Source organism: Osmia lignaria, chromosome 16, assembly GCF_051020975.1.
Source record: "Osmia lignaria lignaria isolate PbOS001 chromosome 16, iyOsmLign1, whole genome shotgun sequence".
NCBI classification, from domain to species: domain Eukaryota; kingdom Metazoa; phylum Arthropoda; class Insecta; order Hymenoptera; family Megachilidae; genus Osmia; species Osmia lignaria.
Window position 1 is genome coordinate 6,594,391 of NC_135047.1, and position 989,455 is coordinate 7,583,845.

Here is a 989,455-nt window from a genome sequence, read left to right on the forward strand (position 1 = left end):
AAGAGGAACACACGGGAGAAAGAGGAAATAAGCGACACCCGAACTGTACGTACCAGAGGGACGACATTGTGGTTGGTCCGAGTCAAAGGAGCGATGGGCACACCCACGCAACGTACGTGTTAGTGGACAGATATGGATATAATAAAAAGATAACGCTGCACCGAGTGAGTACTACTCATGGGAAAGTTGAGATGCGTAATATTCGCGAGGCGATTTCGACGACGTTAATCCACCTTGTGTTGTCTCGTTCTGTTCCGCGTATGAGCAATGTTTATCCATTTTTTTTTCGGGTAATGGATCTGACAAGCTTTCCTCGAAATGTCACAATTCAGAGATTAAGCATAATATTTACACAATTCTTTTCGACCTCCTCTTCGCTGACAATTTATTTCACTTTGTTAAGAAACTTGCATTCATATCGCTCGATATAGAATCCTCCATAAACTACGTAACAGTTATCACGCGAAAAGCCGTTGATTGGCACCATTCTGAACTAGATGAAGTAATAACGGAGCAATTTGTTCGGCACGCAACGAAGACGTTGCGATAATTGAACGATCCGATGCAAAAACCCGCGCGAAGATATCGAGTGACCATCTTCCTCGGACGAGTGAACCCTTTCATTTAATGTACGCCATGAAATTGCGAAACGAACGACAAAACAACGATGTTTCATAGCGATTTCTTTCATCGTGGACCCGCGGATCGCGTGACGAACTGAAAGCAAACGAGCCTGGCGGTTTCTTTAGCGGTCCAAGTCGTACGGTTTAATTTTAATTCGCCGAGGGTGATATCACGAACGCCCGCATGCCTTTCTATTAATCTCAATTACGGGACAATTAAAAGCAGTTAACGAAAGTGGGGTCGTGAACCGGTGAATGTGCCCACCTTTGGTAACGGGTGCTATTTCTCTTCGAAAACGACCGATCACACGCACCGCGTCGTCCTACAATTTATTACATGTTAATTATTTTATTGTGCTGCTTGGTTAGTGTTATCATTTAATATTAGAGATCGTGGGAAGGTTTTAAAAATTATTGCGCCAAAGATTTTTATGGATTTCCTTGGTTTCATCGTCGGATGATTCAAAGAGGAGACAAGGTCCAATGTCTTTTATGGAGCAATAAATAATTGAATTGTTCAGTCGCATGAAATGACAATAATATCCAGTCTCTGACTAATACTAATGACAAATATCGTGAACGCTGGGGAAGCATTGCTCGTTTCGCGATTATGGAAAGTGTCGGGTGGAAATGCGGGCGTTAAATCAGGGACTGACACATGAGTTTAACTCATTCCTTCCTATCGCCTTGGCACTCTTTCTACGGACTCGAGATTCAGCAAACAATAGAAACCGCGTCCGGGGAATCCAAGTGTGAAGATAATACGGGGGAACGAAGTTGCATGCGGCTCTTGGTAGCTGCAGTTAATCACTGCTTTATCGTTGCGTTCAATGCCTTAGGCTGTGGTAAAATTCTCTCGTTCAAATAGTTAATTAATTCCATGAAAACGTAGTTTCAAAATAATATAAAGTAGAAAAAAAATATTTTGATACCTCTTTAAGTAAATTTGATGGGCCTAATACTATTACCTGAAATTAAAAAACAAAGGATTTTAAGATCACTTATCAATTCATCAGAGTGTTTATCGTTTCTTGCAAGTGGATTCTAATAGGACAAGAGGAAGAACCGTTTCTAGTACCGGGAATCGTTTGTTGGGTTTCCGACGCTAAGCCAAACCGAATAAGCCCCGCAAAAGGACACCTTAAAAGGGTCCATAGATTCAAAGTCACTCCAGGGGGTTCTTTCTCCTTTTACCGGAAGATCGTATCTTCGTAGCTCCTTCAGCTTGCTATCTGGTTTGCACCATCACCACGACCACGAAAACGCATCATTGCCGAACGCTCGTACAAGCTGACACGTAGACCTCGCTTTTGTGAATCGGTGCCCATTAAATTTTCTCGTTCGCAAGGCCTTTGGTACTCGTACTGCAAAACGGGACGTCTTCCTATTGCTTTTGAATCTTTTGACAGCTGGAAGGAACTATTTTCACCGGTCACTTGTATCCCTCGTCGCCTGGTTTCTTTACCTCCCATTCGCATTAATTCTTCTCATTGTGTATTTATTTTAATTCGAGATAAAAAATCAATGAGAAAAGTACAAAGTGTACTTCCTTGTTTATAACGCGTTTACTCGTGTCCAGCTGTCGAATTGTTCTCGATCAATCGATGAACCAGTTGCTCGATTTCTCTTGAAAAGTTTCTGATAACTTCGGTGCATCTGCAGTTTGCACTTTATGCACCGTGTTTGACAACGGTTTCATTGTTACGCTCGTCGACTTATTTCAATATTTCCTCTGTTGTTATCGAAACTGAGGCGTTTAATCTGAAATTGTTGTGATGGGGTCCTATAATTCCTTATAAAGAAATCTTCAGTGTCTTCAATTAGGTCGAGCCTAATTTCCATTTGCATAAGTTAATAATTTTTCTTTTTAAAATTCAGTTATTCCAACAATCCTTGAATTTCACCATACTAGTTAGGGGTTAACAACCGCATTGTTATTTTACCTTGGCGATAAAATGAGTTCAGATGAAAAACGAGAGAAATTGATCGTTTGCATAGCGCTAAAGATAGTTTCTCTTTTGTTTGTTGGCAACCTCGTAAACTCCCGCATACTGGTATGTGACTCAATAATAAAAATCAAATCGTTACTTGCATGGAATCAATGAACCAAAGCTTGACGTGACGTGATCTAGTTTTTTTAATGACATTCGCAACCGTGTCACATCGTATTTCACGTGTAAAGTGTCCAATGTAATCGAGACTATTATAGTTCTTTTGCAATGATTTCTAAGGCAGTTTAATATTACTAGATGATCTTTAATCGTTTGTTTTTAATAGGTGAGATGAAAGATGATTGGAAAGCTTTTATAAACGGGATGGTACATATGTTCTGCATTATAATTAATAATTGTCAGACTGACAACTGATATCCGCTGGTATAAACACACTCGTTTAATCAGGGATACACGTGTTCGTTAAATTAGCTCAACGATTCTTTTGAAACAGAAACATTTAATAAGTTTATAATGAAAACAACGCCTTAAGAGATTTTTTCGTCGATTTTATTTTAAAAATATATAGTTAGTCATTTTTAGGAGTTCTGCGTCCATACATAGCAATGATCCTATTTTTCAAGAAAAGATAATCGATGTAAGGCTCGTATTACCAAAGGGTTGCTCGCAGGGTTCATTCACCTCTCCAGAACGAAGCATCAGATTTCTGTAACGCGAATAAATAACGGAATATTAGATTCTTCAAAAATTCCTCATTGTCATTACGATGTCTGTTACTCGATGCACCTTCTTCCTTCTTTGATTTGAAACCAGAGGATCGGGTATCCGACTGGTTCATCCGTGAAATTCTTTTTACGATCCTTTGATCAATTCTTCCTGACACCCTTTCACATCACCCTATTATATCGGTTCAAAGCAGGGTACAAAGAAATGTATTCTAACAAATTAGCGAATGAATGGTTAGAATGGTAGGAAATAGAAGAATTGTAGGGGTAAGAAAAATTTGCATTTTAATTTGCATCTTATTTAAGAAAAAATGCGATTCAAAGTTTAGGGTGTCAGATTCTAAATGGAAATAGAAATGTTTTGTTCAGAAAACGAGAGTCATTAGGATATTTCTGTGGTCAGAAGCGTTCTTTGAACGCGGTTCTTAATTTAGAAGTTATTTAGTTGCTCAGCTGTACCGGGACGCCGAGTATTACGACCTATTATGCAGACTGCGAACTCCGCAACACATTACGGTTATCACTGGCACTTTATCAGCATAAACAAAAGATGTATGTATTACAATACCAACGTACGGCGGTTCAGCTTATTTTCAGACGATAATTGATAATAACGTGGGCTGACGCCGCCAACGAAACGCTGGACGACCGGTCGAACCTTGAAACGAAAGTTGTTGCAATTGTGTAATTTCTGAAAAATATTTTTCTTTCGAACGGTTTGCTTCATCGTTACGTGAAACGGGTACAACCGACTTACAGAGATTGTAAAAATCATCGCGCGCAAAAAGTGCTATGTACACGAGAAAATATTCGTGAAGAATTCAGGTTTAATGGCTCGTAAAATATCGAAAGTATAACATTTTGCAATCATGTGTTTACGGGTATGTTAATGGAGATTCATATTTGCGTAAAATGTCGATAAAACGTCCAATTAGCCACGGTGTAATTTACACATTTCAAATTAAGGTGAACAATTATCATTCCTCTATAACATTATTCGTGTTTCCCATACGTGTTAAGTTATTCACCTCGATGCAAACATCAATTATTCTAAAAATAAATCATGGTCGTAAAATTACTTAACAAACTAGTTGACTCAATCAGTCAACTACATCCATGATAACCATCAAGGATATCAGCAACAAGACAAACCATCTTATGCTTCTCCGACAAATTTCGCCGACGTGAAGAAGAAAAATGGTACAAGAATCGCTTCTAAACGTCCTCTAAACGTCAGCGGGACAAATGGTGCCCAGACACGGGGTCAGACGTCGCCAAAACGTCGACGGGGCGTCGCGTTGCACCTGATTGCGGTTGAGATGGCGTTTGGAGGCCTGCCACGGGACTGGAAACAAGGTTACACGAACCGAGCACCCAGGTGTGTGCGTGTATCGGTGCCGGTGACTATGCAAATCAATGACACACGTCGTTGGGTTCTCTGTCCGTTAAATAAAAGCGCGACGGGCCGGGCGCAGGGTTGGGTAGCGTAGCTTGGCATGCAGATGCCCGGATAGAATTCGCTGGCAGAAAACAGAGAGACCCTCAAGGCTACCTAGTTTTGCCAGCGAATGCAAACCGCTTCTCTGAATGTCCGAGTGCGTAGCTGAACGACACACAACAGCGGGACACACGGGACGAGCATAAACGTTGCACAGGTATGCGGACGTGTGCATAAGCTGAAGCAGGCTGTCTATGAAGGGGGAGACGTTAACTACCGCATGGAAAACATCGTTAAACCGGTTCGATGCCGTCGCGGGAACATTTTCTCGGATGGAAATCACCGTTCGTTCGGTTGGCGCGCGTTATGCACAAGAAAAACGACGACTCGCGACGATGGGAAAGAAACGGCGACGAGGAACGTACGTAAATAGTGAGGACGATGGCGTTACCGAAGTCACGGAAGAGGACGAGCAACGGGAGAAGACAAGACGTTTGACAGGGTTCGAACACCAGTGTCGATAAACCGACAGTCACTGGATTACGGAAGAATGGCACCTTTTTATGCGGAATCCGAAGCGACTCGGGCATTTTTGAGACGCGATGCTGAGGATCGTCAACAGGGTTTGTAATTCTAAACTGAGGAGGATACGGTTCTCTAACGTGGTAAATAATCCACCCAACCTGGTGGTTAATGTCCTGTGACGAGGTGGATAACGTGGTTAAACCTTGGAATTTGCTGGACCATTCGAGATAATAAAATTATATAATTTAATTTAACGACACACAAAATATACTGTAAACAGTGTCTCTTTGAAGGTACTCGTCGGAATGGTACAACGTACGAAATAGTTTGAACCAAAAATCGAGAAGGGTTTACAGAACTTCTGAAAATAGAAGTGGCACGGTATCCAGGGAAAGGGATGCGGGAAAGCTGGAGTACATTTTCTTTCGTCGAGCTGGCGAGCCTGGGCTAAGGAGTTCCACGAAACGAGGCGATAAAGCATTTACGTCTCTCCCTCGATCGTCGTCCAGACTTTTCTCCACCCACTTCAAAATGGGTTAACGAGCTGCCTTGGTTACCCTTCGTTGTGTGCGTGGCCCATAATGGCTCCCTTTTATGCACCAGCTCGACATATTTCGGTGACGGTATGCGCCACAGATAAAAGCGCGAACGACGAAATCGCGTATATTTCCTTCGCTTCTTTCATCCCTTTTTCCTCGATCTTGCCCTACTTCGCGATAAATAAACAGGGAATAAATTTGATACTCCTTTTTCTTCGTCACAACGAAATTTCTATGTCCGAAATGAAATACGACGTATTTAATCCGTATGATTAGTTTTCGGGAGATCTTAAGACGTCGTTGACGGTTGAAAATTTACACGTTGTCTGAGATTTCGTGGGTGATAAAATTTTTACGCGTAATTGGCTCGAACGCCTGATTATAAATAATTTAACGCGTAAATCTTGAGGAATTTTATGATCAAAGGAACGGTACAATTCTGGTTACGTGCAGTGAAAAACGGTATCGATGGCGTAACCCCAACCGCGTTGCTTTATCATTTATTGATTAGAAAGGGGAATAAAATGTTCGTAAAATAAGTTATCTAGTGTTCTGTACACTTCGAAAAAAGAATGAAATTTATACGATCGATTTCACTGAATCGAAGGGTAATTTTAAAAGGGACCGGGGTAGATTTATTCCGATTATAAAACAGCATTTCAGTAATCGCAAGATGCAAGTCGCTTGGTTGCCACCCACATGTGATTCTAGTTTCGTCGACTCGTAGGAGACGCCTGTTTCGGTTCTCCACACAAGGGATACTCACCTTTATGCTTTTTGTCCTTTCTTTATCTTCTGGGCCGTGTTTAGAGGCGCGTCGTTGTCTGGTCGGTACGTGTCACACAGTTTTTCATGCGAGCGTCTTCAATCGCCAACAGTGCTGTCTTCACTGACTCTGAAGAGATAGTGATCACGGACTGGTCTCCTAACTTTCTGAGGAATTTAAACGGTGGAAAGCATGAGCTGTTACGGATAATTTTTTCTCTCGACAAATGACCGTGCACCGATAATTCTCACAGTAGTTGAAGACCGATTCGAGTTGAAAACTTTGGAATTCTCTTCAATGTTTTCTGCATTCAACACGGTGAAAAATCAAAACTGTGATAACAAGAAATTATCAACAGCTTCAAGAACGTTGCTATTCCTCGCTTTCTACCAATACTTTCTACCATTTCTCCGATCACAACCTCTTCCATTCTCCCACGACCGTTTCTTCAGATAACAAAAGCAACCCCTTGACCGTGCCCGTCCCGTTCTCTCAGAAATCGTTCCCAGGGCGGCGAAGAAAGGAAAACAGCGAGCTGTTAGGAGGAAAGGGCACGTCCCTGGCTCGGGACGAAGCATCGGCGTGCATTTTAATATCGTTTTGTTGCCGGCTGTTCGCGGCGGTGCGTCAGCGGGTCACACCCTAACGCTTCTTAAGACGACCGACCATCCTGGCGTACGAATTATTTATTGACGGGGAGGTCGATAAATTATTTCCGGCACGACGCGCATCGAGAAACACCGGCGATCCCGGGCATCCCTCTTCGAAACGGCGCCATCGTGTATAGCTCGCGGTGAACGCGTGTGCACAATTTCAGCGTGACAAAGTGTCGTGCTGCCACGTCCGCCGATCCTAGCATTGTTCGGCCGTCCGTCTGTCTCCGTGGCTCCACGTGATTTCGCCCTATTGTTTCGTGGCCTGGAATTAATAAAGCTCGCTGAAAAGTGGACTGGCAATCGCGATAAATCGCTGCTCGGTTAGGGACTGTGTTCGCTGACTCTGCAGCTTCGTTGTGAATCGAACTGACTGGTCTTTCCAGTCACTCCTGCGGGGATTATGGAATATACTTTTGATTTAAAGCAATTCCAAGTAGATTCGATGGTGATTGTGTTGATTTAGGGAAGATTCAGGAAATAGAATTCCACTTTGGATTGCTTGAAATAAATTTAAGAGGTTGACGGAGAGTATTGAGAAGAGTTTCGAGGAATGATTTATTACTGTACACAATAGTAGTAATGTGTTAGTCTCGGTTGGAAGACCGAGGAAAATCCATTTTTTGATAACGTTTCCATTAAGGATCTCTGTTTCATTTGGACTTTCACGGATATTTACCCGCCTCCCTATCTTTATGTCCTGGTCAAACAGCTGGTACAATATTTAAGAAAACCGATTCCAAAAAGGCCGGGATAGAAACGAAGGGGAGATCACGTTTCAAGAATATATTGTTACGTTTTACACAAAAAACAGTCGGTTACTTAATCCATACAGCCACCCCAAAATTCGAATATTAACAGGTCTATAATATGTTCTCATTTTCCTTAGAAAAGCATTCAACACTTAAGGTGTCAATTATTTTAATGAGTTACTCTGTTCAATAAAATTTCTGTGCTGAATAAATCACATGTTTCAAATACTGCAGGCAATTGTTTCGAGATGTTGAAGGGGGTTTGAAATTAGTCCTTCAGTTGTAAAGTAAAACTTTCTCAAAGGAACCATTGTGAAAGGTACACGTGGGGTTGGTTAAGGTGGTCTTTTCAAGGGTTGCTTCTCGGGGTCACGCACTCGAGATGGGGTTGGTTGGAAAGCGGATCCTTACACATCGAGAGGGATCATTATACATATGATAAAACGAAGGAGTTAGGTATTGCTCGGTCGTAAACACAGTACCGAGAAGCTGTAAAACGTCCAATGGATTAAATATATAGGGTCCTTTTCCTGGCGCGAGAAACTCGTCTCGTATTCTTCGCATTGCACGCTGTTGAGTGCATAAAGCAATGTTTGTCCTGGAAATCACGTCGACTATCGAGCAGTAGTTTCAATTTCGTAAGAACAAGGAATTCTTTTTCAAATACAAGCAATTTTCTTCAAACGAAGTGAATAGAAATAGAAAGGACTGAATTGCATTTGACGGAAAATATTCTATTGAATTTTTCTAGCGTTCTACTTTGAATAAAATATAAACCCATAATTTTCTATTATATAAAAACAAGTAATAATTATGATAAATGGGGCTGTCAGAAAAGTATATTATTAAAATGAGGAAAGGAAAATGTATTGGAGTCTATTTCTATATTTCAAAGGAGTGCAGTATGCAGATTTGCATCTCAAGGCTGTGTAATTTCTTTCAATAGACAGTTCTAAAATAGCAATCAGATAAATACCGTAACATTTCTCAAATCGAAGGGACTTCAGGAAGAGATGCCAACGTTATGCGGTTCCGTGGATTATACGTGTAGAAATAGATGCCTTACCCTTGGAACGCGCCTCTTCAAATATTTGCTTTCAACCGGAACCCCTCCAAGTAGACACTGGATATCCAAATAAGAGAAAGTAAACCCTCGTGATTTCGTTCACGTAGAATACTTATTCCTGTTACAATTTTTATTTTCTGCAAAATCGTATCAAACACCGTACCATTAGAAAAAGTATATTTACTCTGTAAGGTCAATGTTTCATCAAAATGCAACACATGCGTTTTTGGGAGGCTAAAAATGGAGAACGTGAGATGGAATGCGATAAACATTAGTCTAATAATAATCCAGATGAATCTGGACCCAGATCTAGCTGTTATTTCTATTCCCTTCGTTTATCGATGCTCTGCTTACAAACTGTCAGCAGGAAGATCGTTGCATTAGGAAAGAATAACGGAATTCCATTGCATTATTTTTTTATCTCTGATGTAAGAAGTAATATGTACTCGAGATAAGAGCAAAGATTCGTAACTTTCAGCTTGGTTTTTTATTTACCAATCTGAAACAGCATGCGTCATTCTTTCAACAACCTTCTTAAAATAAAAATTAATTCAATAATTTTACAAAATTTTTGTCAACGTAGAATCCTTTATATTTGAGTAACAAAGCAACGAATCTACAGCGGTTTTGTGTCCACCTGTTTCACGGAACCGGTGTTTTTGCGAATCTCCAAGGACCACGAATCTAAATAGAATCCACCGGTCACAAGGTCGGTGAAATAAAAGCAAGAAACAAGGAAAGAATGTAACAGCCTTCCACTGGCAGCGTGGCTACAATACGAACGAAAGGACTTTCGACGATTCCTCAAAGGAGATCGAAGAATAAAGGGGTCCTGCCAGGGAGTGGAATTTATAATTCACCCTGCGAAGAAACTCGCGCCTGTTGTCTGTCGAGAATTTATGAGCGAACGAGTCAGATATTCAGACGGCCACCGCTTTAAAATACAAGGAGTTCGACGTGCTGTGACTCTTTAAAACGAAATCGAACTCCGATCGAAGGAAAGACAAAAAATTAAAAAAAGAAATAATAACAGAATCATTTTTCTTGTCGATGCGACTTGACTTGCTTTATTAACTTTTATGTTATCAATAACGCAAATTTAAGAGAAACAGATTTCAATTTGCACATGTGTATGAAATGTTCAGCGCAAACCACAATTTCCTGTGTAATCTTTTAATGAAAAAAGATTCGCGAGCAGCCTTGGGTGGCTAGTTTTCTATTAGCGTTGTTCCGTGAAGGAGTTTCTAATCTCCGTAAATTGAACTTCACTGTAGCGTGGAAAACTCTCACGGAGAAAACACCGCGTTTTCTACATCAGAACTAAGAAGAGATCTCTAGGAATACCATTAAGTTTCATAATAGAATTCGCACAGGTGAAAAAAGATGGTAGGGATCGAGTTGAACTTGGAAACAAGGAAAAGGGAAGAGGAAGGCATTAATTGTGCATCGAGAATTTGTTGCATCGTTAAAGTAACCACCATTGTCACGAACGAGCAATGAATCACTGGCTGGCCATAGCATTGTCAAGTGTAGCTATAGTAATTTATCGCGTTGCTGTTAATCCTGTCCACCGTGTCCCTTAATGTATCCGATTTAAGGTCCCCGGAGATAAATCCTACAGAGGACGTTAATCACGAAATCCTCCAAGGTGTCTTGTAAATAACTTTTCACTTATTAATCTGCAAGACGCTTGTCTCGTTACATAGTACTCAGCAATTGCATTTATTACTTAATTACTTATGCACCTCCTATAAATGCATTCTGTAGTTATTTTTATCAAATTTTAAGCTTTAGATCGATATAGAATAAATTGCCTGTGCCATCCATGACCCGAATCCCCTGAGAAGGGAAGATGATAGGAATAGGAAAGAACTTTATCTCGTTAAAATATGATAAATCGCGAGAGAATCGAAGGAGAGTCGCGATGCGGTGGTCGCGTCGACTGAAAAGGAATTAGGGGTCCTCGGGAAAATGGGTTACCATTCCCGAGGACGCTTCCGCAGCACGAACCTCTTTGTCGTCTCGTTAAGACGTCGTCGGTGAAGATGAGAGGCGATTATTCGGCGCCCCGAGATCTCGAGTGCGTGTCAAATCGATTGGCACGCTCGACCCATGATCCAGGTACCTCGTTAGCCCACGAACACCTATCGATATATTATATCACGGGACAGGGATCTTCGTATCATTATACCCTTGCCCTGTCATTCATTTTTTCTTACTGCATTCGCTCGAGTCTCGGAAAGAAATGTCAGCTCTATTGTTTTGTCACGCGGTGCCCGTCCGAGCAGATGCAACTTTCCAACGTTGCACTTCCTTTTCACGAGACAAGGATTACGGAGATCGATTCTGCAGACACGGTTTCGTGTCTCGATGTACACGGGGATGCATGTTCTTTGTAGCATTTTGAAACACTTCCTGTTTGTACTGAACTTAACTTTGACATATACTGATTGCTCTGCGGGATGTCAGGTAAATTTTATTAGCTTCTTGAACTATCGCTGCAATTTCAGCGGCGTGTACGACTTCTATTTAGAAATTTTTTTTTATTTCAAAAGTTTAGTCGATGTGAGTATCGAAAATGTGTGCAAAGGTGTTGCGAGGAAATAAGAGGGAAAGAGAAAGGTTTATTCCAGAAATGGTTTCTTCTACCCGCTCGAGTACACATCCCAATGCATTTCGCGGTGAACAGACAGCCGGCATTGTCTTTCTCGACGTGACAGGGGTCACTTAGCATAAAACAACGTTGTTTGATCGTATTTAGCATATCCCGCGCGGTAGCTTGTCTAGTCCCCATATATACTACTCGTGTAACACACACTCGACGTGCTCGTACAGTTTCCTTCGGTTGACATCACAATAATGATATTAATTATGCCCGTGAGAGCGGATAAATAGCTGAAAGAACGTACGAGAGACCGGCGTTTTATCGTTTCGGACGTCTCGGTGTCATGGCTGGTCCAGTTGCGTTTCTCTCTGAACACAGTTGGATTTGTGCGGTATAAAACACGCTCGAGAGACGCGAGTGATCGTAAAAGTTTAAGAAACTTGAATGCAGGGGATCGTTTTGAAGGGTTCTTTGACCTTCCTCCGGCTTAAAGTGATTTTACGAGGGGAACGTGTGGTGTTCCGTATGACAATTTCACTTAAAATTTTATTCCTGCTATGTTATAAAATTATCGTGCAAAATAAAAAGTAAAGTAAATTTTGTTTCAAGCATTAAAGTTATAAAAATTTCATTTTTCTGATAACCGTATCATACACGAATGTATTATCCATACATGAAATTAATCTTGATGATCGTGTATTCTCCTTGCAACATTACTTACAACATTTTTATTACTACATTACATTTGTTGAACACGGCATTACAGAAGGTACACTTGAAATAAATTATCCCTCTGTTAAATGAGAACCAACATTGTTAGAGTTAAGTTGAAATCGGTAGATGAACGCAGTATCTTGACCTTTTCATCCACCTTCCATGTATAATCATAAATCTACTTACCCGTATTCTCACATAAATTTTCACGTTGCATCTTTTTCACAAAGACCGTACACAAAGGTTTTCCCTTAGTTAGCAGTTGCTTCCTCGCTTCCTTTCTCAGACCGTAGCAGATCCACGATGGAACTCGACCGTTTCCGGCACGCTCGAGCTTTCATTCTTCTTTCTTCCCTCGTTACTTCCGTCGGTGCGTGAAAACGGCGACGCGGCGGGAAACGGCATTCCTTCAATTAGAAGGCAGCTATTCACGTTTGTCCCTTTCGCGGCGGCACCGATAAGTGGCAGAATGCTCGGCTAACGAACGCACAATGTCGGCCAATTATGTTCCCGCGGTAGTGCAAATTTGCATCGCTAATCCCACGCATAAAGAACGACAGACTTCTTGCGTTTGTACTCGGCCGACCTCCGCTTCCTCGCAATTTTAACGAGCATTGTATGAAACACATTGCGATAGAAATGTTATTCTGAAATATTGACAGAAGATATTTTTTAATATTTGCCATAATTCTTATTGCACCGTACAGGTGTAAAAGCCTAACTGTAACCAAGTAACTCGTGAAAACAGCAAAAGTCACAACGAAGATCAAAAAGAGGATGTCAAGGGAATATCATGACGTGGACTGTACACTTTGATATCCTATTGATAACAAGGTTTGCCCAGATGTGACTGGTGGTATCATAACCGCGTTTCTATGTTTCGAGCATACATGGCGGATGCATTATAACAGGCAGCACCTGCAAAAATAAATATCACCCTGATAAATGGATTATCAGTCGACTTCCTGACTACGCGGGCGAAATTTGTCACTGGTGAAAGCGCGATGACAATGGGTGACGGAAAAGTACATCGTATCTGGAACTGAAAATAGCGTTGACGTCGCATAGGAGAGGAGATAGGCGTACGTGAACTAGGTACTCCTTCCTGCTCGTTGCTGGACATACGCCATCCCGTAGTTTCCTTCGGTTTTCGTGGTTAATCGAGAAAGTGATCGATGCGCCGTTTAAGTGGAACGCTAACCAGTGATTAAGTATAGACGCGAATATCACCGCTAATCGATTGAAAAAGAAATCGTTCGACGGACCAGGAAGAGCGCGGTCTGGAAATTGCGTTATTAATTAAATGCTCGTTTCGCTGGAAAGATCTTTCCTCCAATATGTCGTGCGTTGATTAAATAAGCCGCATAAACTCGACGCAAAACAGTTACTTGAACCTTTAAAAGCTTCGGGATCGTTTAACATAACAGTTAACCGCGTTTGTCGGTTTTATTGTCGAACGTCCGCGTAACATTTTACGTTCTCTACATCGAAATTACATCGGAATATCGAGGATTTATAAGGTGTTCGATAATAATTAATCGACCGGCTTCAATTTGCAGCTGAGATCACGGATAGAACTGGTAGAGACAAGTTCATTCAAGTCTTGCACTGATCGTGTCGCGATGATATAACGAAGGCGTAAGCGGAATAAGTTTTACGCTCGAACATGATGCACCGTGACATTTTAATGTCTCGTTATACACGCCGTTGCATTTATGCGCGAACGTGTTGTCGAACTAATACTATCTTGACTGTATCACTCTTGACCACTCTTTGGATCACTCTTCGTTATCATATTATCATAACTCCTTCGTGAAGCATTTCGATTAAAGTCAATTCTGAAGCAAATTTCTCACTTGCCATTCCCATAGAAACTTACACGAAGTTCTGTAACAAACTCCTTACTATCTCTTCAGCTCGTTGAAAGTGAGATTCTCAGCGTTAGAAGCTGAGTATCATGATTCTGAATTGCGCTAATGCGAGCCGAGCGGCGAATCACGTCCGAGGTATTCGTAAATCGTGATAAAAGCAGGAAGCGATAAAAGCAAACTGGCTGGGTAACGATCGTATTACGAACAGTTTAGGCACCATCGGATGAATTCAAGCTGTCGTTGAATGACGAGACGGGTCTTCGGTAACATTGTAACGAAATGCATAAACCGTGCAACGAGCATAAATAACGCTCGAACCGAGGCCCATACCGGCGCGTAAACGTGCGATCCTTTCGCTCGATTTGCATGCTGAAATTTATGAAGAAATCAACGCAGTCTCGACGATGTTCGTTCGTTGTATTAATAATAAGCGCAGCCAGGAAATCGGTATGCGGGTAAACGTATGCCGCTGCCATGAGCACACGTCGCAAGCTCGAACGTTAACTAAATATAATTACCGTATAAAATAATTCTCCGCGTAAATAGGAAGCAATAAAGGTAACCGACCTTAACGGTGGCTGGAATACGAATACGCTGTTACCATGTAACAGCTGCAACCAGTACACTTAACGGGTAGAAATATTCTTCTAACGATAAAGTATTGATTAGTTATTGGCAATGTATAGCTACCAATATTTGGCTTCGAAATATTAGATGAATGATTGAACACAATTATTATTTCAAAATTATCTCAAGAATTATCATCTTAAATCAATGTCCTTTTTTTAAGAGCCATCTGCATAAAGTTCAATAATTTTATACATCCTTATCTCAACGAGACAATTTCTCACGCGCAGCTTGTAGCAATAAAAATCTTATCTCAATTACAGTTTAACGCAAATATTATAACATCGACACTACCGTTAGTATCCTACCATTTGCATTATTATACTTTCGCTTATCGTTGATCTTCGAATGCGCGCAATCCGAGTCCCCATTAAATCTGATCGTCACCCTCTAATCCTTCCGAATATCAAACACAGCATCGCTCGGTATTCTTTACATACCTTTTGCGAAAACGTTCATTACCACCGTTCGAACGCTAAGTAGATAATTTGCTAATCACTTATTACAGGAATCGTAGGTTTTCCAAGAGGAAGAACAGAATAAATTTCCTGGTATCTTAACCAGCTTCGTTTCAGGGTGAATTCGATCGAAACCTGATACGTGAAATCTTGCAAAAACCGATCTTAACTGTTACGGACTCATTTCGAGATCTTTAGGTTGCGTGCTTTACGCTCGAGCCTCCATTAGCTCGTGTTTATTACGCCTTGCCCTGGATGTTACAACGATGGCTCTGCAATTATGGGAGATAGGCTTCGCGTTAATTAATTAGGATATAAAGTAGTCTTTAACGGAACGGAGCAGCGGTAAAGATAACCGGCGATACCTTGGATCGCGACTAACGAGACGCGGTTGCATCAATTCTGCCGGAAGTATCGTTCGACCTGACAAGAATCTCTCAGGAATTAAGAAATGCTAATTTAGGACCTTTTCATAATTAATTCTCAAAATATTTTGGCGATCATATCGCAATTAATTATTGCATTTTATTCGCAATAAAACTTCAGTTACAAGATGGAGCGTTTCATGTTATGCGATATAACTTTATTTATCTCGAACATACCCCGTGCGCTAAGCTTTTCTTCTTAGTTTTATTAGCATTTTACATGCTCGTTCCATCGATGCTTGTTCAAGCCCGACACCAGCATCCGTGTCAGCGTCCATACGATTTTCTTGATCGGCACGGTGCTTACTCGAGCGTGCTCCAATTAATTAAGATATAAAACAATCCTAACAAACAAGCAGTAAAGGCTGGCGCGATGCAACTGACTCACTTGTAATTAGTGTTTTGTAAAAAGGAAAAAAGAAGGGAAAAAGAAATAACATTTTCCTGTGAGAAGTGATGAGTTACTCAAACACTTGTTAAAATCTTCAGGAGATAACGATAAACACTGTGAAACTTTCAACGCCTCGGCTTTACTCGATCCACCGTCTTCCTTAATGGACTTGAAATGTTCGCATCTCGTTCGACCATTTCCTACCTCGATTTCCACTTCCTCGCGTCGTTAATTAACGGATTACCAACTATTCACCGACGATATCAGGCTCTGTTACTCGCCCACGCCGACGAATCTCGCTGATTTGTAGGTTAAACAAAGTTCCAGCTGACCAATGCGCAGAAAGCCGGGTACCAACGATTGCATTGTACGTCCTACGTGCACTTTGCTCGAGCGTGGGCGGGAAATTGCGGTAAATTGCCACGAAAATCAGGAAATCGTACGTTAAACCGTGACCGAGGTTGTCCTTACACGTACTCTACCCATTAAGTACCTTTTATCTGATTGGCAGCCGTGAATCCGCGAGAATCGGGTCACTGACGGATTGTTTCATTCTTTGCACGTGAAAATGGTTTAGGTACAATGCAAGTGGCTGGCCGGAAATGGGAGGATTCACTTCCATGGGCTAGGCAATTGCACCACTGATGCATCGGTCAGTTCTTTATGCGATTTAATGTTGATTTGTGTATTAATGTCAATAGCAAATGCAGAAATACAGGGTTAATAACTTCACCTAGATTCCTTAGTTGGGGCAAGTGATCCTCCAACATCATTAAAATGTCCACGATGGTTATTATGTCATAAACGGACGGGTTACGATTACGGTCATGGTGGCGTCACCGACTGATCGTTCAATAAAAGTGAACCCTTTGACTTCTTTCTAGCCTCGATTCGCATTCCAGAATCGCAGAATAAGCGGCGCGGACAGTCTCATTAATTCTTTCTCTACTTCTTGAGTATGTACAGGATATTTCAAAGAGGGAATGGTTTTTATTATCGTTAGTACATACCGTGCTAATAGTGTAAGGATTCAAGGTAAAAGCTGAAATTAAGAAATTAAATAATAACGATGACGTTAATTCTTGCTAGAATTCGTGAATGTTCTCAGTGTGAATTCTCGAAACCCGAAGCGTTAAACGTACGTCCACAATGATTCGATGAATAAATTATTTCTAAAGTGTAGTTGCGCAATCCTTTGGCTAGCCTCGAAAATAGGACAACAGCGTGGCTGTCGACGTGTTACTTACCACCATTAGTTCGCCCGCATTCCAATCGAATTTCATCCGTCGTGCGGAAGAATGGCGGGGACGAGCGATTTCAATGAGCGTCAACAAGCGGGCCTTTCATCGAGCCTCGGTTACGCGATTCTAAGTTAATAATTCACTGTCAGCGATGGTTATCGTTTGACTCTGTTAAACGCGTCGCTTGTTTTCGAGCAAACACTTCTACGGATTTACATGTACCATCTGGCTTCATGAAAATTGTGGCTCTCTTCATGGTTCACCCTGCGAGGGTTAACTCTTCATCCCCGGCTAGAAGGTTAAATTATTTCTTCGAATTTCCAATATTCGATTAATCATTTTGAGTATTGGATAATTATAACGAGCAAAATTCTAGAATCAATTACGTTCATCCTACCATACCTCTGTAATTCTATCAAGACCGAGGACTTGGAAGATGATTCAGCAAACAAAACTAAGAAAATCGTTTCCACGGGATGGTGCAAAAGTTCTACTACAAGATTCCAGCGTAAGGTAGTCACTTGATATCGAGGAAAAATATATCTGGCTCGTAACTACGCGGTACGCGTATTAATCACTGGGAGGATTCTGCGTTAGCCGCGTTCGTTACTATGTCCACTAGTAATGACTAGTAAGTTCTGAACTTCCGCGCGTGATCGAGAATTAATGAGGTACACGGGGACCGAAAGGCGGTCGTTAATCATTATTACAACGTAATTATCGGGAGATCGTTAAGCAGAAGTCGAAGGAATTAGGTGGTGCACGTTATTATTAAACTTGCTGCCGGCGTAGATTTAATAAAGTCGGTGCATCGATTATTTCGTCATACCAGCCGTTCCATGTTTCCCGTTTGATTCTTGTGCCTATAAATTCATTGACGTCTTTCTTCTCCTTTTTTTTTTTACATACTTGCCACGTTCGAATACCGTTACGCCATATAATGTCCGTCTATTAACATTTCAGTCCGCGATGAAAAATAATCCTAGCGCAAAAACGAACGACCCGCGCACTTTGCGTAATTTGCCTTTCAATTACGCTCCTAATGATTCTGTCGTTTTAACCTCGGCCGATCCATTGGGTAAACATTCAGCAAAGAAAAAGCGACATTATTTAATCTTCTAAATTACTATTCGCAGGTACTGCCTGAAAATCATTTTCCATTAAGTAATTTTGTTATTTTTGAAAAAATGTACTTAAGGTACTTGGGTCAAAAATTCATCGGTTGAGAGAGACAGGGAAGGAACATACGTATTCGACTGATGTCCAATCGAAACGCGGAATCGACTATTAACACCTTGACCAATTTTATTGGTGCGAAGCATTCCCGGTGATTATGTCGTTACACGTTTTCAGATACAGATCGATCAATCGATCTTGCTCGTGATTGCAGCAACTGCGACGGTATCTGCGATTTCCATTACTTCAATCACGCCTCGAACCGTTCGTGAACGTTCGTGACGAGCGATTTTAATCTTTTGTGTGTCTTTTCTTTGCTTTACGGTCATTCTTGGTCTCATAAAGAAATGACAAATTTTGGAGTCTTGCAATTGCCTTGTAATAAATTATAAATTAGGTTTTGTTCTGACAGATTTAATGAAAATCCAGGGGATTGTTATATCATAGTCTATGGTGTTCAATCACTTGGAAAGACTAGGGAAAGTCAGAGAGTTAAAGTTCTTACTGAAAGCAATCAAGTAAATCTACTCTCGATTGCAACATGTCTTCTTTCATGACAAAAGAACGTTCCTTGATGCCTGTCGAAGTTGTCACTGACGATGAAAAGTAGATCATGAACTGAGATATTATCTGTGGAGAGCAAAGTCCTAATGACTTCAGTCAGATCTAATGCTAGCCATTACAAAAGCATATACTAGAGACTTTATAATTCAATGCAATAACGATACAAATAAGATTCTTCAAAGTATAATTACTAACTTTAGTTAAAAAATCAAGGGTAAAGTTCAGAAATGAATTTTAAATGAATCGATCTATAATTTTCAAGAAAATCGTACCAAGTCCGGATAGAAAGTTCTGAAATGGTTCGATTCGCGCTACGTTCGGTACAATTTCGCGGCTTTAACAAACGTACGTACTTACACGTGGGAGCTCACGATTGCAGCGTGACCGCAGTCGGCTATCGATTACCGGCGATTTTATCGATTAGATTAATGGGCGAGAGCGTGAGCCGGTTACTCGGACGCGAAATCATTTCGTCGTGCGAGAGAGGCAAGTCGTCGACGACGCTCGCGAAATCGCTCCCGTGGAATTTACGAAGGTTTCACGGAATAAATAAGAAGGGACCGCCATTTGTTAAACGTTAAAATTGATTTTCCTTCGATAACGATCAAATGAACCGCGCCTCCTTTTACCCCGATTTTGGAAAGGGTTAAAATTACGATCGCAAAATCTTCTTGTTAGATACGTCTCGTCTAATACAGTTACCGCACCATTTGACATTTGTTTGGATCGCGTCGCTCGAGGGTGAATCAAAGACACGATCAAAGTGTTCGGCGAGGACAAAAGTGGCTCGCAAAGCACACTGCACGTCGTCGGAATTGAAACGACTAAATTGGCTGACTACTGTTTCGAGATTTCCTCAATCATTTCATCAGCCATCATTATCAGACTGGGCCGTTAACGGTTCGTGGGGCAGATCAGTCCCACGCGATCCCATCGACTGGCTGGTTGGAACGAACAGGACAAAATTGCCTTAATATAATGTGATTTCTAGATATGCTTCGCCTACTTCAGTACAATTTTTGCACGGTTAAATGTTAATAAATATCTCTACGATCTTTCTACTATAATAAAATCAACCATCTACTTACAAAACGAAATTGAAGAGTTGAATAATGTAAGTGGATGCAGAATGCGATAGAAGAGATTTCTATTCATTCAAACGAATAACTCTGACAAGGGGAACTACCCAAGTGTTACACTCACTTATTAATGAAACTTTGCCAGCTTGTAGAGCTCGTCGAGCTGAACACGCCTATACCCCCTTTTGGGGGCAGACGGCTAATTGTTTAAAAGATATTAACAATTACAATTCGTTACTACTTACATTGACAAGTATAACAGATTCACACATACAACTCGCAATCTAGAGATTCACGGTACAAATCCTTGGTTCCCAATATTTTTTTTTTTTTTTTTAATGATAATTTGTCCCTGTTTGAATAACTGTTACATAAAAATTATCATAAAAAAAAAAAAAAATTTTTGGGAACCAAGGATTTGAACCGAGGACCTTCGGTTTGCGAGTCATGGGTCCGCTCCTTGGTTAAACACATGACTCGCAAACCGAAGGTCCTCGGTTCAAATCCTTGGTTCCCAAAATTTTTTTTTTTTTTTTATCATAATTTTTATGTAACAGTTATTCAAAAAGAGACAAATTATCATTAAAAAAAAAAAAAAAAATGTTGGGAACCAAGGATTTGGCAAAGTTTCATTAATAAGTGAGTGTAACACTTGGTATGTTCTCCATATGAGAATTGCAAACTTTGCAGGGCAATTCGCCTTTGTTTATTGAATTTTTACGACATCAGACTTTCATTTGAACAGGCGATTTTCTTCGCAAACGATTGGCTAGCTTCGCGAAACAGTTCGAACTGTGTTTCACGCTCGAGTTCATCGAAGCGTCGTCTTTACGGGCTGGTAGATGGAACGATGTTCGATTTTCACGGTTTCTAAGTCCTTCTCCCCGGCCACGGCGTTAATTTCCTCGCCGTTCCGTGGAAATTGACCGGACCGGTGTCTGACTAACGGACACTTACGGTAAACGTGTTTCGTGATCGCGAAGCAGATGGAAAAATTGTTCGGCCGCGGGCATCCTTTCAACGAAATTGAGACGTTCACTTTGTGTGCCGTTTATTTCTCCCGTTTACACCACGCCGTCAATTTTCGCACGTACCGACGCTTTTTGCGCTGGGAAAATTGCAACCGGTACGCGCGAAATTTATCACGATACCTACTGTAATTACCCAGCAAATCATACGAATTCGCTTTGCTAAAGTAACATTTGCAATTTTCTATAAAAAAAATTGCATAATTCTTTTAACGAGCTTGGTCACGTTTTTAATTACCAAAGCAATGTAACTTTATTCTTGACATCCGAGCTCTCTTCTACGTAACTTCACGTAACATAATGTAATTTCATTCGGGAAGCCTTCATGGTTCATTCATTTACATAGTGTATCAAATAATATACTTTCGACTTGTTTTATTTTTCTATTTTGCTGAATTTATAATATTCTTATGCGTAGCCTCAGCTGGAAGTTACGAGCATAACGTTCAATTTTTCGACGATTCTCTTTTACAGATACCCGGTTTGTTCTTTAATGAACGATACTTAATATTCCTTCAACGTAGTTATTTTTCTGTTCGCGTTAATAGCATATGCGAGCGTTTACGAAGGGTGCTTAAATGTATTTTAACGCATCGATTCGCAGTACGGAATTGAAGGAAAATCGCAGCTTCGAACGACCCTCGAAATTGAGGCTGCGATTAAGAGGAATAATGACAGGGAAGAACACGGCGAAACGACGTCGTATCGCATGCCAACAACTAATTCGTTACAGTTTTAATATCCCCGTGAGCCTGCTCGTATTTAAATCATGCGTGCCGAAAGATGATCCTTGAAACTTAAAAACACTCGTTACTTTCGAAAGAAAAAAAAACAGAATTTTGACTTAAGTGTCACGAATAATTGGTTCGATGCAGTTGATTAATCGGTAGATTCAGCACGAAAGAATGATCGAATCAAGTTCAAGGCAACTGGACTAATGGGAACGCGAGTCGTGTTCCATTCGTGGATACCTTAAATGCCAGAGTGGAGCGCAAGCTTCCTTAGATGGTCATCATTCCTTCTATGGAAAACGACGATACTGTTCGTTGGATTAGTCGTTAGAAAGATCAATTTACCAGGGATCTGTACGCCCCCGCGTTCCTCTTCTTTCTGTATATCATTAAAACGTTTCAAACTGTTGAACCGCGTTTCCCCATTGTCTAAAGAGTAAAGAACTGATGTTGCATCTGGTCGGGTCAAGAAACATCCATTATATAATTTTAAAATATTTTAAATTTCAGTTGTCCTGTATTCAATATTAACCCTTAAAGGGTGAAATTTCATCCCTCGCGAATTTTGCAATGTTATTCCAAACTACTATAAATAAATAATAGGGAAGAATTCTAAGCTTGGATCAGATCGAAAAGCTGGGAGATGTATTTGTCTATTGATACCTGTTCGAACCTCGTCGAGGCTGGTACACTTTGCGCCCGAGACCTAGCACTTCTGCAGTCTCGTATTTCTTCCAGTGCATAATATCGATACGTGCCTCCTCCGATATCTCGGGACCGATAGTCGCGATGTAATACCGGAAGCTGCGCCTCGATCACGTCGGGCCTGTCGATCGTCAATAGCTTCCTCGTTGCTCGGCGCTCGCTGCCGTTGTTACTTTTACCGATATGATCGTCGAGACTGCTGGCCGGCCAGCAGCAAATTTCTTTATCGTCTTCCACCTACGCGGGGATTACGCTCGATTGGAAAGTAGCAGCGACTGTTTACTCGAGAAATAAGGGGATGAAATACCTCAACGTTGTGTCATTTCTTTTCTATTCTTTCATTCGTAATCAGAATATTGAGTTTCTTTTCATTTTTTTTTGAAGAAATTTTTGAAATGTCCTCCTACAAGATACGCTCTTTTCATTTTAATACCTCATCCATTGTCCATAATCCATTATAAATCACAAACGTCAATTGTTTCGCAATTTATTCACAATTACCGGTTCCATTCTACTGCCAGTGGTAACACCTTTGCTATCACACTTTCCTGTTTCAAGGAGCTACACGTCCAGCCGTATCAGTGGAAAAATCAGGAGACACGGCAATTTGTCACTGCTCGTTGCAAGAGGAGCAATCGAGTGGCAAGTCGCAGTAGAGAGGATCAAGGGAGGGAATAAGACCCCCGTGTACAGTCGCGTGCAATCTAGGCATCCCTCGATTAGGGTAAATTGTAAAGGAAGGATCTAATCATTATCCTTAATCATCCTTCCTTTTTATGTATGAGAATAGAAGGGTTCGTGTCAGGTTTTTCCATAGATCTTTCTAAAATTGGAAGCAAATTGTGGGAGGTTTCTCTCTATCTTTCCTCTTAACCAGGAGAAGCTTATGTTGCAGCCGAGTGTACCTCCCATAGAGGCGTATCGCGTATTCGATTGGAGAATCCGCGAAACGCGACGCGTGGGTGCATCCGCGTGTTCGCGTGTCCCACGTGCGTGTGCCCACATAGCGAAAGGACTTAATGGACTTCTGATAGGCCCCGTGTACGCAACGCGCAAGCCTTTGCCCACGTGAATCTTTCTCGAGTTTCCGTGCACGTCCTACGGTACACATATTCGAACGGGATGAAAATTTATCGTCGCTCGATGTTGATCGAACAAAAGGGAATAATCAAAGGGGATAAGGGACGAGTCGTTGGTTTTTCCATTGGTTAAGAGAATGTTATTCGCGTCCGAGGTTCGAGGAACGCTTTGCACTCGTTATACGCCTCGAACGATCGGACAAAAACTTGCCGGTCGTTCTTCGACTTCCGTCGCCAGGGACGTCGGGACCGGCATAACACTGACTTCTTCCCCTTCGTCGCATTCATCGGCGCGCGTTGGTATCCGATATAAACCGACGCGACGATAAAACCGTTGTATAAAATATCGGAATTATACGACGGTCTGCCGAGTTCACGGGGTGGTCGTTACATCGCGAGTGGATGAACTCGAGAACTCTCTTCCCTGGGGATGAAACGTTAGGAAAACTCGAGAACGAACGAGCGTTGATTCTTTTTAATTTTCTTAGCAATTAGTGCTAGAGCGAAGATTGTAACGGTATAATACAACTTTCATTAGGTACTTTCAATTTTACTCGTGATTTGAAAGGAAAAAGGATACTGTTAACGAGGAAGAATGATACGATTGATTGGTGGTTCATTTTTTTATTCCTTCCTTGCTCTAATTGAATTATTATCATTAAAGAATATAGTTATCAATGTTAGCGGGGAGTATAGATATTGAGAGATCGATTCAAAAGGTGAGCAACTGTGAAACTGGTTAGAATTCGTTCCTTTTACTCAACTTTTTATTCAATCGATCCAGTTAATCCACTATCGCGACACATCTACTTACGTATGGGAAAACATTTTTCTTTTCTTGTTCTGCACGTGGTCATCTATCCGATAAGATGATCTCTTTTTTCTCCTATTATTTAATTTATCGTGTCCATAAAAATTTGGTACGCATGTCCCATATTAAGTAGATCTTATTAATAAAGCGTTACACTCGCAATTTACGATTTTTTAAACATCAAATTCTTTATCAGCGCATCGGCGAAGCTTGAAAACTCCTGTGTTCAAAAGCTCGCGCGTGATCGAGCCGCGACGTCGATACCACCTGGAAGAAATCGGACTGGTTCGATTTGGTGGTCTTATCTCGATGCTCAGCCTGCTCTCCGCGTGTCGAGCAACGCGTCGTAACCGGACAGGTTCCGTACGAGTCGTAAAGAGTTCGCTGGCCCCTGAAGCCGAGCGTCGTCCGGGCGGTGCATCAGGATGAATCACCTGGGCGAAGGCTGTTTTATTATGCAAATACGCGGCGGTTTCGCGCGAGGCAACGCGGCACGGACACGCTAAATGCGCTCGATGGACGCGTCGCGACTTCCCAGATCGTCGACGCGACCTGTCACCCTTCGACATCCTGCATCGAATATCAACCTGTTCAGATTTACCAGACGCTCGAAACGCGGTTTTCGCGATTTACAAGCAAGCCGCGTTTTACGCGAATCGCGAGGATGCTTACTCGCGATTAAAGCGATTTCGATATTGAATGATTTTTGGACACGTTTTCGTCAATGAATTTAATACGAATAAAAATGATATGGTGAAATATATTCTTCCACGCTACAAAAATTGGCTACTTTCCTCTCTAACGTTGGAAAGTTTCAGATGATAATGAAAACTCTGAAATGAGATTTCTCCTTGGAGATTCTCACGAAGATTGCGGTGAACTTTGCGAAACAAGTCTGCTAACTAACAACCGGTAAGTGAAATACTCCAGTGATTGCGTATTCGTAATTGCACGATTCAGCATGATTTAAAACTCATCGTTCTTCGTAAATTCCAACTCTATTCCGTTTTCGCTCAGCATTAACGTCTAAGAATATCTCAAATTTCCTCGCATTACCCATACGTATGTTCACCTTTTGACTGTTCGATTCGTATCGCAGCTATCGAACGGGGTTTTAAAGTTCCTAACTAGGAGGAGCGTGAAAGGCTACACTCGTGTAAACACGTTCAATTTTTTTATATTTCGTTGAAATATTGGTATCCGGTGATAATCCATTCCGTTCGACCGTAAAAATATCATTGGAAAATATTGGAAAATTTATTTCGGTCTCGTGTTACTATTTCGATCGATTTCGCAATGAAAACCACCCACGACGACACGCGGTCCGTTCTGAATCATCTGAACGGTAGTTTCCTCGCATCGAGATATATCCCGCGTATCGAACGGCATCGGTTTGTCCACAATCGAGTATTGACACATCGTGGATGAGTAGCGGGGCTCGATCGAAACGCAGTTTCCGCGGTATACGAGTCATCATCGGGCCCGTGTATGACAATGGCACGCGTAGGCGTGAAAGACGGAGCTGTTGTTCTCCGAAGGTGTTTAGAAATCGAAGGGAGGCGAGCACCAGACGTTCTATTGTCTCAATGGTAACTGCTGACGAGGTATCGTCAATCTCATCCGACCTGGTTGTGCAATGCTCGAAAGCTGACAAAACTCGTTTGTCCCTAATGAATGTTTTCTCCACGTGAAAATTCAGTTAATTACATTAGGATTAAAATAAAGATTTTTTGAATATATAATTTCCAAAGAAATTTACTACAGATTTGAAGTGAAAAATGATAGGTTTTGTAATTGATGAGTAATGAATAAGTAGGGAGATTAGAGCAGCGAATTTTAATTAATTAGGCCCTAAATCATGACCGGTCCACCGGGAATTTTTCTGATTTCCCGATGGCCAATCCTGATAGTTTCTCTAATTACTGTATATATTTTTCCACAAATTCTACCAGTTCAAAGTTAAGAAAAGAAAGTTCCTGATTGCTATTCGCATCGACATTTTTTGCCTCATTAAACGTCCTCAAGAACATCAGTATGCTAGTTACGAGTTGTCGCGTGTTCTTCTGCGAACCTTCTAAACGAGTAGAATGCACAGGTTCGTTTCGAATGATTCGCGGTGTCAGGCTGTTTATTACCTGTTAACGTCTGCCGCTTCTTCATTCTTTCGATCATTCATGAGCTCATTCAACAAGCGCCATTGTCGTGGCTGCTACACCATTCAGCTCTCGTTTCATCAGGTTTTCCTTCACCAGTCGAAGAACGCCGACTGGTTTTTGTCACGAGTGGATCTCGTTAAATTCCATTCGTCAGTTCTCGTTTATCGATCCCCTCGAATCAGATCCACGCTCGATCTTCCTCCATGCGTGTATTATATAATACCGATTTCATGTTTAATACGTTTCTTGCGACCCTCGACGCTTAGCGTGTCTCATTACGTTCCACATTGTTGACAGCTCTTCGTAATGAACGCGATACAAAATTGTCGACAAGCATTGATGGATGCAATTAGCAGAAGATTATTTTAAAAAAGGATTTTCATATCCAACAAAATTGCCTGCTATTCTGTTTTAATTGACGACATCAAAGGAACCTCCTCAACATGGTATCACAAAGAAGTTGAAATCACCTTCCTCTAAATGTAACACAACAAATATTTTCTTCCTACCACTGACAGTTTCCCGCAAGTTTATCGCAACACGCGCGTGAACGTATAGTTTCCATGGTGTCGCAGGTGTGGCTCGCGACAGGATGTGTCAACGCTTGTGGAAGCCGGTCACGTAGGTGCGTGCATCTCGTGATTGTGGACGGTGCATTAACCTCGTGAAGATATAACGAACGAACCTCTCTTGTCGTCACCTTACTCCTACCCAAACGCCGAAACCCCTCCGAATCTCGAACGGTTCGAAGATTACTCGAAAACGACTGCCATCGATGTCTCGGATTCGGCAGCTAATCCTGAGAATTAGAAATTTACGAGCAAAGGCTTACCTTTTTAACGACGAACCGCGCCGCGTTTGAATCTTCCGACAGAAGAATCGAAATTCCCGATGCATTCTTTGCGTCTACTTTCACCTTTACGACTTCGTGATTTATGAGCAGTTTAGCTTATAAATATGAAAAATTGAAAGGGAATGTTTATAAAAATATGCACCTAGAATATCCAGAATCGCAACGATCCTGTCTGATTTATTAAAAATACAGAGAACCACACTGTGCCTCTCCTTTCTGCGTGCATGTGCATACAAGAAGAGGTGCATCAATTGTAACGAAGAAAAGAACGGTTTTGGTAGCAGTGAAAGTGACATGATCGAGCCAGAAAAGAAATCAGTGAAAGTGGCGTGTATAGAATAACATAATAAACGTACATCGGGGAGTGCGTGAAAAATTGCACGATCGACGGTTCGAGGAAACGAGCTCCTTTTTCGTTCGGCAAATAATTCACGTCCTCGAACAGCGGATACGTTCGAGCAGAGCATTCATCTACCAGAGACTTATGGCTGCGTTTCCTCGCGAAAAGTCGGCAGCCGTGCAAAGCGCTGAGAAACCAGTTAACGTTTCAATTCTGATTTATATCCGGCTGAAAGCGTTTTCTTTTGCTTTGCCTCTGACTCCTTCCAAGAGTAGCAATGACGAAGCGAGAGGATATGGGGTGTGATAAAACAAAGACGTCCCGAAGACCAAGAGTCCGTGGTGTTTCGCGTTGTCAAAGCGTTCATAATTAGCGTGATGCAAAGATGGAAGCAAAAGAAGGTCAAGGGAGCCGCGTGAAAGAAAGAAGACAAAGAGGTAAAGAAAAGACGAGAAGCTGAGGAACTAAGAGTCCCGAAACCAATTTCACCGCCAACACTTTACGCGATTCGTCACGCAGTTAACCTTCCCACGATTAGCTGCAAAACTTTCCTTAATGGCTATCTTTTCTAGGAAGCAGCTCTAATTTAGTCGCGATAACGGGATGCAAGTGCAATGAAGGAGGAACTGTTTTTCGCGAAGTGAATGGCAAGTGGTGAATGATCATAACTGTAATAGAAAGTTCTAAAAATGGCAATAATTATTAAATTGAATACAGTCATTGAATCAAGTTAAACAAATGATGTACATTCGCTACAGAACAGAGGTTGCTCTTCTGATGATAAATCATACTTACCCGACGATGGTTAAATTCAAAGTTCACGAAGAGCAATGACAGATCGGCATAATTCCTCGACAAAGAGCATTGTTTATACAGACTTCCGCGCGTAAATGCATTGGGAATTATTACTTTCTTTGTAATTTATGATAGTGACTCATTCGCTGGTGCAATGACAAATACTTTAATGTCTCCAATCATATGTATCATCCTTACAGATATTAGCCAAATTTCTCATGATTCGAATAGTAGATAATCATAGATGGTTTGGTGAATAGCAACTTCGTAAGTGTCAGGTTGGTGTCAGCCACCGCGATCAGAACCGCCCAACGCCTTCTTCGGGAGAATTGCAAGGAAACGATCGCCGATGCAGAACGTGTCGTAGCATTAATGCGTCATTGCATCTTCATGAAGCAGCCGCGATAAGCGGGCCGCCTACGACTTTCCGAGATACTCATCTATCTTTTCCGGAAAATTTATGATCCCTCTGCTTTTGGAGAGTCTCTTATTAAGATTAACTACCTCCTCGAATCGAGCGTTCTCCAGTTTCCTGCTGCTGGTGCACCAGCACCAGCTCCACTGAAAGAATTTTCAATCATCTGTGCTTAATTAAAGATACGAAAAATCTCCACTTTCCAATATCTATATTCGTCCAAATTAAAGTATTATTTTTGCAAGTTAAAAAATAATAACTTATCAATTGAGTGTTGATAGCAAACGTGTTAATAAATCCTTAATCCAATTAATAAATCAACTCAAACGATCTTCTCATAAATTTTGTCTGCATACGAAGACGATAAATCACGGCAAAACAAATAGAATGAAACAAAGCCTTTACATCTGTCTGTCCATTTCGAAACATCGTATTTTCTTTTGTTTCAACAATCAATGAATAAAACTACGCTAACCATATGCGCCATGTTAGAAAGTCAAATAAGCTCGTTCCCCTCTTATGACTGGCATCGTTCATCGACTCATCGATTACTATGCATCGACTTTCCATTTCCGCATCCCATACGTATTCTTAACACCTCCGTGCAAACCGTTCCCATAAAAGTAACCCTCGAGCGAACGACGTTCTCGTTCGAGACCGATCGACGGGATAGTAAAATACTGTTCAGCCTATTCGAATGAACAACCGAAGAAGATTTTCCGTGAAATCGTAAAACACAGGAGAAACTTTGGTCGATTTCATAATAAAGAATGATACCGTGCGATCGTGATGGGCTGTACTAGCGACGCGGGGGAAGCTTTTGTGGCCTGTGCTCGATTCTGTTTGTACAAGACGGCGAGACCACCTAGTCGCCAGCATGGACTTTAACACGGGCGTATGTACGTTGCACGTAAGGGATCTTAAAGATCGTGATTTCAGTGCTTCGTGTATGAAACGTTAAACTTACCGCAAGAGGAGAACCGAGCTGTCTTTCGTTGCCACAGTTTCAGATGGTCCGTTCGCGACTAGGTGGTCCAACGGTACACCGTCCCGACCTATGCACTTTCGTGTAGACATTGTTGTTAGACGTAACAGGAAACAATGCTTTCCCAGTGTCACTTGGCGAACGGTGTTGGTGAGATCATAATTGGGAGTCGGTTCGTTCGATTCTACTAGGTTTGTGGGAAATATGATAATGCCTGATTAGAAGTAGTAGATTTGTAGTAGATTTCATTTTCATTATTTTATAATTCCACTTTAATTTATTCACTGTCTGAAGATCGATGGAAAATCGATGCGATTGGACTCTAGATCTAATAGAGACCACCGCGTCGCGAACGTGAACGTTTACTTTTACTATCAGTCGTCCAGAAACCGTAAAATGTCGTAAAGACGGTGACTTTCGATACCACCGAGGCAGTAAAGCTCGCTAGTTTTAAAGAAGACTGTTTTTATTGCTACAGAAATGTTGTAATTTTTGTGCCCGTTTAACATCAAGGATTATAAAATATACAGCATCCATCATCTCTGCCTACGATCGTCCATAAATCTCGCGGCGTTTCGGCGCGTACAGAGGCGGTCAGCTCCGTAAAAAGCCTTCTATATCGAGCAACGGAGGATTCTCGCGAAGAAAAATCGCCGTGCAGTGGGCCAAACGCGTCATCGAGGAACAAAAAGGGGCGCAAGCAAGGGGGAGGACGAAAAAGAACTGCGGTTACATTAACAAACAAAGGCACTGCAGGTTCGTGCATGCGTGTACGACAACGGGGGAAAGAATGACACACGCTGGAGGAGACGGGATTGGGATGAGAAAGCGAGACGAAAGAGACTGAGAGGAGCAAAGAAACGGAAGCAACAAACAACGAGTGACCGCGTTTAACGAGAGCAGGGAGAGCTTTTCTGGATTTCTTGCGCGCCGCGAACGGGAACCGGGCCGATGCACATGCAGCTGCACCACGATCGGCTGGAATTCAGTGGAGAAGGTGCGTGGACGTGTCACGGCGGACAGGATAATAAGTATTTGTTGGAATTTATGATACGGAGTAGCCGGTACCCTGCTCGGACTTATCTTTATGGTTTCGCATTGTATCGCGGCTGAAGCGTCTTTGCGACGGTTTAAGGAGGAAATTAATGGCACCATTTCCTTTTATTTTATTTTTCTTTTGTTGTCGCACTCGAGCTGTTCGAGTGTGCCGTAAAAGTATCGAGACTGAGCTTGAAAATTGAAATTTTGATTCTTGCATGAAGAATGCATCTCTAGTGCATGTGCAATTGCATAAGAGGAATAGAGGAGACATAGATTCAATGAAATGTGTAGCTGTCAAAGCATTAATAAAGATATAAATTTCTCTCATGATTTTACTCAAACAATAATAAAAGTTCCGTTCAATAATAGCTGACTTCCGTGGGAGAGTAAGTTCGCTCATTCGTTGTCTGGAAATGGATCTTGAAGGAACATTTACATGCGGGTGGATGTAAAGTATGACACACGCGTAGAATTCGTGGGAAGAGATGTCGGCTTTATTTGTCGGGACACGTATCTCTCCCTTTCTTTCGCCGTCCCTTCAACGTATTTGAACCTTGGCCTCCTAGAAAGTTTCGCTTCCTGGTTTAGTTAAAACCACATTGTGCGAGATACTCGGTGCAAAAGCTTCTCGGATGAGCTGATGTCATCTAGGAGTAATAATAGAAATGATATCAGTAGTTCAGATCAAACGTTGCAGGCAAAATAGCTCGTAACTATTCTACATCTCGCTTATAAATTTGCTTTTTTATATTCCTTAGAAGAAACATACGCGCAGAAATTATGTAATTTGTCCTTGTCTTTTTTAATTAAATCACGGATCTTTGGATTTTAGAATATCAGATTTAATAATATTATTAAATAATTCGGTAATCAAAAAGATGTCGATGATCGGTCGAAGAAAGGACGGTGTACACGCATCGTCTAGGCATGTGTGGGGAGTACTTAATCATCCTGCGGTACGCAATTATTCTAATGAAGGGGCCAGACGCGACTCACATATAAAGAAGGTTCTTCGGTCATCGTGAAGCAAAGGGTGACTACAGACCCCCTGTGTTTTTAGTACAACGTCCTCTGTAATATCATACATCTGTCTGTTATAAAGTATTTCACAGATAATTAGCGTAGGAATCCGAATTAAGATTGAACCCAAAATATTCTAAAATATATTTTCATATGAAATTAGATATTTACGAAAAACATTAATAAATCTTTGTAATATCTCATGCTTAAATAATCACACCATCAATTTCAGTAGATTCTAATTATTAAAGCGGCAGATATATTTCACTCTGTGAAATCAATTTCGTCCACATGTCCCGGTTAAAACAATTTCAATATAAATGCAGTTCGTTTTAATTAGCGAGGGTTATTAAAAGATTCCATACGTTTCCAAGATCGATCGCGCGTAATGTTTCAATGTCGCAAAGAAAGTAATACGTGTTGAACGGTTTTCTCGGAATGCGATGCACCGGAATTAATGTCACGTAGCATCATCGCGTAAAAACTGCAATGAACACACGGATTAAAATACACACGGCCTGGATCAAAGAGGAAAAAAGAAGGCTCGGTAACGTTGAACAGAGGTCTTTGAAAGCGTCTATAAAGTCGGTTCATCGTTGACAGACGTCAGCCAAAGGACGACGTCTGATTTCGTTCTGGAACCAACTGTGGTTAGACTTCATTTCTGTTTTTTTCCACCAGACGTTCTGTTTTTACTTTGCATGGGACAATGTTGTACCATAGGTACCCTGTAGGCTATGTTCATTACAGTGGGATCACAGAAATTTGAATAACTTTATTAAAAATTAAATTTTTGGTATAAAATTTTATTTATATACCAGTCTGCAAGATATTGTAAGAATGAGTTATTCGTTGGTGAATTCAATTGAGTTCCATGGAAGAGCGAGATGGCAATTTTCTTCAAACGAAACGCATTCCTTCCTCTGATTTCCATAAAACGGACAGGCATTCCTTCTCTGTACTATTGTTGTCGTTTCTTCTTCTTCTGGCATTTTGCATCGCATTGTTTCTGAGTCGTTTCGTTTTCGCGATAATTGCGGCAACAAGCTTCCACTTGACTCGTGCCATCAAGCCCTTAAACTAAACCCCGCCTCGTTCTCTTCTGTTTCGCTTATTTCCTTCTTCTTCGCGGTGTATGGAGTGTGGGAATTTTAAGGATGATTCAGAATTAACAATTCAGAAGCTTACAAAAAAATTGTTAGAATCTTTTAATATTTCTAGCTAAATTTTCTTATTTCCACTGTGTCACTCAATGCGTTAAGAAAGATTCTGAATTCCGTCAATATTTTACTAATAATATAAAGTAGTGAACTCAACGCTTGGGTGATCGTGTCCTCTTTACTTGCCGTACCAAACACGGTCGTTTTCACTGCAACATTCAAGGTATTAACATACACCTAACTCATGAATATGTTACTTCTCGAACGACTGCAGACTTGGTTCACCTCTGACGAAGGTTTACGTCTGCCGCGACCCGGTTGAATCGTCCACGACAGTGGAAGGAAACGCGATTATGTCGACATAAAACGAAAACTTGTTCCCCACGCATTACCATTCAAGCCCGAAATGCATTTCCTACCGTGCAGCGGTACGTTTGATGCATCCGACGTTCTCACTGCATCTTCCCCACCAGTTTGTTCTGCATTTCTCTTTTGCAAGCAGTCGCCTTTTTTGCCGCAGTATTCTTTCGTTCCCTTCTTTTACTTATTTGCCTTCTATCCGTCTGCTTCTTTCTAATCACCGTGGAATTAATCATTTCGTTGGAGTTGAAAAGTTAATTCGTTCGGAACGTTTTTCTCTTGAGAAGGAAGAAAAGTGTATCTAATGAAATTTTTATTAATCGTGGAAAGTGTCGAGTGGGAAGGATTAAATTGCAACATGGGATGCATTAACCACTCCAATGATAAGATATAAATGTTACGATTACCTCGACGCAGGTAGCCGATATTTGTTATTTGCTTTAATTTCCGCTTACGCGTTGCTTGCCTCGTTTTTCTGTCGCGTTACGACAGGCTGCGGTAGGGAAACTCGAACGTCGCGGCCGTGGAACGTGTCTCGTTATGAAATATGCATGATCGAGATAACACGATGACAATGAATCGCTAGAATCTCCTCGTTCGAATGTTACATGCCAGACGCGAGATGTTATTCCTTCGATCTGCCTTTAAATAGACGTATCTTCTTTAAATTCTTGATGCACCGTCAATTGAAACAGATTTATATTTTTTATTTAAATAACTTGAATTTTTAAGATTCAAACATTTTTCTAGGTATGTAAAAGGAATATGAAAAATAAGGGGTGGTTTGTCTTTTTTTATCGTATTCGTGTTTTTGTGGAAATTAATCACAAGAAGCAACTCTGACATCTACCACGCGTACTAATTGCTTGTCCAAAATCAACCACAATTATACGCACTAATTAACCGTTGAAAATCAAGCATGAAACCTGAAAACGTCACCGGGAACGACAGTAACTTGTACGTGCAATTCCAGTTCTTTGTAATGCAGACGAGTTTCGCGAATGTCTTCTAATAGTAACTACTCTCTCTCTCCCGGAACTGTGCAGCCTGTTGCTGACGTTACACGGTGCACTCGAGGGAAGCGTGCAGCTTGTTGTAGTACCTTTTAACGTTGCTCGTCACGGTGACAGGCCACGGTCCGTGGACATAGCTACAAAGGGGTACGTTTCAAAGTGGTCTTCGCTTCCTTTGCTTACACTTATTCCCGCCTTTTTGGCGTCACACGTAGTACGTGTCGCGTTATTCTGTACGGTCTAAAAATTATTTTATGCTATGCAATGGCAATGTGTGATAAAGAATAGAAGAGAAAGTCCCAGTCAATAAATTTCTGAGTATTGGAAAGTGAATTCCATGAGAGCTTTAGTCACCTATGCTCTATTCCTTTTCTAAAGGATCTACTCATGAAAGGTCGTTTAAATATTAGTTAATTGAAATTCCTTGAAATTGATGGAAGATCGCGTTCGCAGATTAGTCTAACAGCAAGAAGGACGATTTCGATGGTGGAGCGACAAACCTCGTTCCCCAGTTGGAAGTTCCAGCAGCTTATCAGCTTTCCGTAGGCAGTGCCGCGCGTCCGCCCGTCGCTTTGTGTGGCTCTTTACGCCGCAGAGAGACCACAAACGGGGTGTCAGTGTCCCATTGCGTGAGATAATGCATTGGGTTGCGTGTATGTCCACGCACAATGGCCTCGACAGCTTTCGTGCCTTTGTACGGGCCCCACTATGCGGCCTGATGTCTTTCGACCGATGCGAACGCTGCATAATAATGTCATTCAGCGTGACCGGCCAGTGAATCACTTTGGTTCAACAGTGCAAACAGAAACGAAATTGATTTGAAATTGAATCATTAGCTGCTTTTACCGATGCAGCACACCCCCTATCATCCACGACGATCAGTGTCCATTTAGGTTCTATCATTATTTTGATACTATTCACATATGGTCATCGCATCGGTTGATTGCCTGTTGGAATATTCCGAAAGTTCGCGTGGCTGAAGTAGTTTGTTGTTTTAAGTGGACGGGTCAACTGTGGAGGTTCAACGAAGCCAACGGGGGACGGCATACCTTTGTAATTAAGCGAATTGGTTGTCTAGCGGACGTCTGAGAGTGATCAAAATTGGCGGACGTCTCGAATGGACAGACGACGTTGCATGAAAACATTATTTCAGTGCGATGTTGTCTAGAGATAGAATCAGGGTTCTGTGAAACGCGAATGACTTGAATTTTATTTTATTCTCCATCGAATATCAGAAGTAGCAGACGAATAATTCCGCGAATTCGCGTACGCTCGCGAGCGGATTATTCACGGCAGAATTCTCGGTGCCGCCTCGAATTTGTCAATGAATAAAAGCTTATGTTAATCACCGGGAGACCCGGCCAACGACCGGGATATTTCATCGGATTAATACGCGTATACGAGAGAGAAAGGATACTCGCTGGCCACAGGGCTTCGTTTTAAGTCCATAGAATCGAATTATAGCATTCCAGCCTGTTTAATTCGAGCCTCGAAACGACCGAGTGATTTATAATCCGGCCGCGTCAGACGATCTGACGATCGTTGACGGTGTCCAGGGAATGCAGATCGCCGAAACCGAGCCGTGATCCCGCTGATCTTTACAAGCATTGTAATTAAAGGCGAATCTTTTAGCCGAGAAGTCGATAATTACATGGCGGCTCGTCGCTGTTCAACGCGGACCCTGCATAATCAATAAAAGTTAAACGCACCACGTGGTTAGTATTTTTTGGAATACCAATTTTTAGAGAGAGAAGACTCGTACGACATTTAGGTCGACGTTATTAATTTCTTTAAGGAATAATTGAAACGTCCCTAATGTTCATTTCTCAACCGTGAAACAATAATGATCCGAGTCAAAATTTAAATTATACATTACGAGGCAGAATGAAAAAGTTAATTGAATTTTCATCAAGAACAAGCATCGAACAGCGCGAAAGTTACTTTCCTATAACAGAGGGTCAAACTTCAATTTATACTTCAACTCGGGGACATAATTGAGTCTGGGCTCGCAAATGGAAGCTCTAACGCACTCGATCGGATTCATTAAGGGGCACCCAACTTTCATTTCGTTCCCCTCGTTGACAATCGCGGCAGTGCGTTGTGTTTTCGAAAGTGGATCGCGTGAGCGCAGGTGGTACCAGCAGGGCCCCATCTACCTGTCGTACGTGCGCATCCCGAAAGTAATTACGGCCGGATGAGTAAATTTCGAGCTCGATCGTATCTCACTCTCCGCTTAGCGTTCGCTTCTTTCACCTTCTTCCTCTTTTTCTCCCTCGCGGCCTGCGCCTCCGTTGTTACTTTCTTCCTTGCCGCGTCCTGTTGCTCTCTGCGATCCCCTCCGTTCTCTCGTCTCTCTCCAACCGATGTTTCCCTCTTTCTCCCGCTCTGTACTTTCGTCTTTTTCTCGGGAATTCTGGTTTGGGCGGTCGTAGGAAGTATTGCGACTGGGTGGTCCTCCCGGTGGCTGCATTGAGACGTCAGCACCGAAGTAGCCCCGGCTGTACCCCTTCATCCTGGTGTGCGTGATCCTCGAAACCGTGCCCGCCCTCTCGCTATCCTCCGAACGAACCACTGTCCGTTTTGCGTACAAACCTCGTACACGGGGATCCTGTTCATGGGAGAACATTATTCCCACTGGTTCACGAGTGCTTTTGGAACTCACCGATTGCTCCCTTACGTAATTGAACTACCGTGTTTGTCCAGTTAACTTATTGTCCTGGAACTTTGCACGGTGCACTTACATTGGTCCTGACGTAATGTTTAAGATCGGGGATGGGTGCAATGTATGTGAAATATTTTATCGATGGATATTGGAAGCCACTTTCTTGAATGCATTAAATAAATAAATATGTAGATGATTTTTATTCATATTCATTATGAAAGAAATGTCACTTGAAACGGTAGTTGGTAAATACTTTCAATTGGACCAATTTGAAACAACTTGTTCGAAAGAGCAATTGAATCATCGAATGACATGTTCCCGAACAAGATCGCCCGGAGGAAACACGTGACTGTACACGGGCTCAATTACGCGCGTAATTATAGTCGCAACGGCGATCAGAAGCGTGGTGCACCGCAAGTTAAGTAATATCGACGTCGTGTCAATGAAGCTGTTGGTGCTCGTCATGAAGGAAAATATCTCGCTCGGAGTAATCTGATTGGAAAATTAGAATCTGCTTGGTCGTTCATGATCACGGTCGATCGCGATGTACAGATAAACCTGACGTCATCGAGGATAATTACGACACGTGTAACGGATTACGTTCTACCGTCTTGAAAGTATAGAATCATACTTTTCTTATATCGAAAGTTTCACGTGAAATTTAGCTTCTCGCTGGCGTCTGTTCGCAGATTAGAAGCTTAACACGAGAACGTTCCCCTTCGAGAAGGCTGCATGTCGGACTTGTCGAACGGAATAACGACGGTTCTTTGTTCACGCGAACACGCTATTCGTTCTCACTTGCAAATAGATTCCCGAGGGCTTACCACACCTGAGAGCATCTCACCACGGGGAAAGAGAGAAAGATGTCGATGGATCCGGGCCGTGTTTCGTCGAGTGGTTGCACGGCACGGTCGGCCGAGGTGTCGGGAATGAGCAAGATCAAGATCCCTGGCAATCGTTCGAGCCGCATACGTTTCGTTTAGCATACATGTAGATCAGCTCTAGTTAACATATTCGATCCCATTCGCCACGTATCGATCTACCCTGTCCCCCCTTCTACTGACAGCCCCCCGTGAGAATTTGAAATTCGATGCATTCGAGATTCAAGGCAACGCCAGCGGCGAATATCGATCTATGATTATAATATTAATGCTATATTATTTGAGAAATTAATAATTCAATTGTTACATCGAAAGATCCTTGGAAATATACCACCGCTAGTTCGCGTTTCCTTCACTCATGAAAGTGGAATAATCGAGTTCCACTTTTTCTAACTCCAAGACTCGATCTAGCATCGTGGGAAAAACGGGATAGAAAATATTCTATTTACTTCCAGGTGCGCATATATCGAAACTGTTTAATATACTGGATCCAGTAGGCAGCGATTTGCTGGTGCACGCGTGCTGCCTTGGGGATTTAAATTCTCACAGGAAGACGACTTTCTTCGGGTCGTTATATTTCCATTCGACCAACGTGATTCCAATTTATGCTTCTACTTTCGCCCGGCCACTGGTGGAGATTCCACCTTGACGCGCGATGCTTAAATAAATCTGAAGTGAACCTGTATTACACGAAATTGCATGTGTTAAATACCTTCGGGATATCTGATTTAAATTTACTGGTAATTAATTGACACGATTTTGCGGATATGGGTCGAGGATCAGTAGAAATTTAGATAATTATAATTCTAGATTATAGAAATAATTATAAATCGCTGTGCAAAGGAGATCGAATGGCAAAGAGTTTCACCTGAATTTTTCTTCCATCGAAGAAGAACTTTACCGTTACTTTCGATATTGCACAAGATCCCACTAAGAGATACATAAAATTTCAATTATTCAGATTCATCATTATCTCCGCTGTTAAACGCGAGGAGACGATTAAAGTTGGCTTGGTTCGTGTCGGGTCGGATCGAGGCACGATTTCATAACCGAACTGTTGGAACGGTGCAGAGAAATGGCCACCTAAATTGCTTTATCTCGCGTATAAATATCTACAGTGTTGGGAAAACGGGCCTAATGAACGGCAGAAACGATTCCGCGTACCAACGAAAGATACCTGATTGTTATTCCCGGTGAAAGACAAAACAAGGAGGAGAGGTAACGCGAGTATCACGTGCAACATGCTCGTTGCTTCTGATCCCGGCTTGCAAACCGCCTGCAGGCTTTTCGAGCGTCCGTAACACACGAAGAACCGAGCCGGCACAGCTCGCCACTCGTGGGAAGATGGAATTGGGTTAATCTTGCGGGTCGATACGTTTCGAAGGATAAGGGAACCGTCGTGATGAGCTCAGCCACGAGACATTTGTCAAAGTCCGACGGTTTCCAGCCAGGACGTTCATTTGAAAAATGAAAGAGGAAGAGCTGGACACACGAAACTCGACGTCGTAATGGATGCTAAACGACTCGCAGGGACGTTATTACGCAAACAACACGAACGGGATGAGCAATGCCAGAGACCTTCAGCATCAGTTGCGCGAATTGTTTCGGACCAAGGGCACCATTTTCTTAAACTTCAAATATATTCTTCATTCGTGAAACGACAAATTTCAATTGCAAAGAAAATGAAATTAGGAAGGGATCAATGCCAAGGGATATAATAGAAAATCATGATCAAGATTGTTAGGAGAGGATCAATGGCGGATCGGAATAGCACGATCAGGATTAGCAGGGAACACGGATGTTCATGCAGTTGCATTCTGGTTTCTTTTGTCGATCGTGCATGGGGAATACGTGTGCTATGGTGTGCGATACGTATGGATCACCGTATTATGGCGAGCCGTTACAACCGCTTTTAACGTGCAAACAGAGACGAGGAGCTCGTGACATTGCACTGTCTATGATAATACCGCACGTGAACTCTATAATCCGGTCTACCAATGCAGTCTATCCCGGGCATTCGTGCAGTCTGGCGTGCTTCGAGGATCTAACCGTGTTGGGGATCCAGCAGTTTTACGAGATCGTTAGCGGACGCACTTGAGAGCCGAGACACTCGAATTGAATCGTTTGGATAGCGATCGATTCGCGTGATAGCAAATCATTTGGCTTAACTCTCTAAAGACGATCGTTGCTTCGAATAGAAGTATGCAAGTTTTTTGCTTTAAAGAAAGTATAGAATTATGGTACAAAGGAAAACATAGTAACTAGACCAGGATCTAGATTTGAAGACGTTCAGAGTAGCAAAGTTTGTCTCCTAATTGGTGTAAGGAACTATTTATACAAAAGTGTTTCTATTCATACCGTTTTGAAATAATGAACTATAAATTCAGAGTAAACTTCATTTCATACCTGTTAACGCTACAAATCGCGAATAACATCCACGACCCTCTGCAGCATCGTCTCTTTCCTTCTTTTTCCAGGTTAAAAGTAGCTCGAGCTCGGAGCATTCGCTTTCAACTATAAATATCAAACTGTCTCCGCTTCGATATTAGATTAAACCGCGGCTGGAACAATCCATTAACGCCAGCAACGGCGTAACTGAACGTTTCCGTTTCCCTTTTCTTTTTTTTTCTTTTTCTTTCTTTGAAGGAGTAGCTAAAGAGTGAGGCGGTCGCTTTCAACCGTAAAGATCGAGCACCGTGGCAATTCTTTACCTTCGATTCTAAACGTGTACCAGCAGAAACGTTCGCGTTAAGGTTAAATGGAAAGCATCTACCTGAAGCGAGAGAAATCGTTTCAGAGAAATATGCATTTGGACGGGTCGTATTGATGTTCCTTAGATGCACGGACCACACACGTACCAGCGAAACAATTCTCGACACGCGTGCACCCTCCGTGTAATGACACACCGTACGCGAACATAGTAGCTCTAATGCACCGTGACAACCTCGGACGAGCTGTAATTTTAATAATAATAGGGATTTTGGGCCACGGGGATTAATAGCGAACCGCGAACCCGTCCTTTGATACCTTAAAATGTTCCAGACGCAGAAATATCCTCAGGGTGTTTCGTTCATTCCTTCGATATACTTTTTTCTCTTTTAAATAGGATTAAGAGAAAAGGATCGTGGGAATCTGAAAAAATATCTGCGAAAGGTATTCTGTATAACACTAAAGGATTAATCTTAGAAAATTTATGATTGAGGGAGCTCATCGAAATTACTAATTAAAAGATATTAAAAATTTTATTTTTCTCATCTAGAAAATTTCTAAAAATTATTTATTTTTACTTATACCTTCAAGATGAATTAAAATTAAAAAATAAAGAGTGGATATAGGATAGAATTAATAAGACTTCTGGTCGATCTTGTTCGACGAAGCTGATTACGTTTATATTTTATCTCTCCAGTCAATAATCGAGCATGAAAATTTGCATGGTTGTATTTCAGAAGCTTTGCCAAGCGAACGGCGATCTTTCTGGCGGCACGTCGTGCGTCAAACTTTCCAGTGGCCGTGGCGACAGCCGGCACACCTTTAAATTAATTTCCATGGATTTCCATGGGACTGGCTGATATCCGAGCCAGCAAACGCGATCGTTTCCCGGCGTCGACCGTGAGCCGGGAATTAATTGGACGCGGTTTTAACTTTACGACTGTCACTATTATACGGCCTCGGAGAGGCTTAAAGCGGCCCAAGCCTCCGCTCGCTGCTCGTACAAGATAGTTAACGATTAATACGATCGCTCGCATTTACCGGCGCGTGTTTCACACGCTGACCGGCTAGACGACGCTAATTACGCTATCAAGTAACGCGAGGGTGTCGCACACCATCCGTGATAATTGTGTCCGACTTGCGGCTTCAATTGGGATGAATTGTTTTCACGCTATCCCTTTTAGTTTCCCGCGCTCTTTCATTCGCAAACGCTCATCTCTTAGTTAGTGTTGGGATTACTATAGCTCCTTGTACATCGTGTAGACATTTTCCTTAGGCTTCAAATTGGTATGCCATAAGTGCTGTTTTGCAATACTTTTGTGTCATCAAATTGCATCAGACTTGATACGTTTCGAAATCGACCATTTGATATGCAACAACGCAATCGAACTCTACTGACAGACTGCAGCTGCATACAACTGCAATCTATTAGTGATTCCTTCCACAACTATTTCAGCTGTCGAACAATATTGTAATCTGGAATACTAGGACAGTCGTGCATCATACCTTCATGGAATCTGAGATGGTCGAACCGTGAACCTTTACAGAAAAACATTGCATGTAAAAAGTGTCCCTGCTTTGTATTACGCTAATCGAGTTTGCAAAGGTCAATTCAATTTTACATGCATACGAATGTCACAATTGTAACATAACAATGTTTAAGGTCGTGTTAACACAATTATTCTTAAATGACATATTTCAGGGTCAAATGAAGAAGAATTTTTTTTAAATATAAAGAATCTCAAAAAATTATTAAAATAATAAATCTACAGAGCAGCATTCTATGGTTTCCTATAATCTCTTTATTACATAGGTAGTTAGAGATTACGAACAGTGGTTCGTAATAATACAACATTAGGCTGAAACGTTCCAATTAATGAGTAGACGCGTACGCAGCACACATACTAATATGGAGCCGGACCCACTGGCGGTCGTTGCAGTTTGCGCAATACAGGATGCACTAATATGGTTCCAGGGGCTCCGATAGAAAGCGAGATACATACGTTATGAGCCCTCGTCCCGGCCTCTTTGCATACGCGCCTCGTGTGCGGTTCGTGAGCAAAAATCTCCGCCGATTCCTCGAGAAACCGCTCGCCGAGTTTCGTCGGTCCGCCTTCGTCGTGGCAGGCCTCCTTTCTCGCTCTTGTTTCGCACAATTTTACCGTAACTTTCTTGCAACCGAACGACAAATAAAAATTTGCATAAACGAGACCCGATCAATCGACCACGTTGCCGACTACATTAATCAGCTTGCTCGAAATCGGCTTTAACGCCTCTGTAAATAACTACCTGTTTTTTCGATGACACGAATTTGTTTCACCTCCTTCGTTTTCTTTGACTTTGATTAATGTTTATGAATGAACGAGTCAAAGCCTCTGTCGGAAACTGATGAAAATTTATCAAAATTTTTAAAAGTTAAAAGGACATACGAATTCCGTGATGATACCATGATCAAAGGATATAGATTGTTGCATCCTGGCGCAGTGGAACACGCATGAATGCATAAGTTTCGATGTCAAAAGAAGACTTGTCTTCGGGACGTGTTTATTTAACGTTACCTTTTCGAGCGGCCATTGTCGATGCCCCTTGATGGACGGAAAAACGGATGCACGGTAGATTACGGTTCGAGTGCTTTCTTAAAAAGTACCTGACCTTTTCCCGAAGCTATGCCGTTGTAAAGATGAAATCGGTCCGACATTTCGTGAAGTGTTATTTTTTTCCGATGGAGATCAAACGATAAATATTGAACTTCAAGCGTTGGACCACGGGCCGGCGAGTCACGATTTAAAATTCAATCTACAAAAAATATCTAAAACGCCGCGAACATTCATAGGATCGAGTGAGTGGCGATTGGCTTTCGTTGACCGTAAAGAAATTATACGAATTTCTATCTCATTGTTAAATCCACCGTGAAACCTTTTCAAAGCGTGTCGTCCGGGGATGAACAGAAATATCATTGTCCACGTTAAACTCACCCTCTACAAGAGAAAAGAAAAGCCACGCGCCCGGCAACGTGGCGCGTTGAAAACCAAATTTAACCCCGTTGCTCGACCGAGGAGAGCTTCAAAGAGGCAGGTCCGGCTAGCAGCGCGGAAAGAACGTCCTAAAAATAGGAATTCGCGAACGAAGCGAAGTAAACGGGACGCACGAAGCTGCATGTATATGGAAGGTTCATATGGAGGCGAAAAAGGAGAAAAGACAAAAGGAGGCTGACAATACGCGCGACAGAAGACGGAACATCGTGCCGACGACAGAACTGTCGTGCGACCAAGTGAACCGAGTCAACGGCCCGAAAGAGCGGAAGGGGCGGAAACGGCGAGTCGCGCATAAATAAGCGGCTGGAAACCACAATGGTTTTGCGGAGACGTCGCGTGTGGGCAGTACCATGCTGAACGGTACGAGCCTCTTGACCTCAAAATCAATGTGAAACAATTTGACTGACGACCTCTGCTGTGACACGTCGTAAATCATGGGCTGCATCGAACCGGACGACTCTTGCCCGTGCATCATCTGACGCCGTTCGTGTCACTTTGAAAAGCGGAAGATGCACGAAACGATTCTAGGGAACGGGTCGATGGAGTTCTTTTCTGTTTTCTCGTGTGACGAAGCGTTTGTTGAAATCACGTGGATTTTCTGGTGGGAGGAGTGTGTACACTCGAGATCGTGGGCTGTAATCGTGGCGAAAGAGCGATTGTAGGTATTGAGGTAGGTTCGGGTTAGAGATATACAGGGAACGAATGTATTTCTTCAATTAAATGATTTATTTTCACTATTGGTGGTATATATGGGATTTTACCAAACAATTAATGCTCCAAGATGAAATGGTACCTCCTTAAATTCTATTGTGAGACGATAAAAATAGTCTAGAAGCGTGATCAAGATTTTCGCGTCCATTAGGGAGGCTTCTATCGTGAATGGAAGTAGGTGCTCGAAGGATTTCACCCTCGTCTGATGCAATTATAATCGCCGCGACCGATCGTTGATCGGCGCGTTTGGCCATGGCTGAAGAGGTTCGTTGCCTCGGCCGTTTCACGACTCGTTGTCCACGTCGCTCGTTAAGCCGGTTTCGCGATTTACGATTCTGCAGTGCGAAAGCTCGGAATAATCAAGAAAAAGGGCAAGGGAAAGGTTCGCGGCGGGACATAGAGCGTGGTGGTAAAAGGAGCGGAATCGCTCGTAATGACTGCCAAGTGTATCTCGAGGTGGATCCACGGCGAGCATTATGCTTTCATAAAAGATCCCGATCAGTTGCGGCCAGATGGAAGCAGCAGGTCGCGTCGAGTTTATGTCGCGCGTGCATGATGCGAGAAACGCGTCGTTGAATGCAGCTCGCGCGTTGCAATCAGTGTCGCGTTAACTCGCGACGCGGAATTTAATCCTTTCGCTGGGACGTCCGCTGCGCAATAATCGCGGCTTGATCGCTGAAACTTGTAAACAATTTGTTCGTTACTTGTTTTGACGCTATCAGGAGAGATCACTATCTTATTACAGATGAATATTAATTCATTCTTTTACATAAACACCGGCAAGACGGAGGCTTAATCATTCATTAATAATCTTTTTTTTCTTCAAATGAGCACAGTTAACGTTGTTTATGGATCTTCTATAATTATCATTTATTTATTAAAGAAAGCTAACTTGAGATTAAACTGCATATGTTCTTGCAATCTCTAAAGTATTAACGTTACATAAAAAAGGTAACAAGACATATTGCAGATTCAAGTCACTTGTATATTACGGTAATGGAAATGATGTCAATTAGTAAACGCACGAGCATAGAAATGAATTTTAGTTTCATAGTTTGTCTTGTGCTATCTCTTGCAAGAGCTGCGTCGCGTCAAGTGCATTACCGCAAACTCCACGTGAGATTTTTAGAGCATGATTAGACGCAGCTTGAGTGTCAAGCGTTCCAGCAATAACTGAAACAATAATTAATTCTGTCCCGTCTCGTTAGGCTGGCAATAACGAGTGGACAGCGAAAGTTTAAGCCTCGAAAGCTTATCTGACATCTCGGATCAGCGAATAGTGGACTTACGAAACGAGCGAGTGTCATCGTTAGAATTCGTGTCATTCCATTTGCAGTGGCGGGAACTGGTTCGAAGTTTCATGCTCGAACGATCTTATAACGATTTTTACGATTATACACATGCCTATCACAGCTTCTTTATTTCGTTTCGATTATATACCTGAACGCCGTTAGAAAACAAATATTCACGACTACAATTTAACATTTATGTTTCGACTTTATTTTATTTTCTAATTAATCTACCAGTTTCGACTATTGCAATTAAATGCTTCGTAGCACATATTATGCTCACGCTTCTAATACACAGAAATTATGGCTACGTGATTCGAAGGAAGCTATAAAGAAAATACTAAGCATTTTCTGGTCGCTTTATCGGTGGAAGAAGAATGTTCCATTCATACTTTTACACGCCATTTATGGACGCCCCGTGCACGATATCAGTCTTATCAGCACTTCTACACCGCCTACAATTTAATGCGGCTGTATGCGCATGTAGAGCTATCGGGAAAGGAAAGACGGCGTTGCAAGAAATGCTACCTGCGTGGCAAAGAACCGCGAAACTTCTTGTCGACGAGTATTCAGTACCGATCTCGGGCATCCGAATATCGTTCCAGTTCTTTGTCTTCTGTTTTCTCCCAGTATTTACGATGATATTGTAACGCTAGCGAGTATTACTCTTGCGATTGTTCGAACCGCAGGGAACAGCTTAACATTTTAATAGCGGGATCTCTTTGTATGAAAATTGGTTTCAAAAGTTACTGCAATTTATGTGATCTTTATAGATCAATACAATTTTCAGTATTTAATAATCTCGAGAGTATACTACTTTTCTTGGAAAAATGAAAAATTCTGTATGGAGTTTATAGTTTGATATTACAATTAACACCTCCGTAGTTCGAACAGGTATTTATCTCTTGAATGTATGCCAAACGAATGCTTCTAGGTGGCTATGATGATCGTGATCTATCGCCTCGGGTGTGGTCGGTTCAGAAGTGAAAGTATCGTCGTGACAATAAAGATTGTGTATTATTATGCCTACCATCTTTCACGAAACCATTGTGGACAGTCGAAAGTTCCATCGAAAAGAACGTACCTGTCCAGTAAATTTTGTTTGTTCATTCATTCGATAGCTTATTGACATTCTTCGTTTCATATTCAGTCAGAAACATTTATGTTACGTTAATCATTCGCAAAGGTAAGGGACCATAAAAATTCAAGGGGAAAAAGCTTCCTGACAAATGCATTTAAAGCAACCCGTTAACATTATGGTTTCAATATCCGAACCTTTTTAAGAGAAATTGAATTATTTGTTTCGAAGTTTGCAAAACATTTTAATAGCGATAAAATTAAGAGCAATAAAATCGACGAAAGATGAGTTTAATTTAATTTCACCGAGATTATCACACTCGGTACGGTGTTGTTATTAATTGTGATAATAAATAAAACTTTCTCAAAACGTTTTACGTCATCGAGACTGATCATTATCTTACTTTTTTCTTGGGTGGCGAGGCACGGCCTCGTGAAAATTTGTCAAACGCCCGCTCTCTCCTTCGAAGACAAGCTGAATCGCTAATTACATATACGATACGAAACATTTCACTGATACCGGTTCATTAATATCGACTTCGACAGACGCGAACACGGTGGTCCACTAGGGAGGATTTCTCGAGTCGTCATTAATCACCGTATCAAGAACTGGACGACTTAAGAGAGACTTAGAAAGCGTTGGACTTCTTCTAATAAAGCTTTATCTACAAGAATCGCCATTCTAAGAAGAGTGGATCTACGTGTTTGGCATGTTATAATACTTAAGTTTTATGATGGATATTGTTTTTAAGGAGACATCCGCAATCTTGTATTTTATATTGTATTTTAGGCACATTAGATTAGACAGTATTTGTTATTACTACAGAATTTTAGTTTGCGTTAAATTGATATAAATTATAGCTATTTTGTAATTAAATTGTTCCTTGACTACTCGAGGCTTAGTTTAATATTTAAAAGGATATAATGTGTTACACATGGAATGAGAGAAAAAATTGCGTTCTTCCAAACTCAGTTAACAAGCTAGAAACATTACGTTAATAACATTTTAAAGTGTTTTTTACTTATATTCACGCGCCTTTTTTAAATAGTACTGCTGGTGCCATCTAGCGATGGGTGGGAAAATGAGCAGACCAAAAATTGCACTCGGATAATAAACGACTCTGGTGGTAAGCCACCGGATTTAAAGTTTTGGAACTATTTGACTTTTTAAATTCGTTAAACCTATTAAGTACTCTAATATTTTGCTTTAAATAATATAAATACAGTTTATTTTGTGTCGTAGATACAATAAAAAAAAAGTTTAGCATATACATTAGCCCACCAATCACAGTAACTTGCCATCCAATTTCGACCAATCAGAATCGCCATTGTAGGCTAGTGCGTGGGGTCTCACATAGCGTGTCAATGTTCTTCGAAACTTCGTTCTGAAAACACGTGCTTGTAGGAAGCGAGACTAAATCGTATTAAAATACTGTATTAAATTGTATTCGTGGTATCTGTAGTAGGAAAAACGGAAGGAAAAGTTGAAGAGGAGGCCGGATTCCTGATTGTTGACATGAATTCCACATTTTCTTCAGAAATGCGTAAGATGATACTTCATACTCTTGTCGCGAATTGACATTAAGATTGGAACAGCATTATCTTGATTATTTCCCTTATATATCGATAATTTCGTAACCCTTACTTGACCAGTACTACCATATATAGCAACATTTCTTTTAAATCCATCAGAAAATTAGAAAATTTCATTTGAGAATATACGTAGTAATATGTAGTTCCGCTAGTGGTCCCTAGAAGTCGCGTTTTGCGTTCAACTGTCAGTTTTAATTTTACGTGAATTCATTTGAAATGTGCGTTCACGTGTTGTCAACATCTTCAAAAATACGTGAGGTAAAATTTTTTGCTCTTGCCGTGAATTGACAACGAAGTTGGAAGAGCAGAATCTGAATTATTTTCCCGTTATATCAATAATTTTAATTATAGCGATATAAATACGAATTAAAATAACATTTCCTTCATTTATTCTGCTTTTATATCGACAATTTCTTAAATTTCGTTAGTATCTTATGTTTTTTCTACTTGATGTCCTATATTTTCATGTTGTAAGCTGAGAAAAGTAATCTTGACTTTATTTCAATATGGCGTCTATAATTTTTAACGAACCTTTCCCTTACGATTAGTATTAAAGTTTCGACGCAATACGAAACTTCTATCAGTGGCTGTGATTGGTCGTCTGTTATTGCGTCTTAACATTTCGACCAATCAGGTTTATCGTTGTAGGGTGCAATGGGTGGAGTGTGGTGGCGTGCAACAGTCGTCTTCGAAGCTGCGTCTGTTTGGCACGTGTCTGCAACAGGTAAGATTAAATTATCTTTAAATACTAAATTAAATTGCCGATCGGGTGTTAAAAGTACAAAAAACAGAAAGAAACTTCGAAGAGAAGTCTGAATTCTTGATCTTTGACATTAATTCGGCATTTTCTTCACAAATACATGAGTTGAAAATTTTTGCTCTCGCCGGGAATGTACAATAATAGTGGAACTGCAGAATCTGAATTATTTTCTCTTTTATATCGTTAAGTTCCTAAAAATTATCGAATGTTTTTCATATTGTTTCACACAATTTGCTGTTTTTAATTTAATAACGTCTTTTCTTGAGCATAGTAATATTATTCCTGTTTAGGCGTGTTCGTGTGTGTGCTTAGGTATCGGCCGATAGCAGAATTTACCGAACATTGCCGAGTGTTGCCGAAGTGCTGACCGGTCTACGATGGGAAGGAAGGTCTCGCCATTGCTCTTTCGAGCGTCGAACTGACAAGACGTATAAGTAGTAGGTGCGCATTCTACCTATTAAAATATTTTGCATAAATTATAATTCGATCGTTTATTAGTAATAATTTTATTATTGTTGATTAAATTTTATTTACATAAATTCGTATTTCTTATTTGTTACAGATATTTGATGGATATTGAAAGGACGCCCTGACACCTGTATGGGTTTGAAATAGAATTTCGTAAGAATTTATTGTTTTAATTTATTCTAATCAATTATTGACATTTATTATTATTTGTTTTTTATTGAGTCGTTGTTAATTGTAAGTATTTTTGATAATTACTTGCTACCAAAGTCAAGAAAGAAAAGATTAGAAACATTTTTTTTCTTTAACCAATTCATAGAAAAAGAATAATTCATTTTTCATTTTATTAAATAATTTCGTCCAATATTTTAATATATTTGTTTTAAGCTAGAACAAAATTGAAATAATTTATATTCTACTGCAAATGATTGCTTCACTTCTGCAATTATTAATTATTTTAAACAATCTATTTTTGTTAAATCGTAGTAATTATATTATAATATCCAGTTTTCGATGCAAGTTTATATTAAAATAGAATCACGTTTTTAAATCACATGCTGTTTAAGCATGGTTAATTATTGGACTTTGCTTATTGAAATGAATTAGATAATTTATAAATCATGCTATAATAGAATTTCTAACAACTTGTAGTATGCTTACAATCTTAACAACAAAAATCCTCTGCTTTAATACAATAGTCTATTATCTTTATTACAAAATATTCATTGAAATAATTATCAACAATTATTTAAAACATTTCATTTCAATCTAGGATTAATATTCAGCTTTAACAATATTTGTGCTCGTCGAATATATTTCATGAACATAGATATTTTCATTTATAAGCCATTAATAACAGTATTTTCGTTACGAATGCTCAATAAGAAGAATGTTGTTTTGTATATTTCCACCCAGCCCATCCCTGTTTACTAAGTTTTTCTTTCAGGAATTGTTGTGGCCGCGCGCAATGCGGTCGGTAGAGTCAGTGTTTGTACGAAGATATTTCCAATGTTTTGATTTTTTCAAGGGTGAACTGGCCCTGAGTAGAGCTGCGTTTGTATAGTTAGGAATCACGCGAAAGTAGAGTCAGTGTTTGCTGCGTGTTATAAAATATTTTCTAGAGCATCGCGGCTCTGATTTTTCTTTTTCCATCGTGAAAGTAGAGTCTTTATAATTGTTCGCCGGAAATTATTCACGGTCGCGTTACTATTTTTATTTTTAATTTTTTTTTTATTTGCTCGATATATCCGGGATTAGAGTCAAAGCACCACTGAAGAGGAGTCTTGGGCGTTGCTCCGTAAGGAAAGAGTGTAAGTATCTTATTACTTTATTTAATTAATTTTAATTGAAATAGAATAATTTACAATTTCAATACTTAGTAATTGAGAGTTCTTAATTGCTATTGCTAATATTAAAAAAAATTCAGTTTCATATATAATTTTATTAGAATAAAAATTGATAATTTGCAAAATTAACCGTAATTCTTTTTTGTTTTGTTACAGATGAATTTTTTGATTGCCGAGTTCCTGAATATCCTGATGATGGCTTTCTTCACGACTTCCGTCATGGTACGTCACTTAATTGCTTTTTATTAAAATAGAATAATTTACAATTTCAACCCTTGATAATTGAGATTTCTTTTTAATTGCTAATATTTTATAAAATTCAATTTCATATATAATTTTATTAGAATAAAAATTTATAATTGTCAAAATTAACCGTAATTCTTCTTTTTTTGTTACAGATGAATTTCTTCACGACTTCAGTATTCTCCTACAAGGCAGCCTCCTACCTGAAGAAGAGTATATCTGCGAACGGTGAGTCGCATGTTTTATGGTTCCTCTGGTAGCCCAATCATGTCGTAGGACGAATGGTCCGAATCGACACGGGCTACTAGTTGTATACGTGCTTGGCAAGCATAGTGACCATGGGTATGATTATACATACCCATGAGTAGTAACATTTTTATTGTTTCATTTCATTTAGTTAGGCTAGGTCTTCTTGTACTCCGCGTTTTAATATCATTTCAATTCCACATATTCTAATAGATATTTTTGAAATATATGAATGCTCTTAAATATTCTTAACTGTGGAATTAGAATATTTTAATACCGAAACAATTTTATTTAGTTTGTCTGTAATAGAGAAGTCAAATACTATCTGACTTAGTTATTGCGATGATTCAAAGCAATATAATATTGATAGTATTATGTAATATGTATACTGGATATACATATTAATGATGTTATTACATTGATTCAAATATAATTTGAGAATTTTCTAACATTTCATTCATTCAATAGCGAAGTTTAACTTATTTACACGTTCATGAAAAAATGAACAATTTATGTGCAAGAAGACAATTCGTGACGGGTAGATTTCCAACTCAGAGTGATCTATTTCAACACATTTTGCGTATTCTTGAAAATTTACTCTGAGGAGGGAGTCACCCGAGGATGTTTTATTAATTTTCACAACAAATTGTTGTTTCATTGCAAAGAATTCTTAATTAAAGACATTAAATTCTTTTTTATTAAAATTTTGCATTTTTTAAATTAGTGTTGCGAAAAATTTCCAGCGCGAGAGTAAATATGACGATGCACTGACTAGTATTCGGTGGGAATCCTTTTGGTTTTTAAACTCAATCCTTTTTATTATTTAATTAATCAAATTAGTTACAAGGATTCCGCGGCATAAGACCGTGAACACCATCTCTGGGAGATATACCCATGCATTACTAGGCCTTTGCAGGCGCAGCTTTAGAATACGGAATGTATGAAAATATGTTACCATATTCTAAACTGTAGTCCTTTTGTCTATACTATGGGCGTCCGTCAATCTGACACCGTTGGATGCAACGTGTTGGACGGGCGGGTAGCGCTCTTAGCGAAGGGGTGCACTCTGTCCTGGCGTTACGACGTCCAGGCGGGGTGGGTGGTATGTAGCGTCTGGCGTAAGTCTAGGGGGCGTGAGACCCCTCGTTGCCAGCTGATATTAGCAGTGCATCATGTTTGCGTCATAGTTGCTCTATTTTGCTTTTCAGTATTTGTTCTTAAAGTTTTATATTTACAAAGTCGAGTCATTTTTATTAAAATAGTGAAATATTAGCCCGTTAGATGTTTATGTACTAATCATGTTTTTAGATCAGGATTTTCAGATTTAACCCCTTCCGTGTTTATTGCCAAAGCCCATTCACGTGCCCAGGTGCTACTTGGATGGGTAGAGGCAATGGGCACGATGACCTAGTTCATAAGAATAATAATTAATAAGCGGCTGGCATTGTGTTAGTATATCGTGCACGACGTAATCTCCACATATGGTGTGTGTGTTTTTAGGCTGTGGGATTGCGTCGGTTTAATAACTTTTTCATTTACTTTTAATTTGAAATAATATTTTATTCAACAAGATGTACGATGAACGTATAAACCAAATACTATTGTTATCATTACTATTACCATGATTATTACCATTACTATGAAATATTCTATATCAAAGTAGTTAATTAAATTTTGTAATTATCATTATACGCAATGATTGCTAGCCTTGCCAGACGATTTCAGTGAAAAATGGTACGTACCGTAGAGTGTGATGTGAGATGAAACTCGGGTGACGGAGGCGTCCCGGGACGTTCTCCCTAGTTTAGGCTCTGCGCCCGGGTGGAGTGTATGGGGGTCGTGGAATGAATTTTTGTGAGAATGTGATTTTGCCTTTTTTAAATATAGGGTTAGGTAGGTAGGTAGTATACCTTCTGGTGTGTGTGATAGATTGTAAGTAGGTAGAGCCGGGACAGGTTGTCACAGTCTCTTGGTCGGGTAGGCGCGATTTCGCGTGATCAACCTGTACCTGGAATATATTTGAAGAATTGACGATGCAATCGATACGAACGGAGTATGTCGTTCGCCTTCGATGCTATCTGTACAATTTTTCAAATTTTTGGCGACTTCATAAGTCGTCATACGCGGTCGCGATGGTACGAAACGCACAAGTTCTGCTCGAGCACGGCACGTGTGCACGAACAACGATTTATATAAAATCCTTTTTCGTCCACGTGTCAATTAGAGTTTCGCGATTTTTCTTTTTTGTTGATTGTTTTTTTTTTGTTTTGCGAATTTGCAAGTCTCGAGCTTTAGATATAAGTTTCAGGTGGGTGGACCGCCCGAAGAAAGAAAAGGCTATATGCCGAAGCGCCCCGACAAACTGTCTTTCAAGAGGGGAACTACTAATGATTTTGCATCCTTTTGCAAAAAAGGATGGGAAATCATTATCGTTACTACTTTGTCACTGTGCTTGCCTGTAGTTGTAGTTTTGTAATTTCAGGACAAGAGGGGGCCCGTGACCCCCATGATTTTGGGCAAATCGCGTTTTCAATTTAGTGTTGCGAATATTGACCACGGTTCAAATTAGTGTTGCGAATGAATATCGATCACGGTTCAATTTAATGTTGCGTATGCATGATTATCGCGATTTTTATTTAGCGTTGCGAATTTTAAATATCGCGTTTCTTTCTTGCATTGCTTTAAAATGGAATTTAACTTTTCAATGTTGATTGCTTTAAGATTTTTGAGAGTTTTGCTTTTTAATGTTGATTGCTTTAGTGTTGCGTGTAAAAAATTCACGGTTTGAGAATCCCCCCTTTTTGCATTTTAATTGCATGTCTGTTAAAGATAGCGTTGCGAATGATATTAGCGCGATTGTTTCCCAGTGTTGCGACTTATAAATACGCGATTGCTTTGCATTAGTTTATAGAGTTCCCTGCTAATTAGTGTTGCGGTAATGAATATTCGCGTTTTGCATTAGAGTTGCGATATATGATGAAATGCCCAAAAACGATCCAGCGGAGTTGCCATGGTCCATAAGGCAGCTATGGACCAGCTGCCATGATACAGCCTTGGATTGGCTGTACCCCTTTTTTAGATTAGTGTTGCGTCTTACAAAATTCGGTAGATTTTACTAGTGTTGCGTTACAGTTCGCGTTTTCTCTTTTTTTCTTTTTTTCAGCTTAGTGTTGCGTATAATGGAGCAGCCTTCACGCGTACGCTTTTGTACATATTATATAATTAATAAAATTAGTGTTGCGAGTAAAAAATTCACGGTTTGAGAATCCCCCTTTTCTGCATTTTAATTGCATGTCTGTTAAAGATAGTGTTGCGATAGACATTAGCGCGATTGTTTCCCAGTGTTGCGACTTATGAATACGCGATTGCTTTGCATTAGTTAATAAAGTTCCCTGCTAATTAGTGTTGCGGTAATGAATATTCGTGTTTTGCATTAGAAATGCCCAAAAACGATCCAGTGGAGTTGCCATGGTCCATAAGGCAGCTATGGACCAGCTGCCATGGTACAGCCTTGGATTGGCTGTACCCCTTTTTTAGATTAGTGTTGCGTCTTACAAAATTCGGTAGATTTTACTAGTGTTGCGTTACAGTCCGCGTTTTCTCTTTTTTTCTTTTTTTCAGCTTAGTGTTGCGTATAATGGAGCAGCCTTCACGCGTACGCTTTTGTACATATTATATAATTAATGAAATTAGTGTTGCGACTGAATTCGCGATTGTTATTAAATTAGTGGAAGTAACTATGACTCACATTCGGTGGGAATCCATTGCTAGTCAAGGATTCCGCGGCCTAAGACCGTGAACACCATCTCTGGGAGATATACCCATGCATTACTAGGCCTTTGCAGGCGCAGCTTTAGAATACGGAACATATGAAAATACGTTACCATATTCTAAACTGTAGGCCTTTTGTCTATACTATGGGCGTCCGTCAATCTGACACCGTTGGATGCAACGTGTTGGACGGGCGGGTAGCGCTCTTAGCGAAGGGGTGCACTCTGTCCTGGCGTTACGACGTCCAGGCGGGGTGGGTGGTATGTAGCGTCTGGCGTAAGTCTAGGGGGCGTGAGACCCCTCGTTGCCAGCCGATGTTTTGTCATAGTTCAGAAATGTTTGCAATTTTGAAATTAGTGTTGCGTGTAATTTCGGTTTGTTTTATAGGGTTTGCTTAGGGATTGCTCTTATGGGCAGTCAAACTTTTCTTTTCAGGTTCCCCTGTACCCTCCCTCCCACTGCCATGCCCCCATTCTTTTTTCATAAAATTTTGAGCATTCGGTTATTGAAAATACTGTTAAATAATATATGAATTTGGTGTTTTCAGGATATTATTAGATACGATAAAGTTTTAAAAAGAACTTTATTCAAAGTTTTATTTAAAATGGAAATTCATTTTATTTTTTGATGATTGGTGATAATTTATTTCAAGGAATATTTGTTCATTCAAGATAACTTATTAAATTTTTATTTTACTTAATTTAAACAGAAGTAGTGGATAATTGTTGTTCGAGTTGTTCAGTTTTCATTTTTGTTCGCGATGTTTCGTTTCAAGCTTGCGGAGAAGCTAATTAAATTACTTTTATAAATTTTCAAATTCTTCTCCTGAAAACCAAAGTCCACTCGCGATTTTCTTTTCAGTTTTTTCATTTACAATAAATTTGCATTGAAAGGTGTATTGAATAATATAATGCAATAAAGTCAAGTAGAGTCATGGTTGTATGTACGTATATTGCAGTAAAAGATAGTTGTTTCAATTAAAATATCGTGTATTGTTTGTTAACAAATGAACGAATATTAGATACTATAAAATGAAAAATAATTAATCCTTTTAAATCAAATCTCTTATTCAGTGACGATATATTTTTCTAAATCTTTTTTTTTTTTTCTTTATTTTGGTACTGAAATTGAATTGATGTTCCTTCTTTTCATTGGAAATGAGTCATTAACAACGACTCTGATTTTTGTGAAATTTTGTGTGTACTAATGCATCTTTTTTCTAGCTATTAAACTTTTTGTCTTGATATGGATTCAATTAATAAGTTTCTGTTGCAGAGAAATATCTCAGGACGTATTTTGGTAATTAATGCTTTTTAGTTTGTTTCAAGAATTATTCTGGTATTAAGGTAATACGAGTCTTATTATTTTTGAAAATTGTATCTAATCCTTTTTAGTCTGTTTCAAAAAGAATTCTAGTATTAAGGTAATACGAGTCTTATTATTTATGAAAATTGTATCTAATCCTTTTCAGTTTTATTTTAGGAAGTATTCTGGTGAGGACAACAAAATCAACATATTCATTGGACTTATTTATGTATATAGTCATTAAGTATAATCGTCAAACACTGCAGTGTTTAATTAGGAAGCGTTAGATCTAAGCGAATTTTTAATATAATTACGAGCGCTCGTATTGCGAGGTATTCTTAGTAATATAAGTATGTAGGACAAATATGCAATTGCATATTTATTAATTACAGATCTGTAATCAAAATCAAATATAAAAAATATTTAGATAGGAATAAAAAGTAAAAATCTACGTAAATATATGTATAGATAAGTAGATAGGTAGGTAGTGAATAAAAATAATGCACCTTTTGTTGTTCGTTTGCACAATCGTCAAAAACGTTTTGCAAATGTGCATCAAGAGGATGATGTTATTGAATAAAAATACAAATTTGCATAAATGGAGGGTGGATGGGATGAGGTAGGGCGGGTCTCCACCCGCAGCAACCTCCTCGTGGTGAGACCTGGGCAATCGTTATTATTTGATGGGTAATTAATATCTGTGTCATTAATACTATGGTACATTTATTAATTATGCAGCAAATAATGCGAGCGAATTGGCTGCGAGAATTGTTTTTTTTCTTTATCTATTTTGGATGTTTGCAGGTTTTTGCTGTCTTGCTATCTTAAAAGTTGGCTACGTAGTGCAGCACCAGCACATCGCGACGAGTAAAATCCCAGGCGTCAATACTTCTCTTCCTCTCTGATGGCTACATCGTCCTTACAATATTTGATTTTTTAAATTTGTTAAACTTGTCAAATATTCTCATATTGTGCTTGACATCATAATAATAAAGATCGTTTTATGTCCTAAATATAATATAAACCAAACAATGTAATTGTTACCAGCGATGAGTATTCTAGATCTCTAGATCTAGTATGTTATTGTGTTTTAAAAGTGGTTCCTGATTACAATCTCTCAAAGTCAGCAACAGTAAGCATATATCGATACTTATATTTAAATTATATGATTAATATAAAGCGTTTACTTTGTTATAACAAGTCACAAATGACAGATATGTACTGCAAAAAAGATTAACGAGATTTACCGCCATTAGTTTCAGGGATCTACCGCCAGGTGTTAGCAGTATTTCGACATTTCAGTGGCTGCAAAATGGTAATTTTTCCTCGATTTTCGAATTTTAATGCTTCTAATAAGCCGTAATACAATTATTTAACTTGCATTATGATTGTAGGATGTTTTGTATGTACTTTTAAAACTATAAATCGTTTATTTTTCGGGAAAGTAAGTTTCTCTTTCGGTCATTTTCCAACGTGCCATTAGGTGGCGCAGGTAGTACTGTTTTCAAAGAGATTGCAAATCAGATAGGTGCTGCATGTTAGTTGTGATCGTAAATTTCAAGAGGAAAGGGTGTGTAATTAAATAAAGATAATGACATTTATATTTTTTACAAACATTTATTACAAACACTATTTACTTTCTTCTTTCGGTTGTGTAAAGCAACCAATTATAAAATTCTATTGCATAAGCTTGTCAGTAAAAGTATCGAGATAATTGAAATCTGGACGGACATTTTCTTAGACCATTATCAGTCTTTTTTTGTTATGTGAAAGTCTTAAGCTTTCAAGGCAGCAGGCTACTTGTACATTAATGACACTTAAGTATGGTACTTATACAATACTCATAACATTGAGTATATTAGAGTAAATAATGATAAGTAACTTAAATACATTTAAAAAAATGTAATTTTTGTTGACTTAAATTATTTTAAATAATGCTGTTTATATGACTAACTTTCGATCAATTATAAAAAAAATATATATATTCCTCTTTAAAGACACTGTATCTTACTTTGGTGTCAGTGAATGTACTCTGTATCTTATTAACATCTAAGGTATCTAAGGCCATAGAAGCTCTATGTTTGGAGATTGTAGTTCCTCAAATATTTTGTACATTGATAGAACAACTAGCCAGCAGTATACCTGAAATTATATATAATAAAACAAGGATACAGACACATGATTCATAAGCAAATGTAGCATACTTACATTATATGACATCCAAAGCCAGATACACATGGCTGCAAATGTTGCATCAAGCTGAAGATATAAATGAAGATATTAGTTGATGTACTTTCTACAAATAGTATTTTACTAACATGTAAAAACATACATAGATATAATAGCCTCCAACAAGCCAAAGTCCAAAAACTAATTGGAACAGACAGGCAATAAACCATAATATAAGCCAAGGAAGTAACCATCCTCTTATTCCCTCTCTAATTCCATATACCATCAAAAGTCCTGATGCAATTAGGAGAATAAAGTATAATATAAAGAAGCCTCCAACAATTTGCATAGCTGAAACATCATATGTATGTTAATATGTACTGTTACTATCATATAACTTGACAACTTACATCCTCTAAGATCAGCTTCAAACATAGGATTGTACAGCTGCGAAGAATCACCTCCATGTAACTGGTAACTGATTAGTGTAATGGATATTATACTGATTGCCTGAAATAATGAATGCGTGTATGAGAAATAAGAAGAACTATTGTTTATTAATTAGAGCACTGGAGTGCAATAAGAAGAGAACAACTGTATTGAATTGGAGCTACATACAATTGTGTAGAAAGCAATAGCTTTGCATCCTGTTCTCACACTATTGGTCCAAATAAATGGGGACCAGCAGGATTCAAAGATAGCCATTTTTATGCTAAACCAAAAATTCACGTGCAACAACTTTTACCGCCCTCATTAGCCACAAAAGAATGCAGATGATCCTACTATTAAATTCCACCCACTTGTTGGAAGTATAGTAAACGCTTGGGCGTCGACGCGCACCAAGTCTACCAACTTTCGAGCCGCATAAGTCGGCGTACCAACCGGAGAAATCCAGCAGAAACACATTATTTTCTTCGTATTTCTATAATTTAATACTTTAATCAACGTGTTTTAAGATCCACTATATCAGAAGTGATAAAATGAGTAGTGTAAAATATGTATCATGATTTTGGAGGATGAAGAAACTTGTCCAGAAATCTCATTTGCTATGGACGTTGCGGTTGGAGTACCATTAATGGCGCCGTGTCGGCATTCAAATCCCCTCCACATTACAATGAGCCATTCTGTCAGACATTTTAATTATCAAACACGGTCATCTTGATCCTTGTCTACTGTTTATATTCTTCCTTCCGGGATTCCCTTTTTGTGGACACCTCAAGTTTTCGAAACAAAAATTTATTTAAAAAGTTTCAGATACTAAGGCTTCATTGAATATCAGAGTATTTAGTTGCTCACATTACAGCAATCTACATATATTTTGTAGCAGATGGAATATTGTTTCAAAAGTTACTTGTAAATCCAGCATTGATCTCTCTCAATAACTAAACTAAATGCTCATAAATTGATGTTAATGTACATCATCAACTTTGAATGAAAATGAAGGTCATGATTTATTTATAGACCCTGGATCGAACTATTAATAGCAAATCATATGTTCAGTACTGTAATTTATAGTAATATATATTATCAAGCTTAGTATGTGATAAAAATAGGGATCGTCAAGGTTACTTATTATTCTTCTTTAATCTCACGTAATTCTGTAACCCTAGATTTCTGTTTAAAGACCCATGACTGAATAGGGAAATTATAGGTTCAAGAAACTGACAGCCCGTTATTTGTACGTTGCATCGGTACAAAATTATTATTAGCAACACCTTGCATGTTTCGCAATCTTCCATAGAAGATTAGAGAAGAATACGATCGTTTAATGAAGCGTATCTTGGCAAAGCAAGGATAAAAGTTAGCATAGCCGTGTTACGGAGATCTGATCATTGTCACTGATTAACCCGTAGAAAATGTAGTTCAACGGTTTTAAATTACCCGCTTGCGGTTTCCGCGGCGGGCAGCCATTTTGGTACCGCAAATGAAAATAAACCGCCTGGAGCCAGGTAAAATCAGTGACTGATAATGCAGTTGCGAAAGAGAACTGGTCGAGTCGTGTAATGTTGGATAAATATAAGGATAGCAATTCTATGTTTAATTGAACACGTATAATTATACATTGACAATAAACTTGATGAACTTGTAAGCTAATCATGATGAATTCACTTTCTAATCTTACGCAATGAAAATATACAATAATATTTATACGTGTTTAATAGACACTTCGGTTCGACATTCATAATGAAATGTTGAAAGGATTGGAATTGAATGGGACACTGTAGGATTCACGCGATGATTTCGAATTCCTATAGTCATTGAACACAATACTGTACTATGTAATGGACAGGATATTCTTCTATAGATGATGAGATGATACTGAATCATCACTATAACACGCTCAATTCATACAAACACAGGTTCTTCGAAGAAACTCGTATGACAATTAACTTTGTATTGTAGAAGTTAGAAAGGATCTTCTTTTGAAATTGTTGCTTATTACCTAATATTCCATATCAAATTGATTATTCGATGCAGTTTTAATATTTTCTAAATAAATTTGAAAGAAATTATTTTCAATTCCAAAGAACAATATTGGCTTAGTATCTCGAATCAGAGGCAACGTGACCAGAAGAATTTATACCATAGTTGGCATTTGATCTACAAGTACGTGGAACTGCTCGTTATTGTAGGCATATCTAATATCAAGGGTATCGTGGATATTGCATCCTCTCGAAGGAAGGAGGAGTGCTACGTTGCAGTACAGGTTACTATTAGAAGGTCTATAGTAGCAGAACGTTGTTCAAAGCCTCAACCAGCTGCGTTTCGTAGTCTAGCGACGCTGGCTAGTCCAAAAGCTATAAATATGCGAGCATGAATGCGTGGAGCCTCTCTTAATACCTCGAACCATCAAAATTCTCCGTCTTACTCTTTCTCTATCGTTTTCTAACATAGCCCGCCACCATGTTGGTTTCTTCGCAGTTTTAGAGGGCAACCATAAAGATCTATCCACACCTAGATAGTTCCTTTTAACAAAACAGAATAGATCCTGTACTAATTTTCTTTTTATTGGACTAAAAAGCTGTTCATTTCTTCAATTATTGATTTTTCATCCATTTGAGTAAATTTTTTGACTAAGGGATGCAAAATGAAGTCTTCTAATAATTCTCTGGTTACTAATGAAACTCTAGCAGAATAGAATCGTGTTTCTCCCATAAATTATGTTATTAGAATTTGCGTAGGTGTGAATTACCCTTAAACTGGCGCTCGATTTAGGTGTTGGTCGAAAGCACCGCACACACCGTCGCCACTGTTTCCATTCTTAAAGGCATATCTAGACCTCGTGAATGGTAAATCTCGTTGCGTCGCTGTTACGTGGTCAGTAAAGGCAACACCAATAGATTTTCAATGAACAGTCGGCACGTGACTTTGCCTAATGTTTATGCCTAACGAACGAATCATTTAGGCTAATAAGTTAATGCATTGTTCCGTTATAACCGGAAGGAGCCGCAAGACAAACTGTACTTTAAACGAACCATGATTTACAATTTGAAATCTGAAGACTTAGAATGATTTAAGCAAGCGGAAAAATCATGAACAGGAAGATAAATGAACAATTGAAAAATATCTCAAAGTTAAACTTAAGAAAAAGGCAAATTTTAGTGCTATTCCAAATTGCCTAACCGTGGACTATCTGCAAATGGAAAATGAGCTTTTGCACGAACTATTACAAATTACTCCGCAATATTTATCTAAAATATTACCGAGTACTATCAAAGCAAGATAAATATCATTCATGGGATTCCACGTTTTTGTTTGAAAGTTTAATCAATGAAAAGGAATCAATCGCGTGACTGTAATTATTTTCACGAATCACGCTCTAAGTTCGCTCACGAACGTTTATTTAATATTAATCGTAAAGTTCTTGCTGGTAAAAAGAGAATACATTTAACATAAAATGTTGCTCACGTCGCCGGTTATAAACGAGAGAATGGGCTGAATAAATCACTGAACAGTAATTAAATTTATGCATTGGCAGTTCGCTTTTCAAGCGGTTTAACGCAGCACACGTTGCGGGAAAGGAGTCAAATCGCAAAAAGTTGTCGGAACAACTTCGTGTTTCGCATCGAATGCACGTCGGGAAAAAAGCTATAATATAACACGTAGCTGATTTCAAATGAAACGTATTCGATCGCATTGATTTCGGCCAGGACCGGAGAATTAATGGCTCCGAAACGAGCCTCGCTCAAAGAAGCATCAGATTTCTTTCCTCCCGAAACATAACTGAGGAACATTCGTCAGGAACGTTGTTTTTGAAACGAAAGAAGGTTTACTCCGTTTCGTGTAGCTTATTCGTGCGCGCAGCTATCAGAGTTATCGGAAACGCGATATAGTCGACTCCTTTTGTGCCAACGACTTCGCGCTGCTATTTCATCCTCTCTCGTTCTGGACACCATGAAAACTCACTTTGATATCGTGCATCGAGCGAATCAACTCACAAGTTACACACGAATTATTCGAATTACACTCGAAATCTGAGCGACCACTATACACAGTCCTCTTCAGACCCAACAAAAGTGTCGTCCAATGAATTGTACCTCACAACATTCAGAAATATCTAAGCAACGAGTCCTTTGGAATGAATTTTTGCGACATGAAGCTATGGATCACCGTAAGTTTTGAAGCACTTCGAAGATTCAGTGACTCTGGATGAAAGCAACACGAGGAGAGGCTGAAGACACCAAGAGGTAGAGAGAATTCTGGCTAGTTGCAGGTACGCTAGCAGCGCAACGGGCCCGGAGTTAAGAGAAAGGTGATATAGGGGTCCCCTCTAGTGAGATTGGGCCCCGTTCAGGTCTCTCTCGCACACTCTCTCGCGACGTCGAAGGTTTCCTTCGCACCGGTTCGTGCCGTCGGCTCCGGCTCGGCTCGTGCACATACGCCATGGTCTGTCGTGTCGAATCGGGCCAGCTTCATGGTGCCCAGCTGGATCCGGACGCCCATTTGTCGGTCTGCAACTCCTCGTCCTCGTCGTCGTCGTCTTCGTCGTCCACGAGGTCTAACCGACCAACACCAGTGATCCGTTCTCCATCGGTCTGTCGTCTCGGCTCTGAAACGTGCAGCGTGTCTCGGTGATCTGATGTAACCCCCTTCTCATTCTTTCTCTCTGTCTCTCTTCCTCTCTTTCTCTCTGTCGTGAAACCGCATCGGCCGTGTGTATATCTCGCCTCGATTACACCAGAACGGTTGAGCGTCGCCGAGCGAGCGGTCCCAACGTCTGCAGCGCACTTGCTCTTCGTCGTCCTCCTCGTCGAGGCTGTGTCTACGTTGTCGCGCCTGCTCCGCCGATCAAATCTGCTGCTGCACACCCTGGATATCTCGTGAATTTTCTTATTGGAGTCTTATCGGAGGGCAGGAAGGACCTATCGTCTCGTCCGGGTCAATTGATGGATTTTGGATCGGAGCTACCGTGAAGTGTCTTTCTGGTGCTGTGTCACGATACTCTGCGAACGAAACTTCTAATGGACGTTGGGTGTTGGAAGTTTTGGAGCGACTGGAATCAAAGATCTTCAGACAGAGGACGGAATCGAGGAGTTAAGTGATGCGAAGGAGGACGGTTAACCGGGTACTAGAAATTGAAAGCTTTCCCGTGGAAAAGGAAGGAAAGCTCGAACGGCTGCAAGAGAGAAAGCAGACGTTTCGTGCTGATTAGCGGGAGATTCCATTCGACTCGTTCGTGCGTGAGTAATTAATCAATTAATCGTTCCCGTGGGACGAAACAGAGTCGAAATGATTTCCTTGACGGAACTGGTTTAAGTGGTTCGCATTAGCATCTCCGACTCGCTACTGTTACCGAATACAATTCCGCTTATAACGAGTCGAGAGGAGATTAATGTTCTCATCGCGCGACGCAAGATTGAAATTCGTCGTGCAAATGAAAACGTTCAAGGTGTCGTTCGCCCGTGAACTGATAAAGCGATACGTGCACTTACGACCGATTAAGATAAAAGAAGTAACTCGTGACTCTTGAGAGAAAAAAAAAGAAAAGAAAAGAACAAACGACGTTTATATTCTTGCGTTTGGAGCTCACGTTTGCGAGGCTGTCGGCAATGAATCCAATCGATTCGTGATCAATTAAAGAGAGTCGAAAATCGATCTGGCCCAGTGAACCAAAAAGAAATAAAATAAAAAAAAATAAAAACAGAACTTTCGAGTGAAAGTACTCTTGGATGATCGTTGGGTGCCGTTGCATTTGGTGCGTTTTAATTACCCGACCGTATTCGTGATTAATTAAGACCAACGAAACGATCTCGGCCGGCTGGAAGAATCGTGAAGAATGTCGACGATCGAATACGTGCAGAGTTCCGGTGCAAAAACCGATTCGTGATCTACTAATCTAGTCACATTGACTTTAAGATTACCTCTCGCGAAACTAGTGGCCCGAAACGGGGACAGCCTTTTCGTTCGCGAGCCGAGGATCTCGTTTATCGTTCGCGATCTGACGAACAAACCTCGACGTAAACACAATATTATGATAATATTATCTGACTCCGATAAGATTCGCAGTGAGCGAAATCTCGAGGTTGACTCTCAGACTCGAATCGACTGGCAACGATTTCCGATAAACGTTCAATTACGCTCCGAGCACGGTGGTCGTAGAGCAACGTGTCTTTCCGATCATTGATACCGTTCTAGGAAAAAAATCGGCTATAGTCGAAACTAGAAACGAACGGTCCGGCAAAAGTGGAGCATTTCTACCTCGACGCGAATGCAAAGTGTTGCTGTTAATAACGTGCTACGTCAGTGGTGTATAGTGGCTGGTGGAAAATCATCGATGATCGTTTTTTGTTAGTGAAAGATCACCGATTTGAGGAAGTGCTTGTTATGGATATCTGCACAGCTGTCGAACGGAAATACTTTCTCGAGTGGAATTACGTGGATGGCATCCGAGCAAGCATTTTCAAACTCTTGCAGGAGTAAGTAAAATATTTCACAAGCTTTTTATCTCAAGTTATTAAATGTAAATATTATGGTTTATGCATATTTATATTTCTGTGAATTATTGATGACACTTATTTCTGACATGGATATCTTTTAGAGAACAGAATGAAGAAAGCTGAAATTTAATGAAGTTAACTGATTGCCTGTTAATCATTATTCTAAAGTTGAATATTGATGTTTGATGGTTCAAGCAACAACTGCTTAACAATTTGAAATTCTTCGAAGCCATCATGATATGAAGACATTTTATGAAAATGCTCCACCTGTTAAAATCTCCAGTTAAGTATAACAGAACCACGGACCGTGTCCTTCCGGGGAACGATCTCAGCTTCGCTAACCACATGAGAAAGTACAATGGAGCACGTTGGTCCGCTATTTATGAATATAATGTTCGATCGTCTTGGCGCAGCGGCGAGCCGTTGTTCGAGCGGAAAAGATCGCGATTTTTTATCGATCGGTGAAAGTTGAAGTTCGCTGGTAATCTCGGCAATGCCGGAAGCCTTTACTCTCTGTAACGCGTCGATCGTCATCCGGTGTAGAAAGAAATCGGCTATTGTGTTAAGAGTGCGTACGATTTCGTCGCGTCTCGTCAATCTGACCGATTACGTCCTCTCGAAACGACAAACCGTAACGGGCGCCGTGATTTTTTCATCCTCGTTTCACAGGACATAAATCGCGCGAAAATCGAGGACGAATCTTGATCCTCCGGGTGATAAAAGAACGCGTACGGAGAGACGAGAAAGTGGCTGGCTCACGAATTGTTTTTTCAAGTATCCTTTGCAAACTTCTATTCTTTTCCTCAAAGTTGAATGCATACAAGGATTTTGTTTGTTCGGTGCAAAAGGAAACGTGAAAATTTACGTATTTTCTCTTCTTAATTTAATGACTTTAGGAGTTAGTATACTTAATTTGTAGGTGTGAAACATTTCTTTTCTTCTCGCAATGTACACTCGTGATGAAAATAGGCTTCGCCAGGGAAGATGGTGGTTCGCACCCTTCCCCCTAGATCTCCCCTCCTCGCAGATATTCCTAGGAAAAAGACAATGTAGCGAAGGGACTCCCATGATTTTGAGAATTCCTGCTTCTCCTATATCGTCATTTTCTTTAAAAAAGCAAGTGTACCGCGTCGGAAGTCATCCACCAAAATCGCTTTCTATGCAAAACGACGTAAATAAGATCGGATTCCTTCGTTCTCGTGTGTACATTATTTACCGGTGTTAGCTTAACGAATACCACAAGTCGTGTTTTTCGATAATTGTGTTCGCTGTTACGCCATCGAGCAAGGAATTCCACATGGCGGATCGAGCAATCAGTTTTGGCAGCTGTATTAAGACAGGTGCGGAAACGTTCGAGCAAGATTTCATCGATTCTTTCGTAAAGCAACCTATGCTCAATTATCGATAGTAAATTTTCTCAAGCTCGAGCAAATTCTTGAAACAGTCCATGTAGCTCGTATTTTTCATTTAGCCACGGTTGTAACTCGTAAAAATATCGCGTGGCCGAATGGTGCACTTTTCGTGATCAAGAATATTCGATATTTGTAGCTATTGAGAATTGTATTAGCTTAATGGAAATTGGAAAAGGAAGTCTGCTTCTGTAGAAAATTATTTCGTGCCGATGATTAGTACAGTGTGATGTTTAATCGTGCATGGAGAATCAATTTATCGAAGTGCTATGTCACTTAGGTTACCGTCTCTTTCTTCGAACGTGAACGTTCAATGATCTACCAATTACGAATACGTGGTTCGTATCATGGTGTTGAATTTATTCATTGGACGGATAATTGTGATTCTCCTCGGTTACTGGTTATTGCTCGAGTAAACTGCATCGGTATTCTGCGACGATTATCGCGAGTGTGAAAGGGAATCAGAAATGTGGTTGAATGTGTGAAAATAATATACATATCACTAGAGTACAGATATGCTTATGAGAATATATGATTTAATAAAATATTGATCCCTTCTTAAATTTCTGACATAATTTCATGACATACAAGTATTTCTTCGCGTATAACAGTTTGATTTGATGAAAATGTCTGCATTGATATTTTATCAATATTTTATTCAGCACTCGTTAAAAATTATTTCAAATTCCTCTTCTATATGAATCTGAAAAAGAGATGGTACTCTGCCATTTAATGCATCAATTACCCACTCAATATTCCTCAAAAGCCCCCACAGTCTCGGTTGAAATTCCTCCAAATTTAGACATTCTCTTCAACGATCGAGGAGTGGATCCTCTAAACCAATAACGAACCACTATTAATTACTTGCGGTACACCTGCGAAAGCTTACTTCAATCCACTTCGACCGCGGTTAAAGGGAACATTTTCTATATTTACCATAATATATCAAGTGATAAAACAATCAAGCGTCTAATTAACAATTAAAATTCTGTTAAAATTTAACCATCATGGATATCTCAAACGTGTTGCTCTGAATTTTGCCTCGAAAATTCCATCGAACTGACCAGTGTGCACTCCAAAAAAAGAAAAAGATCGTTCATCATAGCTAAACATCAAAGCAGCACAATATCCGGTCTCCCCTCCTGGTGTGGCATCCGCGGAGAGGGATGTTCCTGGTCGTGGTTCCACTGGCTCTCCAAAAGACACGACGTATAAATACCACCTCGTTTCGGGTCCTCTCTCCCCTCTGTCCCGTTCTCCCTCTCTTTTCTCCGTGGTAGCACGGAGTCTATTTAGATAATCTTCCGCTTAGCGGGAGCGGCACTCGTTGCGGCAAGGGAGCCTCTTCTTCGCGGAGGCTTTCACCAAGGTGGCATCATATTCCTGATCCGCGAACCGGCCGCGTTTCTTCGATGCTCGTTCTCTTTTCCTCTCGTCTGGTCTCGTCTCGTCTCGCGTCCGATCTAGTCTGGTCCGTTGTTTGGTTTCGTGGCCGGTGCCAGTGCTCGATCGAAGTTTTTGGCGAACGCCACGCCCGCGTTCGAGCTCCGTGTGTCTCGTGACTAGAAAACGCGTTCGACCAAGCGACCTTGAGCCAGAGGCCTCGAGGACATCACCGGGGTACCGGTGCTGCTGCGACATCAAGATCTACGACGAGCTGTGGGAGCAGGAATCCTCAGCGACAGGGTCGCGGGACGCTGGGTACGCCTCGCTCGATTCGTCGCCACGACATGCGGCTCTCTTGATTAATCGGTAAGCGAACCAGCCTGTCTTCGACCATTCCAGACACGTTGGTGCGTGGGTGATCGATCTGATGGTAGCTCGATGATGGATTCTGTGATTCGCCGGCGAAACTCACGGGATAGACTTGTGCTCCTTTGTTTAGTTTCTCCTTGAGCGGGAATTTTTGTGTGTAGGGGAACGTAGACGGGTTTCTTCTCTTCTCTACACGGTGAGAGCCCGTTGCAGAAGAAATTTTCTAGATTTTATTTCGTGTATCAGATTATTGTTCTCATGGACTCTTTGATTAAATATTAGATTGTCGTTTTGGGTCAATTTAACTCGAACCCCACACAAAGGGTTCATTATATTTATCGAGGACCAAGGAGGATGACATAAAAAATTTTCATTCAATTCCCAGAGTTATTTCACCATAAATAACAAGCAATTTGGGAATGGCATGTTCAACGAACCGATACCACCTTGGATGTATCGAGGAACGCGAACCCTTTTGTACTCTCTTTTCGGGGAAACGTTTCTAAAGATAGAGGACACTGTTCGACCTCTCAGGAGCGACACTCTTGCCCCTGCCTCGTCTTTTATACGGCCCTAATTTGTCGCTACGACAATTCGTGAATCAGGCAGTTTCGTGTCAATCACTTTTAATTGTCCCGAAACATCTGCGCGATCATTGCGCGCGACTCCACACGTAGCCGAGCAATTGTGTTCAATGATAAACAATGAACACGAGGACGAGATAAAGCGTCTTACTCGCGTGCCTTTCCCTCGTTCATCGATCGTTATCGGGCAGAAAAGGAACCCGTTCGATGCCGCTTATCATCCATAAACTTGGATTGTCTCGAAACATTTTTCCTCTCCCTCGCTACTTTCCTTCATAAATTATTATCCTCAACGACGAAGCTATTATATACGCTCCCATTGAAGCTACACACTGGAAACGAGATTCTATAAAACGGGATTTAACACTGTAATCCGTGGATTGCGGAATTTCCCGCATTTTCAGGTCCGTTGGTTAACTGCAGATGACGGAAAGAAAATTACACTTTCTACCCGGTGTAATTTGTTTAGTCGATGGATAAAACGGTACTCGGGAAAGGTAAAAGTGCAATTAATACTGTTTTACCCTAGAAAGACCAAGGAGACCTCATTTAAAAAATTGCCAAAAAATGATTTATTTTGAAAAGAAGGAGTACATTTAATAGGGGTGGTTTTGACAGTGAATTCATTTTGTACTCTGTACATGGGTTCATCGCTCCGAAAGGGTTAAATGTTTCAAGCCTCATTTAAAGGCAATTGAAATTCACGCCATATTCATCGTTATATAGCGTCCAGAGGTGAAATTCTTTTCAAGTCCATGACCGAAAAAAAAGCGAGGAATCGGTGAAAGAGTGGCAGGCGCGCGTTGAGAGTGGCGTCGCAGCAGCTTATCGTTTCGCAAATAAACCCAACGACGCTTTCTGCCACATTGCGATGACAAAGCATCGTGCATGTTTATCGGTTGTTTGCACCGAGAACGCGTTGCGTCCCTCGTGCAAATAACGTCGCAGGAACGGAATGCGGTTGCCTCTTTTTCGTCGCCGCTTTCCTTATTCGTATCGTGCCTTCATGTGCCAAGAATGACGGTTCTCCAACAGATCGGGGATTAAAATTAGACGCGAAACTGTCTCTCCGTCTTGAGACGGTAATTTTTTCTTTTTTTTATAAAATCGAATTGATCGAGAATAGAAACGGTCTGGTTAGTATTTGATCCCCAATAGAGTTCGTCAAATATATTCCACAAACAAATATTGTTTTCCTTTAAATTTCGTCTTGTATGAATTTCTCTCTTGTTATATCCGAAATTCTGACGTCGATGCATTTTCCGTGATCCTTTGAGATCATGGACGCAATAAAACCGAAGATTCTTCTCTTTCTTCGATATTTACGTCACGTTCGTTGTCCCTAAAAATTCTTCGTATATTTTCCGTATGCTAGGTCGTTTCATTGTATGTAGAACTTCTCCTTTTGATCGTTGAATCATCAGAATCCGACGTACAGATTCCTCGACGAATATCACAGCAGGCAGGGTGCCAATAAATGAGTGTACCCAAAGTGCCACCTGCGTGCGGGAACCTCTATTCTGAATTGAATCAATCTAGCGAATATTTTAGAGACCATTCTAACAATTTTATGAAATTTTCTTCATGAAAAAAAAAAAAAGAGAAAAATTAAATCTTCGGAATCCTCGTTACAGGGAATACTTACCATTTGCACCAAGGTTTCATATTGGAAGCTTCTTTCAATTTTAAATTAAATTTATAAAATTAATCACCATTATAGAATTTTTATTTTTTCACGTGATTCTGCTAACCGGACTGGTTAGCGAACCGAGGGATTTGAACCTACTGGGCGTTCCGAATCAATTCACGGGATTCTTTGGTTCGATGTTTCAATTCGACATCAATAATCTTGACCCCATAATTTCCATTCCCAGCCGCGTGGGAGGAACGGGTTTACGTTGCGAACGAGGAGGAAAGTCAACCCCCTTTCCGTTCCTCTTACTCGGTTCACGACGCATTCGAAATTCCGCGCCGTGGCGTCGCATTCTGAATCGAATTAATTCGCGGCCTGTCTTGCGATCCCGATGGCACGTGCCGACATAAAGCAGGATGAAAATTTCTTGGAACAAGGCGTCGTGGAATTTGAGAATATCGCGGTTGTCGGTTCGAAGAACGAAAAGAAAGCGAAAGAAAACGCCCTCGGGAGAGTATCCTGTCGCACACCAGCCGTCTCTTTCGTATCTTCTCCTTCTTTTTATTCACCTTGCCACGACCCTGGCACAAGTTCAATTCGTTCTGGCCAATTGGACTCGGCAGTGTGAAAGAGAAGCCGCTTTCCGTGGTTCGATCGACCATTTTCTTCTGAGCACTGTATATCGACGCGAATCGCTTCACAATGAACACCCGTTCACGATATTTGCATCTTCGAAGAAACACTTTGAAAAGCTTCCAAATTTAACGTAAAATCAATAGGGAATTAAAAAAAATTTTTTAAATTTTGATATTTTATTAGTCAAATATTTTTATTAATTAATTTGGCTGATGAAGATCCTAGTATGATCAGCACCGAATCGTTTGCGTTATCTGCCAGTGTTCCTAATCAAAGAACATTTTCAGAATCTCTCGAGCTTCATAAATCGGCGCTGGTGTAATAACGAAGCCGTAATTTCATTCATCGCAAATCTTATCGTGGCTCGGTCGGAATCGAGTTCAACATCCGTTATCGTGAACACCGATGCTCGTGGTTCGACGAAATAACTCACTCCGGGAATTGAATGTCACTCGATCACTGCTATCTGACAGAAAACACATTAGATGAAAATCGAATAGCCACGCTAGGATTTACGGTGCATCGAAATAATATTTCTCGTTAATCCCAACCTGTTCCGCGGCCGTTCATAAATTCTACACCGTGCGCGTCCAGCTCGAAGTGTAATTTGCATACGCGAAAAAAGAACGTTATTTTTCTCGTTTCCTTTTTTTTTTCCTTTTCTTTTCGCGCGCGCGCGCACACAAATAATGAAAGCGAATAATTTTGATCGTCCTATAAATCTAAGGGTTCGCATCGGGCTATCTTTTTTCTCTGGTCGGAATTAACATGATTGAACGATATGGTTATCGTTGTTTTGGTAGTAATAAAATGTCGTAATTCAACGTCCGAAAACAATGCTTTGCAACGTGACGTTTTATATACGAGCCAGCTGATATTCTTGCCAAACAAGTACCGTATCGAAGACGAACGATTTGTAATCCCTATTATTATTTTGTGATAAATGATGGACTCTTAATGCCTCTCTTTACCGAGAACACGCACGAACCATTTTAACGTCCGATATATGTTAGCCTTCATCACTTGGAAATAGAAAAGACATACAGGTACGAGTATTTATAACCCCGTGATATTTGTAACCATAGCCTGAATTTCGATATTGGGTTGATGGAAGTCGGGTTTTAAAAGATTTGCAATTAGTGTGGGAAGTAATTTAAAATTGCATTACAGGCTCGTATTATAGGATCATCTAGTTTGCAATTTATTTAAGGGCTATGTGTTCAGCGATGACCAAATCATAATTATCGTCAGCAATTTCCGGTGATCCATGATTAATACGTTCTCGATCGAATCGTTGTGTTTGTTTTCCTGGTAATAATAAATTCATAGCAAATATTTTATGCAAGGGCATAATATTTGTGTAGCTTATTGATGCGCGAATTTCCACCAAATTTTTGTTATTGCAACCGGAAATATAATATATTTTACGTATACAAAACCAGCCTACTGTTTTATAGATCTATTTATTTTATCGGTGCATAATGGTCGTTTATTGGTTTCACTTGGGTTAAATGAACTTTTGCTTTTGGTAAAGGCAATTGAGTTCCTTTTTCGTACAGATTCAGTGAGTAGCACCTAAATCGGATGTAACGGTACGATGACGTCAATTTCCGATTGACATTTACCGTATATTATTCCAGTCGCATTTGAACTTCATATTGGTTGCCCTTATATGAAAAAATTCTTGCTCTCTGAGTGTACAAATGACGAATAGACGAAGTGTCAAAATTAGGAAAATTCTTACGAGTCTTCATTCTTGTTGATTCGTTAATAAAACAAAGGAATCTTATAACATGCAGTGTATGTAGATAATATTATTGTCGACTTTTGTTGGGAGGAGTCCGTTTTCATCGATTTTTCGTAATAAGAATGAATTTGATTAAACTGTTTTGCTTACGCAGAGTCACGCACGCATTCACGCACGCACGATCGTGCTTCTCGAATTCCTGCAAACGTATGCGCATTCCCTGACAACTGTTACGAACGATTTTATTTATTTACAGTGCATCGTCGTCGCTGAATGAAATTTCCGAGGAATCGCGGGAAAGTTTCATTAAAATCACTCGAAAACGTATTACGAACTTGCGTACGTTGTGGCGCCGTTGAAAGCTTTAAGATTGCACTGTGATTCAGCAGAATCTGTGAGAAAACCGGCTTTGATTCAATGAATCCTTAAACGTACCATTGTGGACATTAAATACTTAAATTTGTTTGTGTATTGTTAAGTGTACTGGAAGAAAAAAGTGAAAATTGATTACACAGTATTTAATGATATGTTATCATATCAAAAAAAAAAGAAGAAATGACATTTTGTCATATGTTTATGATGTCATTTTGTGTTTCAAAAACATTGTACAATATTTTGTAAATATGAAAGAGTAATTCCACAATGTTATTAACTGAGAAAATTGAAATTAGTGGGTTTGGAAAATTTGCTGTGTTCGTGATAATTTTTTATATCGAATCCTTGAAAAATTCTTGAAATCCTGTGCGTAATTACAAGATAATTTGATTGTAATTAAATTTCGCTACGAATCTTCCAAATATCCTAATGCAATTCCAATAAATCACGACAAAACAAAAGTTTTGCATATCGTTCGAATTTATATTCAAAATTTATATTCCGTCGAATCGAACGTGAAATTCTGCCGGCGTATTTACTCAAAATACACTTACCGTTTACTTTACGTCATACAGCGGCCGATAACTTCATAAAGCACCGGCGGAAAACCACCATAATAAAATTCATGCCAGGACAAACTCGATATTGAAATAACGAGGTGCTTGCTGCTGTCGATTGAGGGAAAGGAAGTGGCAAACAAGCACCTGATATTTTTCTGTGATTTTTTCAAGGGTGAAGGGAGGATGAAGAATGCCCCGCGTCGGTGGAGACGGGGGTGGAGGATCGGAGAAGGCAGGGGGAAGCGGATTTGGAGGATGGCTCGGGGGTGCAGCAAGAGCCATGACTGGAGGAAATGTCGGCGGTGGATACGTGGTTCTTGGTGGCACCAGATACGGTCTCAGACTTTCCCAGGTAATTTATTCTAACATTTAAACCACTTATAGAATGGCCATCACGAAATAACACACAGACAAACTGCAGGGATACCAGATATTTACCTGTTTCTTTTCCTGAATATATTCCTATTACTTCAACATTGCAGAATGATTGAACGTAACATTTACACATGTCACAATGAGTTCTTCAACAACGACGTACAAAAGAAAGGGTATCTAAACATTTACACGAGTCTTGTTTCAAGAACTGCATCTCTGAAACTGCACTTTCACTCGGGCATATAACTCGCGAGAGTTTCGCAAGCCTCTTCGACACGATTAACGAAATGCTTGAAATTTTACGGGTGCTCTTGCCAGGGGCAACTTTATCATTGAACGGAACAGTCGTTAAAGATACATCCATCGTTCATTAGTTGGCTGTCTTGACGACCTTCGACGGATTCGCGACAGAGAAAAGAGGTTTTGCACGGACGAAATGAAGACGTCGAAAATCCTAAATATAGAGTCGATCGCGTAAATAGAATACCACCAGTCAGTGACTCGAACCGATTTTGAGGCATCTCCCTTTTATCCTTCTTTCTTCCTCTTCCTATTTTTCCCGCCATCCGTCCTCGTTCGGTCGGAATAATATTCACGTTGACATCACACGAGCACACACGCAGCCGCGACGTGAATCTCTGCCAAGTCCTTCGATCGCGACAAATCACTGCACACGCCTCGGTTGATCGGAAGCCGATGATCCGACGACTCGTAAGCTGATTTTAGCCATGCCGAGAACGTCTTTGAGCTTCGATCCTTCGCATTCTTTGCCCGCTTATGCTGTTTTCTGGGGAAATTTATTTCTTTACCTGTTCGGAATCAGAATTCTCAGATGAAATAATTTGATATGGTCAAATCTAGGCAATGTTCATCGAAAAATTTATTGCACCACTCCGACCAAAAGTCATCTCCTTTATTTACTTTAACGATAAGAAAAATGTTACACGAGTGCAGAAATTTTTCAAATTCCACGTTACTCCAATATCTGGAGTAGAAAATCCGAGTTTAAACAAAGAGCTAGAATAAATTGAGATCCTTTCTAGCTACACGGTATGTTCAGCTGTTTGACTCGGCTCGAATATTCAAGCCATTGTAAATACTGTTCTCTCGTGAAATTATTACCATACCGGGCACAGGTATTTCGTTATCTTTCACGTTCTCTTTCTTTCTTTTTTTACATTTCTGCCTGGTATCGTGTTCTCAAGACTCGGAACGTAAAATGTCAGAATGAAGATCGACACAGACGTTTCAGAGCGTATGTATATATGTATACATCTGGCTATCTCGGTAGGATTTCGAGAAAGGAGATTAGATGGTTCTACTTTCCAGCATATCCTTCGTAGCCAGTGTTGCATACACAAGAGTCGGAGATCTATTTCAGAGGAGTTTATCTTCAGTTCGCTCGTGGGAAGAAACAGCATCACCTTACCTCAATGCTATTGTCTCCTCTAGGATCCTCTTTGCGACAATCGTTCTTGCACACGTACCATTTGAATCGCATAAAACGATGGGAATAACGATTATGGAGTGGCGTCGACATTCTAGAATTCTAGACAGTTTTGATGGAACAAGCTCTCTGGCTTTTGGTATCAAAGAGACCGCATTAATGGCTATTAATAACGTGTTCTCGTTTTCAGACGATTAATTTGAAATATGATTCATAAAATAATTTCTTTTCATATAATTTTCGTACGGTTGAAGGTACGTAAAGGTGTGATTTGCAAGGAAAAAAATCTAAATTAGGTGTTCTTTGAACGTGACGGGGACAAGGTGAAATTACCTTGCAGAGGCAGGTTCTACTTCCTACGTTTCGTTTTATGCGGTATCGCATAAGTAGCCTTTGAGTCTCTTTATATGCGAAGCCACTTCATAGACTTTACGGTCTCATTTGTTCCGCTGCTTTCGTACTCCGTATTAAACAAGAGAGCGTAACCGTGTACCCTGATCTACATAAGTAAGAGGTCATTCCTTTCTGTATTGCCGGCTATAAATTGGAAATCAAATATTTAGAATGATCGTATTAGATCACCACTAGAAATTACAGTTTCTATTCCAGTTATAAAATGATCGTAACGGGAGTACTCGATTGTAAATAACTAATTATTATCATTAAGAATTGGAAATTTATGCAAAAGATATGTGTCTTATAAAAGTGTATATTTGCAATCAAATTAAGACTTCTATTTCATTATAACATCATGTATACAGGTGTAAAGTTTAAAATTTCTTGCTGATCGGAGAAAATTTAACGTGTCGTTTTAAAAATTCAGCAATTTTTCGATAAGCTTGTCACGCGTTTCCAATAAAATTAACCGATTAATACCAAATCATCAAATGTACACTCCGGTGCAACATAGTCTTCCTGCCATTTGCCTTCGGTCTTAGGAAAATCGCGGGAGAACTTAGGAAGAACTTAACCACACTCCTGAAGATGGCGGGACATTTCTTCTTTCACACTTTCCCTTATCAAAGAAAAGTCTAACACCACGAAATTCTCTAATGCCTTTAAAAACACATCCACGAATGGTTCCCTTTCAGGAGAGCCTGCCGCCATCGAACTCACGGGAAGAGTCCCAGGAGAGACGACGAAAGAGGAGTTCACGAGAGAGCGACTCTCGGGAGAGACTGACGGAGAGGTATCCGGAAAATGCAGCACTAGAACTCAGCTCGAGCATCGCAGACTGCTGTTGCATAGGTCCACGTTCGCGTTTGCCATTGCCCAGGATACCGCCAGGGTCGACAGGGTCGAGCACGACGACGACGACGTCGTCGTCGTCGACGTACGGTGCCGGCGGAGGAGGAGGTGTAGGTGGAGTTGGAGGTGGCGGTGGAGGAGTAGGTGGACAGGCTCCTTTTCCTGGGCCTCCCACGTCTTCGAACAGCCGCGTTGTCGGCGTGGAACAGCCGGTGACGCTGACGACGCCAACGACGTCGGCGCAACCGTTGGTGAACTCTAATAATAACCGAGGGATGCTGCAAACATCGTCGGTGGGGAACAGCACTGGCCAGCACCATCAAGCACAATCGTCCGCAGCTCTAACGGCGGCGGTACCGTCGTCTTCGTCGCCATCCTCTTCGACGTCGTTCAACGTATCCACCGCCGTGCCGACGCTGCAGTCCGTCTCGGTGCCGCGGCAGCTAGCACAGTGGACCAAGCATCAGACGCTGAAGCTGCAGGTATTTTCGAACGTTCCGCGGGATCGTCCGCTTTTCACGTCGGTTGTCGTTCGATGCGGTTGGTCCGATCGGTTCGAACGTTCTCTCGCGTAGATCGATCGTGAATCGGTAATGATCGATCTATGGAAACAGAGTTCACCGTAGACGTTGATGCGAGTTGGTTCCGATGGAATTCATCTGAGCAATCGAGTTCTTTCTGGAAGATATTTTTGGTGATACGTGGATGGAGGAATGCCTCGCAGGCCGTAGAAAAACTGTTGTGATTTCGTAAGAGTGAGCTGGTTCGTAGGAATTTGGGACGAAGTGTCTTCGACCTGGGACGCTTTGTGTCAAAGCTCGAGAGGTGGCTCACAAGGTGGTGGTAGGGACGTCGTATTTTTAATGGCTGGAGATATGGAACTTCAAGGTGAAAGGTTTCGTGGACACTGATTTAAACGATCGTTCTGTCGAGGGGAGCTCAACAATTTCCATCTGACTATTTACTTACGTCAATCTCTATGCTGTCTACGTCGATTCGTTGAATGCACACTCTTTATGCTATCTCGAAAACATTACTGGAGATGGCGACGATAAATCAAGAAAACTGAATTTGACAATTCTCAAGTTCCCTTGGACGAGGCATTGCATCAATTCCCAAGCGGTAAGAACGATTCTGTCTTGGTCCAATTGTTTCTGTCACCTGTTAATTTCTGTCGATCGAATTTCTAACGGAAGTAGGAATAGCTTACTATAGAAAAGTGGTGGGTCTAGAGAATCGAAAACTCGTACATACGATACGTAGGTGTCTAGTCGAAGAACGATATTCTATTTTGGTCGTCATCTGTCTTTTCCCTCGCGGCAGGCACGAGGCAGCGCACGCTGCGCACCACGGTCGATCCAAAAATTGGTCTGGTCACAAGTGCACGATTCTAAAGAGTATATGAAAAAAGAAACGAGAAGGCTGAAGTTAAAAGTAGATGCTACTTCCAGACGATTTTATGTGTTCTAAGAAAATGAACATCGACGATGAGACTCTGATGGGGATGGGATTTTTATTGTTTAGGAACCAGCAGTGATAGCGGTGGACCGTTTGCACAGGTTCCGGTGGAGCGGGGGCGGAGGAGGAAGTGGCAAGAAGTCCTCTTCCGGCCCCCGGAGCGATAAGGCCGAGCGCCTTCGAGAGCTCACTGAAAAACTCAAGGGACCAGCACCGGTACCACCACCCAGAAGACCTTCCAGAATTCAAGCTTCCTCTCCACCACCGAGTGGGTATCAACCACCTTCGCAGAATCATCCACAGGTAAACAATTTATTTTTCAGTGTTTGGTTACTTTGAATCAATTTAACTGAGGTCGACGTCCTTATGACAGTGATGGTTTCTGGCGTCCCATATGGACTTAGATAAAAATGAAAAATTTATAATATTTTCTCAGACAACGAATCAAGGATGCGGTCGTTGCGATGGTCGACCTTCCTCCCGAAGCTACACGTACAGCGAGGGCAGTAGTCACAGTCTCAGCAATCAGCACCCTCAGCAACAGCACCACCTGAAGACGATTGGCCGAAGTGACAGTGTGGGTGACGAGTGTTTGAGTGAGCCGGGTAACAACGATGCGTGCAGGAAGCCGTGTGCCGACTCGAGGAAATCCTCGCGGTCGGCTAAGCAACACGATAGGAACAGTGGTGACGTAAGTGACATCAAACACGAGCTGAACGTAAGTGCGGATGCGACGAAACATCTCAGACAGTACAGTGATTCCGTGGTGGATAGTGGTACGTGTGTGGACGACTTGTGTGACAATTTGAACGCTACATCCGGAGCCGGAAGCGAAGCTGAAGCCAGAGACGCGGTTACCAAATTGGAACCAAGAGGATCTCTTCTTACTTTTCACAGAGGTGGGGCTCCATTCAGAAGCGCTTCCTTCGGCCAGGTGGATTTCAATCAAGGTAATCGGACCTTGAACATTTTTCAAATATTATTATTATTATCATTTATTCCTTTTTTTCCATAAAGCTCCATTTAAGGATTTGAGTAGGTACAATTGGAAAAATAATCATCAGAGGATTAGAAGATATACATGTTCTCCAAATAATTTTCTCGGAAAGCACACAGGAGATTATGTTATTACATGCATTTAGTTTGAAGTGCAGTTTTCTGTATGCACTCAGTTGGTGATGAAAAGCAGCTCTTGCATGTATTGTTTGTTCACAGTGATATGCATTTTGAGCTTGCAATGTGAAACAGAACTTTCTGTGTAAATTTGACCAGCTTTTAACCACTCTCACTGATGAAACAAATCCACGTTTCATCAGAAATACATCATTCTATGTAAATTTGGTTTCCCAGCATTCTGTTCCCTCGCATTGCTGAAGATTACGTTTATTCCACGAATTTGTTGCACAAATTTGGTTAATGATCAAAGCTGCATTCACTGAAGTCCAAGTATTTTCTATTAAATTCGATCTACGTAGTACAAACATTTAATACCATCAAAAGACCAATACTTGTATTAAATAATCTTCAATAATTATAATTAATAGACATAGACATCATATTTAACAAGCGTGCAATAATGTATAGGCATTAGGACACCTTTGACTTCGCATGATTCGTCTCTAGTCCCATTTGCAATGAGGAAGCCGCATCCAGGCAACCATTGATTTACAGTTACGATGCATTTGCTAATTTGGTATGCAATTATCGTATCCATCGTCGCGTATGATTATAATCGAAAGGAAACGGTAGAATCTAGGGGGCATTTGAATGGGCGTAGCATTGGGAGCAGAAGCGACCGTAAGAACAGTTACTCCGAAGCATTCATTGTATGTACTTTGTTTCCGTGTTTATCTTTTCGGGTCTTCACCTGCTCGGAACTGGTTCTACTAGTCACTCCCCGTAAAAGGTAGTGCTTTGCTTCCTCCTCGATCCTTAATGCAATTCGTTAGATTCGAAGAAAAACATTTTCCCCTAATACCACAAATTAAACGTAATCGAATAACTTGGAAAGTATTTTTAATTTCTTATATTTAAATATTATTTTTCCAACACATGATAGACTTTTATTTGAAAATTTAGATGCCTAATTTTAATCTATGCACGTCATGATTGACACATCCACCAGTATTCGAGGGTTCAAGAAAACAGTATAGATTTCCAAGGGTTGTTACATAATAAGACCGCGATAAATAATCCGCGTGTCTCTCAAACGCGGAAATTTGGAAGGAAAAACATTGTCAATTAATTATATGATTTGTATACGGTCGTCGTGTACTTGTAAATATTGGCCAGTGGTAAAGTCTCGTCCACGAGAATGCAGACTCTGGCGGTATGGCGGTTCGCCAAATAAACACTACCCATTATGTCTATTATTACATTCATGTAGGTGTCGGTTTGTATAACTATGGATAGGGACAATCTAAACCGTGAAAGCAACATCTCGCGAGATTTTTCGGCGTTATTTAGAAACGATTGCGAAGCTGTTTTTCTTTTCAATTCCTCCACTGTCTCGGTCCTCTCGTCTTCGAGAGTCTGCTTTCTAAGTTTCATACTCGTCCTGAATTCGATACATAAAAGCAGACGGTGTTTCGTTGGCGAATTCCAGTCCAATAATTTTCGAGGGTATCAAATGCTTCTCCAACTCGAAAGTTTGAACACGTCGATCAATCCGTAAGCCCGTTTTCGCGATTTATCTCTCTTCGCGAAACTACTTTTTCTTCTGTCGTAAGATAGAATCGAGGACGCAAGTTGGGTAGAGTATGTTCTATCGGAGAGAAAACCGTATAGCCCTTCGTAGTTTATGCGACATGGAAAATAACGATCGTTTCTAGGGATTACAGATTCTTCAATTCCACGTTTAAACGACCACGTAACATTGACTTTCCGACTAGGTGTATAGTTACAACCCTGAACTACATACCGAGCGAGCAGCTTCGATTTCATAATAAAGGAGTAGAAATAAGAGAGATATTAGAGAACCTCTTTCCGTGGAGTTCGTATCGAGAAACGACCTTAAAGATAATGCATTTTATGGCCCTGGCCTGAATAATCTTATTGTGTTCCTTGGGTAATTATTTAATTTATCCAGCCCCACCTGAGGCGGAAGATACACGATCACCCATTTAGCTACTTTGATGTCAAGTTGGGAATTTTCGTTATAAGAAATAAAATTATTTATCGGAGATGGGTGAAAGAGAATAGAAAGAATTAGAGGGTGAGTGGATGGTGCATAGATGGAAATAGACCAGTTCTGTAAACATTATTTGAGCTACGAAGGGCTTTTGGAGTAGAAGCAAGGATAATAACGCAGAGCAAGGTATTTTTATGCGTGAATCAGGCTCGATAAAGCGGCGTTAAGTTGAATAGAAACATTTGCTTTAAAAAATCTAAAAATATTTAGCGAAAAAGGATTGATACATTACAGAGGTATGCTACTTTTTCAACATCGATGTTATAAACATTGTACATGCAGTACGTCCGGTTTAAATGTATACAAGCAATTATTTTTGAAACCATCGCAAACACGAAGCGGTTGTTTGATTTGAAGAGGAAAAATGTAATGTTAGATTTGAACGTTTCACCGGATTGTTGCAAATTTTAATATCAACCTCGAAATTTTTACGCCTCCCGTTGTGTAATCAGAGTTGCATTCAACAAGATAAATAAAGTACATTTACAAATATAGGTCTTTCAGCTGACATTAATTCTATCTTTATTTGACGAAGGCTGAATTAATAAGTCCTTATTTGGAAATTATTTTTGGATTTTTCTTCAGAGGTCGCATTTATGCTTCGTCTTTTACCTCCAATGTGACAATTAAAGTGCCGGGCAGATCATAGTCTTTCCCGAAGATTAACAGAAATATCGTCGGTAATTTCCACCAGACTCGAGTATTTTTTCACCGAGTCGGTTGCTTAGGAGCCAAAATTGTGTCCGTGAAACGAGAAGAGAGGAAGATACATAGAGAGAGAGAAAAAACTGAGAAAGGGGACGCTGATTTCTCAATGTGTAACAAGGCCGAAGGCGTGAAACGCGACGAATCGCGTGCGTGGCGCAAGCCGGAAACGCTTCGCGGCTAACGCGCCAACAAATCTCTCGCGAGACACCTTTTACGCTCGGAAGACGGTTTACGAGGACGTGTAACTAGGTATCTTCTGAAATACAGCTGCTATCTACGGATCCTCGACCATTAACCATCAGAGAATGCCATTGGCGTTTAGAAGGAAAAAGGAGATCGGGAGAAAGCATTGAAGATAATGGATTTCCTTTATCTGAATATGATCGAAAGAATCATTTGCAATGATAGTGATTGTGATCACGAGGTTGATGACCATGTTACCTCTAGCAATGATCAACCTGATGGAAATGATACACAGGAAATTGAGGTAGAAATATCTTACGATATGATTAGAAATTTTGTTATAAGGAGATTATGAATATCTATGCATTTCGAAAATTATATAATTTAAATTTAATAATTATTTAAAGATGGCCAAATGATCTTTTAGTTATTTTCAAATATTCACCCTTTACAGTTTGGGCATCCATTAATGATTTTCCCCAGGGAAGCCTACTGTGCTCGATACTGCACATGGTAACGTTAATGACACCTACTTTATGGTGCACCCTTAATTGCATAATTATGCATTCGTAGCTCTCAGAGAATGTTTCTTTCATTCATATTTATACGGTTGCAAAGTCTTCCTATTTCTAAGCCGTGAACCAAATTAACGAATGTATGTTTTACCGCGAAGGGTGAATTTACATAGCGGTTAATTTGACGCGTTTAATTATTGCGAGGATAATTACAGAGACGACGGAGTTACGCGGAATTCATTATAATCGTACTTGATGATTTACTACGCCTCTGTCGTAATTATCAACAGACCGTTGATTGTTTCAAGGAATTTCTGGCTCTCTTCACTTATCGTAAACTAAAACGAGAATCCTGCTCTTGCGAGGAACTCTAATTTCTTGCAAAATTTTCGGTCATATGAAGGGTAAAAATTCTATTATCCTTTACCAACTAGGCTTTACAGTAAATATTTTTAAAACTTCACCCTCAAAAGTAAACCACACCTACCCTTTATCGAAGTCTAAATTTTTTTATAAAATCTTGTGGAAGGTTGAAAAAAAAATTGGAAAAGAACATAAAGGGACAAAGTTCACTCTTAATCGTTCACTCTCTTTGTCGGAATTCGGCCAAGTCGACGGGCTGTCGGCTCGAGTCGTCACCGAGATTTTCGTTCCCGTTCTCACTCGTACACTCTGTTTGTTATTATTGGAATGGTCCACCTCCTCGTGCTGAGAGGGTTGCCAAACTTACCTGACACTCGAGGAGGTAATTAGAACTTGCTCTCTCTTTCTCTACGTGTCTCGTTCTAGCAATGGCCTCGTCCAAAGAACGCTCGAGCTGCTATTAAAAATCGTTGACGTCCATTTCTCCGGGAACACACGAACCCGCGAATGTGTATTTTCTTTCTACGTTTCGTGGTATTCCCTGCTTGATAGGCAGTTCGATTAAAAATTCAACGTGATGGGAAATGTTTGGAAACGATAGATTTCACGGAAGTTTATTTTTGATCTCATTTTTTTTGCGTTGAGAAACGTGTACAGATCTTGGTCAGAAAATATGATAATTGATAAATTGATAAATAAAATATCTTCATAGCGAAGATAATTTTGATTGCAATTTTGATAAGAGATGGTATTTATTTCCACGACACTAGATCTTCCTTTATTTTATACGTCGGGGTTTGTATATAATAAAAAATAGGATCGACTTTTATACTGTTTCTAGTAGCTGGAAACTCTTAGGAAAATAAATATACACCTTCTTGATTACAGTGTCTGTTGTTTAATTTTCTATCGATGTATGGTACGAACAATCGTAATGCAAATATTAAGGAGTGCAGGAGTGCAGAATTTTAAATAATTAAACCTGACAATTTTGAATAATTGTCAGAATCTCAATTATTATATAATTCTCTTTTCAGTCAATCGACAGAAGGCACAACCAATAGCCACGTCGAATCGCAACGAGAGCAAGGATGTCAGGGCGAGCACGTTGCCCAGAAGACGAGGAGACGTCAGTCCAGTCGTCTCGACGCCGCAAAATAGTCCCAATCGTCAAAGTCCGCGAACGTCGACGCCCAGCGTCGACAGTGCTGTCGGTTCGGCGGAAGGACTGGGCGTACCTCAAACCGGAAACGTCGAGGAGATCCGACCGCGAAGCGATGGTTCCGACAGTCTGGCGACTTCCAGTGCTCTCACGAGCCCAGAACCACCGGTTCCTGAGATCAACGAGCCGAGAGTTGATCTGGTGCAAGCTGACGTGTCTCCGAACGAGATGGTTATGTCCGAGCCTGTTTTCCCGCTCGTGGAAAACTCGTCCATCGAGGAAACCGTGCAAAAAGGTGAGTTATTGTTTGCACGGTATTTCATTCTCCAAAGAAGTACTGTTACATCCTTTTCCACGTTACAACTAAACTCGTTCGAGTAACTTTTTATTGGTGCAGGAGAATATTATGAATAATAAATAATAAGAATTTTATATTAGTTGCGAATTTACAACGCACATTTCAAATTTCTAGGTCAAATGCCTTCCGAGAAATGTATACCTAAAGCTGTGTATAAAAATAAACCTTCTTTCTTCCCGCTGTCTAGTTGCAAACGTCCGAAAAAAAGCTATTACGTTAAACGTTAGACATCATTCCTAATCTTAAAGTGTTCGGAAACTGACAAACAAGTATTCTTGAATACGTCTGGTTAGAAATAACTACGCGTTTCGCAAAGAAGAAGGGAAGAAATTTGTAAAAAAAAAAGTTTTCTATGAGTAATATTCCTCCTCATTAAGCACAGAAGTAGATTTTAGAAATGGTTTAACAGAGGAAGCTTTCGACATTACGATACGTCTTCATAAAATGAAACGAACAGAAAGTTTCAAGAAGAAATAATCTCTCGAACACGATCCGGAAACAGCTGACTGGTTCTTTCTCTGTATTGACCGTCTGTTATTTGGCTGATTTCGTCGTCGTTAGAAATTGGCAACATAATGTCACAAACTCCGACATCCTCGTCAGCTTGTAATCTCAATTTAATGACATAGCCGGTGCCAGAATCGCGCCTTCCGCGTCCTCCTTTCTCGTCTCGACCCACGTTCGACGCGTGTCCGCTTATCGGTTTTTGCATCTTAACGTACGCGTATTGCTGCGCGGTCAAAAGATTCAACGACCTCTTAATTATCGGATATTCCGTTGACACGTTTATCGAAGCATCGACTGGCTAGGATTAGGAATCGCTCGTTGAACGTCAGCTAGCCTCGGTGATGTATTAGCGTGGAATCGAAGCGGAGGAGCGGCCAAATAATTTCGCCTGTCCACCCTAGACCGGTGCGAAGAAGGGTAGGGAAAGGAAGAACTATTTTTGGTGCATTGACAAGGAGTACCGGGTACAAAGGTGCACCCGTGTTTCCACTTTATTTCGCGTGTCACTATTTTTGGAACGTTCTGTGCCAGGGTTGAAATAGAAATTTCAGCGTCATCGAGCGTTAACCATCTTCATTGATGACTTCACGCTCGTTCATTCGCGTCTGGAGGTTCGCTAATCACAATAAATCCTCGATCTGTTAATCTGTGACTGTAACTGCTTTTCGATCTTCGGTGAAAAAACAACACACTGAGAGGAGTGCTATAAATTAAATGGGTGAGGTGAAATAAAATGTTGGCAATTAAATTTGCTCTCTAATATCCTTAAAAATATTTCTCCGAAGTGTGCAACGATCAAAATGTTTAGACAACGCTATTGTTTCTCGTAGAAAACAGAATGGAGCCACACGAAGTGATAATAACACCACCACCTGAGGAGCCACGACTTAGCCAAACGATGGAGGGTAGCGAGACAGCGAGCGAAGCACCCTCGGAGTCATCCTCTCCGTCGGGTAAAACGCGAAGGTATCGTGGCGATACCAGCAAAAGAAGAAAGGGTGTGTACATAACTCAATGGCCGGAGCCATTGGACAGCGACCGGAACAAGCTGTCAGCTCAGAGCAGCGAGGAAAGAGACGAGCCACCTGCGACGCCCAGCGACCTCTCTGACTGCGAGGGCCACACGCCTAGAAGGTAATGCGAGAACCAGCGTTGATATATCGGAATAGAATGCAAATAGACCCAAAGCGTCTGCCTACGGATACGATTTAAGAGGAGAGGACGTGAGAGACCATGGTTCTGGAGTATCCTCTTTGTATGATAGATTTCATTCAATTTACATTTCCTGCTCTTAACCCTCCCACGATGGATGGAGATAGCTTCAAACTTAATTCAATGTTTCTTTGATAGAAAAATTATATTTAACTTCAGGTTAAATATATATTTTGTTAGTTTGAATCTCGTTCAAGGGCTGATAAAATTTCTTCTTTTTCATTAAAGATATTAAAATTAATGACGAACTTTATCTTTGTTTGTTTAGATACAGCAAAAGACCATTACGAGGTCCTTACGGACAAATGCTCGAGGCTGAAATGGCGAAACCGCGAACCACTGATATCGCTCTCGAGGAAGGTCTTCGTCCGCGTAGAAAAGTTTCCGCGAACCTCTCGTACAACACAAGTTCGAATAATAGCAGTTCGGAACCGCCCACGCCCTGCCATCATAGAACCACTTCCAGCCCGAGCAAACTCGAAGGTCTTCCGGGACCAAGTCCGGAACTCCTTGCTGAACTACTTCGAGGATCTTCAGAGAGGGTGGCTCGTGCACCGGCGCATCGAAACGTGAGTACTACCACTAAATTTCATGTGTATTACTTTGACGTAAAAGGAAAAGGAGAGCAGGTCGACCAAGTTGAAGGTAATTTAATACAAGTCGAAGTTAAAGTGAACGAACAAACGTAGATATGTGGTTGCTGAAGAAAAGCATGATTCTATCGATGGAACAGTCAAGTGCTGGTATTACAGACAGTAGAAACGAAAGCATACTATTAAAGATTGCAGCAAACATGTTGGCGAGATGTTTTTATGAGCTGTAAATTTTTAATGATGCTGCGAAGAGCAGACGCTGAGCACGTAGCATAGAAAAAGAACATTAATCTATGAGAGTTTCAAGGGAACATTTTATTTTCTAGCAGTTCAACGTTAACGAAATATTTAACTAAATTGACCGAAGTTGTGTCTTATTTCAAAGTGGCTGCAATTAAAATATGAAAAAATTTTAACACGACTTTACAAATGGTAATCATGTTTCGCGTAAGGCGTAGTCACGAACGAGATGGCGATGTAATGACGAGCTAATCGCCGGATCGATTAACGAGCGAACAGCAGCAAAAACAAAAGGGAAGAAGCCAATGCTCTCGAGCCGAGTCAAGAACATCCCGATTGATCTTATCGTGGCATCGTATCTCTGGCGGCCTCTTCGACGATCTTCCACGAGGCTTGTAACATCTGGCGACGAATTTCAAGCAGAGGAACAGGATACGTTACCCCCTCTGAATAGGTTCACGCGATGAACCTTCCATGTTGCTACTCTTTCAATGTTACCTTTTTATTTTTCACAAAGGGATACAAAATCGAATCGAAATGCAAGGAAGACACGAGTCATTACAGCCATTTATTTATTTTAAAATGAATTAAAACCACTTCTGTCAAATTGGATCTGGTATACAGAATAAGTTGGGTGACAAAAGTTGATTTTTCAAAAGTTGATTTCTCTAGCAACCGAGATGTTATACTCTGCCCTCTGCAACATCAGATTCCTACGCGTCTTTCTGTGCTTATTTTTATCGGCGGTGTGATTCTCGGGCACGGGAATCACCGAAATAAAGAAGCGAGCTGTCCCCGGAGTCGTCATTCGAGATGCACGACTCCAGGCTAGCGGCGAAAACGTAATCTAATAATAATGTTGTTCGCTCATATTTCTGGGATGAGTTCGCGGTTTGGCCAGTGCACTCGAGGTTAGCATAGTGTCCCCTTGATTCTGGCACGGCGGGGGCGTCGACGAGGATATTCCTGGCCTTAGGTGTACCTGGGGACCGATCGGCCTCTACCGATGCGAACGGAATCTGCCGGCTACCGTCGCCGACAGCATTTTTACGCAAGCCGACCTTGCTCGATGATACATCGACACACGGCTGGTTAACGCGACGATGCCACGCGAAATTCGAGATTCACAGGAAAATGCTTGAAAATGAATTTGAACATTGTATTATTAACCCTCGGTTAGCAGGTATATTCTGAGACTCCTTTAAATTTATCTGAAAATGTTTGATATTCTTTTTCCTAGGAGATCATGAAAGACGCATCGAAATCGAGCTTTGTGTCTAAGATTGTGTACATAATTGAAACCACTCCAATTGCATCTAACTTTGTATCGCGTCCCGGCTATCTTTAGCCGATGTGTATTTCGTTTTAAATCCTCGACGAACACAGTGAAAGTCAGCCTACGTTGCTTTCTAAGGTTTCGTTACTTTTGCTCGTAATCGTGGCACTTGAGACTTTCACGAGTCCGCGTAGACAATGAGTAGGAAATAGATTAATTTGCGGTATATCCTAGTCAGCGATCACTCAAATTAGACAAATTATTATTTGATTAGATATTTACTTTTGTTAAGATCAATCGTTGAAAGACGGACATTGGGCCATGCAAAAAGGAAATCGTTCTTTGCACAGCTTAAAAGAAAGCAGAATCTTTTGTGATGCTAAACAGAAAACAGCTTGAAGTTTGCTCGAGAAAGGTTTCGAGAAACTTGTTGAAGAAGTCTTCAAAGTTTCTTTGCTGCAATCTTTTTTATTCGAGTTTTTTTAGAAAAGCGTAAATACACGAATACGTAGGCGATTGATATTCCTGTATTTAACAATTTTTGCAACTGACACACTAACTTTGGTTGCTTATGAAATGTGTATTGTGTATCGTATGTTTCCGAGTGTTTACGCGGACAAGGTATTTTAAAGCAAACACTCCGCAACGCGAATGAGAATTTTTAGATTGTCACGTTGCGAGAAGTGAAAAATGAAAGAAAAGGAAAAAAGAGGAAAGGGGTAATAGGGGGAGGTTGACATTCCAACGTGGAAATAACGTTTGTTCGAGTACATGAAACACGACGAGAGACATTATTACGTGCGGACGCATAGAATCTCTAACGGAAAGATCACTAAGAAAACATATAAACTAACTGGATGAAAATAGCGAACCGAAAGATAAACAGGAGATATTTTCAGTTACTTCTTTATCTATCATCTGATGTCATCGGTTTTGGTCGGTATTACGTAGATTTCTAGGATTTCATGAATGGAATCGCGAAACCGAGAGCGCCGGGGCGTCGTGACGTCGACGGCAAACGTGACGTAGAAACCCACGTATATTCTTGAATAATTTACACCAGTTTCTTTCTCACTTCGTCGTTTAACGATATACGCACTCGCTGGAAAGCTGTTTCCTCCATTTTGCATTTTCATTTCGAACTTACGTTCCTTTGTTCTACATTGAACAACACTTTACTCGAGTGCTTAAATGATCGATGAGTTGATCAAAATTTATGCAAATTATAATTTAAATATTTTACTCCATTTACAAATTTTATTGCATGATTCTGTTTTCACGAATTTTTGGACTTCTTTGGACTTTGATTTCTTACGCCATCGTTGTTTCAAGATATTCAAGCAAACTTTGAACTCACGCAAATGGTACATAATGATTTAAAAATGTCAATACATAAAAGCTATTCAGGAGTATACGATGTATGCCTATGACAATTTTTGAATATAAAATTGGTTCGTTTTAATATATCAATATCCATTGCAGAGATGTTTTCGACGATTTTTAAATAAAAATTTGCAGCTCATAAAATTTTGACACAGGCATAACAGTTTCCATATGAAAGTTTTTGATGCTGGACGTTTAAACGCCATGCACTGGAGGTCCACAAATTTTAATGTGCAGAAGTTAATATAACGCAGCTATTCATAACCAGTTGCCAATCCACAGTCGAATGAAAAGCAGACTGCACCGGGAGCGTTCGACAAACGCGAATAAAATGCCCGAAAATTGCGAGGCTGAAACGTTGCTGCAACGGCGCAGACTAAACAAGCATCCTCGAAATAAATGTAGCTTACGGGACGTAAAAAAAAATATATAATAATTCATGGCTATATGATCATGCGAAGAGCCCATCAATTTTTATACATATATTCCATATCATCGAAATAAAATTTTCATTCCTATCATTCTCAACTTGTCACAGAACAGAGTGAAATGAATAATATACGAACGACAATTTTATAATTTATCTTTTTGCCGTGTTAAAAATTTGTTACCTCCGATAGAAATATTATTTCATGTTCTGACAGATAATTTATTGCATCCAGTAAAAATTCAATATAGACGATGATTCATGCTCTCTGATTTTTATTTTTATGTATTTTCAGAAGGATTAAATAATTTTTGGACAGGGAATTATTTAGCATTTGAACGTTAAGTACTCTCTTAAAGTGGGCACTGTCACAAAGACATATCAAATCCTTGCTGAGAGACACTCTGTGGAAACAGACAATATCAGGCTAATTCGGTTTGATGGAGGTGAATTTCCTGTGTCAGCGACTAGAGTTGTTTCAAGCATTCACGTAATTTCTGCGAACGACATAGCCAAATTACACGTTTTTATAAAACCATACGTCTTTACCATTAGGGATTAACTCTTCCATTAGAAACTATACTCGTGCACTTTTATGTATTCCATTGAAAGGGTTAATTTTTTCAAAGATATATCCTCGAATTATAGGGCATGTATAATGCATAGAAAATAATTGAAATGTTTGATAAAGCTTGTCGGTTCGCGGGATCGCGATTGCTATAACAATCAGAGGGGGTTCTTTAGCGGTGTCGGTGCAAGGTCGTCGGAGCTTCCCTTCCTGGGACAAGGTCGCGCGGCAAAGCTCCTCGTACAGGATGGACAGGATACACGGTGCGCGCGTGTAATCCACGTGAGAGTGCGCGCCGGCGTTCTGGAAGCGAAACATCTGCCTCTCTTCCTCCGCAAGCAGTCGCTATTCTCTTGGGCATCGATCAGAGCTTGGCCGTGGTTGTGCGACGGGTCGCCAGTTTCAGGCGTAACGCCGTGTCTCGCTGCCGTTCCGCGAAAGCTCCGGACATCATCGAGCTTGCACTTGATTCTCGTACCGTGTCTCGATCGTAGATCAAATCGTATAATGACGCTACCGATCAAAATCCGCGAGTTAATCACCGGGATAAAATAGACACTTCATTGACTTTCATAGTGATTTTACTTTGATCCTTCGGAGGACTAATCTGCTCGATCCACCTTGGATCGTGTCACGTGTGAGTCCTTTAAGAAACGTGTCGAGGATGGTGACGGTAATCGGCGAAATTTCGCTTTATAGATTAGTGCAGTTGTGTCTGATTAATTAGGAATAGTTTTGTTCCTTGATAGTGTCCGATAAGAGATAATGGAAAAAAAATATTGATTAGTGATTGGTAGATTTATTTGGTACTCCTTGGATAGTTAGAACGTTGGTGGTTGTAGTCAACCTGTTGCCTTGCGAGTGGCATTGATGAACGGTGATCTAGCGAGTAATTGCATGTTAAATGCATACAGTTTCTATTTCAGAGATCGTAATTTATGTTTCACGCGTGACTCGATGTTCGAGGTGTACGAAAAGAAACTCGAAGTAACGTTTCAAGTATTCGGGTATGTTTGTATTGGTTAACAGCAGCTGCTGGATGTTTAGAAAATTCCAGGGTCTTGATAATATTGTCGGTGGTGGCTAGAACTAATATTACGCGACCAGTGTAACTGCATATTTACTAGTGCATCACGTAAGCTCGGCCACCTTCTATTTATTCTCGATTCTATTCGGATCCTCGTGTGCCGGTTGCATCTTATAATCTCTAACGAAACAGTTGGACTAACGATCGCGAATAACAAAGATAAAACGATCAACAATCAGCCTGCATTAAATGCATTTTCAAACTTAATATCACATTAGAGGGTATAATTGAATTTTAGGGAAAATTTCTCATTATAATTGCCGACGAATAACTTAATCACAGTTCATTACGACGCATGGTTAATTGCTGTCATTAAATCCTTTGATGCCTGGTAAATAACGTGCATTGCTTCCACCATTGTACGGTAAAGTTCATCACGCGAGAAGTGCAGCGAACATTGCGATACCCACCGAAGAAAATCGCGTTTAATCCCTCTAATTGGGAACCAACAGAAATAATATAAGTACCAGACACGGTGCTGCTGATACTTAACAAAGGTCAAAGGTTAACCTTCGGTTACGCGCTATTTAGATAGGATTACTATGCAGCTCCTTCGAGACGTATTGTACGTTTTCCTGAAGTATCATATACGTAATGCTGCTTACAGATGCATCGTATGTGATCAGGATCACAAAGTACCTAGGTTTATCTTCGAATTTCTTCCTTTTTCTTTCTAATTTCTCCTCGTTGCATGACAGGATATTGTTTTTCTTCTCTTTAAATTGCACAGAAAGCAAGTGATTGTGTTTTTCTATAATGTCGAACAAACACCAATACGATCACGCGAACGATATCGTGCACGGCAACAATAAAAAGGTCAAAGAGTCTCAGTCTCTCCCTGTCTCTTAGGAAAGCTCCTTAGTTCTGGCCTGTCGTTGTTTAATGTCACATGGGAGATCAGCACAATAAAGGAAAATTGCGTAGACTATCATTTCGCGAGCTAAAGCTAATGAATGAATCCATTTCTTAATTTCTTGCAGAATATTAGTTCAAAAATTATTAAAAATTTAATTGCTAGAGGTGGTAAAATTATTAAAAACCAGTATACGAAACGAAGATTTGATTATTATGAAATAAATTGTTGCATAAGGCGTAGGATTGCATAATTCGCAACCGGTTAATAAATGCAGCCTTGTTTCTCGAAACAGTGACATGAGTAACGAGATAGTGTTAGCTGTCACGATACACGATTATCACAACCCTCGAATTCCATCGAACAGGAAACACATGTTTCCTCGTATAAGTTAATGCTCAACTTGCAGGGGTAGTATAGATGCAGCCTTGCATCGACACAGCCAATCTGCTCTCGAGAACATTGCGTTTCTCTATTAAGATTTAATTTCACGTTGGAAACGCGGTTCAGTTGTAAGATTTCCAAGGACTCTTCGTCGGGCCAATATCGGTGCTCCACTTTTCCCCTTTCGCTTATCTTGCTTTGTTTCCTGGAAATATTGCTGGATTATTGGTCTCAGGAATCTTTGGAATTTCACTTTCCACGTGGTACTTTGAAAACGATAAACGATCGGTTTACAGATTTAATATTCTTCTTCTGAAAATGAAATATTAAAGACTCTTGTAATATTAAAATTCTGGAAATCCGGAAACGAGTGAAAATCATGCCTTAAGATCCGCTCGAATGTAATCGGTTCGGTAATCGGACAGAACGGCGAGCTTCTCGACGGAAGAGGGAAAAGCTTGAGAGCGAAAAAGATAGGAAAAGGGAGCTTTGTAAGCTCACGAGGGGTTCCTGAGTCACATCGCTAAATATAACGCAACGTACATGCACGACGTGTTCGACGTATGATCATCCAGCTCGAAGTGTGAAAGCTCTGCGTGGAAACGCCAAAACTTACCGGACGTACGGCCTCGGCTTTTAAAGTGGCACTGCTGAATCACTTTGCATCGAAAAGCGTGTGCATACACGGGGGCAGACTTCATTTACAATTTTCCCCGATTCTATTATACAAATTTCTGAAATCAAACAGTATCGTAATGCGGCATATGTTTGTCCTTGATTTTCTTAATTGATTCATTCAATTTGCACGGTTTCCATTTTAAAATCGGTCAATTCGCTTTCGAGGTTACAACGAGCGCGATGTAACTTTCCCGTGATTAATCGCTTTATTAATAATTCCAGTTCGCGTGTCGAGGTGTTAAGAAAATGTTAATCGAGGTCGAAGCGAGGTTGGAAAAAAGGTAGAACAGTGCTTGCGGCTGATAAGCGAGAGGGGAAGCTATGATCGAAGGAAAGCTCCTTTTCTCACGTCGTTAGCTTTTCCGATACTGTAACTCTTTCGTGTCTGTAACTGGATATAACTTTTACACGTTTCCCGAGTATTTTTAGCGATCAGGTATACCCGAGAAGGATATCGCCTAAGTGTTTCGAGAAATAAGGAGAATATCAAAGAACAAGAAAAAGTGTTTATTTTATAAAGGGGTAGAATACCCTTTGATACAATATAATACATAGCTAATTATAGTAATTAATATGATTACACATAGGTGTGATTGATTAGGGTTGAATTATTAATTTTGCAAAACGGGAATATGACTGAGCTTGAGAAAATCCTCGTTAATTAGATTCGATATCGTTGTTGAACGCGAGTGTCGTTGACAATCGTGAAAACGATCGACATGGGACTTCTGTGCGGAGAGCCGGATTGATATGCAATTTGAGAGGCTGCTGAACCGTTTCGAAGGATCGGCAAAGGTGGTGGAAGAGGATGACGATGAACGCTGATCGGAAACTCATCAGCCAGCCGTCGGTGGACAGCGAAAATAACGAGCGTGTCAGCACAGACCGCGTGGGTAGTTTTCCTTTTCATGCTTACACGAAGCCACCGTGCACACTGACCGTATTAATACACATGTAACGGGAACACTGTACCCATTGCTTGTTACACACACTAGTTTTGTTAGTTGTTTTACGCGAATCTGCAGAATTCGTCGGTGGAAATATTTTCCACTCTGCCACTATTCACACGTGGTTTCAGATTATAGAGTCCGCAGTGTTGAGATGTTATATTTAGTAGACTATCCTGTGTTAAATACATAAGTGCATGAAAGTATTGGAATAATAGAATGGCAAGCTGATGGCATTGTTGATGTTTCCTTCAGGATTGTGAAACTGAAACTAGCTGCAATGCTGACGAAATGTTGAGGAGAATTATCTATTGTATTAAGTATTGCAAATTGACCTGTCATTCCATTAGGTAATTTTACACAAATCTGAGTGTTATAATATTTTTGTTACCACACTTTAATATTTTAATAAGCACCGAAGGGAACTGAAAGGGTTAAACGATAGCAAAAGAAAAATAGAGTATAAAAGAGTGCTACGTAGCTCGGTAGGATGCAACCTCGACATTATAGTCGCTTATGTCATAATCGTCGATTACGGTACAATTGTCGGGTGCCAGACCGTAAGATTATCTATTGCGTCTTACGGCTTACATAACGGGAACAGTTTTTCTTGTAATCAGTGTCATGTTGGCATCGGGAAACACGTGATGAACCGCGCGTGTTTGCACGCGACACGTGGAGACACGTGCAATCTTTATCACGAGACAACAGAATCGAACCGTGCAACAGATTCCGTTGTTTTTCGAACAATTGACGAGCGAATACTCGGAACGATGCAATTAATGGATGCCCGGGTAACCCTGCTGGCGAACAGATTTGCGGCATTCCGGACAATGTTCTGTTCAGACCTGGCCACCTTTTATGTTGTTCGGATAATCAAAACCATTTCGTAATCGTTTTGTTTCTATTAGATGGGTAATTATGAGATTCGCTTATATTTGAGATGAAGCACAATGGGATATTTGTATTAAGAACTTGGTCTTAAAAAATATTCTATCATTTTACTAAAATTATAAAAAAATATAGGTCATAACCATTTTTATTCCCTTTACAGTAGGAAAAAGAATGAAATTTCATTCCTTCAAGCTTCATATTTGCAGTAGTATTCAGTTCTGTATTTAATTTATTATGTACTTAATTCCTAATTAAGTATAAGTAAATTTTCAAAATGAAATTTTGATCAGCTTTTCTATGCAAATATTCCATTGTGCGGCGAAGGAGAATAGAATTAAATACCCTGACGGCCGCAGTAGAAACAGCCAGTACATGGTCAGACACGCTTTAATACGAGTCATTAAGGATGCAATTGTTTCATTTTTTTATTTAAGCTTTTCGTTCCCTACTTTGCATTGCTATTATGATATCAATGTTATCAACAACTCTTTTTATATTTTTCTGTTTCACTTATAACCCTTATGAAACTCAACATAGTAATTGATGTTTTCCTTTTCCTTTTATTTTCCAGGAATGTGAGAAATGTATGAAAACTTTTTTCATCCTCTCTAATTGTCTTTTTTGCGTTTCAGGACACAAGGACTCACGTCGTTGTGGAACTTTATGACACCGAGCGATCGTACGTGGAAGCGCTGCAAATACTAGTCAATGTGAGTGCAATATTATTTTAATAGAATTTGCAAATCCATGCAATATTACTGTTACATTACTAATAACAATCGCATTCTCAATTTTAAAATATTTATCATTGTTTTAAAAATTTGTTACGTTTGTCACTTCAGGGTAGAAGTTTCCTTTCAAACTTTTTGTATATCGGAATCGCGATGGAATAGAGGAACATAAATGTATAACAATGTTGCAACACTATTGCGAGTCGCTTTCGTTGTTTTCGCTTCCGGCGGGATATCAACGAGCACGTCTGTTGGGATGCACTTTTCGAAAGTTCTTCTAACATCGAAGCCGCGACCTTGTTTCTCGTAAACAAGCTCGTTGTCCGTTTATTTACTTCGTTCGTGCAAGGATTCCACTCGAATGATCTACTTCGTGAACAGCTCCTCATTAAGTTATGCAGCCTCGCATCCTCCGACTTGTTGTTTTCATTAAACGTGCCGTCTGGATTAGACGAACGTTTCCTGGTAGGTTCCTGAAATTGCTGGAAGAATCGTTGCATCCACTTAAATTGCGACACGTGTTCTTCATATTCCTATTAAACTCCAGTAAAATTATTTATTTTCTCCTCTTTCGAAAATAGCTCTTTCATATGTAATGAAAAATCATTGAAAATGTGTAGGCGTATGATATAATTATTAATCCTTCAGTAGAAGCATTATTCGTATTTGTACTTTTAACAGAAGCGGTAGATTAAACTGACCCAGTGAATTTCTACGGCGATCAAAGAACCGAGCGAAACGCTTTTGAAGTCATAAATTAAAACCAGCTGAGAATGACATCGACAGTAGATTATTAAGCGAGTACGTCAGACAATCCGAGTTCTGATTTCCGCGTGGAAAGTAAACGCAGTGTTTCTGAAAATAATTTAGAAGGAGAGTTATGAGAAAAGGAGCTTATCAGTCAAGCACTTTGCCGGTTACCTGACAGAGGGTTGCAATTTTTTATACTCTTTCTCCACGGGACCCTTTGAGCTGAAAGGTTAAAGGTAGGATGTACAATAGAGAAGAATATAAAACAGAAACAATAACTGTAATATCTGTAATTCTAGCGGAAACAAATGAGCATTTTATATTTATTCATCCGTATCCCATCAGTATTATAATCTCCACAAAGATGAGGTTTCAATTTTCATTGCAAAACGATTAAATTTCTCCGGTTCTAAAGCTTCGCATGAGATACGTTACACAAAACCCGAGAACCGTAGAAAATCGTTCGCGATGGGAAACGCTGCTTTCTTCCTCGTCGTTTGACATTTCAAGAAGCTCGGTCCCGTGAACGCTCGAGTTTCATCCCGGTATTCGTATCGAAGGCTCCTGGATCGATAAATAATGCCTGCAATTAGTCCGTCGTAATTACCGTGCCGCCTCTCTGCGACTCGACACGATCACGGAAGGACGATTCTTTATAAACACGGTTGCAAATCGACGCTTAAATGGGACGCAACCTTCGCAACGCAACCCCCGTACCGTCGAGACGTACGTGTTTAGAATTTAATAGAATCACACTCTGGCAAACTCGATTTCCAGATTTATTTGCCAGTTCCGATACGACACGTACGATTTCAGCGATCTGCATTTGTCAAGGTGGCTGCAACGTTCGATAAACACAAGGGTGAGAGCAAAGGGTGGTTTGAATATTGAACACCTTCTTCTGTACACGTTCAATATTTTGGTTGTTACGAATTATTAGTGGTATCAGTTTAATTCGATAGAATAATTACTAGAGAACGAAGAGGATCTTTTGTGTAAAGTATTTCTGAGGATCGTAAGAGGGTTAAAAGTAGCAACATCCACGCGAGAGGCAAGTTTCGTCACAAGATTTTTTCGAACGATTCACCGGGAATTCAGATTCCAGAACTCGACGAACCCACCCCGCTTTGATTGTCATATTTTATAAACATCGCGCCACCCGTGCCACGATGATTGTTGTTCGAGCTGGCCGATTATTTAACGACAGCCTTGAGGCCGACGGTGTCGAGAACGCTGCGATTTTTCATGTCATCGCTTCGACCTAGAAAAATAATAGAAAGGTATCCACCAGGAAAGCACAAATAAACTGGGCGCGCGAGTTTCCTCGCGAACTCCATCATGGCCACGGTGTTAATTCATCCCTCGGAAATTAACGACGGAGACATCCTGTTATTAAAACGATTCGTTCCAAGTGGTTTGCGCAAACATCTCGTAAAGCAGAACCATTGTGAAAAATATTTTTTGTTTATCGAGCAAGCTGTTCCTTGAGTATTTTCTTTTGTCTAGACCGCTGTTTGCTCGACCTGTTTTTAAATGAAAATTATTCTGATTTGTGCTAAAATTTTGACGTAGGACTTTGAACCTCTTTCTCTCTCTCTCTCTCTCTCTCTCTTCTAAATGTAGATACCACGTTATTTATCGCTGATTGATCAGCTTCTTTTTCCTTGAAAATAAGGATGAACGTAAAAACACGGTTTAGATCGAGGGAAGACTGCAGTAAACACTCTCATTTATAGTCGATCAATCCTCACATTCTTTTGATCGTACCTCTTCAGTCGGGAGTAATGGAATCCAGAGAATTGCATGGCGGTCACATTAGCGGGCCTATGCATTTATTTATGAATCATGGGGAAAAAGAAAAGTGAGGGCCGACGTTTAACCTGAATATTTCACTGGCAGCTGACACGTAGACGTGGACGGGAAGAAATGCGAACGGAACGTTTTCCACTTATAATTAAGCGTGTTGATATTATTCGGGGGTAATTAATATTCTTCGTGACGATTGAATTAGTTGTTTGTTGAAACTTCAGTGTATGCAAAAATTTAATTTGATGGGTGTATTAATACGAATTTGAATATGGGAGCATTCAAATGGTGCATCTCAATGGAATTGTTTTTATGGTTCCAGAAATACCTTCAACCATTAAAGAGTCCCGAAAATGCTGGTCTGGTGGATTCAGCGACAGTGGATGAAATCTTCTATCAGGTAAAAATTTCCATCTTTCATTAAAAGCAAAATAATTATAATTATTTGCTGTTATATTAAATTTAATCTTGTAATTTTGGCAATATCGTAAAATATTGAAAAGACTTAATTGTAAGCTGCTTATATAATCCTATAATAATTTAATGCAATTCATGATTATTAGCAATGTTTGAGAGATCAAACTTCATATGATAATATTGATGCGGGAATTATCGAGCGTACCATTCCAGTGTCTGACTATATTCGCGATTCTCTACTTGCCGTAAATTCCGCGCAATCCTGTCACGTTGGAATTCGCGCTGGTACATGCACCAAGGCGATAAAAAAGAGGCTAAATGAAAGCGAAATCTGTTCACGTAAATTCTTCTAATGCCATTTACTGGATCGATGTATTCGGTCACCATAATCTTTCAATTAAATGGATAGATTTTACCACTCGTTTCTGATGCAAAAATAAAAGATAATGTCACTCCTTAACGCGTGATCATTGATAAAATGAATGGAGATTATTAACATGATTCCTGGTGGTAATATCTGCTAACAAAATGAGGATCGGTGTGACTAGGTACGTGCAATTTACTACTGTTGCAAACATAACGTTATTTTCCTAATTACAAGCTAAGATCCTAATTAAGAGGATCTAGATTAAATAAAGTGTAAGTTATTCAAATGATAGATGAGAAACTGTAGTTCCATTAAATCAAACATCAGAGATTTGATTTCGATATTCAATCATTCGTAAACAATTTTTTCATTGATTCAATAGATGGATTTTTCGAATGGATTATTTAAACAGAAGACTGAAAAGCGGTTCATTGCGTGTATCCTGTCTATTGTTTCGAGTACAATCGTTTTATTGTTAATTGAAAATGTTTCTGCCTTTCAGATTCCTTCTATTCTTAATCATCACGAGGTGTTTCTGGAAGAACTACGCAAAAGACTCGATACTTGGGAACTTAAGCAGACGATTGGCGACGTATTCCTCGATGTGGTACGTGTCTATGGAAAATAATTAATATTTTGTTCTATTTAAACATTATTTTTGGGGTTCTAATCTTTAGACTGCAGCTTCCAAGAAAATTACGAAACTTTTTAGGGGATCTTTACAATTATTTTTAATTACAAATATTCTTATAATAAATTTGAAATTAGTAGTCCCTGTCACTAGTAATTCTACGTTAATTTTAATATTAATATCGTTATCAATTATTTCAATTCATTCATATTTGTCACTCATGTTCTTTATTATCACAATGATTAATCGCTGTTCTGCAAGAAGTTATTCAATTAACATAATGAAGGTAGAAGATTGAATACTTTAAGACTGTTTCTTTCAGTTCACGAAGCCAGTCGTCCTGGAGACGTACACCCTTTTCCTTGATAATTGGAAATCCGCAAAGAAGGCGATAAAAACGACCTGCCAAGCGAAACCGGCTTTCGCACGATTCCTCGAGGTACACAGTGTATTCCCTTTAATTTTCCTTGTCTCAATTAACGTTTTTGTCTCCTCAGTTCTCGAATAGCGACACTCGATCAACTTCATTACAATTTGCACCTCTCTACTCGCGCAAATTATTCCAATTCAGACAAGGGAATCCGATTTTCTTGTATAACTTTCCTTTTCAATCGAATCGATCAACTTTAATGCTTGCTAATAAATTGCTGTATCCTTTTTCTAGCAATTACCAAACTTTATAACAGTAGCTATTCTCACAATTAGTAACTTTCAATTCTGTTAAACGTTAACCAGTTTCTGTTGCCCATAACTCGCGATTTTACTTGTCTGAACGGTGATCGGCAAATTTGTATGCCTCGATTGTCCCTTTGCGCGACAGACAATGGAGCGGGAGCACAAAGGAAAACTCGGGCTGGATCAGTTATTGATCAAACCGGTACAGAAGATACCTCGTTACGAGCTGCTGATCCAGAGGCTGCTGAAGCATACCGATACCACGCATCCGGATTTCGAATTACTTCAAGCTGCTCAAAAGGAAGTGCACGAGCTGGTAGTGAAGATCAATTGCACGGAAAGGGAGTCCCTCGAATGGGAACAACAGCAGACTACTTTGAAGGAGGTCCAGGCACTTGTCGAAGGACTTGCTGGTATCGTGACAAACGACAGGTAACATATTAATAATTAGAAAATATAGAAATCGACAATTTTGTTAATTTTTATTAGCATTAAGGGGTTCGGTGGAAAAAGGATACCTGTCATATTTGCATCGATTTTTAGGTTTTTCGCATTATCAACAAACTTGATTAATTTAACTTATTTTTATGCAGATTTATAATATTGTGATATCTGTCCTTTTTTTTAAATAAATAAAAGTAGAGTTCACGAGCAAAATCATGCAAAATTGTTTGAAAGAAATTAAACGTAGAGCAGAGGCTTTCCCTTTAGAAACCTTCCGTGAAACGTAGCGTTCGCTTTTTCACTTTATGAACTATTCAGGCTTTAAACGTGCACTCCGTATCGATTCCCGATACCGATGCGTGTCGCGATAGAAATTGCTATGAAAACAAAAAGATCCGTCTGAATCCGCTCGTCTGTCTTTGTCGCAGAACGTTTGTCCGCCACGATCTGGTCACCATCGCCTCGAATCAAGGAACGAGAAAGGAACGAGCGCTGTTTTTGTTCTCCGATTTGTTGGTCATCACCAGCATCAAAAGAAGAAGCGGAACCATCAGAAAACCATCGACGTGAGTTTCCCGAGGGTTTTAAAAATTTCATCTCGATGCTTGCTCACATTGTTGATTTTAATTAAAGTCGTCTGATGATTTGACGAATTATATATCGATTCATTCGTATTCAGCACATGGGAAGTATCAATAAAATGTCAATCACGCATTTAACTAAAACGATGATATGTTCATTTGTATTTGATTTTATTCCGAAATGGATAGACTTGATATTCCCATTGTTTTATTAATTTTCTATATATAAGATCGTTTTTCTTCCAGAAGTTCCTGCCCGAATAGTCTGGTCGGCCTACTGGAAGCGAACAAGTACAAAATGTTAATGAGAATACCGCTGGACGACTTAGAAGTAATGAAAGGTATTCCAAAATGAGCAAACTGCTATCCGTTCAATATTTCATCATCCTTTCAAGCTACAAAATATAACAATCTTGCTTTTCGCGAATATCAGCAACGTCATCTTTTCCCACACTGTCTCAGCAATTATTAAGAGTAAGCATCTCTTCTGTTCCCAGCCAAAGATGAGAACTTGAGGCGAATGGCCCGCGAGGTAGACCACCTTCGCGAGGACTGCGCGACGTTGACTCAGCTTCAGGAGCTGGTGTCAACGTTGCACGGTGCGAAGCAGCAATTAGAGGATCTTATCAAAGATATGCTTGGCCAGGCACAGCGTCAATTAGCTGAGAGGAACGCGGCTCATTCGCAGTTGGCCTGTCTGGAATTAACTCTTAATACTCAGTAAGTAACAACCCCTTTCAAACGACATTTTCCGTCTGTCTTCCTTCGAACGTCATCCATTTCGAATGCTTGAAAAGCTCTTTCATCGCACCCGTTGCTTCAGTTTCTCCCTTCTATTGTTTCGTCCTCCGCGCAATCCTCGTCAAGCGTCCATTGCTCGAACGTCGAATGAATTCCATCTGAAGGAGAACAAGGGAGTTTCCAACAATTTGAACGTCGACACCCCGTCTATCCCGTTAACCAGCCACAAAGCCACAATACTATGTTTTTCTACTTTGTTCCACTCACGTTCTTGGTCCACGTGTATCGCAAATGTTTGTCGACACAACGTGACTTCCACGGGATTGTGAGAAAAATTCTGCCGTTTATTTTCAGGGCAGGGATCGAGAATATCTCTGTCATGTTCACGAAGCCGGATAAAAGGGCCAGCTGGGAGGAGAGTTTCAACGAAGCCAAGCAAAAGTTAGGTGAGTGACGTACAGACTCCCCTTCGGTCATCCCTTTCGAATTCTAACTTGATGTTTTGAACCGGGTATAGTTAGGTTCAGAAATACAGTGCGGTCGTAAATTAGAACTCGTAGCGGAGATACGCTAGATTCTGACCTCTCTCGATGTCTCAACTTACAGCGTTGTCCGCTGATAGGAGGCCCTGCCCCGAATTTGTGGGACCTCTGCCGATACGAAAGACCCGGGCTGGCTTGCAGTTCACCTGCGCTGCACCCACCTTGGCCAGCGGGCAAGGCTCCAGGGACGTGTGGGTGTGTAACAGCGATGGCTACGTGGGTCAGGTGTGCGTGTTGAGCCTGACCCCGGAACCACCGCAGGTTACATCTTGTAATGGGGTCTGCAACGCGAGGATTCTGTGCGTCGCTGGAATTCCGGCATGCACGCAGAGGTAGATGCATTTGTCTGTCGTAGGATTTATTTTTTGTCTCGTGTTTCCAGGTTTTGAAGTTTATCTTGCTCTTTGAATTTTTTTTATTTTTTATTTATTTAACTCAATATTAAATTACCAGACAAATTTGCTAATTCTGTAGTTTTGAGCAGTATGAACTTCAAAATTGTATTTTATCTCATCGAGGTCCTTGAAGGGTTCAAGCAGGTGTATTTTTAAAGAATCACTACTTTTTTTTCTTCTAATGTTTCGTAGATCAGTAGACGAGGACCTTACTTTAATTGTATTATATTTTAGATCAAATTCGTGCGTGACTAACAACATTTCATTCGCGAACAGTAAGAGCGGCATAAGCATCTCGGTCCAGGATGTCGATGCCAGTGGCGGGAACATACAGTTAGATAGGTAATGCTCTTCACTGAAAGTTTGAATCGAAAAAAATATCATGTAACGAGGAGTCAACTTGTAATAACAAACAATTTTTACAGCATTTGTTTTTAAAATTTTCTTAAATTTTTATGCATAAGAAATTCTAATCGAAATTATCTGTTGATTTCTTGTTATAAAGTACAAATCTTTCAGTGTTACTTTTTGTCAAACTGTTACTTTTTTTACATCGATTTTGAGCACGTTATTTCAGTCGATCCATGAATATAATTTCAAATAAAATTTACTATCTTTTATCGTTAGTCTAAGAAAGATATTTTGTAGTAGCTCGAGCTCCGACGACTCGGACTCGGACGACATTCCATGTGCAGATACGGGTAGCCTAACTTTGACCGGCGATGTTCCGAGTATTGATAGTGTCACTACAGAAGAGGATGTCAATCAGCCAACAATGTGGTTAGGAACCGAAGACGGATGCGTACACGTTTACAATTGCAATGATAATATCAGGATAAAGAAAAATAAAGTGAAGATACAGCACAATAGTAGTGTGCATTGTATAATGTAAGAGTTCCCTCAGGTTCCAATTCAAAGAGTGGTAGTAGACGAGTTAATTAACATTTTTCATTGATTCGAAATTTCAGATACTTGGATAATAAAGTATTCGTGTCACTTGCCAATGGAGACATCACCGTCTACACTCGAGACCATTGTAAGTTTCATATTTCCATAAAAATATTTTTATTTCATTTCAATAAATATTCTACACAATCTTACAGATTTTTTAACATATAAAAACTATAATTAATAACACATGAACAATATTTGGCAGAATACTTTAACGATCTTCTCTAATCGTAGTGGGTGGTTGGAACACACCCGATCCAACAACTGTGTCAATCGGTACAGCGGCATCTCCAGTAACGAAGATGCTTCCGGTGTCAGGGAAACTTTGGTGCAGCTGTCACAATTCCGTGAAAATCCTGAACACTCATTCGTTGGACATCGAGCACACGTTCGCTGTCAGCAATGACACGTCCTTATCGGTTTCCTGTATGGCGAGTTCCGGCGGTCTCGGAGTCTGGATTTCTTTGCACAACAGCGCCGTGTTGCGACTCTTTCATTCTGGTAGCTACGAATGCTTGACGGACATCAACATAGCACCGGCTGTTACCAAAATGCTTACCAGTAAGTCTCTATATACATGTAAATACATATAGTACTCAATTGTAAAGCCATTTTCCAGCATCTAACCCCCGTTGTCCTTTAATTCATGATCTCCATCAGATCTGCGAATCCTGGATTTATTTAAGCTCCTATTTTGACCTAAATCTGGAGATTCTTCGAGACATTGAGGTATCTCATCTAGAACAAAAAATCATCATGTTTATTTTATGAAGTAGGACTCTCTGTGGTACATGTAGTTCTTTAGTATTCATATTGCTACAACCCTGCCTTCGCAACTGGAAATTGGAGGACCACCTGCAGTTAGCTCTTGCAACCCGACCCTAAACAGACCTTTAACAGTTTTTGGACACACATCTGCATGACATCATAAATCAGTCTATTGAACACCGAGCATTCAACATCCCCTAAAGTGAAACACGTTACACCCTTCATTTGTAATAAAATAAAGAATGTTTTGAGCCTCTTGTATTTCCTTTCCAAACTGATATTTAATTTAATGTAATTTATTCAGCATCTTAGAAGTTGGAGCATGATTTTCCCTCCTGTCCATGGTATTTATTTTAACGGAAGCTTTAAACTTGCTGCAGGTTGCGATGACATAATAAGACAACACAAGGCTGCCTGTCTCAGGGTTACCGCACTTTTGGCTTGCAACGAGTTGCTTTGGATCGGCACGAGCGCTGGGGTACTATTAACCGTGCCAATTCCCCATATAAAGCCATCCACACAGAGGATGTCTCAGCCGCCGATCGTAACTGGTAGGTATTGACGTCATATTCGATCGGCTATAATCATCGTTATTGCTTTCGATATAATTAGAAGCTGGCTAGCAAACGAACATCGTGCTCCTCGCAAAGTGTCCCGCTTCGACGCCATCGAGATACAGGCGTCGATCAATCATTTGCGAAATTTTTGGACCCATCCGTGTATCCTACACGTGATAACGTGCCTACGCCGCGATATTTATAAGGTACTTGCAACTCGACCATCGATAAATCTTGGGAAACGAAGCCTTTGACGTCGATTCTCGAACGAACATGCTTTTGGTGCCTGGTACAATTTAATTATGATACTAGCTCGTCGTTTCTAGATGAAACTGGTATTTTTAAGGGAATCTTGGACCTCGTATCTCGATTCCTTCCGCTCGTCGAACCGAGACACTGGGGCGTTGAATTTTAATTCATGAAGGAAGATTCATGAAGTTGATATTAATTAATAACAGATGTGTTTTCAATCAAAGAAGTCGTCGTTCATTGAAAGTTTAATTTTGCTAGTGATTCAAGACCTCAGTCTAAAATAATTAATTTCAAAGGCTGGAAAATAATATTTATCAGGTATTCCTCATGGACACACTGGACACGTTCGTTTCCTCACATGTGTGGAAACGACGACACCATCGAAGCCAGATCCACGTCCAAAGGTGAACAGATACTCTTTGAAATCCAGCAAAACCCAGCAGAACAATATCAATCGTGGAAAGCTGCTGGTGATATCGGGAGGAGACGGTTACGAGGATTTCAGAGGACCCCAGGCATCCGCCGAGCTGCAGGCTGGTCGCGAGGATTCGACCAACCATCTGCTGCTTTGGAAAGTGTGATGTGATCTAGTACGGCCCTCGGTAAGTATATTCGAGGTCGTCGTAAGTAATTCACCCCTTGTTAATAATACAAAACCATGAACTCTCGTGTTGCCCAGGTAAGGGCCGCAGTTCACGCACGTCGGCATGAGACGCCGTGGGGATCGTTGTCGCGTGTGCAATTCACACGTGGTCGGGTCCGTCATCGTCCGATCGTGGCTGTTCAGGACGTATTCGCCCGACGATTTTTCAGGGAACGTGGAAAGGTTCTCTGGCTCGTATTGGCCGAGTTGATCAAGACCAGGATAAGGGAGGTCCGTTAGCAACGAGACGTAAAGAAACACGGTTTCCAAATGATCATGGAACCGAATTAAATATAACTCTAATGGATCATTAACATGATCAAAGCTCAGGAGAATAGCTTGAAGTGATTTGTTCGACGTTGGTTGGATCTGACTGTGTGAAACGGTTCACTGAAATCAAACAACCCCTTCGTTTGTTGCAACTTTAATAAACTACAAATTTAATGACTGCTGCTGCTGATTGATTTCAGGTAATCGCTTTCAGGGGAGTTTGTTTGTACTTTCCATATATCGAATGAAATAGAAAGGAAACGAATGGTTTTTTTATGGATTTTGATCGCGCGTGTCCTGTTAATTTCTCGCACGGGGAAGGGAAATGTTGAAGAGACAACGTATACCCGCGTTGTCTCGAGAATTCGGTTTACGTACTCGTTGGGACGATACATAAAACAATGAAATGTTACGAAACAGGATACCTGGAAGAGCGTTGAATCGAGCTTACACATACACAGACACACGAGGTGACAATGGCCTAAAATAATTTACACGCTAAAGAAAAGGGAACTAATCGAGTTAATGTGCCAAAACGAATTTATCATTGTTCACCGATCGACGTTTGCACGCTCGCGAGAGTCGTGTACGTTCGTTAGTCGTTTCATTACTAAACGCAAAACTGAATGTGTTCGTGTTTAATCGTAGATGAAATTCCATCGAGTTTCTTGAACGCTGCACGCGTCAATATCATACGTATCGGATACGAATATCACAGCACCTTTTTGGAATTGAGATTTCTCTAATTGTATATCATTACAGTTGCTGATCCATAGACTTGTTCATTCGCCCTTCGTGTGAAGGAAAGAAAGGGGCAATGATTAAATCAAATTTACTCTTGTTGTATAGAAGACCAAAATGACGAAGTTTTCGATAAAGTTTCTCGTCTCTTCTCCTCCTTTTGTTCTTTTCTTTTGCTAAAAAGTATTGTTGCAAGGGAACGAAAAGAAGTCAGAGAATTTTTAACCCTTTCGAATAGGCAGTGAAAATCATTTGATGGCAAGTGATTATAGATACTAGTTATAGTGAAAGGGTTGAAATTTTGTTGCAATGTTTATCTTGTATGCATCTGTATTCATGGTACAAAATTCGAGAGGCCAATTCGTTCTAGCTTCCCCGTTTCAGGGTATTTCTGTATAGATCTTAAGCTGTTTATATCTCTCGGGTGTTTTATTCGCTTCAAACACGAGCGACTGGGTCTGACTTTTTTACAACTTCTAACGCGTCGTGGTTGTATCGACCATCGCGTAATCAACATACAGCGTATTTGACAATAATTAATCGATATCGATTCTTCCAATAGTCCTATACACGAGACCAAGTATCATGAATTCGTATCGATCTCTTGATCGATCGAGACCGATACACCTCGTTCCTCTGATCCTGAAAATGATTTTCTTCGCACAAAAATTCTTTGCATCCATTTCAATGTCTCACGACGATATGATCGCCGAAGTTTTATTACGATTCCTTTCAACTAGGACCGAGGACTCTTTACAGCTTCGGACACCTCTTCCTAGATGTCTAATTTGTTATTTAAAAAATTAGTTCTTTTCTTTTTATTGAACGAAGCAGATTAGACGTTGAAAATGTACTTTGAGGTATTTGATATTGTTGGGAGGAATTATGTAGATCTAGAAGAAAATGAAATACACAAGAGAGAAGATATAATTTAAAATGTTATATCAATAATGGTGGTAATATTTTATTGATAGAGCCGGCAATTCATTTCGAATTCTTTAAGACTGAATGAATGATTTCAGATAAAGGAAACATAAAACAGTAGTCTTTTCGATTTTCCTTTCATTTAACCGGCTCAGTTTGAAAAATGATCATCAACATTATTTCCTAATTTAATTTGGCCACAGAATTCTTTTAAATTTCTGTGGTATGAACTTAAATCAACATGCGCCGATTCAAGAATGATTACGATATCAAATCATTTATTTATTTCTATGGAAATACTGATCTAGGGAAACACTATCTATAATGTGTACACGATATCGACATACCTATACGTGTGATAAATCGCTGTTCACAAGCCTAAAGCTCGAGATCAAGATAGAATCTGTCGCTAATGAAATCGTGGTCCACGTACGGGGCTTATATTTTGTTTATCGGTGTGAATTTCTATTATTGTAGCGAGACGTGTGTACCTTTAACGTGTGCGATCGTTTGATTGCGTATGAAAGAGAAAAGATAGACGAATTCACAAGAAACAATGAGAGAGAGAGATTAATCAGATACGTGTGATGAGTTCTGCCTTCGACGTACGTCTTTCACGAATAATTGTTGGTTTATTTGTAACGCAACGTGTAATTATATCGTTGCTACATCAATGAGTGAATGTGTAAAGATTTATGTGGATGAAATTCCGTAAAATGAACAATCAACAGCTTAACAAGAAAAGAAATTCAATGAGCTGTTCAAAATGTATCCTTACGATAGAAGATGCAAGACTCTCAATTTCTTTTTTGCATAAAAGAGCGCTAGAATGATGAACAGAAACAGAATATTATTTATTGTAGTTACTTAAGGTACGAATGCGTCTGTGGTATATTTCTAGTGTGCAATAAAAGGTGTCGTGTATTCAGCAACGATCGCGTCCGTAAGTTATTATTAATGTTATAAGTGTCTAGAGGCAAAGAGATACGTAATTGCGTAAAAATATATTTGTATTATATGTACTCCTTCCTTTCCGGTGGTGTCTTTATTTCGTCGTTTCCCGCTAGTTTGATCCAAGGGTGGAGTAGCCATAGGGGTTTGGAAAAAATTCTCGGTCGGTCGGTAGGAATTTGGAGTCTAATTAATTAAAATTGAAGCTCATCGTGTCACTAATATCTCGGAAAAAATTTAAAAAAGGTAAGAAGTGAAAAATTTAATCCTTAGAGCAGGAAAAGAATGAAGTTACTGCGCTCGGTGTTTGCTTAAGAAAACTGATTACAATTTATTAGTATCATTACATCGATACAATATACGGTAAATAATGTATGACTATGAATTACACCGGTCGTAAAGTAACTTAGAACAATCGTTGTTAAGTATGCAATTGTTTGATAACTCTATCTGTACATATATATAGATGTTACCATAATTGTATATTTTCAAGAGAGAACAAAAAAAAAATAGATGCACGCGTCTCTTTCTTAAATTCTATTCGAGAAAGTACAATTGTACGTTCGAAACACGCTTTAAGCATCGAATACTTTGGTAATTGTGCATTGATCGTTTATAACTGTTGCACGCTTGCATTAATTTATTGACTAGACATACATTTACGCAACGGTGACAGAAGTGTGTGTCGAAACTTGCGATACAGTGTACACACGCAATTACCGATAAACATTAGGCCATTTTTGATTACAACAATACGAATATCCTTTTTTTTTTTCATTTTTTCAATTTGAGAATCCAGCGAAGGATCAATACTCACCCTCACTTGCGGATCGCAAACGAGTAGAGTTCTCCGTATTTTAACAAACACATTAATTTTTAACATTCTTTGGAAGTTATACAAGTTAACAAAAACAATATACACGCACCAGGTGCGAGAATAATCATTTGGAATGCTGATTGCTCCTCTCTTCAAGACCATTCAACTACATTTCTATAAAAACCTCAATCTCTGTAACATTTTCGTGTAGTCTAATTAGAGTTTCAATTAATCTTTGAAAGACCTTGTTAGAATAATAATATCTGATTAGTTAAGATATACGAAAGGAGAATAAGATATTAGAAAGAAAAGATTTGAACATCCTCGTACAAATTGTACACGAAAATCAGCGAGGTATCAATCTCTGCTCATCGGGTTCAAGCTTCGAGCCTGAAACACGGTAACGATCGTTCGATTCTTCGAAATTTCACACGATGATCGTGCTAATTAACACATTCGAGTGTCGTCGTTCGATCAAATTGTTTCGCAGCGCATCGTGTAGCAGCGAAGATCTTCCATGGTTCTTAAAATATGGACGGCTCAATTTTGGCCAGTGTCTTGGCTGTTGAGCCGTTTTAGGAAGATCGTTCGCTGAAGCCTGTCTCAAACAGACACCGCCACTAATTGAGGATCACGCTCCTCGCTAACAGGTGTGGAGGGTGCCTCGGTGATCGGAGTCGACGGATCACCACTGCTGCCCTGATGGTCTGTAGTACCTGTCAGGTATTTAAACAGAGTCCACTTGAATCGTACAGATCACAACGATATCGACATACGTACACTGATAAGCGATTGAAGGAAGCTATAGTAAGCTGATGAATTAAGCTGCACTGTAGATGGCCATCCGTTTAAGTGATACATAGATTAGAATGCAGTAGATTATCAGCGATGAGAAGCAACAAGTTATACCAATGTTATTTATAGACGAGTACGCTGGTATTTTATACGTTTTCCATGTTAGAGAAATTAACACACACCTTTTTTATAGAGGTGTTAATAATGTTTACGTATATTTTTTATGGAAAATGGGAAAAGAGGTGGTGCATTAGAAATACGATCAAAGCTATTGATTAGGTAATTAATTGCAGTATGTGATAGAGTCACGCAATTGCAACCAGTTTAACTTGAAATTAAAACAAGATTCGTATAAATTATGATGCTCGATAATTTGAAACATTCCTGTGAATTCAATTTTGAGATTTCTGATACTATTGATTTCATTTGCGTGACCGAACAACTAATAAATATAATGTATTTTAAACTCACCGTTGAACGAATTCGATCGGCTTCTGGCTGGCCAGCAGATCTTGCAGAAAGGTTTCAGAATCCGAAATCTTGGTCGTGACATTCTTAGTAATACGTAGATGTACGGGTCCAGGGTGAAATGAATGCAAAGAAGGATGTCGGCTGCCACGTGGAACATACGAATTAATTTTCGCGCCAACATCGCCTTCTGAGGTAACTGCATCGAGAACTGAGCCAGTGGAATGGAAATCTGTTGAAATAATAGATCAACCCTTTCAATTCCTTGAACCAGAACACAGAGGGTAAAGGGGTTGATTAAAGAAAAGGGTGAGCAGATGATGTAAAAGAACTACTACACAAAAGGAAATAGCATATAAAAAAAGGAACAATTGAATACAAGATTGATCTCATTGATAACTGTTCACGAGAAGGGTGAACGCAAAGTGGTTACGTAAAAACGGCATGAATATTTCACAAAACATTAAACTTGGCAATCGATATCGCCCAGTTCCACAGCTTGCTTACAAAACAGTCCATTATATTTGAGAGTGTGTTTGCTAAAAATAATTGTATCGTCAGAATCAATAGGAACCCGCCTGTTTACCAAAGGGACAACGACAGAAATACACGCTGGTCGTTGATCAGAGATTGTGGAAAATTTGCTCATGGTTTCTTTAAACTCTTCCACCTACGAATCGTTAGCGGATAACATCGGTGTTAGTAGTATCGATCGCTACTTGATCGTACGTGAAGATATTCTAAACTAAATCGTTTGGTTTTAACCTTCGCCGGATGTGCGTCACGTTTGCAACTTTGCAACTAGTAGATTAGTTCGATCGTATACGCGTTCGCGAGTGCAAACAGGAAACGATAGGAAACATTTTCGTGTCACTCGGAGGGCAGTTCGCGATTTGCAAACGCTTTGCATCGACTCGAGAGAAACTGGCGAGGAATAAGATACCGAACCGATAAGGAAGATGGAAATGCGGAATGCTCGAGTATGCACCACCGTACACCACCGAGTGCATTGTTCGATGCAATTCTATTCTCGGTGACAGGATGCTGCTAAAGGTGCATTAAAAATTCAGGAATGCGAAAGCTTCGAACGATGACGATGATTCCCTCGATTTGACGTGAAATTTTCTGTTAAGGATCTTTCTGATATGATATTAATGAATGTATGAAGGAGCAGGATCAATCACATAGCAATGCAATTATAATTTTTGTTTTTCAAGAAGGAACATTGTTCGATATATGATCGCAAATTCGTTAAATCGATACCTTAAGGAAGACGCGTGGTTCGGAATGAAAAACGTCGATAACAAAATTGAAATGTTCATCACGAGCGCAAATTTTATCGATGTTTCAGCATCGTTGAATCAAATATTATCGTTGAATGAGCCTTCGGTAAACGCGTCACGTAAATACCATTGGGTCCCATAAAAGAGAGTAACCGGAAGCTCCTTTACCTCTGCCTTCTCTTTCGTTTCTGCGATCCGTTGCCAAAATTTATCGTCAACAACAAGCAAAATAACAGACGAAATATCTACATATTGAAAATAAATTTACTCCTCAAGAATAAAATATAAAAGTTCCAACGAAAGTAAAAAATAATGATTGCTTCCGAGGTTATTTTTCTAATGTCCATTAGATAGTACGTAACGGAGTTTCTAAAGGGTTTAATAGCGGAAGTGGCCACGTTCGATGAATTTTAATCAGCTTGCCAAAATTCATAGGCATCGTTTAATTGGCAACAGCGTACGATGATATTAACCCAATCAATGACTTGTATCGACGATTACGTACCATTTGTGGCATCCAACAAATGACGAACGATATTGATAGGACGGCCATCAATCTCGCGAACGCTCTTTCTTCAGCGGTGGTGACGACTTCCGTCGGTGGTCCTGCCACCGTCAGAAGTGGTTTCGCTCTTGAGGAGGATCTCGTTACGCGTCGTAAAGCACCAGCTTTGCGACTCAGTCTGCTAAGTGCTCTGGAAACGGCCAAATTGCACCAGACTATCGACAGACAGAGAATGGTACCTGCGATCCAAGAAGATATTTGATTATTTCAGAAAAATTACATTTTTACAACGAAACAAAATATAAGAAAAAAAAAAATGAGTCATCTACAAATTCTGAATGGGTTAACAATTCCACTGTTCTATTCGTTTTGTTAGCTTTTTTTTTATACCAGCTAATGCTCTTAAGATAATCAAGCGTTCGATCAAATGAGGTTTGGATAACGGAACGATGGCAAAATATTATCAGAGAAATGTATCGATCGCAATAATGTTATTATACATATACATATGTATATACTCACCGAAAACGAACCAAACGTAGGCGTAAGCTATGTCGGCTGGTTCGGTGGCCTCTCTGTATCGTACGCATTTTTCACCTTTGTAATATACACCAAAACCCAAAACTGGAAAGCTTGTCAGTGCCAAAGCTACCAGCCAAAGCACCAGCATGCAACGTACTATTACCGGATACGTCACCTGCTGGAGAACACATGGGTGTCACAGATTAGGCGGTACACGAATCAGAAATTGGAAAAAAATTAATGAACAAAAAGCTCCCATTTCTTCCAGAAAATATACCTACAACTTTCCACTTATTTCCATCTTCTAATCAACCTTGATGAAAATAACATAAAATATCTTCAATATCTATTTAAAATCAAATTCCTATCATTGTATTATCTTGTATGCAATGAAACTTAAATAATGCATTACTTTTGCCACGTGCCATACTTCGTTACACGAAATCGTATCAATCTATGTTCCACGACACAAAGTCAACGAACTTTGGTGGCAACGCGTGACGAAAAACAGTCGACGAATATTGATTCGGTTCTAATGGACCTCCAATGACTTTTACACGGCCAATGATTGCCGAGGAGGAGTCGGGTGTTGAAGCAAAAGACTCGTTGGTTATTTCGTAAACTTCGTCTCACGCACTTTTCCAACGAAAGCTTAGCATGTTTTCCCTCGCGACTCTGGCGTATGCAAGCTAAAATAGGTGAACTCGGATCTACGTCAGATCGACTTTAGGGTTGCTCGACCCTGAAATATTATCTACGATACCTTCGATCTTTTTTTAGATATCTTAGGGACACGGTGAAAAAAATGCGGAAAAGGGATTCGCTTCGTTTCGTCATCGGATAGGCAATTTTCGTCTAGACTTTTGAAATCGAAACAACACCATTAGTCATTCACTGAATGGAATTTCTGTAAACATTGTATTTTGTATCTGATCCTACATTAATTATTATTCTGTTTATTAAATAAGGGATGAATCATTCGTAGAATTTATCGTCCAAGTCTCAAGTGGAATTAAAATATTTTATTTAAATTTGAAGGTTTCAAAAAAATATTTAATTGAACATAGTAGCAGAGAATGATTTATTAGTGAAGTTTTCAAGTGCTGTATTAATCAATAAAACGTTCTGGCACGTGGCAACTTGAAATATTCAACTCGTGTACTCGAGGGAGTTTTTATTTACAATCCAGTCGAATTTTATTGGGATATCAAGGTTTTCCCATTACTTTGAATTACTTGTATATCCGTAACTACAAATTTCAAATTTAATAAATAATAAAACACCACTTCGACGATCTTTTAGCAGTCACTGTAATCAGTTTTACCAAAAAAATTTGATACTTTTTTCTATTGAAGACGAATAAAGGTAGGCAGGGATATTTTGTACAAAACTTGTATCGCTCAAGTGTCACGAAATCGTGATCCTTATAAAACGAAAAAAAAGAAATGAAACCATTGCCATTGGGGCTTCGTCGTCCGTTGCGGAGGCGACTAAGTGCTTTCAAGGGGAAAATGAGCGAAGGTTCCTTTATAAGAAACAGTGGAAGACTCACGTACGCAGAGAAAGTGGAGAAAATTAAAGAGGGTGTAATAAAAAAGAACCCTAATTTCTCGAACATTGTACTCTACCTTTAAAGGAGATCTGTTCCCTTAAGTATTTCGTGATTTTTTGAACAATCATGTTGAATGCCTTGGGGGCTCATCAGTGATTGACACTCTGAATTTAATATAATCCAATAATTGGGAAAAAATAATTCATAATTTGTGTCGAAATTGCTCTACTATTTCCCTACGTCATTTAACGTGTTAGTGACGATGCATCTTTAATATTTGTTAAATGGATCAAAGAGTAGGAGGAGCTCGTAACCCGTGAACTTGAACTGTCAATTCAAGCTGACACATCACGTCAGACCATTCAAAAGCACTGCTGCTGAATGCTCTAAAGAAATTCAAGAACCTTGAATCTGAGAGACGGCGAGTCGTTGTCCGCTGTTGCTCTTTTCATCAAAGAAAACGTTGTTTTAACGGAAACGAAGTCAGAACATCTTGACTTCAAATGCATCAACCATGAAGTCCCAAAGATAGTATAATAAATTTTTTTGCGATAAAATACTCCAGGAATAAAGAACCTGATGAATGATAAAATTATGACAAATTATTTCCTGCGATAACGCTTTAAGTAAGTTACCTCAACTTTTCTCTTTTATTGTCAATTAACTTTTTATTAATGTCACACTTTATTATTTCAGGGACGCTTTTGTCTTAGTTTCATCGATCGAGTAATATCAGCCATTAAAGTAGCTAATTAAACTCTCTTCACGAAGAAGCTGTTATTAGGAAATAATATTCGCGATCGATTGCGATTATCGAAGACAATGTGATGTAAAGTTACGACAATGACGTCAATGGATCTTGTGCCAGATACAATTCAGCAATGGAATTAGTTCAATATCAATCGTTTTCACTTTAAAGATGACGGTAATGTGATCTACCTATGAAGACCTTTCATAGTTAAGTTTCAAACTTCAATTTCAGTGCATGGAACGCTTCAGGTCTATCCATAGAATCTCTTTAAGCTTTCAAGGAACCCTTAATTTCGTTTGGGAAAATCAATTCGCGAGGCGGTCTAAGAATTTTAAGAGGTTCCTCTTACGCAACGTTAGAAATGGTTTCTCTATGATACTGTTTCGATATTAGGAGGCCAAAAAGGAAGCATGGAGTCCGTTTATTCGCGAAAGTACATTCTCAGTTCATGAATCACTCAAGCGCGTCGTTTTTGCGCTTCCGTCGCGAATAAGGTGGTAGCTACTCATCCTCACTTCCTCCACGAGGATACGCTTTGCGTAAAACCTTGCAGAGATAATTTTACACGTTCCCTGAGTCGTTGATCCAATTTACTTTGGCCGCGATTCACCCGTTTTTCGATCGAAAGCATCGTGAAAGTGTCGTCGCGATTGGATCGTTAGAAGCGCGAGTACTCGCGTCTACACGCCTACTAATCCGCGTTTGTTGGCTTTGTAATCTTTTCCCCGGCTCTACGTTTCGTCTTTGAGCTGGTCAGCCTTGGTCGAACGCACGTAAATCCCGTCGTGTCAGAAATTTATGGTGTACGTAGATTCCCTAGGGAGTTGCTAACGAGAAGCTTTGGATTTTCGCTGCCCTAGTGCTCTCCAATTTGCTGTGAATCGATTGACTGATTGCGCTCTATTTTTGCGCTCGCTTCGATCATTACCAGGAAATACGCGAATTAAATTGAACTCTGTCATTGAATCGCGTGTGGTCATTTTTCATCTGCTGATATTATCCAATACGAAGAAAAAAAAAGATGAAAACAAATCATGTATTATTTTATGATATGTGATCACTGCGAATTTTAAGATAAAATTATGTTTTTGAATTTGAAATTTGATCAAATTATATCACGTTTGTTGAAATTTGGATAATGATAAATTGTATTTTAATGACATGTAATTTAACCATGTCGACCCTTGTCATATTAAGCCCTATAATTAAGAATTTGACGGAAACATTGTACGTGAGTAGACACACGTATCATAAGTAAAAGTTGGACCTTCATTGTAAGAGCACCGGTGCAGAAACTGGTGAGAAGCATCTGGCCCAGTGTGATTTACATTAATTTCACTGGCCTTGAATCGCTACCTCTTAAAACTTGGATCATTCGTTTAGTACTTTGAAATTTGGCATTGAGAATCATAGATGCTTACTGCTATTTATCTTCTTTTATTTCAGAAGTTGGTAAAACTACATAACATTATACCAAAGTATTCTTAATCGGACGACAGACTATTTTCATGTTATTTTCATTTTCTAAATTTTTCAGTGTTTCTTTAATTCAACAGTGTTTCAAGGGTTACTACTCTGAGAATCTAAATTTATATACAGAATCTATTTTTAAATTTTACATATAACTGTTATGCAAATTATTATTCAATCAAGCTATTCGAATGACCGATGATTTAAAGGAGTGTAGGTTCGATGCGTAGCCATATTTGGGTCACAATATGGGTCACGCACTTTTCCTCGCGACACAATGGGTACAATTGTATTCAACACCTATTAAACACGGGTATGCTACTCCTACTAGGTCGTCCCATAAATATAATAAAATAAATCTTGTGCAAGTCTAATCGCTGTTTGGGAAATGTATGATGAAGGATGTAAACGAAACGTGGCACGAACTCATGGGATGATCAAATATATCGTTCTTGATATAATCGAAAGCAGTTCTATAATCGTGTTGGATAATTAGGCGCGATGCCGTTGATCACGTAGCTTCTTTTTCTTGGAAATAGTGTGAGATTTTTTGGAGCTATCGCGTGTTATCACTATCGCGAGAATTTCGAGGTACACGCGCTTGTTTCCATGACCCATGACCCTTCGTAATCATGATCCTCTGAATCACGCAGAAAACGTGGATCTCTATCTATGGAAGATTGCCAAATTCATGACAATGCTTTGAAAGATAAGTTGCACGTAAATTGCAGATAAGTTGAATATGTTTACAAATTTTGTCGCGATAGAATAGTCCTGCTTGACGAAATACCATAACAATGTGCTAAATATAATACTTCAGACGATTCTGTTCGTTTGTCATTTTGGAGGCAACACAGACGACGGAGGTGAATCATTAACGATTAAAACTTGAGAGATTGTTGGAAAAGGATAAATTTTTAATTACTTACCAAGCGCAGCTTTACGGAAAAGATAGCGAATCGAAAGCGGATTGTTGAATCATAGTGAGGCGATGCATGTTTTGATGCCGGCTTAAATAATTGTTTCCGCCGCGTCTTAAAAGGCGGCAAATTGGTATAAACGAATCATTGTTTTTGTCTGAACGATGAAATTAATATTCGCGTGCCGTTCGTCCGATACTGCAATCACGAGATTCGCAAGAATGTCAATGCGAAGGTCTTTTCAATCAATGATTCCGTTGGCGAAACACGCGCCATCCGAATGCTCGATAATTTCCGATAAAAAGAGCTAATCATGTCATTATATCCAAGAAAGGCGATACTTTAAATGATTTTGCAGTTTTACTTCTTTCATCAAGGAGCTGCAATAATGTTGCACATTATCTGGATTGCATTTTGTTATTTAACACTTAATAATAGGATGGTTTAATTATACCAGAATCTATTTTTTTTTTTTTAAAGCCCATGTTTTCATGGTAGCGATGGGTTCAATGACCCAGGGTCTAAAACAAACAAACGTAAACACTTCCCTAAGATGTCGAAAGAGCAACGTACTATAGTATCAATAGAACGTTAAATAATCATTTTCGAGCGATGTTCCACACTGCTTCCAGTTAAAAAAATGGGTCAGGTCTGCACGCAGTGTACAGCCCATGTAACGTGACCCTTATCACGTACAGATAAAAACCTATGGAGATCATTCCATTGGGTTAATATCTTCTTTTCCTACTATTTATCTTTTCGGCCCACAAAGCTCCGGACCAACCTTACGAACAAAGGGCCCTGGTAGCTTTTATAACGCTTATAGAACATTGAATCTAATTGATGTTCTCGAAAATTTATCATCCTACAAATTTGTATACGGATGTTAATCATCGGACATCTTATCTCCGCTGCAACTCATTATAACATCAGTAGAAACTCTGTCTACCTGAACCATTTTGCATAATTATGCTCAATTAAATGACTTAACAAAATTTTAATTAAATTCACGGAATGTTTTAACAAGTTATTAATTAGTCATGCTTCCAGCAGATTTGCGTGATAGAAACTTAATCTCAGGTTCCATGCTTCTAAGGATAAGAATGTTGGACTTGAGTTTCTTGAAGGATTCTGTGATAAAGCTCTAGTCAATACGAAAGACACCGTTGTTTGGACCTTTAAGAAGGTTTATCATGGATCTTGACTTACTTTCTGATAAACGAAGGGTCTGGTCAAGGCTAGCCACCTTTCCGCAGCCATCACAATGGCGACACAACCACTGAATAAGCCAAATAGCCTCCACACCACGCGAAGGGAGCAAAATCCTCTCGTAGACATCACGCTGCCAACATAAATCGTGATATACATCTGAACCAACATCCCTAACAAAGCAACCAAATCGTTGATCGCCAGGCAACGAAGCATCAGCAAGTGTTTCCGATTTCTCCTCTGAAACAACGAAATACATCAATTATTTTCTGATCATTCAGGGAACTTCTTTATTTTTGCTATGGATACTTGGTGTGTCGTATCAAATTTAATGCTTTATCTGTCGTTTTTTCACTATTTTGCTGTCGTGATCAAATATTAATCTCGAAGGATAAATTCTAGTATCTGATATGATTACTATAAACACGTGAAATAGTATTTCGAAACGCTCTTGATAACAAAGATTTTTCAATAACAGTTATTTCGTAACTTTCCAGTTGAAAAATATATTTACATATATTTGCATATAAAAAATTTGACAGATCCTCGATATTCGATGCGTCTCGTGGCAAGAATAAATCAACTTAATCGATCACGGTAATATCAATAATTATCTAATTACTATATCATCCAATACAAGTGCAATTACCTTATCACGGTGAAACAAAATGACTAGAGCGGATATATTGCCGATCACACCGGTCATGTATACAAGGGTGAGCACCACCTGAGTAGCGAAAGTCACGTGTCTCTTCGTTGAATTTACGGTAACATTAGGTACCATCATGGTCGAGTTTAATACCATCGTCGACAAGGTTTCATTCCAATCTTCTGTCGAGGTGAGCGACATTTTCTACGGGTTTCGTAACAACGTCAAAGAAGAAAAATCTCTAAAACGATACGCTGTTCGATCAGAATCGAATGTCCCGCAAAAATACGAACGCGTTTCGCGATTTATTTCAAACGGAAGTTTCCGTAACTCGATCAATCATGCAACGATTCAGAGACCTCATTATTTATTACGGATTATTCAGTCGTATTCACAATCTCGGTATCATTGTTCTTGAGCAATCGTAGTTTCTCTTAAACCCTTTATCTTGCTTTTCTTCTATGCGAATAACGGCTATTGAAAACAAGTCAGAAGTTTCCTGTTAGTGCATCATCATTGTCTGGAAGTGTTTCCAGCTTGTGTCGTTGCAGGCTATCGTATATACACTTTCGGTGCCCTATTATCGCATCGCCCCCTTACGTGTTAACGAGCGCTGTTGCTTTTAGGGCCTACACTCGTAGAGTTTCTCGTGAGACTTGACAACGTTGTAGCTGGACCCTTTTGTATGACTACCTGCAGTCCCTACGGCCCTTATTCAATCCAGCTTGCGCGTGCAGTAGGTTACAGTTGGTGCAACGAATGCACTCGTCTAGTTGAAATTGATTTTTGCTGAAGACGAACTTTCCCTGGGAAACTTGTTGCTTCACGGAGACGAGTTTACTGCTCGACCGATCCTTTCAACTGGGTGTACAATTGGGGATATTTGAACGAAACGAAGAAACTGCACTTCATAGACCTTCTTCGAAGTCAGGAATTAAGATATTTTTAATGGTAAGAAAAAAAACGCGTCTTTAATAAATTATTTTATCGACTTGATCGACTGTCGACGAAATTGATTGAGTGTTTCTCAATTTCTTTCGAACCTCGAGCAACTCGATCCGATGGAGATCGTCGTTCTTCCCGATAGCTCAACACGTTCTTCTCGTTGGAAAATATCGTCGGAGAATTAACGATGTGAATCTACGATCATGAAGAAGGTTTGAAGATACGAGAGCGAAGAGAAAACACCTTCACTGACTCCTTCGACCGCGAGAGTCGCCGCCACACTGATCCAAACCACGCGGCGCCTCCACTTTTGTTTACAAACCATGGATCTTAGGGTTGTGCGCAGGCGTCGGAGTTTGAAGGCGGCGTCTCTTTGGCGCCATGCTTTAAGAACACCTTTGTCAACTGATACGGGGATTTTAAGTATCATAAGTTCCTTTTCGAGGGACTTCAAGACGACCAGATTCAATGTAAGGTAAGAAAACAAATCAAGGAATTTCATTACAAAATTTTGTTTATTATTTAAAATTAAATTGTACAAAGTTTGGCTTTATTTTCTCTTTTCCTTTTTCCAGTTATTTTATTAACATAGAAAATCCAAAAGAGGATTATTGGGACATTCTTGTTACAAGATTTCGAATAATTGGCAAACGTGTGAACTCGAATGTCGACGCGTTAGACGCGTTGAAATTTCGTCGGCATGCAGATATGTAGCCGATAAATAATGCATCGTACATATAGTTTTCGTATACAGGCGGCGTTTGCCATTCGCATTGATAAATAATTTCAAGCACGACACGGTAAACGCTGGCCACGTGTGTTAAGTACACAATCTTCTCAAGGATGCAGGACACAGAAGGCAGGGATTCTACGTTAGAATGGCGATGAACTTCGCACGGATTAGTCAAGATTTGAAAGAAATCCAAGAAAAGCGTCGACACGATAAACAATCCATCTTCCACACTTTTTGTGTTCAGATTCTTTACGTGTATCTTTGCTCTTCTCGATTGTTCAGCTCATCCAATTCAAGGTATATGAAAATAAGAATTTATTTTTCGCACGCACTACATGAAACACGCTACAGAGGGTCGACTTTTCCACTAATTAGCGCTTCTTGCAGCGTCCGTACCTGATTTTCCACGTGTACCGTCGACGTGTCGCTTCGTCAGCTTACGCCGGAAGAAAATGCTAAAGAGAAGAAAAATATCAATAGAAAGCAGGTCGTATGCATTTGTGTCGCTGCATGGAGGTCACCACGAGTTCATTGAATTATCTCGAGGTGAACGAACTATTATGTGGCTGCGAGACGACCAATAATTGATGTCTTTTTTATCCAATTTACTACTGCTGTCTTAAACTAGGGTAAACAATATCATACTACATATCTATGAAAGACATCGAATTTTTTCTATCAGATTCAGTTTCCATTTCAGAATATTCAGCCACATTCATGCGAGTTTTCTTTTCTTTTCTGTGAAAAGCATTTTCAATTTTTCATTCTGGAATCATTTTAGACAGAGCACAGTTCCATTTCTCCGTGTAGTTAGGGTTAATTAAATGTTGGACAGAGGAGGTAGTGTTGCAATCATTAATGAGGGAAGCTTGTTTCTCGCGTTATCGGAGACCGCCAACGAATCGCGAGCACGCGAAGCTGATGCAAATGTTATGCAAGGCAATTACAATGATTAAATTGACCATGCAAAATCATTAAACAGGCGCCTCTGAGGAGTTGGGAATCGATTTTGGGTCAGATTGTAAATTATTTACACTACTGTTCATTTGCATTAGGACACTTATAAAGTTTAAGAAAGTTATCAATTTTTGGCACGGTGCAAATTAACCCTCTTTTGGATTATGGGGATAAAATTAATACTTATGTACGTCACAACAAAAGGTCAGGTCTACTACGTCAATTATGATGATTTTGCTTATCTTGATCCGTTGATGCAAGCACTTCTATTTTTGTTGGACCTGCAATGTCCATCTAATTTACTCAGAATACAAATCGCGTTGTAGACTGATTGTAGCATCCATGTTCGTGTTTCGACTTTATTTATCTTGAGGACACAATTTGGCAGCTGGTAGTGCAAATAACCATCCAAGAAAACAGATGTTCGTGAGAGAAATGAAATTCAGAATGAAGTTACCGTGTGTCTAATCGAAATTACGCAAGTTCTGACGCTCTGGGGTTGAAACAGACCGAAAGGAGTTACAAAGGAAACAATTTAAGGGAGCAATTGTAACTTACCCTCCATAACGACTAACATTTCCATCCCTTTTTTTTCAGATGCGGTTCACTGGAATTGATAAAGTCAATTGATGAGATAATTGCGTTTGTCTGCTTTCCCGCTGCGACGCGACGAGCACTTTTTGTGGCTTGGACAAAAGTGTTCGGCGGTATTGAAATAGGCATCGATGAAACGGTGAAATTGAAATGTTGGAATGGTACGGGGCTATTTTTAAAGCGCATCGATCACGGAAGATCATCTTTGCGAATGCAAAACGTTCATCATCCGCATTCAAGCGACGAGAGAATGCAGGAGCATATAATGAAGGCTTATCTTTAGATGGAGATCCATAAACATACAATGGGTAATATCGAAACTAACGTGGAAATTAATTTAAATAAAGATTGCTGCCTTTCTTGCATAACGATCATGCTGCTTTTCTGGCACGTGTCGCGAATACGTTCCGATGACTCTCGAAATTCTTCTCTCAGATACAATCGATGTTAAACTGATGGAAATATGATAATTATAAATACTTAATCATGTCCCATTATTAAGATGTACGGTGTTAAAATTTACTAATGCGAGACGTTATCGGAATTAAATAATTATGTACGAAATCTTACCGGTATTGAAAATAATCAATGTTTTTTATAGATACGTGAATGATTCTAGCGTTAAAATGATACAAAGAAAGTGAACTTTAAACTTGCAAACATAGATAATAGATTCTTATACTATGATAAAACTTTAAAAATATTTTCTGACACGTAAGGGTTTCGGATAAACGATTATCTAACACGATAAAATTATATCCGTTTGTTGTGAAAAAATTATCACATGATATGTAATTAGTTTTCTTTGCCGGAAGGATATAGTGTACAAATTGTTGAGATAAAGTGTCAAGGAAAAAGAACTTAAGTCAATTTTAATTATGATAATATTTATTTATAAATATGGTACAATCATTTTTATTCATTTTCTTATGAATATAATAAAATTACAGTACATGGAAAAGGGTGCAACTATGAAGAAATAATAATCATATTTTACTTCTTTCAGGTGCAGCACAGATGCACTCACGCGGTGCATCTTTATGTCACGACGATGTAGGGGGTAGAACTGTTATGGTAAAAAAAAATTCATACTTCTGTCGTATTAATTTTTGAGGATTTAATTTATTTGTGTATTATGTTACTATAAATCACAGTTTTTTTTATAATTAAAGTACTTCTTTTATTACATTCATAATTTTGAAAATGGTATTGCTAGCGTCATCTAACAGTACATGCAGGAAATAATGAAATACAATATTCAAATAACAGTTTTTACGTAAACTAAAAACTTTGAGTATTTCATTGACAGGGATAGAAACTTTTTTATTTCTAATATCATTAAAATAATTTCGTTAAAATTGCTTGAGGAACTCTGAAAAACCTTTACCATTTTCGGGTCACATCCTGCTGTATCAGCTGCGATTGGTATTCTATTATAGCAGTTTTAATGGCGGGAATTAAACTTAAAAACGTTTATCATATACAGGATAGTAGCTGGGGTAATTGTGAACAATTTTTTCCTTTACTAAAATGCTCGTTATGGCTTGGTTTTAGAATTATTAATGAAAAACACCGACTAATTAAAGCGCGCAAGCGCGCTGGCTCAGCCGCGGGAGTGTTGGCTACGAACCGCGCGTGATCAAGGTTGTGCCGAGCAGTTTGTTTAGAGCCACGGTCGAACACGGATCTCGTTCTCGATGCCTGTATTAACATACATATATTTCGCCCAGACTTTCATTCACTTTATTTAATTTTATTACTCACTATCAGGTGGAGCTAGCGATATCATTTTCAAATCACGCAGAAATATGAAATTAAAATAGCATAAAAATAAGACCTGCACAATATTTTAAGTTTAATAAACTAATTACTTTCCAGTAACAGAAAATAAGATACCCTTTAAAGAACATCTGTATTTTTACCAAAAGAAGCAGCACCAAGAACAACATTAAAACAACACCAGCTGAAGAAAAGATCATAGTCACAATATGATTAGACTTTTATTTACTACCTTCTTGTGTACCTGTTGCAGGATTTGATCCACCTTGCACAGGAACGCAGCTATCAAACCTTGACCTACTTCCGATGTTGGCATGGTCAAGTGCATCATAGGATGTAAGTACACACTAGCATCAAACTAACCATCCGTTTAAACGAAAGTGGCTAGATTTAACTATAAACTTTTCTCTGTTTATTTAAACATTTTTATTTGTACAAAATATTATTTAAACAACGTCTTCAATTTGACGGGACCAAGAACAGTATGATCGAGCTTCTTAACGCAACTTAGCCAGGTAAAAGGCACGATTTCTCTGCAAAATCGGTGCAGCGGAATGCACTGTTACATCACTCGAATTGCACTATGCAACTCGGATAGCGATAGTAATTAAAAATGCATACAAGTGTTAATGAACTGATGATGACGAACAGGTTTATTTATGAAACAATCAAAATAAAAATTTCAATTGAATCCGAATTCTAAACAATTCAAATTGTTCATAAAAATAATCTTCTTACCGTTTCGATTAAAATCCCTTTGCTCGTAATAACAACGCGTTAACATTCTGATTCTTGGTGTTGTTACGATCACTTTCAAGGAAACAAATCATAGAAGAATCTCGTAACTAATGGACAGTGTCGTTTATCGAATCTTTTAACGAGACCTACTTGAAAAACCCAGTCGATCGATTCGCTGGACTCTGAATGAACGCACGACGATCCCGTTATCGTTTCGTCCGAGTGGGTCACCGACACCTCGACAGGATTTTACCTGTAGCCACTTCGACGTGCAGGTATCGAAGTTGTGCCGCGAACAGGCCGTTGTTGCCGATAGCTTGGTGGGGCTTGACAGGACCGTCTCACGTTCATTTCTTAGCATTTTTATAAATTTTTATCTTAAAAAGAAATTGACAATTCCATGATCAGTTGAACTTGATCAATTAATTTACATTAAAATCACAGGTCAATATTAAATATCTAAAAATTGCTGTCAGTATATTATCATTTTTCATTTCTAATTATTAATTCTATATATTATTAGTTTCAATCCTTTCAGTTTTGTTATTCAAAACAAAGTGTTTCATTTTGCATTTCTAGACAAATTTCTAACAAACCTTGTAGAACAAGTTTCTGCGATGATAAAAAATGAAAATACCCGTCACGAGAAGGCATTGCAACATTCATTTATAATATTCATGTAAATTGATGAAAAAAATGGTGTGTCGTGCGAAGAACGAAAGAGAGGGGAGGTCTTGAAAGTGGAGCCAAGCTTTAGCCGTCCCTGGAAACCAGATGGGGTCTGAAAGTGCCCCGCGTGTTCGCCTTCGAGGAACATATCCATGCAGTATTAGTGTTCGCGGGAACGAGTAACCTGTCGTACCTTTTTATCACTCTATCACGTTCGCCCAGTAAAGGACGTTTTCGCCTACGTGGTGGTCTTCTCGAGCGGTTTTCCAACATCTGATCGACAGGTGTCCCTTTTCATTTCTGATAAAATCGTCAAAGAAAAGGAAACGTTTTCTCGAGGGAACGTTTCAAAAGGACGATTGACTTTCTAAGCTTCTGACTGATAATCAAAACTGGATCGACGAGTATGAAGATCGCCACGACCTTGTTCCTCTTCGTAGTCGTCGGTATGTACAATTTATATCTTCTCGAAAAACGCAGCTTCTAGCTTAAATATGTGCCTCATTTTTCGTGGGAAACTCGTTTTCAAAAATCGTTATAAGGATGCGGTTGATTAGATTGATGTCTATAGTGTTTGTTGTGTAATAATTGCAAAGGAATCATTAAGGTTTGATAAATTTGTATTTTGATGTTTTCTGTTTAACCCTTTCGTTATGAAATTTGTCAAAAAACCGAGTCAGTATTCGAAACGTGAGTTTTTCTTAGCATTCTTCGCATATCCTGCAACCAGACAGGCCATACTGTTTCTTTATAATACCGTTGGTGCAGAGTTTCGTAAGATATTACGCGAAGCACGAAATGTGGCTCGCAAAATAAGGGTAAAAGTGTGGATAACGTGTTTTCAAGTAATTGTCGTACGAGATCATGACCCCGGTAATTAAATAAGGTTTCTGGCTCACTGATTTCTTTTTGAATTACTCGAACACGTATTTAAGCTAGTTGCTGCATTGCCAAGTGCATATCTTGGATATTCATGTCTTTATTTCTCACGAATTTGTGTTCCGTGATAGACACATGGATATTTAAGTATTGGTGACAAGTCTCGATTGAAAGATTTATATTTATCAAGATGTTAATGATACTTTTTATCCATCAAACATGTCGACACGAGACTTGTACGAATATTATAGTGTTACAGTATTATTTAGTCATCAGTTTCCAATATTTATTTCACAATATTCTGCAACAAAGAAATTGCAATTTAGATTCACTGAATTAAATAAAATTATTGGAGACTGGTTTTTCAAAGAACCTTACGATTTTCTTTCTGGGTTAACTTGCAGGTATCTGGGCCTTTTTCAATTATTTACGCTTTGTATCAAAGCATATTACATCCTGTGCTATTGAACCTCGACTTATCTTTGACTGACTGCACTGTTTAATAGATCTTACTACTCAAACTTATCTATCACTACTTTTTACTCGATCTTTCAATAATTGTCGTCTGTCTTTCTTACGGTACTAATCGTCTTTTAAGGTGATCCGAGGTATTCTTCAATGGAAATCTTTGTAAATACGATTGCGAATGTTGAAAACTGTAAGACAACGTTACGTGTTTTAGAGTTTACATGATTCTTCGCGTGTCAGTAAAAGTAATTTTCAATAATTTCACGGTTTTTTTCGCGGTAACTTAAGCGTATCCGAATCGTGTTACAAATAGAAAAGATCTTGCAAAAGATATGCAAATTTCGATCATCTATGTTTTATGTTTGCTACAAAAATTTGGAGAATTTTTTTTATTGAATTTGGAAGCTTGTATATAGATGTGTACATAAATCAATGTTAACTTGATTGTTAACTTGATTAATTCTTCTCTTAACTCTTTATTTATACTATCTCTTAACTAATTATATAATAAATTAATTATTCCTCTTTCGATAGCAGACATACAATCGAGAAACATTATTTATTACTATTCTTATTCATTTTCAACAAGATGTCATTTACATTTTAGCGAATAGTGCCTGTTTATGATCGTTTCACCTGACCAACATTCTTCATTAGTCATACATCTCACAAATCTCTGTTCGTCCACGATGTCCATGTTCTCTCGTAACTAGAATTGCTCGTAAAATGTTGGCAGTACGGTGCGTAAAACGATGTGCAATAAGGCATTGAATGGTAGCGTTTCAACGAGGACGGAATCACCGAGGAGGAAAAGTAACAGTAAAGTCGATCGTACGCATCGGCGCGAACTAGAAAGTGCAAAAGCGTCGGGTTTTCATTGCTAAAAATACAAATCAAACCGATTCGAAGGATAAATAGAACGTATAAGCGGTTGCAAACTTCTGTCGTCAATTACGGGCACGATCGGAGAAAGGGGATTGAAATCGAACCTCGTAATTGCATATTTTCAATCAGTCTAACAATCCGAGTATAATCGACGAAGATGTATAATAGGAAAATCTAGGTCGCGAGAGTTCAATGTGTCGTGAAAACTGTTGGCAATGCTTTTTTACCTGTCATCGTTATTCGTTATTATCCTGTCAATTGGAACGCGATACGTAACGCGGTAGCAAAATCGCGAAACTTTCTCTGTATTTATCGAAAGAATAACTTTCACGAGATCGGTGATAATTACTCGGTTTGAAAAGAAAACGCAATATTATTATATTTGCATGCCATTCGTGAGTGATGGAGTATCGTGTCTTTGGCAATTTAAAAGAGATTCGTATTAACTTTCATACCTATACTTATTAAATTAGATAATTTGATACATCAAATATTTTATTTTATAATACGAACAAAACCGATGAACTAAGTTGGTTGATGATAACTGCATTACAACATTAGCAGCAGGTGATCGTCAGGAGTATCGTCAAAAGAAGGCACAGCTTTCGAAATGAATATGAATTCTATGGAATGATAGTCGCTTGATTGTGATAATTTTTTCAGTGGGTTTTGGACAGTGATGTTATTTGGGGAATCAGGTCAGCAACGGATCTATGTGAATGTTTCATTTCTGACTGGTCACTTTCTACGCGACTCTGACCAGCTACGGTACCTCTTTTCAGTGCTTCGTTTCTGATGATTTTTAGTAATTGATTGACTTGTTTTCCGTTAGTTCAATCGCATTTACAATTCAGATACAGTTGACACGAATAATCAAATCGAAATTGACATAAATCGTATGATTCCTTTTAAACGGTACCATTTTACCGTTTTGTTTTTATAAATGCAAAAGTTGTGTTATTTCCTGTCAGAAAGAGAGTAGAATTCAGATGTTCGATTGAAAGGAAAAAAAAATTAACAACAGGTTGTCTGTAACAAATGGTTGGTGAACGACACGAAAGGCGACTTTGAGAGGAGTGCCGTTCTCAAGGTAAAGGTAAAGGCCGTTCGTGAGAAAGTATTGCGCGAGCAACGAGCCTCATTACGTTGTTTCACATTAATCAGGAAGTCTGATAAATGAAGAAAAGTGAATTTTATCTTTGTTCGTGTTTAGTCTGTTATTGTCCAATTATCCCGGTTTAACCTACGAGATGAACAGTGAAAGTGTGTTTGAGATTCGTGTATCTTAAAAGTCATCGTCCTCGATCTTACCAGCGATTAGAATCCGGCGCTAACCCTGCTCTTTTTAACGTTTTAGAATGGTGTAATAATTTGTCGACGAATTTCGATCTGTAGTATGCAAGTCACGAAATGACTCTAGGTCTTTGGACCAGTTATGTAATTCGAAATAAATTAAAAATTCTGAAAATCAGCAAGTTCTGCTGTTGCGATAATTTAGATAATTTAATGCCTTCTTATTTTGCAAATTAATGATACTCTCTTTTCAAGCGATTTTTATCATTTATTTTGCATTTTAATAAGGATTGATCGACGTGCACGCGATGCACTATTACGGATAGGGTTGCGAAGAAATCAGGATACGGTAAATTTAACAGACAGAAATAAGACGCGAATGACAGAACAACGAAATTCCTACTCGACGTTTATCTTTTTCTTCTTCGTTTTTCTTACAAAATATGTACTTCTTGTGTGATTGCTTCCACGATTGCTTTCGCATGAGTTACGAAGAATGTCATAAGAACCGGAAATTCAATATCGTGAATTTTACTGTCACCGATGAAATAACTTCATTGCATTCGACATCTCAATCAAGACCAATTCATGAAACATAAAATACAGCATTATTAAAAAATTTAGTGATGCTTATGTGTTGCAAATTCTGTGATTTTTCAATAAAAAATATGAAAGCTTTTATAATAAATGGTATAAATCAATTGAAAGATGACGAAACAGAGTAAGACGATGAGCCGACATTTCTTATGCAGATATTAAAATTTTAAATGCAGATTATGTAAACCTATTGCTTTCTAGTATCGAAAGTTTTGACATTTTAAAGTGTCAAAATTTTACAAGAATATCAAAAAAATTATGCGATCTATTGAACTCTTTTATGAACAACCTTGCATGTCTACTCTTCAACAACTCGGTCAAAGAGTGGGCCTAGATGTGTTAAGCTTTCTCGTTCGAAAATTTCACTATGCTCCAACGAGCATAACATAATTTCTACGAGCTGTCTCTTTTGTCGCTTGAAAAGTGTCGCGTGTCTATTCTCTAAACCATTGAAACGTCTGCAAACGGGCAAAGATCTTTCTATTTTTTAACCCAAATGAATATGTATTTTGAGTTTCATCATTTCTTTAGATTAGGTACGTTGAACCTTATCGTCCACTCTTTCACATTATTATGAAATATCCTATGAAACGTGGAATATTGAATCTGACATTTCTTCCTGCTGTTACTGAGACATCGAACGAATGCCTGGTGATCTAATTTCAAAAATTCAGTTTTGAAATTGTAGTCACGATTTAAGATTGTGAATTAGATCACTATTGCGTTAACTGCCTCAGATATAGGTCAAGAACAATATATAAAAAGTAAATTTAAGAATTCGAAAATACAAATTTCCATACAATTGATTTTATTATGACCTTCGTGATGTAAAAATCGTAATGCAGTTGTGTAATTTCATACATCCGATTATGTGAAATTTTTTCATTATTTGGACCGTGAAAAAAGAAACTGATGAAAGAATGAACGGAAACTATATAAAAGAAATATGGAAGCGTGTTATTAGCAGTTAACCATTCACCTCGTAAAATTGCTCGATGGGATTGGTAGGATGTCGTAACTGATCCTTCTTTATTGTCGAAAGAGAAACGTCTTTGAGACTTTTCGAGACGCGGAACAGATTTCGGTGGACGGTGAGCAGTTCTTGTTGGTCGGTCAGCGTGGTCGAATGGTTGAGTTGGACATTTCAAGTGGGTCAGTAGGCTGTGGCCCAATGGCACGCCTAAGATCCGGCAAATCTTCTCCGAACACGAATTCCGGAAGTACCTTTCACAAACTTTAGGACGTTCCTTGGAATGTTTCAGCTTGATGCATAGTTACTTAGAAAATTGATTAACTCGACGACGTGTTAATTAATCATAGAAAGGTATTTTATTAGTTGATAATTTTTTTTTATCAAAGATTTTAGACATAGAAGAAAAAATATGGTCCTCATTGTATAAGAAAAAGGCGTGATGTGAATTTTGAGTTGGTTACACAGAACATGAACTTCAATTTGCACATTCCTGTGTACACAATCTTTGTTTGAACTCTCTTCGACGCTTTCGTGCGGTTTCCTTTATCACGTACCAAAGAACCGCAAATAAAGGCAGAATTGCCTTCATCTATGAGAAAATCTCATCACATTTCACTCTGAGGAATATTAGGAACTTAATGCCTACGTAAGACGAATAGAATAGACGGTATTCACGATATACAACTGCAAATGCAAATGAATTTTTTTGTCGAGGATCAATAGCACAGAGTAGCACCATCAGGTATTTAGATTAATGACCCCGTCCAATATTAAATGGGATGTTGTAAAAGTCCCGTTTTTAATAGTTTAGATTTTCAGATGATCCTCGATCAAATCCCTGTCAACTGATCCAACCTAGAATAATAAACAGATGTGACTTTCCATCGTAATGGAAACACGTCAGGATCACTTCACATTTTTATGCTAAAAGTCCGGTTTAAAACGGATGGACTTTCTCCGTTATTGCTTTATCTTTAGAATCTATTTCGTTCTCATAATGAACGTATCAGTTTAATTTACGTCAGCTATGATTTATACAATGATTCAAAATTTTTATCTAAAATAAAATCTTCGTGAAAGTAGAAACAGTGTAGATACCGCAGGTTAAGATGGAAACAAAATTTGTAGGGTTTAGGAGACTAATCCAATCGCGTTGAGATTGGTTGGATCGGTAACAGGGATCCATGGTGTTCTTCTCTTCCGGTTTGGTTGCAGGATGCACGTGGCGGGAGACACTAGGGACGTGTGTGTTTCAATCGGACTTTGGTTTTGTGCTTAACTGCGCCTTCAAAAAATCCGGCCTATTTCGAGTACGAAATCTTGGAGGGGTCAAAGGTTACGTCGGCCTGGGTGAGTCGAAACAAGTCATCGATGTCACTGGTCGAAACATTTTCCATGAAACGACTATTGTCAAACCAGCGATGTTGGTGAAATACAATTTTTCAAAATAAGAAAAGGAAACTAATTAAACACGAATATAATTGATACATAATGAAATTTGTAAATTATATACAAACTGTAAATATGTTGTATATTATTAGTTTAATGGTTTCTTAACATTAGAATAGAAGGGACAGTATTGCTTAGTTGCTTATTTTTCTATTGCTTTCATTTGTCAAAAGGAACACTAACATTTGAAATGATCTAATAATTATCTTTTAGTTAATTGTAGGTATATGCCAGTTAATTATATTCTCTCTTTAAGCACTTGGTAATAACATACTTTCTATTTCTGTCTATACCACCTTTGTGACATAAATGGTAAAATGGGACTATTTCGTTAAATAAAAGAATGAATTTATGTGTGATTCCATGCAATCTATTATTATATAAGAAGTAATTAATTACACACTTTAACGTGTACGTATGTTGATATTGCGACCGAAAAAAATGTCCCTTCTTAACCTACTTCTACCACTATCTTGCCAAGAAAAAGCACGGTTCGTTATTTGCTACCTTGACTCGTCCCAGATGTCGAGATGTTTTCCAGAGACTCATAAAAGATGACATCTCCGATGGAAACCTGATTTGCATTAGTCGCGTGTAAATCATTGGAGAAATCAAAGGAATCTTTTTGTAAAAATACACGGTTTACAGAATGGAGTAAAAAGGTGGCGTCGATTGTTATGTAACGCGTTATTGCTTAACTTTCCTCGGGTCTGGTGCTTTGAAATCTGTCAGATCCGATTTTTACTCTTCTAAAGTAATAATGACACCTGTCACACAGAAATACGTGCTTCAAATAACGAAATATGTATGCAAAATGTGAATTGTATGTAACAAAATAAATTGACATATTCAGAAGATAGAGACCCTTTCAAGTGACTGTTTAGGTAAAAAATGTTTCCATAAATACCAGCAATTAATTGGTACAATATTTTATTCGTGGTACTGTTAACAGATATTTGCACCTAATTTAACAAAGACTGCTAATTTTTGTTTTCAGGGTTCTCCGTTGGCGACGAGTTAGGTTTTGCTCAGTCTTTGTCAAACGTGGAGGCTGCCAAAAGAAGAAGCGTGCAAACTAACAGAGGCGGTGTACCATCTTACACCAATGTGGTAAGAATCTTCAAGCATTGAAACTAAAATCAACATCTATTCATAACTTTTATACGTATGATGTATATTTATTTAATCTTTAACGCTCATTAGTATGTAAGCATCTGTCCTCTTATAATCTGGTTCAAGGAAATTCTAGGATGGATAGAAGAACGATTCCATCGTGATTTTCACAGGTGTTTAACAATTATCATAAACATTATTAGGTACTTAAACAATTGGAACTTCTTTCTTTTTTATTCTTTGTTGGTCAAGGATTTAATTATCAGTGGATAAAACGGATATGATCTTCATTATCATGGATTAATTTTGATCGTATCTAGATCGGCCTTGCCGTAATTAGCGCGTGAATGTCGATGAATCTATTCTTCGTAACAATAACAGGACCTAGTGCAAGGTCCACATTTGTACTAGCTTAGGAGTATGCAAATACGAGATAGATGAACAATTTAGGGCAAGGTTTCATCCGAGATCTCAATTGCTATTTGTCGCGGTCAGAGTATAAATGCATAGTTTAATTGGATGCAATTCCTAGAAGCAATTTATTAGGTATTATGTCGTATGAAAACAGAGTCACTGAATCATTTCATGAATATCCCTATTACCTTGATTTTTAATTTTTTGCCTTTTGTGTTTTTTTATTTGCGGAATAATTTATAATTTCATCAATTATGGATCTCTGGATATGTTTGCCCTAATTAACCCAATTTTATCGCTAATGATCGTTCCAAGGCTTCCAATCGTGACGAAGTCAGGCAACATGCACAAAGTACTCGTCAAGTGGTGCCTCCTTTCAAGCCTCTACCACCAGGAGCAGCAAGACCGATTGCTCAACAACCGGAACGCCAGAAGTTGGTTGTTCAACAGAATTCTACAGCTCTTAGAACAGTGCCGGCACCATCTTTATCAACGACTCAACAAGATCTGTTAAGGCAACAGCAACAATTGATGCAGCAAGAGATGAAACAGAAGCAACAACAAAAGTTGCAGCAAGAAGCATTCGCGATGCAAGTGTTGAAACAACAGAGGCTACAGCAACAGGAAGCCATGAGACAGCAACAGTTACAGAAACTTCAGCAACAGCAGAAACAGCAGCAATTAATGGCACAACAACAGAAGAGGCATCAGCATGTAGTTTCTATGCAAGTGAAGAGAGATCAGATGCCACAGGTGGTTGCAGTTGCAGCTGGAATGCCAGCAAAGTTGCCTAATATCGTTGCTGCAATTCCTCCAGCTGGAAGCATCATGGAACCTGAAACTCCATCGAAATCATCATCTTCAGATAGTTTGCCTCCCTTCATCACGATGCCACCATCATCAGCACAGTTGACCGATCGCATCAGCAATAGTCCTGCTATTCTGGAGGACTCTGTTAATGAGGTGTCGAAGGATGATTTTGGTCAGGTAAACATTTTTCAGCTGTGAGGACTTACAAAAAAACTGGCTGTTAATACTAACAAAGTTTTTCATCAATTTTCAGCTGCCTTTGCCTGGAGAAGATGCTGCATCATCTGTAAACGAGATGACTCTACTATCTCTTCAACCAGTGTCATCTGAATCAAGTCAGTCCTTGCCACAACAGCAAAATGAGAAACGACAATCGTTGCCATCATCCTTGCCATCATTAGAACCTATTCAAGGGATGGAAACATCCTTGAAAGCTCTGGCAGAAGCCAGTAATATTACTCTGGAAGCTTTGGAAGCAGCAATTTTATTAAGGCAACAGCAACTTATGCAAAAGCAGCAGGGACCGTCCACTACCAGTACTACAACGACCACTGTGTCTCCCAATAAAAAGTAATATTATAATTTGAGTGGAAAATTTTTTTACGTTAACTATTTCTTCCGAATAATTTAGAATTATATTTCATGGTTCATTTTAAATCTTTCAGTAAATATAATTCTGGAGCCACTAAGGTGATGAATGCACCTCGTGAATATTACCCAATGGGTTATGACAAAAACTTTGATGACAATTTTGCTAGTCGAGTAGATCTTCCAGATACGAGCTTTTACTGTGGGGATCAGAAACACTTTCCAGGACTTTATGCTGATGAAGATCTTGGGTGCATGGTAAAATTTCAATTTGCTATATGTTCGCTATCATGACCTGAAGAAAGATATCCAGCATAAACTTTGCTTTGTCTGTTGTATTTTTGCATAATATAAATGTTTCTTTTAATATTTTAGGTGTTTCACGTCTGTGCTTTAACAGACGATGGTCTGATCATGAAGAGCTTCCTCTGTCCTGAATCGACCTTATTTGATCAAACGATCCTGAAATGCAACTGGTGGTTCTACGTGGACTGCAAAGCCTCGAAGAGCTTATACGATAGCAATATTCCAATTAGCAAAAGCTATCAGCTAATGAAAGCTTTAGCATTCTTTTCAGCGTACAAAAACCATGATAATAGTACAAGTACCGCTCAAGAAAATTCAGAAACCGATAGTTCGTGAACATTTCACGAGACAATCGAATCCTCATCCTTAGTTTACTAGTTGGGCATCCTTAATTTTTAATCGGTTCTACGATTGCCAATCAAAGTTCCTCTGATCCATTAAGTGTCTCTTTCCTCAAGAAACGATTTTAATGGATAAGAGAAGAACTTTTTGAGAACACGTAAGACGAGGGATATATTTTACAAATGTATCGTTTAGTGACGATTATTTTTACACAATCACAACTGATGTTGTATCATCCCAAACGATAAGTGTGTACATATAATTTATTGTTTAGAACGTGATAGACGTAGAGAATAATTTTTTACCATAAATCTTGTAAATAGTTTTACGTTGGTCTCTTCGTTCAATAATAATTCTATTTTCCCGTAGACGTGGATATCATTTTCATTCCAAAATTAATTGATATGGTATTGATTAAATAGAATAAAATGTAGAAAGCATTAAGTTTATTACGGCAAGTACGTGTAACGAAAAATAATACAAATTAAATGCCAATGTTGCCTTATTACAATTTACACGATCAGTCTAATTTCTCCACATCGACGTTTTAAATTTTATCGTACAAAGATTTCATAATTTTTTATCGTGTTTACAGAAAAATTGCTTTCGAAAATTATCTTACTTTACAGGATACAAAAATTTATTATTACTTATGATTTTCGTGTAAGTACAATTTTTTAGGTATCATTTTTCAGGGAGTACCTTTAGCTTATCATTTTCATGTACAAAAAAGTCGACGTTAAAATCTAAATCAGGCAGTGCAGGGGTAAGTAAATCTACAGCGACACGTATAATATTTAGTGTTATCTTCGACGATTCGAATTTAAGAGAATATTACCTTTTAATGATTCTTTAGTTCTTTTTTGAATTAATAATTAACTAATATTTCAGATTGGAATATTCTCTCAATTGTTCATCGAAGAGTTACATTTACATTAAAGATACGTTTGTCTGGTCATATTTAAATCTTCATTCTAACTCTTGCTTAGCTCTGGAACACGAGAGACAGCACAGCTGTTGGTAAAATTGGTAAGTGCAGAGACGAGCTTGCAGGACTAAATTGCAGTTTGATATGGTGTCCTTGCAAAGTGGGTTTTCCTCGAGTCCTGAAAATTAAATTATTTTAAAATTTCCATATTATTTGTAAAAGTGACAGTTTGTTATACCATTTGAGATTTCTGGATCGTTTTGAACTTGCAGAACCCTGTGATGATTCTCAGCCCCGTGCATATCGTCTCTGCAAGGATAATCATTACAAGTCCTTCGGGAAATAGGACGATCATTTTCCTTGCAATGGAGTTCGTAGTGGTCTGGTGTTTGACCGTCTTTGTTCAAACATTTGACTTCTCTCTTCTGAATGCCCTTTCCACACGATCGAGAGCACTAAAGTTATTTAAGGATATTATCTTTTCTAATTAGGTTATTGAAAGATTAATCCGCGTTAGTTAAAGTATTAAATAATAACTCAGTAATTTGTAGGCTTCGATTTAATAGTACATATTACAGAAATTTATTCAATTACTTCTGTCCAGTCTGATATGAACCACATGGATGTACATGGTGGACCATTGCAAGCTCTTCTCGTTTCCGGTTTGTTCGCAGGACAATTCATATCGAGGACAACTCGAAGAGATCCACGAAGGGTTGTTACACAAACTGCTTCTCTCACTTGTTCTCCTCCGTCACATTCTGAAGAACACTAAAAAAAAAAAAGAAATGAAAAATTAGTTTTATTTATTATTTAGAAAATATTTTGAACTTACCTCAGACCAAGGTCCTGAAAACCATTGTCCACTACATGTCCTGTTACTGGAACAAGTCCTTGCAGTCTCAGGTCGAGTTGATTCCTCGCAAAATTCTTCTTCCGGTCCCTTTTCACAAAAAACCTTCCTCGTCTGTACTCCAATCCCACATTCTGCTGAACACTACAAAAATTTTCCAGAGATCACCTCTTTTCCTAAGTTTCAGAAGTTCCTGATTAATTTTATGGAATTAATTAAATTAATAAATATTGCTTTTACCCCTTCGGACCATTCGGTGTACAACCACTGTGGACTTTGAAGTCTCGTTGAAATAATATTCGTTTGAGGTGGTTTGGTGGTACAGGGTCCCAGATCGCAAGCTTCTTGAGTAATAGGCTTTTCTTCAAGATCACAAGGAGGTCCTTGTGTGATGCAATTTGCAGTTCTTGTTTTCTTACCTGGTCCACAAGTTGTTGAGCACTATAATACAAAAAGTTTGAATATATTTCCTCACACGTGGATTAAATTTGAATACCATTTGAATGAAGAACATTAGACCTACCGGAGACCATGTGCCCACGCTCCACTGTGGAGGCGATAATGTGGTCGTCGTCGTTTTCGTCTCATATTCACACGCTGGCATTTCACAAACCTCATTCGTAGGAAGAATTTTTGGTTCCATACAGGCGCCATCGGCTATTCTCATTATTAATGATGGTTTTATTTCTTGCACGCATTCTAACTCTCTAACGCGATTTCCGGTACCACAAGTAACGGAACAGTCGCTCCAGGGGCCAGGTCTCCATCTTAAGAATGTTAAAAATTTAAGATAGGGAGCTAATAAGAATTATACTAATCGTAAATAATGATTCTCCTTACTTGGGAGGGCAAGGCATAGTGTTACATCTCGTTTGAGTTTCTCGTGGCTTTTCTAAAGCATGACACCTCTTTTCTGGCACTTGAGTTTGCGTATGTTCCCTTATACACACGTATCTTATCATCTGAATACCTTATTATACAAGAGAATAAATCACTAGATACTGTATAAATTTGAGTATTTTAAAATATTGAATGTTACCTCCTCCACAAGTCCTGCTGCATTCAGTGAAACCACTTGCTTTCCATATAAATTTTCTTTTCTTGTAACGTCTTGGAAGATAGGTTTGAGTTGCATCGTTGATATTAGTTCCAGTTTCTATTCTAAAACATAAGGAATTCAATTTAATAAAATGATAATGGAGCATTATAAAATTAATTCTTACTTTTTATGTGGAACAGATGGTACGATAGGTTCACTAGCTTTGGCAGAAACTGGAAATAAAATGTTTTTTTTTTTGTATAATAATTAATTGAAATTAAAAGGTTTTGTTTCCATTAGTACAATTTTATTAACAGGCACCTGTTTTAGGTCCAAGATGAGGATTCGGAGGGACACTCACACTTCCAGGGATGATATATCGATACACGATACCAGGATTTGGTTCTTGATACAAAACCTATTTTGCAAATATCACATATTTTTTCCTCTTAATTGCAACTCATTTATCTAATTCTTTTATCTAACTTAATATATTTTTTTTCAGGTGGCGATTTATTTACCATAACATCGATGGGTTCGTGCAATGGACCAATAGCAGAGAAGCTTTCCAAATTTTGAGGACTTTGACGAAGATAGGTGAAAGTTGTCCCAGCTGCTGGATACTTGCCGGATAAGTTAATACTATAATTTCCATTCAACAAGTAGGTACCATTTTGCAATTTTATTGCTGAAAAAGAAATACATAATTTAATTTATTTTACATCTTTAATTATAATTTAATTGTTATTTTCAATTATTGATACAGTTTCGCTCAAAGATTGATCTTCTGACTTGTAAGAAAATTAAATTTTCCATATCTTTCCTTTGAAATAGAAATGACACGTTCAGAAGATCAAACTACTGATAACCAATGAGATAAAATGACTCAGCTGATCGTATTGCTAATTGTTTCGCGCGTTCGCCATGAGTCGAGAAGTAAATCGCATAATCATTCGCGTAATGAAACGAAGAGTCAATCACGGCGTTTACATAGGAGAAACACTTATTCCCGATACAGTATGCGAGATATGATGCATTAGATATATAGACGAGTCATTTAGTGATCGACATGCACAGAGACTCCATGCTGAGCTCCTTTCAACTCTCTTCAAGCTTGATTTAACTTCAAAAGTAGTGCTATCTATTTTCCTTTATTCCATTGCGATAAGTAGCACTTTGTGCAAACAGAATTACGATTATGAATACATAAAAGCAATTAATTTTTCTTAAAACCCTCGAACGTTGAATATATTTCGAAGATCGCGGAACGTGTTAAATAGCATAAAAATTTGCAGATATTCATTTAATAACCTGTTAGGTAATTCTACTAGTTTTTTTAAGAAAACTTTTAAGTAGTTTCATTAATATAAATAAAATCCAGGACTTTCTTGATCTTTACAACTAATTGGGTATTTACAACTCTAATAACTTTTATGGTAGCTCAATAAAACGTTTCAGTTAGCTGCGAATCGAATATGTAAATTGTGAAATCAACGTCGAGAATTCATTTTAAGCCTGCAATTGATCACGTCGTTATATCTTCGGGTCATTTCGCGTTACTTTGCACCTACCAAAAAATGGCCGGCCAGTGGAAATAAAAATCATTATTATGCGATATTTAATCTTCTTAAAGATCTAACTGCACGTCAGCTGATTCGATCCATTGTGGAAATCTTAAGAACGATCGTTCAGCCGGGAGTTAAATGCTCAAAGGGTTGCTGTCAACTTTACGATTTATATAATTCCCTTTGGATACAATATCAAAGACTGAACTGACGATAAAAATGAAAAATGGTGATCTCTGGAACGATATTTTACCACTGATTGTCGGAAATATCATAAAGTCTCTGGAATCAGATCAACGGCAAGACAATGTACTTCTAATAAATGGTTGCTTCATTTAATTTGCAAGACTCATCACGTCCCACTTAAAACTTAACCAGAGATTAGATTACGAGATATTAGTGGATGAATTCCAACGATAGCAGATCTTGAGTTGATAATAAATAGGGATCGTGGACGGGTGCAGCTGATTGCGAGCAATCGCGAACAATTTGCTTACTGGCACAGTTCGTTAGAATCATTTTGTCGCTGCGAAAACGGGATTCCGCGTATCAGTTTGATTCAATATTCCAAGCAACCCTCGTTACGCGCTCATTTGTTCTCTGCTTTATTATGTAGTGATGTATAAAGCTTGACACTCTAATGAAACTTAAGCTTTCGAAGCCGAGACTCGAGGCTTATTTCACTAACGCTATTATTATTCTATTACAGTTTCACGATCATCTGTTATTCCATTCGATGTTCGTTGAACTTGCACCAACGGAATGGTATTTTGGTCTCGGGATGCCGAATATAAATTGCAACTGTCCTACCCAAATAATTCTCCGTGTGACGTAATTGTGTCACGTTCAGAGCCAGAGCACCTCTTGGAACTGTGGCAACCAGATTGTAACCCCGTTCCAAGGTTGGTTCCGTGAAAATGCCATCGATAAGGTGTCCACCGCAGCTACTCGAAAAGCACTGCAAATAAAAACGAGGTATAATTAATTTAATACTGATTTATTGCGCTTTTTCTTCTGTTGCCAGAGGGAACCAAATGAGCTGCAATTTATTTTGACACTCTAACTGTTTGATTCATGATGAATTCATGCTGTAATGATCGAGCAATTAATAATCTTATCGCTCCATAGGGTATTAGATACCTTAAGTATCACATACAGCAATTAATTGAATTGAAAGTAATTATATTAACACGTTCAGTAGAACAGGGGTCATCTATGATTAATGCAAAATTAGTAGTCTTATCTTAGTCAAAATTAATAGTCAAAGTGTCTTATCTTAAATGATTTATTAGTTAAATAATTGTATCTGATATTTAAGCAAGACATATTTTAATTACTTTTGAAATAGATGGTACCAATAAGTGTAACATCGAATGAATAGTACAGAGTGATATATTGAAGCAAAGTTAATCGATAAAATAGAGTAATAAAACACGACATTGTAAAGGAAATAGAAATGACACGGAAGCAATGATGCGTTTACGCGTCCTCAATGAGGAAGTAATCAGAACGAGCTAACAGAAATAATGGAAAGCGTTACGCTCGTTTTGTCAGGCACATTGCTTGCATGGTATTGCATTTGTATCCATGATAAATATCTTCGATTTTTATCGTCGATCTGGGCACCGACCATGATTCCGAGTGTATCATGTTTTTACGCGAGGAAAATGTAAAGTATCGTGCAGTTTTATTGCCTATAAATTTCGTGAACACTCTTTTTTGAAGCTCAATGTTTCTTTCTTAACATAAAACAATTTTTATCCGCTGTTGACATATTAATCTGAGCAATGAACCGAGGGATTATTCAACTATGCACAATCGAGGAATAAAAATCCAGAGAAAATGTCAATTCTTGCACAATGGAGAATGTTCAAAGCTTCTTTGTCCTATCCTTCACTTTCTACGACAGAAATACACAGAGAACCTCCTTTTAAAGGTATTCAAACTCTGAGAAGCATTAAATAGCAGCAATTGAACAATGTTAACCAAAGACGCAAACGAAGACCATTTTCTTCTGTTTACTCATACGACTTCAGGAACGCAGTCCCGCGAATCACAACCAAAATTCCATTCGCCTTATGATTCTTCTGACTATTTATAGAGAATAATTAGTCAAAACATAGACAGTGTTTGTACACGTGGCTACTTAGCGACGTTTGTGCAAACAGGCTATGGCACGATCGAACCGAGTGGATTTCGAATGGGACGCGAATTAGTAAGCTACAACACGCGTGGATGAGACACGTGTTTGGACGCGTAAAACCACCGTGAAATTATGGCTGTCACAGCATAAATTTAGTCCCGTCGAGCCTCTACGAGCTCAGCTGCACTTCGTCGTCCCATCTCTGAATCGAGACAGCTCGAGTGCACCGGAAATCGAGGACCACTTCGTGGGAGATCCGGACACGTCACACGATCGAGAGCCACTCTGCTACCATGTTCGTTACTGAAAGCTTTTTTATTTTACAGCATTCGCCACCATATTCGTCTGAAATAATTACCGAATGCCTTTGACTTCATCTTGAGCATAGAAGGTAAATTTTTCTTGAAGGAATCATACCATTTATTTATTTATAAATTCAGTCGCAATGGATATTATTATTTGTGATTTCAATCGAACATAAATGAAAAAAAATTGCAATGATTTCTTGGAAACAGGCTGTTCGTTCCTGACAACGTTTACTATGCAAATGAGAATGCAGTTTCTGATCTGACAGTAGATGGGAAAGGGTTAATAAACGAAATAACATTGCGAAAGTAATCTCGAAGGATATTGTAACTTAACGCGAGGTCGACGTTACTTATTGTTGCGGTTGATGAAGTTGGGAGAAGATTACGAAGATAAGAAATTGTATGTTAAATTGCTTATAGTCCCTCATACGTGGGTTAGTGTTACATGGGCGTGGAATCGGTATATGGGACGCGAAAGACGGGTATAAATTACAGTGAAGACCACATGGCTGCGTACTAGCAAGTGCTTCGATGCTGATTCAGGTCATAACTGGAACCTCATATCTATTACTACCGTTTGATTGGACGATTAATAGGCTACTGATTTCTTGAAAATTCTATTCTAGTTCCATGCACGGTTTTGTGTCGATGTAGTGCCAAAAGTATTATTTGCCAATTTCATGAATGATTGTATATTTTTTAAATACTGATATACGGTTCAAGCTCCATTATTAATGCTCGATATGTATCGGAATTGAAATTTTACCTGACCTCTTTTAAACGTTATACAATCTTAAACTCAGCAATCTCTTCAGCTGACGTCGGTTTGTTTCCACTGAATTGCGTAACGGATAATTGTAAACTTTGTTTGAACGATCGAGCCTAGTTTTGTCGGGTTGAACTCGAATCCCGTCTAAATTTAGCAACACATTACTCTGCAGTAATTTCAAACAGAAGGTGTTCGATCTATTCTCATAAATAGCTTTCGCCACAATAGAGAACAGCTTAATCATCTAATCGTATCCTTCAATTTCTGATTTAGATAACGCACATGCTCGTTCAATTTCTGTCAGCACAATTTTCATAATTATCATTAATCCGCCATCACTCGAAGGGACGAAAGGATCTTTGATTGATTTTCCGACACTGTCCACCTTTGTCCTTCATAATCGTTAGAGCCGAACGGGACGTTGTTCCGTCGCGGTGAAGCTTCTTTTTTTCAGTAAAAGCTAATCAGTAACGTGCATATAAAGCCGCGCCCAAAGCGACACTCCTCACTCTGATTGGATTAACCCGGGATGAATGTCAAGTTACGTTGTATGCACGGGATCGGTTGGATGTTAATTGTATGAATATCGCATGAGCGAATTTATAAATCGACCACGAGGTGAACAATGCGAGCCGCGCCACACGGTTCTCGATTACCGTTCGATAATGTCAAACGACGTGAAACAGGTCCCCGATTACTTGATATTAACGACGAGATCGAGTGTTATACACCGGGATACCGGACGTTAATGTTATCTCGCATCGATCGTTATCTAGGATTTATATTTATGACATAGAACGTGATTTATGAGCATCTCCGTCGGGATTATGATCAAGAAAAAAAAAATTTATGGAATCCCTTAATTACGCAACGAACCTAACAATAATTCATTTAAAGGGTTCGATCTAACTTGGTTACAGTATACTTTTTATTTATTCAAACGCGTTCCCTTATAGCAACTTCATTTTTCGATTTAATATTCTCGGCAGCTTACAATTCGAGCTGAAAAGACCCACAACACCGTAGAACAATATATTTTGTCGTTGCTTGTTCGTACGTTGTCGAGTCCCCACGAAGCTCATTTTTTACGGGGCCCGTGTAATGTGGATTAAGTTGACACGCGACAAGATCGGGCGAGAGCTCCTCCCCGAGGTGCGACATCAAAAAGCTTCGCTGCATCATCCAGATCATCCGGAAGAGCCGGGAATCAAACCGTGTACACGTGGTTTTCCGTAAGGAACGCGAGAACACAACTTGTTTTATCGCAGTGTAAACACCTGGCCTGACTTCGCACGAGGCCGCTTGTAAATGTTGCCGAGAGAATTACGACTCGGTTATTACAAGTTAACGCGCGCGACGTAACTTAATGTATTTTAACGCCTTTACAGATTTATGCTGCACGCTTAAAATGTACATATGTATATACATTTGGGAAAAAAACCGCGAAACGCATGAACATTCGTGTCGGCTATACGGGTTTCGTTTTCTATATTTTAAAGACACGGGGTTTGTATAGTTTTCATATGTTACAAAGGTATAAATATTCGTAGTTAAATTAGAAAAATGAGGCAAAGGTTGCGTGAAACTTTAAGCAGCTAATTAATAATCGGCTTTGGACCTAATGGTTCATGGTGGTTCGATGAGGAACGATGCAAATTCGGCATTATGCTCTGGATTCTTGACAAAGGGGATTAAACGGGTCTAGTGACCACGAAAATAACGCAGAAGAATTAACGTCAGGCTGAATTTTCATGTTGTGTATTATCGAGAGGATCTGGGTTAAAGTGAAGCACAAAGAATAAAACGTGTAGTGCAATTGCAGTTACTTATGCACCGATGCATAAAAGTGCATATACCTTTAGATAGACTAAGAGACTATTTTTGCTGATTACTGAGGAAGTAAAAATCCATAAAAAATAACGACTAGGAGTATCGGAAATTGAACCCGCATATTTTATTTCAGTAGCTGATTACATTATCCATTATGTCGGCAATACTTTGCTCTTCAATATTCCTTTTCACAAATATGGTGGTCTCGACCTTACACCCATACATTCGAAAAATCTTCCCGATAATTCAGTCTGACTTAGCATTCGCGTTGATCACTCGTAGAATCGTTTCACGGTTTCACGGAATTCCATCCTTCTTTTGACGCCTCTCAACCAGTTCCTCGGGGCCGGATATAATTGACTTTGCTCGATAAGACCGGATTCCGTGGCGAATTCGAAATGCTTTTTCACGGTGGTCCGACGGGACGAAGCTTGTCGAGAGCCGCGTTTAACGCCTTGCTCGAAGATCTGTCCGCTTCGCCTCGAGCAACGAGACCTCGAGGCGTTCTGCAACCTGCTCGGCCGATCCGTTGGCGCCGCGCCGGTTACGCGTACGCGTCGTAATGCGCGAGATGAGAAAGGGATGAGACGCGAAAGCAGAACCGATAGCCCGCGAATAAGCACGGTCACGTGCATCGTCATCCTCAGCTCGAAGCTCCATGGGAGAATTTAAATTTAGGATAGGTAAAAAGGAAACTGCCTCGTTGCTGTAATAGATCGAATAGCTTGCGTGAGTTGTAATAATCTACGTCGTTAAGGGGCAAATTAATATTGCGCGGATAGCGTTGATGATGGTACGAGTTAACGAACGACACTGCTGATGAGGCGACTGTAAATTGAGCGGAGACTTTTTTTCTTAGGGAACTTAACTGTAATTCCCTGGTGTAGTTGTACCTACATGCTTGAATAATGTCTTGTAATGGGGATATAATATACCAAAGTTTATGCATCAGTCATGGAAGAATTTTTCAAATTTTAGCCATCATTTTTTAAATCTTGCAATTTTTTAATATTTGATGTCATAAAATGTAGTTTGGATAAAATGGTCCCGTACTTTTGACTAACAGTGTAGGTGCACCATGTAGGCACTTTGGAAGAGGAAACATTAAAAGCTTCATAAAGAAGCGAACAACGAAATGGACATGGAGAGGTGCGAAGGAGACGAAGTGTATACTCGAAAGACGTCAATGAAGATTCGAACAGCATATGAAAGTCGAGTGACTGCAAGTTGCACGATCATGACCCTGCACTAAGCGAGTGTCATAACGTTGGGAAAGAAACGAGACACGAAACTGATGGTCCATGAATAAATATCTTTCCTACTGTCAGTCTAGCTGACATACGCGTAAAAGCAAATTGATTGCGACTCGGTAGAAATAAGATTTAATTTAGAAATTAGGCACGTTGCAAGTGTGACTGGAAATATTTCATTTAATTGCTGCAAACATCGTAACACTGTAACCTATTATTTATAATAATAATTCTTGCTATTTTGTTGAAAATTAGTCACATATGCGTATCAAAGGATCGGATATCATTTAATGATTGTAATTCACAATACATATGTCCACGTCATCGCAGCATTACAAAGATATATTTATAGATTACAACAAAGAAGATTTGTGCAATATTAACAGGAAACCTGAGAACGCTTGTAATTTATTACAATACCTTGACTTGACAATGGATACGAAGCTCGCGATACGAAAATGAGGAAACGTTGCAAGACAAGAAACTTCCTGGATGGATTACATTTATGTACCACGAAGAATATTCCGCGTTTTTAATTCGATCTATCAAACTATCATCTCGTAACACCTGCAACTCGTACCTTAGCGAATTCCTTCAACTTGTTAATGTCGAATGTGACTGATTTTAAGATCTGTAGAGAATCAAAGCCAAAGGGGAGGAAGTCTAACAATTTGTCTATTTCTAACAAAGTTTCCTTTATGACTTTCAGGTTGCCTGAAAGGACACCTACGCGATAAAACGTCGGAAATAAATCTCCTTAATAACTCAGAGATTCAATTTGAAAGCATCCAACCGGAAGGCAGTTGAACGATCCTGAAACTGACCAGAGAAGGAAGACCGTCCATTGAGCAAAGACAATGTCGGGCAGTATCGTGGGCGCTGGTACAATGAACATCGATTCGTTTGATTAATGAGCCATCCTTCTGCTTTCAGGAGACATTAGAACAAGATTTGGCCGATGAATTTGGATCAAGGATAAAGAGCCGTTTCGGTCGGTTCCCTGCAACACTTAAAAGCGACTCGAATCTGTTCTAATATGCTATCTGGCTGGTCTAAGAATACGCGTTACTCGCAACATTTAACCGCAGGAATGTGTTCCAAGCAATATGGAACTTCCTAGATAGACCTTGGACGTCATAGACGGGTTTCTGCTCATCGGTGGAAAAAATAAAAATCAATGTTGCTCATTGACCACAATTAAACGAAGTAAGCAATTTGCAAGCAACGCCTGGTAAACGCTGACAAACAAAACAATGCGTTCTTTGCTTAACAATGGACAACGTGTTGGTCTCTCTATGATCGATCGTCTTCATTCCGCATAAATACGGATGTTTCAATTCATTTTTCATGGTAATTAATGTGATTCGTATTGTTAGGTAACTGTAAGTGAGGGACGTTTATAAAATGAAGGTGTGAATTTAATTTATTGCATGATATCTACTGAAAAAAAGAAATGGTCTGGAAAATATTATTTCAAATTAATATGTACTTAGAAAAATTGGATTAGAGAGCAAAAACGAAAAATTCATAAAACATTAGATAGATCTTTTTAATTCATGTAAATTTTTTAATTATTTGATATGTATCTGATTTTTTTAGAATATCTTTTTCTACCCTTGGACAAGTAATTCTCGATGCACGCGCATTCACTTGACCCGTTTCCATGCTTATCGAAAACTATATATCAGAGTAATAACTTCAACTTTGATTGACATAGTACAAGATTTACATATCTTTTATGATAATTAACGAAGGAGTGGTGTACCTTGCAGTAATAAACGGCGGTAATAATTAGTTCACTGATTTTGGTTACCATACGTATGACAATCTTAACGTTCTTACTTTCTGTTTTACAAAGATCACCTTTTTTGTCTTGTTACAGAAATTCTTTTCCAATGCGTCTTTCCAATGTCAGACTATTTCTGATTCATACTACTTTGCCATTTAGGATTTATCTGCCTTTCACCCGAAACAAAGATTCCTCCAGGTAATATGCATTTTACGACCACCAATTTTATCAGTCATAGTTTTTAATGGACACGAGAAAAAAACTGGTCTGAACGGGTCGTTCGCAAATCAGTCGCGATTCTAAAATACAGGCGTTCGTTAAGGTGTGCTCGAATGGTATTTACCTTTTCGTGGCAAAGAGGCCTCGTTAGGCCGTGCGAATGATAATAATAACGCTGAATAAACTAACGACCAATATACCAGCGACGATTCATTAGCTGTTCGACGCTAAAGCATCGTTGGATTTACCGAACAGGCGCCTGGGTTTATTGAATGAGTTCTACGGCATTTGGAGATACCTGAGATCGCTTACAATTAATTCCCTGCTCATTTCGGGTCTTTAGGTATTTATCACAAGAATTTTTCGGGGCACCGACCTTCAGGAAAGGAATAGTAAATGATTTCAAAAGACAAGTTAAATTATTGGAACTATAGATTATTGATTCGAATTCGAATCAGTTGCATTGCCAATATTTATTTAACACTTATCGTAGGAGTGAATTAATATTTTACAGAAGTACTTTAAGCTCGTATCGTGTTGTTCAAAAGAAATAAAACTTCCAGGAAAATTAATTTTCGTTGCAAGATGTGTCTCAGGAATCCAATTTAAGAGTTGTGAAATCAAAGCTCGAAAGCGTCTCGAGAAGAACTCCTACTCGAGAACGATTCTCGACAGTGTCAGCAAGAAATACACCGACACGCTTTCGACGAATTTTAGTGACACGCACAGATAAAGAGATGTCTCCAAAAAGAGTCTCTCTTATCACGGTGACACGAACGGGACACGGTCGTGTGATACTTTTTATTGCCCCACGGTAGTAAGCCTCGAGACACTCGGTTTTCTTCGGTCGAGCAAGGAGAAAAAAGAATGGGATCGAAAAACAAAAAAGGAAGTGGAGAAAGGGGAAGAAATGTAAAAAAAAAAGACACAGAAGGCTCTTCGTATACATGCTTTTCAGCATGTGCTGAGAAACGGAGGCCTGAATGCGGACGGGTTTGAAGCACGAGGCGCCAGATATCCTGTAATTTGTCTTTCAACGAATCACTTTGGTTGACCACGTGAGACGACGAAATTTCATGGATCGTATGAATAATAATTTTATATTGAAACCTCAGCCACTGTAACTTGCGACTTTTATCATTTTATTTCCTTTCAGAGTTTTATTGCTGTTCAGATTGATTAAAAATGCAATTTCTGATTTCTTAATCCTTTAAGTACAGTATCAAGCAACGTAAGCTTCCCTAGGGAAAATAGTGTTACATTACACCGTCATTCTTCTTGTGGTCACCTAAGATGGAGGAGGGATTCTAAGGAAGGGAGAGACCGACATATCGCCATTTTTTCTAAGCAAGGCCACCATGCTCGGTACTGTATAATGAGCACATGCTCTGAAATAAAGAAATACTATTCAGCGTGTATGATTTAACTGAGGAATGTAGCATCGAGCTTAAAAGTGCTGTGCTCATAAAGGATTAAAAGAAACTTATCAGTAGATAAAATAATCACCAAAACACTTTGGACCATTTATCAAGTGTGCAAATATGTTATTCGTACTTCGATAATTCGTTCTTTGATTTCGAAACACGAGCCCGTGTAACCTCCCAGAAAATCGATGACGTACATGATCGTTTGAAAGAAACAGGTCCTTTGAATTCGGCTTCAAAGAGACCGGCCTACACTTACTACGCTTTTTTTCAAGTTCTTGCACGCACATTCGAACGACTGCACATTAGTTTGATCTACGAGTCGAATTAGAACTAACCCAGAAACATTCTCGACAGCACACTAAATCGTGAGTAAACGTTTCTTACCGTCAGAGATATCAATAGAGCGAACAGGATAGCTCGATCCATTTTGAAGAAGATTCGTGCTCTGCTTCACACTTGAACTGTCATCCTTTTTCCCATTAATGTTCGTCACGTTGAAGTCCTCTTTGCGGAAAATAGTTCGTCATTTTCCAAACACCGTTCTTTGGTTCGATGTTAGTCCCTTCCACTGTCATTTAAATCGCTGTTCAACATTTCACTGACACTTTCTTGGAATTTGTCTCTCTTACCATCGAGTCGTTTGTTCAGTTTAAAACATTAATATTGCTACTCTTTAACTTTGATCTCTTTGATATTATAGAAAATTAGAGATTCGTTGTTAGGAGGGTTGCTGATGGCTACTATAAAAATAGAATTATAGTACTTATGAAAATGGAAAATTAAAACACTGGATTAGAGCTATTTCTACCATGGCACTAAGGGGTTCATTGGTGACCCCCAACATTTTCTTCGTTCCAACACGATTTTCCCGCCAATTTTTTCGCGCCACTCGTTCCGCGATATTATTTATCGTGTTACTCGGGTTACCTTGCGCGGGATTCGAGAGACTCCGCAGGAATTTCCCTGCTGATATCTAAATTGTGATCAACGCGATCGTGGCAGACACGGATAGAAGGATAGCAGAGATAAGAAAATTATTTACACGAACACTAACCGACGTCATGCGGTTTGATAAAAAGGTGGCGGGAACACGGGGCATACTTTGTGTAATTACATCAGGCTGCCCGATAAATCGGCGACCTTTCCCGATTTTTCGTCGCTCCTGTTTTCGTTCGCGGTCCACGGCGCACGCTTTCCTCGTTAAACGACCGAAGCAGGTTTGTTTCTCTCCGGGATCGATTTGAAGCAAAGTGCCGACAAGAATGATCGATACGTTTTAGCGAAAATTATAGGCCCCTATCAGTGTACTAAATATATAGGGTGTTCTGAAAAATATAATGAAGAAGGTTTATTAAAATCCACCCCTATCAAAAATTAAAAATCCCAAAGGATCGTCTTTGATTTGAGCGAGAAAAGAATTTAATATTTTAAAAAGAAATTTTTATTCTCTTTACCCTCATAGCTTTTGAAATGAGTATCAAATATAACATAGATCAAAATTATAAAAAAATAATTCATGCCTCCTATTTCAAGTACCAATACTAATAAAAACTTTGGTTCATCGAAAATTCCCTGTGGTAGAGGATCAGTCAGATGCACATGACACGAGCTAAAAGACTCGAGCTTTTGTACATCGCGAACAAGGAATGACAAAACGTTTCTTGGGAAATCGACGAGTATTTTTAGGATCGTTTTAAGAAGGCGCGGTTGTAGAACGAATGCATCTCAACGAAAAAATATATTCGACGTTTGGATAATATTTTAATGCCGGCGAAAGTGGGCGTCGGATCGCCTACTATTTTTAAGCCCTGTCCCGATTTCTGGACGACGCTGCAGCCTGTCCTATCAGCGAATCACCGTTTCCCGTTTCTTTCGAGCTGTCCACGATTCTTTTTCCAGCCTGCACGCTCAAACAAACACGTTTCGATTCAAACTTTTGAACACTCTGCACTCCTGCTCCTTGTCACTATATATCTTGTACACCGCACGATCTGTCACATTAATTACTGAAGCTTGTAGCTGTAAATTCGTTCGTTGCAATTAATTCAATTACTCGTTATTTATTTCTTGATTTTGTACAAAACTGAGAGGACAAAATTAAACACCGAGGAATTCTTCTGTGATGGTTACAGTCAAGTATTCCATGAATAGTCGAGAAGTCGGTTCCGTTCGATAAAGGTTTTATTTTAAATCGAAGTTCGAGTAGCTCGATGGTTGAAGGCAGGGATTGGATTTTTGATCCAATGCTTCACACATTTAATCTAATAATAAAATAAAAATATCGGCTCGGTGTCTAGCACAAACGCCCGTAAGATCTCTGATACAATAATTCTAAGTAGTTCAGCTACGATCAAGATATTTTGAAGCGTGAGAAAAGGGCTTAGGATGGTGGACGAAGGAAATTGAATATCGAAGAAGGTATCAAGCTTTCATACATGCAAGCACATAATGCTTTCATGCTCCAGTTGTTAGCGAATGTTTGAGGGGAATTGATACCAGTCAACCTGTCGTACATGATCGCTTTTATGTAGAATTATTAGCTGAAAGTAGTCAGACAGTGATTTCTCAGCATTCCTCAGCCTCTTTAAACTCTCCAAAGTTCGACTGGAAATCCTGGTCTCGATTTTCCTTGGCTGGCGCCACGTCGATGGTTCCACTAGATCGATCTCAATTACGAACGTCGCATTATCTCTGCTTGAATCTATTGTTTAATCCGTGTATTTTCTATCTAACGTCACGAGTTCGTTTCTGCTAGATGAATTTATAGGTTCTGTTTACTATGAAACGCTATTTTAACGTCTATGTGAAATCCCATGGAACGCGATTGCAGCGAGAAACGTGGAATTTATGTAGCAATAGTCGCACAAGAAAATGAAATTATTCCAGGTGTAATTATGTACGATCGACAACTAGTTTGAAATTGCTTTATTTTCATTGGGGATTAAAGGAGAATCGAGTGAACTGATAATTAGGGTATTTGAAAATTGCAAACAGTAGTTTAACTACTTAATTGAGCTCAACAGGTCTTAATCAATGTGTAGATATGAGAAATTCAACCTTCTTCTAATCCTGCATATTAGTTTCCTTGGTAGTAGAATGTAAATAAAATTAACTATAATCGAAGAATACTGTAACATCTTATTTTCTTTTATTAGCAAGTTAAAAAAAGCTCAAATCGACTCAGATCCTTTTTCGAATAAATATTTATTAAGATGTTTCGTTTACTCGCATAAATCCTCCGACTAATTAAACTCGTCTTTTCATTTACTTCTGAACCACTTTGTATAATAACCCGACGGAATATTCATCGACTCGGGAAACACGGTTTGTCGGATTTGCAACCAGTCGCCCGGTGATCCGAGCGTAATTAAATTATTAGCCGATTATTTATTAGTCTAAGTGCCAGTTCGAGTGCATATTAAACGCGGGTTAAGTCGGATTAAATATTGCGACGTTAAGTGCACGGCAAGTAATCAGGAATATGAATTATGCGATATGCATTCGGTAGCTATCTATACGTCGTTCGAGTACAGCATACATTAGAAGCGTGATATTTCAGAAATCGTATCCTGTGTCAATTAATCAGTGTCCGAGTAACGCAAAGACAAGGTATCGTGTTAATCGTGAAATCCTTCAAAAGTTGCAAAAAAAAAAATTGATTGACATTTTAAACCCGTTTCGTTCTTTTGTTACATTGTACTCAGCGATTCGATTGATAATAATCAATTGCTACAAGTTTACCACATTGTTATCGATCTAGAAACACTTTTGTTCCTCGTTACAACTTCTATTTTTTCTCGACCGACATTTGCGAACCTGCTTTATATGAAAACGGAGCGGGAAGAATGAAATCATTCCGCGACATTTACTTACGCATGTACACCGTTTATTTTTGCGATTATCGACCCCGCTGCGATACCTAACTATTAATATAATCTTGGAAAGAGAGTGAAAAAATAATTTTCTGATGAACCGAATAAATAAAACAATGTTTAAACAGCTGCGGGATCTGTTTAGTGATACGGCCTCATAGCATTGAAAGTGATTAAAAGTATTAAGTCATTATTTAAATCAGAATAACTTTTTTTAAATGGGACCAAATGACCTATGGCTTTTGGGAAAGCTATAAAAATTAATTGAAAATTTTGAAATATTTTGATTATAGCTTCTTTTTCACACTATTTAGTCTTAGAGAAATTGAAGAAATTTTATTGTCCTGTCCAATTTCTTTAGAAGTACCGAAGAATTTCGAGTGTCTTTTTACTACCCTGACGTAACACTTTCAGGAAGGGTGGAACGAAAATTGCGCGCAAAGAGGGGTGCAAAGTCAAGGCCGCGTGTATACACGAAAATAGAGATGGTAGCCATTCGAAGGGATCGTAAATTTAGATTCGTACATTACAAAGTGTTTTAAGCTTGTGGCATGGAAAAAGAGTCTGTGGCAAGAAAGAAAGAAGGAAAAAATTTATAGCTGTCGGACAGAGCAAAGGGGTTCACGTCATACTTTGGCAGACGCAGAAATCTCAGCCACGTTCCACGTCTGGCACGATTTTCAGAAGCGTTCCTCTCCTTAATGGCCCTTACCAGATGACACGTTCCTCGACTATCTTAATCTTTCCGTTCAATTTGTCAACTTATTTTTTCCCTCGTGAAAGTAAGGAAATTGTACAACACTCGATTTGTCGTAGACATTTCGATCGTGACCATCTAACGTTGGATCACAAGTCGGCTGAACTTTAAACAATCGTGTCAACTTGTCCCAACATAGAATCTGGTACAAGTAATTGATGTATCAAATCCACGACCTCAATCGAGAATCGATCAATTAGATCAATATAAAATAAACCTTGAAATAGAAACTAAATGACTACGAATTAAAAAATCCTCAAATTTCTGAATAATTCATTCAAGAAACTCATGCTACTCTGCATTGCAAAATAAAAAATAAATTTGTATAAATATCAGCACTGGAGCACATAATATCACCTGCCATAAATTACGTTCCTGTCATTCGAATTGATTTATTTAAAAAAAAAAAATTCGAATAATAGACTGAGAATTTCAAACTTGTCGATCACTAGATAATTACTGTCGTTTTAATTTGTGAGACACTTTTTAGTTTGTCAATATTTTTCCTGGACAATGTCACCAAAGTTTATGTCGTTTCCATTCGATGGTTCACCATGAGCACTTGTCAGTTAATTAAATATCGAGGAAATAAGAAGCCGTAGCTACGATGGCGTGTTGCATGTTACAGAATACCGAGAGACGAGTTCCTCTGTCGTGCTTTACAGAGGTGTCGTGCCGAACTGACGGCTCCCGTCGGTGGAGGATCGACTTTATACAGTCGTGTGTCTCGCGCTGCACTATGAACGTGCCTTTACGCTCCTCCACCTTATTTTGTCACCTGGCGGTAGGACTACCCAATTGCAATTCAAGTACCATGCAAATTATCAATTAACACTTTTGCCATGGGGTCCATCAGTAGCCGACACTTCAAATTTTGTATGATGGAAATAATTAATAAGAAATGACAAACTTTGCAGATTTTTTGCAATATTGCAATTTAATTATTAGGGTTGAAAATTAAATTTTTTCTTTACAGAATTTCATACATTTCCTCTGTAAATTTAATATTCATTTCTTTTGGAACTATTTTTCTAATTGCATTTATTTTTTTTCAGGGGATTCTGTGAAAGGATTTGAAACGCAGAGGCAACAGCGAATTATTAAGAGGAATGGAATTTGAGAGCTTGAGTCATAATGTTTTTTAAAAGCCTGCTCTGTAAAGTTGTTAAGACAATTGAGAATGAAGCCTTTTAGTCTGAACATTTTCACGATGTGTTTGTTACCCATATAAATTGGATTTATCTGGTTTTTTATTGCAACCTTTCACTAGGTATACATTTGCAAAAAACAAGATAATTTTATACATTCTTTAATATCCTTTTTTCATTTCATTACAAATAGTATTAGAATCAGATAAAATGATAATTCCATGTAAAACTTCATTTATAAAAATTTATTTAATTTATCCAGAACAGCGTGTACATAGATTACAGTAATCTAAGTAACATGAAACTTACAGCTATGACAGCAAAGTTGACATATTAATCTGAAGTAATTCGTCATGCTAGGTAGCAAAATGTGAAGGTCCTCCCTTTTTCCTCTGGTTAATGGATTTTCAACGGTGGCAACGATTCGATGCAGTGGGGTAAAAGTAGCAGAGAATTAAGCGGTTCTTATAATGGTTGTTTATCGCGAAAGGAGCTTACATGGACGTATGGTCGGTCTAACAGGCTTGTTTATACGCTTGTCGTGATCACTTTTTTGTAAACTCGTGGCTAGGTGGCAACCAGAGGGTTAACTAATTTTAGTCCCATAATCCAGAAGCTGCTAAAACGTGTGCATCACTGAAACCAAATACCAAAAAGTCCTGCCACCTCGTCAACGGGAATTCTGGTACTACTTCACTTTATCGGCTTACGTGCTCTGTCAAATGTAGGTACTCATTAAAGTAGAATTATTAATCTGATTTTTTTTTTATTAATTATTAATTATTGCCTTATATTTCCACAGCTTTTATTATTAATATAACAAAAAATTTATTGGTATAGAATTTAAAGAAGAACAACAATTTTTCCTGTGCTATTTTTGTAAAATTAATAATTATACATTCCTTTGAAAATTGATACCATAAATCTGGCTAAACAACGTCAAAAAATTACCGTCACCGCATCTAATACCGGATAAAATCGAGCGAAACGGAGAAGAGAGGATTCGAAGATGCAACGTGGTTAGTCCCCGCTAGTATGCAGAGGAAAAAGAGAACATACCGAGCAACCGGTCGTAAGAAAAGATCGCGACGATACGAAACGTGAATATAACGCGTAATCGTAGTTATAGAAGTATCCTGAACAACGTTAAATATTTACGTTAAATCATCGACCGCATCGATATCATCCCTCGAACTGGAAATTTTGCCTGTGGACGTACAGCCATTTCTTCTTGTCTATACCTCATGAATATTCATTTTTCTATCTTCTAGAAGTATTCGAAGGTAAAATGCAAATGATGGAATTATTGCAGCGGTTTTATGAATTTTATGATATGCAATGAGGAATGTTTCTGGTCTTTGATGATACGAAAACAAATATTTTATTATGTTCATCCCAGGACAAGAATGTTATTGGATAGGTATCTTAAATGATCCAACATTCATCATTGAAGTTAATAAATTGACACAGAAGACAACAATGTTTGTTAAGAGAATGATACTTTTCATGGACATAGTGTCATGTACGTAATACGATATTAATCTGAAACACGATATTAATATTTCACACTACTTAAACTCACGTACGCACATTAGGATCGCACCACCGCACATTGTGATACTTTCATCTAATGCGTGAAATAAGGTAGCTGCCTATCATCGATAGGATAATAATGATATATTTTCTCATTTATATGAAAAATTTTATTTATCACAGTTTGTTGAAAATATATTTTTGCAGGATAACGTAACAATGTTTACTCGACGTGTGGTCCAGATCTCCAGAGTTCTGTTTCTCTTGGGTTACTTAGTCAATATGTCGAAATATATCATCACGAGTGTTTGTACGCAATTTCGAGTGGCCACAATGGATTTATAATCTACGTACAATGTTGCTGCTGAGTGGTTTGTGTTTTCGCAATGTGCCATTTTCAGTTCGCTGGAAATGGCACTCAAAGTTCCCAAGATAGAAACATAGGTTTACTAAAAAATTATAGTATACTCTTCAAATTTCATTGGACCAGGTAATGTGTCTCCGGGAAATGACCACCAATCACGAATAATAAATTCAGCGACGTCCTAATTGCTCCCCAATTTCAAAGGAAATTACGTGCTATGGATCAGCAAGCTTCTTTATTACATAGCTGGTCAGGTACGAAGCGAAACAGGTGGTAATCAGATATCCTCGCACTCTGTTGATCTAATTCGATAAAATTTACCCCGCGAAATCCACGTGACCAGAGCTTTTTCTCGTGTTCGCGGCTCGCTCGAATCGTTGAACGAGACGAATAGTTGTTAATTAGCGATTTCTCAGTGGTGCCGATCCAATTTTCTGCCGAGTAAATTATCGAGTAGCCCATAGATAGAATTAGCCACGTCGGCCTGGCTGATATCGCTAAATTGCTGCATTCCTACAAGACGTCCGGAGTGCATCTCCCTCGTTATATCATCATCGTTCATCAGCCTCTGGTCTACGCGGCGCGTCGTATAAATATATCGCGTTTGGATCATCCTCTTGATCGCACGGGCGCCCGCGTGCTTCGCGTGTACACGTGGGTGGACAAACGAATTTTAGGTAAATCAATGAATAATGATCCCATCTTATTGAACACGTTCCTCACTGTAATTCAATTTGGAAGAAATGCTAGTAAATTCTGGTTATATTGGTATGTATATCCAGATGTACAATGTTTTGGGGTTTTGTTAACGATTCGTGTTAATCGTGTAGTTGTCGCTCCATCGTAATGAGCTGCAGCTGTATGGATCTAATTTTGAAAACCGTAGAAGTTAGGAATAACGTTGGAATATTTAGTATAATAAATAGAAAGGGTAGAGGTGCATAACCTGAAATGAAAATAGGGAGACATAGTAATTTTATTGAAATAAAGAAACAATACACTTGGCTGCAAATTTCAAACGGAGCAGTATGAAAATATTATGCAAAATGATCATAAACGAACATAATTACAATACACTTAAATGTAATGAGAAAATTAGATAAAATGCATGTGATGATTGGCCTTGATGACATCCGCGATTAGCATGATTCGTGGGGTAAATCGTGTGGATACAAAGACGTTCTTTTAGAAAGGAGTTTATGCATCGAATCGTGAAGATGAAACATTGAACATTGCTTCGTAATAATATTGCTTTATCGGTAAATGTTTGCTCAATATTGCACAAACTAATAAAGGAAATGTGTGAAGGTGATTTATGCAAATGACAAACATTTACTTTCAATGGATTTTACGTTCAATATCAATGAAGTAAGTTACTTTCGCACTTGTCCTGACCTCTCCCTTAGGATTCCTCGGGTTCCCAGATTCCAGGGTTCCGAGGTTTTTAGTCCTCATCATAGGCCTTTTAATTTCTTAATCTTTCTTACCATAAGAAAGCTCTTAAAAGTAAAGTAGTAAAATTTTATACATGCATTTTATGTAAATGAACGTTGGTTACTTCCTTAATGAAAGTTACTTTCTTTTGCAATAAAATAAACATAGAAACATTGTATCGTTATTGGGAAGAAATAAGTAGATATTTGAAGGCTTATGTTATAAAAATATTGTTATTGAAATTTTAATCAGAATCATACGTTCAAAGAAAATAATTACCTGACCACGTTACAGCAAGTGAAATACCTGTTTTTTCGCCATTTCGTTGACTCGACGACATCGTCCATTGGGTATCATTAAAGTTGCGTCATAAGCATTACACAAAAAAACGAGAACGATCGATCGATTTGCAGGTCGAACAACGAAACGATGAAATATCGTTTCTCGATTTTGCCACATGTCGATTCAAAAGCGTTCGACTAATGGAAACTCGACAGATCTGCTACGCGAACTTACGTCTGGATGAATGTCAGATTACGTTGAACTACGTGGCGCCAAACATGCAAATATTAGCAGACAGAGCCCCTTTCGCTAATAAATTTTTAATCAATGATCGTCGATGTACGAACGTCGGATTATGGTAGCTAACAGTCGTATTCATTCCTACTTTCAGTACCAGTATTTTGTAATAAAGTGAGATGTTTAATAATCAAAGTCCTTACTAAGGAATCAGCAACGCGTTTCTTGCGCACAGAAATTCTTCTCGATCCATCGGCTGTTCACCAATTATCTCTTATCGCACGGTTATAATTTATTAAGTTGTAAATTAGTCTAACGACACCGGTTCCATTAATAGAATAAGCTGGTTGGCATCGTCTATTAAATAGAATGTGAAAAGAGAAAACTCTGAGGTATCTAGTTGAAAGTTTTTGATGTACTCACATTCCGTATCATTGGTATTTCAAATTTGTCAAAGATAAATTCTTTCAAAATTTAAGAAAATTCATTTGCACTTACCAATACAGTACTTAACAAAGTAATGGTACTTGTACAAAGTAATGGCTCTAGAAAACCATGTAGTGTTTAATGACTATGTTTACATCGCATTTCTCTTGAAGACAGATCATTCATGTCCAAGATAATCCAACAGATCTGAGCAACATTAAGGTCTTCTTAATCGTCGTTGCTCTTTCATGTATCATAAACGTAAATAATTCTCAGAGATTATAACATCATGACAGAGAAATTTTAGTGACGACGAAGAAGACGTTAAATGTAATCGCGCACGTATCAAGCAGAAGCAAAGATTGCAGTAAATTGCTTCAATTTACCTAAGGAATCGGATAAATAGTTTCTTTGTAAGACACTGAATGTGCAACTTTTATCTGGACGCGTTTAGAAATATCTTGACGCATTGCAGCGTCGCGGTTGCTCCAATTTTTCCATGATTCCCTGACTGTTATTTATTAACGGGTGCAAATAAACGAGCAATTCATACGCGTTAATAACATCCCGGCCGTATAATTCATCGCTAAAATCTGCTCTAAGATGAGGCTCGATCGTTGGCACGCGGTTTAATATTAGGCGATGACCTAAACAACCATGAGGTATTTTCAATGCGACACGCGTTAACGTTGCTTGCCGCTTTGTACGGCGAATTTTGGTGCTTAGAGAAAACGATGATCGAGATTCCTTTCAACATTTTAACGCAACTCTAAAAAAACGTACTCGTGGCGTTAGAAAACTGGGAGTTCAATGTAAACATTAGGATCATTGATTTATTAACGTGGGAACAGTTTCACTGTGTAAGCAAACTGCGTTGAACTATTAATTAGTTCTCTCGTTGTATCATGATCTTGAATACACAATCATTATTTTTGGTCGTTGTCTGAAACAACATGATAGGAAATATTTTTCAAACTTGTCACTGATTCGATGGAAAGGAAGTTCAACCGAGACTTGAAAGAACCCTTTTTATTGGAAATTTTTTAATTTTAGCAAATACAGCCACCTCGGTGAACCTCGGACATGTGCCACTTTTGTGACGTACACGTCGAGAGCGCCATTTAGCGTCATTAATAGAGTTGCATCAGCGTCGAGTGCATGGTGATACATCGATAGGAGTGGTTCGGCAAATAGATCGGGGCTGAAGATATATACGTACGCATATACGCAAGGGAGAGAGAAAGGAACACACCCATCCTAGCTTCGACGTTTCTGTATGTACAATCATACTTTGTCTACAGGGTGTTCCATGACAATATTTTTCAAAATTTTTTAATTTATAGTGCAGGACCTTGTCTTTGAAAGGTTTTAGGTTTCACTCAAACTCATAAGGTTTTCAAAATTTGAGGACTTCAGTTTTGCAAAAATAGTTTAGAATTTACATTTCTCCTTTCTGAAAGATTATTTATTTGGGTCAGACATTGTATCGATTGGAATACATGAAATTGCTTCATTACTTTTATCGTACGTACCATACAACAGTGAATTAAATTTTGTAAGACTGGTAAACGCAAATGGAAATAATACATATTACGTTTTAAATTGCACATAAATTTTACGCTTGATAAATTAATAGTGCTGTCCGTGTGGCTGGGATTTCAGATAAATCAGACTGCTTTTCTAGAAATTCTTCAATGTCGAAATCGAGCGTTCAAGAATTCCATATAAATCAAAGTATTTTTCTAGGATTTTTATGGTTTCACTGACCGTGCACCCAGTTCATATAATTCTTTATCAAAGCATTTTTATTTTAAAAATTTTATAATTTTCCAATCGAAACGCTATTCTTTAAAATTCCAGTCTTTCGTAATTTCCTACAAATCATAACAACATTTCAACAACTTTTCGAGCTCCAAATGAATCGTTCAAACAGAATGATAAAAATACTGTTCAGTATTTGCCACATGAATCAATCTGTAAGCGATACATCCGGCAGAAGGCATCGCGGAAGGAACGCATTAGAGGTAGAAAATCAAAGAACGACGGACGCATAAATCGTTTATCAGAGTCTGGACCGAGGGAGACAGTCCCACGAAGAAGGAAAAAAAAAGAAAAAAGGGAACGTGGAATGGTGCATTAAGTAAAAATGAAAGTATGCGGTGAAAGCAAACTCCTAGGACCATGTAAAGTACACGACTGATAATTGCAGAGCTGACTTGTAAAACGTTAATAGGAGAAAAATTAGATATCGCACGAGATAAAAACAGGGGTCGCGTGAGTGTCGAGTAATTTTCTCCTGTAATTCGACGAACAACGACCAACACGATTGTTTGTTTATTAGTTACAGACTAGCTTCTTTGTGTTGGTTTAATAATACACCTGGACACGGCACTTAAGAGAAAATGAGACGATTGTTTCTTCATCCCGGTAGGCGACTTCATCGTGGATCGATGGGTCTCGTTAGATGGCTACTATATGCAACCATATGATTGCTGATAATAATAGGAAATAGGAAAATGAAGAAAAGAAGCAAAATTGAGTGTGAAGGAAAGTAATTAACAATGATTATTACGTCAGGGTAAGAAGATTTTAAAAAACACATTTTTCTTTATGTTGGACTTTTATTTATTAAATTGGCATCTTTTAGAAAAATTATTGACATGCTTATAAAAATTAATGAGAAATTGTTGAGACACAGAAATCCGGGGTAGTTGACTTGATTACGAGTTGCCCCTTTTTCCATTTGACGAATGCCGACATCGATTATTCTAAACTCGCAATTGTCTGTTCTAAAAATTCAGATTTAGATGCTTGACTGATAAAGGATCAATCCTTGAGTCTAGATTACCGAAGCCAACTTCAGCATTATGTTTTCCACTTTCAACCTCCACCCGTAACAACTATTTGTCTTCATTCGTACCATGCTGCTCATTGATCGTGGCAGAATAAGGTCTCCTTAGTATAAATTCCACCAACTCTGTCGTACGAAAGGCGCAGTAAATGGTGCATTGATTAATCCCATTAGAGATTGTGGATCCCGGGAAACCTTCACACAACAACAACAACAGAAAATGAAAAGAAAGATAAGTTTCTTCTATTAAAATGAACAAAAGTTTCATAGTTGTACAACATTTATTGAATTGGATTTCGTTTTCAAGTGCAAATGATCATTTTACAGGAATAAGCAGGTAAAATTAATGCGATACCCTGTCTTCCTCGCTTCGATCCTTTGAACACGGTTGTTTAACCTGTTCTGGAATCGATAGATTCAATCTGGACGTACCTACTCTGATTTTTCCAACGAAACAGGAGGTATTGATAGTCAATACGTGTTGCAGATGAAAGATTCTGCATTCAGTTTATGTTCTGATATTCCAGGTATGAGATATTAGAAATTTCTAATTTTTCAAGTATTAGAAAATGATTAGGAAGTAATCATTTATAGTTGAAGGGCTGAATTCGAGGCGCCAGTCATTACTGATTGCTAAAAGTTATAATTTTCTCCATCATTACCTCGTTAAAATAAATTCTAAAGACCCTTCTCTCCTATCACCTTCATCAATCATTTACTTAACTTTCTATTTACTCTAAACACTTATAAAATTATTTTCAAGCGCCTTTATCAGATACACGAAACCTATTTCACCGTTAATCTATCCTGTCCAAGTCTCCTTATAATCCGTCTGAAACTGTTTCACGCCTCTTTATCTTGTTCTGCGATCCGCGTTTATACCAACTTGCATTTTAACGAGACGCATGAATTTTTCCTTCTCTTCTCAGGCATCATCGATCGACCGTGTCCGTTTTCCATGATTGTCCTAATTTACCGTTCGATTCGATCTTATCGAGCCGCGACTTATGGATCGAGCACCATGACGTTAATGGACTTAATCCGTCCTGTTCGAAGGAAAATCAATTCGCGTTCACTCGATCGTTCCCTGCTCCGTTAACCATCGATCGTATATGAGATTTCCTCTTCGCCTAAGCCATAGCAAAACGTTAGAGAACGAACACGAGCACGGTCTTATCGATAGGAACGCGATGCTGTGCCTCCCCCCTTTGGACTCGGAGTTTTGCAAGAATTCGTAATCTCGAGCGTGCATTGTATCTCGAAAAGCGATACACTCGTATATAGTGCAGGAGTTTATGGCACCGGTAACAGATGGAGCATGCCGATACCTCGGTTCTCCGATGCGAAACGCGAATTTGCAAATTACAAGGATGATAAGGGCCGCGTTGCGCTACGATTGTGCTCGAAACCCCGTATTGTGTTCCACGAAGATTAAACTTATCGATAATTTATGGATATCTACTAGGAAGTACGAGTGTAACTATGTATAGGGAGACTGCTGTATAGATTTGTTGAAGATATCTACTATCTTCTTGTAGTAAACAGCATCGTTGTGGGATGATACAAAAATACATTCCATTTTTATGCATTCATGAAAAATTCATGAAAAATTTTAATTAAATGTTTCATTAAAGGGTGGTTTGGAGACTTCCGATTTTTAAGAATGATCTTCTGAAAAAGCATAAAAATATCCTGGACAAATTCGAAAGTGCTCGTGACTTTATGAGAAAATCGTGATCTCATGAATGTAACAACAAAATACCATGTAATTCATAATAATTATTCATCAGCAGGTTCATGAAATATTGTACTCGAGCTGGGACATCGTATTTTGTTTTACATCCATGTAAGGGTTAATTACCTGACGATATTTTCGGCCAACCGTGAAACTATAAACTTGCGACCAAATTACCGTTCACATGTTTTTTATCGCCAGCTTCACGCAGTAATTCCTTCATTCCAGATACAGCAACACGTTGAATGCAACCTTGGACGTTCGATCATTTTGCTTTGAACGAACCGCGTGTTTATACGCTTGCCTATACTACTTGATACTTTATCGTCGCGATAGTTCGTCAAATGCAACGCGTAGATAATCGGAATTTATAGGAATTTTATGCACGTTAAGTCTAGCCCGGATCTAGGTGCATACTTGTGCCTATAAACACTGAAACAAGTGGTGCTGGTTCACCAAACTGGCAGAACAGGGACTTAGAAATTTTTCCTAATTTGCTATACAGATACCAAAGATACTAGAGTTAAGCTCTTAGCTCTATTTCACAAGTGTTCACTTTTTTAAACATTTGTATATCGGTCTGCATTAGGCATTATAAATCTGGATTGAAACAATTGTTTCCCACCTTACCTGGTATTAATATATCATTTTGTTACGCATGTTTCTAGTGACGACTATATTACAAAGACATAATAAATGACATACGTCGAGGTAAGGCTATGATTGCGAATGTAAGTTCTGAGAAACATTGCTTAACACTTTGACTGCCACAGTGAGAATGACGATCTGTAGTAAGGTATTACAATAGCAATGTTATTCAAAATTCTCCTTCTTCCTTTTTCTTAATTAATCGTTAGTCAGCGTGTTAAATATTACTACCAAGAAATCAATTTCAATCAATGAGATTGTGTTTATCATGGTGCTCTCCGAGTATTTTATTAACGATTGGAATGCAATTGATTACAGATAATTCGTCACCGTTGTATACCTTCAAGCTTGATTTCTAATCCTTTTAGAATTCATAGCCGTGAAATGGTATCGAGTATCGAGAACAGTATCGTTTACATTGTCCTACATAATAAAGCGGATGAGGATTATTTCTGGTGTTGGTCTTAAAACAGTTACATGTTAAATCCATTAATAAAACAATGTCTTATTAGTATTCAATCTGAGAAATCAGTTAGAATTGAAATTTACCATGAATGTTAATTTTCCGTTGAAGATTTATTTCTTGCTATATGTTCACGTCAAAGAGGATTAAGTAACGTTGAAATAGACGTATTATCTGAATGAAACCTCTATCTTTATCCATGATTCTTTTTCCAACACTTCGTTAACATGATAGGGGAATGCTCAAAAATGAAAATATATACAGCAGTGTTTTTTGAATGGCCACCCACGATGTGAGTATAGGTTTTCATTGGGTCAACAACGATTGCCTCAGAATGGTAACGTTGAACTCTCGTTTGATCGAGTTGACAGATGTAGGAGCTTTTGGGTCGACTACTGTTTCTTAGTACTTCTACACCACCATTCATTACTGATAATTTAAAAATCCATAGATTTGGTGACCTCAATATTGAATATTTAAAAAGTGTAAGAATAATATCAGTAACATATTAATTTTACAAGCATGTGGAAAATTTAAATTAGAAACTGCAAGGATTGCTTCCTGAATAATTACAATGTTAACGTGTTAAAATTATTTTCAAAAAATTTTACCCAAAAGAGCTAAGAAGCGCGACAACTTTTTTACTTAAGTATATTTTATCAACAAATGGTCAAATGAACAATTTTATCCACGACCAAAAATATAGGAATCTAAGTACAATTCGAAACGAGGTCTCTTAATACCCTCAATTTGTACAGTAATTGACTCTAATTAATCAGTAATCAACAGTTCTAAATTGTAATTTATATATCTATAAATTGCACAAAAATTATTGATGAATAAAAGTATTAAATACTTGAGAAGCTATCGATGATCGGTGAAGAAGGAATCCCACTACACAAACTGCAACTTACATAAAAACCTTCCATTTTTAATTTGTAATCAACATTCATGAATTATTATAAACACGTTTCACAGCGCTTGTTTATTCGCATATTTTATTCATTCAATTCATTGTAAAGAATATAAGTAACTGAAGGATCGCAGCAAATCAAGTTTATAAATTTGATAAAGAGGTAGTTTTTTTTAATTAAAATACATTAATTATATTTTGACAACGTGTGTCATGTACATTTACATCGATTCAAGTGAAACTTCGCATTGAATGAAACCTGATTCCAAGAATTGTAAATTGAAACAGAAATTTCCACGTTATATAACGAGAACAGGTGGGGCGGTTAAATGTGTTTCCTCGGTGGCTGCAGGCAAAACGAGGGATTCTAAAATTAAAAGGATATCCAAAACGATCGTTTCGATGGGCAATTGTATAAAGGCTGTCGATCCTTCGATGGCTTCTCTTCCGAGGGGTATCAACGTCGACACTTCACGGATTAGAGAATCGGGGTTGCCAATTATTTTCTTAATTGGAGGACCAGGAGTTGGAAAAAGTAAATCAATTTATTATTATCTTGTATTGTTCGCACAATCTGCTTGGTTATACGTCGTATAACCTAGCAGTTTTATGACTGACGTGTAATTTCATGGGCAATTTTGTTAAAAAAGATAGACTATGGTATTTTCAAACGTGCAGAAGAAAAAATTTAAATTTTGCTTATCTGGGAGCAAATTTTATTTAATTATGGACCAATATATTCTTTTGATGGAAATTTAAGAAATAATTCTTTGATAAAGTGAGGAACTTATAATAATTCGATAACTCGATCCTTTCAGGGACGTTATGCAGCAAAGTAGCGGAAAAGTATGGTTTCCTGGGCATAATTAGCACTGATTTAATTCGAAACGAAGTATCCACGCGTACCGAAAGAGCCTTCTTATTGGCACGAATGATGTCACAGGGTCAGCTGGTACCCACGGACGTTCTGATAGAATTGATCGCAGTGAGAATGATTGACTTCTTGGATGAAAAAAACGGATTCATCGTGAGTGGATTTCCACGACATAAAGATCAGTGTAAAGTGTTTGACAGAGTGATAAGACCGCCTGATCTTGTATTATTTATGGAAGCAAGAAACTCTGTTCTAAGTGATCGAATAATGGCTAGAGCAATCACTACTATGGAAAGAGTTTCGATCAGCTTCGACTTTATTAGGAAACAAATTAAGCAATTCCATAAAAGAAATAAACCGGTAGTTACATATTATAATTACAAAAACTTGCTGGTGATGATCGATGGAGAACCTGAAGCGATTACAGTATATGAAAATGTATGCGAAGTTATCGACAACCTGTTACTTAATTTCCCAACCAGATCGTCTAATGTTGAAGAAATAAACGTGATATCAGACGACATCGTACCAGAAAATAACGAAGAATAAATGTATTAAGGTTTTAATACTTCTAGGAAGAATTTTTAGCTCAATCGAGGAAAAGATTTTCATCAGAGTGTATTTAGATTCATTTTATTATCATAGGGCAATTATTTAGCTTAAGTATAAAGTAGTATAATCGAGGGATTCTCTGTGAATTTGATAACAGATTTATTATGTGTGTTGTGAATCTCAGTAATTAGCACTTTTGATAGCTTCATACTTCGTAGAATGGACGTGGAACCAAATAGTTCAATTTTGTGAACTATTTGTATTTCCCTACTTTAAATAAAATCATTGATTCAATTCTCAAAAGGTACAGTGTAAAAAATTATTGATATTCAGATGAATTTCAATAGGATGGTTCAATATAACTCCATTAATGAAGGGTCATAATTGCCAAACTAACTGTCGACTGCACATTTTTTTTCCAATGTACACTGGAAATGTGTTTTTGATAGGCATTCGTTGTTCACCCACGTACGTGTACGTCCATTTATATTCTCACGTACGTCTGTATTTATTCTCATCCCCTGTATGTGTTTACGCTCGTTTTAATCAGTGGATGGATGGTTGCTTCTATTTATGAACGTCCTCACACACTCGAAACTACAATCGCGTCAACGTTTCTGAACCTAACTCACCCTCGTATATATGAGGGTACATACACCCTGTACACGTTTGGCAAATGCACACATAAACACACGTACACTTTCTGTGCCACCTATCTGCACGTGAATTCCAGTTCGCATCTCGGTGGATAACTGATAGAACGTTTGCCTGTGCTCGTGCCATGGGTGAGCTACAAATTTTAGAATCGTGGGGGTTCAATCCAAAGACAGAGAAAAGAAAAAGTATTCATGCAATCGTTAGATGTACTTCAGTGGGCAGATTAAAGATACTTGTGATTTCATTTCTTCCTTTTGCAATTTTTAGTCAAAAATTGTAGTCGAATTTCAGAAGCATACAAAGACGTCTTCGTCAGTAAAATATTACATCTGTCTGCAACATGTGAAATTTTTATTTTGCATCGACAAAATTTCTTTGCAACAAATAAGAACTGAACTAACCCTTCAGTTGCAGCAAATTTTACACCTCCTTCATTTCCAACTCGTCAACAGAAATATCTCCCCAAGTATCTTTTTTAATCACCCTCAGTATATCCGCCCCTGCCAGCGTCCATCGCACACTTCTCGCGTTTCATCGTGTACGTGACCGGCTATCGAAAGGTTTTCCCCGGTGTTGGTGTGGGTGGACGGGTGGTTGGCTGCGTTTATGAGGGTGCGGGCCCGAAATTGAAAAGCACCCCAGCGAGAGGTAGGCGAGGGTGGTCGTGCAGCAGTCATTGACAAGCGAAAGACCGTATCAGAGGGTAATCCTATTGGTGGACGGTCGTGTCGCGACGTCCAGACGTCATTGGTCCGCCTTGAATCCACGGGGCGTGGTCTGGAGTTCCTCGAGGGTTGGTGGGGTAAAGGATGCCTGGTTGCATCCCTGGCAACGATTACCGGAAAACCACAGGGTCGTTCGACGCTAGGAATCCAGCATGGCGGACCTGGCAACCCCTCCGGCTCGATTCACCACCACCACTACCACCACCACCATCAACCCCAGCCGCTATTATCGAGGCCACTGCGACTGTTCACCACCAAACCGTCCGGGTAGTGGATTTCGCTCGATTTGTCCGGGGGAACACTTCAGGAATCGGAAGTTCGATCGGACGATTAATTGCTCCGTTAACTAGTCTTTTCAAATCCTGACTCTTTGACGACGCAGCGGGAATACAAGAAGCTCCGGGTGGATCCTTTGATTGTTAGACGTACGGGAAATTTATATTTCGTATTACTGATTTAGATGTATCGCTTTAAGCAATTGATGTTTCGGTAATTGCTTATATTTTAACGCATTCACTGCCGCAGTAGAAGTAGACGTATGTAGTCAGACATACTGAAACTGTAATTATTATTAAGGCTAGAAAGCGCCAATCATTGATGACCCTTGTGGCAGTTAATGTGTTAAATAGAACCTATTAATAGTGACGATTTTTCATTCAAACTTACATCAAAATTATTAATATCATTATCATTTTTCATTAGATAATGTTCAAATATCGTTACATCTGGTTTGACTATTGTAATTCATCAAAGAATTATTCGCAAAAACAGTAATTTATTGAAAATTATAAAGACAAGTTCATCGAGATTTGAGCCATGTTTCAAAGAGCATTTTTTCAAAGCCCATCAACGGTTGGATCCTCCACTTGTACCGTCGTTGTATCTGATTCCAGTAAGCAACATCGAGATACTAGGTATTCCGGCCGATTCAATGAAGGGGTGAAGGGGGTGAAAACGGAGAAAGAAAGAGGAGATCGCGATGGTAAGAGGGAAGGAGAACGAATTTCACTACCACGTAGCCAACGATCAACAATTGCACGATGTTCAGTGGGTGAAGGTAGGCGTCGTCTGGTGACGGTGGCGAAGAGGGTGGGGGTTAGAGCGTCGGCCAGGCGTCAACCGATGCGAAGGGTTGCGCGCACGCGCCGCGACGAGCGTCGTCGACGAAGCGCCGCATCAAACGTGCCGGCTATAGGTTAAATCCTCCCGCTCCTCGTTTTTGTTGTTTTTCCGGCGTTGCCTCCTGATCCCGCCTTCAAAAGTGCCAGCGGACCAATCGGTGGCCCGTGCTCGCGGGACGCCCGGCGTCGAGACACCTCTGCAACCACCAACGACGTCGATCTTCGTGATACGGGACGATCGCGTCGAGCCAACCTCGATCTCTCACCGAGACGTCGACTTCGAGGCATCATCCGTCGTTGGTGCTCTCGGCTCTTTCGAGATTGGTGCTCGAACCACTGTGTCGTCGGGTGGATCGTGGTTCTGTGAAATTTTCAAAGGATCTGCAAGATAGGGTGCTTTTTTATTCGACGTTTGTGCGAAATATTATCAGTTCGTTCGGAGGACTGTAGTGATTTTGGACAGTTTGAACTGTGTGCGCGAGTGCCGAACTAAATTGGAGCATCGTTGGCAGGTGAGAGGATCTTTGATTTATTATTGAACAAATTTGAGAAAATTTGTGTATGGGAAATGGTGTTCGAGGATGTCCTTTATTGGTGCTTCGCAAGGAAAATGTCAATATTCAAAGTTGGGTGATGATTCTGGAAGTGTGATAATGTATAGATAAATTATTCCTTGTATTTTACTAACATTTATGTTAAAATTTGTTGCAGTATACTGTCTCTCATTCGACCTGGAATGTTTATGGGTACACCATGAACGGAGCAACGTCGGTCACAACTTCAGAGGAACATCAGCATCAACATCAGCAACCGCAAAATGATGCATCTGCAGAACATCCAAGAAGTCCCACCAGTCCTTTGAGCATACGGCATGGTAAGTCATAAAATCATTTATTAATCGACGGAATAGTGTAAGAATTGCGTTAAACCAATAATTCGTAATTATTGGCCGGAAGAAAGTAAAGAAAGCATTTGCTTCGATACGAAATATTATTTTTAGCGACAGATGCGCGCGCGACACAGGTGATAATTCGTTGCAGAATTTACTTATGATTAAAAGACGAATTGCATGCGAGTGCAGACAATTCGATGCACACGCAAAGAAAACATAACTGCATAAACATTCTTTGTTATAGACAGTGTTCATTTAACGAATGATCATTAGGAACTATTAATTTCTAACTTTGTTTCTGAATTTTTAAAGTGTTCATATTTCATATCTTATTATAGCATCAATTATAAATTCAATTCAGTTAAAAGTCAGAAGTACAATAGTAAAATTTCGAGAAATGCAACGTTATTATTTCAGATGTTAAAAAGTTCGGCTTGAATTCATTTCCGTCTTTAAATGTAAAGTTTGCTTGGATATAACAAATATTGTTTCTCGAAAGTTTACAATAATAACAAAATCATCGATACTTGTCGTTTTAAATCATCATTCAACGACCACTAGACGTTCGCTGCATTTATAAACGATTGACCGTATTAATGCACGTCCAAGAGACAGACTACATAAATCTACCCCCGACGCGCTTTTATTCGAACCGTAGTTCGAGGGTGGTAAGTGGAAAAAGAGGGTGCAACACGGCCAACAAAATTATGCCATTTGAGTAATCAGATTTCGAGCTACCCAAAGAATTTACTGTTATACGATTTTCGCAGTTGTTAAACGAAGAAACGAAAATCCTATTCCATAAATGACACATCCCAATTAGATAAAGGAAGGATATTTCTTTATAATACCCATTGAGAATTTTGAAATTTATCTCTACTAAAAATAATTTATCCTTCAGTTATTAATAGACTGTGAATGTTTATGCCTTTATAGCATAATTATATCAATACTAAAACGTATATTTCAAACTTCAGGGTTATACAAAATTATCAACCCCATTAAAAAATCAATCTATCAAATATAATCAAAGAACACCGTCAAAAGACGAAAACCAAATCCAGCAGATGTACGAAAACGCGAATCAATTCAACTCGAGACTCAATCTCAGGCAAGTTTGGTATCACGATATCTCCCTAATGCGGTAACAATTAGTCGATAGCAGAGGGTGCGAGGGTGGAGGGTGACCAAAGTGGTCGCTGGTAGTTACGAAACCCCTTTTTTTTTCGAACGTCCCAACCAGCGTCCCCTTTGCTGGTCGTCATTCCACGCAATCCCTACCATGGCTTCTCGATGATCCCATAATACAGGGGCGCAGGTGGCGCCTCGCCATCCACCAGCATTGATATGCTAATGAAATTTGACGCCCCTGCTTTTGCTCGCGTTATATACACGCGTACGCTTTGCATTTCGCGTTCGCGCGAGGAATCCGTCGGCTGGTCACCATAAGGCCGTATAATTTTCCTGTTCTCGTTTAACCCCTGGCAGTGATGGTGCATCGCGAAAAACCTTTGTCCATATTTAATTACTCTAATGGCGTAACCTTATCATGATGGCGACTGTGAAAATTCGCCGGCTATGTTTCTATCAGCAACTACATTGGCTTGGAATAAGGGTTTGGTTTGCAAGAAATTGTCAAGTTTGTTCGATAAGGACTTATCCACAGTTCGTTGCTATTTTATTTTAAGAATACATTTCACATGTCGCAATTTGTGTCTCTCTGTTCGAGTACGATGGGATTAGGGTGTTAACGAGATCGAAAAGCCGACGCGCTTAGGACGTTACGTGAGTTGCATTAATAAGATCGTTTTCAGTTCATCCCTCCTGACTGTAACGACGGAACGATAAGATTGAAATCTTTCTGGTGTAGCAGGATTACGCGTATCAATGAACGATTCGAACGTGCTTTATAGTTTCGATCACTGATTATGATTACAGATGCATATCTGTTAAATTTAAGATGATCAAATCTATGGTATTCAATTCGCACCCTTGATTCATTTAGCTAGCTTATTTTAATGTCATACTACTAAATTTTCATTGTTTCAAATCGGGTAATAAATGAAATCGGTAAATGAATATAAGGAAATTTGTATTCTATTTTTAAAATTTCTTTCCTTTTAAAAACTCTGCGCTAAAGAAAGAGGGAAACGACTAGCAATTTCATTTCTTCGATACGATTGATTTTAAGTGCAATCTCTCATGGGGAGTTTCGAGACCTTTTAAATAACTCCGTATAGGGTACAGTTAAATTATTTTGCAGCGGGTTCGGGGTACAGGACCCTAACCTGATATCGAACTGTTCGCATGGTAATTCGAACGGATCCTGTCTGACCCCGCGGCATTAACGAGACCGGAACGAGTTTTCGATCGGATACGATGCAGTCGACAAATACGATTCCAGGGAGATCTCGCGCCTCGTCGGGGTTGGCAGCGTGACTAATAAACCCGAGTGGAGAAGCGAAATCACATTTCGTTAATCACGCAGATGTTCGTCGGTCTCCGATCTCTTTGCGTTACCATCTTTCAATTAATATCGTTCACCGAACCGACGGAATTTATTTTCTTATCAATTTGTCACTCGTTTGCTTTGTTTCTTGTTGCAATTAATTGTACAGCGAATAGCACCGTAGATGGTCTATCAAAATTTCAGGGGTGAACTGGGGTTAATTTTTTAACAGTTTTAAAATTCTGGAATTTTAGAATAGTGAAGGAGGACCAGACCCACCCTACCTAAATATAAATGTTAAATATTGAGAATTAATCTTCAATTAAAAGAGCAAATGAAATAGCATTCTTATTCCTTCTTGCTTCTTCCTCGACATATTAATATTTATGCTGGATCGCTTTTACCTTCCACGGTTTTTACGAACTCATTTCTCGATGTAAATACTGTTTGCCTTCGCGATTCAGTCAGTAAGCCTTAAGGGATGCGAGAAAAGAAGCGTGTTCTCTTTGGGGTGGAAACCATAGACAATCTGGGACCGATTTTACAAAAGAATTCATTACACAATTTTTTCAATTTTTTCCAACTATTCCAAATTGTTCGTGTGTTTCGCCAAAATTAATCAATAATCGTACATTGATAACCACTTTATCACAGGACATTTAATCGGCTATAAATCTTGCGAACGCCTGCTATCCGGATCGTAAATCCTTCGTGGCGATCCATAACATTTGCGCGTTAGCTGTGAGCAATTATTTTATATGCGATCGACGTGTTCACCGGTCCCGCCTCATGAGAATCAATCAAGGGCGGAAGATGGTACTAGGGTTGGTCACGGGAGAAGAGATTTCTGGGATTAGTTGGACGTATCTGCCAACTGATCGAATAGGATGAATCAAATTTGATCGTGGAAAAACTGCGTCGATCGTAAATCTGAAGTCGTTCTACCTAAACCGTATAAATCTCAGAATAAAAAAAGGAGAATATTGACAGGAAAAAAATTCATTTTTATAGCTGCTTCGAAAAGAAATGTAGCGATACGTGTCTAACTAAAACTGATTGCCGGTGAAAAATTGATATTAATAATCTTTAAATTTTCGCGACGTCACTTGTACTTCTGTACAAAACTTTTTCGTCAACTGTTTTTTGTGGAAACATAATTTATGAAAACGAAAATGATAATTCGTTCGATTGATAAGGTTTCCACAATTGTGTAAAGTCTGGTCAGGTAGAGAATCAAATAATTCGTGAATATTCGGTATTGTTAGAAATAACCAATGAAGTATTAATCATATTGCAATGATTAAATAAAAATGTTACTCACTGTACCAATATTATCAATAACTCAAAATTAGGTTTTGCTGAAACAGGCATGGTTCTTGTTAATATTCTAAAGAATTCCACAAATATTCTTACAATTGTTTAAAATTAAAATAAAATATACATATGTATAACATCTGTAATGAAAGAAAATATCTCTTTGTATTACTGTTTGATCCAGAGAAACCTAACAGAAAAAGCATTTATTTTCAGACTCTGGAGAGAGCAGTGTAATCTCGCCAGGATTACCAGAACGGTACAGTCCTTTGGGAGCGACAGGATCGACCTCGACTCACGATCCTTACGCCTCGAGGTCCGTTCAAGAGTGTCCTGTTCCTCTTTGCAGAGGAATACCGACCGATTTTCCTCTTGCAAGATCGCCCTACCTAACGGCCCTCGGTAATGGTCATCCCCATTTACTGGGGCAGGTGCAGCAACAACAACAACAGCAACAGCAGCAGCAACAACAACAAATGCAACCACAGCATGGTAGCAAACCACCGCGTAGTCTTGGATTGATATGCGTGGTTTGCGGTGATACCAGCTCCGGCAAACATTATGGAATCCTTGCTTGCAATGGGTGCAGTGGATTCTTCAAAAGAAGCGTCAGGCGGAAATTGATATACAGGTGAATTCATGGTTTTTAAATATTTTCCTATATCGAAATACTTGCCGGTCATCCAATACAATCATTTCAAAATGTATTTAAAGCTCAAAGGTGAAACAAAATGATATTGCAACCTAATGCAAAATTCATCCAAATCTCTTGTTCAAAAGATATTACATAATTTCTCGCCTGATTTCGGAGAGAAATTAGTCAGTGAATCCTCGGATGGCGTTTAATGTCAAACTGGCCAGCCAGTGGCGCCATGTGGTCCAAGTCGAGTGGGCTCATCCTAATACCAGGCAACAATGCGGAACGGCATAATGTTGAATCCTGGAGGACCTATCCACCTAACCCGACGTTCTGTGTATACGGCATACTATTACCATCCCTTGGGAACGGCCATCCATCTCCATCGGATCCCTCTCAGCTCGGAATCGCTGTCTGATACGCTCGATCCGTTTTACACGGGGCCACATACGTGGTTCGCTTGTGCGTGTATCCCCTTTGACCACGTATGAGACCGTCGATAACACGCATCCCCGTAGGTGTGCACGTTAAGCCCATCGAGGAGATACAGGATGCTAGCCTACTCGATATATAAACTATTAACCCTCTGTGCTATCTTCGAAAAAATGGAAGCTACCTTTAGTCGTGCGTGATCGAAATTCAAATTGTATCAAATTTCAGACGTTCAGCTTTCCTTAGGTATCCTTGAGACTTGAGTTTCTTAAAAAGGTAACAAGATAAGGGATCTTCCTTTGCTTTCGTCAAATCGAATCTAATATTATTCTTTGTCTATAGTTAGTCAAAATAGACACCGATCAAAGATCGACCGCTTGTATTCTCTATACAACAGCCTGTCTTTTTTTTTGTCTAGATCCTTTTCATTCTTCACTATCAATCTCCGTCGAACGAGCGTAACGCGGTAAAGAGTGAAGAGCCTTCGCACAGATAACCAATTACTCGTAGAGGGGAACAGACCGCGACAGATGCGTCCCGACGTGATGCGCCGCGGCGGCGCATCGACTATAATCGCCGGATTAAAGTCCAACTTCACGGATCGGTTAGATGCAATTAAGTACGCCAGATCGCGTCGAAAGTTCACACGAACTCCCATTGGGCCACACTTGAGTTTTGCGAGCATAGAATCAATCGCTCCTCGTCCTAATTGATAAACCAACGATTATCTATTCAATAGCGTGCCAGATTTCCATTGAAATTGCGTTTGAGGTCTTATCATCCAGATGAGATATAGAGCTTGAATGCATTCTGATTATAGGGGAAAGGTTTTTCAATTTGAATCATTTAAAATTTATTTTATCAAGAGACAAACTATTTAGAAACTACCCAAGATCTTTCGATTCAATTCTTTTTCATTTGTTTCTTTCACAAACCGAGTCGCCTAAATAAATCTTGCTCCTCCATCTTCTTCGTGGTGCAGGGGTTAAGTCATTGAATCATCAGCAGTCGCGATCGGCGGGCGTGATAACAGGCAGCACATGTTTCCGGTAACTCGATGAGGCAAACAATGCCGGCCAGCAGAAGACTAGAGAGATGCGTAAATAAATGTATGATGTGGTTCTGAAGGGTGAATGCCGAGGAGGCCGAGGGTGATGTATCCCCCGTGTTGCACGGGCAGAGCCAGCTTCGTGGAGGTTCGCTGGGGTGTGAACGCAAATCAATTTGCGAGAGGAACCCTGCTGGCACGGCAGCACGCAGCCACCCTTCGGTGCCCTTCGTGTTCCACTGCCTCGGGACAAGATAGTTCCAGGATGCTGTGGCGTCCTTTCGTCGCACGCTTGGATCAAGCCGCCTCCTTGTGAGTGACGTTAGTTAAAATCGCGCTAACGGAACCCCAGGAATCGATCTACCTCCCTGTCGACCGATCGAGCCCCAGGCTATCGCATGATTTTTTCTTTCCCGTTCGATGGGAACCAGCATAGCGACAATTCTTCTTGGAGAACATGGGACTCCCTTGATGATTAAAGTTTTAATCAAGTAATTTTGCACAGCAAATTTTCTATAAATTTTTTTCTAATTTAGCACGATAAATTATTGTAGTAATTTGTACATGCTGTGAAGAAGAAAAGAGAAAGGGCTTTAAGACCAAAGAAAGGAAGCACCACGACTCTACCGCGGGATTAGATGAAATTAAGAGGGATAAGAAGAAGGTACGTGACCCCGAGTGGTCGCCTCTTTACGTTAGTCAGCTCGGAGGGATAACCTGGTTAGCCGAACAATGAATGTAATCGAATTTAACGCCATCTCCTGAGTTCGCAGCCAGGATTTCCGGCAAGTGCGCTCGAAATTTATCGTCTCTTCGAGAGTGACAACATCCACCACGTTACGGTGGCGGTCGATGAAACATCATCGTCAAGGATCGATCGGTTCTGACACCTTTAAGGGTTCTCTTCTTTGATTTCCATTGTCACTAATAATAAAAGTATTACATTTATTCTAGTGACGAAATCAGAAAGTCATTAGATGACAATGATGGAAACGTTCACTCTTCGAAGAATCTTTTTTTGGAACTCTCTTACATATTTTGCAAATTTTTTTTTCAGATGTCAAGCTGGTACCGGAAGATGTGTCGTGGACAAGGCTCACCGAAATCAGTGTCAAGCGTGCCGTCTAAAGAAGTGTATGCAGATGGGGATGAATAAAGACGGTGAGTACTTGAAATTGATTTGAATAATTAATCAGGAGATACTTGATAAGCGTCCACATTTTCGCGGAAGTTTCTTCATTTTATCCAGCTCCTTTTATTCAATTTATTTCTTATTCTTTAGTAATACATTTGGGATAACTTCAATTATAATATTACGTCTCTGTGAATTTCTTTCACGTTCAAGCGCCAATTATCAGACCGATGAAGTTGTTCGAAATGTTCAAACGCTGCGTAACCGCGAATGTATCAGAATTGATTTTTAAAGTAAAAAGCAATTCTGTCAAGACAGCTCGGAAGAAACCTGTTCTAAATAGAAACAATCTTTCTTTTTTTTGTTACGTTTCGAAGAACATGTCTTTTCCACTTCGCGGACGCTATACGGTGAGCATAAAACAATTTCTATCTTCTTAATCGACTTCGCTGATTAATTACCGAAACTGGAAAGTTAATAAATCAAATGAAATTAAACCTTTATAATTACTCTAAATCAAACCATATTAGAAATTTCTCAATTTCGTGAAAAACAAAATCGTTCATCGTCCTCGATGAAGATAAATATCAATCTCGATGGTTTTTGGGCACCGGTTATCGATACATCAGATTACCGGTTTCCGCAGGTAAACCTGTATTATGCGAATCAATCAACGCTCCCGTCCCTTCACCCCCCGTCACCCTACATGTCCGGGAAGAACGGAATTCGAAGGAGGGTCCTTTATGTTCGCGACATAAATAACTGGATAAGGGCGGAGTGATTGGTACGGGTGGAAGTCTGCTTGGTGGCAGCGTTCGATTCAACTCTTAATGCCTCTCGAGCAGCCACGGGCGCACCTGCCACGGCAAAAGAGCATTTCCCCTTTTCCTCTTCCCTCCGCCTCCTCTTTCTTTGGTCCCCGGACGGAAACTCCTCTCTCACGGGGTACAGCAACTTTCTTATTGCCGAACTTGACGTCGTAAGAAGAAATATTTCCAATTGGATCCTGGTTCCCTTGGCGACGGAAACGACGATGTTCCTACGGAACGTCGCTCCTTCCTGGAAAATTAGATTCTCGAGCGTCGGGAGTTACTCTCGACAAGGATGGAATTACGTCAACTTCTTTGATGACGATGGATCGAGTTTTCAATTTAACGCAATGCAATACGATTTCATTTATTAAATTAAAAAATGGTACTCAGGAAAATTAACACAAAGATGTGTTTATCGCATTAAACCATCAGAATTATCATCATCGGTGGTCGTCGAATGAAAATCGAAACGACAGTGAGCAACCATTCGGTTTTGTCGCGTGCGGAACAGTGCGGTTCGCCACGTTAGGCGAAACGACGTTCGGCGTCGTAAACACCGCGGTCGTTAGCGACGGTCGCGTGGCCCTCGACGAGCCCCGAAGGGTTAATTGGGGGAAATAAACGTATGCAACGTGTCTCCGATCTGCGTACGCAAAAATCTGCTTGTCTGTCAAGCCGCCTAAGGGATGCTGTGCGAACGACCGGCAAGGAATCCATCGTTGTAGACGAAGAGGGATAACGCGTACGTAAATTGTGTCATAATGGTAAGTCAAAGGGAGAAAGAGAGAAGGAACGAGAAGAAGCAAAGTGAAAAAGGGAGGCAGACCTCCCACGGTGAGCTTCACGCAAATGAGAGTGAAACGATCTGTAAAAGGGCGTTTATCTCTCCTGGCGTGAAACCGGACGGCGAAGACACGAAAAAAAAAAAGATGAAAGGGGTTCGGACATTCGCTTCGAAGTCTTCATTTATTGAACGAGAATCGATGACTGTGATTCGAATGAGTTCATTTTGCAAAATAGTATTTCTCTTGGTTGTTTGGATATTTTGGGGGTTAAAGATAAGATGGAAGTAAAATCATTATACCAAACTTAATCCAAGTTCATTAGCACAAATTACACTAAAAACTTTATTACGAAGCAACATCGTTTCTTTTGTACGATAGCAATCTTACCCATCGACGATACTTCGTCGTCGCGTTGCATTTAAAAAAAGCAAAGCACAAAGCGACGACAGGCGATATAAAAAAGCGTGCATCGTGGAAGAGAAGAGGGATGAGTGTGTGAAAATAAGCGGACTGAAGAGTTAAAAAGACAAAAGGGAAAGCGCGCGTTACACGGGGAAGAAAAATTTCCCGGGGTCGCGACTGGCAGGAAGGGCGTTTATCTTCTCCGCCGGCAGGGTGAACGGGAGAAAAAGTGAGAGAGCGAGAAGGAGAAGAATGGAACGGGTAAACGTTGCCGAGAAAGACAGAGGATACCGATGCCAAAGGCTTGACGAAGTAGGAGGATCCTATTAAGCCGCTCAGCAGGCAGCACGACGAAGGTAAAGCTAGCCGCGGCACGCTTTTTATTATTACAAAATTACTGTGCACCCGTGCCGCGCTAAAAGGGAAGCTGGAAAAAATTCTGCTTGCTGTTACACACCACTGAGTGCCCTAATCGCGATGCCATTAGCATGTGGCTACCGTCACGAGTCTCCCTTTTCCGCGCTAAAATGAACGAGTTGCCGCGTTTTTCGGTATGAAACCTCCAGGGAATGTCAAGAAGATGTTTGTCACTGTGCCGTATGATTTGGATAATGTATTCGTAGACAAAAATTAGGATTTTTGAAGCCTTAAAAATTTGAAGAATAGCCATGGTTAACACTGGATTAATAATAGCCGTTATGCCACTGTGATTATTGCAATTGAAGAATTATAAAGATCGAGAGATACAGTTAACCACGCGGAAAGTTTTTCTTGATGTTATAGCAGAGATAAACGAGCAAGGAGAAAAAATACGCGCAGCACATTTTGCATTTAACAGTGTTTGGTATGAAAACACATACGATCCGAAATATTCGTAAAATAACTCGTCACAGACTGCGGTATCGATTTATTTAATGCCGAATTTGAGGAAACCCCGTTTCATTCCTTGCACTTGTATAAATATGTCGTGTTTCTTTTTCCAAAGATGAAAGCGATACGAAGGCAGTTTACTGTATCACTTGCGCATCAAAATTCAACTTTATATTCTTACTTCATCACTGAGAATAATGGGTACGGGACAAATAAACGCAGTCAGAAGTAAACCATTTATTAATGTTTGTATGATTTTTGGAATAACAATATTTATATTTGAAAATTTTGGTTTTATATTTGGAACATTTCTGGCAAAATTCATTTTTCTTGGTAACCAAATATTTTGTTTTTTAACAAAACACGTCACTTCCTTATTTCAAAAGGTGCTTCTAGCTTTTATTAACCATTATTTTTTTTAATGCAACCTGATTGTACCCTAATTTCTCGCCAGATTTCTATTCCTTTTTTTGAAATTTCAAGTTCTTGAAGTTCGAAACAGAGATCAAAAATTTAATTCTATGATTAATTCAATGTTGATTCAAATGCAATGATTGCCCAAAATAAGATTACAGATGTAAGTTTCATACTATCATGATCCATGGTGCATAAGTGTCCCATAAGGTTATTCCAAAAGAAATTATTAATAAGGTTAGTCCTGTTGGCTGTCAGCCGAATAGGAGTTACCGAACGGCGATGTATACAAACAATAAACTCAAGCTGATTTCTGTACGTCTGTTAAATTCACGCTTGTCAACGACAGGCCTCTGGCATGATATAACGCCGCGTTACGTGAGTTTGACGAGAGGGTGGTGGCCAATCGTTTGTTCCCCGATTAATCTGGCAAGATTCGTCGAACCGAGCTCGTTCCACTAATATTTCAATAACCAAGAAACTCCCCCATGAGAAAGATTCGCCGTGGAACGAACGCATTATCGATAGAAATTCCTCCAACTCGTAGACAATTGTCTCGTTCCTCAGAAACGTTTTGTTCCTTCAGCTTCCAGCATCTTCAAACGTTACCGGAATCGAGCCATTGCATAATATTAAACGCAGGATTACTTAATATTACTGCTGTCAGAGCTTTTAATAGTTGTAGTTGAATAGTTTATATTCAACTCACGAATTACGTAAACCAGAGGGTAAATGTTCCACGTTATAAAGGGCTACACTTTTCTACATTGTCATTTTAACTCTTTCTCGGACCGTGAAGATCGTAACAACACCCCAAATTTAAATTAAACACGCCATACTAATCATTTGGAAATTTGTATAATATTTTATTGTATTATCAAGGTTACAATCAAAATCAATAACTCCAGGGTACTAGCTGTGGGGATAAATTTGGAAGGAGAATTGAAATACATAAAGTTTCTTTGTTATAGTGTCAATTTTTTATTTTTAAAATAATTACAAGGAGTGTATCCTTCAAAGGTCCAATTTCGCAGGTCATCGAAATGGAATTCATCGAAGCTTCGATAAACGTCGATTTATCGAACCGTTCCGAATTCATCGTTCACTTTCTTGCAGATTGACAAGCAATTAATCATGTGTCGTTCAACGTGCTGGCTTGTGCACGAATTCCAACCGACATTAAGCTCAATAGCAATGGATAGCGCGTTCGACGTTATACACGGGAGCGTGTAATTAATTCATGGCTGCAATTAGCGCCTGTTATCGACGTTACATCGAAGGTGTGCGCTTCTGTTGCAGCCGTACAGAATGAACGGCAACCAAGGAACACTGCCACCATCAGACCAGAGGCTCTCGTCGAAATGGACCAGGAACGAGCGTTACGGGAAGCTGCGGTGGCCGTCGGTGTTTTTGGGTGAGTCACGTGTATCTCATTCCTCTAATGAAAGCGTTCACGTTGCTATGCTTTCTATCAGAAGTTGCTAATTTTAATAAGAATTGCTATTGTTTCTCGACAAATTTCACTAACTTGGTTTCAATAAACAATATATCGATTACTTACTTCGATACTTTCACAGAAAGTCCGTGTCACACCATCTTTTGTCACAAAAGATCCATGTCCTATTGTACCCTAATACAATCAATCCTTATCGCGAGGGATGAATATCAACCATGATTCAGATTCGAATTCTCGATGAAAAGAAACACCTTTCGCTTGAACACCATCATTATCATTGTCACTATGTACGATCAAAAAAGCTTCGATCAAAGTTGACAAGATATCCTTGCTCCACATCCGCAAGGCGTGAAGTACATTTTTCACGCGGAACATCCTCGCATGACGCATAGACGTGATGAATTTTCCAACGATCCACGGGGTCAAGGAAGGGGGGATTAAAGGTAACAGCGAGTGTACCCGGGATCGATAATCGTCGATTCACCGGGAAGCAAGAGAGCCGGCGATGTTGTTGGCACGTTTGATCTTCTGCTGGACAGCAGCATACTTTTCGCCGTCGTGAGCAAGCGCGCTCGCGACACGCCACGCCGAGCGTGATCTATCATGAAAAATTACCTTTGACTAGTAGCCCGTGGTTGACCGTTTTTCAGGTAACCGGGTACTCAGGTTGGAACTAATGGAAAATCCATAGAGCGCCATGGGGTGAAGCGTTAAAAGCGACACCGAGCGTGCCGATGCTCGGCGTCGATAAACGCCTTCTAGAAATTATCAACGCGACTTTCTTTTGACATGCGACATACATTGATATACATCAATCTTTCATTTCCTTTTCACGAGAATTCATCGATAGGTCGATAGAATCGCTATGAATTTTCAGTCTTTGATTTTGGAAATTTTCATGGAGATTATAATTGTTCTACGTATTGATTTATCATCATCGATGGACACCGTTTTTAGAATGAAAGTTTGAAAAAGGACGAAAGTTTTTGGTGCGTGAAATTTCTGCCTCTTTTTAGAGGAAGTGATCATCCCCTGACACAAATGATGATATGAAGATAATATCTTGTACTTTAAGAAATGTACTTCCGTCAAACTACTTTAGCAACATCAATTCTGATAGATAATGATGTCGGTATGAATGAAGACAAATATACGTTGTTCAAAGAAGCTACGATTTTGAGTGATTTTCAATAGAGCTAAAGGTATATTGATCGGAGAATAAAAGGCTCCTTAGAGAGGATTAATTTAGTTTCGCGTTTATGTAAATACCGGGTATTGATGAACAGAGAACTATTGTCTGTAGCAAATATGTCCCGTGCAGTTTAATCAGACATTTCACCCTCTTGAACTTTTCTTGTCCATTCAATAACGGTAAATCGAACATTCATGTTATATAAATTTAATCGAGTGTTATTTGTATCTTAATCTATGGTGATTCTAACAGAAACCTCGATCAAAGCGGAATAAAATTCGACATGTACTAATTGAATGGAAAACCCGGAACAAAGCGGAACAGAATCAGAATCATTGTGTCTTAAATATACATAATAAAAGACGTTTATTTCAACTTTAATAATAGAGCTAAGAAAAACGTGACGATACAAATCGGTTTCAACGCGACTGGTCGTTCGACGTTACCTATCTATATCTTTTCATAAACAAAAGGTCTTCGTCGACCTTTCTTCAGCGCATTCTATTAAATTATCTGCTTCGCGAAACGAAGCTGGACACTTGAATCGATCAATTTTCTTACTATTATCATTTTTTTTTTTTTTTAATATCTTTCTTTCACATTTTTATATTGCCCTTCTAACGTCTGTCCATCCCTTAAAACTGTTTCAACGCGGTTTCAATATTCAACGCGAGTACTTGTGGTTTCTATATGTATTATTTGTATAAAATTCATAAATACCGCAGCCTCGTCCCTGCATCTTCTGTAACGCGTAATTTCTAATCCACGTGAGTGCAGAATTCGAACACAGGCTCTCCTTGAACGATCTGGGCGAATAATGCCCTGGCTCTAGCCCGAGGAGACATCTCTTTATCGCGATACAAAACGCTCTCCAAGATCGGTGAACGAACGTCCACGGTGTCACCTATGTTCCTTTCCATGTGCATGGTCGAAATTGGAGCCACAGAATTCCTCATGTCGCTTTCAGACTTGGCGAACTTCCTGACAGGTTCAGTGTACCCGATGATTTCATCCTCGTCGGTGTCCACGACGAATCCTCTCCTCAGGTTCTCTGATTTCGTTTGTCGAATGACGGAGGCGACTCGTCTCTTGATGTCAGCCTTAACAATGGCCGCCTCGGTTGTCTCTCTTCGGCTAGCATTCGGATTCTTTGTCACGCTGTCCAACATCTCCAGTAGACGATCGAAGGAGGTGCAAATATCATCCAAAGACTGCTGACTAAGCAGCACGAATCCGTTGGTTTCGTTCTCCTTGTCCTTCAAAGTGTTCTCCAGTTCTATCAGATTGCTCTTCATAGCTTGCAGTTCCTCTTCAGCGGCCTCGCGACGTTTTCGTTCTTCCGTTAACAGCACACTGCTGTTTTTAAGCTCCTCCAGAAGACGGTAGTGTTCCGATTTCGCTTCCATCAGTTGAACCTGGATATTCTCGATCCTGGCGGAATCCATCTCCATCTCCAAACTACGGGCCATCTGCGTAGCGGCATCCACTTTTGATGGATTCACGATCTTCGACGATGTCCTCTCGCTGTCCGGCTGAACACTGTCCTCGTAAGTCTGGTCATCTTCTTCGTTCTTCATCGTTTCGTTTATCACGGGTTTGATACGGGATTGAAGATCTAAGTGGAGAGTGATTTTCGATTTGGTTTGTCCATTTTGAACTATCTGCTGTTGCTGTTGCTGTCGTTGTTGTGCTGCTAAGTTTTTAAACCCTGGACCATTGAGTCTCGTCTTCGTCTTCTTCGCATCGTTCACAGAATTAACCGCTTTCCTTAATGGAGCTTGATAGGGCCTCTTCATGTACTCCACCACGGCGCTACGTGGTCTCATCAGAGGTTTCCTATTATTTTCTATCTCGTTTCTCTTCCTGTTGCCTGCTGATATCACTTTCCGATCTTGCTGAGGTAAATTTAGCCATCTGTACTCGCACTTTGTATCAGAATTGTTCTCCTCCAAACGCTTGATTATCTCCTTCACCAGTCTCTCGTTCAAATTTACATTCTGTCTCACATCGAGAATATTCAGGGTGGTGTTGTGATCTAGCAGCTCCAGGAGATCCTTGCCGATCTTATCGGATAATCCACAACGCTGAAGATCTATCGCTTTCAACCACAGACTGTCTCTGATAGCCTCGATCAGCTCCGTGGCTGCTGTGTCTCCTAACTGAGGGTTGTCGTTCAAAGTCAGTCGACGCAACCCTGGCATTGCCTCGAGATTCGGCTCCTGGTACCTCAGGGACTGCTTCCAAGTGTCGTGGTACAGCAGCAGCTTCTGCCTGGACAGAGCAGCCGCCAAGGCTGGTCCGCATTTGCTCGTCAGATCACAGTAGCTGAGGTTTAATGATCTGATACTTGGTACATCTGCCACTGTTCGGCACAGCAGCTCGCAAGAGTTGTCTCCGATGTAACAACGCTGAAGAGACAAGGAACGAACAGTGTTGGTGTGTGATAGACCCACGCACAACACTGCTAAACAATCCGGGGGAAATGGTATGCCCTCCAGCTCCAGGCTAAATAACGTTGGCGAATTTCTAATGCACTGTCCGACGCTATGAGATAACCACTCGAGAAGATAACGAGATAGTACCACGGGTGCCTTGCCCATCGTTCTTGCTTTGTCCTCCGAATTTATTTCCTCCAATGGTTTGCGACATTGATATCTACTACGAACACTGATCGATCGCAGACTACGATCGAGGGACAAAGAATTTAAAATCGGACCCCAATCGTCCATTTTCACGCGATCGGTGGTGAAATCTAAACTGTGGGGCAGTGTCACACAGATGACAGGCAGTGGACGTAGCCGTTGCTGCTTACACAGTTCCATGTAACAGTTGGCGAAGTTTCGGCTGTTCGGAAGCGCCATTCTTGACGATGGAACGGCCAGTGGCGCGTCCACCATGCCCCCACGTCTCGTTGCGGTCTTCGTGTTCGGTGGCAACGCGACGGCTATCGTTACCGTTCAAAGATGTTGGTTCCTGGAAGAATGAAGGAGAAAATAGTTAAATTTTCTGCAAATTTTCGTTTTTAACAAAGAGAATGAAATTTATACCTTCGTGTTTGCTGCCTCGTTGGTACCTTAACCACAATTTTTCCACGCACCGTCATCTGCGCTTTCGACTTTTCCAACGATCCCGACGGAAATCGTTTTCGACGCTCGATACAAAGAATTAATCCCCAGAAGACGAAAATCGCGTTCCTCTTTCCTCGTTCACGACGGTTTTCGCCCACCTACCTAGCCGAAAACGGGAAAACGAAATTCCTACGCGACATACGCTGAATATATGCAAACAAAACTCGCGATTGAATAAATTAAAGTTGCATCGAATCGTTTGTTATCGATACTGTGACTCGATAATTGATTGGCGTTCCATGAAAATCATGAATTATTTTTGCTTCATATGTCAAGTATTCTGATAATTTGAAGTTGAAGTCAGAGAAGAATGCTAAAAATTTTTTACTAACATTCCTAAAAATATGGTTTTTCAGACCACCTGTGTCTCTGGCCATGGCGAGATACACGACACCATTACCTTTACCCACGGTTGCGCCCACCACAAATTCGGCAAATCCTCCAACACCACCTCGACAAGATAACGAAGACGGTACATATCAATTTTACATATGTATATATTTTCCTAGTCATCAATTAATTTTCAGAGAACATTTCCAGTTGAAATATAAACGAAGTACATAAAATTTCCCTTATTTTCAGAAGGTAATTTTGGTGAAAATGATCTTGAACGATGTTTCCTAATTCTGTTCAACAGGGAATGCTTCGGAGGACAGCATAGACGTGACGAACGAGGAACCACTAACGCCTCAAAGAAGTGGTTGCACGCAAATTCCGCCTGTGATCCCGTCGTTGTACTCGCCTGCTAATGCTGAAACAGTCTACGAAACCAGCGCGAGGTTACTCTTCATGGCGGTGAAGTGGGCCAAGAATCTTCCCTCTTTCGCGAGTTTGCCTTTCAGAGATCAGGTATCATTAATAAATTTCAAAATCCAAAGAGTGTAATAATGAATTTAATAAATGGTTTTCTTGATCCCAGTTCAAAAAATTCTATTCCAGATTCTTTACAAAAATGATTATCTGTGATAGGTAATATTACTCGAAGAAGCCTGGTCGGAGTTGTTCCTCTTGAACGCAGTTCAGTGGTGCCTTCCACTCGAATCGTCGCCCCTTTTCAACTCCGCGGAGCTGACTGCTCTGACTTTGTCACCGCATCCGCACCCCCATCCTGGAATCCACATGCAAACCACCACTGGGAAGCCGAGTCAGGTGGCAGCAGATGTTAGGCATCTGCACGATACCTTGCAGAGATACAAGGCCGTCATGGTCGATCCTGCGGAATTCGCCTGCATGAAAGCCATTGTCTTATTTCGGCCAGGTTAGTATTTCAAATTCTTCACAGAGAATTAGAAGAACGGATGATCAAGTGTTGATAATGGATTCTACTTCTAAAGATTGAAATGCAATTTTGATTTGTGCCGCAGAAACTCGTGGTCTGAAGGATTCCAGTCAAATAGAAAACCTGCAGGACCAGGCCCAAGTGATGCTAGGACAACACGCCAGAGCACAGCAACCGGGTAGCCCAGCACGATTTGGCAGATTGTTGCTGTTGTTGCCGTTGTTGAGGACAGTGCCAGCATCCAGGGTGGAGTTGATATATTTTCACAGAACGATCGGCAACACTCCAATGGAGAAAGTCTTGTGCGACATGTACAAAAATTAAAGGGACCTTTGATATTGTTGAACGCAATATGTTCATCGAAGGATTTCGATTCTTGTACAGTGCTGCATTCAAAGTGGTGTTGAAGATAGTTTAGACAAGGTGTTCGATGAACAGAGAAGTTCAAATGGTAATTTTCACTTCTGATACTTACATCGTTTACCAGCTTCTCATTTATGTGGACAGTTTAAGAACTTTGAAGAATTCATGATTATTCAGCAATGATCGAATTGTTGAAAAGTTAAACGTAACATAATTTAGGATTAATCGAGATTCTTTTTATAATACTGACTTCTTATTTAGTATGTATAAAGAAGAGAGAAATAAGAAAGACTTCTTTCTGCGAAAGAATCTATTGCAAGAAGGACCTGGACGATGTTAGGTGCAGTATAAGATGCTTTCAGTGATTGAACAGAGAAATTAGGGAATAAATAAGCAATTGTGCTGACCAAATAATCGAATAGGATCGTTTCTATATGTGCGATAGCTTTGGCCTAAGGACGAAGCTCCAAGCATGACCCTTTAATGAATTCACGATCTCGTCTGGTGATTTATTTTTTCCACTGGGTCGAGGTCGACTAACGAAGGATCCTTTGAGAAAGGTAACGAATTGACATCTACGATATTTAGTTAATCATTGAACGGTATCTAAGTCAAACGAGGGACTCTTAGTTTCGACGTAAAAAAGAAAAGATATATATATATACACACATACATTTATTTATTATAGAGGCGTTTATCGAACATTAGGTTCGTCGCGTTGACCAAATCATTTAGTTTCTCAGTTCTAAACATTTCATAAATTTTCAATTCCACGAAAGAAAGACGTAACAATTTTCACTGATTTATTTTTATTTTTTTGGTTTCATTGTTTTTTCTCAAATTATTTATATCTTCGATTTTTCGTAAGATAAGGTTTTCAGTGTACGAGTAACCGATATGAATTATCGAACAGCTGTAAAAATGATTCTCGTCTGTGCTTTTCTTGTATATTTCGTGTTGTGATACTATTTGCTGTAAAAGTCTAGATAATGAGTCACGTGAAGTGTATTGTAACGAGTACGTAACCACTTGTAATAAAAGTACACATGCGTAAGAATCGTGCAACAACAATTTCAATTTCCTCCCCAGTGATTATAACAAGTTAAAAAATTTCACGTAAATAGTAACAAACGTAAAGGTCCCAATTTCGTGAATTAATAATCATATTAAAATAAGTAATTTGAATAATAAAATATTTTGTACCACCTAAAAGTGATCCCATCTTTATGGTGTCTATTTTACCATGAAAATCAAAGATCATACACCCCGAAGGACTTTAATTTCTGTTTATTTAGCGGGAAGGGGTACGAAGTGAATCCCAGTGAATCGAAATTTGACTTGGTACACGCCTGTTAGCATCCGACGTCCACGTCGGCGACGTCGAGTCACGGTGGTTGTTGCATAAACGTACATATTTATTTATCACCGTATAATCCCTGACTTCCCCTCGGGGGTTTTGCCACATGGCAGTTTGACGATCCCCAACGGAATTACCCCTCGGTCGCTTATAAATTACACCGAGGTTCGAGCAAGGTTTAAGGGCCTGCTTAAGTTGTCAAAGCAATCGGAGAGTTAAACGCCCTGCCACGGGGGCGAGACACCCTTAATACTTTTTCGATCGGAATGCTCCTTCGAGTTCGGGCCTCCCTGAAAATCGCTCTCTCGCATTTATTCCGTTATATGGGTCTTTTGTGCATTTCCATCGCGCGTGAACGATAGTGTATTTTTGCAATTACACAGGGTGCTTTGAACTTCGTGGTTAGGGGATTAGTTGAATGATGGGGTTTAATTTACTTGATACAAGGATATAAAGAATACTTGAAGTACTAATTTTTTACGTGGAAAATAATTACGAAAGGAAATTAAAAAATCAAAATTAAAAAATTCAATCGTTCTGCAATAATAATCAAAAAGCAAAGATCCGTGGGGAATGTGTCAACGAGAGAAATGCAAGAAAATACATTCGTCGAAACCATTTCAAAATTCAATTCCGTTCGGTTCATGTTCGATTCGATTCTGAAACACGCGTTTGCTTCGTGACGCCTGGAGCTTTCGAGTCGAGCGTTCTCGCGCTGCGACACGTAACGAATTTCGATATCCCATGGTGTTCGAGCACAAAGAGAGAAAGGGGTGGAAAGGTGACGCGGGTTACCGTGAGGGTATTCAGAGGGAGGCTGGTCATGGTATTGACTCGCTTTTGCGGATGTAGGGGCGGAGTTTTCGACCTCTTCCCTTTCCTCTGCCTCTTCCTCCCTCTCGTCGTATCACTCTTCATCTCGCTTTCTTTTTCCTTCTTCGACTTGCTTTCTCCCTATAAATATACTCTGCCTCATCCCAGCTTCGATCTGCATCCTCCGACAAACACCATCCCTCCGCTTTCTTTTTCTACCCCTCCCGATCAAATCTCGTTCCTTTTTTTTTTCGTCTCCGCGAGCTTCGACCCTCTTTCTCTCACCTGTTATCCTTTTTCCTCTTTCTAATGATAAATACATGTATCTCTGTCTAGATTCCTCCTTCAACCCCCCACCAACGACAGAACCCGGACGCTCGGGGTCGAAAGGGGATGACTCGTCGCACAGGGCTGTCAAACCCCCACCCCCGCAACGACAAAACTCCCATTGAAGGGTGACCCAGCAATGGCGGCGGGACTTGTTGTATTTCGCTTTCGAGGTGAGCTCCATTCCCTTCTACCTTCTCGATTCTCGTTCCAGCCCCCCTCCACCCCTTGGCTGGAACAGGCTGAGAGGGTTGGCTGAAATGAAACTGAGTGGCTTGGAGTGAGGAACCTCGACGAGCCGGCACGAACGGGACAGAGGAATCGAAAGTGTCCGGGTCAGACGAGGACGAACGAAGAGGGTAGTTCGAGCGGGAAGACAGGGGACGTGGTAGAGAGAGGAAAGGAGAGTCTATATCGCTCGGAAACAGCAACCTCCATTTATTTTATTACATTATCATACCAACTACGCGCTCGATAAGTGGGGCTTTAAAGCGACGGTTCTCAAATCGTTTCGCGTGAAACTTTTGCACTCCGCCACGACGAGGCTGGCGATCTTATAAGCCGACTACTCGTTGCACGGGAAAAGAAAACGGGTCGAAAGTTAATGGGTTTCCGTTGGAAAGAATCGATCGCTTTGCTTGATTCCAATGAGATCTTTTAAGATAATCTTTTTCAGACCGTCCTATGCCTTTTCCCACATTAAATGAGTAAATTTATTATCAAGTTTAATTATCAGATTTCAAATATGCAGTAAGATAACTTTAATAGAAATAATTGGAATATTTATTTTTGAAGTTATGAGAATTAATGAAAAAATGAACAATTATGACAATAATAAACGTATCTGACTCGCACTGAAATTCGAAGAGAGGAAAAAAGATCTAACGCGTTTGTTCGCCGTTCGGGAACAAATCGGAGCGAATTATTCAGCCGTTAAGTTGGATTAAAAGCAAAGGCAGCGACGTACGTATTTCTCGTCCCGAACCATTGTCATTTAATGACCATCGATTATCGCGACGAATTTAAATTTAGCCCGTGCATAATTACGCGGCCGCGTTCCAAAGTTTTGTCACTGTGAGCACGCGAACAATTTAATTGAAAACAAGCATTCAATCCGCAGATGTTTACACCATTTCATTTGACGAACACCGAACAAAATAATTATAATTTGCCGTGGGGAGCACGCTGCCGTGTCCTAATTACTATCTCTTCATAAATTATCGAATTTCTAATTAACGATCGCGATGAAATTAACAGTACATACTTTTGCAGCATTTTAATTTTATAAAATTATAATCTCCTGAATGTGTTGTCAAAATTAAATTTCACAAATTTCATTTTTTCACGAAAGTTTATAACTGCCTATAAGAAATAATATTCTTAGGGTTCATGTCTCATCGTAGGAATAGTCCATTACGATTTTCAGGGGAGCGCCGAAAAGAATCCCTTGGAATTTTTCATCGGTCCATCTCGAACTGGCTGACGTTTAAGAAATCTGACTTTCTTCTCACGTAGATCGGAGGATTACCCGAGTATTCGCCTTCGACCAGGGCGACCACTTCATTCTGGATATCCACAAACAACAGACGATTCATCCCCTATTTATCCTTTTGTTTTTCCCTTCGTCAAACCTTGTCCTTTTCGATCGTCATGTGAATGAAATATGAAGTTATTTCTTTCTTTTTATCATTGGACAAATTAAAAAATGAATTGTGTCGACTGTTAAATTCTTAGGAAGTGATTAACCCTCGGACAGCGGATCATGGAGAGACCCCTCTCCTTATTGTCTTGTAGGTCAATGATTGACGCCTCCAATTTTGTATAGAAGAAAAATGTAGGCAAATTTTAAATAGCCTTAATATTATATTAAGAAATAATTTCATAAGTAAAGAAAGAAAATAGTTCGAAATTCTCTGAAATAGCATAGTCATCCGAGTTGCATAATACAATACTTCTTGAACGACCGTCGTATGTGTGTGTGTCAGTTATTCGATAACCGATTGATACGATGAACGACGGCAATGATATAAGCGCAAAGAGATATTTCTAAGCGAATGCTTCTAGGGAATGAAGCTACATCGGTCAGAGGAAACTGTCCGACCATCTTCATCCCCTTGTCCTCCCTTATTCCTCTCTCTAACCTCCCTTTCCCGTAAAATCAATAGGTGCGTCGGCGTCCAGCACGCTAGGAATTCTGCTATATAACCTCAAGCGATTAACTAAAATCGATCAAACGCGACGCGCCTCGAATGCAATGAAATAAATCACCACGACCATTAAAAAAAAAATAATTTCAAATCGAACTAAAAAATTTGATGAATGTTTATAGGAATTTCGAGGCGTATAGGAATAGTAATACAGGACTTTCTCAAAATTTATAATAAATAATAATTCAAGAGTTAGTTGGATGAAACGATAGATTTTTTTTTATTTTAAAAGGTATAGAGACCCTTGACAACTAACTATTTGTCCAATTACTGTCATTTCCAGTCGACTAATATTTGCTCGTCGCGTGCCGACAGTTCGTCAACCGTGAAGCTTGAACGACGTTGTACGAAGAATAGTCAGTCCTTTGTCTCTTTTTCGAATTAATTTCAAGGACGAGGACCTTTGTGCTTGGGGAGGGTTCTTAGCTCGTGTCGAGCAAACCCAATTTGCGTTTAAACAAGGAGCATCTTCGCATAACTTAGCCTTGCGTGAAATCCAACGTCAAAGGGAGGAAACTTCTCTTTTTAAGCTCCTCGACCTCGCAGGATTTAGAACTTCAAAGACGTCTCGGATCGAGGAGAAAAGAGTGCGAAGGATTTCAGGGTGCGTTCAAAAAAATATTTCACGAGCAAACAGAAGGAGGTATTAAATAATTATACGAAACGTTAATGGATATGCAATTATTTTTTAATTTGACTAGCAAGTTTTTAATACTAAAATTAATGGGGATGATAAAGTTCATTTAATATTTGAAGTATTTATTGCAATTTAATATTTTAAAATACTTTACATATCTCAATGCAATCAAGTTCCTCAATGTTATGAAATTAAAGATTTTTTTTGTATTTTCTCCTCTAATTAAAAGTATGTATCAATAGCGTATTTTTTCACATTTGCAATGTTCATAATTTAGGAATTTTTTAAAAATATCGTACCTACAGTAAGTTAAGAAGATCTTACCTTCGATTCTTACCTTCAGTAGATTCAAACCAACTGCCAGTAAAATATTGATTTATCTGCTATCGATAACCATTAATTAAATTAGAAACAATGTGGTATTGTAGAAAAAGTAAACGACACTTTATATTCCCATTAGTGCACCGCTAAAATTATTAATTCCTCGAGGAAAAGAGAATTTTTTATTTTGTGCATCTCGTCATTCAATATTAGATGGCGCTTGCAGTACTGTTTTCAAAATACAATCATATATATAATTTTTAAAAAATATATAAAAATGTTGTTAATAAAATAATATTTTCAGCTTAGTTTTAATTTATTTTTAAAAACCATAGTATCTGCCCTTATATATTAAATAATTCCAGAATTTATATTTAAAATTCAAACTTTATGTTTGGGGCTCAAAATAAAGATTTTTTCCTGAGGAATTAATTTATATTCGATTTGGGAAATAATTTGAAATAATCTGAATATACGAAATATACGTTTTCTAATAAACATTTATTATATCATAAGATACATTTGACTGTACAATATAATTAATTTTGAATCAAACACTCAAGTTTCTCACATTTTCATATTTTCGTACACTTTCAAGGAGTTTCTATATTTCCCAACTCGTTCACAAAAATGTGGACTTCTATTTGGAAGGACGCAATCAATGTTGCTTGTATTTTGATTATCTCTTTCAGGAACTTGAAGATCTACTTTCACTAAATTTTCAGGATACCGTTCATTGTTTAGCTGTGAATCTCGTTGTTTTCCAGGTGCTGGTACTGTCTCCAAAATTGGCGGCGACTTCCTAACGAACAATCGTGTCTTACAGACTACTAAGACAACTATAGTAATCATCAGGAACAAAGTAAGAGCCGTCAGAGCACCTACTATCCATCCTAGTTTCTCATCTGCAACAATTCAATCAATTATATTTCATAAATTAAAAATTAAATATCCAACTAAAATTTACAGTGTATTAGGAGATTAAAATTTTATATATACCTCCTAAACCATTTAATAGAACAATAGAATCACTTCCTATTTCTTCCTCCGAATTTTCTCCAGAAATAATAAAACTGCATGTCCATTGTCCCAAATCCGAATGATCTGGTTTGAATTCCAATGTGCATATTCCTGTTCTACGATCCATTTGCAAATTGTATCTAAAAATATAAAGGAGACATGGTAAAAGAATCAATATCTATTATCTTAGACGAATAAATACTCACCTCCGGCTTCCACTAATATTTTGAGAAATGTGTGTTTCAGGTGCATGGATCCAGTGACACTCTACGTTTGGCATCACCTTTTCTACCTTGCATGTAAGAATGACCATCTGATGGGGCGATGCCCATAATGCCATGGTAACTGGCTCTAAAAATCATTAATTCTTTTTGTAATGAATTTTTTTTTTTTATTTTTTCCATCACAGGAAACGTTGCCGATTGATTCTCCCTCGATGAAAATGAACCTTGATCGACGTGTGTGCATTGAGTGCAAACAATTATCCAGTGACATTATCTGCTACAAAATTGTGAGAAAGGTATGTGTATGTGGATGTGTTGAAAATGTTCAGTGTGTATGTGCGTGTATAGCGTGGAGTATTTTGCTTAAAATAGTCCATTGAAAATCATTCAGACATCTTTATTTTTATTTTTAGAAATAGATAATATTTACAGTGGACTATTTCAAGTGATATAGCTGTCTGTATGTGTTTGTTAGTATCGAAGGCAATGGGAATGAGGAAAGCCACAATGACGTTTTCGTATTACCATTTATTCAAAGAAATCGTTTACAATGCCGGAAAGAGTGACGCTGAAACGCGCAAGAAATTCTCGAATCGCTCGCTTTGGAAACTTAACAAGTAACTCAATGGCACACGAAGGTATTTAACTAATTAACTTCAAACGAAAGCGTTCTACGTTTGATTATTGCACGCGTATGTCGAGTAAGGCCCTGTCCACCAGCTAATCAATAGTAATTAATCAATAATTACTAGCTAATTTCTCCCCTCTGCTTAGGATCAATAGTGATCAATAGCGTGGATCGGGCCCGAGACGATCGTCGCAACCGGAAATTTTCAATCGACGTGACGAATATCAGTTGTGTCTTTAATGAACACGATAATTAGAATTATTATTATCGCTTTGCCGTCGATTGATTAACAGCAACACCTCAAACGGGACGCTTAACTGTAAGAATTGTCTACTTAGCGTTAATTTTAGCATACAGCTGAGTATAATGAATATATAGTAAGTGCGTATCGTATTATTCTAAATAAAAGAAACCTGCTTTATCGTGGACTCTTTCGTAGTGTGGTAAAGGTTTGACTTTTCATTTCGTTTAGTAATACACGTGACTACGAACTTGCGATTCGTTCTTCATGACATATTTAATCATAATTAGAACGTCTTGTGAACGATCTACTTCGCTTAACAAATAAATATTCTTAGCCTTAACGTTTAAATTCCATGCATAGTCTTTTAAATAATTACTAGCTAACGCGCTTCGAGATTAGCGCAAACGTTTTCTTTCTGCCCGTTTCTGCGGCAGGACATTTAGGAAAATTGTTCTGCCGTTCGTCAAAACGAGTCCTGCGAATCGAACATAGTTACTTTGAAAAAAAATTCTCGGGTTCGATTCACTGATATTCTCAAACTCTTCTTCTAAGAGTCGGTGATATTCGATGACGAGAATCTTTTCAAAGCTCCGAACGATTTCCCTGTCAATAATGACTTGCGACAATAAATAACACGAGGAATGAGAATAAATGCAACGGCAGAGTGCTTGCGAAAGGGTTTGCACGTACACTTGGGGGCAAAGGGGGCTTCCTCAGTCTTAGGGGAATCTTAGAAACTCATTTTCCTTCACTTTTTTTTAACTAAGAAAAGCCTACGTTGCACCCAAGTGTACAGTTCCCTAGAGAAAATGACGACGTAGAAAAAGAAGGTACCGCCATTTTTTCCAGAGAAACCTTGCGAACTCAGTTTCACGTATCTATTAACGCTACTAACTATGCTAAATGCGAAATCATTTGAACATAGACCTACCGTTGAGCATATAAATAAGAGAGGGTGAACGACATTGAGTGATAGATGTTATATAACGATAGGTGCGTTACATTTTCGTTTTTTCATCTTCTGAAACGTGTCATCGACGTCATAAAGAATGCATATTTATTAAAATAGTTTAGTGAGCACATGTAGCCACGGAAACACGTATGCCCGACACAAACGAGACGTAGTAGTTAATCATACAGGTGAAATAATTGCCACTGATGGGACATAATTTTGTTAGATATGTTATTCAACGTTTCTTCTAATGACACGTGTGATTGCAATGAACGAGCAATCGACTCGTTAATTACCAGGCTTCGTGACAGCACCGAGGCACGGCGATTCATTAAATCTACGCGATTCAATCGTGGAATGTTCGAAGTAATTATAAAGTGATAAATTAAGAAAATCTAATACTAATTGATGCAAATTGTGATGGTAGACGTAGATGGTAACACTTTGCATGGTAAATAGCAAAGAATTCTTTTTATTTTATTTTCAAACGTAGAAAAGATTCCTTACGATTAAATAAAAATGAATTGATCGTTAACATTTAAGAGAGAATATTATAATAATACTTGAAAGAAAGTGTCTATCTATTGATAAAAATGAAACGATCTTTTCCTTTATTTTTTCTTTCTGTCTACCTGTGTAAATGATGATCGTAAATGATGACTGCGTCTTTAGAGACAGTGTTTCTGCATACAAAGCGACACACAGATGTAAGTACACATTGTTTCGAGGCTCGAAACGTCATGCAGATGCCATCACCATCATGGCGCCTCCACCCGCAACAGTCTTCGGGGAATCCACGCGTAATTAATTCCATATTTATCAAGATCCGTGATCGATCATCAATGTTTTCACCCTTGCTACGAATTCCTCTGACCTAGTATCGCGTGATAGCGATCGATTTTATTGGACACTTTGAAAGCCAATCACTGATTCTTCGACGGTGTCCAGTGACGTTCTTCCATAGGATATCGATCACAAACGTGAATGTTTGCTACACGATACATCATGTATACACGCCGTACAGGATGAGTCACTCGATGATTGTATCTGCATGTTTCATAAAATACGAAGGTTAAGAAAATGATACGATTGTTATGATAAGAATTTATCTTTCACAAAGCTTTGCAATTTGCATTTCACTGTAAAAACAAGAATAGATCATTCTTTAAATTACTGAGCAAGTTAAACTCATCCTGTACGTTTCAAATATATACACAACACACATCCTTCAGGATTTATATAGCTCGACCTGCAGTCACAGTTTGAAGCTTTCACGAATTTCGTAGAACTACATGGACCAGGGATCCGAGGATCGATGATCGATCGAATGATGCTCAATACCCTCACCTGGTTCCAGCAGACTCAGCTTGGCTGGAGGGGCATCAGTGTAATTCTGACTGCCACGTATCCTCGCGCCACAGGTCCATAATCCTTCCTGTTCCTCCAGAGCGTAAGATAGCCTCACACTACAGTCTCTGTCTTCATTTCCAATAGGAGGAAACTGTTTCACCACCACCGTGGTGTTCGAGTTCACTGGGGTCAGGGACCATCGACACTGCTCCACCGCTGAGGACGTCATGCAACGAAGGAGGACACTGCTGCCTTTGGCTATTTGGATGTCCTGCGACAGCTCCGAGAATTTTACCTCGTCTGCAGAACGATGAAACCATTTAGAGTTTAAATTTCCAACACTAATTCATTTGTATTATTTCAGGTACCTTGCTCGAAGACGATGAGCTTCACGTAAGGAGACGTCAAAACAGTGTTCAGGGAGCTTATGGACACCTGACAGGACCACTGACCCTGTTTCTCAGCGTACACCTGGGCAAGAGTGAGCGAGCAGTCTCTTCCAAGGTCGCCGTTGCTTGGGAATTCTTGCACAACGATCTCGGAGTCACTTCCGTGGAGCGGTTTCCAGGTCCACGTACATTTTTCAACGCGGCTGCTCGTTACGCATTTCAACGTGGCCTCGGTACCGATCGGCACGGAAGTGTCAGCTGGCATTTCAACAAAGTTCACTTTTGCTGGAACATGGATAGATCGATCGATTAGAAGCACGTTCTGTCACACGGAGTCGCGTGTCTTGCTTGCTAATCTTAAGTTTCAGTGAATTTTAAAAACGTCCTGGTCTACCTGATCGATTGGACAGAAATCGATGGAAATTTAAAGAGGTTCTCAATGATGAAATATTTATACCTGTAGGTAGGAGACTGACAGTCGCAGGAGGTGCTTCATGTAGGATTCCATCCGGAGACAATCGGACACCGCAGGTCCAGAGTCCTTCCTTCTCGTACAGGATGTTTTTAAATCGCACAGAACAATCGTGATCAGTGTCCTTATTTGGGTTGAATTTTTTAACTAACAGAGGCTCCTGACTGGAATTCGTAGACCTCCAGGACCACTCGCATTGGACCACAGGTTTGTTTACCAGGCATCTGAGGAGCACCGATTCACCAGGTGCTATCTGAATTCCTCTGGACAATTGTACGAACTCGACTATAAAACAGAAGTGTGGCTAAGTTTAGTTTACTTCTTACTTGAAATCCTTACCACAGAATTTTCATAGGAACAGTCGAGTTTTAATTACCTTCTGAAATCACAAATCTTATAGGATTCGACTGAGTGAAAGAGGAATTTGGACTGACTCTGGCACCACAGGTCCAGTGTCCTTCTTGCTCCGCCAGGACATTCCTAAATTTAATACTGCAGTCTGTGCTATCATTGCCAAAGGCTGGGAATCGCTTCATCTCCAAGTTCCATGGCTGAGATTGATTCAATTGTCGCCAGGACCATTGGCATTCACGAACTGGAGACTTCGTCTGACAAATTAATTGCGCTGATGATCCTGCTGGTATTTCGACAACGTTATCGAGTTTGGAAAATACCACCATCAAACCTGAAAATAGATAAGTGTCTTCTCTTATAAATCGTTAATGATTTAAAATTATAGGGAACGTGAAAGTCAGTAAGTCGTTAATTTTATGTTTATCTTTATTTATTTTCGCACTGATGAGTTTTATAATGTCCAATCGGTACCTTGTTTCTCGTTAACGATGCCCAGCTTAGCAGGTTCCGTGCTAGTGAAAGAATCATTCTTAGAGGATCTCGCAGCGCAGGTCCAATATCCGGTCTGCTCGTGCTTCGTGCTCGAGAATCTGACAGAACAGTCGTTGCTATTGTTCCCGAAGGCAGGAAATTGTTGTACCGGCAACGGATTGGTAGTCGGCGTGGCTGTCGTCTGAATCACCGAGACCGTGGTGGCTATAAATTACAAGCAAACTCCAATAAATACGCGACACACGAATGCCGCTGAAAACATCAGACCTGCCTTGTAAACCTGATCGTGTTTCACTTTGCACACAGCTGTAGGGAAAAATGGAACTCTTCATCCATAATTGAAGTATAGAGATCTCATGTAATTAATTTGATATTTAATTACTTCCAAAGTTAGCTTAAGTCTTCGAGAGCTTAATGCGACATTTTCTAATTTACAATTTAATCTCTAACGAATGTCGGGCTTAATAATGTATAAATGTAGATAGCACTAACTTGTCGAAGTCGCTGGGCTTTCACTGATATCCGGAAGGGGCAAATGAACCGGTGGTAAAGGCTGCCAGGACCACTGGCACTCGGCCACAGGATTTGCGGTTCTGCATGCCAGAAGCACCGACGAACCAAGTTCCGTTTCCGTGTGTTCCGGGACGTCTACAAATACCACTGGGTTCGGTGGTACTTTTGTTCCCGGCAGGACATCGTCCATCAGATGGCCTTGAATTTCAGGATCATCGGACACCGTATTATCTATCGTAGTACTGATAGGTTTGATCGTGGTTGTAACATCAGGCTCCTCCGTTACAGGTATACCTGTGAACACATGTTTTCTATCGAATTCAATTTTATCAAATTTATAACAATGGTCATCAATGACCTCCACCGTGTTTAATATGTTAATCAATCTAAATTTAGCGTGAAAGGCTATTGTGAGGAAGCTGTTGGAACGCGTTGAATATTTAGTAGAATTTTAGAAAGGGGAAGTCGTGAACCATGAAAAGAGGGAAGCGACGTTGCTTCACAGGTTGTCAGACACGTTCCAGAATTCCAGCAGTATTTTGAATTTCACGACAGATATCTAAAACGTGATCACGTTCCTCTAAATTGCCAACTGGTCTTCCATAAAGAAGTTTTTCGAGATATCCACGAACGGAAGTATTCATAGCAACGAGGTCACTTTGAACGTTTCCTTAGACGTGTTGCATCGATGGGATCTTGTGTTCATTACCCTGCTACTTCTGTGTACTACCCTCTATCTTATTCGACTCATCATTTTCGTAATTCGATTTTAATTGCTCGCAAGCTTTTCGGGATTAGAACAGCAGGGACGGATATTGGACAAGTTCCATGTTATCCATAAAGAACTCAGGTGAACATATATGTAGGACACATCGGGCAGGAAGCAACGACAGTCACGTAGACAATCGCCTTGCGTTGCGCGTCTGTCACCATGTGCAAATAGAACCAGGGACGGATCGATAATGAAATATTTGTGAAAAGAGAGATTAACGAGCCTCGTAAAACTCGCCTTATCCTAACGTGGCCAGAGTAACAAACTCGTGTCCTCCGATTTGAACCTTGCTGAACAGTTCATACAAAAGGATCCTTCGAATTTCATCGGTCCCCTATTTAACACGTTCGTCTATGAATTTCATTCAGCTAAATAATTCATAAATTATAGGACGATTTCGACCCCCATGGTAGCTAATGTGTTAACGAAGACACGGCTACGCCTCACGTATCGTTAATTGTACCGAAAGTCGGCCGTTTTTGTCGAACGAGCAGGATGCTCGAATTTCTCTCAATGAAAGAACGTTCGTGTGCACCGTTCCACACTTTCTACGTGGCCACGGTATGTATGTAATACGTGTCCACCAAACTCGGTCCTTGGTATTGTCTCGTAACGTTCGCCAACGTTCGAGCTTGTCCTCAAGACGAGCAAAGTGGTCGCTGACACTGGAAGGTCGTTTCCACTTTGCATTGACATACTCATCGACACCGCGGTTTTACGACGATACGTGTCGTACCGGTAGCATGGAATATAATTCCGTTGCATCTCGGTGCTAATAGAAACTTAACAACGTTCTAAATTATTCAAGAATAGCGGAGAAATCGGGCTGTTTCGCACGGTAAACGTTGGACCAAATGAAATTGATGTTACGTCAAACTTTGCACTGGCTGTGGCGAAATAGTTTCATGCACATTTGTGAGGATTTCACTGTTTCATTTAATTATCACGGAAAAGATACTTTTTCTTATTTCGATGGCCCAATTTTTTAACACATTTTGCTACTGTGCTAGTATATGAAATAAAATTGTTCTCTTAAATTAGGTGACAAATCTGTGTAAAAGTTTGATACAGTGTCCAAAATGTTAAGGAAACATTAAGATTTTAAAGGAAGGATTTTGCAAGTGTTTAAAGTTTTTATTGTAAAACTTTCTCCTCGAATAACTATCAGTTCCATACAAGAGATTGTTAAACGAATATTCGTCCTCGTAACTGAAGCACTGAACACTGGAAACGTTGCTTCCTTGTTCCCTGTTTCTTCTACTAGCACCTAATATCGTTTTTGCCAACGTTTCATACACGATTTACATTTTAAATTGGCTATCCTTCGTCATTTGACACAATCATGTACATTATTCAAACAAACCAGTCATAGTTTACTTTCTTACTTTCTTACTTTCTTCAGCTTATACTTGATACTTGTCATTGATCAATTTTCATGAACGATTTCTTTCAGTCTTATTTGAAGACGTTCTGTGTCATCGTTTCGTGAAAAACTTTCGTACAACTTTAATGCTGCGAATAAATAGATGGTTAACGAATGAATCATCCAATTATGTAAATCCATGGAATTAATATGCTACTTCGTATAGTCACATGAATTTATCATTCTTTATTTTAAAGGCTATTTTCAACCTTCAGATATGAATTTCTGAGGAACACTTGATCAACAGCCTTTGTCAGAGATGCACCCATAGCAAATTAAACAAAAAATCTTGAATTAATTCAACGATATCTCTGTCATTTCTTCCTGCATCAATTAAACATCTAACGGTCGATTAACCACAGGTGGTCCCTCTCTAATTAAACCTGTGGAATTTCAGGTATTCGACCTGGCCCAGCCACATCCCGGATGTACCTTTACAGGCCTCTCTGTGACTAATTCCACAACAATAGAATCTCATCCCAAGATTATCGACCGTAAGACAAGGCCAGTCGTTTCTTGTAGCAAGAAACAGCTCCAAGAGAAAAGACTCGGGCAGAAAAAAAAGATGGATTCGGCTACCTGAAAGACGATTTCGTTCCGTAATTAAGAACGAGCCGATAGGCGCGTAACGACGGTCATTAACCTGCAACCAATGTCTTCGACAGGACAATTAGAGAGGCTCATCGATTTCTTTTCCCACGTAGACGCGTTGTGAAACTCAAAATGCTCGACTGGGCGTTGTCAATACAGAAATTTCTCGTCGTAATAACCGAAGAAATATCTCATTTCAAAGGAGGTAAATTAATTAATGGGTGAAATTGAATTTTAGGCACTGTTCTTGGAATATTTGAATATTTTTGTGGTATTCTGAAAGAGAATTTCTTATTAATTTCTCCAACTCGACGCTTCACGTGACTGATAGAAATTTTTGATGGATATTTCGAAAAATTTTACACCTCAAATATTAACGCTTCCAGACAATTTTGCAAATTATGATTAAATTTTAAATACCATGTAAAGTTAAAAATAGATTTAGAGAGAAATAGTAACTTCAGTATACGTGGGCCAAACTTGGGATACGAAGAAACGAATATTTGCCAAGAACGTGAAAATTCGTCTGTTTAATTAGCAACGGTCTTGCCTCGTAAATCAGGAAACGTGTATTTGAACTACAATTCCGGAAGATTCAGTTCCTAGGAATACTTGTTCATTAATGAATAAGAGGAAGCATTAATCGACTTCCTCGAAAAGGATGCTTAATTAAACAGTTCGAAAAATACAATTCAAAGGGGTGATATGGTACCACCTGTTCCCCTTCATTTTGGAACTTTTCTTATAACAAAGCTTATGATAAATTTCACGTATTTAGATACTGTGTAAATTTTTGTCACCATTATGACATAAATATCAAAATGATGCAATCGATTCATCTTCGTTTGTCGACGAACTTGGAAAGTCATCCTTAGACACAACTTCTCATCGCTAATAAATCAGTCGAATCGAAAGGAATGAACGCGTTCGTTTTGCGATTAATGGGACCCAATTGACGCAAATTCGCATTGTTGATGGAACTGTGTCAACGTTCATTTTTAAACGCAATGTCTACGTGTCTTATCTGTTCGTGAGATTGAGCGCGCAAAACGAAACAACGTTGCTATGCAAGCAACATCTTATCAACGCTTGGGAAATGCGAAAATGCCTCTAACAGATTGCCTCTGAGTTTCATCCTCTCTTGGTCTTGACATCAATTTCATTTTCAAGAAAAATTTTCACTTCTTAGAGACGTATCTGTCTTCCAACAACCAGGGAGAAATATCATTCCAGGAACCATCTTGTGTAGCCACGTTTCTTGGAAAGATTTTAGGCAAAGGCTCCGTTTCTAAATCCAGGGAGAAAGTGTCTTAAATCAGATAAAAAAAATTCCAGGAACATTTACTCTATTCAAGAAGGATTAATTGATTGATCGAGAAAGGATGTGAATTAGTTCGCTCATATCCTTCTATTCTTCTTCATTGTGTTTTAGAGCTATAGATTATAGATTGATGGGATCTTGATTAACCGGCTTAATCAGCATCGAGGTAGACCGGTTAAATCGAGACCCAAGGGATTAAGTTACTTTAATCAACTTTATACAAGTCTCTTTACAATATACACCTATGTTACTTATTATATTAAGGTGTTTCTTGAAGAACCAGGAAGCATTATTTCAAAGATGATTTCTTAAGACCAATACTTTATTTAATTATTACTTTACCAGATTGGAAAGTGCAAGTGAATGTTCTTCACAAAATTTGTTAAATGTTTATTAAAGTAGGCAGCACCCTTATCTGAAAAGGGTTAGGTAATTCTTGGTGTAATAATAATTCTTTCATGAGAATTTTCCATTTATGAATTTGATCTGTGGAAGTTTTAAAATCATCAAACGTTACATTTACTTCTCTTTGTTCATTTCTAATACACCATGCGATAGAATGATCAAGATAGCCAATTAATCAGATCTCAAGAGAACCTGCAATCGTTTCGAAGTGCATAATAAAGAAGCGAGCTTCAAAGATGCATTCATATTTCCTCGCGTGTCTGAGTCTCTCCGTCCATTGTTCCATTCTCAAGACGAAGGTTCTCAAGGAATATTACAAAACCAACAACGCGAACGCAAGAGCCTACGTGTTCGGCTCATTAGTTAGCATCGTGACGGGAGCGATCGATGCACAAGGATCATGTCCGTTCTTCGATAAACAAAGATCAAATGGATAGTCGTCCTTGATTAGAACCCGGAAGTCCATCCAGAGAGCCGAGTTTCCGTTTCTCAGCGCCACTCTCTGTCAGAACGTCGCGGGCACATTGGAAGAAAAATATTGATCTCGAGAAGAGTTCTTTATTTTAACTGTTTTCAGAAGCTGCATAAACGTTCATCGAGGCGGAAGTTTGGCCATTGTTGATACACTGCGTGGATAAAAATAACGCCACTGTTTTCAAACTATGCGTTTTGGAATACGTTCGTGTTCGAGAGAAGGAGAAGGGAATTCTGTAAACGACGAGGCATACGCCTGACGCGAGAATTCTTGCGACGGTGTCAAGGATACGCAAGAACGCGCATCCTTCGCTCGCAGGACTCATTACGGCCGTTGTTTCCCGCCATCGGGATGTTCCGCCTCCTTTTTTGACCATCATCAGCCGTAGGGATTCTGTTTCGTGCTCGTAAGAAGCGCATTCTTGGGATATTTCGAAGCGAAGATAGTGTATGATGAAATAAAATGCTGAAATTAGAGCTCGAAGGTAAAGGGCAAGGTTTCAGGTATTCAACAAAAATGATTTTTACTTACAAAAGATTTATTTTTCTTTTTGTTTACATAATTCTTTGTATAAACTAATAATATACTTTAAATTAGAACTAATAATAATTCATTCTCTTCCATTGCAGGGGTGAATACGAATAATCCCAAATGGATGATCGTTACGTAAAATCGTAAGAAAGAATCCAGTTCACCGTGAAGTGAAACGAGCTTATCCATAGAACGCATAAAACTCAGCGGCGTGGATCGTAATGCAGGATCGCGCGATAGGTTCCCATGCAGGTTCCTACCCTTCCCCACGTGTTTGCATTCCAGACCGATGTTTCACTAAATGCACGCATTGCATCGAGTTTAACCACCCTCCGTAGAAGAACCAGTTCTTTCGGGCCGGGAACACGTCGCTCCTCGGCGAATGCTTTACGAGAAGGCATTGAAAAAGGATTAAACAGAAGGTCCAGGTAGCCGAAACTCGGGGATACAAAAGGCTTCATCGAGGTCCCGCGATTGACGTTGAAACCGATATAATTGACGTTCCTTGCACGCAAAACGTTATCGATATTCAACGGATAGTTCAAACACTGCCTCGTTGATTGCCGTTTCCTCTCGGTTTTTCTTCGCTACCTTTATTCAACAGAGGCTGCTGTTCGACGTTGAACCGGTTTCACCTCGTCGATGCATCAACGTCTTAACATTTGAACGCGACATTATTGCACGTTGAAGTACGACGAGAAAAACGTGTGCCCTTCTGTTTCTTGCGTGGCCCAAGATCGTCTTGAATTCTTTACGCTCCATCGCCTCGATTTGCATCGTTCCTCTCGCGAACCCTTCTCGGGATTTGCACGTTCCTCGTGGGAATTGTGTTGATGAAAAGGCGGATTCCAATTATTTCTTCTTGCACTTTTCATTTTGTATCGATAATCGCTTGGATAAGTATACATAATATCATTGATATGGACAACTATTCTGTGCTCCGAATTAACTCTGATTTACATATAAACGTAGGACCCATATCCTAGAACAGGGTCAAGTATGACGTACATTACACACCGTTCGGAATAATTAAAAGATCACCTATCCAAATTGAAAGTAGTTTATACAAATGGAACGGTTGATTATTATTTCATCATCTTGCAATCATTTTAATTTTTCAATGATTTTTAAAATTCCATAGTAAGCATTATTTATGTGAATAGATGCAGTGGTTTCATTAGAATGTAAATTCAGTAAATCACGTTTCTAGTTTCATTATAATCGCCCAGACAAGCGAGGCGTCGGCCGCAGAACTCGTCAGCCTGATTCTAGTCGATGGCTCGCGTCTCGCTCTGATTCCGATCCGCTCGAGATCGACGCGGAGATTTCGCTCGCGTCCGGCGAAAATCGTCGCCGTCTCGTGCTTGTTATTCGAACGACACGCGTTCCCGACGAAAGTGAACTCGTTAACATAGATTTTCGCGTCGCCAGACGATCGCGAGACTCGACCACTTACACGTGTCACGTTCACGAGGCTAAACTTCTTAATGAAACGAGATTGTAGATGGTGGAAAAGAGATCTTGAAACCTGAATCGATTTGAGAGCTGATTTCACTGCCAAGGCCCAGGGAATGAAAGCGTTTTCTTGCGACTTCTGAGATGGAATGAATTCATAAAAATTGAATTAAAGATCGCTTATAATTGCAGAGGAAATCGAGGGGATTTAGATTTTATAGAATGTATAAAAATGGTGAAGAGAGTCGTAATTGTGATTGATGAGTCGAAAAATTCCATATATGGATTAGAAGAAATTCTCAGAATCTTCGTTACTTCTTCATGAAAGTTAATAATAATTATTTGTAATTATCCAGATGCTTTTTGTTCGTGCTCCCAGCTTTAAGTACGTATCTTGGCAATTTGAGATAAATCGTCTCAGATAAGACCTCAAAATTTTTCACATTCCTTTTTAATGTGGCACGTGATGTGAAATTGTAATTAATCCTTAACGATAGAATATGTGAAACAATTAAACTATCGAAGATTTTTAGAAAACTCTGAGAGGTGTTGACACTTGAACTCGCACCGAAATATTACGTGGCAGTAACAACAAGAAGCAATGCCCTCGTGCTGATCATTTCGAATGCAACCTCTGTAAAGTTACTTAAAGGCTACGTGGCCCTTGTCGAGGTTAAGGCCTTCGAAGTCGTAAAATGATGTCTCATAGCATATTAATTCGTGCCATATCAACCGATTGACACTGTGACACGCTGCTCGTAAGTTATAGAAGAAAAATAAAAATTCTGAACTGACGCTTCTTCCAGAGATTTTTCTTGGTAGTAACTCGATGAATATTCATGGAAATATTCTCATCAAATTGACGTAATGAAAAATGGTGTTCTCCTTCTCTTCATTTGACGAACAATTCAGAATGAAAGCTGCTACGTTTAGGATTTTAATTAAAGACGTATTTTTAGGGAACACCGTGGATCACCAGTGAACTTTGATTGCGAGAAGGAAGGATCGTTGAAATTTACTCACCGTTGCAAGCGACGAGGAGGAGGCCCACCAGAAGGAGCCGGGTGAGCATTTTGGAGAACGCGGACGGCGTCATCTCCGGCACCGCATTTATCACCACGTATCCTTTTGAGAGGATCAGAACGGCACGGTACGTTGTAGCGATCGAGCGCGTCGTTACGCACGTGTACTGCCGTCGAAACGTTTCGTCGCGTGCGATTTGTACCCGCACGACGATGACGCATGTAAAACCCCCTCCGTGTTACCGTGTTTCACGACCTGTGTAAATGTTCTTCCGACGCACCAACTGCTTCAACTTCCACCCTGCACTTCTTCCTTTCAATTTCTCTTCTAACACTTTGCAATTTAATTCTCCTTCTCCTTCGACTGCCCTGAAGATTCTTCGATCAATTTCCGTGCGAAGCGCTTCCAAACGGACTTCCTTCCGGTTGCTTCCTTTCTCTAGATCGAACAACGAAGGATTCTACATTAACGTGAGAGAAGCTTGACCTCGATAGCAACGCGATGAAACATCGCGTTGTTAGATCGTCTTGTTCGAGGGTTAAGGTAAGGATCGACGAAGATCTCGGTGACGAGTCGATAACGGAAAGGGTTTTCGTTCAGTTGGCGAGCTGTATTTGACCTTTGAGGATCGCGAGGAAGGGAACACGGGAGAAACCGGTGCGACTCGAGGTGGCCAGGGAATTTTTATCGAAGCCGTTGAGGTTGGCTCGCTAATTTATGACGTAGTTCCGTTATTGCAACGTGACGTTGATCCGTACAGGTAACTTTCAACCGGCCCCAAGATAACCCGTGATTTATCGTTCCTACCGATTCGTGAACGGAAATGAACGCCGGCCGTGATTTTTCCCGACCGCCAGGCCGGAAATCGAGGATCGTAAGCGAGTAATTAGCGCGATTCTAAATCTCTTGCTTGTTCGTTAAGCTGCTCCGTACCCGACGATTGTTCAACGAGACTACCTACTTTTAGTTCCTTTCTTTCTTTATCCGGATTATTTATTGATCGCAAACGGGGACACTGTAACGTGAAAATGCAAGGGGGATTAAAGGTGAAATTTTCTTGTTATTTTCTTGAGACTTTATTTATTTATTGCTGCAAAATGACGCACAAGTGGCCGACGAATTACGTAAAAATTCGAGCTTGCTCTAAGAGTGGAACGGCTCGAACGCACCTCGCAGCGATCGTTTCAGATATCGAGCAACGTTGACTCATGCCTTGGACGAGGTAGGAATAAAAAACAGTGTCTGAACATCGATCAATGAACGTCTACGATCGACGATCTGCGAGCCAGATCGACGACGAGGTGAACGAACAGAGCGTTCTGGAGCACGATCTCTCGTTAGTAGGAAAAAATCCAGCAGAAAAATTTCCTAATTCTTACTTAATCGTTTCACAGATAACAATTCGAATTTGTTACACATCAATTATCTTGTAAAAGTTCGAAGACCGAATGGAATCGCGCATTTCACGGTACACTGTCCAGGACAATTATGCTCCCAATATGTCAAAGCTACTCGAGCATGAAGTAACAGCATATCTTGGGGTACGTGCCAAAGCAATTACCATATAATGGGGTTTAGGGGATCGGGAATAATCAGGCTAAAATGCAACGACTTCAGAAAGCGATCGGTACCGAGTTGGCTAGTTCTCGCGCACACCCTCCTATTTCCTTGAACTTTCCGCGAACGCGAGTAACGGAATCGGTCGGGTGATTCACCGCTTTAGGAAAATCTCGAAACACCTTCGAAAGTAAGTAACGACTTTAATCGGACGCGATTTGCCGATCCCGCGGTGGACATCCTACGCAAATAGAAAGGCAAAAAGTCGACGAATATTTCGAAAGTTCGTCGTCCGTTGTGCGTCGCGAATACGTCGCTTTCCCCTACGAAATTATTCGACGTTCCCACGGGTAACGACGGAAACTCGAAAAACCTTGGTATCGTCGCGTTGGTGGATCCAACACCTTTCTTCGTTACACGACTCGTCACCGTGAGCTTCACCGGACGCGTATCCTACCGTCCGAGTGCACACAATATTCACGGTATCTACTCACTGTCACCGTGGATACCCCTTCTCCGCGAGAGTACCCTCACTGTCCCCGAATCACTGGACGCGAGGAGTCATCAGACGCGCGGTTCGACGGCGAGTAGAGAAACCGGTGCCGATCGGGTTCGCTTGCGATCGATCGAAATCGAGTATTAGATGTAGGATTTCTATCTAGCTTGCTGCGTTATACCACCTGTGTGACTCACTATCCACGTATCCGGTTCGAGTGCGAGAGCGAACGGGCACGTTGAACGCGTCGGGAATCCCCACGAACGGAATGTCGCGTGTACGATGGTGAGCGCGGTGGCCGACTGCAACTGCAGACGGTAGGACGGATGATGATCGCCGGTCGGCGTCGTTGTCGTCGGTATATCGGTGTCGAGCGGTCGCGTCGTATGCGCCTCCGACTACCGAAGGCACAAGTGGGGGTCCAATGTTACCAGGGTACGCAACGACGCCAGGGGCCCCTACCCAGAGGCCACAGCCGAGGCTCGTCGTCACCCGTAACTCCACCTTCCACGCCTCCCACCTGGCTCGACCGAACACCGATTCCACGGGTAAACGTTTTTCTGCCCTCCCTGTACAGATTCAGGTGTATCCGTTGAATTGTTTTCAATAGGCACCCTTTGCCCGAGCTGGCCAAAGATCTTCGGCAAGGGACGAGGCTGCGTCGTCGCGGCACTGGAATGTTGCAGCGTCTGGCGTGGAGCAGGCTTCAGTGGTTCCACTATGGTAGAGGAGAGAGTACGCGGTTTGCTTCGAGAGGTTCGCGGTGAAGGGATACCAGAGAAGTGGTAGGAAAAGGATATTGGGAACTGGGACTTGTTTAAGATTGTTTAAAACAATTTTTTCTTTTAATCATTAGGAATTTAATTGAACAATCCGAAGGCTAGGGGTAGTTATTCTTCACTTTTAATCGATCAAATTTCTTGGAAATAAATAAGGAATAAAACTAGGTCCTTCTGATTCGTGTAATAAATGCTGAACGCAGCAGACTCGAGATCCAGTTTCGAAAAACTTCATAACAAAGAAAAAATGAGGAAATAACTTTCTCTGATTCATGTAATAAATGTAGAACTGGCGGGCGGTATATAATACACCTCTTATATAAAATAAACATTTAATTTGCCTTGCTCGAACAAGCATTCGTCGGGTTTATTCATTTTCTATTATGCAAACTTAGAACTGAAGTCTCTATTAGTTTAATCTATTGAACAACAGTTTGCACGAAAGGAAACTTTAAACCCACAATTGATGCAATTCTGATTCTTTCGTTGTTGAACCGATTACTGAACTTCGGCCTGCCGTATCGAAATTAAAGTCCGGTTAACTAGTTAAAGTTTCCAAGAATTATTCTTCCGCGTGCTCGGAAATCAGCATGATATTCAGTTAGCGAGCAGAGACATTTACAAATGGGCGTGATAGCGGATCGAAACAATAGCGTAGCGGGCTCGAATACTTGGCAAGTGATACGCGATGGTACCGGAACCCGCGAAACGAATAGTCCGCATAATTACACGCGGTACCTATCCTCTGATCGATATTTCTATCTAGCTTATCGGCGTCATCGGACACGACGCTATATCGTCGACGCCCAGGACGCGTGTACATTACAACGCGTCGAAGACAATCGATACGGCATACATTTTACCTCGCTGTGCAATTCGACCATGACCTCGAAACAATTGTTCCATTCTTTCGATACGATCTATCGCCGCGTGCTCGGCCGTTTCAAAACAACGCCAGGAAGGTGACTAACCGAGAGCCAACTAATGCCTGGCTAATCGTCGAGATCGCTAGGTAGAACGATAGAAAATGTCACAGGGTATCGATCGGTTCCAGTCGTTCGTGCAACAATTTTCTCGTGCCATTTTCAATATATCGTTCACCCTCTAAATGAACCAGTTAACACACTTGTTACAATGTAACATTCGTCCTACTTAATCTTTCACATTTTTATTTTTATTTTACTTCTAATTCGATTGATTTTGTAGAATTATTATTTTTCAAAAGCTCCAACAATCAATTATTCGTGATACCATTTATCAGTGTCGAATCGATTTTGCTCTACAAATTATGTAACCTCGATGCTCGAAGATTAATGTCTCTTGCAATCCGCAGGGACACGTCAGCGAATAAATTCATGCAAAAATCGAGTTACAAAGAAAACTAAAAAATAGGGAAATCAAGATAGTGGTTGATCTGGTACCGGTACAGCGTGTTCTCTCGATCTAACTTGCTAGATTCACCGCTTATGAATGAAAGGACTCGGTCAACATTTATCTCTTTCTCTCTGATGCAAGATATTTCGGGGTCGAATGAGTAATATCCGATCGATGATTAATTCTGTTATTCCCATTGAGCAACCTCGCCGCGAAGCGAAGAAATTATCGAGAGAGAAAATCGAGGAAAACACACGGTGGCGCTTATCGTGACGTGTGGTTGCTGTTCGAAGGATTACAACAGATACTCGACAGTTTTGATACATGCCGTTTACGTCAGTCTTGTCTCATCTCCGCAATGAGAAAGCGACTGCACCTGTACACGGCTATGATCACGGTATTTGCACACTTGATGACCTTGCGGGTATCTGTACCGCTGCATGGAGCCTTGAACTTGCACGACGAAGAATCTCGTACGAAAGGATCGAGTGGATGCATTCGGTACCTCGTTCAAAAGAAACTAATCCAGATTTTGTCATTTTCTTTTCAATTAGAATTACATAATTCGATAGCCAGGACTTAAAAATTTTACATAATTGATTAATTAATTTTTAAAAATTATTAGACAATCCTAGGATAGTATCAGCGTAAGGTAGCAAACTAAAAGCTTGAATTTGAAAATTATTAGACATTTAAAAAGACATTAGAAATTAAGGATCATTTTTAATGTGGTAGTCGCAACGCTGGTGGTCCGACACCGTCAGGATTTCTCGGCTATTTTGCGAGCGTTAGTTCGAAGGCGATTATCCGTAATGGCGTTTCTACGAAACAACAATTGCCAAGACGAACACAGTGATCACGCTTATCGTTGCTTAATTCGTATGGACTCGCGTTACGCAATTGTGGCCACGAAACGATGCGCAGCGAGCCGTTCCTTTGATTCTTTTTCTCATGGCTCGAAATTCTTAGCATTGCGTCAATACATTGCATATCGCGAGGGTCATTGTCAATGACTGGTATAAGATAACCAATTAAAAGTTTAAGTTTAAAAATTGGCATTATTGTTAATAACTGATAAGCCTTTATGAAGGCATTTCCATTACAGCAGTCGGGTGTCTCATCGCATATGGTCATTTTCACTGTGACAATCAATGCGTTAACGTGTAGTTTCACTTGCGATTATTAAATATTACTGTGCGCAATTTAGAGCACGTGTAAAATTCGCCAGGTATTCAACGTGTTAAGGTCAATGTCAAAACAGATCGATCAAACAATCAGCCAAGTAAGCATCGATCGGACCCGTTCGCGAACTAAAATTTATGACCAACAGGAAACTCGATTAACAAGTCAACCACTGCTATAAACTTGCAAGTTTAGACGTCCTGTTACAAGCGACAGTTTTGCCCGTAGGCTCGTGTAACATCCTGAAATCTTCATTCCCACGTTTGCACGTTCGATAATAAATCGGCAATGATGTAACGTTACGAATGTAATTACAAAGTATTGTTCGAGGCAACTCCTTAAAGAACCGTTCGAGAACACGTGTTTTTATTTCGTGAATGCACTGTTCGATTGCAGGTAAATTTAAAAAAGAAAAATTCCAAGGATTTCGACGAGGTTACATTGATCGTTTTAGACGATTTAATTGAAACTCATTAGAAGGCACAGATAATATTTGCAATCGCTAAGAGAAAAGAGGCGTGGAAAGGCGCAAGGTTTTCTCAGAAAAATTCTCAAGGATTCAAGGATTTATTTTTATCCTTTCGTGCGTATTTTATATACAAGATTTCTTCTCAACAATCAACAGCAACCTCGAGAGAAGTGTTATTTTCAAATAGGAAGCGAGCGTTTCCCCGTGCAATGGAAAACGCAGGAAATGAACGGCTTCGATGAAATCCGCGAGCATGGTTGCTTTATTCCTATTTCCCGACTGGCGCCAGCTGATCGTCGTCGTATAGAATCCGTGCAATTAAAGATTCAATTTCGCATCAAATTATAGTTATCGAGTCTGGGGAAAATGACGTGTTATTACAGGTCTGCTGGTGTACGTTTCGGTCCCTGATAACTTCTTTCAAGGGACGAGGGTTTGTTACAAAGTATCATTGTTCATAACACGTATTACAAATGGAAAAGAAATTTGAAACAATTACAAATTGGTTCACATTTATCAATTCCAAAAAATGGCAATTTGAACAGAATAATGGTCCTAGGGTTAATATTAAAATAATAGCTACGATTATTTTAAACACACCGCAACTCTTCCTTTAAAAATATTCAACTTGAAATAACAATTACATCTTTGTTGAACGTCCACTGTTAATTCTGTCAGGAATGAAGTGACATCATTATTGACCACTACGATGCAGAAATAGATGAACAAACAGGCTTGAAACATGTTGTTAAAAGGGAAAAGCATCGATAGAACGGCATCGGAACATCGATCTTCGCGCATCGCATAAATTAGCTTTACATCGCGATCGAATGCGATGCAGGTTGAAAGGAGATTCATCGTATGCAAATTGACGATCGATTGTCGGGACCGCGGGGTGAATTATGCTCATGTTGGTCGATGTTATGGCTGACAAAGGCTCGCCTGATATTGCCGGCATACAACTACTTTACGAGTCAGCAGAATAATGAAATGATCCAGAAAGTCGTAGCTTACAACTATTTCTGACGCGTGTTGATTGTTCTATTCGATTTATATTCAAATATGTAACCTCGCATTGCCATCAATCTTTGACAGGGTAATAATAGAAATACATTCCTCTAAAATTAAATTTACATTCAGATTAAGATATAAACAATATTATTTATTACAGGGGTAAATCCAGAAGGTTTCTTTGAAATGAGCACAATATCCAGAATTATAATTAATATTTTTATTTCTGCATCCGATAAAATTTATTTCACAAACCATCGAGGTTTCTTTTGAAATCATTCCAGGATATAATTACAGTATCTAATGAAAATCGATTAAGACAATTCGTAATATCGTAAGATCGTAGACACTTGCATCACGCAAAAGCAGATGCAACCACGATGGGCAAGATAAATAAGAAGAATAAGCGAAGGCGTCTTCAGTCCAGCAATTATATCGAAGCGAAAGGTGGATGGTTTTAATCGAACCTTGAACGTTCTTATGAAGCGATTTTCTCAACGCTCCTCGCGTTCACATATTCGATTGCACAACCAGCCCGGAAATGCTTTATTGGTGGTTAATTGTTGGCATTGTTATCTCGCTTCGGCATAACGGTTATGGAAATTTCACGGTAAAAATGAAATGACTTTTCCAAGTAAAAATATTTAGCCAAAACTACGCCGTGTATTCACGATTGCCACTATAAATCATTATAATCGCTGAAAACAATCAAATCCAACAGCGTACGCAATACCTGTCGATAAATAATTTATTCGTTGCGTATACACCTGTTGTGCCATAATCCGTAAAATTGTACAAGTACTAATTTTAGATAAAGGGTTACTACAAAATTATCACACCTACTTATTATATTTCTTTATTTATATTCTATAATATACAAATTTTCATATCTACCTTTCATATCTTTTCATTTATATTTTATCAGAAATATTTTATAATATAAATTTCATATTTTTATCCTGTACTTTTGACTATTGACGTAAGTAGGTACGAACCGAGTACCCCCTACAAAAATCGTAATTATAGCAGTGACCACAGATTCAACAAGAGTGGACATGCCTTTGTTTTCGAGAGATTTTGAATTTGTGCCTTGAGAACGAGCGCCATCTGCTCTATTCACGTATAAAAAATGCAAAACACTTTGCACTGCAACAGTCTAACGCACGTTCACGGTAAGTAGAGTACTTCGATACCATCCACTGCACTCTATCACTTATTATAAATGTGACGAGCTCAGCATTGTTATATCTCATCATCAGTAACAAAGGCATGTCCATTCTGGTTGGAACTGTAGCCACCGTGGTCCGTAAAGATGTTATCGGGGGTGGTGATCCTGCTCTTCGATTAACATTAAATAGGAAGGCTCCACCGTCAAAATCGGTGGGGTCATTAGGTCCGCAGGCGTCTGGAGTTGGGGCTCCAGGCGCTCTTACTTGCGGCCCAAGGAGAGGCCAACACTGGGTGCGACCCCCAGTGTCGGCTGCAGGGTGGACAGTAAGGAGAGGTCTCAGTTTGTACCTCTCCCTAGGTAGACACCTGTCTGCCAGGCGTGGAGAGCTCTGGAGCAATACACATTATGTCTCAGAGCTCCCTTTTAGCGCCATTGCAGGTCGCCGCGGGGTTTTAGTCAGTAAGAATCTGACACTCCCCCGCTGTCCTTCCCCAGGGGACGGTGGGGGGTCTTATGCAAGATTTCCCCGTGTTAAAAAAAAAAAAAAAAAAAATATTTACAGCCACTGATTCAAGAATAAGTAGCTAGCTGCGGCACCACCATCAACCATTTGACCTACAGCGAAGTGAAACACCATCAGTCTTATAGCGACCGCCGAGGGATGCAGATCAACCTGCTAAACATACATATACCTTGATTTTATTTTCTGCGTTTATTTAATTTGCTTACATCGCCGCTTTCTTTATAACGCTCCATCCTTTACATCTCTGCACCCCTTACATCCCTGCATTCTTTTCATCCCTACATTCTTTTCCTCCCTACATTCATTTCATCCCTACATTCTTTCCATCATTACATTCATTTCAACCCTACATTCATTTCATCCCAACATTCTTTTCATCCCTACATTCATTTCATCCCTACATTCGTTTCATTCCTCTACATTCGTTTCATCCCTCTTCTTTCGCTTCATCCCTCTTCTTTCGCTTCATCCCTCTTCTTTCGCTTCATCCCTCTATATTCGCTTCATCCCTCTACATTCGTTTCATCTGTCTACATTCGTTTCATCCCCCTACATTCGTTTCATCCCCCTACATTCGTTTCATCCCCCTACATTCGTTTCATCCCTCTACATTCGTTTCATCCCTCTACATTCGCTTCATCCCTTTACATTCGCTTCATCCCTCTACATTCGTATCATCCCTCTACATTCGTTTCATCCCCCTACATTCGTTTCATCCCCCTACATTCGTTTCATCCCTCTACATTCGTTTCATCCCTCTACATTCGTTTCAGCCCTACATTCGTTTCATCACTACATTCCCTGCATTCTTCACATATTTCCGAACATTTTTATGCAAAATCGTGCAAAATTTAGTTCCCTTTTTCGCCACCAGAGGGCGCTGATTCGACCTCGAAATTTTAGTTCGAATTTTTGCCGCTAGAGGGCCAAAAATTGAGGTTGATTTAGTTCCTTTTTCCAAAACCAGATGGCGCTGATTCGACCTCGAAATTTTAGTTCGAATTTTTGCCGCTAGAGGGCCAAAAATTGAGCTTGATTTAGTTCCTTTTTCCAAAACCAGATGGCGCTGATTCGACATCGAAATTTTAGTTCAAACTTTTGCCGCTAGAGGGCCAAAAATTGAGCTTGATTTAGTTCCTTTTTCCAAAACCAGATGGCGCTGATTCGACATCGAAATTTTAGTTCAAATTTTTGCCGCTAGGGGGCGCTATTTTTTCAAGAGTCTCGCGAAAACCTCGAAAAAATAGCGCCCCCTTGCGGCAAAAATTTGAACTAAAATTTCGATGTCGAATCAGCGCCATCTGGTTTTGGAAAAAGGAACTAAATCAAGCTCAATTTTTGGCCCTCTAGCGGCAAAAATTTGAACTAAAATTTCGAGATCGAATCAGCGCCCTCTGGTGGCGAAGAAGGGAACTAAATTTTGCACGATTTTGCATAAAAATGTTTGCAAATGTGTGAAGAATGCAGGGATGCAGGGGATACAGAGATATTAGGGATGGAGGGATGTAGGGAATATAGGGATGAAAAGAAAGAAGGGATGAAATGAATGTAGGAATGGAAAGAATGTAGGGATGAAAAGAATGTAGGAATGAAAAGAATATAGGAATGAAAGGAATGTAGGGATGAAAGGATGTAGGGATGAAATGAATGGAGGGATGGAATGAATGTAGGGATGGAAAGAATGTAGGGATGAAATGAATGGAGGGATGAAATGAATGGAGGGATGAAATGAACGTAGGGATGGGAAGAATGTAGGGATGGAAAGAATGAAGGGATGAAAAGAATCTAGGGATGAAATGAATGTAGGGGAGGAAAGAATGTAAGGATGAAAAGAATGTAGGGATGAAATGAATGGAGGGATGAAATGAATGCTGGGATGGAAAGAATGCAGGGATAAAATGCTGCAGGGATGTAAGGGATGAAGTGATGTAAGGGCTAAAGAGAGGTAAGCGATGTAGAGATGGAAGGGAAGCATAGATGTAAGGGATGCAGAGATGTAAGGATGAAGAGATGTAAGATATGTATGGATAAAAAGAATATAGGGATGAAAAGAATACAGGCGTTAAAAAAATGCAGGGATGTAAATTGCGCGGTAGGTTCAGTCTGCATATCAGCATATCATCCTGGGGTGTCAGGGACACCGAAGCATCAATCACTATCTCTACGTACCGCCCTGATATCATATTGGGGTCTTGAGGAACCCAAAACACCGGTGAGTATCTCCGTATACCTATATTATACCATCCGGGGTGCTAAGGACCCCGAAGCACCAGTCACTCTCTCTACGTACCGCCCTGATATCATACTGGGGTCTTAAGGAACCCGAAACACCGGTGAGTATCTCCGTATACCTATATTATACCATCCGGGGTGCTAAGGACCCCGAAGCACCAGTCACTATCTCTACGTACCGCCCTGATATCATATTGGGGTCTTGAGGAACCCAAAACACCGGTGAGTATCTCCGCATATCCATATTATATCATCCGGGGTGCTAAGGACCCCGAAGCACCAGCCGCTATCTCTACGTACTGCCCTGATATCATACTGGGGTCTTGAGGAACCCGAAACACCGGTGGGTATCTCCCCATACTTATATTATACCATCCGGGGTGCTAAGGACCCCGAAGCACCAGCCACTATCTCTACGTACCGCCCTGATATCATACTGGGGTCTTAAGGAACCCGAGACATCGGTGAGTATCTCCGCATACCTATATTATACCATCCGGGGTGCTAAGGACCCCGAAGCACCAGTCACTATCTCTACGTACCGCCCTGATATCATACTGGGGTCTTAAGGAACCCGAGACACCGGTGAGTATCTCCGCATACCTATATTATACCATCCGGGGTGCTAAGGACCCCGAAGCACCAGTCACTATCTCTACGTACCGCCCTGATATCATATTGGGGTCTTGAGGAACCCAAAACACCGGTGAGTATCTCCGCATATCCATATTATACCATTCGGGGTGCTAAGGACCCCGAACCACCGATGAGACTCTTTGCTTACCGAATCTACTGCATTTGGGGTGTCTGGGACCCCGGAGCGCCTGCGATACTGTTTCCATACCGACAGTTTGGTATTTGGGGTTTCAAGGACCCCAAAGCAAGTAGCGAAATATAAGAACGAAAAACAAACAAATCGTGAAACTTTCTTGTTCGGAATAGTGATGGGTTTAAGCGGATTTAGCGAAATATAAGAACGGAAAACGAACAAATCGTGAAACTTACTTGTTCGAAATAGTGATGGGTTTGAGCGGATCTAGCGAAATATAAGAACGGAAAACGAACAAATCGTGATACTCACTTGTTCGGAATAGTGATGGGTTTGAGCGGATCTAGCGAAATATAAGAACGGAAAACGAACAAATCGTGAAACTTACTTGTTCGGAATAGTGATGGGTTTGACCAGATGTAGCGAAATATTAGAACGAAAAACGAACAAATCGTGAAACTGACTTGTTCGGGATAGTGATGGGTACAACCGAATCTAGCGAAATATAAGATCTACATAAACAAATTAATTAGTGAATGCAGGATAGTGATGGATTTGACCGGAAATAGAGAAATTTTAAACGTAGAAAGCAAACAAATCGCGAAATAGCAATAGCAAGTGAAAGATTAGACCTAGAAAGAGTATAAAACGTTGAAAATAGGAAATATAAGAATATTTCTCAACTCATTTCCACTTCCCTGTCACCTGGGTATACTTGAAAACCTAACAGAAAATATAATATGATACTTACATGTGTTTATATATTGACATTATGGTATACGGGGTGTCAGGGACCCCTTTGCGCCGTTGATTCTCTCTGCATATCGATATGTCATCCTGGGATGTCAGGGACCCCGAAACACTAATGGTGCACTGTGCGTGGGGTATCTGGAACCCCTTTACGCTGCTGCGGGCCGACTTTATTTCATCCTGGGGTATCTGGGACCCCGCTATACCGGCGGCGCAGCAGTATAATGTAATGTAATGGGTGCAGGGATACAAGGATATAAGGGATGTAGTATATTTTCGTGAAATGTGCCAAAATATTCTATTTTTAAATCACTTCTATTAATTAATTTATATCTTTGTAAAATAATTCATCCTGTTGCTATCATTTCGATGTATATGCAACTACTTTGTTGAATAATATCTAACGATGACAGATCCTAACCTATCTCGGGACTTCTTGTACATATGTCAAAATGGATACTTACCGAAGGTGCAGGCACTTGTGTCGAAGCATAAACTGCAAGATTGGACCATCTTCCGGCATTCGGCTTCCGGTGATACTGCATTGCACGTCGCTGCGCGGGTGGGTCATTTGAATATTGTTCGATACCTATGCGAATCTTTCGAGAAACCTAATTTCAGAATCGATGTTGCCAACAAAGATATGAAAAGACCACTGCACGAAGCGGCTCAATTTTCCAACGACGAAGTTTTAAAATATTTAATTAATAAGGGTGCAACTGTAGATTCCTTAAAACGGGCTGATTGGACTCCTCTCATGTTGGCCTGTACGAAAACTGGAAGTGAGGCGCACGAATGCATCGCTGCGCTCTTGAACGCAAAAGCTAATCAATCTTTGAAAAATAAAGACGGCTGGACGTCGTTGCACATGGTTTGTCGTTCTGGAGATGAAACTGCATTCGATTTATTGGTGAATAAATCTATTAAATGTATCAATGATCGAAGCAATAATGGACGCAGCGCTCTGCACATTGCTGGTAATATATTTTTATGTTTTAAATTATTAATTAAGCTCTATGGTTTTAATACTTAAGTTCCTATGATTTTCTAGCGTTCCATGGTCACGAGCGTTTAATTGACCGACTGATGAAGCTAAATGCAAATTTATTAAACGCGCGAGATTCGTCAGGATCTACTCCTCTTCATGAAGCAACCAAAGGAAGTCATCTAACTGTAGTAAAGAAACTTATAAAATTAGGAGCAAATGTAAGAGCTACGGATAACGTTGGTCAAACTATTTTACACGTGGCTGCATTGGCTGGAAATACGGAAATTGTTAGATATATTTTAGAAAATGATTTAATCGATAAACACGCGGAGGCGTTGTTTAATGTAACACCTTTAATTGCGGCTCGAAGGAGCAATCAATTAGACGCTATCGAATGTTTAATGCAACATGGAGCTGTAACTTAAATGATCTTATAATTATTTTTATTGGAAATATTCAGAATAATAAAGACGAGCCACATTTTTTATTCAGAGATTGGTACACATTTATTTATCCTTTGTTCCTGTATCAGACAGTCTTAAAGAAGCATACAAAAATGAAGAAACGGAGGCTCTTAGTAGATCGGAGATACCTAGATATTACAATTCTTCTTGTTCGTTTGTGTTCTTCCTTCTTCATCTTCACGTCTTGTCTTCTGTTTTGTTCATTCTTCGGTCTTCCACTTCAGTTTCAACTTGTTAAGCGTGCGCAGGCAGGCAAGGCAGGCAGGCAGACGATGATTCACGGGAGACTTATGCGCTTGTTACGTGCTAAAACGTGTTGTCCGCGTTGATTACCTTTCGTATTAAATATCACTTACAAACAGAGAACATAAACGGTAAGATCACAGAAATCTTTACGAATTCTATATGTGTGAATCGCGCGACGCGACGGTACCTTTGCGATAATTTTCCCTGCTTCTTCGTGTCTCTTTGGGTGATTACGGTTTAGAAAAAAAGCCGATTCGAAAAATATTCCGATACTTTCAACGGGTGAAATGGATGGATAGGAGAGATGGTAGGAGACTTGAGATGATGCTGTTGCTGTTTACATGAAATTATTGATTCTCTGCGATCGATTCAACGTTATTCCTTATCTGACTCGTTAATCTGTACCGATCTTTTTTTTTTTTTTTCATTGCAAGCAAAATGAACGAATTTATTCGCTAAGTATCTCGAAGGACGATTGTGATTGGTTCGAAGATGCATTTAGCTGCATGCAAAAGAGAAAAGGGTGGAAAAAAGTAAAGAGACTGGTGTACTCGATCAGAGAGAAGATCAACTTTTGCGGCTGTTTCGTCGCGTGAAAGAGGAGAAGATAAGGTGTAAGGAGGTAGGAGAGGAAGAAGGATATTCATATTTTATAAAACGGCTAAGGATAAAACATGCACTGTGAATATTTGTTCGTTCAATTAACGTCGCACATTACCATCATACGCTTTTCTCTATTCGGTTCTCGAATTTCTGTCGTTCCCTTTCGATATTCCTCTCCTCTCTCCTAACATTCCTCTCATAATGATAGCCTAAATTCACAAGTACTCGATTCCATGTATTTACATTCCCTCGTTACTCTCGTCCGAATCTATACCGTTCATCTCCATCGTTACCTTTCTTTAGTGGAGTTCATTTATAAATATCCAATGATTACTTGGGCTCTCTCATTTAATAGGTTTTTTTTTTTGTTTCTTTTACTTCCTCGCTTAATTTATTTACACATTAACTAATTACGCTTGGGACTTAAGTTAAACCGCCTCACGCATTCGCCATCACGATAATAGTCACTGTAATATCCACTACTTACTAGTAACTTGTCTTACCTAGTGTATTCTTTTCTGTTTTCTCACATCGATCCTCTCGGTCGCCTCCCTCTCTCTCTCTCATCATGCACACGATGCTCTCTTTCTCTCTGTTCACACGTCTTTTTCATTTTCCATTTACATTACAACGTGTTCAACATGTACAAAGCCCTATTTACATTATGTACACCTCGCTTCGAGAGTTTCCCGACGATAACGCTCTCTCCTCCTCTTTCACACGCAACAACCCTTTCAAAGTGACGTGACAATGACGACAGTGTCCTCTTATCTTCGATGGCCCGCCGGTTACGCCGTTATCGATGCTAAGAAACCAAACTGAAGGAGCAGTAAGGAAGGTAAAGGAAGGAGGGGGAAAAAAAAATAAAGAAGAAAGAATACGCGAAATCGTAAATCGATTGCCTACTCACAGAGGTGTGCTTAGGAAGTCGTCCCTGATCTACTTGGCTCGTGCACCTTATTTAAGGGATGGAATGTGGCTGCGTTTACGATTAACATTCTGGCAATTGGTGGGCAAGATGTTGCGCTGGTACAAAAATTATATTCAACTAGATCCCCGTCGCCTCGCGGACGTCGAAACGCGTCGACACGTTTCTGAAACAAAAACGTTCGAAAAATTGAAATACGAGTTCACGGGACCGCACGTCGAACAATGGAAACCTTAACCAGTTAAAAATAACGTCGTCGCGTATCGTAACGTGTTTGTTCATGGTTTTACTTACGTGTATTGAGCGATCCGCAGGAGAGTCGCGGGTATCGGGCAGTGCGATTTGAAAGTGTTAAAATTTTTCAATCTACTACTTAAAGTAGAATAAAGTAGAACTACTCAAAGACTATTTGATGTAAACTCTTTGCAGGCTCGATACCAACTAACGTCTCTTGTATGCGTTCCTCTAATTGACCCGAAAGATACGTCGCGTGTTATCGCGACGACGAAGGAATGTAAATAAACGAAAATTACCATAACGGTGTGTATGAAAGTAATAGGAAGTTATTCGATTTGACGATTTTTTATTGGTGACGTTACGCGACGATCGTGCAAGAGTTACCTGGTAGATTCGATCTACGAATAAGAAAACGAGACGGTAGAGTTTCATGGCTTGAAAAATTGTATGTACAATAGCGAGCATAGGAGGCTTCTCTAAGGAAAATAGCGAAAGGAGATTCCATTGATTGATATAATCCTTGAGAATCACCATTGAAAATTTGAATAATGTAAAAATAATTAATTGAAAGATAATAATTCTGAAAATTCTAAATTTGAAAAAACTAATTATTGCTGTCTTTTTAAATAAAAATTATGATATTTTCTGTTAACTAAAATAAGCCTAAATTGCACGAGACTGTACATACACGTTTTCCTTCTACCTTTAACATGCTGGACAGAAACGGCTTCCAGATGTGTTTGTTCTCCATATCTAACGCTTGTGCGGAGGGTCTAAAGAAACCAGGATAACCGCGAACGGGTTAGCGCGATGCCAGACTGAGCAATAACGTTTCTTTTACAAGTCGGAGGAAACGTTCGCACGCTTATCAATAGCTGGTACCCTTAACGCTGATTATCGCTATTTATAATTCGCCTATAGATTTAGTCGCCTTAACGTACAACGGTTTGCCGGAGAGAAGGATCACGGCCGGCCCGGCTGAGCAGAGAAATAAATTAAACGGAGAAACGATGTAGAAAGTTGTTGTCACATCGTGAAAAAGATTATGTTGAATGAATTCACTGCGTTCGCATGATCTCTGGGAACGTGAACACACAACGATCTTGTCGAAAGAAGAAAAATTTGGCAGGCATTTTGTCTCGTATGGAACCACAGTTTCCGTAGGAGTAACATGATTAAAAAGAAAATGATTTAGTCTTACCGTAGTTAATTGATCCAACATAACTTTCTCCAATTACATCGATTCGAGAAGAATATCGAGCTACAATGGCGTCTGGTGTAGTCGATATCCGTCTGTCAAGGATCATCTTGCAAGCATAAAATTTCGTCACCAGACTCGCGACGATCCGATGGCGGCGATCAATGGATCCGTTTGATCGAACCTGTCGCTCGTACGATCGCGCATCATCGATCGTCGACCTCGACACGTCCGCTAATTACACATTAGATAACACTCACGGATGATAAAAAATAAATAGCGCGCGGGTTTCCTTAGTTACACATTAGATTACGCGGTTACGACATATACCTTTTTTGTTCTTTAAAAAATAGTAAAAAACAGTGACTAAGTTTTTTTTGCTTTTTCCACGTCGCTCGGAAAATCGCTTTGTATCACTATATATTTATATATATACTTGTTTCGTACAACTCTTTCGCCCATTCGTTCTTCTCGGGTTTTCTTTATGTATATATATATATAATATCGTTACTGTATACATACATATACATTTATATATATATAATTTTTTTTATTTATAAAAATAACATTCTGGGACTAAAACGTAACGTTCCAAAGCAATGTACAGTGAGGAGCTGGCTAGGACGACCGATAAAGATACTTTTAGCCGTGAATTTTGTTGCCTTCCTTTGGAAGGAATTTTTAATCATCGAAACGCACGAAATGGACACACGTTCCTATATTCTTTTTTTAGAATTTACCCCACGAAATTGTTGCCATTCGAGAAACGTAGATTTTAGAAGCGATTATTTCTATGATGCGATCGCTAATATAAACACGATACTCGTTAATCGAAATAAGCGATTAAGTAACTTTACTTTCTTCCCTACGCTTTGGAGCGAGATTTAATATCGATCAGCGATACGCGATATGTCACTGAACGCTGTCCACCGTTCGATGAAATGCAAGACCTTTGACAGGTAAACACCAGCTCCAGATTCCTTTATCGAGTCGTCACCGATTCCGTTCGGGAATCAAAATCGAATTCTCGTCGATCGTTAACGAGCGAACGATTTCCTCAACAAAATCCCCAACGTCGATCTCGATATGTCTTCTAAATTTCACTTCGTCCACTTCGCTCAGTATCGTGGCTCGTTAACGAGAAAAGATTGGATCGACGAGATCATCGAGGAATATCCTTCCTCGACTTCGACGCTCGCGAGGACAAGTTTCGAGGAAAGTCGAAGACAAACGAGAAGATCGTATTCGAGAACGCAAGGAAATAGTTTATCCGAAAGTTACGATCCTTACGTTTGCCTGTTTCCCGATGTACATGAAATACTCCTTGAAACCTATCGCATCCGATGTTCTCCTAGCGGATCTTAGCAACCTAAGAGGACTCGTCACGTTTTATCGTTCCTCGCACGACATCATATCCGCCATTCGATGAGCCAATCCCAGAGGCGCGCGCATGGCTTTCGACGGTACAACGACGACTGATTACTTTAACAGGAGGTCCGCTTAATTGATTCTATATCGTACAGAACTCGATCCTCCGCGTTTAATCATACATACACGCATCGACGCACACAGACAGTCGCACGAATCCAACTCGGGACGACAGACACGTCCTTTGGCGGTGGACATCCGCCGCACTCGCAGCCTCGTGCACGCGATCCCCGAAGAAACGGAAAGAAAGAAAGAAGAAGGCCCTTCCATGGCCGGGCCCGGTTTATCGTTATGGCTAAGAGAAACGCGGCGGCCTCGAACGGGTCGTCGAGTAGCCGCTGTTTCGTTTGAGCTAAGAACGCGTCGGTCCCGTTCACCCGGACCATCCGGATGAACAGAGCGAGTCTGAGACGCATCGGTGCTCCGGAATCGTGGCTCTCTTCAGGAACGAACCACCGTGGTCGGTACAAGGGACCGCGATCGATCTTCTCGATCCGTGACACGACTCCTTGATCCGCGAACGACGCGTTTCTTCGACGCGTCGACCAGCACAACGCGACGATTCGACAGCGAGCAGGAGCGCATCGGTCGTCCTCGTGCAGGAAGACGAAGAGGACGACAAGATGAAATGAGACGTCCTAACACTCGCTGTAGGAAGGTGGTGGCATACCACGGCCGGTGTACATGTCCGTCTGAGGCTGCAGGTGACAGACGACCGTGTGCCCGTCGAGAACCGCGACCGTCCTCGTGTGATCCTGTTGAGGGGGTATCCCGTAGGTGGCGGGCAGACGGGGCAACTCACCGCGCTCGTACCAGGCTTGCTGCTGCTTCCGCAGCTTCTCCCAGCAAGTGTTCAGGGTCCTTTCCACCGCGGGACTGTACTCGTTCGCGTCACAATGAATGTTACCGCCACCGCCACGCTCTGTCAGCGTCTGACCGTAATGCACCAGGTTCCTGTCGGTGGCTGGCGAATACGGTATCAATGGTCTGTGATCGCCGTAACTCCTGGACGACTGTCTGCTCATGTCGCTTTGCCTTCTGCCGTCTTCGTCGGACATGTCCGACACCTGGATCTCCCCACCACCACCGACGCCACCTCGTTCTATCTCCTCGTAAACTGGCTCGTCCTCGTTCGTCAGCTCCCGCGGAATATGCACGTGTTGACCGTGATGAGCGTGCATCTGATGATGTGCAGGTCCGTTCGCACGACCGTCAAGGATCTCCGTATACTTGTGCTTCGGGATCCTCCTACCGCTACTGCTGCCGATGGTTCTGTTACCGATGATCTCGTTGCTCTCGTTCATCACCCTTGCCCCACGGTTCCGCCCGGAATGGCCCAGGGTCAAAGTGTTGTGCGTCCTGGGCGACTCCTCTTGCTCGGAGCCGCCGTGTCCGGAGTCGCGGGAGTACGATTTAAAAGAAATGTTCTGCGGAAAGACAGATTCGTTCAGCGATTTTTCGATGGATGCGTTTCGGGGGGAACATAAAATGTGTGTACGGTTTGATACATGAGGGATTTGGATGATCTGTGATTACGCGAACGAAGATTTTTCCGATGCCTTGCTTCAAATAGGATAAATTATAGTAAATGCGAAATGATATCCGAATTTTGGAAATGCTACGTCTTCGTTCGCGCGGCTCCTACGAATCAAAAGATGGGATATCGAGTCTCAACGAGGATCGTTATGGTGAACTCGAAAATGTTTCACAAAATCCACGAGCTCGCATGCATGGTCGATGAGACGAGTGAGAAGATTCCGTACGTGCTGTGTATGATATGTACAAGGACTATGATCATCGACACATTCATGGTTTCATTCTTTCACTACTAATCGAAAAGGTAAAACACACAGAGCGAGCTACGCGTTTCATACGAAACGAAAGACGTCTACCATTAACGAACTGAACTCGATCTCGTGTTTCTTCAGTGTATATACTCTACAATTTATCGTGAAAATCGGAGCAATTTCAAAATCTTTGACCACAGGACTTCAAAAAAAAAAATCGTGGCTCCGAAATAAAATAAACGATCACGTAGGAATTGAAAAAAGGGAATAAGGGAAGACCCAAGCTCTTGATAGGACGGACATTAGTAATCGGGAACATTTTCCCCACACCTCCATGCTGAATCGAAACGTTGGTCCTGTCAAAAATCACGAGGTGTTTTCTAAGTGTGCATAATGTGTCTCTAGGTGCTTGTTTAGTAAAATGAAAAACAAAAAATAAGAATAATCATGGCACACCATGCAGTGAATAGAGAAACAATCGCAGTAAAGAGAAAAAAAATAAGACAGTTCGTTCGAGACAATACACGACAGGACACGACACGAGCGAGCTACCGAGTGAGAGTCTTAGCTGCAGGTGAGTTAGTTACCTTCCACATGAGGTTTTTGTTAAGGTGGCCCCAAGTGGCGGTGGCAGATTTGGGGATATTAGGAGCTGAGGGTAAGAAGGCGTGACGGGCGTACGGCAGCGTGGCCACGATGTGAGCCTCTGTTGGAGAGGATTCACTTGGCACTGCTACTGCCGGCTGCCTGTCGACTATCGCCCAGCTTCGACCGGACGCCAGGTACTGTAAAAATCGAACCATTCGTCGTTTCCTCTCAACCCTCCGTTTACTGATTTCGTAGCGAAATAAGAAATGATTGAGTCGTTAGATGTTGTGTGCAGAGATGAAAATTCGCGACTATGTCGTCTCACTAATTTCTCGTCTCTGAGAGGATAAATGATTCCGAACACCCGCCCTTTGAAACTAACGAGTTCTAAATTATCATTATCTTCTGTTCAGGGGAAAGTTCTATTAGGTACAATACCAAGCACGTAGGCTTATCGAGTTACCAGTAAACAAAGGGTTACCCGAGTCTCACGAAGCCCTGGACAAATCACCTTGCTCCACATCTCCATCTCTACTCAATCTCATTCCAGTGTACATTATCAAACGTTTCGCAGTTATCTCATCACCGAAGCCTGTTCTTTGAACATAATCGTCTTCGTCGTTGATTATTCCACCGACACAAAGAGCCCTGGTTCTCGTCGCGAATGGAAGATTACTTTGATGCAGCGTTAGACAGTTTAAAAGAGGACCTCCGGCCCCGTGACCTTTTGGGAAATGACACGAACACGAAAGATAGGGAGGAAGGGAAATCCGATGATATCGCGCGGAGCTGTGATGCTCGCCGGAAGCGTGGCGGATTTAACTCGTACACGAGCGAATCTACGATGTAACGGGCTGAGATACGCGGTGTCAGCACGCACACCTCGGCCACCTTCGCGTCCATCGCCGTGTGTGTTTGTCCTGGACGAACGATACGCGATTGCACCGCTTTTCCGGGCGTACGTGGACGGGTCACGCGAACCCCACTTCCGGTCGATACGTAGCCAAGATTTTTCCAACCGTTTTCCTACGCTTGGAACGGTGGAGCAAGTTACGTACTTCCGCAGAGAATTTTCTAGCGCAAGAATTAATTTTGACTGCTTTATGATCTGTCCAAGAGCCATCTAGTTAAGATTCTTTTATCATGCAAATACAGATTGTTGAAAAATTTAATTGTAAACTTAATATGAAATTAGTATTGGACTCTAATAAAATTGGTACGAAAAATGATTGACTTGTACTACTAGTTTTTGTACCCTTTAACCTGATTTCGCAAATCTTCCATAGTCTGTTCACTTCAAGAACATTAAATCTTTACTTTCTATTCAAAATAATCAGGCTGCAGTGGAGCAAGGTAAGATGCATCAGAGATCGTCACACGAGAGGAACGAGTCTTCCTCGTATTCGTACTGTCTTCAATAAGGTTTTGTGTAGCTGACACGCAACCGTGCCGAGACTGGGTCATTTGTTTCAGAAAAAAAAAAACAGCGTAATACCGATCGCAACAGGACAATCTTTCCTGTTAGTTCCATATCTAATTATAATTTTTACGCTCGTGATTGAACAGCGAGATGCGTTTCGAAGTTCAAACGCGAGCTGGACTCGTTAGAAACTCCGATGATCCGTATTACCCTATCTCACCTCTTGTCGAGTGTGCACCCGGTGTTAATTAGCGAGACGCACGGAATGAGGAGAGAGAAAAAAAAAATAGGAAAAAAAAAATACGTCCATGTGAAGGTGTAGGTGTGTGGAAAGCGAAGGTGGTGAACGAGCGTGTGTATGCTGCGGAGGAGGTGTGAGAGAGACAAGAGGGATCGCTTGATCGCGGATCTTTCTCGTCTCTGTGATTTTTTCCCCTGTCCTCGTGGTCGAGTGACCGGTCGTCGTGTTAAAAAACACCCCGAACGCGTGTTGAAGACGTGCGTTTGTCAGGCTGTGAACCGAATCAAGTAAATCAATCGGAGAGCGCAGAAAAATTTGAAACTCAGTTGGAAAAATGAAATTATTGAAAGTAGAAAACTTGTACGCTCTTCGATTGAACGATTGCTCGACAACAAGCGACTTAAAGATATTTTAAAATTACGTGGGCAGAATTCGAAGCTTGTCTCTTAGTGATATGCGAAGAATTGTTTCATTTATTTTAAGGATCTATATAGCACGTATTCTGCCCACGCGTTCAACATTCGCTCGTACATTACGAATCTTTCAGAATACTTTCTTCGTGATCCAGACAAATTTTCTTGGAACTTCTTCAACTAGTGATTGCGAGTTACCGGTCGGCTCGCGCATCAGTGCCTCGACAATAAAAAGGAGTCGATAAGCGACAAACAGGTTTGCGAACAAGCCACAGATAACTTGCTAGAACAGATGCTACCGGTTGGAATGTAGGAGCTGGCCTTTCTAAAGCTTTGCGATAGAAATTGCTGACATTTTAGTAAGTTATGTTCTGAGTGCCCGATTTTAATGCTTAACACATTGACCGTCATAATAAAAATAGCCATGCTTAATAGAGTCAAAATGATATTAATATTTCATAATTAAGAATATTAATTCTTAACGTTAATTATTCCTATCGTCTCTCTAGCGATTAATGTGTTAAACAACTGGTCACGATTATTTACAATTAACGATATTATTAAATTGAATATGATAAATTAATTACAGATATCAAACAGCCAGCTAGTGGAGAGAAAATGAGGACACAGGTTGGAAAGTGTTTCTCGAGCGGAGGTCAGCCATCAGAGGCGCAACTGCGAAGCCGATTGTAAATCATCGATGTTACAGATTCGTTACGTGTCTCGTGCGCGTGCCATTAGCGTTTCATTAACGATCCGGAACATCTGAAATAAATGGCGAGCACAAGCGAGGCTCGCTGCGACGAATATCGCGGTTCATTCGTCGAGAGGGGAATGTGGGAAGGGAAGAGGGTACAAAGTAGCCAGCAACCGCGTTACACCAAACCCAGAGCCAGATAAGAAGCACGAAAATCACCATTGTTAGTAGGAGGTCTTGCAAATAGTACTTTCGCGTGTTTACAGGTGTGCAAAATCGAGCGAGAGAGCGTGCTTGTATTTTTTCCCCCTGTGCTTTCGTAGTGACAAACACTTTATCATTTCGTTGCTCTTTTCTTTGACGGTAAACAGAGATCTCCCCTTTGAAAGAGAGAGGGAAATAATTGATTCTTGTGCTTGAAACATGAATTTTTCTACAGTTATGTGGTACTTTGAATATTTTCAAAAAGGGGTACAATGCAATTACATAATCGTCCTGTAACGTCATTCGTCATTTCCAGCTGGAGAACACAGCTCGAGCCGCAAGTAATCTCTACTAAATCCGATAAATTCGCTGAACAATTGGCAATAAATTTTTTGCAGAAAACACAATGGCACGCGATTAGCTAGGGGGTGGAGTTATCGTTTTATCTACCAGCGAGTATCGTTGTTTTATCATACGAATTTGCGGCACGACCACGTTCAATAATTTCTCTCTTTTCCCCTCTCTCTTTCGCCTTTTTTTTTATTTCTGTTCATTCAAACCAACCACCCTTGTACGTCGTATTCTCTCACTCTTATTCAACCCCTAATCTCAATCCCCTAATTTTCTCTCTTTCTCTCTCTCTCTCTCTCTGTTCTCTCTAAATTCTCTTCACAACGAACGCGATAGGGTCGAAAGAGTCGAACGGTTCGTTAAATGCCTTTTTTAGCCTGTCTCGCTCCAGAGCTAGCTTTTCGAGGCGGCGAAGCGATTCTCGGCGACGTTAAAAAAAGTGTTTCTGGCACGCGTCGCTTTCGAGCGGAACCGCGCGACTAGGAGGGTCGAGGACACCCACTTCACAATTTATCCTGCAACAGACTTGGGGTAACACATTAAAAAAAGAAGAAGAAAGAGAGAAGAAGGAAGGAAGGAGGGCGTAGCTTCGAAGATGACAGGGAGACTCGGTCGAATTAGCATACACGAGCGAACAGAGAGCCAAGGGTGGCGGTGACAGTGGTTAAGACGCTTAACTAGGCGGATGGGGCATTTGAATCCCTCGATTTTCTCTGATATTTCCTTTAGATGTTAAACTGGGAAAAATTTGTTGCCTGCGAAATTCTATGAGATCTTAGAAGAAACCGTTGCGAGGAAAAAACTGAAGAACAGAGTGCATGGATTATAAGATATTATAAGAACTCTTGAACAACCCTGACAGTGTGGGGTTAAATCGAAAAGGTTCACGTGGCAACTGCAACGGAAACCACTGTTCCTAATCAGCTGGATGATCGTGCAACGAGCTTGGAAACACGAGTTCACGTTGGAATCGCAGTCGATCTGCGGACGAAGGAATTCGTCTACGATAAAAGTACAAGTACCTCCGCGGTATCAACTAGGGTGACGTTCGTGGAACGAGTGACAGAACGGCGGTGAAGGGAGTGTGCGTTATTAATTCCAGTACCATTAATCATACTTGCGTTACTGGCAGAAACAAGCGATAGAGGGGGAGAAAAAAAAATAGTGGAGTAATAGAGAGCGAGCAGAGTACAATACACAGCTAGAGCCATACAGCGGCAGGAATAATAGAGTGAGAGAGAGAGAGAGAGGGAGAGAGAGACCTATTTTTGTTCATCTTCGTGATTTTCAAAAAACAAAAAGAAAATATATTCCCTCTTTAAATCGTACGTATATTTTTGTATCCCTCGCGACAGACACAGCTGTCAGACTGGTCGTTGATAACTGTCAAAAGAAATTCGTTTCTCGGTTTGGTGTAAAAGCGGCTATCGGATACCTTGCTGAGCGGGATGCCTATTGTGGTTGCTAGGTGCCATCATGTGCATCTGGTGTGCCCCGACCGGCGACCTCAGCGACAAATTGTTCAGGTTCACGTTTATCGAAAGATTCGTATTGTTACAGGCGGCTGTCAGGTTGTTGTGATTGTTCGGCGGTGAGGTGGTCGGTGTTGTACCCACATTGGAGGCGGCATGAGGCGACAATCCGGAACTGTCCGTCGTCGGCGCCGATGGATTCGACGAGGTGTTGTGCGAGGCGAAGTCCTTGCCGCCGTTTGCACCGCCAGCGCCGCCGCTGGTACCGGATGAACCGCCGGAGCTTCCGGTCATCGTCTTCGAGCACCTCAGGCACTTTGGTAGCCAGGAATGACGGCGCACGAACTTCCTGTATTCCTTCCTCACCTGGAATGGCAAAGCAAACCCACCCCCCGAACGAAAGGTTTTTAACGGTGCACAAAGAACCAAGGCAAGTGCGAGCGCGCGTTTCGTTTTTTTTTTTTTCTATGAAAAATATAACAAAAAATGATGAAACAGAAAATATTGATCACGATTCATTATGTATGTATGTCGAGAAACTAGGTGAACATGTTTGCGATTATACGAAGCGTTTTGGTGCTGAATTTACAGAGAAATCAAGAAAACAGCGGTGCATCCTGCAGTGGCAACCAAAGTATAAATTATGTTTATAATAAATCATAGAAACGAAAGATAACGAGCTGCAAAACATATTACAGGATCCCCGGTGATACAGCAAATAAACGTGGGTGATTTCGATTGCCACAGCACTTTATTTGAGACATCATTGGTTGTCATCGTGTACGTTTGTGTACCAGCTTGTCGCGTTATATAACATGATTAATCTCAAATCATCTTGCCTAGGTAGTTATTTGCTACTTATTTATAAATACGAAGAATCCGCTTTTCCGTACAGAGTGCATCGAATTCTTATGTTACAAGATGCTTGACTCGTGATTAATAAATGTTGCTATAAACTTACTCGATAGAAACAGTTTTACAATTTTTATATATATATTTATATAATGTATATAAAATTGCATTATTTTCGATTCGAAACACGTCACTTTTTGATATAACTCCTCGAATCGTTTCTTTCGCTTACTTTTCAGCCACCGCTACAAAATCAAAACTGTAATTTACATACAATGGAGAGCTTAACATCGTTCACCATTACGTTGTCTCAAGTTCTTCGCATTGTTTGTTTCTCATGAATACGATTTTCGATGAAAAATGGTATCGAGAAGGATGACAGAATGAACGGATGACTATGATTTTCTCGGAGTTATCTAAAAACCCGGGTAACAACAGGTCGCAGAGAATCTAAAGTAAGGTAGACGTTTGGACCCCGACGTATTCCCTTACCTTCTCGTTCTGAACGCAATGGAACACAAAGATAAACAGCCCCTGGAGACTATTCAATATGGTGAAGATGTACGCCATCACGACGGATTCTTGGTTCAAGTAGAGGAGCCCGAATGTCCAGGTGAGCCCCAGCAGAAATACCAGGACGATTGCACCTCTCAGCCATGCCCTGATTTAAGAAAAAAAAAATACACAATGCTTAATAAATTATACCGAAAGCAAAGAATTCAACGAGATAATCGTGGCGATGCTTAAAGGAACGTGAACGAGTGATGTAACGTTACACGAACCCATTCAGAAGACAAACCTACTTTAAAATAATAAATTATGAAAAATTATGGAAAATATTTTTCGAAATATATCAATTATTATTCAGTTTGTTTTCCGAGCAGCTCGTACGAGGGTGGATAAAGTGATAGTAAAACAGAGAGACAAAAGATCGAATAAAATAAAAACAGGGGGTCAAAAAGGAAATGATCTCTTAGTCTCGTGCCATCGAAAGAATTAAGGGGTAACGTGCTAAATGATCGATGATGGTGTGACTTTAATTCTAATAATTCCAATGCTACATTTGTCACGTTCTTATCGAAATGGAGCGGCGAGAACACGTAAGATTATCAAGGGGACGGTGTTATGCACCGAAGTGCACGCAACATTTCGAGCTACGCGATGCTAACGTGTACTAATGTTGCTCGTTTCTAAATGTATGCACGTGATGCGAACACGCTCGAACAAAGCATTAGCAACGTTAATGTTCTCGCGAGACTCGAAAGCGGTTACAGGTCCTATAAGCATCGCACACACGCTATACGTTTCTCGTTTTCTTATTCCTCTTCTTCATCATTTTTTTCCTCTAATTTTTTTTTTTTCTTTAATTCTATTCAAAAGTATCTCGACTACAGGCTACAGGAGATTCTAGGATACACAGGGACACGAATTACCCAAGGTGGAGGCAGGTGTTTATTACTATCTGGCGTACTGTCTAAGCTACTCTCAAATCAGGCGTAACACCCGAAACTAAAGGATAAATACGGCATGCGGTTTGAATTGTCGTGTGTACTCAGAGGAAATGCAAACAGCGTGACGTATGTAACTAAAGGAGTTCAGAGAGCATCGATCCACGGGCCACGTGTGCTTTCTTGTCAAGCGTTTCACCTTTAAAGACACCCCGCTACGTAAGCAGCTTGACAATTGCAAATTATTCAAGCTTATTTTTTCTTTTTGAACGAAAAATAATAATGATGATTGCGGTTCCAATGAGTCGCACGATCCAGTGATACACAGTACCGGATAAATGAATTTTCCTTGAATATCGAGCAAAGTAAACTTCCTTTCGCAAAATTTTATTTTAATAATTCATCTAAATTCATTTGTCCAGTACTGTAAGAAAATTATTAACGATCAGCGTGTTTCGCGAGACAGAATCACCACTACATTCTACGTTCTACATTCGCAGAAACTAACAGATATAAATGATCGATAGCTTTAAATGGAAACAGAAGAAACAGAAATGTGAGACGGTGAAAAGAAAAAGACACGGGAACGGATATTAGTAACATGATTGTTAATGACGAATGATTGAGAGATGAATGATAATAATAATAATAATAATAAAAATTGGTAAATATCTTACAAGTGCGCTTGCAATTTGTTGGGAAGAGCATTCTCTTCCTTTCCACTACCAACCAACCACGCCATGCAGAAGAATGTAGAACAGTGTAGACAGAAGTGGGTAGAAGATTTAATACAAAAAATGAAACAAGACAGCAAAGTTAGGTGATTGTTCCGGCACCATTTAAAAATTAATTGATTATTAAAAAAAAAATAAAAAATAAACAATACTTCATAGTTTTCGCTGTTGCAACACTCGATTCGTATTACTATCCGATCATATCATTGCATTAGTACACAAACAACGTTCAACAACATTTAATTACTCTCTTACTATTAAACATGGGCCAAAAAAAAGGTGAATAAAAAATGCAATACCCAAAAAAAGGAGATAAAAATAAAAACAGAGATACAGGGCGACGATTATCACGATAAAGCAGTCTCGATAATAATTCGAGTCGAGTTTGCAAAAGAATTTAACTACCATCACCAATATTTTCGCACCGAGATTTATCAAGTTAATGCCGTATCGTTATTCTCTTCGTTCGACGTATATGTATTTCAAACTGGTTTCGTTAAAATGAGAAAAAGCACGTGTTAATTATTACTGTGCTCGTTCGATTGTCGCTACATCCGAAATCTCTCGTTCAAGTATGACTCGAGAGTGACCGGGGTTCCGTAATCACGTGTATGCGCGTTAACGAGCGTTACCAAATCATAAATACATGTATATATATATAAATATTGATATATAGAAATATATATATGTATATTAGCAGTACAAGTGGTGTGTCGAACAAACGGAAATCTGCGATCATTCCATAACACAATAACTGAATAAAACGGAAATAATCAAATGAAAGGTACTCAGCATGGCCGGCAAAAAGATGCGTGAACAATAAAAGACTCTCTTTCGGGAGATCTCTTTAAGCAAGTAAAAGCTTGCGAACGTGAATCGAAAGCACCAAAACAAACACTTCGATTCTACTCGACGACAGGATCGTATCTCGAACTGTGTTTATTTAACGGATGGACTCGATCGAATTACTTCAATATAGAAATATACATAATGTATATGTATATACAGATTCATTATTACGCTCCATGTATGCTCAGGAGAAACGCGGATTTTCTAAGCTTACCTTGCACTGGCCAATCGCGAGTGCTCCTTACTCTTCATCGCTATGGTGGTGTTTGCGTGCCGGCACATCATGTAAATCGCCATCGACAAGAATACTAAATTTGCCTGACAAAAAAAGAATATGGGCTACTTAGACCTATGTCGTTTTATAAAAGCAAGATTGATTGACCTTTGTGATTATCGAGCGATCTTACCAGTATAACGAGTATCACAGGTCCAACGAAGCTGAAGATGAAGTAGTTGTCCGCTCTAAGCCAGCAATATCGATCGGTACCGTAACTAAGGGGATCGATTATGCAGGAGATAGCTACGACCAGCAACGGTGCACCGTAAGCGACTAAATAATACCAGCGGAGCCTTGATTTTTCCGCTTCGAACACCTCGATTAGCATCACGTATAATTGGAATCCTGTATGGAGAAAATTGGAAAGGAATTACACCCTTTTCCTTCTTTCTATCGCGAAATCATTCGATAAATCATGGTATCCGAGCTGTGTACAGTTGGTCGAATGATTACAGTTAAAAGCTTCGGGAGAAATACCTTCGAGGAACATCCAGGCGAACGCGCAGAGGAAGAAGAAGTGCAGCAATCCGGCGACTATACCGCAGACAATTCTCTGGTTCGTTTGTCCGATCCCGCAAACGAATAAAATTTCCGCGATCAGCAGGCACACGCAGAGATTCTTGTGGATGGTTGTACGATCCGACTGGAAACGAAACGATGAACCGTTCATCAGTAGGCATTCGATCGATTTCATATCAGCCGTGTTACGAACCGCGCGGAAATCGAGGGATTACCTTTAGTCCGCGAAATAATTGAAACGTCAGAATCGCTAGAACGAGGCAGACCACGGAAATGATGCAACCGATATAGGTGATGATTTGCAACGCCACTTGATGAGCGATGTCCAGTCTGACAGCGTGAACGTCCATTAGAACGGCGAAATTCGTTAGGTGGTTGCACTCGCATACCGTGTGAGTCTCGTTGGTTTTCCGTATCTCGCAACCCTCTTCCGACCATGCGCTGAAAAATCAAATAGAAGGTTAATAGAGTATTATAACTAATCCTCGATTGATTGCGATTCACTGTAAAGGAGATTGGTATCGTCAAAGTTACCTCAGAATGTAGTCCCAGAAGACGCAGGTCGGATTGGTGACATTCTCAATGGACAGATGCTTGAAGTAGACTCGGACAGGTTCGCTGAGCTGTATGTGCCTTCCTTTGCCCAAAGACGCGGAGATCACTTTGCTGTTCAGCAGCCTGGTCGTATTCCTCTTCGGCAGTGGTTGTGGCTCGTCGTTCATCACCAACGACGATACCTCGGCTTGCGGCTGCAGGATCTCCTCCAGTCTGTCAAAGGCCATGAAAACCAGACGGACAATGCCACCCTCGCTGTTCTCCAGCAAAGCACCCCTGGTCAGCTCGACGCGATCGTTTGAGGCTGTCCATCTCTGTTGAGCAGCTTCGGTCGGGAACACTTCGAGATCGTCGCCGATATTCCGGGCGTCCAGCACGCGTACTTCCATCACTGTTGTAGAAGAAATGAAATAGTAACGTTTTCATTTTTAACTTACCCACCATCTCGTAAGAAAGTTATTACTATGCTTTATAACTGAAACATAAATCTTCTTTATACAATATTTTCATCTTATCTGGAAAAAAATGGCATTCTTAAGAGGATAACGTTAATCGAATCTAGCGATCGTAAAGTTTTGCGAGCCGCTATGTCGATTCATCTTCTCGAATGAACAATAAAGTTAAACGCGCACACGTGTATCGTTCTTTCTTTTTTCCTTGTCATTCCTTTCATCATATACTCCATTCGATCAATCGTAAACGTGACGACCTCGGGTCGAGGAGAAAAATTCGACCCATGCCTGTCGATGGAAGCGAGTTTTCTGTTCGCGCAGAAGAAGGAGCCAGGGAATATTACGTTACATGGCATCCGGCCGGCTGTCGCTCATCAAACTCCTCTTCTTTTTGCCTTTTACTGTTATGCTATTTATCACGTGCGGATCTAATGTTGCTGCTACTTCATTCGACTGCGTTCGTATAACTCGCTTCCAGGCTCAATCATGGCGCGGCAACGCTACTTCCAGGAAGTAAATCAAATTGCTCGTAATTTTCCCGGGGGTTTTGTTGTGATAATGCCGGGAAGGGATAGGTAAAGCTCGGGTTACAACATTATCCAGCGACGGCAGCAGAGAATTACGATGGGTTTGGATCTTTGTTTTATCTACGCCGGATATTACTAGCGTCGCATTCTCCAGATAAGGGATCTAGATTTATGCGACCCGATGCTTAAAGTCGGCCCCGCGATATTCGCATGTCCATTGTACTAGACGCTCGCCGTTAATTTGTTAGCCTGCCACTCCTTTCTACTCATCACGGTTCCCTTCTACTACCTTCTCACGTCTATCGGGTCATCTAAATTGCTTGGAAACTAATTTTTTACCTTCAACAGTATCGCATCGTTCGATTCTAGTTCATTCGAGGAATGTTAAACGTTCTCAACCGTAGCCATATACAGGGTGACAGGTGGTTAAATCGTAGTAACATACTATCGTGCTACTTCTAAGGATGAGAAAATTGTAAGGAGGAATAATGCCCTAGAAAAATGTCGCCCTGTATATTTCTCAGTTACGCTACAAGAAAATCATATCCGTTCCAAACGTTCTATGACTTACAACAAGAGCTGCATTGTCCAATAAACGCAAATAGCGATACTCACGTATATTCCTTCCTTCATGAGTGATCGTCTTCTCGTGCATCAGCGTGTCGGCTAGCAAAAACGCGTTCTCCTCGAGCCCGATCAATAAAGAGGTCGCGACTCTCATCTGCTCCTGATGGCTGAGATCCTTCCAGGACGCCATTTGCGCCTTGTCCAACAAGTTACTGCCGGTTCTCACAACACCTTGGAGCAATTCAGTCACGCTGACCTCCCTCTGATTCGCGTCCTGGTACGTTCGTATGTCTTGTGCCATTTTCTCCGCCATGTTCTTTATAATCTTCGTGGTGATCATCATGTCGCCTCCGTACAATCCTCGGCTGTTGTTCGTCACCTGCGACAGTTCCCGGCTGATACCAAGGATGACGTCGCCCTCGGTCACCCTGTTCTCGAGGGTGGTCAGCCAGACCGAGCGACACTCGCTTAAATCTGGACTGTCTCGGTGCCAGAAGGCTGAATCCCCTCTAGCCAGGCATCTCCAGCGCGCCAAACCGTTCGCGCCACCCGGACAACTCTGAACCGCCACGTCGCCGGCTCTGGTCGTGTTCCACGACAGGTTCCTGGCTATCACCGGGGGACACACTTGTCTACCGTAGTCGTACCATTGGCCATTCGAGCTGGACTCCGGGTACAGCGTGCTCGGCACTGGAATATTTCAGTTAGTTACGAACGTTAGTTGGCCTGTTAGTTGGCTTTAGTTAATGGCACGGGCTTTAATGTGATTCTAGTGTTCGGTCCCCAGCGGGGATGAAGCTTAACGTGCAACATCGTATCGGGTCTGCGAAATGGAATTTTGGATACCCAAGGGTGCCTTAATCTTTTGCGGTGATTGTTACGAGTTCGCGAGCCACCCACCCAAGTCGAAGACTACCTTTCCCGTACGATTTATATGCAACCAGCTGGTATACATTCCTTGTTAACGCGTTAATGCGCATTTGCAATCGTATCGAACCGCTCCATAAATATATCAACACTTTCGTCGGATGAATGGAACGAAGAGAAATAATGATAACTTTAATAATAACCAACGTGGATCGATACTATACGCAACGAAAGTGTTAATAATTGGGGATCGGATGGATTCGGTTTCGATATCCTTCCGAAACTCCTTTGGCTATCGGGTCCGTTGGAGTTCGGAAGTTCTGACAGCTGCCCTTTAAACATTAACCCTTTCGGCATGATCGTCGAGTGTAACTGACAGGCGACAAGCCCTCGCTCGGACCAACGCGTCGGCTATAATCGACGGGCGATGCTTCAAATCAGGCATGCGCATTTATTCGATAAATTTTCTTCCAACTGAATTGATCGTTAATTCAATTATTCCACGAATTTTTCATTAATCAATCAACAATAAATTGAAAATTCTTCGTTACCTTCATTTAGATCTTGACCTTGATAACAAAATAAACCATACTCTTTATCAAAACAACACGAAAACCGCTGCCAATTCGAGGAAGTTTGTTCAAACACTCGAGTAACTTACCAGTGGTCCTTCGACTTGTTCTCCAAGGAGCAAAGGTCGACGTGGTTGTGGCCTGAGTGGTCTCAGGAACGACCGGAGGTACCGCAGGTCCGTTCGCAGACGGAACGTTCGCAGGAGGTATTAAGTCTTGGTCCACTTCGAGGACCTCCATATCGACCGGGGACCTCGTCGATGTGGAGCTGCAAAATGGAAGAGAGGCTTGTCAGTTTCAATGACGGTCCCCCGTGTCGAACTTCGCGATGGATCGTGAAGTAACGTCGTAACGAAAATATTTCTCCTTCGCGAAGCGTAATACAATTCCCTTTAATGGAATGTTTCGATAACCTTGTTTTTCTAGCAAGTCAGAGAATATCCTTCTGATCTTGAAAATGGTACGTGACCACTATTGGAAAATGTCAATAAAACTGAGATGTACCTGATCGATATGTTTTAAACATACGGACGCTAATTAAATAATACAAATTCCGTGAAATTTCATTGAAATGGAAAGAAAAGATGTACTGACCTTGCTGTGGTGGTTATTGGAAGCGCCGGGGTGGACGGTGCCGGCGGATGGGGTGGCTGCTGAGCCGGGGGTGTCGTAATCCTAGAGGGAGGCCTGACAGTCGGCTTAGCTGTGCTCCAAACGCTCGGCTGAGAAGTCATGAACCACGGCGGACTCGGACGGGATGTTGTCGTGGTTGTTGCTGCTGCAAGTGTATCGTCGGGCTCGTTTTAACTCGTCGAGAACGCTCTAGACGACGGTTGAAACGAATCTGGCGAACGCGAACGCGCGAAAAGGAGAGACGCCAGATTTCGGAGGGTCGCTCGAGGATCCTAAGAGCTCGTCTACGAGCTTATCGGATTCGAACGACGAGTATAATTAAGAAGGAAAGTGATTTGAGGAGCTCTATCCCAACGGAGCTCCTCATCCGACTCGAGCGACGAAGATATTTTAAACCTCCTTAAAGAAGGAGAGGGATCAATCTCTCAACAATTCCCGTCGAAACGTTTTCTCTTCTCTTATGGCTGGAAAATAGCGAACCGACAGAATTCTAATATAAATATCGATGGTTCATCGTCCTTTCACAATTTCTGATCTTTCTAAAATTTTATCACACTGTTTTAATCATTCCATTGTTCTCTTCTGTCTTAATAACGGTGCATGTTCGTGGACACGCATGCTCTCTGTCCCAGATATATCCGAAAACGGGTCACTTCTGACGTCATCCACAATCGAAGGGTATATTCTCGAGCAACCAATTGATTTTGAACAAAGAATAATTCGCTCTATTATACCACCTCCTTCATAAATTGATCCATCGATATCAGCCGTCGTCACAAATATCAAGAAACGATATCGCGATCGATTCTTTCGCAAACGTATCCTTAAAGTTCACCACTTCCGTCCAGTCCCGTATCAGTAGACAGAAGTCTTTTACTCTTAATGTTTCAATGGCGAAAGATCGTGACGGCGCCATCAATTGCAACGGAAATACATACTTCCAAAAACGAACGTGAAAGAACGAGATTAGCCTACCTTTCGCATTCGATATCGCGACTATATCTGGCCTAAGAGAGGAGAAAACGATCTTTAACCCAAGATGGCGACGGCAGTTAATCCCTGAGCGAGATGGTCCGCGTATTTCGCGGTATTATCTCTATAGGGGTCATCTTTATTGGCCGAAGGGGTTGGCGATAAGGTAAAATACCGGACGTCGCCGATGTCCGTTACGATAGTCGGCTATGCAGGAGGAAGACGGTTGTATGCACTGTTGTATCGAGGGAAGAGAGAAAGAGAGATACTCTCTCGCCCATGGTATCGGGGCTACCAACAGATCCAACTCCCCTTGAATATACGTCGGTGCCCCGAGACCGATCTATCGAGCCCCCTAGATATCGATCACGAGCTGGCTGAGCGTTGGAAGCCGTAAAAGGCAAACAGAGAGACCAAGGGTTTGACGGTTTATGGTCCAATAAGTGATTGTGTCGCCTGACGGTTTCGGGAGGTTGTAAAGGTAAGTGTTAACGTCGAGTAGCTTCAAGGAACTGGCTGGTACCTCGAATTCCTTGAGTGTTGGTTTGAAGAGAATTAAGCGCTTAGGCGAACAAGGTAAAATACTTGGAATTACTATTTTCCTTGAAGAGAAATGGTATTACAATTCTAAAAGAATTTCAGGCTTCGCAATCATATTTCTTTCGGAGAATTAATTAACGAGGATAATAGCGATCCCACAGTCTCTCTTATTTGCCCTCATTAGATCACGAAAGGATTTCATTACGATACGAAACACGTCAGAAAAGTTCGACGTTGGTTCATCGCGTTACCGATCCCTGCGATCGATTTCACGATTGCAGAGATCATGTCTTCGCGAACTCCTCTCTCTCTCTTCTCTCCCCGCACCGTTTGTCCGGAGAGCGCATAGCCGATGCAAGCCGCTGAAAGATCTTTATCAGGACACAGACTCGCAGTTACTTGGCCAACGCGAGTCATAAGCGCCGGCTTCGGAAAATTCTAATCGATTCTCGCGATCGACTTGACGAGCTTTTTACCCGCTGCCACCGCGATGAAAAACCGAGTATCCGATGCTTTCGCGATGGGAAAACCAGAATCTTAAAGCGTAGAGAAACGCCTCGTTGGAATGCGTGGGTAAAAAGCTAATGTGTAGTTGAATCGCAGGGCAGCGAGTAAAAACCAACATCAATTTTGACAAAAAGATACAGAGCATGATTCGAACCGATAGAATATCCAGGAAGGCTACTAGGTTTTATTAAAAAATTGATTCTGCTGTAATTTACTACAAAGTAATATCCGATGGAATTTCTATAATAAAAAGTAAGATGAGTTAAATGTAAAAATATGAAAATGACAATAAAGCCGACGCCTATGGGATCGTCTGCCGGTATCTACGATCTCTGGTAGAATAAACGATACAGGGTACAGAGATATTACAAAGGGAAGATCGCGTACAAAAATGGAAGAGTCTTACTTACCGGACACGCAACGATAGTGCGCCTCGAGGTATTTGTGCGTGTTGGGACAAGGATCGCCGAATTGCAACGTGGACGCAACGATGCTGCAGTTCTGCTGGTCGTTGCACCTGGGTTCCGAACGGACAGTTAAAATGATATACGCGTACACCCTTACCAAAGTGTACCGAACCATGGATCCTGTCCCTTTTCTCTTACCGTCGTGTATAATTCAGGGGAAGGGGGTGCGCGATTCGAGAGACTTTTTCGTTGAATATTCGTACCTTTTCGTTGCTCGCCACTCAAACATTCACGCTCTTTCCAAGCAGTTTACCCAAAATTTCATTTTTTATCCTGAATATAATATATCATTAATCTTGGAAAGAACGTGAATCCGAGATGACGAGTGTATGCTCGACGAAGATATTGTATTCGTCGATCGGAAAGAAAAGTTTGCACCAACCTAGGCAAAAGTACTGCGCCTCGATGTATTTTCCGGTTCCGGGACACGGGTCCTCCTCGAAAATCTCGCTTCGCACGTCCACCGAACAGGAATTACGATAATTGCACCTGGAATCGTCACTTGAGCAACAGTCTGTCACCTCGATCGGGGACAATCGATGATTCGTGAAGATTCGATGGCGTGAGAATCAACGGTGTATCGATGAAGAATGAAAGTCAAAGTACGACGATGGAAATTTCATTAGGACGTGCCGATGACTAACAGAGTCCATAGACTATGCGTTCGCCGTTTCCAAGCGAATCTCATCATTTTCAGCACAGCTTTGAATTGATCAACTTGCGACGAGGAAAATGTTAGTAACTGGGTACACGCTGAATGTTCGCGAGATACGAGTGTTAGCAGGTGACAAGAGGACAATGGCGTTAGTAGAAACAGGGTTTTGCAACAGTTCTAGAAGCGCAGTATACGTTCGAGGTAGGACGGATAAACTGGTACTCGCGCGACGTCCATTATTTCGTGTTAATGATCCCGCGGTGTGTATGTACAGAAACGAGTATCATGCAGAAAACTTTGTGTACCCTCGGTTCAAGCACGTTAGAGCTCCCTGAACGACATTCTTCTAACCCGCACGTTTTACACGTTTCTCAAACCCTGGCTGGAAAATTAATATACACCGGCGTCGAAAAATATATTGCACGCGCGCTGCAGAATTCGTAGCATTTTTATTTCGAGCGTACTCGACGAGGATATCGACGCGAGGAAATAGTTGATTTTCGAGAGGAATTCTACGTTACGGTCACCCTTTTACTGAACAACGCTTCAGGAGACCCTTGTTCGTTAAAAAGCACCCTATCGTTGGATTCGCGGAAGAGAACTCTTAGAGCTTCGCCTCTTACAAAGTACAATGGCACCGCGTTTCGTATTCGATCGGGGGTGCGTGAGACTCTCCGCTTCTCGCGGCTCAGGCTTTTCTACTTGTTTTCGAAGCTCCAATCACTTCAAAAGATGTTTTCGCTCGCTTCTAATCCGACGAAGTTGCGTCGTTGTCCGCGCGTATCGTCGGTCGTTTGATTTAAAGCGAACTATAATCGCCTTATCGGCGAAAGAAGCTTTCCGCCCCTCAAGACAAAATCGTTCTATTAAAGATAAATCAAATGAATTAAATACGACCCTCTCGGACGAGCTACAAGAACGTCGAGCGTTTCTTTTAATGCTATTAGAAAAATCTCGTTGACACGTCGACACGGAAACCGAGACCGATCATCATTTATCAATTTAACGCGTTTCGAAACTCGAGGCTGGCGCTTCGTTTCCGCTCTGAATAACATAACGCAGGTGAAGGCCGTTTCGGTAAGGTGTGCGCGTAAGGTTTAATCTCGATCAGGGTCGAGCCATTAAAACGAGTGCAGGGGCCCATTGTTGGCCAGACAGCGAGGCGAGTGTTGCAGGTGTAAAGCCCACACACGACCCGTTATCTGTCCGAATGGTAGCCATTATTTCGTGGGATTAAGCGGTCCCGTGGCTCGCTGATTTTACGCGTGAAAATGTTGCCGACCGAACCACCGACCACCTTCTTCCAATCATTTCTCTTTTCCTTCCCCTATCGTACAGGATTTTTCCGGCCGCGTGAACATGTTCCGACACGACACGAACAACCAATCGAGCCACGGCAAGAACAAAAGCGAAAAATAGAAACGTTCCTTCGAGCGGGAAGGATTAATTCGCGCCGGGGACGGCAGGACAATCGATCGGCGAGGCAAAAGGGCGGAATTCCCGTTGACTTTGCAAGGGCCGCCGCGTCAATTTGTCGTGATTCGAGTGGCGTGTATCGACAGGCCAACGGGAACTTCTGGTTACTACGCGTAATTGGCCTTGCTCCCTAGATTACTATGTTACAGGGGAAGAAAGCAGCATCGAACGCGTACCTGTTATCGACAATCCGGCTCTGATTCTCTATTCCCAGCCCCGAATCGCGCGCCACCCCTTTACCCGAGGGGGTGATCGTGCCCTTTAATGTTCATCGAATACGCTTGGACAATTTCATGAGAATTAATAAAAAAATGAGAAATATGAATTTTAGTATCTTGTCTAGAATTGACGGATTGAATCTATAATTTAAATTTTGATCGGGGTTTTGGTTCGTGTCGCGATGACGTCGGCCACCCTTAGTCGGGGATCGTCCTCCCTGCACGCTCGCCAGTGAACAGAACCGAGGGTAAATGTAATTTCAGACGGATAAACTACGAGTGAACACGAAAAATCGCCATTTCGCGGATGTTGGGCCGCTCGTTATTAAGGCCTTCGGTTTCCTTTTCCTTCGCCCTCACCCACCCTCGTCCGTTCCTTTTCCATCCGATGCTTGCGTTTGCGCGATGTCTCGCGTGGGCTGGCCCGGATTTAATATGTTTCGACCGGTTCACGGCTCGCCTCGTCATTTATCCGCGCGATCACTGTTATTTTTCCGGCGAGTCGACCTTTCCCGCTACACGAACGAAGAACTTCGTGCGACCGAAAAATCTTGGAAACGCGTATTTGATCGTTACAGTGAAACGATTCGTGTAAAAAAGAAACGCGTGTAATCTATGCATGAAACTTTTGATAGATCCTGCCTTACGCTTCACAAAGAACTTGTAACTCGTTGCTGTAACTGGATTAAAATTTCAATTTTGAACCTCTATTCCTCTTTTCTATATGGCAAATGTTACTCTAGATTTTCTGATCCGTAAAGATACTTAATTTCTGAAAGGTACAGGGGTATTTGAATGAATCTGAAATCGGTCTGATTATTCACTGACTTGTTCTACTGCGAATGCTTAGGCACGAATTTCGCGAATCGTCGTTCATCTTCGCGATTTAACACCTTCAAACACGGTCGTATTTACATACCACGATATGCAAAATTTATCGTTATCATTGTACATATATTCAAGCCGCCTCTAATATTTCAAACGTCCACCAAAATGGTTAACGCGCGCCCGCGAACCCTAGATCAAATATCAGATTTTGTTGAAGAAAAATTAATGAAACCTCTTCCGAGAAATAACGCGTTGTTCGCACGGATGGAAAAAGCGAACGATATCGAACAGAATTCTTTTTTTTTTTTTTCTTTAATCGGAAAGAAAAGGAAACGATTTGAAAATTAACTTCCTCGGCGTTATACAGGAGGACCATTAAAAATCACCGATTCTGATCTAACTTCTAAATAAAGCTCGGAACCTAAAGTCTTCCGCAAAAGTTTATTCAAATGATAGCTCGAAACCCGGCGTTTTTCTCCTATCTGAAATTCTGCTCGATGATTTACGACATCCTTATTTATGCACCTAGCGTTTAATAACGCCAAAGGGAACTACCATGAGGCTCGACTGTCACGCGACACCTGCGGGCTGCGCAGCACGTTTCACCGGGGAAAAAGAAACTTTTGCACGAACCGTTTTTCGCAAATTCAGCACGTTAGAAAAGTCGGAAATTTATTCATGAACACTTTCATTAACGTTTGACGGTCAGTTTCCCAGTTCATATTGCTGTATATTGGAGCTTACAAACTTATTACATTCTTGGGAGATGCGTGAAAGTTGTACTACTTGAATTTCTTTTAAGGCAGCCCGAAACTTTACGAATTTTACTTTGAAATTTCTAACGCTCTTCTTTTTGCAACAAGTTTCTTTTATCTGTTAAATAACCTTTCTTTATACATTGATAGTCGTATGTTTTATAAAATCCATGTTACTTTATACTATACATTATTATTTCGAGACAGCTTTCATAAAAGCAATCCATCTTAACCATGGTAGTAAGTGAGAGATCCATCTTATACAACTCGAAACTTTATTCTCCTCTTTTCACTTACTGCACAAAAAAATTAAATATAAAAATTAGTACGTCTATAATGTTTAATTTTAATTTTTATCAAAATTGCTTTATAATTTCAACTGACATCGATAGCCAAAATCATTTATCCAACTATCTTTCTATCGATCGACCGATGTGTCGATCAGACGACACGAAAGCCCCATTCGTACGGGAAATGGGAACGCGAAATGAGGATCTGCGAGGCTGGCGCGACTACACGAATTTAGTTTTAGCCGGAAACGTCGGTGGATCGCGACGAAAGCATAACACGGTGTGCGACTCGACCGATCGGACGCGAAATTAATCGTGCAACAAGGAAGTCCTCTTGCTTGTATATACGTATATATCGACGAAAAATCAATTAACCGAACCTTGAAGATTATGAAAAATCGTTTCGCAGCCGGTTCACGTGGAGGTATCTGTACGTAATCGCGAGGTTCAGTCACGCCTACGGTTTCATCGTTGTAAACAACCTCGAATCGAAGAAGAGAAAGAGAACGAGAAGGCGGTAGAAATCGAGGCGTATCAAGGGTCGCGTGACTTTTTAATCGACGAAGGAATTTCTTTGTGCGAACGAACACGTCGGATAGTTTGCGGAGCGTTGAAAAGACTCGAGGCACGGGTCACCGAAAATCACGAGCTTTGACACTCGCGAAAAGTACGATGTGCGCTCATACGCGAATTAAACGAACGAGAACGGGTGAAAAAAATTCGTCGCTTTGAGAAACACGAACGCTCGTTGAATCGGTGTAAGATCATTATTGTCGGAATGGAGTTTTCTCTGCGATTATCACGTTTTTACTATCCGTGGTTTTACATAAAATGATTAAGCCAAACTCTATTATCATACTTTATGCATTTATTTAATTGGAAAACGTCGATGACTTTCAAGGCATTCAATTTATTAAAGTTCGAATGACTTCAGAATATTTCCAGCGTGCGTAATCTAACAAATTACCCTCCTTGTCTTGGATTCCTTTTATCCAACGTACTCGGCGCAACATCGTAAATCATTTCTAATTACAACTCAATTAACTGTGAATATCTAAGCTCGTGTAACGATTGACTCGATCTCGTTTCATCTGTAAACGAGTAAGCAAATAAAATGAATCAACGGAATGTAATCTACGACGTGTAAGGAAGAAAACGGAAATGAGTTCGATGCAAAAACGATCGACGATTTCCTTCGGCTAGAACAAGCAATTAATCGATTCTACATTGTCCGCGGATGTATGTAGCTCGTCACGAGAGGCCAGTTCGATCCGCTTGTTTTGCAAAACGGAACACCGCGGATTCGTTTATCCATGGCTGAACGAGTCGCCGTGTAATTTCATACTTCGATGCTCGTTTTTAGCATACGCGAGATTCCTAAATAACCATTTTACGCGTTCGCGTTGAACGAAATCGTTTTCTCCGCTGTTTCTTCGTTAATTCCCCGCGAGATTAATCGATTCGAACGTTGACGCTTTAACAGGCTTGCGACGGGCGTTTCCCATCCACGTCCAAGATACGTTTAATTAAAATTAATAACTACTTTTATTTATTCTATTCACCTAGCAAATTCTCACAGCCCTTAATTTACAGCAAGTGTGTCAACGCGTTATTATTTTCGGAAATTGAATTTTCTTTTGAAACAAAGATTCATAGAGTAATTGTGCAGCGAAACAGTTAATGAATAGCAAAGATTTTGTGCAGAACTTTTCAAGGAAATTGATCGAAACTGTGATGATCGTGAAACGAAAGGGTGTAACGAATATGTCGACGAAAAAGCCTCTTTTCCAAGATAGAATTTTTCCCAAGAATAATTTCCCACGCAGACACCATTAGGACGCGTGTATGCACGATGGTGATGTCAGAATGGAGAAACAAGAGAACACAACACAGGAGCATCTCTTCGTGGCATTCCGGACGGTGACAAGAGTAAAGGGAAAGATCCATGGTAGCACACGTGGCTTTGCTTTATATATATGTATATATATATATATTGTTTTTAATTAAACATTAAACCTGGAACAGGTAGCGTCTGCAGAAAAAGATCTTAACTTGAAACATGATTTCAAAATGTAAAAAAACCAATTCAAATAAAAATAAAAAATTCAAAACCAATTAGTCTTTTTAATTAAACATTACAGTTTAAGATCTCCTTCCACAAATACTCTGATTACTGTCACGATCGTGAATTTCAGGAACATTATTTGAGAAAAAATCAATCGAATCGATTACAAATTGTCGATCAACAATATCATTTAATGGATCATTGCAACGAATCCGCTAACTGGCCAAAGCGAAGCGTTGCAATGATCGATAGAACAAACACGATCGTAACTGTAACGAGTTGCACAAACATCCAGCTGGTTTGCTTTCAGCAAGTGCGTTACACAATAAACAGAAGCATGCAATTGGTCTCTTTGTGTGTCAAGATGGAGCAAGGATATCACGGAATGTGCGATATGTACATTGCGTATCTACAAAATTCATTGTCGACCTATGATTTTCTACCTATCTATCGTGGCTTCTCGCCCGTATCACGTTTTCACTCTGTTTACCGCTATAACTGTACTGGTTCTAGCAGTTTCCACCCTGCATCCGCCTGTCTGGCAGCCAGCAACCCTGTTCCACGAAGGTAACGAGAAATATTCGTCGGACTTTCTCCGCATTCTCGTGATTGGAATACTTTTAAGTACCAAACTGGGAGCTCTCTAACTCTCCCGCTCTCTCTATCTCTTCCTCTGTCTCTCATTTCGCTGAGAAGTCTCTTGCTCTTAATCTGCCGGAGGATTAAACGAGTTCTGTCGAGAGAACTTGAGGATAGGTGGAACACGTGTGGAGATAGAACCGCGTCCCGAATACGTGCGGATATTATATACTTATTTAGTCGGAATTTATTCTCCGGGTTGAAATGAAGTCGTAACACGGTTACCCGAGCACTTCGTGTTAACCCTTCTACGGATTAGGGGGTCGTAGCAGACTGGCAAATATTTTATACGTTCCCTACACGCAAAGAATTATTTCACGAATTTGTAAAGGATTAAGCACCGCTATTGCGGTTCACGAATTATCCCAAATTATTATCAAATTGCGCTCTCGTTCGACGTAATCCTGAAGAATGAGTTATTAAATATTGAAAGAAGTAACGGTAGTGTACCCCCTTATAAAGAGATAGAGTAATTTGAGCAGATAATCCAGCGGTTATTTCGTACGGTGTAAAAAATTACGCTCATTGGCCCGATCGACAGCGAAGCTGAAACGCGTTCTCACGATGGACTCGCGTTGAGAACCGCAATGATTTAATAATTTATCGTCAATTACAGTCCACCTCGACCGTCAATTTAAAGGTACTAATGAAAATCCCGGAGGAGAAAGCGAGCCTCTCGATCGGTCTCGAGAAAAAACTTAGGATTGAACGAACACACCTTCAGGTACATTTTAAATAAAAAAGAAAAATTTGCACGAATGCTTTAATATTTCGTACCGCGAATCTTTATAATTACCTTTTTAAACAAATGTTGTGATCGCACGCAGGACATTAAATCTGCTCCCCGGGAATCGAGCTGCGCGGTCGGGTTTCAACGGAAAATTACCGGTACATTTTCCATTTTCGTCTAAACCCGTGTTCTCCGGTAACGAGACACGCGAGGAACCCGTCGCGACGAAAGACTCCCTTAGAAAAATGAAGGATAAACACGAACGGCCCTTCCCGGCGATGCGAAAACGACGTGTGCCACGATCATTTCGTTAGTGGCCATTCTCGTCCCGATAACAGAGAGACAAAGAAAGTTGTTTATCGATCGAGATAGGAGGGACGAAAGTTTCTTTCTTTTTCTTTCTACTCGATCAGCGAGGATGGGCGTGTTTTGATAAATATCCGACAGGATAACGTTTCGAGGCAGACGTCTCTGTAATTGTTTACGATCCTAGCCGGGGTTAGGTCTGCTTGATTACAGATACGAAATTACGTTCTTGCGTTTCCTCACCACGGTTAATTATCCTCATCGAGCACGATGACGAATCGTAAAATTGTTTAATATATCTACGTCGGATCGATTACGCCGTAACACATCCCCATGTACCGTGAAGCAATCTCTTTTCTCTGTTTTCTGCCTTCGTCTTGTTGTTTCTCTCCGCGGTCCGCCCTTTTTTTTCCCCCGCGTTGATCGTTCGTTATTAATTGGCGAACTAACAAGCAGTCGGAGGATCAGAAAACGTTGAATTTAATTTTTAGAACGTAACGAGAAAATCGACGCCCGCGTGGTCAAATAAAAATGTCGCGAAAATATAAATATTATGAACGCAAATACGCAAAACGACTGGGTGGGAAGTTTTTTATTGTTGCTCCATCGAACCGAGGCGATCGAGCTCAAATATTTATTCAGCAAACATTATCGTTTGTTATTCCTCGTAATCGTGAATATTCATGGTAAAGAAACTTTAAGGATGTTGATTTTTATAACGTCGAAAGATCGGTTGAGAAAGGCGAACCGTGTTTCTCGAGTCAATGATTTGTTGAATTGAAAAAAAAAGAAATATGTACGCGAGTCGATAGGAAAGAAGGTCCGAAGTTTTCGGGCTGGTTTCTTGGTCGGTTCGAGTTAACGACGAGAGTCGATTCATCGAGTGGCTATTAGCGCAATGTAATTACACCGCGATTACGCAACATCATGGAAAGAATTCGTTCCCAGAAGGTACCGGATCATAGCCTTCCTATGAGATATTTTGACTACCTTTCCCCTCTCTGTTACCGTGTGCCTAGCTGAATATTCATTTATCTTGAATAGTTAATTGTATCGCGCAAAGAATTTTGAAACATTTATTTAAAAGATTGACATATTTTTTTATCGGTATTTAAAGAATCATCACTGCTAAGTCTAGTCATCTAAATAATTCACAGTCATTACTACAACCGTGTGCATTGATTAAACAATTTAAAAGGTAAAATCAGACTACATAACGTTGATCAAAGTCATATAGACTGTCGATTTCTTTAAATAAACGTATTGAAATACTCGTTATTATAAATGCAACAAGAAATCCGAGCAAATTGCATTGATTTGATAAAAATACAGCAAATTAGCTGGTTCCACAAATCACAGGGAGGAATGATTAATTCAACAGGCACGGTAACGCGAACGCAACACTCGGAAGGAATAGCACACGGTGAATTGAACCGCACCCTACCGAGTGGGGGATTAACGCGACACATAAAGTAGAACTAATTTCCACGTTGAAACACAGGTCTCGCGGATTGGTCATTCTTTTTCGATCTAATTGCTCGCCGGCTACCAGCGTGGCAGATTAAGAGTGGAAAATCCAGTAACCATCCGCGTCATTTCTCAACGGGCGTAATGAACATTTCCACGGTTACGGGCGCGCGGCCGAGCGGCCGGGTTAGAGAGGGGTTGTCATTAATTCGGTGAAACGGAGGTTTCGCAACGTACCCGGCCCGTTCAATTTCATTAATCGTTCCCCGGCAAAGCCGTCTCTCGACCCCGTCCTGGTTTCACTTAAATCGTAATCTCGTACGTGCTCGGCCCAGCCCGATAAATCTGCCTCAAACACGCTTGTACAAGCGTCAATCCGTCGTTTCGACGTCGGTACCACCGTTGGCTTTCTCCGCTGGTCCAACGATTAATCCACAACTAGCGCGTGGTACGCGTCGATTAAACGGAATTCCCGAACGAAACGCTCGGTTTCCCGACGCGGAAGGCTTTCCTTTGGCCGGCACGGGCAAAGCGGATGTTCGTCGGTCTTTCGAGGTCTCCCGGTGAATGGCGATGGCTCGAGGCGTTTAGGCGAGAAAGTTTAACAGATCTTGGCACAATCGGGGGAAGATAAACCCGGAAAATAAGCCACCCAATGCAGCAAGAGAGAAAGAGAGACAGGGAGAGCTTAGATGGTATCTACAATGTTTGAGATCACAGTGGATGAGTTAAGAGGAGACCGTAGCTTGCTAGAAAAGATGAACAGGGAGAATGTCACACCCTCGGTCGGAATTATCCTCAACTACTTGTCCCTTGATTCAGAATACCCTTGCTCCATTTTGCTTACCTCTGAAAAGGGATTTCCCTGGGGTACGATGTTAAGAAGGAGAGTTTAGAGCAACCCGTCGACCGTCCTTCGAGAATCTCTTTGAACTCGATCAATTTATAAACTTCGAATTTGAATGCTTGTCGTGAGAATAAAATACATACGTGGCATTAATAAAAGATAATGCTCTGATTCGTGATCGACGGTCGACGCGTTAACCGGAGACACCAGATTGAACAAAGGATCTTATGGGGCGAAACACAGTAAAAAAGGAAGTCCCAGGACACCCAGCGGTAAGTGTTTCAAGCGAGATTACGAGTACATGCGTGTGAATTCTTATGGGAGTCGATGCACCTTGCACAAACCACACCCTCTGTTAAAGGAAAGAACACGTTAAACGTAACAACGGATCGATTATTGCAGTGGAGATGGAGGAGGAAAGAGAAGAAAAAAAAAATTCAACGAAAGAACAAACCGGGGCTCGAAGTATGCGGAAATACGCGAACAGAAAACTTGAAGCTATTGTTGATACTCGCGCGTGGGTGAAACTTGCACCGTTGATTCTCGATTTGATGAGAGGAAAAAAGAAACTCTCGTGAACCACGTGTACCAGGTCGGACGATTCTGACAAAGTTCCCGAGGATTAAACGTGCATTCGCAATAATAAATTATTCTGAAAATTAATAATATGTTAATAAAGGCAATTAAAATTAAATCTCATTCAAAATATAAATAAAACCAAACGAATCACCAAATAGTGATAGCATTTTTCTAAAAGGAATCGTCTTGACTGGTACCGTGTTCTTTATGATACACCATCGTATATTTACGAATATAATTAACTATGTTGCACGAAATTTCTGAATTTCGCGAAGCATACTTTTGAGACACGGCAAAGGAGAGGAGAAAATATTCGTCGCGGTCCAGATTGATTGAAAATAAAAAATAATATGATTTTTAATTATTGAATATTGTATAAAACTTTCCCAAGCGAGTGGTAGAATCTTTCCCTACGTTTACCATTTTCTTAAGAGAAGCCTTTCATGCTCGGCACTACATCAAGGGAGAGACGATGATTACGATCAGCAGGCTGGCGATCTCTCGATCGATTCCACGAGACGAGTTAAATTGACGTCGAACTCTCTTGGATGGTCTTGCGAAACGCATAAAGAGAGGTCGATGCACACGCGTGTAAAACCGACGACAGGACGTGTACGTGTATGACTTGGCTGTGCGAACGACACCGTGGAACTTCTCCACTTAAAGTTAATCCGAAAGTCATTACTCCTCAGCCAGAGGTCCTTAGAGCGAGTTCTCTCGTCGAGACGGTGGCTCGAACTTTAAATGCGTTTTTCTGAAAACGTACTTCAGCCACCGGAGGGGGCGCAACTCAATTTTAACCTTGTTCGCGGTTCTTACACGATTACTCTGCACTTTTACGCCCCCTCCCGTTCTTCTCGCGTGGTCATCTTTGTCTGAACGCACGGACGATCGAGACTTCGTTCCATCGTGGGTTAAACGAACAAGATTTCGATTTGTCATCGCGATTATCTTTCCCAATTATTCACATCGCCGCCACTATGATCGTCTTATCAACGTCGCCGTGGTAGCACGTCGTTTTCCTCGCGCCACGAAACTAATTTCCGCCCGACAACTATTAATCACAATGACGAAACGCGTATCCTGGCTGATCAGCAATATTTCGTCTCCCCCTTTTCTCTTTTTCTTCTCATCACCCGTTGGCGATCATGGCGCTCCTCTGGAATCGAGTATCTGGACCGATCGACGCGATATGATCTCGGTATCGTCGCGATTCAACGATAAAAGTTAAAGAAGAAAAAAAAGGAGTATTAAAAAAAAATATATAAGATAAAAGAAGAGAGATAGGATTCCGCAGGATATTTCGTTAGATCGAGTGAGCTGGAAGAAGGGGATCTCGTGGAATGTGGATCGTGAGACTCGCGGAAATACGCGCGTGTTACGCGTACGTTTCGTGTGCCCTCTCGCGTGCATGTGTACGTGTGCGTGCGTGTGTGTAAGTTCTCGAGGGACGAAGACACAAAGATCGAAGGGAACAGAGTGGATGTTCACGAGGACCGGGATAGAGAAGCGACCGCTGAGTTTGCGATTCTTCCTATCGCACTGATCCACCGCGAAATACGCTCTTCAATGGTCAAGCAATTGGCCAGTTCGCCGGACCATATGAAGTCGTCCACTCCTTCCTCATTTTCTTTCTTCCCTGGATATATTATTTTCTCCCCCATTTTAACCCCTACGTTTATTTCCTTGCGATCTCGACTCCATGCTCTTTGCTCCATTTTCTTGGACAGAGGAAAAAGGAAAATACGACCTCGAGGAAACTGATGGTCTGAATCATTTTTAATGAACAATTTATATACGAAAGAAAAATTCGAATTGAAAGGTGGAGAAAGTTCAACCTTCCGAGGCACAACTTTATTCCACGCAAAACTCATCGAATTTCCGCATACCCGACGGTTAATAATTTTTCATTCCCGATCGCGTCGATCGAGCCGTGCAATCGCGCGCGTAACTCTGCCTGTCGAGGCAGATCCTCGCGATCGGATCGAGATTCGCGCGGATAGATCGTATAGATCGTAGCAAGGTCATCGGGAGACTATGATCGATATACAGAGAGAAATACGCGCGCGAGAATGTTGGCGATATACAGGAAGCGTTTCTCGTTACCGCGAGGTAAAGTACCCTAGGCTTCCCAGGTGTCATGCTGGATATCTCGCACGGAACGCTCGTAAAAGCTTCGCCGTGTAGATACCGATCCACGCAGAAAGTCGGATCGCTCGATAACCCGGGGACCAAGTGACAAGCGCGATCTAACTTCGATCGGATCGGAACGTCTCCTTTAATTGGTGTTGGTAGACTCATTAAGGATAGAAAACGGCAGAACGAACCGTTTTCATTTTTTTATTTCATTCTATACCTACGAGAGTTCTACTTTTAACAAGAAATCTGATTCGATGCTGTACCATCATGGTTTCCTCGATGCGATTTTGTTAGGATCAAGGTTGAGGTTGATCGTTTTAGGATCAATTGTGTACGCGGGATGCAAGGAGGTCGATGATCGGAATACTTACTCGCTGTTCAACACACGGAAGGACTTTGGCGACATACAGTTGACGCTCCATTCGGTATTCCCGTGCTCGTTGCATATCGTTATCGAGAACCTGCCGTAGTTCGCTCTGATCAGGTGGATCAGCTTTCCCTCGCCGCACTCGAGCCTCAGTGTTTTGCCCTCGCAGGCGTACGCGGTGTCGTACCTCTCTGTAACAGAAAAAATGAAACGAGCTTGTTAATCTACTGTCATAATCCTTATCTACTGTAGCGGGATATTTCCTGTCGAAGCTACATAGTTATAAAAAAAAATAAACACCATGTAACCGGCATTATCCAACCATACCTCATTTCGCTCTCAATAGCCGTCATACTTAACGAGAGTTTAATTAGTTCTCAATTATGGGACAATGGAAAAACGAATGAAATAGCAGAGTCACGATTTCGTTGTAAGAAAACAACACGGTACCACATCCCCCCGTTACCATTCGCGATAGGCTTGAATTACCGCGAATGAACGAGGGGTCCAGCTTTGCAAGCGGCGCGAGTCAAGGACACGTCAAAGTAGCTCGCAACAAAATTACCGTGACTAGCTGGAGGGTGAAGGTGGCTGTTGCCATGCCAAGGTACAAGGGGGTAGGTTACAAGGACACAGTTGATAGGCTGTGTCGCGTTGCGAAGTGCAATGGAATTAAGATAAAGAACACCGGTGTATAGACGCGTATATACAGGGGATGCAAACAATGAGAAACCGTCGGGAGAGGCTCGACTGTTGGCGTACGGTTCGTGGGATCGACTGAAAGGAGGCCGAGATAGCCCGGCTACGACTACGGCTCGGCTCTTTGTCGATCCTCCCCCATCTGCTCGAGGGATTTATCCCGCGGAAAATCTGCCAGCAGGAGGTTTCTTTTCAAAGCAAATTAGCGAATTTACGGGCGCGACTTTCCTCGAAGAAAAGTCGCGGCAAGACTTCTCCAGCTCCTCCTCGCGACAAGCCACCGCTGCCAGAGCGACGCGTTCTTCCAGAGACGGGCTTTTCTTCACGGACACAGCCCGTGGCTCGGTTTAATGGCCGCGAAGATGAGTGTCCCGGTGATATTGTATCCCTCTTGCGACATTCAGACCGCTGAATGCTTTCGTTGCAGTTCAAAACGCGAGCAACGGTAGGAGAAATCGTGTAATTGCGAAAAATAATTTTATTTTCAGTTTATCTTAGATGTTGAAGCTATACCGGGTTTGATACTTTGGAAGACACCGGTCGCGATCCTCATTTAACGGCAACAAAGAATCACACAGAGACGCGGAAGGTTAGCTAGCAAGATAAGAAGGGTTGAAAAGAAGAATAACAGCCAGAAGAAAGGATCGTAAAACTAGGTCTCCAGGCTTATTGAAGACGAAAGAACGATAGATGTGCCATAATACCGGTCGACCATAGTGTCCAGGTCGGTGACGAAGAAGGAGGTTTCGATGCCTCGAAGAAGGAAGGTGAGAAGTACCTCGGGGAACGAACTAGGACTAGCACAGAGGCAAGGAGGTGAGGAGGAACTTTGTTACAGGAGAGAGGGGTAGTAATAACTCTGTCCGTGAAAGCCCCGTCGTGAGTTCATTAGTTCCATACCGACGCGCCACAATGCCATTTTAGAGCGCTGTTAGGACTTTCCACGAATAACCGCCTTCGACGACTTCTTGTTGCCGTGAAATATCACGCCGGGAGATTTCAACCATTCAAACGCGTGCATTCTCGATGAGGCATAAGAAAAGGCATTACGATCAATCCGAATGTAATGGGAATTGGAAACTTGTGGGAATATCCTTGTGAGGAAAGACAAAAATTTTGTTACGACGTACCAGCCGCAAAGCAGTTCCACCGCGCCCGAAAAAAAATATAGGACACTCGGCGCACTAATTTGACGAGGTCACGAACCAACGAACAAATAAAAGATTATACGAGTGCACGCGATAATGAGGTGAATTCGTCGTCAAGGAAAGCCTCTATCGATTCGTCGAGGAAGTATCCCACCGTAAAAACGTGAGGTGCTTCGAATGGCAGGAAGAAATGCCGATTTTACGGGGCTCCGAAGCTTTCCATTGCCGTAAAGGATCGAAAAGTATTCCTCTTAAACGAGAGCAAAATCGCCGGTCACGCCAGAATGGATTCCTCGAGTCGAGGAAGGTAAGCGAAGAAACACAGTAGATTTTATAGGATCCAGGTAATTTCTCGAAGTCCGCGGTACCGATTAACAGGCTACGAACGAGCCAGCCCTCGGATACTATTCGCTGCCGTTTGTTCAACGTTAATTAACCGTGTCTTGATAACACCGTAAACGGCGGTTAATCGATATACGTACGAGGCTCGATCAGCGTCCGTGTGCGAGTAAATAGTAGTATAAAAAGTCTGCTGTTAACTGCTACTGCAAACAGAGCTCGAATGTGCATTGCTTCCGTGAAACGAGCGTGTCCTAACCGCGTGCATCGTGTCGCTTGCTTGCTCGGTTACTCGCTTGCTCGTTCGCGCGTCACTCGCAGCTGCTCCCCTGCAACCGGTGCATTCTCTCGGTGCACCTCTAACGCGAGTGCGATGAAAAAAAGGCCGCGTTCAAGCTGACGTAAGGGAACACGCTTCGCAGCAGCTTCCTCGTTCGGTCCTCCCCCCCGTCCTGGCATTCCACTTTCTTTTATCGCCGCAGACCGGTCACTTTCGACCTTTTCTTCGTGTTAGCCCTAAGTTTTTTCGCTCGGTTCGCGCCGCACGGACAGGTTCGAGGTTCTGGCCTTCCGATTTTAATGCGGACGAGATATTACGAGGGTCTGTCAGGGCTCCTTTGTCTTGTCGAACATCCCCGGCCTGGGCAAAAAACGTAATAATGTGGTATCCTGGGTGGAAGACGCGAGACGCGATAAGAAAGCGTGGAAAATGAGACACGAATACGCGAGGAAGGATAGGTGTAAACTTCCACCCCGTCGCGATGCAAGAGGACGAATTCGACGACTTTTGAATTATAACGCTTAGCCACGGTTTCACTAACAATTTTGGTTAAAGACATGACACGAGAAAACATCTGTGCCCGAGGTAAGTCATTCTGTCGTGTATATAATATTGTAGTGAACCATGCGATCAGAACAATGGGCCACGATTTTGTATAGCATTGCTCGGAAGATCAAGGCAATTGCGCTAATTAATTGCGACTTTTCATTCCACACCAGGTACACACGGTTTCTGTGGCCATTGTAAACGCGACTGTTAATCACGGCCGCCCTACTCCCCGGTGATGCAAAGTGAAAGGGCAGAGCAGGCGAAAGAGGGTAGAAGACTATCGTGATTCGAAGCGAAAAGCAAAATTGAAGTGCTACACGTCGGCAAAGCCTATGTGACGAGGCGTTTCTCTGCATTTTTCGATTTCGTTACGCTGTCTTGGAAAAAAAAGGGAGAGAGAAGAGAAAATAAAAATGAAACAGAGGATAGAAAGATATTTCCTCGTGGAAACGCGGGAACAGCAAGGATAATGACGGACACGTATAGAACGCACGATAACTTGGGTCGTCGTTGTCGTCACGACGCGGTACGACAGGGAAATCTGCCATCTTTTTAGAGCATTTCTCTCGTCTGACCCTAGCATTGCACTTTGACGGAGTGCATTCGAATGAATGCCGCGAAAAGTTTTTAACGAGCGCACTCTCCGGCTCTGCAATGCTCGGCTGCGTCTGGCGAAAATGACGCCGACGACGACGACGACGACGACGACGAGACCTGAAGGTGTAACGACACGATCGTTCGGAGAAAAATATTCCAGGGAAATTGCTGAATCCTGTTACCGTTTTTCTTCCGCTTGGATACGGATTGAAATAATCGCGAGCAAAGGACGATACTAAAGATGCATCGAAATCGATTCTTTTCAAGACTTCTTCGATACTGTTGGTGTTTTCTGATTCAGAAAACTGAGTCAAGCAAAGATAAATATGTACTTATATTGAATGAAAGAATAAATTTTTTTTAAATTGAAAAAGCGCGAAGTTAATTTTGATTCTACCTTGTCCTGCCTATCCTAAGCTACGATAGTTAAGAGTTAAAGTTACTACTCTTTACCTACGAATATTCTCAGAAAATACTCCGTATTTATCTTCTCCTGCAAAAATAGCTTCGTTCTACGCGCAAGCTGAAGCAGCGACAAATTGACTATCCGTGTTACCTTAAGTACCTTCCTACTTTTAGAGTACGTTGTTAGAAGGAAGGATTCTATATTTATCCGAGTGCAAAATTACGTAAATATCTGATGAAAATCATCTGTCAATTTCCTTTCTTAAATTATTAAAAGAACAGTAATTAATTGGAGAAACTTTGGAACTGTACTATTTTGCGCCAATTAACGCTGTCTCTATCGTCTTAACGTTCGAGAAGAGGATCTAATCAGCTGGGAATCTCGAGACTGCAGCGGAGACGTGGATTTCCATCACGATCCCATTGAAGTTCTTTGAAGTTACCCCGTTCATTGTCGTCACCGTTTCGCGACACACTCCCTTCGCGAGGGAAGGTGAGAATGCCGCAGGATTTCGTGCGGTCAATGTACAGCCCGAACTATGTCCAGGGATTCCGAGTACGGATTCTGAGACACAATGAGCTCGAAACTTGCCACGGTTCGCTGGAAAGCCGTCTGTGTATACGTCCCTGTAAAGAGGTGGCCACGTGTATCGGTTCAACCCGGTGTGCTCGCGTACCTGCGAACCATGGGGGTGGAAGCGCTTGAATGCCGATAGAACCTTCCTCCTGGGGCAAAGTTTCAAGGGAGCTGCTTCGAGTATCTATGTTTCGAGTCGTTCGATCGCCCTCAGGATTTACGTACCGCGGTGAATTCGAGCGAAGAGAAGCTGCGAAAGTAAGGACGAACCGGACGTCCGTAGAAATCTAACGCCGCTACTCGGGTTTGGCTCTCGAGACGCAAGTTCTCGACTTTGATTCCGTCCTGGGACCAAGAGAACCTCTCGAAATCAGAGCTCGAATCTTCGACCGTGAGCAAAACCCCTAGCTAAAGTTAGACTTTTCGAGACGAGATTAGGTGCAGACGAAGGAATCCCGAGATCCCTGGCCCCGAGTCGGAATGAAAGGCATCGTATTATGCAGTTCACTTGTCGGAGTTCGCGGTGTATTTTCATCAATTCGAGATTTATCTCGAATCTATACGCGGCGATTCGCGGCCGGGCGAGCATGAAACGAGCGTCAACGATAAATAATGAACAGGAATGAAGAATAGGTCAAACGTGGCCAATCGGCTAAAGCGAGAACCGGCCTGGGCACACCTGGCGCGGGAACGAATCTGCACAATTAAAGATCGCATCGTTCTCTCGAGGTAAAACGAACTTTTGAACCCCGTACGCTGTAAGAAACAGAGAAGGGGAGGAGGACACGCGGACGGTGAAGGAGAAATTCCAAGATACCCGTGTATTAGCGTCCTTTGCAGGAGGATAATTAATTATCCGTTCTACTCCATCACTGGCCGAACGTATCGCCAATAAACCATTCGATATTTCTCGATTAATTCCAGATCCGTCCAGCTGGCTGCGAGACACGAGACGTCGTCGTCCACGGAAGAGAGAGAAGCTTACTCCTTCTCTCGTCGGGCATTCCGTGGACGGCGCGTGGAAGGAAAAGAGGAGAATTGCAGTTTACCATTAATGACTTCGGGTAATAATATATCGGAGGTCCGGCAAGCCGTGCCTCCCGCTGCCGCGGCGGCCAACTTGAAAGGGCCGACCTAACAGCGGGATGTCGTCAGCCCGATGCGGTCTTAGGCCTCGAAACCTTTACTACGGTATATAAGCTCGCTGTGGGTGATGCCTCGTTGAAACACTGTGCGGCCATTGTTACCCATGCACACAATTCCCCGCACGGATACGCTGGTCGCGGCACCCTCTCCACCCCGAACACGCGGAACACAAACGATTTCACTGGAACCGAAAGACGGGCCAAGTGAATACTGCTGTAATTAGCGATGAGAGCTAAGCATATTACAAGCAGAATTCCAATGTAATTGGATAATTTCAAATAACTCACGGGTACTTAGGAAGAACGCACTGACTCAGAAGACACGAATTTAGTGAACGTTTCGTGCACACATGCTGCGCCGAAGAAGAACTGTTCGAAGGGGAGGTAATGGTGTACAAAGAAACGGATTCTTCACACGTTAGCCCAGATGCACAGAAATAACGTAGGGGTAAACATACATGCAGCGTCGTCTGTTGCTTTAAATGTTCACAGATGAGCCGGGTAAGTGAAAGATGAGGAGTAAATAAGGGTTGGAATTTACGATACAAGCAAGAGAAGTGCTTTTTCTGGTAAGAAACGTCTTTCGTCACCATCCTGTTTGGATATAACTATCAAAATTCTACCGAAATCAGGGTGTGTCAATTGGATAACATCCCTTGCGTGTCTCTGACCGCGTATCTACCGAGGCACGCAATGCGTACAGATTAAAAAGAAGGTAGCTAAGGTTCGGTCTCGCAGCTATCGATCGTTATAGAGACGCGAGTTCGGCTTCGGTGCACCGTTCGTCCGGTTGGCCATGCATCTTTAGGCTTGGCGAGCTGCACACGGTTGCTACACTCTCCGTGAAGCGCTCCCGGGACGCATAAATCAAAGTCCTCCGTGGAGACTTGCCTCGGTTACGTTCTTCGTTCGCTTCCTGTCCCTCTCGCTCCTTCATCTATCTCCTTCTCTCGCCCTCATCTCACCCATGTCTCTCCCACGAGTCAACCTCCTCCGTCGTTCGGACAGAGCCGAGAGCGTGTCGTCGAGATTTCTAATTCAAGCTAATCCTTTTTCGCCGTTCTAATTACATTATCAATTCAGGGTGGAAGGACCTGCTGGTCGACGCGACCGGTACCCATGTGTCCGTGTACACATACGCGGATACGCTGGGTGCATCGGCATTTACATGGACGGTCCTGTTGCATGTCGCAGTCTCGTCGCGGTCGACTGATTTATGGCGGTCGAATAAATTATAAGGAGCAGATAGAAAAGAGCGTCGACCGGCTTTGAAGGCCGGTGTCAGCAATTATCTGCCGCTTCTCTGCCCCTCCAATCGATTATCACCCGTCGAACCGGCCAAATTTCCCGTCGAATTCAGTTTTGAATTTCATCGAACCGGAGATACATTATTAATGCAATCAAAGGTTGTTCCATTTTTCATAGAATGCGTTTAATGAAAGACAGAGAATATAGCCGGTATCAAATTCATTGTTCGTGATTTTGATCGGAACGCAGTGCGTTTCGTCGCTTAAAATGGATATCCGTTTCCGTCAGTGGTATCGACACGCCGATGGTCAGCCTTAATTAGCCGGAACTGACGGGGAATATTTCAAAAATTCGATCGACCACGTGGCCGGTGCGCCAGCTACGAAGATACACGATTAAATACGACTCGTAATTACATTCCGTGAGTAATGGAACGGTATTTATGAAGACTTCGTTAATTCGCTACGCATCACCCCTTCTCTCCATTTGCCTTAATGGATAACGCAATCCAGACGTAATTTCGCGCATTCGAAAGCACGTGGGCATAATTTACAACTCGCGAGACGACGGGTAAGAGCCGAACGTTCGTTGAATCGGCCGATCGAGCTAGCAAGTGTCCAGACGATCATGTTAAATCCTTCTGTCTTCCAGCGAGTATTGTTTTCCCTCCGAACTCGAATGCAGATGCATCAGACGGAAATAAGAAACCATATTAAACATCCCATCGCATAGTTTTCACGGTTCACGATGACGTCACCTAAGATAACGAGTAGGGTAATCCGAGACAATTCTTATCTGGCTTATTTAGCGATCACGTTTCATACATCTCCCATTCATAATATTTTCATTGTGTTGTCCGTGTATGAGAACGCTGATCCAGTTACACGAACAGAAATTATCGGCCGATATGCAAATGAACGGCGACGAAACATGAATGACGAAGACGAAGGCGACGAGTTTCTAATACGTTGCTCATTCACTACTCGAGGTTATCACACGTACAGGAAATTAGATATCTTAGGGACTCCATTGATGAAGATTCAAAAGAACTTCTCTCTCCTCGCGTTTCTTTATCACGAAGTTTACTTCGAGATAAACGATGATCTCAAGACACCCTGAACATCGCGCTTTCTTATAGTATTTTAATAATATTTTCAATCAGACTGAGTACTGAACTCGAATTACCAAAGGAAACCGTTGTACAGGGAAGAGGGAAGAAAGGAGCAGCGACGTACTAAAGGATACATCCCTTACACGACTCCCACTTCGCTAATAATCAGCGTGGCCCGTATTTCACGGCATCGAACTCGATTCGTGTTACATGACAGGTAACACGAGCGGTCGCGTGTAAACGGGTCGGGTGGCGAAGAGAACGGTCGGAAGGTGGACGAGGAACGAGGTGCCGAAGAGAAACGAAAAATCGTTACTGTCGTTGCCCGGCGAAAGGAGAGAAAAAAAATTTTTCGGCACAGAGGATGGACACCGGTCGCGAGACGTCACTCATCGCGGACGTCGGCAGCGTCGTCCAACCCTGTCGATATCAGTTACCGTACTCGCTGCACGTCACTTGATCGATGACCGACGCGATGGAAATGACATTTCGCGGAATGCCGTTGTCGTCACCACCTTTCTCTCTTCTACACTCTCCTATCCCTTTCTCCTTTTATCCTTCCCCTCTCTGTACACCGACCTTTTTTCCCCATTTCTCTACACCCCTTCTCTGTTTCACTTGTTTCCTCTTCTCTGATTGTTTTTACCTCTTCCTTTGAAATTACTGCAATTTTTATCAGGCACCCCTTTGACTGATCTATATTTTAATGCGTTAGTTTTTTTTTTGTTTGCGAACATTTTATTTTTAATTCAATCAAGGAAAGAGAGTCGCTAACAGTTTCGAATCACAAAACGCTGACGGTTTTCGTCATTGTTTTAAAAGTGTAATTGGTCGCCTGTGACAGGAATCCTGTAATGGACGGTTATCGATGCTGTCCAACGCGAAATACGCTTCGCATGCAAAGCGTTTGTATTCGGTCTACGAGTTTCCTGGTTTCAGAGAAATGATCCTATTTTTATCGAAACCTTGATGCAGCCTATTCTGTCAGATTTGACATGATAGCGAATCTTAATATTTTCAATCGAAAGAAGTGTGATCTTTAATTGAACTCCGTTAAAATCGTATCAATTTTGAGCAAGTTCATTACCTTAGTATAAAAAAGATCCGAGTATTCAAAGGTACTGAGGCAGCATCTTTTCCGTTAAAGGTTATTAAAATTCTTCGACGTTCGCGTATCAGAGCAGTCAGCGTTTTCACGCTGGCTAGTGGCATTACGGATTAATTTCCAGAGACAAAAAAGAGGGTGCACGGGAATGGGGTGGAAAAAGGAGGATGGCTCTTATAAATTTCCCAGGCTAGGGTGGAACAAAAGGACGATTGTACGCCAAACGCGGCAGGAAAAAATTATCCCACCGTGCATATAATACATACAGGATGTCTCGTTTCGATCTTATCCGCTCAATTATCTCCTGCAATTTTTATTTTTCAAAAAATCCATTGAAAAATATGTATCATAAATAAGATATGACGAAGGTCTGTTTGAAAAATTTCTTGAGAAATAATTAGTTCGATAGATAATTGCTCGGATAAATTAAAATAGGACACCCAGTATATGTATAGTCTTGATTAATTCAGATACTACACGGGTGCTGGCTGCACTCGCGAGGGGATCGCAGGAAGTTGCAGACAGTCGAAGAGGGTCGCGAAAACGCGGTTCCCGTTGCTGGTCGGACGATGAGCGACGTGGTGTAGGCAGGAAGAAAGAGACGTCTAATGCACATCTACGGCTATCACGAACGACATAATTGCGAGGTATACTTCATTAAATGAGATCGTCTGAGTCGGTGGGCGTATGTGGCGCGTCTCGTTACGTTGATCCTCGTCTCTCGCTACGTCATGGTGTTCGTACACGTACACATTTTCATGGGTACATCGAGAAACACCACCTCTTCTCGGTATCCTTTTTCACTATCGTTCTGTCTCTCCCATGCCACCCCTTCTTTCTACCTTTTTATCTCGCTTTATCTGCCCATCCCCCACGCTTTTTATCCGCACACCGCCGGGCTCACGTACACATCGGTCGCACACACGCCCGAGCTTAACCCTCTCTGCGACGAGGAGCACACTCCACTCGAAAGCTTTGACATCGGAGACGTCGGCAAGTACACCGGAGAACGGATTTATCGGATATTCTTCTTCGTGCAGAGGCAACCCGGCACAGACGGAGAATTTCAACCGCGACGAGAGGAGGGTTGATGATATTACCGAGCTGCAGAGAAGTTTCGCGGACCCTTACACGGAGAACGTTACGAAAATTTGTCCCGTGGCTGTTGCACTCGGGGGGTAACCTCGAGGTTTTCAAGAGGCCATGGGAGAAAGAAGATGCACCTTGCGCGAAGCCGCATGTTAACATTTCTGATATTCGTTGCACGAGAATCCTTCAAACTTTTGTTCAAGGTACGCACGGTCTAGTTGGTTAATTACAAAATTCTTCGTTGCTTTCATTACCCTCGAATGGTTCCGGTGAGGAGAAAGAATTCTTGTTTAATTAGTCCACCGTCTTCTTGTCGGTCGCGTCTGTCGGAAGAGTCTCTTGACATGGATATTCTTTTTTCCCTCCGCTTTGATACGTAAACGAGGGAAGCGTATCGATTGTCCACGGGTGTATACACAGACAAGTACCACCGATAAACAATCTCTTAGAAAAATGAATTAATAAATGTCCTAATACAACGTTTCCAAGTACGATATTTTAATTCATAAACGTTACGGAAGAAAAATTACTTGTTCCTCGACATAATCACCGATTCGGCACTTCTTGCGGCAGGAAAGGCCGCGCAAAGCGGACGACGATGAAGGGTGAGATGAAGGAAGGGCAGATAATTGTAGGCAGAGAACGGAGCCTGAGGGACCGGTCTCCAAGGCCAGTTCCGATCGGTCGTACGTCTTCCTGAGATACTACTCGTATCGAGTTTCCAGGAGGATCGACGTATATCGTTCTCCACGTCAGCGTACGACAAGAAACGACGATAGAACGGCGTTCTTGGTGTGTACGTGGCGTATTTCGTGTGGGGGATGTTGGAGAATACCGCCTCCGCGGGTCAAAGACCATCGACGGGTGCTAATAAACGTAACACGTGTCCCCGACGAGGGAACTCGTAAACGCAGCTAGGTATTGATACTTGCTACGTGAGATGATTAAAGAAACTATGCGTTCGTTCCTTGGTTTTTATATCACTGCTTTTAACGAAGCCTTCAGATTTCAAAAGGAGCCTTTAAATTCGATAATCGTCCATCGGTTCTGATTTCAGTGAACCTCAATTGTAATTAATTATTATTTATTCCAAAGGGGATAAATTTTGTTTTTAATCCAACATAACGAAAGGGTTAGAATAGAGTGGACGGTGGCACTTTACAAGATTTCAAGAGTGACTTAATAAGTCACACGATTCTGCTCGACGAGCGAGAAAGCTGCGTTAGGAATCGCTGAAAGAAGACTAATGAACTTGTTGGCTCTCGGCCGAAAGGAGGGTCATTTCGCGGCTCGAATAAAACGGTCATTTCGCTTTCAGACGCGAGGTGCGATTCAACAAATTTCGGAAAAATGCATCATCCCAGTCGCTGATGAAGAGAATAAATTAACCAAAGGGTTGAAAAGTCACACTGACCTTTCAAACTTCGCCACATCGTTTACGTTTCATAGATAATTAAAATCTACTTCACCGACAGGTCAAACAGTTATGATTATTTAATGAAAACAAAAAGTATGATTCTTAACAAGAATTTAATGAAACTGCACAGTCAACCGTGCAAAGTTGACCAAAATCATACCGGCCAATCGATGACGACCAGTGACCGCGTTTAACATAGTTGCATAAATGATAAACGGTTCTCGGGGTGGGTGGAATGTAAACGCAAACGTGTACTTCAGGTTAGCGAGGTACACGAAGAGGAGGAGCGTTAGCGAGCAGCGAAATGCTCGCGGAAGATCAACAGCGAGCGTCGAACTGACGAGGCCGAGTGAAAAGTTTGTTGGAAACGAAGGCGTTTCATTTGGGCCGAAAAGTTTTAAATTAGAGTATAGTTCGGGGCGAGGAGTGCAATGATTTTTAACTACCCTTTCAGAGAGGATTTCAGAAAGTGGCTAAGAGTTTAACTTGAAAAAGAAAGACAAGTTGTTTGATTTTATTAGCCAACGTTAAGTGAATTGGATTGGAATATTGAACTATCCGCCAGGAATATTAAGTAGTCTTTATAGAAATCTAATTTAAAATAAGGAAGAGAGTGAAAAAAGTGAAGGACATGATTTTTTAACCGAGACGATTCAAAAGCAAGGTGGAAAGAAATTGAAGTAGTTTGTACAATGCAAAAATGATGAAATCGCGTTATGCAGCTTCTCGTATCCAGGGCAGAGAATCATGGGTGTTCTGCGAAGGCACGAAAACGAAACGGGAGAAGTCGCAGGTGCTCAGGGTCGTTCGGCCCTGTAATTAGGCTAGGGACGCCGAATCCGTCTGCATGGTCAGCGAGACGGTAGCAGATCACCTTAAGGAGAAACGTGTTAAACGCGTTCCTACCGCTCAAGGGTAAACGTGACTGAAATTTGGACTCTAAAATCTCTACCACGAAGTGTCTACATAGCTAAATCAATTTTTCAATCAATGTAACCAACAGTCTACAAGAGTTTCGCTATATTTTTTCACGAAGAACATCAAGCTTCGTCCCCTCGAAAACCACTCAGCTGTTTAGAAAAGAATCTTAAACTTCGGGCTCGTTGTCCACGTTATCACGGATCTTACAATTTAATTTCTATGCAGTCTTATCTGAGATTCTCCGAGGAGCGGAGAAGCCTGTGCCGGGCCTTCGAAGGACGTGGCCTAATCTCGCAAGAGATATCGCGTTCCGGCGAGCACCAAAGTGTCGGTGGTGCGATCGTTAGGGAGCAACAAACAGGCCGGAAGAAATTTCCCGGCTGGCGCTAGGAGCAGCAGCCGCAACCACCGCGATAGGGGCAAGAAAAGAGATTCGAATCTTCAGAGGTGTGCGAACGCGGCCCAAGGGGAGGCTCTGGAAAAGGGACAAGGGCTGTGAACGGTGTAGACGAGGGTGGCAGGCTTGAAAGAGGTGCTTTACATTATTTCAAGAAGCCGGTTCCACGCTATGCCGAGCGAGGCGAGAGAAGAAGGCGGCTGAATGGCGAGCGGCCACGAAATAAAAGGAAAACCAGCCGGAAGAAACGCGGCGAAGAAAAGGAAGAAGAACGGGGACAGGGCAGTGAGGGAGAGTCGCGTGAGAGATATAATTACACGTTCGGTTTAAAGGTTTTTCTTCTCACTTGATCGCGGCATTGTAAATCGTCGAGCAGCGTGGAAACGCGTTTTCCACCCGCCTGCCAGCCAACTCGCCTTCTTTGATTCATTATTGAACGGCCGTTAACGAGGTTACCGCGATGTTTTCACTCGTCGGCGCTGGCTAATTTAATACGGCTAACAGTTCTGCCTTTCGCACGAAAGTACTCGTTCGATTTCAATTCTTATCCCCCTAACTCGCTCCTACACTCGCGCCGGGGACGACGCGATTAAAAATTCAATTTTATTTATAATCGGATTAGCCGAGCTACGTCCTTCGTCATCTACGTCCCGTCCTTCTGTGTCTTACTTTTTATTTTTCTCCACTTTGTTTTCAATTACGACAGCCGAGTTTAAACGCACAGAATCTGAAGAAGGGAGGATAGCACGGTTATCAGTGCTTCATTAGTGGGTGCAATTATTTTGAGGAAAGACCAAAACGATCCCACTATTCATGATAAGGAGAAACGAAGAAGGAAATATTCCAAGTGTTGCACTTCGTCCGTGGAACAAGATTGAATCCTTTTCCTAAGTGTCAGTTACAACCACTCGGGGGATGCACTGGGAACGAGATGCACCAGGGACGAGTTCCCTTAAACATTCAATGCTTCACCCTTGTCGGAGCATGCAACAACGATCCAACCAGAGCATGGAAGGCGCTAACCAAAGGAATTGGAATTAACTATAGCAACGAAATGGTTCGCCAGCTTCGCAACGCAACGCAAACAATCCTTCACAGCCATGAAATTAGGATACTCGGTCGTATTCACGGAAATCGAGCGTTCCACTTGAATCAGGAATTTCTCTTCCGTCCGATTCCAACGTGTCTATGCGCTAACCGGTTGAAATAGTTTCCGAAATGGGTTCGATATGCTTCGGAATGGCTCCTTTCGTTAACGATAAATAGAACGACCGGTATAATGGCGTTAGCTTGTAAAACCATTCGAGGATGAATAAACGACGATGGAGGAAGAGATATTGGTAATTATTGAATGGACCTTTTTAGGGGGCTGTTTCTCGTCGATGAGCCGGAGGTAAGAACGATTTACGAGGATGCTCTCGTTATTCGACGATCCCTAGGTGGATGATGGTTTTCGAAGACGATAGGCATTGGTGTTTTCAGGGCATTTCAATTGAAAGCATTTGTGATGAATAAGAGCGGATAAAAAGAGTCAATGAAAGAAAAGAGGATACTAAATAGGGCTATTGAAACAGTATTCTAGTTAAAACCTTGTATTATTTAGGTCAATTTGCATTTACGACGAGAAACCACGAAATGAAATGATTCTTCAGCATTTCTCATTAATATTAATTAAACGCGAATAAATATTTAAATTTTGTATCGATTCCTTTCATCAGAAATCGATTCCCAAGTACGCGTTTTCCTAAATTTTCTCGTTAAGGAAAATGATCAAAGCTATGATCTCAAAGTGCGAACAATGGCGATTCGAGGGCAGAGGTTGCGTTTCCCACGTTCTCTAAAAGTTCCCTTTAACCCGCGAGCCGCATTACCGTGTAATTTCGTTCGTTTCACGCACAGCCCGATTGCCATTCTCGGTTCGATTATCACGATCTCTCGGCCGATATCCCGAAAACAATGCAACGCGACAGTTTTCAGCCGGATAAAACGATCTCGCTGGTCGCGGTGGACATGAAAATATCCAACCGAGATGAGCTACGCGTGATCCTACCAGAAAAGCCTAGTATTTTTTCCATCCCAGGAAAAATCTCGTAGCCCCGTTAATACCGAGCTCGATTCAACCCCTGTCCACCTTCATATTGTTCCACGTAATTGCTATTGCTATTGATTCGCGAATACAATCCGCGGTATTGCCTATCCTTTGTCGAGTTATTGCCCTTCGATGTCACGTTTCTTTTTATTAATAATAATATTTTTAGTAATGAAATTGTCAGATCAAATAACCCGATATTTTTTTAAAGAAAGATTCCTCAGTCCAACACAGTTAATTCTTTTCCAAATGAAGAAACATCCGCGGTGCTAAGACGGGTACGCCGAATATCTCGCTCGATAAATCGTCGAATGGTCCGCGCCGTACGAGGAACAAGCAAAATCCAAATAACTTACGCGACTGCAAGGTCGAGGAGCGCGTGGAACGGGGCCCGAGGAAAAAGGGAGGCGCGCCGCGAAAGACTGGGCCTGAAAAGTAATGTGAGAAATACGAGGAGAGAGCTGGACGAGGGTCAAAAGGTGCATCGGTGACCAAGGCGGAGAGGAAGGACCGACAGAGATATTTGGAACGTTTCTGGCGTACAATTCGAGGCATAGGAAGCCGTGAAGATATCTTAGCCTTTTCTGTACGTTCGGTTTGCTCGCCGGTGAAATAACCGAAGAATCTTATGCTCATTTCACGAGTCAGAGAGAAAGGGTACCCAGAGCCGCCGACAATTCCGTATCGGAGCCGAGATCGCATTGTCACCACCTTCCTTTCTTTTCCCTTCTCTTCCTTTGCTTCTTCTTCTTCTCGGCTGTCTCCGCTTCCCCCGCCCCTGTCGCCGGGCCGTTGCAACCCTCGTATTTCCTCGAACCCCGGTGACATTCGCGCGCGGCGCCGACATTAAATCCAACCTAGCACAATGGTACGCGTTACGGTATAGGATATTTCGCGGATCGATGCCTTTTATTTCTGCCAGGCCTCCTGGCGCGGATAAACGGCATCGCGGTTCTGTACGCTCGAGATCTCGGCTCGTTCTCCTATGGCTGTACAGTTGACAGGATCAGCGGGTTCGTATTAGGAAACTAGGGGAGAATGTACCGATGTTTGTTTTGCCGAGAAGAAAGGAACCAACGATGAATGAAATCAGTTGAGATTGGATTCAGAATTAACGCGGGACGTACGATCTTTTGTTGAACAATCATTCTAATCTGTTCTATCGTTTATGTATATCAAATTTACTCTTTGATAAGCAACTGAAGCTTATGATTATTCTATAATTAGGATTCTATTTTACGTGAAATTGCAGTTAAATTTGGAAAGAAATCGCCTGAATACACAAGGGTTAAAAAGACAATTTGAAATGCCAATCGATTAAGGCATCCGCCTAAGGGCGACGAATCTAATGTCTGCTAGCAACAAAGCAATAAATCGCTTCTTTTCCTCGCATTAGCGCAAGTTTCTCGTCACCAGACTCGTTCATTCGATTTTAATTGAATACGTTTCACGTTTCTCACCGTTTCACACCCTGCCCCTTTGTTGTTTCCCGACATTTCCCGACAAGGTCACCGGATCCGATCGATCCGGTTGAGAAATTGCATTCTCGCGAGACAGTTCAGCCAGCGATTACGATTTAATCCGGCAGACGCTTCGACTTGCGTATTATACTGAGCATCAGCTTCCGTCTGCTCCAACGTTGATATTTCGCGTCACGCTTGCACGTTTCAATTTGTCCGACAAATCCGTGGCTTCCGGCCGAATCGAAATTTCACGTGATCGTTTAAATTTATATCGCGCGACAGAGTCGTTGTCCGCGATCTCATTGTAACGTTTACGTTATCGGGGAGCCAATATTGCGCAACGTGTAAATAAATAGAGCAGCGGGACAACGTCGGGCTGATTAATCGTTGTCAGTCTATAAAATAAATATCGCGAATTACCGGGATCAGGCGTGCGCGCGTGGTTGCGTGGCCTAATTAAAATCCTCGCCACGATTAATTCGCTGCACGTAAACGACGCCGAAGAAACCCACGGTTTTTTCTAATTAAAAATTACCAAGCTCCGCTCTAATCTCTCTCCTCCCCTCCTGCTTTAATTCCCTGCCGCCGCGAGATAATAAGCTTTTCCGAATCTCTTTTTGGACAGCGTTGTTTTAATGTCCGCACGAAACGCGTTACGGAATAGAATGAGCTTGCAGAATACTAAAAATATAATAGCAGATACCTTCTTAGAAGTAATTGAAAATTACTACCCCCTTTGTATTTCTTTTTCCTCCTACGCTTCTACTTTTTCCAAGACGATGCTTTCAAGAAGTCGTTTCATCCAATAATGGTTGAACGGTGATCGATGAGCCGGTTGGCAATGTATGGTAATGATACGTCACCCGAATGGGATGTGTTATCCATTCGAAGAAGTAGAAAGTAGACCGATCTGGTCCTGGAACCCTGACGGACACGAACGAACGTTCCAACTTACAAAGTTGGTACCGGAGACTTCAAGAACATCCGCGTGATTGTAGCTGATGCACGAGGAAGAACAGGAAGAAGGAGCGGAGTAAGAAGGTGAACCGAGAGCGTCGGAGAAGAAGGCCTGAAACTGCTAGTCGATATTTCATCGAGAGAACAAGCAAGATAACAGCAGGCACGCCCTCCCTTTACTCTCCTCGTTCCTCCGTTTCTCGTCTTCGCGCGTTCCACCTCTTTCTACGAGTCTGCTAGCCCTTCAAGCATCGTGTGCACTCGCCAAGTGCCTCTGCTCGCAACAGACCCGCGACCGTTTTAAAATATTGCCCGCCACCCTTTAGCTAGCTTCGTGGCAGACCGTGTTACACCCATTCCGAGCCATCCGCCGAGAAGTGGCCAAGGGGTTGCAGGCGACTTTGGACAGAGACGAAGAGTACCATACAAGCCGCGAGCAACCCTTGAAAATCCACCGACACCACCCTGCTCCGGATTATCCGTCCGGTATTCTCTCTGTCCAGCCACTTTTCTTTTCTACTGGATAGATTTTCCATTACCCTCCATTCTCAAAGTTCTAGTTTAAATGGGAAAATTAGCCAACTAATTAGTCTCCTATCTTTGCTATTGTTAACGGTGCCGATCCATTCTGTGTGAATTAATATACAAACTTTCCATTCCGAAAGCTTTCGCAACAGATCGTTCAAAGTCCATGGAAAGACAAGTTCAACTTTGTCAAACACGCTGCGAGCGTACTCCGACAAGCCGCAAACTTTACGGAAACAAGACCGATACTATTCGGCGTTCGCGTGGTGAAATTTTGTTTCGTTTGTGCAACGCGTCAAATGACTTCGCCGGAAACTCGATATTTCCATCGGAGCTTTGACCGAGGCAGCGATAGGATGCGAACGGTTAATTGATTTAAACAGCATCGCGTTAAAACCGAATCTCCTGCTCGAAACTTTCTAATCATCGAGAATGACCCTCGAGAAAACCAACGTCACAAGCCATTTGGATTGTCCTTTTATTGGAAAAAGTTGCCGGCCGAGGAGCTGGCAGCAAACGATCGTCTTGGCCACAGTTCCACGGATGACTCGCCAAAACGAGCTGACTGGCAGTTTCCTGATTCCATTTTGGCAGGCTTCTCTTCTTCTGATTCAACTTCGAGGCAATGCAATTTCCCGGCGTATCATGGCGCGGTTTCGTCTCGAAATAACAGCATTAAACGCGCGAGATACGAGCATTCTTTTGGATAAGATCTCAGGGAAATATCGTTGGAGTTTGTTCGGTTCGTCGAAGGACAAACGGGGAAGTCTGTGCACTTGTTGCTGAAGCGGTCAGCTTTATTCTGCTCGCTTGCATATCCATTCGATCTGACGAGAAGGGGAACGAAATCGTGGGCGCTTTTGTGTCTAGTTGCGACAAGGAAGCACTTCTGTGTCCTAGCAAGGGGAAACGAGGGTGAGATTCGAGCACTGAGAATGCCCGTGCGACCGAAACGCAAGGGCTGCGGGGGTGGAACCAGTAGAAATGTACTCGGGAGAAAATAAACCGAGGTTTTCTTCTGCGGGGTTCGTCCAGCCAGAAAATCACGCAAATCTTTGTCCCTTCCCTCGGGGGAAAGGTTAATGAAATTAGCGTCGCGTTAGGGTTGAGCTACTCGGGTGGAATGTTGAAATTGAGCAAAAGAAATTTCACCGTGATCTTCAATTAACCTTAGACTGGCAATAATGAAAAAAACGATCTAATTTGTTATCCAGCGAAATACGTGGGATGCAATGAAAGCACGGAGATAGAAATATTTATGAGCATGTAACAACGATAGTAGACGACTACATTGTTTTATTCATACGGCCTAGATTCGAGCGGACGGGAAGCACGTTCGCGCGGAAACAAGCGTTCCGTTTTGTTAACCGCATTTTTGGCCCGATCTCGATCATTTTCATCGCGAATACTCGACGCTGAAGTCCGTCATTGCCTCGGATTACCGGCCGACCCTTTCTCGCCGCAGCGATTTTCACGCTCTTGCACGCACAAAGTGGCTATCTGCTCGAGTGGATCGCGCGGACACGCACACGTCTCTGTACATGAAGTACATAAAAGAGCTGACAAGTAGAGAGGCTGCATTCTCTTTATACAACCCTTTCTTATTATTATTATAACATACTATGTTAATTCCGTTTTGCATTGCCTCTATTATTCCATCCTTCAAACTGTTAAAGAATACAGAAAGCATAAATGATACTTGTCGACTAACATGTTTGCTCTACTGTCATTTATAAAAGACTAATTAAGCGAAGAGGAAACAGGCCCGTTAGCAAACACTTGATGCAGTTATCATTATTAATCAAGCTAAACCTAATGTATTCAACATGCTGGTTCATCGTGATCGTATTATGTACCTTTGTTAATTATACTTGGAGGAGCTTGTTTCAATATCTTAATCAAGCCACAGCCGAAAGTCTGTCCTTGTACAACATCTATCGACGTTACAGTTTTATCGTCCAGCCATTTATCAGCGTAAAGAAAGAAATATTTCTCTGAATGATCACCCCCCCAAGATTATCGTCTCGATTAATTTTTCGCCACGGTACACCGGTATTTCTCGAGACCCGGTCGATTATATATAACACGCCGAGAAGGAGCGTGATTCGGCGCACGAAAGAGTCAAAGTCCGGCTTTCGATTCTAAGTTATCCGATTAACCGTGACACCCGTGCAATCTACTTCACCGGGTCTTACCGACCTCTGCAAGGTCCATCCGGACCGTCTTACCTTCTCCCCCCTGCCACTGTTCCACGGCTTCACGGGCAGCTCCCATAAGTCGTTGAAAATCTCTCGGTATCTTCCTTGAAAGCTGGCCAGAGACATTGACTCGCCGCTCTTTTCACGCGTGTCCTGCGTTCCTGTCCGACGATCGTGATTCGTCACGCTGAATGCGTCGAGAATCGGTATATATTCACCTGAAGATACGTGACGAGGAAATTTCAACATTTTTTTTTTTTTTTAAATCTGTTCAAAATTCTCTGCTCGTGTTACTTTGTAATCTCATTCGAATCATTTTTTAATAATAAATAAAGCTGGTAGCAAGAAAGTTGTTATTGTTATACTTTACCACCCGAAAAAATGTAATAAGCTTCTTAAGCAGGGTGCATAATCTCTACTTGGACGAGGAACTTCCTGGGACGTCGATACATGGTATCGAACTTCCTGGACAAGATCTGGTCCGACGAATTTCGAGGAGACGAGACGAATGGAAGGAGAAAAGACGCGACGAACCTGATAAAGGCGAGAAGATGAGCGACGGTGACGAGAAACGGAAAGCGACGCGGATGGTTCCTATCTTCCAAACAACGTAGTGCACTTTAAGAGTGCCAGATAACGGGCACGCTGACCGTTATATTACCGGCCCTATAATTATTATTCCAGCCCTCGGTCAGGCTCCCCTTCCCCTCTCTACCTTTCCCTTTTGGCCTCTTTCTTCCCTTTTTACCCCCCTATCTTCGAAACCTCCCCCCGCTGGGCCGCCTTCTTTTCTCTCTGACTGTCTCAGCCGAAGGGCCTCCTGTTTATCGAGACGAGAGTGGTCCCGGTTCGGACGGGACATCCGTAACTAATGACCCTGATAGCCGGCTATCTTCCTCCTCTGCCCGTCTCCCTCTGAACCGATGAAATCGGGCTATTTCTTTCTCCGTTTCTCCCTCGCACAATTTCTCGTTCATTGTGTCTTCGAAGGTTAAGAATACCCGGCGAACCTTGGGAGTCACTTAATTAATTTTCCGTTTCGATGCTGGAAGAGGAAGGAGGGGCATCGAAAAGCTCGTTATCTCGACTTATTACTCCTCGCATCCTCGTTGTCCTGTTCCCCTCCCCCTCTTGCCACCCCCTTCACAGTTGCCGCTCCCTTCCGTGCACCTTTCAGCTACCAACGAGGACGTTCGGGCATTCTTCAATCCCCATCGACCATGACGTGAATAAATAATACGCGTGACGATCTCCCTAAAGCAACGGAGAGGGGTGAAAAAGGATGGGATTCGTTGGAGCGTCGTTCGTTCGTCATTCCGTGGTATCTTTCGATGTTCTTTCAACGGTTCCAGCATCTGTTTGGTAACACAAGCCTGATAACCGTGGGTTTTAATTAAAATTCTTCGCTCAAGATTACTCTCATTGGTCTCCATCGTTTTTCGCGTTGAAAAGAAATCGAGTCTATTAGATGCACAAATTGATAGGTGTCACTTTTCTACGCTAATACTCTCCTTTACCTTCTTTAAAAAAATAAATCTTATCCTTGAGAATACAATGCGATACGTTTAGAATCCACGGAGGAAAAGAAAGAGCCGCATACTTTTGCCTGGGACGATGCAAGGATTACGATGTGCGGCAAAAATTTGTAGAAATGTCTTCCGCGTGTTGCTCACGCACGATTCTCGCGTTAATCGAATCGAACGATCTACGCGTACAATGCAATCGCGAAGTCGAAATTCCACGCTGGAGAACGCTGCCCTCGGCCCTTCGACTCCGGGTTATTTCTTTTGTCCTTTGTTCCCATCGTGATCTCACGTGTACACGCACGAGCGCCGCGAACATTCAAGATTCCACGCTTAATCGAAACGTAATAATTAAGCGAAGCATTGTGTTTCTATCCGTGAATCGCTAAGTGCAACGTTGCATAAAGAACCTTATGATTGTTGTACCAGTCGAAGGTAGTCGGATAGTTTGACGCAGTAAGGTTGATAAAATAAGAGGCAAACAAACGTAGCAGAAAATGCGAAATTACTGGAAGTAAGCGACCGCTGGAGGCGCAATTATCGTACACACGAAAATAAAATCATCTTCGCGCTGGGGTCCCATTGTCCCGCGGCGCTTAAGCGTGCCATTTCCCTGGGAGGCGAGCCCGTAATTGCTCCTTTTTTTTTTTTTTTACCCTCCGCCTTTCGGCTCGTTAGCCCGTTGAAAGAAGCTGGAATCTACGCTTTGTAAGAGGAGCGATGGACCGTAAAGTCTCCCGAATCTGGATGCCTCTCGTAGCCCGAATGCTCGCCGCTTCTTTTCCTTTCCTCCGGCTGATCGATACCCTCTCGCCGATTTATCTTAACCCTCTGGGCTCGTCAGAAATTTCCTCCTCCCTGTAACTCGATTTTCCCGAGACACCCTCTCCTCGAATTCCTTCTCATTTCTGGTCGAAAAACGATCCACCTAGAATTTCTGCCCGTCCACTTCAGCTACAATGTTTTAACAATTGTGAACGATGTATACTTTGAATCGAACGGATTCTCGACAGGGTTTCGTTCCATCTGCTGGCTCCTCTTCAGGTGGAATTTTAAGATCGAAAGGTATGCTTGTAGGTACAGAAGGCTCGATATATGCAGCACGTGTCGCCTTGGCCCCGTCGTTCCGAGAGCTTACAGCGTTAGATTACGTTGGAGAACAGTTTCGCGACGAGAGAACCGTGTGATTATGCTAATCGGTCGTTGCTTGAAATAACAGACGGCCGTACTGTCCGGCCGCGATACGTTGGCCAGAGCCGGAGGGAGGGAAGCAAGGAACAGAAAAATAAAAAAAGAATAACATGGAAGATCGATACGGTGTCTGCGAAATGTGAAGTGGCATAGTTAAAAAGTTGTCGAGCGGCGTGTTGACGACGTAGAAATTCTTGTTCCCCGATGGTATCTCGGTCTGTTCTACCAGACATTTTGTCACTTTTTCATTGTACCACGTTCACGAATATTGGCTGGACATCCGTGGAGGCGTTCAGACTTTGATCCGGGTATAAATGAGACCTTGAGGAACGACGAGTGACGCGAATGTCAAGCGGCTTGAGAATCGCCGATTTTAAACGTATGCAAATTAATGAGTCTCCTTTACAAAGATGGAAATACAAATGTCTGTTTATCAAGCGAAGAATGTACATTAGCCTGATACCCTTAACAGTAATTCCACTGATCAATTTAATCTTCTTAAAGTATTATGACGGTGAAACGAGTTCTTCTTTCAACGAACTCCATTGAAAGTGGAATTAAAATCTCTCGAACATCAAGATTCATTGAAAGTGCAATTCACAGTGGCACGAATTATTTACACCTAGAATCGACCGACAAGGGAGGGTAGGTCGATTGGTATTTTTCGATCCTCAATCCACTTAGAAAATTTCAAGAAAATCGACGCTGGTCACCAATTTTCCTCCCCTTGGAGAGGAAGAAACGTTCGTGGTAAGCGTGACGATGCGAAGGGGCCACCCTCTCGAAAAAAAGAGGCTCGTTCGTCAGCACCCTCCGTACCGGCGTCGTCTGGTACGAAAAAGCACGTACGAAAATTGTCGGGAAAATTAGGGAACGTCGAATTAGAGTACGTTTGGAAAATACGTGAGCGTCCGCCGTGTCGGTATCGATCGCCAGCGTTAAACCATTGATTATACGAATGTGGCAAGAGCCGCCCTGTGATTTGCATACGACGATTAGGCCTCGGGGCCTGGCATTAGGCTTATACTTGAAGCATTTAGTCGCGTCGTTCCGATAACACGCGACTCGATGTTCCCTCAGTCCCTTCCGTTCGATCGACAGCTACGTCTGCGTCCACAGAGTTGGAATTCACGTGAGCCGTTGACTCTCATTAATTCGCGTCCGTCGAGAAAAACATAATCGATTCTGGTCATGCACCGATGCCACTCGTCCTGCACCCGCTGGACAAGGGACGCAGCCAGAACGAAAGTGCGCCAGGCATTCGAAAAAAACCGGAATGCCTGGGATCCCGTGTTTTCTCGAATCGGTGGGTAAGCTGTTTCCGTGGATACAGTTGTCACCGATAACGTCAGGACCGATGGATTTTTGTTGGCGCGGGTGAAAATGCGAAAAACAACGGAGCATAATAAAAGAAACCCTCGAGGGAGTCACTCGAACGCACGTGACCCTAATCTTCAAAATGTTAAGAATCCTACAGATATCATACTCTAATGAAATTCTGTATTTGTACCTACATACCATAATTTTGAAGATTTTGTAGTCCTTCGGAAGTAGTCATGGAAAACTCACCTGAAACATAAAAAGAATGATGTGTATTAGTATATGGTCAAAATAAATTACAGCACTTGTTGATTAATCCTTTCAGTCACACTGTAATTACAATTATCCAGAATACCCTAATTTCATTTTTCAATTGAACTTTACATTTGTTAATACCATTTAAAATTTTCTCTAATTGTATTTTCTTTTAATCATTTAATTATACTAAATTCGTAATAATTATTAATACCCAATGCAGTATTTAACGCGTCAAACGGAATACTAAAGTAGATGTACTCGCTAATTGCCCGACCACTCAATTCGATTTCAAATATTGAATGAAATAAATAAAATATATAAATAACTGGTTATAGATACCATTGTTCGATTCGCAGAAATAGAATGAACGAGGCGCTGATCATCAAAAATCGTTTCCGTCGTAAATCCGACTACCTCGAGTTCACCAGGAGAGAAAGATAATCGAAAGGATTATAACAGAGGCGTATGTGGCCGGGCGAGAATACGCGTATCGCGTTAATCCTGTCAGGCTTGGGCAAAGAGGAGTCGCGAATCCCGAATCGGTCGATCCTTTGCCGGATAAGCGTCCGTACTCTTCCTGTGGTCGCAGTCATAACGGTCCGACGTGAAATACGCAAATGCTCGGTAACTCGTAAAGGCAATCGACCACGAGCTAAGCTTGCCAATAGTCCCGGCTGTAATCCACGAATCGGCCGGCACAGAGAAGGCGAACCGAACAAAAAGGGCGGAGAAGCGAGGGGAAGATAGAAATAGGTGGAAAGCACCTTGAACCCTCGTATAATCGACGTTCCATCGTTGTTCTTATCTTCTTTTTCCTTCTTATTCTCCTTTTGCTCGTTCGTTCCTTGTTCATTGATACGATGCGGCCATTTACTTGCCGATAATTTTAATTAATTAAAGGATGCGAGGGATGAAATGGATTCCGAGGGAAATTACCACGTAATTTTCTCGATTGCTTTCTAATCATTTCACTGACGGAGTCGAGAAACGAAGTAATAGGCTCTTCAAAGAGACTTAGAATTTCGTATAAACACGAATAGCGTGTGCTTTGTAATAACTGCGAGACCGCGAACGCAGTCAGAGGAATGTAGAGGTAAACGTGTAAATGCTGGAATCGATCGGTCATGTTTCTTGCACTCCACCGCTAGATTTCATGTTACTTTCTTAATTACTAATTAACCCAGTGATATTTCCATATGCTTTCTCTTTGTGATATAAAATTAGACAAACGTCTCTATGTCGGTTCTCAGTCAGGATCATCATCAAACGATCGGTCATTCTATTTTCTCGCATGACTATGTCCCAAAGAATCCTCGCGATGTGAGCCGTCGTGAGAACCTCGCGAGAGCCTCTGACAAGCAGCTTGTCCGGTGGCAATCGTTCATCGAATGATTTAAACGCGAGCTTGGATGGTTGGAAAACGCGTGAAAGGTATCGCTACCGTGGCGATGGTATGCGAGACAGGAGAAGAACGAGAGGACGCGAAACTTTTCAAGGTGCACCAAGTTATGCAACCGCGCGGTGTTTCTTTGCGTATGAAATTTATTCACGCAACGAGATATTTCCTCTTCCCCCGTCGGGCTCGTTGTCAAGAATCACAAAATACGAGCCATCGACGATGCTTTGTTTCCGACTGTGTGTCCGGAGGAAAAACGGACTCGCGAGCGGTCGAGGGCGAGAACGCGATAAATTTTTCCTTCCCAACGCCCCTTCCCTTTTTTTTTTTTTTTTTATCGTCTCCTCATCGTCGCGTATCTTTATCGCGAGCTTTCTACGCTGTGTCACAAATCACAGCGATTATTTTTCATCGATATCCCTCGATATCGCCGGCCATGTTCCCCCCCGAATCGGAATCAAATCGCGATAGCCGCACGCCGCACGTTATTTCTACCGTCAGGACAATGCTTCTCGCGGCGAGGATCGCGCCAACGAGCCACTTTCAGCCACGTCTGTACAGAGAGTGCCGTGGCCGTGTGCGTGTACCTGTGCCCTCGTGCAGGGCGTGTATCTCGTTGACGTAGTGCGGTGCGCTTGCGCTATCGGTATCAATGTCCTGGCGTTTCGTGTCCTGGATGGATTACCAGAGAATTTAAAGCTTCGACGGTATGCCTTCGCGGGATATGCGTCACGACGTACCCAACTATTTTTTTCCCCCCTTCTTTTTGGCGGCCCGCGGAAAAAGGTATCGAGAAATTTCGGGGTAGTGGAAAATTGATCGCGTGCCGGACACGGGGTGGACGCACCGGATTGCACTCCTCTTTCATTCCTCTCTGCTTCCATCTGCCGTTAATCGCTACATCCTACATTCGGTATTTTCAATTTTCATTAATGTTTTTCAGGACGTGACAGAGAGATGATCGTAACGTCAGATCTGCTCGTTTCATCACCCACGGGAATACTAAGTGGCACGAGTACTGAATTATTCATTCCCATGTAATTTTAATTAGAATTACACACCCGTGCAACTTTGAGGTAACGTAGCAATTACTGTGTTAAATTCATAGCCTCCTATGCCACATTTTCCACTGTACACCCTGTTGTAATAGAATATCGCGGCTTAATCACCGTTTATGATCCAGATGCGACATACTGTTTGCTTGTAACACCTTGTAATTTAGACTTGGGTTAACACTTTATAAAATGTCTTCGAACGCTTGTAGATGAGTGTAGTCGTGTTACATCGAAAACGCCTAGACGTTACGAGAGCTCATGACAAAAGGGGGTAGTTTAAATGCTCTTATTGCAAGACGATTATATATAACGTCCTTTCATTTACATCCCCCACAAAGACACGCTCGCATCCACTGCACTTTGCAATCCAATGGATCGTATCAAATTCCCAGCAAAATTGCAACAAAGTGCTCTGAAGATGTCTTCGCGAATAAGACGCGGATCTGAATACCCGAAAAGGACACAAAGCTTCCGGTCGCGCCGTCTTTGAGCGTCGTCGCTCTTTTAACGACATCATCGTTGCGAATACGAAGGAATAAAAATTTCTTTTGAATTTTGAATATTTGTAACCCACGGTTGCGTTAAACAATGGGAAAGCGAGTAACGAGCATCGGTATTAAACGACGTTGCTCGACGCCTCGGTTGGTCTTAAAAAAAAGAATCATGAAATTGGAAAGAAAGTTTTTAATGTCCCGAAGGAGTCTCGTGCTCGCGTTAACCAAGCTTGTTGCCCTTTCGCGCGATTCCTTCAATTCTTCCCCTTCTTGTCAACTAGCCGTAGGGAACGCGAGGCGGAAAGTACATAAAATACCTCGGCAAGAAATTTCAGAGAAAACTGTTGTGCTTTTGCGCTTCATCGCGGTCGCTCCTATAAATTTCGCTATCCTCCAGAGTGCTCTTTGCACCGTTAATCCGTGAACGACGAAGCGATTCATCATCCCGATGGATTCTTCCATTCCAGCGGAACTGAAGCGCTCGAAAACTTGGCGAAATTGAAACGATAAGTTTCTCGTAACTGCTATTGCCAAAGATACGCATCTGAAGATTACCGTTTTCTAGACGCGTTAATCAATAAGCGGCAGTAATCAGTGTCCCAAATAAAAAGCATACGAAAGGTCCTAGCCCTTAACAGCGTCTCGCGTTTAAGTAATTATCGGTGTTGGTAAAGCAAACGAAGGAATTGGCAAAAAATCTATTATTCTTCGGTGTCTTGGTCCTTCAGCATCGCGCAGTTGAATCCACGCTGGTGCAACATAACGAGAGGGCAGGCATTTTACTAGGGAAGGAAAAACACTGGTCGTCGAGGAGTGAGAACTATCTTAAAGTGTCGTTAGGAAGTCATCCATTATGCGGCAAAGGCTGCTCGTTCGCCTAGCCCACGCCAGAAGTCTTCTCCCGCTGGACTTTACACGCGGACACGCCTCCGCACCTTTCTCCGTCTCCTTTCCCATTCTCTTCTTCATCCTTCCGCGTCGAACCACCTTCTTAACTGCTTCGAACGACGTGTTTTCCATCGGGCGACTTTTAACAACGGATACATTGGCTGTGTCATCGAAGAACATTCGATGTTTCATACGTTCTTCGCGCGACTCGATTAGAATTTCAAATAGAACACGCCAGTGGATAAAGGTGTCGCGGTGGAATAATTATTCGGAGCAAAGTTGATTTATAGGTTTTCAAATGGAACGATCGAAAGACCAGGCAAGGGAATTCGATATTCGCGAGGAAATTTGATAAACGCATAAGGAATCGCGTCCGAGTAGCTAGTTACGCTACAATTGGTCCGTGCTAACGAACGATGCTATCGATATTCCCGTAATTTGTATACCGAACGGACTTCTTCTTCTTTTTTCACGGCGCACGCTTCCTGGTTGCGTCCTCGTTACGGCTTATCGATAAATCCGCTGCGAGCGTGCAACACCACGAATCTCCGGCGTAAAGGGGGATCGTTAATAAATAACGAGCATCCGATTGATTTAATAAATGCATTCTAATTAGCGTAATACTACCGCCGGTTGGATGGCTTGCACGACTCGATCCTGTTACACGCTCGATCGATCCAACCCGCGACGATTAATCACGGAAACGCGTCCGCGAGCCCGGAATCTCTTCTAACAGATGTTACGTCTGGGAGACAAAACCTTGCGAGCTGCATTGTTTCGGTCGCGTACCGCTTTGGGAGACTCGCAACCGGCGGAAAGTTGCTTGGGACACGGTGTTTCGTCGCGGAGCCGACATTACAAGCGCGAAGTCTTGCCGAGAAAAGTTATGCTCGGGGTGCCTCGTCGGAATACAAAGGGGGGCCCTTGCGTGATCCTTCACCGCTTGGAACAATGCGCCGTGAAGCATGGCCGCTCGTTTCCCGTGTCGCGCACCCAACAGCCACGCTCGAAACTTCGCGATTCGCGAGAATCGTTTCTAATATCTGCTACGTCGTTTCGTATATCGCGCGAGGAAATTTTTATATTTCAAAACTGGATTATTTTCCATCGTTACGAATGCTTCTCGGTTAATTTTTATTCGTTCCCAAGGGAACTGGAAGAACAAACCGTTGCTAGGGGAACGATCGCAAGAAATAGCCACGGTAATGTGATTTGAACGCAACGCTGCTACTTAACGAGATAAAGTTTCTTGGTAGGGAGTTCTTAACGCAGCGATAAAGTGCTCGATAGAAGCAAGAATCGAGGATATTGTAACACAGTTACTCGCGGGAAATAAGGGCGATGCAATTTTACCCGGTACTCTGGTAATAAATGCACCAGTTGTTGTTGGCTTTCCACTTTCTTTTTTCCCTCCAGTTCGTTCCGTTCTCGTTTCGCGTATTATCAATGGTTGTTAAAAAGGGGAAACTGTCGGAAAAGTTGCGCTACAAACGGAAGATCGCAAATAACGTGTTTCCGGCTTGAATTCGATGCCGCCGACGCGTTATACCCGGCGAACTGATTCCTTGCTAAAACGAGGAAAGCTCTGCGGTTGCGATTAAACAACCGCGTCTGCTGATTAACGAACGTGCCGCGATAATCAAGCAAGTAACTGGCCACCATTGCCGTCAAACACCCGTCTGTTGGTTAGCAATGGATCGTTTAACCTCGTTTCAACTATCAAACAGATTCCCGATGAGAACTGTACACAGTCTCTCTTCTCCTCAGAAGCAGGATCAAGCCTCTTGTACGACGCCCGTACACGTCATCCATGAAAAGCAACGAGTTTCCGGAACAGGAAACGCGAAAATATCTTTGACACAAACGAGAATTTTGGGAATAAAAGGATATCGGAACATCGATCTATCAAGATATTACACGATATCGAAATACCTATTGATGGGTATGAATATTGATAGCATTAAAAAAAGGAGAAAATAAAAGAACGGTAGCAATTTTCGCTTTTCAATTGTGTCTGCGAATTGAACGATTCGCGGGAATCTCTCGTCGAATGAATTTTTCATTCGATAACTATTCGATCGCGGACATCGTTACTCTTCTCTTTGCTCTGCTTCAAATTTCGTTCGTAGAAATCGCGTCCTGGCCCAGTCAATCATAGAGGAAAACTATTTTTCCTCTCTGTTTGCTCGGCTTCCTTCCCTCCTATTCCCGACAATGGTTCTGGGCCAATTTACCTGGCGAACTCCATCAGCAGGGCTTTTATTAACGCGACAATCGTAGCCCGCCAACGGTATTGCCTGATATTGATTTCGAATTAGCAAGATTGTTGCAGGTAGATCGGTGAATAGAAATCGACGAAAGAAGAATGAGTCTGTAATCGAATCATTGTCCTATTGTGTCATATCTCCCCCTTTCTTCGAGATACTCTGGTACAACGCAATCATTTTCGTGGAATTTTTGGTAATATATCCGACATAACTTGCCAGTATGTACCTTGATCGCAAATTGCCGTTTTTTCTTCGGTAATAAACGTCGGCAACACTTTAGTTACTTCAATCAAGTCAATGTTGCGAATTACCAGGGCAGCGAGGCAAGTTATCCCGAAAGCAACGAATTCGTTCGACAGAATTGCACGGCACGGCTGAAATTAGTGCTTGTAATGAAACGCCATTACGTTAGGTTATAGCTGTATAATTTGATCGGCTCGATACAGGGGACCGCTTAATCGGTCATAGAACAGGGGTACGCCGATGCAACCGGCGATGTGGTACCAGGGAAGGGACAGGTTTACGGGTTGCATAAAAAACGTCGAGATGTGCCGGTGCAAAATTGCGCTGCTCAGACGTTCGGGCAGCTGCCGTGCTAGATAATGGAACGGCTTGTGCAAAAAGAAGCGGATCGACATTAATCTTCGCCCTGGGGGCCCGCTCGGTTTACACGAAAAAGGGGGTGGAAGTGCATAAAGGTGTCTAATTATTGCCTGGTTGCAATGAAATTGCGTGGCCCCGTGATAAATTAGCCAGTGTGTCGGTTAATGGAACACTTTTGCGGACCGCGCTCCTCTCACGGTTTATTGGCTCCGCAACGTGGGAGGGCCGCATTGGAATAAGAGGAGACGCTTTTTAGCATATCGCCTTGAACTAACGAGCATATTAGATAATCGAGGAGGTATCGAAGAGGTAGATAAACATTTTAGAATACAAATTTTCTTATTTCTTTTCTAGTTTCTCCCCGGTTCTTTCAAAGAGCGAAAGGCTCCTCTCTCTACTTTTATCCTCGGTTAAGAAACTCTACGTTGCACCCGAGTGTATTTTAAATGAGATTCAAATATACATCGAACAATAACGTCCTCCTGAAAAGGAGAACAACGTGTCGCCACGTGGAAGCAATACTAATTCGCGATGACGAATGAACTACGCGTGTCTGTCAATGATTTCTTGCGCAACGACGATGCATCTCGTTCGTGCTCTTTCACGGGTCAACGTGGATATCGCGATGACACCGATGCTCAAAACTACTCGATGACGTGGTCGTCAACCGAGGATGCACGGTTGCGATAATAGAACGACGATTACCGCGGGACGTAATTAACCTTTTCGACTGGATACTCCGTGAGCCCCGAGAATCGATAAGCTCGCAAGTATCTGCGGTTGCGTCACATGCGATTATCGTTGGATGCGAATTTAATGATGGAATTTGAATACCTCGTTAGACGGGACGAGAAGAGGGACACGATTCGAACGAGAAAGGAGGAGGCTGAAGAATAATAGGCTTCCTCAGACGTTCGCGGTGTTTGCAGATGGTAAATATAATTTGAGAATGATTACTCTCGAATCGCGACTAATGTGATCCCATCGTAGGTGTAACGATGCTTGGTATGTATAGAATTGATGGAAAGATTAATTTCAAGAATCAGTCTGCAAATGTCGCGGATCTGTTGAAAATTTTCTTAGGTTAAATACGTGGGTGCCGGTTCGAGGTACTCGATCCTCTTTGAACCGCAAGTATTTTCCAAAGTAAACACGGAAATCTGTGGACGCGGGTAAGTAGTTTACACTTGAAAGTTTCGTACGCTTTCATAATCGAGTACCGTGCGCTTACGAAAAATTGTCGAGCGGGTCTAAAGTCGCGTGTAGCCTTGAAAAGAATCGTAAAACTTCACGACGGAAACTATCAAGTGCCCTCCAACGTGTTTGACGACAATCTCGAATTTCCGATAGAAGCCAACGAACACGTATACGGCTTCGGTCGATGCTTTCGTAGTAAACGACACGCGAGAAAAGGCCGTAAAAATCCTTGCCATTAAAGCGTTTCCCTTCCCGAGGAAATATATGAAAGGGTAAAAGATTGGAGGAAAAAAGAAAGGGAATATATTTCTTTGATCAAGACACGAGGGTAATCGAAGAAAGGGGAGGAGAAATTCTCTTAATGCTACTTTACTCTTTTTTTCAACGACCGTACGTTACGCCGAGAGAAATTAGTAGACGAGGTGGTCTATGATTAGAATGGAAAAATGAGAATAGGCATAGGTGTGCGTATTGTGTGTGGGTCGGGGTAGAGAAAGCACATCGAAGACATTATGGCTGTTGTGCATGCACGCTGATTCGATCTGGCGCCGCGCCTTCGCACGAACTAATAATTAGACACGTTTATGCAATTCCACCCCTCGCCGCTAACCGGGCGACAACCCCTCCACGGTAGTTGCCTCTTACAATGACAGAATGAATTGAACGCCGAGCATATTTTATATCATTAACGTAGTATGATGATAAAACGAGTCATAATTTCTTTCGTTTGCCTTAAATTATCTTACCCCTATCCTTGTATTCAAGCGAGTTACCGTAGCTCGCGAATCTGGCAAAGTAAAACCGTTGCTCCAGAAAATGCTTCATCTTACAGCGAACCCACTTTCGGCTGTAATTTCAAGACAGAAAGTCGGAAACGTGTGAAGTTGAAGGAACGGCAATGTTTAAGTTGTCGACGAGGAAAACGGTGGAGAACGTGAAAAGGAGGGTTTGAAAAAGGCACGTACCATCGTCGCGACGATTTAATTCGCTCGGCGTTCGCGTTTCTTCGCAATAGAGCGCGCCGCGAGGCAACGAAGATGGCTACGGTGTCGGGTCGAGATTTTCGTCTGGTGAAAAATTCCCGGTGAAAGAAGGCCGAGGTAAGCCCGACGGAGGTATACACCGTTCAAGAGGACACGGCTTGTTTGTTTGCGATGCACTTTGCGAGTCTCGTCGCCGGGACCTTGACACGGCTACTTCGTTTTCAGGTTGCGTTGGCAGGATACACTTAGCACAGTCGTGCACGTCGTGAGAACCTACGACAGACCGGTCAGGTATTCTCGATCAAAGGAGACCGTCGATTCTTCGCTTTGATCTTTCACCGTTCCACGATTTATGTTGCGTCAAAATACGGTACACGGTGTGTACCAATAGCCATTGCCCGCTGATGAAACACACCGTTATTCTGAGCAGTCATTGCGGATAATAAGAATTGCTCGAGTCCATTGAAACCTCCAGATGGGTTAATAATCGATCGCTTCTCAAATTACCGATGTTTTCATCAGTAATTTACGTATCAGCTTAACGTCACAGGTGGATAATTAAATATAATCATCGCGAAGCTCGTAAGGGTTTTAGCGCGATGCATGTATCATCAGCTAAGAGATGATTCAATTTGTGAATCAAGAAGGAATTTCGAATATTTCCGGTCGTCGCCTGAGGACATTGGAAAGAATTGGTCACCACGAGACACGTTTCACCGTGTATTCCTACAGCAGAGACCTTGGCACGACTTTTTCCCTGCTCCTTTTTTCCCCTGTCCTGGTGAACGCGTGGGCACGATGCAGTTAGGTAGTCCCGGCGGACAAGGCCTTCCGTGTCGGTTGCCTGGTCGCTTGTACCTCGCGTATATAAACCGCAAGCGAGCAGCTCCGCCTTCGTTGCATTTCGTCGTCTGCCGATCGAGAGGCTGTTGCAACGAATGCAGCTCCCGTGGAATCGTGTGCACGCTCCCTCGGACTTTCTTTCGCCTTGTACAACGCGCGACGAGCACCTACACGCGCATTCCGGCTGACTTACGTAAGGCGACATTATCCTTGCGAAATCGAAACACCTCCACGGTTAGGTTTCCTCGCCAACGATACCGGAAGTGTCCCGCTCGAGAGTCCTAGCGTGGGAGACAATGTTTTCGGGGAAAGAAAGGGGAGAACGTCGGTGACCCAGTAATGTTCGAGGGGCAACAAATTGAATTATATTTTGATAGGATTTAATTTCAATTCATTCTATTTCGGTCCAAACAATCCTGCACCGGATACTGAGGGTAAATGTAGAAATTCCTGAGGATAGGAAACGATTTATTCCCAGAGAGAATTTTAGAATAATCAATAGATTCGTGCTGAAAATAATAATAGAATTGCCAGGTATTCATAGCGGACGTGAAATTTGATCGAAGAATATCGTGACCGCGTTAGTTTCGAAATAACACGCACAATTCATTTTATATGGTATTGACCGCGATGCGACGGGACGTTTCCACCGGAACCAGGCAGTTTTTCGTGTTTGCGCGGAATTTCGCCGGTCCGATTTTCCATTCAGCCCCGAGACGGCTGCAATTCCATCATCGTCATAGATTATTTCGGAATTCGGACGCAATCGTATTTCCGTTCCGCTGATCGACCGATCGAATCGACGCGAGGCTCGACGTCCTCGAAAACGCTCGCCGCGGAAACAGCAAGCGGATCGATGGAAATGACTGTCCCGTTAAAAATTCAACGATACCCCAAGCCAGACGCGCCACATCCAAATGTGTTCGACAGTTATTTGGGCATTTGGAGCCGGTAAGAGCAGCTATCACCAATATTGCGGCAATCCCTGGCCAGTTATTGCCGACAAGATTGTTAAATAAATGAAAATAAATATTCCGAGGCCGGTCGATCGGCGACAGAGTTGCAGAGAACCATGGACAGTTGATATTTAACGTAGATAGATTTATTTATTTCATTGAAGTATAAAAGCCTAAAGAGAAGGTTAATAAATGATGGAATTATGAAATTATCGTTTTTGCTCTTTCAGATATCAAATTTACTACACGTTTCGTTACGCCACTTTGGCTGTTGCGTAACTTCAATTTGTTTCGAGAAACAGCAGAAAGAAGGTGAGAGGAAAAAAAAAGTTAAGAAGCCTACTGCTTCTTAATACGAAAATTATTTCTCAACTTTTGACGAGCGGTTTCTTCGCGCCATGAACATGCAAAATTCGTCACGTTTACGAGTATGTTGCATCACGAGAAGGTGAAAGCGATCCGATATCGAGAGCGATAACAAAAATGGGATAAAATCAAAAGGTCGAAGAAATCGTTACGAGCCGAAACGGTGAAAATTCCATATTTGGGTCACTCTCGAGAGTCTCGCGAGGAGGACGCCCTTTTTCATTTGCATACGTAGCTACATCTGTAATGGCAGACCCGCCTGCGAGACTCGTACACGCCTTCGCATAATGCCTTCTGATGCATTATGTATGCTTCACACCCTTTTGATGATTCGGAAAATCACGGTAGGGTCGTCGTCGACCCTATGTCTTGGTGCACGGACCAAGGACCCTGTCGCGTCTCTGCGCGTCGTGCCGATACTGCAAATCGATTCCGGCAAAAATATCTACCTCTTGATCGATTAGATCGCACAATCGAACTGAGAAGATCATGCTTGCGATGCATAAAACAAGAACCGACGAGGAAATTCTAATATTCTTACGCCACGCAGGGAAATGACACGAGTCATCGGTAATTGAATCACGACGCTCCTTTCTAAAACAGAATTTTTCATTCGTGCCAGTTTTAATCGCGTTCTACGCTCCGTGGATATTTCAAAACGCACGTCCGCTTGCGGGGAATGAAATTAAGCTCGCAGCCACCTAAAAGTACGGTTAATCTTTCGACTTCTTCTACGGACTGATTAACGCGTCCGGAGCGGAACAGTTTCGCAACGAGAACACGGTTGATTTGCATAGGGTCGCGATTAATTATCGTGGAATTGCGTGGAAACAAAGTCGGCTAATTACGGCGGTCGGCAACGACAATTCCGTTTAATCTATGACTGCAAGTTAAGTTAGAAATCTAAGTCGTTTCTTAACCTGATCTAATCATTCGTTCGGTTGAAGCGACGCTGGTGGAACGGATCGAAGATGGATTCATTCATCCAGAAGATTCGCACATCCAGGACGACAAATCAATTTCCATTAGCACGATTAACGCGATTCATATCGAGGCACGTTCTTCGCTCGATCGTCGTGCAGTTTCGGGAATAATTTATGCATGCGCACCGTCCTCTTTCGGACGGTCTCGCCGCGACTCTCCCTTTTCTCTGCTTCGACGTGGCTGTTTTTATTTTCGCGAGTCACGAACGCGCCAAGGCGAACCGTCTCTCGTTTACGTCCGCGATTTAATTAGCGTGGATTAAGCTCGGACGGTTGCCGATCCGCGTTCCTCGTCTCTCCCATGCACGCTGCTAACATCTTCTCGTAACTGGTCCCTTTCTCTTTCGTTCGGCACACACGGGGACAGAAAAAAGCGAAGCGTCTGCGAATCCTTCGTGAGAAGGACGATTGAACGCGCCACGAAGAAGGACTCGCCCGCTGAATTATGCGCGATACTTTTTCGTTCATTTGTCGCGAGACCTATCTCTCGTGTGGACAATATCTATTACCGTCCGTTCTGAAATTCAATGATTCAAGAACCTAATGAACCGCTCCGCCTGATAAATTCCCGTCCGTCTTGGACGCGATTAATTTACCCGTGTAAAGGTCAATTTACACCCCGACGTCGACGACGGACACAGGGCACCGATTCGCGAGTTTTAGAAAGATTTTTCTTTGTCGCCCTAGGAAGGGACACGAAATTGCCGGTCGACTGGAACGAGACAAAAACACCGTCTGTCTATAGAGTGAGTGACGGGTGGCGAGCAAGTTTTATAAAATTCATATAAATTCAGGATATACGCGCGATTCCCGCGACACGCGTCCTGTTGCCGCTGTGTTTTCCAACTTCCATCAGAAATTTCGTTCCATTCGTATTCCCAGCATGCGTGTAATTCATAAGCACTTCCATTTCGTGGAAAAGCGTGTCCGGTGTATAAACAGGCTAACACAAAAGCGTGGGAGAAACAAGAGAGAATGCGACTCTGAGAGGGAGGGTCGGAAAAAAAAGAGGAAATTGAGGGAAAGCTGGCCGTGCGAGTCATAACACGCGACTCGCATAAAATGTGCTTCCCTTTTGTTCCTCAATTAACATAAACGCGGGGTCTCGGCTGGCAGCAAGTAGTATTGTTCAATAGGTCGAAATTATACAGAGAGGTTATCGAGTTTTTCTGACTTCCTTTGAACGTTCCAGACCACTCGCTGAATCGCGATAAAATTGCTCGATTCGCATTGAAAGTTCTCATTTATCTTTCATTAACTCGTTTTTCATTTCTCCGATAAGTCGGAGGGGGGTCAGCGTCGCCCGAGCGACCATTGAAATTCCCGTTTGTGAAACACCGACGACAACGCGGACCCGGTCAAACATCTAAATACACCATTAAAAGGAAGACCAGGAGTTTGGTCGGATGAAAAAGGGGACAAGAGGGACGATAGGAGATAGGTGAAAGGCCAGCGACGACACACCGGCGACTCCTCCACCATCGATGGAACTAAAGGACTCTCTGACTAGCGCAATTAAAGCGGAGAAATCTTTGGTAGAGATAAGGTGGTCATCCGGCTGTTCGCAGAGGGGAAAGAGGAGAGTAGGAAAAAAGAGAAAAGAAGAAAGGAAAACGGTAGAGGGTCCTGCTGCTCGCGTACGACTCCTACCGGATTGGCTATCCATGAGAGGTTTGATAAAAAGATGTTGAATTCTACCTTCGTTGCTCTTTCTATACTTAATTAACGATATTGCAATTACTTGCATCGTTGCTTCGAACTTCATCGACTAATTTCTTTTCTTTTCTTTTTTTAAATCCTTCCCTCACGTTACTTTGCAATTACAAAGGACAACTGTCAGTGACCCTACTCCGGACAAAGTTCACAGAGTTACCACTTTATCCGTGGAAAAATGTGTCAGCAACGGCGAATGGAACACGATTCAGAGACAGTGGCCCTCTGATACTCGATGTCGTCCTCCTCCGGGCACAAAAGGACCTCCAACCCGGTTATACTTCTTTTTCCTTTTTACCCCCGTCCCTTTTCTACTTGACTGCGCTGACACCGTTTTCAGTCTCGATGTTCTTCTCGCGAACTTCTCGCGTGTCCTCCAATCTCCACGGAAATGGCCGTAATAGCCGCGCTGTCTGTCGCTTTATCGGGCGTTCTCATTAATCGAGGAAACGAAAAAAGACGCCGGCGAACGGGGAGGGGTACGAACAACAGAGAGCCAGGAAATAGGTCAGTTTCTGATAAAGTGAACACGGGAGTCGAAAGAAAGTCCAGGACGATGGCGTACTCGATTGTGTGCGGGCAACACGTACCATCGCAACGGAATAGAGAAGAGGAGGGTGCAGAGGCGACAATGAGCCCAGTGACCAGCATCGATCGATGGTCCACCCCGAGAACCGCCGATTACCACCGAGAATTTCTAATTAACCATTCGGCTCCTTACTCGGCCGTACATGGGCTCCCCTATGAAAGCACCACTTTGCGTTCGTCCGTAACTAGATATAAGAAAACTATAATATTATCTATCGTGATACTAAATGTCAGAATAAAAGACTTTGTAGCAATAAATAAACATCTTAAAAACTGTTGGTCCCTATCACCTTTGTTTCTTTCATTAAAATTTCGGTGAGATCGTTTAACTCTTTCACCCCAAATATTAGCCGATACTTCGATGTTGCATAAATCCTGTTTTTCAATAACCGAAGGAAAAACTTGGCACATGTATAAGACCTAGTTTCAATAGTTTTTCAATTTTCCGCTTAGAACTCGTGAGTTAGCATCGGTAGCCAAGTCGAGGGAAACACTTTCGGTTCCCAGGCCAATATGCGAGGTTGTCCGCGAGACAGCGAAGAAATTTGCAACAGCGTGCTCGTTCGACCGGTGGGAACGGTTAATTCCGTAAAACTGATAACGCATATCTGATCTCGAGTCGGTACACGTACGCTCGATGATACCCACTAGGTTGCGTCTACTACGTGGAACAACGTTTCAGAGGAACTGGCGAGTAGTTCAAAGTTTTGGAACTAGTGTACACGAGTTGTAGCTGACCCGATCCCCGCTTCTATTAACGTTACCGCCACCGCATCTGGACAAGCCTCGCACTAATTAATCGTACGTCTCGCTCGGAGCTGACGTGCTCGAGTTCAAGGGGAATCCCAGACGTCCGAAGAATTACGATTCGAGGACGCGATCCCGGATTTCGAAAGGCGTCCGCCTCTCCGGTGGCCCCAGTCTTTGATTCTAACTCGATTACTTAATATCCGACCGACGATTAATCCTACCGACATGGTAGAAATATTTCATGCATTCGCAGCCCAATGAATTTCATTTAGGCAAATATTTTAGAAACGAAAACAGTGGGACCGATTTCGAATACCAATGAGATCGTATTAATAAAATTTGAAAACAGCAAACAGAAACATTATATTACAAATTTAAATTGTTCTCCGGTTCGCCAAATTATTAATATATTCTTTGGGGAAATAACTGAAAAATTACGGATAAACGAGCAAAAATTTCGTCGAGTTTTATTTTTTTTCCATCGCGATTATTCCATGAAAAGGATTTAATTTTCCAACTTCGCTCTCATCGAATACGGTACACGGATTGCTGGTTTGCATATCGATGCAGTTTTAATTAACGAAGGAATACCGCTAATCTACGTGCACGATGAAAAAAAAAAAAAAAAACGTGGAACAAGGGGAAAAAAGGGTAAAGCAGCCGGTACAAGTTGGCTGATAAAAGGGCGCGGGGGATAGCGCGTCGCGTTAAATTCATCGTTATCGAAGCAACCCCTTATTCTTTCGTCTTCTTACACTGTCGTCGTGATCTTCTCCCGGTATTCTATTCCGTTCTATCGATCAGGCTACTCCGCAGCCAGCTCCCATGCAAACACACACGACACGGGGGCGAATGCGGTGAAACTGCTGGTATCTGCGATCGTTGCAGCCAGTAACAACGGCAGTTAATGTCCGAGGGCCCGTGCCTGGGTACTTCGTAACCCAATGAACAGATACAATCGGAACATAGATTAACTGCAATATAGACCTCGCGGCTCTGACTCCATGGCCTCGAGAGGACATAGAGAGAGAGTAAGAGAGACAGACTGAGAAAGGAGAGAGGAGAAGAGAAGGGTTCCAAACAGCTTTCGAGTCGTAGTCGAGGACGATCGCCTTATAATTGTCGGGCAAACTGAGATCGTTTCGTGATCTCTTGATTGTTTTATTTTCACCGACTTCTACAGGGTGTTCGGAAGTCTTTTACCACGAACGACATAATACGGTAGCGAAGGGGTTAAAAAAGAAACGACGAATTCAGATTTCCTTCTGAGAAATACACTCTGGAGAACATCTTCGAAAATGGCACTTCGATAGACTTGGCAATCGTCCACTAGGATAACGAGCCACTGAAGCTTTCGAATCAGGATCGTTCACCTCTTTTCCGTAGCAATGATCTCGTTTATCTCTCGCTTACCAACATCGACAAGAAGCAACCCGGCTAAGACGTGCAACAGCATTCTTGGATACCGGCTGGCGCCTAGTCATCTCGCCGGACGAGTTATTATCTCGAGCCGAAATACCGGCCAGACTTTCCGGTGCTCCCCGACGATACTTAACCTGCGTTTCGACGGTAAACGCAAGCGGAGAACGCGTAATACCTGTGCCCGGCAACTGGAAGTCGCGGTGACGGTGAATAATCGTTCCCAGGGAATATCCGGTATCCAAAGAATGCCCATGACAGCGGTGTGGGGCACGCCTAATCGGTTGGACGAATATGTTAAGGGACGGGTATTTTTCATACTTATCGGGGCCAGGATCGGGATCGGATCGTGAATCGCGAAGCTGTTCGAACAGGAAACCGAGTCGATGGGTCAGAGTTTAGAGGATAATAAATTGCGCAGGTGGATCGTGGCTTTCGAATAACTTCGAAAGGAATCGGTAATAAGTAGAGACAGTCGCTGATGAATGAACGTGTACACACGAATTTTTTCGTCGGCTAATTAATTAAGCCATCCTTGGAACTCGGATCGTTTTAATCATGCATACATTCTTGGAATTTCAAGCACATGCTGAGCGGTGTTCTACAATCCCTTATATTTTATACTTGAAATATTCCGATTCTGGATATTCCGTAAGGTAAATGGAGAAAGCTCGACTGCAATTACGTTGGAATTTCCTGAATCTGAAGGTCTATCAGCCGAATTTTCTAGTCTAAAAGGTTTCGTTGTTCGAAAGGTCTTGTACAGAGGAATTAATGAGAACTCGAGGAAGGGTTACCCTGAGAAAGTTTGAAAGTATTTTCACAAGCGGCAAGGGCCGAAAACGGCGAGGCAAGGACATGCAGGTGGCAGGTGGCCGCCGGTGTTCGAGACAGGTTCGGGTCTCTGATCCTTTGGTAAGGACGCGGCGTGGCGAATCAAGCGGAATATGCTCGGTCTCGCTCCGCTCCCACCATAATAATCGATGACTTCTCCTTCTGTGTCTTCCATATATTATCGATTTCTTGCAAATCATCGTACCAATTCGATCGTAAATCACGCGCGAATCTCTTTCTCTCTCTTTTTATCACATTCACTCGGTGCTTCTTATCGGAGATATTCATAAATTAAGATCGACCGATTAAAGGCCGCCGGATTAAATTTAAGTCGAACGATTCGAAGAAGCGGGCAAAAACGAACGAACACGAAAATACGTTAGTCCTCCTCCTCGTCGTCGTCCTCCTCCCCCTTTTATTTTCACCGATCGGCGAAGCTGCGCGGCAATTCGATTATAATTTACGCGATCGCGATCGTTAAGGGCGGTATTACAGCGAACGATTCCCGATAATTAATTGTACGAAGGCGCTACGTTCGCGAGGCGGTTCATCGAATCGTTGCAGACGAGATTAGCGACGTCGCGATAAAACGAGGACACTCCCTTCAGCTTGCACGGCACTCGAGGCGCAAACTTTCTTTCCTCGAGCTATGTGTTTGCGTGAACGCGCGAAAATCACGTTAAGTCGCGATTCAGCCCTGTCATTTATGTAAATGAAACATTAACAACGTCTACCAAGTTTTATAGTCCCGAGTTAACTGTTTGCCCCCTCAGGTACATCGTTGTCTCGTCTCCGTTCTTCTTCCTCCGTACCACCGGACGTCACAGCGAAAAGATAAAGAACAGAGAACAAAGAAAACGAAGAAGAAGACTATGATGGAAGATGGCCCGACCAAAAGTTTCCTCGCGATGAGTACAGTTTAAGAAATGACCACGCTTTAAAGCTCCCTCTTATGATCCACCCTCTAAGATGATCCTTCGTTTCGCTACCTACCCCTCTTCTGTAGTTCACCTCTTTCTTCAGCTTTCTCTATCTTCGTTGTTATACGAGTAAGAGCCACTCAATTTTAGTCGAGCATTTAACACAGCGAATAACCTCATCCTCCAGAGGAAACAGTATTCTCTTCCTCTCGCTTAGGAGGATCCTCCTGGACTTCAAGCTTGTAACCTCGAGTATTACACGAGCAAAGCTTGCTAGCGAGCTTGAATTTCTGCTATCTGTTTTCGCGGTCGACAGACTCGACGTTGAATCTTCTTGTTTTCGCCGAAGCATCGACGCGAAAAGGGATTAAATTTAGGTTACGTTCGCTGGTAACAGTTTTGTAGGGCGGACCGGTGATCTGGAGGGCGTTCGTGACCCCGATCATTTATCGTACTCGAGTATTCGAGATCGAATAGGATAGATATCCTTTTTATTCGATTGCTCGTGAATCGAACGCGTTCCCTGGCTCGTTCAACAAGCAAAGATTTCGTGACGAACGGTGCTGCTAATTGGACGGACGGATGATTAACGAGCGCCGCTGGCGGAGGCGATCGATACGTCCCTAATAATTTAATAACCACGGTTAATTTAATTTCCAAACATTGAGCGGGAGAACGCGTGACCCCTGTGCCGGCGCATCGATCGTAAAATATGGAATTATTTCGGGAATTAGGCTCGAATCGAACAAATAAAGAAAAAAAAAAATGAGAGAGCGAATCGGTCGACTCGGGAATTTCGTGAGATAATAAAAATGAAGCTTGGTTGTTTAAAAATCTATTCGCAACTTCGTTCGCCGGGATCGATAAACGATAAAGTATTTAATAATTCCGCTCTGATCTTTCGAGTTTAATTTGATCTTTGTACATTCATGCTGTAACAATGAAACACATTTCAATAACAGGATTTCCCTACAGAGTGAATGAAAATTAAAAAGTTAAACTGATTTGCCGAGTGTCCCTGAACGTAGTTCATGCGAAATTATATATGTCAGAGTACATTTTGCGGAGGGTGAGAGCAGCCTCCGTGTTTAGTTGGTAAATCAATAAATAGAATTACATGAATGTACGGTTTGATATCCAATATTTACGAAATAGCTTCCAAAGAGAAGCTAGTCAAACGTGGAATAAATTATATTACGTTTGATTTTCACATTTTTTCATTGGCTGTTTGATTGATACTAATCACTTATTACACGTAGAATGAATATCACGAGGTCGGCTTTTGACTTCGTACGCTTTTACTAAAAAATATAAAGAAAATATTTGAAGAGGGAACAAATTCTCGAGACAAGAGAAGAGGAGAAGGGCGAAGGAACGCGAGAGAAACAGAGCGGAAAACGTTTATGCATATCTCTGGAGCCGATTATCGTCCTCGGGATCGCGCTTAGGAGGCATCGTTGCACCTTCCGCTCAACCGGCCAGGCGTACACGAAGAGATAGAGGAGCGCGTAGATATTAAGGGGCGTCCATTCACTTACTGGCCCGTTTTGGAGCGAGTACTGCTTTAGCTTGCAAATATCGCCTGCCCCCGATGCGCGTGCGAGCCCGATGATAAAACAAACGAAACGACGCTTTGTTTATGGAGTCGACCGTCGGAGGGTTGGAACACCATGGGACTATTTACGGGCGAATTATATTCCAAATCGGCCGCGTAGCCACCGTCGGTGACTATTACAAATATCGCGACGCGTTCTTGCGAGCACCTTTGGCAACGTGTAAGAAAGTCACACGTATGGAATGTTTATAGCACGAACCTTTGTCACATTTTTAAGGCAGTTTTTCCAATCCTGCTCTTTTCAAATCTGGTTTATGGATATAAAGTTATAGTTTTATGGGAGTAAAAGTAAACTCGCTGAAAGCATGAAAGTTGAGAGCCGTTAACATAGTAATACAGCTTTTGAGAAGAAAACCAAGTTCCTCCGGTATATCGGTATATGTACTGCCTTTTTCAGATGATCTTAACGCGAAATACCGCTCGTAATTGCTCGGTGGATTATCGCATTTTAGTTCAGAATCTGCTCGTTAATTTTTACTATTCAACGTTACGAAATTCCTATTTCAGTATATGAATGAACAAGAAAATATTAAATTTTTAAAACATTTTCCACTTACTGAATTTAATCCTCGAATTGCGGACCATGGAGAGAGTCTCAATTTTAATTCAATTTCGCGCTGTTCACGATTGTTGTTCAAGGGTTAATATTTAAAAAATAATTTCTGATAATTTCTTGATCTCTTGCTATAGAATTCGAGCAGTTTCGAAGCAAGGTCGTGAATTTATTTCAAATAGGTCAAAACGATCGACAAGACGAAGCTCATTCTCCCTGTTCCGTGTCGCGCAATTAATATTCCAGTAGAGTTGGCGAACGAGGAGGTTCCGGTTGCCGCAGGTGTACTATGAAAATCGTAAATTTTCACCTCGGGGCATAATGGAATCGAGCAGGCTTCGTTAATAACATCTGCCGCTTAGGAAGACACCGATTGTACCCTTCGGCAAATTACCTAAGAGAATGAACAAACGAACCGTACAACGTTATATACGCGCTGAAGAAATTTCATTCGTTGCGAGAAAATATCCTGTATACCACTTCTGGGAATTTTCTAGCCTCTCGAGATCCGTGAAAAGCATATCGCGAATTGCCACCCTCGAACCCGATGTGAAAAGAAACTTTGAAAGAGAATCAGGACACCGAGACTTTAATTCAGCAAATGAACAGAGAAAGAACGGTGCCCTTCGAGGATAGTACTTTCTTTTTCCTGCAATTTATATCATCTTCAATGATAAGACGAAGGAATAGAGAAAAACATCTATGCTCGATGCACCGTTTCTTTTTTTTTTTCAACGTGACCACCATCAGCCAACAGAGTTAAATAAAATTTATCTCGAGCGACGCAGTTTCCACGGAATTCCGGCGGCCAGAGGCAGAAGGTACATCCGGGATCGCAGCGAAAGTATGGCGGGAAAAGAAGGAAAAAGGGAAGAAGAGAAGACCTTCTGCCTCTTGGTCGAAACGTCGCAATGCGTGCAAATTACTGGCTGCTTGCTGTCGTTCTTTTCTCTACAATTTCTCCCGATTTTAGCCCGTTTGCGAGAGGGACTCTTGTTGGTTTATTAACGACGAGCGTGGCGGATTCGAAAGAGCGTTATAATGCCTCCGACTTTCCGTTCATTTCGTTCGAATCCGCCGTAGTTCTCTAGCGGATTTGCAACTTTAATAAGCGTTAATATTTCATCGGTTGGTTTTATATTTATTTCTTGGGACGACTGCTTATTCAATGTTTCATGCTATCCTTTTAGTGCAATTATATTCCAACATTCGCTAAATGGTTTTAGAGAGCAACCAATGGATTATAACTACTGGAATAAAAATTCAATTTGTTCGTAAAGAAAATAATTTATCTCGTTCAGGTTCGAAAACGTCGATCAACGAAAATCGTAGATGCAAACAGGACACGCAGAGAAACGATCAGCGATCGACGCACGCGTTCTAACCGTGGTACGCGGGACGAATTTCAAATATTTACTTACACGCGTGCGAAACGACACGGCACGCGTCGAAACAGCGCACGATTTATTTCCTACACCCCCGATCGCAGCCACGATCCTCAACCCCCTCGACAAACCACCGGCGTTGCTCGACGTCGCGACCTTTCGCGCCGTGCAGTTTGCAGAAATAATGCAATTTTCGTGTTCGCCGCTAATTTACGGACGGCATGCCGCGTTACGCCGCCCCGCTGGATTTGATCTTAGCCCCCGTAGTTTCCCGTGGAATTGTTCGCATTGTTTGTTTCCTGGGGCTCGAGAGAATTATTTTATTCCATTTTTTTTTCCCTCCCCCGTTTCTGTTTTCGTTATGTTTGTTTTTGGAAAAAGCAGGAAGCCCGCACCGGTCGTCGGTTGGAAAAGTTTTCGGGACGTTTGTTGAATGTTGGAGGGTGAAAAGTTGAAGCGAAAAATAATACATTTAGATCTATAAATATCCCCGCGGATAAAAGTGATGTATTTTTTTGTTTCAAGCAAGATTTTCCGTCTCTTTTGCTTCTACTTTTTCCGTATTAATGAAAGGGTGAAAAACGTTAAGAAGTAAAATCATCGAAAAATATTCTGAATTGATAATCGAGGCGTGTAGCTTATTTGCTACAGCTGAACGTCGGGGCTACAAAATTGCCTGGATACTTTATCGCAAACGTATACAGGGTCCTTAACAAAGGCGCGACGCATCCTTTTATTATCGTCGCCCCTTTCCCGCAGCCGGTTAACGAGTTTAACTTCTTTTTGGTAACACCTTTTCCCCCGAACAAATTACGCGGCCGTTGAAACGCGACGAGGAAGAAAAAGGTAAACGCGGCGAGGTGTTCGCGCGGCATCTCGGTGAAAAACTAGTTCCATATCTCGTTCGTTTTATCGCGATTCTATTTGCTTTTCGAGGCGAGAGAAAGAGCCAGGGTCCCCGCTGGTACTTGCCAAACTAATTCGCGACGCACAGCCGCCACACACGCCCGTAAACGTGGCCCTTAATTACACGTTCGTATAATCCTATCGATCGGCAATTTACAGCTTGGCGTCACCGTAAATGGGAGGTTTAAGAGCTTGCCCGTTAAGTTCTCGCTTGGCTCCGTTCGCCAAGCGGCCGCTTTCGTTCTTCGTGTTTATGCCTCGCATGAGAAACGAGCCAATAAAAATCCTGCTGAATGTCAGACGAATATGGTAGCCGAATGATAATGACGTCGCTAATTAATACCGGATAAACGAAGTCGCGTGTACAATGGCTACAATTAACGATAATAATACTATGAATTTTGGAGGCTGTTTAATAAAGGCATTAGCAATAATACGGGTCCGCTGTGACCCCTGCAACGATCATTTAATCATTACTAAAATTGTTATGTTCATTGGGGCATCGTTGAAAATGGTACCCGTTTGAGACGGTGCCGGTTGAAATTGGTGCCATCACGGTTCCTCGGAGAACGCATTTGAAAATCATGGAACGAAATACGGAACGTCGCGACGCCGGTGTCGCCGCGACGGCTGGATGGTCGTTTAACTCCGTAAATTTCTCACGAAAAGACCGAGAGACCGTTCTCCGAGTGGTCGTGTCTCTTCCGCGGATACGAGTCCCGCGTGGTCCTATTCTTCTCTTTTTCTTTTTACCAGGACCATCATTTTCTTCTCTTCATCCGCGCTGATCTCTCCCAGCTCGACGTTTTCTCTCCATATCCTCGCGCGTTCGCTAAACTCTACGCCCCGGGTCCATTCATTCATCCCCAAAACCCTCGACTCACGCCATCCTGCTTTATTCCCCTAATGTTACCTCCGTTTCCCTTCTTTCTTACTTTCTTCCACCGTTTTTCCCCCCCCTTTCCATCGAGCACACGAATAATTACGTTTCCCCTTTGGAAGCTGTCCATTCATTCTCGCATCTTTTCTTTACTTACTTACTTTCCACCCGTACCCCCTTTTTTTTTTATCGTTCCTCCCTCATTTCACCGTTTTCTCTTATTTACGTGTCTCTCCGCGCTATTTGTTCGAGCGTTGTTTGTATACAGCGTCCAGCCGGCGATTCAAGAGCGAGTAAAAAGAGCCCCGGAATTGTGTTAAAGCAGAAGAAGCAGCCGGCTGCTAGCAACCCCTCGAGAAAGGGTGGGTTTTCAGAATCGCGTACGGCCGGCTTCCTCGCGAGATTGTGTGTGTGTGTCGCGACAGAGTTGTGAACACACCGAGCCACTCGGGACTGTAGGTTTTCGTGCTTTATCGGCCACTTAAGACGCGAAGCTTTAAGCAACGTCGCGTTCGCGCCGCACGATTGTCGCGACGCAGCGGAAATATTAGTTTTCCACGACGGAGGTGAAAGAAGAAACCTCGAAGGATATTACTGCGGCACTCGCGACACGACAAAATTAGTCTGTACGTGCCGTGAAATAATCGCGATCAGATAAATTACTCGAGAATTATTCGATCGACTCGTTTAATGCACGTCCCGCGTTAATGATTTACCGCCGCATTATTCAGCTCGCTCCGCTTTCGTTTCGTCCTGCTAATATTTTATGCAAACATAGTAATTGGCCCCATTATTTTATGAATCATTTCGTTAGTTTACGATTCCATTTGGAGAAGTAGAATTATTTCATAATATATTCTATTACGCTTTGTTAAAGTTAATTAATAATTACAGCCAAAATAAGTGTGGCTGTTAATCCTCGAAGAGCAGTCTGGATCGATCATGACAAAAACTTACAAAATATATACAAGCACATTAACCTAAAGTGAGAAAAGTTTAAAGTTTAATAAAATGACTTTTGATCCCTCCAAATGTGTCACTGATATCTAATTACTTAGCGTTCACGTGAAACATCAATCATTTCTAAAATGGTAGGGAAGGTCAGCAATTTTCTAATTCGTCCGACACATTTCATCGAACTAATGAATTAAATAACTTCTTAGGCACGTGTACGGGTCGCTGCAATATGCAATTACGGCCACGATGTTGCTCTCGTTGCAGCGACTAAACGCGCGCCGCGTAATTAATTTTCCCGGCAATCTGGCACCGCGTCCACTATTATGCCGCTACTATTTCCCAGGCTATCGTCGGGCATTATAGTGGTAACTATGCTCTCACCCCCGGGTGGTAGCGAGGGCTCGCGGGGGTTTATACGAAACGCTCTGCTAAATTTGTCGAGACTGTAACACGGAGAAACGGGGCTGTAATGAACCGTAACCGTCGCGATAATGCCGGACAATAAGCGGCCAGTTCACGGTCGATCCGTAATTACCGATGTTACGAGCTAATCGTGCTCGATCAAAGCGGAGATGAGATTTATTCCGTTGCCAGGCTAATGAGCCCGTTTGCGAGTAATTTTCAATTTCTTCTCGCTCGATACGCTGACAATGCAATCCTCGTGTGGAACAACCGCAATTAAGACCGTTTAATTGAAAACGTAGTAATCTTTACTTGAAATTTTTTAACACTATGAGTGCCACGTCACCCATATACATATTATTAGGAATTCTTTGACTTACTTAATTGGAAATACTTGTATTAGGTACTTGAAATTGTGGATAAACATATAATAAAATATTTTAAAGATAATATACATAAGATTGGTTGAACTTTTCTTCAGTGTAAAACTCCGCGTTTATAGCGTATTTGACAAGCCAGTACGACGCCATTTTGAGAGTCAATATGGCATCAACATAACTTGTCAAATACGCTAAAAACCCTCAATTTTACATACGCATAACTTCTGAATCGGTGGATTCCACGCCTTACAACTTAGACTTCTATTTGTAGCATTCTCTAACTTATAACGACTATCTATTTTGTGTTTCGTTTTTATATCAACAAATTTTACTCACTGTGCCAGCATGTAACAGCTATGATGCCCCAGTCTAGTTCATTCGTGTATTTCATTCTCTGGTTGGTTACCGTAGATCTGATTTATAGCAGGCTCGCAGAAACAAACGTATCGCGATGAATGATCCATGATTCGAGCAGCAAAAAAAAAACTTTCTGATTAATGGTGTCGTTTGGTCGGCTTATCAACGCTGTATATTAATGTTTGTCATCCCGAGCAACAATTTCGTAACAACGATAAGCCCTCTCCGAGAACACAACCGGTACGAGGCATAACAAGGTAAATCGCGACGAGAAACGTGAAACGATCTACGTGACCGTTCGTTCGTCCGGTACAAGGTTGATGCACGGCGAATGAAGAACCTGATACGTACATTAGACGGTATAGCTGCTCGATAACACGTAATTTCGTGCTTCTCCTGTACGTGAGAAATAGGGATGGAGAAGGAGAGACGAACAAATCTAGATGAGCTTGCAACAGCAACACTCTCGATGTCACGTTGATTTTCTTGGAATACTTGACGACAAAACACTTTCAGGTTGTTTTAGAAACTTAACCTTTACTTGTATGTACACTCGCGAACAAAATGGCGTTGTCGCGCACTCCCGATGGCGGTCCCGTGAAGACTGACGGAGTAGGGGAACAGGCTCCGTCTCTGTCCCCCCCACCGCGGCACTTGCTTAGAAACACGTACGCGGGATAATTTGAATTAATATGTATGTATACATCATTTTTTTTTTCGTACTTTCCAGTTATGTATTAAATTGTATAATCTTTAATAAATAAAAATCATATTATTTAGAGTTCCAAAAATTACTGAATATTCTTTAGACATACTGAAATAAGTATTAAAAGCATTTTTCGTAAAATTATAAGTTATACCTGGATTTAAACAAAACTGAACTATTGCACCTAAACTTTCATCGGTGTGTCATACACCCTTAATGTGCAGTGAAGGTTCAAACGCTATTATTTTAAGAAATAAATAAAATCGATAATTACTGAATCAGATCTACGAGCAATATCGAATCATTTAAAAAGAAATCTAGCAACAGTCGTCGTCGATGGCGTCGCTCCAGCTCTGGTGGCCATATTAAGCAATATATCACGGATTTTATTTTTCACGAGCAACAAACTTGGACGACCGTAAAACAGAAACTAAAAGTATAAATCACGCGAGTCGACCGATATGAAACAACGGGCGAACGAAATTTCCACGGCACGCCGCGACCGCGTAGTTTCGTGTTTTACGTCGTGCGACAAAAAATAAGAATCGTCTCGATTCTTTTCCTGTTACCGGGAAAAATCGAGTTCAACCATGAGTACAATCGTAGTATATCTTTGTCAAACAAAACTTACCCGTTAATGTCGTGAAAAGCGATTGGACATCGTCGTGGAAAAATTAAATTTTCAACCAGCCTTAGATCTTATTTTAACAATCCCTTTACGTGTACGCAAATTGGTGTATCTAAATCGTTTCCGGTGTTCGTGCAGAAATGATTACATTACCCTACCACGTGTTCCTCTGATCTGCGTGTTTCTCGCAATAGGTCGTTGATAACCGGTTGAGGTAACTTACCTGTAAACAGAAAAATAGTATCGGTTAATAGAATTTTTTAAACAGATTCGGTAATCAAGGGGTACTTTATCAAAGTCTTAGCCCGAATAATTGCTTTAGAAAAGGATTACAGAGCTGCTGAGATTTTCTAAGAAAGGCAAGAAATATTGCTGACAATGAACGTAACAAATCTCGGTAACTCGTTCAATTACACGGCAGTCGAGTAAAAGTTTAAACAACCGAAGATATATGTAGCTGGTAGCAAAAACTCCGGTCAGAAATAAAATATATAAACGACGGAATATAAATAACAAGGAAAACTAACTTCCACTTTTCATCGCTCTCGGTTCCCGAGTCCTCTTCAAACATACAACTGAGCCGACAAACCCTGCACGACGTCCAAATAAACCAACCTCGTATCGAACGTTCATATCAAAGAAAACAAATTTCCACCGCGTGTTACGTCGTGTTTCGGGTGTCGTATACGCAAGCCAACCGGCCGGAGAAAAAGGGGTTGTAACGGAAAAATCGGGTCGAGTTTACACGGGGCAAACGTATTTTACTTGGCCATCAAAATATTTAGCCAGATAACACGAGGATGCTTTCCTAGTCTCCCGCCTTGCGATTCATTAAATTACATCTACACCTGGTCCGCGCTTCCTCTGTTTTCATTAATCCCAGAATTCTATCTTTCCTTGCATCTACGACTTATCTCATCAGATTCTCCGTTAAGTATCTCGGATACATTTTCCTCAGCTCGACGACTATGCCCCGAGTAATATCCTAAATGGTCCTCAGAGCCAGGCAGCTGAAACTTTGCAGAAATTAGCTGCTCGAAACTATCAATAATTGAAGGGTCCCGGGTACTTGTACCGAACAGTGTAAGTCCCCTCTCGTCGTTCGTATTATCATCCTTTACGATATCGCTAATAAGAGGTTTCAAGCCTTCAAGAATCTCCGCGACTTTCGCTAATCCTCTCCTTTCGTCCATGCTCCCCTATCATCGTTCGACCATCTCCGGCGCTCTTGCAAAACGCGAAAGCCTCATTTGCTAAAACGATCGAATTGCTGGGGCAAAACGAAAGGAAGATGAGATTTTCTTTCACGCGACTCGAAAGTCGGGTGTCACGCGTGTTCGAATCCTAAACGCACACGGAGCCAGGCAAATGAAGCGGAGTCGCCCACGTTCCGTGGCGAGGATTTCGCTGTATCACGATACGATTTATCGGTCGCATTCTCCTTCCTTCTACCCTCCACCTTTTCTTCCTCTTCGTCCTCTTGCATCCACTTTCCACTCTTCTCTCGAGCACCTATGGCCGGGCCATCGGTCTTCAATCACGCTCGGATCTTTCGTCTCGATAGCGCGAGCATAATCGTACGAGACCCACATGTAACTCTTTCCTTTTTCTCTCTCTTTCTCGCCCGATCACGATCCTGGCTAATAATAAACCGTGCGGCTGTTTAAACGTTTCTCTCGCGACTCTCGGTCAATCACCGTCCAGGTATTACCTGTCGTAATCCACGGGGATTACGGGTAATTGTACAGAGGGATAGGTGAGAAACGCGGCTACGGGCTTGTTTCCGGTATTTCGGATGTTCCGGTGATAAATAGACCCTACCGTCCAACGGTGAGAACCGACTTCTTGCCGCGCGATGCGCTCGCTGTTGTTGCCCGGTTATTTATTAACGGGGGCAATGGGAAGGCTGATTTAAACGCGGCAAAGTAATTAATTACACGCGCGGTACACGGCGCTGGTATGAATTTTAATAAAGATCGCGCGGGAGGATGTTCCATGGGAACGTCGAACCAACGCCCCCGTCGGTGAATCGAATTTCGCGCGTTTCGCGATAAAAATCTGTCGACGTATTTGCCAGGCAATAATAACAGCCCGGTAAATGATGATTAACAAGATGTTTTCGCACGGAAAATGCGCGTTAGCCGGCCGAAACAAATTGCATTCATTCATGAAGCAATGTTTGCGAAAGATCACTCTTTGGATATAAATAAATATCCATGAACAGGGGGAATTATTATGATCCGTTTGACTTATTAATTGCCAACAAAATTGACTCGACATTCATAAAAATACACCCTTACTCTACGTTTCCGGGAAATCATCGAAATACACACGGTGCAGCGTTAACCGCGTCGCCTCCGCGTTTCGAAATTTATTCCCTCACGCGAAATGCCTGATACAATATTCAAATATGTTAAATCAGATCCGAATGGTTCCCAGAGTGTCAGCCAAGATCCTCGAGAACTATGCATTCGCCTCGTCCAGATCCTTCTGACTCTTGAACCAGCACCTATGACCGAGCCATCGGTCTTCAATCACGCTTGGATCTTTCGTCTCGATAGCGCGAGGCGTACGAGATGCGCCAGTGGTTCTCAAGCCTCATCAGCGTAGATCGACGATGATCGATAGGCGAAAAAGAATGATTCACGGTCGTCCCTCTGCGTTCCACCAATGGATATATTTATCCGACAGAAATATTTAAAGAAGATCGTAGGGTCTTGGGGCGGTCGGAACGTTTCCCAGGGAAAATATTTGTTTAAACGCTTCGTCCCCCGGGCAGCCCGCGACTGATGCCACGAATTTTCGACCGTGTATGTTTACGCACCGTGTAAAAGGAAGACCGCAGGATTTTTCTTTCGTTTATCCACCAGTTGGCGGGGTCTGTTTATCCGTTGTCCATTATTGATGCGGTTTGCGACCCGACCCGTGAACAGAAGATAGGATTGATCGTTTCATGAGTTATTCAGTAGTCACTTCAAAACTAGATTTGTACCCTTTAACTGGTACAGAATATTAAACGCTGGGATTACAATGTGTTCGTTGATACCAAGCTCGAAGTGACGGCTTTCAGTTGCTCTTAGGAGAAAGTCAGAAGTGACAGAAATAGTATGCAGAAATAAGTGGAAACGTCTGTAAAACTCCGTTTTATTACTTGCCAATCTCATCAATTATCCACTTTCCATTCGATATAGTCGGAATGATTACCCTCTCTCGAGGTATCGGCTATAAATCAATATGGACAGCTGGTGAAATCGTACGGAATTGTAAGATTCCTCTCTATTTGGACGTTCCCACGAAAACGATAGAGGTTTGCGGCGGAAGGTGTAAGCCGAGCACGCAGCGTTCACAACCGAACGAAAATGAGTTTTCCCAGTGTTATTAATGGGGCCAAGTGAGGGCAAGAAGGCTAAGGTATTTTAGCTTGGATGATAAATAGCCACGGTATTCCCAGGTTGATTTTATTTATATCATTTACACCCAACCCGGCTGTCCGCGCTTTTGATATATACCACCGCCCCGTTTATTTCCTCGGCTACATTAAGTCACGGCCGCCGAACTCTGTATTCTTTTCATTATCTCGTGGCTCGATACCGGCGACCGTGTTCTTTTTATTTCTCCCTATCTCTCTTTCTCTCCTGCACGAAGCGTTTCCCCCTTTGCATCGACGCCGGGGAAGAAAAATTGATTGCCTTATAGAATATCGAGGAACACTGGGTTCGCGCGTTGCGTTATAAATAGTGTGCCAGAGTCTCTGTCTCTAATAAGGACGCGCTCTTTTATACTTCATTATAAATAGCGCGGTGACTTTTAGATAATGAAAGAACATCGAGTCGACTCGTGATTGAACCGAGTGATTCATTGAATGAGCACTTATCGTTGTCTGCCATAAATGGATATATTCCGTCGGCGTTATTAACGATAACCTAGTATCTTTTATATAACTATAATCCAGGCACAATAGCAGCTTTCTTGCTTTATTTATCCATACCGAGATAATATCGTTCCTTTTCTCGTTCCAATCGTTTCTATTAGAGAAACTAGTGTCGCCAATGTCTATTTTACAAAAGCACCCCGCTTCCTACAAGAAAACGGGACCGAAATCCATCGAATCACGATCGCAAAGTTCGCGGTGGAACGTTCTCGCAAGTTGGAAAAACGGTGAGATCGATCCCTGGTCTGAATACATCGATGGAGCATCGTGCTCGCGGAAGGTATGCCAAACGAAATCTACGTGCACGAGGAAAGAGAGAAGGTTATGGCTACGTGCACCGCCATAGGAGGATCGTGCAGCTTTCGTATTATACCGCGGCGACCGATCGTTTGACCGCAAGATGAAACGGATTATTGCTCGACCACGTTCGTGTACCATGGTCGGGTATGCCTGTCCACCGGCGCCGGGATAGCGACATATTCATGCCGAAGGCATTCGACACGCCGCCGAGACATGCATATGCAACCGACACACTCCGCCTATGTACCTGTGTATGTGTGTTTAGCGACATATCGCGCACGTGCGTTTAGAGGAGTTACCCTCGAGGACCTAACCCTTCGAGGATCCGATCCTCAAAGGCGTATCGCGTGATTCGCGGATGAGAAGGCTAACAACCGTTCCCGAATCGATTTCGATAACCTTCGATCGCGTACAAGACGTTCGATCGGTCGACACAGCTAATCAGCTAGAGGATTAACAATTAGCTACCTCCTTACGATAGTTGCTTCGAAGGGACTTAACAGGTAGCTAGATCTTGTCTCCTCTGGATCTTAGCGTTAATTAACTATGGCTTCATTTGGATGGATGCGTTACGGACGGGATATCTCGGGCTGATTCGATTCCGCTCATATTCAGACACAGACGGGAAGCACGTCTGGAACTTGGTCCATCTTAGATTATTACGCTACATTTCGCTTGGAATAACCGTGAGGACTGAGGATGCCTTGAGCAACCGGATGATAGGATAGAACAATTCTATCTTCCGCTCGCGCATCACTGACGGACAAACAGATCGCCAGATGTTTCGGAACTGGGTGTTTGTTCATCTTCGAGATGTACCTTTCTTGGATAAGATGGTTAATGTTTAAGTTGTAAATAATTTCAGTTCGTCCTTTTTGCTATTTTTGAAAATCCCTTCAATTGCGTTCATATTTTTGATATTAATTATTATTTCGAAGCACTGATAATGCCGTTCAAGATTACAGAGAATCATGTTGAACAATGGTTAGTATAGCAGAAGCAGATCAACGGGATTTCCGTTTGTTAAGATAGCTTTGCAGTTCTGTCGTGACAGGAGTCTCGTTATCGCTCGTAGACGTGCTTTAGATTCTGCTCCCGAACAATCGATAGCCTCGCGATCCAACGAATTCGTTTCCACGCGCGACTTTCGTACGTATCGGGGTCGATGTCTACTTACGCGATCTATCGAGGCCAGAAAGCAGAGGATGGGAAAAAGATTTATTATGCAAGAAGTCTCGTGCGCTAGCTCCGCTTTCCTCGCGCTTTTTATCGTCCTTATTGATTTTCGATTATCGTCCTCTAATGCGCCGGACGTTTTTGGGTTAAAGACCACCCGTGGCACCCGGTCTCTGGCCACTTCTCGACGCTCCTGCTACCACCAGCCTTAGAGCGAAACCCTTAAATCTCGACGCGATCCCTTCGAAAGGAATCTCGAATTTCTATTCAAGCTTGTTTAATCAAGCCTGAAAGCCAACCCTTTCCTGAAGGTTCAAACATATCGATCGTATTCAATACAATATTCAATACAATTAATTGATAAAACATGCAAGCATGTCAGTATAAACGTACTTCGATAAAAAATAAATAGTTCAGATGTAGAGCGATAGGGTGTTTGTTGTTCACCCAGAAGCAATGTATTAAGGTTGAAAGAAGATTGATCGTTCATAGGAAGAGTAGAAAAACAACAGGAAACAACATTGGAGCCTACAGAAATGAATATCGGCACAACAGTTTATTTCCCGGCGATATCGATGCGACGTCAAGCGTGTCGCAAATTCTTCAACGAAATGCGACATTTTCCGATAACGAAACGAGGGTGGGTCGTCTCGTTGAAGAACGATGGCTTTGATCGCTGTCGAACAGCTTGAAAACGCGAACAAACGAGCAGGAAAACCGGCAGCACCGATTTTGGGTAGGCTGAACGGACAGACGTTCGACGTGATAGGATCGTGGCTGATGGTTTCGACGAGTCGCTCGCGAAATAGGGTTAATCGAATTCGCATGAAGCCGGGATATCTTTGATACTCTTTTTGCTCGAAAGAAATAGGCCCACGGTGATTCGTGTGCCGGCATGAATAATTTGCCGTTCGATATATATCGCTTGTCTCGTCCTCTTTTCGCTATCCTCGTGTCCTCATCTCTTTACCACCGCTCTAAATCCTGTTAGTCGAGAGGAACACGTGAAACGTTCTTATACACTGAATGCATTATGGATAGAGGCGAAGATAAACATTCCGTGGAGTCTCGTAACGTTTGGGTCCTTGTGTTTTTTGAAACGAAAATAGAGCGAAAGGGAAATCTAAATATTGTATACAACCGAAAAGCGATGATATGTAGGGTAGTGTAACGATCGTCGTTCATTTTTCTTTTTATCATCGATAAAATGTTCGCAGATGCGTGAAAAATTCACAGCAGGTAAGTGGTTTACTATTTTTAGAATTACAACCAGCGCTGTTCGTTCCGCGCTTTATTCCTTATGAATATGCATAGGTACGCAAAGGAAATCGCATAAACTTCGGTAAGACAGTAGACGCGTGTAACCTGAGCTACAAGATTCAGGGTAACAGAGGCGGACGGCATCTGTGCGTGATTCCACCCTTGTATCCAGCGAGGGAGTGTCTCAGCCCCTTCGAAAGTGAAATGGAGCGCGGCGAACCACAGAACGAGGATGATGTTCGCTGCATAATTGAATACCTGGTCCTTCGAACCTCGCACTGACGGCAGCTACATCCTATCCGATCGACCCTTCACCCCTAATCGATGTTTTCTTAACAACACACACCCTTATTTCGCGAGATCAGCCGACGTGTAATAAAACCAATGTACAGATAGTATGAATAAATATCAATGTTGTTTCCTATGTATATCAAAGTTTCATGCTTTATTCTGAACCTTCTAACACCCTACAGAGAAGACACCTTCCCTTCGGAATCCTTTTTGAACAAAGTAATCCCCTTTAGTAGTGTGAAATTGAAATCATCACAGTCGCGCGTTAATTCCTTCGATATGTTTATAAAGAAGAAAATTCTATTAAAAGTCATAAACAATTTCATAGGGTTTCCAGCCGCACGGTTACCGTTACCTTTGTTAACGAAAGAAAAACGAGAAATAAAGGGAAAAGAAGAACGAGGCGAAGGTGGATGAGGAAGATTTCCCGTTTAAGCCGCTGGCGGACGGAATTTAAAAGCAGTTTAAATCCTGCCGGGTGCGAGAGAGCGTCATTAAAACCATAAAAATCTTATGGACATAAAAAGCATACGTGAAGCGGGCGCGATCCAGCGGCGCATCGACGTTTCCCTTTAAAACACTTTTCACCGGCGGCCTTTCCCTCCCCCGCACCTGATCGTAATGGATAGAAAGAGCCTCGTCGAAGCTCTCTGCCGCAAATCCGAAGCACCCATTCCCCTTCTCGTTTCTCTACAGCGGCGCCCCTTCAACCCTCTTCAACGTATCCAACACCATCCTCTTGCCCGTCGCTCGCGCGCACCAGACACGTCGATTTTTATTCCCCGACTTTCTGTATCTCGTGCCAAGCTTCGGATACTTCAGAAGAGAAGCTGACGAAAGCTGACGCAAATGTGTCCGCCCGCCAACAGCCGCTTCGAAAACGTCAGGCCACGCCGAGCCACGGCTAATGCAGACTGCTTGTTTGCTTGCTTGCTTGTCGCTTCGCAGAAGCGAGCGGACGAGCCTGATACTCGAGACACCGGTAGCGAAGCGAGTGGATGCCAGCGTGAAGCTTGTAAGCGGACCGACTCGCGAGATGTTCGAAATCAAACGGATCCACCCCCTCGTCGAACGCCAACACGCCCGCGTGTACTTGTTACGCCCATCTTGTTACTTGCTCGGAGTAAATTCAGACAAAGTTGCCGCTCTCTGATGTTTCGATGCATATCTACTTGTTCTCTGCTTCGTTTTTCCATCCCTCTGGGCGTTAGAATTTCATTAGAATTTTCTATTCTCGCTATCGTGACACTAATTCCCACGACATGTCTAACGAGGCCAGCACAAACGTCCGCAATGTCGCGATCCGTTGCAAGGGGAGATACATCTAGCTTAGATTACGCTTCCATCCCTCTATCGCCTTCTCTTTGGATCCGGCATGCTCCTTGGTCCTTCTGTCTCTCCGATCCTCCTCTCTCCTCTTCCCGTCTTCTCCGTCTCACCCTGGATCACTCCTCTTTGTGGCGCTGTTCAACGTACCCTGCCTCTCTAGCCACCCTCCGATGCCACAATGTACCCAGGCGCATTGTAGCCTAAGTGCATACCGGTGCAACTATTGGCCGCTAGGTCTGTGTATACAGGGTGACCGATAAACAGCGTTCGGATTGTCGACGCACGGAATTGACGGAAGCATCTAATCGGTCGTCGCGTAATTCGCTCTGGAACAGCGTAATCGGGCTTGTTGTTTTCCCTGCGATATACGCTTTCGTCGCGGATAAACGTTTCAACCTAGAGAGATGGAAATCGCGAAACCGATCAGCCGTGAGATTATCGCGATGCACCGGCGATAATGCAATCGGGGAATTATGGTTAGATCGGCGGTAAACAATAATGAACAATGGAATTGTCGCTGCGTTATTGAAAAGGGACGTACCCTTTGTACGAGCCCGATCAAAGGACATCGTTCGATGATTCGCGCGAAATTCAAGGGGATGATTGTTAAGCTCCTGTCAATTTTGAAGATACGACAATCAAATTCAGAGGGTATATATGTATGTAATAGAAACGGGTGGAGAATATAATTAGGCGTTTTATGCAAAAAGGATCTGGACGTTCTGAGATCATTCTCGCATCTCTGAGCACGGTTTCTGTACCACGAACACGTATTGGATTGATAGACGGAAGACGTCGTGCCTGTTGATCGACCGATGTGATCAAATTGTGAGCAATGTTGCGTGCATAACCAACATTTGCACGCCCCAAATATTCCTGCCGCTATCAAAGAGAAGCGCGACCGATAGCTGTCGGCCAGCACTGTCCATTCCGATAATGATTAATGCATTAGGTAGAAATACTCCCACGGATAATGATGTGTAACGAACGTAAACGTAAACGATCGACCGTGGCAGGTATCGCGATTCGAAATTAGGCAAACCCGGGGAAAAACCGTTCGAACAATCCTCTCGTACGATCGGCCGAGTTTCTGCCCGTCCGAACGGATCCTCTTGCGGAACAACGTTAATTGATTGCACGATAAATATTGTTCCCTTTTGAAAGTGTACAGCGGGATCAATTAACGGAACGGCGTTTATTTGCATCGGTTGATATTAATTACGCAAGACACGGTTGCCTTTTAACCAACCCGCTCGCGGATATTTACCGCGCTTCGACGAGAATCTGCGGAAAATTTTCGCCCAGTTCTATCGCGGCCAGCATCATCGTTCATCATTAACGAAATTTAACTGCTCGCCGTTCTACCGTACACCGTGGCTACCGAATTCGATGAAAATCGACGTTCCATCGTTGGTCGAAGATTAACCCTTCTCGCTGCTTCTACCGTGAGTTAAAGGGGCGAAAATTTTGGATCCAATTTGTAAACGGTACTTTGTAGAGAAGTTAGTTCTTCGGTGTTCGTTGTCGATTCACACGGGATACCAGGAAGAAGAATAAAAAGACCAAGTTTGCAATGAGATAGCGAATTCGATAGAAAGAAAGATGATACGGGTCAAGAAAGGAAACGGAGGATAGAATGATTGACGGGGAGCGAGAAAAAGATCGTAGATCGATGGGGATGAAAAATGGAGGAAGCAAAGGGAAGTTGAAGTTCGGAATACGAAGAAGACAGATGTAAGAAGGTAGAAGAGTGGAGGAAAGATAAATCGTATAAGCAGACGTAGAAGAAGAGCAAGAACAAGAAGAGGTTAAAGGAGGAGAGGCGAGCAATGGATAAGAAGACGACGGCAAACGAGGAGCGCGTAGATCGTTCCCTTGATTATTTAACGACGATATCTGAGGGCGTTGCAAAAGCGAGGCAAACGCCAGATGAAAAATATATGATCCGCGAATGGAAGAATGGGGGGTGGGTACGAGCATGAATAACGAAGTTGGGGTGTACACGAGAAAGTCACGACGTCACCTTACTCTCGCATTTCTATTTCTTTCACGCCTTCTCCGAATGCATTCTTTCTTTGGCAATCGAATTTGTTTGGAATAAAAATAAATGCTAAATTTGACATCTTTCAAAATAATTAAAAAATGAAAGGGGAACTGCAGAATAATGATTCTGGTAAGAAAAGAAAGGCAGAGCTTAAGCGGGCAACGGAAGTAACAGCGTTTTCAATATCGCCGATTATTTGTAGCAATACGGGTGTAATTTGGCGCGCCATATTACAGCAATTTAAGGCGATTAAACCGGCCCCGCCGGGTTTCGTAATTTTTCAGCGGTTCACGGAACGCTCGCTTCATCAGTCGTTTTCTCAGGGGATCCAAGACAGTTCCTCGGTGGCGAAGGTCAACGGTGTTAATAGAAATAAGACAGGATTAATAAACGCCTTAATGAAACATTCCTTCGAATAGCGAATTAATTGGGAGCGGCAATTCCCTCGAGGCGTGAAAGTGACTCACGTAGCGTGCTGCTGTTGCCGGTCGTGGGGCCGTTTCGACATTGGGCCCTCCTCGCGCCAATTTTCTGCGATCAACGTTTATTAAACGCATTCCACCATTCCCCTCTCGCTCCCCCTTTTATTGTCTAACCGTAATTATGAATTTCCGTGAGCGGCGTACACGATCGAATCGTTTCCCGTTGTCGCGCCATGCGATCGATCCGATCTGACCCTCTTCCGCGTACAGGGGGGGCAAGAAAAATTGTCCACCGAGGAGATGCCTCGTCGAAATTCGAATCACGAGTGCTTCCGTCGGCTCGAAAATTGCTCCCTGTATATTTCCCGGTCGCCGATAGGTTAATCAAACCGGACGGATCTTTTCTAGGCTCGGCTTGCCGTGGTCACAATGAAAAATCAACAAGGCCAGGGGCTTCACTTTTAACGCTCTCCGAACGCACTTGGAGAGATGAAAGGCAGCAGCAGCAGCATCGGCTCGGTGAGATATGGTCGGTATCCATCAGCGTAGAGTGGATGCGCGTAGTTCTGAATGGGTTTCTAATTACGAATAGCTCGGTACCAGTGAAATACGCGGCCACCAACGGCCTCCTCTCTCCGTCGAGGACAAGAGGGAAAAAGAACACCGAGATTCCCTCAGTCTACCCTCCGGCAAACTAATAATTTCGAATTTATATCGTGAATGTACGATGTTGCACTTCGAATCATACGGTTCGTGTTGCGTGCACGACCTCGAAGAAGAGTGGCTATCTCGAACATACCGAAAGTATTATGTAGCTGCGAGGTACACTGGTGTTTAACGAAATTTACAGAGGATGTACGGGTTACTTCGTTCCTGTAACAAAGTCGTGCTGAAATTCCACGGATGTGCCAAGTGAGCGGCTAAGACTGAGTAACGGATGTAACGAAAAATGAATTATTCTGCTGAAGAATTTCCAGGAAGAAAAGTGAAAAACTGAGAATGAAAAAGAGGACAACGTCGGGAGGATGTAAACGGTTTCACGGTGTACACGAGACAAGACACCATGAGTCTTTCTTAACTTATCTCGAATCCGAAAATCGAATAACATCAATCTCTTTTGTGGTGTCCCGTGCACCTCGAGACCCTTTCCTCCTCGCTTTTGCGCCCTGCTCCCTGTAGCATTGACTGCTCGAGTGCAAGTCTCTTTGTCTCCTCTGATGGCATATACGCGAGGCAAAAGTACCCGCTTCGAGAGTTATAACGGTAAGGCGGCGACTTTGGCTTTTGAAATTTATTGATTTAAACCTTCCGCCTTTCTCCTCCCTTCTCCTTCTCCCTCGCCATTCTCTGCTCACCTTTTTCTCCTTTTTATTTCTCTCTCTGTACTCTTCGACGCGATTCGAAGGCGTCTTTACCTGTTGGAAAATCGAGTTCCTTTTGTCTATTAAGCGATCGAGCACGAATCGTGTCGCTCACAAAGGATCTCTGGTTAAAATCATCTTTCGCTGTAAGAGGGACACGGTGGTCGGGCCCTTTCTGCCGGAGGACCAGCCGCCTTCTCGAGTGGAAGGACTCGAGCGAAAGGAGCTGCTCGAGTGTTCGTCGAACGAGTGACGAAAAGCAGTCCAACATCAGGGTAAGCTTAATTGCTTAGAAACAGGGGCTGCTAGTTTCTTTCTTGACCCATAAGTACCCTCTACTTTGAAGAAGCTACGATGTATCACGGTTGCAGAAAAAATTATTAACCCTTTTGAACTATTCAAGATTCCAAAGATTGATCATCGTGAAAAATAACTTTAAAAATGTGTAGAAGAAAGTATTGATCTCATCGAGAAATGCGAAGTTACGATCGAGCAGCGAGATGCCAGTCAAAGGGGAAATCGAATTTCCGTCACGCTTAATCGCGGAAAGTACCTTCCCTCGTGGTCTTTCCTATAAATTTCCCAGCCTTTAGAATTTTTCACGAGATTTCCTTGTTGAGATCGCGAATTTTCACTGGACGCGAATTTTTAACATAACAGGGCTTTTCATCCCTTTTTCCATTAACACGGTGAACATTTTTTGTCAAGTTTAAAGCTTAATTACCAGCTCTATTTTCTGTCACGCACGGAGACACGAAACCGGTACACGTTACGGTGCAATTCGACGAACTAGTTGATCCAGGGTCAACAACGAAAATCGCGTTCCACGAGAGCCGATACCTTTTGTGAACTCGTTCAGCAGCACGCATCGCGCGACCGACTAATTGCTGGCGCGCTCGCGCGGCCTTTTCTCTCCCGCTGACTCGCGTCGAACGATAATTAATAACCTCTCGCTGGTCGGTGTCGACGGTAAATAAACAGCGGCGGGCTGTTTCGATCGAGCTATCGAACGGGCTTGGCCGAGTGCACTCGTGTAAAATGCCTAGAATACATCGGCTCGCGTCGCTATAAATTACGTGGAGCCTCGCGACGATGCATAATAGTACGGAAACAGAGTTTTATTACGTGCAATCGCGGGTGAAAAACACCGTGACGGCGATTGAAAAAAAAACATAAATTATTCATGCTCTAATAAGAATCTAGATACTATTATTACTGCTTTAATTTGATAATTAAACTGTAGCTTTGGTATGTCTGACTAGACACATTCCTTGTCTACTGCGGCAGTGATATTAGTCAATAATAACAGTTCCTTCGGTACCTCGTCTCATGTTTTAATTAATTTGATGCGAGGAAATGTTTTTCTCGATGAAGACGATTTTCGCACGGAGTCGCCGAAATACGAGCTACGTTGACCTCGAACCGGTCCGAAGGTAGTTTATGACGGTGCTCGATTTCCCAAACGAAAGGGAGGAGCGGCGAGACCGGAGATTCACAATCCATGGGCCATCGGATTGATATATCGATGTTCCCGCACGGACACGAGGCCTCGCCCCCATAAAGCATTACAACAGGCCCCTGGTTGTTGGACCAGGGGTTCGCGTGTAGTCGAAGAGCATCGAGTGTCTTCTCTTCGTTTCCTGCTGTACATTCATCCTCAACCCCCTATTCCTTTACGTCGCGTCGGTCGCTTTAACAGCGGTTCTACGTCTACAATTTGAACATCAACTCGTTTCTAAGACTTGCGAAAATTTTGGAATAAAATAGCTTTCCTTTGACGAAGCAATAATTCTTCTCCGGAAGCACGCATGTTCGAGCAAATCACGGGTTCCGGACGAGATCGAGGGTTGGATGAAACGCAACGACATTAACGTCTCCCTTCGACGCCTCTCGGAAGCCGTAGGCCGATCAAAGGCTCCCTTTTGCCCTCGATTCGCCAGAAAACTGGCACGCGGCCGGACTAATCACCCAAAGGGAGAAAAGGTCGGCTGCGTAAACGATAATAGTCCCTGCGGTATCACAGGTGGAACACGAGTCGAGGGAGAGAATGACGAAGGAAATAGTGGAGTGGGAATTTGTTTTTTCTTCGGCAGCTGAAACATTCACGATCGTTGACCGTCTGTCGAGCTTCCACGATCGAAGACCCTTTATTTTATTGAACCACCTTTCGTGAAATTCAGGCAATTAAAGAGGTAGCCAATTGTTTCCATGAAACCTCCCCCATTTATAACGTGTCGTCAGTTATTATTAAATAGCCTCCATCTTTTCTTTTCTGAATCGGACAAGGCGTTCATAGCCTGACACTTTTGTGAAAATCACGTTGGATCAGGAAACATTCCTCAAGCAAGGGGAACAGCAATGTGGATACGTGTATTCTCGGTGGTACCCTATGAGAATACGCGGGACGTTTTTCAACCGGATCATGCATTATTCAGTTGTCGATGGCGGATCAACGATCAAGCCTTATAGTGACAAATTGATTGCTTCCGGAACAGGCGACGTGACGGTTCAAAGCGGCTCCATCTAGTCGTGACACGATATCAGTAATTGCAGTCGCTAGTGTCAGCCGTTCCTAGATATGATTTGTTATACGACATCTAACAATGCGCGTTACGATTCATGGAATTTTTCACTTTGATGCATTTGCCCCAGTTTCTACCTTCAATTTCGATTCCTTATTTATTTTACAATTTCCATCAATTTTTCCATACAATTTCCACATTCGATTCTCGTCGAACGTTGAATTACACGATGGGCACAATCGCAAATAAGATTTGACGGGAACGATGCACCCAGTCATGGTTAAGAATCCGGCCCAACGAATCAGAAGCGTATCAATAACAGCGTAACGGATATTTACGGATCCAGGTTGTTAGGTGACGCGTAACAATAGCGATCATGACTCGCGGCTGGCCATTAATTAAACGAGCCGCGGGTAATTAGGTGCCGACGAATAAATTCGGTTTATCTCTAATTATTCCGCGAGTATATCGGTGATCAAAGGATTCGTCGGGACAGGATCGAAAGCCATGGCGTTGTTATTAGATAGCGAACGAACGTATCTAAAAATAGATAGGATCGATTGATCTAATTGCCTCTGTACAAACAATCGCCGCACGTTTCGTTTGTCCACGCCGATGGAAAGTGTACTCCGCGGAACGTAGTCGCGAGAATTCGAAGAATCGTCGCCGTTTAACCGATGCAATTAACACCGTAGAGAGAGAGAAAGCGAGCGTGCGCGGAAACGCTTCATCGTCCGGATGGTAATTGCGTAGATAAAGTTTCGTAATTGATGTTGCTGCGTTTATCGTCGTCCGAGATTGCCCGTGTAATTACACCTGGCCGTGATAACGACGAAGGAAAGAAAGCACCCGAGAGAATCTATAATCCGGGGAGAACAACGAACGAATCTCGCGAGGAAACGCAAACCAACTGTTCCACGCCTCTTTCAATTTTCGCGAATGAAAATTTGCAATTCCATAAGGAAGAACGTTGTAAGAATTCTCGTTTCGAAGTCTCGTTACCGAACCGTGTCGCTGTACAGTCGCACAGTAAGGAAACGGATCGAAATACACCGGAACTATCGTTGCCTTCGTTTTCACCCTCTTGATTCAATCCCCTTACCCGTTCCCCTTGCTGCGACTTCCGGTGTCGGTGGTACGACCCCACGCACGAGGTCGACTAATCGGAAAGGAGACGACACGTTTCTGAAAATGAGCTCGTATTACTTTTTTCCCTTCGTTCGACGAAAAAACAGCCGGGTTCGAAGGTGAGCACGACGGGTTAACGCGGGGCGGCGTTCACAGTAAAGGGGTGGCTGATGTAGCTCGAGGGAGGGGTAGCGGTGGAGGCCAATCAAGCCAGAACACACAGCGGATTCGGAAACGAAGCAATTTCTCTTCCAGCCACGTTGCTGGAACTCTCTTGTCCGCGTTTCTCCCGTCCTCCTCTCGCTCCCGCTTCCTTTTGCCCCGGCAATCGAGCTACAAGCTAGAATTTCTCCGGTCTCGGCGAGAAAAAGGGAGTTTTCCTCGAGATAACGACCGGAGAGTACTTCGAGAGGAACACCCTTCTCGCTTTCGGTACGACGGCGAGCGGAATGGCAGCGAGAAAGAATACTCTCGAGGGAAAGGGAGCGAACGGGCATAAGAGGGAAGAGGAGGAAAGGAAGGAAAGAGAAGAGGATGTCAGTCGGCAGAAACCGGCCAACCGGCAAGAACGCGAGACGATCGCCATTAGCGCCTCCGTCCACGGTGTACAAAGGAGGCGAAACGCGCGAACGTGAAACGGCAGCCATCCTGACGAAGGTTGCACGCGAGAACGCGTGAAACGCACCGGATCCCCGGGAGATACCATTGCTACCTGATGATTCTGAATGTTAAGGGAGGAGAGAAGTATCTTCATTTATCTAGGCATCAGCTAGGAATATGTTTGCAATAGAAACTGCAATTTTAAGTCCTATTCGCGACTTTGATACGTTGCTTTTCATCTCATCATCTTCTACTCTATTTTCATCACAATTTGAAAATTAGCAACTTGGGAAGTCAAGAAGAACAAAATGAAAAAATTGTAAACGAGACCGATGGTCGAGAAAACGAGGAGCTGAAATTACATATAATAGAACAGCTAGGTCTATCATCTCGCATTACAGAATAATGTTCGATTATCCTGAAACAAATTGATAGAAAAAAGAGGAGAAAGAATCGTGGAAAATGATGGAAGGACTGAAGTACGCGTATTCGATGCGATCCGAATTCCCGCGGATTCACGTTCCGTCCATGCAACGGCTCGATGTAATTTACTTTGACAGTAATAAAAGCTGTAATATTAGCCATTTATGACCCCGGATGTGTATGGCATACGAGGCGGTGTTGCGAGAAGGCAACGGAGTCGTTAAAAGTAATAGGTACACGTGGAAGAGATACCTGCTCCTTTCGTTCGGTGAATTTGCGGTAATAGCCGAGACAGGCCGGGAGGAATCAAATTTTATAGAAAATTTTACTGCGTTCCATCGACGCCACTTTATGGAGCGAAGTTTTTATCGGGCCAGCGAGGAGGCGAAGTTTTCAGAAGCCACGGATTTGGTGCAGCTGACACGAAAGCCGGCTTCGCCTCCTTCTTTCACGTCGACGATCGGTTAAGACCAATCACACGGGATAAAAGTTTCTCCTCTCTCTCTCTATTCAACGTTCTAGAAAAATCCAACGATGACCTAAATTCCACGCGCTGCCACCGTAATTGAACTTCACCGTCGGAGGGAAACGTCCGATAAATTTCGAGGGTTAATTTCGCCTCGCCGATTACCGCGATTCCATTAAAAAAGGTTATCGACTACGTGCATTCAAATGAAGTTGTTTAATTACTAATTGCTTTAATGCACTCTCAAATTTCGAATTCCACGCTCAAAGAAATACTGTCCTCCCGGACCGTTCGAAACCCCATCCTCTTATCTCGACGCCTGCATCTCCCTTATCGTTCGAATTCATCTGAATAACGGCACGATCCGTTAAATGAATTCATAAGCTGACGGTTCGTACAGGTGCCAATGTTTACAGGAGCCACGTGACGGCATTCCAAAACGTTGCCTTTAATAAATCTACCCGCTTGGTAAAGATCTTCTACGTTATTGTTTCTCCAAAACGGGAGAGAAAGGACGACCGTTTCCCTGCCGGCTATAATCTCGGCGATATTATATTAATATTTATGCTAACGTTATTATTACTTATATCATTTAGACAGCGGACGCATTAAAATCGGGCAAGACGAAGCGTGGCGCACACGAATGGATCGTTCGACGCGGCAGGCATCTCAATTTACCCCGAGACGACGTCCGCGATGTAAAGGCAGATAATAGAGGAGTTATAGGTGTACGCGTTGCCACCACGCACCACCGTTCGCCACACGGTTCTCTGACAAAACGATAAACCTTCTTCTCACGGCAGCGTTGTTTTTCCAAGCTTTCACGTAAGTAAGTCGTGGGGAGGAATCGGCCCACGGCGCGGGTATACGCTGCTCGCTAATTAAGAGGCCAGCCACGCCACTCGGATACCGCGCATGAGTTACAATAGAAACGAAGATCGTTTCACAGCTACGCCAGTGTTGAGTGTCCGGGTATTAAATCGCCTGTGGCTAGCCACAGGTAACCGAGAAGCAGACTCGCGTTCCCGACGTTAACGTACATTTTTATTAGAGAATCTCTTCTAGCTACGCGGCTTCGTTCGCTTCACTTCCGCGTGGAAAGTTCGATGATCGACGCGAGATGTAATCGGCGATGCCGTGCACGGATAACCGATAATTTCAGGCCGGCTGGGGAAGCCGACGTTCGAATCGGCGAAGCGCACCTCGGGTTCGCGCGTACCGCGGATATAGACGAGAACGATGTGATTTTTTTCGAAACTGGATCCTCTAGCGAGATTCAATTATTGTACCCATCGAATGGGAGGCACGTGAAAGGTTACGGGCAGAGATCTCGTTAGAAGCATCCGATCATGCTTGCATTCTCTTTCGATCGACTTGAGACAGGATCGTACGATACAGTATTCCGCACGGTTAACTGTCGCTGCCTTGGGTCTCCACAGCGACGATTATCCGTGCAGGTTCCGCTGCGGGCAATCGGAAAGAGCCTCCTCGAAATCTCAGACGGTATTAGTCGGATAAAGCAAGTCATTCGATCATTACAGCGATCACCACCCCTATAGGATCTCATTTACGAGTGGTAATTAGAATCCGTTAACCTGATCGCAGAAAAACACAAGTAACGACAGTCTTACGCCTTGCTTTTACCGAGCTACTTTATAATTTATTCTTTACTCTGTTCATTACTTTATGAACGTCTAGACAGCGTAATAAAGGTGATGTAACTCATCCGGTATAGAAATAGGTAAAACTTCTGTTCTAAACAACCACGGAAATGAGAAGATTAGAAAGCATATAATGAACGCGAGATGGTTGGTATTCAACGTTGAACCGTGGGATTAAAAAAATTCTGAATATTATTTTAATCCCTTTACGATACATGAAGTTCTCAAAGAATGATTCACATCCCTCTAATACGGAGAACTACCCAAGTGTTACACTCACTTACGGTTCAAATCCTTGGTTCCCAACATTTCTTTTTCTTTTTTCAATGATAATTTGTCTCTTTTTGAATAACTATTATATAAAAATTATCATAAAAAAATAAAAAAAATAAAAATTGGGAACCCAGGATTTGAACCGAAGAACTTCAGATTGCGAGCCATGGATCCGCTCCGTGGTTAAACACATGACTTGCAATCTAAAGGTTCTCGGTTCAAATCCTTGGTTTCCAAAAAAAATTTTTTTTTTTTATGATAATTTTTATGTAATAGTTATTCAAAAAGAGACAAATTATCATTAAAAAAAAAAAGAATGTTGGGAACCAAGGATTTGAACCGTGGATCTCTAGATTGCGAATTGTATGTGTGAGTTTGTCATACTTCAGAATGTAAGGAGTAACTAACTGTAATTGTTAATATCTTTTAAACAATTAGCCGTCTGTCCCCAAAAGGGGGCATAGGCGTGTTCAGCTCGACGAGCTCTACAAGCTGGCAAAGTTTCATTAATAAGTGAGTGTTAAACTTGGGTAGTTCCCCTTGTAAGAGGAAAATCGTTGGAAAATAAAACACGATGAATTACAATTTACCATAGTGTTTGGTGTCTGCCGAAGATTTATATTTTAATAATTATTGTGACAGTGGCGCTCGCATGCGTAAGACCAATCAACACAGGTGTGTACGAGGTTTGCACGCGGACGGATGAACGACGAAGCCGACAGATCGACGGACAGGAAGCTACGGGAGCGAGCAGAAGGTAGGGGCCTGAAGGAGAGAGGAAGAAGGAGGCCCTATGGATCCGAGAAGCTCCTCGGGGCCCTTCTGCAAGGAGGATGCCCCCTTTACCAAGATGGCCTCCTCGCATTCCTCCACCACCGAGCTGAACCGCTACTACTTTCCTCTCTCTACCTCTTCTCTTCGTTCTACCTCAAACTGTCTTCCCATTCGTGAAATTTCTGTCTTTCCATGCAAATTTTGAGCTTTAGGATAGACTAACGGTACAATTGTTAAGTGAAAAACGTATATGATATCGGGTTTAATTTATGTGCTCTTGACATTGTCAATCCTTTTATAATGTAAAACTTGTTTCACGTTTGAATAAATTAATTTTTACGATATTACGTGTTCCTTTTTATTTAGAAATGACCCAAGCCTCCTACGTGTTATTGATACTAATCTCGTGGACGTTTGAGGTATCGTAATGAGAAACCAGACACTCCGTCAAACTGGTCTTACCACGTCAGGAGATTGCACTTACAGAAACGGTGTGTTATTTGCTCTGATAGAAGTCAGACAAGCATGCGCTCGACAACCTGCCAAGGAAATCGAACATGTTCTCTAATCTCCTCTAAGCAGAAAATGCACTTCTCATAACCGACATCTATTTACGGTTGTCCTTAAGTAAATAGCTGCATAATAATTTCGTTTTAATCAGAATCAACTCACGTATGCGAATGCATAAAATAGATACACAGATACAGTAAATTATTCAAACAGCATTTACAGCTGAAACAGATATAAATATCACAATATAATAAATAATTTATGATGATAATGGTAATTACAACGAAATGCATTAATTTGCATTTGCATAAATGAATGGAATACTATACATCTGTTTATCTATGTGCATTTTGCGAACACGTTCGTTTCGAGTAACCTGTGTCTGATTATCACTAGCTGAATTCTTTAATACGTCCGTGCAGGGGTGTTTGCAGCAATTTTAAAGCAAGTGCACAAGCCACGCGTGCGAACGGCTATTTAGGAAGTGGCTAATGCTTTCAAATACCCGAAGCACACGTATCTCAAAGGCTTACGTTCATTTTCCCGACCCATGGTTCCCCTTTCATTCTTTCTTTCTTTCCGAGATGTTAAGGTGCACGTATACAAGAGCCCTGGATGTTTCGTTCCGCCTCCTCGTGCACCTAGCCGAAGCATAAAACACTAGCGTGGAAAACGAACGAAAAGCTCTGAGTGCTCGCCAGCCGCCGAGAGAAAAACGTTTCCTAATCCCCGCAACTGCGTCCTCCGTCCAGGCGGTAAGTGATACGGTTTAGGATTTTTTTTCCCCTTTTCTTTCCTTTTACTTGCGCGACTGGATTCCCTGTTGCCAGCAAGAATTATGACGGCTACGAGATCTTTCTCCGTTGGAAATGCACTGTGCACCGTGGTTGCACTTATTTCGAGTTTACCGGCGTCGGACTGACGTCCTTAAGTCCCTGTATCCTCCAGGGAGAGGTGAAAGTTTCATACAAAGACCGAGAAATTTTCGGGGCGAGCTCGAAAGACAAACTTCTGTTGTCTGTCTCGACGACAATCTTTGTTTAAAATATTCTCGGATTCATTTTAACGGAAGCTCCGGTGCAGGGAGGGGCGATTGTTCGAACGCGAGAAACATTATCGTATCCTTGTCAATGTCTGGAAAATTACTATGGAAAGATGGCGTACGCGCTTCTTATCGTAATTACCAGCAATAATTTCGTAACTATTCAGAGGCGGGCGGTTTAGTTGCACGCCGTACTAAAAGCAGCTGTTCGATGGATGCAGGATGCACTCTCGTTCTCGTATATAGTCTACAAAATGCACCTCGGAAGCACCCCTAAGTACCATGCAGGAACCTGCTACGCGGAATTATGTCAGCGTTGCCATATTATAGGTATTCTAATTGTTCAATAAAGCGGCTGAGCGACTACATAGTGTGCACCCTGAAATTATAGCCGTAGAACTCGATTATTTGACAAAATCACCTGTTCCGTGGAAAAATTGCTACCGTTGTATCCCTTGGAATTTTTTGAAGCGATGTAATATTAATGACTGTTTTGAACCATGATTTCTAAAGATGCAAAAGAAAGATTATGAAGATCGTTAATGTAAGATGAAGAAAAGTTTTCAAGAAAAACTCAAAGAAAACGTTTTTAGGACAGCAGATGTATCAGAAATGAAAGAAAGCAGGTCGAGAATGATCCCCATTTTCCGCTCATCGACGCCCATTAAAATCACACGCGGTGCAGAGGATCGATCAAGCAACATGCCTGCTTCCGGGAAATTACATCTGCCTCGTCCTCGCGAGCTTCTTCGCGCAATATAACCGTCGACAATAATTACGTAAGTGTTCGAGGAGCTGACTGTCGGTGTAAAGAGGTCGGTGTCGCTCTAAAAGCAGCCGTTCGATGAATGCACCGATACCGTTGTCTATTCAGTTTGCAGCAGAGCCCAGTGAGAGAGAGAGAGAGAGAGAGAGAGAGAGACCTATACAATCGAGCAATCGAGCACACCCACGATGCTGTTGGTGCTGCTGCATCTCCGGCACGCACAGAGGCGAAACCCGCTGGCGCCGGAGGATTACATCGGGACCCACCCCCGTAGTCTGGGTAATGCATCCGATTGAATATTCGACGGGGGTGGAGCAAGGGAAGAGGAGCACCCACAACGGTCCCTAGGCACGCAAACGCCACCGAAGACCCTTACGATGAACAACGAACCGGTGTACGCGTGTCCGTATTTGCACCGGGTTCTGCTTTAAATGGCCGCCGGTTGCTGCCGATCGTTCCCGTACGAGCTAGGGAAAAATAACGAGTCATCACGCCGCTAGATTATCGTTTATTGCCGCACTTCGCCCGTCCGTGTACCTCTGTTATTTCCCTCCTTTCGTTTTCGCTGCTGAAACGCCTGTTTCTCATTCTATTGAGAGAGGGTCGAAGAGAACGGTAGGGTGGTTTCGAACGGTTTACGCGCAGACTTGTAGAGGGTACCAAGCTTAATTACCAGATTACGGCTGGATTAATGTTATGTTAGAGTTATTAGCAGACCGAGTCTCTACTTTCCAGTGAAATATTAACGATTTCACTTTCGGCCACTCTGTTGCAAAAGGGTTGCTTCTAAAATTAGACGATGGATTCTATTATGGTACTTTGAGTAATGTGTTTTAATAATGAGTCGGAGTAATATTGATAAGCCTTCTATAAATGTCAGATAACAGATTGCCAAGAGATTCGGATGTATTTCAGAAAAATGGACCGTACGTCGACCAAAGTAGCCGAGTATAGAAAATAATGCAAAAGCATTTCACATTTTTCCCTGGCAAACAAAGCATCAAGCCCTTCCATAAATCCCATAAATCCTCCCTCATCAAAGATTCAACGTTTCAGAAAACTCGCAACAAAGCCGGCTATCGGTCCCTCGACGAGGCACCCTCGTCGAAAGGTGCGTTTCTCCCATAACCTTATCGATATCCCCCAAAAAAAATCATCGCGTCTGGCATCGATATCGCAGGTCACAGCGTCGCCACGTTTACTCAGACTCACCCCGCGTACACGCTCCTATATGTTCTACGTGGTTAAGCACACGTGCTCGCGATATCCTGGGTCCTCCCTGTTCTCTCGTTCACCCTTCCCTCGTTCCGGCAACGACACGCCAGGGCAAACAGTCTAACGCGAAATTGGTTTTTGAAAATATTGAATGGTCGACCGTTCCGGAGTGGATGAGTTACCAAGGCGTCGTTGTCCTTCGCGAAGCTGTTACCCTTACCACGCGACCAGGCAGAGGCCCGTTTTCGAAGGCTGTTAACCGATCGTCAGGATTTTCGTGAAAAAGAAGCTCGATTTTGCGAGCACACGTGCGACCAGGCTGGTAGAATAGCCGAGGATAAAGGAATCGTCTTCGATGATCGATATTACGTACTGACACGTAGCTGCACCGTTTCCCCGCTGTGCCCTATCGCTTTTCACCGGCTGGAAAAGATTCTCATGGTAATTTGCAGTCTATCCGAGAAATTCTCGAACGGTAAAAATTCGAGGACGACGTTATCGTCGCCAATTTACGGGCGGATCGAATCCAGGGTGGAAATTCTTTGCGCGAACAGGCGGCACGATGGAAGGGTAGGCTGTTTACGAGAGAAATGAGTGGTTTAGCGACACGGAAATCACGCGGGGATAGACGAATCTTCGGTAATTTATCGTTCGTCCGAGGGAACATGCTGTTAGTGGACTGCCGGCTTGACGTGGAGTAGCTACCGCACGGCCCCGTCCCTCCTTTAGGTAATTAATTACTTTCTGAAGCATCGACTGATCCCGTTAATTATTTTTCGGCCCGAAATCGTTACAGGCTACGTAGGTGTAGGGAGCAGGTAAATGTCGGATAAATTGGTTTAAGTGTTTTATGCTTTGACCGTTCGATCATTTATATTCTGCTAGCAACGTCGCTCCTGTAATCGCGAGTGCTATTAATAAGTATTTGTAGCGGACTACGGGCGATAAAGTAAATCGTGCTTGCAACAGGTCATATACGTTTCTTTTCGACGATAAAAGAAAGAAAAACCGATTGTACAATCGAAAGCTAACCACCAGTTTATGCACGATGCATATTCGAAACTGTGCAAGCAATTGGACACGGAACGGGTCAACAGTCGTCCACGAAAGAACCACAGAAAAAGCAATTAATAATTGAAAGAGTATCGGCGGTCGATACGGAGAAACATTCGAACGATTTGCAGTCCGCTCGAGCCAAAGTCACGCGACACACCGGACAAACGGCCGTCCTTCTTCCGGTGCTTCTTCTCGGGCGCATAACCCGGGGGGCGAAAGAACGAATAGAAGAAAGCGAAGGATTTCGACGTTTCTTACGGCTCGGTCCCTCCTCGAACCGGTTAAGGATCCGACGATTTATATCCTCGCGTAAAGGGGCGCTTAGAGCGTGTACTGGCATCTTACTTGATCGCGAGAGACGAAGAGGGAACGGTGAGGGTGGAAGAGAGAAGGCGACGCGACGTACGTACCGGGAAACAATACGACTTGGTCGAGAGCTTTTGTAACCCGCCACCTCTTAACAGGGGTTCTGCGATTCCAGCAGGAGAAAAGGAGAAAAATTCCCCGCCGGAACGGGAGCACCTCGAGCCTGAGAACGGAACGATACGGCGTTAATTGTGACCCGACGAAAGCCCCGCCGTGAAGATGGGGAAAAGTTCGACGGCGGGACCGTCGAAAGAGAATTAAGCGATTCAAGATGAATTTTACGGGCCGCTTAAGATTCCGTCGAGATTCTCGAGTACTTTCGCCCCGATCCGTTTTTCTTCCAGCTTTCCAAGGGCTGGGCGCTGGCTTGTTCCGCCAACGAAAGGGGGTGAGAAACACCCCACTGGGAGAGAAGAAACGACGTGGTTGAAATGAGAGAGAAGAGAAGGAAAGAGGCTGGCTCGTTTCGTAGCTTCGGCCTTTTTAGGAGGAGAAGAAAGACCGTGAGCGGCGAAGAAGAAAAACTGGAGGAGAAGGGTGACGGAGTAAAGGGTCTACGACCACCTGAACAAGGACCGCCGACGACGATTTACCGCTTCCTTAGACGTATTGGAACGCGGCCTCGTTCGCTATATCTTCGGCAACGATAGAGCCCCACTTCGCAGAAAAGTATGGCGTGCTCGTGGCCCTTGATTTTCGGACGAAATTTGCGGTCGCCGACACGACGGTCGGACAACCACCAAAATGATCGAATATACATGGTTAAATAAAGAAAAAGTTTACGATATTTTTAGTATGAATTCTTTTTCTACCACCGTCCTCTACTCTTCCTATTTCAATGCCCAAACGTTCGTACGATAGCTTAAATAATTCGAAGAACTATCGTCAGAAGAATCGGAAATAGTCACGCGACCGCAAGAGGATCGATGATCAGCGCGCGAATTCAGAAGCTCCTCGAGCTATGAAAATCCCTGCCCGTCTGTACGTTGAAACGTAACCAGTCATCCACTTCTGATCGTCCCTGGACGCTCGATGGAAGAGATAGGTTGACGGGCGATTGATCGATCGATCGATCGTCCCGCAATTTTACGCGCCGCTCGACCACGCAGGAAATTGCGTCCGCTAAAAAGAACGATAGGAATGCGCGCGTAATTCGCGTCCGTAGCGATAGACAAAGAGGATAGGAAGTACGCGCGAGATTAATAACAACGGAATAATCCGTAGAACGGAAGGAAGGATGATGATCCGTGAGAGACGAGAGGAAGAAGAGAGATCGTGGCTGCAGTTACACGTAGCTCAGGGTGCGTTCGAAACCGGGTAAGAGAGGATGAAGAAAGGGAGGAGGAGTATCGGTGGAGAGACGAGGAGAGTGTTCGCTTTGGTTTAGGCGATGGCCTGTAGTAACCTCACTGGTCGAGGATAGTCGGATCGACTGCGGTTCGAGACGGGAGAAAAGGAGATGCTGGAAGGACGAAGCGGCAGGAAGAGGCAGAGCAAGAGGAGAAACTGAGCCTTCTTACCCAAGGAACCGGTTCTCTCCTCTCTCTGTAACCCAGCTTCCACTGGAACCTCTCTTACTCTACCTCCGAGACATGGCACTTAGAGTCATCCAGGGACTCTGCTCGCCGAGATCCGCGGGACTTTTAGCGATCGGACCTTGCACTTGGCTTTAAATCGCTCCGCGTCAACTGGTTGCCCTGCGATACCCGCTCGTGCTTGGCGTGCACGCGTCCTTCTCGATGCCTCGCCGAGCTGGCTGGAACGCTCTAAGTAATCTGTATCGACCGTAGCCGCATCGCAGGAATGTATAGTTAAAATTGACTGCGGCTTAATTGAATTTGCTCGGCCTAAGAGCCTCCACGCGGCCGTTTAATTAGCCGCCAATGCGTGTTTTTCGAAGATAGGCTGTCTGGATCTTGGTAATACGGGTATCATGACTTTGATCAAAGTATTTTTATATACTTCGCTTCTTAAATATCATTATTAATCTTTTTACTATGTATTAAGAATAATTATAGTATTATTCGTACCACTTTGGAGTAGAAATTTCAGAAACTGTCGTATTTCTATGGTACAACATCGACCGATTGCAGTTTCTCAAAGTGTCGTCAATTTCTCCGCGGATAGCGAAATAGAGCTCGATTCAAAATGAACATTCGCTTTGAAGTACGCGCACTTGGCTCAGTTGAACGCGATCGAGCGTGATTGAGCGTCACGAAGGGATCGTAGATTCGCGTTAAAGCTGCACGATATTGCGGATAGCGGACCGGTTGCACCGAGGACGACCTTAACCCTCAAACACGCGTACTGTTACAGCTCAGAGAAAACTTGAAACGCGTGGAACAGGTTTCCTGTAAGAGCGACAGACCTGGTACAGTGTCACGGTACCGAGCAAAGCCACGGTTAGAAGTTTCATAGACGATTATATTCAGTCGTCTGTAGGAGGGTTAGAATTTCACTCAGCGACGTACCTAACGGCCTGTCGATATTAGGTTTCCAGAAAACGCTTGTGAATCATGTAATCGAGACGACTTACTGGTTACATGTATATTAATATCTTCACAATAAAAGAAAAAATGAAAAGAATTTCAAAGAGTTATTGTATGGAAGTAACAATGGACATTGTCTGTGAGAATTATTATTGACTAATATCACTGCGACTTTCCCCAGTAGATAATGGACACATATAGTCAGACATATTAAAAATCTTGAAATTATATTCCCCAATATTTCTCATTTAATTTTAATTAAAACGTGGTTGCACACGTTTAGTGGTTCTCGACTGGTGTTCACCGTTTCAACATTAATTCAATGATTAAACTCAAAGTATTTTCACATTTCAGAAATAACTGGCCACGTTCGTTGAAACGAGTGTGTACGCGATATCGTCGCATCGTCCGCAGAAAGCACACCATGTCGGTTATATTACATGTCGGTATAACGTGCGCGTGATTTATGCCACATGGCGGCGAGCGGCATTAAATGGATCATCCGACGTCCGAGTAGGGTATACGTGTGGCCAGCAGTCATCTACGTAGAAATCCGCGATTTATAACGCAACAGAGCGAAGGGCAACCCGTATATTCGCGTCTGCCCCTTTCTATCCCACTTTCCCTTTTTCCCTTTCGCTTTCTCTCTCGTCGCGGTTCCGCGCGTCCGCGCACATTTTCGCTGTTATACCTTCTTCAAAGCGTGACTCTAGCGTGCAACTAGTCGTTTTGTATCGACGATAGATCAGTATTTGCGCGGTAAAAGTGACCAATGCTTTTCTTCGCGAAGGTGTTAATTACTTACACGTATACGTTAATTGCTTCTCTGCATTTGTGCAACTTCGTTCGGATTTAATTATCAGCCTAATTGCGGTACCGATGAGTCGAATACCGTGGAATAACTCGTTTTTCTCTTCGCGAATATCTCCAGTTCCTGACTACTCTGTGTTCGCCTGCTTTTCAATGGGTACGCGTTTCAGTATTATACGCGACAGCGACAACGTTATTAAAGTACGAAACTGACTGATCAGGAGGCTCGTAAGAAGCGCGAATTTACCCAACGAGTATGCAGAATAAAAGTAATTCAAGGTGGATCGGTGGTCGCTGATCGTTGGAGAACCGGCGTTTAATTGCGTCGACTTTTCAGAAATCAGCCGGACGTCAAGCGTGTGGCAGGAAAGATCAGGTCCTCTCGAAGAGGCTCGGAGTCGTATCGGCTCCGCTATAGGCGTCATAAATTCTAGCGCGTATCCGAGCATTCCGAGCGTTTCGTAGCCATTCTCCGTGTAATTAACGCCAGACGAGTCGGACCGCGCTTAGCGGTAGGGGTGAAGAGGTGAAAATCCATTAGCGTGAAACGTCACGCAGGAAGGGTCCACGTGAAATTAACCTGCTATACGATCGGTCGGAGCTTTTTACACGGAGAACCTTCGACGAAGGGAAGCGGGCAGAAAAAAAGAGTGAAAGAAAGAAAGAAAGGAAGGAAGGAAGAGGACGATCCGTTGTACGCGGAAACAAGCAGACACGATGGATAAATTCGCTCGTAAGAAGGTGCGATCGGTATGCGTCCCCTGCTGTCCAACGATAGTCCCGCTTCTCCCTTCCGTAGCTAATTAACTTTCATCCCAACGTTAGTCGCGCTCTAGAAATTCTACCGTTCCTCGGGCTACGCCGAGCAGATTGCCCGCTTCGACTCGCAAAGGGGCTAATTGTGAAATTCGATTTCGTTCGATCGTCCGTAACGAGGAAATTAATGCCGCGATTTAGCGGACCGAAGAAATATTCGCGATGAATGGACGCTCGATTGGGACGGGACGGAGAGCGGCACAGCGTGAGGATCTTATTTGAATATCATTTTAAACGTAGAATTTTATCTCGAGAAACTGTTCGACTACCTGTGTAGAACGTGAAGGAGCGCGAGAATAAGCGGACAAAGGGTTGTAGATTTCCGACGAAAATTCCAAAGATCTAACGAAAGGGCGGAAAGAGCAGCGCTCGGTAAATCAGCCAACTGCGCCGCTTTAAATTGCGTAATTTATATTTCCAGCCCTTCGTTTCGGGTGCTTATAATTAATTACGCTTAAGTTGGAAAGCCTGGAGAAAGAAGGCTGGAACGAGCCGAGGGTGGATATTCCGGAGGAAGTCGAGACACCCGACTGCGTTTGTTTACCGCGAACATTCTTACGAGTCGTACGAGATAAGATCGGATTCCGGGCGATTCGAGGGTCAAATCGGGCGATCAATTATTACAACCCTGCGTACGTCGTGTAACCGGCCTAAAGTTTCCGGGTCACGGTGATCCAGTCACCGAGGGGTGAAAGAAACGAAGGAAATCGGTCACGCGAACGGTGGAAGCGGATGTAACGCCGGTGCTGGCACCGGTGGAGAGGCTGGTGAGGATACGATGTTTCGTTCGCGGGCATTTCCGGCAAACGGCCTCCAACCCCGCCGGCCTATGGCCGTTTTTCACCCGTTTCCACGGCACCGCTGCTGGCGGAGATGGCGAGTCGGGGGTGGAAAGCAGTTGGCGTGGAGAGGCAACGAGAGAGGGAGGAACGCAGAGGGCTGCCGTTGCTACTTTCGTTATTTACGACCGACGATATAGCCTCTCCTCGTCGCCTCCGTCGGTTGCACACGCCGTCCTAAAGACGCGCTTTCTCTCCAGCAACCGGCCCTCCTCTGGCTTCCTTCGCCACCCTCTTACTTTCGCCTGTTCAGAGTCTAACTTCGGTTTCACCGGAACACACAGACAGGGTGAAAAGGCGACGCGCGAAATGAGATCCGGCCGTGCCGATGTTATACTATTATTGCTAGCAACGACAACTTGGAATAAAAGGTTGCTACCACTGTTTGGGTTTACCACAGATGGATATATTAGACCATTCCATAAATATCGTCGTTTTTTAACACATTTAACAGAAATGATGATAATAAAATTTACTGTTATTCATACGTGACACAAAATAATCAAAGAAGCATTGTCTAAGCTCGCGGTCGGTACCGCACATCAAAAGGTGCCGATACTCTCTTTTCCGTCCACGTCGGATTCCAGAACGCGGTGATATTAATTAAACGAGCCACGATTATCTTTCCCATTTAAGTTTCGTGCCGATGGATAACGCTTTCTCCCGCCTCGGAGCCAAGGCTATCCGTATGTCCCACGGTGCACCGGTCGATTTATCGCGTACCGTAAAATGCCACCGCATGAATTAACTGGCGATCTTTATATATAACCGCGTTTCTTCGATTTAAATCGATTACCTGTGCCGCGCGGACGCGGCCGAGAAAAAGAAACGAGCAGCATCGGTGCAACACAGCGAAGAAACGGTGAAAGAGAGACAGCGATCGGAGTCGTAGAAGAGAAGCAGATGCTTGCTGTGCCAGCAACAGCAGGCCCAGAAGAAAAAGAGGAACGAGACGGCCAAGAAGAAGAAGAAGAAGAAGAAGAAGAAGACGACGAAAAGGGAGAGTATGCGGCGTGCCAGAGCCGAGTTTAACATAAGCGCTGTTTTCCTATAGCCGGGCTCATTAGGAGTGCACGCAGATTACCGAGAAGATGACCTCGAGACGGCGGTGTTGTGGTGCTCTTTTAGAGCAGCGACCAGTATGAGCGCCACCAGTATCCACCGCGTGTCCCGTAAGCTAATTAAGACGACAAAAGTCCACGTTAATCCGAGAAACACTCGTCTCGATAGGGAGGGTCTTAAGTAAACCGTCCCTTCGGCCCCAGAAGCTCTCCGCCGAGGAATCCGGACGAACCAGGGGAACAACGAAGGGAAAAGAGACGAACGGGGAGGTGGACGATGTTCGATAGGAATACACTCGTCGCTCGTAAAAGTGCGTACCCGATCGACGTACCTCAAAGAGAAACTGGACAGGTGAAACGATCGTTGCTTCCGACGCGGTTCACCGATCGCTAGAACTGTGATACGCAAGATTTATTTGACGCTCGAAAGTGAAACTCCAAGCCGTATAAATGCGTCCTACCATCGGTTCATTTAATTTTTGTATCTCCTACCGGTGTATCTCAGGCATCTCCCAGCTAGAAAATATCTTACGGCAATAACCGTTGGATTAAAAGGGGACGGAGGTAAAAAAAAAAAAAAAGTAGATACCGGAATGTGTTTGTGGGCAGGAAGAAAAACTGACATAATCGTATTTAATGTCCTCGTAAAAATGTGCACTTATACGTACCGAAAACAACGCCACCAGCGCGACGTGTCGCGGAGGGGAATAATTAATGTGGAATGCGGCATGGATAAAATGGACGAGGAGAAAAATATAAATACACGAAACCGCGTCGAATTTAAACATTGTTAAACAGCTGATTTTGAAACGTAAAGAGAAGCAACATAAGAAAAAATAACTATAGCTGTTTATTATAATTCTCTATGGGAAAGTTTCATAAATTTTCCAGGATCAGGCGGGACGGGAGACGCGTTACAAATGACGAAGCACGAGCTAACGATACGCGCAACGCGATTTGCAAACGCGAAAGTTACGTACAAATGGAATAAAGTTGAGATTTATCCGCGCGAACACGGGCTGCCGCATGGTTACGATACTTAGTCGATAATAAATGTTCGCGTGATGCCACTCGAGCGATCTCAGCCTCCGTTGTGCTCGTTCTCACCTTGTTACTTACACACAATAAGGTGCATGCGCATAAGTAACACGATGCAGCGGCGCATTGCGGAATAAACGAGTTGACAAAGGGCGAGCGACCGTGCACCGAGCATTTTCTTTCTCTTGTCCGGTCGTTGTTGTTCGTCGAATCGCGAAAGCATCTCGTTGCTCGTGCTTTTTCAACTCTCCCTTAACGCTGCCATCTCGAAAGCTAACAGCTTTGAATGCTAATCGTTACATCGTCCCGACGGAATCCAATTATTTATTGGTAATATCGGATCAAGTATGTGGCTGAGAGCCAACATACTTGAATACGGCCTCATTTGCCTTTTTAAACCGATGATCCCTATGGTAATAGTGCTGTTTAAGAGCTCGTACCGTACCGTATAAAGTACGAAAGCAACGATTGTAATTGGGGTGGTAATTTATGAAAAATTTCTGCCACAAATCATAAGTATTTTTACATTGAGTAAAAATGATGAAAAATTTCGCGGACGCGGTCGAAGCAATAAAATCCAGCGAGTTCTCATAAACCATGAGCCACCAGTTCTCACCTTATTACTTTCACGTTATAAGCCACGGTGTCCTGCACTCAAGGGCCCGTGGAATAAACGACTCGACAAAGGTGCCTTATAAGCGGGCAAGACCGATGCCCGTTCTTTTATCCCCCTTCGCGTTCGCTGGTAATCCCAAGCGTTTCAGGTCGCTGCCCGCTCTCAGAAATATTTATATGCATCTTAAGCTGCGAGGCACGCGCGGGGGTAAGCGACTGTCGAAAAAGATTATTATTAACGCCGCCAGTCGACGGCATGGACCGAGCCGATAAGGGTCTTACGAGGCAGAGAGAGCCCCCTTTCTCGGCGATCCACTACACAAGGGGTTGGGACCCCGTGAAAAGGGCGACAAGAGACAGAGAGGCGCGTATATAATCGACTTCCCGATAAGCCTCGCACCATGCCGCTGACAGCTATGATGACTGTCCGCGGGGATCAAACGGGGAGAGACTGCTTTCCAAAGCCACCCCCAGTCGCGATTTTTCCGCTGGATTTTGACTGATATGGGGTGGCGGAATTGGGAAACAGGGACGTAGGGTACCTAATGGAAGAAGCCACGTGATGCATTGTCAAATGATAGACTCGGATAATAGGTTTAGAGATTAATTAAAGGAACAGATTCAACCCTTTAATGCAAAAACTGGAATTTATATTTCCTTGAAGTTTCGACAAATTCTGGTTGAATATCAGAATTTTATACGAAGAGCCCAGCAATAAACTATCTTTCTTAATAACAGGTAACATTATCAGAATAAAAAACCATCGAGGATATTTGAGCTTCAGCCGCATGCTCGCGGGGGATGAGTTTTAAGTATCGTATGCCAGAAATGAACGTTTCGCGAATGCCCAAAGCGTCGAGTAATAATCGTTTCGTTAAAAAAATTAGTCTAATTGTACGTGGCCGAAGGAGAGGATGACGATGGACGCTTATTACATCGTTTCCTTTCACGTGCTTCTCAGTTTTAATGTTCAACGTCCATCCTTGCTGTTTGCTAGCGGTACACTCGTGAAACACCAGCGTCGTGGCGTCCGCTCGCGGGACCGTAAAGTCGAAATATTTATTTCGAATGCGGCTTGTAAAGTGCGCGGGACCCCGCCATTACAAGTCATTTTCATGGGGCCCCCGAGATCAAACGAGCTGATATTTACGTTCTATGCCTTCATACTCGTGCGCCCTCGCCACTCGCGAACGGGACCTGGCCTTGCTCCTCCACACGGACATTCTCCATTAAGGAAAAAAGACCGAGAAAATCATCGACAATTAACATTTTCTCGTTTGGTATCAAGATGTGGTACTTTGTATTCCGTCTCCTACGGTGATTTCAAAAATTCACCTCTACCGAAGGAAACCACGAAAATCAGAAACTTATGATATAAAATTCAAAGGCTCATCGTTGGAGCCTGAATTTTTCGAAGAAAGACGAAATTGAGTAAACTTCCAAAATTCACCTCTGTCGAATAAAACCACAAAGATTAGAATACAGAAAGTTCAAAGGTGACTCGCGTCGAGGACTGAATCTCTCGCGGGAAAAATGACGGCGGTTCCATGGAACTCGGTACCCCGATCGCGAACCTGCTACACGACAAATTGCCAGTTTTTGCATTCATTTTTTTCTCCGGCGTACGTCGCGAACGAAATTTTTCCTCGGCATTATCTCACGTAGGACGTGCGTCGGTTCGAATCGACTCGGTTCTCGCCGACTATCTGGACCCGCACACTCCCGTATTCCCCCAAGAAAAAGACGGTTTCCACGTGCGCCAGGGGTTCGAGATGACGAACAGCCTCGGCGTGCGGCCTCGCTCCAAGGCCCGTGATATCTCGCGAAATTGTCTTCGTGCTTTGCAGCAGTTTCGTCGAACGAGCCTAGACCGGTGCTGGCGCGTTACACGCTTCACGTCGTCGAGGGAAAATATTTTCGCGATATTTACTCGTTTTTCTCGCCTCGATTCCAACCACGCCACCATTCAGGTTCGTGCTGCTTCGCGTTTACAAACGACGAACCAATTAACGTTTAATTGAACGCGTAAAGACGATCATTGGCCGGTGTCACGCGATATTACGCGTACGAGGTAAATCTACCAGCCGAATGGACCGAGCTATAACGCGTACCACGTTACTTTTAATACACTAATCACGCCGCAACGTATTTCCACGCTCGAGAGGGTGGCGAGGGGGTAAAATCTCACGTCGGGGAGTAATTTCCCCGTACGCCGATATTTTACGCGCGTGCTCAGACCCAAGATTGCCTCCACTCTTTCTCACTCTGCCCTTTCCACCTTTTTTCTTTTTCTATTCTTCTGACAGCTCCTTCGTTCATTCTCTGACTCAATCGCCAGCAGGTCGACGTTTCTCTCTCCCTTCGACCGGACCAACAGCACCCTTCTAAGTAGCCGTGAAAGAGACACTCGTCGATGGAATTCGTAAGGACCGAATCCACTTCGATCTACTTTCTTCATTGACTCGCGTCATCCTCTTTGTCTATCCCTATCGCACCTAAGGTCGATTTCTTTTCTGGATGTTCTTTTTGCCGGAAGAGCGCGAGAATGGAATCACAAATGCGCTCTGGCGAAGTTCACCGCGACTGATTCTTAAATCGACGCCACATCAGCGAGGAATTTTAAAGAGGTGCTTTAGCTCAGACTCGTCGATTCATCGATTTCGGGTTCGATTAGGAGGAAATAAAAAGTCTTCCTCTTTAACATTAGACACTTTGAAGTAAAAAGCGCAATTGAACCGCAATTGAAAAGAATCTCCAAAGAGGAGAAAATCCGCATCAATCTTCTTCGTCCCCGGCGGCGATATAGGAAGCGCAGTTTCGGACGCGACGGTCGCGACGCGGTTTTTCCATCGATAAAAACGTTCGTTGGTTGTCCCCGAACGAAAAGAAAGAAAGGTGGAAGAATGGCTGAGTGGCTGGTGAAGATAGAACGAGAGATATATACGACGAACATCAGTCTCCAGAGCGAAACTTTGTCCAGTCTCACTGCTGGAATATCCCGCGGAAACGGAGGATTAATTCTCTGTCGGAAGTTTCTGACATCCCGAACGTTCGTTCGAACCGGAGAGAAGCGTTTAAAGTATTATCCGAGAGACGATTTCCCGATGCCCCGGGTCGGCGACGTTGTTCGGGAATAAGGGAATATCGGTGAGGCGAACGTTTCCCGTGATATCGGCCAATTTACTCGGGAATAACGTTTAAAAGCGCCCTTCTGCTTGCCGTCGCCAGAGAAACGGGTATTTCTATTTTCCTGGAATTCGTTTTGCTCTTTGCGGCAAATCGTCGACATTGAAATACTGTTGCGATCGTGCATTCCCCAGCGATTTCGTTATTTCATTTGCTTTCATTTAAATAAGAAAAAGACGTTCATTATTGTGGGATTATTTAATTATTGCAGAAATGAAAAATTCTAAAGTATCTGCTTTCAATGAATGCCAAGAAGAACTGGCAAGAAATAAAAAAATTCCAACAGACTAATAATCAACACCCACAAACAACTATAAAAAAATCGCAGCCATTAAAAATTGCTGTTCCGTTGGCAAGAACTCGGTGGAACGGATTAACAAACGCAAAAATCCCGTTGCTTCCGCGTAAGTCACACCTAGCCGGGAGTTAATTAAAACGTTCCGTTGTTCGCTTGAAAATCGCGCGCGAAACGAGAGCGTAGCTGACGCTAATACAGCGTTTTTGCCGGGCGTGGAACAGCCACGAATTATCGTGGACGGTTTCCCAGCATCGTTGCGCGGTCAGCTTCGCTGGCACGACCGGAAAAACCAGCCATAGACCGCAGTTGCAACAATACCGAAGCCGTTCCTCTCCTACGGAGATAATGGCAACCCATATCCGGTTGGAACGTGCGAATCTTGCGACACCTGTGCCAACCTCGGACGGATGATGGTGGCAATCATCGAGGAACGACGATTGCGGACACGCTCGATTCCTCGTAGTTTTCTAGGAAACTGGTGTGTCGCGTGAACGTGACAGACGCCGCCGGAAATGTGAAAATTTACCCGGCTGTCGTGGTTGCCATCCGACTTCCCATGGATTTCTTTTTTGCAATATTTATTTATCGCGATGACAGCGCACAGAAGCTATCGAAATACTCGCAGCTTTAATTTCAGAATAATATTTTCTTAACGCTTCCCGGCTGTTACATTTTCTACCGGTACTGAAATAACCATCTTTCCCATCCCAGCTACCAAAAGCCAGCACCGCCGTTATCAATCACTGCTGTCTCTAGTCGCATTAATTCCCTAAGCACCCCTGCTACGTTCACCGAATCTATCTACATCCGAGCCTCCGCAGGACACGAAGGCTCTTTAAGGAGATCCCATTCACAGGCGGAAGGAATTAAAACGCGCGAGGAAGGGTCCGACGAAAGAGACGGGACGGGTGGGCTTAATCGAGCGTGGAAATGGCTCGATTCTTCCAAAGTGAATTTCATCCCTCTTCCCCTTCGCCGGAAGGGGGTAGAGAAACGGTGACGCCACTTAAGGTCGAAAAGATTGGCCAGAATTTTTCCGCGGACCTCCGTGCGCACGGGTCACGGGTTGGTCCGGGCCAGCGTCGAAATGAGACTCAAATTAAAAACTATAAATCAGGCGCAGAGGTTACGCGGCGTGGCAACGGGCCGGAGAAAGGTCAAAGGCAGAGAGACGGATAAACGAGCGTGGAGGGTGGAGAGCGGAAAAAAGCGACGTCGAGCACGGCGCGAATAAAAAGAGGGGTGAACAAGGGGGTGGGAGACAAGTGGAATACGAATATCCGCGTAGGTAGACGACGCCGACCTAGAAATATTCTCGAGTGCTTGCTCTGAAACTTCCACCCCTTTCCACGCTCTCTTCCTCTCTCGACACTCTTTCTCGCTCTCCGGCAGCCAACGTCTCTCTGGGCACAGAGGGAGAGGAGAGGGTTGCACGAGCTTCTCTTATCGTTCTTTTACTTCACGTTCCGCCATAGTTTACATACGCGGCTGCCGGAGCACATCGTGCGGGCCAAGTAGCTGGTATTGTTATTGCTTTCGCAGACGAGGCAGCCCGCTTCGTTACAACGTGTACAAGTGTTCCGCCGAACTTTTCTCGAAGAAACACAGAGGGTCTACGCTCGAGCGGCGATATTGCGGGCCTCCTCGTGCCTTCTTTTACCCGCTGCCGACACAACCGCCTACCACCTCCGTCGGAGGCCGCAGCTTTGCGAGTTGCACTCATGGATGCATTCTACCGTGCGTTCCAGCGATATTTGAAATAGACTGAAATAACGAGGGAAAGGTCGATGCATCTGCTACGGATTCGCGGTTTTTCACGATAGCTACCATACCTATTGTACGGGATAGAGAAAATAAACGTAGACATTGAATTGTCTAGAAATTATATGATGTTTTTTTTCCCTCCTCCCTGGCAATAGCTAACTCAATTTCCTAGAATAGTTCAATCAAAATTGTATCCCATCCATAAGTAACTATAAAAATTACGGATTTACGCGACGATAAAGGAAAGAAAGAAGGCCGTAAAGCCGGCCGTTTAACCGAAATTACGGCGATCCGCTGGCGAGGCGCAATAAGAATTCGCCTTTTCGGCGAATTACTTTTCCTCGTGTACCGTTCGTTTCGCGAACGGCCTCCTCCTGGTTCGTTCAGAATAAAGGCTGCTGAAGAAGGTGAACGAGGGAGGTCAGCAACGCGGAGAGACGAAGAGAAGTGGCCGAGGGGTGGAGGACGAGAGGCGTTTACTCGGGCGCGAAAGGCGCCGAAACGACACTCGTAAAACGCCACCCCTTCGCACTCTAAGCCACTTTTGCAATCAACGGCTCAATTACGTCCATCCAGCGGCGAAGGTTCGAGCCGTCCGGTCGGGTCGATTCGCCGTGGCCCGTTGCGGACTGCAATCCGGAAACGAGGTCACCGGTCTTGCCGGTCGTGGGCTGCATCATCTTCCGGGAACGAGGTGGACGCGTGCGCGCGACCGACCGAGCACACGCGTTACCGGTCGCCTCGAACAGCTATGAATAACATTAAGTCGCGGAACGAGCCGGGCCGCGGGGGAGCGTCGCGGAACAATGTCAAAGTTTAAACGGAATTTTAATGCGGCCGCCGGAAGGCATACATATTTTAGAGGCAGGAATCGCGCGGGAGATTATTGCGCCAGCACGGAGAACCAAGCTCGAATCTATCGTTGAATATTTAAACTCCTATTCGAGTTGTTTCTTCATTCCATTTGGCCTTGTGCACGCGCGACCGTCTCGCCAGAATGCCCGAATCGTGAGAAGCGCAGGATCGTGCACCAACGATTCCCTTTCCTTCTAATTTCGAGAAATTTCAATCGCTCCATTAACAACTGAATAATTTAAGTCGATTCGCTTTGTACGAGAATGGAAGATAAAAAATAAAGCTCCAACTTTTCTCGTGTGGTTTTACTGTAAACGGGACAGCAACAAAGAAGACTAATCGAAGAATCGAGGAGAGTTGCAGAAGGGCCGTCCTAAATTTTACAGACAGCAGACCGCTCGATTCTCCCTTCGTCGAAGCGACAACCTGGCGAACGGCTCTCAAAGACACCACCGTCTGAGCTTTCCGCCATGTGGTTCTCCCTTGCCACCAAGCCACAGGGTAATATATCGCGGCAGTCCGGTATTAATCACTTTTATTAGGTTATTATAATACCCGACCGACTGGCTCTTGGTTAAGGCGCAATTTATCTCCCGAACGATGCATATTTAACGCGAAGCGCCACTCTTCGTTCGCTATCATTCACGTGCGGCAATCTCGCGTACCCTTGCACGAGAAAAAGGGCTGCAGAAACGACGAGAAGGGAAAACTAGCTGGATACAGCAACCAAGTAACCACGTAGCTTATATCGCTACCGTGATCAGCCTTATTGCTAACTACGACCGTGGAACCGCTTCTTTTCTTTCGCTTCCTTTCCTCTTTTCTCCCCTGCCCTTTCTTTTCTTCCTTTCCATCCACCTTGTGTTCTTGTTTCCTTTTCCCCGTTTGCCGACACGTTGCACCGATCAACTATCAATTACCTGGGTCGCTGCACCGGCCGTCGTTGCACGACCTGCTCGGAATGCACCTTCGAGAGGCCAGGACGATTCCTGTCGACCGCAAATCGCACCCCAGGAATCTCGTCTTTCGACCGCCCGACATTTGTCCCGGCTTATCAAGCTCCTGTTCGAGCAGCCCTTAGAGATCCTGGCTGCGAGGATTACCGGACGAAAGCGAATATCGTTGCGTGAATTTTCGATAGAGAATTAAATGCAGCTCGATAAACGCGAAACTTCGCGAACGCGTAAATTTTCATCTTCGACGCGGTTACGAGGTGGAGGTCGAACGACGGCGGTATGTGCGCTGAGTATTTTACGATGATAGCCGGGAAGGTTATTTTATCGGCGTCGAAGTTTCATCGAGGACATTATTGAATTTGTTAAAAGTTATGGTCGATCGTTCCCCGCCGATGCTTTCTTCTATAAGACCGTGTGATCGATGCGACGGACGAATGGCAATCTATAATCGATGCTCTTTCAATATTGGTAGTGTATTAAAGTCTGTCATTGTTCGCGTAAAGGATGCTTTTCTAAGAGGATTTCAGGCGGTATCCACGACGCCATCGTTCAGCGTTAACGCGTTTGCTCGTCGAATAATTAAAAAATCAATATATTAGAGCATAGTTTAGAGTATCGCTAAGAAGAATTTACGATATTGGTACCGTTCCAGTGACATAGGAGACGCAAACTTTTGCATGCAAATTCCCTTCCCATTCGGCTTTACGATCGCCAGTTTTTCCAATAATTCCCAGCCGTTCCTTCCATTTCCCCTGTTCGCCGATGCGTCCCGGCGATCAACTATCAATTACGCCGATCCACACTAGCCGGTCAACCGGGAACGCGAGTTTAAGTGGAAGGTGATTTCCGGTCCGTGTAACGACGCGTCGTTAGAACTTTGTCTCGGTGGCGGCGAACGATGCAGGAACGAGGGGCGCACAGAGGGGAATAAAGAGAGATGGTAGGGGGCTCATTTTCTTCTGGCTCGTTAGTATGCAACGCGGGACATCGCGAGAGATCGACTATCGATCGAGGCGAGGCGGTTCGCCTCTTCGACGATGCACACGCGAGGCTGCGATTTGCAACGCGCATAATTTCGCGTGGCGGGCACACGGCAGGTGCGAGGCGACTGCGAAATTTCAGTTTCCGATAGTTCGACGCTGCTCGCCTCGCGATAATGGCGATCGTAATTCGATTTACTCCTCTTCTTTCCTCAAGGCTTGTTCCACAACGTTCAGCTACCGGTAATCGAACTGGAGATGCGTTTAACGAACAGCTTCTGTGATTCGTGAACACTCGATCGGTTTTATCCTTGATTCACGATTATTTCTTCGACGATCCAAGTTTCTCAGTCCACAGAGTAAATGGATTTGAAAGAAGCCTCTGATTATAAAACGTTATCGATACAAGCTCTTGAAATTGAGCATTCGTTGAAATAAAAAATCACATCGATTCCTTAAATGGTACACGTGAAAAGAGCCATAAAGAGCAGGTAGCTCGATCGATTGCGCACCCCAGCAAAGTCTTTTATATGCTGTCTGATCCTTTAGCGAATGACGGCGTCGTGTCACCTGGATCGTGCGGGATTTCCGGTGCACGCGCGACACCGTCGGCCACGATCAATCGGGTTTTTCTCTTTGGCGTCGGAGACGTCGCGTCTTGCATCGATAACCAATTCCGAGGCCTTGGCTGCCCTTACTCGGAGAGCTCCTCGATGGATAAGGCGTTCGACGATTCACCGGTGACGAGATCGTCGAAAAATCCTTCTGTCTCTTTCGTTCGATCGACGATTCAGCTTCCACTTGATCGGTACGTGTCTCGATGCGATACGGAGAAACGGTATCGCGCGAATATTTTCCCGTTCGTAATCGAACGCAACGGGCAAAATAGTAGAAAGGCAAAGTAAACTCGAATAAAGTCAGGCATCGTACGGCGAGAGTTAAACTAAATGGTTGCTCGAAAATCCGTGTTTAAATTGAAATTATTACCCCGATGGAATCCAGGGATCTCAGGAATATCGTTGTTCGTACGCGACGTCGAAAGTATGCGGTTCAATCGCCACACGTTCGCATCGATTTTCCACGAGGATTACCGGTATTTCCATTTTCCGAGGACTCACGAGTCGCGTGAGATGTAACAACGACCTACGACAATCCCGTAATCGAGCGGTGCTCGAATAATTCTGCCCTGCCCGCTCGTCGTCGTAAGCCATTCGAATGGTCCTTTGCCTATCGAGGCGATAGCCTTCCACGCTGGGAGGTAACGTAATTTATAGCACGGCTTGCCCTTAAATCTTAATGGGATTCGATTAAAGACGACGTTTCCCGGCGACACCGGGAGAAACCCCTGCAACGTCTGCGACCTCCGCACTCTTGTACCCCAACAGCCTGCCCGCCGGCTTCCGCCGCACCGGTGTCCCGTTCGATTCACCATCGTATTTCCACCTAACGCCATTCCCTCGTCCTACGTTCCCGGGAATTCTGTTAAGAGCCCGGGCTTTTTCGTACAGCGATTTTTCCATCCTGTACAGCACGATACCTATGTTTCTACCGGCACGCTTGAATTTCGATATTGTGATATATTTTTGCTACCGAATCTTTAACGCAAATCGCGATACTTAAAAATTTTCCATGTCTCCTTGAAGAGCGATTGTCAGCAGCATCGAAACGTTCCAAAAAGTAAGCTTAAGATGTGAAAGAAACACTCGCCAAATAGTCGGTTGAATCGCGCAGATTCAGCAAAGCAGCGAGACGAGTGGCGGCCACGGTGTTGTACGAATCGAATCGTGCTAATTCGAGCGGGTCGCGCGTGACCGGCATCCGTGCACGGAGCAGACAGCCCCGTACATTTCCGGGAAAGAGTCTTCGACGATTCCTCGGAATACGAGCCGCGATCCTTCGGGATTAAGTGGAGAAGTAGCAGGTGTAATCGGCCGTTTCCATGCTGCCGGCAAGATCTTACCAGGTTATGTTCCGACTGGGATCGTTCGAACGCGGAAGCGTTCGAAGAAGCAGCTTTTTGCCGCCTGCCTGCCTCCCTCGGCATTTCTGCTGTCGCCGCATGCCTCCCTTTCGTTCTCTCTCTCTTTATCTCTTTTACTCTCTCTCGGATTCAGCTGAACCTGCCGCAGCTTCCTCCAAGAATTCGACCTGCGCGCCGCGAAAACGAATGGCCTACGCTCGCCTATCTAACGGGCACTGCGTTTTCGAACGAATGAATCACGATTTTTCCGCCGATCGAATACCTGGACACCGTTCGTTCCACGACTAGAAACATTCCTCGTGTATTCGTGCCGGGGTATAATTAGCGACGTTGGGAACGCGAGAAGAGCATCCACCAGCCTGTGTTTTCAGTCGCTGCTTCGAAAATCGATCGACGCGGCTGCGGACAGGGAACCGAGTAGATTGGACCGTCGATGGTCAGACGAGGAAATATCTACGTGGGGAAAATGATATATATTTAACTTCGTCGCTGGTAACGGAAATAGTTTGCGTATCTATTAAATTACCTAACTCGATATTTGAACTTAAATAACTGAAAGAAAATAAATTATAAAAAATTGCAAATAGCCTCGATATTATATTAATTTTGTAAATTAGCAAATGAAAGTTCTGGAATACTGAATAATTATGATAACATGCTGGACTACATATGTTTGCTCTCCCAGCGGGATTCAACGCCTTGCAAGCGTCTGATATTCTGAATCATTTTAAAATTCATAGTTCTTAATAAGAAGGTAGAAAAATGTAGGGAACGGTATTTTCTCGGGGCGAGATCTTTTTCCACGGGAAAAAGCAAGCAAGCGGAAATCTTGAAGGATGATCCAGCTTACCGTGGAACAGTTTCGTCGCGGTCAGGATCGTGGAGAGATGCAAAGCGCCCTTACGTAACAGTCATCTCGTCGAGCATTCATCTTAGAGAATTGCACCCGTTCTATCCCGTTGTTCGCGCGAAAAAGAAACAACGATCTATCCCGTACAGGGGTGATCGTTCCATTTTCCCCTCGGGGGCAGACGAGAGCCCGGACCAAAACAACCCACTCACCGGCTGAACGTCGGAATAACCATGAATCTTTGGACTGAACGTCCGCTACGAAGACAAAATCACGGCATTAACCATCCGTGGCTCGGATAAGGAGGAACACACGGGAACAGAATGAAGCGGGTAGAAACGGATGGCTTCCGTTTCAGGCGGACAGGCGGACAGCCATCGAGAGGCGAGCTCAGCCGGATTCGTTGATTGGCTACACACTATGGAAAGGATGAAGCAACGGCACAACAGGCTTGTGTTCGTCGTTGTTGTTGCAACTGTTTCTTACCTAGCCGCGTATACCCACCCCCGTTCGTTCTACGCCCACATCGTTCTGCTTTCTCGACAGCGATATACTAGGCACCGTTTGTATAACCCCGACCAAACGTTTCGTTGTTCCGCTAGCTTCCAAATAAGACACGTACAAGACGCTCCAATTTCAGCTGACACCTGCGTTTCACGCTAGCCATGAAACGTTTTCAAGCTACATTCTCTTCCATTCTGACCCGTGAACCCTCGTCGAGTACTGTACGAAAAACTCGCGAGTGGAAACGTTACAGATGTTGTAGAAAAATTTCTAAATCTGTGGTTAATATACCAAGAGGATTGACGACAAAGACGATGTAGACCCTCGTATAGATGGAAGGGTTGGAGAGAGCTTAAGTATTATCGCGAGAACCGTGCAGTTCAGAGCTTAATCGCGCTAGGATTTAACGATCGTTGGCGGCGCGGAGACCTTTAATTCCGAAGATCGCGCCGACACGTCTCTATCTCTCGGGCCAGGTGAAAGGTTCGTCCGGCTAGCATACCTGAATCCGCAGATGAGCAGGGAGCTCTCGAGGGAGTGGCGTCGGATTCTCCGCGCCTGGCTAGATGCTTTATTATTCTGGGAATCGCGGTGCCCCGGCGAGCGTACGTGTGGCATTCCACTGTTATTTCCGACCGTATTATCTCTCTCTTCCGAACCGATTACCTGGCTCATTAAAATCGAGCCGATTCATCCCGCCAGCCCGCACCGAAACCGCGTCGAATGACCGTCGAATTTCCGTGGGATTCGCCGCACTGAATACGCCCTGTTACTCTTTGGAAACACGAAATTGGAACGATCTAAATTTGCTGCATTTCGCCGAGTGTCAGCGATTTACGATCGAAGAATCGCGAGATTAAGTCCGGCAAGCGAGTAAATAAACGCTCGGACGCGAAAAGCTGAAACACGTTTCGAGGTACGCGGAACGAAGCGTTTCCGTCATATTCTACCATCGTCCGTAGCGTAACGTACGATGGCCACGTTTTCCACCCGAAGCGAACCAATTTTAATCAGAACTCGTTCGCAACAGTCCGCTTTTAACGGCACGCATCGAATCCGAGCTGCATACGTGTTTGAGTGCGTTCAATACATTCGTTGTTTGATTTTCCACGGAGAAGTTTATTCATCTACGGTTCCGAAATTAATAGCGAGGTCATAGGTTGATTTCATCTAATAATATCTTTAACTCACCGTTACTGCAAATGCGAGTAATTTTGTTAACGAAGATCAGAGGTAAAATAGAATACCAAGTGCTTCGAATTTCCAGGAATCTATTCTCGAATCCAGCGAATGCCAATCAGAGTACATACCTGGAATAGAAAAAGGATATTTTCAATTAGAATGGTAGAAGTAAATATTTAAGTAGTTTAACTATATCATTGAACCACTCTGATTTTGATGCAATTAATTTCAACAAGTGCAATAAAGAAATGACAACGCTTTATTGGGTTAACAGAGTGAGTGAAACGACGTAGAAGTCATCACTCGAAAATGATCTCGTCCCTCTGGGATCATTTGTATGCCCATTCTAGGCATTAGCATTATTACTTGCATCAGTCTCGAAGTCAATGGAATAATTACCTACGCACGATCGATGCTAATCTACAGTGTGTCGTTAAATTACGAACATAAATTCTACCGTCAAAGCACAATGCAATCTACATTATATGACTTACATTTTCCATTTATAAAGTATTATTTTTAATAGAAACTGTATCTCTACTGCAATTTACACATTAAACACGTTAATTGCATCAAAATCATTAAGAAAATTTTACAAACACCCTATGTACACGAATGCAGGGGCAATGAGCATAGGCAAGCAGCTGCAGCACGCGTCTGCAAGCGCAGGCAGGTGGGTCGCGGGAACGCATCGAGACAATACTGCAACAGGGCAGAGTCATCGTTAATTAGCGATCTTCAGCGTGTCGGTAAGACGTGTGGGTAACGGGTGTACGCGTGTGAGTGCATAGGTGGCCGCGTGCGTGCGTCATCCGGACGATACGCAACCTCGTAAGCGTGTACGTTCGAATGAACAATGCCGTGCCGAGTCAATGGCTCGTCTTTTAAAACGATGATTGCGGACCTCCACCCTGTGCCCCGCGGCCGGTTCTCCCATCATCATTCAGTCGATCGTGTATTTATCAACCATCCGTCTCCCATCTTCCTTTCGCCTTTCCGATTTCCCTTCGCGAACCCAATGGACCCCGTAAATGGTCATCCGTTAATTAGACAGTAATTAAAGGAGGGATCAGGAGGATACTGCGTCAAGTATGATGCTTAACGGTACACCTGGGGACGTTTAACCGTAATCACGATGTAATCCCTTCCAGGTGTGATTGTATCGCGATTGCATGAATTATGAAATCTTCGCTGCGATTGAAATTAACGAGAGAAGTCTTTAATTCTAGAAATATCCTTTAATTCTTAAATTAACACTCCTGGTGAGATGGTAAGACATTTTCTAGGGAAGAATACGGCTGTAACTAGCTCGTGATTTACGTTCATTCAGACCAATTAGCCATTGAAAAATCGGGGTCTAATGTCAACGGAATCTGCTCGATCGACGTCGATACAAGTCCGATAAACGCGGAACGATACAATTTCGCTAGAGGCTAGAAACCCGATGGGGGAGGATGGAAGGTTTGCGTTGCTGGTTCCGCGTCCACCGTGTATCCACGGGACACGTAGCCTCACGTAAACCGGGAGTGCCTTAAATCACGTTAAATAGAAGGTAACTAGCGTCGGTTGTAGCTGTCGTCATGCCTTTAATCCACGATAGGTCTGTCGATAGAGGGTACAGTCGAGTGACTCGTCGCGATCGATCGTACGCGGCCGGGACCACGACGACGACGGAAACCGAAAGATTTACGGGCGTTCGATTTATCGATGCACACCGACGACGATCCCACGGAGGCCAGCCGCGTCCCGCACACAAACGCACGCGTGTACCAGCGCGAGGACTCTACTGGCAATGCGCGGATTCGACCCGGTCGCACGTAACGCATCGATAACGAGAGTTAATGTAGCGGGACGAGGATCTCGACAGTCGACTAAACAAATTCCCGACATTAACCTGAAAGTTGAAAAATTTTTAATTAATGCAACTTCTTCCTTCCCGCCCGGAAATCTCCTCGATTTTATCTTAACTCGGGCAGGAAGTACGATTAACTGCACAGATGCAACTTTTCTTGCATACCGTGTGGGCTACTCTTAATTCCCTGATTCGAGAGCAGCACGGTGCAATTAGGCCGATCTCTGGCCGGCTCGTACGTTCGGTATCTGCAGGCGAACGCGAAGAAGTTCGAGACGATCGGAGTAATTACACGTCGCCGGGCATAGCCAAGCCCGGGCTCTTTAATTAACTTTGCCCCTCGTGAATGAACGGAAGAGCGTCGAGTGGCGGAGGCGCTAAACATTCTTTTGGACCCGCGCCGACTTCACCTTCGAGAGGCGTCCCAATTACCGCGGCCCGGCGCGAGACACGCGTCCGAACTCGCGAGAACGCTCGTGGCGTCCGCGCCGAGTGAGTTCAGGCCGATCCGCGAAAGGTATAATTTAGCATCTGAAAAGGGGAACGAGGGAGGGCGTAACGACGCGATGTATTATCTCGTTTCGCAGTACAATAGGCTTTGTTCGGGAAAGTTTTGAAACGCGGAATCAAGCCGAACAACCGCCTACTTTTCGCGCCGGTAGCTCGAAGCCGGTGTACACGCGCGAGGAACGCGTGGCTGAATCGAGAATAGAAGCGAGCCAGAAAGCAGGCTGCCTGAAGGTAGAAATATATTTTCGTCCGACCGCATTGATGCGCGAGACATGGCCGAACGCTCAAAGGGATGCTTCTTGCGGGATAAGCTACCCCTTGTCTCCCTCCTAATGTGAAAGACATTGTGAAACGCAATTCGAGCTTCAACCGGCTCAGCCATTATTCGTAACTGTTAACATCGTAAAGTGGCACGGAACAATTTATGGTAGTAATTTTTGTCGCGTGGATTCTACAGTTCCGCGAAGCGAACTCCGCGCGAGTGCATCCCAAATGTACCGAGCAGACCACTTAAGATGATTACTCGAAGTAACTTTGAATAGCGCGTCATTTGATTACAGAGATGTTTCTTCAATCATACTTTTTGCTTGATTTCGAGATAAATTGTTTAATGGAACCACGCTTTCAATTTATTTAATATGTTATTCCCAGAAAATAAGATTACCCAGAGTGACAGCTTATCTTTTAATAAGATTTCAAGATAACCCATTTAGAATTTGCAAATTTTTATCACTCATCATAATATATTGGTTTAACACGTTGATTATCGCAGTAGAGAAAGCCACGCATAGTCAGACCAACTATTCAGAATTCACTACTTGAAATAAACCAATTCAGAATCAAAGTCGTTTTAGTGGAAGTTCTAAAAATATATTTCATACCACTTTGCGAAACACCTAAGTTCAACGAAATGCTCTTGTACCTTCATTCACCAGTCTGACTAAGATAAAATTATACCTCGACCGTCTCGAATCATGCGGCAGACTGGGTAATTACTCTTGCGAAGTGGCATGTCCCGGCATGGAACGAAAGCTAGCACCCTTATTCTATGGGCGAAACCGAACTCGTGGTGGTCCCGTTGCACTTTTCACCCATTAGTCTCGGCCCGTCTCGGCACGCGCCAGCTCGAAACGCTCGATTCAGGAAGAGCAGGACCAAAGAGACAGGTGGCTCGAACGTATTTATACGCGGTCGCGTGAAACGCCGTGTGTCTGCAGCTTTCGCGTGATCGCAGGGCCATCGTCTAGGGAATTCGCGGGGCGAGGTGGCAAACGGCGTGTTTTTAGCGCGTTCATTCATTCTGCCAGCCGGACCCACCTATGAATAGACGCTATTTAAGGGACACACCCGGGACCAGCCACAGAGGGAGAGTGCAATGGCTCGCGCGTCGAACGTCACGGAATTCCCGGCGTATGGCGAGGGTTGTTCTTTTCTCGAATTTGCGGCCACCACGTCTCGCCCCGCTTCGTCGCGATGCCCCGAGAGAAATCGCTTCCTTGCTCCTTTTCTTCCTGTCCGTCGCCGAGACATTGTCGCGGATCGCGCTTGCATTTCTTTGGATCGCGATGAGTTACGAGCCTCCGCTCATTCCGCTTGCGACGCATTAACGCGCAGGCAAGAACAGAACAGACGTTCGTCGCGAATATTCGGCGCATTTTAATTGACCGTACGAAGAATGGAAATTCTCAGGTGCCTGGCTGTGAACGAATTTCTATTTCCTCTCCGTGCTTCTTCACATTCCATTGTTATATAAACCTCTCGCGGTTAATATCCGGAGGAAGAACGTAACAGACTAGTTATTAGAAGAAGCAATGTACAAGGACAAGCACGCTAATCGTTTGATCCCAACATCGAAACAGAGGGGACACACGATCATCCTTCAAGATCGGTGGCAGATTACACGAGAGGTGGAGGTTCGTCGTGAGCAGAAGGGTCCAAGAAGGTATAAGCCTCCTCTCTTTCGACGATGAAAGGTTCCTTTTGTCTCGAGGCTTGTCATGGATAGCGTTGTTGCTGGCACGTCTCCACGGCGTGCACGATAATAACCAACCCTCAACGGGTAAGGGTAAGCACGGGGATCCTTCCTACGTACCCGGATATTGCGACTACGCCTTGTTGTTGCGAACACCGTCGGAATCGTCGTCTGTGTGGACCTATCTATGCACGTTCGTTCGTTCGATCTGTCCGCTGGAAACGTTCCGTTTCTGTCTTTGATCGATGCCCGACTGCGGGCCTGATAAAGGGAGCGCGCAGCTACTTCCTACCTACGTTGCTGATCAAAGCAACCCAACGATGCTTTCGTTTCAATTTCGTATTAACGTCGCTCGCGTTAATTTCCCAGACTCGATCGATAGTCACAAGACCCTCGCCCGTCCCCTGCGTAATCGTTGCCTCGCGTTCCTCGATTCTTCAGGGCTCGTCGAGGATGTTTCGTGTCGGACGAAAGAGGATACCTGCGAGAACGGTTCGCCGCGGCGACTATCGGCGCACTCGTGACAAGAATTGATGCTGCCACGGGTACGAGAGCTTGTTACGTGGACAGCAATTAATGCCGTGCTGCGAGCAATTGTCGTTCGGACGGTTATCTGGCCAAGGCTTAGATACGCGAATGGTTTCGCCGGTTGGTACTCCAGTTTCGTTTTCAGCCTCCATCGATTCAACATCGCGTGTTTTCGCTGAAAATCTTCGAGGAGGGAAAAGAAACAAGCGTTTAAGAGGTTTTGGAAGCCGTACGAGCCACTCGAGACACGGCCGAGTGCAGTATACAGAGATGCACTCGAGAGCAGACCACACGCGATTTCAAGATAGTACTTGCTTTATACGAATCGAAGATGATAAATATTTAAGCAGCGATAAGCGATACGATCAATTAAACCTTGTACTCGTAATAAATTATTCGAAAATTTATTTATCCAACGGACTGTACTCATTTTTACCCCCTACAATTTTTCCATTCACTGCTCATTGATCCGTAATGGAATTTCTTCACTTCCTTGGACACGACCTGCTAGCTCCTCCTCGTATCAGACCGGGAAGTACGTCCGGAGAAGAATCGCAATTACAATCGGACGGTCCAGCGAGTCGCGGCGCTACCTTTCGAATTCATCCGGCCGTATCGGGACGCGAGTATCGCGGGTCGTTTTTGATCCGTCGACGGGGAAGCGGTGCCAATAGAAAGCAGTTTGTACGAGTCGTTCGCGAGTCACGAATAAAGTAACTTATCGCGCGGTGTCGTACAAGCAGAGGCAATATATTTTCGTGCGGTTAGGATGCGCCGACGTTCGAGAAGGTTCAAAAGCTCGCGAACACGCGGTTCGGTAATATCACGAAGCGAACTTCGAATACTTCGATAACGGTAATGGAATGCATTCTGTCCTCTGCTCGCGCGTGTACGCTTGCGACTACCGTGCGGGACCTGCGGTCTTCTCCTCCTCGTGAGCGGCGGACTTTATCGACAGGCAGATGAGAAAGTTACCAGTAACGTTTGTATGTCCCTGGATACCGATCTACGGACCAGATCGTGTACCTCTTTTACCTTTACGTTTCCCTCGCCTCACAGACCAACGATAATCCGTTAGAGGAGAATACCGCTTGCTTAGATCGATCGATAAACGATTCTCCTTGGCACGAAATAAATAACTGATCATTTCATTCGATGCGAGAAAACGTCGACTACGCCTGCAATCAATTCGACGTTTAACGGTTGATTGCTTTTTAATCGCGTTGCTCGGTGGGAAAGATTGAAAATTTCTATTCCTACAGATATTAAAATTATCGATTTTCAGTTTTTATAATTAAACTACGAAGATGAATAGTTGGGAAATTAGAATAAATTCGACACGTTCGGTGAATAGCGTTGTTCAACTCTAAAGGGGTTAAGGATTCAAGTGTGAATCTTGGAAACGTCTTCCAGAAAATCCCCAGGAATCGGCGTATTTTACCCAGCAGATGGTCAGATGTCGACGAAGTACTCGACGAAACGATTTGCAAAGGTGTGTACTCTTCACGGCTACGGAAACGATCCGCAGCGATCGTGTGGCACGTTTCCAAATTCGATAAGAATCCAGGAGACGAGAGGAAGAAGAACGCCCCCGCCCGAATCTTCTTAGCGAAAAGAAAAGCGAGATGAACGAGGAGATAGAGGAATTTATTGCCATCCTAGATTCTTCGTCGCCTTTCTCGTAACCGATAACAGATTCCGCTCGATTAACAGTAGAAACGAGAACGGAAAGGCTGTCCGAATGCAACGATCGCGTAACAGATTAACGGCACTAGTTCTGGCGTAAAACAGCGAGCACCGATAAACGGCTAAGCTCTCGGTAGTTGAAAAAAAAAAAAAAATAAATAAAAAGTTACAGGAACGAACGAATCTGCCGGGGTTGTCGCCGTTAACGGAAAAACGAAATCGATATTTTCGAGCGTACCTCGAGCAGAGGTAATTGCGTGAAACAGGAATCCAATTAACTGTCGCGAAATTTAATTATTCGTAGATGAGGATGACTCTTTGATGCGTTCGACAATAAACGCAGCAGAAATTCTCTTGTTTAAGTAATATCGGAAATGGATTCTGTAATTGAAAATGCGACTGAAATTACATCAGCCGGCGTGGAAAGGGTGAAGGCACACTTTTACCTCACGTATGAATATTCCGACGTATTGATTCCGTTCTTTATACAAGAAGATTACATTAAAAAGTAAACGAACTTCGACAAAGAATAAATCAGTTAAAGGATTTGAATTAAAAAATTTTTGCTTCTAGAAAGATTTACTCATCTTGAAATGGATAAGAAAAAGAAGATTCAACCCCATCGTATGCTTCGAATAAAACAGACGTTCCTCAAAAACCTTTCATCTACAAAAGAACAAATATGAAAGGAAAATTATTAACATCTCTCTGCTTGTGACTGGGCGCTCTTCACGAAAGGGTGCGCACCCCAACACCCTCTCGCGGTTGCAGACGATTGTCTGCCGGGTTTCCGGTATATCGGTGCTATTCCTGGTAACGAAGAACGATCGAGACGGAGAGAAAGAGAGAGAGAGAGCCGTCATATTGACGTACATGCATTCCGGTCGGCGCATATTTGTAATGCAAATCTTCGCGGAGGTCGAACGGGGGTGGAGGTGGTGGGTTTGAGGGAGTTAGTCGGTGCAGATAGAAAGGGCCGTCCATGATATACACGCCGATGACAAATAGCCAGGGAGAGAGTCCGCTCGGTGCGGTTCGCGCACGATATTACGGAGGGCTACGCCCATACATTTCGCGCCGCTACCGCCGCCAACGTCGACCATTGGATTTCCTTCCGTTTTCCGTGGAAATTCTACCCTGTATCCACCTCGGCTTGTTCCCCTTTTCCACGCAACCTGAACCTTGTTTTCGTTGGCAAGTCAAATCGTGTCGATTCCTCCTGATCGAATCCAGTGCAACGGTTTTTTTTATTTCTCAGCAAAATGATGGTATCAAAAGAGGATGATGTTGAATCAGTTCAGAGATGGTGTATGGTCGATGATCGGTTTGGTAGCAGGTGTCAGTCGAGCCTATAATTGCATCACGCACGCTGAATTTGCTTCGAGATTAACAGAGTCCATGCAAATCAGGATAATTTCCCCGGGTTCGACGACCTTTCCTTCTCCATGGAATCTTTAGCGATCTTAGCTGACGCTTCATTTACGTCCAGGTCGACAACATCTTTCACGAGAAATTCCGCTCCTTAGATAAATTCTTCCAAGTAATATTTTTATCTCGGTGATAACAGAATCACACTTCCTTCCTGAACACACTATCGGTTCAACAGGCTGGTTTATCTTTTCAAACGCGATTTCCAAAGTGTACTGGAAAATATAAATATACAAGAAGAGAAAGAGGTTCGTCGACCTACCCCACGTCCGTTTATAACTCTTTTATAACCCTCTCCAATGTGGCGCGGCTGTAACGCTTCATTTATCCCCTGATCAGTACCGCACACGTCCGATCCCTCTTCTGGCCACGCCATGTGGCAGAAAATTATGTAAGCATCGCGTCTAAAAACCGACAAAAGGCAGCGGTGCCAGCTAAACACAACATACACAGAGAGAGAGAGAGAGAGAGAAGAGAAGAGGGGCGGTCTGCATTGTCAAAGGGGGCGTTGTCGCTGGCCGATCGTCAAAGCCTCGTCAACCCCTTCGGAAAAGAAGAAGAACGTAGACGCGGGGGTGTTAGGTCGCGCGAGCGCGTTTTGCGGAACGCGGCACCACGAAAGGATCCTCTCTTTTATCTTTCACCCCTTTCTATCGCTGTTCTCGAGAGCGGCTGCTCTTGTTTCTCGACGACCAAGTCTCGAGCCAGCGGAGCCAAAGGGCCGCTCTCTTGCTGCCTTCAGAAAGAGGGAGGAAAAAAAAAAGGAACAGGGCTGAACGAAGACAGAGGAGACTGTGTTCTCAGCCACGAAGCAGCGACCGCACAGTCACGAGCCATTGTACACACGCTGAGATTTGACGGCCGAAGAGAATCTGCTAATATGTCTTGTATACCCTTTCGTTTGCATTACCTATTTGCCTGCATCCCCCTACTCTTCGCTTTCGTCGTTTTTTAACGCGACGTGGTTTCAATACTAATTCCTGATTTTTCCGAGAGAATTTGTGTACTTCAAGAAGCTGAATCCTATTCAATCGATACCCAAAGAAGATGTTCCAAATTTGCATCATTGTTATGCTAAATTTCACCTTCAGAAATGAATCTATTTTCTGATTAACAAGTTTCGTAGCAGGCCATGCATCTTCCACTATTTCAAAGATACAAGTCAGTCCAGTTGCCTGGCACACCCTTTGTACCCTGGGGATCAGCAGTTTCTTCGAAACGCGAATTCTTAACCGCTAGCTCGATTAAAGCGCTTGCACGTCACGTTATCCTTTTACCCGCCCCGCTGTCAAACCGCTCGAAGGTGTACTCCACCTCCTGTTATAAATTCAACGTTCATCGGTGTCCTTTAGTTCCTTTCACAGGCTCGTTCCAACACTGGCTGCACTGTTGCTCGTCGTTGCATATGGATACTCGCTTTGTTAGCCACGTAGACGAGAACGGAACGGTCTCGACAAGAAAGGTGACGCGTCCAATGCGATCTCCTCTCTCCTTGGAAAATACGCACGTCGCCGTGTCCGCGTGGAGATGCGTCGCGATAAAAAGTTCATTTCCGTAACCACGGCCGTCTGTCGCTGCAACGACCCGTGGGTAAGGTCAAGAAACGGCGCGCCGTGGCGTAACGTCGCGTTCCTCGCTGCATTCCACGCGATTCCGTTACGATTTCCTCGCTGATTGTGTCACTTCTCAGCGAGGATTTCTTAAATCTTCTCGTCGCTTTCAGCTGTGCAATTCTCGCTAATTTGCGGATACTTGAAATGATTAGGCAGACCGTGTTTCAATTAAATTCCTTGCCAGGATTAATTAACGACGAATCATCGGAAGTTCAGAAACAGAAATAAGGATCGAAAATCCTTGCATCGTGAAACGAAGCAAGAAACCTTCCTATGAAACGTCGAACACGGTTAATCGTAACAGACAGCCTCGCAATCGTTGATTAATTTCATTTGTCCCGGACTTGTCGATGAACTAACGCGATTTCGATGGTCCACCGTGACCCATTACAACTGTCCTCCGCGTTGAGGAGGATCTTGCGGCTCGTGAACTAATGGTGGCCGCAAGAAACGACACAGGTGACGTTGACGAAAATGAGCGGCAGGTTCTCGAAAGCTTGTCGGAATTAATCGTCGCTCCAATTTCTAACTACGTTTTTCCATCTCGATCGTCGCTTAACGACGTCGGTAACGAAGCAATCCTCACGTTGCTTCACGGTGATTTAGTCGATTCTCTATCTGTCCTCGCGATTGACAATCAATGACACTAACGATTTACTTTTCGCACAATCAGCCTCCGTTCCGTTTCCTGTTCTCTCGTATCGTTTATAAATCGTGCAAACGTAAATAGTACAATCATTGCCCACTCGCATACCTCGAATTCTCTCGCTCTCTCTGCTCAGGATCTCACGTTCCATTAGAAACGTTTTAACGATGCGAAATTGAGAAACTTTTTATTAAAGCCGGGGAAAAAAGCAGGCCGGTAATCCCGTTGATTAAAACCGCTGATTATTCATAGTTACCCGCGTATCCCAAACGTTCGCCGCGCCCTTCTAAATACAACGCCCGGCCGGCTCTATTCATAAAACGATAATGCAACCAGCGATCGGACGAGATTAAATTTTGCACAAAGTGGGAAATTTATTATAATTTTATGCCGCCTCTTCGTCCCTCCTCGCGCATCAACCTCGTTCCCTGACCTCCCCCTCTCGTCGCGCCTGGAATATGAATAACTTATTCATTAAGCGTTATCAGGCTCTTCCTACGTCGGTTGCAATTCAATCGGTCTTTCGCCAGCCGCTCTCCGCTTTTTAATCCCGTTACGATTCTCGCGATCTTCTAATTGGCAGGCATTCGATCGCGATACAATCTCGGTACCATCTTCCGTTTCAGCGTAGCCCGATCTCCGCTGCTCGTTAACTTGTTAACCGGAGGAGACGAGTTAACTCGTCGCTCGAGTGGAAGACACGAGGAAACTAATGACGGGGGGGGGGTTATTGAAAGATTTTCGTCTTTGACTAGAAATTAATCTAACGCATTGATTAAACGTTTCAAATTACTACTGCAATTTTAGTAGTGTACGAAATTTCTTCCATATTCTTTTTCCAATCATTTGACTAAATTACATTCATAACACCGGTGATTCCCGTGACAGTGAACGTGTTAATACGTCAAGGGAGTTTCGCTTGGTACAAATTGTCTCCATCCTCCCGATCTCTCTAACTCTTCCTCTCCGTTGTTCACCCTCTTTCTCTCACAAGTCAATTACCTTACGCGATTCGCGGTTGGTAGCTTTGTTGCAAAACGAGAATATCCGAGAGCGCCGAGTGCCCAACAACGTAGCAAATCGAGAAAACGAGACTCGTGGTTCGCAACATTGTTGCAAAACGAGAAATTTGGTGGGATGACGCGCGCAGCCACGTCGGAATATCGGCTTCTCGGTTTGCAACAATGTCACGTACGCGGTAGCCGCGAAATATTTCGTTTTGCAACATTGTTGCCAGCACTAAAGTCGCAATTTTTTTGTTTAAACGACAAATAGCGGTTTGCACAGTTTTCTACAATGTTACAGTGCATCCCTTGCATTCTTGTATTCCCTACAAAGGGCTGCACAATAATTGACAACTTTATTGTCGAAAACAAAGGCATGACCAGTCTTTTTGTATCTGTAGTCATTGGTATAACTTTGATTAAAACTGCAGATGTGTGTGAACACTCCCTGACAACCTACTCCTATTTGCATGCCCCATATTCTATACCTGTACCGAGAAGTAGGAATACCTCAAGAATTCAGGTAGCTCAATCAAGTCGGATCAATCAGCCGGCAAACGGTGCATCGAAATTCAATTTCATTCTGAGAGTTGATAAATAGCAAGCAAACCGACAGCTAATTCGAATAACTTGATCGATCGTTCTATAAACGAAGGATCCAGCTTCCAATTTCGTGAACCGATCAACCGAGAATCCGTACGTTCTCCGCTACCAGAAAGAAAGGTCAGATTCGAGCAGTTATACACGATCGGATGCAAATTATTCCTAGTTGGATCCTCGTTCCAAATAATCTCATCGATAAAACGTCAACTGCAGTGTGTCACCCGTGTATGTACATTCGACTTGGCGAGTAAATGCCACTCTTATTACTCCCGTCGAGTATCTTGGACGGTGTTAATTCCATCGGTGTATATCCGCGCACGCGGCCGCAACACGTACACACGTATACAGGAGAGCCGTGTTCGGTCTCGGATAATATAATGACCGCTATTTACTCAGCTGGATCCGAGTCATAATCCCTAACCAACCGCGGACGAGTGCGCGGTGTGTTTGTTCCATTTACTCGAGGGTGCTCTTCGACGAGAAACTTTACGACCGACCCTCCGCCCCTTTCGTCGCGGTTCGCGCCAGATCTCGGTGTTCCGTGTTTCTGCAAGAAAGGGCCGACGATATCGTTTCGCGGCCCCCTGTTGTAACGGCGCCTCGTTAAGTACAATAACTGCGCCCGCCAACTGCGAAACTCTAATTGTTACTTGGCAACCGAAATCGGACGAACCCACGAGCTTTCGCGAACTTGGACGTTTCAACTAGACGGTCAGCATCGATGGAGAGATGCAAGATTTTGACCAGGGAATTTGTATTCAATATAAATATGCATGGTATCAATTATTTTCTAGGGGTTTCAAAATACCACGGTCTTGGAAATCGATGAGACCTTCATCGTAAAGCGAGTCGCTATTAATCACGGAGTAATTAATTGAATCCCGAAACGGTTCAGCGATTTCGTAACTGTTTCCCGTATCGGTGTTCAAAATCTGCTCGGCGTACTCACTTTTCTATCCAATTTCCAAGAGTTATTCTCGTTCTCGTTTAACAATTAATAGCCGGCCGATATTCGGAGCCATTGTACGGACAGTTGGCATTAAAAAGTCAGAATGTATCGGGCAATCAAGACCCGAATCACGTGAACTCGGAAGTAGTCGCTTATCGAACAAAATTCCAGTGATCCTGGTGACAGTAATCGTTTCGAATGAATTGGAGTCGTGCACGAAGTGCTCTCGTTATCAGCCACCGTTTATCAGCGATAGGAACTCGCAGCTGCCACAAGGTACAATTAAAAACAGATTAACTTGTCCTCTCTGCTGGCGATCGATTATTAACCAGACACAAATAAGCGAGAAAATACTCTCTGGACGATGGAAAAAGGAGAATCATTTTGATTATTGGTCGATGGACGGTAGCTGGAAATATCGTATCGATGCTATCAATATTTATCGATAATTACATTTTTTTTTTTATGATAATTTGTCTCTTTTTGAATAACTATTACATAAAAATTATCATAAAAAAAAAAAAAAATTTTGAGAACCCAGGATTTGAACCGAGGACCTTCAGATTGTAAGTCGTGGATCCGCTCCGTGGTTAACCACATGACTCGCAATCTGAAGGTCCTCGGTTCAAATCCTTGGTTCCCAAAAATTTTTTTTTTTTTTTTTTATGATAATTTTTATGTAATAGTTATTCAAAAAGAGACAAGAGACAAAGCTTCATTAATAAGTGAGTGTAACACTTGGATAGTTCTCCGTATGAGAGCAGAAATTATTGAAACGACGGGTGACGTGAAAAAATAAACGAGGGAAAACAGGCCGGCAAGGGGGCGCGGCGGTGGATTGAAAGCGAAGAAGAGCGGAACACGAAGCTTTGTCGTGAAACGAGCGCATCGGTCGTCGCATTGTCCGACATCCATAAATTTCCCGACCGTTGGAAAATGCATTTTTCCACTGTGCACCGGGCCTACACGCACAGGTAGATTCCCTCGATCCTATGGGACTGGTAGCGTTCTTCTACCCTCCTTTTAATCCGAACGCTAGCCTTTTGTATCGGCACAGACCCTAACTTTTCGAGTCAGCCTCGCGCAACAACCACCGCATGCTACTCTTCGGGACAGCTTAACTTCCCGCTGCGGGATCTGCCAACGCGTTTTCAGGCATTAGCCCCTTCCGGGGACGTTTCCTCGTGACGACAAACTGCTACGAGTCTAATAGCTGCGTGCGATCGCGTGTTACAGCCGCCAGCGTACGGGTGAAAGGTTGGACACCTGGGGTAATTCGCGCTAACCCCTGTGAAAGGCACGGATTGTTCGACTGAAGAGGAAAATATTTTCTCCCCTTTGTGCGAAAGTGTCATGAACCGGAATGTTGACGCGTTAGGTTTCAATAGTGATCGTGGGGGATGCTGTAATATTTGCATCTTCGATTGACTAACCATAAGGGTGCAAGATTTTCGGGTCTATAAATCATTTCTTAAGATGTTAATTTACTATAATATGTAAAAATGTATTAAAAAAAAAATCATAAAACTTCATCCCCCCTAAATTGGGTTAATCAGAGATAGAGAATACAGCTAATGAATAAAAAATGTAGCCGAGATTAACTCACTCAGCAAGTCGAGGAAACCACGAGTTTTTTCAGCGAAGCTCGAATGAAATTTCCTCGGGATTTAGCAGCGACAGGAGGAAATAGAAAAATAGATTCGTACTCGAGCTTCGTGTCTCGAGCAGAAACTCAATAAACTTCGTATTAGACGCGTGAAGAATATCCACGCAATTCGCTAGCGCGATACAAGTCTGATCGCATTAAAATAGATGAAATTTCCGTACAGATCGGCAGTGTATCCTCGCTGGTACGCGGGTAAAAGCGAGACAGAGAGGGTAGCAGAAAAATCGACCTGCAATTCGCACGTTGCAGAAGAAGCGATTCGCGCGTCGATCCTTTTGACTGATTCGCTCAAAAATTATTGCGCGCACGGCATCAGCCGCCGGCAGATTGTGAAATTTCGACGAAAAAAGGATAGAAAAGCAGAGCGGAAGAGAGATAGAACTGGATTGTACCGGCAAATTTATAGGCCAGTATCGAAATCAAGCGCACAATTGCGAAATATCCGAACAATTGCTGTAACTCGACATCCTCGTCAAAGTGTGTGACTTTTTATTTGCTCCTCTTTTCATAGTCTATCGAATTTTATTGCACTTCACGCGTAACATCGTCAATTACATGCCTGGACGATATCCTGACGCTTCCGGATTTGATCAACCGCGTCGAATCAGAAAAATAATTCACGAAACATCGTTGATAAAAGAAAAATAAAGAAATAGCGCTGGCCACTTTACACGCGTATCGATAATAATTTTTTCAAAGATCAGCCCGCATCGTCGAATGTATTCGTTTGAAATTGTCCGAGCAACCACAGATATTCGTGTCGAACGAGAAGGAACGAAAAGTATCAGCGAGGGAACCATCGTTTCCGAGTAGCTTATTCAATTTCACGGGCAACGAGTCGCGGATTCGCCATCTCGTCGGGTTCGCAAGATGCAAGCGCGGTAAAGGGACTAAACGCGGTCGATGTGGGAGATGGAGCGAATTCCCAGAGGAACGTAGCAAAAACCGTCCAACTATCAAATTCCGTGGAACTGTCGTCGTGGGCAGGATAAATACATGCTGGCAGTCGCTTAATGCTTCTCACGGTGTTCCCACAATTCAGTTGAAATTCAGCCATTCAAAGTCAACGCGATGCGCTCGCTCGTGCACGCGAAAGGCTACGCGAAGCAACTTCCGGCATCGAAATCGTTGTTCGGAGTTCCATCTGCGTTCGTCTTCGTCCCGGAGCCTTTCGTCTCGCGACACAACGAGTTTCCTGTCGCGATGCTCGTCTTGGTCGGCCACGAATCGAGCCGCGGACGTGCATTTCACGCCGTGGTCCTGGCCGCGTAACGGGTAATCGTAAACCGGCCAGGATTTCCAGTCACGTAGCAGAAGTCCATTCTAAGCATCCAGCACGACTGCTAGAATCTGTTCTGCTTCTTGCATCGAGCGAGATTTCGACGAGCATTCGAAGGCTACGGGGTGACGATTGGAAAACATGCTCACTCGTCGCCTCCCCGGGACGAAGGAGAAAGTATTTTCTTTAACAATCTTCCGAGGTCTTTCGAAATTTTAGACTTGATCGTGTTACAGTCATGAACGCCGACGTTATAATCATCCTTATTCCCTCGATCACTCGTCGAAGTCAGCGCGGTCGGATTTGTAGCCGTTGTTGTCACGTAATATGTAATCGTAAATTGGACAAGATTTCCAGTCACGTAGCGAAAGACCATTAGAACCGCCACGCTGTCTCACGAAGTGCGTCCCTTCTTGTCATCCCTATTCCTCTCCCTCTACTTATCCTTATCCACGTAGAACAGAAAGAAAGGGTGGACAGAGACAAAAGATCGATGGAAATGAGCGCGCGTAAAACGTGATCGGGTAATACAATAGATGAGAGATCGATTGCGTTTTCATTCTCCCTCCCGAGTCAACATCCACACGTAGTCCCTCTTCTCTATCTGACCTGTCCGGTACCCTCTCAGTCTTTGTTCGGCCTCTTCCTGTTCGTCTATCATGGTCTCCTTTCACCTTCCTATCCGTACGTGACTCGTACCTACCGGGTAGTCTGGCTACGAGTACGTGCATCCTGTTATATAAGGAGTTTAAATTGAGTATCAATTTTCACCAGCTAGCCAGCCGGTACGCGTTGCAACACACGGGAAACACCGGGGGTTGGTGGATGTTCCATCAGGCTGAGCTAACGCGATTTCGTTCGAACCATCAAAATGATGGCAAAATGTAAGTTTTTTTTGATGATATGACATTTTGTAGGCGATGGTCATTCAACGCTGTTATAGCACAGAATCAAAAAATCGTTCGAAAAGCGATAGAAAATCCTATTTCGTAACGCAGCTGGAAAATCGAGAGCTAAAGGTAGAATGGAAATTCAATTTTCCTCCTCTATTCAGAGGAACACTTGGTGGTTTCGTTTGACGGTCTCGCGGTATAAAACGTCGTTAATCCGGTGATGTACAGATTACCGAGCAAGGACAAAAGTCGCGTTCGGAACGCGATTTTCCTTTGTACCCTCGCGTTTCGTGCGCGTAATAAGTTCGAAGCTGAAGAGAGGAAGAGAGTGTTGGTATCCGCATGGCGATCTACAGAAGCGCGAGTCGCGTCAAAGCGAGGGGGAAAAGTGTGTCACGCGAACGAACCTCGGGCAAGAAATTCGACGTCAGGAAAATTCAGGTTGTTACTTTCGGGCAAACACAACGGGCTGGTGCAACGTTATTTTTTTGTAAGAAATTCGCCGGTGCAGAAAAGCCGAGGCGTTTCAGAGAATCGTGGCCGGACGAGCGACGATTTTTCGCGAAATTAAAAACGCACCCAACTCGTCACGTTAATAGTTCCCAGCGAAGAAACGTAAGCTCGCGTTTCGACGTGACGCGACACAAGTCCTCGGACTTGTGCTTCTCTGCGACAACACGAAACTGTTAAGCCTTGCACAGACGGAGTTGAAACTGCCATCTTGACTTACGTCGGTGTTATTGTGTTTGGAGAAAATGGGTCGCGCGAAATCTGCATTGTTTAACCTGGAAACTGTCGCGCGACGTTTCCCAGTCAACTAGGAAATCTCATGGGTAAAAATAAATTGCTTAAAGTCCTCATTTTATTCTACCTTTGAAAATGTAAAAGGATGTTTGTGAGTTGGAATATACTTGGCCTGTTCCAGAAGAAATGAAAATCTATTTATGGAACATATGCACTATGAATACAACTATCTTCTGCTAAACAAATTGAAATTCCTTGATGAAAATTACACTCCATGCGTGTAATTATCGCAGTAAGAGGAGCGTTCCTTCCATCTACCCTGTTTCAATTCGCGATCCCCTCGAAAGTTTCGTACGAAAACGGTCTCGCGCGACCGTTTGATCCCCCCTTTCATTCGCGAGCCTCGTAGTTCGTCGGGGACGACAAATATCCCGGGCATTATAATATTTCTCGAGGGGTGGCCACGACGGAGGGAGCATTAGGTGGTCGAGGAGGGTCTACTCGCCTCTGGCTCTGCCTCGAACCCAACACGCACGTCCTCTCTTCTCTCCCGTTAGCTTGCTCGATGCGTCTCGTTTAGTCGTTGCCGCGGGACAACGGCGTGGCGGCAGCTTACCATGTGCATTTTAATTACGACATTAAGTCCTGGGCTCGTTTCGAACGGCACAAGGAGAAGGCTGGCCGTGAAAGGGAGACCCTCTGCCTACTCTCCGGGATATTGGTGGGCAGGAAAATGGCGACTGGACAAGGGGTGCTACCGTCCATTATGTCCACTCAGTCCAGAGGAACTCGTAGGACGAAGATTCGAAGGGAGTTATTGTTTTTTCAGAAGAAGGCAAAAGTTCGAACAGCTGCACGAGGCAGAAATGTAAATGCAATTAGGTTAATAGGATGGTTGTCGTTGACCATCCAGGATCAAAATTCCAGGCAACTTCTAACGAAAAGCAGGCTTGAAAGCTTCGCTTTATATTCCAAGGCTGCAGTGTCTTGGAAGGCAAAAAACATCCAAAGATGAGTAGCCTCTCGAGAGTACGTGACCAAATGGAAGCCTGTTCATTCATCACGCCGCTCTTGCCGCCACGTCTCTAAACATTTTCAGTCCGTCTTCTGGGCGATTTCGGAAGAAAATTGCTTTACAGGAAGGACTGTCTAGCCTTGAAGGATACGCGACAGAGAACTGTGTCGAAATTGACCTCCGGTTCGACGCTTCGAAACAGTTCCAGGAGACAAGGAGTCACGATTTAAAATACACGCGTCGACCGAGTTGACTCGACGAGAGTCCGTGTCCTCTGGGTCGCAATAGCCGGCGGAAATTGCACCACTTTATGAGCCAGTCGCAGCACAATCTACTTGCTTCTTCTTCCATCTGTTCCTTTTGATTTTCCCTTTTCGCGTGCCCCCCCCCCCCCCCCCCCCCCCCCCGCCACGGTCCGTTCGAACAAACGAAAGAAAGAAGAGTGCAGCGTCCTCCTGGCCAGCCCGAGGCGTTTGTATTGCTTTTCAAACGAACGGCAGAAGAGGACCGGACCCGAGCGGTACACACGGAGCCGAAGAACACGACTCCGGGCCATCGATAAAGATTCCAGCTCGATTTCTTTGGAATCCTGCTGGAATACGATAGCGGTGGCGCGTTATTGCTCGAATATCTGACGGGATCCGAGCTCTCTCTAAACTCCCCTTCAGCCCGACCGTCGGCCATTTCCAGGCCGATCACGAGAAACGGCCGGTGATCCTCGTGTTCTAGCCTGCAGTTATTGCTTCGGGAAACTTGCAAATCTTTGCCCCGCGAATGGTGATTCGAGTTAACGGATTCCAAGCAGAAGTACTTCCACGATTATCGCTTCATCCTTCTTATCGTCCAGCTATTATCGCTAAACTGACTCTCATCCAACGGCTAATAAGTATTCGAAATACGCAACGATTCTGTTACCTTTTCTATGGCGCGATTTTAACAACTCTCGCCGCTTCTTTTCCTCTCCTTTTTTTTTTAATAATTAGTGGAATCGCGCGGGAGGCGATAGAGGGGATCAGGGAACAATGAGAATTAATGAAAAGGACGAGACGAGGGGCGCGAGCGAGGAATAATTTCGATGGCCGTCGAGTTCACGCCGCGAGGGTAACACTTGTAATTTCGTTCTCGTTGGGAAACAACTGGCGGCCACTGGCTGACTCTCTGCCCCTTTTTCCCCCGCTGCTTTCCCTCGCCATTTCCACCAGCAACAGCAATTATAAATTGTCCGTAATTTCGTTTACTTTGCGGCGTACTCGCTCGCCGTCTCGACGAGAGAAAAATAACGAACGTACCAGAGCCGGTCGGGATTGTTTCACGCATGCTAATTCGCATAGTCATTTTGTCAATTTTCACGGAACGAGCCAACACTTGCAGCTCGTTTTCGCGACACGAAATTCACATATCGTTAAGGTATTTCAAGTTCATATAAATAATTGATTGTAAAAATGCGACGTGATCTTATTACTATTTTATGTAATGCAGAGAAAGAGCATTTGGGGTGAATACCGAAGGAACAATATCGAGCGCGAGAGAACAAGGGGTTCGGCTGCGGGGAAGATATTGGTAGAAACAGAATTCTGAGCCCTCCGTCGCGACGGTAACTGTTTAATTATGTAATCGTGAATTTACATAATTGGCCGCGTCGCGCGGCGCTTCCTCCTCCGCTTTCCGGCAACTAACCGCGTGCGACCGGGAAATAGCGAAACAGAATTTCCGTTCGACACGATGTCAAAGTCTATTGTTCCTTTACAACTTTTGAAATAAAAATAGATAAAATATATACTTTGATTTTTCTTTCAAATTATGTCACCTAAAAAATGCAAATACCATCGACCTGTCTTTGAAAATCGCGATTGTTCTACTCGATCGACGATTAGAGTTGCGGAAAACAGCTTCGATCGGTGAAAGCACGGGTCGACAAAGCAGGGGAATTTCTTTAATTAATCCCAGCCGCCTGTCGACTTCTTGCCGACGAACAGGTAGTTCCCTTCGATCGAGTCGCTACGATTACGAGGGCGAAGCGTCCAGTCTCGATCTCTTGTACGTTCCTCGTGCCACCTAGGTGGTCCCGGGCCAGAAGGGTCATTTTTTAAAAGACTTTTCAGTCGAGCGAACGTCCACTCGCGCCTGCCTTTATTCCTCGTTACTACGACGTCTGGTTATTCGTTTTCAAACCTGCTGCTCCATTTTTACCGCTCGTTTCTTCTCTCGAACGGCCAGCTTAAACGCGTGCCACTTGGTACGGAAGAGAATTTTACGGGTCGCAAGCGTACGCGGGAAACGAATGGGATCGTGATAAGGCGAAACGTGTTTCAATTTAGGAACAAAGATGAAACGGTGGCGGGCGAGTACCTGCTACGTCTTAATCTCAGTTGTCGACGCATTTCATAATTAACTCCTTGGATTTCATGAACAAGATACTACCACCCCGCGTTAGCATCGAAAATTTAGTAGCAAAAAGAGATTGCTGTCTATCCGATGTCTTCCGACTTGAATAAGACGTCGAGAGAGAAAAAAGGGGTAACTGCATCGCATAACCGAGGATTGAATCAGAAACTTGGGTATACCGTAAAAGAGCCGACCAACGCCATTCTTTTGCGGCTTTCTACTTTATTTGGCCGTAAAGCAGCGACGGCTGGAACGTCGCGGGATTAAGCGTGCACCGAGGGAGACGAGGGATGGTCAGGAACGAGAATGACCAAGCACCCGATTGGTCGAAAAGTCGTTTCGTGTATTGGCCATTCGGATTAACCGTTAAAAGATCGGGATACACCGTTGCGTAAATGCGTTGCGGTGCCTTGCAATTATTCGGTTCTCTCGCCGATAGCGACCATCCGACGTTCCCTTGTAGCTTCCTCATTCCTTCTTTGATCATCAGGAACACCTGAGTTTTAACGTCGTAAAAACGTTCATTATTTAGTAGACAGAGATTTCCTCTACGTTCCTCTATTCGCTCGACTATGATGAATTAGTTAACGATCGAACGGATCGTGTTCGGAAAAGAACTTTTAAACGTACAGAACATCCGTGTCTCGTTTAACGAGCGCAACTCTGAATCGTTAATTTTCTTTCAGAAGACTCAATTTCTATTCCCTATTCGAATCGCGCCGGTCTGACCGCTTAAATTTGTTCGATTTCGAGCGGGCACGGTTCTCTTTGAAGCCCGATCAAGCCCGGATGGATTGCCTTCAGGTGAATGGTGCTTTCATCGCGTGAAATGAGCATAGATGACGAGAGACAGGGGAGGCCCTGACCGATCAGAATCGAGGCGAAAGCTTACGATAATCTCGTCTCGAACACGCCGATTACGTTCGGTTCTCGTTTCACGGCCCGGCCCAACCGAGCGTTCCTGAGCGTTTCGCGATGCGATTCGTTCCGCTGCTAACGCTCCAACTCGCTGGGAACAACAGCGCTGATGAGATTGCGCGGGATGACACAATGGCTCGACCGAAATCACGGTGCAGAAACAACGCTATCCGAAGATACAAACCAGTCGAAGTAAAAAGAGAAAGAAAGGAAACAAAAGGGTATACCCGTTTTGGTGGGAAAACAGGAGAAATAGGAAAGTGGATAGGGAGGAGCAAAGTGGTCCGAGGGTGAAATGATCGTCGAATTTTTCTCTCGATCCTTCTCCACGGTGGCGGGACGATTCGGTGCGATGGGAAGCCAGAAAAAGAGAAATGAAAAGAGGAACGGAGAGAGCTAGCACAGCTTTGACCTGGCTTCGATTCCGAGCGGCAACCAGCACACTGGACCGACTCCCCGAGGCGAACGGGAGCACTCTCCAAGGAAATGGACAGATGGTCTGGAAGCTGCTCGATTCCACCTCGAGCAGAATCAGAATCCCGTTGTGTATATTCCCCGCACATTCGTTTCTCCTTCGTGTCCGTGTACGGCGTCGAACCAGGCCGAGGGAAAATTCGGCCGAAGGCTGCTTTACGTTCACTTCGATCCGACAGTGGCTCCTGTTCGGTGCCAGATGCAATTTCCACGGGGAAAAAGTTGCATCGCCAGGACCCCGAAGAAATTTCCTCACGTTCCAACCAGCGTGAAATCGTTCCGTTGTTTGGAAGAAAAATTATTCAAGAAATACTTTCATCGATGATACTATTTTTATACACCCCCGTCTGATGGTGCATCAACGTCAAAAATGAAACTAATCGATGTAACACCATTTATTCACCCGTCACGACGATTCCTTTCCCCGTCGTTCGGATGAATATAAAACAAAATTCGACGAAGGATATCTCGGGAGAATAAGGGAGTGGAGTAAAGGCGACATCGAGCGGCCTTGTCGCTTCCCTGGAATTAATAACCTCCCTGTATAGCTGACTATCCGACGGTGTCTCGTCTCGAGGCTTTTGCCACGAGCACGGTGATCGAAGAGGTCCGTTTCTTTTGGCACCGAGGTTAGAGTTCCTCCTTGCCGGGCAAAAGGGCGAAATGGGCGGGGGACAGATACAAATGGAATACACGGAATTCCGGGGCCATTAATGCGGCCAATGATAAATCGCTGGCAATACTTTAAACGATGACTGCCGAGGTCTCGTTCTTGTTCGTATTTTTGCCAACAGCACCGCGCAGTCAGTCAAGAAGACATTCCCCGGGACCCCTTCCACGAGTGTCGTCCCCGTGTACGTTCCATCCGGTGTGTGTCCTGGCCGGGATACATGGAACGGTAATTCCATTCCGTCTCGCGAGCGTGTGCACGCGCGTCGTCGGAGGCAACGAACGTCGCTCCTCCTTTGATTTATCGTTTGCCAATGACGGTTAAGTGCTCCTTTGACTTTCTCGCTGGTCGGGACCGGTCGCGAGAACGAAGCCTGTAAATCACGCTGCCCTGATAACCGATCAAGGGACACGGACCTACGCTTCCGTACGCTGCGTGACAATCTCGTCTCGTCTCGTCTCGATCTTCGACTTAACGTCGCTCGCCATCCACCGAATCCGGCACGCATTATACCTCCGACCGGGGGAGTACTTTCGAACAGACCCGTTTCAATGCATGAGAAGCATTACGGTGACAAGGCTGAGCAGTCGCGATCTGATTTCGTTCGACGACCAATTCGTGGGAAGAACGGCTCGTTTTTATCTGCCTGCCAGTTTGCGAACCTCGGCTTATTGGACCACGGCTAACCGATTCAGCCTCTATCCACGGGGATCCAGTCTACCTGAGCTTTCAAGCTTCTCGCTGATGTCTATTACAGATCCTCGTGAAAAGGAAATCGAATCTCGCTGCGACCACTGGGTCAAATATTTATTTTTATTAGCAATTTATCAACTATCAAGGGATGTTTCGAGGATCAGGCTCAACCAGAATATTTTTATCAGGATCAATTCTTTAAAAACAAAACTATCACGTCAGGCGAGCTAAAATTGTGAAGCTGATAATAAACGTTTCATTATAGAGGATTATGAAACGTGACATAAGATATTTGCAGAGAAACATTTCCTGTTTCCTAAATATACTAATTTATAATTGACAATGTCTGGACAGAAATACACAAGGAAGTGGATCGTCGTGAATCAAAAGCCTTTTAACGTTAACGTCTATCCATAATGGATAACATTCTAACGTTCTAAATTTGAATCTCCTCCGGATCGCGAAATATGACGAAGTAGAACAACGCGAAAATGTCAACGGTCGTCGAGCAGGCCACTTCAACGCTTACACTTTACACGTGGAGGGAAATTTTTTTTCCGCCCGCGTGAAAATCGTCGAACGGGCGAAAAGTTTGTGATTTATGATGGCCAACGTGTCGAGTGGGGATCCAACCAATTATTTCTGTACCGACGTCGACGCATTTTCAATTTGATTTATCCTCGGCTCGTCGAGGAGCGATGCTAGGTAGCTGGCATCGATCCAAACACGCAAAATTCCCGCGGAAAACCGCTCTTTTCTCGAAGGTGTCGATCGTAAAACTGTCAGAAGAAACGTTCTTAAACGCAAAAGACAATGATCTACCGTGTTGTACTTTCAGGTTGATCAACAAAACCCTACGAATCTTAATTCCCACTCGAGTCTTGCGATCCGGCCGCAACACCAGAAGCGTATTTCGACATCAATCCAGCGAGCTGGTACATGATCCAAGAGGGGAACGACGTTATTTCGACGAGGAAGCCGTTCGAGCAAGGCAAACAAGGGGAGAATCGTAATTTCTTTTCGCGTTCCGATCGTGCCCGCTTGGAAAGCCATTGCGGGAACAGGAATATCGTTTCTCCTCGACGGATTGACAGTTGGCTCGCGCAAAATCTCGAGCAGGAAGAACGAGGAAGTTCCTTGGATCCCTCGCGCTAAACGCAAGCTAATGGCGCGCGAGCTATCGGTGAGCAGCCAAGCGAAAGAAAGCTGCCAGGAGGGTGGAAAAGAGCGAAGGAAGAATGAGAGAAAGTGGAGGGGAAAGAAAAAAAAAAACGAAGCACGAGCTCGAGGAGCGACGAAATAAAGAGGGTAGCGTTTGGTTACCGATAGACGGGACAGGTCCGGACACGAGAAGGTCTTCCCAATTCCAGGAGTCAATACACGAGGATATTGCAGCCATTTGAAGCCCCTTTTCTGTCCGAATGAGAGCAAACGAGAAAGGGGGACAGACTGGAAATCAGGAGAGACCGGCGGTAAGAGAGAAACGTAGAGGGATAGAGGTGACCAAACGAAGAATCGAGGGCTCACACGGAGGGAAGAGGCGTTAGTGTCACATCCAATAAAATTGCCTGTTCACCCCTCGGGCTTGGGCTACCCTCCCGGAATAAAATGCAGTATCGGCCTGCAGCGAGTACCGATTGTAAAATGAGAGCCGGAGAACTGGCTGGAGGAAGGAAGAGGGTGATGGCGGAGGGTGCAGCAGGGATGAGGAACCAAGCAAATGTAATATAGAAACGTAGCATGGTTCTATCCTACTTTCCTTCTCTCTTTCTCTCCCTGCTTCGTGATCTATAATAGTTCCTGTTCCTCTCTACGATGCACGCTCAATTTACGAGATACTACACCGTTTTCATGACGTCGGCAATATACATACACGTATATACGTATATATTTATGGTTCACGGCGAAGAATGAAAGCTGTTCGTGCACGTCAACGAGTCCCTTTTCCGTGAATAAAGCGAAGTAACGGGTCTTATTTCCAGAACAAGGCGATCCCTTTGGAACGCGCATCGCCCTGGAGGTAGTGCGCCCATGTAGCCGGAGGAAGGATGCTGTCGGATGAGCGCACAACCTAACATCGAAACCAAGATAGAGAGAATAATTCAGCCACGCAAATTGGCATTCATTTCCTTAAGAAAAATTTGTTAAAATCCCGGGAATCTCCGTTTAATTCAAAGAAGAACGAGCCAATCCAAATATTTAGTGACGTTCGAATTGCTCGACGACCCCGGAAAGCTGTCGAAGAAGCAATTCTTCCTTGTCCCGATCCACCGTGCTTTAACCAAGTTAAACGTTTATTCGACGGAGAAACGATCGCTGGTAACCGAGTCCGACGGAGCTTCCGCACGAGCAGCTTCGAAACCGATCTCACCCCAGCTGTCACGCTGACTCCCCCCTGTATCGCGTCGGGGTGCAAGCCAGGACGTACCGCGGAATTATGATTCACGAGCAAAACATTTCACTGGAAGCTACTTTTTTCTTCGTCCCTGTCAACGCTTGCCGGTGGTTGATGGTGGCACACGAATGGGGAATAAGGCGTCGCTGGCTTCTTTGTACTGAATTCTCGTCGATGTAGACGTCGAGGGCGGGAGCGAGAGGATGTCGCGAGGAAATGATTTGTAGTACGAGTTAACAAGCAGCTCGTTTCTATTCCCAATGGGTTTCCTCTTGAAAGGTAAGATGGTCCGAGTCGAAATTTAAATTCTAGTTTGGATTTATCGATTGGAGTCGCTGTCTGGAGGTCCAAAATGAAATATTTCAACTAGAACATCTCAAAATCAATGCCGTTTCGCGTTCAGTCGAGCAAGACTACTTAATAAGACGCAGACGGTTCGCATCGGGAGGCAAGTGTCACAATTACCAGGACTCTCGACCCGCGTCCCCGTCAAATGTCGCTTCTTCGTCCGCGCAGTTTGCCTGCTCTCGTCCACGTCGAGATAGTTCGGGGATAGTCTGGTCCCGAGAGGTGGAGTTTCCAGCCAGACTTGGACTACTCGATCCCGCCAAGAGTGGTCCTTCCTCCTCGCTGTCTTCCTCTCTCTCCCAACCCCTCGTACGTGAAATCGTTCCTGAGTGGCTTCGCGATTGGAGTACTTAAGCGGCACACGGACGAAGCGTTAATGAATCTCCGTCGGGACTCGTTCGCGCGACGAGAGAGGTCGATACCCTTTAACGTGGCACAGCCTTCGACGGGAATACTCGAAAGGGACGAATCAATTTGGAAATTGTCGCGTCCCCGTGCCGTACGAAATGATCGCATTAAACGACCCGGTAATTGTGTTCCTGATCGTTTGACGAACGCGACGCGAAAACTTGTGGCGGGCTGGCAAGTTATCTGGTAAGTAGCGACGGCAGCATTTAAAAGTTTAGCATCTTCGAGGAAAAGTTGGTAATTTATTAATTAATCTGGGTATAATTAAACCGCGGCCGTTCTATGGATTCAATTATACTTTGCCGAACTCTCCGACACTCGATTAAACTCGTTAAAAGCAGCCCTACGCGTTAGGGTCACTCTAGGCTATACTTGGCTTCCTCGGCCGAAAGTAATTTCTTCTCGCTATCACGCTATCACCAATTAACGTTGGACACCTGTGTTTAAGAGGCGAACTGTTAGGTAAATAGAAATCCACGAGGATTCCATTTAAGGTGATTTAACTGGTCCCCCTCGAAGAATAAGAAATGGTTCGTCAAGATACAATTATGCATCCCGTATCTTTCGGTAAGAGGATCGAAGCAGATCGCGGAGGCCTGTCGCCGAACAGATTCGCGTTCGAGGCGGGTTCTATTGGCAATCCTTGCACGCTGCCGGAAACCGGTATAACGCGGCTCAACTCTTCCGCGGATCTCCGTTTAAGGGCATCCTAATTGTGCCGCGTGAGATCGGGACTACGATCGGCGACCCTTCAAGACCGCTAGCGAAGCCGCTAGAAAATCTTCTCGTGTTCAGGAACGTGCACGTACGAGGCAGCCGAGCAGGGGAACGGAAAGGAACGCGTGTCGCCGTGGTGCATGGAAAGGAGATGCAATCGGCCATGTAAAACAGGCCTGCCGGTAACGTACGCTCCTCTCCTCTTTGCTCGGCGTTCGTGGCGTTCCCGTAGGAGCTGATTCGTGCAGTCACGAACGCGCCAACGGGAGGAACACAGTTCTGAACACCGTTGCGTGGTTTATTTATATTTTACCCGCTGGTTGGGAAATTTATTTCACCATCCGCGTGGTTTATCGCCGTGTCTACCGATTAACGAATTGAAAACTTGTCGATAAGCATCGTACCTCTTTGCCGATTCGACGCGACTCCTGCTTTCGTTAGAAAATGCTCTATCTTGCTTCATTCGTGATCATGAATTCTGAATGAAATTTGCGTTTGCATAAACGTTCGTAGTTCGATCGTTAGTTTCAAGAAACGACACGGTGTCAGGTAATCTTCGAGCTCGTTTCATTGCTACAAAATTAAACAACCGCTCGCGAGGCAGTCTTCGGGCATCTGCGACTCTGTTAGCAGCTGCGGCAAACAGAAGCCTGGCGCAATAAACGTTTCGAGATAGCGTTACGCGTCCCCGAAATCCGCAGAAACTTATTGCTGCACGTTAGCGCGGCCACCAAACAGCCAAATAAACGTGTTCTCCCGACGATGGTGCAGCAAGAGAAGTGCGCATTCTCGCCATCCGCCGCGTTTCGTCGCTCGTACACGCTCTGATTTCAATCTGACCATTCGTGTTTCGAGCTTGCGGTAACGGTAGAACGATCGCGACAAAGACCTCCGAGAAGAGACAGTAAGGGACGAAGGAGGAGGAAAAGGTAGCGGGTGCGCGAAGGGTGCTAGCCGCACTTGCCTCGCACGAAACACGACTGCATTACGTTAGCTGCCGTACATTAGCCGAACAGACGACGAGTTTCCATGTAGCACACACGATTGGCCGGTAATGCGCCAGGAATTTCCGACCTTCAGCCATGGTTACAGATATTTCTCGTACCGAACGCTTCCGGGACGTTCTAGAATACCTTTACGATAATGTTTCCGCTCTTTTCTTATCGATGGGACAACGATTGCCCGTCCCGCAATTGGGTGCTTGCAATTTCATCGACGATTCAGTCGGTCTTGAGAGAAGGAAAATTCATACGAGGATACAAGTGGACGTTATTTGCGGTAGACGTAGCAAGTACTGCAATCCATTTCAAATAACACTAATCAATATGAACTAATAGAAGAAGAAGGTAAAACAAGAAGCACCAAGTTGCATCCGCCCACACGGTTTTATCCTATTTTCCCGTAAACGATGCGCGTCCGCGAAACGTGGCCGCGGTTACCGTTAAAATAGTGGACGAACGCGTCACTTATCAAGAACGGTCGATAAAATGGAGCAGGTAGGGTGGGACGAGGCGATAAAGAGAGAAAGAATGCGATATCAGGATGCAATTTCTTCTGAAGCCACGCGGACAGATTCTCTTTGGGGTCTGCTCTCTCTTTCCCTTTCCCGCTTCTACCGATGCCACCGCTGTCCCGCGCATTGTTGATGTTTCAAGATAAATACCAGATACAGACTACAATGCAACCCCCTCTGTACTTTGTAGGTAATTAATTACCAACCATTGTCCGTCACCGGCAGTAACGTATACGTTATATCAGCTAGCTGTCAACGATCGTCGCCGGCGCTATCGCGCTACGAGATTCCATTGTCCTTAACTATTATTCCCGCCGGTGGCAATACCGTACATGGACCCGATGATAATGCGCGACCGGATCGAAATCACCGGCAGCAACATTCCTGCCTTCCCTCCTCTACTTTCGTCCCTTAGGATCGCGCGACCACGAACCAGCAAACGACGCCCGCGTCTCCTTGCCTCGATAAAATAACTAGCGCGATCGGCGATTCCCCTGGAACGCCGATGGATTTCCTATTGTATACGCGTTAGGCAAAGGAAAGAATCAGTCCCGTTGTTGCTATTCCAGCTGGCGAGAATTCTTCGAGGAATTCACAGTAACTTTGTGCGATTCGCGAGAATTGCAACCAAGGTACGATCTTTCTACCTTGTGTTTCGTTCGCGCCACCTGGTTACGAATCCTATTTCATTCGTTCTATCGATCATCACGGATCGCTAACTCAGAATTTTATTCCAATCGTTCGACCCTTTAATCGTGATCCTAGGCAATTCGCGAGTGCGTACTGGGTTAATGGTAGGCGGGGTAATAAAGTTGGAAACGACAAGGCGGAGTGGAAAACGCAATTGCCTATCGTATATATCGATTCTACACTGTTATTGCTCCTAGTTACAGAATGATCGTGATATTGGTCACCGGTACAACCTATTCCCGGGGCTCTTTAATGGACTTTAGAATCGAAAGAAAACAGAGGAATTGCGAAATTGTAGGCTTTACCTTTTTCCATGCCAATTGACCGGATCGTATAGAGTCAAGACCGATGTAAAACGGGGATAAAGTCTCGTTTCGCGCGACAACTGTTATTTCTTTTTATTTTCAGACAATCGAAGGGTAGCGCTTTCTTTCTTATCCCGGTCGACTAAGTCTACCTTAGTAATTGACGTGTGTATAACCTGTCAGTGATCGATTTGTTCTTGTTCGAAAGACGGGCGAACAACAGCTACCAACTCTAATGATGGTATCCCAGAAAGCTAGCCCAGGAGTGACGAACCCTCTGGTAACGACTCTTATTTATAGCGACGTGCGCCGTCTTATACCTCTCACGATTTACGGTGCTTCATAAAAATAGATATACTTATACGTATTGACTCGTAACAACTGTCAACCGAGCTCTCTATTAAAACGCAAGAAACTTTCTGCTGACGTTTATCGTCTTGAAAATGAAAGAAGAAATCCTTCCATCATTCAGTTTGCATCCTTCGAAGACATTTAACCCTTTCGATTAATTTATCAATTCTTTGGCATTCTCGAATTGTTTTCAGATTACCTAGGATTTGTTCGTTAGACAAATGATCGCCGAAGGCTTCGAACGAGCGCGAAGAAGAAGAGTTTGGTGGAGCAGCTTTTCAATTCCCGTCTATTTTCGCCGCCACAAATCATTCGACGCCGGAGAAAATATGTTTCAACGGTTTACCAGTCGTTCGGTGGACTTCACACGTTTGTAAACCCATTAACGGATTTAAGGCGGTGCTTCTGAAACGCGTCGCTTTCGTTTTCCTTGTCTTCTTTCCTATCTATCCCAGAAGGAAGCTAGATTTATGGGCCACTAAACGATTCCACGGAATTTAATTGCTACGTCGCCGGTTATTATCGCGCCCCAACTTCGTTACGCGTCGCTGCTTATGGATTAGACGCCGGCTCGATGAGCGTCGAATCCGGGAGCCAGAGATAACCCCTCGGCTGCAAGATATCCTTCAAAGTGATTGCGATTACGAACGAGGAAACGGGGTGTCATCGTTTCGCGGATTGATTCGACGAGCAAATAAAAATCACGAATTTTTGACGAGATTTCTAATTAATTTGTAATTACTTTCGTTTTGAAAATAAATTCGTTTCGCTAAAATTGAATTGTTTTTTCTATCCATGCTTTTATTTATACAGCAAGTATTTTCTCCCAGCACTCGGTTTCAAACGAGTATTTTCATTACACGAAATAACAAGGAACGTCCATCGGTCTCGCCACTCAAGAGCTAACGTTTAATTCCTCCCTTAACGTTCAGACGTTCGAACGAGCGGCATACTTTTCCATTAATCCTCGCTCGAATCTTCGAAGGGAAAAACTTTGTCGAGAGGGTGCAAATCGCTGCGAGGTACGACTAATTCGTGCCACGGTCGTCCCCGAATTAATTAAGAAGAAACAACCGAACCGAAGAACGAAGTCTTTCGAGATTCGGATCGATCTCAACGGACCATGGAGAGAAACTACATCGAAGAAGCAAGGATTTAAGAGAGGAGAACTGTTTCACGCGAAAGTGGGCAAGAGAGTTCTTTATAGAGCTCGTTTCTCTTCGAAGCCCAAGGAACAGCCCTTAAAGTACACCGAAGGACCATCGATGCCAAACCCGCGGCTCGCTAAAAGTGTTTTATTTAAAGATTTCCAGATCCAGGGAAGCGCTCTCGCCGCAGAAAGGTCGTTAAGGGATCTCACACCTTTCGTTCCATCGTGGCTTTGCTCTCCGGAGAGCCTGCCAAGCTTTCGGACCAGCCGCTTTCTATCGCTGCTGGAAATTCTAATATATTGCCCCGGCTTATACACCCTCAAACGGCACGCTGTGAATTTCGAGAACTCGTCGACTATCCGGCGTGGTTAACCCTTTTGTAACTACTTTTCACCGCTTTCACGAATTCTGAACACCGTCTCTTAGATTGCTTTTATTTTAACCCTTCGATGTCTTAACCATCGAACCGCTGGAACTGGGTCAATCGTGACTCAGCTACTGCGAGAAATATTGAACGGTGTTTCGACTGAATTTAATGTCCACGCTGTAGCGAGGATTTTCGATTCCAAGATCACTCGATCTTGGTTATCTTAAATACGCTTTTACAAGAGAGGCACATGGGTAACTGTTCCACCATTTTCTCACTCGTAATATTGTAAGAAAACCTCAGAATCGTGTTAACACTTTGACTGCCATGTCACACTTGGGTGACATTTGAATTTCAATAGGAATCAATCACTCATATTATTAGGAATTCTTTGACTTACTTAATTAGAAATACTGGAATTAGATACTTAAAATTATGAATAATAGAAATTAGTAATGTATTCAACAAGATGAATCCAACGGTATGTAACATGTCAAAATCGGTTTGCTAGGAATATACCAAAAATATAATAAAGTATTTTGAAGATAATATACATAAGATTTGTAAAGACAAAAGTAATATTTAATGGAATTTTCAATGGCTTTAGCATCACAGTCAAAGTGTTAACGCAGTCTTTATCTAACGTCGCAGTTAAACCTAACCGTGAAATGTCCTCCATGTTATACAGAGATATATTTTCTTAACTTACGTGCTGATGGTCTTATTGCGTCCTTAAATGTACAATTGTAGATACTATCTGCTGCCTGTTGCCTGTCAATAGTCTGATAGTCCGTTGTATGTACACTACTTCTGGATTTCGCACGTGGCCGGACAACGCACAAGAAGATTCACTGATAACCACAATTAACCGGCACGAACGACCAATTTTATGTCTACCTTCCATGAGGCAGACTTGGAATAAGTTCTTAAATCACTCACTTTAAAATTTCAAGTCTTTATTTTCTGTACGGTAACAAACTTTCTTAAACAATCTCCACGTGCCTATCAATCACGACGCCATCTTGTCTTCTTGTGCGTCGTCCACGCTTCTTCCCGCGCATTGCTCGGCCACGATCGGCTAAGATCGTGCAATCTCGGAATTCGACAATTCCCGCGACGGCGCGAATATTTAAACGTATCAATTTTTGAAAATTGAAATTTTTATTGAAAATTAAATTAAAAATTGAAATTTTATAAGAAATTAAATTGAAAATTGAAATTTTATAAGAAACTAAATTAAAAATTGAAATTTTATAAGAAATTAAATTAAAAATTAAAATTTTATAAGAAATTAGGGAAACGGAATTAAGGAACCGAAGATGGTAAAATCCTGACTCTAAAGAGCTTTAAACTTTTCTATTTGCTACTTTTGGCTAGTCTACTTGAACCATCCACTATAGTTAACCACCCCTTTTACTTCTGCACTCAGCTTCTACTTTTCCATTACCGGTTTCTTTGTATAACTTTCTTTTTATTAGATTCATAGTGTTGAGAAGTCACGAAGTAAAAGTCTATGAACAGCGATTATCCCGGATATTTTATCAAATTTTTCTTCACATTTTCTAACAATAAAATCTTTAAGGATTATTTAAAATATTACTTGCAATCTTCAGATTACCCCTAAATCAAAATCTATTTGATATTTTTGGAAGGTATCAATACTTCTTCAATATCTAATGAAATTATGTCATCATCGAAAATGATTAGATATTTATAATTTCAAAAGGTATCAAATAGATATCGACACTTTCATATTTGATGAGCTTGAACCAGTAACAGTATTGCATAAAATAGTAGATTCTTTCAATTTTTAACTACAGTCAGGATCAAAGAATTCCGCGTCTGGAAAGTTCATCGACACTAATAACGAAGCGCGGGTGTCGTCGACCGCATCAACGCGATGACGTTTCGCTTCGTTGCTTCCCTCTCGCGACTAGTCCAATTAATTAGACGCCTGTTCCTTAGGCGTTTGCCAGAAAACAATCTTCCGAGAGGACTTACTCGAGCCTGTTGCGCTGACGAGGCGAGGAAGCGACCTTATTAATATATATCGTTGTCAGCGGGAGACTCTTGATATCGCAGGGCTCCAAGAAAACGACAATTCCGTCTGGCGTATTGTGACAGGACTGAAAAACCGGCCGGTTTTTAACCGCGACGCGGTTATTCTTCTTTTCTACCAACAGTGTAATCCGTTGGTGAATAAAGAACTTGATGTCTCGGATAAATAATTCATTTTTCGTCTTTTTCTCCGGAAGGTAGTACCGACTTTAGAATCCAGTCACACAGAAAGAAACCCGTCATTACAGCGGCAAAGGGATAGCCGTAAATTATTCAAATAATAATGCAGCCTCGCTTTAAGTAGCTAATCTTGTAAAATATCGAAGTTCCTCTATTGCCGCTTTATGTAATTGATGGTTTTCCTCGGGGCGTTTAAATGGCTGACGTGTTGCGAGCCGATCTTTCATTAGCGAAATTACCTACCACCTTCGACGATCATTGTCGTTTCATTTTGATTTAAAAAGATTCTTGGAAACTTCCGGGGAATAGTTTACGTTAAGAGATTCTTTCCATCGGTTCTTAGCATTAAAATCAGAATTTGATAAAAAGAATTCAGTACCTACAGAAAATTTCACACGGTTCTTCCTCGAGTTTTCTTTCATTTCCTCGTCATTTCATGCTACCATGTTCGCATTCATTCTTTTAATTGCTTTCTTAAAAAATCTAATTGTTGAGGAAGCATTTGATTATACAAGAGGACCTCGATTATCCAGCTTACCCGGAAGACAAATTGAATAAATCAAGAGTAAAAGAAGTAATTATATAGTCCTTCAGGTAGCAAGAATGAAGGTGTAATTATATTCAAGTCGCATCCTGTTATTTTTATATCATTCATCGTCTATTTGAAATCTCAACAGCGAGGTTGGAAAAAATCCCGTCGATTCTATATCAAAACGAACATTATTTTCCACGATCTGATGCCAACGTCGGCTTGCATCGAGGGGTCCAAATTCCCATTTCCTAGTCGCTTCTCCCTCGCCATGAAGAATATTCGGAAGCGATCAGACGTTCCATTTCCATCGATCACCGCCTCGACTCGACACCCAATCGCATCCCCCGACGAATAAATCTCTAATCTAGCGCGCTCGAAATAATTCCGCGAGTAATACCGTCGCGTCGCGTCGCATCGCATCGGAAGGATTGTGAACGGCGAGGCTCGATGCGACGCGACGCGGATTCAAACGCACCAGAAACGACGAGGAGGATGCATCGACGAGGTGAGCGGACCTGATGGAAGTTTACAGCTGTTTGCGTCGGATATCGATGCAATAAAAAGCAACGGGAAATTCTGATAAGATAGAAGGAGAGCGACGCTATCGATGTTCGAACAGGCAGAGAGAGGAAGACGGGAAAGAAATTTTCCTTTAAATTTCAACGCGACGCGAGGAAGTATGCCTAGGAGACGGGGGTGTCCTCCACCCATCGACGGAATAAGTAGATCGAGATTCGAAGCGCGCCTTTGCTGACGCTACTCGGCTCGATGCCGTTGGAACGCAATAGAATCCCTTCCGCCAACAGGATCCTCGAGGATACCACGATATCACGGCTAAACGAAGCGTTTTCCGACTGATTTATCCACTAGCTGCTACCCTTCTCCTCCTCCTACTTCGATTTCTGCTTACTTTCTTCTTATTTCAAGGCTTGCGCCTTCTCATCCCCGAAATCCTCGAAATCAAAGCTCGCGATATACCCTCCTATCCCTCGCATTATGATTTACATTTAGACATCAGAGGAAGGGTTAAGAATGAAGGATATTTAAATATCTTTTTTTTTTTGGTATGTTGATCCAGACTGATTGCACTTGTCGCGAAGACGTTAAAGGGTATTTCACGTCGAGCTGCATCGTGGTCGTTTAAAAGGGAACGTTCACCGTTGATTTACGAGCCGAATGAATATTCTTCTGCGATCTCTCCTGGAGGACAATAAAACTGTCATGCTCAGGCTTCCTAAATATCGCGATATTACGGCCAAGGGGATAACCGTCCGACGACTGATTTATTATCCTACCAGCTAGGCCCTTATGTAATTTCCAGGGATCGAAGGACAAGGATGCGGTGGGTACATGAAACGAGAAATTCTCCTAAGAAAATCCGTGGATGCCGAGATTCTCGAGAATTGTATTGCGGAAAAATATCAAGAGTCTGCTGTACGACGCGTTAGAACAAAAGAATAATTACAAACGATTGCTTTTAGCTAGGAAAGGAAAAAAGAAACACAGGAGAGTAAAGGAAAAGAGAGCAAAATTATAACGAGTTCGCAAAGAAGTAACGAGATGTCTAGACCACTTAACGGGAGCGGAGGAAAGAAAGGCAACCGGGGAGGAAAAACAAACGAAAAGTCATCACTCCCGAACGCTGACTCGATGCTCTTGTTGCTGGAACTCCGGTGGCGCGGGTACACGGCGCGCAACTAATTAGTACCCTCCGGTGATATTACACGCGTCGATACAGTTGTTCAGCCGCGCCAAGCAAGCCGGTGCAAGCAAGCAAGAATTTTCCAGGGCGTAAGCCACGCTGGGAGCCAGCCCTCGCGGCTGGGGTGGATTTTATCAGAAACATCGGATAGAGCGAGAGAACCCTTTGAAGGGGTTCGAAACTCACCCTTTACTCGTGGTACACGCTTGTGTACGTATATACACATCAGCGGGTCCTTCGTTTTCCCCGGTAGCGAAATCTCGACCTCCCGGTGTGGAAGAGCGCACCACCGAACGACCCCTTTTCTCTCTTTCTCCTTCGCTCTACCGATTTCCCGCTCTCCATTCACGAGAAATTCATCAACCCTCTTCAACGGCGATTGCCAGCGTCGCGGTCGGTATGCACGGACCGGCGCCGAGGAAATATTTCGCGTAAACGTATTCCTCTTGCGTACTTATACATATTTGCAGCTTTGCTTTTATACTGTATTAATTCGGACGGTATGCTCGCCGCCTCGCTACGTGGCCAAATATACACGTTTCATCTGTTATAAATATATATGCATACAGGGTGTTTCGTGACTTTTGTCTAACGTAGCAATTGTTTCATCCAGCTCGACCATAACTCTTTCCCTTCCTGTTCCCTGGAACGTTTCAACCTACGTCAAACACACATCCTATGCTTCTACTGTTTACAAGCGTGTGGAAAGAACGATAGTAATTTTTACGTTTGCGTAAACGAATAACATACCCATTTCAAGAAAATTTTCCAGCATACGGATAAATTTCCTCCCGACCCTCAACTACGAGATGAAATAACAAACGTCTTGGTGGGTCTCGATTAATCGCTAGATTTTCTCTACAGCATGTACCAGCAGAGAATGACATGCATTCCCGTGCAATCACAGTCAAAGTACCCGAGATAGCCTTCCGCATTTTCGTGTAGTCATTCCACGAGGGACGTCCCGTACGCGCATCTAATTACGAAAACGATGACCAAGCTGTTCCCAGTCGAAGTACCAATTAATTCCGCCTATTCTTCCAGAGAAAAGAAACTGCCGACTCGATCGCGGCGTGAGGTACATCGCACCCTCTATACCTGTCACGGTCGGAACGAGCTAAGTGAGAACCGGATGACGACGCGTTACGCCGCTAATAGAGAATGGTGTGCGCGTCGTCGACGTCGGCGAAGGTATGCAGCGAGTCAACTATTAGCCTCATCCCGTTATGGAATCGCGTACACGCACACGCAGACACGCTCCGTGGCAAATTAGCCCGTGGTTCGTCTAGGTAACAGCACGCATTAGGAAGATGTGCTAGGCTCCAAGGAGTCTGGTACGTAAACGCATACACACAGGACCGACGTTGTCGCACGCACTCGCTTTTATTCATTGGATAGATAACTAGCCACGCGGTCGCGTATATTATTCGAACATGCAAACGCGAGCCTGTGTGCATTACAGGCATGCGTGTACGCGATGCCGTAGCCGTGGTAGGTGAGCTAAGTACAGGGAACGGGTGCACGCTCGACGCGGTACGCTCGTGAAACACGAACTCGCGATCCCGTATCGCGTGTAACGTCGTAATAAGGGATGTTATTACTTCTATTGCGTTTCCCGCTTCCACGGATAAGTTCTTGCGCGCCAACGGCGGCGTGCAGGGGGGACCACCCTCTCGTACGTGTACCAGCGTGTGCGCCACGGCGAAAGCACGATTCCTCGCCGCTTGCGCTAGCGCGACTGCATGTGCATGTGCATCGTACCGCTCGTCAGCTCTGCTCGTTACTCCATAACTCACTTTGCCCGCGTACACGCCGCGCAAACAAGCGAACCAGCTACGGCAATCGTTGCTGTGTCTCCATTGATCTTTCTTTCCCCGCTAGATACGGATGATAATGTGTAATTGGACTTTGTCTCGTTCGCCGATAACGCGGCTTGGATATTGAATTCGAGAGGTGCATCGTATAACGCACTACGCGACATTGGTCTATTCGTTTTAAATAAGTGTTTCGCTTTTCTGGTGTAATTCCATGTACAGATGCAATCTCTTGTTACCGGTTAATGAATCTATTAAAATGTAGTATTTGTTGGTCACTTTCAACTCTGTACAATATCGTGCTGAATAACATTGTACTTCGAGAATCATCGTTTTGCAGACAAGTTCACCTGACAAATGCTTTACAGCCTCATTTGACACGATCGAAAGGAATGTACAGAGTCAGCGTTTCAAACGTCGCGTTATTAAATCGATCCTTTCCCTTTTGCGCATCTCGCTGACAAACATTAAGAGAAAACCGCAGATCATCTGCCGTAGCCAATGAAACGGTGCCTGTTCTTCGCGAAGGAACTTAGACACGTTCCTAGGAAAAGGATCGCTATCGGCTGGCAACATCTGGACACACGTGTGCTTTTTACGACTCCGAACGCGACACGTCCGACTTCATCTTTTTTACATATCACGCCCGTACTCCCGATAGGATCGCATAATTTTTTTTCCCTTGCAAGGTCGCATGAATATTTTACAAAGTGACTTTCTTTGCCGACCGCGATAAGTGGGCGAAACGGTTTCCCTCTCATGCGAATCACGAACAGAGCTTTCAGACGAAACGCGTGCAATTTTGCCTCTCGTATGAAACTCGAGAGCTCGTGTCACCGAGCGATATACCTTCCACATGCCAGCCATGATTTCTTCGTACGACAAGGGAGATACTTGTACCTCGAGCAAAATCATTTCCTAGAATCTCAATCGTACACCTTTAGAAGAAGCTTGATCGAATAATAGAGACAATTGCAAGAATAATTATATATTTAAAACGAGCTCGTATAAAATTTCCTAAGAACCTTTTAAACGCGTCGAAAAAACTCACGATCCACCACAATGTGGATTGGGCGAATTAATTTCCCGGTTAACTGGTGTTTGGCTGTGAAAAGTTAATTACCAATCGATACGAAGGTATTAGCCACGTCGTTGATTGCCTGGCTTGGATAGGATCGTCCTAGAAAAACAGCCCCGTCTCGCGCACAGTGATTTTTCCGAGCGGACTCGACCGCTGCGGTATCGATTGTCGCGTGCTTAGTCCGGGCTTAACAACGAAAACTCGGTAAGTCGAGAACCAGGTCATGGGAAAGCCAGATGGCGAGCTTTAATGCCCACACGTCCCTCGTGTGTCTCTTTTTCTTCCTCGCCCTGATTCGCTCTTTCTCTGCTGGTATCCCTACACACAGGTTCATGTGTGTACCCGGTGCACATACGCGAGAACAGGAAGTGTGTACGAGGGTCGGTGGTCAGCAGGAGGGTGGAGCGTGGTCTTGAGTGACGCGTAACATGACTTAAGGATGTAGACACAAGGACAAACGCGCGTGCTGTGCATGGGCTTAGTGTGTGCGTAGGAAAGTCGTGACCACCTGGATGACGCATTATTCGTGTCAGAAAGCTATGCGTAAGCGTTTATAAGACGGTAAGAGCGTGAACGAGCATCGAGGAAGAAGGTGCCTACACGCATACACGTACACGATCAGCGCGTACGTGGAACAAGCTAAACACGAATCGAGCAGAAGTTGCGGGAGTAGGTGGAAAAGGGTTCCTCTAAGGTCCTGGTAACGGGCAACGCGGTCGCGACTGCGTTGCGGCGTTAGCACAGTTACACGGAGCTTACAGCAAATATACGATTACCACGGGCGTAACCGAGCTTGTTAATTGTCCCGGCGGGAATTCGAATTCCCTCGGTCAGAAGCTAGCACTCCGCTTGCCGGTGATTACCGTTGCGGAAACTCTCGGAGTTCGTTTCTCTGCACTACATCTCGGACCGGTGTGTATCTCGTGTATATCGGAGATTCTCCGCCTTGCTCGGTGGTCGAGAAACGAACCAGAACAAGGTGGATACTTTTCGAAGAGAAAAAGGAGCGGATAAGATTTCCAGCGGAATTCAGGATAGCCGAAAGTTTCGTGCAACGAAATCCTGACGCTCGAATGATACCAGCGGCACGGGGTCGTTATCAGGAAACGATACACTGCAACTGGACCGATAAAATAAATCGCAAGGGTCGTTCGTTCCCCTCCGTGGGGGGATGCTCGTGAAACTCGCAGGAGGCAGCAATTTTTCAGAGGGGGGTACTTTCGATGCCACGGTCCACGGGGGGGCGCCCTATTCACGAGGGTGGTCGTACGAGTCGTACGTTAGAGTTCGCTAAGTCGTTTATACTCGATACGAGGGGGAGAAGAACTATTCTTTGTCGGCCGTTGGCTTCCTCGCGAAGAATAGGAACGATTTCGGTGGTGCACGTGTACACAAAGAGAAGAAGAGACGATCCGTGCACCACGGATAAAACCACACCCTTTCGCTCAAACTGTGGCGGTGCAATTGCGGTCAGACCAGTTTCTCCCTTAGCGATCATCCGCGCAATTTGAAGCTAATGGTCGCACAGTGAATTTTGTCTCCAAGTAGAATCCTCATCCCCGAGGAGAAGAGACAAGGAGTTCACGTCCGAAACGGTTCGAAAATAGCGGAACGTGTGCGACACAGTGGAGTATCTTCAATTTCGACTCCAGCTGGCAAGCACCCTTGCTTTTGTAACCCGTGAACGATCGTTCGCGACAGAGTAGCGCCGATAACGGATATCTTGGAATGGCTGGGACGTAACTCTTTCCTCGATTTCCCTGAATCAGCTGAAAACACCGTTTCCGTCCATATTTTAACCCCTTATCTTTATGGAGAATCCTTTCGAAAGTAGCCGCAAAACGCGGGTAAATAATTCTCGACGATGGTTCGCACACGTCCCGTCGAGTTTTACAGCTAATTCCGTCCATTCGTCCTGCCGCGAATCCCGTTTCACTAGTAACAGGGGCTGCGTGCGGGTGAAACGTCGAAAAATGAGCCTCGGTAACGATCGTCGAACCCATTGGCGCGTACTTAACGGCGAGTATAAAGTTTATGAGCTAGTGGCGCAAACCGATCGATCCTCTCCGCGGCTGTAATCGAATCGGAGCGAGCGTAAAATCCGAGCTAGCCGCAGCAGCAGCTTGAAACAGACCGAGTAACGGAACCTCTGCTATTATACCTTGCAATCTCCTTTCAGGCTTTTCCACGGATACGTTTGCGCTCACGGTACCGTTCCCAGGGGTAACATTGTCTAGATTACCGAGTGGAGTTAGCTAACCTCCCGGAGAAGTTCCCCAAGCAGGCGAGAGGACATTGTAATTATGTATTCTCGTTGCTCGCATCTGGGACCCTTGGCGGCCAACCTACGTCCCTGGGCGTGTACACCGGGTACTTCTGCTGCCGGTTTCCGTGTAGAGGAGCGTGTTAGTCTTTCCGACATCCCCTTTTGCGATGCCAAGCATCTCCACCCCCCCGAACGACCGGCAAGCCCCAGTCCCTTTTTCTCGCCCTCGGTAACACCTTTCCTTTCGTTGTCTCCTTTCAGCCGCCAACTTTTCCTTTCTCCTTTCTCCGTGTCTCCAAGGACCTGTCCCTACTGGTCTCATCTTTCAGAACTCTCTGTCTCTCCCCTTAGCGAAAGACCCCGATGACTAGAAGATTCGGCTGATTAAGTGGCTCAGACACCCTCGTTTTTCTAGCTGATGTAATTTAATCCGATTCCCCGTGTCCTCTTTCTCGCTAATCGTTACCGATGGTTGAATATTCCTTCGGACAGCCTACCAGTCTCGTGCTGATTTTGACTGATTTTTAAAATAAGCTGGAAATGTCTGGGCACCCCGAAAATCATGACCTCTCGAGAACAAAGGCACGCGCAGTCTTTTTGTATCTGTAGTCACTGCTGCACGCTTATCTCGTGCACCGTACGTCAAGTGCAGCCCTGTCGGTGCTGGTTTTCTCTCCATTTTTCCTATTCGCTTTTTGCCCGCTGACCCGGTGTACCTGTCCAACCGTTGGTTATCCACTGACTTTTTCTCTTCTTCTTCCACATCCCCTTTTCCACCTGCTGCTCTCGTTCGCCCCCGATTTTTTCCTTCTTTTGCATCCGAATTCTGTCTCTTTAACCGGGACCCTGTATGCGACGTGCTTCGAAGCGGACACTGATGCCCGACGGTGGATGGATAGGTTGTAAAATATTCCAAAGTGGACGAATTTGGTCGTACGTGCTCAATTTGCTTCGATAACGCGACGGAAACACGCTTCTGGATGGGAATCCTCGGTTAAACACGCGTCCCCTGTTTTCGAAGTTGAAGGGAAAACATCGTGAGGAGAATTCCAACAGAGATTGATACTATTTCGTTCATTTAAAGGGAAAGGAACGTTTATGGAACTATCGACTACGGTTCCAGCCAGTGAACTGAAATATAATAACGCGTCGATAGGGGTAACGCGGGGATGAAGAAGAGCGATCGTTCGATCGATCTACCGGCTCCGTCGTCGAGGAAACAAGTATCGCCTCGTAAAACGGGGCTTATCCGCAAAATTCTAATATTTATTCATACCCAGGTTGGCGTGGAGCGCCGGTGGCGTCGGCGGTGGTGGTCGACCGGGCGGAAAAGCGTTCTCGAAATCCCCGGAGGGACGAAAAGTGGATGGCGGGATTACCCTTTTCTATAAGGCACTGCCAGCCAAGCTGATGCGTATATATGTATGTGCCTTTATACATAGAGATATAGATATAGGGTGGTTTGACTGCAGGGAACAGGTAACGTGTAGTCAGCAAGAAGAAACGTAGAACGAGTACGAGGGAAGAGGAAGCGGTGAAAGAAGAAACAGAGTAGAACACAAGAAGAAAGTGAAGAGGAAACGGAAGAGCCGTTGAAGAGCAATCCTGAGAGGTTGAAGAAGAATGGGGAGAAAAAAGACCCATAGTCGTGTTGCTCTCTTTTTTGGCGTATACGAGACGCGCTTGCTAAGTGGCTTGCTGTTCGAGGTCTATCGAAAACACCGGAAGTTCAGGTTCAGAGTTTCTCTTTTATCTCCCAGAGTTCGTTTTTACCTGACTCTTGCACAATTTTAGTACGTTCGTGAAGTAAGAAAATATTATTTAAAGAGAAGAGATCGGATACCTTCGTTCAATTTATTAAAACTCGTGATGCCACTAATGTCACGATCTACTATCACGTGAAAACGTACCCTTAGTCTCTTCACCACCCATTGCTTGATCAAACGTCAGCCCTTCCCACTCCCAATTCTATCCTCTCCCTTATTCATCTTTCTCCTCCGGCTTCAGAGTCAGCAGATCCGAACGCAACCCCCTTGTATCCACGTAATAAACTTCCATCGGGTTCGGGTCCATCGTCCCCCATCGGTGGGCTCGCTTCCTCCTTCCGACGACACCGTCGCCATAAAAGGCTGTCGGAGGCGGCCGATTCCTTTGTCACCCTCCATCAAGTGCGCGGAGAATAAGAACACGGTGAGCGGAGGAGAGGGAGGAAGGTGGAGAGGCCTCGCGAGACCGTTTCCAAGCTGGAGAGCCGAAATTGCTCGACTTCCTGCGCCGCAAACCCTGTCGCTCTTTCGTTTTCATGAATTTCGTCGACGTCTGCTCGGAATTATAATCAGCGGTAGCGGCGCTTTATCACGGTTTACCCGTGGCCAGGAGTTAATCATTCCGAACCCCCAAATCTACAGAGGCCCATGAAACCCCCGTAACAAAGAAGATTTCTTGCCCTCGATGCGGCTTAGCCTTCGAGAGGATTGAGTTACTGGATGTTCCTCGGTTATAGGTCTCTTCGGGTGCATCTTTCCTAAAGACTCGTCCCAATTTCACCCACCGGTAAGAAAGAATGAAAGGAAGCTCCTTTTTGATTTTCCTCAGGGCATCCTGGGCAAAGTGTCGAGAAAGGAAAACAAAGAATAGGATGTATAGAGCGCATTGTTCGGACAAGAAGTACGTTCTACCTGGTCGATGGATATAATCGAGGTAAGGGAACGCGGGAAGAGAAGCCATCGAATATTGTGGAGGGAAACCTATACTGTAACGAAAATTGCTCAAAGGTCTGCTTGGAAGGGATGAAATAACACACCTCGCTGGCTGTGTGTCAGCAGCGTAAACGCATCGCGCGAGAAACTCATCGCCAAATTTTTTCTTCACCCTGTCTTCACCTCGTCTTTCTCCATGGGACACGTTTTCCCCGTCTATTCTCGCTTCAAGATTATTCCGGATAACGATTTTCTTCGTCGAGTAGAGGGGCAAAAAGAAGGGGATCCAAGGAGAAGATCCTCGAATTAAACGACGTTCGAAACATCCTCGTCAGGATGGGTCCGAAATCGCTTTCCAGCCCATTGCACCGTCGTTCGAGCGGCTTCTGAAAGAGCTCGCTTTTAATTGGGCGGAAGGGACTGATAAGAGAGGGTGCCTGTCTCATTATCAGTGGCACGCACGAGCGGAATCCTCTCGTCCGTTGTCGGTCAGAAAAATATTCCTACTCGGAACAATGTCCGTAGCTCCACAACGGAAGAATAAAGAACAAAGCGAAAGGGAAATAGAAAAAAGGAACGACAGAGGGGGCCGGGGATGAAAATCATGGGCGAGGTGCAACCGATGCTCACCTTTTTCCGTCCCTATCAAGCATTTTCCTCACCCGTTGTCCCGTGATTTCTCTCTCGCGCACGCTGTGGCCAACTTTTAATTAAACGTCGATAGGAATAAAAAATACGCGTCCCGGTCGCCCGGTTATATTTCAACCCTCCGGTCCGCGCGCTCGACCCCGGAATGATGAATGCCTTTCCAGCTGATATATACATCGCCGGTCGTAGGTCGATCGAGGTAGGTATCGACGCGGCCAGAATACGGTTGCCGGCTGCTTCTTCGTTATCGTCGAAAAATTTGGCAGGCTGACACCTCGGTCTGATTAACTATTAAAGTCAATTTGCGCTCGAGAAGCGGTGCCTTTCAGTAACGTCCTCGTGATGTCCCGAGAGAGATCTCCCTGGTAAGACCTCCGCCATCGTCGCCGGACATTTATGATGAATTGGAAATCGATCAGTCCCCGGTGGTAAATTAATCTACGGGATAATCGAGCTGGATCTTTCATAAATCATCGCTCGTCGAGCGGAAAGGCTGTGTCCTAATTCGAGCCGTCGATGGGAATACGGTTGGCTTGGCTTTGCACACCCACCGATGCGATCTTCCTCGACCAATCGAAGCGCGTGACTCTCGAGGAGTTTCGCGGATTAAGCTTCCCGTTTGTCGAGTTAATTGCAATCCAGTCGATCGCCGCCACTTTATTCCCTAGCGTCCAACCCGTCGCCATTTTCAGGTGCAACGCGATTAAAAACCCCGACTGATTTTAACCTGGCAACGGGAAGAAAAGGAGACGGACAACGGCGAGTAAGCAGCACCGTACCAGCGTCTTTTCGTCTCGTCGAAGGGTAGAGGGAGGAGTGCACGGTGAGAAACGACAGGGGCAAAATAAAACGTCGCTCTACGCGACGCCTTTTTTTGCGACGGCACAGCCGCCACTTCAATCTGACCTGTACAGCCCTTCGCGAGAGCTTTGCGCGCCCTTTCTTAAGCATCGACCGCCCTTTGTCGCGCGACGAGCGCCCTTAAACGAGGTCAATTGTTCGAAAAGTAGCTGGGGCCCGAGCTACACCACGCTTTTTTTTTTCCCTCCTTTTTACCCTACCACTACCTTCTTCTACCTTCCTCGCCTTCGCCTCTAATTGCGAATTATTGACGGTTCGTTGAAGGTGGATTATAAATATTTTCCATCGACCTAACTCCACGTATGTACGGTCTTTGGCAACAATCGAAAAGCACGGCGAATAAAATCGTTCGAGTCTCGGTGGTTGGTTATTCTTCTGGTTTCCTTTGCAACGAACGATAACCCGAAGCAAACGACCACGTAATACGTCGGTCCACGCGTGCACGCCTACGGCAAATTATTAATCTCTTGCTCAACCGGGAGCACGAACAAATAGTAAACAATACGCGCGCACAATTAATTTGCTACCGTGGCGACGGTGTGTGTGCCTTTTAATTAAAAAGCTCTCTGGCCTCGTAGAACGGAAGACGCCTAGCAAACAAGCGTTCATTCGTCGGGTTGCCGCGCGTTGCCACAGCGTTCTCGCAAACCTGCTATAGCGACCACGCTCGCGTTCTAATTAAAAAAAATTGAATTCGTCGTTATTATTAGTATTGTTACCCCGCGAGCACACCAGCTGCCCTATTTCTCTCTCCTTTTTTCTTCAGCGTTAAAAATCACGAAAGCCGAGAGAGCCGCGAACAGCAACTCGACGCGACGACGGATCTTCCTGTCGCCGTCCGCGCACCTGCTTCAATTCGGCACCGTCGCTCTATTTTACGTTCTTCTTTTTCCTTCCTCCACCCTTTCATACGCGCGTCCCCATTCAAACTCCAACCTATACCCCGTGTCGGTCCCACCTCTGAATCCGCGAATTTATTTTTATTCGTCAGTTTACCTTTTTATTCCATTAACGCTGGCCCCGTCGCAGTTCACGCGCTTACATCCTCCGACGCGAGACCGACCTTTTCCTTCCTTTTTATCCTATTCTTTTCTACCTTCCTCAGAAACACCTTTGTTCTATTCCCTCCGATTCTTTCGTCCTTCTCCTTCTTCTCACCTTTCCTCCAGAACCGTCTAATGAATCGTCCACCCCCTCGCGGTCATCTTTCCTCATCGGTATTACGAATTTATACAACGTCCAACAGTAAAACACCTCTCGCCTTTTCCCGCCTAGGAAGCGCAGGAGGATACGCTCGATTCCGTCGAGCGATGTCGATCGTGCACCTCGCTTTTCTCTCCCTCGAAACGTCCGAACAAATAATCGAATGCGCGACGAGTGCACACTCGAGGGCCACGCCGAGGACCAAATGGCGTTCGTTAGTAAAACCTCGTTCCTGAACCTCCCTGAATCCTCGCCCTCTCACCTCCTGCTGCACCCTGCGTTCAATTATCCACCAGCATTCGGCCCTCGATCGTTCGACCCACGCGTATTCTTTCCCTGCATCGTTTCAGAAATTCTCAGACAAGAAATTTGATTTCAACCATTCCGTCAGAAACTCGTAAATAATTTTCAACGCGCCATGGAACTGTAAATCTTTGAAATAACATTTTCTACGCTTCTAATCCCCCCTCGGGTCTACGAATTTTCGCGCTAGCAAACGAATACTCGTCGCGTTTCCGCCGCACGACAAAGCGAACTGACGCGTCGAGCCGCGGAGTTTTAAACGAATTAGCCTCGCGCACGGAACTCGTAACAGGAAAGTACAATTAATATGTTGCGCGAGCCGGTGCACGCGGAAATTCACGAGTCAGTAGAACGCGACAAAGAGAAAAGAAACGCAGGACAAAAGGTCCTTTTGTCTGACGCCCGCGCTCGTCCTTTGACCAGCCTCTGCAATCTCGTTCCGTAAAACGGATTACGCGTTCGGCTTCGGCAAACAACTTTTCGCTGCGACACTTTCCGCCGTTGCGGATCATCCTTTTCTCTATTCGTTCGGTTTACAGATGAATACACATCGCTTCGAGTTGTATGCAAATACGTCCGCGCAATTAAGTGATGCTTTATAGCGATGAGCATGAAAATGATGAAAATGGTTTTTTAATTCTATTCGAGCTCATTTCTATGTTTTTGCCATATGATATTCGCGGGTAACAAAATAAAACAGATAAACGAAATACCAACCGTAATTAACTGCATTTGATCAGAGGTTCGGTGTTTCGTTACACTAGAGCACGGACGCTTTTAATTACACCAAGTTCTCCTCTATTTAATTGATAACAACAGAGCAGGTGTTGTTTAAACAAATACAATTGTACGGTGAAAATAGAATACAATGGTAATTTAAAGACCACAATTTACACCGATGCATTATACACTCAATCAACAGTATGAATTGCATCGACGTGGTTAATTAAATTTAAAAGTAAATGTTATTCCCATTCGAACAACTGCCACCTCATTTTTTAGCATAAACGTTCGGATAAGATCTCGCCAATGAGTTTCAATTACAACCGATTGTTGATAAACGCGTGTAGATGCAACGTGTGCAATAAAACTATTGGGAATACCCTAATTGCAACAGTTTTATTTACAGCACGATACATCGCGTGAACATGAAACCAGGTTACCATTACTGACTGCAAATGGAGAAGCAAGAAAACCAATTACCACTTTCCTGGCTTACCCGCTAAAAGAAAAAATCCACGATTATTTCAAAGTCCAATTACGAATTCTCGAGTTGATGGCGGTAGAGCGTTAATTAAACACCCCCGAAGACTTTCAGAAATAAAATCACGGATCACCCAAAAATATTGGGGCTGTTTAACTTAAAATTTACTTCGTCAGCGGGTGAATTATCGTCGCGGTTCCTCCTGGTCCATCAACGACCCTTGCATCCGTGGCAGCGCGTGCGCGTTTGGAACGAAAAATAAAAATAAAAAATACGCGACAAGAAATCACAGCTGAAGCGGAGAGAGGGTTGAAGCGTTGGCCGGCGCGCTTGTAATCGGAAAAGAGGGAAGCGGTCGCGACCGAAAACACGGAAGCAGGCTTCAAACGAGCGTCATTTAACAAGCGTCGCTCGGGCGCGTGCAAACCGAAGGCCTGATTTTTCCGGATCTCATTAGCCGCACGAGTGCACGCGCTGCCATTATAATCCCCCGTCGGCGCACAGCCAACGTTGACTGCGCTAATTGCGTTTGAAGTACAAAAAGAAGGAGGACAAATAAAAGGCCGGGAATAGGAGAGGAGAGGAGAGAGAAAGAGAGGAGAAAAAAAACACGAAAAGGGGTACACAACGTGGGTTCCGTTCGCGCCTCGTTTGCAGCGCTCCGTTCGTCGAGCGCACAAAGCTGATTGGCGAGAACTCGCGGCGTATTATCGTGACCCGCTCGCCGATCCGTTGGTTCCGCGGATTTCCGGCTTCTACACGCCTCGACGCTATCTGAAAATATTGTACTTTGTGCTTTGGGACGATGCTGTTATTCGTTTGCCACACTTTATCCGCCTCGCATTCCCCTTTGTAATAGTCGAGTGTACCGTGGGAGAAAATGATGAGGAAGTAAATTGAAAATGTGATACCAATGCTTCCCTTTTTAAGACTTTAGAAACAGATAAGATTGATTGATTAATTATTTTTGATCATAATCTTCACGGTGACGACCAATTTTCCAACCTTCAGACGCTTTTCGATTCAACAATGAAATATCATTTTGTTGGGAAACGCATCATAGATCATGCGAATTTATTGGCTGGTGAATATTTAAGTTCCGGTTGAATTATAACGTGCCGTTGATAATATAAATCGTGCCCCATAATACCCTCCTCGTTCCTACTCGGTATCGACATAATAGGCGGGTTAATAATTTCGCGGGTCGAAGTTCGCGCAAACTACGCTCGCTAATTAATTGTTCGTTTTACGTGCGAGTACGCGATACGGAAAGCTTCCACTTTTCAAGCAGAATTTTCCACCGAAAATTCCACATCGTCGAATGTCCCTCGAACGACGTCAAGTTTTCACGAGTCGATAGACGATTTACCGTGGCAGCCTATTAGAAATTCTGTTGCCTCGACGAAGATCCTCGCCGCAGTTGGTGCTAATTCGAGCTCGATTAAAACGAAATTTCGCGTGCTGCAGTCGAATGAATAATAAAAGAAAAACCGGCTACTTTTAACCGCACGAAGAGCAAACACCCCTTTGACTCGTCAGGCGAAATTTCGACGGATTACCCTCGTTTATATAATCTTTAAACGAATGAGATAGTGTAAAAATGGAAAAAATGAAAGTAATAAGGCGACTTAGTGTCAGGTGAAAACGTATCCTAAGCGTGGAAAGAAACGTGACGAGGCGGAGGAAAGAGGGCGGACGAGAAGTGGAGGAGAAACAGGTTGACGCGAGCGAGGCTGGCTTGAAAAGCGCAAAACACTAGGCGCGGAGGTGCCCGTTGCTTCTCTCGGCATTCCTCTTCCATCCTCTCCTTTGGTACTCGTAGCTGCCGTTCCTCTGTTCCCTCTTTTCACTGCGTCTTCCTGCGCCTCCTCTCTTGTCTTTGTGAAGCGGTAACGCCAGGTTGCCGACCTTCCCTCCAGCTTCTGTCCTCCGTCTTACGCTCTCGTCCTTTGCCTCCCCCTTTACCACCTGCTCGATGCTCGCGCCTCATTCTCGCGGGTCTCGGAATGCACTCGTCGTCGCTCGTCTTTTCTCTTCCCCTCGTTCCAACGATTGTCTCGGTTCCTTGCACACGCACACAGGCCCCCTGGCCGCGTGCACGTCACCGCCACCTCCGCTTGAAAGCCGACGATGGGAAGAAATATTTGCACGTCCAAACGGCCAGTCACTCGATGATGGTATTATTCGGCCCAAAAGAACAACAGCTGGACCGACGCGACGTTCTATCGCTTGTCAACTTCGTTCATTTTTCATAAATAAATAAAATTTATTTTTCATAAATCTGAAACGCAACAAGGTACGCGGATACTATCAGCGATATCGTCGCGTTATAATTTCAGCAACGTTATGAAAACACCTCGGATGTCGTTCCCCGCGGAACGCATACCCCTTTTCTTAGTTCGAGAACGCGCTTGTACATTAATTACACGAAATGAGCCAGGATTTTAGGGGCTTTTACGGCGAGAGCTTCTTGCGGGTCCGAGTCGTTAAGCGGCGCGCGATTTCGTTTCTTTTTATTATATCGGCCATGCTGGCGAACAGAGAGGAATCGTGCCTCTGGGAGGGCGAACGAACGAGGAGTAAGAGAAACAGAGATCGAGAGAGGGCATCCGTTCTGAAAAAGATCACAAATTCAAACGAAGCGACGCGATAACTTTTCCGCGGGACGTTTATTACGCGGTCGTAACATGCGCCGACTAACGGGCCTACCTGCCTGCGCGCCGACTTAATTGCATGGAAACATCGGGATCGCATAATGAAGAGGTCTCCCGAAAAGGTATCGAAGGTGCACCATGTTGTCCCGCGACCATGGGGCCCCATGCCGAAGCGTCGAAACTCGAAGCTTCGCGTGAAATATGCTCGCTCCAAGCTTGTTGCTCGACTTTCTTTCGCAGAGCGAACGCGCGACCGAGAGGAAACAGAGACATCTGTTCCCAGGAAATTGTCTCGAGCCCCCGGGGCTACCGGTGCTGATCGATGGACCGCACATAAATCTAAGCTACAACTTTTATGGTTCTTTAAGGACTGCTTCGCACATCCGCTCCTGGTATTCTGTACCCGCGGTGCTGCATCGTGCATTACCTTATTCGGTCGAGATGAAATGGATCTTGCACTTATCTCACACCCAGTGAGATTTAATCCTTAGATAAATATCAACAACGTTCTCATAAAAAGTAGCAAATTATAATTTGCCGGCTGACATAAGACGAGGGTGTACAGCATAAACGATACGCTAAATTTGTTCGCTTTAACTGAGCATTGTTGCGTGTCGTCCGGCTCAAAGACCTCGTAACCGGTTTTAATTAACATAACAGACATCGCAAGGATAAGGAGGATCGTCGAAGAAGAGAAGCGACCGCATCGAGCTTAAAAATCCCGACCAATTAAAATCGCGAACAGTCGCGCGCCGTTATTGCTCCACCATCCGATCCAGCTAATTTGAATCGTTCTAATGAAGAGGTCTCTCGCGAGCAGCTTGCAGTTTCATCGCGCGCAATGTGTGGTCCGATCGACACGGGGGCGGTCGGGACGCGTGTCAGCGTAATCCTGCGAGAAAGTCGACCGAACCGCCCGATCGTTTGGTCAACGTTTAATTGCAATTTATTACGTGCCTGGGCCGGCAACGAGAACGAGAACGAGAAGTATCAGCTTCTCGATTTCCAGTGGCGATCGAAGACGGGGCCAATTTGGCTGGTCCAGCTTGCATCCAGTCGTCGCGAGAAGAAACGCGAGGAACGCGTACGCTTCGTTCGCCACGCGGCCCTTATTCTTCTCGCCGAACAATGTAACCGGCATTAATTGCGCCAGCATCGGCCGCCTTTAGCCAGCTCCGACTCCGAGGAATTCGCGCAATCCTCTTCCGTGAACCTGCACGATCGCGACCAACCCGCTCCCGTCCGCCTCTATCTCACGATGGAATTACCTCGGCAACGATAACTGCCTAACTGTAATTCAATTACCGCGTTAATTGCGGCTAACTATCGATGGGATACTGCTTATTGCTTCTATACGAGAGTGTGTTTTATCGTTGGTCACGTTTAAGAGCGTTTGTAAACGTGATGATATTAGTCCAAGTTGATTTTCTGGTGTAATTTGCGGGGTTCCTTCATCTGGACAGGGTATCTGAGATCTTGATTCGTTCTGAATAACGAATCATCTATTCACTGCATTAATCATTTGAACTGTATTATAAAACATATTAACGAATCGTGATGGAGAGTAAGTTATAGAAAAAGTTAGTCGAGAATTTCTGAGCGTTTGTTGGAAGAATTTTCTAGCTTTTTCGTGCACCACTGATCAAATGAAACACATCTGTTACGGTACAACGTTACCAGTCCAATCGATATTTCGATCAACTTTAATTATTTTTCTTTGCGTTTGTTGTGCCACTCGTTATTTATCCCGGCTGTATTCTATACCATCCGGTTTCCACTAGTGAACGAAAAAATACCGAAGGTAAAAGAGATGCTTTTGAAGAAAATACAGACAACGAAACTTGCAAAACGTTCCGCCAAAATCGATACAAACGAACCTATCGTTTCATTCCCCTCTCGTTTTTTTTTCATAAAAGAACCATTACAAAAGGTCTTCGAAAATATGGTCCTCTTTATCTCGAGAAAGTCTTCCCGGGAAGGTAACGATACGCGCTCGAGCGAGTAACGACACGATAAAATCGAAATCGTAAAACTACGAAACTTCTTTCCTCGAGATGAACGCCGGTAACCTGGATAGAGGGGTGAAATTATCTTTTAAATTGTCCTATTCGCGAAACTCCGCTTTGGCCGTGCGAATACGCTCGCAACATTCGTAACTCCTGATTAAACCGAGCTTTCGATTGCACTTTTCACCCGTCCCAACTTTCCTCGCGTTCGTGATCGCAATGCATCCGTCGTTAACGCGATAAGATGATTTTTCCTCGAACGACCCAGTTATCGAAACGCGTTAAAAACTTTGTTGCCTCGACCATAGTCGCGTAACGTGGCACGCATTCCACGAGAAATTACTTAGCCGATAGCGCAACTTTAATTAATTTCCTCGCGACTAGTGTCGAATGACGTTGCACTTCCGCGACTTCCGGTTCGACCGATTAAACGGGATTAAGGTTCGCTGCCTGCCTTGCTCGCGCTTCATTTCTCGGATCCCGGGTATTTTGAAACTGATTCTGATCTCGAGATCGCCCAGTTTGATTTCCGGATACGACTCGAAACTTCGCCAGCTTTGAACTGTTAAAATCTTGAAGGGGGTGGTTTCATTCATAAATCTCTATGTAGGTTAATTTGGAGTCCTGTGAGGGCGAAGTTGAGTAACGCGTCGAATGACTCAGTGAAAACGAACGTATGTGGCACAGGTAATTATGATTGCAATTATTCAGAATACTATTGTTCCCTTTTATAATTTAAGCTTCGATACCTTGCGTAAGATAAGTTCGCGTGAGATATTTCCTTGCAAAATCAAAAATAATTGCCTCTATTTTTCTACAACGATTTCCAAGAAAATCTACGATCAGCTGCGTTCAGAAGCTTATTTCGAAGCAGAGGGATCTGAGGTGCAATTTTTCGATGGCAATAACGATCCTTCGCGGGAACGCGACTCGAATCATTTCGTACCGAGAGACATCGAGTGGCACGGTGAAAAATATCAGCCTAAGGAATTCGTGAAGGATTCTTCAAAGACGTCAATCGATGAAAATTCCAAAATTTCTTGCGAATATACACATGCGTTACGCTCCTCGTCCTACATTCGCCCACTTTGAAACCAGGAAATACGGAATTACACTCGTACACTCACCGAAATAGTCCTGTACGCTTTATCGCGTGTCCTCGATATGAAACATTCGCTTTTTATTGCGGCGATATACCGAATTCGTCGACCGATTAGAATTATTTAAAGCCTGCAAGGCAATGAAACGCAAACCCCTATATTTGTTGCTAATTAGAATACCGATAAAATTCTCATAAAATCTTAATAAATTCATTTGATTTTTTACAGGGCTATATTTTTCAAAATAAAGGACTATATTTTTAGTATACCGGATCTTAAAAGATCTATTAATATGTCCTGTTATACGCGGTTATTTTCACTGTGACAGTGTCATCGTGTTAACAAATACCCATATTTTTGTTTTTTAATACAGATAATACCAGAGACGCGCACAGGAAGCGTGCACGGGCTGAAGGTAATCCAGGCAGAGCAACTAAATTAAAGTAACGCGCGACGGGCTTACAATCTGATGCTCGGTTGCATCGCGTACCTTTTTTACATGTACCCTGAACGCGACCGATAAGGATTATTTGTTACATCGCGTTTTAAAGTTTAAAATCTCGTCGCACGTACGATCCTCGTATTTTGCATAATAAAACGTCGCTTTCTCGTTTAATTACCACCGCTGTTCTCAGAAAAACAATAATACTAGTCAAGTTTTAGATAAGTAAAAACGGAGTGCCTAACAACTGCCCAAATAATTTCATTTTTTAAAATGAATTTTTCAATAAAATTTCAAGTGAAACCTCTGTATAGGTTTCTCTTTAAAGTCGCTCTATTCGATAACAGCAGCAAAGATCTATTGTCCCTTTCACCAGGTAGATGCAACGACCTGTCGAAGTAGCAGGTAAGCAACAGTAAAGGAAGCTCCGGTAAAAAGAAGAAAAATAAAGACGACCAAAGCGGCTATTAAACTGAGTACACGGGCAAGATAATGAAACGAAATTCCGAGTAGGAAACGCGGCAATAATGTCGGCGTTTTTTTCTTTCCCCATGAAATTAAACAAAGCGCCACAGGGCTGACGTTAATTTCGCGCGAACAAAGAAGCCACGCTTAATCGGCCAGGGATAAGCAGTCTTTTTAAGCTACGTCGCTTTTCAAAGCGTTGGCCACGGTTTTCACGATCGAGCCGAAGCGGTGAACGGCGTCGCGATTCTCAGTATCGCGTTGTAGCCTCGATGTATCGATACCAAGCTGCAATATCTCGCTGGCTCGTTTTACACTTCCGCGAGGGCGAGCGATAACCGGCCAGACAGGAATTTACAAAGCGGTTTAACGAACTTTTTCGGTCGGGAAAGAAACTTCGGTTTAATTTGGCGCGCGTTAATGCGCCCCGAGGAACTTCGACAGGAAGTTCCTCGCAGCTACCCCTCTCGTCTCACTTCCGTTGGTCTCTTTTTTTTTCTATCCCACCGGTGAAATGGGTCGCTTATTAAAAAATCAATAGACGCGAGGGAAAAACAGACTCGTCATGCTGGCAATCTTCCCCCAATACCGGCAACCTCTTTCGAAATCGCAGATGGTGCGCAAAGGTTTCGATCGTTTTTCATATTAAAATTCTGTAATAATCGTTGCTCGATAGCCGACTAAGGAACGTGAAAATCAGAGTAAATCGTCAATCGATACGACTCACAAGGGGAACTACCCAAGTGTTACACTCACCTATTACATTCTGAAATATGACAAATTCACACATACAACTCACAATCCAGAGATCCACGGTTTAAATCCTTGGTTCCCAATATTTTTTTTTTTTTTATAATGATAATTTGTCTCTTTTTGAATAACTATTACATAAAAATTATCATAAGAAAAAAAAAAAAAATTGTTGGGAACCCGGGATTTGAACCGAGGACCTTCAGATTGCGAGTCATGTGTTTAACCACGGAGTGGATCCATGACTCGCAATCTAAAGGTCCTTGGTTCAAATCCCGGGTTCCCAAATTTTTTTTTTTTTTTTTTTTTTATGATAATTTTTATTTTTAAGCTGGCAAAGTTTCATTAATAAGTGAGTAGTTCTCCGTATCAGTCGAACGCGTCTTTGGCATGCTTATTAGTAACCGCGTGTTCAAAGAGAATCTGAACCCTCGAACGGCTTTCACACGACTTTAACCCCCGAAAAAAAGCCTGCTACCGGTGTATAGGGCGCGATTGTGCGCGTACAGGGCTTTTCCCTTACCGAAGGAAGGAAAAAGAGCGGGAGGGGGTGGTGGTTACCCCAGAGACCGAAGAGCCTCTTTTCTCTCTTTGAGGGGCGAGTCGACTTAGCAAAAAGGTACCGGCCCGGCTCGTATGAATGTTAACGAGAGCGTGATCGGAAAAAAGGAGCAAGAAGAAGGAAAAGAAGAAGTAGAAGTATCGGAAGAAACCGAAGGAGAATGCGGAAGAGCGGTCGAGAAGGGAGTGAAACATGCGGGAGTTGCATCGCCTTTGGCTGCAGAATGAAATGGGAAACGATTTCGAGTGTACCAACTGTTTTCCATCGGCCACGAGCGCCAGGAAGGGGGTCAAGTGCGAGCGGAAGAGAGGTAAAGAGAAGAAAAGAGAGACGAACGTACGGGGGTGTGCATTAGCTAGGAACAATGGAGCGATCGCGCGAGTTCCACCAAAGAGATCGTTTTATTATCGTGAACGGCTCCACCCCCGCATTTCGTGCGTCTTAATAAAGCTCCGTCTCTTCCTCTCCTCCCTTCGTTCGTTCCTCCTTCTACTCATTAGCCGCGGCTTTTTGCTGAAAAGCAGCTTGCTTACCTCCCTCCCCTTTCGCCCTTTCTTCCGCCCTTCTAAGTCACCTATTATCTTCCTTTTATTCAAAACCCACTGATTCGCTGTCCGAAGCATTTAACGCGATCTAAATTCGACACTTCGATTTTGTGTACTCAAATAAGAAAAAAAGAATTTTCGACATTTGAATAAATAAAAATAGTAAAATGTATCTTTATGGCATGTAAGCTTCTTACAAGACAGCGACGAGGGGTTGGCGGATGGCAAAGGGAGGTATCGTGGCGTTGGAAAGCACGGCTTATTCCGGAGTTATTTTTCACGGGGCGTTGAAAAATTGCCGCCACTAAGAAATCGGAAATCGATTACGTCGCGGAATCCAGGATGGGACGACGGCATCGTAAGAAGAGAAACTAATGGTTACTCCGTCCGAGAAACACTGGAAGTCTCGCTCTCGCAGAACGGAAGATCGATCTTCCTAGTCGTGTGTACGTCGAGCGAGGTCGACGACAGGCGTTGCGTAGGTTTTATAAAATCAAAACACTTTCCACGAAGCGTTTCCTTGATAGAAAGTACGAAATAAAAGCAAGCCACACGGGGACGAAGAAGTTAAGAAAAAGTTACTTGAATAATTTACACTCATTAACGATGCTACCTTAATACAGTCTACCAAATTGAAATTATTGAAAAGTTCTTAATCAAAAGCTAACTTGTAAAGTAAAGGTCTCTACAGATTAATCCTTTACTCGTCGTAGAAAGAAACGCGCCACCGCACCGCGTGGAAACATACGTAGGAATTAAAAGAAGTAGCCAGTGAAAAAAAAGAAGAATTCCGGTGGTGGTATGTTCATCGCGATATCGTTAATTGCCAAGTAACTTCCCGCAAGCGATGCAAGTAGCAAATGTTCGGTCTCGCATAACGGCCTTACGAGTCGGCGTTTCAGCGAGAGGAAACTATTTCTCTAACAGAGCGGGTCTAACGCGGCGCGAACTATGCCACGACCCCGATAAAAAGGAAACGATAATCCAGCGTCGAGCGCTCCGCTCAACGACCGGTCTATGGAAATGCCAGCACCGGACGGCCCTTACACGCGCAACAAGGATCCCGTCGAAGAAAGAAGGAACGAACGAAGCAGAAGAGCGGAGGATTTTCAATTACGCTCAAAAAACCAGCGAGAAGATCCTGCGCGAATAGAAAACAGGTTGGAACAGTGTTGGAAGCAATTTTTGAGAAGCTACCGAACGAAGTGGGTCACGTACGCCGGAAGTAAACGTCGCTAGAATTAAAAGCCTCTCATTCTGCTTGGCGTCGAACAGCCCCGCACCGCGGAATTCCGGTTCAAACGCTCGCTTTTTCTTCTTCAACCCTCTCGTTCTTTCTTCCCGTCGGTAGCTCCCTCTTGCTTGTTTTCTCTCCACCCGCAACGGAGGGAGAGGTGGTGGTGCAACCACGAGACGCGGAGAAGATCGCGGCAATCTCTTATTTTCCGCGCGACCGATCCATTCGCCGCGAATTGGAAAACGCGAGCGGCAAGAAAACGAAGTTCCACGCGAACCGGAGCGAAAAGAAACTGTGGTAGGGGGTTGATCTCGGAAATTGGAGAGGGTAGTTCGCCACGGGATTTCGTTCGATCGTTTTCCATCGGGAAAACAGATTTCTTGGTAAATACTTGCTGAATTACTATTGCTATTTTAAATGGCAATTATTCTTCAGAACGTTTTGAACTATATTTTAATTCTCGAATAATTTAAATGAAATTATTGAAACCAGTACAATTTGTAAATATGCCTGCAGCGGTAAAAACAAGAGTGTTTCAATAAAAAAAATAAAGCGATTGGGGCAGCTAACTGATCCTCCAATTATTTCGAGCAGCATAGTTTAACGTAATCGAATAGCTGTACGCAATTAAAAAACAGATATCAATTCGACTCCCTATCAGTTTCGATTTAATCGGCTAGACGTTGGCAGGGAATCACGGGTTCAACCTTTCTAATTACGATTCTGAACGCTAATTCGTCTCGATCGTGTCGCTGACCAGTTGAACTCGAACTGTTCGGACAGCTCGAACCATGTGAATGACTGATTACACCGAGCCCATTGAACTCGGCGAAAGCAAGCCGACAAAAAGAGGAAGAAGAGACGTCTAACGACTCGCGTTCGCGGTAATCACTGGTGCGTGATTAGAAATTAGATTAGTCACGTTGCGACAAGCAATAGGTCGTCCACCTTATTGTTACCAGTCATTCTATTTAAATACGAACCATTATACACGGTGTATCTAAAATTGTGTATCATTAAACTCTGAAAATTTATAAAAATATCATTGTTGTTGATTATTTTGAAAACACACCCCCATTTCATAAAGCCTCGCAGTCGATACCGAATGAAAAATACGCGAGACGAGGTAGATAAGCCGCGTTTAAATTCGTGCCAAATGCCACGGCACGGAGTTCTTTTCAACTTCGAGCGTCGCGGCGATAAGGAATATAATTCCAGCGTTCGTCCTTGCTGAGAAACGTTCCGTGCAGCTGAAAACGGAAGCGTCGTTCACCAACGATTGGCCAAACAACCTCTCTTTTTCTCTCGACGGCTTTTCCAGCTAACCCAGAGAAACCGTAACTCGCCACGAAACCTTGGTGTCTAAGATTTGTGGTACATCGACAACACACGGTGGCCCCAATTTACCGCGCATTACGCCGCATTTCCCATTTGTTTCTCTTTCATAGAAATTTCCTTTCTCCGGGCTTTTCCTACCACCTCTTTCTACTCGCCTGATCCGCTTCCACGCGTCGCTGTTCGATCGTTCCGCGGAGTTTCCGCGGCGAAACGAGTTCCTTGTTAAACCCCTTCTACCCTACCCTCTTCTACGGAGAAATCTCTCTCGTATCAGGAAGTTGTATGAAAAAGATTGAATTACCATTCTGCTTACTTCGAGTTCTTGTAACTGGCTCCTCTTTCGAGAAAGTTTGTCAGTAAGTTAATATCTACCCAAGGAACACTCTATTTATATCGTTGAATGTAAAATAATTAAACCTCGCTCGATACCATAGGATTTTTCGATAAACGAAGAAATTCTTCGATCCTGAAGAAGCTTGAGAAATTTTTAACCGACCATCTTTGAAGGACACCGCCTGAATTGCGATTCCTTCACTCGCCTCGGGCACCCCGCGCACCCTATAATTACGCACTGTCCACGATGCTTATTATCCCGATATTGTGTCGAGTGTATAATAGGATTACCGATCTATCCTGCATAAATATTAATTGCGCAGAATGCGCCGCGGCGTTGTAAGTGGCGGCCGTAAATTGCTGACCGCCGCCTCCCCTTTCTCGTGCTTATAAATCTTCGTCGATGGAACAACGGCGAAAAAAGGAAGGATCGGAAAAAAGAGAGGGTTGGTACTTGAAGAGGCTCCCCGGCTGTGTCCCAGGTGGTCCACGGGGTTGCAGTGTTCCGGTCGAGCGAGGCGTACTACCCGACCTGTCGAGAATAAACGTCTTCCTCGACGCGGGGTAAAATACATACGAAGCTCACGCGAAAGATATTCCGGGCGATAGAGATGAATTGCAACCCCGTTGAAAATACAAAAGGGTAAACGGTGTAACGGGGTCAGGGAGTTCTCATGAAATTGCAAATATTTCCTTTCTTATGAATTTTTTGTTCATTTTTAACCCTCAAGTGGCAGGATGGAGTATCAACCCCTGAATTATAATCTTTGTACTATGAAATATGGTAATTATTTTGGGAAGGGTTAATACTCGTCTATATCATAATAAGAAGAGTACTCTTCAGCTTCTAAGAAATATCGAGCGTGTAGTTATGGCAACAGCTTTTCTCCTAGCAATAGGGGTAGGTTCTCCAGAATCACGGCCAATCGCGGCGAATAAATAAAAGATAAAGCTGCCGTCTGCTAGAAAACTCTCGCGTCACGATCATTCCCCGGCCCTTTATCTACCTGCTGCCATTTTTCTCCAACCGTTTCCGTTCCCGCGGTGGAATCAAAGATACGGCCAAAGCCGTCTGAGCTGTCGATCGGAGGCCACACAATGCCGAGAGATTTTCATTTATCTATCGCTCAAGTAGCCGCGGTTTTTGCACGGCGAACCAGTCGCACAAACACGAGTTTCATCCAAGTGCTTTGAGGGTAGCTGCGCGATTTGAACTCGAAACGAAGGAAACAGGGGCGTCAAGGGGTGGAAAGGCGGGAATACGGGGATGGGTTGCGTGGATTAGGCGCACCCAAGTGTGTGATAATCGCGAAGGAATAGAGAGAAACTCTTCTCTCCCCTTTGGTGTTCTTCCACGACCCTTCAGAACTGGAAATCGCTCTCGAGACTGGCGCTCGTTAATGCTCGGTTCCGCTTCGACGTGTGTGCAACACGCGGTTCCGAAACTTCGGCTTGGCTGGTTGACGCAACCAACCGGATCTACGCCCTTTTGCGGCACCGTTTCACGTGCTTCTACCTCCCATACAACCCCTTGGTTTTGTTTAAAAACTTCGAACTCACCGGGCAACTACGGTTTCATGATACATGTATCGTATTTTTCGGAACGTGAGAACATTATTTGGTGCCCTTTTGGAAACATTTCGGATTCGTACTAATGGAGTACTTGGAAGAATTTATAATGAAGCACTGAGCTTCGAATGGACGAAGTTTAACAAGTAGTATTTATTATTGACTCGAATCACTTGCTTCCATTCTCCTCGTCAACAATGTTGAGCAAATGTTATTTTATATAAAAAACAAATAAATTTCCTTTCCGGGTATAAATTTTCAGTCAGCCCACATCTGTCGCAATATATTTTCCAAATATTTAACCGCACCGCGACCCCTGCTAATGGCTGTTTGGCCTCTAATTACATCGTAACCCCGACAAACGCATCGTCGATTCTTCCCGCAACAATATCACTTCACGCGTGGCTTCTCCTAAATCGATTAACACAGAGAACGAGTTAATTCTCGGTCCTGCGTTGCGTACACAGCCGGCCTCCTAAACTGTCGACCCTGTCGACGCTCCTCGTTCCTTTCGTGAGGGTCTTTCGAAGGGTCGAAGGGACAATCTTCCACGATAGTACGATCTACCAGGCCGTGCCAGTGTACACAAGACTCTGGCTACTTTCATCCTCGTTATTAAACATAGTGTGTTTGCTTTTCGATGAATATGTATTTCAATGGTCAATGCATAAAGGACGTCGAACCGCGGTTTCCCTCAACCGGATATGCAGCGCATTATCCATCACCGTTTTAAAACCCACCCCTAGTTGCTGTTACATGACTCTACGTGTCGCCTTCCTCTGTTTAAAGCGTGAAAATTAATTCTTGCCATACCTGTTGATTTTTCAAAGGAGCCAGGTCTTGTCAAACATATCCGTCCCGCTAATTATCCTCGTGCAAAGCAAAAGCGCCGCGTACTCCTGCCATTCCGTCCGAATACCTTCTGGCTGCAAAACGTTTCGCGTTCGGTTCGAAAGGGAAATTTTTCAACAGCCTCGAAAACACAAGCAGGATCGTGCAGCGCGTAAATATTCGCGTTCGCTACTCGCACGGAGAGGCTTAATTGGCACAAGGACAGAACGGAGGCCGGAGGACAGGTCTTTCGCCAGGAATCGACGCACGCTGAAATCGTAAATACTTTCTCACTCACCTATATTTCGCGCTGCGACGGTGCAACCGCTGGTTAGGAGCCACGCAAACACCAGGCCACTGAGTAGACCTTTCCGTCGACCCTTGCGGCACTCCATCGTGAAGTTCCGAGCTCCGACTACGCCTGCAAACAAACCAACGGACATCGTTAGAGGTGAGAGTAATTGCTACCGCGACTACGTACATCGGCGTCTCTTTTTTTTTTTTTTTTTTTTTAATCGAGTCCAGGTACTTTCTTTGACTCGTTAGAATAACGACTCGATCCGAGATGAAAGTTATTGCGAATCGTGTACGGTTGAGCCAAGTTAAAAGAACTAAATTACTGACTGAGAGACAAGTTGGATTATTATGAGATTTGATTTGTCTTCGTCAAGCTGATCGTACGTGGCTTTCGATCATTGACTGTTACCTTCTAAGGTATCTTGTTTGGTTGGTTACTCGTTATTGTAGATTGCTATTAATAGACTGACGCTTAATTTTTTACGCCATTTATTATTTATCTCATTTTTATCAACTCCATTAGACGCGAATGATAATTTAACTCGAGTGGGTGCTCGATGAATACGTTTTAACTCACAGATGGCAAGACATTAATACCAAAAAAAAAGGGAATAAGTGTACAAGATCCTTTCTAAAATCCCTGGATTCATGGGATCATCTCGCACCCCTTGATCCTCGTACGCAGCGTGTTTACGCGTGTCCGACATCGCGTATCACTTTTTTCCCTAAAATTTAAACTCCATGTCAGCCACCCTCGTGAAATCCCTTTGTCGCGTGGCATTACCGAAGGAAAACATGTTATCCGTGCGATTTCGCGCCTAATCCAACTGGCACACCTGGTCCCGCCTATCGTTGTTGAAATTCGCAGCGATAACGACGCGTCGTCGTGGATTTTTCCCGATGTACTATTCAAACATGGTTTAGAAACCATCCGGCAGCTACATAGCGTTGCATGTTCATCCCTCGAACAGTAAAATTTCAAATTCCTACCAGCTGCTGTCGAGTATTGTTAAAAAATCCTCAACTTCTGTCAGAAGCTAGAGACAGATGTACTCGAACGCTATAAATCAGTTTAATTTGCTTGGAGAGGGCGTAGACGTGTTGTTGGCGAAGCATCAAGGGTTAGACGAGCCAACGAACGAAGCGCACGCGAGTCGAACGTTCGCACGGTGAATGTGGGTTAACGAAGGCAAAAAGGAAAACAGTTTTCGCATCAGCGTTTCGGTATTTAGCGGGCGCCACACAATGGTACCCCGTCGAATGAAAACATTCGAGCCGACGCCGGTAGAGGGACGGAGAAAGAATACAGAAAGCGAAACGAAGCGCCAGCAAAGAGAAAAAGGGTTTCGAAAAACAGAGGGACGGAAATAGAGCGAGGCAACGCCAATACCGTGTTTCCCTTACCGCGCGTGTTCGCCAACCGTGCAACCGGAATTCTAGCAGAAACTCGCAAACTATTTATTTCCATTCGACGGCGCGCCGTTTATGTTTTAATTTCTTTTTTTTTCCCCCTCATCCCTCCCGACGAAATCTGAAGCGGTGGTTACGCAAAACACCCCCGGGGAACGTTCCAAAAACGAACTCGTGCTGCCATGGTACACGCGATCATCTTTGTTACACACCGATGCTTTTCAATTGGATGTTTCGATTAAACGTATTGATTCTGCATTTTGAAAACGGTCCCACGGGGGATTTCAAAAATGTAACACGAAAGATATTAAATAAAGTTACTTGTGTTTCAATTTTTCTTTGCAAATTATCTTCTTAATAACCTTCACTATTCCTTAACTACTCCCCAATCCTGTGTAAACGCCAGTTTCTTTCAGTCAGGGCCGCCAAGACCGCGTGAATTTTTTCAACGAGCCTAATTAAGTCGCGTGGACGCCACGCAGTGCTACTATTCTCCGCTTTGTTCCTCTTCGAGGATATCCAGAGGGGAATACGCCGATGAGCTTCCTCTCTCTGTCTGGTCAGCGTCGCCATTCAATGGCGGGTTAATACGAGCCGGCAGGATAAACGTGCAATCGCGTAGCAGCGTGATTATCACGGAAACATCTGTAAACTCCCGGAGTAACAATGATAATTGAATGCGTTAGGTCCGGCGAACAGCGGAGACAGAGAACGAACGGGTCTTGGTTGCCCCGGCCTGTACAGAGAATCGCACGCACGCGGTGCACACGTCCCGACGCATTACGCATAATTAATCCGGCGATGCTTATCTCTTCTAACCTTGTATCAGAGCGCGCGCGTGAATAGAATTGGATCCTCCTTTCATCGACGCTGCGGTTCTGCTTGCTCGTTTTCATCCTATTTGCTTCTCTCGTTCTCATCGCTGTTATACTCCGCCGGGGGTTCCTCGATTTCTTGTTGGAAATTCTTCGTAAAAATCGAAGAAACCGTGCCGTTGTTCGATCATCGTTAAACTTGCTCGTTGATCGTTCAATCGCGTCATTCTTCTCTAAGGTTTGATTTACGAGACTCCAGTTCGAACCGATGAAGTCCAATTTGACTGTTTTGATTTATGAAGCGATGCATGATTCTTCTAGTCGAGATTTCATTCCTCACGTATCGCCGGGATGAATCGGGACTTGACTTGCACTCGCATTATACTTTTCTATAGACAGCAAGGATGCGTTTGGAAAGTCGGCAACGCACGGTACTTAGATTCCAGACTCCTATTTCGTTAAATTGGCAATTTTTGAGATGGCTCCTGAGATGTTTAAATGTCCAAATTTTAAATAGACGGCACAAAACGCGTGGACCCATATTCAATGAAGGCAGAAACACGGGAATAGAAGCGAGTAAACGACGTGGTATCAATGAAATCTTAAAAAACCCTGAATTCGCGTGCACTCGCGCTTTCGTTCGGTAAACGTTATTGTTTGCCACGGCCGTTCGAGCTAATTACATTCCCACGAAACGCGTACGGGGCCAGGATAATTGCGATAAACCCGGTGACAATGCGATTCCAATCTCGGAAGTTCACCGAGCTGAGAGAAACCCTCGGCGCAGGATAGAAGCTAAGCTCGCGCGTATTCCATACAATTGGATGGCTACCGGAGCCAGCGTAATCTTAACCGACCGATTTTTCCCGCCGTTGAATACGATTCCTTGAAAACGAAGCCGGCGAACCGACTGGCTTTCGGATTTTTTGAAGATCGGTAATCGAGCTTGGCCGACCACTCGCAGAACGCATTCCCGGCGATGCGGTTTCCTCCGCGGAGAATTCTGAGAATCCACCACCGCTTATCGACTCGTCGCATCGTTTTGCCCCCTTTCGATTTGCGAACCGTATATTTTTCATTTTGAGTCAGCCTTTTTTGCGGATCTTTTGGTTTCAAGCAGAAGTATTAGTGGGAAAGCAAAATGAAATACAAATATTTGTATCGAGATAACGTAAAGAATGAAAGAGAACTTGGGCAGGTGGGCCAAGTTACACTGGAGTCGATGATTAAACAAAAATTCACCACCTGCTAGAGTCCAGCTGTTAGACAAATACTCTGCTTATCATTCTTTCATCCTAAATCATTCTGACGATCGCATGTTTTGAAATAAGTGCGCAGTCACTGAGATATTTATTGTTTAATACTTGGAACAATCTCTTGAAAGCAATTTTTCGTCAAATACTTTTGGCATCCGCTGTGCTTATATCTCGAATGAAATAAAACCTTTGCTGGCCAGGAGACTACAATAGAAATCGTAATTGGTCATCGAGATCCTCGCAAAACGGTGGAGGAAGAAAGCCAGCCAGCAAACCGGAACATCGAAATCCATACACACGCAGTTAAAACGCGGTATAGAACGAAGCAATCGCGATAACACGGCCGATCGAACGCGATTCGGTATAATTCGCGAGGCCACTTAAAATCCTTTCGACGCCTGTTCTCCCGCTGAATGCCGAACGAGCCGCGGCAAATAGCCCGCTTTTGTTCGGCCTGTCGCGATTTCGCGACGTTTTCAAGCACGAAACGCGCTAATCTCCTCGCGGACCCTCGCGAGTCATCCGCGTCGTGTCTGTTCCAGACGCGAAACCGCGACGCGAAATTATTTGTTGAAAATCACATTATCGCATCGACGGGAGCCCGGCCCGATCGTCGGATTTGCAGCTTTCAATTTTACACCCAGACGCATTTTAACGCGGCCGCGGAAACCCCGAACGCGATCGCCGATCCCCCGTGCAATTAAAAATAATTGCGTATTCGCGTGCTACGGGAACCGTTCGTCGTTTTGCCAGCCTGTCCCGCCAGCTGCTCGATGATGAGTCCTGTTTCGTCGATGGATGCGGCACCACGCGACTCGATTACCTAGCTATTTAATTCCCTCTGTTATTCCACCGTCGCTTCGGATTGAAATAATCGATGGATGCAATCCTTTTTTTTGGGGGGCATGTAAAATATTTTCCGAGGTTTCTATGGAAATGGTATTAAGTAATTAGCAAGTAAAATACATAGTCTAAATATTTCTATATAAACTGCAAGCCATTCTGTAACCATAACTGCTCGTTTCTCTGGCACAGAAGGTTAATTTTATAAATTTTGATTCGGCGAAGTAATTAGATTTACGGCCAGTTCCTCGTTTAACGACTCGGTTTTCGTCTATTCGTTCGCCGAGAGAACGGTCACGCGTTTATGGAAGCCATAATGGCCCGACAGACGTAAGAATTACCGGACGTGGCATGCACCAACGACATAAAATCGCACGCGTCCCGTTGCTTTTCATGTTCTTTTCACTCTGGTTGCAAATGAACCGTTGTACCCGACTCTCTCGATGACCGTAAAGAACGCGTTGCAATATGCACGTGGATGCAGTGCGTGCGCCGACACAAAAACCCTGCAAGCTTTATCCGTGGGAGGCGAAACCAAGAATTACAATTACAATTTCCAACTTGAAGCTTTCCCAAAATTCTATATGCATAGGTACCTTATAGTATCATTTTTACTCTTTGGAAATCTCTACATTTTATTTTTAACACGTTCGCTATGGACACCACGGATTCACGACGGCTTTAATAAAATTAAGTTGGAAATAGGGTAAAAATTTGATAAACCTCGGCTCGGTTCCAACAGCACTGAACTATTAACGTTTCAACCTTTACATCGAAAAAGTCATAAAATATCGAAATGATAGAAAAGGTCAGGAATAACGTCACCGGTAGTTAAAAAGATTGTCTTGGATGATTGATTTTAGCATTCATTCAGAAAGCAGTAGGTCGAAGGTGTTCCTATTTTCGAGGATAAACTGTCCCTAAAATCGTCGTCGTCGTTCGCTACGAGGTCGACGCTGCAGCGTCGCGAATCACGGTGCAATCCAGAGGGAGGTTTTTCGTTGGCGTAAATGTAACGCGTGCCACCCCGTCGACGATGTTTTCTTCTCCCTTTTTCATCGTCATAACGTCTTCCTTCTGCTGCATCGCGACATGTATGCACGTCACGAAGTGCAAGCTGCCAGGCAGGCAGCCGCGCGCACGTGCGCCGCGGCAGAAAGCCGCGTGAGGACAATTGGGAACGGGGTCACGTCAGGGGAACAAGATGCAGCGGAATAAAAAGAAGCCTCCTCCGCGGCGAGATGTATTGCGACTAAATTTTATTTTCGCATGGAAACCCGCCATGCCACCGAGATCACAGCGTCAGCGACGAACCATTCAAACGTTCCTTTGCTCTCTGGCAACGTGAAAATCGCGGAAAAAGCGGGTTACGTAAAATCGTGATAACCACCCCTAGGAAAATCTGGCACACGTCAGCTTAGAAATCGCTCGATGTTGCCAATTTCAAATATCCGGCTGGAAAATTAGGCGCCTTACGATATGTATTCGAGGAATTTTAATGATTTCATTGGACATCGCGATGAAAGGAACAGCGACGAGACGAAGAAGGATGGAACGAATCGGGGAGAATGCGAGAAGGTTTGAATGAAGCAGCGAGTGGAGAAGGGACGGGGAGAATTCTCTTACAGATTGGCGGACAAGGGGCGCAAGAGGTGGAGAACGGAGGGTGTAGCACGGCATTTGAGTGGCACGAGGAAGCGACACGATGGAATTTCAGAAATTGCGCTTGACATTTTCGCGTGCATCGGTATATATACCCGCACCCGGCTACGTCTCACCCTCGTCACTACCCTCACCTACCCCTGCACACTTTCGTTGCAGCCGTCTATTTCCACTCGCCGAGGCGTCTGCGATCGAAACACGCTGAAATATATCGATATCGAAAGGAACCGTTGACGATCGCTTTTCCTCGAAACCCCTCAGCAAAGTGTGAAATTTTGGATCACGTACTTTCCTAGTTTGCGCGCGAAACACTTGTTTCGAGTATTTCTCTGATAAAATCTCTTTGAAACTTGGTGCTATGATGGGATGGGGAGAAAAGCTGGCGCAGTTCAGTATACAAGCAGTATTTTCGAAAAAGTTACTTGTCCCAGTCGCGCGAAATATCTCGTGCTCAAGGATTTTCGAATTTTACTGAATTACTTTAGAGAATAACTTTCCAATTTAATAACTTTTTCAAATATTGCTTACTCCTGCCTTTCGACATTGTTCACTTTAGCCAGATTGCTTGGCCCGAGTGCAGCTACGTTTGCCTTTTCGTCGAGAAGCCGGAGCGGAAATCGACAGTTCGAAAATACGATTGCCGGAATCCGAGAGAAAGGAAAGAATTTAGTGGACGACACGACCACGAACGGTTCCTGGCTCGTACGTATCAGAAATCGGATGTTATTGCAGGTTGCACGGATGAAAACTGCAAAGTGCTGCTCTCGATTATCGAAACGTTCGAGCGTTTTCTGGCCGGGACAGGGCGCGTTCCGGGGAGTTTTTTTATCGTCCTCTTTTACCGCGCTAGACGTCGTACGATTCCGAAATGTATTATATTATATCGGATCGCGCGATTCCGTGAATAGAAGCGAGGCTGTTCATCGAAGCGGATGCTTTCCCCGTTGGATGAGTCGGGATAATCTTTGGAAAAGCTGGCAGATTACTTCTATTCTGAAGCAGAAGAATGACACCGGTCGTAGATATCCGAGAAAGCCAGCGAGCAAACGGTGCACGCGTTTCGACGATAATACACCGATAAAACCGTCGAAAAATACGAAAAACATCGTTGTTCGCCGAGGTACAAACAAACGAGTGGAGAAGACAGAACGAGAGGACATAAAGTGCTCGCGAGCAAGCGCCGTGAAATGCTGATAATTTCAAAGAGAGCCAAGCAACGCGCACGGATACGAGGGTAAAAAGAAGGAAAAGCGAAAAAGGGGTGAGAAGAAGAGAAGAGCGAAAAGATCGTTCTCCTCGTCAATGGCGAATACTTGAAGTTCCGGAGTGGTCGAGCGTGGCTCGACGTCGAGGAAAATAAATAGAATCGAGCAGTCCGCTTGGAAAAGAGAACGAACCAGGGACAAAGAAACAATTAAAAGAACACACGATGCTTCCGACTGGCGAGATAAAATAATTAAAACCGCTGCTGGTAACGGGTCTACGTCGTTCGTTGGAGCTTTTATTCGGCCCCGTTTTCACGTAGATACCCGATTCGACGACGGAGAAAATACTGCGAGGGAAATTATTAAAAAGCGCGAACAGAGAGTCGAGAGAAACAGAGGAGAAAGAAGAAGAAGAGCCGAGGCATCGAGGCAAACGCGTCTGAATTGATACAAACGGCTAGGGTGAATCGTGGCGTCGTACCACGTTAGTGGAAATATTGCCGGAAAGGCAAAGAAATGGGAGGAAAAAAGCAGGAGGTAACGATTGTATTATTCCGGCCCCTTTTAGAAAATTCTCCCCCGATCTTCGTGTTCGGCGTACGCGATCCTGGCTTAGGGCTCCTCCATGAAACGAGGGCTCACTTTTCACTTAAGAACGGCAACGCTGGGGTCTCTCTAACTGCTCGGCATTATTCGCTATTACCGTGTGCGTGATACGAGCAGGGCAAAACGGTATCACCGATAAATCTCGCCGTCCCGAGAAGACCGACCAGATAAAGCCTCGGCTGGATATATACGAGCGCGAGAACGGCTATCTCCTCTCTCTTTTTCTCGAGGATTTCTCATCTTTTCCAGTTCCTACGTTTGCTTCGTCTCGTGACCACCCTCGTCTATGAGATTTCCGTCGGGATATCGGTGGTCGTTGGAGGAACACGAAGGCCTAAAGAGTTGCCACTTGGAGACGGCTGAAAGAAACTCTGCAGAGGAAAAGAAGCTACGTCGATGACTCGTTTGATCTGAGCGACGACTAGAATAACGCGAGTTAAGCCACCACCTTCGACCTTCTATTTCTCGCCTTCCTTCGTCCAGCTTCCTCTCGCCAAATCCACCGCTTCTCAGGCTCTTTGAAAAATGTCGCTTGTTTCACCCTTCTGTGCCCGACTTTGCCCTTCATTCCTCCGCTCGTTTATCAGAATGGATACCGTTTGGAGAGCGACGTCTAACTCGGAATATGTGTTTTATAAGTCAACAGCGAGGTTAACGATCATCCCTAATGCAACTCGATCATTTTCTTACAAAGTTATTCCAGGTATTGATGTTAGAGTTCTAAGAGCTTTCAGAATCAACGATCGCCGTAAATTGGCTTCAGATAAAGGCAGGGATGATGTCGTTGCAGCATGTTCCCTATCGGCGTCACTCTTGCCTCGAGATACGAGGTTGGTCCAGGTTCGATCAGGCGGCGGCATAAAGTCGATACTAGTCGGCGCGGGTCCGCGTGAATAGGGACAGGGAAAGGGAGCACCGAATTCCCAGTTTCCACGCGATAAATCCACGGGAACAACGTCTATTCCGTGTTACCGTCTAATGATTCCGGCCTCTCGGCTCCCTCTTGTGTTCCACGCGCGACATTAACCCCGCCGACATTATATGGCGTGTCTGAATGGCAGTAACGATTCCGTTAAAACAATTTATGCGCATTGATTAATAGGATAAAGCTCGAGAGCCGCGGAGCGGTTGGTGGGAGGAGCGGCATCGAAGAGACGATAGGGCGAGATATAGAGTACAAGCAGCGCGAAATGCAAGGGACCGTGAAGCGATCAATTTAAATTCGCATTGGCGCCGGATCGGTCGAGGCTTAAAATTTCGACAGAACGGAAAGGTTGCGGCTAGTCCAAGATCGAGCTGACTCCGAAGAAGAACCGACCACGGGTATTATAGGGAATACGAAAAGCTTTTAATCCAGCTTGCCGACTCTTCGATGCGATACGATTAATCCCGGGCGAAGAGCAGGAAATTTATTACTGCCCCCTCCGCCTACCGAAAGAGCCGCGTATCCGCTCGTAAAAACCATCCCCGCTTCTTACTCAAATATTTTTCTCCGTCTTCTCCTTATTAAAAGCGGATTTTCGATGTACCAGGGACACGAGATTTCTTTCCTGCACGATAAGCGGTTCGCCTGCCTCGACCAACGCCAGGAACATCGGATTATTTCGGCGAGCTTTATTGCTTTTGTCATGCGTTAAATGAACGGTCCTCGCTATTATCGGATGTACCGATTCAGAAGGGATTAAGAACGAAATAAGATGTACGGGAGGTGGAGCAGATTTGATCCGAGAATATCAAGGGTACCATTACAAAAATTTGTCAGGGCAAATGATTCCCGTGTTCTCGATTCGATTTCTCGCGACTTCTGAAGATCGGCGGAATCTAAATCGCGGCAAGTCCCACTTTCGAAGCACGTATTTCCGAAAACAATGATCCGCAGTATTGTGGTTAAGTGGAAGAGAGCGCGATACAGTGGATACGCGGTAACCGAGGGAAAACCAGTAATGTGTACACGCCACGGTTCCATGAGCACATACGAGTCGCGGGGGCGTATGAAAGCTCCGAAAAGCAGAAGTGCATTACGGGCCTGGAACGGCGCCGGTGCAGTGTGCATTAACTCCGCTCACACGTGCAGGATCGCGCGCAAACACTCGTCAACCGATTTTATAAAGCTTTTTCTCACCCTCGATCCGCTAATTCCCGTCCAATTCCTCCGCTCGACCGACCCGCTTCCCGTTTCGCGCTGTTAAATCGACAAATTGTTCCTCCGACGTCTCGTCCTCGTGATTTTCGTTCTTTCCAACGGCTCTAATTTGCTTTTTCCTTCAAAACGACTTGTAGTTGATTGATTTAATGGACGCGGCGGTCTTCGAACAATTTCAGATCGTTTAACGTACACGAGAATTTCGATCGCGCCGCCGAGTTTCATCCCGTACCTTGCAATTATAATACGAAAATCGAATTTCAGAGTAGGTGCAGCGGCACGCAAGGTGCACGGGGTTGCCATGGCCCTGATGAAAGCACCCTTATCCCTTGTTCAGGGAGCGTGCACGCCCTCGTCGAGGGGACGTTAGATCGTAGATAAGATACGAGAGAAACACGCGTATCAAATCGTGTCGAACAAATAATTTGGCAAAGTTGTTTCGATCCAACTACAAAGGAGCGCGAGTCGAGATGAAGGAAGGCCGGACGGGCAGAGGATGAGAGGGGAAAAGAAGAGAAAAAGAAGGAGAGAAGCGGAGAGTATGGTACACGTCGAGAGGGTTATTAATTCGGGTACGGTGGCACCGGCGTGACAAAGCCATCTGGCGTAATGGGCTTTCACTCGAGCCGATTACAAGCTCGCTACGAAAAAAAGAAGCTGAGAGAAGGGAGGCTCGTCAAGATTGTTCTCTTAAACGTAGAAAATATTCAACGTTCGTAATCTTGATCAACGCTCCTCTCCCTCTAAACTGAGAGTAATTCGTGTTCGTTGAAAAGCTATAACGTTAATGGTATACATTAGCCGTGCATCTGGCAACGCGTTCGCCAGTGAGAAACAATTTGCACCGTTGCCGATCGACCGAACGACCGATCGAAAATTATATCTACAATTTCGCGAGATTACAAAGTAACAGAGCAGAAGCTTGATTTTGTTTCAAGCGAGTTTCGTGACTCGTATGCGTGCGGAATCTCGTTGCCGAAGAAGTTCGCGGGACGTGTGCGGCCGAGTTCGAAGGGATCGAGACGATTATAACGTCTCGCGGCGGATACCATTCGTATTCCAACGATTCGATCGATGGTAATTTGTGCCCATCTCTGCGGTCCGCGGCCGGTTGCGGTTTTGATTTGCAACCGGCAAATGGAATCACGCATCTTCGGGCTGGTCGTCCTGGCAGTAATCGAGGCCAGGATCGAGGAAACTCCGACGATTCGTCTTTTGCACCGGCCGTGAATCGGCTTTCGTTGCATCCTGTCCCCGCGAATCGTCCAAAAGAAACAGGAAGCCGCGTAATCAAATCAATTTCGCGCCCGTACTGCTAGCTGCTTTCTTGCCACTCGCCGATCGATAGCACCGTACCCCTTTTTCTTTCATTTTTAACCATCACGTTTCCCCTTCGACAGAATGTGCCAATGGCAAGCCTGTTATCGAGATCGAACGAACAAAGAAAAGCTTTGTTCCTCCTTACGATGTATGGTCACTAGGTGAGAAAGATTACAACATTTAATCTACTCATTTTTAACTATCAAGTAAATAAATTAAATTCGATACGTGCAAGGCTAATGCCTTTAATAATGGCCACGCAATACACCGAAAATCATAAAATGTACGAATTTACGTTCATCAAGGTAATTTGGAAGAACGTGGAAGCGGGTAGGATGAAAGGGGTGATACGCGTATCGTTGCGGCGACAGGGTGCGTTTGGGGTTGGCTGGCGACGATGAAACTTGGGAATTTCGTTTTTCCTCCCGTCGAGAAATCACGGGGTCGAAGTAGACGAGGGAGCAAGAAGAGAAACTGTACACGTCGAAAAGTCGGAGGATGAGAAGGAGGGAAAGAGGTGGAAAGTGGAAGCAGAGGCCGGAAAACGCGAAGTAACCAGGGACCGCCGACCACTTTGCGTAATTACCAGCTACCCGACCAGGACCGTACTATTTAATCGGGCTAAAGTGCAGGCCCACTCTCTTCGTCTCTTTGTCTCACCTTTCGACTTTATCGCGAGCCTCTCCGTTGCTCTATAACCACGAGTTTCCACCTTTCTCTTCGACTCGCACAATCTTCATTGATGCAGCACGCGTGCAACCCCGAAAAATAAAAAACGAACAAATCTGCAGCAAGGTCGGAAGGGAAGCGGCGTACCGAAAGGGCGGGTCTTCGTTCGGGGGATACTCAAATATTTGAGCGAGAAAATGATATTTCCCCATTTAGCGATCCGCGTGGTTCGATGTTACCCCGTCTCCTACGGCAAGAAGAGGATTTTTCAACGGTCCGGAAACATTTTTTCCATTACTCGTTCGACTCGACCGATCCTTTTCATCCCGTTGAAGAAACGAACGAAAAGAATCGTTGGTCCACCTACGATTCTCGTCGCAACGTTTCCGGTAAATCGAAAGTCACCGTAGAATAGGTGCGGCAATTTGCCAAGGGGACCGAGCGAACGAAAGAAATGTCCCAAGTTCCGACCACTTTCAAGATCTGCCAGTCGGTGACAACGCTCGTAATTGGTCCCAGGAACGGAAGCAATTTCCCTATTGGACGTGGAATGATCAGCGATTACGGGGGCCGAAAAACGTCCACAGAGTCCGGTGGCGTTTCTTCGCGGAGAAAAATTAGTCGGAAAAGAAAGGGCCGCACGTTGGAAGGAGGACGAATGTCTGTTGGACAGATTAAAACTGCAATTACGAGAAGAATGGTTCGCTGAGAAATGATCGTTCGACCTGGCCACCGAGGAGACTGAAAATTGAAATAATTTAACTTGCAGAGACATTCGCGTGGTCTGGATCGTCACCTTTGTTCCTTCTATTGTCTATTGTTTCACCCTATTCGCTATTCCTTTTTCGTGAACGCTGGAAAAATCGGTCAGGTCAAAGTAATTTATTCACAACGTTTCGATGTTAATCCCGTTTCAAGTTATTAGTATCGTACGAGATGAAAGAGCGGAAAGGATTCTTTTCAGTAATAAAAATGAAATTGATATTAATCGTTTCATTGCGAGATTCCTCAACGTACAGATGACGAATTCGAGGTTACTTCTCGGTTCGCTCGTTTATACTCCTTTGCACGGTGTTCATTGCATTTTCATGCCTTCGAGCGTTCCGTTTCTCCAGTTGCATCCTCGTGTTTATGCAAAGGCTCTCATCGTTCCTTCACAATCTCAGATTATATACGTTGTAATTGCTCGAGCACAGAAGGTGAGTTAAAAATACTGATAGCAAGCTTTGCCGTTCTCCTTCGTTTACAACGTTGTACCAAGGATGAAGTTACGTCAGGCTTCTTTTACCGTCGGCTCTGCGAACGATAAGCAGAAATTTCCATGTCGTGGTTAAAGCATGAACGAGAGAGCTTTAATTTTCCAGCGAATCGAAATTTCAGCGGGACGATTTCCAACGAGCGTCGAAAATTCGCCGAGTACCGAACAGCACTCGTGCACTCGGCACGAGAAATTCGAGTTCACGTGCCGGCATTCTCTTTTTCTCCGGTCGGCGTTCGGAGGATCCACCTCTGGCACCGCTTCTCTGTCATCGGCGAAGCCTTCATCGCATTTTCATGTCGCCGCGTGCTTCGCTCCTGGCTCGCACAGTTCCCTCATATTTATGCAACGGTTGCACGACCGGACACGGATCTCGCCAGAGAAACGTTTTCCGCGCTCGTTTTTCTCGGCGAAAAACGCTCGCCCGCCACCCTCGTTTCAAAGGCGGCTTTCGCGTTTACGCGTTCGGCCTTAGTTTAAAATTCAGGCGCGAAAAAAAGGGGTGAAGGACCACTCGTCGTTCCGTTACCATTCTGTCTCTCCCTCATCCACATTTCACCTTTTTTTTTCTCCTATCTACCCTCCCACTGTTTTGTGATTTTCAAATGGAGCATGTCGCATGCGTCGCGACGAACCGGAAGGGAAAACGCTGGCCATTTTTCCGCCATCGACGGTAACGTAATATATCAGCTTGTTGAAAAACAAAACTCGGATTGAATTGCAGGGAATATTTTTTTTTCTTTGCTGTTTTTCCCCAGTTTCTCGTCGAATTTTCTCACAAATTTCGAGAACAAAGCACGGGACGTAAATATTCTGGGTATTTCAGAGACGTCGAGGGTGCTTCTTCGAAGACAGCTTTATCTGGCGCGTGTTCGCGATAAGGGGCATGACGAATCGACCATCCTTTACCGAGCCACGTATATACCCTTCAGAATTCTTTCCCTTCTTCGGGGCGTGCTTTTAGGAGTGCGTTAAGCAGTTCGGTTAAGAGTCTGGCTCAAATGAATGTACGGACGGACTCTCCATTATCCGGGCTAATAGGGACACGTGATCATTCGGGTAGGGAACCTTCCCACAATAGCCAGGCACTTTGTAGGTATACCCTTCTTTCAGCAGCAGTTACTTAAATATCGGTGATATACAACAACGCCACGATATTTCTTTCATACCAGCAGCGATAAAAAGTTATATTACATGAAATAGAGAAACAAGGAAGAACCATGATTACCATTACGATCAGATTGCTAATCAAACTTTTCGCATTCACCAACGGCCTCGTTCCACCCCGGTGTCGCGTTTTTCACGGTTTATATCGAAACGCTGCGCGATCGATCGGTGCAGGGGTAGTACGAATGAAACTGCGCGAAAACGCGTACACTCGAAGCGTATTGGGGCTGAAACGCGAACGTCGCGTCGCGTTGAACAGAAGGAAGGAGGCAGGTACATGGCGTAATACAATCCGACGTTGGCTACCGTACGAAACTCAATCACATTTTTTAACGTCTTCGTCGGGGATGGTTTATTACGCGCTCGGCTCTGCGTGGTGTTCCATGGAAACGATGAACATATTCGGGGAGCGGGCAGGACGGTAGGGAGAGAAAGAGGCTCATAACGTTCACTGGAATACCCTCCCGGCACAGCAGCACTCGTACGAATTCCCCGCTATCGGGTATCATTCAAAAATTGCTCCAAGGAATTCGATATTCGTGAAATGAAGTGGGTAGATGGCCGTGACGGAGCGTTCACGACGAAGCCACACCGAGGGGAGCCGGCGGTTATTTGCGACTGACAGCTGTGGATACACGTACTCGCGCGGGAAACCTTACGAACCGATGTCCATTTGGGAATTCATTAAATCTCGTAGCATCTCGTAGACGTAGAAAGAAAAAGGAGCAGCAACCTGTCCTCGTCCGGAGCTCTCCTTTCTTCCATTTTCTTTTCTCTCGGCTGGTACGCCAGCGTCCATTCGTTTCTCGTCCCTCCGCGTCTCGCGTCTCGTTCGTTCACGGTGCCGTTCGTTGAATAGATTAAACGAATACACGTCGGTAAGCCACGTCGTTCGTGGATTCGAACCGTGAATTTCAACCGTGAAAATATGCTCGTGCTCTTTGTACACGGGCCGAGACGCGGAGGCAGGATAATCCGCCGAAACGAACAAACTCGTTTCCAGCCGCTTCTTCCAACCCTACACACCGCTCGACATAATGCTAGATTATGGCTAGAGGTTGGGCCACTCCGCCTACCGTTTCTGACTCGTTCGCTCGTTCCTCTTTTATACGCTTTCGAACGCGCCAACGAGTACGCGTCGATCTTCGCCGAGCCTCGGGACGATAGAGGCGATTTGCTACGTCGTTCACGCTGACTGAGAACCGAAAGGAACTTCGAGTGTCCGCGAATCGAATGTTCGATAAAAAGGATACAACGAGATCTCGTGAATTCGAGCGAGAATCGATGTTTGGACAGGGTGTCTCGAACTCGATGAAACATTCGAGAGGAACGGAACGTGTAGCGTGTGTCAACACCGGGTGCACCGGTTAAGGACACACCTGAACTTTAATTTTGCTTACTCCACAAATAGGCTAAGTTCTATCGAAGAAGAGGGCTGGGATCTATGTGGATGTTTCCATCTTGCTCGGAGTAACTTTGCCTGCCATGTGTGCGCGTTAAATGGAAGGGTAAACATCAGTCAATTGAGGTGATGTTTGAAGTGTCAAATTTTATTTGACTAAGAATGTCATTATTGAGTTAAAGAGAACAAAGTGAATCATCTTTATATTTCTACTCGAATTGTAAATTATAGCGTGTTAAATGCCTTTAATCCCACAAAAGCGAAGCGCGAATCTCGGCTAAAAGACGTACAGCGACGTCATGAAACAGCGCCAGGTAATCACACCTTTGGTCGCAGACGAAAATGCGATCCTTTAACTAGGAGGGTGAAAGACAACCTGCCGCAAAATGGAAGCGGTCCGCGCTCTGTAGCGAGTAATTTGCGATGGAAAGATCAAAGCCAACGTTTTCGCGGGCTACAAACATCCATCGCCGAAATATTTCGGCGAGAGGGCGGATTCCGTGGAAAAATGAAAAACCACTGAGCATCGATACGCACGTGGCGGCCCTGCTGAGCGAACCAGCGATGCGTCAAAATTGATTTTCGACCGAGTGCACCGCATTGACCTCTGGCTTCATTAAGCACCGCCGCGCCTCGCGTTGCGAATTAATTATACATTCGATTTTTCCTCGCCGTGCTACGCGATAGATAATGCACCTTCATAGTTTCCGTTTCTGGCGTTTCCGCCGTTTTTCAAAAGCGTCTAACAATAAACCATGCTGTGCAGTTTTAGCGAGGCCATATTCAATTTCCCGCTGTTTTGTCAAAATAAAAATAAAAAACTTATGGAATTTCAAAATTACTTGATGCTGTTTCGTGACGTAACTGCACAGAAATTCTGATAAATGAAGGAAGTATGTATCTTTGATCTATAATCATACGTGTATGTATACCATTTTCAAATCCCTCCTCATTATTGCAGCGTTTCCTAGAGATCATTCTGCCGTCCCTAGTGATAAAGTGCGAAGATGTACATACATTCCAATAAGTCAAACGAGTATCCGTGATCTATAATCACGCGTACGTTTTGCACACCACTTTTAAATCACCGACTTCATTATCCCGGCATTTCCCATTTACCGCAAGATTCATCGTACGTGTAGGTTCAACCCGTACACGGTCTGACATGGACAGAAGAATAAATGAAAAAAAAAAACCGAGCGTCCTTAACGACGTTCGACGAACAACTGCAAAAAAGATTTACGTACACGCAGCGACTTCCGTGATCACGCGGCAGCGTGCTTACTCATTAATCCACCGGGTAAGCTAGGCAACGTTCACGATACCGAGCCGTCGCGATCCTTCCAATTATTAATAGTTGACCGTATATCGATGCTGGTTCTCCTTATCCTGGCAAGGTCTGCGTGGCACGAGAGATTTCCGAGCCAGTTCGTCAGGCTTCCGAGCAACGCGCGCGACCTCGCGTCGCTTACACACGCATACCGAAACCATTAATTACGACTCATTAGGAGAGCAACCGCCATCTGTCCTGAGCGGGCTGTGAATCACTCTTAATCATTTCATCTAGAGTCCAACCGCGGTGACTACTGCCACGACCTCCACTCCTATTACCTTCTCTCTTCGAATATTACACGGCACCCTTCTTCCCTTGACCCTTTGAACGGGCAAAAATCGAAACGAACCGGTGACTTTCATGCAGCTTAACTACCCTTAGCGATACTAATCGATGCACTGTACAGTTCGCCCCGAGTTACACTCGCTTATATTGCTTCGTTAGGGAAAGCGATCGCGGATAACGTATCGAGTTGCCGCGGATTGATCGGTGATCTCTACCCTTGTAATTAAGTTATTGTGCCTGAGGGACCCATCGACGGAGGCTGATCCGTTACCCTTTCTCTACGTATCAAACGGACTAAAGCATGCTCAGCTTTTGATTGTTGCGTGCAACTAAGCTAAGTTATAGATAGAAAAGAAGGATTTTAATTCAATTTTTTCCACCCTCTATCATTTGACCCAGTTTCGTGAAACATCCTATAGCCTCGCGAAAAACTGCAAGTTATTTTAGAGCTTGGCTCGTCGGTGCAGTCGTTCGCTGCAGATTCGACGACAGCTGAAAAATGAAGGGAAACTCCCGTGGGAGTGCTTGATCGTTCGAGCGACGCGACGCGTCTCGCGCGAACTCGCGAGACGACGGAAACTCGGATGAATGACGAGAACACGAGACGAGTTAGCCTCGTTCCTACTTTTCATTTTCGTTCAAAGAGAATTACGGATGCATCGACGTCGCTCCTGTCTGTACATCGCACGGTCGAACTAACGATCCACGCGTAACAATTCCAACACAATACGGAAAGTTAAAAAATCCGTGCTAATTATGAAATTCACATGCAATATTTCCGAAACGTCAAGACATCGTCAATGCAAGTACAGTTTCGAAACTATTTCAATGACACTGCCAATTAATTTTGCAACAACGAAGCAACATTAATTGGGGTAGAAATAACATTAGCTCGGTGTAGTCGGTACGCGGTGCATTGTGTTTAATTATCAATTATAGCGGTACGATAACGATACTCGGACGAACGTTATTGTTTCTCCGAGGATGGTTCCGCGTCGATGGCGGGCTGCGTTTCCGCATAATTAGGCGGAAAATGAATTCGAGGGAAGAACGTGGTGGATGGCGGTCGAATGTGGGTCAGCACCACCCACTTTCGAGTAAAAAGAACGGTCAACGTGCAGCCTGGAACTGGCATAAATAATGACCGGCTCGTTTCTTCCTCGTCATCGAGCCAGCAGGATCCACCGGCTGACATTTCGCTCGGAACGAAAGATGCTCGTTGCTTGTCGGACGAGACGAAGAGTGAGAGAGAGAGTACATGACGAAAGAAGGGGACCAAAATGGCCAAGTAAAATACGAAAAGCGAAGCGCCGATGGCACGAGCAGGCTCCGTTATTTAAAGGCCATTAAAACCGTTCGTGTAGCTGCGGAAGGGCAGGCTGCCTGTTCGAAACCGACTCGGAAAACGAATCCGTAGGAAGCGGTCGCCGAAAGGTCGGCGATCATCGTTCCGCGCCGGAATAGAAACGAAAACGAGTGGTAAACCGTGTTTTTTCTTCTCTCCCCCTCGACTGAAAATTCGTGTCGCGATCCGCTTTCTTTCCTCGTCGCTCCTTCGATCGTCGACCGAGATTTACGAGCTGAAAAAGCCTCGTGCTTGGAAAGGAGAATTCTTCAACGTCAAGGGTAATTAAGTTGGGCGAGAATTTCGGTAACAGATGGAGCCTCCAAGTCATTAAACTTCGAACCGTTCGCAAACTGGTTAATTCCTGACACCCGAATTTCAGATTGTCCCCGGTTGAATAATAACCGAAAACTTGGCGTGGATGCCATCTTTCGTCCACAGGCCGAGTTTTTCCGTCAGCCGGCTTGTTTTCGAAGGATCAATGGATCGATCGATTTCCCTGGTGAACGGGAAAAACAAATTTTTCCGTTCAACTTTGCCGTTACCGGTCGATCGGCTAAAACGCAAACTTCTTTCGATCGGAACGAAGTTTCGATCCCTTTTTCGACGCTGTCGTTACTCCATTTGATCGTAATCACTCGATCCGATACGGTCGACTTAGCCCGGCTGCCCGTGCTCGCTCCATTCCATATTCTGCTTTCGTCCGTAAATCTTCGAACTTGTTTGAAAGCCCCTTCTCTTTCTCCCTCGCTCTTTCTCCCTAACAGAGCTAGCAACGGGGGTTGGCGAAGTTTTCGACGTGTGAAGCTCAAAGGAACAAAAATAAACGTCGAAATAATTCTGGCTACGCGATCTCTGGGGACTTTCGAATAAAGTTTTTAATATACGACCTCGTGCACGTACTTTCAAAGCCTCGAAAACGTTTCTATTCATTCACGCTCGACCCTTTGTTCTTACCCACCCTTCGTCACTGTTTCCATTTTTTTTTCTTTCTCTTTCTCCCTTTCTACGTCCCTTCTCAATTTTTCATCGATGATATTTCATTCGGGGAGACGCGTAAGAAACCGTCTCCGAAAGATTGTTCACCCACGTATAGAAGAATCGACTCTCGACGTTTAATGGACGATTCTCAAGGAACGACGCGTCGACAGTCTTTCGACCCCTCTCGGCCATCGAAAGACATTTCCTCTGGTTCTGAAGGGAACCGGACCGAGGCTAATCCATGATATCGTTCGTACTTCATTAAGGGCCATTTCCAGCGGACCGAGCAGCTATCCGTGATTTATCGACTCGATCCACTTCATTCGACTCGCTCCCGCAGTTCCTCCGGCCGATTCTCTACGAGTTATTTATTCGATCCGATTGCACATACGGCGACCTCGGTAACGTGTACGCGTACGGACTTCACCGATCGATTATCCAAACCGTTCGAATATGTTTCCTGCTATCCATTAATAACCAACAACGATTTATTTGTACTAGAATATTTTATAATAAACCGTGAAGGGAGTTTCTTTATGATACCAATTGATCAAATCATGTTTGAAATAAACTATCTCTAACAAGGGGAACTACCCAAGTGTTTTAATTGTTTAAAAGATATTAACAATTACAGTTAGTTACTCCTTATATTCTGAAGTATGACAAACTAACACATACAACTCGCAATCTAGAGATCCACGGTTCACATCCTTGGTTCCCAACATTTTTATTTTTTTTTTAATGATAATTTGTCCCTTTTTAAATAATTGTTACATAAAAATTATCATAAAAAAAAAAAAAAAATTGTTGGTAACCCAGGATTTGAACCGAGGACATTCAGATTGCGAGTCATGTGTTTAACCACGGAGCGGATCCATGACTCGCAATCTGAAGGTCCTCGGTTCAAATCCTGGGTTACCAAAAAATTTTTTTTTTTTTTATGATAATTTTTATGTAACAATTATTTAAAAAGGGACAAATTATCATTAAAAAAAAAAGAAAAATGTTGGGAACCAAGGATTTGAACCGCGGATCTCTAGACTGCGAGTTGTATGTGTGAGTTTGTCATACTTCAGAATGTAAGGAGTAACTAATTGTAATTGTTAATATCTTTTAAACAATTAGCCGTCTGCCTACAAAAGCGGGTATATGCGTGTTCAGCTCGACGAGCTCTACAAGCTGGAAAAGTTTCATTAATAAATGAGTGTAACACTTGGGTAGTTCTCCGTATAAGTAGCATTAATATCACATCAATTTTGTAAAATGAAAATGAAACACGGCGAAGAAAAAGGGTAAGATAAACATCGCACCCAAATATAAAAAAGAAGGAACCCATTCGTTCCCACTGTATTTCATCGCCACGAGCTACGATAAAACATTTGACTATCGTCTGAGAAGGCGAGGTTTGTCCGTTTTATTTATCCGTTGAAACGCGTAGAATGCGACCATCGAATGGGTATTTTTCAAGCGGCGCCGTAGGATCCTCCGACCCTCCGGGAGACATTTCCCTTCGCCGCGGGAACTTACCCGACCGAGACTAATCCAAGATATCGTTTCTACTTTGTTAAGGGCCATTCTCCGTGAAGCAGCCCGATACGTGATTTACCGATCCCGACTGCACGAATTACCTCTTCGTGGTGGTTCTTATCCGAGGCTGGGTAACTTTGCCGGCTACCAAAGGGCCCGTAACGAATCAATTCCTCTTATTGTCGAACGTCTCTCTCTCTCTCTCTCTCTTCCCTTCTCTTTCGAGTCTCTAGCGAGGTTCCAACGCTTTCCGTGACCTGTCCCCTCGAAAACAACGAATCGTAATGAAGCCGTTCGATCCGGGCGTCCCGAGCAGCAACGATAAAGGGAAAGCGATTTAATCGAGAGAGGCTAAGCCGCAAATGAACCGAGCAGAACTCGAGGCGGCCGCGAGCAATCGACAATCGTTGCGAGAGGGTGGAATAGGGTGATGACGACGAAACGAAAGGGGAGATAGATAGTAAATAGTTGGATCTCGGAAATTGACGAGAAGGAAGTCAACCGAACCGGACGAGCCCTGCTAGCCGAAGACGAGGAAAGGAAGATCAATTAGCGGTCGCAGGAAGGAGAACTTAAATATAATCTTCCGACCCCCTACATAATCCGACCCTTTCCTTCCTTCTTTCACCGACGAGAACGATTCCTCCTCGCGTGTTCACGCACACACCTCTGTCCGCCCCTTTTTGTCGGGACTACTAGGACGTGGCATTTTTTAATTAATCCCCGAGTATTTTTTATGAGAATTCCGCGCCACGATCGTGTCAGGGAACTCTGTATAATGGTGGTGTCGGTATTCGCACGAGAACCAGAGCGGAAAGAATTTGACGAGGTGTACATAGGATGGTTTCAATTATTCTGGACAAATTACAGAAATCGATCATCTATCGTAATGGCTACTGTTGCGAGAATGTATCAATTACTATAAAAAAAAATAAAATTGAAAGCATTCTGTGCAATATACGTGCAAGGAAGGATCCTCCACACGAGGGTTGCAACGTGGGCCTCTCTTGGCTAGGTAGGCACCGTCTCTCGGAACGGCCCCGGAGGGGTTGGTAGGGGGCTGAAAGGAGGTAAATAACGCGAAGCGAAGGGGCGAGGGTACGTCAGCCTACTATGATTAATATCGTTGCGGCATGCAATCAGATCGGACATATATATGTATGCGCGCGGCCGGCCATTCGAATTACACCCGCCGCTGGGAGGAACGTTGTTCTCCCTTCGGCTCTTCTTTCTCCCTCGCGCTCTAGTAATTTTCTCCTGCGTTCGGTTTCTACGTTTTCTCGAGGCGGTGGTTCGGGTAGCAGCGAAAAACACCGGGCATCAAACTCGCAACCCCCTGACAACCGAATGATTCACGTGGCTGAGCCGACGAATTAATTCCGCGTTCGACGACTGTCAGCATTTGATTAATCCTAATTTAATTTTAATTCCTTAATTCAATTTCCTCCCTTTGTATCGTCCTCTACGCCTCCCGTTCTCTGCGGTCCACGAACGCTTTGTACCCTCACGACAAAGTCGTAGATTAATACTCGGTGAGGTTCGTAGGTGGTTACATCGTGAGTTCTCATAAAAATGTTATCTCTGTTAGTCTCGAAATGCCAACGATTCCCTTCGAAGCATTTCGGTAAACAGAGTGGCAGACTCTCGAAATTTTATGATGCCAGTCAGTTCAGGATACGCGTACCCTACTGTCATTCTGCATCCCTGCGAAAGGGTTACAGAACGGGGAGAAAGAGACAACCCTGATTTTCCCGAGTCGAGCAACGTTCCGAATGTCATTAATACGACGGGGATCGGAGCAAATGTTGACGGTACAAACACGATATCCGTGTGTGCGAGCAGTTACTTATTGAAACGCGGTAAATATATGCTCGGCGATGTCACTTAACGGCCCTGGACGAAATTCCGGTAGGCAGGCAATCACGACGCTTATGCGACCATCGCTCTACCGAAGATGCATCGAATGATCGATACGTTTTGATGATTGTCAGATACGTTTAGAATCGCCGCTTACGAGGAGGGATGAGTCAATAGGCTCTATTGAATAGAGGGGTTCGAATGGGGCTCTATGTCGAAGCGATATAGAACAAAAATCTCTCGTTTGTTCAGAAATATTAACGATATTGTTAGGGAAACAATCTTGGATTACCCCTTTTTCAAGAAAGAAAAGGTTTCGTTGATTATAAACACATAATAGATAGAATCCAGGAACTCGAGCAAACAGAAATTCCCATAAACATTGGGCAGAAAAATTGCCGGATTTCGTAGCGATACAGTGCATTATCCTGAAACAACATCGTTAAAGAAGCGTCGTAAAACGTGGGGCTGGTTGGCGTGCACGAACTGAAAAGTGCCCTGCCGAGGAACGACCCCATTCGCCGACTGCCGCCATTACTCGATCCGCTTAATTATTCAACCGTATTATCCCGGTAATTAACTCCGGAACAATAATCCACCGAGACACTTCCTGACTGGAATTTTCGGAACAATATGATTCCGAGCTAGAGGGTGAGACGTGCACCACTTATATACGTTTCTAAGCTGCATCGTTTGTTGCACGTAACACGATTCTTTGCGGCGAACGTTCATTGTCTTAACCTAATTACCGGTATACACCTTCCTCGACGGGATGCACTTGCAAAAGTACGAGCAAGTAAAGTTGAATCGATACTTTCTAACATTTGATCGCAAAAATAAAATGGTATCCGATTTGATTTTTGGCAAAAAGGAAAAATATTGATACTTCGGCGGTATCGATTGAACCAAGAGGGCGCGAGAACGTGTAGAGCATAGCAAGGGCCGAGGGAAAAGAAAAGAACGAAGGAAATGTAATTTCCATGGAGAAAGGTACGCTTCGACGCTAATCGCCGGCGCGAAATCACGCGGGCAAAGATTTATGCGCGGAAGGCGTACGTACACGAGCGTCTCTATTATTAAAAGCTGCGTAATAACCGGGGGGCACCCCTTGCCGACTTTCGAGCAGACGAAACAATCGTAAATCATTGGCGAATTGGACGACATGTTAATCTTGTTTCGCCTCGAATCCGAAGCCAAGCGTGCGCGAAAAGAATGAATGGCCGCGGTACGGTTCAATATGTTTCATTCAATTTCTTGCGCGACGTGACTCGAGCACGGCTCGAGCACCGTGCGAAATTCACCCCATCGATTTTCTCTCGGATAACACAAATATTGGAAGGATCTCTCTTAATTGAGTTAAGAAACAACAGCATGGAAAGCAAATAGAATTTCACGAATTATCAATTAATTTTCTCGCTAGCTACTTGCAAAAGTGATTTGTTCTGAATTCGACAAATTCCAAGGGCTACTTTCAAACATCGAAAGCTTTGAGCACCAAATTTCGCACTCGCCAGTACCAAAGACGAGACCGAATCCGACAGGACACGTTTCGCGCCGAGAGAACTCCGACATTCCGAAAGATCGAGCAGGAGAAGGAACGCATGCACGCACGTACGAGGGTAACAACGCGTAAAATCCTCTCTCCGCTCTGTACTCCATCCTGCTTTACGATCGTACACGCGTGTAGACACGAGGAACACGCGCGTGTACCTACGTACCGAGTGCAGGAGAAGAGCGAGGATCGAGAGGACGAGGGCGCCGCGTCAAGCGTATACCTGTAATTTCGATGTCGCCATTGTTCGTCGGATGCGACGATTAACGTCCCTTTAATAGCTTCGCCGACGATAGACCGGCTGAGAGGCCGATAGCGAACGCGATTTCGCCCCTTCCTGTAATTCGCGCCGCCGCGAGAACCGTTTCGATACCTGGTCCAACGTAATAGCTTCGACTCGCGAGCAACGTTCGCAAGATCATAATTGCGATCCCGGGGATGGGATAATCCTCTTGCTTTCACGCGCCCGCAACCGCCACCACGACGCGGATATTTATTTCAACAAGAATTACGAACGCGTTGGAATTCGACAAATTTATCTTTGCAAATTGATTTAGCGGTCGAAGTTCCCCTCGGGTATCAGGAATGGTCACTTTCGAAAGATTTGCGAGGCGGTGATTTAAGCGAGATCGGACAGAGTCATCGGTCGAGGATTATGAGCGACACGAGCATTTTACATAAACGCGGCAAAGTGATTTTCCATAGTGCAACGAAGAGGGACGAGGCATCCCATTAGGCCGAACGAGAAGAGTGCAGACTGGCCGCGTCGTCTCAGTTTTATGGCGAATCGCTTTTAGCAAGTATCTAAATGGCGTTTCCACGGCTAAACGACTCGTATATACTGCGAACGTTCGGCCCAGTCGCGAGAATCCACCGGAGGACTCATCTTTATGCTTCTCTTTCGATCGTGCCGGACTTTTTTAATGATTTCCATTACCGGTACGCGGATAAGCCGGCCTCGAAAATGTAGACACTAGCAAAATATACGATCGACCGTGGCACCAGGAATGCGCCGCTCGTTCGACGACGCGTTTCGCGCAGAAATCAAACGGATTCGCGAGGATCTCTTATCTTGTTTCTCGTCGAATTAACCCTTTGATGATCGAACAAACCGTGAATCTCCTCGAGAGAATTAAGAGAACCAACAAGCAGATTTAAGTATTTTTGGAGGATTAATTCCAGGGAAATGAAAGCGAGTTGAATTGTTGAACGAAAAAGGGTTAAAACTCGAATCGACGAGGGAAATGGAAAGAGCTGGTTTCGTGCGCACAGTTCGATAACTCTGTTTGCTCGCAGCGAATCGTGTCTTTCGGTCAACTATAAATAAAAACTACACTACAGATTTGATTACGCGTGTAATTAAGTTAGCCGATTCTCAATTTCGCGCGACCGATCGTGCGAGTACGGGCGGAACATCGAAAACTGATTAATGGAAAAATGATTCCCCGCTCGATTCCCGATCTATTATGGAAAACTGATTCGTACGTGTACCAGTCGCTATTCTAAAGCTGTCCGATGAATAGAACGGGAACGTGGGTTTTATAACTTCGACGTGCAGCTCGACGGCCGCCATTTTTCAATCTCCGCCATTGGCTCGCTTTATTGGCTTTTGATTCTGTATCCTGTGGATCTTTTTTTCTACGTCCCCCCTCTGGTATATAGAAATATCGTTTGACGATTCGCGTTGATATAATCGACCAAAGAGAAAAAGAATTTTTTTTTATCTCGTACAAACTATAGGGTAGATGTGTAGCATTTGTGAAATAAAGGGAGGAAAAATAATCGTTCAGTGGAATAATCCGATGATCGAGCGTAGGAAACCACGGTTACACGCCGATTACGAGAAAACGCATTTCCAGCTTATTAAGCGCAGGTGATAGCCGCACAAAAGTGGGAAGTTAGGTAGTACGGTCAGGAACGAGCTAACATAAATCCGCTTATCCCCCGCACCGACGTCCAGCAAACAAAGCTACGGATTTCCCGTGGGACTTTACATACTGACGTGCCGACGAGAGAATTCTCAGGTAGATTTCAGGTAATCCTGCTCTACCTTCGCACCCGTACGGGCCTTTTTTCTAGAAGATAGCGCGCGTAAGACGCGTTTCCTTCCAGGCTAATGGAGACCAGGAGCCTTAAGGTATGCCGAAAATTCCAAGAGAATCCAGCAAGTATCTTACGGATACTTTTTTCAGGTTTAGTCTTGGAAAATTAGTATTAGTTGAAAACTTGATCAATCATCGGCGGTATTAAAAGTGTTAAAATGTTATTTTCAAAGTAATCATACGGTACGTTATGGATTCTCTTACTGGCGAGAGGTAATTTGCGAAACGGAACAACTTTCGGGCGAGAGCACTTTTTGTTTTTACCGGGGAACAGTTTTATTTTCCGGGGCAAAACACGTCGGAACACGAACGAAAAGCAATCTCGACGGGGATGAAATAGGAATTCGCGAGTACGTTACCCGGAATTTTCCACTTTCATGAAATATTCCCGCAACTGTATCGAGACACGTTCCGCGATATCGTGAAAAACGCGGCTCGTACCGCGAAAGGAGCAACGAGAAGCACGAAACGTCCATCGGTTAATCGTTATTGCCGTGCCAATAATGACGTTCCCGTTGTCTTTGTTCACGGGCGAACAATAATGGTCGCGCGAGACCCGTTGTTATCGCGGGTTTCACCGAAAGCCATCAATTTTACGAAGGCCGCTCGTTCCAGCTCGCGGACGGTTCGATATTTTCGTTTCTCCTAAAAGGGGATCGTCCGGTATAGCCGATTAAAATGGACACGCTCGCATCGCTAGTCCTCTATTAATGCGTCGTTGCCTAGATAAAACACCGCCATGCTACTCGTTTCATTTTTTTTTCCTCTACTTTCTGACACTCAAAAATTTTCCCTGTCGGATCGAAAAGGTTGAGGCATCGGATCGCGGATGAAAAATAAATTCGGCAAAGAAAAACAGCTGGGACAAAGCGAAAGAAGGTACTTTACGACGCTTTAAAGTCGCGTTTACGCAGACAAACCGCAAAACCCTGGTTACGCTGAAGAACGAAGAAGCAGGAGAGAAACGGCACGTAAAATTGCGACCACGTGTTTGCAACAACGAGAGACGGAACCTCTCGGAGACAACGCAAAGATGCGTTGCTGCATCTTTGTTCTTCTCGAGCAAAGACGGTTCTCTCGTCCCGTGAAGCAGCAACTCGGCTGTCTTTAATAAGACGCTTCCTTATTCTCTTGGCCATAAAGCAAACATAAATTACGAAGGGGCACGCCGAGGCCACGAGACGGAGAAGATGGTACTGACCGGAACACACAACGTATTGGCCCCACCCTGTACCCTCTTCCTCCACTCTTTCAAGAATGTCGCGTCTTTCTAACGTCGAGGGTGGCCAATTGTAATAATGTTAAAACTGAGAAAACATCGCCAAATAAAATGGTACCTGCGTTGCATCCTCGAGGGCTGATTATGATTTTATTCTTCCTCGCTTTCTGACCTGCACCGGTGTCCTCTTGCGAGCGAAGGGGCTTTAAGTATGAAAAACATAACGGTGAAAGAGGATTTTGCCAGCGGGGAGGATGGCGACAGACACTGCGGTGTAAACAGAGGGATGGTAATCCTTTCCTTTACGACGTCGCTCCTAAAAGGCAACACGAATGTTGGCCGAGCGTTGTTTACGCGAATCTGTCCGCGGGAAAACGCGAGTTTTACGCGTTTGTAAAAGCCTCCGGTTGTTTAGCTTGCTTTTATGCACGAGATAAGAAGCGAGTGTAACAATTTCCTGCATCGAGCCGAGTTTGTTAGAAAACAACGAGAATCGTTTTAAACTTGTTCTCCTTTCAGCTCCATAAATTGACGTTCAAGTACAGGGTGTTTGAAAAGAAAAGAACTGTTAGATGTAAACTGGATCGAATTCGAACCTCTATTTTTCTCCATTCTTCGATGATCGAAATCTTTGCCCGTCGCATTCGCGTTATACGCGCCGCAATAACGGCGAAACATCCCTCTGTGAGTACATCGTGCCATTTTCCATGGGCGTTTCTTTTACGAGAGTCGTTTTCGTTCGAAATCCGCCACGCGTGCACCGGTTGAATAATTTTATAGCGCGCCGTGGAACCGTTTCAAGCTTGAACGGCGTACCTTGTAAAAGGACGAAGCCTGACGGAACAGCGAGCAGCCTTTTTCACCGGGATCCGAGCTTTACGACGAGACGGGCGTAAATTCGAAACGCGTGGAAAATTTCTGCAGACCTCTAACTCAAATATTTGTCGTTCGGGGTTGAAAAGCTTGTCGACGAAAATTTAATTCCGGGAACGTCGCGCCCTTTCCGAGCTCCGTGTCCGACAACGACGCCGCTATTTTACGCGTCGTAAGCTTGGGTAAACGGCGCGCTTCCTTCCTTCCAGCTGGAGCTGACCGCTCGTCAATGTCGGATCGGAAGTACCTTCTAAATCTTGCGGCTTTAGACGGTACAGTTACGCGGGTAATTGTCGAGCGTAAAGGACGAAATGTTTCATCAAAGATGTTCGTGGCAGAAAGTAGTATAAAGAGACTTTCTCCGGAAATATCTGGCGAGTCAGAAGCGTGACGTTTGGGATTCGAAGAAGCGAGCTACAAGGGATCGGTTGCGGCGGGAAAAGGTCGCGGAAAATCGTGAGTCGAGAATAGAAAACCGGCGCTGCATCCAGGGAGGTCGTCGTAAATGCGTTTTATTACCGGTGAGCTCGGAGATTCGCGAAGGCTTTATTAACTCGTGGCTTGATTTAGGACGCGTCTCGTCTCCCTTTCGAGACATCATAAACGTACGTATAACGCTGATACGCTGGCGTCAGTCTGGTGTAAGGCGGTTGCAATAACGATAAATTCGACAGGGATGACAACGACGAAGGAGGGAAAAGCCGAAGGAGCATTCTTTCGTCGAACAAGCTCGAAACGGCCACGATCTCGCGCGATTCATTCCGCTATGAAACGAACTAATCTAACTGCTTACAAAGGCGTAATAACGGCAGATCAGCACGGCTAGATAGCGATTAAATTTATTAACTTGCCGATAAAAAGGAGAGGGTATTAACTCATCCGGCGATCAGATACAGGAAGCACTACAGGGGTGTAAACTATAGAGCTCACGAAATCGGGCCGCGGTATCTTAACACGAGGTGGCAACGGTGAAGGGAGACGGTGCATACGTCGCGTAGATCGATCCTCCGGGGAGCTATTATTGATATAATCACTCTGGCCGTGCGTGTCACCCTTGCTACCGCGGCAGTCATCCACCTTAATCCTCCTCCATTATCCTCCTGCGACGGGCGATCCGTACAGAAATCATCTGAGCGTAGCCCCGCGTCTGTGCAATCGCTTTTTACCATAGGACGATCGTTACGCTATCGCGCGTCTCGAATCCCCCTTGGAAAATTGAAACAAAAGATTCCTCGCAGACGAGGGGATGCAATCCATGCGGCAAACTTTATGGATCTCGTCCCGTGAATTCATCGGATCGTCTCGTAAAGCGATCCGACGTTTATCGCACGACTGGGAACGCTAGCACTGTCCAAGAGTGGAAGTGGTTTCACATCAGATTTTAATTCAACAATGCAATTATCTTCTAAATTATTCGTTTCCTCGTATCTGTTTCGCAAGTTTGGGTCTAGACACGCGCGTCGAGTCCGCCTTCGAGCATCTGCTTCACGCATCGATAAAGCTTCAACGAGAGTAGAATAGCACGCGATACCCTTTCACTGTGAACGTGTTACGGTTTGAAAAGTTGGCACGCGTTGCCTCTTCCGTTCTCCTTCACCTTCGCCTTCAGCTTCTCTCGCCCACCTCTCCAAGAGTTCCTCTCGAGGAAAAAGTGCAACGCGCACCTTAGCCGTGCGCTTCGGAACGCGCTGACGCGATTATTCTCGCTGGTCGTTTACGTGAAAATTCCCCCTACGTGTACTAGGAAGAGGTGGTAAGATCCCCCGTGATTTCTACCCCGGCTATTTTTATCGCTTATTCATCGCGACGCACCTGCACCATGAGATCTCGAGAGGACCTCTTCTCCTCTTCGCGTCGAGCTTCTTCAGATCTTTGTTTCGTGAAAGGGATTAGCCAACTACACGAAGGAAGTTCAAAATTTTTGGTGAATAAAACGCGAAGACAGGGAAGAACGAAAGGGCAAAAGGAATAGCGAATGACTCTGTAGATAACTTTTGAAGTTCGTTTCGACCGGATGCTGAAGGTTCGGCGGAAGTTCTATCCGATCGAATTCGATAAAGAAATTCTTGGAAGAATGGATAAATCCATTCGGAAAGGGCACGCGGAGCAGTATCGTCGCGGTTTCATAGAATTCGCGATTTCGAGCGGGATCGGACACCTTTAACGCGTGCGGACGGCTCCCCCGAGACCTTGTTTTCGAGATAACCATTGTTGAAGCAAGTTCCCTGGAAGAATGTTCCGCTTCCTTTTCGCGATCTACTTTGTCGAGGCTAAGTTCCCGAAGAAGTTGAACAGAATACGATCTCTCGTACGGCAATCCAGTGAAACCAATCGACATTGGCTGTTTTCAGCCTTTCGTCTTCAACTCCGCTCGAGTTTCCAGTCCTTCAAACTTATCCGCGAGCTACATTCCCTTCGTTTCTCCTCTCGAACAACGGGTCCAACGTTTCGAACAGAAACTGCCTTGTGTTCCACGCGTTAGTTGAAAAGCTCGCAATCACTGGCTTTCAGCCAGTCATAACGTTTTCCAGAACGAAAGGAAAGCTGTTGCCAAAGAAAATATTTTCGAATCGCTTGCGTGTTGTACTTCTCGGAATCAGGGGGTGCCGATGTTTAACACAGCGGACCTTGCCGAGTGACCGAGGACCGTCTCGATTTCAGGTATACGACTCGTCCTCTCTTTCAAAGGACTCGACCGGGTCAGATTGACTCGCATTCACGCACCGTTACCTCCGTGAAACCGTTGTTTGTCGTCTGAACCGATGTTCCACGTGGACAATGATCGACCATAACGAAAAGCGTTAAAGCGAGGCGGTGCCGAGATGAATCTAAGTTGGCCCGATAGAAACGATCTGGATCGATAGAGAAAATTCTGCGTCGTTCGAGTCCGAGGATATCCATTGAGTAGAAGAAAATAGAGGAAGACAGAAAGAGAAAAACCCGTACTTATCTCGGGTACTGAAGGGAAAGGGCCAAGGAATATAACTTCTTCCTTTCTTCTCCCTCTTGTGTCTCTCTCCTTCTATTCTTGCCGACTATTGCTGCAGCGAGGCAACGAAGGCCAATGAAAGGAGATAATGGCGAGTAGGTACGCGTAAGAACAAGAGAAGGAAAAAAGGGCTGGGAGGAAGGGATAGTGGAAGGGCTGAGTGAATAGAGGAGAAAGGGGGGGAGTGCCGTGAGGGCAGGCGGAGAAAAGAAGAGGCGATCCGAGGGAAGGAGAAACGAAGAATACCGTGCGCGTTGGTGAGAAGGATGGGCGGACGAGGCGAAGCTGAAGAGACCGAGCGTGTAAGAAGGAGCAAGCAAGAGAAGCGACCGGTTGAGAAGAAGAAGAGAGGCCAGAATCACCGACAGAGTCGACGAAGTCGAGGAGAAAGGGACGAGCAGAGGCTATGGAGAAGGGAAGAGAGTTGCGTGAGATGGAGCTGGGTGCGCCCCGGGGGCACATCCTGTTCCCCTTCAAGGCTCCCGATAAATCAAACGCGGCCGAATGCATAATACGCTAATTACCGAACACGTCATTCCTCGCTTTCTCTCCGACCCTGTCTCTCTTTCCGTCCTCCGCCTCTCCGCTTCACCCGGCCTCGCGATCTCCCTTTCTCCCATACCGCGAATTGCTCGAGATCGAACGCACCGATCGGCCACGCTCCATAGATTTCCTTTTACGCCCCCGCCCGATATCGAGAAACGGCTAATTGTCCGTTATACCTATCGATCGGTACGATCTTTGCGCCGTTGCTGAAGTCGAGATTCGTCCGTGTCGAAGAATATACGATTTTACCATACACACCTCTCCGTCGATTTTTCACGAATCCCGTTCCGATCGATCGACGCGCGTTTGATTAAGCGTGAAATATCTATTTCCAATAGGACGTGTTCGCGTATTTTTCTCGGCACGCCCGATAGATAGAAAATCGTGTTCCATGAGATTAAGCCCTGAATCTTTCTTCGTTGTTCTCGTAGCCGCGTGCAAATACGTTGCTCGTTATTAACGGCCTCGTACAGCGTGTCCGAGAGTTCGCGCAACGCGTTACAACATAATTACGGGCCTCTGGCTGGCCGTGGAAGAATAACATTTTTATTCCGTAGCGGGTGCACCACGCGTCCCACGTTCCGCGTTCTCTCTTCATCGCGAACCTGCAGCTAACAAGTGCGCGCAAAACGCGACGAGTAAAAAAGTTTGACGAATACGTAGAGTACGTACGGCGTAACCGGACCGGCAATTAGAAGCGCGCTCGCTCTCGCTGTGCACCGCGGCGAAATATGTGGAACACCGTGCACACTTGTGTACCTTTCCCGGGAAAATCTGGGCCGAGAGCGAAGCACCTGAATAACCGAGGGAAACGCACTGAAAATTCCCTCCTCCTAGCTCCGCCATACAACCCAGCCGCTTTCGTTCGCTGCACCCTTGCCAGAGACAGAGACAACCAGCTGCTACGTATTGGCTTGTTGCATGGCAAATGAACGATTTCGAGACGCATAGAAAAAATCATGACATCGGAATGCAAAATTTTATGACAGGTTTTCAACAAGCTAATAGAAGGAAGCAGAGATAAGTGGAGTGGGAAAGGATGCTTATACTCGCAACGGCAGGGGTCGATCGTCGGTCCCAAGATTCTCTATGAACGCATCAAAGTTTGTTGGCCCGTGACACAGCGCCATACTAACGAGATAATAGCGTGGAAAGAAAGCGGACGGTTCCGAACAAGAAGAGGAACGTTTCTTCTCGAGTAGGGGAACGTTGGAAAAGAAAAAAGAAATCCAACGCTTACAACGGGGATCGAATTCGGGATGTTCGAACAGTCCCGATGAATACGCACGACGTGTTCTCGATTCATCGCACGTCACGCGTGTATCGAACATCGTTCTGTCTTTACCTGTTCCACCTGCATGCAGGCAACTACGTTCCTCGATACACGGCGAGAGGATTGCGTGGCGTCTATCATTAGTACTCGTCTCGGCAAGGGTTCGAGGGAGTCAAGGCGGTTCGTTCGAGAGCTTTTCTCGTGCAAGAAAACGGAAACGGATCGTTGGAGAAAAGAAAAAAAGGAAATAAGGGGAAGGAAAGGAAGCTGAGTTTTACCGCGAGAACGAGAAGCGTTCTCGAGGCTGGCGCGCACGGAAACGAGGAATCCGCGGAGGCCTGAGAATCATTAATAACCGCTCGAAGCGTGAATACTGTTTGGAAGTTTATCGACGTTAAGAGGACGGCGAGGAAATTAGTAATTTATCGCCGTCTCAGGAACTGCGGCCAGAATTTATCGACTCGCCGCTCGTAAAGTTCCTATCGACGAGGAAAACAAGCTTGGAAGCTTGGGGAGGATAGAAGTAGCAAGCGTGGAAAAGTATACAAACTGGAGTCAAGAATGGAACACTTACAGCTGGAATTAGAATTATTCGATCTCGTTATTTTTATGCCTATTGTCGAACTAAAGTCTGTAGGACTGCTACATCATTTTAGGGGGATGATGCATTATTATATACTGTGTACGCTTGTTACGAATACACATTTTTGTAATTATGCCTTACATGCATTTTTGAACCTTCATTCCTCATCATCCTTGTACCTTCTCGGTTAGGTCATAAAGTGACTGGATACCCTGGGACCTTCCGCTTTGTTCACGGGTGGTAATAAAAAACCTGGCTATTACTATTGTTACTTTTCCCGTTATTACCGTAATTATTAGTAAACTGATGATTAAAATTTCAGGGGCTCGTTAACCCCTCAAGTAGCGAGTACGATTTGGTCTGAAGAATAACCTTCGTTTTCAATATTATTGATTAGATTGAACCAAGCTAAAATTAGAAGAACATTTTGTCGCTATGACCTGTTTCATTAAATTGATCCAGTCAGACGCTATCTCCTTTCTCCTATCTCCATTTCTAGCCAGGGAAAATCGTGGCCGGGCTAGTCTAATTTGCGCTTCGATTGTTCTAATTTGCTCTCGGCCGAGCACGTAAAGCACGGTAACACGTATTTCGCAGAGAACAGTCGGAATAGACCGGGTGAAAATGGCTCCAACCGTGGATCGCTACTCATCTTAGTAGCTCCTCGGAGAGAAGACGGTAGTATACTATTTTATGCCCGAGAGGCTGCGCGATCACGAACTAAACTTGAGCTACGGGACGTGTAATTTTGGCCTTCTACTTGAAACAGGTTTTATGTTCACCCCCGTAGGGTTACCGTATAGCTTCCAGGATTGTATATACGGGCAAATATGTACCTGGGCGCAGCAGTGCCCTTTGAAAAATTTCATAATAACCCGGTGGTGAGAGTTCGCATAGGGATGAAAAAAAGAGGCTCGATATGAAATACTTGTTTTAACTAGAGTTAATAATAATACAATAAACGATTTCGACTCCGTGTACATGAATAAAATGTAACTGTGTCATTGGCAATTACGATGCTTGAGAATGTTAATTAGAAAGCATTAAATTCCAAGGACCAATTTAAATATCACAAACGAGAATAATGCCTGATCGTATAAAAAAGAAATTCTTAAGTGCATCGTCGTACGACCTAAAAACTCGGTGCCTTCTCGATATATGGAAAGCAAAAAGAGGAAATCTGTATCTCATAAGCGATCCAGTTTCCACGGCATGCATAACAAATATTTCCGTTTTGCGATTAATCCGCGATACGAATACCGATCATCCATATCGAAGACAGAGGAGGCGAGCTCGTTGCAAACGAGTCCTGCAATCAAGTAGTAGAATCGAGGAAAGAAACAACGACGCGTCGCGAATTTCATTCCCTCGACGAGTCTATAATCCGAGCGGATCGTCTCGTTATGCGTAAACGCGAAATCGCGTTCATGAACCGTACATGGGTTGTTTCAATGGTCGATCTCGCGATAAAAAAGAGAGTTGAAAGCGTATCTGGTGGGAAGAAGGACAACGAATCAATGGGATACATCCCCAGCCACGTCGTGGATCGGATTCAAATTCAGCTCACAATTAAACTCCAATCACCGAAAAAAGGATACCGCCGAGTGCTTTATTGCCATCACGGCCATCCACCATCCACTTTGTTGCGTGTGTGTACACGCGTGCCTAATAAGACGAGACTGGTTAGATTCCCGTCGATCGAATTCGAATGCCAACGTAGCATACGCGAGAGGGGCGAGTTGTAACAAGAAACAAGAGTTATTGTAACGAATCGGGATTGTAAGTATCTCCTAGTCGCCGAGGTCGTTTTCTCTTACTCGAGGAGGGCACGACACAACGGGAGCCCGCTCGAATCCTTTTTCTACCTCCTGATGACGACAGATACAAATAGAAGATCGCGCTCAATGATCGCGACCTACTACGACCCTAATAATTTCTTAACGAAACATTCTATTTATAAAGAAATCCACTGGTACCACGATCGATCGTCGCTTGATCCTGTACACCAAGTTCGTCAACTGTTTAACTTCAATCCAAGGACACAAAGTCCGAAGAACCGATATACCGGTAAAGTCGCGATGTTTTCCGGGGGAAGGAGCATTATAAAATCACGAGAAATTATTAGCATTGCAAATTCAGTGGTATCGCGCGCGAGGACGTCCCTTCTACCGTATTCAAGCGGGCATTCATAAAATCGTTCCTCTATTCACCGGATTCCATATTCATAGGAAGCGTGGCACGGTAACACGACGAGGCCCCCCCGCCAAGCTTTTACTGCATTATATATCACAGGGTAAATTATGAAACGTAAAAATCAAGCATCGATGCGGATCGCGTATACGATTCCTACGTTTCGCCCGGTATCCTCTCGATTGGTGGTTGGCGTGCCGAGGTAAAGGGATGACCGAGGATACACACCGCATCGCTGTACGAGATCTCGTATCGTATGTGGTCGTCTTTCCGATCGAAGATAAGGATATATATCCACGAGACTCCTCCGGACGAGGGTTCTTTCTTTCTTTCACAGCCACGTGACATCTGTCGAGGCGCGTACAATGTTAGAATACCATATTACAATCGTCAAACCGCACGAACGTCACGAGATCCGATTGTAATTGCAACAAGGGGGAAGAGAAGCTGAGCGAGCGCGCGCCGGCATTCATTACCGATACGAATCTGATACTTTGGTTCATCATCGAGTCAATGACAATCATTGTTCGGACGGGCATTCCATAAGCGTTAATGCATTATTCATGGAGGTTCGGTAATAGCTGTGACTAGCGTTCGCCGCGAATTACGACCACGGTAATCCAATTATAAAGCGATCGAACGCGCGTCAACGTTTCAGCCCTCTATGCGATCCGCTGTGCCGTCTTCGACGAACGAACGAAAACGATCGCGAAGGAATTCCATATTTCTCTGGCGAAACGATGATCGACCGGTCGCTTTATCTAATCACCGGTGTGGCTCGTCTGAAAAACTCTCGATTCCACTAGAGCCCCGGATCCGATGGACGCTAAACACAGGATTGCTTTCAGAACGCGTGCTTCATTTGCATAAACGACGGGGAAAAACCGAGGGAACGGGTTTCCTAATCTGAGACTTGTTCCCAGCCTGCTGTTCGCAGCAAGAATGAAGCTACTCTCTCTTCTGTTTCGTGGAACGGTACGCTGTCGATTAGCCGTAAACAACGATTATTATCCCTTACAATGCGCTCCGAGTGATACGTCCTATATGGTCTACCGGTGAAACCTGTACAGTTACGCGCAAAGATTCCTCGATTAAGGAAAAGCGTGTAGGAAAGGCCTTATTCGTCTTTATTTCTTACAAAGGGAGAGTCTGCGCGTTAGTTTTTCTTGGATTTCTCAAAATCAGAAGCGAATGTATCAAGCTTCGTAACATTGCCGTAATCCATGAAGCAACGGGTTAACTAGAATCACAATCCTCGGTGCGTGTTTCCTGCATTCGTTGGATATATCTACCATTGTTCATCCAATGTTGTTCATCCAATGTACAATATGTTCGGCTACACGTTTTGCTCCGTAATCAAAGAGTTAACCGAAGCCTACGTATATCATTCGGGAACCCCTTAACCCCCGACAAACGAAGGGTTGAACGTCGCGATAACGTCGGATTCGAAGCTTATTCATAAAATCAGAAGCTTCCAGTGAGAATCAGCGAACAAGGGTCCGCGGCTTTTTGTACCGACCGTGTATATACATGACGTTATAAAGGTATTAAAGGGTCGCCGAGGGAGGAGCGAGAGAGAGACGGCTAACGTGCGAAAGAAAAGGGAACGAGGGAGGACAAAGGAATAAAACGAGGGTCCGTGAAAGCGAAACCCGGCGAAACGTGCGAATTACGGGTATAATGCGAAATTCGGGCTTATCCTACGACCCCGAGGGGAGGTGTTCACCAAGACGCCACTGTCGCAGTACCACCGACCGTAACGCTCTCCAGAGCGCAACAACAGGGGCGGCCTCATAACACTTACATCAGGACAATAACGATTAAAAGCGAGTTGGCCGGGTTCGCAAGGGGAGAAGCCGCGAGTCCGGACCCACCGAAGAGTAGTTGAAAAAAAGGAGGTGGAAAAAAATGCGGAGAAAAACGGAGCTGGGAATTCAGATGCTAAAGGTTTCGTGAAAGGAGAAGTCTGAGAGGAAAGAGAACCTTTTCGAGCCGTCAACAACTTATGGTATATTGCCCGTCTACGGGGCTCTCCTAGAAGATCCTTAGGGAGGCAAAGAAATGAGTACACAGATGTTCCTTCCGCGATATTTCTCGGCAGGAACGAACAAAGTTCCCGATGTCTTCGCTTCCGTCGTACGGAGAACTCGGATTTACCAGCCTTTCGATCGAACCGGAAAAAAAAGAAGTGTCGCCACTTGAAAACGCTTTCCGTGACTTCGATTACCCTCGTGTAACATCTATCGCGTGGGAAAGGAAAAGTGTCGAGACAGTCAGCTTTTCCGTGCTTTAAAACGCTCTTTCCTTTGTTTTTCTTGCTGTGCCACAGCAGCAAATACTGTTATTTCATGGATAATGATGGTTTATAAGACTCATGAACACAGGAGAGAATCACCGATTGAAAAAATTCTATCGATCCTGACAGACATATTTATGCTGATGCGTTTTGGCTTCCATTCGCGCATTAAACCCTAACGAAATAATCGCGTCCACTGACCGACGATAAAACAAGATTTATTCTGATTTAAAATCGTCTGCCTCGCAGATGGTTAATGAAAGAAGCAACGCGTCATAGTGCATCTGTTTATGGCGATAAATCCCCGTTTATTGTCTGTCTGTTGCTGTACACCGTGTAATGGACTTGTCCAGTCGAGTTCGTCAATGTCACAGAAAAAGAACAGGCAGAAGGGGAAAATTGTTAATTACGTATACGCAAAATTACTTAGGACATTGACCTGTATAACATATATAAAGATCATTAAATTCGATGAAGCGCGGGCTATTTTGCATAATTACCAACGGCGGTTCTTCGAGAGCGCGAAAAAGAAATTGTTCACGTAACAACACCGTTAACTATATCGGCGGCGTAACGCGAGCGAGCCGGGCTCGTTGTTAGAATACCAAACAGGAAGAGGAATACTCGAATCGTCCACGTACGAGGCCGATATTAAAACCGGGCACGAAGCACCGTGGCGGCAGGCAACGTTAATTAGTCGAAAACACAGCGCAGCCCGTATGCCTACGGGCTCCTGGCGACCCGTTTTATTACCTCCTGTAACGAGTACAGTGGCGCACGCGGCGTTTCTAAATAAAATTACCTCCGAGCGTTCGCCGCCCTTTTCTACCAGCGCCAACGACGACGACGACGACGACGCCGACGTCGGTCCAGAGTATCGTCGACCACGTTTCACCGTGCTAGTAGCACATGGGAAACTCTCGCGACCATTTCGAGTATTTCGAGGCTATACCAGACAATTGTACGCCTGCCGTCTATTTTATCCGATTATTTTCACTCCCTCGTTACCGTTAGATTGCCGTTAGGAAAATCTTTCCACGGTGTTTGTAAATTCGCGCTTCAATTGTCTGCGGTTCCGGAGCATCGTTGAGAGCCACGTCGAAAGTTAGGATAGTATTCTCTCCATTGTGAAAATAGGGCAAAGTTCAAAAGTAAATCAATGAAGAAAGCGACAAGTTAATCAACCAAATTAACACTCAAATGGTACCAAATGAATTACAGTGAAACGCGTATGGCAAAAAGCGTGGAGGAAGAGTTGAATCTAGGGCAGAAAAATACGGGTATTTCAATGGATTCCAAAGTGAAAGGGACAAGCAGCCGGTAGGCACGCGTGCTGCGTGATTACGTGCAGTTACAACCCCCTTAAATCGCGTAAAAGATAAGACCGGCTTTACATTAAACGCGCGCAACCCCTATAAATAACGCGGGGCTGCTGTACCTCTCGTTCACCCAGCCCGTCTGCAGCTTTTCTCCCCCTTGTATTACCAATTCTTCGTCATCCCTCGTGCTATTTTTTCCAATGAATTCGCGGCTGTGAAGTGAATTATCAGCAATCATCCCTTTCGACACCCTCGCCTCTCTAAATCGCACGTAATTCATCGACGACGCGAGAATTTTTTTTTCAATACTCTCTCGTAATTGCAGAAGGAAAATAATAACGAGAAATAGAAAGGTTTTGCAGGTGCTGTTCAATTAATTCCATCGCGGTGGACCGCAATTGGGTCATCGCATTCAGACACAAACGAATTCGATTTTGCAATATACCCGGTTCGCTAGAGCGTCGCTCTCTAATGCCAACGATTTCCTTTTTCGTCCTACCTCGGCGAACGAGCCACTTTTCCACGTTTGCAGCCGTTCCAAATTCAGTGAATCTAGAACTGGTCGCGATCCGCCAGAAATTCGAAGCAAAAAGCACCAACGTCACGATAAATCAAGCGGTAGCCCGGAGGGAAAAGGGTCCGCGCAGGGCTAATTTAAATGCCGTTCGAGAAACGTTACATCGAAGCTTTCTAACTCTTTCACGGTTATTTTCATCTCTCTTCCGGCACTCGAAAATGTCTCGAGCGAAGAGGAAACTCGGAAAAAAACCTCTCTCCACCGTTCAATCTCTGCCTTCAGAGAAGATAAGCCGACGCCGGTGTCATCTTCTCCGATAGAGGGAAAAAACGAGCCTAATTGCACGACAGACGTGTCCCAGGGAAAGAAGCCGTTCGAGACGCTTCTTCTAGCTTTATTGATATCGGAAATATCGAGGAAATTAATTGCCTTGTCGATGAACGACATAAGAAGGAGAAACAAAAAGAGATTAAATCAGGAAGGAGCGAAAAACCTGGATGCCACGGGATGAACGCGGTTTTCGCGAATCATCCTTCCCGGGAATTATCTCTTTTGATGCAGCCGCGTCAGACGTTTGCGCTTGTGAAAAATTCTCAGGTAGTTTAACGCGATAGCAGGACTATTGATTGTTGCAACCCCGTCGGACGCCATTGACGTCGCCTCACACCATTGCTGACACGGCATTTAGCTGTTTCCACTTTATCGTGTGTCTGTCGCCGCGTGGCAAAGTGGGTTTCACCGTGAATGTAGGTGGCTGCAACGAGCAGCACTTCGCATTTTCCACAGCCACTGTGTCATACTGGCGCGCACCTACACTTTTCTGTACCCGTACACCATGAAAGGGTGCATGGTGTACAGGTGCGGCTACGTATTCGCGTACTCTTTTGACGCGACGCGAGAGCAGTGTAGTGCGGTTCGTTTTCAAGTCGCCAAAAGGTAATATCGACCAACGCGATACGTCTATACCAGCCGTTCCCGTTGAATCCGGTAGCAAGCCGGGCTCCATTACCAAACTGTCAATGCGTGACTCGCACTTCTAAGGTGTTCTACAGGCCGGCGAACCGGTGAATTTCTCCGCCGGAGGAACCGTCTGAATTCGCGCTGAACCTCTCGCGAACTGACTCCAGTTGAAATATCGCTCGAAAGAGTGGCGTTGCATGCTAGCAAGTAAATGTGCACGGATAAAATATCGCGGCTGCGACGTGGAAGGACACGCTTGAAATATTCGGGCTATTGTTCGAAGCCCGATGCGCTATGAGAAAATTCGAGAAAAGATTTTCTCTTTAACTTTCGATTTTTTAAATTTCGAAGTAGTTGACATTTTCCCCTCTGGTCGCGATCTCGTAAACGGGAGAGGAGGCTGATTTTACAAAATGTCACTTGCACGCGGCAGGTAGACTCGGGTCGGATCGGGTCGGAGCGACGCGACGCGTCGGTGCGCGCACAAAAAGCCAACCATCTGATACAACCGGATTAAAACCTTTGACGCACGCCTCGTTGACACATTGAACACGATGGCGTCCCTGTGTTTTCGGCGACGACGCGTCACTCGCTATTACAACGCGCGGAGAAAATGAGACCATCGCGTCGACTCGAAAGAAAAAATGTCCAGCATTTTTCATCCAACTCTCCTTACGGATCGTTGAAACGAAACCGTTCGAATTTGCATTTTTATACGACGCATCAATAGCGATAGGATGCAATTTAAAGAGGAACGATTGTAAGAAAATACCTGGAGTTTGCACGCGCGGGAAGGAATAAAAACAGCGAGTAGCCACTTTACAGCGTAGCAATTGCAACTGTTTCATTCTCGGAGTCGGTCCATTTTACGCCGGTGTACAGAGCAATAACGTCGTCGCGAGACTGGCCGCGATGCTCGCCGATTACGCTCGCGACGCGGCGTTCCCTCGTGAAATTCAAATAAACCTCCCGCCGGCAAGAAAAATACGGAACTTCGGTGTGTACCATTTTCGAGAACGAGATCACTCGCTACGACCCGTGTCTCGACTTGTCTCCTTTTCTTTGCGACGAGGAGAGAAGGCGAGACAAAGAGGAAAATAGAAGCGGAGGTAGTGAAATCGACGGGTGCAAGAGGGGATTCACGCTCGAGGACACGCTTCCATCGAAAGTAATATTTTTCGTCGTTGCAAGCCGACTGGAGGAATAGAAGGAAGAGCAAAGATGGTACGAGATACAGGGCACGTCGATGCCCGAGACGTCGCGCAAGTCGAGTGTTTCTCCTGAATTTCTCACGATTCATTTTCGCGATGTTTCCACCCGTTCCGTCGTCGTCTTTCGCCTCCCCCTTGGAGAATTCGAAATCACAGATTGCAGCGGAGGGAGGCGTGCAAACGCGAAAACACCGAGGTACGCTGGATCAGCGCGAGAAGCGGCACCTGAGAGGATTGGAGGAAGATCAACGAGAGAACGTACAGGTAGACACGAGAGGAAACAAGGAGAGTTGCGAAGAGGGAGACGGTGGAAAGAGGGAAGAGGATAGAGCCGAGAGAAGGGCAACGCGGCCAAAGGATGCAAAACTTCTTAAAAAGAGCACTAGGTAAGCGTGAAGTGCGCCAATCACGGGCCGTTATTGGCGGCAATTATGATAATAGCATACCTCGAGCGAGAACCTCTCGTACATGCATACACGTGTAGATGTACATACGTGTACGTGCACGCGTGTAGGTATACGTACGATCAGCGTCGGACGAAGGAGAAGAACAGAGCCGTAGGCTCGCGAACTACCGGCCTCTATTAATCACATAAATGTGGTTCATCGCGGCTAGCTGTATCGCTATCCGCGATAATTACGAGTAAATTACGCTTACGAAAAGCCGGCTCGCGATCCAGCGCCGCGAGGAGAGACATGCTCACGTCAAAACATAGACTGGTTGCGATATTTAATATTCTATTTTCATTTAAATAAGATTTCTAACGAATCGTTTGATAAATATACCAAAGGGATAAAAAGGAACAAGTTTTACTTCGTTCAAAGTGTTAACATTTCAAATGCAAATTTCCCATAATAATCGCGCAATAAATATACGTTATTACAATTATTATACACGACCAGTTCTTTTGAAAAGATCAAACCGAACTCACCCTACCCGTTACAGGACGAGTATTGCACCCTACTGTTCGAGGGTTAAAACGACTTAATGTATCCACCGAGACGATAAACGATCAATACAAACAGCTTCAATTGTCTACGTTATCGAAATATGAAGCGAATGAAAAATGTGCGATTTGCCAGTTCTCACGGAAGTCGGAAAAAGAAACTCTGCTCATTTCTTACGAAACACGAAAATTGCTCGCCAAGCACCTAATTACGGGAATCAGCACGAAATCTTGGCCTCTCGGTCTCGAACAGCCGCGCTATCAGCGAACAGTTTCGCGTTTCTAATTGAACACGTGTAGTTATTTGCCGCACACTCGTCCGATCAACCGTGTTTCGCTTACCATCTGCACAAAGTAGCGGCGTACACGCACGCACATCGCGAAAACGTTCACCGGTGTGGGTACGCAGGTACAGGGGGCTTCAGTTCGGCCCATAAAAGCTCGTGGACACCATAACTTCGCAAACACGCCTCCTACATACGCGGCTACGCGCGTTCTTCCACCCGATAAGAGGCCATTCGTGTACGCACCGCGTGCGACGAGTCCGCGTGGCCGTGTGCGTGCACGTGCGTAAAGCATTGTGCACGATAAGCTTCGAACCGCCACGAGTGGAAACGAACCGGCTACTTTTCTACACGAAATTCCACGCAAATTGAAGAAATGTGTAAGAGTTGTAAATTTTTTTGAAAGCTTTCTAAATGCTTGGAATGAGAGAAAATTTGTTAGCAAAATTTGCAGTAACGTTCGAAACTATTAGAAATTTTATAATACAACAGTTTTCCCAGCTGGCTTTTCCCCGGTGGAAATTGTAGGTCGATCGACGTTGGCCCGCACTGTACTCCGAATCTCCGTGAGAGCGAATAAAGGGAAGGAGAAGTGCAACACGAACCTACCACTTGAAAGCGTGCATGCTCGAGTAGGATAATGTTACGCATTTTCCGCGCTCATGCTCGCCAACTATTCCGAAGCACGGCACGGGACCGTGAAAACAATCGATATCGCGAAACCGCCAACGGCTCGAACACCGTTACCTACAAACTACATTCTCCGTTCGCTCATCGCCTATCGAAACGGCGCCTTTCTCGCGTTAGAAACGCCGATAACGTGGGGTCGTTAATAATCCTTGGTGCCCGGCGTTCCTAGGAAATTTCGATAACGCCGAGAAAACAATGCCAAACTGCACCACCTTCCAACAGTCCGCGCTTTAAACGCGTTTATCGCGCTTAAGCCTCGTTAACGTGACGGAACGAACCGATTTCCTTCCTTCGATCGTTAGAAACCGTTCTTCGTACACCTTGCAGTTTCGCAACGATTTCAAGCATTCCCGCGATTCCATCTGACCGTTTCGTGTACACGGTCGTGGAATGAAAACCGAACGTTCGATTGCAATTTTGATACGCGACCAGAAGGTAATAACTGTTCCGCAACGATTTTCAATCGACGTTGCTTGGACCTAGAATGAAATCGTAATATCCGAACGGTACCGATGGTCACCTGTAATCTACACTGAATTTCAACAATCCCGCGATTCGATACGGATGATCCAATCGGTGAACGAACGTTTCGGAGCGCGACTTTTTCTTCGCAACTCCTTCGCCGTGTTCACGAGCGAACGAACGAACCGTGAGCCTTACGATTTAACGTTAATTTCCGATTCGACATGACGATTACCCGCGGACGATGTCTCGTGACACGGCGTGCACACGGTGTTAGACAATGAACCGCCTTTGGGTTCCCAGGAACGGATCGTCGGCGGCGAACGGCGAAGGAACGGCAATTACGCGTAATTCGCAGGTGTTGTGAGAAAATCGCGGTTGCTGGATGTATTCTGAACCTTAATCGCGGCAATTTTTCTACCATTATAAAGTTTATCGGCACCGTACGAGCCGGGTTACCAACACGCTCGCGATTTTAGCTTGCGATCTACACGAAAGAAGTCGAGAGTGCGAAGAATACCGGTCGATGCGTTGAGTTTCAGACGATCGAAGGAAACTGGCGCAACGTGTTATTTACTGGACCAAACTATTCTACGTTCTCGAGTTAGAAGAGATTGAGTAATAGAGATAATATCGGACGATGCAACTGGCATTGTTAACTGCAAGCTTTTGCAGGATCAATTTTATAATTAAATTAAACTAAATATAAAAATTGAGAACGGAGGGGTTGAAGATACGCTGGGATTTACGAAGCCAGGCCCCGGTCAATGGACGAGAACGATATTAAAACGAGCAGGCAGGTAAACACGGCGAGGTGAATCGAAAGGTGGTAACCGAGAGGGAAGGAACTACGAAGGCGGCCAACTCGCTCGTTCCACGAGAAATACGATCAACCGAAACGGTCCAGGTATTTTCTGTTTCCTCGTATATCTTCGCCACCTGCACCCGTTTCTCAACTTTTTCATCGGGGGATGTCTTCTGCATGTTTCATAAGGATTCTGCGCGGAGGTGTAAAAAAGCCGGATCGAAAATAAATTAAGCGGTAAGCCGGCGTTGCTGACGCGTTTGACCGGTCGACAGGAGACCGAGGCGTTTCGAAGCGTGGGGCATCGATGAAAATCGAGAGTTCCCGGGATACGGTGAATAATTTTCACTTTTTCTTACGTAACGCGTCTCACACCCGAATGCATGGCCACGTCTGTAAAAGGAAACACGCGTGAAAACGTCAGGAAAGCGAAAGAATCGTTCACTTGAGAGAAAAGGAACACATCGAAGAGATCCGAATAGCGCGAGTGAATCGTTGGACAAAACCAAGCGCTTGTAAGTTTAATTAGCTCGTCGTGACGACGAACGTTCGTGTAAACGAGCGCAAACGAGGCTGGCTTAATTGACCGGACAAACACGAAAATCTTCAAAAAACACTGGTATCCCGCTGCGCGTTCGTCGTTTCAACATTTCACTCACGATATCCGGATTATGAATTCAAATAGAAAATGATGAAACTTTGCGACGACTGTAATGACTTATTAATTATCTCCAAGTTGATGTGACGCAACTTTCTGATGTTCAGAAAACAACACATAACTCACGTCCGAGCAATTCGAGAGATAAGAACGATGATCTTTCAAGAGAGAAATTTCCAAGGTTGTCAAATACGAAACGGAGCACACTTTTTCCGGTGAACGAATGAAACAGCTCCGAGTTGCAGAAAGCAAACAAGAAAGGATGAATTCCGACGGCAAATGTCACGGAAAGGCCGCATCGAAACAACAGACGTCGCGACTCGCTTCCGTTACCGCGAATCCACCAAGAACACGCGTTATCTATCCGCGACAGAATTTCAAGGTAACGTTTTCTATTGTTTAAACAAAGCCGTTCGATATCGCGAGCAGACGAGCGTCGCACAATAAGAGAGAGGAAGCAAAAGGCGAGCTGTCTAATCGCAACGGGCACCAATATTGATATAAATGAATCACACGGCGCTCCTCTCGAGAGGCCTTCGATCACAGGCGTCACCTAAATTCCAAGGAACTTCTATCCCAAGTTTCTTACGGTCGCTCGTAACTTATTCTCCCCGAGGAACAGACAACGGCACGTAGCCTTCAGCACACACGCCACGAAATTTCACGAGTTTCCTCGGTAAAATCAAGCAGCTGCGATGTACGCGGACTAAGGTGCCGCTGGTAAGCACGTTAAACGAAAAACGGCAGCATCGAAAATGGTAGTCGGGATTTGACCGGACCGTAATTTCCCTTTCCCTTTAATTTCTATTCCTAGATGGTGGTTGCTTTCTAGGTAGAATTTAAACCGGCAGGTAACGAGCGTGTACCTTTCTCTGTGAATCTTTGAAACGCTGAGCACTCGTACAGAGTATCCTTGCGGAGGTCAAGCTTAGCCAAGCGGAAGTTGGTCGGAAATACGCGCACCAGGGCCAACTATGCGCGGATAGATTCTCGGGTCACGTGTACACACAACGCGTTTGAAGCTGCTACACAGGGCTAAAGCTCGACGAGTGCAGAGCTTTGAGCATCGGCTCGTAAAACGAGACCTAATGCGCGACCTCTTCCCGCGGGATGTGTCAAAGTCACTGCTGCCGTCGCTTCCCGTGACCTTTGCTTTCACGACAGCACTATGGTGCACGCTATCATTAACCCGTTTCTATCTTTTCGTACACGTTTCTTTGATAATGACCATGTTTCTCGGTGATGAGATAAAAATCACACGAATAGGGTGCCAAACTGTACTTACAAGATGGAAGACGAAGACGGCGTGGTCTGGATACATCGCACGAAATCTCAGCACAGAACTGTCACTGACACATGTGAAACACTCCGGTTCCCTAGCTATCCCAATTGGAGCAGGCTAAACCGTCACGACCAGGACGATAGAGAGCAGGAGGAAAGGATCCTTCGTTGCGGCAAATCGATCCGTACTTCCGCAAGATCGCTGCTCGACGCGGCGTCCGACGGCACCGCGTTCGTCTTTCACAGGCTCCGATTCTAAAGGAGCGATTTTTCAAAATTTGGAAAAAAAAGAACGATCGACTCGCGGTCCTTCGAGTCGTCGACAAATTGTATCCCTCACTGGTCGTTCACACCCAGTGCTAGTTCTCACTCCAAAACTCACGCGAAACAAGTAACGAGGATCTAACACTAATTTCTTTTCTTCACCCAGTACACACGATAATAACGTAAAAATTTCTCACGAGAGAACTTTTTTATCCGTACACTATGTAGATATACGTTTCACCAAGTTGTATATTATAATATGGTTCCGGTCCGCTCCGAAAATTCTTCCCTGATCGTCGCACTATCGAAATCGCGTATCACGTATGCCACGAGCCTCCATGACGATCAATCGATAACGATAAATCGCGATCGTACGAGAGAAGAAGAGTCACACCGGATCCCGTAAAGAACAGAGATCCACACAGGTCGTCGCGAGATCGTCCACGAGGAAGAACAACGACACGCTCCGATCCGCTTACAGCGGCGTCGACGGAGAAACTAACTGAGCTAAGGGGACGAGAGAGCGTCGACCCCCACCATCGAGCAACGCGCGCATCCCCACCACCACGAACGGACGAGTGATTCCCCTCTCGCGCCTAGTCATCTACCCCGTCACCTCGCTTCTAGCCACCGCTCACCCCTCTGGTTCCTTCTCGCAAACCCGACAGAACGTATTTCCCTCCGTCCCAACCCTCCTCACCATCATGCCGCTGCTTCACCCGTTCAGCTCCTCTACCCTCGCCCATCCCTTTGCCGTTTCTCAGACTCTCTCTCTCTCTCTCTCCTCGGCCTCGCCGCTGAACTCTCAAGGTGGAGGCACTCGGCGACCGGAGGAGATGCGCTCTCTTGGTATCTTCTCTCGTTCGTTCTGCCTCTCACTCGATGGCATTTCTCCGTGTGTGCTCCGCTCCCTATAGGTGTACGTACACGTGCGCGCGACCGCGAGAAAGGTGAACCGTTTGGTGGTAAGATCCAAGGGTGTTCGTTCTAATGACTTGAAAAAGACGGAGGTCCACGCGTTTGACGCGTCGCGTGTTTCAGCTGAGCTTTTTGCCCGCGATCGGGTTGCTCTGCTTTAACCAGAGGAAAGCTTTGTCGAAGTTCCGATGAAAACGATACGATAGGGGTAGTTTGCGTTAGGATCGATTCGAACGCGTTTTCTCGAAATAAATTCAATTTGGTTAAAGAGACATCAGCGAGGGATTTATTTGTCTGTTTGTTAGTTCATCGGGTGGATTGTTGTTGGCGATGTAAATGATGAACGAAATTATCGTTGTATTTTACTACAAATCCCTTGATGCAAACAAAGGATTATACTTTTCTGCTTGAAGCTGAGCTGGACACGCGAATTCGATCGAATTTCCCCGGGACAACGGGAGGACAGTGCTGTTAAACGATACAACGTTTCGCGATTACCAAAAATCCTCCGGTTCTCTTTGTCACTTATCACCGCGCACTGATCCGGGGCTAAGTCTGTTAAACCGTCCGAAAGGAAGGCGGTGCTTGTAAAGTGCTCGCGAAACCACGCCGGGCCACGTAACCGAGCGTGTATACACGCCCGGTTCGTGAAATATGTCGCGTCCCCGAAATTTATTCATCCGTATCTCTTGCGAACGGTGAAAACCGCCCCTGGACAAAAGAGCACCCCTATCTCGAGGTATCGCATAAACAACCTGAGATCGCGATCTTCCTTCAGGATGTACGACCCCTCCATACCTCCACCTCCACCTTCCAAACAACCCTGTTCCTCAACCAGTGTCACGTCTCTCGAGGTATACTTTCGACTCGCCAAACAGACTCACGGCTCCCTTCTCCACCTTTTCCCCGCTAATCCCAAAAGTCCATAAATACTGGAAGGGAGTTTATTCTCCGAAGGGTCGTTTACAGGATCACAATTGTAGCCCTGACGCCGGGCCGGTGATGACGCTTTAATCCAACCCCGTTATGCGCGGCCAGGAATGTTGCAGAATTTGCGACACCGTTTCGGTACGCCGATAACGCTTCAATTGCGTAGTCGAAAGTGTTGTTACACCAAAACGCGATGTCGAAAGCCGAAATTCGCGTGAAGAGCCTCTTTGCATTGTGCGAATAGGATCGATGGAACAGATGCACTGTTTGTAGTAATTAGAAAATCCTGTACGCGGGTAAAAAAGAACCAAATCCTATTATCCTGTACGCGATGAATTTTCCAACCCCATTATTTTCCTCTGAATATTGATCATCGAATAACAAACAGAGTTACTCCGAACAGGGGCGTTAGAAAGCTAAAATCCTTTCCAGGATGCCTTACAGACAATTGTGTAACGCAAATGCCATCATGTTCGGGCTTACGTAAATCGTACGTAAAACATGATCCACGCGAACGATTGCGAACAGCTCAGCCGAGAATACCAATAATGCCCTACTCCTTGGCACGTTTTTGCGCCTGATCCGAGGACAAATTGCGATCGGATCGTAATATTCCACCCTCGCGTGATCAAAATAAAAGTTTTTTTCGTTGATCTACGCTTCGCTAAGTATCCGCGACAAATGATTATAAATGAAACACGATGTCATCTGTCAGAATGCCAACACTGACATATACTTTTCACTCGATGATCCTGCGACAATCGTCAACGCGTCAGAATCGGTGCCCTAACATCAACGCAGCTGCCTAAAGGGGATGCAACACGAGGAGGGGGAGCGAGTGTTCGTATTCTCCTTAACCTCTGTGAACCCTCGTCTGGCTATTTCACGGTTCATTCGGAGGGACGAAAAGCGAGACGCTCGAAAGGATCAAGTCTAGAGGAAGTAATCCAGATCGGCCCGTCCTCTCGGCGAGCGTGTCGCGCGACCGAAGCACCAGGTGAGTTCATTACACGCGTGTCCACCAGGATTTTACGAGGTTGTCGCTGCACGACCCGCTGCGTGTACCATTTTATTGAAGCCAGTCCCGCGAACACGTTTATCGCGCGTGTACTACTCGCGACAAGCGAAACTTGCACGGTACCCGCGGCTGATTCCGCGAATTATGACGACGAATGTTGTCCACCAGCCCCGTTCAACTTCGAATCCGCCTTATTTGACGTTCTGCGACTCGATAGGGACGAGTGGAATAGCACGCGAAGTTGCACGGTTTCCGAGATTCGCGGGCAGACACGTAAACACACGTGGAACACGGAACCGTGGGTCTTTTACGTGTCCCCCGACGGTAGGCTCGCCATTGACAGGCTGAATCGAACATCTGGCTTGAAAGGTTCAAACTCACATACGCGTTCATTCTTCAAACTTGGAAGATAACTTTGAAACCGTAGTTACACTCGCTACTAAGTAAACGTTGAATGTTCCACGAGAATATTTTTATCAAATATGTAGATAGTAGTTTTTAGCGTTCGAGATGTTTTTCAATTTCTATTTTTTCACGATATGGCACTATTTGAACGTTTAGCAATGTAAAATAAGGGTTGCGTGTTCAGGGTCGTCTTAACCTTATGGGACATTGGGGCTATAATCCAGGGACGTCTTAAGTGTAAAGAGGGTACTAAGACTTTGCTCAAGACTTAACCCTTATCCGGATAATCTATTTATGTAATGTAAACGAGCGGGCATTAACGCGTGATTTTGATAAAGAATTATATTCTCCGAAAATACTACTAATGACTATTATGTTAGAGAATTCGCAATGGGTGATACTTTAGTCAGGATGACTCACGATATTATTTACGATGAGATGACCTAATACACGAAAGTGGTCTTCACTGAACGATTCAATTCGCTCTACCTTACGCAACGCTTTAATCAAATCGCTAAAATTGTTTCCACGAAAAGTTACCATTCGTCCCAAGGACCGAACACGATTAAAACCAGTAACAGAATAACTTCATTTGTAGCGCGTTTTCGTCATCGTCCCGAACAGCCGTAGCTGCACCTGTTCGTGGGAAAGAATTTTCTTCGTGCCGGTGAGCGCACCATCAAATTGGTCGTTACGCGTTTCACAAGCGAGTTTATAAAACAACTCATCTACCGAACGGGCCGTACGGTGACACGGCGAGAAACGTTGGAAGAATGCACGATATCCGATCTAACGGCGTTCGATATCGATATCACGCGATAGTATATACACGCAAGTGTACTCACGCAATTTTTCCAAGCTCTGTCCGTCCGGTCCCAACTCGTTGACAGGTATCTGCAACAGAAAACGAGCAGGTCATTAACGGTGTGCATCGACCGCGAGAACGCGACTATTTATACGGCACGGGTAGAGAGCCACGTGTACCTTCATACGCGAGATCAAATCTCGAGACTCGTTCGCTACACCAGTAATAGAGACGGTTAATTTAAACGCGTCCCTCTTAATCGTACTATTTATTTCATTATAATGCCAGCCTCGAACGGTGGTATACCGTCCCATTTGCGTTAACCGCCTCGCATTACCTGCGTACACCGTGGCGAGATAATTCCTTGACGATGCTCGCAGACACGTACAATGTTTCCCTCTACCCCGGTGACGAGCATCGCACAACAGGTGGAAGAAAGAAAAATACCGGTCGCTACTTATTTCCCAGCACATTTTCGCGCCCGAGAAGAGGACGAGGCCTCGATAACGCGTATTTGCCAAGAAACTCGCAGCCCATACAGTCATTGCTGTCCATGATACGGAAACGTACCTACTAGATTATCGCGAGCTTTTGCATTCGAGGGATTTCTGTAATCCATTCTCTATAAGTAATCCAATTATAGGCCGTTTTCCTTACCCTAACGCGGACGCAATCTCTCAAAGAAACTAGTTCACCATTGTCTGTGGTATTAAAATTTTCCTACAAAGATACGACAGAAAGGAATCTCGTTTCCCTTTTTCTCTTAAAGAATGCTACCATGCTCGACGATGTACACACCATACGGACACGTGCGTACTAGTCTAACGTCCACGTGGCAATATTGCCGTCACTCCAACAGGCGTTACCCGGCATAGCAATTGTGACACGTATCGAATGCATTCATTTCGCGTAGGTAACGTCTCACTCGACGTCATACGCGCGCGACACTACGAAAGCCGAGGGGAAACACCGATACGTGTCTGCACACGCGTGTATACAGAAGCACCCATACATAGGCGGGGACGGTGATCCGTACACGGTATACCGGTATAATGGAGCCGAGGGAGCGAACGGCCCTTTCGGAGACCTTCCCTACGGGGTACCCAAGATCGACTCGAATCGAAAGGGAACGAGCCGAGTGGTCGGGAGTGGTGCCAACTTAATGAGGGACCACCTAGCTCTAACTGTTTGTTTTTCGAGAGATCAGGGCCCCGAAGAAAATACGCTGCTGCGATCGGCCGAACGGCCGATCTCGTTTATGGCCTTGTATCGCGAGCCCTATTGCCATAACTTCCGCGATTTGGGCGTGAAATTACACGCGGTCGAATCGACTCGAGGAACGCCAATAGTTCGATAAAGATTCGCCCCCCTTTCAATTCTCCTCCTTCTTGTTTCTTTACCTCCGGATATTTTCTACACTGTTCCTCTTTCGCCTGTTCCCTCCCCGATACGAACGTTTCATCGATCGATTCGACAGGCGTTATCTGGTATCAGTGATTCGTACCGGTCGCTTTTCTTATTTATTCCCGTCAACATATTGACGGTCAATAATATCGAAAATATAAAAAGAGCATAGGATCCATTCAGGGTTCTCTTGGTTAAGAGTAAGTGTAGGGGGAATCACCCGCCATTTGTCTTTAGTCTTGGAAGAACCTGACATAAAACCTCTTATCCTTCATTGTGAGACACTCCTTCCCCACACTTCCTTTTAATTAACGCGAGTCTAAGTTGCACGCAACGGTACGCGTTTAAATTATTATAATCTACCCTTCATTAGATAACAACTTTTGTAGGTATCACGTCCACGCTGGTGTGTTACAAACTGTAAATGGCACGAGCTAGCGTGCCAGTTGCACAATGCGAACACCGGGCACGCATTAATTCGTCGGAACACACCGTTTTCCGTAATTCGCGGCCATAAATTAATCCGGCCGCGTATTAACGATGCGCAAATTACACGCGCGCCCGAGATATTTAATCCCGAAGACACGCTGTAATTATCGTGGGTCGTGCGACGGCCGACCTTTTTTTCATAAATGGATCCCGGGCTAACGCGATGTAACGCATTTATAACGGGCTTCGATGGTAGCCCGGGACACGGGCAGCCATGGAATTACCAGCTCCTAATGTCGTGTCTTCTTTTTTTCCTACGGACACGACGTTGTAGCACCCGGAGAACTTGCTCCCCTCGTGCTCACTTTCACCGCTCTTTTCTTCGGACCACTCCGAAGGGAAATTAGGGAGGAATTCTCTCGACGCTTCATCATATTCTAAACGTGTTTTTACGCGATCTTTTCCTTACCGCTTTCATTCTTTATCATAGCCCGGCGATCGATAATGGCCAACTGGTAATGACCAAAACTACCCCAATTCAAATTATCACAAATATGACATAAAATTATTGACTTAATTTGACGACTATGCATAAGAGTAATGAGAAGGGATGGGATACAAATTGCACCTGCATCGTTACGTTTTTGCAAAAATTTTTCATTCTGCTGGTTTCTGTTTTTGTTACATTTACTAATCGAAGATATGTTACGCTCCTCTTTATTACCATTTTATGGTTACTGGCAAAGCTGCGAGCGAGCAACCGTTTTAAAGATAATGAATCCTGAGAACTATCCACTTAGATTTCGATATAACGTGCAATTACGTGCAATTATTACGGCGGAATATCTTGGAACCAAGGTATTTATTAGCGTAAGTGGAAGTGCACGCCGCTTCCTTCTGAAGTGGCTGCATTCGGTGCGCGAAGCGATACATTCCATCAGGCGACGTATCGATTATGTTGTCGTGTTTCACGCTAAAACCGAACCTCCATCCACGTTGTCTCTGATTTTTCATCGGCAATACCACTTTATTACATTCTTTTTCACGCGATTCCACTTTCGTGATTATTTAACTAACCAGCAGTTCCAAACTCAAGATTAACACAAGAATTCTACAGTAAAAAGCTACGAGGACTCTCCAATTAAATTGTCAATTTACTATTTGACTGTATCAAATTTGTAACTTTTCAGATCGATCAACGTGTCCGGTACTCAAAGCTCATGAATGACACTATGCAAGGTAACCAGTCAAATATAAGCGATAAACAAAAGAATTTTCCTAAACGTCAACGAATACAAGTAACACGAAGGATTGTAAAAAAATACGCTGGTTTCAATCTACGTGTTGTTGACAGCTTTCGCGAGGAAGCTCGACAGAAGCCACGTCGACCGTGTTACTTGCTGTTCGACTATTCTACACCATCACAAGTATCATTCGGAATTTTGTGCGAGTGACGCACGGTGAAAAATGTTTCGGGGATTCAGCGTGGAAAATGTCCGTTTTCGGACTCGCTGTTTGCCCTGGACACTCCACGGAAATTGATAAATCGAGATTCTTGATTTTTTTTTAAATTCATTTTCACCTATCTGACAAGGGGAAACTTTGCCAGCTTGTAGAGCTCGTCGAGCTGAACACGACTATACCCCCTTTTGAGGGCAGACGGCTAATTGTTTAAAAGATATTAACAATTACAGTTAGTTACTCCGTACATTCTGTAGTATGACAAACTCACACATACAACTCGCAATCTAGAGATCCACGGTTCAAATCCTTGGTTCCCAACATTATTATTTTTTTTTTTTAATGATAATTTGTCTCTTTTTGAATAACTATTACATAAAAATTATCATAAAAAAAAAAAAAAAATTTTTTGGGAACCGAGGATTTGAACCGAGGACCTTCAGATTGCGAGTCATGTACTTGAGCAGGTCTTAGACTCGCAATCCGAAGGTCCTCGGTTCAAATCCTCGGTTCCCAAAAAAAATTTTTTTTTTTTAATGATAATTTTTATGTAACAATTATTCAAAAAGGGACAAATTATCATTAAAAAAAAAAAAATGTTGGTAACCAAGGATTTCTAGATTGCGAGTTGTATGTGCGAGTTTGTCTCCTATATCTCCATTTTTCCTTAGAAAATCTACTTTGTTCGATTCTGTATAAATAGTTTCACTAGTCGAATTTCTAAATAGACTTTAGCCTACTAAATCGTGTTTTTTGACCAACTGTGCACCATCTAGAAATTGAAAGAGACGAATACACAAGAAACGAGTAAACGTCGACTCGGTCATGGCACTTTCATCCAGCGACTGGCCCCAAGGACGATTTGTTCCCATTAGCAGGTTCGTGTTAATCGCCACGGGTGTATGAAGCCTCACGCTAATGAGTCGACATATCATTCTACGGACGGCTCAAGCAGATTTCACTGTATTATAATTCGAGGATAGAGCGGACGACGAACGAATCTCGATTCGACCGGAATTATTATCCACCGGGCTTGATAACACTTTTATTCGACAAATCAAGCGCTACCGCCGTAAAGCTACCGGTGCTCACCTAGTCAAACAACTTTACGAAATAACAAACTTCTTTTATTACCGTAATTACAGTTGCCAGCTGCTTTTCTGCTTTTGGCGTTCCATTAGCCGCCTCGAGATATGGATGTTCCAATCTTATCTCATGGAATCTGTGTAATTGCTACCGCTGCTCGTCCACTTCATTTTTAAACACTTCTTCAAGAATACACTATTTTATAGAACTGTTATGTCTTAAACACATTTATTATCCAAAAAAATAATATAAGTAATAACTGCGTATTAAGTTTATTGAAATCACTCGACGCCATGACACTTAGTAATCGAACTGTTTACTAAAAAATCATGCCAGGTGGCGCACCCCCCATGCGCCTTATGGCGCGTCTTCATATAGGGCCGATACACAGCAAGAACTATTATTTTACTATAACTAACACATTACAATGCCTATGGATCTTATTATTCATTGTTTAAAAGAATGTCTTACGACGGCATGAACTTTTGGAATTACCTAATGGTGCCCCGTCGGAAAAAAATCACACGGTTTCTATTTACCGTAAGAACAGGTCGTCGATTACACCTTTGACTCGGCGTTGCATCGTTTCGATTCCATCGATCCGATCTGTTCGCCACTTGGTCACGATCAATACACGTTCGCGAGAGAAAGAAGCATCGTCGACGATCACCTCGTTGCTCGAAACTTATTCGGCCACTCCTTCAAACGAGCATATTTTTATTTACTCGTGTCCTATGCATCGGTGAAATCTTCCGCGAGACGAAACACGAAATGTCACTTACTTGGAAACATCTTGCTGCAGTACCTATATCTCTTTCTTATTCCATCTCTTCTTCATCGCTCCCCTAGCCGACTGATCAATGCCTGAAGCGTTTCGCGAGGCTAGACACGGAGTTTGTTATTGTAAAACTATTGGAAATATTACGGGAAGCTTTTCCCGTTGTCAAAGCGATGGTGAAAGTCGAAAAGTCGATCTTTCCCGCCGCGAGGAACGTCCCGTCGCGAGAATGAACATTGAATAACAACTAGCCAGTCGGTCGCTGATTATCGAGGGAAGAGAGAAAGGGGTGAGCCTGACAAAAGGCGGTTTGACGAAGGAAATGTTAACGAGGGTGCCAGCAAACGGCTGGGTCCGTTTCCTAGGACGTCAGAATCCGTACGGGTCGAATCAGCCCTCTTTGTGCGCCCGGCGTATCGTGCATTTTTATTAAGCCCTGGCTCGAATAATCGACGCGAAATTCGAGATCGCCAAAGGCATTTTCGTTGTAGCCGCTGCTGCACGCGTCTGTCGCCCGATTCTCATGCCTTTGACGTCCGGTGACCTGTTCCAGACCATATGCCGACTTCCGATAATTTTCAATCGGTTTAAAAAGAATCGTCACCCGACACGAATGCTCCGTAGAATTTTAATTCCTACCCCTTTTTTGTTCATCTTCTATCCGAATCTTTTCAACGATACCTGTGAACGTCGAGCTCGAGGATAGAACACTGATGACTATGTTATTTTTGGCAAATGTGGTATTTGTTTAAGAAATAGTTACCGTTATTCTTCGGATGTAACAATATATTTCGTGCGAGTAATCTTCCTAAGTGCTCGCATATTCTACTCAACAGGTTACGAAAGATCGCATGTTATGTCATGTGATGGTATTGTAAAATTTTTATACAAAAAGGATTCTCTAATCCGTGAATATTAACCCTTCAAAATGAAACATTTGCCGGCATTAAAAATGAAATAAATTATCCAGCAATATCATCATCGATAAGCCATATTTGATGCAGCCAGGTGCGATGTACTCTACTCCTGCATCAATGTACCCGTTTGCCTGGTTGTTCGCGAATAAATCCACCTTAATTATCGAGACACAACATCGAATGCTTGTCCAATCAGCGAACGGTATTTATCGAGCGATATCGCGAGGAGGAAGAGCGAATGGACGACAGACATCAAGTTGGATCGGTGCGTGTAGTCGTTGGAACGTGGTAATCATTGATGACCGTTTTCATCGAGTATCCCGACCGTTTAGATACAACTCGCTCGAAAGCACTCGCGGCGTTGCTGCTCGCTAGTTTCCCGAACTCTTACGGAATAATCGGCGGGGAATCACTTTCATCGCGAACCGCGAATGTGTACGTATCATCGATGCATCTAGGGAATCGAGATGGTTGGTGCAAACGCGTTGCCGAGCTGTTCACCGAGGTGCGCATCGAAACGAAGGGGGGGCTTTAATAGATCCAGCCAGTGTGCAGACCCGCGGTGCATACGATGCTTTCGTAACAGGGAGCCGCGCGTTGCATCGGTGCAGCGAACAATAAACCAATGTGTATTCGAAGGGGCTTAACTAGACGAACTATTCCGCGTAGTTTCTATTAGTAAATCACCCGCGCACTGCGTGGCATAGATAACGACCCCCGTAACCGAGGTACAATACCGCCGACGCGGAAACTTAATTAAGTATATATTAATTAAAATCCAGCCCGTCGTCGTTGCACCTACCGCCACCACTTCGATGACACCGTGCATTCCCCTCTGTTTCGATATTCTGTCAGGACAATCTCTCGTAATCTCCGTGTCGGAATCTTCCCATTGTGCCTGATCTTGTCCGTAATCATCGGTAGATCCAATCGTCTGAATTCGGCTCGTAATTAATTAACTGATTCAAATGGCAATGAATCAATTCGTATTTAATGTCGAAAGAGTTAACGAACGACACCTGTCAGCCAGAATAAGCTCGTTCGAGGAGCGGCGACATTTCTGCCGTGTAAAAAGAAAAGAAGGACGATGAAGAAGCGCGCGAGAAGTTGGCAAAACCGAGAGGACAGGACCCGTTTAAAGCCCGACGACCGCGTTCGCTCCTTATCGCGTACACATTGTAAGTACGTACAGCTGATTCTCGTTTTGCATAAAATCGAGACGACACAGCGCACGGCCCTCGGCTCCCGGTTTGGCTCGGACGTACGCCTGCGTACCCTAACACGCACACGCACACGATCCAACTCCAACACGAATTTCTTTTACGGCCAGTTACTGAAGACATTAAAGTCCACGAGGGAGCAGGAGATTTGGACGGGTGGATGCCGTGGGGTCCTGCGGTCCTGCGCTAACAAGACGATCTTTAAAGGAGGAAAGCGTTTCCCCAATCACCAGTTAACATCTTTGTCTCGTACTCGCGCGGACCGCCATGCCGCCACCGCTGCTTGTGAATATATTCATGAGAAACCGACGCCGCTATCGACCGCGAGCCGTCGAAATTTTCGAGCGGCGACGTTTTGAATCGCGACGCGGAAACGCTCACGGCACCGCGGAATTTCGGTGCCACGGGATGGCGCAGACGCGACTACGGACTATCTCGATTCGGCCTGATGAAAGCTGACCTCGCGTTATCAAGATTTTACCACAGACGCGTCCGAGTGAAAGCAAAGTACCATGGTAGATGAATTTCTGAATTATTCCTCGTTTGACACTCCCACGGTAGCCGGCACAGGAATCAGCTTTCTTTAGGCATTAAAGTTCTTTCAAAAACGTTTGTGAATGATTGAAAATAATGAACGTATTAAAGAAGAACAAAGGATGGCCATTTTTAATCGTATTGCCATTCTTAACCATAGACACGTGTCGAAGCCTAGTTCCGGTTTTGTTAACGATACGGGTTCGCCCGGAAACACCTCCGGCGGGTCAGAGTCGGGGCTGATTTATTTCCATCGCGAACTCCCGCCTGCATCGTTCGCTTCCGGCGCTATCTTGATTTCGAATCGACCCAACCCCTTCTGAACATTTTTTCCATTCCGAAACACGCCACCCTACGCACGAGCCACGCGTTTCCAGCGATAATCGAGATCGTTTCGCTCTAACGAAAACGCCCATTTGCCGGGGATAATAAGTTGACTGGATGGTGAGGGTACATACCCTTAATCGATCGATAGACAATATATTTTGACGATACCATTTAAGCATCGAAGTAGAAAGAACAAATTCATGGAAGTTGAATTTATTCTGAATCTGCTAATGAATTTGTCAATAATATAAGCACGAGGGAATTCAAAAATAAAAATAGATGTTAAAATTCGAAGCGAAGCAGCATTTGCAAAATGTTATTTATATTCTAGAAAACGTGCTTTCGTTCGTATGCAAATCAGTCCATTGCCTTATGCAGGTGTCTATCAAGAAATTCGCGCAAAGAGGGTACTCGAAGGTTAGATAAAATCAAATATTTCGTCATTCGCTTGTTATATCGAATTCGATTACTTGTTCGGCTCTTATCACTCGAACAATAATATTTGCACAGATACAATGTTTCGTAGGCACACGACGACAGCTGTCGATAGAGACGATTCACTTGGGAAAATACGATGCTCCAGCCACGAAACGGCACCCTATCCTTCCTTCTTTTCCCGATGTAATCGTTTGATATCGATGTCTCGGTAACCAAAGGACTTTTCAAACGTTCGGAAACGGCAAGGGTATTATTTGAACGTGGCTGTTGCGAGGGGTGCGCGAGATTACACCAGATAATCTCCCGCAGCTGTAAAACGATCTTATCGCTGTACTATCGAACATTATCGCGTTTGAATTTCGAAAATCCTGACACGATTTTTTTCCTCTATTGCTACCTTCTTTCTCCTTGGATTACACGTTTAAGTAAGGCAGAATGCTGGGAAGCTTACCGAGAAGATCGCAAACGTATGTACGTCACCCGTTTTACAAACACGAATTCTACGTGGACGATTTGGAGCCGGACAAAATAAACGAGCTTCGGTGAGCGAAGTTTGGTGGAAAGCTAAGTGATGCTCGTTTTCGATATCTCTTAAGAGTACAAAGATATTTTCCTATCTCTCCGAGGTATTCTTATCCACTCGTTCGACCGACGTTTCCACTGTACCGCGATCGGCTCGCACTCGTGACAGCGCTGTCCCTCACAAATGGGCGATAAAGTTTTATCAGTCTTGTTGTCAGTTTCAAAATGTACGCTGCTATTCCTACACATATAACCGACTGATCGTCTGCAAGTCGATTGTATTATCTGTCTAGACCTCTAGATGTTTCTTCTCGCACGGTTATTTGAAACTAACCCGTTTAAATTTTCGTTTTTTTTTTTCATTCCACAGGTAAGACCATTTGTTTCATTTCCATTGATACTTCAACCAAAGTAACATACAAGTATTGCTAATTTATTTTGCTAAACGTACAGAGCCAGCGTCGGTTAATTTAACGTGAATTTTGCAGCTGAAGTTTTAAGAGGCGGCATTAATATTACGTTCAGAAAAGTAAAAAATTGAATTACTAATGTTGCCGACGTATTCGCGAGCAGGATGATGTACGGGAGAGCTCTAATTTGATTCAACTAGACTGTAAATATATGTACACGCGTGTACGGCTGAACTCTTCCGCGTCTCGTTCCACGGTGTTTTACGATTAACAATGCGCACGTGGTAAATAAAGGCGTGCCCGTAACAAATTATCACAGGAATTATTAAGCGAAATACGTGGACCACGGCTCTGATCTCGCTAATACAATATTATATACCTTGCTTTCCATTCCGACTGCTGTGTTTGCACGTCATTCTCATAATTCCTGTCTTAACTTCGGCTTAAAAATTGCACAGTTTCTGAATGTTGCGCTAATTTCTCGCGTCGCTGGTGAAATTATCATGAAAATCCCAAATAAATCTGGTAACGTAGTTGGACGAGCAATTGTCAGACTTTACCGCGGATCTAACAACGTGAAGTTTGAACAACATCCCCTTCGCAACTGACCTTGTTCTCGGCGTTCAACGATCCAACTTTTCCCTTGGCCAGAGTGTCGTAACCGTGAAAATAACCCCACGAACGATCCCAAGAAACCAATTACGATTCCGTCGTTATTGTTGGAAAAAGAGAAGACTCGGGTTACCCACGAGGTAGGCAGGCTACTCATTGTCGTAAGCAGAATGTCGACCGTTGTCGAGCGGTTACAGAGGGATTGCTGTTACACACCGTTGTGCCCGGTTTTATGAGTTCACCGAGGATGACAGACACGTAAACGACGCGTTTCCGGTCTTCACGACCCGCTAGGACAGGAGAGAAAAACGAGGTAGGCGTGTCGGTGGTCTCGGTAGAAAAGGTAACGCGCGTTCCTTAATACGAACGGAATCATGCCGTGTAAAGAGGATATGACAATTGAAGAGACTCTGAAAGTCATCGTTACTTAAACAGCGTTCGTTTGTATTCAACAATGTTCCATTTACGAGGAATTTCGCGGAGAAACGGTGCTGGAATCGGATAAAAATCTAATCGCGGCATCGAGCTGGTGGCAGCAAAGACAAGGTTCACGCGTTCGAAAGACAGCCCCATCGGCAGATGCGGATACCTACCAGTTGGGTGCTGTTGAGAGCCCGTGCAAGGGAAGAATAAGGTAGGCGTGTCGCAGCTACGTTAGGTGCGTTACGTGTGCGTGTGCACGACAATGAAAGATACGCGGGGTATAAGCTGGCTTATTACGCGACGCCGTAGGCTACAAACACGCCGAATAATGGCCGTGGCTTTGCAATAGAGCGCGCGAGACGAGCGAACAACGGGAGGGGTAGTATCGTATTAAATTATAATAATTCCAACGTGAAATTATTAGAACGACCGAGGGTGAGAGGGGGAGAAAGAAAGTCCGCGGCTAGCGTAGGCATAAAGGGCTGGGTCGCGTCTTTCCCCCGGCGAACTGCGGTTACGCATTTTCTACTCGCAGCCACCTATACAAATCTGCACAATGTTCTGCCTTATCTGGCTACCCGACACGTCCGGGCCCCGAGCTCAAACTCCGCAGGGGGTACATCCGCGACATTTGTTAACAAATATTTTACCACGTAACACGATATACAAAAACGGGCCCGTAATAACGCCATTCGATGCTCGAATAATAGCCAGGAATGAGAGAACGCGAGCGTAGAAAGCGGAACCAACTGGTCCGAGGAAGGAACTCCCCGGAACAGATAATAATTACACGATAAGCATAGAAAATTTGCAATTTTGTAGAGGTTTTCTTGCATTGCGCAAACGATCGCGTTGCTTGCTTTCCTTCTAAGGTCTATCCGGATGCATGGCGATGCATGGATAGATGCAAGACTTAAAGTTTGCAGCATTACATCTTTTTTCAAATAGATACACGTACAGACACGCGGCATCCCTTTCCTTCGCGAGTCGAGTTTACCCCCGAAAGCCCCGTCGATCTGTAAAGGTAAAACTCGACGGGAAAGAGGAGGCGAAGTTCACCGGAACGAGGTCGGCACTCTCTCACGGAAAACGGAACAGGTATCGAGATAAAATACTAGAAAATTCTCAAAGCGCGGCAGCTCGTCGATTTAGGGGCCGTTCCCTTCCTCTATTCCACTCGGATTCACCGAGCCGAGTAAAACGGGGGCAGGGGGTTGGAACAAAGAGTTGGCCTAGGTAAAAAGGAAGCGGAGGAAGTTATCGAACGGGCATAGACGCGTCGTGCCGAAGGATTTATTATCGATCCTTCTCATCCTTATCTCCTTACAACATACTTTCGTTACCGTCTGCCGGAAAGGAGCCCTCTATTCTCTTCTACATCCCTGGAGGCCAACCGCGCTATCCTCGCGCACAGCACGCATAATTATTACAATGTGCCTGCACGAGTCTGCCGCCATTAATATTCATAAAGTCGATCCGTCAAAACGGCTCCCGTCAGCCTTCTTATTCCTCTATTTTTCCGTCGCCGCCGGAACGGCATCGAACCGTCGACGAACCAGAAGAGTAGGAAGAGGTTGGACGTCGATCGAGCGCGTAAAACCGATAGAGGGATGTTAGAAGACGTTTCGTACACTCTCGCGCCTGTACACGCGTGCATAAATCCGATACCACCGCCTCCACGTGGAAGGGAATACCTAGTTGAACACTAGGGAATAAATCAGATGCCTATTGATTTTGGACGTGCAATCTATTTCTCGATGCGTTGTCTTCCGTTCGCGTGTCGCGTCGAGAATAACGAGGAATATTCGTGTTCCTCTGCCTCGACGCCCCGCTGGAACAGTGTGGGTCATGGTCGACCGAATAGTCTTTTTCTGGTGTTCTCGAATAAATCGGATTTCATGGAGGTAAAAGATACGCGGGACTTAAAGTCGCCTTTTTATACCGTGCGCTGCCTGCAGACTGAAGAGAGATTGATGGATCTAGGACAATCACGCGAATTTATATTGTATCAATCATAAAAATCATGTAAATGTAAGTCGATCGAATTTTTCCATAGAAAGGCTTTGAGCTTTTTTAAAATTGATGCATAAAAGAAAAGGGGTTGTTTATAAATATTATTGAAGAATTCGTAAGAGGCCGATATTAGCTGTAACAAGATTACTCCGTAACACGATTTATAAACTCCTCGATCGAACTACCTACAATCTAAATTCTACGCGTGTGTTTCATTTTTTCGCAAACGCTCGCAAATTAATGAGCGGCACCGCGCGCGTATGTATACCGTAATCTCGGGAGGTGTCGGAATCGCAATCAAGAATCGACTATATGTTAAATCATACGGCACGTACGGACCATGTAATGAATAATAATAGCTTACAGGCTCGCCTGTAACTACCGATTCATCGTGAATCACGCGGATCGGCTTAAGTGGAATCGTCGAGCTTGCATTTTTTTCAGGGGCTGTTCGCATGTCCCGGTTAACGTTACCGGTAATTGAAGCGCCGATTACTCCGTGGAACGTCTTAAAATGGAAACTCTGTCCTCGCGACGAAGCTCTTTCGTCGTTCGTGACGAAAGTTCGAATTCAATTATTCTTTCGTCCCGTTGGCCAGCTGCGGATTAAACGGATGCCACCTCTCTCAGGGATAATTAATCGTTGTTATTTCTAATTAGAACGAATTAAGACACGTTTCCTGCAAGCCGTCGTCTCCCTTTCTCCTTTCGCCGCCTCTCGTTTCCGGACGAACGGGCCGGAAGGAAGAGGAGGCCGATGTCGCGTCGAAACGAACGCTACGACACGATCATTAGATTCGAGAGTCCCTTCTATAAATATGCTCGACGCTTATTACCGAATGCCAGCGTCTGAATGTAAATTATCAAGATGGCTGAGTGCATCGATAAAATTCCGCGGCACGTTTCTCGATTCTGCCTCGCGAACCACTCGCTCTATCCCTTTCTCTACGAGGCCGTAAAACTAATTGTTATCATCCTATCGTGTACTCGATTTCCAACGTTTTTCGCTGTCTCGATGAATCGATAACGGCACAGCCCCGACTCAATTATCTCGTTGATACCTTAAGTTGAATAAAAACTTCATCCTGATACGATACTCGGATTCGAGCGGAATAAGAGCAGAAAAACGAATAAACGAGCATTTTTAACCTGCTTTAATAGCCGGATTAAAGCGTAAACTATGCGAGAGGTAGTGGCAGCCAGCAGCGTTATCGTGAATCTTAAAATTTTTATTCCTTCTAAATGTTATTTATGCCAGGCTGCTGGGTATTAACTGCTTCCACAAGTTAAAACTAATGAACCCCCATAGAATCGTGCTCCAAAACTTACATTAGCAAACGGCGCGAGGTATAAAATTAACCCGTTTCTTTTTTATGGGCAGTTCTGCGCTAAGGATTATGTATTTAAATCTATTTTTAAAACTAGACAAATTAGAAGATTAGAAAGCAATCTTATTAGTAGCACGCGTTCCACGAAATGTCCCAGTAAAACGTGATTTTCCTTAATCGAGTATCTCATTATCCATCACGACAAACGAAGCAAATCCTAATGAAGTTTTTCCTAAAATCAAAGATTGTTACGACGAAAAGTCCCGTGTGAAAATATACTGGATTACATTTCGTTGGACAGAGCCACCGGCGAAATATATCACGCCTCTCGATGCACGCTATCTTTTACCGAAAGTTTCTGGCCCCCTTTTCGAGGCCGTCCGTGAGGGACGATAGTGTGGGAGCTTCCATTACCAGGTGCCGGCGAAGAATTTTAATTCATCCCGAAAATTATGGCACGGTCATATGCCCCGGCATGCTGCCGCCGCCTTTGCTATTCTCCTCGCCGACTACTCATTATCCCCGTACCTGATCACACTTCTTTTTTCTTTCCACGTAGCCTAATCGCTTCTCAGGAGCGAGTCACGAGCGAGTCGCGCGCGAGATCCCTAGTAAACGTTCCTACCAACAGCCAGTCCAAAATCATTTCAGAAATCACCGACGAATAGTTGTTGAAGTACACCAAAGAGCCTGACTACAAATTCATTGAGAAGAAGAGCGAAGATATCAAGAGGAGTAAATGAAGCGCGAATTTCAAGGGTCCGGTCGTATCGTGCTCCCTAATGACCAGAAAATATTACGAAGGTGGAAGAAGAGGGATGCCGGTAGCTCGGCCCTCAACTTACAGATTGAAATCCACCCTTCGGCCTCTTTGTTCTCATTGTTATCGTCGTTCTGTGCGCGCCACGAAGCCGGCCGCTAGCCGTCTCACCCGCTGGTTATTAATGCAGCTCGTTCGGTCTGGTCGAGCAACTTTGAAAAATGGCCGGTTCGCGCGATGATTCAGAGTTTTGCGCGGACTAGGCGATATCGTGTCGACGGACGCACGCTTCGGAGGAAATATTCAGCGAAACAGGTGGCCAAGTTCACATCGAGCCTCCGTCGAGGGACCCCTTTGCGCGACGCAGACTCGACCTTTCCAAAGACCTCTCTTCCGGTCTACGACTGCGAGCACTGGGCTCGATAACCAGTCGACTAGTTCGAGAAAGAAGTGAAATATTACCTGGGAACAGACCCCGCCTTTTGTGCAATAATTAAACGAGCGAAACTCGGCTGTTAAGATTGAAAAGATGAAACGATGGAAGACGGTCCTGATTGTCTGTAAAATTTACTTTAACCATTCCATCCCTTTAAACTAAGTATCATTTGTAAAATGGTCCCTGAATTTGAAAATCCAAAAAACGTTTAAATATCTATAAAACCTTTCGTTTTGAATAATAAAAAGGAGAGTTGAATTAGTGTCTTTCCTATAAGTTTATAATTTAAACAGCTTTAGAAGATCGCTTATAAATCGTCGTTCGCTTCTCGCGAATTATTCCCCGAAGTCTGATGGCTCAAATATTAATCCAGTTCGGTAGTCTCTTCTGTGTCTCTTCGTTCCCCAGCGTACAATACCCTACGACGGAGTCTAAGTCGCGCACACGAAAAAGGGAGAGACGAAGACAGCCAGCCAGACAGAGAGAGGGATTCGTAATTCACGGATCCTCCGAAACGGTCCAACGATTTCAATCACGATCTCGAGGCACCGACGAAATTCTGTCGTCGATCGTAGTCGAATACGCGCTACCGATCCGCCGCGTACACAAATGGAACCCACCCTTGCTGATTCGCGTGGCCAAAGAGGAGGTAGATTTTTAGAAAAGCGATACACACGTACACTAGTACACGCGTAGCTACGTACTTTCCTATCAGCGATGGTTGCCGTGTTTCCAAAATCAATATAGCCCCCGCAGATTGTTATTTATACCGGCAAGAAGATACGGTATTCCGTTTGAAGTTCTCCTCCGCTGGCATTATCCTCGAAGAGCGGTTACCGGGGGGTGGCTGGTAGTACAGATAGATAAGAGAACGATGAGAGCGGGAACGAGACTGGCGAAGAGGGGCGGGAGAGGATAGGATGGATTACAAGAAGCGTCTCGGGTACCTCTAAGCTCGGTAATGCGAGGCAGGGAACGAGGACTCTTTGATAAATGCGAAATGTACCATTCCGAGTTTGTTATGGTTCCCGCAATCCACTATTTACGGGGTTTTCTTTGAACTTCCGGGGGTAAGGGTGGCACCGACGCCCCTAACCGTAGTCGGGGTAAACGATGCGGTTGCCACCGGAACTACGGCTCCACCGACGCTAAGACAAAGGGAAAAAATAGCAGAGAAGGGGTTAATACGCCGAAATATTGTCCCGGATTTGTACCAGCATTAACCAACGATCCTTAATAAAGTTCTTATACCAACTACCCCTACGTTTGCTATAGAATTTCGATGGACAATTTTATTCGATACGAACCACCTTTTGTTTTAATCTATTTACGAAGTTGAAACGTGTGAAGCAAGTTTTGTCATCTAAAGCAGTATCTCTTAAAGTGTTAATAAATCCATTTCACGTCTCTTCTTAAACTGAAACTACCTCGTAGCTATGCAAAAAGGTGGTAGTTAAGTTAAATACGGCATCGTAAGGTGGAACGACGAGCGTTGGATAACAACGTCAAATCATGAATGGTGAAACAAGGAAAGGCACTTTTAGGAGTGACAGCGGACAAGCTCAGATAAAGCTCGCAATCTTTAGAACGAAAGCAACGAGTTTGCTCGTCAACGAGTGCGATGTTTCGCTCGTTTCCACTTAAACGATCGAATAATCGACGAACGATATCTTTATAACTTGAGATCACGCAACAATACCAATTCAATTATAAAATGAACGTATCAAAGAAATTCTTTCTCTCCTCTTTTAGTTATGCAAGAAAATTATGTCTCATCGTTATGTTATCCCCTTTCATTAATATTTGTCAATCATTTCTTTTTAATACGCTATAAACTAGGTGAACGAAAGTGTTGAGTCAGCTAAACGTAGAATTCAAAATCGCAACTTGTAAACGTACTCCATCACCCCGATAGTATCATAAGCCGCCAACGTTGCTGCATTGCTTAAAAAAACGAACGCAATTTTCTAGGAATTCTACAACCTTTTGCAGTTATTCGCTATTTTTTACCGTAACACTGTAGCCACCCCCATCGAAACCTAATCAGTCACGCTACAACCGTCTCTGTGCAAACTTCAAACAAGAATAAACCATTATTCCAATGCACTTGTGCGTGATTCAATTTCAAATTGCCTGCCGTGCATAAGGTTGCAGTATAAATAGAAAATTTCGTCGAATCGCAACTTGGAACCGATTCTTCACACCGTCGAACGGAATTACAAAGGGTGGTTAAGAAAAAGCAGATGCCGGCGAAAAGCTCGGGGAAATCCGGTCAATATCGTGCGAAGTGTTTTCTATCTGATAAGATTCTGCGCTGGGAAGCGTTTCAGAAGCGAGTTCCTCATCGCCGGAAGTATCAATTGCACCGGCGTCGAAAAAGGAAGAAGCGATGAAACTGCTGAAAAGAAAAATTCCGCGCCGTGAAGCGGTTCACCCGGCGAAGCTCGAGAAGCTCGACGTGCAGTTGGAAAATGAATTTTTCGAAACTCCGACTAGCTGCCTCGGCGATGAAATTTATAAAACTCGCGGAACGACGAGTCGAAGAAAACCAGGTTTAAACGCGCGTTTCGATTAACCCGGTCGGCTCGGTTCGCGGCGGAGAAAGAGCCCCGGTAATCCGGTACACGCTTTTCGACATGCTGTAATTAATATCGGTGGTTAAAACGCGAACCGGGACAGGGTGGTCGCGTTCCGTGCGCGACGCAGAGGGAACACGAGGTTTCGTGTACCTTGAAAAGTGTCACGGAACGAGCGTGAAGCTTGTTGAAAAGCTCCCCAGCGATAACGTTGTGCGGGAAACACGAGTGGGGCGTTTAGAACCACCCTTTTCCTCTTGGATTATAGCAACGTGATGCACAGAGGGATATTTGTATCGAATAGTTGATAATCTCGTTATACACCATGATTTTTTAAATTATTATGGAAAGAAGGCTGCACTTGTTTCGAGTTATTATTTCTTCGCGAACTGTTAAAGCTATTATCTTCGTTCCCGTTCATGGTTAAACACGCAAGCGGGTTAAAGAAAGCGGACCCTTCGATTTCAAAGCGTTTCCGCTTGAAACCTTTATCGGTCGATCGACGAAATAATTCCAAGTTAGTATCCGCGAAAAGAGGGTGGCATTTACAAGAGTTCCTTTCAATCGGCGTGCCGCGAAAGCCGGGTGGATAGAACGGGGATGAATTGAAGCTTCAATTAAAAATAACTGGCGCAACTGATTCGACGAGTACGCGTCGTTTTCTAATTGGACCCTTTCGACGCTAAAAGCGAGAAACACCTGACAGAAGGGGTTGAAGGTGAGAGAGGAGGCGACGGATACACGCTCGGAGGAAGCATCCCGCGCTCATTAAGAGATTGAAAGAGAAATGATACGTGCTAGATGTTTTACACCGATGAATTCCAGCAACTTTTTCCCGCAACCCTCGCCGCGAATCGGGGCCGATGGCGACGCGAGAGAGAACACGTACGAGCCGTGTTTTTCTCGTCGCCACGCCGGAGAGCCCGTTGCAAGTTATTACGAGGGTGCGGCGAGGATACCGTTGAGGATCCTTTAGAAAAGTCCCAGGGTTAGTGGCAAAAATAAAATAGCGTCCCTTTTAAAAATTCACCCGGCGTATCCAGCAACGTAACACCGGAATGGCTCGTTAACTGATAACGCGTTTCCTCTCTTCCTTTCTCACTTTTCCCCTCGATTTTCTTCTCTCTGTTACCAACAGGCTAAGCTTGTTTACATGCCTCGTGTTCGCCCGCTACGCTGATCTAGATTGGCGGAAAGAAAAGAGGGGTAGTTACGGGAGCGAGCGACCGGTAATTAATACGATTGATCGAGATTACCGTCCGCGGAACCTATCGTCCCGACGCTCGACCAACGGATTTTTATTATATTTCAGGACCGTGATATTGGACAGACGCTTGTTTACTTGTACCGGATTTTATGCGCGAAAAATTGGAGAATAAAGGGTGGAGAACGGACAAACACGTATCCGATGCCGAAGATAACCGGACGTTCGCAAACAACCGTGCGCATTTCCAGATAATATTGCTCGAGTATTTTTGACGTTCTATAAATGAAAAATTCCGGGGATGAAGAGAGAAATGAAGTTGAGTGGTACCACCGTTTAAAATGATAGAATTGCGGAAGCTAGCCGGGATTTTATTAACAGTTAACCACGATAAGTTCAAAGAAGATTCCACGGAACCATACGGTCGTCCCGTTTGTCGGCATGCGCTCAAGATACAAGAAAAATCATTAGAAGAAACCGCGGACACGATGTAATTAATACGAGGAAGCCTGAAGCTGGAGCTGGAACAGTTAGGCTCGACCTATCCCGCTCGATGTTCGTCTAATTAATTAATCGTCCCGAGGATCTTATCGATCCGATCCCGCGTGCGACAGTTAGCAAAGGGTATCTCGTTGTATAATCGAAACGTGTCCGCTGCTCGATTTTTGTTTCAACGTTCCCCTAGCGGTATCTCGTTATTAAAGCTTCGCGTTTACCTGCGATCCTATCGATGATCATCCAGTTTCCGCGTCATCGAGCAGACGAGAGGTTTTCTGACATTTCCATCGACCGTTTCGAACAAGAAAGCCTATCGAGTCGATCCCTTTAATAAAAGATCTATTTTCTTGCTTCTCGTTCTTACAATGCAAACGTATGAACTTCTATACAAACTATCACCGTCCTAGTTTCTAACGCACTGCTCTTATCGCCCACGCGATTACACGGCTCGCTATTATTAAGTCATCGATTTCCGGCTCGCACCATTTACTCGCGTATCGCGAATCGTGGAAGCTTGCTTGATTTCGCAATGCCCGAAGCGCCATCGGGGCGATACCGTAGGCTACGTATCAGAAAAAGTACGGCTTCTGCCGTCGGGGTAGATAAACTTCGGGGTTAAATATTAAAAGTCGCATGAATAAACGCGATAGCGCTCGTATCTTAGTAGCTGGCTAGCGAGCGCAATATACATATTCATGTCTCTTTGCTCTTACCATCGCTGCTGGTGCCGGCTTACTCCTCGCGTACCTACGGTATACACACCTACGATAGTTACCGTAACCGAGCAGAACGATCGGCGAGGTGTTGGTGGCGATGGCGTAGCCGTGAAAACACGCGAAACACCTCGGAAATTTACGTCGAATTCAGGAAGGAATTTTATGTCGTCGGGTCACGTGCCAGCGGTGCGGTTGCACCTAGCTATGCGCCCGATCTCTCCGAACGAACCGACGTACCAGACTCGTCTGTTGTCTCTTGGACAGGTCACCGGGTGGCCGAAAAATTTCCAAAAGTCAACAGCTGCGTCCGGGCTGCCTAATGATTCTTCTGTCCACGAGGGCCGGCGTCGATCAATAAAAGAAACAATTGGATGGGTCACTTGGTTGAGAATTTAGGGAGTGGATAGACGAAACACGTACGCGATACGACGCGAAATCGTGCGGAGACGCCGATAACGACGCCGTTACGTACGCACAGGCGTGACGACTGATTAGAATCGGCCGTAAGTTCTTGCTCGGCGTTACTAATCGCGGGTCAACGATGTTACCTGCTACGATACGGCTGGCTTTAACACGGCTCCGGCAATAATTCGCCTCGGGAAATATATCGCGACGTGGCCGATTGGCCAACCATCGTGCCCGTTAATTCCGCCTTGTCGATCTTCTAAATACCACTCTACTCTAAAGACCCTTATAGGCTCGTTTCAGCTTTCCTTTACTTTCCTTTTGCGACGAGTAATTAACCAGGATTAGCGGAGGTGCACGAAGAGAAATAGAGAAAGAGAACTCGTTCCAGCCAGGGGTTAATAACAGACGATAACTTCGATTGGAATTATCAGCGAACGATACGTTATCCACTTGAAGGTTGAACACGGAGGATCCTCCGTGCAAATTGGTTAAGGCGTTCGCCTCTTGTTAATTCATGAAATCGTTTAATCCTTGGAGTTTCGTCTTCGATGTTACAACGTTGTAATAGAGTGCAAACACGCAGGAGTATTACTTAACGCATTTTTAATGTGTACTCAATGATAAGCAAGTGTGTTCTCGATGATAACCGTGTACTTTGACGACTGAATATCTTCCCGATGACATTTGCCTGTTTTCTTAGCGATATCTTCAGTCTTTTCCGCTAATCGATTTCTAAGGAAAAGAGAATCTTTCTCTTATTCTTCCGAGAATCGGTTTGAAACTCTTGAAACTCCGATTGCGCAATAGTTACAAGGTTTATAGCTGTTATAAAATAACATGGGTGTGTGGGAGATATCATAACGATGTTGTCTTTTCCTATTTATATATTCTTTTCAAGGAACTCGGAGTTCCATTTCCGACAGACCAATAAAGTAGCACCGCATACCCCCAATCTATGCACGTTCCATTCACATAACAATGTCCAGCCGGAGAATTGATCACGTCAGAAAGCAATTTATTGATCGGTTAATTGCGCACCACTGCAAGGTATCATATCATGCCAGGAAAGTGGAGGATCAATAATGCACACGCGTCTCGACAGCATCGACTTCCAATGAATTCGTCGCTTGAATGAATCCCGATCCGTTCTCCACCCAAAGCTTGTCGATCGAAGCCGGTCGGGTCCATTGAAAATTTAACCTGCAGAATCCAGCCAAGTTGCCGGGATGTTCCGGTAAAACAACGTCACGAACGTGACGTTGCTTCGTGGGACAGGTGCGAACGACCGCGAGAACTAATCAACGGGTTCCGCCGTGTCTGCCACGTCAGCGTCCATTTATTTATTAACGGAGGAATCGAGGCTCATCGAGCTGCAGGATTATACGCGATCCACGATTCCGTTCTGCTCGTTACGGCTTGAATCTTTTCAACCCTATTGTGCGGATGATTTAGTGGCGGTCGAGATCGCTGCATTATTCCGCACCGCGGCCACTATTTTCGCTGGAAACCGTTCCCTGGCGTTTAACACGCTCGCCAGCCTCGAAGCTCGCTTTTCGAACAACGTTCTACTCGCACATCCGCCCGTGTTCGAATTTTCGACTAGCCCGTTTTCGTGCGGGCTCGCGACCGATCGACGGACGATAGAGAAAAGGACGAGGACGCAACGCGTCCTGAACGCGGGCACCGATGTGTGACGCGTTCGAGATCGTGTGCGACAAGTCGACCACGCACCCTGTCAACCCTGCTGCGGGTAGAACAATGTTTTCATTAACTGAATACACGCCAGCCGGTGGTTCGCGCCTGTTGTCTACCAAGGAACGCGGAAGCTTTTTCCCGCCGCACTTTCGCGACGAAAATTCACGCCGGCTGAGCGTGACTCGCGCCAATACCGGCGCGAAACAATGAACTAAACTGCTCGAAAGTTTCTGTTTGGTTTTTGTATGGCAAACGATCGATTTCGAAACATGGAAAGTTTGAAGTTTAAGGAAAATGGCTATGTAAACGTTTCATCAAGATTCTTAATAACTTGCCCGCTATCCTAGGGTTGGGCTAATTAGATATTCGCTAATGGACCATCCATTTGACACGCAACAGCTTGATATAGCGAGTTTGTATTTGAATAAAAGTGCAATAGACATGTTGGAAAGTGTACAAGGATGATCGCATCAAGTGACGTTTGTTGATTTTTCACTATCAGTTCAAGTGTACACACGATGTACATCGATATACTTGGAGTCGCGATATCAGCTGTTCTTGGAACTCATAGAACACGATCATTTGTTGTAACAAAGTAGTCGGTTGACATGAAAGATAAGATATCCTCCTATAAGGGATACGATCACGTATGGATCACATTAAGCTGACATAAAAAAAAAGAAACCTTCATTGAATCGTTGAACAATTCCCCATCGTCAATCACCATCACAGTCTGTTCCAATTTCGAAAATCATTCCGTATATAGAAGGAACTTAATCCGAGGACAAGTCCCACGAGCGGTTGGACAAAGGCGGAACGCATTGCATCACACCGCGTTGTGTCCGACCAAAAAAGTCGCGACACAAATACCTCACCGTGAACGGTGTTCCTTCCTGGCCATAAACGTACGTGATTTCTGCTCGATTTACTCCATACGGCAGCAGGATAGAGCGCGATCAAAGCGCGTGCCAATTAAACGCGCAATTAGTACATTAACGTTGATGAAGTATCGACGGCCGTTAATTCAGCAGCGCCGCTCCCGCGGCTCGTAAATATCGCGCTTATCACGGCCACCCCTTTTCGCTTTCATGTTTTCCGATCTGAATGCAGCTACCGTATCGAACTTATCAGAATCAACGAGCGCGAACGCGCGTGGGATGCGTTAAAAATTTCGAGAATGACAGACAAAGTGGCAATCAACCGTCTACCTTTATGCCCGACAATTACCATTTGCGATCAGAGAAATAGTACAAAAAATGCTGGATGGAGGCTCATTCGCTAAGAAAGTTGGCCGATGAACCCGGCAGACGGTAAGCCGAGGGTTAGGCCACTCGGGAAACCGCAAATTTTCCAAAGGCAGGGTAAATAAAAACGCGGAAAAACTGGAGCATGCAAATATATTCCGACGAGTGTCGCATACTCGCGCGCACGCGTGCGTGCAACTTTTGCTAGCACACCACCGCGTGGCTGCTTCTCCGCGCGATGTTCTATGGTTCGCGACCAACCAGCGAGGAAAAACCGTCTCCAGTCTGTATATGCAAGGTAAATTAAATATACATGCTGTGCAAATAAGACTCGACTAGCTGCCCCCTCTGTTTCCTATTCTGATTCTTCCGAGTCATGTCAGTCGCCAGACAGGAGCACCCTGTCTATGAAAATGGAACGGACTGTTTCCAGCATAATCGCGATGATATTACATTTTACAAGGTCGTAAATGTGACAGAGAACTGACTGAAGATCTTGAAGCTCTGTTATATTCTTAACTCTGCGCGATCAAAATAATTTTTAATGTCCAGTTAGACGAGAGGTGCATAATTATGTACCATTGTGATCACTTTACGTATGAATTTTCAGTATCCGAATTGTTAAAAGATTCCAAAGGATCGACCAAAGGGCGTCGCGACGACAGAAGGTACAATGTCGAGATATTCAGAAAGTCGCGTCTGCAAGCTCGCATTAATATTTCGCTTGTGAGCGCATTACTCTTCGTGGCTGGCCGCGACATCGTGTCCTAGATTTCGGTTCTCCTTGTCGTAACGCGATATTAATGCGCGGGAAGATATGAAAGTGTCGTTCCCTTTTACCTGGCACGCTTGCTCGCGTTCCTCGCGTTATGAAATAACGACGCGTCCCGTGCGACGGGCAACGCTCTATGTCAGCTTTTACGGTGCCACCGTTGCTGTTTGAAGCCGCGGAATATTTTTCACGGAATGATGCCTGCAGCGGTGCACTGGCGCCAGTTTTCTATGGAATAAAACGGTCAAGATTACCGGCGACTCTTTTCATACGACACCGATGATACATCTTTTTAATGTGCACCAACGTGCAACTTGTTTTTCAAACGCGCCCTCCCCACTGTCCGTCATTTTTATCATTCCCTCGTAAAAATTAAGCGACAACTTTGGTCGAGAAATCATCCTACCTACCCGTGTTTCTCTTTTCACTAGGAAAATGTAAAGATAGGAGGATAATCCTCGGAAAAGAAGGGCCTAGGTCGGGTCCTTCCAAAACCGAAAGTAAATGAAACGAGACTCCTCCCTCTTACATTGCATCCAAATGTATACACACGAAATATTTTTATATTTTGACCATCGTCGATGACGAATGCGGCAACAATCGTCAAGAATATACGACGGCTTTTCTTTAATATACGAGATACACAAGGCGGGCTATGACGGCAACAAAGAGTTTATAGGAACGTATACCCGTCGCGTAAATTTGTTTTAGAGCTGCGGGCTTTTCCGCGTTTTCCTGCTTATTTGCATTGCACAAAAGCTCGAGCACGTTTGTAGACGAGATATATACCTATGCGCGCATGTTACTTTACGGGGTCGCTGATGTTTCACTGTTAAATGTAAACTATCAGCTTAGAAGGCAGACACCATCGTTCGAGCAAGAAGATTCGTAATTTGCCAACTTTCGCAATCGGTCGATCACCTGAGGACACAAAAGCCGCGGGTCTCCAGGAGGTCACGTTTGCGAAAGAAAGGCAATTTAGAGTGTCCCGATCAAAGAATACGATCGAACGGCGATGCCGTTGCGTCACGAGGCTGTGTCCATTCATTGCTGGAATTAGTTGGAAGCGTAATAAAGCGTTCCAGCGTTTTTGTCGAGCAAGTTTCAATCGAGTACGGTGCGGCCCGTCGTCGAGCACCGTTTCTCGCGAACGTGACGGTCTTTGCGTCTTGGCAGCTCCATTATCTGCCCCATCAATCGACCATTCTTCTTCCCTTTGCATCATCGATGTACGAGCTTGTGGGGGCTAGCGGAAGGAAGGAAGGAAGAAAGGAAGCGAAGCGGTAAAGAAGGGAAAAAAAAAGAGGCAAGCAACGACGAGGAAAAGCGTGGAAGATGGCGGGTAGACGCGAGGGTGCGGGACGAGGGAGGAGGAAATGGTTTCATTAAAACAATCCCGGTGGCTCGTGGCGCTTGATCGAAAGCCCGTGTACAGAATAATGAGCGTGTGTCCCCGGTGATTGTGCTCGTGCACCCACATACCGCTACCTGCTCACCTAAAGGTCTCTCCACACCGAACGGATCAACGACGGATTAACTTTCACCCGATGGTACACACCAACGAAACCTTATACTCCCTGTTCGTTATCGTAATTCGTCGAATATTGCGTGAGTAGGTAATTAGCTGAACCGTAACAGCGTATCGTTCTGCTTTCGTGACGGAATCGTCGCGGTGGTCGTAACGAAACGGGCTATTAATAAACAATTATGCGAAACACGAGTTCTCCTGTTACGTACACGCTCGTACACGTTCCACTTACGATACGACACATCGTCGAATACTTTCGAGCAAATCTGATCTTTCTTTTTTTTTTCTTTATTTAACAACCGACGATTTGCAGCAATTAAACAAGCATTTTGGTCGAGGCGAGATAATGCTTCTAAGCCGCTCGTTTTTTCCATTGGACGCGATGCGGCGCCTTTACGTGCCACGAACAACCGTGCCACCGACCGAGTTTGCTCGCTTAATGGTCAATTAATAATTCATTAAATCGGCCGGGAGCCGGGTATGCAGAGGGCTTAAAATTCGGCGCTCTATCTCTGCTCTATATCTGCGTCGCTCAACGCGAAAAGCGAAACACCACGTCAGATTAAACGCGTGGGTGTGCGTATGTATGTGAATCTGTAGCGCTCGGTGAAATGCGTGTATCCGAACAATTAGATTCCAGGCCAACCCCGTTCCCGCCACCGCCTCCGGGGCAACCTCGCCACGATAATATGTACGTACTAGAAACTCTCGTGTTTTCTGTTAACGTATCGCGAAAACATGAGAAATAACGTTTCCCATTGCCGTATACCGTGTGCCGTGACGCCGAGTTAAAGCGACGTCGTCCTGCTTGCTTGCCTGCTTGCCGTGGAACGCGACGCGCCCCTAATCGCCCGTTGATATTTCCAGCTGGCTGTACGACCGCCACGCCGCAGGCCACCCTTTCGCGACCCCCGCTACACGTGTGCGTGCATGTTTGCTCGCGTCAAAAAGCCTCCACCCGAAGAAACGTCGCTCGCATTCGCAATCTTCCTACATACGTGACGATAACTTGTTTCATCGCGGGCAAGGCTTTCGAAAACATCTAGGTCTAACGATTAAGACGAGCTGATTCGCGATAACTCTTGACATAATTCTTCGGATATTCTCGTGAGAAACGCGTTTGCGTATGAATCGAGCTTCTGGTAAAACTGGGCACGCGTTTAATTAGCGTAATCAATACCGTTTTAACGAAGGTAGGTGAAACCTAGCATGTTTATTAATCGCTTTGCTTCGGAGCTTTCAAGGATAGATTTACAGAAGATTAACCCTGATTATTAACGAGAAATAGTAATTGTTATTTAAATCGGAGAGCAATCCGCGATCACGGTCCTCGCGAAGGGCAGGAAGTGGATGCGACTAGGGGAACTCCGGTCGGAAATACCGTACCCCTCGCAGCACGTCAGCGCAGAAATAATTTGATTAATGAACGTTATTTAAATTAAGTCGGGACACCGCGTCTCCTTAGCGACAGGTCGAGGCTCGTCGGCCCACAGTGATTCTTTCAAAGGACAGTTTCCTTCTTGACACTGTGCGTTGATGAATGTTAAGCTTTTTGCTCCAAGTAGCAGAGAATACGAATCATTCCCCCTGCCTTTTCGCAGTACCGAAGGGGTTGAATCTATTGTTCGCCGATGAGGAAAATAAGTCCAGTCTGAATAAGTAACAATTTGAAATTCAGTCGACCTATGTCCGTTTGGATGTCTCGGAAAATATTTATCCATGTCGCGAACAGCGACTAATTTAGATCAGATCCGCCTCTGGGTGTGTCGTACGCATCGAGATATCTTTGAACACCCTGCCAGCGTCAGGGTTAAACCGCTCGCAATATTTCCACTGAAACGATCGTTCCACGTCTGCCCTGGTCTGCCTTCCGGGAGGTCCGCTTTCGCATTCCAGAACGTTGACGGCGCGCCGTCAAAAAGAAAAATATGGTCTCGGGGTGCGCGAGGGCCTCGAAGAGCAGAGAGGGCTACTTTTCCTCGAGGAATGGTATTCGTCACGAAACTGGACTTATCGCCCGCCCCGATCCTATACACACTGTGTCATGGGGTTTGTTTTGAAGACGTGACTTAACTAAAATAAGTTCGGCAAACACGACCCAACGCGGCTCGTCCTTCTGTTCGGCTCCTGCAGGACTACTCCCGACGTTTAAACGCTCCTTACGGGTAGTCCTGGCGATACGAGCCGCGAGCAAATAGAAGGTACAAGACAAACGGAACGTTCGACCGTGAGAAGTGTTTGCAATTTATCGATCATACCGCGAGGTGATCGATAAACCTGTTAAAAATAATATTTTCGACTGTGCAGGTGTTTTTCAAGTTTCAATTGTATAAAATAATTTCCTGTCGATATGAATTTCTTCCTTTTGAGATACAAGATTAAACAAACTTAACCAAAGGCAACAAACTAAATTGGTAAAATAAATTGTCGGTACTTTGAACACGAACCACGGCCGCAGTATGCAACGGAGCAAAACGTTTGTTTTCCAGAACGTGACTTAATTAAAATATTCGACGAAAGGGGTAGCAGTGTCTACCTTCTGTTTGCAACGTAGTCTGGAAACGGGAAACACGATTATTTACACCGACGTCGAGTGGTACGATGATGAGAGGACACGTCGATCCGGGAACGTACACTATTAGCCGGTTAAAGGGGATGAAAGAGGTAGGGGGACAGCAAGAAACTCGAATGGAAGCTTTGTATTAGAGAAATTTGCTGGCTCGCATTTCATTACGACTCGATAAAACAAAGAAATCCCTTTCGTTTCGCGGAACGAGGACCCTTCGTCCCGTAAAGTAAATTGAAAAGCGTTACCCTGACGTAGCAACCCCTCTGCCTTGTACTCTGCTCTCGCCTTTCCGCGAGCTTTTCAACAGCGTCTTCGCAGGCTGCTGGTAAACCGAGGAATTTCGAGGCAGTTTGTATAATCGGCAAAAGGCTGCGTTACCTCGCCAGTATTAATCAAGATTTATAACCGGACGGATTTCGAGTATACAAACGCGCAAAAGTGCTCGAGCAACGGCGGGTTTACAAATTAAATATTTTTATGAAATGTCATCGAAACTGTGTCAGTTTTTATATGCAGGAGTTACTGAGTTCTATACCGTAACATTATTAATAAATATTTTCATGTTTCTTTCTTTCACGTTGCGAACGATGGAATATTCAAGGATCGTTTGATTACCCGCAGGAAACACGTGACACGGGAATTATTCATTCGGCTTCTACTTAAAGAATACAGGAAGCACCAATTGCAATTCTCCGGTGCACTTTGATCCAGCATACACGGGAAGGCAGCGACCGTTGGACACTTGATTTCTCAAGCGGCGAACTCGTAACGAGGAAAACAGTTTTCCCGGGGTGAAATCAAAGAAACCGACCGGAAAGTAACTGCGGAGATTCATCGACAATGCGACTGGCTTGCTTCCCGGAGCGTTTGCCTTTGCAAGTTAAGCGAACGGGTGCGAGGGAGATAGATAAGGCCGTTCGCCAACCACCAGCGACAAAAGACGAGATTACTAAACGAGATACCTCTCACCCTGTTTCAATCAACCCCTGACCCCTTCCGAAAGTTTCAGGGAGGTGTTCTAGCTACAAGGACGACGGAACGCTGCCTTTCTTCTTGCCAGTTTAGCCACGTGGCTGATGAACTATTGCATTTACATTTCTCGATTTTCTTCAAAATTCAACCGAACAATTTGTTTTCTTAAAACATTTTAACGCTGTTAATGAAAAGGATCCTTCGATCCTAGCTAACACCATCGAGGAACGAATTACGAGCACGATGCAAAATAATTACGCGATACAGGATCGTTCACAAGCAGCGTTCCGTGACTAAGGTTTTTAATTTTCATCCAATTTTCCCGTTCCAGCGGGAGGAACGCTCGATCGTGCGGGAGAGCACTTTATTCGGCACCGTGATACACGTTGCCGCGTTCATCGCGGATCATTCCGGTTAAGGTAACCGCACTTCGCCGGCCGATTCCCTTGTCCCTTTTTATTTTCTCGGCTCGAGGCTGCGGCCGAAAAGCGGCACGGAGATAGAAGGTAAGACGAGGTGAGAGCCGGTATCTCGCATCGATCTGAGAAATGGACGAGCCGTGGCGGGGTTAATAGAGAGCGTGTAAGCGAGGTACCTCGCGCCACCAAGACTCGCCGGAACAAAGGTGGTTGGTTGGAAGGTAACGCGAACGCAGAAGGCAGCCAAGAAGAAAAGGAGGGAGTAGGAGGGAAGAAGTATTTTCGAGCCAGCAGATAGCATCCCGAAAGATTTAGAGGGTCAGCGCTGCAATTAGCGATGTTTAGAAGCGAATTATGAGCTCGTATATCTCTTCTGCTCCCTGTATCTTTCTCTTTCTTCTTTACTTTCCTACGCTCTCTTATATCCTACCCTCTCGGCGTAGTCTCGCCCTTCGCCTCTTTCATATTGCGCTTCAACAGACCCAGAAGAAAAGGAGAACAACGCTGCCTGCTATCGGATACAGATGAAAATCTGTATCATGGTATATTTTTATGAGGCAATCAAAAATAAACTGTTAATGCCACTGTATAATCCGAACAACTGGCACGGGAACAGAAGAGGCCATCGTAAAGAGAAACTTTCTCACAGACGAAATACCCAACTTTCCCCTCTCCTTTCTACGCGTATCGATCGTACATTTTCGACATCGTTTAAACTTGTCGAGGATCAAACGTAACGAACCGGATTCGATAAGATCCTCCGGCAACAGGACGAGCGTCCTGCGGGGAACTCGCGAAGCGGTGTTTCAGTCGGGAAACACGCTCGCAATCGGATAATCATCGGATCGCGGCAGCTTGTTCATGCCGTTGAAAATAAACGTTTCCCTTAATGCTCGGATTTCGTGTCACTTCGGTTAGATAAGCAATTTCGAGCTTCCGAATCGCCCTCTCTCCGCGACGAAACTTTTCATCGAAACTTTCTCAGTTCTGTTCGATCATCCCTCGACTTTTTTCCCCGTTCGTCTGTCCAGGGCGAAGGGAAACACGAGAGAAAGGGATCATTTGTCCTGTTGTACCAGTCCACCTCGTAGGTTTTCGATTCTTCGACTTTTCAGAACTCTTTTTCGCTTTTCACTCTCTGTTCCTTTCGAGATGACCTTTCCACCCTCGTCGCGAGTTGTTCGTAAAAGCTGATTTTGTCTCGTCTGTAATTCGTTCGAACGGGAATCGAAACAAAGTAGTTTTCACGTCGATTATAATCGAATTCTCTACTATTTCTGTGAGTTTTATTCGGAACTTCGAGGAACGAGATACTTTCGAGTGGTTATTGATGTTTCTGATTTTGATAGCTCAAAAATGGTACTTAAATAAAATAATGGCTCTGTCTATGTTTTTAACGTTCTCGAACTGAGGAATCGTTTTCTGGAAAGGAGAAGGCAATTGATAAGCAACAGAAGGGCAAGCATCTCGTTTTCCTCTTCGATCTTCCCGTGATAGCCGAGACTGTCGGTAGACAAGGTTGAAAGTCGAAAGTCAGTAAGAAAGAGGAAAGAAATGTAGAAGAAAAAAGGCAAGGGGAGACGAACAGGAAGTCGGTACAGCGTGAAGTCGTCGCAGCAGCTAGTTAAGAACTTCTTCGACGGCAGTCTCGTCGAAACCGAAGCCATTGTCAGCTTATAACGATGTAATAATAAAACCGACGGTCTAACGATCGGATCGTGTTTCCCGGAGACGCCGGTCGCCCCGAACAATGAGACGTACATTTTCTTTCCGGTCATAATCAAGCAATCCAATTGCCGACGACTTGCCGCGGAAGATAATGTCCCCCTATAAACTTTCGAGACAGCTTTTCGCGCTTAGCGGATCGTTCGTTTAATCCGCTTTTTTTTACGAGATGGAACTTGCTTTATTGGTTTCGTCGCAATCTTTCTCAACGACGCACAGCGGACGTCCACAAGGATCGCGTTAAATAGCAAAAATAATTTTTGACAAATATTTCTCTGTCCCATAATCGACAGTTTCGTTCTCCGATATCTTTGCACCCCTTTTCATCCCCCGACAAACGAGGCCGTTACATCGGGCGGAAGGATCGTTTCCACGAATCCTAGCCCGTTTCGCGCAGTCGATTCTTTCGCCCTTCGGAACGAGCTTCGTTTTCCGTGTCCGTGAATAAGAAAGACTGAAAAATGAGCAGCCCCGTTTCAGTCGCGGAAACGCGTACACAACATTTGCTCTCGCAAACGATTGCCTCGGCAGATACCGTTCCAGATGACGTGGACGCGTTGTACACGGAAGGGTGAATTATCGGCGAAGTTGCTTCGACAGAAATAACGGGGAAAGCGACGACGGGGTCGGAAGAAGTCTCCTTGGAAAGGGAGATCGAGTCTGCGGATACGCGAAAAAGTAATTTGCGAGCGGATCCCTCGAGGGTGACCATAAAATTCCGCTTTTTGGCCGGTCGCTTCTTCGACGCGGATAGTATTCCCGCGATACGCGTGCGCTTGTACTTGCTGCGACTGAAAACGGGGAGGCCAATTATAATTCAGATTCCTCTGGACCGGGTCGGTATAAAAATTCATAACGAGAGGAAGAAAAAACCGCGGCGGAAGATATTGAGAACGATAAAAACCGTGCAAACGAAACGGGCGAAATGCAAACGCGAGGGGAGAATGAGACGCTCTTTGCCATTAAATCTCTCGCATTAGATCCGCTTTCAAGCGGCCGGGGAAAAAGAAACATTTCCACTTCTACGCGAGCTAACTTACTTTGTAATTGGCTGTGAACAATGTTTCAAAGAATGCTGTAATAGCTGCCAAAACTCAAAATTTGATTAATCCTTTTAAACGCGATTGGAGATCAAGAATTGTACGAGTAAAGTTTTCTGCAATTAGACTCCTATCTCTTGAAGCATTTGAAAAATCGAGTGGAAGAAAATGCAAGATGGAAACACGAAGGAGACCAGAGATTCTGCGTGTACGGTGCGTGCACCGGTCCCGTGTATCGCCACGCTCGATCTACGGCTCGTTATTAATATCTTATTTTGCCCGAGCATAAATATCGCGTGCCCCGATGGAAGAAAAAACGCATTTGTTAATCGAGCGAGAACGAAGTTCACCGAGCGTTCCTTTTGCTCGGTTTACCACTGTCGTTCCGACTGCTTCTCTTTTCTTACCGTACGAAACGCGTTCCCTTTCTCTCTATTTCCTTCCAGGCTACCACACCTTCTCTCTTCCTCTCGCCAGGCAATCTCGTTCGATAGAACTCATGTTAATTTGCATAGCCACTTCGAGGGCCGAGTACGATCATCGTGGCCCCTATCGTATCGTTGTAACCACGGTAATATTGCGTCGATATGAAGCTATCGCGCGTAGCCGCGCCGATAGTTTGCTTTTTTACGGAATCTTCGAGCGATCGGCTCGAACAGCAACCCGCGTTAATTTATACCAAAGTAATTTCTTCATTAAACGGCTACAGCTGACCGTATCGGTGTTTCGTAAGCCGCCGATTAAAAATAAAGAGAACGTTTGCATACGTTTGAGGAATTATTATGCAACCACCATCGATTTCAAGGAAACGTAAAAATTTGAATAGTTAGTTAATAATGTTTGAGCAACGTGAAATTCAGCGATAATGAATTAGGGATTTAGATGTTTGCTGGGAGTGTTTCCACGATACACGGGACAATTTGAAATCCGTTAATTTAATATCTTCGATCGAGTTGCGGGATTTACAGGGCCGGAAACCGGTATTACGTTTAAATTTAATCACCGGTACATTAGGTACGATCGGTTCATTACCGCGGCCGCGACTATCGAATTCGGAAAATAACCGGCGACTCATTAAACCCTAAAGTTAATCACTCGTGCCGTACCCGTACCCGCCACCATTTTCCCGTTCCTGTAATCGATTTTCAAAGATGCAAAGTAGCACTCGGTGGGTCAGAATCGCCATTTAACCCCTTCCAACTCCCGACCGCGTCGATGCATTAGCACACGCGAATAATCATAACGCGTCCGATATATTCATAGAGATTAAATAATCCTGCTAATCGACAGTTCATAGCTGCGTATAAACCGATCAACGGGTCCGCGTTTAGTTTATTTCCCAATAGCCGAATCGTCAACGACCACCGTCTCGGTCCGGAATGAATTGAAAATGAGCCCGCAGCGGAATACCAGCGTGGACCGCCGCTTCGGCTCCCTTCTCTAATCGATCTTTTTCATTACAATGTCATTAACTCGCGGCCCTTCCTTCGTTTTTCTTCCCTTGCATTCCGTCGTTCGTCCGGGCCGAACGTTTCGATGCATCGCGACGCGAATACGAATCATCGAGAGTTCTACCCGGCTCCACGACGATATTTCATTCAAATCGTCGCAGTGAAAAGTATTGATGACTTCGAGGGGTTTTATCGCGTCATCTGCGAAAGTACCCGGGCCGATCTGGTGCAGCAACGAGCGTGCAGGGACACGATACGATCCCCTGTATAGACGATACCTCTTCGAGTACGTTAAAGCTCGGAATAAGCGTCGAAGCTATGCAACCACACGAGAAGAGATATCGTTGCGCGATGGACATACGCGTGCATTCACGTTTATGAGACCCCGATGCGATTCCGCATCCAATACGTCCTTCTATCGTCAGCGATATCGTAACTCGTCAAAGAGACCTGCTGCACCAGTTCGTCGATCGTTTCTCAATTCGGCTTTCGCGTCGAATTTCGTCATCGTGAAAACTGCTGCTTCGATCGTGGATCCAATTACCTGGTACACACCTGAACGGGCGATACATACAAGAAACTAGATCCGAGGAGTTCTTTTCTCACGGATAGACAAGATTCGAAGATCTTCGAACAACCGCAGCCGATATTGACCACGCACAGAACGCCGAAACGAAGAGGCAGAAGAAGCAATCACGCTTCTGAAAATTGTAAGGAGGAGAAATGATCGAGCTAGACCGCAAGTTGGACCACCGCTCTAACTGGGTAGATTGAGCTATCTACCCGGTCGATGGATTCTTTCTACCCGAATCTACCGTTCGAAGAAACCCACCGCCATATAAATTCCTTTAACATCGTGTTTAGATCGCTTTGAAGGAAACTGACAATCAGAATCGCATCCGGCAAGGGAATATTGTGAAACGTTCGACGACAATGAAAGGAGCTCAACCCTCGAACGGTATTTAACTATTAGCGACACACCCGATAATAGTAGACCAGAGGATAAGGGGAGCTGACGATTCGATGACGCCATTGGGCGGACACAAATACGACAGAAACGATTATCGAACTTGCTATCGTTCGATAAACTTCTCTGCTTATACCGAAAATGTGTGGACCCATCAGACCGCAGATAGCGGTTACGGGACAAATATTTTCTTTCCATGTTTCACATTTAAGTAGTATTTACTAATGCATTAACAGATACACAGGAAAATCACTTTTAAAGTTTTCGATGGGTTATCGTGGGTGATTTTCGATTCGTTCAATCTTAAATTTACTTTGCCTAAGTGTAATCCACGGTATCGCTGTTTTTCCTCGTTTAATGCAAAGCAAATACCAATTGGAGTATCAATATTTTGACAGAAGAAATATTATCTGGGAGTCATTTTTATGCTTGAAAATTAACATCGATAAAGATTTTCTGGTATTTGCAATCGTTCAGATGAAAAAACATTTTCAACTACACAGTTTCACCTATATGGACGCTGTTTAATGTAGAATTAAACTGCATAATCAGATTAAGTCCTAAAAGGATGCCGATAAACCTTTGGATCAAGTAAAGAAACGAGGGATAATGGTTTTCGAATTTCGCAATCGGAGACGAGCTGACATAATCGCGGTACGGTACATTTGTAATCCGGGCAAATAGGGGTGCCAAGCGAAAATTTACAGACGCGATTGTGCCAATAATTCGCAGCATTACCACGCAACGCTTCCCTATCTTTCCAGATAAACGTGTAGCAAAGTTAAACGCGATGGCCGATGCTGATTTTCACGGGGAATTATTATAATTTCGTTGCAATTATCACGCCTGTCTGGTTATTAGCGCCGCTCATTATGCACGTGTACGCGCTTTAACCGTGATTTCCGATCGATTATTATTATCCGCAGGTAATCCCAACACGGGAACAGAAAACGGGGGTGTGTAGAAAGAGGCACGGAAATACAGCTCGTTTCCTGTTCCTCCAGGATCCGCGACGATCACTCGATCCGTAATGAAAATTCCAGCCTGCATTGATATGCATCTACAAGATTCCGACTGCAGCCGACGTGCACTCGGCGTTCATTTCGCGCGATTTCAGCACTTTCCTAAGGAATCTCGTAAAAGCGAATTCTTCCAGACGTCCCGCCTCTTCTCAACCTTCTTCTACCCTGCCGTCGAATCTTTAAAACAGCACTAGAATCGTGATAGAATGCGTTCTACCGGTATTTTCGGTAGAATATAAATCCTATAGAATGGCTGATGTTAATCATTCAAGAGGTGACGAAAATAGACAGATTAACGAGTTTAATTATTTCGTACCTTGAAAGTATTCTTCTCTAAATAATATATTGCAATGTTATTAAAACCGGTGGCAAACAGCTAGGATACCTTTCACCATCTAAGTCATGAAACGTTAATTTTAGAAAATAGAAGATTTGCACAATTAATTATTCAACAATGTAAATTATGCAACGAGGAAATCTCATCGAATAAATCTATCGAAGGACAGGGATAGTGGAAAACCGAGTAGATACGCGGTTACACAGTTGGTCTACCAATCGTGAAACAATAGAAATACCCGTTGAACGATTGCGATCGAATCGATCGATTATCGAAATGATTTGTTCTCGCAAATTTTCAATCGTTTCAACGCGATCGCACTACTTTAAAACGATGTTTATCGTTATTACCGCGTTATTACGATACGACCCGGTGGTCACTATAAATTCTTCCTGTGACAATACTCGGTCCAATTAATATCCAGAATGGACTAATTACTACACAAATTACAGAGAGTCTCTCCTCGCTCCGTTGCACCGGTGTTGCTCTATATCGGCCATTGATTATCATCGCTCGCCTACCGGTTATTTATTACCAAATTGAATTATCGAACCGATCGAGTCTACACTCGCGCCAGCACGATCGAGACTTTTTTATATACTCGTGCAGGCCGCTTTTACGCGCTGAACCGTTTCAATTATTTGCACGCTCGATAAATAAACTGGCGGTGTAATCGTCACTCCGTTATAAATACTTTTCGTCGCGGTTCGCCGTTGTCGCGGCCGGCACTCGCTATTAATATAAATACTTCCTGTGACAACATTCGGTTCGATTAATTTCCCAGAATCCTGTAGCTAATTACAGCGCAAATTACAGAGGCCCTCTTCTCGGTCGAGTGCGTTGCTATTACAACGTGTACACGCGTATGTGTACACACGTGTAGGCGCGCTAGCGGGACAGGCGATTATCGTCGCTCTGTCGACCGATTATTTGTCACCGAGCCCGATCGTCGACAAGATCCAGCCGAGCGCTTTTTCCTCGATATCCCCGGCGTTTTGTCACGCGCGTTTGATCGGATTCGGCTATCGGTGGAATGCGGAATTTGCAAAAACAAGCGTGCCAACGGTGCACACGGGAACGACGCGACGCGACGCGACGCCGGAACCGCGTGCTGAAATCGTTTCGTGTGCAACCGCATATATACACGAGGCTATGCTCCTGGCTGGCAATCGAAAACGTTTCGACGAGAGTTTGACCGGATCTGTAGTCGATTTGACGATGAAATGGATGGGATTTCGAGAGCGAAAGTGCGGCTACGACACCCGTCTCTGTGTCCGTTTCTAATCTCTACTCCTTTTTTGAATACACAAACCTGAAGGCGACGATTGGTTCATTTAGAAAATGAATTGATACTCGATTCTTATCAGCGAGGAATTTTCGAAAGGTTTTTTGACTAATAGACGAAAATCGCGGGCGACGTGCCAATTCGTCGCTCGGTTCCGAAGCGTGTAACGTCGAATGACGTCGTTGAAGCGGCGCGTTGCACGGCAGGCATTCGGAGCTGGAACCGCAGTGTTTGGTAAATTTGGCCACCCAGAGGTAAAGCAACGGTAATAAATGAGCGGCGAGCGCGTTGCCAGCCCTGCCGCTTCAGCTCCAATTTCCCAGGAGGGTACACCGGGCAAAACCGCAGCCTAAAAACAATATTCTACTGCCACGGGCCAGTGACAGTGCCCGATAGGTGGTTATACCGTGACGATAACTTATCGTCGTCCATCTAACATCCGAAAAGGTAATAACCTTCGCGACGGACCGGCCCACCGGCAAAAACCTCGTCGAGATTTCGCAGATCGACGAGCCCGCTTTGATTTCATGAAACTTTCTATCGATGGAAAGGAATGCATTGTTTCGGAGCTTAACGTCCGTGAAAAATCACTCGTGGAAACAAGAAATTGAATGGTCAATTTTCATGATAAAATGACATCGATCGACCGAAGAGGAAAACAATCGGGAAGCACAGAGAAAGTGGAGGAAAAGAGCGACAGGAAACATCCGGAGGAATTATTATGCGATCGCCGAAAAATCTCTCGAGTTTTATTTGCTTTTACCGTCTCGTCGATTCCTCGAGTTCTTCGCTTCTGTGTACCGGCAAATTCTCTCGAAAAATTCCGACCTGGCTCGAGAGTGTGTCCGTGTAGTTTACTTCTCGCGACGTTTGTGCTTCAGTAAGCGAGCGTTTCGACGAAGAGGGGTTGGACAGGAACGACCGAAGAACGGAGGGTGAAAGGACGTGAAGAAGAAGAAGAAGTGAAAAGAGAGGGCATTGGAAGATGTACGTCGAAAGAGCGGTGAATTCTGGAGGGTTTGTCGATTTACTACTCGAAGATAGATAGTTTACTCGAAGTCTGAGCACGAAATGATTTCAGAGCTACGGGTGCGGCAAGCACTTGCCTCTTCTATCTATTTCGACCCGTCTTTTCCTCTCGCTCTCTCCTTTCATCTTCCCTGTTCTTCCTGTATCACGACGAACGTTCCAACCCCGTGGCCTTCTCTTGGTCTCTGTCCCTTTCCTCTCTCAAGGCAGTCGAGTTCCGCGTCTAGCAAAGAGCCACCGTGGACATTGAGTTGTATTTCATAAAGTGAGAAGCCAAGTTCAGGCCGAGCTTGGAAGTTGGTCGTGCTCCGAACCCGAGTGTGCACTTTAATGCAAGTTTTCCATTCACGGCCCGGCCACACCGACGCTTTTCTCTTTCTCTCGTGGCGCGTTAGTTTATTAACCGGGCACGGAGAGAAAAGCGACGGCGGCGCCAGGCATTCGCACGCGGGGGCGAGCCTGGTTACACTGGCAAAAACGCGACTGAAACGAAGCCCGTGTAGCGAGAAGACGTTATGTGACACGCTTGTGAAAGCGTTATTTACGTGTGCACCAGGTTCACTGGCTGGCGACACGGTGCGAGCACGAGCTGGCCCGGGAAAAATTCCTCGCGATCCCTGCCATCTCGTAATGAAGCCGCGTGAATCTGTCGCGAGAGTGGAACGAGCGTTACCGTATTTCTCCTATGATTCTCAACGAGCAGACGATACCAGGCCATCGTATTTTAACGGAAATTCATTCCGTCAGCTTCCAAGTGTTGATGCGGAAACAGCGTTCGACGATGAACGCGCGGCAAATTTATGCGCTCGCAAATCGTGACTCTTTACGAGCCTGTACAGACGATTGGAGGTTCGTTTAAATACGAAAGGGAAATGTTACGATATCTAAAAATTACGTTGCCGACGATAATTTTAAATAAATCAATTTTGTGTCGCATAAATTGGAAAGGGAGAAGCTAGAATGTGTATGGAGAATTTGGACTTTACTGTAATTAGGAAAATGACCAGTGTATTTGCGTTTGCGCTAAGTACCTTGCATGCCCGTTCTTCAGTAAAATTCGCAAATGAAAAGTGCTATGTGTCATTGGTCATACACTCGAATAATAACTGTTTTTAATTTATGGAACGTTTTAAAATTAAATCATAGCTCCTTTGAAGCGGGAATCACGGCCAGAAAATTGATATTAAATTTTTCCACGTACCTTCCGCACCAATTAGTGTTCAACCATTTGAATTGCGTTAATTTCTTTCTTCAAACGAATTCAGTGGCGCACAAAGGAAAACGTGGAAAATGTATATTCTCTCGACTTGATCGAATCACGAGACCAGCGGGGTTATTACGTTATAAATGAATGAGTTACTAAAAAAAAAAATAAAACATAAAATACTGACTCTATACTCTATAGTTTTCTTTTATTTTGTTTCATAGCAACGAGTAGAGATCTAGAGGTGTGGGTAGATGAATTAGGTAGCTTCAATCAGCGAACTTTAATACGCAAATTTCGAAAAACTGTACCAAGGGTCTCAATCATTCCCCGCTTGCTAGATAAAAGGATCACCAGCCTGCAGGAGGCTCCTCTCGTAGAAGATGTTCCATGGGAAACATCGCGAAACATACGGCAAGATTGTAATTTCAGGGCAACTCCGCGAGCGCAGCGGGTAACGAGCTACTATTCATTACGACTATGCACGTTGGCGCGCATACATCGAGCGAGAGCACAAAAACTGCCTCGCCCTATAATTATCTCGCAATGCCCTGGTAATGAAAAATTATTGCTAATAATTATTCGTAAGCGCTAGAAACGGCGTGGCAAGGGGGCAGCGAGAACTTTCCTTCCCGCCGAGTTACCTGCCTCGCCACCTTTCTCAATCTCCCGACCGTTTCTCAACCCTTTCGACGCCTACGAAAGAATTATAATCAAACACGTAGAGTGGAGCAATTAACTATTCCTCGATGTTTCTAAAACGCGTCTCGTCCTTCTATCTTTCTTCATCCCCGAGGCTTTTCTATCTTCTACCCTCGCCCTAAATCTTTCTTCTTCGTTCTACCGAGCCGGCGTTCCGGTGTTCCACGAGCTTGCATAATTAACGCGCATAATTTCTTGAACCGTTAAGAAATTACTACAGGTTCCTCGCTTCGTTGCGTTCTTTTCTTGAACTGGTTCATCAGTATGTTAACGGTCGGAGAAAGGTAAGGGAAGTTTAGACATTTTTTCGAACCTCGATAAACCTGTTCCTATTTCACGTTTATAAGTACAACCTTGCATCGTTTCCTTATCATTATGCTAATTATGTATTTTATGGGATTCGCGTTGAAATTGCTGGTTTCTTAGTTGTAGGAAATAATTGATAAAGACAAGCAGAGTTAACCCTCGAGCAGCGGACCATGGGGAATGTTCTAATTTTAATTCAATTATTTGTATTTCATTATTTTCATTTTCTACATTTTATACTGTCCTTTAAAAATGATAAAATTATAAATTTAATTTTCAGATATTATTCCTATACATCTTTTTTAAGTTTTAATCACGATTGAGCCAAGCTCCGATGTTCGAGGGTTAATGACGGTATCGGTGTACCGCGTAACCAGAGACTAAAAGATTCTCAATGTCCTGATCGATGTGGAACGAGCCACAATCCTATCAACGACTAAGCTCGTTTTACAGAACATCCAGGTTTTTCCGGATCCTCTTTCCCTGTTTCCTTCTTTTCCCTCTCGCGTATTAGAACCCCTTAGCAATCTCCTTCGACCAGGATATAATATCTCCCGTAGGTTGACCAATCGTACCGGTTTTTCGCCGGATTATCCAGCCAGGTGATTTTTCTCCAAAGAATAGCACGAGCCCGACAGCTAATCAAACCTGAAGGCAATTGCCGTTCGATTTCCTTCAAATCACAGATGTGCCGAAACAAGAAACTGGGCTACGCTATTTCGTTTATATTCTTCGTGAAAGTCAATTTCTTTATAATAACACGTGGGGGTTGTTGGTGACTGGTACCACCAATTTTTCAACTTGCTGTTATTAAATTTTTTTCGTTTAAAATCCTACCTGCACCCAATTTTAAAAATCAATGCTATTTTCTAGAATGGATTAAGGTTCTCCTGTGGACAATTCTGCTTCGGCACTCAATTAATATTTCGTTCACGGTTATTCTTGAGTGTCTATTAACGACGTCGTCATAAATTCGTCTTCAATTCCATGGGTTATAACCATACGTCACGTCGAAACGCGACGAGGAAAGAGTGTCGTAAAGCGCACGATCCAGCGTTGGCGCGAAACCCGTTTTCTGCCTCGTGAAATTGTGTAAAACGATGTTTACATTCGAACAGCATGCAAATATTTAACGATTTTCAGTCGACGCGTTATAATTAATGATCACACACGTACAGTTTGCTGAAATTTCAACGTATTCAACGTTTCGAACGCTAATTTAGCCGATTCTTCGTTTACGCAATTGGTCGGATTCAGTTTCTCAAGACGAACGATTCGTTTCTCAATCCTTGCAATTATCCGATCCGTTTTGCGCGTTAATTAAAGTAGTTGTATACAGTATCGCGTCACGGGTCTCGTTAGTGTGGCAACGAAAGCTGTACACGGTTTTAATCGCGCGTATCAGACGTGCCGTTGTACCCGACTATGATACGCGACACGCGAGTGACGTATTCACGATTCATCGCGCAAGATTTGTGTTTTATAAAAAGCACGAAACCAGGAGAAATTCGTTCATTCAACTAATCATTACCTCGGCTAACATCGTTACGGTACACAGCTTTTACAAAGCGGAGTCAAGTGTTTTCGCGGCGAACGTTTAATCTTCCCTTTGGCACGGAAAATTCAGCCGGAAATTGAATAAAAAGCAATGCGGAACGAACTTCATTTCTACGTTTTCATTTCCATCGTTTCAAACGAACTTCACAGTCCGCTGCGACGTTTGGTCGGGAAAGTAAAAAATTCTACGGCCAGCTGAAATATCACGGATATTAACCACTCGGACGACGGATACTAGGTTATTCAAGTTTCAGAAATAGAGCTTATATCGGAGTTAAGACCATTACGATATCTATAGAAAAGCATTGCGCGAGAAGCGAGTTGACGTAGAGAAAAATTTTCAACTCCCTGTTTTCTCCACTTTAGCGAGAGAAGAATTAAGAATTTCAAGTGTCAGAGAGCAGACCGATGAAATACGCGCGATAAGTTGCAGTCGAAATTTTTTTCCATCTGCTGGGCGAATTTATTACCAAACACGGTCGCAGATCTACTCGCGATCAGCTTCGCACGGCATTATCGTGGAAACTTCTTATCACGGGAGGCCGTTTGTTCGCAGTCAGCCGGTCTCGGTGGTAGGAGAAAAAGTGTCGTGAACAGGCGGACGGAGAAGAACGAGGAGGACGCGAGCCATAAATAAGCATCGAGGAAAAAGCGTAATCCCTTATCGTTTGTGTATTCTGCAGCAGCGTCTAACAATAAAGGAAAAGTTTCTTCGCTCTTCGTTTTCTGCCGCTCGTCACCCCTTTTTTCGTGCACACGTAGCAACCCCTTCTACATCGTCAACACTGCACACAGAGTTCCGTTCGTAGGCTGTCTCCGTTACGTCGACAGGGGGTTGCAAGTCGCTGGCAAACGGGCCAAAGAAACGCGGGAAGATTTCAACTGGCAAGACCGACGAGACCATCCATCGCGTACCGTTGCTGGATATGACGAGACGATACAAGAAAGGGAGAACGAAAGAGATAGGTTCGAATTGCCAGCGAGTGCAAGAACGGGGTGAACGGGCGTAGAGAGGGAGAAAGAGAAAGGGGGTCGAGAAATCTTTTAAGAGATGCGACGCTTTAAGGACGTATTAAAAATGGCAGGCAGCGTAGAGGCCCGAGGTGCAGCCTGCAGTTTACTATGGTATAAATTAGACTCGCTGTTCCAGCATAATCTGATATATTAACGAGTCAAACCTCGGTTCTCCGCGCTCTCTCCCGCGACGAAGAGGAAACACCGTTTCGCGAGGGACAAAGACGGGGCTGAACGATGATGCCAGGTGAACGGAGAGAGGCCAAATACGAGATGAAACCAAAGGAATAAAGAGAGAACGAGAAAGCCAGGACGTAGCGAAGACTCGAGAGAGAAGGGATGAAAGCCCGCGGGACGTATCGTCGATTTTTACTTGCTTAGTATCTCGGTTATAGTCTCGCAGTTTTTACGGTCCGGCGATCTCGCAGGGCTTAACGCCGTAATTGAAATTGTGGCCTTGCTTATCGGCCTGTCTTAACGCTGAGAAATGGATCTTTATTAGGGAACCAAAGGGTGGCGAGAAATTCGAAGGGGGAGGCAGAAAAGCGCGGACCAGTAAGAGAGACGGGAACAAGGATTAAGATGAAGAAGGAGAATGGGAACGTTTTGGCAGAAACAAAACGATATCGAAGACTTAACCCTTTTCGACCAGTTTGACAGAGGAATTTTGGCTATTTGTCTACTCCAAAACAGATAGTGTATTTTATTAGATGAAAGATTAAATACTCAGCCGAAGACGGTTCACCTCTGGACGAGACACCAGGAGCTTTCAAGAATCGACGAACTTTTGAATCAGAATTTGCCTAATCGAGTTCTCGGATCGAACCGGTTAAAAAATCTCAGGTAAAAAGAAGAAGGCAAGCGGACAGAGGAATAATCGAAAGTGACGAGGAACGAAGGACGGTGCGCAATTAACGATCTGGAGCGGCCTGGCTAGAACGCGAGGAAGATCGCGTCTAATTAGAGGCGTTATGAATTACAACGGAACGATCGTTATTAACACGAAGAGAGCGTAATTACCGGTGTCTCGTAAACGGATTACATCGAGGCCGTGGGGGGAATTTATTTTCGACCTGGTGAACGCTGCCGGTGAACGGCGATGAAGATTGCGTGAAAGCGTGACGCTCGCTGGTAATGAAAAAGAAGCCGCCTCATTATGATTTATTTGTCGCGGTCAATTAGAGCGGGCCGCTACGAGCCAGCCAACGATGCTACAAGAAGAAGAACAAGAAGAGGAAGAAGAGGAGGTACGACGAAGGCGATGAAGGAATTACGTGAACTCTCGTAAAACAGCTTAACGGTCTCTCGGGATAGTATCGAGTGCGAGTTAAGTGGGTGAAAAAATTGCTACGCCTGAACGGGGAGACGCGTTTTTCTCGGTCGTCTCTGATAATTCGTCGAACCACTCGTAGCCCCGATCTCCCGACGTTTCTTGCGCCCTATCCCTTCTGATTAACTTAAGTCTCCAAAGTTCGAGGCTCATTCCGATCAAACTGATCGTAGTCGCGTCCCATGATTGCATTGATAATCATCGTAACTGTAATTGCTTTCTATCGCTCTGTAATTGTAATTTTATGCTGGTACACAATATCGTGCGCGATGCAAATAAACGTACGCGGATTCACACGATTGCACGTCCCACGTAATCACTATACCGTGTACGCGTTCGTTGCGCGTTTAATGGTCACTTGATAATAATAGTCGAGCAAGCATTGTGCTATGATAATCGCGATGTATGTAAATTCGAAATTTCGATATCGACGCCGCGTGGCTGACAATGAAAAGGGAAGAAAAAAATGAACGCCCTTTCGCCGCGTTAATGATTTACCAGAGAATAATGGATATCCCCAGTCTCTCTCGCCTATACTGTATCATAGATCGTTAGCTATACCTTGTCCCTAATTATAAGTCTCATTAATGAAGATTGATTTCGAATTCAACGCCTGTAATAAACACCGATTCAGCGTGCGGCATGTAATCACGGAATGCCTGGCGTAGAGCAGGCTATTAATTCTTATTAGAAATCGTTACGACCGCAGTCTTCCGTCTCGTCGCGGAACACAATTTGTTAATCATGAAACAGCCTCGAGCGTTGACTTGTGCGAATCGTTTCTCACGGTCAACGCCATTCTTGCGTCTCGCAAAAAGCTTCCTAATCAAACTAGTTCTCTCAGCGAATATTGAAACGTATCGACTAAAGGACTAGAGGTTGTAGACCGTCCCTATTCCCTCAGGATCCAGGACAATCGTCACGGGCAGTGCAATAGGCCACCGATCCATCGCGTGACGAGACGAGAGGAGAAGGGAAAGTGTCTCCGAGTGGAATCGCAAGTGGCGGAAAAACGATAAAATCTGTCGTTTCTATTCGGTTGTAAGCGGCGACTACGAGGGCGACGGCGCCGCGACGGGATAACGACCGTGCATTGTCCAGTGCGGTCGGTCTGATTGGTGCATTTCCGCAGGTGCAACAAGGCCCGACACGAAACGTAACGAGAGCCCTTTCGACGAGGCAGCATTACTTTTATTCCGAGGCTGGCGAACGCTCGCGAGCCTCTTACGTATGTATCGTAAGCATCGGTCGAACGTAAGCCGCGTAAGCGCACGGAAATACTCGTTAACGTCACTTCTCGTCGCTGTCGTAATTCAAACTGCACTCTACCCTCTTCTTCTTCTTCTTCTTCTTTTACCTCTATCTCCGCGTCCCTGTTCGCGTACGCATTCTCTGCCCCTATAGTTTTGCGTGGCGTTCGCGCGCTACTCGACCAAGCACGGATAACGAAACCGCGTCCGACCAACGGATAAAACATTCCACGCCATTTGCATACCCTTTTTACGCCAGCTGCATTTTCCAGTTATCGCATTAGTCGACTCGGAGAGCGCACCACTAGCTAACATTGTTCGCTCGTTAATCGGTTTTATCTTCGACGCAAACAGAGGTGCAACTAGCTCCCGGTTAAGTTGGCTTTACGACAGCTTCTACGAATCCAGCTGTTGCAAATTTTCTAGAAAAAAAAATCTCTATCTCTCCGGATAACGCGATCGTAAGGTCGATTCGGATAGGAAAAATAGAGATACCTCTATTTACGAATCAGATTAACGTTGTAAACTCGTTAACGCTTGGCGAATATTACGAGCGGATAATGGAACCGAGGGAACACGAACTCTTATAAAGTCTTCTCGGATACCGAAAATGTCCCTTAGCATCGGTTTTACGGCCGCATTGAAATAAGTGCGTACTTGCCGCACGGAAATCCTCGTTAACGTCAATTCTCGTTGGCGTTGTAATTCAGGGAACGGTGTCTCTCCCTGCGCCTTCCTTTTTTCTGTCACGTTGCTACGCAGGTATATACGTCCGGCTGTCGTCCGGCGAACTTTCCGTAGCAAGTGAGCAGCTCGCGGATAATGGAAACACAAGCGGCCACTTTCGACGCGTTCGTTTCGTGCCGGCTCCGCTTCGACTCGGGTAGGTGAAACAAGCCGAACGGAGGAGGTGTATAATGCCGGCTCCCTCGACGGTGATACAAATTTAGTATTAAATGGATACGTCCGAGGTTCCATCTCGTTACGGTGCTCTCGTTACTTTCCTTTTTTCCTTTCCGCCCGTCGAGGCCGCGACCGTGAATTTCACGATTACAGGTAGTACAGGTTCCTCGCGGGACTTACCGCTTGTAAATATAAGCTGACCGACATAACGAGCCCGCTGAACGTGGCCGGTGAAACGCCTTTAAATGACCGTATTCGTTCGGACAATAGCCAGGATATTTCCTTCTTAATTGTCTGTCTAATATATTAGATGGGAAACTAACTAGTTATGTATCTAGTCGATTTAATTCATTATTCTAACGGCGCAATATGCAAAAGCATACATTTGACAGGGCAAAGAGTTTTTCCAGAGTACGTAGAGCGCGAGATAATATTTCCTTGAAGTCGATTCAGCAAAGGATAATGGTAGCGTGGTGTCTGGCCACGTTTTACCGAAGACGACGGCAATGTTTCGAGGAGCGAAAGAAAGTGGCGGTTTTTCTTGTTTCTCGCTTTCTTTACGGCTCTCAAGTATCAGAAGGAACAAGCAGGATTTGCACGCGGACCTCCGTGCAGGTAGCAATCGGCTTATTTCCAATCGATTCTGTCCATGGCGAGCTCCTTTCTCCCTTCCATCCCTCTACACTGTTCTACCTGTTCTCTTCATCTCCCATTCACGTACACCTTCATTCTTTCTTTTTCTTCCCGTTTTTTATTCTCGCGACTCCTCTGTTTCTTCCCTGCGCGTTCACCTTTACATCGAACGGATTCAGAAAAGCATGCATTAAGCGATGCAATCTCGATACGATCCAAGATCTCTGAATGCGCCGAGATTAACGCGTTAACTTCTTCGGTAATTACTGGTGATTAATCAAATACACAGTAAGGAGAAAAAGATGGATTTAAAAAATTGTGAATAACAAATTAAGTTAAAATATTCTTATTAAATATTCTAAAAGATTCCTTATCCTTAATCTTCCTCCTTGCATATAATTCTTTCCTTATCCTTAATCCTTAAGCCTTATCCTTCTAATTAATTCCTTATCCGTCCGCTTCTTAATGATTCTTATTAAAATATATCATACTTTAGGTTGGCAGCTACATTTATAAGCCTCCTCGAATTTTACTTGAAGAATGCAAATGAATTGAAAAAAATATAAATAATTCCGAATTTAATGACCGGCTTAATAGATAGGAGATTTGTCACTGCGGCTGCTCCGGGCACTATCTACTGCGAGACGTCTGATCACCCGACTAATTCCACTTACAGTAGCACGAAGTCGCGTCACGGACGAGACCGTTCCACGTTCTACTTTTAATGTCTCCGTTTGCCAAATTAACTAACCGGTACACAGTGAAACAGATTACGCATACCCTTTTCGTCCGGTCCCCGAAACGGGCCATTTTCCGATTGTATCGCGAAAGGCCAAACAGAATTCCCTTCCACACGCGACAGCTTCATTACACCCCGGTTAATGCAAACATTCGCCATGGGACTGTGGCTCGTCTTTACGACGAAATCTACGCCCAAATCCTAATTTCCTTTGTACGTGGTGCGGATCGAAAAGCACGGCCAGTTTGCCTACGTAGCGGAACGAAGGACCGGGCCTTTTCTGCCGTTGCAAGAATACCGGCGTAAAAGGGAAAACTGAGTCGACGAGATTGCAAGCTCGTACGTACACATTTGTAGGCTGTAATTGGACGCGAACGAGGTTTGCGTGGCAGGGTGTAGTATCCCCGAGGACCTATTAGTATCCGATTAGAAGAAGGGCCAACAAGGGTCAATACGCAGAGGACTGGCGCGGTCGCGTTCGCGAGCCTCTTTACAAACGCTTTCCTCGTATCGAGATAAGGAGAAATCGAGTTTCCTCCCTTCTGCTTGCGAGCCACTTACGTCGAAACGAGTGGACCCTCGAAAACGAGCGTCTACGTCGTCTTGGACGATTCAGCACGAGTAGATAACTCGAATGTTACGGGCTATGTAAAAGCGCTCGTGAATGCAGACTCGCATGCAACGGAATTTATACCGCGGACAGATAAGAAGCGAATCTGGATACTCGACGAAGATCCGGCGAAATCGTGTATGCGCCCATGTGCCTCGGTTAACGATAAAATAACCGCACCACCAACCAGAATTGGAAAACGAATTTTATACACGCAGGAAATTGTTCTATCTGGAACTGTTAATTCCACGATATTCTTCGCCGTCGCGACTCCATAAAGAATTCCGCCAAGATAAAGACTTGGTCCTTCATGCAACTTTACTTTAAGGTGCCTCGAGTGTCTCGTTTACTAATCGTTTGATATCGATTTCATTTGCAATTGCACGGTTCAAATGTGTTAGCCGGTTTTGGAAGATCAAAGTTCTTTTCGAAAATGGAGCTTCATGATTCGAAATGACCACGTAACATGGAGGATCATCGGCGTAATAAAGCAGCTCCCTTCAGGTTCGACCAAGAACCGGGGGAGAAGCGGTAGCGAAAGGGAGAAGAACGTGTGGGTGCCGGCGATCGGGCCGAGTGACGAGTCGGGCAAAAAGGAACAAACAGCCCACGGTCCGCGCACTTCTGCTTATTCCGAGAAACGGCTCCATTAACGAAATGGTCGGACAAACGAAACCGAACGTGGCTCGATCGCGCGCAATACACGCACTCCACCGTCCCGGCAACGCGTATATCGCTAGAACGATCGGCTACCTCTTTTACCAGGTGAAAGAGAGTCAACGAGAGGACGGACGAGGAGATGCAGTGATGCAGCGGTTTCCCTGCGTCAAGGCGGTGAAGCCTCTTTGAAGGCTGCATCTCCTCATTTTGCAACCGGTGCAACGATTCCACAGACCTCGCTGAATTTGCTTCTTCGAAGCAAAAGGGTTAAATCGCATAATCGTCACGACGCGTGCAGCGTGCAGTAAAAGCGGGGACATGCATTGGCCGACTTGTCCGCCGGTTGTTTCTACGTTTTTCTCTCGCGCCGAAAAGATATTCCCGGCAACAGGGTAATACCTGTGCTTTCGAGCGTGCGTTACACGCGTTCTACTCGCGCGCTCACCAGACATCCTGGTCGAAGCACATCGGGAGGAACGTTAAGCCGGCTATTAAAAGCTCGATAGACCGTAATACCCGTAGTTAACCGAACGCGGCCGGCTCACTACATTTAGCAGGAACTGCGAAAGTTACGAGCATTATTATCCATCCGCTCTCGGCCGATCTTTTTCTATCGAGCCACGGGAACGCTATGCGATGCTACCTTCCCTCCCCCCAATAAAAGCCATTTTACTTCTTAATCCGTGATACTGTAATTTTCCACGATCAGAGGAGAGGGTCGAGAATGCTCCACGTTTGCTTTTTAAACACATTTCTTCTCCCATTACACCTTCCCGACATTTACGAAATCGAGTTTGGTTAATACGTGTAATCGGTGGATTCGTTTCATAATTTTCAAAACTGGCCATCGACAAAGATATTAAAAATTTTATTATATTAAACGTCGTCACGCATCGCTGTTCGTCCTATAAAGAACGAGAAGAAACGAAGCGGAAGTTGCGCGACGACGTTGACGTAAGACGAAGTCTAGGGAAAATGACGAAGACTGGAAGGAGGGTGCATTTTGCAGGCGGCGAGGCGGCGCACTTGCTCGCTGGAATCGCGAAATCCGTGAAGCAACTTTTACATGGCCGGCGCGAAAAGGAAGGGAAGAAAAAAAAAATCTGTCCTCATGCATTTTACATGAGGGAACGGTTTTGTCAATACCGTTGTTGTGATCGAAAATGGCTCCTGGAAGATACGATTTGAATAAGAGGACCGTGGGGACGGGGTCGTCGCGTCGTGTCGAACTTGAATCAGCCCGACTGTAACGAATAAATTGCTCGCATTACGAGCGTCGCCAGCGATCCGACCTCCTCTATACGTACGACTACGGAATAGACCAACTTTTTCTCCCGCTACACTTTGTACGCCGATTTATTTGAGACGCTCTCGTCACTCGACGAATCCATAATGCATACGATTCCGTAGGCTGCTCGCGACCGTTCCGCCAACGGATATACGAAAAACTATTCGTTGAAGACTCTATCCCCGTAGTTTGTGTAACTTCCTTAACCCACCATAAAACTGCAATTGCTCCATTTACGTTTTTCCCAATACTCCGAAATTCGTTTCGTTTGTTTTATCAAAGGAAATTGGTGCAGCCTCGCGAGGCCCACTGATATAAAGCTGATTATTTCCACGGCAATTAAAGGAAAATAGCAATTCTGAAAATCGTAGGTAGTAGGCTATGCAAGCGAGTTTTTCGTTCCAACTCGAAGGCAGAAAGAGAGCTGTCTTTAGAATTACACTGCTCTCGCGACTGTTGCCGGCAATTATCGTATATCCGGCGCTTAGAAGCCACGGCATTTAAGAGTTCGCGTCCCGCACGAACGGGGGCGAGTACAAGCGAGAAAATAAGAATGCGTTTCACTTTGCACGGCCAATTACAGAAGGACTGGGAGCACCACAGGTAGCCCCTCGTTTATCCTCTGGAAAGATACTTCCCCGTGTTTTGCATACCTCTCGCACCGATGCTGCTTTTTCTCTTATTTTTACCTTTTCGAATGCAAATTACTAGAAGCACCATTTTTCGAGTTCCCGCTCGCGGACTCCACTATCAGCGCAAACACACGCATACGTACGCCAGTGAGTCATGCCCCTATCAGATGACATTGCTGCGCCTTAGTTTGATAAACGCACGCGTCGTGTTGCGAGAGAAAAGCCTTCCTCGACCGGCAATTGAACCCTGAATATAACCGATTACGTGGCTACGTTTCTGTCCGAGGAACGTTCCTACCAGTCGATCGATCAATTGATCAAATTGCATCTTCGTGTTACGGATGCCGCAAGCGAAAGAAGTTACAAGAAATAGTATTTCAAACATTCTCGATTCCATCTGCAAATCTAGTCTACCACATTTTACGTTTCATAGAATCAAGCTGGAAAACTGTCTGAACATAAGATCGTTCCCGCAAAACGCTCGGCCCATTTGCCTCGAGAAGCAACGCCGCCACTTTTCCGGCCAATAAATTCCTCCGGAGTACGGGGTAATATTTCCACCGGTTAATTCGATACAAAAGCCGGAGTGCCATACATTTTTCCTCGGAACTGTACGACAGAACAAGTAGCTATTTACTTACACCGTGTATCGTGAAAAGCGGGACACGAGTGTAGAGAGAGGACGGTACGCGTAATTTAACATCGACTCCGTTGATTAGCATGCGAACAGTAACATAAGGTAGAGCCGGCCGAGGCGTTGAATGATCGCGGCTCGAAAAACCATGTCAGCTCGAACGTCAACGATTTTAGCATAAGAATGCGAGGATCTCTCCGCGATGGCCGAGTACCCGCTTCGTCGATCCGGGCTGTGTTTGTACGCTCATTGTCCGGGCCGGATGCTAACACGGAGGAACGGTCAGAAGAAAAATAGACGGCGTCGCCGGTCCCGTGAACTACGTCGTGATCGAGTGCAGTTATGACACTCGGGACGGCACATTTGTATTCGAATAAACACGAGGCGTGGGAGGTGAGAGGCTGAATAATAACCGCGGATAACGTCTCGCTGTCAGAGTGTGGCCGGCTGGCCGGTGAACCGGCTACTCTTGTGTCTTCATTCCGCGGAAAGTGCGTGTCGGACAAAGGAGATCCCATTAAAATTACAGCTAGACCGGTCGCCGATTTGTAATTCGAAATTAAACGACCGTTTAAGCGACAGCCGTTTTAATAGGCATGTTGCCACCACGCGACCGAGCATGTATGATTAATTTTACACCGCAAACACGTTTCTCTTGCATCGCCTTTCTGCTCGCCGTCCCATCCGAACGTCTTTATGCATATTTAAACTATTGCTGGCGTTACGGGTTCTCCTGTCGCGACTTGGTAACGACGAAAAAATACCCAAAGAATGATTCCTCGCGATAACTGATGGTATCGACGATTATGCAAACGATCAAAAATGAATCTCCACCTCGACGCTGGTATAAACTCGTGATCCTCTGTCTAACGCGATGGTAACGCTCAGTTTGTTCGTCTGACAGGTGAGGCTACATTCAATTTTTGTAATCGAGCCCGGGAGAGCCCTATTCCTGGTGTTCCCGGATCTCTTTCTCTGTACGCGCATGGATTCGACAGTTTCGACCCCCTTTTGTGCCTGACAGTTAAACCGCAACCATTATTCTCCCTCTTTCTCTCGACAAACCCGGTGCGCCACCCTTCTACGGCTGCTGGCTCTGTTCCGTTGTAACCTTTTCCACAGAGGCAACAGCCGACGGTGGCCGGAGTCCGGTCGTGCGCTTCGATAGCGGTAGATAACCGACACGAGAGCAGGGTACAGAGAGCGAAGCACCAATTAGGAATTAGATTTCTCCTGGATGCCGGATCTCTTTATTTGCTCTCTTGGCGTGCCTCTCTGTGTACCCCGCTGCGATCTCCGCGGCTATATACGTGTGCCCGTTTATTCGGTGTACAAGCTCTCTCCTACTTTCCTCTGTGTATTGGTTCTCGCAGCCGGTACTACACCCGCTGCTACGTGTCCCTGCGAGCGCAACGAGAGTACACGCGTACTAACAGAGAGAGACGAAGAACGAACCACGGCTCTAATGAACGCTGAAAATTAGCCGCTATCTATTCATCTGGCTGGTAGCCGCGTCCTGCCGCGAAGGAACGAAGAAGCCCGTGGAGAGGAACGGAGAAAAAGAAGAGCCAGCAAGTCGGCAGGCTACGCGAAAGCTACTGCCTTCTGTCGTGTGCCGGCTACCTTCCATCGGGAATTCAATTCGATCCCTTCCTTCGAATCAGCCTGCGAAACTACGCTCAGGAGTCGCTCGTTGTATCGTGACCAACGATGAAATTAATTTTCTGTTGTACAGTCCGACCAACAAGTTCCTACGATTCGATATTATAAGGGAAATTCTATATGGGGACACCGCGTTCCTAACGCGGGATTTTGCTCGCGTCCAAACGAGCGAATAAAGAAGGTACGAGCAGCAGGGTGAAACGTAACGAGGAAGCTTCGTGGATTACGAAGAACGGGAAGGACTTCTGCGGGGACAACAATTTTACGAGTTAAAACCGCGTGCATGAGGGGATATAAAACACCGCTTCTGGAGAGGCCACGTTACTTCAGCCTCGATAGAGAAGGTAGGGCTAAAAGCGGAATGTCATTCGACGAAATAACTCTACGAAATTTGTTACACCGGAGATGGTATTCCTGCGTTTCAACTTCATTTCAACTTTTCGCAAGATGACTCTAGCCTTCGGTGCTCAGTTCTGTTTAAATTATTGCTTGTTTATCGAGGGGAAGGATGACAAATGTGAGCGAGTCTAGACGGAAACGTGTCGTTAACCCTTTCGTGACTATATCAATTCCATTTTTTTCAGACTGTAAAAAGAACACAGAAAATTAAATGAAGCGTAATTTATCCACCAGCCACAAAGGGATTAAGTCTTTCCATTGAATTCAGTCATTATCCGATGAATATAAAAACGATTAATGATTTTGCAAAGCCATATTTTTCATCCCAGTTAGCTAAAATATTGAATCAATGGGCTGGAATGAAATTTCTATCGTTGTTTTTCAACGATGTTTATCCGATACCATGAAATTTGCCGTTCGCTCGGTCAATTGAACGTTCGACCGGAAACAAATCCGACGTTTCTTTGCAGCCAGGTCATCGATACTTGGGAGACACGATCGAACGTGTAGATTCTATTATCGCTAGCAGGGAGTATGTACTTGCAACGCGGTCAGACCGTCCACCGATGCTGGCTGCTCGAACGAAGTTGGTCAATCGGGATCTCTCTTGGATTACGCTTTACACGGATCCAATCCCCGTTCCTACCCTTCCTACCTAATTAAACGGAACTAATACCGACGCTACACATAGTCTCTGAAAACGCCTATAACGGACGCTCTGTCATTTACACGTACAAGGATCTACTTGGTTTCTATTTTCCGACGCTGATCCTACTTAAAATTTTTATTCGATGGATTAAAACAAAAGTAACAAAGCGTTATGAGAACCTAAAACTGTAGGTAACTTTTGTACGCACTTGCACGGCTCCTAATGAAGTAGAAGCAGACGCGTACGTCTGCTGGCTATTATAAGGCCGAGCGTTTGACATTAGCTTTATTAAATAAAATCGCATCAAGAGGATCGTATACGACGGGGTTAATTGAATGATTGGTCCCGGTGTAGCCGGGTCAGGTCGCATCACATTTTCCTACCACGCGTATCGCCCCTATGTCTATTCGAACACTCCCATGTATGGCGAGCGTGTGTACACACAGTCACGTTACTCTTTCGACCGTGTGCCTATTCACATTACCTAACTGCACACACGCACGTGCACACATGTAGACGGACACGTTCATTCATGCATCGTAAAACACTTTGGTGTGTTTCGTTTGACGCAGTTTGCGCATTAGTAATGCAAATTCCACGCCGTTCCACCTTGCGCAAGGGGCTCGACCACCATGGATTTTCAGAGATATCACTTGACCACGGAGCTTTTTGATGGGCGTCGAAAGGGATGGAAATTCCGGTAGCATCAAGGGCCGCGTTAATTTTGATCCGTCGGCATAAGTGGAAGCGAATTACGCTCGGCGTACTGGCTGCTGCACGGCGAAACGTCGAATCGTTCGGGAAATTGGATCACGTTTTACGGGCCCGGGCCAATTTCATCGACGATCGAACATCCTTCGAATATTTGTCCTGCGCTGAGCGCGGAATGTTTCACGATATCCTCCTATTCCCGCCTTTTATCCCGTTAACCTTTTTAATGTACCGGGTTGCCGATAAAAAACTTAAGAACGGCCATTTTCGCGACATTACGTATGTACGTCGCGACGTTGGTTAACATAAAACACCCTTTCTAGTTTTTAACCGATAGAACGGAGGGTAATCATCCTAGCCATTATCGAGTAGACTTTTTGCCTGAAAGTACGGGTTTACGATCGTTTCCAATCGTAAAATAAAGATCATCGTCTAATATCCTATTTTTGTGGGTCTTGCGGGGAAACGGAGCAAGCACAACGATAATTCAACTTCTCGTTACGATAACGCATTACCGTATTGCTTGTTCTTTCTTTCACAATTATAAAAACATTCCACGAGTTCTTGCCGGTTTACAGTCGTTTGCTATTCAAATGCGCGCTTACTCGTAACAGCGATCTAACGTTTCATTGCCTCATGTTTAAAGGTACACGATAGATAGCAGGCGCTGTTCGATGATTAGACGTAGAGTCGTTTAATTGAGCATCGAGCGTTAAAGAGCGCTATTTTCATTAGGTTAACGAGGAAAAAATAGTGGGTGGTAAACAGGCAGATAAAATCCGCCAGCAGTTCTTAACGTCGCGGGTAAAGTCAAATGAAATTCCTGAGAAAGAATTAATTACACTGGTATTACGGCGTCTAGCCAGGGGCGAACGTTGTCGTGGGGAAAGTATTTTCACGGATCGATAAAATCCAGCTGAATTGCATTTGAATCGAGCAAAATGCTAATAACGCCGACATCGCATTGTTCGACGGACACGTAGCTGAAACGATTCACCGATACGACTGACGACAATGGCCTTTTTTTAATATCGCTTCACAAGGCGCGGGTGTTACACTCCGGGAATTATTGTAACGAGCATTCCTGAAGTGTCTAGTTACGCGTCGCGTTCCTATGAATAAAAACGCAACGAGGGGATCTTCATTTTGTAAGAACACTGTTTGTGTGAGATTTGAAAGCATCATTTATATCTGTACGCTTGCACATTTCTATAGTATAAGGTCTGTTTTAATCCTCGAACGGCGGACCATGAAGAGAATCACAATTATAATTTAATTTCGTATTTCATATTATTCTCATTTTCTAAATTTAACACTGTACTTTTAAAAATTATATTTCTAATATATGAAATTATACATGTAACTTTGGGTCGCGATTGACCTAGCCTCCGCTGTTCAAGGGTTAAATGAATTAATCAATTTTGTAATCGACACTCTTACAAATTCATTTGAGTACCGACCACCCCAATGAGTCTTTGTTTTCAAAAGGTAATAAAATTCACCAAACGTGCTTTATTGGCGAGGCACGTGGCCGAGCCGATAAACGATAATAGCGAAACACAGAAAGTGACCATTAAAATGCAATCACCCGGTGGTTGTTTCGCGAATGCGTTAAAGCGTGTCGATAACCATCTTGCCCGCGAAACGATGAAATCTATCTTTTTTTGTCTAGCCTGTAATGCGAGATTTAATTAAGATACACGATCGCGTGAGAATGATCATCTTCTAGCGATCCGCGGAATCCGTAAGCTGCTCACGCGGTATTGCTCGTAGCTCGCGTCAAGAAAAATACAAATGACTGTGTTGTAAACTCGCTGTCCACTTGCGAGTATCACCAATTCATCGTGTACCCTTTTACTCATCCTTTCATCCGAGAAACATTTATTTCTATAAGAAAACCTTGGCATGCATAGACATCTGTCACAATCCTCAATCACGATCATTTCGTCGATTTTATCCAATAATCCCACGAGACAAAGGAGAACAATAATCCTCGCGTCCTATCTCTGATTATACCTCCGTTGATAATCGCAAAACGCTTGCATTCGTGCATGAACCTATTATCTATTTATATTATTTCCAGTGACGATCGATCGCCTCTACCTCAACAATTACACCTTCTCCTTCGGTTCCCTTTTTGCATCGTTTCGAAAGGTCACCAGGTACCGATGAAATAGGCCATTCTAACTATGCAATGACGTTTGTTTCGCGCACGATCGCCTCTGCAGGGAGCAGAAGAACGATTCGAAGATAGCGGTGTCGAAGGAATCGCGTGATAATAAAATTAGATTTATATTTAGGCGACACGACCTACACCAGCGTTCATATGTCACAGAGAACTTTACGATTTCAGAATAAATTTGGATAACTTTTAAACTATTGACGATTCAAACTCGGTCATTTAACCCTCGGATGACGGACCATGGAGAGAGCAAACCCTAAGGTTGAAATTAAGCGAGTGTCCCACGACTTATGAGCAAGAGTGCGTGTCCCTGTTCTTTTTCTTCCTCTTTTCCTGCCTATCCCTTTTCGCGTTTCCCTTTTGGTCCGGTTCGCGCGCGCCGTTCCGTATCTCTTTCTTCGTCTCGAATAGTTTTGATTCATGAGAAGGGTGTAACCCGAGCATGCGTGTTACACGTGTGTGCGTGCACACCTTGAGGTGTGTTCCTCCGCTCTTCTCGGTACACCTTTCGTTTCCTTCTCTTCTTCGTCTAGCGCGTTCTTCCGACGGACAAGGCGAAATCCGACACTGCATACCAGTAACTCGACTTCCAACCCGGCGCCCACCTTTCGCCTTACTCCCTCGTCGCCTCTCTACACCTTTCCTCTCACCTTCGCCTCCTCCCACGACAACTAAGGCGGCTAAGACCAGCCTGCTTCCACGTGTGCTCCGCGCCAGCGGTCTACGTTTGAACACGTGTCAACATGTCGGTTGACATAGATTTTTCGCCGAGATAGAAGCACGAAAATAAGACGAGACTCTCTCTTTCTCTCGGCTGCGTTTCGGAGCCGAGAGAAGCTTGATCGACTCTCCTCCATGGGAGCCGGAGTGTAAGAAAAGAGAATGAGGCGAGGACCTGGGAGGAGAATCCTAAAACCAGTTTGTAACATACGTTTCGAAGAGGAGCACCGATCTTAAAAGTACGGCCATCCGGGCCGGCCCTGGATCCGCGTTTAACACCGGCAGGCATAGCGTTGGCATTGTTGGGTCGACCGGCTTTTAGCGATCGTTGTATCGCGTTTGTTCCTTAATTGATGACTCTCTTTTCACGAGTGTTATTAGTCGGGTAACCAGCTATTAGTCGTGCAAACGGTTCACGCGGAAGGTAAACACCAAATCTTTCTATCAGCCAACGAAGTAATACAAGTGACTCTGTATTCATTAGGTTTCAATTAACTAAGGAATTTCTATTGTTTTCCATTCGTATCCAGATGAATCGAGTTCCCCTCTGGAAAGCCTCAAAGATCGAGCTTATTTAATTACACGCGAAACGATCGTTCAAAGTATCGCGATCAGAATCACGAATCTCTCCATCAACTTTGTTTCGTAACAAGACTGGTCGAGGAATACAAGCAACTTTGGATCGACTGAGGAATTTGTATTGTTTCCCATTTATATCCAGATATACCAAATTACCCTCGAAATAGGTTCAAAGAGTAGATTTATACGAAGTATAGAGGAAACAATTGTTCAAAGTATACGGCGATAAAAATGAAACTACAGGGAAAGCAATCTACGTTGAAACGTCGTGAAATTGATTTTTACAGGGTCAGTTAACCGATGGAGGTCGATAATTGACATTTCACGATATTTTCCGAGCTCGATGGAAACGGTACATAGCGGTGCTCGATAATTTCCCTCGTAGCTGGCAACATGAATCATTCGTTTCGCGGCAAAAGACCAAGGTGTACCACGTACGCGTTACACGTGCACACTCCAGTTCGGCTGAAAGTTGTGATATATCCGTTATAATTTCGTATGGTCGGGCGTATTGCTTCCGTATGTAGGAACCATTTGTTCCGGAAAATGGTGCAATTTTGTCTCCCTCGCTACGCGGGGTACAAGCGCAATACCTTCGCGGATATAATTTAAACAAGGTCTCTTTACGTAACACGCTCTATTTATTTGGGCATATCTACGCTTGTCCGACGTACACAATGCCGATGCGAAATGTCACACAATTTCTGTTAAACGTCCTCGCCTCTAATGGACGTGTCGACTCGCGCCCGGCTTCGTATTATATTTTGCGGCTTCGGGTAGAGACAATGCTTGATTTAACTTGGTAAACGTCCGCGTTTATTGCGCGGAATTACCCTGTTTATTGTACGCGATTCTTTTGATGTTTCAAAAGTGGGAAACAATTGAATCGTTATAATCGGATTTGATAATTAGAGAGGCGGCGAAAGATACAAATTCTATCGATGCAGCAAAATGCATCCATTTTGTCTTTTCACTTATCTTATGGTTTTGTTTGAAATCTCCTTGCAGTTTGTAACGTTAAAGGAAAAATGTCTTTGTGATATCGCTTGAAGAGCAGAAAAGCTGAAGTACGGAGGGTAAGAAGTATGAACTACTTCTCGAAATACTAACATCAAAGGATTCTAAGAATTTTCTTTCCATGAAATATACATGTAGATTCAGATGTACAGGGTACAGAAGAGAGATGACCTAATTCGATACGGAGCTTTAGACAACTACCAAAATGGATCAAATACTTCAACGAATGCAGTTTATTTATATAAATAATTTTACCAGTTTGTATTTCTTATTTTATACGAACACCTTCTTCGTGTGTCGTACCAACGGCATTTCGCGTTTATAAGAGAGCGAAAAATTTTCAAAATAAACCCGTATTTCTGCTAGCACTTTGCGCGAGGTTACTTCAGCCGCTATTTCATAAATCGTATGCGACTAAATTGCACGGAAACGCCGACACACGAAATCGGCACGTTCGCCCGGCACAAGTATACTTTTCTTCTTCGTTCTGGCCGAACTGACGTACGAATTTCCTCTCGCTCGTTGGTCCAGAACTCTGTCTCTCCTTTTCCCTCTTACCCCAGTCCCAAGAGGACCCTCGTCTCGGAAAATTCGATTTCAAGGATTTGCTGGCGACAGACACGAACACACGTCTTTCACGGCATAGCGTTGCACGAACGGAGACGGTGCTCTTATACAGGTACAAAAGCTATTGCGACTGTTCGTCAACTACGATACGCCTATACAAGGTACATTCAGGAAAATTTCAACGTTCCGTCAACTAGACACGTTTCACGTTCTTATTTTCACAGAAAGGATTTTTATATTTACAAACTCTAGTAACGCTGATATTTATAAAATAAGCTTTCAATTAAATGGCAGTGATCGTTTCAATTACAAAAGGGAAAAGAAAATAATGGAAAAACATTCTTTTCCACCAAAGCAATTTCGCAAATGAACAGCAAAACATAAAGATGATTGAAACTCGTAAACAAGGTCGAGCATAATACCTGTGAAAGAATGTTTACAATTCGGAATACAGACCGTGAATATGAACTTCACAAAACCTATTCGGTCCTGTTTTTGTTTCTACTGCGAACATTGATTCGCGTGGCATTGTTCAATTCGCAGTAAAGTGTTATCAGCTAAGCGTTGAAGAGATAATTGAAAATTAAAAGTTGGACTCACCGTTGTAGCAATCAGATGAGACGCGAAGCGAAAGTGGGCGAGGGCTGGAAAAGAGGATGGAAAAAAGGCAGAGAAGAAATCAAGATTCCTGGTGGCACGGGGTTCCTCTTCTCCTGAAGTTCTTCCCTCGAAGGGGTGCGTGAGTGCGTGCGTGCGTGCTTAAGGTCCCTCTCGCGTGCGGCGTGAGAACTCTTTTTTCGGTGTTCAAGAAACGAGTTAAAAAGTAGACGATGAAGTTGGCCGAGTCCTCTTCAACTTGCCACGGTCCGTTTTCTCCTCCTTTCTTCCTCCCCTTTTCTTTCTTTTACTCCTTTAATTGGCCTCCTTAATATGCGAAACGGCACACGAATTTCAATGCGTTCGCGTGATTATTAATTAAGAGCTTCCACTCGAATCGGCCCGAATGATGTATACACTCGAAGGTGATCAGGACATCGGAGCCTGGATGATTGGTCGTGCAGAACGAATGTCTCCTCTCCTCGCTTGCTTCTGATTAATTATCTATTCGAGTAATCGGCCTCGTTCATTTACTTCCTTCGTCCAGGATACACGTCCGATAACTTTTAAATCCAGACGCGAGTGACTCTGATTAATTAAGCCAACGGAAAGTTCTTTTTTATCGACTCGTTGAAACAATTAATGGCGTCCGGATTTGGCGGGAAAACGCGGGGGAATAGTGTACTGTTTCCAAACGATACTCCGGTTCGATAGCGATAAGCAGCTAACGTCAGACGATATATCAGTTATCGAAAAAAGCTGTCCGTAAAGTACAGGTTGAATTAACAAAAAGTATTTATTGGCCGAAACTGTTGGTTGACTGCGAGTTTATCGTAAGTAGATAATGTTGACGTTGCACGGTCGATAACGAGCAGTAGATCGAGTCTAGTTAGTGACGCGTAAAAAAGTCGAAATGATCAGTCTTCGCAAACATCACTCGGCACACCTTTCTATGCTTAAATGATCGATCGTTGTCACACGCCGGTTGGTCGATCCGGAATTTTGTCCTGTTCCCCCCCGCCTGCTTTTCCGGCTCTTTAACTATTGACCGTCGTTGTCACGGAGTGACAGGTGAATTCCAATCAAGACTCTAATCTTTCGGAGCCGTAATCAAACGACGAACACCAGATACTGAATCGACGTCGGTGATTGACTCTGCCCGGTGGAACAAGGATGTCTGTCCGCACATACGTCGGATTAATTACTTCAGCGGTTAGTCGGCACACTACGCTCACTCGTGGCCAAGTTACCGGTATATATACGGGTATACCGGCCTCCAATTGCAGTTACTCGTGGCTGATGCACCGCAGGACGCATCTCGAAACCCACACGCAGACGATAACCTCGAAGCTCGCACTAGAAACACCCTCGGTAGCACTCCAGAGTACTCGATCGCACTCGCGTCGACGGATCATGATGTTGCCAACGAGCACTGATTCCATGTAAACACACATACACCAACACGGTTACACACGCGTATATACAAGATACGTATCTCGGAGCGAGCACTGTGGTCGTGTCACAAATCCGAACGCGGTGTTGTCAGAATTAGTTACTACTAATCATTAAGCTCTGATCGATTTTAGAAGACGATAAACACACTTTCGAAAGTATTCTACGAGATAAATAGTCATACGAACGAGATTCACTTGATCTGAATCAAGCCTAACTTCACTGTCAACGCGCGTGGTCCTTGTCCACCATGTTGTGACGTATCAGTGACGTTTCGATAGGATCGATGCGGGGTCGATACGCGGTCGAATAACGCGTGCGAGTGGTCACGCCATGTTTTATTTGTTCGCGATCGTAGACGGAGGACGCGTCGCGTGGAACGGACGATAAACGTGACCGGGTGACAGTTTTGCGAATATACAACACGCGGTCGTGAACGATCGGTGAAATTTGTGCGCGAGTCGGTCGTATGGACCACCGTGATCCGGCCTCGGAACACACGCTCGTTGAACTGTCGTTCGGAGCAGCTCGGCCCGCGGTTTAGTATCAACGTTCGTTCTTGGCTGGCGTCGCGCCCCTCCCGGGACGCCGGTCGACGCCAATCGAGTGCGCGTATACCTTCGTGTACGTACCTGTGAACCTGTGAGGAGAACCCACCTCTGCCTTCCTGTCTGAATCTCGACTGTGTGCACCTTTACGTGATCCCATGTGAGTACCTTTTGTGTTTCTATTCTACTAGACGATTTCGCTTTTTCGCTCGACTGCAATTATTCGCCATCTTGGCATAACTTCCAAAGCTGTAATTACGACTAATGATAGTAATTACAGTTTGTACAACATTTTTATTGATTCGATAAAATATTCGAATTTCGGTAATAAAAATATTATACTGCGTACGGCTTCGGAAGTTTTACCGCCATCTTGAATTTCCGCCGCCATATTGAATTTCCGTCGCCATCTTGAATTTTTGCCGCCACCTTGAATTTGCGCCGCCATCTTGAATTTGCGCTGCCCTCTTGAATTTTCGCGGCCATCTTGGATTTTCGCCGCCACCTTGAATTTGCCCCGCCCTCTTGAATTTTCGTGGCCATCTTGGATTTTCGCCGCCACCTTGAATTTGCCCCGCCCTCTTGAATTTTCGTCGCCATGTTAAATTTTCGCTACCTGTTGAATACAACAGGAGGCACAGCGCCGTTGTAAATTTTTATTTTACTGGAAATATTGGTAGATAGATCAAAGCTGATACATTAAAGCTTTCCTTCTGAGGTGGTTCAATTTAATTGAAGAACAGGTAGATGTACTGTTAGAAAACCAGTCTCGTTTCCCTCTCTGCGGTATTACCATACTTGAGTAGTACAAACGGACAGCAAACGCGGAATTCACAGCATTGCCTCGACCTTGTGCTCGCTCTAATTGGCAGACGGTGATCTAAAGTCTAGAATTTAAGCGTTCGTTTAATGACAAAACTGCTATTATTCCTCACGGTCTCGCTTCGTCTGCAGTACCTTGTTATGCGACTATCTGTCTTCGGACAGATTCATATTTAACAATAGCCTTTTGTTCTTCTTATTAATTTCCTACCGGTGAGAAACCATTTGGCACAAGTGAAATTGAAATGTTATTACCATTTCGCGATTAAAGATTTCTGCTCAAAAAATATGGACAATATATGGTATAAAAATTAATTCTGTGCCCTCTCCTTTTTTTTTAATTGAGTAACTATTTTTCAAAGTTCATGATGACTTTTGAAAATAATGATTTTATGTCAATATTTACCACAATATCTTATGAAATACAAACGACTCCCAAATTTTATCAACAATTTTGGATTTGGGGGGAAAAAATACATAGAATTTACCCCTTTTCAATTGATTTCTCATTGGAACCTTAATTGTAAACATTTACCAAGAAAATTTCTTATTTAATCAATTCGTGCCGCGTCATTGTATATCCATTTCAGTTTGCGATCGCTTTCGTTTCCACTTGCACATACTTGAACGAACACGTGGAAAGTATCGACAGAAAGTTCGTAGCACTCGATTTCGCGACTCGGTGTTTGTAGTTGAGAGTAAATGTAGAGAAAAGCTAGTGTGCCGCAAGCAGAAGCACGCGTGTGCGCGACTGTTGCGAAGAGATTTCATAGTCCATGTAGTTTGGCATCAATGCAAGATCTGGGGTTGGTTTCAGACGCGCGATAAAGCCATTTCAAATTGAATAACAGATTTCTGAGCACACAACAAAATGCACTTGCCGCGAACGCTTCTGAAACCCGGAAAAGAGGGTGGAACAATAGAGCCCACTCTCCCCGTCTACTTACACTTTCCATTTGGCCTGTCTGCTAGACTGGCTGCCTGTGTTTTCAACAAATACATTTGTATATATTGCGACAATGATCAATTTTTGTCTCGTTGCTCACCTGCATTGCAAAATTCATGTTATGGCCAGGGAACCATAAAAATATTTGCAGCATCCTGAATGCTCGAAAAACAACTCCACTTTTGTGAATTATTTTTTGAATACTGAAGTGTTATTGATTGGAATATGCACATACTGGATAACCTTTTAGAAATTTTTTATGGCAATTCATTCAGTTGATAAAAAAAAAATTAGCACATTTTTTAACTTCACTCCTTGTAGCTTCACTCCTCTTTTACTTGTACCACCAATTACACGACACTTTCTATATTGTCCTGTGTATAACACGTTACCATTAAAGCTTTACAGGATTGCCTCGAAATAAGCAAGTAGCTCGGGACCGAACAGTTGCTTATTTCGAAGCAGATATGCTATTCGGCTTGACTCTGTTCTCGAAACGGGACAATAGAGAACGCGAGAAACGAGTGAGAGATCCGAGGTAGCGGCAAATCATAAAGTGATCGGCCGAGCAGGGATGTTATTTTTTGAACAAGGATAGAAAGCATCTCAGTCAAGCCTGAATGGACCTTTCACTCATTTCTCATACCTCTCACTTTGCGGGCGACTTCAAACAAAGAAGAGAGGATAGCCAGTTGCTTAATTTCGAAGCAGAGCCCACTTGCTTATTTCGAAGCAATACTGTACCTCGAACGCGCAACCCTCTTCGCGTAAACTTCCCTTCGCAGCTTTCTGGCTGCTGCGTGTTTGTTGGCTTTGGATTTCGAAACTCGCACCATAAAACTCTTCTGGTATCAATCCGCCCCTCTCGTTTCACCCTTACCGATCGACCCTCGAATGTGCGAACCGCGAAAACTTTTGGCATATCAGTTTTGTCGAAACTTCCAATCGACTGTGGCGCTTGCAAAACGTGCGCCAATATCTTTGCACGAGCTCCAAGATTTTTGCAAGTTGCACACAGGTCTTAATCCTGTTATTGCAATATAGAGAAGTTTCTAATCGACGTGTGAATTAATATACGATTTTTCGCGGTATGCGCATAAAGGAAAAAAGAAAAATGAAACGAGGCAATCGCGTTTTCTCATCGTACGCAATGTTCCCATTGTACTCTGAAATAATACTTCTATCATCGACGAACAATGAATGTATTATACGACGCGAGTCACTTGGGTCTGTTCGTTAATAATTTTCAAAGCGGCTTCGTTAAAAACAAAATAAATGGTAATTTCGCGGCGTCGATCCTATTCATACGGATTAAACAGGGGGGCGCGACAAAAAGTTTTCTCAACCATGTAAAACCATGTAAATTGTATAAAATAAAGTTAACTACCAGCGATTTTTGAATACACAGACGCTACAATAAATATTCTCCGATTGAAATAACTCATGCATCGCGATAACGCAATACAAACGTGATTACAAAAATTGAAAGGCATTTATGAGGTGCATTGAAAACGTTATATTAAATATCGGGTAACAAACATTCTGTAGATGTTTTTCCTGTTTACACGGTATCAAGCTGCGGTGAGAGGAAAAAGTTGATGAATAAATATCATTAATGACTGAAATTGATGTATTCAGCCAATAATTTCTTGTTAGGTATAAAAAGGTATAAAAAGATCCCACGAGATGTAAAATTCTATTTTCTCAGTTTACATTCTGAATTAGCAGTAGTTATAACAGGGGCGAATTGGGATTTAAATTTTTCTTGGGAGATTAGTGACACGACGGGTTCTAAATTAGATAACCTAAGTAGGTGGATAATTAATTGGGCTCCAAATTCCTAATTTTCCCGAACTTCCGATGGTCAGACCGCCCCTGAGTTACACCCGTATAGCTTTCCACAGGTACTAGGAGGTTGTTGTATGAAATTAGCATGGCCGTGATAGGATTGCATTTATTCATGTACGATTTAAACTAGCTGACGAGGGTAGCGCGCCTTTGTCGAGCGTCCTCGAACGTTCTCTCTTTCTTCATCTACCTCGTTCAGAACCGTACTCTCTGTTCGTCCTTCTCTTAGCTCGGTCCTTCGAGCACTTACGTGTGTTTTGTTCGCGACACGATCCTCGAGCTCCTCTGTGCCCGTGCAAAACCACGCGGCCAGTGCCGGCACGAACCGCATGCCCTTCCGCGCGTGCCACTCGTGCATTCTTTGCACCGATCGAACGTTATGCAGATCCGCTCCGGGGCTGAATTTGTGCCCGATGCCGAGCAGCAAGGTCGTGCCTTGACCGGCAGACTGACCGAGACTTTGCGCTACGACTGCTCAGCATCCACCGGGATTCTTGGAATGTTTGCCCCGCGTTACGACACTGACAAAGGACACGCTCGATTCTTTCTCCCGCGGGGAATTTATGGGAAAAATTTGCTTTGCTTGCGAATGCTTGAAATTTTGAAAGGGATATATCAAGATACACATCTCGCGATCGATTGGACGTTATCCAAAATGTCAGGCATCTCGTTATGCCGATAATAATCGAGCGGTAAACGGGAACATCGTCGAAAAGGAATCTGAATGGATCGCGTTGATCGTTCATCGTTCGTTATCGCATAAAGTGCACATTCTTGTCACGAAATGAATTTCCCGCGTTCCCTAATCGAGTGGAAATGATTTAATGGGGTATTTAATCGCCGAATAATGGCGAACGATGAAATGATTCTTCGTAGCAGCGTGTTGATGCGCGTTTAACAGAGTCGTCGATCGATGGAAAGCGGTAAAAACGCTCGTCGAGAGATGAGAAAGAGCAAACGAAGTTAGCGGTGTAACTCGCGAAACGCTTGCTCATTAACAAATTCAATTCGCGCCGCGATATCGCGAGGGAGAAGTCATATCTGTGACGCGATTAACATCGCGAAAGCGAGAGGAGAGCTCGGAATAAATGTTGCAAAGGCAGCAGACTTGAAATTAACAAGGAAACCTACTTCGTCAGCTGCCACCTCGATTGTTGTTGGTCCCCGAAATGTAGGATACACGTGTCACGTGTACGTGTTCTCACCAAATCCGCTCGGCATAGTATTTACAAACAACGACGAACACGTGTTGTGTCGACGACGTTGAGTTAGTTTCGCTACTCAATCTGCGCAGGGAGCATGAGGAATCTGCTTACAGCGAAATGAAATTAAAAGGTGGCTAAAGGACAACGAGATAAAGGGGAGGAAAATAAATTCATAGGGTAACTGTCAGTATTAAAAACGGTCCTCCGCTTAGTGCCTCGTTTTCGTCGGGATAGAATGAAAAATCCCGCTGTCCGCTTCCTGAAAATTTCCTTCGGATGTCGGAAAGGTCCTTAATGACAAAGTGTCTTACGGTTGGACCTCTCGCTCCGACTCGACGGCTAACTAAATTAAGAGCGGCATTCAGAGCCCTAGAACGCTTTTAAAACGGGGAAACAACCGAGTCTTAACTACCGTACGCAAACAGCGACAACAGTTGCGACGGGGTGCCGATTAAATCTCGGACGACGATAATTCTTCGGCGATGACTCAGTTGCACGCGTTATTCTGCGACTCGATTCGATATCACCATGGGGCATTCTATTGTCCTGCTGTGCAACGCGGGACTGACTTTACGTCGTTATTGTCAGGATCGTTGCAATGATGAGCGATCTGACGAACCATAGAATTGAAGCGATGAAACTGAACGCGGGATACAAATCTACCGGGAAACCAAACTGCCGTCAATTTCGTATCGAACAATGCCGTTGTTGTTTTCGAATTGACTGCCATATTTCGGAGTTACTTTAGTGGCAGTCTAAAAGTTTACCGAACGATAGAGGATTTCGTTGATTGTATCGGTAGCACCATTTTTGTATTTAGAAATACGATCTTCCAAATGAATTTAATAATTTTCAATTTTCTTCTGAGCTTTTGAAGACAAGCAACTTTTCATTAAAATTTGCTCCGCAACACATTTCTCAATCTTTGTACAGTATTTTCATTTCAATTTCGCAGCGCGAGGTATTTTTCAGAAATGAAGTCATTAGCTGGGCAAATAAAATTGTCAATAAAAATTTCAAGGGAGATTTTTGCTTTGCCTCAACTACGCAGGAGGCGTGAACGTCCGTTTCTTAACCCCGGATGAGGTAATTGCTGGAGGGATTCGCGCTTTTATTGCAAAAGTCTCGAGTGGCTATCTTTTCTAAATCAGTTTTTAATTCCGTCGCTTTATCTCGTCGCTTAATGTAACCCGTTCTCGGAAGATCGTAAAGTTACGGACTGTAATTCCTGTGGCAACGGTCACGAAGCAGCGAAATTGTCATTGATAACGCCAACGACCGAAACTCTTCGCCTCCATAAACGAGACAATTTCATTTTTAAGCTTGAATTTTTCATTCCACCCCGTCCCCTTTTTCTATCCGAGCGAATCTACTGAATATTTAAAGGAAAATTTGCTCTTTACGAGAGACAGAGTCGATCGTTCAACGAAAAATACTAGAAATTCTTTCGAAGACGCCGAGACATCCTTTCGACTAGAAGCAACGCCACGATTTCCTCGGCTTCCTTCATTTTCATATCGAGGAAAACATCTAAATCCGCCGCGAATACTTGCATCTTGCAACGCCAGAGGCAACTATAAAGCCGCCAAGAGCTAGTTACAAACACATAACTCTCTGCCTCTCTCCTTCTCTCCGTCGCGTTCTTCGCTCTCTTTGCATCCTCCGATACGGATGATTGCGTTTTGCTCGAACGTTTTGCGCGACGAAAACGACAATTTTCTCGCTCTTCCGCAACAGAACCAGTCACCGACCCTGATTCCACAAGTAGAGTGGCTTTCTATCAAGCATCTTTGCCTCTTTGCCTGATTCTCTCTCTTTCCGCGCCATCTTCGACGCCATAATAGCTCGACTTAGATTTAATGAGCATCGTCGATTCGAAAAATCCTTTGATACCAGCTTTCCCTTGAAGGATCCGGTTGCACACATGTGTCTCATCAAACAGTCCGTTTTTCACCTCCTCTTCGACCGATTTTAATTCCTTCTTCAACCATCGTTCCGACACTTCCTTTCCTGCCAGGATGTCTGATCGCTCGTCGTCTGTGCAGAAACTACTTACTCGTGTACCGAGACTCGGAGTAGCTTCGCGACCGGTCCGATAATTATCTCGAACCGGAGGTATACTATTAGCGATCGCAGTTTGACGCGTACACCAGCTTCTTCTTATCAGTCTCTACCCTCGATCTTTCCACTCTTTTGCATCCTTGCGCCTCGTTAAAGGCTATCCCGACTGCACCCGTGCGGTCATTACTACACACTTATAACACGTTACATGATAATTAATACACCGCTTGTCCCGGATAACAAATACGGTGCAGAGGAGCCAGAAGTGACGCGATCTTTCCTGTGGAATGAAAATTCATGAGCCTCATCTTAATTCTCATCTACGAACGCTTCGGAACGTGACTCGTATACTTTGGATTACGCTTTGTATTTTGATAGGTATACTCGAGATATCGTGTTTGCCTCGATTAGATTTATTATCAACCTGCATCGAACTTTGGAATAAACGAAAACGATAACGCGGTAGCTCGTTTGGAATATAATTAACGGGAAGTTAATCAAAGCAGCGGGTATTTTGTAATTTCTTCTCGATTCACTGGCTGTACGGTAAACTGGCCGAAATTTACAAATTGAAATTGAACTCCGAGCGTTGGTAAAAGTATCGCGATTAGCTTGGAGGCCGCACCCTCGGATCCCTTCGAGGCAAAAATTTATTTCCGTCGGTTCCTCGCGGCCACGTCCGGGGACCGAAAGGGCCGGCGATTAATTATCCTTAATTGGCGCGAATACTAATAGAAAAACGTCGCGAATCGACGTGGTAACAGGTTGCAAATTGTTTGAAGTCGCGGTCGTCGTGGCGAAGGGACGTAAGTGGACTGAAACGTCCCACGCGGCTGCGAAATGGCAGTTCTGGGGGCGGTAGACAGGGAAAGAGAGAAAAGGGAGTCGGGATTAGGGGAAGGGAGAAAGGGTGCGAGGATAGAAAGAGGGACGGGTCGGAAAGAGAGCGAAGGGAGTCGGCATCGCGTGCTACGAGCCGGTTGTGTAGCCGGCATAAATGATAAAAACGGACAGGAGGAGCGACCGGTTCGCGGCTAAACCTCAATAAGTGTAAAGACCGCATGCAAATGCCAACCAATTATAAAAGGGAGTCCCTCGCCTCTCTCGCCGTGAAATATTATCAATTTTCGACGCGCGTTATCGCACTCCCCCGCGTTTGCCGAGTGGGCTGCATTACCGCGGGCTGAAAGTGCAACGCGATGTATTCGGATTTACCGATCGTTCGTAAACTATACAGATATGTTCGGAGCTGGAGCTTTCTTCTTCTGTTATTCTTCTTAATTTTCTCTTTTAATCTTCTTCGGTAGCGGTGTTTCCTTCAAATTCGAATGTCGTAATTTCGCCACGAAAAGCGAGAGACAAAAGAAGGAGAGAGCAGTTGCGTAATGGAAATGAGCGAGTATTCGCGAACCGATGAGAGATAGCTCGTGACAAGGATTAATGGGGCGCAGCATCCGCGTTGCTTATTATTAGTAGTACTAGCCGCGTATTAGCTATGGGAAAACGTGCAAGCGATGATCGATTCGAGCGTCGACTTTCGAGTTTCGCTCCCTTAGTCTCGTCTCGCGGAGAGAGAGCGTTCTTTTTCTCGGCCACTAAAGAGGCTCTTCTTGCCTCGCCGGTATTCCAACGGGCCCCAACGTCGATCTGACAGTGATCGAGCACTGTCATTCGGCTCGACGGCGCATACCTTACAAGATTCTGTACGCGCCGGCAATTATGCTATCTTGGGAATGCCTTGTATCACTCGATTCTCGCTTTTCGCGGCATTAAACAAAAGTACCAACATCCAGCTGGCTACTGGAAACTGTACCGACTGCGTGCCATGCCGAACCGAGTCGACCGACCGAAGGGGTTATTCGCGGTAATGCCACACAGGCCAAATATGAACCGAAGCTTAATTAACATGCAAGCAATTAACCGTGGAATTATCGTGCTCGGTTTCTGCGCAGCCGATTATCGAGAGGAACGAGATTCCTCGGAACCCGGAGGAAATTATTACGCTCGTTTTTGTGTTCCGTTACATCGAAACTGTGCAACGATAAGTGAATGACCAATTTTCGATATATTCAGACATTTATTTTAATCGTTCCTCTGGAATTACTTTTTTGGATCAATTCGCATTGCCGATCAAATATTAACATTTAATTCCACCGTCTTCCTCGAATCAATATAGTGCAGAGGCAAGTTTTTCCTGATATCAAAACACTATTTAATACAGTGTGTCGCCAGTATACAGTAGATCAAAAAAGAAGAGAGAAATTCTACGACGAGAGAAAGTTACAAGTATCCAAGATCACGATAGGTCGCGTTCTCAAAGAGAGACCATCTCGGCAAGTTCGTAGAAATAATTTTTGACGGAGATTGGCGACGATTCCGATTTCCTCGAGCGACCGAACCGGGGCGGGGAAACTTTTCGCAGGTTATTACCGCTTTGAAAGCCACTGGCGCACACGGACGGAATCCAGTCTGGCGATTCGTAGCCATCGTCGCGAACGGAAACGCGGGAACGATCCAACCACCCCTCTGTCCTCTTTCGTGCATCGACTTTTCTCTAGCTACCGCTCTCCAGCCCGTTGGGAAGAATTCGCGGAATGTCGTCGCGATCGCTGCTCTCCCGGCGAGAGTGGCGTCGACCACCGCTGAAACTTTTTGAAACAGAAAAATTAGATATCCGTTGTGTCTGTCCAACGGAGGATCCGTGGCTCGACCACGTGAAAATCTCCTCGGTGGAACGAACGGTAGACGAAGGGTGGAAAAGAGAGACGCATGATGTATGGGAGTCTAAATCGAATTCTCGTTCGTTTATGAACTTCGTTTGGCCGAGGAGTACAGGGCTAAAAGGATCTAGAAGGCCGGGAATGAAATTTTTCCGCTATCCGAGAAAACTTAACGACAACGAGAGGGTGAGGCTAGCCGGAGCTTTCGATCCCTTGTTCTTCGCTTCGACTCGTTAGAGAATATCGTTCGGCCATCGCTCCCGCTCGTTATCGCGACGTAAAAATTAATCAAAGTTTCGCGATGGCCAGCGTCTCGTTCGCGTTCGACGGACTCTCGTTTAGACGGAAATTCGAAAATGCCGCTTCCGGAAAGTTCGTTTATTATTTATACGATAATTATTAAGACCCGGGATTAAAAGTTTCCCCGTTGCCGCGTAAGTTGCTCTTGTCCACGGGTAAGAGTAAGCGGTTCAAGATTTTACGGACGAGACGGGGACTATAAAAATTAAATTAATAAGAGACGCTGATTCCCATGGAAGATGAGGACGACCTGATTCAGCGAATTTAGGGCCGGGCTTCTTCCTGTTTTTCTATAGCTCGTTTGCTTTTTTTTTTCTCTTCTCCCTTTTTCCCTACTACCTTCGCGAGCAGGGTCAGGGACCTCCGACGTCGCGCGTCTTCCTTCGCAACATCCCCGAGGATGAGGAGCACGGAAAGTCGGGAAGGGTAGATGGATGTCCTAACCGAGTTATAAACGCGACTATAAAAATCAAATTTGCGGCGTCTCCTCCGGCGAAATTGGCTTAGACATTATTCCAATCTATCGGAGTCAAGGTCCTTCAACAACAATTTTCAGACTCTCTCGTAACAAGCCACGATCTTCGACTTCTCTCGGTCGGATAATTTTTCTCGCTTGACAAGCAACAGCTTAAGAAATAAATTATTATCGCGTCTCGATGTTGCGTCCGTACGTGCCCGTTTCGGAGCTGTTGAAAGGTTGCGAAAGAGTTTCGCCTTCCACGAAACGATCGCGATATTTTCACGCGGTCTGTTACGGAATCTCCGAGAAACGTATTCGTCGTCGCGTCATTTCCATACCTCTCGTTCGCTCGATTTTTGCTCGCACGTGCTCCCAAGTATTCCTCCGTTTCCGTTTTACTTTTTGTTCCTCGGTCACGGGGACGTTGCTTTTTCACTTCTTACAAATCATAAAGACGAAGCGACGCGGTTCGACGAAACAGTTCAAGAGACGAAGTCAGCCGACAAATTTCACTTCCAATAAACGGCTGTGGTCGGCCCGATGGCCACTGTCAATCTTTATGAGATTTCGTGGTCAATGGAGATAATTTAGAACATCGTCATTGCGCGTTCCCATGGCGTACGATTTATTGCCGGCGTTATTATGAACGACCGTACCAAACCCTGTTAAGAATGGTTGTTGCAGCCGGAATGCAACTGCACCAGAAGAAGAAAGGGAGAGAGATGGAGATAGGCTTGAAGGTGTACCATACAGAAAGGCATCGCGTGTAGACGTCCCTAAATAGTATGCAGATTTTAACTGCTTGTTCTGTCAACGTTTATTATTTTATTGAACGTACAACCATAGGTGGGAACGTATGTTCACTAGGTCAGCCATGTATAGTTTCAATATTTTGTAATCTAATTTATTGATCATCTTGGTGCATTAATTCGTGGAAAGGTGACTGTGTCACGACATAATCCATCGAATCGATAAGAACTTTCATAGTACACGGAGCAAAAAAAAAAAAAAGAAAAATTGGACGAGCTCCCGGTTTAACACCATTATCCGCGTCGTGATCGAACGCGGGAAACGGGGACAAAGGTGAGGGTGGACGATCGACAGGGCGTTCTCGTCAGCCGGCTGTAATATAAATTTCGAGGAAAGTGTAACGGAAGCGATTTGCAGTGTGCGGCTGCATAAAACTGTCCGGAGGCAGTTATGATCCGTTGCCAATAGCTAATGCGGGGATGGCGTGCAAATCGACGTAGACGTAGCATAATTCAGTTGACTGGAAGTTGGCGCGGTCGGCGCTGTCGATCGATCCTGAATCTCTGCATAAGCTGTGCTGTACGCTCGTTGCAACCGGTGCACGCTGCAGTTCGCGAAGTTGCAGCCCCAGTCGATACGCAGATGCGCCACCGGCGATTAAGGAACTCGTTCTAACGTCGCGAAGTTCCGGCGATAAAGCGAGCGTTTGGTTCCGTCCGTTTTAAGTGGCGTGTCGGTTCGTTGAAAACGGAATTCCTCGCGTTTAAGATGCTCGCAGATGCCGAACTCACCCGTTTCGATATCGTTTTCCATGAATTTCGCACACGTTCCACGTTAACATCGTCCCTTTTCCACGCTTCGACGGTTTCGAATGATGATCGAATAATTCTTGTATGTTGCTCGGGATGAGCCATGTTACGCGATTGCGAAATGATCTCGAAAGTTGCTGGCAAAAATTCCGACAGTGAACGGAGCTCAAAAGGGAGATTTAAATATTCATAAAAATATGGAAGCACCGATTCGATGGCGTCGTAGTCGGATGCCTTTCAGTCTCGAGAAGTCTTCATAGAATCCGGCGCGATACACTTTATGGATATCGATCAAAAAGCAATAAGGACGATGATAGAATGCATCGCGCGTGCATAGAGAGAACGTTTTCCCGTAAGGTAACGTCGAGCACGAAGCGCGAGCATCGATTTCCAATGAACGCTCGTTTTTAAGGTTAACAAGCTACTCCGTCACGTAAATCCTTCGGAATCGGAACCGGCCGTTCTCATCGAGACTCATTGAAGCGGGACGTGGCTTATATACGCACGGGAAATCGTGTTTCATTTCTCACGTTCTTCTTTACAACAGCCTCGTGGCAACTTGGCCGATGCTCCAACTTTTAATGGCTACAAACTACTCGTCCTTTGCTTCGGGAACCAGATTCTTCTTCTCGCAGACGCTGCTACTTGATGATACAGAATCATTTCCACCTCGAGTATGAATAGTTTATTAATTTATTCAGATAATATAATTTTCTCAGAATTATAATTTAAAAATTCGTAATCTTCGTAAAATCAAATGTTTCCAAACGTCAGGTGTTAATAGGGGATTCGGTAAAATTTCGTTCTTTTCAACCTCTAAATGGAGTTCCAATGTACGTACAAATTACAAACTGTGTTTGGCGAAAGGAGAAAAAAGTGCGCTGCACAACACAGGGTGTTTTCGTTTGTTCCGTAACAAGTGACAGCAGGGCTGGCGATAAAATGGCCGAATTCCAATCGCGATCGGCATTTATCAGCCGTCATTCGGGACACGTAAACACGCGGCGAAACGGCCTGTTCGCTAATTTTTCCATGAACGTGCCAGAATCGCGGCTCGCATTCAACAACGGGCATCGCCGAAGCCGCGATCACTGCGTTACAATGCGCAATATTATGCAACGGCATTCAGCCGTGAAACAATTATACGCGTTTCTATCGGCTCGACATTCGGCCTCGTAATCGTCGTAAATCTATTTTCGCTCGGCATTGTTTGCCATGCATATTAACTTGCCACCGGCCCTTCTAATCGAACGCGATACAACGCTAATAATTTCCCAATTGCGATTCCCGACGCGTCTGCTCTACTTCACGCGCGTAAAAATACCATTGGCAACTCGCCTGCTCTTGTGTTTTCATTATAGCCATGTCATCGGTTGCGAAATAATTCGGTCACTTTGTTTCGTTGCGTGTTCATCGGGTCTTACGATTACCATTTTTACAAATTGCACGATATCTCAGTGATTTCATCGGTCGTATAGTATCTCGTGATACAGGGAGTCGTAAAGGGAGACTCGTGACGAATATTGAATTTTATTCTTTTTACCCAGTACAAAAATCCTGGTTAGTCCAACGGACACGTGAATTGCAATCTCCACTTTTCCTCAGAGTAAACTGATTTGCACTCGTTGATGCGAGTCTTCTTTCAACCCCCGTGCAAAACACTTTTATGCACCGTAGACAAGTCGGCATTTCCGTGTCTGGTAAAATTTTCCACGTGTCAGAGGACCACTTTATTTTCTGGCAATAGGAACCGTTTCTTCTGTCTGACCTTTTTGTCTCTATCCTTGTCTTTCTTTAGACACGTCTGCAGGGTACTCTCTCTTGTACACGCGTTTTCGCGAACATTGTTCAGCAGCAATTGCAGCGACACGATACGATATTGACATTTCCCTGGGGATAACCGAGACAGATAAGGTGGTCTATCGACGATTTTGGTGAATCAACGACGTTTCCGCGAGCGCCTGATACGCGCACCTATTTGGATTTCATTAGTACGGTTGCATTTAATTAACGCAGTCTATTGGGGGCCGAGATAACCAAAATCCTCTCGAAGCTCCGAATTTAACGACAACCACATCAATTTCTCTGCTCGTTTGTGTGTTAAGTGAATAATTAAAAATTATTCGAATCATCTTAAATATGATTAGGTATTCAGAATATGATATTAATTTGTGCCAATTTCGAATAAACGGTACAAATCATTATTTAATCTTTTTATGATGTTAATGTTTATGCTATCAATATTTTAGCACGTAGAACGCGTTCTAAATCACGAGATTGACCCGCTCAGGAATCTCCGATCCCGTGATATCTCACAGCGAAATAAAGAAAATTTATATATCTCCCGATCGTGTTTCGAATCGGTGGTGATACTGAAAGTCGATAGTAAAAATTTCATTGGTTAAAATTCCTGCTTCGATGCTTGCCGAAATAAAAGCTCGTCCTTCGACTCGAGCTATACACGGTGTCCCAGAAGGGAATATCGATTGCTCATAGGTAAAATTTATAGGCTCGTAGTATCAAGCGAAATGTGTTCCATCAAGATTGTACGGGATGTAAAATGGTTATCAAGACGAGTGTTCTTATGTTACTGTTAGAGTTATGTATAAATGATGAAAGAATTCAATTCTGAGGGATCACCAGTTATTTTTTTTTTATAGATTCATACAGCTATACTTAACTTGACATACATAAGTTTATTGCACATAAAATATTTACATACTTCTTGTCAACCTTTCTTACGTACTTTGCATACCGTGTAATTCTTTCTTCGCTTCATGCATGATTAAGTCATCCTCAAAGAATCTAATGAACTTTAAGGATGTAACAGTATCTCTTCATAGATGTTGCTGATTTGAGATATGAAATAACCTTTCCATAATAACGAAATGATTTATTCATTCATTCCGTGTATACACTTATAATCGTATCGTTCAATCTATCGAGGAAATGGTTAGGAGAACTCTTCCTATCAATAATCTCAATTAATTTTGAATAACGTAAAATTGAATGTCGTAAGATATGATGAAAAGGGTTAATTACCCTAAAAAAAATTGTCTATTTCTTAAACACCCAATGCAATGCGAACATTATAGTTTTTGATCGTGGACGAAGCTGCGAGTTTCCATACAAACAAGCTCCTTTGAATCGAAGCACGCTCGGTTATGGACGTTATCCACTTTGATGTTCGTACCGATGCCGTGGAATCGGCCGAGCCGCGTCGATGGATTTCCACAAAGTAAATGTCGGCAGCAGGTGGCTGCCATATCACTGTATTCCCTGCGAAATCGTAGCTACGACCTTTACGCGCCGCAGGAGGCTGTTGCTCCGTTTGCGTTGCGTTGCGATCGCAAAGGCTATCGTTTGTCAGAAAGATTGGTTTCTGTGCGTGACGCTGATACGACAGATCACAGCACGCGTTAACGATTAGCTGACTTGTCTTGAATAGAAAGTTTCGAATTGTTGATGGAAAATCAAAGCCTTCGAATCGGGTTATCTGCATCCGAGAATCCTTTTAGCTAAATTTTATTAAAAGATTAACAAACGCATTCGACGTTTCGTGTATCGGTGATAGTAGGAATCCTTAAATGGTTATCGTCCAGGGATGAAAAGAACCGAACCGGTTATTAAAGATCCTCTGAGAATGGATTATTTCTAGGATCGTGCCGTAAGGTTCGGTGTAAAGGTACACCTTATCGTTCATAAGTTTCGGGATCAGTATTCGAGCCGCCATACTTTGGAGAATTTCTTTCTCAGCCTCAGTAGTAAGACGTTTCTATGGTTTTCCTCGAGGCTGTAATTTGTATGGGTTTCATAGACCCGATTGTGTTAAGAAGTATACTATAATTCGTGTCAGATTTTAATACCCTTAAATAGAAAGATTAAGTTGACGATCTTGGGTTGAGAATTTCTAACGATACTGTAAACGTTTCTCTTCTTTCGTTAAATATGATTATAATGCATTTCGAAATTATTGTGTAAGAAAATTATTGAAATTAGCTTTTTACTTGCCATTAGCAGAACCGGCAGGTTGACGTAGCGCAATCTATCATTTAACGGTGATTGCAAATAATTGTAATGTGACTCTAATTATTGTATAATTGATGGCGCGGAATTGTTGCATGGCCATTTCGTTAATTATTGAAATATTTAATTAAACCCATCATAAAGATTAATAAGCTCGTCGTTACGCGAAAACAAATTGACGCAATGATATAATAAATTGCAGCATGGTTGAAAATCAATTAGAATATGCATAACCAATTTTATGCAATATATATTCATTTTTTATTATTCTGAACTGCACGCGTTCCTCTTTGTCCTTCGATATCAATGATTTCCTGCTAGTGAAAATTAAGTCAAAATTTCTTTTCTCATCACGTTTCGCAAGGAAGCATATTTTACCGTACGATTTTAGCCGATTTGCAATTGTTATCACCATTGCGCAATGATAAACAATTCATCATCCTCCGATTATGAAACGCGGCGTAACGATTCTCTCAGAACGCCCATGCGATCGCGAACATTTCGCAAGAAACGAGATTGCCTCACTCGCTCGATTGTTCGAGGCATAAATAACGTGAAACACAGCGCGGCTCGAAGCGCGTTAAACAAATAGGCCTGGAGAGAATTATTATTGAAATGACCGCAAACAGCGACGCGTAAATCACCGGCGGAAGGGTCGCTTGTCTCACGGGAGGAAGAAACAATGTCAGCGTCGCGTCCGCGAATAGCATTCACGGAAGAGGAGCACAGGGTGTTCTTTCAACGACAAGAACCCTCTGTTGGAGCGAAGAAGCCGCGTGTAATGGCGCATCAACGGTCCGGCTGATCGCGATTACGATCGCGAAACGACGATTACGCGAGCTCGTCGTGCGTCTCTTGCCCGCGTGTGGTCTCGAACCGGCTGAAACAAAGTTCCAAAGTTACGGTGCAAAATCTTCACTGTGAGGTCATTGTCTACCCCCCGTGATCCGGACGTGGCCACCAATAGCGCGGCCGAAAAGCCGCTTCGCGTCTCGCCGCGTCGATCCGCTTCGTTCTCTACGAGCTTCGACATTCGTAGCCTCGAATCTTCGAGCGGGTACGGCTAGCAGAGATTGATGCGCTGAGAGTGAGGGGCTGTCGGTCGGTGAATACGTGAGCACCTGTCAGGTGCATCAGGCATTTCAGCTTCCTGCATGTTCCCGCTTCTATTCTCGATAGGCACCGGTCACGGCTCGATAAGTAATGCGGAACGGTGTAGGTGTTGCTGCAGCGGACAGCGCGGGACACGTTGGGCACTTACGATCGAAAGGCCCGTACCGTTCGTTCAAGCTCTCTCCAGTCGATACTGGGTGACGCGGTAATAGCGTTACGACTGAATCCTCGCTGGCAGAACGCGGGAATAGCGAGAGGGGAACTCGTGTATGGGATAATGCAACCTGCAACTAGCTGCGACGATGGCTCGCAAGTTTCAGCTTGTTATTACCTGTAATTGGGTTGGAAATCTATCGTTTCTTGCTGCCAGAATTCGTTAACCCTCGTATGCTTCTCACAAGGGAATACTACGACCCCGTTGCTCCTTAGTTTGGCTGAAATTTTGTAGATTTATAGACAAAAATGACGTTGTGCTTTATTTTGAGGCACTACTACAATCACCCAGGGAGATTTCGTTGAAATTTCCAAGAGTTTATCGATTTCTGATCGATTCATATCGAGAATAATAAAAAGTCTCTTCGCGAGAGTTGGTAACGATTGAACTTTATGAACGGTCCAATGAATAATCGGTCTGACGTTGAACTGGAATCGACGCGACTCTAACATTGGATTTATTTTTAACCCCGTAGAGAAAGGGTATCAATTAACCGCATTTCTCTTTGACGGTCGCTCGACGGGCCGGGAATAAAACGTAGAAAGCTCTTTGGTGCTCGAATTCGAGTCGCTCGAACGTCCCGAACTCGTCAAACATCGACGTAGGTTTTTCCGACGGAATTCATTCTAGCTGACGTATACGCGGCTCGAGTTGAGATATGACGTGGTTTGTCATTAGGCACGTCGTTATTCATTAAACTGACGTTGTAGTACTTCAGTCGGTCAAACGTTAATCGATGTAGACGTATTGGAACGGGATCGTATTGGTAGCGCCATTCGAGATCGGCTCTCCTCTTTCTCTTGCAAAATGAATGTCCCACGAGAGGTCTGGCCGATTTTCAGCCGGCGTTTCCCTATCAATCGACTTTGATAGTTATTTTAAAAGCGTTATGCAAACGGAGATCGATTTTCCTTGAAATATAACCCTTTCTACATTTTACTTCCGTCATCTCTCAACGAATTTCATTTCCTCGAAACTTTATTCGCTAACTCGATTCAAGGTACTTTCTTCTCTGTCTACAGTTGCCTCGATCATTGGTCCTCGAAGGGCAATGGCATTCAAATTTTTTAATGAAAATCTTTCACGTGTATTAAAAATGAGCACACAATCAGCTTCGTCATCCGTCCTGATTTCGTTAAGTGCAAAAGCAATTTTCTTCTCGGCAATAATCAACGAGTCTTAGTTTTCCGCTTACTTTTCTCGGACACAATAAATCCTCGAGCGATGCGTGGGTGTCGACCAATAACTTCCAGGCCAGATCTGGCAATCTTACGATCGTTTCATCAGCAACGGCGCCGTTCCGCCGCCAAAGAACCCCGTCACCGTTGACCTACACTAAGTAGTCGTTATCGCATCACCCGTTAGATCACCGCTCCGCGTTCGCACGGATTGCAAAGCAGCCCGCATAAAACGATACTCGCACGTGTAGTCGTGAACACGAGCAAAGCTGGTGGAAATAAGCGAGGACGAGTGCGTGGGTAACGGTCTTCACGAAAATTACGAACCGATCGGTTCCCCTCAAGCGGAGAGGTTCGATCGTGCGAGTCGAGTCGATGCCGCTATACGCGGCTGTCGCTTTTATCGAGATCACATCGAGCCAGCAATTAATCGACGCCGATCACACACGGGGCCGGATTCATCGTTATAAATCGTAATACACGCCTTCTAAGCGATACACTTCCTGTTAGCCTAACGAAGTACCATCGCTAACGGTACCCAACTTGCCCCTTCAAGGTTGCCCCGAAACCAGTCCACGCTAACTGGAAACGCGATTAGAAGCCTTTTAATTACTTTGCAACTAAAGACATTCAACTCTGCCGGGGTTAATTAGTGCGAACAAGTTGTTGCTCGATATGGTTTAACAAAGAGAACTACCCAAGTGTTACACTCACTTATTAATGAAACTTTACCAGCTTGTAGAGCTCGAGCTGAACACGCCTATACCCCCTTTTGGGGGCAGACGGCTAATTGTTTAAAAGATATTAACAATTACAGTTAGTTACTCCTTATCCGCAATCTAGAAATCCACGGTTCAAATCCTTGGTTCCCTACATTTTTTTTTTTCTTTAATGATAATTTGTCCCTTTTTGAATAACTATTACATAAAAATTATCATAAAAAAAAAAAATTTTTTTCGGAACCAAGGATTTGAACCGAGGACCTTCGGATTGCAAGTCATGGATCCACTCCGTGGTTAAACATATGACTCGCAATCTAAAGGTCCACGGTTCAAATCCTTGGTTCCGAACATTTTTTTTTTTTTTTATGATAATTTTTAAGTAATAGTTATTCAAAAAGAGACAAATTATCATTAAAGAAAAAAAAAATGTTGAGAACCAAGGATTTGAACCGTAGATCTCTAGATGGTAAGAAGTAACTAACTGTAATTGTTAATATCTTTTAAACAATTAGCTGTCTGCCCCCAAAAGGGGGCATAGGCGTGTTCAGCTCAACGAGCTCTACAAGCTGGCAAAGTTTTATTAATAAGTTAGTATAACACTTGGGTAGTTCGCCGTATAAGACTGGTTCCTGAATCGTTTTCATTCAACATAAGAAATACCACTTCTCAGTGGTAATACCTTGACCACAATATTTTTTACGAAATGATTTATGCACAATCTAATATTCTATCAGCAATTCTTCGAGTTTATGCAAGCACCAATTCGCTATGCGAAATTCTTTCGTTCGTAAGCATCGCTCGATACTCGTCACATTCTCTTTGCTTCTCGCCTCTTTACGCTGCACCCACTCGTAGTCTCCCACTTTCGCCCTTTACCACCCTGTTGATCGTTCCACTTGTTTATGCACACATGTTACGAGAGGAATGACGAGGCCCTCGTGTACCCGCGAGATATCAAAACACACTCGCGACCGAGCCAAGCTGAGGCATGCACCCTCTCGAAAAAACACCTCGGAGGTAACGTACACATACGCCACGACGCTGACTCTGCATCGACGCTCGTACCTGCGTCCATCGAAGGCGTCGCAAATAACGATGACTAATAAAAATTCATACCCGACCCTTGTAACCCATCAACATCCTCGAATTCGCAATCTTATTTAAAAAAGAAAAAGATTTGGTGAAAAATCTAGGATAGAGGAAAAATGTTTCGCCTCTGTTAGAGTAGCCACTCGATTTTATTATATAATTCGATTGTTTTCCCTCGTGTTAGATTTACATTACGCGGTTAGGAGGCACCAAGTTGGAATAATTTAGCGCATTATTATGGAACAGCACAGTTATGCTGCGTTGCTATTATTAGTAGAGTTGCCGCGGAGAGAAGCGTCGAAGCAGAGAGACTCGTTGAAGACCCCGGGGCAACTTGCATTTACACGGTGCATCGACGCTGCATCGCGCCGCGCGTCACAAATAACGGTGACTAATGAAAAGCTGCATTTCTATGGTGTGGCGCAGTTTTGCGTTCAGCCTGGCCGCAATAATCAATTGCAATCGATGCAAATCATCGAGCCGGCAGAACGGAACAACATCAAGTATATGCTCGATACCGTCTAACCTTGCACGCTTCTTATACGTTCGATTAACGCGAGAAGGTGAAATAAAAAGGTTCAACCTTTTTCTCTTTTCTTTTGTAACTTTTAATTTATCAATCTGCCTACCTGCGATCGTCGATGAAATGTCTCGGACGTGACATCATACTAGCGGTTCAAATCGATTTATGAAATGTGCAATTGCACTTTTGCAACGGGGTACGATCTACTTTCCCTTTGGTAAAGCAGCAGTCGAACGATACCTCGATGAGATCGGTAACCGATAGATAACAGATCGAAGCGAAACGCTCGGTAATACCCGACCAAGGCTGCGTGGAAAGGCGCGTTCGGATCGGGGCTGCATCGCGGTGCATCTGCAAGGGCGCAGCAAATAACGGTGACTAATGAAAACATGCATTCGCTCATCTCTTAGACGGGCACGATAAGTTTTTGCATGATTCATTGCGCCATTACATCGCGCGGCCAACGGCTCAATACGTGCTCATTGTGATATCGACGATTTATTGCCCGGGTGGAGACTACGCTCGAATCGGCGTCCGCGTCGATGTCGTCGCGGTGGCTGTGAGCACCGTAGACGATCAAAACCTCTGTCGCTCGATACATTTGTTCCAGATTCTCACAATTGTCTGAAAGAAGCTTACAATCATTTCTTATTATGATAAATTTTTTCCCTGTCGTACAACAGCTGCGATACAAGAAATATGCCATCAGCTTTACATCAACTACGACTTCTAGAATCACTTCTAAATTGATTTTTCCAGAAGCTATGCATAGTCATAAGATGTCACGTGAAAGTTTCACAGTTGCCCTGAATTCGATAGTATCTATCGATTCATTCAACGTGTAAATTGCAAGCTTCGTTTTCAATTTCTGCCAACACAGACTGTTTAAAAGTTCCGACGGTAGTGTGTCACAAACTCCAAAGAGGCTCACGTCAGCCGTACATTTATTAATCCAAACAAGCATAATAACTTGCTAGTCGAGTAAACGTGTCACGCATGTACGAATCCCTGCTACCTGTATACAGCGACAGGCACTTTTGATTGAGCCACGATGCTGAGCAGTGTCACGCACGGTATTAGTGTAATGAGAATTATCTAATCTTCTATACGTGCTCCGTTCACTGGCTGGGCTGTCGATGTGAGTCACCAGAGAAACGGGAACGAGAAGCAACGGAACCACTGACAAGTATAACTCGACTTGTCCAGCCTCGTTTGTTACCGACGTCTCATTCCGTGTGAATCGCATCGGCCTTAACATAACGCTTATAATGCGAAAGGTCGACAGACATGGCGTCTCCGATAAACGCCTTCAGGAGTCCGCGCGAGGGAGCTGACAGGGACCGGCATTACTCTATGGTAATGGATCGGTTACGTTATTTCATTTACATCTTACACGACCGGTGTCGCGTTGCGTTCACTTGAAAGGTTTATTAAACGGTCAGGCGCACTGTCAAAACTGCGCTTAGTTCGGCAAATTAATTATCGGCCCGTGCCGCGGAATCAGTCGCGCGGATAATGGATTATTGATTCGTCAGCACTATAGGACCGTTCCAGTCTTTACCTGTCTCGTTACATTATCGTTCGTAAACACCTGCATGGTTTCTTATTTTTAGGAAAATAGATTTTCATTAAAAGTATTTCAAGAAACTGTTGTGCAAAACTTTCAAATGGCATAGTAGCATACCTAAATGGATTTTTAATAGAATCCTCTTTGTATTTTCATATTGCCACTTCAGTAATAAAATACATGTTCCGGCAATTATTAAAAAGTATTCTCACGGTGCCTCTGCATCGAGATAAAAAACGGACGCAAACGAGAATCGAACGAAAAAATTTATCCCGGAACCGAAATGAAATTGCGCAACTAATAACCAGCGTAAAAAAAAGAGAAGAAAAAAGGAAAACCGTAGCACAATTTCCTTTTGCCCAAAGCCGACTACCTCCCGTTATGACGAATATATCCGACCGAACGAAACATACGCGGCGCGCCGTTAAAACTCGTCGTTAATCCTGCGCCACCACCCCTCCTTCCACTCTTGCTCACGAAAATTACGAGCGGTATTGTGAAATCTTTTCCAGGCTCGTTCGTGCGAGTACGCGAACGAATTTCACCCCCTTCGTCGTGGTTGTCGTTCGAACGCTAATGACGATAGTTATTAGGAAGCGGGTCGAATCCTTGGCATACGTGTATACACGTACGCGAAAGAAAAAGCCAGGCAAAGCTTGCGGAATAAGGGGCTGTGGTGTACAGTGAGGAGAAACGGTCATTATCGACGATGACTGGCAGCGGGGTCATCGTCGTCGGTTAAGGTTTAACGCTCTTTTGCGGGGGAAGCTTAACAATGCACGCGTGCAAACCTACCGAAATCATTAACGTGTGCTGCTTGAGTTAACTCCCGTGTTCGTTCCTCTCTGACCACCCAGTTTTCGAGGTACTCCCTTCAAACCCCTTTTCCTACCGTTCGATAATTGGAACAGGTTCAAATTTCTTTTTATTTTATATAATCGCCATCGCCTAGATTAGATCCTCTACAGGTCCTTCGTTAAAGTGATTGCATTTCGTAAATATCGCTGGCAGTTTGTAGCAAAGCGGACTGTAAATATTAATTACCAAGATCCGGCAGTAATTGCACCGCTAAGCATGCACAATTTTATTCAGTGCACCGGTCTGAAACAATAACGATAATCAGGCGCGAACGCCGTTTACTGTAGTAATTACGGAATCGTAAATAACCCGGTCGCGTAGACATTATCGCAGCGTAATTGTAATTTGGCCCTCGCGCTCGTACGTAAGCAGCGTCGAGGCGCGACGCGGTAGCGTCGTGCCCGGTGTAGTAATCGGCATCGTAATATAATCTGCGTCGACGCGCGGAACCGACGTTAGCTCACGTAGAGCTGAATCGCGTAGTAACTTTATTGGAAGACGAGACGAGGGAGGTCGGGCCGGTGTACGCGGTTATCTCCGCCAGCCGACAGGGACATAGCCGAGGCCGAAAGCTCGAAGGGACGCAGCCAGAGCGAAAGGGGTTGCTTCTAATAGCCCTTAAGTTGGATAAAGTTGGCCATTGTGCGCGCCACCCGGCCGTACGTGATCAGTTTTACCCTTGGATAATCACACCGGCGCAGATTCGACCCCACACCCGACGCTACTGCCCTCCACGTCTTTCGTTTATTTCCTACGTAGGAACGTCAAAACGGCCAAGGGTGAAACGAGAACGAGCACGTAACGACAGGGATTAAGATTCGTGGCTGTAATTGATAGTTGATCGCGACCGACTGTCTGCAGGGGCGCGAATATATTGCTGAACTTTCAACAACCTCGTCATAGTTAAGCAGAGAATTATGTCTCTAATAACACTTTCGTTCGAATAATATATTATAATATTTTAAGGAAGTCTATTATTGATCTATGATAAAAAGCAGGAATCCGCGAAAGAGGATAATTCCTCGTAGGCTTTGATCGTTTCCGGTTATTTTTCAAAGGTTTAGATCATTAGAATCGCTTGCGATCGCTGGAAATAGATTACACAGCTATCGTAATTCCAACATATCGCGCAGATACCTGGATAATCGGCTTGTATCCGCTTCGCTGTTTAGGGTATTAAGTATCGCCTCATTTATTCGAATTAGAAAATATCCGCAGTGAAAATTTGGTAGGAAGCTTAGAGAATTATAATTATTTCGTTTGAAAATTTTATTAGAATCTTAGACATTGTCGTAATCGTTTCTGCGCTTAGCGAAGGCTCAAACAGATGTCGGGGCGCAACCATAAACGGCAAGGTGAAAAATAATTAATCAGGATTGTTCGTTTAATAATTCCCCGCCGGTCGGGACGCGCCAAGTCTTTCATCAGACCCACTAACGCTGATATAATCCATACACCTCGTCCGACGATTAAACGATGGGATCGATTAATCTCGCAGTTATCCTCCGCTCTTCCTTTTCCAGTCTGCACGTAATCCACGACGTTGCTTTGGGTTTCACAGACGATCCATAGATCCTCTTTCTCTTCCTGCTCGCTTCTCCGCCGCCTTAGTGAGAAATAAGCCGAGTTTACACCGGCATAAGCGCCAGTCACGCCTGAAAACTGGGGATGTTCTCCCCCGCGTTGCGGAATACAAGATGAGAAAATTCTGTACGAGCGTAAATCGTCGGGGGGAAAAAAATTGCTTTCTCGCCGTGGACTTCTTTCCTTCACGCTTTCTTCCTTTCTTTTTCTCACCCTGTTTTCTTCCCGCGACTGTAACTTTACTTTCGCAATCAACAACTTCTCTATTGAAATTAATTGCCAAACGAGAGGAATAACAAAAAGCGTGAAGATCGCAGAGCTGGACCCCTTTAACACGCGTATAATCCGTGACGTTCGGTTTGGCTTTCAGAAACTAGGCAAGCTTAGTCGGTCGCATTAGCGTGCACTGGTTCCTGTCTCGCTGGAAAGTCAGAAATATCCGTTTTAGCGGTGGCAGAGGATCGGAGGGTTAAGTTCGGGGTTGAAAGAGAGAAGGATAAACCGAGGAGAAGGAGGGGTTTGCAGAACGTAGAAGCTTCGTTTAATTGGACGACTTGCACGAGCTGGAATTAGGAGAGAGCTGGAACCGAGCAACGCGTTCGTTCCGTTGGAAGAGTCGAGGATGGTGTACGGTGGGTGGCAGGCAAGAAAGAGGGGGTTGAGAATAAGGGTGCCTAGGGTGGATAAAGGGCGGCTTATCGGCTAATGTCACTTTAACATTGTATCAAATTATCAGTCGTCTCGCCAGACCGACGAAATTAATTAAGCTAATTATTGTTTACGCTTGCACGGATACGGAACCCGGCAGCGAGTCATATCGCGCGTATTACAGTTCACGTCGAACTGTCGCGTTGTTGTTGTTGTTGTTTCGTCGCCTTCCTTCACACCTCGGTGCATATTACCGACGACGATGCTCTCCCCTGTGCAGTTGCTTTCTCACCTCCTATCCTGCAGACGACAACACCGTCGACGAGAAGCGCGAACGAGTAGCAGAACAAAGAAACTCGACGACAAGCTAGGTGGCTCGGTTCGAGACGTATTTATAGCCTTGCCTTCGCTTTATCGTTGTCCCTCTTGTTATCGAGCCGTCGTTACCGTTATTACACCGATGCCTGCGAAGCGAGTCGAACCGACGAGACGCGTAGATCCGCGCGATACCCATCCGAGCGGACCGAGATTGGACGAGTAAATTCCGCGCTTAAAGTCTTTCTTCGATGTCCGAGGACGTCGTTAAGGCTCGCCGGCGAAAAGAACGCGAAGAGCACTCCGACCGGGTAACGCAGATTATATCGATGCCTTAGGAATGTATTTTGCCCCGCGAAATAAGCGCTGGTACACCTGGAGCGGAGCAAATGCGCTTCTGATAAAGTTAAGGACAAAAAATCGATTAACCTTTACGATCTGCTGAGACAGAGACAATGTAAATTTAATTTTATTCAAACACTAAATTAATTATTTCATTCCATAGCGATAAACAGGTGGTAAATATTCTTTTTTGAAACGTTTGTTTCATAAACGTCTACAGAATGAAAATCCCCTGTTTGTTTGCTGTAACACAGATTCGTTCTCGTTTCTCATAACAAAGTTGCTGGAACGAAACGCTTGTAAGCTTAGTTTCAACACGGCTTTAAACTCTCAGTTGAAAACATTTTTGCACGTAATTTTTCACGTGAACATCCACCACGACGAACTAACGATCGAACGAAGAAACCGCGTTTAACAACGCATTCCTGCTTCGATCCTGCGAAACTAACGACACAGCGACTACTTGTTGTTCGAAGAGGAAAAAAAGAAAAGGCGAGATGTTCGTTTCGATTGTTATCCGCATTCGGGACAAGCAAATTAAGACGCTAATTGAACGATTAATGCGAGGAGAGATGATGTCGCCACCGTTGTCGGACACGAGATCGGATCGTTAAAAAGAATCCTAATGAAGAGGATTTTCCTTGCGTTAACACGGTCCATTCATTTGTTCCGTGAAAAGAACAAGGCGGAATATCAACGATGACAAGGAGGATCCACGGATGAAGCAGGAGAGGACAGGAGGGTCGCATTCCATCGGATCGAGATTTATTTGCCGAATAAATGTTGAGAAGGTATTTTTAATGGCCGACAATAGTGGCCCGATAGTGATCTCAGAAACGTATTGTCGTTGGACGTCGTATATAATCCCGGAGGCATCGACGCAACCAACAAAACGGATACACTCTCTCTCCCTCTCTCCTGTCTCTCCTGTTCGACTCTCTTTCGTCTTCTCCCACGTAACTCTCCTTGTTTCTCCGCCGGCTTATCGGCCACGAGAGAGTCCTTTTCGTGCTCTCCTCGCACCGTGATCTTTACTTCTTTCCGCTCTTTCGACCCCCGCTTATTCACTCACGCTCCGTTCTTCTCTTCCCTCGCGAACCGACCTCTTCTCCCCTTCGCCGCTTTGCACCGCGACTATCATCCAACACTCACCTGTTCGACCCTTTGAAGTCGATTCTTTTGTGAATCGGCATTATTATTGTAATTGAATACTTGTCTCCTAGAGGGATATCCTTTCGTCCCGTGTACGTTACAATGGTACGGCTTAAATCGGGACAAATGCCGGGAGAAAGTTTCTTCGGATTCCGTAGCGTGGGGACGAATCGTCGAGCATCATCCTCGAGGTACTTTCGAGGGCATTTCGACTGCGTTCCTGCCTTCTTCATCAAGAATTATTGATGAAGCCTCGGTACGCGTAATTCGCTCGAAGGATACAGTTATGATTGCTACAAGCAACGACCCTTGCCGATCCGCTGACGCCTTTACCTCGAGGCGTTATTAACGTGAGAAAACGTGCCTACATACTCGGGTCAGCGCGAATCTTCATAATGGATATGAGTTTCCCTACTCCCGGAAGATAAGGTTGGGGTAACCATGCGTGCATCGGGAATGCCTGCGTACACGATGCGTGTAGATCATCAAGGTGAATCCTGTTTCAGCCTGCTCGTTCGTTTGGAGAACGTGTTACAACCGCTGCTGGCTTTTTCACCTTTCTTCTTGCTTCGAATCCGCGACTGGTAACGGCCGATTCGCGTATATACGAATGAATTTTTCTTGCGAAACAACGAGCTCCTTTCGAGAAAATTGCTCGAGGAAATTGCCGTGCTATTAGCGAGGGAAAAGAAGCCTCGAACGTTCCTAATGTTGCAACGAATTGCTCGCTCGAAGAAAAGGCGAAACGTCCCACGCTGATTTTTCTTCGTCTTCGCTCGATTCCAGTTGATCTTTGCGCCGATAAACAATAAAGTCGTTCGAAAGTTCGTTTCAAATAATTTCAAAGCGTTTTCCGTAATAATAACTTCTCGCGATCGACGGGCCTCGTTTCGCAGGCAGAACGGTCGGCTGCAGACGATTTTAATCAGACAACCAGACCGATCTTCGGAATGAGATTAGATAAAGCGGATAAGAGATAGGTTCGAGCAATATCCTGGCGAGGAGTTCTTTCCGCGCGGCGCAATTGCACCGTGAGTCACGTGTTAAAATTCAGTCGCGGCCCGAAACCGCCCCCTCATAAAGGAAGCGTCAGTTCATAAATTGCCCCCCACCCGGTCCCCCCGCCCGGTTCACTGTGTCCCTACTACTCTGACCCTTCCCGCCGACGGTGCAACGATCTCAATTTTGAGGGTGCCAGCAGGAAACTACCACCCTCGACAAAACTTACTGAATTCATTATGGAGCGAACAAAGGCTTCATGGAAAAGCCTTGGGCGACGTACACTCCAGCACGGGAAGGAAGAGACCCGCTGCAACAACGGCAAGTCCTCGTGTCCGTTGGTCCGCTTGGAAATCGACTTCGATATCGGTATCCGGTGATATCTTCTGCTACTACAGACTTAACCGACTCCTGGACTCGAATCTAACCCGACTTAAAAAGTTTCTGAGATAGAAATTTATAACCTCGAGAATCAATCTCGAATCTCGTCCAAGAAGTTGTTGCCAGCCGAACTCGTTTGAAGTTAGTCTAAAAACGAGGTTGCAGCTAATGCGCATCAAACAACCGGTTACCGATCTTCACCTTCACATTTGCATCTCTCGCATACCAATAATGAACCTGTCCCGAGCGAGTGCAAGCTGCAACGAAGCGTAGAGAAACAGGGGGAGCCTTTGATAGGCTTCGGACACCTGTGAAAATCGAATCGAAAGAATTGGCGAAGAAATGCGAAGTTAGAAGCCTCGTTCGAGGACACGCGTAACGAAGCCAAAGTATAACAGAGTCTCGTCTCGTCTACGTTACAAGACGACTTACAAGATATCGGGGCAAAGCTCCGCCCGTTCGAAAGGTACCAGGGGTCCACCAATGAAGATCTGAACCCACGGCGAGCACGCGACCAGTTGGGCTAAGGGCAAACGTAAAACTTACCGATCGGCAAGATAACTGGTGTTTAACACGCGAACCGAACCGCCATTAAGCCCGGCCCACCGTACGATTTCCACGCGCGGTTCTCCCGAGATGCTCGTCGCTGCGGACGATTGATTTACGGCCAGTGCCGGCACTTTTTCTCGGGGTACGAGAAGATCGGGACACACGCGGGGACGGGGACACACACGCTGGCGAACGCATACAAGCGCGTGCCCGGGCCCCGTGGACGTGTTCGAATGCCGGTCGCAAAACGAACCTACGACGTCAGGGATGCGGCCGGTTGATCGGCGAGGATCGAGTTCGTTGCACCGGGCTCGAAACAGCCGGAACAGCGAGATGGGATCGAGCAGGCGGATGTGATCTGGCTAGATCGGATCTACCTGCTTCTCCGGCCGAGCCTCGCTGGTGCTTCATGGGAATCGATGCTCCCGATTTCTCGAAAGCGATAATATTGATTGGAAGCTATGCTCCGTTTACCCCCGGCCTGGTTAATTAATTATTTTTTCCCCGTTGACGCGCGTATTGTTCGTCTCGATGGATTTACTACCTCCTTCATATTCAACCTGCTACTGAAGTAGTCGAGGTCAAGCGAACATGTGTGCTCAACATGTACAGTATCGAGAAAAGTAGTCTTCCCTGGAGAAAATGGTATTACATATGGCCATGTAGCAAATTGAGATAAATAGAAGTCTCTTATGGTGTAATTGCATAAGATAATTTAATGACATCCGAAGTATGTTAAGTACCGGATACTTTTAAACGATAGTATATCTTCTCTTCATGAATTGGAGCTAATTGAATCAGTCTCGGTGCGGCTACTAATTACAGAACGACCGCTGCTACTAATTATACAATATACCGGTAGATTTATGGTACGCTATCGGCTGACGCGATACGCGCAAAGAAAACGGAGATGACCCATGTCACTGGGCTCCAATAGCGGACAGTTATTTTATAATTCCTCGGACTATCTTGTCGGTTTTCCGCTACCAATTCTTGCCCGGTATAAAAGCGCTTTCAGCCGATGTCTAATTAACGGGGCGCCGCCTAATTAAGGCCCGTTCGAGCCTTTTACGGGGTTTATCTTCGACTGTTTGACGGGACGGGGTCCGATAAGGTGGGGAATTCGAGTCGGAAAGAAGTGACGTTAGAGTCGGAAGATGAAGCTTGGAAACGGGATGGTTCATGAACGGCGGAGCTCGTTCCCTTTGAATTCGTAATGCCCTAATCAGAAAACCGTGGTCGTAGGAGAACGTCATGCATTAGAAAAGGGTGTTCCAAGCGGCGGGGAGAATGGATGTAACGAAACTCACGAAGGTAACCGGAAATTGCTGGAATACCTTGCTTCATCTTCGACCGCGTTTACGTGCAATGGCCAGCCTTCCTATTCACGTTTCATCTTGCATAATTTCAAGCATTCTTGAAATATTCGACGATTCATTTCGGTCGTCAAATTCGAGCTGCGCTTCTTCAGCTACAGCCGATGCCTTTCAGGAAACTTTCAAGAGACACGTAAACGTGAATTCTTCCATATTCCGAACGTTCAAAAGGGAAATTATTTCGCTTGAAAAGCGGATTCAGTTTCATTAATTTTCGTACAAACGGATGCTTCTCGAGCTGGAACGTCGTAGAATTGCTTGGTTGTTATCGATCACCGGTGTGCGTTACTTAACAAACGACAAATACCCAACCACGTCGGAAGCGAACTTAATATACCGGTTCCTGTCTATCTTGCCAACTAGTTTCTGTACCTCTATTAACTACCGGCTCCGGTTGAAATACGTTGTTAATAACAATTCAACCGGATGCTTCGTGTGCTTCGTCGAGTCCATTCGTAAACGGTCTCAGTTCCAGACCCATCAGCACATTTTGATGCAATTCAAACAAATATCCCGTTCGATATATAGAATTTATCTAATTTCATGAAACAGAAAAACAATACAATTTCTGGATTAACGAGAGAAAAAAAAACATTGGACCGTGTAATATGGTATTATTATATTTTCCTCTTTTCCTTCCATTTCTCACCTCATTTTTGCGGAAACAAAATACGCAACTAAACGCTCATTGCGTTTTTCGACCGGTCGTTGCGCGGCCGCCATAATCGGGTATTGAACAAAAATTCATTTTCATGGAATCTCGGATTTTCGATATTCCCGGCGTATTTATAACGCACAAAAAAATTGGCAACGCGGGTATTTGATAAAAAAATAATGAGGATTACGCGCGGCAGGCTGAACGTTAATGCAGTCCCTTTTATTTAAAAACCCCGCCCGGTGATTTGCATTGCCGACTGTGATATTAAACCGGATACCGTCCGAGGGAACCGTTGAAAAACCATTATTAACGGATGGAAAAAGAGCCGCGATGAAATTGACACGAAAACTCGCGTTGCTACCACGTACGATTCATTAAAACCTTCCAACGAATCCATTAATTGAAGTATCTATTACACGGTCGGGCTAGTTTTTCTTCTTTGATCGCGATCGTACGACGTTACGATGCCGGTGAACCGTGAAAGCCTTCGGAACAGATCCAAGAATGGACATCGAAGAGGCGAGCGTTGTTGGAAGTCGAGAAATCGCGTGGGTCCGCGTGCTTGGGGCCGTATTAATAGCTCGTACCTGACCGACTCGTATATTCTCCTCGCAGTCTCTGTATCGAGGCTGAGGATCGTGGCGGTTGGTCGCGAGCGAGTTTCCCGCTGGCGGGATCCAGAAATCGGCTGGAACGCGGCGCGGAACCAGGACGTTCGATCGCGACGAGACCGCGACGCGACGCGATGCACCGACGACGACGTGTACCTACGACTCCGGCGAGGAACGCAGGGGAATATAAATCAGCGTCGTAACGAGTAATCGATCAAGATAATGCATTGGGAATCGGGGAAAAAGTAGCGCGGACAGACCGATAAATAAGGACAAATAGAGCCGGCTGCGAGAACGATACGCCGGCGGATACGGGGACGTAGGAGAGAAAAACGGCGCGCGTGGCGCCCCATCGACGTTAATCTGCCCCCGTGTGCAGGCGAAACCGGCGAACGGTCGAGCGGACAGCCGCTGAATGAGAGGGAATCGGGCAGCGTGTCGCCGGATATACACGACACGTACGGCGAACTCGTTTTTCCGATCGTGTAAAAGAAGTTGACTCTCTGCTGGATTTACAGAGTATCGGCTGAAACGTGGCCCGAGGCTTCTCCATCCGACGTGATTAAGACGTCCCTGGGTCCAATGGGTCGGCCGGATCCGAGAATCGAGAAAACCGGCAGTCATGCGGGAAGAATCGCCGATAATCACCGGACCGGGACCTTCCAAGGAACATCGATCGGTGAGTGTGTTTAAAAGTTTGACAATTTTTGCTTTCTACAAACCACGCATTGCCTTTTTATATGAAGATTTAGTTTTATAGATTCGTTTGATAATTTTTATATTTATTTTCACTTTGGATATGAATTTATAAAGTTCATCCATCATCCGACATGTATTTCCCTCAATTATGGACGTTTAATTGAAAGACACAGACAAGATATATAAATTATTAATACCGCAAGTGTGTTCCCTGTTCATGACGGACCTTTCCCCGTGTTCTGCATGACGAATGATGTCTTGACGCCAGGAAGGTCTTATTCGCATCGTTTCAACGAAAAAAGCTCGGCTCGTCGCGAGAAGCACGTCCGCGCAGCTTCGCAACTTGCCTTTAAACCGCGCCGACGATACCACGGTTCAATCACAAGTCAATTTATCCTTCCAACGTAGGTTAGATAAAAAGGTTTGTCCGATGTCCTCGGCAATCATTACTGTGTCGAACCGATGTTTGATGCGAGTTCTTAATTCGTTGCTTATCGGTGATTAATTCTACATAAATAGCTGATAAAATGTAGATTCAGACGTCAATGAACCAAGAGGAACCACGAATTTGCATTTGCATATGTTATCAACAAAGCAGCTCGTTTTGCATATAGTAATTTGTCTTGATCATATTTCTCGTGGCTCTCGTTTAGATACTCCGTTTCATTTTGCATATGTCTAAATTAATGCAACTCTACTTTGTTTGAGTGGCCCGAAATCAAGCCATCGCCTTTCCATTAGTGCGTCACTCGTTTATACCGGTTCCAGATCGACGATCTAAATCGTCAAAATTGCATTTTCGGCCCGCTGATAGACACCGTGACAGGTCATGAATATTATCAACGAAACAACCCGCCGGACGTCTACGTTACAAATATTTTCTGAGTGACGGTAGAACGTGTGACGCAAAGCCGGATTAAGGTGGCAAAGATTCGAAAGTAGAACTGCAGGTCCTGTTTGTATCCGTACCGTCTTCGACGTACTAAATTATTCATAAACGCCCTCGATCTATGTATACATCGTCGTCGTCGTCATCGTTCGTTTACTCGTCGACGCGAACAATATTAAAAGCTTGACGGAACTTTTTATCGAACGTTAATGCGCCGAGGTTCCAGGAACACGATCCCGACGACAGCGTTCTTTAATTAATATCGAACGTGTATGAAACGTTTCTCCGTGAAAGTTACAACTTTGCTCGTCGTCGCGTGTATCTCCCTTTATCCTTTGTTTTTCCCTCCCTTGTTCCGAGCTTTTGCATTATTAACTTTCTTTTTTCCCTTCGGTGCACGTTTACAACGTGTTCCGCTCGAAGTTCTATAACCAACCATCGATGGTGAGTTGCAGAAAATGTTTTTCCGTTGCTGACTGATAAAATATAGAAACAGAGAGATTTGTAAAAATTTTCACCGAATTACGTAGACGGTTTCGAACGTGTTAAGTCCGATGAATCTTTAATGAGCTCGAGGAGGCTGGAACCGATTTGAGAAGCGGATCTTTTGAAATAATACTTAACAGTCACGTCCACGGACCACCCCTTCTTTAAGAAGGCGTGATGACAGTTGTCTTTGTTGCAAAATGTCACAGTCACGCCGCCCGTTACGTTCATCCTGGTGTCGTTACCACGAAATGTAATAACGTTTGGCAGACACGAGCAGTACGTGACGTTAATTCGTAGAATAATCTTGCACATTCCTCGCGAACAGGGAGTCGTTCATTAGCCAGCGGGATTTATCAGAATGAGATACATTTCGAAACGTATGATCGACTTGAGTTACCCATAAAAGGAATGAAATTCAGAAGAGGAATTTCCGGATTCCTTCGTACAGGTGGTGGGTCGCAATTAGCGGACTCAGGTTGCAAAGTGAAAACGCTTAGGGGGCTTTGTCAGGGGAGCAAATTGCAGTTTTACTTCGGCGCGTTTATCAAAGAGCAAGGGAAAGAGATGCAACGCGTACAGGAGATTGCAGGTACACGACTGGCCGTGTTAAAACAAAGTCACGTCAGGCCACGTCGCATATGTACACCGTTGCTCGTGCAAACAACGCGGTTTCACGCGGGCGCCAATTAGCTAACGACGAAAGTTTGGCGACGACGCCGTGAAACTAATCAAGATACCGTGGATACCGTAATCACGGTTTATACCGAGTCGAGACACCGTCTTCTCGACGTCTCGACGAAGACACGCGAAAGAGAACGGTATCGAGCGAATCAACAGCTGAAGCGTACGGCGACTTCGATGCCTCGAGCTCGTAATTATCGCGGCGAACCTTTCTCCATGAAATTCTCCCAGGTGATGCTAATTTATTTTTAGGCGACGTAGATTTTCGGAAGAAATTTCACTCGTCCACGGTGATGGAATGTGCATAAATATGCAGTATTTCGAGTCAAACGGTGTTCCATGCGCCCCGTGTATGTTTAATTCATGAACAACTTTCTACAGTTTCGTGGAAACGCAGGAGTAACTTGAGCGAGCCGAATTTCATGGTCCCACAGAGGGTAGATTATCGATTCAAATTTTCCACGAAGAAACCACTTTGAAGTTCACGAAAATTGTTGCCATTTTGCAGCACTCCTTACTGCTTATTAACCGATTAACCAACGATGAAAGGTACTTCTTCCCTGTCCCTTGCGCGTTTCTTGAACTGGAACGAACTCAGCTCGTTGCTATCCAGTTCGTTTCTCTTCTTCTTTTTACTTCTTTGTCATTGATTCCACGGGGTCATCGCCTTTTTGTACCTCTTCCTCCTGCAACTGATGCGGATGACAATATACCGTATGATGCAGCTGAAAGTTACTTTCATATCGTATCCTCTTCCTGTCGTGACGATGTGACTCACCAGGAAACCGATAGAAATCGTCCCTCATTCGTATCGTTCTTTCCAAATTCGAAAGACTTCATCAACCGGTCATTAAAATCCTGATCGAAATCGCTGGAGACCGTTTTCTGTTCGCGATTAACAGCCTCGGCTTCCGGCACGAAGGGTGTCCTCGGAATAGAAAAGCGTTTTTCGAAGGGATCCTCTCCTTTTCCGTTGAGCGATCGGAAAATCGCTGAAAACTTCGAGATTTATCGAAGCAAACGATCTTGAAGGCCCAGCAGATTGGTCCCAATGGGACCCCTATTTGGTGGCTCGCGAGGTGTTCGCGTTTGCCTAGCACGAAGACGCTTCGAGACGCCCGGACGTAACACGGACGTGCACTCAGCGTTTTCGATTATTCAGCAACGAACAGAGGACACGTTCCACGATTGAACTGGCGTGCGCACACGCCTGGAAATCGTGCTCACGAACGTGTACGGACTGGTTAGCAAGCGACAGGACCGAGCGAGAGATCGGCCAGCAAACAACAATGGCCTGATTGATATCTGGCGGTCGGCATCAAAATAATATCGCGGCGATAGGCATGCCGTTAAGGGACGAGGTTAAAAGCTTAACGAGTTACAGGCATGATATTGGATCCGAAGAAATTTATGGTCCTTGTAGTACCGGTGGGGCCCGTTTGCCTCCCGCGGTGCGGCCCACGGACCTTGCGGTCCACCGCTACATCAATAAGATACCGCGCCGAAATAAATTCGCTGTTTTGACGGCGTTTAATAATAATTCGCCAATCTTACTTGCTCGAGCATTCCGGACGGGGGTGCGTTACACCGTTAACGAAACATCGTCGAACCTTTTACCAGTTCCTTTCCTTGTTTCGCCGAAATTTTTGCCTCCATTCGTCGGTCGTGTTTTTCCATTCCATTCGGTCTGCGGTGGGATTGAACTTTGATGTTCAGTTCACCCGATCTCTATGTAAGTGGACGTTTTTCCGAGTGCCACTGTGTTTGCTGGTTTCCTAGCTGGCGGTAAATCGAAATTCGATGTTCGCGGGGACGCTAACGAAATTTCGCACGGTCTTTCACCTATATACGATCGATTCCAGTGGCATAAAAACGAATGTTCTGATTTTAGTTGATATTAGAATCGGTTAAGTCTCTGACGAAGATTAAGTCGAGAAATTATATTCACGGTCGTTAAGGCACTTTCAAGTTTCACGTTCTTCGAATCTAGTAATGTGCATACACGACACTCGGTCGTTCAAACTCGATGACCGGACGTCCTTTCATCGTGATTCACCGCATCCACTTTGCACGACGATGCAAGGAGCGCCAGGGGATGAAGACACAAGCTCAGCGCCACCAGATATCCCCGGGCTTCTGCGTCTTTGTCGTCGTTGGTGTCGCTCCTTTGCTTAGGTATTTCCTGGAGCCGGCCGTCGCATTAGCATTTCCGTTACCGTTACCCTTCTCCTGGGTACCATCCACGGAAATTTCTCTCGTGAAACACGACAAACGCAAATGTACACACACGATACGACCGCAGCTTGCACGAGAGCACCAGACACTTGACTTTGACCGAAGCTCGAGCATCGGGGCTTCCATTTAATTAACGTCTAGCCAGCTACACTTAAGAAACGAGTGTTTTCCATAAAGTAGCTTGTAACATATTTTCTTCATTTTTTCACTTTCAAACCAAGTAATTTATATTTTCAATCGAATTATAGAGGAAGGTAGGTTTTCGAAGATACTGTACGCATTAATATTTCTGTTAATCTTCAATTGTTTCAATTTGTGCAAATTGCCTAAGCTTGTAGCTGACTGTGTATATTCCTCGAAAGCAACTTGAAACTGCCTTTCGACCAACTCGCTCTAACAATATAATTACGAGCGGCAGTTATGCGATCCGAATGACCCAGAACTTAATGACAGTCCTCCAGACGCGTTTAAGTGGCATCCACGTTGACGTACGTGTTCCAATTCGACCACCGTGGAAACCATCAGTTACACTCTTTGCAAGAGATCTAATCGCGAGAGGAAAATTGGGAAATCTCATTTGTCTGTCACGATCCATTCGCCGAAGGTCGGCTAACTATAATAAAGAACGGTGAATGTATGATTCCTCGATAGATTGAACGGCAAAGTTGCGAAATTTTTTCGCACGTGCACTCTGTTGCATCCGGTTGATTAAATAAAGCCGAGCTTAATGTCCTCCCGTCGAAGTTGAAGTTTACGAACTTCGCGCAGACCCTTCTTATTTCCCAGCAAAGTTTCCGCGACGTTCGCCGCGGAAAATAAAAGCGATTTTGCGTAATTATCGGAAAATACTTTTCTTCGTCTACCAGTCTGGTTCCGACGTGCTACTTGCTGCCTTAAAACGTTCCGGCAACTTTGTCGATCACAAGGAAAGCGTATTCTTTCGTGCGGCGTTTGCTCGAGACAGTTGCACGGTCGCGACGGAGACGTCGATGATGGATGGCAGTCGGACCGGGAACGATTTGTCTCTCGCGACCTAGGAAATGTGGGAATGCAAACAACGATCGTACAGGTCGTGAAAGTTTCTTCAAAGGCCAAACGTCGAGTATCCTCGTCACTGACACACGTGTCTAACGTGGTCGTTGCTTTAACACTTGTGTCGATAACCGGGTACCCGCTTCCACGTGGAGAAAGAAACATTCGTCGAACGATTTCATTTATTCCTAACCGTCTGATGATCGTATAGCTAATTCCATCGGCAATTTACTATTTATCCTCGTCAGTCGTTGAATATCCGCGCTGGTTCTGCACCGTCAGCCTACTCTTATCCCCGTGTCGACTGGACCTGCGAGAAGGATCACCGGCGTGCACGGTTAATCGTGGGCCGCGGGTAAAATAAAAGCGACTCTCCATTTGGTTAAACGACGCGCCGACTATAAATTGTATTAACGAGTCGAGTGTACGACGGGATCGTATTTGCATAATGTATGCTTATCTGGCGCGTTTAATGGATATCTGAATGTCATCGCTAATGGGACCGCTAATATCCCGAGTGTTTCAGCGACCAACGACGTCCTTTCACGAAAATTTGAAGAATCTAGCCCCGCTGCGACCGGCACGCTTTCGAAACGTTCGAATATTCCCTGTTTTGGCGAGACACGTCCACTCGTGTCCGCCCACCTTGGGAACTATCTACTCGAAACCGGTCAATTATTCGACAGTCGTGATCGAAGGACGTTCGAAATTCCTTCTGCTATTCGATTATTCAAATATTATTCGTTCGGGAATGAAGCAACGATTGTTTCTTCGTTCGAGAGAAGAAAGTCATCGAACCTGCGGGACGCTCGAAGCGATGGATAGATTTTTAGCGAGCCGTATTCGCCGGAATGAGCGCGTGCTCCCGCGATGTTTTACGTCTATTTTACACGCTCAGCGTGGAGAGAAACGCGAAACGCGAGCTCGCGGCAAGGGGGCAAGACGACTACCAAGTGTACACGGTAGTAATGTATGCCAGAGATGGAACAGCGGCGTCGATTTGCTCCAAGATTTACAGCTAGCACTAAATATCCTTGGCTCGGTGTTATTATCGGCTTTATTACATCCCCCGTCGACGGTCGAACACGTCGCGAGAGGGTTAACAGAAAGGAGCGAACGCTATTCCGCGTCTACGCGTCGTATATCATCCCCAGGCTTCATTGATTCCGCGTTCACTCGGCTCTTTCCGCTTGCGACTACGCTTCGGGAAACAGAAGACGGTACCCGTCTAACGTTCGGCCAGAGACACAATGCAGTCTACGGTAGAATAGGGGGGCCTTCAAAGAGCAGCGTGCGTTGTCTGTCTGTTTTAGTGCCACCCTCGGAGAGACAGTTTTCGCTGTAAATAATGTTTCTTATCTGAACTGTCGCGAAGTAGAGAGTTCGGGGCCCGATTCCTGCCTCGATACGATCAGAAACGTTTCGAGTTTATGTCTTCGCCGACGAGGGAGCTCCTAACGCTGATTCCTGCCTCGTTTCCGTTCCTTTTGTGCACGACCCCTTTGCTCCTTGCCTCTGTTCCAGCCTAGCCGTGCGACGAAACATCGGCACGAATTAAATCGTGGAACCGCGTGTCGTCGGGTTTATTGCGTCGGTAATGGACGATCCTTTCGATATCCCCGTTTCAATATTCATGAATAAGCGTCCGTTAATTGACACCTCGAACGGTAAGTCGAGAAATTTCAGCATGATTCGTAATCAACGACGAGAAGAAGCGTTACGACGCAAACTTTGTTGCGCATCGATTCGACAAATACGCGAGTATGCTTTTAATGCATTACAAATGATCCCCGTTGCAAGGTGCAGCGAAGTAGGCACACCAGAGAGAGAGAGAGAGACGATTTTGTATTCGTCTGGACGATCGTTAAAAGTTTATCCGTCGGTGAAGCGGCACTTTAGCCTGGCGTCGAGAAATCCGCGGGAAGAATCTCTACGGTGAAGTAACGCGTTAATGCAGCAAATGCAGCGAGAGATTTAAAGAAACGACGAGGGGCCGCAAAAGATACCGACAAAAGAGCATTAAAACGTGTACCGGGCGAACGCTCCGGAGGATCGTGAAGGGAGGATAAACGGAAGGATGAAAAAAGGAAAATACGCTAATGATTGGCACAGCGAGGACGAGACTCATCGTAACGGGACCATCCGGACGAATGCCTTCCTTCAGCTCTTTTTTTCAAGAAGTCCGTTCGTTAAGAGGCGCTTTATTCGATGCGCGAGCGTCACTGTTTCGCAAACAGCTTGCTGAAAAGAGCCGGTACAAAGAGCGGTTAATTGCGCCCTTTAATCGATTCGTCGTCGCTTTGATATTTGTTTTTCAAAGGGTTTATGCGATTCGACCGATGAGTCAGATATTAATTACGGTGCGGTTCATCTTCGATTGAGCGCTGTATCGCGCAAGAATGTCGATCGTCTCGTTTCACTCTAATGACTTGCACGACAACGTTGAACTCGAGGAAATTTCATTTCTTCAACCTTCTCGATTTTGAATGCTCGTCAAGATCCTGCCAACATTATTTTCTCTCGCTGTTATCGAGTCCTAGGAGTTTGAAAAAAAAAGGGTTGACTAAGGAACACGGTGACAGTGCGAGATCGCATCTCAATCGGTCGATCGTTTGAAAGAGAAGATTTTTTTGTAGTCACATGTAGATACATAGATATCGTTGATCGGTTTAAATACATCCAGCTAATAAGCGGCATTTGAAACAAGACGAGAGACACTCGCACTGTACCCCTCTTGACGATCTCGCGATCAAGGAAATTTCGTTTGAATACACTTATCGTCGAGGTCTCCGGGCGGTGCACGGTCGTTCAGCTGCGGCATCGTTATCAACGGCGCGGAATTTCACTGGAAGACACCCCTTTTTGATTATTCATCGACGGTGGAAAAGGAGAAACCACAGGGGCCGGCTTGCCAAAATGATTTCGCCGACCAATGGGGATGGGAATGACGGTAGGCAGACAACCACGGGACACGATAAGAGAAACGACGACGAGCACGTTGGAACCGTGGCGAGGGTGGAGAAAGGATGGAGACAACGGGTACCAGCAGAGAGGGGGAAGAGGACCAAGAACGAAGTGAAATTTATTCGCGTACAAACGGATGTAAATTTATTTAAATTACGCGATTTCGAGCGGGGGTTTATTGTGGCGCGGCGCGAGCGGCTTTATTTGCTTTATCACTGCGTGGGACAAGAGATGGGCGTGGACCGCAGCCAGAGCGCGAGAAAGATTCTATTTTGCGGGAAATTAAAAACTCTCTGACGCGCGAATGCCGGACTCGACTTCCCCGTTTACATCGGCCACTGCTGGAAGTAAGCTTCGCTATTTTTTCCCTTGCACCCTCGTGTTGACCGATTATTAACGGCATATCCTAAATTTAATAATTCTATGCCCGAAGAAGAACCTTGAGACATAGGGAATGGTTTCTCAGTCACAGGATGTTGTCAGTCTTGATTTTCCCATAGATCCTTTGGGTCGATCTCGTCTTAAAAAGCCAAAGTACCGTATCGAAAATTACCGACGATCTATCACCGATCGGTGAACCGAAAAATGTGGGGATGAAGCGTTAGGAGGGCAGATCTGTCCGCTCGTAAATCTGGATTCGTTGACGTTTCGCACGTATCTCAGCGGTAATAGACACAACGGTTTCGTAACCGGTTCCAAGCACCGATTAATTTCGATTCGATCGGAACGCGTTAGAGTGGCTGGTATTTGCAGTGCTCTCATGATACATTACGCAACAGTTTTGCGACTACGTACGCGGACATTTAACATGGCCAGTGAATAATTACCTGTATCGGTCGTACGAACGGGCGCGTACCGAACCGGTGTACGTGTACGCACTTGGAACCGCTCGTTTTCTATGCATCTGCATAGTCGCGGCCTGACGACCTTAATTAGATTCGATGTAGGAGCGGCTCGTGTGTCGTCTTTAAATACTCCCGTGCATCGGTAACGAGATAAATACTCGCCGCTGCCTGTACGAGAATCCTCTTTAGAGGCCGAAGGGAGCGTTGATTATCTCGTTACTGTACCGCTGGACGAAAGTTGCGTTGCGTGGACGCTTAGAACGGTATACGAGCGATGCTCGATATTAAACATCGAAATCGTCGGGTATTAACGAACCGTTGAAACGTCGAACCACGTATCGGACGCCGTTGGATTACCCGGGAAAATGCTGCTTTTAAATATCGTGCGTGCACGGTTCAAGCGGTCGCCACCGGTTAACGAGATAAATAGTTGGTAAATAGGATAGACGGCGTATAACTCAGAGGCATCGATTAGCTTGTTACCTCGCGCAACTGAAATATCGTCTCTCGTTGGGACTTGTTGAAACGCTCTTTGCTTGCACGGGATACCGATAACCGACGATCATTGAATATTTAATAGAACGACGATGGCCGATGCGAGTGCTCGAGAAAGGTAGTCGCGTTCTGAAATCGGTCCAGTTACAGCTATCCTCTTAAAGCTATCCGCTAATTGTGAGTAACGTTAATGGATTGTTTTCTAAACTCGAAGAGCAACATCCAAAGCGTACGGAATGTTTGCGAATTAATCTGTGACGAAGGGATGCACGGTGAAAATCGGATCGCACAGTGTCAGCCGACAGGCAATTCGAAAGAGCTAAACAATGCAATGGGCGATGGGCTATCAGGATGGGCTTGCGTTCGCGGTACTTCATCTGGAGAACGAGCCAGGCTGCGAGCGATTCGATTGAATTATTTCATGCCATCGGTGCCGTCGTTCTTCGGAGCGGCGTATATCGGAAGCCACCACCGTTGAAGCAGGACGAGGATGTCGAGCGAGAATGGAAGGAGAGAAAAGCGTACGACGAAAAGGAAACGCTCGACAAGGTAGAGGAGAAGACAACGGACAAGGACGCGGAGGAATAAGAAGAATAAGAAAACGGGAGAACTATACCTCCGGCTACTGCATACGCATTTATTATAATCTACGAATTCCCGGGGAGAACGATTCTTGGACCGTTTCGGAGGGAACACCGAAGAGAGATGGATGAAAGAGCGACAAGGAGGATGGAAGAGGCGAGCGAACGATCTCTGCCGATGCGAAGAGAAAATATATCGTCGAAACAAAAGCAAGGAGAGAGGTACCTCGCAAGGTACCTCGGTTTTACGCTGGAACGAACGAGAGAGAAAAGGGTTGGAGCTGGTTCGCGGGAAAGGACGAAGGATCAAGACGGCTCGCGAAGAGGAAAGAAAGAGAAAGAAAAGAATGAGGAGAAGAAGTAGGGAAGGGATAAAAGTGGAAGAGGGACTGGGAGGTAGCTCTCGGTGGCTTGGCAGTCCTGGGCCTGGGGTAACCTCAATTTTTGAGCATAACTCATGTGCGAGCGAGCTGCGCTTAAATCTTCTGTCCGAATAATAAGAGGAGCGCATTTACTTTGGGGCTACTGCGGTGACAAGCTATCCGAAGCCCGTCCACGCATCGGCGACCTACGCTGCCCAAGGATCCGCAAGGAGCTGGAAGATAGAGAAGGAACGAGGATGGCTGCGGGGAAAAGGAGGTAGCGCGTATTCCTGTTTGGCAAGGCCGAAAGAATCGTTATTCTCTGCTGGCACAGGTTGGCCGGCGAACTGTCTTATACCTTATAGTCCTTTGATTTCACCGATCCCGCGGACAGTCCGGCTGCTAGCTCGTTCGCTGCTTTCCGGCTCGTCTCTTCCTCTCGCAAGATCCTCTAAACAACACTGTTGCGTGAATTCGAGGATGGCTGCCCAGGTAGATGGTCCACGTTCTTACGTTTAAAGATTTCACGAGTACAATGCGCCATTCCTGCTGGTAACCTTCGTCCACCTGCTCAATCGCGAGCCCCGAAAGTACCATCCCACGAATGCTTCCTGGACCGTCCTCGTTCGGCGTCTATACGTCTTCATGGAAGCGTGATTAACGGACGGAATATATAGATGGTAAAAATCCGCGCGAGAATTCCGAGCGCATACCAAGCGCCCAATACCGCGGGACGATTCCTCAGGATCGAGAAGAACACGCACGCGTCGCCGGGCAGACGGAAAAGGGGATGACGATGGATCGACCGGAATCCGCAAAGTTCCGCGAATCGGATGGACGCGTCGAATCATTTAGCGGACTGTTCCACACGGCACGTTCGCTCGATCGAACCGTACGAGGATCAACAAAATTCCGCAATAGGAGGAGAGATGCGACAAGAAGCTCGCGCGTAACCGGCCTGCCTTTTAATCGTCCTCGAGAACGAAGGAATGCCGGATTAATGAGTCTGCTAACTCCTGCGATACACGTCCGCGGACTGGCCGAACGTGTCGACAACGAGCAACAACGTGGCGGATGAAAAAAACGAGGAACAACAGAGAAAATTGTGTGGAACATGGTCGAGCGACATCAATCGCCACGTTGAAGTTTTAATCGTCTTGCCTCTGATAAAGAACGTTCTTCGTGGTCACGTGCTGTTTGTTAGCTCTCTCCCTCGTCCAGGTGGTCGAGGTTAAAGCTGAAGTTACACAAAGTTGCGGTGTAAGCGGTGTAAGCAAGCTGACTTCTATTTGTTGTTGCTAACAAGGTTAACTAGCGCTGCTAGTACCGTGTGGAATAATTAATAATAATTTTTGATCCTAATTACTGTAGGTTTATGATTAAAAGATAGATCGATGTGTTAATTCAGAATCGTTATAGATTCTAGTTAGAAAGCTCAGACACGGAGACGGCTGGGATCTAAAGAGACGCTAGTAGGAAAGTTTTTGATGTTTTGGACAGCTCGTATTAGATCAACGGGAACTTTCACCGATCGCTAACTCGCGTTGAGGAACAACGAGGAGAAAAAGAACAGACCCTTAGCGGATAGTTAGACTTTATAAATATCATCCGGGTAATGGTTTTACTGACTCTTCCGGAACTTCCGTAATTAGTTGGAGCATAGTTTAGTAACCTGTCTGCCCACCTTTTTCCTTCCCTTCTCGCTTCTGTTGCTTACAAGATTTCGCTTTACCGAAACCTACCTAGAATCCTGTTCCCTGTTCAAATGTCTTCACCAACTACCATCAGCAGTATTCAATTTTTATTTAATTCCACCTTATTTTTGATATCGCAGGTTTATTTGTCCATCTTTCGTTTTTAATAATTTCCTTAGATGACTAGATTTTGAATCGCAAATAGTCTGCCGAATGTCTTGGCTGTTAATGAAATTTCAGTGGTCGACGAGCACGCATGTTACGCCCGTCTAATTAACCCCAATTAGTTACAATCGCTGGGTAAATTATCTGTGTCATGTTAATACCATCTTCCGTGGCATCCGTGGAAACTCCATGGTAAATCGATCCCGCGAAACCGCCTTTCAACAGTCAATTAGTTGTTGCGATACAGAGTCAAACCGCACGACGGGATATCGGTTGCAATAGTCGCGCTAATTATACGCCGCGTTTCCAACTTACGATTGAGTTTCGGCCAGCAATCTCAGTTTTGATCTGCGGAACGTCCGCTTTCCAACCGACTTAGCCAAAGTGTTGCCTCCATCCTGGCATTGGTACCAACTACGAGAAGAGAACGGTCCGCGTGATGCTCGATTTAATCCTCTCTCTTCCCCCTTCAAGATCTGTCCTCCCTCGTTTCGCGATTCTGAGTTTCTCATAGATCGAAATGCAAACATAAATCCCCGCAGGAGTTAGATGTCTTTGAACGGCGACACTTTGTACCGTCAGACTAGAGAAATTGATCAAAACGTAATTCATTTTGTAAGAATCTCTGCATTTATTCATGGTACTTCTTTCTATTTAATCATTGTACTAAAGAATTCATATGTAAGGTTTAATTTGACCTGTCAAATTAAAAATTGAATCGCGGAGTATATATATATTACTGATAGATGTCAGTCCCTATGATTAAACATTTCTACGTACTGCAAATTGGATGAGTTTAATACTTCATCGTTGAAGACTATTCACAGAATTGAAAAATCTCGGCTGATTAAATATTGAATATATAAAAGGTGCATCTCTAATTAAAAAACAAGATGATTGAATAAAATGATTGAATAAACGATACGTATGATATCAGACACAGAATAACGCGAATAACATATTCATTAAATTTCGATATCTCGCCCATCGAACATTCGCGACAAAACGAAATAATCCCTGTCGCGTTCATGTTAATCGACAGACCGGACAGAACATGTTTTTACGTGGATAGCAAGGATCAGGACTTATCTTCGATCTACGCGCGACCTAGGAAGAGAGAAATAGTTTATCGATCGGCATATCAATAACGATCCCATTTACCAGTCTCGTACTCTCCGGCATCACGATGTGTTTCGTTCGTTCGAACAGGATGCACGATAATTTCCTCGTGTTACGTGACGCGATCCCGATTCATTGATTCGCGCGATCGCCATCTCGCATCTCGCGAGAGGTGCAAGCCTGTGTGCACGTCTGGTACACGCAGAAATATGTAATACGAGGGGAGACGGGCGCGTAACTTAGTGTCGAGCAGATCGATTGGATACGATCGTCGGTCTCGATAACTTATGATTGATAAATCGATTCAATCGCTAACGCGCACCGTGCCGTCCAGCAGAGAACGGTTACTAGCTCTCTTCGACGTGTTATTAGGAACGTCCCAACGCGCGTCACACGAGAACGTCAATTATCCGACTACCAACCGAGCTCTGCTGAGCGATTGCACTCCTACCGCTACCTGTTAATTTATTGCAATAACGAAAATTCGTGCGGCCGGTAGAGATATCGAAGGACGTCCGGTTTCGAAGACTTTGATCGTCGTGATTGCCGTTTCGGGTACGAAAATTGGGAGGAGCATATTTTGCGATAATCTGTATCAAGGAAATGAAGTTAAAAATAGGAAGACGACAGCAAAGGATGAGCAGACGGAAATAGGTGTCTGCCGAAAGATCAGGAGACGAAATCGGTGGATTACGATCGAATCACCCAGCTGTACCAACCCGTCTTTAGTTGTTATACGACGACGGGGTCGGATCACGTGGAATCTCGGGATATTTTACGAGCAGCCGAGTCGTGACGTCGAGTGCAGCCACGTTGCAACAGAAAATCGTCAAGACCTCTAAAATTGAAGCCATAAAAAGCATCGAAGGAACGACAGCTTTACCGCTTCGTGCTACTCTTTACATTGCCACCTACCGATCGCGATTCCGAGCCGAATGATGAACATTACAAGAACACGCAACGAAGGAACACGTAATCCGCCGTCGAGCCTAATCGAACGGGTTAACATCGAGAAAATAGAAACTGCCAAACAGACTGTGAATTCGTATAAGGCATGGTTAAATAATGGACCATTTTTTATCCGAAGGCGTCTCGGCTTCGTATTCTCGCGTCAACAGAATCATCAGAGAGGTTCGATAGAGCGTAAGAAGTGGACGGATGCAAAAGAACGAGCGAGGGACAAAAGAGTGGAGCAATCGAAAAAGCCGAGGGCCCTATCCGTTCGGTACCACCGAAACGGGGTACCACAACAACGCACGCTCCTTGTGTATCGCTCCGCGGGCGGCTGGTCGCAGACATGGGCGCTACAAATGGGCGGGCCAGCCCGTGGTGCCCTCGGGTCACGAAGAGGAAACGCACGGCCCTGCCAGCCACATTCGGCTGCGAGTGGAAGCAAGACGAACGCTCTGGGACGAGTAGACAGGTGAGAGAAGGTGAAACGGCCGGACGAGTAAGCTGGGGAAGGGAATCGGGCCCAGACGGTAGGAGGGGATGATAGGACCCGAAGAGGAACAGAGAGAAGAGGAGACGATTGTCTGGGTCGAGGAGGAAGGGAAAGATGGCTCGAAAGGTGGTAGGGAGAGAGAAGGGCCTCGAGGTAAAGAGGGCCCTATCAAGGTGAACCACTTACACTTTACCGACTGGATTACACTAAGCGATCGAACTCGGGCTTGGAACGCAGAGGAAGGGTCGCTCGCATTGCGTGCGATCTCTGTTGAAATCGTAGCAGTAACGGGCATCTTTTCACCTGACAGTAAATCACGACATACTAATCTAATTTTTTAAATTGTTACATCGTACCAAAGGTACCTACTTCGCAATTGTTCACGCCCAATGCTTCGCCGATAGGGAATAACATAGTTTACTGTTTAATCTGGCGCGCTCTTTTACGCGCGTCGGTTTTATGGAAACTTATGCGAAACGATCGAAACCGAGACTATCGGAGGATTCGAGCCGGAGTTACGCGTGCTGCATACTGGAGCTTTATTATGCATAACTTTACGAGCAGAGAGTTTATTCGGACCTCCGCTTCGTTACCGCGAGGAATAGGAATAAACGCACTGGAATCTGCAGGATTTTACGGTCACTCTTTGCACAGCAGTCAGCTGTTCCCTTCATGTTGCTGCGTTGAGAATTTCTGAATGGAATCTGGCTTCTCTTTACTGCAGAACGTTTTAATTCTATCTTTCCCTCCCTGAAATAAGGGATTTGCAATCGTTCGGTATCTTCTTCAGAAATAATGAAGCGACAAGTACGGATCAATTTCAGAGGATCAAGTTTGAAAATATTTATTTCTCACTTCTATACTTAAGCAACATTGTATTATATTACGTGCATTCAGTTTCACCAGGAAGCGTTATATAACGCGTTTTCAAATGCTTTCACCTATGAAATTAATTCGATGGGTCACGGACCTGTGCAGATAAATTTGCAGAACGGCTGGCTTAAGCGTTCGAATGAAAGACGAGGCAGTCATATCGTTCTCAACTCTCTTCGAACTTGGAAATGTTTGAAAAGCTTTAAAACTTCAATATTTCAAGAACCTTGGGAGCATAGAATCTCGTGACTTCTGAAATTGAACTAATATATCATCCACTTAACACAGAGGTTTCAAAGCACCCCCGGATTCAAGGAACCCTGAAAATCATCAAAAATTTTTGTCATATGTTCCAAGCGTTTCATGTCCGCGAGAATCTGGGTTAGAGATGACTCTCGCAGCGTCAAATCGCGAAAAACTAGGTGGAGAACGGTAAAATTAACCAAGAACACGGTTTCTTCGAGACCAAGTGTCTCGTAGGCGTGACTTTGAAAATTCGCTCGAAACGTTCACGCCTATCTCAGTCGCAGATATCTGAAATTCCATAAAGAAAGTACCGCTGATTTATTGCACGGCGGGTCAATTGAAAACACCTGCAATTCCAGCGGTTCCCGCATTGCGGTTTCGCAATCGATCCGTCGGCTTCGATTAATATGGCCTTACACGATTAGTAGGTTGCGCGAAGTTTATTACCTGGCCGCGATGGAAAAATTACGACACGAGAAACCCCTGGGCCTTTAATAAATTCCTGAATTCGAGAAATCATCTCTTATCGGAATGCAACGTGACCCAATAATCAAACAGTCAGCACTTTTCATTCGCGAAATTATTTTCCACGTTCATTTATTCATAAATAAACGAAGACAATTAATTATCCTTCAAGCAATGTAAGGAATTTTTACAACGCGCCTTCTCTTTAACGTTGCACTTTGTAAGATATAAAAATATCGTTGCACGAAAGATCGTGGCGCCTGGAGTCCGGACAAATTTCAGGGTTCGCGAAATCGTCCGCGGTATTACTTGAAAAAAAAAAAAGAGAGAATCTTCCTTCGCACCGTTGAAAAGCAAAGGCTTTATGAACGCGGCGTCGTGTGTGCCGTCGTAACTTTCTCGAGCTGATGCAGGCAGGTAAGAGATACACGGTAAAAGAGGAGGAGAGAGACGCGTTGTACGCGTGAACGAGCGAAAAGAGGGTTTTCGAGAGGAAGACAGAGGACGTGAAATGTCGTGCGCGCACGCCCGCTCGTAATTGCAGTTTGCGTTTCTCACGCGAGGATCTTCGACGTGATCTTCGGCTCCGCAGGAAGGTAGAGCCGGCAAGATGCCGCCGTAATTTCTGATGCGCGATAAAATGGTTCGATTCGTGTCGTCAGGAATGAAACGTGATCGTTCGTAGGGATTTTGACAGGATCGAACTTTTCATTCGCTCGGGTATCGCATTCCCCGTTGCTTCTATTGTTCTTAAATGGTACTCGAAATTGGAACAAATCGTATTTACTCTTTTACCACGATCGCAATAAAATTTTATATCATTTTTTAACATTTCACAGTTAAAAGGATTTACATTTAAGAGACGATTAAAACTGTGAATGATGTGCGAATACAATCGGATTAGACACGAATTAAAATTTCCATCACGCAAGTCCTCTGATCTCGCATACCAGCCGTTTACGAGCAAATTGTCGTCCTATCGAATTCGAGCGGCCTTCGCAGTCACTTCGAGTCAGCCATCAAAAGCTTTATCGCAAGCATTAAAAGAAGAGAAGAAAGAGGCGGCGTTGCGCAAAAATCACCGACGTATTAGCGCGATTACGTAGCCGTGGGGGTCGTTTAATTACCGATAATAACAGTAAAAACGACGTTCGTAGTTGTCGAGCAAGAGCATTATCCCCGTCATACGTTGCTTTACGGCACGAAGCATTGTACGCGACAGTCGTTTCTCGAACCAGCCACGAAAAGAGGAAATATTTGCGGTGTTTCCAGAACTGCCGTTGCCACGACAATTTCGCTCGTTGACGCGATCGTTTCCGACGCGTTATCAACTGTCGGCCACCTTTGGCAATCGTGCACACCTTCTAGGACATCGAATGTTTTCGGCGATCGAACATTCCCGCCGCGAGAACGCGCGAACCGCGTACTTTGATTTTATCGCTGGAATTCGAAACGAGGTTCCTCGTAATCCGCGAGTTCGTGACAGTTTCACGCATACCCCCGGTGAATGTTTAAAATCGTGGCATACCGAGAAATCGGTACTGAGTGAAACAGAGGAAGAAACATTAGCCCTAAGGTCACTAAGCCCTAATTCGTCTCTTTCTGAATAACTATTACAGCTGTGCTATAACCATTGCATTTATTAATAATTACATACACTGCAATTTTATTCAAAATAGAATATAGAATTTTAGTTATTCGAAAAGAGAAAAATTATCATTAAAAAAAAAAAAAAAAAATTTTTCGCAACCAAGGATTTGAACCGAGGACCTTCAGATTGCCAGTCATGGATCCGCTCCCTGGTTAAACACATGACTCGCAATCTAAAGGTCATCGGTTCAAATCCTTGGTTCCGAAAAAAAATTTTTTTTTTTATGATAATTTTTATGTAATAGTTATTGAAAAAGAGACAAATTATCATTAAAAAAAAAAACAATGTTGGGAACCAAGAATTTGAACCGTGGATCTCTAGATTGCGAGTTGTATGAGTGAGTTTGTCATACTTCGGAATGATTGTTAATATCTTTTAAACAATTAGCCGTCTGCCCCCAAAAGGGGATACAGGCGTGTTCAGCTCGACGAGCTCTACAAGCTGGCAAAGTTTCATTAATAAGTGAGTGTAACACTTGGGTAGTTCCCCTTGTGAGATTGATCGGTCGATCCTATTCAACGTTCTTCTCAAGGCAGCTACATGGTCAGGATTTCCGTTCACCGGATTGCATTTTCAATTTACAGAGGCGCGCGATAATGTCTCGGGCGGGAAAAAGAGAGAGAACAGGGCGAATAAGTGGAAACGGGGGTCGCGGATCAGCCAAGGCGTTCGGCACAATTTCACAAGGACAATCGGGCTGATCGAGATAATCAGCAAGCGTGCCAATCAACCGATCCCGTCCAATGGCATAGACATATTGTTTCTGGTGTAGGTTGAACGGCACGGAATTATGATCCGTATTTATGCGAGATCGTTATCCACGGCCGCGGAAACGTTTCTCTCTGCCAGGCATCAGATAACGCGTATTGTTCTCACGAAAGTAGGTTATATCGGGGAATAAAACCGACTCATTTCCAGACGACGTTTACGAGCACCAGCGACTTATACTCCCCCATTGCCACTTTTACGATTTATTCAGCTTTAAATACCCTTCGACTGTGTGCCAGCTTCGAATTTCACCCGACTCAACTTGTTCGATCGACGCGTACTACGAGCGTTCGCATTTTAAAGATTTCACTGCGATCCCTGTGTACCCGGGACGAATGATTAATTTCCCCGCCCACCTTTGCTTCACGCGTCGCTCGATTAATCGTGGAAAGTCACGCGCGTTCGAATACTTCCGGTGAAATTTCTAACCTTTCCCCCGACATCATCGTTGTGTATCTCTTACTCGATACTCTGCGTTAGATGGAGATCGTTTCTCTTCTGAGATATCCTAAGGTAAATTTGCTTAATTTTTGCCTGCACTATCGGTGATTATAAGAGAATATACTTGAAATAAATATCAAACGAAACAAGAATATTTATCGTCATCATGCACCGTGTTGGTGTCTTTAAAATCCAAGAATATTTTTGTACCGCTATGAATAATTAAATCTCCTCTCACCCCCTACGCGGCTCGATTAATCGAGGAAAGTCACGCGCAGCAAAATTTTCCCCTAGAGATTTCCTATCGCTGAAACGATAATATGAGCAAACACGTCGAGCGGAATTACGTGTCTCGGTGTGACTAGGAGTATATACAGAAAATCGGCGACCAATTTTCCAGGACGATCGATTCGCCGCGAATTACCGCCAGGATCCTACGATAAATTACGTTTGCCATGTGAAATCGAGATGCCAGCCAGCTAGTATACACCGCGAACACCTAGTTACCGAGCTCGTTCGACGTTATTCTTCAGGCCACGATAGAAGCGTATCGACGCGTGTTGCACTCTTGAAGCAGAGTTTACGCACGCTGCGTCGCGTTTCAATGTACGCGCACGTGCGACACGCGTGCTCGCACGAGTTGCCATCGCGAATACAGTTCGAAGAGCTTGCAAACGATTCGCTTGCATCTCGTTCATCGACGAATAAAGGATCGTTTTTGAGGGGTGTTTAACACGGGGTGCGTTTCGAGCATCGAAAACATTGCCTTTGCAGTTTCGTGCTTGGTAAACGTTCTCGTTGTTTGCTTTAGAAACGAAATTACCTTAGGTAAGGGTAGCAAGGAGAATAAAAGAAATGGGGTAATAGGAGTCAGTATGTTATTTGCAACATTGTAAATTGGGCAAAGAATAAGTTTTCTGTATACTATGCAGTTTCATTCAGCTCTATTTATTTTGCACTACATTGTACAATCCAATTGATGCACAAAGTCCATCAAATTCGCTTGAATTAAAATAAAATGAAAAATTATAACGAATGAAAGTTACAGGGGAGCAGGTTTGATTAACTGGCGATCGAGCGTAAAGAATAAACGTGCAAATGTAAAACGTAACAATGTTCCGGATAAAAGTTTGTTATATTTTCCATTTCCAACATTTACCTACGTGCAACGTTTAAACTTCATTACATCCCACTGTTTTCGGTACACAACAATCGTTGGCTTACAAAAATATCGGGTAAGCCCGGGTTCGGCCTCGCGCACCTGTCAAACGAACGTTTAATTTGCTCGTACAATTAACATTCGCGGATCGTTGAACGCGCATTGCAAATCGTCGAATCGCGTTACGTCGGCACATTGCATTGAACCAGCCCTAATGCGCTTCCAAGTCGTTTGATCATATCCAAGCGTGGTCTTTAACAGATGACAAACGTTGAACGGACAATGAAACGAGCTGTTGCGAGCAACGTGCGTTTATTAAAAAAAAAAGACCACCACCGGCGCGTTTGTACGCGGCATTAAACTCATTGAAGCTTCGCTCGAAACAAATGTTATGACAATCAAGAACCGTGAATCGCAGCCGCGATAAATAATCGCGTTTCCACGGCGTTTAATAACGAATGCCTCGCGCCACAAGGTAGATTAATCGGCCAGCTTTATCCAGCGATCGCTACAATACACCGAGATTCCGGCGCGATTTAATTAATCGATTGACTCGCGAAGCGAATCGCGTAATTTCGAGCGATCAATTTCCTTAAAGTGGCCGCTGTAAAACGCACACCACGATCGGTCACCTTGCGCCGTGCCGTGCCCGTTCACCCAATCAATGATAATTCACGCATGATTATTCATTTGTATGTACGACGAGAACGATTTTCAGTAGAATTAAAAGTCCTTGCCCTTGCCACGTGAAATGGGCCGGCTCGAACCTCTTCGAACCACCCCTTCGCCCTATGTTATATATCAAACTAATAATCTATGGTTAGAACGGAAGGCATTAAAAGACAAAGTAGAATGCAGAGGACACGGGCGACGCGGCTCCGACTAGGGTGGCGAATTACAGGCATTATTTATGGCCAGGCGAAAGTACAGCGAAAAATAGCGACGACAGAGAGAGAGAAAGACGCGAAGGGATCTCGAGAGCGGACCTTTTTCCTGCCACGTGGCACAGACGTGTTTGTAAATTGCTTCCGATATGGACGAACGAGTGGAACGCGTGCTCGCCTAGTCTGCGCTGGATTTACGACAGTTCGCCTCCGCTTTACCTTTTTACCCTCCCGTTTTACATCCTTCTACTTCTTCGTTTTCTTCCGCGCGCTGCCGAGATTTCCGCTGAATCGTTTCCATCCTGCCACGACAATGAAGCAAAGCCTACAATTTACATTTCTCCGAATTCCTCGAAGGAAAACAAGGTATTAGCAGAGTAAAAAAAAAGAAACAATTTGCGTGGAACCGGATGCAATAAATCGCAGAGGGCTGACTTCCAGTGTCACGTAAGAGTATGACATGAAATTGCATGAGAAATGTCTGAAAACAAATATCGCAGGGTCGCGAGAGAAAATTTACCCTTATGGAAAACAGCGCGATGGGAATAACGAGGCCGGAAGCGATCGAAGAAATATTTATTTCACTCGACTCTTTTGACCCCTTTTTTTCGTCCCCCCAGCCACGTGGAGGGAACACGCGTGGTAAATCGCTTCCTATACGCGCGACGGCTAAAGTGACACGCGCGCGTGCCCGGCTGTTTCGAATTTACGACGACTCTTCTGCCTTTCGCCCTTGTGCTTTTTCATTCCACGCTTCCGCGGCTCGATGCCACTTGTTTCACAAACGAGCACCGTGAAACGGCTTCTGTTCCTCTGGCCGCCTGTCCCCCGTGTGTACAACGTTTCTCCACTTAGCGTCCCAACGACATCGCCGCCGTTTTCTACCACGCGTGTCTCTGCCATTTCTCCATCCACCCCATCGCGGCTGTAGAGGTTTGTTTTGTTTCACGAAACGCGCCGCGGTGCTGGCTGTTGTGCGGCGATGCCGGCTATTAAAACATCTCGTTGCATGGAAATTTCGGTGACTGGCCTGATACGTGTCTCCTCGCTGAGCTAAACACCGTGACATGAGTTCTGTTTTGTCATCGCCGAGGGAAACAATACACAGATTCCACTCGCTATTCTAACTCACGCTAGCCAGCTAATTACTATACTTATTCTTTTGCGCTACCGTTACGCGTGTCCTTTGCGGCGAACACGCGAAGAATATTTATGTAATTTATGAGCCAGTCGCCTCTGCGAATGGAAATTCTTCTTGCGATTCATAAGACTAATGGTAGATACAGGAATTTTTAAATTTGAAATATTTTCTTGAACGATGAAAAGTACGTGAAATACAATATTCAGCCGGAATTCCACTGTAGGGATAACAAAATCAGATAACAGGGTAGTACAACGTCGAATTGGAGCAGTGGTCGCGACGTCGAGGGTCGAGCTTCGGTGGCGGGCCGGAATAATTTCTATTTCGATCATTAGAAGACAAAACGTGTCCACGTGTGTTCCGCGATAGTATCGGGACAACAAGGCCAGCAAGGGAGCGGAACAGTGTGTTGGCCGTGTAAACGGTAGACGAGCAGAGGAGTCCAGTCTCGGAGGAAAGGCAGTGGACCAGTGGGGCAGGTTTCCTTGGAGAAATCTCTGAGCAGAGTACAAGAGGCGAAAGAAAGACAGTAAAAGAGAGAAGGATCGTGTGGATGAGAGGAAGAAGAACAAAGAGAAGCAGGAGGATCGAGAGTTATTACGGACAGAGGTTACGTGGTTGTTGGTGCGCTCGTAACTGCAGAATATCTCGTGTGTTTCGTCGAGTTTCGAGGTGGAAACAGGAAATTCTTGAATCCGTTCGCCAGGCCTGTAGGTAGGCCTTTTATTCCATCGTGGATTTGTACGAGAAGATAAAAGATTAACAAATTTGTAAGTCCCTATTTAATCAATTTAGCGAAACAAGAATGGGGAATCTCAAGTCCTACAGTCGAAAGCCCAAGTACTTGGACTAAGAATTGATGAAGGCAATAAAATATTCGCAAACCAGTGTGAATTCGTTTGCCAGTGAATACGTACCTTAAAACTAATATTTACTTTACGATTGATCTTTTTCCTAGTTTGCTCGCTCGTTCTTTGTTACATTGTCTTTTCTATTATAGTCACGATTAATGACCTTAATCGTTCGATGTCGCTGCGGGATACTTTATATCGTGTCGTGATCGGTCGGATCAGGTAGCATCGATATTCCCTTCCGTCTATGGAACCGCTAGATGGATACAGATAAATGATGTTGCTGAGAAACGATTTGATCAGCGAGCGTCGATGATTTATTGGTAAAAGAAGGAACATTAATATAACACATGGGAACAATCGGTTTTAGCGTGTAACGCTTACGCAATGAAATTTGTAAGGAAACGAGTAACAGTTGATGGTGTTCTTTATTAATTCATCGTGTACAACTGTTTCCTTTTTGATATTCAAGGAACAGTATGAATTAATTGGATACAAAAATCTTTCGGGTGACTTGGGAAACGTAGAATCACCAAACATCATATGTTTCTTGTTCCTTTTACAGGGATGTTGGCGAAGTGGTGACGTCAAACTGAGAGGATCTCGACCAGGAATACCGAAGATAGCAGGAGGCTTGGATCGCAGCCACAAGGTAGGAATCTCTTGTCAGTAACGCTAGATTCCAGTACACTGAACATTCGTACATATATTATGATTGCCGTGTCGATACCTGCCGCCGGATTTGTTCGCGTCAGACGGGAACTCCGGCAAACAGACCATGAAAATGAGTTTCTAAAATTCACTCGCCCGTTCCTCTGACTAACTCCACGTGTAGCATTCCCCGTCCGTAAACGCTCACCTTACAAAAGTTAAGATCTCGAATCTCCGTGTTACCCGGAGATAAACACGTCACGCCGTAAAATCTCTTGGCAACGCAGCCAACATCCGCGTGAGGAGTCCCGAAAGCATCCTGGTCCCCGCTATTAGCAACAATTACAACCAGTTTGTTAATCGTCCCGCGTTCCCAAGCGAGATTATCAGTCGTAACATCGCGGCTGCTTCCTCGCGAGCAACGTCCTACACCGCGATCCTCCTTTTTTCAACTTTTAATACATCCTCCGCCGTGGTCGTGTCCCTTTCCAGCCTGTCTCTCCGGTCGAGCGTTCATTCGGATATTGCCGAATATTTCGGTCGGATAAGGCAGGGGTCGGCTCCGTGGCGCTTTGTCCGGCTCGCACAATGGTGCACGGCGGGGGAATAATAAGAAACCGCTGGTTTCTCGATCGAAACGGTAAAAGGGACGAGGAGAGCACCAGCAGTCTGGCATGGGCCTCGTGTATGGATAGAGAAAGACGAGAGGTATTCGGGAGACAAAAGATAAACTCGACCGACTCGAAGATACGATCCGCTAAATCCACATTTGTATATTCCTCCTACCAACCGGCCGGCACATCCGCTCGTTTCTTTCCATCCTTCCCTGCGGTTGCTTCCTTGTGTCGTTGACGAGTACCTACTCCGAGTAGCTGCCTCCGTGTCCCACGTACTTGCAATGAAAGAAGAAACAGGTGTTTCTTAAGTACCATGTACATTTTTGAATTTTGTAAGACAGCAAATGGAAAGTTTAAATTGCGAAATGGAGGGTGACGGGAGTATCAATTCACAGTGACAGTGAAAAATTCGCATTTCAATGCTGTTGCGAGTATTTCGCGTTGTTCCGTGGCATTCTTTACCCGAGACAGGCGAAATTTGCCTGTCATTTCGAATAACTATTTACAACTGGCTGGAGAGATCGAGTCGGATTCTTGCATACGGGAGAATACGAATGGTCAACGCGGTCCTCAGGAGGAGTCCTGCTAGAAGGGGCAGCGTTTCGCCTGCAGGGCGGTCCGGCCTCATTAAACGTTGCCACGGGACCATGCGGGATCCTGGGTTGCCCGTTTCGCCGCACGCGATCGTCCGCAGAGATCTCTGTCATTCGACGGAATGACTTTTCTTCTGCGGCTACCGTCGACGAGACGACGTCACGGTGCTTTTTGGAGAACACCAAAATCGGCGTCACGCCGAGTGGAATTGATGCGAGAGAGTACACGCCATGGTTAACGAACTAATTAACGGCGATACGGCCAAATGAAAAACGTCGCGTCGCGGAAATTCGTTGTCGCGTTTTGACCCGGCGAATTTGTTCCGCGCTTCGCACCTCGCCCCCTCTCTATATATTCGGCACGATATGATTTCCGCGTTTATGAGTTGACGACGCGACGATGATCGAACCGATTTAATCGGCCCCGTTGTTCCGCGCCGGGCTTCGTTATTGAACGATAATTAGTTTTCGTTCGCGCGATTCGCGAAATCATTTAACGAGGCCCTCGTCGACGTTTCGGTGTAAATATAGAAGCATCCTATTGAAATCTTTACCTCGTAATGCTGTTAAAAATGTTATTAATTAATCAATAGTAGGTAGTCAATAGTTTATGAACTATCGAGATTTTACTTCGCTGTTAGAATCAATTTCGGAAGCAATGAAGTTTCCAACGGTCCGCTAACAACCAAGGCACTCAGCTTTCCGTCAGATCAGCCAGAAATCGGGCTCAATTTACAGTTTCGGATGAAGAAGCTGTCAATCAATTATTAATCGAATTCCAGCGTGAACGGTAAATATCAGAAGCAGGTGAAGTCTATCGAGTGCGGAGATTCTAACATCCAGCACTTCGAAAGAGTCGAAACCACGAGTTTCACTTCATCCATGTATAAAATTGGCGTTAAACGCCTGTTGACCAGCGCCGCGAGCGAATCGCGTAATTAAGTGAAAACGTTTAAATGCGTGCACGCCATTGAACTCCCGATCGGCGATTCTCGTCGGAAATTTATGGAACATTATTCTCCTCGTTCCTGTATCCATTAACCTACATAATTAACCCATTAAAAAATTCCTCTTCTCGCTATCGGAAAATTCAACGAAAAATATCGCGTTAATACATTTCGCGGAAAGAAACAAAGGATCGTATCTGGACGCGATAGGGTTTGAGATATCGCGTGAAATAATATTCGCGAAAGTTTATCGTGCTCGCAAAGCCACTTCCGCGTGGATCGTCCATTATCTGTTCTACTCGAACCGGAGAAGTTGGTCGGATTCTCTTTCGTTCCACAACTTCTGTCGCAGATAACCCGTCCCATAAAGCGTCCTCTATCAGGGTGAAAGTTCAACGGGACATTATTATTGCGTTCCCGGCCGAAACTGGGTGAAATTAAAAGAAAACAAAGTCGATCGTTCGTACAACGAGGGACGCGCGGCGTCGATAAACGGCTGGTCGGGTAAACGAGGTTATTACTTTTTAATTAACGCATCCGGCCAACGTCCGTAGCGTGGGTCAAAGCGAAACTCTTCCCTCCCACTCGTTCGTTCGTTCGCCTCTTCCGCTTCTGACCGTTTCTGGAATCGAGCGGTAACTGGAACGTCGCGCGATTTTCGCGCTATCATGCTCGCGTCGAAAACACGGGGCTCGCGACGTCGTAAAATGGCGATCGAATCGTCGCCGTGGAAAAAATAAAGGAGCGAAAAAGTGCGGGATAAACGTAGAAACAGAGGGATCCTTCGGGTGCGTAATCGTTCGAACCAGATAAAATCGGAGCGTAAGCCGCAATAAAATCGTAACGAGATTGCGTCGCGTGGGCGTGGCGTGGCGGGCTTCAATTATTTCGGGAAACGTGGCTGGATTTAAAGCAACCTCCACAAACCTGGAGGGGGTTAGAGGGTTTACGTTGAAAATTATTTTACAATTTTATAGGGACGCACGGGTTTTCGCGTTCTGAATTTTACACGGGACATGCACACGCTTCCTGTCCCTGGCCCTTTCGCGTTATCGTTACCTGCTACGTGCTTCCTCGTGCAAAATGCAGCCGCTTTTACCGTCTTCTCTTAATCCCATGAGAAAACACGCGATTTTTCGTACGTTTCGTTTCTCCTTGTTTTCAATGTTTTCTTTCCGCCTCCGTGTCCAGATTAACGCCCGCGCGAGATCCGAGGCGTCCAAAAGCCAGTTTTCCAAAGTATAATTTAATTTCATTCAATTTTGAGATATTTTAAAATTAAAGAAGAAATATTCGAAATTTCAATCTTAGCTGAGGCATCCTGCTCGGAAATTGAGACGTTTCGCGTCTCCCAAAACTTGTTTCCCAGGGTAACGTCGGTTCGTTCAACTTTCCTCGCGGAATTATTTATGCCCCAAAATAATTAAAAAAATCTATTTCGAAACAGGTCGGTAGTAGTGTCGCAGTATGTATAGACAGCAACTGTCAGATCTCGTATTTACAAAGGACAGCTGCACCTTTCCGCGAACATTTTGAATAATGAACGTTCAGCAATGATCCGACAGCAAAAATGCAACATAGTAATTACTCGTCTCCGGTCTGGCTCATAACTTTGTGGCTAAGACTTACGCAACCGGTTGCGTTTGCATAATCAGTTCCTCGGTGTCGGTCGAAACGTCTTTATCGTGCCGGTTCGTTTTACATAATTGTGCCGCTGCGCGTCATATTTTTGCAACAGACATGTCCCGTATAATTAAATACGCGAAAAACAGAGCGGACAGGCCAAGCCTTTTGACAGAGACACGGGTGTCCTATAGCTCTCATAATTAATGCCTCGCGTCTCGCGCGATTACGCGAAGTAAAACGAAACGTAACAGCGATAACTTTTTTATGGATCTTCGTCCGAACGATCCAATAACCCCCCTTACGATCGATTTAAACTCGAATCACTCGGCTCGAAAGATCGCACGGTGAATCGAAAGCGGTCGAATCAATTTCCTTTGCAAAGCGGTACAATAAAATTTGATTTATTTTCTATAACGGTTGATGTACGACAGTTGCCGTGGAATGATATAATTTTAGGATACGGCATGAAATTTTCATTGAACGAATACAATCTACGTTGGCAATAAACTTCTGGCACATCCGAATCCGTTTGAATTTATTCATAGAATTGTCTATAGAATAGCTCTTAAAATAGGTATTAGCTGAAGAAACGATAGACCTTATTCCGTTAAATTGGAGCACACCGAATGTGGGTAATTTGATTAAGAATTAATTTCATTACCTACATGATGGAAACAACGAATCGGTGGTTGACATTTAATAAGCATGTTGCGATTTTGCATTATTAATATGTAACACGCGCGTGAATTCATCGGAGGAGAAGGCGAAGGTGGAGGTAGAAGAAGCGACACCCAGTGCCTGGATTTCTTCCAAGGGTGATGTTCGCTGGCGCGAGTGCCCTACGGGAGCGTGCGATCCGCTTGCAGGTAACACGGCATCGGGATTAATTCCGAGCGAGCGTTTCGGCTCTCTCGCGGTCTCGCGCGACGCTCAGCTTGTTTTGAGTTTAAATACTTTCGCTCGAACGAGCCGGAAAGAGGGTCCGGCTTAATTTATCGTGCGGTTTAAATACTGTTCGGGGCTCACGGGAGTCGAACGTAAGAAGCGGCGTGGCTGGCCAAAGAATCGCGCGTCGAACAACCGTTCTCGCTCGACGATTCCGCTCGAACAGCCGTAGGGATGAGGCGGACAGTCTTTGCCTCGCCACGGCCACGCTGGAAACGTTTTAAGAATCTCGAAACATCTGCTGCCACGGCTGACTGGGAGCCCGTGAAACACACAATCGGTCCACACACGTTCCTTCGCCCGCTCCCGATCTCGATTTTATCGCGACGATGCGCCTGTTACCGGCGATACCGAGCCCCCTCGATCCCTGAGATAAAAACAATTTTTCTTTCCACAGTCGTTTCTCTTTCAGCCACTGACTTTCCGTTTAGAAATATGATCAATTTTTCTGACACATTGAATTTCAATTAAGCGTAATTTAAGGTTTGTACCTTCTCGCAGCTCTTTTCAATCTACGATAAACATATCTACCGTTTCATTTAGGAATCTGGCTGTTGTTCCGGCGAAAGCGGGAAAACTCTCGCGAACGTAGCACGAAGTAACACGAGTTTTATTCGCGCGTAAAATTATGCAAATTCGCGAGCGGAATGGTACTAGGTGGAAAACGGCAACGATCGCCGGCAGCGTTACGTTCCCTAGGAACGAGGCGATGCTGGGAATCGGCGGGATCGAAAAACAGGCGCGAAACTGTGCTATGAATTTCAATTTCTCTCCTGACTCCTTCATGAATCGCGATTTAAGATGGCAGCTTTGTCTCGCCGATTGCGAAAGGTAACGGCGTATCCCGTGCGAAATCGGTTCCGACCGATCGTATCGGTACACCCGCTAGCTATTTATTTCGGGAACGTTTCAATTTCCCGTATTCCTTGAACGACCCATTTGTGCGCTTTGGTCAGCGACGTTATGCTTTTTCGAACATTCGATAAGTAATGCATTCGCCTGGTTCGTGACCAGAAGCGGGAAATCGGATATTTCGATCTCGTAACTCCTTTCGATATATACGTCGTTCAGAGTTTTCATCTTGCCTTCGATCGTTGATCCCGATAATACATAAAACTTTTCCACGGTAAAGTTGTTTCTAAGAAAATTGTCCACCGTCTCGAAACGTTCTATCAATGAACGAAATCCTTCTTCAATCTCCTTCGGCAATCACGGAATCAATGCGTTCGGTTGGACGAGGTTCGATCGGCGTGATTCGAGGTTTGCTTTCGATGCGCAGCAGCCATGTCTCAATATTTGGGAAGATATAATCGGCTTATAGTGTTCGGACGGTAACTTCGGACTGGGCCCTACCTGACTGTTCGCGTTCCACGAACGTGACACGTGAACAGGTCCGGATATCTCGGTAGAAAGAATAACAGAAGCAACGGGAGCGCATGGTAAGGGTTGGATGGACGAGGAGAGACGAAGGGCCTGTGGACGTGGTATCGACTCGGTGAGGAACACGAGATTTCAATTACTCGGCTACCATTTCATCAAACCGGGACTCTTCTCGTGGCCGAAAGACCCTTCCAAGTAGCCACCACCTCACGTTCCTCGTGTCATTTCTAACGAGCGACGAAATGGGACAGACCTGCATACCGAGCGTGCTCTTGTCTTTCGCTGCTGTCTGGGAACCGATCGATTTCCGAATGCACCGCAAACCAAATTCATCACTTCGCTCTGTTACAACTTTTTTACACTCGCGAGAACAGATGATTGATTAGAATAACATGAATATTCAATTTATCCGAACAAGCTTCCTTTCGGAAGCTTATATTTATGACGTTTGAACACCGATACTTGTTGCAAATTCAAATCGTTGAACGAGAAACAAAACAGATTCATCGATGCAGGATTCAGATTTTTTGAAACTGTTACTCCCTATCGATCGGGGGAATCGCCAACTTCCGTAAGTATCGCGGCGAATGCAAAGGGTTGCGAGCTTAAAGCATGACCTCGTTCTCTGTGAATCCGTTTTCGAATGGGACTCGATGGAATTAGAAACGTAAGGGAACAGAAGGAGAGAAGGGAGGTAGAATTCGTACGACTGTTTATCTGGTTGAATCTAAGTGGATCTACGCGATACGGGATAATCTTGGTATTCATCCAAAGAAAGAGGGCAAATAAAGGGACGGAGACGCGGGTCGCCTTATCTGGCTGGGTAGAACTACTAGAAACTACCTGGTAGGCCGATGCGCTTCTTATCGTCTTCCTGGAGCTCGTTAATGCGCGCCGATACTAATTAACGAGACGCTCGCGCGGGCGTTTGTCATCGACGCGCCGTTTCCGGTGAAATTTTCAAGCGGACCGTCCTCCGCATCGCGGGTAAATAAAGCGAGCTACGCGGTCAGATAAGACCTCGCTTAGATCTCGAGATCGCTTGTAATTGCCGTTCGTTAATGAAAAATCGAAACAGAGGACGAGTTTCGCGGGTCTGCCGCGTCTAACGCATCGTTCGGCTTCGATGAATCCTCGGAAGTCATTAGGAGTTTCGCGCGATAAATATTATAAGCGCGAGTAAGAAATCCGCGCGGCGTTCCTCGGTCACGTTCCGCTTATCTGTGATTAACGATCGAAACAACGAACCACCGAGAGATCGAAACGAATCGTTTCTTTCTATCGACGCGTTTTAATGTTTTATCCATTGGCGCTTTAATTGGAGCGCGTGTTCGTGTTACGAGCGGAAATTTTCTGATTTCTCGACTGGTGAGCTGCTCGAACGAGAGATTCAGTTCACCAACCGCCAGGTATGTCTTTGTGGAGCGACCAACGAGAGGAATTTTAAGTGATTTCGAAGTCAAAATTAGAGAATCGTTCGATTTTCCATTACCTAACTTTGTGACTTTATCCTCGAGGAAAGGGAAGCAATTTGTTCGATAAAATCGCTGCAGAACTGCAGCTTCTTTTTTTCACTTTCGTTATAATCAAATTCATCAAATTTGCTCACGTTTAAGCAAAGTCGTTCGACGAAACAGGTGTCAAATGGTTCCTCCCCCTTTCGATCGCTTGTTCGCTCTAGGAAATGTTTTCTCGCCGCGGAAAATGTATTCACGCCTAAGGGTAGATCTAGAAGGAGAATCGGGCGCTAAGGGAAGTTTACTGGAGACGAAGAACAGAGAGGGTGTTCCGGAGTTTCGGGCCTGCCTCTTAAACACTGCGGTGTTACATAATCCGTCGGGATTAACCGTAGTCGCGCAGGATTAACTCCAGGAGACGGATTTCTAGTCCCGTTGGATACGCTTGGTCGACCAAAAATATCAAATCGTCGTCGTCGACGCCTTTGACAGATCGTTCGTGTAATCTTCCGTTTGACACGATCGGTTTCCTCTACAGAAATCTTGGTAACTTGAAACTATAATTCATTATTACAAATACAATTATCAATACTCTTAACGTTTTATCTACTGGAAGGTTATTAATAGATTTTCGATTATTAAAAATTCATTTATAATTCAGTTGAGATAATAAAAGTTAGGTGTACCTCAGTCATGAAACTTAATAATTAGATAATGAATTAAAGCTTTAACAAGCTCTAGACCGTTTATCATCCAGTACAGGCGTCCTTTAAATTTCTTTTTTAGTTTGCCTCTTTTTATCAAGATACACAACGATCCTCGAATATTTATTTTTGCATGCTGGTCCGAAAGGTCGCAGCGTTACGTGTTCGAGGTTCAACGTTCCCGCGCCACGCGATATTTAACTGTGCCATAACGCGATATTAATATTCGAGCTAAATCGGCCCGTACATCATCGCGCGGAGGGCAGCAGGAAAAAGGCGAGCCGCGAATCCGCACGACGTCGTGGAAACACGGACAGGAACATCGAACCGCTGGAATTATTGCGACAGAATTCCGAGAAGGCGACGCGAAATATCTTTCCCTCCGCCAGGACCTTGTGGAACAGTCAATTTTACGTAAAGATTCACTCGACATGGTCCTTAGTTTCGTTCCTCTTTTTAATTCCAAATTAATTTCAATCGATTTTGTTCATTTTTAACAGCATCGCTGTACAGTGAAATTTGAATGAAATATCTATCTATTACCACGAAACAACGCTCCCACCAGCCATATTGACAGTGAGGGACACGATACGCGTTATTTCTTTTTATTCACGAAATCTCAACCCGTTAATGGAAAAATACGTCGGGAATTAGATGCATCGGCCGGAGTGCGTTAGGCTCGTTTAAACTGAAACGTTGGTGATTAAAGGTAGATTACTCCGAGAGAGGGTTAAGATGGTCGTGAAGGGTAGGGGTAAGCGAAGGACAGAATGAAAGAAAAAATAGAAATAGAAGGAGAGGAGAGAGCAACGTGGAAAGAATGCATCGTGGCAGAAAAGATCGTAAAGTCCTGACGCACCGGGACGTCACGCGAGACGACGTCCGGCGAACAAGCGGGAGAAGAAGGCCGAGCGACAAAATCGTAATCTCGCCAACACGTCGGATAATTATTCAGATATTCCTGAGAAGAATGTCCGAGGTATCTAGATACCTTTAATGGGGCAAGCTTTCAGCCGTTATCTGTCCAAGGCTCACTCGGGCTTTTACTCGGCTCAGTCGCCCGCGCAGATAAAATACACTCGTAGTCTTCCCCCCCCCAATATAATTAACCGCTATCGGGGCACACGGCGTACCGTTTTTTTCTCCTCTCCTTCGTTCCTTCCTTCTTCTTTCCTCCTTCACCCTTTCTTTTATTTCCATTTACTTTTTTCGGCCTTTTGTCGTTCTTTATTTCGTCCGGATCGAAATTCCATTACGAGCCATTTATTTTATGCGTGCGTGATCGTCGTCCAACGTCGTCCGCGTCTGGTCGCCGGAAAGAGGCGACCACGATAAGAGAAGAAGTCGGTCGTGCCTCGAGCTGACGTCGTTATATGCGAATAAGCGGCCACTTTCGCGGGACCAACTTGAAACTATAAAGTTTTCCCTTGTCCAGTATATAAAGACATGGAATTGTTTATCCTTTAACGTTTGATCACCGAAAAAGAGATGCTTGGACATTTATCGGTAGCATCTTCTTGAATTAAAATATTTTTAATCATACGTATGAATCGGTTGTAATTTCCCGCCAAGGCTGCGCGCCAAGTGAACGGAGCAGGGCGTGCACGTAGCAGACGCGTGCAGAGCAATGAGCAAGGGGATCATCCGGGCGATCCTCAGGTGATAACCGTGTAGGAAGAGCGGCATGGTCATTGTGTTATCGCTCGTGGTAACGACGTGTCTCGGCAGCCTTCGTAGCAGCTGTCGTTGACCGTAAGAAAGAAGCGTCGAGGTCCTGATACGGGATGCACGCGAGAGTAGGGTCTGTTCGTGTTAACGCATCCTCCTCACCTGGTCCTTTTCGCGATTTTTTCGAGAGCTTGTACGGAGGTAGAAGAAGAAGAGAGAAAGAATCGGTCGTGCCACGAAAGGAATATCAATTTTGAATCCGATCGGTGGATACTCTCGGTTCTTCCATCTCCAGACGACCACGAGAGCAAAGTGGTTCCCTTCTTCCTTCGGACCGGTCCCAAACTGGTTCCTTTCTGTTCGCTCGAAAGCTTCTATCGTACGGCTCGCGGCGGACGTCGACGAACGATTCGTTATGATCGTGAACGTTCCTATCTAGATTCGAGGGAGAAAAACGAGCAGAAAGTGGCAGCTCTGCTAATTGGTGATCCAACGCGACGGCTGAACCATCCGGCCGTCTCTTTCCTTTTGTCTTCTTTTCGATTTCTTCGCGACGCGATACGTTCTGCCTCTCGATAGACGGGTTAATTTAATTAATGCGAGTCTACATTCCACGAGCATCGCGTAGGTGAAAGAGAATCGCGAAATTTGTCGGGAACACGTAGGCGATCTACCAGGTGGGACGTTGTTGGTCGATTAGCCGGTTCTTCATAGAGAAACCTTTGTTTCAACGGTTATACAATTGATTCATCGATGAAGATCTCTGAGAAATTCTCTGTCAGAGAATCGGTATTTCGAAGATAAGCAAGGAAGTCGACGTCCAATCTCTGCAAATCGAGTCTGGCATAATGTTTTATGAATCGACTAACTCTCAGAGTCAAACACGAGGTCCATTTATCCCTTGCAACACGTTACTCTCGTAATCGAATTTCATCCAGGAAGTAAGCTTCATGAATTCGTTGCCTCGTGCAAGTGGCAATTTCGAAGAAGCAACGCGATGCAACGAGTCGGGTCTGGTCCTTCTGGTGAAAAGTATCTCGGGGCTGGTTGCGACGAAAGCCAGCCAGTCGCGCGTTATTTATTTGGAGCTCGACGACTCCCGCATCAACATAGTATCTACGTCGAGCATCCGTCGCCGTCCTTCCTCGCGGGCTGATTAATGAGCTGCCTCGACCTGTTCTCGTGCGCTGGAATCGGATACGCGAAAACGGCCGGCTAACATTAATAACGACATGCTAAAGTTTGTCCGACGAACATACGCCGCTGATCCCGAGCTCGATATCGCGGGAAACAAGAGCAACGACGTTGGTTACATCGTAATTAAGCCTCCCGCGGACCACTTCCGTTTCTGTCCGACCGTATTTCGTCGCATCCTCTCTAGCCTGAGTAGCTAGAACCTTTCGTTTCAAGCACGATGATTTTGCTTAATAAAATACCATGTTCGAAATGGCTTTCGGCAACGCGATCAAACGAAACGACTGTCAAGCTACGTACAGAAAGAATTGACTACTTCCAACACGTTTTTCCTTCGCTGCCGACTGGAAGAACGCCTTCTTATATAAGAAACGAAGAACTTAACCGAAGTCCTTCTCGCGAGTCGAATCGAGATGGGGTGGGACAGGAGGAAACGAGAACGGACTGCGGCTCTTTCTTCGACTTTTCATCAAGCCGCGAGAATGGTTTTCGATTAAGGCGCCGGATTGGCGGAAGTGGAATTGGAACGAGATCTTGAGGAGACAGGAACGAAGAGAGAATAAGCACCGGGGACAAGTGGTTAATTACGGTCACCGGCTATAAGCCATCACGATGGCTAACTCTTCTCGTTTAAGTTGCTGATCGTGCTTCCTGATTAGCCGGATAGCTATTTGTCCGCTATCGTTCGCGAACTCATCTTAACGTTTGAGCAAGAAAATCAGACCGTCTTCGATCGAGGTGTTGCAGAATTCGTTTGGGTTTATTCTTTTCTTTAATTTTATTTGCTCAACCAGATAAGGAGACAACGTGCTCGACGACTGAGCCGCCGTGGCTTTTGTCACCGGGTATTATCGGTCGAAGCTGAAGTTTTCGTATGAATGGAAGGTAATCTGATTTCCGGTGGGTCAATGTTCTCTCGAAATTGCGGTGACCCGTCGCCTCGGCGTTCCGTGAACTGAAAGAAGATTAAAGTCCGGGAGTTCGAATTTGAAGCGATCCCCACGGAACTTGGAAACTGTGACGTGACGTCTTCTTTCGCGAATCCTCTTACCTCGATCCCGTTCAATAATTATGCATCACGAACGCTTCCTCATACACTTCGTGATCTCCTGTTCCAGGGAAACTTCATCGACACTTCAGCAAATCACGTTTGATTGAAAATCTACCGAAACTGTTTCGAACAATACTTGTCCTCGACGGATGAATTCCTCTTTCTTGTTACTCCTCAAAGTTCTCGTTCATGGGAACGAGCTAAAGGAGAAGGAAAATGTCAGGTATCACCGAGCGCAACAAGATAGGGAAACCTTCTTGAAATTACCTCTCGAGTTGCCGAGGGTTTGACCCTTCGAGCTGTCGATTCTCGCAACTGTAGGTGTTCAATTACGACGCTGTGTACACAGGCTTTCCGTGGTACTCAGCGTTTTAAGGAAACGTTTGTCGATCGTGGTTGTCCCCATCGTCGCACTTTTTCTACGAATTCCCCTCGCCACGCTTCGATTCAATTAATTAGCGGCTTTCAACAAACGGAATGGTGTCTTTGCGACCAAATCCCTTTTATTGTTATCAGAAAATTCCCAAAACGAATGAAAGTTTCCAGCGGAAACGTTCGCATTAATCATCGAGCATAATATTTCCTGATTGCATTTCTAGTATTAAGATTCAACAGGTTCGTTCGTACGGTTTCGAGCTCGATCGATCCGACGTCTTTCGATATAACAAGAGATTTTGCCTTTCTCTCGTTCGCCACATTTACGTTTCTATTTGTCAACGAGCTTTGCCGCTGGCGTGGCTTTGAAACGCTTCTCGCACGGTTTGACGGCCCTTAACGACCAGCGAAACGAAATCTTGGTCCCGAACGAGATCGGGTCGAGGACCGGAACCGTCAATCGGATTCATCCGGTCGGATCATCCCGGGATAGAAAACGAAGGACAAGGCGGATGCCTGCGAGACGCGGCCGCTCCTGTGTTTGGACAAAGATCACGGATTGTCCCTCGGGCTAATGAGATTCCCCTTGTCACTGTGCACGATCTGACGATGCGACGGCGGCGGCGAAGGATTTTGCAAGGAGAAATTCTGCCGGGAACTCCTTGTTAGCCGGAGGCTGCCTGTGGCCAAGGATCTAACGGCGGGTGTCGATTTCCCGGAAGGTCAAACGTTCGTCTCTCCTTGAATTCGCCATTTATTAACGATGGCTGAAGATCGTTCTCATAGAATTTACCATTCAACACCTTCTTACGGATGTTATTACCAAGATTTCTTCGGGAACACGTACGAATTCCATTTTATCATCGACCAAATGGTGTCAGGTTTTTTCGTAACAAAGACAAACGAGTCCTCTTTGATCAATCAACAAAAAAGCATCGTCCACGGGACCAATCATTCTCTGCCCTCGGAGAAGTGAGACATCGAGAAACTTAGGATCAATTTCGTTTCGTACAGTTGGCGAGTATCGCGAAATAATAACGTTCGTCCCGGTCCAACGTTGGTCGATTTATTATTTTATCCGGTTCAGCGTTGTCACCCAGGGCCGTGCAAAAATCTCCTCCGTCGAAAGGGACAACGGTGGTTGATTTATTGTGGCGCGCGTGTGACACTCGCATTTATCACGAAGTGGATCAACCGGTCGGTGCGGCGGCGTGTTATGACATAAGGCGTGCCACTTTTGAGCAATCGGAGCCAGGGTTTTCAGTGTACCACGTTCTATCTCCAGGCATCGAGTTGTCGATTTTTCTGAAACGACGATTCACTGTTTCGTACTGGAATTTTCTTGTCGCGGTGAGAATCCGTGTAATGGATCGTGTAGCCGTCAAGCGAGCCATTTATTCATGATATTTTTCGTTCTTTCGAATCGATTATCAGCCAGACATCGTGTTTTACATTGTTCCAGTGAACCGTGAACATCGAGCATCGCGAGCGTGGATCGAATATTTTAATTAAATAATCGAACGGTGGTTGGTTTGAGCAGGATTTAGCGCGTGTCAATATTAAAACCAGACACACCCTCGTATTTCGTTGTATTCTATTAATCTCGATGAACTGAATTATCGCGTTAAACCAGATAGATAATTAAATTTCCATACAAGCCCGCCCCTTTTCCGCCAAGTGTTCGCCACGTTTTTCGCCTCACGGTACATTGTAAACGAGGGATTTTGATAAACGACGATTTCGTTCTGTATGCAAATCGAGTCCGGTGTCGATACGCGGAGTGTGTTCATATCGATGCTGCTTCTCGTTGGAATCCTGTTCTAATGCATAAAAATTTTAGGTATACATACATCATAAACGCGTAAGCATCTATTATGCAATCAACGCATAATAAAATGTCAAGTATAGTATTGAGCATAGTAGGATTCCTTGGGAAAAATGGTATTTTCAAAAATTGAAATTTTGCATAAGTTATCTCGCATAAGCGTAGGTGGTGGGGGGTCACAGACCTCTTCCCCCACTCCGTCAGTCTCTTCTCCTACTCCGGCAGTCTCCTCGCGGCCGCCTAAGTGGGAGCATCGAGAGCCTGGAGAAGGAGAAGCTTGGGACATCGCCATCGTTCCTGAGGAAGCCTACCATGCCCGGTACTGTACACTATTGTATATATTAGTAAATAAGCAGTGTTAGTTACATCACGCATTCTTCGTTGATTGCACACGTGCTAAATTCGTCACTTAAGCAGCATTGAATCGTATTCTATCACTTTCACGGCATTCCGTACAATCGTAAGAAACAATTGAATCGCTAGAAAGGATCGATCACATTGTTAGGTGTTCCGTTCGTGCAAGCGAGTAGAACTTCTTGCAATTTACGCGTAGGCGGCACCGAAGGCAGGCCGGTTTTTGTTCGGTTCGCGATTGCAAAATCCCTCGGTCTGTTCATAGATTTCACCGTGAATCGCGTGTTGCCGGTTTGCGTGAGCAAAGACAAGCCGCAAAAAGCTTTGTTACGCTTGTAAGCGTTGTCAGCGTTGCACTTAGCCCGACGCGTTATACGATACCGTTTCGCGTAGGGGAGAAAAAGAATGATGCACGAACATGGATCGTAATTGTTTCGGAAACGCGTGGGGTTGGTTTGACGAGCAAACGCGTCTCGAAAGTTTCTTCCTCCGTGTAACAAACTTGAGAACATCGCAGGAATTGAATGGCACGTGTTCGTCTGACATTTTTAATTAGACGCCTTGTCTCGTTGCCGTTGAATGCTTGAAACAGGAATTCTTTTGTGATCAATCAAATGGTAATACCAGCTGTTATTCTACAATTAAAATGAAAAATTCGTCATAAATTAAAATCGTGCTATGCATGTATCATATATTGGTTGACATTCCTGATATTCCTTCATTATCTCACTCATTCCTTTGTTAAATTCATTTATAGTTTCTTTCATATTCATTAATTTCTACATTCACTCCGCAATAATAATTCTAATTTCGTAGAAATTTCGTTGGATTTACCTTTATGAAAATATGAGATGGAATTTTTTTTTAATTTAATTATACCTTGTGATACTACTCTGCTATTTGACTTTCGACAAAAAACAAAGATTCGATTTTAATTTTATTAAAACGATGAGATTTAATTGAACCTTTGTCTTCTACGAAACAGAAGGATTTAATAAGTAAGTAAAAAATCCATTTCACATTTTTATCTAAAAATATTGAATTTGTTATCAAATGGCAAGGGTGTGGATTGTAAGGGTTAACGAAGGATGCTTGGCAGCTGTTAGCATTCAATGTCAGCGCGATCGTCCGGCAATTATAACGGTGAAGTATCGATTCGTGGCATGCCGAAGGTAATCAGAGCTTGGTGCTCGTGTACCTGTCCGCAGGATTCCATCGAAGGTCATGGCGACCGGTCGTCGGTACCGCTATAACTTTACTTTCGTCCCGTTCAATCGCTCCCGTTTGTTTGTATACGGCCGATTAACCGATACAACTACGATTATTATTGGCAGTATTAAACGCGTCCGACAGGGGAATCAGCTTCTCCAGTACGAATCGAATCCGGACCACCGTAGCTATGAATTATGTACATGGCATAATTAATCGAAGTAGCCGTTGATTAAAGTAACGATAAAGCTTCGGCGAAGGTGTTTGCGCATCGGCCACGACGAACTACGGCGCCGCGGAGGCTAGAATAATTTCCATTACTAACGAACAGCCGGAATTAATAGAACTCTCAACGCTCGTTGGAGATATACGAGCTTGCACGTCGGGAAGTTCGCGTCTAGATCGATGCGATCTGTTTTAATTCAATTGGTCGACGCAATCGGGAGGAAAGGAACGAAGGGTAAACGGAGGTCGGTAAGGTGAAGAAGAAAGAGAAGGATGAGGAGGGTAATCGAGATGGGGCAGAGGAAAGAAGAGGGTGAAACGGTTCGCGTAATTCGTCGGGTCGACCCAGTGACAAACGTTCGCCACCTACGCCGATGCTCGCACTTATTTAGGAGGGATTAAGAAGCTCTCGTTTTCGTCGACGATCTTACTCAACCTCTTTTCCCTCTTTTCCTTTTTTACACGAGCTCCTTTCCTCGCCAGCTCGTAACTCTACTGTACGTAAAACAAACCACCATGGGTCGGCTACTATTAGCGATCAATTGTTTTCTAAATTAAGAGAAATAGTCTTCTTTTTTCTATCTCGTTTCTTGTAACTTTCTTTATAAGTGTTGATCGCGAGCTGTTTCATTGTTTTAATCTTAGCTCTTGGAAGGAAGCATATTACTTAGGGGATGATCTAATACATACGAAGACGGTATTCTATTTGTTCGCTGGCATCGGGACGAAACGCGATGAATCAATTTTATGGCACATTACGGAATTGACAGTGTCACGCTTAAACGGAGGGGGAGTGTAACTTATGTTTTACTGCGATCGTAAATCGAACAGGAAATAAACGGATTGCAAAAAACACGGTCCCGTGAATTATTGCATCGCGTGCACGGGCGCGTACACCTGTATATCCGGTTCAATTGTTTCCCGGACGTGGAAAAGAAAACGCTCGTTCAGGTTTTTTCAATAGCCGTCGCGACGAGAACTCGTGTCTTGCTTCGTGTACGATCCACTCTAATTTCTTCGAAAGTTGGAACGCGTGTTCGAGACATTTATTATCGAGCTTGGCTCCCTTCTGGCGGTGTGTTGCCTCGAAAGCCAGTCAGGATGCGCTTTTTCATCCCTTCTATAGCTGAAAGGGAAGAAAAGGAAGAGAGGCGTACCCTCGGCAAGTAGTAAATTTTTGCTATTCATGGAATAGCGATTGCTTCCGTCGCCATGAGCAAACGTCGACGAACGGCCACTACCCGAAGAATACACTAATTTTACGAGGGTTCTCGCCCTCCCCTTATGTATAAATAAGTACACTTCTATACTGAACGAAATCAGCCTTTTAGGGAGGAACGATTTTACAAGAATTTCCGTTAACTCGAGCAGTAATCTGATTCCTAGTTGAAATTCAGATGCAACGGGAACTTGATATCGGTTAATAAGCAGCTATCCAACGAACGGGCGTATTTGGCCGGTAATGAGAATCTCGATTAAGAAATGCGGCGTATGAAAGAACAGCGAAAATATCATCGTTCGTGTATTAAATTTTTATTGAAAACTCGTCTAGCTATTACGACGGGTCGACGGTGTTCGATTTCACTGTGGAAAACTGCACGAAGCCGCGAACAAGCCGAGCCACGGAGAACTCGTCTTGAACACAGATTACTTTTTCTTTTCCTCCCACGACCGTGATATCCGATATATTCAGGCACATCCGGTATACGGAGGAAGGTTGACGTTTTATGAGACGCGACGCGGTATCTGCGTCGGCTTTTAATGAGGATCGAGGGAAAGTTTCCCGGGGGTTTCGAGGTTCCCAGGGATCCCCAGCTCGCATTATCCCCGTGTTGGACGTCTCGTGGCGTTGCGTCCTCGTCGACCGTATTCTCGCCAGAAACCTGCTCCTATCCTTGCATTTCCCTTTCACCCTGTTCTCTGTCACATTCATTAAGAGGACCTCTCGGACGACATTAACTTATTAGCCATGCGAAGTGCGAGCATTAATTCAGACGGTTTTGGTTAACCCTGGTGCACTTGTCTGGTTAAATTGATCCAAAATCTAAAATTGATCTCAATGAAAAATATCTTTATTCTTCACCAGATTCGAATCTAATTAGAGGGTGAAGTCTTCGTGACACAGTTTGCAATTAAGGATATTTATAGTAGACGAGGTACAATCTTTTTTGAACGGCAATATCGCACCAAGGCTGGACGAGCGTTTTCGTTGATAGCGAAACAGAGAAAAGCCAGCCAATGCGGGGGCAGAAGGCAGCGGTTGATTTTCCCCGGAAATAACTTGAAAAAAGTTCCATTACGAGTCGGGCAAGGTTTGTAAACAGCACATCGAGGCTGTCGTGGGAGGGTGAACGCGGAGAAGGAAGGTGTCGGAGGTGATTCGACGGAGGGAAACGACGAGTGACTGTTCGGTGGGTGGGCAGAAGAGATGGTCGAAGAAGGACGATAGAATCCCTTGCGAAAGTAAGAGAGACGGAGGAGTAGGGCTGCGGAGACTCCCTTTGGTAACTCAACTTTTGAAAACAGTGAAAGTCATTTAAAGTTTGCCCCGCGCTCGCGTCACCTCTCTCATTTTCCGTACCCTCGAACGTAGCGTCTCCTTTTTCTCCCCGGTTCTTCCACTTCATCCCCTTTTTCCCTTCGGTTTGTCCTCGAGTCGTCTCTTTCTATCCTGCAACGTCTTCACGGTTCAGGATCAAGCGTACACGAGCCGAGCCGAGGCGACCGATCGCTAAATCCTCGCGCCTTTCAAGCCACGCTTGAAATTTCACATTCGAGTTAGCTTTTTACTCGAGCCGAGTCTCGCGCTAGATCGACTTCCTGTGGTGTGAGGCTTACGAAATGCGAGGGTAGGCCAACGACTACCCTGTCAGGGACCGCGTTCTTACATTTCAGCTCGATTTTACCTTCGTTTCAGCGTATCGCGAAGTCGCGCCCCATACCGAATACGAATCAACGCTCTCGATTCTTTCGTGCGTTGAAATCCTTCAACCCCGACGAGCCGGTTAATGTACTGACGCGAAAGGGCTATGTGAAAGCATTCTCCTGAAATGTTTACCGTAATTGTTTCCAGCATGAAAAGAGTCTCGAGCGAAGGTTTAAACGTCTTTGTACGCGGATTTCTAACGTAACGTCGGCTCGTTCCTTTCTGACGCGGAGGAACGAAAAGCAGCGAACCGAACACGTCGAACCTTCAACCAATCGTATACTCGCACGGGAAGAATTTCACTTTGCGTATTTTCCGTAATATGCTTCGAGAAAAGTGCAGCTACCTGTAAGAATCGACCTAGTTTATCTGGCACCTTACAAAACGCGTGTTTCCATCGAGGAAACTTCAAGGATCTAGAATTTCTCTACGTCTAACGCACATCATCCGCTTTATTTCATATTTCTTTTGAAATATTCTTTTCTCCCTTCGACTGTTGTTCACTGTTCCCGAACGAATTAAAACACAGCCCCTAATTACCTTCCTCATTTCGCGTAACCCTTTCTCGTAGCCTCTCCGCAAATGGCTCCCCGTCGAACGTTAACGACAGCCTACCGAACTCGTCAACAAAGGAAGAATGCAAACAGTGCCGAAAGACAAGCACACCGGAGCCAGAGTATCAGAGCCGTTTCGCATCCGGCTTACGCGTTCTCCCCAAACGTTTCGAAGCAATCGGCTCATACGCGCGTCGCGACCGTGCCGCTACTAGCATTACCATACGGGGACCAGTTCAAACAGACGTAGACTGATGTATGCACAGTTCGTCAGCGTATTCGAATTTCGTATTCAAATGGCACATCTCCGTCAGCCTGGATGGCTGCCGGGACGACCAGAGAGGGATACCGTGCGAGAGGGACGAAGCTAAGGGTGCACGGGAACGGAAAGAGAAGAAACTACGGGGTTGGCCTCGATCAAGCTCGAGGGTCGCGATTGCACGTTCCCCACTTAGTATTTCGGTGGTCGGTGTTAACGGCGCAACGCGTAAACGCAAACACGCAGGAATAGACGGAGGAGATACAAGGGGGTCGAACTTCGAACCCTTCTCTGACCTTCACCCTGTACCTCGATCGGAATATTTGCTGGTAGCCATGCGTGTAATTTGGGAGCTACTTTCGCGAGTACGTAAGGTGTTGTCCGAGACAGGTGTGTTTTTCGCCAGTGGTTCCTCGTTTACCAGTTGCCAGTGAATAATTGAAGAGACACGCTGTCTGATGGTGAGTTTTATTTCTGTTCCGGGATATACTATATATTAATGACTCGGAGTAAATGCGAGAGAAAACTTTTATGCTTCCTTGGGTTTTATTTATTGTACTGCGAAATTATACAGGGTGCTTCTGGGTTAAGCTCATTTTTAATAAGAATATGAATCTTTGTTTAAAGGGTATGGGAAATTTTAAAAAATGGTTGATACATTATAACCGTGTTTTAACCGCAATCATTTTTTAAAAATTTTCTAATTGCCGGGTTCGATGAGCTCGCTTCTTAATTTATCTAGGGTTAATTCCATGCACTGCCATATTGAGGTATATCCTTAAATCCGTAGGGTTCTCATCTACATAATTTTAGCAAGCTTTTGTAAATTTCTCGTCGATTTATGGACGGGATTTTTCAAACGCAATTGCCTGGATTTCCCGATTTATTGTCTCGAGCTTATTCCGCTCGAGTTGCCCGCCATTTGTCGAAGTTCGTAAAGGATGATATCGACGTTCCGGTTTAACGGTTGAAGTCTTCATCAACTTGCGATCGAGAAATTGTGCGGTTAGATCGTGAAACTCGATGGAAGTAGATATTGAAAGAAGCTATTAGAGCATTAGAGGAAAGTGAGTGAACGTGTATAGCCCTGTCTTTGGTTATCGAGTCGACGATGTCCTTGTAATACTAACTCGCAAGTGCACCGATACTTGCACAGTAATATTAATAGCGGTTCGCTGATTGTAAGGCGGTATATCGCAGAAACGGAATTGATCGTAAAATAAAAATAAATCGCGTCTCGTGTCATTGTGGTTATAAATCCTTGCTAAATCAGAGGAAACGCGTCTATATTAGTCGTAGAAGTCAACGTACCTTTAAAACGACCTAATTTGGAAAGCAAAAATTTCCAATATTTCATGGATAAACATCGTCTTCTTGTCTGTGGTCGATCTAAAATTTCCCGTGTATATTTACCTACGTACTATCGATCGGCAATCTTAAAAACGCGTCTCTGTCTGGTGACGTTAAACCGAGGTCGCGGCACGCGTTTCTGGTTCAATGACGATTCGATCAAACAGGAAAATTGGTCCGAACGGATGGTTTCACAAAGGTGGCTACCAGGTTAATTCGCACAAAAGAGTTAAAACGAATGTTACGGTGCAACGAACCTACGATATGTCTAATCCGTGAACTGAAATTTCGATAAAACCACGAGCAACTGCGAATGAAAATTTCTATCTAATTAACTGGCGTATCGGTTCTACAGTAATACCGGGGAAAATACGATGTTTCTTCGTAGGTGGTGGGTATTAATTTCGGTGAAATCGCGCCGGGTCAAAGTGTAAAGCGTAAACTCGCTGGAAAGTTACTTTTTGGAAGTTGTTTCGCTCCACATAACAAACGCTCGTCGAGGTCAGCTGAGGTAACTATCAGAAAACTATCCGGTCGTTCTCTTCTCTCTGGATACCTTCTTTCCATCCTTTGAACGGAAGAGAAAGAGAAAGAGAGACATCAATGGAGGATGTCTTTACCATGGCAGAAACTTGCAGGAAAACTTGCCGCCGCAACGACGCTCGTTCACCGGGTTAGGTCCTCTCTCAGCCATTTTCTACGTACTGCGAAACCCGCTGCGAACCCGGTGAGAGACGGTAGTCCGCGTTAAAGTTTATCTCCGTGCGCGAGCCGGAGTCTTAAAGTTCACTTTATTAAAGACCCCCGTGACTACTTGAACGCTGGCGATGGACGAAGGAAGGAGGATCGCTTTCCTGCGGTTCCGCCACGTCTTACCCTGACGTATACGTTCCACGCGAAATTAAAAGCTTGTAGAGTTTCGCCGCCCATCCGTCTCGGGCTTTATTAATGGGGCCGATGTTGCCCTATAAACAGACAATAAGAAAAGTCAATGAACAAAGCTTCCTTCCTGCAATTTCTTCGAAGTTTCTGCAAAATGAATTCGTACGAGCAACTTGAATCGTCTGCTTACGATGGTCTTCATTTTATTTTTACTGTAAAACATGTTTTTCAAAATATTTTACATATTTTACGTAAGCATTTACAGTTTAGTTATAACAGAGTAAGTTGAGTGGTGGAATTTGAGGAAGGAAAAGAATAGCGTTTGACTAGAAAGATAATCAGAGATAAGCTGAAGTTTCTTAACGTAAAACTGGAGTAAATGAGAGGAGTAAAAGTTCAAAGTATCTCTGCGAGTAAGTTTCACGCGTTATGTCGGCGAATCCGCTTTGAGAGGGTTGTTGCGATATTCAGAAGGCAAAGCATAATCTCTCGCACAGCGTCGACTTTTTCAAATCGTTATCTTTTCTCGTATTTGATTAAAAACGTTTACTCTAGTAAGAAACACTAGCTTTGTGTGTTTCTCTTTACTTTACGTTATACTTCCTTTCTTGAGCTCTCTTGAGAACTGTATAAATACAGTTTTACTTGGCTTTGTATTTCTAAAGCTTCTTAACTACATGTTTATTAATCGATACATTCATGATATCTGTATTAAATAGTATCTATCTTGGATCGATTTTGCAAACTACTATTTACACAAAATTGATCGCCCTCGTCAGCATAGTAAACACGCTATCGAATTCGATATATCCGGGATAAAAAATATACGCAGCCGACCACAAAAGGTGCAATCTATTCGAAAATTCGAGAGTGCAGCGTTATCAAACGTGGCCCGTAGCGATGTTTGGGTCGAATTCGCGACGAAACTCTCTCATCTCGAGCGCGATGCTCAAAATTGAGCAATGTAGGATCGGCTAGTGGCATCGAAATTGAATTCCTCATGGGAAGAGCATCGTCGGCTCGAAATTTCTCCCCGGGCGAAATAATTTCATTCGCGAGATCGTCGGATCGATTCGCGCGACTACCTTTCTCGATAGAAAAACCGATGCCGGTAGGGATCGAGGACGAACAGAGGGGTGAAATACGGTCATGTACGGAGGGGGTAAAAACGCGATGGGAAGAGGACGGATAGAGGATGGCGGGAACAAATCGCGGAGGTGAGTGGCGGTTATCCATATTTCGAGTCGTTGGACCGTGCAGAGGGGTTGCTAGAGTTCATTACGGTAATCTGCCCTTCCTGAGTAACGCACCGATGAAAATGTATAATCGTATCTGGCGCTTCTGTGCACCGATCTCCAACGATATCCCAGGTATACACGCGCGTCTATGTAAGGTGTACATAGGTAACCCCATCAACCGATCCGAGATAATTATCGTTCACTAGGAGCCTCTTGATCGCGTCTCGGTTCGTGCGTCCCGATAATCCCGATGCGTGTTACGGGACGTTGAGGATTATCTTGTCGCGAGAACGATCGTAACTTTTCGCTTTAACAGTCGGTTAGACGGTTCTTTTAATCGATTCGAATATATTGATCCGTCGCCAGCTCGTCTCGTTAAATCGTTAATTAAATGTTTTTTTTTTTTTTCTCTGACAAACGACGAAATACCAACGTAACGAGGAATGGGACGAGGTCGGTGTTAACGCACTTCAATGAAATATCGACGTTTGGCTATAAATGGTGCAAAAGCCGCGATGAAAATAGCACGATGCTTTATACGATCTATGCACTGTACGTGGGATTCTATAGATGCGCGGAAGACTGTTGAAGACGTCTAAAGAAACAGAAATGACACGTTCGATGTGATAATGATACCGACACTCTCCCTCTTCAAAGGCCTCTATGTAATCTTAGAGCAGATGTCGAAATGATTATTTCAATGCGATGAACGTTTCCGGGAAATTTCAATTCGAATCGATCGAGTAGAGTTTGATACTGAGAAGCTTATTGTTAGAGCAATGCAAAGTTCTTGCGGAAGTTTGAGAACATCTTTGGGAAACGAGGATGGCCGTTTAAACGTATGAATTTCCCAGCTGTTAACAGCTTCTTCATGCAAAGCGTATATTTTATATCGTGTAACGGCTGCATATAAAATATACTCGGATGCAGCTGTCGAACATCGCGATAAAAGTCTAGAGATAAATCTACCGCGACACCTTTTGCGCGAGGGTGAAATACGCTGAAAATGCAGGATTAAATTTGGAATTTCCGTTCGTTACTTCGGAAGATAAAATCTACAAGAATCAGATACTTAACACGTTGACTGTCATAGAGATCACTGCTGACTGATAGTTCGAAGTTCTCACAATCGTTACAAACTGTGCATAACTTGGAAGTAAGAAAATTCAAGATAATCGGTACATCTACCCTCTTCTTGTACACCACAATTTCCACGCAATTCCAAGTTCCTTTCTCAGCCAGGAAGCTCGTACCCTAAGAAATTCATACGCTGATAGGGGAATCGATCATCTATCTACATACGTAATCAAGCTTCCTACGATGGTGGATGATGGCAAAGCGAGGGTGTTCATGCAGCACGATTCCTCGAATATGCTCTTCTTCGTTCGATAAATATAACAAGCAACGAAAGGCTAATTGTGTATCCCCTTGTATACGTCTAAAATATTAATCCACATTCGTTCCTTCACAGTGTTTCAATGGAACAGTTGAATGTAATATTTTCATGATGCGAAATAAATAACCATTAGATTTGCTCACGAAGGAAATGTCTATAGACAGCAATATTTGTTCGAGTATCGTGCGATCGCGACAAATATAGCCTAAGGGGATGAAAAAGGAAACGTGAACACGAAGAACACGCGATCCCAGTGTGTTTCTGTGTATCCTTTCTGTAAAAATCCAGCGTGCTATGCAATTTCTTCGTTTCTCCCTCTGTAATTTGCATCGATCACGTGTAGTCTAAACGTTAACGACACGTTCGAGGACACCGTGAGAGAAAACAAATGGTCGACACCCGTGGTCCGAGGAAAAGTGCTACGTGTACAGCGGGCAGACCAACTCGGTGGTATCTTTTTAGCAAAGCAGAAAAAAGGAGCGACGAAGGGAAGGTTCCCTTTACGCCACGTAACCACACCTACAGCAGAAGCTCGTCTAGCCGCGAAACTTAAATGGATATCCATAAAAGCGAGTACGTGGAGGTCGAATAAGTTTGCAGAAAAAAACGAGTGGAAAAACGATGCTCGAATTCTACGAAGTTGAGAAATAAAAATAAAAGAGGAAAATGGTATAAAATGAAAAGGAAGGGAAAAAAAGAATTACTTCTCTCGATTTGATAAAATATTACTCCATTTAGTTTAATTTATAGACTATATGGATCGGGGCAAACGCTGTTTACGATATGAAATTCATTGCAATGTTTGCCGCGACCATAATTCCATCTGCATGGCGCGAGAAGCTCTCATGGAATCGAAGATACAACAGGAATTAAAAAGAGATTCGAACAAACGGACGGGATGAAATCAACTGTCCGTGAAATCCTGTCGCCGCGAAATGGAGCGGCAGAAATATGAAAAAAAAAAAAAAAAAAAAACCGCGGAGAAAAGAGCGAATCGCGGTAGAAAGAGAAGGCTGAGAGAGGAATGAAACGATGCGAGAGAGGGCAAAAGAGAGCATCGGTGGAAATGGTTGCGGTCGTTCAAACGATAACACACGATCACGCGGAACGATTGCTTCTCTCTTTCCCATCAGCTACTTCGGCCTCCGATGGTAAAATTGCCGTACGAATTATTTTCCCGTGTAAATCGTCGGTCTGCACCGGAGCAAGAGCGAGAACCACGATTATTTTGGCGAGTGCCGGTGTAACAATCGCTATTACGCTTGCATATCGAGCCAGCTGCCTATAAATATTTATCGACGATTTTGCACCGGCCGGCTAATTATTTATACGCCAGCGAGATGATTAATTCATGGCCGAGAAAACGTCTCCCAGTTACAACGATGTCCAAACCCTTTTTCCTCGCCGGCTTGCATCCCCGTTCGTAAGACATGGGACAAAATTTTAAAATATATTTTATCCGACTAAATTTCTTTTAATATTAATATCGTTAAAATTCAGATTTTGAAAATTCTTGCCATTTTCTCTAGGGAAACCCACTTTGCTCTTGATGCTGTACATAACTCGGTGTAAGTGACAACGCATTACGCTTTGCTTGGTAAACTTTCTTTCGTTCCACCTATGAAAAAGTCTGCCCGAGATGGTCGATCGAAAACGATCTTCTACGCTCGAGGGGCTCCAGGTCCGTTTCCCTTTGATCCGAGCAAAAAGCATGCTCGACTCGCCGCGAGTCTCTGTCTCATTATCGAAATTGCCGCCTTCGATGATGTTTTTCAATGAACTGAATGAAATTAATATAAATTTCGCGAAATTTATGTGTGCGCACGGGATGAACCTTAATTGCACGTTAATGCCGTGCCACGTGAACGTAATACAATGCGTGTACGCACAGGTTATAGTTTTCGAGTAAAAATAGTTAATTTATTGTGGATTTAATAGGGGTGGAGTAGGCAAGTACAAGGCGTGTAAAGCGATATCGAGAGAATGTCTTTCAAAATTATTGGCGACACTGATGAATGTTATTAGACGAAATTGAAGGGTTTTAGGAGACGCATTTTCATTGCAGATTTATCTCCTTTGTACACGAACGGCTTTCAAAGTTGTTTGAATTACTGTGCCTTGTTTTAAGTGTAGTTGCCATTCAGACGAATTCAATGTTCAGTATTATTACGATTATTCTGTTCGTTCTGTGCTGAAACTTTTGACTACTGTGTTAAAACTTTGACAATCGTACAGTTCGTGGAATATATGACTCTTGCAATTTTACGTTCCTCTTCATACCTGACAAAGGATTTTAAATTAAATACTTTTCACAGTTTCATTTTACGTTAATAGGTGAAAAATTAATCGTTGTTAAGTTTTAATTGATATCTGACACGATACAAGCTATCGAACGTGGTTATTTTTAACAAATCTACTCGGTGACTGTCTTCAATGGAAATGTACCTCCCATACATGGTTAACAGTGTCAAACCAGTTTCTTAAAGCAACAACGTACAATCGGGGAACGACTGTGAACAGGAAAGGTAGAAAAGCGACTGATTACCGGTCTGGTGAACAATTCTCAAGGAGATATAAACGCCAGGACTAGATCGTTACGGTTTCGCGACACGTTCATGAACGATGCTGTCGATCGTTCTCCGGTGCACAGTCGAAGCCATAAATACCGTGCGACAAGTCCATCTTCGAGCCCTTAATCAAAGAGCCGTATTTTAGCTGGAACGACACAATTCGAATTTTTTCCTCTAGCTGGCCGCGTTTTAATTTATTCCGATGCCGTTCGTCCCCCCTTCTCTTCTGTGCCGGATCACGAGTCAAAGAAACATCGGGACGGTTAATAGCTGGTACCAGTCGAGACTTAAAGAGGGAAGAGGGCGACCCCTCTGCAAAAGTATGCTCGGTTTTAACGATCAAAGGGGACGTGGGTGTATATTAGCCGGCAGAAGGAACGAAAGGACGAAAGAGGAGAGTAAAAATAAAAATAAAAAAGAAAAGGAAGAAGAAATAAGAAAGAGAGTGAGAGAGGCAGGCAAATAACGGCGAGCGCAAAAAGGCGAGAAGAAGTTCGCGCAGAGTGATCTCTCGAGCATGAGGAGCCCTAAAGGGAGAGAGCTCGAACCACCCATGGTGTCCGTTATTGGAGGACATTAAGTCATTATTGATTACCTCTTGGTACAGGCATCTATTGCGGTCTACCATAGGCCGCGTAAGGAGTAAAAAGGAATATACAAAGAACAAGAGAAGCAATGAGGTGAAAAAAAAAGGAACATTCGAAGATACGGATATACACGTGCTCGTGGCACTCGCGAGTACCCCATACGAGGCCACGTCGGCTCGATGGATATTGCAATAATTTGTTATTTTTCACGGCGAGTCGTTCCCCTTCCGTCATAAGTCACTCTGGGAAGTATGGCTCGCAATGGATCACCGTGAAAAAAATTCCTTCTACCCTTGTGTTCGTCGTTTAGGATCGTTCTTCTTCTTTGTCCTCTCGATCTATCTTTTCTCAACTTCGATTTCAGCGATACGAGTTGGTACGTCAAAACTCGCGGCGCTAGTTTTCTCGCTGGAAATTCGTTTTCCCTGGGAAACGTTCGTCTTGAATGACCAGCAGACACGTCGAGGAAACAATTTCCAGCCAGTTCCAAATGAAAGAGACTCGACCGACCTAACTAAATTTTTAACGAATCGACGAACTTCTCCTTCGGATCCAATTAAAAACTGGCAGAGAGAGGCTGGCCCGGCTAACTTTTTCGAATGCACCGTCTCGCTTCGTCGCGTGCTCGTCGCCGCTGGCACGGTCGACGTTTAAACATTCGTTATACGGGCCGAAGAACCAGCCCGGATAATTCGACGTTCTAATTAGCAATGGCGAGAGACGCGCGTACATCGTTTCCGCGCTGAAGTTAATTACCGAAAGGAAATTCGGGGCAAGGGCCATTTAACGTGTTACACCGTGAACCTTGCGCCAGGCATTACGTTACACGAACGGCCGGCTACGTTCGCTAACCGACCGCGTTTAACGATACACACACCGTGCGAGATACAATTGCTCGCAAAGCTCGAGAACGCGTGCGCTCGATGTTCGATAAATTCAGGGGTAGGTCAGCCGAGATAATTCGTGGACCTCGATCGAGCCTGCCAACTGAGACCGTGGACGAAATTTTTCGAAACGAATTCGTTGTCAAATCGTGCCGAAATATCGGAATATTCGAAAATAATTAAAATTATTAATTTTCAACCTGGGACTTAGACGATTCCAATCGGCAAACGTAGCAAGACCCATGCATCCAGCACTGATTAAAATGTTTACATGTGTGGGTCTTGGACAAACATGTGCTAACCCTATGAATATTCATTGTATAGGAATTCACACATATACGTGCATATTTCATGGAGCTTCTATATATACGGCACACCGCCTATGTATATTTATATACGTTGCATATGCATGCGGACGCATTACACGATTATGAGGGTTATCAGAAAATATTCTTGCTTCCTAGCCTAACTGTACATCAAAGAACGGAACGTACAAACCCTGCAATCTTTGAATTGTTTGCTAATCCCTCGATCGATGAAGCTATTCAACGCGTTAATGAATTATTCCTGCAGCAACTTGGTAACTAAACGCTCATCGTTTGCGCTCTTCTATTTCACGCAAAAGTTTATTCCCTGATCCAACGGTATCTAATCACCGCGTACTTCCACCACTAGTATCTACATACATAGATGTATAACGCGGTGCAGCTTGCACAAGCTTTCACACACACACACGGAAATATAAGCGATGCGTATCTCGTGCGTGAACGCAGCTACGAGGACACGCGTGAACGAAGCTAGTTGGTCCATGGAAGTGACATGCTCCGGCTAAAACCCTCATAAACCCGGCATTATCGAGTCAGTGTCATGGCAGACCAGGCCTGGGCTGTATTAATTGAAGCCTATCAATTTGAAGCGTATTGCCGGTATCCGCGAGCTGAATATCGTTCAGTTCCTATAGTACGATATATACTATACCCGCGCGCACTGCTTCCACATTAGACAATTACAGCTGACCGTTCGAATGTTTGCGTGTACGTATGAAAGCATGCAATACGTGTTCGGTCTACATATAATGGAGTTTCTATGTGCGATAAATGTGTAACGCTAATCCATATCGGTCGACGAACGAACGACGAACTGGGAACCGATGTTACAGTTCGAAAATATTTGATGGGTTTGATTGGGTTATATTGCAAACGGACCGACCGGCAGCTGGTTCAGTTATTATTAGTTTAGTACGGATCGTCGGATCGAAATGGAGTCTGAGAGAATAATATGATGTTGTAATTAAGGTTCAATCTGAGAGCATTGTTTGGGCTGATTAACTAGAACACTTGGTTACGATCACGAAATAGAATTCCTGTGGATGCAGCTATGGATCATCATATTTTCACGATGTTCAGGTTGGAAATACTGCTCTGGTTAATGAATTTATGGGATTATTTTAAATTTTATTTTTTCTATTTTTTTTTTCTAACGAGTGTAGAATAAAAAAGCTTGTTCATCGACGATGAAATGATTATATTTGTGATTAGAGCATTTGAACGAGCGTAAATTCGTTAACGGGACCAGATATTACATCCGCTTTGTATCACACAGTTATCCACGTCCGTGCAAAGTACTACTAGTCCATTACAAGGGATTATTAAATTCTATAACGGACGTTTGGATCATTGCCAAAATGGCCCGCGGATATTCGCGCGCTCGACGCGGTCGTATCACGGAATCGGGATAAAAGGTTAAGGAGGGAAAACGGGAATCAAAAACGATGGGTAAATAACGAGCAAGCACGGAACTCGGTTTGCAAATTACACGAGATACAAATGAATATCGCGTCAGCATTTCAAACTATCCAGACTTTATTTAAAACGAAATATCTTTGCTATTAAACAGCCTCTTTGGTTGTTATTGCTTTCATTATTATTGTGTGAAGCTGTATTTAAAAATTGATAATGCATTGAAATCTCATGAAATGTACAGTTTCCGAGGCTATTAATATGAAATCATAAATTGCTTTATTAACACCACTGCTGATATCACGTATGTACATATTCATGAAGCTCTGAACTCTTATGGGCGATACGTGGCGAGCATGAGCGTTCATTTTATACATCTTTAAAACAGATGAAGATCGTTCGAACATAAAAAGATAGTAGAATGCACGGATAATTTGCATAATCAAAAGTTACAGCCCGACTGGAGTACATAAAAAACTATATGATATAAATTATTCAGAATCTATAAAATATTCAAAATACGCTGGCAAACGGTTAATTATCCCATATAAGATCAATTTATCTAATCGAATAAGCAAATGTATTGTCCAGTTCACTTTTCATCCAAGCTTCCGCGATCCTGGGAATGCGTTCTCCTTTGCAAAGGGAAAAATAAAAACATTATTAATCCCCGGGACGAGGATTCGTTGGCCGGCATCGATTCTCACGTCAGCCCGAAGGATGCATTTTTCTTTCGGCTCTGGTACTATTATTCCGCCTATAGGTGTACACATATATACACGGCAATGTTCGGCGAGATGCGAGGCCGGTCTGGTCCCTCCGGTTTCTCGAAGGGACCTGTAACCTCGAGGCTATTAGGGCGGTCCAAGTATTTGAACCTCACACCTCGATCTCGTGGCCGAGAGGCACCTGCTCTTTTGGGACTGGGCGGTCCGTAATTACCTACCCTATGTTTCGCCCACCGGTCCGTGCGTAGATGTAATCAAAACGAATGATTTGAAAACTCAATTACCCTCATTACGTCTATTAAAGTGTCTATCCTGTACGGCTCGGGATCGCCTCTCGATGCAACGTCGTCGTCTGGCTCCGGTCTCGTCCTTTTCACGCGTTTCTACCACACGTTCTCGCGAGCGTTTTTTCCGTCCGCCCAGCGGTTCGTTCGTTCGCTAGAAGCTCGACCGTTGGGTCCGCGGTTTCCATTTCGTTAATTGACATCGTCGGACGTTCCGTTTCGTATCGTTAGCTCGTCTTTGCTTTGATGTTTTCACCGAGTTTCCCACAGAAGCTGCCGGGTCGAACAGGAGGAGACTCTGTTACGCGTTGCACGCGTGAAACATTCCCGACGACGAATGTGATTCTGTACAGAATATAAAGAACGATTTTTTTCCCCCATTAAATATCCGACAGAATCGTAGCCGTTCTTTTTATTTATTCCGTGATTTTATCCTATTAACCAAGACTCGTGTTTCCGAGGAAGGAACGAAATTACAAAGCTCGCGATTCAACGGAAGCACGTAGAGAATAGAGAAGGTAGGTAGGTCCATTTGCATGGTTGCAGGTTGTCGTAAAGCAATAAGATTTCACCGAGCTCGTGGTATATTCTCACGAGAAGGGAACCGCGAGAAGAAGAGGAGGAACGTAGAGAAGGAGAGTTACTCGGCTTTTTAGTGGCTTATTGGCGAGGAAAACAGCGGGCCAAGCTTGGTCGGGCTCGTTGTCGTGGCTTCAAGTAAGCCATCTGTATGTTAAAGGGGACCAATATCGGTATCCCTGTGCTGGCAGCAATAAGAAAACCGCTTCCACCTTGTCGTATTATGTTAATTCGGCCGCGGTTTTCTCCTCCGTTCCCAGTGAACGCGACTCGGCCACGCGCCACTGTTTTTATTGGAAATTAGCTCACCGAAACGGACCCGTTCGTATTCCTCTTTCCTTCTTCCACGCCCGCCATCGTGGATTTCCCTTCGTTTCACCCACAAACAATTCCTCGATAATATTTTCAATTCTCGTTTTACCAAATTATGATAATTAATTTAAAGTTTCTTGATATTTCCCTTTAAATAATTTCAAAAATTTTCAATTTATTCCAGTGAAATGGCGTTAGTGTAAATATTGGTTAAGAATCTCTTTGTCTAGTTTCTTGAAAGTAGCTTGTCTGTCGTGCAAAGCGGCAAGCGAGGTCCGTGTTACGCTCTAAGGTCGACGATATCTCTATTTGCGATTGCACGCAAACCTCGCTCATTCCCAAGCTGATTTCTCTTTCTCTCTCTCTCTCTCTCGTTTCTTTGAAGATTTCCGTCTTTCGCGAGGGACTGGCAAGGTTTTACCTCGAGGGAGACAAAAGCCTTAGATCGTTCGGCGGGCAAGAAACAGGAAATCGTAATTGCCACTCGACCGGTTATTAGAGCTCGCCGTGGATGGTATTAAGATATCCCCGTGCACTGTATCGGCCATTAGCATAGTCGTTGTCTAGCTCGGATCACGAGCCGTTCAAACTGTTACACTTTGCTGCTGGTAATTAAATGTACAACGAGGTGAAAGTCTTTCGGAACGATTTCTTGCGAACATTGCGTCCTCGGGTTAACGCTGTTGAAAGGGTAATTGCAGAAAATGCTCATTTTTAAAACTTGTGTGTTCAAATACACTGCGTGTGCAATTTAAAGCATACGTCTGACCGATCGTTGACTTGCACTACTGCACTCACAACACATACACATGCAAATATACAAGGAACGAACGTTTATAGTTTTATTCATATCTCAACGCATAACCTGTGTGTAAAAAGAGGAATGCAAACCTCGACGGGAAACCCTGTAGAAAAATATATAAATATAGTTATAATATACGATAATATTTCGTAGTAAACAAAAACCTTCGACCAGCGTAAGCCATCAATTTACGAGGTTGTTCCGTAGTACAGTTGAATCGGATCTACTCTGTTTTGAAATTCACCATCTCGATAGACGGTGCTCTACTTTTCCGTGGAATCGATCGTTTGCAACACCTGCCAGATAGTTGAGCGAAATGATAGAGCGGGATTCGTTGCAAAATTAATCGAAAGCGTAGCCATCGAAGAGAACAGATGCTTTTTACCTCGCGTACGTTACTTTGTTCGTTGCGTGACAATTTCTTGGACGGAAAGCAGCTGATATGGTGGTTGTTCGATTCGCTGATATAATTATCCCGGATCGAGCACGCCACCGATTTCTCACGAAGATCCTAGCTTCGAAAGGGAGACGAAACTCGTGATCAACAGGCTGTTGGAATGGCGAGAAACAGGAAATCGTAATTGCTCGATCTTGGGTTGTTAAGACACTCGATATTGAGACGTTTGCGATACGATCGTCTTTTCGAAGTGATCGTTCAGCAATTACCCGATTGAAACGGCGACGTTTGATTTCTGTTAATTAGCAACCTGGCCCAGTTTAAGAGTTTCTTCGAAGACGATCGAAGCTTGGGTTGCGAGTAACGATCCCGTATAAGCACGATTATGGATCGGGCAAGTTCGCGAGGCACTCGCTAAACGTAACGCGATAACGCATTGCTTCCGGTAAACTTCTTGGACGCGGGCTTTAGTATTGCTTAAAAGTTTGTGGAAGTTGAAAGCCGGCTCCTATACTTTTCAATTACACCAGCTATAATCCTGTTAATGCCTCACCGTTGGTAGCCGGAGGAGAAGTATCGTGAACGGTATAACTTCTCGTTAAGACGGCAGCTCGAAGCGTTACGCATAGTTCGAACCCGTAGTTTTATTATAAGCACGAATACGCGTAATATTATTTTTTATCTCATTAGAGAAAGATTAATTTCGTTGACGAGCCGAGTACGCGAAGAATGGAAATGAAATTATGCATGAACTTATGAGTTGACCTACTTTTTCGGTTTAATCCACGAATTAAACAGGCATCAACGTAAATCAATTATTTCCTTCTATCTCGACAAATTGCATTTTATTTTGTATTTAACGTTAATCCGTTTAAATGTACAAACCAATAACGTATTTACGACGTAAAAGCTATCAAAAACTTTGCCTCCAGCATGAAGATGCAATTACGCCAAATTGAATTATAATGACAGTTGAACGGCTGTCTATATTTCATAATAATCCTTCGCAATAAATTATGAAATTATTACAAGGAACGGTAGAAAAGTTAAGAGACGGAAAAAAATACTAAGAAAAAATGTAACAGGAAAAAGGTGGTCAACTAATCTATGGATAGAATCCATAGTATCAGCCACAAAGCACAAGATTTGATTACGATATTACGTGGCGTTTTCATAGAGGGCTATTCTCTCAGGGAAATTGTTCTCCTTAATTAGTAGCTTTTCCGCTTCGCTTCGTAGCAAGGAAAACGTGGTTTGATATATACCGTAAACGTAACAGCTTTTAATCCAAGCCTAATTCACACGGGACCATTAGAGGCGTTAGCGGTTCTATGCTCATCATCGTTATGTCATTAAAAAGCAGTTACGTCGGTGGTACATTTTAGAAACCGCGAATCGATAACGAGACCAACGAAACCACCTGATATTCTACACCGATCGACCTTCGAAGTTGTCAATGATCGATCGATCAAAGTGATCGAAATCGATTTCTGACTTTCCCTTGTAAGGTGAACCCGGTTCGTTCAGATCGGAAGCTTATAAATTCTCATTACCTACACGTTAGCCACCATAAAAATAAATCAACCATAGGGATCGTTGCCGTTCTAGACCCGACAAACCTCGCATTATATCGCAATCATCTAGTGTGCGGCTACCTAGATTGTTTCGTAAATGGATCACTTACCGCAACGAAGCGTTGGGAAAGAGAAAAAGTAGCAGAGGAATAAGGTCTCTCGATCTCTTTCACTGACATCTATGATCGAAAGTATCGGATCGTTTACGATCATGGAATTCTGTGTAACATATTTCATAATTTTATATTCAATTTGATTTTTTCAGATCTTGGTATAAAATAAAATTCCTCGATTTCGCATATTAAAGTTAAGTCTCTGGGAAACGAACGTTCCTCCTTAAAAAAATAGAATACGGGTCCGCATTGCAACTTGGCATCTCACCAAGGCACGAGTACCACGGGCGAAAAGCTTCGGCCTGTAAAAAGACCGTCCAAAAACCGCGATCCATGCCGGTGAGCCATTATAGAAAATGCCGTGCGCGTTTATTTCGGGAAAACGTTCGTCTGAAAACATCCACTCGGTTATTCATACGTAGCCTCTGTCTCCGTCAGCTTCACCCTCTCGTCCTTTCCTTTCTCGGCTTCTTCTTCTTCTCTCTCCGTTTTGCACATTCTTTTTTATCACGTTGTAAAATTGCGATTTCGGGTAACGGGGTTCGGTTAAACCCGGGTGAGATACTATTTAGTTTTTATTGTCCTCGTAAAAAGCATATGTGCGCGCAGGTGCGCACGCGTATCCGTGTCCGCCTACGTAGCACCCGGAAATCCGGAATATATAGATCCGTTAGGTGAACCGGGGGCGTAACTTTCGAAATTGGCATCGAAAAGTCGCGTACAACGTGTTTATTGTAACCTCTAGCGTGGCTCGAAACGTAGATGAAGTTCTTGTAAAGATATCTAACGAGCGAGACATCGGAAACCTTGGAATTGAAACTTTTTAAACAGTTATTAAACTGAAAATCCGATCAAAGATAAAAAAAATTTTATTCGTAATTGCAAGCAACCGATAGAATCGAGTAAAGCGAGATAATTGAAATGCATATAAGCGTGCATAAAAGGACAATTTGTCGCAAAAAAAAAGAAGAAGATCATTGAAAATCGATTTTCAATTAGTGGAAACCCTCGTGGAGATAAATTTTCATAGTACCCCAATCGGAGAAAGGAAACTCATAGGTAGTGAAGTTTGAACGATGAAATCGAATATTTTTTTAATGTGATTTCAAACTGGTCCCAACTAATTCGAGACCCTCGAAGGGATTCGTTCAAATACGAATGAAAAAAAAAAGAGCGATTCATCGGGGGTTAAAGAGTTTTTCCTCGTCGACGGAAATGATTTTCGTGTAACCCAATTTCTGTATAACGTTACGAACGTGAACGCGCCGTACTTTCGTTTTATTCCATCGTGATCGTGGTATTTAAATTTGCTACATCGGTCGGCCGTGTGATTGGGTGCGAGAATGGATTTCCTTTTTATACCGGTCCGATTGAAATTCTATCGATGAAAGTACCTCTGGTCCCGTGGATCGTGTACCATTTAATAGCTAATTATCGTCGAGAAACAGAAATATTCAACCACGAAATGGATTCCGATGGGAGGGAAAAAAAGTTCTAGCGACATATGCACACACGTGAAAGATGAAAAGTAGTGATAAAAAGTATAAATCAGATACTTTGCAGATTTAAACCAATATTGTTAGAATTTACAGTAATACCGACGATTTTATTTCTGCATACCTTTAATCCATAATTTCATATTCGCATTGTCTTTTTCCCGTATGTATTTTCTGTCAGTTTTATACGCTTCCCACCCCCTATATATATTACGTTTTATATCGTTACCGCTGATCTCGACGCGTGCATCCACCGTTATCATTATATTCGCAAACATCAGCTGTAATCCTATTCGTAAACGAACGTATAAAAAGAAAAAAAAAAACAGATTATGCACGTTTATTTCTACTTGCAAGGCTAACGAAATACGAAACTGCTTGCTTACTGGACAGCTGACGTTTAAAAGTCGGTACAATTTTATCGTCGCGCTTTTACATTCAGGATAGATGACACAGAATCACGTTTTTAAACATCTACGATGCTGGGTGAATTTCATTGTCCCGTTTGACGTTGAGCGATCCCTGTTCTCGTTTCTGCACGTGTACAAATATCTTGCTGTCACAGCAAGAAAACCGCGTTATCGTAGAAGAAAATTCATACCTTCGTCCCGGTTTTTATGTCAACAAAACAGAAGTGAAAATAATATTTTTACTGCTGAAAATCAAGCCGGGGATAAAGAATTGTTTAAGAAATTGCTAAAATCTACAAATTCTTGTGCTTTTCTTAATAGAAGACAAATTTGGAATATCCTGTCTACAAATATTTTCGTGTAACTCAATTGATTCAATTTCCTTCGACGATTTTTCCTCTCGCGTCTTATTGTTTCATCGCACTCTTTAATTTTGCGAAATTACCTGTGCCTTTCATCTTTCGCCATTCAGCGGTGCAGTGGAAAAAAGCGTATCGTATCGTATAAATAAGCGTCGTTAAATAAACGACACCATAAAGCACGTACACAACCGATGAGAGATCACGATACCGGGAAAGATAAATTCGCCCCGGCTTGGATCCTATTCTTTTCGAAATGGCTACCGGTACCGGCCTCCGTCCCAACGTAATTCAATTCTTAAGGGTATCAAACACACAACCCTTTCATTAGACAGAGCCCTTCATCAGCGTAAGAGTCGTGGGCCGAGCAGCCCGTTCGACGGAGAGACAACGAAGTTACGTTGCACAAGTACTTAAAGCGAAAACGCCATGGGTCGATATATGGGGTGCGTGGTTGCCCTTGGAAATGACGTTCGGCAAGATCCTCTCAGAGAATTCGAGGAGAACAAATGTACAAATTAACGCTATTAAATCAATTATTCAGAAAAATATTTTTAGTTTTCGAAATTAGTCACTGGATGTTATATATCTTTCAAAGCAACACGAGGTAAAATTATAAACGACAAACTTTCGTCACAGACTTTCATACGAAAACGTTGTACATTATACGAGCGAAAATAGCGAATTATTTGACTATGGCACAAACTATTCTCGAGTCGACACACCGCTGCTGGTATTTCGAGCCACGGGTTTGATACGGGACGGGTTTTTAATTAATTTATTTTGTTCGCGGACGGTCTCGAAACGAAAACCGCTCCTCCTCCATATTCATAACGGACTCGCTCATCAGGAAACTATTTTATTTCCGGGATTTCATTGCGCGCCCGAAGAGGCACGTCAGAAATGTATTCCACGGACAGTGCCTCTTGAATTTCTCGAATTGTCAAACTTTTACGAGCGCGATCCCACTCTTCGTTCCCTTTATCCGGCGAATTTGGGTCGTCGCAACCGGTACACGGTTAAAAAGCTTTCAGTTATAACGCGAATGTATGCAACAATATGCAAATGCATATTCCTATTTTTCGTCTATTAGTTGCAACCAAACCGTCGACGTATTCTTCCATCGGTGTTAAATCAATTCGATACAGTAAATAAATATTGTTGTAAATTATGGGGTGATTTAATTACGATCATGTCGGTGGCTTTATACATCTCTTTCAGTGGAAATATTATATATTCAAGAGAGAAAATTCATCGCGGTTTTGTGCAATTGTTAAAATTTTACAATTCACCGGTTTGTCTTTGTGCATGTATTAACGTTGGGGATTTGTTTGTTAAAAAATAGCAGTGCAATTGAGCGTTCGATGATTTCAATTAACAAATGGACCAATGACTTTATTTATACTACCATTGTATCACACATTTTCTGTTGACAAAGTAAACATACCAATTTCAACAATTATCCAGAAAGATTTTAAATGATTTTTTATATTTTAACCAGAATTCCATATTAACGTGAAAATGTGTAATTTCATTTATGGATAGACTGTATACGCTGAAAATGAACAAAACACCTTGTACAATATTCCGTGATAGCAAAAAGTAATATCAGGGTAGTTGAAAGCCGAGTTGCCTCGTTAACTAACTTGCAGAGTCTGCGAGGATCGTTAAGAAGTTACTGCACGGCCTATCAGCCGAAGAATTAACGAGAGGATACTTATCGTTACTGCTCTATCAATTAAATACGACGAGCTTTCAAAATATGGCACGAAAGTTGACGTTTTCAGCGTCGATTAAAGGCGCGTGCATCGATTAATATCGAAAATTCAGCCCGGATAAACCGTGAGTGAAGTTAGGATACTCGATAAACCATCTTCCTCGGTATAAGACACATTCGAGATCGTATAAAATTTTTTATTCTTCCGTAAAATTTAATCTCAGCCCTTTAAAAGTCAGTGTCATTTCACGGACGACATATTTCATCAGCGTTGCGTTATACCGAGTGATTTTCTCCCTCGAACGTGGTTGCTCGCGGCCCGTAAGCCAACGTCGAAATATCCGATAAACGTGTACGACTTAATTAATGCTTTGTCACCCCACTGTCTTACCATGCATCGTGCACCACTACCACCGTGAGGATCGCCCGGTTAAACGGACCCACGCACGCACGATGCGCCTCGACTTCCTGTGCGCGCCGAAGGATCCACGGGTTAAGCCCTAAATCACCGTATTAACACGTATAGCACGCATGATAATGTTCGATTCCGTGATCACGCGTGCACCGTCTCTCTCCCGAGGTCGTTCACGAGCAAGCTCCGGACCAGGGATCATATAAAAATCGAATGATTTAACCGGCCAAGGATGAATATTGTGACGGCATGGAACAGGGTACAAGGTCTCGCGATGCAGTTCCCAGGATCGATAAATTTTAAAGATCGTCCCTGGTCGAGAGGCGCTCGATGCCCTCTACTCGGTTCAATTTTTGCTGAACGATCCCAAGGAAACATGCGTTTTATGTGGAGGAACGATATTGGAACAATATTTTCTGTATCATGGATTAAGGCAGGTCGATGGATTTAGGAATATTTGGAGAAAGGTGCAAAAATTAATCGAGATATCTGTGAGATAGCTTTATTATTCTCCTTCTACAATTAACCCTTGAACGGCGGATCATGATCTTAATTTTAATTTAAATTTAATTTTGTATAATATCCTTGTTTATGTTGCCCAAATTTGACTCTACTGTTCAAGGGTTGAGAGGATACATTTGCTTCAGTTATAAAATAATTTCCTGGAACCACTTTAAGGCTTAACAAAATGAAACTGTATCAAACAGAGAAAAGAAAGAAAATGAAAAGGAGGGCAACGTAAACGTAACGGTATAGCCAGAAAATAAGAGTACCTTCGTTACTCGAAGATTAAAGGATAAAAAATTCACCGTAAATCACGATTATCCTTTCAAATGAAGCCCGATTAAACAGTTTCTCCTCTGAAAATACCCATGCCGCTATCGTTGCGCCAGATTACCGCGTTTACGTAATCGATTCACGCGCAGCATCCCCGTAATGAATCGAAACGAAGAGCGTGAAAAAAGAAAGAAATTTCACAGCCGTGCAACGAGTGGATATGCTCGAAAGGAGCCGCGAGCGAGACGATAATTTATGTTTATGAATATGGACGACGCTTTAATTAAAAAGGGCGCATGCTGATGGCGGCGGAGGGGCGAAGGGCGCGGGGTGGGTTCGAAAGCTGGTGCATCGATTTCGGGAAACAATATCGAAGAAATACGATCGAGTATTGGCTTTCGAGCGCAATTTCGATGAGCCGAACAGACAGACGCGCGGATGTGTAGCAACAAAGAGGCCGTGTATTAATTAACGTATGCCAATTAACAGGGGAGACCCGTCGCGCCTTTGTGTCCTTATTTGCCTGATTGGCTATTTCCTTTCCGACTTCTCTTCGTTTCTTGTCCGCCACTCGACGTCCGACACCCCGACCCCTCGCCTCGTGTGAACTCATTTCGCAAAGAGTTCTCGTGTACACGCGTCTGGCTACGTACCGAACGACCCGATCCGATAATCAGTTGCACAGCAATTGTTCGAATCCCCGTGTGAGATCCTTCATACGCCCGCGAATTGAATTAATTTTGTAAAGGTCTCGTACTAGTTTGCGCGACGGGCGTTAATTTTGCAGCCATTGTCGCGGTTTCGAGGCTGTCGATACCCGGTCTGTTGTAAAAGCATCGTCGTAACTAGAATTTTGAAAGCTTCCTCCTCTTTTTCAGATTTAATTAAAACATATATATCATGCGTTTAGCGTTACTTTGTTTTACAATGTCTGACAAATGACTTATCCCGGGATCATTGATTTGTAGACTTACGGTTGACCGTGCTTGTTTCACTTGGCCGGTCGAGTGGTACAAGCCTATAAATTGCCGAAAGCGTGCTGCTTTTTTTAACCGGTCCGTATATCAAAAAAGCGTGCAACGTTTATGCTAATTCGCGCGGCAGTGCGGCGTTGCTTGAAAAACACGTTTAATTCACGTAAAGCCACGGCCCCGGCGTTAGAAGATGAATTATCGTGTACGTGGGTTATACGCCGTGTGCGATCTCGCGCGCGTAATTCATCGCTCGCGGTGGCGTGGCAAGAACGGCACGGGAATTAACGCTAGAGAAATCGAAACGTTCCTCTGAGCGGTTTGGTAATCGGTGGATCGCGATCGAATCGTGCGAAATAACGTCGTTATTTCGCGAAGAGAAATCGATGAAACTGTAGCTACGTGGCCGATGTATCATTTCGGTTGTAAGTGCTTCAAAAGGGTATTGTTATTTCCTTGTGCCGTGACGTGAAAAGGGAAACGTGACACACCGCAATATTCAACGACCGTCGACGAATACCAACCCCGGCACGGTGTGCAACATCGTGTGTGCTTCGACGTTCCGAAGGCGGATGGACGTGCAAATCACGCGATCGCCGGCTACCTTCGACTCGCAGATGCCGGCGCGCTGGGTGGCGGCGGTAATTGCATGTAATTTTTGCTATAGATTAAGAATCGAGGTGAGCGCTTTTTTTCGAGCGCAGAAATTAACCGTTCGACATTGCACACGAAACGGCGAGCGTGCCTTCTCCGGGGGCCGCTTTCATGGCTCCTCCCGCCTCAAATCGATTTCATTGTGCCGTATGATGCACTCGGCATTTCACCTTCCATGATCTATCTTCGTGCTTTTTTTACGAATAATTAATATTCAAATCTCAGCATAGCGTACCACAGACCGAGGCGATCGGTCGACGCGTGTAAGCAACGTGCCTGCGAGCAAGCGTGTCAGGCGCGAAAGAAAAGTTCGCGGAATCGCAAAATTTCGGAGGCGTGTTTAGAGTCCATCAAGCCGCGTCGACGTTCGGTACGTAGAGAGCACGGTTGGGTCTCTCATTTGCCGGTGGATTGTGTCGGTACGCTAATGCATCGTTTGCACGCCACCGTTGAGGGTGGTATACCCGGCGCGAACGAGACATTGTGCACACGCTCGAATCTGTCCGATAACTACCCGCTTGTCGAATCCGCGAGTCTCCTCTTGAAGAGGAGCAAATAGAAATTAGTCGAGAATGACACGCGTGTCAGACCTTCCGTAATCCTTCTTATGTTTCTATAAAATTGAACAGTGAAAAGCTTTCAGAATTGTTTATAGGGGATTTAAAGTACTTTCCGACGAGTGTTTCGACAATACCGCGATCGGGATTTGAATACTTCACGAAAGAGTAGCGGACATCAATTTTTTAAAGCACCACGAGAGTAATAGCCGCTTGCAAAAGCAACGGACGAGCTTTTCCTCGGCAAAATGGCCGATCGTGGATGTATGTACGCTCGAAATTTACGTTCCTCGCTCGACGCGAAGATTTTATTATCGTTATTCATCACATTCCCGTTTTTCGAAACAAGTAACCAAAGGCTAATTCCACGAGATGAATACAAAGTGTCCCAATGGTGTCCTCATTAGCGTTTCATGATATTGCATCGTTTTTAAGATTTATGCTGTCCATGCGAAGGCAAATTTTTAAATCCTTCCCCGTCGCTCGCGTACAGGGACGTAAATATTAAAATATTCAAAACCGGACGGGTAATTTATGCGCCGTTAATAAAGAGCACGATATTATGGGATATGTGGGTCAATTAAACCGAGAAACGATCGATTAGAAGCCGGGTCACGGTGTGCCCCTTGACTAAACCAAACGTAAAACGCTTTTAATGGATGATCATTTGCATTTTAGATTTGTTACTATCCTAGTCACAGCTTTCGCTGTCCAATTAATAGCATTAACCTGTTGACGTATCGACTTTTGATAGACACGAAACTATCCTAACGGCTTAGCTTCGGAAACGAGCCAAATATTCAGCGTGAAAATTCGGATTTCTCAAATAGGATTATGAAAGGCATCTTGCGAGTCACGATACTTAATTAAATAAATCTAGGATCATTGGAAACGGTGTATAATACATTTAAACATTGGAAAATTAATTCGATAGAAATAGACTGTGGAAAGTACTGAATGATTAATTTATTACAAGGCTAAATTCAATGAAACGATAATGATCGAACTTAATCCACTTATTCAACTATTTTCATCGATTTCAGTGACCTTTATTCGTGTTACAAGTTTAATTAAATATGTGTCATCGTGTGGTTCCAAATTGATCATTTACCTAATTACACTTGTACTTTAATCGTATCGACCCTCCTTCATTGCACGCGAGGACGTTTCGCCATTGAGAGGAATAAGCCATTCGTTCGCTTTCGCAACGATCCATCAAAGAAAACCTCAATCGTCGCCTTCTCCTTCTCGGTCACGAGCAATCTCCAAGCAAACGCGTTTCTGCGTTTGATGGTTTCCTGTCCTCGGATTTGTTTCGACACGGGTCTCGCGTGTCCCTCGGGATGGCATGCCGCAAAACACGGCCGTGCTCGTGTTCCGCGACCTTTATGGCGGTCGTTGGACATCAAGTCGAATCGAGCGGTCCATTGAGAGTGGCAGATGTAAGGAGGGTCGATCGTTCGGCCCCGGCCGAAAGGGCGTCGGATTAATCTGCTTACGGCATGCGAACGAGTGCGTTAAAGCTCGCGCCACTTAGATGGACGGAGTGTTTCGTCCTGGTCGCAGGATTACCCGTGTACACGCGGCGTTATAAATACAGAGGCCCATTGTAAATATAAATCTATCCGGCCAGTGGCGCTGTCACGCGCACCCCGCTCGCTAGACCGTAATACGTTTACATCGCCGGACCGCGGCTATTTCATTCGCTCGTTCCTCGTATTTCCTTCGCGTCTTTCGCCTCCCCTCGTCCCTCCTGATCCTGGCGTTTCGTCGAGCAGCCGTTGTCCTGAATCGACCCGGAATAATGCGAACGGCAGGTGAGTTTTCGGGACAACAGCGGGCTGAAAGCGATGATTGGGTCCATTCGATAAAACCTTTACGAATTTCTGTCACTTTTTAATCCGATGAGAATACGAGTACCAAGGAAACCGAACGTGGTTAAACAACGAGAGAGGAGAATTTTTGACGCGTTCCTTTTTCGAACTAACGTCAACGGGGAATTTAATCAGTCGTCGTTGGCCGGGACGCGGTTAGCCAAAGAAAGATAATTCTGTTAACCGAGTTAAGATGGCGTCCGTACGATGGCGAAACGTTTCGAAGCCTGGAGGAAAATATGCCACAAAGGTGCCACAAAGATGCCACGGAACCGTGGTTTCGCCGTTGCGAGTGTACAGGGATCGCTCGGATATTTTTGGTCCCGGAATTCCTGCATACAAGAGAGCCAGTGTCGGTCGCACACAGAAGGAACGCTCTCTTCGAACGACTTCGAACAGAGAGACGAAACAAAAGAAGAAGGAAGCGCGGAGAGACGTACTAACAAAGAGAATTATTGACCGCGCCGTTAATACGAACGCTGTCGGTCATCGTTTCGTCGTCCAGCATCTCGTCCCGGGTATCCGTAGTCTTCACGGTGGACAACGGTCTCGCTTTGTACTTGCAAATGAAACGACGAAACGAAACAATCGGCCAGAGCACAGTGTCTCGAAGAATTTCGTTCTGTTCTTTCCTCTCGCACGCGTGCACGCCGTTCCCACGCGGACAGAAACGCAGTTTCAGGTGGCGAACTTTCCACGTAGCGGAAGTGCAATTAAGCCGACGTTACAGTAAAGCATTGAGAGATCAAATCGACGTCAGCTGGTCGGAATAAAAGAAAAGTAATTAGCAACGGTCGCGAGGGACCAGTTCCATTGGTGGCTAATGTCGTGCGAGGGCCACGATCGCGATTACCCCAGCTTTCGGCTGTCGGGAGGTGGACCCAGGTACTCGACCAAGGAACACGCGCCAGCAAGCAAGCATTAAGTGTATATATATATATATTTTTGTTTCCCTTCTTTCTCCTTTCTCTTCTTTTTATCGCCGGCCGTGCGCGCGGGATTCCTGGATACACAGCATAAGGGAGGTGTGACGCCCGGCCGCACCACGAAAATTTATCAGCCGATTCAACGCCGCGGCGTTACTCGCGCTAATTTATATACACTCGCCGAAACCGCGAGTGGCCAGTGGTGCTCGCCATGTTTCCACCGGCGAATGCGAGGATTTTGTAGATTCGAAATCTGGATAGGTTCAAACCCTTTACAAGAGATACCTTCGAATACACGAAACGCTTTTAAAATTTTGTTGAAAATGCGCCACGGAAATCTTCTAGATTAACTGCTCTGATACATTTCTGAAATATATGGAGGGAGGATTTGGAGCAGCAACGAAACGGATTCGTTCAACTAGTCAGATTGAAAGAATCACTGGCAAAAGAACGTACGATCGCCAAGGATGTTAATAAAAAGCGATGAAGCGTGGCGTGGAACTACTAGAAGCATTGATCTTTTTCATAAGCAAGCCGGTCTCTCGGCTGGTAGAATCGCCGCGAGCAACACAAGACTGGCACGGCGAACAGGCGGTTTTTCAGCAGCCAACGGAATTAATGTACATTTCGTCGAAGACGCCGGCCAGGGAAATGAATGCGACCGCAGAGGATTAAATCATTTTCTAGCCGCTCGACGGCTGCAATTTACAATGCTTTCAGTGGTTTTACGACTGTCCGCTTGCTTCCACCGACGATTGCTTTCTTCATTAACAATACGCGGCTGGCTTTCTTCTCTCCGCTTTCATTCGATTACGAGCGAATCGGTGATCCTTAACGAGTAATTATGATTGTTGAATAAGTAGTAATTTCATTGTCATCATTTTCCATGATGTAAAGTCCCGAATGAGATTCTTTTCTTAACATTCCGTCTGCTATGCAAAATACATCGAAAATTTCATTCATAATTCTGAAATAATTGAAAATTTTAAAAGTGAACTAGAATTGACGATTAAATTTATCTTCTTACAGATACCTGAACACCTGCCAGAACACAACGGGGACATCGATCGGTGAGTCAATGACCAGAATAAAATAAAAGGTGGTGGGTTTCGTTGGATTATAAATCGACGATAAAAATTTCTGCGATGAAATACGCGGCGGTTTTTCAACACAGGCGATTAATGCACATTTCATCGAAGACGTCCGCGTGGCATATTAATACGCGGCGGAGAGGGTTAAATCATGTTTCACCCCGTGTCGCATCTGTGATTTACAAGACGTTTAATGCTTTTACGACTGTCCACTTGGATTACGATTGCTTTCTTCATTAATAAATGACGGCTTTGGTCGCGCGCCGCGTAAATCTTCTCTCCAAATCGAACAGTATATCGCTCTCTAAAAAAACCATTGCATTCTTCTTCCCTGCGGGCGCAGCAGTTTCTAATTATTTTTTCGTTCTAAATTTTTGATAAAATACTCGGTTAATTTCTAAAAACGTCTACGCAGCGGTAAGATCAAACAAATTACTCAACGATCAGTTTTTCCTCGTTTGAAATTAATTCCAAACAAAGCTACGATGTTTTTAGTGTCCCCGTCAGGAGCAACGGCACGAAGCCGTTCGTTTCGCGAACTTTCCAATTGAAAAACGTCAGGACCATTAAAAAAAAAAAGGTAGGAAAAAGAAAATAGAAACTCTGGTCCACCCCTTGGATCGATCCGTGAAGTAGCTTCCAGGAGGAAACGGAACGGGTTCGCGAGGTTTTTTGCGGGGAAACGGTAATTGTTGACGAGAGGCGAGTTGGCCCCCCAGGTCCGTGGCGTTAAAAGCGAAAACACACAGAGGTAAATTAATTTACGGCCCGGTGGGAGCCGCGACGCGGCTGTTCTTGCTGTTCCTCGCAATTAGTATCAGACGCCGTTCGTGTGCCGTTCCACTAATCCACGAATAATAAATGCTGCTCGAGACCTCGTGAAACTTTCGTCACACTCGCGAACGTAACGATTAGTGTCGATGAACGGGCACGAAATTAAAACACCGAGCATCGTGACAAAGAATGCTTCACTGTAAAAAATAAAGAAAGCCATCGACTAGGAAAATATTGAAAATTTTCCAAAAATTAGTCATGTCTTCGAGAGTTTTCTTAGTTAATGAATCTCGTTGGCTGCATTGGACGGTTCACGTAAGATTGTCGAGAGAGCGGGAAGAGAGAATAGGTAATTCGAAGGTAAATCGAGGTAATTCGAAGACGAATGAATCCCGGGACCCACGGAGCATGCTTAATAGCGTGACGATAAATTACGTTAAGATACAACAGGTTCTCGCGTGTAAAAGTATCGAGGTATATTGTCGGGCCAGCCGCCGGGGATTCTTGCAAACTTTAACACGCAGACTTTCGTGAGAGGCTTGGATTCCTATGAGTAAAACTGCATTCTATGAAATGAAGTAGCTGGACGATAGACTCGCGAAATTGGAATATTTTATGTGGCAAAGATCATCGATTAATAAAAATTCTGAATGCGTCCCTCGGCTACTGAATTAATTGAGCTTTTATTGAAAAATCATAGATTAAAATATTCTGATGTTAATTTAATTAGTAATTTATGAGCGGAACTCGGTGCTTTTAATCGTTTTCAAAATTAAACTCATCGATCTCGTTTCTCTATAAAGGATACCATTTTCACTTCAAAAAAGAGTAATTCGAGCGACGCTGAAACGGCGATTATTCGATGAAATTCGTTAAATAACGAAGCGGCTTGCTGTTTTTTTTCTTTTTTTTTTTCGGTCTCGATTCGACCGGCCGGGATAATCGGGCTGATGAGATTTATTTGCCGGATCGACGATGAAAGAACGATAAATAGTTAGGAAGGAGGGCCTGCCAACTTTCATCTATCGAGTATTGTGAAACCGTTTAATGAACGTAACGGATGCACACACAAACGTGCGCGCACACACACGCGGTGCCCCGAATGTAGTTAATTCCAATTCGGTGAGGTGCCACATGGCGGTGTAGAAAGACGAGGAATCCGGCCAGCTCGAATGAAAAATTACCCGACGTCACGGTTTTCAAATTTCCGCCCGCGGTACATCAATAAAGACGCTGACGATTATTAAGCGGCCGTGGGTCTTGCCGCTTGTTACGGGGCATTGTTTCTTCGCTGGCATTATGCTCTGTCCCTGGTGAAAGTGAAATAACGACTGTGTTCGACTTAATGACGGGATCAACGCGACTCCCGCAGCAACGCGGTCAGGATAAACTACACCCGGGAATCTTGCTTAGCCATATATGAAGGATACCTTGAAAGTGATCATATAGAGTCTTTAGGGGTACAGGAATTGGTAAATTGAATGGTTGAATCGTGATTCAAAGGGGGAGGTATTTTATTCGATCGATTGAAGACTCTATTTCTCAAGGTAATACATGATTCTTCGTGATTTATCCTTCATTCTTATTTTCCAAATTTTTGACTATTTCGTTAGATACATGTTATATAATTTGATTATGGATTAATATTTGACATATTAGATCAACCTAGTACAATGCAACATATGCTAATTACCATGAATTGCTTTGAATAATAACAATACAGAATAACCAGGATTATATAGGAATACTGTTGTAATAGTCATTACGGCTGGCGGTATTTTAATCAATGTAATTATAGAATATACATAATAAATAATCATTAATTATATCCACGGTGATAGGTTGCACTGATATAGAAGAAGGCTTATCTTGATCCATCTGTCTGATTAGCTCTTAAACTTTCTGAAACATTTTTCGAAAAACATTAGATAGATTAAATTGGGACACTTTGTATACAATTTCAAATGAACTGTTTATTTGTTTCTTAAAAAATAACCACCCTCTTGCTAATTGTAGCTGGACTAATCGAACACCCTGTGCGCGACTCTTTCCTCGCACTCGCTCGCAGCAATGGAGGAGGTCAGAGCGTGTCCAGGGCTGGCTACAAATCTATAGATCGGTTGGTAGCCAGTGCAAGTAAGCATTCTAAAACATAATGTCAGTAATTAATTGTCTGCCAAGAAATGATGCGGCTATCTCACGCGACCGATGCGAGAGGCTCTCTACGGAGCATCTTCTCCTCGTTCTTCTCTGCTTCTTTTTCTCTTTCCTTCGGTACCTCGACCTTCCTCCGAGCCCTCTTTCCATCTCTTCTTCTTCCCAGCTGTTTCGTTCCTGTTCGTTCTTTTGTCCGGACTTCTCTCGCTCGGCCGGTCCCACCTTTCCGCCTCTTTCGTTTCTTTCTTTCGATCGGCCCCGGACTAGTAATGCATTTAAACAATCTCTTTATCTCCGATTCGACACTCCAGGCGACACGGCCGCTCGTAATAATGAGAGGAAAACATTCCCGGTGCCGCGAGAACGTGTCCCGGGGATTTTTGTTCCCCTGGTACAGGTGGGGTGAGCTTCGGTGTCTCGTTTCGTCGCGCCTTCACGGCTGTTTAACCCTTTTGTTGCGGGCGATGTATGTATTCGTTGTCAAATGGCAAGATTTAATGTACGAAGGTGTACGTGTATAAGTAATAAATTATCGCTTCCTATCGGCTATATTCTCTCGTACAACTATGAGCGAATGTAGTTGTACCTCGACAAAATCGAAGGCGAACCAAGGAAAGTTTAGCAAGTTTGAAAGTTCGGTTTGACCAATAATAAACTACGGTTCAGAAAAATGTCTCGCGAACGCCGGTTATCGACAGCCAGTCCGGCTCGATTCTCTGGTCTCGAAACATTCAACGGGTCGGTTTTAAACATTTTTTGATCGATCGGGGTCCTTGAACGTCCCCTGGCCCGGTTCCTCCCGGTGGGTCTATGCATTCCATTCCGTGAACACGAAGCAGCCCCTCCGCGCTGACCGTACAATAACTTTACGCGGCCATTGTACAATTTGATAATCATTTTGCCGTTGAAGTCACCCGTTCATTAGCATATTTAATTATGAATATTTAAGATTTTTGGCACAGCGGGACGGCGTCTCCTACCCGAGAGCCATCTCCTACCCGGCCGTATTAAAATAAAGCCTGCATGGTGCATGAGGCTCCGTCGTAAATTTCGTCGGACACACAAGGACTGGTTGTTGCTCCGATCTTGCAGCAAAAGACGAGTAAAAAGGTATCTGGAAGACAGGCATACGATACGTATTGCCACTAGCGGCGTAACACGAAGAAAAAAACCTTACCTGTGCCCACCTTTTGCGCCCGCGTGTATATAACGCGTGTGCGTTTCACGGGTATCGGACGCTTTGAAATTTCTACGCTTCGCGAAAAGCATCATCGGGCTTTTCCGTGTATTTTTCGCTTCGCGATACTACGAGTCAAGGTTCAATTAGCAAAGCTTATTGTATGCGAAACGAGGACGAGGACTGATTAGATCGATCGTCCGTAGGAATGATTTGTCCGATAATAATAACTGTGGGATCAAATCACACGGACCGGCGAGAAAGGGACGGGGCAATTAAAAGGAAGAGAAAGGAATAAATGGCCGGCCATGTAAATGATTTTTAGCTGGCCGGTTCCTTCGAGCAGCATTAGTTTTACACACCCTGCCGATGTTCCCCCGACTAATTATTAGGGCCCATTACGTGTTATTTAAAGAAGTAGACGTCCAGACCCTCTCATTATAATGGGCTGCAGGTGCTAGGAGCCTCTATACACACCTTATTCATCCTTTACCCTTTTAAAGTGCCGCTATTATAATGCGTGGGCAACGAGAGAGGAGAGACAGAGAGAAAGAGAACGGGATGCGTAAGAACCCGCTTCAGAAATCGCGACGGCACAGGGAACACCGTGAATTGTGTTCTCCTCTGTTAACGTCGATGGAAGGCCACAGGGAACAATGGTCTCGATAAATAAAAGAATTTTCTCGAGCCTGCTTATGTAAATTTACGGAATGAACATTAAAGCGAGCTTTATAATTAATATTTCTACGCTCGTTCCGCGGGCTTAACTCGTATTAAGTAATTTCCTCTTCAACTCTCAAAGATTGAATTGTCCGCTAAGAGAGAGAGAGGAAGAAGAAAATGAGAAGACTTAAAAGGGAAGCAAAGAAGAAAAGAAAATTTTTTCTTTGACATAGAATGATTTGGTTAAAGTGGTATTGAAAGCGATCCAGGCAAGTAATCAGACGGTGAAACGAGAAAATTTTATTTCCAAATTTTAAATAGAAGTAAAATTGTAATTTAAAGAAGATTATTCTTTTCCTTCTCGAATACCTCCAACTGTTTGGAACATTGTAGCAAAGATTCAAGCAAGCTTTCACGAAATTTAACGGGACGGTACAGTGGAGGGACGAGTTTGAAGGAGTGAATTCAAATTATGAATCCCCCCCGGAAAGAAGTCGGCTCGAGGAAGATCCTGTTGCCCTCGCTGTCCCCACCTACAAGTCACTTTCGCCGTTCGCGAAATTAAAGATCGCTTTTTACTGTAATTATGGCAGAATCGCGTCTTCGAAATACATCGCCACGGGGCGCCAACTTAGTGCGGCAGTTAAATAAATATCGCCATAGGCGCCCCATTCGTTTCTTCGGAGGAGGCCCCATCGGTGCCCAACGGGCCCGTTGGATTAACGCTTTCTGTCCATTGTAACCCTTTCTCGTAAACGTCAAAACGTAACGATCTCTCCCTTCGTTCACGAGTGCGCGTTACGCACCCAATAAAATCCAATCGAATTTACCGCATTGTCGCCGATTCAATCGATAATAACACCAATAAAAAAGTACAAACATCGTGTCTGAATGTTAACTGCCTCACGATCAGACAAACGATCCACTGAATGGACAAAATTTTACGAGATTCTACCATTGGGACGACGTTTAATGACGTTTCCGAAGTGGCGAGCAATTAGTTGGCCCTCGATGAAACGATTCGACTCGTGATTTTATAACATCTTAATAGCGTTAACGATGCTTTTTTTTAACGTAACGTGAAAAGTTTCAAAATGTAAGAAGCTTGCAAAGATCTGCAACCTTGTTAACTTAAAATTCTATAATGTTATCCGGGTTGTTTCTTTAAATTCCCGAATCTTATCTTGGTACGTGGAATTTCGCGTATCTCCCGGGGCTGAACAGGGTCCATCGATGTCGCAGGAAGCGTAGAATGCGAGTTACGAGGAGGGTAGAGTGGTACCGGTGCCAGTGACTTAATAAGAGTCTGTAAATATACAACAACGGCGAGCTGAACGATATTAAAAGCCCGCGTTCCAGGACGCGGCCAATTTTTCCTTTTTTTTTTTTTTCTTCTCTTTCATCCGACGACCCATAAGTCAAAACGCAGCGAGAGCGTACAGCGGACGAGAGGGACGCGTCCCTCTTCTCTGATCTCGCTTTAATTGCATTTCTCCTCGTGGCGAAGTCAGAAAAAGATACTGTCCGACTTAATTCGGCAGAAACTGCCGGGCCTGAAGCCCCGGGCCAACGACGGGAATAGGACCGACTGCTCGCCGTGCAGAAATCATTCGTCCGCCGATTTATTACTTTTAATTAGTATTAAATTCAATCCGGCCCCATCTCGCCGTAGGTGGCGCGTTTACATCATGTAATTCGTGTCTTCCGTTATGGTCATTTTCTCGTGGCGTGCCCACGCTTTATCAGAACGACCGCCGCTGTACACTCCATTATATATCAGTCGGCACGAAACAAATAAACGGACATGTGAACGAATGAACCTGCTGATATCAAAAAGTATGCAATATTTCAATTTTTCATTGAGTTTATTCTCTGAACAGTTGTCTGTTCAATTGTAATATTGATGCAGAGCTTAATTAATATTTTATCTTGAAGCGACGACAATTCGTAGAATGCTATTTTAGACGACTTAATGATATCACAAAAATAGATGTGTTCCTTGAATGAATAACACGTTTGATCATATTACTGATTAATCATTTACGTAATTAAGGTATTTTTATTTTGCCCGAAGGTTATCAATTAACCCTGAATGTCTCGGTAACCGACGATCTTTAATTTAACGAAGAAAGATATTCCTGGGTTACGTTCGTTCTTTTTATGTAATGCCAGTTCCTAAAATTCCCTCGGTCGTACAGTATTCCGCGTTCCGTACTCGTTCCCGTCGGCAATTACGGCAATAATTGCGCGTAATCACCGGCGGATGATTGTTTTACCGTTTCGTCGAATCGCAAGTCCTCGTTCGCGATAAGCTTTCGGACGTAATTAGCCTCCGCTCGTTGCTCGGCGCTCGAAATCGGTCGCGTGAAAACGCGATTACGTTTGCCGACTAATGTAACACGCATTACGTTAGCAAGACGCGATTCGAATGATACGATACCTTGGATGGTAACTTTAGTAATTTATAGCCATTGTGTAAAAGTGACATGTATTACCATAGATTACCGACTGTCCCGTGCATTAGCAACGCGTAATCACGCCGATGTCATATCCGAATGTCGGCCCTTACCTACGACTTAGTAGAGTTTAACCGGGATTTCATCCGGAGGCCGAGGCTTAAGCCACGACACGGTTGATGCACGATTGTTTGTAGAAATATTCTTCCGGCCGTTATTTACACGCCTATCAAAACGTCCGAGCAGAGTAGCCTCGCGTAAGCTGGTTTCATGGGCAGTTTGTCCCTACCCTGTCCACCTATCCATCGTCTCGTGGAAGATCGGAGGATTACCGTGGCCGTGTTACGATCACGCTGGGGCAACATTGTCCTGGTATACGTCGCACAAAATCGCGCATCGTCGACAAATTCCTCGCGATATTTTCCCGTGCTCCTGTACCGTTTAAGACCCAGTATCAATTTAACGGTGACCCAATGCTGCTGATCTAATTAGACATTAATGGTGTCCAGATTCTCGTGAAACGTTGCTCATTAAAATCTCGCATTCTTTGAATTTCACCTTTCGCACGATTCATTAGTTATCGGTACACATTCGCGTACCACATTTTCCCTGATTTATTCCTTTTCTCCTCTCCTTTCCCCCTTATTTTTTCTCGTGTTTAGTTTAATTAAACTTGGGCTCTCTCCGCGGACACGCGAAATTGTATCTGGCACCGGGAAAATTCGCGGCGGCCGGAGTTTTGGCTGGTTTAATTAATTCGAGCTTTTTAGAGACGGTAATTAGGAAATCGCGGCGGCCGTTTCGCGGTGCGTGAAAACGCGACCCCGTCGCAGTATCCTGATTATAAACGTATCGTCGAGGAGTTTCTAGGACACGGTACATTCTTCCGTGCTCCCGTTGCACGCCCTTTTTATCGTCTCCGTGAAACTAGTAAACGTTCCAGCTTAAACCAAAGCGAAATGTCATTCTTGTCGTCGTTGTTTTACTTGGTGCACGTGGCTCGTCGCTTGAAAGCGGAGAAATCAAAACAACGATGTCCTCCAGCCGGTTGATGGTTCTCCGAGCAATCGCTAAAAATTAAGCTCAAAAACCGGGCTCCTGTTCGACGAGGAGCTGGTTCGTCGTTTAAAGAAAGCGGAAAAAAAGATGAAGAGAAAGAAGAAGAAGCGAGGGAACCGTGGCCAGGACGCACCTACAACGGCAGGCTTAAATCTGATTTAAGTCATATACCGTGTCGCGATGTTTCTGCCGAAAAAAGACAAGGATCCCTCCCGTGAGCTACCTTAAATTTACATCAAACTATACGCGCTTTAATCCGAGAATACGACGCTGCTGTTCGCTCGCTGGACGATGCACTCTCGTGCGCAGCCACGCACACGATCGCGAATCGAACGAGGGTGCACACAACGATGCAACGACGACGCATCATTGGACCGAGCCAGGCCTACCCGTATCTCGACTTTTAATCTTATTACGGGCCCCGGACTGAAGATACGCCCGAGACGTATCATTTTCGCCTTCGCTAATTTATCACTTTCCATAAACTGGTCGGCCTCTAAGCGCGGATTCCGTAACGCCGATGATAAATCGCTCGCGAGCGGATCGTTCGACCGATACCAGGCTCCAGCCACCGTGGAAATACAAGAGAGACGTTCGAATCGGTACTGCCAAGTGGTTTGATAAAAAAAGGGGGAAAATATTAAAAAGCTACGCGCCAACTGGTCAGGAGATCGTGTTAGTAGAAAATAAGAACGATTCGAGAGCGTGTAAGAAGGAGCTCCATCTTCGTTACACCGTGGCGATATTAAGGTGCTGCGAGCAGCGCGATTCATGACTGTACCGCCAATTAAAATCAATCACGGCCAGCGATTTTTAATCGTCAGTTGCCACGTACATCGGCTAAGTGGAGTATCGAGCGATGTTACACGGGACGGCGAACGGAATTGCTGGTTGCAACGAGGAAGCTTGATTAGCTTCGCGATTAATTCGCTTAGGCGACGACAGAAAACTCTTGTTCAGTGTAAGGATTCGCGAACACGGTGTTCCTTGCTCGGACTTATCTCTGCTTCGTGTAAGCGTGTTTCTCTTCGCGATAAATTAATGGCGTAGGAGGAGCTCGCCGCTCCAGTCACGTCGCTGATACTTAGATTGAACTTTTAATAATCCGTGCAATTTAATTGGTAAAATACCATTCGACGTATCTTACATTCATTTGGAGGATTTATACTGCGTTAAAACTGTCTCTGATAACGTTCAATTGTATCTCCCATGTATTAAAAACAGAAAGAGTAAAGTAACAAATATCCGGCGCGCATAATAAGCCTCCATAAATATCCCGGCCATTCGGCGCAATCTAGTTTCCCATAAAAAAAAAACCGTGAATTCCGCTATCAGCGAGTGTGTAAATTTCACCCTTTACAATGCTCTTGGCCGTTTCAGAATCGGCCATTTCGCGAGATCCTGGCAAAGGATTAAACTCGACGCGACGGGGGAAAAAAAAATACGACACCTTCTGGTCGTAAGAGCGTCGCAGGGCGACGGCTCGAAAGGGACGGCGAGAGATTTTTCGAGGAGAAAAAAATTCAATCACTGGCCGTAAATAATTGACCGTTCCCCGTGCACGGGGTTGTAGCACGTTCAATATCGGTAAAACGGGATTTTCCCAGGCTGATCCCATGGGGTAAAACGCAAGTATATACACGGCGACGCGTATCCTGGTGGCGTACGGTCGACACGAGGCGAAGGCGTCAGGCTTAAGGCCTTAAAGCCTGTGCAAAAAGGTCGTAAAACAAAGGAAGGCCCTATTTAATAAGATTACCGCGTCTCGAGGAGATTGTGTTGCCCGACTCTCGAGTATCGGATAACGTAAGCTACCTAAGGGGCAACGTTATGCGAGCAGAGAAAGGGTCCTTCCTTTCGTAGAGTGACAGGATGGAACAACGCGAGTACGCTTAATCGTTCTTATTTTAAACATCGCATTAACGCGGCTGCTCGACGAATTCTTGGGAAACCGCGCTTTCCCGGGAATCCGAAAGGGACCGGTGTCTGACTTGGAAACGGACGGATTCCCGAGTGGGTTTAAAACGGGACAAAGCCACCCCCTGGTAGTCGAGGGTGAACATTGAGCCTGAGGTATTTACGCGAGGATAAAATCTCGTAAATGTGTAACAAGGGTTTGGAAAGTAATGTACACACTTGATTATCTTCACACATTGAGGATCAAATATTTTATTCTTAAGTACAGTCAATATTTCTAAGTTATTTAAAATTAATTTATATGCATTACTCTTCATCGGATTGTCCTTGCAAAATCGAGAGGCGAAAAAAGCGTAGTTTCTTAGCCATGCATGGTCCACCGCAAATTGCAAGCTGAAACAGAGGAAGGGGATCGTATAAGAGTAAAGACGAAAGAACGGTGAAGTATTCAACGGAATTGTAGCGCTTACAACGTTACATTATATTCTTGATCGTATATTCTGGTACGGAGCTGAAAAACTCCTCCAAGCTCGCGTATAAGCGGCTTTTCTCTTTGCCATGTTTCGCCACAGCACAACGTCCCTATCCTCGTTGCTGCTGGCTTCTTCCTTCTTTCTTTTTTTCATCCACTTCTTCGCTCCCTCTCTTTCCCTCCAGCCCTTGTCTTTTTCCCCTGGTTGAATTAACGTACGACTTCCGGCCGCGAATTGTCTCGCACAAGCGGCGTATAATCTTCGAACAAGGCTGTTCCTTTGTTAATCCAATCCGCGAGCGGATAACAGCTCGAGTAAAATAAACTAGTCGAGTTAATTTTCTGAGAGATGTTAACTGGTTTATCTTCTGTTGCTCGCGGCCCCTATCTTTTGTTGCAATTATCGATGAAATTACGGTGGAATCATTTCATCGACACTATTTCATTTCTACTGATCCGTATCGTTTATTGGTCGACATTCCATACCCTATTAACGATTTACGATTTATGATCTTTGAATCATTTAGAATTTTATTTTATTTTGATATGGAAAGTATGCAAAGCGTAATTAGTGATTCGTAACGATCGAAGGTAGGACTAGAAATTCAAGATAAGGCGTGTACCAACCGCGTTTCCTTACAAATGACGAATGCCAAACGTTTGGACAGCACTTTGTAGCAAATTAAAGGACACCGAGGTAGCCTCGTTACCAGCTAGCAGGTTGCCGCACTGTCGCGAGGACGCGGATAAGTGAAACTATTTACGACCACCCTGAAAACAAACAATCGCCGAGGACGGGTTAATAGGCGCGTTGATCACGCGCAGCAAGATTTTCGATCAACTCTTTATCGCGAGGCTGGATCGCGATCCCGGCCTCGCCGCTGTGGTTTTTCATGTCCGATTGAGCCCAATTAAAAAGAATCTTCGATGCAAAGAGAGAGACTGGTCGGGAATGCTACAAACTTGCCGAGGAACTTGTTCGGGACGCGGATCGTTTATGATTTTAATTTTAGAATGATATATCTCTATTGTTTTCGCTAAACTTATTCGAGCAGTTGTCGAGATAATTGAAAAAAGAATTCCGCTTCGCGGTGGGTGACTATGGTAACGAAAGGGTTAGCATATCGAGTTTGTCACTTCTTCTTCTCGTTTATTCGCGCGCCAAAGACCTCTCGAATCGATGATACTTAATGGCCGCGTCAAGACCGCGTAGCAATATTTTTCGCCAATGTTTTATCGTTTTGAGATAATCCCTTTTGGCCTTCACGCTTTAATTCATCCCGCGGGAACGGGTAAGAGGGTCCGGCTAATGGCGGCTCGAATAAAAGTGAAACTGCAACCGGACGACACGTTGTTGCAGCCAGAGACCCGATGCATCTCGGATGCATTAAGCTTGTCTTACCTGGCCTGCCGGACTGTCGCGAACGACCGATTAATCCGGGATAAGAGTTGCCCGGTATAAATGGATTGAGAACCGATGCGTGTGCCCGCGCCCGCGCCCGCTTTTACTTCCACCCCAGCCTTCGCCTCGTTCCCCTATCTACCAGCTCCGTGGGAGCTTAGATTTTGCATACCGAAGGGTAACCGATGGGATTAAACCGCAGAAACCTTTAAGTGCGTATCATTCCACCGCGTTCCGTGAAATCCTCGCGATATTATTTTGGGGAATTTATGGAAATGGCTGGTCGCATTCGGTTACCTTTTCTTGCTCGCTTTTTGCCGGTCGTCGAAAGGCTCCTATACGATTAGAGAGCGGAATAATTGCAGCCAATGATCAGTTTGTATCCAAATCTGCTTATAATGTTGTTTTTAAGCCCTGGCGTGGGTGAACGCTTTTAACCCTTCCCCAGGTGTTCTTGAATCACCCATATCTTAATGGAATATCTCAGAAAAAATTCGAAATATGTAATTAGCTTTAACAGACTAAAAAAAGGAGCAGATGAACAACTACTGCAGATGCTGTTTAAAAATAAAAGATACCAAAAAAGGATTGTAAATAAGACTTAAAAGTTCGTTCGAAAAGAAAGAGGAAATCTCTGTCTAATGCTTGGATCGAACAGTCGTATAGCTTCTCGGAGAAGGTCTTCGGTGTCTCGCAATACCGCGTAACTGATAGGATTAAGATCAGACGATGGTCTCGGTCCAGCGAGCGTAGATCGGGTTCCTACGTGGACTCGAGCTTGTAATTACGTAGGGAAAAGATTCGCTGGTATCACTTAGACGTTACTCTCACGAACGATCGGCTCTCATTAGCATAACCCTTTGGAACAGATCGGTCATGGCACTCTGTTGAAATCGAAATATTTCTTTGCTAATTACTAACCGTCTGAACGATGAAGATCCCTGATACGGATCAAAATTTCAAGATGAAAACGGCAAGTTTATAAAATGACTTATCTTTTATTTAGAATCGTTCAGAAATCCAGTTCGATTTGTTCGGAGTTCGGATCGTCATCGGTGTCAGTTTGGTATCTCGGTTAACGGAACGACGATAAAGAATCGTGGATTAACGATGCAAAGTAACAGGAAGAAGTTTTAAGTCGAGGTTGATAAACTATCCCACGATAAAACGTAAAAGCTGGAATTTATGCGTCGCTTTCTGCTAGCTTTCGATTTTCGGGGATTATTACGCTTGATTTATGGGCGGTCCGGAGGAAGTCCGCTTTTATATCACCGCAACGCGAGAGAAGATCGAATTGTACATTCAATTTGGCCCCGATAAGCAATTAAAGACGAGAGATGGTCGATCGTTTTTCAACGTCACGGCAAATAAACGTTGTTTCGTTGAAATCCTAACGACGTATTCGTCACGTTGCGCCTATTCTGTTACCCTGCAACGGGGTTGATCGACGTTCTTTTTTCGTCCCTTTTTTTCAGCAATTATTTCTATCGAATCTATTTGTAACCTTTTATAACCAGTTTAATTTCAGTTCTTTTTATTCCACTCCTTCGATTTATATTAAATTCATAGCGTTGGCAACCTTCGTAGCAGACACGTAAAGCTTTCGTCGGTAATAGTTAATCTTAATTATTCTTCTCGATACGAATATAAATATGTTTTATCTTTTTTTTTGATACGTTCAGACATGCAACGGTGAATAATAAATGCAAATTTAATTACCATTTCTTTGTTTAGCACGGGTAACTCCAGCTACGTGAAATTAGATCGTTTACTGGCAATAAAAGGAGACAAAATCGAGAAGTAAATCATTCGACGTCGTTAACAGGATTAAATTCCTATACTTTTAATCCTGTACCTCTCTTCAGACAAATAATTAAGAGCACCGCGTTACAGGTAGAATAATCTACTTAAGTCTTCTCCGCTTCGGATAGCAGGATACAGCTAGTTTGATCCCGTTTGACAGGATGGCACGGAGAGTAACCATCCAGACGGTAATGGCGTTTCGTTTAATAAATCGGTCCGTTATTCGTAATAAAACCGCCTTCCACCGACCAATAACCGTTTCATTTAGTTAAAGGCTTCCTTGATTGTCGCGATCAACCGTGTGTTGAACGGTAGCACAGGCCAGGAGAGGCTGAAATATACTTATCGGATATAAGTGAAAATGCGGCCACGCAAGTAAATTGGCAATCTGACTTTACGGGGCGCTAGGACTTTTACGATCGGCCAGCTAAAATCGAATTAGGATCGAGATTGGACGAAAACTGAGCGTTTTACGCGTGATCGTATTGAAGTTGATTGCTTCAAGAGTCGAGCAGTGATAGATCAATCCTTCTAGCGATTTAATCGTGTTACTATAAAATTAGAATAGCCTGAGTCGTTAATTCATATTCGCTAATTCGATTAAATACAGCCTAATAGCAGCTGGCTCGCCACGAAATACGAGCAAGAATGTAATTGGTGGAGTGAGAAAGTACCTTAAACACGGTGTATTCACGTCCGTGCTGATGAACCGCCTTGCCCCGGCCACCTAACCAGGCCTGCACACGTTCGTGTGCGTGTGAATCACGCGAGATGAAAATTTATCATACGGTATTTATCATCTTAGAAGTTACGCGCTTAGACGGAGAACCAGAGCTCAGCCACCGCACGGTTTTCCAGCAACGATTTATGTCCAGCCGCGTTTGAACGGACTCGTGGAAGGATTACCGGCCGAATTAAGGTCAACATCGTCGTTTCGATGACGAGTGACCACGTCTCACGATTAAGATCAAGCTTTACATTCGCGCCTTTTGTGAAGGCAGAGCCGGAAGCGAAATTTCGAACTCGAAATCCGAAAATCAACTTTCAACTGGGATGCACGGGTGCATTAACTTGCACTCTTTAATCAAATTACAATTCCCCACCGAAAGGAATGTTAAGCACGATTCGAAAGTGTATCGGGCTAAAATAACCCGTGATCGTTGAACAGTGAACGGTACACGCATTGTTTAAACAATCAATCGGTTTTTTCCGTTGTAAGATCGTAAGTTCGTAACCACGGTGTTTGCAGCCGGGTACGTAGGACTCGTGAGCACATTAATTAAACCGATACGTTTCGAGGCTGGTCTTTGATTAATCACGCCGCATTCCATCCGTTCCATTGAGAAAGCGGCTGAATAATCTCCACGGCGTGTAAGACACACTCGCGGCTCGTAGGAAACACAATAGGATAACTGAATCTGGTATCGATGATCGATAGCTTCAGATGATATCCCTGCGGTCGCCTCGTAAAAAGGAATCGGAGAACCAACGCGACGCCCACGCGTGCATACACGTATCGATTCTACACTTTTAAATGTGATACGATATCGACTCCTCCTCGAATCGACGTACGAATGAACCTCTCCTTGCGTAAATCACAAAAATTCAGGGGATAAATTAGAATTTTGCAAAATTTTTTAAAATTGAAATATTTATAGCTATATCATAAATTATTTTTCTTTTTAATCAGAGAAATTTCTTTTGCATCTATGGATACGTGCAGTGGTCAACGCTGATTTTAATTCGGAATAGCTAAAGAATACACTTAATCTGTTATCGTTTAAGCAAAGTGCATATTCCGTGGGAATTGCCACGATTTAATTGCACAATGCATCTAACTGGTGAACGCTTGTGCACGTGTACAGAGATCGAGTTGAATAGGCCTCAAACCTCGGTATGTTCATCCAGATATGCATGGCCTACGACGACGTCGAATTGCTTGTTAATCAGGTCACGTTTATGCGACGGTTTGGTGTGTTTAAGCAATACACCTTTCATCACGTTCGCACTTGCATCAAGTAGAAACGTTTCAGTGTAATTTGGATCGATCGTAACTTTTCAATTTCATACACGCTATCGCGTAAATCAATCATACCTTTTTCGAGCACGCTTCACGTCGATTGAATTAAAATGCATAATTGTGATGAATTATTTAATAGCTACATATAATTTCCATTATTTCGAGCTTTCAGAGAACGTGTCTGCGCTGTTACATGCTTCACATGGTTAATCATATATTATTATCTTTTTGTTTTTGAATTGTTAAACGAGGAAATGAAATTCTTGGTTAAACAATGTAATTTAGAGGATATTCGTATGCAACTTTGTTAAAACAAATCCCAAATAACAAACCCAGCTCATTTCAATTACTGTCACTTACAAAACCAAACTATAATCCGTCCAACGAGACGAATCATGATATGTTTACAAATTCACGCGCTCGACGCAGGGCCGCAGCTCAGTTGTTTCCAGTTCTTCAACCGTGTCGGTCGAGGTTTGTGTACTGTGAGCTGGGCCTGTTTCGAGCATTTACTGTCTCGTCTCGTTGGTATGATAATCTAATTTATTTTATGAAATTTTGATGATCGCATATTTTATCGAATCGATGACTTGGAATTTTATCTTGGAATGGAGAAGTTTCTATAGTGTAAAGTACCGATCATGGGGGTTTCTCGAGTTTCCACCTTTCAGGGTTCCTTTTCCTTATCGTAGACCTCCCCTCCTCTCCTGTATATCGCAATATTATTAGTTTTCAAGGTGCAAGCAAGTAGATACAAGATACCTCTATCCAAATGGAAACTTCCAACGTTCTTTTACGATCACGATAACTCTCCAAGCAACAGGATATTTGTTTCGTCATCGGATTTAAATAGCCGTGTTCGTTTCACGAAGCAATTAACGCGTCGTTATCGTAAAGCTCGAATTAGTCATCGAAACTCAACGAACGTGATCCAATCGGGAAATTCGTGCAAAAATTCGTTGGCCTCCGAACGAACGAGCCGCAAAAAAAAATCCGATCGATGTCGATGATTGTGCTCCCATGCCATATACGGCGATGGGGCTCGCGGTTGATGATCCTGCCGGTTCGACGATGATTTACACCGAAACGCAGAGTCACGCTGGTAACGCCGGTAGCATGATGGAACGTTAATACACCGCGAGTAGCAGTTTGTAATGGAGCTTCGATTGTATCCGAGCCTTGACGAGCTTGCTTGCATCGCCAACCGATATGCAACTTGTTTGTGTTCGCTTGGCTGCAATTTGTGCAGCTTTGGATCGCGTTTGCGTAAATGGTGCGAGAAGAATGATGTCTCAATTGACACAGATCGAGTGACGTACATTTTGCAACTTCGATAGTTCTGATAAAAAATTAACCGGTTATTTTACTTCGGTGTCGAAAGGTTTCGTTCACCGAAGTTTAATTACCCTCAATTAATATTTGAAACCTTTCAAGTCTTCCATTATACCGTTACTAAAATTTTAGATAACACATTTGTAGTTTAATAAGTATGGCTTCGAAGATGCTGTTAGGATACCTAACAAAAAATATGCAAAGGACGAAGCTGCTCCGTTATTACTGCAGACCCTTCAATCGCAATCGAAGATCGTACAGGCGGCGAATCGAATTAGTCCAAGGTAAATTACTGGCGTGCAGCTTGATAACCATGGCACACGACGAAACGAGAGGCTCGCAAGGTCTATACTTAAACGACAATTTGGTCCTGAACGGCTGTGCCGGTGTTTAACCGATGTATTTTAATTTCCGTCGATTTCGCGCGCTAAATGGCTACTTGCATTAGCCGGCAACGTCGATTACCTTTATCGCTTCGATTAACCGGGATTCTTTGACGCCACGCGGAATCACGCGATTAGTTTATTCTAATTTTCACGAGAACGGCAGGGCAGTGTCGAGACGTTCGCGAACAGGTAGATCGAAACGACACCGATGCTTGACCGCGCCTACCAGATTAATCTTCATGTTCGTCTGCGATAAAAGTGAGAGATTGCGAAGCGTATCTTATTTAATGGAGCCGCTGATTGAAGGTTCTGAGAACGAGGTAAGCGTGGCTTAAAGCGAACGACAGATTTTTGCGGATCGAGCGCAAGGACAGCGTGAATGATCGAAGATAGGAACCAGTTGAAGTCGATTTCTATTTATTTCTTTGAATACAGAAGTATAGCAGAACGTTCGAATAAATATTCCTGCACACGCTTAATCCTTTATCGGCAGGGTTACCTTTCTTCCCAAACGCGATACACGTAGCTTAACCTTTGCGTTGATCCTGATGAACCGGTTGCCCCTCTAATCTGGACGTATTTGAATAAGTTTTGGACAATAATTTCTACTTTTTTGGACAATAATTTCTACTTTTTTGGACAATAATTTCTACTTAAGTACCAACTTAAACCGCGGGAAACCGGTACAAAGCCGGTAATGATTCCTTGAGAGCCGTTTTTAAGCAGACACCATCTCCAACCCCTGTATCAGCGACAAGCTGAACGCGAGCGTAATTTCGGGGCAGGTAAATAAGTTCTTCTAAGAACTGCGAGACCGGATGGATGATAAAAGCTATCCACTTTTTTCTTCCATCAAAAGCATGATCGATAACAGAAACCTCGTATAGCATATTCTACGAGTCTCGACAGAGACCATCAAAAGTAGTGGAATCGCGAAAGAACAGGAAGGCGGCATAATATTCTCATTTCTCACGGTTTGACGCGATAATCACGAGAGGGTGTTCTCGTCCCGTCTCCTTCGGGATATACACACGGGTGCAACAAAGAATTAACACCATGTGCCGGGAGGACGCGTGTACCCCAATCGGTGATTTTTATGGCTCATCGGGGGCCGGCGTGTATAGAAACACGTAGCCGGCGAATAGAGACATTTGTTAACGCGGATCTCAGCCCGCATATTGCACCCTCTGTACGGTAGAGAGCCACCCCTCCGCTCCGCGACATTTCTGTCGGACCCTCTTGATTTATTGTCCCGATTGTCATTACCGGGATGCCCGGTGTCGGGCCAAATGCGGTCCATGCCGCGTCTGCATTAACATGTTACACCGGTTCCAGCGTGCAAACAAACTTTTGTCAGGATTACGCGTCGATGATCCCGTCGTATCGACGATGTACGAGCGTTCGCGCGAAAGTGAGACGAGCACAATGGCCCCCGGAGTCGTCCAGGTTAATCGTGTCGGCTCCATTTTCCCGCTTGTTCGCGCGTACAGCCTGCTGGAAGAAGGCGAGCACCACGGGTCGAGGAACTTTTCGTGCGAATCGATCTGTTTCCCGTAAACAAAGGGGACGAGGGTGAATTGTTCGCTGTTGCTATTATTAAGCGACAACCCCTTTGATGAGGTATCGATTATAAAAATATTGTACGATTGAGGGATGATGCGAACGTGAGGGAAAGTATAGTTACAAGTGAAATATTTTGCGTTTTCTTATTATTAATATAAATTGCTATCGCTGTTAGTTTTCTATTATGTGTTTCCAAAGGAATATTAAATCGCGTTCCAACGCGTGCTTGTAACACGACGGATAAACCGGAAAGCGGAAAAGGGCAGGACGGTAATCTAGCCAAGAATAAACGAAGGGTTTAACACGGTACGTTTCTGGGATTCCAAGCGTTTGTAGCATTTTGAATTCAACTTTCAGCACCGCTAGAAACAGAGCGTTAGCTGGTACCTGCTTCTTTGCGATCAATCACGAGATAACCGAGGAAAAGGGGAGCTATTAAACCGGCAAGAGATTTAGGTTCTTGAATGAAGCGCGAGAACACCGAATAATCCTACCTCCTCGTCTTTTCCTCGCGAATGAAATCGCTGCAAAATTGTGAGCAACGCGCTGTTCTTTGAGCGTTAAGCGTTCAATCCTTGTAAGACGGATTCGTCGAGCGTTAATATATCGTTGCAAAAACATTCAGAAATTTAGCTGAGGAATGAAAAAAATGAGGAAAATTTTAAAGCCTGCGTTTGAAGAATTCGTTTCTAAATACTTATTCATGAAATTTTTATTTTGAAAGTAAAAAGCTACCACACAGTGCCAAGAATGGTTCTTTACAGTATCATAATTTTTCTTGAATAATTTACATAGCGTACCCTCATTACTGAAACTTCGCCTCGATCGGCGCAAAAGGTACCCTATTCTCTCTTCGTTCCCCATGGAAGGCCATCACGAATAAGAGTATGACGAGGGGGAGAAAACATCCCTCGGCTGCGATAAACCGAAACCTTGTTGCGTACTTCATAACAACGCCCTGCAGAACAATAAACGTGGACGTTTACACGTGTTCCACGCACACTACTGAGTATTACGTTACTTAAGAATAGCGCTACTTAAACGGTCTATATCTCGCGGTTTTACACCAAGGATTTTATGTAGTATCACCCGAAAGAAGAGTACCTTGATGGAGTATTTCACGATTATCTGAAAAATCTGTGCTACACATACGTGTAATTTTCATGCTTTTCTGCGCGTAATATTTTCTAATTATTAGAAATGTCGAGTAACAGAGTATCATTTAACCGAAAAAAGAAACTAATAATGAAAGATACAGTGAATATTCGTTTATTTCCTGCACGTTTGCGCGTATTTTCTAATCAGTGTTAAAAGCTCATTTATTGAATGACACTCGTAGAGTTGTTCTCTTTATTATGTTCTCTGAAAGGTAATATTTATTTGTCATATCTTTAGCGTACAGAGGAAAAAGGAACAATTTTGTTATAAATGTGAAAGTATCACATGTGATGAAAAATTGTTCATTTTTCTTTGGCCTTGCATAGCTGCTTTCAAGCGTGAAATGTTTAATTAATTCGCATAATTGAGATGTTCATTATGCCTGGAAGTCTTAAGAAATTTCCATTCGATCGAGAAACACGTTCACTTCGAACATGCAATTTCTTCTCCTGACACTCGGAATAAATAATTCTTCCTTCAGTGACATGTTGCTCTGTCATCAAATTCAACGAGGATAATCGTAACGATCGCGACAAGTGGGACACCTTGTACAATCGATCGATATTAAATAAATCAAGAACGAATCACCTTGGACCGAGAGATCAATTCGTAAAGAACATTCTCTCGGTGCGATCTTTATTTCGCATCGCAAAAAAAGAAAGGTGTATTCTTCGCAAGGCTCGAATAGTCGCGGAATGTGTCTCGTCAAGGAGAACAACATCCTTTTTGCCGCGACCAGAGAGGAGCAACAAGAAGGCAGGAAGTAATATGACGTCCAAGTATCGGGAGTATTATAAAAATCAGCCCGCAGGAATCCTGGTGTTTTTTTGCCCGGGCATTTATCCCACCTGTCCATGCAATATTTACGGCAGGCAAACACATGTCACGTGGTTTTATAACGGTGAGCCTGGCATTCCGCGGGAAATGGTTATCAAATCAATATAAAATATCCCTTTTCCCTTGAACCATTCAAATTTCTATCGATGATTTACGAATATCTCTTTCGACGGAAAAAGAGAAAGAAATTAACAAACAATGACAGAACGATTTATTGGAAAGAAATATTTCAATCGCGAATCAACTGACGGATAACTAAATTTTACAAAATGAAAGATCGAACGTTACCTGACGATAGATTATAGAAAAGATAAGAAGAATACTAAAATTTCGTGAGATGATCGAACACGAAACGATTCCGTAGCAACTCGATATCGTTGGTCCGCTATCGCGAAATACGCGAAAGCTAAATTACTCGAGCGGGTAGCATTAAGCTTCCCTCCGCTTGTCGTCGTTCGAGCGCCGTTAAGTATGCCGATACAAAAGGGTCGGTCCGACCAAATAAATCCGCACGACCAGTCCGGACAAGCGTGCTCCTCCTCTCGTCGTTCGATCAGGCCTCGCCGCGGAATCGGCAAATGGTAAAATGCTTGAATTGCGACTTCATTAGCCGTGACTTTGCGTTCGCCGTAATTCCGCGGTGTTCCTCTTCGAGAGAAAGGCCGACGGATGAAATAGTGAGAAGAAGAAGAAGAAGGGAAAGAGCAGGGGTCGTTCGCCACCTCCACCTGTTTCGCCACCACCGCGTCGCCTCCGCGTTACAGGCCGCAGTCCTGCGTCCGCTTGGGCCGAAAAAGCGAGCGGAGATTCGACAAAAGAATGGACAGGTACGGGTAGAAACGGTGGAGGAGGTGGTGAACGCGAGGAAAAAGCGAAAGAGGCGAGAAGAAACGGCAGGAAGAAGAAAGATGGAGCGTGCGTACGTACACGCGTGCAGCCGCTCCATGGACCAGGAGAGAAGAGAAAGGAAAGAAAAGAGGCGAGGAGAGGTGAGGAGATAGGGGTAACTGGTGGAAGGGATGGGGAGGAATGAAAAGCGAAGAAAAAAATGGACCGTTCTGTAGATCGCACGGCATGGGACGACCACTGCCCTCTCTTCTTCGCTTATCTTCTTTTGCTCTCTTGCATCGCATCCTCTCTTTCGTTCTCTCCTCTTCATGGCTTCATCCTGTGCAGTGAGCGACCATTTCTCGCGACAATATCGACGGTCATGGTGAAAAACCATTTGCTATTGGAACAAATAACCCTTTGACATAAACGAGATCTTCCTAGACAAAGTGGGTTTCTAGAAGATCTGATACAGTAACTAGATCCTTCGTTTCCAATATCTTCAAAATCCAGCTGGAAGAGAGCTCTCGTCATCGCGAATAAGCCTGGAGGATCGAAGTTGGAAGCAGAACTCGAACACAATCGAAGAAAACGAAGGAAACGCGTACAGAGAGCAACGAAACCGCGACAGGAAGCAAGAAAGGCGACCATGAGACAGAAGAAGAGAAGGACGGAGAAATGCAGTTTCATCTCTGCCAAGTTTTCGCGGCGGATAATGGCGAGAATACAATGCATCGACGCGAATTCCAGGAGTAGCGCCGAATACGGGGCGTCTTTTGATTATCTCGAGCTGTACTACCTGGCCCCAGAGTTTGTATCGAAGGAGACGAGACACAACAGCGGTGGAAGCGAACGGAGCAGGATGGACCCCGGCGTGTAGAGCGGAAAAGGAACGAACGGACCGAGGCGAGAGCAAGAAAGAGGATAAGTTTCGAAGGGAGAAAGGAACGTGGAAACGAAGGAACGGGGAACGACGACGACGACGTCGCCCAGCCTGGTGCACGATGGAACGATCGAGCATGCAGGGCCAAGCTCATTATAACCTTTATGACTGGTCATTTGGTCGGTCTCGATCCTCAACGCGAACGCCGACATGGAAAGGACTCGTCATTGTCCGTTACGCGAACCCACCACCGAATGCCTCTTATCTGCCTTTCGTTTTGTCATTATGAATCGCGTTCGACGCGTTAAAAGGCTCGCAAACAATATTATGTAACGTCTGGCACGTTAGGCGTCGTGATCGTGCAGGATTCCGTGGGACCCAAGGTGGTTCTTTTGCTTTCGAAAGCACTAAATTTCAGAAGAAGACTGACAAAACAAATGTTCAACTTTGCCAGTAACAGATATCAAAACCATAAAAAAGACTCGTGATTATTCAGTAGGAACTTTCGCACCACCAAAAACAATTTACCGCTAGTTTCTATATACTTTTGTCAGCTGCTCGTATATCCGCTTCGCTCCGCATCTCGGCGCGTTTTCTTGCGTGGACGTTTAGAAGGCGGAGTTGAACCGTGTCTTGGCTACCGTTTTTCAGCGCAACGAACGAGACCAGTAGGCGCGGAGTTTAATAATCGCTCGGTATGATAATTGAGGCATAAAAGATCGGGTAATATGCCGGCAGGAATGAAACGAGGATGCACGATTGTGGGCACGGATTGCTCGGACGTCTTAGGGCACGCATCGGAACGAAAGGTAGCCGGGAGATCAACGGCCAGTATGGTTGATGTACGAGAGAGTCAATTTACGTCGAGGAAATAGGCACGTGAAATTGTTTCGTCTAAGGTAGCGGTTCGTTTAGCCTCGGATTCCGTGGCGGCGGCGGTGGCAAGGGAGAAGAGAACACGGGTCGTTTCTTGTTCGCCGTGGGCCACTACCTATCACGCGAATCCGGATGAAGTATTTCCGTGGATAAACGCGTACACGTGGCTGTACGCCCTCGAGCATGGGATTATTGAATTAGACCGTTATGTGGCCCCCTATCTCTCTTCTGCCTCTGCGAAAGAACGTGGTTACGGAGTCGATGTTAAGCTACTACAGTCTATCGGCTCTTAACAAGATTTCCGAAACTTTGATGACAGAGTAGAGTGAACACACGAGGTGTTAAAAATTATATTCATTATCATTTATCATCTAGTCATAAGGATCATTGCGTAACGGTGCTCTAGCTATTCATAGGCAGAAGGTTGGCTAACCAAGATGATTTACTAACTAATATTCCATTCCAAAAAAATTGTGATACATAAAAAAGAAATCGAACTCAATGATCCTCAGAAGTCCATACGGAGATCCCAGAAAGATGTGTGCGTATCTAAGCTCAGGAAGGAACGCGTGTCCATTAAAGCCGATAGAAAGCGATATCGTTGTGGAAAACGATATAGGGTTGCAGGCGCACGCGCAACTGCTTCATTGATTCGCGAAAGAGGGTGGCAGGGGGTGAGTTGCATGTGCGAACGTTTGTGCAGGGATCCGTGCACCTGTGCGCCTTCCGATTCTGTTTACGCGTTCGTATCTATAGCGTTGCATGGGGCTGGACGAGAGAAACGAAGAGACAGGGATAAAGAGACGGGTACAATAACCGAAGGTCCTTTCATTAATGCGACGGGATAGGCGCACGACACTGGCAAAAGGGTGTAGGTAAACGACGGGGGTAATCGATCGGCACGAGGGGGCGCGCACCCTTCATCGCGATATTTTCTTTCCATTTTCCTCGTCAAGCTCCGCTTTAGCTCCTCTTTCTCGTCAACGTCTAAATCTAGAAGCTCCGGTTATCGGAGAAAACATGGTCACGGCATTCCATGGGACGATCGATTATTTGCTCGTTTCGAGGAAATGCTTCCGACTACCCCTTACCGGTGATCGTCGATATTGTTTGTCCATTTTTGTATTAATAAGCGACAAACTCCAGGGAACTTCTGCTTTCTAGTTTATCCCCTTGGTTCTAAGGTTGCATTGTGTCAATGAAATCGTTTAAAGCGCTTTCCGTTGAAACATTGCCAATTAGATACTTTGAAAATTCCCCTGTCTGCGTTTAATGATCGTCTGTGAATGTAACGCTTGACCTGGAATCAACATTAAGTACCAGTGAAACGCTGATTAATTGAAAGCAGACAAGATACAAGTTTCTTCGTTCGTTGAATCGAGTGGCAACATTCTCCTTATCCTCGATGACGGTGCTTTTCCCTCCTCCTCTTCCTCTATCACGTACTCGAGCCGAGAATTCTGGCGCCTTTTGATCTTTCTCTTGCTTTTTCTCTTTCTTACCTTCGAAATTGACGTCCCTGCGGGGCGAGCCAGGTCGGAACACGTGGAACGACAAGGGTCGTTCTTCATTGCCAATCTTTTACACGGTACTTAGCACAACTTTTTTCCTTCCCGCAGCTGCTACTCCTCGGTTTTGCGTTATTTTTTCTTCTTCCTTTTTTTCGAACTCTGTCCCTGAAGACTATCTGTGCCCACAAGACAGGGAGTTACGTTTCTTACGTTCACGAGGTCGGAAAGACTTCTTTGAACGATACGTCGAACTATAATGAGACGACAGCTACGTAATTTCGGTGAATTGTTGCATCTCGTTATCCTTATGATATTTCTGTAATTTCTGTCCACGAAGGTGTGCATTTAATTTAATTAGGTATACATGGCAGCAATTGCATAGCTGATTTAGGATGATGGGTTCTGAAAGCAATTCATATATTATTGATTTTCTATGGAATCCACTCTTCTTCCCCAAATTAGAAACTGATTCACTATTGGATCTAGTATGTTTTCGAGTGGATGAAAGCGAAACACGACTCCCTCGTCGTAGTTTTCCCTCATTTATTTCTTCTATCTTTTGCACACGCTTTTTTATGGGTGGAGTATAAAAGCAATGGGGGTGTCGACGGCGCACCCCTACATAACATTTAGGATATAGCTGATCAACTGGTTCTCTAGGGGCAGGATCGACGGAATATCTCCACACATCTGCTCCTTTTGTCCGTGTTCCTTCTTCGTTGTTTCCTTTCATATCTCGATTTTTATCTACACGAGCGCGCTCTCAGTTTCAATTGGCCGTTCTGGAAAACCACCGAGTCCATTCCTCGCGAAATCGTGTTGTCACCAGTGAAGATTCCCCTTCGAAATGGTCATCGATTGCTCGATATCTGTTCAATCGTTTCACAACCGCGCTCAGTCTTACTATCGTATTGTATTTTATAGATGAATATCATAATTTTAGATTCCATATTTATTTTATTATTTCAGGAAATGGGACGTTAATTTTGCGTACGAAAAAATTAAACAAAACGGTATTTTCACTTATACCTGAATGTCTCACTGAAATTGCCCGTTTTATTTGTCGTCGCGCAGCATGGAACGCTTGGTTTCCAGCGTTTTTGATACCGCTGCTTTACCGTGTTCAATTTCATCCGATAACCCGAGATCGCGCCTGGGGGAGCACCGATTCCCTCTCTCTCATTCGGAAAAATACACAAAAATGTACCGTGATAACTGTGGCGCGAAGTTATTACACGTAATACCCTGGCTAGATGTTCATTAGCGGATGGAACGAGTGTTTCCTTTCCCGAAAGAACTTCTGTCATCAATACTAGCTGTCGCCTTCCTAAAAAGTTCGCGATAAAACCTGTCGTATTTGACAGAGAATTGTGTCGGTTCATTCGTACGTGACCCAAGTTTCCAACTCGTTGTTTCGAGGGAATTGAACCTGTCTTCTCTATCACCCTTAACATTTATTAATTCAGTAGAAAAACTTAATTATTTATCAAAGAACAAAACCTCGAAATTGTATGAGGAGTTATCAAAAGACGTTCTTGCTATGATTCCAGACAATTATTCTGAAATTAAAACTATCCGTGCAGGAAAATCACGTTACCTTCGTTAACGAAGTTTACAAAGATAACCAAGCCATTGTTTAATTGAAAACACTTGGCCCTTTGCCACGAATTAATTGAAGCAAATATTAAAAATTCATAAAGTGACATTTGCATTCACTCTTCTTTCTTGGAGTTGTAAAAGAGGAGAAAAAATGAAAGGTACGTGGAAATTGGTGGATGAATCTGCGTTAAAACGAGAGAAGGATACTTAGGATAATTCATTAACGTCCAGAAGTTGGCCGTGCCTTGGTCTAACAAGCGCGAACAACCCTATCGATCTTTCCGGCTGGTTACATAATATAACTCGGTTGCATATTTTAAACAAAACACACGGTACACCGAGTGAACCCTCTCGATCTCTTTCCACGGTATCGCAATTTAAATAAGAACGTTCGGGATGTAAATCTTCTTTCGAACGAGATAGCGAGCGGGATAGCTGGTTGAAGTAGAAGCCGCGGATACATGAGGGCAGAATTACACAAAAGTAGCAATAGAGGGAAACCTTTTATCGCGAGTACCCTGGAGAGGTCCAGGCGGATACTTTTCCATTCGTTTCACTTCCCCTCCCCTTTTTGCATGTATTCCCTCGGATCGTGGACGGAACCGGAGGAATCTTGTCGAAGAAGGACTTCATGAGATCGACCACGGTAGATTTATTTCAGCCGGTTCGTGCATCGTTCCTTCGGAGAACTACGCTCCGCGTTCGCGTTCCTCCTCCTCGAGGAAAAGTAAAGGGGCCTCGATATAGCGTATAGGAATTGGAAGGAGATCGACATCCATCACTCGGTTAACCGAGATAAGAGAAAGCTCGTCTAGATGAGCTATCGATGGAGCACGAGCCTCCACTTAGGAAAATACAATTGGATGGTTCAAATAAATTTTCCTCTTCCTTCTCGTCCACACCGTATTCCGCCGCTTGTTCAATCGATTCCTCTTCTTGCGGCATTTGTTTTCCCGCCCCGAGACGACCGATGATAGGCGGTATATTACAAGAATTCCGGAGCGTTTCGACGCTCGTCGTTTTGATAAAGAAGAATTATCGAAATCTGTCAGATGTTCGTGGGAAAATGAAAACGACAGCGTAGGAAATATAAATTATTTTGAGTAATAACTAAAGTTTCTCCGAATGTATTTCACCAGGAACCAGAAGGCATACGTTAGATGACATTCAGACCGTGTGTACTTACGATGACGCGTTTCCGCGTGGTAAACGGTGCATCAAGATCCAGGGTGGAAGCGAGCACGAAGGTTGCCAAGTAATTTCCACTGGTGGCCCAGATTTCGTGTGTCTCGTTTACCCGATGCTGCATCGATAACCGCGCGAGGGTAAGCAGCGGAGCGCACGCGAGAAACGTTGCCGAGGTATCTTGAACGGAATCGTCGATCTATCAAGTTTGAAGATAGTTCGGCGTGCAAACAAAGAAAACTTTCCAGGAACGGGCGAACGTTTACGTGGCCGGATAGCTCTGGGGAAATGATTTTGCATACAAATTACTGTCACGTTATTACGAAGGCAATAATATAGGCGGGAGGGTAGCCGCGCATCCAAAGTGTATTACCGCGTACACCATTTTGGTGGAAGTAAATTGAATCTCATCGGGCGTGCAGCTCCAACGCTCGAGCCACCGTTCGGATCCTTTAGACAAAGAAGGATGGCGGTTCTGACAATTTGCATATTTACAGCCGGCCGGGATAAAGAGAGGTACGACTTGGACCCGGTATTTTATTTGTTAGATACCGACATTACGACTACTGGCCCCGTCGTCTTCACCTTAAGCGTTCTTCACGATGACTTCCGGGACGTTTAATTCGACTGCACCGTTCCAGCGGAATTAAATCCCGGCATAATCTCCTTTTTAACGTAATAGGAACTTTTACTCCGGCTTCTTCTCCTCTTACATCGATTCTATCCGTCTCGACAAAGATTCCTTTTCCAGAGATCAAGATATTCCGATGCATTTCCTGGAAAATGAATTCTATTATCATATGTCACGTGCAGCTTTTCCTTTCCTTTTCTTTCTACTTAAAGAATTCGCCGGATCTTTTTTGCAATATCGTTGCATGAAAATCTTTATGAACTCTCCCCGTTGCGACATCGAGTCTATCACGTGTGAAATCACCTCTTAGAAGCTAGTGTATCAAGCATCATCCACAAAACGAGACAATAACAAACTTCTGTGACTCGTTCCCAGCTCGGAATCCACCAGGCGTAATCTAGCCGCTTCAGAAACTTAATCACAGAGGCGACAGCTCCCGAAATCCCGTCGCAACTCGTCCCGATTGTTAAACGGCCAATAAAGTCGCGCAATCTCTTCCAGGCTGACAGCGGCTAACAATGGGACGATCCCGTGGCTTGCCAGCCCCGTACCTCTCAAATAATGTATTTGATTTTGGTTTTCAAAGGACCAGCGTCGGTATACGCGTGCACTAACACCGCGGCAGGGTACACGCATGCGTGCGTTAACCCTCGAAACGTAAACGGGGCCACGTGTCTACTTTAAACAGAGCCGCGAAGGGTTCCTCCATGGCCGGAACCAGGCTCACCATCACCATCCTCGAGCACCGCGTTCGAATTCAAACTCGATGATCCCGAGCCGAGAGTGCGCTGAACCGTAAGGTATTGTCGTTCGGGGTTGGCCACCCCTCGTTGCCTTTCCTAAACCCCACAACCACCACCGTCGCTACCGGCATCCTACAATTACTACCACCGTAACAGTCACCGATCGTGGATTACCCTCTGTCCTTCATCCTCCCGTACTTCATTTATATCTGTTTCTCTGATTGCGAGGAACTGCAGATTATTTCGCACTGTTTTCGAACATCCCATTAAGAGACGACTCGTTGAGGGAGGAAAGATAAACGCTGATTCGTAGCTTCTTCCTCTTTTTACCCTTGAACAACCGAGTCTGAGTTTCGTATAAGTATTAGAAGAATGCAAAATATAAAATTCAATTAAAATTGGGGCTTTCTCCATAGTTCGCTGTTCGAGGGTTGGCAGTGTATACAGGGTGAGACATGTATTTTTTTGAAGATATTATTTTGTGAAATTTTAATTAGTACTGTGTTTATACTTATTACTAACATATTAGGAAACTGTGAAGAATGCACACATCCCCCTACTGTCTGATAATTCCTCGTTTCTACCTCTAGAGTCTCAAGGGTCCATTTAAATGTCTCACCTTGTATATCCTTCGTTTCCTCATTCTTCAGAGGGCTTTTCGTTTCAATGTAGACCGCCCGCGGAGCTTTGTTCTCCGTTTCCTCTGTGCCGAGGGGTTCATCAAGGTGGGCGACAATGAAACTCGTAAAACGGTGGCGCAACGAGGGGGCACTTTGTCTCCGGCGATTGTTTGTCGACCATGGACGAGAGATATTGTGATTGGTGACGGGGTATCGGAGCACGATCGTTGATCATCCAGATTTTTAATTCGCTATGATGGACGTTGGAACGCTTTTGCAGTTTACTGTCGAGTCTCGACCCTCGTGGCTTTGATGGAAAACGAGCGTGCGGGCGGGGGGCTTGTGTACGGCGGTACGTCGGAATAAAGAGGGAAACGGGAGCGGCGAGTGAATTTTCGTTGATTTTACGGCGAGTTATTAAAAACTGACTCGTTAGGGACGCGAACGCCGCTTCGATTTCCGATTAGTTTCTCTCTTTTGTACACGTATCCTTCGTTCCACCGCGTTCCATCGTTTTCTCCCCGTTTCTTTCTCTCTTTGCGCCGCTCGGATTTGGTTCACTGGCTTCTTTTCCGATGCGGATACCCCGCAGCGATCCGTACTCTGTTTCGCGTATCGGCTTCGAAAGGTACACAACAATAAAAATCCGAAAACGTTGTGCCAAAGTGATGCATCAAACCGTCATTCTATCGGAAACGTAGAGAGTTCTCGTGTGGACGAACGGGGTACCCGCGCAATTTCTTGCCCCAGTTGGCAAGTACCGCTTTGAATATTTTTCAGGGAAACAAACGTCGGTTTGCCCGACCGGCGGACAAACGGAATACGACAAATTTGTTAGAAAATCGGTCCGAGTGCCGAACCAAATGACTATTCGGTTAGAATCCTCTTTTATATCGGTCGCGAAAAAATACTTAACAATTTTCGAAGGGTGTGATATAATTAAACATCGTTGAACGGAATCAATTTACCAACAGTATTTTATTAAATAATTTTCAGAGTTTACATAATCGATATTTGATTGGTCAATTAAACTGAAAAACAATGAGTACGGTTTCCCTCGGTTTCTCAGTTGTCTGCTCAACGGAGATTTCATTCAGCAGCTTCCTTTTTGAACGTCAGACACCCCGCGGCGTTCTGTTTCACGTTTCCCGGTATCGGTCAGACCGAACAGTTGTCGAGATACATAACAATGAAAAGCTGGAAACGACACTGGATGACGTCGAATTGTCGTCATGCCGGAAAAGTAGCGGCTTCTCCTTCACGATCAAGGGACGTGTTTATCTCGCCACGTGGCTTCCTCTTCGGTGGCAAAGAATGATACAAATTGCACGTGTCTGTTTTTCTATAGATTCGTCTGACAGGTGATGGCAATACCCTTTTTCGAATCCGTTCGCTGAACTTTATTTATCCAACTCTTTTATTTGTAATCGAAGTTCAGAGTGATCGATATCACTGGAATGTAAGGATGGAAAATCGGGAAAGTTTAGCACGGAGAATCTCTAAATATCGTATATATAATCTACGGATGCATCTATATAGGGTGGTATTATAGATCGAGTAGGCATAGCATCGTCGGTCCATTATCATATAGCGAAGTTGGCAACCCTCCCACGTTGCTCGGCTGAATTGCAAGCTTGCCCTTCCAGCCGGCGTGGCAAGATATGACTTTCACTCCCACGTCCGCCGGTAGTAACGCACAAAAAGATGCTCTGAATAGAAACTTCGCGGCATTAGGGGACAATTGGGCTCTGTCGTCACGTTATTATTCCTGCCTGTGCCGCGGAGAGAGGAGAGAGGCCGGGCAACAGCACTCCAGAAATTGCGAAAATTTATGGACTCTATCGTGGGACACGGTGGAAAAGGGAGGAGAGAGAGGTAAGAGATAAAAGAGAGATTCCTCGAGATCGCCGAAGAAAGTTTTCTCTTTTCGAGAGACGTTTACGCTCGTTCTCTTTCAACGAATCGTTTCTTCTTTCTCGACTTTCTCGCAAGACGAACGGTCCTCGCCGAGAGAGCGACGTTTCACCTGAAAAGATCGTCCTCTCGTCTCTCTGTCTTCTCTTGCTCGATCTTCTTCGAATGGCATGCTGGTAATGGGATAGTGATCGAACGTGGATAATTTATGGGCTGCACTCTTTCTTTGTCACCAGTTTGTATTAAACACAGAACGTTGAAAAATGCGAATATTATCAAAGTACTTTTTAGATTTTGGGGTAATGGGGCCAGACAACCCCTTACACTTATGGTGATTAATATTTTATAGAAATTAAATTTATGTCTCGCTAGCCGAAAATAGGGAAACCATAGAACAATGAAGGATCATCCTCGCAACGTGTACATCTGTAAAATAAATGTACATACATAGGTGGAATCGTAGATGTACGCTTAGTGATAAATGTGTTTGACTAACCCAATGAGCTTCGCACACCTGGCGGACAAAGGCTGGTAAAATACGCGTAACGTAAATAGCGAAAGGAGGACAAGAAGTTTCGGGGCTTAAAACTAGCTGGCCGAGGGCGAGTTTCAAGTTTTAATGCTGTACAAATACACGTATACATCTGATATCGAGGGTTGGGCTCGGCGGTGCATCGAATTCTCAAGGGTTTTCCGCTGCCACGCCGTCGACAACTTAGCTGTTCGAGACTCTTGCGCGCGTTTCCGTTTCTCTTCGAACACCAGCTGCATTATTGTTACTCGCCTTTCGAACAAGTTTTTCCCTCTGTTAACGGAGGCCAAGCAAAGCGGCTTATAAACGGAGCTTGATATTCGCATTACTACCGGCAGTCGTGCGATTCGAATGATTCTCGATAAGTACCAGCGAACTACTTACGGAATATTAAACGTGAAAACTCTGTCGACAATTGATAATGGAAAAGATGGGAAACAGCTTCTACGAATGGACGGTCAATAGTCGCTCGACTGGAAGTATTCGATATCGATGCTGCTGTGAAAAATAATTTTTATGATCCTACCAGAGTGCTTTGTAACGAGTAATTCGAAGAATAACAATTAGTTTTGAAGTTTTGAAAATCAATTACGCCGGTGATTAAGCAAATTAAGCCACAAATTATACAGTAGCTGCTGTATAAAATCTTTCCCGAAGCGGGAAACGTAGAGATCGAGAAGGTTACGAAATGTTCGAGTATAATGTAAAACACTTTTGATGGAAAGTTTTTAAAGATACTCGGTACACCCCCTCCCATTCGACATAAATTTCGTTGTAGCACACAAATATTTCACGTGACGCTCCCCATTTAAAGTTAGTTCAAGAAACTGCTTAGCATCTACTTATTCACTAGATTTTTCAACATGAACATCGTACTCGTAGCTATCCAGCCGGTCCATGCTTCCCGGACAGACGTATAGATCGCGAGTCATAAATATAAGAAGGCAGAGGCCGTATTTAATGCGGTGCCCACATCTCGAACTTACAACGGTCGATCTTGTGTTAGAAACGTTGCAAGAAAGACGTCTAGTAGGTTCATTGAGACTGACGAGAACGTAGCGTTCAATCTTGCGTCTCTTCAATCATTCCGGCCACTGAAAAATGATATACTTCAAAGTAGCGTTAATGACTTCATTTTAAAAGCCGTGTAGAGATGTTACTCTGAAACTACTGTCATTTCTGATTAGCACTTTGACAGTCGTATAATTCATCGAATCTATGAGTTCCTTTTTACATTTAACAGAAGATTATTGATATATTCATATTTGAGTATATCAAAGTTGACACGAAGTGTTTCTATTTCTCGTCGCGAAATTATAGCAAATTGCGGTTCAGAACAAGCGAGCAATAATAGATCTCGTCCGGTTCAAATGGAATAATAGAGTCAGCTTGATCAGCTATTCAAAGTAGCTGGCAAGAAAATCGGAGATCGCGTTGCCTCGTCAAAATTTCATCGATGTTACCGTGAAAGATGCACAGGATGTGTTCAACAAACGCTGCGAGACAAAGGCGCGAGTGTTTCAAACTATACAACATACATTTTGACAAGTTTCAGTTTCGCTTCGCAAGCAGCCGGAAATTGAACGTACGTATACGTACACACGCTCCTCAGGAATCTCGTTTAATGAAATGTCAATATCCGTGACCGAGGCTTTGGTCTTGTAGACCGGCTGTGTTTCCTGTTCCAGGGCGAGCGGGATTCCGCGACGGGGGTAGTTTTAACCCGTGCTTTGAAGGCAAACCGTGACGTCAGTACGGATTTGTAGGAGAACAGATACGCTTCGACGATACGTCCATCGTTGCGACAATATTTTACGAACCCCTTCTGGATTAAATATTTCAAATTCCAATTGTAAACAACGTTAGCCTCTTCTCATCTTACCCTCGATTTTCAGGGTAAAATTATTGAAGCAACTAGGGGTAGATTCGAGTCCCAAACCTTTGTAACGTAGGTCTAGGTCACGATTGAACCATCCAGCATCATATGACATAGAGATTCAATTTGACGAATTATTGCCAGACCGAAATCTGTAGGGATAATTTGGGTTAGTATCAGACGGAAATGGTGGAGCTTTGATCGCCTCACGTAATTTTCCACCCTAGAATTTTTATTAGCGCCACAGGGAATCTTTCGCCCTCGAATTTCGCGTCGCAAGGAGACAGGAGATAAAGAAGCAGAGACGGAGAGAAAGAATGCTAAAGAAATTTGTCTCCCTTTTCTTTCCCCTTCGAGAAGTTTACGTCGATAATGATTCTGTAGCTGAGCGAGATTGCCGCCCGTTGACAAATAATACTGATCCGTTAGCTGCCTTTTGATGGAGGATCAAAATAGTCATCAGCTGGCTATTTTGTACTTTATTTTCAAGATGACAGAGAGAAGAGTTGAAAGAAAATTGTCGATTAAATGGGAAACACTGGCGTGTTCTAAATGTTTTATCGAAAGATCGCTTCTCGGCGATAGGTCATTGTCGAAATGAATTAAACCAAGCGTTTTCCGGCTGTATATCGGAAATTTAATGGGTCACCGGTATCCGCGACCTAATTGCATCGATCCGGACGATTAAGCAACGGAAAAACGTGATTTCACGGTAATTGAGGGTAGCCGGGGCCACGGACTTCGGCAAATCCATTGTGCGCACCTTATTTTTCGGTTATTGCGCATTAATGATGCAGCATGCTAATTCGAGCGAGCGCGATGACGTTGTTTGGAACACAAACGCGCCTCGGCCGCCGAATTTATCGGAACGATACGCTCGTAAATGTCCGCGCGATGGAAAATCGAACACACCTGCAGACGCTGAAGCGTTCCGAATTAAAAATTATCCCCCGTTTTCGGGCTTCATCGATGATCGGAAAAGCATCGTCTCCAAATCAGAACAATAATCAATTAAAATCGATTACAATCGACAGTCGATAAACGGATGCTTATCTCTAACTACGTCTCCTTTTAACGATCATCCAGAATGCTCAGGCAACAGGGTCGAGGTAAGACGAGAGAGTGCGAAAAGGAAGTCGTCAGTAGGGTTGCAAGGAAGGGGATGAGAAAGAAACGAGCCGTCTGACTTGTGATCTAGTCGGTGCCCTTGAGGCTTCCACTCGTCCTCCTTCGTCTCTTCTCGTGATTCCTACATCCGTTCGATTCTCCCGCACATCCCCGGGGGCTGTGTAACACGTGCATGGCACGGGAACGCTGTCTAAAGGGAAGGGGATTCGAACAGGCGGGGGTTGCGAGTCGTGGGGTTAAGGGTGGTAGGGAGCCGCGCAAGAGTAACTGCTAGTAACAATGTTTTCTCACCCTTTTGCGTTTTAGCGGCAGAGAGAGGAGTTAGGAGGGGTGAGAGCGGAGCACGCCACCCTCACGGTTCTTGCCCCGAACACCCACGGGTAGCGCCACCCTGCACGAAGCGGAGCTCGGTTATACACCCTCCGCAATCAATTTCGTCAATACCGCTTGTTGCGGAGGGGTGGCTGTGCTGTCTCGCCCGCGGCTGCCTTTTGCCCCCTCTCTCTACACCCGCCACTTTATCCCCTGTTCTCCACGAGGGTCTGTTGATAGATTTTTACGTTCGAACCACGGCGACCGTAAAGTCACCGAGCTCTTTTGTTTCCCCCGTTGCTCGCAGGCGTTCGTCTTACCCGGTTACCTACCATCCTTGATCCACCAGGGATGAACGGGCTGTCGTTCTTGATCGACGTTCTCTTTCGATTCGACCGAATTTTTCTGGTTGCCTTGTTACGGGCTGCCGATCATCCCGATGCTTTGTAAAACAATTTTTGTTTTATCTTCATTTCGTTGATATTGATTTCTACACAGTTTTATTAACGTTGATTGTTATTGAGGGTAAGTGGTTTTACGAATTTAATTTCTGAAATGGCAAATTGATGGCCTACTGCTGTTGGACGTCATAGGTATTAAAAAATAAATGTTTTAACTCTATTCCTTTAAAACTTATTCAGGTTTCGCTGTTCAAGGGATAATAGTGATACCATTAAACATTACTTTCCTTCATCCCTTTTCAATTATTCAATTATTTGAAATTCAAAGCATCGGTCACCGGTGAATTCGGCAGCATATCACACTAAATATAGTTTATTTTCACTGGGAGAATCAACCGGTTGATAAGCGAAATCATATAAAGCTATCATATACACAATAATTAATTAACGTTTACGAATCTAGTTTAATCAAAAAGGAAATTCGGAATATCACTAAAATTGTTTCAATAATTTGACATAGTAAATTAAATACTCATATCCGTTGATAATTGAAATTATAGCGTGCCGCGTTAGATATAGTTATTTTCACAGTGATAATCAATCCGCGGAAGAGGAAAATAAATGAACGAACGAAAACGAATGATTTCCTCGACGATACGTTTGGCCGACCGGTGATCAGTTAGGATAATTTAGCCTTCTATTAAGCGTGGCTGGTTTCACAAATATTGTTCCAAAGTTTTCGGTACGGGGTTAATCTTACAGGCTCCTCTAACGACCAAAGATCTTGAGATATAACGGTTTTCAGTGAAATAACAAGCCTCCGGGCATTCGTGACCCCATCGTTCTACCACGTATTTCGTTCTTTCTCTTCCCCATATAATTGGAGTTCATGATTCTGTGTAAATATCGCGTAACCAAGCAAACAATGGTTCCGCGAGGCGTAGGCTATACAAACAAAATAAGAATGTCTATCGGGTGGAGCAGTAGCATGATGGTAAATCGAAACATCATATTAAGTTTCCCGATAACTAAGCCACTATATTTTCCTAAGAAATTATAAATTTAACAAAAATAGCAAAAAGTTTCTCCTTAATCATCGATTGTCTTCTTACAGCCAATAAGTTTACCAGGATCGTCTGGAATATTAGATACGACCGAAGGGAACGTGCTTGAAAAATCTGCCAGCAAAATAGGTAGAAGAGGGCTAACAATATACCCAGAGTATTAAGTACTTCCGCAAAGGTTCAGGAATCACAATATCCATGGCTTAAGCCCGTTTCTCGAACGCCACTTCTGTCGGTGGATCCTTTCTCCGCTACCTCCCACGCCCTGACTTCGATATAAATATCGATTACCTCGGTTATCCGGATAATCCTTACAGATTGAAATTACCATTCGTATCCTGATCCCCGCTACGCTTTACCAGACGCGCGGCACATCCATCGTTTTTCCATCCTGCGTCTTGTTTTTGCCCATTGTTTTATTGCAAGCTTCGTACTGGTTCCGCTTTTTGCTTATCGAACTAGCTGACCGTAAGTTTATCACCCGTGATAAATTTCACATTTCCCTGTAACTAGAAAATCTGAGAACGATCGTAGATATGATAGGTCCATCGAGAAGCTTTGTGCGGGATTCTGTTTACGGTCGAACGCAAGAACAACCGGAAACTGATCGATGCCGATGATCCGCTTGTGATTTCAAAGCGGATCCATTCGCTTCTGTTGCCTGCATAATTAAACCTTCGTGTTGGACGCGCGTTTATTGTCGATTTACAACCGACTGTGCAACGTTTTTGTTCGAATGCAAGGTAAAATAAATATTTGAACTCGTTCGGGAATCGGGTTCACGGTTACGTTCTGGTTTCTATTTATCGTATCGCGTTCGATGCACTTTTGTTCCTGAATTTTGCACGTTGGACAGTGTAAGATTATTCTAGCGAGAAAACTAGGCTTTACAATACACTCTGAATACTCATTGATTGTTAATTAATTTTTTAAGAATTCATATTCGATAATTATCCCTGGAACTAATGCTATAAATATTCTCTGAAACTCGTTTTCTATAATAGACCCGTAAAACCTCATTTTCCCAGCTTTATACGAGATTTAGTGTTTTTGTTTCACCTAGTCGTTTGGCACGAAATACGTCCTTTATGAGCAGGCGTAGAATATTGACGTGTACGAGGCTCGTACTTTTTGCACATTGAGAAAAAAAAATCAAGTAAAGGCTGGTGAATAGTCTCATTAAAGGAAAACGCTACCGGGAAACTCTTTCCGAGGGACGAGCTCGGGACAGAGCCTATTTACCGGCTTATTTTTAGAAAAGCCGTGCTCGGTGCCGGCCAACCCAGGCAAAAGCCTCTAAACTCAGTTTAATGCTTGATAAGTCAAACGAAAAGCGGCAATTTTCATCGGTACCATTATATGGAAGTGCTTTTCACCAGTCAATCGAGAAATTGCTTTATTCATTTACACACGGCTACCTCTTCAACTCCATGCGCTAGACATTTCTAGTTCATTCGAATAATCACATAGTGAAACAATTATAGCGAGAGTTGAAAGGAAGAATTCTAATTATTCGAACGTTGAAATCGTAGAAGATAGATCGATAATGAAAGCGTTAGATAATTCTTTTATCTTTGGTCGATCGGATAATGAAGGGTGCTCAAGCAAGATACCCAAAAATGGAGGCGTTTCTCGAGCAGCTCGTCAAGCTCTACAATTTTACTCGTGACTCATCGAAAAAGGAACCTTCCCGTTTCTGATCCTCTGCCCTCGAGACCCTAAAAACCTCGTTCGATTCCAATAATCACGCGTTCAACGAATCCCCTTCTGTTCAAAGCCGTGTTTCACCCTCTTTACACTGAGACCCAACATATTTTCCTAGCATCAGTTTTGTTTATTTGCCAGAAAGACGCATAAGAAATAGGATAATTTTATACCCTTAAAGTCTTTAACGTAAATTTTAGAACGCAGCCCTATAAGGGTTAAGATGATCAAAGTTAGTGGTCCATTCCGTATATCACCGAGGAGGCAGTCGAAATAAAATGATAACGTTTTACATAATTCTCTTCCAGAAAGTTGCCGAGCATAAAGGAAGAGCCTTCTTCTTCCTGCCTATCTCAGGATGTCCCGTATCCGACTGGAAATCTTCGTTTTGCCTTTAGTCGGTACGATGTCGAGCTCGCTGGAACGTAAAAGAATTCGGTTCATTCGATAGCACGCATGGGCGGGCCCCGCTTTTATTCGTTTTACGAGGTTTGCGTGCGTCGTCCGGGAAAACCGAGAGGTCGTCGCGGCTTTTTTCCACGAGGCGAGGAATAAAAATGCCAGACACGTACGTAGACGATCGCCAGGGACAGCATGGATTCGTTTGTCGCGACGATTGATCGCGGTCAAACGTTCTCTCCCTTGCTCTGTCTACCGTCTCTTTTCTCTTCTGTTCATTACCTAATTGCCGGCCGTAAGTAATTATCGACCAATGGAGAAGACGAGTTGTTCAACCGGTGATGATTTCGATCGAGCAACGACTCGCGAACGGACACTAGCGACCCGTGATAGCCGCGGGTAATACGTATTACGATACCGCCACTGTTTGTGCACACCGTGTACGAGCAAACAGACTATCAATCCGTGTACCTCCGATTGCCATTTATGAAATTAAATTTCATAGCCGGTGATCAGCTGTCGGTGCCCACCTCCCGCCCCGTTTGGCTTTTTCAGCCAATCCCCCCGCTAGATAGCAAGAATTGACGTAAAGGGTTGCGTTTATTAGGCCTTTAATTTACGAGGTAACCGAGTACCTCGAGTACCCGAGATTCAATTTAAATGGATGATTTCTAACGCAAAATAAACGATTGCTATACGATACACATCCAATTGCAACTCTGAAAAAGGCAATTTGCAAATTAGAAATTTCTTTCGATCTTCCATTATCCGCACGTTAAATTTCAGTGCAAATATTTGATGGGGGCACGTTCGAACGTGAAAAATGAAAATCCATCGATCACGATTCGGCTAGCGAAAGAATGCGAGCAAATAGTTCGACGGGATTGTTTGCATGTAACCGCTTACTACCAAACACGACCGCGCTGGTTACCAACGATAGCCATTTATGAAATTAAATTTGATGGTCTGCGGTCGGTTGACTGCCATCAATATATTCGAGCCGACGTTGAATTTCACGGAATAACACCGATCGTTTCAGTTATATCAGTTGGAATCAAAGGTCGTAGGGCGCGGGAATTATTTGTTCATTTAGAGGCCCTTCGTGATCGAACATTGCAAACAGTAATTGTAGATCGAAACGACAAAGAATCGTCCCTTATTTTTGAAATTAATCTCCAGCAAGTAGTACGAACAAACGATAGCTTCGTCTATCTTACAACTCGACTCACTGTCAGAAGGGGAGAAAAAGAGGCTTGGTAAAGTTGTCGATTGTCTCACGTTCGATTAGACGGCAACAACACGTAAGGGTGAATCCCCATGGCACCGATACTTTTCAGGCATCAAGGAGGAGTACACAGATGCGTACGCGGCGCGTAATTAAATAAAAAGTCCATCAGTTATAGTGGTGTTCCGAAACTGTTGTCGAGCGTCGACAGGATCAAGGACTCACGGGAATATATAGATGGACGAGCCACAGTGTTGCGTATCGATCCTCGATTACGTCCACCCGTGGACGAAACTTTCGGTCGAATTAAAAGCGCTCATAAATAAATGATCGCAACCGTGTCGGTGAAAAATGTACGCGAACGAATGCTCTTGTTGATTTTTTGAAAACGTTTCCCTCTTGGAAAAAAAGTTCGGTGAAAAAAAAAAAAACGGGAAGAGGAAAATTGAAACACAACACCCATGATAACGATAAAGACACCGAAATAGTGGTTACTGATGGAAATACGATTGGACACCTGTCAATTCCAGTATCCATTATTTTTTCCAACGAAAAAAAAAGAAGAAAAAAACGTTACACGTACAAATCTGTTGAGTGAAACGTGCCTGTTTACGGCGTGTCCGACAATCTCGTCCAGCAAAGCTCTAAAATGTGCTTTTCGGATCGTTTTCGTGCCGATTAACAACCCCGATTCTTTTTTTTTTTTCGACACTTACAAATTGTTCGACCCCAATTGTCAACGTTTTTCGTTTAGAACTCCGTGAATTACAAGCAGTCGTGATGCAAATGGTCTTGCTACCACAATTCTGGTTGGAAAATGTTTAAGGGTTTTAAGAGGATTTATAGAAAAATATGAACGTAGAGTTTCAAACGTTAGTTCTCAAACAGTAAATAGACGTCGAGCAAGAAGATCGAGAAAAATAAGCGAAAAAAAGAATGGACGTTTGGGTAAATCGACGTGGATGGCACCGCTCGCTTTTCCTCGAGAAATCTCTCGCATCTCCCGTTTGGCTTCACCCTAATCGACCTCGAGGCCCTCCGGAATTCGGTCCAATCCATTTCTGCCGGTAGTTTTCTTTAGCGCACCTGATCCCACGGATCACCCTCGGCTCGCTTGGCGGACGATCATTATTTAAATGCCAACGGAATCATTGTTTAAGGATTCAGATCGACGCACTTAATTCACGTCTCGAAGCAAATTATACAAACATAAGAGAAGCGAGGTGGTGGCATTAGTTTGCGATTAGCTTGATTGAAGAGTAGCTACGCTATCGACGTCGGCGACAATGCTAGGCTGAAAGTTCTAGCGGGCAATGTCGGCAAATTGGTGAAAGGGTTGGCTTGAAACTGAAATTGAGAGGGGTTGGACGTCGCCGGTACCCAACATCAGAAGGGCAGAGACGGGATACGACGCTTCTGGGCTGTCGTGAACCCTGGATGGAGCCACCGGTGTACTTGGCAGAGAGTGCTTTTCATCTCCGTAAATGGACCGGCGGTAAAGCAATTTTGGTACATTACCTATACCTGCTTTAGCCATCCCCTCCCCTCCCTCTGCTGCCTTTTCTGACAGACTTCCAGCCTCTCCCTTCGTCTTTCATCTTGCATCATCCGACTCTCGATCGCGGGGAACATTTGATTTCGATGGGAAACGTCGTAAAGGCATTAGAGGGGAGACGCGCGACCATCCCTTAGAAACAAAGAAGCGATTTCAATGTTTGAAATCCTTGATGTAATCGTGGCATTCTTGGGGAATGATACTTCCAACTTTTTCCTTTTTCTTTTTGCTAAAGAATCGATTAATAAACGATTTCCTATGATTCTAAGGATCTTGCTAAAATATCTTAGAATAGTAGAGCAATTCGCTTGATCTTTCGCTGCACATTTCACACACGTTTTACGTTTGCTAGCACCAGGTGCGCTCTTAGAATTGAAGTATACTCTTTGTTCGAATCGTAACTCGATTTCCCCCGCATTACCCCAAGGATTTTACGTAACGAGGCAACTTCAGGTAGAGAACAATTTCTCCCTCTATTCCCAAGGTGAATCAACCGCGTGGGTTAATTCACGCCGAAAGTTCTATAAATTCATTCGCGTGTACACAATACTCGGAAGAAGATCGACTTTCCTAAGGGCTCGATTTCAAGCTTAACGAGCTCGCAAACGTATCGATGGAGTAGCTGCACAGTCGATTCCCTAATTTCTCTGGTATCCAATTCAAAAGTCTGGTTCGCGATCGAATCGCTGCTTAAACGTCGACGACCCGTAAAATCGTGCGATCCACGTTGACCCAGTTCGCCAGGATACCGCGTTAGATTTACCGCAGCGTACAAGAAGGAACAGGAACACATAGAGTGCGAGAGAGGAAGAGAGGTAGAGAAAATTTGGCTCGTAGCTGGAACGTATCAACGTTTAATCCAACGTGATTGCATTCGGTCGGTGCGACGATTTTACGAGCGCTCTCGAAAACGTACGTCCGGGCAAACACATTTTCCTTTTCGCGAATTTTTGCCCCGCAATTACGGCCGGGACGAGCAAACGTTCGTGAACGCGACAAACGAAAACTCGCGCCTCTCTTCGTTTGCCATCCTTTTCAACGAACATTCCCTGTGTCGGCTGGTTCAACCGTGCAACCAGTTTCGGCCAACGGGTCGGCTAATTTCTGTCCGTCGGGAAAAGAAATCCGGAAAACCTGCTTACCGGATACCGAATTCCGTGGAAGCTAACGAATTAACGAAGGGAAAACGAGACTTGTTTGTCAGTCTGGTATAATCAGTTATTTTACGTGCTGCTCAGACGATGTTATTTTATATTCCGTCTCTGTCATGAAATATTAATATACAGCGGCAGATAATTAAAAACTCGAAAAAATTTTAGGTAGCATTAATATTTTATTGACACGTTCAAATGAAAAATTACAACTCTTACATGAATTAAGATTTACTTATGAAATAGTTATGGCCATTGCAAATGACGTACGAAATTCCTTCGCCTACAAACTAAATCTAGTTTCAGTCCGTATAGTATCGCTATAGTTATTGCCAGACAGCAGGCTAGCTTATCACCGCGTGATACAAAGGGCCGTTTATCACATGGCGAAATTGTTACGTCGACGGACAGCAATTCGCGTCAAGTCGAAGATAGACACGGCCAGACAGAGGGAATGGATTCTCCTCTGCACACTTTGCGGCCTCGAAGAAGGGGACCGACGCTTTTGTCGCGTTGCACAGACGCGTGGAAAAGATGGGGGTGAGTTTTGCGACGGCATTGTCGTTGATTCGCGTTGTCCCTTCTCGTCTACCGTTGCCATTCCGATAACAAACGTCACGGTTTGAGGGGTCTCGCTTTTCCAGTTGGTGGCCAGGCTCTTTAAAGAGTAATTACACCTACACTTGCCGTATACCGCCTCTCGTAATATTCTTCATCGTTGTTTTTTTTTCAGGTGAGCTATTTTCATCGTTCGCTCTTTAATGTCCCCCCCCCCTTTTTCCTGTTCTCTATTTCTTTCCGTGTTTTTTATATTTTCGTAGAAAGTACAATTTCTGAATTGTTGTGCCGCGACCATGGAACAATGAGCCCACGGGTGAACGTGGCGCACGGTTCATATCCAGCCTCTTTGTTTTCCCCAAAAGAAGAGATTTGTTGCTTTTGTCGTGACGCGCGCAGACGCGCGGAAAAAAGAAGGGACCGGCTCACGCTACTGGCCACCATTGTTGCGTTGTTCCGCATCGTTCCTCTGATAACGAAAATCCTGTCGCCGGTGACGCTTCCTCCGAGGATCTCCCTCCGGTATCGTTTCCATGGACGAAAATTCAAGTTACCCCGGGGAACGTTCCAACTTCGAAACGCTACCAGTACGATTATTATAATTACAATCCGCTAATACGAGCAGATGTAGTTCGCTGAACCTGCTCGAACGTAAATTAATGCAGCCGACACGGATTGACGCGATTAGAGTCGATTTGAATGGCTCGTTGAACAGGAATTCGCATTATGGTTTACTCTAATTGGAGAAGTAAAAGCGTTAGATATTGGTAGATATTTTGATAATTATGCTGGCACTGTAAATGTATAAATATTCTAGTAGATAGTTTTGGGAAATATACAAAAGTTAAAGGTAATAACAGGCGAGCATCTATAATCCAAAATCACGGAAACAATAATTTCCTGGAGCAGTGGTTCAGACAATGATGGTGTTGATTAGTCGCTCCCTGTCGGCACTTTGCAGGGGTGCGAATTTCATCTCAGGGCGACTTAACTTGTCCGTCTCCGTTTTAAGGGTTCGCGGCGTCGTTGTTTCGTAACTTCAAGTGGCCGTGAAGGAGTTCCGCTTACACGAAATGCGGTTCCATCCATCGGCCTCGAGGGATCGGTCCTTTCTTCGAGATGGCTAAACCCCTCCGACCGGATGGCCATGACTTCGCACCCTTCCGAGGGGTTCTCGGAAATATCCCCGGCTGCGTGTTACGCGTTCTTCTCGCGTCTTCGCGAGGGTCGAATCTTTTCTTCGGCTCCTGGCGAGTCCGAATTGACATTACCTCGTGAAGATCACGTTTTATTGTCGCTTTGAATCGATGCCATACGCATCCTTCCACCTATCAAAGTTGGAGAGTGGATTTCGGGAATTCCTCTTCCCGAATCAAAGCCTACAAAAAATAAGGGTGATAAATGCGATAGATTAAAATTTATCTATTTTAAAAAATAGAAACCTTTGAAATTGGTACACTTTCAATTATAGGAAGATGTTAAGATCCCTAATAATCTTCACAGCACTTGACGAAACTTTCCTGTCAATATCATTCAATTTACCCACTTTTAGCGTCGACATTCACCCTCTGTCGACATTGGGAGAAGGGTAATATAAGATAATAGAGAGAATAAAGTCAGTTTCATTGCTTGCCGCGTCGATCTGATAGCGTACGTTCTCCAGGAACGTCGAGTGGCTCGAAATCGGACGGGTTTAAATTCCCTGCGCGGCCTACGAGAGAATTTAAGGCGTCGTCCATTGTTCCTGCAGTCTGAATTTACAGGGGTTGTAAACCGCTTTGAGCTACGACACGTTGCAACGCCACCACCGTCGCCATCATCCCTATCACCAGCCACCGTTTAATTAATACGTTCTGTATTTTATAGGAGATCGAGAGACGAGGGTACGAGATTACGCGATCGCGGCATGAGAGGCTGTCTTTCGATCCTGCTCGAGGACCGACACAAGTGCTGGGACCAACCCTTAGTGACACCTGTAAAGGGATGAAGCAGCCACTCGACGAGTCCAGACGTATTCTTCTTATCACGCAAGGTATTGAAAAATATACGATTTACAATTTCAGACGTAGTTTTGCATTTAAATTATAAATTGGCAATATTGCGAATATGCAAGGGGTTAATAATCGATTAGATGGCGAATTAAACGCAGATTTAAGATCCCCAAGAACGATCAACGACACGATAATCGGTCACGCAACCGGAGATCACAATAGCCTCGGGTGGCGAGAATAAATGAACTGGCTGTGATACGAGAAGGGTGAAAGGAGGCGAGATAGGAAAAGCGACGCGTACTACCCTCCAGTCAAAAGGGTTTATGGCGCGGACAGAAATCCCACAGACAATGGCTGAATTAATTCCTTAAGGTCTAATCGGCCTGTAATGATCCTGATCTTAGTCGCTCGGTCCGGATGGGAATTAGCTCAAGTATTCGAGGTCGTCCAGATTACTGCCGTTCGTCACGTAATTAACGACGTTTTGGTCGATGATTTAAGGGTTTCGATCCGAACTAATCGACCCTTGGTCCGCGACCTCCCTTTGTCGTCTACGAGACAGGGGATGAAGATCATTTTGGGGACAACTGCCTGAGGATTCGAGCGAATTCCAATAAAAAACGAAATCCTATTGGGAATGTACCAAGATATCTAGCGGTCGAGCTTAATTAGCAGTATAATCTCTAATCTGAAATGAATTAAATGGGGTTAGGATAAAACACAATCATGACAAAGTGCTAAGCTTCGAAGGGATGACTCAAACTTTCAATTCCATTTCAAAGTCTCACTTGCTCGAGTATTCCATCAATTACATTAGCAACGGCTATAAATGCGCGTACATACGATTGATATTGCGATCGAACTTAATCTCGCACACGTGTCTTACGAATTTATCAGTCATAAGCTCCTTATCCATACCTCTTGGCTAAGAATGCTTGAGCCTCGAACGGTAATCGTTTTACACGACCCTCAATCGTCTGACAAAGTGGTCACCCGGTCAGTTTCTAGTTGCTTTTATCTGTCGAGTAATTGCACTATGGTGCAGTTTGATTTACCGTACGTTTAATCTGGCGAATGATACGACTGTCGAAGTTTAACCATTTCACAATTAACTCTCTGAACGTTAATTTGTCGTTGAAACGACGTCATATCTTCCGAATCTCCTGAGCATAGTTTGCGTCACAACTTAAAGCGACAGATCAGAACGATTAGACTTCCGAGAGCGTTCGTTTCTTCCAGCAGTTCCATTTTCAAGGGAAAAAAAAAGGAGGAAGTTAATACAGAGGTCCACGTATCCCGTTGTCCCATCTTGTCTTATCTCGTCTGTTATGGTTGGACGGTCGTTGTTCAGTAGAACATATCATTGTACCCCCTGGCACGAAGACAGCCTCGAGAGCGAACCGGCGTGGCGAGGGTGGTTAAAAGAGGTCCGAGGAAAAATAATAACAGAGATCCGGCTACTTCAACCATGGAACACAGAACCATACTTAGACGAACATTAGTGTGATAGTGGCCATCCTTTCGTAGCAAGTATTTTTGTCGACGACCTAGCAGGGATTACATCGTTTCGACGACTTCGTCTAGCATCTTGATGTTTCGAACGATAGCAATTTCTCGCCGGAAGAAATTGCAAACGCCTTCGAGACGTTCTATAATTTTTTAAACGAGTGAGTAACACTAATGGAAAATCAAATAAGAAATAATTTTTTGTCCCCTACACTTTAACCTGAAATAATATCCTCTTTCCGTTCGAAGAGAATATTTTCAGTGACACTCTGCACGGAATTGATGAAATCTGAAAAAAGCGTACATTATAGGATCTACTATGGTAAAAGGAACTTAGCATTCTGAATGGTCGAGAGGAAAAAAATTCGCGGAGTCTTTGAACGTTCGCGTGGAAATCGAATCAGAAATCAGAGGACAATCGAATTCGTTCCGGCGTTCGGCTCTTCAAACGAATTTTATTTTCTCTTTCGGGAGTAGCTCGCCCGGAGCGAGCGGTATGGTAATTCGGGAGTACAAGAAAATTGGCCAGACAAGTGGGCTGATCTTCGAGCGAAGCTTATCCCGCGTTGAATCGCGCGACCTATTCTGTTTCGATCAGCCCCGATAGAGAGTTCTTCGTGGTTTGTAGGTGACAGCCGATTACTCCGCACCAACTGATGGTCATTCATTGACCAAAGAGGGTCGTTGTCGTTTAGGCAACGGCGCAATCGAGGCAACCGTTCGCTCCTCGCCTGTAATCATCCTCCAAGCCCTGTTGTTCGATTACAAAGGTTCGCACTGGTTCGTTGATTTGATGGGCTGAAGATAACAGTCTCTGTTACGCGACACGATTGCAAAAATTCTGTTCATCAAATGTGCCATGATTTTTTCTGTAAATGATCCGTGGAAACGTACTATTTATCAAATTGCAATCATTCTGGTACACTAGCGATGCCTTCTGCACGATAAGGTGAAGATGGGTCGAAGACGAACAGCTGAAATTCTTGCAGTGTATCCGTTCGCGAAAAGCACGTGGTCATGGGTAAAAAAGCAGCGTGATTCGTTTGTATGCAAATGTTTTCTTGTAGCCGTTGGCTTGCAGGGCCGTTCGATACCTTTGTCGGATAAAATGTTCGCCCGTAAGCGACGAGCGTACACAGGTAGCACAGGTATGCCATAAAGCGCGCCAACTTACCATGTATATTGCGAAGGTCTACCTGAATTTCCATTGAATGATCAGTGTATCGGGCATGTTTGTGTGTTTTTGCCCGGACGTGCCTAGCTGCTAGGGAACAGGTCGTGTCGCTTAATGTATTCCTGGCGATAAAACCGCATGCTTAAAATATAGGTCGCTTTCTAGGTCGAACGTAGCCTCCTGCTACTTTGGTGGTACCTATTGCCTACCTGGCTTATGAACTACGTCCTATCCTATAAACCAGTCGCCTGGAAACCTATTCACGTGCTTTTCGCGTTCACAAAGTGGAAGTTACGACTGTAACACTTTCATTACCCGACGCATGATCCACGATCGATGCCGAATGATATCTTCAAATTGCAAGTAGAAAATTTAAATCATTTTTATTATGAAATTTAACGGGTTAAATAGATATTACATTCTATATCTCTATCCCGAAATTGTTCATTGCCAAGGGCACAACAGCAAGGAAAATAATTACACTTTGCAACTCAAAGAGCAGGTACATTGTCGAAAATCGATCGTATCTAGTATACGGAATAGTGTACGGTTATGGAACGGAAACATTATTCTGTAACGTAACTGAACGCTTCCGGGTAGCAAGAAACACGAGGGCAGATTCGCGAAACAGAATGGATCGGGCCAGATCTTTGGCAACGAGCGAGCGAAATTAACAAGGGCATTATCATTGGACTCAATTTCTGATGATACCGATCCGAAACATGCTGCCGGGCAAACCGCCGTTTCGGACGTTTCTCTGATTGGTTTCGATACGCGGCCGAATCAAGAGGCAAGTCGTAGCAGTTTGCGGCAACCCCTCGCCCAACCAATGATGGCGGAATTTAATAAAGGGAATGATTACGTTCACCGCAAATCAGTATCGAAATGCGTTCGACTGACTTTGACGAATCGAGAACGCCGTGGGTGCTCTACGTTTTGCTCTCCACCACCCGCAAGATATACCAATTTAATTAATGCCGGTAAATGTATTGCTACCGATCGTAATGACAGATACGAGCCAGGACAGATATTGCGAAACTCTGACGCGACCATTCTGTCTGTTTAAAGGTAACAATTATCCAATTTATCATTAATTCGAAATTTAAAAATTTTACAATATCGAAGGTTCTAATTTTTTGAAACGGGCCAAGCTAATCCTAGTGCCAATACTTGGAAATCAATTAGAGGCTAAAGTGAATATTATTCTTCACTCTATTTATATTTGGAAGATAATTTAATTGTTTCTATGAAGCTCACGTGTTATCTTCACATTATCAAAGTTTAATGAGCAGACAACGGAACTGTAAGACGAGGGAGAATGATTTAACGATGCAACAAGAGGAAACGACGGTTTTCCAGTTGCCCCGTTCGCATAGACGTTTTTATATTGCCATCGAGACAGCTGCTGCTTCCCTGAGGACTGGGAAGAAAGCTTTCGACGAAAGAAAGAAAGCAAAGGAGCGCGGGAGAAAAGCGTTATTGTTCGTTACATTACCGTGCATGCGAGCCAACGATTAGCGTTATAGTCTCTACATCCGAAACTTTCTGAAAAAACAGTAGAAATGTACTGACAAGGGGAACATTTCACAAAGGAATTCACGGTTGATTCTTCCTTAATGCGGAAATCCTTGTAATCATCGACAAAAAATGTAGGGAAAATGGGGATAAAAGAGCTTATATCTAAATTTTCGATTAATTGAGGCATCCAATTAGTATCAGACCATCCTTAAACGAAGACCGTTTCCCGACAAATAAATAATTTATCAAATCTCATCGATCGATAGACTGAACTACTACACAAAGGGCAGGTGAACGAAGGGGTTAATTAAAAAATTCACTCTTCCGAATGGGAGCAAAAAATGGGAGGACTTTTAAACTGAGAGACGAGACGAGAAAAAAAGAGCGAAGAGAGAACGGGTTGAGAAAGGACGGTGGTACAAAGGGAAAGGGCGGTGTAACTCGTGTGTCTGAATGTACGCAAAATGACACCGGGGGCAGTCGGTCGAAAGGGCCCCCCACATACACCGGACGAACCTTTTAGAAAAAAGTCACGGATCAGAAAAGAGACTAGGGTCCTGTTCGAGGTGGCGGGCGAAGGAGAGAAACGTCGAGGAGAGGTAGAAAGTCTATATCGAAGGAGTCCGCGCGTTTAGCTCGATCCTACCTTTATTTTTATTTGCGCTTCGTTGTTGATGTTCATGTAGGGCTTCGAAAAGATCTATCCCCGTCTCTCGTTTATCTCTTTTTCGTTGAAAAAAGGCAGCCAGGCGGCGAGGAAGATAGAGAGGTTGCGTCGGCGAAGGACGATAAAAAGGAAGCGGTTGATTCTTTCGGGAATTTGTACCATCCATGAGAACGGTCCCTTTTTGAAGGAAACGCTGTCTATGCTTTCTTCTGGTAATAGAAGATCTTTCTTCGTGATTCTAATATATTTTTTTAAAAAAGATGCATCAACTACGAGAGATTGAAAATTATATAACGATGTACAAGGTTTATCGTTGACAGCTCGTTATACAAACGATCAAGATTCCGTTCGCATCCCTTCTTCTCTCCAAAAAGCAGTGACAACAACAGAGAGTATACACTTCCGGAGCCCTGTCTAAGTCTTCAACCACGAACACTATCGACATCCTGTTTCCTCGATACGCCAGCAACTTCGTTATCCATTAAGGCGTCTTAATCTATGCTTAAGAAACCCTCCATAGTTTCCTGTGTAAAGGTTGCGCGAAGAGAAACATCGTTGCAACATTGTCATGGACATCATGTTCTGGGATATTAATAATCCGATGTTTCTTTGATTCTCTACATTGTCGAGGTTTCAAGAGCATAATTGGAAAGTTGCATGTCGTTTTGAAGACAAACGAAATTCTCTCTCTCTCTGGCATGAAAATGCAAGTACTGTCTGTTTGAACGAGGGAAAAGGCATTTGTAACGCTGTCTCGAGAGCAAGCTCGAGTTTCTTGATTTTCTGTCGTGCAGTTTGCCTTCTTAATTGAGAACAGAGGGGAAACAATGCGATGAGAAAGTACGCTCCCGATTGTCGACAGAGGAGTGACGTGTAAAATGAAAGAGCCAGAACGGAAGAAGAGGAATCGTGGCTCGTAGATTAAGCGAGATATTGGACGAACGGGTAACCCAGTTCTTGCATCTGCAACCTTGTTCCATCAAGATGCGCCAGCTAAGGAGAAAAGCTTTTACATCGACGATTTTCCGTGCCAAGAATATGTACAAAGTGTATCGATCTTTCTGCATTAATTTCTTCAGGGTACACTCCCGATCAAATGCCTTTAAGAAGCACCGAAAGGGGTGTGTTTACCCTATTCGACATCCTGATCCACTCCCTAATTTTATATCCGTGTCCACCTCTTCTAGCTTATTTTCCTAACTCGTTAGGTGACATGTTTACTTTTCAATGAAAAAGTTCATCCAACTACGGAAATTGCACTCCTGTAGCAATTCAGCGTTTAAACTTTGTTATCCTCCACGTTACAACAACAATGTTTCTCTTTTGCGATGTAACTCGGTTTTCAAGCTTTTTGGCCGGATTCCAACGTTGCATCGCGCACTTTTATCCGTGATTCATTCAACTCGGTCAAATTAAGTGGTTCTAGACGTAAAGTGACGTTACTATGGTTCTATCCTTCGCGGAATCCAGGGGATGACATGAAAAACAGGTTATATTTCTCCTCCCTCTGACGCACAACGTTTTCAGCTGAATTCAAGGGCTAGGGTGGTAGCTCGGAACTTCTATACACGCATCGAAACTGCGCCGGAAGTGGCGTTCCTTGGTCAGAAAACAAGCCGACGACGACGCTCGACTTCCTACGATTTCGGTAAGAAATCGTTCGAACTTATCCAATAATACTTTCGGCCACCTCCCCGTTGGTCATCCGTCCCCATTGCCGGAAAAAGCTCTTTTCAAGTTTCCATCGAAAAGCGGTACAGCTATCGCGGCCCGACACATTCCCCGGTTGAAAACGAATCGTGTTCGCTCGTTTCCAACTCCGACGATCGCACGTTGTACACTTGAGACCCGCGGAAGAATAGAGCTGGTAAAAGTTCAATCTGAAATACGTATCGTCGAACCCTTGGCGAGTTTGATCGATTCGTCGTAGGGCGTGGATGAACGATGATCGGAAACCGTACTGATAAATGGTTTTATTACGTTCGTTGGCAAAGTTTCGTTCCATTGTTCCCTGGCCGTTTATAATATCGTTATGTAAATGTATATTCTGTTTAATTGATAATATAGTGACCATTATGCAGAAATTCCGCCATTTGTTCGTACGCAAATAGGATTTATTTGTGTAGAATAATTATAGATATTTTATTGGTTCGATGATATATAATGTGAATAATTATTGTACTGTATATAAATTACGATGAATTGGACGTTGAAGATTTTTTTAATAGTATCATCGCACCAATAAATTTAATTTAATTTAAATTTCAACGAGTAATCGTCAGAAATTATTTTGATTTATTAAAAGGACACTATTTAATTTGGCAATCAATCCCTGAAAACTGTGTCGCAAATCTTTTGTTCGACTGTCTAATGTCGATGGTCAGATTTAGCCCGGCGGTTAGGGTGCAGGGGTGTGGAAACGCGATGCGGACTTTGCGAGTCGCGAATCCGGCTCGACCGTTGCACAATACAGTGAAACGCACTTCACTCGGGGGTACTCCACTCGAAGAGCGGCTAGATTACGAGGGCAAAGGTACATAGGTGCGACCCGAGTACAACCCACTTTCGTATCTCAAAGGGGAAGGATTTATGCTGAGCAAGACAGAGAGAACCACATGAGCATTTCGCATGAACGATTTCAAACGTGTCCTTAACGGCGACCTCGGGACACTCTCCGTCCTTTGAAAGACGAGTGTACATGAAAGGAAAGAAACCGAGAGAAAAAGAAAAGGAAGGAAATGAAAAAAGTGGGAAAGGAGAAATTGCTGGACTCTGCTTCTTAAAAACGAGGCCTTTGGGAGAACGCGTTCACCTTTTCAGTTCAATCTCTAACCAATCTACACCTTACAGGTCATTTTGATTCAGCTATGTCCATTTTTCAAAGGTCGATTCTGGGAAAAAATATTTTCAGATAAGTAAAATAAATTTTCAATATTTTCTAACTGGTGGACGCGTCGAGCTCTCCACACATTTCTATGGTTAATTGAGAGATGTACGAATACACTTGCCCTCACTGTACACATATTCGTCTCTTTGGTATGTTCAGCGATTTATTCATCGTGCCAGGAGCATTCGAATAAACACGTCAAATTACTGTGGCATTTAAAGCGAGAAAGTGGAACATCCTAGATGCGACGTCTAATTAAAAGGTCGGGTGTTTTATGAAAAGATAGAACACCGTTAACCTGGTTTCTCTCGTCGAGCTGTTTTTCCCTCTCTTTTTTCGTTTACTGAAAGTCGAGGAAGGGAACAGTTCCAGGAACATTACAGAGTACCTACAAATATTTGACGATCCGTTTCGTGCAGTTTCTTCGAAACTCTTCGAAACGGTATTGTCTTCTGCCTCGCTGTTTACAGCACGATCGTAGGACACTTTGTACCGCAAGAACAGCTATTTGATAACTTCTGAAAGCCCTTCAACTTCCGGCCAACATTATTGTCACCGATGTAGCTACTTCTTTCTTCGTTGCTTTCACAGTTTCACCTGTTTTGATGGAGCTGGGCGATAAGAAAGAAGAATCGACACGAGTCGAAGTCGTTACGATCCCGTTGAATTGTTCCCGGTGTTACGACGCTTCTCTTCTTTTATATACCCAAGAAAAGGATACTCGTTGCACGCTTGGTTTCCGGTGCATCTCCGAGCCTGGTGTCGATATCCTGCTTATGTTATTCATTTTATATCGGCGAAATAAAGTTTGCGTTACGCGGTTGATAGAGTGGAATAAGAATGAGCCGAGGTAGAAATCACGGAGAGGTAACTTTACCAAGTAGAATACATTTACTGATAACTCCTTGGTTAAACATAAAACGACTTCTTCCTATTCCCTTTGATCAGCAAACTATTTAATTGAAATATCCGACCTTATTAAGGAATAATTACGAAAAAAATTTCTCCTCTTAGCATTGAAGTTTCTTCTTACTCCATTAACTGTTCAATGAAACATCAAAGCTCTTCCAATTTGAGTACAATTTAAACAAGTTCTTGTCGCAGTGATAACTTGGTAAGAATCTAATCAAAATTTCATAGCCTCAGTGATGTCGGTGATTCGATAAAATATCGTTAAAAGTACTTCCAGCTGGACGCGTCGATTCTGCAAAAATCATTTCCAATCGCGTCTGATTGAAATTCAAAAAGTTTTCGGAGTCTGAAAAAATGAAAGCTGCTCGAAGCGAAAAACAATCCCGAGTGTCTCGTCGGGTCGTATTTTTTATCGAAAAGATCTACGAGCCGGAGGACACGTCGAACAACGGCAGCAGAGGCGAGCACAAGCGATTGGTCTCGTTGTGGAGATTCGAAGCGCAACTGACGTCGGCGAGGCGGTGCATCGCAGATGCACCGGTACACTGCAATTAAATGTGCACGTATAGAGGAACGCGGGGCAGATTTATGCGTCACTGCCGGCTACGCGATATCTCCATCCCGGTTGCTCGATCGACTCGCGAGCTTCGAAGCCTCTCATCGAATTCTTCGCGAGACACAGCCACCGATCGCGCGCACCTCCGCCTCACGATCGTCGCGTATCTCAGTCAGTCTCGGAGGAGGATACGTGCTTGTGCTTTGATTAACACGTTAACTGCCACGGGGGTCATCGGTGATCGCAGGTATGATTTAATTTACTTGAATAATCGAAGAGTAGAAAAAGATCGCAATTCGAAATAGTTGATTGCATGATTTCGTAACAGAGAAAAGTACCCATTGCAAAATCCTGTACACGTTTTATCAAACAATAATTTGCAAGACTTTGTCGATTAAATCATAGCTGTCATTCTTCAAGGGTTCTATTCATGCCGGTATACACAGCTGTCATTTTTATGAAATTCTCACCAGAAATTCTCATCGCATTTCTCACTGTTCTAACGTTCAGAATCCAGTTAACCTTTCGCAATTACAGATAACATCGAACATTATAGTTGAATAATGCCTGCGGGGTGTATCGAAGATCGGGAACTATAAAATTTATCCCGACCGATCAACATACATACGAACGGATTCGTGTAAAAATGACAGAGGGAAGAAAAAATTTCTCCATCGATTCTTAACGCTCTTTGGAACGATTACCGTACACGCCAGCGTTTAACTCGAACCTGCTGGCGATTTATCGCGTGATACAGACATGAAGAACATTGATTTTCGTGACGTTTCGACGCATCAGGGCCACACTTTCGTAAAAACGAAGCTTCGAGCGAGGCAAGTAACACACGGTGTTCCGTCGTTTTCACGGAGCGGCGAGAAATTTGTTCCACCGATTTTCGGGAACATCTTTTACAGATGCTCGCGATGAAATCCGACACACGCACACACGAACGGTACGCGATGTGCAGCTATAGATTATCCTGTGTAACGTGACGTACACGTGGCGTGCGAGCGGGAATATCGAGCGAGCATTGTGGCCCGATCGTTCCGATCCGGTTACGACACAACGGACGATCGGACGCGATACTTATTTAGCGTACCTGGTAATCAGCGACCATAAAAATGAACATAAACCGACACGTTTTGGTATGGTAGGTGGACACGAGCGTGAGACAGAGACAGAGACTGCTGCCTCTGAGTCCTCCTGCCCCAACTCATTCTTCGGCTTCCCCGTTTAATAGCAATGAGAACCTAAGTTCCGGCAATAAAGCCTAAGTGCCAACTCGCATCGTTTACGGGGATGCTTTTTCTCCGGTAAGAGCTACGGGAGAATCTTCCAATGCATTACGGCGAAATCAAGTTTTGGGGGGTCAAGCCTTTAGGACCCTGCGATTGAAACAAAAATTTCAAAAAGAAGCAGGTAAAACTATTTCTGAAATTTGTAATTTTACCGGGGTTTATTTTAGGCTTTTGTAAGATATAAAGTACAGATTCGAATAGAGAATTTATTTTTTATTTTTCAGTACAAATAGAAGCATAGTACAAATGTTTATAAATTAACCTAGGTAATTTCAAGTGTTGTTAGAACAATTAATAACGATCATTAAGGGGCGACCCAGTTTCCTTAACGGTTAAAGAAGGACGAAGATACATTAGGGGCCAGTTGAGGCGGCCATCTACCTTGCTTTCTCGCTCCCTGGGGAGAACGGGGCAGCGAGTTCTCGGCGAAACATGATTCTTGACTATCCCGGCTGGGCCCAAGGATAGATCGTCCGTGGAGATTGTCGGGGGCGCAATTTGTTTCGCTGCCTAATACGAGTCTTCTTCCACGAGACGCTTGCTACCTGGCTCCCGCTCCACCAGGATAAAATCCGGCCTCCATGTATGCGAGCTACAAGCACGCGAATTTGTCCGACCGGCCGCAATAGCATAATTTCACGTTGCAACAGGAACACTATCGCGATTTTTCCCGGTCGTATCGTGTCGACAGGTTCACCTTTTTTTTTTCTTTCAAAAGAAGATCATTAACCCTTTACTACAATTCTTTTCAATTTAACGCGAAGGAGACTGGGAAATATACTTTTGATCACCACAGCCGATGCTCCATCACGTACATTCTTAATTTCCCTCATCGATTCGAGTGAATTCAAACACGAGGAGCCGAATTTATTCAGGAAATCCGAGACCGTAGGTCCCGAAGATAAGCAGGCAGTATCGAATCACCGTAAATATCATTTTCGTGTAGCGCGCGAAAGGCTGAGTAAAGAAGGGTGTAAAGTAATGTCAACTTTTTCTCGCAATTTGCATTATCTGCGACGACACTCACGCGACTTAATTAAGAGGATATAGTAGCGTTTAGCGTCGAATGTCGTGCGTGCGTTGAAATTAGAATGCACGCTGCTAATAAATTTTTTTTTTCTCTCATTCCAGTATTAACAGTGTACTGTTCGTAAGTCTCGAATTCCACGGATGAAATAAAAGCGTCGAAGGGTAGAGTAGCCAGGAAGAAACAAATTAATCACGCGAGCCAATAACCCGAAGCTTTCCATTCGTTCGACCCGAAACCCGGCTACATCCTGCCGGGATCTTTATCAAGCCCAAATAGAAAAGTCGAACGGTAACGTATATATAGCGCGGGGCTTCGAAAAGACGAAGGAGCTCGAGATAATCCCGTTAGCACGATGAAAACGTTCCGGTGGCGAGATTCTGCCAATACGCCTTGAAATATTCTGAATGACCGGCGTTCGCCCCCTTTTATCCCCCTTTTCTTCTCTTCCCTTTTCCAACCGAGCATACGCGTTCCGTTTCTCGAACGGTCAGAGAAGCTTCTGCAATTATTTTCGCGGTGAATTCTAGCGAGGACCACCCAAGTTTCGAGCGGCGCAACACGATCGAGGTGGAGCCCGGAGGTGGCTTCATTGCTCCAACTCACGAGATATTTGCATCTGGGACCGGCGTCAGTTAATTCTGGCCATCAAGGCACCATGCTGTCCCTTCCTGTCTCTCCTTCCCTTTGCCGACGGATACGGCTTAGAAAATTCTCTCTTTGCTTATTCCAATCGATCTGACTTGGCGAAGATTCTATTAACACGTGCCGCGAGGGCTGTCGGTAATTGACACCTCAAATTTTATATTAAGCGCGAATTTTTGCTGACTTTAAGGATTGTCATTAATTTTTATTATCTATATCTCCTTCATTGTCGTCGCAAAGTACGAAGGTAGATCCCAAAGAATTGTAAATGGTTTCAAACAGCGACTCGAGAGAGCCCGTGATGGAACGGTGAAAACAGTTTCACCGGCTTTTATCGTTTTAATTCCACTTATTTAAACGTAGAGAAAAATAGAGAGAGAATATTTACCATTCAGGACGAAATTTCAATTAAGCGCCAGTCGATATGCATTGACCATTAATAACAAATAGCCTGCTCGATGTTTCTATTAAAAGGCAGAAAGCAGACAGATTTAAATAAGAGGACTAGTGAATATTTTCTTCGTTCTTGAATGGATAAAAGAAAGAAATATTCGACGAAGAGAGGATCTTCAATATTTTCTACAATATTAAAAGCAACGAGCAGCAGTCCGCTGTTCTGAACAAAATACAAAGAAACAATTATCAGAGAAAGTTTCACGTCGAATATTTTTTCAACGCGAATAGTTTTTACCGCGTCTCTTTCGTATTGGGAAAATTGAAAATTTATCGCACGAATACCGTATTTGACTAGATGGATGTGGTCGGTTACCTCGAGTTTTACGATCCATCGATATAGCAGGATGGATCGAGACTGGTGCTTCTTGAAATACGAATCGACGCGGGGTGCTTATGACCCCTGAGAAAGGGTTAATTTTCAAATTCAATACGCCCCTGAAAGATATTGACGATCGGGTCTGCGAGCAAGTGTCTTTTGCATACAACCGGTCTCGAATTTTAAATCAAGGAAACATATATTATGCACCGGGGCAAGTGGAAAAAAGAGTGAAAATAACAAAGGTGCCGACGAATCACGAGAGTAGAAAGGATTCCGCTCCTCACCGCGTCCAATTTGCGTGATTGATTAGCCGCTCCGAGTGGTCTCGCGGTGTTGCATCGCGTGGTGCGCTAATTTTCCCGGGGCGCGATAGTAAATTAGCGAGAAATTCGCGGGAGGTCCGTCGAGAAATTAAAAGAAGCTCCGAGTGCGAGAGAAAAATAAAAAGAACGGATGACGTGGAGAAGAGTGGAAGGAGGGAGGGGAAAGAACGAAGGCAAGGAAAGCAAGAGTGAGTTTCTAATTATCGCCGAAACGCGTTCGTACGAGCGCGTGTATTCCGTACGCGTCGGTTTGCGCGAACACCCACGATTCTGGACGTGCGTGAAACGAAACAAAAAAAAAAAAAAAATAAGGTAGGGAAATTATACGTACGAGACCAGCGGGGGTGGCGAACAGAGCCACGTTGCCCTGTGATATTCATGTTTCCATATTATTTATGACTGGTGGAACGAGTGGCCGCACGCGTACAACGGCGCTACGAAACGCAACCCGTGCGCCTAACACGTACATTATGCGGGGTAAAGAAAAGAGCGAGCGAGCCGCGGGGCTACCAGTCCACCATGGGGGTGGAGTGAAGCGGAAAAAATAGAAACAACCCTGTCTACTCGTGGCACAGGGGTGGCGCCTTGCCCTCGTACACCTTGCGCTTAAATCGTTCACTCTTTTCGGGAAGTTTTCCGTTTAAAACCGATCCAAAAATTTTCAAGATTTTCAGATTAAACTTTTACAGGATATTATTCGTACAATACAAACACCTTGTGTTTTGACCATTCGAATAAATGAACTTTCTCGCGTGTATGTTCCACCGTCGCGAGTACACCAGGCTAGATGGTGAGAGTAACATAATGATTGGTTGATAGACCAGCAGGTATAAGGGGAGGTGTGGCATCAGCACGCGTTACGGGCATAATTCATTCGACCAGTCGTGGGGACATACACGTGTACGAATGTGAGTTTTATCGTTCGATAAAAGGGCCACGATCCGTGTACTCGTCGTTTTGTACCCTTTTCTATGCTGCCCTACCAATCGATATTTAACGGACGTTACAAGTACGCACGTTGTCATTAACGATCATGTATCGAGTCTCAAGGTGAGTCGCTCCTGCGCTGTTTATATCTCAGTCTCGATCGGTTATCGGGTCATTGCAGTCGAAGAAATTTACTGGAGGTGTTGCGAAGTTTTATTATAGATGGTTTAAAAGAGGGAGGCATTTGGATGAAGCAAAACGATTAGGGTCAAAGAAAAGTACACTTGTTAAAACTTGCGAGGTATGAGATTAAGAGAATGAAACTTTTTAGGTAAACTTGGGATTGGATGTAACAGCGTAACACGTTTTGATCCTAATTGGGGTATACCGGGGTTCGAAGCTGACAGACGACTACTCCACCCGTTAAGCCCGATGTATTCGTTAGCGAATATTCTCTTCCCAAAGTTCTTCAACTACAAATTACCATTTGCACAATTACTGTTTCAGAAGCAGCTACTTTGCATGTCAAAAACGCAGAAACATAATTTTCTTATAATTCTTCAAAGATGCTTGGAAATCATTTAACGATTACAAAAGATCCATAGATCGTTCCTCGTATTAGTAATAACGAATCCAGTCATTGTTAGTACAATTTGTAAACACTCGGTCGCGTTATTAATTTATTTATGGTCGGGACGGCAATGCGCGAGCAGGTTACACATGGTCGAGAATCAATTAATATCGGCCGTTTTGCACCCCCGTGGAAGGCGACCAGCGTTTCAATCGAGTTTAAACGAAATCATCAGGCGATTCGGCAAATAACGCGGCGGACCCTGTCCGAAAATGTACGCAGCAAACAGACCGGTTAAATAGAAACGAAATCGCTATTGTGTGCTCGCCATGGGGATCTCGCTATGGTGTTCTATAGACTCATCGCGAAATGCTGTGAACTTGCATTTTTTCTACTTAAACTTCTGATTTTTATATATTAAAATTATCTAATTTAATTATTTCTTTTATTCAACACCAACATTTGATAATCGTTGTAAAGGAGAAAGAAAGAGCCGTAAGTTTGTATAAGAGCAGATACTAACCTCTTTTTTGTTTAATTTCAGAACGTTTCGAGAAGGCGGTACATGAGGAGCGTGGCGCAATCTCGCAAAGATATATCTACCCCTGTGAGAGCCATAATGCTGTAACGTTCCAATAAAACGGCACGAAACAAGGAAATTAGTTTTTCATCCAGGTCCATTTACCTACACATGTGAAACAGGTAAGCCATTTGCACTATGCTTTTCTTTCCTAGGGAATAACGCTAAGTTATTAACACGTTGACTACTATAGAAACAGCCACGCCTAATGTAACACGCGACAATATAGAGTGTTATGGGTGTTGAGCATTAATTTTTTTTCCAACTCTTCAATTTACTAGCTAGAATAATTACTAAAGTAATTTCAGTCATATTCAGAATGTTTTTGCTATTTTATTTGTTCAAAATTCAAATTAATTAATACATTGACAAAGTAGCGATTCGAATCAACGATCCAATTAAAGCAATCCTCCCTGAATTTTAAAAATAATTAAATTTAACGTTCACGATCACATCGGGGAAATGTTTATTAACACGAGTCGTTATTTTCGCGCTCATTTTTACACGCGTTCCGTTGGCAAACGTGTTAGAGAATAGAAGAGGCGAATTACCGAATGGAAAAATGCAAGGGCGCATTATGCCGTGTCAGAAAACGAAAGAGGTCAACCTTGTTCCGTGCAAGTGGTAAGAACTTAACGACCAAACGTATTTTCAACCGGGACAATTATCCCGTAAAACTTTTGCCTCCTTCCTGCACACCCTCCCCTTCCCTTTTCCTCCTTCCATTCGGCCGATTCTTCTCTCGCAAATCTTTAATACGACATCCTCTCTCCCTTCCACTTCTGAACACTCTTCGTCTCGCCTCGCATCGCGTCCTGTCGGTTCGGTGCTCGCTAAAGTAATTAACACTTTAATTGCTATCGCTTTTCGGGGAGAATGGCTGTTTTCGCTTCCGAATAAAGTAAGTTCCTTTGAATCATTAGTATGGTTATACCAGACAGAATTATTAATGTTTACAAACGTGTAAAATCAGTGAAATGAACATTTTTCCAAATCTAATGTAATTTTAAACATCAAACTTTCGATTCCTCGAATAAATAACAAACGAGCTTCTAAACGAAAGCAGTACGAAACTTTTGAGGGTTCGTGTTTGTTTGCTTCGCGTTGATGATCAGGCTGGTTCGGGTGAAAAAAATGATCCCGAACTTTAGACGACGTTCGAGCACGTTATTTAGCATCATGGAACGCTTTAAACTTGGACTCGCAATTATCGCGAGAAACTTTTACTCGCTTTCGTACACCTCCTTCATTTTATCTCTCTCCCTGTTCGTCTACTTTGCGCTTCCCTTACAAATCTTTGTCAAAGCGCAGCGTGCACTTTCTTTGTCGGCTGCACTCTGTTCAACTTCTCTCCGTTTAGTGCGCGACGGATTATTTCACCTCTTCCAGCTGCGCCACTCCCGTCTCCTCCTTGCTTTCGACAAATCTAATTAACAAAGTCGTTTACTTATCTAAATGGATTCTGTACTCGTCCGTTTCACCGTGGGCTCGCCCTGAACGGCGTACAGGTTCGCTCGTGTACCGTCTCGTCTCTCTCGAATCCCGTCTGCAGGAATTATTGGCGAACTTCTCCGACCTCTTCGTTAGATCTAAACAAGTCGAAATCGGTAAACGAAGAGGCTCCATCGGATCGTGTTGTTTCCGTGAACGTAGTTTTTCGAGCGTTCTTTCCACCGACTGGACGCTCGAGCGATGTTAACTCGTTTCTAAGAAAATTATTCCAAGCTCCGGCTAGGAGGTCTACTCGTTCGTTCGTTAATTGCGGTTTCTCGAGATTCCAATCTCCTTTGGAACAGAGATACCGAATGAATTCAAGCTTTCAGATTTCAATGAATTCTATTAATTCAACTCGATACTCTTACGCTACGACCACCTGCCTGAGCTTCTGCTTAATTTTAATTTATCTCCGCTGGACGATCAAAAATGATCGATCACCGCTCTTGGTGAATTATTATTAATATCATGGACGGTAGATAAATTTACTCGTCGCAAATTAATTTTCGTTATTGCAAGCTACTGATATTTCAGCCCGTCGCTTGAATGATTGACACGTATTACTGGTACTCCTTCTTTCAATGATTTCTGCATTATTCTTCAAATTGAATTGAAAGTTAAAAAATTGTATTATTGTTGCGAAACGCGTATAATGATTCCAAGCCATAAAGGGACTCCTGCCACATAATTTACGATCTGTCCTTAGGGAAACGAACGGAGAAGCGTGTTCGAGAAGGTTTCCGCGAATCGGTCGTCCGAGAGGAGCTCGAGGAACCGCGAACAAAGAGGCTCGTCTCCGTGGAAGAGGCAGCCGGTGTCCGACGAAAGGAAACGCGGTGCGCCATAATGGTAAGATAAAGATCGTGGGGATCGCGGATCTAGTACCGATTCACGGTCTCTCTCCGTTCTCTCGAATAGGGCCATACGTATGCTCGTTTACGCATACGTCTACCAGCCGCGAGGATTTCAGCTCCGTGGAAGTAGCTGCCCCTGCAGTTAAGACCTCAGGGTATCAGGTTTCCCCGATTGTATCATCAAACGGTCCCTCCTCGGTTTCTTCGTCATCTTTCCTCCGCGTTGCGCTGCACCGACCGTCCGCTCGGTTATTTTCAGTCTCCTCCTGCGAGATGGTACACGACCACGCTCGCATTTTCGAGCCTATGATTTCTTTCGTTGCTCGTGGCCGGCGCCGACGACGATGCTACGCGTCGCGCTTTTGAGAAGGACATCTCCCGCGAAAGGGGTCAACGCCAGCTGCACGCCCTGGGTGACGGCTATCTCGTTCCACCATTTCTTTAAGGCCAATTCACAAGGATTTTGATTAGTTTATTCGATACGAAAGACTCTCTCTAATCCATCGCTAGAGACTCTACTTTGCTTGTTAACCTCCGCCTAGGAGAACCGCTTAAAGTAGCAATTCGCACAAGTAGCCCTCATTGTTGCCCCCGTTACTATTGTTACCTTTAATTTCCCAGCGACCTCGTTGCAAGGAAATCCACGTTCGCCGGTCCATGAAAAAATTCAGGCCAACCAGTGGTGTCGAGCGAAAAGCTCGAAGGCCGGCATTCGCGCATTCCTTCGTCGACTTCCTTTAAGTGGTAGCGTACACCCCCGCTTTCAAACGAACCACGCTCGATTTATGCGAATTAAATATAGAGGCTTTTATCTGCGAGTAGAACGCTTAACGCTTCGTATATTTATGCGTGCTTGGTTAAAATTCGTTTGAAGTTTTTATTCCGTGACTGAGAGGAGATAGCGGAGAGCGCAAGGATACCCCCGCAATCCGAGACAATATCTCGTTTCGGCTAAGAGGATCGCCGTCTCGACGACGGTTTTAATAAATTTCAACGATTCCACAGCGACGAAATCTCCGCTCGTTGCAATATACCGTTGCGGCCTGCGACCATCTACGAACCAGCACGACAAAACGAGCGTATTCTCGGTTTATTAAGCGTCATTAACGAGTCGACCCGGTCGACTCAGCGAACCGTTTCCGCGTAAATGTTGTCCCCTGACCGTAAAATAGAGCGTCGACTCTGTAAATGGAAATACCGTATGAATGACGTGTCACCGTCTTATATTTATTTTAATGTTAGGTCCATCTAAATTTATATCCCTTTTTTAGAAATTTCCATCATGATCGAACAAATTTGCGTACGTTATCGTATCTGAAGCAGCGATCGTTCATGTTGGAAATAATTCATGAGATATTGGGTGGATGAAAAATTCACGAAGGGCCAAAAGCTGGCGTATCGGACGGTAACCGTTAACGAAACAATTAACTGGAAATTAAACAACGTGGTTAATAGAAAATCAACGATGCAGCGCATTCATAACGAGCTTATCGCGGAGTTAGCCGAGATTTCGCGGTAGCTGTTCTTTCCGTCTCGCAGCGTGTAATGGATATCCCAACCCTGGCTGATGATCTATTACCGCGAAAATAGGTCAATTAGACCGGCTGGCCTCGGGCCACGAGGTACGTCCCGAATTTCAGGCTAATTCTGTTGGCTGCTTTAATTACTCTGCAGGTTGGAAACGCGGCAGATCAAAGCGACACATTCGCCAGAACGATTTGCAATCGCGAGGAAAACACGACCAGTCGGTTACCTGGAATATCGGACCGAAACTCCCCGATTCTCGTTCGTCATTGACGTCTGCGAATCGGAACAATTGGATGGTTTATTATTTCCCGCCCATTCGACCGACTAATTGGCCTAGTTATCTGAAAATTGTACGAACAGCGTGACCTATGTTCCGAGAGGCAATTATTGCCGAGTAGTAGGTTCCAACTGGGATTAAACTGTCAAATTTTTATGGATATGGCAATTTTGATGGAAATGTCGTTTGGCTTTTTTATATGAATCGCGAAGAGTTAAAAATTCAGGATAATTGTTTTTTTTATTGGAACTCTAATCATTGGTGATTGAAATTTTAAAGACCAATTTTTGCAATTTAGCAATTTATGTTATTAATGAATTATTATCAAAAACATGTGTCCTGATTTTATCGAACATTGTCTGATGAAAAAATTCGTCGGTTCCTCATCGATATGCAAGGCGCAGGAACCTCTTCGATATATAAGTCCTTGCAAATTTTCGAAGTAGAGTGGTGCGTGTAAGAGCTGGTAATGGACGGTTCGGGTTTCCCCGTTCCAACGTGAAAATCTACGTTGCCACAATGTAACTGGTCTATAGGGTAGAGCGCGAAGATCGTGTTACAAGCGAAGCCAGAGAATTAAGTGCTCGCGTGTGTTCGACGCTTCGTGTAATTTTACTTTGTGCACCGTTGCACGGCCAAGGTGGAATTTCATTGAAGCTTCATCCACCTGGGAGTGCAACGAGAGAGGAACTTTCTTTGTAAAACGTATACAGCTTCGCGGTGGCGGGGACCGGGATGCGCGCGGAAACGGAGTTTCAGCGGTAAGATAATTTCGCAGGTCGGTGAAGTTAAACGCGGGCTCGCGATAAAGTGATCGGACAAACAGAAAATGACGACGTGTTCGTTTTCGTGAAATTGCTTTTCCCTCTTTTTTTTTTTTTTACGAAATACATTCGTGATCAAAGTACATTCCTAGTCAAAGTACATCGCCAGCCAACTGAGCCTTCGTTAATGTTTAATTACTTCTAATACTCATTTATCGCTCATTAGTCTTGCTAACAAATTGAATTCTAAGTGAAAATTAATAACGTACTGCAAGGATAAGTATTCATCACAATAATGTGCAGTAAAATAGTCGTGTGTTTATGTACGTGCTCGAAAAGCACACACAGACTTTCTGGTGGATCTAATAATTGATTGAATCGTAATTGTATGTTCATGAAACGGTAGAATAACGCCGATGATAAACTATTAAACGGTGACCATACACCGTTCCGCGTTTAATAAACCTACAAGCATGATAACACTATATTTATTACGTTACGCAAACCGGTCGAGGCTTAATTAAATGTTTATGACATATTATTCCTGGAGGATATTAAATTCTCAATTTGCATGGGATATACGTTTGCGCTATGCAAACTAATCGGCACTGTTCTAGCAGAGATCACGACCCCGATCAAACCTTTATCGAATTTTAATTGTTTCCGGAATATGGGACAAATTGATTTAAGAATTATCCATATCACACACTGTATTCTTTCAGCGTGTTATTAAAATGTTGGGAAGGTACTATAATCCACCTAATTCGAAGAAGGAACTTCTTTCTAGAAAATTGTTAAAACTTCCTGTTAATTATTGAACGACCCTTAAGCGAAGAACTGACACTTACATTCTGAAGTATGACAAACTCGCACATACAGCTCGCAATCTAGAGATCCACGGTTCAAATCCTTGGTTCCCAACATTTGTTTCTTTTTTTTAATGATAATTTGTCTCTTTTTGAATAACTATTACTTAAAAATTATCAAAAAAAAAAAAAAAAAATTTTTTTCGGAACCAAGGATTTGAACCGAGGACCTTCGGATTGCGAGTCATGGATCCACTCCGTGGTTAAACACATGAGTCGCAATCTGAAGGTCCTCGGTTCAAATCCTTGGTTCCGAAAAATTTTTTTTTTTTTTTATGATAATTTTTATGTAATAGTTATTCAAAAAGAGACAAATTATCATTAAAAAAAAGAAACAAATGTTGGGAATCAAGGATTTGAACCGTGAATCTCTAGATTGCGAGTTGTTGTGTAATTTTGTCATACTTCAGAATGTAAGGAGTAACTAACTGTAATTGTTAATATCTTTTAAACAATTAGTCGTCTGCCCCCAAAAGGGGGTATAGGCACATTCAGCTCGACGAGCTCTACAAGCTGGCAAAGTTTCATTAATAAGTGAGTGTAACACTTGGGTAGTCGAATGCGCTGTTTGATATTTCTCAACGTAAAACGGAAGGAGCACCGTTGCTCTGGTATTTTTCGTAGGTATTCTAAAGACCAGCCATCTCATTCGGACGATTAAAACGTTCATAAGTCCAATATTAATTTCATAGCGGTCGTGGATTAAGCTTTCCTCGAGCAGAGGTCCAATAGCGGGGACAAACGCGAAAGAGATAAAGTCCAGGGTTGCATTCGCGAAGAAGAATGAGCACCTTCGCCGGAAGTATCGCAATAAAAGAGACCGCGAAGTCCGTGGCGCGTTATTAAAACTTTCAACTCGACGTTAATGAAATTGTTCCGAGGTGTATCGCGCGTTAGCATCGTCCACCGTCTACGCGTTTTTCCCATCGCGTTGGCCTCTTTAAGCGTCCCACATTTTTTTTTTCTTCCTCCACACGCGTATACGTGTGCGCTGTTTTTTTGTCGGTTTTACAAGGAAAACGCGTGCCAGGTGGATGTTAATCATACTTGACGCGTTTTACGTGGCCGGCCAACTCGAGCGGATGTAAATTCGTCACGGAATCGAGACGCTAGATCGCCTACGTTTTCACAGAATCTCGTTACCGATAATCTGAACAATTTTTTATCATTATTATACCCTTTGTCCGGGCTTTAACGCGTTCCCTGATCTTTCGTACTCCTCTATTGCTTAGGATACAAATAGGACTCATTGTTCGCCCCGTAATTGTCCAGCGGCACGTCAATTGCAGTTTACAGAAAAATTGGAATATGCCGTGATGGTGTACTGTTATTGTTCGCTAAATCGCAATCCCTTCTATTTCAGTAGTTGATGCTTGAAATTTTGAAAGGAAAAAATAGACACATTTTCAATACCCTTAGAGTAAGTTAGCCCATATTATTATCATTAATGCTCCTATTTTTTATTAAACCCCAAACTCTTCAAACCCCAACCCCATGACGCGACGTCGTTAGATCCTTTAACGATTCGAACTTCCATTTCGATGTCCCCCCGAATGCCGAATTAGTCGACTCCGTGGATTATTGCTGCTTCGTCGTAACTCGACGCGTTTCTAGCAGCGTCGAAAGCATCAGGTGCAACAATATTTCTGGCGCATGTGGCGCGTTATATTGCTCTATAAAGACGTACTTTCTCATTAAGAAGTTTCATACTCATTCGCCATTAACGGAAGAGGGGGCAGGGCCCCTGTGAGGCATGCATTCACGTGCCAGTTGTTAATAAATTCATCGCGCCTTTGCTATAAATAACAATCATTCTCGCGCGAGAAACGGCAAAAGCAGGAAAGGAGATGACGGGGAAAAGGTGAAGAAAAAAAAAACGATAAAAAGGGAGAACGTCTTAAGAAAGTTGTACGACCGACAGAAGGCATTATTCTTCTAATCTGTCTCGATCCTGTTCAACCACAAATTGCATTAAACCTATGTTTTATGGTCGTGCTCCAGATTACTTTTATTTATACTCGGAGGCGAGACAAAAAGGTACCACCTTTCGGTTTCGTACCTCTGGCCGGTTGTGCCGTATTATTTTTATCGTTGGCGATAATGTTAAAGAATTGGCCGTCGTCACGACAGGATATTCGTGAGTGTGTTAAATGTCACGTGTTTTAGCTGAAAAACTACTTCATTCCGACATGGATGTCAAATTATTATGAAAATTAGGCTGGTAATCGTTAACCTTAGAATTCTTTTTTATAATTTTGAAGGGTCGAACTTGCAGACGCTCGTCAATACACTACAGTAGAGACATTTTGTTTCGATTGAAATTAAAGCCGTTACGCGGAAGGATACAACTTGTAGATCCGATAGAAATTGCTGTGTGCCTTGCAACGCTCCCGTGGGATGAGTCGGAGGAAGGAACTCGCATGCATATAAAGTGGGGCGAGGATATGCGCGAGGGTTAGCGAGACTTGCTCGCTTTTGTTGGAAATTGTGTTTATACTTGCGCGTAAAGAATGTTACGGAATGAAGCCTACGAAAGCATTGCCCCTGAAAAATTTAAACAATCTTTTTTAGATCAAATATTTCTGATCCCCCCAAAAATTGAACTTGCTAATCATTATAAAAATGGTCAAGCAATTTATTTTAAAAATATAGATATTCTTGCAAATTTTAAAGATAGAACTTCCACTGTTAGATTCTCATTAGCCCTCTTTTCCACCTTGTATTTCATACACGACACGACATTGCACTTTTCTCTCCAAGCCAATAAAAATGCGTCGCTTTTGTGTCGTAAAGGGAAGAAACGCTCTGTTTTCCGCGCGCGTTCGCTGATTCGACCGATATTTATGAGGCTCCCTGTACAAACAGACAGGCACGATGAAACCAGGGATGTCTTTTAGTAGAAAATCCTCGCGGCAAAGAGTGGATACGTTCATTGTGCCGCTCTGTGTGTCATCGTGGAATAAGCAAGACGTCCCCTGCCAATTTATCCCAACGATACTGGCCGTCATTCCTCGTTTCAAAGAATATTCCGATGGGGATTGAAATGAATGGACCTCCACCCCGTTTCTTTTCCGGGACGCTCTTGATTATTGCCGGGAAACAATGACTCCCGAAGTAAAAAAAAAATATCGCCCATCACGGAAATGCCTCTATCGTGGAGGAAAGATTGCGATTCCTTCGACAATCTTTCAATCGAACAGAAGCAGAGGCACGGTGTAATTAAACTTGGTTCGTATCATCGTTTTTATAAAAATCATTTATGTCTAAAAAAAATTGGAGAACCCTTGTAAAAAAATTTTCTTCAACATCCCCTAGCGAGTTAGAGCATCATTGAAACGATGTAACCTGTTATGAATATCGTTACCATTCAGGGGATAAACCGGGTCGACAGGACAGCAGTGTAATCTCAGACAGTAAAGATCTTCCGTTTTCAAGGATAATTAAGGATCCTCGGAACGTCTGGGACCCTCTGATACGAGACAGAAGTCAATTAATAATCCTTTGTGATGAAGCCAGTTTAGTCCTTCCCGTACAGTGGCTATATAATATCCTTTAGCCAGCCGGTGGCAAAAGCTGCTATTCAAGTTCGTCAGTGGGGACAATGGTTCCTTAATCCCGAAAATTTTTTTCAATTATACCATCCTGACCCCTGGCCCTCTATTTTCTCGAAGAATCGTGAACGGTACGACGCCTCTGACGGCGAAGCTAATTAAACTTATTTCAAAAATTCGCCGCAATTTCTTTCGCAAACATTATTCATTGTTAAGAGCCTATCCAGGCTCATTTTCTTTGGCCGCGTTTCCACTTGCCGCGTCCCGGATAACCTTCTTCTTCTTCCTTCTCTTCTTCTTTCTCCTCTTTTTGCTGGAAAATTGAACGACCTCCGAATTAATCTGGCCAGCCTGCTACCGTCCGGCCATCGTTGCGTTTCCGTAATCACAGTCTTCTCCTTCCATTCTCCATTGAAGATTATAAAATGCACCGTCGAACAGAAAATTGGATTTCCACGAGGTAACTTCCTCCTGCTGTTGAAACGTCCTGCTGGCCGACCAACGACCGTCGGGATCGGCCGCCATTTCCGGTGCTTCGAAACATCCGCCAGTAAACTAACTTGCACCACCGTTTCTGGGTGAAACGAGTTGACGAGCGATTTCTTAGATTATTTGCCAAAATCTACCTCGTCGGTGTATCCGAGATCACGAGGTATGTTGCTCGTTTAACGTGGAGCGTTACGAATGAAATAGAAGGGACAATTATTCTTTGGATCCTCTTAGAAGTTTCTAAGCTATCTCAGTTTGTAAGCCGGTCTTACCCTAATTCCATGAAAAGTTTTAGTTGACGGTCACGCTTGTCAGAGCAAGCAACGTGTGCAAGCAGATTCTGATACCCGATAGTTGAATAAAAATACTTCTTTGGTGAATCAAACTTCAAAAGAAATCAAGAAACGTGGGGTAAAATTTTTTTTATTTAAATTTAGTGAACTGGATAGCAGCACTACTTATCAAACAGTGCAGTCAAACTAGTAGGAAAGGGACCAATGGGTTAAAATGAAAAACAATATTGGTAACGTTAAAGAGATCTTTATTAATAATATTGAAAGAAATAATTCTACAGTCGTTCACACGCGCATTATTCGCATTATTGCTGATTCGCAATTGAGGTTTCTTCGTGTACGACAAAAAGAGTAGCTTCGATTCCAATTGCTTTCATTTTCTCTCCCCCTATCGGATTCTCCATCCCCCTTCCTTTCTCGCGGCGAGGAAGGCGACCGCTTTCGATGCAAATTTTTACCCCGAAGCGTGGTATTAAGAGGCGGCGAGTGAATGGTATCCTTTAATATCGGGAACAGTTGCTCGATCACGCTTTTCCAGCGTGAATTCGAGCGCGTGCGCGTGCACCATGACTCTGATGACGATTCTGCGTGTACCGGCTTCCAGCACCCTCTCCGCGTGTTGACTTTACGAGCTTAAATGCGGAATCTTGATGAGTGAGGAGGATTCGTTGGAAGGGCTGCTCGATCCACCAGCAACGTCGCTGCTAATATCGACGACCCTTCGTGAAAAGGGAAGAGGCGTCGAGAGGAGGAGGGAATTGCGAGAAAGCTGGCCTTTCCAGAAGGGAAAAATTGCCGGAGACACGCGAAGTGAGTAGACCTTTCACGCGTACAGTTACGTGACAAAAAAGTAGTCTAGAATTGTACTTAAAAAATTTCAAGCAGATATTGATAGAAAATTTTAAAGATTGCAATGCACTATAGTTAACCCCTAAACTTCAACTACAATTTATTTGTATCCAACCCTTCTAACATTCTTAATTTCGTAACAACTTTTTCCTGCCGCAAAACTGCCAGGAAATTTAAAATATCGTGTCCAACGAACCGTTCAAGCCCCTCTCGGTTATTTTAACGCATCGATGGCAAGGAACACTGGATCGAAGTCGAGACACGGTAACGGGAATGATAAAAATTACAGAACCCGCTCAGTTATAGCAGGGGGTTGGAACACAAATAGCAAATAAACGAATACGCGTGTGGCCGGGGGGTGAAAAAAAACCTGTCGCCCTGTAAAAGCGAACACGGTACGTTAGGTTCAGTTTCCGCGATCTACTCGTCGTCAACGACGTCTCTGCGTCCACGGATTCTGGTCTGAATTGTTTTCCGAAAAAACGATATTCCGCGATCACAATTGCTCGTCGGCAATTCTCGACACTCGTTATAGAAGTTGTAACGCCAACGTTAAACACGACGAGGGGGGATGAAACTTCCATAGGGTGAATCGATCGTGTCAGAAATATAATGATATTTTTTCCTTTCTTCTTATTTTTATTTCAAATGAATCTTAAGTATTTTGAAAGGCGCTCTCGCGCAAGAGTGCCGATCAATTGAGAAGCGCCCAAGAGGTCTATTATCGAACCCAACAATACCACAATTTATTTATCACGTTCATTGAAACAGAGAGTTTCTTCGCTTAATGAAAGCTAAATGATCGCTAGCTTTATTCAACGCGTCGGTTCTCAATTAATTACATACCTGTTATTTCCGTCGATGAAAGATAGTTACAATATTTCAAAGCGTATCCGGATACATTCAGAAGTTCGCTAGACGCGGTAACAGGCTGTCATTTGGTGAAATATCATCGCGATCGTCGCAAGAAACGCGGCTTCGTTCGACGTTGGAGCATCTAATTAACAACGTCGCGGAACAAGTGCGCATAATGAACGTTTCAAGTGCTCGTTGAGAGCGTTACCCTTCCTGAATGGCCGTTTACGCCTTGCGCGTACACGCAATTAGCGCGCGCATTTAAACGGAGCGGTTCAGATTCGTCTTCATTCCGATGATACGCTAGCTAGCTGCGAAACGAGCAGAAAGGGTCGCAACTTGAACGTCGAATAAAGCTGTACACGTTCGCACCACCCTGCGAGTTCATTTTTCCCTTTTCTTCTTTCCTTCTTTTTTTTTCCTCGCAACCGTGGTAATTGCAATCTACGCGTGAACAATGCCTTTATCGTTTGCACGCCACCCTTAATTGCGACTTTGCGTTCCAATGCACGCATAAATTACACGTTCCTTTCCCTCCCTTCAGGGGTATATAGCTGTAACAGGGCGGCTAAAATAGACACTTTGGCGCTTGTATAACTCTGAACAGATAGCATAAATGGACGCATTTGCAAGGTAGATGAATCGCATTTACTCAAACGAACAACGTTTATCTTGAATGATCAGTGGATTATGCGTTGCTGAATTGGAAATTATGAGAATAATTAGATTTGTGATATCATTGCTTTATTAGTCAAATATTTTACTATAGAAAAGTATAATTTTCAGGTGATCCTGCTGGAAATTCAACGAAGACAAGGCTTGACCAACGTTACTCGATACAGAGACCTTTTGCATCTGTATGGAATTTGATCCAGATCACTCCGTATTTGTGGAATTCGAGACGAATCACCAAACCAGAGGTAGATCTGACACAAGTAGACCTTAACCTATGTTATCTGATAAATTCAGAACTCTACAAACCTGTTAGAAGTTTCGTAGATCCACAAAGCTTCAGAGCACCAAGAAAATCTCTCCTTTTTCTTACTTCATGTAAAACCACCATTATTTATATCGTCATTTTTCCTGAGAAACCTACTTTGCTCGATACTGTGTATGTTAATTTACCTTTCTTGTTTTAAAAATAAATATATATTACAATGCATGTAATTAAGTATATAATCTGTCTTAAATTTTTACCTACAGAACATACTTTGGTTTCGATGGGGCGCATTTATGAAAATGTTGAGAACCGCCGATTCACGTCATTCCCCGTATATTTTATCAGACGAGCCAGAAATTGATTATCTAAAATCTTCCTCACTTTCGATGCACATCCTCTGTGCTCGCTGAAGAACTGTTATCGGAATTTTTTGTTCCCGTTCGATTGTTTGAAACTCGAGTTTCTTTGACGTCGCTCGTTCAAACGTTTTCCAGTCCGCTTTGACCGTTAACCAGGCTTTTTGCAAAACGATCTATCAGAAAAATATTTGAACAACGTGATTAATGAGCGACGAAGAGAGGAAATTCTTGTTTCTGACAGCATATAGGAGATTTTCCGAATCCGTACAAATCGCGCGTTGAAACAGCTGCCAGTGCAAATCCAGCAGCCGAAACGTAAACTATTAACATACAAGTTTGCGCAAGTTTTTACTACCTAGGCAAACTCGCGAGCACACCTTGCGCGTCCAAAGTTTCAACAGTGCGGAATTAGCTGTTACTGAATTTGCATTCCACGATACCACCGGCGTCGTCGTCGTTATTTTCTCAAAAAACACGCTGCTTCGATAACGTTTCGCTGGTGGACCCGAAGAATATTCTTGATTCTCAACACGCAAAGAAGTCACCGTGTTTATCCGACAGAGAAGCGTCAAACACGATCTTCGAGGCCAATGAGTTGTCAATTTTTGTTACGTGGACCTACGTGATTTTCTTTATTTCGTTTCAGAAAACAAACACACCGAGTCGTGGTATCGTGGTATCCGTAGGTAGTGTTCAGGAAAAGGGCGAAAAGAACGTTACTTTGGGACAACGTTCCTGCCTGTCTTCTTTCGTTCTCGAGTGTCTCGTCAGTGCACGTGTCCGTCGAGCTTTCAGGAAAGTCTGTTATTTTTAAAGACCACACCAGGCCAACCTTGCAGTTCAATATTTGCTAAACGTCGTGTTTGCCGGCTGCTCTTAATCCTTCGTGTTACCCTTCACCATTCGATGTCGTCTGAAACGCTCACCCACGCTGAAGCGATTTTCGTCTGGGATTCCAGTCGATTCGCGTAATCACACACGTGTTTATTCATTTATGGACCATTGTACACCCCCGAACACGCTCACCATCCCTCTAGAGAAAATGGTGGCAAAATTGCACTTATTCAGTCAATCTTTTCTCATACTTACCCAGGTTTTACTACATGTCTGCATCCTTTACATCCCTTACTTCTTTGCATCCCTGCAGCCATAGCATCTCTGCATCTCGTTCGTCCGTTTTTTTTTTTTTTTTTTTTTTAACGTGGTGGAAATCTTCAGAAAGACACCTCCAGCCCCCCTGGGGAGGGGCCGGAGGTAGTGTGGGATTTTTACCCACTAAAACCACCACGGTGGCCGGCACTGGGGCTAAAGGGAGGGCCCTTTCACCCTCCACCATGTACCAAACTCCGCCGACAACGGGGGCCACACCCGGTGCCGGCACTCCTTGGGTCCTCGGTCCCTGGCACCCCGGCTACTATAATATTGGTATGTAGAGATACTCACAACGATTAGGGGTCCCTGACACCCCAGATGCGATAATATAGGTATGCAGAGATACTCACCGGCGATACGGGGTCCTTGACACCCCAGCTGCTATAATATTGGTATGTAGAGATACTCACAGCGATTCGGGGTCCCTGACACCCCGTATGCAATAATATAGGTATGCAGAGATACTCACCGGCGATTTGGGGTCCTTGACACCTCGGCTGCTATAATATTGTTATGTAGGGATACTCACAGCGATTCGGGGTCCCTGGCACCCCGTATGCAATAATATAGGTATGCAGAGATACTCACCGGCGATTCGGGGTCCTTGACACCCCAGCTGCTATAATATTGGTATGTAGAGATACTCACAGCGATTCGGGGTCCCTGACACCCCATATGCAATAATATTGGTATGCAGGGATACTCACAGCGATTCGGGGTCCCTGACACCCCGTATGCAATAATATTGGTATGCAGAGATACTCACCGGCGATTTGGGGTCCTTGACACCCCGGCTGCTATAATATTGGCATGTAGAGATACTCACAGCGATTCGGGGTCCCTGGCACCCCGTATGCAATAATATAGGTATGCAGAGATACTCACCGGCGATTCGGGGTCCTTGACACCCCAGCTGCTATAATATTGGTATGTAGAGATACTCACAGCGATTCGGGGTCCCTGACACCCCATATGCAATAATATTGGTATGCAGGGATACTCACCGGCGATTTGGGGTCCTTGACACCTCGGCTGCTATAATATTGTTATGTAGGGATACTCACAGCGATTCGGGGTCCCTGACACCCCATATGCAATAATATTGGTATGCAGGGATACTCACAGCGATTCGGGGTCCCTGACACCCCGTATGCAATAATATTGGTATGCAGAGATACTCACCGGCGATTTGGGGTCCTTGACACCCCGGCTGCTATAATATTGGTATGTAGAGATACTCACAGCGATTCGGGGTCCCTGGCACCCCGTATGCAATAATATAGGTATGCAGAGATACTCACCGGCGATTCGGGGTCCTTGACACCCCAGCTGCTATAATATTGGTATGTAGAGATACTCACAGCGATTCGGGGTCCCTGACACCCCGTATGCAATAATATTGGTATGCAGAGATACTCACCGGCGATTTGGGGTCCTTGACACCTCGGCTGCTATAATATTGTTATGTAGGGATACTCACAGCGATTCGGGGTCCCTGACACCCCATATGCAATAATATTGGTATGCAGGGATACTCACAGCGATTCGGGGTCCCTGACACCCCGTATGCAATAATATTGGTATGCAGAGATACTCACCGGCGATTTGGGGTCCCTGACACCCCGGCTGCTATAATATTGTTATGCAGAGATACTCACTGGCGATTCGGGGTCCCTGATACCCCAAGGTGGTATCAGGTCGGCACACAGGGATCGTCACTGGTGCTTTGGGGTCCTTGGCACCCCGAATGCTAAATTATTAGTATGCAGGGATACTTATCGGCATTTTGAGGTCCTTAATACCCAATTTGATAACAGGTCGGTACGCAGACGGTGTCATTGGCGCAGCACGGTCCCTAACACCCTTGGATGAAATCAGGGACGTATGAAGGGGGTGCAACCAATATAATAATTGTCCTTTAATTTTTCTCCAGTTTATTTAATTTACTTAATTAATTTTTTTTGCTTATAAAATAAGCGCATCGAAGGGGAACAACGAAGAGGATCCGTTTTATTTTACATTTTCTAGCTATTTATATAATTTAATCTCACATTGTAGTCCAAGGCCATCTCTGCATCCCTTACATTTGTGCACTGCTTACATCCCTGCATTTCGTACACCCCTGCAACTCCTAAATCTCCTTTTTTTTTTTTTTTTTTTTTTTTTTAACGTGGTGGAAATCTTCAGAAAGACACCTTCCGCCCCCCTGGGGAGGGGCCGGAGGTAGTGTGGGATTTTTACCCACTAAAACCACCACGGTGGCCTGCACTGTGGCTAAAGGGAGGGTCCTTCGACCCTCCGCCATGTGCCAAACTCCGCCGACATCGGGGGCCACACCCGATGCCGGCACTCCTGGGACCGCGTGCAGTGGAGACCAGGGCCCCAGCCCAGGACCTCTACGGCATTATTTACATCCCACGTTTAGTTAGATCTCTACACCCCTTGTATCACAACATTCTTTTCATCCATACATTCTTTTCATCCATACATTCTTTTCATCCCTACATTCTTTTCATCTCTTCATCCCTTACATCCATACATTCCTTACATCTCTTCATCCCTCACATCCCTCCATTATTTTCATCCCTACATTCTTTTCATCCCTACAATCTTTTCACCCTACATTCTTTTCACCCCTACATCCCTTACATCTCTTCATCCCTTACATCCCTATATTCTTTTCACCCCTACATTCTTTTCACCCCTACATTCTTTTCACCCTTATATTCTTTCCATCCCTACATCCCTTACATCTCTTCATTCCTTACATCCCTATATTCATTTCATGCCTACATTCTTTTCATCCCTACATTCTTTTCATCCCTACATCCCTTACATCTCTTCATCCCTTACATCCCTATATTCATTTCATCCCTACATCCCTTTCATCCCAGCATCCCTTATATCCATGCAACCCTTATAATAAATATATTACAAAGACTGCTTCGAGTAAAGGTAAGTAAAGGTAAGTAGTTTTTTGTCAGAAATTTTGCAAAAGTTAGTTCCTTTTTTTGCCCCCAGATGGCGCTGATTCAATATCGAAATTTTAGTTCACATTTTTGCCGCTAGAGGGCCAAAAGTTGAGCTTGATTTAGTTCCTTTTTCCAAAACCAGATGGCGCTGATTCGACATCGAAAATTTAGTTCACATTTTTGCCGCTAGGGGGCGCTTTTTTCGAGATTCTCGCGAAATTCTCGAAAAATAGCGCCCCCTAGCGGCAAAAATGCGAACTAAATTTTCGATGTCGAATCAGCGCCATCTGGTTTTGGAAAAAGGAACTAAATCAAGCTCAACTTTTGGCCCTCTGGCGGCAAAAATGTGAACTAAAATTTCGATGTCGAATCAGCGCCATCTGGTTTTGGAAAAAGGAACTAAATCAAACTCAACTTTTGGCCCTCTAGCGGCAAAAATGTGAACTAAAATTTCGATGTCGAATCAGCGCCATCTGGTGGCGAAAAAGGGAACTAAATTTTGCACGATTTTGCATAAAAATGTTGCAAATATGTGAAGAATGCAGGGAGGTATGCGATACAGAGATATAAGGGATGGAGAGATATAGGGAATGTAGGGATGAAATGAATGAAGGGTTGAAATGAATGTAGGGATGAAAAGAATGTAGGGATGAAAAGAATGTAGAGATGAAATGAATGTAGCGATGAAAGGAATGCAGGGATGGAATGAATTTAGGGATGGAAAGAGTGTAGGGATGGAATGAATGGAGGGATGGAAAGAATGTAGGGATGAAAGGAATGTAGGGATGAAAAGAATATAGGGATGAAATGAATGTATGGATGAAATGAATGTAGGGATGAAATGAATGTAGCGATGAAAGGAATGCAGGGATGAGAAGAATGGAGGAATAAAAAGAATATATGGAAGAAATGAATGTAGGGATGAAATGAATGGAGGGATGTAAGTGATGCAGTGATGTAAGGAATGAAGAGATGTAAGGAATGTAGGGATGAAAGGAATATAGGACGAAAGGAATGGAGGTATGAAAAGAATGTGGGGATGAAAAGAATATAGGGACGAAATGAATGTAGGGATGAAAGGAATGCAGGGATGAGAAGAATGGAGGGATGAAATGAATGTAGGGATTAAATGAATGCAGGGATGTAAGTGATGCAGTGAAGTCAGGGATGAAGAGATGTTAGGAATGTAGGGATGAAAGGAATATACGACGAAAGGAATGGAGGTATGAAAAGAATGTGTGAATGAAAAAAATATAGGGATGAAATGAATGCAGGGATGTAAGTGATGCAGAGATGTAAGGAATGAAGAGATTTGAGAAATGTAGGGATGAAAACAGTGTTGGGATGTAAGAAATGAACAAATGTAAGGAATGTAAAGATGAAAAGCGTATAGGGATGAAATGAATGTAGGGATGAAAGGAATATAGGATGGAAGGAATGGAGGTATGAGAAGGATGTAGGGATAAAAAGAATATAGGGATGAAATGAATGTAGGGATGAAATGAATGTAGGGATGAAATGAATGTAGGGGTGGAAGGAATATAGGACGAAAGGAATAGACGTATGAGAAGGATGTGGGGATGAAAAGAATATAGGGACGAAATGAATGTAGGGATGAAAGGAATGCAGGGATGAGAAGAATGGAGGGATGAAATGAATGCAGGGATGTAAGTGATGCAGTGATGTAAGGAATGAAGAGATGTAAGAAATGTAGGGATGAAAGGAATATAGGACGAAAGGAATGGAGGTATAAAAGGAATGTGGGGATGAAAAGAATATAGGGATGAAATGAATGCAGGGATGTAAGTGATGCAGAGATGTAAGAAATGTAGGGATGAAAACAATGTTGGGATGTAAGGGATGAACAAATGTAAGGAATGTAGGAATGTGGAGATGTAAGAGACGCAGATATGTATGGGATACAGAGATATGAGATCTGTAGAAACGTAGAGGATGTAGAGATGTAAGGAATGCAGGGATGTTAGGAATGCTGAGATGTAAGCGATGCAGGGATATAAGTATTACAAGGATGTAAGAGGTGCAGAGATGTAAGGGATGTACAATCGAAATGTAAAGGTTTCACAGATGTAAGACTACGCATAACTTTTCATCATATAGGTTTCTCTAGTTAAAACCCTACCAAAGTAAGCTTCAGTGTAGTGATTTATTGTTTGACAATGGCGTTATTATTTCTTAAATGGTTTACGCACTTGATAAACGTAACAAATTTCATATTTTAAATATCCTTGGGATAAGATCGAGAAACTGTTTGGAAGTAGCAAGGAATTTCTTGACTTACGGGCTACTTTGTCGGTATAAAACGAAATTGCATTCGTTACATTACCATCCACCTCGAACTTTTCCTACGACAGACCATTTACAACTTGGTTACAACTTTCACGGAACTTGGCCGCGAAATACGAGCCATGGCAAGTAATTTTTTGGATTTGCTCGCGCCAACTATGAATCAAACTCGATACGTCGAATGCAATTTCTCCGTACCTTTTTACGCACCTTTCCTTACCAATCACAAATACGGAAAACGTCGAAGACATACTTTTGCAGAAGTTAAATCGAACTACATTGATATATCAACACTACAAAATGTTTCCGTGTTTAATTGGATACTGTTAATGTAACTTCAACATTCATTTGCTTTTCAGTGTGTAACTAGTGTGAAAAATATTTCATCTTATTCTAGTTTCTATATTTTATATTTCTTCCACATTATTCATATTAAAATGATTCTTATGAATCGTAAAGCAACAGAGCGAATATTGATCTGTATTTTGTTTAAACAGAAACTTATCGCGCCCAGTTGATAAATACTTACTGTTTAACCAGGCTCCTCGCTGTTCGCCAGACAATATCGGGGTGCAATTTGACAAATAAACGAGTCCAGTTGGCAATCATGGGCAACGAAATGTAATTGTGATCGTACAGAATTCATTAGTCCTTCAATTAACGCGGTAATAATTTCAAGCCACAACGAATAAATTGGTTTTCAAATTTTAATTCCCGATCGTTATTATTCCATGTGTTATTGGCTTATTCGGTTATAATTACGCAAACGACCGAGCACAGACCGCAATACGATTTCAAAATATCATTGTCCCTTCATTCGCAAGCTTCGAATCTCTGAATTTGACAATGAAACCACAATTCCTTCTTTTCTTCCTAAAATACAGTTTTTAGAAGTGGAGCTTAAATTATACCTACTTAATCTAAAATTTGTTACACGTACAAAATATTAACCAGAAATGGGAAGCTCATTGTTTGATATACGAATTCCTAATTACTATTATAATAGCCTCGATTATCTCCTACTTGATTTCTTTTTCGCGTAATTATGCTCGAAATAATGCCGAGACTCCGAGGAACGCAGGAAATTAAAATTTTCCCTTTCGCGATGGAAAATATCCTTCCATTGAGCTGTGTTCGTGTGCTACAGTGCTCGTTAATTTATCCATGAAATTGCTGCATCGTTAACAATGCTTTTTATCGGCTGCAAAAGGTACAACGCGCGTCAATCACAGAGTCGTGTGTGTTCCACGATTTAGAACTGAATAGTCCTCCCAATTATGGCCCGTATCTTTGACATCCAGGCCCCGTGGAGGAGCATTCAGTTTTTATCTTGCTAAAATATTCGGCTGTGAGAAGGAAGAACGGGGAAGGAGGGTGAGAAAAGCAGGGGGTTGCAACGTAATCGCGTTTGACGGTTCGGAGCGTTCAGAAATTAACTGGTTCACCTGCTTTAAAATCGTTATGAAACGCTTCTTCGAGGATCACTCGCGTTCTTCTGCTCGATTATTAACTAAATTTTTCATAACATTTCGTTTAACAGTTCTAGTACCCATTGTATCGTTTATGGCAAATCGAATCTAGCAATAACTCGAATTACACACTCTTCAATTTTACGGTATCGCTCGTGCACTCGGCTAAAACCAGTTTAGATAAGGCGATCAGTGACACGAACTAAGAGAAAAATGGAGAAGTAGCGTGAACCAAACGCGGGTGCAGCGAGAAGAGAGAAGTCTGCTTGGAATGACGTGACCCCGATCTCTTGACTCAACCGTGACGTTTCGTGTAATTGGAAGCACCTTCAGGTCCTTCGCTTACAAACGATTCTGATTGGCGAGCATCATCTCTGCAACCAGCAAGAAAGTAGTACGTACACGTCGAATATAATTGACACGATTCCCTTGTGTCTCAACGAAATCATTGTCACTTACTTGGTAACATTTCGCTTGTAATCCAATGCCTTGAATGGCATTCGAAGTGGGTCATTTTCTTAAAGTCACCAGAACGCTATTCTGATGATTCTTAATCTTTAAACAGAGGAGTTGAATCTTACAAAATCACGGACCAATAATTTTTATTTTCTTAAAAATTAAATGGCTTTAAATCTTTGATTCTGATTGCAGCAGACTCAGCGATTCACAAACGCATCGTTCACATAGCTGCGTTCCTATCCCCCTTTCGATAACAAGGAAGCTAAATTATATATAAGATAAAGATCATTGTTTTCCTGACAACGAGCTTTTGGTCTCTATCCCCGATAGAATAGCATTCGGCTCGAACAAATCCACGATCGCGGATGAACCACTTGGAACGTTGTTGGAATACCAAGCGGGAGGCCACCCTGCCTCGAATAGATTTCGTTTCAGCGATTCGAGGGGGATGGTCCTTTCGGCAAGTTTCGCGAATCTCAATCAATATCTGGATCGGCAAGAAGACGCCTATAAAATAAAGCTACGGGCACGGAGTCGGCGACGCATCGTCATCAAAGAGCAGTTCGAAGTTCCCTTTCTTCCTGGGGAGAAAACACGGGGGCGGGCTGAACGATATCGTAAAGGGTAGCAGGAATGGTGGAACAGTCGCGAGCAGCAGGAAAAAGAGATCCCCAGTTCGTTACAGTCCGCTCAGATGTAATCTTTAAGATGAGATCGCGCTGAGTCCATGAATCGTCGAGTGAGCAGAGCGGACTCGTAGCGCAACTCTTCTTTTCCTTTATTCTCCTCTTCGTTTTAGTTCAGCCAAAGAAGAGGAAAAGAAATAATAAGAAACTATCCGTCAATCTCGCCTAATGGTTCAAGTTAATTCTTAAGGAAATGGACTTTTTAATCGTCACCAGTTGATCTAAGTTAAAGCTATATTTATTGCTCGTCACTGACGATTATTACCTCCTTTAACCCTCGGACGACGGACCATGGAGAGAATCTCAATTTTAATTTAAGTTCGCATTTCACACTATTTGGATTTGGAAAATTAAGGATTTGGGCAATGATTATAAATAATAAAACTTTAAATAATTAAAATAAGTAAAGGTGTTAAGTGGCTACCAACGAATGAACAATATATCCACACGTCCTGCGCGTTAAAATACGATTGAATAACACTATTGCAGTTTCAAGTCCCATCACGAGGATTTATCAACGAAAGAGTCTCGTTAGAGCGAGTTGAAGCGAGTTGCACGAGGACCAATCCTTCGAGTCCTTCACTCGCGAAATCTGTCGCGTTGTCTTAGCTCTCAATCATTCAAAAGGAACGACGGCCCACTCGTGACTGAACGAGCGCGTTAATAGCGAGAAGAGGGCAATGCGTGTCGCACAATGCTGCACGTCACGAGTCGAGGGTTAAGAGGGAAGAGGGATGGATGAAGGGGCGAGGGGGTTTAGAGAAACGTGAATTCGCAGACGGCGAAGTTCGCCGCGCGACGCGGCGCCTGCCTCGACAGTTCTCTCCCTGGTGCGTCATTTCGATGCCATATGGGACGAACGTGGATGCCTAAGTTTTCGACAATACCCACTCTTTCCTCTATTACTCCGTTTCAATCGGCCACCCTACCTCCCGATCCTTTTTTAGCCGGAATTTATTGCGTAGTCTCTCCATTGTGCCTCGAGGATGCGTGGAGGATCGATGACTGGATGTTGCAACGCGACGATACTCGTTCGTTTCTCATTTCGTCTGGGTAGTTTTTCACGGTTTCCGGTTCCCGAGAATTCATGGTGACAGTAAACTGCTAGACAAATGGTGAAAGCACGTTGACATTCGGAAAAATTATTGTTTAATGTATATTTGAAATATTGGCATATTAGATCAATCGATGGTTATACAGAATATTTAAAATTAATTATCACTCGATTGATTAACAAATTGCGATATGAAAAATTTCCAAAACAATCGGAAAGACAAAATGTTCGACTTCGACAGATGTCCAACCGCGATAACGCGATGTCAGCAGTAACACCGAACGCTAACAGAATCGATCATCCTCGACCAGCCAAGACAAGGGTCGCTAAGTGTGCAAGGGGAGATCAGCGAGGTTAGACGAGGTTACCGAGGTATTCCAACGTGGATTCCACTCCAAGTATCATCCGGAACATTCCCCTAAAGCGACGGACGATTTCCACCCCTCGGTGGATAGATTCAGGCCGGACGAGTTTTCAATCCGTACTATTTACGCGTGTCGAGGATCCTGACTATTAAATCGAAAGAAAACGGAAGTCGCACACGGTTGAAGAAGTTTTCGCAGATATGTTATAGGAACGAGACGGCTAGACAAAAAGGGAAAGACAGGTTAGTCTCGGTTAAGAGAAGCGGGGGCGGTTTGAAGCCGCATCGAAAAGGTATCTCCTGTAAGGGGTGACGTCTTCCGTGGGTGATTTTATTAAAAATTCATGCGTTCGGGAACTGCTGTCGGAGTCGTGCTTCCCGGAGCCAGGTTTATGCTGTCAACCCTCTTCTGCTTCAAGACGACGGTAGGGGGTTGATTTGTTCGGTTGACGATGCTGGCCGAGGAAAAAGGGTATAAGGACATCGACGTCGACGACGCCGAGAGGAAAACGATGGAAACGCTGGCGCCGTCAGAAACTGGAAAGGATAACCTGCTCCATGCACTACTTTCCTTACACTGTTGTTTCCTTTTCCGTTGGTCCTATTACCTATCAGAATTTTGCCCCTACCATGGATGAATATTTTCGAAGTGAAATTCAGGTGTTGTTCATTCCTAAATTTATAAAATCCATAAATTTGTATAGTACGTTTTGATTAACAAATGACGATCTAATACAATCACAATTAAGGGATAAAGCAGAACGTAAAATCAGACACAAAGATCAAACTACCAACAATTCTTTTCAACTTACAAAAGAGTGAACCTGGTGCTCTCGAAATTCTTTCGCCAAACAATGTTCCATCTTCTTAGCCGGGCTTTCTCGCACAGATTTGTGGTTGACGTTAACAACGGGATTCGTCTGGTTAAAGGAGGAAACGGGTGCAAGGCGTGTCACGAGGAACGCGGCTAACTGTTCCGCCGCGCACAGCTTCAATTAAGGAGACTTCCAATTATCCGTTATTTAAACGAGATCCTCCCCTGTTTTGTCCTTCGACGCAGGACCGGATAGGAAACAAGGGAACGGGAGGGAACCGGAGCGAAGGGCAAGGAATTCTAAGATAACGATACGTTACGAATTTCTGCGCAACGAACATTGCCATTAGCCAGATTAACTCTCCGCCGTGATTTGCTGCGAAACTGCTCAACTTTTTACCGTTCCATCGACGAGTCTGTAACCGTCGCTAACAGTTGGCTGGCTGAAAAGGGGTGAAATACAAGGGGGTGGAGGGTGGCGTGCAAATGACAAAAGCGATTTATTTGTTGCAGTAGCTCGGCAGACGGGAAATCGGGTCTCGCGTTAACTCTCGGATAGGAAAGGAGACACAGGTAACGAGAGAGAGAGAGAGAAAGGAACGGAAGACGGAAACGAGAGGGTGGTGTACCGCTGCAAAATCTTGGCTAACTCTTCTCTAGCCTCTCCCTTCCGACGATCCCCGCGGCGCTTCAATTAACAGGACTGGCAATTATCTGTTATTTAAATGAGGCTCGGGCACACAGGCGTGCCGTGACGCTCTTTGTGCACGGATCACGTTTTAGACTTACTCCACGACGAAACGAAGAGACACTAAGATTTCTTTGTAACTTCGATCAACAAACCACAACCGAATTCGCACAGAGACCATGTATTATACAAAAGATAAATAAAGTTATATTTCTTACCTTTTTAATTAACAGCTGTATTCATTAACCATACCCTGAATTGGACCATAAACATTCGGTTATGACTTCTTGAAAACAAGCAGAACGAATTAGAATCGGTGAAGATCGACTGTCAGCGGTCTATCAGTAATACATACGCGTCTCCGCGAAATTGGCCGACAATCCGTCGTGACTTCACGTCGAAAACGATCGATGTTGTCGTCGACTGACGCGTCGGTACGATACTGCGATTTAACTGCCGTACGTCGCCCCGTCGGGGCGATCGTACTGCAATTTTTGTCTTGTCCAATTGAAATGCCAATTTCATTCGGCTTTCTGAGTGATCGGCGTCCTCTCTTCCTCTCTCTCTTTGCACACGGATGAGTAGAGAAATTTTCTGTTTTTCTCCTGGCCACATGTCACCGTCAGGGCCAGTCTCGCGAACCACGGTGATACGACACTGGCAGCCATTGACCGTGACGGCTGAAACACAAAATTAAAGGAGTTAATATGCGTTCTAAACCGAAGCTCATAGTTTCGATAAACGATTCTTACAATTAGTCCGAGCCTGTTGAAACGCCTCGAGGAATCGGGAGCTGGTCGATTGCCCTGCAACACGTTGATTCTAGACATTTTCGCGACTTTTCATCGCGACACTTTCGTCGGGCAAACGCAGTTCTTTGTGCGGCAAGGAGTTAAAGAGAACTTTGCGCTCCGAGGCAATCTGCCTGAGGAGATTTCGAATTTCGTCCCACCCTTCTCATCCCCCTGAAATCCGTTTCCTCAGAGAATCGAGACGGCTGCCGTCAGTCGATCCGACCTATCGATCTGTCGAAGAAGAAGAAGAAGAAGGTGAATCCTCTTCCACCTCGGGGACCTGCATTGCAGCACCGTCGTAAACCATATTTTACAATTCCTCCGGGCATTTATCGCTTCGTTCGCGGCCAAACGTACCTTTTGCCTGTCGATATGCTCCATTTTCATTTGGCATCGTCGCTGGAGAGATTACATTAAAACTGTTTGGTTGAGCTGCTCTTAATTTGCAAAATAATCGTTTAACCCAATGATTACCATGTACCATACTATAAGAATTGTGTATTGATTCCTCCACCCTTGTACCAGCATGGTCAAGTATTATGTAGCATTTTTTAAAAAGTATTCGATTAAGAAGCTTCTGAACTTCACCGACACGATGCACATACCCTCGGGTATCGTTTATGCTTCTATGAAGCACGTCGATTACCAAGGTGTGGTTCATGGAAGTTATTTCCCGGTGAGTGCGGTCAACATAAGAGATGCACACTCGCTGCCTCACATTTACACGGATAATGTAATAATGTCTATGCGAGCCTTCACGCTTCTAAGCACCCGTACAAAGGCCATGTACCGTGCTTCTACCTACTCTCCATCACCATCGTCCCTCTTCTTCGACTTGCCGACTTGCTTCCACTTGCATTCCCATCACTGGACACCACGAGACGCGCCATATGCCGTGAATTCCGATACGCCCATTAGCCCCCGATTTCTATGAGATTTTATATAACAGATTCTTTCAATTAAGGGTGGACGGGGAACAAGGGTTAATATGGTTAATAAGGGTTTATATGGGGAGGAGAAGGTTCTGGAGAGTCGAAGACCCGAGGTATAAAGATCTATGTAACACGCATTACGATTTTTTCAAACAACCCCATTACCACCCTTTCAGGTTCTAAGTTCGATAGAAGAATTTCTACTTCACCTGTAATGCAATTTTTCCTCGTGCAACGATAAACAAGTATTTTATCCGCCATGTTTGTGCTTGCAATTTATGCGGACAAATCAAATTTTGAAGAGCACTTGCAATAATCAGCGTCTCGGTCGTAAACGGGTGCTGACTTTTGAGTGAATTTGTTCCCCGCGCGGGATAAAAGGAAAGCGTACGAAGAAGAAGAATCCAATCTCGTGATCTCGGAATGTTATACATTCCCCGTTCCCGTCGGAACGCTTGATTTCTCCGCGAGAATTCGAATCAATCCCAACCGGAGTCGTACGAAGCGGATTTTATTCATGCAGGTGCGTTTGTACACATCGAAGTAATAAACCTGTCGCTCGCGAAGTAAATCAATGTAGAAATGCCCCCCCACTTCCGCCTCCTTTTGCTCGCTATCGGGATGGCAAAGACCACATCGATTTTGGCGCAAGATTAAAGTTGGTAGTTTCAGGGATGTCGGAATGGAAGAACCAATTTCCACTTACCCGCGAGGAGATGTAAAGCGTGCAATTTCACCGGCAAGTCGACCGAGATTTATAGCTTGCATCGGTGGTAAGCGAACGAAACCTTCGTTTCTAAAGGGGGAATCTTTCAAACGTCCCGTAACACGACCATTCCTCCCAATAGCGGATTTTATTCCTCGATTATTTTATATTTTTCAAATTTAATCACATTCTAGAAAGAAAAAAAATGTTCTTTGTAAGTGAACTATAAATGCTTATGCATCTGACACATGGGTGTGCTAGAAAATCAAACTTACGTGAAGAGAATGAATTGAATCATAGATCTGAAAATGTAGATCAAAAGAAAAGAGAATCTGCCGATAGTCTGGCTAACACAATCGACGGTGCAGTCATCTGGCAAATGAAATTCCCCTTTTCCATTTCTGAGAACTACCTTTAAATCTCTCTGTTTCATTTTGAACTACCCATAACCATAAACTTAGGTCATTTCGATTTTGAACTCTGATACATAAACCCAAGAGGAACAGCGGGGTTAAAGTTCCCTAAAAAAAAAAGGAAAAAAAGAAAATGTAAGAAGAGTAATTGAAACGCGATCGAAGACCATCGAGAACACTCGCGTCACGACATCAGAGCGGAGGCGAGCATCTCCCAACCCTCGTGGTCGGCGTTATCTTTGCCGTGGAAGTGCCGATTGCAACCGGGGGCCACGCAATTCGAGTTTCCGCTAATTTCTTCGTTGTTACCGGAGACATCTTGCACGGATCCGTGTTACCTGGTCCTTAGTAAGCCCGGCTCTAGGCCCCGTCCTCTTAATGGGGGGTCATAGATTATGGCAAATGAGGAAAGTTGAGCAGCCAGCAGTAGCAGCGAGAGAGAGAGGGGCCATGTGGCGCCAGCTGCGAAGCTGCAGCTTCCAACTTCATAACCGGCCTGCCGGCATGGTCCGAGGCTGGCCATGGTAGCCTGAAATTTCCAAGCTACGAAACCCCATGCCAACCTTTCGCATCCTCTTATTATTCTTTTTCTCCTTTGCCGGGCCCTCTCGAGTTTCCTCGTTAATGCGGATCGATAACGAATGCATAAAAGGATAACAAACGGTCGGGACTATTAAAATCCGGCCGGCTTTCGGCCTCGTTCAGCCCCGATTCGGTAAGTAGGTCTAGCTCTACCGGGCCGGGGATAAGGAATTGCGATTCCGCTTTTAAAAACGACCGAAACGACTCGGTTAATTTATCGCGGCGTCTCGTTAAAGAAATCGAAGTGACGTCGGTTTATCGGTGATTCCAGAGCCCGCCACAGATGATTACATGCAACGAAACCTTCCTCAGAGGGCTTTCGTTACCTAATATACGGCGACTGATTATCGTAAACGTCGGGATGGCTCTTCCGGGAAATCCCTAAAGTTATTACGTTCGTCGGACCGCCTTACCACCGATGGAACGACGGAGAGAGACGCTTCGACATTTCTTAGGGACGGTCAATCGATAATTGTCGGGCCTGGACCCACGTGTCCATATAAAGCGAATTCACCAGGCAACACACCTGGTCCTCGTACATCTTGGCGCATGTGCGCTCCTGAATATTTTCTTGGAACATTGAATACAGATACCTTGGGTTAATTACATAGGTACTTGTATTAGCGCTGCTTTGATCTCTTGATACACGCCTTTCACTAGACACTTAAGTGCCATCCAGATCCCTCGAAACTATTGTTTAAATAAATGCAACTCCCTAGGGCGCATAACTCAAGAAGGACCGCGAGACCTTATGGGGTTCCCTGAGAATAAATAGAGGAATTAACGAAGGAAGGGTTGAAACTTTCAACGAGAAAGTTTGACAATCTAGAGAAAATTTCACTTGAACCTTAATTTATTTGCACTGAAACGGAGGATAGACCGTTTCTATCGAAAGAATATCTCGAAAACATTATCACGGAGGACACTTTCTACCCCTTACGATTCTTTCTGAATTTACTACCCTAGCTCATAAGAGTTTACTGCCCATTTGGCGGTTGGATTGAGATAGTTTGCTAACAGATAGCATGGGTCGAGGATCTCAGCTTTTATCTAACCCTTATAAAGATTCACGACTATTCTCTCCATTCATCTTTAACCCCTTCCTGATTTAGTACGTTCTTACCTCTTTGTTTTTCTAATAATTATGTTATATCACTCGTGAGTGCATTTAATTTAGATGGAACCAATAAAATAGTTCTGGCTAGTTTTTTCGTACAAACACTCCGCTGCGAATCGTTTCTTCACCCCCAGACACGAAGTTCGGCAGCTAAATAATTGGGTTAACCCTTGTTGGTTTGTCGGCTGTCGTGTCGCCGGCGTCGCGATAATACGGGGGTGTGGAAATTTCGAGGGACGAATGGACGAAAGGGCGAGGGAAACGACGTTTATCTCGATTTCCCGTCGACGCACACTTTTCCGCTAACAAACTTCGATAATGAACAAACGCTGACGAGACGCTTCCGGCTTGTTCTCGAGCAACGACGGCGACGTCGTGTCTCTTTGGGAAACTGTCGCGATTGCCAGTCACCGTGAGAGAATTCTCCTTGATCGAGGCTAGAAGAATTATTTCTTGTCGTGAGAGACGGTTTTGCTGCCGTTGCGTTTGCGTGTTTCGCGTGCGGCCAATACTTGTTAGCCTATTATTATAATACCCCTATTACAATAATTATCAGGAAATTAATGGCACCAATTACCACGTAATAAGGGAGATTATGTTTTAATCAAGACTTGAAGATTTACCCTCAGTCTACCAAGCGGGTCCATTGGACCCGATTTACACATTTAATGTCTTTTTTTTTAATTTTATAATTTTTCTTAATGGACGGAGGATTAATTTACTTGAATTATCAAACAATATTTCATGAACTGTCAACGAATCATTTTACTTTTCGTTCTTTTTTCCCACCGATGATACATATTAGCCCCGCAAATTGTTGCAGCCGGTCGTTCGAGATAGACCACGGCTTGCAAATACCGTTTGGCGCGACAGGTAATTGAAAATTAACAGAGCTAATAGCGGCGACAGGCGAAGAACGATGCTCGAGCCTCTGTCATTTGTGCCAGAAAATCGAGTCGCCCAGCCAGAGTGCCTTTTAATGCAATTTTATGATCGAATCGAGGAACGAGGGTAGCGCAGCCTACTTCGACCACGATTTTCCTGTCCCCTGTCCATCGTGGTTGGAGATCGTTTTTTCAGGAAAAGATTGAAGGATTTTAGCGTCGTTTCAAGGTGTACGCCTTTTACGAGGGTCGGACGCAAATTAGAGCAAGTTGTTGAACAATTTTCGTGACGATTGTATCGGGGTAGCTATATATAACGAGGGAAAGAACTTAAGATATCTCCATTATAAAAGCGCTTCTACAGCTTATTAAAGCTACCTTCATTTTTTAAGAATAATAATTTAATAGAACGTTCTTTTGTTGAGTGTGAAGTTACCGATGAATAACATTGTTAATTGAGAAGGATCTCGTTAAGATATCACGAGCGGAACCTTGAAATTTCATCGTCCTCGTAAGAAGAATGTTTCTTCGATCCAGCGTGTCTTAACATCGAAGCAACTTCCAGCATCCATGGTGTCTCTTGGACAAAGTGCCGATACCTTCGACGTCGACGAACAGCCTAACTTTCGAACTATTACAAAACTTCCCAACTAACCGGCGAAAGATTACCCGGAAATTAGTGATAATTTCGAGCTACTTCCCGGCAAATTCCTTCGTCCCTGGTAACTACATCTACTTACACCGGCACAAATTTCTCTCCGCTCTCTTTCTCTCCCTCTCTCCGAATCCTGGAATTCGATCTCATCCCTTGAATGAAGCAATTTTTACTCCTTGGTTTTGATACGATCTTAAAGACACAATATCAATTGCTGGTAGGATTGAATCCAAATTTTGACACTAACTATTGAACCTTAATTACGAATCGAGGATCGAGCGTACAAAGAAGAAGGATGAAGTAAGAAAACGAGAGTGAAACAAAGTGAATAGACAAAACAGAAGATGACTGAATGAAAGGAGATAGAAGAAGAAAGGAGGAGTGGGGAGAAGAAAGAGAGAAAGTTCACTGGGCAATCTATTCCAATTTAACACTCGACTCCATGGCATTAAATAATCGCCCTCGCCTTCGGAGGAACTGGTCCCCATTCAATAATGGACTTTTATCCAACGAGCTTGTACTTAGCGCGAAACGGGCCCGGCTGGTCTGGGATATTACCCCCGGTAAGTCGGTGTTGTGACAGTAAAGAGCTTGAAATAAATCTTAGTTACAATCATTTCTTTTGCGGCCCGCGGCCCACGACGAGCATAAATCAAATATCATCGTTCCGTGCGCTCTCCTTCGCGCGCTTTCACGTCTCGCCCTCTTCTCTTACCTCTTTCTCTTTTTTACCGCTTCTTCCCTCGGCTCATTGCACTTGCATTTACATTCAACAACATCCGAACCTCTATCCTCCTCCTTGTTGCTGCCCCACAGATCCTGTCTATTCCTCCAGCCCGACCTTGATCGATAAAGGCCACTCTTATCGATGCAGAAATTTATTTTCTCGAACCTCACCCACCTCGTGACTACCGGCAAACAGGAATACGGTTTGCTATTCGGGAGAGGCAGCTTGATTTAGGCCCCCTTGAAACGTTGCTACTTTTGCTATTCATTTTATAATCAACATTTTGAGATACGTTCTTTATAAAATAAAATCTTTTTCACGCATGGGTGTGGTGTCTTTATCTTGTAACGAAACAATTCGTTTATCTCTGAGGGAAAGCTGAACGGTAAATAAAAGGAGGTCTTGGAATCGCGTCGAAGAAGGAAGAGTTCGCTCACACGCGAGGATAGCGCGGCCCTTTGCGAGCCTCCACGACGATGCAATAAATCCTCGCCGATGATCGAGGGATCCAGTTTATCGGCTCGCGCCCGTCCAGAAAGGTCACGATGCTGCATGCACCGGGACATTCATTACGGCACGTTGCAAGTAGAGGGCCACGGCCAACGTCTTGCCCCGAGAATTTCCATCTCGAGAGTAGGTTGCGCTTGTGAACAAAGCGTTAACACCGGATCGATTTGTTTCGCGAACGTTTCTCGAAACGTTCTTCTGCTCCAAGCAACACGCTCGTACTGGAAACTTGAATTTAATTAACCGTTTGCTGTACGATTTATTTTCTGGCAAGCGTGCCCAATCGGAGTATTTAATTTTATTTCGCGCGAGAAACAAAAGTACGTTTAGCAGCAAGATTAAGCCTAGAAAGACTGAGGAGAGAGCTTGTCGAGCCCATCGGTTAGAAAATATTGAGAGCTATTAATTCGTTCAAAGTGCCTAGAAGACATTCACAATCCTGTTCCAGTTGCACAGTTAATTTACTGTTATGTAGGTTATCATCGAACGGCATCTAGCATTCGATAAGTCACGATAACGATGATCTCTAACGGCATCTGGGATCTATTCGCAGCGGATATTAGCGAATGATCGTCGAATGAATATGCATCGGCCGGAAGTCCTATGGCCGATTAAAAGCGACGTACCATGGCTGCCGTGCATTTCACCTCGACAGAGCGAAACTTATGCAGCCGAGAAAATATCGATTTATCGATGCCCGCGGCGGGAATCTGCATTCGAAACGTTGGACACACAGACGGTAATATAAGCGTTCGCTTCTTACCTCGTTTCTCTCTTTCCCTTTCCGTGCACGTCTCTTATGTTTATCGCTTAGTCAGTGTCTCCGTCGGTCGCAATTTATTCGTCGGGACCGAATAAAAATTTAATAAGCAACCACCGACCTTCGCGTATCTCCGATCGCGACGCTTAAACATTCGCTTTCTTTGCAAACCCTCTTCCTTTTTACCTTCTTGCACGTCGTTTCTTCTTCTCGTTCCCCTTGTTCCTTTCGCGCGCACTGACAAAGAACGGGGCGTGAGTTTTACACCGGGACAATCTTACCACGGTGGTTTAATCGAAATTACGCGGCTGCGCGCATGCTAAGCGAGCGTAGATTGCGCGGGAGCCAATAATTCAAAATTCAAAAGGGGCGAAACTCGTGCGCCACGAAATACGGACCCGGACCGAGCTTCCTCTTTGAAACATTCAACCGACCCGACACCCGATTCTTCTCTTTTTCCATTCTCTCCCCACATTTCTCTTTTGGTGTCATCCTTTTTCCAACACACTCCCCTCTACGCGTGTGTACACGCGTCTTCATACAGAGAAGTATGCACACGGATTTTTCTTTGAATATCAATGCGTTTATCTGCGGTTTGAATTATATTGCCTAAAATCTCAACGGTGCCATTTCTGTGATACTTTTGCATTATATTCGAGATACATGCGACGAAATGGCTCAACTCATTTGCAATACAAAATCGAAATATTATATTGACGTCGAGGGTCGAGAGCTAATAACTCAGAGTTTCTATCAATTAATAATTGATCACAAATATGTGAAACAGAATACATAAACATAGACAGTGAAATACGTATTATTTGCCTGATTCGTTTGATTTACTAGAAATACCACATCAATTTACATTACTTGATTTCTGTCAACATTCCGTTCCACGCGTTGTCTGATACGTTTGATTTATCACCTAATTTATCACTTTCAACAACGGTGGACCGGCAAAATATGAAACAGTACTAAAACTCTAAATACACTGAAATTTTCTGCTGGTATTGGATATTCCTGAGAATGGAACGTGGCGCGCAAATCAGTACGCGTCGTTCGTGGCGGCGGCTGGCTATTACAGCGATTAGCGAAATAGTAAATGAAGTAAATGACGCGTCTAGCTGGTAGCGCGATCGGAACACGAAGGAAAATGTAACGGTGTAGCAATTTACTCGTTACACCGCCACGGAACCCGTGGCCGTACTGTCGGTGAACTGTTACGGTTCCTGTGTATGCGTGCGTCGTAATGGAGAGTACGTAATATCATAAGCCACAATCGACGTTAGAGGTTATACGGATAATACGTACGTATCCAGGGATCGCGATTTGCCGTACACGGCCGCCTGTACGGCATACATATTCGTGGTATAGCCGGTAAACCCTACGGGTCCTGGCTTTTACGTGTCCGGCATTTCTAAGAGAACCGCCGCCGCCGCTCGAACCGGTTACATTTCGAATTTCCAGCCACTCCAATGCATATACATATCTACATTGCAACGCGTTATTACGTCAGTCTATCGGCTATTATAAATTGACCTTTACGAGAAAATGAACGTTCCTCAAATTTGTCTCGAATCAGCCACGCGACGTGCGATAGATCATCATTAATTTAATAAAGCTGAAATTTACGTGGAAACTTCAACCGATCCCCTGGTATCCGTACAGCCCCTTAAGACATCCATTTTAGTATCGTGGACCAATTTTCTCAGCAAGCTTAGTCAAGATTAAATTAGATCATTCGTTTCGTCGATTGCCTCTTGTCCGCTCTTTCGTCCATCTCCGCCCGAAACGCCAAAACTTTCCGGTAATTTCAAGCCTGAACTCGATCTAAACGCGATCCAACAAATTGCACTTCATTTGTCCCCGCGTTTATCCGAAACGATACGAAATCGATACTCGCTTCGCGACATAATCCTGCCACATTATTTCCACGCCGGATAACCAGACCCTTAATAAGTCACGTGGAAATACCTGGTAATCTTATAACTCGGCATTTCGACGAGGAAACATTACTTCCCGCGACGTACCTACGGATAATCCGTTTAAACGAGTTGTACGCTCCCTATCGAGGATCCTTTTTAAAGTAATTTCCCTCTGACGATATTTTCGGAAGATCGATACTCTGGATTACACGAATTTCGCGAATAAGAAGCAAGAGAAAAATTCCAGGTGATTTGAAACCGACTGATGAATGGTATTTGCGCTATGATATCAACAACACGAGCAGAATTTAAATGGATCTTCGAAACTATCCTGTAACCATCCATGTCCACGGCTGCGACAAGGGCTACACGTTGGTCTCCCGCCATGAATGGCAGACTAGGAAATTAGATCTTCCAACCACTGTCTAGAAATTACGAAATGTCGCGCGAGACAGCGCTCCCTGTCGACGGGAACAGAGCTGTTCCATGGAAATGCTGGAAATGAATTATTCGACTTTTCGCCCTTGCCCCCTCGTGCCCCGTCGAAGACGGTTTATGCAAATGTAACACGGATGACGGGACGAACGTCATTATTTCTAGCCTCGCCGACTGTCAGTCGCATTGAAACTTGTCCATTTTGACCGTGTTTAATTAACGAAATCTCAGTGATTCGTAGGTGTAAAGTTTGGAGAAATTTACGATGAAACTTTGTAGCAACGTTTTATGAAAATCCTCGACTAAACACTTAATTGAATACAAAATAGTAAAAGGGTTAACTATCGTACTTTCTAAAATAGAACAGAGCTGTAGCAAGAAATTTCCTTTTAACGAATGATTTTACTACCCTTCGCAGTTCCAACACAGGTCAGTAACCAATGAAAGTAGAAACGAGTCTCTGACCTCTTCGGGAACGTCGAAACGTTCGTCGAAAAAGCTTTAAAGCAATTTGTTAGCGTCATAGCAGGCACATTCGTCAGAGTAGCAGCTCTTAGACATTAGTAGCCTTTTCTTGTGCGAACTGCTGGCCGCAAAGAAATCCGAAATACAGGCGAGAAGAACACCCTGCGGATGTCCACCGAAGCAACCAGACTACACAGGACGAGTGTTTTATTCTAGCTGGTGGAAGCTTACTTTCCCCGAGTAAAAACGTGGAGCCAGACACAAATTAAACGACTGTTAAGGTTCGAGGTTATCCATCGTCGTGGCGGCGAATCTAACGGAGGATGCGAGGGGGGAAAAAACTCGAGGAAAAAGACTTGACGTGCAGTCTATTAGTGGACAGAGAAGCATGTGGCAAGATTGTCTTGCCGGGGGACTCCGGTATCGTTTAGAACGCACACACTTTCGGTTTTCACCATTTCTCTTCCTCGGAACGCTTTTCGTCCGAACGTTTCACTTCGTAGCCACGGATAATTTTCTTTCCTTCCCGACGTGGAGCTGAAGGGAAGATAAAGAAACACTTACTCGGACGCTCGTTGATTTATCATTTGGCTCCACCTGTCACGGGACACGTCCTGCGACAATGGGACAATTTTTAACTTTGTTTGCTCGCCTGACCGTTCGAACGGATATCCGTGGACGATGAAAGAAATCTCACTCGTCTATATAAATCGTAGCATCGAAAAGACCATTGTTATTACGGGCCCGAATGGACCTAGACACCGTCTATCGTCCTAACCATTCACCTTCCAAGGTTTAAGGGAAACGAAACGCGATGTAATCTATTTTTGATGGCGACGAGGTTCCCCAACCGGAAAGTTGCCCCGAGCTCGCTATGCCAAGGAGAGGGGTAGTTGCCGGTGCTAATGTAGTTAAAAAGTGATTAGACCAACCCTTCCGTGCGCCGAATGTGCACCACGGTATGAAATAGTCGCAGTTTTCGGTGTTACGCGGATGTAAACGATCATGACGTAATCTAAAAACATTCTGCCGGTCAATACACACTGCTTCCCATAGTGAAACTACCAGAAGGGGATATTCAAATACGGGGGTAATACGTATGAATAAATTAGTCGACGACTCGTTCGAGGGTCGTTACAATTCCATAATTCAAACTTCAACGATGTTCTTTGAATGTCTCATCGCTGTTTTCTTCTTACTTTCATTCTACACCCTTGATGTCCGCAAATTGACGTAGCTCGTGCTGGGAAAATCACGCAATTTCGCATGAATTTTGTCGCGCAAATGGAAAAGGCGCCGTGATGAGCGTAATTCGACCATCGAGGGGTGCTGGATAATGAGCCAACAAAGGGACGAAACTCTGGCTAAGAATACAAACAGGAAACAAATTGTCTGTGAAAATGTAACTTAGAACTGCTACTGCTTTCGACCTCGACGAGGGTAGAAAATGAAGACGTCTTTTAAATAAAAATATTTCAAACCTTCGAGTCACCCGTTTGATCGTTCCGTAAATTTTTGTAATAATTTGATATTAATTCCCGGGAACGAAGCTGTTCAACGAACGCCGAGCTCGTATGAAACGATTAAAAAGAAATTTATCATGCTGTAAACTCTTACGCTTTCGAGCGCAGAAACTTCCACGAATTTCGCGCTTTAATTATTTCGGAATCGAGGATTGAGAGTAAAATATGCGCTGTTTCCACCATGCTTTTGAAAGCTCAACGTTGGAATCTTTATTAATAATACTTTGTTCGTTCCCCGTGAAATTCATTTCGTCTTTTAGACATAATATAAAGCGTGATATAACTTTGCGTTCCGTACTTGTTCCAAATAAAATTGCACGGGCTCTGTTTCGAGGGTCGTACGGAGTACATTATCGCGAAAAGAAAAAATGAGCCTGCTGGTCGTTACATTTGTATAATGGGATTTTTTATGGTGAAAGTTCCATCGTAATTTTGCACGCAGAACATCCAACGAGTCAAAACACAGGGAACTACCCTCGAACGGTGTCACGCGCGTAACCGCGTCGCGGTAAGAAAGAGGGCTCGCAACCCCTTCAATCGGGAGAACAAACGAGGTGCACGCATAATTTTTTCTCCTGCTTTCAGACGGCCTCTCCTTTATGCACGCTTGCAATTTTCTAATATTTGGGCAACGCGTAATAAAGACGGGCAGCCGGTTCGCGGGACCGAGGACAATGTCAGCAAGAAGCGAGCGTACAAAAGGATGTGTCGCGAGACGCGTCTCCTCCTCTATTTCAACTTCTTGCAAATGTTTCTCTCGACAGGCTATGTCTACGTTTGTCACAGCAGCGTAGGCAGTTTTCATTTCCATCTCTTTTGCCGTATACAAACAGTAACCACTTGGATTTAAAGGCTTTATGGATATTCCAACCCTTCCTCCTAGAGAGGGTGGGTCTTGAATCGTGTCAATATTCTGGATGAAAGTTACATTATTTCAAGGAGGTCATAAGATAGATATTTGATAGGAATACTTTCGAACAATCCTGAATAGCAAAACTTAATATCACCCTGTAGAATTAGTTATACCAGTTTCGAGATCGATTTCGTACGTGCAAGAGGGTTTCCGCGTTGATACCCTCGTTCCTCGCAGCTTTTACGAGCCGGACGAAAAGCAGAGGCACCTTTACGATCGTAACTAGCAACTCGCACTCGAGCTACCGTTTGTTGAGCTTTAAACGTACCCGTTAAACAACACATCCCAAAACACGGAAGCGAATATCCGACCGTCGAGATGTTGCATCAAAGTTCTCTTAGAGTGCAAATTATCAAAGAGCAATTTCTAATATTTCAAAAATATTAATGCTGCGAATCTTATGATCCGTCTAATGATACTCGTATCCTCTCGCGCGATGCTCACGCTGAGATCTATCCAATCGGTTCTCCACGCATTCACCAGCCAGCGAGATGAGCAAGGCTTTCGATGGAGACCAAGCACGCTACCGATCGCGTACTCGTCCGTGTACCTGACTCTCGTGTCGTGTCAGCTGCTCGAATAACTCGTAAATCTAGCCGAGGAAAACGACACCGTTCGCCAACGCGAGTTTTTCGTTTTTCCAAACGTGCGACACGAGAGCCGGCGTTTCATCAAGGACGAGTTCTTGAGTCCTCGCCTCTACGCCTATGCCAGTTAGTCTTCGACCCTTTCCATCGACATGAACGAACTCTCTCTTTCTTCGAATTCACCTAGCCTCGCTCTTTCTATCCGTACATACCACCGTTACACGCGTATGTATGCACGCGTTCGTTCACCGACACACCGAGAAACTCGTACGTCGATACACGCGGGTTGACTGTGTTCGCGTGCTTCCAAGGGAAACCGAAGCACTACCCTTAATGACTCTGACGACAACCTACCGACTCCGCACTTACTTCGCCTCCCTTTATTTATAGATGCGAAGGTGAAGCCAGCAGAAGAAGAAGCTGAGAGCGTTGCACGAGGACGAAAGGAAAATGTTGAAACCACCGCACCGGCGAGGTCACTTGTCCCGGAAAAATGAAAAATGTTCGCCCCTTTGAGGATATCTGTCCACGACACGCGACACCTGGCCCGATAGTATCGGTCATAAAGATTCGCGGACCATTCGTCGTCAGATACGGTGGATGATAAAACGTAGGGGGTTGAACCAACTGCGAGATCGCATGACCAACGGAGATCGTTCGATTTTCACCGGAATTTCGTTCGTGTTTTACGTTTGTTCACCGTTATTCAACCCGTGCACAATGTTTGTTGCTCTTTTAACACTCCAACTGGGCCGTTGAATTCGTTAAAAATATATCGAGATAGTAAGTTCATTTTTAACAAATTCATGTAAATTACTTTTGCGGTACTTGGGATTTTTTTTTTTACTAAACTAGGTAAATGCGTTAAGTGTATAGCGAGAAATAATTAAAAAAAATTGTATGATAATTAACAAAACGGGAAATTGCTATTTATTACCGTTTGGTAGCAGAAAAAATCGAGGGGATGGTTTCCTTCCCCTAAGAGGGTCCGCTCGCATGGGCCGAAAGAAACCCCTCGGATATACCTACAGTTCATATCTAATCGGTCTACATTCTTGTAGTACAAGCGATAAGAGATAACGGTCACGTAATTTTTACTGATTTCTCCGCGGTCACTTTGCGATATATCGAAATGACGAAAGCGGCGAAGAACGAGGGAGAACGAGACGAGACGGTGGCCGGTTAACGCTTTCGTGCGATGCACAGCGACTTATCTTTTCATCGATTCCTTGTTAAATGTCAAGTCGTTTCGCTTTTACGAGTCGCGCTCGCTAATGAACATCACGTAACCGGCCGTGCCGAGTCGATACGAGGTTCGACGTCAACGTTCTCCTCCTACGGTTGCACGCCACATCATATTTTCGCATGAACGGACCAAACGACAGGATGATGGATAGACAAGATGATTTTTGCAAGGATGAATGCAGAATACGAAACAAACCTACGTTTTCTCTTCGTTCCTGGCTCTTTTACTGAGCCTCTTACAATGTGTTTCAACTAGGGTGGAATTGAAATAGGGTCTTTTCTATTACAGAAAGCATTGATGTATTTTTAATTGCTAAAATAAATAATTATTTTTCTCAAAACCGAATTAAGATTTCTGATCTTTCCTTAATTTAAAGCTAACCCTTCTTAATTAAAATATCCTACTTATCATTTCTTCATTTTACAAAATATTCACAAGTATTTAGAGTTCCATATCTTTTACCTTTCAAACAAAATACATATGAAAATTAACACGATGACATGTATCCTGTGTCTCAGGATCAAGTAACTGATACCGAGGCTATTTAAATAGACATCTAACAACGGTGATGAAAATTAGGAGCATTTCGACGTGGTGCTCGCCAACCATAGGAGTATTTCAACTGTTTCCGGATTACACGCCCCCAGAAGTGACCGTCTCAGTCGGTCCACCGGGGGAACAAGGTACCAGGAGTAAACTTAATTAATAGAATAAATTTCACAGGGACTGTAATCTCGCGTACGTTTACCTTCTTGCGAGCGAAAACGAAGGATAGGCGAGAGGGTTTCTCAGGGGGTTGCTGGGTGGTGTGACACGAGCAAACGTGGAATTCCCGGGGTGATTTACGTAAGTGGCCACGATCAAGACTAACGAGAGCTAATGTCGGATGCTTCTTGTCGTGGCTAACAAAGAACGGGAAAAAGACAGCCACCATCTACAAATAAAGATAGCTTTTTAATTGCAACGGACTTTGCTATGGAAAAATAGGCGACACTGATGGCTAATGAGTTTCCCTGAGTTTTCTGAATTTGCAGCGTTGAAGAAGTAGACGAATTTTTCTCTGTCTCTAAGCACGAAGAAAAATTTTAATTGAATATACACGCGGAAAATCGTCAGCTGGTATTATTATCGAAACGAACTAGCTTCGACGTCGGCCCTGTTTTCCATCGCTGCTCATCGAGCGTTAATTGGCTGCAATGGGAGTCGAGAGGAGAAAGAGGGCGACAGGAATTCGGCGCCGGTGAAATTTCCGAAAATTTATGACGCGGGATGCTCCCGCGAATTTCGAGAGCAGGCGAGAAACATCTTAACGAGGGGTCGGGCTATCGGCGGGCGGATGTGCGTTCTAGTTCCGGCGGTGTTGGGGTGAAACCGGTGCACCGTGCTACCTGTAGAATAATTGCACTTCTATTTGCCCCGCTGCATCCACCAGACACGGACAAAATCTTGCCAACGAATATGGTGTACCTGCAATAACAACGGCATTCCCTTTAGTCATTGCGAGATGCACCGAGCAGCCGGTATACTTCAATAATTGGGCTTTGGCATAGAACATCCTTGCCAGAAAGCAGCGCCGCCCGTCCATTCTCGTCGGAATAGCTGCGCCGCGTCGCTTGACAGTCTGGCTCGTTGCTGATTCAACCGAGCGGTTTATTCCGGGCGAAAAGTGAGCCAAAAACGTTTCGATCAACGAACACTACGGATCCCAGCTGCTGCAAATGTGCCTACTGTGTCTGCTGTTAGATACAGACTGTTTCAAAACAAATGTAAGCAATTAAATAATCTTCTCATCATAATTTTCGTAAGAACACTCGCGAGATTTCTGATACATGGCTTGCCTCGTAAAGTAGACAATATTCGAAGGCAAACAACTCTGTTATGCAGGTCATCGAGTCCAGAAAGTTCACGGCACGAGTCCAGTTTATTGCAAGAGAAAACAGTGGCTCTCTCGAGTATGTTAACCTCCGGAGAATACAAGTTTTAATGTATCCCGTGGACTGTATAAATCTGATTTATAACTCAAGTTGTAATCCTCGAGATGTTACTTCGATAACCACGATATTTCATTTTGTTTTTAACAAACGTCTGTTTCGATCGCGTTCTGGTATCAATAATATCGATAGTGGTATGAAATTCGAATCGCTGGGAAAACAAAAGTGGTACGGGGGTCTCGCTGGAAATTGGTCGCCGACTGTCCGAAAAATGCATTTGTCATTATTCCAGAGCCGTTGCGTAGGGCGCGTGTTTTAAATAATGCGCGAGACGTGAACCGCATGCCGGCGGAGAAAATTACAACTGGAATTTTCACGCGTGTGCCTGGAGCTGGTCAATAAAACACAATTACTCATTGCACATAATTCCCTCGTGCCATTAATACGTAACAGTTATACACCGACGACGTGCCAGCAGGTGAAACAATGTTTCCGCTCGTTTAATCCGTGCGATTTCGCGAACTAATCCGAGAGAAAAAGGAGAGAAAGTCTCGGTACCATCGTCGAAGATATACGGGCGTACGTCTCGGCGGGACAGGAGCGAAAGAAGAAAATCGTTCGAGGCAACTCGATCATGAATTTACCGAGAAATTTATTCCCGCCAGTTTCATCCGCCACCGCGAAAAACCTTTAAACTTCTCGCTTCCCTTCGTTACACCCGCCATTTCTCACTTTCCGTTGCAAGCTTGCTCGCCGCAAATAGTTACCCGCGTGCTGCTGCATCGAAGGGGTAGAAAAATTAACAGAGGCGCACCCGGTTGATGAATACATCCCATGAATAGATCATAATTCTAAATATAAGATCGACAAACTTGGAGGAAAATTTGAAATAAGCGATGTGTATCAACTTCAGAATTCGAGCAATCAGAAACGCTTATTCAATTTGAACGATGGAAAGTGTAATCCTGAGGCAAGATCGGCCTCGTTTCAGCCGAGGAAGAAGCCAGGATGGAATGATGAATTCGTAGCACTTTATCGACGCGAGATGCTCCTCGAGGAGCGTTGAAGATTCAGACACTCGAACGTGGAGGAAGTCACGACATGGGGTTATTAAGGAGGAACCATGGAGTAGCGCGCGTTTATCCAACGGACTCGTTAACATTATCTTGAACGGTGGTGCTCGGTGCGTGCGGAAGCCCATCTCGAATCCCAGAGATTCCCCTAACGAATTTCCTGCCCCCGGGAAGCTCGATCGTAAATCACTCGCCACTCGAGGCAGCCTAGTAATGCCCTTAGACCTTAGGTTCCTTTTTAACGACCAAGCACTAGCCGCGCTTTCGATGTCCGTGCTTAACGTTCGGTCGAGATTGCAACTCGTGTGGCTGGTCGTCTAGCTCCAAGCAACAGACCTACTTCCATAATCGCGTAATCTGCCTCGCCGTTTATCACGGACGCAATAATTCTCGCCTCTGTCGTGTGTACACTCAAGGTGTTTGCCGTTCCGACTATCACGGCTTGTCGCTGAACGGGCGTCGATCCCTACTGGTCAATGATAATTGCCGTCTTGCCGGAAGCTGGTCCCATTATTTACCTTTCAGATGTTCCTTTTTCTTCCGACAATTAATACACCAACTAAAGATTTATAACCTGACAGATTTGTCTATTACAAGATTGATTAGTGTCTTAACACGTTCACTACTGTGGGAGTGAATGATGATCGATGATAAGAATTTAAATATTAACTGACTACCTGACCGATACCTTTAACAGAAACACTGTAAATAATTTATCAGCATAAAAATCGCATTTCTCGATGCGTGTAGAATACCTGAACGAAAGTAAGATAGAAAGCGATCGCACGGCTTAGCGTAGAATCAAATGAAAATTATTGGAATCATTAAAGATAGCGCGATACCCTTCTGATCCCACTTACCGGATGATACTTGGCTGAGATATCACGATGATTGGTATTCGACCACGAATACCCGGATAGAATCGATTCCCTTTACTAGTTGGAAAGTTTGATTTTCTCTTCTGTGTAAAATTATTTCCATTCATTACGTTGCATAGTTTCGTACTTATTCGCGATCATTGATAAACGGTAAGATTGGTCTGGACAGTAAGTGACGTCGGTACTTAACCCTTGGACTATGGACCATAAAGGGTTACGATTGCTCCAGGCTCCTCTGTTCAAGAGTTAAGAAGACTACTCACTTTCTTCCCTAATATTTCACCAATTAAGGTATTAAAAGAAAAAAGTAATTAATCAACAATCTGACTCTAAATACCTGAGCGAGTAAAACACTGGTCAGTGAATTTCGTTCATTTTAACAGCTGCAGGTATTTCGAACTTCCGTTTTACAACGTGGAACAAACGACAGATGGATCGAGCGTTCAAGGATAGATCGTTAATCTTCTCACGGCATTAGCTCGTTTCTCGTTAGTTTTGCATCGAGCAGCGATGGAATCCCGCTTCGTAGCTGGCTACCAGAAATCGCGTGTGCACGTACGATAGGTACACGGAATGTTTCCGTAAACGCGACATCCCTTGACCGTTCCCTCGAGGACTTAAATTATTTCGATTCTAGCGAAATCGCAGTTTTAACCTGGGAATACTTGGCGATGGTTGGCGATCGCCCCGGGGTACCTCGTGTAAAAGTCGACGCTAAACGCTCGGAGCGTGATTTTTCGTCTTCCTACGCGGACCGCGGTGATTAATAACATCTTAGCGCGCGTTAAACGCTCATGCTTCTTCAGATTAGCCTGGGCAAAAATTGCCAAGTTTGAATGGGCACGCATGCTCGCGGCCACCAAACGAAATAAATCACTTTGGGAAAGGAAAAGGGGTCCGGTGCGTTCCAGCCAGAGGATGCTGTTTCGTTCACTTCCTCTTTCTTTTTCGCCAACATCGCGTTGCTCCCTTCTCTCTGCCTGTAACCTGAGTTATGGCAAATAAAGGAACGTCCCAGAGACCGCCGCCTCAACATTGTACGCGACCGTAAATATTATTTTTTGCAATGCACGCGTCACGTCCTCGAGAAAATCCGCCACTTAAGCGACCCTCGGGGAACACGACCATGCGAAAAATTCTACTCAACGGACCCCTACCTCGCGTACTCTTTCAGAGACACCTTGTGCGCATGAGAAAAAACGGATGATTACACGGATAAAAGTGTGTTTTCTTTGATGAGAAAAATCAGCGACCATTCCTCTCCGCATTCTATGAATTTCTTGTTTTTTAACACGTAGAATGCCATAATAGGTGTACGATACATCAAATCAGTGCACAATGGCGAACACACGAGATCGCGTATTATGAAATTTGTAAATTCCACGAATTCAATTTCATCCAATTATTGATTAATACAACATTCAGAAGTGTGTTTCGAGTTAGCAGCCCAGAAGCACGGAAACTCTATACGATCCATATAATAATATCCTGTTTCAATTTAAAATTGTTACTTCGCCCGGTTGTCAGTAATTTCAATGGAATTACGTTAAATCATCGACGCGTATCGAATGATTTTAGCGTCGTTATTAAACACGAAAATACTTAGTGTGCAAGGGATTCGAATAGCCTGATTAATTATTAGTTCCGTTAAGTTGATGCTTTCAACATTGCATCGATATTACTACCTCGAATAAGTCATTAAATTGTACAAAACAACCAATATTTCGAAAATATTATACATTAAAATAAATTCTCTGAAGTAGTACCTACCCAATTTGCATTGTTATTTATTTGAACGACACTTAAATGTTTTCATCGAAAAATCATTATTGAAATTATCTTGATTTAAATCACTCGAATACACAGATAACAGTAGCAGAGAAATACGCTGAAAAGACGGGGTTGATCGTAGAAACGCGAGTGTCTCGACCATTACCGGAGCAGTCAGTTACTATAATACGGTATCGCGCTTATAAACGCAAGCTGTGACATCGAAATAGAGCGTACGAGACGTTCTTACCAGGATCGTTCGCCTCTACATGACTGCGAGCTTCGACGAGACGCGCGAGGTACCGTCTGGAAGCAATCCAAAAGTAGGTATTTCAATTTATGAACGGGTTGAGTACACCGGGATTGTCATCGCGAGCGAATGAACAGACTAGATGAAACTGGAAACGCTATCTTCTCGCGGTATATTAGAAAACGAAGTTTTTTAAATTTGAATATCAGACGCTAAAGCATGGGTCCAAGAATTATTGACAAAGAATTTCTTTGGAAGTTTCCTAGGCCTTTCTCGTAGAATACGGGGACCAGTGACGCGGATACGAAAGAAGAGGCGAGGATCCTCGAGAAATCCGCATCGCGAGGTGTTAGCGGTTGAATAATGTAACGGGCATCGGGCTGAATGATTTAAAAGTAAAAGTCCTGAGCGACGTCACCGAAGCAAGGGTGCAGGAGACGATGCTACGAGGGCGAGAAACGAAAAGTTTTATGTTATTCCATGCTGGGGGATAGACCCTTCGGAGGGGTGCGAGTAAGAGATTAACATGGAAAGTTTCAGGGTTGCTGAAGTTTGCATCGGCTACCAGAAGGGAGAGGGCAAATGAGCCGGTTTCATTCTTTCGCTTGAATAGAAATGGAAAAACCTTCTGTTTTTTATACTCATTACTTTGGGATGGAACGAATTTCGAAAGCAAAAATACAAGTTTCAAGTAAAGTTGAGCCAAAATCTGAATAATCACACATAATTCAACGGAATAAAAAAAAAAAGGAATATCAGACTGTCAACGATTTTCATACGTCGAATAAAAAGCTACATGCCAGAACCATTTCGCTAACGAACTATTCCTGTCAGAGAAACTACCCCTTTATCCCGTCTGTCTGTCAGTTCTGGGTCAGCACGGTGTATTACATTTTCCTGCTGGACATTAATAACCCATAAATAGTGGTCGTACATAGAGGGGGACCCGTTGCAGGACCATCGAGGCTAACTTGAGCGTCGTTCACGCGCACACGTGCACGTGTTACACGAAGAATTCATTTCACCGGCTTGCCACGGGATAAGGAATGGGGTCCCGACCTGCCCGACCGTTTCACGCCTAACACGGTACAAGTCAGATACCACGTTGTAATAATAAACATCGCAATTGCCATGCATTGCTTTCGCGGTAGTCACGAGACCACTCCCAAAGTCGTTTGTCGGTATCAACCGTGTTCCGTGTATCGTTCATCGATCCTCCCCGATACCGCTTCCGTAACAGAGACAGGGTGTGAAATTAAAGATAAGACAAGTTAAGTAATTTGTGAAACTAATCCGCAGTATCAGGGTAAAGATTGGTTAAAGAAATACGTAAAGTTAAATAATACAATTAATTTACCCGGTGATTAAGCATAATTTCTTCTAAATAAATAAGAGAAGATAGAGATGTAAGAAAATAGAAGTAGTATTAAACGTGCTATCAAAAGTTTGACATCAGCAATTTCTTAAAACAACGTGAAAATCAATCTTCCAAATAACAAATCGTGAATCGTGACAATTTATCTTGGGCAGCAACGGAGTTGCAAATTGAAATGCCACCGGAGACCGATTGTATTCAAAAACACAGTGATATCTACCGACATTAATCAGACGCGAGTTTCGCGTCGTTCTCTCCAATCCACTTCCACTATTTCTTTCCATGCTTAATTTACGACGCAATGAAACACTATCTTACGCGTCTTTCCGTTGTATTTTACTGTGCACAACGCGGAGAATGCTTCTACTGGAATTCTCGAAATGTTTTATTTTATATACTAAATATTTTTATACGTGACGTGGCGATAACAATTTTTGAATTTATTCAAAATCTTTTGGAATTTGCATTATATACATAAACGAATAATTTCCCTGGGGCTTTTTAAACGCACAAACACACTGTCATTTGCCAATTTCGCAACCTGGAAATAATCAAAGGAACTCTCTCATGCTCCTTTCCCCATAAACGATTCTATCTCGTCGACACGTCGATAATCTACCTCAGACGATCAAACACACCATACGATCTCGTTAAGACCTGTACGATAGTTGAAATGGGTTAACGATCTCTAAATAGAAAATTGTGTCACGAGCGTTCAAACGATGGCTCGACGGATAACGCGATACATTCGCGATTTCGCTCGCGAATCACGGACCGGTGACAAACGCGTTTCTCCTAACTCTTGGATTTTTATCACACTGTTATCGTTAAGGGTTCCGATTAGACGTCGATGGATAGAATTCGATCGTATGCCATTTTACGTGAAGGGACATTTTCTTTACCATGACCAGTCATGCATGCGATACCGCAGGGCATACTCGATTGAAATGAGTTGCTTAAATATCGAACAAGCACATTGCTTTATAATTTTATTCGATTTAAAATTTAAAACGCAGCTCCGTGTATCATTTCCACTCGCTAATGACTCAATTATTAACGCAACCATAAATTACCTAAAAGGAGAAAATAGAATCGTTTCTTGGTACTCAGACAAGAGAAAAGAATCGAATGCTGCCGTAACCGAAAAGACGTGCAATTTCCGCAACAACCTGGTAATTTCTTCCGTAATTTCTCCGCCGGTTGAATCCTCTCTTCCGTGAGGAAGCATCGTTCCGCGGTACGTATCCCCCCATCGCGAGGAAACATAATTTTTGCCGGATGCAGTGGAACGATACGGCGAACGAACTGTTCCCCGTCGACCGGTGTCGTAATCGCGTTTTCGCGTGTTACCTAACGGATACACCTTTTCAAGCGTATAACGTTCGATTCGTCGGCGAACGATGCGCGAGAAGATAGCGAGGGCGTCTTCGGAACGCACGCTTTCCCCCGTGAAATCTCAAACTCGCGGACACCGCAACGTCCGACCATTCGTGGAAGGCTTTAAGCATCGTTATCGCCAACCCACGAATTATTCATTGTCACGTTAGACAATAGAGATTACTTTATCTACGGCGATGCGAGGACTTGCGTCACGTACTTACTTTCTCGCTGGATCCGCCGTAAAAGACACGCTCCATCGAGGCGGTACTCTGCGTTGGCCAATCGTAATTTATACCCAGACGTGGTTGCCTAATACGTAGGCTGTTTCCTCGCCGACTTGTGAACCGGCCTTTAAACCGACCGTGTTAAGGAAGTATGCACTATGACGAATTGTTACTGAAGAGGTGTCCATAAAGATATTGAGAGGTGATGCGAGTACATGCGTTCAACTTCAATCATCGCGTTACGAGTATCCTCGCCTGAAGCTATTAAACATGTTTCCTATTTGTGCATGAGGATAACTTGAATTTTCTGTCGGTGCCCTGATACAATTATTTTATATTCGAATAAATTGTAGAATACTTGAATAAAATAATTGATTAACGGTAATATTCCATGGTGTAACGCGTAGAGTTATTGACCCCTAGTCCTGACATATCCTCGATTCCTGCACGATTTTAAGATTCCATCATTTTTATCCTTGTACAATATTCCGGATAACCATCTGTATCTCCGTTCGCAGGCTCGCGAAAGTACCCAACGACTTCGTATGACGAGTTGTATGGGAACAAGTTCGAGCGTAAATCACGACCATAAATGCCCAGGTACGCCAGTGTCCCAGGAAGCAACATTAAACGCCGCATAGAGACAGCGGTGATTGGAAAATTCCTGCCGAAGAATTCGAAACGACGCTGATCGTCGGCGTCTCTTTGGGAAAGAGCAAGCCAACGAGCAACATCGAGATCCATAAAGTCCGTTGGAAAACTGTCGTCGCGGCTGAAAAAGGAAAAGTCGTCGACTTTCACGTGGAGACACGCGCTTAGGACACATAAGTCGAATGCGTTTTCCCAGACACTCCTTGTTCACTTAGCCAAGATCTGATAGCGGCTAACTACAATCGAAGTTTTCTCTCCGATCGCCGCTATTATTTACTATATAACGTGTAGGCGAACGTGCACGCGCGCGAGCGAGCAGAGTGCATGCCGGCTGTCGATGTATGCCGAACAGATTAAACGGATATACAGGTAAGACACGGAATATGCTCGAACGAGAGACCGTACAGCCTCACGGGGTCAGGATTACGACACATCGGATCAACCGCATGCCTTTTGAGCTCTGTAAGGTTCATTCATCTTACTTGCCGGGTCCTGCCTCTCCAATCTCCGTGCGATTATGTATTACACTAATATCTAAGTCGAGCTACCCAACTGGGGACACTAGTATCTAGCCTGGATAGATAGTCCTTAAGACTCCTGCTACCCCCTTTTGAGTTTTCAAAGACAGTCGAAGATTTATGAATCATGAAGAGATATTACAAATTAAGTCCCGAATTTTTTAAGCTTTTTTGGGGAAGGCCCCAACATTCGTGTGCAAACGTTCAAAGAAAGTTCGATTTCTTTCCAAATGGTGGAAGATATCGACGGAATTATCATGGACGTTAATCAGGATATTGTAAAATGAATTTCGACCGGGGGGGGTTAGTTTTTGTAGCAGCTGCGCGCCCCATTCCGGAACTGTTAATTGTGCCATTTTTCCTGCGCCCGCCATAAATACAATACGGGACCGAAACGATATGATGTATGGCGCGATACACATAAATATCAAACGGTATGTAGTAAAGCCGGCGATACAGCAACAAGCGCGTGAATACCGTCGTGTCTGCAACTCTGGCCGTGGTCACCGCTAACAAACACGCTTCTTTTTCAACCAACATAAATAATTATCCCTTTGACAGGCGATCGTTAACGAGATCTAATGGGCTTACAAAGTAGTAACGGGTTATTATTTTCCGTCTAAGCCGTGCGTTTCATCGGCCTTCAATTATCCAGTCTTTCCGCTCTGTACAAACACTACGAATCGGTTTTGCGGTTCTGCTCGAGACCCTGAACGCATTTGTCTCCTCGGCGAGCAATAAGACACGCAGAAGTAGGATTAATGCGGCAATTTTCCATCGATATCGAGGAGCGTCGAGCGTGAACGATCGTCACACGATTAAATCGATTCACCACTGTTACAGTTACAAATCGAGCAAATCGAACGACAACTTTTAGTCGTCTACGATCGATAACGAGACTCCCTGAATTTCTTACCTTACTTGTCACTGGAACCTGCTTATCCTGCTCATTGGCGTAACTAGGATTCCTAATTCTACTGCAACAATTAATTCATCATTTTATATAATAAAAATATTACTCTATTTTTTATATTTAGTTGCATTGCATATCGAACGATGAGCGAAATATTCATATTTTTATTTATTTCAATAATTTCTGATGGGGTGGCAGGACCAGGTTCTCCCTGGCCCCCTACCTAGTTACGCCAATGATCCTGGACCAAGTTCGCGAGCGCAATTACCGCGATGAATAACGATTTTCGGCGTAGGCGTGCGTACACGAGCCGCTTGTAACCGATCGCGAGATGAATGCGACGCGTATGACCCGCGGCTACGAATCGCGGTATTTATAGGCGTGCTGTATCGCAGCCAGATTAAGTAGATAAGCCTTCGATCCGAGCCGATTCCGATTGTCTTCGACCCGGCTGCACAGTGTGCCCACACCTCGGTCGTCGTTGCATCGAGCCCCTGGTTTATAAGGCGTTGCACTTGCCGTTGCCGCCGTAACCGGCTTCTTATTGTAATTTATATAAGGTAGATCGTAATTCAATGGTATGATCGGAGGAAAGGTGGTTCTTCTCGGTGCAGCCAGTCGGAATTGCGAGATGAAATCTATTTTATGAGAATCGTCGATTTTTTCTTAGATTAATGCGGATTGAGAAATAACCGTGTTAATGAAATACCGTGAGTTATTGAGGTTATTAAAAATTGATTCTCTTAATTTAATTTCTCAATTTACCGTTTCGAATCACTGATTTAATTTCAGTGATATTCTCAAGCATTTTATTTCCTTTGGCTTTCTTCATTATTTTGTTAATTTAATTTTGTAGCACCGGCTGAGCAATCACCTCTCTGCACGTGAATGTTCAGAATACGTATATACATGAATACATTTATCTTTCAGAAAGAGGAGAGCTACATTCTTGCAAGTAATTCGTTACGCTACGCAAGTTATATGTGTCAATTATTTATTCTGAAGGGGCAAAGAACGAAAGGGATTTGGGACTAAAATTATTACTGGGAGATTAGTGATATGACGAGCTCTCTTGTAGAATGCAGGCCCTAATTTTAATTGATTACGCCCTAAATCTCTACTGACTCACCAGCAATTTTTCCAAACTCCCTATGGCCAGTACACCCGTGGTAAAACATCTACAATATGTCTACCCTTTCATCGTTCTCTAAAATAAAAGACTGCGGTAACAAAATTGCTACTTTTAATATCTACCTCTCCATATCTCCTGCATATTAAAATACACAAACTAATCAATCATAGAATTTAACTTACACGTCCAACATGCAGATTAAACATTGAAAAGGTTAAGTCAAATCCCACCCACGGTACCATTAATGTAAAACATTGACGTACAAATGGAATTCGACTATTTCGCAAAAGCGAACATTGAACCGCGCAGACAATGAAGTAACCGGAGCTAATAACAAGTATGAAAGGGCACGTACAGTATATGCGAGGTATTAAGAAACCGAGTCCACTTCGTAAACGGCATTGTACGACAAAATACGTATCGTGAAACACAAGGAGGTGTATGTATTTATGAGTGTGCCACGGCGGTGTATGGAGTGACACGCGTTAACAATCCCACTGACGATTTGCAGCGTGTACTCTACCCACGCTGTCTACGAGCCACATGGAATTGAAATCTATTGTCGCGCCACACGTAGCAGAGAACTTCCCTTTGAATCAAATCCGGTTCGCTACCGTGCTGTCAACGAGCTAAAAATTCTAATGAACGTCATACGGAAACGTGCATCGCTACACTGAATTTAAAATATCTCTCAAACTATTCTTTCTCCAACATTTTACCCTAATCCTTTCTTATACAGAACGTGTAAAAGAATCGATCTATGCTAAGAAAAGTTCAAAAATCTATTTTAAATAAAAGTGTAACTGTATTCATATTTAAATAAAGAGCTTCTTTAAAAGTCTTGCGTCCGAACTCCAAAGGCAGTAAGGAGAAAGACTCCTTTATTAAATTTTTCCTATTCAAATTAAATATTTTAAATGCAAATCTAGATTTGCAGGTGATCCGAGAAGAGGAGGATCAAAAAATGACGCCAGTTTCTATATGAAAAGCGTTAAGTATAATTATATTAAATTCAGAATTTAGGTTCAAAGTTATATTCTTTCTCGTTTAACACTTCATCGACAAGAATTCGACAGCTTCCGTTAAGGAACTGTTTGAATAGCCATGTGGAGCTCGCTCCTCTGAAAGTTGACCAACGTTACGACGTCGTTACATCATGTACGAACGTTTCTTGGTCGAAGTGACCAGCATGTTACGTGTAAAACTCGTGGTAACACCCACGTTCGCCTTTAGACGCTTCATTTCGCCTCGCGTACGACCTTTAAACGTTCGCTTCTCGCCTCGTTTCGTTCGTTGTCAAAGAACGCGTAAACCGATTCAACTGCCGATCAACTGCATTACCTGCACATGTTATTTCCTATAGAAATTTTTTAACCACTTGGTCATTGGCTTAAGGATCGAGTTAACACCCCTAGTACAGAGCACGTATCTGAAGAGAACAACGTGTAACACGATTCAAGAATAGGATTAGTAATTATCTCGTGCGTTAAAAGTAGCTCATTGGCCGCAATAAATCAGTTGATTTTCTGAATTAAGATAGCTAAAGTGCCGGTCCGCTTTCAACTGATAGCCGCAAAGTGGTAGCAGCTGAACGGTGTCGATCAGATAGCGGTACCCGGATCGATTTTGCCATGGTTGTTTAACAAAAGTACAAGCACCGCGGGGAATGGTGATTTATGGTAATTCCGGTGATTGTAGAAAATAAGGGAACACAGGGACGGACCGTGTCAGCGAAGAACGGAATCGAGATGCAGAAACGGTTGAGTGAAAAAGAAAAAATAGATAGAGGAGGAGGGACGATCGGAGAAACGAAAGAAAGGAAAAATACGAGACGCGATTGGCATTCTGTACCACAGCACCCACTTGGTCCGTGTAACAGGTATACCAAAGGTACTAACGTAATTACTATGTACGTACAGACTGGCCCCGTGTATTCGCTCTCGTATAGAAACTACGGCTCGCCATGGCTAATCCAATTAAATAGCCAATCAGATGGCCGATACGGCGCGGTTAATTAACGGCACATTCTTATGCATGTACCTGGCAATCTCGTTAGGTCATATACGTACCTATACGACGCTGGTAGCGGCGGATCTACCACTTATCATTATACAAGGTGTCCTAACAACAGTGCAGCATCAATTCATTCGAGACCCCATTATTTCTTTTTCTACATAGTTATCGACTACGCTTTCTGCTAAAAGTCTTGGAAATCGCTAATTATGTTTCAAACAGATACTTACATATGTGTGGAACGCACACGATGTGTCGTGAACCTTGAACGCGTTAAGGGCCGTTCGATGAAAACGCATGACGGCACGGGATCCGTTTTCAGAGTAAGCTCATAAATATGCAGTTTGTTATTCCGTGGCTAGCGTGGCTCGCATTTTTCCTGCCCTCCACCTTTTCTTCGACGCGGTGCACGAGAGGCGATTGAAAATTCATACGACTCGAATCTTCAGAGACCCCAACCAGGGTGTTTATCTTGAACGGATGTATCGAAGACGAGTCGAAAGAATAATATTTTACCGTGTTTAACAAAATACTTGGAATCACAATTAACCCTTGGCATACCAAGACGGGCTTCCAGGTATTCTACGTGTTAATCCAATATCAAAATCATCTACTGAGCTTCGGGTTCAGCTAGCCATATCAGATCTCTATTGATTCACCGGTGATTTCCATTGCGAGGGTGGTCTAGAAGGAACTTCCTACCGTTAATAAATTAGTAATCGAGCATCGATGGGAGAGATCGAGTTACGGGAACCGTCGGTGAAATCGAGGGGCACCGATCGAGCCGCGGACAGGACCGATTCGCGAAAGATCGACGCGCGATGCTACATCCAGCTCGCTCAAACTAATTATCCGTCCGTAAATGGAATAGAAACGTTAGCGAACGCGTACGTAGTCGCAAGCTTACCTGGTCTAGCGGTTTAGCGCGAACGTTAAACGAGGACGAGACCGCTTTGCCTCGGCACAAAGTTCATGTGAAAGGGGAACCAATGAGCATGAAACATGCGGCGAATATACACGCGGCGTCCACAGAATCGAGTTAGTGTGGTCGTATATCCAATACACACACCAACACGACCGTCGTGCATACGCTTCGAGATTTAAGGAGAACAGAAAACGTTTGAATCCCTTTGGACGATGAGCCGCGAATCTAATAGGCATCCAGGCAAGATTTATCAGATTGCTGCTCGCCGTTAATCTAACCGCGAGATTGATACGTGAAATTTTCTATGAGCTCGGGATGTCTCTGTAGAAACACTGAAATTGTCTGTAAATTGTTTGCCGAACCGTCTGGGAACTATGAACTCGCGCGTATGTATTGATTTACGTTCTCGCGTGGATTCGTTCAACAGTCTTGTTAGAAACTTCTATATTATTTATGAAGTTTTGCTTGGCTGTGTGTCATGGAACGTCACGATTTCGATGGCGTTAAGATAGAACTCGGAGAATAGAACGTCTTCTTTGGAGGATCGTTGGATTGAATATTTACTGGTTGCAGATGGTTTTGTAGGATTAAATATTTATTTCTTTTTCGATATAGAAATAAATTGAGAAATATTGGAGTACAAGGTTACGTATCAAGATCATAGACGGGTGACACTGATTGTCGGGGTGTTAAATGGTAAACGTACTATTCAATCGGATAATTCGAACGGGAGAGAATGGTAGGTTCGAGTTGGAAAGTTGCAGGGCAACGTGGAAACGATTCAGCGAAAAGTCGAAACAATTTAATGGGAGGATCGACAAATTGCGCTTCTTTCGCGATTAAACGGTGCACTTGCGCTCCCCTCGAGTATAATCGAGGTTCTGCTGTTTGGAAAAAAGACAGCTCTGACTTGGTTGCCTGTATTCCGTGTGTTTTCGTGCCAGCTCGTCGCCGCGCAATGGAAAAAACCAATTTCCCCTGTGGCGAACGGATGGCGGGAGATAGGAGAGAAAAAACGAAGAAAGCAGGAACACGAGGGAGAGGGGGAAAAAGGGAAATTAACGTGCGATTTCCTAGACTCTCTGACCGACCGTGCCAAAGAGAACGAGCGTAGCCCAATTTAACACTTTGACTGCGACGTGAAACGAGAAAATCCATATGTGTGTATGGACGAGAGTTTCGTTGAAGCGTTAAATGCTGAGTGAAACCTTTCGTGGAAAATCAAATGTTATTAAATACACTCATACCCCGGGATCACTGGATGATAATAGCCATTTTTTGCCATCTCTTAAGCGAACCACTTTACCTGATATAAAATCAATGTATGCCATAATCGATTGAATTAAATAAGGTAACGTGTTACAATTACCCTACACGCCGAAGAAGAAATAAAGGGAGAGAGGAAATGCGTACAAAGTGGCAGAGGATGGAAGATATACTACGGAGGAACCGCGACAGATTGGCGGGACGAGGGGCAAAAGAAAACCACGTGCAACAACGTCGGCGCAAAATGAGTGCCGGCCGGTATATTAATTCTGCATTTAAAGCTGCGGTCAGGGCACACCGGTCTCGGTGGTCGAGTGGTTAGTACGAGTGTAGGTAGAGAACGCAACAATTCAGAGGGGTTCGCCGGGTGTAATGGCTGGTAATTAGAGTGCCATGATAGCAGGCTCCGCGAAACCAGTTATCTCGCTACGTGCATCGTGCATGCCCATACTGAAACCCTCTCCAGAACCCAAGTCTTCCCTTCTACCAACCTCTCATCGTTCTCTCCCGCTGCTGACCTCTTCGCGTCCCTGGTCCTCCTTCCTTCTTCTTCCCCTTGCATCTCATCTCTCACTACCGTCTCCAGATCTCTTCCCTTTTTTCCACCACTTTTGAACAATTTTGTATTAGCTACACTTCTAGAACTGGATCATAATTTCAATTCACCCAACCACCATCGTCCGGAGATCGAAAAAATATTGACTGATCGAATAAATTAACAAATCGAGCATCGAGAAATTGGCCAGAAGACTGTTAAGATCTTTTCCAAGAACGCGTTACACCGAGTACGTCGTTTCAGTGAAAGGTATCAGGATGTTCAGAAATGGGCGACAGCGATTCGGCTGAACGCGTTTCAGAGGCTCGAAGTTGCCGCGAGCCGAGGCGAGCTTTCTCATGCGGCCACTTTGAAAAATCACGGTATTAAAGCGGACCTTTGGACCCTTATCTAAGTTATTGTCCAGCTCTGGTAGTACCGTCGGAGATTGCTCGGAGGGAATAGCGCAAACTCGTATGTGTGGAAGCTGACACGGGTTGTGTGAGAGTGTACGTATAGAACGAGAGCGTGAAAGGAACCCAAGAAGGACGTAGCCTGATGCTCGAGGATCCTCTCCTCCTCTTTGGAGAAGCGTTATCAGTATCTTATGACGTGCATTAAAGGATTGAAAATGCCAAAGATTGTCAACGAGACCCTTTATCTGTCCATTAGCCAAACAGCCTCGTACGAATTTCACGCACCATTCAACCAGCGTGATGGACACCGTGAAGGATCCTTTCGCTTCTCCTGATCCCTTCTGTTCATAAATATGGAACGTTGCTGCGTGTGCAGCTTCTCCTTCGATATTTAGCCATCCAACGAAGACGTTTCGTCCAATCATGGACTAAATTCATCCATACCCATTTGCAAAATTTAAGGATTCAAAGAATGGCTGAATCAATTTCAAACTTAGCAGTTTCTACTAGCAAATATTTAATCGCTCGTATTTGAAAAATATCTGAAATCAGATTGCTGTCATTTATAACAGCGAAAGGGAAACGTTTACCAGAACTCTTACTCAGAAGAGTAAGGTAAAAAACCTGATAGTTCTTAGGAAGCCGATCGGAGGGCGTAAAAAGCCGCTGAAAAGAGGGATTGCTCGACCAGCAAATATATTCCTTGTTCGATGAAAAAGTGGCCGTACGAGTGACAAAATGGACGAGAATCGTTCGGGGCCCGTTCCCGCGTAATATCCTTACGGTGAATGGACGCCTTTATGGTCAGCGACCAGGCACAAATGTACGTCTCAACTTTCCTTCGATTGTTCGCCTCCCGTCTTCCTCTTTGGACGAAATGGTTCACCGTTAAAAGTGCTGCATCCGCAGTAAGTACAGCGAGGGTGAAGAAAAAGAGGGCGAGAAAGAGGGTGAACTTTGTTCGGAGAAGAAAAGAGAGAGGAGCCTTCTTTTTTATTCCCAGTATGGTCGAGCCCGTTTCCTTCGCGAGGACGAAAACCGATTAAAGCCCGGGCTGTCCTGCGGCAAGGATGTACCGAAAATGAAATTGCTCTAGGAAGTGTCTGTATTATCTTTCGCGACTACGGATCCCCTGCTGGCAGTAGGTTTTTTCATGAATAAAAAAGATCCACCCTCCTTTTCGCGCCACTTTTCCCTCTGCACATCCTTCGAGCAGGCAACGCTGCTATCCTAAGTAATATGACGTTCCTGAGAACTTTGCTTCGCTTACAGAAGTAAATAGAAACGCGTAACAACTTTTCTATAGTTGCACGAGAAACTCTGGTGTAGAAAAGCGTTCGGTGAAATCATTGTAAGGAAAATATCTATGACTGTAGCTTCTATGGGTGTAGCTTTTAATTACTTTATTAAAATTGATAAAATTAACACGATGACTGCTAGGATGCCACGAATTTAATTGGGTCAAATAATTAGGAACTGAAAACAAGGGTAAGTAGAATAGTTCTGAACACTGGGTTTAATCGTATCACAGTATAAAGAAGTAGATAACCTTATCACTGTACCATCATCTAATCTGTATCTTCATTAAAACTTTCCCCGAACAAAACTGTCTTTCATATCGTTGGAAATAATTAATATACAAGCACGATAAAGATGAAAGGATTATCTGGATAGCCTCGAAAGTCGTACAATTTTGTTGGAAATAGAAAGTCCTTGAAGAATCTCTATCGAGGTAAATTTGTTTGATAAGCTCGAATCGTGCGTACTTACGAGGGATCGTTAGCGTAGAGCATCGACCGGTTAAAGGATCCGGACAAGCTAATTTATCGAAAGAATGTAACGTTGGCGAAGGGTGATACGTGGGCAGCGGTTATCAGGGCGAGCCAAGCCGACCGACTTTAAATGATCTCTCGTATCGTGATTTACCGAGACCCCCTGGGATTGTGGCCGTTTTAGGGTTTCGTCAAGTGACATCTTCAACGGTGAAATGCGGTTTCGCGGCCAATGATTCTTGCTCCACATTTATTTCAAAAATAAAACGATTCGCAACCAAATGAATAAATAATTAAAAACTACAACGAAGCAACTCCTAAACTTACGTTTTCTTTAATGACTTCGTGGGAAGTCGGGGAGAGGGATATTAAAGAGGAGGCTACCGTGTTTCTGCGCTCGCCAGACCCTCGACAGTTTCACTTTCCATCTCGTATAATCTCTTTGTACGAGCACGCCTAAAGTTCAACAAGTCGGAACGCAGCGAAGTCGTTACCGCTAATTTTTTTCAGCATCCCCAGACAATCCGAACACTCCCATTCCATCCTGGGCACCCACAACGAGAAATATAATTGCAAAACACGGTAACGACACGAATGTCGATGCCGCTAATAACATTTTTCCTCCTACAAATTCCTATTTCATGCGCTGTGTTCATAGAACTCTACGGATCGGGTAAATTGTACTGCGACCGATACGACTGGAGTTGAACCGGTATTGAGCCGATGAAAAATACCGAAGATGGCGGATGATGTTGCGAAACGCGTTACTCGAATCTAGATAAACATCGAGGAATATCCTAAGCACTGCTTCGGGGCGTTTAACTGCCTCCGAATCCCCATGAAACCGAGAAGGCTCCCACGACTCGTTTCCTTCATGGTAAATTGTTCGTTTATGAGAAACAAGTGGCACGATGATGGTTTAATGGGAGAATCTATGACCATCGATGGGGAGGAACATCTTTACCGCGAATAGAAACGAAGAATCTACCGACTATGATCTTTTATGTTCTTTTTTTATGAATTTTAATGGAAGATGATGTTCCCTTCAAATAAGGTACTTAAATTTAATAGCATGCTACTTGTTATTATAAGCGGAGATGTAAAGGAATTTGTGTAAAAAGTTACGTGTATCAAGTAATGGAATTGAATCCCTAAGTACAGTATCGAGCAAAGTAGGCTTCTTTAGAGAAAATGGTGATAAAAGTGATTTGGAAACAAAATAAATAATTTCTAATTTTCAATGAATCTAACAGTCAACGTTGGAAATATCAGATGGAAAGCGATGAACTTTGAGGAAGATCGCAACAAATGTCAGAGTTAATCAAGAGACACCAATCTGATCATAAATAATCCGTTAATATCGTAGACCATCCGGTTCGTTCTCTCGTCGTTTCATAAAAAATTCAATCGATGCTTCAGAAATGAGAGTCGGTCGCAGTTAGCTGGATAGGATTTCAACGGGTTCGTTTCCGAGCTTCTACAATGGAAAAATAATTTATGCTTTTCGTTATCGGCCGAAGCAATCGCGCGAATACGAACGGAAGGCCGACCAGAGTACGGTAAATAGAAACGAGAGAAAGACAATTGAGAATGAAAACGAAAGATAGAGGAGGAAAGAGGAATCCGGTGCCGGCCTGGAAAAAAAAAAGGAAAAAGAGGAAGAAAAAAGTGGAAAGTGCTCAGCTTTTACTCATTAGTCTTTGTACCTCTGGCAAAGAATAACAAGTTCGAGTTAACCAGGCGTTTCTAAAGTCTTACGCAAATGAAGGAAAGAAATGAAAAAGGGAACGGGACAGCATCTAGAAATGGAAAGTACAGCGCGACGGAGTACAGCTTAATCAGTACCGAGCCCGTTCAACGTTTTCTTATTTCGTCTTTGCACCGGAATACGGGATGAGATTTATAAAAAGAGACTCCCTGCTTCCCGCCAACGTTGTTCTCTTTCGAAAGACTTCTCGAAAACCGGCTTCGAGCGAGAATAACAGATGTAATCGAACGTAATAATCCTGGCAAATCGACGCCGATTAAGTTCTTCTCGAGTTTCCTCGAAAGCATGTGCACGGCCAACAACTTTGTACACAGCCATCGGGATGATCCTGTTCGTTTGAATACCTTTTTCGAAGAAACGAACGAAAAGAATTCTGGACGAAAGTAGCACGGAATGTAAATCGTCGAATTTCATTTCCACGACGATACGAAATCGGTGAAATAAAGGGGGCTGAATGGAAGGATTATAAGAAAGGAGCGGAGAGAAAAGAGGAAGGGTGTATCTCTGTTAAAAGGACACGGTTGGATATCAGGAGACGCATAGAGTGGCAGAGCGCAACCGAATCTCGGATTCCTGGAAGGGACGGCATGTAAATGGAATTAAAGCTTTTTTTAAATATCGCATCGGGGCTGCCTCGCGACGTCCTCACTTGTAATTAGCATTATTATCTCGGGGCAACTGTCTGCGAAACGGACCGTCCCGGCCGAGAGCAAGCGCTGCGTGACTGGCACCACAGCCGGTGGGAATTGAAAAAGAAGCAACCTTAATCGCACGTTCGCCAGCTTCGAGAGACGTCTCAAACTCACGCGTACAGGTATTTTGCTAATTATAAACCAACGACCAAAGTGCGGTCCTCTCTAAGCTACTGTCTTTTGTTCTACTTGCGAATGGCTGTTGGTTATGTTCCTTTCTTTGGACACTTATCTACTAGAGGCTGTTTCGAACGTAATCTGTTCACATTTTAAGATCTCTAATACGTAGACATACAATTAGCAGAGATCCTTCCAAAGTAACATCTAATGAGTGAAATCTTCCAAGTGGTGGAAATTCCACTACGTCGAAATCCTACCGCGTTTCGTAATAATAAAAGCCTCGTTATTAAAATAAGCTTCTCCTGAAGTATCTTATGTGCTTATAAATGCTTCAGCAACAAAAGGGCCCTTGTTTACTTCGCTTGATCCACGGCAAGCGCACTAATTATTAAGAGGCCAACTGGCTTTCGAACGTTTTGATAGAATTCTTAATGATTTCTCGTCTCAACGAATCGTTTTAAAATAAAATTTTAAAAAAACAGAGAGGAAAGTAACAGCAGTAGCCCAAAAATGTATTAAATTAAAATAACGTAAAATTATTCTGCGTTAAGGTACAAGTTGTTTATTTGCAAAATGGAAGAGTAATCAAAAATGGCACTGAAATAACATGGACTAAACTTCGAACGGTTACACGAATTTCTCGCCAGTTTTAAAGTGCGCCAAGCGAAATTAGACATGAGGCAATGTCGGACAAGCTGTATTCAACCGTTTCAATCCGCCTCCCGCGGGAAATTTCTTCATTTCAGAAAACAAAACACACCGCAACGGTGCCTCGTTAATGTAACGAAACAGCGTCGCCAGAAACGGCGCGCTAAAAATTGTTCTCACAAACGTTTATAGTCGAGCACCGTGTACCACTCCGAACTTACACGTGATACCATTCAGACTATTCAGACTAAAAGAGAAAAAGCTTACTATTTACTATTTCTGCAGTAATCGTTAAAAAAAAAACGTACGTCAATTTTTAGCGATAGCGATAGCGATTTTATCATTCCTTTTAGTTCGAAATTCGTAACGCGACATTCGTTTCAGGTTTTTGCGCGTGTTACTGTAATTATCATCGACAGCGGGAGGTAAAAATGGTCGCTAGAATTTCCGGAATAATATTAATTGCATTACCAGCCGGGAATTTACATCTGTCGACGGCGTTTTCATAGGTTTCCGAACGATCGGGCAGCGTTGTTTTTGTTTCGTCGCAGCCGATCCGATTGGAAAACGACACGAGTGTCAATTTGACGCTCTCGCATGCGTATCGTATAAAGTTTGCAGAGGCTGACATTCGCTTTAACGGCGCCAACAATGGAAACGTTAATTTACAACTCGCTCGCGTTCGCGATGGTCACGGAAAATCGTTCCGGTTGATGGGTCGCGAAATAGCCTCGAGACCATATCGCGTTAACCGGTGTGTGTACTATTTTCAGAATAGCAAAAAATTTTCAGTTCAAATCGCTTCAAACTTATGAACGTACGTCTTTAAATTTTTTTGCAAAAAAAAATTTCATCTGTAAAAAAATTTTTCTGTAGAAAGCCTGAAAATTTCTTTGCTTAATCAAATTTCACGAAAAAGCTTCAAAAAATCCGCACGTACGTAACGGAATAGGTAAATATTTAGCATTACACGAAACTTTCTCGAATGTCTATAATCAAGTCGGGTTTAAACGTTAGGAGAACACGCGGGCGAAACATGTGGCGAACTTTTCCCGGAAGAGCTCGATCATCGGTAATCACTGATGCAAATCTCACACCTTGGGACCGGGTACACGATGCGCCGTTCGTGTGCACGAGGAGAAAGTACGATTTTCACAGAGCGTACTCGTACTGTCGATAGAAATCGTCTGCCTGTACGTTTCGCGTGCTCGATTAGGAAAAATATCCACCTCATATAGAAGCGTGCTACACGGCTGATTCTCCAGCTGCCATTGCACAACTCGTTGCCTGCTAACCGGCACCAATTACACCTCGATACGGTCAGAGGCGAATTGATTCGAAACGGTATAGCAACGTGAATGAAATTATGCGCCAGAGTACGTGATACCTATAGTAGGCTAACTTGCTTTTGATAGAAGAACCAAGATCTATGATTATTACGTTGAATACCGAGGAGATCTTCGGTGAACGACCGCCAATTTAATATAATAATTGAAAGAAGAAACTATTAAAGAAAATTCCAAGTAGTATTAGCCAACATTAATCAACCTACAATTCTGAATTTTAATCATATGTTAAAATTAAAAATTTTCAGGCAAAATGTATCGCAACCCTTTCATCACCATCCCCAGAATAAATCTAAATCCGCGACGTTTATTTGTGGTAGACGAGACCAACTCGAATATACAGAGAAAGTTAAGTAACATGTAACACAGGGAGAAAGTACACGGCCTCTCAGTCCACTCAACCCTCTTTTATAGCAATTAAGTAGATTTAATTGGACCTCTGACGGTGCAGACGAACGCATCGGACGCGTATCTTTCGCTCAACAAGTGCACACGTCGAAACGGAAGGGTGGCGAACGCCAGTCGACGGATTACACGCGCATTACCTGCCAATCAGTAATCGATTTGACTACCATGGTAACAGAGTACTCTTCCTTTTTTTTTTTTTTTTTTTTCGGTGTGTGTGTCCCGTCCCTGTCCGATAACGAAGAAGAGAGGGATAACCGGGAGCCCAGGGCTCGACGATACACTCGATATTAACTCGATTCGCGCTCGGTGCGCCGTTCCACGACTAAATGAATTAACCGCGGTAAAACGGGAATCGCCGCTCGTAAACAGCCAGCTGCTAGAAAACTTTGCATCGTGCACCTAACTCGGTAATAAAAACGCGTACGAATGCGCAGAGTCGGTTTTGTCCGATCTTTATATCATTCGGAATAAAATACACCGTGAATTTTTACAAAGAAACGTTTTTCTTGATGAGATATTCAGCTGCTGTTGGAATTAGTCAACAATGATGGATTAAATTTGAAATAAATGAAAAATTCACCTGCCTCGCCGTGATATTTAACGCGATAAAATAAAATGTTCTTTGGCAGAAACGTTTTCAGTCATGTTACAACACCCGTTTAGTCGCGCGAGAAAATATGCGCGCGTTTATGCGAAACGAGCGAGCGTATGCATTTGGGAAAGGTGCAGGTGAGTGTGAGCTATGAAAAAGAAAAGTTGGGAAAACACCGTTCCAACACCGTGGAACTTGTGAAAATGTCGGAGATTTAAAGACAGATTTACCTTCTCCTTAAATTTTCCGCTCACGCCATACCTTTTTGACGTTACTTCAAAATGTATTACGGTATTTATATTAAATTTTCTTTAACGCCTCATCCATAAACACATTCCATGAAGTGAACATCTGCAAATGATCGAATGATGATAATTTTCTCTTTACACCATTAATTGGGTGTACGTCGTTCCGTTTCACAGTTTACGGAGATAACAAGATGTTCGAATAAAATTTGTAACTGGAAGAACCGGACAGTTGGATAGTGAAAATGTGGGGAAAAGCAACATGGGAATCGAACAGCTTAAGGAGACCAGCGATATTCGCAACGGTATTTCAATGTCGGCCATAACCGTTCACCACGGTCGTTTGGATCCAGGATTGGCCCGTGACTTTCAGTCCCGGCATAATTTTCTTGGACGAAATGCTACATCGAGATCCCGGAAATGGACAATTGCGGCGATCGTTGTGTTGTTCACCCGCACCGAGGACATCGAATCAATTGCCCGGGGAAATTTAAATTTGAACGCGATTGCCTGCGGCTACCGAGTATCCTTGCGTATGCATATTACTGCTTTTCCAGCAAACTAATGCGCAAGAAAAACTCAAAAGCCAAGTACCTATCGCACAAATATTCGTAAAATGAAATTCCAATTTATCAAGCTGACGAGTTAGAAAATGAATCTTCGCATCTGTTTGAGTATAAAACGAAATGGAGAAACAAAATCACGTATGAAGAACGATGACAAGCGGCGACTCCGTAAGAGAGGCGCGTTAAAAGTGTTCGATCAAAACAGGGATAATTAAAGAGCCGGAATCATCCGTCAAAGGAATGTCGACTAATCGCTGGCGGGCATCCTGAAAGCGGCTGCTATTCGATTATGATTAAGCTAATTCGAGTTTGATCCGCGTCACGTGGAAATAATGGAGGTCTCGGTAATTACATATAAATCAAATTATACTTCGAGCCGACAGCTCCATTTGATAACTGGTGGCGTGCCATGTCGAGTGATCAAGTCAATTAGGACCGTACCCGCCTATACCTACTGCAAATTTTATCGCGATCATCGATCGTGCCGGGTTAAAAACCAAAATGAATTTTCAAATATGAATTTTCCTCCGGCGTGATAAAGATTTTTTTTTTCATTTATACGAGCTTTCTACCCACAACTTTGATTATCGCGTCACTCATGTTAAAGTGACATGCAAATTACTGAGATATTTCATTAAGATTTGCTGAAAAATGCCAACTCACTGATGACTCCTGTGGCATTCAACCTATTAAAGTCAAGAATACTTCTAATTAGAACTGTTCTATCAATGAAGCTATCATAACCATTGACGAGTTCTTATTCGTCTGTCGCAAATAATGAGTTAACCAGAGATCAGGCACGTTAATCTAACCCTCGATTCGAGAAGCAGAAATGCTAATTAGGATAAATCCGAAATGACGCCTACCCGTTCATTAACATACATTACGGTAGAAACGATCTGGAGCAACATCGATACCGGTCGTTGATATTTCGAGTGATTGACGTATCCAAGCGAGTAGCAGCGTGCCGGCTGAAAAACGAGCATCTTCCCATGTGCTCGAGCGAATTATACACGTAAAAGGTAGTGGTTTATATCGAACGCGATGGTTCCCTTATCGACGTCGGATCTACGATGCATTTAGAAAGAGATCTTATCCCGATGCGCCACGAAATCGTTCGTCGCCACGAGGCGAATCTTCGAACTGGCAAACTTGCAGCAACCATCGCTTCGCCACTTCCTGACTGGCGCGTCTAATTGCAACGCACACCCGTTCGGAGTACGAGAAACACAGGGAGAGAGAAAGGTACCTACGTGGCAAGGATCTAGCAACGTCCGTCTGGCCAACGGCTTCGAAGGATCTGCATTTAAAGACGATAAATTAGATCCATAGCGGCGTCGGGCGGCGTAAAGCGGGCGTAATTTCGGTTTCCTGCCCGTCCATCTCACCCGTGTCACCCCACGGTACGTTGCTTCTCCCCGGGTTCCTCTCTGGAAAGTGCTCGTCGTTCAGATACCAGAAGAGAAGAGAACAGGTACTGTTGATTTATCGTATCGTCTGTCAGAAGTGCCCGGGGCATCGCGCCACGTATCCCAGACGAAACATCCTGGATCTTGGGAAGATTCTCTACGGGCACAGGTGTATGGCCATTCGCGTGCACCCTAATGGACGTCGGAAGTCCGTGTGCTATCGCCGAGATCCGAGTTCGAAGCGACTGTTTAGCGCGAGTACTGTCTCACCCGTGAAGAATGATAGAATGCTACACCTCCGTCGCGTTTCGCTTCAACTCTTTTTCCAATCCGTATCGATCTATCGTAAAAGCATTTCGCATTTCGTTGTAATTTACCTGCGGATCTCTTCTGGCCAACTCGAATTCGTTTCAATCAAATTGGACCTGTTAAAATTCTCTTTGACCAGCTGTAACTCGCTTCGCTCAGCGCGCGGTCTCGTTACCAGTTTGCTCTCGGTTTGTTTCAAAAATCTATAATACACCTGTGGCGGTATAATTTCATCGAGTATTGTAATATAATTTTAATTAAACGAAATTAAATTATTTTCTGTAATAGATATGAAATTTTGATATTTTCATTGCAACCTGTGACACAATTTCATGCGAGAAAAGTATGGTAAATGACCGATCCTTTTTTAAGACTAACAATGAATCCTTGACAATTAACGTATTAACTCTCGGTAATAATAAGCAACTGCGAGGAACTTCATGAATTACCCGGGCAATAGCATCTAGCCTGGTCTCGTCAAATATGGTAACGCAGATTGCCAGGCATTTTCCAACAAGATAAATGTCATCCGCGCCCGTAACTTCGCCCTCAACAGCAATATTCGTTGCGGCGCGTATTCCGTCCCGTTCAACGGGGTAAGAAAGGAATCGTGAGCTCGTCCGGGATTGGATTACTTGAATAATGGCGATCTATCCTTCATTAAATTAGTCTCGCCGCTAATTTATCGCGGGGGTAACTCGAGAACGCGGTTCTTGTTCTATAGCTGTGCACGATTAACGGACAAGTATGTCCGGTTGATTCTTTACTTACTTTTACGTACACACAGACACATATTCACCAGACAAAGATGTGCAAGCTTTCTTTCGATCGTTACGCCTGAAGTTTGCAATAAAATTGAAAACCACCTCGTTCCAGCAAGATGACTTTACAGTATTGAAGAGGCCATTTCCGTGCCAGTAAGAGCCGACATAAAATGGCAAAATATAATTACGAGATTCATGATAATGATATAAACCGCACCGCGTCGTTGATTAATCGTTTATTCGCTGAAACCGATCGTTTCTTGCGAGATGATAAGATTTTTCTTCGATTTATTATCTCTTGCTCTATATGGTTGATCGCTTTTTATCGATACGGTTAGCTGACCCCGCGTTTGTTACTCTTTTATTGCCAGTAATAAAAGGCAGACGTCGTTCAAAAATTGTCCGCGCAAATATATCAAACTTATTTACTCCTCGACCCGATGGAAGAAAGTTAAGCAAACTTGTGATTGTTACGAGCCCATCGGGAAACGAGATACTCGGAAGAAATCTCATGAAATTGAACAGTGAAAGTTGAGACTATTATAATAATAATCATAATTAACTTTCACGATGTTTGAAATATGATCAGAAGTTCGTTCTCTATCGTTCTCGGCCAACAGTTGATCACATTTCACGAGGCAACGAAACGCGAAAACGAATTCCATTCGTGAAAGAAAATTACCGCGGTTAACAAGAGGCAGAAATTATAAAGATTGCCCTCGCGAGTACGTTCCGCGGCGCGATAACACGCTCGAGGAAAATGAGCCAATCGTTGCCGAGGTGTTTTCGGTGCACCGTGTCAGAGGATATGCAAGGATGCAGGATAAAGAACGCGACGGTACAGGACAAGAGCAATAGACTATGAAAATGTTGGGAGGTCGAACGATAAACGTCACCGGGATGGCTGTACCGTACGATAATTGTACGATAACTTTTACGATGGACTTGCATCGTTCCCGCGAGCACGCTTCCACGTGAGAAACCGCGTCCTGAGATCGCAAGGGTCGGGTATCGTCTTACGCGGATACGTTTAATTAAGCCGTGCATCGTGGACCCAAGAAACCCCCCACGACACGTCCCACGTATCACTGCATTTTTCCATCGACGATTTCCATTTCCATTTCTTAATCGTCTGATTAAATTCAATTCATAGCGTCAATCACCAACGACCCCCTGCGAATGAACATATCAACGATCTTCGTTAATTGAATAATTTGTAGCGACCGTTCGTTCAAAGCTGGGAATTATTGTAAAATATTAATTAGTACAACGATGGAAGGCGAACAATGCGAGGGAAGAAAAATGGGTCACGAATTAATTCGACGTCGTGGAAATTCAATTCGATTAATTAAAGGAACGAGCACGCGCACTTTCGGCGTGCGTCGTTGAGATATGTTAATTTAATTTTTAATTAGAGCCACGCGCAAATTTACGTGCCAGCTACGGCTATGTTAATTCGAAATTCTTTTCGAATTTCAGCGATCGTCATTATGACGCGTATGCCAGTTTATTCCGAGTTCGCGTTGAAGTTGATCATACAACCAAGATTTTACTCTAATTGGAGCGTCAGAAATTTTTTACACGACACGTAAACGGGGTGTTTTAATTAACGACGGGGAGTGTATTCTTCATAGCGATTATTATCGTAATTAGCTGTATCGAAATTCCATCGATGATCTTTTCTATTATAATATATTATCCCTTAACGTTCGTTCCGTTGTACTGTACGAATTGATTGCGCGTTGAAATATTCATTCCATTAGCGATCTTGATCACTAAAAAGCATTGCTCGATGCAATAATTGGAACACGAATAAATTAACCGAAAATCGTTTACTAATGATGAAAATGAAACTCAAATCGTTCAATAACGAGTGAATTGTTACAAAAAATTAATATTTCAAGTAGAGATAGGTTTCCTATAGCCTGGAAAAATCACAGATCTGATTTCAAATTCGAAAAATTTTAATATAAATTAATTTTTAACCCAAGATAAAAGACGAACCTTTCGTTTTCGATTACCTTTCTCACGAATGCTTTCCCTGAAATATCATCACCAATAAATCCTTCAGCATCGATGATTACCGATCGATATCCGATGCCATTGGCATCGAGTAATTTCCTAGGGGCAGAGTTACAGCTTCCTCGTCCGGAATCGCACGATACGTAACGAGTACCCGCCAAATTAGAACGCTCTTACCTCATGCTACTTTATCGAATCGAACACACCATCATCGAAGCACCATCGAAACGTCATTGTAGCGTAAATTCGAAACTTCAGAAATACGAAACGCAACGAGTCACAATGGCGTTTCGATGGAGACCTTAATAATAGAAATCCGATAGAAGGGTTCTGACGTCTCGTTCATTTCAACATCAACGTGTAAAGTTGCGTAGATGCACCGAAAGCGATACGCGTAGAATATAAGGCAAAATGTACCGACAAAATGTTCTGGATTAAAACCAGAAACATGAAGAAGGATGCCAGAAGCGAGAAGACGAAGTAACTACCTTGGAAGAAGCGAGATGGCTAAATAAAGCCTGATAAAACTGCAGCACGACGCTTTTGTTCGGGAAAAATGGGAAACTCTGCCGTTGCAACGAATGAAAACTCGAAGGTCTGATTATTAGCCGGGTGCTACTGACCCGTTTGCTAAGATACTTTCAGAAAAAGTTGATTAAGCCATGCTTTATTCTTCAAATTTCCATTGATTGATGCGCGGATGGAATGATTAAAGAGTAGAACTTTCAATGATTATTCGTTCTCATTTTATTGGAACGAAGAGAGAGATGGAAGTTTCCCAACATCCGTCGGCTGTTCTAACGAATCGTTCAAGCACACAACATTGAAGACGCAGTCTAACTAGTCTACGTGACTCTGTTAACGCGACGTCAAGTCGGTGTCTACTAATCGGTTAATTAAATCTATGGAATTAATATTCCGTCGTCGCGCAACTACGCGACTCGCATAAGGAAGCGGTCGTAAGAATCCTGCGGGCTCGATTTCGCGATTTTACTTATTCAATTATTGGTGTCAAATTCCACTTATCTAAACTTTAAACACGTCGAAAGCAATAAAAAAAGAAAAAACAATTTTTAGAAAGACTCAGTTTAGATATCGATTTCCATCAGAGAAATTCCTCCAAACGTTAATCCTGATTTTCCTCAGAAGCCTGGCATAATTACATCATAGAAATAACATCTCGGATTACGTTAGTTCCTCACAATCCCCCGTATCCGATATCGGCCACGGTATATGGCCTATATTCAAACAGAAAAAAAATCCAAGATTTAAAATGCAGTAATTATTCCTGGCCCTCGTGTTCCTAGATTGAAAGTAATAATAATAATAGAGAAACTTCATAGCCGGCGAACGAGGCCAGAAATAATAATGGGCCCCTAAAAAGGGGGCTTCCTGTAGAATTTTCTTTGAGGACTTTTGACGGGTCGTGAATGCTCGAGGTGTTCCGCGTTATGGATTATGATGAATATGTCGTATCGTGTTACCCGACCGATGCTTTTCTTTTCCTTCGTCTCCTTTCTTCTTTCTTTTTTCTGACGCTTTTTTCCCCTTCGGCAAGTCCGCTCGAGCACCTCTCCGGTCCCCCTACGGAGCCGTTCTCTTTGTAACGCGGCTGGTCGAACTCGCACCGAACAGGATTCACGTTTTCTCCTGCATTTTCCACGCGTTTGACCGACTTCCGTCGGTGCAGAACGCCAGTAGGAAAAACAACGAGAACAAACAAATGGTCGACGAAAAAAAGAAAAAAAAAGAAACGACGGACGAACAAACGTGGAGGGCGACGCTTTGCGAATTAATTCGCTGGAAATTGTCAATCGACGCCGATATTCTTACCCGCGATCCGTTAAGCGCCTTTTGTTTAACAGAAACTTTGTCTAAAATTAATTGATTAATTGAAAATCAATATCTATCTTTTTGATAGTATGGAAAATTAATAATATTCCCGCGGAACGTGGGAGGATCGTTGAAATTCGTTCTATTCGTTCATATAAATATCAGATTTGAGCAGAAAAAGAGAAGAAAGCCGAGGGAATATTTGAATATTTGATACGCATCGTTTGAAACGCAATGAAAGAGTAAGTACTCGTACATATGAGCAGACGGGATGCAAGCATAAACCGCAGCGTGTATGGCAAACATCCGCACGCCTCGCTTTTAATCTAGGCCAAACACACTTCACGGTATTCCAGTGATGAAAAATGCTGCGGCTGCAATTTCAATCTTACGAATTCCTGTCGAAATATTAAATACATACGTTCCTCTACGAGCAACACGCTCGCGAAACAAATCCCGGAACCACGTTTAATTTCCCTTTTATAACTCTTTTCTTTCTATACCTTCGTTTTTCTCATGGTAGTAAAATCTCAGTGAGATCGTAATTTCTTCTAAAGTACACTCGCCCGATTTGACCGCAGGCGTATACCTCGTTTACGAGATACAATGAAATTTCAGAATCTCCTGTACGAGTGTGTAAAAAAAAAAAATTGATGCATAAATTACCTACATGCTTAATTTTCCAAACGTTTCAAATTTGAGATAGCCAAGCTGTATCTGTAGTCTAGATGTAGATGACTTAATCGTGTCGTGTTACGTTCTCAAGCAATCAGACATTTGCGTCAGGGATTGACGAGCCGTGTACACCGAGAATTCGTAGAACAAGGTAACCCGTGTAGCCGAGTTTCGTCCGATCAACGTCTATCCGATCGTTCCAGCGAAAAAATTCCCACAAGCTGGTGTCCCGTGGCTATGGAACGTGGCCTCGGACACGGGTGTCGGACACCTCCGACGTTCGCGCATCAACTTTACTCGCCGACGCGCGTATTATAACGCGCCTCGTGTAGACGTATCATTCGAAACTTTTAACACGTCGTGTCTTATCGAGCGGCGCCTCTCGACGAGCCTTAATACAACAGGATAGCGCTAAATATGGTTCAGTGAGTTCTTTATGCTCGAACGGCTCGAGACCTGCTCTTAACGCGGATCCCAGGACAGAAGCACTCGGGTACCGGTCCGGTGTACCTGGTCCTGTCTGCCGACAAGTGTATCCTCGCGAACAAATTGTGTTGGCCGTTCGTTTCTGTGGGATCGGAACACCCGTACCTAATAAAAAGGATCCTGGAAGCAGGGATGACAGCCGACCGGCGGTGGTACACCGGACAGTGTAACTGGACGAGATCCCGATGGTCTCAAGTGCCATTTCAACCACTTCAATTATATCATGTAAATTATTTAAACGATCGTCTAGTCTCGTAGACAGTTTCGAACGCTCCGAGTGGTAATAAAACGACGAATCCTCGAATCCACTTTTCCGATAGCTACTGTTCCCTTCTTTCCATCCATTCTACTTTCCTCCCCGTCGCCCGTGATTGATGCATCGGCGAAACGACGTTCCCGACGTTAGACAGCTAGGTTATTTATCGCCGCCGCGAGACGGTGATTTAATTGAGTGGAAATTCGGGAAGTAAACAGTGGTGTTTCGGAAAATTTTCTACGTCTTTCCGATGTCAAACAGTGTGTACCAGTTGTCCGACGGGGATGAAAGAAAATATGACAGATGCTTCAGGAACAATACAAAATTTTTGTCTATCGTAATTTTCTGTCAAGCCCAAAAATTATCATGATCACGTCTCGTGCCTATCGACAAGGACCACCACGATGTAGAGAGGGTTTCCCGGCAGTAATTTTCGATCAACGGACGCGAGATAGCCGGGCAGAAGCGTCTCGATTTTCATCTCGAGTGGCGAGAGGAGTCCCGCAGCAAGATAGGGGATGTACAATTTCGTGGCTATAGTTGGCTAGTCCTCGAATTCCAATTGTGGAGATGCGTGGTCGGTTCACGCATCTCCAGAGCCAGATCATTCGGACTTAGCATATCAAAGCCCTTATCGACTCGGTCGGTGGCTCGAGTGCGGTAACCCTCCGCTGGCAGACTTCGCTGCCAGCTCCGAGAACGGAGCTCAATATCCCTTTGGAAATGCCTCGGGAAATGTGAAATTCAGAAAATACATAGAGATGTGTAAGCCGAGTGGCCGAGACCGGTCAAGCGAACCGTAAATATGCGGTCTCCTAGTCGACAAATCACGACCCCCTCGATCCGTATCCGCCCACGCAGTCCGCGATACGTGATCGCCCCAAGTGGAAAATAGTCAGCTTCGAGATGGACACCGTCGCCGATAAATCGAATGTATGACTGTTTTATTAAAAAGGACGACACCCTTCTCGCCATGGATTTTCAGTTACACCCCCTTGACCTCTCGGACGATAGCTCTTTCGATCTTTACTGCCCACAGAATTTATTGCGGTATCGAAGAGGTCTAACATTTTCAGAGAAAAATCTCTTATTCTAACTGTATTAAGCTCAAGTGTCCAATGGCCTAACAAATTCGCGTCACCCTCGATTCTATTTTCTCCAAATTGCTTATTATGTTGTCTAATTAAAAATCAATGAATATCTTAAGAATTTCATTCGTCTACAAATCATCCCCCGTCTATTGCAACAAACAAACACTGCAAGCGACGTTGCAGGGAACTTGATACTCGAACGATCGAGAATTGTTGCAGCAACGACTGCTTTGCAAGCTCGTGCCGAAGTTTGCGAGCTCGCGCAACTCGCTTTGTACCTTCGGAGCCGCGAAGGGAAAATAGAATTCAACCGGCGTACAATCCTTCGGCGGTGCTACTTCTCTCGTCGATCAATAGCTGTGTGGCTGCGATACACGCGGAGGGGCCGTTGCAATATAACCTCTAGCTGCACAACGCGCGTCAACTTCGCCGCAATCTGCATAACCGTGAGCTCATTACCTTTTAATTACCAGCCACGGGAACCGCGATGATTTTCATTGCCACTGAAACTCATCTACCGCCGCGTCCCCCTCTAACAATGGAAGGGACTTTTCCTCGACAATGTTACACGCCCATTAATTTCGTTGCCAACTCTGCTGGCGGTGAGGCGATAATTCCTCTCCTCTCTTTCTTCCTTTTCCATTCTCCGAGAGCGTGGCAGTACGAAGAACCAAAGGAACGGTATTGTAAGTACGCTCGAATGCGGCGCGTACACGCGAAATATCAATAAAGAGAATACCTAATTATATTTGCTTACAAACCACCAGCACGTGCCCCTACTGTTCGTCTACTGTACGAATAATTTCCGCTTGCCGCGAAACGCTTGGCACTTCCTGATAAATATACGCCGCTCGCTATCAGTCATCGTTGCGAGACTTCGTGAGTCGCTTATTCGTGGTGAAAACGCCGTTGCTTAAAGTGAATTAGATCCGCGGCACGAATGACTTCATCGTCGAAACGAACAGGCTAACCCTTCGCTGTTTTCTTAATTTCAATTTTTTAATTTTTATTACACTCTTCCTCGGATACAACACCCTTAACGAGTTAAAGATCCGATTTCCCATCATTGAAAATGAATGATGTACCATTCATTGAGATTCATTAAAAGCGAAGGTTATTACTTGATCGCGTAATTAGGGTAACAATCACGCATTACCACCGTCCGATAAATTGGTTGGGATTTTTAAGTAAACAAGAAGGCACACCCGTAATGAAAACCGGTAACCTTCAATTAACTGTACTATGTAATAAAGAGGAAGCGAAACGAGATCATTATCTTCCGTTCGTGTCGGAGAATTCAAAAAAATGCATGACACGTATCACGAACGGCGGAGGGATGAAAATCGTATCGATTTAAATGAACCTCACGGAGCAGACACTCGAAACGATCGGTAACGTTGTAATGATACGGGACAGTGTGCCGCGTGATTTTGTAATCTCTCGAAATAATACCTGCAGCAACGTTAGCCTGTCGACGAACTAACCGAGCATTATGAAAGCACGACAAGACGGCGACGTCTTCGTTCGTGGCTGACGGTGTCGCGGAAATTATATCGGTGAGGCGCGACAGGATGTCCACCGGCTAATGACGGTAATCACGTCAGCCGGGTATAATGTCTTTGTTCGAAGGTCTTCGGGCACCTACCACCGAGAAACTATACACGTGGCGCTAGGGAAAAACTTGGACGAATTGAACAATCAAAAGAAGACAGGTGCAACTCATTATTGTTAAGCATAAAATCTACAAAAGTATTGATCAATAAATAAAGTATCAGGGGCTTGGAAACGCGAAAGCTGTCGTGAAAAGAAAACGTTGGAAAAGCGACGGGGAAAGTCGAAAGACAAACAGCGAAGAAATTAGAAAGAAACTCTAGACGAATATCGTTCTTTCAACGAATAGAAGCTGAACGAACAATCCAAGGAATCTCGAAGAAACTTTAAGAGGCTGCAAAGTAAATCGATGCGAGAAAAAGGCAAAGAGACGCGCACACTGCGAGCAAGAGAGAAGGCGTTAGCTCGTTTCCACGATCGAAGCAGAAGGCAAAGAAAGTTGCAAGGTGTTTCAAAAAATTTCCAAGAACTGTAGAGAACAACGAAGCGAGGAGGTGGTCGCACGATGGGGACCCGTAGGAATCCAGCAGGAAGTGGAAGCAAAGCGGCTCCAGCAAGAAGGATAAGAAGAAACCAGAAGAACAAGAATGAAAAGAAAAAAAAAAAAAAAGAAAGGAAAGGGTAGCCAATGGATGAGAGGTCGATCTCGAAGAGGAGGGGAGAGAATCTTGGCACATATGATTATACACCAGCACGTACGATTATGGTTGTTCGAGCGTGCGAGACCGTTGCGTACACCGCATTATAAGCTTATCGTAGGCGTATAAGATAACCACAGCCACTAAATTGAGATAGAAGCGAACAGGCTGAAGTCGAGAGCGATAGATGGCAGGTCGAATCAGGGAGGATGAAGAAGCAGACCGACGGGGAACGGTTAGACAGTCAGACAGACGGATAGACATTCTTGGAAGGAACGGGAACAGGATCGAGAATCCTAATTAACGGCATTGATCCGTACTCATTTGCATACGTAAACAGAGGGTGTAGGTGTGCTCAGAGAATCTTGGTTGAATTCGAGAACGATTCTGCGTTCGACTACCCTTACCAACGGGCGTGCGGCCGAGCACTGACGCGTTTTCCACTTTCCACTGCATCAGTGCTGGATATACACGTAGAAAGCAGCGCAAGCGCCCTGATCGACCTCAGGGAGAAATGAAAATGAAATCCAACATGGCGCTGGGTAGTCATCCTGCCGCGTCGAGATTGGAGTTGCCCTTTCTCTCTATCTCACCCTCGTGTTCACCTTCCCTGTCTGTCTGTCGTTCTCGGGTTCGACTCGTCGTCTCTACCCGTTCCATGCCACCCATCTATGTAAACTTCGACCCCTGCGAGCCCTATCGACACCTTCCATTAGTCGGTGGCTGCGTCGAAGGGTGAAGGAGCAGGTTTTATCGCGCTGCGAACTGTCTTCGGCCGAGTCGTTCGGCGAGTAGAAGTAAACTGCGGGATTTCACGGGTTTCTACAAACGGAATTCAAAGCTTACCTATCCTAACCATCCCCTGCCAACCTCCCCACCCTCTCCCTGTTCCCGCCACTTTTGCGACGAGTCGCCTTTTTCCACTCGGTCCCCGAGTGGACTCTTCTGGAAACGGAATAAAGACTATTGCCGTTTGAAACCAGAGAGGACGTTGAAGCGTGGAGGATTCGATTGATCGTTCGATTACTGTCCTCGAGCGGATTTTCAAGGAATGACTGCGGTCGCGGGAACACTCCTTTCCACTCAGCCGAACAAACACAGTGGCGAACGAAAAGAAAAAAATGATTCGAAAGAATAATCGTGGTATGTAAAGATGAAAAGTGTCGGAATCGCTTGGAACTGAAGGAACGATATTGATTTTGAGGAAAGAACGCGTATGACCGTGATCGTTTCACGCGTGAAAGTTTTCTTTCAGAAAACTGTTTTGCACGACAGGAATTAATTGGCAATATTTTCTCTTATTTATAAAAATGTATAAAAATACAATTGGAAAGCGTCGGAAGAGGGTTGAACAACGAAGGGTTATTCACCCAGAGTGTGGAGTATCGATCTCCCTAATGCACTTACGTCGTGATTAAACTCATCGCGAATTCCGCGTGTACCTCGCGCCCCGCATGTAACGAAGAACCAGCGAGACAATTTCGAGCGTGCACGCGCGTTGACGATGATTACTTACCACTCGCACGAGGATTGTTTTCTCTTGTTCGCTTGAAAGAGGAAAACACCTTCGAACGGGAAACGTCATCTTTCGAACAACACCCGCGGGATGGCAATTAACATCATTCAAACAAGAACATGAAAATTTAGAAACAGCAGAACAAGAAATATTCATTTCATTTTAATCTTGTTGTAAAGTCAAAGTTGTTCTCTCTTCTAATTTTAATAAAACTGCGAAAAAATAATTAGAGTATATCAATTGTTCCTGTTCCAAATGATCGATTGAATAGAACAATATCAATTTACTATCCTATTTATATCGTATTATTTACCGTCGTTTTTTTCATTTTTTTCCGCGAGACAGTCGAAATTGAAAATATCGAATTTATTTGCATGGAGCGGGTTTCCGCGCACAATTCCCAGGCAACGCGCTTCGAAACAAATGTTCCGCGTCAGCCGACTTAATCTCGTGACAGCTCGTCCACGATTTCCGTGTGTGGCGAGTCGAAAATCCTAAAATCAGTCGAAATCAGTGCGAAGCGACGAGCGCGGTGCGTCGAAAAAGCGGCGACGAAAAGAGGGAGAGGTTTCGAACAAGCGGACGGCTGTCACAATTTCCGGATTTCAATATTGACGGCTGCCGAGCGAGCGTTATCCAATGTGTAAACTTTCGTCCTGTATTTTAATTTCGCGACGCTCAATATAACGTCGACGACGACGTCGCCGCCATCGTCGTCGTCGTAGTCGACGCCAGCACCGCGGAAAGTTTGCAATAACAGTTTAATCCCCGATGATGAGAGACCGTCGAGGCCTCTTACCTCTTACCCTTTACCCCTTTTCAGCCGAGTGCACTTCAATCAAGCCGTGTGTTTGATTTAGAGCTATCCAAGATGCACTGATAATAATCGATAAATCCCCGTTTCTCCTACACGAATACCTTGAAATCTTAACCCCGCTGCGTTACCCCGTTCGCCACCGTTTCCTCGGCAACAGTTCACCTGGAGGGTGGAACGTGTGCAGGTGGTAGCTCGTCGTTGTTTGAAAAGGTTATTGCGCTACATCATCGCGATGGAAGGAAATTAAAACTATATTGAATCGTTTGGAGAAGTCTGGTTTGCTATAAACGGATACGGGAAATGGATGAGAAAAGTTCCGAGACGTCATTTGAGCTCTCAAATAAAGTGTGCTTTTACCTTTCGATGCATTTTCACTGACATACATTTTCGTGATCTTATTTCCTGAAAAATCGATTGCTATAGGAGTATCGATATATCGTATAGTACGACATAATATTTTTCAGGGAGAGTTGAAATACTTATTGATAGACAAAGCACAAGTAGAGTAACTCATCTTACTATCATTCGCCCATCAGAAGTGTCCCAGTGACACGTGACGCGAGTAATCCCCGAGGATACTCTGGACCAGTAAACCGCAAGGTCTACGCGACTCGTTTGCCTATAGAAACGTCTGTCCTAGTGTCCTTCCTTCGAAGGGCGTCTGTTCAGCAAGCAATAAACGCTGATACAGACGAAGAGTGGATTCATGATGGCGCGGTGGTTCGCGTGTCGAGGGTGCCGTGCGGTCATGCGATATACCGCTTTTCGCCAGGGGTAACATTATTGAACATTACATTTATAGATTTGTCGCAGCTGACCGCGCCTGCCTCACGTGCAAACCTCCGTCACCTTATGTTTTTCTTCCCTCTATGTTTTTTCCACCATCTTTGTGGTCTCGTTGCACTCGTCAGGAAATCATTAGCCGCATTCTGGCGGTTTCCGAGATTACCAGGAACGCGCGGTATCGATGAAAATTTGTCGTCGGTGATCCGCTTCGACACGCGGCCTGTTCCCCGACGACGTTTGGCATTCCGTCGAGCGCATGCCTTGGCGTGCGTGATACACGGCCGTTCCGCGGCAGCCTTCAATTACCGGCTATTAAGAAGCAAGTGTTAGAAACGGCAAATCGATTTAACGTGAACGCGACGTCGACTTCGTGTCAGTCAGGTGACGAGTGATAAGGGAGAAATACGTAAACGCGTAGCTGAAGACCTTGCTCGAAGCACAAATTGCTTGCTATCGCGATAAAGAGAGAGAACGTTCTACCTTGAAAATTGTTACATACCAAATAGTCAAAGTCTGACATCGTACATTTTTCTAATCCATCTAATTGTCTTCATTTTTCGACGAAAATTCATCGAATTCTTTTCTTCTGATCATTTCAAGAGGCATTAAATTCATAGGAATTTGACTCGAGAGAGGGTCAGACTAGACCTGAGAAGTATCATATCCAGAAACATCGAAATTGGATACTTTTTTATCGAGAACACGATCAAAAGCAAACTACTTGGAGCAAACTACATGGTTCGAGATGTATCGCCAGGTCGCGAGATAGATGACAAAGGGAAGCCCGTCGTGCTCACGACAGGAAAGAAGAAAGGAAGGAAGGAAGGAAACGATGGAGAGAAAAAGAAGGGACGATTTCGCCTTCATGAGGCGAAACACTTCGCCGGCAGAAGAAATATACGAGTTTCGCGGGACCCTTGGCTCGCTATCCTTCGATTTCAGCATTTGTCTCGCGCCAAATAACGCGTGTTATTCAACCTAAGAGACAATAAAGTGCACATGTTAAGTTCCGCTCGTGCGTCCCATCCAATGGCCTCTCTGCCATCTTCTATCTCAACCACCGTGTTCCACTCATCCTCTCCAACGATCCCACGAACCACATGGTTTTTTCAACGATATCCGACCGAATCCGACGTATTTCCAGTCGTGTTGCGGGGCTGACGTAGAGAAAGCTACTTTTTCTTCGGTTGGAAAAGAGGGACCGGATGCTAGGGAGTCGAGGCAATGGTTACAGAATATAAACGTCTTGATGTATCGCGCAATGGGGAAACTTCGACACCGGCACGGCTAACATCGCAGGATTGAGAATAATAATATTTCTTTTCACGCCACCGACATTGAGTGCTTTCCTTCCCTTTGGGAACTTCACCAGCGATCGCTACTGTACCAGCGAATCCAACCTCTGTGATTTTAGGACTTGTGATAGGGGTGTACACCCCTTTCTTGTGAGGAATGGAAAAGAATTATGGAAGAAGATATTGAATAATTTTGAAATGGGAACAATTCAGGAGTTGAAATAATAAATTTACCATTTTAGCTCTTTAAGTGACTATCAGAGACGTCGTGAATTCATGGAGAAGTTGGCTGGTCGACGCAGTGGCAAACACGATATCGCAAACTGGCAACCATAAACGTCAATTTAGCGGACGGAGCCGGTCCGGTTCTGCACTTGGAATAATCACGTTTCCGGCAGAACTGGATGACCGGGTAAAAGCCTACTTCCTTCGATCGGTCTTAACTTCGTATACATCCATCCCAACGGAAGAGCTCGCCCGTATCTACGTGTGTGTTTCTTAGCGGGCCACAGGGGATGATCCAGGGGTAGGGGGACGGTGCACACGTAGAAGGAACTCAGAAATCGAATTCCAGCGGGTCGGTGTGGGAACCGAGCGTCGTAGCCGCGCGTAATCTCCGGTTTCGTGGAAAATGAAGCGGCGACCGAAGGCACCGGCGAATTCCACGCCGGTAAATCGAGCCCGCCGGATAATGAGCCAAGTCGAATAATTTCTCGACTCTGGCACACTGAAAAGGCGGGAACGAATCCACTATCGCCATCCAGGGGGTAATTGTATCAACGTCCAAGACGAATGCTTTCTACTTTCCTAAATGAAACTCACCTTCTACGTACCATATTGGGGAACAATTTTAGACTCAAAATAACGAACAGATCAAATGAGATTGAATGGAAGATTAATGAAGATATTTCAGTGAATTTCATTTTATTTAATCCTCGAACTGCGGACCATGAGGAGAACAACAATTTTAATTCGAGGGTTAAATATATTTATACTTTTAATTGCAACTTGCAGAAAACTTTCATTGTCTTCGTAACCACCCATCTGTTCGAGAAAAGGGAGCAGAAGGAACAATTAGAAACAGAGGGAAGATTAAAGAACGTGTCATGGAGGGAAACACAGGGCTTAACAAAGCACACGTCGCGTCGGTCAGAACCGATATTCCTTTGAAAGAGATGGATGCGTGTATAGAAGTGGTATCGCCCTTTGCGAAAGGACGAGAATCGCTGCTGCTCCGTCATTGCAGGACTATCTATCTGTCCAGTGAGGCATGCATACCTCGGACTACAGAGAAAGATCACGGGCCACCCCTACGTAATGGGCTGCGGTCCGTAATGCAGCCAGATCCCTTTTCATTATTTTATGGTAATAATGCGCCTCCACTCAACCACCTTACCCCTCTTCCACTGCACGTTATTTCCATCTCCGGGTCGCGTAAGAATAACTATCGAATCTCTTTTCTTCACGCCGAGTGAAGTAATAAAACGCTTCCACGTTTAATATCGATGATGAACTTTCCAGGTAGAAAATGACCATCATTTCGAATTCATACTTTCATAATTTCTTTACTATGTCTGATTTTATGACCAAAATCTAACATAGGTACCGTAGCGCACTTAACATTAATAATCAAAGCCTTATTAAATTGTGACTTTGCAAAGGTTCGTATTTAAAGGGTGAAAATAGCTCTTAGAGAACAAAATGTACATTCTCGGAGAACATAGTATTTGTGAAGAAAACGTGGGAATATAGAAAGAGAAGAGAGATCAGATTCTGACAGAAGCACGTCTGGCAAGTGCTAGAAAGCAATTTGACGTGCCGATCAATCAATAAACGCAGGAATATAAGGCGAATCAAAAGTAGCCCGGCAATCCCCTGTGGGAAAGAGAAAAGGAATTCGTACGTGAGTACATTTCTGACCGCTCTAGGCGGCTGCCAGAGAAGTGTGCCCATCGTCCTTTACCAATAGGGAACGTGAGCCTCGTTTTAAGTTCTGGTCCTACCAAATCCCGAACAGATTTGGGCTCCAGCCACTCTGCTCGACCATTCGTCTTTCCGTTCTATCAGTATGTGACGCACGACGATCGCTTCGTTTTCCTCCCCGTACGCTTTATGCCACGCTGCTCTATCCGATTTTCCGCCGAACGAAAATTACACGAAAATTTCACAAACAACATCCACTTACGAGATACCGTAAGAAAATAGTATTTTCAATTCGCTGTTCGACACGACGGATTAGACTTAACCGAGCTGAACAGGATAGGTCCTTTAAATTGAATTGATACCGTGCTCACGAAGACGTTTTGAATAATTTCCCGACCTCCCCTGTTCTCTATTTCGGCCAAAGAAAGGGGAGAGCTCTGTTTATTTCTGATTACGTCGATGAAAAGGGGCTGCGTAGATGAATGACGCTTGTCAGACGCTCGACTCACCGACACTCGCTGTGATTAAATACAAAACCTAAAGGAATTACCCTCCTGTCTCGACATCCAACTTTAAATTGCGCCAAGAAGAATGATTAATAAAGTCTGCCAACTTTTGTCGAAATTTTATTCTGCATTTTTGAGTTACTTTTGCATAAAGAATTGCATCTTTCTAAACTACCACCGTTTTCGTAAGAAGGTAAATGAGAAATCATAGCTTTGACCGTGCTCGACAAATATTTTCGAGCGTCTGTTATTTTCGGAACGAGTTCCAGTAGCTTTGGCAGACAACGCAGAGACACGGATGGGTGAGATTGTCGACGCTGGGCTCAAATCAAGACGCTGCCTAATCCAATCAGGGATGGTAATTGCGTGCGTAGCTCGGGGCAGCAAATCCATCGGGGGGATGGCTGCAGACTACATCGCCGCGTTGGCGAGGGGTGAGTCAGAGTTCACCCCTGGTGCGCGTGCCCATTTGCTTGTCTCTACCTACCTAACTCAACCATTTCTATGACGCCAATAGAGAGCAAACAGGTCTGTTACTTCCGTGAAAACGAAAACGTCCTACCTAGTCGTTAAAATAGCTAACAAAATCCTAGGAAACGAATTCATCAATTTTTTAGTTTAATTTTTCTCCTCGCTGTAATTTACTACCCCATTAATCACATGCTTTTTCAATAGAAAAAAAGAATCGTGTCCCGAAACTATTAATCGAAGTTGTATGTAATTTCGCGAAAAAGGAAGATTGACGAGGGTGTTGAAAAAAAAAAAACACTCGTTGAAGATTGGACGAGTTGACGATACACCTCGGAATTGCCATGAACCGAGCGAAAACCGAGAGGGATGGCAGCGAAATTGAAACGATAGTTCTCCGTGCGCAGGTAAAATTTTTAACGCCGTCGAGAATTGAAGGTTATTCGCAGGCAATTTGTAAAAAAAAAAAGAAAAAAAAACAGGGTGCACGCGTGCGGTACACCCGCGGCTATTTTGCCACCCCACATCCCAATGTGGAAACAACCCTCGGTGACCCTAACTAGTGTTTGTGGCAACGAAAATGGTGGCAGGGTGAAGAGTGGTCGAAGCTGACGTTCGAGCGACACTGTAATTTAGATTTCTTCGCTTTGTTACACAGCCCTCTGTTATCTTTCATCGATACAAACTTTATTTTCTACGGTAAAAATCGCTGTAACAAATACTCGTCCGGTTAACTTCGGTTTAATTAATCGGCTAACTTTGTCGCCGTCATACGTTGTTAAACGCAAAGTGTCAAATAAGTTCCATTAGCTGCACGGTTGCAACGTTAACACGGTACAAGCTTTCAATTAGTCGAAGAAAACTATGTTCTGTTCTCGGCTTTGCGAGCAATTTCCGTCATAACAATTTCGCAGGCAACGTGTTAAGGTAATTTGCAGCACGACGAAAGTATCGATCGGTCGATCGATTTCCGTGTCGGACACGTTTCGTGGCAACAATAAATGTTATCTCAATTAGCGAAATAATTTTCCCACGATTAAATATCAACGCCTGGTACCATACACAGCCCTGGCTATAAGTGGCTGTCTGTAACACTTACGATCGCACGACCATTCGTATCATGGCGGTCCAGGTAACGGCATTGCAAACAGGATCTGGCACGATCGTTTTCAGCCAAGCATAAAGTCGATACGTGTCAAACTGGCAGCAGTAATTGCGCCCGTACCGTATACCCGCGAATCTAGACGTCCAAGCCGCGACCGTATACCCGATACGCGCCTGTACGGGATAATGGTTCTGCATCCTGGCAAGGATCGGCTTACGACACGTGTCAACCGAGACCGGAACATCGGTTCCCTAACCGTGTATCCATTGCACTTTGGTCACCGTGTAGAACTCGAGACTCTCGAATCGCTGAAACCTATCTACATATACCCACGTATGCATGTGATGGAATCTGTTGTTGCTAGAGGACAATGCGTGTACGAATGCGCTTTACCGAAGATAAGGATCGAAGGTGCAAATGAGACGAACAGAGAGACACAGGGTGTGTTGGTGTTCCAATGGAAGATATTGCGTGAGATATGGAAACTAACTGATTTTCAAGAATTGCAAGGGGTAATTCGTTGGAACTGAGCAATTAACGTCAATGTACTAGAGTTTCGAGCGATGTTGACCTGTATGATTCATTGCAATGTTTCCAGGATTTGGATTTTCTATTCTTTGCGCAGGTAAAAGAGTTACCTTGGAGATTGCAGTAAATTTGCAATAAAAATTCTAAATAGCAAATGAAGGCACGGCAATTTCTATTGCAGTAATCAACGCGTTAATGATTAGAATAAGCGACTACTTCCCTGGCAATATATCAGACACCTGGAGAAGCACCGTTAAGAATCATTACTTGTCCATCGTTTAGTTCATTTATTTTATAATTTATCGTCGATTGGGTCTATTTATGTACGGTATACTGAAGTAAACTACTGACGGATAATTCTGCACATGTGTGCGCGCGGAATGATCACTATGAAGCTACTCGAGAATCACTGCACCCGGAGGGTAATACGGGATGATCTAACTGCATCACTGCCAGGTCATGCCACATTGTTCCTATCAAGCCGATCATCGTAACTCTGGGATTCAGATACCTATGCCAGACGACGATCGTAATGCTGGCAACCCTCCTTCACCGTCACCTACGGTACAGGTTCTCAAACTCTACCATTTCTGCTGACCACATACTTTATAAATAATTCAAATTCTTTTATAAAATTTGTAAATACTGAAATTAATAAAGACTTTATATGAAACCTGAATGTTCTTACGTGTGAATATTTTCAATTTTTCTAAACTAATAATCCACGAGATTTAGAAAAAGAAATTTCCAAAGTACAGTATAAATTAAATGGAAAAGTTCCATTTCAATACTGATCAAACAATAATACTCGTTTTTGAATCGTTCTGTACTTCGGTATTGAGAACCTGTAACTAACGTCCCTTCGATCCTCGGATCCTATTCCGTATGGCGAGTTTTAGTGATACAGCGGATTGTCGGCGATTCAAACGAACAGTATAGCTAGTCAATCCCGGATAACAGGATGGATGCGTGCCAGGAGCAAGGACGCATTCTTGTCGATGTAGAACATCCGCAGGGAAACACAGCATAGGTGATCGGAATAGATATTGTCCATAGCAAATGAAATTCTTATTTCATTTTCCATCCACATGATAATTATAATCATACCATACCGCGATACATAGTCGGTTCCATCATTAATAAACGAAACACGCAACAAGTGACGACCGCGAATTTGATGAAATTCAAGGAACACGAATACAAGAGGACAGAGGTCGTTAATCATCCGGTGGGAGACGTTAATCGTTCCTCGCGAGGACTAAAAGGCTACCGGACAAAGTCAGCCAAAGAAACTTGCTAAAAGCCGTCCGGCATCCAGGAGCGAGACGATCGTCTCGTTGGACGCCGGCGTCGCAATACCCGTTATTACCAGCAACTTGGTATCTACTCGAGAAAGTAGCTACGAAGAACACCAGTTCCGAATGATTCAACGCCGGGAAACAATGAAAACTTTGGCCGAAGATAGCGTGCATTAAATACGAAGAATAATCCGTACCACGACAATGGTGCATCTGTTTACCTGCTAGAATCCTCTGACAAGCCAGAGATTCCAGCAGAGAAATATCACGTCCCAGATTCCACATACCTGTCAGTGTAACTTTTCCTTTTCCCCTTTCTCTCTCCCACCGACATTCTCCCCATTTTCTGTAATTAATAGTAAAGTGACTCGATTTACCCGGCGGATGTTCCGGTACTCGAATAACAACCAATCTACCACTTCGAACAACGAAGGAGGTCGAACCATGAAGAGAGCCCAAGTCTTCATTCAATTTAAATAAAAAATTATACTGTCCATCAGTTGTACAGTCCTGACTATATTTTGGGAATAAATGTTACCTTCAGCCAATAAATTACGACAGTTTCATAATATTTTCTCCATTTTCACGAACCGTGACAAAAATTCTGAAACCCCTCTGAAGACTAGAAGGACCTATCGCTCATACACCGTCGATTACCCAAACTAGATTTAATCAGCGACGTATTTTCCGTGGCAGGAAAATAAGCTAGTAGGTATGGAGAGGAGGTGAACGAGGGGACCGGCTGTGTGAAGTAGCTGCTGATCATGACGAATCGATGAGATCGGGCATATGCGGCCGTGTGAACAGAAACATACATCTCGCAGTATGCCTCGATATTAGACGCGGCTGCTGGCCAATATGTTATCGTCGTCGATCACGAAATTATCCCCGAAACGAGCAAAAATAAAATTGATGAAAATATAGGATATTTCAAAAAGAGTGTACAATTATGAAATTGTAAATCCTCCATGGAAAAGCAAATCGAAAATTCCTTTACCATTTGGTAGCACTAAAAAGACTGACTGTGTATGCGCATACTTTTTATTCTTTACCAATGACACACTATTTTTGAAACACCCTGTATACCTAATCATTGTTTGCCTCTCCTCGATACGTTCTCGTTACATGCATCGAAGAAGAAAACGAATGATTCCTGTTCTCGTTGAAAATTATGAATTGATAGTTCTTGTCGAGAGCAATCGATTTCATAATCAACGAAGAGTAACGAGCGATTGTAATCGGTAGCATTACGGAATATGTTACCTATACCATGCAAGACGTTGCAAGAATGCAAAAAATGCATTCTTCGAACGAATATCGATGACGCGACGCGTTCGTGTCGTGCAAACTGTATAATTTTCAATCTCTACCCCGTGCACGCGATACTCGACGACGAAGCGACACCGGCGTCGCCGACAACTCGTTACGCCCTCGTCGGCGTCGTCGAGCTCGCTAGCTTCCGGAACTTCGGCGTGATAAAAGGACCGTGCACAGAGAAAGGGCTGCAGGAACGACGCTTTCCAAGGACGACGTTCTCACACACATACATACACTGATGGAAAATCAGTCAGACTGTACACTTACCTAGAGTTACACGCGTACGCAGACAGTGTTCGGCATCGCGCGAGACGAAGCTTGTGCAAACGCGAGAACGTGCAAACGCAAACCTGGCGAAAACGAACAGTTTCGTGCCGTTGTAATGATTTTCGGTTGGCGTGCATGTGCCACCCCCGTGCACACGTGTGAGTGAGTTAAAACGATTAGGAAGGTGAGCTAACATCGCTACGTCCTCCGCGAAACGCGCAGACCGAGTCACTCGTGGAGAGGAGAGAGCGGTAAACGAAGCGGCTGGAAGTCGAGGGAGGAAGATGCAAGGGGTGGCTCGCGACACAAGGATGAGAGAGGTTGGAAAGGGGCTGGAAAATGCATGACGAAACGCACGGCAACTCTATAAAAGCGAATTACGCGTAATTGGCCTTGTCCCCCTCGTGCAACTTGAAGATATACAGGGTGTCGTATAGCTGACGATTTAAAATCGGATTTTCCAGAAAATTGTCTGCAAATATTTTATATTTGTCGCGTAACGTATCACTAGAATTATTGGGAAACTTTCTTTGAAAATTGGAAGAAATATATAATAGCTAATAAATTTTCGATCTTTTCCGTTGTACCATCAGCTACACAACACCCTGTATTTTTGGTGACGCGATTCCGCCACTGGTTCAGACACTCGCGACCATTAGTCTCGGCCGACTTTGTCTAATTGTTCGAGCCGTTGTACGCTTTCGCGCTTTCGTTGCCACGCAGGTAGCCGACCAACGTCGCCAATCCCATTTCGTTAATCCGGCTACGTCCTTGTTTACTCGAACCCTGGCCACGACCCCGACTGAACGGGGCAAAGTGGAGAGGGAATTAAAGCGTCCCGACGACCTCTTGCCTGAACGAATTCCCCCAGGAATCCGGAAAAAAGTGTCGCAATCGCGTTAGCACGGTCAACGCGGTGTCGACCAACTTTACTATTTCCAAGTTGCTGAAATTTTCGTTGCTTTCAATGAAATTTAATTTATACCCTCGTTAAAGAGGAAATTGATAGACATATTGAAACCGAGTGAAATTAATTAAAATTATATGAAGCTAGCCAATGTAGTATGGTGATCTACCTCGGTCCGAAGCATTTTCTTCAGTTATTTTCAGAGGGACGAACGTATGTTTCATCAGCAACCACAAGGGGCGTCGTTAATGTCCTGTCGCAGCCTTTGCGACGATGTTCAGGGTCCGACCCTAGCATATTTATGCCCTCGTACTAATGGTCCAATAATACCGGTGGCGAACGACTTCGGTGCACAGAAGGCGCACTATGTACTGAGGGATACGTTTCTCTTAATGGTTTCACAATTTTTGCGTATATCACTTATTAAGTATTTCCCTCCTTCTCTATATAATTCATTTAACAAGTTTGATTCGAATCTGAATCTTCACCCTCCCAATGAATCTCCCAGAGTCATCTATCTCTTAGTCAAATCACTAAAATGAACCTGAGGAAGAAACCTCCACGTCAAACAGCAGCGTTTCAACATGAACTTACGACCGTACCAATCACGACCCTTCTCGGAGGAAGTTACCAACATCGCGGCTACTCGCGAGCAATTTACACGATGCCGGCGCCAACGTGGAGGCTGTAACCAGGGACAAAGCAACGTAGGGCTGATGGTCGGCGAAGTATAAGGGTCGTTCATAATTGCCAGTGCATTGTGGATATTAATTTAGTGGCTCGTTCATATCGAAAGTAATATCGACCGGCCTGGCCAGGGAAAGTCTAATAGAAGTCGTCCCAAGATGAGTTACTGCCTTTAATTTCCCGATAATAGGGCTCGGGCAACCCTCCTAACCGTTACCCAACCCCCGTACCTCAGCCTAGCGCGATTTCGCTTGCTCTTCCTTTCTCTTTCCGTACGTCTAGCCACTTCGAAGCCAACGAACCGTTCCTCTTCCTCCTTCTCGAATCGCTATAGACCTCCTGTTCGTCCTTCCCGCGGGTACCATTGCTAGGTGCCTGCAGGATTGTTCGTTGATAGTTTCCGTTCGGGGGACACTCGGGCCAGTAGTTAACTTTGCGGTCGAGGCCATTCATTCCCGCGGAACAACTATTTTATTGGCAAGCCCGCAATAACCCTCCCCTCGACGCGCACGTTTATCAGCGGCCAACTATGTTTACCGTGGACCCTGCTCGAGTTGTCGCACGGTTTTTTTCAATAGACGGATAAATCAGTCCCGTACAATAACCGAATGGGAAAGTAATTAAGCGATACTTGTTCCGTTTCTGTGAACCGAGCGCCGGGGAATAGGACGACTTTCATCCGACGTGAAAACGCGGGCACCTAAAAGGGAATGGGGGGTTTTGTTAGAAAGCAAATGATTGCTAAGGTTGTTTAAATGATTTTTTAAAAAAATCGTCGAGAAAAGTTTATAATAAAAATTATGGATATTACTGATTTTTTTCTTTTTTCAAAAGACGAGTTTCAACAAGATCTTCCGCGAAAGATATTAATTTTTTCAGTGTGCCAGTAGACAGGCGAAAGGTCCGTTACACTTCGCCAACTTTCTGGCGACTTGTCGAATGAAATTCCGGACGCTGACCAATCTGCGTCCTTCCGCTTCACGCGACGCTGCGTTTCTTTTTCATCCTGAACAAAAGGCAGTCTATCAGAAAGAGCGGAGCACCGGTCGCAAGGGTACAAAGTGATGTCACGTAATTGAAACCGTCGAATCGTAGCGGTAGCTCACCCTTCGCCAGCTATTATTATTAAATATTTTTTACGACTATCTCGCAGCTGTGGCCATCAAAATTTCATCCAATCCTATCACTGTCCTTTCTACTATTTAACTCGATTACTCGTAAAAAACAAGATAATTTAATTACTGAGAAAAGAGGAACCAATTTTCTTTAAAAGCACATACTATTTCTTTGAAACGAGCTGACAATCTAAAGGGAGATGATTGGTCGAAAGATATATTGACAAATTTTCTTTCAAAGGGAGATAGTTGGTGTAAGGGAAAAGAAGGGAAGCATATTCGAATTGTTGCGAGCGGTTTAGCCAATTTTGTGGATGTCATCGGCATTATTGAATTAGAAAAATGACCCCACTTTTCTTATGTACTTATACACAACCAGCAATCCTAACGCAACGTGCATCGTCACTTTGCACTCTCATGCTGACGTTGCTGGATGCCCTTCTGTCGTATACCTTGTATCTCTTCTGTCCCTTCTTCAACCGTGTATAAACGTTACCACGAAGCACGTTGGTTGCAGTACCTACTTCAGGGCGTTTGCACCAGCATTCCGACGATATTGAATCGAAATATACAAGACTTTCGAACAGCCTCTGAGAAAACCCGTTAAAGTCCAAACAGCGTGCTTTCGCGCGATGCAAATCATACGCTCCCTAAGATCGTTCTCAAAACATTCGTCGTAAATAAATCTCCGAAGGGTTCATAGATTCTTTAGCTTGTAAAAGCTGGGTAAACGTCTTCAGAGATTTGGAATAAAATTGGAAATCGAGAGAAAAGGGAAAATTATTATCTACGTGCGGATTCCAGTAACGAAACAACGCGGCGAGAAAACGCGGAACGCCGAGGCACGACGATGGTTTCGAAAGCGGCGCGAATGATTCATAAACCCGCGGCAATCTGCAGCGTCGGTGCAAACCGCACAAGAGCTATTGGAATTTGTGACCTTCGGCGGAGCGAGGTGCAGCCTGTAATGCCGCGTACTCGCGCCCACTTGTGGGCGTCGAAATACGTGCTCTGTACGCGTCGGTGAAGTTTGAGCAAATAAATTCATTCGTACGTCGATGCCACGCACACCATCGTAACGCGAGCTTGAATTATTTTAAGCGGTACGATTCCGCGTTACCTAACGTGGTCGCATCCAGCTTGTTTCCCTTTGTTGCGAACTAAATCCGTTGAAACTCGACGAGATTAAAAGGTCAGCCAGCGTACCGACGATGTTTCATTCTGCATTACATTCGATTCTCCCGTTTAATTTCATCAAAGATTTGTTGGATTATGAGTTTGTAAATTTATTGAAGATTTTCTGTGGCTCTTTTGAAATTTTGAGATGGTACTTATCAGAAATGCGAGAACACGGGGAATCGTCGAGCCAACGGTTCGTTAGCCCTTCTTTTTGTTCGTCCTAGAACGATTTCCTGTGTTGCCCCCCCGAAACGGAAACGCCTTTCGACGAGCACTCTTATCACGGTTCCTTCCTGTTCGCGTAAACCAACCGTGCAAACGAGGAACATCCTCTGTACCCACGGTTTTTCATACGAATCTATGGAGACGAGAATAAACTAGATATTCTACGTATGAAATTCCATTCAAGTCGTGTAAAGTGTAGAATAAAATTGTATTATATTATGTATTTAACTTTAGATTAATATCAAGAATTAAATCATCAAATTGACGATGAGTCTGATGACCTATGTCTGACTAGAAAACGACTTATTCTACTGCGCCAGTTAACCTGTCAATTTTATAATATTAAACTCGCAATGCCAGTCACCGATGGCCAAGGTAATGGTAAACGGATTAAATAATTCAACGACTAACAACTTCATACATCTCAGCACATGTACAACGTCCGATCGAAGGGTGGACGACATGAAGACATCAACCATAACGTTGTCGAATCGTGTAATGCGTGCATCAGAACGGGCAAAGTGAGGACAGATGTCACGCATCCCCTGCAACGATGCAGCGGATTTTCCACGCATGTGTCGCCACAGATTTGCCTCCACAGTGGCGGTCACATATGTTGTCAATACTAGGCCTCGATGGCCATTAATTATTCGGTGATTCTTTTTTTGCCCATTCCGAAATGCTTGTAACACAACGATCCTTCGATACTTGAGAACCAATTCAAATTTTGTTGTCAATATGCAGAGCTCCGAGAAAAAAATTCTATTTAAAAAGTAACAAAATTACTTTTCTTTGTAAGAACACGATTAATTATAATTTCACATGAAAACTCATTAATTCCTAGGTAGCAAGTAATTAACCTGCATACGTATGCATGAATTGTTCTTGACTGTTTTTATCCTGGTTCAATTAAAATTTCATTATCCGCAGTTATTAAAACTTCATCGAAATTCTATATATGTACCCGCATACATCCCTCGACTTCGTTAACTTTTCTCCATTTGCGACGATCGTCGGCGAGCACAATGAAAAAGTTCGTTTTCCCGGGGAAAGACTATTCCGCGCGGAATAACTGGCTTACTAAAATAAAACGGATTCTTTAAAACGATCCACCGTGTTAACGGTACATCCGGATTTCGCGGATAGATGTCCAACGTTACCGTTTTGCCGCTCCTGTTTCTCCCACACCCACTCTCACGGTGTTCTATAAATAAACGAGTTCCTTAATTAACCAAATTATACGCGACTGCATCAAAATTTCACATTACCAGTTAAGGGTTAATTGCATTCGCACCAGTCAACCACGGCACCGCGAGCTAAGCCCTTTACGCCACTCAACTACGTGCCAGAAACGAGATTTGCATCGTCGCAATTTCCACCGCGTACAGGTTCGCGCATATCTTCGCGTCTGCCGCTGCAACCAGTCATATCTTGGAATTACAATTTTCACGGCAACAGAGTTCGGCCCTTTTGCAACAAACGAGTAAGCGGAGGGAACGTTTCTCGGCGAAGTACTCGTATGATTTCTTCCCCTCGAAATCGCATTAACCCTTGAACAGCTAAATCTGGGTCAATCGAAACTAGTGGAAAATTTAGAAAATAAAAATAATATATTCCGGTTCTTCGCGTGGTCCACCGTCCGAGGGTTAAAATATAATTTCCTAAAGGAATAAATAAATAAATTATGTTTGGAACGCGTATACGTCGATCGTGCGCAAAGGGTTAAAAAATCCTGAAATGAACGTTGACCAAATAAATAACAGGAAACGATGAAAAACTAAGCACACAACAGAACCTTCGAGATAGAAGAACGATCGGAAAATAGCGTAGCAAAAGAAAAAGACACGTCACGAGGATTGGGAGATTTAAACGACGCGAGTAGCGAAAAAATTGAGCAAAACCGCATCGGTGAAAGAGGAGCGGGACGAGCAAGGGAGGGATATGAAGGTATAAAAAAAAAAAAACAGGGAAGAAGAAGGGGAGAAAAAATTGAGACGATGAGGAAGGTAGAATGCAGAAGGAAGAGGGCATAATCCAGATAGGGTGGTGGTGATGGTAGTGGGGTGAGGAGGTGAAAGGATGAGGAAAGAAGGCAGCGGGTATCTCGCAGTACGGTAGCCACGCCAAAGGTGTATCATAGCAGGGCCCAAAGTGTCGGGTGCTCGTGGGATGTTCGGGGCCGTGAAGCCCTTTGCCGGTCGGTCCACTCGACGAAGGTAGAGAGTAGGTGCCAGAGGATCGAACGCGAGCAACGAAGATGGTTACGCGAAGAGAAGAGAGTAGGAGAACGAAAAGAAGAAGAGCGCCGGCGGAGGGGCAGGAAGGCAGTCGGCGTTCCGTCTTACCTTGTAATTTACTCACCGCGGGCCCCAGGCTATCCATCTCGTGGCATAACTCAGGGATGGGCCCTTCGGACCCCGAAAATGTCACCTATTACGGGGCACCGCGTTTGCATCAAGAAATTTCGTGCCGCAAGCGTATCTAACGCACGATTCAGCTCATTTAAAAGCGCACCCCTATAGGATTTCATTTTATTAGAAAAATCTATGATTCTTGATACGTTTTATCGTCTGAAAAGCAAATTTCACGGAATGGTTGTTCTTCGATAGATACTTTCTCTATGAAAAACTCGCAGGACATTATCCCATCGGTGGCATTTCCGTGGCAACTCGTAGCGTTCCCGGCCGATCGCGCGTGACAAATAGCCCCGTCGAAGATAATAGAATTTATGACGGCATTATGCGGCCATGTCTATTGTTTTCACGAGCGTGTACAGAGGACGGCTGAGCCAAACTCGAAGACGCTCCTTCGATCCACAGCCGGATAACCAACTTTTATTCCTGACCGAGCAATCGCTCAATTACCGATTAATCTCGTTAGAACTCGCACCACCTACTGACTGTCCATTGTTTGCCAGAATTATTGCACTGGATAGGCGCCTGTGCCGAGGCCGGTCGAGCGTGTTACCGAACGCGGACCAAGAAGATTATCTTGGAGGCAAAGCAGAAATACGCGGCGACTAGGCACGGCCCTGACTGCAGAGCCGAGCTTCAATACAACGCTGCATACGTTTAGCTAAATTACACTTTATATATACCATTATTATTTCATGGGTCCCACTGATGTGCCCTCTCACGGCTGACGCCTTTTTCTCGTCCACCCCACCACTGGCCGTTCTCCTTCATTTCTGCCCCGGAGCCGAACAAAAAAGCGGCGCGAGCGTTCTACTCTGCGCGTCAGGTAACACGCCTGCTGGATTATTTCATTGCGAGTGTACCGGTATCACCGTCGGCTACATTTTCTTCATAAGAATCCTTTGACATTTATCAAACGGCAAACTCGTTGTTATTATCATCGTTTATTAAACTTATCTCGTCAAAAGGGGATCGATGGTGTACCAGAAATCGTAATGGAAACGAGAGATCGTTCTCGTTGCAATATTCCTTTTCATTTGCTTTTCCAAGGAGGAATTTAAAAATAGAAAAGAGAGTAAGGCTAAGAAAGGGCAGAAATAGAATTCTTCGATCGTCTGAGAAAACCGTTCTAGAACGTCAATGGTTTTTCATCGAAGGAACTTCCAAGTCACAAAGACCCTTTGCTGTAAGTAATCAGACATGCAAAATCCTTCTTTTGTGCGCTCAATCTTCCTCCTATCCTCGTTCATTCGCTAACCAACGTATCCCTTTCTCTCTCGACGCCTCTTAATCGAACCGCCCCGCTTCTTGATTTCAACGATACTTTCGTGCATCCGTTTTAACGACCCTAACCATCGGAGAGCTTTCTTCATCGCGGTAGCATCAACCAACTTTCAGAGTCATTAGTAGAAGCGGTGTATGATATACGGTCTCTCATTCCCCTTTCCTTCTTCCTTCTATCGTTTAAAAACGAGAAAAAAAACAAGCTGTATTAATTTGCGACACCGTTGTTCTTCGGCCGTTCTCTCCGCCTCCGTCCTTTTTACCCCACCTGCCAGCCCTTCTACCTGGCTGCTCGCAGCTTAAGAGAACGTTCCAGGCTAAACTACCACTAAGGTTGTCATATTGCTCCCGATCTCGAATCTGAAATTCAAATGTCCGGCGCGCCATGACTTTCAAATCTATCGATTAGCAGATAGCACCGCGAGAGCAAGTACAAATTCACAGTAGCAGACGGCAGGCTCGCGAATATTTATGCTTTCGAAAACGGAAGAGGGCAATATCGGGGCAAATGAAAAATTTATTCCCTGAAATGCCGTCTGTCTTTCGGTGCGACGCACGCGAGACGCGCTCGAAACTACAGATATCGCCACGGACAGTCAATAACTTGAATTTCGTTTCAATTTATCTCCGCTCGGTGCTTCGATGCTTAATTACACACTCGGCGGTGTTAGTCGAATGGAAATTTTTATCTCGCACATTTATTACTGTACAATGCACCGTTACGAAAAGAGAAGAAATAACGTGTATTATTGCGAATTGGCGAACGATAAAGCCGGTCTTAATCTTCGTCCGATCGCACGCGAAATCCGTCGCTCGAAAAGATTTACTTATCAGCCGTCATGTAAGGCGGTAATTAATTATTTAGCCCCCGGTGCCGAGCACCACGAAACGAGAGGCCGAAATTAATTCAATTTAATCCACGTCCACGCGAGGCAGGCGCGAAGATTCAGCCGGTCTTTCCATGGCCGACGTCAAGCGTAAAAACAAACGGCCCTACGAGGCCACTTATGCAAAACAGAGCCGACGGCGATTGAAACTAAGTAACAATTAGACCACGAAAGGGTCGTAGTCCCGGCGCGAATGCGTGACCCTTTAACGCGACGGCTGCCTTTACAAAAGGCAAATTCTCTCGATCTCTCTTTTCTTCCACTCTCTCGACGCGGCCTACCTTCAACCTGTCTTTTACCATTACTTGTTCCTTTCTTTTCCTCCTGCTTCACCTGCTCGATTTCGTCCCGTTTCCTTGCTAGAGCAAGCGGTCCGCCACTTTAAGTACCGCTTTCAATACGTACACGGCCAATTTAACGAACGCCAAGCGCAATGTGTGCTAGACAGAGAGAACGGCCACGCCTTCGATCGCAACTTTGTCGAGTAATAATTAGGGATATCAATTAAAAATTTCTCCTCGTCACTGGCAATTAATTCGGGGCTGTATCGCATTTTTTTTACACCTTTCTTCTCTCTCCATTATCCCCACGGTGAGTCTCCATTTCGAGGAACAAAATATTATTCTTTTTTCTCTTCTTTGTGTACATTCTATTTGCATTTCGCTGCTTCTTTTTTCTTAATTACACTTTGAAATATAGTCTACCGTGGACAGTTTCTGTCTGTTGGGAGTGGAACGCGTTTACCAGTGAAGAAACGTCCAATCAAAGCATTCAAACAAAATATTCAACTTTGATGAGATATTACATGAATTTTGACAGTTTAGTTACTTTCTGTTCCCAAACGTGCGCAACAATTACGTTCTCGAATTCACTGAAATATTGTTTAACTCTAAAGTGGTCGGGGTGGGATCAAAATCACCCTCGCCACAGAGTTGAACAACCATGTTTCACTGTTTATTTCCGATTGTTTGAATTTACATCACAATTTACATTACTGCAATGGTTCGTGTAACAATGTTAAACGTCTGTCACGCAACTTCTAAATTTAACCCTCGTACGATAACAATTTCTAAACATCGGGTTTTCTTCAAAGGAAATAAAATATTCATATCTTCGTACATAAAAAGCACTCATGTCTCATAACTATTCACGAACGCACTACTAATCAAAACATCTACGTTAAATAATCAACTATCCTGGCGAAGCTTTTGAATATTTCAACAGAGAATAAAGCAGCACGATTATTCTTCCCGAAGCATCGTGCATCACGGATGCACCGAACAAAACGAGCAAAGTGGACGAGCAAAAAGGAAAGCCGCGAGAAGCAAATTGAATTCCATCCCCATCTTGCAATTAAGCAATAAACGTAAAGGCTCGCGAGCATTCCAACGTTCACGGATAAACAGAAATATTTACGAACCTTAACAGACCGACGTACAATTAGCGGTGTTCCGAGCGAAACGCGATCGTTCCAGTAAAGCGCTGCAAGCCGGACGGCTATCTCGCAAATTTACAATCGAAAGGATTTTCCAAAAAAGGTCTCGGAAGGGACACTTTAACGAACCCCCCCTTATGGATAATCAGGCGCTAATGAGAATGCAAGAAATCACGTGCCCGCGCTGATACCGACACGATCGTCGTGTGTCTGCGGGTAATTATAAGTTTTTCAACCACTTCATGGCGCGATAGTTGGAGTATTGCCATTCAAGGTCCTTCCAGCGAGCATCGGACCAAAGTGCGATCTCGAGATCTTAACGACTCGAAGTAAACTCGAAACTTTCTTCCCGCGCTAGCACCCTCCAGACAACTCTGGCTTTTAGCAAGTTAAATGAAACGATAGCCGCGTTGTCGACTCGAATCTCTCGATTACGAGCCTGTCTCAACAATGCAGAAACCTCTTTCGCGATGCGTATGCAAAGGGAAAACAATAGAACCGTGCGAGAACCCGAAAATATCAGGCCGGTCGTGTCGGGTTCCCGCGACCCTCTAATTAATCAAATTTACAAGATGAAATATCGTACTTAATTCGTTCCGTTCGATAAATGGACGGTCATGAAAAGCGTCTGTAACAAATGCGTTGAAGCGAATCGCGTGATCAGAAGTCACGGTAACTTTAATTACCAGCTTTCAATTCGTTAGCGGCGTGGCCTAGGATACGTGACTGGAATTCGAACGTTCGACAGGAGAAAAATTAGCATGCCTTCCTGCGACGTGCCGCAGTCTGGCTAATTTGCAAAGACGCGAAGAATCGGTATTGTAAATTGACCGTCGCCCTGAAAGCGTCTCAATCGATTTACTTCAAATGCACTAAATTTTTCTTGTATCTATTTAAAAAATAAAAGTTTATCATTTTATCGCTACTTGTTGGAAATTTTTCAATTCCACCCTTAAAATGTTTCTTCGATTACGAGATAAAAGTTTGCTTCATTCTATTTTAGTCCTCTTTAATCGACGGTCATCATGATGGAAGAGAATTCCTTTGGCAAGTTACAACTGGTTGGTTACAGCTTATTATTGACACGGCTTGATTGACTTGATGGCTTGAAATGAAACAAACTTTTGCATCTCGCATGCTAAAGCTTTCCTCGGTTAAATTCCTGTTCCCGAACAGCCTTCAATTTCCATCCTCCATGACTGGGATTCTCGTATGAAACGCAGAAAGTATTCGACGTAAAACTGAACGATCATAACATATCACGCGAAACATGACTATATTTAACGAAGTTGATTACAAGAAAGTACAAGTTCAAGGATAAAATCCTTTCAAGTACAAAACGCCTTCCAGCAAGCCGTAACTTAAAGACAATTAGAATAAAGCTCTCGCAACACCTCGCTGAATTTAATCCCGATGATCAAGAAAATCATTAAAGATCAAGTTGACTAGAGAATATAATTTTCACGACAACATAATAATCATCCAGCAAGGTAGAGAGAGCAACTGTTAACCGCTCTTTAAAACCTGAGACATAAAAATCCACGGAGAATCGTCTTGCAGCAAAATTAAATTAGCTTTACCAGCTAATTGCCAGCGCTATTCGCTGTTCGTCGTATAGCCGCGAACGTTTACACTTGCTGTTGCAACGTCATGCAACTTGTTGGACCGTTGCCTTCCACGCGATTCTATGTTTTCATAATACTATTAATTATCAATTACGATAAACGTTGGTCCGTCAGGTGGCCAGGACTGAGCTCGTCGTTTTCGATTTCTCATCGCGAAGTCCCTGAAGCGCTGTCTATCATAACGAGTGACAGGGTTCACTGCGTAAACTCATCGCTCATCTATACACTACTACACTTGCACACTAGCTGTGCAATTAAATAGCTGTTTGCGAAGCAAACGAACTTGTACTTTCATTTGCAAATCTATTGCAGAGATCACCATGAGTTTTCATTTTACGCGCTTATCTTGAAAATAATAAAAAATAATTTCAAACTATCGCGTAGCGTTCAAAATTATATTATTCTATATTCTATATTCTATTTCCTGAAACTAGACTAACTGGTCCATAACCATATCCCTCGTGCGCTATAACAGGCTGTGTGTATTTCAAACTAGCTTTGACAAACGCGTTAACCAGCAGCCAATCTGCGCTACAATTGGGGTTAACGTATGATAATTATAATCATAATAAATCCAACTAGGAATTCCAGCCGAACCGAAGAAACGAATACAGTGTACACGCATTTCTCTCGAGAGACTGTTGCGAATTGGAAATTCGACGCGATCAAAGCCGGAAGTGCGCGGGAGGCTAGCGTTAATTTTAAACAACCGATACGATTGATACGTTTACATAAATTCAATTAAGGGATGCGGCTGGAAATTATCATTTGCCTGTGCGAGCGTAACGCGAGATGCATCGAAAAACAAGGCGGATCGTGGTCGACCGTTAACGTGCGCCATTGTAATCGCGTTATTCTGGCTCGCGACGCAAATGGCTAAAGGGAAATTCGATTTGAAAATACCACGGCGTATAAAACAACGTGTTACTCGTATTGTGAAATAATTTACTCTATGGAAGAGTGCGATGGTTTCGTATCATTACGCGTTCGTGGTTCTGCACCAATGTAATTCAATGCCTCCGCGTGGTTTCTGCTTTGTTGTCCCGGCTAAACATCATTATTTGTAAACGGGTATGATTGATCGAAACGCGATGAAAGTAGCTCGGGAAAAGATAGATCGACGTGGAAACGAGCGTCATTTTCTGCAGGATATAAATTTCGTTTCGTGAAAATGAACGACACTCGCCCCGCTTTTGTTTCAATTTCCCTCTATGAGTTGCAAATTTGTTTGCTACCGTGTAACCGCAGTGCAGATAAATACATATATGCAATGACAAATACTACGATTTTATGTTGACGTCGTCGTTAATCAAGCTTTATTTTCAATGAAACACCGTAGAGACTGTAATATTAAACCTTGGGGGTGTATAAAGAAGAAATGCTTCAAATAAATATTATTCGATGCAATGATGAAATATTTGAATAAAAAAGATGAATACTCCGTTCCATTAAAATATATATAAAAGGGATATCCTTTCTTTTTCTATCAGTTAAAGGGTATAGAAACTGAATGATCAATCATGTCAGCCACATAAAGTTAACTTTATTAACGTTCGTAGAACGGAAGTGAATGTTCCATATTTCAAAGTAAAAATTAGATTTTGCAATTTTCCTTTGTGTCATAAAACTGATTAACGTTTTAGTCAGGTTGCCCTGTTTGACGAAACTTTTTACCGCCTAGCGATTCTACAAAAACAACGGTTCACGTCGTTACAGGCCCTGTTCCCCTCTTCCAAAAATCCTCAGGCTCAAATTGCTTGTAACAAAGATTTAATTGGGGCAATTAACGGAGGCAGAGTGCAGAGTGGGGAGACGAGAACGGGAGCGACAGGAAGGCGGCGTAAGAGAAGGGTTGTTGGCAAGAGTGTGCCGATCTAAACGAGAAGAACCGACGTGGGGACACGCGTGTTCCCCGATATTTATGTACAGGGTGTACTGATAACTAGAACTCGTGTATAAAACCTTTATCTTGCCGTTATAAAAGGGCTCGATGCTCGGTACCTGCGATACAGTCACCAATAGACGTGTTCGACTACAAGGAACACGTAAAGTGTCACGGAATTTATTTACATGCAAAGTATCTTCACTGACAAAATTCAATTAGCAAGCCCTTTGAAAGCTCGTTCTAATTAAAAACTTAATTGACACGAGTTTTTAACACGACGGCAAAGGGTTTCGTTTTATAAACATCAAAGGGATGTTTAATATCGCATCCCTTTGTAACACGAAACACAAACGATCGTTGCCATTTTCGGGATAGTCACAATTTGTTCGCAAAGAGAATCGTGCTGCTCTGTTACAATTATCGAAATTATTTTAATAATTTATTTTTTAATGATGGAACGGAGCATTTTCCATTTAAGATTTTATTCTTCTTTTTATAATTGCCACTAGTTTTTATATGATTTGATATTCCAGAACACCCTGTACATTATGGCTAGCCAGGTCCATGCGCGCATACACCCGAATAGATAGATCTACAGAAAAGTGTGAGACGATCGGTAAGGGTGGAAGTCTCGCTGAAAGGTCCTTCACTTTGCCGAAAAGGAAAGGACTTCGAATGCGTTATTTGAAAAGGGACGTCCGTTCGCTGGGGTAGAGACGAGCCCGAGAAGTGACCCTCCATGTATTATTCCCTTCGAACGTCATTTCAAAAACGGCTTATCCGCCGCGAGACTATTAATGTCAAGCCTCCTCTTCGTCGACGCGTAAACGAAAGGGAAGAACCGGCGAATGACGACAACGAGGATCTGATTTGTCCAGGGTCCTTCTCGATTTAAGGCGACTCTGAAGTTAAATCATTCCGACGATTTCTCGACTGTAATGAAGCTGACATGAAGAAACCCAAAATTTTGATGTTCAAAGAAATAAAATGTTGGCCGGCATATGGCTTTCCCAACGAATATCCGTGTCCAACGATATATCGGATATAAAATTATTCGTGTTACTTTGCGCACGATTATTCGCGTACCAGTTATGGAATTTTCGTTGTATTCCGCGTTTTACACCGCTTTCCGCTCATCACGTACGAAACGCGACGGTCGTTTCCCCGCGTCAAAGGGGGATCAACGCGCGAGACCGTGTTACACGTTTCGCTGCGAATTAACGCACGTCCCACCTTGGATGGGAAATTGATGGAATTATGTCGCGATTAATCGTCGTCGATTGATCGTTTTAAAAAGCTTTCACAAGCGACGTGGTGTTAATCAGAAGAGTACCAGGGTTAATCATACAAGATAGACAAGTGATCATATTTCTTATATCTATTCCTAATTTACTGCTACTGTTCTTCACCAATGATTATACAATAAATAAAAGAAAATGTAACCCTTGAACAGCTAGGAGTGAATGATCACTTACCGTTGGGTCGTTCCATATCAAATCGGGCAAAAACAGGCTTCACTTGCGAATCTTCTCGCCGCCGAACAAAACAAGATGGATGCCGCTGACCGGTCAACAGGAATAAACCAGGACACTTTATCCTCGCGTAAAAGAGAGAAGCGTATTCCACGGCGGCGAACGATCAAGTTTTACGCGACGCACGTCGTCGTAACGGTTCGAGAAACAAAACTCGACGAGAACCACCCGCGATAACAAACGCGTTGAAACAAACAACGAGACACAGGCAGAAAACGAACGGATCGCGTCGTGAAACGAATAGCCGACGAAAACAATCTCGTCAACGAAACACATGTTCACGGTTGGCCTTGTGCGAGGCAACTGAAGAGCCGTCCTTTCGTATCGAAGGATTAGGACGTTAAGCCGTGTTGTTGTCACGAATATATCTCGCCTTGTTTTGTTTTGTTTTGTTTTCATGCTTCGCTTACCGTTCGCTCGACTCAGACAACGACTTCATAAATGTTTTCATAAATTTCTGTTCGGCGGATAGTATCGTTCGAGAGAAATAAAATTCACTGGATATCTATGCGTTATCCTCGCTGCATCGTTCGGACGAATAAAAACGCTTAGAGATATCGAAAAATCGTTAGGAAGCGAAATATACCGTCAGGGATTTCGCAGAGAGACACGCTCTCTGTGCTTCCAATGCTTCGGTCGCACCTACTGCCGTTTCAATTATTCTTCGTTACTGATCTCGCGACTGCGAAATGCCGGTTTACTTCGCGAGCACTGGAAACCACGTTTCGCTTTACCAAGATTGCCACGATAAATCAATGCCCCTAGCAATCGGGAAAATCGAGAAGCTGCGGTACTCGAGTTAACGTTCGATTTTCGTAAGCAAAGGGTGAAGAATTGCGTGCAGTAGGGATGTGCGGGTACCTGATATTTACGAAAATGTAAAAATTGTAAATGATTAGTTAATTAAAGTTTGGAAGCTTAAAAAATGTTTACCCTCACCGCGGCAATATAACGAGAGACTACTGTAATATTAATATTATCTGTGATTTTATCTGTTAAATATTATCTGACTCGCCGTTTCAGAAAAAAAAAAATCCTACGCCCATCCGTCAAGATTGTCATCGTATATCGTCTCGCGTTTACTTGTATAATCCTACGCGCGAGTATCGACGAACATCGAGCAAAACGATAAAAGAAGCATCGAAGCAAAGACAAGCGATTCGAAACGTCGGAACGCCTACCGTTCAGCAAGCATCTCTGACGGTCTCCCGACGCTTTTATTATGGCAATCGTAAAATAAGTTAGCGATCACCTGCGTCCGGTTGATCGGATTTACGGCGACGCCGATTTTACGTCGCCCGGGGAGGATTTCAGTGGTATTGGAGGACTTTCACGACGACAGCCGTCTACGTGGCAAAAAGATGCAAGACGTGTATTTACTTACGAATAGAATCAAATGTTTTTAAATTAGTAAAAACAATTCTTACGGTTTTGTTAATTCATCAACCTCTGATAATTAATCATACAATAATTATATATTAATAAAGAATCTCAAGGTTCGATGAAAAAAGTAATCAGAGGCGTCAGGAAACAGATAAAACACACGCGTGGTGTCGTATCTGTTTCACGCGGTGGCACATGGTTGAAATTCGCGAGACACGGCCGAAAATATGACACTGTGGCGGACATTTTATCGCGTGGCTGACATGGTTCGCGTTATTATCTCTATGCGGGAACTAATACGTCGCTGCCGCGTATAAACGAGCGTCGACCCTATATTAATGGCGCCAAGTTTGCACCCTGGCGTTTACCGCCTTCCTTCGTTGAGTTCTCGGAAGTTATGAACTTTTCAGGAATTATGAACCTGAAACGCGACGTGGACGACCGATTCTTGTATAGAGAAACGACTGAACGAGAGGGAGGAAGACAAGAAATTCACTGTTCGTGAATGCGAACTGCACGACACGTCTCGAGCATCAAACGTTCACAAACCCACGAAACGGACATAAAAAGGGTCCGAGTTAAGTCAGTGTTGGATTTCACGGTGGTAAATTGCTTTTTAAGCAGTCACCGAAACCTCGGTAGCTGTGAATCAGAGACAAAAGCACAGACCTTGTTGCCTGATTATAATCGAGGGGATTATGTTATTAAAAAAAAGATTCTTAATTTCTTATTAACCCTTAGCTGGCACACTTCACCGGTGTGTGAAGAAACAGTACACAACTTAAAACAATATTAATCCCATTTCAAAGGAACGCAGTAGATGTACTTCCCGAATAAACATACATCATGTTACATAGTATCTCTCAAAATGAATAGAGATATTCATGAATTTCGGATGATCGTTTTAAGGCCAGTTTTCCCTTCGTGGAATCTCGGCTTCCAATCTTCTCTCAGTGTGCACATTAGTAATAGAACGTGGGATACACGTTACTGAACTGCTGAAGAATTTATGATTGCATTACGTGGCTGCTGCACGCGTCGATGCTCTTTCCTCCGAAAGGTTCGTAACACATTAGTCATGCGTGGAATTCCAGGTTTTACAACGGAGATAACGCGAAAATTACTCATGCAATACTATTCCCTTAGTATCCTTAGCGAAGCTAGAATATTGAAAATTTTGAAAACGTAAAATTACATTCGCAGCAATTTTCTATTAAAAACAATTAAATTTTCTAACTCAACCTCGAATGTTTCTCATAAACTTTGTATTTCACGCGCTACTAAACGTTTTGATATATTTCAGTACCAGCTGCGGGGTATTCACCGATCATGGTTGTATTCTTACCTGGATCAGCAGCGAGTGAAAAAAACGAGAAGAATCGCAAGGAGCTGCATCGTCGAGCAGCCAACGGGAATGGCAGTCCTATCCCCGCGTTTGAAATACGATTGCGACGCTGATATAAAGCATGTCATGGAAGCGAAGCTTTTACAGCGTACTAAAACCACGGGATCGAGGATGATCCGTAGGATAAAGATTCGGCCAGAGACACACCGAAGGATAGAGATAACCCACGCTTCGACCTGGTACACGAAACCAGCTGATTGTTTGACACCGGTGATACCCTGTCACCCGCCCACGCCTCCAGATTTAAACTGCTTCCTTTTTGCGATTAGAAGACATTCGTGTATTCTAAACATGAAAATAAACATTATCTTCGAAGATTATGAAATTAAATATATCTATCTGGATAATTTCTTTCCCGTCAAAAATACACGATCCCTACTATTGACTGAGACAGAAGTAATTTAGTATTATTTAATTAACATACACGCGTTTTATTTCCATCGACCAAAATTAAACGAATTACTGTTTGAAAGACGCTAACAGAGGGAAAAGAAATCTGGGAACTATAATTCCCAACGATTGAAGAGACGATAGATTTTAATTAATTCAAGCTGTTCGATGTGTAATTAATACGATATTATGCTACTCGAACCTTCCGTTTGATGAGAGCTGTAACGAGCCAGCTCAGTAACGACAATGGTCGTACGCTGAAGCAAAATGAAAGGAAGTTAAAGAGGAACGAACGACATCGATAAAAAGAACGATGGAAATCAAGGTGTAAGAAACGGAAGTTCGTAATGGAACGTCGAACGTTCGTAGAAATTTCTTTTATTCGGCTTAATATATCGTCTAAGAAAATTAGTGATCATCGATTTACGACGGCTTTTTTATCGGTCCCGAGTGTTTTCCAACGAATAAAATGGCGGTGAGGTCGTAAACGAGCATCGAAAGGACAGGAAGAACGATGCCACTTCGCGGGAACAGCCGTTAAGGTTAAGTCGAGTTATCGTCGTGGATTTACTGCAATGAACCCCCGTTAATATATCGTTTTGCAAGCTGAAATGTAATCTTTGTGCGATCAAATTTAGCGATTACCAAAGCTAATTAGATTATCGGTAATTGGCGATGAAAAAGGTACCACCTAGACTTTCACATAAAATCAATTTTCTTGAAATGAAAGAAAATGGTTTCATATTTCCGACGTTTATTTCTATCCGCCTCGTTTGTAAATCGCGAATCAATTGATGTCGAACAACGGTGCTACAGATCTATAAAAAGTGAGACAGATGGTAAAGAAAATAGAAAATAGGAAAAAGAAAGAAGATGAAAGGAACGAGGGACACAGTCTTGATTCGAACGTTATTTAAACGGAACGGCTGGATCGCCGTGTGATTCATCAAACGATTCGACAGCTTAAGAGCAGATCAAGCTCAGATTTATAACGCCGCGACTCGGGGAACGAACGATAAATTTTAATTCAGACTCGTCGGCCTCTCGGCACAGGGCAACGTTATTTAAATCGTTAAATTACTACGTAAAGCCCGTGCTAGCTCGTTCCGTTAACGCCATCACCGCGTCCGCTCCATCCATCGTTTCGTTCTGCAAAAATAATACACAGCTAATGGAGCTCGTGCCGAATCGTAATTATGACACGCTCCGCCATCGATTCGAACCGAGTAGTGTGAATAACAATTTACGAGCCCGATTACATAGTCAAAATTAACAAGTTCAAAATCCCTTACGGTACATGTACAGTATCGAGCAAAGTAGTGCTTTTAGTCACCAGGCAATAAAACGTTATATTTAGCCAGCACCACGAATCTTGTCATCGAAGTAAAGAAAAGCTCGGGGCACACATCCGCGCAATATCCTTGAACCGTGCTACACCCTCAGGGAAAATGCCTAATTAGGTCAAGGGGCCATGACCTCCTAACAGCTCGTTCGCCTACCGCGGTTCGAATGAGGAAAAAAGAAACAGGGAAAGCTCGACAAATGGAACGGTTGCTCGTGTTAGAAATTGTCAAGGTCGGTCTACAGTTTTTTTCTTCCTCTATTTTTACGTTAAGTGGAAAATTGTATGGCTCGTTTTCATTTTATAAGATACGGTTCTGATGAAAGCAACGCGTTAATTGGACACGAAATTAGAAACGTTGAATCTAGGCTACGTTTTCGACGAGATCGACGTTCAGAATTAACGAGCACGTGAACGTAATTAATGAAGTTCCATCGTATCGCGCTGGATTTAATCGTTAATCTTCTTAGTTTGATAATTAGTCATCGATTTTCCTAGTAGAAGAGGGCGATCGAAAGAATCACGCCAGTTTTTATCTGATGATTATTAAAAAGAAAATCCTCGTCGCGTTGATCAGATAACGCGTGGTCGTCACAGGTAGCCGAGTTGGAAACAGCGAAATTTCTATTCGGCTACGATATTAAAACCATCTAACTCCCTCCTCGTTTTGCGCCACGGTCGAATTACGAAATTACTTAAAGGATCCCGGGTAACTTGTACCGGAAGCTCTTTTAATTAATAATTCGCTGGCTCCGCGTTGAATACCCGAGCAATCACCAAAGTGGTTATCAAAGTAATCTCTGTTCAACTTGCAGAGAATGAAGAAAGATTTTCTCTATCTCCCTCTATCGTTGTTATGCAAAATCCAAATCGATAAAGTTATCGAACCGATCAATCTAATTAGCAAGACATCATGATTTCTGCTTTCATTAGCTAAGCAACAGGATGCAATTATATGACGATGTTTGCTCGTCGAATTTTAATGTTCATTAAAGCACCCGTTGAACGCGAATGTACACTCGCGATAATATTTTTGCGCTACACTGTACCTTTTGCGTACTGCCAGTTATAGAGGAATATTGCGAATGAATAGGCAGGACGTATTAAAGAAGCAAATTTAATCGCCGGGATCATAAATTCATAGCGAATATTCGATGAGGTGATTCGCAAAAACGCTTCGAGCTCGCGTCACGCGAACAACTCCGCTTGGTGGCCGCACGTAAAAACATTGAATTATTTCTGTTTTATATTCCAATAAAAAAAAAAGGATATAACAATGGAACGAGGCGATCAATTGATCGCGCCAGGTTATTCGCAAATGTCGAAGCCACGTTCCCTGATCTCTACGGATTCCCTTGTAACACGACCCACTGACCTAACTCTTGTCGAATCATGCGCCCTTTCCAGGATGCAAGGGACTGCCTATAAAAAGCCAAGTCTCAGCGGTAAGTCTCGGTAAGAACCATCGACAGGGTTAGTGCCCTTAAAAATGCATACGATCCCGCTCGTATGCTTTTTTATGGACCTCCGTGAGTATCCCTTTCCCTTCACCCTATCGACTTGACTTACACACACCCTCCTGGATTCTACGCGAGTATCTTTCAACCCCTTTCAAAAATACTACCAAATTGTTATTTATTCGAAATCATACAGGAAGATGAAGAGATTGATTTTTTTTGCGAAATCATCGAGGATCCTCCACGAAGGGCAAGGGATGCAAGAATTTCTGCAGTAAACTTGGCAAGTACGGAATATTACGTGGTTCGCGCAACTCGCAGCTGCGAATGCAAGCATCAATCTCGGTACAAGCTCCCATAACTAATTATAAGTTTGTTTCACTTCGCTGGATGCTAAGCACAGAATATTCTCTGTTGTTTGGTAACTTCGACCTGGACGCGGTGTCCCTTTGTATGCGGAGTTAGACTGGCTGCTGACCCATCTCCGCTATCTTCGATTCCACGATACGATGGCATCGTTGTTCCCCAACTGTCGCCAACTAACGACTAACAACGATGAAAACTTTCCCGGCTTTCTGTTAATGCTAATCGTTCCACCTACCATTCGTTGGCGGGAAGTCGGCCAACGTAATCGAGACCGAAATTCAATTACGTTGCTAGAAAATATTCATTCGCTTCCTCGAAACATCCTACGAAACTGTTTTCCTCGAAGAGATTTAACCGTCGAATCAGAAGGTAGCCGACAATAGTCACCCGTAGGAGAGGAAATGATTAATTATCGAAAGTATATCGGGTAGAAAGCGAGCAAGAAAATCAATGAAAGGTATATCGGAGCAAAGGTAAATTAATCAACGTGACAAACGATGCATGACACGTTGACAGCAATAGTTAAATCATACTTCACGGCAGCAGGAGACTGTTTATACTCGAGCAGCAAGCATTATGCGGCACGAGAAGCCCGGCTTCGTCGATCGCATAAATTAGTTTTCCGATTTCCCATCCGACCGGAAAAATATGTCATCCACCCTCCCTTTTTTTTTTCGCTCTTCGCTTGATTCTTCTGGTTTCCGCGAGAAAGCATCGCGAACGAACGCTTTACTGGATGCCCGAGTGTCGTTACGAGGCAAAAGAGGAGGAAGGGAGACAGCTTCTACAATTTATTACATTTTCCCGTTAAATAACCTCGCTTACGGGCCGGAAGGAATTTGATCGATGGAAATGTTGGCCTGGAGTCCAGCGATAATGCAATCTCCTTTATCATTATGGCAGCTGGCTTATGTAATTATACGCGAAAATGCAATGTGAACGGTGTGTAACGATTTCTGAAATAGATTTTATACCCGCAGCCGTGTGTGCCCGTTGAATATGTATGAAACATGAAAGACTGCGAATGTAAATCGGACAAAAAATTGAAGGAAAGTGTACGAATGTACAGCACGAGCTGTCGTGTCGACGAATTCCTTTAAAACGACATTATTCTTTGTACAGAGGAACCTACGGTTCTCTGTTTTCAACTATTTTTCCTAAACTTATATCGCGAGCTACCGTGTTATCTACATTGTCACATGTCCACTTAATCTTATGTAGATATAACACAAGGTTTTTGTAATTAGATTTATCACGGATATGAAAATTAATTTCATTGATCGATCGTTGCTTGCTCTATAAAAATTTATGCAAATAAGTTTGCTCAATAGTTTCTCAATGCTGCGATAAATCTCTATCCAAGGAATTTACATTATCGCATTAATATACAGATTAATAATAATAGGGTTCGTGATAATATTTCTCCAGGAATAATCTTATAGAGCAATCTGTCAGACCCTTAAGTATCGCGAAAGCGAAAAAATCGCGATTCATCTGGAACAAATTTAATACTATGAGAAGGCAGTTAAAGCGTGATATTCCTTCGTTATAGATCAACGAGGGTCCGATTACGTCAGCGCAGGCGGTTTCTCGTGCGAAAGGGTAAAGAAAAAAGGGTACGGCGTGAAAAAGGTGGCAAGAACTTCTGCGTGCCCTGTGGCACGATGAAACGTTACAAACAGTGTGTTGGAGGAAAAGAGAAAGAGATAGGTGGAAGACATTAATTTCTGAGTTTTATGCGGCTCTTATTAGAATCTCTGCGGAGATGGTGCAGACACAGCTGCCCCCAAAAATATGACTCTATTTTTCCCTGCTCCCCGACTTATTTGCGCCACTGCTGAAAATGTCTGGAGAACGCTAACAGTTTATAAGTTACTTAGACCAGAACAGCGAAGGTTGATCGTAACGTTAACTAAATGAAAAATTTCTATTCGTAAGTTTCTTTCCGACCTACAACCGTTCCGATATCATTTAAAATTCTTTGCGACCTTTGCTAAAATGCCAGACCAAAATGTCACGACTTAATTAAGTGCATCAAAGTAGTTCTTACGCAGGAAAAATAAATGTATCCGCGATAAGAAATTCCCCTTCCTTCTAGCCAATGATATTTACGATAATCCTTTTCTCCTTTCATTTCAATAAAAAATATTTAATATGAAAATTCCAGTAATATCGTCGGAACTGGTTACTTTGTCACCGTTCCCTTTTCTTTTTTTCTTTCCATCGCTCTTCCTTCCACTTATTTTGTTTCATCCCGTTGCGTTACGGCGGAGACGTCGTATCTACCCCCGCCCGGTTTTACGCTTATCCCCCTTATCTCGTTTTCCTCGCGTTTTATCCATACGTCGAAGACGTACCGATATTGGTAGTCAGTCAAGCGAACGGGTCATATGAAATTCCGTGCCATCGTTTTCCGCCGGTAATAGAGTATTTCTATACGGGAAGGGGAATTTAATTCAACGGTCCTTTGAATGGCGCCTCTCTTTCTCCCGTCGTCTCTCTTTTTTCTGAACATCGCGGATGAAAAGTTCGAGAGGTTCATAAATTCGGTTGCGAGTCGGAGCGTCACGTTTAACCGAACAATGGTATCCTGGGGAAATCAGCATACGACCGGGACATACCCGGAAGAAAAAGAATCGACCGTTTATGTGAACGATGGCGGAAAGTGTATAATTACACGGGACGAATAATGATGGAAATCTACCGTAGAGACTAACGCGAACGTTTAATTATACGCGTCAACCTGAGCAACATTTTTCCACGCGAAATACAGCGAATTGTACCGGTTGTTTGGCGAAGTTGGCAGAAAAATATAGGTACAGAGGGTATTAAATATTCTTAAAAGTTTGACCATCGCGGTTATATAGTAAGGTCATTTAAAATTTCCTGTTTTATTTAATCGTACTAGATTTGTGATTCCGTTCAACAGCGATAACAGGTGAGTTAAATTGATTTTGAAAATTCATAAACGAACTGTACTCAATATTTTCGATGAAATAATTGTAACAACATCGATGATTTAATACGAGTAACTAAACAACTGTGTAATTTTATTCGACACGCGTAACATCGTACAATAAAAACCTTTGATTCGTTTTTTCTCTCCTATGTGTACCTACATTTCCAACCAGCGGCCATCGAATTTGCCTTTTTTTTTTTTTTTTTGTTGACGAACCTAAATCCATAACCGTGCATCAACGATATCAGCGTGGTGCACGGAACCTATTCGCTTTCGTATCGCTAGAAACCATGGGTCCAGATAACAGGGCATAAAAATACGCCGGCGGATGCAGTAATAAAATGAGCACAAAAGATTATTTACGCTGGCTGCACTTACATCCAATAAAGAACAAGTATTGGACGACATCAGCCTGGCCGTCGATCCAATATGTTCCCTTGTGTTGTATGCAAGTGCAACGGGCACGAATACAAATAGCGCGAGCCGATGCGAGTGGTTGGTTGACCTTTTAAACCGGCATCGAAAGAAAAAATTGATATTCTTCCCTGTGCACGGTGCATTCACCTTAAAAACGTAATAAAGCTTATCTGCGCAATGGTACGCCACTAGCTTGGCAAATTTATCAGAGCGGAGAGTTCGAAAAATCAACGTTACTTCGTGGAAAATATCGCCCGGTGAAAACGAATGCTTCGCGAGCGTGGACGAAAAACAAAGGAAAAGTCTGGACAATTTATTTCGACTAATTTCCAGATTACCTTAAAAATTTCAGAAAAATTGCATCGTCCGTGTAACCTCCAGGGAACCATGGAAATTGTACGGATAATTGAGTACCTCTGTCATTTTCCTCCCCTGTTTCTTAATGAAACGTTGCTGTCGGATTTAGCTACGAAATGCTCATAGCGATCACAAAAAAATATAGTCAAAGGCACATTGTTTATATATATATCAAGTGTTGATATGTGTTCTAAGAACAAGATTCATTTCAACAATATAGAACAAAGGGAAAAAGAAACAGCGAAGAATACAGAGAGATCTTTTGTAACCGTAGTAGAAGAAAGGTAGGAGAGTAGACCGAATCTAAGAGTGCTTTTAAATCAGCGTAACCCAACGTATTGCTTGCGGCGTTCACCTGTGGTAATGGCTGCATAAACTGCCGACTCCGGTTCCCGTCGCTCCTTTTTCTATCCCACCGAGAGTTATTTGGTCGTACACCTTTCTCCCTTTCTTCTCTCCCTATCCCACCAGCATTCGCGCCAATCGTATTTCAATTTATTCGTGTCCACTCGTTCGGCGAACACCAAATACCTTCGATCTTGTTTAAAACACACCTTACATTTTTGGAAGATAAATAGAATACGAGTTAGTACGTACTTCAGAAATCTAGGGGTGTGCATGTACCCAAGAAGTTGGGTCAGGTCGGGATCTAATGATTGCTAATGGGATCGAATACGTCACCATCCGACATCTAAATCAATTCATCAACCGAAGTAGCAAGTAGATCGAGCATCGTCAGATTACAAATTACAGAGGAAGAAAGTTTCATCAACGTCCAGGTACGAATGTTCTCCGAAAGCAAATAGCGAACCATCATCGCGTATACAGAAGTTACAAGTTCAACAACTTCGAAAAGGGTATTCAGTAATCATTCTCTCCGTATGTTACTGATTCTCCCCGTCAACGGAATGGTGGCTCGTCGAGATTAATTCGAACGACCAAGAGGAAGAAAAAGAAATATATACTATATATACCGGTTCGCGATTAATAAACGCGCGCTCGAGAATGGAAGAAAGCTCGTTCTCCTCGCGTATCCTCGATCCGTGTAATGGCGAAGCTTCGAAAGATCCTGCTTGCACGAATTAACCATTATGAGTACCAGCAGAGCGGGCCAGGATATCGGATCATTTGTAAAGCAATAACGCCCGATAAATCTCCATCCTTTCATTACTATAAATTCCCAAGCGTTGCGGATTTTTGCTGGTCCGTGCTCGACCGGTCCGGACGGCTGGCAATAAATGTTATATAGGTATATAAAATTCAGGCTGCATCCGAGCTGGCTGTGTTGTATATAATCACAATTAGCGTCCTATTAGGCACCAAATGCCCTCTCCTTATTTATGCTGTACATTAACATACCTACCTCTATGTAAACTTATATCATTTTCATCATACCCCTAGCAACCCTTCCTCTTACGCGTGTCCTTCGTTCTTTCGACCTGGAACGACTCCTTCCAACGTCGATAAGACAACGGTGTCTCCCTGCTCCCCTCGCGATTTACGATTATCTACATTCGCACCTGACCGCCCGGTAAATAACAAACATCCGGTCGCCTCTTTAAAACGAGAATTACTCCTGCAAACACTTAGTATCGCGAAACGTACGAGCCTCGTGCAAACAAAGATTTTTCAACCGTAACCATAACAACGGGGGGTTTTCAATGTTACGCTTCGAATAATAGATAATATGTAATTTACCATTTCTTCTAATTGCCTATAGATTCGATTTGAAGAATCGCACGGTGCTGACCCCCGAAGTAAATTCTATGAAATTCATATTTCGTTTGGGAAAAAAAATAGACCCTGATGTTTTGCTTTGATAGCAAAGGCAGTCCACGAAATCGAATAGAAAAGGAAGAATGAGAAACAATCGTGCGGCTCTCACCGTATGTGATGCCGCATGTAGGAACCCATGAACCATTGCCTGGTAGACCCTGGCGATGGTGAGGCCCCGAGGTCAGGGCCTTGCCCATGGTGTATCGTGAGGACCACAGCAGGGTGTCCATGCTTTCCTCTGTATTAATAACATGGCCCGGCCACTGCCAGCTATACATTCAAGAAAATAATCATAATCGTGCGTAATACGTCCGGTGAATCGCGGTTTCATACTCCCATCCGGCTAGAGACAAATATTGCTCTTGCTAGTTAAAAGCTCATTGCGAGTATCGTAAAATATTCTTCCAAGATATTCGAAATAATTATTTAAATACAGGGGTTATTTTAAACAGGTTGATCGCATAAGCAACGGCTAGTAAACTAGCGAATAAAGGGCGGTCCCTTATAAACAGCGAAAAATTATATTTGCTTTTTAATCTAGTCGCGCATCGTAAAGGCTCGCTCGGTCGCGTTCGTTAGGTGCAGGGTATTGCTTAACAGGGTGTATATGCAAATCATGTACGGAATTAATTTTTCGCATGCTGCGCATACACAGTTGAGCAAGGACACATGTACGAGCGGATACACACGAATCCACTGGGATAGACGCGAATATTGCGAAATGCTAGGGCAAACCGATGGCCGCGACTATGCGTACAATTGATTACAGGCGTGATCGTCATACCGCGCTGAATCCACGACATTCTCCTCGATCTTGGCTGCGGCTTCAACAACGTTCCCCGATTGTAACCTAGAACAATCGATAATGAGCCTCTCTATCTCTCTTACCCTTACACCGCACTGAGACGTCTAAAAATGGGTCAAGTTTGGGAATTTCTTTCGTAACCGACCAACAATTACCTCTTTTGCTACTAAAAATTATTTACCACTTTAAGGTGATCTTTATCATGAAATAGAATTTCGACGACCAGCTTAATTAATTGGCGGTGAGATTATTCGCGGCGCTATTATCGTGTAACGCGCCGCGAAAGGCTTGGCATATTTCATGTCCGGCTTGCTTTCAACGATTACGGATTAATTTCGATCGAGGCCCTGTCGCTCTTAATTTCCAAGCCATAGGCGGTACACGGGGCGGCTATATCCAGCGATCAAACTGCTTAACGTGCTACTAATGGCCGGCCGAGTGGCTTACGTAGACGCACGCTCTCTGCTCGCCAACGCGGCGTCTCGAGGCACGTTTTCAATAATTCATTTTCCAGGCAACGTACCTGGTAATAAAGTGAGTTATATCGAGTTGGTGTAAGCGGTTGACAGCACGCGTGACATTCGTTCTCGAGGAATCACGGCCGGTTTCCGTTCCGTTCTCTCTTTCTTCTCCACCTCCGCCACCATTTATTCTTCTTCCCTTTCGTTGTCGTCGTCCTAGTTGTCGTCTCCTTTTCGTCCGTCGGCGTCCTTATGCGATTCGAGGTACCCGTCACGGGCCTTTGTTATGTATTTATGTGCATATTCGCCTATTTGTCGAGAAATTCCAGCGTCGTGTCGGCTCTAGGCTGCTCACGACTCGTTCCGTGCACGATCCCTGAACGTCGACCCCGAAGTGATGTGTGTTTACTCGGCGTACACGCGCGTCCTTATAGGTTTCTACACGCGAACGCTGTGTTACTGGCGCACAACGCTCAAACACTGTCTTCTCTCTTCGTGTCCGTTGTTCACGTGACTCTACGTATGGAACCGTCTGCCATAACCGAGACGATTTTTCATCGATTCCATGGGATTTCTTCGTGCAACGCTCGGCTGATATTAAAATCTACCGTACGATCTATGAAAAGCGAGCTATACCTTCGACGTGTTCACTCGTGAAACGACGATTTCCAACGGTCTCTTTGCGCTACTCGCATCCCATCCACGGATTATCGATTAGATTGAAACATTTTATTAATAACCACATGCGCCGATACTCGATGAAGATCTGAATTGATACGAAACCGTGCCATTACGGAGCACGATTACACGAACGTTTAATTATATGCCCTCGATTAATGTTCCTGGTTTCGACCGCTTGTATTATCTGATAACGAGTACCAAATTTATGCCATCGATACACCGTACACGGTTTTAGAAATGATTTTAACATTGAGAATTTTTAGTATTCTACAGCGCTTGACGTGTTCCACATCTGCAGCTGAGCATGTTTCTCAAGATACGTTCGTTTTCAACTTAAAATACGTCATCCAGTGAAGCAACATCGTTAACAACGTCGTTCTTGCACAAACGAATCTCGGTAAAAATAAAATGCGAGCGAGAGAATTTTTCATTACGTGTATGTATTTTGTCGCGGCGAACGTCTCGTTGCACGGGAGGGGAAAAAAAAACAAGAGATGCAAGAAAATACATTTCAACAAGGTTTTCAGCGAACCAGAAGGCACAATCTTATCCGAGCAAACAAGAGACACGGGCGTAGCCGTGTGTGAACAAGCGTATTACAGAAAATAAGTATGTTTCACGGTGATAGATCCCGTTGTCGAGTGACTCTGACACAGAATACGCGAACAACACGAAGTTTTGTGTGTTTTTCATCTGCATTCTTTATCGTCGATAAATTATCCGCTCCGAGCTAGAGTTGCATCTCACCCTGATAAAGTATTCATCGTAAAATCAAGCCTGCGAAATTGCCGTGCGTGTCTACAGGATCTCGTGAACCTTTCATCGGCAAAATTCTCGTGTGCACGATATTTGGAATATAATGAAATACGTCGAACGTGATGAGAAAAAATAATGATAATAATTTACATTAAACGATCCAACGATTCCAATACGGGAAGGTAAAATTTAACTTGAATTCCTCAAATTACACCAACTTGTTCAGACTTCTATTTCGATCATTGCAAATAACGAGCAGATGATGCTCTTTTCCTAGAAAAATCTTTCATTCCGGTTTTCTTCACGAACATCCAAGTACAGCGCCATGGCTGGGATCGTTCTCCAGATTTATTGATTACAAATTGCACGGCGATCAATCGCTTAATGGTGGCCGGGCGCTCTCGCGTTCACGCAAGATGTATTTATGAATCAATACAAAATATAGCCTTATTAAATCACCAATCGCCCCCACCGGGCCGAAGCAAGAAAGATCGTACGTAACGCGTCGTGTTTAGCCGCGATTAATGCGCTTTCGAACGCGATCCTGACGGCTATTATTTTCTTTGTAGCGCGATGTGGTCGATCGGTGGCGAGAGAAGGTATCGTCCAACGATACCAACTAAGGTTTAATGGTAATTTAAAATTTGTTCGACAGAAAGAAAAGAAGTGTAAGATAACCGGAAGAAAGAGGGAGTCAATTTGTATGAATCGTTGTAAAAATTCTGACAGGGCTGCCGAGAAGAGGAACCGTCGGAACGAGGGTACAAAAGGGAGCAGAGAACGTAAAGCAATAAGATCAAAGCTAACGATCGATCCCTCCGAGACTGCAGCTTGGCACGATTCTTTGCCAAGATCGTTTCCGGAAATCGACGACTCTGTCGACGTTAAAATTCAATCCCAAAAGTGAGGAGGGGAGATAGACGAGAGGGAAGAGAGCGCTTACCAGCCGAGGAATTCTTCCTGCGTCTCGTCAGAATTTCTCCTGATCGATAGTTTCATTTCTCCTCGGTATATCCGTGTATGAAACGAATTGAAAATTACCGAGGCTTAACGAAGGATTGGAAATTAATGTAATTTCGCGAAGGATTGAAAATCAATGCGTGCGATTTCGCGTGTTGTTTCAAATTAGCGCTCGTTTCTCAAAAACTTGAAAATTAATGGGTTCACTTCGCAAAGTATTCCAAATAGAACAGAAGTAACGCACGCCCCGTCGCGAAAAGCATCCGCAAATATTCCTTGCGCGAAGAAAAATCGCGACCGTCTCGAGACGACTGAATTAGATCCACGACCATCAAACGAGCACACTCGTCTTGTTCCCTTCAACGTAGTTTGTCTTTCATCTGTTAACAGTCTCTTAGCGCGGCGATAATGGAACAAGTTACTTCAGACGTCGCTCCATCGACCGTCGAAAAGAAGAGAAAAAGATAAGGAGATACAGAAGAAGTAGAGAAGCTACTACGGCGAGCAAACTGGAAAAGAAGGAAGACTTGTTCCCGAGGAAGGAACAAGTCAAACCTTTGAATACTGCACTTCAGCTTGGTCCTCCGGCGATGTGAATTGCCGGAAATCGGCGGCTCCTGGGCGACGTCAAAGTCAGGAAGCCTCGAATGTCGTCAAACGACGACAAAGACGTCGGAACGGAGGAAATCGAACGAAATGGGTGAAGGGAAACAACAACGAGACGGCGATGAAGAAGAAGAACGAGGCGAGACGACGACGCGAAACACGAGGAAATAAATAAATCAACGACTACTGCGGCGGTCTCTCGGGGGTGAAAATTGGGAGAAAAAGGGGGCGAAAGAAGGAAGGAACGCGTTGACGGTAGTTCGCGCCAACGAATTCGAAACACGGCCGGGATCCCTTCTTTCTCCTCTTCTCTCCTTTTGGCTTCATTCAAATGTAAAAACTCGACAGGAAAGCGCATTTTCTCTCGACGACTAGCGATCTCTTGTGCCGCGAACGGAAAACGGAAAAGAGGTCTTCTCGGGAACGCCAGCGAGATACATTGCCAAATAGGCCGACTTCGAAGATATTCCGAACTGATATTCGAACACGCGATGACTCGGTATGTTTCTGCCTGAGAGCCTTCAAGAAATCGCCAATATTTGACACAGTAATTAAATAAGTGTAAAACAAGAAAAGTTACCTTACGAAATAGAGCTGTTTATAATTTTTAGTCACGAGAGTCTACCGTAACTTCAACATACCGCAACAATATCATTAACAATTATGATTGTAACATGCAGTAGCAGTGATAACACATTCCCCGTACACGATAAAAGAATTCCACGTCAAGGTAACGTACATAAGTACACTCACAGTAGATGTGGATGGTTTGCGGTCAGCCATGTAAGGAAATGCGTGCAATGAGAACGGAAAACCGCATCGCGTGACGATCGTCTGCAAAAATATATCTACTTTTGTAATCACCCGTGTTCTTTGCCCAACAGAAAGGAACGAAAAGAATTAATTGCGCAATCCATTAACGATCCCACGTACAGATTGCCAGCTATAATCTCTCGTGACTTTTATTAAGCGGCAAGTTGAGTTAATACAGACCAGCAGGCCGATTTATTCCCGGTCAGTTGATAAGCAAGGGAAAAAGGATAATTCGTACTAATGTCGCGTGAATGGTTAATACGGAAACGTTCTCCCGCGAAATCCGGCTGCAAGGGCGGTAATCGGAACACGCTAAAACGAACTGGCCGTTATGTCAGAGGATTTACATATTAGAACTCAAGCCCTCGAGATTACATGAAATTTCGGGAGAACTAATTTCCCCGGTTTGCAGGTATTATTCGATTATTGATTTCCCAGCGAAAATTTCGGCGCCGAGAACAATCAGCGTTATTTATGCAACTCCGATGCCATGGTTACGACGAATCTTCCTCTCTATTTTTTTTTTTTTTTTTTTCACTTTTCACAAACGCTGTGAAACGAGAAAATGTATAGGACTGTGTCGTAATCCGTGAAAAATATGCATTCAATTTATAACCTTCTATTAATTTAAGAAAAATACTTTCATTTATCGAATTTGGATAGAAAAAAAGTCCAATGTAATTTTGCGGATTTTAAAATAATACGTTTTTTGGAATTTGGCGTCAAAATTTCTCCGCTGACACGCGCGGCTGCAAACAACGAGACCTCTATCAAGGGAACGCATTAGGGAACACGATGTAAAATTCAGAAGCCATCGAGCACTATGCCGTCAATAAACTGCAGCGTAAACCTCTGGTGATTTATCCTCGGTAGACGCGCCGGCCATGCACCTACCGAGTTTAACAGCTTATGATCGGACGCCGAAAATACCTGTGTTACCCTGTCCTAAGGATAATCTACATTCTGAAATAAAACCGAGTTCCTTTAGGAAAACAGAATTGAATGAAATATCTAAAACTCATCGGTTTTCTGATAAAAAAGAGCGCCTGAAAATAAAAGCAAAAGCAAAATCAACCGAGTTCGATTATTTCAGAATTGTTGGAAAATTTTTCCCATCCGCTCATCCCGTGAACCATCAGAGATAAACGTTATTTTCATTCTCACAAAGTGGTTGGTTGAAGAAGGCGAGCAAATCAGCGGAGCCACTTTAGAGGGGAGTCGTGCCGCGGTGAAATCTTTTTCGTGCTCGTTGTACGGCTAACAAGTAGGAACTCGGTTGCAGCGTCTAGAGCTCATGTTGTCATTCTGTTTACGGGCTCTACGCACTAACTAGAGCGGAAACCGGGTGGCCAGCATTGTGTATCCGGGACTGGCTTAACCCGTGGTAGTCTACGGATTAAGTCACCGCTGTTGCATATTCGCCGCGTCCGCGTTTAGCGAAGCTTTCCGCTCGAGACTGTTGCTTGGTCCAGCAACGATCCCTTTCCTTCCCTCTCTATTCCCTTGTTCTTGCGAGTCAAGGCATTCATTCTTATCCTTCTCTACTCTCCGCGTGTCTCTAAAAAAGGTAACAGGTGCGGAACGCCGCGGTGTGTGCCACGAGAATTGTCTCCTCTCTTGCTCCTCCTCGCTCTTGTTCGAACAATGCTAATTTATTGAGCGACCGCTAAGACGCTTTAAAAGACGCCGCGAACAAACCTAGACGAACGCGGACAATGCACGAACGCCGACTTTGATATCGGTGGCAAGTGGCTTCGTCGCAGGACTCGCGGCCGATTCTTACCCGCTTCGAATCATCGAGATCCTGAAATCGTGAAAAACGATGGCAAAGGATCAGAATCTTAAGAAATGAAATTTAAGCTTCCACCGATCCGCCGGTCGTTCTTCCCGATGTATACTCATAAGCACAATAGAATGAGCTGCATCGAGTGGCTCTGTTCCTTAATCCGATGGACTGAGGATTCCGCGAGCAGAAAGCTTCGCTTTTATACCATTCGACGATTTTTTGCCCGGACACAATGAGACGGTACGGGAAGGACTCGCGCGGGCTGCTACGCCCTCGCGCATTCACAATGCGATCCATCTGGCTCCGTTCACGTTGGCAGATGCGTGAAGCTTGCTCGGAATGCGTACCACCAGCGGTCGAGTGAGAGCTCGAAGGAAAGGAGAAATAAAAAAGGATATTTGATTGATGAAGTGCGCTGCGGCGAAAGAAAAAAAAAAAAAGGAAAGAGGAAAGCCTCCGTCCAGCGCAATTACGCATTCGAACTCGCCATCAATCTTAATTACCGACCGCGGACCAAAATAGTTCGTTAGAATATATTAAAAGCCTGCGCTTTCTTCTCGTGAGATAATTAAAAACCGAGGGTGATCAGTGACCGAAGAAGGTTTCGCGATTATTTCTCCAACACTTTAGAGCCACCCTCGACGACATTCTCCGAACGTCCTGATTTTCTCACAGTTGCATCTCGTACAGGTGGCTATCCAACGACCCACATTTCCTATTTCGCGGAGGAATTTCCACGGTTCGATCGCATCGACGGTATTACCTATGCACGTAAGATATATTTACGCGAAACACGTGTACCCGTCGAGACTCGTTATTGGAAGAATTTAGAAAGTAAGCAGCAAATATGGCACCTCCGAAAGAGTTCGCCCGTTGTATCTGGTGGAAGCGGGCAAAGCGATGCCGAATGTCGGCACTTGAAACACGTGGAACGCCGATAGTAATAAATAAATTCCGTATGGAATAAGCTCGGAACGCTATTACGGCCTCTTTGTACGAGCGTTCCTCGCGATTGGTATAAATTAACGAACCCGGGCTGCTTTCAGCCCGCGGAACACCGTGTCAACGTAAGATTTATCGGTTACCGTTGAAGAGTTGCATGCCAGCCAGAACGGCCCACCGAATTAATTGCCGGTTATCGTTCGCGTAATTCCTCGATCGAAACTCCGCCGTTCGATGTTATCCGTACGATATCGTTTTCGATTCGCGAAACCCTTGCGTGCCGAGTTGCTTAATTCGACGATGAGATACTTTGCTTTCGTTTTTACGATGTCATTCGAACGAAACCGACTTCCTGTATGACTCAGAAAGATTTTTAATTTCTCTGTCAAGTATCTTGTCTATCACGATTTTCAAAACGACCAGGCCGATTCAAATGAAAGCGATACGTGGAAAATTCATCATTGGTGTGATAAAAAAGTACCGAAGGAGTAAAAGGGATGGAAGAAAGAACTGGAGAAACTACTTTGGCGGACTGTACATGGTCAAAAACCTGCGGTCGACATCTATATTTATAAGGCATCGCCGAACGGAACCCTCCTGCTCCCTCCACCCCGATCCTTTGTAATTAAAATAATAAGATTAATGTTTCGCGCGCTGGCGCGCAAATTGAGCATTTATACATATGTAGCTGTCAGACAGCGGGACATAATGACTTTCGTTGGGCCGCGTACATCTAAAATACAATCCACCTTTATAACTGCTTTAATTGTACTCATTACGCGAAGCCGGCCAATCCGCACGGTCGTATCAATTCGCACGGAGCATTTAAATCGATCGATTCCAGATAACGAACCAGTTAAGACCAATAAGCATCAGGAGCAACGTAATTTAGAGCGGCGGAGATCGTGACAAAGTAAGGGTTCGTTTGTCGAATTAGTTTCGTCGTTGCCTCGCAACAGGTTGTTGCATCGTTATTTATCGCTATTCCTCAAAAAACCTTCGTTGCGGCTCTTGCAAATTTTAATTGCCTGTTACTCCATTTCTATCACTGCATCAGTGGCACTATGAATTCGGTATAACCGAATAATTAAGAGAAAAGAATTTTTTTAAATTTTCAGTCACATTCATTTTTTGAAGTATAGAGCACCGCATAGTACGAAAATTTACCCTATCCTGCATTGATTATATTCTCTATGGAATTTATATCGTACATAGCGTGAAGGGGCAGAAACTTTTACCAAGGACTGTGCTCACCGACCACAATGCATGCATAAAACCTCTCGCGAAGCACCTAATCGAAATGCGAGGTTCATTTGACCGCGGGTCCGTGATCGCACGAATCCAATCGGTAATCGAAAAAACTTCAACCAACCCTCTTTTTTTCTTTTTTTTTTTTTTTTTCTTTTTATTTCCGTTTCGTCGTTGGCCAGAACGGTCGAGAGAAGTCGTTCGTTAGCTATCATTTGCATTCGCTCGTTCGTATTAGTTACATCCGGACGGCTGATCTAATTAGCCGTCGAACTTAACGGATCGTTAGCACATCCACTATCGTGGGCATTATACAGACACCGACAAGAGGGACCGAACGGGCCGGCCCGTGGAAAGTATTATCGAAATTATCGAAATCGAAGAACGAAACAAGAACGAGCGACATGTCGTACAAAATGTTACACTCGACGGTGTACAACTTAACTGCCGATCCTGACCCGCTGGAACCTGTTCTCCGAATGCTGTCTCTCGATCTTGCGATCGTTACACGATGAGCTTTTTATTAATGACAATTGCACGGTGCTTCGTGTTATCTGTACGAAATAGATACGTTGCATAATTATTAAATTGTCGCTTGAATTATTGAGATTTCAATATTCTAATACTTGATACTGTTTCACACGACATAAAAAAAATCATTTCTTCTACACGAACGAGCGTGAAAAATGCGAACCGCGTCCGAATCGGTCAACTTTGGTGTATCGAATGCGGTTTGCGAGACAATCCGCTTCGCGGCTGCGGTTTCGACGTAGGCGGCCGAGACTCGCGAGCGTATTACAAGCTGTCCACTTCCTCGTAACCGCAATCAATGTGCCCGAGTATTCTTCCAGTGAACGAACATTCCGCGACGCGTTTGCTTTCTCACGAGTTTACAAATAGGCAATGATGAAATCATACGCTCGTTAATCTACATGCTACAAACGAATGGAAAACTCGATGCACTTTTATGCAGCAGGTAATTTTAATTTCGCACGGCTTCTTTTTTCCCCGCGAAAGCAGCTCGTACTTCTTTCCTAACTACTTTACGGCATCCGGCAATGGGGCCCGTTCTCTCGACGTATAATAATCCTGCTGGTCAGAAGAATAGGTAACGCACTCGAGACCCCGAAGTGCTATTGTTCTAAAAGCCGCTCTTGCCTGTTAAAGTGCAGCCGGCAATGCGGGCAAGTCCCTCGTCCGCCCTTCAGTCGCGTCTTTCACCCTTTTTCCGTCTCTGTCTCCCCTAGGGGGAAGGAAAGTGTCGAAGTCTTGAAATCAAAGGAGCAACCGTGAGAACAGTGCATCCCATCAACCACGAAGAAATCGTACTTAATTTAGCCTCCGGGTCGTAATTACTGAACATATCCGTCAGATATTTATATCACAGGAGATCGTCTCACGTTTTAATTTTAAATTATGCTCCTGATGCATCCACGTTGCATCCTGTCGTAAAACCGTCTAACGATCATGCCAGGACGCGGATGCTTTTAAAGTTGTCCTCGTTCGAGTATATTACGACGAACCATACGGAATTCGACGGAATTGATGGGTGACCCCAACTTTACCCACGATTCGCCACTGAATCGAAGTAAAAGCTCGTTCGTCTCTGATAGAGACGCATCCTTTATCCAATGCGTTTCGATGAATTCTCCGTGGAAAATAACTTCGCTTCGTCCAGAGAATGCCGTAATGTTTCCTGTGATTGATGGCACGGCACGGGGCGTATGAAACTGGCAAGAAGCAGGATGTTGGAAGTTTGGAAAGAGGAGACGCTTCCGTCGTGCAATCACGGGATTGTGGATCGGAGGAGAAATGAAAACGACGGATACAAAAGCGACGGTTCACGTCCCTTACAATATTTCCAGCCAACTTTCGAAGCGGTCTAAGCATTAACTTATTCGTTTAAATGGAGTGAAAATAAACGAAACCTTTGATAGTCTCTCGCGAGTATAGCACATCGTTTCTACGATACAGGAGGATCAAATATGGCAGAATAATTCAGGGTTAAATCAAGAACCCCGTACGGAATGATGAACGAAAGGAACAGGTCAATTAGAAGGCCGATGAAGATTTCAAGAAACGAAACCCAAGCAGGATGAATTAGAGGATCTAAAAGTAGGCGGTTGAATACGTATCCGCGCGAGCTGGAAGCAGCAAGTTCGCGAACCCGCAGAGATTAAACCAGTAAAACGCAAGTACTCATAAAACCGGTAAACGCTGCGCCCTCATCTCCAGGGCGCCGGGACGTCAGTTTAATGACGGGAATAATTTTACTTGTGACCTGACCGACCGACCAGCCGCGACCAGGTAACCGGTTTTGCTACCGCAATACGTCAATAACGTAGTTCCGTTTCAACCAAGGCGAAATACGAGACGGTATTACAAGTGCTAATGAATTTTTCCATCGTTTCAGGTTGAATTTAGATAAATTCTCCTAATATCACCTAACGTACCCTAAGCTGATTTAACCAAACGAACCGAAAATCCACAACCGATCCACGGAAATTTAAAGCCTTCACTGAATTTACAGGCTAATAAAGTCAGAGCCACATTCGATACAAGTCCGAACGTACAGGGCGCAATGCATTAGCGGTTCATTACCCGTGGCATCGCAGATCGAAGTGCCATCAAACATTCAGAAGCGTTTCCACCTAGGATGCAACAGAATCGGGCATGGTTAATCGCAAGAGGGAGACTCGATAAATCACAGATCGTTGCGGATTAGCCGACCTTTCATGCATGCGATTCGACATGGAAGCGAACTGACCAGCAACCGGTAGGAAGCTGCGTAAATATACATGATTCTTGCAGCGAGGTACGCGTGTACGAGTACAAACATCAATCCCCGTTTCTGCTTATGCCTCTGGTGAGGTTCTCTTCTATCGGGCATCGATGCCGGCGTGTAACGCCGAGCGAAATACATTCGGCGGTCGTCGCGCACCGCCAATGCTCGATCGTGCATTCGGGCCTAGCATTAATGCTCGAATCGATCATACAAGCTATCGGTATTACGGGGTAAATCATTTGCCTTCGCCGGCGGTTGGCTGCGCGATAGAAAGTTGTTGGCTGCTGGCTTGCTCGTGCACCGACGGTGTACCAAGTAGCAATTGCCGCTCATTTGTCAGCCGCGCCACTGAAATATCATGGCTGAAATAGAGGCTGAACAGCAAACCGACCGCGTTTCCCCGCTTGCCAGTATCGGTCACTTTACGCTTTGATCACCGTCCTGCATCGTGCACGAATTTCCTTAATGGCTAACACCGTATCACGAGCTAGCGTGTTTCTGCTACGTACGAGGTGGCTCGATAGTAACAGCAGAGATTCATTTTTCAAACATTTAGAGTTTCATATGTATTTCAGCTCTTAAGCTTAATTATTTTAATAAAGAAATCTTGTTAAAGGATACGAGAAAGTTTATTTCTCCCCTGTTTCTTTGTTCCTAAAATTCTTCCCTTCAACAAATTTTCATTCGAAGCACCCTTCTATCTTCTTATTTTTCTCATCGCCCTTTAACATTGCGTGTATTCTTCAAGTGCCCCCTGCTTTGAGCCCACTTTGACCAAGTCCTTATAGAGCTCTAATCCGTAGACAACTCTCCATAGCACTCAACTCTGAAGAGGACCAAGGATTTACCGTCAAGGTACCGAGTGTTCCAAGCAGAAGGGAGGAAGCCGAAGTGGAAAGAGAGAGGTAGAAAGACCGAAATGCCGTGTATTATCGCTTCAACTAAAAGGCATTAGAGTATCCTAAGAGGTATTTATTCAGGCACTCTGGTAAGTAGTTTCATCTTCTTGTTGCAAACCACCATTTATCGGTGGATCCTTTCTTTCAACAACGTCCATTCATCGGATCAATTGATAGGAAAATACCGAAATAAGTCTATCATTTTATGAAAGTTGATGTAACTTTGAACGATCAGTGTATGTCCCATGTCAGAGGAAGGCTAAAGGAGCCGAAATCAGGAGCCGGGTTCCATTCCTTCGCGTCCAGGTAAGAACACGGTGATGGCATTTCGTTCAATGGAATTCCACCGTCGGATTCTTGGACAGCAATTTGCCAGTTGCATTCGGATTTCGCGAATTCCTAGGCCGTGTATCAGGCCGAGAGGTAACCGCCATAGTCGATAGCTACAAAAACGACTGCACAGACGCACGGACCACCCCACTTGACCGTCTCCTCGTTCATCCGTCTCCCTTTCCACGTTAGCCTGCTAAAACAAACGTTAGCCACGATCTAGTTCGGCATTAACGTTGCAAATATCAAGAGGACGTATGTATGCAGGTGGACACCGGATAACGTCATTGATTCATCGGTTGGCCGAGTTCGAATTATACCGCGCGTTACACGATGAACAGTGACGCGACACTGATCGCTGACGTGCTCGTAAAGCACGCGAACCAATCGAACGTTTGTCTTGCTTGATCCAATTGCAAATGGAACAGGATCTGGCGAACTATCGTTCCCCATAAATACAACGCGGCCCCTTTTTTTCACTTCAACAATGGGAAACAAGAAAAACGAAAAACCTATGCATCGAGGAACAAAAGTTCGCGAAATAGAATGGCATGGCGTCGGGATCGATTGTTTGTTCCGTTTGATCCAATTTCAATCAGGATCTCGCCGCCGAGCCACACTCGTTTATCTTGCAAAGTTCCACTCCAGTTAACCTGTAACACGAATTTCACGATGAAACTGGTGTTCATATTTTACTTTCCGACTGTGCTTTTAATCAAATCGCTTTTAGCTCGAGACATCGTGGACCGTCGTTGATCGAAACGGAACGTAAACCGTGCTCGTTTCCGAATGCAGGCGAAAGAGCAACCAGAATTTCAAAGTGATCGCGTAATAACACCGTAAAAGCGTAGATATGTTCCCATACAATTGCTCCTCGTATAACTTAATAACGCTCACCAGGTCTGAGCGGACTCTCTCAAAGTTCACCAGGGTGTTCCCGCAGCTGTTGGGTGAAATCCGCGAGTCCGCAAGCGGCACGTACAGGTAGATGCACGCACACGCAAGCAATCGAGAGAACTAAGTCGAAAGGGTTATGATACGCGTGTCAAATCTGGACGGGGCCCCGAGACCGCCCACGCGGCCGAATGGAGAAGAGTGAAAAGCTGCCCCGGCTCGATCGGAGCCCGAGCGGCTCCTCGCTTAATTATCGTACCTACGCCACATTCGTGCGCGTAAATCACTTGACGATACCTCCAGACGTGAGATGCTTCTTCCCCTCCTCGCTATTTTTCTCTTTCGCTTCTTCCGACTCTTTCGACTCCTTTTCCCCCCTCCTACTTGCCGCTTCATTTCTCTGAATTCTTTTTATTTTCTCCACGTCTTAGCCCCTTTTCGCGAACAGAATAGCCCTACTCGAAATTTACATTCTAGGTTGAACCTATTAATCATAGATGAAATTAATACAAACGGAACAATTACAATTATAACATTTTTTAATTCAATCTGCCGCAAAAAGGATCAAAGGAGGGTCAAACTAGAATTTATGTTTCCATTCAGGGTATCCGTAGAATCTCCACCACTTCTCCCTCATACTCCGAAAACACCTTCCCCTCGCGTCCTCCCCCGCGAGAACGTTCTCCCGCGGCCCTAAAATATGAAGGGCCCCGAAGTTAATACGGCATTTAATCGGAGATGTGTAGGCACAACATCGTGGCGTAGCATGACGGAGGGCACGAGGGGTTCCACGTGTGCGGAACGGAGATCGAACGGCCGCGTACTCGCACGGATAAACACGAGCGTGTGTATTCACGACGTACGGGCATCACGGCTAATTATGAAATATTGCGGGACCATTGGCAGACCACCGCCGGCCTGCGGTGTATATGTCACGCGCCTGACCTCCGCTTGCTTCATTCTCTGCCCTCGCGAGTGAATCCTAAAGCGTACGCGGTTCGCACGCGAACCGATCCAAAGATGGCACATTCTTTTTTCACGCGATCATTTCTGCCTGTGTCCGCAATACCGGCGACCCCGTGCACCGGGTATTTCTTCGAAACTATGCGGCTCTTCTTCGAGCAGTTTTCTGGCCGAATACTTTCCGTACAGATACCAAGTCAGTGCAGTTATAAGGGATTAGGCACCTACTTCGTTTCGGCCCCGCTGATATTTATTGGACTGGCGATAGCGAAAGCTCGTACCTCCTCGATCTTTTTCTTTCTCTTATTTCTTCTCACGCTCGTAATAACGATAAAACTCGATGCACTTAGCTGCTGCCCCTTTCGGTACCGCGTGCGTGATTTAAATGTGACCGCAAATTATCGAACCGTCCCTTCACGGTTAATCAGAATTGTTGCTTGAAAAATCGTTAAAAGCGCGTTTAATAATTTATGTTCCACCCCGGCTGGTACCCTCTCTCTCTTCTCCTCGATGTTACTTCAAATTTGCTCCTTTTTCGTCCCTTCTCCTCACGGCTTCACGGTACCTCGCGCCCCTTCTCGTTCGTTCGTGATACGGAGAAGCGGCCTTATAACCCCCGTGAATGGTACACGCCGCGGAAGAATGATTGGGAATGTCGCCGCGGAATCTCGTTTGCGTGCGTGGAACGCATGCTTCCCAGAGAGGACCGTTTCGCGGAACGAATTTGATTTAACTCGGACCGCGCGCACGCTTTATGGCCCCGGCGAACTTTCGGGGATAAAGTCGGATAAAAGCTACGCCGGCGTATCTCTGCCGATGCGAGCCGGTGTCCCGCTCCTTATTGCGAATTCTCGCTATCCTTTCAGACTACCAAACGAAATAACGCCGTAATTGACTGGCGTCGCGTCGCGCCTTTAAAACTGGCCGGGGGATGATGATAAAGAACCGATTCCCTCGATTATGCGCGTTTACTTGTTAATTGTATTAATTAAAATAATTCAAGATATCGATGTGATTTAAATAGACCAAGTTAAATCTTATCGCGATTTGAAAAGAAAACAAGATTACGACCTAAACGATGCAGCTGCACTTGGCAGCTGCAGTTGGAAGAAAAATGAGGTCGTAAGAGCATAATCCTTCGTATGGTATTCAACTTTTTCCTGCGCCACTTTTTTCCGTCATCAACCAAACAGAAGACACGATTCGCGTGATCCACTCTGCATGCGACTTTTACAATGGAAACAGCAGCGGACCGACCGCGCCGTTGAATATTAACGACCACGTCCAAATGACGGGAGGGGATATCCCTGTTCAAGGTGTATGCAACACATTAGTAACTTTCTTGCTACGTCTTTTCATTACCATAATGGATCGTCGTTTCAACGATACCATACGTCTCCAAGAAAAGAACAGATTTCAATTGCTACCACCATGAACAAGAGGTTTACGATGTGAATTAACATGGTGGCTCTGGATGAAGATCGTATCGTTGGAAGATTTAATAAATTGAAAGAATCCTTCACGATCCTATGGGGATTAATTTTAGAAGCGATTGCTAGCCAGTGTTGCGTGGCTCTTCGAAAAGGTAACACGGCTCGACCGCAGAGCGTTCGTTTGTACGACACCGCTGAGACGTGTACGCGGAGCTGGGTACCCACCGCAAAACCGCAGGTGGCGCGAAATTTTCGGCGAGCAGTATTACTAAGTAATTTGTTCCCTCTCCGTGCTAAAGTCTGCGCCAGAGAAGGAGGGATCCCGTCGCGGTGTAAGCCGCAACATAATCTCTGCCATTCTCTTAGGCCGGCGCGGAAAGGGAGCGCGAGAAAGACGAACAGAAGAGCAGATCCTGCGTTCCTGCTCCGCGGCCTCTTTCGTGCCCGTTGGCCACCATCGACGACGAAGAGTAGGTAATTAAAGCGGACAATGTCTTACACGCGGAATTAAAAGGGCCCAAGCACCCCCCGGGTAGCGAGAAATACGATACGCGCGAGTTTGTACACGCGAGCTCCTACGAGGGCGAGTTCTAACAATAAGTATACGCCAAGTATCGCGTGAGACCCTCTGCAGCGATGACGAACGGAAGAAAATATGAGAAACTCCTCGATCCGCGGATTTTTCGAATATATTCCCTCCCCTGTTTACCCTTTTATGTATCAAGGTCAAGGTCGTCGAAGCTGGCTCCCCTATACCGCATAGTTACCCCCTTTTCATTGGTTTCAAACAAAAACCAGAAAAAGGACCTTAGGAATTTGCTTCTGAAAATGAAAGTCCTCGGTTCACCGTATAAAATCGGATCAACGTTAAAGTCTTCGAGGTTCATCCGCGGTTATATCGTACTTTCCAAGGAGGATCGTGTATGACTTCCTAAGGAGAAAACAACGTCAACGGGTTACGAAGCGTCGTTATCTGTTCCGAGTGCAGTAAAAGGGATCTCGCCAACCATACTCCTAGCCACCATTATCGAGGATTAACGTCAGTCGACCAGACTTAAGCCCGATTTTAATTGCACGCCGATGTTTCGGGACGTGGTGAAAAAAAGAAGAACTCGCTTACCCATACTTGAGGACATCGGTGAACCGGTTTATCGGTCGAAGTTGAAAAGATGTCACTCGGAGGCGATTTGAGGACACTTCGAAAGCTAGTGTCGTTGCTACCGTTATCGAGGATTAACGTCAACCTCGAAGAGAATGCGATTCAAATTAGGCTGGAACCTTTTATAATATTCCTTTATACCCTATCCGTGTATAGTTTTAACATTCCTACCAGCTAAGCTTCTGTATTCGCATTTGTTACGAATCCTGGCAAGGTTTCTTTCTTATCCCTTTTCCCACCCATGAAGTCGCCATGATGACAAAAATTTGATGCTTCGGAAATCATGACGTTTAGTGTCATGGCATTAAATGTCACGGTTTATCGTCGCGTGAAAATGTACCACTACACCCAGCCCGTAAATACGAGCAATCATAATTGCAATGAAGCGTTGGAACGCATCGAGCGTTTCGCGAGCGTCCCATTATCGAGCATCGATGACCATTCCCTGTGCAATTACAGACGCGTCTCCCAGAATACGGAGTGCCGGTGCAGCGAACAGGGCAGAGTCATAGAAGATCCCTGGTCGTCGGCGCTTTCATCTCAATCGACACAGCGCGGGGATAAAGACATAAAACGTAACGGGCGTCCGTGAAGAGAGTGCATAATGGTAGCTCGCGCTTCGACGAAACGTTCGAAAAGCGATTGGAAGAAGGAAGGAAGGAAATAGGGAAGATTGAGAAGAAAGGAAGGAAGGAAGGAAAGAAGGTTCGATTGATGCACACGCAACGGACAGTGGAGACGTCGAAGGCGGTGGAGCAAAGAAGATTTCTCTTATCTTCGTCTCTCTTCTTCTTCTGTATCCCTCTTTTCCCGTTTTCTTCCTTCCTTCTTTTCGCTTCTTCCTGTCGACCTGTTTCTTTCCTTTCTCCTCGTCTGTTGCCGTTTCTCCCTTCGCGATGCAACGATGTGTGTGGTCCGTCGTGGCAGCCGCCAGGGTCGACTCGCTAATAACACCCCCCTCGGCCCTTCCGACCCCGCTCACCTTCTCCCTCCCCTACTGCGCCCATTCTTCCATCCCTACCGTCGTATTCCCCGTCATCTCCTACTCTCGGCCGACGCCGGCCAAGGAAAAGGGGTAAAAAGGTACGAAAGATTCAGAGGCCAGTCCGCAAATCGTCTTCTATGAATGCCTCCACGGAGCTGCCCGAGGCTCAGCTTTGGCTTCCACGCAATTCGTCATCCTCGTCCTACCTTCGTCTTCGAGCGTGCCTCCAATCTTCCGAGAGATACCTTCACCATCGGCCCACCTCTTCGCGTTGTCCATCCACCAGCGCCGCGATTCCCTTTTTACAATGCGCTCGAAAACGCTCGAACGCGCGTCCGCTTGTCGAGCTAGCGAATTTTTCGCATTCTATCGCTTCATTATAAAGGCCAGGCTACCTTACACCGGCTCCCGATTTCGGGGGATCAAGACGCGACACTGACCATGCAGTCGAATCACGCCGTCCTTTCAGAATGTACGAACCTGTTCTCCGGATTCCCCTCCGCAACGCTACGCTCCCATACCTGTCCTTCTTTTCTTCTCGATCGTCCGTCTTGCCGTGTATCGACGCGGGCCCACAATTTTGCCACTTTTCGGAGCACCGAATCCGTTTCGTTTCCACGTGAATTCCTCCTTAGGGAGGAAACAGCATCGTTAGGAGGATCGCGATCCAACGCGTACGAACCGGCAAAATCGGGGCTAATTAATCCTAGAATTGATGATTGATGTTAAATGTTTTAGTACTATTAAATGCTACAACTGATTATTCAAATAAGAAGGTAGTTGATCATTTAGAAGAATCATCTTTGGAACCTGAATAGGTTGAAATTTAACATAATTCAACCCCTTTTGAAGAAATTGCAATATTTAATTTGAGGAGAAGTAAAAGGAAATGGTACGGAAGAAAAGCTAATGGTAATCAAGGTATTAAAGGTTAAAGATCCTTTTCTAACAGACGTACTCTTGAAAATTAATCAACGAGAAGATGCACTAAAATTGTTGAAGAATTTACGAAAAATTGACCATAAAGGAATTCTACAATTCGTATTGTCCAGCAATTCATGGCTCGGATTGCCATCAACGAATCATTCACCCGCAAATGAAAGGAGTTACGGCTACTCAAAAGGTGCCGTTTCACGAGGGCCATTTATACTTTTCATCGTTCTCGCCAGCGTATACACGTAAGGACAAAGTAATAGTCGATTGTTCGCTTCCCTCTTCTAAACGCCGAAAAATTTACGCTTCGGTTTACGAGAAGTCTCCTCCGAGAAGTTCTAACAGAACCCGTGACTGGAACACCTTAAATAGAAGAAAATGAAAGACGGTAAAAACGTGGCTTCGAGGATTCTCGTGAACTGCCACCGCACTGAATTCTAAGATCGAAATTTAAGACCACAAGCTGTAATTTACTAACCTGTAAAGCGTCTCGTTCGAAAACTTTTACGATTACGCATTACGGCTAATAAATTAAATTAGAGGTAAAAGGCTCGAGCTCCAGTTGCCTTCGAGCAAAATCAAGTCGCTTTATTAATTTTTTTTTTCATACTGCTGTATCTATTCGCTTTCCAGAGTAATTGATGCAAAATTAATTAATTCAAATTTAATAATTTAAAATGCTACGTGCACACCGATTATTACCTATTGAAAGCTATTCGATTTTGCAATAAACGTCCTCTGACCGCTATTTGAAGTTATCGCATATCGTTCCTCATGAATTTATGTAGATTTATTGCCACTTAAAATACCATAAATTTGCATAAAAATGCATCTCCATAAAGACCGTTTGAAACTATTAGATCGCTGCGTATCAAATGGTCAACCACCTGACGCGATTTTATAACAGGAAATTTCAGATGCAAGAAAAAAATATTTCCACGGTACTAGATGTCAAAATACTTGTTAATTTGCGGCCTGCGTTAGGACAGCTACATTTTTCCACCATTCTCAAACACGTTTTCTCGAGGACAGTGGATAATAAAAAAAAAGAATTAAAAAATTTGTTGTAACGCTACGTACATCTGTCCTCTCGTTTAACGCGACAATCCGTGGAGCACCAAGTTCGTTGCAACAAACGCTGCCAATCGGAAAGTAAATATAAGCTGCGCGGGACGATTTATCAACGATCGTACACGCGCGTATCTATTTCCGGTGTTTTCAACGGCGACAAGTGCGATCTGTGCGAGACGCGTCGTTGCAGGGAAAAAAATGCATTGGAACGTTTCGAAAGGATGCGTTTAGAAATAAAAAAAAAAGAGAGCGAAAAAAAATCAGAGGGTGGGAGGTTACGTTTCACGCGACGTCGACGCGTCGTTCATCCCCGACGCTATCGTTCGATTCTCACTCGTTGTACTTTGTCATCATAGCCCGCGTTTAACGATTTGTCCCCGCATCAGGTTTTACCTCTCTTCCCTGGATCTATATCGTCTATCTATCGCTTTTCCCTGGTCCAGGCGCTACGGACAACGATCCTGGTCCCAAAAAGCCATCGTTAGTGCAATATTTTCGCACAGATCGGTGACGAAAAAACTGGCCGTGTGTGTGTTTGATGGCGTGAACAATAGCCGGAGATACCGATACCCAGGAAGATCGATAATACATTTTTCTAGGACTTTGATCGGTCGCACAGCTGCCTCTGCGACCTCACCGGCATCACTTTTATTCCTTCTTCCGAATGGTAACCCGAACTACTGTTCATGGTATCGTGCACCGCGTCGATACGTGTCATTGATGAACGACTCGCGTCCAAACGGATTACTTTCTCGATATGACGAGTTTCTGGGTCGCCGATATACCTGTATATTATTTTCTTTTTTTACGCCTCGCTTGTAACGTTGTCACGAGTCGCGTTTAATCCGCGCCAGAGTCCCCCTGTATATTTTGTAAACTGGATTTGTTAATACAATACCTGCGATATTGATTCGTCAAAGTCGAAATATTAGAGCAGTAAAATCGAGTATTAACAGACTTTTCTCATCCACTTTTCAAAATAAAAAAGATAGGTATTGTTTTTTGGACCATTTAAAGAATGATACCAAATCAAATTCGATTACGTAAATTGAAATCGACGTCGATATCACTGAACGAGCAAACGTGCTGGCAAACGCGGTGCAAAGTTCTCTACGTTTTCATTCTACCGGTTTACCTTCGTCTCACGTACAAAACGAGACACTTGCAGCGGCCATTTCTCACGGTACAACAAAAGCCGCCGCTATACACGCGTATGTATCTCATACCGCGGCCGTTCTAGTTCAAACGACGCGTATACGTGCGCGTAGCCGCAAAAATGTCCAGGTGTGTTATACCGGTACCGGCTCTTTAATAATTGGACAGGTGGACCTTGTAAGTGATCGGTAAAGACTGGTATTTTCACGCACGATTAACGCGATCGGCGCGTGCTGCCATTGGCACGAGCTCGAATCGAGGGCAATAAATGTATGCTATTATTCTCTAGGCTACCAGCACGAACCTCCTTTGGTAATGTTTCACGACTATTTGTGTACCGAAAAAAATTCGATTCAATTTCACTTTGGTGTAAAAAAAATTATTTTTTGTTTTCTATTATTATCATTTTCTAAATTTTACACTGTTCCTTTGAAAAATTATTACATATACATATAGCTCTATGATTTATAGCTGCGTCAACTCTAAAAAGTTCTTTCTATCATTGCGCAACCTTATTCTTCTCGATATTAAACGAGGAAAAGGTATCAAGTGTTCCTTACAATTTGGTTGCGTTGAAAAGCGCTTTTTACTTCTCCATTCTCTCGTTCTCTGCTCTCCTTTCTTTTTTTTCATTTCTCCCTTTTTTTTTATTCTTGTTACCACTAACGTACACGACGTGCGCTCCTTTTCGCGTGGAAGTACTACCTTTGTGCTTTTGACGCGAAATACGAAAGAAGAAAAGCGGTAATTACTATGGTAAAAATTTCATTGTAATTCCGGTGCAAGAGCGAACGCAATATTCATAATTAAATCTGATTGTGCGGCCCATAGCATGAATCGAATGACGAATAACGAAAGCTATATTGTTAAAATTTCTATTTTGCAGAAGAACCACGCGTAACTGAAGCTTTACCATTATAGTTTGTCGCATTGCTTTTGAAAGCGTTTGATCCCATTGTTCTCTGCGACGTTAAACTTATTTCTTTTTTTTTTTTTAAGTACAAACAAACGATTCGTAAATCGGGAAAGTATGAATACACGTTTCAGTCTTTTTTTGCGGTTATTCGATGCAAGAAAACTGCATAGAAAATTCAGCATGTATTTAAACGCGACGAAGGTCCGCTAACATTCGCTTTAATTACTTTTTGAACCCGCGTTAGTCATTACGTATGTGCAACCCCAAGCCCTTAATCTTTTAAAGAAAATTTAAGAGCGAGCATCAGTTAAGAGCACAGCAAATGTAAAAAACTTAAAAGTACATACGGACAATATTATGCGGTAGAAAAGAAGATAATTCTAAAATTGCTCGTTCAAAATTTCCTACGAGTTAAATTTGTCGAAATATCCAAGGGAAAAACGGTGTTAACTTCGGCAATAAAATTTTCTTAATTAAAATCTTTCGTTTTCAAATTTCAATATCTAATTGTTTGATCGATTTAATCGTTAATCCAAGAACCGTGTCAGCTAAGTTAATTCGATGTCGTTCGCTCGTTTACAGTAATGATGCTTATTAAACCAACTTTCCCGGTTTCCGTCAGATTTTACTCGCGTTAATCTCATTATTTCGACCGTCGATCTTTCCAGGGTTTTTCCTTCGTGCCGAGATTGATAATTCAATTAGACGTCTCACACAGTTGATTTAACTGCCGGCTCTTTCTATACCGACGTTCTAGCATTGGGATTCACAATTCAATTAGAAGTTAAACGCCGCTAGGCTCTCTGTACAAGGTATCCGAGTTACACCCCTGTAACTCAGCCTTCTACTACTCGGTCTCTCTCTCGTTCTCTTATTCCATCGTTCCTCGAGTTCCTTCGCCGCGTTATAGTCTCTGTCCCTTCCTTAACGCCGTCAAGGGTGAGACCAGCTCATAATCTTGCCGCGTATGTCTTCGTCCCAGCCTAATAAAGTATGCAGTCTGAATAAGCAATGAGGCCGCGGTGTCACTCGTGAAACTAACTCTTTAATAATCGCGCGTCACTCTGATCGTTCTACGGCTCCTTTCTCCTCGTTTATCATTCCGTGCTTTTCTAGCCTAGTCGCCACCACCGTTCGCAGGTGAGCCGAATGGGATCTTCAATTTATATGCTGTACATTATGTACGAGGTAAGAAAAAAAAAAATGAAATTAAAATGCTGAGACATGGTTGATAATAGATTAAAAAATAGATTAAAAAGATTCAAATGATGGTGGTATCTCTTAAAAAAAAAACTGAAAAATATCAGTTTTAATTATAGAAATCCATCCATCGAAAAGTTATGTTGTTAGTTAAATTTTTTCTTGGAAGCAATTTTCCCAGATACTCAGAAACTTTGGAGACAATGATATCGATCGCTTGATAACACACAGTTTGCATGTATGAATCAGTCGTACGCGGCCGCGTCGTTATTAAATTATCGAACAGACGTAGACGCGAGCTTTTGTAGGGAGGATACGCGGCCAAAGCCACTGTAATTGTAGTAACTACTGCTTCTGAAACGAAGTTCAGCCCCAATTTACGATCGAATGCCGGCTTACATACACACCCGTCTGACGGTCGGATTGGTACAGAAGCAACTTACGCTTCCAGGTAATTAATCAAATCTGTATGCGGCAGCGACAGGTAAACTTTAATGAATGAACGATACCAAGCTTCCTGTTAAAACCTCTTAACCGCAAATATGTTCCTGCAAACAAGCGTATATCGCTTATAATGTTCTATAACTTTCGTCTAAAAACGATCAATGCTTTTCAGTTCCCGTTGAATAGAAATAATAAAAAGTTAAAAAGAGTTATCTGGAAAATTTTATACGTTGACCGATTTGAAGTTATTCAACGTGAAATACCATTTGGAAATAAATAAATAATAGCAAGCTGAATTATTCAGCATGGAAGAAATAATTTGTGCCGGTAATTTACGGCAGTTCACATTCTACAGATCCAAAAAAAAGGAAAAGAGCGTGGCTTTACGTTCTCGAGCAGACGAGGTAGATTTCGTGAAGGCAGCCTCGCAGAACGAAAGCGACAGTCGGTGCAGCAACTATTCGCCGGCATCAAGTTCCACGAAACGCGCCCTCGAGACTTCGCATTCCCTCGTGTTCTAGTTGTTCCTGTACCGTTTTCCTCTCGAGAGCATAACCACCGGAAACGAGTTCGAGCACGAACCACACCGTGACGAAACACAACGTTTAACGCCTGTGCCAAAAAGAAACTGACGTCTCGATCGACACATGTCCCATCGGTGTTCTCTTTAAAACAAAGATAGCAAAGGGCTCGACACGGTGAAGGGAGAAAAAGGAAAAACCCTAACGAACCTCCGTGAGATGAACGAGCAGGAGTAATTAAATATGTACCCCTGCGTTCCCTAATTTCGCAATTAAACCGAGGAGAAGCAGAGGGCGGAAGGGTTATGCAAAGGAGATAACTGACGAAAGTGACCGTACGTCTTTTATTCGACTCACGTAATCGTGTTTCGATCGAGATTTTTTCATCTGGAAACACGATACTGCTCGTTCTCACGAAGCTCGTCTAATTAAGCCTTGCAAATCGCGCATAATCATGACTATCGGGATGATCCTGCGTTTAGGGGGTGAAAAAGGTGGTTCCACGATGGCGGTGGATCGTCAAGAGGGAACGAACGGATCGGTCCGGCGATTATTTTTAATTCAATCAACGTCAAGCGGGTTTCGCTCGCGGAGGAAGCATCCTTTTCCCTTTTTCTGTCGTATCTGGTGAGTTAGGGGAGCCGAGTCGTCCGGGACGGATTTGAATACGCACATGCCAAATGTCTCCGGTCCGTGCGCCGTTCTGTTCTACCCGTTCTGGCCATCGATCCGTTTGTCCAGCTCGCTCGTGATCCCGCGGCAATAAATAAGGGGAGACGAGACGCAGTAGGACAGTCGCGATGTCGTGCGGAATGCATCGGCTTCTGTCAAACGGGCGAGTGCTGCAAAGACAACGACCACGACCACGACCAAGACGAAGACGAAGACGAAGATCAGCAGAGGGACGAGAACGACCAAGAGAGTAGAGTCAAAGGATGAACGAGGACGAAGAAGAGAAAGAAAGAGGAGGAGTTAAGACGAGGACGACTACGACAGCAACGGCGACAGGCCATTGAACGCTCAGAGGGGCACGTTATACCCATGCGCTGATCCGAGTCTAGATTGCATTAAGGCTTTTCCAAAATGAGCGATCCCTTCGCCTGGAACTCGCTTGTAAGAGAAAGAGAGAAAGAGAGGACACCCTCCAACGGAGATTCCTACTAACGACTCCCAAATGCGGACAAGCCGAAGGTCCACGGCACGTAGACCTCGTCACCTTTTCGTGCTTTCGGCTGAGATTTCGTGATATCGAACGCCACTACGTGGAACGTAGTTGCCATTTTAACGATGCAAATGATTCGAAATACGGGATGGATTACGATAGCGGTGCGTCTCTGACCCCCGGTCGCGATTATACCCTCCGCTCGCTAGCAAAGACGTTCGACTATTACCGTACGGTTTCGTACGAAGATTTTCTTAAGCATTTCTGCTTCTCTATCTCGAATTCGATTATTTCAATCTCGAGGGAACAGGGGAATGGGCAAGATGTATATGCGTTTCGGTGCGAGACACTGGCAATTTTACGAGCAGGCACACCGCTTAAAGATCATACTTTTGCGTGAATTTCACCTGCAACTGATGAGACACGGCTAACAATGCCCGGTCATACATCGAAGTCGTCAAGGACACGAGGGTGCCCTGCATACAAACAGGCCCTGGGATACGGATCGCGCCACTGCTCGGACAACCGAACGCGATCGAGCTTTTCTTAATCATGTATCAATATTCCTACCCGTTCTTTTTACGATCTCTGTGAAAAATACCGCCAGGTTGTAAATCGCCCGTTTTCGTGTGCTCCTTCGAGGTAGACACCGGTTTCAAGTCTTTTTACCCGAGTGTTTTGGCATCCTGCCGTTTGATTTTATCGATTCTCAAAGTCATGTTTGTCCGGTGAAAACGTTGATGTTCTTCAACTAGAAATATTCTAAATCAGATTCCGTGTGTTCTCGATAACAGAAATTACAAAGTTTCGGGTAATTAAAAAATCGCGCCTTTGAGCGATTGATAGAGGTTCTAATAAAATCGCGGCGAAGTCTTTGGTCGAAATGAAATTACGGGACGCTGAGCAAGCACGTAGCACTTTTCACGAGCGTGTCCGTTCGAGAATCCTAGAGAAATGTAGGAATTCAGGGATCAACGTTAACGAACGGATATTGCATCAGACGGCAATCAAGGAATTAGTTTCATTAGGCCGTTTAAGGGCACTCGGCCGGTGATCAATTTGAAAATTGACACGTTTCAAAGCACCATACGAGAAAACCAGACGTCGAGAGTACTCTGGCAAACCGTTAGCCTGGGCGTATCGTTGAATTTATCGGAAGAGGAAGATATATCAAGTACCGATAATTTAATTATTTCGCCACCGAACGTGAAGGACATAGGTGGACCATATAACGAACCAATCGAATTCCTCTCTTTCCGATCTACCCATTAAATTCCTTTGAAACGCGAAATGTTCGTTGTTCAAGAATTCTGAAATTAAACCCTTCCTTTCTTTTCCTTTTCCCTTTTCCAGCGCTAAATACTTCCATTAACCCGTTAACCAGCTGAATTTTCGATTCCGGCTAATATTTTACTTTTTCCTCGATATCTCCGAAACTTTAATATCTTCGAAAAGAATATCATTGAAAATAAAAATTACCTACGAACCCATTTCTTTTAGCGTGAAAAGATAAAAAAAAAATGGCAGGGAAACGGAATAGACGAGAAGAGAAAATCCGCTTTCAGAACAGGGCAATAGGTACACACTCGGCTAACCAGCATCGGAATATACATACATAACCCTCGACCCCCTGGGTACAAATCTGATCGCCGGCAGATAGCTGAATCTATCGGCTCAAGTGGATATGGGAATCGGTAGAAAAGGGCGCGACGATGTCGCCATCACCGTCGACTCGGTCCTATCTCGATTTATACTTTCCATATATTATCCCCTCGACGTCCGTCGTAAAGCGATACTCTACCTGTGCTGTTTGTCCAGCGAATAAACACATTGCCACGGCTGACAAAGCCCCCTATGCGCTCGCAGACACCTCTAAACGTATTACATTTCCCTTCGCGCCTTTTACTAACCAGCCACGTCCCTTTTCGCCGCCGATATCTCCGCTACCGCGAACGCAAATACGCGTAAACGTCTGTAACTAGCCGTATCCGTTTGTTTTCCGCCTCCGTGTTCGCGCGTGAACGAGCCGATAGTCGAAGAAAGGATATAGAGACGTACACCAGTGATATTCGAATAATAAACGAACCGCGAAAATATCTTTGTCCCTGCTATAACCGGGTCCCATGTGGTAGAAACTTTTTTTTTTATTTGTTTGACAGAAGTTGATGATCGAGGGTGAAGAAGAAGAGAGGGAGAATTCACCCTGAGGGGATCAAGTCCTCTAGAGACGTGGCTTTAATCTGTTTTATTCGATACAAATTATTAACACGATTTTCTGACGAATTTAATAGCATTGAATTTTTGAAAATTCCCAGATTGGAAGGACTGAAACCGAAGGAACGATCGAACAAGCGAGTCTCTGTCGCGTACACACGCGGGCCAGCGCTCGTTAAGCGCAGTGCGATTCGCCGAGATATCGTGGCGGCTTTAAATCAAGCCCCTCTGCCTCTCAACTGCTGACTGACTTTGAGCCAAGTCCACGGGCGTATACGTAAAACAAAAGAATCGTTAACGTCCGCCGCGACGATGCACGGAACCGCGGCGCATTCAAATGAGCTATTGGCCATTGCAAAAATGACGACGAGAACGAGAGCGACGACGCGAACTACCACGGTCCGGGACACGAGAAACCGATCTGATGAGAAATAAGCCCCGGCTCCGCGATTCCTCCTCCCTTCGAGGGAATATTTAACGAAACAGAAATAAAAAGACCCGTCACTCTGCTTTTGGTATTTTCTTTTCAACGTAGAACAGCATTGTCCAATCTCTCCGCTTGTTTCGTTCAAGGGATCAATCGTTCCTTCATGTAAATCGATAATGAGCTGTTTGGAATTTCTAATTTCTTCGGTATGTCGTCAATCTTTGCTCATAAAGATGAGAAAATAAAACGAAGAACAGGTGAAAATTAAAAGAAAAATAAAGTGTTGGCTACTGGGCAATACTACTCTATAAATTTTCAAGATTTATGTGTTAATTAATTGCGGTTTAGTAACGCGGTTTAATCGCAACCGGTGTTCGCCTAACGATCACCTTATGCTCTGATAAATTATCGAGCTATTAGAAAAATATAGATTGGCTACTCGGCGTAGAATGTTCTGTAGTCTGGCGAGAAATGAGACCGGTTTGACGATGAAGCGAGTTCGCGTGTCGTCTATTCGTACAATAAATTTCAACCCGTGCTATTTGCGTCGAAACGGTCAAAGAATCCCTGCGCTTTGCTTTTGTATCTACGTTTTCTCATTGTAGCTCGTCCGTTTCCCGCGGGGTTAAATTGCGATACTTTTGTTACATTGCTCCATATTTTCACTGCAACAATAACTCGATTGTTCAACGACAAAAATTATTATCCGTATCTCGCGTAAATCACGGCAGTGTATTAATCCAGAACACCTCCCCGGAAAATGATTCGACTCCATAATCTCCTGTTTCGTTTCGAGCAATGGTTGAAACATTTTAACACAACTTTTAACGAGTTGATATCTCGTAAAAGTTGGAGACTCGGAGTGAAATTCTGCTTTACAGTAGATGAACAATTCGAAAGGTAATTATGTATATTGTCCACCCTGATATTTTCAGGTTTTCGCACGCTAGAACAAAAGGTGGGATGTCCTCAGAAGAATGTAATTTCACGATAGTTTTCTATTTTTGAACTCTACGTACTCCTGACAATTGATAGACGGGCTTCCTCCCTCGCGATTGGCCTGATCTATTTCACTTCAAACGATTCGAACGCGTGCTGGCTCTGTCACGAAATCAAAAGGCACACGTAGCCACAACCGCTTTGAAGTTGCATCCAACCGAGATTGATCTTTGAGAAACTCCATTTCTAACGAGGACCACGCCGTCGATTCGAGAGAGGAATAAAAGGGGAACGATCGCAACACACAACGGGGGAGCTTGGTATTTCTCTTAGCGAGTAAACGACGTTTCAAAAACACATCGTACGCAACCAGTATGTCGGTAATTGGCAGGCCAATGGCGACAGATGAGAAGGTAGGTGATCAAAAGGTCGTGAGCCAGGATAGGCGAGAATGTCTTAAAAGTGAAACGTCGTGTCGCGATAGACGAAGATGAATTGCTCTCGTCTTGTCGAATCTTTACGGGTAAAATAGTTGGCGAAGACAGCTTAGAGATTGAGCCCTGATAAACGCGAAATCGTTGCATCTTGGAAATCATTTTCACCTGAGAGTCTAATGAGAATATCCTGCAATGTTTCACGAGTAAAATGAACCCTGAACCCTATTTTCTCTAAAAACCCTTCGCCTTTCAAAGCAATTTTCACCTATCCAGTACAAGATTTGACGAAGCAAAAGGTGACCAACTTTCCCTTGTAGACGTTCACGCGCTAATTGTCCAGCAGATCTTTACGGTGATCATCAGCGTTTCGTTTAATTTAATCCACATTGCAATTTCCCGACATTGGAGCCAAGCGAGAGGAAAGAAAGTGCATGCAGACAAATACGCGTGATCGTGTACGAAGAGATAGACACACTCGCGCAAATGTTCACGTAGGTGCACGTAAAAGAGGGATAGACTAGTCGATGGCGAGGCGGAATTGGCCGGTGCTCATCTCTACCTAGAAGCCAGTGCATCTCCGAATATGATTAGCATATGCATGAGTCGACCAACCCCTTTCCGCAGCCTCCAACGACTGACCGCGCATGTCAGCGTCAGCGTTCTCTGTTACCATCCCCCTTCAACGTATACGCTCGCACAAACACACCGAGGCATTTAAACACACACACGCGTTCACGTACGGGTACCAACACGCGTGTAAAGGTTGCTGCACACAAACAAGCCGGGCACCCGGTCTGCCCCACCGCCATCAGAAACTTCAATAATACCTTCCACGTTCCTCAATTACCTCCTATTTAATTACACCGCCGCATAATTAACGTCGTGAGAGCACCCTCGCCTGACGTGACATGGCTTGACCGACCCGACCGACTCTGCTGGCCCACCGGAAGCCCGCATACTGTCCTATATCCAAGTTGTTACACTCGTGCCACCGAGCAGGTGAAATGGAACTTGAGTATCCAATCTTGGACGTAAAGAATTCTTTTTTTTTTTTTTTTTTGAAAAGGAGTTATGATATAACTATACCTACTTCGCAACGTACTCGACGGGTTTTTAAATGATTACAATATTCTCGTTATTTGCGGATACACGCGAATCGATCGATAGATCAATACGTATATAATGGAAACGTTCTCTCGCACGGTAGGAGAAACTACATTACTAAGCTGAAAGCGTACACAAATGGGAGGAAGAGGTACATAATGGGAAACGATTGGTCTTTAATTGGCCACATCTGATTGGAAACGACCCTCCGGCGTTTCGATAGGCCGATGTTAAGCGAAAAGAAACATCGTTAGGTTATACCATGACTAACGTGGGCCTATCAAAAAAATAGATATTTCAGTCTGTTCAAGGATTAAACGAGAATTTTAATCTTGAAAGTTACTTTAACTAAAGGATCGATAAATATGAACAGAGTATCTGAACGAATTTATCGAGTGTTAATTGTACTAGGAGAAATATTTTGTTAGTAGATCCGTTCATCTCAACTGGGATATTCGTTTCCAAACGATCGCAGCCTTTTATCCTCGCCAAATAGACCACTTGAAAAGGTAATCTGCACTATTGCGTAAAAGCGAGGTTGATGCGAATGGAAAAGTGATTGAAAAGTGGTACCTTAACCGCTCTGATAGACTATCGATCGACGCGACACGCAAAGATACGGTTTTGATCTGACTGCACGGGTAATTGTCTTCTCCGGGATTGGCATACAATTTCCGGCCAAAAATGCCTCTTCCAGAGCTAGAATGAGGCTATTTCGCAACAACCTCGCTGTTCGACCTTTAGTTACAAAGCACCCGATAGAAGGATAGTTTGACATCCATCGAGACACAATTTTCGACCCTCGTTAACCTAGATAAACCTTTTTTTATCGTAATCACCGAATCGATCAATGTATCGGAAAGCTTTGAAATTAGAAATTCGCGTAACAAACAGATTAGGGTATACGGAAAATTTTACGAAAAAAAAAGATCTCGTCGTTTTCCCAGGGAAAAACCTTAAGATCACAAACGAAGGGGAAAGATTGCCGGGAAATGTACCCTTTCGCGGAGGTCCACAGCTTTCAAGGCAGCGCGTCGAAGTGACGGACTTAGATTAACTTAGGAAAGAGGCTGGCTGGAAGTTCAAAGGGGCGCGTCGCGACGCCGCGAAGTATTCGAAGAACGGAGATTCGGCGGGACGCAATCTGAATGTAGGGAACCGGTGTGTGCGGTGCGGTACCAACGCCACGAGAGCGGAACTTTAACAAATTTACGCTGCAGGAAACAGGAGATAGCGATGAAGGGTGCAGGGCGACGCTGTTGCTATCGAAAGTTCCCCGTGTGTCGACGCTGGCTGTGACATTGAGTAAGCGCGAGACTTTCGTATCGATTAGACGAGATTAGGGTGAAAAGACGGGACAACACGTAGGTACTGCCGCTAGAATCATCCTCGTATTTACGTTGACAATTTCGTTTATGGTTCGGCCTAACATCGATTCAATTCAAACGTTTCGTTCCGCTCCCTCGAAAGACACATTTCGAATACAAAATTAGCTGGAAGGTAATTGATCCTCTAAATGAACATCTTGGGGGAGATCGTCGAATGAATTCGCGATGAGATAGCGCTAGTGCGAAACGGTGTCGTCGTTAACGCTTTGTCAGCTGAAGGGACTTTGTATGCTCGGTATGGATAATGAAATATCTCAAGATTATACCATACAGGTAATTGTCTACCGTTTGATCGCTATCTCCAATTTTTGTCAAACTCGAGTAGGTATGTTGAAAAGGATTACTTAAAAGGGTAAAATATGATTTAAAAAGGTTTCGCAAATAATTCTAAGCATTTTTAATATCATACCGAAAATAAATCGAAATCTAATATAATAAATCTTAATAAGAAATTCGAGGATACAGCGGTAAGGTATAAATCAGAATTTCCTCTGAAAAGACTCTCTGAATCCGAAAATTAAATAAATCTACCGAAATCAACATCCCGAAGTACGTTCTATGCAAATCTACTCATTAGAATGTTAAAGCATTTGCATTCACTGCATCACACAACAGCACTGTCCCGGAATCTACAATAGCAATTTATCCTCGCAATCTTCCATACATTTCCACTGTTTAACAGTTCCAGCAAGCTTAAAATATTCACGTACTTTTAAAAGCATGCAAGCATTCAAAGTTCACGGAACCGTTCCGTGTGTATGTTACGGTGGCCAGGAGGCGAGGGTCACAAACGTGAAAGCGCGAACGGTGCATCGAATTTCCGAAGTGATATCTAAACGAGAAGATTATGGAAAGTATCGTAAATGTATTCGGCCACTTGGCGAAACGTGCCGTCCAGGCGAACCACGTGTCGGCCGTTGAAAGGGTGCGCATCGTAGACGAAGAGGGCTGGGTGCCATTTAATAATCAGTAAACTAGTTACAGGCTGGCATACATTCATGCAGCAGGGGCCTAGCTCGGTCGCATGTGCGCCCTGAATTATTTACACGTAGGATGACCGCTCCACCAAAATGGACTTAGAATTCTCAATTAAGGTTGCACGGAGCCATAAGCCCGAAACGCATTATCACATTATTATTAAAATCGAGTAAAGCCGTCGCGAGCTCACCTCGCCTCGTTCGCGTCCGCTAAATGTAAGACCTTCGTTCGCTTTAAGCGTTCTACCTGTCAGCATGAAAATGTGCAGGGGCGTATCAGAGTGTGAGAATGAAAATGAAAATTCAACTATATGTAACCGGGTCAAAGTTCGTTCCTGGTACTACAGAAATTCTCCGGTTCCGGGAGAACTACAAAATACGGGCCGGATTTGTTTGTACAACAATTTTGCTGGCTGCAGCAACCGCAACGCTTTCGAATAATCGAAATTCGATCAGAAAACAGCGCAACGTGCACCGGGTAAAAGTGCAAAACAATAGAGGGTGCAACGCCGCGTGGAAATGAAAAATTCCTGAATTAAGGGTGAAACAAATTTTTTAACTATTCGTGAAGCAAAGCAATTTTAAACTCGACACTGAACACGCATCGAGTATTCTTCTGTAACATTTTACTTGAAGTTTCATTTTACAATGATTCAGGTGAAACGTAGAAACATTAATTAAATTTTCCCTTTTTAACCCGACCGTTTATTATTGGAGAAACGTTTAGAAATGATCGTACCTTCAAGTTTATTAAACCACAGGAACGTTTGTTCATTTTTTGAATATATATACAGCGCGGAAGCGGTAGCCTATGGGCATGCAATAACGGGGCAAAAATATCCTGGAACGTTTCGCGACACAAGTGCAAAGGCTTTTTATTGAAACGCCAAGCGAATAGGTCGCGCACACATTCGAGCCACAGGCTACGCCACAGAACCGTGCATGCAAATTTTATAGGTTAAATAGGCCAGCCGACCAACCACGGAAATAATTATCCCAGTCACCCTGTATTCAGTGCCTTACTCATGTCTGTCTAACACACCACCGTGCGGCAATCGTACGACGTGTTACACTTACACGCGTGCATCACGTTTGTACCAATTTCAAAGTACATTCGCTGCTAATTCAATTGCAGTCGATTAAGGACGCCGATGATATGAATAAAGGATTCTAGAAAACAAGTGTATCTATGACTAGATTTTTTGTAATATCGTTTGATGCATCAAAATTGATTAGTTGAAATATCTCCCTAGGATATTTTTTGAACCGATAAATTTTCGATCCAAGCTAAAAAATTCAAAATGACCTCGCTATTTTCCCTAGGGAAGCTTGATTTGACGGCGAGTGTACTTTGCACTACAAAGGCTGTAAGTTATCCTCTTTCGTGAAGTCAAAACAAGAATGTATCATCGTATCGTGCGTTCCGCTACCGTGGAAGTGTTAAGCGTACCGTGAATCAGAAGAAAAATTATGAAGACATTTGAACCCGGCGCAATATTTAAGAATCATGTCGTGGCACATTACGCGAGCTGGTGAGCTACGACACCGACCAAACCGTCGCTAATTCCCAATTTCATACACGGCGAACTATAAATCGACGGGAAACGCGGTTTAATACGGCAATAGGCAAACCGATCGCTGCATAAATTCTCCTTACGCTCTATCCAACCTTGTCCTACGATTGGTTCGCGTGTGGGCACAAGTTTACTTTTTGCTCATCACCCTCGCGAATGCTCTTTTTCAAGAACAAACTGAGCAGAACTAGGCGGTGGAAAGTCCACAAATTGCCTGGCCACTTGAGCAAAACGGCCGTGTTAAAGCGAATCGCGTAGGGGAACAGTTCTTGCTGCCGATTCACCTGTCTAAATTAATCATGGCTAAGTGGAACTTTGTAGATCGTTTTCCTAGAACTTATCTACCTAAAAAAGAAATATCTCTTAAATGTTTAGAGACATCTTTCATGAAAATAATTTTTATCATTGAGACCCTTCTTGCAACCAGCAATGCAAATGCATAAAATTACAATTAAACAAAAAATATCTCATTTAAAATTCCTCTGTAACCACGCTTTAGAAATAAAAGAAAGCTCTTTGTTTTTCCTTGTGCAACAGCACTGTAACTAAAATTAAAGCAAAGAAAAGAGAATGCACGAGGATTTAATAAGAGGAACGAGGTAATCCGGGACGCAACATATTACAACGAACACGAGCGAAAATATTACGTGTCCGTCTAATCCTTGCTGGTCTTCATAACAAATAATTAATTAGCTCAGCTCGCGACACGAACATATGTATCAGGTTGTTGCATGTTAAATGACCGATTACTGAACATGGAAAATCTACATGATTCGATGACACAAATGTATGCGTATCCCGTTGCTGATATCTTCGTTCCAACTAACACGCCTAGGAAGTAATTAAACGTCCGATGATTATCTATTTCCTACGTGGACCTCCAACTACCACCTCCACCTTCATCCCTCCCTCTAAACCCCTGATTCATTCCTCGTCGCTAGCCGCCTTTGCACAATAACGATGCGGCACCGGTTGAACCGGAAATTGCCGCGGAATCAGGGTTAGCCTGTATACTCGTCAGCACATACACGTTTGAGCTACGTACGTACGAGAATCAAAAGAGGAATAGTACTTGCAATAAATAAATTACCATGACCGATAGAAATATCGTTTTAATATTTCACCTCCTGTCTTGTAATATCCACCATCAATCATGCCACTGGGCTATAACTAAAATGTAACAGAATCATTTATCCTACTGGAATAGTCCGATTTTTAATTTACAGTTCACAGTTACGTTTTAATCTACCCATGCAAAACGAACAATGCCCCGAAAAATCCATCAGCGTAAAAAAAATATGCTGTATGCTCCAATATCTCACAATTGAATATTTAATTCCATCGTATTCGATCGGTAAACACAATTGCAAGACAAAGAGGTTAATCTCATTCGATTAATAAAAAACAATCACGCTCTTTGAGGAGGATGGAAAATAATTTTAACAGCGATACAATGGTTGAAATACATAAAAAAAAAAATGAAGAGAGAAGAGAATCGAGAGGATAAAAGCGACCGAACGCGGTGCAAATATTTAACCGTTCGAAGCGGTTCGATTTTAGATATTTGACTTTCGAAAAAAATCCAGCCGAACGTGGGAGGAATCTAATTTCACCCGGGCCAGGGTATCGGGGTAGTCCCCCCCCCCCCCCCCCCCCCCCCCCCCGATCCGTCGACGAACTTGTGAACTTGTTCTTTAACTTGCGCCCAACGTACGTGAGAAAGAAAGTCAAGCAGCAAATACTTCCATCAACTCGGAGTTCGCTTTAATTCCACGCTCCTCTTGTGATATAATTTACCGTGTAATCAAGCGAAACATCGCAGTGGGTTACTCGAACCTCCCGTATCGCAGCCCGATGATTTTCCTCGCCGCGGTCCGCGATAATGCAAGGTCGAAATGATGTCGATGTTTCATCATCGTTTCGATAACGCCACGTTAATGGTGCATCGGCCGTGCACCTAAGCGATGATGCACGTCGCTGGTGTATCAATTCACAACCGTTCGGATCCGCCGAAAATGAAACGCGATCGATGTATCAGGTGCGCACGAATTATCTATGCAGACGTATCCCGTGCTGGTGAAATTAATTTTTTTCCCATTCCCATTTTGCGTGAAAAATAATACGCGAAACGAACAACGAAACGTATTCGACGAAAATTGTGAAGCACCTCCGAATCTGCCAACGATACGCGTTTTTCTCCCTCTACCGCTCTGAACTTTGCAACAAATGAAACGTTTTTGTTTCGCTTTTTTTTTTCTATCATACGGAGTAATTTTTTTCCAGGGCGAAACACATTCAGAACACATTGTTTACATGAGGGACATGATTTTATTCGTGCCTTGTAGATTGCTGTTCTCCTCGAAGAACGAGGTACCACCTCGAAGGGGTAAATTTCGTTGAACTCCGTCGCGACATCCGGGAAATCCTTACTGACGATATCCAGACGTCAGTGAATCTTTTCATTTTCACTGGACAAAAGGAAATTCACAAGATTTTTATATGATTTCTGGGAGGAATATTGGAACGAGTGTGAATGCTTCGACTGCTTACCATTGTCGTTCCTCTTCCACCCTCTTTTACGTGCAAGCACATATTATATAGAGCGAGGCGTGATAATAGATTATCCATATGACGACGCATATCAGGTACAGGGTCGCGTATGTGATCAAGATTCGAAATATCCAGATGAGTAAATTGCTTTGCGAATCGGAGTCGCTGAACACTAGCTTCCAGTTCAGAGATCGATTCATGTTCACTGAGAAGATAAATCCGACGTTTTCACTAATGAAAATCACGTGTCGAATCAAAACGAACAATCTAATCGTAAACCCGTGTCACTAAATATCACAAAATTACACGTAAACATTGATGTTCCTTTTGTCGACGATGGCCCTCGAGTCGAGAGACACTAACCACCATTTACTATTTTCTCTGTGTACGTATTCGTTCCTCAGGGAATTGTACTACTAAAATCCGTCGAATATACAGACGTCGTTCACCTTCGACGGTCTCAGCAATAACTGATTTTCGCGACAACATGGCCCAGAACGGAGCGTGATGAAACAACGGAAACAAGCGACTGTAAACAAACGAGAATCTCGTCTGGTGCTGTTACGTGGAGCATACTTTAAATTTGTTTACAGTCTCGCTCGTCTCCTCGATTTTACGACAATGTATATGTAATAATCTCATGAGACAGCTCTTGAAAATTAATTTTTGCACCCTTCGATTGGCAGAATTTGTTTGATTATTTGGAGCAAAAATTCTTTTATACGCAACAACCTAATATCTAGACGTGTTTGGAAAAACGGAGCATCTGTCGGAACTCGTCAAACCCAATAGACGAGTTTACTCCGAAGTACACAAAGTGCAAGCTCATTCGTTAATTTACACGGAGGAAGTTATTGCAAGTCGCCCTGAGGGGTAACTGTCAATTCTTTGGTGGGTGGTGCCGGTGTGTCGTGTAACGAGGGATTCTCACATAAATCAGTGTTATTAATGGATTCCCGCGTGTCGAGAAATGTTCCGGCCGAAGAAGAGCGAGCCGAAGCGGTAATGCGAGCGTATGACCCGCCGACAAACGCTTACTAATCTTGTGTACTCTGCCTCCAACGAGCCCTCTAATTTAATAACAAACATATGCAACTACTATATAGAATACCAAGCAACTGCTGCATATTCATCGTCAACTAATGATCGTTTAGCCGGAACGTATTGCATTATGTACGTGGAAACCGGCAACACGAGAAAACTCAAAGCGAACCCTTTAAGCGTTAAACGTTAACAGGAAACACTGAGCTGTTTCATTTCTTCCGTGTAAGTCCAAGAGAATCCTGTTACTTACACCTTTCTCCTTGTTTTCAACGTGTACTCACTCCATCAGAGACTTTCTTTTATCGCCAGAAGAAATGTGGCTTTATATAGCAAACATTGCTATTCGATACAAAATTATAACTCTCTTAATAGTAAACGTGAGATCAATTAATTAGAAAATAATTAATAGATATAAAATAGGAACAAAGAAACGAAGGAAACACAAGAGTTCTTGAAAATAATTACATTACGAGCGTCGTTCTTGTAACTATTATTATAGGGATTTAGTATTTAAAATTGAGAAATTTGTCGCATCCTCCTTCTCCCGTCACGATCTCCATCGATTCTCCATCTTTTGTATAATTTATCCTCGGCAACCGACTTTGTTAACGACCAGCAATTTATTCGTCGAGTGTTTATCGGAACGTTCGTTTTAAGGGAATGTAATGAGGTCTGAAGGGAAACAGTCAGAACAAAAGTATCAGACTTCTTTGCCGACGTCGTTCTCCTGTTTTATTATTAATATGCATCTCGCGCTCGATTTGTCCTTCTAGTCTCTCTCGATATTACGTTAACGATTGCTATTTAACGAGCTAAAAGAACGACGAGGAAAAAGATTGCTAAGCTTTTCAATGAACGTAGAAGAGATTCAGGAGAATTTACTCGAGGGAGGAAGATAAAATTTCGGTCAGGGTATGAAAAGTCAGTAACAGATTTACATTCACGTGAATATTAATTCACGTACGCGGTGGTACACGTGCACCGTTTTCGAGATAAACGCGACAGTTTAAAACGCGAGCTTTCCCTTCTCTTGAAACGAACGAAACTTTTTAATCTTTCAATGCAACTGTTCAACGTCACACGCACGGAACGGTTCCGCCAAGTAAATCGTAGCTGGAAAATTCTCTCTGCATTTCGTTTCGTTTCATTTCGTTTCTGCGTAAAGAGAAGTTGGCCCAGGCCCGGGTCGTGCTGCTCGATTTAAGCGGAAGCGAACGCGGAGAGTTCGAGCAACGAACACACAGATACGTTCGCAAAGCTCAACGAGTTAAACCACAAACTCAATTGGACGTCAGAAAGAAACTCTGCAACAAATGGGCGAAGTCTGGTCCGGACAGAGCCCAGGCCTTAGTCATTTGACGCCTCATTTCTGTTGCCGCAAAAAGCCGAGTAACGTTCAACGATTCTCGTTGCTCTTGATTTAAGCGTACGATTTCGTCGCATGAACGTTCATCTGAATAAATTCGAATCTTTAAATCGTCTTGACTTTCCTTAGTTAAGGAGAAATTGTAAAGAAAATAGTGTCCTACCATTCACGAAGGGTTTTGATTAGATTCTCCCTAGTAAACCAAGAGAATGCTTACGCTGAATAGTTAATTATAATTTAAGTTTATAATAAAAGACAAACTGACGAACGTGTGCACGTGTAACGAGCAGATAAAGCAAGAACTTTGTAAAACAAACACTTGCCAGGAAATAGAATATACGATGTAGGTAGAGAAGCGAGGAAAATAAGCTGTCCTAGAGAAGAAAATATTTTCAAAGATAACGATCTCTATGATAAAATCAACGTACACAAATAACTATATCAGTAGCTGTAATTAAGAAACGTGATCCAAGAATTCCAATTTTCTAAACAATTTTCTTGGATACTATCACATTATCTCAGCGAAGTTAGTAGCAGATGGAGAGTAGCCTCACGTTTCCTGTGAATCTTTCATGCTGCACTTAACGGAAACAACGCTGAATCGGTTGGTCATGAACGAGAAACCGAAGCCCGTATTATTCTATAGATTGCGATCTGAAACGTTGAATATTTCAATAGACTTTCAACACGAGTTCGTTCGGTTTTATTAACCAACCAAGGATTCTCAAATCGCCACGAAATTTATCTCGTCTTTATAGGCATCGTTAATGAGCCGATATCTTATAGAGAAGTGTTCGCTCCTTAAAATTCAGCTGACTATCGACGTTCTTAGATCTGCATTTTTAAACATCTTGAGGGCTACTAAGCGAATGCACATGCGAACTACTTGTTCAATGACATGATTCCGAGATTAAGGTCGACGGTAATTCAGCATCCCGTATTAACATTTTCGAGTGGCACAATTTTTCCTCTTTCTTTAAGCCGTATCGCATCTTATAATTCCGTTCGACTCGAGACAGCGAGGAGTATCCCTGATCGATTATGAATCGAGGACGATACCGGATCGTTGGAAAATGTCACAGTTTCGGTGAAGTTTTTAGTTACACCAATGGATACATAGATCTTCACAAACAGATTACAGTTGAATACCCAGCTCGACTGCTGAGTAATCAAACGAAAAAAAGTGATTTAATTAGCGCAAAAGATAGCGTATCTAATTATCCGGGGGCGACTAGCACGAACCCTCGAGGATTCGTTTCGTTTCGCGTTCTTATTGCGAAAGCGGAGGACTAATGATCGCGTTCGAGGACGAGTTTCCCAGAAATTCCAGCAAGCCGAGTAACACCGAGGCTAGGTGCACGCACACGGGTATGCGGAGCCGCGTGGACATTTCGTGTAACGCGAGTACGTGTCAGAGAGTTATGTCGATCGATGAGCACGCGCGTACAGACCGGTACGCGACGAACAGAATGCGAAAGATAGAGAGAGATAGGCTGTACATATGTGTGTGACAGTTTTGCATGTAATTTATTATGTGCATAATTAGAATAACGAATAACCGAACAACTTTCTGCGAGCGACTAACGAGCGAGTATCGGGAACATTATCAGCTCTCGAAGATACGAACGACAAACACAGGGGAAGTAGCGATCGGTTTGAAGAAAGCTTAAACCTCGCTCGTTACAAAGGACTTTATCAAGAGCGATACCAGTTGGTCGAATTGTATTCTGCGTTTTGAACACACGTTTTAAGTAATTAGGTACATTGAAGAGCAGATCAAGATTTCTGGGGGCCGGCGTTGTCAAACCTTCATGAAATGAAATCATATTTAATCGTGAAGAAAAAGGGTAACGGTAATCAAAATTAGTTTCAATATTTTTTGACATAGTAAATGGAAATATAACTAGGCCCTCCGGGAAAGTAGACATTCTCAAGACACCTGAATATCCTAAGGTAATTTAAATATCATTTAAGCGTTTGACGAAGATTATTGCAATAGGTACTTGAAGGAATCCGCTGCGAGGCTTCCCGATAACGTCAGATTCCAGGTGTCGGGATCCCTACACTCGTATTATTATTCTGATAATAATAGCAATTAAGCCGTTTCCAGTACTTCGTAATAACACTTCGCGCATAATATGTGTTCCTAATCCGAAGCAGCATATGGTCTAACACGTTCGCCCATAGCGGCTCGCTATCCTAGCCCTCTTCTTCTCCAGTCGCTTAAATTCTCTATTAAAATGTGTTACAACGTTCACTATTTACAGCTCGTAGCAGATATTCCGCGTGGTTATATTATCGATCAGTCATTCCGAGCGACGAGGGGCGAAGTTCAATTTATGGACCCCCTCTCGACGAATGCTAGCTTCCATACGCTTCCTGTATCATTTCAACGCTTCATAAAGCGGAAAAATATTCATCTCACTATTCCTTGCTAGTGCTCAGGGCTTAGTCAATTACGACATTTTCATAATGGGACATTAAAATTAAAAATTTTCATCCACCTCAACTTTAACCCTCGGACGACGGATCATGGAGTACAATTTTAATTTAATTTTCCTTTCCATCCAAGTTTACAAATGTTTGCGATAAATTATGAGAATATGCATTCGAAAGCTATATAAATTGACATTGAATTATGTTAAAAATAGTATCGACAAAATCGTCTATCGTCAATTCTTCCTACACATATATTTTCCCAACATTTTGCAGTTCCATGCCCCGCACCATGGACCCGTTACATATTCCAGGATCTCCTCTATGAAATAAATCAATTTAAAGGCTCGTACACAGTACATTTACGTCGGAACGGTAAACGATAGGACGTACGTATCCCATTGACAGACGAAATCGATAAATAAGACTTTACGAATGGATACGACCAAGACCTTCTTCCGTGTACCCTTCAAAGTCCACCCCTTTAGCTTTGCCCCTTTCTCCCTCGCGACGTAATGGATGCATAAATTATACAGTCTGAAATATGCTAATAGTAAGCTCAACCGGCATTGCTATATCGAAGAACATAATCTACTAAAAAGAAGTCGACATCCTGAAAGAAAGTCCAAGGAAATCGTATGGTTCGCGGACAACGACGATAAAATCGTGGTCTAACTCGTAGCCGTGTTTTTCCGCGTATCGTGCTAATTACGATCGGTTTAATTAATCGACGTAAATAGTATCGGGGATTCGAGACACGTTAATATTAACACGCGATCGTCCCGGCGTTTATTAAGAGCGTAACGTTCGGTGTTTCGCGTTGAACAAGAATGTGGAACAATTATTTAATCGTTCCAGGATGCTCGGCTATCCGGGCAACCGGTTTAGAGTAAAATATCGTTACCGTGCCGCGCGAGGAGTAAGACGTTCATGAATATTTAAGAGTGAACGCTTTAATATTCGACAAACAGTTTCTCAATGTGTCACGAGCAACGTAGCCGGCCAACGTTCCTTTAACGCAACGTAAATAATCTCTTTGTATGGATATTGCCTCTATTAAGGCGCGGCCGCTTTTTTTCATTGGCCCGCTAAATAACAAAGCAATTTCACCGGGGAGTCGAATTTATCACGCGCCGAACCAACCTGATCCATTATGTATCGCGACGAGGTGCACTCGCGTTGCAGCTAAACGTCTCTTCTGAATGAAAACGTTTCTAATCGCACGAACGGCGGAAGGGTTCACGGAGAATTATCCCAATACTCGCGCAAATGGAAACGTTAATAATACAAACAACATCAAGCGTAATCCTCGACAGACCTGGAATAACGCTTCTACCGTGCGAATTTAACGTCTTATAACAGAAATCTTAAAGATTCGATGTTCGCTTTAATAATCAGAAAAAGGGTTAAATATTAGGCTGCTGTTTGTGAAAGTTTCGCAGAGATTTCTCTATACGGAACGTTAAGGAATTCGTGCGAAAGGTTTTTGGATGCCGTCCAAACGCGATACGCCAGAACACGATACATCGTTACACGCTCCCCATTGTTTCATCGCGCTTTCATTCCCACGAGGAACTATTTGTCGTCTAGGTCCGCATAGAAATTCCCGCTCGATTCGACCGACGATGAATCGCGGTTGAACATCGTCGAGCGTGCACCGCTGGCACGAAGAAAAGCGCAATCGCGTAAAGAACGAGGCGAAGCAACCCTTGCAAACGAAAAGAACCTATTTCTTTCAACCACCTCGTTTCCTTTTTTAGGGACAAGCAACGATCGTTAGACGAGGTAACAAATTAAGGAAGCGATGATGGAACGAAGGGGGCAAGGTGTAGTGCATCCAACAAAGGTACATTACATTCATTCCACTGGCAAACGACCGATATATCTAATCATTAGAAATCTACATAATGGTCAGTTGGCGTGTTTCGTACACGCTCTCTATACATCTAGCCCTGAAACGGCTACCTTTTCTGCGCGTTCAGAAACACGGCTGGGGAAAAAAATTTTTAGCCCTCCTAAGTCGATCGACCTACCACTAAATTGCGGCTGGTCCCATTAGCAAGGGAGTAAAAAGTAATCCGGAAATGTGGACGTAGCAAAAACAGCGGGAAATGGTGATAGATGATTTACCATTTGAAATTGGGGGTGGAAATTCAACCCTTTGGACTCGTGCTACAATACGAATAGGTAGCGACATCGGTTAGCGTCGAGCCGAAGCATGGCTCTGATACCTGTAGGTAGGTCTGTTTTACAGAACGCTTTCAAACCGACTATATTCGACTAAATAATTCAACTGAAAGCTGGAATTACTTAAAAAATAAATACGATAAGAGTTGATAATTCGGTGACCAAAGGCGATTGGCCATTGGCAATGGCCCCAATAGGGAATTAGAGCTCCTATTCTACAGGGTAGTTTTCTCGCTAATGGATTCAAAGAAAATGAAATCTTCAAGATCTAACGAGAAAAGCAAAATAACGAAATCAGAACTACACCTGAGCTTCCTCCTTAGAATTCCAACACTCGATTCATCGATAATCGTTCCGACACCTGCTTCTATTCATCGGACCGCCTTGCTCCCGTTTCCCATAAATTTCCCGGACTGTTCAGCAGAGCGCTACATATTCGATAGGGTCAAACAAATAGGAGGACGAAACGGTACGGTTGACCCGACGCCTCCTGCTTTACATATAATGGGAGCCCATAAGTTAAAACGTACCAAGGCGGTAATACACCAGGCTGGTGTGTACCAGGCGACCGCCATGGTTCACGGTTGTTGCCGCAATTCTACACAATGGTCAAAAATGGAAGTCCGGACCGATTGAAAAGTAAAATAAAAGATGAGATGGAAGGAAGAGATAGCGAAGGAAGTGGGGCCCGGTGTCGAAACATTTTGGATCCCACTTACCGAGTCGAGCACAATGGATTGATTAATGAAGGACATCAAGAACGACACGAGGTACCCGCTAAGAATTTAATATGGACCAACACCGTGTGATGCCGTCCGGATGTTTTACTAGCGTATTAAGCCTGTCTAACGATGCTCCGGGTGAGACACGAACATATTTTTGTGTTTGATATACGTTCCCTTGTCAGGGATGTCAGGTGGCGGATCCAACGAGAATGATTGCTAATAAAGAAGAAATAATGATCCTATTTCTTTCCAGCGGTTACCTTTCGGTAAAAAATTGTACACGGTAAGTCGACCGATGTTGCTTCGGATAAGTTAATGCTTCATTTCGTACCCTCGCCTGTATCACGATGGGGGGAGCAAAAATTTCGATTGAATTTTACTTGTTGGTTCTTTCGTATACTTCTAGATCGAATTTCGGAGTTAGTTATTAACGCGCTGACGTAGCATTGCGTCTTTAATCCTCGAATCCTTTGCTGTTAAATTATCGTCGGGTAAGTAAACAAAATGTTACTGTTCCATCGAGGTGCATAGATTAGCTAAAAATCAAATCACATTGCTATCATCAAAAGTTCCGCTTAAAACTTTTCTCCACGGCAAAAGTAATAAAAACGTCTTGAAAGTCTGTCTGGTCTTCTTCCACCGACACTGATTAATTTTATTCACGCGCTCACGGAAAATCGCTCGAGATAATCACGAAAACTCCGTTTGCTCGAACGACTGGAAAAATCCCGAGGAATTCGTGGGAATTTCGTTCGTTCACGATTCGTGTGTTCCGAAATCGAGCGTGGAGCAAGATTAGAATATTCATAAGTTCTTATTATCTTTCTTTTTTTAAAGCGTCATTTGCTTGAAAGTTTAAACGGGAAAGATCGATGGAATTGATTTAAAGAGAATTCCGCGAATGAATGATAGAAGTTTCGCGAGGTATAATGAAACGATGTAACGTTTTTAATTGTGGTACGTCTGATTGCTTTTCGAACGGCAGACAGGAAACGCTGAACATTTTGATCACGTTTCGACGCGTGTACGCGTACGCATGAAATTTCATTTGCTAAGTATTCACCGGCAGAGAAGCGCAGGATCACGTACGGTAATCGGTCACACCCACCAATCGCCATTATCTATGCAAATGTCTGAAATATATGACAATTAATTTTATCGATCTCCAATGAGAACGTACATACGCGGGACCTGTTTCGACGAAATTATTCGTTTATTTTTTCCCCAAAATGTATCCGATGTGACTATAAGAATTACGATCTTACACGCAAGGGATGCAAGAGATGTAAGGATTCTGGTGCCGTTTTCAAGGCACAAATTCAAAACCCATTGAAAACAAAAGCAGGTCCAATCTTGTTGGATTTGTAGGCACTGGTATAGTTCACGATGCGAATTCACGCAAGACTTACGCGGCCGGGGCAAGAGAGGAATAGATGTGAAAGCATCGAGCTCTGTTGGCGAGCTTTTGTCGGTTGTTCTGCGAACGGGCACGAAACGAAAGAATGAAATTCGCACTGTCCTGAATGGCATTGTCCGCGAAGCACTGTAATCGATCGTCGCTCGATGAATAGCAAGAGTTACGAGAGATCGAAGGGTGGAGAAGAGATAGGGTGCGTGCACGGACAGATATGCGAAGCCGATTTTTATTACCAGCCTGCGCTTCGACGAGCTTTGTAATTCAGACGATCTATATAAAATCTATCGACCAATTTTATACAAAGAATAAAAACTTGTAGAAAAATATACAAGGATATTAATCTAAATGAGAGTTTCATTTCCATGGTCTGCCGTCCGAGGGTTAACGCGACGAACAAAAAGCTTTATTTTCTTTGTTACGATTGAATAATTCTGATTATCCTTGCGATAACGAATCATCCTTCAAAAGACGGATGATTCCAACTCTGTTTTAACGCATCGTTGAAAGAATGATACACGCTTAAGTACTTGTTCACTCCCCGTGTGGGAGGAAGGAAAAGCAATTTTTCGGTTAAAAGTGGGTTCCCGCAGAGTATCGCGAAAAGTTAGATTATTAAAGTCTCTGAATGGCCGTGGAAGCTGTATTATCCGTGCTTTGGTTTACTCTGGATTAAGAAAGTTCGGCCTTAAGGGGTGGCTTTCCCGTCGAAGCCGGTAGAATTATATGTATAATATAACGATCCACGAATTTCACGCGTATTGTACGAGCAAAACAGAGACAAGATTATACTTGAAATTAAGTAGAAAACTTTTTCCATGTCAGCCGAATTAATAGTGTACCGTGGCTGGTTTTGCTCGACGATTTCGAGCTGCTATCAAGCCAGAGAAGCTACCGCGAGCGTGTTCGTCCCGGCAACGTCTCTGCCGTTATATTTATGCGGCTCGAAACGTTACTTTCCCACGCGAGGAGAATTACTCGCGTATCTCACGCACGCGCTTCTACAACGGCCAACCTCACGGAGCGGAGGTGATCGACGAAATATCAGATCGTAGCCGATAAAAATGTCCTGCCTTCGCGGTACGTATGTAGCTACGTTTGTTCTCTCGCGTAATGAAATTATCGTTCCGCGGCTACCACGGCACGCGATACTTCGATTACGCGAAATGCTCCCTTTCGCGGCTACCAGCAAGCTCGATCAAACCTCCCCCTTTGCCTCGTTTCACCATCCCTCTTCCCGGAACGTTGTTCAATGCATGTAATTCGTGTACTCGAACGTGGCTGGGAACTTACGTCGGTCAATTATGATCGACGCTTAAGGGGAGGAACTAACGAGCGGTAATAAGGGAAAAAAGATTAAAGGGAACTCGCGCCTCGATTTACATTGTAAATCTGCTCAAGTTACGTTTCTCATTCTCAGAGTAGATCGACCACTTTCGAAAGGTAAATCGTCGTCGATTTGCTCGCGAACGAATGAATCGAAAGAGGGGAAAAAGGAAGCTCGCGCTGCCTTCCGTTGAATAGAACGTCGTCGGCAGCTTGAATGACTCCGGCTGTATTCCGGTAGCCGACAAGGAATTTCGTTCGGAAATCTTTCGGCGGGACGCGACGTACGGGTGCAAATAGCACCGGGTCCGAGTGCACGGAACTCGACTATCGTCTGGAATGACGATTTCTTCCATTAACATTAAATTTTTACCCACACCGCATTCTAGATTTACCTATCGATACCTGTAACTTAAAGAAAATCCTCGCGACAAAGAGCGATCGGTATGAAAGATTAGGAAAAGGTGAATATCATACGCAATAATAGGTCTCTCGGCCGAAGGCAATTTGTTGCGAAAACCTAGCCGCTCAATCCGAAAGCAAAACACGAAACTTGAAGAGCAACGTCCTGCAAACGATGTGTACACGCTCTTTTTGAGTTTGTACGTCCACCCTTCGCATGTGTGCGTCGGTTCTCATCTGCACCGTGAAAATATTTCACATATTTTTGTTGGGAATTAATCCAACCCGTAATACTCGTTGGCCAGCGTGTTCACCGCTGAAAATTCTCTTGACAAACAACCCTCTTGGCTGCATTCGTATCACCGGCTTACTAAAGGGCGTCGCGTCGCTTTTGTGTGCTTGTGTACGCTTTTCGCGTACGTATGCGTGCACAGTGAACCGGAGCCGGCTGGGCAAGCAACGAAAATGCGGGGAGATCCGACGAAATGGTCAGCGGTAACCTCCACCCCCTCGACGATCCCTTGGTGCAACCCTTTACACACGTGCGCGCGGGCGCGCGCGTCGCTACTCGGAGAATGGAATTCCTCAAGTTTGTCCAGAGTAGAGAAATTAGTTGGAGCGACGTAATTGCTCGAATGTATGCGTTCGGCCGTTAACGTTATAGCACCTCTCATTACGGTCCTAACAGCAGCTGACACAAGCAGCGGACGGGTTTATCTCGCGTGTGTACAATTTACCTGTAGCCGGGACAAAAATTTAAACGCCGTCCTGGGAAATCCCAGAAAAATTCAACGATAAATTTGCGTCGCTTTAAAAGGGTTGGGAGGAAAGAAGAATATAGGAGGGCCGAGTGTAACCCTTTAAGTGGTGCGAACGTGTTTACACGGCTAGCGATCGCATTAGTGAAAGAAAGATTAAAATTGCCATTCTGAGCGATTAAAGGAAATTAATATTAATATTCTTATTCTGACGTGAAACAATTCTATAGTACTCGAAATTTCGTGGCGATCGTTACTCGAGATTGACACGACCAGTGAACACCGACAAATTATTGTCATTCCATTGGGTCATCCCGTTAGTCATGATTAAGCAAATTTCATACCCCGGCTATTAATATTAGAGCGGTTGACCGCGCGATGTCCACAAAATTCCCCTGGCTAGTATAGAATGCATATACTGACCCGACAACTACCCGCCACTAGCAAACTTCCTGAAGTTGATTAAACCGGAAAAGGCTTCGGCTACTGCCGCGGCGCGTCGAGACGGCTTTATTTCGGATAATTAAACAATTATTACTTAACCCGAGAAAGGATAGCGCGACAAGTACATAATTAATGCTACAATAAAATATTTACAAAGTGTTAAACCATCTAGAAATGTTGAACTATGCCGGATAATCATGCATTTAAACAATATTTTAAAGTGTAAAGAAAGCTTTGATTTAATTTTAAATTGAAAACAGATATGTTGTCATTAATATTGTCATTAATATTAGCCTTACCTAATTAACATTTTCATTAATTAACTAAGACTAGACATTAATATACATTTCTAATTGTAAATATCATGTATAGTATCGAGCATAATAGGCTCCACGCGGAAAAATAGTGATTTTTCTGCTGTCGTCTAGAAACGCGGCTCCCCTTTTAGTCGCCTCTTACGACAAGCAGGGGTTACTGAGGGCGTATTCTACCACCCCCGCCCTCAGGGGAAAATCATGCCTATACTAACACAATCTAAAGGTATTTTCCGCGAGATTAACATTTATAACACGAATTGCGGGTTTCGCGTCGGGTACGGATTTCTTATAGGTGACAGTAGTATTAAAAAAAACCGATCGGTAAGTTATTGACTAATTTACGCCGCTTCTGTGTAGATGGTGCTATGATCCAATTCTGGAAATCAGTAATGGCGGTCTTTTTAACATACAAGTTTGTTAAACAATTATTTTCATAATTTTTCGACCTTGTGCTGATTTTGACTGACTTACAAATAATAGAATCAAAGAAAGCCATTTGAGATTCTTGTGATTCTTTTGAGATTTTTTTTTATAGGCGATTTAATTTTGCAACTAATTTATAATTACCGTGACGCCAGCAAAAGCTTCATAATGAAGATGAAGGCATCTGGTATCAGTTAAAGTAAAACTAAAGAATTCGCGTAGTAATTGCGGTACTTTTAAAAGAATATGATGCATAAATATCAAAAGGTCTTCAGCTACCTTCATTTATGTTGGCAAGCTAGATTTCTGAAACATCGATCGTCTAAAACATGCTAGAAAATACGAACACGAGTTCTTTGCATACATCTGCCAGCAAGCCTATGTTCTGTTTAAAGTAATGGCGTTTGCAACAAAAAGTTTGCGGCATTTATATAAAATATATAATGGAAATAGAGCAAGTGTATATTCGGCGCTTCGCGTACCGATCGTACGAATATCAGTTGTTCAAACCGCACAAAGACATTATTATAACACTGAGAGTAAGTAACTCTAAAAAACGTAACCTTTCCTAATGGAAACATTCGTAGTCACGACATTATTTGTAATGAAATTGTTGGATTATTAAAAGAAATGATTATTAATTATTTATCGCCATTGAATAACAAATTTCTAAGCTTCTAATTCATGTCTCATAACCAACTTTAATAAAAACGTTTAATTGATGTTTTTTTATAGCACATAGACCAAAAATAACAGGTAGTTTAACGAATATACAATCAGCTGGAGGAACTGTTCAATCCCTAACACAGGAAAGATTAGATAATAAGAAAGTAGATGAAGAACAAAAGGAAGAAGCAGAGGAGAAAGAGAGACGAGAACAATCACAAAGACTGCTTAAATATAGTTTTGCATTTCTGGGAGCATTCACCACCATTGGACTATCTTATATAATATATAATTTAACAAAAACCAAGTATGATGAACATGGAAATGTTATTGAAGATGAATTCTCAAATTTACCATTCTATGAAAGAATATATAAAACACTCAGGAGAGAATTTAATTATTATACTAAGGTATAAAATCTATAATTCCTATTAGAAAATATGTATAATACTTTACAATAACATGATATTTTCAGATGGTACAGGAACCTAGTAGAGATAAGCTACTTCCAGATCCACTCAAATATCCTTACATTCAACCACCATACACTTTGGTATTAGAATTAACAGATGTTCTTGTACATCCTGATTGGACAGTAAGTTGCATATTTGTTAAAATATATTTAACATTATTTCGTATAAACATTTACTTATTAATTAATAATATAGTATGAAACTGGTTGGAGGTTTAAAAAACGACCTGGAGTGGACCAATTTCTAGAAGCTGTAGCTCCACCACAATTTGAAATTGTTGTATATACAGCAGAACAAGGAATGGTAAAAAAAATCTTGATTATTTATTCAAAAGTAACATACATTATTTCTATGTATTATAATTAATTTATGTAATTTTTAGACTGTTTTCCCTATTTTGGATATCTTAGATCCTAATGGATATATCATGTACAGATTAGTAAGAGACACAACGCGTTTTGTTGATGGTCATCATGTTAAGGATTTAGATGCTCTTAACCGCGATCTTCGTAAAGTGAGTACTTAATCTATGGTTTATATAAAAGTTAAACACTTTTTTATATACTTAACTAAATATTTTACAGGTTATAGTAATTGACTGGAATTCACAAAGTACGAAGTTCCATCCTGAAAACACTTTGAGATTACCCCAATGGACTGGAAATGATGATGATACAACATTGTATGATTTAGCTGCATTCCTAAAAAGTATGTTTCTTCTAATGAATGTAAATATGCTTTATACATGTCCATGTATCATTATGTTATTATGTTAATTGACCTCTCGTAACAAATATTTTTCAGCTATATTAGCGACAAACGTTGATGATGTTCGAGAAGTTCTTAATTACTATAAGCAATTTGATAATCCATTACAAGTCTTTAGAGAAAATCAACGAAAGTTATTGGTAACTATTATATTTATATTTTTTCGAGTAGTAACTAAACGAAGTATATCTAATTAACTCCGATATTTTCAGATGCAAATGGAAGAAGAAGAGAGTAAGGCACAACAAGAGAGTAATAAAGTACTTACGTCAAGATGGAAATCAACTTTCAACCGAAATCCTTAAGTTGTATCAGAAAATGCAATGTTGTAGATTACAAAACTTGTAAATTATTATCAACATGTTCATTCATTTTGTCGATGCATATTACATGTAATTATTGTACAATTTTTACTATAAATAAATAAACAAGTAATTCATATATCGAAATACTGTTATTATTTCTTTCGTGTGTTTTGCTTCTTTCTAGAACGTGAAGTTTTAACTTTCGGTAAAAACATCTCTTGTAACACGTTACTGTCGTCCAACTGAGTTATATCCACTTCCTGACTCACGCTTATTAATTCTTGGCTACTAATTGGTGTTTCTACGTTATCTAACTTTTCTTGAGATAATACTTGTGATTTTGTTTCTGTTGTTTGCAACCAACTTAAAACTTTTTCATGAGGGGCTGCTGTTAAAGAAATTGGAACTTCTTCACATATTTCCCATACGGCTAAAAGTTCTGGTGCTAATAGATCTGTGTAAGAGTTTAATTGTTCAAGAGATTGCTTCCAACCCACTTCAACATTATCTGAATTATGGTTCGTATTTTTTAACTGTAAGTTCTTATCGGTGAAACCTAAAAATTAAATATAAAGGTAGAATTAAGAAAACAGAAGTTTATTTCATGATTACTTACACCCAATAATATGTTGCATATTTGATTTATCGGAAATTGTAAGGGGTACTATGGTATCTGGTTGTGTAGATACTGCATTTTCCCAATCATTCAATAAGTAATATGACTTACAGTTTACCAGTGAATAAGTGTTCAATGCAGTATCATGTGTTATAGATTGATAAAATATATCGCCTGAAAAGATGATCATATTGAATTTTCGAAAATTACAATAAATAATGACAATACAATATACATACCAATAGAATTTTGAAAGAATAGAAATATATTTTCCGCGCTATTTTTGATCATATAACAGCCGCTATTGCTTAATTCAAACCTGTCTCTTAAATATGGATTCAAACACATTCCCCGCATTTGAGATTCATTCAGCGTTTCCATAACATGGGGAGGAGTAAATGGAAAATTAAACGAGTGCGAAATCTCACTGCTCGTCCATGTATTTAAAATTATTCTATTTTCCCCAGATATTTGACTAGATAGCATAACAAATTCCTTGTCATCTCTAAAAACAATTACATTTGAATATATTTAAACAAAATTAATGTAAATATTTCAGCCAAACAAATTTCTGCTACCTATTTAAAGCATGACCTATAAGCGGTGGACCTTTAAATTGATGTGTCCATTTTTGTTGAACGCATTGTTTAGGCGAACGATTGTCACACATTAAAAGACTATGATAAGTTCCAATATATCTACAGAAACTATTTCTACTTGCAATATCTAATGAAAGATTTTCACACTTTTCCAAATTAGATTTTGGGCATAATGTTAATACGGGTCTTTCGAATGGAACCTGTAAACATATTAAAGCGTATTTTTATTGACTTCAGTCAATAAATCATACATTTTTGAAAGAAATTTTTTAAATGCTTTTACCCTAGTATCAAGATAATGAAGACAACACCTATCCACGTATAAAATAACATCTGGATCCATTAACTGAAACTTTATATTTGCCCATAAATCATCTACTACAGTAGTCTGGAACACATTATAACTACTTATATGCTGCCTACAAAATAGAAACGATACGTGAACCTTTTATTCAAACAAAACAGATATGCCCATATTGCTGTACGTACATTTTAGTTATATCCCATAATGTTACAGATCTTTCTACATTCACTGTGCAATATTGATTTTTATTAATTAAATGTAAGTCTGCACTAACATATGGAACTGCTGATGGCTGTGTATGAATTTCAGTAAGACGTAGTTTGTTATCGCGCTCATATAGCATATAAAAATTACAATTATGCTTGTATCTGCCCAAAATCATACCTAATGTAACAATTAAAACGATTACTAATATTGTTTCTTTTAGAGTATTACTCTGTAAATGAAAATACATGTGCTTACATGCATTAGCATTAATATTATGTTTTAATTCATATAATGAACCTTCAAGTTCACATTTAGCTGCCTTCTGTAACAATGGTTTCCACAAATATTCCTCTTCATTTACAACAGGTACACTTACTGCAAATATATTACAACATCAATATAAACTATGAACAAATATAAATTATTTTACAATAACAATACCTAAGTCTCCCATAAACGGAAAAAGTAAAATATTTATATTGTGGAATTGCACATAATCTACAGTGCCACCAGTATAGTACCAATTATAAATCTAAAAAAAATTGTTATTTATTATGGTACATGAATTGTGTACTATAATTAATTTTACCCCTTCAAAATAAGGATCTGGATCCTTGTCCATTGTTTCTGCTAAATCTGCTATGTACTTGGGTATTTTTGTAGTAACTGCATCTTTAGTAGAAGTCCACTTTACATCCTTCTTACATATTAATCTTAGTTCTATACAAACATTTTTATTCATAATTAAAGGATTCTTTTAAAAGATTGTATCCATACAGTGAAATAAAGGTACCTTTTTCATGTTTAGAATAATACTGTTTCATCCTTTTTATATCATTATTTATATGATTTTTAAGCGTAACCAATTCCAATACAGGATCTTCTTCGTTTAGTACTATAAGATTTATACATCCAGTTAAACTTATTTATCCAACATAATATTCAATAAAGTATTGTATTGTAAAATTGAAATGTTTACCACTTCTAGGTAATCTAACAGGAGGCAATAAAGGTTTTGGTAAATCACAGTGATAAGGATAATCTTGATACTGTTCTATAATGTTTTCTAAATCTGCCTCATCCAAAATCAAATTATTATGTAAATTATAACCAGGTACTAAGTAATGAGGGTAATGTTTTAAAAATGTTGGTCTCAATTTGTCCTTTAAATTGGCCTCAGCACGCTTATATGCTTTAGATGTTAAAATACTTTGTTCCTCCATTCTATTAATTTCTTTTATTCTTGTATTTTTTTATCTAAAACAAATTGTTTTTGTACAAATTATAATTATTTTGTAATCATTTTTATTGTAATTATTGCATTGAAATAAAAGCAGGAAAATACTTAATCTTTATTTAACATTTTGTTATACATTATATTGTATAATACTAAAACATTCATTAAGTATTAAATTGGTAAATAATTGTTTATGTAACATAAGCCATTCTCAACCCTTATAGCATCTTCCTCAAAATGTATGTAATACCACTGACTGCCACTGACCAGTCACTACAGATCTAAGACTGGATATGCCTTTATTACCGATGGGTGACCATTTTTGGCATACACACCGACGAGAGCCTACTAAAGACTGCCACACTTATGGGAATTTGTGTCATCGGAAAAATTCACCGTGTTTTTACGCCCTCTAGAATATATTGCGGCCGCAGTAAGAAACAGAACTCGAATCAGTCAACTTGCCGGTAAGATATATACATATATAAAACTCGCAGCCATTTGCTCATATTGCTCATAATAAAATTATTAATAAATGATATGATAATACCTTGCATATATATAAGTCACGAATAACTGAACGTTTATAAATGATTAGTAATTATATTATGATCAATATGATTGCCCAGGTCTCACCACGTGGAGGTTGCCGCGACAGGAGACCCGCCCGATCCGCACCCATCCACCCTTCCTTTTGCAGATAAAAAAATGTACTATAATACAATACAACTAAATCTTACTATCATACTATCATACATCTTTTCAGTAGTACTCCATTTGTTGTACAGTTACACAACGTACGACCCATGTACGTTCTGTAAATGTTACACAAATGGATATATCAGCTAGCCTACCCGGAAACGGTACTAATTTGGAATAGAACCTCAGCATGAATCTTGAAAACACACAAAACCATTATGGTACTGATAGAAAGTATCCATAATGGAAACAACACACAAAACCATTATGATACTGATAAAAAGTATCCATAATGGAAACAACACACAAAACCATTATGATACTGATAAAAAGTATCCATAATGGAAACAACACACAAAACCATTATGATACTGGTAAAAAGTATCTATAATGGAAACAACACACAAAACCATTATGATACTGATAAAAAGTATCCATAATGGAAACGATACACAAATCCCATCGATGAAGAAATCAGAACATAACCATCGATGATTAACATTTTACCTTCAAATTCATAGGAAATGAACCATATATTCCAGTCACGTGACCGAACCTACCTAACTAAAAAGCTAAAGATACAAATCAATAATTCCAAACCTTCATTCAATGTACATTGAATCCTCCCTAACTAGAAGCTAAACCATTTTCAACAATCGTTTCCACACTGTAACCTGCCTACATAAAAAGCTAAGATACAACCTCAGTGTAACAACAATGCCGGTTTACCCATTTCAAAATTTCGTACAAACCATTGTTTTTTACAGCTTAAATCCTCCCTATCTAAAAGCTAAACCATTTTCAACAATCTTTTGCACACTGTGACCTACCTATATAAAAAGCTAAGATACAACCTCAGTGCAATAAGAATGCCGTTTTACACATTTCAAAATTTCGTACAAACCATTGTTTTTTACAGATTAAATCCTCCCTAACTAGAAGCTAAAAAGTGATTCCAACGTTGTTGTTCAGCAACATTTCTTCGGCACTGCCAATAAGGAACCCAACATCATTAAACGAAATGACAAAGACGATATAAGAGACAACAAAAACAAGTGCAAAACGAGAACCAATAAACTCTTCGTGTTCATGATCATCGGTGTCCAAAATTTTTCTAATCTGAAACAAACACAGGCACACACATATGTTGATAATATGCTGAAATACCGTAGATCTCAACTCCTGAAACACACAAAAATAAGTATTAGAAAAGGAGAAAATAAAAAAAAATTAAATAAATAATAAGAAGTAAGAAATAAATAACTAAGATCAAATGAAATTGAAATAGATACTTATCTTCTTTTTTCTGCTACTGCCACTGTCTCATGTGCTGCCATCGATGATTCTGCAACGTCCACTTGTGTTCTGCTACGTTCTCTTCTATTCTGCTGCGTCCCCTTCTCTTCAGCTGCATTGGCTTCTGTTCTGCCGCATCCACTTCTGTTCTATAAATTCCTCTTCTCTTCTGCGGCTTCCTCTTCTGTTCTGCAGCGTCCTCTTCTGTTCCGCAGCTTCCTCTTCTGTTCTGTAGCTTCCACTTCTCTTCTGTAATATCGCCGCTTCCCTCGCTGGCTCTAAAACAGATCTCAGAAATAAATCTCCACCAAAGACTACACCCTGGCATCTGCAATCTTCGCTGCTGTGTCCTATGCCTCCTGTACTGCTTGCCCACTGCTACATCCGGTGACTCCACTACTGTTTCCGGTGCTTCCACTGCTGCTTCCTCTTCTGTTTTGCAGCCTCCTCTCTTCTGTTCCGCGGCTTCCTTTTCCGTTCTGTAGCTTCCACTTCTCTTCTCCAATATCCCCGCTTCCTTCGCTGACCCTAAAACAGATCTCAGAAATAAATCTCCATCAAAAACAACTACCTGGCATCTACGATCTTCGATGCTATGGAGCTTCTTCTCTTCTTTCCTCTTCTGCCGTGTTCCCTTCCATATTGTAGCATTTTTCTTCTTTTCTGTCTCCTGCTTCAGTCTTTCAGAGCGCACTCTTCTTCGTCCTAACCGCAGGGTCCTAACCACTTCTTCCTTCTCCGTTTGTCTTCTTCCTTCTCCGTTTGTCTTCTTCCTTCTCCGTTTGTCTTCTTTCTTCTCGGTTTGTCTACTTTCTTCTCCGTTTGTCTTCTTCCTTCTCCGTTTGTCTTCTTCCTTCTCCGTTTGTCATCTTCCTTCTCCGTTTGTCTTCTTCCTTCTCCGTTTGTCTTCTTTCTTCTCCGTTTGTCATCTTTCTTCTCGGTTCGTCTACTTTCTTCTCCGTTTATCTTCTTCCTTCTCCGTTTGTCTTCTTCCTTCTCCGTTTGTCTCCTTTCTTCTCCGTTTGTCTTCTTCCTTCTACGTTTGTCTTCTTTCTTCTCCGTTTGTCTTCTTCCTTCTCCGTTTGTCTTCTTCCTTCTCCGTTTGTCATCTTCCTTCTCCGTTTGTCTTCTTCCTTCTCCGTTTGTCTTCTTCCTTCTCCGTTTGTCTTCTTCCTTCTCCGTTTGTCTTCTTTCTTCTCCGTTCGTCTTCGTCCTTCTCCGTTTGTCCTCGTCCTTCTCCGTTTGTCTTCTTTCTTCTCCATTCGTCTTCAGAAGCAGCCGGTTTTTGCAGCAGTGCCGCATTGTCTTCTCCATTGGAAATCCTACTCTTTCCTCTTCTGGGACAATCCCAATTCTTCTACCGTCACGTCGACCATTCCGTTGAGTTTTCCTTTTCTTCCGCGCTTTCTTCGCTGTTCTACAGCATTTTCTCCTCATTGGCACCGTTCTCGTCTTCATTGCAAACTCTTCTTTTCTTCTGCACCATGCAACCTAACCTAACGGTTGCGAATGTGCCACCGTCTTCAAAAACAAATGCTGATGAAACGCGAATATCAGTATACTCGATCGCATTCCTACCCGCGAATTGAATTCGTTCGACGCGGTATGTCGCGAATACATGACGTGAGCCTTTTCAGTTTCCCGACGCGACGCGTTGGCTCTCTAATCACCGCCATCACGCTCGGTAAGCGTGGAAAAATATCAGTATAATCGCTCGCATTCCTACCCGCGAATTGAATTCGTTCGACGCGGAATCTCGCGAATATATCACGTGAGCCTTTTCAGTTTCCCGACGCGACGCGTTGGCTCCCTAATCACCGCCATCACGCTCGGCAAGCGTGGAGTAATATCAGTATAGTCGCTCGCATTCCTACCCGCGAATTGAATTCGTTCGAAGCGGTATGTCGCGAATACATGACGTGAGCCTTTTCAGTTTTCCGACGCGACGCGTTGGCTCCCTAATCACCGCCATCACGCTCGGTAAGCGTGGCATAATATCAGTATAGTCGCTCGCATTCCTACCCGCGATTATATCACGTGAGCCTTTTCAGTTTCCCGACGCGACGCGTTGGCTCCCTAATCACCGCCATCACGCTCGGTAAGCGTGGAAAAATATCAATATAATCGCTCGCATTCCTACCCGCGAATTGAATTCGTTCGAAGCGGTATGTCGCGAATACATGACGTGAGCCTTTTCAGTTTCCCGACGCGACGCGTTGGCTCCCTAATCACCGCCATCACGCTCGGTAAGCGTGGAAAAATATCAATATAATCGCTCGCATTCCTACCCGCGAATTGAATTCGTTCGAAGCGGTATGTCGCGAATACATGACGTGAGCCTTTTCAGTTTCCCGACGCGACGCGTTGGCTCCCTAATCACCGCCATCACGCTCGGTAAGCGTGGAAAAATATCAATATAATCGCTCGCATTCCTACCCGCGAATTGAATTCGTTCGAAGCGGTATGTCGCGAATACATGACGTGAGCCTTTTCAGTTTCCCGACGCGACGCGTTGGCTCCCTAATCACCGCCATCACGCTCGGTAAGCGTGGAAAAATATCAATATAATCGCTCGCATTCCTACCCGCGAATTGAATTCGTTCGAAGCGGTATGTCGCGAATACATGACGTGAGCCTTTTCAGTTTCCCGACGCGACGCGTTGGCTCCCTAATCACCGCCATCACGCTCGGTAAGCGTGGAAAAATATCAATATAATCGCTCGCATTCCTACCCGCGAATTGAATTCGTTCGAAGCGGTATGTCGCGAATACATGACGTGAGCCTTTTCAGTTTCCCGACGCGACGCGTTGGCTCCCTAATCACCGCCATCACGCTCGGTAAGCGTGGAAAAATATCAATATAATCGCTCGCATTCCTACCCGCGAATTGAATTCGTTCGAAGCGGTATGTCGCGAATACATGACGTGAGCCTTTTCAGTTTCCCGACGCGACGCGTTGGCTCCCTAATCACCGCCATCACGCTCGGTAAGCGTGGAAAAATATCAATATAATCGCTCGCATTCCTACCCGCGAATTGAATTCGTTCGAAGCGGTATGTCGCGAATACATGACGTGAGCCTTTTCAGTTTCCCGACGCGACGCGTTGGCTCCCTAATCACCGCCATCACGCTCGGTAAGCGTGGAAAAATATCAATATAATCGCTCGCATTCCTACCCGCGAATTGAATTCGTTCGAAGCGGTATGTCGCGAATACATGACGTGAGCCTTTTCAGTTTCCCGACGCGACGCGTTGGCTCCCTAATCACCGCCATCACGCTCGGTAAGCGTGGAAAAATATCAATATAATCGCTCGCATTCCTACCCGCGAATTGAATTCGTTCGAAGCGGTATGTCGCGAATACATGACGTGAGCCTTTTCAGTTTCCCGACGCGACGCGTTGGCTCCCTAATCACCGCCATCACGCTCGGTAAGCGTGGAAAAATATCAATATAATCGCTCGCATTCCTACCCGCGAATTGAATTCGTTCGAAGCGGTATGTCGCGAATACATGACGTGAGCCTTTTCAGTTTCCCGACGCGACGCGTTGGCTCCCTAATCACCGCCATCACGCTCGGTAAGCGTGGAAAAATATCAATATAATCGCTCGCATTCCTACCCGCGAATTGAATTCGTTCGAAGCGGTATGTCGCGAATACATGACGTGAGCCTTTTCAGTTTCCCGACGCGACGCGTTGGCTCCCTAATCACCGCCATCACGCTCGGTAAGCGTGGAAAAATATCAATATAATCGCTCGCATTCCTACCCGCGAATTGAATTCGTTCGAAGCGGTATGTCGCGAATACATGACGTGAGCCTTTTCAGTTTCCCGACGCGACGCGTTGGCTCCCTAATCACCGCCATCACGCTCGGTAAGCGTGGAAAAATATCAATATAATCGCTCGCATTCCTACCCGCGAATTGAATTCGTTCGAAGCGGTATGTCGCGAATACATGACGTGAGCCTTTTCAGTTTCCCGACGCGACGCGTTGGCTCCCTAATCACCGCCATCACGCTCGGTAAGCGTGGAAAAATATCAATATAATCGCTCGCATTCCTACCCGCGAATTGAATTCGTTCGAAGCGGTATGTCGCGAATACATGACGTGAGCCTTTTCAGTTTCCCGACGCGACGCGTTGGCTCCCTAATCACCGCCATCACGCTCGGTAAGCGTGGAAAAATATCAATATAATCGCTCGCATTCCTACCCGCGAATTGAATTCGTTCGAAGCGGTATGTCGCGAATACATGACGTGAGCCTTTTCAGTTTCCCGACGCGACGCGTTGGCTCCCTAATCACCGCCATCACGCTCGGTAAGCGTGGAAAAATATCAATATAATCGCTCGCATTCCTACCCGCGAATTGAATTCGTTCGAAGCGGTATGTCGCGAATACATGACGTGAGCCTTTTCAGTTTCCCGACGCGACGCGTTGGCTCCCTAATCACCGCCATCACGCTCGGTAAGCGTGGAAAAATATCAATATAATCGCTCGCATTCCTACCCGCGAATTGAATTCGTTCGAAGCGGTATGTCGCGAATACATGACGTGAGCCTTTTCAGTTTCCCGACGCGACGCGTTGGCTCCCTAATCACCGCCATCACGCTCGGTAAGCGTGGAAAAATATCAATATAATCGCTCGCATTCCTACCCGCGAATTGAATTCGTTCGAAGCGGTATGTCGCGAATACATGACGTGAGCCTTTTCAGTTTCCCGACGCGACGCGTTGGCTCCCTAATCACCGCCATCACGCTCGGTAAGCGTGGAAAAATATCAATATAATCGCTCGCATTCCTACCCGCGAATTGAATTCGTTCGAAGCGGTATGTCGCGAATACATGACGTGAGCCTTTTCAGTTTCCCGACGCGACGCGTTGGCTCCCTAATCACCGCCATCACGCTCGGTAAGCGTGGAAAAATATCAATATAATCGCTCGCATTCCTACCCGCGAATTGAATTCGTTCGAAGCGGTATGTCGCGAATACATGACGTGAGCCTTTTCAGTTTCCCGACGCGACGCGTTGGCTCCCTAATCACCGCCATCACGCTCGGTAAGCGTGGAAAAATATCAATATAATCGCTCGCATTCCTACCCGCGAATTGAATTCGTTCGAAGCGGTATGTCGCGAATACATGACGTGAGCCTTTTCAGTTTCCCGACGCGACGCGTTGGCTCCCTAATCACCGCCATCACGCTCGGTAAGCGTGGAAAAATATCAATATAATCGCTCGCATTCCTACCCGCGAATTGAATTCGTTCGAAGCGGTATGTCGCGAATACATGACGTGAGCCTTTTCAGTTTCCCGACGCGACGCGTTGGCTCCCTAATCACCGCCATCACGCTCGGTAAGCGTGGAAAAATATCAATATAATCGCTCGCATTCCTACCCGCGAATTGAATTCGTTCGAAGCGGTATGTCGCGAATACATGACGTGAGCCTTTTCAGTTTCCCGACGCGACGCGTTGGCTCCCTAATCACCGCCATCACGCTCGGTAAGCGTGGAAAAATATCAATATAATCGCTCGCATTCCTACCCGCGAATTGAATTCGTTCGAAGCGGTATGTCGCGAATACATGACGTGAGCCTTTTCAGTTTCCCGACGCGACGCGTTGGCTCCCTAATCACCGCCATCACGCTCGGTAAGCGTGGAAAAATATCAATATAATCGCTCGCATTCCTACCCGCGAATTGAATTCGTTCGAAGCGGTATGTCGCGAATACATGACGTGAGCCTTTTCAGTTTCCCGACGCGACGCGTTGGCTCCCTAATCACCGCCATCACGCTCGGTAAGCGTGGAAAAATATCAATATAATCGCTCGCATTCCTACCCGCGAATTGAATTCGTTCGAAGCGGTATGTCGCGAATACATGACGTGAGCCTTTTCAGTTTCCCGACGCGACGCGTTGGCTCCCTAATCACCGCCATCACGCTCGGTAAGCGTGGAAAAATATCAATATAATCGCTCGCATTCCTACCCGCGAATTGAATTCGTTCGAAGCGGTATGTCGCGAATACATGACGTGAGCCTTTTCAGTTTCCCGACGCGACGCGTTGGCTCCCTAATCACCGCCATCACGCTCGGTAAGCGTGGAAAAATATCAATATAATCGCTCGCATTCCTACCCGCGAATTGAATTCGTTCGAAGCGGTATGTCGCGAATACATGACGTGAGCCTTTTCAGTTTCCCGACGCGACGCGTTGGCTCCCTAATCACCGCCATCACGCTCGGTAAGCGTGGAAAAATATCAATATAATCGCTCGCATTCCTACCCGCGAATTGAATTCGTTCGAAGCGGTATGTCGCGAATACATGACGTGAGCCTTTTCAGTTTCCCGACGCGACGCGTTGGCTCCCTAATCACCGCCATCACGCTCGGTAAGCGTGGAAAAATATCAATATAATCGCTCGCATTCCTACCCGCGAATTGAATTCGTTCGAAGCGGTATGTCGCGAATACATGACGTGAGCCTTTTCAGTTTCCCGACGCGACGCGTTGGCTCCCTAATCACCGCCATCACGCTCGGTAAGCGTGGAAAAATATCAATATAATCGCTCGCATTCCTACCCGCGAATTGAATTCGTTCGAAGCGGTATGTCGCGAATACATGACGTGAGCCTTTTCAGTTTCCCGACGCGACGCGTTGGCTCCCTAATCACCGCCATCACGCTCGGTAAGCGTGGAAAAATATCAATATAATCGCTCGCATTCCTACCCGCGAATTGAATTCGTTCGAAGCGGTATGTCGCGAATACATGACGTGAGCCCTTTCAGTTTCCCGACGCGACGCGTTGGCTCCCTAATCACCGCCATCACGCTCGGTAAGCGTGGCATAATATCAGTATAGTCGCTCGCATTCCTACCCGCGATTATATCACGTGAGCCTTTTCAGTTTCCCGACGCGACGCGTTGGCTCCCTAATCACCGCCATCACGCTCGGTAAGCGTGGAAAAATATCAATATAATCGCTCGCATTCCTACCCGCGAATTGAATTCGTTCGAAGCGGTATGTCGCGAATACATGACGTGAGCCTTTTCAGTTTCCCGACGCGACGCGTTGGCTCCCTAATCACCGCCATCACGCTCGGTAAGCGTGGCATAATATCAGTATAGTCGCTCGCATTCCTACCCGCGATTATATCACGTGAGCCGTTTCAGTTTCCCGACGCGACGCGTTGGCTCCCTAATCACCGCCATCACGCTCGGTAAGCGTGGAAAAATATCAATATAATCGCTCGCATTCCTACCCGCGAATTGAATTCGTTCGACGCGGAATCTCGCGAATATATCACGTGAGCCTTTTCAGTTTCCCGACGCGACGCGTTGGCTCCCTAATCACCGCCATCACGCTCGGTAAGCGTGGAAAAATATCAATATAATCGCTCGCATTCCTACCCGCGAATTGAATTCGTTCGAAGCGGTATGTCGCGAATACATGACGTGAGCCTTTTCAGTTTCCCGACGCGACGCGTTGGCTCCCTAATCACCGCCATCACGCTCGGTAAGCGTGGCATAATATCAGTATAGTCGCTCGCATTCCTACCCGCGAATTGAATTCGTTCGACGCGGTATCTCGCGAATACATGACGTGAGCCTTTTCAGTTTCCCGACGCGACGCGTTGGCTCCCTAATCACCGCCATCACGCTCGGTAAGCGTGGAATAATATCAGCATAGTCGCTCGCATTCCTACCCGCGAATACATCACGTGAGCCTTTTCAGTTTCCCGACGCGACGCGTTGGCTCCCTAATCACCGCCATCACGCTCGGTAAGCGTGGAATAATATCAGTATAATCGCTCGCATTCCTACCCGCGAATTCAAATCGTTCGATGCCAAAATTCGCGAATATACCACGTTCTACACCTCAGCCTCAGCTTTAGCGTTCGCCTTAGTTTTCGCCTTAGCCTTAGCTTTAGCTTCCACCTTAGCCTTAGCTTTAGCTATCACCTTCGCCTTAGCTTTAGCTATCACTTTCACCTTAGCTTTAGTTTTACACCTAGGCTTTGGATTCAGCTTTCACCTAGGCCTTAGCTTAGGTTTTCACCTTAGCCTTAGCTTTAGCTTTCACCTTAGCCTTAGCCTCAGCTTTCACCTCAGCTTTCACCTTAGCATCGGCTCTAATTCAAGGTTTCCCTATCTCTCTAATGTAATCACGACGCGACGCGGTAAACATTGTCTCGTCATAAAGTAAATAAAAAATTGGAAATTCTCAAACGACTGGTGTTGCAAAGTATGTACGCACATAGTTCTGATACGTATTTTAAGCGAGCGATCTGAGTGTGCCATTTTCCTAATCCCCTAACCGTCCGCGTACGCATGGCACACTTAATCCACGATCCCGCTTAGCATATCGGATAAAATACGTTTCGGTGTTGGTACCCCCCGGCCCTAACCCCACCCACATATGTACTATCTTTCCCCATAAGCTATCCTACGGTGCCTTTCAAATACGAATCTTCGCGAAATAAAAAAAAAATTAAGAACGACGAGGCACATAAAAATGTTCACGTTCGCGAGCATGCAACGCGAAGAACTTTGCTCGTACATATTTCACTCGCCAGTCACGAAGAGATCTTGTAAACTAGTGAGACTAAGTATTAAGTGACAAGACAATACTTTGTTGAAAATGATAACATAATGGTACAAATGCATCGGAACCATTAGTTCGCAGTTCCCTAATCACCGTCATCACGCTCGGTTATCGTGGAATAATATCAGTATAGTCGATCGCATTCGTACCCGCGAATTCAATTCGTTCGCCGCTGCATTCCGCGAATAAACCGCGTGAGCCTTGTCAGTTTCTGCCGCGACGCGTTGGCTCCCTAATCACCGTCATCACGCTCGGTTAGCGTGGAATAATATCAGTATAGTCGATCGCATTCCTACCCGCGAATTCAATTCGTTCGTCGCTGCATTCCGCGAATAAACCGCGTGAGCCTTGTCAGTTTCTGCCGCGACGCGTTGGCTCCCTAATCACCGTCATCACGCTCGGTTAGCGTGGAATAATATCAGTATAGTCGATCGCATTCGTACCCGCGAATTCAATTCGTTCGCCGCTGCATTCCGCGAATAAACCGCGTGAGCCTTGGCAGTTTCTGCCGCGACGCGTTGGCTCCCTAATCACCGTCATCACGCTCGGTTAGCGTGGAATAATATCAGTATAGTCGATCGCATTCCTATCCGCGAATTCAATTCGTTCGTCGCTGCATTCCGCGAATAAACCGCGTGAGCCTTGGCAGTTTCTGCCGCGACGCGTTGGCTCCCTAATCACCGTCATCACGCTCGGTTAGCGTGGAATAATATCAGTACAGTCGATCGCATTCCTACCCGCGAATTCAATTCGTTCGTCGCTGAATTTCGCGTGTAAACCGCGTGAGCCTTGTCAGTTTCTGCCGCGACGCGTTGGCTCCCTAATCACCGTCATCACGCTCGGTTAGCGTGGAATAATATCAGTATAGTCGATCGCATTCCTACCCGCGAATTCAATTCGTTCGTCGCTGCATTCCGCGAATAAACCGCGTGAGCCTTGTCAGTTTCTGCCGCGACGCGTTGGCTCCCTAATCACCGTCATCACGCTCGGTTAGCGTGGAATAATATCAGTATAGTCGATCGCATTCGTACCCGCGAATTCAATTCGTTCGCCGCTGCATTCCGCGAATAAACCGCGTGAGCCTTGGCAGTTTCTGCCGCGACGCGTTGGCTCCCTAATCACCGTCATCACGCTCGGTTAGCGCGGAATAATATCAGTATAGTCGATCGCATTCCTACCCGCGAATTCAATTCGTTCGTCGCTGCATTCCGCGAATAAACCGCGTGAGCCTTGTCAGTTTCTGCCGCGACGCGTTGGCTCCCTAATCACCGTCATCACGCTCGGTTAGCGTGGAATAATATCAGTATAGTCGATCGCATTCCTACCCGCGAATTCAATTCGTTCGTCGCTGCATTCCGCGAATAAACCGCGTGAGCCTTGTCAGTTTCTGCCGCGACGCGTTGGCTCCCTAATCACCGTCATCACGCTCGGTTAGCGTGGAATAATATCAGTATAGTCGATCGCATTCGTACCCGCGAATTCAATTCGTTCGCCGCTGCATTCCGCGAATAAACCGCGTGAGCCTTGGCAGTTTCTGCCGCGACGCGTTGGCTCCCTAATCACCGTCATCACGCTCGGTTAGCGTGGAATAATATCAGTATAGTCGATCGCATTCCTATCCGCGAATTCAATTCGTTCGTCGCTGCATTCCGCGAATAAACCGCGTGAGCCTTGGCAGTTTCTGCCGCGACGCGTTGGCTCCCTAATCACCGTCATCACGCTCGGTTAGCGTGGAATAATATCAGTACAGTCGATCGCATTCCTACCCGCGAATTCAATTCGTTCGTCGCTGAATTTCGCGTGTAAACCGCGTGAGCCTTGTCAGTTTCTGCCGCGACGCGTTGGCTCCCTAATCACCGTCATCACGCTCGGTTAGCGTGGAATAATATCAGTATAGTCGATCGCATTCCTACCCGCGAATTCAATTCGTTCGTCGCTGCATGACGCGAATAAACCGCGTGAGCCTTGGCAGTTTCTGCCGCGACGCGTTGGCTCCCTAATCACCGTCATCACGCTCGGTTAGCGTGGAATAATATCAGTATAGTCGATCGCATTCCTACCCGCGAATTCAATTCGTTCGTCGCTGCATTCCGCGAATAAACCGCGTGAGCCTTGTCAGTTTCTGCCGCGACGCGTTGGCTCCCTAATCACCGTCATCACGCTCGGTTAGCGTGGAATAATATCAGTATAGTCGATCGCATTCGTACCCGCGAATTCAATTCGTTCGCCGCTGCATTCCGCGAATAAACCGCGTGAGCCTTGGCAGTTTCTGCCGCGACGCGTTGGCTCCCTAATCACCGTCATCACGCTCGGTTAGCGTGGAATAATATCAGTATAGTCGATCGCATTCCTATCCGCGAATTCAATTCGTTCGTCGCTGCATTCCGCGAATAAACCGCGTGAGCCTTGGCAGTTTCTGCCGCGACGCGTTGGCTCCCTAATCACCGTCATCACGCTCGGTTAGCGTGGAATAATATCAGTACAGTCGATCGCATTCCTACCCGCGAATTCAATTCGTTCGTCGCTGAATTTCGCGTGTAAACCGCGTGAGCCTTGTCAGTTTCTGCCGCGACGCGTTGGCTCCCTAATCACCGTCATCACGCTCGGTTAGCGTGGAATAATATCAGTATAGTCGATCGCATTCCTACCCGCGAATTCAATTCGTTCGTCGCTGCATTCCGCGAATAAACCGCGTGAGCCTTGTCAGTTTCTGCCGCGACGCGTTGGCTCCCTAATCACCGTCATCACGCTCGGTTAGCGTGGAATAATATCAGTATAGTCGATCGCATTCCTACCCGCGAATTCAATTCGTTCGTCGCTGCATTACGCGAATAAACCGCGTGAGCCTTGGCAGTTTCTGCCGCGACGCGTTGGCTCCCTAATCACCGTCATCACGCTCGGTTAGCGTGGAATAATATCAGTATAGTCGATCGCATTCCTACCCGCGAATTCAATTCGTTCGTCGCTGCATTCCGCGAATAAACCACGTGAGCCTTGTCAGTTTCTGCCGCGACGCGTTGGCTCCCTAATCACCGTCATCACGCTCGGTTAGCGTGGAATAATATCAGTATAGTCGATCGCATTCCTACCCGCGAATTCAATTCGTTCGTCGCTGCATGACGCGAATAAACCGCGTGAGCCTTGGCAGTTTCTGCCGCGACGCGTTGGCTCCCTAATCACCGTCATCACGCTCGGTTAGCGTGGAATAATATCAGTATAGTCGATCGCATTCCTACCCGCGAATTCAATTCGTTCGTCGCTGCATTCCGCGAATAAACCGCGTGAGCCTTGTCAGTTTCTGCCGCGACGCGTTGGCTCCCTAATCACCGTCATCACGCTCGGTTAGCGTGGAATAATATCAGTATAGTCGATCGCATTCGTACCCGCGAATTCAATTCGTTCGCCGCTGCATTCCGCGAATAAACCGCGTGAGCCTTGGCAGTTTCTGCCGCGACGCGTTGGCTCCCTAATCACCGTCATCACGCTCGGTTAGCGTGGAATAATATCAGTATAGTCGATCGCATTCCTACCCGCGAATTCAATTCCTTCGCACCGCTACTGCAAATTTTCGTAAAACAGCTCGAATGCTTTGATTAAAAATTAGAAATATGAATTTGAAATTTGTTAACGGTGGCACAGACGCTCCCTTTTAGTCGCCTTTTACGACAAGCAGGGATACTATGGGCGTATTCTACATCCCCCCGCCCACAGGGGGTGATTTGAGATGATAAAAAATACAACGCAATTGATACTATACAAATGTCAGTGCAATATCAATAAAATATGATAAATTGACTTTTAATTGTTTTTAGATAATGTCATTTTATTTTTATTGATGAACAAGTAATTATCAGGGTTGGGTTATCGTAGAAAATTATTCGTCTATGTAGGTAAATCTTGTTTTGTCATTGTTAAAATTTACTTGAATGCAATAATTTAAAAATGTAAGTAAAATGAAAACTAATAAAAAATTATAAAAAGGATAACGATGAAAATTAATTTAAAAAAAAAAAAAAAAAGCGCGTGACTTTACTTGTTAATGTAGCAATCAATTTGATTTAAATGATTTAATTTAATTTGATTGAAAAACAACATATAGTAAACAACAGTTAAAAAAACAACAGTTCACAATGACGAAGTTATACTTGATGACGTCATTTGTAGAGAAAATGTAATACAATTTGCAATTTAACATGTTTGCTACTAGAATCACGTATATCTATCAAAATATTTTGTATCATATGTTTTAAAATATCTGCAATTCAGAGTCTATCACAAAATCCATAAAATAATATAATATAATAATATGCATAGTCTATAGTCTATATGCATAATATTTCTTTGTTTTATGTTATTTCATAATATAAGAAAAGAAATAGTCTATGATGAACGAATTTCTAATTAAGTGCTATTACTGAACATGTTAAATTGACAATAGATATCTAGTGAGCATAGTGACTGTAAAAAGTAGTAAAAAAGATATTAATATGTACTTAAATCAGAATTGAAGGATGACTTTCCATAAAAAGAAGGAAAGACATCCTTTGGTGATGTGCGATGATATCCCACGATGTCCAACGATGATCTTCTTTCTTCGACTACTCAATGAATCAGCTCAAAGATTCCATAAAAATGTGAAATATATTGAAAATGAGTGTCACACACAACGACCAACTATTAAATAGAATAGCTGTCCGAAGCATGCAACAAAAAAAAAAGGAATTTTTGAACAGATTTCATTGAAGTAGTCCTTTTTCGTCCGGGCCTAGAGCCGCGGGCGACCTTACATACTAGGTATAGACCAAGATTTAATCAAAATCAATTAACTAAAAAGTAATTGATTCCGATTATACTACCCCAGGTGCAGACTTTTCACCGGACCTATAAGCCTACCCGAAAGAGAAATGTGAGCGGTCTGCTTTCCTGGCCCTTCCTACTTACATCTAAATCACACACTCCAGAAGTAAGCTACCTGCCTGCCTATCCCTATATTTAAAAAAGCAAAAATCATTCATTCCAACACACACAATCCACGGTACTCACACATAACACCTGGGTGCAAGCCTACCCTAGAGAGAACGTCCCGGGACGCCTCCGTCACCCAAGCTTGTAACACACACATTTATACTTTATGTACGTACCATTTCCTGTAATCGACTGACAACGTAGCGTATATTGCGTTATTATTAATATAATATTAATGTCATATAAAACTATTATTGGAATGTAAAATTATTTATGCTATAATGCTGACTTTGAGTCATTCTGTTCTTTACAAAACTAAGTACAGTAATAATTAGTATTTCATTGATTTAAAAAAAGAATATGGTATTCAAATGGTAAATTTTCTTCATATATTGTAAAATATTATTTTGATTTTTATACATGAAATATTCTCAAACAAGTATCCATTCAATGTAATATGATTGTATGATATTATACATACAGTATGTAATATGGAAAATATTGATTAGATATGTAATATATTTATTCTGTATGTATTTATATAAACTATTTAAGTTGAATAATAAAATCGACGTACATTCCACTAATTTAAATACACACACACACATGTGAAACGTACATCGTGCACAATACGCTAATACGTTTGTCAATCGCTGTAATATTCCTTAATTCTAAAACCGTACCCACCGCCCTTACCCACACAACGCACACCTGGGTTCGTTGATGAGCTCAGGCTAATAAGTAATGAATACGGGCAAAGAAATAATACACCTACCGTGTGAAGCTGAAAATCCTAAGCTAAAATGATAAATTAGTACATAGTAAAGCTAACGGGCTAATAAACATTTTAAATTTGAAAATAAATTATCGTGTAAAACATTCTTACGTTGAAACTATGTTTTCTTTGAACTGATGAGATTGAAATTGATTAGAAGAATAAAACATTAAAAAATGATTCTATTTATAATACAAGACTCCGATAAAATAAAAAATTGCAATTGAATTAAATAATTATTAAAATAATTTTATTAAAATAATTAAACTGTATTTAATCATAGCTAAAAAAAAAAATATGTAAAAAAAAATCACTCTACTTTAAGCAAAAACTTGAAGTATCTGTTAAATGGATCTATATCTGTTGGAAATGCAATTTAATAATTAATACATGTAATACATCCTCGGTTGATTGCATGTCGAAGTAAATTGTCCAAGTTACATCAAATGTACATTCGAAAATGTTACTTCGACGTTAGAATCTAACCGCCGCGAAATGTCTTCTTGCTCATAAAACATATTTAAATCAACAATATTTTAATATACTGCATTGAAATATTATAGTATAGTCAATCTATTGTAGCAAATGTACGTAATATTTACTGCATATAAAATATACAAATTTTGTATACATTATCAAAATTTAAGTATCTTTTAATTAAAAAAATATTTTAAAAGTTGTATTTTATTTGTGAAATCGGAGGGTCATCCGACTTCTATCCTACAAACTAGTTTTTAAAAAGAGACAAGAAGACCCTAGCCTGAACTAAGAAATACAACAATATAAAAATGAAAAAAGATATGAAAAATATGTAACATATTTCCATGAGTATCCATCCACTCATGGGTCACTATGCTCACTTAAAATAAGAATAAAATTTGTAACTCTTGGGGCTCACCCAACCGGTGACTGACTATTGAAAAGTAGCTGGAAGAAAGCACCCGGCGGATGGTCTCCTAAGTAGATTGATGATGTAGACTAGTGTAGTAGGTAGGATGTTGACATACAGGCACTAGTTGATAATTCGGTAATTAGAAGAACAATAATATTACATTTGTGCCATTTTAAATTTACCGTAATAATTTACTACAACTATTTAATAATAAAACTTACCTTTAATTTGAGGAAGATTCATTTAATAGTTTTATATGAGGCTTTTGATGTTTTATTGTAATGTACTTCTGCAACAAAAAAGAACACACAACAATAATATTACATTTAAGCCAGTTTAAATGTACCGTAATAATTTACTGCAACTATTTAATAATAAAACTTACCTTTAATTTGAGGAAGATTCATTTAATAGTTTTATATCAGGCTTTTGATGTTTTATTGGAATGAACTTCTGCAACAAAAGAAAACAAATTTTTTCACATATATGTATACATCAGTGGTACATCGTGTATATTTAACCACTTAATATTTCAAAAAATGTCCATATTCACAAAACAAAAATTTTTGAATAAATATTTTTTAATTCTTTAACATTAATTAAATTTCCATGCCTACTATATTACTATACGTATTATTCATTGTATAAAAGTTAATTTTGAATTGAGATCATCAATAATCAACAAATACAAAAGCTTAAACACTGGTTAGAATAAGTGAGACATTTGAATTCCCCGCCAAAAAGTATTGAAGATTATCGACGCCATATTGAAATAAAATCAAGATTACTTTCCTCAATTTAAAACACCAAAATACAAAAAATAAAGTAGAAAATAACATAAGATATCAATAGTACTTAAGAAATTATCGATATAAAAGCAGAATAAATGAGGGAAATAATATTTTAATGCACATTTATATCGGCAGAATAGTCAACCACGGGAAGATCAATTATATCAATTTATAACAATTAATTATGGAAAAAATGTAACAAAAACATGAAAAAATGCAATAATATTCAAGAAATTACTGATATAAACGGAAAATAATTCAGATTCTGCTATTCCAATTCGATTTTGAATTCACAGCAAGAGCAACAAATTTCAACTGACGCATTTTTAAAGAACACCTCGAATTGATGTAAAAATTCAGGAATCAAGACTTCTCCCCAGCTATTCTTTCTATTTTTTGTACTTGCAACACCCGAAAGACAATTTAATTTAATGTTTGAAGATAATTTAATCTTACCTGTTACAGACACGTGCATAACGGACGAAGTGTCGAAGAGAAATGATGCACTGCGTCACAGATCGACGCACTCGCTCACACAAGGACGTGTCTGATTGGTCGAAATGAGAGGACGCCAACATGGCGCGACCAATCACAGCCATTGGTAGAAGTTTCGTATAACTTCGAAACTTTAATACTAAACGTAAGGGAAAGGTTCGTTAAAAACTATCGACGCCATATTGAAATAAAGTTAAGATTACTTTTTTCAACTTCAAACGCCAAAATATAGGAAATCAAGTAGAAAAAACATAAGATTCTAACGAAATTTAAGAAATTGTCGATGTAAAAGCAGAATAAATGAAGGAAATACTTTTTTATTTCGTATCTATATCGGCAGAATAGTCAGAAATGGAAAAATCAAGTATCACGATTTATAACAGTAAATTATGAGAAATATGTATTGAAAACATGAAAAAATGCAATAAAGTTTAAGAATTTATTGATATAAAGGGAAAATAATTCAGATTATGTTCTTCCAACTTCATTGTCAATTCACGGCAAGAGCAAAAATTTTAACCTTACGTATTTTTGAAGATAATGTCGAATTAATGTCAAAAAACAAACAGCTAGACTTCTTTTCGGCTATTCTTTCTCTTTTTTGTATTTTCAACACCCGAAAGACAATTTAATTTAATGTTTGAAGATAATTTAATCTTACCTGTTGCAGACACGTGCATAACGGACGAAGTTTAGAAGAGAAATGATGCACTGCGTCACAGATCGACGCACTCGCTCACACAAGGACGTGTCTGATTGGTCGAAATGAGAGGACGCCAACATGGCGCGACCAATCACAGCCATTGGTAGAAGTTTCGTATAACTTCGAAACTTTAATACTAAACGTAAGGGAAAGGTTCGTTAAAAACTATCGACGCCATATTGAAATAAAGTTAAGATTACTTTTTTCAACTTTAAACGCCAAAATATAGGAAATCAAGTAGAAAAAACATAAGATTCTAACGAAATTTAAGAAATTGTCGATGTAAAAGCAGAATAAATGAAGGAAATACTTTTTTATTTCGTATCTATATCGGCAGAATAGTCAGAAATGGAAAAATCAAGTATCACGATTTATAACAGTAAATTATGAGAAATATGTATTGAAAACATGAAAAAATGCAATAAAGTTTAAGAAATTATTGATATAAAGGGAAAATAATTCAGATTATGTTCTTCCAACTTCATTGTCAATTCACGGCAAGAGCAAAAATTTTAACCTTACGTATTTTTGAAGATAATGTCGAATTAATGTCAAAAAACAAACAGCTAGACTTCTTTTCGGCTATTCTTTCTCTTTTTTGTATTTTCAACACCCGAAAGACAATTTAATTTAATGTTTGAAGATAATTTAATCTTACCTGTTGCAGACACGTGCATAACGGACGAAGTTTAGAAGAGAAATGATGCACTGCGTCACAGATCGACACACTCGCTCACAGAAGGACGTGTCTGATTGGTCGAAATGAGAGGACGCCAACATGGCGCGACCAATCACAGCCATTGGTAGAAGTTTCGTATAACTTCGAAACTTTAATACTAAACGTAAGGGAAAGGTTCGTTAAAAACTATCGACGCCATATTGAAATAAAGTTAAGATTACTTTTTTCAACTTTAAACGCCAAAATATAGGAAATCAAGTAGAAAAAACATAAGATTCTAACGAAATTTAAGAAATTGTCGATGTAAAAGCAGAATAAATGAAGGAAATACTTTTTTATTTCGTATCTATATCGGCAGAATAGTCAGAAATGGAAAAATCAAGTATCACGATTTATAACAGTAAATTATGAGAAATATGTATTGAAAACATGAAAAAATGCAATAAAGTTTAAGAAATTATTGATATAAAGGGAAAATAATTCAGATTATGTTCTTCCAACTTCATTGTCAATTCACGGCAAGAGCAAAAATTTTAACCTTACGTATTTTTGAAGATAATGTCGAATTAATGTCAAAAAACAAACAGCTAGACTTCTTTTCGGCTATTCTTTCTCTTTTTTGTATTTTCAACACCCGAAAGACAATTTAATTTAATGTTTGAAGATAATTTAATCTTACCTGTTGCAGACACGTGCATAACGGACGAAGTTTAGAAGAGAAATGATGCACTGCGTCACAGATCGACACACTCGCTCACAGAAGGACGTGTCTGATTGGTCGAAATGAGAGGACGCCAACATGGCGCGACCAATCACAGCCATTGGTAGAAGTTTCGTATAACTTCGAAACTTTAATACTAAACGTAAGGGAAAGGTTCGTTAAAAACTATCGACGCCATATTGAAATAAAGTTAAGATTACTTTTTTCAACTTTAAACGCCAAAATATAGGAAATCAAGTAGAAAAAACATAAGATTCTAACGAAATTTAAGAAATTGTCGATGTAAAAGCAGAATAAATGAAGGAAATACTTTTTTATTTCGTATCTATATCGGCAGAATAGTCAGAAATGGAAAAATCAAGTATCACGATTTATAACAGTAAATTATGAGAAATATGTATTGAAAACATGAAAAAATGCAATAAAGTTTAAGAATTTATTGATATAAAGGGAAAATAATTCAGATTATGTTCTTCCAACTTCATTGTCAATTCACGGCAAGAGCAAAAATTTTCAACTCACGTATTATTAAAGAAAACCTCGCATTAAAGTCAAAAATCAGGAATCTAGACTTCTTCTCGGCTGTTCGTTCTGTTTTTTGTATTTTTAACGCCCGAAAGTGAAATTAGTTTAATATTTGCAGATAATTTAATCTCACCTGTTGTGGAAGCGTGCAAAACGAACGATGCTTCGAAGAGGAATGCTGTACTACGCTACAAGTTTGTGCTGTCAACCGCACAGCGATGAATCTGATTGGTCGAAATGAAAGCACGCCGAATGGAACGACCAATCACAGCCATTGGAAGAAGTTTCGAAGTGTTTCTCAACTTTAATGCTAATCGTAACGGAAACGTATATATAATGAATACCAGCGAAAAAATTAATAATGTACTTTTTTAGCAACACCCGTCTTGTATTATCTTTCATATTATTGTAATTATGTAATAAATAAAGGGAAATATTACTTTAATAACACTTTCCTATGGCGTGATTTTGCTAAGAAATATTTAATAATATATTATTTCAGATATAAATTCCGACACTTATGTACAATGTATGCATAAGCGAAATATTAATATGTACAAAAATTATAATCAATCAAAAAGGCATAGAATTTTCACCAGCTAGTAAAAGTATTGTAGGAAATACTAATCAAAGATAAAAAAGAATTCAATATGCCCATAATAATTTATGGGGATTTTAGCTCGCAAATCGATAACCACAATCAAGTATAGAAGAATTAGTAACAGAAGGAACAAATTTAACACACAGCAGAAAAGCAGAAGATATTGCACTAAATTGTACAGGAATATGCTATGGCAAACAATGAAATAAATTGGCTTGATAATACTAGATAGATACAATCACATTTCAAGAAAAAGCAGGTATTTAAATAATATTAATGGAAATTTCATTTTTCAATAAAAATCAAATGGAAAATCAATAAAGTGAAGGACAATGCAGAAAATGAAGTTGACACAGTGAATGGAAGATTCATTTGAAATAATATAAAGTATAATCAATATCTAAACATATTAGCAACTTCAGTAATAGCGACTGAAGTACCAATAAAAACTTTCAATAACAATATAATTGCAAAAATGAAAATAGATGCAAACAGATCTATTGATTAGGGATAATAATGCATAAAAAAAGGAGATAAGGCACAGATTAAAAGAAATAAAACATGGTTTGATTAAAAATGATGCAAATCTTGTAGAAAGATATAGAACAAATTAAAATTAACAACATTCTGCGTACACAAATAGCAAATGGAAAAAGCTTCTCCTTACAATTAATCAACAAAATATAACATTGTCTTACCATGTTTCTCCCTGGCATCAAACTTATATTTAGTACTATTATATCAATACTATTGTATTAAATATAACATAAATTTAGAGGAGGATAGGAAAGCTTGATATACTCTTGTATTATCTGCTTAATGTACAATAGAAAACTGTTTGTTATTTTATAAAATACTCTCAATCGATATGAACAAATGAGTGATTAGTCTGATTTTGTGTGGCTGTGAAACATAGGATTACTAAAATTTTATTTATTTTGTCTAAAATGCTGCTTTCTTTTCTTAATTTATAAATCTCCCTGTCTCCTCTATTACTGTAATTTATATAAAATATCTGTGCCTTATCATAAATATTAGAAGGGTACAGCTAATTGTAAATAAACTGATATAAGTATGAACACTGTACTTACCCTTACATTTAAGTAAAGATTATGTTAAGCAAAATACATAAATATAATCACCATAAAATATAAATACAGAGAAATAATAATTAAGTGTAAAAAAACTAACAGAATAAGTATCTTTATTCTTCAATCAAACTATTATATAAAAATCTGTTATATTGGAGCCATATTTTTTTTTATATTAATAAAATAGCATTCAATGAGGACAATAAAATATTCAAAAATGATTCTATTTTAAATGAGAAACTCTAATTTCAAACAGTGTAATAAAATAATTGATATTTTAAATGAGAGACTCTAATTTTGAAAAGTGTAATAAAATAATTGATATTTATTCATAAATACCGATACTATTAATCATAATAATAAAAAATGCTGATATACATATGTAGTTGTTACGTAAAAACTACTTGATTCTAATTATGTTATGTATTTCAAACTCTAATCAAAACATATTTAATTATAAAAAAAGGAAGTAGAGTATTTTATTTTTTTACTCACCAAACTAATAAGCAGATATTAAAGATTAGTTGGATAGAAACACTTTGCTGATGATCTCAGTTGGTTGATATTGAGAGATGATATATTAACATTGGTTCACCATTCTGTAATTATTAAAACAAAAACAACACTGCAATCACATTAGCAAGGATTCATTTAATAGTGTTGTATTTCTTTTGCAAATATAATTCTGTAAAATGGGAGAACATATTTTTGCAAACATGTGCTTCAGTGATACATCATGTGCACTCAACTAATATTTCAAAAAAACTACTCATACTTAAAAATATTTTTGAATAATTTTTCTTTAATATTAATCAAATTTCCATACCTATTATATTATTATTCGTGTTATTCATTGTATAAAAGTTAATTTTGAATTGAGATCATCAATAATCAAAAAATACGAAAGCTTAAACATTGGTTAGGATAAAGGAGATACTTGAATTTTCCGTTAAAAAGTATAGAAGATTATCGACGCCATATGAAGTAAAGTCAAGATTACTTTTTTCAGCTTAAAACATCAAAATGTAGGGCAGAAAGTAGAAAAAACATAAGATATTAACAGGATTTATGAAATCGTCGATATAAAAGCAGAATAAATGAAGGAAATATTTTTTTATTTCGTATCTATATCGGCAGAATAGACAAAAACAAGAAAATCAGATATCACGATTTATAACAATAAATTATGGAAAATATGTATTAAAAACATGAAAAAATGCAATAATGATCAAGAAATCTTATATATACAAAGCGCAAAGACGCTCGTCTGTGTCACTTTCCAAGACTTCTCCTCGGCTGTTTGTTCTGCTTTTTGTACTTTCAACACCCGAAAGACAAATTAATTTAATATTTGGAGATAATTTAATCTTACCTGTTGTAAAAGCGTGCAAAACGGACGAAGCTTCGAAGAGGAATGCTGCACCACGCTACAAGCTGCACACCCACTCACACAGCGACGAATCTGATTGGGCGAAATCAGAAAACGCCGAATGAAGCAACCAATCACAGCGTTAGTAAAAGTTTCGAATTGCTTCGAAACTTTAATAGTAATCGTAAGGGAAAGGTTCGTTAAAAATTATCGACGCCATATTGAAATAAAGTCAAGATTACTTTTTTCAACTTAAAACATCATAATGTAGGATAGAAAGTAGAAAAAATATGAGATATTAACGGGATTTAAGAAATTGTCGATGTAAAAGCAGAATAAATGAAGGAAATATTTCTTTATTTCGTATCTATATCGGCAGAATAGTCAAAAACAGAAAAATCAAGCATCACGATTTATAACAGTAAATTATGAGAAATATGTGTTGAAAACATGAAAAAATGCAATAATGTTAAAGTAATTATTGATATAAAGGGAAAATAATTCAGATTCTGTTCTTCCAACTTCATTGTCTATTCACGACAAGAGCAAAAAATTTTACCTCACGTATTTTTGAAGATAATGTCGAATTAATGTTAAAAAACAAACAGCTAGACTTCTTTTCGGCTATTCTTTCTCTTTTTTGTATTTTCAACACCCAAAAGACAAATTAATTTAATATTTGGAGAAAATTTAATCTCACCTGTTGTGAAAGCGTGCAAAACGGACGAAGCTTCGAAGAGGAATGCTGTACTATGCTACAAGACTGCACACCCACTCACACAGCGACGAATCTGATTGGCTGAAACGAGAGCACGCCGAATGGAACGACCAATCACAGCGTTGGTAGAAGTTTTGAATTGCTTCGAAACTTTACTAATTTAATAACTTATCAACATATATATGTGCGTGTGTTTGTTTTAGATTAGAAAAATTTCGGACACGGGTGATCGTGAACACGAAGAATGTTGTCTCTTGTACCGGCTTTGTCATTTCGTTTAGTGGAGTTGCATTCCTTATTGTCTGTACCGAAGAAGTGTTGTTGAATAAGAACGTTGGAATCACTTCTTAGCTTCTAGTTAGGGGGGATTTAAGCTGTAAAGCGCAATAGTTTAACAATCTAATTGTAAGTAGACAGGATAAGAGGATTATTAAGGAAGATGATGGTTTGCTCGTTTCTCCATCAGATGTCGACACAGGCGCTTAGTTACTCTAGCGACAAATTCGTTTCTATATACGTTTACACCGGTCATGATCGTAGCTGAAGGATAGAAACAAAACAATCAGTTTGTCGTACATAATTTCTTTAATAAGGTCAGGTCTGATGCGAAAGGAGGAAAATTTGAGTTCTGATTTGATTATCCATTTCAAGGAGTGATGAATCAATGACTGACACAAGTCGTTAACGTTTGTTTGCAGTAGAAGATTATGTTCGTTCTGAGAGTAAGAGACGTCAAGATACCAAGGGCCGAGTAAACTGCGTAGAAGTGAGAGGAGAAATTGTTTGATTTCCAGGCGAGCCACTCCAATCGTTTTGCAGTAATCACTGTATTTCGGCCATTCATTCAGAATTTCTTGGGTGGAAAGAGTTTTGCCGCATCCGTCAGTCCTGAGGCGAAGATGTCGTTCGAAGAGGAAAAACGTAAGGGATAGAAATACTTTCTTTATTTATTTCGATAGTTACATAAGCTTTATTCGTGTTGATCATTCGAAACGATGAGAATTTGAGATGCAAATTATCGTCCTTCCAAAATCCTGTACACGGTTATGTTCATTTGCGAACGTGACGAACAGAACATAGCAGGAAAAATTGGTTGATTGTCGTTGTTCCTGTTGAACAGAGAAATTCTTGACGATGCCGTTAGAGGAAAAAAGAAAATATTACAAGGGAATCGTAACCACGTTAGATGAAATTCCAACATGGGTGGAATACTGGAACAAAAATAAATCTAATATCGGTCTAATGAACCTCGAGAAAATCGAAAAAGTCGACGAAGATGTAACTAAGAAAATTTCGATATGGCAAGGTGATATCACGTCTCTTGAAATAGATGCGATCGTTAATGCTGCAAACTCGAGTCTGCTTGGCGGTGGTGGAGGTACATAGAAATGTTTATTGGAAACACTTGACACACAAGTATGCTAATATTAAAGGATACAAAATATTCTGCAGTTGATGGAGCTATTCACAAAGCTGCTGGACCAAATTTAAAGAAAGAATGTGCTACTTTGGGAGGATGTCATGTCGGAGAGGCTAAAATAACCGGGGGTTATATGTTGCCTGCAAAGTGTTAGTATACTAGATCAGGTTGAAAAAGCAAGCTTCTTTCACAGATGTAATGTTTTAGATGTCATTCATACGGTTGGCCCGCAAGGGGAGAGACCAGAAAAGTTGAGGGAATGTTACGAAAACAGTCTAGCAGTTGCCAGAGAGAATAAGTTACGCGTAATCGCTTTCCCTTGCATATCGACGGGAATTTATGGATATCCTCAAAGACCCGCAGCCAATATAGCTCTGTCGACGGTTAAGAAGTTCCTACTCGATAACAGAGACGCAGTAAGAATTCATCTTGGTGACGTATGATCGTCGAAAAAACGTGTCGCGATATTGATATCTATTTGAAATTGCAGATGGATAGAATAATCTTTTGCCTGTTTCTGAAAAGCGACAAAGACATATACGAGGAGTTGTTACAGAAATATTTTGCTATCGATTAAATTACCTGCCGGCAGATCATTATTTTAAAATTAAATTCAAGATAAGCAAAGTAAAACTGTACGAGTGTATAAGCCCAATAATATTCATAGAAAAATATCAGAAGACGTATCTTTCCTAGACATCTCCTCCACTCGAATCGTTCGAGAATCGTCGAAAAATAGTTAAATCGAATCGTTCAAAAGGGGTATGGTGAATAAAAACAATTCAAATGTTCGCGGGTAATCGTGTCGTTCCTCGTGACGTAGCGGATCGGTGATTGGTGCGATCGTAGCGCCACGACTTTACTGCTCGTCCGCATCGTGTTTCGGCCCGACGACGGCGCGTCGCCATCTTGAAAAATCGAAGTGTGGTAATGTCTGTATGTGGTAATAGGTGGGGGACGGTCGTTAATGTGGTGCGTCTCGTGCAGAAAATCTGTCACAAATGGGTAAATATCTCTTGTATTGAAAAGGCTCGATTAAAGGGCTGTTTGATTTTGTATTTATCGTATCGGACGAAACAGCATAACGTTGATAAACGAAGCACACCCATCGCCTCGTAGTGCTCTCGCCGATCTGTCGTGGCGAAGGTGCGCTCTCTCGAGCAAGATCGCGGCTAGTGAGTAGTGCGTGCGTTTAAAATACAGTGTCATATTTGTGAACCTTTTTACGATTTAAAGGCCGATCTCGATCGCGTCCCACGGTATCGTGAAAAGTAACGCGTTGTCGTCGCGTCGTCGAACGTCTAATGCAGAGTATGTGCGTATGCGCGTTCGCGGCATGAATATTCTTGGATACGTTGCTTCGTAAGGAACGTTCGAAAAGAAGGACCAAAAGTATTGGAGTGACGCCTTCGAAACAGGACATAGATTGTACCACGTCGGTGTTTCTCGTTCTCTCGCACGGTCGTTCGGACAAGGCGGACGTACGGACGGAGTCCCGTAATCCTGAATGGCCGCCGCCACCGCTTTCTAGGTTACTGACGGACACTCAAAGAGAGCGACAGAGAAAACAAGCGAGAGAGACAGGGTGCGCGCGAGATATAGAAAGAAAGAGAGAGAGAGAGAGAGAGAGAGAAGGGCATAGAAAGAGAGCGAACGAAAGAGTGAAACAGAAGGGGTGTAGAGAGAAAGAGAAAGAAAGATACCGAGCAACCGCGAGCGCGCGCGCGCTCGCGATTCCACATACGACCGAATACTGATGTGCGGCCACCGAGGTACGCGTTCGCCACCGTATCCCGGGTGTTTTTCTCGCGTACGTCGCCGATCCCAGATCGGAGGCTCGCTGCATGCGGCAGACGAGGCTTGAGTCGCTGGTGCTGCTACTGCCGTTGGTGCTGCTGCCACCGCCACCACCGCCGCCGCCACCACCGCCACCACCGCCGCCACCGCCACCGCCGCTTCCACCGCTGTCCTCGTCGCGCACCTCGACATCGACGCCGAGGCTTTACCTTAGATAAACGCGTGCTGCTTTCGTATTCGTACGCGTGTATATGCATCTTGACGCGTACGTATCATAACGAACCAGTGATATATTCCCGAACGTGTTGCATCCTTTACCTACCAGTACAAGTGGGTGTGGGTTTTGTTCGTATGGCTGGCGTGTGTGTGCGCGCGTGTGCTCGCGTGTACGTGCCGTATGTACCTGCGCTCGCGCGCACTGTGCCCATGTATGACTGCTCGCTTGCGTGCACGATCGTGTAAGCGTGGTAAGTATCCAAAAAATCAGACATAACGGGGAAGGGGTTACCAGCGAAGCTCGTCGCGAGGAGAGACGCTACGCTTTTTTCCTTTCTCTCCTTTCTGTCTCCCTCCGATTTGGCTACGAAAAGGCTTCCTTGCTCCTGTCCCCGGCTTCCCTTCTTATTTTCGTTCCCGTTCCCGTGCTCGTGTTCGTGCTCGTCGTTTCTAACCCCACATTTTCCTCGTTCCTCTGTCACGATCACGTTTCGAAATTGACCAAGGAAACGCGTTCCTCCTTCACGCGCCCGGCCGTCTAATTACTTTTATTCCAATTCGATTTGCGTATCGAATTTTCCCAATTGCTCCCGACATGACACGTTCGCATACGTACTTTTTCGTCTTGTTCAAGCTATCGTTCGATACAAGACACAAGTGAAACGGCAACATTCACGGAGCGACGTACATATGTACGTACATACATAAGTTCGTGTATCGTGCTCGTGTCGTTTGACAGTTCGAAAGCGTTTTCGAGACCGCCCACTTCCTCGTGCACGCCGTGCGACACGATCGGCACAACTTCTTGCTCGATCGAAATGCTTCTTTTATTATCCGCCCGTGGCCCTCTTCTCCCTTTCCGAGGGTCACTCGCAGTCGTTCAAATTAATCACATTCGTTGCCGAATCGCCGTGGAAACGACTATCGCGACAACGATAGTCGATTAATCGATATCGAATATACATATATAAATAATCAAGCCAAGTTTTTTATCTCCAAACATTTTAAAAATTATTTTACATTTTTACGAATCGTGTCGTGGATGTTCTCATTCACGGTCGTCAAGGTACTCGCCGCTCGCATTAACAAACCGCTAGTATTGTTCTTAAAACGATGCGGCATTTCTCAAAATGCAAACACGGTCGTTGCGCGAAAAACGTTTCACCGATTCGAGAGCGTTCCTTTTTATCATTCTCACTGTTCACGTTGTCCTGCGACGAGTCCATATTGAAATCGACGATCAACAAACGCATCTTTCTTGATTCCGATGCTTTTACCTCGAATCCGAACGCTCGACACACGCGTCTACGAAATAATCCCTCTGAGCGAGAGTTCATCGTTACTCGTCAGCTACGATTTATTCTTGGATTACATTATGGAACCCCGGTTCTCGTGGCTTTATGTAATACTCTTGCCTCGTGGGCATCGCTTCAGAATCGGAGGCGAGGTAAAAACAAACGAAACAGGGAAACTCTACTGTAATTCGTACTCCGTTCCCATCCCGAAACTCCTGGCTTCTTTGCGTTTATGTTCTCCAGCCGCGAAACGATTATGGCTAGACGTTCCGTTTCGCGTGTAAGGAAAAGGATCGTGGTAAATAGCGGTCGTGGCGGTGTTTGTTGCGGTGCGGGCGGTTCTGGAGGCGCGGGCATATCTCGGAGCTCCGTGCGTACCGGTGACCCAGTTTGTAGGGACACGGACTAGGACCTAATTCCGCGCCACTCCGACTAGCCCACTTTCGTCTAACGCAACCTATTACTTTAGTACATCGAAGGGAGCAATTTTGCGTTTGCGATCTTACAGCTTAGGATACCGAACGTCCGCATCTGCCCGGCTGCCTTTCTCTCGCGACATTCGGGAGAAAAACTTTTCTTCGCTCCGTGAAGAGCGGAGGTCCGTCACTGAACCTCGAGCTACGTACATGCTCGCGCTTGTCGCTATTATTAGTCGACGATGTCTCACAGGTGTCGAGCGAATAAAAGTATATTCGAAACACCTGTTTCTTCAGCTAAGAAAACCGTAACCCGGTGGAAGGATTCGAATCGCGAAACGATTACCATTAGGATTACCGAGGGATCCGGTCGTGTCTCAAAATTGCTTTGCATAAGGCGCGTAAAAATGTTTGCGTAACGGAGCAGAATTTTTCCGTCTTTCGAATCGAGCCGGTTAAAAGTCGAACGGAGAATTCGTTTCAGGAATCAAATGACCGAGTTTCTCCGTGTTATATGTCTCCTTAATATTTTATATAGTCGAGCTGTCTGTGGCTTTTGTGTCGTAAGGCGGTCGACCAAAGGCGGAAGTGTGTCGATCCTCTCACTTTATGCCTCGCGCCTCGGCAAAAGGGGTGAAGCGAGCGTCGCGAATTTACTCTGTTTACGCGATTTGCGAATATCTTTCGGGTCGAACAGCATCTTCTTCCGAGTTTCCTTGAAAGTTTCAAGTTCGCAGACATCCGCTGGCGCTCGTAAATAATAAATCTTTCTCCTTCGAGTGAATCGTTTCGTACTTACTTACATTCGTTTAAGTCACAGTGTCGTCGCCGGCGAGTAAGAAAAATGGTTCGCGTGCCATGTATGTTTTATGCGGGCGAGAAAGTTGCGAAAGAGTAATGCTCGGTCTTTAAAGATCACGAACATAGTACGTGTATCGTTACCAGAGGAAATCACGAGATTTTCACCGCGATTCTCTCTCGGCGTGCAACAATTCGATTTTCGTTTCAAAACGATCTCCTCGGTGTTATTAATTTCCACGCCGAACGACTTTCGCCAACCTTATTCTGTTCGTGCAATTCGTGCAGAAATAACGTGCAAACACCGCGCGCAATTTACAGACACTTTTGTACGTACTGTTTTCTTTCGTTGTCCCTCTTTTCCTGTTGCATTGATTGGCCGTTTCCGCGGCTTCCTGTTCCATGCAACCGGATCGACTCCTTGGCAGAAATCAAACCGGGGGAATGTCGTCGAACCGCGACGTTTTATTTCGCGACACGATTCACCCTGCGAATTTTCTTCCATTCAAACTTCGATTTTCTATTTTCGCGAACGTATAAATAAAACGACGTTTATATTCGAAGCTTTTAATCCTTCTATTCCCCGCTTAAATATCTTACGGACTATAAGCTCGATGCTCCAATTAAGATTCCCGCTATATAGTTTAGCATTCAGTGATACCAGTATAGCAAGTATGATTACATCGATTGCACTCGTACAATCGTCAACCGCATTTCCGTGAAAACTTCAGAAACTTGCGTCTTGATTTAATCTCTCTAACACATTCTTAATATAGGGTGTATACTATTCTTTGAAATAGCGTGCATTTTGTATACTTTCAAATATGTGCCTTGTCTTGTGAATAATAAATGATAATAAAACGGGAGAATTCTCTCACGGAGCAGACGAGCGAGAGTCAAAGTTGGCCCGATGTTACATTCCGATGTACGACCGGCAGCAAGGTATGATTCACTCTCTCGCCTACCTGTGTATAGGTCCGTTTCGATGGCTGACCTAATGCAACAGGGTCCGTGTCCTCGTTTGTATCGTCTCGTAAAATATTGAGCTCTCGTCGAACCTCGAAACCGACTTCGATCCCGACGATCGACCATCTTCGGCGTTATCAGCGGATTCTAAACGTCGCGTTTCTTTTTCTGATCGATCGTCGAACAGTAAATTCGAACGAGGCACAAGCATTCGTAGGCTGTGGAAATTCGTCGATCTTTTCAAAGGAGAAAGAAATCTTGCTAATATTTCGGGTGCATTCTGTTTCAGGCGTAGGGGGAGAGGGTGCATCGTCGAACCGTTGGAGGGTTTGAGGCAGTGAAACTGGCTGGCCTACAATGTCCGCTAGTATGCGGAGCACTCTACAAACTGTTCCAGAATCAGTGCCGGCCGACCACGTCACAAACTCCAAAGTGAGTAGAGAAAATATCAGACACGCCAACGCTCGTTTATTCGTAGCTCTTCCGTATCCACGACGAAACGGCGACCAAATTAACGAACGCGTTAAAAAACGCAAGCAAAATTTCCTCGTGATCGTCGTTTGCCGACCTTCTAACGCGTGTTCCTTCGTAACCGAACGAGGGTTGAAAATGTCACGAGTGCACCCTGTTTGCTGGATTCACCGGTGACCCTCTGATCGATCATGCGCGGCTTAATACAAGCTCATGGTTCGTTTGTTTCCCAAGTCGATACACAAGCTCTAGTCTCAAGACGCGTCGATTCTCAAGAATGTCGCCCAACGACGCGATCATGTTTTTGCTGAAACTTTAAAACAGAAGCAAATTAGCAGAACCGGTAGAAACGAAGCGGCGTTGTTTCAGTTAGAGAAAACACGGTCGTCGTTTCGTCGGTCGATAATGTGCCTCGTCACGCAAAACGTGTTAAGGGTATGGTTCGAACGATTACGCTCGGTAAAAGGTGCAGCGCGTTTGCGGCAATTCTTTTTTATTTAAACAGGATCAATTCTCTTTTATTTTAACCAGACAAATATTTGCATCTTCGATCCTCTGATAACTATCATTTTCCCAAGGAACGCGAACCATCGTCCGAGCATAATCGTTCACGCATTATTGGTAATGTTGCTCTGTTGTGAAATACGCGCGATTCAAACGTGCTTCGTGACGTCTTTGACCAGCGATATAATACTAACAGCAAAATGCTTGCCGAGAAACAACACGAAAGCGTGTTGCCCGTTTTATACCGATCCGATACGTGAAATCGAAGCTAGTTCGATCGGCGGAAACTGTGCGATCACCCGTTCGGCTATCACCGATTCCGTTTCGCGGATCAAGAAACGAGCAATAGTCGTCGCGATGACTCGGCCGAACAGGTTTTCACGACTGGTTGCTTTCGAATTTTCTCTCGCCAGTGGCCACTAAGCACACTCGCCGACGTATCCTCGGCGCACCGGAGCTTTCACGTTTTCATTATCGAAGCACGATGCTCCTCGAGAGACAACGCGATCGCGTACAACTCTTTCATCTGCGAAACTTGCGTAGGAGGTTTCCTAGACCTTGAACAGGACTCGTTGGCCGAATATGGTTTCGATAGCACGGCCGTTTACGAAATCGCCGTTCAGCAACGAGGTTTCTTTCTAGATAACTAAATTGTAAGGTAAGCGAACGGTTGTTTGATAACGAGCACGTAAAGAAGGAAGAAAAAGCTTTGATTTCAGCGTTGTTTCGGCTTTGTCGAGTGTCGCGTTACCGGTCTCTTCAATCTCGACGAATTAGACGTCTGGCAGAATTGTATGGGCGCTGAGTCGTTTACGAACGTCGCGCTCCTACAACCAGTCGAGTTTAACTAGGCTCGAGAGCGACTCTTCTTCCCGTTGTCGGTATCTCTTTTCTTCCCGTTTGCCAGAGTTTCGCTCTTTCCGTCGGCAAGCCACGCGACAGCTCGTTTCGTTTGCTAAATTGTTCGTTGAGCTCAATTCGAACCGCGGCGACGCGACGTCCACGAGTCCGATGACGTTCACTCCGATCGTCTGCTCACCTTTCTCAGAAAACGTTATTTAACTTTCGTCCGCGAAAATCACCGTTTCATTAACCCGTTATCCAAAGAACACATCGTTCGAGTGAAAAAAAAAAGGAAAAAACACTCGTGAAATTTAACGATGCGTTTATTGAAAGATCATGTTAATTGAGAGGAAAATACATCATATTAGCATACGTCGTCTTTAAGATAAATTAACTCTTCTTCGTTCACTTTTTATCACGCTTCGTGAAGAACGTGTAACAAAAAGTGAAGATGTTTTCTGCTTGAAAAATGACCATTTAAGTTGAAGGGATAAACAGAACGAAATTTGCTAATTTATTTATAGCGATACAGCGTATGGTGGAATATACTTTATAATAGAATCGGTAAATAAGAGCGTTGGATCGTCGATGCTGATGTAAAGATCGCGCATTCTTGACAATGGCTACGTATTGCCGAATTTAGACGTATCTATTATACGTTCCCTGTCCGCGGTGCCAAGCAACGTGTTAGAGACAGAGTAAGAGTTTGCACAAAGTTAGTTAAAATAGTTTGGAAGTGTAGACGATTAAACTATATCCATCGGTCGTTGCTAGATAAAAATAGTCGAAGTAGCTGATCGTTCGGGTCGCACGCGACCGTTCGAGTATCGATTAATGGCCAGTATCGTGGATAAAAGGCGAAGGAAAAAGGGTTGTCGGGTTAGGTATCGTACGATTATCCTGCAGGGTCGTTCGAAAGGATTTTCTAACGCGTTGTCAGCTTAAAGGGGTTATTTGTTCACCTTGAATCGCGCGGATCCGATTGACCGCGAACTTAGCGCTCTTGTTAGCTGACGCCTAAGTTTAGCCACTTTCTTAAACGTTGACGTTTATAATTATTCGTTAAGCGTGAATTTAGTCCACGGCATTTCGCCAATTCGCCGGACCGTCATGCGTTCGATGTTTCTTTCCTCCTCCCTTGCCCCCTCGGCCATTTTGTCGAGCCACGTCGACTCGAACCTTTCTATACGTACAGTATCGGTCTGCAATTTGCTTTTCGTCGCTCGTCGAATTTTCAAATTTTCAAATTTCATACAAAATGATAGCGATCTATCGATCGCCGCTCGAATATCGCCTCGCAATCTCGTTAGCTTTTCAGCTTCGATACTTTCGACGCGTATGGACCTTGAGGATCGCGTACAGTTCGTGGCAGAAATAAATTATCGAAGCATCTACTTTTGATATGTTCGATATCAATCGTGTATTAATGCATTATGGATCTTTAGTCCACGATCGCCATTTTCTTGGACTTCACCCCAGGGTTCATAGTCGTTAAAGGGTTAAAGGTCAAAATAAAAAGCGTACTAAATTCTTTATAACTTGCTCTGAATTTTATTATCTCTTGAATCGATCGCATTTTCTAAGACCCATATCTGTGTGTTTTTAATTTTCCTGTAAAGAATTCGCGCGGTATTTGCAGCGTTCGCGTCGTTCGGACGAACTTCCGGTAAAGGTGATTCGTTGCAAATCACCGGTAGAGTTTTGCTCTTCGAAACATTATAGAAGGCAACGCCAGATGGCGATCGCTGTCTTTCTGTTCGAATCCGTGTAACGTGAGAGGAGACAAAGGCAGGCGATCGACGATGCACTTTGTTGGCTGTACCCTGGCTGAACGGAGCCAATGAGTTTGCGATATAAAGCAATTTCGAAAGACGATCTTTTATCAAGATTATTGCTGGATCTTGTGACAGCACATCATCCACACGCTAGATTAAAAATATTTGAAAATGAATTTTATCCTATGTTGTAAGAGGAATTAGACCGCAAAAGTCTTTATTATTATTATTTATGGAAAGAAGATGAGCGTATAATACAAATAATTCAACGATACTGTATGCATTCTGAATCCTCGCCGATTGTTCGTCGCTGACAAGAAGTTTCAACTTGCCAAACGCATTGTCGAACTTCCGTGCATTCATAAAACTGCAGCGAACAACAGCTAAGAGGAAAGGGACGAATGGGTGATTGCCATAAATGGTAGCACGACCGCTCATCGAGAATCAATTGTCCTCGAGCTGGTGCAGCTTCACGATAGCGCTGCAACCTCGACTCGTGTCAATTGTTTTCACGTCGATCTCCACCTACGAGAAGTCGCTGTCGCGAACAGCCCCGTGAAACCTCTGTTGGATGACTGCGAACGAAGCAGGACTTACCTTCAAAACTTGGCGCACCTAGTCGTCGAAATTTCCCAAAAATCGAGATGCGCCTGTCCGAGAATCAGAGGTTTTCCTTCAAAGAAAATTGAAACGTTCGATAAAGACAAAGACGTACAAAAAGCAGACAAAACCTTGACCTTTCTCCCGAGAAAAGCAGCTTATCGTGAGCACGAAAAATCTGGGCGAGATGTTGCCGTTTCAGCAGCCACCGAAAATCTTCGCTCCGATTCGAGTACCGCCCCCTTGATGCATCGATCGGACACGCGTATCAGGTTTTAGCCAACGCAGGTTCGTTTACGGATTTCGTTCGAGAGCGATTCCTGCCACGATAGCAGCTACTAACTGTTATTCGCAGCTCGAAAGGGTTAGCTTCTTCATTTCGTCCCACTAAATCGCCCATTCCGTGTCTTTCGGGCGCTAATTTATCGCTGATGCGTCAAAAAATGCAAACAATACCTTCGAGAGCAACTTTGTCGCTTAACAAGGGGAACTACCCAAGTGTTACACTCACTTATTAATGAAACTTTGCCAGCTTGTAGAGCTCGTCGAGCTGAACACGCCTATACCCCCTTTTCGGGGCAGACGGCTAATTGTTTAAAAGATATTAACAATTACAGTTAGTTACTGCTTACATTCTGAAGTATGACAAACTCACACATACAACTCGCAATCTAGAAATCCACGGTTCAAATCCTTGGTTCCCAACATTTTTTTTTTTTTTTTTAATGATAATTTGTCTCTTTTTGAATAACTATTACATAAAAATTATCATAAAAAAAAAAAATTTTTTTTGGGAACCAAGGATTTGAACCGAGGATCTTCAGATTGCGAGTCATGGATCCGCTCCGTGGTTAAACACATGACTCGCAATCTAAAGGTCCTCGGTTCAAATCCTTGGTTCCCACTTTTTTTTTTTTTTTTTTTTTTTATGATAACTTGTCTCTTTTTGAATAACTAAAATTCTATATAATTCTAAATTAAAATTCTATATCAGTTCTCCGTATAACACTGCTCGAGTCGCGTATACGAAGGTGCTATTGCACTTTCTCCAAAGTGATTAGCAATCGGCTTAAATTGGAAAATGAAACGATCGATGTGGAATAGTTGCACCGCTGATGAATCGACTTCCACGGTACTGCACGCCGCCATTTGCACTGCCATTCAGCATATTAATTCTGTAGACACAGTGTCCACTGTTCTTTCCTCCTATTGGGTCGAGGGATCACGCGTTCCATGGAAATAAATGAAAATTCTCGCTCAAAGTACTCTAATATCTAATGGATCAAGCCCCTTCACCGTGCTGTAGAACCGATTCGTTAAAGGGAAACCACACCTTAGAGGCATTTTTTCGCGGTTATATCGTTCCTGGCTGCGATTACGTAAGCAAACTCGACTCGAGTTGGCTCGGTTGGTCCCGTTGTCGTTGCGATGAGATCACGACGAAAGCGATGTCGCGGTATCGATTCAATAATACTGGTAAATATTTTCCGCTTCCCCGCTATCTCTCACCGCGAGAAACTTTGCCTTGCGCTTAATCGTGCCCGACTTATCGGCCATAACGTAACCAGGCGTTGTTTGTTCAACTGGCGAACGCTCTCTTTCCTTCGCTGAACGTCGTGGAATTTAAGAGAACAAGGCGTCGAGAAATACGCGTTCCCTGTTTTAGATGCAACAGGAAAAAAGAGAAAGGAAAAACGTGGTTGAGCAACCGTTCAACTCGGGACGGCTACAAGATCAACGGAAGTCTTTTTCTCGATTGCATCGCTTCTGAGACTGCGCACGGTTAAAACTGTCCGAGACGATCATTCGTCGAAAAATTCGACAACGCAAGACATTTCGCAATTCTCTAACCTGCTTTCCTCGAAAGGAAAATTGAAACGTTCGGAGAACGCTTGATTTCTTTGAAATATGCGGCGAAAACGCATTTCTTACGGGTGCACTCCTTTCAAGAGCGCTTCTATTCTTAATACAATGCCAAGGACGCGTGTTTCACCCACTTCGTGTTGATTATACGGGTTTGGGGGATCGATAAATCGAAGGTTTTGCGCACGCGGCACGTGTGTACAGCAATAATAATACCCACCTTTGGGGATCGGACGAAAACCGTGAATCTTTAACAAAGTACAAAGTACTTCCGCTCCGATCTCAGAATACCTGTATCTTTAAACTCGTCTTCCCTTTTGGGATCAAACGATCGAGAACCGACGTGCATTTGCCCGCTGCACATTTTCTCTTTCAACACGGTCGATCGTCTGAAACTTTCATTCTCGCGAAAATACGTTTCTGACAATGAGATGAATCAAGCGTGCGTTGAAATTGAATTGATTCGCTTCGCGAACGCTGCTGAAAGGTTCAAGAAACTTGTCGATTCGCTTTTTATTCGCAAACTGGACCTTATATTGCCTCGTCACCTTGCAAATCTCCAACAATCGCGATTTCTACCTTTAATTCGCTCGCGGAATCGAGATTCCTGCGATTGCTTCGTTGGGAACGATAAAGAAGATCGATGCTACCGGCGTTTACTTGATCCAATTTTCCTACCGGACACGTATCGTACGCGTATTTATAGCACGAAAAACAAGCAAAATAACGCAGCAGCATTTTCGGTTAAATCCATCTGCAGCATCCTTGCACGAACGCAACGGCGCGAAAGATTCCGAGGTTTTCGAAACGGAAATCGTTGTTGACGAAACGGATAAGCGATTCCTTTTTATCGAAATGACGCTAACGGTAGCGATTAGGCGAGCGGGGTCGCGGCCATTGCGTCACTCTTTATTAAAATGACTAGTTCGTAATGTTCACGGGGAGGGAAAAAAAAAATTGGTGAATGTGTTTGTGAGTCATGAATCACGGAAGAATACGAATGATAAAAGTGAAACGTAAGAGGCATAGATAGAAATCTTGCCGTCTATACATGTGGAAATGCCTTTCTGCATGCATCTTTGTTAAAAAAGAAAAAGCGCTTTTCTCCGATTGAAAGGATAAAAATGCATGAAAGGTAAACGATCTTTGGTCCGATTCCACTTTGTTTACGCGGTGTCTCGCGTGTTCGATAAACATTTTCAGCGTTATTGATTCATCCGTGACAGCAAACTTATTTTTAAGACTCGAGCAGAAATGATTCGACGCGACGCGAGCGTCATAAATGAATCGAATTTCGATCCTCGTTTATGAAGGATAATTGAGCGAAAATGGTGATAAAAATAGCGTATGTCTGGGTCATCGTTCGCGCTGTGTAAGAGCGATTTGCATGGTAGACATGATATGTAGGATATTGTTTTTTAGTGTCAACTGTTGGTAAGGAGCGTTAAAATAGTGTTACACCCTTCGGTTTTTCCCTGAACGCCATGAACCACTGATTAAGTAGGTTGATCTTTGCGCGCACGAAGAGACGGTGTCAAGGATGTGTACGCGCACTCGATCGCAGGATCAATAATGGCGTTCGTTCCAATTTGATTTCGCTATGCGACTTTCGCTTTCATTTCACAAACCATTCTTTTACGAATTAACCCTTTGACTGCTCAGTACTCTACTTTGTGTCACTTCTCAATTTATTTTTTCATTTTTTTGTTTTTGCTTCAGTATCAGTAATACGCACTGATAACTTTCATTTGATTATGATTAAAATATGCGAGAAACTAAATATGGACACGTTATGTGCGTCCATAGTCTGCACAGACAGCTTTCACCTGATGCATATGTGCGTCCATAGCAGTCAAAGAGTTAACAATAACGAGAAATTTTGATCTGCATCGTTTCGGAGCGAGTGCTAGCAAGAGGCACAGAATAAAGTAACGAAATTAAGGAAATGCCATCAAAGTTGTACAAGTTCACCTTGACATTACCGCGGTTTTTAGTCACGAGACCAGCCGCTGGAGACTCGTTCCACGCGTCTTATACGATGTATCGAGTCCCAAAGTCAATTAATCTAATGGATCCATCTCTCTGCCTCTCCATCCCGAACTATCTTCTCCATTCTCTTCGCGTTTGAAACTTCCTCCGTTCCGTGCCTCTCTCTCTCTCTCTCTCTGATACGATCGCGTTATTCGTTGCACAACGAGCGTATCTAGGCGCGGTGCTGTCTGTTTAATTTCTATTCAACCGGTGGCATTCGATGCACGCAGAAATGCATGCACCGAACGACGTTACGCGTGACTAGAGTAAATGCAGAGTGCATAAAAGAAGTTCGTAGTCTCTGACTCGTAAGCGCACCTACTGACCTCATCGACTAAACGTCATGCTATCCGATGATACCCGCACGAATTACCGTATCGATGCTCGTTGAAACCGATCATCAATCAGACCTGTCGCCCTTATCCCGCCACCAAAATTCGAACCCCGATCGGCTCGTTTGAACGCGACACCCTTTGATCGCGAAATTCCTCCACCCACAAGATATTTCGTAACGTTACCCAATCAGCTTATTAACGAACAACATAAACGCAATAAAAACAGAACACTTGAATTTGTTTTCCAGTTGCAATTATTTTTCTCGTCTCTCGTTTCGAATACTTAACCGCTGTCGCTGTTAAATGATGCATCATCGTGTATGGGAACAAAGGATCGAAACGACTCGTTGAATAAAATAAGCGAAACAGGTGGGATTAGTGATACTAACTGCAAAAGGTGGACCCTGATCGTTTACGTTGCGACATTGCGGCTTAAGAGGCAGCTCAGGACGGACGTTGCAACAGGCTACTTCTGAATAAAGTATTTCTCTTTTGTTTTGTTAAATCGTTACTCTTTTATAAAAATAGAAAAATGTCCGTACTCGGAAACAAGGTCAAATGTGACATGACGGTGTTTACACGAACTTTTTCCATTATCTTCGTGTCCAACGTTTATCGTCGAAGCGTTTCCCAGATGTTATGAAACATCCAGTATGCGCCTTGAGAAAGTTACCGCTCGGATAGTCGGAGCGACGCGTTTCAGCGCCGGTCAGAGGGTTGAGTCGCGAGGGTCGAATCCGCGAATTTTCCGAAGCGCATCGAGACGAGAAAAAGCAGGGTGCAGGACGGGTTGTTTTGCTCTCATTGCTACCCGGTGTCTCGATGAAACGTGCGTTTGTGTGCTTCGAACGCGTCGGTATGCGTGCACATGTAGACACGATGCGATGTGTGAGAGAAAAAGAGAGGAGAAACAGGGTGAGAGTAAGAGAGAGAGAGAAGAGAGAGAGGGCCGAAGCGTATCGGCGGTGTAAGATCCAGTAACGAAAGAGCTCGACTCGAGCGGAGCTCGCGTGTCCCCGTCACGGCCGTTCTACGCTCAGTTAGCCGGAGACTCGCGATCGAGCAGCACACTCGCGCGATCTGTTCGCTAATATTCCTTCGACGAACCGGCCCGTCGATTGCACTTCCATCGACGCCAGTCACCCTGTCTTCCGTTTGATTTCCGTCCACCAGGATACGGTAAACGAAGTCGGAAAGCACGTGGCAGCGCGACGCTTTAACACCCCGACCTCCCCTCGTCCTCTTGTAATCGCTTTTCGATGCAAGTATCTATCGTGGCGCGAGTGTCGACAGTGCGAGAGGAATAATCGATCCGTGGGATGCAAATGTCGTTTGACTCATCCTGCCGTAGCCGAGATACGCTGCGCGTATCCAGAGAAGGTGAACGAGTTACTTCAAGGTATACACCGTGATTTCTTTCGATCTGCCCCGCTCCGCTCCGCACCCGTTTTGTTCTCTTCGAACGCATGGTGCTCGATTTAGGATCCTAGAATAGGATACTAATCAAGGATCTCTGTGCGAGACACAGAGTATCCGAAACGCTGAGCAACACGAGCTATTCGATAATTAACATTACGGATGGATAGGTTGATTCCAGCACGCGGTTATGGGTCGATCGTGAATCGCATAATGGTACGGGCAGATTGGCACGCGATAGGAAGACAAATCGGGAGCATTAATCCTATCGATAGACATATACGATGTGGTATAGTTATTGACAGACGTTACATGGGTCGAACAAGGACGCGATTAGCTGCGATACCACGGATAACGGTCTCCGTCGTGCGAAATTAAAAACGCTTAATGGTCGATAAATTCGATCGGGACTTGATTTTTAATCCGCGTACAATCGGACGATTCGTGTCGCTTATTTATTAAGGTTCGTCCGGGGACGCCCTAAAAAGGCACGTCGGATTTCCCGATCGAACCGCTTCGAAATCGCTCGATTCCATATGGAATTTGATCGTTCTCGAATTTAACACGAGAGGAATTACGCCGCGACTCGTGACATTGACTGTCGTAGCTTTATCAATTGAACTGGCAACTAGAGCCGCGAATGGCCGACGATGCGTGACGCGGGTAACGATCGGTCACATTGCGTGGCCGATCGCGTACTCGCCTCGCCTTCTAATTTGCCCATCGATGCAACAGGTTCATCCGCGACCATGATACCAACTCCTTCCTTCCTTTGCCGATTCCACGCGAAACATCGAAGAAACAAAATGCTCGGTTTCGAATGCTACTCTCCCGCGCCTGGCTCTCGAGCCGTTTCACCGTGGAATCTAGTGGAACCGGTCTTCCAGCCGATACCCTCTAGCCGTTCTCGTAGTTGCACCAACCGGAGAATCGAACCTACGTGGATCACTGTTGGAATATTTCGTGAACGACTTGGTCGTCGGAGGCAGACGTCCGTGCAATATCGCGGTTTCATTAACGTTCAGCACGCGCAATTACCGTTGGAAAGTCGTTAACTGTCCGACTCTCTGTGAAATGCTGCGAGCAAAGTGGACGTGGTCGTTTACCGTACGTCATAGTAGCCACGCTATATAGTCTAAGGTTACGTACTTGTCCGCGTATCGAAGAACTGGCCTAATTCGTTTAACTTAACGACATTAGGAAGTCGGGCACGCGTTCCTCCTCGTCTCTGCCCCGCGCTCGATCGGCCAGCAAATCCATGCCATTGTTCACCACGGTACGAACGCGATCGCGTCTTATTTTACCCCTTTGGAATCGAATAATTAAACATTGTTGGTTAGGTGCAAGTGTATAAACGTATTTTCGAATCGCGAAGAGGCAATAAGAAATTTCATTCAAGTTTGTCCATGGTGCAGCGTGGCGTGGGTAGAATGCATCGTGCGGGTACAATGATACGCACCACCGAGCTCTCAAGGAGACCCATTCGCGCATACGTTAAAGTCCATCGACGCTGCCAAGAGTTCGAGACACCTACAAACTCAAAGTAGGTAGTTTCGTTCGTTAAATGAACCCTTTAAAGTATCGCGATCGGATTTGGTTAAGCATAAATCGTACACCACCGATTTCGTCGATTCAAAGGGTGTCTTCGAAGAAAGTACGGTCGAATAACCAGAGTTTGCATTAACAAAAGATTTTCCGTGCAATTCGAATCGATGACAAGCGATTTAAGTGGATTCCGGCTCAAGTGGATTTACCCCTGCTTCCGCGGCATAAAATCCCTTATTATAATCCAAAGTGATCGGTTCTAATAGAATCGATTACATAATTTTTTGATAAAACGGCGTTATCGACTAACAAACGGTAAAGGCAAGGACGATTTGTCGGATCACGGGATATTTCGCGAATCTTGGGTCACCGATCGATGCCCGATTTATTACTCCATCCTTGGGAGACTCGGCAGTCGTAGGGAAGCGTTTGTTACCCGTTCGCGGTTTACCCGTCGCGCGCAACTTCTTCAATCGACGTTGTCGATTCATAGCGCGCGTTTATAACCTTCGATTAATCGCCGTCGTAGAAAATTCCATTATCGACGACGCGTGACGAGTGAGCAAAAACACACTGTTCCGGTCGCGACGTCTTCGTCGTGGGTCAACAATCTTTTCGTCGATTACCGTCTAGATAAGTTTGCCAAGCATAAACGATACTCAAACGAATTTGCAGCAGCGTTGTTTACAAATCGTAGCGGGATTCGATTAGATACCGCAGCCGTTTCTCGAACAAGAATCCAATGGTCGAAGTTTGAAAGTGGAAGCTCGCGAAACCCGGTCCCCTGAATTTGCACCTGCCGCGCCGATCAGGCAAAACACCTGCACCTTCTGCAGATTTGCCCTTTCCCAAACGCCTTCCTGCCTCGCCGTGCTTCGTGAAATTTCAACCGCAAATCCACGCGCGTTGAAAGGAAAAAGAGGTCGCGCTGCCACTCGCAAATTTACCGCTTACGTCATTTGGAATATTTTTTTCTCTCGCAGGATTACTGCCAGAGCAGTAAAACCATTGTTGTCTATCATAAAAGCATTCTGGTGAGAACACGCGCGAGTGCGCGATCGGTTTCTACATCGAAAGTACAAAGTTGAGCTAGTGAGTGGAAAGAGAAACGTGACTATTCCTGCGACGATTCAATGATCTCGGCACGAAAGAATTCAACAGAATCGTTCCGCTTAATCCGTGTATCGTTGGGATACGGGATCGACGTGAAGTGGAAGAACGCGTTGGAGAAGTAGTTGTTCTTGGAAAAAAACGAGAATAAACCTTGGTGGTTAGAAGGAGCAGAGAGGGATGCGCGTGCTGGTGTAGAGGGTGCCGGGAGTACAGGTGGACGAGAACGCGTCGAAGCGAGAAGAGCGAGAGGAAAGTGGAGGAAAGGAGCAAAAGCAGGCAGCTTCGAACACCGGTCGGAGGGGTTGCTAGGAGATAACCTTTGCGCGTACGGATAAAAGAAAAGTCGCCAGTATTGCGCCACGCGGGGATAACCTGGCTGGCATGTACGTGACCGAGACGGCTGGTCATAAAGTAGCACCGACGCCCACAGCCAGGGCAAAGATGGTCGAGTACAAAGGTGCGAACGAACACGGTGGTGAACGGGGTGGTGCCGGTGGTGGTGGAGGCGGCGGAGGTGGCGGAGGTGGCACTCACCTGGCCGCAACAGTAAAAAACACCGTACGCCGTCTGCTTCGTCGCACGAAAAGCCACCGAGAAGCCCCGGCGACGAACGCGAACGCGATCACGCCAACGGCGAATGGAAATCGCGCAAACAATCAAGCTACCATAAGGAATAAGCCAAACAACGCGAACGATCAAGCCGCGAGAAGATCTCAGCCTCCTCTCCCACCGTCCTTCGAGCAACACCCAAGCAGAAACAGCTACGCCAAACGACACCAAGCCAAGCCACGCGTCAAACTTCAGGTAAGAAAATGCCGAGACAGCCGGAGGGAGGTATCCTTGGCGATATCGCCTCTCGAATCTCTCGATATATCGCGCAGAGCAGCTGCGAATCCTTATAATCGCGAAAACGAGTTTCCCGCCTCACCTCCCGATCGATTGAGTAATTCACGTTATGTATTACGTACTCGGCGTACCTCCATGGCCTGACTCCTCTTCGCAACTTCGATTTACGTAATCGCGATGTAAACAACTTCTTCGTAAATTAACAATTTATTCCATTTGTTTTCCCGATGACGCGTCCCGGAACATCACCGGACGCTTACGCAACGAACCAACAATTTCGCGTTGAAAATGTTTCTATGTATATGTATATTAAGAACGGCATTTGGCAGACAAACGCCTGGATCGACAGGAGGGACTATTAGGAATCATCTGCAAGAAAATTTACCGTTTCCACGAATTCTCTTCGCAGATGGTACTTAAAGGAAGTTCCAGCGAAACGATTGCCGTTGGTCGTTAACGACATAATTGACCCGGTCAAAGCGCGTACCAGCTAGTTTAATTGCCGTTCGAATAGCTCGAGTCGTGAGCGGCATGTAACGAGATGGTTCGTCTCGATTCCAGCAGACTTATCTTATCGTTTTAAAATTTCCGTTCTACCGTCATTCGACGAACGGCGCGGGGCGTCGCGTCGCAGCGAGTGGAAAAGTGCGACGGGTCTTCGCGACTTCAGCCTCCAGCAGCCGCGATAATTGCTTCCTTCGTGGCGAAACAATAGATCCTCGTCGATGTAACCGTACTCGTGAAACGCTTCTTTGTTCGACGAAACACTCGTTCGTTCTCTGGCTAAACCATCGCGTCGATCGATGCTTGCTTAAAAGGAAAGACTCCGTTTCACGCTGTATACACGGGATCGACGCGTGTTCCTTTTACAGAGGCGACACCTGAATCGCAAACCGCGACATCGATGTCGCGTCTACAGGCGCCCGCTATCTAATCTATCGTCGGAAGATGCATTTTTCTTCCGCGTCTGCTGATTCGGTTAGGCGCCAGGTTAATTCGTGTCGGCCAGGTGGCATAAATCAAAGCAATGCTGGAGGACACTGGTGAAAATAGCGTGGTACGACATTCCGCGGTTATCGATACTCATTAACTTCTCTCGTTACCTTCCTTTCACCGTTCGGCAATGCGTACACCCGTCGCAAACCCGTGTAACAGAGGTGTCCACCTTTGCCGTCCGTGCAGCTGTTCGAACCACCGACTCGTGCGCTTTTATTTATGAAAGTAACAACAACACGCGATACTTTCGCCTCCGCTTTGCTACAAAATTTCATTCTCTTACACAGTCGCGTGCCTTCTATCCTAACGTATCCGCCCCCGTTCAAACGGCGTAACGAAAGATTTCTCGGCGCCCCAGTCTCCCTGCGTCTCAAAGAAAGCGTATCGCATAAAACGATTCGCGTAATTTCATTAGAACAGACGTTGAAATATTAACGCGAAGATAGCGTCGGTTGCGAAACGCGACCTTGATAGATCGTGAACTCGAGGCGCGATTTTATTGCGCTATTAGGTTAGCGGAATCAGACGAATTTATTTGTTAGGTATGTGACTAATGCTGTGTTTAGGATGGAACTCGTCGTTTCCCGAGGCAAAGACACGCGAGTGCCGGTGCATAGATGCGGCACCAGGTTGCACGTGCAGCAACGAAACTCGTCCAATAACAGCGTGCAATGAACTCTCCGCGTTATTCTCCGCGTTTGTCCTCGCGGTGATTACCGTTCAAAAACGCCGCTCATGAATTACGTGCAAGTGCAGATGCAGCGCAAGTTCGAGGTCGCACGGCCGGCCGAACTTGAGAAATTCGTTGATCATGGAATATTTTAGGTTTCTCAGAATTTCCACTTATCTCGCGTTATGTTTTCGGTGTAATATTAATATTTAAACCAGTTGTTTCACTTTGGGGGAATGTGGAAAATGTACGAAACCGATGTCGGTGAAAGTAGTTGATTAATTCGCGTTATCTTATGCAAGAAACTTACGTAAGACTGCATTTTGCAGTCTCCTAATTAAATTCGCCAGGTTTGCGAATAATTGTGGCGCGATAACGTATTTATTAACGCCACTCCCATGCTTATCATAGGTACGCGAGTATTATTCTATCTCTCGTCGGTAAACAAGATGACGCGAAATTATTGAAACGAGAGCTTATCGTCTTTTTAACGCGTTATCAGAGGTCAGAAGGACTCTGAAAATAGTTTGTTTTTGTTTGAGAATGGATAATTACCGCGAGGCATGGCACTGCCAGCTTCCGGTTCATACGATTTTAAAATTTTTCATTAACGCTTTCACCGTTAGCTCACCTCTATTTAAGGAGGATAACGGGTATCTTAAGCTCGATGATGATCGAAAGATGTGGAAATAGAGGAATCGCTGTATCATCGCGATTTCGTGTCGGGTTTGCGCGCGAGGTTGCGTGAAATTCTAATTAACAGGAAGCAACGACCGATATCCAAAGGCGATAGACCGCGCGGATGAAAAGTTGGTTGCACGGTGACGGTAAATATTCTTTGTCGACACCGGTTAACAACGGCTCAAATGTACTTTAAACGATTCACTTCCGTGATAGCCATCAGGGGTCCGTCCGTATGTGCATAGTCAACGTTCGTACGAACATTGGTTGGGAGTTTTATCAAGGCCGTTTCTATTTAACCAGCCGAGTTCCCCTAGCGTGCACAGCGATCGTATTGAAAAATTATTTTCAACAATCTTTCAGACGACCTGCAACCGTCTAAAAATGTTGGACCCTCGTTTAAGGTTAAACATTCCATCCTACCGTTTCGATAATCGTTGCTCAATCTCTAGTTCGTTCCGGATAGATTGGAGTTTTGCAGCTCGCTGGTTGCACAAGCAATCTCGTAATCACTGTCCAACGATCGGTCCATGGTTAGGCCTCGTTGTAACTGGTAATTACTAGCGAAACAAGGAAAATGTAATCTCGTAGCAAACTGCGTAATCAGTGTTCGATGAATGTTCGACAAATGTTATTCGAAGGATAGAATGAATAAATAAGAAAACGATCGTATTCTCGAAGCGTGTAGATCGTTTGAGGAATGAATCGGAGGTCGCGTTAGCGAGTGGTCGATGCATCGTGCCAATGCATGGTCGATGGGATCGTCCAGCTCGGTGTAATCTCATTGTCGGTCGCCTCGAGTGCATCGACACCGGGATAACAGAGAAGGAGAGACGTTGCAGCGACGTTCGAGCGAAGGGGATGCAAATAAGCTCGCGACCTCGCTCTTGTAATTTTCGCCATTTCTTCTTTCTCCGACAGCCGTCATTTACCACCTGATAAATACTCGTGAGAAACGTTTCAGAGCGTGAAGGTCGTCGCGATGTTTCGTGACTGGTAACAGCAACGATGAAATGGGAAAAAAGTGAAACGAACATGTTCTCGTGCATGTTCAGAGAGTAATTAGTGGTTGGTACATTGCGAAATTGCCATGGTAAACATGCACACGCGATTCTATCCTAATTTACACGCCCTAACTAATTGTCCTTAATTAATTGTTCGATCGAAAGGATGCTGGCAAGTTTGCGAAACTTGATTTTTCAACGACAAATTTATTATTTTCCTTTTGCTTTTTCGATCGTTGCCAACTCGATTCCAGCAACGCTCTCTCGACCCATTCGCTTCCGTTCCGCATCGATTGGCAGCCGGTGCTTCTCGTTTACGGTTGAACGATCCCGCGGTTCTCCCCGTTGTCGCAGCCTACTTTAGAAAACGTTTACGCCAACGTTTTCCGCGCCTAGTCGCGACCTATCTGCCTCGTCCTCCTCTTCAACCGATCGGCGCTCGTTCGAGCATCCAAGCTCGAGAATCAATCGTCCCTCCTCTCGTTGACCGGGAAAAGAGAGTAACTAGAGTACGAAACGATGTTCTCGATTCAAGATAGAGGCTGGTTAACAGACGTCTACAAACGGCTTCGCGCCGCTAGTTTTTCTCTTCTACTTTTGAAACAGCATTCCCGAACTTGGTCGTTCTGAAAATCTTCCAACATACAAATTATGTTCTTTCTTTTCTGGCTGCTTGCAATCAGAGCGAGAACTTTGTTACACTTTCTTTCTCTACTATACTTTGATGAATTTCAGGCAAGGATTCGATCTGCCGATCAAGACCCTAACTTACCACGAAACGGCATTCGAACAGAAGGAACGAAGGTCGCGATCACGGCAATCTCTCTGGTCAGTATTCTCCGAGACGCGGACCTTGAGAGTCGCGGTCGATCTCAAGAAGAAGGCACGCGTTTCTTTTTCGTTTCCATCATCGTTCCCTCTGGAACGCGCTCGAAATCGAGAAATCCCTTGGAAGGTGTAGAACGATCCTCCGAGCTCGATTAATGGCGCAACGCGAACGCTGTAACAGCCTTCTCCGCGTTCATTATCGACTTTTATTTATACGGCGACGCTAGTCGTAGGCGTCGAATCGTAATGGCTCCGAGATACGCCACGCATGGAAGGTTGGAGTGTTTCTGAACGCGTGGCATCTAGTATACTTCCGACGCGCCTGGCCATCGTTTCGTCGATTTTTTACTCCTGGAAAATGTCAATCCGCGGTATTTCGAGGTACACCTTGAACCAGGAGTCGTAATCATCCTGCAGGTCGGAGCGATCGATGATCGCGCTAGGTTTCGTAGAAGGTCGAGGACCATGAAATTCGAGCAAAGTTGAAAAGTCAGCTGAGCTACCGATCGATCGAGGAAATAGCAAATGAAAACGACTGGTGCGAAATGAAATAGAAATATCGGTGGCACCAAAGCGACAGTGCACAGACCTGCTATCGGCACTTGCACTTTGAGCTCGCGCCACGGCCACGATAGGCGTTCGTCATGAGAACGGGCGAGGTGCGGTTAGGTTAGGTTAGCTGACACGGAGACAAGACGAAGGGAAACGGAACGAACCGAGTCGAGTCGAGTGGAATCGAGTCGACTTGGCTAGATCGGTTCTCGATCCTCGACGCGGGACGCTCCGGCGGTCCGCATGAGTCACGAACGTGGCTTTCGCCGGTTGCTCGTTGCGCGCAGTTGATCGCAGCTTGTACACTAGCTCTCTCGCCGGTGCATTTCGTCTGGTTAATACGTACGATGCAGTCGGCGTGCACGACGGCACTCGTCCCATTCGACCGGATGGACATGGAGGAGAGCGAAGCGCGTTTCGGTGCAGGCTGACGCGGTTCGCTCGATCGCGTCCTTCGATAGTTTCCTAGTTTCGAAACGCGACGAGTATCGCCGCGATCTCGCCGCGCTCCGGAGACTTTGTTCGTTGTCGACGGGGCAAGAAGAGTGAAAAAGAGAGTGCACGAGTGCGAGTGCTCGGACGCGGAAAGCCGGTGAACGCGACCGGAAGAGCGCGTGTTTGCCTCGGATCGGGTAACGAACGCGAGTGAACGCAGTTCTATAATCCATCGTAAACGCTTGTTCTCATTCGGAAAAACGCATATGCGATGCGAAAATCAAACAACAGTGAGTGAAACGAGAGAAAAATAAAATGGACGGAAAGGAAGATAGGCATTAACGGTTTATGTAACTTGCGTGTAACTGCACAGTTACGGAGAACGGTGTATGCTGGTAATTAGTACGCTAACCACCTTAGTTTTGTTTCTTTTTATCTTGGCAACGTTGATTTCGAATAATCGCAACTAACTTCGATCCTTTCCTTCGTGATCGTTCAAGGGTGGAAAAGTAAAAGGGGAGGAGATGGCTATCGTAAATTGGTATCCGAACAAATGCGTTAAGGTCGCGCTCGATAAATTACTGTCGCCGTATTAATTAGAGGCTATAACGCGGCTGGGCTGCCTTGAAAATCCTTCGTCCGCCTAGTAAGCGATCGGCACGAATCGGTGCTAACAATTACCAAGCGTTCGAACCATAATACCTATTTTATTCGGCCGCGAGCGACAGGTAACGCGTTAGGTTCACGTGGGTGAAACGCGTGTCCGATTAGAAGCGAGTACATGTACCATTTTTCTCGCGCCTCGGCCTTGCCGGACACCTGTTCGATTCTTAACCGCTACGGACGGCTTACCGCTGCGTTTCAACAAAAGGCAAAGCGTAACTACCATTTCAACCCTTTCACGACCACCAATCCGTATATGGGTTCAAATTGAATCACTAGTACTCTTGTCGCGGACTAAGGACCCACGTGTACGAATCGCACGGCACAGCACTTACGTTGCCACGTAAACTGGCGTGTTTTCTAGGGAATCCATTATTCAGTATTTTCCAAGCGAAAAAGCTTTTCACTTTCAGACGGTATATTTATCGAGCCGATAACGAATCTATTCTAAAAGTCGCCCCTTTTTCTACGTTTTACCGCTTTTGTTCACGAAACAAACTCGTACGTAATGGCAGAAGAACGATAAAACTTTATCGCCCCACTCCTAGCCAGATTTGACCGCTTTTTCCAATTCTTCTGCTGAACGACGCGACCGTAAGAAGAAAACGCGCACGCGTACACATCGATAGCGAAAATATCTTATCGCCGATCACGGTGCGGTCGTAAAGAATGGCTCGCAATCGGCAGCCGAGTGAATTTTTTTTCCAAACAACGATATAGATGCTGGCGAATGAAAAAGAACCCTCGATTCCCGTCGCTCTTCGATACCGAACGCGCGCTCCGAAATGTTGGCCACGCTCCAGCAACCCTCGAAACGTACTTCGCGATGCTGTTTCAAAGCGACGCGTTTCTAATTTTGCTTGACACGCGCACACGTCGGAATATCGCGGTGACGAAACGCGTTCGCTATAGAATCGGAATCTCTTATCTGAATCACCAGGTTGACTCGATCCCGCGAATCGTTCCCGTTTCCTGACACCAGTCCAACGTGTTCGACGCGGTTTTTTTCCCTCCAATTACCAGAAATCTCGATTCGATCGAAAGTCGATCAGCAGTCGGCGTCCTTCGAGGAAGGTAGACTCTCTGTCGAGGGAAAAACGTTCAAGGTAATTACGAACGATGTAAGGCACTCGAGATAGTAGAGTGCGCGGGTTGAACAAACACATCCAACAGGTACAAATTTCTCTTGTTTAATGACGCGGTATTTCTATTCGTTAGACATCTCTTTTTCCTATTTGAATCTTTAAATTCCAGCGAAAAATGGCAAGAATTTGCATTACACACGCAGTGTACATATTTTCCTTGAAACGAGCGTGTTCGAAAGATTCTCGCAGCGGGTATCCGGTCTGAGTTAGGTAGACGGTATCGCTTATCACCATCTACCGCTGATAACGGTCTGACGAAGTCAAGTTGGCCGGTCGAGCGCTTATCGTTCGGGGGAAATGGACCCAGTTCTTCGTAACCGGCCGTCCGTGTTCAACCTTTCATCGTTCCTTCCAGCGATTCGTTAATTCTGCGTAAAGTCTCGCTTTCCATGGTGCGTTTCGGAGGAAAAATCAAGTGCGTTTCATTAGGTGCATCCAATGTGTCGCATTATCGCGGGATCGGTTCCGCGCGTTATCGCTCCGCCCGACGATAACGATCGATCAAGCGAACGGAAAGGTCGTTCTCGATCGAGCGTCGTCGAATCGCGACGTTCTTAATCTCGAAATTTTCTTGCACGGTGCTCGCGAGTCGAATCGATCGGGTAAGCGAACAGAGTTTCCCGTTTTCTTTTCGCGTTTATCGTAGTCGACGGAAACGAGTAGTTCGCGCTACGTTTCTACACCAAATTTTCCATCGAGCACCTGGTTCTGCTCGAAGAGAGAAGCGGGTTCTCAAGCGAAACGTGTCAGCCGCGTATGGTCGGAATCGTTTAGAACGTATCTACTGTTTGAACGCGAGTTCGCGGCTACCGAGCGATAAGCCAAGAGGTAAAATAAAGCCGCAAAGTTGAGTCAACAGCTTGAAAGTATAAGGTGCGTGCGCACACCTTTATCGTTCGATGCGCCGTAATGTTCTCATTTTCGTGATATCGTTAAACCCCACTGTTCTTTTTTTCTTTTCTTTTTTCTTTTTTTTTGGATTCTTTTTTTTCGTTAATCGATTAGGATGATGTTTAAGGACTCGCGTAGTTCTTACAACAAAGAGAAATCAAGAGTGCCTTGTTGCCTGAGAAACTTTCGAGCGACGGAGTAAGCAAAGTTGTTTGGCCAGGAGCAAAGTTTAAGAGGCAACAAGCGGAGGGACTTTTAGAAAAAGCGTGTGTTTCGATGGTGGAAAGCTTTCGTGTCCTCCAACAAGTGTGTCTGTACGCGTCGCTGCTTTTTGCTTGTCGATATTTATACATGTAATTGTGGCAACGAAGGAAGAGGAGAGGATCGTTGAAAGATCGTTTCTCGTGCTCGGGTTTTGGGTAAATGTGAACCTGTCGATAGTGGTGGTATATCGTCGCATCGTCGACCCGTGGATCGTTCAACGTGAATCGACAAGCCCGTGGGGTTCTTCACGAGGATAACGAATGTTTTTCTAACAGAAATCGAGCCGACAACCAGCCCGTCGACTTTGATCCGCTCGTTCGACGAGTCCATGTTGAAGGATCACGTGGGTCCGTTTAAAAGTTTGCCAAGAGTCCGGACAGGAAGACGCGAGGAGGCAAGGCTGGTCGCGTATCGAGCGGAAGACGATAGGTTCTTTCTTCTTGACTGGTGGCAAAGCTGGCCAAAAGTGTGACCGAGTGAATTCTGCGCCATGGACGATCGGGATAGTTTGTTCTGTCGGTCGCATCCGAACAGAGGCTCGATTCGAGGGCAAAGTGGTCGCAAGAACGTCGCAACGAGCGTTGTTGCGATGACGGACAATCAGCGTCGTGCGATGCCTCGACGGAGCAAGGAAACGAATGATAATTCAGCCGCGAGTGGAAGACTCGCCGCACCTCTCACGGCGTTCGATAACCTGAAGCAATGGGAACTGGTAGAGGATGATCGCGGTCTGCAAGTGGTGGAGAAGAAAAACTCTGCCAATCCTGTCCCCAGGAACGTCGAACGTTCCTCGAACTCCGCCGAGATTCGAACTCCGCCTTTCGCCGCGAGAAAGACGCTTCCGGCGAGCCCCGTGATGGACCCGAATATCGGGGAAAAGCTGATGGCCTTCAGAGACTCGAAGATCGTTCAGCCGATCGCGGTGCCTCGAGATAGTCTGAATTTGATCTTGAAACAACCGAAGGGCCCCGCCACGGGAAGCACCGACATGCTTCAACGTTTGGAGCAGCAGGTCAAGGCCATCGAAATGGACACACTCGCGGCCAGAACGCGTCCATTGGAGATCAGCTCCGATTTCGAATCCGAAATTCAATACAGGGACCTTCGATACAGGGAACACGAGGATCTACTTCGAAACGTGACGGATGACGACGAGGCCGAGGGGTAAAATTTTCTCTCTACTCATCGTAACGCGACCCTTCCCTTTTCTTTTCTTTCTTTCTCATTTTTTCTTTTCTATTTCATACTCCTTCGAGGAGAAGATTCAAGTATTATCGGATTATCAACGTCCCTTAGATTCGCGTGTCCCCTTAAAAAGAATCATAAATGCATCCAGAATGTTGTAAGTGACTATGGTGAATTAAAACGAAAAGGGCCTCCACGTTGCACCGAGGAGACGCGACGAGGAACTCGACGGGAAACGCCGGCGTGGCGACGAAGAAACCCACTACGAAATTATCGAGGACGGCCTCGGACACGAGGCGAGGGCAGGAAACGGAAGTGCCCCTTCGTGCGCACCCTAGGGTACAGCAAACTCGTGCATTCCCACGGCCCATCATCACGAAAAAAGATCATCGGCAACAGCAGCAACAGCAGAAACAGCAGCAGCAGCAGCAACTACTGCAACAGCAGCAACAACAACGGCAGAGCAACGTGATCAACAATGCATTAAGGCCGTTGTCAGACATCATGCAGAAGAGTGGTCAAAATGAGAAGGAGGTAGATATTGTTTATATCGAACAACAACGGTAAATAAAGGTAAACCCTGGGAGGGTGGGAAGGGTTAAAGAGAGAAATTCATCGTGAAACATTTCCTAGGCAAAAGAAAAATTGACGACGCTAGGCATCCCCGTTGTACGGGAAGCACGCGATCATACGTTCATCGACATAGTATTCGATCCCTCGGTGAGCAGTCGAGTGCATCGTGAACGCATCTGCGCGCTTGGCTCACGCACCTCGCTTGCCCAGTCTGCGCTTCATCCGTTCGAGCTAAAATAACGCGGATGGCTTCCCTGGTTCTGCCTCTGCCTGCTCGCTCGTATCGTGCGAAGGCGTATCGCCTAACGATCGTGAGACCTATCAAAGCCGATTAACCATCCGCACGTTACGCGGATCGTTTCCTTCTTATTTCTTCTTTCGAACCAACATCCTCGAAGTATATATCGCGTTCAAATTCGAAAATTAATGTCTCCTTTATTACTTCCTCAGAAGCGAACAACAGTGGTTTGATTTATCTATTTGTAATCTTCGAGTTGAAAAAGTTGTTTCGTCAGGGTGATCAGCTGACCGGGGGCGAAACTTGGTTTCGATCGCGCGGGCGCGTGCTCCCTCGTAAAAGGGGCAAGCTGTTTCGTTCGCGCGGACTGCTGGTGAAAACCGAGAGTCTCGTCGAGGGGTTGGAATGGTGGGATAGAGGAACGGTGGTGGCACTTATTTCCGTGGTAAGCGCATGCGTAGAGCATCGTCGTGGTCATCGTCGTCGTCGTCGTCGTCGCCACCGCCGTTGTCGTCGTCGTCGCCGTCGTCGTCGCCGTGATCGTGTCGGGGTAGCTCGCGAAGGGAAGCAAAGAGTGGGAGAGGGAGAGAGAGAGAGAGAGTTCGTAAAGCTGGGCTTTCAAGGGTGGTTCGCTTCCACGCTTTCAGCAGGAGCAGCAGCAGCAGCAGCAGCAGCAGGGGGTGGCGGCATTACGCGTATTGATTCTGCTTTCGCATCCCTCGGTTGTGCGCTCCTCTCTGGCCGACAAACGTCTCGGTCCGCTCGAATAATCCAACGCCGAGAAGGTAGTCGCGTACACGGTCGTCGTCGGACGACCGCGACGACGACCAGCCTCCACCATCGTGTTTGTGATTTTCCGCTTGTCTATTTGGTGAATCCGTGTCGTGACTAAGTGTCGCCTTCCCCTTCGGATTCTTCCATTCGTCAGATCCACGATCATCAAGTTGAACGTCAACAAGAATGCGTTTCACTCGAACCACGGTTGATCCGACCGACCCACCAAGACCGGCCGTCGTAATCAGTGACGTCAGACGCATCCATGGCACGCCTCCGAAGCCTCGATTTCTTCGATCGTCGATCGGTGTTTCCTTTGCCGAGCTTCGAGCCTCTTCAAATCATCCCACAAACCGTTACGTTTAACGCCTCGAATAAACCACGAAGACGACTTGGTCGACGCGTACTCGCTGCCGAGTCATCGTGCACCACGCTCCGTTCTCCTTGCGAATCCACTGCGAATCCTCTGAGAATCGGTGCCGCGCCTCTCCGCAGAACATTTCCTCTCACGGATTCAACAAAGTTTCGTGCCAGTGATTGTGCGAACGAACAAACATTTCAACGCAAACACGGCGGTTCGCTGTGCCCGGTGATGCGTGGCGAACGATAGATAACCTTCCATTCCTCGCCGTTAATATTTTCGACGTTTCGATATTTTTTCAGTTCGTTCGAAACCATCTCGAACGAAAAGGCGTCGCGTTTTAGTTTGGATCGCAGTTTTAAGGTTGCCCGACGACTGTCTCTTCGAAACCCTTCTCTACTTGCCACTTTCGTTAACGCTCAACCTCACCTCCTCGCGCCGAGAAAACTTTTCTTTCTTTTCTACTTTCCTTCGAAACTTTTCACTTTTCTTAACTATATCGACCAATAAAAGTACACCCGTGTACCTGATTATGCGGATCATAAAGAATTATCTCCCGCAAAGGACCAAAAGATTTCTTTATCTCACGTCGTCGCGACGTTATCGATTTTAACGCGAAAGAACGATAAACGCTTCGTGTCTCGATACTCGTAATTTTATATTCACTCGTTGTTCGAGGCAGTTGGAACCGATCGAATTGGTCGGAGTAACGAGGATGAAAGAGAGAGCGTCTATGTTCGATCGTCTCGCTCGATCGAGCCTTTTCTTCGCGCTTTCGAGACAATAATTCGTTTTCGTTGAGTCGAAAATCGAGGGTTTATAATCGTGGTTACGTGAGCGTCTCAGATGCGCCACGAGCAGAAGTGATACCTCGTCGTTTCTGATTTTGCGTCGATCTTCTCGTCTCTCGACCTGTCGAAGAGATCATCGGTCAAGCTGGCGGCCTCGAAAGTTGCTGCGGCCACCTCTTGCAAGATGGTCACTCGTGGCCACACGCGGGTAATTGACTTCACTGAAATTAACCTACCTTTCTCCGTTTGCCTATTTTTTTTTTTTTTTTTTTTTTCTTTTAATTTTTCTACGCGTCTTCGACAGCCAGTCGAATGCAAGGAATCGAAAGTAAAATATTTCTAATAAGCGCGACACGAAACTAAAGTGAAATCGTGTTGCATTTCAACGCGTCGACCGGAACAGTGAAAATGGACGTGTGTAATCAGACGTATCGAAATTCTGTTTCATTTATCGTTGTTTTTTCTTTCTTTCTATCGTTTCTCGTTGAAAATTACAACGGATAGGTTTGCTCCTCGAGCAAAATAACCAGTCGCGTTTCGTTGAAAACAATCTGTATCTGGTGCAGCTTTAACGAGCTTCAATTAATTCCATTGACGATTGCCCGTCCCTGGAAATGTCAAGTGTGCTCGTGCAACGCGTAAATAAATACAAGGATGCGCGATCGTGAAATTTGATAAGTCCAAGTGTCAAAGCGAATTCTGTACGACGTCTACGGATTGAAATTAATAACCACTTTAACCGTGTTACCTTATCGCGTCGTACAATTTATTTCAAACGAGAGTAATCGCCAAGTGTATCTCTGCACGTATTGTTTCGAATTTTTTTTTTTTTTTTTTGTTCACGTTAAAAGCGAGGATTTCCGTCAGTTACAGACAGGGGATGGCGTGGGAGTGTCGAGTAGCGGTGGTCGGCTCTCCTCGAGGAGTCGGACCTCGGAGGAGCCCCACATTGGCAAGTACAAATTACTCAAAACAATTGGTAAGGGTAACTTTGCCAAGGTAAAACTTGCCAAACATGTACCCACCGGGAAAGAAGTGGCTATCAAAATTATCGACAAGACTCAACTGAATCCCGGTAGCCTTCAAAAGGTAAGCCCCTTTCGTTTCATCAATTATTTTTAATTAATAAATGCGATAAGAATCCATAAATAAACGGAATTTTGATATTACCTTCCAGTTATTCCGGGAGGTAAGAATAATGAAGATGCTCGATCATCCGAACATAGTGAAGCTTTTCCAAGTGATCGAGACGGAGAAAACACTGTACCTGGTTATGGAGTATGCTAGCGGCGGCGAAGTGTTCGATTATTTGGTTCTACACGGTCGAATGAAGGAAAAGGAGGCGAGAGCTAAGTTCAGGCAGATCGTGTCTGCCGTGCAATACTGCCATCAAAAAAAGATTATTCACAGGGACTTGAAGGCGGAGAATCTGTTGCTCGACAGCGAGATGAACATCAAGATCGCTGATTTCGGCTTTAGCAATGAATTCACACCGGGCAACAAGTTGGACACCTTTTGTGGATCGCCGCCTTACGCAGCACCCGAACTTTTTCAGGGTATATACTCCGATAAATTATCCGTCTTTTCATTTTCTCATAACACTTCATTCGAGTCGTTCGCTCGACGGGAAGCAACATTGACGATGCTCGTTCATCGACAGGTAAAAAGTACGACGGACCCGAAGTAGACGTCTGGTCGTTGGGAGTAATATTGTATACTTTAGTGTCCGGTTCGTTGCCCTTTGACGGCTCGACCTTGAGGGAACTAAGGGAAAGGGTGTTGAGAGGAAAATATCGGATCCCGTTTTACATGTCCACCGATTGCGAAAACCTTTTGAAAAAGTTTTTGGTGCTCAACCCGACGAAACGGGCTTCTTTAGAGGTACGTGTAAAACATACTTACATGGATACGATTTTATAGCGATTCATCTTCTAATTTCTTTCTTTCTTTACTTTTATTTTTTAGACTATAATGAAAGACAAGTGGATGAACATGGGATACGACGACGACGAACTAAAACCGTACTTAGAACCTGAACCAGATTATAAAGACCACAAGAGGATAGGTGAGTCTGCCAGTATGTACATAAAAACTTACTATTTATTGTATTTTTATTAATCGTATATAGAAAGTACAAAGTTGCATAACGTTACGTGCCGCTCTTGTGCCATTTGTAAACATTAGCAGTGGTAGAGATCGTTTCCCTCTTTAAAATTTGGATGTTGTTCATTGTGTAACGATCGTTCGAGTTTTCCTTTAGAAAGCCGCCCACCCTTGTTTGTCACGATCGATTAGCGTATACGCGAAACGGATTTAATTAGAATTAGCATGCGACGTTTCGCGCCACGTTCCGGGTCGATTTGTTTTTGTTATTTCGATGTTCCTAGTGGTTGTGACTATGCCGCTACGCCTGTTTGTTTTAGAGGCCCTGGCTAGCATGGGATACACGAGGAGCGAAATCGAAGATTCGTTAGGGCAGGCAAAGTACGACGACGTGTTCGCCACATACTTATTGTTAGGAAGAAAGACGACCGATGTAAGTGGATTTAAAAGAAAGAGAAAAAATCGAGAAAATCTCCGCTCGTACGTAGAAATCGAGTCAGCAGGTAACGATCGAGGATTTAAACTGAACTATGATCGATGTTTCGTAGCCTGAATCGGACGGTTCGCGGTCAGGCAGTTCGTTGTCGCTGCGCAACATTCCACCGCAGGCTGGTTCGGGCGGCGGCGGAGGAGGCGGAGGAGGAGGAAGCGGAGGAGGAACAGGTGGCGCGGTGCAAAGCCCGTCTCACAGAGGTGTTCACAGAAGTATTTCCGCTAGCAATCCAAAACCGAGTAGACGAGTTTCGTCCGGTCTTGAAACGCTTCGTAAGTGAATGCTGTTCTCTTCTTTACCTCGGTCCCGTTCGTACCGTTGTACTATCAAACTTATTGTCCGGTTATCGAACCGTGTCTCGCGTTGACGCGAAAGAAGCAGACGTTTAGGTAAGAAGAGTCGAACGAGAGGGAGAGAAAGAGAAAAGAACGTCTCGTCGCGAGGAGAATTCATAATATTGTCAAGTTACAGAGAATTAACTTAACGGATTTAAGGGATTACTGGTGTATCGAGCCCGAGTTACGATTATTCAGTCGATCCGCGCTCTTTGTTGTGTTCTGATTTCGCTAAACCGTGTTGTTCACGCTGTTAGGAACAGCACCGAGTCCAGGAAACGCAACGAACCATAATCACGCGACTGCTACAACCGGCGGCACCGTGACTGGAACCAGCGGTAGTAATTTTAAACGACAAAATACCGTGGACGCGGCCACGATCAAGGAGAACAGTGCTCGTGTATCCGCGAGCCGACCCTCGGCTCCTAAAAACAGTCCAGGCCAATTAGATACCAGTGAGTTCTTTTTTTCCTTATCCCGTAACTATTAATTTTTATTTTAATGCAATTTTTGCGACAATTTGTCTAATTTGTTCTTTGCGACGCTGTACTTGTTAAGCTTTAGCAAAATTATATCTGCTTTGGATAAGGTTACTCGTCGCCTAATCCATTCAAAATGAATTTCAATTTATTTGGAATTTAATTATGTTCTATCTCTATTTCTTTATTTTATCTTCTTTTTTCTCTTAATGTCACGCCACTCGTGCTCCTAATACCGTAAACCTTTCCATTTCGAGGATTAATTTACCATTCAACTCTAGATTAAATTTCAATACCTTAGATACGTGTTAGACGATAGATGCAACCTGTTTGTAGCATAGATCGCATCGATCAAAATATTGATACATTTCGTAAATCATGAATCATACAGTTGCAAATGTTTAATCTAGAGTTAGAAAGTTCTTATCGTACATGTCTATAATTTCAACGTCGCATCTGACATCATTCGAAACCCTCTTAAGGGAGGATATCTTTCGTCGATTACAAAGATCACAGGTCTGGATCATTTAAACGGATGCAGATGAGACGTTGCGCTATTTCCTTGCGTTCTAATCCCTCGTTGCCGTGCCTTTTTATAATTTAGTCAAGTACGCTGCTTTGTTTTGTGTTGAACTATATCTAATGAGGCTTGCAGTGACAATGTTCATTCTAGGCGTGGGTACAAGTCCCGGTGGTAGGGGATGGGCAGGAAAGAGCAACACGATGAATGCAGGGGTAGGTGGTGGTCGGCCACTCACCTCACCTGCCCCTGGTTCTGTTGGTCGACGTAGTACCATCTCTTACGATCAAGCAAAAACGTCCTCCTCGTCTACCGAAAGAACCAACGACGCACCCAGGTATAGTGACATCCAATTGTTTCTTAAATCATATATACTATTATTTTTTTTTTTTTTTTCAATTAAACATATGTTAAGTTAAGAAGCGAAAGAAAGTCGAGCGATGTAGTGGAACGATTCATGGTTCATTGGATCTATACGATTTCGTACACCTTTCGTTGCATAACCACGTATAAAGTAAACAAATTTATTTATCTGATTTTACAGATCCATTCGCGACTGTTGCGCAACGAAAGGGTTAAATCCAGTGTACACATCAATCGAATATAAATTTTTTAACGCACACCTGAATGTTTGGTTTGTGATTCGCATAATTTGCAGTGTCTCGTTTTGACTAAAAACAATTATTTTCATTGTACCGACTAACCCTCAACAGGTGATTGATTTGCTCGTGCGTTAAGCGAACTAAAAACAGACCCCGATGATAATCGTTGAGAAACCGATCGATCCCGATAACAGAAATAAATCTGTCGTTAAGCCCCAGGGAGTTTCTTTGTTTGTTGCATTGCTCTAGCATGTTGGCTGCTGCCTGTCGATCGTTCTCATCGCAGACCACTTTCTTTATGGCTTGACGGATTAATTGAAACATATAGTTCGATCAGACGTGTATACATTTATACAGATGCTTGCTAAGAATTTTATACCGAGCCACAGTTACATTTTCACATGTCTTTTTACTCTGTTTTTACAAAACGTATATCTAGATCTACCAGTCTGTGTGTATAGAAACAATCATTAACATCATCATACATACGTCATCCTTATGTTTTAGCTTCATATTCTGTTACCCTTTGTCGTAGCGTTTCTCGCGAACAACGATCGTTCGTAACACGAGGCGAAATTACACCTTTATCCTTTCATCGTTTCTCGTCGATGTACACAAACTCCTCTGATCTTCAACTTGTATATCGATTCGTTATCTCCCCTTCTCTCTTCTCTAATTTTCTCTGACTGTTCCTGTATCCTGTATCCCATCGTACATACGATAGATCGGTTGGACAAAGCAAAAATCTAGCAAGATTCGTCGTCTAGACGACGAGAAGACGTAACGCATTCGGGATTGTGTACGTAGCGCAGAGCTACGTAGTTTCGATGCAGAAAAATTCGAAGAGAACGGGTTAAGTCGATAATTCGCGAGAAAGAATTGCTGTGTAGATTTTGTAGAAGAAATAGGGCCGGGCAGTTTGTTGATTAGTTTTTTACACAGCCTGGGCGAGGGCACTAGACCAACGCGGGGTCACACCAAGTCTGCGAGCATCAGCGCAGGTCACCGTTCCTCGACTGGCGTACCCCCCAGCGACCATTCACTACTGGACCCACAACCACGCAACGCCCACAACTCCTTACTCGCCACTGCTGACCCTCTTAGACAGAGGTACAGGTCCCGAAAGCCTTATCAGCCAACCTGTATACATTCCTCTACTAGATGCTGCCAAAAGTCTAACGTGCAATCTACAGATCCGAATAATAATTATTTTACTGACAAAACATTGTGACACGTTTAGTTTCCTAACGATAATCGGTGCAACGGTACGATAGACTATTGGAGCACCCTGTATTGCGAGAAATATTCGGATACTTTTTTTTTTTATTTTTCTTTCTTGGGCCACTAACTCTCTTAGGGTAACTAGGAGTAGTAGTCTACACGATAAATCATACCGATATAGCCGTCCAGATGTTCTATGACACTTGTAAAGTTGTCCTCGTAGGTTCTCTAGGACAGTTTCTGGTCATTTTACTTCCTTTTTTTGTCTAACTTACGTTTCTAACTTGCATGCTGTTCGTTGTTAGTTTTCCACATTCTGATCATCCGCTTTGATCACCATTTCATTTCTCATTTATCGCACTTATTGTTGAACGCGAACGCAGTTGTGCAATCTCGTACGTGTGTTTCTTAATACGAAAGAAGCAAATATCGGGAGCAAAAGTTTTCTTATTTTTTTTTCTTTTTTCTTTTTTAAATTGCGGATTTCGTTGTCGCGTAGTTAATGAAACGGACCAACTTCGTTCGATCGTACATTCTGTCGTCGCATGCACAAACAAACGCAAACTGTTTCAATACATCACGTACCCGACTGTAATGTAACTTATGATTAGCGCGAGCTAATTTGTCCAGAGTTCCGCTTCTTTAGCTGAAATTGTCGAAGCTTGATTTTGCAAGACGTAGAGACATCGCTTGTGCATTTATATAATATTTATAATTAATTATCCCCAAACGAGTTCGCGCGAATGACGAAGATTTATCACTTTACTTTTTCTTTATCTTTATTTGCATCTTGTCTCTAGCTTCTTCTGTAACGAAAGATACGCTGAACGGAAACGAAAGGTCTACTTGTGTTACTCGTTAATTGTGCACAAATTGCTGATAACGAAGCGACACGAACGATGCAATTATTCTTTATATGTACATATAATTATACATATGTAATACGTATATACGCGTAACGATCGCCGTCGGCCAATTTTAACGTGATAAAAATCCTTCTTTTTAATTAGCTTGGGCGTGTCTCCAAGCAATAGACTGGCAACACCTACAACACCAGCATTTCCTCGAAATGTTCCAAGCCGTAGCACGTTCCATTCTGGCCAGAACAGAGCTCAGCGAAATCATACTCAGGTTCGTACGAGAACATCTTCCAATAACTTTTCAAATTCAGGAAACAAATATCTTGTATTTTATTTCATTTATTTTGTGATCGTTCAGAGAGGTTTAAAGGTATCGACCTGTGTATACCATCGTTTTATATAACTGACCAATCATAAAAGTCATAGATTTATATCCTTCGGTCGTTTGATATAATTATTGCCAATTACTGTATTCGATAATTTTTTTCAGGGTCACACGCATACACAGGATACGAATGCAATTAGCCCACTAGCGAGACCGTCCTTCTTCTCGAAATTATCCTCGAGGTTCTCCAAACGGTAAGTTCTATCGATTCGTTAATCGTATGTAAATCATACAGACGGATTTTTCTTGTTTTTTTTTTTCCTTTTTTTTTTCTTTAATATCTGACAGCATGCTAGTACATGTACCACTGTAAAGTACCACCGTTCGTTCAAAGATACACTTCTTAACGTCATGATCGAACTTTGGCCGAGTATCTTTTCGTAATGTCGATACCATTTCAATGAGCGAAGGAAACATACCTTTTTGTTTTTCAAAGACATAAATGAAATTAACATTTGGAAGTAACATTTTGTTTCGGGAATGAAAGTTTGAAACGACTATCGATCTTTCTTCCATAAATCATACGATTTCCAACGATCCGATTCTGTCTCTATGTAAATAGCGTAAAGAAAAGCATACAACACGGCAGCTTTTGCAGTGGACCTTCGATGCATGCGTAGAAATTGATCCTGTAAAAAGATTTAAAAAAAAAAAAAAAAGAAAACAAACGATTTTGGACTGTATTTATATTCATGCTGCAAATAGTTGACAAACGAGTCGAACCTTACGGTTTTGCATGCAAATATGACATTTCTGTTTTTAAGGATGCACAATGACTATGTAATTTTCTGAAAAACTGTATGCTGATACGACATACATTTCTATTATCGGATTAATTATGAATTTCTATACACGTATACGTACCGTATCACGATTACAAAGAGAAAAAGAATATATTAAAAAAAAAAAAAAAGAATGATAGAAGAGTATGATCGCCTAGCAATCCGATGAGCGAGCAGCGACCATTATCAGTGAAAGCCACGAAATCACGTTGCTTATTCGCGATGTCAAATATAATTTTTACTTTATTTTTTATTTTTATTTTTTGCCTTTATTTTATACGCTACTTTCAATTCATTCTAAAGTGAAAACCGCGTTCACGTAATAATTTTAGCGTTTCTTTGCCTCATAAACATCTCTGCTTGAAAGGTTTCTAGCACCCTTAGTTCGATTCTTCGTAGACCGAACGTTATATAGCCTCTCTCTCTCTCTCTCTCTTTCTGTCTATCTATCTCTTTCGCTATCTCTCTCGATCTCTCTCATGCTTTCTCTTTGTTTCACTGCCTCTGTATCTCTCCTTTCCCAAGAAGAATACGATTCGTTGCCAAACGATCAGACCGATTCTCAGCGAAACGTATTCGTTATCCGTTCTGTGCCCGTATATCCGAGCGTATTCGCTTAACGCGCACGAGCGCTGTCCATTTTGTTGAAACAGAGAAAGCCCTGAGAGAGATTCGTCGACGAAAGTAATGTTTGCTTGGCCCGTGTTCAGGCCGCCTCGCATATTCATTGTGCATCCCTTTTTTTGACTCGACTTGTAGCGAGGTATATCCTTGACTTTTTAGTACTTTACCTACTCGATAAAATGGGACACCTCTCACTCTGTCACGTGGAACAGTAAAGAAAACAGTATATCAGTCGCGATTGCGACGATTCGCGCGATTGTTGTTTAGCCGGGTAGAACATACGAGGATACATTACGGTGTACGAAACCGAGAGTCAGGTGAATTGCGCGAGGAGCCGCGAGGCCACAGAATAACGAGAGTATAAAATACGGTTCGTCGTTTGAAACAGAAAACGCGCTATTTATGTACTTTCATGATATGGTCACTGTACGCATCGGCGATGAACGCGATGAAAAGACGATAATGATTTCAAATAAATGAATAAGAAAAATAAAACAAAGAGAAACAAGAATAGAACAAGAGAAATATGATAATATTTTGTTTGAAAGAATGCCCGATTTTTAACCGAGACAGCATAGCCATTGGTGCATCGCTTAATATTCTCTGAACACTTGAATTAATTTATACCGGTGTATTCTGTGCTACAGGACATGAACCGATTAAAGCTTGGCTTCGCTCGAGTTCCGTCAAACAAAGGCCATAGACAAGCGCGAAACTAAACGACCAATGCGCGCGCTCTCGAGCTCGCGCGAACTCAGCATGCCCAACGAGCCTAACGCGTGTTCGATCCGGCCGGAAGAATGGCAAACAGGTCCGCGTTACCGGCCAACGGGTCCACGGATATCGGGATATGCGTTGGAGAGAAACAATATGCAAAGAAATGAAAATGCTACGAGAAAAACAAAGGAAGTAAAGCGCGTATAATCGCTCCGTTATTCTGTGGTGCATCGCCATGATCCAGAAGCGAGAGGCAACCCTTTCGCTCCTCGTTTACGGACAATGTTTATCTACTTCTCTCTCTTTTTTTTTTTTTTTTTAAATTTTTCTCTGTTTTTATTTCCTTTTTATTTTGTTCTCTTATTTGTTTTTGTTTTTGCGAATGAAACAATTGTGGTGCACCGAACGCGATGTTCTCGCGTTCGTAGCATGCGCGAATCCCGAGAATTTTCAAACACGAAATGTCTTCCTGACGCGCGACGATGCAGGAAGGCGCGCCTTATCCACTTAGACATAGCGTTTGAACACTTGTGCCTTTTCCTAACTCAGCCTGCCAGCTATAGCGAACGTGTGCACTATTTATGCCGCTCATCATTCGAAAGACATACATATACTACCTAATCTCTTTCTATTTTTATACGTGTTCGTCGTGACGTACTTCGGCTTCGTTTTTCTTTTTACCATACACACCCTCCCTCCCCTGTATGGTAAACTCGACGAGCCTCGATCGTTCGTTGATCCACTTCTCTCGTACGTAGCAATAGCTTTTAGAGTTAACTTCCAAATAGCCTTTTCGAACCGCGTCCGTTTTCCATCGAAATATTTTTCCTATCGTCGCGTTATCGATCACGCTGCTGGTCCCTTCTCCGTCTGTGAAGAGCCGCAACACGATAAGAGGGCTGTCAAGTCCATGGGGAAAACAGGGTAGAAAGGAGATCGTTGCAACATACGATACGCGTGCGTGGTGCTCGCATCGTACACAACATACACTACCGATCAAGAAATTTGAGACCACTGCCTTCCGATTGCAATTGCTATCTTCCATTATTTTCCATTTACTTTTTTCAAGAGAAAAGAAAAACGATCACCGACCGGATAATAATTCGATTTATTGTAGAATGCATCAACGAATCGGGTGGTCTCAAATTTTCACCGATAGCGTAGAGAACAGTGCCTGTAAGTGTGACTTTTTTAACGAATTGCGTATACTCGAGGGTATCGCGTCGCCAGGACCGTCCGCCTCGATATAATTCTATTTCTCGTCGTCCGCTGCTTTCTCCAATCCCGACGACGTTTTCCCGTCCAACGTGGACAATAAACGACTAAGAAAAAACGGTGCACTCGACTAATCTTACAATGAACTTAACGAAACGTTACGAAAGTGGTATAATTGTACTAACAAAACGTCACACGGTCGATATCAAAGAAATGGTAAAAGTACATGGAAATTCTTCGTACGTTGACAGGTTTTCTAAGTGAAGGCTGAAGTCTCGCCTTGTTTCCCTCGAGACGAAATGAGAGCGAGCCGCACGCTGAATACCAAGCAACCGCAAATATACAGACATTTTACTGGCAAAGTAGTTAAAGTCTGACTAAGTGGCCAATCGTGACTTCCTACGTAGCGTATTCTTTAAACAATTTTCTTTTCCGTTTCACCCTCTATCTCTCTATCTCTCTCTTTCTCTATCGACGAGAATCCCCTAGCTGGGATCACATCGAACACACGAAACGGCGTTGTCGTCGAATCTGGAGGAAATATGTTGGATAACAAATTAAATTCTTTCGTTCGACTCGATGGTTATTTTATAGTCGTCTTACAGGTTCTTTCGTTCTTCTCGATCCCAAGAGATTATAATTTTCGTGATAGATTCCCTGATCGATGGATTTTCTCTTTTGTTCGCTTTTATTTTTTCTCTTGATATCCAGCATATTCGTTCCTCGTGTACCGAAAATTTTCGTTCCAATTTGAAAGCAACAGAAGATTCTCGCATCGATTCTTTCGTACGATCGTCGATCAATTTTTTCGTCCAAACATTTGTACGTGTATATGGCGATATACATATGCGTGTAATTTATGTAAATATATTGTACCGTGGTATATATCCGTAGTATTTGCATTTCCTCGAGTATTTTGTACAGCTTCGCGAGCGAAAGTAAAACTGTTTAATGCAAATGAACGGAAAGAAAGGTTGAACGATCGTCGAAGACGCGAGAGACAGACAGAATCTTCCGAGAATCGATATCAGACAAACAAGAAGCACCTCCTCGCCGATTGAACGAAGGTTTTTTTGCCGCGACTTTTCACACTTTCGTATAAATCATCCTTCGTTTCTCTGTATCTAACCCTCGACGCTGTGCCTAACAATCTCTCGTTTACATTCTCACGCTACACATCACACTTGCTCGATGCGATTCGACGAACACACGCGTGCTTCGCTTTCGATCAGTGAATAATCGCTAAAACGGTGAATTATCGAAGGCATTCCTAACCACGTAATCGAACCACGAAAGAAGAGACGGAGAACACACGAGAAGGAGCAACAGATATATCATGCAACTAATTTCCTTTTTTAGTTTTTTTTTTCTTTTTTTTTTTTGTCAAAGGTCGTCACGAGTTAATAAGCATAATTATGCTGGATGTGTATAGCATGTACGTGATGAACGATTAAGTAACGATTATCGTACCATTTACTTATAAGAAACAGAGAGAAAAAGAAAACAAATAAAAAAAAAAAATTGAAAATTTTTGTAACGCATTGTGCAAAAGTGAGACACGAAAGCAGTGCGAATGCAGGAACGAATGAGCGAGAGAGAGAGAGGGAGAGGGAGAGGGAGAGGGAGAGAGAGAGTGGCCTTGGGTTAATTAACGACCAAGATGTTGCTCGAGCTTTTCGTTTTTTTTTTGTTTTTTTTTTTTGTTTTTTTTTAACGATTCGAAAAAATGGATTGTGCCTAAGTTTCTCGAGAAGCTCGGTTGCACGGTGACACGAGCACGTTTGATCGCGCGTTTTTACCTCTCATGCTTCGCGCGTTATTCGTCGGCGATACATCGTCGTGATTCCTTTTTCTTCTTTCCGCTTCATTTTGCATTTCATATCGTGGCTATCGAATGTTCTGTGTAAGCCGAGACTCGGGGCAGGTACGTTGTACGGTACCGATTCCTATTTTTTCGTAAATGCATTTTCACCCCGTCGAAGGATCAGACGTTTTCCGTTCCTCGTCCGTGTTCAACGATCCTAGAATGCGTGCGATCGTAGAATTTTATAAGCAAAAAGAAAGAAAAAGGAGAAAAAAAAAAAGGGAAAAAAAAGAAGAAGAAGGAAAGATAATCGATAGCGCATTCCTAAGGCCACCCACGAATCGATCGAGATCGATAGTGTACACGTGCACAACGAGAGAGACTCGAGAAAAAAGATATCGATGCATTTCGATTGTCTTGAGCGTTGTATACACGTGTGATACGTGTACAGTTTACGAAGTAAAGAAAAGAGAAACAATATAATACGTTTATACGCAAGATTTACGAATATAGCACATCTGTAAATGATTAACGCTCTTTGCTGCACTCCAGAACTCTATGCCCGTCCAAATGTTCGGAGATTCATTTTTTAGCAACTTTTTTTTCTTTTCTATTTTTTGTCTTTCTTTCGTTATCTTTTTTTTTTTCTTTTTTCTTTCGTCGATGAACCTTTGATCGAAACTGATTTTGAACTGATATTGAACGAGTCCATCTACGAAAGCATCTACTTTTAGATCTTTACAAACGGAGGGCAGTAAATAGCCGATAGAAACTGAGTAGAAATATTATTTAAAATAATTTTAAGAAGCAATAATAGTAATAATTTCGTATTAATAAATATGTTAAAACTGCCTTGTACATGTGTTGTATCAATTTATTTCTGAATCCTCTAGTCGAAGAGAATCAAATACGTTCAATGTATTTTTCTTTTTCTTTTTTTTATTGTTGTTTTATTTTATTCTTGTTTTAGTAGTTTCATTTCGAGGAATAAAATTTTCTTTGATATATAAATTTGAAAATACAGAACGGTTTGTGTTTTCGCTTGGAAGGATGAAATTGTTGGAAACAACTCGACGATTATAGTAATAATAGCGATAGTAGTAGTAGTAGTAGTGGTAGTGATAATAATGATAAATATAATAATGTTATGCGATAAGGATAATTAGTTTTACACGATTAAAAAAAGAAAAGAAATACATAAACGATCTTTGGTATACGGCTTATCTGCCAATACTCCCGTTATTATTCGTCGTTTATCGCAACTAGATGTGCAGTGATAAAATAGAATGGTGGTGGTTACACGTGAACTGAATTTGATTCGATGATTTATCATATTTAGTGTTTGTTAGCAACTACCTTTGTTTTGTTATTTCAGCCCCATGGACCCATCCGTACCCCCCAAGCACCCAGTAGTGAGGTACGTTGCTGCATACCATAATACCACGGTCCACACGTTCTAATTTTTTTAAAGCTAAATCCCTTCGTTTCTTTCTTTTTCTCTTCTTTTTTTTTTTAATTATTTTTTTTTTATTTCTCCCTATAAATTTTATAATTCTAGTTTCTTTTTCTCCAACTTTTCGTTTGTCATGATCGTCCAACTCTTGGTTTTCACATTTAATTTCGTACCGCTTCGAAAGTGATGAATAAAAGAAGAAAATTGAAGCATCTACACGCTTGTCGTTTATGTAATATTTTGTTATTCGAACAACGAGTTCGACGAGACGTGACAAAACGCGAACCAACTTGGTTTCCCCCCGGCATCATTGCATTTGCGATTAACAAGTTTGTGGTTTATCGCCTAACCGTTCTACGTTAAGTAACACGTATGCGAGTTAATAAATGTGTTTATGCAAATTCACAGAAATTACCTACGTTCGCGTACTTGCCAATTGTTTGTAGGAACCAGGTGTTTTCGCAATCGCTTTTCACACCTTTTCTAGTCTCCTTTTCTCTCTCTATATTGTATATCTTTTTTTTTTTTTTGCTTTTTCCTTTTTTTTCTTTATCTCTGTCTTTTTACAGCTCTCCAAATATTCTCACAGAGGCGACCGCGTTTTCTCTTTGCCTAGCTCGTTTATGGAGCACAGAAAGGAGAAACAGAAAACGTTTGCACGCTTTTGCAAAGATCACAGTTTATACAGTTTAGGGGTGGAGTTTTCGTCGCGATCGCGTGGAAAGACGAAACGAACGATCGTGATAATTCCCAAGACTGATCCTATTTCCTTTTTTAATTTGTCAGTGTGTATGAGACACCGATTGCATGTATGCACGCAAATCACGTTTTACGTGTTACGTGTTACGTTTTTACGTTGCGTCCTTCGAAGCTTCGCCGAGCAACGACTCGTTTAGAGAACCTTGGTACCGATGCGCGTTCACTCTTTGAGCCTCGATATCGAAATTAGCTATTTTTTTTTTGTTATTTATTATTAAAATTGAAACGAAGTGAAACGCGTTAGAGATACGGTAGACAAATGCGAGATAAAAGGAAACTATCGGAACTGTCCGATGAAAGTATCGGAAAATGAATTGTCTGTCGCATGTTGGACAAGAGCGTATCGTTTGCGTGAATCGAGCGGATTTAAAACATTCTTTTGTTACAGCGGAGCAACCACTAACGATGAGCAGGTTAAACCACGCAGTCTACGTTTCACATGGAGTATGAAAACTACGAGTAGTCGAGATCCGAACGAAATCATGTCCGAAATTCGAAAGGTATTAGCCCACACTGGTACATCCTAAATGGGTTTATCTCCGTTTCTTTCACACCGTACGGGAAGTAATAAGAAAAGAGCGATATGCAAATTCTAGTTAGTTATACATATATATATATATATATACTCTCGAGAATATAGTTTCGGCATATTAGGTTGATTGATTGGGTTTGAAATGAACGGTTTAACTAACTAATGTCGATCGCTTCAGGTATTGGACGCCAATAAGTGTCAGTACGAACAGCGCGAAAGGTTCCTGCTGCTGTGCGCGCACGGCGACGCGGCGACCGACAGTCAAGTACAATGGGAGATCGAAGTCTGTAAACTGCCACGACTTTCTTTGAACGGCGTACGGTTCAAACGCATCTCAGGCACGTCGATCGGTTTCAAAAACATTGCCAGCAAGATAGCGAACGAGCTCAAGCTGTGACTGCCGACAACAGGCGCTCTAGCCGCCCGCGCCAACCCATAACGCCCTCGTGATCGATGACACGGACTCGGGTCTGAAAGCGTTCACTTTCACTATTACTTCTTCTGGGACGAATCCTCCTCATCCTCCACCACTTCCGCTTCGATTTCCGATTCCCAGTCGTTCAAGTCCGACACCGATTCCTGTTCCCAATCCGAATCCGATCCGAACAGAGAGATCTTCGTTTAACCAGAATCATCCCGAACCCAGGTGAACCCAGTCGAACGGCGAAAGTAACGTAAGCCGAGCTGAGCTGAGCTGAGCTATAAAGCTCTCACCGATCGCACACCGATCTACAAACGCGTAACAATCGTGCCCCGGCTTCCGGATATTAGGTACTGGAACACTGTGATTCGATACGATTGAACCGCGTATTCAACAAATACTCTCGAGTGCCAAAACGAAACTGGGATCGGTTCTCGATATCACGACCGAACGCGAGATGATTGACAGGAAGAAAGGAAGAAAGGAAGGAAAGACACGGCAGTGGCAGGGAGGGACAGCACAAGCGAGGGAAATGTTAAAACACACGGCAAGAGGAGAGAACGGACCGCGATTAATCGAGTTAATTGTTTGATATTCCTTTCCGTTTGTACGAAGAACGCCGTCACGACCGAACGGAAAAGTATTGAAAATCGTGCTTGTACACCGTCGTACTCCCTCTTTCTCTATTTCTCTCTTTGTACTCTATCGAAACGAGCATCGGCAAGTTGCAAGAACGCTTCGTATTTGCAGTATTAAGTTTTCCAGACGGTTTTCTTCGGGTGGTCGGTGAAGTAAAGGAATTCACGTTTTGCGCTTCAACTGTGTCTAACGAAGCTTTTCTGTGCAAAGAGGAAAGAACGGGTGGGAATAAAGGGGGAGTGGATGGAAAAGAAACGTGTTCGTTGAGAAAATATACATAGAGGGACACTCGTAGCCGATGGAAACGATCATTGATCGTTCGATCGAACGCGTGTATCATCGTGCAGAACACACCTACAACGTGAACAGTCTTTCTTTTTCGTAACGTTGTCTTTTTCGAAAATACGTTTTATATCTGTAAGGAAGCACTTAAGGAGACAAGCGGTCTGTTTGTACATAATCGATCAAAACTACTCGAGAAAGTTGTAAAGGAACACGCATAAGAAAATGAAACAAAATTCTACTCGTCTAAGTACTATCCTTTACACAACTATTAATTATTAACAACTCATCGTTCGTCGAACGTTGAATGAAACTCAACAACGTGAAATGTAATAACGCGAGCGAACTAGCATTGCACGCGCCGAACCATTTACTCTTTCAAATATTTTTATGATACTTTACTTTTTTTATCTACGTTATAAGTTTAAAACTATGCAACACAACTATAGGCGGTTAGCCAATTAATTAATGTCTAATGATTATGATGATGATGATGATGATGATTATTATAATTATTTTTATTTTTATTAATAGCGTATAAATAATATTACGACACAATATTAAACAAGAAAGAGGAGGTGATAGGAAGATATATTAAAAAAAAAAAAAAAAAAAAAAGGAGCTATTAATTAACGTTAAATTAAAGATTGTCATCGTCGTCGTCGCCGCCGTCGTCGAACGATTCTTATTCGTATCTAAATAATACGATTAAAGACGCAAGTGTACTTTTTGCTCCGAATGAATTCCGACAGTGTATACCTAGGAGATAATGCACGCGCGCACGACACATCGTCGATTACGAGATCTGTTATTTCTACGAAGGATACCGTGTAAGATTATATATTTAAGTAATGTAATTGGCTATACGCTGTTACGCTATTTAATCTTTTATTCGCAGATGTATTCGCGGTTGAATCAACTTAAATTAGAATTATTGTAAATGTAGAGGCGACTAGAGACAAACTTGGTGTATATACATAATATAATATTCGAAGGTACTAAATTAACCAAATAAATGAAGCCTCACACCAAGAAACGCGAACAAGATGGTCAAATGAAAACGAGATAAATAACGAATGAACACGGGTGAAGAGGAACGACACGGTGAGACGAACAAAGTAAAGAAAGAGAGTTAACGAAATGAAGGAAAGAGTAAAGTGAACTAAAAAACACACACAAAGGAATGATACAAAAAAAAAAGAAAAAAAAAAAGAGAAACTTCGGGACTCGAGTATATATCACAATCTTTTTATATTTGCCTAAGATTAATCGAATACATTACACGTTAGGCGATTACTAATTTATTTAAATAAATATAAAACTCGAATGATTTTTTCACGTTTCTAACACGCATACACACAGACACATAGAAAAAAAAATCACGTCGATTGAAATGTGATCTTCTTTTCAGAAACATTACAAACGACCGACACACAATTATACTAAATACCATAAAATAGTCTAATTGGAGCTGTGTTCGTTCACACGCAAAAAGCAAAGACCACCGAGACGGGAATTTTTGATTCACAGCGAACTGCTTTTTCACGTACCAGGTGCATCGAAATTTCCTTTCGTTACCATTTAACGAAAACGACGAGTATATCCTTTTGATTAATCGTCGATGAAATTCGGCATCGTTCTCGATCCGAATTCCGCAACGTCGAACGCGATTTCGAGCGAAAAACGGACGCGCGAAATTAAAAGCGAATCGAATTGCCGCGCAGGCTATTCGAATGCTTCTCTTTCGTTGATTCCTTTATAAATGAAAGTATAGAGAAAGGAAACATCGACAAGGAGAAAGAAATAAAATCAATGAAGGAAGGAAAAGAAGAAGAAGAAGAAGAAGAAGAGGAATTCCCTTGGGTACAATGTATGCGCGTTACTGCGATCGCGCCTCGAAATAACACCACTATGTGTATTAATTGAAAATGTGGTCGTCGTTGAAAAAAGAAAGAAAAGAAAAAAAAATTAATAACGAAAGACACACGACACACTGTAGAAAGATTTATCTTTACGATAGCGGTTACGAATTAATGTTACAAAGTAAGATCCTTCGATAGCATTAACAGTATATCCCTGTAAAAGATGCAAGTAGTTGAGAAAACAATTCTCCACTGTAACGATATAAATACGCATTCACCGTACATTCATTCGTTCGTTCGTTCGCTCGCTCGCCGTTTGCTTGCTTCATCAAAATACACGTGTAAATTGATCATCAATGCTTACCGAGAAATGGACATGTTTAACGAAGTTAGGAGTGACTCGATAAGTATTGTAAGATCCAATGGATTTTCAAGATCTTTAAAACAAAAAAAACTAAAAAGGAAGGCTGAACGGATGACATAAGACACTTTAACGATTCGAGAAACGGCGGGCGCACGCTTTGGTCGCGTCGCGTTTGCCCGCGTGTTGCACCGCATCGGCGAACAAACTTTTGTGATTTTTATTTTATTTTGTAAGTAGTAAAAGGGATAGCGAAACACAGGAATATCCAAGTCCGAGTCTGATCGGATCAGGTCCGGTTCCGTCATCCATCCAGCTGTATCACTTCGCCCTGCACGCGCCCGCGCGCGCAATACATACACGTGACAATTTGTAGATAGGTACGTACATACAGCTTTGCTAAATGTTTTCTGGTGATCGGTATCTAGCCAACAAAATGTAGCAGAAACGTTTATAATAAAATGGTGACACACGTTGTTTCCCAATTAAGATTCCTTTCGAAATTGTACGCGCGTAATGGAAAGAGACTAAGTCAAAACGCACTAACTACCAGTTTACGTATATATTTTATTTTCATTTTTATTTGTACGTTCGCATTTTAGTTGCGAATAACAAGACCCGTACTTCAACGATATTTTAATTGATGAATCTCGAACGAACGCGCCATTTTTATAAAATCTCGTTCAAATAATGTAACATTACCGCTTAGTCAAATATGAAATTATTAAACTTCGTTTCCACATGAATATTCTTCCCGTATTCATCTATAAAAAACACGTTATTATTCGAACGATAATAATACTTTCCATCTATTTCATTCTGAATATAAATATGTATTCTCTAGCGTTTTCTTATACGTATGATCAGGGTACGCTTCGTGAATGGCAAAATGCATTCCCTGTTCGAATTATCTGGAATCTAAGATAATTTGTAATCGCAAACGAATAATCGCATTACAACCTCATGTTCATGGTTACTTTGTCAGGATTCTCTAGTCCGTTCGCATTATAAATTCGGTGTAGACAAGCGTAAACACAATGGCGTGCCGCGCTTCTGGTTTCGTTATATTTCGTCGTATGCAAGGAGCGATAGAATACCTTCTAATGCAAGTTTCTTATGGCGAACATCATTGGACACCGCCAAAAGGTTTGTAACCTAATCGCTTGTTTGTAACTCGCATAACCCTATAATTTAACTCTTTATACGCAGTTCACCAGAGTCCATAACTGCGAAAAGACCAGTTTTCGTTCTTCGCGCATCTCTAGTGCGCATCTTCGCCCTGATTGGCGATACTCCCAAACGAAGTAGAAAGCGATTAGCGGAGAGCTCGCTGCGTTCCCCCACCACCTTCCAACCTGCGCGTCGCAGTTATGGACTCTGGTGAACTGCGTATAAGTACATAAATAAGCGGTCGAAGGTTTCTTTCATTTATACACCGTATGTACTATACATAAGTACATACAATGCCTATTTTGGACAAAATGATTAATGTTCATACTTCTGCCAATAATGCCTCTTTTCATTGTCAAAGCAAACGAAGCAATTGTTTCAGTTAATTTCTTGAAGCTTACTCGTAGGTCATGTTGATCCCGGTGAATCAGATATGGAAACCGCACTGCGTGAAACGGAAGAGGAAGCTGGTTTCATAGCCAGCGATTTAAAGATTTTCAATGATGCAAAACAAGAATTAAAATACGAGGTAAAGGGAAAACCGAAAATTGTCGTTTATTGGCTAGCAGAGCTATTAAATCCCGACAAACCTGTTCGATTATCCCATGAACATCAAGCTTTCAAGTGGCTTCCGCTCGAGGAAGCTTGCTCCGTGGCAAAATACGAAGATATGCAGAAAATGTTAATATATTTCAACGACTATATACTTAAAAATCTGTCCTAATATAGTGTTTTATAAATGTATATAAGTACGTACAACTTTATATATCAAAATTCATATGTACGTATTATAATAATAATTATCCAACTGTACACTAATATATTTCAATGAAATTATTACCTTTTAAAACGATGCAAAATTCGCTGAAACGTGTAGGTATCGTTAAATTTTCTTTAAAGTCGAAGGAAACTTCTTATCAATGTAAAAACAAACTTTGGTGGCTGTTCGATTAACCGACCTGCATTCGCGACAGTTATCGAACTTCGTAATCTAAAACGCATTATTCTGCGCTCTTGTAAAGCCAAAATATAACCTCGTTATTTCGATTGAAACTTCTTACGAATATTTGAAATCATGATTGATTCGTTACAAAAACTGTTTTCGTTCTTAAAATATTGGTACTTCAGGTACATGCTCGTTACGGAATTATACATGGTTGAAAAATGGGAAAGAAACTTCATCAGTATCCTTTTAAATGATGTAAGAAATAAAAATTTAATCAGTACGTATTAAAATACAATCAGTATAATTAATATAATTTATGCAATTTTCTTAAAACCAAACGTTTCAAACACGATATATTATCCTATATCAAATGTAGATATATTCCTTGTTGTGCTGTTTGTTTCCTTCTTCTTATTCAATTTCAAGATATTATTGCCAGTTATACAATATACCTTGCTTTCAAAAGAAGCATAGTCTTGATTAATTAAATGTACCATGAAGAAAACAGCACAAATTTGTGCCTTAAGTAACAGGAAAAGTTTCTAATGAATAATTGGTATCATAAGTTAAACCTGTAACATTCCAATGTACAGTTCCATTAATTTATCATTTATTTTAATTTTTAATTTAATTATTAAACTAGTATTTTTTCAAAATTGTACACAATATAATTAAATGTTAAAAGTAACAAACATCTTACTTTAATTTCCATTAAAAAAATGATTAAGCATGTATGTTATGACCAATTCTTATACTTTAAATATAACAATATGTATATACTGTTAAATAAGAAACTAATTTTTTCAATACTTAAGAACACACTTCCTACTAAGGTGGAAAATAATTGCATACACATAAAAAATTTCTTTTTCTTTTTATTTAATAATGATAAACACGAACACTGATAGTTTTCAATATGAATCATGTTTCATGTAATAAGTAGGCACAAAGAGAGTGATACAAATCAGATTTCCTAAAAAACCTTAATTCATCGAATGTACTCGAAAATAGAGTATTAGAAATTTTAACATTTTCAATTTCTTCTAAGCACAAAGATATAAACTAACTTATAGTTTCAAACGAATATCAATCAAAATTAAATTACGAAAAACTTAGTAAGAAAAAATTTAACTACTAAAATATATAAAACTTATAATACGTCGTGTGTTTCAAGCTGCTGTTATAAGGTATTTACATGTTATTGTGTTTAACTCAATGCACTTGTATGTTTGTGATGTAAATAGTAAGACATGATGATAAAGTGAAAATGTTAACTACTGTTTCAATTATATGTACTTGGGTTCTTTCCTTTTATGTGGAATATGTAAGATTTACTTGCTAGTATTGCGATTTCTTTGTTGAATGAAATATTTCAAAAAATTTCGATCTTCAACATTGTAATACTGCGCATACGAAAGTAGTGGGCCCACATCATCACTTATTCTTACAATCTTTTAAATTAATCGTTACGTTTGAAATTATCGATACTTATTATAGGAATGTAAATATAATCGCAAGGCTGTAACAATTCCTTAAAAGGAAATTTAAAAACGAGAAAAATAAAGGACGGATACCATTAGAAAAGAAAATATTATTTCTTAAATTTTGCAACGCTTACGAAAAATTGATACATTTATTTATATAAGTATCGATACTCCGTATACTGATGTTAGTCCCGCTACTGTACATATGCCATATATGTATGACTGCAGTAAAGTAATAGACACGAATGCAAGATCAATAAAATAATGTCGACTCTATTGAATATGAATACAGAGATTCATATTAAAGGTAAATATGATATGGATTTTTCATCTGATTGTAAATCATTTTCAGTATCTAATCGCCTAACTCGTACCCTTTGCTTGTAATGATATTCCTTGAGATAGCTTTTAAGCGTCTTTGGCAACTGCAACTTATTTATACCATCGTACGTCGTCCGTGTGGTAATTACCGCCCGACATAAATGTTGTAAAGGGAAAGCGAAATTTCGATGCAATGGTATCGTAAGCATAGGTTCGAAAAACATACCACAAGATGGATCCTTATAGTGTTCTATTAAACCACATACCTGCAAAAACACGTATCGAACATTACTTAGACTTTCATTGACTACCCTTTTCATTGAGTACCGAGTTCTATTTCGTACCGTTTCCGATGCATAAACTCCTGGGTCATGCGAATCGAAACTAAATTTATGATTCCATTGTTCAATGCGGGCATGCAGAGATCGTCCATATTTTCGGAAACTAACAGAGAACAAAAATTCCTCTTGGGCTGAATCTCGCAACAAGAATGTGCCTTCTTGTTTACCTTCTAACAAACGTTCAGCTTCGTATCTATCCATTTTTCCCCAATAGAAAGAACAAGCTGTAATTGATTTAAGATCTGGCACAAGACAATGTACATAATCGACCTATAAATGAAAAACAAAATTAAATAACAGTGACTACTACTCAATTTTCGACTTTGAATAAAAATCAACTGATATACCTGCGTATGTGCTGGCCTTTCGATAGTAGACATTAAGGCAAAATCAATTTGTGATAAGGCTGTGAGAGCAGCAGCATGTATACCAGCGTGTGCTTGGAATAAAGCTGCTAAACTGTCCACTGTTATTCCATTTGGGTGTACTTGAATCCCTGAAAGGTTAGGTTTATAACCAGGAGGAGGTTCAACGCCTTCCTCTATTTCTCGTGCCCGTTGTAATCGAGCTCTTTCGTCACAGTCCTACAACAAAATTTAGCAAAATGATTAGGATAGGATGCATTCCGGATAAAGATGTCGTAAACATAATAACACATACCTCCATTGGAAATTCCTCTGGATTAAATCTTGAAAGATCAATTACAGGACTGGGTGGAAGAGGTCCAAGTATTGGACTTTGCGGAGCAGATCGACTATTAAACATGACGCTAGCTTCCATAGGAGGTTCTTCGGTTCTTCTATAACCAGTGCACACACAATCTGAACTACTATTTCCTTGACCAGAAATAATATCTGTGCTTTTAGAACCTTTACTTTTAGCACAGTTAAATTTCAGTACCCAACTACTTCGTTTCTTTTTTGAAGACAAGACATGGGTACAAACTGGACTTTGATCCTTATTACGTTGTTTACCTAACAGTATTAATCACATTATGCAAACGTTCAAGGAACAAAAATATGAATATAGAAAGATTCCAAGGATGTATTTATTACCTTTTCGTTTTCCAAACGATAACGTTTTAGAAGATCTCCTCAAAGGAGGATTCACAGGACTATCTTCTGAACTTGTGCTAGTATTACTACACCCAGAACTACTGCAACATGCCTCCTGTAGCTTGAAACATATCTCAGTAGCAAAATTTCCATTGCTACAATTTTGCTTTGAGTCCTGAGCATCAACTGGTTGACTGTACAATGTTTCAAATCTAGAGTTATGATTATCTAGATCTAAGTGTAGACGATCATTGTCCAAATTTCCATCCACCTTGCATTCTTCTTGTAGAATTAAATTTGAATTCAATGCAGGTACATTTCCATTATTTTCATTATCATGTAAACCTTTTGTACCATCCTGATTCATCATTTCTAATTGTGCAGACTGAATAACATTAGCACACACTTCGGAAGACTGCCTTTCACTATCCATTCTAAAAAATTCTCTGAGACTAGCGAAATGCTGTCCCATTATTAAATGGATTGACAGGCATTTTATTGCCTCAAAAGTATTTCATTTGTAGTTTTCTCTTATAAAAATCTTATGCACAATTTCACATTATACAATATCATCTTATTATATCACATAAGTCTACCAACCAATGAATTTTTTGATCATCTAAAACAAAATAACTCATTAACATATAAAATTTTCTTTAAGCACCTGTAAAATAATCATTAATTAAAGTAAATAACTGATTATTGCTATAAAGTGTTTGCCCAAATTTTGACACAAAAGTTTCAATAATTAATTTTATCTGCTTTAGTCAAATGTTAAGAACATAAATGAGAGGTGTATATTTACCAATAGTATAAAAATCCTATAATATAATTTCTTCAGAAAAGTTATTCAAGAATTACTTCACATATTCATAATGAGTAATTTCTTAATGGCAGCTACTTGAAACACGTCCAGACAAGTTTTAACAAGATTTTTCTTGATCAGCTCAAATCCACGTATCGATAGATGCTTTCAGTCTTCATTAAAATACGTACCTCACGGTATAATCGAAATCATACTTTAAAATATAACAGACGTTTTCCCAACAACCGTAATCAAACAAGTAAAATTGTCAAAACATGACCCAATGTATCATCAGCCATTTTCCCTAACTTGTTTCAATGACTACAGATATAGAAATACTGGATGCACCTTTGTCCTTGAGGGATCATAATTTTGGGTCTCCCAGACACCCTCAGGTGAGGTTAGTCTGCATTGTACAGAGCACAGTCGATATAACAGTCGTTTCTGTGAGGGAGGCCGCAGATCTATAGGGTGTTCGACAACAGATGGGCAAAATTTTAAGGGGTGATACTAGAGATCAAAATAAGACGAAAATCAAGAATAACGAAATAGCGTTTGCGGCTTTCTATTTGAATGGTTTCACGTTCTTATGATTTTAGGGTGGGTCACTAACGTAGCCACCTCCATGTGGTGTGACCTGGTAATTGATATCGTTTTCTAAAGATAACTTTTAGAAAGCGATATCAAGCTAAGAGCTACTATAAAAAGATTTATATATTTTTTAATTGGGAAATAATAGTTTAAATTCAGAAAAGTATTTTCGGGATTGCAATATTACCATATAGAACGTATAACTATAGTAATTTTATAGTTCCTGAAAAAGGAACTTGTATGATTTTTGACTAATTACAAATGACTAATTCTTTTCGAAGTCGTTAAAAATAAAATAAAAAGAAAAATCACAAAATATGGAATTTAGAAAGAACGAAGTTGTTTGATACGCAATGGTAGAAAGAAATCAACCCTGGCGAAGATATTTCAAGCAGAGACGTTGTACATTGGAAAGACCATGACTTTATCCATGACTCTGGTCAGGCGCCAGATCTCGCTCTTGTCTATAGAACACATAATTTCTGCTTTTCATTTGATAGAAATTCGCTACGTTGACTAACAAATATTTTTCTTATAACAATTTTCGAGAGGAATTCATTATTGAATGAAAGTAAAAATTTGCATAAATGGAGAATTGCGGTGGCGCTTAAATCGGTTTCTGTTCGGAAATTTCTATGCGGAATTCGAAGTTCAGCCTCGACGCTCGTATCACCTTATGGGCGAAATTCGGGGTAAGGGTAAGGGCAATACCGAGAAACAGAAGAGCACGTGGTGAGTTTCAACTATTCTTGGTTGGGACTGTACCGACCCCTGCTGACCAGACGTTCAGTCGTCGGTGCTGGGCGGGTTGCAGGTTTCAGGCGCTTTTTACTCGAATTTTTAAACGTTAATTATTGGAAAACAAAACCGCAAACGCTATTTCGTTATTCTTGATTTTCGTCTTATTTTGATCTCTAGAATCACCCCTTAAAATTTTGCCCACCTGTTGTCGAAATCCTATGGGAGGTAGGGACATCGCTTTTTTCCCTGGGGCATTAGTGTGCATACATACAAAACGGTATTTTGGGAAAAATCGTAATAATAAAAACTCTTGGATCATATTATTGCAGTAGCACAATTTTCATTTGGCGCATCAAAGTGATAATGATATTGTTCTTATCAACGCATTGTTTGTATAGAATGTTATCATGATAAGGCAATTAGTGATATCTTCGTTATAGAGTAGTAAAATTTAACGATGGAAGTTCCTTCAAAAAATACAGTTTTAATAACTGGATTTGGTCCATTCAGTAACCATATTGTTAACGCCAGCTGGGAAGCCGTGAAAGAATTAAACAAACTGTGCGCTACTTCAAAAGAATTAAAAAATGTTGAAGTAATTGTGAAAGAAATGTCAGTTTCATATGAAGATGTAGATACTTATGTACCCAAACTTTGGGAAGAATATAAACCTACAGTAAATCTCTTTATTTCTCATTTAATTAAGATATTATATTATTTTTAACATAAACAGTTCCTCCTGTTTTTCAGCTAGTTCTACATGTAGGTGTATCTAGTAAAGCAAAATCTTTAACTATAGAATGTTGTGCTCATAGCAATGGTTATTTAAGACAAGACACAAGTGATAAGTGTCCTGATGAAAGTAATATTAAACCTAAAATTTTGGAAACTAAAATCAATGTTAACAAAATATGCAGTGCAATTAATGAGAATTCAGAGTGTAATGCTTGCATATCACATGATGCAGGACGATATTTGTGTGAATATATATTTTACAAATCCCTACAGATTGATCCTATGAAAACATTATTTATTCATGTTCCTGATTTTGATCAATATTCAAGCATACAAACTGCAAAAGGTTTGCATGACATTTTATGTTACCTAATTAAGGATATGAAAAACATGAAGGATTAAATTTTTATATATATATATAAACATAATTCAAATAACTTTTTATGGTAATTTATAAAATGTAATTTTAATAAAAAGGACAGCTGTATAAAATATAAAAATTATTTTTAATATAGAAATTGTTATCTATATAAATACATTAATATATTACAAATTACATTATTGCCTTATTTAAGATCCTCCATGTTGAAATCTTGTACGAGCTGGTGGTATATTATATCTAAGTTCAAGAAATTCGGGTTTCCTTATCATAGATGCTACATGACCCATTTGTATTGTACAATCAGGGTTCAAATTTGGTGGTAATAATGTACATTCACGCTCCAAAATACATGCCAATCCTTCCAAAAGTTCTACAAATCCCATTGATGCAGCAGCTCTACGTAATCGATTTACCTCCTATACGGAAACATGTAATTTATAGTCAAAAATTCGATAGTTTTAAATAATTCATTAAAGTTTTACGAATTATTATCTTACCTTATAGAAGTTTTGTGTTTTTTCGGGTAATTTTCTTGCGTGTCTTAAAATTTTCTGAATATCGGATTGCAGTCCAACTTGGCGAATCCAAGATGGTGCGTTCTGAGTATAACTTCTTTTTTCATTTGGTCTAACTGGGAAACTAACAGCAGCACCTTTAGCTGCATCAAGTGGGCCCAAATTGCTAAAGTTCCCTAACCAAGGTACAACATCTAAACCCGGTTCTAACACTGTTAACATTAAATTTGATTTCTTTTTTGTATCTGCCCACGAGTATATAAAACCATACCACTCATTATTTAACAAACAGAGTGCTACCATATTTTCAACCTGTAAAGGATGATTCTTTAATATATGTATGTATAAAACTGGTGAAATATGAAAGTGAAATACTACCTTCAAAGCCCCATGTAATAGCACACAAAAAGAGGGTACTTTTCCTTCATCTCCATTTTCATCTGTATCTGAATCTTCTTCTAGAGATATTCCTTGCATGCTTGAACTCTTTTCTGTAGCTAATGGTAAAACTAAATGTCTAGATATAGCACTAGGACTACCAACATCTGCTACTGATATAAATCCACAAATTTCTATTGTTTTTGATATCATCAAACCAGAAACCAATTCAAAATCTGTTTTCTTAGTGTAAGGCTGAAATAACATGCTTTACAATTGATCTAAAGTAATTAGCTTTTTGTACCTTATTGCTTACCATTGGTGCTGGTGATAAAAGGACTCTGGATCCTAAATTTCCACATTTTAAATAGCCTTGAAAAGAAACATAATTAGTTTCTGCTAATTTCTGAAAACAAGTTGTGACTGAATGTTTTGAAAGTGGTGTGTCAGGAACAAGTACCACACTATCACCACCAGCCAGTTCAACTAATCGCTGGTAAAGTGGTAAACCAATATGTAAACCAGGTTCTAAAAAAGGATTGAAATTGATATCAAGAAACTTCAATATTATATACACTTATTTAATGAATACACATACCTTGTTGTGGTGCAATGCATACAATACTTAACTTTCCTGGATAAGGAAATGGTAATGGAAATGGATTTACATCCCTTGTTAAATTTAATGAATTCAATGAATCGCCTAAAGACATTGGTCCTACTCCAGGGTTACCATCAGTAATTAATACTACTTGACATGCTGTAGTATTACCCCACTCTGCCATGATAACATTATTGACACCATGAAGAGCAGTTTCAATACAAGTCTTGTCACATTCTTCAATGTTTTGTAATTTTGAACGTATGCTATCATAATCACGAGTAAATGGACAAATAACTTCGTACAACGACGAAAAAACAACCTAGAATAAGAAGAAGCTATTATAGTCATAAAAAATGTTAAAAAAATATTTACTTGCAGTTGAGAGCATTTACCAAAGCTACAAATTCCAATTTCGAATTAACTTGCAAATAGTGTAACAATGCATTTATTCCATGGACAGCTAAGTGATGTCTAGTTAACTGTTCATTTTGATTATTTTCAGCAGATCCACTGTTTAGTATTGGACGTCTCATTGACAGAGATACGTCTAACGCTATAACCGTCGGCATTTTTACACGAGATAAAATGAAAATTTAACTTCTCTTAGCATTGGCACGATTCCTTTTTTAATTCTACTGAATATTTTTTAATTGAAAATAATAAAATAGTAAAAATATACAAGTTTTAGGTTAGGAACACACTGTTCATTTCATAAATAAGTACTTCCTTATGAGATGTATTCCTGAACATCTTTTTAATTCCTATACAAAATATGTATACACATTCAAGTCTTGTTGTTTCTAATACCTACATACAAGGTACTGGGTATTATCATGAGATAAATTATTCATCGGACATTTGATAAGTTTATATCGTAATATTTTTACGTATATATATATAAATACCAAGAAGAATGATGTTTCGTAAATGTAATTTTCTTCTTTGTTGACTTTCAAATGTGTGCGTCATCAGCTGATTGCGTACTACAGTGATCGAAAAAACAAACGTTTGACGAAACGTTTTTGATTTATTCACCCTGTGCACTTGTAATCGTAGCAATAGACATATTTATACTTAGTTTTAAGGTTAATTGTCAAGTTGTGAATTAAAGCGTGCAGTTTTGATGAAAGTCTAATTAAGAAAAGCAATTGAGGTACCATGCGCTTGTATTTTATTATCTATACGATCATTTTATCCTATTGCATTTTATCTATAGAATCAAGACATTTTAGGAACAAACAATTATCTCCTGTTATATTTGGTAATCACTTTTTATTACAAGCACTTTTATATTACATTATCTAAAACATTATATTCTAAATGGCTGTATGCTAAAAGTTCCAGGAGATGGTGGTAGCCAAGTTGAAGCAAAACTCAACAAAACAACGGTAGTACATTATGTATGTGAGAAAACTTCCAATGACTATTTTAATATCTGGTTAAACTTGGAATTACTTGTTCCACTCGTTATAGACTGTTGGGTAGTTATTGTTCCTTTTTATGCTTTGTGCATAAAATGATAATTTACAATGAGTTGATAGTGTAATCAACTTTTAATCTGTTGTTTCAGATTGATAATATGAAACTGAATTATGACAATGTTACAAGAACAACAAGAAACCAAGATGGTGTTGATATTCGTATACCAGGTTGGGGTGATCCATTTGTTGTTGAATACTTAGATCCAAGCAAAGCTTCTCCTGGAGTTTATTTTAAAGATATTGGCAATATGCTAGTTGATAACCTTGGATATATTAGGAATTATTCTTTACGTGGTGCACCTTATGATTTTAGAAAAGGACCCAGTATGTTTATACATATTAGCATTCTTCTTAAAATATTTGTATCATTTATGTTTGCATTTTATTATACAACAAAAGCTTTGTTTCAGATGAAAATGAAGAATTTTTTATTAAGTTGAAAACATTAGTTGAAGAGACATATATTATGAATAAGCAAGTTCCAGTAACATTATTAGCACATAGTATGGGTGGTCCAATGACACTTATTTTTTTGCAACGTCAAAGTCAAGAATGGAAAGACAAATACATAAACCGTTTAATTACACTTGCAGCTGTTTGGGGTGGCAGTGTAAAGGCACTTAAAGTATTTGCTATTGGTAAATAATATATATTATGTGTGTGTCATGTAACTTAAAATGTATATTTTAAATTATTTTGCCGTTATAGGAGATGATTTAGGTGCATATCTTTTACGTCAAACTGTTCTTAAAGATGAACAAGTAACTAGTCCTAGTTTAGGATGGTTATTACCATCAAGATTATTTTGGAAGGAATCAGAAATATTGGTACAATCAGAATATAAAAATTATACATTAACCACGTTACAAGATTATTTAATGTATGATATTAATACATACAATATATATTGTTTAATAATTAGTAATTATATACTTTTTGCAAACTAAGATTTTGAATCTTACAGAGATATAAATGTACCAAATGGTTGGGAATTTTGGAAGGATAATGAAAAATATCAATTAGATTTCACTCCTCCAGGGGTTGAGGTTCACTGTTTATATGGAAGTGGTTTGGATACAGTACAAAAGTATATTGATTACATTTTTATTCAATAGTTGCAATCTTTACATTTATTTCTTAATGCTTTTATGCATTATTTTCAGGTTATACTATAAACCTGGTACATCAATAGAGGGTATTCCTCAATTAGTGCCTGGTGACGGCGATGGCACTGTAAATTTAAGAAGTTTAGAAGGTTGTAAATATTGGCAGGGGAAGCAAAAACAAAAAGTTTATTCTCAAACCTTTTCTGGTGTTAATCATATGGATATTCTTAGAAATATCGACGTTTTGACTTACATCAAAACAATTTTACAAGTATAATATTCTTAAATGCAGCTGAAATTTTAGAAAAATAGTAAATTATAATTTCATAATAAATACATTTCGTGATAATAAGTTGCAGCTAGAAATGATATTCTACTAATTTTGTGTACATATGTACAGTCTTTTAGATAAGTAAAGTTTACTAGTAGCATTGTAACAATGCTCTTCAGGTTTTTTATGAGTATAAAAGTAAGTAATCACAAACAAACAAGGTTACTACTTATTTTATATCTTTGGAAGTACGTCGCTCCATTTTAATTTTTATACATACATGATTTATTTGGTAGAGATAAATAACCTTATAAACAACCATTTTTGTTCTCTACAATAGTATGTGTATAATGTATTAAATTCTATTAGTATATTTTTCTTACTTCAATATCTCAGGTACAAATTTGTTAAACATATTGTGTAATTTTTATTCGTAATACAATTAAATATATTGAAAATCAAAGTATTCATGATTTAACAGCATAAATTGTTTACACATATATATTATACATGTCTAGTAATAAAATTTCGATAAAAATCGAATGAAAAACAGATAAGTGTGAACAGAAATAAATAAAATTAAAAAATTATGTTTTTTTTTATTAATGGTCTCTATTCTATTTAGGTTGTTCTTTGTAAATTTGAATAAACACATACTTGCATCACGAATCTAAGCCAGGCATGAATAGCAAGTAGTAAATCGAGTATGAGTGCTCTTTGAGCTTAGCAAGGATTTAGCAACGATTTAGTGAAAGACAGAGAGGGTATTTCCCACTATAATTCTCATTTTCGAGAGGTCGCATAATCGCAACGAGTTCTTTCCCGTTACCCACCGAATAAAAAGAACCACCCAAACAAGCCAGAAGATAGAGCCGTTTTTTGAGTGATTACATGCCTATGCCTGGTTAGATCCTAATCTTAAACAATAATTCATCAAACTTGAAATTTGCTTGTGTATTTCAAAATATTCATATTGCAGAAATATCGCCTTTCATAACTGTATACATTTTTCACCTTTCTACAAATTTTTGTTCACATTTCAAACACCGTAAACATATGTGCACAGAAGCTTGACATTGGTCTTTAAAGAACACAGCATAAAGGCAGCACAGGAATGCTCAAATTACTTCTTGTTACACATTCAAAAACAGATTCATTCAATCATTATTCAATAAGATTTCTTTCATTCAATAAGCCTTTCCATTTTGTTAATGTCTCCAAAAATTCTGATTAAATTATTCTAACGGTACATGAGTAAAATGAAAATCTGTTTGGAGGACACATAAATGGATCTACTTTTTAAATAAATTCATTTAATGTCAGTTAAGTCCAGACGATGTTCTAAAGAAAGCATATAATCCTAGGGCCAGAATCGTTACTACTGTGATCGTTTTATAACTTCTAATACGATACGGTATTCTTGGATTTGATTGCACGATTCGGAGTTGATTCTGTCTTTCTCTCTCTTGACGACTTGCTTCGGCCTTTGCCTTCCATTCTTGTTCTTTGTGTTTCCTTTTTTGATCGTATTCTATAACATCGTTACTTATAGATTCGGGAGGATACTGACGGTATAAAAGTTTTGCTTCGAGTAGAAGTGTTTCAAAAGGCAAATCATCTGGTAACTACAAACGAGTGTAATTTTTATATGAAAATGAATAGGGCCAAGTACAATTTTATTTTATTCATAAGATAAGGATTAAACAATACTTACAGTACATAAAACTTTATGCGTATGACCCATATCAGGAGTGGTATTAAAAATTTCTGTAGCCCTATGTGCTACAATCACAGTACTTAGATAAAGAGGCATCAATGGAGGACTACCAAGAAAATAATCAAACAATCTGTGTAATAATTTTCTATTTTCTGCATATTTGTGCGCGTACCATGTTGTATATTCAGCCAATGCAAAATGTGGGAATAATTCTACACTAAAATACAGAATAGATTTAATAACTATTATTTAGAAACTTCTAAACAAGTATACTTCATTGTACTAACTTTTCCAAATGTTCTAATAAAGTAGGATGCACTCTTTCTAACAGTGCAAATATGTAAAATAATTCTTGGTTTACTTTTTCCATTGTTCTTTCCATGAATCTTTCAAGGAATTCTAATGAAATACTTTCAAGTACACGTAAACCCTTTTCTAGGCCCATGACAAGTAAAACAGTTGCTGCTATGTCATTATATCCCTGGTAATAACTAAGCAGGTATTATTTTATTTTGCATTACCTATATATATATATGAATCTAAATGACATGTCTATATGACATACATATGTACATGAATATATATATACATAATACTAACTTCAATGTAGAATGTTTATGAAGAACCCAACACATTATTTGTGTTAATTGTTCATGAAAATGATCTATTTCATCTTGGGTGGCATTTTCAGAAATATGACTACCACTACGTGCTACATCCTTTAATATTTGTTGATACACTTCATTTGGTATATGATTGTGTATAGTTTCTAATTCATCCATAGAAAGCCTACTTTCTTCAGAAAGTCTCAAAAGTTTTGGCCACAAAACTCTTCGTATATCATCTACAGATCATTTGTATAATTTCAAGATTTAATTACAAAGTAAAATTATTTTCAATAAGGAACCTGCAATTTTATGCTTTGTTATTTTTAATAAGCACATATAATGTAAATCTCTATTAAAATAAAATAAAGTTTGAAAATATTCCATTACATTATATTTGTCTATGCAGAAGTTCCTTGTTGATAATAATCTATAATTACATTAATAAAATACCATGAACGAAACCCTCACTGCTGCAACCCAATAATTTGAGTTCTCCTAATGTCAAATTCGGATTAGCAACGCTTCCCCGAATAACGCTTATCTTCATCCGTTCTCTACTAGTCAATGTCTCTGTATCACCAAAATCATGTTCTAATAAATTGCTATCGTCTTCGCGATTTAACACTCCGTTTTGTTTACCTGATAAACTAAAGTCCGCGATATCAGGTATTTGTGGTATAAGATTATCATACCATGCCTTCGTAGAATCAGACATTCTTACAAGAGGAACGTCACGTTCGGACTCCAAATTTTGTTCTTCTTTCGATGAAAAATTCACTGGCTCGATTACATTTCTTCTTCGAACTTTCAGGTTATGCTTTTCCATAGGAACTGACATTCCCGCAGATGTTCCTGACACATTGGAATCCAGAGATATTTCGTTTTCTTCGGGTTCCATCTTACTTGACATAACGAATTCATACCAAAAGTTTTTGGAAATGTTTCATTATACGGAAAATTTGTAAAAAACACTTGAAACTTTTGACAAAACGATAAACTGTCACTAATGACACGCATCGATCACTGTTGCACACTCACAACAAGCTATCTATATACCTATTTATCAATCGAAACTGAACAAATGTCGACGTGGCCTAATACTTCCCTCACTTTCGCGCTGTTTCGCTCTAATTCATTAAAAAGCAGCGGATATCACTTGCGAAATTATCGATCGATCCACCAGCAGTTGGTAAACCCCTTCGGGGCTTATCGATCCTTCAACCCCTTCTTTAATTTCTAAAATCACCATCCTGAGTCGTAGAGTGCACCACAATATGACTGGCAAAAATGAGGTTTGAAGAAATCTGCTATTACCATCAGTACCTCACTCTTTGGTACTCGAGGAACTCTGTTTATGCTACCTAATCATAAACAGAGTTCAATGTATAACATTTATAAATTTTAAATCTGATCAATGAAAGAACCTGTTGCATTTTTCGACTATTTATTTATATATTTGATTCCTTTGAATACTATGCGTTTTTGGTATTCTAAAGGCTTTCATAACGAGAAATTGCGGTCAAATTCATTGAGCGTGGGAGGACATTGTAGTAAGTGGGTGTAAGAGGGACGCGTGTCGCCGCTGGTTAATGTTCAGTAATCGGGTAAATGTCATTTAACCCTTTCGTTACTGAGGGTGGACTACATTTAAGTCGTCCTACGTAAACGCGTAGGAAACAAGGATGCATTTCCCTCAAAGGCACCCTTAGCAGAATAGTTAAATACCATTCTATTCTTAAAGAAATATACATTTTGAGCATTAAAATAGAATATACAAATCCTATTTCTGTGCTAATTGTTTATAAATGACTATTCTCTTGAGGCAGGGTGTTATACCGTACCCTGTCCTTCGCATCCCTTGAGAAATCCTTGAAAAGGAACAAATCTTCTCGGTTTCTTTTGAAGAATGAAAATTATCGACATAAACACGAGTATCAATCCTGAGCTCGAAATAGCAAATTAGAAAATCAATTTTAGTCAACCTCATGAATGGTAAATTACTATGCGAGGGTCATTCATTCCGTCGAGATGGCATGGCGGTTCGATTCGAAATAGCTGACTGGTGTGTATTCTAATAGCCGTATCGCTAAAGTGCATCAAGTGAATGAAGGGCAACGCCGACGCCAGCATCGACGCCGACGCCGACGCCCGACGTCACCGACAACGCCACCCCGAAGTGAAACAACGAACAAACTTTTTTGCCGTGCTTTTCCAGGTATACATACGTGTGTAGTGTATACTATACCAGAAGACATCGTGGCGCATGCTGAGAGCTTCTACTATCGATCCATCCTCGACCGAGCTTTCCCGTTCGTCTCACAAGCTTCGCGAACGTCGTCTAGGTAAAATCATCCCGCGTACACCTGCCACGGGAAAACGTATTTTTTTTTCATTATCTCCTTATCCTTTGCTCGTCGCCGTCGCGAATAGCACAATCCTGGAAGATGGCACGTCGCATAGATTACACCAAGGCGATCTTCGTACTGTGTGAGTTCTCCAATTGTTTCGCGGTGCGTTTGCGTGAAATTGTTCACCGTGTGAAGTAATATTGTGTGTTCGAAGGAAACGAAGCTCCATTAGTTTCGCAATGACGCAACAAACAGTTTAAGATGTTTGTTTCATGATGTTTTCAAATATGAAAATCGACCGGAAATCGATTAGATTATCTGGAGTACAGAGTATTATCTAATAAGATACTCGCAACGGTTTCGTTGTTATATCATCGATTAGATGATTTTCTATATCTATTTGCAATTTTCACAATTCTTCTCATCATCGATCAATTATATAGATTTACAAATCTGATGGACAGGTGTCAATTAATTCGTTCACATTATTAATCTGTAAAGAAAGTTTATTTAACAGAAAATTCTGAATAACAGTGTGTTTACTTAATCTTGTCTAACGAAAGATTTTCTTGCAGGGTGTGTCCTGAGTACGGCATTCAGCGTCCCCAGTTACTCGCCGGCGCCCGAAAAGTTGGACGAGCAGTTGTATACGACACGTCGGATGGCAAACGTGGTGTTCGATATGCCCGGCCCGAAATCTAAACTACCCTTGGTAAGAACGCTCCTCTGAAACACGATTATCGTTAATAAGATACGATAAAACAGGTTGGTGACATATTTTCGTGTGATCGACACACTTATCAGAAACAATAGTTACCTTATAACGTATGTCTGACAATTATCTAAATGGATTCGTGGTACGTGTCCATTACCTGTTTGACAAGGTAAAAAAACAAACGTCTTATCAACAGAAAATTCAACATTGTAAAGATCAAGATTCCGTTCGATATAATTTTTTCTTAGAGTAGCCTATTAATCTTAGCCTGTTGCTCCTCGAGCATTTTCGCCTATGTTGCTTCTACACTAATGCAATTTATCGCGTTATTTTCCTAAAACGGGCGAGCACAGGTAGCGTGGCTTGCAGCGATATTACAGTATAACGATCGACCGATAAGATCGAAACGATAAGACGGGCGCGACATTTTATTAAAATTCTCGTGGATCGTTTAATCTCCGCGAAATCGTTCTGCTCGTTCACGAAACGAACCATGCATCAGATTTAACGTTAATGATATTTCGAAGTCGGTGGACAATTTCGAGATGAAGAGCACCACGACGATGACCTCGGAAACAACAACCACCCACAGATCGTTCTCCACGGAACAGCCTCTCTACCGTTTAGACGGCAGCAATGGACAAGCTTGTATTCTTCTACAAGTGGACGCTCTGATCACGGTGAAATATAGAACGAAATTCGGAGAGGATCAAGTAAGGCTCGTTATCGTTTCTAGAGAATAAGTAAAGGATAAGGTTCAAGTAAATCTTAAACAATGAATCTTCTTCAGGAAGCGAGCATCTACGTTCCTAACGATGCGACGGTAACTGGCAATTGCGACAACGAGAACACCGTGACAATGTCCCTGAAGTGGAAGGCGTTCGTATTGTCGTGGAGTTTCGCTAAGGTAACGAGCTGACATGTCGTCTGAACACGCGACATCATTTTTCATCCCTTAACCAACCGACTGTCCAACGACACGACATTAGGTCACGAAACTAGCCTGCTCTACGCACGAAAAGGTCGTTTCCAGAGGAAATCGATACCTGGCCCTTCGACTCTCTTCCCTTCGTTCTAATTCTAATTACTGCACCTTCATTTTACTCGTGGAACGAATCATTTCATCATTAGCAAATTTAAAATTGACGTAGAATAAATTTTTTAGACACCCGGGGGTGAACGATGGTACGTCGAAAAAATCGAGTTGACCTACAATTCCAGCGATCGACATTTCGAACATATCGATCAGCCACGTAAGTTCAGTTAAAGGGAAAGGAAATTTCTTATAGGAATTTTACAGCAAATCGAATCTCTTTGCGTTTAAGACAAGACGATCCGATTGAGCACCGGACAGAAGCATAGTTCCATGTTGTTCCCGACCCCGGTTGGCAAATCGTACTCCTGCAGCGGCGAAACGGAGATCCCTTTGACCGATGGAAAGAATTATGCCAGCGTGCTTCTCAGGTAGACCGATTCGCGATCGTAAAACGTTACAGATTAACCAGAAATTTTCATAAAGAATTACTTCGAAACTTTAGAGACATGAAGCTGCAGCCGTTCAAATTCAAGAACAATGAATTCGCCGTCGAATTTTCGTGCACGTCGCTAAGCGCACGCGGAGTTCGAGACGAAACGGCACCCGTCGCGGTCGGGTCAACTTTAGCCGCTGCCGTTCTGCTCACAATTACCGGTTACGCCGCCTATCGTTACTTTAAGGTGAAGAAGGTCAAGTACGACACGATGGAATAAAAAGTGCAAGAAACGCAGCCCAGGACGATGCCAAAATCGCGCGACTACGCCAACAAGCCTCGCCGAAAGCCACGCGAACAGCAGCTGATCGCCATTCTCATTGTCATCACATTTTCTATCTTGACCGTCGGGACACGAGCGGTACAAACGTTGATCGAAATGCACGAAAGATCCATGAACGTTCGTATCGTCAGTGCAGCGAGGACGCGTTTTTATTTCTCGACCAAAGGCGACGTGGTCTTTATTCTTCAAATTTTTATCCATCTTCGACGTAATACCTAGACACGGCACGCGAAGCGAAATTCCGTTGATTCGTAACTATTTCGGATGTAAAAATATCGATTAAGGAAGTAACAGAAGGTAAACAAGTGGTGTATATTAAACGGTATACGATACACTCGGCAGCCACTCGTTACCGCTCGTTGTCGCAAGCTCTGATGGTTGTATCGATAGATTTTCGATTCAATTTTCTCGAACGAGGAAAACGTTCGAACGTTGTCTAGGAAAAGAAGATTCCACGGGAAAATATCGTTTTCTCCCTGGCAAATCGCATATCAATTAAAACGATCACGTTTATCTACGTAAATAGTTGTAAACGAGACGATGGCGCGAAATTTTTCGCATCTTAAAATAATACTCCTTCTTCGCGGTATCAACTGTAACATATCTTTCGCGAAACATTATCATATCACTTGGAACATTAAGAATCTCGTTGATAACACGTCCTCGGTGTCGAGGAGCAAGAAAGCCCTGTCAGGCAGCTAAAGTTTTACAGAAACGAATAGTGTAGTCGATCGAATATAAAACGTATCGCGGCATTGATCGCGGTTATACTTCAAGCTTCGATAGTCACTCTTCCGTTATAACTTGTAAATAGTATAAAAAGTATTTTCTTTCTACTTATGTACACCTTGAACATATTCTAAGCTATTTTAAAGAGTTTGCGACTCAATTCGTCGTACGACGAACTATCATCGTATCAGTTTCAAGCTTTGTTCCATCTACTTTTCTTATAGGATACAACGATCGCTAAATTAATTTCTATCTTCCAATTCTCGATGTAACATATCATGTAAATACGTTACATATCGTGCGAATGATCGACAAAGCTCGCTACGTAATACCTTTCTACTATTCCCAATAAAAAAAGAATCCGTTTCCGGAGAGAAATTTCAGCGTTTGTATCGTGTCCTGACCTATAATCCGTCCAATGAGACGAGTCAGGATATCTTTACAAATTCGCGCGCTCGACACAGGGCCGAGAGCTTAGTTATTTCCGGTTCATCAAACGTTTCGGTCGAGGTTTGTGTGCTGTGATCCGAGCCTGTGAATTTTTATGCATTTACTGTCTCGTCTCGTTGGATGGAGTATAGTCTCGTTTTCTTTATATCAGTCCATTATAATTACAACAAAAGAAACGCTTTTCGCGAGCTTTGTCGATCGAGCAGAATTTTCGATGATCCTTTAATATGTGACGAGCGTGTATTCATTATTAGTCGATGGATAGTTCACTTCTATGAGATATATTAGCGTGTAAACTTGTCTTTAGGATGGTCAAATGCCATTGAAAGCCGACGTCTCCCCAAGGTGGAGTGGTCGAAATTGGAGCGAGGTGAAGCGACAAGTCGTACGTCTAGGTACGAAGGGTAAGGGACGTTGATGAAAACGAAAGAATATACCGAATGCAGTTTTAGCTAACGAATAATGGAGTACCTAAGTGTAACCTGCACATCGCAGGAATAAATTTACAATTAGCGATATGCGCATAATATGAACCTCTGTCTTCCAAATGCATATTAAAGTTGAAGTTTCGTGTGTAAATATATATTTCGTGTGTATACAGGGTGTCCCAGGTCGGGTAGTACAACCGGACCCGAGACATCCTGTACATGTGTATGCACATGTACGTTTGTAAATGGTCATTTATTTGCGTACATGTACATATGCGTACCATACACATTATAAATACACGTATATATAAAAAGATATATATATATATATACATATACACATATCTAGAGATAAAGAGAGAAAGAGCGGGAGAGAGAGAAGGAGAGAGTGAGAAATGTTATGAATATCGTGTATCGTATTTCCGTAAGGAAGTCGACGCGATCGTGGAGGATTCTCGAGTTTGCGTCGGCAGAATATAAGAATGTTGTTTCTTTTTTCGCGCGATACGAGGAATTCGGAAGGCGCACGCCGCGGATCGGGGCTCCGTTTATGTAGGCCGCGAGATGTCTCGCTATTTAAATTGTTCCAGACTCGACAAAGTGTCACAGACATGATCCTAGATGTAATTACGAAGATGTATTTTTGTGCTAAAGTCAGCCTTATTATAGATAGCATTAATGGCTCGTTGATCGATGGAAGGTTGTCCGATGTCCCTTAATTTTCAAGATTTTCCGTTGTGCGAGGTGTTACCGTCGGTGTCAGCGAGAATCGAACGTAGAACGAAACGATTCGCGAGGATGGAGCGAGAGCTGGGGAAAAGTTTCTGAATCATATCGCTTGATCTGTTTCCGCAATGTTAAGTCTTGTAACAAGTTATTGTAACGTGTTGTACGAAAGATACAAAAAGGGTGAAACGCGTAACGCGTGCTCACTGCAATTATATCATATCGATAAAATAAAGGCTGTTATACAAGCTCGTTCGTTGACCGTTCATTTTGGTCCGGTTTCGGTAAACGGCAAACAAAACTAAGTGGCGATGATCGCGTGAAATTCGTATACTAGACACGAAAGAACAAACATACGGATGGGTGTTTGCGTACGGCGGGAAGGGTCAGACGAAATAGTAATTTGCCGAAGGGCCCTGGAAAAGGGCGTGAAAAGTACAGTCAAGCAGGCTTATGCTAGTCGAAGGGAACCTCCCTCCCTCCCCCCTGGACCTTTACGTAACGCGAGGCACAGTTGTCGATAGCTCATTGTCGCAATGTCCATTGAAATCTCCGCGACAATGGTCGGAGCAGGCCGATCGCATTGTCGTCGCCATGCATCCCGACCCTCTGGCTGCGGGTAGTCCGAGCAGAGTGCTCGAAAAGATCACTGGTAACCAAGGATTACGTCTCTTAATCTCAGACCTAACACGGTCCGCTTTCTTGTTCGTCGATAATCGACCACGGATTCGCGCCTCGAAAATCTCTTCTCGTTTCACGAAAAAGAGTAGAAAGAAAAACGTGAGCGTTCTCTGAAGGATGGCGCAACAACTCGTTACGAGGAAATCGCGAGATACGGGTGATTAGGACGTAAAAGGGGTGGTTTGTAGGATAATTGTGCGTAATTGGGTACATTTGATGACAGATGTAATCCTGGCGGAGACTGGAGGGTAGGAGAGAGGACGGATGAAGGAAGGTGGGTGGCTGGGAGGCAGGGGGAAAGGATGGGGATGGTCTATAATTTATAAACTAGGGGCTGTTTTGGGGTAATTGCAGATAACGATGGGGCGGTCCGGATAACAAGCCGACATGGGAGTCACTGGACACCGTGCCACTCCACCGGTAACACCATAACCTTCGTTATATACGGCTATTCTCTGTATCGCTTGCATTGCTGTCCAACCATAAGTTACGTCACGCGTCACGTCGTCGCGAGGGTTTCGCATTAATAAATCCCGGATCCTCCTCGTTCGTTCTGCGCGTTAATCTTTGAAAAATATTACAGCGAAAACAACGACGCGGCTTCGGTGGTCGCAAACACCTCCATTTTCCTATTTAAAAACGCGTTTCACAGCTCGTTGAGCGAAAAGGTGTTGACAATTGGTAGCCATTGGGAATCCATTTAGTTCGTTCAAAAGCTGCTCCGACTACCTGGGTTTCTCTTTTCACCAGCTTCCTGGGTAACGAATCGCGACTGCATCTTGACAAGTTGTGGCTTTACAGCGTTCTCGGTTCGACGATCCGCATTTGCCGTGAACGCAAAGAATTTTTAGTCTTGCGAGCGTGTTTTGAAACGGTAGAAGAGGTACGCAAAGGTTGTAATCGAGCGAGAAGGGTAGAAGCTTTTCGAAGCACGACTGGCTGGCTTCTAATCGCTGGTACACGTGGATAGCTCGGGGAGACGCTTCCTGGAGGCGCTATAAATACTACTCTCGGAGGTATGACGCGATAATTACTCAATTCCCACAGCGTAGCGAATAGTCTGGTCAACTTGATCGTGATAAGCGGATAAAGGAACGTCGCGGCGCGGCCTTGAGGCGCTTGCTCGGTCAGCGCGAAGAATCGTCGCGACAGCGTTTCATTTTTGTCCCCGGCACGTCATCTTTCGCTTTTTCGTCCCAATATAAACATTCCTTAAGCCGACAAAGAGTCAAGCGTTGGGTCTTCCGGATCCGAATTGGAGGGTGGTGGCTACTGGGAAGTGGATATTTTAGCGCAATTGCGCCCTTACGGCAGAGCAGGTTATTAATCCCACAAGGTTCACTTTAGAAAATATCCTACTCACTGAGAAACTTATCGAACGTGTCGAGTATCGTTGGTTTCAGCCGTTTCGAACAATTTCCTACAAACAGGTCGAATTTATTCTTCGCCATCTCCGATTACAAACACGCCGGGAAAATACGCTCGATAGACACGCGACAGATTTGACATCGCTTCATCTGTCCGTCTCGAAACGAGCTAGATTTTTCGTTTCAACGAGAACACCGCTGAAGATTCGTCCCGCGGGATAAACCACGAACACGAAACGGGGGCACAACCTCTGATTAAATAAATCCTGGTTGCGGTATGGACAATTTCATCGTTTGAAAGCTATCCCCTTGACAGGAAAGGGGACGATGATACGCGGCTACAAGGATGGAAAATGTTCGTGGACCGGCGACCAGTTCATCGCCTACGTACGCGCCTAACTACCTACCCCTATTATTGGGGCGCTACGATGTAACGCGAAGCCGACGAAATTCCCCTCTCGTTTCGCATTTTTTACTTTGTCACCCTGCTACTTTCGTCGCGCAGGAAAATCGTCCCTGAATAGCGTTTTTGCGCAAGATTCTATTCCCGGATGCAAAGGTGATTATGTACGAAAGAGAATCGACGGTGATTAAAGGAAAATTGAAAATTTTTATTCGTTACAGGCGAACCAACTCGTACGCAAGGTCCACCGCGTGGTTGTTGGGTCTTTCGAGGGTGCGACCGAGAAAGATAGAAAGTTCATGGAGCCGGAGAAAGGAGCTAGATATAGAAAGAACGTGTGCGTGTGTAAAGGAGAGAAAAGGGGAAGGGGAGACAGGGAGAGACAGGAACGTGGCGTGAATGGGAGGGAGTTCATAATAACATCGAGGGGCAACAGGGTTCTCTGTGTTCAGATGCTCTTTTCAAGAGTGAGAACCCTCTTCGACGCGCATTCAAGTGTCGTCGCTTTGTAATACCTCTTAATACCGTTCGCTGTCGACGTTATTAAGGATCCGGAACATATTGTCGGTACAACAGTGGCAATACCTCTATGGCGTCAAGCCTTTATTGTTGCTCCTCGTGCGAGTTCGTTCTCTCTGACAGGAAGTAACACGGGACGTACGAGAATTTTTTGCCTCATTTTTTAAGAAAAATTTGCCAAAAATTTTTGCTCCAGATCCTTACACGTCCGTCTCTCCCAGGTCCCAGTTTAATTTCTTCTTTATTCGAACGCGAAATTTCGAAACCAAGTATGAGAACAAGTTTGTAGGGCTTGGCACATTTATGCTACGATGCAAGTCGTACTTAACCTGTAGATAAATCGTGCCAGTCAGCGTAAGACGATTCTAGACGGAGACCTGCGTCCACCGTTTTTCCCACAAAACTCACCTGACATAGGCTCCGTAGATAAGAGGACGTTAAATGTGCGAGGTGGCACATATTATAACTGGTCTTTACCAGCGAGCAACTTGGTGGCACGTGTTGCCATCGTATCAAAATATTATTTCTGCATAAAATTCGCAAAAATACCAAACGACGACCGTTTTTGTTTCCCGTGGAGCGAACAGAAAATCGCTGATTCGTTATCGTTTATCGGCGAAGAATCACGCGGTATGACGTAACGATCAGAAAATTGAACACATGGTCCTGAGTTAGAACCGCAAACCCCCTGTGTCAAGGGGTTTCCGTTTCGTATCTCATAATTGGCGACGCGTTTATGTCACCGCAGTCGTCTCTTCCCTTTCAGAAATTCGCTTCGACCCGAGAATAATGAGCCGTCGTTATAAATCTTAGCAGCGTCGCGTAACCAACCGATTAGAACAGGGGGTAGTTCTTCGCTCCGTGAAGATAAAAAGTGGTTCTATACGTCATCCAGCGAACACGCGTTCTATACACATCTCGTTTGTATTTTTTAAAGTGAAAAAAGAAAGGGCGAACCCTGTTGTTTCGAGGAGGCATCTTCGAACCCCGTTTAATTCGCTGGATACTTACCGCTGGACGCGTATAGCCGACACAGGTCGGAACGGAGATGATGACAGTCCACCGTTTGAACTACCCTCAAATCACCGAGCGCGCCTAACTAACCGTGTAATCGACAATTTCATCCTATTACGACATCCAACGCGCCACACTTTTCGCCCGGATAAAATACAGGTGGCGCATCTACTTTACGAAACGATAATAATAATTAGCGAATTTTACTGCGAGCTATTTATCAGCTTTAATCCAAGCTCGAAGTTTCTTTCGAGTGTAAGACAATCGAATATAAACGTCGATGACTCGACGCGTTTTTATCGTCGACGTTGGTGGGAAGGTTGATTGGTCGGTAACGATTCGAGTGGATCGAATTTCAAAATAATCGGCGCAAAAGTTGCGTTCAGCATAGTTTGCCAGGAAAAGTACTTGCGCAACAGTGTTTTTGAAAATTGTACGCGAGTCCAGTGACACGAGAGGCGCGGCACAAAGTGGCCAGTGACACATAAAGAGCATATTTTCGAGCATTACCGAAGGGATCCGTCTCGGTCCCGGCCAACTACCTGTGTTCGTTTCACGCCTGTTCGCGTTTTCCAGCGTTAGAATCTCCCGCACCGATCTTTCCAGTGGCCCCGGTAATGGGCAAATAACCGACGGATTACGTCGCCTAATCCTCCTGCTAACGCGATCTCATTGTCGCGAGGGAATCGAGCGAATCTCATGCCTTTTACTCTCTGCTCGCCTTCCAAATCGTTCATCTTTTCTCGCTCCATTGGATCGAGGAATCTCTGCGGCGCGATAACGATCGACCGAAATCAGTCGAATCTTTAGGAATTTCTCGTTATTTCTAATCGCGAGGAACGTTTTTAGACGCGACAATTTCGCCGAGGTGTGAGGGAGTTCAGAAAAATTGATAAAGCTTCGATAAAGCCGAACGGGCAATACGAAACCACGCGGCGGACGAGCTTGTTCACCTGCGCGTAACAAGAATGTCAGCTTCTAAAAATAAATTGCCCGTACGATCGTGGACGATTCTAGCGGCGCGGTGGCGCGAGTATACGTAACGTGCGCGCGAAGATAGTCGCTATCTCGACGAGGCGGTGTCCAATGTCGGCCACCAACACGACCGCCAGCACTTTCCATCCCCGCCAGCCAAACGCGCCTCGCTTTATTGTTCCCCGCGTATTAATTTTATAGATATAAGTGCACACTTACGCGCGTGCATGCCGATACTGTCTACGCTCCACGAGGAAATACGAGATGCACTTGCGACTGCCTTTCTGTCGCTTCGTTCGATCGACAGCCCTGTAATGCTTGTTCGCTCACCTCCTCTCCTCCTCTTCCCTCGCATAAAACACGAGTCGGCTATTAATCTGTCGTGAAGCTTTCGGGGAGAACCAGCTCCTTCGGTCTAAACCTTTGACACGTTTTTAAACTCTCGGGTCGTTCGAGAATACCTGCTCCGAAATGTAGAATGGATTTCAGTTCACGGACGGCGCGGCGTTACGAGAACACGGCACAGACAGTCGGTTTAATTTATCTGGATTTACGCCGGCGAAGATGCCCGCCCGTTTGCCGACGTGTTTCAAGGGGCTGAACAAGCGTACAAGAGGATCGTCGGGTCGATTTTGCACAGAGCCATTTTGGAATGCAATTAAACGCAGTACAACGAAATACGACACTGACGCTGCTACTGGTGCCGTTGCTTCGCTTCGCTATGTTCTCTTCCGCTTCATTGCTTTCCTCTTCCTACAACCACCCACTCACCACCCCTCTACCAGTCTGCCTTCGTCGTACCCCTGTACCTACCACTCGTCGTGTCAGGAATACCTCCGTTTATCCAGCTACAAACGACCGAATTTTCACCGAAGCCTTTCATTCTCATTTCTTTTCCCCATTTCCGCTTTCGCTTTCAGTCTGCGAATATCGAGGCGAACGAGGAGGACGCGGATAAGCCCGAGGGAAGAAAATAAGAAAATGAAAAGAGTGGACGATCTTGAGATCGTTTTGATAAGGCTGGGGAAGCGCGCGAGAGGACGCCAAGGGGTGTCGGTAGGGGTAGATTGGCGGAGGTCGGCGCGACGAGGTATGACAAGGGGGTGGTGTACGAGGAAGAGGAAGAGGAAAAGGGAGCGAGACAGAGAGGGAGCAGGAAAATGGCGGCTCGCAGGACATCCGACACCAAATCGAAGGAGACGCCATCGCAAAGCGCGGCACCGCCCCTCTATCACCGGGTCTTGCTCCGCCGGTGTCGTCGTTCTACCTAGGGCGCGCTCTCTAAATTAAAACGATTTTTGCCCGTTTACGAAAAACACAGCCCAAACACTTTGCGACAAATCGATTTTATTTTAGCTTCGGAAGAAGCAAAGGAAAAGAGACAACAGCGTTAGGTTTAATGATCGTCGTCGATTCCGATGCTTTTCGCGGGATACGAAAGAAAAATCGAAGAACGTATCGTCGAGTAATGACGTAATACGAACGGTGCATCGATCCAACCCGGTTTGCCGTAGTAGCGAGAACGTTCGACTCACCTTGTTTTCAACTATGCGACGATTCAACAAATAAACGTGTTTCAACGCAAAAATCGTGTTACTCGATTCGCTTCCGTCTACAGATAAAGAGAGAAAGAGAGAGCAGTGCTCGTTGCGCTGACGATCATCGTTCGTACGTCTGTTTTTCCCGAAGGAAATTTGTCAAAGTCCCGCGGACACGTTGAGTCTCGTCACGGTGAAACGACGCGGAGCATCCGACAAATGGCAATTAGACGGAAAAGGCGGAGCGGATTGAAAGGATTGACCAGGCGTGGCACACAGAGGGATTTCGGTGCTCGTCGAAAGACATCTTCGCTCGTCTGCCAGCGTATCGGCTCTCATTGATCTACTTAACGCCGCTGGTTTGACGGATTTCACGCTATTTTCATCGACTTCCTGCCGTCGGGCTACGCCACCCTGCCACCCTTTACGATCTCGCTTCACGCTTTTCTTCGTTTTTAATTACGCTTCCATTTTTGCAATTTTATTTCTTCGTCACATTGGTAACTACTCGTTTGCAGAAACGCTTAGCGTTTTAAGAATCTGGCGATTTCGTTACATCAGTCTGATTTTTTCCCTTCCATTCGGTGGCATGAGAAAGGACGACGGCGGGGACTGATGGAAAACGCTAGGGGAATTGTTGCCGGTTGTTGTGAAATTAATTAAACGCGAGGTGTGATAGCACCGCTTAGAATCACAACACGGTGTACGGTAACGTTGTCGCGCTCCGTTTCCGGTGTTTGTTGGTTACCTCCTATATTCTCTACGCTTTGCCCACAGACGAGTCCGCGTGTTCGACTACTCACACACGCTTCTTGTATTCGTCGCGGCGAGGATCCAGGAGAAAAAAGTAATTTAAATAAAACAATAATTACCAGAATAAATCGAAGGTAATCGTCTAAATTTTACACCTGGCGCGACTAAATCTTACTCTACGATTTATCAGACAGATATTGAATTTTTTCTTCTTTAAACGAAGTCGCGTAACACAGAAACGATTAACCATGCGATCGAAGGGCGAAGGGGAGAAGGGTGGATGAGTAGAGAAAGAGGGAGATTGAAATAATCGCTCATCGAACGAGTCGAAGAGGTTGCTCTCGCAGGTGAGAATCCAGCAACGCGACGGAGCCGGTATCCGTGGTCACCGAACGGGGTGGCTTTCGTCGGGGGTAGAAATATGCGCCGCCCCCGTGCTCGTCCAATCGAAGGAACGCGCGCGCTCCCCGTCGACCAATAGGAACACGCTCGAACGCGTCTCCCGTCCGAATGCGCCGCGTTCCACTCCTCTCCGCGCTGGTGCGCCTTGAAAAACAAAAAGGACATCAAAGAACAGAGGAAGAGAGAACACCAGCGACGACGTCCTCTAGTTGTGGCTGTGGCAGCGTCAACGGGAACGGCATCGGTGGTATCGGCGCGGAATAATCGGCAGTGGCAGCGATCGTCGTAGCAGTAACAGCAGAACTGCGTAACCACGCGACGACGTTTTTCCGCCGGCGAATACCGCGCTATACAACAGTTTTCCCTTTGTAAACACTGTCCGTTCTTTTTTAATTCGTCGAAAAATCGTTTCGTATTCTCTTTTGCAAAGTGTCGTCGGATGTTATCGGATGTTTCGACGATTAAAACGCACGGGTCGTGAAGTGTTTTCGAGGCAGTGCGACTTTGTTCGAGGGTGAAGTTAACGAATGTTGAGTGCACTTGAGTGGAAAAAATTAAAGACGCTCCGCGGACAGTTTCCTCGAGAAAAACTCGCACCGTTGGGAAACACGTTAGGGTAACGAGGCGTTTATGAATGGAAACTCGGTTGGCGAGGACGCGAATGAAAGGCTCGCGATCAAACAATCGTCCGAGCGGCGGATGCTTGCTTTCGTCATCAGCTGTTCATCCGTAAATGATCGATAACGTCGATCGAGCTACGAGAAACGAAGCACTCGGAGGACTCTGTTCCGAAGGAAACGTCGAATCCATAAAGAAATGATCGTCGATTGATTGGCGCGATTGGGAAAGAAGAATCGACCGAGAATGCCCGACAGTTCGGATCATTTGTCGTCGCCGAACAGCGAGTGCAACAGCCAAATTGGCGGTATGCATCGAAACACGTCTGCTGGGCAATACAACGATTCCTCGATACCTGGTCTACCTCTGACCCATCATTCCCATTCGCAAAATCTAACGCCCGCCTCGAACGGAAGCCCCCGGTATTCTCAAGAGTTGACCAGCTGCAGCTCCGCTAACCCGTCCACGAATATTGGAAACATCGGGGCACTCTCTCTGGGAACGAGCAGCAGTAACTTTACCCCGGAACAGATATCTTGCATGTGCGAGGCGTTATCGCAGAGTCAGGATATCGAGAAGCTCACGAGGTAAGCCCGCTCTTTGTTCCTTCCGTTTCGAATCTCGAGCTCCCTGTTAGCGTCCGCGAACTCGCTTCCCGACGGCAGCTTCAACGCTGCTTTCGAGTCTCCTTACGAATCAAAGAGAAAACCGATCGGTTCGAATTCACGGTCTTGTTGCGAGAAAATCGAGCAAACTAAAATCGTCATGATCAGAGTTGAAAATGTAAAAGGGTAAACGTTTCGATGCTAGGTTTCTATGGTCTTTACCACCGGGCGAACTGCTCCGGGGTGGCGAGAGCGTTCTAATGGCAAGAGCCACGGTGGCATTTCATCGGGGAGCATATCACGAGCTCTACTCGATCCTGGAGAGTCATCCGTTCTCGCCGCGTCGACACCAGGAGCTTCAGCAGATGTGGTTCAAGTCGCACTATCGCGAAGCGGAGAAGATCCGCGGCCGTCCGCTGGGTGCGGTGGACAAGTATCGGCTGCGGAAAAAGTACCCCTTACCGAAGACGATCTGGGACGGGGAGGAGGTGGTGTACTGCTTCAAAGAACGCTCGAGGAACGCGTTGAAAGAGTGTTACATGAGGAACAAGTACCCGGCTTCCGACGAGAAGAAGAATCTAGCGAAGAAGACCGGTCTGACGCTCACCCAGGTGTCGAATTGGTTCAAAAATCGAAGACAGAGGGATCGAACGCCGCAAACAAGGACGTAAGTTTCATTTTTCTTTCTCGTAATTGCGCGTTTCGATGTTGAAAGTTTCTCGAGGAAACAAGCTGAGTGGTCGATCGGGGTACGAAAGCGTCCCGCGGCGGAGATACGGTGCATGGAGGGCACGTGTGTCAACGGGGGGTCTCGACTTTTCCACCGAGCAACAAGTGTCTCGACATATGTACGGGGTCGTGAGTCCGTCTTTCGAGGGCACACCGACTGCTTCGGAGGCGGTAAATCATCCTCTGTACGAGCCGTGTCGACCGAAATCATCCGAGTGCACCAGAAGGATCCTCCTCGCCGCGATAGCTGACCGCCCTTCTTTACGGCTCGATTCGAATTTCCTCGGGGGTAAACTAACATTTCGATCGTCTATTTCAACGAATTCTTTTCCCTTCTTCTTACGCTTCCGTTACCGTGATTAGCCAAAGGCAAACGTATCAAATTCCCGCGGGCCATCGACTTCTTTCGCGATAATTGACGAGTCGATGTAATCTAGCGTTTGTAAAGCCAAGTATGCTTACACTTAGCGATCGCTCCATCGTTATTTGTAAACGGTTTGATACGGGCCGGCGCGGCGCGGCGCAGCGTGGCGAACGGGGGCCGAAGGAGGTGGAACAAGGGCGAAAAACGTGTTCGCCTGTTTATTGATACAATGCCAGTTGGGAATTACGATAAGATTAAAACGTTTCTCCAACTCGACCTTTTCGTATCAGAGATTTCAATGTCAGTCTTCGAGTTTAATCAGAATCTTCAATCCGCTTCGTGTCGCGTTCGATTAACAGAATTTTTTAGGCGTAGTGGGTGCGCGTGCAAAGAAAGAAAAGGAACAAAAGATAGAGAGGAAAGGCAGCAACGACGTTGTTATGGCTACGATGTGGCTCGGTCACGGTCTGCTTTGGACCGCATGCTGACTCGCCGCGTTGCGAACTCGGAAGTGCGCAATTTTTCTTCACCGTTCGTCTCGATCGAGGCGAGTTATCGCGCGTCGTTTTCGAAAACTTTCGACGACGGAGTTGCCTGCCGTGTGTAGGTTCGATTAGGAACGGCATGCGTGTTGAGCGAAAAATTCTTTTTCGGTGGCGAATAAGCTTCGCTCCAGTATCCCCTCGTTCCGCCCTTAACGTCCTCCCCCGGCAAAGACTGTACGAAAAGGAAACGCGACGCCCCATTACCGCTTTATGACGCAGCTTCGGTTACGTCTCTCGTTTCACCATTGAGCTGTTCGCACTACCAATAGTTTACTACATAAAGCCCACGACCGGCCCTCCGACGCTGCCACGATTTATCTTCGCGACCAAAGCTACCTACGCTCCATCTTAACTTTTTCACGCGTTCCTATCCTTCTCGAAACAGATTCATCGAGTACTTCACGGGTGCTTTCGCGATGGCGGGTGGACCTCGTTTCCGAGAAGCTCGAAGGGGAAGTGGCGGACGCGCGTCCTAAAATTCATCGTCGGACCTTGAAGCGCGACCGTAAAAATGCGCGCCCCGTGGTTGCGAGTTAGGCGAGGAGGAATATAGAGGCAAAGTGGTTCGAACGAATCGTGGTCAGGGGCGGAGCTGGCCCCACATGGACCACCGTGCGTGCACGTGCGTGTCGCGAACACGTACGCGTTTTCTACTTTGACCCGTGTCAAGATGCAAGCGGTAGGACGGAGAGAAAGCGAAAAAGAGGGAAGCGTTTGTTTGCACCGGGCAACGAACAATGCCGGCGCGAATACGCTTACCTCTCCGATCCAACCTTTTCCGTTCGCTCGCTTTCGGAGAGAGCAGCGCAGCGGCGAGAAACTTCTCGGAACGAATACGCGTGTAACGCGTACGAGCGCATGTGTGCGCGACCCTTTAATCGTCCGGTCTTGCCTGGACCAAGGGTCCCAAGTTTTTTCGGATTCGTAAGACAATGAGGAACCTCGCACATGCTTCTAGGTTCGAACCTTTCCGACGACTTTTCCTTCTTTGCCTCTCGACGAAACGGCCCAAGATTTATGGCGGGGTTCTCCGGTAATTTTTCTTAACGACACCGATTTTCGACCACGCACATGCGTTATCTCTGACGACCGTGACACGGTACTCCTGCAACTTTGCCGTTTTCGCGCGAGTGTTTGGTCCAGGCCTAGTTTAACCCCTTCTTCTATATTTCTTTTGATAGTTGCATTACGATCCTTGATTGGGCAAATTAGAATTGGAAGTACCAGCCAAATTTGACACATTTGAAGTGTAAGTTGTGTCACATCTGTGGCTCGATATTACATGGCAAATTATACTGACTTGGCTTTCATCTTTTACAGGGACATGATGCCGTTGAATTGCCAAAACGGTGGCAACGTGATCGGCGGCTCCGTGAGCAACGGAGGAAGCATTCAGTCGTTGCAGAGCATCGATTCGGATAATTCGAATCTCGCGATGTCGCCGCTCTCGACGATGGGTATGTCGCCCGTCGGCGTCAATCCCTGCAGCCCGATGGGCATGAGCCCAATGGCTCCACGTCATCCTGGATACGCGCCACCCGTCACTCCCTCGACCGTGCATACCAGCCACCCCCACAACGGTGCACTCAGCCCCATGAACGACGTGAAAGCGCTCTGCTATGGCCGCGGAGTTTACGACACCGGTAAGTCTGACCCCGTTTCAACGGTACATATCGATATGGCTGCAGAACGGAATTACAAGGAAACTACTGTTTCAGGTAAAGACGTGGACCAGAGCACGGTGTACTACTCGAGTCATTCGGGCATGCATCATCAGTACTACCAGCAGACGCATCATCAAATGATGTCGGGCGCTCATCATTATCAGCACCACCAGCAGAGCATGCCGACGGGCTACGAAATCACGTTGCCGCCGCCTCAGCATTCGACGTGACCAACAGATTACGAGGAGGCCGATCGGAACGACGCGGCTCGCCACGGCCAAGCCGATGATGTTTTCGCGCGCGTCCACGCGTTCGCCTGACTCGGTGTTTTGCTTCTTTCGACAGGTTTCACGACCGAATAATTACGATCGATCGACCAAAGTTCTCGCGGGAACTCGAGAGATGACAGGGTGGGTAACTCGCTCCCGGACGCGAAACGACGCGACGTCGTCACGGGACTTATCGAGTGATACGCTATCATGGTGGTTGGAAGAACCATCGACTCTGCGTCTGCTAGCCAATAGAGATGTAAGTTCGTTCGTAAAAGTTCTGGGAGGAGTTTCGAAGGAGAACTGGTTTCACGCATGCACCCTGTTCGTAAAGGTGTTCGCCTAGGGTCGAGACCGTGATGGCGCCTATGAATCTTCGACTGCCCCTTTTCGTTGTGCGGGATTATCGATTGGCATATCAAAGAAATCGTTTCGAAAATCTATGTTCACCTGGATACGTATTTTCGTTCGATAATCGGAAATTAAAATTAAAAGACGATTTTCAGACGGACTCTCGTACCCTAACGATACGATCTCTGATACCTACCCCCTTAATACTAGAAACGGACTTTGTCTTTTAGCGTAAAAGATATTTTTCACCCTAGATTCGACTGTTTCGCACGGTACAATCTCCCATGACGCCTCCCAAAACGAAACAAAGGATCTCTTCTAAACAACGTACCATATTAATAAACAAAATTTATTGTAAAATTATGTGAGGCGCGTTAAATGTATAGAAATAAAATATGAATTCGTGAATAGTATGTCCTGATATTTTTATTTCCCTCCTAATTTGTAATCTATAAGAAATTAAATTACCGGTAACACCATATACACTCTACGCATTTGTAAATAAAAATGATAATTACAATTTAATTGCAAAATTAAATTATCTGTAGAAAGTAATTTCAAATTCGAACCTAGCGCCATCTCTTCAAACACGGCTCAAACTACTCAACGACTTACCAATTGATTTTCAGAAACGACGAGGCGACCGTCGATAACGTCGATAAAGGAGGGAATTCACCGTTGTCTAGATTAAACATTATTATTTATTCCATATTATATCTAATGAGATATTTGCAAATAAAAAAGCAGATCATCGTTACCCACGAAATACATAGATACATACACAGATACGCAGCAACATTTATTTTCAATTGCTCCTTATGAAAAAGTTGTAATTGAGATATCGGACTATTGAATCTTATAAAACAAATCAGGAGCAATTTCCTAGTACCATAAGATCTTTGTAAACAACCAATTACTATCTATTTTGCAGATAACAAACTGCTGCTTTTTTATTTGCGAATATCTCATTAAATATAATATTTGCGATTAGAGCAATTTTAGATTCCAAGGAAGCACATGGGGAGTAATTTTTTAAGATATAAATTGTTAACAAATATTAATATTTCGAGCCAATTTTTCTTCGTTTTTCTACGCCACTGGCGCAGCGGGGTCTCAAACATCCCATGATGGAATCAGACCAGTATGCACAGAGCGCCGCCAGTGCTCGGGGTCCCTGACACCCCAGGATGATATCATGTCGATATGCAGAGAGAATCAACGGCGCAAAGGGGTCCCCGACACCCCAGATGCTATAATATCGATATGCAAACCCAGGTAAGTATCCTACTATATTTTCTTCTAGGTTTTCAAGTATACGCAGGTCACAGGTAAATAGAAATGAGTTTAGATGTATTCTTATATTTCCTTCTTTCCATGTTTTATACTCTTTCAAGGTCTAATCTTTCACTTGCTATTGCTATATCGCGAGTTGCTTGGTTTCTAGGTGTTATACTTCCCTATTTCCGGTCAAATCCATCGCTATCCTGCATTCACTAATTCGAGATTCGCGCATTCACTAATTAAGGCCTATGTCATATTTCGCTACATCCGGTCAAACCCATCACTATTCCGAACAAGTGAGTTTCACGATTTGTTCGTTTTTCGTTCTTATATTTCGCTAGATTCACTCAAACCCATCACTAGTCCGAACAAGTGAGTTTCACGATTTGTTCGTTTTTCGTTCTTATATTTCGCTAGATTCGCTCAAACCCATCACTATTCCGAACAAGTAAGTTTCACGATTTGTTCGTTTTCCGTTCTTATATTTCGCTAGATTCGCTCAAACCCATCACTATTCCGAACAAGTAAGTTTCACGATTTGTTCGTTTTTCGTTCTTATATTTCGCTAGTTCCTTCGGGGTCCTTGGAACCCCAAGTGGCATAATATCGGTGTCACCGGTTCCTCGGGGTCTCAGGCACCCCAAATGCAGTAGTGTCGGTAAGCAAAGAGTGTCGACGGTGCTTAGGGGTCCTTAGCACCCCGGATGCTATAATATAGGTATGCATAAATACCCACCGGTGTTTCGGGTTCCTTAAGACCCCAATATGATATCAGGGCGGTACGTATAGGTGGTGACTGGTGCTTAGGGGTCCTTAGCACCCCGGATGGTATAATATAGGTATGCATAAATACCCACCGGTGTTTCGGGTTCCTTAAGACCCCAATATGATATCAGGGCGGTACGTATAGGTGGTGGCTGGTGCTTAGGGGTCCTTAGCACCCCGGATGGTATAATATAGGTATGCAGAGATACTCATCGGTGTTTCGGGTTCCTTAAGACCCCAATATGATATCAGAGCGGTACGTAGGGGTGGTGACTGGTGCTTCGGGGTCCTTAGCACCCCGGATGGTATAATATAGGTATGCAGAGATACTCATCGGTGTTTCGGGTTCCTTAAGACCCCAATATGATATCAGGGCGGTATGTAGAGATGATGCCTGGTGCTTCGGGGTCCTTAGCACCCCGGATGGTATAATATAGGTATGCAGTGATACTCATCGGTGTTTCGGGTTCCTTAAGACCCCAATATGATATCAGGGCGGTATGTAGAGATGGTGACTGGTGCTTCGGGGTCCTTAGCACCCCGGATGGTATAATATAGGTATGCAGCGATACTCATCGGTGTTTCGGGTTCCTTAAGACCCCAATATGATATCAGGGCGGTACGTAGAGATGGTGACTGGTGCTTCGGGGTCCTTAGCACCCCGGATGGTATAATATAGGTATGCAGCGATACTCATCGGTGTTTCGGGTTCCTTAAGACCCCAATATGATATCAGGGCGGTACGTAGAGATGGTGACTGGTGCTTCGGGGTCCTTAGCACCCCGGATGGTATAATATAGGTATGCAGAGATACTTACCGGTGTTTCGGGTTCCTTAAGACCACAACATGATATCAGGGCGGTACGCAAAGGGCGTTATTGGCGCAGCAGGGTCCCTAACACCCCAGGATGAAATCAGGACCGTATGAAGCGGGCACAACCAGTATAATAATTGTCATTTAATATTTTCCAGAGTTTATTTAATTTATTTCTTTTATTTTTTTTCGCTTAATAAATAAGCTCATCGGAGGGGAATAACATTTATGATTATATCCCTCTTCTACGTCTTAACCGAGGACCCCATTTATTTTATTTTTTCTAGTTATTTATATAATTTTACCCCCCATTATAGGCCAAGGCCATTTTTGCATCCCTTACATCCCTGCATACCTGAGATTCCAGCAAACCCTTAAATCCCCATTTTTTTTTTTTTTTTTTTTTTAACGTGGTGGAAATCTTCAGAAAGACACCTTCAGCCCCCCTGGGGAGGGGCCGGAGGTAGTGTGGGATTTTTACCCACTAAAACCACCACGGTGGCCTGCACTGGGGCTGTACGGAGGGTCCTTTGACCCTCCGCCCTGTGCCAAACTTCGCCAACATCGGGGGCCACACCCGATGCCGACACTCCTGGGGCCGCGTGCAATGGAGGCCAGGGCCCCAGCCCAGGACCCCTACGGCATCCTTTACATCCCTCGCTTAGTTAGATCTCTCCACCCCTTACATCACTGCATTCTTTTCATCCCTTTACTCTTTTCATCCCTACATTCTTTTCATCCCTACATTACATCCCTACATTCTTTTGAATCCTACATTATTTTCATCCCTATATTATTTTCATCCCTATATTATTTTCATCCCTACATTATTTTCATCCCTATATTACTTACATCTCTTCATCTCGTACATCCCTACATTCTTTTCAATCGTACATTATTTTTATCCCTACATTACTTTCATCCCTACATTCTTCTCATCCCTACATTCTTTTCATCCCTACATTCTTTTCATTCCTACATTCTTTTCATCCCTACATTCATTTCATCCCCACATTACTTACATCTCTTCATCCCTTACATCCCTACATTCTTTTCATCCCTACACTCTTTTCATCCCTACATTCTTTTCATCCCTACATTCCTTTCATCCCTTCATCCCTTAAATCCCTGTATACACTATAATAAATATATTATAATGACTGTTTCGAGTAAAGGTAAGTTAGATTTTCGCCAGAAATTTTGAAAAATTTAGTTCCCTTTTTCGCCACCAGAGGGCGCTGATTGGACCTCGAAATTTTAGTTCAAATTTTTGCCGCTAGAGGGCCAAAAATTGAGCATGATTTAGTTCCTTTTTCCAAAACCAGATGGCGCTGATTCAACATCGAAATTTTAGTTCACATTTTTGCCGCTAGAGGGCCAAAAATTGAGCTTGATTTAGTTCCTTTTTCCAAAACCAGATGGCGCTGATTCGACATCGAAAATTTAGTTAACATTTTTGCCGCTAGGGGGCGCTATTTTTTCGAGGTTTTCGAGAAAATCTCGAAAAAATAGCGCCCCCTACCGGCAAAAATTTGAACTAAAATTTCGATGTTGAATCAGCGCCATCTGGTTTTGGAAAAAGGAACTAAATCATGCTCAATTTTTGGCCCTCTAGCGGCAAAAATTTGAACTAAAATTTCGAGGTCCAATCAGCGCCCTCTGGTGGCGAAAAAGGGAACTAAATTTTGCACAATTTTGCATAAAAATGTTGCAAATATGTGAAGAATGCAGGGATGTAAGGGATACAGAGATATAAGGGATGGAGACATGTAGGGAATGTAGGGACGAAGAGAATGTAGGAATGAAAGGAATGTAGGGATGAAAAGAATGTAGGGATGAAATGAATGTAGGGATGAAGTGAATGTAGGGATGAAGTGAATGTAGGGATGAAAAGAATGTAGGGATGAAATGAATGTAGGGATGAAAAGAATGTAGGGATGAAATGAATGCAGGGATGTAAGGGATACAGAGGTATAAGGGATGGAGAGATGTAGGCAATGTAGGGATGAAGAGAATGTTGGGATGAAATGAATGTAGGGATGGAAAGAATGTAGGGATGAAGAGAATGTTGAGATGAAATGAATGTAGGGATGAAAAAATTGTAGGCATGAAATGAATATAGGGATGAAATGAATGCAGGGATGTAAGGGATACAGAGATATAAGGGAGGGAGAGATGTAGGGAATGTAGGGATGAAGAGAATGTTGGGATGAAATGAATGTAGGGATGGAAAGAATGTAGGGATGAAGAGAATGTTGGGATGAAATGAATGTAGGGATGGAAATAATGTAGGGATGAAAAGAATGTAGGGATGAAATGAATGTAGGGATGAAAGGAATGTAGGGATGAAAGGAATGTAGGGATGAAAGGAATGTAGGGATGAAAGGAATGTAGGGATGAAATGAATGCAGGGATGTAAGTGATGCAGAGATGTAAGGGATGAAGAGATGTAAGGGGTACAGGGATGAAAGGAATATCGGACGAAAGGAATGGAGGTATGAAAAGGATGTGGGGATGAAAAGAATATAGGGATGTAATGAAAGTAGGGATGAAATGAATGCAGGGATGTATGGGATACGGAGATATAAGGGATGGAGACATGTAGGGAATGTAGGGATGAAGAGAATGTTGGGATGAAATGAATGAAGGGATGAAATGAATGTAGAGATGGAATGAATGCCGAGACGAAAAGAATGGAGGGACCAAAAGAATGCAGAGATGTAAGGGATGCAGTGATGCAGACATTAAGTTGTTTATTATGAAGTTGTCGTGGGTGATTTATGGAGATTAATTCTTAAGAATTAAAAACATATATACTGATCGAATTCAATAACCTCCTCCTTTTCGAAGTTAAAAAGAAAAATAAATAAATAAAACAAATTAATATTATAATCGGTCTCTTAAATAAATCCCCACGTATTAAAAAAAATGATAATTACTTCTTCACAATATATAATTTTGCAATTTGTATGCATTGTACCGTTTTTACCGTTTTTAGATGAAGAATTCATAATGAAGCTTTTAGTGATTTCATGCACATTATGGATATACCGCGTTACGATATTCAGGGACAAAAGATGTAGGTATAATTAGGTTCGAAGAGGAATGAATAAATTGCTCGCCAACCAGCGTATACCTCTCCTGTACAATATATCACATATCAACAATTTTATTTAGTCTCGTGTTTTATTTAACATACAAGAGCTATCTTTAAACATGACGCACGATTTTAATATGCATACGAGCTCGCACATATTAAATAAGTTTAGGTTACACTGATATGATACTTCGTTAGGGTTTCACTGTACATAGCAAGGTGCTTTCCTAGAAGCAGCCAAGCAAGAGATCGTCTTTTTTATTATTAATCGATTCTCTGGCTCGTTTGCTTTGCTATCTTGTTTCGTCCTGTCCTACGGGATCGACCGACCGTCCGTTTATTTTTACCTATCCATTCCCTTTGGGGTAAGGATACTTT

The 989,455-nt window shown here is 43.3% G+C and overlaps 25 protein-coding genes and 6 long non-coding RNA genes across 103 annotated transcripts; 20 read left to right on the forward strand and 11 right to left on the reverse strand.

The window, feature by feature from the left end:
* Positions 1 to 50,678: 50,678 nt before the first annotated feature.
* Positions 50,679 to 51,974, forward strand: LOC143306150 (uncharacterized). The gene is made up of 3 exons (XR_013063596.1): positions 50,679 to 51,174; positions 51,367 to 51,432; positions 51,609 to 51,974. It is a non-coding gene; the product is annotated as an uncharacterized LOC143306150 (long non-coding RNA).
* A 6,412-nt stretch (positions 51,975 to 58,386) lies between these two features.
* pasi1 (septate junction component pasiflora 1) lies at positions 58,387 to 62,002 on the reverse strand. The gene is made up of 5 exons (XM_034317451.2): positions 59,563 to 62,002; positions 59,355 to 59,454; positions 59,108 to 59,295; positions 58,984 to 59,034; positions 58,387 to 58,917 (listed from the first exon to the last, which is right to left on the reverse strand). The coding sequence occupies exons 1-5, from the start codon at positions 59,647 to 59,649 to the stop codon at positions 58,834 to 58,836; spliced, it is 510 nt and encodes a 169-aa protein (XP_034173342.1). The 5' UTR covers positions 59,650 to 62,002; the 3' UTR covers positions 58,387 to 58,833.
* A 1,715-nt stretch (positions 62,003 to 63,717) lies between these two features.
* LOC117601096 (rho guanine nucleotide exchange factor 17) lies at positions 63,718 to 110,845 on the forward strand. Of its 8 annotated transcripts, none has more exons than XM_034317436.2 (25): positions 63,724 to 65,861; positions 74,753 to 74,933; positions 77,495 to 78,133; positions 79,176 to 79,412; positions 79,546 to 80,059; positions 85,106 to 85,525; positions 86,926 to 87,229; positions 87,576 to 87,876; positions 97,270 to 97,347; positions 100,247 to 100,324; positions 101,211 to 101,315; positions 101,662 to 101,778; positions 102,160 to 102,446; positions 102,887 to 103,024; positions 103,286 to 103,380; positions 103,537 to 103,759; positions 104,135 to 104,226; positions 104,387 to 104,654; positions 104,952 to 105,059; positions 105,366 to 105,605; positions 105,686 to 105,753; positions 105,903 to 106,229; positions 106,817 to 106,987; positions 107,564 to 107,847; positions 107,925 to 110,845. In XM_034317436.2, exons 2-24 carry the CDS (start codon positions 74,772 to 74,774, stop codon positions 107,824 to 107,826), a joined length of 5,235 nt encoding a protein of 1,744 aa, XP_034173327.2. In that variant the 5' UTR covers positions 63,724 to 65,861; positions 74,753 to 74,771; the 3' UTR covers positions 107,827 to 107,847; positions 107,925 to 110,845. The 8 variants fall into 8 exon arrangements, with proteins under 8 accessions (XP_076549114.1, XP_076549115.1, XP_076549112.1 ...); XM_076692996.1 differs by having other exon boundaries at positions 63,725 to 65,861; positions 105,369 to 105,605; XM_034317439.2 differs by having other exon boundaries at positions 63,725 to 65,861; positions 103,289 to 103,380.
* Positions 110,846 to 111,509: 664 nt separating this feature from the next.
* Positions 111,510 to 122,928, reverse strand: LOC117601099 (prostaglandin E2 receptor EP3 subtype). 2 transcript variants are annotated; one of them, XM_034317450.2, is made up of 6 exons: positions 121,716 to 122,928; positions 121,067 to 121,306; positions 115,165 to 115,339; positions 114,643 to 114,881; positions 112,858 to 113,086; positions 111,510 to 112,307 (listed from the first exon to the last, which is right to left on the reverse strand). In XM_034317450.2, exons 1-6 carry the CDS (start codon positions 121,914 to 121,916, stop codon positions 112,195 to 112,197), a joined length of 1,197 nt encoding a protein of 398 aa, XP_034173341.1. In that variant the 5' UTR covers positions 121,917 to 122,928; the 3' UTR covers positions 111,510 to 112,194. The 2 variants fall into 2 exon arrangements, with proteins under 2 accessions (XP_034173341.1, XP_034173340.1); XM_034317449.2 differs by having other exon boundaries at positions 115,165 to 115,342; positions 121,716 to 122,927.
* Position 122,929: 1 nt separating this feature from the next.
* Positions 122,930 to 124,068, forward strand: LOC117601103 (uncharacterized). Its single transcript, XR_004580603.2, has 3 exons — positions 122,930 to 123,135; positions 123,236 to 123,690; positions 123,781 to 124,068. It is a non-coding gene; the product is annotated as an uncharacterized LOC117601103 (long non-coding RNA).
* Positions 124,069 to 128,057: 3,989 nt separating this feature from the next.
* mtg (mind the gap) lies at positions 128,058 to 138,591 on the forward strand. 2 transcript variants are annotated; one of them, XM_034317447.2, is made up of 7 exons: positions 128,058 to 128,576; positions 134,441 to 134,575; positions 135,672 to 135,784; positions 136,517 to 137,188; positions 137,265 to 137,581; positions 137,677 to 137,857; positions 137,975 to 138,591. In XM_034317447.2, the coding sequence occupies exons 1-7, from the start codon at positions 128,537 to 128,539 to the stop codon at positions 138,239 to 138,241; spliced, it is 1,725 nt and encodes a 574-aa protein (XP_034173338.1). In that variant the 5' UTR covers positions 128,058 to 128,536; the 3' UTR covers positions 138,242 to 138,591. The 2 variants fall into 2 exon arrangements, with proteins under 2 accessions (XP_034173338.1, XP_034173339.1); XM_034317448.2 differs by lacking the exon at positions 134,441 to 134,575 and having other exon boundaries at positions 128,059 to 128,576.
* An 87-nt stretch (positions 138,592 to 138,678) lies between these two features.
* LOC117601097 (thrombospondin type-1 domain-containing protein 4) lies at positions 138,679 to 157,696 on the reverse strand. Of its 5 annotated transcripts, none has more exons than XM_034317444.2 (14): positions 157,457 to 157,696; positions 152,752 to 153,107; positions 143,443 to 143,590; positions 141,589 to 141,755; positions 141,389 to 141,485; positions 141,252 to 141,300; positions 141,068 to 141,189; positions 140,869 to 140,998; positions 140,552 to 140,795; positions 140,269 to 140,469; positions 140,011 to 140,172; positions 139,770 to 139,946; positions 139,414 to 139,630; positions 138,679 to 139,353 (listed from the first exon to the last, which is right to left on the reverse strand). In XM_034317444.2, exons 2-14 carry the CDS (start codon positions 152,791 to 152,793, stop codon positions 139,217 to 139,219), a joined length of 1,893 nt encoding a protein of 630 aa, XP_034173335.1. In that variant the 5' UTR covers positions 152,794 to 153,107; positions 157,457 to 157,696; the 3' UTR covers positions 138,679 to 139,216. The 5 variants fall into 5 exon arrangements, with proteins under 5 accessions (XP_034173335.1, XP_076548947.1, XP_034173334.1 ...); XM_076692832.1 differs by having other exon boundaries at positions 157,358 to 157,696; XM_034317443.2 differs by having other exon boundaries at positions 152,752 to 153,104; positions 157,354 to 157,696.
* LOC117601102 (uncharacterized) lies at positions 149,022 to 152,761 on the forward strand. The gene is made up of 3 exons (XR_004580602.2): positions 149,022 to 150,282; positions 150,532 to 150,716; positions 150,815 to 152,761. It is a non-coding gene; the product is annotated as an uncharacterized LOC117601102 (long non-coding RNA).
* Positions 157,697 to 168,239: 10,543 nt separating the features above from the next.
* On the forward strand, positions 168,240 to 171,947 carry LOC117600810 (adenylate kinase isoenzyme 1). Its single transcript, XM_034316722.2, has 2 exons — positions 168,240 to 169,565; positions 169,849 to 171,947. Exons 1-2 carry the CDS (start codon positions 169,283 to 169,285, stop codon positions 170,451 to 170,453), a joined length of 888 nt encoding a protein of 295 aa, XP_034172613.1. The 5' UTR covers positions 168,240 to 169,282; the 3' UTR covers positions 170,454 to 171,947.
* Positions 171,948 to 172,563: 616 nt separating this feature from the next.
* On the forward strand, positions 172,564 to 192,613 carry LOC117600809 (photoreceptor-specific nuclear receptor). Of its 2 annotated transcripts, XM_034316720.2 has the most exons (10): positions 172,564 to 173,471; positions 173,671 to 173,833; positions 177,831 to 178,245; positions 180,789 to 180,892; positions 181,241 to 181,273; positions 185,446 to 185,560; positions 190,279 to 190,394; positions 190,560 to 190,771; positions 190,892 to 191,180; positions 191,287 to 192,613. In XM_034316720.2, the coding sequence occupies exons 2-10, from the start codon at positions 173,713 to 173,715 to the stop codon at positions 191,523 to 191,525; spliced, it is 1,644 nt and encodes a 547-aa protein (XP_034172611.1). In that variant the 5' UTR covers positions 172,564 to 173,471; positions 173,671 to 173,712; the 3' UTR covers positions 191,526 to 192,613. The 2 variants fall into 2 exon arrangements, with proteins under 2 accessions (XP_034172611.1, XP_034172612.1); XM_034316721.2 differs by lacking the exon at positions 181,241 to 181,273 and having other exon boundaries at positions 172,569 to 173,471; positions 191,287 to 192,612.
* LOC117600808 (uncharacterized) lies at positions 187,303 to 190,166 on the reverse strand. The gene is made up of 2 exons (XM_034316719.2): positions 189,842 to 190,166; positions 187,303 to 189,767 (listed from the first exon to the last, which is right to left on the reverse strand). The coding sequence occupies exon 2, from the start codon at positions 189,689 to 189,691 to the stop codon at positions 187,553 to 187,555; it is 2,139 nt and encodes a 712-aa protein (XP_034172610.2). The 5' UTR covers positions 189,692 to 189,767; positions 189,842 to 190,166; the 3' UTR covers positions 187,303 to 187,552.
* Positions 192,614 to 197,732: 5,119 nt separating the features above from the next.
* On the reverse strand, positions 197,733 to 214,272 carry LOC117601226 (protein sax-3). The gene is made up of 11 exons (XM_034317739.2): positions 213,912 to 214,272; positions 211,861 to 212,298; positions 203,844 to 204,158; positions 203,331 to 203,555; positions 202,882 to 203,190; positions 202,491 to 202,790; positions 202,013 to 202,318; positions 201,642 to 201,944; positions 198,453 to 198,597; positions 198,226 to 198,386; positions 197,733 to 198,131 (listed from the first exon to the last, which is right to left on the reverse strand). Exons 2-11 carry the CDS (start codon positions 211,931 to 211,933, stop codon positions 197,794 to 197,796), a joined length of 2,475 nt encoding a protein of 824 aa, XP_034173630.1. The 5' UTR covers positions 211,934 to 212,298; positions 213,912 to 214,272; the 3' UTR covers positions 197,733 to 197,793.
* LOC117601230 (uncharacterized) lies at positions 198,026 to 199,102 on the forward strand. 2 transcript variants are annotated; one of them, XR_004580627.2, is made up of 4 exons: positions 198,026 to 198,088; positions 198,493 to 198,545; positions 198,656 to 198,766; positions 199,009 to 199,102. It is a non-coding gene; the product is annotated as an uncharacterized LOC117601230 (long non-coding RNA). The 2 variants fall into 2 exon arrangements; XR_004580626.2 differs by lacking the exon at positions 198,026 to 198,088 and adding an exon at positions 198,324 to 198,408 and having other exon boundaries at positions 198,493 to 198,587.
* A 58-nt stretch (positions 214,273 to 214,330) lies between the features above and the next one.
* Positions 214,331 to 215,042, forward strand: LOC117601229 (uncharacterized). Its single transcript, XM_034317749.2, has 3 exons — positions 214,331 to 214,461; positions 214,524 to 214,698; positions 214,770 to 215,042. Exons 1-3 carry the CDS (start codon positions 214,338 to 214,340, stop codon positions 214,795 to 214,797), a joined length of 327 nt encoding a protein of 108 aa, XP_034173640.1. The 5' UTR covers positions 214,331 to 214,337; the 3' UTR covers positions 214,798 to 215,042.
* A 9,336-nt stretch (positions 215,043 to 224,378) lies between these two features.
* On the forward strand, positions 224,379 to 225,652 carry LOC117601227 (ankyrin repeat domain-containing protein 16). Of its 2 annotated transcripts, XM_034317746.2 has the most exons (3): positions 224,379 to 224,735; positions 224,795 to 225,150; positions 225,225 to 225,652. In XM_034317746.2, the coding sequence occupies exons 1-3, from the start codon at positions 224,626 to 224,628 to the stop codon at positions 225,584 to 225,586; spliced, it is 828 nt and encodes a 275-aa protein (XP_034173637.2). In that variant the 5' UTR covers positions 224,379 to 224,625; the 3' UTR covers positions 225,587 to 225,652. The 2 variants fall into 2 exon arrangements, with proteins under 2 accessions (XP_034173637.2, XP_034173635.2); XM_034317744.2 differs by having other exon boundaries at positions 224,379 to 225,150.
* A 1,127-nt stretch (positions 225,653 to 226,779) lies between these two features.
* Positions 226,780 to 535,727, reverse strand: LOC117601225 (latrophilin Cirl). 20 transcript variants are annotated; one of them, XM_034317719.2, is made up of 19 exons: positions 534,589 to 535,727; positions 473,526 to 473,574; positions 421,307 to 421,429; positions 286,629 to 286,679; positions 262,142 to 262,328; positions 248,720 to 248,826; positions 246,252 to 246,435; positions 245,747 to 245,925; positions 244,267 to 244,908; positions 242,652 to 243,063; positions 242,333 to 242,558; positions 242,076 to 242,241; positions 241,729 to 241,943; positions 241,536 to 241,639; positions 240,416 to 240,460; positions 238,783 to 238,951; positions 237,583 to 237,804; positions 232,640 to 232,837; positions 228,043 to 231,692 (listed from the first exon to the last, which is right to left on the reverse strand). In XM_034317719.2, the coding sequence occupies exons 3-19, from the start codon at positions 421,401 to 421,403 to the stop codon at positions 230,904 to 230,906; spliced, it is 3,993 nt and encodes a 1,330-aa protein (XP_034173610.2). In that variant the 5' UTR covers positions 421,404 to 421,429; positions 473,526 to 473,574; positions 534,589 to 535,727; the 3' UTR covers positions 228,043 to 230,903. The 20 variants fall into 20 exon arrangements, 18 of the variants coding, with proteins under 18 accessions (XP_034173627.1, XP_034173610.2, XP_034173623.2 ...); XM_034317732.2 differs by lacking the exon at positions 534,589 to 535,727 and adding an exon at positions 477,914 to 478,006; XM_034317725.2 differs by lacking the exons at positions 473,526 to 473,574; positions 534,589 to 535,727 and adding exons at positions 313,716 to 313,935; positions 358,862 to 358,980.
* Positions 535,728 to 536,558: 831 nt separating this feature from the next.
* Positions 536,559 to 714,022, forward strand: LOC117601228 (uncharacterized). 3 transcript variants are annotated; one of them, XM_076692824.1, is made up of 9 exons: positions 536,559 to 536,745; positions 568,930 to 569,090; positions 593,150 to 593,236; positions 639,762 to 639,802; positions 685,561 to 685,726; positions 701,016 to 701,173; positions 703,252 to 703,394; positions 711,771 to 711,976; positions 713,657 to 714,022. In XM_076692824.1, the coding sequence occupies exons 2-5, from the start codon at positions 569,034 to 569,036 to the stop codon at positions 685,679 to 685,681; spliced, it is 306 nt and encodes a 101-aa protein (XP_076548939.1). In that variant the 5' UTR covers positions 536,559 to 536,745; positions 568,930 to 569,033; the 3' UTR covers positions 685,682 to 685,726; positions 701,016 to 701,173; positions 703,252 to 703,394; positions 711,771 to 711,976; positions 713,657 to 714,022. The 3 variants fall into 3 exon arrangements, with proteins under 3 accessions (XP_076548939.1, XP_076548940.1, XP_034173639.2); XM_076692825.1 differs by lacking the exon at positions 711,771 to 711,976; XM_034317748.2 differs by lacking the exons at positions 703,252 to 703,394; positions 711,771 to 711,976 and having other exon boundaries at positions 713,657 to 714,021.
* A 5,733-nt stretch (positions 714,023 to 719,755) lies between these two features.
* LOC117600600 (uncharacterized) lies at positions 719,756 to 835,144 on the reverse strand. 8 transcript variants are annotated; one of them, XR_004580489.2, is made up of 4 exons: positions 726,884 to 729,142; positions 724,141 to 726,811; positions 722,526 to 722,621; positions 719,756 to 722,440 (listed from the first exon to the last, which is right to left on the reverse strand). It is a non-coding gene; the product is annotated as an uncharacterized LOC117600600 (long non-coding RNA). The 8 variants fall into 8 exon arrangements; XR_004580491.2 differs by adding an exon at positions 804,748 to 835,144 and having other exon boundaries at positions 719,756 to 726,811; positions 726,884 to 727,156; XR_004580484.2 differs by having other exon boundaries at positions 719,756 to 726,811; positions 726,884 to 728,753; positions 728,839 to 729,142.
* Positions 835,145 to 867,262: 32,118 nt separating this feature from the next.
* LOC117600754 (mitochondrial import inner membrane translocase subunit TIM50-C) lies at positions 867,263 to 869,276 on the forward strand. Its single transcript, XM_034316584.2, has 8 exons — positions 867,263 to 867,555; positions 867,752 to 868,092; positions 868,158 to 868,277; positions 868,351 to 868,458; positions 868,538 to 868,669; positions 868,740 to 868,863; positions 868,960 to 869,063; positions 869,136 to 869,276. Exons 1-8 carry the CDS (start codon positions 867,414 to 867,416, stop codon positions 869,226 to 869,228), a joined length of 1,164 nt encoding a protein of 387 aa, XP_034172475.1. The 5' UTR covers positions 867,263 to 867,413; the 3' UTR covers positions 869,229 to 869,276.
* Positions 869,277 to 869,380: 104 nt separating this feature from the next.
* Positions 869,381 to 872,552, reverse strand: TAF1C-like (TATA box-binding protein-associated factor RNA polymerase I subunit C-like). 4 transcript variants are annotated; one of them, XM_034316583.2, is made up of 12 exons: positions 872,459 to 872,552; positions 871,934 to 872,211; positions 871,748 to 871,849; positions 871,544 to 871,674; positions 871,396 to 871,486; positions 871,210 to 871,329; positions 870,933 to 871,131; positions 870,727 to 870,862; positions 870,423 to 870,643; positions 870,084 to 870,349; positions 869,845 to 870,018; positions 869,381 to 869,784 (listed from the first exon to the last, which is right to left on the reverse strand). In XM_034316583.2, exons 2-12 carry the CDS (start codon positions 872,175 to 872,177, stop codon positions 869,381 to 869,383), a joined length of 2,088 nt encoding a protein of 695 aa, XP_034172474.2. In that variant the 5' UTR covers positions 872,178 to 872,211; positions 872,459 to 872,552. The 4 variants fall into 4 exon arrangements, with proteins under 4 accessions (XP_034172474.2, XP_034172472.2, XP_034172473.2 ...); XM_034316581.2 differs by having other exon boundaries at positions 872,300 to 872,545; XM_034316582.2 differs by having other exon boundaries at positions 872,408 to 872,540.
* Positions 872,553 to 890,731: 18,179 nt separating this feature from the next.
* LOC143306147 (uncharacterized) lies at positions 890,732 to 893,787 on the forward strand. The gene is made up of 5 exons (XR_013063589.1): positions 890,732 to 890,852; positions 891,378 to 891,552; positions 892,078 to 892,252; positions 892,778 to 892,952; positions 893,454 to 893,787. It is a non-coding gene; the product is annotated as an uncharacterized LOC143306147 (long non-coding RNA).
* A 3,800-nt stretch (positions 893,788 to 897,587) lies between these two features.
* On the forward strand, positions 897,588 to 899,208 carry LOC117600880 (macro domain-containing protein PG1779). Of its 3 annotated transcripts, none has more exons than XM_034316880.1 (6): positions 897,588 to 897,707; positions 897,816 to 898,035; positions 898,235 to 898,492; positions 898,567 to 898,683; positions 898,742 to 898,950; positions 899,025 to 899,208. In XM_034316880.1, exons 2-6 carry the CDS (start codon positions 898,014 to 898,016, stop codon positions 899,109 to 899,111), a joined length of 693 nt encoding a protein of 230 aa, XP_034172771.1. In that variant the 5' UTR covers positions 897,588 to 897,707; positions 897,816 to 898,013; the 3' UTR covers positions 899,112 to 899,208. The 3 variants fall into 3 exon arrangements, with proteins under 3 accessions (XP_034172771.1, XP_034172772.1, XP_034172770.1); XM_034316881.2 differs by having other exon boundaries at positions 897,591 to 897,707; positions 897,813 to 898,035; XM_034316879.2 differs by having other exon boundaries at positions 897,623 to 897,836; positions 897,909 to 898,035.
* Positions 899,209 to 904,316: 5,108 nt separating this feature from the next.
* On the forward strand, positions 904,317 to 946,259 carry LOC117600878 (serine/threonine-protein kinase MARK2). Of its 19 annotated transcripts, none has more exons than XM_034316861.2 (17): positions 904,317 to 904,454; positions 925,769 to 926,657; positions 926,867 to 927,212; positions 930,283 to 930,504; positions 930,593 to 930,971; positions 931,076 to 931,296; positions 931,381 to 931,492; positions 931,839 to 931,951; positions 932,067 to 932,283; positions 932,604 to 932,801; positions 933,481 to 933,682; positions 934,890 to 935,057; positions 936,179 to 936,299; positions 936,519 to 936,607; positions 942,931 to 942,972; positions 944,156 to 944,267; positions 944,478 to 946,259. In XM_034316861.2, exons 2-17 carry the CDS (start codon positions 925,984 to 925,986, stop codon positions 944,694 to 944,696), a joined length of 3,435 nt encoding a protein of 1,144 aa, XP_034172752.1. In that variant the 5' UTR covers positions 904,317 to 904,454; positions 925,769 to 925,983; the 3' UTR covers positions 944,697 to 946,259. The 19 variants fall into 19 exon arrangements, with proteins under 19 accessions (XP_034172752.1, XP_034172767.1, XP_034172763.1 ...); XM_034316864.2 differs by lacking the exon at positions 904,317 to 904,454 and adding an exon at positions 917,182 to 917,322; XM_034316862.2 differs by lacking the exon at positions 904,317 to 904,454 and adding an exon at positions 922,283 to 922,932.
* Positions 946,260 to 948,870: 2,611 nt separating this feature from the next.
* Positions 948,871 to 951,106, forward strand: Apf (purine phosphoribosyltransferase family protein Apf). Its single transcript, XM_034316882.2, has 3 exons — positions 948,871 to 949,010; positions 949,442 to 950,218; positions 950,357 to 951,106. Exons 1-2 carry the CDS (start codon positions 948,902 to 948,904, stop codon positions 949,756 to 949,758), a joined length of 426 nt encoding a protein of 141 aa, XP_034172773.2. The 5' UTR covers positions 948,871 to 948,901; the 3' UTR covers positions 949,759 to 950,218; positions 950,357 to 951,106.
* Positions 950,375 to 954,316, reverse strand: Socs36E (Suppressor of cytokine signaling at 36E). Its single transcript, XM_034316878.2, has 6 exons — positions 953,987 to 954,316; positions 953,182 to 953,800; positions 952,787 to 953,100; positions 952,474 to 952,710; positions 952,130 to 952,396; positions 950,375 to 952,051 (listed from the first exon to the last, which is right to left on the reverse strand). The coding sequence occupies exons 2-6, from the start codon at positions 953,651 to 953,653 to the stop codon at positions 951,761 to 951,763; spliced, it is 1,581 nt and encodes a 526-aa protein (XP_034172769.1). The 5' UTR covers positions 953,654 to 953,800; positions 953,987 to 954,316; the 3' UTR covers positions 950,375 to 951,760.
* A 284-nt stretch (positions 954,317 to 954,600) lies between these two features.
* Positions 954,601 to 956,556, forward strand: LOC117600717 (pyroglutamyl-peptidase 1). The gene is made up of 2 exons (XM_034316482.2): positions 954,601 to 955,994; positions 956,069 to 956,556. Exons 1-2 carry the CDS (start codon positions 955,776 to 955,778, stop codon positions 956,453 to 956,455), a joined length of 606 nt encoding a protein of 201 aa, XP_034172373.1. The 5' UTR covers positions 954,601 to 955,775; the 3' UTR covers positions 956,456 to 956,556.
* IntS14 (integrator complex subunit 14) lies at positions 956,541 to 958,501 on the reverse strand. Its single transcript, XM_034316474.2, has 6 exons — positions 958,325 to 958,501; positions 957,927 to 958,251; positions 957,645 to 957,856; positions 957,329 to 957,583; positions 956,933 to 957,262; positions 956,541 to 956,851 (listed from the first exon to the last, which is right to left on the reverse strand). Exons 1-6 carry the CDS (start codon positions 958,499 to 958,501, stop codon positions 956,624 to 956,626), a joined length of 1,527 nt encoding a protein of 508 aa, XP_034172365.1. The 3' UTR covers positions 956,541 to 956,623.
* Positions 958,502 to 958,654: 153 nt separating this feature from the next.
* Positions 958,655 to 961,385, forward strand: LOC117600716 (lysosomal phospholipase A and acyltransferase). Of its 3 annotated transcripts, none has more exons than XM_034316480.2 (7): positions 958,655 to 958,750; positions 959,277 to 959,413; positions 959,503 to 959,737; positions 959,824 to 960,051; positions 960,122 to 960,293; positions 960,378 to 960,500; positions 960,577 to 961,385. In XM_034316480.2, exons 1-7 carry the CDS (start codon positions 958,705 to 958,707, stop codon positions 960,794 to 960,796), a joined length of 1,161 nt encoding a protein of 386 aa, XP_034172371.2. In that variant the 5' UTR covers positions 958,655 to 958,704; the 3' UTR covers positions 960,797 to 961,385. The 3 variants fall into 3 exon arrangements, with proteins under 3 accessions (XP_034172371.2, XP_034172372.1, XP_034172370.1); XM_034316481.2 differs by lacking the exon at positions 958,655 to 958,750 and adding an exon at positions 958,894 to 959,193 and having other exon boundaries at positions 959,271 to 959,332; XM_034316479.2 differs by lacking the exon at positions 958,655 to 958,750 and adding an exon at positions 958,899 to 959,193 and having other exon boundaries at positions 959,271 to 959,413.
* Positions 960,668 to 964,359, reverse strand: LOC117600715 (TBC1 domain family member 20). Of its 3 annotated transcripts, XM_034316477.2 has the most exons (6): positions 963,755 to 964,354; positions 963,566 to 963,685; positions 963,108 to 963,351; positions 962,795 to 962,998; positions 962,505 to 962,724; positions 960,668 to 962,415 (listed from the first exon to the last, which is right to left on the reverse strand). In XM_034316477.2, exons 1-6 carry the CDS (start codon positions 964,023 to 964,025, stop codon positions 962,110 to 962,112), a joined length of 1,365 nt encoding a protein of 454 aa, XP_034172368.1. In that variant the 5' UTR covers positions 964,026 to 964,354; the 3' UTR covers positions 960,668 to 962,109. The 3 variants fall into 3 exon arrangements, with proteins under 3 accessions (XP_034172368.1, XP_034172369.1, XP_034172366.1); XM_034316478.2 differs by having other exon boundaries at positions 960,668 to 962,321; positions 963,566 to 964,359; XM_034316475.2 differs by having other exon boundaries at positions 963,566 to 964,348.
* Positions 964,360 to 965,373: 1,014 nt separating this feature from the next.
* Positions 965,374 to 970,579, forward strand: LOC117600822 (lysosome-associated membrane glycoprotein 5). Of its 2 annotated transcripts, none has more exons than XM_034316747.2 (7): positions 965,374 to 965,602; positions 966,039 to 966,175; positions 966,706 to 966,891; positions 966,969 to 967,085; positions 967,344 to 967,431; positions 967,504 to 967,642; positions 967,717 to 970,579. In XM_034316747.2, the coding sequence occupies exons 1-7, from the start codon at positions 965,560 to 965,562 to the stop codon at positions 967,925 to 967,927; spliced, it is 921 nt and encodes a 306-aa protein (XP_034172638.1). In that variant the 5' UTR covers positions 965,374 to 965,559; the 3' UTR covers positions 967,928 to 970,579. The 2 variants fall into 2 exon arrangements, with proteins under 2 accessions (XP_034172638.1, XP_034172639.1); XM_034316748.2 differs by lacking the exon at positions 965,374 to 965,602 and adding an exon at positions 965,751 to 965,958.
* Positions 970,580 to 974,398: 3,819 nt separating this feature from the next.
* Positions 974,399 to 983,520, forward strand: Six4 (homeobox protein six4). The gene is made up of 4 exons (XM_034316770.2): positions 974,399 to 979,180; positions 979,404 to 979,865; positions 982,157 to 982,479; positions 982,555 to 983,520. Exons 1-4 carry the CDS (start codon positions 978,840 to 978,842, stop codon positions 982,728 to 982,730), a joined length of 1,302 nt encoding a protein of 433 aa, XP_034172661.1. The 5' UTR covers positions 974,399 to 978,839; the 3' UTR covers positions 982,731 to 983,520.
* The last annotated feature ends 5,935 nt before the right edge of the window (positions 983,521 to 989,455 follow it).

What these genes read in the sequence shown, in the direction of transcription:
- pasi1 (XM_034317451.2), bottom strand. Translation starts at nt 59,649, where the DNA reads ATGGCTATCTTTGAATCCTGCTGGTCCCCATTTATTTGGACCAATAGT. An exon ending in TGAAGCTGATCTTAGAGGAT is followed by an intron (nt 59,296 to 59,354) that starts GTAAGTTGTCAA and finishes ATGATGTTTCAG; the next exon opens with CTATGCAAATTGTTGGAGGC. An exon ending in TTGGAGGCTATTATATCTAT is followed by an intron (nt 59,035 to 59,107) that starts GTATGTTTTTAC and finishes TTATATCTTCAG; the next exon opens with CTTGATGCAACATTTGCAGC.
- LOC117601096 (XM_034317436.2), top strand. Translation starts at nt 74,772, where the DNA reads ATGCCCCGCGTCGGTGGAGACGGGGGTGGAGGATCGGAGAAGGCAGGG. An exon ending in GAGGGCCACACGCCTAGAAG is followed by an intron (nt 87,230 to 87,575) that starts GTAATGCGAGAA and finishes TTGTTTGTTTAG; the next exon opens with ATACAGCAAAAGACCATTAC. An exon ending in GGGAACATACAGTTAGATAG is followed by an intron (nt 105,060 to 105,365) that starts GTAATGCTCTTC and finishes GATATTTTGTAG; the next exon opens with TAGCTCGAGCTCCGACGACT.
- LOC117601099 (XM_034317449.2), bottom strand. Translation starts at nt 121,916, where the DNA reads ATGTCGCTCACCTCGACAGAAGATTGGAATGAAACCTTGTCGACGATG. An exon ending in TTTTGTTTCACCGTGATAAG is followed by an intron (nt 121,307 to 121,715) that starts GTAATTGCACTT and finishes TCGTTGTTTCAG; the next exon opens with AGGAGAAATCGGAAACACTT. An exon ending in CCGATCGAATTCGTTCAACG is followed by an intron (nt 112,308 to 112,857) that starts GTGAGTTTAAAA and finishes AATACCTGACAG; the next exon opens with GTACTACAGACCATCAGGGC.
- mtg (XM_034317447.2), top strand. Translation starts at nt 128,537, where the DNA reads ATGAAGATCGCCACGACCTTGTTCCTCTTCGTAGTCGTCG. An exon ending in GTTCCTCTTCGTAGTCGTCG is followed by an intron (nt 128,577 to 134,440) that starts GTATGTACAATT and finishes GTTTGGTTGCAG; the next exon opens with GATGCACGTGGCGGGAGACA. An exon ending in CGAAGGATGATTTTGGTCAG is followed by an intron (nt 137,189 to 137,264) that starts GTAAACATTTTT and finishes ATCAATTTTCAG; the next exon opens with CTGCCTTTGCCTGGAGAAGA.
- LOC117601097 (XM_034317444.2), bottom strand. Translation starts at nt 152,793, where the DNA reads ATGGATCGAGCTATCCTGTTCGCTCTATTGATATCTCTGACG. An exon ending in ACACCGAATGGTCCGAAGGG is followed by an intron (nt 140,173 to 140,268) that starts GTAAAAGCAATA and finishes AAATTTTTGTAG; the next exon opens with TGTTCAGCAGAATGTGGGAT. An exon ending in TTTCAGGACCTTGGTCTGAG is followed by an intron (nt 139,947 to 140,010) that starts GTAAGTTCAAAA and finishes TTTTTTTTTTAG; the next exon opens with TGTTCTTCAGAATGTGACGG.
- LOC117600810 (XM_034316722.2), top strand. Translation starts at nt 169,283, where the DNA reads ATGAAACCTGATTCCAAGAATTGTAAATTGAAACAGAAATTTCCACGT. An exon ending in AGGACCAGGAGTTGGAAAAA is followed by an intron (nt 169,566 to 169,848) that starts GTAAATCAATTT and finishes CGATCCTTTCAG; the next exon opens with GGACGTTATGCAGCAAAGTA.
- LOC117600809 (XM_034316720.2), top strand. Translation starts at nt 173,713, where the DNA reads ATGAACGGAGCAACGTCGGTCACAACTTCAGAGGAACATCAGCATCAA. An exon ending in GTGGCCGTCGGTGTTTTTGG is followed by an intron (nt 185,561 to 190,278) that starts GTGAGTCACGTG and finishes ATGGTTTTTCAG; the next exon opens with ACCACCTGTGTCTCTGGCCA. An exon ending in TCGACAAGATAACGAAGACG is followed by an intron (nt 190,395 to 190,559) that starts GTACATATCAAT and finishes TCTGTTCAACAG; the next exon opens with GGAATGCTTCGGAGGACAGC.
- LOC117600808 (XM_034316719.2), bottom strand. Translation starts at nt 189,691, where the DNA reads ATGGTGGACGCGCCACTGGCCGTTCCATCGTCAAGAATGGCGCTTCCG.
- LOC117601226 (XM_034317739.2), bottom strand. Translation starts at nt 211,933, where the DNA reads ATGACGCCGTCCGCGTTCTCCAAAATGCTCACCCGGCTCCTTCTGGTG. An exon ending in AAGCCCAGCGACTTCGACAA is followed by an intron (nt 203,556 to 203,843) that starts GTTAGTGCTATC and finishes TGTAATTTATAG; the next exon opens with CCACCACGGTCTCGGTGATT. An exon ending in AATATTAGTGGAAGCCGGAG is followed by an intron (nt 198,387 to 198,452) that starts GTGAGTATTTAT and finishes TTATATTTTTAG; the next exon opens with ATACAATTTGCAAATGGATC.
- LOC117601229 (XM_034317749.2), top strand. Translation starts at nt 214,338, where the DNA reads ATGTTACCAGGGTACGCAACGACGCCAGGGGCCCCTACCCAGAGGCCA. An exon ending in ACCGAACACCGATTCCACGG is followed by an intron (nt 214,462 to 214,523) that starts GTAAACGTTTTT and finishes TGTTTTCAATAG; the next exon opens with GCACCCTTTGCCCGAGCTGG. An exon ending in GAAGGGATACCAGAGAAGTG is followed by an intron (nt 214,699 to 214,769) that starts GTAGGAAAAGGA and finishes TTTAATCATTAG; the next exon opens with GAATTTAATTGAACAATCCG.
- LOC117601227 (XM_034317744.2), top strand. Translation starts at nt 224,580, where the DNA reads ATGACAGATCCTAACCTATCTCGGGACTTCTTGTACATATGTCAAAAT. An exon ending in CAGCGCTCTGCACATTGCTG is followed by an intron (nt 225,151 to 225,224) that starts GTAATATATTTT and finishes ATGATTTTCTAG; the next exon opens with CGTTCCATGGTCACGAGCGT.
- LOC117601225 (XM_034317719.2), bottom strand. Translation starts at nt 421,403, where the DNA reads ATGGAGTGCCGCAAGGGTCGACGGAAAGGTCTACTCAGTGGCCTGGTG. An exon ending in CGCCTGGATGTTCCTCGAAG is followed by an intron (nt 241,944 to 242,075) that starts GTATTTCTCCCG and finishes TTCTCCATACAG; the next exon opens with GATTCCAATTATACGTGATG. An exon ending in ATTGCGTTCAGAACGAGAAG is followed by an intron (nt 237,805 to 238,782) that starts GTAAGGGAATAC and finishes TTGCCATTCCAG; the next exon opens with GTGAGGAAGGAATACAGGAA.
- LOC117601228 (XM_076692824.1), top strand. Translation starts at nt 569,034, where the DNA reads ATGCGGGAAGAATCGCCGATAATCACCGGACCGGGACCTTCCAAGGAA. An exon ending in CTTCCAAGGAACATCGATCG is followed by an intron (nt 569,091 to 593,149) that starts GTGAGTGTGTTT and finishes TTCCTTTTACAG; the next exon opens with GGATGTTGGCGAAGTGGTGA. An exon ending in GCTTGGATCGCAGCCACAAG is followed by an intron (nt 593,237 to 639,761) that starts GTAGGAATCTCT and finishes ATCTTCTTACAG; the next exon opens with ATACCTGAACACCTGCCAGA.
- LOC117600754 (XM_034316584.2), top strand. Translation starts at nt 867,414, where the DNA reads ATGGCGTTTGCAACAAAAAGTTTGCGGCATTTATATAAAATATATAAT. An exon ending in TTAACCGCGATCTTCGTAAA is followed by an intron (nt 868,670 to 868,739) that starts GTGAGTACTTAA and finishes AATATTTTACAG; the next exon opens with GTTATAGTAATTGACTGGAA. An exon ending in TTTAGCTGCATTCCTAAAAA is followed by an intron (nt 868,864 to 868,959) that starts GTATGTTTCTTC and finishes AATATTTTTCAG; the next exon opens with CTATATTAGCGACAAACGTT.
- TAF1C-like (XM_034316583.2), bottom strand. Translation starts at nt 872,177, where the DNA reads ATGGAGGAACAAAGTATTTTAACATCTAAAGCATATAAGCGTGCTGAG. An exon ending in TTCATTATCTTGATACTAGG is followed by an intron (nt 870,644 to 870,726) that starts GTAAAAGCATTT and finishes ATATGTTTACAG; the next exon opens with GTTCCATTCGAAAGACCCGT. An exon ending in ATTCTTTCAAAATTCTATTG is followed by an intron (nt 870,019 to 870,083) that starts GTATGTATATTG and finishes TCATCTTTTCAG; the next exon opens with GCGATATATTTTATCAATCT.
- LOC117600880 (XM_034316879.2), top strand. An exon ending in TTATATGTTGCCTGCAAAGT is followed by an intron (nt 898,684 to 898,741) that starts GTTAGTATACTA and finishes GTAATGTTTTAG; the next exon opens with ATGTCATTCATACGGTTGGC. An exon ending in TACTCGATAACAGAGACGCA is followed by an intron (nt 898,951 to 899,024) that starts GTAAGAATTCAT and finishes TTGAAATTGCAG; the next exon opens with ATGGATAGAATAATCTTTTG.
- LOC117600878 (XM_034316861.2), top strand. Translation starts at nt 925,984, where the DNA reads ATGGACGATCGGGATAGTTTGTTCTGTCGGTCGCATCCGAACAGAGGC. An exon ending in AGCACCCGAACTTTTTCAGG is followed by an intron (nt 930,972 to 931,075) that starts GTATATACTCCG and finishes GTTCATCGACAG; the next exon opens with GTAAAAAGTACGACGGACCC. An exon ending in GCTGACCCTCTTAGACAGAG is followed by an intron (nt 935,058 to 936,178) that starts GTACAGGTCCCG and finishes CTTTTTAATTAG; the next exon opens with CTTGGGCGTGTCTCCAAGCA.
- Apf (XM_034316882.2), top strand. Translation starts at nt 948,902, where the DNA reads ATGGCGTGCCGCGCTTCTGGTTTCGTTATATTTCGTCGTATGCAAGGA. An exon ending in TCATTGGACACCGCCAAAAG is followed by an intron (nt 949,011 to 949,441) that starts GTTTGTAACCTA and finishes GCTTACTCGTAG; the next exon opens with GTCATGTTGATCCCGGTGAA.
- Socs36E (XM_034316878.2), bottom strand. Translation starts at nt 953,653, where the DNA reads ATGGGACAGCATTTCGCTAGTCTCAGAGAATTTTTTAGAATGGATAGT. An exon ending in CAGAGGAATTTCCAATGGAG is followed by an intron (nt 952,711 to 952,786) that starts GTATGTGTTATT and finishes ATTTTGTTGTAG; the next exon opens with GACTGTGACGAAAGAGCTCG. An exon ending in AAAGGCCAGCACATACGCAG is followed by an intron (nt 952,397 to 952,473) that starts GTATATCAGTTG and finishes TTTCATTTATAG; the next exon opens with GTCGATTATGTACATTGTCT.
- LOC117600717 (XM_034316482.2), top strand. Translation starts at nt 955,776, where the DNA reads ATGGAAGTTCCTTCAAAAAATACAGTTTTAATAACTGGATTTGGTCCA. An exon ending in GGGAAGAATATAAACCTACA is followed by an intron (nt 955,995 to 956,068) that starts GTAAATCTCTTT and finishes CCTGTTTTTCAG; the next exon opens with CTAGTTCTACATGTAGGTGT.
- IntS14 (XM_034316474.2), bottom strand. Translation starts at nt 958,501, where the DNA reads ATGCCGACGGTTATAGCGTTAGACGTATCTCTGTCAATGAGACGTCCA. An exon ending in TTTTATCACCAGCACCAATG is followed by an intron (nt 957,584 to 957,644) that starts GTAAGCAATAAG and finishes ATGTTATTTCAG; the next exon opens with CCTTACACTAAGAAAACAGA. An exon ending in TATTACATGGGGCTTTGAAG is followed by an intron (nt 957,263 to 957,328) that starts GTAGTATTTCAC and finishes CATCCTTTACAG; the next exon opens with GTTGAAAATATGGTAGCACT.
- LOC117600716 (XM_034316479.2), top strand. Translation starts at nt 959,091, where the DNA reads ATGCGCTTGTATTTTATTATCTATACGATCATTTTATCCTATTGCATT. An exon ending in CACTCGTTATAGACTGTTGG is followed by an intron (nt 959,414 to 959,502) that starts GTAGTTATTGTT and finishes CTGTTGTTTCAG; the next exon opens with ATTGATAATATGAAACTGAA. An exon ending in ACTTAAAGTATTTGCTATTG is followed by an intron (nt 960,052 to 960,121) that starts GTAAATAATATA and finishes TTGCCGTTATAG; the next exon opens with GAGATGATTTAGGTGCATAT.
- LOC117600715 (XM_034316475.2), bottom strand. Translation starts at nt 964,025, where the DNA reads ATGTCAAGTAAGATGGAACCCGAAGAAAACGAAATATCTCTGGATTCC. An exon ending in CATAAACATTCTACATTGAA is followed by an intron (nt 962,999 to 963,107) that starts GTTAGTATTATG and finishes ATACCTGCTTAG; the next exon opens with TTATTACCAGGGATATAATG. An exon ending in CGCATAAAGTTTTATGTACT is followed by an intron (nt 962,416 to 962,504) that starts GTAAGTATTGTT and finishes ACTCGTTTGTAG; the next exon opens with TTACCAGATGATTTGCCTTT.
- LOC117600822 (XM_034316747.2), top strand. Translation starts at nt 965,560, where the DNA reads ATGGCACGTCGCATAGATTACACCAAGGCGATCTTCGTACTGT. An exon ending in CAAGGCGATCTTCGTACTGT is followed by an intron (nt 965,603 to 966,038) that starts GTGAGTTCTCCA and finishes ATTTTCTTGCAG; the next exon opens with GGTGTGTCCTGAGTACGGCA. An exon ending in CGAAATCTAAACTACCCTTG is followed by an intron (nt 966,176 to 966,705) that starts GTAAGAACGCTC and finishes GATATTTCGAAG; the next exon opens with TCGGTGGACAATTTCGAGAT.
- Six4 (XM_034316770.2), top strand. Translation starts at nt 978,840, where the DNA reads ATGCCCGACAGTTCGGATCATTTGTCGTCGCCGAACAGCGAGTGCAAC. An exon ending in GATATCGAGAAGCTCACGAG is followed by an intron (nt 979,181 to 979,403) that starts GTAAGCCCGCTC and finishes TTTCGATGCTAG; the next exon opens with GTTTCTATGGTCTTTACCAC. An exon ending in CCGCGGAGTTTACGACACCG is followed by an intron (nt 982,480 to 982,554) that starts GTAAGTCTGACC and finishes CTACTGTTTCAG; the next exon opens with GTAAAGACGTGGACCAGAGC.